At 39.5% G+C, this 1153433-nt stretch overlaps 1 long non-coding RNA gene across 2 annotated transcripts; it reads right to left on the bottom strand.

The window, feature by feature from the left end:
- Positions 1-193933: 193933 nt before the first annotated feature.
- LOC136863038 (uncharacterized) lies at positions 193934-833665 on the bottom strand. 2 transcript variants are annotated; one of them, XR_010859138.2, is made up of 3 exons: positions 833541-833665; positions 522058-522162; positions 193934-194053 (listed from the first exon to the last, which is right to left on the bottom strand). It is a non-coding gene; the product is annotated as an uncharacterized lncRNA (long non-coding RNA). The 2 variants fall into 2 exon arrangements; XR_010859139.2 differs by lacking the exon at positions 193934-194053 and adding an exon at positions 341551-341680.
- Positions 833666-1153433: the final 319768 nt, after the last annotated feature.

Here is a 1153433-nt window from a genome sequence, read left to right as displayed (position 1 = left end):
ACAAGTGTGGTTTAATTACAATGTGTCCTTTTACTGTGTGTAAAGTTACGGCTGTTTAGTAAACGAACTGTGGACATTGCATTTTAAGAGACAAGGACAATCCTTTGCGAGCCGAACGAGGAAACACGCGGAGCATTATCTCTGTCTCCATCATATATCCCACTTCTCCTTCCTCCACTTCTTTTACCTGAAGCACGGCCGTGGCTTGTGTTCTGGCATTGCAAATACGGCAAGTACGTCTGTTTTAATCGCATGCCTGGAAATTACAAATTATCCTAATTTTCTCGAAAAGAAGAATTTTCTCCGCAATCCGATTGCACCATCGTTCTGAACATAAAAGGAAGAGCATTCCGGACTTTATTTGTCGGTATACTTATGATACACCCTGTATAGAGCGAGTTTGAGCTTAATATGACTGTCAAGATCTGAACTGCGAGAGTGCAACATAGACTGAGGTGTCCCCCTGGAGACAACGGACGAGGCCGGGCTAGGGGCAAAGAGGTAGGCAGCTATCTGACCTAAACATACATTTTTCTGCGTGTGACGAAGGGAAGAAAAAGGTGTTCCATCTAGTATGTAACAGTTAGCGCGTTAATGTAGGGTTGTAAGTTTGTATTATGTAGGTTTCTTAGGCTGTCAACGTACGTGCAATAAACCCCTCACGGGGACTTGGTAAATGTAAGGACGTACGAGTTTTTACCTTCGTTTCCCGTATTCACTTTGCTTTCTGTGACTAAGTTTTCTAGACTCGAAATTTTCTATCCTGTGTTTCGGACTTTACTTTTTCTGTCTTAGTCACCACGTATTACGGCTTATCCTCTGTGACACCGAGCCTTCTACCCCATTAGGTTCTATTGACAAGTCATGTCTTGGGATCGCTAAATGTGTTCAGCATCCCTTTCAGTTTGTTTTCGGCCTTCCTATTCAACCTTTCATTTCCATTTTTTGGCCATATAGTATGATGTTCGGCTCCAGTTTCTTTCTTGGATCTTTTAATCCGTTATTTCTGTGTTGATTCCCTATGGAGTAAGGGCAGTGAGTGTAAAAGCTCTTTAAGTTTTGAAGTGCAAAAGTGTTTTCTCCTAAATGTAACACTTGATGTTCTAATATGAATTCATGAATGTAAATTCAAGAATGTGATGTGAATTGTGGGACTTTAGGCCGTTGTACACTGTAAATTGTAAATGGATTTTCAGAGTTCTAGAACCTTCTGATACGTAACTTTTAAGTTGTGGTTCGACTCCTCACTAGTTAATTTGTTCTGGAAGCTCCTGCTTCTTCCTCTGTTGAACAAAGTAACATTCAATATTTCCTGTACAGCGGAACTTAATTGTTAAAGGCCTGCATCTCACTGATCTCTTCATACCTAAGTTTTGAAATACTTGTAAGGCCTATTGGTCTGATGTAGACGTAAAAGTGTTGTATAAAAATGGGAGTCTTTTTTTCCAGGTTGTGAATTAACTAAGATTGTAAGTTTTTCTGTAATTTATGTCTTGTTGAAAATTCTCTACTGTTGTTGTTTATGTTTGGAGCACATAATTTTTCTATGTGAAAAGAAGATATTTTCAGTAAATATTCCTTTCAAAATTTAATGTCTTGTACATGAGCTTGCGCAGCTATTCATCCCATAAGTGTCTTTCTCCATCTGACCCACGGAAATTCATGATACATTAATAATAATAATAATAATAATAATAATAATAATAATAATAATAATAATCATCATCATCATCATCATCATCATCATCATCAAGCATCACTTACGCTGCTATTGGTCCTAAGGGATGCGGAAATGCCGTAGTCATGGCACGAGAATGGATTCGTTAATCTATAGATAGGTGTGTGCACACTGTGGTTGACGAAACAAAACCTTGTATCGCACATTGTTGTTCCTATCCATTATTTTCTTTAAGACTGGTCATGCCTTTCAGTCAAATATGGATATGCGATCCATCAGAACAATTTCTTTTGTGTTCATTTTCCAATGCATGTATGTAAAGGACAACAGGAATGTATGTAGGAACTGTAGGAACTGTAGGAAAGTACATTTGCGGGACTTATTTTCGTACTCCTACAGTATACTGTAATTCATTTTAATTTCCCGTTACAGCTTAATTAAATTTTACACTAGGAATGCATAAATTTGTCATCCAAACGTACATTCCTTTTGTTTTTGCTAGTGGCTTTACGTCGCACCGACACAGATAGGTCTTATGGCGGAGATGGGATAGGAAAGGTCTAGGAGTTGGAAGGAGCCGCCGTGGACGTAATTAATATACAGCCCCAGCATTTACATGGTGTGAAAATCGGAAAACACGGAAAACCATCTTCAGGGCTGCCGACAGTGGGATTCGAACCCACTATCTCCCGGATGCAAGCTCACAGCCGCTCGCCTCTAACAGCTCGGACAATTCGGCCGGTTTATATATATTCCTACAGTACGGTCCCGTAAGTTTTATTTTCCTTTAACCATCAGCACAGGAAGATATACACAACTATAGACGTTCTGATGGACTGCATGTTCATATCGACGGCTTACTTCTAAAACCTTGTATGTCCCAAAGCTCTTTGTACACATTATATTCCTTAAGACTGGTCACGCCTCCCAGCCACATATTTATATGCAGTCCATTACGATAATTTTTGTTGTGTTCATTTTCCTATGATAATGTGTAAAAGAAAATTGATCTTGCCATACCGTATTGCAGTGATGTTGTTTGCATGGATAATTTTTCGCATTCATACAGTATCATGTATTCAGGGTTCATTTTCCTTTAAAGGTGAGCAATTTATTTCCTGTACAGCGGAACTTAATTTTTAAAGATGAACTTTGACCAATTCATCGCTGGTTCAAATACCGGTCACTTACCTAAGTTTTGTGCGGGATATAAGAAATACAGGACAACATTTCCACAAGTTCTTTGGATATCAGTTACATTCAGCTAATAATACATCGTCGAGAAGATTCGAGATGAGCATCGTCAACCAGCACGTTCTGATACTTTGATACAGGTTGAAGCTTCCTCTCCGGATCCAATAATTGGCTGGAATCAGATTAAAGATATATTATATCGACGGTGAAGAAACAGTACCTCGTATATCGCAACGTTCTTCCTACCCATTAATTTCCTTAAGACTTATCACGCCTCCCAGTCACATACGAGTATAATATGCAGTCCATCAGAACAATTTTCGTTGTGTTCATTTTCCTACCGTATGTGTTAAGGAACTTTACCGTGCCGTACTGTAGGAATGTATGTTTGCACGGCGTATTTGAGCACTCCTACAGCATAACGTATTTCAAATTCATTTCCTTTTACACACTTGCATACGAAAATGAACAGAACGAAAATTGTTCTGGTGGACTGTATATCCGCATGTGTCAATGAGGCGCGACCAGACTTAAGGAAAATAATGTACAGGAAGAGTTTTTTGAGATAAGAGGTTTTGTTTCTTCAACGACGATATGAATATGGAACAGGGAATAGATAAATAAAAGATCACACAGCATTTCCTTCAATCTTATGAAAAAAGGAAATTGTAGAGGACTGAATATAAAAAGGAAATATCTAAATTTTTATCTATAAGAAGCGGCAGAATGCAACGTAGTAATAATAATAATACTGCTGTTGCCTTACACGGGACATGAAAAAGAGAGGCCATATTTCAAAGAACGGAGTAGCTGTACCTGTACCTCTGTCGATACGGACAAAATGATTCAGAATGTTTAACAAAATATTGTCCTTTGTGTAAGGTTTCAGATGACCACGAAAATTGTGCTGCAAATTTTGACCCAACCCGTGGCCACTGAAGGAGCAGTGCGAATTTTTCAAAGAGATGAAGTGGCTCATGGGGCGAAATGCACACAATATTTAGATGACGGCAGTATCAAAATTTTCATGAAGGTGCTTGATAGTAAGCCTTATGCCGATAACATAAAAGTTGAAAAACTTGAATACGTAGGCCATGTTCAAAAGCGAAGGAGCTGTCGATTACGCAGACTGAAGTGACCAGGCAGGAAAGAAATTAGGTGATCGTAAGGGTATTGGAGGTGCAAATATACTGACAGAGAGTGTTGTTATCAAGTTAGAAAGTAATTATGGCCAAGCCATAAGGAATCGTCTTAAGATTTTGATGACATGAAACGTGCAGCGCTCAGTCCGAAAGTAGACAAATCGCGGTGCAAAGACAACAGAGATGAACCAGCCTATAAAAAACATGGACTGCCAGAGACCGACATGAATGAAATCAAATTCATTTATAGAGATTTATGTCATCCAGATCTACTGAACAAATATTTTCATGTAAAAACGCAAAATTCCGATGTAGCTTTCAATAATGTTTTGTGGTGTAGAATACCTAAAACTGTGTTCGTTAGGATATATATACATAAATTCGGACTTTTCAATGATGAAAATTTAGGTAGAAGAAAAGGCTACAAATAATAGGCGTAAAACCTGGATGAACACAAGTTTGGACAAGTTATGTGTCTACAAAGCCGACCTGGAGGTTCAAAATATGGTAAGAAAGCTAGAAATTTAAAGAAATTTAAGAGGAAGGAGGAGGAAGTTGAAGAGAATGAAGATTAATAGCTGGAATGTTTTAAGTTTAAATATCTTCAGTAAACGTTTAATTCAAAATTTTCACAATTTCACAATCATTGGTATTTCGGTGCACACTAGTCGAATACTATATAACCGGTGTTACAGGTGTGTCAAAGGGTAATAATATTGAAGATTCTTTTCTACTAGTGGTAGTTTGCATTTTGTTGTGATTTAATTATTTATTTCCTTGATTTTTATGCTTACAAAAATACACTGACTGACAGAGCAAATGCAACACCAAGAAGGAGTGGTCAGAACTTTATGCCAATTGCAGGGTAGACTGACGTCACTGAGGTATGCTCATGATGTGAAATGCGCCGCTGTGCTGCGCACGTAGCGAACGATAAATGGGACACGGCGTTGGCGAATGGCCCACTTCGTACCGTGATTTCTCAGCCGACAGTCATTGTAGAACGTGTTGTCGTGTGCCACAGGACACGTGTATAGCTAAGAATGCCAGGCCGCCGTCAACGGAGGCATTTCCAGCAGACAGACGACTTTACGAGGGGTATGGTGATCGGGCTGAGAAGGGCAGGTTGGTCGCTTCGTCAAATCGCAGCCGATACCCATAGGGATGTGTCCACGGTGCAGCGCCTGTGGCGAAGATGGTTGGCGCAGGGACATGTGGCACGTGCGAGGGGTCCAGGCGCAGCCCGAGTGACGTCAGCACGCGAGGATCGGCGCATCCGCCGCCAAGCGGTGGCAGCCCCGCACGCCACGTCAACCGCCATTCTTCAGCATGTGCAAGACACCCTGGCTGTTCCAATATCGACCAGAACAATTTCCCGTCGATTGGTTGAAGGAGGCCTGCACTCCCGGCGGCCGCTCAGAAGATTACCATTGACTCCACAGCATAGACCTGCACGCCTGGCATGGTGCTGGGCTAGAGCGACTTGGATGAGGGAATGGCGGAACGTCGTGCTCTCCGATGAGTCACGCTTCTGTTCTGTCAGTGATAGTCACCGCAGACGAGTGTGGCGTCGGCGTGGAGAAAGGTCAAATCCGGCAGTAACTGTGGAGCGCCCTACCGCTAGACAACGCGGCATCATGGTTTGGGGCGCTATTGCGTATGATTCCACGTCACCTCTAGTGCGTATTCAAGGCACGTTAAATGCCCACCGCTACGTGCAGCATGTGCTGCGGCCGGTGGCACTCCCGTACCTTCAGGGGCTGCCCAATGCTCTGTTTCAGCGGGATAATGCCCGCCCACACACTGCTCGCATCTCCCAACAGGCTCTACGAGGTGTACAGATGCTTCCGTGGCCAGCGTACTCTCCGGATCTCTCACCAATCGAACACGTGTGGGATCTCATTGGACGCCGTTTGCAAACTCTGCCCCAGCCTCGTACGGACGACCAACTGTGGCAAATGGCTGACAGAGAATGGAGAACCATCCCTCAGGACACCATCCGCACTCTTATTGACTCTGTACCTCGACGTGTTTCTGCGTGCATCACCGCTCGCGGTGGTCCTACATCCTACTGAGTCGATGCCGTGCGCATTGTGTAACCTGCATATCGGTTTGAAATAAACATCAATTATTCATCCGTGCCGTCTCTGTTTTTTCCCCAACTTTCATCCCTTTCGAACCACTCCTCCTTGGTGTTGCATTGTCACTGTCAGTCAGTGTATGTATAAAATAAAATCTTGGAACATTTTCAAAAATGATTCCTATTACTAAACACCCAAACATGCAGAACAAATTCAGAAAAATTTAGTGTCTGTAAACACAGTAAAAGTTATGTAATGTGTACCAGAATTTGGTAAATATAACATGAGTGGTATAGGGAGTTGTTATATTCCCCGTCAGGACTTCGAAGAATTAATGAAATGAGATTTCCACTTCGGGAGGTGCACATGGCACTCAGGTTCACTCAGCCTACATAAAAAATGAGTACCAGATTAATTTCTGGGGGGCAAGGATGGCCGGGCGAAGAGCTCACCACTACACCCCTTCAAGTGCCGATGTTACAAATAGTAGAAGCCTTTGCTTTCCACACCTCCAAGGGCCTTCATGGCCTGTACGAAGATGCCTTTGCTTCAATTTTATTTTGGTATAGAGAGTTGCGTCTTACCTTAAGTCCATATGTATATCTCGTCGCTCCTGTGCCAAAAACCGCGAATAAGACAATGCTCTTCCTGTCCATTATTTCCCTTAAGATTGGTCACGCTACATATTGATAAGCAGTCCAACAGAACCATTTTTGTTGATTTCAATTTCCTATGAGCGAGTGTAAAGGAAAATTAACCTTAAATACGGCATACTCTAGGTGTGAGTAAATACGTCATTCAAACATACATTCCTACAGTACGGCACAATAGGTTCATTTTCCTTTACACACGCGCATAGGAAAATGAACCCAACGAAAATTATTCTGGTGGACTGCATATCAATATATGGCTGGGATGCGTGACCAATCTTAAGGGAAATAATGGATGGAAAGAGCATTGTCACACTCGCGGTTTTGACATAGGAGCGACGATGTATCCACTCTATATAGATATAAATTTTTTACGCGCAGCTGTTGCTTAGCAATCCATTTCAAAATTTTCATTGTCAATGGCTGAAGTAGTGCTATCACAGGACTAGCTAACAAAGTTATGTATATCAGTTTGTTTCTAAAAGCTGAAATGGGGAAATATTAGACTGCAGGCGCGCATACAGGCAAATATGTAACGGTAGGTGCGTAACAAATACTGATCTGCAACACACAGTTGTTTGGCAGGATTGACATTCTTAGCACCTACGTGAGGCAAATCCTGCTGACGTTCAACTTAGAAGGATAACTGCGAGTATAATGGTAAGAGCTCCCAAACGTCCACACAACTCTTCATTAAGAATAGTGAGATATATCTTAGGTTGTATTACTAATGAAGTAATATTTGCAAAGCTTTCTTCGGCTTATCCCAGTTATTTCTAGGGTCGCTGGAGTCATCCAGGCTCATTTTGGTTTTGGCTGAGAGAGTAAAGCGGGATGCCCTTCCTAACGGTATGTGAATTTCGAGATGAAAATGTCGATATAGGATCTACCTGAACTTAGCAAAACTGCCTGAAAGAAATAATTTGTAATGGTCAGTTAACAAAGAACAAAATCATGCTCGACCCCCAAAAACAAACTCTTTGCAGGAACTTGTAATTGGCATTCCATATTCTCAAACAATGCGAGGAGAAATATTCCTCGTGGATGACTTGGGAAGGGACAACGTAGAGAGAGGTTTGTTATTTTCCACCAACAGAAACACTGAATTTGTATCTGCATCTCAAATTATACTTGCGGATGGGGCGTTCAAGACTGTAACAAGACACCTTCTTCAACTTTTCGCGATTCTTGGAATGACTCAAGGTACTGTTTTCCTTTAGTCTTTTTTCGTATGGTTAAGAAAATTGAAGATCGTTACTCTCTTATTTGTGAACATTTCCAGGGTAAACCCGTTACTCAAGGAAGGGAACCCCAGCCAACTACACTTATGTTAGATTTTGACTTATAGAATACGAATGCCACAGTACGCAATTTCCCAAATGTTGAATTGAGGGAAATGAAGGAAACACTGAAAAAATAAAAAAGGCAGCAGCTCCAACGGTTCCAGTTGATGGTGATGCCATTCGTTATTCTATATGACATTCAGAGCACATTTAATATGTTAAATGATAATGTACGTGAAGACCTGTTGGAATTCATTGAATACTTGGAGCATACTGACGTAAGTCGGGGTGAGAGGAGTATTGGACAGACGGAGGGCTGTGTCTCCCCGAATTTCACCACCAGTATGGAACCATCATAAAAGTACCCTGCAGAAATTCAAGAGAACAAATAATTCCGTAGAAGGATTCTATTAAAAATGTCAGCATATTTCTTCAACCCTCTACTTTAAGCATATGACGCTCTTTGGATAATATAAAAGCAGAAGAGTTTGACAATGGAAACATCATTCAAGCATTAGCTGGTAATCAAAACAAGGTTGAGACAGTAAATAGAGTTTACGAAGCTAATCAGAGGCGTATTGAAGCAATAGTTAGGAGATATTAACAGTGCACACAAAACGACAATGTCCATCAATGTCCAAGAGCCATGTTCTTCCATCTAAAATGCACAGGGAATTTGTTGAGGAACCTCTGAAAACTTGTGAAGTAATTTTATAAACGTGTTCGACATTTGTGCTCTTTGGACATACAATCAGTTAACAAAATGGACATATTATTGCTGAATATTAAATCACTGTGTGCATTTATTTCATATGGACGTCATGGCATAGTGACCATTTTCACTAAAGGATATTTGTACTTTGAATATTTCGCAATGGACATTTTAACTGCTAGCCGTTGGTAGGCTGAGAATGACAATTGCTCTCATGTTTCAATAATGTGCATAATTTTGTGACTGTCATATATCTCATTGCTATTCTTTTTAATACAGCTCCTACGGTGCTGTGTTGTATGTGAGTAGTGTCTGTTTATGAAGACCGTCTAAGATTCATAAGTGCTGTATTATAAGTTTTTATGGTGTTTAAGTGTGTTATTTTGAAATAGACCATTATAAAGTTCGAAGAAGTGTGCACTTTCCTATGCAATGAGCCCCTTTCTTAATTGTAAAATTACACGCTGTGTTCTTGGAGTGTGTTATTAAGGTGAATAAGGAAGATTCAATGTAATGACTATATTGATATGTAAGATAACGTTTAGGCCACTTAAATAAAGTTGAAAATACATTTGATTCCGAGTTTGTAATTAGTTGTCTTACTTTGAAAACGCTCTGTGGTAAAATTTTCACAATGTCAACGAGCAACTTTTAACCGTGCACCCTTTAACTACGATTATTGTAAGGTTCTATGAAACAACAGGAGAATCTTGTAGCTATTTAGGATTGAAAACTACGTTTACCAAAGGACCCCTGCCTCTAATTTCCAAAGCCCCCAGAAATTAATTTGCTGCTTTCACGTCCGTTCAATACCAAAACAACTTACAAAGAAGTTGAGTTGCGGCAGCTGACTGACGCACGAATCACAGGTCTAAAAATAAGGGAGCACTGAGAGACGGTTGCGCAGTGCATACACCACTGCCTTTTCCTGCTCCCTCGCTGCTTTATCAGCAGAAATTACAGTGTCACAGATTTGGAGACGAACTGCGCTTTTCTCTGTAAGGCGAGAGGTCAGCAACTCGTTCTTCACTCGCTGCCGCGCGGCTGGACTTACCAGCCTCGTAACTTAGACTCATAAAGAACAAGGAAATTAAAAAGCATTGCACAATCCCACAGCGGTAGAAAACTCTTGAAATAGAGCCCACCGCCAGAGAGGGCTAGATTTAGGAGACAAGTATCATAACTTATCATAACTGTTATGTGCTTTAAATTGCCTCTTATGTAACTGAATTAAAAATACATAGTACAGTTACTGAAGGAGCCTCCGTGGCTCAGACTGCAGCGCGTCGGCCTCTCACCGCTGTATACCGTGGTTCAAATCCCGGTCACTCCATGTGAGCTTTGTGCTGGACAAAGCGAGGCGGGACAGGTTTTCCTCCGGGTATTCCGGTTTTCCCTGTAATCTTTCATTCCAGCAACACTCTCCATTCTCATTTCATAGCATCTATCACTCATGAATAAATCAGTTTGGGAGTGGCGACCCCATCGTAGTAATAGCATATATCTGCTTCGTTCATTACATCCCTGACCCAGTCATTGACTGGAAAACAGGTTGTAGGTTTTCATTTTCAATACAGTCACTGAATGATGTCAATTCTGTCAGTGGTACTGTAGAACGTCGTTCAGTCTGCCCCCTCTAAGTTGTATCTCAGAATACCCGACTATTTAGAGGAACAAATAAAAATAAATATGAATGCTAAGAAGCCTTGCAAGATAATCAGAGATAATACTAAAATATACAAATTAACATTTTGATAACAGTGAGGTTCTTCAGGCTATCAAACTTAAATAACGTAATTTTAGAAAATACCTTAAAGATACACCATTAATGGCATTTTCTAAATGTATGTTATGCTGTATTAGTTTCATGGCTTCCATTTTATTATTAATACAACTTTCCCCATGAGGAGGCTGCCACAAGGACAAAGTATATCAACTACACAGTGTTTTATCTTCTAAGCTTGCTAGAATGGCAGATAGAAATACCCATCACAAGGTTCAGGAATAAGTTTGGAACGAATTTGGAATGTGGCATGATGTATGGTTCTTCAAGTGTTATATAGAAGGTTGCGGAGTATGGTTACTCATCCTCGTATTGCGGCGATAGCGATGTCGTGAAGTCGTGTCCGGTTGAGACCGAGAGAAGCCCATACCTGTACAAAGAAATTTAGGGATTGTGTCTCGAGCTCCGATCATGAGTCCATGGACGGAAATATTGTCCATGTGATATAGGTCCTTATAGTAGTTCACGGTTGGCTGGTAAATCGACTTCTTGTCGGCGTCCACCTATTCGGCCTGGCCAACGTGTGACTCGAAGCGTATTGTGGGATCTAGGATTAGTCTTTGCTTGCTAACTGGTTGAAAATCTATCATGTCAATACGCCTGTTACTCCCGCCGGTAGCTAGGCCAGAAACGTCTTCGTGTACCGTGAAACCGTGATCCCTCAGCGAGGTCGCGATCATGTGTCGAATTGTATGATGTCAATGCTGCCTGTGGTACTGTAGAACTTAGTTAAGTCTGCCCCCTCTAAGTTGTATCTCTGAATACCGGACTATTTACAAGAACAAATAAAAAATATGATTGCTAAGAAGCCTTGCAAGATAATCAGAGAGAATACTAGAACATACAAATAAACATTTTGATAACTGTGAGGTTCTTCAGGCTATCATTTTAGAAATATATAAAGGCATGTTACATTACTGACGACGTTATTGTATTATTTATTGTATTGTATTGAGAGATGTAGATTTTACTCTTCATGTTTTTCTTATGTTTGACAACGTGTTCGTAATCTATAAAAATGTTTCAAACATGTTTTGTTGAATAGAAAGGGAATATTATCTTAGTGCCTATGTCGTCTATCCCCCACTAACCCAGATTTTCGTTATTCTGGACCAGCTCCGGTCGCAATTGATCCGACTTAACGTCGTTTTACCGTACTATCTCAGAGAATAGCAGCTCATTGTAACACTCAACTTATAGTACCCGTGCTGATGTTCGCCGCACTTCACAGTTCTACATCTACTAGCAGTACAGAGACATAAACATGCGGATTTTGTGGTACGGTGCATAGGATGCACCCTTCTTCACGTAATGCGAGCTTAGTAGGGCGTCCTGTTCGAGGTTTATTTATCACATTCGGAGAGGTTTGCACCTGTGAATAATACATTCTACTGTTAATCATGGCATTCCTGTCTTCTCATCAATTTGTCGTTGCGAATGTCCTTCTTCATGTAGTTCAACAATTCGCCCCCGTTCAAAGAGAGTTTCCCTGGTCTTACCCATACTAGCCCTGAACGTGATGTTTACGTATTGCACCGTCAGCTCGTACTTCTCGCAAGAACACTGACTCATGTATTCCCCCGTGTTATGATGGTAGACATTACAGAGGACATAACGGACGAATTCTTTACGTTACCGTTTATTGCGCTACGTTCGTACGTTAATGGATTATTAACAGAAACGGAGGTACACAAAATATACTGCGATACCATTGTATTCCGCCTTAATATTGATTTGCTAGATACTATCGTCGGGGCTTCGAGAAGGTATTCGGATGCCCTTAAACCAAAGTGCTTATCACACCAGCATGTAGACAGATACTTTTGCGACTATCTATACCTCTTCGAAGATTACAACATTTAGCAGACGAACAAGATCGGCATTCTTTGAATCAAAGATATCTCTTGTTCCAAAGTGTCACATATATAGACACTCTTCTATCACAACAATGTCAAAAGAGTACAACAAACATATATTCGCTCCGCCGGAGAAAGGTTGTATTCCACAAAGCTCTTCCTATCCATTATTCTCCTTAAAACTGGTCTCGCCACCCAGACACATAGGGATACGCAGTCCATCAGAACAATGTCCGTTGTGTTCGTTTTTCTATGCCGAAGAGTAAACGAAAATGAACCATACATCCATTATACACTAAGAATGCGTAAATTCGTAATGCAAACATACATTCATACAGTAAGGTACGGTAAGGTTCACTTTCCTTTACACACTCGCATATGAAAATAAACAAAACGAAAATAAATTGTTCTGATCGACTGGATATCCACATAAGGCTGGGAAGCGTGACCCGTCCTACGGAAAATAATGGATATGAACAGCATTGTTTCTTAAACGTCGACATATGATGTTCCATTTTGACTCTCCGGTGTCCTTCGTCTGTTTAGATAAATATACTGATGGCTTAAACATACCAATAAGAAGCGTGGTATATGCACTCTACTGTTCTGAAAATCATGAAGCTCAATGTTTCCGTTTGCCAGAGAATATTTCAGTATACTCAACAGAAGCTCTCAAATATGCCAGACGATTCTATCATAAAAGTATTATTATTCTTACCAATCCATTGAGTGTCTTTTCCACACTCTCCACACCGGCTATCCTCCAGAAACCCAATATATATCACATCACCATCAATCAAAAAACCTGTGAACTCCAAATACGTGGTTCCAGAGTAAATTTCATATGGATCTCTGCGCACATAGATGATGATGATGATGATGATGCTTGTTGCTTAAGGGGGCCTAACATCTAAGGTCATCGGCCCCTTGCCCACACAGATATACCATATGACGAATACGTAGGTGCCTTAGCGAAGGAGGCATGCGTTCCTATGCAGGTCATGAATATGCCCAGAAACTTCATGGATTATATAACAACTATGTAAAAAGGAGCATATAGTCGGTGGACAAAGAAGTGGGAAGAAACGAAAAGCTACAAAGCTTAAGCTAAAGAGCTATACTCAGTGATCCAACAGAATCTACCCTGACGTCGTTTGTTCGCACAATGGAATGCACAACGACGAAAGTAAGTTTAATTCTCCTTTATACTGTACATCAGCATAGAAAAATGAACACAACGAAAGCTGTTCTGATGGACTGCATGACCATTCGTGGCTGGGAGACGTGACCAGTCTTAAGGAAAATGATTGATAGGAAGAGTACTGTCTGATACGCGGTTTTGATTGCGCAATGGCGGTACAAAATCTGCCCCTTTTATATTCTCTGATAAAGCATAACGTTTAAACGTGAGATGTACCATTATTTCACCTGCAGTTTTCTGTTGCCATTATGCTTGCTAGCTACATTAGCAAGAACTACTAAGAACGGAGGTGGCTGCTACACTAGGTATTCATATCGTCGCTGGAAAGGTAAAATGTTGTATTCCACAAAGCTCTTCCTATCAGTTATTATCCTTAAGACTGGTCACGCCTCCCAGCCACGTATGGATATGCAGTCCATCAGAACAAATTTTGTTGTGTTTATTTTCCTATGCCCTTGTATAAAGGAAAATGAACCTTACAGTACCGTACTGTAGGAATGTACGTTTGTATTACGTATTTACGCACTCCTAGTGTACAATGCATGTAAGGTTCATTTTCGTTTAATCATTGACATAGGAAAACGAACACAACGGACATTGTTCTGATGGACTGCGTATCCATATGTGGCTGGGAGGCGTGACCAGTCTTAAGGAGAATAATGGATAGGAAGAGTATTGTGGGATACAACGTTTTACCGGTGAAGCGACGGTACGTTTATTGCCCCTTATTAGTTACTAATCTGCATAACCCCCGTTCTTCTACCTGTCGGCATTGAGGAGTGTGAGGGCTATACCTGTGTAGCCCGTACCCGTGCTATCTAGTAACTGTCCCTGAGCATTTAGGCTACGCGTCATGTTCACGTGCTCATCTCTACTATCCGCATTTAATTGTACTGATCCCCTTTATCACGAGCGCGGATTGCTGGACAGCATTTTTCGTGTATCCTCTAGTTATAATTAATTGGCCACGGGCTAAAAATAAAGCAGCTACTCAGTGACAGTCTGGAATTAGGAGTCCTAAGACACTTAGAAAAGCAGCCCCCAAGATGAGTGCAGCCACATCTGTTATTTAATATTAAGATTTGCGAGCCGGCTAAAGTTGCAGTAGTCTGTTAGTCGTTGTCCTTCTACTCCCTAGGTAGCAGGTTCAGTCACTGCTGTCAACTGAGACTGTTTAAATCCTGCAGCTCCGTGTCGACGCTTTCTGACACCTTAATAACTCCAGTGGGGCAAATCCTGGTATCTCGTGAAACAATATGTAGCTATTATTATTATTATTATTATTATTATTATTATTATTATTATTATTATTATTATTATTATTATTATTATTATTATTATCCAGTTCCTTGGTGTAAAGTTAGCGTACGTGTCTCTTACTCGGAGGTCCCGGGTTTGATACCGAGCAAGTCCAGGAATTTAAATTCTGAACTGAGGGATGGAACGAGGTTTACTCAGTCTTGTGAGACTGATGAGTGGTTGGTACGAGAGACAGCGGACCTTCTCAAGTAAACCAGGCAATGCGGCTGAGGAAGTTGTCGTACTGAACAGGTGACACTCCAGTATCCGCTGGGAAATTTGGCAGCAGTCGTCTTGGCAGGCCAAAGACCGAGTGGGCTGTTACGACACTGCATTATTATTATTATTATTATTATTATTGATAATGATAATGATAATGATAACCTACAACCTGTTTTCCAGTCTTCGACCGGGTCAGGAATGTAATGAATGAAACATATATAGGCTAGTATTACAATGGGGTCGCCACTCCCAAGGTGATTATTAATGAATGATAGATGCAATGAAATGATAATGGAGAGTGTTGCTGGAATGAAAGATGACAGGGAAAACCGGAGTACCCGGAGAAAAACCTGTCCCGCCTCCGCTTTGTCCAGCACAAATCTCACATGGAGTGACCGGGATTTGAACCACGGTATCCAGCTGTGAGAGGCCGACGCGCTGCCGTCTGAGCCACGGAGGCTCTCATTATTATTATTATTATTATTATTGTTATTATTATTATTATTATTATTATTATTATTATTATTATTATTATTATTATTATTATTATTATTATTATTATTATTATTATTATTTTAAATAGATGAGTGGTCTGGAGAAATTTGAAGTTCGACACCAGTATAGGACGTGGAGTGAGGGGGTTGACTAGACAATTGAGGGTTGCTGGCGCATTTTGGGGACTTAATTTAAGACATATCGTCACTGCGCGAACAATACCGCCTATCTGACAACGCTCTTTGAATCCACTATAATTCTTAACACTGATCACGCCTGACAGCTACATATGGTTATGTATCCACGAGAACAATTTTCGTCGTGTCCATTTTGCTATGCAGAAGGGTAAATGAAAATAAATCCTACCGTATCGCAGGGACGTACGTTTGCATGGTGTACCTGCGCACCCCTACGTTATAATATAGCGACGTGACTTGTCTCTTCAAAACTTCTGCACTCATTTTCCAGGATTCGAACCGCGGCCGCCTTGTTGAGAGGCCACGCCCTCGTATGGGTACATGATGTAAGGATCAAAGTTTCTTTATCTTCTCACAATTTTCGGGCTTAATATTTTGATTTCATTAAGATGCATAATTGCATGATTACACTTGTGAAAGGAGAAGGGAATTAAATTGATATATATTGAAAGTTTAGGAACAGAATTTGACTACCTAGTGGCGTCACAGTTCCATGGTCCTGGGTTTAAATCCCGTTGATTTCCTATGCAATATGGTATTGCAACAACCTGTGGTTTGAGGAAGGACACCTGTTCTTAACCCGTCGATCAATACCGAAACTGCGGAGCTGAATGGCTCAGATGGTAGAGAGTTCTGACTCCTGAGGTGGCAGGTTCGATCCTAACTCAGTCTGGTGGTATTTGAAAATGTTCAACTACTGCAGCGTAAAAGAACTTGGGGACAACATTTCGAACACATCATGGTCTGTGAAGATGGTAAAGGTACTCGGTGGAAGGTAACATCATTCGTAGCGAAATTGTGTCAAGTGAGCCAGTGGCCGTAAGTAAGTATAATACTTTTGTAGACTCAGCTACCGTGTGAAGACATTTAGACTGCCCGTGAATCAATTTAATTTTTGTTGTGGTTTTACTCTACCAAGTGCCGTAGGGACTAGAACTCGATTCGGGCAACCAATGGCTAAGTGCGTAACCAGCGATCTTATACATGACGACATCGTACATCAGGGAGTGTCGAATGAAATGTTGTTCGTCCTACAGATATTGGATAGACAACCTCTGTGTACCTAGGAACGCAAACTTAACGTTTCCAGTGAACTAATATACGAGTAAAACTGTAAAAGAAAATCAAAGCCATCTCCATATAGGCCACGAAGTCCCGTGGCGGAGTGAAAGACAGACGCTTCCACTATTCATAACCTCGGCACTATTTAGTATAGAGTTGTTCGTCCCATGAGCGGCTATTTCTTTTCTCAGGAATTAACTTGGTACTGATGTCTGGTGTGGGCTGCATGAACCTCAGGGCCATGTGCTTCACCAAAAGATTTAATCGCTTTTTACATGTTTCGACTTCCTGACCGATCCCACGTCCTTCCAAGTGAACCGAGCAATCCTTCATACCTTCGACCAGAAAGCCCCTGGAGAGAAAATGAGCATTTTGTCGAATTTTGGAAAAGGAAATATTTGTTTCATTAGTGCAGAGCGTCCGAAAAATCGAACGTAAACAAATACAATGTGTGACTTTTATACACGGTGTTAAGCCCATTATAAAGCCCATTGTAAAATTTGGAACGGTTTATATTGTTGACACTCCTCTGAATCTACCAACACACAAAGATGTCAATTATGACTTATTTTTGTTGTGACAGAGGCATGTAAATATAGCTGTCCTGAAAATCGGACGCTATGCACAGGGAGTCCTATTGTCTGGAACATTTCGTCTGCTAACTTCTAAAACCTCGTATGTTACAATGTTCTTCCTACCCATTATATTCCTTAAGACTGGTCACGCCTCCCAGAAATATATTTATATGCAATCCATCAGACCCCTTTTTTGTAGTGTTCATTTTCCTATGCTAATAAATAAAGGAAAATGGACCTTACCACACCGTATTGTAGGGATGTTCCTTTCATGGCGAATTTAATCACTCCTACAGTTTAATGTATGTAAGGTTCATTTTCCTTTCACTCTCCCACAGGAAAATGAACACAACGAAAATTTTTCTGATGGACTGTACATCCGTATGTAGCTGGGAGGCGTGACCAGTCTTAAGGAAGAAAATGGATAGGAAGTGCATTGAGAGATACGAGGTTTTAGAAGTAAGCCGTCGATTTGTATTCCCGTATTAGTTTGGTGATGAGTGAAATATTTCGTCGCTGCCGGGACAAAACCTCCTATGTGAAATATTTTAGCTTAGAACTTTGGCCGGTAAGGTTCTGTCATCTAAGGTGCAATATTGTGTGCATACAGTCAAGGCATTCTCACTCTTCATAATGTATGTGCTGCGGGTCAGTATATCTCCAAAAATATTATCACATAGGAGGTTTTGTTCCGGCAACGACGATTTGAAGTTTTGGAGGACGAACCGACATTTGGAGACGAGTAGCACGTTAAACCTCCTGATGACGGATGTGAAACGGTTGATGATAATCACGGATGAATATGAGAGTAATCTAAATTACCTTGGTAGAGACCTACTTCTGAGTAAATGTGAAGGGAAAATTGCTTCAACAGAATACGAAAAAGGAAAGGCTAGGTCCTGTGGTAGTAAAATATTACTGGAAGTCCTACAGATGGAACAGAAAAACCAGAAAACGGTGCAAAAGGAATCTCTCATACTAAAATAAAGAGAGTCACACATAGGATTGGGCCAGTACCTCTGTTTCCGATTTCCTCAAGAGAAAATTGAAAATAATTGGTCGGTCGAATTGTAACACACAAGAAGAAACACCAAAGCTGACAAGATCACAATCTATATCTCATTTAGTGACCGACTGCATTACTGCTTCTTGCACCCCACCCTCCCCCCTCACACGATTCGCAAAATAGGGAACCTCCACTAGATTTATTTCTCTGCCAGTGGCTATAGGATACCTTTCCACCTTTCCAAGTGTATACCGCAACATGAAAGTAAAGGCGGAAATAATTTAGACTTGGTGGAAGTGTACTCCTACCTGTCACTGATGCAGGTGGAACTGAATCAAACAGGGTAAATACAATATTCCTTGACAACTACTTTGCATCCCTGAAATTGGTAGATCTGAATTCTAAGGGAATGAGTGCAACGGGGCATTTCAAGAAAATCGGACAGAGACGTGCCCCCTTCAAAGAAAGGAGGACAGGAGAAGGAAGAAGGGGAACATATGACTACAGGAGTTTTGGTATTGCGTCGCTGATGCGCTGGAATGACAACAGCGTTGTCACTGCTGGTACGAACTAAACAGATGGAGATAAAGCGGTGCATCAAGGTGGTCCAGCGTATATGCAGAGTGCCTGTACCGCATTGAAAACTGTTCAAGTCCTATAGTGGCATCCAAAAAGTGGATCAGCTTGATCAGTTTGGACTTCACCCGAAATGCTTCCGTGGATATCATAATCGGTAAATACATAAACGTAAATAGCGCATGCAGTATTGTGATAAGTCTGTAGTGGAAAATGTAGGTCCACTTTACAGTGTAAATTGGATAAGGTAATCCAACTCTCTACCACTGCCTAGCTTGCAATATTGTTGTACAATATAATTCTCAGTAACTAGTGTTATTGTACTGACCAGAGTGCACAGTTTCCGATTTATTGGACGGCCTGTGTAAATAAAACTTGTATGGACATTATGATTGTTGGAACGTGTTTCTGCAACTATTACGAGTAGATATGCGTAGACAAATTGAAATAAAACACAAAAATAACATTATGCACTAATGGGTTTTTCTCACTGTTCGCCATTCTAGACGTCGTCTCTCGTGATTTTCGTCTCCATTTCCAATGGAGTACCTGGTTAGTGGGTACCTAACATGCTGGCATGGCCACTTTCTCCCCATTTATATTCCATGAATAATACCCACACTTACAACTCATTAACTCAGACGTTACGGTAATACATCGTCGCTCCTATACCAAAACCACGAGGGTGACAATTCTCTTCCTATCCATTATTTTTCTTAAGAATAGTCACCCCTCCCAGCCACATATTAATATGCAGTCCATCAGAACAATTTTTACTGAGTTATTTTTCCCATGCGCTTGTGTAAAAAAAAAGAACCTTAAATATATCACACTCTAGGAGCGGATAAATATGTCATGCAAACATACATTCCTATGTACGTTATAGTAAGGTTCGTTGTCCTTTGCAGGTTAGCATGGGAAAATGAACTCAATTACATTTGTTCTGGTGAACTATACATCAATATATGGCTGGGAGGCGTGACCAGTCTTAATGGAAATAATGGATAGAAAGAGCATTGTCACATTCGCGGTTTTGGCGTAGGAGAATCATGTTCTCAGACCGTCACTGCATGTATCTACGTGTACGGGACTGTTGACTATTATAGTCCAACTCTCTTACATAAAAAACAATCAAGTAGAGTGTACTAGAACTGCCCATATCCTTCCTTGAGGAAGGTATCATTGCAATGGGAGTATTTTAGTTCTATAGTTAACCGGACTGAGCGGGACAGCTACAGGCTAGTATTCTGGACGTAGTGGTTCCGAACCCCACCGATGACCGCTCTAAAATAATGTTAGATGTTTTTCCGTTTTCAAACCAGGTGTGGGATTGGGGGTCCCATATCCGGACGATTCAGATGCTTTTGGATATAGCACGTAGCAGTAATTATTTCTACAACTGAAATATGTACATTTTCATATTGTATGCTTTAATGATACCAGTGAGATTAATAATAATTAGACAATATTACATACTTATATAAAACAATATTTTAAACATGTATTGAAAACGTCCGATAGTTGGAACAGGTGCTCTTAAATCTGGACATCACTGAAACATAGTGCGCCATTTCCCGGACATCAAAGATTTACCACTTACGGCGGTTTAGTTCCCAAATATTCATCTTAACACATACGCGGTACATTACTGTTTACCTTTCATGTTGTTTTACAACGCATTTGCCACACACAGAATCACTCTTCAATGCTGTTCCCTTACATACTTCATGAAACCGTATCTGGCACAGACCTCACTGAATCCATGATCCCTTTTCTGAAGAAACATCGATGAAATAGTTAATACCACAAGAAAACACATAACGAGTATTGTCTTTATCTTTTGTTTAATTTTTCAGGACGGAGTTGAGGTAGAGCCTCATTTCTCGTCTATCTTGGACACACCTCTATGACCGAAGCTGGTCAGCCCTGTTGGTCATATCAAATCTGTCCTGTTAAAAGTTCTTAATTGCCTGACAAGGGTACAGTCATCATGAACGCGATGCACAATGGGCTTAGAGAAATAGCTTGAGAGGGTGGATTGCCCTTGTAACTGCATCTTCCTCATTCCACCTAGCATTTGAATAAGATGAAAGTGAGTGACGTCGTGTCATTGCAGGATAAGAGATGCGAGGGTTAAGCATTGCTGCCACGCATGTGCCTATCTCAAGTCTCAAGGCCTGACAATAAACACCTGTACCGTCCGCGGTGACTCTTGCGAATTGAGGTATTGTTGTGAAGTTTCAATGTTTTAGGACAATTGTGCTTTAGTTACACATTTACTATAATTACTGCATAATGAACAGCTTAATGAAATGTCGTATGGCTTTTAGTGCCGGGATATCCCAGGACGGGTTCGACTCGCCAGGTGCAGGTCTTTCTATTTGACTCCCGTAGGCGACCTGCGCGTCGTGATGAGGATGAAATGATGATGAAGACAACACATACACCCAGCCCCCGTACCATTGGAATTAACCAATTAAGGTTAAAATCCCCGATCCGGCCGGGAATCGAACCCGGGACCCTCTGAACCGAAGGCCAGTTCGCTGACCGTTCAGCCAACGAGTCGGACAACAGCTTAATAATAAACGTGGAACTGTTTTTACTGTCACGACTAATGTTTGTAATGAGTACAGTATCTGGTACTCCTGCCGGACCTTCAAGTTGCCGCGACTTCCCGTCAGAGGCAGATGGTATCCTGTGTTTACTGCGTCATTTCATCATCTCAGAATATACCTACAGCCCTACTGTACTGAAATGTGAAGAAAATGTCAGTACCCTTTATATTGGGCACCCCTCTAAATTGAACAGTTAGTTTGAGAACCAATTATATCAAACGTAAAAGGGTAATTAGTTTAATAATTGTGTCTTTATATATGTCTCTTTAACCTGTACAATTAATCAGCTTTGAATATATTATTGGTACGTATTGGTGTCTGGAATTCAGAACAACCGAGCGTCCGGAAATAGGAACAAGTCTGTCCATCATTCAAATTTCGCGCCATGATCACACATGCCGTGACTTACATATTAACCCCCGCATATTATACCTTTCATCTTCAATACTACAGATTCTCTTACTCTCAGGATGTACATTTTCTCAATTTAAGTGAAATGAAAAATCAGAATAAATATCGTCGCTCGACCGGTAAAAGGTTGTATTCAACAAAGCTCTTCCTATCAGTTATTCTCCTTAAGACTGGTCACGCCTCCCAGCCACGTATGGATATGCAGTCCATCAGAACATATTTTGTTGTGTTCATTTTCCTATGCCGATGTGTAAAGGAAAATGAACCTTACTGTACCGTACTGTAGGAATGTACGTTTGCATTACATATTTACGCACTCCTAGTGTACAATGCATGTAAGGTTCATTTTCTTTTAATCGTTGACATAGGAAAACGAACACAACGGACATTGTTCTGATGGACTGCGTATCCATATGTGGCTGGGAGGCGTGACCAGTCTTAAGGAGATTAATGGATAGGAAGAGTATTGTCGGATACAACGTTTTACCGGTGAAGCGACGATATAAAGTCAAGGAAAAGTACAGGAGGTGCGTTTAACCTGCTTTTTATATTGTCAGGAGCAAGAAACACGCGAGTCCTGCAACTGACAACTGTTTCACTCTACTGCAAGAGGGTGCTTCCATCTAGTTAACTGTTTCGAAAACACATCTGGCGCTTATTTCAAATGTAAACTACATAGATATTACGAGTGTTCGAAATAGGAGCCCTCCGGGTATTAACCCCCTACCCTATGCAAAGTCTCTCCATGTATTATGGCCCTATCTCGATATCGTCGATATCCTGCATGAGATAGTGCAAGCAAAAAAATACTGGTGTGACATTAAGGTTCATTTTCCTTCACACATTAGCATAGGAGAAAGAACAAAACGAAAATTATTCTGATGGACTGCATATAAATATGTCGCTGCGAGGCGTGACCAGTCTTAAGGAATATAATATGTAAGAAGAGCATTGGGACATACGATGTTTTAGAAGTAAGTCATCGATATGTACATCCTTCCTTAATGTGTTATTTTCATGTTTATAATCAAAGTCCTTATACATGTTTTATTTCATAAACCTTGCTTAGATATTTAATATTGTACTGAGTACGATTTTATTCAGATATATATTTAGTCCGTTGGTAGAAATTACCCTGTCGGTGATTTGTATTATGTTCAAAATGTCCAGTTCACTTCAAATATTTCTACGTAAAAGAAACCAAACCTCCTATCTCACAATACACAAAATACAGCCTACGCAAAATCGGAGGTTGTGGTTTCAGCTCCCATTGGTGTCCAGTTGGCCATTTTTGTTCTGTACTTAACATCTCTTCAACACGTACTAAATATACGTAACACGACCTAATAGGTTGAAAGTCTGTTTCGATGAAGAAGTTGTCTTATAAAATTTTGTTTCTTGAATTAGTCTTTTTCTGAAATTGAAAATGCCTCACATGGAAAAAAGAATATGCACTAACAAAAAATGCCCTGCCCTATGTCCTCATATTAAACCGTAATAATTAAGACATCGAAGTGTAATGCCTGCATTGATAATGTGTAAAGATGTTACGAAACATGGCGTGTGAACATTGAAGGAAAGTAGAAAAGAAATGCACCATTATATTTTTTAAATATCAGGTTTATGATTAGATAATAATAATAATACTGTAGTAATAACAATTATAAACATAAACACATTAAGTTACATGATACACTCATGTATTATTTCAGCTAGGTTGAAAGGCTGCTATAAAATTATGACCTATTAATAAGACTTTCACACATTCACTGCGGGTCATTAATATAATAATAATAATAATAATAATAATAATAATAATAATAATAATAATAATAATAATAATAATAATAATAATAATAATAATATGAAACTTAGCAGTATCCCATTGAGGAATCAGAAATGCTGTTAAACGAAAACACTTTTACAATTAATATGAAAATGGAATAACTTCCGTGAATTTTTATATAAAGGAGCATACTAACATATAACTGATGAGAGATCATGAACATCGAACCTGGGAAATACAGTCACAGTCACAGTGACTTCCTGAGTGATGTATGTCTGAATTATGCGTACGTTGACGTTCTGAGAAACATTTCAAACTTGGGGAACGCTCGGGTAGCAATTACGTGACTGTTATCGTACATATCGTCATAATCCAATATGACTTCATTATAAATGAGTGTTTACAAATACATGTAGTTGACAAATCAGAAAGGATTTAATGACATGTCCTTTGCGTATTGTTACCTGAGCACAGAATAAAAGAAAATAAGTGGGTAAAATATTTGATGTGGTTTCATGTAGTTTTTCATGTAATCATACCTGCTGCAAAATTAAATTATGTCAAGCCATGTGTTTTCTAGTGTAAATGAGGCTTGAAAAGTGATTTTCATTTCAAATTGCATTATGTACACTGTATCGGCATATCGACGGCTTACTTCTAAAACCTCGTATGTCCCAATGCCCTTCCTACACATTATATTCCTTAAGACTGGTCACGCCTCCCAGCCACATATTTATATGCAGTCCGTTAGAATAATTTTCGTTGTATTCATTTTCCTATGATAATGTGTAAAGGAAAATGGATCTTACCATACCGTATTGTAGGGATGCTGTTTGTACGGAGAATTTACGCACTCCTACAGTATAATATATTTAGGGTTAATTTTCCTTCACACGTCAGCATAGGAAAATGAACACAACGAACATTGTTCTGATGGACTGCATATCTATACGTGGCTGGGAGGCGTGACAAGTCTTAAGGATAGTAATGGATAGGAAAAGCATTGAGACATACGAGGTTTTCGAAGTAAGCCATCGATATACACTTATGTGACTGGCATATTTTGCAAACAAGACATAAGCCGATTGCGATTTTAAATGACATGTTATCCATAAGTGTGCCCACATTGGGTGACGGAAAAGCCTTAAGCCATGAGCCTGCTTCCTTTTCCTGAAGATCAAGATGTCGTGCTCAATCAATTTCTGTTCGACGTGACAAAATCAAAGAATCGAAAATTAGACGGGTTTTTAACATGTCCCAAGTTCTTTGTGAATCCAGAGATACTGGAGGGCTCAAGTTATTGCTCATGATATTCTAGTGATATCTTGCATCAGCCAGATGGCATACCTAGACATTATCACCGTAATTAGAGAACAGAGACTTGATAAAGTCAGATACTCCATGACCGGAAGCAAGAAAAGCGGGAATGGAAATATAACTTAATCTACAAATTTCAAGACCTCTAAATTATATTGGTAAACACGCCAGGATCCAGTTATGTTCCTCAGATGGTAGATTTAGTAGAGACTCGAGGCAACGTCTTGTCAAATCATCAGCTTGAGCAAAGAACGAAGGAAATAACCATGGAGGCGTGGTCCGCAGAATGTAATTAAATTTTGGAATAAAAATACAGTTCTTCAATAAGAAATATGCCATGTGAGAATTGATCACTCGGAGACCATCATACAGTCTCATTAATCCCGTTAGCTTTTGCTTCGCAATTTCCTCCACGGCCTCAACTGTAATCGATGATCCCAGAAAGGATAGACTGAAATTTGTTCTAACATGAATACCGGGAACAGTGGCTTAAAATGCCGAAAATGTTGTCTCATCTCTCGCGGAACAGAAGTAGATTTCACATTTATGCGGATTTACTTCCCACCGAGCTCAATAGCTGTACTACCGAAATTTAATTGTCGCAATCAACTGAAGTCCTCTTGATGATCGGCCTCTTTCAACGACGCGAGTATTTCCTAGGGATGTTTCTGATATATGATATTCTCCAAATAGATGAACAAATGATAGCGGGCCAGTATCCAGTATTCGGGAGATAGTGGGTTCGAACCCCACTGTTGGCAGTCCTGATAATGGTTTTCCGTGGTTTCCCATTTTCACACCAGGCCAATTCTGGGATTGCACCTCAATGAAGATCACTACCATTTCCTTCCCACTCCTAGCCCTTTCCTATACCATCGTCGCCATATGACCTATCTGTGCCGGTGCGACGTAAAGCCAATTGTAAAACTGTAAAACATTTACTTCCGAGCCGATGGTTTAACACCCAGTGTTAATTTTATATTCATCAAATTAGGCGCCATACACTTACAACTCTGGACCGACTGAGCTCAGTTGTAATTCGACGGTGGAGCGAGATCTTAGTGTAGAAGAACACTAAACATGGGAAACTGTCATTTTTACACACGCTCTTTTCTATAACATAAAATATTTCTTGCAAAAGCGTTAGTTTCCTTCACTTACAATAAAGTTCAATAATTCAGGTAATTCAATGTAATCGTAAATTTCTTTTATTACCATACAGTGCGCATCAAATCGAATTATGTCCCAAGTGTTCTTCCAAATTCCGTAAAATCCAATTCTGAAATTATTTTCCGTGCTACCTGAGTGCATAAGTCACGTAGAACACGTACACTTTCACTGATTCGTGATTACTTGACTTGTTTGCCTATAATAAGCTATTTTGTTCCTCCCGTAAAAATTGCAACGGTACTCCTCATGTATGAACATGGAACTGTAAGCACAAATTTATTGTACTACGGAAATTTAATTGTCGCAATCAACTGAAGTCCTCAGCCTCTTTCAACGACGCGAGTAATTCCTAGGGAGATTACTGATATATGATGTTCTCCAAATAGATGAACAATCCCAATGTGTCCAATATTTAATACACGGGTAGTATTTTAATATGATTTTAGCCGTCCTTGATATGACATTTATCAATAAGTATGTCACAGGATTTCGTTTTCTTCAAACATGCTCATCCGTAGAACTTCCGTAGTTCGATCCTAACGTATATATATTCATTTTATTTCTTCACATTCAATTCATCAGTAAAACTAGTGCAATCAATTTAATATCACTCTCCAGGGCAAATGGACATGCAATATTCAATAACGTCAATACCGAGAAAACAGTATACTTACACTTTCTCACACACGAAAAGAGGAAGCAGTATACTATGCATTGCATGATTGATGGGCATTCCTTCAAATGATGGACTGATAAATTTTTCACACTTACTGAAGCTCAGTCCCTACACCTAACTTAACCGCAAAATATCTATATTCCATCTACAGAAATGAAATGACAATGCTATATACAGTATAGGAAAAATGAAAGTAAATACATTAAAGTGCGGTATTATAATCTCTGTAACATTGCCCTTTTATTCCCAAGATAGAGGGTACAATAGAGGGTTTCTAAGTGAGTCAGCTCCATATCTTTAGTTTACAGCACGCAAAGGAACCTTTCGGACAAAATTCCGACATCATGGCGTATCTTAAAATCTCTCTCTTTTGAGGAGACTTTAAAGAAGTAACATTGTTACTTTTATTACCATACGCCACGGTAAGCAAATTCTGTGTAGACATACGGGTGTAAAACCTGTATTCAAATTTTCTTCAAACTGTAGATTGAGATAAACTTTAAAATATGACTAACTAACATTACGTGTCGGTTATTGCGTAAATTATGCGCTTACACATACACACATGCGCCGGTGTGAAATTCAACAAGGACTTCTGTCCTGTAGTTGTTCTCACTAAATACAGCACAAACACTTCGAGTATTCTCCATAAAGGCTACGTCCACAACAAACGATAACAATCGACGGCTTACTTCTAAAACCTCGTATGTCCCAATGCTCAACGTACCCATTATATTCCTTAAGCTGGTCACGCCTCCCAGCCACATATTTAAATGAAGTCCATTATAATAGTTTTTGTTGTATTCATTTTTCTATGATAACGTGTAAAGAAAATGGATCTTACCATACCGTACTGTAGGGATGTTGTTTGCATGGCGAATTTACGCACTCCTACAGTATAATGTATTTAGGTTCATTTTCCTTTACACGTTCGCATAGGGAAATGAACACACCGAACATTGTTCTGATGGACTGTATATCTATACGTGGCTGTGAGGCGTGACCAGTCTTAAGGATAGTAATGGATAGGTAGAGCATTGAGACATACAAGGTTTTAGAAGTAAGCCGTCGAAATGTTAAATGCGCTATGCTAGAATAAAAAAATAATGGGGTGAACGCGTTTCATAATGTAACTGCGCTTTACCATGTGACTGCAAAGGAATGCTTGGTTCAATCCGAAGGACATGTGTTTACGACTCTGTCAGGAAGTTGAGGAGCTTTATTCAATATTCAACAGAAAAGAGTTCCTGGTTACAGAGTTATAGTTTATAAAGTTAAAGGCTCTATACCACTGAGTGCCTAGATAATGTGTGATAGAATATTTTACTTTCTTGGATGTAAGAACCCTTGTTAAAAGGGTATAAACCTCATTTTAAGGTTAGGAGCGAATGTCTCCTGAAATCAACAAATGACCCATTCCTTTTCTCGATATTCCCCGCGCTGAAAAGGTGTCGTCAGTCGTTCATAAGCGTTTGTACACACCTATTTAAAGCTATGATAGACTTTGTGCTATGCACTTTGCACCAATTATTACATTTTCGATGAAATACATATTCGTGTGTTCTTTCAGGCAAGAAAACTGTGAAATATGTAAATAAACTAATTATTATTTACAATAAATCCTACAGATTTTGAGGATGGTCTAGTGAAGAATAGAAAACTCCATGTAAATCAGAAAAATGATGTGGCGTATGCCTTTTAGTGCCGGGAGTGTCCGAGGACATGTTCGGCTCGCCAGGTGTAGGTCATTTGATTTGACTCCCGCAGGCGACCTGCGCGTCGTGATGAGGATGAAATGATGATAAGACAACACACTCAACCATCCCCCGTGCCAGCGAAATTAACCAATGATGGTTAAAATTCCCGACCCTACCGGGAATCGAACCCGGGATCCCCGTGACCAACGGCCAGCACGCTAACAATTTAGCCATGGAGCCGGACTGTAAATTAGATGCTCATGGATAACAAGAGAATAAATAGTTATGTAGTAAGGATGGCTGGTGTTTGCAATTCCTGGAGAAGCTTGAAGAAACGTCGTATATCGTTGCTGCACCGTAAAAACCTCGTATCCCAAAATGTCCTTCATATTCATTATTCTCCTTAACACTGGGCACGCCTCCCAACCACATATGGATTTGCAGCCCATCAGAACAATTTTTGTTTTGTTCATTTTCGTATTCCAATATGTGAAGGTAAATGAACCTTCCTGTACCGTACTGTAGGAATGTATGTTTGCATGACGTATTTACGCACTTCTACAGTATAATGTATTGAAAGTTCATTTTCGTTTACTCGTCCGCATACGAAAACGAACACTACGAATGCTCTTCTTGCCCATTATAATCCATAAGACTGGACACTTCTCCCAGCCACATATTTATATGTTCGTTTTCGTATGTTAATATGTAAAGGAAAATGAACCTAAATACATTATACTGTAGGAGTGCGTAAATTCGCCATGCAAACAACATCCCTACAGTACGGTATGGTAAGATCCATTTTCTTTACACGTTATCATAGGAAAATGAATACAACAAAAACTATTATAATGGACTTCATTTAAATATGTGGCTGGGAGGCGTGACCAGTCTTATGGATTATAATAACCACTCTAGAAATCTACTACTGCAATCTCTTTGTCACAGATTGCATGACATTAAATGTGATAAAGTGACTAAAGATGCTAAATAACTTTCTGATTTCAGAATCCATTTTTTGAAGCAATACCTCGTATTACGTATCTTACAATGTTTTTCCTGTCCTTAACTTTCCTTAAGGTTGGTCACGCCACCCAGCCATATATCGTTGGCTTTCTTTTAAAACCTCGTATGTCTCAATGCGCTTCCTACCCATTATATCCCTTAAGACTGGTCACGCCTCCCAGCCATGTATGTATATGCAGTCCATCAGAACATTTTTTGTTGTGTTCATTTTCCTATGACAACCTGTAAAGGAAAATGAACCTTAAGTTCATTATACTGTAGAAATGGGTAAATTCGCCATGCAAACAACATCCCTACAATACGGTGTGGTAAGGTCCATTTTCCTTCACATACCAGCATAGGAAAATGAACACTACAAAAAAGGTTCTGATGGATTGCATATAAATATGTGGCTGGGAGGCGTGACAAGTCTTAAGGTATATAATGGGTAGGAAGAACATTGTAACATACGAGGTTTTAGAAGTAAGCCGACGATTCGTTTCTCTCAGAAACTGACTTAATTCAAGTGAAATCATAATGTCACCTCATCCTTGATCTGTGTACCTATAATATAAGACACAATATAACCAAATATTTTAAAATTATTGCAGAGGAAATTTCAGAGATGAAGGGGCAAAAATTAGACATTTTTAATATGTGCGAGATAGAGCAGTCATATTCAACCTATAAATACTTTCTTCATTACGATTTTTACTATATTCACATTAGCAATCTCACTTGAAGACGTTTCCTTAGTTTGAAAAATCTAATTAAGCCCCTTCCCTACCTTTGTTAGTGCAACATTACATCGTTAGCGAATAAAAAACTTAAACTAGATATAATAATTCTATAGAATAAACGTTCCTTCACCTATTATTGGCTTCAACAAAAGCAGAGGCGCTTGAATTCAGCCCTGAAAGAATCTTTCTAATATAGTAATAAGTCTACTGACACGAGTCTCTTGCATTTTCCAACCGTTATGTGCCAAGAGATTGCACCAGGAAGGAGAGAGAATTTAGCCAACAGCTTTACGTGGTCGATCTCTTAAATTACGTATTACGAGAGGAAGGAAAACACTATAAAAAAAGGTTCTGATGGATTGCATATAAATATGTGGCTGGGAGGCGATCAAAATCTTGTATGTCACAATGCTCTTCCTATCCATTCTTTTCGTTAAGGCTAGTCAAGCCTTCCAGCCACATAATGGATATGCAATCCATCAGAAAAAAATTTCGTTGTGTTCACTTTCCTATGACCAACTGTAAAGGAAAATCGACCGTAAATACATTATATTATAGAAATGCGTAAATAAGTCATGCAAACATACATTCCTAGAGTGCGGTACGGTAAGGTTCGTTTTCATTTACACGTACGCATAGGAAAATGAACACAACGAATATTGTTCTGATGGACTAAATATCCATATGTGATTGGGAGGCGTAACCAGTCTTAAGGAAAATAATTGATAGGAAGAGCATTGGGAGATGTGACCCTTGGCACTAACAGCGACGAATTTGCCTGTGACACAATTATAATTTTCCATTGAAAAGGAGTTCACCTAGTGCGAAATATAATTGCATTTGGTATAAACCACAAGTGCAGTAATTTTACTAATTCTGAATTGTTCTGTGGTATGTCTATGTTCGCTCCATGTCACTGAGACTTTCAGGCCATCGGAGGTAATGTTACTTAAATATGACCGACCGAGTTGGCCGTGCGGTCAGGGTCGCGCAGTTGTGAGCTTGCATTGGGTAGATAGTAGGTTCCAACCCGACTGTCAGCAGCCCTGAAGGTGGTTTTCCGTGGTTTCCCATTTCACACCAGGCGAATTCTGGGCGCTGTACCTTAAATAAAGCCATGGCTGCTTCCTTCCCATTAGTAACGATTTCTCTCCCCATCGGCCCCATAGGACCTGCCTGTGACCGTGCGACATACAGCAAAATTGTATAAATAAGAGATTAAAACGAAATAGGCCTATATGTTTTAGAAAGAAGTGTAAACTTCCTTTCTGCTTGTGTGTAAAAATGAACATTATCATAAACTCTGTTCCTTGTAAGCAGCAATATATCGAATGGGTAAAATAAAAGTATTCAAGGCTTCTCTCAGTTTCAGAATAATCACTATTCATGGACATCACGTCAACGTAGAATTGCTATAGTAGCCCATTGTACAAAGGAAATGTGATAAACCTGAAGTGGATAATTACAGGTTAGTCAGCTTCAAATGTGTTGCATGTAGGCCTGAGCTCTACGAAAATATTCTTTGTCACTATATTATATATGTTGGCAGAAATACTAACTAGTTTGATAACAGGTAGTTCGAGTTTGAGGAGATTATTACAATGGACAGTATCGCTATTGACCTATCCGAGGTTCTTAACAGAGTAGTTCATGTGAAACCACAGACTTGACAAAAGAGTGACTGAATTGATGGCGAAATTTCTAGAAAATAGAATTAGAAAAGGTGAAATATTATCTGATAGTTTAGCAATAAAGTGGGGTGGTGATCCCGAGGACAGTATTATTGGAACCTTTACGTTTTCTTGCATTCATGTAAATGTTTCATATAAAGGATTTTTTTGGGGATGTTATGATACTTTACAGAGTAAGGAACAAGTTGCAGGATTGTACGCGACTGCAAAAAGACTTCAACAATATTCTGAGATGGACAGTAGGCAATGGTATAACAGTAAATAGGATGAACAGTTTGTTTGTAAGTTTCACTAAGGGGAAAAGTCCTCTCAATATTAATTACTATGTTGATGGCTTGAAAGTACTTCATGGGGTTTACTGTATGTATCTTGGTGTTAATATAAGAAAATATCACTGGTTTAATCGCAATAACGAGGATGTAAGTAAGTTTTCCAGAGCTCTTCATATGGCTATGAGGATATTTAGGGGTTGTAATAAGACTGTGAAGGGAAGGACGTATAAGTCACTGGTAAAACTCCAATTTGAGTTCGGTTCCAGTGTGTGGCGCCCTCACCAAAATTACTTGATTCGTGAAGTGTAAAACAACCAACCGAAAGCAGCAAGATTTGTTCTGGGTGATTTTCGACAAAAGAGTAGTTAAACGAATATGTTGCAAACATTGCGCTGGGAAGATTTGCGAGTGAGGAGATGAGTTAAGTGGTACATTCCGAATTACCATCGATGAGGGAATGATATTTGTAGACGAATAAGCTTAAATTGATACTTTAAAGGTATGTGATGATAAAGTTGGTATTCAAGAGGGCAAATTGGACAAATATTCGCTTAGATGTAGAGGAGTTAGGGACTGGAATAATTTACGTAGTGACTTCCTACTTCTTTGAACTCTTTTAGGAAAAGTCTACGTAAACAATTGATAGGAATTTGCCACTAAGTCGACAGCCCTAAATGCAGATCAGTAGAGACTGATGTATTTATTGAATGATGATTGATCATTATCATGACTACCACCATTACCATCCTTCCTCCTTTCATATGTGTCATCTATGACAACGTTCTCTTTTAGAATAGCGTATTCATGATGACTAGCTTTCTGAGTCCAATATTACGAGGTTTTCCAAGCGAGGGATTTGGAGTACACGAAATGCGTGTCACAAGTTTTCTAACACTGGAAAAATTAATCACGCAAGAAAATTCTATAAAAACGGTTAGCAGTTCATTCTGACTCTGAAACATAGTCATTATTATTAGTATAATTGCTTCTGCGGTGGAGTAACCTGGTTTTATTTTCTTTGTTTGTATAATTCTCGAAGAAAATTATATTCGGTAAACGATGACGTCTCAGGAAGATGATCAGATACTGAGGGTATTATTGTTGTTATTTTATAATTTACAGCAGATTCTAAGACTATTATTTGATATCAAGTTGAAATAGGTTTTCGTGTTACAATAGGCGATAGTAGAATCTACAGTGAAGTAATGAAGACTTAAAATTTGTTATGAAAGGATGTGATATCATCAGTTCCTTCATTAAACTGCAGTGCATGTCATCGAACGAGTTGGATGCGCATTTTGAGATACGTTGTTGGGAGATTGCATTTGGAATATCTTGGGTTCAAAACCCACTGTCGACAGCCTTTAAGATGGTTTTCCGTGGTTTCCCATCTTAATACTATGTAATTAAGGCCACGGTAGCTTTCTTTCCAGTCCTAGCACTGTCCTATACGATGATTTTCATAAGATCCTTCTGACTGGATACCACGTAGATTTAATAGGATAAAAACATGTCGGACCATACGAAGCATTAAACTCCAAAGATATTCCAGCTCTTTACTGTATTAAGTATTCATCACGAAGTTGTGTACTCTCGTACTACTGTTTACTACCATGCTTTTCTGTTATGTTTCACTGTTTAAAAGTTAATCTCTGGATTTGGTTATTGAAATCAAGCTTTATCGTTGCTTTATTGATATATTTGATGAATGGCAATTCTAGTGTCTAAACACTGTCTAGAAAGATGATCAGTTATGTCTTAATTCCATAGGAGATGTTCAATTTTGTTCTATTTCCATGAACTAATATATCTACTTCTAGAGCTTTTATTTGTTAATGTGCTCGGCGAGAGGCTGGGTTCTTCCTCCTTAGAACCACCATAAACCATGTAGTTACTAAAGAAACTCCAAAAAATTAAGGTACTGCAAAACAAGGCATACGAGATAAGATAGGGACTGAGGTAAGATTCCACTGCTTTCATCAGAGACCTAATTATTTACAGCTTACAACATAGCATCCACAGGCACCGGACGTGTTCTGATTGCTATTACTCAAGCTACAGACGCCTCCATTCTTTCATATTTTTAATTATATTGTGGCATTAGTAAAACATATATTTAATCTCTAGCCATGAACATGGAGAAATAAAAAATGCTGAATTCAAGACGAATTGATAACAGGCAGCTCGTAGACCTAAAAATAATGGAAGTGCTATGTATTATTGTGTATGAATACACCTGTCATTTTGCTTGGAAAGGTTGCAGAAACATATCATCACTGCGCCTGCGAAAACAGCGATATGATAATATTTTTGGAGAAATAATGATCCGCAGCACATATATTATGCAGAGCGAGAATTCCTTGACAATATTGAACCTTAGATGACAGAACATTACCGACCAAAGTTCTAAGCTACGGTATTCCACATAGTGGTTTTTCCAGGCACAACGACGGTATTAGAAATATACCCCCGAAAACATAAGTATAAAATGTCAATAGCGTATAGAATGTATAACAAACTTTTACTATTCTTCCGTGAGGTTTCCTTTATAATCATATTTCAGCAATAAACTGCCGTGAGATGAAAAATTCATTACATAAGTTAAATAGAGGGTGCAAAGAAAAGTTTATGAGGAATTGCGTGAGTTTTTGTGGATCGAACTTCATCAACGGCAGATTTGAATGGCCACTTCTTAATTTTTCCTTGCAAGGTTCCGAGACTAATTACCATACAAATTATATTGGTACAGTGCGTAGTAATAAAAATTTCTTACATATACATGTATTACAGAGAAGAGAGAACACAAGAATTACAATTCTCTTCACGAGAATCTTATGGCCACTAGTGTCATCATATTGTAAACAGTATTTTGTGGTATCTGTAGTTCATGTCTAGGTGTGTGCCATTGATGTCCTGGATGTTGGTGTAATTACCATCCCAGCATTCATGTGGATATCGAGGAGAAATACCACAGTCAGTTTCTTGCTTTCAGCAGTAAAATAAGGTACTAAAATTATTTTGAAAAATGGAATTTATCAGAGGAGCCTCCGTGGCTCAGACGGCAGCGCGTCGGCCTCTCACCGCTGGATACCGTGGTTCAAATCCCGGTCACTGCATGTGAGATTTGTGCTGGACAAAGCGGAGGCGGGACAGGTTTTTCTCCGGGTACTCCAGTTTTCCCTGTCATCTTTCATTCCAGCAACACTCTCATTCTCATCTCATAGCATCGATCAGTCATTAATAAATCACTTCGGGAGTGGCGACCCCATCGTACTAATAGCCTACATGATTCATTCATTACATCCCTGACCCGGCCAATGACTGGAAAACGGGTTGTAGGTTTTCATTTTCAGAATTTATCAGAAGCTGGAAAGTTCCGTAGTATGACTTACGTCAGTGAGCAAATAATGCAATAATAAGATAATAAAATTCAGAATGTGTATGCTTGTTGTTAAAAGAAAGTGTAATAATTTTTGTTCTAGATGTCAGTAGCACGGTCTGTTATCTTTTGGTGAACTCTTCCCAAGACCGGCAGGTCGATCCCGTCTGAGGTTGGTAATGAAATAATATAACTCCATAAAAATGAAATGACGTATGGATTCTAGTGCCGGGAGTGTCCAAGGACACGTTCGCCTCGCCAGATGCAGGTCCTTTGATTTGACTCTCGTAGGCGACCTGCGCGTCACGATGAAGATGAAATGATAATGAAGACGACACATACACGCAGCCCGCATGCCAGCGGAATTAACCAGTTCTGGTTAAAATTCCTGACCTTGCTAGGAATCGAACCCGGGACCCCTGTGACCAAAGGCCAGCACGATAACCATTTAGCCATGGAGCCGGACATATAACTACGTGTAGATAAGGAACTGCGGGATAAAATCCCGACAACTGGTGTTCCTTCAATATCTATAGAAATTATAATAATGTTTAAAAGAAAATATTAGGATTATTTTCAATGTATTTGCAAGTATGTAAATAGGATTTTTCTCTCTAAAAACAGAGTTATGCAACGTTACCCCAGACTGAAGAGCGAGTAGTTTGTAAATTGCTCTTGCGTCAGAAATTAATTGTAGGGATCAGAACCCTTAAAATATAATTTAATTACCAACGGATATCTTACGCCAATTAACAGACTTCCTCAAATGAAATAAATAATCATCACTACATAAAAACAATCACTGTTATATGCATGATTATGGAAATTACTGGAGAAAGAGCGTGATGATTTATTTTTACAGTTAGGAAGAAAAGAAATAATGTAACATAATAACGTATGTGTCTAAGTGGATAACCAAGGAAGTTAAGAAATTATAATACTTAGTACTGAGTGGGGTTGGCCACGCGGAATAGGGCAAATGTGTCTGCTTCTTACCCGGAGGCGGCGGGTTCGTTTCCCGACCAGATCAGGGATTTTAATCTGGTTATGATGGCTGGTTCGAGGTCCACTCAGCCTACGTGATTACAATTGAGGAGCTATCTGGCAGTGATATGCCGGTTCACCGTCTCGAAAGCCAAGAATAACGGCCAAGAGGATTCGTCTTGCTGATCACACGACACCTCGTAATCTGCAAGCCTTCTGACTGAGCAGCGGTCGCTTGGTAAGCCATGGTCCTTCAGGGCTGTTGGGCCTTGGTGTTTGGATTTTGGTTTAGTTCAGAGTGGAATTTCATATGGTCAAGGAAATACTGTGAGAAACTGAATTAAATTTGAATGTATTGGTACTTTACCTGCCACTCAGAATAAACAGCCTATTTGTATAGTATTTTCATGAGAATAGGTGGGGATCTAAATCTATGCATATGCTTAATTAGAGTAACATTTACTTAATTCAAATTTAAACTTAAAATTGTTTATATTATCGTTTAATCTTTAGTTGTAGAGAATAAAGCTAAACTTAGATTATTGTCTAAATTATGTGCAACAAGCTATTACATTATTGATATGTTGTCTAGCGAAAACTAAATAGGCCCATAATACTAGCCTATAATAAAACTCACAAGATAGAAACTTGTCGGTTCATTTTTGAGAACTAAATTTCTGATGGAGACAGATAAATTTACGTTGTGTCGGTATTACCCATGTAGAGCTGCCCTTTGAGTACTCTTCCAGGAAGAGGGATGTTAAGTTCCCTCTCAGAGGAATACGAATGCAGAATCTGTGGAAAGATAGAGGTAAAAAGCATAATGTTGTACAGGGAAAGATTTGCTAAATTGGGAGGTATATCTGATGGAGAGACCCAAAGTGATATACAGACTTCTATCTGCTACATTTCCATTGAAAGATATTCAGTATTACTTGATTATATAAAGTGTCAACTATTTCGTAAGGAGTTCATGGCTGGGTTCACAAAATCGGAGTATTTATGTCACTGAATGACCAGAAATATAATGAAAATCCACAGCCTGTTTCCAGTCATTCGACCGGGACAGGAATGGAATTAATGAAGCCCCAATCGAGCGGCGAGGATAGGAATTGTGCCAGCTGCCGAAGCCTGTCACACTCCGCTGGGGCAATGACAGATGAAATGAAATGATATTTGAGAGTGTTGCTGGAATGAAATATGACAGGGAAAACGGGAGTACCCGGGGAAAAACCTGTCCCGCCTGCGTTTTGTCCAGCACAAATCTCACATGGGGTGACCGGGATTTTAACCACGGAAACCAGCAGTAAGTGGTCGGCGTGCTGCTGCCTGAACCACGGAGGCTCCAGAAATATAATAAAGGACTTAAATTTCAGACAGGAACTGCAGCTGAAGGAAATTAAATAATGGGTTATTTCGTGGTTATAAAATATTTTGATACGTAGCGGTCTTCTTTGTTTGGAATTTTTCTGAGATGATTGTTTAGCTAGAAATTGTTGCCAAGTCCCCAAATTTAAAAAAATGAAATACCGCTAAGTTACTTCCCCTTAAGAATCAAAGAGTAGATTATTTAAGTGACAGGACGTTGATACAATAGTGTATCAACTATCATTACGAAATAATAACACGCGGCGTCCGTTATGGTGCACCGGATTGAGAAAAGCCTCATCGAATTGTTTCCAAGCCACCACGTGGGGCTCATTGACTGGTCCCTTAATGAACATTAAATTGTTGCGGTTAAAATCCAACATATGAATCTTCAGCCACAAAGTAGTTCATCCGGCAAGGTGCACACATCTCCTCACCTGTATCCGACTAACGAGGAGTGAAGTGGAGAATGTGAGAATGACTGAAAGGGAAGTGTTCGACAAGTTATACATCAAAGTGGGAGAAACAAATGGATGGTCCACTTGCGAAATCTGTCCATCAGGTTTGAAAATATTTACATAGCAATGATTCAGTTGCATCATCCTTACTCACTCTCTTAGTGGCTTCACATTGTATTTAATGCCCACATTAATTGATTTGCAATGTACAGATGTATTGTTACAAGACATAGCGAAACGAGCTCGATAGCTGCAGTCGCTTAAGTGCGGCCAGTATCCAGTAATCGGAAGATAGTGGGTTCGAGCCCCACTGTCGGCAGCCTGAAAATGGTTTTCCGTGGTTTCCCATTTTCACACCAGGCAAATGCCGGGGCTGTACATTAATTTTTTTTTGCTAGGGGCTTTACGTCGCACCGACAGAGATAGGTCTTATGGCGACGATGGGATAGGAATGGCCTAGGAGTTGGAAGGAAGCGGCCGTGGCCTTAATTAAGGTACAGCCCCAGCATTTGCCTGGTGTGAAAATGGGAAACCACGGAAAACCATCTTCAGGGCTGCCGATAGTGGGATTCGAACCTACTATCTCCCGGATGCAAGTTCACAGCCGCGCGCCTCTACGCGCACGGCCAACTCGCCCGGTGTACATTAATTAAGGCCACGGACGCTTCCTTCCACTTCCTGGGCCTATCCTATCCCATCGTCGCCAAAGAACTATCTGTGTCGGTGTGACGTAAAACAAATAGCCAAAAAACATAGCGAATATGATAATAAGTAATAATGTTATTTGCTTTACGTCCCACTGACTACTTTGACGGTTTTCATAGACGCCGAGGTGCCGGAATTTAGTCCCGCAGGAGTTCTTTCACGTTCTAGTAAATCTACCGACACGAGGCTGACGTATTTGAGCACCTTCAAATACCACCGGACTGAGCCAGGATCAAACCTGCCAAGTTGGGGTCAGGAGGCCAGCGCCTCAACCGCCTGAGCCACTCAGCTCAGCCCAATAGCGAATATGGAGGCAAGGTTGAGCAATCTGGTATAGTAAAGGTGATAGGGAAGGAATCCATGGTCTCCGACAGGACTTAAGTAGCGAAAACTACTATAACACTTACTAGTCGGCGGAATTTCGACTTTTCCGTAGCTAATGAGATTGTCGTAAGAAAAAACTTTATCTTCGAAAAATGTAGAAATGAAAGGGGAAATAAATCATAACGGTAACTCTATGTTATTGAAGACAGTCGTAAAGAGAGGCAAGTTTTTTTCTCAATCATAACCTTTGCCATCGAGGGAGGAAAGAAGGAAAGCGAAAATAAATACCCTGTGATGTACACACGAGGAAACATATTGGTGATGATTGGAGAAGGCTGAATGTTTTGACATTATACTTTATAAGTCCTTTATTGTAAATTATAATTACTTCCCGCAGATCACACCTCTATAGATATTTCTTTGGTTCCTTGCGTAACCCGATGATTCGACAATCCAACATCCATGAATTTGCAATGTGAACCTTCAATACATTAGAGGCCTACTGTAGGAATGCTCAAATGTGTCATGCAAAAACGCACGGTCGTACAGTACGTTACGGTAAGGTTCATTTTCCCTTATACGTAAAAATAGGAAAATGAACTCTACGAAAATTTGTCTGATGGAGTGCATGTCAATATGTGGCTAGGAGACGTGAACAGTCTTAAGGAAAATAATGTATAGGAAGGGCATTGTATGACACGAACTTTTGCCCTAAGAGAGACGATATATTGGAAAGAATTCAAATACCAAAAAGTCATTTTCAAATATTTATATTTATATTTATATTTTTGTGTTATTCGGATTTTCACACCAGAATGCTTGAAGAAGTGGGATTTTGCTTGTAAGTCAAGCAATATGTCTGCGGTTTGTTAGGCTGACCACGTGCACTCCTATACTATCGAGCCGCCTGGGCGGGCAGCAATCATCTTGACCGATCAAGGCCTTATTAGACTTTATGTGCCCTCGGATTCTTTTATTTCATACATTGTATTGAATTCCTGTTAATATACAGCGAGAAAATAGTATTTCTCACTTTTCTGTTGATATTTATTCACTGTCACGCCCGGTCTAAAGAATAGAGTCTAAGCTGTGGCAAAATATTTGCATTTGATAACAATGAGTGTAAATACAAAGGAACGTTCTGGCGTGTTACAGATCCGCTTAAAATCAAAGCAAAACTTATCTCTTCTTCCAGTTGTATTTTTAAATGATTAATTGTATAACTTCTGGACTTATTTTTTATTAAATATAATACATTTGATTGGTTGATAGCTCCAGCTTTATTTCGTCGCTTCACCGGTAAAAGGTTGTAATCCACAAAGCTCTTCCTATCGATTATTCTCCTTAAGACTGGTCACGCCTCCCAGCCACATATGGATATGCAGCCCATCAGAACAATGTCCGTTGTGTTCGTTTTCCTATGCCGGCGAGTAACCGAAAATGAACCTAACATGCATTGTACAATAGGAGTGCGTAAATACGTAATGCAAGCATACATTCGTATAGAACGGTGCAGTAAGGTTAATTTTCCTTTACACATGGGCATAGGAAAATGAACACAACAAACTTTGTTCTGATGGACTGTATAACCATATATGGCTGGGAGGCGTGACCAGTCTTAAGGAGAATAATCGATAGGAAGAGCTTTGCGGATTACAACCTTTTACCGGTGAAGCGACGATTTATAAAATACGTTGGTGAAAACTTAAACTCCAAAACGTTTGTCATAATAGCAGTTTTGAATGCAATTCGATTTCAAATAACATTCCAGTTTGTTCTTCAATTCAGAAGGTTAACAATCATAGCTTTAACCTTAGATTGGTGTCAAACCCCTTCCAGTCGTTCAGAATTTCAGACCATATGTACACAAGTGTACTCCTATACTTTATCATATTTTGGTCACTAGCTGTCTCTGCGTGAATTCTGACTATACAAACACATTAGCGCACCCCTGAGTTCATGAAATTTGCACCAGTGGCTGCTTACAACAAAGTAAGACCATCTTAAGGTAAATATTCAGAAAAATGTCCGACTCGTTGGCTGAACGGTCAGCGTACTGGCCTTCGGTTCAGAGGGTCCCGAGTTCGATTCCCGGCTGGGTCGGGGATTTTAACCTTATTTGGTTAATTCCAATGGCACTGGGGCTGGGTGTATGTATGTGTTGTCTTCATCATAATTTCATCCTCATCACGTCGCGCAGGTCGCCTACGGGGGTCAAATAGAAAGACCTTCACCTGGCGAGCCGAACCCGTCCTGGGATATCCCGGCACTAAAAGCCATTCGACATTTCATTTCATTTTTTTCAGAAAAATCAACTTGGTGGACATAAACATGATATCTCTGCATTAGTATGTATTTTAATGCTTCTAGGTTGTTCTGACCCTCAGAACTTTCTCATTTATATCTAATTTCATTAAAAAGTGTTTCAATAAAACAGCACAAAATATCAGTGAAGATATTACAATATACATATGTCGTCGCTACCGGGACAAAACCTCCTACCGGCAGCTCTGAAGATGGTTTTCCGTGGTTTCCCATTTTCACACCAGGCAAATAGTGGGGCCGTTCCTTAATTAAGGCCACGGCCGCTTCCTTCCCACTCCTAGCCCTTTCCTGTCCCATCGTCGCCATAAGACATAACTGTGTCGGTGCGACGTAAAGCCAATAGCAAAAAAAAAAAAAAAACCTCCTATGATGTGAAATATTTTAGCTTAGAACTTTGGCCGGTAAGGTTCTGTCATCTAAGGTGCAATATTGTGTGAATATTGTCAAGGCATTCCCGCTCTTTGTAATGCATGTGCTGAGGATGAGTATATCTTCAAAAATATTATCATACAGGAGGTTTTGGGCCGGCAACGACGATTTGCACAGTCTGTCACAACCGTTCAGTGAAATGGATACACTTTGTACTGGCAAACATCAGTTGTCTACTGTAGACCATTATTTGCTAAGAATGAAAATAAAAAGAGGTTTTACTTCATATTGTCCTCTCCTGGGCCTGATGAAGTAAAAAAATCCACACTTCTAGCCCTTCAGACAAGCAACTCAATGTTAAAAATTTAATAGGGGTATGAGCTACGAATTTTAGGTAAATAAAGTATAATAAAGTATGAGAATATATTTTTTATTTATTCCTGAAAGTTACAATCCTTTCCTTAATCAGTGTTAATCGGTCGATTAGATTAACAATTGCCGAGCTCGATAGCTGCAGTCACTTAAGTGCGGTCAGTATCCAGTATTCGGGAGATAGTAGGTTCAAACCCCACTGTCGGCAGCCCTGAAAATGGTTTTTCGTGGTTTCCCATTTTCACACCAGGCAAATGCTGGGGTTTTACCTTAATTAACGCTACGGCCGCTTCCTTCCCACTCCTAGCCCTTCCCTGTTCCATCGTCGCCATAATATGTCTGTGTCGGTGCGACGTAAAGCAACTAGCAAAAAAAAAAAAGATTAGCAATTTGTCTTTTTCTACCACTACGAGCGCTAATGTGAGTCAATACAGACAATTTTCAAAAAATCAAAAAGCCTGAGTATTGAACCAATGAACACATTACAGAAATAATTAATTACATAAGTTAATTTGGCTTGGATTTGAATAAAGAAACAAGCTATTTTAGGCTGATTTTCCGGTAAGGCATTTAGGCCTGAGTGTTTGATAGAGCTATCCAAGACTCAAAGCTTGAAACTATTACTGGCCCTACAGCCCTTCAACTTTCGGCACAATTGAGGACATTGTTTAATTTTACGTTTTTGTGGTATGGTGAGCCCTGCTTTGTCTGCGAAGAACTGTTTTCAACATTTAAAACACGTAAGATGGAGTTTTAATAGCGGCTGCTATTCAATTACCACGGATACTGAGAAGATACTGTTTTGAAGTTTTAGATGGCGTTGCCAATATTGTGTGATACACGTTGTCAGCGATGTCGTTGGCAGCATCTGTTTAGCTGATGGCTTAAACAGAGCTACTTATTGCCGAAGGAATGCCTGAAAGATTTCGAAATCGAATACCGTGAAGTGGCTACTTCAGGAGGATGAGGTAGAAGATATATGGGATGCTTTACGCAAGAACTGTGCCCAGTATATTTCTCAGTCAGTCGTAGATAGTGTTCGAAGAATTTAGCTTAATACTTATCTACTGTATAATTTTGCATGTTGCATAACGACGGCTTACTTCTAAAACCTCGTATCTCTCAATGCACTTCCTATCCATTTTCTTCCTTAAGACTGGTCACGCCTCCCAGCCACATATGGATGTACAGTCCATCAGAACAATTTTCGTTGTGTTCATTTTCCTGTGGGAGAGTGAAAGGAAAATGAACCTTACATACATTAAACTGTAGGAGTGCTAAAATTTGCCTTGAAAACAACATCCCTACAATATGGTGTGGTAAGGTCCATTTTCCTTTACATATCAGCATAGGAAAATGGACACTACAAAAAAGGTTCTGATGGATTGCATATAAATATGTGGCTGGGAGGCGTGACCAGTCTTAAGGAATATAATGGGTAGGAAGAACATTGCAACATGCGAGGTTTTAGAAGTAAGCCGACGATAACTTGCGGTTGTTTTGGTGAGTCAGTGAACTTAAAAATGTTCTACCATCCACTTTTCTCCGCTGATTTGAACCCTTATGACTTAGACTTGTTCCTTAAGATGCATAAACCACTCAATGGAATGTAATTCAGAACTATTCCAAACATTCTTCAGTCAGTAGTCCACCGTATTAAAGCGATCAGCATAATAGGCACTGACGACGACATGAGACAAATTCTTGCTCACTATTAACTAGCATCACACAACACTGCCGACTGCACGGAAGGGCAAGACACTTCGAAACAGATACCTGTGCTGTATGCGTAGTAATTAAATAGTTGCCACTGTTATCATCCCAACACACGTACATTATATGAGATACTACTACTCCTACTACTAACCACTACTACTCATAAAAATAAATCCAGATGTTTAAGACCATACTAGTTACATCTGTCTTAGACGTCACAATGACGTCCTAAAAAATGAAATAGCGTATGCCTTTTAGTGCCGGGAGTGTCCGAGGACATGTTCGGCTCGACAGGGGCAGATCTTTTGATTTGACACCCGTAGACGACCTGCGCGTCGTGATGCGGATGAAATGATGATGGAGACGACACATACACCCAGCCCCCGTGCCAGTGAAATTAACCAGTGATGGTTAAAATTCGCAATCCTGCCAAGAATCGAACCCGGGACCACTGTGACCAAAGGCCAGTACGCTAACCATTTAGCCATGTAGCCGGACAATGACGTCCTAACCTCACCTATAGGTAACCTTACCGATAGAACTCCACCAAGGGGAGAGTGTGAGGTTAGGCTTACGCCCATAGGTAAGGTTGAAATATTATTATGACGTCCTAACCTCAGATAGGGGCCAATGACTGCAGGTCCTTTCCTGCACCAAGAAATCGATGGCTTACTTCTAAAACCTCATATGTCCAAATGCTCTTCCTACCCAGTATATTCCTTAACACTGGTAACGCCTCCCAGCTACAAAATTATGTGCAGTCCATCAGAATAATTTACGTTGTGTTCATTTTTCTATGCTGATGTGTAGAGAAAATGGACCTTACCAAGCCGTATTGTAGGGATGTTGTTTGCATGACGTTTTTACACACCCCTACAGCAGGCCTATAATGTATTTAGGTTCATTTTCCTTTACACATTAGCATAGGCAAATGAACATAAGGAAAATGGTTATGATGGACTGCATATACATATGTGGCATGGAGGCGCGACCAGCCTTAAAGAGAATAATGGATAGGCTAGTGGCCTTACGTCGTACCGACACAGATAGGTCTTATGGCGACGATCGGATAGGAAAAGGCTAGGAGTTGGAAGGAAGCGGTCGTAGCCTTAATTAAAGTACAGACCCAGCATTTGCCTGGTGTGAAAATGGGAAACCACTCAAAACCATTTTCAGGGCTGCTGACAGTGGGATTCGAACCCACTATCTCCCGGATGCAAGCTCACAGCTGCGCACCCCTAACCGCACGGCTAACTCGCCCGGTAATAATGGTTAGAAAGCATTGTAAGATAAGTGGTTTGGAAGTAAGCCATCGAAATGCTGACTCAAAAAAATCGAATTTCCAACCAAAAGAGTGATAAAATGCTGATTCAGCATCCATTGTTTCAGAATACACACAGCATCTACTATTAGTCACAATATTCAGTTCAACAGCACTTGGTAGTTTCGGCATTATCAATTGATCTGGCCCCGAGGTGAAGGGGTAGCTTGCCTGGCTTTTACCTGGAGGATCCGTGTTCGATTTCCGACCAGACCAGGGATTTTAATTTTGGAATGAGGTTGGAATAGGCTTCATTCAGCTTCGTGAGACCAACTATCTCTAGCCGGAGGCAATAGATCAGGTCAAGAAAGCCAGGTAATACGCCAGAGCATGACAGCATGCTTACAGAGTGGCACGAAACTATCTGATGGATAAGAGTTGTCTAGGCAGACCAAGATCATAGTCGGCTGTCGAGCCACTACTTGTTTGGAACTTTCTTTGTAAAACAAACACACACACTCAGAAAGTGGGAGATAGGGGTTCGAATCCCAACATCGGTGTGTCTACAGATTATTTTCCACAGTTCCTCACATTCACTGAGCGAATTGACTGCCCTGTTAGGGTCATATAGGCGTAGTTGAGAGACTGACACATTGTCGACATCCATGGAGGTGTTTTATGTAGTTTCCCATTTTCACGCCAGGCTGTGCTTGAAACTAGAGACCACGGTCCGTTCCTTCCCAGTATTAATCCTATCCCATCGTCACCATAAAGCGTGGCTGACTCAGCGCGACGTAAAAATTGATGACAAAAAATTCCCACCTTCACACCAAACTTTACCTAATGAAGACCATGGCTACCACCTCCCCAGTCCTAGGCCTTTTCCTTTGATAATCGCTGGATAACAACCTGTGTTTGTATGACGTTGAACTGCCACCAAAATGAACACGCTAATTTTATGGTTGCAGTATCAGTAATAAAACATTAAGCAAATGTAACATACTCGTGAAGCAAAATATTACTGCTGCCCAGAAAGATGTTCTGCGCATATTGGAGTATCTCATGGTCGGCGTGAAGATACCCTCAGACTTTGTTTGATTTTATTAACGGGGTCCGTTGTTTGTCATACCAGACAGTCCATTGTTTTTCACGAGATTCAGTGATCCCTGCTCCAACCCTCCAGAATTAAAACCCCTGGACTGGCCAGGTATAGAACACAGGGCTTCCAGATGAGATGTAGGCACGTTGCCTCTAGAACACGAAACTGTGTTTATCAATAATACAGCATTTCCAATTTCCAATAATAAAGAGCAAGGTAACCGAAATATGAAATTATGTTGTATTAAAATAATTTATAAGATGGTATTTTTATCACTAAACAGCATTTCCTATTCGGTTTAACGCTCTCTACGGTCACATTTAATTGTTAAAATAGATTTGAGAGAGGGCATTGGACAGTTGCGGAGCGAGGGTCCTATTGTAAATCTCAGACTTCTCGGAATGATCCCCTTCAGCCGGCCATACAATGAGCGCACGTAATTAAAAGTAAGGAAAAATTTCGGCTGTCACTGGCCAGCTGCATAATGTGAAGTAGTCCTCCTTTATTTTAATTTAAATAACTAAATGGAAGCTTATTATGACCATTCACTCTCCTGGCACCAGGCTCTTTCACACGTAAGAATTTCATTCTATTCAAGCACGTCCCTCTCCGTTTTTTTACCGACACGTCTTTCAATTCATATTCTATATGACCATCAAAGAGAAGGGGACATATGTTTCATCGGTGACCTTTCAAAACTTATGATAAAAAGCTTACTAACCCTTTGGTGGGGTCCCCAACACCCGTGTTTTGTAGTTTCGGCCAAGCTCGTGGACACACGTGTCCCCCTGGCCCAACATTATCCCCCTTCCCCAACCCTCACAATCTTTACTTTGCTCAGCTCAGTGTCAACATCGTGATGTATGCACAGTCAAAGGGACAGCAAACCGTCGGCTTCACCTTTGATGCCCAGCCGCTCACTCACATCCTGTCTCATTGCGAAAGGGTATTATTTCTTCTAATAATTGCAGAGTGGCTGAAATAAATTGACCATTAATCAGGCAATTCGTAAAATGCAGAAAATTTAAGAATGTAAAATTCTAAGAATTTGTACGAGGAAATAATAAATAAATAAATAAATAAATAAATAAATAAATAAATAAATAAATAAATAAATAAATAAATATTCAATCTTCTTCCTCTCCTTCCTGACCTTTTCCAAAATTATTGGGGCCAGCACTTCAGAAGGATTTCGCCAAGTTTTAAGCCGGATGCCCTTCCTGAGGCCAGACCTATGCCAGCCACACAGAGCTTGAGTCAGAGGAATTTACCGGACGTGATTAAGACTTCAGACTAGGTCGGCAATCGAATCCAGGAACTCCTGAACCGACGACCACGACGGTGACCATTCAGTCAAAGAGCCGGACAAATAAATAAATAAATAAATAAATAAATAAATAAATAAATAAATAAATAAATAAATAAATAAATCGCCCGACTCCTCAGCTGAACGGTCAGCGTATTGGCCTTCGGTTCAGAGGTTTCCGGGTTCGATTCCCGGCCGGATCAGGATTTTAATCGGTTCTGATTATTTCTTCTGGCTCGGGGACTGGGAATTGTGTCCGTTCCGAAACTCTCCTCTTCATATTCACCCAACACACTACACTACCAACCACCACAGAATCACGCGATAGTGATTACATCCGTCCATAGAGGGTTGGCGTCACGAAGGGCATCCGGCCGTAAAACAGGGCCAAATCCACACGTGCGACGTAGTTCGTATCCGCGAGCCCACGGGTGTGGGAAAAGCGTTAGTAAAAGAAGAAGAATAAATAAATAAATAAATAAATTAAATAAATAAATAAATAAATAAATAAATAAATAAATAAATAAATAAATAAATAAATACAGTAAATAAATTAGAACAAGTAATAAATACCTGATATTAGAAGGAAAATGCCGCATATCATTTGAGTTATAACAAATATGAAGGTAGTGACAATGATTGCTGGTACAAAGAAATGAGAAGTATAGCAGGGGGATTTGCATTGATGAGATACATGGTAAGTTAAGAAGTGACCTCGATGGATTAGGCTGCGTGCATTAAACGGGTAGGGTTATGGGAGGCAAATGAAAGAGTAAAGATCTCTCAACAGTATAATGGACCAAGCGAGTGGCAGCGCGGTTAGGAGAGCTTGCATTTGGGAGATAGTGGGCTCGAACCGCATTGTCGGCAGCCCTGAAGATGATTTTAGTGGTTTCCCGTTTTTACACCATGCAAATGCTGGGGCTGTACTTAAATTAAGGCCACGACTGCTTTCTTCCTACTTCTAGCCCTTTCCTCTCCCATCGTCGCCATTAGACCTACTTGTGTCGGTGCTACGTAAAGCAACTTGTAAAAGGAAATAATAATGGAGACGGCTGTGCAAGGTATGAGAAGCAGAACGATACATGGGAGACGATGGTTAGACTTGGTTTTAGTAATTTCAACAGGTACAGAAGAAAAGGCCACAGGGATGGCCGTTAATAGAGTCTTGCGGAGGCTTAAAACGGCTTGCAGGCTGAACGCTGAAAGGTATAACAATCTATAACTAAGACGTGTTCGAAGAATCCACCCCGTCCCTAATACAAGATTCATACCGTAAATGAAATGGCGTATGGCTTTTAGCACCGGCAGTGTCCGAGGATATTTTCGGCTCGCCAGCCCTGAAGATGATTTTAGTGGTTTCCCGTTTATAGAACATGCAAATGCTGGTGCTGTACTTTAATTAGGGCCACATTTGACTCCCGTGAGCGATCTGCGCGTCATGATGAGGATGAAATGATGATGAAGACGGTGCATACACCCAGCCCCCGTGCCAGCGAACCTAACCAATGATGGTTAAAATTCCCGACCCTGCCGGAAATCGAACCCTGGACCCCTGTGACCAAGGCCAGCATGCTAATCATTTAGCCATGCAGACGGACGAGTCGCACCGTATATGCAGTTAACTCGGTCAGAGTTTTAATAAGTAAAGTTAAGTTGATATTTCTATATATAAAATAACTTGTCCTGACTGACTGATTGACTGACGGTTTCATCATCGCCGAGCCGAAACTACTGGGCATAGAAAAATAAAATTTTGGGAATACATTCATATTAACATGTAGGTGCTCGCTAAGGGAGAATTTTTGGATATTCCTTCGCTAAGGGGGTGAAAAGGAGGGTTAATTTTTAAAATGAGGATATCTATATCTCAAAAACTTAAAGGTTTAGAGTAATAATAATTGGTATTTGGAATTTCCTTTAAAAATAAAGAAACAAGTATTTTTTGTTTTCCGAAAATCCCATGAAGGGGGCGGGTGAAAAGGGTGGGGGGAAGTGTATGAACACCTTTTATGAGGAGACTTATATCTCAAAAACAGAAGATGTTACAGTCATGAAAATTTAAATTTGGAACCTCCTTTAAAAATAAAGGAACACTTTTTTTGTTTTTAGGAAAATCCAAATAATAGGCGGTGAAAAGGGGGTGTGAATTTTTAAAATGATTGTATCTATATCTCGAAACTGTAAAAGTTTACAGACGTAGAAATTGGTATTTAGACTCTCCTTTAAAACTAAAGAAACATGTACATTTTGTTTTTGGAAAATCCAAATGATGGAGGGTTGAAACGGAGGTGAATTTTTAAAATGAGTGTATCTATATCTCAAAACTTTAAAAGTTTACAGATGTAAAAACTTATATTTAGAACCTCCTTTAAAAATAAAAGAACACGTATACTTTTGTTTTCTGTAAATCCCAATAGGAGGGGTGAAAAGTGTGAATAAATGGATGAATGTCTTTAATGAGGATACTTATATCTCGGAAATTGAATATATTACAGACCTAACAATTAGTATATGGGATTTCCTTTAAAAATACAGAAATATAATTTTTTGGTTTTTGGCAAATCTAATTAATGGGGGTTAAACAGGAGTGACAAATTGGGGTGTATTTTTAGAAAGACTATATCTACAGTATATCGACGGCTTGCTTCTAAACCCTCTTATGTCCCAATGCTCTACGTACACATTATATTCCTTAAGACTGGTCACGCCTCCCAGCCGCATATTTATATGCAGTCCATCAGAATAATTTTTGTTGTGTTCATTTTCCTATGACAATGTGTAAAGGAAAATGGATCTTTCCATACCGTATTGTAGGGATGTTGTTTGCATGGCGAATTTATGCACTCCTACAGTGTAATGTATTTAATGTTCACTTTCCTTTACACATTAGCATGGGAAAATGAACACAACGAACATTGTTCCGATGGCCTGCATATCTATACGTGGTTGGGAGGCGTGACCAGTCGTAAGGATAGTAATGGATAGGAAGATCATTGAGACATACGTGGTTTTAGAAGTAAGCCGTCGATATCTCAGAAACGTAAAATGTTACAGACGTAAACTGGTATTTGGAATCTCCTGTTAATGTAAAGAAACAGGTATTCTCGGAAAATCCAATGAGGGGAGGGGGCAGGTGAGAAAATTGAAAAATTAATTGAATTAATTGTATGAGGGTACTTACATCTAATAAAATCTAAAGTTGTTACAGACGTGAAAACTGGTATTTAGACCTTCTTTAAAAATAAAACGACGCGTTTTGAGGGGGGGGGGGAACATCTTTGGGGACGGGTGTGAAAAGGAGTTGAATTCGTTTCATGAAGACATATATCTCAAAAACTGAAGATAACGTTATTTAGAAGATAATTTACTATTAAAGAAACAAATATTTTTTGCCTGAAAAATCACTTAAAGGGGGGGGGGGGAGTGTAAAAGTAAGCGAAAAAAGTGAACATTGGTATTTGGAATCACCTTTAAACATAAAGAAACACGCCACATTTTTTGGAGGGGGTGGTGGGTAAATCAACTTAACCGCGGTCGGGTGAGAAAGGAGGTGAGACCAATGATTGTACTGTTCATACTGTCCTTATAAGGAGGTTCCGTGGCTCAGCGCGCCGTCCTCTCACCGCTGGGTTCCGTGGTTCAAATCCCGGTCACTCCATGTGAGATTTGTCCTGGACAAAGCGGAGGCGGAACAGGTTTTTCTCCGTGTACTCCGGTTTTCCCCGTCATCATTCATTCCAGTAATCCTCTCCAATATCATTTCATTTCATTTGTCATTCATTAATCATTGCCCCAGAGGATTCGGCAGCCGGCACAATTCCTATCTTCACCGCTACCTGGGGGATTATTAATTCCATTTCTGACTCTGTTGAATGACTGGAAACAGGCTGTGGATTTTCAATGTACTTATTCTGGTCATAAACCGATCATTTTTAATCTTTCCTGGGTTCGTTTTCAAGAGCCATCTTTTCCTTTGGAGAACCTTCTAAGATTACAGTAGATTCGCCTGGCATATACATAAAAATTTAAACACATTTGAAATAAACGATAGGAATTAGATTGAACGTACAATTGTTCACCTCTACAATAAGGTCAATAACGCACGGAAGTATGTTATTCGTATCGCCAGGAATCCTGCGCACTTGCCTACGGGCGACAATGGTGCTGGTCATACTGTCATCAATGACAATGGCAGCGTATGTAATTTATCGCCAAGTAGCGGTCTTGCATCATGATGTGGGGTCCAGAACATTAATAATAATAATAATAATAATAATAATAATAATAATAATAATAATAATAATAATAATAATAATAATAATAATAATAATAATACCTACATTCAACTAATCTCACCCACCGTAATAATAATAATAATATTCCGGACCGTCGTCAAAATGTGCGGACCGCGCTTGAAACGGGTCCTGGACGGGTAATGACTACGAATGCAGTCCGGCCGCGGGTTCAGTACCGCCAAGGCACCCAAGATGACACCACCCCAGATCTCCTCAAGGATTTGATCCACATTAAAAATGATTATAGTAATAGATGGCAAAGATTCAGGGACCCAACTGACCGGGTGGAATACCTGGACCTAGCCGGGGAAGTACGAATTCGATTGCTGGAAAAAATATTGTAAATGGGAGTAACGTTGCCGTAATCTCTCAGAAAACGAGTCAGATCGCGAATATCGGCGGGTTATATATAAAACGTTAAGCATTGAATTCTAAATTTCAGTGTAATACCGTAGCGAAGCACGGGTAGCTTGCTAGTCAACATATATAAAATAACTTGTCCTGTCCGAGCCAAAACTACTGGACAGAATGAAACGAAATGTTGCTGATACATTCATGTTTACATGTAGGTGCTCGCTAAGGGAGGATTTTTTGATATTCCGTCGCTAATGGGGTGAAAAGGGGACTGATTTTTTAAAATGAGGTTATCAATATTTCAAAAACTTACTAGTTTGGAGACGTAAAATTTGGTATTTGGAATCTCCTTTAAAAATGAAGAAACACGTATATTTTGTTTTCGGAAAATCCCATTAAGGGGGGTGAAAAATGGGGAAATAAGGTTGAACACCTTTTATGAGGAGACTTTTATCTCAAAAACTGAAGATGTTACATACATGAAAATTGTGAAAATTGATATTTGGAATCTCCTTCTAAGTAAAGAAACACGTGTTTTTGTGTTCTTGGATAATCCGATGAGTAGGGGGTAATAATGGCGTGTGGCCTCCGAAGAGGCCGAGTGCAGGTCTTTCGAGTTAACGCTGCATAGGCGACCTGCGCTTCTATGAGAATGGGGCCCCACCTGTGATGAATTATAATGCTGAAGACGACACACATACCAAGCCCCCGAGCCATTGGAATTAAACAATGAAGGTTAAAATCCCCAACCCGGCCGGGAATCGAACCCGGGACCCACTGGACCGAACGCCAGCACGCTAACCATTTAGCCATGGAGCCGGACGAGTAGGGGGTGAAATGGAGTGACAAACGGGGTGAATTTTTAAATGACGATATCTGCAAATTATCTCAGACACGTAACATATTACAGATTTGAAAACTGGTATTTTAAAAGTAAAGAAACATAAACATTTTTTTACGGAACATCCAATTAAGGGAAACTGAAACGGGGGTGAATTTTTAAAATTAGCATATCTACAGCATATCTCAAAATCTTAACATGTTGCAGACGTGAAAATTGGTATATGGAATCTCCATTAAAAATAAGGAAACACGTATCCTTTGGTTTCCGGAAAAAACCCTTAACGGGGGGATGGGGTGAAAGAATAAAAAATGTGCTGATTTGTTGTATGAAATGTATGCATATATTCCAAAAAATCTAATGATGTTACAAACCTGAAAACTGGTACTTGGAATCTCATTTAAAAATAAAGAAACACGCACTTGGGGGGGGGGGGGAATCAACTTGGTTGGGGGGATGAAAAAAGAGATGAATTCCTATTTTAAAGAAACGCGTATTGATTGTTTTTTGAAAATTCACTTGAGTGGGGAGTGTGAAAAGAAGTAAAAAATTGATTTCTTTTTCTGGAGAAACTTGTATCTCAAAACTGAAGGTTACAGGCGTGGAAATTGGTATTCGGAATCTCCTTTAAAATAAAGAAACCCGCACATTCGGGAAGGTGCAATCAACTAAGCGCGTAGGAAATTTGGGGGGGGGGGGGTGAAAAATGAGTTGAATTACTTTTATGAGTATACTTATATATCAAAAACTGAAGATGTTACAGACGTGAAAATTAGTATTTGGTATCTCCTTTAAAAATGAAAAATACGCATTTGTTTTTTCTGAAAATCGATGTAAGGTTCCTGGGGTTGAAAATAAGGTATAAGGAGTTGAAATATGTTTATGAGGATACTTTATTTTAAAAAATGAAGCTGTTATAGACGTGAAAGTTGGTATTTTGAATTTCCTTTCAAGATGAAGAAACACGTATTTTTTGTTTCCGGAAAGTCCACTTAGGGCGGAGAGGGGTGGAAAGAAGTGAAGAAGAAGAAGAAGTAGAATTATTCTTATGAGTATATATTTTTCTCAAAAAATGAAGGTTTACAGACGTACAGGCATGAAATCTGGTATTTGGAATCTCCTTTAAAAATAATGAAACACGTATTATTTTGTTTTTGAAATATCCAGTTAAAGGGCTGAAAATAATTTGAAAAGCGGCTGAACTTTTTAAATGAGTACCGGTATATCTAAATTATATGTCAAAAACACAACATGTTAGAGACGAAAAACTTGGTATTTGGAAAGTCTTTTAAAAATACAGGAAACTGTACCTTTTTGTTTTCAGAGAGTGCACTTAACAGGTGGTGAAAAGAAGTGAAAAATAGTTGTATTATTTCCTATTAGGATACTTATATCTTAAAATCGGAAGGTGTTTCAGACGTGAAAATTGGTATTTGGAATCCCCTTTAAAAATAAAGGAACATGTATTTTTGTTTTCGGAAAATACGGTTAGATGGGGGTGAGGGTGGGAAAGCAACTGATCAAGAGGTTGAATTCTTTTTATGGGGATACTTATGTATATATCAAAAACTGAAAATGTTACAGATGTGGGAATAGTTATTTGGAATCTCCTTTAAAAATAAAAGAATATGTACTTACTTTATTGACTTGAGAGAAGACTGTTTCTCACATGTACAGTTCTATGTCGCATGGTCGGCTTAGCCCCAAAAGGTAATACCTTAAACATGGTATACAAAGAATTTCTGCGGTAAATGAGACTCAATTTTTGGGTGAGTCTTTATACCTCAGGAATTTTCAGATAATGTCTTAGTACAATGACGAGGAACGATTAATTTGATCAAATTACGAAATCCACGCGAGCGAAGCCGCGGGTAATTCCTAGTCTATATATGTAAAATAACGTGTCATGACTGACTGACTGACTGACTGACTGATTCATCATCGCCGAGCCAAAACTACTGGACAGAAAGAAACGAAATGTTGATGACACATTCGTTTTAACATGTACGTGCTCGCTAAGGGAGGATTTTTGGATATTCCGTCGCTAAGGGTGTGAAAATGGGGGTGAATTTTTAAAATGAGGATATCTGTATCTCAAAACTTAAAAGTTTACAGACGTAAAAATTGGTATTTGGAATCTCCCTTAAAAATAAAGAAACACGTATTTTTGGTTTTTGCAAAACCCAATTAAGGGGGGTGAGAAAAGGGGGATATATAGTTGAACACCTTTTATGAGGAGACTTATATCTCAAAAACTGAAGATGTTACAGACATGAAAAATGAATTTTGGCATCTCCTTTGAAAATAAAGAAACACGTATTTTTGTGTTTTTGGATAATCCGATGAATAGGGCGTGAACATGAATCATAAGCGGAGTGAATTTCTCAAAAGAAAATATCTCTGCAAATTATTTCAGACACGTAACATATTACAGATTTGAAAACTGGTGTTTGAAATTTCCTGTAGAAGTAAGGAAACATATTTTTTCGGGAAATCCACTTAAGGGGAATTGAAAAAGAGGGTGAAATTTAAAAATTAGCGTATCTACAGTAGATCTCAAAACCTTAACATGTTGCGGACGTGAAAATTGTTATTTGGCATCTCGCTTAAATATAAGGAAACACGTATCTTTGGTTTTCGGAAAAAACCTTAACGGGGGGAGGGGTTGAAAGAATTGAAAAATTATTTGAATTATTTGTATAAGAATGTACATATATACCAAAAAATCTAAAGATGTTACAAACGTGAGAACTTATAATTGGAAATTCCTTTAAAAATAAAGGAAACACGCATTTGGTGTGGGAATCAACTTGGTAGGGGGCGATGAAAACGGAGAATTCCTCTTACGAGGGTTTTCACTGTATATCTATCTCAAAAACTGAAGATGTTACAGACATGAAAATTTGTATTTGGAATTTTCCCTCAAAGTAAAGGAACACCTAATCTTTTGTCTTTGGAAAATCCACTTAAAAGAGGGGGGTGAATTAATTGAAAAATTAGTTGGATACTTTGTATGAGGATACTTATATCTCAAAAACTAAAGATGTTACAGACGTGAAAATTAGTATTTGGAATCTCCTTTAAAAATGAAGAAACACGCATTTTTGGAGGGGGCGGGGAAATCAACTTAACGGGCTGGGATGAAAAAGAAGTTGAATTCCTTCTATGAGGATACTTATATCTCAAAAACGTAAGATATTAAGAGGCATGAACATGGGTATTTGGATGTTCTTTCAAAGTAAAGAAACACGTGCTTTTTTTTCGGAAAATCCACTTAAGAGGTTTGAATGAATTGAAAAATTAGTTGAATTCTTTGTATTACGATACTTATACCTCAAAAGCTAATGATGTTAAATAGGTGAAAATTGGTATTTGGAATCTCCTTTAAAAATAAGGAAACACGCACTTTATGGGAGGGGGGAATCAACTTAACAGGGAAAGGGGCGAGGGTGAAAATGAGTTGAATTACTTTTATGAGTATATTTATATCTCTAAAACAGAAGATGTTACATACGTGAAAATTAGTATTTGGAATCTCCTTTAAAAATAAAGAAAAACGCATATGTTTTCTTTTTTTGGCAAAATCGATGTAAGGGGTGTGGGGTTGAAAATAAGTAAATAAGGAGTTGAGATATGTTTTTGAGGATACTTTATCTTAAAAACTGAAACTGTTACAGACGTGAAAGTTGGTACTTTCAATCTGCTTTCAAAATAAAGAAACTTGAATTTTTCTTGTTTTCGGAAGAACACTTAAGGCGTGAGAGGGATGGAAAGAATTCAAGAAGAAGAAGTTGAGTTATTCTTATGAGTGTAAATTTATCTCAAAATCTGAAGGGGTTGCAGACGTACAGACATGAATACTGATATTTGGAATCTCCTTTAAAAATAATTAACAAGTATTTTTTGTTTTAGGAAAATCCAGTTAAGGAGCGGAAAAGAATTTGAAAGGCAGGTGAATTTTTAAAATGAGTACCGGAATATTACAGATGTGGGAATAGCTATAAGGAATATCCTTTAAAAATAAAGAAACATGTATTTATTGTTTCGACTTGAGAGAAGACTGTTTCTCACATGAACAGTTCTATGTTGCATGGTCGTCTTAACCCCAAACATGTCAAAAACTTAACATGTTAGACACAATACACTTGGTATTTGGAAAGTTCTTTAAAAATACAGGAACATGTACCTTTAAGTTACCGGAGAACGCACTTAACGGGGGGTGCAAAATAGTTGGATTATTATATATTATATTACATATTATATTATTATATATTATATTATAATATTATTATTATAGTTGGATTATTATATCTTATATCTTATATCTTAAAAACTGAAGATATTACAGACGTGAAAATTGGTATTTGGAATTTCCATTTAAAATAAAGAAACGTGTAATTTGCTTTCGGAAAATACTCTTAGATTGGGGTCGGAGTGGTCGTGGGGGTGGGGAAGGGTGTGGGGGAAGGACTGACCAAGGGGTTGAATTCTTTTTGTGGGGATACTTATGTATATCTCAAAAATCGACGAAATTACAGATGTGGGAATAGCTATAAGGAATATCCTTTAAAAATAAAGAAACATGTATTTATTGTTTCGACTTGAGAGAAGACTGTTTCTCACATGAACAGTTCTATGTTGCATGGTCGTCTTAACCCCAAAAGGTAATGCCACAAACATGGTTTACAAAGAATTTCTGGGGTAAATGAAACTCAATTTTTGGGTGAGTTTTTAAACTTTAGGAATTTTCAGATAATGTCTTAGTACAATGTCGACGAAGGATTACTTTGATCAAATTACGAAATCCACGCGAGTTAAGCCGCGGGTAATTGCTAGTATATATATCGTCGCTGCACCGGCAAAACCTCGCATTCTGCAGTGCTCTTCTTATCCATTATTTTTGCTTAAGAGTGGTCACGCCTCCCAGCCACATATGGATACGCAGTCCATCAGGTCAATGTTCGTTGTGTTCATTTTCCTATGCTGACGGCTAAACGAAAATTAACCGTAAGCGTAAATACGTCATGCAAACATACATTCCAACAGTACGATACAGTAAGGTTAATTTTTCTTTCAACACGGGCATACGAAAGTGAACACAACAAAAATTGTTCTAATGGACAGAATATCCATATGTGGCTGGGAGGCGCAACCAGTCTTAAGGTGGATAATGGATAGGAAGGACATTGTAGAATACCAGGTTTCGCCGGTGCCGCAACGCGAAGATAGAAGGGACTAGGATTTGAAAGGTAGTAGCCATGTCCTTCATTAAGGTGCAGCCTTGTGTGAAAAAGCAGTATCAGTAACATTCATTTTCAGGACTTAGACGATAGTGTTCGAATCCACTATGTCCCAAATACACGACTCGTACCGTGTATCCACTTCACTCGATCAGACATGGCATGAGTAATTTGAAGTCATTGAAAACAAAAATAAGTTTAAAGACTAGATATCGATTTCAGATTTGGAGCAGATACACATTTACAGATATCTCCAAGGACCGGTCGTTGCACTTCCGGTATGAGACAGTGAAACTGTGCGATACGTTCCCTGCCGCTTTGAGTCCAGTCTCAGGTGTTCGGGTGTCTGTGTAATCTTCAACTGTAAGTTGACACCATCAAACAACAACATATTAAATCAATATACGGTAATAAATTCGGTAATATGACTTAAAATGTGTTTCTTTATTAGGATTCAGCATTGCAGGGGCAAACATGTCTAAAAGCCACTTTTTTAATAGTCACGGTGTAATTCTCCCAAGAAATAGAATGAAAGTGAAGCGAAGTTCATACGGAGACTTCATAGTTGGGATCAATAATATTTTGGAAAAAGTAAGTCAAGTCGTGGAGGAACTTATTTTTTCCTGCAAGCTGAGAAGTCTCAGAATTGCTTACGTATAAATTGGAGATAAGTGATAGGAATGTATAATTTTTGGCATAAATACCTTCAACAGTGGCAGGAAATTATTCATAATGAATAGGTAACTGAATACGTATGAATAATCTGCTGTTGTGGGGTCATACTGGGAGGTAAATGGAGCCGACATGAGAGGAGTGGTCGATAGCAGGTTCGATCCCAGCGTCTATCAGTGGTATTTAGAGGTATCAAGTTGCCATAATTTCGAGTTAATGGCATGCGGGACGTTACAGGAGTATCATTATACTTATTATTATTATTATTATTATTATTATTATTATTATTATTATTATTATTATTAGGGGCTACCTGGCCGAGGCGGTAAAGGCGTGTTCGGTCCGCCCGGAAGGACGTGGGTTCGAATCCCCGCCAGGAAGTCGTAAAATTTAAGAAACGAGATTTCCACTTCCGGAGGTGCATATGGCTCTGAGGTTCACTCAGCCTACATAAAAAATGAGTACCAGGTTAATTCCTGGGGCAAAGGCGGCCGGGTGTAGAGCTAACCACTCTACCCCATCACGTCCCGCGGTTAACAAAGGTGGAAGCCTTTACCTTCCACTCCTCCCAGGGCCTTCATGGCCTGTACGGAGGTGACTTTCTATTATTATTATTATTATTATTATTATTATTATTATTATTATTGTAAGTATTAGTAGCCTTTTCCTTCCACCCATCCAACGGTCTTCAAGACCTGTACAGAGGTGACTTTGCTTTTTTCATTACTATTATCATCATTCTCATCATAATAAATAATGTTTCTAGAGATGCCGAGGTCCCGGAATTTATTTCCCACAAGAGTTCTCTAACTTACTGATAAATCTACCGACAAGGGGCTGACGCAATTGAGCACCTTCAAACACCACCGGACTGAGCCAGGATGGAACCCGCCAATTTGGTCTCAGAAAGCGAGGCTATTAACTGTCTGAGCCACTCAACTCTGCCCATTATCATAATAGCTAGGTAAATAGAGGAGATTAAGCCACCTAGCAAAATAACTAATCCCTCCATTGAATAAGAGAGAAGCAGACGAAGACACAGGAGACAATAATTAGCCTCGTTATTTCACAAATAAGAGGTATGGAAGCCGCTGAACCCTCAGTGCTAGTTGCAAATAGAAGTTAGGCTATGTGGCTTAGCTTGCTAGCGCAGCATGTGAACACTTAACCGTAAAACAGTACATAATAGAAATATGTGAATGTGAAATAAATTGGGCCGATGACCTAGTTGTGAGGCCCCTTTAAGCAACAGTTCTTAACAACAATACATAAATAGGCATAGAGACATAACCTAAACCATTGCCAGTTATTAAATGTGCATACTACATTTATTATGAAACTTGATACAAATTTAAAATGGTAGCTTCTTTCATAGTTTTTCTATCTCAAGTTTCATTGCTTTCGGCGGATTCAGGAGCTCAGAATGGTAGAGTGCTGGCTGTCTGAATCCAAGTTGGTGGATTCGACCCTGGCTCTCTCCGGTTGCGTTTGAAAGTGCTTAAGTGCATCATCCTCGTTTTGGAAGATTTACCGGCATTTTAGACAATTACTGTGGGGCAAAATTACGATCCCTCAACGTCTCCGGAAGCAGTAAAAATAGTTAAAGCGACGTAAAATCAATAGAATTTTCATCTTTCTTCATTTAAAGTTGTGTCTCTTTATTATTTATGATAGGAATTATAACTGCCATACTTATAACTGAATTCAAGTACCCGCACCAACGCAAAATAATCGAACCGGGACCGTTTGGAAAAAAAGACCAGTATGAAAACGAGTTATCTATTGAGCTGGACCTTCCGGGTATGATGTTGGGAAAATGTTTCGTTTTTTGTTGTTTCTTAATACATTGTTCTGTACGATTAATTTATCTTTCCCTGTATAGTATAACACTAAACTACAAGTACGCAAACTCGTATGACATGTACATTTCTCTTATTTTTATAAAGAGATGGTTAATATATACACAGTTGCTACTATAAGTAACTCCTTATTAGGATCTGAACATGCTTACAAGTTAATGCACAAAACTCTTCACCGATTTCTTCCATATAGAGCACAGTATTTCTGCTTAATTAGCTTAACTTCAAATGTTCCTAAACTTATCCATTTACACGCAGGTCTCAATTTATTGACTTAGATATAATAATTGTCAGCCACTTAAGCTAATGAGCTCTATATCAGTTAATACTCCCCAATTTACGAGAAAATTTTTGAATTCTAAACCGGTCTATTCATCGATGTAGGATTCATTTACATAATCAGTTTAACAATGAATGTTCGTATGCTAAGGTGAACGAGTTAACTCAGGTAACCGTATGACAACACCACTATTGAAAATGAGTATCATATTTATGGTGGCTTTCTTATCCTTTCCTCCTACCTACTCTTTTACATACTAATAATTATTTTCTTTCACCCCTACCACATCACTCAGTAGTACCTTAAATGTGTCCATTTCATTCTGGTCTGTTTCCTCATAGATCATAGCACAGACATGTCCTGTACGAAATCCGGAAATCATAAGTTAAATGTTATTTTCTTCATTCGTTCATTTACGCGTCATGCAGCTTCAGCTGTAATGCCAGTTGCTGTATTTTATGTTTGCAGTAATTTAGCATATGTAAGATGTTGCACTGAGCCTAAGTTTTAATGGTTTCCAACACGCGAAAAAGCAAGACATTATCACTGCTCATATTAGACTCTGGTCTGTTAAATGTAGCACCAGAATAAAATAACTAACAAAACTTCCCTTATCCACTAGGCAGTCTTGAAGAAATACATTAAGAAAGTCATTTGTTGGTTTATAAACACAACTTTGATGGAGTAATGTATTGCAATGTAACATTACTTATACAACATTGTAACCGTAATCGTCTGTCTCCATGTTGCCTATACAGCTAATATTTATACAACTGTTGTTCTTGTCGATATTTATCCTCGTACTACGCGTACATTTTTTTTAGCGATTTCTGCCTAATATGCTGTTGTTTTATTAGCAGCTGATACCATTCATTGGTAATATTTAATGGTAAAATTTCATTTCATTTCATTTGTTGTGAATTAGGCTACGTTCTATGCATTTTTAGGAAATGCTATAAACACATCCCCACACACCATTTCATTTTTATGTGACGGAGTCACCTCAAAGCCGTCCTGCTCCATGGCTAAATGGTTAGCGTGCTAGTCTTTGGTCCAGAGGGTCCCGGGTTCGATCCTCGTTCGCGTCGGAGGTTTTTAACCTTAAACTGTTAATTGCTTTGACTAGGGGACTGGGTGTTTGTGCTGTTCCCAAAATCCCTGCAACACACACACCACATATAACGCTATCATCCACCACACTAACACACAGTTACCTACACATGGCAGATGCCGCCCACCCTTAACGGAGGGTCTCTCTTACAAGGGCTGCACCCAGCTAGAAATAGCCACACTTCCTTGTTGCTTAAACCTTGGTAATGCAGCATCACTCATTCATAATTTTACTTCTTTTTCCATTCATTTTCTACCTTTCTTTTTTCTGTAGCCTCTATTATTTAAAATTATTCTCACTTGAATTCAAACTCAATTGACCACTAGTAGTGGGGATAATCTGACCCGGTTAATCAAGTGGAATTTCTTCACAATCATATGATAAAATGAAATGTCGTAGACCTATGGCTTTTAGTGCCCGGATATCCCAGGACGAGTACGGCTCGCCAAGTGCAGGTCTTTCTATTTGACTCCCGTAGGCGACCTGCGCATCCTGATGATGATGATGATGAAATGCTGATGAAGACAACACATATATCCAGCCTCCGTGCCATTGGAATTAACCAATTAAGGTTAAATTCCCCGACCCGGCCGGGAATCGAACCCGGGACCCCCTGAACCGAAGGCCATTACGCTGACAGTTCAGCCAACGAGTCGGACAATCATATGATGATTTCACACGAATTTCCTTCTGTTGTTATCAGGTATTGTTTTAGTATTATCCGCCTAAGCATTAGGAGGGTTACGACTTACGATGTGTTCGAAGTATACTCTTGCCTATCTGTCAAGAACGAATTCAGCCATTACCCATGCCATACTTCCCGAATTAGAATTTGGCCACAGAAACACTGACAGCGAACTTAAAATTACAACTCCCTTTTTAGGAAGTAATGTATTATTGCCGTACAATTGCAAAACCGCAAGTGCAAACATTCTATTTCCGCTTTTTTACACAAGTTGGTATATTATCGTATGATTCCTCTTTTAACAGAAGCCTCTGCGAGGCTGGATTATCCTATCGGGGCATGTACATGTTGGACGTCGGTGTGCTTCGATATTCACTACAGTGGTCCAATGAATATTCCCACACACGTAGGAACAGATTGTTCTCGAAAAGGAAAATACATTTCGCAATATTAGGAGCATGAACTTAAATTTAGTTATTGAAAATAAAAAGAATTCAAGAGAATATACCGTATTTCACTGACAGGATAGCTAACGGTCTTTGCATTGATAATGCTCTTCATATTCAAATATTCCGCTTTTGGCATTCGGTCGACTGAATCAGCTGATTCGTTTATTTCGATATTTGTATTTCAAGTAAATGCGTAGTATAGTTTTGATATAAGTTGTTGAGTCACTGTATTAGAAATCTCCCTTTATATGTTCGATACTTCAGCAATTAAGGATATAATTGAAATTAGGGACTACAATCGTCAGGGAAGATAAGGACGACTAGGATGGGAGGGAATCTAATGAGCTGGGTAGGCTATGGTAATGGGAGACTCCATTTTAGGCAGGTAGGGAAGGCGTGTGGAGGAAGGGGAACCGGGGTATAGCGCTATCCAAAAATTGTATTAAGGCAGATGCTGTGAAAAGTAGAAGGAAAGGAGGAGGATAAGGAGAAGTTGAAGTTGGTACTTTTCATAATGGTACTAACAACGTCAGACAAGCAGGATTAGGTACGAACATTGTTGGGGATATGTGAGATGTGGTTACGACAGCGCAGAATAAGTTTAAGGGAGTGGATATTGTTACTATTAGAATATTGTATGAGAGGGGTACTGACTGGAGGGTGAAGGGAGAAATTTAAATGAGACTTTGGAGTGGGTATTTGGAAAAATGGGTATGAGATTTGGAGATCGTAATTGATCTGATCTCAGATTGTCTCCAGATGAACCGCAGCGATGCATATACGTTAGGAGGTTTGTTTAGAAGGGTTACAGGGAGATGCATTCAGGGTAACGGGATGGTTAGGGAGCGGTAATATGATTACAGGTAGCTGGAAATCAAGTACGGATGACATAAAGTTGTTGGTGTTATACTGTATTGTAAGGAAAGGGATAGAATTAAGTACGGTAATTTAATAGATATGTATTTACCAGATATTGTAACAATATTTGAATCACAGCTGAAAGGTGATAATGTGGATGAGGAAATTGTTCCCGGAACCGGAGTGTTTAGTGCGGGGACAGGACAGATGCTATAGGAGGAGAAGTATTTATACTGGAGAAAGAATGATTTGTAAGCTATGACCGAATTAAGGATGAAAAACATGAAATATTAGGTGTAACGGGATCTAGCAGCGTAACCACGCAGCATAGAAATTTACTACAATAGCAGCCTGCAACCTATCACTACCAAGCAGTATATAAATAAACTACCATAGTATCCTGCGGCCTATCAACGCTTCTAAGTGATATAGAAATTAACTACTATGCCAGTCCGCGATCTAACAACACTGTCAGAGCGGGAAGGAAATAAGATACCATAGCAGCCTGCGACCTATCAACGTTACCAAGCGATGCAAAAGTTTACTACCATGGCAGCCCACGACCTATCAACTCCACCAAGCGGTATAGAAATTGACTACCATAGCAGCACGTGACCTATCTACGTTATGAATCGATATAGAAATTAACTACAATGACAATCCACGACCTAACAACGCTACCAAGCGGTAGAGAAATAAACTAGCATGGCAGCCTGCAACCTATCACTGCTACCAAATGATATAGACTTTACTACCATGGCAGTCCACGACCTATCAACTCTACCAAGCCGTAGAGTAATTAACTAAGCAGCCTGCGACCGGTCAACACTGCCGAGCAGTACAGAAATTAAAAACCATGGCAATCTGCGACCCAACAACGCTACGAAGTAGTATAAATATAATTTAGTGTCAAAGCAGTCAGTGAACATGACTAGAGACCTGCACGGATGCGGATGGATTTATCCGCGGATATATGCGAAGTTAATGTCTTGGCGGATACAAACTGCATGGCAGTGAGGACAATTTTGCTGATAATTTCTAAATAATGGCGTTTTATGATTTTCACACAGGTATAGCCTTTTTTTTCTTCTGGTTCGGCACCCCTTGACATTGGTGTGGGAGAATAGTGATATATAAGGAGCCTTGAAACCATAAAGCCGTAAATGTGACCTATGAGTAACTGGCTCCTGACCGCAATTAGTGGAAGGAGGGAACAAAGGTCTATACGTAGGAAGTTGTCGCAAGAGAAAATCCCTCATAAACCTGCGACTGTAGGGGTCTGGTGCCAGGTATCAGGCCTATTGTATTATGTTAACAGATCTATCCGTTTTAGTACCTTGGGTGTAATATGCAGTAGTTAAATATTTACAATTCCCGTGGATAACCATTTTGCGGAAGCTGATAACCATTCGCGGACGCGGGTGCGGATGAAGGAAGTGAGGATGCGGAGCGGATTCGGATATTATTTTGTATCTCCGCGCAGGGCACTACCTATCACACAGAAACATTCCCTCCAGTATTAGTTTCAAAAAATCTAGCGAGTTGACTGCCTCTTTCTTCGAGGAAATTATGAGCCTTTTTTTCCCCGACTCGTTTAATGTTAAGATGGGCTAGTGATCATGTAGTTTTCTTTTCAAAGATACCACCACTATCACTACTGCTGTACTAACACACATAGGTACTGTACCATAAACCATTCTTTCATTTATAATGAAAGTAACCGCCTATATTTCTTTATGGTTGACACAGAACGAATCGAACTGTCTCTTCCGCTTAAGACCCACTCTCATTAAGGGTGATTCGTAAGTCACTATACAAACATTGTGGGTATAATATAGAGGAAAAATTACGACCAAAATATTATACACAACCTTCTTTGATATTTACTTCAGAGGTATGCAACATAAATCAAATTCATTCCTCCTAGAGTTTATTTATTTAAGGATCACGAATTCATCTAAGGCAGGGCCTCTCAGGGTGCATGCACTGTGCACGGTGCAAAAGACGACTTCGCTTGGTTGACTAGAGTGCAGACCCCCACTCGTCTATTTGGAGCAATAGCGCTGTCTCTCTCTTTCCCCACGCCTGTCTCGCTCACTCCTCCTGTCTCCCTCTTCCTCACTTGCTCCGTAGCTCTCCAAATCCGAGCCGAGTTGAGCCGAGCTTAGCCGAGTAGCCCAGAGACGAAGCGTTGGTCCGAGCCGAGCCGAGCGGGACCGATGCACTGTGCAGAGGAACCTTGCGCCGCTGTTTGCACGCATGAGAGTTTGGGCGTTTGAGAGGTCCCGATCTAAGGTACTGCATCTAATGTCAACCCACACTAAGTGCATTCTACCCAGAGCAGGAATTCCTCCCAGTGCAAACAAAACAAAACACAAAGAACAAAACAAAACAAAACAAAACAAAACAAAACAAAACAAAACAAAACAAAACAAAACAAAACAAAACAAAACAAAACAAAACAAAACAAAACAAAACAAAACAAAACAAAACAAAACAAAACAAAACAAAACAAAACAAAACAAAACAAAACAAAACAAAACAAAACAAAACAAAACAAAACAAAACAAAACAAAACAAAACAAAACAAAACAAAACAAAACAAAACAAAACAAAACAAAACAAAACAAAACAAAACAAAACAAAACAAAACAAAACAAAACAAAACAAAACAAAACAAAACAAAACAAAACAAAACAAAACAAAACAAAACAAAACAAAACAAAACAAAACAAAACAAAACAATGCATTCCCCAGATTTCATATACCCCAAAGCATATTTATAGGGACGTCAATAAAAGTGCAGACAGAGACATGGCCGGCATTGTACTGCTCTTAAAAATTTCTCAGACCCCGTTCAGACCTACGTGCAGTGAATAAAGCCATCTCTTATCGGAACCAACTGTGCGTAGTGGGGTGTAGAAACGAATAACTAACATATCGTCTTTACGCCTAGAAAAACTGCTTTGTGATATATTTCAGCATTGAACACTGACCAGAAAAATTCTGTCATCTGACGTTCAGTATTACACGAAATCTATAAAAGAACTTTTGTTCTAACTGTACATGTGCTGCGGGCCATTATTTCTCCGACGACATAACGGTATTTGGAGGCTGAACGACGATATACTGTACTGCAATCGCTAGTGAACTGAACGAACATTTAACAATTAAACATAATGGAAAGGCAAAGCACACTGGGAAAACCCAGAAGATTTGAATTGATTTCAAATCTGTTCTGACCGTGTAATCTTACCAGGTACACCTCATCATATCACCACCACCGATTCTTGTGTTCTTCCGTGTAACTGCATAACCTCCGGTGGTGCTCTTGACCATTCGAGCAGCCTCCTGACTGATGACCAGGCAGACGTAGCTATAAAAGAAATAGGCTCGAAATTCGTAACATGCTCTATTACGTACTCTTTTCATATACTTTGAGTATATCAACAAATACTGCAAATGCACCCTTCTAGTGTGACATGTTCAGATTTTATTCCTTGCAGAGGCAGTTTTGTGGCTTGTTGATAGATTGCCATTCGCATAACTTTGCCGTGGATTCTTTGGAGCTGACGACCTGGATGTTTTGGTCCCCATAACAGCGATCACCGTTATCATACCTTATTATTATTCTTGTGGTTTCCTTGTAACTTCATAACGTTCTGTGGTGCTATTTGAGGATACAACATTGGTACGTGTTTTCATTTCACTCTAGCGGAAATAGGACCTACATGAAGCTATGTTTTGATTCATGTGATCTTTTAGATGTATGCATTACGTAGGTAGGTAAACGATCCACACTGCAGTTTATAGAGGCTTGTGTGAGACAGCAGATTGTCTCTCAGGGAAGTCGTTGAAAATGTTTAAAGAAATGATCCAGCACGGCGAGGAATACAGCAGCAGTGGTCAAATAGAGGCTCATACAATAAGACTTGTAGAGTCTGTCATAGGGACGCAGAGGGAGTGTCGGTGCATTGTTTCATAGGCTCTTACAGACTCTAGGGGAATCTGTTACAATTCAAGAAGATGTGATACCTCATGTTACACGATGAACTAACGTTAATTACTCTTTGCTTGAACGTGGGCTCTTATTTCATGTCCGCACAGAGTGACTTCCATTAAAATTTAGCATCAATGTGTAGCGAAGAATTACTCTGTTTGTTTTAATGAAGTGTCTCAATTTTGTCGTAGGTGAAGTAAATGTGCTATTGGCTTTTCTAACATCTACTGAGCATAAGAAAGACCAAAAATACAAGGGATACAATGATTGCAGATATTGCTGGCTATAAAGTCGAACCCCAATTGGAGATTCCTGAAGGCATCAAAACTAGACGGTGATAAGGTAACCAAGTCAATTGCTTTCCCCTCTCATGTATAACAATGCAGTTTCCATTAACTAGCTCACATGTTAAGGTACGTTCTTCAATGTATTGCGACTTTACAGCATCCCATCAGGTTTCCGTTCCTGAAGTCTATTTAGCAATCAACCACCCGGACACAATGTGAGGTGACGAAGCTATTCTCAACACCCCTTGAAGTTCCGTGGCTGATATTCACGCATCAATAACGACTACATGGGATTGAGTGATAAACCATAGATTTCACGATGAATTACGAAGTTAATTGCAGTTCATGGTTACCATACCCCGTATTGTTCCTTGAAAACATGTGAACACACAGGAACCTGAATTTTACGGCTACACGAAGTTTCTCCTGCTCTCTTGTACGCTAGCACTTCTCAGGTGGGAACAACATATGATCCACCACAATAATCAACTTTAAACACATATAGAGTAGTAGTTAACTTAATCGTGTAGGTATTAACAACTCAAAGGAGTTTTAAATTTGTACATGTGTATACTAATAGAATTCCAAGTGAACCAAAAATTATTATCAGTGTCACTGGAAACGAATCCCATCCTCTATATTAAATTTAACGTTATCTCAAACCGGGTGTAAAACCAAAACTAAAGTAAATCACTATCTCACTACAACCCTGATGGCGTTGGTCTTCCAAACGACCGCTGCTTTGCCCGAAGGCCTGCAGCTTACGAGCTTACCAACCCGGTCGCTATCCCTAGAACGCAGGTCTGGCTTAAACTGTGTATAGGACAAAAAATTATATAAGGCCCTGAAAAAAAACCACCATGATCACAAACTTTTCCTGGAGTGTGGATTCAGAAGTTATAATTCTTCAGAGACGACCGACTGAAGGTGTCACGTTATTGTGAATTTTAGTGGAAAATATGGCTTCTAAGCAAGCTTTTAGATGTGAAGGTTGTATTTGTACTAGTATACAGCTCATGACAGGAGCTAAAAAAGCACAGTTGTGTGGTTCCTGACAAAACAATATATTGCCAAAAAGCCCTATCACGATACACAGAGGTTAACGTAACCTGGCTTTTAACGAGGGTCATTCAAGGAAAATGTCAAATTGGCTGAATTAACAAGCAGGTTGTCAGGAAAATTCGTTAACAGAAGAAATAGGGGAAGTACGAAATAATTAGGTCTTTCTGTTCTGTGTCAAATGAAATACGGTAGAATGGAACATGAAATGACTCATTAGGTAAACTGCGGTTTACATCATAGCAGAAGCTCGTTACGTGTAATGTATAATTCTTCTGAATTACCTCGCAAATGCAAATGGGAAATTTTTCCTTCCTTGTTTAGCTTCTCCGCTAGTTGTGGCCTATATACTATCCATTCAACGACAACTGTTGTGTAACCTGTATTATAGTGGTTTTAGATTTTGTGTGGATAGCCGTAGCTTAGACCAGAGGTCTTCAAATGGCGGACTCTGGTTCGGATCCGGACCCCGATGCCTTTTTGCTCGGACTTGCGCGTCTTATACAATGTCAAGACTAAGAAAGCAGGGGGAAGGTTATAATTTAATTTTAAACATTAAAGATATCTTAGAGATTACTGTACGACTTATACGTTACTTGGCCGAAAACATTTTGACGAGCGGACAGCCAGATGACGTCAAATTGAAATGTCTGCACACGGTAGCTGAGGCCATACGATTATTATTATTATTATTATTATTATTATTATTATTATTATTATTATTATTATTATTATTATTACTCTCATCCTTGGCTTTGACAATATGAAAGTGACTAGGGTATGAGCGATGCTTGTAATGCCATTCCTCATGCTGCCAGTCCCTGCTATGAATGGTGTGAAAATGTTGCTCATAAGGTCGGTTGGTGTATGCATTTCCGTGGGCTTGGCAGACTGATATGTAATAGCAAGATCTGGCTCAGTGAGGAAAGCAACGGGAAACTACCTCACTTCTGAATACCCTAGTACACCTCTTGAGCGATGACAGCTGATGGTGGAGCTGTTGAGGATCCAACCAGCCTTCGGGCTGAGGTCTGAACATACGAACATATGGAAGTTAATGGAGTCCTCTAAACCACCTCCACCAACTCTGTTTCAATATCGCTAGTTCGTCCATCCAAAACTGCAGCCTCGTATAAACATTGTATATTGGAATCAACAAGAAAATAACAATTCGGGAGATACTCATATAATAAGGCACGCAAATGATTTGTCAGAAGAAGATTTAAATTAGCGTGATAAATTATTATTCTGAAAGGGAAATCTAACCGTAACAAGAAGAATTTACATTAAGGCTTGCTGGGTTACTGATCAGCATACAGCACTGAACATATAACGAGAACAAGATTTAAACTAAAAGACTGTTGATGTTAAGAACTTTGAAGTTCGTCTACCACAAAGTGAAATTTGTTGGAAAAAATTGGAAACAGTTCAGTGTTTCACTACAGAAATTTTTTAAATTTCAAAATTAATTTCCAAAATCAAACTAAAACCTAAAGCTCGATATATATTCTGCCAGCTCGCAAAGACATATTGACATTAATCTGGGCAAATATGTAATTATGACTGGAAATTCTCAGGAGCCCATATTGCAAGCCAACTAACTGCAGAGGGTTTTGACTTAAGAGGGGAAAATTTGTCGTTTCTGAACTTAGAAAATGATAGCTATTGAGGCGTCTTAATAGATCTACAGCAAAGTTATTTGCTAGCACTGAACTTCGTTGCTTTCATAATGAATTCTCTTATTAGAAAAAACGAGCGAGTAGGCCGTGCGGTTACAGGGTGGGATATACGGGCGGGGGCACAGGTGTGAACTTGCATTCGGGAGATAGTGTGTTTGAGCACTAATGTCAGCAGCCCTGTAGCTGGCTTATCGTGGTTTCCAATTTTTACAACCGGCAAATGGTGGGTCTGAACCACAATAAAGGCTACGGCCGCTTCCTTCCCACTCCTGGCCCATTCCTATCCCATCGTCACCATAAGACCTTTCTGCGTCGGTGCGACGTGATGCCAAGTGTAAAATCTTATTAGCAAAGCTATCCTGCCTGCTTGACACCCTCTCAAAGAGTCTCTTGTCAGTATAAATGAAGCGACCTCTCCGGTATTAAGATTGCCACTAGCCTCTGCATATGAAAAAGGATGTGTTACCAAATACATTTCTAACTTTATGCTACACAACATGCAACGTACTGCAAACCCCCCCACCCCCACCCCCACCCAATGGTTCTCCGGCGATGGATCTACAGGCTCATTAACTGGGTATAAATTAAGTAGGCATCATAAATATATCTTAGCGGCATACGGGGTAGGAGAATACGGGTGTCATATAACTGAAATCGAATGAGAACACAATTTTAAAATATTAAAATCAAAGTGTTTTATTGTCCTTCTGATGACTGTGGAATCTGATGCAAAATAACCATATTGAATATACATAAATAAATACAAATTTCGCAGCTAACATGTTGAAGATTGTTTCAATTGTTTTGAGGGCGGGACTAAGTACCATCGATATACAATTTGATCATGGCCTCGCATATACGGAATAATAAACAAATAAAATCACTCAAAGTATCCCCAATAACTCTGGGGTATATTTACATAACTTACAAGTCTGAGTGAAGCCTATCCTAGATCTAACTTGTACAAAGTAATAATAGACCGATGTAAAATAACGCGTACTAACACACAGGATATTTCAACACGAACTGCTCTGGTACGGAATCGAATCCAGCATATGCACAATCAACCCCAGGATTGGGACCTGTGTTGACAAATTAAAATAAAATGCACTCTCCACAATGAAACAAAACAAAACACAATAGATACAAATGAACACGGATTTCCACAGTGTGAGATTCGAACAAGCGATCACTGGACTCCGCAGATGGGCGCTGAAAACCATAACTATTATATACAGTAAAAATGGCTGCATTTTACTAGCTAATTGAGTCGATCTCTGATCAAATTACTTTAAGGAAGAGGTAACCTCCTTAATGAGTCGCATAATACATAAATCACATGTCTTGGAAATAGGACCCAACTGTCTAACACCCAGGCTATGTTTTGCCTCACAAAAAATTATCGTTCACTCTTCCTTCTGCAAGGGTCCCTCTGTTGGGCGTGTCCCTGTCACACAAATATATGGCTGCTGAAGTCGGTCAGCCGACACACATCTTACCTCGGGCACATAACTTCACTCTCAAATATATCTTTAGTCTGCCTTCACGGTTTTCATATTACCGGTACTTATAAACTCATACTTAGCCCGTTAATATACTAGTTCACAGAGGGATTTCATCTCATATTCTATTTCATAGTGAGTGTTCAGTCTTTCCAACTCAGAGTCCCGGCTTCCAATCTCTGCTGTATCCCCATGTTAGGTTTCTCCCTGTGCACTTACACAAAACTTCACTACCAAATAATTGGCATGTAACAATTCTTCCATCAAATATTCTACTAAGTTATTAGGATGACATTATTACCTTCTCATCTGACAGCCATTACCAATCAACATAAGAAAAACATTCCAGTGGACACTACTGGCACTAACCATTCTACTCTAAGACAAACAATGTAAAAAACGAGAAGATTTCCAAATTAAGAATTAAGAATATAATAAAAAGTCAATTCTACCGTATTTGAAATATCTAATTCACTCAGACTTGTTACTAATTGAACACTGTGCCTTTAAGTAGCACATTTACATATTAAAAGAAAGCCTACCAATTATTATTTACAAATTAATGAATTTTACATGGATACTCCGTTGTAATACGAGTCATGCTAGTAAAATAAGGGTACTCAGCCTCGGCCTTGGGACACCTCGTGTAGCTACGGGGCGCCCATAGGTCGATCTACTGCTTCATAACTTCCATGTCGACTGGTTTGATGACCAGGTCCGAACTGGAACTCCTAGGATGAAACTTCATTTTCCTTGGCACTGGAATCTCGTTGGCCTACGGCACACAACACAGACAGTTAGACCCACTACGTATGTCTGCTTCAAACTCGCACTTTATGGCCGGATGTTGACCCAAGGTCCCGGGATCAAAAATACTACTATAGGTTTATTAATTAAATGCCCACATTTATTTTTGTAGTGACGTCTTATTGTCAAGCCCTGGGTCTCTGTTCACGATATTAATTATTATGAGGATTCCAATAGTCCCTTCTTTGTTTTGAGTAATGACGATAACGGTAATAATAATAATAATAATAATAATAATAATAATAATAATAATAATAATAATAATAATAATAATAATAATAATAATAATAATAATAATAATAATAATAATAATAATAATAGTTCAGGCTCATAATTAGAACCCAATAAACTGAACGCGCACTCTCATATATCACCAATATCACATCTTCTCATAACCCAATTGTTTAAGACAATACCATTATTCTTTAAAACAGAAGTTCACATACAAAAGAAACTGCTACTCCAGACGGTCACCCGTCTGTTTCTCACGAGACAAAAACACAGACTGCCCAGAGATGACGCTTCCCAAAGCTTATATTAGCTAAGAATTCCTCCTTCTCAAATTTCCCATACACCCTATTCTTGGTGTATTAGAGGCGCAATAGTGCGATAATCAGGTGACCAATGGTCATATACACTGACTGACAGTGACAATGCAACACCAAGGAGGAGTGGTTCGAAAGGGATGAAAGTTGGGGAAAAAACAGAGACGGCACGGACGAATAATTGATGTTTATTTCAAACCGATATGCAGGTTACACAATGCGCACGGCATCGAATCAGTAGGATGTAGGACCACCGCGAGCGGCGATGCACGCAGAAACACGTCGAGGTACAGAGTCAATAAGAGTGCGGATGGTGTCCTGAGGGATGGTTCTCCATTCTCTGTCAACCATTAACCACAGTTGGTCGTCCGTACGAGGCAGGGGCAGAGTTTGCAAACGGCGTCCAATGAGATCCCACACGTGTTCGATTGGTGAGAGATCCGGAGAGTACGCTGGCCACGGAAGCATCTGTACACCTCGTAGAGCCTGTTGGGAGATGCGAGCAGTGTGTGGGCGGGCATTATCCTGCTGAAACAGAGCATTGGGCAGCCCCTGAAGGTACGGGAGTGCCACCGGCCGCAGCACATGCTGCACGTAGCGGTGGGCATTTAACGTGCCTTGAATACGCACTAGAGGTGACGTGGAATCATACGCAATAGCGCCCCAAACCATGATGCCGCGTAGTCTAGCGGTAGGGCGCTCCACAGTTACTGCCGGATTTGACCTTTCTCCACGCCAACGCCACACTCGTCTGGGGTGACTATCACTGACAGAACAGAAGCGTGACTCATCGGAGAACACGACGTTCCGCCATTCCCTCATCCACGTCGCTCTAGCCCGGCACCATGCCAGGCGTGCACGTCTATGCTGTGGAGTCAATGGTAGTCTTCTGAGCGGACGCCGGGAGTGCAGGCCTCCTTCAACCAATCGACGGGAAATTGTTCTGGTCGATATTGGAACAGCCAGGGTGTCTTGCACATGCTGAAGAATGGCGGTTGACGTGGCATGCGGGGCTGCCACCGCTTGGCGGCGGATGCGCCGATCCTCGCGTGCTGACGTCACTCGGGCTGCGCCTGCACCCCTCGCACGTGCCACATGTCCCTGCGCCAACCATCTTCGCCACAGGCGCTGCACCGTGGACACATCCCTATGGGTATCGGCTGCGATTTGACGAAGCGACCTACCTGCCCTTCTCAGCCCGATCACCATACCCCTCGTAAAGTCGTCTGTCTGCTGGAAATGCCTCCGTTGACGGCGGCCTGGCATTCTTAGCTATACACGTGTCCTGTGGCACACGACAACACGTTCTACAATGACTGTCGGCTGAGAAATCACGGTACGAAGTGGGCCATTCGCCAACGCCGTGTCCCATTTATCGTTCGCTACGTGCGCAGCACAGCGGCGCATTTCACATCATGAGCATACCTCAGTGACGTCAGTCTACCCTGCAATTGGCATAAAGTTCTGACCACTCCTTCTTGGTGTTGCATTTGCTCTGTCAGTCAGTGTATTATGGTTAAGACTCACCTGTACGAAATCTGATCGCAGAATCCCCAGTAATGAACAAATAACTGTCTTCAATTCTCAGCTCGCTCACGGGATTCCCCCTGTGAAGTGGGTGTGAAGACATTTAACACATGGCTTTGTAACTTTCCACTGTTATGTAATCATATATTCCTTCTTTTAACACGAGATTATTATCTTATAGGACGTCACATACTATAAATAAGTTAACTAATCGCGAACAGTTCTTTTAAATCGTTATACAGTGCGGTATTATTAAAATCGTTAATTCCTTTAACATAGAAAACGAAGTTGGCCAAGCTGTTTTAAGGATGGTTCCAAGATTACGATGCTAAAATGTTTAACTCTCCCACACATCAACGACTTGTGGTGGGGATAAATGTTTCCTCCTTTCCGTCCAGGGATTCCCTAGCCCTGCTTAGGAAAAACATCTCCCAGCCTCGCCCGTGTTGTTCCAAGCTTCGAAATCCCGCGAACTCACTTAAAGACAAAGAAATGCGCTTCCATTTGATTCCTAGTCCTTGGTTCATGTCCCTGTCGGGTACAGTATGCGTTCCTTGAAGTCAATTGCTTCAAATATATGTTTATGTCTATCTGAATATAGAATATTTTTAAAGGATATTCTGGATAATTCATGTTATAGTAAGTAGTACGGTTAAATTGGTGAGTCGTAGATTCATGATGTGTAAATTTTCAGTCATATGATTACTGTAGCATAGTTCACAGTCCATGTTTACTTGAAACTAAGGTGTACATTTATATCGCTATAAAACTCGTTGTATTGATGCCATTTTTCTACAGAAGGTACATATATTCCCTGTTTAAATACCAGTCGTGGAAACAGTTGGAAAATGTTGTTGAATGTACAAGACATTAACAGGATCTTGCATGTATCTACTAGTAACATACTGAAAGAAGTAGGAATTGATATAGACTTTCATTGTTAATAAAACACTTTTAAACTATCTGAACAATAGACACAGACAAGCGCAGAATTAAAAGGTCTCGATATTCAATCAAAAATAAGTCACTTGATTAAATTATAAAAAACAGACTGGGAAAATATTGGAATAAATGGTGAACTGTTTAACTTTTAATCACTTAATACTTAACGAAGATGCATAGGGAAAGTAATATTAATTAATCAAAGATCTATCACAGTAACTTCAGAATAACGGCTTGGTATATATTTTAACTAGTCGTTCTACAAAAAGTAAATGGTGAATCGTTTCAGTTTTAATCACATAAAACTGAACGATGTACCATAGCGGAGGAAACTTTCATCAATCAAACATCTACCTCAGCACCTTCAGAATAACGGCTTGGTATATATTTTAACGAGCCGTTATATAAAATATCATATCCTACTCTATATATTTCTTAATCCAAGGAATATTTTGTGATTTTCAAAATCTCTGACCACATAAACTGTTTATAAAATGTTAAAAAGTGTTAACACAGATATTCCTACCTTTGACACCAGTGAGAGGTAACTCATGTTATGGTGTTAAATGTCATATATCTGAGCGGCCTTTGATATATGTCTTGCGTATACTAATCGAAAGGAACCTTTATTCGTTCATATATACCACGAATTAATTAACAAGAAGAAAAATTACTGCCAATGTCGTGATCAAAACAACAGGGCGTCCAGTTTAATATGAAGTCCAAACCACAGGAACGTGACTCTTCATTTGTAAAATATGAGGTGCACTGAATGGCATTCGAATCGAAGCAATCTTAGTAAGAATCCATTAATGAAGTCACTACGTTATCGCCTCCCATGTTTGCAAAAGTCGCATCAGTAATCTTCCTTACAACGTTGCATATATGAAATAAAGTATATGCCAATAGCAACCCTTGAGTTCTTTCGCAAGTATAGTTACATAAAATCCCATTCCTTTTTCCCAGGGTGTGTATACCAAATTCTACTAAAAATGTATAATATTCTAGCTCATTGTTAAACAGGTTACGAATATTCTACGCTCTAAAATACTAAATTTATCATTGCCTTGTATATCTCCAGTAATAGCCGTATTTTTAATTACTGTGTAAAGGTTGTTCTTTACACAGCGGAATAGCCTCGCGTGTTAACCGTTGGCTGTCCTGAAATATGTTTCCAATATTCACTTCCAGGTAAATGCCAGGACAGTTCCTATTCATAGGCCACAGCCTCCTTATCCAATTTCCCTCACCATCAATCATTTCGTCATAATTAGCTCCTCAACTGAGGCTGGCGTCTAGAAGGCCAGTCGTCCGTAAAACATGACATAAAATGTCATCCCTGACCCCGTATCATTAAACAGAACTAAAGGGTTTACATACATACTTCAGCTTGTATTTATATTATTAATGTAATGTAAAAATCTGCTGTGTTGTTTGTATAATCTTTATATATGGCTCCAATTTTGTGGTATACTTTTCCCCATTTGACGTACAAGAGAACTACAGCATATCACACCACGAATATAAGTAAACAAACATCCCTTTATCTACTATCAGTCTTTTCAGTCAGGAATAAAGCCTGGAGGCTGAACCCTGAAAGATTATATAGAGAAATCGCAAAAAATGATAACGTGCCGTAATGAGGCGTAAAAAATCATTGTAAGCAGTGATGTTGTTTTCCACAGATTTCTGGAACCATGAAGTGCTAATCCAGCACGATTGTCACTATGAGTAGCACCTTTCCCTAGCCATGCTCCAAATGTCGTTACTAAACACCACCCATACCTCAGCAGCTTCCATACAATGATAGGCAGAAAAGAAACTGAGACTTCCGTAGAAACTATATTTTTCTCTGGACTGTGCCAAGAGGCAGATGCATAAACACTGCATCCATTAACAAATAGCAATATGTTTTACTATCAGTCCTAAGAGAATCACAATAACGGAACATTATTCTTTGGACGGGTTCTTTAAACTTTCAGTAAAACTATTGGCAGGGATGTTTCTTATTTGAGTACCATTAAACTCCAACCGGCAGCACCAGAATTAAATCCCTTATCCCCAAGCGAACTGAAAGAGTGCTTACCCAACAACTTCATGCAAACTCCAGGGGAAGTAGTTGCACAGAAATTTTAACTAAGCTATTTGTAAAATGTAAATGGATTTTTCCAAAGAAAAAATCTCTACTATCACCTTCACCACACAATGCTTCGAGAGGAAAATCTCCGGCAACAGACACATTCTAGACAGGGTTAATAAAAATACTCGTATATCATAGTTAAGTTTTATGCTCAAAGCACACAGACCAAAAAAAATGTAAGTATACCTTTACTCTAATATGGTGCAGAATCTGACAGCAGGTCCTCTCTGATACATCAGATGAAGATACCAACGGCACCAGGATTGTAAAGAACGAAAAAGCGCCAGAACCAGGCGACCTTCTGGCAGACTTCTGGAAGTTCCAGGAATTAATAGAAACCGCAATAAACTTATGACCAAATTTTTCGATGCGATAGCTGACTCTGGCTCTGTTTCCACTGATTTTGCTACAAGCATCAACGTGGTTATCTTCAAGCAAACATGTGATCCAGCAGAATGAGCCAATTACCGTCCAATTCGCCTTCTGTCGCACCCAATGAAGATTTGTAAGAGAATTCATCATCGAAGACTGCGCGATATCGTCAGCATTAGTACCAACCAATGCGGCTGCGTCAAGGGTGCTGGAACATCCGATGGAATCTTCGCTGCCAGAATGCTCATAGGAATGTACCGAGAGAAACAGCTGCCACAGTATATTGCCTTCATTGATATTGAAAAGGGTTTCGAACGTGTTCCACATCGTGTGATATGGTATGCATTTCGTGACTATGGCCCACCGGGAATGCTTTTCAATTGGTTCAAGATGTTATACACGAAAACTACAAGTCGTGTACGTTGCGCTGTCGGCATCTCGGGAAGCTCTCCAGTGAAAGTCGGTGTACACCAAGGTTCGACACGGTTCCCATTGCTCTTGGTCCTCGTCGTGGACACACTCTCATGGAATCTGTAAAGGAAAGTCTCTTGGACTCCCTTATATGCAGATGATGTCGCACTTGCTGATACCACCAGAAGAGGATTGCAGCGTAAAATTGAAGTTTGGAACAGCCGTCTCGCACAATACAATCTTAGACTGAACAAAAAAGAAGACTGAATACCTGGAAATCATCCCAAGCAAAGGCTACATCCTAGTTGATGGAGAGACCTTAACGAAGACCGTAAGATTCAGGTATCGAGGATTTCGCCTACTGATTGATAGTGGGATAGGTGATGATGTGCGAAGCAGGATAAAGTCAACATGGATGAGATGCTGGGAAGTTACAGGCGTACTCTGCGACAGAAGGATGCCACTACATCTGAAATCCAACATATACAGCATGATAGTACGTCCTATTCCTTTATACGGTGTTGAAAGGAGACCAGCTGACAAATATACGGAGTACCAATTACACGCAATGGAAACGCATATGCTCCGTTGTTCGATGGGTATTGCACTCCTATATCATGTGGAAAACGACACCATTCGACAGCAAATGGGCATTGCATCAATCACTGAGAAGGCACCCGAAAAAACATTCTCCAATATTATGGTCACGTCCTGCGTGCTGCACCAGGAACAGTTGCCTGTTTCCCCAGCTGCTTGACAATTAATGGGCAACGTCCACGTGGGCGTCCACAGCAGCGCTGGTACGACACAATAAATGTTGATATGAAGACTCTCAAATTAAGATCATCCGGTGCCCAAGATTAAAACAGCGGATCCTGCACGATAAAGTACACAAATGTGGGAAAGAGGTCCTGATCAATTTTTTGTCCGTTTATCTCTCTGGATGTTCGTGTAAACATCAAGCGGAAACGCCTCGATAAAATTTCTTGAAGGTATGTTATTTAAGTACAAGGATATCCCAAGAGTCCACAGGGCAATTTATTATTATTATTATTATTATTATTATTATTATTATTATTATTATTATTATTATTATTATTATTATTATTATTATTATTACAGTGATCTGGCGTAGCAATATTGAAGGACCCGAGCAGGAAATGTGAATATTCTCCGATAACATTGGATGAATCCCAAAACTGTGCAATGTATGAGCTGTGTAAAGTATGTGTCGTATGTTTTGTGCACCTTTACCTTACGAATAATAGTAATAATTATAATAACGGGGAGATTCGCCATTTTAAAGAATTCACAAACTTCCAAGTATCTTCGAAATAATAGTTTTATGTAAGAAGTTCACGTAACAATAATTATAGAAAACATATTTTTCAGTCTTTTGTGTCTGCAACCTTTTATCCCTGCGAGCTATAATAACGGAGATATTCACGAATATTGGTTCTCATTGCCATGTCCATCATCGCTGGTGAAGATATGCTGTTCAGTCGTGATAATAACTGGTGATGGTGCTGGTTGTTTTGATTGTTATTTTGTAAGATGAAACACCACGTGGTCACTACCCCTTATTGATCGGGTAGATGATGTAGAAGACAATCGAAATACATGATGGAACTGTCACTCGAAGAATGAGGTGGTAAAGTAATCATAAAATAATGGGTTGGATGCCGAGACCTCAGACGCTTTAATACCACTGAACCGGAAGAAGGATGGTTTACAATGTTCCAAGTCACTAAGACTTATCAATAATAACAATTACATTGTACTGACCATTGTTGTTTGTCTATTCCGCCACCACTGATGATATTTCTGCTGTAATTAGATAAATACCACATCGTTAACGACGAATACGACAGCTAGTTTGATTTTAACCTTTACGCATTGGCTCGTGCACTGCACCCACCTCATGGCTAGAGTAAGTGTTGATACCTTGAGTGTTTCCAGAAAAGAATCGAAACACTCTACGATGCTAATGATGATAAGACGTACAGTACAGTAAGTGTTTAGACTTATGTTCATTTATTTCTTGCATTGTACTTGTACTTATCACCTAGGTCAAATAGAAGGTGGACTGGTTCAGGAATATTTTGGGATTTGCCTGTAAGATTTTATGACTTATATCGTCACTGATATCATTATGACCAGGCGAGTTGACCATGAGGCAAGTAATGTACTTAGTCTAGTGCCTCTTCACTGTAATTGAAATTCCAGGAGGTAGATATGAATAATACCGACTACTGAGGGCGTTGGTAAGGCGATTTGAGTCACGTAGCTGTGAAGCTTGCATTCGGGAGATAGTAGGTTCGAACCTCACTATCGGCAGCCCAGAATATTATTTTCCGTGTTTACCCATTTTCTCACTTTCACATTTACATTTTCAATTAAGGCCGGGGTAGCTTGTTCCCAGTCACATCCTTCCCGTTAACTTTCTCAATTAGGCCTGTCTGTATGGATGCGACGTAAAACAAAAGCTAAACAAAAACATAAAGAATACCTTGGGGTAGAATAAAAACTGCAAGCGATATAAAACTACTGATCTGCTGAGGGTATTCGGAAATAAATTCCCACCGAGCTCAATAGTGGTTTTGAACCCCAATGTCGGCAGCTCTTAAGAAGGTTTTCCGTGGTTTCCCATTTTCACACCAGGCAAATGCAGGGACTGTGCCTTAATTAAGGCCACGGTCACTTCATTCCCACTCCTAGCGCTTTCCTGTACCATCGTCGCCATGAGACCCACCTGCGTCGGTGCGACGTAAAACAACTTATAAAAGAATTCCCGGCGATAAATTTATGGTCATTTTAGATACGACTAAAGCTCATTTTATCGAGGAGTAGACTTCTGCTAATTAACAAGCATTTCAGTGAATACTATCAGTACGGAATCTTTCCACAAATCTATATAGTAGCTTCTTAAAATGTTTCACCTAGCTGAACTCTGGCAATAATAATAATAATAATAATAATAATAATAATAATAATAATAATAATAATAATAATAATAATAATAATAATAAAAATAATAACAATAATAATAATAATAATTTCGTGTTTCTAATACTAGTTTACTGAAGCTCATCTAGGCCAAACTCTCCAGTGAGAGTGCGTGGTACCTGCCGTGTATAGGAAACTACGTGTCATAGGATAGTGTTGTGTTTGGTGCATAAGTTGCAGGGATTTTAGGAAGAGCATAATAACCCAGTCCCCGAGCCACGGGAATTTCATATTTAAAATTTAAATCCCTGTCTCTGCCGAGTACAAAACATGGGGCCCTCTGAAGCGAAGAGCACACCGCTGACCACGCCACCAAATATCTAAGCACTGGACTCTAGTGAGACGTAATGATAAATCGCACTTTCCCTTTTGTTATTTGTTTATGTCACAATTAACGCATGATGGTTTTCAGTGACTTTTTTGTGCAATTGAGCTGTAGAAACTGTAGCCGGGCTGAGTGGCTCAGACGGTTGAGGCGCTGGCCTTCTGACCCCAACTTGGCAGGTTCGATCCTGGCTCAGTCCGGTGGTATTGGAAGGTGCTCAAATACGCCAGCCTCGTGTCGGTAGATTTACTGGGACGTAAAAGAACTCATGCGGGACTAAATTCCGGCATCTCGGGGTCTCCAAAACCCGGAAAAGTAGTTAGTGGGACGTAAAACCAATAACATTATTAACATTATTATTATTATTATTATTATTATTATTATTATTATTATTATTATTTGTATTATTATTATTATTATTATTATGAGAAACTGTAGGAATATTACGTCCTAACGAAGTTATCGGCATTCTTTATTATACTGATCACTACCTCCAAAGACACGAAAAATATAAATCGAGTTCCATGTTACCACATCTACTGGATGTATCAGATGTTACATTAGCCAACGAGGCCCATCAGTAGTCAAAGCAAAGACTGCACTTCTAGGTTTTTTATTATAATATCATGATCACAGCCACGGGACCTCCTGTTTTCAGTACAATTCCAACAACAGAGACTTGGCCTCCCATTTCAAAGATTCGGACGTTTAATGACCGGGATAAAAACGACAGTCACGTTGAAGACCTTTTGAAATCCAGTTTACTCCAAGCTACTGTACTTACTGAACGATAAAATGATGTAATATTTGCTGCACAATTCCATATATTGTGTTGAAATTTCACTTTTCTTTTTTCATACTACACAGTAGTATTAATGATCCCCCTTTGTTCAGCCTTTAGGCTCCACTTCTAGTATTTGTGCTGTTGAAGGCTAAGGGAGCTCAACTCTTCACCAGATACACTTACTAATATTAAGTTCACTTTTAAGAGCCATCCATGACAATAAGATCCATAAACATTGAAGGCTGGTCAGCTACCAAAGAAGAACTCTTATAAAAACTATGCCAAGATCAGAAATGTGACGTTTTGTGCATTCAGGAAATGCACAGGGATGAACGTCAGAAACGTCGAAAGATTTCAGGAACGATTTTAGTTGAAGAAAGGCCACATGCTAAATATGGAAGTGCTGTATATGTAAAGACAGGTCTCCGGATCAGCAGTACTTATTGTACTGAAGATAACGACATCAAAATAATCACCGTGGAGCTAAGCAACATGACCATTACATATGTGTGCAAGCCTTTAAATGACAGGATCTCTTACTCACCACCTGCAAGTCAATAGTAATCGGTGACTTTAAAAGCTGTAGTCACGTCTGGGGATATGCTCAAGAAGATGAGAGTGGAGAGATCGTCATTTCATGGGCTGAAACTCAGGAGCTTTCCCTTATTCATGACAGTAAGCTCCCCTCCTCCTTCAGCAGTGGAAGATGGCACCGAGGATATAACCCAGATCTTCTCTTTGTGAGCAACTGCTTTGTGCATCAATGTTCTAAGGAAATGGGCTCACCAATCCCAGGAACACAACACCTGCCACTAAAAGGTCACAACTCTTCATCCGTAAGACCACACGAAGTTCGGTTCAAACGGAGATATAACGTTCGAAAGGCTGATTTTAGAAGGTTTTCCAGTATGTTGGGTGAGAGGATAAAAACTGTCTCTCATATACCCGAGGATTATGATAAATTCATTGATATCGTGAAATTCTGTTCACAGGCATCAATTTCCAGAGGCTGCAGGAGACGCTACCTTCAAGGTATAACTCGTGAAACAACTGCTCTGCTGCACGATTACTACAGGCTTCACGAAGAAGGCCCATTTAGTGAGCAAACTATTCAAGCAGCACATAGTGTTCTTTCTTCTATCTCGAAAGCAAAGAAGGAGGCGTGGATGAAGTTGATGTCTGAATTTGATATGGTAGGAGCAGTCAAGAAGCTTGGAGACTTTTAAGACGTTTCAGCAATGATCCTACTCAAGCTAACACACATGCCAATGTAAGTGCAGATCAAATAGCACATCAACTTTTACTTAATGGAAGACCAATACTTTCCATGAAAATAGTGAAGAATCCTATAGTCAGACAACCAGGCGAGAACAATGAGTTATCTAAGCATTTCACACTAACTGAACTGGAATTAGCTCTCAGTAAGTGTAAGACTGAGAATTCAGCAGGACTTGATGACCTTCGAATGGAACAAATTAGGAACTTTGGTCCTACTGCGAATTACTGGTTGGTAGAACTCATGAACAACTGCGTTCAGTCTTCCATGATACCTAAAATATAGAGGAAGGCTAGGGTCATAGCCATTCTAAAACCAGGCAAAGATAAAAAGGACCCCAGAAGCTACAGACCAATCTCCTTATTGTGTCATCTTTTTAAGATTTTGAAGAGATTTATCCTCAATAGTTTGAATGATGTAATCGAGCCACTTATGATTCCACTGCAAGCTGGTTTCAGGAGAGGGAAAATCTGCACATCACAAGTGTTAAAATTAAGTCAACACATAGAAGATGGTGTTGAAAACCGAAAAATCACACGACCTACATTTATAATTCTTTCGGCAGCATATGATAATGTTAATCACCGAATTCTCCTAGAGAAAGATATATAGCTTGACAAAGGAATTTCATCTGACTTGTGCCATTAGAAACCTACTTCAGAATCGAAGTTTCTTCGTTAAGTTCCAGAGAAAAAGAAGCAGGTGTAAGATACAGAAGAACGGACTACCTCAGGGAAGCGTGTTGGCACCAATGCTTTTCAATATTTACACCAATGATCAGCCTCTTCCCGCCGGAACGAATACTTTCAACCATGCTGATGATTGTGTCATCACTTCTCAGGGGGATAACTTTGAGACGATTGAACAAACATTGTCCAAAGCTCTAGACACTCTCGCTGGCTATTAAAAGAAGAATCAACTAACATCAAACCCAACTAAGACGCAAACCTGTGTTTTCCATCTAAACAACAGGGAAGCTTCCCGAATTCTGAAGGTCACTTGACAAGGCATAGCATTACAACACTGTCCTACCCCGAAGTACCTCGGAGTCACTATGGATCGTGCCTTAATCTACAGAAAACATTGTTTGAACATCAATCAGAAAGTGGCTGCTAGAAACAATATTGTGCGGAAGCTAACTCGAACATCTTGGGGAGTACAACCAGACACATTGAGGGCATCTGCCCTTTCGCTCTGCTATTCCGCAGCTGAATACGTATGTCCGGTGTGGTACACATCTTGCCATGCCAAAGCTGTTGATGTAGCACTCAACGAGGCGTGCCGCATTATTACTGAATGTTTGACACCTAAACCTTTGGAAAAAGTGTATTGCCTTGCAGGGATAGCACCTCCCGAATTCCTCCGTCAAGTGGCAGCCAAGAAAGAAAAGAGAAAGACGTTGACATCTGAAGCCCACCCTTTGTTTGGATACGAGCCACCACATCATCCCCTTAAGTCTAGGAAGAGCTTCTTGAGAGTATCCGAATCACTTGCAAGAAAAGCGCAGCAAGCAAGAATTCAAGAATGGCGCACCAGGAGACAACATACGTGTGTCAATCAATGGATGACCCCAAAAAAGGAACTCACTCCTGGCCTTGTTACAGATAAGGAGAGCACTGAATAGACTGCGCTCTGGTGTTACGCGGTGCAGGGTCAACCAGGAGAAATGGGGTTTCGAAGTGGACAGTACCTTGTGTGTATGTGGAAAAGAGCAGACCACAGCCCATTTGCTGCAATGTAGTTCATGCCCTTTTCAGTTGCACAGCAGAAGACCTGGTTAAAGCGAAGCCAAATACACTTCATGTCGCAAGGTTTTGGCTCACATAGTTTAATGTGGCTCTACGTCACTGCACAATTTATATTATGTTTTATGTTTTATGTTCTTTCCTCATATTTAATTTAAAACTTATGTATGCTTCTGACACGATATAAATAAATAAAATAGGAAAAGGGGAAGGAGGAGGGAAAGGAGAAAGTGGTAGTGTTTCACGTTGGTGCCAACAATGTAAGACAAGTAGGATGTGTGGGATCTGATAAATGCAGCATGGGTGAGGTTTCAGGAAGCGGAGATTTTTATCAGTTGACTAGTGCGTAAGAGAGATACTGACTGGAATGTGTTTGGGGATTTTAATCTGACAATTGAGCATTTATGTGGGAAACCGGGAGTGAGATTTCTCGTTAATAATGGGTGGGTATGAGATAGGGATCTGCGCTTAGATGGCCTTCACTTAAACCGCAGTGGTACGAATAAGTTAGGAAATTTGTTTAGAAGGGTTATAGGAAGGTACATTCAGAGAAACGTTCTAGGGAGCCGTGATAAAGGTATAGGGATCTGGAAGTTAAGTAGGGATTGTATAAAAATGTTAGTGTTGAACTGTAGAAGTACTGTGAAGAAAGGAATAGAACTAAGTAATTTAAAAACTATATACTTACCAGTTATTCTAAAGAAGTTGAATCATGGCTGAGAAATGATATAAAGGATGCAGAAATGTTCTTACGGAGCTGGAGTATAGCCTATATGGTAGAGACAGGATAGGAATGGTAGGAGGGGGAGTATTCATTCCGGTGAAAGAAGAATTTGTAAGCTACGAAAAAGTTAAAGATGACAAACTTGAAATTCTAGTGTAAGGCCCATCTCTAAAGATAATAGACATATTGATGTTTTTGGAATGTACAGACCAGGAATGGGTAGGAATTATTTGATAAGATAATCAGCTTTGTGTGAAACGGTATGGGAAAGAACGTGATTGTAGCTGGTGACCTCAATTTACCAAATGTCAATTTTGAAATGTAATGCGAAAGACAGAAAACATGACCAACAAATGGCAAATAAGTTGATATGGGAAGGACAACTGATTCAGAAAGTGATGGAACCAACTATAATACTAATGTTGTTTGCTTTATGTCCCACTAACTACATTATAACGGTTTTCAGAGACGCCGAGGTGCCAGAATTTAGTCCCGCAGGATTTCATTTACATGCCAGTACATCTACCGACACGAGGCTGTCGTATTTGAGCACCTTCAAATACCAGCGGACTGAGCCAGGATCGAACCTGCCAAGTTGGAGTCGGAAGACCAGCGCCTCAACCGTCTTAGCCCTTCAGCCCGCCGGAACCAACTTCTTTTTTTTTTTACTATTTGCTTTACGTCGCACCGACAGGGTTATACCTCATGGCGACGATGGGATAGGAAAAGCCTAAGAGTGGAAAGGAAGCGGCCGTGGACTTAATTAAGATACAGCCCTGCATTTTCCTGGTGTGAAAGTGGGAAATCAAGGAAAACCATCTTCAGGGCTGCCGACAGTGGGGTTCGAACCCAATATCTCCCGGATGCAAGCTCACAGCTGTGCGATCCGTAACCGCACGGCCAACTAGCCCGGGTCGGAACCAACTAGAGGGAAGAATATTCTAGATGTGGTGCTGGTAAAACCTGATGAGCGCTATAGAGAAACTGAAGTAATAGGCGGTATTAGTGTTCACGAAGGTGTTTTTGTCGTAGTAAACAGAATAAATGCGACAGAAAGAAAGTCTTAAAAGTAGGACAATTAGGCAGTACCATATGGCTGATAAAACAGGCATAAGGGAGTTGTAAAAAAGTAACGATATTCGGTGGAAAACGGTAAATATAAATGTAAATGGACTCTGGGATGGGTTTAAAATAATTATTGAGGAATGTGAAAACAGGTTTGTACATTTAAAGGTGGTAAAAAAATGATAAAGACCCAATATTTTATAACAGAGAAATACAGAGGCTGAGATGGAGGTGCAAGTTGGAAAGGAATAGAGCTAGAAATGTCTGTGGATGTAGGAGAAATTGAAGGAACTTAATAGGAAACTGAATATAGCAAAAAGCCAGTTATGGATGGAATGATGGTAACCATAATTGGCACTCATATAATTTTAGTGAAAAATGGAAGGGTATGTATAGGTATGTATAGAAACAGGTTCCAAGAAGGAAATTCCAGGAATCGTTAATGAACAAGAGGGTGTGTACGCGAGGATCTTCAAAAGACAGAAGTATTCAGTCAGCAGTATGTAACGATTGTTGGTTACAAGGATTATATCCAGATAGGGGGGGGTGAGTAATACTAAAGAAGTATTAAAATTTACCTATGATAACAACGTCATTGACAATAAGATACAGAAGTTGAAAACTAGAAAAGCAGCTGGAAAATATAAGATTTCTGGGGATATACTAAAGACTATTGGATGGGATAAATCGCCAAATCTGAAGTACTTAACTGATTATTGTTTGCATGAAGGAGCTATACAAATCGAATGGAGAGTTGCTATAGTAGCCCGTCTGTATAAAGGAAAGGATGAAAGACATGAAGCTGAAAATTACAGGCCGGTCAGTTTGATATGCACTGCATGTAAGCTTTGCGTAAGCATTCCTTCTGATTACATTAGACATGTTTGTGAAATTAATAACTGGTTCGATAGAAGGCAGTTCGGGTTTAGGAAAAGTTATTCCACTGAAGGTTAACTTGTAGGATTCCAGAAAGTTATAGCAGGAGGTCAAATGGACTGTATGGCGATTGACCTATCTAAGGTATTTGATAGGATGGATCATGGGAGACTAGCCAAAATGTGTGCAATTGAAGTAGACAAAAGAGTGACTGACTGGGTTGCTATATTTCTAGAAAATCGATCTGAGAGAATTAGAGTAGGCGAAGCTTTACATGACCCTGTAATAATTGAGGGGGAAATTCCTCTGGGCAATATTATTGGACCTTTTTGTTTTCCTATAACTTATATGTAAATGATATGAGTAAAGAAGCGAAATCAGAGATACTTTTTGCGCATGATCTTATTCTTTATAGAAGAATAAGTTACAAGATTGTGAGAAACTGCAAAATAACCTCGACAATGTTGTGAGATGGACATTAGGCAACGGTATGACGATAAACGGGGTTAAAAATCAGATTGTGAGTTTCACAAATAAGAAAAGTCCTCTCATTTTTAATTACTGGGTTGATTGGGTGAAAATTCATTTTGGTGATCATTGGAAGTACCTAGGTGTTAACATAAGGAACTATCTTCATTGGGGTAATCACGTAAATGGGATTGTAAACAAAGTGTATAGATATCTGGTCATGGTTATGAGGTTACTTAGGGGTTGTATTAATAATGTAAAGAGAGGGCATATAAGTCTCTGGTAAGAACCCAACTAGAGTATGGTTCCAGTGTATGGGACCCTCACCAGGATTACGTGATTCAAGAACTGGAAAACATCCAATGAAATGCAGCTCGATTTGTTGTGGGTGATCTCCGACAAAAGAGTCGCGTTACATAAATGTTGCGAAGTTTGGGCTGGGTAGACTTGGGAGAAAGGAGACGAGCTGCTCGACTAAGTGATATGTTGCCAGCTGTCAGTGGAGAGATGGTGTGGAATGACATTAGTAGACGAAACAGTTTGAGTGGTGCCTTGAAAAGTAGGAAATATCACATTATGAAGATACAGTTGGAATTCAAGAGGACAAATTGGGGGAAATATTCATCTGTAGGAAGGGGAGTTCGGGATTGGAATAACTTACTAAGGGATCTGTTCAGTAAATTTATCTTTGAAATCATTTGAGAAAAGGCTAGGAAAACTACAGATATAGAATCTACCATCTGGGCCGACTGCCCTAAATGCAGATCAGTAGTGATTGATTGACTGATTGGAAATGAACAAAACGAACTTCGTACTGATAGTCTGCATAGCCATATGTGACTAGGATCCGTGAACAGTCTTAAGCAAAATAATGAATAGGAAGAACATTGTGGGATACGTGGTATTAGAACTAGGCTGTCGATATGCATATTTCTGTATAAGAAGACCATGCTTAAGTAAATAATTATGTAAATGAGTCAGGTAATGAAAATGAAACTCGGAACTAATTGAACGAGAAACCATGCATGTTTATACATATATTTACATATGAAAATGTGATTGAAGGTGATGAGATAAATATGTGCGAAGTCGGGCTGAACTTTTAGGATCTAATCCACATTCAAAAGGGGAAGCCTTTTCTCGGTCATTAATGTTTTTTTTTTTTTGTTGAGAGAACTGAGGCCAAAGTTATGACAATTGATGTAAGAATAATTGTGAATGATGAAACAATAAATCTTTTTGATCACGGAAACTTAAGAGAAAAACGACTACTGTAAGTCCGGTAAGTGAATTAGTTAGATAGTATGCCCTCAGAGGCCAATAAAATAAGTTTCATGCACATTATGTAAGAGGGCTTGTAACTTTCATCGTGAATATTGGGGTCATTACATAGCCATGGAACTTTCAGTTTTACAAAGATTGAGAACTACAAGGGAGTGATTTTCCTTTCAAAAACCCCATATGTATTGGTCCGAATTCGAATTGCAGCTTTCTTGCTGAGAGTACAGTAACAATGGCATTCAGATATTCACTCCTTGCTAATAAATGAGATATTAAGTTAGTTTCTTGCTAAGAGATGTATTTAGTTAGTGGGTTAGAATTATTAATTAAGGAACTGTGGTATGAGACGTGGCTTCCTAGCCGTGAGTACTAACAATAAGAAATATATAACAAAAGTACAGTACTATGAAGCCATGGTTGAGTGAAATTCTTCTTCTCCTACTTCGCCATTTTTCTGAGTTTATTAAAGTCGGCATTAGGCATGGATTAGGCCCACATTCACCGCCGGATGCCCTTCCTGATGCCAACCCTTTAAGGAAGGACGTAGTCAGTATTGCGTGTTTCTGCGGTGGTTAGTAGCGTATTGTGTTTATATCAAGAGAGATGTATTGAGAGAGACACATCTATACTCAGTCCTAGAGCCAGAGGAATTAATCATTCAAAGTTAAAACTCCTGATCCGTCCGGGAATCGAATCCGGGGCCGTTTAAACCACGGGCCAGTACCCTGACCATTCAGCCAAAGAGCCGGATCAATAGTTGAGTGGATTCATCTGAACCAATTGACTTTCGTCAGTTGTCGTAGCTACGACTATTCTTTTTTATAACGCTCACATGAGGACGTACTGGGGTTAGCACCATATTTCTATTCTCTTTTTTTTAAATGTTATTTGTTCCGAGCGTCGACCTATGAAGATCTTTTACCCTACTTGCACCATATGTGAGGAACCTGCGTGTATTATGTACGGTAAATGGCGGAAGTGTAAAGTGTTGAATGTGAGGAAAGGAACGTTAAGGACAACACAAACACCCAGTCTCCAGGCCAGGGATATTAATCATTTACAATTAAAAACCGCTGACCCGGCCGGGAATCGAACCCCGGGGCCGCCGGATGACAGGCGCGAGGCCGGATTATTTCTAACCTCAGACAGTAACCTAATAAGTAAATAAGCGTTCACACCTTTGCCGAATGGCCACATGTATTTTTAATGCTGGCTTTCTAGGTCTATCTCAAAAGCTGGAGGCTATGAAAAGAACGTATCTGGAACATTCCTGAAAACAAAGGGCAAAACGAAAATCTAGGTCTTCAAATGAATGAAAATCGTATTTCCTTCCTCCCCGTTCATGTTTTCGTCAACAATAGAGTATAAAATTGCTAGAAATGGAAGGAAGTGACCGTGGCCACAATTAAGATACAGCCGCAGCATTTGGCTGATGTGAAAATGGAAAGCCACGGAAAACCACCTTAAAGTCTGTCGATGGTAGGGTTCGAACCCACCATCTTCAAAATGCGAGATTATAGCTCTTTCACTTTATTCTAATCAAAATCCACTTATAGCTCCTGAGATCAAAATTTGGGATTCACTGCCTTAACCACAGGGGTTGGCTTAACTCAAACCTTGATACACACTATCACAACGCATAACACAGGTACCAACACAACTCAACAGGCTCCCCGCAGAGGGTCAAGCGGTCCTTTCATATTTGACGTAACCTGGTACTGCTACGTACAAGGGTCAGAACTCTTAGGCTCCATTTGAATGCAATGTCAATGTGCAAAGGTTACATCCGAGATCTTCTATTACTCCCTGTTGCACTCTTCCAAAACCCTTTTGTGAGTCGTCAATCTGATCATATGCCGGGCTCAGTAAATCAATTTGTTGGGTGGTATTTAAAGGAGCGCAAATATGTCAACCTCGTGGCGATAGATTTACGGACACGTAAAGGTAATCCCTCCTCTGTGGTGTAGTGGTTAATGTGATTAGCTGCCACCCCCGGAGACCCGGGTTCGATTCCCGGCTATGCAACGAAATTTGAAAAGTGGTACGATGGCTGGAACGGGGTCCACTCAGCCTCAGGAGGTCAACTGAGTAGAGGTGGGTTCGATTCCCATCTCAGCCATCCTTGAAGTGGTTTTCCGTGGTTTCCCACTTCTCCTCCAGGCAAATGCCGGGATGGTACCTAACTTAAGGCCTCGGCCGCTTCCTTCCCTCTTCCTTGTCTATCCCTTCCAATCTTCCCATCCCCCACCAAGGCCCCTGTTCAGCATAGTAGGTGAGGCCGCCTAGGCGAGGTACTGGTCATCCTCCCCAGTTGTATTCCCCGACCCAGAGTCTGAAGCTCCAGGACAGTGCCCTTGAAGCGGTCGAGGTTGTATCCGACGTCGAGTCCGAGGGAAAAACCGACCCTGGAGGGTAAATAGAAGAAGAAGAACAAGAAGAAGTAAAGGTAATCTTGCGGGACAAATTGCTAACACTCAACGTCTCCGTAGTTAGTGGGACGTAAAAGCAGTAACATCAATCTGAACAACTTTTTTAATTTTTTTACAATTTGCTTTACATCGCACCGATAGGTCTTATGCCGACGATGGGATAGAAAAGTGCTAGGAATGGAAAGGAAGCGACTGTGGCCTTAATTAATTTACAGTCCCAGCATTTGCCTGGTGCAAAAATAAGATACCGTGGAAAATAACCTCGGGAGTTGCTGACAGTCGGGTTCGAACTCACTAGTTCTCGAATGCAAGCTGATGTCTACGTGACCTAAACCGCGCCGCTAATTACTCGATGATCTGAACTTGTCTAATATCACGACACGTCTCTGTTTCTCATCATTATCGAATCCGATCCGAGGCTGATTGGTCAGCGGTTTGAACTTAATGCTTCGGGGTCCCGGGTTCCATTCGGCTGTCGGATCGTGGGATTTTAATCTTAAGCGGTTCATTTCCTCGGTTCGAGGATTCGAATTTTGTGTCTTCCCCACTAACCTGAAACTCTCACACCACACACATCACTATCCTCCATCACAATAACACGCATGTTCGGTTAAACGGTAGACACCGGAAGTCTGACTTACAAGGGCTGCACCAGCCTAGCAGTAGCCACACGAAATTATTACCATCACCAAGCGAGTTGGTTACGTGGTTCAGCTACAGAGCAGTTACGTTGCATTCGGGAGGTAGTGGATCCCAGCCGCACTATAGGCAGCACTGAATATGGTTTAATATGGTTGCTGATTTTCACATCAGGCAAGTGCTGGGGCAGTACGTTAATTGATGCCACGGTCGTTTCCTTCTCAGCCCTAGCCCTTTCCTATTCCACCGTCGCCATAAGACCTGTCTGAGTCAGCGCGACCTAAAACGAACACGGAAAGGATGTTATGTATCACATCATTCTCTTACAAACTTGAATTATATGGTATCAGCAGAGATCTATTGTAGGTGTGACACTTTCAATGTGGCCAAAGTCAAACTACGATATAGTTCTGAATAATAATAATAATAATAATAATAATAATAATAATAATAATAATAATAATGTCCGCCTCTGTGGTGTAGTGGTCAACGTGATTAGCTGCCACACCCGGAGGCCCGGATTCGATTCCGGGCTCTGCCACGAAATTTGAAAAGTGGTTCGAGGACTAGAGCGGGGTCGACTCACCCTCTGGAGGTCAACTGAGTAGGGGTGGGTTCGATTCTCACCGCAGCCATCCTCGAATTGGTTTTCCGTGATTTCCCACTTCTACATTCAAATGCCGGGATGGTACCTAAATTAAGGGCACGGTCGCTTCCTTCCCTCTTCCTTGTCTATCCCATCCAATCTTCCCATCCCCCACAAGGCTCCTGTTCAGCATGGCCGGTGAGGCAGCCTGGGTAAGGTACTGGTCCTCCTCCCCGGTTGTATTCACTGACCCAAAATCTCACACTCCAGGACACTGCCCCTGAGGTGGTAGATGTGGGATCCCTCGCTGTGTCCGACGGAAAAACCAACTCTGGAGGGTAAGCAGATAAATAAATAAATAAATAAATAAATAAATAAATAAATAAATAAACAAATAAATAAATAAATAAATACATAAATAAATAAAATAAATAAATAAATAAATAAATAAATAAATAAATAAATAAATGAGTCCGACTCCTTAGTGTAGTGGTTAGTGTGATTAGCTGCCACCTCCGGAGTCCCGGGTTCGATTCCCGGCTCTGCCACGAAATTTGAAAAGTGGTACGAGTGCTGACCTCAGCCTCGGGAGGTCAAGTGAGTAGAGGTGGGTTCGATTCCCACCTCAGCCATCCTGGAAGTGGTTTTCCGTGGTTTCCCGATTCTCTTCCAGGCAAATGCCGGGATGGTACCAAACTTAAGGTCACGGCCGCTTCCTTCCCTCTTCCTTGTCTATCCCTTCCAATCTTCCCATCCCCCCACGAAGCTCCTGATCAGCATAGCAGGTCAGGCCGCCTGGGCGAGGTACTGATCATTCTCTCCAGTTGTATCCCCGACCCAATGTCTCACACTCCGGACACTGCCCTTGAGGCGGTAGAGGTGGGATCCCTCGCAGTGTCCGAGGGAAAAACCAACCCTGGTGGGTAAACAGTTAAATAAATAAATAAATAAATAAATAATAATAATAATAATAATAATAATAATAATAATAATAATAATAACCGTAATAATAATACATGATTTAACGTTCCTTCAACTGCTATAATTTAATGTGGGGCGTTGGAAAGTCATAATTTTGCTTTCAAAACCCTTCATTATCATGGCAGTAAACCTATTGACATTGGTTTCTGGTTTCTCGTACATGGCAGCCAACTATCGTGACACTCTACCCCACAACCGAAAACATATAAGGCGATCGTCTAATCAAACAGACAGCACAGCTTATCTATTATTATTAATATTATTGAATGGATTGCATAACAAAACGGAGGAATTTCTGTACTCTAGAAAGCGATGCTCATATTCTTATATTATGTAACATATATCGCTGTATTTTAATTGTTGCGTCTGATTTACTGGAACTTATGAGATGCCATACGGAGCGATTTGGTTGCGCGGTTGGGGTGTTACGAAACTGTGAACTTGCGTTCTGGAGATGCTGGGTTCAAACCCCACTTTCGGTAGCCTTAACGATGTCCTTCCGCGGTTTTCTATTTTCACACCAGGCAAATATTTATATAAGGCCTCGGTGGTTTCCTTCCCAATCTTACTTCCCATCCTTACGTCGCCGAATACCTTCCATGTGTCAATGTGACGTTAGATGAATATGTATTTTTAAAAGGACGCCAAAAATGTCATTAGACCCTTGTTAGACTCTGATGCATTTTCTGCAGTTTCGACACTTAGCCTCGAGCGTAATGCTGAGGAGAATAACAGTGAAAGCAAAGAACTTATTTTTCCTCTAAATCCACCCTGTCACTCTTCTCAACACTAGCCCTGCCCCCTTCCAAATAACGCTTACCGCCTTCACGGACATGGATATGTACATGTTTTTAAAAACTTCACTTCTCAAACCGCTTTCTTACCAAGCCGGAGCAGCTGGGCACATGGCAGCCCTTTACAAGCACAATGACCTCTGCCGAAACCTTCTTTGTGTGGGGAGTCACATGTGCTGGGTAGAGGGGCGATGTTTATGTAAAACGGAGCAGTGGTCATGTGTGTGTGTTGGGAAGGGTCATAAGGGGCATAAGGGCGCTGGCCTACGGAACACAACGGCAGGCTGGTGTTGCTGAGAAGAGAGAGAGAGATCTTTCTCCTTGTTGGCATAGAAGGGGGTCGATTAAGTCAGACCTGGCTGAAGAAGCTGGTCCGCCTACACACAGTCATTACATGCGAGTGACCAACATAGCCGCGTGGTGCTGTGGACATTCAACGTTGCCGTTCTTAGCGCACAAGGCAATACGCACATGGGTCTCGTGGGAACGCACAACAGTAAATAGCAGATATTAATTTTGAAAGTTTGATAAATTCAGATCTAGTATAGTATTCTGAGCGTTCAAACAAAAAGATGTACTGAGATAAGCATTGCTTCAGTTCCAAATAGGAGCTACAATTGTGGGAACCTGGAGAATATTCATACAGGGTGAAGCTGAAATGAGTTAGGATCCTGATCGATATCACCAACAAAATGTATGCTAATAGTCCTAGGAATAGCCTCCGTGGCTCAGGTGGCAGCAAACCCGCTTCTCAACGCTGGGTTCCGCGGTTCAAATCCCAGCGACTCCATGTCAGATTTGTAGTGGACAAAGCGGTAGCGGTACGGGTTTTTCTCCGGGCACTCCGATCATTCCTGTAATCTTTCATTCCAGCAACGCCCTCCATAATTTCATTTCATCTAGCATTCAGTTGTCATTGCCCTAGAGAAGTGCGACAAGCTTCGGCAGCCGGTACAATGCCTATCCTCGCCACTAGATGGCGCTTCATTCCTTCCATTCCTGACCCGGTTGAGTGACTAGAAACAGGCTGTGGATTTTTATTTTCAGTCCTAGGAATAAATCGGTTGACTGTCTGTCCCAGGGGGTGAAGACGTACTTCGTTCAGCTGGAGTGACTTGGTCTTGAAGGTACGGCGTCTAGAAATGAGGCTTCCACTCCTGGAAAGGCAGCTGGCCCTATCACTTACTGAGCCTACAACAGAAATAAGTTAGCTGACCTCTGTGGCACAGTCGGTTAGTCGTAGGCCTTCTGTATCCAGAAATAGTTTTAAGATCCCGGATGAGATCGGTGAGCTTTCAGGGTATTTAAATGTGACGCATCCGAGTTGAAGAAATCCAACGGGATAAAATTCCTTATACTCCGCCGTCTCTTGAAATCTGTAACATTGGAAGGATGATCGGAAAGCAATTCTGGGGAGGAAAATAGGCAGGTATGTAGGCAACCACTCTGTCAAACTTAGTGCTGAGCTAACGGACAGTGCAAACGGTTACTTCTACACATTATTGCTTTTAAAGAGATGGTTATGCTTTAAACCTTTGCATATAGAATGTAATAATAATACTAATAATGATAATAATAATAATAATAATAATAATAATAATAATAATAATAATAATAATAATAATAATAATAATAATAATAATAATAATTTAACTGCTTCACTCACCTTTTTGCATGTTACGCTTCATAATTATGCCTACATTAACAGCATAACCTTCGATGGTGGTGTATGAGGATCCAAACAGGATCCATTCAGGTGACTAATAGACAGAAAATAACCTGTAGATTTTACAGTTTGTTTTATATTGCACCGATGCAGATAGGTCTTATAGTGACGATGGAATAGGAAAGGGCTAGGAGTGGGAAGGAAACGACCGTGGCCTTAACAAAGATACAGCACCAGTATTTGCCTGGTGTGAAAACTGGAATACCAGAAAACCGTCTTCAGGCCTGAGGACAATGGGAATTAAACCCATCATTTCCCGTATACAGGCTGACAGCTACGTGACCCAATCCTCACAGTCACTCGCTAGTGAAGTATAGACTAACAAGGAACATCTAATATGAAGAGCTAGCAAGATATCCGTGCTTCGCTACGGTTTTAAACTGAATGTTATTATTCTAAGTTTTACATTTTGGAGAGTCCACTGTCAGCTGAGCCTGTAAAATACGCCCTCAGTTCGCACGTCAAACGGTTTTTGGGAAAGGATTATTTATTTTCTGATCTAACACGCATTTGAACCCCATAGGTGAGAATCGGAATGTTTTAAACCAACCGGTGAAATTTTCGTTTTGTACATCGAACACTAATGGAAGAATAAATACATTTTAAGGGGGAATGTTTTTAAATATTTATTAACATCTGGGATATAGGAGACCACCTTCATAAAAAATAAGTGGTGCCTGAAACTGTCTCGGAAGAATGGATATTGTGTTTTTGAGAGTCAACAACCATCTAAACCCCTTAGGGGAGAAATATTTTGAAGTATACGATATTTTACGCCTAGCACCTAAAAGAAGTCCCCTCCCGTAAAATTACAACTTTGTACTTTGAACGGTTTTGGAGGGATGAATAATTTCGTTTACGGAGATAATCTCATTTAAAACCTTACGGCTGGAACGGTAAAAATATTTTCTAATCCACACCTAGGATTTAAAATATATACCGCTATTTGGAATTTTGTCTTCGTACTCTAAACCGTTTCGGAGGAAGCAATGAATGTATTTGTTTTCGGATCTTAACCCCAATTTAATAATATGAGCGGTTAAATTTGTTTCAAACCTTCTATTATTTAACACCTAGGATATCATTTGGAATTGTAACTTCGAAATTCAAACGGTTTCATTTAAATGCATGTTTTTGTCATCATCCCACAGCCCTCAGTCAAACACCCTTAAAGGTGTACTTTTAAAGTCAATTTCTTACTTGTATCCTCATAAAAAATAATTCAACTCCTTCTACACCCCTCTTAAGTTGATTACAAACCCCTCCCCTGCCAAAAAATACGGGTGTCTTTATTTTAAAAGCATATTCCAAATACCAATTTTCTCGACAGTAACATCCTTTGTTTTTTAGATAAAAGTATCCTCGAACAGAGAATTCAACTAATGTTTCATTTAATTAATCCCCCTTAAATTGGATTTTCCGAAATCAAAATAATACGTGATTCTTTATTTTTAATGGAGAATCGAAATACAAGTTTCATGTCTGTAAATATATCGTCGGCTTACTTCTAAAACCTCGTATGTTACAATGCTCTTCCTACCCATTATATTCCTTAAGACTTGTCACGCCTCCCAGCTACATTTTTATATGTAGTCCATCAGAACCTTTTTTGTAGTGTTCATTTTCCTATGCTAACATGTGAAGGAAATGGACCTTACCACACCGTATTGTAGGGATGTTATTTTCATGGCGAGTTTAAGCACTCCCACAGTTTAATGTACGTAAGGTTCATTTTCCTTTCACTCTCCCACAGGAAAATGAACGCAACGAAAATTGTTCTGATGGACTGTACATCCATATGTGGCTGGGAGGCGTAACCAGTCTTAAGGAAGAAAATGGATAGGAAGTGCATTGAGAGATACGAGGTTTTAGAAGTAAGCCGTCGATATTCAGTTTTTGAGATATAAGTATCCCCTTAAAAATAATTCAACCCCGTTATCAGTCCTTTCTACAACCTCCAACAAACAAAAAATACGTGACACTTTATTTTTAAAAGAGATTAAAATACCAATTTTCACGTCTGTAATATGTTAAGTTTTTGAGATAAATTGTAGATATGCTAATTTTAAATATTCACCCCCTTTAACACTTTCCCTTAAGTGGATTTTCCGGAAACAAAAGGATACATACATACATACATACATACATACATACATACATACATACATACATACATACATACATACATTGTTATTACGGACTGTTATGCCTTTCAGCGTTCAGTCTGCAAGACTCTGTGAATTTGCTAAACGTCGCCACAATCCTCTATTTGCAACTAGTGCTGTGGCCACATTTAATTCTATACCTCTTATGTTTAAATCATTAGAAACTGAGTCTCTTACCCTCCATAACAGAGTCCATTATTCTCCTAGGTAACCTATCCTCTTCCATTCGCCTCACATGACCCCACCACCGAAGCCGGTATATGCGTACATCTTCATCCATTGAGTTCATTGCTAAATAAGCCTTTATCTCCTCATTCCAAGGACCGTCCTGTCATTGTTCCTACCTGTTTTTACCAGCAATCATTCTCGCTATTTTCATGTCTGTTACTTCTAACTTATGATTAAGATATCCCTTGTCCACCCAGCTTTCACTCCCATAAAGCAAAGTTGGTCTGAAAACAGACCGATATATAGTTTCGTCTGGGAACTGACTTCCTTCTTAAAGAATACTGCTGATTGCAACTGCGAGCTCACTGCATTAGCTTTATTACACCTTGAATCAATCTCACTTACTATATTACCATTCTGGTATCACCAATCTGACATTCAGTTCTGTTGAATTTCTTACCTACTTACATCAATTTAGTTTTCAAAAGGCTAATTTTCATACCATACTCATCACGTCTATTTTCAAGTTCCAAGATGTTAGACTGCAGGCTTTCGGCACAATCTGCCATTAAGACCAAGCCATTAGCATAGGACAGACTGCTTACTACATTTCTACCTAACTGAATCCCTCCCTGCCATTTTAAACCTTTAAGCAGATGATCCATGTAAACTACGAACAGCAAAGGTGAAAGATTACAGACTTGTCTAACCACTGTAAGTACCCTGAACCAAGAACTCATTCTACCATCAATTCTCAATGAAGTCCAATTGTCAACATAAATGCCTTTGATTGACTTTAAAAATCTACATTTAATTCCATAGTTCCCCAGTATGGCGAACAACTTTTCCCTTGGTACACTGTTGTATGCTTTCTCTAGATCTACGGAACACAAACCCAAATGCCTATTCCTCTCGAAGCATTTTACAATTACCTGGCGCATACTGAAAATCTGATCCTGACAGCCTCTCTGTGGTCTGAAACCACACTTGTTTTCATCCAACTTCCTCTCAACGACTGATCGCACCCTCCCTTCCTAGATGCCAGTGAATACTTTGCCTGGTATACAAATCAATGAGATACCTCGATAATTGTTGCAATCCTTCCCGTTCCTTTGCTTAGAGATAGGTGCAATTACTGCTTTTGTCCAATATAAAGGTACCTTACCAACACCCCATGCTAAATTTGATATTCTATGAAGCCATTTCATCCCTGCCTTCCCACTATACTTCACGATTTCAGGTCTAATTTCATCTACTCCTGCTGCTTTATGACAATGGAGTTTACTTACCATCCTTTCCACTTCTTCAAGCGTAATTTCACCAACACAATTTTCTTCCACCTCCTCCTCCTCCCCCTCACGAGCTTGGCTGTTCGCAACACCACCAGGAAGATTTACTTTTACGTTGAGAAGATGTTCAAAATATTCCCTTCATCTTTCAGTGATTCCCTGGGATCTATTATGAGTTCACCTGAATTACTCAAAACACTGTCCATTTCCTTTTTTCCTCCCATCCTAAGATTCATTATTACTGTCCAGAAAGGTTTCCCTGCTGCTTGACCTAGCATTTCCAGGTCATTACCAAAATCTTCCCGAGACTTCTTTTTGGATTCAGCAACTGTTTGTTTCGCTCTGTTTCTTTCATCTGCGATATATCCCTGTGTGCCTCGGCCTTTGTTTGGAGCAATTTCTGATAAGCCTTCCTTTTACGTTTAAAAGCTGCTCTCACTTCATCATTCCACCATCATGTTCGCCTTTTCCCATCTTTACACACAGTCGTTCATAGGCAATCTCTTGCTTTTTCTAATACAGCATCCCAGTATGCCAACCATTCTCTTTATATATCCTGAACCTGCTTACTGTCTACTGGTCGAAACTTCTCACTGATCATATGCATGCACTTCTGTCTAATATCCTCGTCCAGGAGATTTTCTACCATTAGTCCGGCTCCATGGCTAAATGGTTAGCGTGCTCGCCTTTGGTCACAGAGGTCCTAGGTTCGATTCCCGGCAGGGTCGGGAATTGTAACCAACATTGGTTAATTTCTCTGGCACGGGGGTTGGGTAGGTGTGTCGTCTTCATCATCATTTCATCATCATCATCAACACCACCACCACCACCACCACATCCACCACGACGCGCAGGTCGCCTACGGGAGTCAAATCAAAAGACCTGCACCTGGCGAGCCGAATATGTCTTCGGACACTCCCGGCGCTAAAAGCCATACGCCATTTCATTTCATTTCTACACTTATTCGTTTGCAGACTGTTTGATTGCTTAGTTCTTTTTTATTTCACCTGCCATGTGGACAGTGGCAGCACTGGTCAAGGATTCTGAGTAAGAGGAGAGTGGCATGATGGGAGGGAGTGTAAAAATGGAGGAGCTCGAGTAGACACGCGTGTTTCGGTTAATGTATTTGTTAGTTTAAGTGATCTATGTGTACAATAAACATGCGGTTTCATTCAGTGCAATTTGAATTATTTCGTGAGCTACCAGAGAGGTGTTGTGTGGATCAAATGCAACATTTTTTGGTCCTCCGAGCCGGATACGCAGTGTGCAAACCGTAGGCCTAATGTTCAAACTGATACGGTACCTCAGCGTAGCGTGCTTCACTTCACCGCATCAGCATCATCGCGTCCTCGAAGGGTGAGTGCAGTCTGGTTCAATTGTCATTCCCTGTTATTCCTTGCTTGTCCTTCCCGTAATGGAAGAAAATCTAAAGCGCACATTGACGAAGAAAAGGGCTGTTGTGAAATCTCGAGTTACTCGCTTAGGAAACTTTATCAGTAACTTTCAAGGAGAAAATTTAAATGATATCAAAGTGAGGCAGGATCATTTACAAAGAAGTATCGAAGAATACAACGATGTTCAGAGTCAACTCGAAATAAATGACGACGACGTTAGTCACGATTCTGATAGGGAAGTATTTGAAGAAATTTGTTTAGACATTCAGTCAAAAATTCAAACTCTTTTATTAACTAACACTGCCTTGCCTTTCTCTCCTATAGACAGTTCAACCACAAGCAATGGCCACTTACTCAAATTACCTACTATTTCTTTGCCTAAATTTAAGGGTTCTATCGCAGAATTCATGCACTTTCATGACACCTTTGTGTCGCTAATCATCAGTAATGACTCTTTGACTGACATACAACGCTATTATTACTTGCTGTCATGTGTATCAGATGAAGCTCATAAATTAATTGAAAACCTTCCAGTAACGCAAGAAAACTTCAAAGTAGCATGGGACTTAATATGTAATCGTTATCATAACCCAAGGCTCATCTTAGATCTTCACGTCAAAGAGCTTCTGTCACTTCCAGTTGTTAAGGGTGAATCGCTCAAAGACCTAAGAATGCTTATAAATCAGCTGTGTAGCAATCTGAATGCGATAGGAGCCTTGAAAATTAAGACCCCCTTGCATGAGGTCATCCTATCACATTTAGTACTCCAACGGATATGCCTAAGTCTACGTAAACAGTGGGAGAATTCGACCTCAGGTGACAAATGCCCTAGTTTACAAGACTTAATCCTCTTTCTTGAAAGTAACTGCCAGACACTAGAAATCGTCTCCTCCCATAAGACCGGAGCAGAGAAGCAAGAAATAGGCAAGGTCAGCGGATCTTCCAAGCCTTCCACCAGTACATACACCTCCATTCCCTCATCATGTGAACTTTGTGGTGCTTCTCATTTTCTCTATCGGTGCTCTAAATTTAAGGATATGTCTGTTAATGACCGTATCAAGTTAATTAGAGACCAGAGGCTCTGTCTCAATTGTTTGAAAGGTGACCACATTGCAAACAGTTGCACTTCAGGCAGTTGTAGAATGTGTAACCAAAGGCATCACACCCTGCTACATTATCAGCAAGACAACCAGAGGTCATCAAATTCGATAGGCTATCCCCAACAACAGCAGTCATATTGCTCTTTGAAAGGAGCATTTCAACAACATGAAGTTCTCCTCTCAACTGCTGTGATTCATATTAGGGACAGTAGTGGTAGAGTTCATGAATGTCGAGCCTTACTGGACAGTGGTTCTCAGATATATTTCATGTCGCATGGCCTTGCGAACCGACTAGGACTCAAACTGAGTCGCCATTCTATGCCAATCAGTGGCATCAGCAATATGAAAACAGTGGAATCTTCACATATTTGCCAAGTTTCCATCTGTTCCAGAGTTAGTGATTATGGGAAATCCATTGTTTGCTCTGTGTTAGGACAAATAACTGGTCAACTTCCTACTACTAGAATTAACTGTGATGACTGGAACTTGCCTGCGGACATAGTATTAGCAGACTCACGGTTTAACCAACCACACGATATTGATCTTCTCCTGGGAGCAAGTGTGTTCTATGATATCTTACTACCTGGGCAGCGCACAAGGGAAGGCTATCCCACTCTTCAAAACACTACTCTTGGCTGGGTACTTGCTGGCTGTATACCCAACCACTCTGTACAACATGGAAGTGCTACAACTAAGGCTTTATTTTTAAAGGGTGACATGCTGCGCGCACAGGTTGAGCGCTTCTGGGCACAGGAAGAAGTGAGGACCAATCCACTCACAAAGGAAGAAAGGGAATGTGAAGAACACTTTCAGAGGCACACCACTCGAGAAGAAACGGGACGTTTCGTGGTTAAACTGCCCCTTCGTTCCAATCGGAGCAACCTAGGAGACTCACTGGACACTGCTAAGAAACGTTTCCATTACTTGGAGAGAAGACTGGAAAGACAGCTTGCAATGAAGGAGGAATATACTAACTTCATGCAAGAATATCACCAACTAGAACACATGGAGGAAATCGAAGCCCCTATTCAAAGTCAAGGATCCTACTACTTGCCTCATCATGCTGTTGTAAAGAAAGGTAGCACTACGACGAAAGTTAGGGTAGTCTTTGATGCGTCGTGTAAATCTACAACGTCAGTATCTCTTAATGACATCATGATGGTCGGACCTACAGTGCAACAAGATCTGTTCTCCATTGTCCTTCGGTTTCGTACCCACAAGTACGTCATAACTGCAGATATCGAGAAAATGTATCGCCAGATCAACGTCCATCCTGAAGACCGCGATTTACAGAGAATTGTATGGCGCAGTTCACCCCATCAACCGCTGAAGACCTATAGGCTTACAACGGTGACCTATGGAACAGCAGCAGCTCCATTCTTAGCAACCAGATGTCTGATTCAGTTGGCAAGGGAAGAGCAACGAAGATTTCCACGAGCCCTTGGAGTTGTGACACGTGATTTCTATGTTGATGACCTGCTGACTGGAACCAACTCCATCCAAGATGCCCATCAGTTACAGGCGGAACTGACTTCCCTTCTAAACACAGCAGGATTTAGACTTAGGAAATGGCGTGCTAATCACCCTGACATATTGGCATCCATTCCTTTAGAACTGCAAGAAAATCAGGTCCCTTGTAATTTAAATTTTGGAGATGTAGTGAAAACACTTGGTATTCTCTGGCACCCTGTTGAAGATATATTCAAGTTCGGAGTTACATCAACTAAGGATGCTCCTCCACAGTGGACTAAACGCACCATTCTGGCTACTGTAGCAGCAATATTTGATCCTCTGGGACTACTTGCTCCAGTTATTGTACGATGCAAACTCTTCATCCAAACACTTTGGCAACAACAAGTAGACTGGGATGAGTCCCTCCCCAATCAAATTGAAATTTCATGGATAAACACCCATAAACACCTATCTGCACTGAGTAACATCGTCATACCAAGGAGAGTCACATGTAACGGAGCAATGGTGCACCTGGAGCTACATGGTTTCTCGGACGCATCGGAGAAAGCGTATGGCGCCTGTATTTTCCTGCGGTGCATTAGTATCCATGGTGATGTTACCGGATCCCTGTTGACTGCTAAGTCGAGAGTGGCACCTCTAAAGCAAATCTCGTTACCTCGGCTGGAGCTATGTGGTGCTGTACTATTGAGCCGATTGATGGATAAGGTGTTTCTAGCTATCAACATGAGAATTGATGCTCGATATTACTGGACGGACTCTACGATAGTTCTAGCTTGGATAGCAGGTTCACCCAATTCTTGGAAGACTTTTGTGGCTAACAGGGTGTCAGAAATACAGGACTTGTCAAGAGTAGAGGACTGGAAACACATTCCCTCACAAGACAATCCCGCAGACTGTATTTCAAGAGGACTTGAACCACAGGAACTTGAGACAATGCTGCCATGGTGGGCGGTACATAGTTGGCTTCAGAATCATCCATCAACTTGGCCAGTCTTAAAGGAAACCATCTCTAACATACCAGAAGAGCGAGCGTCAACTATGTGCCTCGTGACAGTTAACCATGACCTGGACGACTACCTTAGACGCTTTTCCAGTTGGTCTAGACTACAACGAGTGACAGCCTATTTGCTTAGATTTCTTCAAAATCTTCGAAGTAATGTTACTGAGAGGCGTCATGGGCCATTGACCACAGCTGAGTTACGTCATTCCTTGAAGGTTGTCGTTGGCATGTCGCAACGTTCCACCTTTGCGTAAGAACTACATAACCTGCAACAGGGGAAGATGATCCCATCTGAAAGCAAACTTATGGCGCTCCATCCTTTTCTTGACAGCGCCAATTTGATTAGGGTGGGCGGTAGACTTGAAAATTCTTCAGCCCCCTACGACCAGAAATATCCCTTCATATTGCATCCTAAACACCATATCACCAAACTCATCATCCTGCATGAACACCATAGGCTTTTACATGCGGGAAGTCAGTTGGTGTTAGCTTCTCTACGTCAGAGATTCTGGTTCACTAATGGGAAATCTATCGTTAGACAGGTCATTCACAACTGTCTCACTTGTTTCAAGTTAAAGGCAACCACGACAAACCAACTCATGGGTCAGCTACCCCCAGCAAGGGTTAACTCCAGTAAACCATTTTCCAACTGTGGAGTTGACTATGGAGGTCCATTGTATGTCAAGCATGGCACCCCTAGGAGCAGGACACGAACCAAATGTTACATTGCCCTCTTCGTGTGTATGGCCACGAAAGCAGTGCATCTCGAGCTTGTTAGCAGTCTATCTACTGAGGCATTCATTGCAGCTCTACGGAGGTTCATCTCACGACGTGGACGATGCAGCAAGATCTTCAGTGATAACGGAACCTGCTTCGTTGGAGCAATGAGAAAGCTGAAGGAGTTGCAGCACCTGATGAGTTCCCGCAGTCATCAGTCTGCTGTTAAGGAGTTTGCGTCCAACGAAGGTATTGACTGGCACTTCATTCCACCTCATGCTCCCCATTTTGGAGGTCTTTGGGAAGCAGGAATCAAGTCGGTGAAGAATCACCTCAAGAGGGTCGCCGGAGACACACTTCTCACCTTTAAAGAAGTGTACACCCTTTTAACTCAGATTGAAGCGTGCTTAAACTCCCGACCAATAACCCCCTTACCCAACAATCCTGATGAATTTTCCTTCCTCACTCCTGGACATTTTTTGATTGGTGAATCACTCTCATCCTTCCCTGAACCAGACTGTCTTACTACTTCAATTTCATATGTATCTAGATGGCAGATAGTTCAGCGGTGTCGACAGCAAATATGGAAGCGATGGTCATGTGACTATCTCTCTCAATTACAGCAGCGAACCAAATGGCACAACCCCAAGACCAACGTCCAGACAGGAACACTTGTCCTTATCAAGGAGGACAATCTTCCACCCCTTATGTGGCAGACTGGCATCATAGAGGAGGTTCATCCTGGAGCTGACGGTCATGTTCGTGTGGTATCTGTGCGCACTGCCAAGGGAACCTACCAACGACCAGTGACCAAGATATGCCTGTTTCCTACCTACTGACGCATGAGGCACCCATTATCTGTGGATGTATAGTTGTGTGTTTTTTTCTGCTATTGATTCACATGTTCATGTATCTTGTTATACTGCAGCATCAGATGACTGAACTATGCTGAGTTTACAGTGCAATAGTTTTCCTTTTTTGTTTTCTTTTGTTCTTCGTTTTGGCGACTTGCGATGTGCATACTCTTTTCTGTGTCAGTTTATTCATTCATTTGTAACTTGTAGTCGAAATTAGGTGGGCGGCATGTTTGATTGCTTAGCTCTTTTTTATTTCACCTGACATGTGGACAGTGGCAGCACTGGTCAAGGACTCTGAGTAAGAGGAGAGTGGCATGATGGGAGGGAGTGTAAAATTGGAGGAGCTCGAGTAGACACAGGTGTTTCGGTTAATGTATTTGTTAGTTTTAAGTGATCTATGTGTACAATAAACGTGTGGTTTCATTCAGTGCAATTTGAATTATTTCGTGAGCTACCAGAGAGGTGTTGTGTGGATCAAATGCAACACAGACAGATTTCACTTTCTCTACCTTAGGCCTAGAGATACTTAGTTCACTACAGATTAGAGTGGTCTGTATCATCTTAAAATCCTCGGAAAACTCGTACATTCTTAACAGATTTCCTGAATTTGAAGTCGATTAAGATATAGTATATTATGGATCTGGTACCCCTAGCCTCCCATGTGTAGCGGTGAATAGCCTTATGATTGAAGAATATATTCGTAACTTGTAAGCCCATTCTACCACAGAAGTCCAGCAAACGCTTCCCATTCCCATTAGCTTGCGTATCTTCCCCACATTTACCAATTACCCTTTCGTATCCTTCAGTTCTATTCCCAACTCTCGCATTGAAATCGCCCATTAGCAATATTCTATCCTTGCTGTTGACCCTGACCACGATGCCACTCAATGTTTCATAAATTTTGTCCTTCATCCTCATCTGCACCCTCACATGGTGAATACACGGACACAATTCTCGTCCTAATTGCTACAACTGACAAACCTACCCACATCGTTCGCTCATTTACGTGCCTAACAGAAACTATATTTCGTGCAGTGGTATTCCTGATAAACAGCCCTACCACATACTCTGCCATTCCCTTTCTAACACCCGTCAAGTACACTTTATAATCTCTTCCTCATTATCTCCCCTTACGCAAATATAACTTACTCCTAGAACATCCAGATGCATCCTCTTTGCTGACTCAGCCAGTTCTACTTACTTTCTTCCGTAAGCCCCATTAATATTGATAGCTCCCCATTGAATTCCAATTTGTTTGCCAAGTGGTTTCCAAGGAGTCCCTCGCCTGTCAAATGGGAGTGGGACTCCGTTACTCCCATAGGTCCGAGGCTTGCTTAAAATGTTCTGAGCTCGGTAAATTCATGAAGCAGGATGCTACCCTACTTACACATAATCCAAGTGAGGATCTCTCCTCAAACGGGTTATGGACCAAGGGTGGATTGTATAGTCCTAGCCGCCTGAGCACAAGGAGGGCCATGACTCAGGACATGTCCGAGATGCCCACTCCCATTCCATGGCAACTGGTATCCCGACTCTCAGGACCGCTTACTAGGCCACTCAGCCGTTGTCCATGGTTCACGAACTAGGACATTATACATGTTTCTTTATTTTTAAAGAAGATTACAAACACAAAATTTCACGTCTGTAATATCTCTAGTTTTGGTGATACCGGTATCCAAATAAAAATAATTCAACCCACTTTTTCAGTCATTTTACCCCCCCCCCTTAAGTGTATTTTTTGGAAACAAAAAATACATGTTACATAATTTTAAATGAGATTAAAAGTACCAATTTTCACATCTGTAATATGTCAAGTTTATATATATACTGTAGATATGTTCATTTTAAATATTCATCCCCCTTTAACACTTCCCCTGAAGTGGATTTTCAGAGAACCTATTATGCGTGTTCCTTTATACTTACATGAGATTCCGAATACGATTGTTCACGTATGTAACGTGTTACGTTTTCGAGATGTATTGTAGATACACTCGCTTAAAATATTCATACCATTTTCCAATCCTGTTTACCCCCTCTTAACTAGATTTTCCAAAAAAAAAAAAGAAACTTTTTCTTTAATTTTAATGGAGATGGAATTACCAATTTTTATGACTGTAACATCTTCAGTTTTAGAGATATAATTATCCTCATAAAGGGTATTCAACTCTATTTTTATCTTTTTGCACCCCCCCTTAAGAGGATTTTCTGAAAACAAATAAGTTTTAGTTTAGTTTTGAAGAGGATTCCAAATTCCAAATTTCACGTCTTTAAACTGTAATTTTTTGAAATAGAGATACAATCAATTTAAAAATTCACCACTCTTTTGATCCCCTTAGCTGCGAAATATCCAAAAATCCTCCCTTAGTAAGCACCTTCATTGTCATTCTTTCTTTCTTTCTTCCTTTCTTTTTTTCTTAAAATTTGTTTACACTACAGGAGGGTTCGTTTTCCCTCATACTCAGCGAGGGATCCCACATCTACCGCCTCAAGGGCAGTGACCTGGAGCATGAGATTTTGGGTCGGGGATACAACTGGGGATAATGACCAGTACCTCGCCCAGGCGGCCTCAGCTGCTATGCTGAACAGGGGCCTTGTCAGGGGATGGGGAGATTGGAAAGGATAGACAAGGAAGAGGGAAATAAGCGGCCGTAGCCTTAAGTTAGCAACCATCCCGGCAATTGCCTCGAGGAGAAAAGGGAAACCACGGAAAACCCCTTCCAGAATGGCGCAGATTGGAATCGAACCCACCTCTACTCAGTTGATCTCCCGAGGCTGAGTGGACCCCGTTCCAGGCCTCGTACCACTTTTCTAATTTCGTGGCAGAGCCGGGAAACGAACTCGGGCCTCCGGGTGTGGCAGCTAATCACGCTAACCACTACACCACAGCGGCGGGCACCTACATTGTAAAATGAATTTATTCTCAATATTTCATTTCTCTATGTCCATTAGTTTTGGCTTTGCGATGATGAATCAGTCAGTCAGTCAGTCAGTCAGTCAGTCAGTCAGTCAGTCAGTCAGTCAGTCAGTCAGTCAGTCAGTCAGTCAGTCAGTCAGTCAGTCAGTCAGTCAGTCAGTCAGTCAGTCAGGACAAGTTATTTTGTGTATATAGATTATTGTGGAAGAGTCCGGCACGTTGTATGAATGGTCAGCGTACTGGCCTTCGGTTCAGAGAGTCCCGGGTTCGATTGACGGCCGGGTGGGATATTTTAATCTCTTCTGATTAATTCTTATGTTCCGAAGACTGAGTGTTTTGGTCCGTCCCAAAACTCTCCTCTTCATATTCAGACAACATACTACACTACCAACCACCACCGAAACGCGCAATAATGATTACATCCCTCCACATAGAGTTGGCGTCAGGGAGGGCATCCGTCCGTAAAACAGGGCCAAATCCACACGTGTGAAGCAGTTCGCACTCGCGACCCCACAGGTGTGGGAAAATGTAGTAGGAAAGGGAGAAGAAGGAAATTATTTTGGAAGAATAAAGTAGCTTAGTACCTTATATAAATTAACTAGGATCGAATGACAACCAAGATCTCGAACCACCAGCGGACTTGCTGGCTAGTTCATGTATGCCTGTATCCACCACTCACAATCAATCTATATATATATAAAATAACTTGTCCTGACTGACTGACTGACTGACTGACTGACTGACTGACTGACTGACTGGCTGACTGACTGACTGACTGACTGACTGACTGACTGACTGACTGACTGACTGTTTAACTGTTTCATTATCGCCGAGCCAAAACTACTGGACATAAAGAAATGTTGGGGATACATTCATATTACAATGTAGGTGCTCACTAAGGGAGGATTTTCGGATGTTCCGTCACTAAGGGGGAGAAAAGGGAGGTGAATTTTTAAAATGAGTGTATCTATATATCTAAAACTGAACAGTTTATTGACATAAAAATTGGTATTTGGAATCCGCATTAAAATAAGGAAACACGTATTTTTTGTTTCAGAAAAATCCTGTTAAGGGGGTGAAAAAATGTGAAAAAGTAGTTGAATACCTAGTACGTGGATACATATATCTCAAAAACTGAAGATTTTACAGTCGGAAAAATTGGCATTTGAAATCTCCTTTGAGTTTTAACACGTTTTTTGTTTTGTTTTAGGAAAATCCACTGAATGGGGTGGGTTTGTTGAAGAGTAGTGAACTTAGTAGAATTTTTTATCCCCTTTAAAAACAAAAAACACATTTTTTGGAAAAACTACTTAAGCCCCCCCCCGGTGAACTGGATTTTTAAATGAATATATCTCAAAATCCTAACACGTTTTAGACATGAAAATTGGTATTTTTAATCTATTTCAGATATAAAGTAACACATACCTTTTGTTTTCGGAAAAAATCATTTGGGGTGAAAGTAAAGAGGACTGATAGATGGGTTGAATTATTTTTATTAGGATTCTGCTATCTCAATACCTGAAGATATTACAGACGTGGATATTGGTATTTGGAATCTCCTTGAAAAATAATTTTTTTGTTTTTTTTGTTTTCGTAAAATCCACTTTAAGAATGTGTAAAAAGTACTGAAAAGAGATTGAATTCTTTTTATGAGGATACGTATATCTCAAAACTTGAAGGTGTTACAGACATGAATATTTGTATTTGGAATTTTCTTTAAACATAAAGAAATACGCATTCTTTTGTTTCCAGAAAGTACAATTAGTGGTGGGTAAATGAATTAAAAAGTAAGTTTAGTTCTATGTATGAAGATACGTATATCTCTAAAACGAACGAAACGTGAAAATTGTTGTTTGGAATCTCCTTTAACCCTCGGGACGTCGCGCGAGGCAATGTAACGTCATTTGTAGCGTGCGGTGGAAAAGACCGCGCAAGAATTCCAGATCGTTTGTTTATTTCAATTTGCTATTTATTTTTGTTATGTTGCTATATTTTTGTTTACTCTCTATTGTCATCATTAAAAATACAAATATTATTTATTTACATTTGAATAGTGCTTTAAAATAATACAATAACTAACGTTACGCTCTACTTAACACACATCAAAAAACAGTGAAATGGGAAGAACGTAGATTTATAGAATTCACAAAAGTAAACTGGTAAAAGAAACGTAGTGCAATGTACGAGTAATTTACAACTATAGTCTCAGTAAAAGTTTGTACACAACAAAGTTACAGCAATACAAATAAGGTATACTGTCCAAATGCTACAACAGATAGAAGGGTAACAGCAATTAGAGATTTACTGTTCACTAAAGACAATTTATTTGTCATTCTTCATTATTCGTGAGCTGATTGTGTCCTTAGATGATAAAATGGTCACCTTCCTTTTCTTCATCTTCACCTGCAGGCTTGACAGGTGAAGAGAGTGTGCTCTCGGCATTTGCACAGAGAGCAGGTAGCACACGAAGTCTTCGTCTTTCTGTTACCTTTTCCACACCATAAATCGATTTGTTTATCCTACCAACTTCTTCGGAAACCATTTTCACTCACAACACACAAGTAAACAGTCAAACAATTCGTGTATCCGAATAATTGAGCGTCCAGGGTTAGAAGCAAATTCAACAAACGGCAGTAGTCGCCCGCGGTCGAAAGCACCGCACACTCACATAAACATCCACAGCAACAATAGAAGAGCAATTAGGGGGCGCTGCCTGTCTATAAACACTAGAAGAAGGTTGCGGGGTAGATATGGTGGAGGGAGAAATATGTCCTATAAAAATCGTAGACAGAACAGTCGAAAAGACCGCGGCGCGACGTCCCGAGGGTTAAAATCATAGAAACACGCATTTTTGTTGGAGTGGGGAGGGAATCAACTTAAGGTGGGTGTAAAAAGAGTTTAATTATTTTTATGAGGATAGAAATAAGAAGCGGACTTAAACAATACACCGCGAAGGAGTTTTGACATGGGGATGAGAAATGATGGCAAAATATACGTTTATATGTAACTGTTGGAATTGCGAAGTTCAAATGTCAAATGATATCCTATGTGTTAAATAACAGAAGGTTTGGAACAAATTTAATCCCTCAGAGAGTTAAATGGGTGTTAAGATTCGATAACAAATATATTAATCAATCAATAATTCAATCTGCATTTAGGACAGTCGCCCAAGTGGCAGATTCCCTATATGTTGTTCTACCAACCCTTTCTTAAATTATTGCAAAGAAACTGGAAATATATTGAACATTATTAATTCCTTCCTCCGAAACGGTTTAACGTACGAAGACAAAATTCCGAATAGAGGTATATATTTTACATCCTATGTGTTAAATAACAAATATGTTTAAACTTTCCACCGCTAAAGTGTCAAATGAGGTTAGCTGCGTAATTATTCATCCCTACAAAACCGTTTGACGTACAAACTTGTAATTTTACGAGACGGGTCTTCTTTTATGTCCTAGGTGTAAAATACTGTATACTTCAAAACATTCCCCCTTAAAAAGGTTTGTTTCCTCCACTGTTAGACGTATAAAATCAAAATTTCGTAGGTTGTTCGCTTTTACATTCAAGATGTTAAATGAGATGTGGCTTAAACATTCAAATTCTTCCGAACGAGTCTCAAGTGAGTGGTAGATTATAAAACAAATAACCATTCCCCCAAAACCGTTTGACGTACGAACTGAGGATGTATTTCACAGGCTCAGCTGACAGCGGACTCTGCAAAATGTAATACTTTGAATAATAACTTCCTTTCTAATGCCGTAGCGAAGCACGGGTATCTTTCTAGTCTATATATATACGAAATTGGATGTTGGTATGTTTGAAGCTAATAGACTCAAAAACTACTGGACCGATTTCGCTGAAATTTTCACAGTTTGTTCTTATTACATCTGAGAGGGATTATGAATTGGTTTGCACGAAATCTGATTGGTAGTTCGGCACTAAGGGGTGAAAAATATAATAAGGGAAGATAAGCAACCCGCAAGGCAAGTCCGATCAGCGGGTTGCCTACCCAACAGTATGTGAAGATAATGATGTGTTCCTTAAACCTTATTTCTGCTTTTATCAAATAGTGTGGGGACAGGACACCGCTCCCAGCCCATGGGGAGAGGATGAAATGTAAAAGTAATCGAAAACGACCGATATTAGTGTCGTATATGCTGAGGTAAATAAATGTACACAGGCAGGACAACACCTGTCGGGTTTTGCCAGTAACATATAAAGGAAGGGGCTAGAAACGCAGGAACACGCTAATGCCCATCGTCGTATCGAGTGCGTTATTTCACAGTCTACGATGAGAATGGGACGTTATATCGTTGGAAGTCTCAATGCAGAATAGCGGTACTGGTCATAGCTATGCATAGACCTCGAAATGATTTTCTTTTTCTACCAATTTTTCAGCTAAAGACAAATACTGGGGTTTTACATTTTGAGACATTTTTTCCAAACCTTTGTCCAGTGTTTTGAATTGTAAACACGGCTACCGACCATTATAACATATACTCTAACACAGCCTTCAGCCTCATTCATAACTGATTGTACATGTGTAGTAATGCAACGATTTTTCTATTACATAATTGTTATTCTCTGATCAAGAGAAACGTCTGTTCTTATCGTACTCCGATAGTCAAAAGTGTTACATTTTTTAAGTTCACAAAAGGACAAAGGGCCTCTCAAACGCCCAAAATCTCACGCGTGCAAACAGCAGCGCAGAGTTCCTGTGCACAGTGCATCGGTCCACTCGGCTCGGACCAACGCTTCGTCTCTGGGCTACTGGGATAAGCTCGGCTCAACTCAGCTCGGATTTGGAGCGCTACGGAGCAAGTAAGGAGGAGGGAGACAGGGGGAGCGAGCGAGACAGGCGTGGGAAGAGGAGAGACAGCGCTATTGCTCCAAATCGAGGAGTGGGTGTCTGTACTCTGGTCAACCAAGCGAAGTCGTCTTTTGCACCGTGCACAGTGCATGCACCAGGCGCATGCACCCTGAGAGGCCCTGTATTAGAGTGTATATTGATCATGACTCATACAACTTGGGCAATGTGAAATACATTTTGAATATTTGAGAAGAAATTGCGTTCATCCCAAATGAGTAAAATTCAGTTTTACATACTATGTTGTCTGTTTGGTCAGAGTTAAATCATTAATCTCCATACGTATCGTTATAACAGTATAAACGCACACGTGCTATGTTGTTCGCCGATGAATAGGTCAATCACGGACCACAGGACTTCATCATGTTACTCCTATTTCTCTTCCACTTTACGTATAGGCTGAGAGAAAAATGCTGCTGTTGCAGCGCAGATCGGTCGAGGAGAGGCCCACACCAACCTACAACCTATTAAGTTTCACAAGTTTTATAGACTTTAATAAGTACACACTGGTCCAGAACAAAATGACAATTTTCGTTTAAAAGGTATCACTACAATTGCTTCCTAAGGCATTTTGAATAGCCAGTTCATGCCAATAACTCAAAAATAGTTTCTCGTGACTTGTATGAATATTTTTTGACAGTTAATGGATTCAAAAATGCATTTTATTTGGAATTTTTAACATCGGATGACAATGACTGTGCATGGTGCCATTTCCCAACAATGTGTTACTATCCATTGTACTTCTACCAGCAACTGTATATTTGCCTTTTTCCTCAAAGGAATATTAGGTTTTCTTACAAGGACTTTACCTTTCAGCAGGATGGGGACCTGTACCATTCAGCAAAATCTGTCAAGTCTCAATACAGGACTACATGCATTCATTTGTAAGATAGGCTCGGCATCAGCTTTGATAGGAATCCCATGGGGGCATATAGAACGCAAAAGAAGAGAGAATAAGGAGAAAAGCTTGCAAAAACAGAGACAAGATGATCGACAGGAAAAGCCATGTTTGAACAGATCACGAGTATGTCATGACAAACTAAAGCCTTTGTCAAACGCAACAAGCGATCTAACTGAGTACTGATTATCTCTGTTTGACGACAAAGTATATCTCAATTGCCTGAATTATAACACTATGTTCTATATGATGATAAAATCAGCTCAGAAGTTCATTAATGTTTATTACATTGAGAAAAATGTATAGTTCAATGGAAGACCACTGTAGTAACAATGAAGACCAGAACTCAGTAGTTTTCCACAAGCTTAGTGCAAGCAATAATTCCCCTACATAACAATATGAATAGGACTTGTCTGACCTCCATCTGTGATGACCGTCGGCCTCGGCGGGCTACCATGGTGTTTAACGGCACATGTTGCTACTCTAGTCACCTGCTGAAATCATGATCTCTATTAGGGCGAGGAGTAGTACTAATGGGGACTTCTTCCTTCATCTGCCCTGGAACAAGGTCACTGCTACACAGTGAATAAGAGTAGTATGCTTATTAATTATTGTTCCCGTAAGGACTCTAACTCCGGCGCTACAACACAAATATTACTAGTGACCGCCCTGTACCTAATAACTCCCGGGTTCCTGCTCCATGGCTAAATGGTTAGCGTACTGGTCTTTGGTCACAGGGGCCCCGGGTTCGATTCCCGGCGGGGTCGGAAATTTTTACCATAATTGGTTAATTCCGCTGCCTCGGGGTCTGGGTGTATGTGTCGTCTTCATCATCATTTCAACCTCATCACGAAGCGCAGGTCGCCTACGGGAGTCAAATCGAAAGACCTGCATCTGGCGAGCCGAACTTGTCCTCGGACACTCCCGGCACTAAAAGCCATACGCCATTTCGTTTCATTTTTCCTGGGTCCCTGTTACGGCGAAAGGGTATGTAACCATGTTTGCACGGACTGGACATTAGTTCGTCCACTCACGGCAAGTATTACTTGGTAACGATTGCTATATAATAAGGTTTTTTACATTGTCCCTAGTGAATTCTGCGGTTCATTGACTAAATTTCTATATAATGGACTGATATAACTCTATGCTGCATAGACGTCATTCTTCTTTGCTAGTTGTTTTACGTCGCACCGACACAGGTCTTACGGTGACGATGGTACAGGGAAAGGCTAGGAGTGGGAAGGAAGCGGCCGTGGCCTTAATTAATGTATAGCCCCAGCATTTGCCTGGTGTGAAAATGGGAAACCACGGAAAACCATTTTCAGGGCTGCCGACAGTGGGGTTCGAACCTACTATCTCCCGAATACTGGATACTGGCCGCACTTAAGCGACTGCAGCTATCGAGCTCGCTGCATAGATTTCAAATAATATTTAAGTTCCCACAAGGAGTGTCCATAACAGGAACCTCTGCACTGCTGGATCAAGACAACACGATTGGGCTTGGGCAGATCGGTTTTCATGGAGCGAGTTCCGTGAAAATACCCACGGGGAACCACCAACTATGAAACCAGTGGTTTTATCTCCAATTACCTACTGTGCTCCAACGGTTCATAACGAATTTCCTCTACATAATAAATTACATAATTACCACATATCATTATAGGATATCACTTCATAAATCACGTGCCCCCCACACTGACTTCTCGTGACAATTCATTCACCATAATAAGCCAGATATCACGTATTTAACCGCATTTCCCTACCCCGAAGGTGATTTAATTCACTGCTCGGAAGTCACTCGGGCTTACCTTAACAAATGCTTGCTCCTTTCAAACATTTGAAGGTCTGTTTATATCCTTCTTGGATTGCTGTTCCCTATCTACTGCTAGGGAGTGGTGCGTTCCTACTTTTGGTTGCTCGCTTGATGAACTGAGCCGGTCATCGCGGGGGTCACTGGTTCGCGGCCTGGCGAATGCAATGTCAGCTCTGTACGCGTCGTACTTCTGGCCCTGGTATCGGGATCTGGTAGGGTTCATCCTCCTCCTACTGGCGTCGAAAAATGTTTCGCATAGGGTTTCTTGCCATTCATTCCTCTCCATGCATTCTATGTGGTGCCGCATACATGCGTCCTATTGCTCTCGTTTGCTGCGTTAAATGTGTCTGTGGCGTAGGTGCCACAAAGTCTCTTTCAGCACTGACTCTTACAACTGTCAGGAGTTTCTTTTTCCCCCGTCTGCTTGTAGAATGTGACCTGCTTGCTGTCTCGGTTGAGGCATTAACTTTACGACTCCTCATTCATCTTCTTCTCATCCGTCGCCAGCTGGCTGATCGTCCTCTTCTTCTTCTCTGGTGAGGTTGTCGTCCTGGGTGTCATCCAATCGAATCTCCCCAGGGATGACATATTGTCAGGTTTCCAGCGTTCTAAACGCTTTCCGTTTGGCCGTCCATACTCTGTAACAGTTGTGGTAAAAGTGTTTTAATGATCCGCTATGGCCCGATGTATAGTTTTGCGAACTATTGATAGAATTTTGATAGTGGTTACGAAACGGCTGGTATTTTCATTAGCACAAGTTTGTTCATCCTCGGTTATCGGTGAGACCGTTTATTGGTCAGTCATCCATCTCGGTGCTAGGCTTTGGATTTGAGGTGCTCAGTGGTTGTGCGGATGCACATTTCTAGAGATGGTCTTGGTTCTCTTGGATGGCGAATTAGTTCGTACCGCAGCATATTGGAGTATGAATTAAAATGTACCAGCGATGGAATTTCCGCGTAGAGTAGTGTAATTTTGCATTACTACACTCATTAATGGTGCGCAGCGCATCTTAACATTTCCATTGTCGCCGGGGGCAATACATCTGAGAAAACTTGTCCACATCTGTCATTATTCGCTCCGCGGTGTTCGATTCGAGGTGGTGTACAGAACTTGGTATATGACCAATTCCTAACTGGACGTTGTCTCGCTTTGAAGCGGCAGACACGAACTGCGATGCGTGGTCTGTAAGCACGAACTCCGGCTTCCCCATCTTATGAAATAACCTTCTTCTTAATCTGGTCGATTACTGCCTTGGTGTTGGTTCCTTGGATCAGACAGAGGGCTATAAATTTTGAGAATACATCCACACTCACTAATATAAACTTCAATCCTCTTCTCGCGGAAAGAACCCATACATAGGAATCTGGTTCGAACAGTACCCTAGGTTTACATGGTAACACTGGCCTCAGAATTTGTTTCAACAATTAGGAATTAGACTTATTCCACTGGAAAATGTCGCACATCTGAAATAATTACCGGACTATTTTTCTCAGTCTTGGTTATATAAACAATTTTTCTTCAGAACAGAGGTTATCTGATCAGTCCCAGTGTGTACTTTTGTGTGGTGTGCTAGCCAAATCAGATCAATTTGCAAAATAAGACGAACGAAAATCCTAAATCTGGTGTGGTCCTCGCGCACAAACTTGTGAAGTATCGCATTGGAACAATAATATATCACCTCTTCTTTTGTTGCACCTCTGTCCTCAGTGTTCCGGGTGGCAAATTCCTCCTGAAGTAGTCTACATTTATCGGGTAGCAGGATAATTAGAATGTTCTTCTCCAATCTCGCAGTCTCGCCAGTAAATCTCGATTTCCTTCGGTTAATTCAATATTATGCACATCGATGGTTTCTGGTTCGGGGTTTCTGCTTAAGGCGTCCTCAATAATGTTTAATTTCTCCGCACAATGCTCCAGTGTAAGGTTGAACTGCTGGACGAATAGAGCCCAGAGGCTAACTAACTCACCGCCCATCGTCCTTCATAATGAGTCTTAGCGCCTTATGATCAGTCCTGATCGTGACTGGAATGACAAATACATACTTCCTCTGGCGACCATATGCGGCAACAATCAACAACATCTCTAACTCTGTCGTTGTGTACTTTGTTTCACGAGGTCGCAGGTTTCTCCTCATAAAAGCTAATTAAGTATTTTGTTAATATCGAATTTTTCACGGCACATTGTACTAGAAATAAACTTTACCGAGCTCGATAGCTGCAGTCGCTTAAGTGCGGCCAGTATCCAGTATTCGGGAGATAGTAGGTTCGAACCCCACTGTCGGCAGCCCTAAAAATGGTTTTCCGTGGTTTCCTATTTTCACACCAGGCAAATGCTGGGGCTGTACCTTAATTAAGGCCACGGCCGCTTCCTTCCAAGTCCTAGCCCTTTCCTGTCCCATCGTCGCCATAAGACCTATCTGTGTCGGTGCGACGTAAAACAACTAGCAAAAAAAATTTAACTTTAAAAGTATAATGCATGTATATTCTTGAGATATGTCAAGTACAGAACATAAATGGCCAACCGGTCGTCAGTGTGATCCGAATCCACAACCTCCCGATTTCGATTTGGTTGCCCTATCCAGTTGAGCTATGGTGGCAGACCATCAAATGGATAGAGCAACCGATGCGAATTTGCGTGTTTGTGGGTACGGATCCCACTGATGTCCGGTATGCCATTTTATTCCGTACGTATCACCTCTTCGATATGTACTATATCGGGTGTTACAGCTGCACTTATATATTCCCAAACATATGCAACCAACTATGAATTAAATGTCTCTTAGTCCTATCTTGCGCAACATCTTACAGCAACATTATGTGCACTTAGTCCGATATAGACGTCCCCGCACAACGCAAAAACGGTACAAGAGGCAGTAAGTGAGACTCATTTCTAAAACACTGTACCATTTTACATAGAGCGGAGTCCATTATTCTAGTCATTTTTACGAAATGTTTCTGTACTGTACAAACCATACCCACTCCTTTAGCTGTGGGAGGAGAATTTCGCACCTGACTGGTTTAAGAGGAAGAGGCCATTTTCTTTGGACAGAAAAGGGTGGTATTGGTATGATAGAAAACGTGATAGGTTAGGACTAATTATAGACATGTCAATTCGCCGCCATTTTGTATAGTCTCACAACATCGAAATTGATAGAAACACGTTTTTACGGTATTTTATAATCTATGTCACGCAAAATGCTGTACAGCAGATGTGATAGCTTACGCCATGTACCTGTAACCTATGGGCACGTGGGAAAATAAAATCAAGGTGGGTGGGTACAGAGAGGCAAACTTACCTGTCGTTCCTGTCCTTTCTTCCCCTGGCTAGGTCGTAGGCGAGCGCATGTCCAGTTCGGTGTCTAGATCAAGTATAACTAAAGAGAATCTGAAGGTCTAATAGGACAGGAATCGTTGTTGTGTGAGTAAACGAGGAACGAGGTAAAATAAACTAGATTTTAATAAAGGAAAGCATAAACGAAAAATAAAAATAAACCCAGATAACGCAAATACGTACAGTACATAAATACTAATTCAGTTGTTGGCCAAGAGATGGCAACGAAACAACTAATCTTATGAAGTCCGCGTGGTAATTGCTTTAGTATCCTAATTAAATTGACGATAAGTTTGAACAGGATTTTCACGAGAAACGCCTTGAAAATTATGATGTTAGGAATAGAAATTCTTCGCAGATCTTCAAAACAAACGTCAGCCGACCCCTACACTCTAAGCTCAGCCCGGTTTACACACACAGCTGGCAACTCTCTCAGGATAATGGAACCTTTAAATATTCTGTTTCCCTCAAAGCGGGTATTCCTTTGGCTCTCTGGGCCTCTTTATAATACACATGGAGATCATTGCCTTCTGATTCACATCAAGGCATACGTGCCGGACCTCATATCAGGTCAATTTCATATCATATCTCTATCAAAATCAATGGAGTGTCATCCGTACATTATATTCCTTTATCCCTGAGTTCCCGGTTCAAATCGAGTGCATAGTTGTGGGAAAATCCCGCCGGCAAATTTTGATAACCCTCACTGTTCGACGTTGAGGACACATGCTCCTCTGCTTCGCCACTTCCTGTGAAATTCATGCATATATATAAACATGCAAAACCTGACTTTAGTTAGCCCAGTTCCCACTTCACACTATTAGGCGACATATCCTTACGTTTTAAAAATCCTGATGCTGCAACTATCTACGTTATCAAACACAAAGGAATAAAATAAACTATTTACATGACATAAAACCTATGTCGGACCTATCTCCATCTTTATCAATAATAAAACACAGCTAAAACACTGGCTATACATACACTAGTCCTGATATCAACACTTGGTTGCCAAAAGGGCTTAAATAAAGATTTAATTAAATTGAAAAAATCTGCGAAAATTGCTGTCCCTAACTCATGCCAAAACACCTGTTCAACTTATCTTAATACCGAAGACCTTATGTCTCCTCCATACCGGACTCAGTTGTTGAGTCTAGCCCATCATCTGGCCACCATCAACCTGGGCTGACAGTCCTGGTCTCATCTCCTGGAATGGCCTCATCGCGATGCCGTCTTCTTGAATATGAGTGTTAGAAGGTCTCCTGCTATGGGCAGGTCGCGGCGTAGTTCTTCAAAATGCTCACTGCAATTAAACACACAGTCAATCGTCTGCAACACACTCCGGACTCCCCTACTCCTTATTTACGTTAGGGAAAAATGTACGGTGTAACAAGCCAATTGTTCTTAGTGAATTCCTAGTGCAAGCGCACGCGAACTCATGTTAGATCTGACTTTTTACGTCAAGGCAAAGATTTCGGCCTAGCTAGCCAAAATATACTTAGTAAATGCCTAGTGCTTAACAGCACACGAACTCATGGTAAAAGTCTGTAATACTTCCCGTTCTAGTTCAGGCCCTAACCACACCCCTATCTCGAATTGCACACTGTTCGCCTATTCACCTTCTACTTCGAAGTCTTTGTTCTATTGGTACGTTCACGGCGCAGTCACCTGCCGGACTGGCACACACGCGATCGCACTGCAGAAAATGTTAGAATTGAATGAGCGCCTCTCCACACATCTCTCCCTATTTATTTAGACAGCTGGTGACGCCACGCTAGGTACTTCACCAAGATAAAAACTTGAGTTCTTTATGTAGCGAGTCGTTTGGATCCCACGGTATTCTCGCGAATGTTATATTACGAAAAACAATGCTCATTAATTTCTCAAGACACATCATGTCATTCAGTAAATTATTAGGAATATAACTGTGGATTTAATTTCTCTAATGTGCTTCTAGGAGAGTAGATATGGCCTGATTTCCAAACGCGTCAGGTCTGGTTCTTGCCGCTTTAATTCTTAGCAGGGTGGTGTATGTAGTTCTCCGAATAGCATCCGAGTATCGCCATCCTTTATCTGCTATATTCTTTCTCGCTCACTCCCTGCGCCACGCCCGTCTCTGCGAGTTTCGCCCCCCCCCCTAAAACATTCAGCTCGAATTCGCGCCTTTTGTGAATTCAATTCTCTGACGCTATATTACCGCTACGTTAAATATCAATTTCACTTACCATGAACGATACGGTTCGCTACAATTACAGCGATCAATAAAGTCATAAAACTGGACCATAAGGCTGTAACTGATCAGTAACTTTACGAATCGATAACTTTCGCTCTCTTCGTAAATACAGTGTTGTAAGTGATAGCCGTTAAAGCGGGAAGTACCTGTGCGGAATTAGGCATGTTATATGTACCTGGATAAGCTACACGGAGCAGTGAGGGTTCGAAACCTTATTGAGCCACGCCTTTTTCATTTTCATTTCGTACCTTTCTAGGCATCCTTTATGAAAACTTGATTTCTCTGCAGTCTCAGACTTTCTTCTAACGAAGTTATAATAAACAGACATAATAATTACGTCACCTAATCACCGACTACGCACAAATTCATTGTGAATACCACTTGAAACATAATACTGGACTTATTTAACCAAGTAATACGTACATACTATCACGGCTTAAGAGAGATGTGATTCTTTAACATACTGTAGTGTTTGCAGGAAGCTAAACCTTTTTGCACATTCGAGTTCATACTGTAACTTGTAAAAAACAAGATCAGTTTCGGAGCGATAGCGTAGATTATTCCATTAGTGCAGAGATACAAGACCTAGTCTTCATCGCCTGGAGTGGCTACATGGTACTACTCGCAGCCAACATGTAATTTTTTGACTCATTCAGATTTCGAAAATTGCTAGGAGCTTTCCTTTTTTATTTTTTAAATCTTAAAGAATTTGTAGTTAAGGTCTAACTTATTCATGTTTGACTTCCTTAAGTCTCAAAAGTCACTTTAAACCTTTAAAAGGAAAGCATACATCAGAAAGGAATAATAACATGCGACTTTAATATGGTCCGCCTCTGTTGCGTAGTGGTTAGCATGATTAGATGCCCCCCGCCGAAAGCCCGGGTTCGATTACACACTCTGCCACAAAATTTGAAAAGTGGTATGATGGCTGGAACGGGGTCCCTCCAGCCTCGGGAGGCCAACTGAGTAGTGGCTGGCTCGATTCACACCTCAGCCATCCTCGAAGTTGTTTTCCGTGGTTTTCCACTTCCCTTCCAGGTAAATGCAGGGATGGTACTTAACTTAAGGCCACGGTCGCTTCCTTCCCCCTTCCATGCCTGTCCCTTCCACTCTTTCCATCCCTCCACAAGGCCCCGGTTCAGCACAGCAGGTGAGGCCGCTTGTGCGATTTATTGGCCCTCCTCCCAGTTGTATCCTCCGGCCCAATGTCTTGCGCTACAGGACACTGCCCTTGAGGTGGTAGAGGTGGGATACCTTGCTGATTCCGAAGGAAAAGCCAACCCTGGAGGGTAAACAGATTAAACAGTAAGTAGTAGTAGAGTTTTTTTATGACAAACGGCTACAACGAATTAAACGCACTACACTTATAGTCAGCATTACAACACATCCATTCAACCAAGCAACTGTGCACGTTCGACTAGAAGAACGACTGGACTTTATACGTACGGCACATGAAACAGCACAGTGCAGGCAGTTTCCACCACATATGTTGCAGCAAGCAAAAATGACTCACCTCTACCATAATCAGATATGCATTAACGAAGGAGGTGGTCATTTTGAAGATTTCCTTCATTAATCGAATGGCCATGCACAAGCCCATTGCACCTCTGTCAGCAAAAGATTTACTGCAAAGAGCTCTTTTAAAGCTACTCAGAAATAAACATAACACAGTACCTGCAACATGAGAACTGATCATGATTTAGGTGTCCTCAACAACGCGACTCTCACGAATATTTAACAACGAAATAAAAAATCGTCCTATATCGGACTCGAACATCCAACTAACGAGCACCGCTTTCCTCCACTAACATCAAGCACGCTCGGCTATCACTAGCTGTCGTTTGTGAGCGTTATATCAACGCTACTTCTAGTCATTCAGCAATCATATTGTCTGTAGATGAAATTTCTGTGATACAGAATTTTCGTTATTTTTTACAATCATTTGGTATTTTATCGTTAATGATGATTTCGTTTACAGGAATAAACGAATTATAGGAAGCGTAGTAAGACCATACATCGCTGTGAGTAACCAAGGTCAAAGGTTTAGGTTAGTCTATAATCTGTGGGTTACATAAAACTGAGTGAATAAGGGCAGCTGTACCACTCGGTATATACTGAACACGACCCAATACGGTGAAAGTTTATTTTGCGTAAGTAACGTTTTTCTCAGGCTCTATGGTCCCTGATACGATATAACCCCGTTACCTACGGATACGTTTGGATTGTGAATCTCTTATCAAAGGCTGGATATCATAATTTTACACAGTTGGAAAGTATTGTAGTTTCTTAGTATTAAGGAATGGTTTCTCCCATGCCAAGTCGCATTTCCTGCGGGTTTTCTCCTTGAACAACTGTTGTAGTGGCGCAACTCTCTCAGTATAGGACGGATAATGGACCGCAAAAAACTGGTAAAGACCAGAAATTGCCGTACGTGCTTAACCCGGCTGGGTTAGGAAATATGCTCTTTAACTTCAATTTTGACCGGATCAGGTCTGATTCCCGTTCCGTCGATGACATGGCCTAAAATTAGAATGCTCCGCCTGCAGAAGTGAGGTTTCTGAAGGCTAACTTTAAAATGGTCGGGTTAATCATCTAAAAGTGCATCAGTTTTCTCCAAATGTTCCGAAAGTGCTTCAGTTGCAATAAGGTTGTCATCAACATATCGTGCCGTGAAGTCCTCCACTTCTTGGCTCGGGTTTTTATGCAAGGCCATGATAAGCGCTGATCATGCTTTCAGTAAGATAAACGGTAAACGATTGAACACTTAAACGTGCACACTGTGTTCATTTACTTAAAAGTATTTCAACTGTGAAATAAATGAAAATGGGACACATACTGTATGTCTACGGTACCTCGAAGGGTTTTAATCAATTTGGAGATAATTTTGATGGGGTTGTTAATAAGGTCTTCCGACTGCACGATTAAGCATTCAATCGAGACTAGGTGCAACTCCGGTTCAAATGTTTTTCCTCTCAGAAATTCAAGCTGTCTCCACATCCTGAAAGTGAGCTTTTTAAACAGGGATCCACCTGACTCTTACTCTGAAGCAAGATTACTTAAATATACAGCCTTGTTTCGTATTCTTCAGAGTTTACAACTCAAAACTCTCAGCTCCTTGGCAATCTTCTTCCAGAGCTTCTGTTTGGACATACTTCTGGCATACTTCCATTTATGTTAATTTTGCCAGTTCCTCTCTACATCTTTTGTGTAACGCCGAGACTCCTGGCTTCTCTCGTTCACATCTTCTCTGAAGTACCCCTGTCTCGGTCATGCCTCGCGATTCTCGCGGCAATTCCATTTCAGTTAATGCCTGCTTTGTCCTGAATGAGTCCGTATCTGTTGCATTACCCCTGGTTTTGTTGCCATCTGTTATAATGAGCTGAAAGTACTTTTGGGTTACTGTGATGACTCCGTCCAAGGGTTCGTTTTCCTACCCTGACTACGTCTGTTAGGTGAACTCTCTTCGTTCGTAAGATCTTCTATATGGACTGCTTCTATGTTCCTTGTTCTAGGATGGTCTGCACCGGATGCCTGGTCTAGCTGTCTTAATGTGAGCTCAGTCTCTACAGCGGTAGTCACATTGTATGCTTTGGACGTCCGTTACACATCAATAAGCAGTTGTTTTACTATAGCTGCGATGAATTCGAGCGTGGACGGTTGACTATTCAACTCTCGAATCTTCAACAGCTGAGATGTAAAGTAGTCGGCATACCTGGTAGGTAAGATAGCCTAACACCTTCGCGATTACGCACCTAAGCGTAGTTTTGTTGTATTTCAATTGCCCAATATTTTTTTTCAAAAATGCCTGGGTAAACAGCTGATACTTGTCAAAAAACTAGTGGAAAGCTTTGTGCCAGATATTGAACTGGTCCCCTAGAACGTTTCTACCATACGTATTTGCATGTCAGGATGAATCCAATTATACTGCATGTACTCTTGCATCTCCGGAAGAAAACCTTTTGGACCGACGTCTGACGATGCCGCGAATATCTTGGATTATCATCCGGCATCCTAACAACAGTATGAATGGGCATCGAACCCTGCTTCTTTGGTGTTGAAGTCTGCTCGCCTGCGCTCGGTGAATGTTTGACGTCATTTATCCGTATTGGGTCGCTAGCTTGGCTTTTCTCAGTGCTGCCTCTTTGGACTCCGGGGTCAATAGAATTCTGCTTATGGATCATAGACTTCATAATCTTCTCCTGCAGCTTAAGTAGTCTCTTTCGTCATACCTTTTATGATGCCCTCAGCAATCTCCTCTCTCACCTCTCTCTTGTGGCATTTATGCGACTAGTCTCTCATGTAAGAACGAATATCGTATGGTATGGTGGTTCGTTCTGTTCCCGTGTGTTTCCATTGGTTAAGGTAATATGTAGATTTCTAACATGGAAATGAAGCGTTTCCTGACTCATGTCCATATAACACAATTTTTCTGCGTGTGAGGAATATGTCCGGAAAATTTGGCCTACCTTACTATCATACTCTGTTAATTGTTCATTTACGAACTCATCCTTAATGAAGAAGTTTGGTACTCTAGTGTCTATTAAAATCTATAACAATTCAAGGGCTTTAAGCACAAGGATTTATTATGATCATATTCTATTCCGCTTTCTGCCGCTACCATTTCCATGCTCTAGTGAGGTTGCTGTTTGGTACTGTGTTACACTTATCGACTTGTCGTTGTTTTACTTTCGGATGCCTTCTTCACACAATTCTGTGTCGAGGGATATAATTATATACTGATACTTGTTTCTGTGGTCGTTAGTATTTTAGGGTATTGTGTATACATGAAGAGGTGCGTACTGGGACAACACAAACATGTACTCTTCAGATCAGAGGAATTAACCAGACGTAGTTAAAATATCCACCCCTGCTGAAAGTCGAAATCGGGGCCCTCTGAAGGGAAGGTCTCGACTGACGTGACCGTTCAACCAAGGCGACGGGCAGTATTATGTTGATTATTATTATTGTTATTATTATTGTTTAATGCAACGGAAATCTTTCTATCAATATTTCTTACTCGTTTTCATCAATAGGTAAGTTAGGACTTTAAGGCAGTCATTATTATCTATGTTAATATTCCCTTTTTGAAAGGGTAATGATTCCTATTTCAATGAGGTAAACCGGTTAGTATTAATTTAATTATGTATCTTGCCATGGAGAACACAGTCCAAAAGGGAAAGGTACGACAAACGATTTCAAGTGAATTTCAGCACCTTTATATTTAGGATTGCGAAGAAATAGCCCGTTGCCTATTTATTAGGTACCACCCAGCAGATGACCTGGGGAAGCACTTCAGAGAGGGCTGAGAGATTTTTCCTTTTTACTTATGTTATGTACAATTCCTTAACCTTAGCACGAATCTGTGACAGAGTCGTAATTCAACCTGAATTTATCGGGTGGTAAATTACGTTGTTAAAGTCTGGACCATCGTGGTGATCAATTAGCAATAAATTGACTATATATAATTTCTTGTATAACTGACTTGTAGATACCCTCAATGTTACTGGCCAGTCCACCTTGCGTCACTGAGGCTTAAACGGGGCCAAAAATATTGATTGCTCTCGCGTGCAAGCTTCGTACTTAAAGAAAGCTCAAATCTATATCTATAAAATAAGAGTTTTGTCTGTATATTGTTCTGAATTAAATCAAATCTATCGGTGGTGTAAGGTGGATACACAAATTATAATTATATGTTATCTCTGCCTGTCTGCCTGTCTGTCTCTGTGTATGTATGTATGGAACCCATAACCTTTGAGTCATAAGGAACAAGAGTCCTAAAGTTATTACATGCGGTCTCATATAAATTACAAGTCATGAGCATTTTTATCTCTGACCAGAAACGGCACGTGGATGAACAGGTGGTTGTTCTCATTCTCACACTAAAGAAGTTACGTCACGCACACTTGTAGAAGGTGTAAGGATATGTCGGACTATTTTTGCTAACTAAAAGTACATTTTAAGAAGTGTTGGCAACGAAACTGCCATAGTAAACGTTAGAAAATTGTAAGTGAAGCAATTTGGTCATTAATGGTAATGATTTTAGACCACTAAATAGGTCCAAAAGGAAATTTGTCGAAAAACGCGCCTGTTCGTTAGAACTCTGTTACATAGACAATTTAGTTTTTTAAAAGAAATCCTTAAATGTTTATCATCAACGCCGCTACTAAACTAAACAACTATGTGTTACATCGTGATCTGCCAACAGTACATTTTATGGGGTAGAAAATTTTCTGAAAAAAGTTTGGCATTAAATGCAAATGGCATGAGAGTGGGAGTAAATGTTACAAAAGAACGGTGCGCCATTTGCAAATCCCGCATTGTGTCCAGTGAATTCGAGGCGAGGCTTTCCAGAGAATAACTTTGCAAACCAGCGTTTGGAAGACTGTCCCAAAAGCGAAGATAGGTTTGGGCGAATGTGGCTGTAACATCATCTCCAAGTGGAGATAGGTTTAAAAGGTACGAAATCGCAAACATTCTATGAACTGCGATTTAAACTGTTGTGTTGTAGGGTTGACGTCGGCAAAGTATTCTTCCGGTAAAGGTAATCGACGGTATTCCATATGTGGAATCATCACGTAAATTCAGGGACAGGCAACGAACGGTCATTCTAATGCCGCGGTCCTGCAATTCCTGCAATTGAAACTGTAAATATAGTTGTTGTATTCTATAGTATTGCGTGTGCGGTTCGGTGGTTCGACAAACGTGTTCGATCCACGCAAGGAAAAAACGTGTGAGGGGCATTTATATATTATGTCATTATTTTCAGGTGAATGAAAATAAAAACAGGAATGAAAAATATGTTTTGTAAAGGCAATGTCTGTCGAGATGACTAAATAAAGAATGAGAGGCTCGTGAGCCTGTACTGATGGGAGACGACGTACGACTACAGGTATGTGAATTACACATTTATAAAGTGCTTTTATTTATTTCATGGTGTCACCATTTTTTGTGTGTATCTGTGACGCATTTTGGTCACCATTTTATTTCGTGAAAATGTCAGAGGAGTATGACAAAGGTCATTTGTTTTATGTTTCCCGAATAAACGGGCAAGTCACGAAAGTAGCTTGTGAAGAGTTGTATAGTGGTAGATTTGATGCTTGAGAAACGAATATAATATCTAAAGCAAAGTATCATTTCCGTACGTTTATTTTCTATATTTGTGTTTGCCAAAGTTAAGACATTAATTCATCATAGAATAATGTTCGGTGTAAAGATGAAATTCAAGAAAGCGTAGTCCGTGGTTATTCATTTAGAGCTGGCGCAGAAAGCACGTCGTTGTGTTTGGCGACGTAAATGTTTGTCAAGGGAAGTTACGAGGCGAGACCGATAAAATTTGTTACAGGGTATTGCTATTCCAAAATCTGTTAAAATCAGTGTAGAATTGATGAGAGGGAAATAACGGTAAGATTTTTGTAAGTCAAGTTGTTAGTTTCGGTTTGGAAACATTCGCTCCGATATGTGGGGAGAGATCGTTAGTTGTCACAGAGTGTTTTGTGTAGCAACATTGTGGGTCACCCAAGAGGGATATTCCATATTATTGTCGTGTAGAGAATTTGTGACAGCGTGTGTTTCAATTCTTTCGAAATGCGAAGGAGTGATGGATTGTGGAAATAGGTGGTTGAAGATCTGTAGTGCTGATGCCGGGATGTTCAAAGTAGGAAACCAGAATAGTTATTTTGTGTAATTTATTGTGATGGGAGTCGGGTCAGTCCTTAGTTATGATTCCACGTGTAAACGTAGGACCGTGACAGATAAGAATATTTTAGTAACGTCTTAATTAAATCTCTTCGCATTATCTATGTGGATCAAGAATTATATTTCATGTGAATTGCCAGGGAGGTAAGTTTTTCTTTTCTTTGTTTTGACGCAAGTTAAAGTAGCGTGTGTTTTATTTAGAGATAACGTAGGGAGACCTCGAGTTTCCGTTACTACAGTCAGCTGTTAGGTTGTCTAGCCGGCTCGCTGCTAGAAATAAACTAAATGTAACTGAGATTTGTCACTTATAGTAAAATGTTTGGAATTAGATTTCATATTTAGAAGAGACTCTTTCTAGTAGAAACTTGAATTCATATTTGAAGCAACGGAAATTAGACGATGTGTAGGATTTTTTGGAAATAACCACTTGTAGGGAGATCAAAATTTAAATCGGTAGTGGTGCAGTCTAATATTATTTAAGGTTTGTACAAAGTTTTACTTGAATGTCACGAAGGGCTGTGGCATGGATTGTTTATTTTGCGTTCAATTACAATTTATGCAGATTGTAGGATTTAATGTTAGGATTATCCAAGCTAGTTTCTTATTAATTGTTAGTGTTGTAAGGTAAGCTTGCTGAGTGACGTCATGAAATAAATAAATAGTACATGTAATTATGCTAGTTGCTTTACGTCGCACCGACACAGATAGGTCTTATGGCGACGATGGGACAGGAAACGGCTAGGAGTGGGAAGGAAGCGGCCGTGGCCTTAATTAAGGTACACCCCAGCATTTGCCTGGTGTGAAAATGGGAAACCACGGAAAACCATTTTCAGGGCTGGCGACAGTGGGGTTCGAACCTACTATCTCCCGAATACTGGATACTGGCCGCACTTAAGCGACTGCAGCTATCGAGCTCTGTATGTAATTATGACAATGTATCTTGTTTACAGCGGCGATGAAGAAAGGTATGAATGAGCATAAAACAAGATTTTATTAAATAATTAGGAATTTTAAAGAAACCGTTCGTCCGGGGTAGACAAAATTTGTTGTTAATTAGGATTATGATATTAATTAATTAATTTATTTTATTCAGTGAAATAGTACTTTGAGTATTAACTTAAAACGAAGTGACTAACTTGAAAATATATTCTGGAAATCTTAGTTTTATTTGCTGGGAAATCTCAACTTACTAACGTAACGATTAAGGGGACATGTCTGACGGCAAATGGACATTACTGCCACAATTGTTGTGAGCGTTTGTTGTTGTTGTTGTTGTTATTTTTTAAAATATTTATTTGTTGAGCAACAGATATGCTGGGGATTTATTAATATAGAAACCTTAGTCATCAACTACTGTAACTTAATTGTGTTCAGCCTTCAGCTTAGAAATTTGGATGGTAATGGGGTCATCAACCTCAGTTACTTAGATTAGGGCCATCTGCCATTATAACATCATTTCCTTGCAGTCATAATCCACAATGACTTTAACGTAAATCACAAAGTTATATGTCGTTCCATGACATAGTCACAGGTCACATCGATTCAATTAAGGGTCCATGCCATACAACCAGTGTGGCACATACCGATTGGACGGCCTTAATTATACCAAGAGTCCAAAGCTCGTGCTACGGGGGCTGGATCATCACGAATCATTATGATGGTACATGCAGTCTCTCATGGATGCCCATCTTAGAGATCTCCAGACTTTCTTTTTTTCATTCTTAAATTAAGGCAGTGGTTTTTAGCAAGTATGCCCCTCAGGCAGTTGAGTTAAGGTCTCCAAGGCCAGTATCTCCCATCATCGTTATCATTGTTAGTTTTTTCAATTGACATGACTTGAGTTCATTGTTTAGGGATGATATAATATCATGAGTTTCTTCGACTTCATCGTAAACATAAATAAATATCGACTTCTTTTGACTAGACTCCTCTCATTTGGTAGATAGTTTAAATTACTGAAACCCATCTCTTACATAAGCAAGTGACAAAGAGCCCGTAGACGACCCAAGAGAAAGGTTATATGAATGTATGTTTGAGCATCACGAGCAAATGGCAGGCACAATTTAATGAAAAACAATATGTAAAATTGGGGGAAAAGGCGCTACACTTCAGGCTATAAATAATTTTCACCCAGAGTGGAATGTACTTTAGAGAAAGGTCAAATACTTAATTCTCAAATATTTGTGTTATTAATGATCCTAGTAATAATCGTCGTTGCCGGAACAAAACCTTCTATGTGATAATATTTTTGGAGATATACTGATCCGCAGCACATAAAACATGAAGAGCGACAATACCTTGACAATATTCACACATTATTGCACCTTAGATGACAGAACCTTAACGGCCAAAGTTCTGATCTAAAATATTTCACATGGGAGGTTTTGCCCCGGCAGAGATGATAATACTACTCAACAAAGTTATAGAAAATACAATTTCCGAGCATTTATCTCGTAAACAATTTTACCGTGCCGGCTATGAAAACAGAGGTAATCATGAATTTAAACTTTTGCTGCTTAGTCCATATCAACACCATGCATCGCTAAAATGGACATGTTGTTCAGTTGTGTTAACTGGAGATGGCGGTAGGTTTGTCGTGATTGTCTTCAGAGAAAAACCGCACGGTCACCAGTCAACATCGACAAGGAAAATCGTGAAGATGATTATCAAAATGAGAAAATCTAAAGATACGGTTGCTTTAAAAATTAGACAGAAGGGAGGAGTCTGATATCTACTGGTACATGACACACTGGCTCATCATAGTAATCAAGCTATTCGATCCCTGCTATGAGGCGGTGAAAGGAATGGGGAGTGTTCGCTCTAACGGAAAATGGAGGAACACAGAGCAGTGCCCACCGCTGTCTGTGGCCAGGTCATTCCATCTCTGGGAATTGGCACTTTTTGAGCGCTTGTGCAGTACTGTTCCTGAAAATTGAGAAATTGTGCTGTTTTTCATTTGATGGCACATTTCATGTTATAGCATTGATAATAACCGTGACATCCCAGTGAGTTAAGTTTGTATACTGACATGAATACGGACGTCATTTTAATGATAGGCCTATATGTCGAGTTCGGTTTAATATTTGTTTGTGTGTTACAGCATCAGGGGAAAATGGATGGGATTTCAGTTTAGAATAACGTCAAGTATGACCTTATCTACGAGTTGTAAAAAAATTATCTGGAGGAGGGTGCTTCAGAAGGGACCTAAAGCATAGATTTCGAAATATCTTTCTAACGGGTGGTCTTACACGATAAAAAGCTCAGGGCGAATTTTTGTTCAGTATCATTTCCGGATACAGTGTCAAGTCCAAGAGCCTATAACTAGTTCTATAGACTGTACAGAGAGTTGCTATGAAGATCGCTCCGGCAACGTTTTGAAGGTTCTGTACATCTCTCACTGTTTTTTTAAATATTAAACCGATACTTGGTTTTCTTTTAAACCGAATGGACGATATCAAATCAAGATCAGAAATAATACCAAAAAAGAGAGAGAAGCTGTAAAGGGCCACAGAGAGCAAGGAAACGAGTAGGTCACGACTAGCCACTGGCAGGGAGAGGAATGCCCACTTATCTACCTCAATCTGGGGAACAGTGTCGGGGGTTGACAAAAATGTCACCATGTACAAGCTAAGATATTGTTCCGTCGGGTACTACAGCTAGTCAAAATTTATATTACTTTCCGTGCCTGGTGTAAAATTACCATACTGCAGGCTTACCATGAAGATTTTAAAATTTAACACGATTATCATTATCATTATTATTATTATTATTATTATTATTATTATTATTATTATTATTATTATTATTATTATTATTATTATTATTTTATAAGTCCTTGTCTGAATGGTCAGCATTGAGCCCTTTCGATCAGAGGGTCCCGGGTTCGATTCCCGGCCGGGTAGGTGATTTTAATCGCGTCTGATTTATCCTTCTGTCTCGAGGATTGGGTGTTTGTGTATGTCCCAACACTCTCCTCTTCAAATTCAGACAACACACCACACTATAAACCACCACAGAAAACCTCCATATAGGGTTGGCGTCAGGAAAGCAATCCGGTCGTAAAACAGAGCTAAATCCAATGTGTGACACAGTTCGCACCCGCGACCACACAAGTGTTGGAAAAATAAGAAGAAGAATTATGTACATTGGAAGCAGTTTGACATCTCGCTAATGCAGGGTTTTAGCAAAGCTTGGGCAAGAAAGGGCTAGGACTGGTTAAGGGCGTGGCCGTTGCCTTTGCTTGGTGTGGAAGTAGGGAACAATGGAAAAGCGTCTTTAAGACTTTCAACGGCGGTGTTCGATCATACTATCCACACAATGCGAGCTTATAGCTGCACGACATTCGCCATGTAGCCAATACATTTTTTGTGTGTCTCTTGTCCTATATCAAGCCTACTGCACTAGCTATAAAGTCATGTGTGTTTACAAAGCGCGCTAGGAAAATTTTGCAATACGCAAAAACGGTTGGCTGGATACCCCTGTTATGGTGAGGGATGAAAAGGTGGTTGAAAACCGGTCTAAAGACAGCAAGGCGCGACCTTCACACCAGTTGTTACCAAGCAGTGGGATTGAAAGCAAGTTAAGATGTCAGTGTGGTCTAAAGGTGAATATCACGCAATTATCTGCTACAATTTTGCTCGTGGATTAACTGTTGACCAGTGCCTGGAGGAAATGATTCCTATGCTGGGGAAAGACTGTCCACATAGGAGAACAATTTTCCGCTGGTACAAAGAGTTCCAGATGGGAAATTTTGGGGTTGAAGACGATCCTCGTTCGGGGCTACCGTCTGAATCAGTGACTGAGGAAATCATTGAAGTTGTGAGGAAAATGTTGCAGCAAGGGAGTTGACATATCGGTAAGTAGAAGAGACCCTGCACATCCCTCCACCAGCTATTCATTAAATTCTACATGACCATCTCCATGTTAGAATGGTTGGTTCCCTTTGGGTGCCCCATTCACTTTCAGAGGAATAAAGGTCACATCGAGTGAAGTGGTTCCGAAAAATGCTAAAACAGTTTGAAAATCGGACTTCGCGTAACATCGATAGCATCGTTACAGGTGAAAAAACTTCGCTTTATTATTACGATGTCCCAACAAAATCCCAGGACAAGGTGAGGCTATTTGAAGAAGAGGGTACTCATGTGACTGTTCGAAAGTCAAGGTTGGTGAAGAAAAGGATGATTGCAGTATTCTTCACTAAACGGGGCATCCTGACACGGGTTGTGCTAGAAACACAAAGGACAGTTACTGCGAAGTGGTACAGTGAGACTTGCCTGCCTCAGGTCATCCAAGCTCTCAAGCAGCTCCGTCCAAGGTCACGGCTCAGCAGTTGGTTCTTGCATCACGACAATGCTCCAGCACATCGTGCTAATGTAACAATGGATTTTCTTGCCAGATCAGGGTTGACTGTGCTTCATAACCCTTCATACAGTCCTGATCTTGCCCCGAGTGAATTCGCACTCTTCCCAGAAGTGAAGATGAAGCTGAAAGGGCATCCGACGAGGACCTTCTGGCAGCATGGGATCAAGAGTGTGAAAATGTAACCGAGGAAAAGTGGCAGAGTTGGTTCAGTGACTGGTTTCGACGTATGGAGAAGTGAATTGAGTGCGGTGGAAATTATTTTGAAAAAGTCTAAATCGTTCACTCACATTGCAAAACTTTCCTAGTGCCCTTTGTATGAATAGGGTAGGAACCCAAGTTGAACCATTTGATCATATTCCACCATTAGCTTTGGTTGGCTACCTTTCCCGAGAGTCGTTTTACTGTGATTTTTTCACACTGACAAGTTAAATGTAGAGATATTTCATTCATATTTTTTGGTTTACATATCACACCGACATAGGCAGGTCTATGGCGAGAGTGAGATGGGAAACGGATAATACTGGGAAGGAAGTGACCGTGGCCTGAATTACTTAAGCCATACCCCCAGCATTTTGCTAGCATGAAAATTGAAAACCGCGGAAAACCATCTTCAGGGCTGCCGACAGCGGGGTTCAAATCTACTATCTGCGTAGCTGAATCGTTCGGTAAATTTCATAACTGATACCTAAATTTAATCATCTATGAAACATGTACAGAATGACACAATTAAGCACAAATTCTGCCCATTTTGTTTAGTACTGAAGTGGTATGATGTGGCTCAGACCACTGATGGATTTAAACACATGTTGTCCTTGCATTTTTGGTACGAGTGTCCTCCAGTTTCCAATAAATGCCCCTTTCCCATCCTATTTACAGATACGAGTCCATCCGTCCCATGCAGTAACTTCTTGTATTTTTATAACACGCCTGAGCCTGTCTAACGGGCTGGCTAGCCGAGGTGGTAATGAGGTGCTCTGTTTGCCCGTAAGGTCGCAGGTTTGATTCTCCGCCAGGAAGCCGAAAATATTAAGAAACGTTGTATTCCCTTCCGGAGCACCACATGGTCCTGAGATTCATACAGCCAACACCACAAATTATTGCCCGGTTAATTTCTTGGGCAAAAGTGGCCATACCACCCTATCCCAATTAGGGCGAGGTTACGGACGGTGTAAGGGTATTTTCTATTATAACCATCATTTTTTACTCCTTTGGTTGTGTTTTATTAGAGAAAACGTATTCCTTATGTTGAGAGGGGTGTTGTAATTCACCGACGTAGATGATGGCTTTCCACCCGGAAGCCTGAGGTTCGAATCGATTTTGACACTGGGTTGAGATTTTCATCTAAAAATTCACGTGGCGTCAAGAAAGGCATCCGGTCTTAAATCACCAGTCGAAACAAAAATGAGCCTGGTTGGCTCCGGACATCCCAGAAATACCTGGAATAAGTTGGAGAAAGTCCCTTTTTAGAAACAAAATCTTGTGTAAGTGAATAATTCCAGCGACTCTGATGGGCAGCTCAAAAGGAAATATGGGTTACGTTGAGGAACTAATTCTTGTTCCATTAGAGGGAATTGATGTAAACACTGACATTGATAGTGATAAACCTTATTTCCAAAAAAAAAATGTGGAAGACAGTGAACATTCCACACAAGATGGGAAGGTCGAATGAGCCCTCTATTGGCTGCCAGCAATCGACACGCAGAAAGCGAACCGTGCGATAGTGTACAACTGTGACACAAGTGCCATTTGGTACAAGAAGACATGTCACTTGCAAAACCAAATCTGTACCTGTTCGTACTATCAATGGCATACCCCTATTTAATAAAACCATATGTAACATCCCTGAATTGTTCGAATTGATCAAATGTTGAAGTCACGCCTCCCAGCCACTTATACCGCCCTGTAAAGGAAAATGAACCTCACAGTACCATATGTTTGAATGACGTGTTTGCGCACACTCCTACAATATAATGTACAATATAATGCATTTAAGGTTCATATTCCTTTATATATATATATACGCATAAGAAAATTGGTCGAACGAAAATTCGTCACTGTTCGAGGAAAAGTCATATCTCGCAATGCTCTTCCTATCCTTTATTATCCTTAAGACTGGTCGCACCTGGCAGCCACATAAGGTTATTTAGTCCATCAGAACAATATTCGTTGTGTTCGTTATCCTATGCTTGCGTGTAAAGGAAAATGAATCTTACTGTACCGTACTCTAGGAATGACTTATTAACGCACACCTACAGTGTAATGTACTTAAGGTTCATTTTCCTTTACACGTTGGCATACAAATATGAACACAACAAAAATTGTTCTGATAGACTGCATGTCCGTATGTGGCTGGGAGGCGGTGACCAGTCTTAAGGAATATCATGGATAGGACGAGATTTGTCAGATACGCGGTATTATTCCTTGAGGGACGATCTGCTTGTTGGAATAAGCGAAGCTGAAGAACACTTTCCTTATGGGTACTTGGACTGAGAAAGAAGCGACTTTGTTATTAGTTAGAGCACAGCTGCAGCGTTTGTTTGGTATCGAAATGGTAAACATTGGTAAAATATCTTCAGCGCTGGTGACAGTAGGGTTCGAACCAACCATCTACCGCATTACAGCTAACGGCTACACGGTACGAACCACGCAACCAAATACGAGGTTTGTCCGAAAAATACTTATAAATCCGTCGGGGTGACGTATCACGTATCGTGGAGGCGCAGCCAGGTGGCACTGCTGTTGTCGCCAATCTTCTCAACGCTCAGTTCGAGTCGGAGAGCTCTGAGTGTCAGTAGCAGTGTTCGGCTGCTTGTTGAAAGTTACCCGTTTTCACCTGCCGTCGGTATGGAGCTCCCTCTGATTGAGGAACAGCACATCAACATCAAGTCTCAGAGCTCGTGTGGCTCGAGTTCGACCGGATTTGGCACAAGGGGGCAGGTGGATCCTTCATCACGACAATGCGCCCGCTCACACGTCGCTCGTTGTGCGTGAGTTTTTGGCCCGAAGCTCAATCACCGTGACAGACCACCCGCCTTATTCACCCGATTTAGCCCCTTGTGACTTCTTCCTGTTCCCGAAATGCAAAATGGTGCTTCGGGGGCGGCACTTGGGTGATGTGGAAGCCATCAAGGGAGAAACGACACGGCAACTGAACAGCATCACAACTGAAGACTTCAACAATGTTATCAACAGTAGAAACGGCGTTGGCAGAAGTGCATCTTGTCTCAGGGAGAGTACTTTGAAGGAGACCATGTTGTAATACCTGAATAATTGTCAAATAAAGTTATTATTCAACTTTTATACGTGTTTTCCGGACAAACCTCGTAGTTCGCTAAGAAACAAATCGTCATTGCGTCTGCAATATTTTAGCTTACAACTCTTTCCGTTAATTTTCTGTCATCTAGGGTTGAATATTGTGCGAATAGTGTCCAAGGAATTCTCGCTCTTCATACTATACTGTATCTTCGCTGCTATGCCAAAGCTGCAAATCGACGGCTTACTTCTAAAACCTCGTATGTCCCAAATCTCTACGTACCCATTACATTCCTTAAGACTGGCCACGCCTCCCAGCCACATATTTATATGCAGTCCATTACGATCTTACTATACCGTATTGGAGGGATGTTGTTTGCATGGAGAATTTTTCGCACTCCTACAGTATCATGTATTTAGGGTTCATTTTCCTTTACACTTTAGCATAGGAAAATGAACACAACGAACATTGTTCTGATGGACTGCGTATCTATACGTGGCTGGGAGGCGTGACCAGTCTTAAGGATAAAAATGGAGAGGAAGATCATTGAGGCATACGTGGTTTTAGAAGTAAGCCGTCGAAATGTGACAATGCTCTTCCTAACCATTATTTCCCTTAAAACTGGTCACGCCTCGCAGCCGCATATATAAATATGCAGTCCATCAGAACAATTTTCGTTGTGTTCATTTTCCTATGCGGATTTGTAAAGGAAAATGAATCTTAAATACATCATACTCTAGGAGTTGGTAAATTTCCATGCTAACATACATTCCTGCAGTAGGGTACAATAAGGTTCATGTTCCTTCACATACCCGCATAGGAAAATGCACTCAACGAAAAATGTTCGGATGCACTGCATATATATATGTGTGTGTGGCTGGGAGGAGTGACCAGTATTAAGGGAAATAATGGATAGGAAGAGCTTTGCCATATTCGCGGTTTCAGCACGGCAGCGACGATGCGTGCTTCGGGTCGGTATTTATCTAAAAATATTATCACATAGAGGTTTTCGCAGGAGCAACGCCGACATATATATATATATCTGCTGTCTCGTATGATATTTCAACGTGAACTCCGGCACAAGTTCGTCATGTTCATGATAACACAGCCATTTCAAGATCACTACGTATTCATGTTGTGAGAAAGGGCGAAAGGTGTTCATTAAAGGATAATTGGTGGTGATTATTGCATGTAGGGGCAAAATAACAAGTTTTTTAGGCAATCAAGACTCCAGTTGTTAAATGAAATGGCGTATGGCTTTTAGCGCCGGGAGTGTCCGAGGACAAGTTCGGCTCGCCACATGCAGGTCTTTTGATTTGACGGCCGTAGGCAACCTGCGCCTCGTGATGAGGATGAAATGATGATGAAGACGACACATACACCCAGCCCCCGTAACAGCAAAATTCCAGGCCCTGCCGGGAATCAAACCCGGATCTCCTGTGATCAAAGGCCAGCACCCTAACCATTTAGTCATGCGACCGGACTCCAGTCGGGAGATCTATTCTGTATGACTCTTACGGAAAAAACTTATGAATTAGAACGGTTGTAAGGCAAATGGAATGTACAACCAATACAAAGGGTCGAAATTTCTCGTAAAACTTTGGAATGATGAATCTGAATGTATTTATACGAAACTCAGAATTGAACACAAGTTCCCTTTAGAGATAATGTATCTCTAAGAAATACTGGCTAACCGAGGCATTATAGGCGTGCTTGGTTCACCTGGATGGACCTGGGTTCATATCACCATCAGGAAGTCCAAACATTTAGAAATGAGTTTACCGCTTCCCTTAAGAAGGCTCCACATTTCCCTGAGGTTAATGTAGCCTACATTTAATCCTGAGAGGTGGGGTGGGAGCGGGATTTGGGCTTCCATTGAGTTAACAACTATATTTTGTGTGGAAGTTATGAATAGTGACAGTGAAAGCTTTTATCTTCCACTCCTCCAAGGACATTAATTGCCTGTATGGAGAGTGCTTTCGTGTCTTTAGTACAAAAATAGTTAGTTCATCTGTTAAATGATCACTTTAGAAGTGAAGAAAGTACAAGAATCAATTACACGTTCGCTACAAACTTTGATCGGATGCATTACCATGTGAGGCTACCATATACGCAGTTCTGCGGTTATGGATTCAGATTGCTGTCAGTAAACTGTAACGGTTCAAATCCCGTTACAAGATGATATCTGTATTTTTATTATTTTTATTATTTTATCTGTGATATTATTATTATTATTATTATTATTATTATTATTATTATTATTATTATTATTATTATTATTATTATTATTATTATTTTATCTGTGAGATTACTATTAATGCATTATAATTATTATTATTCAGTTCAATTCTGCAAGGCTTGTCGCTTGCGTGATTGTAGTTAAATGTATGCATATATACGTGTGTGTAGATTAACACTCAATACATGTACAGTAAAGAGTTGCTGTATATCAGATGAGGATGTGACATTGCTACATTGTGCAATACTGCTGGCATTACTGGCTACGTCATCGTGAGCATTTAGCGATGAGCTCAGTTACTTTGAGTTTCCTAGGGAGCCCTGGGCTATTACACCATTACATGTAACATTTGTCGCGAGGTGGGAGTAGATAATAGTTATTTCTGGAGGTTACGTAGGTGCGTCAACTTAATGTCTATAAAAGGTGGCTGCATATTGTAGCGTCAGTCATTATTCAATTGGAAGCAGAGGCCACGGTTGGTCGGAGTATGAACGAGATGGAGTGGCCTCAGTCAGTCAACGGGAGTCATTAGTTAAACGGAAGGTGAAGAGAGAAGAAGTGGATGGTGAACAGTGATGGAGTCATAGAAGGATACCCTTGCAATGAACTCATACCATACAGACTTACAAAGAAGTCATGTGATATGGAGAAGAAGCAGTCACATGGATACATCTCCAAATTAGGCGTGACACATCTACAGTAAACACCAGATCTAAGGAATACGTCGTAATTACACTCAAAGTGTTGAAGGTACAGTCAAGTGAAACAGTGAGGGATATATGTCGTATAAATTGTTAAATGTCCGGTCAAGAAGAATTCAAATTCATGCCTAGTTTCTTTCAGTTGCAATATCATAATATCATATTCTCATCTGTTTTATCGCAATAAGACTTACTATTTTTTATATACAAATTCAAGAATATATTTTGTTCTATCAAATTAATCGTTTCATTTATACAGTAAAATTTCTTAACCTAAAATTTAATGGGGAACCGAACGACAATCTCCTTTTTCCAGAACTTATATGGTATGTTGTCAAAAGTAAGCTTATTACCGCACACCCTAGTGATAGTCAAGATTCTCATTCTATTATTGCTGCACCGAGTGGTAGCTGGCGCCCATCAAATAACGTATGTGTAAGCAAGCAGGTAAGAAGTAAGTGTGAGTACAAGGTTCGACGATTGTGTATTTTATTTAATGAATATTAATTTTCATATTTTTCAATTTAAATGCAGTTTGGTATATGTTTCAAAAGGTAGTCAGAGAGTTAGGAAAATTAAAAAACCATAGGTTCAGTTCCAAACTGTATCAAGAATTTAAACGCGCGTAATAGTCTACAACAAGGTGTGTTGCCTGGCTAACACAATGAGGTGCTAACTGATAAGAAAGCCGGTAACGCTAGTGGAACTTGACACTGAAATTGGTGTGATTGCATGTTGATTGGGAACAGGCTTGACTGCGGACACAAAGTCTTATTAGTGCAGTGTCTCGACTGCATACACTATTTTCTACAGATAAGCCTTCGTGAAATAAAGCATCTACATCGAACTTCTAGTACTAGTGACAGTGCGTTAAGTTTCATTGTCAGCGCCAACCAGGACTACGTGCCTTTTTATTTCTCTAGAACATCGCACTTATTTTCGAGGTAGGCCAGCCCTGTGGCTAACGGTAGGGGGTGAAGAACCACGAACACCACGAACCTGCACGGTTAACCGTACTCGGCTTTTAAAATAAATAAAAAACCTAGTAACACAATCACATTTTTCCGCCTTGTACGAATAACTGTTTACAAGGACATTTTACAACAATTTATTTACATATTAATTTTGGCTTACAATTATTTCTCATCCATAAGGTTCGTCATATTTTTCAAATACATACATATAATAATAACTTATATACCGGTACATATCGTCGCTGCATCGGCAAAAACCTCGTATTCCACAATGCTCTTCCCATCCATTATTCACCTTGAGATTGCTCACGCTTCCCAGCCACATACGGATACGCAGTCCATCAGAACCTTGTTCGTTGTGTTCGTTTTCCGATGCTGTCGGGTAGTCGAAAATGAACCTCAAATGCATTATACTGTAGGAGTGTGTAAATACGTCATGCAAACAACATTCCTACAGTACGGTACAGTAAGATTCATTTTTCTTTATACGAAAATCGGCGTTAGCAGCTAAAGGCATGTTAAAAGCTTACATTTATGATTAGAATTTTTTGAGCAGAACGACTCACTAATAATCGTTTTCTTAATTTCTGAGTGGTTAAGTATTTTCCTCTGTTATATAAACCGAAGGAAAGTGTCTCCATGTATTTTACACACCATGGACGCTACTTGAAGTATCGATCCAACCGATTAGTGTTCTGTACATAAATCTCAACTCTAGCTGGGAATGACATCCATGTGTACTCTAATTTACTGAGGCGTTGACGGATTCCAAAGCACGTTGCATTTACGACAAGCCACAACGGCGGATACGGTGCACAGCGATTGCAAGAACAAAGGAATAATGCTGTATGCACGTATATAGGACATCGCTTTGCCGTATGTTTCAATTCTTCGAGAATGCTTACACAAGAGAATGAAGCACTTCCGTTTCATACTTTCACACATTGTCAGGAGTCGGTCATACTTTATAATATTTCATTTGAATAGTTTTCTAAATAATAATAATAATAATAATAATAATAATAATAATAATAATAATAATAATAATAATAATAATAGTAATAATAATATGTAGTTTAGATTACGACAATGACTTGGTCTTTACAACAGTCTGTGCTGACTGCCTCCACTCTAATATCTTCAAGCCTCAAACGAGATGCCGTGAATAAGATATGAAAGTTAGCATTTCCAAGACAAAATTAATGTCGTAAGGGGAAATGAATGTTAGGACTGAATGCAAGGTAGGGAATATCAAACTGGAACAGGTTGAAAATTTCGTCGCCTAAGAATCATTAACTCGTAAAGTATGTCACAATGCTCTTCCTGCCCATTATTTTCCTTAAGACTGGTCACGCCTCCCACCCGCACATAGAAATGCTGGAAATCGTGCGATACGTGGTATTTCTTCTTAGGCGAGAATTTGAAACACTTAGAACGTGCGTCTCTCAGTATGGTAGTAAGCTAAACTAAATCGAGGTGCAGCAACACTAGTAAATCGAGCTTGCAGTTTTGATGAACGGTATTCTGTAAGAAAGAACAGAGTTCTCTGTCGGTTTTCATACCGACTATACTTACGGAAGTGACAGTTGGGTGTACTCAGGGTCTTGTTTCTAATTTAGAAGTAACAGACATGAAAGTATTGGGATTGATTCATTGTGCAAACAGATGAGAACATTGGCAGATTCTTCTTCTTCTTCTTCTTATTATTATTAATTTGAGTGCAATGTCCGACTCTGCAGTGTAGTGGTTAGTATGATTAACTGCCACCCCGGAGGCCCGGGTTCGTTTCCCGGCTGTGCCACGAAATTCGAAAAGTGATACGAGGATTGGAACGGGGTTCACTCAGCCTCGTGAGGTCAACTGAGTAGAGTTGGATTTAATTCCCACCTCAGCCATCCTGGAAGTAGTTTTCCGTGGTTTTCCCACTTCTCCTCGAGCCAAATGCCGGGATGGTACCTCACTTAAGGCCACGGCCGTTTTCTTTCTTCCTTGTCTATCCCTCCCAAATCTCCCATCCCTGCGCAAGGCCCCTGTTCAGCATAGCAGGTGAGGCCGCCTGGGCGAGGTACCGGGCATTATCCCCAGATAAAGAAGAGGAAGAGGAAGAAGAAGAAGAAGAAGGATTTGAGTGCTATACAGACACAAAACTGATTGGAACAGCAAGCCAAACGAAATGCAATTACTCTGTAACCATAGAGGAGGACGGCCATTCGATTAACGAAGGAAATTTTCAATATGACCACCTCCTTCGTTAATGCATTTATCTGAGAACGGTAGAGATGAGTCATTCTTGCTTGTTACAGCGTATGCGGTGGAGCCTGCTGCACTTTGCTATAAAGATTACTATGTGCTGTTTCATGTGCCCTAAAGTCCAGTCGCTCTTCTAGTCGAACATGCGCAGTTATTTAGTTGAATGGGTTTGTCATAATGCTGACAGTAATTGCGGTGGACTTTATTCGGTGTAGCTGTTTGCCATATAAAAATCGCATGCATGTATTCCTTTCTGATGTATGGTTTCTTTATAAAGGTGAAAAGTGACTTTTGAAACTTAAGGAGTTAAACCATAATAAGTTAAACCTTAACTATGAATGCCTTAAGAGTATAAAAACGGAAAGCTCGTAACTAGATTCGAACTGTGAACACATTCTGGCTGAGATTAGTACCATGTGGCCACTCCAGTCGACGAAGAATAGGCCTTGTAACTTTTTACCAATGGAATAATCTACGCTATCGCTTCGAAACTGATCTTGTATGTTACAAGTTCTGAACTCGAATATGCAGACAGGTTTACCTTGCTGTAAACACAACAGTGTGCTAAAAAAAAAATTCGTGTGGCTATTTCTAGCCGAGTGCATCCCTTGAAAGGCAGACCTCCGATGAGGTTGGGCGGCATCTGCCATATGTAGGTAACTGCGTGTTATTGTGGTGGAGGATAGTGTTATGTGTGGCGTGTGAGTTGCAGGGATGTTGGGGACAGCACAAACACCCAGCCCTCGAGCCATTGGAATTAACCAATGAAGGCTAAAATCCCCGACCCGGCCGGAAATCAAACTCGGAACCCTCTGAACCGAAGGCTAGTACGCTGACCATTCAGCCAACGAGTCGGACAACAGTGTGCTAATAGTACATAACGTTACAAGCCTATAATGACAATAATTGAGATAGGAGTATGTTTATTAAGCCGCCTCTCTGGTGTAGTGCTTAGTGTGATTAGCTGCCACTCCCAGAGGCCCGGGTTCGATTCCTGGTTCTGCCATAACATTTGAAAAGTGGTACGAGGGCTGGAACGCGGTCCACTCAGCCTCGGGAGGTCAACTAAGTAGAGGTGTGTTCGATTTCCACCTCAGCCATGCTGGAAGTGGTTTCGCACTTCTCCTCCAGGCAAATGCTGGGATGGTACCTCACGTAAAGCCACGGCCGCTTCCTTCCATCTTCCTTGTCTATCCCTCCCAAATCTCCTATCCCCCGCAAGGCCCCTGTTCAGCATAGCAGGTGAGGCTGCCTGGGCGAGGTACCGTTCATTCTCCCCAGGTGTATCCCCCGACCAAGAGTATGAAGCTCCAGGATACTGCCCTTGAGGCGGTAGAGGTGGGATCCCTCTGTGAATCCGAGGGAAAAACCGACCCTGGAGGGTAAACAGATAAAGAAGAAGAAGTATGTTTACTAAACGAGCGAAGCGAGTTTTATAATTTCCATACGAGTGTTTAATTATCATCACAGGCCATTTGCATACGACTGTTTATGCTCGACGATAATTATAACTCTATTTTTAAATATCCACATATATCTGTCTAGATGTCGCTTGACAATTGAGTTTACTGAACACGGCGCAGTGCGCATGCGCTGGGTTGTTGATTTTCCGTGAGTGGATCAGAGACCTTGACAATGTCATATATTTACAAAGCTTTGATAGAAGGTTATCATAACCTAGCTTTATTTCAAATGCAAATTGTTTATTGTATGGTTGGTGAAGTGAATTTGCGGGAATGTGCCGTGTGGCTGTGGAATATTGGAAGTAGAAGGTGCATTGATGTCTATATATGTGTCTGACATGTTTGATTTTGGAAACAAGGGCGAAGCTAGTGCGTTGAGCGCAGGTGCGATGCTATCCGTACCTAATTGCTCAAACAGTGGTATCGTAATGAAAATCTGAACTCTGATTGATGGAGAACCTGTATCATAATGAAATTTGAACTGCTATTTTTTTGCTCTTTGTTTTACGTCGCACCGACACAGACAGGTCTTATGGCGACGATGGAACAGGAAAGGCCTATGAATGGGAAGAAAGCAGCCGTGGCCTTAATTAAGGTACAGTCCCAGCATTTGCCTGGTGTGAAAATAGGAAACCACGGAAAACCATCTTCAGGACTGCCAACAGTGGGGTTCGATCCCACTATCTCCCGGACGAAAATTTGAACTATAATGATCCTCATTAAGATCCTGTTCTCTGGAATATAATATTTATATTTCTGCATTGTCGAGCATAAAGAATCATATCCTCTTAAGCCCAGATAGTTGCAACCATTCCCTACGCTTAGAGTATATTCCTATTTAAGACTTTATTGATCGCTGTAGTTGTAGTAATTACATGACGTAACCTATAACATCTGCTGTACAGCATTTTCATGCCATAGATTATAAAATACTGTGAAAAACGCGTTAATCAATTTCGATGTGACGAGACTACAAAATAGCGGTGAATTGACATGTCTGTAATAAGTCTTAAGACATCACGTTTTCTATGATACCCTGACCACATTTTTCTATCAAAAGGAAAATGCCTCTTGAACCACTCATGTGCTCAATTCTCTACCGGGAGCTAAAGGAGTGGCTATAGTTTGTCATCATCATCATCATCATCATCATCATCATCATCATCATCATCATCATCACCATCATCTGTTTACCCTCCAGGTTCGGTTTTCCCCTCGGACTTAGCGAGGAATCCCACCTCTACCGCCTCAAGGGCAGTGTCCTGGAGCTTCAGACTCTTGGTCGGGGATACAACTGGGGAGTATGACCAGTACCTCGTCCAGGCGGCCTCACCTGCTATGCTGAAGAGGGGCCTTGTGGAGGGATGGGAAGATTGGAAGGGATAGGCAAGGAAGAGGGAAGGAAGCGGCCGTGGCCTTAAGTTAGGTACCATCCCGGCATTCGCCTGGAGGAGAAGTGGGAAACCACGGAAAACCACTTCCAGGATGGCTGAAGTGGGAATCGAACCCACCTCTACTCAGTTGACCTCCCGAGGCTGAGTGGACCCCGTTCCAGCCCTCGTACCACTTTTCAAATTTCGTGGCAGAGCCGGGAATCGAACTCGGGCCTCCGGGGGTTGCAGCTAATCACGCCAACCACTACACAACAGAGGCGGACGGCTATAGTTTGTACAGTACAGTAACATTTCGTGAAAATGACTGGAGTATTGCACTCAACTCTACATAAAATAGTGCAGTGTTTTTGAGATGGTCCTCACTTACTGCCTCTTCTACCGATTTTGCATTGTGCATGGAAGTCTATGTCGGACTAACTGCACGTAAAATTGCTGTAAGATGTTGCGCAGACAGGACTAAGAGACATTTAATTCTTAGCTGGTTGCATATTTTTGGGAAGAAATAGGGGCAGCTGTACCACCCGGTATAAGATAACTTTCATAACCTTTTTATTGAGCTACTTTCTGTCACTGAAAAGTTGTAACTTGAATTTACCGATGTATTTAACACTACATGGTACATCGCCCTCAGTGACATTATTATGATGATATTGCTGTTGGTAGTGTCATCCGGCTCCTTGGTTGAATGATTTGCGTAGTAGCCTAGGGTTCAATATCCAATCGGACCGAGGATTTTAATCTCAAGATAGGGCTAGGTATTTGTGTGTGTCCTAATCCACGCCGTCATTTACACCCAACATCACACTATAAAGCACCACCGGAACAAGCGATAGTGAATACATTCCTCTACATACGATTGGCGTCAGGAATTGCATCCGGTCGTAAAACTGGACTAAATACGTAGAATTGGGAAAAGTCCAGGACGAAGAAGGAGATTATTAGTTCTGAGCAGTATTAGTAGTAGTATTAATGAAGATTATTATGGCAGAATTAAAAATGGTTTTGGTGGACAATTTTTCATCTCAATGGAGCTTAGCCAGAAAATGATGAATAATGATTACTCAGATCTATATCCTGAGATGATCTGCATTTATCTCTAGGACAGAACGATTTTTAAAAGTGTCGGAATTTTTCATTATTACCACACATCATAAATTATCAAGCTCGTGGTTTTGCGTGAATATTGATATCGAGGCCATAGCCACGGGACATCCAATGTTAAAGTGAAAGGTAAACTCCAAGGTCGTGACTTTGAATTTTACAAATCTCACGTGCATTGATGCATTGACAGTGACCGCCTTGTGATTCAGCTATCGTGCCTCTTTCTCGTATTTTGTTATTATTAATTTTATTATTGTTATTAAAGCACATTAACTGTCTCTGTACCAGAAATAATTTCAGATGTGTCAGTGCAAGCAAGCTTGTAATTTTACGTTATTGTTGATATCGTTACGAGTTCCGATCTACAGATACTTGACGTTTCATATAAAAAGTCCCACATGCACTGATCAGGATTCTATCCGCATCCATCTTGGTCGTAGTGGTGATGATGATTGTTACTTTAAACAGCAAACCATCGAGGTCCTCAGTCCCCTCCCACCCTGATGGGGATTCAGTGACAACTCGGCTATCATGTCCTTTAGCACGGTAGTGCCTCACTACAACAATGCCGTTCGGCTCCATGGCTAAATGGTTAGCGTGTTGGCCTTTGGTCACAGGGATCCCGGGTTCGATTCCCCGCAGGGTGGGGAATTTTAACCATGACTGGTCAACTTCGCTTACACGGGGGCTGGGTGTATGTCGACGGCTTACTTCTAAATCCTCGTATCTCTCAATGCACTTCCTATCCATTTTCTTCGCTAAGACTGGTCACGCCTCCCAGCCACATATGGATGTACAGTCCATCAGAACAATTTTAGTTGTGTTCATTTTCCTGTGGAGGAGTGAAAGGAAAATGAACCTTACATACATTAAAATGTGGGAGTGCTTAAATTCGCCATGAAAATAACATCCCTACAACACGGTGTGGTAAGGTGCATTTTCCTTTACGGGTTAGCATAGGAAAATTAACACTACAAAAAAGGTTCTGATGGATTGCATATAAATATGTGGCTGGGAGGCGTGACAAGTCTTAAGGAATACAATGGGTAGGAAGAACATTGTAACATAAGAGGTTTTAGAAGTAAGCCGACGATGTGTCGTCTTCATCATCATCTCATCCTCATCACGACGCGCAGGTCGCCTACGGTGTCAAATCAAAAGACCTGCACCTGGCGAGCCGAACCTGTCCTCGGACACTTCCGGCACTAGAAACCATACGCCATTTCATTTACTACAACACTTATTTTCCAGTATTCTGTTTCACTCTGCACATGAAAGTGGAACACTTTGACGGTCCGACGGAATAACGGCGAAGTAGTAGACCTAAACAAAATGAAATGGAAATTAGGTGTACAAGTGAGGATGAGACTAAGATTGGATTACATTTGCTAAGAACACAACTCTTCGTAAAACAGGATAAATCGAAATCCAAAATTATGAAATAATTCGAAGTGATCCACCATATCGCCATTGTGACAATACTGAAAGTGTCAAGCCAGTTAATGGTCGCCTAAGGAGCAATACCTCGTATGTCACAATTATCTTCCTGTCCGTTATGTTCCTTAACACTGGTCACGCCTCCCAGACACTTGTGGAATTGCAGTCCGTCAGAACAATTTTCATTGTGTTCTTTTTTGCTATGATTATGTGTAGAGGAAAATGAATCTTAACATACAGAACTGTATGGCTGTATGTTTGCATGGCGTACTTACGCACTATTAACTGTACACAGGTTCGGGGAGGTAGTGGCCGTGTCCTTAATTAAGATACAAGCTCTCGTTTGCCTGGTGTGAAATGGAAAACCACGTAAAACCATGTTACGAGCTGCCGACGTTGGTATTTGGACCCATCATCTCCCGAATACAAGCTCACAGCTTTGCGACCCAATCCGCATGGCCATCTCACTCGGTATCTGTTCGTATCGGTATCACTCGTCATCAGTTCGTGGACACTTCACTTTAGAATTTTGGGGGATGGATTGTGTCCTTGTAGGAATAGTGCAATAATGTAATCGTATGGCCTCTGTTGTCCGAAGAAAAGTACGAGGGCTATAAATAAAGTAGTCGCAATATTGATAGAATGCAATATTAAATGAACTAACAAGTACAATTGCATCACATTCCTTCAGTGTACTGTAATCACCAGCAAATACGTTTTGCCATATATCGGGAAGCCGTTGGGGACCGCTGAAAAGGCGTTCTCTGTTGATGCCAGTCCGGCTCCATGGCTAAATGGTTAGCGTGCTTCCCTTTGGACACAGGGGTCCCGGGTTCGATTCCTGGCAGGGTCGGGAAATTTTAACCATCACTGGTTATTAAGGTATGAAGGCTTTCACGGCCGGTGTCAATATAATAAAAATCTTCCGGGCTATTATGCCGTGGTCCACTCCTCTCGCTTCTCCCAGACGTTTCGACCGTAGTCGCCAGCGGGATACAGGAGAGCGTATCTACACGACGCCACAGAAATGACTACCGCAGCAGTGGTCGAAACGTCTGGAGAAGCGAAAGGAGTGCACCACGGCATAATAGCCCAGAAGATGTTTATTATACATCACTGGTTAATTTCCATGGCACGGGGGCTGGGTGTAGGTGTTGTCTTCATCATCATTTCATCCTCATCACGACGCGCAGGTCGCCTATGGGAATCAAATCAAATGACCTGCACCTGGCGAGCCGTACTCGTCCTGGAATGTCCGGGCACTAAAAGCCATACGCCATTTCATTTGTTGATGACAGCGGCGGAGAACAGATGCCACGTCAGGAAATCGACGGCCTTGGAGGGATTCCTTCACCTTCGTAAACAGGTCGAAGTCACAAGAACTCATGACTGGTGAGTACTGAGGGTGTTCTAAGACCTCATTACGATCCACATGAAATTCCTGGACCCATCGTTCAACAGTCATATACGATCATGCAATCTCACCACAGGCTTCACGGAATCCTTGATAACATATTGATGCACTTTTGCAACGGGCAACCTCGATTTTAATTCACAAACGCTGATCACCTTCTAAAAAACCTGCTTTAGAGCGGTGAAATCCACACTCTTCACTTCAATGCCACACAACAACAACACTCCCTACTGGCTGCCCGTGAAATGCACACTACACATCGACAACAGCGCCACCTGACCAGTCTCATACCCTACTTGCGAATGCCTGATCTCCTGCTAGTGTCTTGATTATATTGCCACTACTTTACTCATAGCCTTCGATCTTTAGTTAACGCAGCCAAGGCGACTTGTTTCATTCTAACCTACAAGTTGTTACACAGTAGTTATATCAGCAGAAAGGAACTAGAAGTCTATGTAGACGAATTTAAGTGCTGAGTTAATTTCTGTGGACAGCGTATGAATGCGTAAGTTTCAATACATAACTTATTTTGGAGAGGTCTTTAAACATTCAAACATATTCAATAAATCAGGAATTTCATACTTGTAGATATTTGATTCAATATATGAATAGAAATTGACGTACAACAATGATATGTCACAGAATATAACATTTCTATTACCATCTGAGAGATACAACACACATGGTGTGAGATGGCCTTTCCGTCTTCAAAAATCAACCTTCTAGCAACCTAGTGTGCAGGAAAAGGTAACTTTCTAATCACTCGGCCACCTGCATCGCGTTAATAACGAGGTGTTATCGTCGGCCTAATTAGAAATCCTCGTATCTCTCAATGTTCATTACTCAAGGAAAAATTAATTAAATGCTCTTATGCAGCTTTCTTTACATTTTACTATTTATGGTAAAGCAGGGAAAACAGCATTAATGAATTCGTGTGGATTTCCTCAATGAAAAATTAAAAATATATAATGTACGGTAGATGATTTTGCTCCGGAACACATACACAAATTAACATGATACTATTTACACATAGCAAATTCTTCTATATATTAAGTACTCGGCATTAAGTATATATATTGTACCAGGAAAGCCTAGGTCCTGGTCCATATTAATTGAAAGAAATGTTATTCCGGCATAAAACGATCCGACCGACGTACGAACATCTATGTAAAGAATGTTCCAGTATGTGCCAGACCCTACGAGTGCACTAGGCGGAGTCAAGTGACGTCACCTGTCGCTTGAAGCTCACCTCCCCTAGAGATATTTCTCGAAAGAATTTTTCTTTTACCAGCTTTTTAACGCCTTAACCAATTTTAACGGGACAAACACTGAATTATAGCGGACGTCATAAAAGTTAATCCCTGTGAATTTCCAATTAATTCATCCCATGGTTGTTGAGTTATAATAATTTAAAGTTTCAACGAAATTACGTAATCGCGGTCACATGGCCGAGAGAGATGCTACCCCTCCCCGCGCTGGTATCTATATATGCCAAGGCCAGCCAGCCAGCAAGCCAGTACAAGGACGAGTAGACAGCTGTGTGAGTGAGACAGAGGAGAGACCGGCCCGCGTACAGTATGTTCGCGCAGTCATGGTGAAAGTACTTTCCGTCGTATTTCCGGAACGCGAAGTTATATCGCCGACAGAATTATAAAAGACGTCGCACTATATTTAGTATATCGCGTCGCGACTACAGACATTTAAGAATATAATACGAGTGAACTTATTGAAGTGCAAACATTAACTATTTAACGTTCATAGAATATGTCATTACGTGTAGACTTATGATATTGAACTTCTACAGAAACTAATGTGTAGAATCACCGGAACTCATTTCTTTTCGAGCATCGAACTGTATTCCTTTATTCCTGTCACGTCAGTGTACGACTTACAGTAATTTGAGTGAAAATTAAGAACTTTTCTGAGGTAATATGACCTTATAATAACAGGATAAGCAGAAAATACTTCTTAGTGACTTAATGACTGTGTTCAAAGACTGTGATTATCGACTTGCCTTTTCAAGTGTGAACTGTGCATTTATGAACGTTTCAGTAACGACTGTAAATAGTATTTCATACAGGAAGGACTGTGATTCTTTATTTAACTTCAATTACGCCATAAATAGTGTTCAACAGTCAATGACAGTGTCAGTGATAACTACTCGCACTAAGTGAATTTTTCGTGTGCGAAAAATCACCCTAACGAGCTGCAATTCTACATGATCCAGTTCCAGCCGTCATCACCTCATCGGGAACGTCAACATGGTGTGTCAAGGGAACATCGCCGATCCTACACGGAACATTCCAGATGTCCAGCCTTCGACATTTTGTAGCAACATTTCTTGCCATAAGTGAGTAGTAACAAACTGACTAAAATTTTTTTCTCTTAATTTGTGAACAGTGGAAACTTCAGTGCCGCGTGTGAACAAATATTTCAGAGTTCTCATAATTTCTCAGAAGTGATTAATTTAATTTCAAATTTCAGTTTCATATCTCGTAGAAAGACTTTAGGCTTTTCAAGTGTGCTATATATCAAGGTTGACGAACTGAGAACTGAAAACTATTAACCAAAATTTAATTTCTCATATCAACTTACAATTATAAGTGTGTGCTTAGGTTTCGAAAGACTTTAGGTGGAAATTCAATACCTCATATTCTCATATATGAAAGACTTTGAAATCAGTAATATTTATGCCATTTTCATGAACATAATTCAGGAAGATTACTTTCAAACTTTTAATTTCAATGCCAGATTTAAGTCAACAATCATATCGCAGGGTGAAGAATTAATAAATTGTTTGAAAAAAAAAATTTTACCATCTATTATTCGTTCTGCGAGTCTATCCTCCTCTGTATCGGCTCCAAAACCAAGTTCCACTCCCTGAGGTCCTACTCATGCCCTTTGCCCACAACTTTTCCTGGTACAGTGAGGATAGTATAATAATAGATGGCGCCGCAACTTTAGGGGCCCGATTTTGGAGCCGTGCTATAATAATAGATCATGCGCCAGTAATAATCGCAACATTCAGGGTTCGATTCAAGTCATTGTATTTTGCGCACAGGATCCGACTGCAATCATAACGAACACGAAGAACTTGTTGTATTTGACTTATTCGAATATTCCGGAAACATGGATAACTTACTTGCAGCAATCGAAGCTCTCAGGCTTAGCATTAACGATCAGAATGCTAAGATTGATAGGTCTAATTCTCAATTACAGGCGCAGATGGTAGAGTCTAATTCCCAATTGCAGGCTCAAATAAATACACAAATAACCGCACTACAGTCACAGATAGTTGACTCTAATTCTCAACTACAGGCTCAAAATACTCAACTTCAACAACAAATGCAGACTCAAAATGCTCAACTTCAACAACAAATGCAGGCACAAAATACTCAACTTCAAGCGCAGTTAACTGAGTCAAATAGTAAGGTTGAAGACTTAACTTCTAAAATTGACAGGACCTTGGACACTAAGTTTGCTGAAGCGGATAAAGTCATTAATAAAAGGCTCACTGAATCTAGTGCCCTTATCGAGCAACGATTCCGTGAAGCTGGAACTCGTCTCGAAAAGAAACTTACTGATTCTAGTGCACAAGTCGAAGCCACATTGAAAAACATGCGGGATCAGTTTGTTGAAAACTTAGAGTCTATTAAGGAAGAAATAAAGACAGAGGTCGTCAAGTCTTTAGACAAAGATCTTAGAAATGTTCTTCCTTCCGTTCAAGCATTTTCCACTGAACTTAAAGATTTACGGACTGAATTTCAAGAATCCCATGGTAACATCTCACAAACTCAAGTAAAGCTAGCTCAGGTACAGGAAACCTTGCGAGATGCATTAAAGAGCGACGTGGGTAAATTACGAAGCGAGATAGGATTAATTAAGAGCACGCAAGGAGAACTCGACAGGCGTATTACAGGACAGCTAGACAGCACGCATACCCAGATAGCTGCTTTCTGTAAGGACGTACAAGTCATTAAAACTGACTTGAGAAATGAAATAACAAATTTAGACACCTCAATTAATTCTAAAATTAAAAGTTTGTCTGAAGAAATGAATCAAATTAAACTCAAAGAACATACGACTGACGTCACAATTCCTGGTTCGTCGAGGGAAGTACACAGCACAACAACCCTTATTAAAGTACCAGATGACAAACCAGTCAAATTTTCAGGACGTGACGAGTACACTGCTCGAGAATTTTTGTTAAATGTCGACGATTACCTGGAAGAGAATAAGGTAGATGACGATAGGAAACTTAGAGTAGTATCCAAACTTCTAGAAGAACGAGCCTTATCATGGTTCATAGCTTTTAAGAGCAACTTTAAAAACTATGACGATTTTAAAAAGGCACTTCTTAAACGCTTTTGGGATTCAGAAAGACAGCACCTTGTCAAGATGCAACTTTACTCTAGTAAATACAATACTTCAGTCAATACTTCCCGATATTCCGATTATTGCCTAATGCAATTAAAGAAGCTCCAGTTTTTAGATCCACCTTTGCCAGATATCGAACTTATTCAGATCCTGACACTTCAATATCCGCCTCATGTTCAAGAAATACTAGTCGCTGCCAACATTAAAACATTGGAGCATTTTGACGCTACTTTGCGTAGGTTAGATACGGCTAATACCCAATCCAGTCCGAAAACTAACAGGAGTCGAGAAATAAATACGAATTCTGCGGAAATAAAACCGCCGGAGAGAGAGGAACCCAGGACACGTGAAGAAGGCAGATTAAGCCCTACCAACCCAACCAGATTCCGGAATTTCAGACGTCAGAGGAATCAGGAGAGACACCCTTACCAACCTAGGAATTTATGGAGACAGCACGAAAGCACTCCTGAAGAAAATCGTGAGTCCAGACGACGAGAACTCGAAAGCAGATGGAAGGATACACGGGAATACATCAGGGAGAGAAATCGTAATCCTGATGAGCCTGGAGCTACATCCCTGGAATACCAACGTCAATTCGGACCAAGAGAACAAAGATCACCTGATCCTGAATCAACAGGCGCTATAAAAAAAACGCCGATCTCGCAATAGGGAGATTAACTACAGAACACGATGAGGATGAAATTTCAAATGATTGTACTGCTGTTATCAATTACTGGCATATTGACGATTCCGAATTACTATTCGAAGACGCACAAACACTAAGGCCAATTATTACACGTTCACTACCTGTCATAACGGTACGCACAGGCAACCTACAGGTGATTACGCTCATCGATTCTGGAGCTCAAGCTTCTTTAATTTCTGATAAGCTTGTAGACTCGCTTAAAGATCAGAACATTGTTTTGTTATTGCCTGCAGCTCAGATTAAAGTAAGAGGGATAGTTCCTGATAAAATTATTAAATGTAAATCCCAGGCATTTTTAGAGTTTGAAATTAACAGTCAGACATTCGAACACATATTTTTAGTAGTATCACGTCTTAACTTCAACTTAATACTTGGATCAGATTTTATGATCAAATACAAAGGAACCATTGACTATGATGCCAACCTCGTAAGATTCAAGAATAATTCCGTAGGACTACAGCTGGTAGGACGAAGTGACCTGGAAGTTCAAGAGAAGGGAGCCCGTTTCGTAGAAGCCGGTGGTGACATTATTAAGCCCGCTGTAAGTGAGGTTGCGCCAGCCGTAGCGGAAAGTAGAAAGGGTGACCAAAGTGAGGACGATGCAGAGTCCCTATTCAATGAGAACTCCATCATAGGTCCGGACTATATAATGTCAATAGCCTGTGTGGTTGAAGACCCGGAAATTAAATTAAAATTGGAGGAGGCTAAAAATGACGTTCTACAGAAATTTGCATGTGTATTCGATGACAAGCCTGGAGAGATAGCTGGCTATGAATATCATCTTGATGTAAATGACTTGTCCCCTTATCAGAAGAAACCATATCCCGTACCCGAGAAATATCGAGAAGAAGTTCGTAACTTAATTCATAAAATGACAGATGATGGGATAATTTCGCCTTGCGTAACTAAGTACTTGAATCCATTGGCCATAGTGCGTAAGCCTAACGGCAGTATCAGAATTTGCCTCGACGCGAGGGTCCTAAATGACCGACTGACCTTAGAATATGACCGTCCTCCATTACTTAGGGATATTATCAGAAGATTCCACGGCATGAATTTCTTTAGTTGCCTTGACGGAACTTCTTCATACTATCACATAAAATTGGATGCTGAAAGTAGGCTATTCACAGGCTTCTTATTTGAAAATAGGACCTATGTTTTCAACAAAATGCCCTTTGGAATTAAGAACTCGGGAGCTGTTTTGATCAGAGCCTTGGAAAAACACTTATCAGATGATGTAAAGGACATAACTACGATTAATGTTGACGACATTTTGATTGCCTCGAGAACTTTCGAAGAGCACGTGAGAGATGTCAATCTGGTCCTGCAGGAATTGGAGAAGAAGAATTTCAAGATAAATGCCCAGAAAAGTCAACTTTTTCAAACATCAGTATTATTCTTAGGACATGTAATTAGTGGTGATGGAATTCAACCCAACCCTGCCAAGATTAAGAGTATCATTGACTTTCCTAGACCTCAGCGCATTAGAAACGTGAGACAGTTTCTAGGACTTTGTCAGTTCTTTTCTCAACACTGTCCAGATTACACTGAGACGGTAGCTCCTCTTCAGCAACTACTACTTAAGAATAATAGATGGAAGTGGACCGAAGAATGTGAACGAGCTTTCCTTGCCACCAAGGACATGTTGAAAAACTCTGTTAAACTAGTTTATCCGGATTTTTCTCTTCCATTCTTCATAGAGTGTGATGCCAGCTCTGTAGGAATAGGCGCAGTACTGTATCAAACGAGACCTGAAGATCCCGATTACAGACTTTTCATCTCGTTTCTAAGTAGAAAACTACGACCTCACGAAAAGTCTTATACTATAACTGAACTCGAAGCTCTGGCTGTTGTTTTTTCTCTCCAGTATTGGAAGAAAATTATCTACGGCTATCCCATTACGATTTACACAGACCATAAAGCTCTGACATTCATACTGTCATCTGACATGACGAATGAGAGAGTTTCCCGATGGGCTCTCTTTATTCAACAGTTTGACCTCACAGTAATACATAGGCCTGGCCGGAAGAATGCATTAGCAGATGCCCTCAGCCGCAACCCTGCTGAAGTTATTGAAGTTCACGAGGTTAACATAATGACTGATGATGACGAAGAATGTCTTCGCAAACTTCGTTACCTTGCCCAGATGCAACGAAGAGACGCCAATTGTAGGGAATTAATTCGATTTTTATCAGGTTCGATTCCCGCCGATGATGATGAATTCCCACGTCTCCAACGACTTTCTTCAAACTTCTGTTTACGAGATGGGATTCTTATGAAATACATTGACTTAGCCAAGACGCAATGCAGGATTTATGCACCTGTTAAAATCAGAAAGGCTATCATATGGCATTGTCATTCAATTTCAGGTCATGCTGGTACGGATAAAGTTCTCAACCTTATTAAAGAAAGGTTTACATGGGAATATCTTAGGCGAGACATTAGGAGAATTTTACGGTCCTGTGATTTATGCCAGCGGATCAAGCCGAATAATTATCTCCTCAAGGAATTTCCCAAACCGCTGATCCCGGAAAAGCCCGGAGAAATAATGGCAATCGATCTGTACGGCCCTTTGCCAAAGGCGACCAGGGGGAACAGACATGTCATTGTAGTTGTGGATGTCTTTTCCAAATATACTATGTTATTGCCTATCCAGAAAGCTAACGCCGGTAACATCTTAAGGAGGCTGAAAAAGAACATCATCCCTGAGATGGGAAAGCCTGAATACCTACTGACGGATCACGGAACGCAATTCACTTCCGTAGAATTCCAACAGGCTTTGGAAGAACTCAACATTCGACATATCATGAATTCTATTAGGCATCCGGAAGCTAACCCTGCTGAAAGAATAATGAGAGAACTCGCTAAATTCTGTCGAATTTATTGTAGTGAACATCACTGGAAGTGGATCGAGGTCTTGCCAGTAATGCAAAAAATTATGAACTCTATTGTGCATGAATCTACTAATGACATTCCTCTCAGCCTACATCATGGGTCAAAACCAGAGCGACCTTGGGACAGAATTTTACCAGCTCTACCGAATGCTATTGTGCCGCAGCAAGTTAAGATCAACGACGCGCTGACCAGGTTAAGACATGCAGCCGCCCTCAGAGAACGACGCCAGCGTAATAGGAAGTTCAGAAGACCATTGAATCCTGGAGACCTTATTTTAATACGGAGACCAGCTACTTCCAACCCTGAGAGAAGGATTTACGCTAAGTTCTGTCCACTATTCGTAGGTCCTTACCGTGTCCGCACTGTATTGAGAAACGGGGCTTATGAAATTGTGAAACTGGACGGCACTTTCGAGGGTATTTATAACTCAGCCAATTTAAAACAATATGTACAACAGGAAGAGTAAAGCCTGGAAAAGAAAATCCTGCGTATTTTCTTTTCGTCCAACCAAGGGGAAGATGTACCAGGAAAGCCTAGGTCCTGGTCCATATTAATTGAAAGAAATGTTATTCCGGCATAAAACGATCCGACCGACGTACGAACATCTATGTAAAGAATGTTCCAGTATGTGCCAGACCCTACGAGTGCACTAGGCGGAGTCAAGTGACGTCACCTGTCGCTTGAAGCTCACCTCCCCTAGAGATATTTCTCGAAAGAATTTTTCTTTTACCAGCTTTTTAACGCCTTAACCAATTTTAACGGGACAAACACTGAATTATAGCGGACGTCATAAAAGTTAATCCCTGTGAATTTCGAATTAATTCATCCCATGGTTGTTGAGTTATAATAATTTAAAGTTTCAACGAAATTACGTAATCGCGGTCACATGGCCGAGAGAGATGCTACCCCTCCCCGCGCTGGTATCTATATATGCCAAGGCCAGCCAGCCAGCAAGCCAGTACAAGGACGAGTAGACAGCTGTGTGAGTGAGACAGAGGAGAGACCGCCCGCGTACAGTATGTTCGCGCAGTCACGGTGAAAGTACTTTCCGTCGTATTTCCGGAACGCGAAGTTATATCGCCGACAGAATTATAAAAGACGTCGCACTATATTTAGTATATCGCGTCGCGACTACAGACATTTAAGAATATAATACGAGTGAACTTATTGAAGTGCAAACATTAACTATTTAACGTTCATAGAATATGTCATTACGTGTAGACTTATGATATTGAACTTCTACAGAAACTAATGTGTAGAATCACCGGAACTCATTTCTTTTCGAGCATCGAACTGTATTCCTTTATTCCTGTCACGTCAGTGTACGACTTACAGTAATTTGAGTGAAAATTAAGAACTTTTCTGAGGTAATATGACCTTATAATAACAGGATAAGCAGAAAATACTTCTTAGTGACTTAATGACTGTGTTCAAAGACTGTGATTATCGACTTGCCTTTTCAAGTGTGAACTGTGCATTTATGAACGTTTCAGTAACGACTGTAAATAGTATTTCATACAGGAAGGACTGTGATTCTTTATTTAACTTCAATTACGCCATAAATAGTGTTCAACAGTCAATGACAGTGTCAGTGATAACTACTCGCACTAAGTGAATTTTTCGTGTGCGAAAAATCACCCTAACGAGCTGCAATTCTACATGATCCAGTTCCAGCCGTCATCACCTCATCGGGAACGTCAACATGGTGTGTCAAGGGAACATCGCCGATCCTACACGGAACATTCCAGATGTCCAGCCTTCGACATTTTGTAGCAACATTTCTTGCCATAAGTGAGTAGTAACAAACTGACTAAAAATTTTTTTTCTCTTAATTTGTGAACAGTGGAAACTTCAGTGCCGCGTGTGAACAAATATTTCATAGTTCTCATAATTTCTCAGAAGTGATTAATTTAATTTCAAATTTCAGTTTCATATCTCGTAGAAAGACTTTAGGCTTTTCAAGTGTGCTATATATCAAGGTTGACGAACTGAGAACTGAAAACTATTAACCAAAATTTAATTTCGCATATCAACTTACAATTATAAGTGTGTGCTTAGGTTTAGAAAGACTTTAGGTGGAAATTCAATACCTCATATTCTCATATATGAAAGACTTTGAAATCAGTAATATTTATGCCATTTTCATGAACATAATTCAGGAAGATTACTTTCAAACTTTTAATTTCAATGCCAGATTTAAGTCAACAATCATATCGCAGGGTGAAGAATTAATAAATTGTTTTGAAAAAAAATGTTTAACCATCTATTATTCGCTCTGCGAATCTATCCTCCTCTGTATCGGCTCCAAAACCAAGTTCCACTCCCTGAGGTCCTACTCATGCCCTTTGCCCACAACTTTTCCTGGTACAATATATACTGTGTTATTCAATAATTTGCTAGAAATTTAATTTACGTGAATGCTTACCGTGGAAATTACCGCAGCATGAAGGACACGTACTTGTTTACTCAAATAGAATGATACTTCTGACTCGGTAATATATTCTAAAGGAAGAGGTATTACGCAGTGGTGGATTTACGCAGTTTTGCCCGAATGCCACACATTTCATTGAAAGGTCATCCAATACCTTTTTGTGGCGAGTGGAGAAAATGTTTTAGATCTACTGTAATTTCCGAACACCTAACGCAGGCCTGGGGGCAACTTGGGTGAGCGGTGGGCCATGCTTGCCGTGCGGGCCACACTGAATGAATTAACGGAAACCAAGTGCACGGAGCAAAAACTGAACACGACCTTCCTCGCCATATACCGCCAAATACCAGGGGGCGGTGTAGTGGAACTTCCTCTGCGTGCGATGAAAATATTTCAAAGACGTAGGTTTGCAACACTATCTGTGACATAATTCAAAAAATAAATAATAACATAAATAGAGAATGTGTGTTTGCCAATTAGATCATTGCATTGAAAGGTCATAATAATTTATTCTGTCCAAACTTGAAGAGACTCATGTCAATAACAAATGTAATGTACATTTCAACGCCAAGTTCATTGTATGACAACAACATGAAGTTTAAATACTGACATATTTGTCACATTTATTTGGAGTGGAACATCTGACATACTTTTCTTGTTGAATGTGACTTTCAGTGCTTGGAGTCTTGTTCCACACACTGGTTAGTTTCAGACAGTTTTTGAGGTGAAAGTCTGACATGCAAGGACGGAAGTGCCTTTACACGATTTATTCTAAAAAACAGATGTTCACACAGGTATTTAGTACCGATCATGCTAGAGATTTAGGCACCTAGTAGGTGTAAACGTGATATCATTCCGCTGAAAAGTTTTGGTACAAGTCAACACAATTTTCACATGAGAGACGGTATTTTTCTCCGATTAGCCGGTCACTCTGTAGGCTAGAGTTGAGGACCCCACTTTCTGTCAGCAGATAGGGATGGACTGCAACTGCTGTGAGGGCAATGAGGTAGCCATGGAGCGAAATGCTCAACGATGAGAGAATGGCTAGTAGCTTGCGCTAGATAGCGTGATTACCACGCAGTATGGCTTTAGCTAGTTGTGCAGACCTAACCTGATGGGTTCATCAGACAGGCTTCTATGGAATTACATGGTGTGAGATGGCCTTTCCGTCTTCAAAAATCAACCTTCTAGCAACCTAGTGTGCAGGAAAAGGTAACTTTCTAATCACTCGGCCACCTGCATCGCGTTAATAACGAGGTGTTATCGTCGGCCTAATTAGAAATCCTCGTATCTATCAATGTTCTTCCTATCCATTACTTCCCTTAAGATTAGTAACGCCTCCTAGACACACATAGATATCAACGGCTTACTTCTAAAACCTCGCATGTCTCAATGATCTTCCTCTCCATTATTATCCTTAAGACTGGTCACGCCTCCCAACCACGTATAGATATGCAGTCCATCAGAACAATGTTCGTTGTGTTTATTTTCCTATGCTACCGTGTAAAGGAAAATGAACCATAAATACACGATACTGTAGGAGTGCGAAAATTTCTCCATGCAAACAACGTCCCTACAATACGGTATGGTAAGATCCATTTTCCTTTACACATTATCATAGGAAAATGAACACAACGAAAATTATCGTAATGGACTGCATATAAATATGTGGATGGAAGGCGTGACCATTCTAAAGGAATATAATGTATACAAAGAGCTTTGGAACATACGAGGTTTTAGAAGTAAGCCGTCGATATGTAGTCCATCAGAACAATTTTCATTGGGTACATTTTCCTATGCCGGCGTGTAAAGGAAAAATTTACCTATAGGAGAGTGTGTGTGTGTGTGTGTGTGTGTGTGCGTGTGAGCCTGACGTATTTACTCACCCCTGCAGCATAATGTGTTTAGTGTTCATTTTCCTTTACGTACTAGCATAGCAAAATGAACACAACGAAAATTCTTCTAATGGACTACGTATCCATATGTGTCTGCGAGGCGTGGCCAGTCTCAAGGGAAATAATGGAGACGAAGAATATTGAGAGGTACAAGGTTTTCTAATTAGGCCTTCAATATGCTAAGATGGCATTAAACCTGCATTACTAACACATGTCTAAGTAGGTAGTGGACAATCTAAACTCACTGTGTTTTTCCAGTCTGAATATCGGCCAATTCATCAAACTACCTCATACACACACATCTGCAGGAAACTGAGCGAGTTTGGGGCACGGTACGGGCTGTTTAGCTGTAAGCTAGCATTCGGGAGATAGTGAGTTCACATTCACCATTGGCAGCCCTGAGGACGGTTTTAGGTTGTTTCCGATTTCCAAAACAGAAAAATGCTGGGGCTGTACTTTAATGGCAGCTTTCTTTCTAATTATACCTTTCCCCTTTCCTCGTCAACGAAAACATTTCTGAGTTAGTCCGACGTAAATTCTTTACGATTCTAAGTGTAAGTCACGTGTCTTGGATCTCGATAACAATTGAGACCATGCAGGAGTCACAGCAATTTTAGATGGCTACTAGAATAAAGTTCAACTCGGGTTATTCCAAAACCACGTCTGTTAAATATTGCCATAACGCGTTGATTCACCTCCCTGTGTAAGGTAACATATTTATTAAAATGAATTCCCGATGAATGGCAAGTTGGACGATGATCCATAGCATAGAAACGAGCCGACTTACGAGGCCTGTTGAACACTTCAGGAATGAATTTAAATTGATAATAATAAACACTGGAAATTCTGTTCTTAACTGTATCGTCTGCACCTTGAGTAACACACGCTTCACACGTAGTCAGCGTGCTTTCAAATGAGAATGCATTATTGAAGGATCATCACCTAACCTATAGGTTATTTAGATGCCACAATTTGCAGCAAACCTCTGAGTATTAAGTAAGCATATACACAAACTTCTATTTGCAACTAACTCCGCAGCCTCCTCAAGTACCATAACTCTAAATAATAAATGAGAAGAGCATAGTGCTCAAAATGTTTGCATATTCTACTTTAGTGAACTTTTTATTTTTCAATGTTTATGTAGGTATTTTATACATTACAGAGGGTATATACAAAGAAGAACAACTTGCAGTCAGCTTCGCAAAAGCAACAGAAACGCAACAAAAGCACAAACTTGTAATGTGGGATTTTGAACGAAAATGATCATTCATTGTGTGGAACTTCATACCATGCGTAGCCTCATTGGGCACTGAGGCAAGCTTGAAGATGACGCAGGATACTCAGCAACCCAACACACAACTTCTTTTGGGGAAAATTGTCCCACTCTTGGATAGCAGCATCAGTCAGTTACTGAATGTTAGCAGGAGGGTTAGAACATTGGGAAACTGCTCACTTAAGTTCACATCATGCATGTTCAACATAGTTCAGGTCTGCAGGATATATCGGCCTCAAAATTGGCATAATACCTTGCGTTTCAAGGAACGCAATGATCACTCTGGTTCGATGGGCACGATAATGATCATCCACTAATGTAAAGCCCTTGCTCACAGTGGCACCAAATCCAGTAACCACAGGGTGATGGATGTTGTCACTGTATACTAGATCAATCATGTTACTCTAGATCGAAATTGGAGGCGTATATCGAACAAATATGATCCCACCCCAAAACATGACAGAACCCCCTTGCTACAGATGGCGCTCAAGGAAGATGGTTTCCTTCCATCTCTCAGTATATCGTCGCCCGACACTAACGTTCTGTTGTACCGGTACAAGCTCATGGTGGCCTTATCAGAAAGGAACGTGCGCCTTCACGGTTCACGATGTCTCAGTCTTTGAGTTGTTATCCACCACACACTAGCTTTTAAATGGTTTAGGAGGAACTTCTGGCACAGGCCTCCTTGATACCAGTCCTCCGTCCTCCGTGGTGCAACCGATTTCGTACTGTCTAATCAGATACATTCACTCCGATGTCCCTCCGAAGATCCTGGCGGAAAAAGGTGACAGTAGCAGTGGTCCTATAACGAAAATGAATAATCTTTGCTGGTTGCAGTTCTTCGTGCAATGGGGGGTTGTTAACAGATATCCGCTTCTTTGATATCGTCGTTCAAGGATCAGAACCTCGTATGTCAAAATGCTCTGCTTATCCATTATTTTCCTTGAGACTGGTCACGGCTCCCATCCATATCTCTATATCGATAGCTTACTTCTAAAACCTCGTATGTCCCAATGCTCTTCCTATCCATTACATTCCTTAAGACTGGTTACGCCTCCAAGCCAGATACTTATATGCAGTCCATCAGAATAATGTTCTTTGTATTCATTTTTCTATGCTGATGTGTAAGGAAAATGGACCTTACCATACCGTATTGTAGGGATGTTGTGTACAGTATATGGCCAATTTACGGACTCCAACCGTATAATGTATATAAGGTTCATTTTCCTTTACACGGTAGCATAGGAAAATGAACACAAGCCAAATCGTTCTGATGAGCTGCATATCCAAGTGTGGCTGGGAGGCGTGACCAGTCTTAATGAATGTAATGGATAGGAAGAGCATTGAGAGCTGCGAAGTTTTGGAAGTAAGCCATCGATATGCAGTACATCAGAACAATTTTCGTTGTGTGGAATATATGTTTGCATGATGTACTTACGCACTCCTACAGTATACTATATTTAACAATCATTTTTCTTTATATGTTCGCATAAAAAATGAACAGAACAAACGCTCTGCTGGTGAACTGCATATCCTTACTGTATGTGGTTGGGAGGCGTGACCAGTCTTAGGGAAATAATGGATAGGAAGAGCATTGTGACATACGAGATATTGTTTCTTCACTGTTGATATCGTCGTTAATATCACTCTTGTAGAAGTAAATATCTTCGCAGTTGTCTTCGCAAAGCTCAAATCATTATAGGCCTATCATACCTCTTTTATCCTGTCTGACCGGGCGAGTTGGCCTTGCGCGTAGAGGCGCGCGGCTGTGAGCTTGGATCCGGGAGATAGTAGGTTCGAATCCCACTATCGGCAGCCCTGAAAATGGTTTTCCGTGGTTTCCCACTTTCACACCAGGCAAATGCTGGGGCTGTACCTTAATTAAGGCCACGGCCGCTTCCTTCCAACTCCTAGGCCTTTCCTATCCCATCGTCGCCATAAGACCTATCTGTGTCGGAGCGACGTAAAGCTACTAGCTAGTTATCCTGTCTATGAAACGTCACACTATGACAAATGAGTCTTTTGGGAATATGAGACAGGAAATGGCTTGGTCTAGGACAGTGGTGGCTGTGGCCTTAATTAAGGTACAGCTGCGACATCTAAGAGTTTTTAAATTGGGAAACAAGGATAAACCATCCTCAGGGCTGACGACCTTGCCCGTTCGAACCCATCAACGCTTGATTTTAAGTTTATCGTTACATGACGTGCACCACGTTGCCAACTCGCTGAGTTTTCTTGGGTACCAGTACTTAGCAGTACATAATATAAGCGCATGATTATTAATGCCATTTCATAAGAGGCTGAATATCTTTGATTCTGACCAGCTGGTCTGAATGGCTAAGACCTTTAAGGCGCTGGATATCTGAGCCCAAGTTTGCAGGTTTAACCCTGGCTCACTCCGGTGGTATTTGAAGGTGCTCAAATACGTCAGCCCCGTGTCGGTAGATTTACTGGCACGCAAACATCCTGGGGGACAAAGTTCACACACCTCGCCTTCTCTGAAAATCGTAAAACTAGTTAATGGGACTTAAAAATAATATTATTATTAGATTATGACCAGTACAGCGTCAATCTCCAGAGCATTCACCCAGTTTTACCATGCTTTTCTCAGCTAAATATAGGATGATTCATCTCGATGGCATGCTTTTAAAACCTCTCACGGCCCAATGTTCTTCCGACCCATTATAGTCAATAAGAATTGTCACGCCCCTCAGCCACATATTTATATGCAGTCCATCAGAATAATTTTCGTTGTGTTCATTTTCCCATGCCAGTTTGTAAATGAAAATGAACCATTATACTGTAGGAATGCGTAAATTCGCCATGCAAACTAAATCCATACTATACTGTATGATAAGACCACGGCCCCTTCCTTCCTTCCCACTCATAGCCCTTTACTATCCCTTAGTTAAGGTACAGCCCCAGCATTCGTCCGGTGTAAAAATGGGAAACCACAGCAAAGTGTCTTCAGGGCTGCCGAAAGTGGGGCTCGAACCCAGTATCTCCCGAATGCAAGCTCACAGCTGCGCGCTCTTTACCACACGGCCAGCTAGCTTGGTAATCTTCAAAACTACATTCGCAAAATTCGTTGAGGTGGTTTCCTGCACATTTCAATTAGAGAATCCCTTAAGACTAGAAGAAGAATAAAACCGAATGTAAGGAATAAGAGGTACGTGTGCTGTAGCTTGGACAGCCGGTCCCAAAGTAAAGAAAATTCAATTTATTTTACTTCCTGCTCTATATAATGTCTTCAGGGCTGCCGAAAGTGGGGCTCGAACCCAGTATCTCCCGAATGCAAGCTTATAGCTGCGCACTCTTTACCGCACGGCCAGCTAGCCTATTAATCTTCAAAACTACATTCGCAATATTCATTGTGCTATGGGAGTCAACAAAATAATTCACATTGAGAACATTTACCCTAAATGTTTTCATGTTAAGCAGAGAAGTAATTTATCACACTGTAATTTCCATATTGAGTGCCCTGAAATTTGTCAATCTTGCTCACACTCGCATAGGAGACACCCATTAATAATTATTTTTACATTAATATACTTATCGTTCAACGTTCACACACTTCTGTTATTATTATTATTATTATTATTATTATTATTATTATTATTATTATTATTATTATTATTATTAAACGGTGCTCAAAATTAGGAATGAAATTGAAATATTTTGGCTAAGTCAGTGGGCAATTCCCATCATTTTCATTAAGGTTAACCAAGTAGTACGCACAGTTTTAAATTAGACTTTCTTTTCCAGTTAAAATTGTTTGACCTGTGCATTTCGGAAAGGTAGAGAGTTTTTATTACTTAGTGAATTCGTATTGGTACTGTCTTTATCGAATTCAAACCGCCAGTTTAATGAAATATTGAAATGCAAAATATGTGTCTTGTCTAACGTTGTTATCAACTTAAGATGGTCGTGTAAGAAAACTACGATGTTCATCATTATTATTGTTGTTATTATTACTATTAGTATCCAATAATTCTTCTTCAACGCCCACATGCTTTACGAGTTATCCGCCAAACATGGCGCAGTGAGTACAAACATTGTGTGTTCGGCTTTCACCTGGTATACCAGTTTATAGCGAACATGATTTTCATCACTTATGTCTCATGGCAGTCGCCTCCGTACGAACCCTGGACGCCTGTATGAGAGGACAGAGCTTTGGCCAATAAGCGAGCAGTTCACTCCTCTCCCCTCAACCCGGCAAACAAACAGGTTGTGCCTCTCATATTGGAGACCATGGGTTCGATCCACTGAGCGGCCATCGTCGTCAGGTTTTCCCCTACCATTAAGATATCCAGTTGTTCCAGCTACAAGATTTTTTATCCCTGTACCTTACTCCCATTACCCATCGGTCAAATACAGTGGGATAAGCTGCATAATTGAACACGTTACATATGCAGCAAAAATACTTCCCCATCCTGCCATGGTACGAGAGAAATATATCTCTGAACCAGTACATGGCTGAGAGTAGATCAATAGAAGATATATAGTGTGGACATAATCTGCATCTACTGTATATCTAGTTATATCGCGTTCTTTCAAAAATCGATAGCACACTCTTGCATTCATTAAGACACAATAACGAATAGTATCTCTTTCGTGCAGTACCGGTACGGAAATATAGTTAATTTCAAGTATTAGTAACAAATAAAGTGTCTATAATATTCGTTGCAACGTACAATTCTTAAATTTTTCTTCACATACTTCCTACAACTCCCCTTTAAATTTCACAAAGGCAGCATCATGGTATTTAATAGCTACAATAGAACTTGTGACTGAAATGAAAACTTCTATTTTTTTTCTATAACTGTAGCATGCTGAAGTCGTTCTCCTGAGTGCATGTATATATAGCAGAAGAGTTTTGTGTATACATTGCTCAGATTTTAAAAATAATACTATGTTTGTATCGGTCGTGTCCGCAGTAACAAGGAAATGCATTTCGACAGCTTACTTCTAAAACCTCGTATCTCTCAATGCACTTCCTATCCATTTTCTTCCTTAAGACTGGCCACGGCTCCCAGCCACATATGGATGTACAGTCCATCACAACAATTTTTGTTGTGTTCATTTTCCTGTGGGTGAGTGAAAGGAAAATGAACCTTACATACATTAAACTGTAGGAGTGCTTAAATTCGCCATGAAAAGAAAATCCCTACAATACGGTGTGGTAAGGTCCATTTTCCTTTACATATTAGCATAGGAAAATGAACACTACAAAAAAGGTTCTGATGGATTGCATATAAATATGTGGCTGGGAGGCGTGACCAGTCTTAAGGAATATAATGGGTAGGAAGAACATTGCAACATACGAGGTTTTAGAAGTAAGCCGACGATATGTAATATAACGCGACGCGAAATCATGTCCACCACACGTAAGGCTAAAGAATTTTTCAGTACATTATTTTGAAACTGAAAGAAAAATAAGTGGTAACTTAATATGTCATATTGTAGATATTTGCAGTTTATAACATTAGTTTAAATAGAAAAGGAAAGTACTCAGTATTCACAAATTATTTTAACAAAAATGATGTTGCCTTGCATAATTTTAAAATGTAAATAAATTTTGCCTGCAGGATTTTTGCACTATATTAATGTAGGGGTTTCATTTATTCTGAGCTTTAATACAGTTAATTTTATTTTGAAAGGTATCTATAGGAAAGTCTCGTACTTTACGTAGGTTTAAGAAATGAAATACAACCTGATTTCATGAAGATCACAAAGAATCAATAATATATTTCAATCTCGACACGTGTGCGAATCTACGCCATCCACGGGAAAATTTGGTACAATTTGAACTACAAAATTCTTAAACAAAAATAACACAAAATCTCAGTTCAGTGCCTCGTGAATTAAAATATCTTGATTTTTCTGTAGAAATGATGACTCTAAAAGTCATCATCTGACATATCAGAATTACAGTTAATGCAAACCAAGTTCAATTTGACACCGTGTGCGCATTTTAATTAGTCCCACATCAAACATTGGATAAACTGAATCCTTTATCCACCCACGCTTTTTAAAACATCTCCACCCAATACAAGCAAAATATTTCATCGTCACTTTCATCATTATCATCATCGTCGACATCTGTATATTTTGATGAAATTTCCCTCGCTGACTTTCTAAATTTCCCTTCTGTTGTGGTTTCTTAAAAAGACGTATTTTATTTCCAGTTTTCGTCGCCTAAAAAGCAATACCATGCTTTTCACAATGTTATTCCTGTCCATTATTTTCCTCACGATTGGTCACGCCTTCCAGCCACATGAGGATATGCAGTCCATCAAAACATTTTTCGCTGTGTTCGTTTTCCTATGTTTGTGTATAAAGAAAAATGAACCTTACGTCGTTGGCTTTCTTTTAAAACCTCGTTTGTCCCAATGCTCTTCCTACCCATTATATACCTTAAAACTGGTTTCGCCTCCCTGCCACATATGCAATATGCAGTCCATCACAAAATTGTTCGTTGTGTTCATTTTCCTATGCCAACTTTTAAAGGAAAATTAACCTTAAATACATTATGCTGTAGGAATGGGTAAATTCACCATGCAAACAACATCCCTAAAATATGGTGTGGTAAGGCCCATTTTCCTTTACTTGTTAACATAGGAAAATGAACAGAACGAAAATAATTCTGATGGACTGCATATAAATATGTGGCTGGGATGAGTGACCAGTCTTAAGAATTATAATGGGCAGGAAGAGTATTGGGACATACGTGGTTTTAAAAGAAAGCCATCAATGTATACCGTAGGGATGCGTAAATACGTCATGCAAACATACATCCCTACAGTACTGTATGATAAGTTTTATTTTACTTTAAACGAGAACATAGGAAAGAGAACACCACGAAAATTGTTCTGATCGATTGCATATCCACCCGTGGTTGAAAGTTGTGATCTGTCTTAAGGAACATAAGTGATAAAGGGAGCATTGTGAGATACGAGGTATAGCTTCTTAGGCGACGTTTTGTTCTCGTTTGCTTTAGTATTTTGGCTTTCGCGTGAAGCTTCTTTCACTTGAGTGTCTCTCAGGGTAGCTGTAGTTCTCTTTCTTCTATCATTCCTTGTGTTCTTTCTGGCTGGAGCTTTAGGCATTGGTCGAAAATCTTCAGGTGTGGGGAATACATTTGACAAAGAGCTGTGTTGAGAATGGGAAGAACGAGGATTTTCGGTGACGGTATATGGATCAGTTTGGGCATTTTGAGAAGACGTGGGAAGTTAACGGGAAAGACCAGACTTTTCAGTTCAAGTGGGTTTAATAGATAGTATATCTTTAGGTTTTTGAGGTATATTTGAAAAATAATATCGATGTGCCTAGTTGGCTCATTGAGTCGACGTACCCCGTAGTAACAATGTGCCAACATACCCCGACAAACGTTCTTGAAATAATTGTTCTTTGTTATCTTATTGAACACCAATAACAACCTAAAACAGCTGAGAAGTGCTGATGCAAGTCTTCCCTCCACATAGATACCACCAACCAACTGTATTTTTCACAGGGAAGCAACGATGGCTTACTTTTAAAACCTGAGAGCCTCCTTGGCTCAGGCGGCAGAGTGCCAGCCTCTCACCGCTGGGATCCATGGTTCAAATACCGGTCACTCCATGTGAGATTTGTGGTGGATAAAGCGGAGGCGGTATAGATTTTTCTTCGGGCATTCCGGCTTTCCCTGTCATATTTCATTCCAACAACTCTCTCCAATATCTTTTCATTTCATCTGTCATTTATTAATCATTGCCCCAGGAGAGTGCTACAGGCTTCGGCAGCTGGCACAATTCCTATCCTCGCCGCTAAATAGGGGTTTCATTCATTCCATTCCTGACGCGGTCGAATGACTGTAAACAGGCTGTGGATTTTCATTTTTTCTCTTCTAAAACCTCGTATGTCCCATTGCTCTTCCTACCCATTTTATTCCTTAAGCTTGGTCACGCCTCCCATCCACATATTTGTATGCAGTCCATTAGAATAATTTTGTTGTGTTCATTTTCCTGTGATAATGTGCAAAGGAAAATTTATCTTACAATACCGCATTGTAGGGATGTTGTTTGGATGCCGAATTTATTCACTCCTACAGTATAATGTATTTAAATTTCATATTTCTTTACACGTTAGCATAGGAAAATTATTTAAACAGTTTTATACCAATTTTCATCTTGGAAATAATCCATATAATGAGGTGGCAACTTCTAAGGAATAATCCTTTTAGGTAGAAATCATTTCTTGGTAAAAATTCCGTAATATTTCTACATTTATAATCTACTGTTTATAGATCTGTGTACTGTAGTAAGCCACTTTGTATGGTATACTTTGTCCTGTGAAAACCCATAAATTGGAATTATGAATAAATTAATAAATATCCATGGCCTAGATTGAATACCTTGTATCTCACGAAGTTCTTCCTATCCATAATTTCCCTTAAGACTGGTTACTCCTCCAAGCCACACATGGATATGCAGTCCATGAGAACAATGTTCGTTGTGTTCTTTTTCCTATGCCTATGTGTGAAGGAAAATGAACCTTACCGTACCATACAAAAGGAAAGTATGTTTGCGTGACTATACTATATACTAACTCCCAGAGTATAATTTTTATAAGGTTTATTTTCTTTTACCGTTGAGCATAGGAAAATAAACCCAACGAACATTATTCTGATGGACTGCATACCCAAATGTGGCTGGAAGGCGTGACCAGTATTAAGGGAAATAATGGATAGGAGGAAGTTTGTGAGATACGAGGTATTCAATCTAGGCCATCGATATTACATTTTGTAGATCATTTCAAAATATTTTAAATTGTGTTTTCTTAGTACTGGACAGCCTGAGTGGTAAAATATCCATCCACGTGCACTCTATTTAAGTTAGAATCACAAAATGTTTCTCCTTTGGGGTAATCATGCAAAATTGTGCTCAACTAGGAGTAGGATGGTACAATATTCTCTAACTATGCTTCATGTGGTAAGACATCCCGGCGAACCTCGTGATGAAAGGCCTTGTTGATAGAATATTACAACCTTGATGATCCTTGATCTACCTTATTCTGTTTCTTTTTGGTGTAGTTTCTTCAAATGGTTACATGTCACATCAGAATGGATCGTCTTATTACGTGGGAGTAACTTACAGTTAATCATGACTTTTAGATCCCTCCAAAGGTTCACTACTGAAGACTCTTAGAAGACTGACTCGAGGATGTTTTCCTTACCATACAGTATTGTAGGGATGTTGTTTGCGTAGCGAATTTACACACTCATATAATATAATGTGTTTAAGGTTGATTTTCCTTTACACACCAGCATAGGAAAATGAGCACAACGAAAATTGTTCTGATGGTCTTCATATAAATATATGGCTGGGAGGCGTGACGGGTCTTTAACACATAATGGATAGGATGTACACTGTGATATACGAGGTTTTAAAAGAAAGCCATCGATATTCATTATATCAGGATCGCAGAGTATTCTGAACAAGAAACCGGCACATATGATTTTTACTAGTTTTTATATTAAAAAGTAATTTCATTACTTCAACTAGAGTTATATAGCCTAAATACAACATATACGCATTTACTTTTACCTTCGCTATGAAGTGCACTAAAGAAATCTGTGAAATAAGGGCCATACATCTCTCCAGAAATAGAAGTTGTATTTCTGAATCTTTCTTCTTGTTAACGACGAAACAGACCCATGTCTTTGCAGACGAACCTAACAACGGTTTCAACTCCTATTATATTGTCTGTATAACTGTTTGACCGTGTAACATTACCGACTCCCCTGTATTTTGCACTGCAATTATATTGAGTATTTTACATGCATGTGTAATACACACTCGTGTAGGCTATATAGCACATAGGCCTACAAAACCGTGTGTGAACAGTATCGCACAGGTTCTGGAACTCTTAAACATACTTAAGCGAGCACAAAACATCCATAATTCTACACTATGTGCATTGTATGCACACTATGATGGGATTTTTTGCTAGTGGTTTAACGTCGCACTAACACATTGAAGGTATTCGGCGAAGCAAAGGATGAGAAAGGGCTAGATTTGTGAAGGAAGCCGTCGGGGACTTAAGTGAGGTACAGCCTCAGCATTTCACTAGTGTTAAAATTGGGAAACCAAGTAAACCATCCTCGGGGCTGCCGACACACTATCCTGCAAGTGCAAGCTCACACTATGATTTCCTTCTTAATCGAAAACTTCCTTATGAATTGTGAGTTAAGTTATTCTTAAAGGTTGGCTATTCCAATGACTATTGACTATTCCAAACCTGCTTGCTCTCGGCTCTCTCTCTCTCTGCTGCCCCAATCCTATGGTTTACTTCCATCAGGCCAGTGCATTGATTGTTACGTACAAAAATAACCATCCTTTTACCGCAGCAACAATAGTGATATTAATGGCGCATGGCCTCCGGAGAGGTCTGGGGAAGGTCTTTCTATTTGATGCTCATGGGCCACCTACGCATCTGTGAGGATGGAGACCTACTAATATGAAATTCAGTGTTGAAGACGGAACAAAAACACAGGCCCCGAACCAGATAAATTAACCAATTAATATTAAAATCCTCCATCCATTCGGGAATCGAACTCTGGACAATGCTAACCAATTAGCTACAGAGCCGGAAATAATCACAGCTGCCAAGGTAGTATTCATATCACAGAAAAAAAGCTGTTTTCACGAACAGTTAATCAGTAACTCGGCAACTAACCGAGTATCTTACATATTCCTTGTTTGACCCTTTACAGTCAGGCTTTAAAAAGGGACCCTGCACGGCCACTGTTCTATTGAGGTTACAGATGACATTGGATTTGTGATGAGTGAGTAGAAGGTCACATTACTTGTTATTATTGATTTTAGTAGTTCATTTGACACTGTAAACATAGGCATACTGCTGGCGAAATAAAAAATCCTTCATCTGAATCAAACTCCTTTACAAGTCTTTAGCTCTTACCTCACTACCAGCAGAAAACGAGTAGTTATAGAGAATAAGACATCTCAGTGGGCATGGAAACACACAGCAGTACCACAAAGCTCTGTACTTGGATATTTGATTTTTATTTCGTACATAAACGACATAGCATCTCAATTGCAATATTGCAATCACCATATCGTTGCTCCACCGGCTAATCCTCGTATCTCACAATGTCCTTCCCGTTCATTTATCTCCTTAAGACTGGTTGTGCCTCCCAGCCACGTATGGATATGGAGTCCACCATAACAATTTGTCTTGTGCTCATTTTCGTAAGCCAATATGTAAGCGAAAATGAGCCTTACTGTACCGTACTGTAGGAATGTGTGTTTGCATGACGTACGTACGCACTCCTATAGTATAATGCATTTAAGATTCATTCATATTCATACCCTAGGAGAGGGTAAATATGTAATGCAAACATACATTCCTACAGTATGGTACTGTAAGGTTCATTTTCCATTCAAGATTACGATGATGACCTTCAAATATATTATCGCACAAAACAACTCAGCTAGTGGTCTTCTGTCACTGTACATACAAGAAGTCGCAAGCAGAGCGGCCTTTGGAAAGGATCATATCAGACATTCACTATGCTATGATGGGCAAGAAAAAATCATTAACATACTCTTGCGATAATTAAAACATTTCCTTCAATAGTACAGACCTTCAGGAAAAGATTAACGGCATTTTCGATGTGGAGCTGCTGTCGGGTAATATAAATTAATTGAATTTATTGACTATTAATATGCCACTGATTCTGAAAATACCCGTAATAAAGCACCTAAATGAAATAAGATACAGGTCCAAAACATACTAAGTTATATAACATTGACTAGCGATGAAGACATGGAAGTGGCTCACCTACCAGAAGTTTGTAAATAGACGAGGAAACTAGAGGAAAGTTCATAGATAAGACAAATATGGTTAGATTTGAAAATTTACGTTTACACATTCGTCAAGTTGTTAAGCATACAATGGGACAGACCATGTAGAGCAGAAAAATTGAGTATTATCGTTAGAAGAGGGGGAGATTTTACTGAAACATCCCGTGATCGAGAGGCCTCTGCCCACGTGCCAACAGGTTGACGAAATTGAGGGGGAAGTCATTAACTTGAAAATAAATATTTTACCTTATGCTACTTATTCACGAATAAAATTGCTCACAGGAAGTAATTATATAATTTTCAAGGACAGTATCTATTGTAGCAGGATATATGTTGGTGTTTCATGCTGGGGGCTGTGGACATATTTGACCATCATCTACGTGTGCGTGTGTGCGCGTGTCCAGTCTTTCTGAATAATAATAATAATAATAATAATAATAATAATAATAATAATAATAATAATAATAATAATAATAATAATAATAAAGAATTACTATTATTTGTTTTCCGTCACACTAACTAGTGTTACGGTTTCCGCAGATACCGAAGTTCCAGAAATGTTCTCCTGCAGGTTTTCGTCGTGCTAGTACGTCTACCGCCAGGAGGATGACGTATTTGAGCACCTTCAAATGCCACTTGACTGAACCAGGACCAAAATCGTCACCTCGGGGTAAGAGAGCCACCACCCTACTGTCTGATAAACTGTGAGGATATAGTAGCTGCAGTAGTGGTTGTAACGTAAGTCACTCTTGCCTAGAAATTAGGTACAGCAATTTGTATTAACCTAACGAGGCTCAGTGTCCGTTATAATCCACTCAGCATTCTGCATTGTTTTCTACTTCATCTCAATCGTCAACGTTTGAAAGAGCTTGTACGTGTACATGCACTTCTTTGCTTCTGATTTTGGTAACATAGAGTCGTCTGTAAGAATTTATTAGAAGCTTGAGCATAAATGAACAACAGCTTGCTAAGGTGGCTGAAAATGCTGCAGGCAAGGCGCTCCCATTATCTCGAAGTTTATGAGTAAATACATGTTATATAGTATTATAGAACAAACATTTAACTTAGGTATAGTTGATATATTGTCTAACATATTTATACATGGTTTAAACATTGGAAGACGCCTTTCATTTTACCTTATACGTGGCCACGGAAGGAGAAAATGTAATTAAGTTTTTAACGATAATTCTCCTCACTAATGTGTCCTTTCAGATGATTACATTTGGATAAAGTAACTACCCTCTCTACCTCTGGAGAAAAAAATCAGGTCTGATAGGATCCCTGGAAAGATATCGTCGCTACACCTGCAACACCTCGTATCCCACTATGTCCTTCCTATATATTATTCTCCTTAAGACTGGTCACGCCTCCCAGCCACGTATGAATACGCAGTCCATCAGGACAATGTTCGTAGTGTTTGATTTCCAATGCTGGCGGGTAAAGTAAAATTAACCTTAAATGCATTATACTGTAGGAATGCGTAAATACGTCACGCAAACATACGTCCGCGGCCTAACATAGATGGCGGCTAATATTATAATTTGTATTTACCTCTCTTCGCTATTCGGTTACCAATCCCCGGAAAGGCAAAGCAAGGAAAGACGAAGCAATCCAGGCCATGAAGGCCCTTGGGGGATTGAAAGGCGAAGGCTTCCACTATCCGTGAACTCAGCACTACCCACATCCGTAGTTTGACTGTTAGAGCTATTACCTGTCGTTCTTGGATGCCAGAGTTCGATTCCTGGTATTGACAGAGCTGTATGATTGAAGGAAGGCTGATGCAGCCCACCAGCATAGGGGGTGGCCAGAAAAGAGCTGTATCATCTCGAAGAATACCGGAACACCTCGGTTCTAATTTGTTTGAAGTGGTTAGTTCTATACCTAGCCACCTTTGGCCCCAGGAATTAACCTGTACTCATTATTGGTGTAGGATAAGTGAATCTCATGGCATGCGTCTCTTCAGAGAAAGAGAGATATATCGTAGCTGCTGTGCTAAAAGAACAAATGTGACAAAGCTCTTTTTGTCCATAATTTCCCTTAAGAATGGTCACGCCTCCCAGTCACATATTGATATGCGGTCCATCAGAACAATTTTCGTTGTCATACTCTAGGAGTGGGCAAATATGTCATCCAAACATACATTCCTACAGTACGGTACAGTAAAGTTCAGTTTCCTTTACACACGCGCATAGGAAAATGAACGCAACGAAAATATTGTTCTGATGGACTGCATATCAATATGTAGCTGGGAGGTGCGACCAGTCTTGAAGGATATAATGGATAGCACGAGCATTGTCATATTCGCGGTTTTGGCACAGTAGCGACGATATCGTTTCTAAATTTGCGGCTTTCTGGCGAGGAAAACGAAAGACATCCTTCCGGGTAAACTGAGCACTCCTTTATCACTCGTAAAATCATACAGTCATTGGCTAAATTGTGAACATAGCGCTCTTCTTCTCTATAATGGACGGTACTATCGACCCCGATTAATTTTAAAAATACTAGAAAAGTAATAGCTGAGAATCGAACCGAAGCCAACCGGATGGACATATGCTATGTTAACTCTAGCCCACAACGATTGACCTGAAATAAAGATCTGAAGTACAAAGAATAAGACTACTTTATAGGACAGTTTCTTATTTTGAGAACGACTGCTTTCATCAAGTGAGGTACCGCATGAGAAAATTAATATAGAGTTATGAAGCAGGAGTCCATCTCTCTTGGTTCCCACGGTTAGTAAATGTGTAAATATTAGAGCAGAGGGCGACCTCACACAGGTCAAGACGAAACGAGTTTAGCAGTACCCTGTGTTCTTTGACTTCCAGGAAGTACCTTAGTGGCGTATGAGTATATAAAGTTTGTTTTGTCTGGACCGAAAACATGTCATTAACCTAAACAATTCATAAAACGTAGTGGATATGTCCACGCGAATGGACTGTACCGCCTTCGGAGTGTTACATTTGTCTAGACAAACGGTAGTACATGCGTAGTGTATCCGAATAAAAAGATCGTGCGGGCTGTGGTATTAGGAGGTCCGGCACACAATAAAACGAGCAGGACCACAAACAATACCGAGAGAAGGTGAAGGAATAGCCTCCTAAATTTGTATTTTTCTGACGTGAAGCATCTTTTTTCGGGTGAATGACCTGTAGTTAATTTTTCTATCTCATGAGTAAGAAGTGGTTGGAGGAGAAGCACTGGGATTACAGGCCATCTGCTCCAACAAGAACATCAGTAAAGCATCTGTCCGTAGCTCAGTGCAGACAAAAACTGGCTGTTGGGTGGGAGGAATGGAAAGAAGGCCTAATTGGTTTCTTGAACCGTACCAAGCACTTGGTGAAATAAGCGATTTGAATACACTTCGCCAGTCTATTCCTAGGTCATATGTTAAGTATATGATGTTTAATATCGTATGTATTTGTCAGCTTGGCCGATAAATCATTTGGCTATTTACATTAAATCGTGTTGTCAAGATAAGGAAAGAGAGCCTCAATATTAAACCGGTGGCCTAATTCTTAGGGAAAGTTACAATGCAGTGCTTAAAATATTTCTTTTTGTATTTTTCGATATTCACCTCATAAAATAACACAATTTTCCTATTACGGTAGTGAATATCTAAGATACTTTCACTGAACATGTTTTACGTAACTTTAGTAACGTATACTTAGCAACATACAGCCTACTTCAAAATTACTCCTCTTTTAGAAGTTTGTGTTGAAACCATTAATTTTGCGAAAATGACTATTATGGATCACTGTAGTTTCCGGCAATTTGTAGAGAAATCTTCTTTACTTATGTTCGTAGTTCTGCCATAACAATTATGGCTGCCCAAAGTAGAGACAACCCGGGCCGAGTGAGTCTGAAGGCCGAGCTAAGGACTTCCGTGGCCATGTTGACGGATTCAATCGCAGTTCAGTCCAGTGGTATCTGAACGTGCTCAAATGCTCGAGCTTCATGTTGATAGATTTAATTACACGGAAAGGAACTTCTGCGGTATAAAATTGCGGAAACTCCGCGTTTCCGAAAACCGTAAAAGTAATTAGGGAAGCGTAATATCATAATTATGTAAGTAGCAGAAGTAGTTTGTAATTCGAGGTTTGGTTGTGTCTTTCTTCATAATCACTCACTCTGAGCACAATTCCTGCCATTTAACATTCCTAAAGTAATTTGTACCTACACCACACAAGCTTCTGAACTAATTAAAAGAAACCAAACAAAAACAGAAGCAATGGACAATCTTGTGGCACACAAATACTCATGAGCGTCTTGACCTGTCAAACTATTATTTCCCAGACAGATGACTGGCAGATATGAGCGTATAATAAATAACATGTTTAGATTTTTCGTCCAAATAACTACTTTTTAAGGTTTTGGGAGACATATTGGAGTGTATCGTGGACAGCAATGTGACTTGAACATCCTCGGCTAAGATTTTTTTGTTTTTTTGCTAGTTGCTTTACGTCACACCGACACAGGTAGGTCTTATGGCGAGGAAAGGCCTAGGAGTTAGAAGGAAGTGGCCGTGGCCTTAATTAAGGTACAGCCTCAGCATTTGCCTGGTGTGAAAATGGGAAACCACGGAAAAGTATTCGAACCCACTATCTCTCGGGTGCAAGCTCACAGACGCGCGCGTCCCTAATCGCACGGCCAACTCGCCCGGTTCGACTAAGTTTATGTCAGCTGCTTCTTACATGAGATACCTCCTCAGTTGATCTCAGAAGATGAAATTAGCTCAATTACAGTCCCATGTCTCCTTATTTTATCGCTTTTCGCACGCCTGTGTCGCACATGTGGATTTGGCCCTGTTTTACAGCCGGATGCCTTTCCTAACGCCAACCCTATGTGGAGGGATGTAATCACTATTGTGTACCTCTGTCGTAGTTAGTAGTGTGATATGTTGTTTGAATATGTTGACGACAGTGTTGAAACAATGACAAACACCAGTCACCACGCAAGAAGTATTCATAATACTCTGATAATATCCCCGACCAGGCCGGGAATCGAACCCGGGACCCTCTGAACCGAAGGCCTCAAAGCTGACCCTTCAGTCGGACATTTCCAGCCCCATGTCTAGGATTAAAATTAATGATCGGAATCTGGTCCATTGAGTGGAAGACAGACACCTAGAGGAAAGAAAAGGAATCTAACCCTATGGAACATAACTAAGACCCCTGGACTTCCAAGGCGACTATTAACAAGCCATATCGTCTAGAGGTGGGCTACAGGTGGTCAGCGTAACTACATTTTCAGTCGTATTGTTTGACATTCCTGACCGGTTCTGGTGTCTATCATATCAGACAGCTCATCAGGAGACCTCACAAGGTTGATTGAATCCCATTCCAATCCTGGATCTAGAATCTACAACATTGGACGAGCTGGCAATTGAGTAAGAATGACACAAATTTAAAAAAACCATTGAATAAAGTAATAACAAGAATTTTTCTCTAAGCCGGATTTAGGCATACAACTATAGGATTTTCCTCGAATTGAACATTGCTTAAAGTAAAAGGAATAATATATTTTATTCAAATTATTTAACCAAAAGTCACCTCCGTATATACCATGAAGGCCCTTTGAGGAGTGAAGGGTAAAATCATCTACTACCTAAAACTACTGCACTTATCATAATAATAATAATAATAATAATAATAATAATAATAATACAGCGTATGAAACCGAGCGAGTTGGCCTTGCGGTTAAGGGCGCGCAGCTGTGAGCTTGCATTTGGGAGAGAGTGGGTTCGAACACCAATGTCGGCACACCTAAATATACTTTTCCTAGTTTCCCATTTTCACACCAGATAGATGTTGGGGGTGTACCATAATTAAGGCCACGGCCGTTTCCTTCCCACTCCTATAACATCGTCGCCGTAAGACCTATCTGTGTCGGTGAGACGTAAAACCAATTGCAAAAATAAGTGAAGCGTGTGAAGTCATTGTTAGGCAGGAATGCCTATGGAGTATAAATATTTCCTTTGACGATTCGGCACAGAAGGAAATTGCATGTTACAGTTATAAGAACGTTTAGATGGATATAAAGCGTATGAAGAAGATCGAGAATGGCCATATTGGGGGCACTTTAAAAGTTGGTCAATAGCAAAAGAAGTTCCAGGAAGCACGACTGAAATGGTATGAGCATGTGCTGCAAAGAAAGGAGCAATATATAGGATAAATCACTGTCATCAACCAGTCAAAACTGATTTGCATTTAGGACTATCGTCCAGGTGGCAGATTCCTTACCAATTGTTTACCTGGTGATTTCTTAAATGAAAATGGAAATTTATCGAAAATTTTCCCAATTCCTCTTCCTATAAAAGAACATTTTCCCCAATTTTCCCTCTTGAATTCCAACGTTACATTCACGTTATTATCTTTCCTACCTTTAAAAGATCCACTCAAACTTATACGTCGACTAAAGTCACTCCACGCTATTTTCTCCAACGACAGCTCGGAATATACCGTATAGTCAAGCAGATCGTCTCCTTCCTCCCAAGGATGATAAGGTCGTTGATTGGTCCGTATTGACTAAACTCGTGAAAAGTGCCACGGTTAGTTGTACGGTCCTCCCTGTCAATATTTATTGTAGGTCTACCATTCATAAGTTTACATAATTATTACTCGTTCATGTTTCACGAGATGAACCACTCTCTTCATCAGCAAACATGGCATTTAAAAACTAAATTCCTCATATGCTAAGACCTACTAATACTAACTGGCACTAATAACATAAATATTTCAAATCGTAAAATATTATTTAACACACACACACACACACTAAAAGGGTTTCTGTACAACTAAGTTGAAATTCAAAGGGTAACTTATTCTAAGTAGATCTTATGAGGCAGAGATAAATTTAGTGGAAGATAAAATCGTCTTAGACGGATTTTTAACAGCAAGCAATACCTAGATACTCGGACCTATAATTCTGTTTGTGTATAGGAACCACTCTAAAGACCTTTAATGAATCAAGGACAATGCCTTTTGCCAATGAACAGTTGATAAATTCACATATTGGACCAGAGAGTGCTCGATTACAGAATTTGAGAAGTTTACTGGAAATACCATCGCTAGCAACTGAGCGAGCATGTTTGAGAGAATTGATAATTGCAAACACATCTTCTGGAGAACATGGTTCTAAAAAAAGGGAAATTGGATTGATTGTTGATTGTAGCAGTACGATCAGGATGTGGAAAAAAATTTGAAAATAGTGTGGCAGGGACTGAGATAAAGTAATTATTCATGGCATTGCAAATGCCACTTTTATGTACGAAACATTCATTCTCTAGCTTGATACGAGCAATATCGATTGTTGACTTTGAAGGTTTACCAAGAACTTCATTTATGAGTTGCCAGGTGTGTTTAGTGTTGTGTAGATTGTTTTTAAATTTATTATCATAATACGACTTCTGGAGAGTCCTTTTCAGGGTTGTAACTCTATTGCAGTAACATTTATATTCTACTTTAATTATACCGTCATGTGGGTTTTCTTTCAATTTACTGTAGAGAAGTGATTTATGCCTGCAGAGTGATGCAAGTTCTGGTGTGCACCATGTATTCAGAATGGTGTTTGTATTTCGATGATTACATTTTCTAACTGTTGATGCATAGCCGAAACCACTTTGAATGTATCTGGTTAAAGCAGCATATGAAACACATATGTCCCCGCCATCTACCCACTGGAATTGGTGTTCCTCAAAATATGATCTGGCCATTTCATAATCTATATGTTTAATTGGATGTAGTTTTGGCTCACTGGGAGCATAAATAGATGTTTTAAATATGTAAACTAAAAAGAGCAAGAGATTGTGGTCACTCATGTCATCAATTATATTACCCACAGAGCAGTTATTAAGTTTTATGCTGCATAGAAAGTAGTCAGTTAGTGAATTGTTCGAACTCAGTCTGGTAGGGTATATTGTGTTACAGTTTTTAAGGCCGTAGCTCTGTATGAACACTTTATATTCATTAGATAATACTGCATTTGAGTGTAAATTTATTTTAAAGTCACCAATAAAAATTACATTTATATGATTTATATTGATCAGTATTATTTCTCACATAGCTGTGTCCAGTTTGAAGTGAATGGATTGTAAATAGGCATAATAATATAACTGCACCCTGAATTAGAAATATATAATGATTTTGGATATTATAGATGATATTACATTGCCACGATTTGTTTTTAGCATAAATTCATACTACACCACCCGTGCGTGATTTTTCAGAAGGAATTTTAAATCCATGAAGTGCTTCATAACTTGGGATATTGTAAAAGTTAGACTCATCACCCTCTACAGACAAACATGTTTCGACAACAACCATAAAATCGATATTCTGAATCTTTATGCTATCGGATATCATCTCTAACTTACCATTTAGTAAGGCTTCAAGAATTGAGGTTCATTGTCCTCAAGGATGGAGCAATTGATCCAAGTGGTGTAACCAAGTCACTATATTGAAAGTATGAGGTCCATTGTCGTTCTGTCACTAGCTTGGTTTAAAAGAAGAGGAAGGAAAACAATCATAAATGTAATAAATATAATTTTTTTTTTTGCTAGGGGCTTTACGTCGCACCGACACAGATAGGTCTTATGGCGACGATGGGATGGGAAAGGCCTAGGAGTTGGAAGGAAGCGGCCGTGGCCTTAATTAAGGTACAGCCCCAGCATTTGCCTGGTGTGAAAATGGGAAACCACGGAAAACCATCTTCAGGGCTGCCGATAGTGGGATTCGAACCTACTAAATATAAAACATAAAAGGAAACAAGAGGAGAGTGTGAAGACTGACAGCTCATTTAGGCCTAGATGCTGTGAGCCTAATCAATTTTTCAATATCGTCTTCACATTTTATTGTAATCACTTCAAGAGAGGTGGCAAAGAATTATGTAAGAATCCTCCCTTGTCTCAAAAATGTACGTTCAATTCCCTTTGTCCTACCATCACGAGCCTTTTTGAAGAGAACTTCATTGTAGGGCGTAAGGCGTTCGTTCAAGTATATACTGATTTTTGGACCACGGAGGCCTAGTTGAGAAGAGGATAGTACCTTCTGGAGTCTTTCTGATTACAAAAGGGCACTCTTTTATGCGCGTTGGACAAATCTAACGATTATGGGTTTCACACTGCTTTTGTTGAAAAAAGAAACAATGTGAACAGTGTCGCTGCCGTCTGATGTATTGGTACATCCAGGATATCTCCAAATTTTTTTGACAAGTTCAGTCTAGTTTTCTTCTGAGTTGTATGGAATCCCGGATATTATCATATTACTGGTTCCCGAGTATTGTTTCAGTTCTTCGACGTCACGTTTCAGTTTTGTCACTTCTCCGGAAAGAGTTCAGTTATTTGATTTTAAGTATTGTACTGTGGTGTTCATGCACTATCAGTTGATATTGCATTCTGCCCACCTCAATAGTAAAATCGTCAAATTTGTCACTGATAACCTGGACAGAAATATTTAGTTCTTTATACACTGACTCTAGTTCACCAAGTTTGTTTAATATTACGTTGAACTTTGTGGAAATGAAGTCTTGTAAATTCGAGTCTGGTAGAACGTCAAGCTCTGGTTCGAGTGACGCCGAGTTGCGGGTCAAACATATCCAAAGGCTACCCTTCCTTGGAAGACAAATCAGGCGATTCATTTCATGTTTGTTTCACCTCATGCATTCTTCCTTCAGGTGAAACCACTTAAAGCACTTTACCTTCATATTATTATCTTCAATCAGTCAGTACTGATCTACATTTAGGATCGTCGCCCAGGTGGCAGATTCCATATCTGTTGTTTTCCTAGCCGTTTCTTAAATGATTTCAAAGAAATTGGATATTCATTGAACACATCCTTTGGTAAGTTGTTCCAATCCCTAGCTCCCCTTCCTCTAAACGAATGTTTGCCCCAATTTGTCCTCTTGAATTCCAACTTTATGTACATATTGTGATTTTTCCTACTTTTAAAGACCCTACTCAAACTTATTCGTCTACTAATGTCATTCCAAGCCAACTCTCCACTGACAGCTCGCAACATACCACTTAGACGAGCAGCTTCGTCTTCTTTCTCCAAAGTCTTCCCAGCCCAAACTCTGCAACATTTTTGCAACGCTACTCTTTTTATAGGAAATCACCCAGAACAAATCGAGCTGCTTTTCTTTGTTTTTTTCCAGTTCATGAATAATGTAATCCTTGTGAGGGTCCCATGTACTGGAACCATACTCTAGTTGAGGTCGTACCAGAGACGTATATGCCCTCTCCTTTTCATCCTCACTACAACCCCTAAACACTGTCATAACCATGTGCAAAAATTGCACCCTTTATTTTCAATCCCATTTATGTGATTACCCCAAGGAAGATATTTCCTTATATTAACACATACTTTCAGTGATCCCCAAAAGGAAATTTCACCCCATCAACGCAGTAATTAAAACTGAGAGGACTTTTCCTATTTGTAAAACTCACAACCTGACTTTTAAAACCGTTTATCATCTTACCATTGCCTGCTGTCCATCTCACAACCTTATCGAGGTCACTTTGCAGTTGCTCACTATCTTGTAACTTATTTATTACTATATACAGAATAACATCATCTGGAAAAAGCCTTATCTCTGATTCCACTTCTTTACTCATATCATTTATATTATATAAGAAAACGTAATGGTCAAATAATACTGCCCTTAAATTTCTCAGAGCAATTCACATGCATATGTCCGTATGTTAAAATTTCTGTAATATAATATAATATAATATAATATAATATAATATAATATAATATAATATAATATAATATAATATAATATAATATAATATAATATAATATAATATTTTACTATTTTAACAATTCATGTTTTTTAAGTAAGTATTTATAGATCCTAGAATATGAGGAATTTTGTTTGGAAATGTCAAGTACGCTGATGAAGAGAGTGGGTCATTTCTCGAAACATGCACGAGTAATAATTATGTAAACTTACGAACTGCATAGGCCTAATAAATATTGAGAGGGCGGAACCAACAACAAACCTTGCCATTGTTCAAAAGGTAGGGACAAGAGAAGAGGAAGGCTAAAAAATGAGATGGAATGAATGAGGGTAACAGTTCGAATCTCTCGAGTTTTGAGGCCCTGTTCTATGGAAGAGGCTAATAAGGAGACCTCATTTAAAAACACAGAACTAAGTGGTATAGAGCGGTAAGCCCTATGCCCCTCCATCTTCGCCTTCAGGGTTTAATCGTGCACTCATTTGTGTAGTACATAAGTTCGTTCGGGTTCTCTGTTGACGAGTTTGAAGGCCTCTGGTGGCGCTATCATCATTTTGAACGACACAAAACGGGGAGTGTTGCTACACGTCAGTACTAAGAACGTGTGTGTAGAGTTTCGTGACATTTGCTGCAACGATGCCGAAACGGATTGACCCTTACTAGGAGGGCTACATTACAGCTCTTTTGCGACGATAAAAATAGCTATTCTGCAATCTAAGGAATGTGCAAGAAGGGTGATTTCTTGATGTCAAAGAAGGGGATCAATACTGTACCGAATAAGAACGGCAAAGTCCGACTGGGCTTAACTCCACAGGGGAAAAACAGGCAAATAAACGACCAGCCACCCGCCATACACAAGAAATGATGAGGAAAATGAAGACCTTTGTCTCAGGTTGTAATCCTGACCCCCTCCCCCAAAGGACTATCGCATGTAAGTTAAAGAAGGACCTAAAATCAGGAAAGTGACATAAGCTCCGAGTTCTCAAGCTGTTGCCTCGTCACATTTCGGAGCGTTGTACTGACGCAAGAGGGCTATCTGGCAGGGACAGGTGAAACAATATCATGACATTAGACGAAGCACGTGTACCTTAGCGATGGTAACAATCTTCGCTCGATTTACTACCGCCCTAGAGACAAAAATATCAAACATCGTATAAAGAATGCCAGGGAATTGTTCCAACGGGTTTCATGATCATTGCTGGATACTGCTACAATGGCAAGTTAACCGTTCGGCACTCTAGTAATAATGTGAAGATGAACATATTATCAGCATACATACATACATTATTATATAGGAGTGCATAAATAAGTCATATGAACAATATTCCCCCAGTATGGTATGGAAAGGTCAATTTTCCTTTACAAGTAAGCACAGGAAAATGTACACAACAAATATTGTTCTGATGGACTGCCTATACGTGGCTAGGAAGTGTGGCCTGTCTTTAGGGTGATAATGGATAGTAACGGCATTTTCAGATACGTTGTTTTAGAACTAGGCCATTGATATATATCCGAATAATTTTCATTAATTTTCTTTCAGATTTGAAGGAATAATTCTTCGCTGTTCGGGCAAAAGGTTATATCTCCCAATGCTCTTCCCATCCATCATTTTCCTTCAGACTGGTCACGCCTCCCAGCCACATTTAGTCCATCACAACAATATTCGTTGTGTTCATTTTCCTATGCGTGCGTATAAAGGAAAATGAACCTTACCGTACCGCACCCTAGGAATGTATGTTTACGTGACTTACTTACGCACTCCCGGAGTATAATGTACTTAAGATTAATTTTCCTTTACCTCCTGGCATGCGAAATTGAGCACAGCGAAATTTGTTCTGACGAACTGCATATCCGTATGTGGCTGGGTGGGATGAACAGTCATAAAAAAGTAATGGATAGGAAGAGCATTCTGAGATATAACCTTTGCCCGAACAGCGACGAATTTAAGAACTCACAGCAAACGAAAAACAGAATTTGTAGTTGGTGATTATTAGTTTGTATATTTTCCAGTTATCATTCAACTTATGGCCAAGACAGTGATGTAGAAGTCAACTCTGAAGAGGCATGCTTTTATGGAACAGTGAAAGTACATGGTTTGTCTAAGACATCGCCTTAAGGGATGCATTGCTAGTGTTTCCCCACATTCTCTGCAGGCAAGATTGAAAGGAAAGAAAAACTTAAGGAGTTTCTAGGTGAGTTAATGTGTGTCATTAGCGAGAAGCCAAAGTGCCGGAATTTAGTCCCGCATGAGTTCCTTAACGTGCCAGTAAATCTACCGATACGAGGCTGCAGTATTTGAGCACCTTCAAATACGACCGGACTGAGCCAGGATCGAACCTGCCAAGTTAGGTTCAGAAAGCTAGCGCCTTAACTGTCTGAGTCACTTAGACCGGCTATAGATAAGTTATAGGCCTAATGCTCAAATAGTCCTTTGATTTATCTAATATTACGTTTTTATACATTAAAGGATTTAAATGGGTTACAAACACCACATTGTCACCTTTTTATCATGCACAGAACAGTACGTATTTATTGAAATGAAAACAACTTACTATAATTTATTTTTTCTTGCATATCGACGGCTTACTTCTAAAACCTCGTATCTCTCAATGCACTTCCTATCCATTTCCTTCCTTACGACTGGTCACGCCTCCCAGCCACATATGGATGTACAGTCCATCAGAACAATTTTCGTTGTGTTCATTTTCCTGTGGGAGAGTGAAAGGAAAATGAACCTTACATACATTAAACTGTGGGAGTGCTTAAATTCGCCATGAAAATAACATCCCTACAATACGGTGTGGTATTTTCCTTCACATACTAGCATAGGAAAATGGACACTACAAAAAAGGTTCTGATGGACTGCATATAAATATGTGGCTGGGAGGCGTGACCAGTCTTATGGAATATAATGGGTGGGAAGAACATTGTAACATACGAGGTTTTAGAAGTAATACGACGATATGATCCACTGTCCTCAAATTTCCCAAACGCCAGAAACACTGTTTGAAGGTAGATACTTATGTGGCATCGCCAGCATATTCATTTACTGCCGCACTTCCTGTGATTTGAACAGGAAAACGCCTTTATGTAAATGTTTGTTTCCAGATATAGGGTACGATAAGTGAAATTTATTTATTCTAAGCACAACTGTCTTCCTTAATCTCTAATATGCTATCAATTTTCAAGGAATTTTTTCTTGTACATTTGAGCAAGGAAATGGAAAAATGCATATCACAAATAAATGTATTGTAGGCAAAATAAACTTCCGAGTTCAACTGGGTCCATATTTATGAAGTGAACTAATCAGCAGCTCAGTGATTAGTATTTTCCTAGAGAAATCGTTAAGAATGAACGAAAGTGAGCATCTGAACTCTAAGTTGGTTAGTTGGGTAACATTCTGATCTTCAGTCCATTCCTATGACAGGAAATATAATGTACGTTTGGTCGTATTTGAGATTTGAGTGTAAATTCATTAAGCATTAAAGGCGCCTGATTTGTTTTCAAGTTATTGGAACATACATTTCAAATACTATTTTAAAGTTTACATTGGAATTCCACTCTGATGTAAATGATGGGAAGGGTTTGTTCGTTCTGCTCTGCACATTTCCCTCTGGTTACCTTTCAGCAGGTGACGTTAGCTGTCGTTCCAATGGGACCGCAGGCCAAGCAACACCATCATTCAAGATTTTCCAGGGCCTGAAAGGAAGAAAAATAGGAAATATCACAAATTAATCTCAATAACAATGTAGAACTGAAAAATGAAATGTCGTATGGCTTTTAGTGCCGGGATATCCCAGGACGGGTTCGGCTCGCCAAATGCAGGTCTTTCCATTTGACCCCCGTAGGCGACCTGCGCGTCGTGATGAGCATTCCTTTAATGGCGTGTGGCATCCGAAGAGGCCGAGTGCAGGTCTTTCGAGTCGACGCCGTATAGGCGACCTGCGTGTCTGTGAGAATGGGGCCCTACCTGTGATGAATTCTAATGCTGAAGACGGCACACACACCCAGCCCCGAGCCATTGGAATTTACCAATGAAGGTTAAAATCCCCGACCCGGCCGGGAATCGAACCCAGGACGCTCTGGACCAAAGGCCAGCACGCTAACCATTTAGCCATGGAGCCGGACGTGATGAGGATGAAATGATGATGAAGACAACACATACACCCAGCCCCCGCGCCATTGGAATTAACCAATTAAGTTTAAAATCTCGACCCGGGCGGGAATCGAACCCGGGATCCTCTGAACCGAAGGCCAGTACACTGACCGTTCAGCCAACGAGTCGGACAATGTAGAACTGATTAAACTACACTATAGCTTCATGAATACTCCGAATTTTTTCAGTTACATACACCTCACTGACCTCTGAGTACTATGATATGGGGGCAATTGTAATTATTAATACTGGAAATAATATTTAATCATGGTCCTCCAGGAGTATATCATAATTCTGTGTACGTAATGTTCCTAACTAGTAAACAAAGTGAAGTATAACATTCACGGCATCCATCTAACGAATTAAAGAGTTTAAATTTCGGCTGCCAAGAAGAGAATAGTTGTATTACTCCGTATGTCGTGGTAGTAAGCTGCAGTAGTCCCAGTAGGTGATATCAACAACAGTGCATTCGGCGCATTAACAATGAGACTCGATGTCGTCGATGAAGAAACAATACCTCGTATGTCAAAATGCTCTTCCTATCCATTATGTTCCTTAAGACTGGCCATGCCTCCCAGCGACATATGGAAGTGGAGTCCATCAGAACAATGTTCGTTGTGTTCATTTTCCTACGCAAACGAGTAACGGAAAATTAATCTTAAATATATTACACTGTAGGTGTGCGTAAATACATCATGCAAATATATCGTCGGCTTACTTCTAAAACCTCGTATGTTACAATGTTCTTCCTACCCATTATATTCCTTAAGACTGGTCACGCCTCCCAGCCATATATTTATATGCAATCCATCAGAACCTTTTTTGTAGTGTTCATTTTTCTATGCTAACATGTAAAGGAAAATGGACCTTACCACACCGTATTGTAGGGATGTTCTTTTCATGGCGAATTTAAGCACTCCTACAGTTTAATGTATGTAAGGTTCATTTTCCTTTCACTTTCCCACAGGAAAATGAACACAACGAAAATTGTTCTGATGGACTGTACATTCATATGTGGCTCGGAGGCGTGACCAGTCTTAAGGAAGAAAATGGATAGGAAGTGCATTGAGAGATACGAGGTTTTAGAAGTAAGCCGTTGATATATTCCTACAACACGGTACGGTGTATTTTCCTTGCCTTGCGGCATAGGATAATAAATACAACGAAAAAAGTTCCGATGGACTGCATGCCCATGTGTGGGTTGGAGGCGTGCCTAGTCTAAAGGAGAATGATGGATAGGAAGAGCAATTTGACATACGAGGTTTGCATTATTCAACGATGATATGTAGTCCATTAGAACAAACTTCGCTGCGTTCACTTTCCTATGCTAACGTATACAGAAAATGAATCTTAAATTAATTATACTATGGGAGTGCGTAAAAACGTCGTTCAAACATACATTCCTACCATGCAGTACAGTAAGGTTCATCTTCCTTTACACATTCGCAGGGTAAAATTAGCACAACAAAGATAGTTCTGATGAACTGCATATCGATGACTTACTTCTAAAACCTCGTATGTCCCAATGCTCTTCCTACCCATTATATTCCTTAAGAATGGTCATGCCTCCCAGCCACACATCTAGATGCAGCCCATCAGAATTATTTTCGTTGTGTTCATATTTCTATGCTGATGTGTAGAGATAATGGACCTTACCATACCGTATTGTAGGGATGTTGTGTATATGGCCAATTTACGGACTCCAACCGTATAATGCATTTAAGGTTCTTTACACATGAACATAGGAAAATTAACACAAGGCAAATCGTTCTGATGGGCTGCATATCCATATGTGGCTCCTTTAAAATTAAAGAAACACACTGTTTTGGGTCGGGGACACAAAATTCACGGGCGGAGGTGGAGTTAAAAATAAGTTGAATTATTTTCATGAAGATACTTATATCTCAAAAACTGAAGATGTTACACACATGAAAATTTGTATTTGGATTCTTCCTTCAAAGTAAAGGAACACGTAATCTTTTGTCTTTGGAAAATCCACTTAAGGGGGAGAATTAATTGAAAAACTCTTTGAATTCTTTGCAAGAGGATACTTATATCTCCAACTTAAATATGTTACAGACGTGAAAATCGGTATTTGGAAACTCTTTTAAAAATAAAGGAAACATGAATTATCTTGGGGAAATCAACTTTGGGCGTGGGCGGTGAAAACGGAGTTTAATTTCCTTTTATGAGGATAAATATCTCAAAACTGAAGTTGTTACAGCGGTAATAATTGGCATCTGGGACTTCCTTTATAAATAAAGAAACAAGTATTTTTCGTTTTCGGAAAATTCACTTAAGGGGGAGGGTGAAAGGAAGTGAAAAATTTAATTCTTTTTATGGAGAAATTTAGGTCTCAAAAACCTAAGGTTACACACGTGAAAATATGTATTTTTAATCTCCTTTAAAATAAAGAAACACGCATTTTTTCGAGGGGATAGGAATCAACTTAACGGGCTGGGATGAAAAAGGAGTTGAATTCTTTCTATGAGAATACTTATATCTCAAAAACTGAAGATGTTAGAGGCATGAACATTTGTATTTGGAATCTTCTTTCAATGTAAAGAAACACGTATTATTTTGTCTTCGGAAAATTCACATAAGGGGGGTGAATGAATTGAAAAATTAGTTGAATTCCTTGTATGAGGATACTTATATCTCAAAAACGAAAGACGTTAAAGACTTGAAAATAGGTATTCGGAATCTCCTTTAAAAACAAAGAAATACGCACTTTTTGGTAGGGAGAAATCAATTTAACGGGTAGGAAAGGGGGGGGGGGGTGAAATAGGAGTTGAATTACTTTTGTGAGGATACCTATAACCCAAAACCAGAAGTTGTTACAGACGTGAAAATTAGTGTTTGGAATCTCCTTTAAAAATAAAGAAACTCGCATTTGTTTATGTCGGAAAATCTAGGTAAGGGGTATGGGGTTGAAAATAAGTATATAAGGAGTTGAAACGTGTTAATGAGGATACTTTATCTTATTAACTGAAGCTGTTACAGGCGTGAAAGTTGGTATTTTGAATTTTCTTTCAAAATAAAGAAACACGTACATTTTTGTTTTGCGGAAGTCCACTTAAGGCCGGAGAGGGGGAAGAAAGATATCAAAAGGGGAAGTTGAATTATTCTTATGAGTATATATTTATCTCAAAAACTGAACGGATTACACACGTACAGACATGAAAACTGGAATTTGGAATTTCCTTTAAAAAGAATGAAACGAATTTTTTGTTTTCGGGAAATCCACTAAAGAGGTGAAATAATTGGAAGCGGATGATTTTTTTTAAATGAGTACCGGTATATGTACGTTACATGTCAAAAAATTAACATCTTAGACAAAAGAAACTTGGTATATGGAAAGTCCTTTAAAATTACAGGAACATGTACCTTTCTGTTTTCGGAGAACGCACTTAACGGGGGATGAAAAGAGGAGAAAAATAGTTGAATTATATTTTATGAGTACACCTAGGCTATATCTTAAAAACTGAAGAATTCGCAGCCGTGAAAATTGGTAATTAGAATCTCATTTAAAAATAAATAAACACGTATTTTTGTTTTCGGAAAATAGGCCTACACTTAGATGGGGTTTTGGGTGGGGAAAGGACTGATAAAAGGGTTGATTTCCTTTATGGGGATACTTATATATATCTCAAAAACTGAAGGTGTTACAGGTGTGGGAATAGGTATTTGGAATCTCCTTTAAAAATAATAAAACCCGTATTTATTTTTTCGACTTAAGAGAAGACTATTTCTCACATGTACAGTTCTATGTCGCAGGGTCGTCAGAGCCCCGAAAGGTAATACCTCAAACATGGTTTGTAAAGAATTTCTGGGGTAAATGAAACTCAATTTTTGGGTGGGTCCGGCTCCATGGCTAAATGGTTAGCGTGCTGGCCTTTGGTCACAGGGGTCCCGGGTTCGATTCCCGGCAGGGTCGGTAATTTTAACCTTAATTGGTTAATTTCGCTGGCACGGGGTCTGGGTGTATGAGTCGTCTTCATCATCATGTAATCCTCATCACGACGCGCATGTCGCCTACGGGTGTCAAATCAAGAGACCTGCATCTGGTGAGCCGAACTTGTCCTCGGACACTCCCGGCGCTGAAAGCCATACCCCATTTCACTTCCATTTGGGTGAGCTTTTATACTTTAGGAATTTTCAGATAATGCCTTAGTACAATGCCGAGGAACGATTACTTTGATCAAATTATGATAGATAGACTAGCAATTACCCGCGGCTTCGCTCGCGTGGATTTCGTAATTTGATCAAAGTAATCGTTCCTCGGCATTGTACTAAAACATTACCTGAAAATTCCTAAGGTGTAAAAACTCACCCAGAACTGAGATTCATTTACCCCAGAAATTCTATGTAAACCATGTTTTTCGATTTACCTTTAGCGGCTAAGACGACCATGCGACATAGAACTGTGCATGTGAGGAACAGTCTTCCCTCAAGTCAGAAAAAGTTAATACATGTTTCTTTATTTTTAAAGGGTATTCCAAATACCTATTCCCACATCTGTAACATTTTCAGTTTTTGAGATATACATAATATCTCCATAAGGGAATTCGACCCATTGATCAGTCCTTCCCCCATCCCCACCCCCATTTAAGTGTATTATCCGAAAACAAAAATACATGTTTCTTTATTTTTAAAGGACTTTCCAAATACCAAGTTTCTTGTCTCTAACATGTTCAGTTGTTCACATATAATGTACATATACCGGTAATCATTTTAAAAATTCACCCGGTTTTCCATTTCCTTTCAGCGCTTTAAGTGGATTTTCCGGAAACAAAAAATACGTGTTTCATTATTTTTTAAAGGAGATTCCAAATACCAGTGTTTATGTCTGTACGTCTGTAACACCTTCAGTGTTTGCGATAAATACATACTCATAAAAATAACTCAACTTCTTCTTCTTCACTTCTTTCCACCCTCCTCCCGCCTTAAGCGGCCTTTCCAAAAAAAAGTATTTATTTATTTTGAAAGGAAATTCAAAATACCAACTTTCACGTCTGTGACAGCTTCAGTTTTTAAGACAAAGTATCCTCATATGCATATTTCAACTCCTTATTTACTTATTTTCAAACCCACAACCCTTACGTCGATTTTCCGAAAAAAAAAAATGCGTGTTTCTTTATTTTTAAAGGAGATTCCAAATACTCATTTTCACGTCTGTAACATCCTCATTTTTCGGGATATAAGTATCTTCATACACGTAATTCAACTCCATTTCAACCCCCCTCTTCCTACACGTTAAGTTGATTCCCCTCCCCAAAAGTGCGAGCTGCTTCATTTTTAACGGATATTCCAAATACCAATTTTCACGTCTTTAACATCTTTAGTTTTTGAGATATAAGTATCCTCATATAAATAATTCAACTAATGTTCCAATTTATTAACCCCCTTAAGTGGATTTTCCGAAGACAAAAGAACACGTGTTTCTTTACATTGAAAGAAGTTTCCAAATACAAATGATCATGCCTCTAACATCTTCAGTTTTTGAGATATAAGTATCCTTATAAAAGGAATTCAAACCCTTTTTCACCCCAGCCCGTTAAACTGATCCTCCCCCTCTAAAAATGCTTGTTTCTTTATTTTTAAAGGGGATTCCAAATACTAATTTTCACGTGTGTAACATCTTTAGTTTTTGAGATATAAGTATCCTCATACAAAGAATTCAATTAATTTTTCAATTAAATCACCCCCTTAAGTGGATATACGAAAGGCAAGAAATTACGCGTTTCTTTAATTTTGAAGAAAATTCCAAATAGGAATTTTCATGTTTGTAACATCTTATTTTCTGAGATATAAGTATCCTCATGAAAAGAATTCAACTCCTTTTCACTCCACCCCACCCGTTAAGTTGGTTTCACGCCACCCAATAAAATGTTTGTTCCTTTATTTTTCAAGTAGATTCCAAATGCCAATTTCCACATCTGTAACCTTCAGTTTTGAGATATAAGTTTCTCCAGAAAAAGAATTCAATTTCTTCACTTCCTTCCGCTTTCCCCACTTAAATGAATTTTCCAAAAATAAACAGTAACCGTTTCTTTAAAAGAGCTTCCAAATACGAATTGTAACGACTGTAAAATCTTCAGTTTTTGAGACAGGCCCTTTATGTATCCTCGTAAAAGGAATTCATCTCCGTTTTCATACCCCCTACCAAGTTTCTTCCCCCCGCAAGTGCGTATTTCTTTATTTTTAAAGGAGATTCAAAATACCAGTTTTCACGTGTGAAACATTTTTAGATTTTGGTATATATATTCATACAAATAATTCAACTACTTTTTCAATATCTCACCCCCCCCCCCTGCCATTAAGGGCTTTTCCGAAAACAAAAGAAAAATGTTTCCTTATATTTAAAAGAGGTTTTAAACACCAATTTTTACGTTTGCAACATGTTAAGTCTTTGAGATATACTGTAGATATGCTAATTATAAAAATTCACTTTTTTAGTTACCCTTAAGACAAATTTTCCGAAAAAAATATTTATGTTTCTTTACTTTTACAGGAAATTCCAAATACCAGTTTTAAAGTCAGTAATATGTTACCGGTCTGAGATAATTTGCATATAAAGCCTTTTTTTTTAAATTCACCCCGTTTGTCACTCCTGTTCACCCCCTATTCATCCGATTATCCAAAAACACAAGAATACGTGTTTCTTTATTTTCAAAGGAGGTTCCAAATACCAATTTTCATGTATATAACATCTTCAGTTTTTGAGATATAGGTCTCCTCATAAAAGGTGTTCAACACATTTCCCTCCACTTTTCACCCCCTTAATGGGATTTTCCGAAAACAAAAAATACGTGTTTCTTTATTTTTTAAGGAGGTTCCAAATACCAATGTTCACGTCTGTAACATCTTCAGTTTCTAAGATATAAGTATCCTCGTAAAATATAATTAAACTATTCTTCACTATTTTCACCCTCTGTTAAGTGCCAACTCCGAAAACAAAAAGGTACAGGTTCTTGTATTTTCGAGGACTTTCCAAATACAAGTCTCTTGTCCCTAACATGTTAACTTTTTGACTTATAATGTAGATATACCGGTACTCATTTTAAAAATCCACCCGCTTTTCCAATTCTGTTCAGCCCCTTAACTGGATTTTCCGAAAACAAAAAATACGTGTTTCATTGTTTTTAAAGGAGATTCCAAAACATACCAGTTTTCTGCCTATACCTCTGTAACACCTTCAGTTTTTGAGATAAATGTATACCTATAAGAATAATTCAACTTTTTCTTCTTCACTTCTTTCCACCCCTCTCCCGCCTTGAGTGGCCTTTCCGGAAACGAAAAATACGTGTTTCCTTATTTTGAAAGAAAATTCAAAATACCAACTTTCACATCTGTAATAGCTTCAGTTTTTAAGATAAGGTATCCTCAGAAACATATTTCAACTCATTATTTACTTATTTTCAACCCCACACCCCTTACGTCGGTTCTCCGAAAAAAATGCGTGTTTCTTCATTTGTAAAGGAGATTCCAAATACTAATTTTCACGTCTGTAACATCTTCACTTTTTGAGATATACATATCCTCTTAAAAGTAAATCAACTCCTTTTCACCCCCCTTCCTACCCGTTAAGTTGATTCCCCCCTTCCCCAAAAGTGCGTGTTTCTCTATTTTAAAGAAGATTCCAATTAACAGTTTTCATGTCTTTGATATCTTTAGTTTTTGTGATATAAGTATCCTCACACAAAGAATTTAACTACTTAATTCATTCAGCCCCCTTAAGTGGATTTTCCGAAGACAAAAGAACACGTATTACTTTACTTTGAAAGAAGATTCCAAATACAAAGGTGCATGCCTCTATCATCTTCAGTTTTGGGGATATGAGTATCCTCACAAAAAGAATTCAACTTCTTTCTTCACCCCAGCCCCTTAAGTTGACTCCCCCCTCCAGAATATTCGTGTATCCCTTTTTAAGGAGATTCAAAACACAAATTTTCACGTGTGTAAAATTTTTGAGATCGACGTTTCTCCATAAAAGGAATTAAAATTTTTCACTTCCTTTCAACCTCGCCCCCCTTAAGTGAATTTCTCGAAAACCAAAAGTCTTGTTTTTTCATTTATAAAGGAGCTTCCAAATGCCAATTATCACGACTGAAACATCTTCAGTTTTGAGATATATGTATCCTCATAAAATGGAATCAAACACCTTTTTCACCGCCCCACAGTGGGTCAAAATCGAAATCTAGGGGGACAAAATTATTTTTACATTTTAATCATGAATTTAGAGCGAAAGCAACGTATATAATTTGTTTACTTCATAATAAACATCAGTTAATACCTTTTTTTTTAAGCTACATCTACACATGCAAGAAATTGTCTATGACTAGGAGTTGGATAGAGCCTAAACTACAATAGATTGTACTCAGTTTACCTTTAAGTTGGAAGACTGCAATTGTGGATAATTGCAGAGAGCACTTCAGTCACTATCACTAATCACTCGATGACCCTGACCTTGATGACTCATCACATGTGTCGTCTGAAGCATCGTCGTCATTCACTGCCTCATGCTGAGCCGGTACATCTGGTTCTTTCAGGAGTTGTAATACTTCACTGGATAATGCTCTTCTCGTTTTATGTTGAATTTTGGTTTTATGAGATATTACTGGGTCCGAAGATATCAGCAGCATATATAATATGTCCTTATTTGTATGTTTTCGTGAGGATTTCCTACAATGTCGACGGCTTACTTCTAAAACCTCGTATCTCTTAATGCACTTCCTATCCATTTTCTTCCTTAAGACTTGTCACGCCTCCCAGCCACATATGGATGTGCAGTCCATCAGAACAATTTTCGTTGTGTTCATTTTCCTGTGGAAGAGTGAAAGGAAAATGAACCTTACATACATTAAACTGTAGGAGTGCTTAAATTCGCCTTGAAAACAACATCCCTACAATACGGTGTGGTAAGCTCCATTTTCCTTTACATAACAGCATAGGAAAATGAACACTACAAGAAAGTTCTGATGGATTGCATATAAATATGTGGCTGGGAGGCGTGACCAGTCTTAAGGAATATAATGGGTAGGAATAACATTGTAACATACGAGGTTTTAGAAGTAAGCTGACGATGTCCAAATCTGTATTTTCTCAAATCTTTGTTACGTATTTCTTGGGCTTCTTCTGACAATTGCCCGATAGGTATAATACAAAAATCAAATATATATGCACCATGAATTCATACTTTATGCACAGTGACTGGCATATAATACCATGGATACAGATTTAGATACAATTTTGCTGTATCCTCGGTGTAGGTTTTGAAAGCGGGTGTATTTATAGGGAACTGACAAGAAAGAGCACACAAAATTGTAGAAAAACTTCTGATTAGCTCTTCATTTATACCCGTAATTTTGGATGACAAAACTGGATCCTCAAAAAAACGGCGAGCAGTGTTGTCAACATTCGAATTTCCGACGCCTCCAGATCTTGGTTTGTCAACATGCAGACACATTTCTGATCGAAATTCATTTTGTATTACTTTCTTTCTGTTTTCTATTTTTGTCTTATCTTCATCGCCTCTTGCTTGCCATTTCTTAATTTCTATTTTGTAATATATATGTAGTAGGCATTCGAAAGAACGGATCCAGCAGTGGAGGGTAGATAATCCAAATTTATAGCTCTCTTCAGGACAAACTGTTTTTGTGAGTGTATTATTCATTTCTCTGGGACCAGTACCACACACATAACACCTCTGTGCTGATGAACCTGTAATAGAATTGCAGACTCCACCATGGTCAGCAATAGAGTTTGATTAATAAATATGTAATGATCATTAATTTCTATTTTACTTGGTTGGAGGGACGTTATTTCAGTTTCACCTTATTGAACCTCTCGCCTAGTCAATTCGACAGTCTCATTTCAAACAATAATTGAAGAGGTCTGAAAAGTCGTGTCGAAGAAGGTCGTGGGTTCTGCCATAGAATTTTATTTTCATTGTTGCTTTCTACATTTAAAGCATGCATTTGTAATGGAACAACTGAAACTACCAAAATAACAGTGTCACTGCCGTCATCATCTGTAAATTTCTGCTTATACTGACTATGTCCGATTGAACCATCACACCTCCATTTTAATATTATATGAACTGTGTCATTGCTAGAAATAGACTGTTTCTAAACATCTTTTTGAATTACTGCAAGGCGCGCAATTGTATGTTCGACCAGTGATTGCAATGTTATTGTGGCTGATGTTTCTGTTATCGTTATTGATTCACTTGGTGGATAGCATTTCTGTTTTGTTTCTCTAATGATGTGGTAGGGTGTGAAAATATTACAGTTCCTATTTTTGCATTCAAGTCGCATATTCATACAATGGCTTTTGCTGTAATTGTTATCTACAAGGAATGATAGAGCCTCTTCACCGGTAAATGGTACAGGTTTTAGAGCTGGTGGTATATAGGATTGTTTAATTTTAGTAGCTCTATGTGGAGACTTAAGAGTTTCTTTAACCATTTTTGCAGCATCTCGTTTTCCAGACATGTGCAATGATACTTGTGTGGCATGAATAAGTTCTTGTTCTGAATGTGCAGATAGTAGCGGTTGAATTTTTCGTCTCTTTGATTTTTCACTACGTTCATGAAAAATCTTTCTAGGCCTTCCGAATTTCGATGCGGATGGAGTAGGAGGACTTAAATTTTCTGTTAATCATACACAATTTTAGAAAATGTTATCTTCTCTTTTAACCAATCATAATATTTTGAAATGAATTTTGCTTTATTCTATGAACCTGCTTCCACCGCCTGGAAAAATTATCAACAAAATCCTTCAAATCTCCTTGTAGGCATTCAGTTATCTCTTCAGAACAATTGTCTATCCCTAATTTACTTCTGACAAAGTCACAAAGTTCCACTTTTGACACAATCTTCGAACCCAGTGCTTCAAACAGATGTAAACGTGTGAGCATTGGTTGCGCGGCATCTTCTGAAACGTAAAATAACTAAGTAAGTTCTTATAACAGGCGTAAACTACAAGACTTTATCTACATTTTAACATTAAGTAGACAGTGACGCAGAGTGATGCGACATACTAAAACTCTAAGTGAAAATATGATTTTAAAAATAATAGTTAAATATTACATGATGCAAATATAGCTAAAATTACGTAACAATTACGCCCATTAACAACTGAAACCCGTTACAAATGTAAAGGTCATACCATCAGCTGCATGTTCCATCTTAAAGCATCACACTAACCTCAAAGACAATCAAACCTCAGCCACTTACATTCACTTTCCAATTCAGACTGCGAGATACGCACGCACAGCGCTGGTGATAAGATAAGATTCCAGCTCGAACAGTGGTGACAGATTTAGACTAAGATGCGTTTATATCCCAGAAGGGTGCGCGGCAATTGTATGAGAATGCTGTAGAAGTAATAAATTTTGAATTTTTAATTATTAAAAAAATAATTTTGTCCTCCTAGATTTCTATTTTGAGCCACTGTAAACTAAGTTGATTTCCCCCCAAAAATGTGTGTTTCTTTGTTTTTAAAGAATATTCCAAATGCTAATTTTCACATGTGTAGCCTGTTTAGTTTTTGAGATATAAGTATCCTCATACAAAGTATTCAACTAATTTTTAAATTAATTCACCCTCTTAAGTGGATTTTCCAAAGACAAAAGATTACTTGTATCTTTACTTGAAAATTCCAAATAAAAATTTTCATGTCTGTAATATCTTCAGTTTTTTAGATATAAGTATATCCTCGTGAAAAGACTGCTACTCCTTTTTCACTCAATCCCCGCTCGTTAAAATGGTCCCCCCCACCCAAAAATGTGTGTTTGTTTTTAAAGGATATTCCAAATACCAATTTCCACGTCTGTAACCGTCAGTTTTGATATATAAGTTTCTCCAGAAAAATAATTCAATTTTTTTTACTTCCTTTCAAACTCTCCACTCAAGTGAATTTTCCAAAAACAAGCAGTACCCGTTTCTTTAAAAGAGCTTCCAAATACCAATTATCACGACTGTATCTTCTTCAGATTTGAGGTACATGTATCCTCGTGAAAGGGATCATCTCCGTTTTCATTCCCCCCCACCCTACCATGTTGATTCCCCACAAAATGCGTGTAAATATATTTTTAAAGGAGATTCAATATATATTTTTTACGTTTGTAAAACCTTTGGATTATTTGGTATATATGTACATTCTCTTACAAATAATTCAACTAATTTTTCAATTATTTCACCCCTCCCCCGTTAAGGGTTTTTCCGAAAACCAAAGAATGCGTGTTTCCTCACTTCTACAGGAGTTCCAAAAACCAATTTTCACGTCTGCAACATGTTAAGCTTTTGAGATATACTGTAGATACGCTAATTTTCAAAATTCATCCCATTTTTCAGTTCTCCTTTTGGGGATTTTCCGAATAAAATATTTATGTTTCTTTACTTTTACAGGAAATTCCAAATACCAATTTTCAAATCTGTAATATGTTACGTTTCTGAGATAATTTGCAGATATAGTCTTTTTTTTAATTCACCCCGCTTGACACTCCTGTTCACCCCCTATTCATCAGATTATCCAAAAACACAAAATACTTGTTTCTTTATTTCCAAAGGAGATTCCAAATGTCAATTTTCATGTCTGTAACGTTTTCAGTTTTTGAGATATAAGTCTCCTCATAATAGGTGTTCAACCCCTTTGCCCCCTTTCTCATTCCCCCTAATGAGATTTTCCGAAAATAAAAAAATACGTGTGTTTCTTTATTTTTAAAGGAGATCTCGTATATCAATTTTTACGTCTGTAAATTTTTACATTTTGGAGATATAGATATCCTAATTTTATAACATTTACCCCCTTTTTCACTGCCTTAGCGACGGAATATCCAAAAATCCTCCCTTAGCGAGCACCTACGTGTTAAGGTGAATGTATCCCCAAAATTTCATTTTTTTATGTCCAGTAGTTTTGGCTACGGTATTGTACTGAAATTTACAATTGAATGCTTAACGTTTTTTGTATAACCCGGCGATATTCGCGATCTGACTCGTTTTCTGAGAGATTCCGCCAAAATTCGAGAGATTACGGCAACGTTCCTCCCATTTTCAATCTTCTTTTCAGCAATCGATTTCATACTTCCCGGGCTAGGTCCAAGTATTCCACCCGGTGAGTTGGGTCCCTGAATCTTTGCCATCTTTTCCTATAATCATTTTTAATGTGGATCAAATCGTTGAGGAGATCTGGGGTGGTGTCGTCTTGGGCGCCTTGGCGGTACTGAACCCGCGTCCGGACTGAATTCGTAGTCATTACCCGTCCAGGACCCGTTTCCGGCGCGGCCCGCACATTTTTAACGACGGCCCAGAACATTATTATTATTATTATTATTATTATTATTATTATTATTATTATTATTATTATTATTATTATTATTATTGATGTTCTGGACTCCACAGCAAGATGCAAGACCGCTACTTGGCGGTAAATTACATCTGCTGCCATTGTCATTGATGACAGTATGACCAGCACCATTGTCGCCCGTAGGCAAGTGCGCAGGATTTCTGGAGATACGGATAACATAGTTCCGTGCGTTGTTGACCTTATTATAGAGGTGGACAATTGCACGTTCAATCTAATTCCTATCGTTTATTTCAAATGTGTTTAAATTTTTATTTATATGGCAGGCGAATCTACCGTAATCCAAGGAGGTTCTCCAAAGGAAAAGATGGCTCTTGAAAACGAACCCATGAAGATTAAAAATGATCGGTTTATGATCAGAATAAGTACATTGAAAATCCACAACCTGTTTCCAGTCATTCAAATTCATTCGTTTTCACGTCTGTAACAACTTTAGATTTTATTAGATGTAAGTATCCTCTCATACAATTAATTCTATTAATTTTTCAATTTTTTGACCTCCCCCTTCCCTTCGTTGGATTTTCCGAGAATACCTGTTTCTTTACATTAACAGGAGATTCCAAATATCAGTTCGTACGTCAGTAAAATTTTATGTTTCTGAGATATACTGTAGATATAGTCTTCCTAAAAATTCACCCCAATTTGTCACTCCTGTTTAACTCCCATTAATTAGATGTTCCAAAAACAAAAAAAAAATAATGTTTCTGTATTTTCAAAGGAGATCCCATACACTAATTGTTAGGTCTGTAATATCTTCAGCTTCCGAGATATAAGTATCCTCATTAAAAAATACATTCAACCATTTATTCACACTTTTCACCCCTCCTATTGGGATTTACAGAAAACAAAAATATACGTGTTCTTTTATTTTTAAAGGAGATTCTAAATATCAATTTTTACATCTGCAAACTTTTAATGTTTTGAGATATAGATACACTCATTTTTAAAATACACCTCCCCCTTTCACCCCCACTATTTGGATTTTCCAAAAACAAAAATACATGTTTCTTTATTTTTAAAGGAGATCCCAAATACCGATTTTCAGGTCTTTAACTTCTTCGGTTTCTGAGATATACGGATCCTTTTTAAGGGCATTCAAAGCTTTTTTCACCCATTTCACCGTTCGTATTGGGATTTTCGGAGTAAAATACGTGTTTATTTTAAAAGCGATTCTAAGTACCAATTTTATATCTGTAAACTTTTAAAGTTTTGAGATATAGATACACTCATTTTAAAAATCACCCCCTTTCAACCCTCCACTATTTGGATTTTCCAAAAAAAACGTACATGTTTCTTTATTTTTAAAGGAGATCCCAAATAACCTTTTTTAAGATCTGTAATATCTTCATTTTCCGAGATATAAGTATCCTCATTAAAGGCATTCAACCCATTTTTCACTCCTTTTCACCCCTCCTATTGGGATTTTCTGAAAACAAAAAATATCTTTTTCTTTATTTTTAAAGGAGATTCTGAATACCAATTTCTACGTCTGTAAACTTTTACAGTTTCGAGATATAGATACAATCATTTTAAAAATTCACAACCCCTTTTCACCCCCTATTATTTGGATTTTCCAAAAACAACGTGTTTCTTTATTTTTAACGTGGGTTCCAAATTTAAATTTTCATGACTGTAACATCTTCAGTTTTTGAGATATAAGTATCCTCGTCAAAGGTGTTCATACATTAAACCCCCCTTTTTACCGCCCCTTCGTGGGATTTTCCGAAAACAAAAAATACGTGTTTCTTTATTTTCAAGGGAGATCCCCAATACCAATTTTTATTACTCTAAACCTTTAAGTTTTGAAATATAGATATCCTCATTTTAAAAATTATCCCTCCTTTTCAGTCCCTTAGCGACGGAATTACTAAAAATCCTCCCTTAGCGAGCACCTACATGTTAATATGAATGTATCCCCAAAATGTCATTTTTCTATGTCCAGTATAGACTGACTGACTGACTGACTGACTAACGTGGTGAAAAGGGGGGTGAATTTAAAAAAAGAGGATATCTATATCTCAAAAATTCAAAGTTTACAGACGTAAAGAATGGTATTTGGAATCCCATTAAAAAAAGAAATACGTATTTTTTGGTTTTGGAAAATCTCATTAGGGGGATGAAAGAAGAGGAAAAGGTGTTGAACACCTATTATGAGGAGACTTATATCTAAAAAACTGAATATGATTCAGACATGAAAATTGGTATTTGGAAACTCCTTTGAAAATGAAGAAACACGTATTTTTGTGTTTTTGGATAATCCGACGAATGTGGGGTGAACAGGAGTGACAAACGGGGTGAAATTTTAAAAATACTATATCTGCAAATTATCTCAGACACGTAACATATTAGAGATTTGAAAACTGGTATTTGAAATTAAATGTAAAATTAAAGAAACAGATATTTTTTCGGAAAATTCACTTAAGGATAACTGAAAAAGGGGGTGAATTTTGAAAATTAGACTATCTACAGGATATCTCAATAACTTAACATGTTGCAGACGTGAAAATTAGTATTTGGAATCTCCTTTAAAAATAAGGAAATACGCATTATTTGGTTTTCGGAAAAAACACTCAACGGTAGGGGATGAAAGAATTGAAAAATTAGTTGAATTATTTGTATGAGAATGAATGTATATATACCAAAAAATCTAAGGAACTTACAAACGTGAAAACTGGTATTCGGAAACTCCTTTAAAATAAAGCAACACGCATTTGGGGGGATCAAATTTGTGATAGTACATATATCACACCCTCGCACTGTATGTAGAAGTGAGAGATATTGTCAGTATTCGATTTATTATTATGTTTATTATTATTATATTTATTATTATTATCAATATTTCATTTATATATTTTGTCATTCATCTTTGTAAGCTGGAAGGTAACCATATATGTAGTATGAGTAATTTGTTTTGCATGAGTGGGAAAACATTGCTATATTGGACCCAGGTAATTTGTATGACTCATGCGGGCATGCCAGTATTTGTAGAGATGTACTTGTTGTCGGGAAGTTCTATGAGTCATGTATATATACCAGTGTCTTATGAGATGAGCTTGTTGTGGTAGTAGGAAAGTTCTATGACTCATGTGGAACACCCAAGCGTTTGTTTATGTCTTGGGACCAAGTATGAGTTCAGGGCATGGTCTTGACTTGAGGATCACTCATGATTGGCTGGCTAAGACCAATCCAGACGTATCATCTGTGAGGAAGGGAGAAGCGGATGTTTATATAAACTTCGACATCTCTGTATGAGAGAACTACAACTGACACACTGTAAGAGAAGGAAGTAGTGCTGATATACGGTACGGTAGTGACACGGTTGCAATATACTGGACTGGACTGCAAACGTTCGTGGAACGTAGTCTTGTTATGTTCGTGGAAAGTGGCTGATCAAATTGTGGAGGGCGTACGCATTAAGTGTTGTAGTATTTGTGGAGGTCTGGCATTATATGTTGGTGAAAGCTATCTCAGACTGTCCATAATTTATGTTGAGGATCGATAAGCGTGTGTTGCTGAAATGTTATCTTTACAACAAGTGTTAAAGTCTGTGAACACGGTATTACGAGGTACCGTATCTGTGTGATGTTAGAAGTGCTGATTATGAGAATCGGCAAGTAGTATTGATACAGAGACAGTGAAGGGTATTTATTTACATATGTGTACATTGTTCATCGGACTATCTACAAATGGTAGTTAAGTTCTCACTTTCGTTTTCCCACTGTTTTCATTCTTGTTGTTGTTGTAACTAGGGAGTCTTCCAGCAATCTTTTGTGTGTGTATTATATGTATAATTTTGTGTGTTGATGAGGTGCTCATGCACGGATTTTGTTAAGAATACAGTTGTCTATTTTGGAATCAGTGGAGTTATTGATTAACCTAGGTGCAGTTCCTACCTATTTAGTCGTTTTCAGGAGGTTAGGTAAGGCCTGCAGCAGATGTACCAGTACGCAGCATTATGTACACGCACTGGGATATAAAGTTTATCATGCTCTATCAACATTCGAGGATCCATTCTGGTGAACTCTGGCGCCCATACTACGGACATTTCGATTAACTATTTTATTTAATTATTTCAAGTATTTATGAAGTTTTTGAGTAATGTTATTTATTTACATATTTTTATTTATATATTACTCCATGATTTGATTTATTAGTATTCAACAAATAGTTGGTAGGGGGGATGAAAACGGTTATGAATTCCTTTTACGAGGATAGATATATCTCAAAAACTGAATACGTTTCAGTCGTGTTAATTGGCATTTGTAATCAATTTCAAAAATAAGGAAACACGCATTTTGTGGGTGGGGGCAAACCAACTTAACGGACTGAGGGGTAGTGAAAAAGGAGTTGATTCATTTCATGAGGATACTTATATCTAAAAAACTGAATATGTTACAGACATGAAAATTTTTATTTGTAATTTTCTTTCAAAATAAGGAAACACGTAATCTTTTGTCTTCGAAAAATCCACTTATGGGGGTGAATTAATTGAAAAATTAGTTGAATACTTTGTATGAAGGTTCTTATATCTCAAAAATTAAGATGTTACAGCGTGAAAATTGGTATTTGGAATCTCCTTTAAACATAAAGATACACGCATTTGGGGGTGGGGGAAATACACTTAGAGGTGGGGGCGGTGTAAAAGGAGTTTAATCCTTTTTATGAGGATACCTATATCTCAGAACTGAAGATGTTACGGTTGTGGTAATTGGTATTTAGAAGCTCCTATATAAATAAAGAGACATTATTTTTTGTTTTTCGGAAAATTCACTTAAGGGGAGAGGGTGAAAGGAAGCGAAAAATTTAATATTTTTATGGATAAACTTATACCTCAAAAACGTAAGATTACACACGTGAAAATTTGTATTTGGAATCACTTTAAAAATTAGGAAACACGCATTTTTGGAGGGGGGAACCAACTTAACGGGCTGGGGTGAAAAGGTAGTTGAATTCTTTTTATGACGATACTTATGCCTCAGAAACTGAGGATGTTAGAGGCATGAACATTAGTATTTGGAATCTTCTTTCAAAGAAAAGAAATAATTGTGTGAGGATACTTGTATCTCATAAACTAAAGATGTTACGGACGTGAAAACTGGTATTTGGTATCCCTCTTAAGAATAAACACGCATTTGGAGGGGCGGAATCAACTTAGTAGGTGGAAGGATGAAAACGGAGATGAAATCATTTTACGAGGATACATATATCTCTAAAAATGAAGATGTTACAGTCGTGATAATTGGTATTTGGAAGCTCTTTTAAAGAAACGGGTACTGTTTGTTTTTAGAAAATTCACTTGAGTGGGGAGTGGAAACGAAGTGAAAAAAATGAATTCTTTTCCTTTAGAAACTTATATCCCAAAACTGAAAGTTACAGACGTGGAAATCGGTGTTTGGAATCTCCTTTAAAAGTAAAGGAACACGCATTTCTTGGGTGGGGAGAAACCAACTTAACGGGTGGGGGTGGAATGAAGAAGTTGTATTTTTTCGTGAGAATACTTATATCTCAATACCTGAATATGTTACTGATATGAAAATTTGTATTTGGAATTTCCCTTCAGAGTAGAGAAACACGTAATCTATTGACTTTGTAAAATCCACTTAAGAGTGGGGGTGTGAATTCATTGGAAAATTAGTTAAATTATTTGTGTGAGGATAGTTATACCTCAAAAACTAAAGATGTTACAGACGTGAAAATTATTATTTTGAATCTCCTGTAAAAACAAAGAAACACGCATTTGTTTTTCGGAAAATCGGCATAAGTGGCGTGGAGTTGAAAAGTAAATAAGGAGTTGAAATATGTTTATGAGGATACTTTATCTTAAAAACCGGAGCTGTTACAGAGTTGAAAGTTGGTATTTTGAATTTCCTTTCAAAATAAAGAAACACGTATTTTTTTGCTATGGAAAATCCACTTAAGGCGGGAGAGGTGGGGGGGATGAAAGAAGTGAAGAAGGAATAGTTGAATTATTCTTATGAGTATAAATTTATCTCAAAAACTGAATGTGTTACAGAGGTACAGGCATGAAAACTGGTATTTGGAATCTACTTTAAAGATAAAGATACACGTATATTTTTTGTTTTTGGAAAATCCACTTAAGGGGCTAAAAAGAATTGGAAAGGCGGGTGAAATTTTAAAATGAGTACCAGTATATCTATCTACATTATATGTCAAAAACTTGACATGTTAGAGGCAAGAAACTTAGTGAATGGAAAGTCCTTTAAAAATACAGGAACATGTACCATTTTGTTTACGGAGAAGGAACTTAATGGAGGGGGGGTGAAAAGAAGTGAAAAATACTTGATTTGTTTTTTGTGAGGATACTTATATCATAAAACTGAAGATGTTACAGACATGAAAATTGGTATTTGAAATTTCCTTTGAAAATAAAGAAATATGTATTTTTGTTTTGGGAAAATGCACATAGATGGGGCTGGAAGTGGGGGAAGGGCTGATCAAGGGGTTGGATTTTTTTATTTGGATACTTATGTGTATCTCAAATACTGAAGATGCTGCAGATGTGGAATAGGTATTTGGAATTTTCTTTAAAAATAAAGAAACATGTATTTATTTTTTCGACTTGAGAGAAGACTGTTTCTCACAACATGTACAGTTCTACAGTACGTTGCATGGTCGTCTTAGCCCCAAAAGGTAATACCACAAACATGGTTGACAAAGAATTTCTGGGGTAAATGAAACTCAATTTTTGGGTGAGTTCTTATACTTTATGAATTTTCACATAATGTCATAGTACAATGCCGAGGAACGGTTACTTTGATGGAATTCCGAAATACACGCGAGCGAAGCCGCGGGTAATTGCTAGTTTTATATATATAGATAACATGTCCTGACTGACTGACTGACTGACTGACTGACTGACTGACTGACTGACTGACTGACTGACTGACTGATTCATCATCGCCGAGCCAAAACTACTTGACATAAAGAAGTGACATTTTGGGGATGCATTCATATTAACATGTAGGTGCTCACTAAGAGAGGATTTTTGGATATTCCATCGCTAAGAGGATGAAAAGAGGGGCAAATTTTTAAAATGAGAATATCTATATCTCAAAAACTTAAAAGTTTACACACGTAAAAATTGGTATTTGGAATCTCCTTTAAAAGTAACGAAACACGTATTTGTTTGTTTTCGGATAATGCGATGAACAGGGGGTGAACAGGAGTGAAAACGGGGTGAATTTGTAAAAGGACTATATCTGCAAATTATCTCAGACACGTAAAATATTACACATTTGAAAACTGGTATTTGGAATTTCCTGTAATTTAAAGGAACGTAAATAATTTTTTTCGGAAAATCCACTTAAGGGGAACTGAAAAAGTGGGCGAATTGTTTAAATTAGCGTATCTACAGTATATCTCAAAAACTTAACAAGTTTGAGGCTTGAAAACTGACATTTGGTACTTCCTTTAAAAATAAGGGAACACGTATTCTTTCGTTTTGGGAAAAAACCTTCAACGGGGATGGGTAGAGGTGAAGGTATTGAAATTTTTGATGAATTATTTGTGTGAGAATGCATATATATATATCTAAAAATCTAAGTATGTTACAAACATGAAAACAGGTATTTGGAATCTCTTTAAAAACAAATTAACACGTATTTGGTGGGGTGGGGAATCAACTTGGTACAACTTAGTAGGAAGGTGTGGAAACGGTTATTAATTCCTTTTACGAGGACACATACATCCCAAAAACTAAAGATTTTACAGTCACAATAATTGGTATTTGGAAGCACTTTTAAAGAAACGGGTACTGTATTTTTTTTAATGTTCGCTTGAGTGAGGGGTGTGAAAGGAAGTAAGAAAATTGAATTCTTTTTCTGGATAATCTAATATCTCAAAACTGAAGGTTACAGACGTGGAAATTGGTATCTGGAATCTGCTTTAAAAATAAAGAAACACGCATTTGTTTGGGTGGGAGGAAACCAGCTTAAAGGGCGGGGCTGGAGTGAAAAAGAGTTTGAATTATTTTCATGAGGATATTTATATCTCAAAAACTGAATATGGTACAGACATGAAAATTTTATTTGGAATATTCTTTCAAAGTAAAGAAACACGTAATATTTTTTCTTTGTGGAAAATCCACTTAACGGGGGTGAATTAATTGAAAAATTAGTTGAATACTCTGTATGATAATACATATATCTCAAAAACTACAGAAGTTACAGACGTAAAAATTAGTATTCGGAATCTCGTTTAAAAATAATGACACACGCATTATTTGGGGGGGGGGATCTTCTTGGGGGCGGGGGTGGTGAAAAAGGAGTTTAACTCCTTTTTATGAGGATACATATATCTCAAACCTGAAGATGCTACAGGCGTGATAATTGGCATTTGGAAGTTTCTTTAAAAATAAAAACACACTTTTTCTTGGTTTTCGGAAAGTACACTTAAAGTGGGAGGGTGAAAGGAGTGAAAAACTTTAATTCTTTTATGGAGAAACTTATATCTCAAAAACATAAGGTTACACACGTGAAAATTTCTATTTGGAATCACCTTAAAAAATTAAGATACACGCAGTTTTGGAGGGGGGATCAACTTAACTGGCTGGGGTGAAAAGGGAGTTGAATTCTACTTATGAGGATACTTACATCTAAAAAGCTGAAGATGTTAGAGGCATGAACATTTGTATTTTGAATCTTCTTTCAAAGTGAAGAAACATGTGTTCTTTTGTCTTCGGAAAATCCACTTAAAGGGGTGAATTAATTGAAAAATTAGTTGAATTCTTTATTGAGGAACTTATATCTCAAAAACCAAAGATGTTAAAGACGTGAAAATTGACATTTGGAATATCCATTACAAATAAAGAAACACGCACTTTAGGGTAGGGGGAATCAACGTAACGGGTAGGAAGTGGGGGGTGGGGGTGGGTGAAAAATGAGATGAATTATTTTTATGGGTATACTTATATCTCTAAAGCTGAAGATGTTAAAAACGTGAATATTAGTATTTGGAATCTCCTTTAAAAATTAATAAACACGCATTTGCCTTTTTCGGAAAATCAACGTAAGGGGTGTGGGGTTGAAAATAAGTAAATAAGGAGTTGAAATATTTTTTTATGAGGATACTTTATCTTAAAATCTGTAGCTGTTTCAGACGTGAAAGTTGGTATTTTGAATTTCCTTTCAAAAAAAGAACAGGTATTTGGTGTTTTCGGTAAGTCTACTAAGGAGGGAGAGGGTTGGAAAGAAGTGAAGAAGAAGGAGAAGAAGAAGAAAAGTTTAATTATTCTTATAAGTATACATTTATCTCAAAAACTAATGGTGTTACAGACGTACAGTTATGGAAACTTGTCTTTGGAATCTCCTTTTAAAAAATGAAACACGTATATTTTGTTTTCGGAAAATTCAGTTAAGGGGCTGAAAGGAATTGGAAAAGCGTGTGAATTTTTAAAATGAGTACCGGTATACCTACATTATATGTCAAAAACTTAACTTGTTAGAGATAAGAAACTTGGTATTTGGATAGTCTTTTAATGATATAGGAACCTGTACCTGTTTGTTTTCGGAGAAGGCACTTAACAGGGGTTGAAAAGAAGTGAGAAATAGTTGAATTATTTTTATGGGGTACTCATATCATAGAAACTGAAGATGATGCAGACGTGAAACACGCATTTTTGGGGAGAAATAAATGTGGGGGGGGGGGGATGAAAAAGGAGCTGTATTCTTTTTATGACGACACATATATCTTAAAAACTAAAGATGTTATAGCCGTGATAACTGGTAGTTTGAAGCTCTTTCATAAATAAAGGAACACATACTTTTTGTTTTTGGAAAATTCACTTAGATGGGGGGAGGGTGAAAGGAAGTGAAAAAATACAATATTTTTTATGGGCAACTTATAATCACAAAACTGAAGATTACAGACGTGATAATTGGTATTTAGGATCTCCTTTAAAAATCAATAAACAGCATTTTTGTGGATAAATCAACTTGGGGGGGGGGGATGAAATGGAGCTGATTTTTATGAGGATACATATATCTCAGAAACTGAAGATGTTACGGTCATGATAATTGGTATTTGAGAGCTGCTTCATAAATCAAGAAACATGCATTTCTTTTCTTTGGGGGGGGGGGATTGAAAAGGAACTTGAATTCTTTTTATGAGGATACTTATATCCTAAAAACTGAAGATGTTACGGACGTAAAAATTGGTATTTGGAATCTCCTTTAAAAATAAAAAAAACATGTATTTTGTTTTTACTTGAGAGAAGGCTATTTCTCACGTGTACAGTTGTTTTTCTACCTCTGACCTGAAAATTTCATAGACCAGAAGGCCTAGTAAGCTGCAAGTTGGCCTGTTAGAGCCACTACCAAGGAGGGATGTAGGAATACCAGGTATCCGAAAATTATCACGGTGATTCCAACGAAGATGGTTTTCATAAAAATGCAGAATAAGTCCTTTAGTTTCCCTCACTGGCTTACATTACACATGAAAATGGCAGTTCCTCACCATCCACGCCTTTTTGACTACCATCTATAATGTGCAAAAGTTATCCTTCAGAAACCTAATTTATTCTCGGAGAACCTGCATTTCTCTATGGGTATCTATATGCTGAGCTCATCGGTGTGACGTTCAATTTCGTCCGAGTCTGTGAGGAACAAGGCTACATTCTACGACATGAAAACGAATCTGCAAATGTGTATTGTTTATATGGAACTCATTCAATGAAATGCAGATCCCATCTCACAATCAAGTTAATATTCCATTTAGGATTATTCAAATAAATACTGCCATCTTGATACCGCAAGTCACAGAAATTATTCCCTTAATCGTCCAACAAATTTTAATGGGACACATTAAGCGATCGTAAATAAAGCCGTTATTATGATAGTCATTCAAAAATATGGATGTCTTTCAGCAGCTCGCTGCTGCGACCTCAATATAAGCATACAGTAGTATCCTCCTGCGTTGTTGGCACCAGAATACCTACTGGTTCGGCGGAAACAATTCTGGGCTGAGGGGCTGAAGTCGATCACTCGGAGCCTTATGTAACATAGACGACGCCATTAAGATCCCATTTAGAGTATGGTTCCACTGCATGGGCTCTGACCAGGGATACTTGATTCGAGAATTGCAACAGTTCCAAAGGAAAGCAGCACTATTTTTTCTGAGCGATTTTCGACTACAGAGCAGTGGAGCTGGGCAGACATAGGTGTAAGGAGGCGAGTTGCTCGACCAAGCGGTATGGTTAGATTTATCATTAGTAAAATGACGTTATTGATTTGAAAAACCCACACCGAGATCGATAGTTGCAGTCGCTTAAGTGCGGCCAGTATCCAGTAATCGGGAGATAGTGGGTTCGAACCCTACTGTCGGCAGCCCTGAAGATGGTTTTCCGTGGTTTCCCATTTTCACACCAGGCAAATGCTTGGGCTGTACCTTAATTAAGACCATGGCCGCTTCCTTCACTTTCCTAGGCCTTTCCTCTCCCATCTTCGCCATAAGACCTATCTGTATCGGTGCGACGTAAAGCAAATAGCAAAATGAACATCCCACTAACTACTTTTGAAGATTTTCGTTATCATTAGAGAGGTGGTATGGAATGACATAAATTAATAAGATTGAAACGAGTTTTATTAAGAAGGAAAGATCATATTATGAAGACAAAATTGGATTTCAAGAGGACTGTGGCGTCATTTAGTAAATACGCCGAGGCTTGCAGACTGAACGGAAAGGCATAACAGTCTTTAATGAAGATATATGTATGTATGTATGTATGTAATTAAAATTATCACCTATGATTATTTTTATAAAATTGGGGTGCTAAAGAGAAATTGGTTTGCTTTACTATGATTTCTTCTTTGGCTATTTATTTTACGTCGCACCGACTCAGGCAGGTCTTGTGGCGACGATGGGACAGGTCAGGGCTAGGACTCGGAAGGAAGCGACCGTGGCCTTAATTAGCGTAAGGTCTTCAGCATTTGCCCAGTGTGAAGATGGAAAACCACTGAAAGCTCTGTACAGCGGGGTTCCAACCCAATACCTCTCGAATGCAGTTAACACCTAAACGCCTCGAACCGTGTTTCTAACTTGCTGGGCAGTACCGTATTTCCCGATTCCTTATACGGGGTCAGGAATGAGGTTAAATGAAATTATATGGCATGCATGTTTATGGCCGGATACTCCCTGGTGCCAATCTCTGCTGAGGAGCTAATGCAGATGAAGAATAATGGTGAATTAAATTAAGTATAGAGGTGGAGGTAATCGTATGTGGCCTATGAATAGGAACTGTACCGGCATTTATTTGGAAGTGAAAATGGGAAACCACAGAAAACATTTTCAGGACATCCGACAAACACACTCGCATCCCGGAAAGTCCCAAAGTCACGATGTTTGTTCTGAAAAGGTCTCGTTTGTGTGCGTTATCTGGTCGTGAACCCATTTCTTCGGGGTGTTCTTGATGTTAACCTACCAGGGAATAGCCGTTTTTCGTTTACAGTCAAAATTATGAAAAAGGCGTTTTGTCTATCGAGAGTCGTCCGTCCGTCGTAGATGTCTATAGAAGAGAGCCCTGCATGTGCGCATTATGTCCGTGATCTCCTCTATCTTATAGTAGATTTCTTGTCGGGATTTTCTCATGTACAAACTCTCTCCTTTTGCTTCAACTTAGCGAGTGCACATTTCTGAGAGAGAGTAAGGCATGGAGAGATACCGTTTTGACGACAGTGTTAATGGTGAATTTTGGTGTTTATAGAAAAGCACCTTTAGTTATACATTTTCCGGGTGGTTTGAAAAGCTACCGCCATTCTTTTGCTCTCACCGCTAAGGCCTCTGCATCTAGCTCGTTTGATTGGATCCTCTCACCAAGGTATTTTTAAACTTATGCTCACGGTTTATTGTTCCATATTTGGTGTTCAGTTGGGTCGTGTTTTCTTTCATGTTTCACATTGCTTAAGCCTTCTCAAAGGATATCTGCAAGCCTGTTTGTTCTGCTACATCTTTCAGCATATTAATTTCTTCTGTTGCAGTTTCAAACTGTTCTGTCATTATTGCTATAACATCCGCTAAGCAGTCAATTTCTACACCATTTTTCTTCGTCCCAAACCTTAAAGTTTTGGACATGTTTCTGTCTTATAGAGTCTGGCGCCACTCCCGTATTACTTTCCCCAGTACACAGTTGAACAAGAGTGGTGAGAGTCGATCTCCCTGTCTAACACCCATTTTTATTTCAAAGGGTGCAGAGTAGCATCATTGGAATTTTACCTTGGATATGGTATTAGTGAAGGTTGCTCGTATTACCGTCAGCAGTTTTTCGTCGACTCACATTTCTGCGATTATTTGAAGCAACACATCGTGGTCAGTGGAGTCGCACGCCGTTCTGAAGTCTACAAATGTGCACACGTATTTTCGGCCTCTCAACATATGTAATCTGGTTATCCTTTTAAGTTTGTGAATTTGCTCTCCTTCTCATTGGCCTTTCCGAAAACCTCCTTGGTATTCCCCAAGCGACCACTCAACTTGCTGTTCTAGTTGTTATAGGATGGTTTACGATAGAGTGTATATGCTACTCAATGTTATGAGATACCACGATAGTTATTTACACCTTTTGTATTACATTTCTTAAATAAAGGATGGATTCAAATTGCCTTCCAGTGCTCCGGTAGTTGTTTTTTCTACCATATGTCAATCATGGTCTTGTGCAAGACGTCTATTGTTTTTCTGGGGCGTATTTCCATACTTCTGCTATCATTGAGTCTTCATCAGAGGCCTTGTTGTTTATCAGTCTCCCTATGTGGTGTCGGACCTCATCGCGATCCGGGGGAGAAGACGGCAGGTTTTGGCATGTTATTTGTTGTTCCTCATGGGGTTAAATAATTTTTCACAATTTAGAAGTTTTTCCAAGTATTCAACAAGGACCTTAACATTTTTCTTAGTTTGATGTTGCTAAATTTCCATCTTTCCTTTGACAGCAGAGGGAGGTAGGCTTGTACCCTTATATCTTCTTTTCTTAAACCCCTGTAGTATGCTCAGGACTCAGTTCGCTGGAAGTCTTGTTCACACTTGTTCATACATCGTCCCTCCTATGCCTAAACCACGAATATGACTGCTCACCTTTTCCATTATTTCCCTTAAGACATGTCACGCCTCCCAGCCATATCGCCTACTTACTGTACATACAGACCATCAGAACAAATTTCCTTGAGTACATTTTGCTATTCTGATGTGTTAAGGAAAGTGAAGCTTACTCTACCGTACTGTAGGAATGTATATTTGCATGGCATATTTACCCGTTCGAAGAGTATGATGTATTTAAGGATCATTTTCCTTTACAGATGCGCACACAAATATGAACTCAACGAAAATTGTTCTGATGGACTGCATATCAATATGTGGCTGGGATACGTGACCAGTCTTAAGGAACATAATGGATAAGAAGAGCATTGTGACCAGTCTTGTGGGAAATAAGGGATAGAAAGAGAATTGTCACAGTCGCGGATTTGGAATAAGACGGACGATATGTCAGATACCAGATTTTGTCCTTTCTCGCGTAATCCCGTTATTGAGTTTATTGAATTAAAACATTTAAAGTACATTTTACGTTCGGACATAGTCATAAAGTGTGCCGTCTATTCTACTATGCTTTGTATATACTCACTGAGCCGGCCGTTGTTGTGTCTTTTGCCAGGATCTTCCACGCTTGCACCGTGTACCTTCTAGTGTCATTTGACCTTTCCGTAACTGATTTAAGAGCCAATTTGGGCACTTCTGAAACAACTTGCTCTTGATTTTAACAGCATTTTGGAAGGCCACATTGGTTCATCCTCACCCGGATATGCTTTAGCATATCGTCGCTGCTGGGACAAAACATCCTCTGTGAAATATTTTAGCCTAGAACTTTGGCCGGAAAGGTTCTGTCATCTAAGGTGCAATATTGTGCGAACATAGTCAAGACATTATCGTTCTTCATAATGTAAGTGCTGCGGGTCAGTATATTATTATCACATAGGAGGTTTTGTCCCGGCAACGATGATATCTTATACACCAAAGCTGACTCTAAATAAATTTTATTTCTCCTATATGCAATAAATATCCATTTAATTGAGAGAGACTGAGAGGTGACGATTCCCTGAATCGTAATCTTGTAATCTCATATACGGTACTTTCTTTCTATTGTTCCTAGAGTTTCATACAAGAAAATTAGTCTACCTTTCTGTGCATTACGTTCACATCGCAGATCTGATTGGTTACAAGCCATAGTTTTTCAGTATCGACGTGTTATTAGCGAGAATACGAAAGCTGTTTCCCAGTTTCGAGTATAAACCCGATGTAAGGATATACTGTACTGTGAGAACTGAAGTAAAAATAATCTGTTATTGAATGGGAAATATGTTTCTTTTTTCTTGAGAGTGGCTTTACGTTGCACCGACACAGATAGGTCTTATGGTGACGATGGGATAGGAAAGGCCTAGGAGTTGGAAGGAAGAGGCCGTGGTCTTAATTTGCCTGATGTGAAAATGGGAAACCACGGAAAACCCATCTTCAGGGCAGCCGACAGTTGGATTCGAACCCACTGTCTCCCAGATGCAAGTTCACAGAAAAAAGTTTCATATAAACAATTTGACATAATGGAATTCCTTGAATTACAAAAAAATAATTGTATCGCCCGGCTCCGTGACTAAATGGTTAGCGTGCTGGCTTTTTTTTGTAAGGGATCCCGAATTGAATTCCCGGCCGAGTAAGGGATTTTAATTTTAATTGTTTAATTCATTTGGCTCGGGGTCTGGTTGTTTGCGCTTTCATCATTAGAATTCATCTTAGGTAGGAATCCATTCTCACCGACGCGCAGGTCGCCTATATGGTGCCAACTCGGTACACTTGCACCAGGCCTCTACGGGGGCCACACGCCATTATTATTTCATAGGAAAATATGTACACATGCGTTCTTGAATGTAAAATTGTTACTGCCCTGAAAAATTAAATTAGATGTAATTTAACAATATCGTTGTCTTTCGTTTAAAACCTCGTATGTTCCAGTGTTCTTCCTACCCCTATTATATCGCTTAAGACTGGTCACGCCTCCGAGCCACATATGTATACGCAGTCCATCAGAATATTTTTCGTTGTGTACATTTTCCTTTACCGATGTGTAAAGGAAAATGAACCTCAAATATATTACACTGTAGGAATAGGTAAATTCGCCATGCAAACAACATCCCTAAACTATATTATTGTAAGGTCCATTTTCCTTTACATATTAACATAAGAAAATGAACACAACGAAGATTATTCTGATGGACTGCATATCAATATGTGGCTGGAAGGAGTGGCCAGTCTTAGGGATTATAATGAGATATACGAGGTTTTAAATGAAAGCCATCGATATGGTAGAGTAAGGAGTATGACGATAAGACATTCAACTGGATCTCCAGAGTAGGTTACATTCCGTACTAGCACTTTACAAGTTTAACATTTTTAAACCGTTCTTCTTCTCCAGCACAGTCACAGATTTAAAATTCGTAAATGTTTATAATATTTCTAATTTGGTGATCCAATCGATTGGATGAAATACAGGTATATCATTCCTTGTTCAACAAAATTTTCATTTCAGCTTTTAACTCGACGTTTATGCAAGGGGATAAGTCGAAAAGTAAGTTTCTCTAACGTGTTGTAGAGTAACAGGTAAATATAAAACACACTGCATTACTTCGACATTATTTTTCGAGAAAATTTCCTAAGTTATTGAGGTATTTATCATAGTGTAATTTGAGTGTCTCATACCCTTAACGATAGCAAGTGGCATCCTCATCGATGAACATCTCTAACTGATTCAGCGTTACACGTATGTTTTCGCTCACAATATCATTAAAAGCATTATGCGTCTGATGCTGATGGATGTCCATTGGACACCATAACTACTTGGATACAAATATTTTTTTTAAACTGATGATAAACCTTCAAGTGCGCAAAGCGAATCATTGTTCTTCAATAGCGGATACCGCTCTCTTCCATCTCGGAGTGGATGATCGATAATAATTTCGGGATGTAGATGGAAAAATTGAGAGCATGAGGAATGGGAGAGAAGAGAAGAACCTTAATGAAGCAGCTATTGTGAATGATAAAATCGCTCCATTAAGTCTCTGAGAGATAAAGAATTATTCAAAGGGGTTCTTAAAAATATCTGCTTTTTATAGTTGAAATTAAAGTAAATGGAAGAAATTCGATTTAAGGCAGTGATTTGGCCTCGGTGGTTAATTAGTTCTAAGGAAAATCCAGTCGGCAGACAATACGCCCACGGAACAGGGAAGCAGAGCTAGCAAGAAGTGCGCGATTAAACAAAAGTCAATGCCAAAACCACGATAATTATTAACTGGGTTGCGTTCAGCTCTATCAAGCATATCTTGCTCTAGACCGACGAATCCTTGATCTCTGTAATTTAATACTTATATCTTCATTGCGCATTATGTACTCATACTATTAAATTTAGTTAAGCTTGTAGTTCTATATGGGGGTAGGATAGTGTTGCAACAAAAAGAATTCACGAGTGAACCTTGGTTTCTTTTCTACAGTAGACTGTAGACTGGTCTCTTCAAGCTAAATCCTATTTACTTTCGTAAATAGACCAACTGCGTTACTGGCTCGTCATCTGAACTGTGGGTTGATAGTTTGACTGCTGGAACGGTCGGTTGGCATCTAAGAGTTCTTAAAACGAGAAAAGCGTGTAGATATAGTCAACTAATAAGCGCATAAAGGGATCCGTTTTCAGGGTGAAATTCCGGTATTGAGTTTATCCTTAAATCTGTAGCAATTGAAAGAATAATAAAGAGATATCGTCGCTTAAGACACAATACTGCCTATCTGATAATGCTCTACCTATCCATTATGTTCCTTAAGACATGCCCTGCCTGACTGCCACGTATGGATATGCACTTCATCAGAGCAATTTTCGTTGTGTTCATTTTCCTATGCCCGCGAATAAAGGAAAATGATCCTTACCGTACCGCATTTCAGAAACGTATGTTTTAGTTACGTATTTACGCACACATACAGTGTAATGTACTTAAGGTTCATTATTCTTTACACTTTCACATAGGATAATGAACACAACGAATATTGTTCTGACGGACTGCATATCCATATGTGGCTGGGATGCGTGACCAGTCTTAAGGAACATAATGGATAAGAAGAGCATTGTGACATACGAGGATTTATTTCCTCACCTACGATATAAAATGGTAATTTGATTAACATCTGTACAGGTACGTTCATCTTGGCATTCCCCGAACTGATATGGGTGGTGAGAACCGATACTATACTATAAAGATATACATTTGTATTTGGTGGGCGTTTCTTTGAATGAGGAGTGGGTGTCATGAGATCCCGATTACATTTCTCACAACCATTAATCACAACTTATCAAACGAAAATCTTAACTATTAACGTTAAATAATGCCACCATTATATTTACTGCCAGAGTTCAGCCCGTTACACACAGTGCTAAAATCAATTCTTAATTTCTGACGGCATCAAGGAATGATTCCGGCCCATCCTGTGTAGGTGGTGTATTTATCGTCGCTACACCGGCAAAACCACGTATCCCATAATGCCCTTCCTATTCATTATTCTTTCTAAGACTGGTCACGCCTCCCAGCCACATATGGATACGCAGTCCATAAGAACAATGTTCGTTGTGTTCGTTGTCGTATGCTGACGTGTAAACGAAAATGAACCTTAAATACACTACCGGTATACTTTAGGAGTGCGTAAATACGTCATACGAAGATACATTCCTGCAGTACGATACAGTAATGTTCATTAGAACTTATTTGTAACTTAATTTACATCTCATAATTACACATATTCTTTTCCATCTCTTCTTAACTCTTTATACTAGAAGTTAATAAATACAACCCTAAGGGATCACAACAAGACATCTCAAATATTAATGTAGAAATGTCATCTAAATCTGCTGAGAGATGACTCTGACCAATCTATTCCTCAGTTTAAAGGCGCGTTACAGAATATGACGAAGCTTTTGTAAACCTTGCCAATTTTTTGAGCAAGAGTATGAACATCATACCAGGACCGAAACATCCAGCTACTAAATATTATGAACGAAAATGTTGACCATCTCGTCAACATTTACAAAACTTTCAGTAAAAGGTGTAATTCAGATTATGCGACTTACAGGGTCCGTGCACAACGTAAAGCTAGATAAAATTCTAGTGTAAGGAGTGAATATAAGCCTAGAGTAAGCGAAAATGATCAAGTAGACCTGGACGACATTTGTACATAGACTGCCACGATCTCTAAGCTGGAAATAACATTAGTAACTCGCCGAATCGCCGTGGACACAGCACCAAGACCTGACCCCGTTCTTGTTAAGTCATTTGGGATGATTCTGTCTGCGAAATGATTGCTATTGCTATGATTGCGACAAGAATGCTAAGAACAGGGGTGGTACCAGCTTGCCTAAAGAAGGCTATAATGATTTTGCTGTACACAAAGGGTGACGCTAGCGGCCTCTCTAATTAGAGAACAATAACAATTTTCTCAGTTGTTAGGAGTGTTTTTGAATGAGTTGTCGATGGACGCTTATGATCTATCGTAAATTTCAACTGGTATTCTATATATATATTTGGAATATATATACAAAATAACATGTACTGACTGACTGACTGACTGACTGACTGACTCATCATCACCGAGCCAAAACTACTGTATATAACGAAATGGAAATTTGGGGATACATTTATAATGCAGTTTTGGCTCTCAATAAGGAAGTATTTTTGGATATTCTGTCGCTAAGGGGGTGAAAAATGGCGTGAAATTTAAAAATGACTATAGCTAGCATCTGAACATCTGAAAATCTGAACAGTTAAAAGAAGTGAAAATTGGTAATTGGAATCTCCTTTAAGAATTGAAAAAAAACGCGTTCGTTTTGTTTTCAGAAAATTAAATTAAAGATAGGGTGGGTAAAAAGCACCAAAAATGGGGCTGAATCCCGTAACTGGGATACTTATATCTTAAAACTGAATATGTTGCAGACATGAAAATTGGTACTTGGAATCTCCTTTAAAAATAAAGAAACATACATTTTTTTTTGTTTTCGGAAAGTCCATTTAGGCGGGCTGTGGAAATGAGCGAAAAGGGGTTTGAATTCTTTCATAAGGATACTGATATCTAAGAAACTGAAATGTTACAGATGTTAAAATTGGTATTTGGAATATTCTTTAAAAATAAAGGAACACAAACGTATGCTTTCGGAAATTCCACTTAAATGGAAGGAGGACTGGTAAAAGAATTGAGGAAGAAGTTGAATTATTTTAGTGAGTAACCTATATCTCAAAACTGAAGATGTTACACACGTGAATATTGATATCGGGAATCTCCTTTAAAAATAAACAAACATAATTTCTTTTATTCGGAAAGTCAACAGTCCACTTATCGTCGCCATAAGATCTATCTATGTCGGTGCGACGTAAAGCAACTAGAAAAAAATCCAGTCCACTTAATGGAGGATCACATGTAGAAATCCATGTCGAATGTCCCAGTAACCTGCAAGTAACTCTGCCAGTAACCCGGTCATCTTAGCCCCAAAAGGCAACACCACAAACGTGGTTTACCACGTGTTTCTGGGGTAATAGAAACGAAATTTTTCGGTGAGTATTTATATGTTAGGGATTTTCAAATAATGTCTTAGTGCAGTACCCAGGAACAATTAATTTTATCGAATTACTAAATCCTTGCGGGGGAAGCCGCTGGTTACAGCTTGTATATTATATTACAAGGAATCCTCCAGTCATCTAAAGAGAAAAAGGATGATCTCAGAATGACTCTAGTTGATGAACTTATTTCTTCTAAAGTGACTGATTTAATAATGAACTTACAAACAGACAATACCACTCAAGTAGAGACGTTGAAAGGGAAAAACGAACTGATCTCTCTACGGAGGGGGTCTTGGAAGGTTCTCCTTTGTCATCAGCTTTATACAATCTATTAACAACTATATTTTCGTTCAACTTTCGGCATATTACATCGTATGTTTAGAGTATGATAAATCACTCTCATGAAATCAATCAATCAATCAATCAATCAATCAATCAATCAATCAATCAATCAATCAATCAATCAATCAATCAATCAATCAATCAATCAATCAATCAATCAATCAATCAATCAATCAATCACCTATATTTAGGGCGGTCGCCCAGGTGGCAGATTCCACATCAATTGTTTATCTCCTATTTACATTTATTTATAATTGGTTACCTGGTCTTTTCTTAAATATTTTCATCGAACTCGGAAGTTTATCAAACATTTCCCTTGATAAAATATTTCAATCCCTTACTCCTCGTCATACAGTTGAATATTTGCCCCAATCCGTCCTCTTGAATTCCAGCTTTATCTTTATACTATGATCTTTCCTACTTTTAAAAGCTTCAGTCAAACTTATTTTTATACTTACAACATTCCACGCTAACTCACCACTGACAGTTCGAAATATACCTCATAGTCGAGCATCTCGTCTCTTTACTCCCAAGTCTTCCCAGCCCAAAGTTTTCAACATTTTGGTAACACTACACTTTTTTCTTCTTTCACCAGTATAAAATACTCCCCTTCCGATCGTTCCTAACCGGTCTCTACGATAAACACTCCAGTTCCATGGGAAAATTTCCGCATCTATAATACCACTTCTCAGCCATGATTCAATTTCTATTATAATATCATGTAAATATATATCTATCAAATTACTTAACATTGAGAAGGCAGTGACTGATGATGTTCGCGAGTAATTCTCTTACTCAAGGTTTGCTGCATAATATAGGTTCGCAATCGTTGCATTAGTGTATGAGTCATCGGAAGTAAATATCTGTATCACCTAGTATATTCTTGTATGATACGTGACATATCCGTGCTCTCTGTGAGCAGTGAAAAACTATACAGATAACCTAAATCACTTTGTTGACTCACTCAAAATGGCCACCTCTGTTGACAGAGGCCGGCATCTATCGAATTCAATGAATAATGAAATCACTGATAGTTTATTTCAACAGACAATAAGTTCGCCAATTAATACTGACACCTTAAATAACCATCCATATCCTAACAGTTCATCAGATAAGCAAATGACAACTGTCACAACTATTAACGAACGTAATTCAAGGTTAAGCTATTCTGCTGCAATACAGTCGTACCCCTCCAAAGGAGACGCTATTGTAATTGAATCTCACGATGGGATTAGTATCAAGGATTATTTTCTAGCTATAGGGAAACTTATCACCCCTGGCAACATTCGGTTTGATTCACGTATATCGAACGGAAAGATATGCATCGTTATCTCTAGTAAGAAAGCTGTTGAAGATCTGATATTGACAAACCCCAAGATTTTAATAAACAGTGTATTCAGTGATACTGGAAATATGACCCCTTATAATTAACAACAAGCGTATTATATCGTCCCTGTTTTGGCAAAACGGCGAATGTGACAATGCTCTTCCTGTCCATTATTTCCCTTAAGACTGGTCACGCCTTCCAGCCACATATTGATATGCATTCCATCAGAACAATTTTCGTTGAGTTCATTTTCCTATGAGCGTGTGTAAAGGAAAATAAACCTTAAATACATCACACTCTAGGAGTGGGTAGATGTCATGAAAGTATACATTCCTTCAATATGGTACAGTAAAGTACATTTTATTTTCTGATGGACCGCGTATCAATATATGGCTGGAAGGCGTGTCCATTCTTAAGGGAAATAATGGATAGGAAGAGCATTGTCACATTCGCCGTTTTAGCAAAACAGGGACGATATTATCAAACGTCTGTCCTGCTATCCCAGACTATGTTATCGAAGAAGAGTTCTTAAAACTCCGTGTGAAAATCATGTCTAGGATTATCCCATTTAGAGCAGGTTTGTCAAATCGAGAATTCTCCCACATTTGAAGCTTCCGAAGAAAAATGTACATTAAAAATGAAGACTTTGATAAACTCCCCGAATCCCTAGAATCCCTCCATATTTAATATGATGGTACTAACTACTGGGTTTACCTATCATCAGACTCACCCACTTGTTTTCTTTGCCATACCGAAGGACATCTGTCCAAAGATTGTCCTAATAACGTTTCACTTCCAAAAGATGAACCCTCCTCCAATCATATTCCTCAACTCCAGAAGTTCGTAAACCTCAAAGTTTTCATCGGTACTTCTGGCTCCCTCCCAAAGATAAGCCTATTCAAGAAGCCACTTCACTGACCAACCTTTTCGTAGCAATTAGCCAAGTTTGCAATTCTTTCGCTTCTCTTTAACTCAAATTGAGAGAGAAATTGATGCACCTATGGAAACAAACTCCACCCGTACAACAGTGAATTCTCCTGGATGTAAGAGGCCAATTTCACGAACTCGTAGTGAAATAACTAATCCAAATCCTCCTGATAGAAATAAATCCATACCGGCCTCTACTTAAGAGAGATAAATCACACTTCCATGAAACCCAAGACAGACACGCCAAAATCAACAATAAGTAATATGCTCCTGCCAGTAAAACAAGTTCTGGAAGTAGGCCAATCACTATTCTCCCTCAGCTACCTACAGCTCCAATTCTTCTTCGAAAATAAAGTTGGTGCCAAGGACGTATCAGCAATTGCTTCCAACTGCACACAAGGTACAAGTCTCGCTAAAGCCCTACAAAACCTCTGTCATCTCTACACCGATAAAAGCATCAAAAAGCACTCGAATAGTAAACCAAAAGCTACTGAAATCTGCCAGTCACAGTGAAGAACCAACGCATATTAATGTAACGACAGACTATTCCAGTGACGACAATTCCTTCCCAGTATATAATTGGAGTTAAATCTCGATCTGCTTTTGTTTATTATGAAACTTTACTCCAATGGAATCTTAACAGTTATCGATCACAGTTAGAACATCTACAACCCCTAATAAGTAAACACCAACCATCCGTTATCTCTCACCAAGAAACAAACTCATAGAACGACTTTGCTGCCAATCTAAGACGACTCTACAGTGTCTATCACAAAGTAGAACAATATGAATCATGCAAGTGGAGGAGTAGCTACATATACCAAATATAAATATCTATGCCGAAGAAATTACTGTTAACACTAATTTGGAAGCTGTTGCAATTTCAGTCCATCTACACCTTCTCTACGTATCTGCAATGTTTATATTCTAAACAGTTATTCATTTCAAGGTGATGATCTACGTAACCTTATCCACCAACTACATAATCCGTTCATCCTAGAGGGTGACTTCAACAGCCACAACGCGTTATGCGGTAGTCATAGTTCTGATGAAAGAGGATAAGATATATAAAATATACTTGATGAGTTTGATTTAATTCTAATGAGCTCTACTGTTCCAAATCGCTTTGAAATCACCCATGCCACCTGTAGTAGTGTAGAGCTAATCATCTGAACGCCGAACATAGCAACCTTTTCCAACTGGTCTGTTTATTCAACACTCCAAGGAAATAGTGATTTTCCGATACTAATTAATAACGAAAATTCTTCTGTCAACTTCTCATTTATTAACAACTCCAAATGGAACTTTAATAAAGCAGATTGGACGAAATTTAGGCAGACAGTCAATAATCACTTAAATGACTTAACCCGTCCAAATGATTTCCCTTCTAAGCACATAAATATCATTGTTCAAGATTTCACAGAATTTCTCGTTAACACTGCGGACATGAGCGTTCCAAAAATAATCTCAAATTCCTTTAAGAAAACCGTACCTTGGGGTAACGGCACTAGTAAGGAAGCTAGTAAGAGTAAGAATCACTCTTTCTACCTCTACAAAAGAATTCACACAGCTGGAAATTAAGGCCAATCTCAGAAATGTACAGCAATCGCTGTAAAAGGAATAAGATTCAGCAAAAAAATTCATAGCTAACATAGCTAACATTTGTCTCCTCGCTAAGTACCCAAACCCCACAAAAGGAAGTGTGGAATAAAGTTCAAAGAATAAATGGCAAATATAATCGCTTCTACATTACTTCCCTCAGAAACTCGGTTCATGGACCCTTCATAAACAAACCTCAAAACATCGCTGATAAATTAGCCGACATATTCGCCGAGATCTCTAGTGACAACAATTATGATCCAGAGTTTATCCATACAAAGAAATCCAGTGAAACCATTGATCTAAGGGGAACCATCTCTGACCCCAACTATGATCTAAACGATGCTTTTCAACTAAAGAAAATAATTAATGAACTTGACAAATGCGCCAAATCTAGATACGTTCGCTTATGAATTTCTAAAACAGCTTCCACTAAATGCATTGCATTATCTTCTGACCATTTTCAACCACATATGGAGTTTTAAGGCATTTCCTGATCAATGGCGCAATGCCATTTTAGTTCCTATACCCAAACCAGGGAAAGACAACTCAATTGCAGAAAATTAGCATCCAATTGCTTTAACTAATGTGATGTGTAAACTCATGGAGAAAATAGCCAACAAAATATTACGCTGGTATATCGAACACATACATTTCTTCAGCAAGGTGCAAAACTGTTTCCGTCAAGCACACTCCACAACAGACACTTTGGTAAGTCTGGAATCTGAGATACAGGGAGCATTCCTCAATAAACAATACCTAATAGTTTAGTTATTAATATGTCATATGATATGGTATGGAAGGATTGTGTAACCAAAGTACTAATGACACATAATATATATGTAAATATGCTATATTTCGTTTATAATTTCCTCCGAATTCAAGTTAGAGTAAATGGAACGCTGTCAAAGGAAGTAATAATTAATAATGGAGTCCCACAAGGATCAGTTACCAGTATAACACCGTTTCTTGTAGCAATTAATGCTATAGTCTTCAACATCCATTAACCAGTTTAGTGTTGCCTTTTTGCTGACGATTTGATAATCTTCTTCCCGGGGAAAAACATTACGACGACTCAACTCCTATTACGTCCGCCTCCGTAGCGTAACTGTTAGTGTTATTAGCTGCCGTCCTCGGGGGCCCGGGTTCGATTCCCGGTACTGTCAGGAATTTAAGACTGGCAGGAGGGCTGGTATGTGGTTGAAATGGTACATACAGCTCACCTCCAATGGGGGTGTGCCTGAAAAGAGCTGCGCCACCTCGGGATGAGGACACGAGTTTCCTAACTCCTATTACAAGAATCAATTGTAAATATTCAAAACTGGACTAAAATATCAGGGTTAAAATTTTCTAAAACTAAAATAAAATGTATTCCCTTCTCCAAAAATTAACATACCATCCCTAACAATGAATTATATATGGAAGACCATAAAATTGAATCAGTTAAAACTATTAAAATTCTACGACTTCTGTTCGATAACAAGCTCGCCTGGACCCCGTACCTTAAAAGTCTTAAAGACGAGTGTAAAAGAAGAATGAACATCATGAAAATTCTCTCTGCAAAAAACTGGGGAGCAGAGTACCAAATCCTAATGAGCACATACAGAGCCATAATCAGAGCCAAACTGGATTATTGCAGTATAGTATATTGTTCTGCCAGACACTCTACTCACAAGATCCTTGATACAATAGAATCCTCATTTCTTAGAATTGCCCTGATAGCCCATCGCACCACCCCGATAGCTAGTATAGATATTGAAGCTAACGAACCACCACTTGAAATCAGTTGTAAACAGCGGAGTTTGACATACGCACTCAAGATACATGGCACAAGTAATCACTACTTAAAATCTCTCCTATTTTAAAACAGACATATAGGAAAACTAACTGGATCTCAACCCCAACCCTTTAACATCAGAATATACAACCTTCTCAAAGAACTAAACCTCCACCTTCCACCCATTTTATTTCCACACAACTCCCTAGGGACACCTCCAGGGAAGGCTCTCTTGCCTCCAATCAACTGGGAATTGAACAACAATCTTAAAGCTCAAATCCGAACAGTTATTTCATGAAATTTGCAATAGCTACTCATCATATAGTGCAATTTATACTGTTAGATGAAAATTAAATCAGATAAATGGTTGTGCGATGAAATATAAAGACTACAGTATGCTGTACAAATTACCAGATCTTTCCACAGTTTTTACAAGTGAACTGTATACTCTTAAACAGGCCATGATTCATATGTCAAAAGCAAGCTACAACTAATTCGTAATATTCTCTGATTCCAAAATTGCGTTAACTTCAATACAAAATCCATAAACAACACACCTCCTTGTTAAAGAAATTCAAATGCTATACCGCAAGATAAAGATTGTAGAAAAACATGTTATTATTGTATGGATATTATCCCACAGAGGAATACCGGACAACGAATCAGCTAATCAAGCGGCCAAAGAGGCTACTAGTCTTCCAATCAACGACCCTCAAATTGCCAATTCACATTCTGATATCACCGCTTATATCAAAGTCAAACTGTACGAGCAATGGAAAATGAACTAGCTTAAAAATTACACTAGTAACCTCCAAAAAATTAAAATGATATCTACGAGAATATATCCTCTCCAAAACCTCACCAGACATGAAGAAGCCTTAATCCCTCGACTAAGGATAGGACACACAAAGTTCACCCACAATTATCTCCTAGAAAGAAAGCAACCTCCTACCTGCAGTAAATGTAACTGCTCTCTCACCGTCAAGCATACCGTCCCTGTTTTGGCAAAACGGCGAATGTGACAATGCTCTTCCTATCCATTATTTCCCTTAAGAATGGTCACGCCTTCCGGCCACATATTGAAATGCGGTCCATCAGAACAATTTTCGTTGAGTTCTATTTCCTATGCGCGTGTGTAAAGGAAAATGAACTTTATTGTAACATACTGAAGGAATGTATGTTTTCATGACATTTACCCACTCCTAGAGTGTGATGTATTTAAGGTTCATTTTTCTTTACACACGCGCATAGGAAAATGAACTCAACGAAAGTTGTTCTGATGGAATGCATATCAATATGTGGCTGGGCGGTGTGACCAGTCTTAGGGGAAATAATGGATAGGAAGAGAATTGTCACATTCGCTGTTTTTGGCAAAACAGGGACGATATCATCTCAGAATGTCAACTGTATCACCATTGGTGCCAAAACCACAACATACCTAGGGAAATGTAAGTGACACTGGATTCTCCAGCACTGAGACCTCACGTCATCAACTTCCTAGAGGACACTGGCTTGCACTCCAAAATCTAATTATATTATACTTATTTATATTTTCCTTATACGGTATTTTCCTTATAATTACAATATTATCATTACTTTCACTCTGTAAACATATGTTAGAATCGCGATACGACCTAGTTATTCTATTCCTTTCTTTACAATACTTCTACAGCTTAACACCTTTACTATCTCTCAGATTTACAGGCTTTGCCAACAATTCTCTCAGTATATAGAGAAATATAGAAGCAGTACTTGAATTGACAATGATGGCAATAGAGCTGTTTCAGAAAATTGGACTATATACTGTATAAATCTTAAGAAGTTCCAGAGCACATGCATTGAAAATGGGAAAGTTAATGTGAAAAATTGATAATCGAAGAAAATACTGTAATCCATTGCTTAAAACAGGAGAAGAAGTCAAATATTTTGGCGTGCTTTTTAGTGACATCATTATTTTAACATAAATTATGTCATAATTAAGCTTCACAGCACTGATTAAATCTGATCAGCAATTTTCGGTCCTTAATACAGTAGTTTGTCGCTCCTTAATTCACAAATTTTAAACTGCCGAGAAAAATACAATAACCAAGTGTTTTCTGAGAGGAGAGATTCTGATAAAATTATTACAAGTGCTTTGAAAGAAATATTCCACTTACCAACAGATTTTCCATACTGTACAATGAACACAGGAAAGAAGTATATAGGCCTTGGACTACCTGTATTTAAAGACGAATCGAAAGTCAATCTACAGCACATAAAGGCCTGCAACTCACTCATTAGGACTGCTAATGATTACGTACTCACAACTAGGTACCCCGCACGGTGGGGGGCTAAGTTTTGCCTGAATATACAGGACTTCCTGAATCCTATTCCCATTTTAAATCAGAAAACCAATCTTCTTGATACAAGTAAAATATGCCGTGAACCCCATGAAAGAGAATTTGTTAAGTGGTGTAATTACCTCAAAAGGGACTGTAAGAAATAGAGTCCTGCCAACACCTGAGTGAAGTTCAATCGAATGGCGTGAGGCATTGAAAATGACAACTAATATTTCCTTAGTTAGAAGGTCCTCAAGACAGCAGCCTATGTCGCAGATGTGGCAGGGAGAACGAAACACTGTCCTGGGAAAATATCCTTGTGGTGATACATTAAAAATACCTAAGAGCTTCGTGGAAAGTGTTATACCATTTACGAAGAGATTCACGGGGTTTCAAGAAATGGGAGCACCAGAAAAATCTATATGATAGCCTTTAAACATGATAGCAATAAAGGTTAAATAACCTAACCCACAGTCAGAATGGAGCATTACAACGGCCATTCTCAGGAGGTTACCTTGCAACGAGGAACATCTACACACCTACAACCGAATTATACGGTGGAAAGTACAATTTAAAGAGCTGAAATTATTGGGTCGCGTGGCGCTCTAAAGTACGTTTGTTATGGATTTCTGGAACAGATTCGGCTCACAAAAGTCCAGAATCAATCTTTTGGTATTCGTCAGTTTACGAAGTTTGTCTATTTAAAAACTACACTTGTATTCACAGCAGTTCCCGTTAATGTCCTTATAACGTACGTATTGTTCTTTAAGTTCTTTTGTATTTCCAAATGTTTAGTGCTGTAGACTATATATTGTTTTAATCTTTGAATTTTTAGAGTTATTTATCAGAAGATATAAATGTTCAAATTTAATTTTGTTATCCTTTTCATGTAATTAAATTTTGTCCTTTTAGCAATCCAGCATGTCTGGAAAGTCGTTGAGTTTCTCGATAATTATATTCGAAAAACTAAGTAACGGAGTTATCTCGACCCTTGTCTCCTGCGCTCAAGGTTCTAGAAATGATATCTCGTCGTGGCCATTTGGTATTTATGAATGCTTAAAGGAAAGAGCTGTTGTGAAGTGATTTATAGCCACGTTTAAGAATTCCTCTTCGGGGTAAAATTCTGTCCCTCAGGAATCTCTTACAATTGACATCATTATCATATTTATGCTGAGTATTATATCGATGGCTTTCTTTTAAAACCTCGTATGTTCCAATGTTCTTCCTATCCATTATATTGCTTAAGACTGATCACGCCACGCTGCCACATATTTATACACAGTCCATCAGAGTAAGTTTCGTTGTGTTCATTTTCCTATGATAATTTGAAAAAGGAAAATGGTCCTCATCATACCGTATTATAGGGATGTTGTTTGCATGGCGCATTTAAGCACTCCTACAGTATAATGCATTTGAGGTTAATTTTCCCGTACACGTTAGCATAGGAAAATGAACTTTACGAAAATGATTCTGATGGACAGCATATAAATACGTGATTGGGAGGGGTGACCGGTCTTAAGGATATAATAGGCAGTAAGATCATAGCAGTGGAACGTACGAGTATTTAAAAGATAGCCATCGATACGGTATATCCTTATTAGGTATGAATGCTTGAAATCTGAACTGTATGGCATATTGCAATATCTACTTCATATGCAAAAATACACGGGGAAAAGTCAAGTTTGATTTGAAATGTTTTATGGCAGTGAATCAGCTTATAAATATATGGAAATTCCCTTTCACTGTGATAAAACTAATGCAAATAAGTAATTATTAAGGTTAGATACACAGCTTTTGTGATAATACAAGCATTCCAGTCGATTTAGATCGATTGAAATTATTTACCGACAAATGTTTTCGTAGGAATCACAGCCTCCTCTTAAACGGAACCTCGCTGAGTGAACACCCGCGTTGGAGCGCACATGAGCCATACTAGCCTAGAGGTCCATGTAACAATCTGTACTGCATCACTGTTCTCCATGGCCAAACAAGGTCTCTGTGTGTCGCGACGTGATAAAGTCTTCATACTCTTAGAATTCGTAATGATGGGAAGCCGATTTCGATGTAGGTGTGCACATATTTACTCATTCATGTTCACTTTAACTTGCAAGTAGATCGATTTTTCTTTGTTGAGTTAATTTTAGCGTTGTAGCTGGTGAAACTTTTATTTTTGAGTAAATCACCAAATTATATGGAGAATATTTTGTAGAACTCTACTTACGACTAATAAAATTGATTCAACTCTGGTTTATCATATATGCAACAGTAATCATTTGTAGTACCACAAGAAAGCAAATCCTTAATATTTACTGATTTTCATCTTCTCATATGTCGGCAACAACTGCTACACTACCACGTTGGAAAATATAAAATGATACTCTACTATAATTACGGGTGGTGATGTTTCGCAATAGTGATATTGCATGAAATGGTTCACACGCAATTTTATTTTTACTATCGCAAACGCGAATTTATTTCATATACAATGTGTCTGGAAAACATTGTGAAGTGCGAAATTAAAAAAAATTACGATATAAATGCGAAACCGACGATTTTCTTTGCAAATAAAACTTAATTTATATATTGCTTTAAATGTTTCTTCAGGCTACTTAAACCGAAGAGTTTCTGCACCCTTGAACTAGCTGCAAATGTGATTGGCTGTTAATATCAAATACTGAAAGTTTACTCAATGAGCTCTGCATTGTAGGCCTATATGGTGTCTTAATAACAGTGTAATCGTCGCCATAAGACCTATCTCTGTCGGTGCGACGTAAAGCAAATAAAAAAACAGTGTAGATGCTGAGTCATATTTCAACAAATACAATTTCATTGCAAGTGATAGAGAACAAAATATTCTGGTATGTTCAGCTGTGTTATTGACCTTGAACATGATTTAAGTTAATTTTGTATATTTACTTATTATCGTTATTTGGTCTATACCAGTTTAAAATAAATTGACTGTTTTGTTATAGTCTACGTCATGCAATTTTACTTTAACTATCGCAAATGCGAATTTATTTCATATTTACATTACATTATCAATGGATATTATATTATATTATATTATATTATATTATATTATTATATTATATTATATTATATTGCTTATGTATAAATGCATAAAATCTTAAACTCCTGATTTTAAAACTCTAATTACCACCTCTAATTACATATTTAAAAATGGACGCCCATTAAGTAGTTTTAACGAGAGCTCAATTCAGTTAAATATCCTTTCACTACTGACTTAAACTGGTAAATAAATTGTCTCCTTCGAACGTTTTCAACCACTATCTGCACTCAGGTCCTCAGCAAGTGACTCCTCGGAAAGAGCACGCTCTTGACACTCTGGAAAGCCTCCTTCTTCTATGGCTTATTCCACACAGTGGTGCGGTCGCGTACGTGAATTTCTCCCTGTTTTACAGCCGTACGCCCTTCCTGTGTGCATTCACTTCTGTGTGTTTTTGAAGTGGTTGGTAGTACTGAGTGGTTTTGGAATATGAAGAAGAGCGTGTTGGAACAAACAAGATCATCCAGTCTCCAAATCAGAGATAGTAAACAGACGCGATTAAAACTACGACACGGCTGGGGATCGAAACTAGGACCCCTGAACAGAAGGTCGGAACGCTCAGCAGTCAGCTGAGGACTCAGCCTCTTAACACTCTAAAACAATATAAAATATACATTGTCGCTGCGGGAGCAATACCACGTATCTGTCAGTGCTCTTCCTATCCATTATCTTCCTTAAGACTGGTCACGCCTCCCAGCCATTATTGACATCCCGTTCGTCACAATTTTCGTTGTGCTAATGTGCTAATGGGTAGGAACAGCATTGTGGGATACGTAGTATTAGAGGTAGGCCGTCGATATGGAACATTAAATTATACCGTGTAGTCGTATGTTGGTGTATTTAAGAAATATATATTTTCCTTGTAAATTACAATATAGGGGCTGCCTAGCCGAGGTAGCAAAGGCATGTTTGGTTAACCCGAAAGGACGTGGGTTTTGGAAGGTCAAAATATTTGATAAACAATTTTTCCACTTCTTGAGTGGTATATGACCTTGAGGTTCACTCAGACAAAACCAAAAGTGAGTACCAGGTTAATTCCGGGGAGGAAAGGTGACCGGTCATAGAACTAACCACTCTAATTCCACCTAGTGCCGAGGTTACGGACAACGGCAGCCTTCAACTTCCATTTCTCCAAAGGTAAGTGCTAAGGCTATCCATGAGAGGAGCACTACGTGGCATATATCCGTCAGAAGTAATAAATTTGAAATTCTTCAATATCTACGGCATTTCTTCTTACTTAAATGAATATATCGATGGCTTACTTCTAAAACCTCGTATGTCCTAATGCTCTGCGTACCCATTATATTCCTTAAGACTAGTCACACCTCCCAGCCACATATTTATATGCAGTCCATTAGAACAATTTTCGTTGTGTTCATTTTCCTGTGATTATGTGTAAAGGAAAATGGATCTTACCATACCGTGTTGTAAGGATGTTGTTTGGATGGCGAATTTTTCGCACTCCTACAGTATAATGTATTTAAGGTTCATTTCCCTTTACACGTCAGCATAGGAAAATGACCACAACGAACATTGTTCTGATGGACTGCATATCAATACGTGGCTGGGAGGCGTGACCAGTCTTAAGTATAGTAATGGATAGGAAGAGCATTGAGATATACGAGGTTTTAGAAGTAAGCCGTCGACATGGTAAGTAGTTCAAAATGTAAATTATTTTTAATTACATCATATGCCAGTAATATTGCAATAATAATAACCGCGCTATAAAATGCACCCGTGACGGCTTCAGTGGTGCAGTTAGTTTGTCACTGATCTTCTATTTCCAAGGTCTATGGTGTTTGAGGGCATTATATTTGAGAAATCCATGTCGTTGAATTCCAGTCAGATTAAATAAACTCCTGCTAGTCAAAATTCCAGTACGCCGGTGTGTGTTATGATTGTTAGGTTACAACATACTGCACCCAAAAGGCGGCCATCGCAAGGTTACAATACATGGAATTAGTACTTTTATTAAAATTATTCCTGGACAAGAGTTTACGATCACAACATGTTTCAAAACATAGAGTACACTTCTCTGTCATAAAATACCTAAAATATTAATTTTGGAGTTTAGTGACAAGTGTGATCTTCCCTCTGAGTGTTAAAAGAAATATCCTAATATTGGATTATAAGACCAATGTTGCTCTTCATGTATTTGATTTTTTAAATAAATAGTCGAACTACCTTGCAGAACAAAAATCATTCATTTAGCACATTTCTCGATCTTTTGAGACATGTGTTAATGTTTTGAAGAACTTTTGAAATATTATGCCTTACAATATGAAGCTCTAAAATATCTACGTTTCGGTTACTTCTGCTGTTGATGTTGACAAGTGTTTGTGTCAGCTATTATCAAGTTAAAGCACCCTCTGGCAACTATGCTACACACATCATTTCCATGATCAGCGAAAACTGTATGAAGCAGCCTTACAATGAATTAATTTCAACAATTACTCAATAATGAAAATTTTGTACGTTTCAAAGTGTCGGCACTTCATGAAAGAACTGTGCAGATGGGATGATAATAAGCTGGTATAAACCGTAAGCGTGAAGAGATCAGAAAAACCGAAAAACTAACATTTTGACATTTAAGGAGTGTGGTTATGAACTTAAAGGAAACAGAACACGGGGGCCGTTTTTACGGTCCTTGCGTCACACTGAATCCGACAGGTCTTATGGCGACGGATGTGATGGAACAGGGCTAGGACTGGGAAACATGCGACTGAGGCCTTAACTAAGTTTTATGGCATGAACATGGGACATCATGGAAAGCCATCCTCAGGGCTGCTGACAGTGGGTTCTAACCACCATCACCCGAATGCAAGCTAACGCTGCTCGGCCAGAAATACGCATCCTACTCGCTCGGTGTACAAGGAACGTCTTAAATGTTTAAATATTAAGGAAGTGAACAAACAATTTTAGAAATACGATCATTGATTTCCTACTGAAGGCTAAAACGCAGACATTTTGGAAAAGTTCCGTCGTGATGTTCCAAAAGTGTTTGAGATAAATCAAGTCTGAACTCTCTTCACGAAAAAATCAGCTTGAATGCCTTCTTGCTGTTGTTAATTACATCGTATTTTAGCAGGTGCCTTCCGGAAATAATATAATAAACATTCCTCAGAACAGTTTCTGGACTCACATTAGGAATATGCTATGATCGCTCAACATTTCAAGTCCAAAATACGTTTCGTAGTTAATTTATTCCTCGTGATGTACTTCAGTACGCACACAGTAGAGATCATGAGGTAGGATTCGCACATATAGAACACTGCACAGAAATTATGAACGTCATTTACCTTGTCGTGAAGGTGAGAGAGCCTAATGACTACGGCAAGAATAACTTAAGAAACTTGAGTCACCTGTTAGTGTGTCTCCGATGTTGTTTAGTTTACGAGTTCGATACTACCATCCTTATGAGTGCCAGTACATGTCATGAACGCATTGGATTGTGAAATAATTGTGATTAGACCGTTACCAGCTACTTTTACGAAATTTATATTACGAAGACAGACAGTGCATGCAAAATGAAGTGTTAAAGCTGTTGTTGAGGCTTCGGTATGCTAGGAAAACAAATGACCTCTTCCATGAGGCAACCTTTCATTGAACTTTATCTCGCTTTACTGGGGCATAATGCTAACATTGATTTTAAAGGTGCCATGTCCTCAGCCACTCAGCTCGCCAGGTATTTAATTCTTTGTATACCTGAGATAAAGTTTATCAGTACATTGGAAAGACCATCTTGTAGCTTTTGTGATATTTCACTCCGTTCTGTTTACATTAATATTACATGACACGAGGAGGTTTACAAAGATCTTTGATTTGATTAACGTAAATGTTATCGTACTGTGTAAGGGCTCCTCTCAAGCTTTTCATTTCGATTATAATTATCGAGATCTTTAGAAGACTAGTGAATTTACTCATTGTAATGGATGTAAAATAACTTGAAACACATTTTAAGCGTTATGTATTGTTTAAGTGAAATCTGGACAACATCCGACCACGAAACCGCTGGAAGTTGTACTGATATGTTACTTTCATATTCCATACAATTATTATTTTTAGATTTCGCACGAAACTTAATTCATTTATAATCTTCATGGCGTGAAATAACGACCTGTTGCAAATTCGTCAAGAAAAATTGTGTACTCACAGGCTTACAAGCAATGCACAATAAGTGTTTTTGAGCATCTATCATTTTCAACTAACATATTGCACGTGATTTTTCTGCTCTATTCAGTGGAGATATACGTGATGTCGTACGATGACATTTGTTTACTGAAATTTCTAATTTCAGTTTTCTTGCCACGTTTCAAGAGATACATTTCGTTATAATAAACTAAATTAAGTGACTTCGTGTGTTTAACTAGGTTTAATTGTGATGTGGGTGCTGAATGTAGTGAAAGATAAAAGGTAAAATACACTAAGTCTACACCAAGACAAGTTATGCCAGTTTTAATCTACTCACGACCGAGCTCGATAGTTGCAGTCGGTTAAGTGCGGTCGGCATCCAGTATTCGGGAGATAGTGGGTTCGAACCCCACTGTCGGCAGCACTGAAGATGCTTTTCCGTGAATTCACATTCTCACACCCGGCCGCTTCCTTCCCATTCCTGGCCATTTCCTGTCCCATCGTCGCCATAAGACCTATCTGCGACGTGAAACAACTTGTTAAAAATAATGAACTACTTACGGCAGTTAAAACACATTAAGTCATTAAATCAGTGACATGTTATGATAGAACTGCTATATAAACTTCGTTAACTATGATGAATACAATTTCAGCTACACAGCACTATTCTAAATAGTCAACAAACCCATTGCGTAATATTAAGGATAGATATTCCTATTCTGAGAACAAATATTTACATTGAAAGACTGTGAAAACTTCAATACATATTTTTCTCGAATAAAGTAATTTTGATTCCATGTACTTTATCTGCAAACCCACAATACGTACATATCTCACATCACTTTGTCCGACTCGTTGGCTGAACGGTCAGCGTACTGGCCTTCGTTTCAGAGCGTCCCGGGTTCGATTTCCGGCCGGGTCGGGGATTTTAACCTTAATTGGTTAATTCCAATGGCACGGGGGGTGGGTGTATGTGTTGTCTTAATGATCATTTCATTCTCATCACGACGCGCAGGTCGCCTACGGGAGTCAAATAGAAAGACCTGCACCTGGCGAGCCGAACCCTTGCTAGGATATCCCGGCACTAAAAGTCATACGACATTTCATTTCATCACTAAGTTCTGTGAAGGATCCTACTTCCATGTCTTACGTAATAATACCGATCATTTGGTATAAGGGACTGCAACTGGGTGTACTTAGCCTCGAGAACAGAATTGAGAAGACAAGCGGGTTGTTGGTAGAGATTATTGCAGGTGGCCCTGAAGTGCCCGTTGTAGCACATTATTGGTTCTATCATAAGTATATCAACATTTTCCTCTTTAGGGGGGAGACCTAGCTCAACACGGGAAAAAACAGGCCAATATTCATTCGATTGTTAAATATGCTACAAACGTTGTTGAAAAATTCTGCACATATCCCAGTATTGGCATGCTTTCTAGCAATCAGAAGCAACTACAATAATGTCAAAATTCTAATTATAACATCGCAAATTAAATTTCCCGCCTTTTTAACAATATATCACTGTTTCCCTTATAAGTTCCAAGTTTATAAGAATTTTCGTACTTTTCCTTTTTTAAAGTGTGTATCAAACCCCCACCTATAAAATGAACCTCAATCACTAACATAGATTGTGATTTAGATATTTTTGTCGAGTTTTTATTCCGAGCACCTGAAAATACTAAAAATAAATATTTTATATAAAATCTAATATAAATCCCATTGACCTGAATGAGGTACAGATTGTAGTACAACATTATGGGAGGAAACCCTGAAAAAATCGTTATTATCCGTGAAACAGTAAGAGAGTTATGAAGGAAACCGTGATATTTTGTTAAAAAGGCGGGAAATTTTATTTTGGATGCTCATCGAAGAGGCCAGTAATTACTCCCGAACAGCGTTCATCAAGATATGGCGGAGAATTCCCTACATCGACCAAAGCAGTGACTAGACTAGCTTTAAATTGTAATCCCTGGACTATGTTGAGACATTGGTTTGTAATTCTCTGCCCTCATAATGTCATATTTACAAAGTACATAATGTGGGTTGGCCGTAGCTTTTGCCTTTCAGTAGCCCCTATTCGTGTGTCCGCATTTGTCTGATTTACGTGACTTGCACAGAATTTTCCTATTTCAAATGATGTTCAGTTACATATGTATAGTGTTAATTAGGGATTAAAATAGGTCGTATTTCTGCAAACAGATCTCAGGAATCCAACGTACACGTGGCTTTCATGTGTTAGAATTATTGTTATCTAGATACCGGATTGGATATTACTGTATATCCGTTAAAACGTATTTTCATCGCCACCACCATCATTATCATTACCATCATCAATCATCATCATTGATTTATATAATACATTACTATGCAATCTACTAAAAATTACCGTCGAAGTGATGTGCTTCAAAATGAACAGCATATTCTCTAAGACAAAACATTACACATATTGCAGTTCCGTGCCCAGGCTACATTCTTCACCAAACTAGTCGTCCGAATTCAGTCGTCTAACGATACTTCCTCTTCTTCATCATCGGACATGCTCTCCCGTATTAGAGTAGAGCATTCTTGGTTTAGTACTTCCTCGTCTGCACAATGTCACACCACATTCACACGCCACAGGAGTGCTCTTCAATTTCCATCCCTGTCCTCAAATGCCTTAACAATATTTCGTCGCTGCCGGGACAAAACCTCCTATGTGAAATATTTTAGCTTATAACTTTGGCCGGTAAGTTTCTGTCATCTAAGGTGCAATATTGTGTGAATGTAGTCAAGGCATTCTCGCTCTTCATAAGGTATGTGCTGCGGGTCAGTAGATCTCAAATTTTTTTTATCACATATGAGGTTTCGTCCCGGCAACGACGATTTTCCACCACATTTCCATATTTCCGCACTAGCATTCACTATTTATGACATTCATAGCTAAAGTAAGCAAAGAACCATATTTTGTAGGTTTGGTTTATGGTCAAAAAATACTGTAGTCAATACTCCAAGGTTCTTGATTGAGTGTAATAAAAACGAGTTTAATCCTAATGACTACTTTTAATTTACATTTCGGATGGCAAGGTTTGTAATGGACTGTTGTTAAATGCGCTACCATTCTCATAATTTCCACAGGGCATAGAAAATACCAGAAGATCGCTTAGAATGGTCATTATCAAAACGAGGGTTTCAACCTCCAATAAGTAGCCTTCCGTGACAATAATTTAAAAACCCATGTCTTCCATATTTACCGTTCTGAGGCATGTCTAACGCCACATTTCTAACAATGCCACACTGGAGACACAATTTCAAGACTTATTGTCGTATTTACTATATTACCAGGGGCTGGCTAGCCTAGGTGGTGAAGGTGTGATCCGTTCACATGGAAGGGCATAGGTTCGATTCCCTTAGAAGAAGTCGAAACATTTAAAAACGATATTTCCTATTCTGGAGACTCCGTGGTTCACTAAGACGACACCGAAAATGTGTACCAGGTAAATTCCTTGGGGCAAAGTCGGTGGGGCGTACCCACTTAGTGCGGAGGTTACGTATAATCGGAGCCTTTACCTTCCTCTCCTTCAATGGCCTTAGTGGCCTGTATGGAAACGGTTCTACATACTACAAAATTGTGCCATTATTTCTTTAATTTTATACACGATTCACTATCCTGTATCCTTCATTACGTCACAAGAAGTTGTCTCAACGTAATTAATTGATATTTTCTTCGAGTCTCTATTTCTACAGCATTGCCCTTGGGAGGAATGAGACGAGCTGCTCGACTAAGTGGTATGTTCCGAGCCGTCAGTGGAGAGACGGCGTGGAATGACATTAGTAGACGAATACGAGTGGTGTTTTTAAAAGTAGGAACGATCACAATATGAATATAAAGTTTCATTCAAGGGTACAAATTGGGGCAATATTTGTTTATAGGAAGGGGAGTTAGGGGTTGAAATGTCTTGCCAAGGGAAATGTTCAATAAATGTATAATTTCTTTGCAATCTTTAAGGAAAGGCTAGAACCGAATCTTCCACCTCGGCGACTGCCCTAAATGCAGATCAGTAGCAACTGATAATTAAAACTTTTAAAATGTTAATTGATTTTTCATTCAAATCCTATCTTTTTAGGTTTAATTCTACCCTCTCCATGATTTGTCTTCTTCCCCTAAAAAATGTGAAACCGATCCCTCAAGAGCACCACGTCTCGACACTTCTCGCCTCGGGGATCTCGGGGAATGGAGAGAAGAAAAGTAAACAACGTCACAAGGAAGATTTAATAAACGCGCTCCCTCTCTCAATATCTCGGTTTCTAAATACACTTCAATGAAAGTCTCATTTTATATATGTGGGACATTCAGTTATTAAATTGTGCAAATTGTCCATTGCATGAAATGTGCAAATACAGTCCATGAAATGAACTTGGTTCTCCTATTGTCATTTGGCAATATTTTTCTAATAGTGTCCGGCTCCATGGCTAATTGGTTAGCATGCTGGCCTTCGATCACAGGAGCCCCGGGTTCGATTCCCGGTGGGTTCGGGAAATTTAACCATCTTTGGTTAATTTCTCTGACACGGGGGTTGGATGTATTTGTCGTCTTCATCACCATTTCAGCCTCATCACGACGTGCAGGTTACCTACGGGCGTCAAATCAAACGACCTGCATCTGGCGAGCCGAACTTGTCATCAGACACTCCCGGCACTAAAAGCCATACGCCATTTCATTACTAATAGTTCAGATATACGGAGTGTTCCCAAACAGGTGAGAAGTAATCTTGGGGGTGGGGGGATTGAGAGTACATCCCACAATAACTCCAGAAATCCCTATGAACACATCGTCACTGCACCGGCAAAACCTCGTATCCCATAATGTCCTTCTTATTCATTATTCGCCTTAAGATTGGTCACTCCTCCCAGTCACGTATGAATATGCAGACCATCAGAACAATTTTGTTATGTTAATTTTCCCATGCTCTTGTGTAAAGGAAAATGAACCTTCTGTACCGTACTGTAGGAATGTATGTTTGCATGACGTATTTACGCACTCCTGCAGTATAATTTATTTAAGTTTCATTTTAGTTTACCCGTCAACATAGGAAAACGAAGACAACGAATATTGATCTGAAGGAATCTGTATCCATAAGTGGCTGGGAGGAGTCACCAGTCTTGAGGAGAATAATGAATTGGCAGGACATTGCGGGGTAGGAAGTTTTGGCGGTGCAAATACTATATGCCCCACTGTCGATCGTTTTCAGCTACGCCTGCATTAGTTATTGGATGAAATGGAGGAATAGTTCTTATTTAGGATTAAGATTGAAGTCAGGCATGCCGTAACGGAGATTGAAGTTCTTCGCCGGCGTCCAGAACAAGGTTGCCTTTGAGTATGTGCAATGTCTGGAGTGTTCGAATGTGTTCGACGTTTAATGAAGTGGCGTATTCAGGCGTGCATTCAGGCACATGGTGACCATTTTGAGCACTTCTTGTATTAGAATGCAGTAACCCTGCTGATACACCAACATGACCATTGTTACTCGACAGGGGATGTGCTAGATAAAGCTGTTACCAATATTTCCTTACAAAGTTGGAGTGTCTGTAACTCTCGTAAACGATTGACATGAGATCATATCATCGCTGCACCGGCAAAACATTGTATCCCACAATGACTTTCCAATTCATTATTTTCCTTAAGGCTGGTAACGCCTCCCTGCCACATACGGAAAATTATGCAGTCCATCAAAACAATTTTTGTTGTGTTCATTTTCGTATGCTACCGTGTGAAGGAAAATTAACCTTAAATGGGTACATTATACAGTAGGAGCGCGTAAATAAATCATGCAAACATATATTCCTGGAATGCAGTACGGTGAGGGTCACTTTCCTTTTCAAGTCTGCATAAGAAAATTAACACAACCGACATTGTTCTGACGGACTCCGTATCCATACGTGGCTAGGAGGCGCGACCAGTCTTAAGAAAAATAATAGATAGGAAGAGCATTGACAGATGCGCGGTATCGCTCGCACACCGACGATATTTATAGTTCCTGTGTGTTAAGATTGAAAATATTTGTTTGAAAAAAATGGTAGATGATGGAAACTTAAATGTACTTCTTGACTGAATTTAGTGTACCCAAAAACGTTTAAAATCAGTTCATACTTTCAGACAAAGTTGCCATCACGGGGCTATGTTATCTGTGAAGCGTGAGTTTTGCGGAAATTTTATAGGTACATATGGCTTATGACCTGACTGTGAATATTCACAAAATGAGATTTATTAGAGAAGTCATTCAACCATGAAACCCACATTTTTTCGTCCTGGAACTACATGGTAAAGGATATTACAATATAATTTCATGTGGCTATTTCCAGCCGAGTGCAGCCCTTGTAGGGCAGACCCTCCGATGAGGGTGGGCGTCATCTGCCACGTGTAGGTAACTGCGTGTTATTGTGGTGAAGGATAGTGTTAGTTGTGGTGTGTGAGTTGCAGGGATGTTGGGGACAGCACAAAGGCCCAGCCCAGAGCCATTGGAATTAACCAATGAAGGTTAAAATAACCGACCCGGCCGGGAATCGAACCCGGGACCCTCTGAACCTAAGGCCAGTACGCTGATCATTCAGCCAACGAGTCGGACGTAAACGATATTGAAAAAACTTGCTTAATTTTCCTCCGTAAGTTAATAAGCTCTGATTATTTTAAACTGCATATCGATGGATTACTTCTAAAACCTCGTATGTCCCAATGCTCTTCCTACCAATTATATTCCTTAAGACTGGTAACGCCTCCCAGCCACATATTTATATGCAGTCCATCAGAATTATATTCGTTGTGTTCATTTTCTATGTTGATGTGTAGAGAAAATGGACCCTACCATGCCGTATTGTAGGGATGTTGTGAATATGACCTATTTACGGACTCCAACCGTATAATATATTTAAGGTTCATTTTCGTTTACACAATTGCATAGCAAAATGAACACAAGGCAAATCGTTCTGATGGGATGCATATCCATATGTGGTTAGGAGGCGTGACCAGCCTTAAGGAATATAACGGATGGGAAGAGCATTGAGAGGTACGGGATTTTAGAAGTAAGCCGTCGATATTGTATCAGCTGCTTATTCACCTTTATTCTCTTGTTATTTCCAAAGTGATATAATGCAAGTTTATACCTAATTTTAGAAATAATTTTTCTCCCTCATTACCCAAGACACATTCAATTCAGAGTCCCTTAAAAACGTATAAGAAGTACGAATGTCGGTCACTAAAGGCAGCTCCCTCGTAATCACAAGTACTATGTAGGCCTAGTGATTGAGTGCTCAATGTCCCGCTGTCGAGGAGCCGGGAAGCTAGTCGCCAGCTCCATCGCTAAACTGCAGCCGGTAATTGCTACCAAATTATGCACTTTATGCTGGCGGTACACCCAGTTACATTTCCTGGGTCTAAGTAGTGGTGAGAGTATTTGCATAGCTGAACCCTTAATTAAGAAGTGCAATGTCAGCGAGTCTGGTCTATTTCTTTGTAAGATTAAAGGTCAACAACACAGTCTCCTTCTCGAAGTTGTATACAGGAGTACCGGTAATAACTAGAATTATAACAAGAGGGAATCCACTGCTTCAGTTACGGGGAAAAGGCATCGTGGTCATCGGACCATTTGATAATCTGTCCTTAATTCTGACTGTAACCTTGTGCTACGGTGACTTTCGTCTTGATTTTTTATGTATGATTAAGCGGGGTTTGGATTTTCGGGTATTTATCTCATAAATGATCCACTAGATGGGAGAAAGGCAAGTTTTACCTGCCCATACTGACTCGTATATTTTCACTCCAACAAACAATACCTGTTCGTATTTCGGGATAACATACAGGTAATAACAACTCCATCTGGTGCAACTGTTTGTTCAACCAATGGGTGTAAGCTTTCTTCGTCCAGGGAAGAAGTTTCCCGAATGCATTGTGAACAACTTTCGTTCGATCATATTGATATTGACCTCCACAGCTGTGTGCTATCATCAACCATCATGCGTTTGTCCGTAATCAGTTCAGTGTCCCCATATTCAATACTATGATTAAGCATACCAGACAGAAAGCTGCACTTCCAGGTGAATGTGATGCTTTCGATGCTCCTGAAAATGTCGTCTGCGTCACTGAAGTTTCGAGTTTTGAACTCCCAGCTGTACAAATGCATAATTTATCCAATGTGCATATTATAATTTATATTTCGTAGCTGCTATGCTAAAATCGCGAATGTGACAATGCTCTTCCTATCCATTATTTTCCTTAAGGCTGGTCACGCCTACCAGCCACATATTGGTATCCAGTCCATCATAATTATTTTCCTTGAGCTCATTTTCCTAAGCGCACGTGTAAAGGAAAATGAACCTCACTGCACCGTGCTGTAGGAATGTATGTTTGCATTAGAATATGATGCATTTAAGGTTCATTTTCTTTTACACACGCGGATAGGAAAATTAATTCAATGAAAGTTGTTCGTATGGACTGCATGTCAGCATGTGGCTAGGAGGCGTGACATCTCTCCAGGAAAATGATGGACTGGAAGAGCATTGTCACATTCGAGGCTTTAGCACATATCAACGTTTTGTTTTTTACCAATTTCTACATCAAAATACACAAACATGATAAAGTATATCGACGCTTATGAAACAATACCGCGTATCTGACAAATTTTATCATATCCCTTATTTCCCTTAAGACTGGTCACGCCTCCCAGCCACATATGGGTATGCAGTCCATCAGAACATTTTCGTTGTGTTCATTTTCCCTTGAGACAGTGTAATGGAAAATGGACCTTAAATACATCAAACCCTAGGACTGGGTAAATATATTAACCACTCATACATTCCTACAGGACGGTACAGTAAGGTTCATTTTCCTTTACACGGTATCCTAGAAAAGTGAACTCAATGGAAGTTGTTCTTATGGACTGCATATAAATATGTGACTGGGAGGTGAGGCCAGTTTTAAGGGAAATAATAGATAAGAAGAGCATTGTCACATTTGCGGTTTCGCACAGCAGCGGCGACATCACACTGCCAATCACCACACTAATACAAAATAATGAATACCTCCCTCCACGTTAAGTTTGCATTGTGAAGTGCAACCAGTCGTAAAACAGGGCTATGTCACACGTGCCACACAGTTTGCACCTGCAACACCACCCTTGCGTGGGAAAAGGGACGGATGAAGAAGGAGAGGGTGAGGAGGTAGAAGAAGAACAACAAGAAAAAAATATATTTCAACTAATACTCGGCATAGGAAGGGTAAATGCCACTTGAACACTACTGACCTTTTGTACTCCTAACCCTTCCTGTTATATTTACAATTTGTTTTACAAGTTGTTTAACGTCGCACCGACACAGATAATTCCAATGGCGACGATGGGATAGGGAAAGACTGGTAGTGGGAAGGAAGTGGCCGTGGCCTCAATTAAGGTACAACCCCGAACCCACCCTCTCCCGAATACTGGAATTATCCTTAGAGATAGACATAATAATAATATCAACCCTCTCAAAGTCAAGTGTCACTACAATCTGGTTCAGTGTCGTACATTCCTATGTCAGCTTTTATTCCTGACTTAAATATCACTACTTTGTAACTGAAGAGATGACTTGTAGTGAACAGAGTATTATATTCCCTCTCTTAAATGTGTGGTTCATTTCAAGATTGATGCCTGGAGGTACGCATTCACCATTGCGCTCTTCTGCGGTGATTTGTAGTGAGATGTGTTTTGTGCAAATCAGCAGGTGTGTATTAAAAATGATGTTAGACCAGTAATAAACGATAGAGCTTAAAACGTAAGTAGCCTTTCCTTGTAATTCTGAACTTTGATACTGCTGTATTCTTCCCTTTCGGCATAGTGACTATTATATCTACCGTGAGAAACTACGGGTAACTACATCACTATATACGTTGGTGTGAGGTCAAATTTATCACGAAGTCGAGGCATCAACAACAAATTACTTCAATTTTACAACCAAAAGTATATTATTTTTCATGTCTTTACCATGTCAAAACACGAGAATGAATACCATCTTATAGAGGAAGGAATGTAATCTTCTTCACAGAAACGTTTTTAAATTGAATTAATAAATCACTTCTTAAAGTTTATTTCTTCTCTAGGTAAAGTTTGCTCAGTTGTAGTTCTCAACAGCCGGTGGTTGGGATAGGCAATGTAACCGTAACGGAAGGATTCCTTTAATCACATTATGAACAATAGGTGAACGCAGTTATGATTTCAGATTCATGAGCCGCGCGTGTAGAACTTATTGATGTACTATCACCACATCAGTCTTGAACGAAGGCTATCTCACTCGAGTGGCTCTGTCGCAGTGCACTACACATGTTGCATTTCCTTAGTTTATATTGAAAGTACAGTAGACATGGATTTTATTCCAAATATCGTATCATAAGTATGGCGTGAGGATCCAAAATGCGTTCTACTACCTAAATGTTTATTTTCAGAAACCTAACATTAATTAGCAATTGCACCGATCCTCGTCTTTGTTTCAAAACATCATCCTCGCTACTATTGTGATTTCAATTAATGAGTTCAAAACATCCTTTCGCTGTCCCTTGATCTGTCGGTTACCTCAAGAACTTTAATGTCTTCTGACTTCAAATTGATGTAGTTAACTGCACCTAATGCGAGTTGAGGGGACAGACTGCTTTCTTAGAAACAATAGTTACCATAGTTTCACTACCGTAACAAGTATGAAGGAACATGCTTCGAAAGATTGGCTAGAAACGGTAAGATAAAAGTAGGTCGTCCCACGGATTTGAACGATATTTACAAAAATGAATAACTCGACTAGAAGAACATAGTATTTTATATCGACGGCTTACTTCTAAAATCTCGTATGTCTCGATGCTCTTCCTATCCATTAATATCCTTAAGACTGGTCACGCCTCCCAGCCACGTATAGATATGCAGTCCATCAGAACAATGTTCGTTGTGTTCATTTTCCTATGATAACGTGTTAAGGAGAATGAACCTTAAATATATTATACTGTAGGAGTGCATAAATTCGCCATGCAAACAACATCCCTACAATACGGTATGGCAAGTTCCATTTTCCTTTACACGTTATCATAAGAATATGAACACAACGAAAATTAATCTAATGATCTGCATATAAGTATGTGGCTAGGAGGCGTGACCAGGCTTAAGGAATATAATGGATACGTAGAGCATTGGGACACACAAAGTTTTAGAAGTAAGCCGTCGATGTACTGAACGTCTGTTAGTCTCTGTTAGCAAAGCTCTATGCCCCTGTGAGAAATTTATGAGGCACACAATACAACACGAAGTATTCATAATTTATAATACAGATCTTCATCTTCATCCTGGCCTTTTACCAGTGATTTACAGTTCGCAATTCGTATGGAATTGGCCCAGTTTTAGGACAGGATGTCCTTCCTGATGTTTAATTTCAATTTCGTGTGGCGATTTCTAGCCCAGTGCAGTCCTTGTAAGGCAGACCCTCCGATGAGGGTGGGCGGCATCTGCCATGTGTAGGTAACTGTGAGTTATTGCAGTGGAGGATAGTGTTAAGTGTGGTGTGTGAGTTGCAGGGGTGTGGGGGAAAGCACAAACACCCGGCCCCCAGGCCATTGGAATTAACCAATAAAGGTTAAAATCACCGACGCGGCCGGGAATCGAACCCGGGACCCTCTGAACCGAAGGCCAGTATGCTGACCATTCAGCCAACGAGTTTCCTGACGTTAACCCTAGGTGAAGGGATGTGTTTACTCTTGCGTGCTTCTATGGTGCTTGACAGTTTAGTATGTTGTCAGTAGGTAAATATGTTGCCGCTGCACGAATAATACCTCGTATCCCTCAATGTTCTTCCTATCAATTATTTAACCTTAAGACTGGTCACGCCTCCCGGCCACATGGATATGCAGTCCATCACAACAAAGAAAATTGTGTTCATTTTGTTATGAGAATTTGTATAGGAAAATTAACCTTACCGTACTGCACTGTAGGAATGCGTATCGATGGCTTACTTCTAAAACCCCGTATGTCCCAGTGCTCTTCTTGGCCATTATATTCTTTAAGACTGGACACGCCTCCCAGCCACATGTGGATAAGCAGACCATCAGAGCAGTTTTCGTTGTGTTCATTTTCCTATGGGGAACTGTAAAGGAAAATGAACCTTAAATACAACATACTATAGGCGTGCATAAATTTGCTTGCAAACAACATCCCTACAATACGGTACGTTAAGGTCTATTTTCCTCTACACGTCAGCACAGGAAAATGAACACAACGAAAATTATTCTGATGGACTGCATATAAATACGTGCCTGGGAAGCGTGACCATTGTTAAGGAATATAATGGGTAGGTAGAGCATCGGGACGTACGAGGTTTTAGAAGTAACCCATCGATATCGTCGGTGAAAGAACAATATGTCGTATGTCCCAGTGCTCTTCCTACCTATCATATCCCTTAAAACTGGTCATGCCTCCTGCCACATATGTATATGAAGTCCATCGAAATATTTTTCGTTGTGTCCATTTTCCTATGTCGATGTTTAAAGGAAAATTTACCTTAAAACATTATACTGTAGGAATGGGTAATTACGCCATGCAAACAACATTCCTACAATATTTTACGTTAAGGTCCATTTTCCTTTAGATACGAGCATAGCAAAATGAACACAACGAAAATAATTCTGATGGACTGCATATAAATATGTGGCTGTGAGGAGGGACCAGTCTTAAGGATACAATGGGCAGAAGGAGCATTGGGACATACGAGGTTTTAAAAGAAAGCCTTCGAAATATCTTTTCGTTCATTTTCCTATGTGACCGCCGCCAGTGACGAAAACATTGAAAAGGTGAGGACATTAATCACGAACGATCGGCGATTAACTGTGCGCATGATCGCGGATGAACTGCAGATTAACCGCGGACCCGTGCGACAAATCGTTACCCAGAAGTTAGGAAAGAGGAGAACGTGTTCTCGTCTTGTGCCACATCACTTGACTAACGATCAGAAGCAGGCACGTTTAGAGGCTTCACAGGAGTTTGTCGAAACGGCGAATGCGACACCTTCTTGAACAGTATGTTCACTGAGAATGAAACCTGGTGTCTCAGGTACGATCCTGAATCGAAACGGTAAAGCATGGAATGGCGTTCTCCGGGATCCCCTCGTCGGAAAAAGGTCAGAGACGAAAAGTCGCGCATCTAACTCGCTTTGAAAGGAAAGAGATTTGACGAGGTTTTTGAACACCATCGCAAAGGAAGCCTTCTTGCATATTTTCCAGGACATGTATCGCCGAACTCAGCAGTGCATAGTTATGGGAGGCGACTATTTCGAAGGACAGTAAGGTTACTGTCGTGCATTGTTCATCTATGTTGATAGTACAGGGCTATTCACCGAACTGTATTGTCACAGGTTGGTGTGTGAGTGCAAGTATGATTTTTAACATGAAGATTTTTGAAAAACATTTTCATATCCGTAATAACTAATTAATTCTTGAGAAACAGCTTAACCATCGCTATAACTTCGTATACTCTGGGCTTTGGAAAACATTCACGTAACAAAACATGCTATTTCCCAGTCTAATAAGGGGTTGGGTGGGTGCATTCTAGATTTCAAACGTGCATATTGTCTTTGAATTTAAAACATCGTTGATGTAAAATCTTTTTTCTATGTGAATGCATTGATGTAAACACTCCACCGGTTGAAAATTTGAAATACTGACATGGAAGTTCAGTGCTAATGAATAAATTAATTAATGGCGTATGGCCTCCGATGAGGCCTGGTGCAGGTCTTCCGAGTTGACGCCGTACAGGTAACCGGCGCGTCTATGAGATTGGGGCCCTGCCTATGATGAATTCTAATGTTGAAGGCAGCACACACACGCCCAGCCCTCAAGTAATCTTAATTAACCAATGGTGGTTAAAATCCCTGACTCGACGGGGAATCGAACACGGGGCCCCCTGGACCAAATGCCAGATCCAAGTACAATTTCTAATTGATACTAATATACACTACACTTTAATTATTGTACGAAGTTACTACTCACCCTAAACACGACCGACACCTGCCATACTCAACCAAATATTTGGACCCCAGATCCCTGATTACAGAAGTATTGCCATTAATCGGAACCCCTGGGAAAACTGAAGAACCCTAGTATAGTGCATCAGACGTGAAATCATAAGACTGTGGGTTAGGATCCCGCTTGTGTACGGTAGGACATTTTATTCTATATTTAACATTTCTTCGATATGCTCTATATCGTCGTTGAAGATACAATACCACGTACATTACGATGCTCTTCCTATTCACTATTTTCCTTAAGACTGGTCACGCTTCCCAGCCCCACATAGAAATGCAGTCCATCAGAACAATTTCCGTTGTGTTAATTTTCTTATGCTTACGTGTAAAGTCAAATGAACCTTAGCGTACCGTACTGTAGGAATGTGTGTTTTCACGACATACTTACTCCTACAGTAAAATATATTTAAAGTTCATTTTCCTTTACACTTCTACATAGGAAAATGAACACAACGAACCTTGTCATGATTGAATGCAAATCCATAATGTGTGCCTGGAGGCGGGAACCGTCTGAAGGAACATAAAAAATAGGAAGATCATTGTGAAATTCGAGGTTTGGTTTCTTCGCCGATGATATGTACTGAAAGCGATTTGATACGTTGAAGGATTCATTCCAGAACTCAACCATTCTCTTTTGTTAATTTACCTGATTATCGTTCGGTATGCTCGCTAAACATAAAAAAATTATAGGATTGTATACATTCCTCGTTTTAGTAAACAACAAACAGAAGTGGTGTTAGTTAATAACCTGCCAGAATTGTTATTCAAAACATGCAAGAGCCGTTTATTATTTACTTTCACTCAATTTTGTATCCAAGGCAAACTTTTGATTGTAGGATCTGTACATTCTGTAGGGTCAACCCGCCAAATGACAGAATTTTAACACCGGTGTTGAAAGCAATTTTACTGACTGTACTTTCATCCTCTGTGTTTGTAAACTCACTCAAGGTAAATACTAGAATAACTCCTCGTGTTAAGTCCTGGGACATCGTTCACAATTATAAAGCTAAAAAATTGTAACTAGTAGAAAATACTACGTCAGAATATTGTTAACATTTATTAATGAGAAAAAAATTCGATTTCACTGGAGACATACTGGCAGAGCCCTACACGAATCAATTAGTGAAGAAGGCTGGTTTTGTTTTTGATAACCACTGAAATTCCGCCCGATATCCTTCCTCTATTGGACCTCCTTGATCCATATTGACTCCATACGATACACCCTTCTATCTTTAAGTCTTTCTTGTAATCATCCCAAGTTTCTACAAGCCCAAGGATGTCCATTTCTTCCAGTAGCTCTTTAAAGTCTTCGTTACCTATTTTGCTCCATACTCCTTCAATGTTAACACATGATACCTTTAACTCTAGTTATTTTTTACTTCTATGTTCTAAACTCCCTGACTTACTTCTAGTTATTCTAGATCTTTCCACTTCCATTATACTTCCCTCCGGAGAGCAAATAACGTCCTTCTCAGATAGTTCTTCTGTGAGTTTTAATCTACTACCTGAACCCATCCCCTTCTTCTGAAAAAAGTCTTTTAGACTCACTGACCTACGCCTGGAAGTATCCTCAGCTCCTCCACGCGGCGCCGCTGTGAATCAATTAGTGAAGAAGGCTGGTTGAGAAGAAAGAAATATTTAACTAAAGATAAATAATAGTAAACGTCTATACGGACAGTAGAAATCATCAGCGATAGAGAATACTTACTATTTCGTAATATAAAACTGCACGGTCTAATTGGCAGATTACCTCAGTGCTACGTCACAAGATACCGGCAAGAAGACGTACATAATGAAAGGAATTCAATTTTAAGGAGTTACGGAATAATAACAACAGTTGCGCAAGACATAGAAAGATTATATCACGGTTAAATTGAAACCTTACTAGAAATATTGAAAGACTCTAGAATATCATAAGATATCATTATAAGAAGCAGTAGTCACAGATTATCAATAGGTCATATTAGGCTTTGTATCCAGAAGATGACGAAAATGACCATGTTGATGTGCTTTTCTATTTCCACTGAGCAAGAAACCAACTACGTCATGTGCTAGAAAAACAGAGGTGAGGCTACCTAGATGATGGTGACATGAACGACAAGTCGAGCCCATGAGGACCGGAGATGATAGAAGACCATCCCTAGCATTTCCAAGAGGATGGATGATACGATGCCGTGAACCCGAACACCGCATGTCCTAGCCAGCTGGACGAGTAACAGTGACAACGAAAGCAGGAGGAAAAGATAAGTTAACTAAGCTCATTCTTCTCGTGAGTAAATTAGATAATATTTGTTTGGAAAGTGCCATTTTATATTTATATCCTTACTTGAAAAATTCATATCGTCGCTGGAAAGGTAAAAGTTTGTATTCCACAAAGCTCTTCCTATCAATTATTCTCCTTAAGACTGGTCACGCCTCCCAGCCACATATAGATACGCAGTCCATCAGAACAATGTCCGTTGTGTTCGTTTTCCTATGTCGACGATCAAACGAAAATAAACCTTACATACATTGTACACTAGGAGTGCGTAAATACGTAATGCAAACGTACATTCCTACAGTACGGTACTGTAAGGTTCATTTTCCTTTACACATGGGCATAGGAAAATGAACACAACAAAATTTGTTCTGATGGACTGCATATCCATACGTGGCTGGGAGGCGTGACCAGTCTTAAGAAGAATAATTGATAGGAAGAGCTTTGTGGAATACAACCTTTTACCTTTCCAGCGACGGTATGAAGTGCTATTTTAAGTTTCCTAAAGGAGTGATGTTAGGTGAATAGTCAACTGAATTTACAGTATCAGAGGCTATTAGGCAATCATCTAACATGAATGACAAGTCCATTGGAGTAGGAAATGATTAACCAGTGATGATTTAATTTTTGCGTTCGTAATGTTGCCAATGTTGAATGAAAAGTGCTAATTGGTGTAAATGCAATATTATTCATATTGTGGTTAACATTAGGTTTATATTAGGGCATGCACTGTTAACCTGAGATGAAATGAGATTGTATATAGGTTAATAAGGTAATTTATGGAATTTGAAGAAAATTTGAGAACAAAATAGAATATTTAGATGGATGATTAACGATGAGAGATTAACATGCGTCAAGTTGAGATGAATTATTATTATATTGTTGTAATACAGGTTCAAACATGAGATGTGTAATATGAAATGAATGAGTTATATATGAAGAATGGTAGAATGTTATGAGGAATAATGTTGGTGATGATTATTGTTACGTCGTAAATGAAGGGATAGGTAATTTTAGCAATGAAATTAGGTCAATTGACGCAATTCGTGATAAAGAATAATCATAATTGGTTCCCAAACGTATGTTAATTCTTGTATAGTACCACTTACGATCCATATAACGTGCCTATCTTAACAATTACTCATTTGATCATCGAAAATAATTCTAAATAGAGATGATAGCACAAATGTAGCCTATTTATGTACGATTTCCTAACCACAGATATTTTCATACTGATAAGACAAGTTTAGAAGCTTATTTATTTGCATTATATGATATCTCTGGTGACATTATCCGTAACTGAAGGTTGATGGTGACTGATAGAGTCTTCTTACCAACCAGATTACTTAATATCTAGTTGAATTACATTATGAACTTGTCAGATGTGAATGATAGCTGAATATCAGGTCATATATAATTACTGAATTGGCACTTAAATTGCTTTTTTAAGTAATATTCATTTTTAATGAGCAACTCAACTAATATACAGTAATGACATTTCGGTTATTTTATTTCAAATAGAGGAATGACTTAAAGAGTTATCTTTTCTTCAACGCAAGTGAAACACAACATTGAGAACTTGGAAAAGTTTAAAACATGCGAAATGTTTGTGATATTTGAGAAGAAGGTTTCTTTAACAAATAATATTCCTGATGACTGAATGTGTTAGCTACTGGCAAATGAGTTTATCGTTCTGTGAATTGTTTAGGGAATATTTAATTCAATCAAGTGAAAGTTATTAGAACCAGATTATGTGATGATGATTGAAAGATATAAAAGCGTGATTTCCATTTATCTACATTTGAATTAGTGTGAATAGTTTGCATCTGACATTTTCTATAGCTCCCAATCAAGATTGTAAATATTTTGAACATGTTTTCTTCTTATTAACTTAGTTGGAGGCCTCTAATTTAAAAAAATACTCTGAAAGTAATTGATGAGATGCGACGTCAGTTAATTATTATTTATTTCTTTAATGACATTCGAAATACTGAAACTACTTTTTCAAGGTTTTTTCTTTATATTAATAAATAGTATTGTATAAAACTTAATTATAATTTCAATGACTTCCTAGGATAAGTATTTAGTTTTTAAGTGAAGGTAGGTTAAGAATTATGCCATGATATTCGGAAACGAACCGGATTCGCGACTAGGAGACGTCCGTTGCGTAGGTTTTGTTTATCCTGCAGTCTACCACGACGGTGTTTTCTCTCGATACGGAACCCATTGCTCAGAAATTCGTCTGCGTTTGGAAATTGATGTTATGTTTGAGCGAGTCTGGATCTTACGCGACCCTACCTGGACGCGGGAACGGCGCACAAAGAATATAAAAATCTAAAAGAATTAAAATTCAGTAGTTAAAAATTTAATTACTTTTGCTGATTATAATAAATGTCTAGATGAAAAAACAATATAGGACAATGAATTTAATTAGATCTTATAAACACGAATTATACTTTGATGAATGTCATAAAATAGTTTTGTCCTGATGATGATAAAGGATATATGTTAAAAAGGGGAATTGATAAATTACCTCGCAGCCATTATAAATTAGAAGAAATTGAATCTAAGGAATAAAGAATATAATTTTATTATGTATAAATGAGCCATCAAAATATCGAAAATCTGAAAGATAAACTTAATAAATTCATATCGGTAAGAAAAGCACATTGCTATGCTTTCAACCACCTCAATTTCAACTACCTCTATTTTTTCAAAATAATAAAAACACAGGGATCCTCCGTGGCTCAGATGGCAGCGCGTCGGCCTCTAACCGCTGGATACCGTGGTTCGAATCCCGGTCACTCTATGTAAGATTTGTGCTGGTCAAAGCGGAGGCGGGACAAGTTTTTCTCCGGGTACTCCGGTTTTCCCTGTCATCTTTCATTCCAGCAACACTCTCCATTTATATTTCATAGCATTTATCAGTCATTAATATTCACCTTGGGCGTGGCGACCCCATTGTAATAATAGCCTATATGTGGTTCATTCATTACATCCCTGACCCGGCCAAAGACTGGAAAACAGGTTGTAGGTTTAAAAAAATTGCAATAGTCGACAAAATAATGATTTCTATTATTTCTTAGACTTTATTTTATTTTTGCAATTTTAAAATTTCATAGAAATACTAATTTTTTATATATCTTACAAAAAATGGGGTGATTTTTGTGTTCTTCGCGATTTTTGTTTCATTTTTCAATTTTATAGAAACATTAACTACTGATACTTTTCACTAAAAATGGGTGATTTTTTTGGGTAAAGATATACAATTCTAAGAAAAAGTATGCAAAATAATGAAAAGTTAAAAAAATGTGTAAGTGCACCACAGCCGGCAAATGGCATCTACTTTTCATGCTTTTCGACGTCCCCTCTCTCTTTTGTGTGCTGGCCTATTTTCCAGACAATGTCCGGCTCCATGGCTAAATAGTTAGCATGCTGGCCTTTGCTCACAGGGGTTCGATTCCCGGCAATGTAGGGAATTTTAACCATAATTGGTTAATTTCGTTGGCACGGGGGCTGGGTGTATGTGTTGTCATCATCATTTCATCCACATCACGACGCGCAGGTCTCCTATGGGTGTCAAATCAAACAGACCTGCATGTGGCGAGCCGAACTTCTCCTTGGACACTCCCGGCACTAAAAGCCATACGCCATTTCATTTTTCTATACATTTCTCATCTTTTACCATTTAACTTGTTCTTGGCCTATATTTGTAGTATGAGCTTAGCTCCTGATCAGCTGAGGACCTTTCCCATTCATAAATTTTCACTGATTTTCCTTCCAAGTAAAAGGACAGCGAGTGTTCTACAGAGTTATGCGAGAATGTGAAGTCTCTCAGGTCTTGGAAGTTGGGAGCTCTGTTCTCCCTTGTTGATGAATCTCTGAGATGAGAGCTGTCGCACAGTTGTAAAATTACTATTCTTGTTATTCATAGTTATTAAGGGTGATAAATCAACATTTTTAAGCAATAGTACAAAGAGAAAGAAAATCAGAACAAGTTAGACATATTTTTTACTGTTTTCATTCTCTGTGGTCATTTATTTGTTCAGCACTAGGGCACTGCCGTTTCTCTCCCCCTCTATAGCACTTATTATTAATAATCGAATTTGTATACGAAGAAGTAATACATTTTGATTTTAACAATTTTACAAACGTATTACCTACTCTGTCATCCAGAGGGAGTAACTCATCGGCACTTATCAGCACCAAGTTCGCGTATCATTGGTGGATGTTAAATTTGTGACCGAAGATTTCCTACGAACTTCACTCTTATAATATATACAAACCAGCGAGAGACGGAACCTAATTAGCACAGCGTATCACTGAGGCATTTCTCGCTATACAAACCAAAGTCTTGGAAGAATGGAGACGAGCTACTCTTCTAAGTGGTATTTTCCGAGTTGTCAATGGAGAGATGGCGTAGAGTAACATTGGTAGACGAATAAGTTTGAGTGGTGTTTCTAAACGTAGGAAATATTACAATGTGAAGGTGAAGTTAAAGATGCAAAACTGAAAATGTGAACATCCTAGGAAACTAACAAGAATTCCTCACCCTCTGCACTAACCGATAACGTGTGGAATTTAAAATTAAAGAGATGAAAATATCTCCCTCGTGTGTTGACCGTTTTAGTAGAGAAGATCAACACACAGAGCAGAAGATTCTGGTTTGAATTCCAGGGGCGACCAGTTCTTTTGGCTATGATGCTTATCACTTTACTATTTGACTAGTGTAGAGATTATTTATTACAGAAGTGCGTAATTTTGTAGTCTATTTCTTTTAATACTGTACACGAACATAGATATTGTCGTTTCAAGTTAGATGGAAGAGAGGGCCTGATTGCCTTAATTTTCCCAGAAAAATAAAACTATTCTAACCTAGTGTAACTTCTACAACAAAGGGATAAATAATATATCGACGGCTTACTTCTAAAACCTCGTATCTCTCAATGCACTTCCTATCCATTTTCTTCCTTAAGACTGGTCACGCCTCCCAGCCACATATGGATGTGCAGTCCATCAGAACAATTTTCATTGTGTTCATTTTCCTGTGGGAGCGTGAAAGGAAAATGAACCTTACATACATTAAACTGTAGGAGTGCTTAAATTCGCCATGAAAACAACATCCCTACAATACGGTGTGGTAAGGTCCATTTTCCTTTACATATTAGCATAGGGAAATGAACACTATAAAAAATGTTCTGATGGATTGCATATAAATATGTGGCTGGGAGGCGTGACAAGTCTTAAGGTATATAATGGGTAGGAAGAACATTGTAACATACGAGGTTTTAGAAGTAAGCCGACGATATTTTCTTTAAAACTCTCCGAGTTTAGTGGCCGATCTTAGCGACACTGTGTGAATATTATTGTCCTTCTATTCTCAAATTTGTGGGTAATATTGAGGTGGCATTTCAAGATATTTAACGTGACAACTCCTTGCCGCTATATTTTACTGTAAACACGAAACAAACTACACTCAAATTATTACTTATCTGCTGTCCACATTTCCCTAGCAACAAAGCATTTATTTATTCAAGTATTCAATGTTGTGTTGGTTTTTGCTAATTATAGTTCCCACTACAGAGGAAAAGGTGTTCTTCGTGGAACATTATTTCTTGCCTTTCGGACTGGGGAGTCAGAATGGGCCGAGTTTATTTTATGTTAATAATATATTTTTGTTCTTACGTCCCACTAACTACTTATGAAGGTTTTCGGAGACACCAAGGTGCCGGAATGTTGTCCCGCAAGAGTTCTTTTACGTGTCGGTAAATCTACCGAAACGAGTCTGACGTAATTGAGCACCTTCATATACCACCGGTCTGAGCCAGGATCGAGCCTGCCAAGTTGAGGTGAGAAGGCCAACGCTTCAGCCCGTACGGGGAGCGATTTAATAAGGAGGCATTAAATAACTTAACAATGTTAGCTCTGATTGGTAAGTTCCGTCATATGGGATCAGACTTATGTCAACGAAAGGTATACATCAGATTGCGCAAGAACCATCACCACAAATGAGAACCATGGATGACTAATCCAACAGGTGTCATGTGTATTGACATGGAATAGTGGGTACTAGTTTCCCTTCTAAAAAGACACTTTTAAGTTCGCGTAATGTCTCATGGATTTCCATTCCCGTACTCTTTCTGCTCCTCGGATCTCTGAAGCATTCACTTTTCAAGATAGATAAACCTCCTTCAAATATTACCGAATTACGCGATTAGATAATGTCAACTTGTGATCTCCAAGATGTTCAATAATCTTCAGAAACGCTATAAAGATTTGGGGCATATGATGATACAAATTTTGAGCAGATACTGTGCTTTCTTCTTCCATTATCACATTTTACCGTAACTGTGGGGTGCACACTGTGTTGCACATGTGGACTTGCTCCTGTTTGACGACCGGATGCCCTTGCTGACGCCAACCCTGTGTGGAGAGATATAATCACTATTGCGTGTTTCTGTGGTGATTGGTACTGTGGTGTGTTGTTTGAATAAGAAGAGGAGAGTGTTGAGACAAACACTAACAGCCATTTCCCGAGCCAGAAAAATTAATCAGACTCAATCAAAATCCCCGAACCGGCCGGGAATCGAACCCGGACCCACTGAACCGAACGCCTCAACGCTGACCATTCAGCCAAGGAGTACCAACGCAACTAAGTAACATTTCTGTGTCTTATTTCTTGCCGCATACGGTAGTTCGTTAGAAAACTCTGCCGGAAAGATAATTCGATACTCTGGCGTCTCTAAAATTTTATAGCAATTGAATGTGCGTTAATATTTATTATTATTATTATTATTATTATTATTATTATTATTATTATTATTATTAATGATGTTATTGGTTTTACGTACCACTAACTACTTTTACGGTCTTCAAGATGCCGAGGTGCCGGAGTTTATTCTCTCAGAAGTTCTTTCAAATGCCAGTAAACATACCGACACGAGGCTGACGTAATTAAGCACCTTCAAGTACCACCGAACTGAGCCAGGATCGAACTTGCCAAGTTTGGGTCAGAAGGCCAACGCCTCAACCGTCTGAGGCACTAAGCCCGGCATTATTATTATTATTATTATTATTATTATTATTATTATTATTATTATTATTATTATTATTATTATTATTATTATTATTATTATTATTATTAAAATACGTAGCAGGCTGCATGAAATCATGCGACATGAAAATCGTTATTGCATGAAAGACAAATTTCTTCACCGACGAAATGATTTAGACGCTGAACTGGAGTTCTACATCTGAATGCAGATATAGCAAGAATTTATCTCCGTGAACGTACTAAGGATCACAACGAATTTAGGAACAAACCTTATATTTTACTTATAGCCTACCGAATTACAATAGGTATTTCACTATTGAGTTAACAAATCGAATGTGACTTTCACCGTCAGTAAATTTTCACCAATACATAACATGGATTGTTTAAACTGATTAGAAATTTTGTTCGAAATAAATGCCCAACGGGAGCATCAAGAAGTGTTGAATTCGCGTACAAAGTTGACAATTACTTTCCTGTGGATTTTTTCAACTTAATTATGCCTCAGTTTCGACGGAAAATATGAGCTTTTCCCATTCGTCAACTCATTTGTGGATGCATATCGTGATCTCTAAAGGACAGAGTTCTGTACCTGTGATAAAGGGCCAGTTCGTATACCTGGAAATGAATCTGGGTCACCAGACGTGTGCCCATTTCCGTGCTACCTTGAAACACAGGAAGTCGAAAATGAGGTGTTTTCCTTAATGTACTGAAAGCTGGGAGTCGCTGGGGATGGCATGTGGCCTCACTTAAGGAAGATATAACTAACTTTCTCCTCAATGGTTGGAAGAAGTCAATGATGAAAAGTGCTCAGTATCACAGATGTTCAATGAATTCGGGTAACTTTTCAAGCTGTGGATATTAGCATATCTAATGCCCCATTTAGTTTACCATTGTGACTAGATAACACGTGACATACCAGCCGCGAACCTCTGCCAATTAACAGTTGTTTTTGTTGGGGTGTGCTAGGTATCTCGAGGTTATTTGTGATGGACATCAGTTTTCTTGATCAGGGAGCTAATTTTCGATTTCCACTGAATTTTAGGAAATACGCTGCAGGATGTAGAAATGATCAGACATAGTCAGGAACTGAATCTGAACTACCTCGATGGCTGTACAGTATATAACAGCTGACTGCTATTCTTGAACGGCGATCCAAATACCTGAAGGAAGACATCGAATTCTTCTTCTTACATAGTACAAGAGGTTAACAGTTTCAACTCACCGAGTTCAATCTCAACGTCTTGGTTACAGCTAAGAAACAACATGGTTATGTCCCTAAGATGTGTCTGAATCAACCACATGCAAGGTTAGTAAGAATGGAAGTAGAAATTAGTGTTTGTGTTTGATTTCTAGAACTATTTAATAACGCAGAAAGAAGTCAAAGTTAGAAAAGATTTAAAGTCTATATTTCTAACAGAATTACTTATGTGGTATTTACCAAGTCCTGGTACAAATTACTGATAACAATTTACTTATCGAGTAAATGTTGCGATTTTTCAGCAATCTGAATGGAAATTATCGAAAATTAACTAAATATGAAAGATTTTCTTGAACGTTGCTCTCCTTGATATAGTAGTAGCAGATCTATACTTCAACGTTTCCTCAACATATCGACGGTCTACTGCAAATACCATGTATCTGACAATACTATTCCTATCCATTATGTTCCTTAGGACTGGTCAGGCCTCCCATCCACATATGGATATGCAGCCCATCAGAACAATATAGATTGTGTTCATTTTACTGTGGCTGCGTGTAAGGAAAATGAACCTTAAATACATTATTTTGTAGGAGTACGAAAATACGTCACACAAGCGACATTCCTACAGTACGGTACGGTAATGTTCATTTTCCTTTACAGTTTTGCATAGGAAAATGAACACAACGGAATTTGTTATGATGGACTGCATATCAATGTGTGACTGGAAGGTGAGACAAATCTTAGGGGAAATAATGTTTAGAAACAACATTATCAGATACGTGGTATTATAACCAGGCCGTCAATGTATCGGATTTAAAGAAACACGTTCGCCAGAGCTCTGCTTCAAAAATGGCATATTTAATGTGTTAGTAAATCTACTCTTTCGAATCACTCATATTTATGGACCATTAAATGCCAGACTATTCTGTCCCCACTGTACATGACAAAACAAGTTACAGGTCAATAATGTATAGGACTATTGATTTGTATATGACAGGTTTTAAAAAATATTGGTGTTTGAAAATGCCCGCAATCACTAAATAGATATCAAAGGAAAAAGAAGAAGCCATCTAGCTCGAACATCTGGATTTGCAATTTTCCAACGATACAATTTCACCCTCCAGAACCCTTGGCAGCACTGCCTTCATGGGTTGACTCTAGAGAGAAGACCGGGTGACACTTGTCAGCATGACAGAGCCATCCGCTGGTGGCATCAATGTCTGAGACCGAGGTCACTGCTGTTCATATCTGACAGCTACCGGCTTGTCTCACGAGACTAAATGATCCCTTGCCCCAATCCCTTGAGTCAATAAAAAATTTAAGCCAACGCTGGAGTTTGAAGCCGTGACCATCTTAACGTCAGTCATTCTAGTTACAGGATCAGATGAGCAATATATACCGTAATCCGCTAATTATACTGAAATATTAATTCGATTTGTTCAGCAATAACTTATAGATGATTGGCATCTTGTTTTATTATCGATCAAGTCTATATCAGTACACGTTTATACCGTGAAGATAATTATTTACTATTGATTGAACGTCAAATGGTTGAGAAATTCCATGCGGTAAATATTGATATTTACAGTAAATACGAACGACAGTTAAGTATAATAAGTTAAGTTTGAAGAAAAAATGAATTTATTTACGAATTACCTTGGAGGAAATATTGGAGATGATGTTGGTGTAAAATAATCTACATACAAAAGAAATGTATACTTTATGTATGGCTTAATTTTCCGTTAATAATTGACCTCCGTAATCTCAATATTAATATTATTATTTATATATTTATTTACTCATGAAAGGCAAAACTCACTTTTCGATCCACCAACCTTGGCCACAGGAGGTAAGCACCTAGCGTATTATGCTGGGCAGCCAGCCACCAATGCCCTTTCCTGAAAGAGGTTCTTTTAAGGATAGAGAAGTCCTACAGATATGTGCAATGTAAACATGTAATATAGCTACTTTATATTCTGTAAATATAATTGTACGATTTTAATAATAAATCTTTCCTCTTTAGCCAGAAAGTAACGGATTTCATGTTCTACCCAGAATGCTGGAAACTGCCTTGGGAGAATTATATTTGTGTGTCTGTGTGTGCGTACGTGCGTTTTGTCCGTGTTAATAGATATTATCATCATATAGTCACTGCACCGGTAAAACCTCGTATTCCACAATTATTCTCCTTAAGACTGGTCACGCCTCCCAGCCACTTATAGATACGTAGTCCACCAGAACAATGTTCGTTGTGTTCGTTTTCTAATGCTGACCGGTAAACGAAATGAACCTTAAATGCATTATACTGTAAGAGCGCGTAAATAGGTCATTCAAACATATCGTCGCTGCCGGGACAAAACCTCCTATGTGATAATATGTTTTGGAGATATACTGACCCGCAGCACATACATTGTGAAGAGCGAGAATGCCTTGACAATACGCACACGATATTGCACCTTAGATGACAGAATCTTACCAGCCAAAGTTCTAAGCTAAAATTATTTCACATAGGAGGTTTTGTCCCGGCAGCGACGATATATTCCTATAGTACGTTGCCTTGAGGTTAATTTTCCTTTACACGTTGGCATACAAAAGTGAACACAACAAAAATTGTTCTGATGGACTGCATATCAATATGTGGCTGGGAGGCGTGACCAGTCTTAAGGAAAATAATGAAGAGGATGGACATTGTGGGATACGATCTTTTTCCGGTGCAACGAAAATATCTTAAAGGGTCAATTTAAAACATTTTCTGAGTAGTAACCAGGTCCATAAATAAATAACCGAGACTTAATTTTATGTAATACGTTCCTTTAACTTCTCCGCCTATGAAGTATAATTCCTGATGCAATAAAGATTGACTGAGGCGTCTTGATTAGATTATGATCAACAATTTTCATACTACAAGAAGTAAAGTTACCAATTGCCTCCCATTTTCATAGCAGTGATAAAGGTCTTTATGTTATTGAAGTGAGAGTAAAGTTATAATCTATAGAATAAGACAGAACAGAAGTAATTAGTTAAAAAAGGCCATTATACATCTGTGTATCTTCAGAAAGCCAGTAATGCAGTAGATGTATCTCTGTAAGAGGGAACGAACATACACATATATGATATGATGTCGAAGTTCAGAACGGAAAAATCACCTCCAAAGTTGAAATATGAAATCTAGAATATAAGAATAAGATGCAGACCTTTCACATACTCCAAACTGTTCTCTACACTTTTTGAATATCGTCGGTGAAGAAACCAATCATCGTATGTCACAATGTTCTTCCTATCCATTATGTTCCTTAAGACAGGTCACACATCCCAACCACATATGGATGTGTAGTCCATCGGAATAATGTTCGTTGTGTTAATTTTCCTATGCAGAAGTGCAGAGGAAAATGAACCTAAAAATATAGTACGCTGTAGGATTGAGTAAATTTGTCGCGCAAACCTATATTCCTTCAGGACGGTACGGCAAGGTTCGTTTTCCTTTTCACATCAGCATAGGAAAGTGGACACAACGAAAATTGCTCTCGCGGACTGCATATCCATATGTGGCTAGGAGGTGTGACCAGTCTTAAGTAATATAATGGATAAAAAATTAATTGTGATATACGAGGTTTGGTTTCTTCAACGAAGATGTTCTGTACTTGCTTGAATCGTACACGAGGCCAGCCCGATTAAGATATAAACCATAGACGACGTTGATGATCTTAATATGGTTCCCACATGCACAGATATATGGGGCTGATGACCAACAGAGTCCTTCATTTACAAAATGTGTTGACTATTCAAACTAAGCGTAATCAATAGTAGTGATGTTCCATCGATTTACTGTATTGTATACGGACCTATGCCAGGTGACATATCGTCGCTCCTATGTCAAAACCAGGAATGTGACAATGCTCTTACTATCCATTTTGCCCTAAGACTGGTCACTCCTCTCAGCCACATACCTATTTACCTATGCTGAAATATAAAGGAAAATGAACCTTACCGTTACGTACTGTAGGAATGTATGTTTGCATGACATATTTACCCGCTCCTATAGTATGATGTATTTGAGGTTCATTTTCCTTTGCACATGCGCGTAAGGAAACGAACTCACCGAAAATTGTTCTGATGGTCTGCATATCAATATGTGGCTGGCAGGCGTGACCAGTCTTAAGGAAAATAATGTATAGGAAGAGCACTGTCACATTCGTGGTTTTGGCATAGGAGCGACGAAATATTCAGAGGATAGAAATATTCTTGCATACGAATGACGTCTTGTGAATGTTGGACAGATGTGAAATTAGGAATTTCAGGTGTAAAAATCCGTATAACTAAGTTTGAGCAATGCAATATTGCACTCCTTCATTATGGATAATTCGTAATTATTTCACTTCTTACACTCTTTCTTGAACGCGTTCATGTTCAGCTATGGATGTGCTTAGTATTCTATTACGACAAGATAATAAACTTCCTTTCCGATAACATATTCTTCGAAAATTTTGCACGTCTTTATTTGTACCCTTGAATGTTTTCAGCTGTCTTTAGACTGAAAATCGATTGCAAAATTTCGAATTCTCTTCAAAATATCGCTCGATGATAATGTTTCGTTGGATATAAATTTGTTGCAAATATTTTCGTCACTACTTATATATTTTTTTTTGCTAGGGGCTTTACGTCGCACCGACACAGATAGGTCTTATGGCGACAATGCTACTTATATTAAAGATCCCGATAATATCGGTCGTATGTCGAACTATTCAGACACGCAGTGTATAACATGAGTCAATTTTATATTTGAGTTAAGAAATTATGGATGTGGATTTAATTAGTAAGTGGACTTCCCGAGGCACCACCAACTTTCCAGGTAAAAACACTGAAATATATAGTAGCAGAGAAACGAACTGCCTGGCATTAACTAGCGCTTTGTAGTCTATCGATGTGAAAGTCTCCATCTGGTACATCTAAGCATACACATTCAAACATTGATACAAAACTGGGGGAAATTAAAGAATGGGAGGAAGTAAACTAAAAATTGGCAAGGGTTAAGAAAGAAATGAAGGGTTCTAATGAGAAAAAAGAGTGATGCTCCATGCGAGAGAGGGTGGATACTAGAGCGAAAGGAGGCGAGGGGAGGGACACTGTCGGAGAAGGAGAGTGAAAAATGGAAAAGAAGAATAATTTGGCGTCTGAAGATGGGAAAACTTGAAGAGGAGAAAACCTAATGGAATGAGAGCGTAAAAATGAGGAATGAAGAATAACTGGCAGTTAGGGAAGGGTTGAGCGGAAGAGGGAGGGTGGGGTATTATGCTGGGAGAAAAAATCTATCGGGCCAAGAAGGAAAGGAAATGGGATACAACACTTTATTATCCAGGAGCTAACGCAGCAAAGCCACTATGCATCCGCTTTCCGGATGACCAGACATACGAGAGAAATGTTGAGATGCGCCCGTGCATTTAACTTTTAAATTTCACGGTACATGCACCTGTTATCACCTATAAGTCAGATTGCAGCTGAGTAGTAACTTAAAACTCTTTGTTCGCAACGGCAATTTGATTGTAAAATCATGACGTCCCAAATGTTTCTACAACACAGTTTCGAGTTAAGTAACTCTTGTGTTACATAACTGAACATCAGTCACGAAAATGTATATTCTGAGATTGTCGAGGTTAACTGGTTATAATAGTTCATATTTCCGTGTTCATAATAATCTCATTGTTTATTTCCCACTAACTACTTTTACGGTTTCCGGAGACACCGAGGTGCCGGAATTTAGTCCTGCAGGAGTTCTTTTATGTGCCTGTAAATCTACCCGCACGAGGCTGACGTATTTGAGCACTTTCAAATACTACAGGACTGAGCAAGAATCGAACCTGCCAATATGGGTTCAGCAAGCCAGCGCCTCTACAGTCTGAGACACACTCAGTGTTCATTTATCGTCGCTGCTGAGCCAAAATTGCGTATCGATGGCTTACTTCTAAAACCTCGTATCTCTCAAACCTCTTCCTATCCACCGGGCGAGTTGGCCGCGCGCGTAGAAGCGCGCGGCTGTGAGCTTGCATCCAGGAGATAGTAGGTTCGAATCCCACTATCGGCAGCCCTGAAAATGGTTTTCCGTGGTTTCCCATTTTTACACCAGGCAAATGCTGGGGCTGTACCTTAATTAAGGCCACGGCCACTTCCTTCCCACTCCTAGTCCTTTCCTATCCCATCGTCGCCGCCATAAGACCTATCTGTGTCGGCGCGACGTAAAGCCCCTAGCAAGAAATCTTCCTGTCCATTATATTCATTAAGGCTGGTCACGCCTCCCAGCCACACATTGATATGTAGCCCATCAGAACGATTTGCCTTGTGTTCATTTTCCTATGCTAATGCGTAAAGGAAAATTAACCTTAAATGCATATTACGGTTAGAGCCCGTAAATTGGCCATATACACAACATCCCTACAATACTGTATGGTACGGTCCATTTTCTCTACACATCAGCATAGGAAAATGAACACAACAAAAATTATTCTGATGGACTGCACATAGATGTGTGACTGGGAGGCGTGACCAGTTTAAGGAATATAATGGGTAGGAAGAGCATTGGGACATACGAGGTTTTAGAAGTATGTCATCGATATACGCCCCCAACAATTATCATGTGCAGTGCTTTCATAGAAATAGTTAGTGAACTGGCGTAATATTATAACTTGAAGTATGTGACAATGCTTTTACTCTCCATTATTTCCCTAAGGACTAGGCACGCCTCCCAGCCACAAATTGATATGCAGTCCATCAGAACAATTTTCGTTGTATTCATTTTCGTATACTAATATCGATGGCTTTATTTTAAAACCTCGTATGTCTCAATGCTCTTCTTGCCCATTATAGACCCTAATCCTTAAGACTGGATACTTCTCCCAGCCACATATTTATATGCAGTCCATCAGAATAATTTTCCTTGTGTTCGTTTTCCTATGTTAATATGTGAAGGAAAATGGGCCTTACCATACCATATTGTAGGGATGTTGTTTGCATGGCGAATTTACGCACTCCTGCAGTATAATGTACTTAAGGTTCATTTTCCTTTACACGTCGTCATAGGAAAATGAACACAACGAAAAATGTTCTGATGGACTGCATATACATATATGGCTGGGAGGCGTGACCAGTCTTAAGGGATGTAATGGGTAGGAAGAGCATTGGGACATACGAGGTTTTAAAAGAAAGCCAACGATATGTAAATGAAAATGAACCCTTAACTATATTAAACTTTTGAATGCGTGAATGAGTCATGCAGACATAGGTCTACAGTCCTAGAGTGCGGTACGCTAAGGTGCCTGTGAACTGCACATTCCAATATTGAAATGTACGCTAGAATAACGTTATCTGGGCAACTTCTGAATGGCTTACATGTATAGAAAATTCAAGGAAAGTACCGGGGCCATATAAATTTGAGGTAAGAACTCACAAGGACTTTCTTGCAAGGGACCCTGTTAAAGAAATCACTTGTCACAAAACAACTACACTATGTGAAGATGGCTCAAAATTTTATACTACTATTATAAGAAGCGCGACTTTTAAACGTGGCTATGATGCAATGCAACTTAAGTATTCCATGTCCGCAAACACTCAAGGACACAGAGTCGTGCTAGTAAAAACAAAGAACGAGCTCGGCTATCTTCCCAACTAGATGCCCCGACATAATTATTCGCATCCAGTTTACCGATATTCTCGGAAAACATAGGGATCTGCAAATAGTGTGTGTGAAAGTAATCACAACACAGAGATATAATTCAGAGTATCTGGGGCCGCCAAATAAGGCAACAGACAAGGACGTTTTACCCGAGACTGATGACGAAGACAGTGATGAATGAACATTGTAAAAATTCGTACAATTTTATCGTCGCTCAACCGGTGAAACGTTGTATTCCACAAAGCTTTTCCTATCCCTTTTTCTCCTTAAGACTGGTCACGCCTCCGAGCCACATTTGGATACGCAGTCCATCAGAACAATGTCCGTTGTGTTCGTTTTCCTATGTCGATGCGTAAACGATAATGAACCGTACATGCATTTTGCACTAGGAGTGCGTAAATACGTAATGCAAACATACATTCCTACCGTACGGTAAAGTAAGGTTAATTTACCTATGCACAGGGGCATACGAAAATGAACACAACAAAATTTGTTTGGATGGACTGTATATCCATACGTGGCTGGGAGGCGTGACCAGTCTTAAGGAGAATAATCGATAGGAAGAGCTTTGTGGAATACAACGTTTTACCGCTGGAGCGACGTTATCATAATAATTATTATAGAACGGAATTCAAAATTTTGTGCCAATTTGCCTTTATTTTTCCTATTCTTATTGCCCTAAGGAATCCATTGCTTCTTAAAAATATTCGGTCGAGTAACCTGTAAAGTTCTATTTGTGTCATTGCAATGTGTTTAACATAACACTTTATAATTTATAATTTACTCCTTAAAAACGTAACCTGCAAAAAACGGCGTTATCAACAAGTATGAACTACACATGAAATGTAACCTTGGAAAAAGGGCGATATCAACAAGAACTCACCCGTCTTATCAGGTTATTACTTTTTTGTCTTTTGATTCATCCATGTAACGTTAACGAATGAACTTTTAGAAACTTTCTGCAAGCATTGATGTACAGAAAGTTGGTGAAATATGAAAAGCTGATATTTTAAAGTTTTCACTCTCTAAAAAGTTAAAAATTTGGTGATGACGCCGTTTAACAAAACACCATCAATATACTTTCCATATGTGTATACATTCCGGCTACGCGGCTAACTGGTTAGCATGCTGGCCATTGGTTCGATTCCTGGCCAGATCGGGGATATTAACCTTCATTAATTTTTCCCCTCGTTCGGTATCTGAATAATTATGACGCCTTCAGCATTAGATTTCATCGTTGGTAAGTCCACTTAGTTTTTACTTTCATGTGAATGGACCACTAAGGATCACGCTACAACTTCATTTCTTTCTTTTCGTGCGGATTTTTCTCTCTGTTCAATACTCCTTCATGCGTTCGAAAGTCTGCTTCTGTTGTTCATCTGTCCAGGGTCTTCCGGTCTTTTTAGTTCTTCCTGCGGCTTGAACCATTTCCAAATTCTTCACTGTGTTCCTAAATTTATTATTATTATTATTATCATTATTATTATTATTATTGTTATTATTATTATTACTTTCATTGCCCGGTCTCAGTCTCATCCTTGGCTTTGACAATATGAAAGTGACTGAGGTATAAGTGATGCTAGTAATACCATTCTTTATGCAGCCATTCTCTGTTATGAATGGTATGAAAATATCAATCATAGGGTCAGTTGGTGGGCTTGGCAGAGTGTTATGCGACAGCAACTTCTGGCTCGGTGAAGAAAGCAACGGGAAACTACCTCACTCCTCTTTTCCATAGTACGCATCTTCATTGATGTCTAGGCTATTTATGACAGCTGTAACTTGACTTTCTAAAATTATACTTATCTAAGGATTCTAAATACAAGCTATACATAAATCTGCGTAGAGGACTGCCTATCCGAGGGTTAAAAATCCTTCTCGGTTCAATTGAGGGGTTGTGCGTTCGAATCCTCATATAGGAAAGTAGGGAAATATTGAAACGAAATTCGACTTCTGGAATGTCACATGTCTCTGGATTTCACTCGGACTTCAATAGAATGAGTAAGCTAACAGGCTAAAAGTGGACGAGACATAATGTTACTCGCTCCTGTCTCACTTAATACCGAGGTTACGAACGAGTGATTTGGGTACGTGGTTGTAGTACACGTCCTACGTTGAATTCGTTGGACAAAGCGACTAATCAACGCTTTCAGGGTCAATATCATACTTTATAAATTATTTCAATCTTCTTCGGGACAATCTCTCATCAAATCATAATCAAACAATTTTAAGCTACGAATAAGCACTGCTTGATCAAACATTCAATTCTTCATATCTTCATTACGCATGTTCTCCTGTCCTTGTTACGACCTGTTAGTATAACCAAGTATTATTGTTAGATTTATGTCTGACACTGTACTATCTGTTTGCAAATAAGATAAATTGTGCTCAAATATCTTTCTCCCTCATACTGCAATGAGACCTGTAAGACTTAAAGATAACCTAGTCAGAAATAAACTCGAAAAATACCGGCATTTCAATCATTCCTCTAATCATATCACGTTCGACGTTGCGATACTTATTATCTTATTATTATATCCTGTTAATATTTTTTATCATCAGTATGTTGTTCTACGACTTGATACAAAAAATATAATCTGCTGATAATTTTTAGTCCCCGAATGGAAGCAAGACTGAAAGCAAGGAGCATAATATCATAGAGATTTATTGACTCACTAATACTCGAATATTTATTTTTACTTTGCCCATAAAATGGTGCAGTTATAAGCTTTTAGAAAAAGTTTGAATTATAACTTACGCTACAAATTTCCCTAAAAGTTGCTTGTCACTTCTCTGACAGAACTACGCAAGTTTTTTGGCAAAGGAGGCATGGGATGAATGAATACTTAAGAGTAGGACAAGAAATATTTTATTGCAAAAGATCTTAGGCCGAGACGAGATGTGCAAAGTTTGACGCTGATTCTTCTGTACAAGAATCCGCTCATTTTCTCTATCAGGAAGTGTACTGTTCGATTCTCATACTGTGTCAGATGTTTCCCACAATCTTGAAGTATGATGCGAACATAGTGTTTCTTAACAATTAGACCGATGATACCGCGGTGACAGACAACAAAGTACTACATCGTCGGCTTACTTCTAAAACCTCGTATGTTACAATGCTCTTCCTACCCATTATATTCCTTAAGACTGGTCACGCCTCCCAGCCACATATTTATATGCAATCCATCAGAACCTTTTTGTAGTGTTCATTTTCCTATGCTAACAAGTAAAGGAAAATAGACCTTACCACACCGTATTGTAGGGATGTTGTTTTCAAGGCGAATTTAAGCACTCCTACAGTTTAATGTATGTAAGGTTCATTTTCCTTTCACTCTCCCACAGTAAAATGAACACAACGAAAATTGTTCTGATGGACTGAGTATCCATATGTGGCTGGGAGGCGTGACCAGTCTTAAGGAAGAAAATGGATAGGAAGTGCATTGAGAGATACGAGGTTTTAGAAGTAAGCCGTCGATATGAGTGAAAACGTTTACCAGCTGGAGAGTTACCAAGAGAAACAATATCCAACAACAAACCTTCTTAAAGTGCGTCTTATTGCAGGTTCAAAGGGAAAGCTAGGATCAAATATTTAATGTTGCAATCTTGTGACTCTCTTCAATCATTTCTTTACCCATTCTTTAAATGTCCTGGCTAGCATCATTGTGTCAAGGGTAGCCCCTGTAGAAACATAACGATGGTTTTCTTTTAAAATCTCGTATGTCACAATGCTTTTCCTGCCCATTATAATCCTTTTTTTTGCTAGGGGCTTTACGTCGCACCGACACAGATAGGTCTTATGGCGACGATGGGATAGGAAAGGCCTAGGAGTTGGAAGGAAGCGGCCGTGGCCTTAATTAAGGTACAGCCCCAGCATTTGCCTGGTGTGAAAATGGAAAACCACGGAAAACCTTCTTCAGGGCTGCCGATAGTGGGATTCGAACCTACTATCTCCCGGATGCAAGCTCACAGCCGCGCGCCTCTACGCGCACGGCCAACTCGCCCGGTATTATAATCCTTAAGACTGGTCATTCCTCCCAGCCACATATTAATAGGCAGTCCATTAGAATAACTTTCGTTGTGTTAACTTTCCTATATTCATGTGTAAAGGAAAATGGATCTTACCATACCATAATTTAGGGATGTTGTGTTTGCATGGCGAATTTACCCATTCCTACAATAAAAGGTATTTAAGGTTCATTTTCCTGCACACACCCGCATAGGAAAGTGAACACAACGAAAAATGTTCTAATGGACTGCATATACATATGTGACTGGGATGCCTGACTAGTCTTAAGGGATATAATGGGCAGGAAGAGCATTGGGACATACGAGGTTTTAAAATAAAGCCAACGATAACGTCGGTGAAGAAAAAATATCTCGTAACCTCGTATATCAGAATGAACTCCCTATCCAATATTTTCCATAACACTTGTCACGTCTCCCAGTCGCACATTGATATGCAGTACATTAGGACATTTTTCATTCTGTTCATTTTTTATGCCGATGTGTGAAAGGAAATGAACTTTAAATACATTATACTGTAGGAGTGCGTTAATACGTAAATACATTTCTGCAGTCCGTTACGATCCATATACGGCTCGGAGGCATGACCAATGAGAGGGAAAATAATGGATAGGAAAAGCATTGAGAGATATACCTTTTGCCCGCAGTGCGACGATGTATCAGCTTCGATGGTGTGGACATGTGAGGCGAATAGAGATAGATGTATTATCTGGACACTAACGTCTTTAACCGTACTAGGTAACACAAGCTGCGCTTGAGGTAAAAGATCATATCAAGACAATTAATAGATGTTTCGAAGAACAGGAGAGGCCAAGAGAGTTTTACGATGACGTATATTTCTTTCACAGGGGCTTCAGATCGGGCGCTGAAAGGCATAGCATTCTATGCCGAAAAAAGTTATGCGTTTACGAATTCATGTATCTATCTATCTATCTATCTATCTATCTATCTATCTATCTATCTATCTATCTATCTATCTATCTATCTATCTATCTGTATATATCATTACATTTTACATTTTGCTGTATTTGTCCTTCATTGTGCAGTCTAACCTATCACAATAAAAAGATAAATAATTCAACTCCCACTGACCTGCATTTAGGGCTGTCACCCAGGGAGCATGTTCCCCATCAGCTGTTCACCTAGACATTTCTTAAATTATTTCGTAACACTTTTGATGGAGATCACCCACAAGAAATCTAATATCAGTATAAATGGTCCGTTATTGGACATTATAAATTTTCCAGCTAACTCATTACTGGTTGCCAGCGTTTCGCGCCCGAGTGCTAAGTTGGCCTCATCATCTGTTACTTAGCACACCGACCAAGACGCATGGCTAGTGCATACCGTGGAGGCCACTGCGCAGGCTACTTGGAGCCACCGGCAGTGCGAACGCACTATGAGAGACTTTGTCTCATTACCAAAAATTGATGCCTGGTTGGCCATCAGATGATATAGATGTTGATTTTCATAGGGAAAATGAAATATTTGTCCCGAATGAGTAAATTTATAATACCAATATAAATGGTCCGTTATTGGACATTATACATTTTCCAGCTAACTCATTCCTGGTTGCCAGTGCTTCGCCCCCGTGTGCTAAGTTGGGCTCATCAGTTGGTACTTAGCACACCCAAAGAGATAAAAACTCTAATAGTGCATTGGCACTGCCGGTGGCTCCAAGTAACCTACGCAGTGGCCTCCACGGTAAGCACTAGCCATGAGTCTTCGTGGGTGGGTCTTATCAGTGACGTATACGCCCTCTCCTTTACATCCTTACTATATCCACTAAATACCCACTTTACGTACGAAGAGATCTAAATCCTTTGTTTAGAATCCCATTAATGTGATTACCCCAAAGAGGATCTTTTGTTATATTAACAGCTAGGTACCTACAATGATCCTGAAGATGTAATTCCATTTCAGCAACATAGTGATTGAACGTGAGAGGACTTTTCCTCGTTCTGAATCTCACAACCATATTTTTCACCCCGTTTACATTCATAAAACTGTCTGCAGTCCATTTCAAAACATCGTCGCGGTATTTTTGCATCACTTACAGTCCTGAATCTTATTTATTACTATGTACAGAATAACATCATCTGCAAATAAGTATATCAGGGATTCAAGTTATTAACTCATATCACATCGTCCCTGTTTTGCCGAAACGACGAATGTGACAATGGTCATCCTATCTATTATTTCCCTTAAGACCGGTCACACGTAGGTGTTCCCAAATATCGTCGCTCGACCGGTAAAAGGTTGTATTCCACAAAGCACTTCCTATCAATTTTTCCCCTTAAGACTGGTCACGCCTCCCAGCCACGTATGGATATGCAGTCCATCAGAACAAGTTTTGTTGTGTTCATTTTCCTATGCCGATGTGTAAAGGAAAAATGAACCTTACAGTACCGTACTGTAGGAATGTACGTTTGCATTACGTATCTACGCACTACTAGTGTACAATGCATGTAAGGTTCATTTTCGTTTAATCATCGACATAGGAAAACGAACACAACGGACATTGTTCTGATGGACTGCGTATCCATATGTGGCTGGGAGGCGTGACCAGTCTTAAGGAGAATAATGGATAGGAAGTGTATTGTGGGACACAACGTTTTACCGGTGTAGCGACGATATTATAACGTTCGGAGTTCTTCCACCACTCATTGTCGCAATAACAACACTGCACTCGCTATGCACAAGGTTGTCTTATTCCTACTATTCTTGTGACTGTTTATGTGCAATACATTAATCTATAAAGAAAATCAATGGAAACTATTCTCCCAGATGGGGATATAGGTTTTAACTGAAAAACCACGTGGGATCGGGATATATATCCTTGCTTTAATTGTGGAAGGAAAACAAGAGTCAGGGTGGCTCCGGTGACTCCCGAATAATGTGATACTGTTTATAAGAGTGCGCGAAAGGTTTTCAAATGGCACCCTCTTATTTCTATTTAGCTATTTCTTTTATGTGACACTGACACAGACAATTTTTATGGCGACGATGAGATAGGGAAAACAAGGACTGGGAAGGAAGCGACGATCGGCCATAGGCTTAATTAAGGTACAGCCTTAGCCTTTGCTTGCTCTAAAAGGGAAAACATGGAAAACCACTTTCAAGGCCACCAACAGTGGGGTTCGAACCCACCATCTCCCGCATTAAAGATGACAGTTACGTAAGAAAAAACGCGTAGCTAATTCACTCAGTTCTCATTTTTTGAGAATAATCCAGAGTCTATGGGTCCTACTGCGTGAAGAATAGCTCTTGTCTTGCTCGAAATGCACAGTTTTAGTGTCCCGGCTTTTCTAAAGTAGTGTCTCCACTGAATGAGGAGAATCTAACATGTTAATATGTTATAAGGCATGCTGTGGAGTGACCCACCTGTCAATGACTTCAACTGTAAACGCTGTCCCTTGGCATCATGTCACGTTATTCTTATTTCGCATTAACGAAGAGGACTAATAAGTTTAGGCATATGACCTAGTGACACAGTCTGTTCTAAAGACTCCAAAAGTCTGGAATTTGTATTTTTAACTAAGTAGAGGAATTAATGTCTATGAAATTACTGAGTATGTAAGTGTGTACTTATTATCAAATATTGTCCGTCTCCATGGCTAAATTGTTAGCGTGTTCGCCTTTGATCCAAGTGGTCCCAGGTTCGACTCCCGGCTGGTTTAAATGTCATTGGTTAATTCCGACGGTTCGAGGACTGAGTATGTGTGTGTGTGTGTGCCGTATTTTTCACGAGAGTTTTCATGATAAGGAGGGCCCCATTCTGACAGATGCGCAGGTCGCCTATCAGGCGTCAAAATTTGTGTGTTGGAATTCATGTTTAGGACTTTTGAATGCTTCTATGATGAAAATGCCACACTACTGCAAATATTGTGTAAGTTATATTTAATTGTCCTTCTTTAAATACCATCCAAAGGCATTATTGCTGCTCTTTTTGACATTTTGATTACCGATTCTGGATGCATTTATGTGTGAAGCCACTTTGTTTACATAACGGGGCTGTCAAAAATGTGATTAAAATTCAATTGTGGGCGTTAAAGGTTTCGTAAGCTTAGAGACTTAATGATTAGTACCCATAGATAAAATCGTTGATTTCTCCATAAAATACAGTTATTTGTACATAGCCATAAATGTCAACTGCTCATTACTCCCTTAATCCAGCTCATACTGCGGTTCTTTGCACCCTTCTCAAATCAGGAAATTCCTAATTTCATCGTTGTTAATTTTTGTAAGACTTACTTCAGAGTCGTAGCATATCGTCCCTCCGGGAATAATACCTCGTATACCACAATGCTCTTCTTATACATTATTTTGTTTAAGACTGGTCACGCCTCCCAGCCACATACATACACATATATATATGCAGTCCATCAGAACATTTTTCGTTGTGTTCAATGTCCTATGCTGGTGAGTAAGAGAAGCTAATTTAACCGTACCCGATTGCAGCAATATAGTATGTTTATATGACGTATTCTCGAAATTCTACAGTGGTTGACCTTCATTATTCTTTATACGATGTCATAGGAAAATGAAAATACAGAAAAAATATTATAATGAACTACATATCACCTATGTGATACTATTTTTGGAGATATACGGACCCGCAGCACATACGTTATTAAGAGCGAGAATGCCTTGACAATATTCACACAATATTGCACCTTAAGTGACAGAACCTTACCGGTCAAAGTTCTAAGCTAAAATATTTCACATAGGAGGTTTTGTCACGGCAGCGACGATATCCATGTGTGGCAGGGAGGCGTGGCCAGTATTAAAGAAAATCATGGATAGGAAGAGTATTGCGGGATACGAGGTTTTGTTCCCGCAGTGACAATATGTTTGGATAATAATAATATCGTGTGGCTATTTCTAGCCGAGTGCAGCCCTTGTAAGGCAGACCCTCCGGTGAGGGTGGGCGGCATCTGCCATTTGTAGGTAACTGCGTGTTATTGTGGTGGAGGATAGTGTTATGTGTGGTGTGTGAGTTGCAGGGATGTTGGGGACAGCACAAACACCCCACCCAGCCCCCGGCCATTGGAATTAACCAATTAAGGTTAAATTCCCCGACCCGGCCGGGAGTCGAACCCGGGACCCTCTAAACCGAAGGCCAGTACGCTGACCATTCAGTCAACGAGTCGGACATATGTTTGGATAGTGGATCTCAGCAATTGTTTAGAGAGAAACTGTTCTTAACACGTGTTATTAAGGAATCGCTGAACTGTAAATGTTATTATCTGACCCAAGGATCAAACATGATACTATCACAATACTTTTCTGGAAATGAGTGTGAAAGAATCTGGGAAGAATCCAAACTCACGATTGACGAGATCAGAGCTGTCATTCTAACCTCGTATTTCCAGATCCCTGGAGTTGCGTGTTTCTTCGTGCAACTAAGAAGGGAGGTGCCAGGTTCAATCGTCGTCACCTCAGCCTATCACAGTTTCTCTTACCTTTGGTAGTCGAGTCCTTTAATCTTCTTGGTAACATCTCCTTATACAATCTCGTTTCGTGTGTTGACGTGCACAGACAGCTTCGCTTAACTTGTTAATTTCCAAGTAAAATTTTAGCTATTCTACTTTAATGCCAGAAAATATTCTGGCTACTTTATTATATTTTACATGCGATAGATAATATTTTAAACAAATATGAAATTCAGGATATAGTAAAATCTAAAATTTACTTTATTATATTGTTGGATTTGGAAGTTTTGTAACTTGGGACATGGAATACAGGTCCTGCAGCTGTAAGCTTCAATTCCGGAGGATGTTAGTTTAGACTCCGTCGTGGATAGCTCTGAAGATAGCTTTTCATGGTTTTCTATTTTCACTCCTGGCGAAAGTCAGGGCTGTAGCTGAAATAATTCCACGGCTCCTAGCTTCCTTGTCATAGCACCTATAACTCCCAGAGACATCGAAAATCTATGTACACATACCAAACGTCGCAGAGAATCAGTATATCGTCGTTGTGCGAGCAATACTGCATATCCGACACTACGTTTTCTATCCGCTATTTGCCTTAAGTCTGGACACGCCTCATAGCCACATATGAATACCGACGGCCTAGTTCTAAGACCACGTATCTGACAATCCTCCTCTTATCCATTATTTTCCCTGAGACTGGTCACGCCTTACAACAGCATGTGAATGTGCAGTCGATCAGAACAATTTTCATTTTGTTCATTTTGCTATGGTAATATCGTCGCTTCACCGGTAAAACGTTGTATCCCACAATACTCTTCCTATCCATTATTCTCCTTAAGACTGGTCACGCCTCCCAGCCACATATGGATACTCAGTCCATCAGAACAATGTCCGTTGTGTTCGCTTTCCTATGTCGACGATTAAACGAAAATGAACCTTACATGCATTGTACACTAGAGTGCGTAAATACGTAATGCAAACGTACATTCCTACAGTACGGTACTGTAAGGTTCATTTTCCTTTACACGTGGGCATAGGAAAATGAACACAACAGAATTTGTTCTGATGGACTGCATATCCATACGTGGCTGGGAGGCGTGACCAGTCTTAAGGAGAATAATTGATAGGAAGAGCTTTGTGGAATACAACCTTTTACCGGTCGAGCGACGATATGTAAAGGAATATGAACTTACCATACCACACTGTAGGAATGTTGTTTGTATGATGTATTGACGCACTCCTACAGCATAATGTAATCAAGGTTCATATTCCTTTTTATAATAGCATAGCAAAATGAACACAATGGAAATTGTTCTGATGGACTGCGTATCCATTTGTTCCTGGAAGGCGTGAAGAGTCTTAAGATAAATTATGGATAAGAAGTTCATTGTTAGATACATGGTATTAGAACTAGGCCATGGATATGCAGTCCATTAAAACAAAATTCTTTTAGTTCAATTTCCTATGCTAATGTGTAAATGGAAATTATCTTTAAATACATTAGACTGTACGAACGCATAAATACATCATGGAAACATACATTCCCACTGTGCGGTCCAGTAAAGTTCATTTTCCATTACACCTAAACAAAGTAAAATTGACAAATGAAAATCATTTTGATGGACTGGCATATACTTATGTCGTTGGGAGGCATGACCGGTCTTAAGGAATATAACGGATAGGAAGAACATTGTGCGATATTACCTTTTGCCCTAACAGTGACGAATTACTTTCCGGAAATTTAGAAAGTAGTGTTAGATAAACTAAAGGAAAAAGCTGATGGAAAATATACCTGGCCCTCACTAGACGAAACAACGGACGTGAATCAAAGACCTGTAATTAACTTCGTGTTTGGAATATTAGGAGAGTAAGAAGAAAGATAAATCATATCTACTAACCACGGATGTGTTACCTAACAATAATGTGAATCACTCACCAGTTGCTGCCTTTGTCAATGATGGACTTAGTATTTTGTGGCCATCACGCATTTTTCACGATAATGTTCTTGAATACACACTGATCTACACCTTAAAAGTGAAATGCCATGAGAGGATTTGAAATTTAATATCCCAAGATGATACACGTCACGTGTGTAGCACATTGACTTCCTCGAGTCGCTGATGCAGTCCGCGTTTCCTTTCCTGTAGTATACGTTTTGATCCCTACAAAAAATAGTACTGTATTTCTGAAGGTTCCACACCACTAGAATACGTTTTTGGATACAGTTGGTAATATGCTACTCCCGACTTCACCAGTTCATACAAGGTTACTCGAAGCTCGAACCTTAAAAAAATAAGAACACCAGCCACTTGTAACCATAGCGTTAGTTAAACCTCGAATAACACGAAGTAAATTCAATCAAGAATTGTGTAAAACGTTTTTCTCAGCAAGCAAACCACTGGCTAAAGTAAACAATAAGAACTTAGTCCAGTTTCTGGAGGAGTATATCAAATAACCAGTATTGGAATTTTGGAATTGTTAAAAATAAAGTTGAACGATCCCTAATGAAGCCGTCAAATCAAGCTTTATCGGACAAATTGCAGAGTGTAGTGTTAAATAACTCCGATCTCCACAAACTTAAAACATTTCTAGTGTCCACCAAGGCAATGAACATATTTACGGGGCAACGATACTGGTAGTCTCTGATTTCGTTGAGCTAGAATATGCTCCAATTATGGCGTGTAATGTAGAGAGAGTGTTTTCTGAATACAAAACCATTTTAAGAGAAACTAGGCCCAAGTTTTTGTTTGAGCACTACTTACATCATGCTGTGATTAATTTTAACCAAGACTTGTGAATTTCATTGATGAACTGGAGCATTTTATTGTACTAAGGTATGCACATTTTTATTTCCTAGTGGCGATAACTGAAGTGCAATGTTTATTTTTATAATATAAATGTACTGCTAATTGCTATCCGATTTATGCTTTCCAATGCATATTAAACATTCAATGCATATTTTGAAACTTTTAGTGCATATTTGCATTCATATTGTGGCGCTTTTAAATGCATAATTCTAGGCTGCCATGAAAAACGAGTTTAATTCAGAAAGTGTTCAAATTAAGTCCACGGTGTGAGTCTTGGAAGGGATTTGGATCTTTGATCTAGGCAGTAAAAGTCGAGCACTAAGCTATATGTACAGTATTTCATTTGATACAAACAGTACAAGTAAACATGTTAATACCAATCTATCTAGGTGAGAAGAGGGAAAGTACGTGCAACGATACTGATACATACCATGATACGGTTGTTTGAATGTCTCATTTTTCTGTGGATTTAGTTGCATTGCACCGATCGTATTCCTGATTCTCTTACCGGGTTTCACTAAGTTTATTGAACTAAACATCCGCTCCCCCACATTTCAGTGAGGAAAAATTGAACAAACTTAGCACCGTTGACTGTTTACTTCACTGGCCTTGAGAACTGTAGCTCACTAAACATTAACAACGAATGAGATTGTCACAACAATTGCAGAGCTAATATTAAGGTGAAAATTGCTTTCATAGTACACAAAGTATTAGGTTAATAATTGTTGTTTTAAATATCAAAACCGAGCTATTTTCATCCCATAACATGGCATTCTCACACCGTTATTACAGCCAAAATGTCTTCTAAAATTAACTGCTTACTATTCCTTGATGTCTTTTTTTTTCTCCATCCGGTCGAATTACATCCAATTATTCCTTTTTCACCAACACGATTCAGTATACCTTGTATACAGGTGGTTTCGAAAAACAGACCGTCGTACGATGAATTTGGTACTGGTGTTTAATACCGGTATACAATTATGCTATCAATAGAATTAAACTGAATGCCAAGCTCGTAAGTACATTACAGTGCTTTAAACACAAAGCAAACTACTGTTATAGAATTTTGAGGGACGTTTATTACCTACATGTTTTCAAACTAATTTTGAAAATGTAATGCCACTGAATTAAAATTTGTGTTAAATATCCTTGATGAGGACCAAACACTCATTTATTCCTTAAAATAGAATTAATAAATCAAAATCCTTTAGAAAGAAAGAGGGATGGCAGAGTAAAATCGCTGGAATGATCGACGTGGGAAGAAATACAATGAGAAGTCGGAATCAACCGTAAGATGCTGGTGACCGGCCTTAAAAGGTCCCCGTGGGCTGTACAGGATATAGAACAACACTACGGCTAAACATAAATTCTGTAGTGAAAAATAAGTTAACAGCTAAGCGGAACATCACTTAGCAGCTATAGGTATAAATACTGAATTACATTAATGATACTATTCTCTAAAACCGATGATTAGGGAGAATAATAGGAAGGCCAGATGGAATTTTGGAAAGAAGTATGCAAAGAGATCTCTAGAGATTGGTCCACAGTCCAATGCAGTGACAGGAGTTGGTTCAATATGTTCCCATACGATGAAATCTAGGATTTTTCCGGACCAGTATCAGTATTACTTATTTACCACAATTCTGTTCAGAAATATGGAAAGTCTAGAGAAAAGGGCGAGCCCCCATGTACATATAAAATATTCCCTAGACTAATACGACATTTATCCCCTATGAAACATGGTGACTCTGGCTTCTCCGAAAACCGTAAAAGTAGCTAATGGGACCTAAAGCTAATAACATTATTATCATGAAACATGGTGAAGGGAACATCATGGGAAGGGATTGTTTCTGTTGATGTGCTGTAGCAGAAGAGAGCGACTGTTTTTTACCGATGTTCTGTACGTTATGCGAATACAAATTTTGTTTTTTATTATATATTTCATATTAAGATTGATTAATTATGCTTTGCCTTTCTAACATAAGCGTTGTTTCAAGTAATAAAATGAGAGAAGTGACAGACATTTCCTATTTTCCTACTGTTACTTATGTTTACGAAATTATTCAAGACTCTAACAGATAATTACGAAATTATTTCCGAGCTCGTGAAAATGATTCAAATTCCTCGGAGTAATACTGTATTTACTCATTAACCTCACATGAATTTCTATATTGAGGTTGGATATCAAAATCAAATATTTTTCCTCAAGAATTCAGATAAATAAAAAGATATGAAATATAGCATTGGGAGAAATTAAGACATTTTGATTAAATTTTAATATCTGAATTGCGATTTGGTCTGCAAGTACGAGTAGATTCGTTTAGTTATTGTTTATCAATGAACTATTATCTCTATTAAAGTGTTTCATAAACCCGTTCAGAAAATTATATATTTCCTTCCTTATGAGCATTTGGAGCTTTAATAATTATCGATAAATGTGATGATGATGCTTGGTGTTTAAAGGAGCCTAAAATCTAAGGTCATCGGCCCTGTCGATAAGTGTTACGTAGATCTATGCTTTCTCTTCTTGAAACTACAATGAAGCTCTGAGTAAAGCTACATATAATACATATGTATTTGTGAGTGCTAAAATGTAGCAAAATTATAGAATTGTTCTGATAGGAGCTCCCATCAACCCCCAATCAAACCAATGGGTAATATAGTCATATTCTGTATTCATATAGTCAGTCTATCCTATCATCTCTAGGAATTTTATGAAGACGGATATACTGAATACCATTAACATATAAAGCGTTTTGGTTTGAATTATTAGTTATATAAAATATTCCCTTCTATACTTAGGGATGTAAAGGACGAAAAGTTATATATCAATAACGGCAGGGACACAAATTAATATTCATATATATAAGTAACAACCTATGGTGCAACTAACGTTCATGATAAGGGTATACGACTTCGTGTGGTCATTTCACTGGAAATGCTTTAGTATGAATAGGAGGTTTGAACTAATTATTTAAGGGCATATTTCTCGATTCTATGAAGAGAAAGACTTTCCCGAAATGTTTCGCGGTATTCTAATTCCATTTTCCTTCCAGTCGTAGTCACAGCTCAAAACGTACAATCCCATGACTTTTCATATAAATTGTATTCGATATTCTGCCTCCGTTATGGTTTCAAAGTGACTACTCCGATTTCGTAGCACCCATTCGCAGACTGACTTCGTTCCTCTTCTTACCTTTGAGCCTTCCCCTCAAAAACCTCCTGAGCATATAGGTTTAGAGTATTTACTAGGTAAGAAAATGTTTAATCCGTAGAATTTAGATCATCGGTGATGCTGTGAGACATAACTACAAAATAACATTTCTTAACATTAGACGTTTCCAATGCGACGTACACTATAACTAACATGCGGAACAGAATCTGTTGAAACTGAACTTGTATTCATTTTGAGTCAGAGATTTGTCTTTGTTTGTAATTTATAACTAGCTGATATACCAGCCGTTGACGCTACAATCACTTGGCATATTTATGGCTTTCTTTTAATACCTCGGATGTCCCAATGCTTAAGACTGGTCACTCATTAGAATATATCGTCGCTGGAAAGGTAAAAGGTTGTATTCCACAAAGCTCCTGCTATCAATTATTCTCCTTAAGACTGGTCACGCCTCCCAGCCACGTATGGATATGCAGTCCATCAGAACAAATTTTGTTGTGTTCATTTTCCTATGCCCATGTGTAAAGGAAAATAAACCTTACAGTACCGTACTGTAGGAATGTACGTTTGCATTACGTATTTGCGCACTCCTAGTGTACAATGCATGTAAGGTTCATTTTCGTTTAATCGTCGACATAGGAAAACGAACACAACGGACATTGTTCTGATGGACTGCGTATCCATATGTGGCTGGGAGGCGTGACCAGTCTTAAGGAGAATAATTGATAGGAAGAGCTTTGTGGAATACAACCTTTTACCTTTCCAGCGACGATATACAATCCATCAGAATAATTATCATTGTGTTCATTCTCCTATGTAAATATATAAAGGAAAATGGACCTTAAGATACCATAATGTAAATTTGCATGGCGAATTTACCCAATCCTACAGTGTAATGTACTTAAGGTTCATTTTCCTTTACACATCCGCATAGAAAAATGAACACAACAAAAATGTTCTGATGGACTGCATATACATATGTGGCTGGAAGCCGTGAGCAGTCTTAAGGGATATAATGGGTAGCAAGAGCATTGGGACATACGAGGTTTTAAAAGAAAGCCAACGATATGCATAATTATATTTTTGTCGACTGTTGAGCGTTCATTACAGAACTGGTTTCGTTTCTATTGGCATGTCCAGTCCGGGCGAATACGATAACCCATTAACTCAGACAGGAAATCTTTAACACGTTTGCACAGCTACAGAGTGATGATAGAACGAAAGATGTAACTGCACTCCATGAGAACCTAGATCGGAGTGACTAACGCTAGATGTTAGATCGCGTTGAGTGGAGGATGTGCCTGTCAACTACCAATCTTCCAGTTCCAGATCGCCACCATGCCAGTAAACCAGTCAATGTGCAGGGAATATATGACGGAAATAATGATTTCCACAGCATAAATAATAATACAAATATACATATATTATTGATATTATTAAAACGAGATATATTTTGCGCATATGGTTCCCTTCACGTTCAGTTCTTCCTCTGTGTCCTCCTTCCCTTTCATGCAGACCGAAAACTTTCCATACATAAACAAAGAACAGCATCAAGTTAACATTGAAAACAGTAGATCGATGGCTTACTTCTAAAACCTCGTATGTCCTAATGCTCTTCCTACACATTACATCCCTCAAGACTGGTCACGCCTCCCAGCCACACATTTATATGCATTCCACCAGAATAATATTCGTTGTGTTCATATTTCTATGCTAATGTGTAGAGAAAATGGACCTTACCATACCGTATTGTAGTGAAGTTGTGTATATGGCCAATTTACGGACTCCAACCATATAGTTTATTTAAGGTTCATTTTCCTTTACACACTAGCATAGGAAAATGAACACAATGCAAATCGTTCTGACGGGCTGCATATGCGCATGCGGCTGGGAGGCGTGATCTGCCTTAAGGAATATAATGGATAGGAAGAGCATTGAGAGATACGAGGTTTTAGAAATAAGCCATCGAGATACAGAAATAAAAAGCCTTTGAATCGTCGCCGGGGTGAATTGCAAAACAACTCTCTATAGTGTTAGCAGTTTACACCTTCGTTGACGGAACTATCATTAAGCATTAGCATGATTAAAATTCTATTTACTCCTCATGTTTTGCTGACATTCTGAGGCACGTAGGTTGACACCATCTACCCATCTACTGCTTGTCCTGATGCATTCGTTCCCTCGTTCTTTTTTACCCTGTGCAGTTCCATCTGTTTTACCTTTCGCCGCTGCGCGAGCAATACTGCGTGTTTGACAATGTTCTTCCTATCCGTTATCCTCCTTAAGACTGGTCACGTCTCCCAGCCACGTATGGATACACAGTCCACCAGAAGAATGTAGAAATAGAAAATGAACCTTAGTGTGTCACGATATAGGAATGTATATTTGCAAGATGTATTTACTCAGTCATACAGTATAATATATTTAAGATTCATTTTCCTCTACATCTTAGCATAGAAAAATGAGCACAAAGGAAATTTTTCTAATGGTTTGTATGACCATATGTGGCTGAGAGGCGTGACCAGCCTTAAGGAAAGTAATAGATAGGGAGAGTATTATCAGATTCGCGGCATTGCTCGTGCAGCGACGATTTCTCTTCTTTGATGTTATATCTTCAGGTTGCAAATAGCAAATACAGGCGTACCCCATGTTTCAGTGATTGGTCTACTATATTTCTCGATATACATCAATGATACATTCACAGTTTTTAAGAATGGTTTTTACCATATGCATGCTGATGGCCTTCATGCGTACATCCATTTTAATCCCAGTACAGCACATCAGCATACAGAATATTTCAGTGGAGATATGTCCGTACTATTCTGTGGACCGAAAATAATGATCTTCACTTAAATATTTCCAAAACCAAGCTCATATCTATTGGCTATAATAAGCTAGTAAACTGTGTGGATTTCATTTCTCTACCAGCAGTAAAATTGGTAGACATTGACATCCCCTACAGTAATACAATCCAAAATTTAGGAATGATTTTCGACTGAACAACAACTGCGTAACAATTTCATCGAAGCATTCCTCGAAATTTAATATTTTATACAATACTCCCATTAAATTTAATATACAATTACACAATTGAAAATGTCTGTGTTCGTTACATTTTGGATGTTAGATGTGGTGAACACATCACACCTTAATAAGTACATCATTACTTAAAACTTCGAGAATGCAGACAGTTCTCCATTGCGCTACTTGCACACAAAATACTTTATACAAGAATCCCATATTATTTCTATAACCTATCCCGATTAATGAATACCTTACATGACAGAAATAACCGATACATTAAATCTGCACTTCAGATTCCGAAGCAACGTACTGTAAAATACAGTGGATATTTACTCTTCACAGCATCACGGCTTTTTAATACTTTTAATCATAAAAACATACATTTCTACAGTATTGTGCAATAAGGTACATTTTCTTTTACAGATTGGCGTAGGAAAATGAACTCTAGAAACGCTGTTCTGATGGACTGCATATCCATGTGTGGCTGGGAGGAGTGACGAGTCTTAAGAAAAATAATCGATAGGTAGTGCATCGTGAGATACAAGGTATTCCTCGTGCACTGTCGATATGGTTTTAAATGGATGCATAAAAAGACAACAGGCCCAGGACATGGGAAGTACGCAATTGGATTTCAACGTTTCTGAAACTGATGTCTGATCGACTGGAAATGATTCAACTCGACAACTTACAAAATGCCACTTTCGTTAAGGTAAGTTCTAATTTACGCTCTGAAAGTCATTTAAGTCTGTGTGTGATAATCAGAAAATCCATCTCTCGAACGGAAACATTTGCATTGATAGTGTCCAAAAACTGTCAGAATGTTTAAATGTTCCACCTGAAGTGCCAGTAGCGTCGATAAATACACTGTTCACTAAATGTGGGGAGGTTGATGAACTCAGGAACGGATAATTATCCCAGAAGTACCTTTTTTTCAATTCAAAAGTGGTATACACTCATTTCGATTTGACCTTAATCCGTAAGATGTTACTGGGCGCAGATTTTGTACGACATGCCTGTCATATAACGCTCCTAGCCATATGAGAACTGAATATCCACTGCCTAAAGATCGAGGAATGGATTTGCGTGTTGCCCCGTTGTTGACGCTGAGGCATCGAGTTAAACAATTGTACCGGTAGAACAAAGTCAGCCGGCTAGAGAGAGGGAGCTCGTTTCGTATCAACAAGCTGTCGTCTAGAAGCACATTTTGCATTGATTCTGCCCAGAAAAACGCTCAAAAGATACATGCTGCAAATCCCGTGAAATTTTCTTCGATTACAGAGAGTGTAATTAAACAAAGAAAACAAGAGTCAGATCCTGACGTTTTATTAGTATCTCCTGATGTTCACTCACTCGTGATTTCTGACTGTGATCCATCCTCTAAGTTAATAACACTTTCTGAATCTGAACCTACGTCACTAGACCTTGACTCTCAAGCCATAACGAATAGTGCAATTAAACCAAACATACTAACTCCCATCCATCACGTTACTCATGTACTACTACATGCAAATCCATCTGAAAATTCGTCTACAACTTTTCACGAAAGGGAGTTGACACTGCTATGGATTCCCAAGATAAATTCGAAGCCTTTATTTCTTCACATTCTAGTCAAGATAAGTTTCACGGTTCAACAAAAATCCTGGAAAATCTAAACGCAACACCACACCTGCAAAGACAGACAATGTAAATACGGAAGAGGACATGTCGAGAAATACTCCGTGTAACCTTCCTGACGCTATAGCACAAGAAAATGAAAGAATATGGATGAAATTGTGAATTGTTCAAGGTTTTAGTGCAACAATATGCCTTATTAAAAGAGCGAGTTTTGCCCTCATTTCATTCTGATGGCGCTCAGTATGTTTATATTCGCTACTCTGAATGTCCCTAATTCGAGGAACACTACGACTCAAGCTCACTTAGATCGTTTCAATTTCTTATATGACATTGACGTTCTGTTTCTTCAGTAAGTAACAGAGATTAATACCAGTTCACTTGCAACTCACGATTATGTTGTGAACCTTGGCACCTTGTGAACCTTGCTCTATAGAGCACTTTAAAAAGGTATATTGCACAGTGTTTGCAGTTAATGTATTCTATACATCTGACAGTAGCACAGATTGAGGTAGAGAGTGAAAACCAGAACAAACGTTGAATGTTCCAGTTGTATCGCAGGAATGGAATATACAATTGAAATCTGCGGCTAAGATTACCTCATATGAAGTCACAGAGTGCTACGTTTGGGCGGATGCCTGGTTGGTCAGGAAGGTAAAGCCATCGAATCGCTCCTTAGCTGGAACAATAACTTTTAAGTTAAATAATGATTGGCTTAGGAAATTAGAGTTTTATGAAAGGGTACTATGCGATCTTCATACCAACAAGATGGATAAGATGTGGATTATGCAATAAAGGAAATGAAGAACACAATGTATATATTTAAAACAACATGTCATGACTGACTGACTGACTGACTGACAGATTTATCATCGCCGAGCCAAAACTACTGGACATAAAGAAATGACATTTTGGGGATACATTTATATTAGAGCGTAGGTACTCACAAAGGGAGGGTGAATTGTTTAAATAAGAAAAATCTATATCTCAAAAACTTAAATGTTTAAAGACGTAAAAATTGGCATTTGGAATCTTTAAAAATAAACAAACACATTTTTTTCCCGAAAATCCCCGTAAGGGGGGTGAAAGACGGTGAAAAGTGGTTGAGTACCTTTTATATCTCAAAAACTGAAGATGTTACAGACATGAAAATTGGTATTTGGAATCTCTTTTAAAAATAAAGCACACGTATTTTTATTTTGGGAAAATCCAATTAATGGGGGGTGAACAAGAGTGACAAAATGGGTGAATTTTTAAAAGGACTATATCTTCAGTATATCTCAGAAACGTAAATGGCTACAAACGTGAAAATTGGTATTTGGAATATCCTGCAAAGTTAAAGAAACATAGATAATTTATTTTCGGAAAATCCACTTAAGGAAACTGAAAGAGGGGGAATTTTAAAAATGAAAATATATACAGAATATCTCACAAACTTAACATGATACAGACGTGAAAATTGGTATTTTTAATCTTTTAAAAATAAATAAACCTATATTTTTTTGTTTCCGGTAATACATAGACGGGGGGGGGGATAAGAAGGACTGAAAACGGGGTTGAAATCATTCTATTACGATAGTGATATCTGAAAACCTGAAGATGTTTCAGAGGTAAAAATTGGTATTTTTAGTCCACCATCACGCGCGTAAAAATATCTCTACCTCTACTTAAATAGATTTGATAAGTAACGTTTACTGGTAGTTCTTGAACGAAATAACATCTGTGAATTGAATTTTACACGATATCTTAAACTATCATTACGTTCTCCGCCCGGATTTTACCATCTAGTTGTTTTATGTACCTCATATCGATGGCTTACTTCCAAAACCTCGTATGTCTCAATGCCCCTCCTATCCGTTGTATTACTTAAGAACGGTCACGCCTCCAAGCCACATATGGATATGCAGTCCATCAGAATAATGTTCGTTGTGTTCGTTTTCCTAAGCTTGTGGGTAAAGGAATGTGAACCTTAAATACATTGTACTGTATAAGCACGTAAATGTGCCATCCAAACAACATCCTTACAATACTGTATGGTAAGGTCAATTATCATTTACATGGTATCATAGAGAATTAAGTGCAACGGAAATTATTCTAAAGGAATGCATATCCATGTGTGACTGGGAGGCGTGACCGGTCTTCAGGAATATAATGGGTAGGAGAAGCATTGGGACATACGAGGTTTAAGAAGTGAGTCATCAATATGCGGGTTTCCTACGTTTCGAACACATTACAATAAGAAGACTAATCGAGTTTATTACCTGGTTTTAGCTGCTTGGAGAGACATTACCATGGATCAAGTAGGGGCACAACAGTTGCGTCGATAAAGAAAATTGAAATGTGTTAGAAACGTCAACAACCTGGTACATTAGTTGCGTAGAATAACAACAAAGTGCAACTCAGACGAAGAATGTAATATTAATCACTTTTATTTTACTTTTTATGATTTAAATTATTTACCACTGCTGAATAATTCTCGTTCACCATAACGGTGTTAGCTCAATTAAATATTAAATGTTAAATAGTGGTTCATTTTGTTGCTTTACGTCGCACCGACACAGGTAGGTCTTATGGCGACGATGCGACAGTAAAGGACTAGGAGTGGGAAGGAAGTGGCCCTGGCCTTAATTAAGGTACAGCTCCAGCATTTGCCTTGTGTGTATATGGGAAACCATGGAAAACCATCTTCAGGAACTGCCGACAGTGCGGTTCGAATCCACTATCTCCCGAATACTGGATATTTGCCGGTATTAAATTTAAATAAATTAATAATAAGTTCAATTAATTAACATTTAAATAATAATAGCGAGCATTTTAAATCACTTTCCTTTCCCGCTTATTGATTTTCAGTTCGTCGGATTTTACACTGACCACAGACAGATGCCGAGTTTGTTTTGTTCAATTTTACGAGCTACAATAGACTCTATGATTCAGGAGGAAGTATCAATAGTTGAAATGGCAAATGTTCACCGATTTAAACAAACACCACTATTATTACACACTTCAGTTCCTCCCATTATACAAAACTCTTAGACTAAAAGGTTCAAATTAAAATAGCATTTAATTAGAAATCTCCTTACAAATCAATAGGGCGTTCCCCGGTTGGTTAAATACATGTAAAAGAATCATACTAAAAATGGTAACCGAGTTTAAAAGTCAGTCTGTTCCCAGATAGCTAGTACAGAAGCATCTGCCAACCTACCATTCCATTAAATAAAATGCCTGCTGAATTTCGCAGGAGGGGCAATCTTGTAAATTTCTGGGTATACTTCATGAAATACAAGAGAATTTATGTTTTAATTCTGTGGTATATTCTCTGTAAAAATGTCGTTTCCCAATTTATTTCACATTGTCATTCAGAATATAAATTGTGCTTTCTCAACATGTCTGTTGGCCGGACTTGAGTGGCTCAGAGAGCTGAGGCGCTGACCTTCCGACCCCAACGTGGCATAATAAATCCTGGCTCAGTCCGGTGGTATTTGAAGGTAATGAAATGAAATGGCGTGTGGCTTTTAGTGCCGGGAGTGTCCGAGTACATGTTTGGCTCGCCAGGTGCAGGTCTTTCGATTTGGCGTTCGTAGGTGATCTGCGCGTCGTAACGAGGATGAAACACCCAGTCCCGCGCCAGAGATATTAACCAATGAAGGTTAAAATTCCCGACCCTGCCGGGAATCGAACCCGGAACCCCTTTGACTAAAGGCCAGCACGCTAACCATTTAGCCATGGAGCCGGTCTTCTTGAAGGTGCTGTAATACGTCAGCCTCGTGTCAGCAGATTTCCTGGCATGTAAAAGAACTCCTATGGGATAAAGTTCTGGCACCTTGGTGTTTCCCAAAAGCGTCAAAGTAGTTAGTGGGAGGTAGAAACAATAACATTATTGTTTATTACATGTTTGTATTTTGCGGTAATCAAGATTTTTATGATTATTTTAAGATATCTACTATTTACAATAATTATTGCATTCTTTTCATTTGCATTCTTTCGTTTCATTCAACATTACGCAGTTCAATGAATAAATTTGTTAATTTATTTATCAGTAGCCCATTTTATATTTCCCTGCCTGTATTCTAAGATGGAGCATCAAGGTAAAATTCACAAAAACTAATCTCAAACATTAGAAGCACGTGAATGTTCGCGAATAATGCATTGTATGATAAGTGTTGTCTGACATCGGCTCAGGAATTGAACCCTCCCCTCCTTCTCTCTAAATTGCCCCACAGGCAATGAGGAGCCTTTAGCATTGTCTATCGCAGCTGGTGATAGAGCCCTGTTCCACTACAAATCACAAGGTTTGGCTGCATTACATAGCCTGATGACAATATCCGACAAGCAGAATATTGTGTGTGTAGTGACTTGCGCGCGCCCGTTGCCATATTGTTGGAACGTGAAACCAGAGTGCAATGCATCTTAATTACCCAGCTCTCCCAATACGTCGGTAAAAACTTGCACCAACACAATTTACCCTCAGAGATATAATAATAATAATAATAATAATAATAATAATAATAATAATAATAATATGCCGGGCTGAGTGGCTCAGACGGTTAAGGCGCTGGCCTTCTAACCCCAACTTCGCAGGTTCGATCCTGGCTCAGTCCGGTTGTATATGAAGGTGCTCAAATACGAAGCCCCGTGTCGGTAGATTTACTGACACGTAAAAGAACTCCTGAGGGACTAAATTCCGGCACCTCGGCGTCTCCGAAGACCTTAAAAAGTAGTTAGTGGGACGTAAATCAAATAACATTATAATAATAATAATAATAATAATAATAATAATAATAATAATAATAATAATAATAATAATAATAATAGTAATAGTAATAATAATAGGGTATTTGAATTAAGGTTAAAATTAGAGCAACTAAAAATGTATTTGCCTCCGCGAAACTTTTGACTTTGTATGTTTAACCCTTAGCCCCAATACCCGATATGGGTTCGGGGATGAGGTGAGAAGGAATTATAGGGCATGCTTTTACGGTCAAATGCCCTTCTTGACGACCACCTCTGTTGAGGAGCTAATGAAGATGGATGATTATGAATAATATTGGGTAAGGAGGCTGAAGGAATCGATCGTGGCCTTACGAATAGGAACTGTCCCTGCGTATGCCCGTCAATGAAAACGTGGGAATACATTTAATTTACGAACTAAGAAGAGAATAACAATGTTATTGATTTTACATCCCATTATATACTTTTACGATATTCAGAGAAGCCAAGGTACCGGAATTTTGTCCCTCAGGAGTAATTCCACGTGTCGGTATAAATCTGTCGACACGAGGCTAGCATATTGCAACTTCAAGTAAAAAATGAAATGAAATGGCATATGGCTTTTAGTGCCGGGAGTGTCCGAAGACAAGTTCGGCTTGCCAGATGCAGGTCTTTCGATTTAACGCCTGTAGGCGACCTGCGTGTCGTGATGGGGATGAAATGATGATGGACACGCCAAATACACCCAGGCCGCGTGCCAGCGAAATTAACCAATTATGGTTAAATTTCCAGACCCTACCGGGAATCGAACCCAGGACCCCTGTGACCAAAGGCCAGTACGCTAGCCATTTAGCCATGGAGCCGGACACCTTCATATAGATTCACCTGGACTGAGCCGAGGTCGAAACCACCAACTTGGGCTCAGGCTGAACCAAGCAATGTTAAGAAAATGTTGAATTTATGAAAAATAGTCTGTTTGTTATTGCCGAGTTGAGTGGCTGAGACGGTTGAGGCACTGGCCTTCTGCCCCCAACTTGCCAGGTTCGATGCTGGCTCAATCCGATGGTATTTGGAGGTTCTCAAATACATCAGCTTCGTGTCGGTAGATACAGTATACTGGCACGTAAAAGAACACCTGAGAGACAAAAATTCCGGAAACCCGGCGTTTCCAAAAACCGTAAACGTAGTTAGTGTGCCGTAAAGCTAATCATAATAATACTTGTCATCACTTTGCACATCTAAAACCTCGTATGTCCCAATGCTCTACGTACCCATTATATTCCTTAAGACGGGTTACGCCTCCCAGTCACATATTTATAAGCAGTCTATTCGAATAATTTTCGTTGTGTTCATTTTCCTATGATAATGTGTAAAGGAAAATGGTTCTTACTATACCGTATTGTAGGGATGTTGTTTGCATGGCGAATTTACACACTCCTACAGTAGGCCTATAATGTATTTAAGGTTAATTTTCCGTTACACATTAGCATAAAAAATGAACACAACGAACATTGTTCTGATGGACTGCATATCTATACGTGGCTGGGAGGCGTGACCAGTCTTAAGGAAAATAATGGATAGGAAGAGCATTGGGACATACGAGGTTTTAGGAGTAAGCCATCGATTTGCTGTGTTAATGACAATAGTGTTCATTCTGCAAAACATAATGTACTAAGGGCTTCCAAAAGCTTACCATACTGTAGGAATTAAGTTTGTGCGGCTGTATTTAAGGTTCATTTTCCTTTACACTGCCGCATAGGAAAATGAAGAACACCACATTGTGTTGATCGACTGCTTATCCATAAACGGCTGGGATGCGTGACCAGTCTTAAGGAACATGATGGATAGGATGGGTATTGTGACATACGAGGTTTGGCTTCTTCACCGACGATATGCAGCGATTACAGCGGACACTATATTTCATCAGATTGCAATCACTGATTACAGAGTCTATCGAATTCTTCTACGTCCCTCTGTGTTTCTCTTTCCGTCTACGTCCACTTCGTTTTGTACAGAACAATCTCCCACTACCATAGCGCGCAGATACTCGCAATGTGTTCACCTCGTCATAAAATTGAAAGTGAATTTTCGGTACAAGCAAGTGGGAACAAGTGGCAGAGGGTACTGGGGATGATGAGATAAGGTGTTAGTAAGGAACATAGTCGATGTATGGTGCTTTACGCTTAAATCGGCTTCAGTGATGGGATTATGGGTAGCGAGTGGAGAAGAATACTTTATCTGGGAGATTTTTTAAAAATGCTATTTGTTCGGGGCGTCGATCTAGGATCTTTTGCCCCTCCTGGAGATTAATGAACATGGCCAAGGACGATAAGAGAAGTAGTGGGTGACCAAATAGACGCTGGATAGACTCAGTATTTTTAATGATTTAATGTTAAGAGGGGAGTACCACAAAAATGCATCCATACTAAAGGATGTAGGTGAATTCATGATGTATAATTAATACCTTCTTGGTGACGAACTATGTTTGAATTGTTCCCTTTGAGCGGAGGCTAACTGATGCCTGATTCAACTTGCGTAAAGACTCATTTTAGCTGTAGATTAGCAGTTTACATGGTTCTTACTTCACTGATACTTGTTCACGTAGCATTTGATAATAACGATGATTGCCTTTTCAATGGGGCAAAACAAGTTCACCGGTCTCAATGAAGAAGTAAAACTATAGTCATAAGCTCTACAATCACCATAATGTTTTTATTACTACAAATGGCGTTAGGCCTCGGACGACCATGCGGCCAGAATTTACAGATTGAATGAACATACGTTTATTGTACATATATTTATAGTGCATACATTCCGTGGTTTAAAAAAGTCGTAAGTTATAAAATAATACTACAGTCTGATATATATTGGCAAATGGAGGAGTTATGTTTGATAACAGTATCACAGTTGAAGATGGCAGTGGGGTATTTAACTTCACTAAACAAGAGTACATATGGTTCTGCTACTGGGTGTACTTCTTACATGAGAGTATGATGTGATTCAGGTCGGCTATTTCTCAAGCGTCTTCTGGGCAATGAAGGATGTCTAAGACCTTGATCCTGTGTAGGTGACTCGGATACTCAGACCATTCCTTGTAGTCCTGCTGTTTGTTTTTGGGTAAGAAGTCAGAATATGGTAACTGTTTGTAAAGGCGGAGTTCATATGTTGTGGCTTCTTTCGCTAGTTGGTCTAGTATCTCGTTCATCATTATACCAGCGTGGCCTTTAATCCATACGAGATGTACTTCCTCGGCTGCTTTGTGGGCGGTATAGATTAAGTCCAAAAAGCCTAATACATACTGATGTGTAGACAGGACCGAACGAGAATTTTGTAGCTTTTGAAGGGCACAGTGTGAGTCAGAAAGTATTCGAATTTTACGGAAGTGACGAATTGCGCAGCTAATGGCTGAGTGGATAGCTAAAATATCTGCAGTAACGATAGAAGTCTCTTGAGATAAGGAGTACTTTCTTGACCCATGAGATGCAACACAGAAGAATCCAATACCCACCTGTTGTGGTTTTGGATCTGTCAGTATGAATATGAACAAAACTGGGCCATGTGGTATTGAGTAAAGTTGTTAAACATTCATTGATGGAAACACTGTTAGGAACGAAGCCCGGGGAAGAAGAATTTTGAAGGTGTAAATATAAGAATTTTGTACACCATTAAGTTGTCAATGGTATTTTAAGCTAACGGATAATTCTGTGATGCTGATGTCTCTGGGTTTGAAATAATAGTAGACTTCTCTTAATTTCGTTGGTGTTAATACCAAGAGGAAAAATGCGGAGATCAAACCAGCTGGAATGTAGAAAACAAAGACAACATAAGAGTCAAAGCGGTACAGGCGTTCCTACTTTTCTGAAACACATGTTCTATAGGAATATGTTAAAAAATGTACGGATCTTTCGACTTTGAACCTTCTCGCACATAATGGGAATACTATGCGGGGAGTATCACAAAAATATATCCATAATAATGGCATGTGACTGGAAGAAGAGGCATCTAGTGGAAACTAATAATATTTTCCTAGAATTATGTCGTCACTTAGCCGGAAGAGTTGGCTACTTGCAAAAAGGAATTCATGAACGAAACGTGAAGAGTACTGAGTCCCAAGTTAAGTTTTTCAACATATTGCAGAGCATGTACTCGTATAACAAAAATTGTTGGACTAGACTTAGATAACGTATCCTATCCTGCTCACAGCCGTAAAAGGTTGCAAAAGCTGATTTTATTACCAGGGATGTTTATGTATACAGGTACTGGTAGAACTACTCGTATACTCATAGCAAGGAGAGTTGTAACATGACTTTAAACTCATCGGAGAAGTTAAATATCGTTGGCTTACTTCTAAAACCTCGTATTTGATAATGCTCATCCTACCCATTATATTCCTTAAGACTGGTCGCGCCTCCCAGTCACATATGTATATGTAGTCTATCAGAACAATTTTCGTAGTGTTCATTTTCCAATGCAAACATGTACAGGAAAATGGATCCTACCATACCGTATTGTAGGAATGTTGTTTCCATGGCGAATTTAAGCACTCCTACAGTTTAAGGTATTTAAGATTCATTTTCCTTTACACTTACGCATAGGAAAATGAACACTACTAAAATTGTTCTGATGGACTGTACGTCCATATGTGGCTGGGAGGCGTGACTAGTCTTAAGGAAGAAAATTGATAGGTAGTGTATTGGGTGATACGCGGTTTTAAAAGTAAGCCATCGATATGTCTTATTCCGTATGAGTATAATATATCTCATGTTAAGAATGTTAATTTAGCTATTTATATAAACATATTAGGATGGCACGAAGAGTGATTCGAAACTGCCTATTTTCATAAGGCATGGATGCTGCAACTTATGCCAACGCCTTAAATTAGCAAACTCCTCCAGATATGTAAATCGGAAGGAGAATACAGCTTGAAAGTGCCCTCTACCTCAGATCAATCAATCAACAATGGGACAAATACATTTTTAAAAAGGCCTCGCAAACAATATAAAGGTATATTACAAACTTATTATGACATTATGAGTTTGACCTAGCCAGTGCCAAAAGTTATGCAAATTGGGAATACAGCTTATAGAAGTAATATTCGTTTAACGTACGTTATAGAAAATAATGAGAGACTGGATGAGAAATTAAGATATACGGAAAGAATGAGAAGTGAGGAATTCAAGTGACAAGGTGCTGAAGAATACACGGAGAGAGTTTGGACATATTAAACTAATTAATAAAAATAATTCTAATATCAAATATGGAATTACTAATGAAAATAAAGAGAGGTCGATAATAATAAAAGTTAAAATGGCGTGCGGTGTAGTTGTTTCGAGTTGACGACGTATAGGCTACCTGCGCGTCAGTGAAGATGGGGCTCTCCATATCGACGGCTTACTTCCAAAACCTCGTATGTCCCAATGCTCTACGTACCCATTATATTCCTTAAGACTGGTCACGCCTCCCAGCCACATATTTATATGCAGTCTATTAGAATAATTTTCGTTGTGTTCATTTTCCTATGCTGATGTGTAAAGGAAAATGGATCTTACCACACCGTATTGTAGGGATGTTGTTTGCATGGCGAATTTATGCACTCCTACAGTATAATATATTTAAGCTTCATTTTCCTTTAAACATTAGCATAGGTAAACGAACACAGCGAACATTGTTCTGATGGCCTGCATGTCCATACGTGGCTGGGAGGCGTGACGAGTCGTTAGGATAAGTAATAGATAGGAAGGGCATTGAGACATATGAGGTTTTAGAAGTAAGCCGTCGATATAATGATTTCTAATGCTGAATACGGTACACACCCTGCCCCCAAGCCATTGGATTGAAATAATTAAGGTTAAAGTACTCGACTCGACCGAGAATTGAGCCCAAGAATTCCTCGACCAAAGGCTAGCATTCTAACCACATAACCATAGAGTAGGACAGAGAGGTTTTTGAAGACGATGGCTTCTTAAGAACAGCAGGCCTATATAGCAACTAGACCCAGCTTGGAACATGGTGATGAATGAACGGCGATGGAGGATAAAAGGAAAATAGAGAGGAACTATATTTGTTCACTCATGATGCGTTTGGAAAGAGGGAAATTATGGTGAGGATGACTATGCTTCAATAGTGAATTTATTTCGTAAGTACGAAATATTTGGACATAGCTTGTATGAGGCAAACGGGATGTTTACTATTCAAACTCCGTTTATGTGAACGTAACAACGTCACATGACCATAATACTGATAGCAATACGAACGTAAAAATATAGTATATAGAAAATGATTTTCCTTTATGCTGGTAACAATGCAAAATCTAGGCAGCGTTTCTGAAAACTTTTCAAAATCACACAATGCGTTTAAGGGCTTCTAAAAGTGTGTGCAGATAAATGGATAAAACTAGATAGGCCCTGCTACAAAAGGATAGAGTAGATGATGTTGTAAATAATCATGTGAGATTTAGGGGATGGTATATGTGGATAAAATATAGGCTATTGAATATTTTTCCTAATCTTACCACGGGCTGATAATTTAATTGATTTCCCCACCTGAAACGCAAACCAACACCGTATCACTAGTAGATCCTCAGTTTAAGGTAAAAAATAAATCATATTGTTAGTGAATTAGTGGAACAGAGAAATATATACAAAAAAGATGTTGACTTCGCACCCGAGTGTGAACGTAAACTACACCGAACTTCAGTCAATTGGGAATTTTATGTTCTCTTTACAGATCTGAATTTACCTTGCAAAATCTCTGTATGTAAGTTTTCAGTTTCTTTTCACGGATTTAATCATCAACAGGAACATAAAAAATATTAACGAAATAATATTTAAATTATAAGCACTCAAAAATATTTCTCCCGTATCATCGTATTCGTTACCTGGAAATGAAAATAAATTTAATTAGTGCCGGGAGTGTCCAGGGACATGTTCGGCTCGCCAGGTGCAGGTTTTTGAGTTGACTCCATTAGGCGACCTGCGTGTAGCGATGAGGATGAAATGATTTTCATACCCAGACCCAGACCCAGACCCCGTGCCAGCGGAATTAACCAATGATGGTTAAAATTTCCGGCACTGCCGGGAATCGAACCCAGGACCCTGTGTCCAATGAACAGCATGGTAACCGTTTAGCCATGGAGCCAGACGTTACCTGGAACTGGACAAATACTGTGATGTATTCTAGAAACATTGCTGAAAAATGGTTATTAATATATTTCACCACCAGTCGTATTGAAGTACCCGCTCAAATCATGGTGGGGAAGGGTTCCGAATTTAAACAGTGTTGTCACGTCTATACAAATTCGCAGAAAACCATCGATGTGTTAGTGCGACGTTGAACTACCACTCTGCAAAGAGTCAAAGGAAATTCATTATCAACTGACTCAAGAGACGTTATGTACATGCATATTGCGAAGGGCAATACGCAATTCCATCCCATACTGTGCATTTAGGGATTTGCTCTTCAGTACCAGATCTTCAGAAATACAATCACATATTTCCAAAATATGTTTGTTAAATTGACTAATTAATTAATTAATCAATCAAATTACCGTTTTATAAATGCAATTAGGCAGGATAACGGACGCAGAGGTGAGATGGAGCGTAACAATATAGAATACCATAGATAAGTGTATAATTATAACTTCTTGTGAGGATAACCACATAAATGACGGAAATAATTTCTATTCTCCGAGGTTTGAACGTGAGACTGACGACTTTAGTACTTCAAAAACTTCGTCTGTAAAGTCAGCTATTCGATATTAAAATTAGTTGTATGACTCCTTAAAAACGCATCGTTGATAGCTTTGACCAGATGTTACGTTGAAATAAGTATGGATCTTTTCAAAATTCCATAAATTCCATAATTCTTTAATAAATTAGTCGTTTTTCGGTTCCAATCTTGATAACCACCGCAGGGTTTCATCATGAACATTCACCCACTTCTGAAGTGGAGGTAAGCCTATAAATTTTGAATTCATGAATCAATTTTCATGTTCAAGGCATCATAATATAAGCAAAGTGAATGAATTATGTTAATTCTTGAAATCAGAAAATCAAGAAAAATTATATATCGTCGCACGACCGGTAAAAGGTTGTATTCCACGAAGCTCTTCCTATCAATTATTCTCCTTAAGACTGGTCACGCCTCCCAGCCACGTATGAATATGCAGTCCATCAGAACAAATTTTGTTGTGTTCATTTTCCTATGCCCATGTGTAAAGGAAAATGAACCTTACAGTACCGTACTGTAGGAATGTACGTTTGCATTACGTATTTACGCACTCCTAGTGTACAATGCATATGAGGTTCATTTTCGTTTAATCGTCGACATAGGAAAACGAACACAACGGACATTGTTCTGATGGACTATGTATCCATATGTGGCTGGGAGGCGTGACCAGTCTTAAGGAGAATGATGGATAGGAAGAATATTGTGGGATACAACGTTTTACCGGTGAAGCGACGATATTAAATACTCTTAGCTCAATATAAATTCAGCATTATTAATAATTACAGGTAAAGCATAAAATAGAGTTTCCTGTAAATTCTCCTGAAAACTTCTTTCAGGCTATAGTTCAATACATTCCTTCCGAAATCAATGGAATATTTCATTTGGCATCGTTGATACTTCTTCGTCTACTTCTTCGTGTGCACAAGAGATTTTTACTCTATGGTTGAACGGAATGTTAATTCCCGGTTCGAAATGTAAGGAAATATATATTGGAATATTCCAAGTATTTAAGTGAATTTGAACCTACTAGCAAGGAAAATCACACGATCAAAGTTACAAAATTTGACTTCATACAACATATCGACGGCTTACTTCTAAAACCTCGTATGTTTCAATGCTCTTCCTATCCATTACTAACCTTAAAACTGGTCACGCCTCCCAGCTACGTAATGATATGTAGTCCGTCAGAACAATGTTCATTGTGTTCATTTTCCTATGCCGTCGTGTAAAGGAAAATGAGCCTTAAATACATTATGCTGTAGGAGTGCGTAATTTGGCCATGCAAACAACATCCTTGCAATACGGTATGGTAAGATCCATTTTCCTTTACACATTATCATAGGAAAATGAACACGACGAAAATTATTCTAATGGGCTGCATATAAATATGTGGCCGGAACGTGGCCAGTCTTAAGGGATTTAATGTGTAGGAAGAGCATTGGGACATACGATGTTCTAAAAGAAAGCCAACGATATCCATATGTGGCCGGAAGGCGTGACCAGTCTTTCAAGGAAAATATAGGATAGGGAAAGCATTGTCAGATACGTGGTATTAGAACTACGCCAGTGATATGATAATAATACAGTTCACTTACTGGTTTGACCTAAGACGGGTCTCGGTTTACGAAAACAACAATAGATGACGACTTACGCAAAATTCCATGAAAATGAAGAAAAATACCAGTGAAAGAAGAAATGCTTGTATCGAACTCATTTATGTGGATGAATCACTTTTGGATTGGGAATGAATTAACACACCAAACTGATTTAAAAATAGTGCATTATGCTCACTATTCATTCTTTTTTGAAGGAACATAGAGTTACTGCCACTACAGTCCCGTTGTATCATTCTTGGGCAGATGATAAAGTTCATAGTTACCCATTGCACCTAAATAAGAATTATCAATATTTTCTTGACCGCAGATATTCCTTAAGGCAATATTCACAGCGCCAACATCTGAAATAAATGGCATTCCAAAATTTCTCACTATCTAATGGGAAAGTAGAAAAATCGTAAGTTCAATTTAATAAAATTGTCGAGCCATCAACACTTGAACTCGTACATAACGCCGTGAAATTAGCACCTGAAATTCAGAAGAATTATGTGATTTCTTTTGAACTAAAGTAACGGACAGCCAAAATACACAAGCAGGTAGAGATTACATACGATCAGCCTGTTGAAAGTAAAGAAATCCCAATAACAACAATTAAAATTCATTCAATATTAGCAATAACAAGCAAGCCATAGGTTTAATCAAAATTAAATCTGATAATAATATGTTATAAATCTAATTTGTCTGACTAGGATTCGTACTCCAACATTTTTGGTGAGATTCGGGTGTTAATTTCGCAGAGCTATGGTCCTCATTTCATTGATTTTGGACAAATAAATCACCAAATACGGTCATACGTAAAACTTACATGAAAGGCAGTGAAAATTACGTATTTTATACTAGTATGCCTTTCATTTTGAAACATGTTTTTATGAGTTTCGTTTGTGCGTTGTATGTTCATAGATAACTTCAGTCTGCGAATGTCGTTAATTATTACATGTTGTTAATACGTATACCCCTTAATTTAGGTGTAAAATCGTCCCGTGAATAATCTATTTTTCTAAATATTTTATGGAAATATAGGTGCCACATTACTACAATTAATTTCCATTTGAGATTGCAGCCCTTTATGAAGGATGATTACCAGACTCCTGGATGAACAAATTCAAGGTGTCTTCGGGTAGATTTCTTGTTTTGTCGTGGTAAAGCAAATCTTTATCCATGACTTTCTCTTAGAACCTCGTACGTCCTAATGCTCTTCCTGCCCATTATAATCCTTAAGACCGCTCACGCCTCCCAGCCACATATTTATATGCAGTCCATTAGAATAATTTTCATTGTGTTCATTTTCCTATGTTCATGTTTAAAGGAAAATGGACCTTACCATGCCATATTTTAGGGATGTTGTTTGCATGGCGAAATTTACCCATTCCTACAGTATAATATATTTAAGATTCATTTTAAAAAAAAAGCGAACGTTATGCAGGTCATTTTCCTGTACACATCAGCATAGGAAAGGAGAACACAACGAAATCTGTTTTAATGATCTGCATACCCATATATGGCTGGGAGTCGTGACCAGTCTGAAGAAAAATAATGGACAGGAAGGACATTGTCACATTCGTGGTTTTGGCATCGGAGCGACGATATTTCGTTCTTGTTTTATTTTCACCGTACCGTTCGTAACCGCTGTAATCCGTTCAATCATTTTGGAAATCATCGCAGTCATACTCATTAGCAATGGACTCCACTTGTTCACATATAATAGACAATAATTGGGATAACGTTTCGTCTAATGATGAGGTTTCAGCTGCTCCTCCTCCGATGTTATGCACATTGACCTTATCCTGAACCTTCTATTGGTTCGACCTACGCTTAAAATTGTCATAAAATAACTTCATCTGCTTACGATGTTTTTTAATAAAATTTCTAGCTTAAATATGTCGGATAGTAATGTTATTGATTTTACATCCCACTAACTCAGGATTTTGAACCGCAGAAGTGTTTTAACGTGCCAGTAAATCCACCAACATAAGTCTGGCGTATTTAAGCACCTTCAAATAACACCGGACTGAGCCAGGATCGAACCTGCCAAGTTGGGCTCAGATGGCCAGCGCTTTACCGTCTGAGGTACTCACCCCGGCTTAAACATGTTTATTAATTTTTCCAAAAATCTTTCCTTCTCTTTCAATGTCAGAATATCAGTTCTCCTATTCTCTATTACATTTTTCTTTTCAGTGACTAACCTTACCACCAGTGCCTTCTCTTCTCTTGAGAAATTCTCTCCCGTTTTCTTAAATGTTGCCTTGTTTTCCATTCCTTCTTAGTAGTTAATGAAAACATTTTAAATTACAGTACATTCGAGATATGTTATGTTTCTTTGTTCGGCTCTATGGCTAAATGGTTAGCGTGCTGGCCTTTGTTCACAGGGGTTCCGGGTTCGATTCCCGGCAGGGTCGGGAATTTTAACCGTTATTGATTAATTTCGCTGGCACGGAGACTGTGTGTGTGTGTCGTCTTAATTATTATTTCATCCTCATTACGACACGCAGGTCGCCTACGGGAGTCAAATCGAAGGACCTGCATCTGGCGAGCCGAACTTGTCCTCGGACACTCCCAGCACTAAAAGCCATTTCATTTCATATGTTTCTTTACTGGATTAACTCGTAATAACTCACGTCAGTTGAATTATATTGCTCTCTAGCCTTCTTACCAAACGAGTGACCGCGCGATTTGGGTCACGTAGCCGCCAGCTTGCATTCCTGAGATAGTGGGTCCGACCCCAATCTCGGCAGCCCTGAAGATAGTTTTCCGTGATTTCCCATTTTCACACCAGGCAAATGCTAGAGCTGTACCTTAAACCCACGCCCAATTCCTTCCCACACCTAGCTTTTTTCTATCCCATCGTCACTATAGGACCTAATTGTGTCTGTGCGACGTAAAACAACTTGTTACTTGTAACATTCTTTTGTTTCTGCTAGCGGATCAGAAAGGCCAACACATTTTAACGTGTCATGGACATCTGATTATAATTCTTATGAATCGCCAAATTTGACGAAACCTGAAATAACGTCAATGTTGTTGGTAAAACTCCTCTTAATTTATCGAATCTTCAAGCCTTGAATGACGGTAATATTTGATGTTCATCAGGACATAGTGAAAACGGGCATGAGACTGACATATCGTCGGCTTACTTCTAAAACCTCGTATGTTACAATGTTCTTCCTACCCATTATATTCCTTAAGACTGGTCACGCCTCCCAGCCACATATTTATATGCAATCCATCAGACCACTTTTTTGTAGTGTTCATTTTCCTATGCTACTATGTAAAGGAAAATGGACCTTACCACACCGTATTGTAGGGATGTTATTTTCATGCCGAATTTAAGCACTGCTACAGTTTAATGTATGTAAGGTTCATTTTTCTGTCACTCTCCCACAGGAAAATGAACACAACGAAAATTGTTCTGATGGACTGTACATCCATATGTGGCTGGGAAGCGTGACCAGTCTTAAGGAAGAAAATGGATAGGAAGTGCATTGAGAGATACGAGGTTTTAGAAGTAAACCGTCGATAGCTTTTATTATCCAAGCATTCCTCCTTAAGTCAACGTTCAGTGTTGTTTCAGTCCGTTCTCGGGTGAGTAGGCAAAGTCTTGGTATATATGTTCTTTATGCTGTTGATTGACAAGAACTTAGGTGATTGACGTTTTAAAAGGCAAAAGAACGTGATAATCAACTCTAGTCTTCCCTGAAGTTACAGTACTTAACGTACTCACCTTGCTTTTTCTGGGCATGTATGTATTTATTTACTTCTAAATATAAATTCAGGGAGTAGTTTGCAACTAAATATCAACTCCAAAGGTACATCCATTGGCGTTATGCCTGAAAAGTCCTGCACAATCTTGTGGAATACACGGACATTCGTTTTATCAGAACACTGAACAATGAAGCGGAAACTGTATATTAGACGAAATACCTAAAATGCTGATTAACTGTGCGTTAATTATTAAGAAATACTTTCTTCATGACATGTTTAAAACCCAATGTAGGTGTAACAGAGACACTCATATTATCGATAGTATCTCCGTTTGACAAAGCATATTTTCTCAATTATAATTTTGACAACAATTTGTTTCATATGGTATGAAGTTGTCCGGTTTATACGTTAGGATGAGGATTTAAAACTAACTGGTTATGATCTATATCTTAGGTACCATAGTGGTATCCACCTAGGAAAAGGACAAGAGGGAAATTTCTCTTCATAGCCCTCCAGAATAGGACAAGTACAACACATTATGCTCGTCACCGAGATTTCCTTACACCATTTCAGATCCAGGAACCATACCAAAGCACACCAAGCTAATCAGCTAGATCAGAAGCGATGTTGTTAGATATCATAAGCCGTTCCAACTCATTTTGTGTTTCCGTATTCCGGGTAGAACTAATCACAAAGTTAACGTGAACGAATATTTTACAAGTTTTAGTCAACTACAGTTAAATGTAACGCCTACAACAGAGAAATCAGGAGTTCATATCTTGGAGTGTGTGTCTGTCAGATTTTCTTAGTGAGTTGTTCCAGCGTGCTTCGCTAGATGACATCTGGTGTTCGCACTAGACACGCAACATACCTCTGTTACTAAGACACTTCAAACATGTAAACTCACTACTGTTTTAAATATCGTCAGTTACATTTTCGGACTCGAATTCGCAGTCACCGCTTACAACACTTTCACATTCACCATCTTCCATTATTTGCCTTATGTTTTTTCTGACTGCCTTAATCCGGAAAGTTCATTTTTAAACAAACGTTAGATACACTGTTCTTACTGTAAACCAGTCCGACTCGCTGTCTGAATGGTCAGCGTACTGGCCTTCGGTTCAGACGGTCCCGGGTTCGATTCCCGGTTGTGTCGGGGATTTTAACCTTCATTGGTTAATTCCAGTGACTGGGGGGCTGGGTGTTTGTGCTGTCCCTAACATCCCTGCAACTCTCACACCACATTTAACACTATCCTTCAACACAATAACACGCAGTTACCTGGACATGACAGATGCCACCCACCCTCGTCCGAGGGTCTGCCTTACAAGGGCTGCACCCGGCTAGAAATAGACACACGAAATTATTATTACTGTAAACCAGACACGTAAACCAGTTATCCAGTTATAGGTAGATTTTGTCACTAAATAACTACGCCTTAAAAACGAGAAAATAAGTGTAGGACTCAATATTGTATAAATAAGTGGGTTTCGATCCCGGAACTTACGCTTTGTAGTTCTTTATTCTAATGTTTCATAACCAGTTAATATGTCTGCAGCTAAAATACTAACAGTCAGGTGTGCAGCCAGAATTGAGTATTTGAGGCATTGAAATAATAATAATAATAATAATAATAATAACAATAATAATAATAATAATAATAATAATAATAATCCTGGGACACCACATGTTTAAAACACATACGTGGATACCACTATGGTGTCTGGCATTTATTTAGTGATTAATATATGAGCATACGACTTGTTATACTTATTATTCTAGTAATCTACCACCGAGCTCGATAGGTGCAGTCGCTTAAGTGCGGCCAGTATCCAGTATTCGGGAGATAGTAGGTTCGAACCCCACTGTCGGCCGTCCCGAAAATTGTTTTCCGTGGTTTCCCATTTTTACACCAGGCAAATGCTGGGGCTATACCTTAATTAAGGCCGCGGCTGCTTCCTTCCCACTCCTAGCCCTTCCTTCTCCCATCGTCGCCATAAGACCTATCTGTGTCGGTGCAACGTAAAGCAACTAGCAAAAAAAAAGAAAGTAATCTACCGTATAGTTTAATAATAAAGGTAACGTTTATGACCAGTACATTCGTGCATGTTTCATTAATTTAAACTTTGAAAATAATTAATACGAAAGAAATTTAATTTTTTGCCAGCTCAGTACACTGATATTTACAAGTTATTTTCCTCTACAAATTGATAGAATATATGAAGAGAGAGAAGATTTAATACAATATGTAAAAGGCGACGAGAATTTAATTGGGGTGGGAGATTGGAATGCAGTGTTAGGCCAAGGAAGCTAAGGTAAAACAGTAGGAGAATTTGGATTGTGACAAAAGAAAGAATGAGGCAGTCGGCTAGTTGAATTATGCGCCGATCATCATTTATTCCATTTAGTCCACAAACGACAGCTGTAAGCGTGGACGAGACCTGGAGACACTTGGAGGTATCAAATAGAGTTCGTTATTATTAGGAAGAGATTCATAAACCAGGTGTTGGTTTGCAATACTTTCCAAGGAGCAGACGTGAACTCCAACCACAACTTGTTGGTAATGAAATGTCATCTGAAGTTGAAGAAATTGAAGAAAGGATGGAAGGCAATGAGATAAGAGCTTAAAAAAGAGTGTGAGGGATGGTTTCAAGGAACATGTTGCACAAGGACTAAATGAATGTGCTGAAGAAAACACAATAGGGGAAGAATGGACAGTCGCGAAAAATGAAGTCAGAAGGGCTGCTGAAGAAAGGTTAGGAAAGTGAAAATATCATCCAAGAATCAATGAACAACTCAGGAGATACTGGACCTGTTTGACGAACGACGAAAATACAAGAATGCCAAAATGTGGAGGGCAGAAAACGAATAGAGGCAGTTAAAGCAAGAAATGGACAGTAGGTGCAGGACGGCTAAAGAATGGCTGAAAGAAAAGTGCTAGTTTGAAAGTTGTGCGTTCCTAGGAAAGGTAGATGCTGCATACAGAGAAATTAAGGAAAGGATAACTAGGTGTATGAATATTAAGAACTCAGAGGGAAAACAGTTCAAGGGAAGGAAGACAACGCAGAAAAATTGTGGGAACATAAAAACAGTTATACCAAGGTAAAGACGTAGATGATGTGGTTCTGGAACAAGAAGGACTGTTGATGGTAATGAAATGGGAGACCATATTTTGGGGGTCACAATTAGACAGAGCTTTCAGAGAACTAAATAGAAACAATGCACCTGGAATTGACGACATACCCTCAGAATTACTGACTGCCTTACGAGAAACCAGCATGGCGAGGTTATTCTATATAGTGCGTAATATGAATGATACAGGAGAAGAGCCAACATATTTTCAAAACAACTCTGTTATAACTATTGCCAACAAAGCCGGTGTAGATAAGTGTGAACGGTACCCCACCATTAGTTTAGCATCTCACACCTGCAAAATTTTAACACGTATTATTCGCAGAAGAATGGAAACAAGTTGCAACTGAGTTGGGATGAATTCAATTTGCCTTTAGAAGAAATGTAGGAACAGGTGAAGCAATATTGGCTTTACATCTAATCTTAAAGAACCGAATTAAAAAGGACAAGCCCACGTATATGGCTTTCGTAGATCTAGAATAGGAATTCGATAACGTTGACTGGACCATGCTTTTCGAGATACTGTAGGTGATCGGGATGACATACAGAAAACAAAGAATTCTGTACAATCTGTACAAAAATCAGTCTGAAAAGATAGGAATCGAGGGCTTTGAAAGAGAATCAGCAATCCAGAAAGGAGTGAGGCAAGACTGCAGATTGTCCCCTTTGTTTTTCAATGTTTATAAGAACAGACTGTAAAGGAAACCAAAGAGGAATTTGGAAAGAGAATCACAATCCTGAAAGGAGAGGAAATCAAAACCGTCAGATAATGCGATGATATTGTTATATTATCTGAGACTGCAGAAGATCTGGAGAAATTACTTAGTGGTATGGACAGAGTTTTGAGGAAGGAGTACAAGCCGAAAATAAAATAAAGTTCGAAAAAAAGTAATGGAGTGCAGTCGAACAGGTGATGCAGAAAATATTAGAATAAGAAATGAAGTCTTAAAGGAAGTAGACGAATGTTATAAATTGGATAGCAAAATAAATAACGACAGCAGAAGTATGGAAGACAAAATGCAGACTAGCGCAAGCAAGGGAGATCTTTCTTATGGAAGGAAATTTGCTCACTTCGAACATCGATATAGGTATTAGAAATATGTTTCTGAAGACTTTCGTACGGCATTGGCATTGAATGGATGTGTAATATGGACGATATCTAGCTCAGAAAGAAAGACAGTAGAAGCTTTTCAAAATGTGCTCTCACAGAAGAATGCTGAAGGTGAGACGGATAGATCGAAACACGAGTGAAGAGATACAGAATCGAGTTAGTGAGAAGAGATACAATTGGCTAAATTTGACGAGAAGAAGAGATAGAATAATATGACACATATTAAGACACCTAGGAATTGCTCAGATGATTTCTGGGGAAAGTGTAGGTGGTGAGAACGGCTGGGGTAGACCAAGGTAAGAATATGACAAACAGATTAGAGCATATACTGTACATGGTGTAGTAGTTACGTGGAAATGTACGGATTAACACAAGGTAAGAGTTGCATCAAACCAGTCAGTGTAATGATGACTCAACAACAACAACAACAACAACAACAACAACAGCTTGGAGTGTCTCTATAAGATTTTAGTAGTTGGTTGTTCCGACGTGTTTCGCTAGATGACCTCTGTTGTTCGCACTAGACACGCAACCTAGGCCCACATCTGTTACTGAGACACTTCATCCATATCAACTCACTACTTGTTTCAATATCCTGATTTACATTGTCGGACTCTCACCCTCTCAATGTCACCATCTTCCAATATCGTCGCTCCTTTGCCAAAACCACGAATGTGACATTGCTCTTCCTATCCATTATTTCCCTTAAGACTGGTCACGCCTCCCGGCCACATACTGATATACAGTCCATCAGAACAAACATTGTTGAGTTAACTTTCCTATGGTAACGTGTAAAAGAAAATTAACATTACAGTAGCGTACTGTAGGAATGTATGTTTGCATGATATATTTACCCTCCGCTAGAGTATGATATCGTCCCTGTTCTGCCAAAACTGCGAATGTAACAATGCTCTTCCTATCCATTATTTCCCTTAAGACTGCTCACGCCTTCCGGCCACATATTGATATGCGCTCCATCAGAACAATTTCCGTTGAGTTCGATTTCCTATGCGCGTGTGTAAACGAAAATGAACCTTAATGTACCATACTGAAGGAATGTATATTTGCATGACATTTACCCACTCCTAGAGTGTGATGAATTTAAGGTTCATTTTCCTTTATACAGGCGCGTAGGAAAATGAACTCAACGAAAATTGTACTGATGGACTGCATATCCATGCGTAGTTGGAAGGCGTGTCAAGTCTTAAGGGAAATAGTGGATAGGAAGAGCATTTTCACATTCGTGGTTTTGGTATAGTAGCGACGATATCTGCCTTGTATTTTTTTCTGACAGTCTTAATCCGGAGAAGTCATTAAAAAAATAATTAATAATAATACATGTTTGAACATAACATAGATACACTATGGTTATCGTAAACCAGAGATGCATAAGTATTCGATGTCAGCACATTAACAAAGGACAAATCGTCACTGAGTGGGCAATACCGAGTAACTTACAACGCTGTTTCTATCAATTATTATCCGTAAGACTGGTCACACCTGCCAGCCGCATATGGGTATGCGGTCCATCAGAACAATTTCGTTGTGTTCACTTTCCTATGTTCTTGTGTTAAGAAAAATGAACCTTGTGGTACCACCCTGTAGGAATTTGTGTTTGCACAACGTATTTAAACACACCTAGGACAGGCTTCGGCAGCCAGCACAATTCCTATCCTCGCCACAAGATGGGGGCTTCTTTCATTCCATTCCTGACCCGGTCAATGACTGGAAAACAGGTTGTAGGTTTTCATTTTCATTTAATCGAAGCACTCCTACAGTATAATGTATTTAAGGTTCATTTTCCTTGTTACTCTTATTGAATCTTACTTAAGTTCAAGGCTACTATCTTCCATTTCTAGACCATATCCGTCTCAGCGTTGTCAGAAATTACTGTGTTCGTGTGACGTTAGTTGACTAGAAATAACGTGATAATAATAATAATAATAATAATAATAATAATAATAATAATAATAATAATAATAATAATAAAACACTTCCACAAATGCAGAAGACTGTCATTCTGAACACTTCCACATGACAAGAACCTTCTACTCACAGCAGTGGAGGTCGGGACTGTCCTTCTGATCGGTGAACCAACACGGCGAGTGAAATGAATGCGAATACTACTGATAATAATAATATTATCATAGGAGGCTTCTGAAACTTCCCATGACGCCAAGAATAAATCATAAAAAGATTTCGGTAATAACCTGGTGGAAAGGCTCTGCAAGCGGTAGAGATGTCTTTCTGGGTAACAATAAAGAATCTTAGAAAAAGAAGAGGCAGAGAAGGGAAGTGGACATAGCTTTGGGTAAATAATGTGAATTCACTTTAGACCCCAGGAAATCAAGGGAGAGATGGAAGAAATATTCTTAAAGTCTTCTGTACGAAAAATAAAGTCTTTCTGTAGGTGTCTCGAACGAGGGAATTGATGGGGAGGGGAGCAATGACGGCAGAGAAATTGCGCTCGAAAAAGTGGAAAGGTAATTGTCATAAAATTGTGAACTATAGTGGGAAAGTAGGTTGGCTTCATCGAGTAGTAATAGGATTAAATAGAATTTTAGTAAGGTACCTTCTAACTGAAAGAAAGTGGTATCTATTAGCAATTTTCTATTATCTATTACTACTGGTCAAAATACCACAATACAGTGTATGAGGTTGCAACAAAAACAACGGACGTTTGTTTACGTAGGGATTTTACAAGACGGGCACCGCTATTTTCTTATCAGCTGACTACAGGAAAAATCATCCTTATTACGCAACAGTTTACCCTCCCAGGACTTGCCTCGCCCCAACCCCCTCTAGATACTGAAAAACTAAAAATATTGACGTCTTAATATTAAATTTAAAGACACCTGACAATGTCTTCACAAAGGTTGCATAGAATAGTCTCTTCTATCACCTGTTAGATGGAAGTACCTAACTTCAGTTGCACCCTGTTTATCATAAAGGAAGAGACTTTAGACCCTATGTCTCCTATCATCCCAACATTTGTCTGGAGTTGAGAGAGTAATTTATTTCTAGGATGATCGTGACGGTCATTTGAATGATGTTTTCAAGCTATATGCATCCAGTTTCAAATTTTCTAACCACTGTTAAGTGTGTGTCGTAGTTCACAATCGAACCCAGACCCATTGGGCAGAAATCAATTTCACTAACCACTAGCCCATAGTAGTGGCAGGAGTTATCTACTAATGTTTTATCCCCATGTGAAGTGAGTTGCAATTATTTAGTCCAGAGTGTAAACCACGTTGCAGCTCTGATTATATTAAAAGCGTCGGTCACCTGTTCCTGTGTCCGGTTCCATAGCTTATTGGTTAGCGTGCTGGCCTTTAGTCACAGGGGTCCTAGTTTAGATTCTCGGCGGAGTCGGGAATTGTAACCATCATTGATTCATTTCGCTGGCACAGGGACTCGGTGTATGCGTGGTCTTCATCATCATTTCATCCTCCTCACTACGCGTAGGTTGAATACGGGCGTCAAATCAAAAGACGTGCCCCTGGCGAGCCGAACAAGTCCTAGGACACTCCCGGCACTAAAGGCCATACGCCATTTCATTTATCTGTTTCTGTACCATAACCACACATTTTTCTTATATAAAATAATGTACATCAAATATGAACATTACAACCACGGATAGCGAACACTGTATAAGTAACTTAAAACTCCCAAAGAAAGATAGAAGTAGATAGTAATGATAAAGCTTTCCGTCGTAGATCTTATGACCCTGTATCAGAAAATATATTCAATGCTTTCACTGTTTGTAACTTCATCACCAGGTCCTACGTTCCAAAAAAAATTGTATCTGAACTTATGTGTATTAATTTCTCTAAAGTGAGTTTACTATATCGTCGGTGAAGAAACCAAACCTCGTATGTCCCAATGTTCTTCCTATCCGTTATGTTTCGTAAAAATGGCCACGCCTCCCAGCCACATATGGACATGGAGTTCATCAGAACAATGTTCGTTGTGTTCATTTTGCTATGCGAACATGTAAAGGAAAATTGGCTTTAAATACATTATGCTGTAGGAGTGAGTAAAAACGTCGCGGAAACATGCATTCCTGGAGTACGGGAGGGTAAGGTTCATTTTCTTTTACAGCGCAGCATGGGAAAATGAACACAACGAAAATAGTTCTGACTGACTGCACTTCTATGTAGGCCTGTGGCTGGGAGGTGTGGCCAGTCTTAAGGAAAATAATGGATAGGAAGAGCATTGTGGTATACCAGGTGTTTTCTTCACCAACAATATGCGGAATATCATTTCTAAATTTGTCCATTCCCGATTCTGGCTCAATAAAACTCTTTTTGGCTTGGTATTTCGTTATAAAAATGTTCTTAAAAATCTGTAAATATGAGATTTATTGTCAGATCGAGGTATGGGTAAGAGATCTACTCAACCTCTCCCTAAAATGAGTACCAGGTTAATTTCTTGAGGAAATGGTGGCCTGGCATACATCAAGCTACTCTATATAACTTGTCGAGATTACGGATAGTGGAAAAAAAATCCCACGCCTCCAAGGACCTTCATGGAGATATATATGTTTTAAACTTTTGTTTGACATTTCCGGGGTTGGACCAATCAAGTCTGGTTTCCCTGCCGTATCGCACTGGGTTCCATAGACAGCTCGTCTATAACGGCGATACATTCCCATATAAATGAAAATGAAAGAGATTAATTCCAGTAGTTGGGCTGTTACATCATTAAAAGGGATCTATGACCCAAAGAGCCCATTAAGGGCCTTGGGTCTTTCACGATGTTCGCTGCTCCACCAGAAGACCTGGAGGTATTTAGCGTCAAGTGGTCAATGTTAGGACTCCTAAGACATACTGCTTGACCCCTCATTTTACACTGTTCTTCTCATTGTCTCATTAAACTGAGTGAACCCTTTTCTAACCATCAGGCCAGGATTATCAACATTCCGAATATTTTGGTAAGCCTGGAATCGAACACGGCATCACCATGAGAAATGAAATCTCCTGCTTGCGTAGCTGGCATAAAACCGATGGCTGGCCTAAGAAGGAAACTGTTCGGGTTGAATCAGATATTCCAATGATACTGCGGTGAATGAAGATAATATTTCAATTTAATGGCAATAAACATTTTGCTGTTAAATCACTGGTAGTGTAATAATTAATTGGTGAAAAATAGCTGGCGGCACAGTGCTGTTAGATGATTCCGACGTAGGCATATGCAATGTAAAAATATACCGACAGTGTATTTTAATGTTACATAAACCACTTTAAAAACTGAAAGTAAGATTTCGACAACAAAGTCCGGGCGAGTTGGCAGTGCGGTTAGGAGCGCGCAGCTGTAAGCTTGCATCCGTGAGATAGTGGGTTCGAACCCCACTGTCGACAGTCCTGAAGATGGTTTTCCGTGGTTTCCCATTTTCACACGAGGCAAATGCTGGGGCTGTACTTTAATTAAGGCCACGGCCTTCTTCCTTCCCACTCCTAGCCCTTTCCTCTCCAATCGTCGCCATAAAACCTATCTGTGTCGATGCGACGTAAAGCAACTAGCGACAACAAGGACAGTATTTCACGCTCTACAGACTTATTTCATTAACCCGTACCGTACATGGAGACACCAAAATATAAGGTACTTAGTACTTCTGCATCGTTTAGTGTGGAAGGTAATTGCTTATATTGTATGTAATCCTGGGCACATAGACATCAACTTGTACCCTATTAATATATATTTTAACAGCACAAACGAGGAAACATCCTCAGTCGTATTCAAACTCACTCATTTTGTCATGTTGTGGATGGCGTATGTAAAAATGGCAGACGTGCTGCTAAATTATGTTGTCATAGTAGATCATCCTATAAAATGGCCATGCAATGGACACTTCGATACCAGCCTGTTGCTATTTCTTAACTGTTGCAGTATCTTTGGGTCTATCTCCGGGCACAGGCCAGATTAACATGTAGCTTCCACCGAAAACTCAGGCCAATGTTTGGCTGTGAGGTATGGGGTTGGGGATGGGTGCTGAGTAATGAAATTTGGAGCACGATAGTTGGCCTACATCCGGATGTTATGAAAGACACTGCTCATAGGTCACGTCGTGCTGCAATAGCACTTTCCGACCCAGTGAGGAAAGCAATGGCAAATAACATCATTCCCCATCCTGCCTACCACTCCCGATTATGGTGCATTTTACTGTCTCCTTGTAACTGCATAACGTCTTTGAAGAAACAAAACCTCGTATGTAACAATGCCCTTTTATCCATTATTTTCTTTAAGACTGGTGTCCGACTCGTTGGCTGAACGGTCAGCGTACTGGCCTTCGGTTCATAGGGTCCCGGGTTCGATTCCCGGTCGGGTCGGGGTTTTAGCCTTAATTGATTAATTCTTACGGCATGGGGGTCTGGGTGTATGTGTTGTCTTCATCGTCATTTCATCCTCATCACGACGCGCAGGTCGCCTACGGGTGTGAAATAGAAAGACCTGCACCTGGCAAGCCGAACCCGTCCTGGGATATCCCGACACTAAAAGCCATACGACATGTCATTTCATTTTAAGACTGGTCACGTCTCCCGGCCATATGTGGATAGGCCTATGCAGCCAATCAGAAAAATTTTGTTCATTGTTCATTTTTCTACGCATGCTTGTAAAGAAAAATTAACCTTACCGTACCGTACTTTATGAATGTATGTTTGCATGATGTATTTACGCACTCGTACAGTATAATGTATTTAGCGTTCATTTCCCTTTACATAAGCATAGGAAAATGAACACAACGAACGTTCTGATTTATTGCATACCGTTAGCCTGATTAGAAAACCTCGTATCTCACAATGCTCTTCCTATCCATTATTTTCCTTAAGACTACCCACACCTCCTAGCCACATATGGAAATGTCGTTCATCAGAACAATTTTCGTTGGGTTCATTTTCCTATGCCAGCGTGTAAAGGAAAATTAACCTTGCCATACCTTACAATATTAATGTATGTTTGCGTGACATATTTACCCACTTCTACACTATAAAGTATTTAAGGTTAATTTTCCTTGACACAGTAGCATTGGAAAATTAACACAACGAAAATTATTTTGATGGAGTACATATCCATATATGGCTGGGAGGCGTGACCAGTTTTGAGGGAAATAATGGTTATGAAGTGCCTTGTGAGATACGAGGTTTTCTATTTTGGCCATCGATATCCATATACAGTATGGCTGGGAGGCGTGACCAGTTTCAAGAAAAATAATGGACAGGATGTGATTGCATTGTGACACACGAAATGTTGTTTCTTGTTATTTTTCAATGGTGCTCTTTGAGGATTCAACTAACCTTAGGGATGAAGACATGACTGACTGACTGACTGACTGACTGACTGACTGACTGACTGACTGACTGACTGACTGACTGACTGACTGACTGACTCCTTCGATAAACTACGTTCCATTTTCCACTGCGGCAGCAAATTATTTCAATATTCTTCAAGTAGGTAAATATTAATTTACGGCAGACATTTACCATTAAGTTCACGACGTCTGAGTAGATCGTCCTACCAAATTTCAATGCAATCGGCCAGGTCATACCCAAACAGTTCCATCGTGAAATCATTGTTCTAACATTAAGACCAGTGCTACCGAAACACTTGGAAACGCCTTGAATCCAATATGGGTCCTTGCAGGAGAAACGTAAGCGCCTACACTACGGATCTGGCATAAAACCAATGCCTAGTTTAATGTGGCACGCTGCTTTTTATTAAGCAAAGATTATTATTGGAGCAGTATTCCTGTATACGTTTTAATCAAGACATAGATAGATTTCCTTTTTTTACGTTGCACCGACAAAGATAAGTCTTATGGCGGCGATGGGACAGAAAAGACTAGGAGTAGGAAGGAAATGATCATGGTCTTGTTTAAGGTACGGCTCCAGTGTTTGACTGGTGTGAAGGTTGGAAAACACGGAAAATTATATTCGGGGCTGCCACCAGTGGGTTTCGAACGCACTATCCTCCGAATTCAAGCTTACAACTACAGTTCGTGACCCAAACTGCACGGCCAACTCGTTCTGTACATGCAAGTGCGAAGTTTGGTGAGTATGATATTATAAGGGTTTACAGTTTGTCGTTCGTGTTTCGTTTTTACTTGAATTGTACAAACGCAGAAGGATGAAAGTAGTGTCTCGAGGTTCGCAGAAATGAGTGTAGTAAAGATCGTGACTCTCCTTGTAATCGATGAGTTGGGTCATTTTAAGTGAAAGAGGGGAAAAGTGAGCGTGTGGAGAGAAGATTGGTTCCTGGAAAGAGAAAAATGGTCTCAGGTAAACTTTACACAAGCTTAGAAGTACAACGCGGGCGTGCAAGCCTGACTCTTTGGAACGGTACTCCACTGTGAACTGGGCCGGTGGTTGAGTCCTTCTATCAAATACAGCGGTCTGTAAACTTAAAAACAAAGTGAGTTGTAGAGCATTGGGCACATTTCAGTTCACAACCTTAAACAACATCAACAATAATAGTAATAATCTCACTCCTTAGCTGAATGGTCAGCGTAGCGATCTTCAGTTGAGAGGGTCCCTGTTTCGATTCTATGTCAGGCTGGGAATTTTAGCCTCGTCTGATTAATTACAATGGATCGGGAACTGCGTATTTGTGCTTATATTAGTACACGCAACTTCATATACACACTACCAACGATCACAGAGCCACGCCATATAAAGCCAGAAGGCTAACTGACTGACTCACTCACTCACTCACTGACATTAATGTTTGCCCACTTCCAGATGAACTAGGAACTTGAAATTCGGCAGTCTGATAGCTATTAGGCTGTAACCCGAGGGTAAATTTCAGAAAGTTCATATTTTCCATATCTATACCCCCACCCCCCAATCAATATATCGGACTCAAATTTCGTGTTAGACCCTTCCAGAAGAACTAGGAACTTCAAAGTCGGCAGTCTGATAGCTATTAGACTCTAACCCAAGGAAAAAATCCAACACGTTCATATCTTTCATATTTAGCCCCCGCCCAATCAACTTATCGGACTCAAATTTCGTGTTAGACACTTCCAGATGAACTAGGAACGTCAAATTCGGCAATCTGATATCGATTAGACTGTAACCCAAGGAAAAATTCCAAAACGTTCAAATTTTTCATAATCCCCTCCCCAACCCAATCAAAATATCGGAATCAAATTTCGTATTAGACCCTTCCAGATGAGCTAGGAACATAAAATTTGGCCATATTATAGCTATTAGCCTGTAACCTAATGAAAAATTCCAGAACGTTCAATTTTTTTAGTTTTTGCCCCACTCCCCCCCCAAAAAATTGCGGACACCATGATACAGTGACGTACAGAATTAAAATTTGGCGAAGTTACAGCTCCTAGCCTGCATCCGACGTAGACATTGAAAGAAGTTCAAATATTTAAAATGTTACTCACTAAAAAGTTGAAATATTAAGCCAAATTTAATGACGGTGCAGACTTTCGTTTCGAGCTATTTTGTGGCTGCACGGTGATTGCTATCAATAAAGGGATTGCTTTTTCGGTTCTAAAATGAAGAGATCTACAACTTTGATCCTATGACTTTTGTCGTATGTCGACCCCTTCTACCTTATATTGAGCCTCATTTTCCCGGGTGTGGTCAACTTTGTTAAATTTCCATAATTTATTTTCCTGTTTCACACACTCATAAGACAGATAGAAGCACGAAATTCAGCACGTCCCCTGGCACGATCATTGGCCATATCGACGGCTTACTTCTAAAACCTCGTATGTCCCAATGCTCTACGTACCCATTATATTCCTTAAGACTGGTCACGCCTCCCAGACACATATTTAAATGCAGCTCATTAGAATATTTTTTGTGTTAATTTTCCTATGATAACGTGTGAAGGAAAATGGATCTTACCATACCGTATTGTAGGAATGTTGTTTGCATGGCGAATTTACGCACGCCTACAGTATAATGTATTTAAGGCTCATTTTCCTTCACACAGGAGCATAGGAAAATGAACACAACGAACATTGTTCTGATGGACTGCATATCTATACACGGCTGGGAGGCGCGACCAGTCTTAAGGATAGTAATGGATAGGATGAGCATTGAGAAATACGAGGTTTTAGAAGTAAGCCGTCGATATGTATATGGTCTTTCATTATTCTAGCTGCCTTAAATGTATGGAAAAACGGCAGAAATGTGTTGAAACACCAATCAAATGTCAGCCTAATTTGTGTTCCTTAAGCAATTTATGGTAAATCCCATGGAGATACGACAAAACCTCAAAAAACCAAAATTGTAGGTCGTCTCATCATCGAAATGCCTGCCAAGTTTCAAGACTGTAGCTGTCTGCTATGTTGGCAAAATCATTTTTCGACATGTGAAAAGCGGACGAAATTTGACCTGGATCGAAACGTTCACTGCAATGTATGGTATAAATAGGCCAGATAAGAGAAAATGCCTAAGACAGTAATGTAGGCAACAAGAAGGGTCGTCTTATGGCGTAATCCGTACCTAGATACGACGTACGGTTCGGCCGCAGTGAATTTGGCTCTATCTTATCTCCATTACATAAAGCCAGGAGGCTAGCTGACTGACTGACTCACTCACTCACCCGCTCACTGACATTAATGTTTGCCCAATTCCAGATGAGCTAGAAACGTGAAATTCGGTAGTCTGGTAGCTATTATGCTGCAACCCAAGGATAATCTCCATAAAGTTCAAATTTATCACATGTATCAAATCACCATTCCCCCCCCCCCCCCACCCGATCAAATTATCGGACACAAATTTCAGGTTAGACCTTTCCATATGAGCTAGGAGCTTGAAATTTCGCAATATGACAGCTATTAGGCTGTACCCCAAGGTACAATTCCAAAACGTTCAAATTTTTTATTTTCCGCCCTCCCCCAAACAAAATGGCGGAAGCCCCGATGCGGTGCCGTACACAATTCAATTTTGGTGAAGCTATAGCTCCTAGCCTGTAACCGAGGTAGAAATTGTAACAAGTTCAAATATTTAATATTTTACCCACTAAAATTTCGAAATATTAAGCCAAATTTAATGACGGTTCAGACTTTCGTTTCGAGCTATGTTGTGGCTGAACGGTTATTGCTATCAATAAACGAGTTGCACTTCCCGTCCTAAAATGAAGAGATCTGAACCTTTGATCCTATGACTTTCTGTCGTATCTCGACCCTTTCTACCTTTGATTGACTTTCATTTCCCAGGTTTTGGTCAGTTTTGTAACATTTCCATAATTTATTTTCGTCATTCACACACTCATAAGAAAGATAGATGAACGAAATTCAGCACGCTCATTGGCACGGTTATTGGCCATATGTAGGCCGACTTTCATTATTCTAGCTGCCTTGAATGTATGCGAATAAGGAACGAATATGTGGAAACACTAATCAAATTTTAGCCTAATTTATGTCCCTTAAGCAATTTGTGGTGAATCCCATGGAGATACTGTATAACCTCACACAACCAAAATTGTAGGTAGTTTCATCGTCGACCTGCCTGCTAAGTTTCAAGACTGTAGCCGTCTTCTAATTTGGCATAATAATTTTACAACTTGTGAAAAGCGGATGAAATTTGACATGGATTGAAATGTTCACTTCTTTCTATGGTATAAATAGAGAAGGTACAACAACATGTAAAAGACAATAATGTAGGCGACTAAAAGGGTCGTCTGATGCCGCAATCCGTTTCTCGATATGATGTACCGTCTGGCAGCAATAAATTTCCAAATGAAATTCTGCACTATTTAGCGTGCACATTCCTTGGCATTATAGGCAATGTGATAACTATTAGGCTGTATCCCAGTGAAAAATTCCAATAAGTTTACATTTCTAATTTTTACCCTCCCCTCCAAACAATTCGGACGCAATTTCAGGGTGCATCAGAAAATTGAAAATTGATTCGAAATTATAGTTGTTACCCTGTAACTTTAAAATTTTTACCTCTGAAAATTATCGAAATATTCAGGCAAATTCCATGCCTTTGAAGACCTTTATTTCGAAGCACTTTCTGCCTAAACAGAAATTCCAATCAAAACTGGATAGCACCATTTGTCCCTGGAATGAAGAGATCTCTAAATTTGGTCCTAAGAAAGTTTCAAGTCTGTAGCTGACTATTAAGCGAATACAATAATTTTTCAACTTGTGACATTTGCCCTAGATCGAATAGTTTACTCCCATCCATACAATAAATCGCCAATATACGAGAAAATATATTAGCACCAAACATGAAAGCCTGTAATAGGTCCGTCCGTTCGCACAGTCCATTTGTCGATGCGACATACCGTTTCGCCACAGTCTATTTCGAAATGTCCCTTTGTAATGTAGCTTACCCGGGGGTTTGGACTGACTGACTGACTGACTGACTGACTGACTGACTGACTGACTGACTGACTGACTGACTGACTGACTGACTGACTGAGTGACTGACTGACTGACTGACTGACTGACTCATAATCGCCGAGCCAAAACTGCAGGATATAAAGAGCTGACATTTTGGGGATACATTTACATTACTGCATAGGTGCTCACAAACGACGGATTTTTGGGTATTCCGTCACTAGTGGGGTGAAAAATGGGGTTAATTTTTAAAATGTGTGTATCGATGGCTTTTTTAAAACCTCGTGCATCCCAATGCTCTTCCTACCCATTATATTCTTTAAGATGGGTCACGCCTCCCAGTCAAATATTTATATGCAGTACATCATAATTATTTTCGTTGTGTTCATTTTCCTATGTTGAGGTATAAAGTAAAATGGACCTTACCATACCGTATTGTAGGGATGTTGTTTACATGGCGAATTTTCTTACTGCTCTAGTATAATGTAGTTAAGGTTCATTTTCCTTTATACAATAGCATAGGAAAATGAGTACAGCGAAAATTATTCTGCTGATCTGCATATCCGTAAGTGGCTGGGAGTCGTGGCTGGTCTTGAGGAACATAATGGTAAGGGAGTACACTGTGTAATACAAGGTTTTAAAAGAAAGCCATCGATATATGTATCTCTCTAAAACTTAACAGTTTAACGGTGTCAAAAATTGGCATTTGCAATCTCCTTTAATAATTAAGAAACATGTGTTTTTATTGTTTTCGGAAAATGCACTTGGTGTGGGGGGGGGGGAATAAGTGAAAAGGGGGTTGATAACCTTTATGAGGATACCTATATTTGAAAAACCGAAAAGTTACAGAAATTAAAGTCGGTAGGCCTACAAGGAAACTCCACTAAAAAAGAAACATACTTTTTTCGTAAATCCATCTATAGGGTTGAAAAGAAGTGAAAAGTGGGTGAATTTTTAAAATGAGCATATCTCAAAAACTTAACATGTTACAGATGTAAAAATTGGTATTTAGAATCTCCCTTATAAATGAAGAAACACACATTTGTTTCCTTTTCGGAAAATCCACTTCAGGTGGTTTGAAAAGAAGTGAAAATTGGGTGCAGTTTTAAAATGAGTACGTCTCAAAAACTAAACAGTTTAAGGCGTGAAAATCGGTACCTGTAATTTCCTTTAAAAACAATGAAACACGCGTATTTTGTTTCCGGAAAATCCACATATGGAGGGTAAAAATACTCGAAAAGCAAAAGGGGTGAATTTTTAAAGTGAGCATATCTCAAAAACTTAACACGTTACAGACTTAAAAATTGCTATTTGGAATCTACATTAAAAACAAAGAAAAATGTATTACTTCGAAAAGTCCGTTTAAGAAGGGGGTGGGGAAGAAAGGACCGGAAATTGGCCGAACTTTTTATGAAGTTCTGAGGTACAGTAAATAAAATTCAATTTTTTGGTAGTTTTTATAGTTTAGGAATTTTCATGTAATATCTTAGTGCAGGACCGAAGAACGATTATTTTTATCAAATTACGAATTCCACTCAAGTGAAGCCGTCGGTAACGGCTAGTAGGGGATTAATACGTCCCTGCAAATAAGGTTGGAGTCAGGGAGAGAATCCGTCTGTAAAACTAGAACGAAACCACACTTAGTTTTAACCTCAGACCACTGGGAGTAGTTCATGAATAATAATAATCATCTCAAAGCCGTCTGAAATGCTATGGAGTCCCATGGAGGAGTGGAAGATAAAAGCTTTCACTATTCCTTCACCATTCCTAACGCCGGGCTGAATGGCTCAGACGGTTGAGGCGCTGGTCTTCTGACACTAACATGGCAGGTTCGATCCTGGCTCAGTCCGTTGGCATTTGAAGGTCCTCGAATATGTCAACCTCTTGTCGGTAGATTTACTGGCACGTAAAAGAACTCCTCCGGGACTAAAAACCGTGAAGGTAGTTAGTGGGACGTAAATCAAATAACGTGAATTATTATTACTATTCGTAACCTCAACACTGGGATGAAGTTATTAGCTCTAACCTTTCCCTCCAGGAGTTAACCTGGGGCTTATTTTATATTTATTCTGGGTAAAAAAATAAAATTGCGTACGGCTTTTCGTGGCGGGAGTGTCCGAGGAAAAGATCGGCTCGCCAGATACAGGTCCTTTTATTTGACTTCCGTAGGCGAACTGCACGTAGTGATGAGGATGAAATTATGATGAAGACGACACACACACCCAGCCCCCGTGTCAGCGAAATTAACCAATTGTGGTTAAAATTCCCGACTCTGCCTGGAATCGAACCTGGGATCCCTGTGACCAAAGGCCAGCACTCTAACCATTTAGCCATGAAGCCGGACTTTAGTGTGGGTGAACTTCAGGGTCATGTGCTTTAATTTCATTTCAAAATATTTCGACTTTCTGACGGGGAATCAAACCCATATCCTTCCTGGTGAAGCGAGCACGTCTCTACCATCTGAGTTAGACAGCCTTGAATAATAATAATAATAATAATAATAATAATAATAATAATAATAATAATAATAGCTTTATTTCACTTTTGAACTCCACGCGGTTAATCACCACGTGCTATTCATGAGAAAACCTGATTCCATATAGGCTACTCGATGCTTCATTACCTTACGAAATGTGTCGTCATGGTCTGGGTTTTGGCATGGTTGCTTCCTTATTTGTGGCTCTGGGTTCGATTCGCAGCTCTCCCACAAATTCGAGATTGATTTGAACAGTGTGCCTTCAAAACCGAAAATAAAAGTGGGATAAAATCCCACTCTCAAGCCACGCAATAATAAGTGTTCAATGATTTCCAGGCTGAACTGCAATGGATGCCAGAGCATTACCTAATACACTGGCCAGACCACAAACTTTTCAATTCTTGGCTCATCCAAATATAAATACGCACATTGGTGCAGACACAATCGTCATTCAGTTCATGAGGAAGACTTCACGCAGTGAGCGCATGGTATTGTACTGTATAAGTTCCGCGAAGGAACACTTTTCCCAAAAACAATTGAATCCATAGATATAATTTTTGTTATGCTTATCCAGAGAGTTTGTATCTGTACGGGAGGTGAATTAAATTTTGATGACAATTAAAATTAAGTCTGATAAAATAAAAAAGGGGAACATAACTTACGCGGGTTTACGGGACAAAACCCCGTATCTCACAATGCACTTCCAAGCCATTATTTTTCTTAAGACTGGTCACAGCTCCCAACCACATATGGATATATCGTCGTTGCCGGGACAAAACCTCCTATGTGATAATATATTTGGAGATATACTGACCCGCAGCACATACATTATGAAGAGCGAGAATGCTTTGACAATATGCACACAATATTGCACCTTAGATGACAGAACCTTACCGGCCAAAGTTTTAAACTAAAATATTTCACATAGGAGGTTTTGTCCCGGCAGCGACGATATGCAGCCCCTCAGGACGGTGTTCATTGTGTTCATTTTCCAATACTGCAGTATAAAGTAAAATGAACCTTAAATACTCTAGGAGTGCGGGATTAGGTCATAAACATATCGACGGCTTACTTCTAAGACCTCGTATCTCTCAATGCTCTTCCTATCCATTACTATCCTTAAGACTGGTCACGCCTCCCAGCCACATATAGATATGCAGTCCATCAGAATAATGTTCTTTGTGTCAATTTTCCTATGCAAACGTGTAAAGGAAAATGAGTCTTAAATACATTATACTGTAGGAGTGCGTAAATTCACCATGCAAACAACATCCCTGCAATACGGTATGGTAAGGTCCATTTTCCTTAACACATTATCATAGGAAAATGAACCCAACAAATTTACTCTGATGGACTGCATATAAATATGTAGCTGAGAGGCGTGACCAGTATTAAGGAATATAATGGGTACGTAGAGCATTGGGACATACGAGGTTTTAGAAGTAAGCCGTCCATATATGTTCCTACAGAGCGTACGGTGAGGTTCATTTTGTTTTACGGGTAACCCCCTATAAAATACCATGCTCTCAATCTGTTTTTGAGCGACTATATATACAGCTCACGTCCATTGAGGTGTGGTACCACCTCGAGGCACACGAGGACACATACCTGCCAAAATTTCCATAATCCTCTAGTTGCAACTATCTCTGTGGCTTTCCTTAATTTCACATTTCTTATCTCCAAATCATTAAAAACTGAACCTAACCATTGTCTCCCACTGCTTCTCTTACCCTCCACTATTCTCTTAGTAAGTAGAACTCTGTCCGGCCCCGCGGTGTAGGGGACAACACGTCCGCCTGTCACCCGGCGGCTCCGGGTTCGACTCCCGGCCGGGTCAGGGTTTTTAAATGTAATGATTAATATCCCTGGCCTAGGGACTGGGTGTTTGTGACGTCCTTAATCTTCCTTTCCTCACACACAGTATTCCACACTACCGCCATTGCAATTACACGCAGGTTCACACAATATGGTGCCAGTAGGGACAAAAGATCCACATGGGTCGACGCCCCGAAAAAATAGCACTTTTAAAAATTAAAAAAGTAGTGTTCTGCTAACCCGTCCCATCCTGCCCGCTTCTTGCACCGTTGTGAAACAGGGGCTGGCCTTCCCGTCCTGCTCGCCACTACAGCGCGCATTTCCCGTCCCATCCTGTTTCATTGACCCAATCCTGACCGTCTTGCATATTAGTACAGTGACAGGATAATGCCATTACGGCTGGACAGGTTTTCCTTCGAGGTGAGGAGAGATAATATCATTCCCATCCCTTTACAAAGTTTAATATTTTAATTGAAGGCCATGTCATCTCCGTACAGGCCATGAAGGGCCTCGTAGGTGTGGAATGTAAAGTCTTCCACTATCCGTAACCTCGGCACTGTGTGGGGTAGAGTGGTTAGCTCTAAGCCCGGCCACTTTTGACCCCAGGAATAAACCTGGTACTCACTTTTGTTGTAGGCTAAATTATTATCAGGGCCATGTCCACCTCCGGAAGTGGAAACCTCGTTTCTTACATTTTTAGACTTACTGGCGGGGAATCGACCGCACGTCTTTTCGGGTATAACAAAAACGCTTTTGCCGCCTCAGCCAGTCAGCCCGCAATATTTTAACTGAAGGTTTTTGAAAATGGATACCTTTACAGACGCCATGATTATCCCTCAAACTGTCGAAACCACCCATGCAATTTTCCACAAACACAAAGTTTCAAGTCACTCCTGCTCATGCATCCAGTCGTACCCTGCACTCAAGCCCACACAAGCCAGTAGTTAAATCTGACCCATCCCGTCCTGTTTCCACCACTAGCCCACTCTCTCACAGTCCGTCCCACTCCACCCTTGTGAAATAGCGGGCTGTTTCAGTATGATCCATACTGCAATGAGAGCGGGCAAGACACGGGGCCTTCTTAAACCTGTATAGGTAATCCCGTTCAGCAAGGAAGTGAAGAACCTAGGTATGACCCTGACTGAAACTCAGGACTGGTCTGCACACGTAATAAATACATGTAGAAGGATGTACGTGACGACGCTACACCCTTTGAAAGGACATAAGGCCATTTTACAACAACACGTAAAGATAAACCTTCTCCAAACTATGATACTAACAATACTTGACTATTGCCACATTGTCCTTGTTGATGCGACCCGTGAACATACTACGAAACATGAACGAGCATTGAACTCTGGTTTTCGATTTGCTTACAACTCGATTTATGATGCTCACATAATACGTACCTACACTGCTCTTCCCCGGATGAAACACGACAGGCGACGGAAGTTTCATGTACTTTGATATATCCAACTCTGAAGGAAAATCTACCCAATCACATTTCTTAAAAATTCCCTTTCTTATCCCCATTCCAGCATTAAAACACTAAATCTGGCACATCCCTCGCTCTTCCCGTCAACCACTCTTCAATGTGTAATAGATCCTTCGTTGTGGCTGGGTCACGACTTTGGAATTCACTTCCAGCTGCTGTCAGGAATTGTAAGTCAGTATCAAAATTTAGGACTGCATGCAGAGATTACCTGTTGAATACCGCTGACTTTTTCATGTTATTGGTGACGTATGATAATTTGGGTGATTGTGGTGTTTAGGCTAGTAACACTGCCATTCTAATGTACAGCCGAAGAACACTGTAATTTCTTATACTTAATATTAGATTATTAACAATATGTTTATTCTTATAGTGTGAATGTAGGCCTACATAATATCAAACCTAAAACTAATGTACGTAGATAACTGTTTATTGCAATACTTGTATTTCTGTTACCTTATGATGTATTGTCTTGTGTTTATGCATTGGCTTATATTTTTCAGTTTGTATGTTTCTTTATCAATATGACTTCTTCACCTTTCTTTTAATTTTATGATCCGGATTTCTTTTTATTTTATTACATGAGCTTTGGTTGTTTCATCATTATATCGTCACTCCTATGCCAAATCCAGTGCAGCCCCGCGGTTTAGGGGCAACGGGTCCGCTGTTACCGGTCGGCTCCGGGTTCCATTCCCGGCCGGGCCAGGGGTTTTTAATTGTAATGATTAATATCCCTGGCCTGGTGACTGGGTGTTATTGACGTCGTAATTTTTCCTTTCCGCACATACAACATTCCACACTTCCGAAATTAAAATTACAAGCAGTTTCATATACCATGGTGCCAGTAGGGGCAAAAGATCCGCATGGGTCGACGCCCAGAACAAATATTTTAAAATGCCAAATCCGCGAATGTGACAATTCTAATCCCATCCATTGTTTCCCTTAAGACTTTTTTTTGCTAGTGGCTTTACGTTGCTCCGACACAGTTAAGTCTTATGGCGACGATGGGATAGGAAAGGCCTAGGAGTTGGAAGGAAGCGATCGTAGCCTTAATTAAGGTACAGCCCTAGCATTCGCCTGGTGTGAAATTGGGAAACAACGGAAAACCATCTTCAGGGCTTTCGACAGTGGGATTCGAATCCACTATCTCCCGCATGCAAGCTCACAGCCGCACGCCCCTAACCGCATGGCCAACTCGCCCGGTCCCTTAAGATTGGTCACGCCTCCCAGACACATATTAATATACAGCCCATCAGACCAATTTTCGTTGAGTTCATTTTTCCTATGCGCATGTGAAAAGGAAAATGAACCTAAAATCGTTGGGATTCTTTTAAAACCTCGTATGTCCCATTGCTCTTCCTACCCATTATATCCAATAAGACTGGTCACGCCTCCCGGCCACATATGGTTGGCTTACTTCTAAAACCTCGTATGTGACAATGCTCTTCCTACCCATTATATTCCTTATGACTGGTCACGCCTCCCAGTCACATGTGTATATGTAGTCCATCACAACAATTTTCGTTGTGTTCATTTTCCTATGGTGACGTGCATGGGAAAATGAACCTTAAGTACATTAAACTGTAGGAGTGTTTAAATCCGCCGTGAAAACAACATCCCAACAATACTGTGTGGTAAGGTCCATTTTCCTGAACACGTCAGCATAGGAAAATGAACACTGCGAAAAAGGTTCTGATGGATTGCATATAAATATGTAGCTGAGAGGCGTGACCAGTCTTAAGGAATATAATTGGTAGGAAGAATATTGTAACATACGAGGTTTTAGAAGTAAGCCGACAATATGCAGTCCGTCAGAACATTTTTCGTGGTGTTCATTTTCGTATGCTGGTGTGTAAAGGAAAATGAACCTTAAATGCATTATACTGTAGGAATAAACAACATGCAAACAACATCCCTAAAATATGGTATTGTAAGGTCCATTCTCCTTTACAAAGGAACATAGGAAAATGAACACAACGAAAATTATTCTGATAGACTGCATATAAATATGGGGAGACGTGACCAGTCTTAAGTATTATAATGAGCAGGAAGGGCATTGGAACATACGAGGTTTTAAAAGAAAGCGATCGAAATGCATCACACTCTATGAGCGGGTAACTATGTCATGCAAACGTACATTCCTACGGTACTGTACAGGAAGGTTCGTTTTCCTTTACACTTTAGCATAGGAAAATGAACTCAACAAAAATCGTTCTTTCCGTGGTTTCCCATTTTCACACCAGGCAAATGCTGGGGCTGTACCTTAATTAAGGCCACGGCCGCTTCCTTCCAACTCCTAGGCCTTTCCTATCCCATCGTCGCCGCAAGACCTATCTGTGTCGGTGCGACGTATAGCCCCTAGCATACTAATACATATAAAAATCGTTCTGATATACCGTATATCGATATGTGCCTGGGAGTTGGGAGCAGTCTTAAGGGAAATAATGGATAGTTCATTGTCACGTTCGTGGTTTTGGCATAGGAGGGACGATATCTTCGCTCAACCGAGGAAACCTCGTATTGCACAAAGCTCTACTTATCCATTATTCTCCTTAAGATTGGTCGCGCCTCCGACCCATATATGCATACACAGTCCATTAGAAAAATGTTTGCTGTGTTCGTTTTTTTATGCCGGCGGGTAAACGAAAATGAACCTTAAATGCATTATACTGTAGGAGTGCGTAAATCCGTCATGCAAACATACGTGCCTACAGTACGATACCTATACCATTGACATACTAAAATGAACACAACAAAAATCGTTCTGGTGGACTGCACATGCATACGTGAGTGGGGGGCGTGACCAGTCCTAAGGAGAATAATGAATATCAAGAATATTGCGGAAAACGAGATTTTGCCGGTGCAGCGACGATGCGTTCTCCAAATCTGTTATTTAGCTTACCTACCATTGATTTTATAATAGAATAGTATATTTCATTTATACATGTATTATCTTGTCATTTACGTGGTTAAGTGTAATAGAGAGCCACGAGCACTAATTTTGCAATTGCTGAAGTCAAAAATAAATAAAAGAGATATTTTACTCCGTTAGCTTCACAGTACCCCACCACCGAAACCGATCTATACATATAACTCAGCCATCGACTTCATTTCTATCTCAGTCTTTACCTTCTCATTACGAGTAGGGTACACTCTTGCCATTGTACCCTCCACTTTGGATCAGTGATCAGTCTCACTACTTAAAAGTTCTGTTAATTTCTGAACTAATTTATGCCATCATGATATGGAGGTCAGCACTGTAGGCTCCCCACACGGTAGGCTCAGGTTCGATTCACAACTCTGCCAGAAATTAACGGCTGGTCTTTACTGAGGTGACCTCATTCTGACAAAATGTTCCACACAGGATCATAAATGTACTACTACCCTCAATTTTGAATAAAGGAGGCGTGACATTTCATTCAAAGCGTCACACATGAATTGGCTGGACTCTGACCTATGAGTGTCATATTCAAATCGAATGACGATATCTCTCACACATATCTTGTCAGGTATTTCCCATTATGAGTGTTGGTTCAACACTATAGCTGATGTAGACTGTGTCGAAACTTCCATCAGAATATATCAAATATAGTAGCAGTTGACTCTCCGCAAAGTTCGTTCTGAATGAGTCATTAAAATCGTTTAGTAACCACAATTCTTCTCATTAAATCTAAATATAATTCGATGTAGGGTAATTACAAATTTAGTTTGCAGTGGACGGTTTGAAACGAGATGCACTTATTCAAACTTCGCTCCGTTTAAGTGTGTGACATCTGTTGGTCAAACTCACAGAAAGTCCCCGCGGGGAAACACCAATGAATAAGTGAAAGAAGAAAGAAGGGACATATCGAACTGTAAAAATGAAACAAAATGGCGCAAATTGGAAATGGTAGCCGCAGAGGCGACAGAGTGAGAGAGACTGATGTGTGAAGGAAAGACGGGGGGCGGGGAGAAGGCGTCCTGAGGGGAGACGCCGAAGAAAGGAGGGAGGATGAAATGATATTTTTTTTATCTTTTATAAAGTGCTCCAAGACGGCAGGACGGAACGAAGGGAGTCAGCCAAGACATTCGCCAAGTTGATGAAAAGAAAAAAAGAAAAAGGAAGTAAAAGAAAATGTCTTTTTTATTGATTACGCGCCATGAGTTATGTGGACTATTGGAGGCTTCTCCGTCACCTCGCTCAAGCCAGCCGTCTTCCTCTACTGATTTCCTTCCCTGCCAAGAGGAAAAATTTCCAGACGTAAGGTTCAGTGATCTTAAACACGACAACATAGTCTCATTTATAACTTCAGCGACTTCGTGACAAAATACATCATTTCAAAGAAAGTTTACCAAAGAATTCCCAGTTGATTGAGAAAATGTTAAAATCACATGTTGTTCTGATCTCATATCTCAGGAGGTCCATATATCTGATATTCACGATTATCCGGTTAAAAAGTGTGACGTATGAATGGATCGCCACAGGGTAAGACGTGGATGTGCCTGTGTCTGCAGAAATCACTGCGGTCTGTGAAACATTCCTCAGCAACAAGTACCTTCCACGAACCAGTCATTTGAATCACCTGCACTCGACAAGAAACTCGACCTTATACGATGCAACAAGGGAGAAAGACTCCAATGTATTTTTTACAATTAGTTTACAATATTAGTTTTTAGATCACTCCTACACAGATAGGTGTTATGGCGATGATGGGACAGGAAAGGGCTGGGAGCGGGAGGGATAGGCCGTGGCACTAATTAAGGAAGTGCCCCAATATCTGCCTGATGTAAGAGTGGGAAACCACTGAAAACCATCTTTAGAGCTGCCGACAGATGGGTTCGAACCCAGTAACTCCAGAATACAAGCTCACAGCTGCGTGCCCCTTACCACACGGCCAACTCGCTAGGTACTGTGAATGAAGTGAACTGCATCTTGGAGCTGTATGAATGGTAACGTAAGGACTATGAAATAGTCTCCAAAGTACATGGCGTTCGAAAATTCCCATTACAAATTCCTAGGCCTGGTAGAGCGTACTGAATAGATAACGCTTTGAATAGGAACCCAAGATCGGAAAATTACAGTTTCCGTGCTACAGGTGCAACAACTTCAAATCAAGTGGATAAATTGCTCGCCATTGCTCGGTCGAAAGGGCACTTACGTCTGTGTATCAAGTTTACCTGTAATGGTATGCAACCAGGTTGACGCGATGCTGAGTACTTCGGTTAAATTGTTGGTCGCCACATCGAAGCGCAGTTGTAGTGGACCGGTTTCAGGAAGACAAAAAGTGATTGTTAAGTTTATGTAGAAAAACCTGAAAGGAGAAAACTGAATAAGTTTCCTTAAGTACATTACACTTTAAGGAGTGCGTAAATACGTCATTCAAACATACATTTCAACAGTGCACTACTGTAAGTATAATTTTCCTTTGCACGCAGGCATAGGAAAATGAACACAACGAAAATTGTTCCGATGGACTGCATATTCATACGTGGCTGGGAGGCGTGACAAGTCTTAAGGAAAATAATGGATCGGAAAAGCATGGGCAGATAGGTGATATTGCTTGCGCAGCGACGATTTGGAGCAAAGAAATAAATAAATAAAGAAAGAAAGAATGAAATAAAGACAATTGAAAAATACACAGCCCTTAAAAGAGATGCAAATCAGGTCACAAAAATATTAGGAATCCAAAATCACCAGGGAGGAAGAGATTTAACGTTATTACATCAAATAAGAACACGATGTTTACAACAAAGGTAAAAAGGGTTGTAGAGAGGCCTTCTAAAATATTTTTAAAGTTTTTCCATACAAGTTATAATTTATTGTAATAAGTTCATAGAGCAATTAAAAAACTAAAATATACTCTGATTTTATACAAATTAACTTCTATATTTCCTCAAAAAGACCCTCCGTGGCTCAGACGGCAGCGTGTCGGCCTCTCACCGCTGGATACCGTGGTTCAAATCCAGGCCACTCCATGTGAGATTTGTGCTGGACAAAGCTGAGGTGGGACAGGTTTTTCTCCGGTTACTCCGGTTTTCACTGTCATCTTTCATTCCGGCAACACTCTCCATTATCATTTCATAGCATTCATCACTCATTCAATAAATCACCTTGGGAGTGGCGACCCCATTGTAATAACAGCCTATATATGTTTAATTCATTACATCCCTGACCCAGTCCATGACTGGAAAACAGATTGTAGGTTTTTAGTTTCATTTCCCCAAAACTATCACTTTATTTGAAATGGAGTACTGTAAGTCACTCGCTGTGATAAAATTATGAAGATGCGAGGATCAAATTTCAAAAACCCGACGTTGATAGCTGTAATAATACGTGTGCTGTTGCCTCAGATACTTCCAGCATTACACAAGCTATAGTGCAATGGCCCCTCAGGATCAATCCCAGTCTTCAACCTAACAAAAACAGTTTGTCAGAGCATTATGAAATATCGTCTGTTCTATGCCAAAACAACGAATGTGACATTGCTCTTCCTATCCTTTATTGCCCTTAAGACCAGTCACGCCTCTGAGCCACATATTGATAAAGTCTACAGTCCATCAGAATCATCTTTCGTTGAGTTAATTTGCCTATGAAAAAAATGAAATGGCGAATGAATTTTAGTGCCGGGAGTGTCCGAGGGCATGTTCGGCTCGCCAGCTGCAGGTCTTTTGATTTGACTTCCATCGGCGACCTGCGCGTGGTGATAGGGATGAAATTATGATGAAGACGATACATTTACCCAACCCCCGTGCAAGCAGAATTAACCAATGGCAGTTAAAATTCCCGACACTGCCCGATATCGAACCCGGGACCCCTGTGACCAAAGGCCTGCATGCTAAATATTTACCTATGGAGCCAGACAAATTTCCTATGCGTCTGTGTAAAGGAAAACGAACCTTACTGTACCGTACTGTAGGAATGTATGGTTGCGTGACATATTTGCCCACTCCTAGATTATGATGCATTTAAAGTTAATTTTCCTTTATACATGGGCATAGGAAAATGAACACAACGAAAATTTTTCTGGAGGACTGCATATCAATATGTGGCTGGGACGCGTGACCAACCTTAAGAGAACTAATGGACTGGAAGATTATTGTTACATTTGTGGTTTTGGCATTGGAGCGACGATATGTCATAACAAGGACACGTAGGAAAATGAACACAACGAAAATTGTTTTGATGGACTGCATATCCACATGTGGCTAGGAGACGTAACCAGTCTTACGGAATATAATGGAAAAGAAGTGAATTGTCAGATACATGTTATTAGAATTAGACCATCGATATTTAATACAAGAACTTGAATATTTCAGGTGGTCAACACATGATAGCATTCAAATTTAACTTGAATTTAAACCATGTAAAACATGTTCTTCTTCTTCTTCTTAATCTGTTTACCCTCCAGGGTTGGTTTATCCCTCGGAGTCAGCGAGGGATCCCACCTCTACCGCCTCAAGGGCAGTGTCCTGGAGTGTGAGTCAGTGAGTCGGGGGATACAACTGGGAAAAAGGACCAGTACCTCGCCCAGGTGGCCTCATCTGCTATGCTGAACAGGGGCCTTGTGGGGGGATGGCAAGATTGGAAGGGATAGACAAGGAAGAGGGAAGGAAGCGGCTGTGGCCTTAAGTTAGGTACCATCCCGGCATTTGCCTGCAGGAGAAGTGGGAATCCACGGAAACTACTTCAAGGATGGCTGAGGTGGGAATCGAACCCACCTCTATTCATTTGACCTCCCTAGGCTGAGTGGACCCAATTCCAGCCCTCGTGCCACTTTTCAAATTTCGTGACAGAGCCGGCAATCGAACCTGGGCCTCCGCGGGTGGCAACTAATCACACTAACCACTACATCACAGAGATGGATATAAAGATACTTCTTAGAATTAAAATACTGCATTAATTTTGTTTCATTTCTATTTTACGAGAATTACTTACTGTTACGTTGTTCATTTGACCACTCACCTAAGTTTATCACGTGCCGACATACTGGGAAAACCAAGTAATTACTTTCACTGTAAATAGGCACACTTACAGTTCGTGGGTTTACCCTAGGTGGACCAAGCACGTTTTTGGTAACATGCTGGATCAAGGAAGCGCTAAATAATGCCAACCATTATATTTTAGCCATATGGTTGTATTTACAAGTTTTGTGTTAGTATTAATTCCTTATTAAGTGATTTAAGTAAAAAAGATTGTATAAAAAGAAACAAATATATAATTTAAATACGTATTTTAAATTAATTTATGAAGGTTAATACTTCAACAAATTTTTCAACATCATTCAAAACTTTTCCACCTCACTCACACACTCATAGCATATCGTCACTCCTATGCCAAAACCGCGAATGTTACAATGCTCTTCCTATCCAATATTTCCATTAAGACTGGTCACGCCTCCCAGCCACATATCAACATAGAGTAATCAGACCAATTTTCGTTGAGTTCGTTTCCCTATGCGCATGTGTATAGGAAAATGAACCTTAAATATATAATTACCTAAGAGTCGGTAAATATACCATGCAAACATACATTCCTACAGTACAGTACAGTAAGGTTCATTTTCCTTTACACTTTAGCATAGGAAAAGAAGAAGAAGTAGTGTGTAAGAATTTATGCATGTGATGTCAATTAAGGTGTAAAATACTGATAGCCGCCAACGACGGGTACATTTCATAGTAGTACACTTCCTGGACATTTGATCAACGGTGTCTACAGACTGTTTGGTCGAGTTATGGAATAAATTTATATCTGATGATATTTTTTTCAATCTTCAGAAACTTTGGCATCCTGATGTTGTGATGACAGCATGATTAGGTTCATATTAAGTTAAGGAATGTACGACACTAACTTCACAGGTGGTTTTCCAGATGCAGAGTGAGTGAATGCAAACTTGCTTTAGTGCAATTCTCTTCCATTTATGGTTTTTAGTTCTTCAGGAATATTTTGCAGTTATTGTTCGTGGTGTAAACTAAAGTAATTTTACACTTGTACAGATCTTCAGCAAGTTTGACCGATGCATAGAACCGATCAGTAGTCACATTCCGACCTGTGTCCTTTATTGGAGCAACAAACCTTTTGACAATTTCTGTAGGGCCTCTTGATTCAGAAGTAGTTCCTTCTTGTTTGCCAACATAAACTTACATAATATGATAGTCAGTCAGTAAGAAGTCTGATGAGGATGCCATATTTACCCCGGTTTTTCTTTCCAAAAATTAATAAGCATCCATCTCCAAACAGGGAAATCATTTCATCTATGGTAGTGTTTTTACCAGCCGTACAGTACTTTGGCAATGTATGTATGTTTAGTCATCAGCCCGAAGGCTGGTTGGATCCTCAACAGTTCCGCCATGAGCTGTCATAGATGGCCTAGGCATCACTGAAGAGGCGTACTAGGCATTCAAAAGTTGAAATCGACGGCTTACTTCTAAAACCTCGCATGTCTCAATGCTCTTCCTATCCATTACTATCCTTAAAACTGGTCACGCCTCCCAACCACGTATAGATATGCAGTCCATCAGAACAATGTTCGTTGTGTTCATTTTCCTATGCGGACGTGTAAAGGAAAATGAACCTTAAATACATTACACTGCAGAAGTGCGTAAATTCGCCATGCAAACAACATCCCTAAAATACGATATGGTAAGATCCATTTTCCTTTACACAATGCCATAGGAAAATGAACACAACGAAAATTATTCTAATGGACTGCATATAAATATGTGGCTGGGAGGTGTGACCAGTCTTAAGGAATATACTGGGTACGTAAAGCATTGGGACATACGAGGTTTTAGAAGTAAGCCGTCGAAATATTTCTCGTAAAGGAGCAAATCTGTCATTAGATCTCCTAACCTGCTTTGTGTTCTTATTATCAAATCTGTTGACAAATTGAAGATCACGAAATCGGTTCCGACCCGTCCCAGCTCTTGCGGCCATAAGTCATGGTAATCTAGGTTGTTGTCATTATTTGAGCCCATCAAAATGCGATGATTTCAGTTGGACTTGATTCTTCCAAACTCCTTCTCTCTGCTTCCTCGTTTGTGTGTCGCACAATTTTAGACATAACTTCATCAGTAAAAAACCTTCCAAAATATCCTTGTATTGTGGTTACTTGACCAGTTTGTCCATGCTTTCCACGTATCCTATTTGCAAATGTTCTTCGCGTGGGACGAAGTTAATTAGGTACATAAACCCTTCCACTTTTTGCTACATACTTCACAATTCTTGCACTTGCACTAATGTTGTTATCACTAATATTCCTATCAGTTTCACTGTCACCAAGTGTGTACAGTAACATTGAGTTCTGGGCCGTCATCATTATCATCGTCACAATCCATGTCGCAATCTGATGAACTACATCTCCAGTTTCACTAATACACTCATCAAAAATATCAAAACTTTCTTACCCGTGAGGTTCTAAAACTGCTTCCGATTCACCTTCTATGTTATATAATTATCTGCACATCTTTCTGATGATGATGCTTGTTGTTTTAAGGGGCCTAACATCGAAGGTCATCGGCCCACACATCTTTCTGAATCATACAGCAATCAGAGACAGAATAACACTGTTTATAAAATGAATATTCAATCCATGCAGCAATACAATATAATGTTCGTTTCCAAATAAATCCATTGTTACATGTGTTTCCAGTTTCGAACAATAAGGGCCATTGTTGTAACATACGTTTATAAATTCAAATAAATAATATTACAAGTTGGACCAAGGGAAGGCTATTTTGTGACCACTTCGATATTTAGTCCATATAACTTACTTAGGTTTTCAACCCAAGAAACTTCATTGTCTTTTTTGAATAGCTAAATTTATACTATTTCTGACACGAAATGAGAACAACATGGTCTGAACATGTTCTATACCACAATAGTAATAGTCCTAAGGAAGTGCGGACATACATTGATCTTCACTTGGTTCACGTAGATTTAAGAAACAATACCACCTGTCTCCCAATGCTCGTTCTGTCCATTATTTTTCTCAAGACTGGTCGCGCCTCTAAGCTTCAGATGGCTATACTGGCCATCAGAAAAATCTTCGTTGTGTTCATTTTCTTATACACATGTGTAAAGGAAAATAAAACTTAAGTAAATGATACTGTAGGAGTGCGTAAGTATGGCATGAAAACATACATTCCTAGAGTACGGTACGGAAAGGTTCATTTTTCTTTACACATACGCATAGGGAAATTAACAAAACGAAATATTTTCCGATGGACTGCATATCCATACATGGTTGGCAGGTGTGACCAGTCTTAAAGAAGATATAGGATAGGAAGAGCATTGCCAGGTACGAGGTATAGTTTCTTAATCCGCCAATTAGCACGTCTAAACGATCCTTATCGTAATTCAAACACACAAACGCATGATGTCATAATCAACAATTTCCCAAAACGGTAATAAGAATCAACATCATCTTGAAAGTAAATTGTGAATCTAGTATTGTTTTGATTAAGATACAAATGAATGCCTAAAACGACTGTCTTACTAAAACAAATAGACATACATGGTATTACATAGAAGTAGAATTTTATTGTCTAAAAGCATTTTATGTTTCTTCGTTGCTGCAGGTAACACTTAACTAAATTAATAATTTCATTAGAGTAAAAGGTGGAGTAGAGAAATACGGAACGTTTACATGTAAATAATATCTTATTAAAGGAGGGAAGTTTATAATAATTTAGAAAATAACTGCAGAAGCTTGAAATATGCTTTAAAAATATATATGTATTTCAGGATACAGAATATTTATAGACGATGCTATCTTTCGATAACATTTAGAAGATGCCACAGTCTCCTTTCAGGGAGTCCGTAGTTTGACAACACTTTTTGTACGGAAATGTTCCATTTTCCGTCCATCGTTTTATTATGTTGTAATATTTCTGGATCATATCCCATAATTTTGCTCTGAGATATCAGGTGGAAAATCGATGTACACAATTGATAATTGATATTCCAAAATTGGTATCTGTATATTCTTCAGAACATGACGTTCAAACGCCCTTTTCACTATTTTAATGTTATTTATGCATGCACACTAAATACCTGAGAGCTTTCTATTTTAACCTATTTTTTCCAGTCATTGACCGGGTCAGGGATGTAATGAAAGAAGCAGATATAGGCTGTTAGTACGATGGGGTCGCCACTCCCTAAGTGATTTATTAATGAATGATAGATGCTATGAAATGAGAATGGAGAGTGTTGCTGGAATGAAAAATGACAGGGAAAACCGGAGTACCCGGAGAAAAACCTGTCCCGCCTCCGCTTTGTCCAGCACAAATCTCACATGGAGTGACCGGGATTTGGACCATTTCAACATTTTTTAAATTAACCTTCCTACCCAACACTTTTGTTATTTGTTAAGAAATGTCAATATTCTTTATTAGTTCGTGTTCTGAGGATTATGAGTGCATTATGCTTAAGTGAGGATTGAATCTAAACTACACGTATAATATTTTTATGGTATTTTGAATAGAAAGCGCTGCTTAACAGAGCTCTTTGTTTATAAACAAAAATGTCTGTTACGGGCTGAGCCCTTAAAGATTACTAACGTGCTAGCCCGTTACAAGAAATAATAAAGAAGTTAGAAAAATAAACTACTGGATTTCTTTCCTCTCCTATTTATCTCTGTTCCTCCTAGTAGTATCCACTTCCTTCACTTTATTTACTACAACTAGCACAAACAAAATGTATCTACTACAGCAAATATTTATTGTGCTCAATGAGAATAAGTAACACTTACAATAATAAGTGAATATGAAATAAATCTTTAGTATAAATATCTTCAGTCTCTGTTTACCGGTCCTGAGATCTCACAACAAAGATGATTTTACCGTGGTTAGAAAAAGAAGCAGTGAACATTTCAACTACATTATTTTATCGACATGAATCCGGCTGCCGATACTGTTTACAGGAATTTTCGTCAAATTTTGCCCCCAAAAGTAGTTTGTACAAATTTATTTGTCCACATCACACGCACCCATGGTTTTTGGTCATCATCCGTAAGTCCTTACAACATTTTGTCCAATAAATTTTATTCACCATAGCTCTTTTGTCCAATAATCTTACTTGTCCATTTCATTCCTTTATTCAAAAAAATAAATTGTGCAAATATATTGAGTCAGACCACAAATGAGCGTGATTATTGTCGCGAATCTGTCAGTGAAATTCTACCCTTCCGTAGAAATGCAAGCATAGTTACATTATCTACTGGCAACTTCGAAATTATGAGTGAGTCATAAAATTTACAATGCCTCCAATGATTTTGAAGAGTAAAAGAAACAGGCTCATTTTCGTATTGTTTACCTCCGTCACGATTACAACGGAGATCACACCAGGCGTTATAGGAGGAATGAGAATCACCTAACATACTCAACGATATATAACAAATACTGATAAGCACAATATAATAGTGTACTAGCGAACCTTTCCCGGTCTAGAAAGCCATTAATAACGGCCGAGAAGATTCGTCGTACTGACTACATTACACATCGTAATCTAAAGGCCTTCGGACTGAGCAGCGGTCGCTTGGTAGGCATAGGCCCTTCAGGGCTCTAGTGCAATGGGGTTAGTTTACTAGTGTATCTTTCCCACAAATTTCCATCATCCAGATGGCGCTAATGTGGAGTTTAAAAAGTGGTGCAGCAGGTTGAGAGTTTGGCAAGAAAATCTCCTAATACCCACTGAAATTTAGAGACTAGTTATGGAGAATTTCAGTAATGAGGAGTTATTGGTAAAATTTCTAGAACCCGGGTTGAGTGGTTCAGACGGTTGACCCCAACTTGGCAGGTTCCATCCTGGCTCAGTCCGGTGGTTCCTGAAGGTACTCAAATACGTCAGCCTTGTTTAGGTATATTTACTTTCACGTAAAAGAACTCCTGCGGGACAACATTTTGGCATCTAGACCTCTACAAAACCCGTAAAAGTAGTTAGTGGGGCAAAGAGTAAACAATATTGTTCAATTACCAGAAAGGAACTGTATGAAAAGAATGATAAATTTGGAACATTATCGAAGTAGGCTAGCCGTACCAAGAAACTTGTATTATTTGATTATAAATCACCCATAAAATAGAACAATATCAAATATTACTTTCCTTGTATGACAGTGGAGTAAATTATCCCGATGGAATTTTAATTTCCACTGCATTACAAAATATCGACGGCTTACTTCTAAAACCTCGTATGTCCCAAAGCTCTTTGTACACATTATATTCCTTAAGACTGGTCACGCCTCGCAGCCACATATTTATATGCAGTCCATTACGATAATTTTCGTTGTGTTCGTTTTCCTATGCCGACGAGTAAACTAAAATGAACCTTACATGCATTGTACACTAGGAGTGCGTAAATACGTAATGCAAACATACATTCCTACAATACGGTAGAGTAAGGTTAATTTTCCTTTACACATAGGCATAGGAAAATGAACACAACAAAATTTGTTCTAATGGAATGCATATCCATACGTGGCTGGAAGACGTGACCAGTCTTAAGGAGAATAATCGATAGGAAGAGCTTTGTGGAATACAACGTTTTACCGGTGGAGCGACGATATACTGTTCATGGAATTGACTTTGGCCAAGTCATACTTCTAGTCTACGCAATGTCAGCTCGCGAAAGTGAAATAACGTACACAACTACTCTTGAACAACTACAGAATTATGCAACCCAAAATCACTTACTGTTGAATCCTCAAAATGCAATGTGCTAGTTTGCAATTGCAAGTTTCAACGCACTTAGGACTTTATTTAGTGAAATGCGCATCAATGATTGTATATTTCCTTTTCGGCAATGATTATGGCGTCTGTAAATTAATTGAGGACTTCCACAGTCCATTTTAAATTCTGATAAATCACGAGTAACACGTAATATCCTGGAGCTCATAGGGTTACGATTTGTGCCGTTAGATGAGTTGCAATTATGGATTTCGATAATTTAATGGATGATTTATGGGAGGAAGATGTGAGTTTAGCTTTGTGCTTAGAAATAACTTGCATCAGGTGAAGAGCAGCAAGCAGTCACCGTCGTGAAATTTCCCCAACATTTCTTCAGTGAACGTCGAATGTGTACCAGCTTGTACTGGGGGAAAGAATACAGCAGAAATGAACCTTAAATACATCATACTCTAGGAGCGGGTAAATATGTCATGCAGACATACATTCCTACAATACGGTACAGTAAGGTTCAGTTTCCTTTGCACGTTAGCATAAGAAAATGAACTCAACAAAATTTGTTCTGATGGACTGCATATCAATATGTGGCTGGGAGGCGTGACCATTCTTAATGGAAATAATGGATAGGAAGAGCATTGTAACATTCGTGGTTTTGGCATATGAGCGACGATATGTAATTAAAATAAACCACTTCTCAGTTGTGTTTTCCAATTTCCAAACAAAGTAGTATCATTGGACATTGGATATCTTGGGTCATGGAGAAAATGAACAATATGCCGTGGAAAAGGACAGTATGAACATAAAATGCTACGCACTCATACATATTTGGACATGATCCTTAGAAGAACCACATAAAATTGCACTAGAAGATCGGATGAAAGTTCCCATTACGACAGACTGGCGGTTTGCCGAGCCTGGTGAAACTCCATCAGCCTGTGTAAAGGTTAACTTCATAAATTTTGTTTTATCCACAAATGTTACCGTACCAACTGACCATGATATTTCTAAGCATAACTTCCTTCAACATTTATTACGCCTATAATTCCACAATTACTATTCTAAGAATGTACAAAATAAAATTATTGACTTCCCTCAAAATTTACGATTCATTATATCATAATGGTAGCTCTTGCTCAGTTAAGCTCTGTGCCTCAATATCAACTTCTCTATAACGTTTTTAAATCACAAAGAACCACAAACGTTAATACACGCAATACATTTTCAATATTTCTTGGTTCCAACGCTATAAATCTATACATACCGTCCCCAAAGAACATATACCACAAATGTCACAATGCTCTTCCTGTACATTATTTTTCTTAAGACTGGTCTTATCACTCAGCCACATAGAGAGTCCTTTAGAAAAATGTTGGTTGTGCACATTTTCCTAAGCACACGTGTAGAGGAAAATGAACCTTAATGAACCTTACTGTAAGAATGTATGTTTGGGGGACGAATGTACCCACTCCTACAGTAGGCTATACTGTATCTGAGGTTCATTTTCCTTTAAACTCTCGCATAGGAAAATAAACACTACGAACATTATTCTGAGGGACAGCATATAAATGTGTGGGTGGGATGCGTGACCAGTCTTAAGGGAAATAATATGTAGGAAGAGCATCGTTGCATTCGTGGTATTGGTTTCTCAGGGAGGATATCACAACACCGGATTACATTCGATTTCAAACTGTTTTCTCAACGAAGGTTATTTAAGGTAACTGAAATTTTTGATTGTTCATTAAGACATGTCAATTTTATATTGTATAATGTAAAAACCAAACCCTATGGTGCAACAGGCCTCGAATGACCATGGCCTACCAAGCGACCGCTGTTCAGCCCGAAGGCCTGCAGGTAACATGGTGTCGTGTGGTCAGCACGATGGATCCTCTCGGCCATTATTGTTGGCTTTCTAGACCGGGGGCCGCCGTCTCACTGTCAGATAGCTCTTCAATTGTAATCACGTAGGCTGAGTGGCCCCGAGCCAGCCCTCAGATGTAGGTAAAAATACCTGAAATGGCCGGGAATTGAACCCGTGGCCACCGGGTAAGATGCAGGCTCGCCACCCGTACACCGCTGGGCCGGCATATGGTATAATATAGGTATAAATTAAATCCACCTGCTTAAGTGGAAATGGAAGGCTAAAGTTTGAATAGCTTAGCACATTTAGATTTGGATCTCATGAAATAATTGAAGACTTTCCAGGAATAAGAATGTAAACATCAAGTCAGTATTTTTTCAGGAGAGAGTAGAATATTTTGGGGGGGTTATTTCATGGTATGTACTACTTGAACCAATTCCATATGCAAGTGTACAAATGAGTTTATCTATGAAAACAATATTGTAGTGTTATAACTTAAGGTTTCAAAATAATGCATGTATTGAAAGTGATGCAAGGGAAAAAATCTGCAAGTATGCCTTTCAGTTGTACATAACATAGAGAAATCCTGTTCATGCACTTGGAACGCAAATTATAGCAAATATTATTAATGAAGTAATAAAAAACAACTATAACAAAATAAATGTGAAGATGATATTCCAAAATATAGATGTTATTGCGTCCATGGCCTTTATTTAAATGGTCTCTTACACCTGGTGATTAACCAATGCAAGCACTGTGAATCATGTTTACTGCTGTCCCATTCTTACACCACGGAGGACGAAGTTCTGCTGGCTGTAAACCACCTAGAATTTCATGTGCCATATCTATAATTCCCCTTAAGACTAATCATGCCTCCCAGCCACATATTGATATACAGTCTATCAGAACAATTTTCTTTACGGATTTTTTTCCTATGCAAAAATGTCAAGTAATATTACTGTACCGTACTGTAGGAATGTACGCTTGCATGACGTATTTACCCACACGTAGAGTATGATGAAGGTTCGCTTTCCTTTACACTTTAGCAAAGGAAATCTTTACAGCGAAAATGTTCTGATAGACTGCATGTCCAGATGTTGCTGGAAGGATCGACCAGTCTTAAGGAAAATAATGGATACGAAGGGCATTGTCACACTCGCGGTTTTAGCACAGTAGCGACGATATGTTAAGACATGAGGTGACACCACAGCATAGAGGCTTGATGATACACCCTACTTCCACTGAAATTTAATTTCTCAAAACACTTTTGGCTATATCGTAATCCCGGGGAACTCTCAAATTTTAAGATGTTCCAGGTTAAAATGGTGTCTTTCTTGTCTAGGAACCCCTCCGTCAGCCATGATTTTTTTCAGATCGCTGAGTTAAAATTACTTTGTTCACGAATTTTTATATGAAAAAGCCACAGTTTTAAACCATCAAACAGTGGCTTATTCTAAATTATGGAGTAAACATGATTTCTTAAGTTGCTGGAATTGTCATAAGAAGTAAAGCTCCTGAGAGTTCAGTATTTAGTTTGATATTTAACCAAAATCATAGAAAACTCTTACCTATTTCTCGAATTGAGTATATTTAAATTTTATATCACTCGTTAAACTTAATTTCTTGCTAATTTACTCAACGGTACTAAATATCTTACTTAATAACTTACTTCCTTATTAACCAACTTACTTACTTACCACATATAGGACAGTGAAAATAAGGAAAACCACGTAAATCGTACTAAGAACCATACGTTGGTCTTAAATTTAGTCCAGTGACCTTACAACAGATTTATAAAGAAAGTACAAGAATTTTCGAGTTTTATCTTGATAGATAATCGGCTGGGGGCATGATTAGCTCCGTGTATTAGCTTCTGGCTTCTCACCAGGAGAGCTGCGTTTCGAATCCCGGCCGATCCTGGGTCGAGATAATAATGTAAAGAATCAAGTGGCATCAGGTCGGTCAACCGTTCTTTAATACCCAGCCTGAACCAAAATGTGCCTGGGTGACTCCAGCGACCCCAGAAATATCTGGTATGAACCGAAAAATAAAAGGAAAGATCTCAAAGATATTCGGCTCCTTGGCTGAATATCCTCGGTAGTGACCTTCGGTCAGAGGCTCCCACGTTTGGGTCGCGACCTTGTCGAGGATTTTAATCATAAACATTTACTTCCCTTGGCTCGTGGATTGGATCTTTGTGTTGTTTCCAACATCCCTACAATTCACGTATCGCCATCATTACTATCCTCAATCATGATAACACATGGTTCACATACATTGGCGAATGCCGCTCAAACTCGTCGGAGTGTCTGTCTTCCAAGGGCTGCACTTCAAACTACAGGGACACAAGGCAGTTTCAGCACTGATAAAATAATGATACTAAGAACAACAACAACAACAACAACTTCGTGTGGCTATTTCTAACCTGGTACAGTCCTGTGACCCTCCAAAGAGTATGGGAGACGTCTCTTGCATATGGGAACTGCGTGTAATTGTAGTGGGTTTTAGTGCCGTCTATGCGTTGCAGTAATGTTCGGGAGAGTATTAAACCCAGTCTCATAGCGAAGGGAATTAACAATTTTTGATTAAAATCTCCGTCTTGTTCGGAAACCGAAGCAGAGACGTCAAAATTCAAACACCGAAGCGCTGAGCACTCTGACATGGGACTAGACATTGGAGAAATAGAAAATGAGTACGAGTCTAAACTTCTCATGGACATTTCACACATTGGAACTAACAAATCGATGGCTTACTTCTAAAACCTCGTATGTCTCAATGCTCTTCCTATTCCTTACATTCCTTAAGACTGGTCACGCCTCCCAGTCACATATGGATATGCAGTCCATCGGAACGATCACCTTGTGTTCACTTTCCTATGCTAATGTGGAAAAGAAAATGATACTTAAGTACATTATACTGAAACAGCGCGTAAATTCTCCATCTAACCAACATCCCTAAAATACGGTATGGTAAGGTCCATTTTCCTATGCACATCATCATAGGAGAATGAACACAACGAAAATTATTGCAATGGACTGCATATAAATATTTGGCTGGGAGGCGTGACGTGTCTTACGGAATATAATGGACAGGAAGACCTTAAGACTGGTCACGCCTCCCAGCCACATATGGATATGCAGTCCATCAGAACAATTTTCGTTTTGTTCGTTTTACTATGCTGACGGGTAAACGAAAATGAACATTACATGCATTAGGAGCGCGTAAATACGTCATGCAAACATATATTCCTACAGCTCGTTACAGAAAGGTTCAATTTCCTTTGCACGTTGGCATACGATAGGGAGAGCATTGTCAGGTACGTGGTGTTAGAACTATGAATCTCTAAAGATGAAGAGTGATTTCTGATAGGAATATTTGTTGGTTCCAATGCGTGAAATTAAGAGCAAACGCCACAATCTCGACACGATAAATAATTAAACATGCATCCAATAAGTCAGCAACAACTCTTCAGAAACGGATGCACACGCTTTTTTTACCCTATAGGCCAAATATAATTCTAAGCAATATTTGAACGTTTCTCTGGTGGAAATTTACCAGTTACGCAGTTGTGTAAATCTATTGCAATGATCACTCACTCACACAGCTGCTTTACTTCCTCTAGAAGGCCTAATTACTACAACACAACTAGAAACAGTACCCTCTCTACTATCCGATAACCAGCAGGTTATAATTATCCCTCTGTGAGCGTGTTATAATCCCGGTTCACTTAGCCACCCTGCAGCACATCAAGCGAATGATCGGGATATATTTTGTCTCATTAAACCCATTATTTATTACCTTACAGAATATGTCTTGCTCGCTTGCTACAATGACGTATGAAAGAATATGACAATTGAATAATGAAAATATATACATCGAGAGATATTTCAAACATCGAATAATAGGATTTTTTTGCTACTGGCTTTACGTCGCACCGACACAGATATGTCTTATGGCGACCATGGGACAGGAAAGGGCTAGGATTGGGAAGGAAGCGACCGTGGCCTTAATTAAGGTACAGCCCCAGCATTTGCCTGGTGTGAAAATGGCAAACCACGGAAAACCATCTTCAGGGCTGCCGAAAGTGGGATTCGAACCTACTATCTCCCGAATACTGGATACTGGCCGCACATAAGCGACTGCAGCTATCGAGCTCTGTAGGTAATTATTAAGTAAGCGTAGAATAGGTAACGTTCATTTCAAATAGCTACTGATCAACAATAGGATAGTCGTTCTATTGAATTCCATTGCGCGGAATGGGTCACGTAGCTATGAGCCTGCATTCTGGAGATAGTGGGTTCGAACCCTACTGTTGGCAGCCACGAAGATGATTTTCCATGGTTTCCCATTATTACATCAGGCGAATGCTGTTGCTGTACCTTAATAACACAACGGTCACTTCATTCATAGCCCTATCCCTGCCCTACTACTACTACTACTACTACTACTACTACTACTCAAAGATTTCATTTCTCCCCTGATGTGGCAGGCGGGCCTCCTAGACGGTGACTCCGTCTCTTAGGCCAGGATACTTGTTACAGTGAAGGAGGTGTGCAGAGCAGGTGAGAGGGTTGACGGCCGTGACCTTTAGTAGGAACTGTCCGAGCATACGCCTTAATACCCTGTCCTACCGAATTTTCGCCATAAGAACTGTTTGTGAAACATATATGCACGTTCATACATGGAATGCTGATCACCCGTTCTTTCATTTTAACAAATGTGCCTAGTTCGATGCGCATTTGTTTGATATATACTTAAATTTCAGATCAACTGGCTATGAAGTGTAGTTTATTGATTTATTGAATGCTTGTTGATTTATTTATCGTGTCAAGATTACGGCGAAGAGACCACTTACATTTAATTAATTTCTTTATTTATTTGTTTATGTATTTACCAAGCGGAGCGACCACACGTGTTAACGCGCTGTGACTATGAATCCAGGCTCTGCTATTGGGAGAAGCGTGGATTCGAAACCCACCGTCGGCTCTCCTGAGAATGGATTTCTGTGTTTACTATTTTCACTGGATTTCTTTGGCATTAACTTCAGCTAAGGAAGAACGGCTGAAGAAGTGCAAGAATGTTGAAAGTAGCATGGTCCTAGGAAAGGTAGATTGCGCATAGAGTAAAATCAAATAAACCTTTGGAGAAAGGAAAAGTAGGTGTATGAATATTAAGAGCTCAGATGGAAAACCACTTTTAGGGAAAGAGGACAAGGCAGAAAGATGGCAGGAACATATCCAAGAGCTGTATCAAGGTAAGGACGTAGATGATATCGTTCTGGAACAAGAGGAGACTGTTGATGCTGATGATATGGGTGGTCCAATTTTCAGATCAGAATTCGACAGAGCTTTGAGAGACCTAAGTAGGAACAAAGCACCTGGAATTGATGACATTTTCTCTGAATGACTGACTGCTTAAGTGAAACCAGCAGGGCGAGTTTTTTTCCATTTAGTGTGCAAGATGTATGAGACAGGAGAAGTGCCATCCGAGTTTCGGCTGAATGTTGTTATATCTATTCCCAAGAAAGCCGGTGCTGACAAGTGTGAAAACTATCCCAACATTAGTTTATTATCTCACGCCTGCAAAATTCTAACACTTATTATGTACAGAAGAATGGAAATCCTAGTTGAAACTGAGTTGGAAGAAGATCAATTTGGCTACAGGAGAAATGTAGGAACATGTGAAACAATCCTGACTTTACGTTTGATCTTAGATAATCGAATTAAGAAGAGCAAGCCCACATAAATGGCGTTCGTAGATCTAGAAAAAGCATTTGATAATTTTGATTGGACCAAGCTATTTGAGATTCTCAAGGTGATCGGGGTTAGGCACCGAGAAAGAGAATTATCTACAATCTATATAAACATCACTCTGCAGTGATAAGAATCGAGGGCTATAAAAAAGAAGCAGCAATTGATAAAGGAGTGAGGCAAGGCTGCAGTTATCCCCCTCCTTTTCAATATTTATATAGAACAGGCAGTAAAGGAAATCAAGTACGAATTTGTAAAGGGATACACAATCCAAGGACGGTAAATCAAAATCCTGAGATTTTCCGATGATATTGTTGTTTTATCTGAGACTGAAGAAGATCTGAAGAAGTTGCTGAATAGTATGGACGGAGTCTTGGGTGAGGAGTAGAAGATTAAAATAAATAAGTCCAAAACGAAAATAATGGAGTGCAGTCGTACGAAGTCTTAAAGGAAGTGGATGAATATTCTTGGGTACCGGTACTAAAATAACTAACGATGGCATAAGTAAGGAGGACATAAAATACAGGCTAGCACAGGCAAGGAAAGCCCTTCCTGAGATAAGATATTTGCTCACTTCCAACATTGATATAGGAATTTAAAAAGTTTTTTGAAGACTTTCGTTCGGAGCGTGGCATTGTATGGAAGTGAAACATTGGACGATAACTTGCTCAGGTAGAAAGGGAATAAAAGCTTTCGAAATGTAGTGTTACAGAAGAATGCTGAAGGTGAGATGGGTAGATAGAATAGCGAATGAGGAGATACTGAATTGAATTGTTTAGAGGAGATCGTGGTGGCTAAATTTGAAGAGAAGATGAGATAGAATGATAGAACACATCTTAAGACACCCAGGACTTGTGGAGTTGGTTTTGGGGGGAAGTGTAGGGGGTAGGAACGGTAGGGGTAGATCAAGGTATGAATATGACAAGCAGATTAGGGCAGATGTAGGATGCAGCAGTTTTGTAGATATGAACAGGTTAGCACAGGATAGGGTGGCATGGAGAGCTGAAACAAACTGGTCTATGGACTAATGTCTCAAACAACAAGGAGTGACCAGTCTTAAGGAGAATAATGAATAGGAAGGATATTGTGGGATAGGAAGTTTTGCCGGTGTATCGGCGATATTATGCTGTATTCGGATGCAAGGCTATTAGCGTAAAAGTTTGTCAGTTTGGTACTAAGGTTCCTGACTTCCTGATAGTACAATGATATTGGTCATATTTATGACATCACCTGGAATATTTCTGCAAATTTTAAATTATTTTTGGTAAACCTCAACACTGAGCTAATTATTTAATTGTTGTTTTGTATTTAAACGATTATGTAGTATTGTGTGCCACAACAATGGTAAACAGGTGTCATTGTTGTGTTGTTATTGGCTCATCAGTAGGTTGCAGTCTACTTTAGTTTCCACGTGTCTTTTGATAACCGCTGCATAAAATGGATAAAGGAATTGAATTAACTCCCCGCAAGAAGAGTGTAATTATCGCGTTAGCTTCCGAAGGGTTTTCTGCACGTCATATCGCTTCAAGGATAGGATTTAATCAATCTACTGTTTTAAGATTATTGACTAAATGCAATGAAACTGGGAGCTTGGAAAGAGTAAAAGGGAGAGGCAGGCACAAGTCTTCTACTGCTGCCAGGGATAGGATTCTGAAGCGAATGTACCTGAAAAACCGACGGATGACTCCAGTGGAGTTGAAACGGGAGTGGGAGGAGGCTTTTTGTGTAGTGGTTTCTAGTGGAACTATCAGAAAATGTCTTTTAGATATGGGACTACCTGTTAGACGGCCATGAATGAAACCCCTTTTGACGGCAAGAATGAAGACAGCTCACTTAGAATGGGCCAAGGAACATGCCAAGTGGATGAATGAAATGTGGGGTAAAGTCGTCTTCTCAGATGAGTAAAATTTTATCTCAGATAAAATGATGGGAAAATATTTGTTCGTCTTCGGAGTGGGGAAGGATTTCCACCTGAATATCTTTACACAACAGTGAAGTTCTCAGAGAGTGTGATGGGCTGGGGTTTTACTTCAAATCAAGGAGCGAGGGCATTACATATTACTGAAGGAACAACAAATGCTGAGGTATACAAAGAAATTTTACGAGGAAGTTTATTGCTATAATCCCGGAGCACTTTACATAAGCAGAAAGGTCCATGTTCCAGGATGATTCTGCACCATGCCAGCTGCATGTACCATTTTCATCACATACCAGCCCTCCTGCCATTCTATGACTAACGGGAATAGAACCAGGGCCCCCGAGGATGGCAAGCCAAAATTGTAAGTTCACTGCTTAATATCCTCTGGGTCACCTAATTTATATTTCAATTTAAAAATCTAATAGCAAACCACCATTTCCGCCATTTACTAGATGTTTCCTCGAAGATCAAGCAGTTTCTACCTTCACATGGCCATAAAACAGCCCAGATATCAACCCCATTGAGAACTGCTGGAAAATGATTGGCAATATTGTGGCACAGATGAAACCAAGAAATAAAGAAGAGTTGATAGAAGCCATCCGTAGAGTGTGGTTCCAAAAGATTTCAGCTGACCAAATCACGAATTTGGTACTTTCGATGTCCAGGCGACATGATGCCGTAATAAAAGTGAAAGGTGGCAACACAAAATATTAATCCAGCCATATTAACAATGAATAAGACTTTTTAAAGTGTGTGAAGAATTCTGTGTTTAATTAAAATATTGTTACTTTAAAATAACATGATAATTAATAAGTTGAAAGTTATAAAGAGTGTCTCCCTTCAATAGTGCGAATGTTTACTTTTACATAACTTTTATCAAAAATATATCTAGTGTGCATCAAATATTTTATAATTTAAAATTATTTTACGATTTAAAATGTTTATAATTTAAAATGTTTATAATTGAAAATATTTGATGCACACCAGATATATTTATGATAAAGTTTAGGTATTTGCACTTAGACATAAAATAACTAAGTGTATACTTACGTACTGGAATACTATTACATTTTCAAAACATTCCAGAGGAGTGTGGCAGGCTTCGCCAGCCGGCTCAGTTCCCATCCTCGCCGCTGGATGGCGGTTTCATTCATTCCATTCATTACCCGGTCGAATGACTGAAAACGGGCTGTAAATTTCTAATTTTTCACCTGTTACTTGTGCTGCTAAATGTTGAGCTTTGCTTTTTCAGGATGCAAAAACCATCTTAAGAAAGCAATAAATCGTAATTTTTACCATTGCACATTCCCAAATACCCTACTATGCACGAACAATGGTTACATATATGTAAAGAAAAAGCGTGTTCTTAAATAGCACGTACATGCTCGGAATACTTTCAGCCTCCTTACTTGGATAGAGATTTAAAATATGAACTGTTAGGCCTTCCCCACTAACCACTTGTTGAAAAAAAATAACAGTTCTCTCCTAAAAAAATCCCACAATTTCTGCATCAACAGAAAATTCCAAGAGGAACACATGCCGAGGGGCTACATTGTAAAAGTTATATAACCTGTAATAAACAAATCTGTTGATGGATCAAGTAAGCTTGATGAACTTTCTCAGGAAGTACAAATTGACGATCAGTTAAAAGTTGACCTTGAAGTGTGAACTGTCAACTGCAATGGCCGAAAATAAAGAACTAAAGAAAGAAACTAATGACTTACTGAAGATCTAAAAATGCCCAACTCAAAATAAAAGAGTGAAAAATTGTTTTTAAAAAAATATGATAATTTTGTTTCTGAATGACAAAAGCAATGTTTATTGAATGGAAAGTGTACAAAGTGGTCACGTGAAGATGTAGCCAAAGATGTTACGGTTCTGTACACAATGTCACAATGTTCAACTCCACTGTGTTTGTGGATACCATTATAACCTAATAAAGGACCAAGCAAATATTAATGATAATTTTCAAAAAGATGTAGTGATGAGCTTTGACGAGATTAAAGTTAAATCTAATTGGCTATACGTAACAGTAATGTCGTAAATTGGTTTAGAGGGCCGCATGAAAATGTGCAGGTTATTACAATAAGAAGTATAACTTGTACATGGAAACATTCGATCGACTACCAATTAGACCAAACCGTCTCTACTAATTTATTTCATGAAACAGTAAAACTTGTTGTGGAAGGGGCATTTCACCCAAGATATCGTCGGCTTACTTCTAAAACCTCGTATGTTACAATGTTCTTCCTACCCATTATATTCCTTAAGACTGGTCACCCCTCTCAGCCACATATTTATATGCAATCCATCAGAACCTTTTTTGTAGTGTTCATTTTCCTATGCTAACAAGTAAAGGAAAATGGACTTTACCACACCGTATTGTAGGGATGATATTTTCATGGCGAATTTAAGCACTCTTACAGTTTAATGTATGTAAGGTTCATTTTTCTTTCACTCTCCCACAGGAAAATGAACACAACGAAAATTGTTCTGATGGACTGTACATCCATATGTGGCTGGGAGGCGTGACCAGTCTTAAGGAAGAAAATGAATAGGAAGTGTATTGAGAGATACGAGGTTTTACAAGTAAGCCGTCGATATTTTTTTCGTGATATGGGTGGTTCCAACCGAAAAATTATTGTAGATCTGGGAATAAGTCCAGAGAAGTCTTCCATAACAATCAATGTACTGATTACCGGTTGGCTTGGGCGTTTTGTGACGTTTTTGATGTCCTTACATTAATCAAAACCACCTCTTAGAGGAAGGGTACAGGCTTACATGTGATAGACATGTTACAAAATACATCTTTGTAAACTTAATACTGCACGAAAAATTCGTGGACTTAAAATTTACTCAAAAAATAACTACTAACTGGTAGTGAGCAGCAAAATGTAAGAAAAGCTGCTAAACTTCTATCTGGCACTGTGTCTAAGGCTATACCGTATATTTCTGTAGGGAATGCTTCCTGACGATTGATTGTTGAAAATGTTAATGATGGATGAATTTATAGATATCATGGCCACGGGAACCGTTCAAGATCACATTCTATGAAGGGAATTACTTCTTAGGTTACTAGGTAACCGACAATTGCATGTGCATGAGGGAAAATTATGATCAATTTTGCAAAGTTATATACATTACTTATTCAAAATATCCTCCAATCAAATTTGTCACTGTAGCCCCGCAACATGAATTTCTTGGATTCTTAAACAAACAATCGTGGCGTAATTTCTGTCTCTACATCGCTTAATGCTGACTACCATCACAATATAAGGAGAGCCCAGGAATCAGAAACCCATCAGATGTAGAACATCCGCCGCTCAGTAAAGAAAAGGTGAGAATTCAAACAGAATCGTGCGATTGCAATAATCGTCAGATCCGCCTCACAGATGTAACAGTATTCAACTGTACCGTACTGCAGGTATGTATGTTTACGTGACGTATACCGGGTGAGTCATCCGCGCCTGACGTTTTATGCTGTTAGGCATCCCACCGAACGTCACTGTTGTCGTTATGGTCTATTCTCCTTTGCGGTAGACCAAGCAACAACCGCCTTTAATCGCTCACTGCACCATTACCGTTGCAAAAACAAGTACCGTATGCGACAGGCATTTACACAATGTATCAAACTGTTATACGGTTATTTAAAAAGTGTGTGCGAATTATGAGCTTTCAGTAGGATATCCTCGCTTCACCGGTAAAACGTTGTATCCCACAAAACTCTCCCTATCCATTATTCTCCTTAAGACTGGTCACGCCTCCCAGCCACATATGGATACGCAGTCCATCAGAACAATGTCCGTTGTGTTCGTTTTCCTATGTCGACGATTAAACGAAAATGAACCTTACATGCATTGTACACTAGGAGTGCGTAAATACGTAATGCAAACGTACATTCCTACAGTACGGTACTGTAAGGCTCATTTTCCTTTACACATGGGCATAGGAAAATGAACACAACAAAATTTGTTCTGATGGACTGCATATTCGTACGTGGCTGAGAGGCGTGACTAGTCTTAAGGAGAATAACTGATAGGAAGAGCTTTGTGGAATACAACCTTTTACCGGTCGAGCGACGATATGAAATGAACGCTAAAAGTGATGGTATACTTGTGTGCATTTGTGAAGCGGAAGTAGTAGTCCATCTAGCAGGCTTTCTGGAAACCTACTCGATGGAGTCGCCGTGGTGTCATAGGTTCAGTACGATGCTGTTAATATAGCTGCGTTTTGTAGGTGGGTTCGAATCCCACTTGGGCTTGTAAATTTTATTCGCATTTTGTATTTCGAGAAGCATCCACAGAGCCAATGTATTCGAATGCCCTCACGTTGTGGGTTAATTAATTAATTAATTTTGTTTATTTATTTCATCATCATCATCTGTTTACCCTCCAGGTTCGGCTTTTCCCTCGGACTTAGCGAGGGATCCCACCTCTACCACCTCAAGGGCAGTGTCCTGGAGCTTCAGACTCTTGGTCGGGGATACAACTGGGGAGTATGACCAGTACCTCGCCCAGGCGGCCTCACCTGCTATGCTGAACAGGGGCCTTGTGGAGGGATGGGAAGATTGGAAGGGATAGGCAAGGAAGAGGGAAGGAAGCGGCCGTGGCCTTAAGTTAGGTACCATCCCGGCATTCGCCTGGAGGAGAAGTGGGAAACCACGGAAAACCACTTCCAGGATGGCTGAGGTGGGAATCGAACCCACCTCTACTCAGTTGACCTCCCGAGGCTGAGTGGACCCCGTTCCAGCCCTCGTACCACTTTTCAAATTTCGTGGCAGAGCCGGGAATCGAACCCGGGCCTCCGGGGGTGGCAGCTAATCACGCTAACCACTACACCACAGAGGCGGCACTGTTTATTTATTTAATTATTTATTTTGGCAATTTTCTAGGCCATGAAGGCTGCGGAAGTGGATGTTTTATAAGCAGGAATGGACGAGGATAGTATGGTTGGGGTTTTGAATCTGTTTGACTGAGCAACAGCCTGCTAGCGCAATAAGTGTTCGAATAGATGTCCTTCTGCAGAAATGCACGTTTCAGCACGCCGTTGAACTGCCATTCGGGCTCACTGTAGCATTGTAGGTGTTACGGATTCACAGGCTTCCATCATACGGTTTCGATGGCTTTCAGGATTTTGTGGCTGCTGAGAGTACACTACATACTTCAAATAACCCCATAGGAATAAGTCCTGTGGCGTCAAATCGGGCGATATAGCAGGCCAGGTGACAGGTCCTCCCCTTCCTATCCATCGACCGGGCTGTGTAACATTCAGGTAGTTTGCGAACATCTGCTGACATGCGAAGGGGAGCTCCGTCATGTTGATACCACATGGTTACAGGCTCACCCACGGGCACATAGTCTAGCAGCAATGGTAGTTGGTCTTGTAGAAACTGTAGGTACCAGGCTCCTGTTAAATGATCCTCAAATAAATATGGTAAAATTAGGTGATCAACAGTATACCACATCAGATATTTACTCCCCATCCTGCCTGATATGCTGCCTGCCTTATCCAGTGGGGATTTTCAACACTCCAGTAGTGCATATTACGATTATGACGATTCACAGAGCCATTATTATGAAAGCGTGCCTCGTCTGGAAAAACAATGTGCAAAACAAATGCTGGATCATTCGCCACTTGGGTCAGTATCCACGCACAGAGATCAACACGAGTTTCGAAATCTCGTCCGTGGAGTTCTTGATGTAGTTGCAGGTGATACGGACGGAAAAAAAAACTGGAATGCAATATCCCTACTGCCCGGGTACTCTTGTGAGGATTCTCACGGGAAGTGTCCAAAACTATCTCAGCAGTTTCACCGGACGTAACTGGTGCCTCTCTCGCGGACCTATTCGGGAAAGTGACGAAGTTGCACGCAAACGTCGCTCCACCCTCTTAAGTGTATTTGCGTTTGGCTGTTGACTGTGTGGAAATATTTCCTGTGATTCCTGTGCCTTCTGTCTTGCTTCACCGTAGATGAGGAGCATGTCAACATACTCATCTGTTGAATTCATAGCGAAGGAATGACCAGGAGTGCTAGGCTACACCAAGTGTCAGGCCACTACACATTCAACACGCATGTTATTGGTCAAATGTGGCACGAATGGCCTATTATTTGATCCTCAAAGTTTAAAATGTGAATAAGAATATTTATCGCTCGTGGAATTCGCACCCGCCTACCAACGTAACATGCGTCAACAAGTGTGTGGTTAGTCCACTACACCACGGTCACTGTTGCCTCTAATATAACAGAAAGCTTACTAGGTGTAAAACTACGTCCCGCTTCACAAACTCATACACGTTTTCTATCAGTATGCCATCGCTTATAGAGATAATTTCATAACCAATCGAAAGCTTATAATTGGCGTGTACATTTTGCATAACGATGGCTTTCTTTTAGAACGCTCTTCCAACCTATTATATTCCATAAGACTGGGTAGGCCTCTCAGCCACATATCTATATCCAATCGATCAGTATAATTTACGTTGTGTTCATTTTCCTATGCGAACGTGTAAAGAAAAATTGACCTTACCGTACCGTATTGTAGAGATGTTGTTTGCATGGCGAATTTACCCACTCCTACAGTATAATGTATTTAAGGTTTATTTTCCTTTACACAAGAGCATAGGAAAATGAACTCAACGAAAATTGTTCTGATGGACTGCGTGACCAGTCCTAAGGAATATAATGGGTGGGAAGGGCATTGCGACATACGAGGTTTTAAAAGAAAGCCAACGATAACCTTGTGAAAGTTTGATGTGTTGTGTAAATACCTGTCGCATACATGATTTTACAAAAGTCGTGCAGTGATGACGCAGTAAGTGCTTTAAAGGCGACTGTAGCTTGGTGTACTGCAAAGAAAAATCGACCATCGCCCAACTGACGTTCGTTGTGATACCTAAAAGCAGAAACGTCAGGCGCAGGTGACTCACTCGGTATACACACTGCTACAGTGTAACCTATATAAGGTTCATTTTCCTTTGCAAGTTAGCATATGAAAATGAAAACAATGAAAAATGTTCTAATGGACTGCATATCAATAATTCTATTGCTGGGAGGCGCGACCAGTCTTAAGGAAAATGATGGATAGAAATAATATTGTCACATGCGCGGTATTGCTCGCACAGTGACGATATACTTCGTGAGAACAACAGTTGTAAGAAGAGTTAAAAGTCATTATGGTAAATCAATGGATCCCAAATAAATAAATAAATATTCATTTATCGTTGTACGTTAGTTGAAAAGTAGAGCCGTTAAAGTTTACAATTGGCTTCACACAAATTATTATTCATTCACGTTGTCGAACACAAATGTCGTACCATTAGCAATTGGCCACAATAGTCTGACCTGATGAGATTAAAAGATATATCTCTGGTTACCTCTTGTATGTAGTAAACTCTCGGTTCAACGGACTTAGAATTTAATGGACGCAATTCGACAAAAATATACCTTTAATGAAAAATAATAATATTATTGAATGGAAATAAACCAGAATACGACTTTAGAAATCTGGATAACTCTGATTTTCGTAATATTTTGAACCAGGCTCGTGTCAGTTGCATTGAGAATGACATTATGCATGACTAGTGATTGACGAAGGAGAGCCACGATGCTAAATACAAAACCAGGAGGAGATTCCTAGAGATGTCCTACGGGGTGATCTTAAAGCAGATGACGGTGACGAAAATGATGAAGAAGCGGGTGCAGTGGGTCTGAAACAATCGGTACTAACAGAACACATGGATGAAATTATCTCGTTCATAGGTTTACTGCTTATTACGAACATTTTCAGCAATTTCGATTAATAATGATCAAGAAACAGATCAAAGTGGAAAACAATAATTCAACGGCTTACTTCTAAAACCTCGTACGTCACAACGTTCTTCGCACCCATTATATTCCTTAAGACTGTACACGCCCCCCCCCCACCGCCACATATTTATATGCAGTCCATTAGAATAATTTTCGTTGTGTTCATTTTCCTATGATAATATGTAAAGGAAGAAGGACCTTACCATACCGTATCGTAGGGATGTTGTTTGCATGGCGAATTTACGCACTCCTACAGTATAATGTATTTAAGGTTCATTTTCCTTTACACGTTAGCATAGGAAAATGAACACAAGGAACATTGTTCTGATGGACTGCATATCTATACGTGGCTGGGAGGCGTGACCAGTCTTAAGGATAGTAATGAATAGGAAGAGCATTGAGACATACGAGGTTTTAGAAGTAAGCCGCCGAATTGTAACTTGATGCATTCTTAAAACCGAATTTTCTGTAAAGTGATATGTATATAAAATGGTTCCATCAACGTTTTTAATACCACTGAATATCTTATTGCCAGTAAAATTTCTAATCTTTTCTATTTGACGGACTTTCGCTTTTACGGATAAACCATAGCCCCTAATGGCCAGTTAAGTAGAAAATTCACCGTATGCACTATTTAATGAAAAATATCCGGACATCAACTTCAAACTGAAGACAACGTTTTCTGGTAACATACTCTCTAATAGATGGCATTATTATGATATTGTTCCGCCTCTTCCCTAAATCACAGGCCTGAATCTGTTGGGGAATCTTTCCAACAGATGTCAGACAAAAGATTCCCATGTGATAAGCGTCTTATTCTTCGCGAAGAGCCGCAGCCAGAGACCGTGCTGATATTGGACGATAGTGTCCGGAACGAAGTCGCCATTTTAACTCATCCCACAGATGATCTCTTGGTTTTAGGTCAGGACTCTCGGTTGACCAGTCCAGTTAAAGAATATAACTATCCTTAAACCATTGGCTTACAGAGTCCACTTTATGACTCGAAGCGTTATCATGTTGGTATAGATAATGGTTATTACTGAACTGGTATGAAAGCATTCAGAATGTGTTGATGCACTCGTCCGTTTAGAGTGCCGTGCAGTCCTACAAGGTTGTCGAGTCAATGTCAGGAGAAACATCTACACACCATAATGACAACTCTTCCAAAATTCACTGTTGATACTAAACATTCAGGTAGATAGCGTTCACTGAAAATGACCTGCTTCCAATGTTCCAGTGTCCAGTGGCTTCCCTCTTTAGACCACGCCAGGGAGCATTTCTATCAAAAGGGAAAAATATTTGGTTCATAGGCAGCTGCTCGATCAGCAAACCCTATTCTTTTTAACTCGCAACCCATATTCATGGGACGAACTGTACTTGGTGCTTCTTTCGACAGACAATCCACAAATATTTATTTATTTATCATTTATTTATTTATTTATTTATTTATTTATTTATATATTTATTTATTTATTTATTTATTTATTTATTTATTTATTTATTTATTTATTTATTTATTATCTTACTGAATCAGATAGATTGTCAGTGACGATGAGGAAAGAAGGGGCTAAGACTGGGAAGGAAACGGCCGAAGTCGTTATTGAGGTATAGCCGCAGTATTTGCTTGGTGTGAAAACGAAGAAAATAGGGAAAACTATATTCAGGGTCGCTAGTGGTGAGATTCGAACTCACCATCTCCCCAATGCAACCCTACTATGCACGGCTTATACCGCACAGCCAACTTGCTCTGTTTTCACTTTATTCGTGCAAAGTCATTCTGTACTGTGTCCCGCAAGGAATTCACTTTCTCTCTCTTCCGCTGCCAGTGGTTAAACCAGGGACTTGACGCACTCTTTGCGGTGTTCGAAGCATGTGCTTCTTACGAGCACTGACATATATCCTGATTACAAACAATTTAATAATATAATACTTTGAAATAAATAATTGACATTTTAGATTCACCATTATTCGAGAAGCAATTATTATGCTATCCCATCATTTTGGTTAAAAGACGATGGAATGTTGGGGGATAATTCGGTCGGGTTACCTTGACCCAAAATTACTCTTTATCCAAAAGCTATTTTATTAAGGAAACGCATTATCTTGCATAATATAGAAGATTATTTGAACTGAAAACATATGGCTAAGTGCTCAGAAAGGTAGGGTTTCTTTAAACGTGAGGTCGACTCCTTAGGTAAGGGTAAGGAAGTGCGATTGTTAACTTGTAACCCGGCACGTGTGTGCGGTTTATAGGAGCTGCTTTAACATGTGTTGCAATCAGTAAAAGGAGCTGGCCGAACAAAACTGCATTAAGTAATTTCACCAAATAAAAAGATACGGTAATTTCTCTTCCTCTTAATACAAACTGTTTTAAATTTTGGCTATTATAGTAACGAGTGTATCGTTGGTTTAATCATGCAGATGTTCGCATAATGTGCTATCGTAGCTACTAATGGGTGTAGCGTATAAGTGTGGCAAAGAAGGAAGAGCGACTTTATTCTGCTCGAGGGTAAATGAAGGGTTTGAGATGGAGGCGAGACATACAATGACAGTCCTGTGGTTGCGCCTCGGGCCAGCCGACTCCCGACTCGTCCCTTGTCACACGATGAGCGATTTCCTGCCTCAAGTCTTTCAGTAATTTGTCCACACGTAAGGTAGTGGTTAACCAACGTCACTAGTTGCTGACGGGCTGACAAATAATGAGCTAGTTAACGGCAGAAGAAGGCAAGGTCGCGTTTTGAAATGCGAGTCACATTGTGAAGCAGTGTAAATGATGTGACCGTCCTCTGCTATAACGAGAACAAGTATAGCGGGACCAATCACTCCTGAGGTTAGTGATATGTGAGAGTGAAAACAACTCCGTATCGTTGGCTTCCGGTAGGTTAAATAACTCCTGTGTGTCAATCCTTCTTTTACACCATGGCGAATCCTAAACTCGGTATTAACTGAAGACACGGTAAACTCTCAACACAATCATCTCCCAGAGTCCACCTCTTCCGTATAACGGTTAGCGCTCCTAGCTAGTGTTTTCGGAGGTGCGGGCTCGATTCCCGGTACGGTTAGAAGTTTTTAAGATAGGCAGGAGACCGGGCGAGTTGGCCGTGCGGTCAGGGACACGCGGCTGTGAGCTTGCATCCGTTAGATAGTGGGTTCGAATCCCACTGTCGGCAGCCCTGAAGATGGTTTTCTGTGGTTTACCATTTTCACACCAGACAAATGCTGGGGCTGTACCTTAATTAAGGCCACGACCGCTTACTTCCAACTCCTAGGCCTTCCCTATCCGACCATCGCCATAAGGCCTATCTGTGTCGGTGTGACGTAAGGCAAGTAGCAAAAACAGCTAGGCAGGAGTGCTGGAAAGTGGTAAAACATTTATATGTACAATATCCATCCTAAGGCTGTGCTGCACCACCTCAGAGCGAGGAAAGGAGTTTAAATTTCTCCGATTCCATGGCTGAATGGTCAGCGTCTTGTCGTTTGGTTCTCGGGGGCCTGGTTTCGAGGGCTTTTAATCTGAAACGGCCAGTTCCCATGGATCTGGAACTGGCTATTCCCAGCATTGCTGCAATTCACTCACCTATATCATCCACCGCTCTAACACGCAGATTCCCATACACAAAAAATGTCAGCCATCCTCTTAAAAAGGTCTGCATTACAAGAGCTGCTCAAAGCTAACAATGAGATCGTGGGTTCGAATCCCACTGTCGGCAGCCCTGAAGATGGTTTTCCGTGGTTTCCCATTTTCACACCAGGCAAATGCTGGGGCTGTACCTTAATTAAGGCCACGGTCGCTTCCTTCCAACTCCTAGGCCTTTCCTACCCCATCGTCGCCATAAGACCTATCTGTGTCGGTGCGACGTAAAGCCCGTAGCAAAAAAAAAGCTAACAATAACCACACTGAACATTCAACATTGTCTCCTAGGATCAAACGTGTAATCAGAAAAGTTTAGTTCTATTTGTAAAAGAATAACACAAGTTAATTGTCGTGCATTTTAGGTCATTTTTTCGCCTTCGTGGAAGGAATTCTTACGGGACTCGTTTCGCCTTCAAATTTCGTCTGGGGCATAGTCTCTGGGGAGAGCGATAGTCGAGTGACATTTTCTCTGAGTTCTTGCCATGTTAGGAACGGTTTGAATCCCGGCCAAAGGATGTGGGATTTTTGAAATGCAATGTTACTTCCTGTGGTGCGGTCTCCACTTAAAATTGGGGATCCCGCAGTAATGACCCCGATATCAAGTCACTAAAGCTGCAAGCTTGTTTACTTGCTTGAGGCATATGCCTAATCCTGAACATATCGCCATCATAGACCTACCAAACATCCGAAAATCCCGGACATGTCCTACAAAATAACTTTCTGCTCGGGTGGAAATTCTTACAATTCCTAATGTCCACCGTTTTTTAAAAACTGGAAACATATAGTGGTTTAAACATGTATTTTTACAATCGCGAAAGAAATTTGTAAGTAAATCGCGTGGGCAATAGTTTTTGAGGAGAAGTAGGGTTCTCCAGGTGGTTAATAGTTTGTAAAATTTAGTCGGCGTGATCAACGTTTCCGTTACAAAATAGTTAAAGTCTTAAAATGATGTCATCTAAGGAAAAGTGGGTGAGATATTTTAGTGCTGGTGAGTATGAAACATCGTATTCTAAACTGATGACATTACCCGAATATTTTGTCACTCTTACTGCATATAAAGCGGTTTTATATCAATTTCCACTCACTGGAAGGTTATACTAGAAGGGTATACTTTTATTTACATTAAAATCGTTCTGAGCTTTATGATTATATTTTAAACAGAAGAAGCAGCGAATGTGGGTGTTCATTAAATTTTACCACCTTCAATGGAGCCTTCAGGCTTTGAAATTTGAAATTAAACTGTCAACATCGAGAAAATGCTGTCATATTACTTCATCTGGTCTACGCAAACCAAGTATAAGGCATGTTAGGTGCACAACGTTTAGGAACAGAACCTTAGACCTTTTACCAGCTTTCATAATGAACGGTGCAGCGTCCGTGAATGCCATGTACTTTCTCCCACTTTACTTCACTCTTCGACAGCAATTTCAAAAAGGATTACTATTGCAGAAAGGTTGACAGCATCCAACAATTCACAATGTAGTAAAAATACATCCTCAGGACGATCGGGAAATAGAGTTCCATTAACAACATTGACAACATATCACCCACAACCATCCCTACTCTCATCAATAAACACCCAAATCTCATTGTCACCTACACCAATTCTGATTCTTTCCAGTGCATTTTGATGACAGGAAGGTAACTATTCTTTCCTCAGGGTTGCTTCTTCTGAAACCGAAAATGTTCTGAATTTTCGTCGTTCACCCTATTGAGAGGAATGTAGGCAGCTACCATCATCTTGCAGAGCTACTTCGAATAAAGTCATACCTATTTTGTTGAAAAGATTGGAGACATCATAGAAGGTTTTAATGATTTTTCTATACAGTGAAATGTTATTCCTTAAAAAAAACTAACATGTTTCGTCTCATCCTTGTGAGGCATCTTGATCGTAAAATATTATGTTAATGAACATATGATATTCTTAACACTAAAAACAATGACATATCCTTAAAATGTTTAAGAGTCAAGATGACTGAATCTGTCATATGTAAAAAGAGATATAAAGAGAGTTCATGTTGTTAAAAATTGTCTTAAGACCAATTACTAAGTGATGAAAGTCCCATTCGGTTTTGATACTCAAAATGAAAATTAATATGATGATCACAGTGTTGTAAAATCGGAATTAAGTCATAAAATTAGGTCTATGTCAGTCCGGCCCCACGATTTAGGGGGCAACGCTTCTGCCTGTCACCCGGTGGCCCCGGATTCGATCCCCGACCTGGTCAGCGTTTTTTAATTGTATACATGATGAATATCCCTGGCCTGGGGCTTGGGTGTTTGTGTCGTCCTTGATGTTCCTTTCCTCACATTCAAAATTTACACTTCCGCGATTTCCAAATACACACAGGTTCATAACATATGTAATACTAATTCCACCTAAAAAACAAGCCCTGTTTAACCAAACACAAACGTATGCAAGATTCCAACTTGAGATGACATCGACCTAATTTCAGGATTTAATTCCGATTTTAGAACACTCTGATCATCATATTCATTTTTATTTTGAGTATCAAAACACAATTGGACTTTCTTCATTTAGTAATTAGTATTAAAACAATTTTAACAACATGAACTGTTATTAAAACTGTGTTTACATATGGCAGATTGAGTCATCTTGACTCTTAAAATTTTAAGGATATGTCATTTTTTTAGTGTTGAGAAAATCATGTGTTTATCATCATAATATTTTAGGCTGAAGTTAGTCCGGCCCCACGGTGTAGGGAGCAACGCGTTTTCCTGTTACTCGCGCGGCTCTGGGTTCGATTCCCGGCTGGGACAGGGGTTTTTAATTGTCAATGATTAATATACCTGGCCTGGGGACTGGTTGTTTGTGTCGTCCTTAACGTTCCTTTCTTCACATTCAACACTCTACACTTCCTCCATTCCAATTACACGCAGGTTCATATCACATGGTGCAAAGTAGGGGCAAAAGATTTGTATAGGTCAACGCCTCGAACAAATAGCATTTCTATTTCAAATAAATTTCAGTAATAGGCTGAAGATCTCGCAGGAAGGAAGCAAAACATGTCCCTTTTTAAAATAATTAAAAAGGAATAACATTGTACTGTATTGTAAAGGTGGAGTCAGTCAATTATTAGACCTTCTATCTTGTTGAAGCTAACAATACGCATTAATTATTAAATTCTTTTCTTGTGGCAGTTTTGCAAGTTACGCTCTCTTCGTGTCTAGCATTGTCGCCATGCTGCTGGAAACGAAAAGGTTTTATAGCACTTAAATTTCTCACACCTTGAAGAGGAGGATTTTTCCTTCCGTAGAGTGGCATTCCTCTCCGAACTCTTTAACGCAGTTTCTTAATTTAACACCTTCACTAGCCTATAATGCCTTTAGGTGTCCTTATTCCAGCTTAATAACTGTTAATGTGACCACAAATCCTTGGAAATTTTCTCTTGAAATGTGTAAGAAATGTGGGGGAAGAAAGGTAATTTAGGTGATACATAAGGTAGTTTTAGATCAGGATTCAGCACGGTGGACCACCTACAAACAGTAAACCAACTCATTGAAAAACGGCAAGAATTCAACCTCAAGGCATATATAGCGTTTGTAGACTATAACAAAGCCTTTGACTGCGTGGAACACAAATGTGACCTACAAGCTCTAGAGAACCAAAACATTCAGAAAGGATATATCAGATTATTAGCAAAAAACTACAACGGCCGGGAAAAAAATAAGGACAGAGATGGAGGGTAGGAGGTTTGAGCAAGGGAGAAGTGTGAAACAGGGAGACCAATTATCACTGAAATTCTTCACATGCCTGCTAGAAATACAAATTCAGAAAACTGAAATGAGGCCCGAGCTTCATGTTTTCCCACGATGCCATAAACACATTTCAGTTACATAAAAAGTATCTAGTTCTTATCGTGCCGAACTGTAGGAATGTGTGTTTGCAAGACTTGTGTACGTGCGCCTACAGTATAATGTATTGAAGTTTTATTTTCCTTTTACACATACGCATAGGAAAATCAACACAACGAAAATTGTTCTGATGAACTGCATGCTCATAGGTGGTTGGGAGCCGTGACCAGTTTTAATGAAAACAATTGACAGAAAGGGCATTTCCAGATACGTGGGATTAGAACATAGAATATCGCATTCAAAGTACAGTACTTTTTCCGCGCAAAATATGACCTTACACAACTAAAATATCCTCAATAGGATGAAACAATGAAAACAGTAAAAAATGCATTAATATGTCCTATAAAATACGGCTAATTATCATCAGAATCTTCCCATTCATGCTTAATTTCAACGAATAGCCAAAGCGGAAGACGGGAAAATATGAAATTTCCTGAACATGCGAGCACTAGATTGATTTATAATAAATATAACACCAGTACGGCCATTCCCTAGTGGTAGGCAATACTTTTAACGCCTGAGGACAGTGTAGTCTCCCGGAGACAGGCAGAACTTATGAAATGTAGTTAATTTCCTACTGGGTTAATAGATGTCACTACTTTTGATTTTGAGTGCCACCTAGGGGCATGTAATGTATGAGCATTAGTAGATTATTGTACCTATCTGTGGGTTGACACTCGTGACCTTAGCTCGTCTATCCCTTTTTTATTAACTAGTCCCCAACATATATACATGTACTTATACTATACTCATACCGACGGCTTACTTCTAAAACCTCGTATCTCTCAATGCACTTCCTATCCATTTTCTTCCTTAAGACTGGTCACGCCTCCCAGCCACATATGGATGTACAGTCCATCAGAACAATTTTCGTTGTGTTCATTTTCCTGTGGGAGAGTGAAAGGAAAATGAACCTTACATACATTAAACTGTAGGAGTGCTTAAATTCGCCTTGAAAACAACATCCCTACAATACGGTGTGGTAAGGTCCATTTTCCTTTACATACTAGCATAGGAAAGTGAACACTACAAAAAAGGTTCTCATAGATTGCATATAAATATGTGGCTGGGAGGCGTGACCAGTCTTAAGGGATATAATGGGTAGGAAGAACATTGTAACATACGAGGTTTTAGAAGTAAGCAGACGATACACTAGAAATCTAAATAAGGATCATTTACTTTTATACTGACATTTCATATGTAATTTATAAAGGAGTAGTGTCTTTCAGAATCCATAAAGTGATTAAATATTTTATAAAGCAAAGAAATGTGGTGGATTTCAATATATTGACAAATGTTACATGTTATGTTTGTTTGAAGAGTATAGTATTTTAAAATGCACCCTTCCGAATAGGGAAGTCAACAGAAAACCAAATACAAATGCAACCGCTTACTCTGCCGGTTACTTTGATTTATAAATGAACTAAAGCATGGCTTCATCTCCTTATCATTAATAATATTCTTCGAAAAGGGAAATGTACATAATATTGCCCAATGTTTAAACAAGAGACCGATAGCGTTGCGTAGTTAGTTGAAGAGCACACTTTCTGATCTCAAATTTCCGGGATCAAATATCGAAGGAGTTGGTTGGAATTTAGAGTATTTAAATTTGAGAATGAAATGGAAATGACGTATGGCTTTCAGTGCCGGGAGTGTCCGAGGACAAGTTCGGCTCGCCAGATGCAGGTCTTTTGATTTGACTCCCGTAGGCGACCTGTGCGTCGTGATGATGATGATGAAATGATGATGAAGACGACACATACACCCAGCCCCAGTGCCAGCAAAATTAACCAATTAAGGTTAAAATTCCCGACCCTGCCGGGAATCGAACCCAGGCCCCCTGTGACCAAAGGCCAGTACGCTAACCACTTAGACAAGGAGCCGGACTAAATTTGAGAGACTCTTGTTAATAGGTGTTATTAGATTTACTATAATATTAAAGAATTTCCTACATCTTGATATCTCTTAAAATCTGCAGCGACTGAAGAGGCATTATAAATAAATTTAGCAAGATTATGTCGTATCCCTTTAGTGATCCTAATTTGGGGATTTTGCAGAAACATTTTTATAAATATTATTCACTTTTTTAAAAATTCTACATTGACAATTTGAAAAAAAATTCCAACGGGGCTCTTCCGGGGATGAGTAGAATACGTACCCTATGACAGGTGATCGGTAATATCGAAATAAGTAAATTAGTATCCTACAAATGATTTAGTTTACACCCAGCAACTGAGACGATTCCTAGCTGGGGTTCCCCCTCTCAAACTGATACATGAATTCACTCGAGTTTCTTCATCGTCACCAGGGTAATCAGTATCCACATCCATGTGTTCCAAACCTTCGCTCCGCCAGCAATACTGCGTATCTGCCGATACTCCTTATATTAGTTATGTTCCTTAAGACTGGTCACGAAGCCTCCGTACTAGTCAGTACGGGTTTGATATTACTGACGACATTTCTTAATTCTAAAGTAGTTTACACTTTTTTAAAACAATTTCGATGTGTAACGGGCCTGTGATATGAGAAGTAAAATACGTATCGAAGGAGATCGAAGTCAATATTAGGGGGAATGTTAAATCTACAGTGTGGTTTCGTGATGATGATGCAGACCTACAGAGAATGATCGATTTGAGGTAAGGAACACCGGTCCGGAAACGTCTCAATCACAACCTGTTTTTCGTAGGTTGCAGTATTATAACGCATATGGATTCAGCATGATACGGTCCATACCATCATTTCACATACTGATCGAGATCACTTTAATCAAACGTTCGCGGGAATGTTGATTGGAATAGGAGATTCTTTTGTGTGGCCACCTCGTTCGCCTGATCGGATCCCACTTGATTGTTTCTTGGGGAGTAATATCAAGAGTCTTGTATGGACTGAAATAGATCTCCTGACAAGAATCCTCACTGCTAGTGACATCGCTAGAGCGACGCCAAAAATTTTCGACCAGATACAACATAACTTATGCGAAGTTGCCGAAGTTAGGGGACACTTCTTTGACCACGTCTTCGTGGCCTGTGGATTCCGTGCAGGAAAATCAAGATATTACATCTCCATTCAAAGATTATTGCGTTTCTTACAATGCAACATAAAAGATTTCCAGTTTGTCAAATACACAAAAATTTCAAATATCTTATAGCACTATAAACATATCTGTAACAAATTACACACTATTATACATAGAATGGCATGTTTCGTTGTACAAGAACATCCTCATATTCTATCAAATCACTTAAATCATGCGTACATACGTGCTGTATTTTACGTTGCGTACACTTGTCAATGGTATATAGTTAAGTGATAATATGAACAAGTATTAACAAATAATAATCTTAAAAGTATGAAACATTTCTGTACTTATCTATAATGCCGAAGTTTAGTCCGTTGTCACCAAACACTATTTCAAGTTTGTTAAAATCCCACGTTCATTAGAATCCTATAAATGATTTGGTTTACACCCAGCAACTGAGACGATTCCTAGCTGGGGTTCCCCCTCTCAAACGGATACATGAACTCACTGTAGTTTCTTCATTGTCATCAGGGTAATCAGTATCCACATCCATGTTTTCCAAACCGTCGCTCCGCCAGCAATACTGCTTATCTGGCAATTGTTTCTTTATCACTTATGTTCCTTAACAGTGGCCACGAAGCCTCCGTGGCTCAGGCAGCAGCGCGCTTGCCTCTCACCACTGTGTTCCATGGTTCGAATCCCGGTCAATCACAAAACCGGAGGCAGGGCAGTTTTCTCCGTTTTTTCCTTTCAACTTTGATTCCAGAAACATTCTCCAATTTCATTTAATTTCATCTGTCAGTTATTAATCATTGCCCCAGAGGACTGCGACGGGCTTCGGCAGCCGGCACGATTCCTATCCACGCCACTACAGGGGGCTTCATTCATTCCATTCCTGACCCTGTCAAATGACTGGAAACAGGCTGTGAATATTCATTGTCAAGACTGGCCACGCCTCTCAGTCACATACAGATATGCAGACCATGACAGCAATTTCCATTGTGTTCTCTTTCCTATGCGGACCTGTAAAGGAAAATTAACCTATATTATAATGTAGGAGTGCGTAAATACTTCGGGCAAACATACATTCTTACAGGGTGTTACGGAAAGGTTCATTTTCATTTTCCTTTGCACAACAACGTAGGATATTAAACACAACGAAAATTGCATACCCACATGTGGTTCGGTGGCGTGACCAGTCTTAGGTGAAATAATGGATAGGAAGAGCATGATCAGATGCGCGGTATTGCTCGCGCAGCGCTGAAATGTTCTCTAACGGATTTTTCATATTTTTTTATTTTTAGCTATAACATTCACGTTGCAACCTCTCAGCTCATCAGTTTGTATTAGACATTTTGAACCTAATCATCACTGTCCAGAAAGAAGATCAGGAAATACAACTCTTATGAGTCGGTAAGTTCCGAAACTCAACATGTCCTCAAACATAAAAAGGTATCGACGGCTTACTTCTAAAACCTCGTATGTCTCAATGATCTTCCTCTCCATTATTATCCTTAAGACTGGTCACGCCTCCCAGCCACGTATAGATATGCAGTCCATCAGAACAATGTTCGTTGTGTTCATTTTCCTATGCTAATGTGTAAAGGAAAATGAACCCTAAATATATGATACTGTAGGAGTGCGAAAAATTCTTCATGCAAACAACATCCCTACAGTACGGTATGGTAAGGTCCATTTTTCTTTACACGTTATCATAGGAAAATGAACACAACGAAAATTTTCGTAACGGACTGCATATAAAAATGTGGCTGGGAGGCGTGACCAGTCTTAAGGAATATAATGTGTACAAAGAGCTTTGGGACATACGAGGTTTTAGAAGTAAGCCATCGATATATTGTATGTTTCATAATCTTTGTGGCTCTCTATTTAATACGTGATAATATGTTGTTCCATAACTCTTCTTACTAATTAGATATTAAAACTTAAACTATCACTTCTGTTCCAAAACTGAATATGTCCACAACGTGTCCTGTTCCTTAACTTGACATGTTCAAAGTAACCTGGTAACAGATGGAATCTTATTGCTGTAGAAAAATTTTGCTGTTAATAATGCGTAGTTCAGTGCATGAACAGTGACATCCTTAATTATAGAGAAGGCAGTGTGCACGCTCATGTAGCCTTTATAAGTAGTGAAATGGATGAACAAGAGGTTAGAGTCTGTGAAAACAACATTACAACTGCAGAGCAAGAACGTAGTAGGAAAATATCAAGAGATGTCGGTACATAGAAAAAAAATAGAGATAAACGAGAAAGATGAGCATTGTACCTACAATATTTCCTTTTGAAACTATCATATCATTAGACTAGCCCGAGGTTAAACTTAAAATCATGAATAAATCACAACAAACAATTTCGTTATGATTTCAAAATTACCGCAGTTTTTATGTGTTTCAGGCATTTATCAAAATATTTTCTGAAAAAAAACCTGCATTCATCCAGATCCGTTTTCAATTGTAATGATCATGGGATGCTGGATGTCAGACGTTTCCTACAGTCATTTTTTGTTCTCACAATAAAGTGTTTCCAGATACGTTCATTCTCCCGTATGTGACACAGTAATCTCCCCAGGGAAAGCGACTACGAGCAAGTACGAACAATAATGGAAAACAAATGACTTTGAGGTACTATACTCCTAAATTTTTCTTTAAAAAGTACATTAGTTCAGGTATGTCAAAGTTCATTTGTTTCAATTTTGGGAAATTCGTAATTTCGTGTTCAGAGACTTGGAACGGAACATCTGAAGACAGGTCTCTCACAAAAGGAAAGACGAGGAGGTGACAGTCGCTCAAGAAAATTAGAGGCACGAACTGAAAACGTGAGGAATTTCATTGAATCTTTGATTCGTATTGAGTCACACTACTGTCGCAATAAATACAAGGGGCAGTATCTGTCAAGTGATAGGAATATGAGACAAACATGGCCTACTTATAATGCAGGACAAAATACTGAAATGAGAGTCAAATCTATTTTATCACATTTTTACAACTAAGTACAACATAAGTTTCAAGACAAAGGCAACAGACAAATGTTCAAAGTGTTTTAAACTAGAATAATGTATTAAGAGAGTACATCTGATAAGAAAACAGCACTGAACGATAAGTTTCTAGCTGAACTTTCTCATCACAAACTACGTGCAAAGGCATTTCACAAACTCTTGCGAACAGAGAATGAGGCTGAAAATACTTACTCCTTTGACTGACAGAAGAACGCTCTGCTGCCAAAGCTTCCCAACCAAGCTGCCTACTACAGTCACCAGCTTTACATGTATAAGTTTAAGATATCGTTGGCTTTCTTTTAAAACCTGTATGTTCCAACGCTCTTCCTACCCATTATATCCCTTAAGACTGGTCACGCCTCCCAGCCATATATATGTATATGCAGTCCATCAGAACATTTTTCTTTGTGTTCATTTTCCTATGCCGATGTGTAAAGGAAAATGAACCTTAAGTTCATTATACTGTAGGAATGGGTAAATTCGCCATGCAAACAACATCCCTAAAATATGGTACGGTAAGGCCCATTTTCCTTTACATATTAACATAGGAAAACGAACACAAGGAAAATTATTCTGATGGACTGCATATAAATATGTGGCTGGGAGAAGTGTCCAGTCTTAAGGATTATAATGGGCAAGAAGAACTTTGGGACATACGAGATTTTAAAAGAAAGCCATCGATATGCACAGGAACATCTACGACAGCTCCATCAAAAGAAAACTCATTAAATTTTATTTGGACGGAAAGTGACGGTTTTAAAAGCTCCAATGTAATAGCTACTTGTGTTCATCACAGGTTCAATAACACGGTCTTCCTCTTGACTGTGCACAGTATTCGCCTTTTTGCCGATGGTTTTGGGAGGCAAAACAAAAATCAAATTATGATGGGTATGTTAAATTAGTGGTTTAAAAGTGACGCTCCAAATCACATAAAAACAGTACTTGTGGTTTTTCCGGTACCTTACATTCTCTTATACTATCCGACAGGGTATTTCGTGGCATTGAAAAGGGAATCCAAAAACGGAAAATAATTTTAAAGCCAGGGAATTAGAGAGACGTTTTTCAGAGATTTTGAACTTTGAAATGTCCCGATAATCTTTTCGAACTGCTCGAAAGCAGTCAGTGAACTTTTGAAACTACTTGCTAACTGGCATTTGAAATTGTCTCCCAAGAAAAGATTCATAATATAAAGGAACAAAACCACAGTATCCACTCGAGACCAAACGACTTATCAATGGCCTAGAATGAAAACCTCGTGTCTCACAAAGTTCTTCCTATCTATTACTTCCCTTAAGACTGGTTACGCCTCCCAGCCACACATGAATACGCAGTCCATGAAAACAATGTTCGTTGTGTTCTTTATTCCTATGCAGACGTGTGAAGGAAAATGAACCTTATCGTACCGTACTATAGGAAAGTATGTTTGCGTGACGTATTTACTGACTCCTACAGTATAATTTTATAAGGTTCATTTTCCTTTACGCATCAGCATAGGAAAATAAACCCAATGAACATTGTTCTGATGGACTGCATATTCATGTGTGGCTGGGAGGCGTGACCATTCTTAAGGGAAATAATGGATAGGAAGAACTTTTTGAGATACGAGGTATTCAATCTAGGCCATCGTTATTTCACAATCCTGGGAGAGACGAAAGGTGTTTGCAGAATAGGCAATAGTGAACCAATAGAGCTCGGTGTTTTAACTGAAGTTACAAAAATCAATGACGTTCTAAATCTACTCAAAAAAGCATTATGATCATGAATGGGAATCTAATCCAGATCTCAGCTTCCATACGGAACTGGCAAATTCCAAACAACCGAACTTCCAAGTTCAGGAAGAAAAACAGGAGGAGGGAGATGAGTCAAAAATCGAAAGCGATGCTATTTGAAATTGAATTGAAATGGCGTATGGCTTTTAGTGCCGGGAGTGCCCAAGGACATGTTCGGCTCGCCAGGTGCGGGTCTTTTGATTTTACTCCCGTAGGCAACCTGCGCGTCGTGATGAGAATGAAATGATGATGAAGACTACACATAGACCCAGCCCCGACCCTGCCGGGAATCGAACCCGAGACTCCTGTGACCGAAGGCCAGCACGCTAGCCATTTAGTCATGGAGCCTATTTAAAAGTGTTCTCCAAGATGACAATATTAATTTATTCTTAATGTTGAAGTAATCAATGACGATGAAAAATTTTCCCATTGTAAAATGTATCATTGTCATCAAGCAGGATATCTTCAATGATGATGAGGATGCTTGGTGTTTTAAGGGGCCTAACATCGAAGGTCATCGGCCCCAGGTATATCTTAAACTTAACGTGAAAATAGGAATGTTTAACAGGAATTGTCAGCTTTATTAAGTCTGCAACTTCCCTCAGAATCCATTCCAAGCCACATTGTTGTTTGTTCCAATACTCAATATGCCCACTGGAACTTTAGACTACAGAATTCAACATGTCCAAATACCTTTCATTATTATTTACGTCTAGTGAAATCCTACATTATTGTCATGGTTGTTACTGCAATCACAATAATTGTCTTTATCATAATATCATTGTCATAGGTTTAATCCTGATTTTAACACCCATAACAGTTTTTTTTCCATTTTTCTCAACTAACCGACTCCAGTACAGTCAATCGGACAAAATTGGTTGACAGAGAAATATTTATAAATTCCCAATACATGAGGACATTCTTAAACTGTGAATAGCTGGTGGCCGAAGAGATGTTACTTGCAATCCTACCATTTGCACAATATGCTCGTCCTATTTCAAACAAGAGGATTTTGAAACAAAGTCGTCTTCTGTGACGGCCAGTTTCTGTGCGGTTAAGTGCATATGATTATGAAAAACTCCCTTGTAGAAATATTTACCTTGAAGTGAAGATTGAAACTGCATAAGATGTTTCCGCAGGTTTCAACATTTTCTGAAGAATTGCTTTTGTCTGTAGTACACCTTCGCAAAACAACTTCTACTACAGTAGGAGCACTTAGACGCGTTGTGTGAACGCTAAACAACTTGTCCTGTTACCAACACGCATGTGTTTTAATACTCAAAACTAAGTACTCGACTCCTATGTAAACATGCAAAATTCGTAGACTTCCCAGGAAAGGATATGGATGTGTGGCTCAGTTAACAACACTCCTCTAATGGAAGTAGTAATATTCAAGGAATATAATCGTTTAAATTGATCTTTCTTATTCTTGACTGCACTGAAATATCTTCTTATTTTTTCTCATTAAATAACTTCTTCTTGCTTATTGTAATGGCGTCTCCGAAAATTGCCGAAGTAGTTAAAGGGAATCAAAACCAATAACATTATTACTTCTTGCTATAAAATATTACTACCTCAGATAACTGTCATCAAATCTGAACAAACGAAAAACAGTGAACGTACTTTCTCTTTGAACGATGTTTGAAAAGGAACAACCAACTGGTGAGTATTAAAAAAGAAACGTTTAACATGTACACAGTGAGATAAAAATCCAATAAAGACTTTTGGAAGAAATTAGACATAATTATTTGTATTTGTGGAGAATCGTTCTGTTAGTATGATTAATACGAAAAGTGACCGTAGGCTAGCGCACGCAGATTACACTTTGTGATCGAAAGTAATGGGCAGAGGTGGTTAGTCCTACTCGTTTTGTTCCCAAAAGAATGGCTTCAATCTGCCAGATATCGGTGGAATTTGGGGTACTTTAATGTAACGTCCCAATGCCATTGGCTTCTGACACGTAAAAGATTTTTTTCTGGGCGTATTTCCGATATCTAAAAATCTACAGCTTATTGAAGGAAATGTTATATAAGTAACATTATTATAGCTCGCTGTGGAATTTCAAAAAAAAGTAAAGAAAAAATATTACAGCAAATGTATATCGAATGAAATATTATTAGCACAATGTGGCTGTATTTTGAGGACTTCAGGATCACTTAACGACTTATAGGAGATTTCCATACTATGAGTATTGTTTTGGCCGTACGAGTGGTGAGTAATCTAATACTTAACCACCACAGTCAGTTCAGTGCTTTATATCGATAATTACTTTCTGTGTTATATTCCCGTTATATTTCTCTCTTTGTGTAACTGTGTAGACACTTTCCCGTTCAGTATTGCACCATTTTAACCAAATTTGTATGGGTTGTAAAATATATTTTGAAACAACAGCGTAACATGTGAATTATTCCGATATTCAGTGCAATGGAATGTTGCGACAATTTCTTAGGAATATCTCGTTGTGCGAAATTTTTGTCACTAACGATTTTCGCCATCTTTGTTCTAAATTCATGTAGTGTATGTCTTCTGTTAGAATCCTTAGGCTATAAATATGTACGTGTTTGGAGAAGATAAGGATGGATGTGGTAACAGAAAGCAATTTGATCATTTAAGATTTGTGTATATTTTTCTTAACATTAGAATAATACAATGATCTCTTTCGTTCAGTTTTGTTTTGTTAAAATTTTCCTACAGTCATGTTCTCAATTGGACTCAGTTTCTTTAAAACGTACAACTATTGTTTTGTGTTTAGTTCTTCTTCTTATTCTTCTTATTCTTCTTCGTCTTCTTCTTCTTAATCTGTTTACTCTCCAGGGTTGGTTTTTCGCTCATACTCAGCGAGGGATCCCACCTCTACCACCTCAAGGGCAGTGTTCTGGAGAGCGAGACATTGGGGTGGAGGATACAACTGGGAGAAGGACCAGTACCTCGTCCAAGCGACCTCACCTGCTATGCTGAAGAGGGGCTTTGTGGAGGGATGGGAAGATTGGAAGGGACGGGCAAGGAAGAGGGAAGGAATCGGCCGTGGCCTTAAGTTAGGTACCATCCCGGCATTTGCCTAGAGGAGAAGTGGGAAACCACGGAAAAAAACAATTCGAGTATGGCTGAGGAGGGAATCGAAATCCGTTCTACTCAGTTGACCTCCCGAGACTGAATGGACCCCGTTTCAGCACTCGTACCACTTTTCAAATTTCGTGGCAGAGCCGGAAATTGAACCCGGGCCTTCGGGGGGTGGCAGCTAATCACGTTAACCACTACACCACAGAGGCGGACGTGCTTAATTCTAAAGTGATAAATAACACAGAAATCAATTAATCTAGAAAGTGAAGTACCGGTAATGAATATCTTAATTTCACACTTGAAATAGTGAATTCCACTTGTTCTTTCCAGAGTTAAAATTTGCTGTATGTTCAATGAGGTTTCCAGAAAAGAAGATATACAAACACAAGGACACACTGTACTAGTTCATATTACCCCACAGTGAAAAATAATAATGGAACTTGACCTTTTATGTTAAATGGAATGTTAATTGGTAAGCCACGAGACTTCACCCAGAATCCGAACAGGGAAGTAGTTTTACATTTCCAAAATCTCACTCACATAAAACGGAATTCGAATAACATCGGGCTTAATGAGAAGCTTGTGAGAAAGTTAGCCTAGATTCGAGGAATAATTAAAATATCTCACTAAAATTATTACTCAAGAATTCATGTGACATGATGTATACCATGCAAACGGACTGAACATCGAACACACACGGACTCAAAAGGAGACAAAATCGACTAATCTATCGAGCCGGGCCGTGAACTGGAAGCCTGACAGAGTTAGAGAGAAGGCACGGTCTGACAGATCGAGCCTTGGGGCAGGCTGAGCTTCATCGGACCGAGGGATGAAGAGGCGCTCCGGCGATCTGACGGTCACTGGTCCGTGAACACAATTTCCTCATCTCCATAACCCTCTCCTATTCTCCTATACACGAAGGAGCAATTCCTTCTTGCACCACTACGATATCTATACACAGTACTACATATACATAATTGTTGTCACGCCTTCTTCTCCCATGTTCAAGGTTTCGGCAAGTCGGTAAGCATGTAGGAGGGTTTAAATCGGGTATCTACCTCAGTAGATTTACTAGATTTTTAAGGAACCTTTTTATAGAGAAAAACATTTCCAGCCTTCCATTTTTTGTATAATATACTTCTGATGGGCAGACCTGTTTCTTAAGTTTCAAATTAATGCAAGTTTGTACTTTAACCTGACAACAAGGAAAGAAATTTGTTATTTTCAATACGCACTAAATATTTTTAATAAACATTGTAATAATGTTATACAACATTAATTTTAGTACCATTTCTCAACTGAGTTGAAGAAGGCTAAGATTCCAAGTAAATTGTATTTTTCTACAGATTTATCGAGTGAAAACATATTAATCTGACATACAGAAATTGTTACGACATTCATGAGTTCAGCCGGCAATCAGTCCTTCAGCGTCATGTGGAAAAAAGCGTTTCTACAGTGAAAATGGGAGCTAGTATGGCCTGCTTCAACGAAAACAGGTTGGAATGAATCCAATGGCTAAATATTCTATTTTTCATGTATTTATAGGTATAACACATACTTTTAAGTGAAACAAGTCTGTCGGAAAGTTCAAATACACGGCCTTACAAGTTAAACTCAACAATAACTCTATTGGGGATAGTGATACTGATAATTAACCTGCTGATCTTAGAATACATTGTTAATTGACTAGATTTCTTCCTGCGAAGTTTGTTCGCCATTGAGGAATGAATGAGGAACATGCTGAAAATCAATTTTGAGTAAAATAACGAAGAAAATTTATTAATCTAATGTTTAAGACGTGCATGTTTATAAAATCATACCGTTGTTCAGGAAACAAAACCTCGTATGTCATAATGCTCTTCTTATCCATGATTTTCCTTAAGTCTGGTCACGCCTCCCAGCCACATATGGATATGCAGTCCATCAGAACAAATTTCGTTGTGCTCATTTTCGTATGCTGAGGTGTAAAGGAAAATGAGCCTTAAATACAATATACTGTAGGAGTGCGTAAATAAGTCATGCAAACATACATTTCTAGAGTGCGGTACGGTAAGGTTCATTTTTCTCTATATGCACGCGTAGGAAAATTAACACAACGAATATTGTTCTGATGGGCCCATGTGTGGCTTGGTGGTGTGACCAGTCTTAAGGGATATAATGGATAGAAAGAGCATTGGGAGATACGAGGTCTTCTAAGTAGACCTTCGATACATCGGAAAAAGATATAACTTATCTATATCCCAGGATATCCTGGTGTTCTAATAACTTATGGTTGCTTCGCGGGTGAGTATTCATAGACTTGGAATCGAAGTGAGTTCAAATTCCATCATCGAGCTTCCTTGCAATAGTTTCCCATAACGTCTTCATTTTAAGTGAAATCAAATACATTATTTCTCTTCCCGATGCCGCCGACACATTATCCAGAATAATAAAACACCAACTTCAACAGCATTATTTCCACATTATAAATTGCCCATTACAGCGATATGCATACATGAGGAAATACTTTCTTAATACTGTTGGATAAAGTATTCAAAACAAAATCATTGTGATCGCTAAGTATCTATGGTGGTAATAAATACTGTTCCCTATTTTGAGCACACATGATTCGCCGCTAAGGACATTGACATATTAATATATACTATGCCTTGACTATGCTGAATTATTCAGAAAATTTTCAAGATGTTTTATGAAATCCCTGACTAATACAAACATTGGCTGAGTGATTCGGGCCATGTAGCTGTTAGCTCGCATTCGGGAGGTGGTGGATTCGGACCACTCTGTCGGCTTCCCTGAAGTTGGCTTCCCGTGCTTTCCAATTTTTCATCAGGAAAATACTGAGGCTGAACCTTAAGCAAATCCATGTAACTTCCTTCTCATTCCTGACCCTATCCTAACCTATCGTTGAAAAGAGATCTGTCTATGGGTTCCGACGTTAAATCACTAGTCGGCATAATAATTTTTAAAACCTGCTAAAGGTACTGAGTACAAAAATGTACACGCGTGCTTTAATACGACACATTTTAACTGATACGCTGGGTGAACTAAAGGAGAATAAAAACGATTACACCTGCAGGATTATATAATGACGTATCTCTGATTAATTGTATGGCATACTTTTAATAATTGGAAGGTGCCCTTTAAAAAGCTCCGTGGCACTAGAGTCCCAACGGGACTTGGCCTACCAAGCAACCGCTGCTCATCTCATTGACCTGCAGATAACGAGGTTAAGCGTGGTCAATGCGCCGATTTCTCTAGGCCGTTATTCTAGGCCCTCTTGACCGGGATAGCTATCTCAGAGTGAGTTAGCTTCTAAACATTCCTCAGGTAAGCTATGAGCCGTAAGATGCACATAAGAAATCCAGATCGAATTCGGGTCCTCCGAGTAAGAGGCAGGCACGCTACTTCTAGGTCACGCGGCCGGCTCAAGGTGTCGTTACAGACCGGAAATTCGTCACCCTGCAAGCAGGAATACTACTGAGTTCAAAAAATTCAACGTGGAGGGACGATTTATATATTGGGACACTTCTCATACTATCTTTTCCTTGAAGCTTAATCACGGAATAATCAAGTTATATGATAGATGAGTAATACCGTGTATGGCTTCCTACCAAGGCGGCCGCTGTCTGAACTGTAATGAACGTCGGATCTTCAAAATGCAAGATCAAGTCCCTGATAAGCTCCCATTGCTGTGACCACGATATCAATAGTCACTTAAAAAGCTTGCATTGATTCATAACTTTGAATCGAAATACAAAAATAAATATATAAATACACGGGTTAAGAAACAATACCACGTATCTGAGAATAAAAGTGAGCCTTACCGTTCCGCGCTGTAGGAATGTATGTTTGCATGACGTATTAATAATGTTGTTTGTTTTTCCGTCCCTCTAACTACTTTTACGGTTTTCGGAGGCGTGACGTATTTGCGCAGTCCAAAAGTATGATATATTTAAGGTTATTTTTATCTTTACACACGCGCGTAGGAAAATGAGAACAACGAAAATTGTTCTAATGGACTGCACATCGACGGCTTACTACTAAAACCTCGTATCTCTCAATGCTCTTCTTATCCATTATATTCCTTAAGACTGGTCACGCCTCCCAGCCACATATGGATATGCAACCCATCAGAACGATTTGCCTTGTGTTCATTTACCTGTGCAAATGTGTAAAGCAAAATGAACCTTAAAAACATTATACGGTTGGAGTCCGTAAATTGCCCATATTCACAACATCCCTACAACACGACATGGTAAAGTCCATTTTCTCTATTCATCAGCATAGAAAAATGGACACAACGAATATAATTCTGATGGACTGCATATCCATTCGAGGCTGAGAGGCGTGACTAGTCTTAAGGAAAATAATGGATATGAAGAACATTGTGAGATACGTGATATTGTTTCTTAACCCTCGATTTACTCCTTCATACGTATGATATGCTTGCAGTAAATCCAAGGTAATATGACAATAAACTTGCAGAGACCCTATTATCTTATTGCACGTCAAACATTTCAACGGGAGCTGGTCCACCATTTGTAATGCACAGGAATATGCTGTATTACATGCACTAGCATACGAACATTTTTAGTAATCACCGCTACATAAATGTAAAAATTATTGTTTCATACTTACTGCATGAAAATGCTGTGGTACTCTTGTTTAAGGTTCACCGAATCTTTTTCCGTTACTTCGTATCTTCATAACAGGTTTAATAAAGAACCTGAATTTTTAAATTTTCTTCCAATACATTGGCATATTATCTTTGAAGAAATCATCTTCCCTAATTGAACCAAGCAGGTAAGTAACAGTGGCACATGAATGAAGAAAATATATCAATAAATTTATAGGATTCCTTTCTATGAGCGGTCAGTACCTGGCCAGTACAGCGTTGCTGCGCGGTCAGTACAGCAGTACCGCATATTTGACAATGCTCTTCCTAAGCATAATTTTCCTTAAGACTGGCCACGCCTCACAGGCACATATGGATATGCAGTCCGTCGGAATAATTTTCGTTGTGTTCATTTTCCTATGCGTGCGTGTAAAGGAAAATTAACCCAAAATACATTATACTGTAAGAGTGAGTATGTACAACATGCAGACATACATTCCTATAGTAATGTACGGCAAGGTTCATTTTCCTTTATACGACGGCATAGGAAAATGAACCCAACGAAATTGTTCTAATGACTTCATATCCATATGTGGGTAGGAGGCGTGACAATTCTTAAGAGAAATAATGGATAGGAATAGCATTGGGAGATACGCGATGTTCTAATTAGGCTGACGATGTATGTTAAACATTACATTCTTAAATTTCAGGAAGGAGTAGACCAGTTATATTTTATCTCTTGAAAAATATTGGATTGATTCAATTGCAGACAAGTGAAGTCTTGCTTTCAAGTAAATCTTGATTGATATTCAAAAAGATAAACCTAAATTCTTGTCTACTTCCAAGTCTCTCCTTAATTCCCTATTAATGTGAGTGCTGATCATGGCTTAAACCGGGACACAAGCGAATGTGTGCGAATAACTGCCTATCACTACCATGTATTAATTAAATTCACTGAAACATGGAAACATAGCCTGATAGGGAATTAAAATCGGTGAAAATATCCTTCAAATGTTGATTCGTTTTCCCTACTTACGAAGCAAAATACATTCATTGACTGCCCCGGCCGATAAACAACTATATCGTCTCTTAAAATCAAACCGATACTGATGACAAAATACATCCGCACTCCCAATTACGAACAGCAAACCGTAATTGAAGAAGTCGGTGATGTAATACTGCACATGGTGCCATTTTGAATATGCTATATTACTTTTTTGCTGGCAAACCAGTTTTCTCAAAAGCCCCATTAAATTGCAAGTTATTCAATGCACGGGAGTGAACCGACGAGTTGTGCTAGGTTCGAACTCAAGCTCTCCTGGTTAGTATTTCTGCTTCAACTGTAATTTTAACTTCTCATCCATCATCTGTCATAGGACTTCACGTGTCCTATGGGAAAACTGGTTTCTCTCTAGCTTCCGAGATTTCGATAAGCTTGCTAAACCAACAGCTCATATAGCTGGTCTAGTTTTCTATTAAACTTCTCTCCCTAGCATAATACGGAACTGCAGAAATAACCTTGATATGAAGCTCGTTCAAACGTTCCTGGAAGGAGAATCTCTCACCAATGATAACTGCAGGAAATCACTTTCAGAAACATCTTCCTTAAATTACAATACTGACAATTACTTACGTATTTCGAAGGTTAGACAATATTCACGTTATTCTTTGCAAGAGGGATAGCACTATCAAGTGTTATTTAACTTAACTGAAACACGGAAATATAACTTAAAAGGAAATGAAAGTCGGTAAAAAATCCTTAAAATAATGAAAAATTTATGTGATTTTTAAAATAAGATATTTAGCGCCAAGTTTGGATACTTTAAATCAGGATAGAAGTCATTATCGGTTGTAATTCTAGCATAATGTACCATAGGATTTTGTGACACTTCGGGTAAAATCTATTTAATCTCATTATTCCATGCAACACAATATATCATTCACAAATATTGCAATATGTCGCTTTCATACAAATTATTAGAAAGTAATATCATATAATCAATACATCAAAGTTCTTCCATGTGGATAATTCTGGAAGAACAATACGAAGCCGACGGATAATAACATTCATTTTTCATTAAATATTTAGGTGAATGTATAAATTTTGTTAAGGCGCAATATTTAATTTTTTTTTCAAATTGGATGAATGACATAAATATCATCACATTAATATCGGATATCCTGGGACATTATCAATGAAACACTCCATATCCGAGAAATTCAGATAATTCATAACATATAAAGATAGAGTTTTATTATTTTTAAATGTACATTTCTGTCCCCAATATTTTGGATCACATGATATAACATAAAATTTCGTGTATGCTGTATCTCCGATATACCGCAAAAATAATACTGTTCTGTAGATAACTTAGGCTACACTTCGTTCAATACAAGTCAGAGTGGGAAACGTTAAACTATGCAGTTATTTTTTAATTAGTTTCTGTTTGATTAAACGTTTGTATAGCCCCTTGCGCCTGCTCCGAGGTGTAGGGGTAAGTGCCTGTCTCTTACACGGAGGCCCCGGGTTCGATCTCCGGAAAGGCCGTGGATTTTTACCTGGATCTTTGGTCTGGATCTGAGGGCTGTTTCGTGGTCCACTCAGCTTACGTGATGACAGTTGAGGAGCTATCTCACGGTGAGATAGCGGTCCCGGTCTAGAAAGCCAATAATAATGGCCGAGAGGATTTATCATGCTGACCATGCGTTGAATCGTAACCTGCAGGCCTTCGGGCTGAGCAGCGGTCACTTGAAAGGCCAGGGCCCTTCGTGGTTGTTGCGTCATGGGGTTTGGTTTTTATAACCCCTTATATTACAGTGAATCGATTATATAATCATCTTAATATTGTAAGTCCCTGAATCAGAGGAAGCCATCATTTACTATTCCCATCAGACTAGTACTATTATAGTTACTCGAAAACTAAAAATACACAGGAGTGGGAACATACCTTCGCTGCACCAGCAAAATCTGGTATTCCACAATGGCCCTCCTATCCATTTTCTCCCCAAGACTGGTAACACCTCCCAGCCACGTATCAATATGCAGTCCATCAAAACAATGTTCGCTGTGTTCGTTTTCCTATGCGGACGGGTAAACGAAAATGAACCTAAAATCCATTAAAGTGTAGGAGTGCGTAAATACGTCATGCAAACGTACATTCCTAGAGTACGGTACAGTAAGTTTCATTTCCCTTTGCACACTGGCATACGAAAATGAACACAACAAAAATTGTTCTGATGGACTGCATATCCATACGTGGCTGGGAGGCGTGAAAAGTCTTAATGAGGATAATGAATGGGAAGGACATTGCGGGATACGAGGTTTTGCTGGTGCAGCGACGATATGTGCCTAAAGTGTACGATTAGAAATTCGTTTTGAAATTTCTCTTTGGAAAAGGGAAAAAATGTGTTTTTCATGGCGTCGTGATCACTGCCACAAGACATTCAATTTTGAGTAGAATTTGAACCACAAGGTTGAGATTAAAGGGATATCTTTATATTACTACGGTTGAACATTGGAGAATAACATACTCTGACTGACTACCTGTGTTATTCAGAATACTATTCTCATAATGATATTGAAGAAATCCACAGCCTACCGGGCAGGTGGCTGCGCGGTATGAGTCACGTAGTTTTCGGCATGCATTCTGGAGAAAGTCGGTTCAAAACCCACTGTCGGCAGCACTGAAGATGATTTTCCATGGTTTCCCGCTTTTCACACCAGTCAAATGCTCGGTCTGTACTTCAATTAAGGCCACGGTCGCTTCCTTTCCTTTCCTAGTTCTTTTCTATCCCATTGTCGTCATAAGACTTACCTGCGCCAGTGCCACGTAAAGCAAATTATAAGAATTTTAAACAATCCGGAGCCTGGGATGTCCTGCAAGTTTGCCACCAATTCAGTACACGTTTGAGTAGCTGTATTGGGAAGCGCAGAATCTCACATGCACCAGATTGAAGCAATACGTAGATGTTAACACTGATGTAGGTAGGAGAACAAGATACTCTGATTAACTGAATGTCCCAGTCGTGTTCCCATTTACAATCTACTCTCATAATATTACGGAAGTAATCTAGAGTCTCAGAAGTTCGGAAATTTTGTAAAAAATTAAAGAAATTTTCAGAAGCTGTATCGGGGAGCATATAGTTTCCTGATCCTAAACATCCCCTAATCCTGCTCTGGTTAGTGGATGTTAAGGACGACTGGTTCTGACGGGCCGAATATGTGATAATCAGTACTAACCCAAGGAAGGAAGGTGTCGGCCTATAACATTGAACTTTGGTTAGTATGAATAACTGAAATGTTAATTGATTTCATTATTTAATAATATTTTTAAAAAATTATATACTACGGCAATATTAAGGTTAATTAACGTCAGTAATATTGTGAATCCTTTTTGTTCATTCCATAAAGAGTGCCCTACAAGCCGCTTTGATACGATGGTTTAGTTATTTTTGCCTATAGTGTAATATTTCGTCGCTCGACCGGTAAAAGGTTGTAATCCACAAAGCTCTTCCTATCAGTTATTCTCCTTAAGACTGTTCACGCCTCCCAGCCACGTGTGGATATGCAGTCCATCAGAACAAATTTTGTTGTGTTCATTTTCCTATGCCCATGTGTAAAGGAAAATGAACCTTACAGTACCGTACTGTAGGAATGTATGTTTTCATTACGTATTTACGCACTTCTAGTGTACAATGCATGTAAGGTTCATTTTCGTTTACTCGTCTGCTTAGGAAAACTAACACAACGGACATTGTTCTGATGGACTGCGTATCTATATGTGGCTGGGAGGCGTGACCAGTCTTAAGGAGAATAATGGATAGGAAGAGTATTGTGGGATACAACGTTTTACCGGTGAAGCGACTATTTGAAATTCCTGAACGAAAATCCTCTCTGCATATCGCCACTGTGGTGCCAGAACCACGAATGTGACAATGCGCCTCCTGTCCATTATTTCCCTTAGGACTGGTCACGCCTCCCAGCCACATATTGATATGCAGTCCATCAGGACATTTTGAATATAACTTTACATATTGTCGCTCCTATGTGGAAATGCTCTTCCAATCCGTTATTTCCCTTAAGACCTGTCGTGCCTCCCAGCCACGTATTGATATACAGTTCGTCAGAAAAAATTTCGTTCATTTCATTTTCCTATGCCAATGTGTTAAGAAAAACGAACCTTAGTGTACCGTACTGCAGGAAAGTATGTTTACACTGCATATTCAACCACCCCTAGAGTATGATATGTTTAAGGATGCAGTCCACCAAAATATATTTCGTTGAGTTCATTTTCGTATGCTACCGTGTAAAGGAAAATGAAACATACTGTACCGTATTGTAGGAATGTACGTTTGCATGACATATTTACCCACACCCTTAAATCGTAACTGTCGGGACAAAACCACCTATGTGAAATATTTTAGCTTAGAACTTTGGCCGGTAAGGTTCTGTCATCTAAGGTGCAATATTGTGTGCATATTGTCAAGGCATTCTCGCTCTTCATAATGTATGTGCTGCTGGAAAGTATATCTCCAAAAATATTGTCACATAGGAGGTTTTGTCCCGGCAACGACGGTATGATGTATTTAAGGTCAATTTTACTTTACACGCGCGTGTAGGAAAATTAACTCAACGAAAATTGGTCTGATTGACTGTATATCAATATGTGGCTGGGAGGCGTGACAGTCGTAAGGAATATAATGGATAGGAAGAGCATTATCACATTCACTATTTTGGCATAGGAGCGACGATATATTAGTAGAGTGTAGCACGAAACTTACAACGTGGAGTTTTCTTTGAATGTGTAAATGTGGGAAAATAAATCCATGTCTGTTCATATTGGGCGCAGTATAAGTGAATCAAACCAAACCCAATGGCACTACAGCCCTTGAAGGGCCTTGGCCTACCAAGCGACCGCTGCTGATTCCGAAGGCCTGCAGATTACGAGGTGTCGTGTGGTCAGCACGACGAATCCTCTCGGCCGTTATTCTTGGCTTTCTAGACCGGGGCCGCCATCTCACCGTCAGATAGCTCCTCAATTCTAATCACGTAGACTGAGTGGACCACAAACCAGCCCTCAGGTGCAGGTAAAAATCCATGACCTGGCTGGGAATCGAACCCGGGGCCTCCGGGTAAGAGGCAGACACGTTACCCATACACCACGGGACCGGCACAGTATAAATGAAACCCGAATATTTTTGAAGGGTCGGTTTTCTTGGGATTATAGTGCATTTTTTATTGCATTCCAATTAATATTTTTCGAATGGTGTGGGGAGAGCTTCGTTGTCACAATCGAACGGCACAGCTCCTGACCCGTGGCAAGTGTGTGCTCTCCCTCGCTTGCCTGTGACGTATGTTTCATACGTATGCTGCCCTCATATCAGGCTAGCCTCAACGGGCGCGAAGCTGAGCAAGACTGTTCTAGGCAGAATATTGACTGACTGGGTGGCTACATTTCTAGAAAATATAATTCAGAGAATAATATTGGGTGATGCGTTATGTAATCCTGCAATCATTAAGGGGGAATCTTCCTCAAGGCAGTTTGATTGGACTTTTATGACTTCTTATACATAAACATCCGGAGCGTGACGTTGAATGGAAGTGAAACATGGATTATAACAAGCTCAGAAAGAAAGAGAATAGAAGCTTTAGAAATGTGGCATTACAGATTAATGCTGAAAGTGAGCTCGATAGATCGAATCACGAATGGGAAGAGACTGAATCGAATTGGTGAGAGGAAAACGATTCGATTAAAATTTGACGAGAAGAAGAGATATAATGATAGGACACATTTTAAGACACCCAAGATTAGTTCATTTGGTTTCTGAAGGAAGTGTGGGTGGTGAAATGGCAGAGGTAGACCAAGATGTGAATTTGACAACGAGATGTTTTAGATACTGTACGTAGAAATTAAAAGGTTAGCACAGAATAGGATGGCATGAAAGCTTCATCCAATCAGTCTATAGACTAATCATCCAAAAAACAAAAACAACAACATACACATATATATGATATGATTAAGGAACTGGAATCAGAGAAAAGGCCACTCGGGGATGATTTTATACTGCATAGTGTATTATGTAACTTGCAGCATTGTGAACTACTGCAAAAAGATCTCGATAATGTTGTGAGATGAATTGCAGACAATTGTATGGTGGTAAACGGAGTGAAAAGTCTGGTTGGGGGTTTCACAATAAGGAAACGTCTCTCACTTTTAGTTACAGTGTTGATGGGGCAGACGTACCACATAGTGATCATTGTAAGTACCTAGGTGTTAATACCAGGAAAGGACTTCACTAAGTTAAGCACATAAATACATTGTAAATAGAGCGTACAGATCTCTTCATAGGTTTTATGAATGTATTGAGATGTTGTTTTAAGGGTGTAAAGGAGAGTTCACAAATACCATATCTTTTTGCTAGAGGTTTACGTCGTACCGACAAAGATAAGTCATATGGCCACGATGGGATAGGCAAGGCCTAGGAGTTGGAAGGAAGCGGCCGTGATTTGGAATTTCGAATTTAAAAGCGAGAGTTATTGATACAGGTTTCTCATATCGTCGCTCCTATGCCAAAACCACGAATGTGACAATTCTCTTCCCATCCATTATTTGCCTTAATACTGGTCACGCCTCCCAGCCACATATTGATATGCAGACCATCAGAACAACTTTCGTTCAGTTCAGTTTTGTATGTGCGTATGCAATGGAAAATGAACCATACTGTACTGTAGGAATGTATGTTTGCATGACATATTTACCCGCATAGGAAAATGAACTCAATGAAAATTGTTCTGATGGACTGTATATCAAAACGTGGCTGGGAGGCGTCATCAGTCTTAAGGGAAATAATGAATGGGAAGAACATTATCACATTTACGGTTTTGGCTTAGGAGCTACGATTTGCCATAAGAAAGTGCGTTTTTGTGACATTCCGACACACTTTACATACAAGACAGACTAGAGATCCAACATAGCGACGGCTTACTTCTAAACCCTCGTATGTCCCAAAGCTCTTTGTACACATTATATTCCTTAAGATCGCCATAAGACCTATCTGTGTCGGTGCGACGTAAAGCCCCTAGCAAAAAAAAAATTCCTTAAGACTGGTCACGCCTTCCAGGAACATATTTATATGCAGTCCATTACGATAATTTTCGTTGCGTTCATTTTCCTATGATAACGTGTAAGGGAAAATGGATCTTGCCATACCGTATTGTAGGGATGTTGTTTGTATGGAGAATTTTTCTCACTCCTACAGTATCATGTATTTAGGGTTCATTTTCCTTTACACGTTAGCATAGGAAAATGAATACAACGAACATTGTTCTGATGGACTGCATATCTATACTTGCTGGGAGGCGTGAACAGTCTTAAGGATAATAATGGAGAGGAAGATATTGAGACATACAAGGTTTTAGAAGTAAGCCGTCGATATATCCTTCAATTTTGTTACAATGTTATATGAATATTGCTGCTCAATTTGCATTTGTTGAATATGACCCAATCAGAAATATCAAAAGTGATGAGATAAAAAATATTGTAGTTTTTCAACTCTAAATCTAGAAGACGACTGAACCCCTTTTTGGAGACATGTCCAAATCCTGTATCAATTGTTGCTCGTGAAGGAAATAATCCATTGAAGAATCTGTGAATTTTACGAGAGAAATATTTAAATTATGGAAACGATAGATTGAATATCCCCTCAAAAGGCTAAGAAGGCTGAGAGCATTTATAAACATCCTTGATCAAGACTGATATTCTGATGTCAGGTTTGGGTAATGCACATCAAAGTGTACCTTGTTTCGTGGTAAGCACTAATCTACCCTAGTCAGCTGCAGTAAACCATCCTGTTGCTACGAAAATCCGTCACTCCAAACACGAGTTCACATTGGTCGATATCATTAGCTACCAGACCAGGCTCGAAAATTAAAAATTGAAATCATACAATCACGTGACCAGTCGACTCGCGTTGTAGTACTACTGAAATATGAAGAATGCTCTCCAAATGTTCAACGAAGTTGTATTCCCATGCTTTTTAATTTATCAACATATGGATCTATTCGGTATTCAGTATTTCTGTAGTAATTTGTGAGAAAAGAGCACGAAATACACCCACATATTGTTCTCGCTCACGTAGCTGCTCAGGATACAAGAAGTTAGAAAAGAAAGTTTCATACAGGCTAAAATGAAACTAAATCTGAAAATAACAAGTAAACTATAAAATCATAATTGATTTTTACTCTTACCTCTGGAAATTATTCCTGGCATTGCTTCTCCGTGCTGATTTTGTAATTTTTGGCACTACAAACGCCCAGCCTCTGCATACTTACGAGTATTGCCAGTCTCTTTCATACTACACCTAGAAAATATTGGAATGTTACCTAACTCGAAATTTGGAAACACTTTATTCATTTTCAACCACCGGGCGAGTTAGCCGTGTGGTTTGTGGGGCGCAGCTGAGAACTTGCATGCGGGAGATAGTGGGTTCGAACCACACTGTTGACAGCCCTGAAGATGGTTTTCCATGGTTTCCCATTTTCACACCAGGCAAATGCTGGAGTTGTACCGTAATGAAGGCCAAGGCCGCTTTCTTCCCATTCCTAGACCTTTCCTGTCCCATGGTCTCCGTAAGACTTATCTGTGTCGGTGTGACGTAAAGCAATTTTTTAAAATAAACTCAGTTTCAGCCCCATATACCTAATTGCAGGCGCATACATAATAGCCGTGTCATCGATTCCATTCTGTAAACGATAATATAAAGCCCGGCTTCTTGGCGGAATGCTCAGCGCAGTGTACTTCGGTTTTGAGGACAATGGGTTTGATACCTGACTGGATCCGTGATTTTTGCAGCGTGTAGTTTGAGGACTGGTTGGTCATCAAAGAACACCTCTTGTTATTTACACACAATACATTACACTACTAACCACCACGGAAGCGTCCGGCTCCATGGCTAAATGACTAGCTTGCTGGCCTTTGGTCCAGTGGGTCCGTGGTTCGTTTCACGGACGGATCGGTGATTTTAACCTTCATTGGTTAATGCTGTTTATGCATGCCATCTTCATCATTAGAATGCATTATCTTTAGGACCCAATTCTCACAGAGGCGCAGGTCGCCCATACGCCGTCAACTCGAAAGACCTGCTCAAAGCCTCTTCTGAGGCCATACGCCATTATTATTATTATTATTATTATTATTATTATTATTATTATTATTATTATTATTATTATTATTATTATTATTGCCACGGAAGCGCACAACAGCGAAAAACGCTCTTCATATTTCACATGGGGTTAGCCTCAGGAAAGATATCCGATCGTATTTTTTTATTATTATTATTATTATTATTATTATTATTATTATTATTATTATTATTATTATTATTATTATTATTATTATTGTACGGCATCAGCTGCCGAGTGCAAGCATTCGGATTTAACGCCATTACGCCACCTTCATTACAATTTCTACGTTCTGTTTTCCAGTACCACACGGTGGTAAGACGAGAACTCTATTGGGTCACCTATAGCTGCTTCTTCCACTGATACACGGAGAGAGACTATTCACTTCCCACACACAGGGGTGTGCTATTTTTATTTTTACAATTTGCTTTACGTCGCGCCGACACAAATAGGTATTATGGCAACGGGGGGGGGGGGGTGTAGGAAAGGGCTACGAGTGGAAAGGAAGCGGCCGTGGCCATAATTAAGGTACAACCGTGGCATTTGTCTGGTGTAAAAATTGAAATCCACGGTAAACCATCTTCAGGGCTGCTGACACCAGCGTTCGAACCCACTATCCCACAAATGCAAGATCACAGTTGTGCAGCCCCAACTCCACGTCCAACTCGCTCGGTGGATATGTTCTTAATAATATGCTAATTTCGTTCGAGCACCAAAATATACGATACTTTTCATTAAGGAAATCATAGGGCCGATGACCTTCGATGTTAGGCCCCTTAAAACAACAAGCATCAAGGAAATCATAACCTTACTAAAAGGAAGAATTGGGAAAAGTAATAAAATGAAAGCAGAACATGTAATTTATAAAAACGGAATAGAATTGAACTAAATTGAATGAATATTTGTGAAACTACAGTATTATTAGGCTAGTTCTGGTTTCGTTGAGGAGGCAATGCTCGGACATTTGCAAAGCATGCCATGTCACGATTCACGCTGTAGGCCTATGAACCAATATGATGGCCGTGTAATTAAATAAACATATTAGGAATCAACTACGATTAATGACTTAAACACGGTAATTAATGCAATTTGAAATCTTACACGGACATCTATAGAGAAGCGCAGAAGAATAAATTGTTTTCAAGTCTACAATTGCTGTTTTACTGATCAAATCGGCAAATTCTCAAAGTTCCTCTCAAATGGTTTGGGTGGAATAACTTATCACGTTGATAGGAGAACATGCGTGAATCGTGATGAGTGATGACCCACCTTCATTACTGATGTCTTACATTTCATTCCATTCTCAAGTACACTTAACATTCAGTGGAAGAACTTGGACATGACAGCGATACTGTGGCTGATGCTCAGGAAGATATTAAGTCAATACAATAAAGGGTTTGTTCACAAACACGCTATTTATTATGTATGCAGGATGAATCTAGGTCTATTACCCTTAGCTTATAACATTATTAACCCTTTTCCTGTGTTCTTCACTCAATTCAAATGAAATTCATTTCAGAAAGACTGGTCATGTAAAAGGGGACGCATTAAATAATGACTTAAAGTACTGTATATATCCTCTCCCTGACATATCATTTGAACACCAAAAGTTCCGACATCACCTACCACACAGTCTAAGCGTCACTGATGGTGCATACTTGGAAAATGGACAGTGAGATAGTTATTCATTGCTTTCCTAACTGTCCAGAATGTGCTATTACCTCTGAGTTTGCTAAGCCCTCTGAAATATTTACTCCATCTGACCCTACAAGTGCCACCTTCACACAATTCATCATGAGGACTCGCTTAGTGAGCATCGCCGATTCCTGTGCACTGTGCATGTTAACGGCAAGGTTTCCTAACACAGTTTTGCTCTTTGGAACGGAAGATGATCAATACGTAGAATCGATTGGCTTTTACCTCAGAGGGAATCTTCAACAGAGGAAGTTCTTCTGGTGGAAATTCCTTCTTTCATAACTAGGTGTGTAGTATCGAGCGGAGTTTTTACCGCGCTACGCGCTCGGGGGCCGTACGATCTCCCCACCGTCGGCTTCCCTGGGAATGGTTTTCAGTGCTTTCCCATTTTTACTATCATGCAAACGTCCGGACAGTTCCTATCCATAAGATACAGGGGTGATTTCTTCCACCTCCTTACGAAGTTTCATTGTCCGGTTCCATGACTAAATGGTTAGCGTGCTGGCCTTTGGTCACAGGGGTCCCGGGTTCGATTCCTGGCAGGGTCAGGAATTTTAACCTTAATTGGTTACTTTCGCTGGCATGGGGCTGGGTGTATGCGTCGTCTTCATCATCATTTCATCCTCATCACGAAGCGCAGCTCACCTACGGGAGTCAAATCAAAAGACCTGCATCTGGCGAGCCGAACTTGTCCTCGGACAATCCCGGCACTAAATGCCATACGCCAATTCATTTTTACCAAGTTTCACTCACCATTTTTCTTTTAATCTTGATTAGCTCTTCAAAAGTGATTGGCGCCAGGAATGGCAACCAGCAGTAAAGCCATGCCTTACAATTTAATCCCACCTCCTTACCGAAACCGTATTAGGAAAGGGGACTAAATGGTAGACATGTATACATCTAGATGTGCCGCGAATATTCTTAGACTACGTATACTTGAAAGAATTGCAATTTTCGAGTGGCGATAAACGCTGCTGTCTTCTCAAATATGTAGATTAAAAATAGGAAGATATCGTCATTGAGATAAAATATCTCCTTAATTTAAAATTCAATTGAGTTTAAAGCAACCCCTCCAGAGAAGAACTGAGGTCTAATGATAATAATTAATTAGAGAGCGGGGCGACTAGCACATCGCGTCCAGGCGAGAAGGAAATACGGGGAGGTTTCGTAGCCATCAGATCGATTTGGCCAGCCATTACTTTGAGATTCAAGATTGGCCGTGCCTCAAAAGACAGAATCTCGAGCCAAGAACTGATAATGTCGACTGGGAGATCCTTAAATCTTTCAGCATTCACAGCCTTACAATGGAAGCTTCCCTCCATTATTGTTCGCCAACAGACATTTAAACAGTCATGGCTGATGCCAAGAATATCAACTCTAATCAGATGCAACTTTTTCATCGAAGTTTCTGATATAGAAATCAGTTCCGATACTCTTCGAACTCTAGAAGTTACTGGAATGTTCACATGGTTAATTTTGTTTATGCTCTATTTTATTGTGAATATCCACCGCCAACAAACGCGGCGCCTCAGCGTGGTGGCAAATGCACGCTTGATTCATACGGTAGGACATGTGTTCAAATCCTCGTCAGGTAAATGATGAATTTATAAACAAGACTTCCGCTTCCGGAAAGGAGCGTGGCTCTAGCATTCACACAAATTACAACAGGTTAATTGCCGGAAGAACAATTGGTTGTATTCTACCGCACACAGTCCTAAACTTAAGGTACCTTACACAATATCTTCGAAATTTCTGGCCTGTATGTAGGTCAGATTTTATCACATACAGAGAAGCCAATACAATAGGCGGAAAGCTCATCTTCAACGTACTCCACACTGATTTCCTCAGTTTCACATAATTGAATCCTGGCCAGTTTAGCTTACCTAGAAGGATAGCGGACTCGTAGATGAAAGGGAAGAGAAGTGAGACCTAGACGACGATGGTTAGATGACGCAACAGAGCTGGCTGTAAACAGAAGAGTGTGAAGGCGTTTAGGCATTTCAGTGAATGATCCACGGAGTTAGTTGACTGAGTAGTAAGAGTTTCAAACCTATGAGCTTGCATTTTGCAGATCGAATCCCACTGTCGATATCTCTGAAGGTGGTTTTCTCTGGTGTCCGATTTCAGGCCGGGCAAATGACGATGTTCTATATTACTTAATGCCACGGCTGCGACACTGGCAGGAAAAAATGCTTAACTCATTGTCAGGTGTATTAGGCGAGAGAAACCTCAAAATTAGTACCAGGAGAACTAAAACCATGACAGTGAAACACACGCATCAGATATTAGAATAGAAAAGGAAGAAATTAAGCAAGTAAACCTGTTTTGCTACCTTGGAAGTCTGAACACAAAATAAAACAGAAACGTATCGATGGCTTACTTCTAAAACCTCGTATTTGGGGCCGATGACCTTATATGTTATCCCCCTTTAAACACCAAGCATCATCATAATAAAAACCTCGTATGTCTCAATGCTCTTCCTATCCATTATATTCCTTAAGACTGGTCACGCCTCCCAGTCACATATTGATATACAGTCCATCAGCATAATGTTTGTTGTGTTAATTTTCCTGTGCTAAAATGTAAAGGAAAATGGACCTTAAATACATTATACTGTAGGAGTGCTTAAATTAACATCCAAACAACATCGCTATAATATACTAGGCCTATAGTAATTTTCCTTTACACATTACCACAGGAAAATGAACACAACAAAAAATATTCTAATGGACTACATATAAGTAGCCAACGGCCGTAGCCATGTTGAAACACCACGTCCCGTGAGATCTCCGAAGTTAAGCAACATTGGGAGTGGTCAAGATTTGGATGGGTTGCTACGCGCTGTTGGTGGGGGGGGGGGGGTTAGGGAATGGAGGAGCGGAAAGGAACTGGCCACCTTACCGTACGAAAACTCCGGCTCAGGCACACTTCTGCGGAGGTTCGGACCTGCCTTCGGGCAGAAACACCCTTACCTAAATACATGATACTGTAGGTGTGCGAAAAATTCCCCTTTAAACAACATCCCTACAATATTGGTATGGTAAGATCCATTTTCCTTTATACATCATCATAGGGAAATGAACACAACGAAAATTATCGTAATGGACTGCATATAAATATGTGGCTGGAAGGCGTGACCAGTCTTAAGGAATATAATGGGTACAAAGAGCTTTGGGACATACGAGGTTTTAGAAGTAAGCCGTCGATATGCTGATCGACAAGCATGTGAGTATGGAAACACGGAAGGCCTTCGTAACAATCATTTCTTTGGAGCATGCTCGTATACGGGAGTGAAAACTGGCCATTGAACAAACAACAAGAAAGAGGTAGGCTTCAAACTGCAGAAATGTGGATATGGAGGAGAAGAAATCGCATAAGGGGGACAGAAAGTTAAGCAATAATGAAGTACTGCGAGAAGTAGGAGAAAGTCGAGGGGAGCGATGTAGAGGGCGACTAAGAGTGACCTAGGTAAGCAGCTTACTCTACAGGATGAGTTGCAACTCTTACTCCGAGCTGGAAAGACTACATCAGAAGAGGAACCAATAGCTCCAGAGTTAGAATTTGCTGACAGACGGCTGCTATCCACGCAGTCAGAGCTTTTCCCTATCCAAATGTTACTAAAAACCTAGAATAAACTTATCTTAATGCGACGTAAATGATATAGCAAAAAGGAATTAAAAAGATAAATCGTCGCCGTTCGGTCAAAAGGTCAAATCTGACAATGCTCTTCCTATGCATTATTTTACCTTAAGACTGGTTACGCCTCCCAGTGTTTTTTTTAGTTTGGCTCATCAGTCCAGAAACTTTTAATGCAGCCCTCCATTCATCCTTATCCTTCACAAATTTCCTCATTTCTGCGTGTGTTCTGCATCAACTCTACTCTAATGGTCATATTTATGATTATACTACAAATCATACCCCGTACATTTCCCCCAAAAGTAACTGAACAAGTCCTGATTGTCTGAAAATATGTCATATCTATTTAACTATTCTCATGGTCGAATTTTCCCAAACAGTTCTTGATTAACTGTCTCTTCATTTATAATCCAGTCCACCCATCTCAACTTCATTCCTTTGTAATATCACGTTTGAAATGCTTCAGTTGTATTTCATTCTGCAACTGTGTTTCGCTTCCATACAGTTGCAAGTTCTCCACAAAACTTGTCAAAAATATTATTCTAAAAGTAACTACATCGTCACTGCACCTTCAAAACCTCGTATCTCACGATGTCCATCCTATCCATTATTTTCCTTAAGACAGGTCACGCCTCCCAGCGACATATGGATATGCAGTCCATCACAGCAAATTCTGTTGTGTTCATTTTCGTATGGCAGCGTGTAAAGAAAAATGAGCCTTACTGTACCGTACTGTAGGAATGTATGTTTACTAGACGTGTTTATGCACGTCTACGCATTTAAGGTTCGTTTTCGTTTAACCATCGGCATAAGGAAACGAACACAGTGAAAATTGTTCTGATGAACTGCATATCCGTATGTGGCTGGGAGGCGTGGCCCGTCTTAAGGAGAACAATGGATAGGAACAGCACTGTGGTATACGACGATTTCAAGGTGCAGCGACGATATGTTTAATTCAGTGGAACCTTTGTTGCTATTTCCTGACTTACCCAATTTCTTCAGCCATCTTTTCCACTACTCAAATGGTAACATTAATCTACTACTTTAACGAAGGTATTCAAATAGGTTGACATACTCTCATAGTTAGCCTCCGTTGCTTAAACGGCAGCGCTTCGGCCTCTCACCTCTCGATACCTTGGTTCAAATCCCGGTCACTCGATGTGAGATTTGTGCTGGACAAAGCGGAGGCGGGACAGGTTTTTCTCCGGGTACTCCGGGTTTCCCTGTCATCTGTCATTCCAGCAACACTCTCCATTATGATTGCATAGCAGTTATCAGTCGTTAATGAATCACCTTGGGAGTGGCGACCCCATCGTAATAATAGTCTATATAATATATGGTTCATTCACTACATCCCTGACCGGTCGAAGACTGGAAAAACAGGTTGTAGGTTTTCATTTTCATTCTTAGAATAATACAAGCTCTATATCCTTAATGAATGTGTCAGGATTACCTCATAAGCACCTGTGAAGATTATATGATTATGATAATGGCTGGTGACCTCCGAAGTGGCCAGGTGCAGACGTTTCAAATTGACATCGTTTAGGCGACCTGCGTATATACGAGGATGTGGTCTATAATTAATATTAATGCTGAGGACGGTACACACACACACGCACACACACACACACCAAGCCCCCCGAGCTAATAGAATTAACCAACGAAGTCTAAAATCCCCGACACTGTCGGAATTCGAATTCGGGACCCACTGGAACGAAAGCCAGCACGGTAACCATTTAACCGTGAAGCCGTACTATATGGTTATGCGTATAATATATACGTATAGTCCAACATTTATCCCCTCATCTAACATCCCTTCAACAACTGCCGATCTTCAGAGAAATCGTAGTGGAGGAATTTTGCCTCAGTATATCGACGGCTTACTTCTAAAACCTCGTATGTCTCAATGCTTTTACTATCCATTACTATCCTTAAGACTGGTCACGCCTCCCAGCCACGTATAGGTATGCAGTCCATCTGAAGAATGTTCATTGTGTTCATTTTCCTATGTCGACGTGTAATAGAAAATGAACCTCAAATACATTATACCGTGAGAGTGCGTAAATTCGCCATACAAACAACATCCCTACAATACGGTATGGTAAGATCCATCTTCCTTTACACACTATCGTAGGAAAATGAACACAACGAAAATTATTCTAATGGACTGCATATAAATATGTGGCTGGGAGGTGTGACCAGTCTTAAGGATTATAATGGATACATAGAGCATTGGGACATACGAGGTTTTAGAAGTAAATCGTCGATAGATTTATTTAGCGAATATAGCATATCTACTGATAGGAATCTGTCACATTTAAGTACTAACCGAAAAGGCAATGATACGATTACGCAATTTTATTATTATTTTTATTATTAGCTTATTCTGACAGCCTGCGTAGGCGTAGTAGGTTACACAAAGCTAAGTTGATGATCCCGAGTCTCTTCGTCTTCAGGTCCAGTACCGAATTCCAAAACTGTTCCCGGAATTTTTCAGGGATTATGCGAGAGCCTCATTTAGAGAACATGTGACATCTCTCTTGTTACAGCGAGTTGAAGTGCGGCAAATAATCTGATATCCACTAATAGGGTTTGCATTCTTAGATCCGCCTATTTCTAAGGATGGATGCACACCAGTGAGTTTCCACACCCATCCGACATGGCTGTCCTGCCTGGAGGCCCAATAAGAGAACAGTTGCTTCTCATAGCCGTTTCCGTTTCAGTGCGAGATGGTTCCATCTATTGTCTTCAAGTGGCTTTTAGGATGGCGGAACATCATGTCGCTTCCTTATAATCAGTCTGAGATTTTTGTAAGCTGATGTAACCGAGGAATACGTTCTGAGAACTGACAGGGTGTTTCTGACGAGTTAGTACAGTCGCTCAAAAAAAAAAAGAATGAGGGCATAGTGTTGTATGTTCCCCGAATATTTTTTAGAATTAATTGTAATTTCCAGTGCTTGATAAGGCGTGTCAGGCTGTCTGATGAACCAAAATGGCAGGTTCTGGGTGAAACATTGCACACGCACACAGCCCAAACACCCATCTTTTGCACATTTGTTGTGATTGTAATGCTAATTACTATCAAAATATAATTCACCTCTGATGTACACACAAACTCTGTGGATAACCACAAAACATTATCTATAGATTCCCTTGTTTGTGAGAAAAGTGTACATGCGAGGAACTTATACAATACCATGCGCTCATTGTTATTTTGAGCGAATATACATACTTTAGTACAATTATGGTGTATATTCCTTTGATGTTGTCAAGGCACTCTGAACTTCTGCTTCCATTAAACTTGCCGTAGTAAACTGCAGTAAAGTTTTTTTTTTTTTTTTGCTAGGGGCTTTACGTCGCACCGACACAGATAGGTCTTATGGCGACGACAGTAAAGTTTCCCTTTCCTACTTGCCCACATTGTCCTTTCCCACTTTTCACATATTTTCCTACATAGCATTGCCCTCAATCAGTCACCCATAATTGACCTGCATTTAAGACTGTCGGCCACTTAGTAATCTGTCAGTTCTTCAGCCGGCATTTTCTGAAATGATATTTTTAACTTGTGTTCTAAGAGGGGTTGTGAAATCTAGAATTTTTTGCATTTATAAATGAAAATGAACCTGAAATATATTATACTGTAGGAGTGAGTAAATACAATACGCAAACATACACACGTGCAAAGGAAAATATTCCTACACACTTTGAAGCAGAGACAAACCATACCTCAACCTAAGACAACGACCCGAGTTCCAGGCTCGTCTGGCCATTGGAATATCTTCCCACTTTGCAGATTAAACGCAAATGATAATATATAAATTCGTTTCGTGATACATTTCTTTACAAGATAGTCTGCCTCAAATTCCATCTTACATAACAGATGACGGTCAGCCATATGGTGCAGCTAGATGGACGATAACTTCTTATGCCAAATGTTTGGAAAATGAGTTTCAGCATGGACAGTATATGAAAGTACAGTACTTAAATATAAAATCTCGCATGCGCACTGTATATACAGTACATTTATGGCAAGTATACAGAACGAAATTGTGTCAATCTGGCATCTCATAAGTCTGTAATTTTTAAAAAGGTATCCTTAACGGTTTCTTACTTTCATTCATGTAACTAACACAGCTGTAATATTTACCTTAATTTCCACCGACTACCATTCAATTGATTATCCGACCTCAGGAAGACCGTCGGTTAATCGTTGTCTTTCTCTTCGCAAGATGTTAGTTCAATCCCCGCTGATATCAGTGTTCAAATTTCACAATTATGTGTTGTTTGTTATGACCATGTTAACGAACTCCTGGAGAATTTTTCGATACCCTGGTGTCCCCTAGAAATATATCACAATTACAGGGAAAATCAACAATCAACATTGTTATTATCATTTATCATTTTCATATTAAGAAAACCTTCATGATACTATCATAAATTCATGAAGCCAAGGAACATATCGTCGTTGCGTTTCGAAATACCACTATGTGAAAATGTTGAGGGAAGGAATACTAACCCGCAGCACATGTGTCACTTGCAACGAAAATTCGTTGAGGTATTTCGTTCAATACTGCACATTAGATGACAGAACCTTTCTGCTCAGAGTTCTAAGCTGAAATATTACCACACAGCGGTTTTTCTAAAAGCAGCGACGATATGTCGTACAAATGTACATTTACGTGTACAGTTTATTCTAGATTCGTGATCACATATCCGATTCCTTATTGATTTTAATGCCGATATATTTAACATCTTTGACATTATTATTATTATTATTATTATTATTATTATTATTATTATTATTATTATTATTATTATTATTATTATTATTAACGTTGTTGCCATAATCAGCAATATGCAGCATGTTCTGGCGTTCCATGCAGGCCTATAAATGCCACAAAATATGCACTAAAGAGTGTAGACTCTGTAGCTCAGACGGTCTCACCGCTGTGTTCCGTCGTTCAAATCCCGGTCACTCCATGTGAGATTTGTGCTGGACAAAGCGGGGGCGGGACAGGTTTTTCTCAGGGTACTCCGGTTTCTCCTGTCATCTTTCATTCCAGCAACACTCTCCATTAACATTTCATCTGTCATTTATTAATCATAGTCCCAGAGGAGTGCGACAGGCTTCGGTAGACGGCAGAATTCCTGTCCTCGCCGCTAGATGGGGTTTTATTCATTCCATTCCTGGCCCGGTCGAATGACTGGAAATAGGCTGTGAATTTTCATTTTCATGAACTAAAGAGTCATATAATATTAAACATTAGAACTCTTGGCCCCGTGGTCTACGGTAACATTTCTTACCCGGAGGTCCCAGATCAGAGATTGTCAAAAGGAGCTGATACTCACGCTCGCCAATACCCAGGGAAACGAAAGTCGCACTCCCGAATGCTGGCCGTGAGTTACCCGCCCGAAGGTCAATTTAAAGATTCCATGTTAGAGAGGAGCTCGCTTCAGCCAAGAAGAATTTGAACTCAGGTAATATAGATAATTTTCGTTTAATGGATGATATTCTTGTAAACTCCGAAATCACATTTCTACCCCCTCAACATCAAAAGGAATTTCTTATAAGGCCATAAATAACAAATTGCGTATTATTCTCCCAAACTGCATACACGAACATCTGAAACCAACATGTGAATGTGTAAGCTGAAGTAAAAACTATATATTTTAATATTGTAAATCGCTACTAAACATGGAAATTAAATTATTTGCATTCTGAGAAATGGACTCACAGTACTCAGTGCGTTGAAACTATCGTAAAAACTAATATGATTTACAGAGGTACAATAATACAAAATGTAATTACGGAGGAAGGTGTTAATTCTACAGCACATTTCCTTGACATTACAAACAAAACAAAGAAAGAAAAATATTACAGTATTCTTCGCAGCTTCGCACATAAACATATCGAAGGCTTTCTTTTAAAACCTCGTATGTCCCAATGCTCTTCTTGCCCATTATAATCCTTAAGACTGGACACTTCTCCCAGCCACATATTTATATACAGTCCATCAGAATAATTTTCCTTGTGTTCGTTTTCTTATGTTAATATGTAAAGGAAAATGGGCCTTACCATACCATATTGTAGGGATGTAGTTTGCATGGCGAATTTACCCATTCCTACACTATAATGAACTTAAGGTTCATTTTCCTTTACACATCGGCATAGGAAAATGAACACAACGAAAAGTGTTCTGATAGACTGCATATACATATATGGCTGGGAGGCGTGACCAGTCTTAAGGGATATAATGGGTAGGAAGAGCACTGGGACATACGAGGTTTTAAAAGGAAGCCAGCGATTTGTCTATATAACGAACTGATGAAGATATATATCCTAGGAAAGAAATATAAAAATAATATTGGCACCGCACGTCATTGATAAATGTAGGAGGTAGCATATTATTTTCTCCGAAATCTAATTTCTATTTCTATATTAATATGTTGCAATTATCGTACGCAACCATAGGACGCTCATAGCTACCAAAACACAAAGAGAAATGGTACAGAAATATATTGACTTTAGACTCGAATATTTGCATTATTGTGCACAATGAAAAAGGCATCCACATTCCCGGAGATAATTGAGTTCTTCTATTTTGTACAATGCCTGCTTTACAACAGTTTATTTCGCTGGAACGAACGAACGAAGTTATTTCATTCCTGTCCATTTTCGTCAGCTAAACTAGTAGATTTTAGGCCCTTGAGTTTTAATTGTTGATTGACTTGGGAGTTGGGTGGGTTTGTACGTTTTGTCGGATTAGTGGTGGCTGTAGTACCAGGAACATTTTGGCCAGCATCGCTAATTTTTGGGTACTCATATTCACATTTCACCCACCTGGAAATAACTTCTTTCCTTTTTGCAATATTAACGTCAATGACTGCAGAAATATATGTGCTAACTTCGTTGCTTCTTACAGTAGCCGGAAGCCACTCGTAAAAGTCACGGTCTATTAGACGTCTTCTCTCTAACGTTTCGTAAGAATCATTTTCTGAAAACTACCAATAAGTATCATTTAAATAATATGGTTTTTTAATATATATCGACGGCTTACTTCTAAAACCTCGTATGTCTCAATGATCTTCCTCTCCATTATTCTCCTTAAGACTGGTCACGCCTCCCAGCAAGTATAGATATGCAGTCCATCAGAACAATGTTCGTTGTGTTCATTTTCCTATGCTGATGTGTAAAGGAAAATGAACCCTAAATACATGATACTGTAGGAGTGCGAAAAATTCTCCATGCAAACAACATCCCTACAATACGGTATGGTAAGACCCATTTTCCTTTACACTTTATCATAGGAAAATGAACACAATGGAAATTATCGTAATGGACTGCATATAAATATGTGGCTGGGAAGCGTGACCAGTCTTAAGGAATATAATGTGTACAAAGAGCTTTGAGACATACGAGGTTTTAGAAGTAAGCCGTCGATATGCTGGGCTGAGGAGCTCGGACGCTGTAGCGTTGGCCTTCTGAGCCCAAGTTGGCAGGTTCGATCCCGGTCCCGTTCGTGGTATTTGAACATGCTCAAATACGTCGGCCTATTGTGGGTAGATTTATTGGCACACAAAAAGACTCCTGTCGGACATAACTCCTGCACCTCGGCATCTCCGAAAACCATAAGAGTAGTTATGGGACATACATAAATAATATTACTCTTAATATGATTATAGTTTTATAATAGTTTATATCTTATTTAGGCTACGTGATATAACAGTTACCTCCGGAAATATCCCTTCTGACATTAAAATAAACATCTCCTTTCGCCTCAGTCGACAACATTTTTAAATGATGGGAATGTGGCCACAGAAATGTTGCTGTTTTGTGGGTTATTGTCAATTCCGGCTTAGGGGGTATGAAATAACATGCTCTTGTTTTCAGTGCTCCTACAGTCTAAAACATCACATCATGGAATTGATAGTTATAGGTCTCAGCTAATATGTATAGATACTGTATATCAGAATCTTCCTCTTTCAGCAGAGGCAATCATCAGGCGGCAGGATTCCTATCTGTTGTTTATCTAGACTTTTCTGAAATGATTTAAAGGAACTTGTAAATTTACCGAACGTTCTTCTTGAGAAATTATTCCATTCCCTAATTCCTGTTTTCTCCGAATGTTTCAACAACTTCTGTTGGCAATTATTACTTTCATGGACCTGTCTCAGTCTTATCTTTGGCTTTTAGAATGTGAAAGTGACTGAGGTATGAGCGATGCTAGTAATACCATTCCTTTGGCAGCCAGTCCCTGCTATGTATGGTGTTAAAAGTGTCGCTCAAGGAGTGGGTTAGAGCGTTCATTTAATTAGGTTTGGCAGACTGATATGTAATTTCAACGTCTGGCTCGGCAAGGAAGGTAACAAGGATCTACGTCACTCTTCATTTCCTTAGTATGCCTCTTCAGTAACACCTATGACAGCTGATGGTGGAACTATTGAGGTTCAAACCATCTTTTGGGCGAAATACTCAACATACATACTGTTGGCAACGGAGAACCATATGAACAGCAGGACAATTTTCCCTTTCTAGTGTCTCTGTCACTTTTTTAAAAGGACTCATCTAGAAGAGAATGTCCACACTTCTTGCTACAGGCAAAATCACCCGATATACAAGGCCTTGGTTTAAGTCATTCATTATGGATATTTTCCATTCACAGGCTAGTAACATTTGCACTTCGTCGTATTGGTGGCTAAGTGACCATAGCATTTTAATACGTTTCTTCTACCTGGAATTTGTACGTTGATAGACTGTCGATTTTACTTTTGTTACGAAACTACTCTCTTTCAAAGTGAGTCACAGTTTGTATGGTTGCTTAAATAGTCAAATACACCTCTCAAAATCTGGTTCATCTCTTTCCTTCTTCGGTTCAAATACGTGCTATAGAATGGTTTGATGCAATAGGCAGAACCGTCTAGCCGTATGCAACCGAGAGTGCTGATTTAATTTTCGTCCCTGGTCTGGGACAAGGTTTACATTCTCTAGTTCATTCTTATAAATATTTAGCCATGAAAGTTTCGTTTTTAATTCATCTCTAATATTTAACCCAGTTCTAGCTATGTCCTCCTTAAATGTAGCCGTGTGTACCACATTTTTTGAGAGACCCAACTGACAGCTACTGTAAGTGATGGGACGTAAAAAAAACACCTCAGCTTGTTTCCAGTCATTCCACTGGGTCAGGAAAGAATGAAACCCGCCATCTAGCGGCGAGGATAGGAATTGTGCCTGCTGCCAAAGCTTGTCGCACTCCTCTGGGGCAATGATTGATGCCTGACGGATGAAATGAGAAAGGAGAGTGTCTCTGGAATGAAATATGATATGGAAAACCGGAGTACCCGGAGAAAAACATGTTCAACCTCCACTTTGCCCAACAAAAATATCACATGGAGTGCCCGGGATTTGAACGACGGAACCCAGCGGTGAGAGGCGGGGTCGCTGCCACCTGAGCCACGGAGGCACATAGTGGGACGTAACTCTCAGATCAACATACTCTCTGTATTTGTCAGACTACACACATGTTCTACGAGAGTACTGCACACTGTTCCTTAAAAAATAGCCTCCATCACTCGCTCCTGAACTGATCAGCGAAGTTGTGCCTTTGTTGGTAAATTGTCCGCAGTAGCTGCACATCCGTACATGGTTCCCTCCCTGAGCACCTTGCTTCCCAGTTTAATGAAACCTTTTCCCTCCACAACTTCAAGAGGTATTAAATCAGGGAACATGAAAGTAACCATGCATTCAAAATATTGTCCTATGCTCTTTTGAGTACCATCCTTGGTCTGGATTTGGCTCAGGTGTGTTCCGAGAGATGAAGTGAAACTACTCTTGTGCGATAATATGATAACATATTGCAGACATTGAACATAACCAATGCATAATCTGTCAGAGGATCCACAAGATTCTCCCCAATCTGAACTTGAATTATATGAAACATTGCGTACAATGTAAATATCGACGGCTTACTTCTAAAACCTCGTATGTCTCAATGCTCTTCCTATCCATTAATATCCTTAAGACTGGTAACGCCTCCCAGCCACGTATAGATATGCAGTCCATCAGAACAGTGATCGTTGTGTTCATTTTCCTCTGCTAATGTGTAAAGGAAAGTGAACCTTAAATACATTATACTGTGGGAGTGCGTAAATTCGCCATGCAAACAACATCTCTACGATACGGTATTGTAAGATCCATTTTCCTTTACACATCATCATAGGAAAATGAACGCAACGAAAATTATTCTAATGGACTGCATATAAATGTGTAGCTGGGAGGCATGACCAGTCTTAAGGAAATAATGGGTACGTAGAGCATTGGGACATTCGAGGTTTTAGAAATAACCCGTCGATATTTTAATTTACTCTTGATTTCACATGTTCCTTATTTACCAGTATAATTTGATGCCCATCTAGAATTACCTTTACAAAGCTCACTTTCTGAACGGGGCAGTCAGGAGTGTCACTCCTGACTTCTAGGTATCAGAGCTCGAATGTACCGGCATAACTGTGTTGCATAACCACTGCGGCTCTTTCCACAGCGAAGCATGAAACATTCGCATACGTAGGATGAGCTTGTGCTTCGGGTTAAAACTCCTACTCCGTTGCCAATATCTATTCCAGATTTATTTCTTGGCTTGTTGACGAACTTCAAACCTCGTTTGAGGATGTGAACAGCTTTCTCTCAGGCTTGCGAGGTCCACTGGTGATTGAGGTTTGATTCACGACTTACGAAAAAATTTAATCCTGTCGGTTTAGGAAGCCTTTCTCGTGGACAGTCGAAATTTCTTCTGAGGACGCAGGGCACAGTTCCCTGCGAAACGTAAAGAATTTCGCCTTATTTTTTTGACACGGCATAAGCCCAAAAGCCTATACAGCATCATGTCTATAAGTACGGGCCGTGAAAGCATCAATGGCAAAATTAATCCTAGTTTGAGGGTTAGAATATTTTCACCACGACCCTATCAGGTCCATTGAGATGATTTCTGATATGAGAGGCAGTGAACTTGAGTAATTGTGAATAACCTTAGGCTTTTAATGATGTGTATGGCCACACGTTTCTGAGCTTATACCGAAGGAACGTCGAAAATGTATGTATTTGAAAAACGTAACCCTTCCTTATCTTATATATCGATGGCTTTCTTTCAAAACCTCGTATGCCCCCAAGCTCTTCTTGCGCATTATAATTCTTAAGACTGGTCACTCCTCCCAGCCACATATTTATATGCGGTCCATCAGAGTAATTTTCGTTGTGTTCATATTCCTATGTTACTGTGAAAAGAAAAATGGACCTTACAGTATATACCATCATTTAGGGATGTTGCTTGCATGGCGAATTTACCCATTCCTACAGTATAATGTACTTAAGGTTCATTTTCCTTTACACGAAGCCATAGGAAAATGAACACAACGAGAAATGTTCTGATGGACTGCATATATATATATATATATATATATATATATATATATATATATATGGCTGGGAGGTGTGATCTAATGGGTAGGAAGAGCGTTGGGACATACGAGGTTTTAAAAGATAGCCAACGATATATACAATAAAACGTCCTGACTGACTGATTCATCATTGCCAAACCAAAAGTACTGGACATAAAGGAATGAAATTTTGTGGATACATTTATATTTCAGTGCAGGTGCTCACTAAGAGAGGATTTTTGGATATTCCATCTCTAACGGGGTTAAAAGGGGGGTGAATTGTTTAAATGAGTATACTTATATTTAAAAACTTCACAGTTTAGAGACTTGAATATTGGTATTTGGAATCTCCATTAAAATCAAGAAACATGTATTTTCCCGTTTTCTGAAAACGGGTTCAGTTTTTTTTTATGAGGATGCTTACATATCAGAAATTGAGAATATTACAGACATGAAAATTGGTATCTGGATTCTCCTGTAAAAAAAGAAGGAACACATATTTTCTCGTTTTCGGAAAATCCACTTAAGGGGGCGAAAAGAAGTGAAAAATTGGTGAATTTTTAAAATGAATACATTTAAAGTATAGGGGCTGCCTGGCCGAGGCGGTAAAGGCGTGCTCGGTTCGCCCGGAAGGACGTGGGTTCGAATCCCCGTCAGGAAGTCGTAAACTTTAAGAAATTGAGAATATTACAGACATGAAAATTGGTATCTGGAATCTCCTGTAAAAAAAAAGAAGGAACACGTATTTTCTCGTTTTCGGAAAATCCACTTAAGGGGGCGAAGAGAAGTGAAAAATTGGTGAATTTTTAAAACGAATACATTTAAAGTATAGGGGCTGCCTGGCCGAGGCGGTAAAGGCGTGCTCGGTTCGCCCGGAAGGACATGGGTTCGAATCCCCGTCAGGAAGTCGTAAACTTTAAGAAATGAGATTTCTAATTCCCGAGGTGTATATGGCCCTGAGGTTCACTCAGCTTACACCAAAAATAAGTACCAGTTTATTTCCTGGGGGTAAAGGCGGCCGGGCTTAGAGAAAACCACATCAAGTGCCGAGGTTACGGATAGTGGAAGCCTTTTCCTTCCACCCCTCCAAGGGCGCTCATCACCTGTACGGAGAAGAATTTTCTTTTTGCCTTTACATTTACAGTATATCTCGTTAACTGAAGATGTTACAGACGTGAAAATTGGTTTTTACAATCTTTAAAAATGAATACACTTATATTCGTAGAATTCGTAGAATTCACTTAAGGGGATCAGGGGCCAAAAAGTACTGGAAAAGGAGCTGAATTACTTTTATGAGGATACTTATATATCAAAAAGTGGTGCTGTTACAGACATGAAAATTGGTATTTGGAATCGCTTTAAAAAACAAAGTAATGCATATTTTTTCAGTCTGTGAAATTCCACCTAATGGGGAGGGAAGGAGTTGAATTCTTTTCATGAGAAAGCATATATCTAAGCAAGAGTTTCAAAAAATCCACCCCTAAAGGGATGAAATTGGGGTAAAATCCTAAAAACACAATATTCATTCCTCCGAAACCATTGACCAGGCAAAGTTGAAATTGCACTCACTGATTGCTTCTACTAGATTTTAAATAAGACAAGCTTAGAAATAAATTCATCCCTTAAAGCTAAAATAGTGGTTTATACCCGAAAACAGATACGGTATATTCCTTTTTGTCTCAAACCCTTTGACATACGAGGTTGAAATTTAACATGATGGTTGGTTCCTCCTGTATGCCTACGTATTCAATAAAACGTAGTCTTAAAAGTAATACACCCCTAAGGTTTCTTTACTGGGGGTGGGGGCTGACAACATACATATTCATATCTCTCTAACCTTTTGGGGCATATGGGATTGAAATTTCACATGATGGCTGTCCTATATGTCTTAGATTTTGAATAAGAAGTGGTCTTAAATAGTACACCCCTATGGGGGGTGTGCCTAGGGGATGAGTTCTTGACGACAAAATCATTTTTCTCAAACCACTTGGCATACGAGTTTGACACTTCGCATGACGGCTGTCCCTATATATCTTGGATTTTAAACAAAAGGATATTTTGCTGGGGAGTGACGACTTGTAACAAATCTGTTCATCCCTTCAAACCGTTTTACGTATGAACTTGACATTTTACGAGATCTTTAGATGTTGCAGGTATCAAATATGATATAATTCAAAATAGTTCACGTATAAGGCTTGGGATTATGTAGAAGTTGTAAACTAAGTCTCCACAACAGCCAAGGTACTCGACCGAATTTCCGACTCCTTTCCTTTATTGCCGAAGAAAGTTATTTGTAAAACTCATGGGTTTAACTGAAATAATATTGAAGATGATACACAACTGGAGGAACATTTTTGGGACTGTATACCATTAACGGTACCTACAAATTCTTGCGGACGTTGAATGTATAATAATGAAAGATTTAAAACTCTCAAATTACTAATCACTTTTCACAAGCTTAATAGATAGAACAGGCCTAAATAATAAAGGAGGTTTCAGCTCGATTTATGTCAGAGATCGGCCCTTGCCGCTTATACACACTAAATTCTTTGTCTTAGATTTTAAATAAGAAGTGTTCTTCAAACAATACACCCCTAAGGAGTTTTGAATGGGGGATGAGGAATGATGGAACCGTTTGATTTACGAAGTTAAAATTTCAAATCTTATCCTAGGTGTTAAATAATAGAACGTTTGAAACACATTTAACCCCTCAGAGAGTTAAATGTGGGTTAAGATCCGAATAGATATATTCAATATTTCCTCCGAAACCATTTAACGTACGAAGACAAAATCCCAATTATCGGTATATATTTACATCCTAGGTGTGAATTAGGAAATATTTTTAAACATCCCACCCCTAAGGTGTAAAATGGGGTTATATCCGCAAACAAAATTACTGTATTCATCCCTTCAAAACTGTTTGACGTACATATTTAATTAGATGTAGAATATCATATAAAACCAAACCCCATGGCACTACAGCCCTTGAAGGGCTTTGGTCTACCAAGCGACCGCTGTTCAGCCCGAAAGCCTGCAGATTACGAGGTGTCGTGTGGTCAGCACGACGATTCCACTCGGCCGTTATTCTTGGCTTTCTAGACCGGGGCCGCCATCTTACCGTCAGATAGCTCCTCAATTCTAATCACGTAGGCTGAGTGGACCTCGAACCAGCCCTCAGGTCCAGGTAAAAATCCCTGGCCTAGCCGGGAATCAAAACCGGGGCCTCCGAGAATATCGTATACTTCAAAATATTTCTCCTCTAAGGAGTTTAAATTGTGGCTGACTCTCAGAAAACACAACATCCATTCTTCGGAAACCGTTCCAGGCATGATCTCAAAATTTTACATGGAGGGCGGTCTGCTATGTCCTAGATGTGAAGAAATTTTTTAAAACATTCACCGCCTAAAAGAAACATTCATTCCTCCATTACTGGTCGATGTACAACACCTAAATTTCACAGGTTGATCGCTTCTACATCATAGATGTTAAATAAGGTAGGGTTTAAAATATTCCCATTTTTCTGCACAAGGTTCTAATGCGTGTTAGATAAGAAAATTAATAATTATTCCCCCAAACCCGTTTTACGTACGAACTGAGGGTGTATTTTACAGGCTCGGTAGACAGTACACTCTCGAAAATTTAAAATTTTGAAAAAATAACTTTCAATTTAGAACTTTAGCGAAGCACGGGTATCTTGTTGGTACTTCTCATAGTAACTAGGACAGGAGGTGAACGTTCAGAACTCTTTAAACCTAAGAGCTTGGTGTTATAAGAATCGTTAACAACTTCTGTACGTTCTTTATGAGTTACATTACATACTTTTTGCCCTTATGGTTATAGTGTGTTGAGACTGATGTACTTTGTCCAACCTCAAGCAGATTCGAGTTAAGTTTTTAACACAGCGCCATAAAAATAATTACACCTTGTGCATGGCTGTTCTCACTGTAATTTTCTTTTGTTTCTAAAACCTTAAATGCAAGAAGGAAGCTTGTTTCCAAGTGGATGGCTAGATGTTGCATTGTATTATACGTCATTGTTGCTACACCTTGCTCGATCCATTCACTTCTTGGCCCCTTTATGTTTCCTCCGTTCCTCTCCCTTCGTTTACAACCTCTTGAAAGCTGCAGAAATGATAAGGCGAGGACCAGCCATTGTTTTACCTTCGAGGTCTAGTTTTTAGCTTTTGCATACGCTACCGGGCACTTTTATATCTTTAAAACTCCCTTCCTTTGCTCATCCTTCACATACTCGCTTGAGCTCTCACACGGAAACATTGATACTTCCTTTTAGGAAAGATACCCTCTTCACCCGGTGTACGGCGCGATGGAGAGATAAGGAGACTTTCTGTAGTTACTGAACGTCACGTCATACACACATACGCACTTTCATAGCTGAGCGCACTTACGATACATCTTTTGAAGTTATAATTTAGTTGTTCGACGTCAGAATTCTTCACATTTCCGTAGGTACACTGAGAGAGGATTTACCTGGTAATTTCTATAACCACTCTGTTAGAACTGTCATAGTTACAAGTAAATGCGATAAGCAGAATGGTTGTAAATGTAAGGATAATAGAAGGTAATATATGATTGGTAAGACAAGCATCAGGAAGTATAAAAAATTGATAATGGTAAGTGGAAGTCGCTAAATATAAATTTACGCAGTCTGACGGATGAGTTTAAAACGGTGGTTAAGGATTTGAAAACAGATATCGTCGGCTTACTTCTAAAACCTCGTATGTTACAATGTTCTTCCTACCCATTATATTCCTTAAGTGTGGTCACGCCTCCCAGCCACATATTTATATGCAATCCATCAGAACCTTCTTTGTAGTGTTCATTTTCCTATGCTAATATGTAAAGGAAAATGGACCTTACCACACCGTATTGTAGGGATGTTCTTTTCATGGCGAATTTAAGCACTCCTACAGTTTAATGTTTGTAAGGTTCATTTTCCTTTCACTCTCCCACAGGAAAATGAACACAACGAAAATTGTTCTGATGGACTGTACATCCATATGTGGCTGGGAGGCGTGACCAGTCTTAAGGAAGAAAATGGATAGGAAGTGCATTGAGAGATACGAGGTTTTAGAAGTAAGCCGTCGATATGTAAAATAAAAAGTGGTAAGGAATGACAAAGACCCAGTATATTATAACAGAGAAATAAAGAGTTTAAGAAGGACGTGTAGGTTTAAAAAGAAATAGAATTAGGAGTCGTTATGGAAGTAAAGAGAAATTGAAGGATAATTAGTAACCGAAGTAGTCAGCTAGGTTTAACATGATGGCAAGCATAATAGGCAGTCGATATAATTTTGGTGAAAATGGAAGGTTCTGTAAAATTAAGCACTTTAAAGCAGAAACATTTTTCCGAGAGAGACATTCCAGGAACCATTAATATACCAGGAGAGTTAACGTGTAAGTATCGACAGAGGACAGAAATATTTAGTCAGCAGTATTTAAGATAATTCGATATTAATTTTAATTTAATGTTACCGATTTTACGTTTCTCTATATTTGCGGTTTTCGGAGGCGCCGAGGTGCCGGAATTTTGCCCGCAGCAGTCTTCAAATCTACCTACACGAGTCACCTTCAAATACCAGCGGACAGAGCCAGAATCGAACCTGCCAAGTTGGGCTAAGAAGGCCAGCGCTCTACCGTCAGAACTACTCAGTCCGACTAAATGGGTATCAGGATAATGTACATGTGTAGGAGATGACTAATGCTAGCGAAGTACTGAAATGTACGTATGATAACAGCCATAATTACAAAATTAAAGAATGTTGAAAAGTCGAAAAGCAGCTGGAATTCACAAGATTTCTAGGAATATACTGTACTGAAGTCAATGGGCTAGGATGTAAGGCCAAATCTGATTACTTTTGGCATGAAGGGACTATACCAAATGAATGGAGAGTCGATATAGCATCCCCAATGTACAAAGGAAAGGGTAGTAAACGTAAGTTTTGAAATTTGCTTACGTCGCACCGACACAGATATGTATTTTGGCGACAATGGGATAGGAAATGCCTGGGAGCGGGAAAGACGTGGACGTGGCCTTTATAGCCCCAGAATTTGCCTGGGGAGGAAAATGAAAAACCACGGAAAAACCATCTTCAGGGCTGCCGACAGTGGGGTTCGAACCCAATATCTCCCGGATGCAAGCTCACAGCTGAACGCCCCTAACTGCACGGCCAACTTGCCCGGGGGTAGAAAACATAAAGCGGATAATTATAAGCCAGTCAGCTTGAGAGAGCATATCGATGGCTTTCTTTTAAAACCTCGTATGTCCCAATGCTCTTCTTGCCCATTTTAATCGTTACGACTGGACACCTCCCTGCAACATATTTATATGCAGTCCATCAGAATAATTTTCCTTGTGTTCGTTTTCCTATGTTAATATGTAAAGGAAAATGGGCCTTACCATACCATATTGTAGGGATGTTGTTTGCATGGCGAATTTACCCATTCCTACAGTATAATGAACTTAAGGTTCATTTTCCTTTACACGTCGGCATAGGAAAATGAACACAACGAAAAATGTTCTGATAGACTGCATATACATATATGGCTGGGAGGCGTGACCAGTCTTAAGGGATATAATGGGTAGGAAGAGCATTGGGACATACGAGGTTTTAAAAGAAAGCCTACGATATACCCCCTAAGAAAGATTTCTTTCAGAAGATATTAGACATGTTTGCGAATTTACTGACCGTTCTCAAACAAGGCAGCTCTCGTTTAGAAAATGGTATTCAAGTGAGACTCAGCTTGTAGGATTCCAGCAAGTTGTAGCAGATATTTTAGATTCAGCAGGTCATGTAGACTGCATCGCTTCTGATCTACCTAAGGCCTTTGGTAGGGTAGATATTGGGAGACTATTGACGAAAATGAGGGCTACACGACTAGAGTAACTGAAGGGGTGGCTACATTTCTAGAAAACAGAATTCAAAGAATTGGAGTAGGTGAACAATTTTTTGATACTGTGCTGAATAAGAGATGGTCCCACCAGACAATATTATTAGACCTTTATATTTTCTTGTAAACATAAATGATGTGAGTAAAGAAATGGGAGATGGGTGGTGTTTTACTAAATCTATATATATAAAGTAGCTTGTCCTGACTGATTCATCATCGCCGAGCCAAAACCACTTGACATAAAGAAATGAAATTTTGGGGATATATTCATATTATAATGCAGGTGCTCTCTAAGAGAGGATTTTTGGATATTCCGTCCCTAAGGGGGTGAAAAGGGGGGTGAAATTTTAAAATGAGTGTGTCTATATCTCAAAAGTTTTAAAGTTTAGAGATGTAAAAATTGGTATTTAGAATCTTCATTATAAATCAAGTAACACGTAGTTTTTTGTTTTCGGAAAATCCCAATAGGAGGGGTGAAAAGGGGGTGAAAATTGGGTTGAATGCCTTTAAAGAGAATACATATATCTTAGAAACTGAATATATTACAGACCTGAAAATTGGTATTTGGGATCTACTTTAAAAATAAAGAAACGGGTATTTTTTCGTTTTGGTAAAATCCAAATAATGGGGGTGAAAAGGGGGAGGAAATTTTTAAAATGAGTGTATCTATATCTCAAAAGTTTTAAAGTTTATAGATGTAAAATTTGGTATTTAGAACCTCCTTTAAAAATAAAGAAACACGTATTTTTTGTTTTCGGAAAATCCAAATAGGAAGAGTGGAAAAGGGTGAAAAAGAGGTTGAATGCCTTTAATGAGGCTACTTATATTTCAGAACCAGAAGATATTACAGACCTGAAAATTGGTATTTGGGATCTACTTTAAAAATAAAGAAACAGGTATTTTTTCGTTTTTGGAAAATCCAAATAATGGGGGGTGAAAAGGGGGGTGAATTTTTAAAATGAGTGTGTCTACATCTTAAAACTTTAAACGTTTACGGAAGTAAAAATTGTTTAGAATCTCCCTTAAAAATAAAGGAACATGTATTTCTTTGTTTTCTCTAAATCCCAATAGGAGGGGTGTAAAAGGGTGAATAATGGGTTGAATGCCTTTAATGAGGATACATATATCTCAGAAACTGAAGATATTACAGAACTGAAAATTTGTAAATGGGATCTCCTTTAAAAATAAAGAAACACGTATATTTTTCCTTTTGGAAAATTCAATTAATGGCGGTTAAACAGGAGTGGCAAATTGGGGTGAATTTTTTGAAAGACTATATCTACAGAATATCTGAGAAGCGTAAAATGTTACAGACGTAAAAAGTGGGTATTTGGAATCTCCTGTAAGTGAAAAGAAACATAGGTGATTTGTTTTTGGAATCTCCTGTAAGTGAAAAGAAACATAGGTGATTTGTTTTTGGAAATTCCACTTAAGGAGAACTAAAAAGGGCTGAAATTTTAAAATGATAATTTCTACAGTATATCTTAAAAAACTTAACATGTTACAGAAGTGAAAAATGGTAATTTTTTTAATTCTATTAAAAATAAAGAAACGTGTATTTTTAGTTTTCGGAAATACCACTTGGGAAGTGGGGGGGGTAAAAGTGACTGAAAATGGTGTTGAATTCTTTTAATTAGGCTACTGATATCTCAAAGATGAAGATGTTACACACGTGAAATTTGATTTTTGGAATCTGCTTTAAACGTAAACAAACACGTATTCTCGGAAAATCCAATGAAGGGGTTTGGGGGGTTAAAGGATTGAAAAAATTAATTGACTTAATTGTATGAGAATACATACATCTAATAAAAACTAAAGTTGTTACAGACGTGAAAATTGGTATTTTGATCTCTTTTAAAAACAAAGAAAAGCGCGTTTTGGGGGGGGAATAACCTTGGGGGGGGAGTGAAAAGGAGCTGAATTCCTTTCATGAGGACACATAAATCAAAAACTAAAGAGGTTAGAGTGGTGATAATTGGTATTTAGAAGATCCTTTACTATTAAGGGAGCAAGTATTTTTTGCCTTACTATCACTTTGTGAGGGGGAAGGAGAGTGTGAAAGGAAGTTAAAAAAGTGAATTATTTTTAAGGGGATACTTATATCTCAAAACTGAAGGTAATAAACGTGAACATTGGTATTTGGAATCTCCTTTAAACATAAAGAAACACACCTTCTTTTAATTTTTGGGGGGTGGGAGTAAATAAACTTAACGGCGGGGGGTGTAAAAGGCGGCGAGACCAATTGATTTTACTGTTCATAATGTACTTATAAGGAGCCTCCGTTGCTCAGGCGGCAGAGCGCCGGCCTCTCACTGCTGGGTTCCGTGTTTCAAATCCCGGTCACTCCATGTGACATTCGTGCTGGACAAAATGGCGGCGGGACAGGTTTTTCTCCGGATACTCCGGCTTTCCCTATCATAATTAATTCCAAAAACACTGTCCAATATTTCATTTGTCACTCATCGATCATTGCCCCAGAGGGGAGCTTCGGCAGCCGGCACAATTCATATTGTCGCCGCTAGATGGGGCTTTATTCATTCCATCCCTGATCCTGTCGAATGATAGGAAACAGGCTGTTGACTTTCGATGTACTTATTCTGATCATAAACTGATCATTTTTAATCTTTCCTGGGTTCTTTTTCAACAGCCATCTTTTCCTTCGGAGAACGTTCTTAGATTAGAGTAGATTCTCCTGGCATATAAATAAAAATTTATACACATTTGAAATAAACGATAGGAATGATATTGACCGTAAAATTGTTCACCTCTATAATGAGGTCACTAATACACGGAGGTATGTCATTCGTATCGCCAGAAATCCCGCACACTTGCCTACGCGCGACAATGGTGCTGGCCACATTGTCAACAATGACAATGGCAGCAGATGTAATTTACCGCCAAGTAGCTGTGGGGTCCAGAACATATAATAATAATAATAATAATAATAATAATAATAATAATAATAATAATAATAATAATAATAATAATAATAATAATAATAATAATAATAATAATAATAATAATAATAATAATGTTCTGGACCGTCTTCACATGTGCGGACCACGCTGGAAACGGGTCCTGGACGGCTAATAACTAAGAATGCAGTCCGGCCGCGGGTTCAGTAGGCTACCGCCAAGGCACCCAAGACGACACCACGACAGATCCCCTGAAGGATTTGATTCATATTAAAAATGCTTAGAGGAAAAAATGGCAAGGATTTAGGGACCCAACTAACTGGGTGGAATACCTGGACCTAGCCCGGGAAGTACGAAATCGTTTGCTGGAAAGAAAGATTGAACAATGGGAGGAAACTTGCCGTAATCTATTAGAAAACGAGTCAGATCGCGAATTTTGGCGGATTCTCGCAGAAAACTGGTCAGATCGCGAATTTCGGCGGATTATATATCTAAAACAATAAGCATTCAATTATAAATTTCAGTATAATACCGTAGCGAAGCACGGGTATCTTGCTAGTAGAGTAATAAATAAGTTTCAGGGTGTCTGTAAAACGATCTCGACAATGTTGTGAGATAGAAAGCAGATATTGGTATGTTCACAAATGGGGAGAACAGTCAAGTTGTGTGTTTCACCAAGTGGATATATATATATTTTTTTTTTTACAATTTGCTTTACTGCACACCGACACAAACAGGTCTTAAGGTGACGATGCGACAGGAAAGGGCTAGGAATAGGAATGAAGCGACCGTCGCCTTATTTAAGGTACAGCTTCACCATTTGCTTTGTTTGAAAATAGGAAAACACAGCATACCATCTCCTGGGGTTCAGAAAGTGGAGTTCGAACCCACTATCTCCTGAATGCAAGCTGACAGCTACATAACCCAAACCGTGCAGCCACTTACTCGGTGGGAAAATCTTCATTGGGTTATTCATATTAACGGAATGTACATGAATGTTGCATATCGACGGCTTACTTCTAAAACCTCGTATCTCTCAATGCACTTCCTGTCCATTTTCTTCCTTAAGACTGGTCACACCTCCCAGTCACATATGGATGTACAGTCCATCAGAAAAATTTTCGTTGTGTTCATTTTCCTGTGGGAACCTTACATGTATTAAACTGTAGGAGTGCTTAAATTCGCCTTGAAAAGAACATCCCTACAATACGGTGTTGTAAGGTCCAATTTCCTTTACATATTAGCATAGGAAAATGAACACTACAAAAAAGGTTCTGATGGATTGAATATAAGTATGTGGCTGGGAGGCGTGACCAGTCTTAAGGAATATATTGGGTAGGAAGAACATTGTAACATACGAGGTTTTAGAAGTAAGCCAACGATATCTCTACACATGGTTGTAAATTTTAATGTTATTTATTTTACTTCCCACTACCCACATGTACGGTTTTCGCAGACGCCGAGGTGCCGTATTTTTTCCACTGGTGTTCTTTTACGTGTCAGTAAATCTACTAACACGAGGCGGCCTTATTTGAGGACCTTCAATTACCACCGTTCTGAGCCAGGTTGGGGTCAGAAGGTCAGCGCCTGAAACGTCTGAGCCACTCAGCCCTCCTCATATTGTTGTGAGTGTATCCAAGGATTCTGGAGAAGGTGTAAAGGAGAGGGCGTAAATGTCACTGGTAGGGATGGAGCAAATGATCACTTCCCAGTATCACGTTCCTGTGCATTCGGTATACTTTAGTATTAAGTTGGAGTATTACGATGTAAAAGTAACATAATACAAGTTTCAAGTCATCTTTTGAGAGGAACATTCACTATAGCTAGCGCTTCTTACAGCCCCTAACCCCACCTTAATTAGTACGTAAGTAGCAGTAGTGTATCATCATCTCTCTTCCTTCAATCCCACTGTCTCTTTCACCAGCTCGCCATTCACATTCTTAACTATTCCAAGACATTTTTGTAATGAACGACCCATTTACATTCTAAGAACTAGTATTTCGAAATCGTGATTTATAACATGTCGACGGCTTACTTCTAAAACCTCGTATGTCTCAATGCTCTTCCTCTCCATTATTATCCTTAAGACTGGTCACGCCTCCCAGCCACGTATAGATATGCAGTCCATCAGAATAATGTTCGTTGTGTTCATTTTCCTATGCAAACGTGTACAGGAAAATGAACCCTAAATACGTGATACTGTAGGAGTGCGAAAAATTCTAGATGCAAACAACATCCCTACAATACGGTATGGTAAGATCCATTTTCCTTTACACATTCTCATAGGAAAATGAACGCAACGAAAATTATCGTAATGGACTGCATATAAATATGTGGCTGGGAGGCGTGACCAGTCTTAAGGAATATAATGTGTACAAAGAGCTTTGGGACATACGAGGTTTTAGAAGTAAGCCGTCGATGTGCAATAATAGCTAGATAGCTCCCAGTATTCCTAGATGTCCAATGATCTATAGTTAACTGGAAACCGTAACACACTTGTCGTATGGTGACGACGGGATAGGACAGAACCAGGAAGTAAGCGGCCGTAGCCTTAATAAAGGAACAGCCTGATTTGGAAATAGAATACCACTTAAAATCATCTTCAAGGATACCGACAGTGGGGGTTTGGACCCAGCACCTCCCAAATGCAAGGTTACAGCAACGTGACCCAAACTGCGTAGTCAACTCGCTCGGTAATTTCAGAAAAAATAGCTACAAAATCTCCGTCTTCTGCCATAGAAAAAGGCTGAAAATCTGCGGTAAACTACTGTGGAAGTGGCTTGTCCTCCTTCCATATGTGTATTACTCATTCTCTTTTGTACTGGTAAAAACGATGATAGCATCTGTTGTTTCACTGTCCCACAGGTTGCAGTCGGTGACGAAGATTCAGAAGGGGCGGATACACAAGATGGTACTTGTGATGGCTTTACGGGACCTACTACGACTGCCATGAACACACAAGAACTACTTGTACTAGTAAATTTCGAAAACTATCTCCTATTATCAATATTATTGTTAATATTATTATTGTTAGTAGTAGTAGTACCGGTATTGGTTATCTTCTTTCAAAGAGTTTCCTCAAATTAAAACCCGCTTCCCTGTAACATAAATCGAATCGGAAAAATTACAAGTTACAATTTACGTAGTCTGTGACAGTGAAAAGCCGGCCCCGTGGCGTAGGGGTAGCGTGCCTGCCTCTTACCCGGAGGCCCCGGGTTCGATTCCCGGCCAGGTTACTGATTTTTACCTGGACCTGAGGGCTGGTTCGAGGTCCACTGAGCCTACGAGATTACAATTGAGGTGCTATCTGACGGTGAGATAGCGGCCCCGGTCTCGAAAGCCAAGAATAACGACCGAGAGGATTCGTCGTGCTGACCACATGACATCTCGTGAAATGCAGGCCTTCGGGATGAGCAGCAGTCACTTGGTAGGCCAAGGCCCTTCAAGGGCTATAGTGCCATGGGGTTTGTTTTTGGTTTGGTGACAGTGAAAAATACCATAGAGGACTCGTCTTCTGTCTTCTGCCCATGGTGCAAAACACAGCGTGAAACATGAAATATATCGATGAAAGACCACGCGGAACAGGTTTGAGGAACTACGCTGCTGTATCTATCACACCAGCAAAAACCTAATACAAGGCACATCGTATAACTAAAGAATATTTGTAACTGGTCAGCAATTAGCAGAGTAAGAATACCTGTACTGCCTCTAAGCTGTTACAAAACTATCATTGGCGCCTGGACAGGAGTGCGCTGTAAATGATAAATGTTGTTCCTTTATAGAGCATAATATCCTTTATCCCTATCCTTGGATTCACAGAGCCAGTTACTTCTGTATTAGGGTCTGCGGTGGAACATAATGTTTCTGGGGCAGCTCACATTGATGGAACACAGTAAATTATCATGTTACGATATTTAACTATTATGTCTAGACACTAGTAAGACTCCAATTCGGGTATTGTTCCGGTGTGCGGACCCTCACTGGGATTACTTGATTGTAAAAGTTAAATAGATCCAATGGAAAGCTGAACTTCCTTTTCTGGGTGATTTGCGACAAAATAGTAGTGTTACGAAAATGCTGCAAACTAAAAATCTAATACAACACAGACTTCGGGTAAGGAGCTGAAGGTACAAGCAACGCAGACTTTGGACGACCAAGATGAAGAACAAGAAATGTTTTCTCCTAAAAAATGGTGCCACAGTTTCCCTCTGCACAAGTCATCGCTTCATCGCCTACGACGTCAAAAGACACTATATTATCTGAACTCTTGTCTACACCGGAATATCATACACAATTCAAGACGTTGCTTAGAAATCCTGCGGACGAAAAACTTCACCATTTACGGAACAACTCTTTACCAAAGAAACCGATACGACCTATGGTATTAGCTACTAGAACAAGAGTTTTCGCAGTGGCGATTCCGATATTGAAATAAGCGATAATTCTTTTACCGTGAAAGGCATTCAGTATAAACCAACACCAGGGCTTCCTGAGGTTCTAATTTCGAGAGACCCCGACAGTGAAGATTACAAAAAAAGATGATAAGTCCATCTTACTTGCTACGAATATCCATCATCGTAACTAAAGCAGTTCGGAGTCAGTCAATGCAAGTAAGAGCGTTCAATATAGAACGATCATAGTCAAGTTATTTGCTACAGTCGAGTGTGCTCGACGCACAGCTTCGGCCTCTGGCGTCGCGTTTAAGACATTGAAACCTTTCGTCGATATTTCTTACTGGAATAACCCCAATGAAATGGTTAAACGACTACGGCTTTTAAAGGCTGGACCTACTGTTCACGAAGGAGAAATTTTAGAAACAGAGGAGGAACATCTCCATGCCGGCATCATACACTAAACCCTCACCTACTAAGCCTTCGCCTATTAAACTGGCAATTGCCCACGAGTGACACAGTCCAGCTCGCCGTAAATATTTGCGTCGCATGGTGTCGACCATGTCTAACAATCCGATCTCGTTGAAATCATACCTTACGCCAGGAGTAATGATGGAATCAAGTACACGCTCGCCGTCATCGCCATCTATCGGAAAATGGATTTTGCGGAGCCGGTACAAAAAAAAACAGGTGCTCTTCTAACTGCCGCATTCTTACGCATCGTTCAGACATCGAAACGCCGAACTAAACGACTGCAATAGGAACAAGGAATTTTCAGCCTGTCTAAGATCTCCGGGTGTTCACCATTATTTTACTTTAAGCAATGTGAAAGCCAGTGTTGTAGAACGTTTCAATCGAACTTTACAAACGTGCATGTGGTGAGAATTTACAGACAGAGGTTCATAGAACCATCGGAACGAAATCATGGCTCGTAGCGAAAAATATTCCGCAGTTGTATCGTACTTTTAATCCCCTCAAGTCGTCCGGCTTCATGGCTAAATGGTTAGCGTGCTGGCCTTTGGCCACAGGGGTCCCGGGTTCGATTCCCGGCAGGGTCAGGAATTTTAACCATGATTGGTTAATTTCGCTGGCACGGGGGCTGGGTGTATGTGTCGTCTTCATCATCATTTCACCCTCACCATGACGCGCAGGTCACCTACGGGTGTCAAATCAAAAGACCTGCACCTGGCGAGCCGAACATGTCCTCGGACACTCCCGGCACTAAAAGCCATACGCCATTTCATTTCCCCTCAAGTCAGTCTATCCACGGCTTCATAGCTTTCATGCAGGTGATTATGTTCGTATCAGTGAACGTAAGTCCAATTTCGGCGAAGGTTACACACCAAACTGGAGCACGAGATATTTTGCATTTGAAAAGTAAAACTCGCCAAACCAGTTACCTGTTTAATAGATGATCTGTAATGTCAGCCCATCGAAGGAGGATCCTACTTGGAAGAACTTCGAAAACGCAATGTCTGAAGCACTACCTTGTAGGAAAAATACTACGAAAACGTGATAACAAATTTTACTTCAAATTGATTTAATTCTACGTTTAATTCTCGGATTAATCAATCTGATCTCGCTTAACTGTAAATGCAAATAGATTTTTTTCGCTCAAACGACATAAATTTTGTCATAAGTCAAATTTTCATTTTACATAGGGCAACTGAAGAAGTTACCATAGTCAGAATATCATCCAGTTCAAAAGACATCAGTCCTTTTCCAAATACTTGGCCATGTATCAATGTCACGCGCCCTTTTTAGTTTTTATTCCTGTAGTTCTTCGCATATGTACCACATTAGATTCTATGTTTTATATAGTTTCACCCAAATATCCTTAAGCATCGATTAAGTACAATAAATGCAGTTTTTATACTTCCTTGTTTCGATTATTGCAGTTTGTCAAAGTGCCCTTTTTAGTATAGTATTTGTAGTTTATGCCTCCCAGCTTATCTTTTTTCAGTTTTACGGCCGTATGCGCTTCCCTGTTTTTTTATTCCTACACTTTTGTGGCCGGATGACATTCACTATTTCAATTTTGGACGTTTTAGGCCAGGATAGCCTTCCTTGTTTCGATTCGACTCCAAAATGGGAAGGGCAGCCAGTGAGGCGGAGGTGGCCTCAGAAGTTTCAAATAGTCGCTGCTGTGCCAAAACCGCGAATGTGACAATGCTCTTCCTATCCATTATTTTCCTTAATACTGGTCACGCGTTGCAGATACATATTGACATGCAGTTCGTCACAACAATTTTCGTTGAGTTCATTTTCCTATCTGCGGGTGTAAAGGAAAATGAACTTTACAAAAGCGTACTGTAGGAATATATTCTATGTTTGAATGACATACTTATCCACTCCTCGAGTATGATGCTTTTGAGATTCATTTTCCTTTACGCTGTAGCAAAGGAAAATGTGCTGATGTACTGCATATCATTATATGGCTGGGAGGCGTGACCAGTCTTAAGGGAATTAGTGGATGGGAAGAGCATTGCCACATTCGCCATTGTGGCACCGCAGCGATGATATGTCAGTCCCGTGTCGGTAGATTTACGGCACGTAAAATAACTCCTGCGGAACAAAATGTCGGTACCTCGGCGTCTCCGAAAGCCATGAAGGAAGTTAGTGGGACTGAAAGCATAAAATATTATTATATTGTTAATCTTATTAGTATATCCTTTAACTCCCCCAGCGAAAATTTTATATAGCCTGTTTTCCGTGCAATGGTATGCTTGATTTACGGTTTTAGCACATAGACGGCAAGCAGTGCAAAATCGGCCTTAGTAAATAGCTGTGCTAAATGGGTTGCCTGCGTCGAAAAATTATAAGGGGTGGAGGATCATCCGGTATACCGGCAGTATCATCTGCGGGTCGTCAGGCACCTTTACTCTTGTGTTTCGAAAGATATTTTCAATTTCGTTTTTCTAATGTGTAGGTACAGTCCGCTCAAACAAGAAATTGATGGCTTACTTCTAAAACCTCGTATGTCCCAAAGCTCTTCTTACCCATTATATTCCTTAACACTGGTCATGCCTCCCAGCCACATATTTATATGCAGTCCATCAGAATAATTTTCGTTGTGTTCATTTTTCTATGCTGATGTGTAGAGAAAATGGACCTTACAACACCGTATTGTAGGTAATTGTGTATATGGCCAATTTACGGACTCCAAACGTATAATGTATTTAAGGTTAATTTTCCTTTACATCTTTGCATAGGAAAATGAACACAAGGCAAATCGTTCTGATAGGCTGCATCTCCATATGTGGCTGGGAGGCGTGATCAGCCTTAAGGAGCATAATGGATAGGAAGAGCATTGAAGGATACAGTACGTCGGGTAATATCCTTGTTGTCTGTTGGCAATAGGACTGATTTTTTGGGGGGGAAAGTATGTTTGACATGATATAAGCTTACTTTCAGAATCGCAGGGAGAGTCGAGATTGTAGGTGGACGTTGTTAAGAACATGCAGGTGATACTGGACGCCCGATTTTATTTTATTTTGCTAGTGGTTTAACATCTCACTTTCACATTGACGGTTTTCACCGAGAAAGGGCTGGGGCTGCGAAGGTAGCGGCCATGACCTTAAGCCGTCCATCAGAACAATTTTCGTTGCGTTCCTTTTCCTATGCGGATGTGTAAAGGTAAATGAACCTTACTGTACCGTACTGTAGTGATGTATGTTTGCTTGACGTATATACTCACTCATACAGTATACTGTATTTAAGGTTCATTTTCCTTTACACGTTTGCATAGGAAAATGAACACAAGGCAAATCGTTCTGATGGGTTGCATATCCTTATGTGGCTATCAGGCGTGACCAGCCTTAAGGAGTATAATGTATAGGAAGAACATTGAGAGATACCAGGTTTTAGAAGTAAGCCGTCGATATTCATATGTGACTGGGAGGCATGACATGTCTTAAGGATAATAATGGATAGGAAGAATATTGTAACATACGAAGTTTTGTTTCTTTGCCGACGATATGATAAAATTTGAAAACAGACCTAGTTGATACCAATGACATGGGCACCGCGAGGAGATGAAGTTACAGGACAGAATATCATTATGGGAACCAAAGAATATCTGCAACTTTTGGGTACAATTTTCTAGCTGTGTAAAAAAATGCCTCAAATCAAAATGCATATCCCGTGGAAATGCAACGTAGGCTATTAAAGTAAATTATCTTATGACAATAACATTTACAGAGGCAGTTCTCACACTGCCTATTTTCCCATGGACAAGCTATTTTTTCTTAGGACTATTCCATGCAGGGTTACATCTTTGAATGTTGTGATGATATGGTCGTGTAGTAGTCCGACTCATTGGCTGAATGGTCAGCGTTGAGGCCTTCGGTTCAGAGGGTCCCGGGTTCAATTCCCGGCGGGGTCAGAGATTTCAATCGCGTCTGGTAAAATCCTCTGCCCGGAGAATGGGTGTTTGTTTTAGTTCCAACACTTTCCTCTTCATATTCAAACAACACACTACACTACCAACCACCACAGAAACACGCAATAGTGATTCCATCCCTCCATATAGGGTTGGCGCGAGGAAGAGCATCTGGCCGTAAAACAGAGCCAAATCTACATGTGCGACACAGTTCGCACCCCCGACCCCACAGATGTGGGAAGAGTGGTATAAGAGGAAGAAGAAATTATATTTTTGCATACTTTAAAAATTGAGTAAACCAGTTTAAAAATGTAGATGTATTCTGCTCTTCTGGATGCAGTTTTGATACCTGTAAGGAACAAGTAAATAATTACGTAAATAATGTTAACATAGGGGATAATGAACATTTTCAGATGACACTGTAAATATATATAATTCTATTTCCTCTTTATAAGTCGAATAAGTTCAATACTCATATGACTTCGAGTGTTTTCGTGACTTCGAGAGAAAAGCATTGCTGTCGACGAAGGGAGGACATGTACCCATGTACTACTACTACTGGGCGAGTTGGCCGTGTGGTTAGCGCCGCGCGGCTCTGAGCTTGCATCCGGGAGATAGTGGGTTCGAACCCCACTGTCGGAGCCCTGAGGATGGTTTTCAGTGGTAATTTCACACCAGGAAAATCCTGGGGATGTACCTTAATTAAGACCACGGTCGCTTCCTTCCAACTCCTTGGCCTTTCCTATTCCATCGTCGCCATAAGACCTATCTGTGTCGGTGCAACGTAAAGCAAATTGCAAAAAAAAAAAAAAAAAGAAAACTACTACTACCAATGTGTTGTTTGCTTACCCTGGTTATTCCTAAGGTCATTGGAACCACCTTGACACGTACTGAATGAGTTTTCGTGGGGAACTTAACGCCGAATGGCGTCCTGGCACCGCATGATCTTTCTCCAGGTAAATACTCGACTCCCCCAGTCACTGTCCATTCGAATCTTGGTCGTTAGATTTGGAAACCAGCAGCTAAATGCTGTCTTACTTACTCCCTTGCCCACCTCGTCCTCAGCATTCAGACATAGTTTTAAGGACTAAAATATAGCAAGTTGATTGTACCGAGTGAGTTGGCCGTACGGTAAGGGTCCCGGGGCTGTGAGCTTGCATTCGAGAGATAGTGCGTTCGAACCCCACTGTCGGTAGCCCTGAAGATAGTTTCCCGTGCTTTCTCGTCTCCACACCAGGCAAATGCTGCAGCTGTGCCTTAGTTAAGCAGACGGCCTCTTTTCCTTCCCACTCCTAGCCTTTTCCTATCACATCGTCGCCATAAGACCTATCTGTGCCGGTGTGACGTAGAGGCAATTGTATTCCAATATTATTTTATTATATAATAATCGCAACATGCCAGTACTTAAGAAAAGTTCTGTATCATTGCCCCATTATGGTCTGCATGGTTCATTTTTAAGAATGCAATTTACTTGTACAGCCCTGAATTGTGCATACGTAATCAACGCATATGGGACTCATTTCTAGCTGAATATTTTCCTGCAGACATTCGTTTGTTATGCCTTTCCGTACAAAGTCGGCAAACGGAAGAATAAACAGTAAAAAAGAATTCGCAGACCATTTTTAACATGTGTATATCCTCAGTGCAATTGTTGGCCTTCATAGCTGGCTTATTTTTAACCACTATATTTATTGGCGAAGATGAAAAATATCGTGAAAAAGACCAGAAAACTAAACAAAGACTTGATGTATAAAAGAGTAGCTAATGTTTATCAAATATACAATCAAACAATGAAAGCAAACAAAAAATGTGTCTCTGTTAAGAGTGTTCTCCGAGATGACAGGAAGGCGGCACGGCTAGTTTATTTACACCAGCTGGAGAATTTAGCACTCACTACTTTATGTGTAATATTTTCGGGGAAAAGGATTGGCGCGACAGCTTGGACATACCGTTACAAAACCTACATCTAACTTACTGACCTCAAGTGTGAATTACTGTGAAATAGAGTGCAGTTGCTCAAGTTCTGTGGACAGCACCTTTCATGAATAGAATGGAAGGGGAACTATAACCTACAAAGGTGCTTTATTTCATCACATCCCATTATCATGGCTTACCGGTAAATATTTCATAATTGTTGTTCTCCTCTTGTTATTACTAATAATATGATTATCATCATTATTTCCAACGGCCGTAGCAGTGTTGAAACACCGGATCCCGTGAGATCTCCGAAGTTAAGTAACATTGGGCGTGGTCAGGAGTAGGATGGGTTGTCACGCGCTGTTGGTGGGGTGTAAGGGAATGGAGGAGCGGAAAGGAACTGGCCACCCTACCGCACGTAAACTCCGGCTCAGGAACACCTCTGCGGAGGTTGGACCTGCCTTCGGGCAGAATAACTCTTACCTTACCATCATTATTTTTATTACAGTGTTATTATCATTAGAATTATTACTATTATTATTATTATTATTATTATTATTATTATTATTATTATTATTATTATTATTACAGTACCTGGTCATTTATCACTTTATTGGGTTAAGCACTTGATGTGAATTGGTCTAGTTTTACTGCAGGGTGCCCTTGTTGTCGCAAAGACTATGTGAAGTGAGGTATCCCATGGCGGATGGTAGTGTGGTATGTTGTATGCAGATGAATAAAAGAAATGCATTAATATGAACGCACTCTGTTCCCCAATCAAGTGAATTAACCATGCGCAGTATAAACCCCAGCATGGGCGGGAATTAAATTCAATAATCTTGTTTCTATACCCACAACAGGGAGGGTTGGCCGCGCGGTTGGGCGCGCTTAACTGTGAACTTGCATTCGGGAGATAGTGGGTTCGAACCCTGCTCTCGCTGCCCTGAAGATGATTTTCCGTGGTTTCCAATTTCTGCACCAGACAAATGCTGGAGCTGTACCTTAATTAACGCCACGACTGCTTCCTTGTTAATCGTAACCCTTTAATATGCCATCGCCGCCATAAGACCTAGCTGTGTATGTGCGACGTAAATCCAATTGATTTGTTCTATACAAGAAATACTACTACCTACACACGAAGTATGGTGGTGATTATGTAAGTAGATTTTCCATGTCTTGAAGAGGGAGAAGGTAAAAGATGCGTGAGATTGAATTCCTTGATCACTAACGGGCCAACATTTTATGCATAAGTTATGTCGGGCTCTATGGATACATGGTTAGCTTGTTGGCCTTTGGTCACAGGGACCCCGGGTTCGATTCCGGGCAGGGTCGGGAATTTTAACCATAATTGGTTAATTCCCCTGGCACGTGTACTGGGTGAATGTGCCGTCTTCATCAACATTTAATTCTCATGCCGATGCGCAGGTCGCCTAAGAGCGTCAAATCAAAAGCCCTGCACCTGCCGAGCCGAAGTCATCGGACACATCCCGGCACTAAAAGCCATACGCCATGAATATGACCATCCTTTCGTACATAAGCACGTCCATGTTTACTGAAATTTGCCCAAACATATTTTTGTTAGTTTAACTAATTCACTTGAATTCAGGACTCCGACCAAAGCGGGTTATTATCGGACTTCTTTTTTCGGACTTATATTGACCAGTATTTTGCCTGCTGCCATTTCTTGATGGATACAGTACTTTTGTATCCATCTCTTGGCACAGGCTAGAGTAAAGTGTAGCTTTCACCGAAGTCCCAGCCTCATCCATGGCTATGTCAATATGGAAGCTGCTGGGGTATGGGTGGTGCTGATTAATGGCATTTAGAGCACGACTAGTGCATCTGAGTGTTATGAAAGGTGCTGCTCATACGGTCAGTCGTGCTGCAATAGCACTTTCTGACCCAGTGAGGAAAGCAATGGCAAACTACCTCACTCCTCGTCTTGCCTAGTACGCCTCATTTTGGTGCTGCCATTGGTTTTTGCGGTTTCCTTATAACCGCATAACCTTTGGTGGTGCTATTTGAGGATCCAACCTGCCTCTGGGCTGATGACCTAACAGACGGACATTGACCAATATTATATGCAGAACGAAATAATGACCATTAGTTTCAGCATGAAGAACGGAACTCGTCAGAGTGCATAGAACCCTGTAGGGGCTATAGGAGAATTATAGTTGTAATAAATGTCGAGCACGGCCATCCACAACTATTGTGTCCTCTAATTTATTGCCTCCTATGCTCTTGAGAGAGACAATGGCAGCCTGAAGACAGAGATCCACTAGAAACTATTTGTTAAAACGGTTAAGCTTTTATGAAAAACATAGATATCGAAATAAAGGATCCTCTTGTCACTTTTCGCTTGTATATTGGTAACTAGCGAATGTACCCGTGCTTCGCTACGGTATTCTACATTGTATTCGAATATCGAAGTAAATAGTGTACATGCAGTAAATAAGATTGTTTTAAAATTGCATGTCTCTTAGCGTTATCCGAGAAAGAGCATGGGGAGTTCCCCGTACGTTGTTTCCAATGTAAAGTGTTTGTTACGGATTTGTGATATAACGGCAGGCTCACTTGCCTACTGCCATTCACAATCCAGTTGGGATGATTACGTTATAATTGCAGGCCCATTCCCTACTACGCGGACAGAATCGATTTGGGGAGTTTTCGTTAATATGGCAGCCCCCTTTCCTACTTCCAGACAGATTACAGTTGAGGAGTTTCTATTATAATGGCAGGCAATTACCCTACTATCACTCGAAATTGAGTTGTGCAGTTATCATTATAATGCCAGGCCCATTTTCTTAGTGCCAGCCAGCTTACTGCCAGTCACACCAAGTTAGTGAGTTTCCATCAAAATAGCAGGCCACTATGCCTAATGCTAGTCACATTTTAGATGAGGACATTTCTTTATAATGATAGGCACCCTTGCCTACTGCCGAACACAATCGGGTAGGGGAGTTTTAAACAAAACTGCATGCTCACTTGCCTTCTGCAAGTCAAATCGAGAAGGGAACTATTCATTACAATTGTAGGCTTACCTTACTAATGACAGTTACACAGGAGTTGGAGAAGGAACCCTTTCCTACTGCCAGTCAAAGTCGGTGTGGGGAGTACTGATTACAATAGCAGACCCACCCTTTCTCGATCGCTAAAATTCGACATCGGTGAATATATATAGATCGACATACGAAAGTATATGCGTGTTTACAATATTGAAGACCTTCATTTACAGATTAACTGCTACTAAACGTACGTCATATCGACAAAGGATTATACCATAAGACACGCCGGATTTAGTGGCCTAAATGGCTGGTCCTATGATATGTCATCTATTCTTGGGTCAGAATGAGTTAGAAACGTGGAACAGGGTAAAGGTTTTGTAAGATTATCTCACATTACATTACTTTTCGGATACATACATAGCATTTGGCTCACATATGGCTACTGGGTGGGCCAATTTTCGTGAAGAGTTTAATGATTCTGTATTTCATATAAGTAATTGAAAGTATGAATTATGCATGTGAACATTCCAAATTGACTTAACATCGATTAAAGAGAAAAATCAAACGTAAAAGGGATACAGATACGGCAAAAAGTCATAAGACCACGGTTGTAGATCATTCCAAATTGAACGGAGATTGTGCAATCCGTTTTGTGATAGGAATTTCCGAAGGTGTGCACCATCATTAAAATTGCCTGCATATTTCGATATTCTTCGGGGATAAAAAGTGAAAAATTTAATGATCTAGGATGTTTTCCGTTCGTTACAGGCTAAAACGTATAATTTTGTCAAATTTCAATTATCTTATTTTTCTTCTGGCAGATTATGGCGCAATTTGGATTTTGGGCGAGGCGAGTAAAAATTAGGACTTTCAGGAAACTAAACCAAAAATTATGGAGATGGTCATTATTACCCCTTAAACGGAAAGCTGTACGAAAATTTCGCCATAATAGTCAGTGCAGAGGCACACAGTCGTTACGATTTGAGTTATATAGATAAGGAATCTGCTCCATGTAAAACACCTTTTGGGCTATGTCCGCTGGACTTAACCTGCAAAAGTGACCATTCATGATATCTCCCTTAGTAATCCTCCTGACGAAAGAATGCACATGAAAAAAAGGTTTAGAGGTGGAATTCCATCACGTTTGGTCTATTTCCAGTCAGGTTGGTCTTGTTCTGTATATGTTGTGGAAGAGTAAAATCACCATTTCGGTTCCCTATAAACCGCCAGTCCATTCCGGAACATGAAATGTTATTTACGTTTAAAACCTACCTTTGGACAGGTGGATGCTAAATATAAATTTTGGTTCGAATGTCTTCAGTAGTTTTCAAATTGTAAGGAGTACGCCTTACACGCACCCGCTCGTGAGTTAAGTCCGATGGGACTTGTACAGAAAAACGGTCCGTTAATGATATCTCCCTTATTAATCCTCGTATCGAAATGATGCACATGAGAAAAAAGGTTTAGAAATTATTATCTACCAAGGTAGGTAGATTTCCATTAAGTTTGGTTGTGTATATTTGGTGAAAGTGCAAAATCACTGTTTCGGTTTCGTATAAACCCCCAGTCAATTCAGGGATTTAGAAACAATATTTGCCCTAAAACCTATCAAGGACAGGTGTATTCTAAATATGAGTCTTGGTGGAAATACATCCAGTAGTTTGTAGCACTCGCGTACATACGGCGTAATTAAGGAAGAAAATAATACAGTTAAGAAAGTTGAAAGTAATAGAAAATGGATTATAACTTAGGACAGCCGGATAACGACAAATATGTAAATGCCAAGTGAATGTATTGGAAAATCAAATGCCCCTCAATAAATTATGCTAGTGTGAGTAATGGATATAATAAAGCGGTAACAGAGGAGAAATTTAGGTCAGTGATTCTTAGGTAAACAAATAATAAGAAGATGACTAATGGTGTTATTACTTAATCTATTCGAGGGCGGTTATAATATCCAACGATATTCCGCCAATATCCCGCAGATAGGCCGATTGACGCCTCTACCCAAGGAACAACCACGAATTTAAAAGCATGATGAGGAAAATGGCAATAAGTTACTTCCCTGCTGGCATGCAGTCAGAGACGTTGCCATGGTAACCTGTAGGTTCGTTGTCGGTCTGTCGGTCACTCAATGCAGAGCATGATACCAGCGGAAAATTGTAAATTTCTCCGTCATGTGAAGAGTAAGGTAAATTATGAACATAACGAATGTTGTTTATAATGAAGAGACGTTTCACGTACGGTAAACGAAGTTTACAGAAAATCAACAGTATAAGAGACCACCCGTCTATTCAAATATTTTAAAATGATATGCATATGGAAGCCTTCCCCGGGATGAGTATACTCTAAATATGAAGTTTGGTTGAGATCTATCCAGCCGTTTCGAAGTGATGGTGGAAAAACCATTCTGGATTTCCTATAAACCCCCGGTCTATTGAAAGATTTTAAAATAATATGCATATCGAAACCTTCCCGGAGATGAGTATACTCTAGATATGAAGTTTGGTTGAGATCTATCCAGCCGTTTCAATGTGATGGTGGAAAAACCATTCTGGTTTTCCTATAAACCCCCGAGTATTGAAAGATTTTAAAATGATATGCATATCGAAACCATCTCCGGGATGAGTATACTCTAAATATGAAGTTTGGTTGAGATCTATCCAGCCGTTTCGACGTGATGGTGGAACAGACAAACTGACAAACAGACAAACAGACAAACAAACAGACACGAAACGTAAAAACCACCGATTCGGTCTTGAGTTGACCTAAAACGGATAAATATCTGAAAAATTGGCAAAACAAAAGAAATTACAGACAGCGGACCGCCTACAATTTTATTTATATAGATTATTTAATATTCGAGACTTTTCCTTATTACACAGGAAGCATAAAATAATATTGAATACCTGTAAAGCGTAAGTCAAATGAAGAATTTTACTTTCCACTAAACCTTTACGCTAAAGTCCGACTCGTTGGCTATATGGTCAGCGTACTGGCCTTCAGTTCAGAGGGTCCCGGGTTCGATTCCCGGACGGGTCGGGGATTTTAACCTTAATTGGTTAATTCCAGTGGCCCGGGGGCTGGGTGTTTGTGCTGTCCCCAACATCCCTGCAACTCACACACCACACATAACACTGTCCACCACTACAATAACACGCAGTTACCTACAAATGGCAGATGCCGCCCACCCTCACCGTAGAGTCTACCTTACAGGGGCTGCACTCGGCTAGAAATAGCCACACGAAATTATATATATACTAGCGAATGTACCCGTGCTTCGCTACGGTATTCTACATTGTATTCGAATATCGAAGTAAATAGTGTACATGCAGTAAATAAGATTGTTTTAAAATTGCATGTCTCTTAGCGTTATCCGAGAAAGAGCATGGGGAGGTCCCCGTACGTTGTTTCCAATGTAAAGTGTATGTTATGGATTTGTGATATAACGGCAGGCTCATGTGCATACTGCCATTCACAATAGAGTTGGGAAGTTTACATTATAATTGCAGGCCCCATTGCCTACTACGCGGACAGAATCGATTTGGGGAGTTTTCGTTAAAATGGCAGTCCCCCTTTCCTACTTCCAGACAGATTACAGTTGAGGAATTTTTATTATAATAGCAGGCAATTACCCTACTATCACTCGAAATTGAGTTGTGCAGTTATCATTATAATGCCAGGCCCATTTTCCTACTTCCAGCCAGCTTACTGCCAGTCACACCAATTTGGTGAGTTTCCATCAAAATAGCAGGCCACTATGCCTAATGCCAGTCACATTTTAGATGAGGACATTTCTTTATAATGGCGGGCACCCTTGCCTAATGCCAAACACAATCGGGTAGGGGAGTTTTAAACAAAACTGCATGCTCACTTGCCTTCTGCGAGTCAAATCGAGAAGTGAACTATTCATTACAATTGCAGGCCTTCCTTACTAATGACAGTTACACAGGAGTTGGAGAAGGAACCCTTTCATACTGCCAGTCAAAGTCGGTGTGGGGAGTACTGATTACAATAGCAGACCCACCCTTTCTCGATAGCTACAAATCGACATCAGTGAATATATATAGATCGACATACGAAAGTATATGCGTGTTAAAAATATTGAAGACCTTCATTTACAGATTAACTGCTACTAAACGTACGTCATATTGACAAAGGATTATACCATAAGACACGCCGGATTTAGTGGCCTAAATGCCTGGTCCTATGATATGTCATCTATTCTTGGGTAAGATTGAGTTAGAAACGTGGAACAGGGTAAAGTTTTTGTAAGGTTATCTCACATTACATTACTTTTCGGATAATTATGTGACAGCTACATACATAGCATTTGGCTCACATATGGCTACTGGGTGGGCCAATTTTCGTGAAGAGTTTGATGATTCTGTATTTCATATAAGTAACTGAAAGTATGAATTATGCCTGTGAAAATTCCAAATTGACTTAACATCGATTAATAGAGAAAAATCAAACGTAAAAGGGATACAGATACGGCAAAAAGTCATAAGACCAAGGTTGTAGATCATTCCAAATTGAACGAATATTGCGCAATCCGTTATGTGATAGGAATTTCCGAAGGTCTGCACCATCATTAAAATTGCCTGCATATTTCTATATTCTTCGCGGATAAAAAGTGAAACATTTAATGATCTAGGATGTTTTCCGTTCGTTACAGGCTAAAACGTATAATTTTGTCAAATTTCAATTATCTTCTTTTTCTTCTGGCAGATTATGCCGCAATCTGGATTTTGGGCGAGGCGGGTAAAAATTAGGACTTTCAGGAAACTAAACCAAAAATTATGGAGATGGTCATTATTACCCCTTAAACGGAAAGCTGTACGAAAATTTCGCCAAAATAGTCAGTGTAGAGGCACACAGTCGTTACGATTTGATTTATATAGATAAGGAATCTGCTCCATGTAAAACACCTTTTGGGCTATGTCCGCTGCACTTAACCTGCAAAACTGACCATTCATGATATCTCCCTTATTAATCCTCCTTACGAAAAAATGCACATGAGGAAAAAGTTTTAGAGGTGGAATTCCATCACGTTTGGTCGATTTCCAGTCAGGTTGGTCTTGATCTGTATACATTGTGGAAGAGTAAAATCACCATATCGGTTCCCTATAAACCGCCAGTCCATTCCGGAACATGAAATATTATTTACGTTTAAAATCTACCTTTGGACAGGTGGATGCTAAATATAAATTTTGGTTCGAATGTCTTCAGTAGTTTTCAAGTTGTAAGGAATACGCTTTACACGCACCAGCTCGTGAGTTAAGTCCGATGGGACTTGTACAGAAAAACGGTCCGTTAATGATATCTCCCTTATTAGTCCTCGTATCGAAATGATGCACATGAGAAAAAAGGTTTAGAAATTAATTTCTACCAAGGCAGGTAGATTTAAATTAACGTTGGTTGTGTATATTTTGTGGAAGTGCAAAATCACTGTTTCGGTTTCGTATAAACCCCCACTCAGTTCAGGGATTTAGAAACAATATTTGCCCTAAAACCTATCAAGGACAGGTGTATTCTAAATATGAGTCTTGGTGGAAATACATCCAGTAGTTTGTAGCACTCGCGTACATACGGCGTAATTAAGGAAGAAAATAATACAGTTAAGAATGTTGAAAGTAATAGAAAATGGATTATAACTGAGGACAGTCGGATAACGACAAATATGTAAATGCCAAGTTAATGTATTGGAAAATCAAATGCCCCTCAATAAATTATGCTAGTGTGAGTAATGGATATAATAAAGCGGTAACAGAGGAGAAATTTAGGTCCAGTGATTCCTAGGTAAACAAATAATAAGAAGATGACTAATGGTGTTATTACTTAATCTATTCGAGGGCGGTTATAATATCCAACGATATTCCGCCAATATCCCGCAGATAGGCCGACTGACGCCTCTCTTGCCTTCTACCCAAGGAACAACCACGAATTTAAAAGCATGATGAGGAAAATGGCAATACGTTACTTCCCTGCCGGCATGCAGTCAGAGACGTTGCCATGGTAACCTGTAGGTTCGTTGTCGGTCTGTCGGTCACTCAATGCAGAGCATGATACCAGCGGAAAATTGTAAATTTCTCCGTCATGTGAAGAGTAAGGTAAATTGTGAACATAACGAAAGTTGTTTATAATGAAGAGACGTTTCACGTACGATAAACGAAGTTTACAGAAAATCAATAGTATAAGAGAAAATGGGGGAAAACCATTCTGGCTTTCCTATAAACCCCCCGTCTGTTCAAGGATTTTAAAATGATATGCATATTGAAACCTTCGCCGGTATGAGTATACTCTAAATATGAAGTTTGGTTGAGATCTGTTCAGCCGTTTCGACGTGATGGTGGAAAAACCATTCTTGTTTTCCCATAAACCCCCGTGTATTCAAAGATTTTAAAATGATATGTATATCGAAACCTTCCCCGGGATGAGTATACTCTAAATATGAAGTTTGGTTGGGATCTATCCAGCCGTTTCGACGTGATGGTGGAAAAACCATTCTGGTTTTCCTATAAACCCCCCGTGTATTCAAATATTTTAAAATGATATGCATATCGAAACCTTCCCCGGGATGAGTATACTCTAAATATGAAGTTTGGTTGAGATCTATCCAGCCGATTCGACGTGATGGTGGAACAGACAAACAGACAAACAGACAAACAAACAGGCACGAAACGTAAAAACCACCGATTCGGTCTTGAGTTGACCTAAAACGGATAAATATCTGAAAAATTGGCAAAACAAAAGAAATTACAGACAGCGGACCCCCTACAATTTTATTTATATAGATTTCCGCTAAAAATTCTCAAGTTTCAAAAAAATATGATATTGATTAAGTTTACTGGATTAACAGGTGTTAACACGATATTATTAATGCTTTTTGATTAGTAATAATATTTGAATGAAAACAGAATTAATTTCAAGTAGTGGAGAGAGCGCCTCCTGCTGTCAATCACTACTAGTGCGTCGTCAGCTTCATATCTAGCAGAGGTAGTCGGAGTTTTTTTTTTTTTTTTTTTGTTACAATTTGCTTTGCCTCGCAAATACACAGATAGGTCTTGTGGCGAATATGGTATAGGAAAGGCCTGGGAATCGGCCGTGGTCTTAATTAAGGTACAGCCCCAAAATTTGCCCGGTGTGAAACCACGGAAGGCCGTCTTCAGGACAGCCGACAGTGGAGTTTGAACCCACTATCTCCCGGATGCAACCTCAAAGCTGCGTGCACCTAACCGCATGGCCAGCTCGCCCGGTAGTCGGTATTTTGAAGGGCGTAGAAAAGTCCACTCCACGACTTACGAAGACGGCTCGTAAACTATCTCTGGTGGCACATTTAGTTCTTACCCGACAAAAGTAATGCAAACAGCCATAGATCGCCCAACGGAGGTCCGTTTCCCTGTCGCCTGGCAGAGCAGAACGGGGCGTTGAAATGAACAAGCAGACAGCCTAGACGGAGTCATATCACTATTCCTGGACACTGCTACGTGTACCATAATATAAAAGTAATAATAATAATAATAATAGTTTAGAGATTGATTTATGATTTTCACAACCTTAGAGGTGGAGCCGATTATCCGATGGCTCCCTGGTTCTAGGATAATGGGTTCCTTCCTTGGTGCTTAAATACGATAACTCTGTGTCATCGGCTTCTGTTACAATAAGGAACATCTACGAGACAGAATTTCGACACCCTAGCGCCGTTAAAATCATTAATAGATGAACAAATATTAAAGTATTAATAATATCAATAAATTTAAGCACGACAAGGCAGCAGCAGCAGATGGAAGTGGTGAAATATCACGTCTAGGAAGGTATGAATAATACCACTGGAAAAGGAGAAATCATCTTTTCATTCCATCCTTTTTTCGAACTGCATGTGGCCAGCATTATTTGTGGTTTAAGACCAGATTTTTGGCTGGATGCCTTTCCTCACGCCAACACTTGAGGTTAATCCGATACAAATGGCTGACTTCAAAATGCACAGCGACTAAAAGAAACACATTGCTGATTATTTTACTGAATTGTTAGCCAAGAAGTCAAACCACTGTAAATGGGAATTAATATCATAAATTTTAATTGCATTCTGCTTGGGTGAAAACGATGTTCACACCAATCTGGATGGAATGACCAAGGAAACCCTGTAACAACTATTGTGTATTTCTATGCTGTTTGTAGCGTGGAGTGTTATATGTAAATGAAGATATGTATTAAGAAGAACACGAACACCCAGTCCTCGAGCTAGAGGAATTAAACACACGCAGTTAAAATCCCAGGCCCAGCCATGAATCGAACGTGGGCCCACTCTGAGCTGAAGGCCTCAACGCAGACCTTTCACCCATGAAGATAAACCATTGTAAATAGGAATTAATATTTAAAAATTTGAGTTGCTTTCTGCTTGGACGAAAACAAAGTTCACATCAATCTGTATGCAATTATCGAAGAAAACTTGTACCAAATGTCGGGGAATTTTCCTGATCAGGATTTCATTGTAACAGCAGATAGACAACATCTGAACCAGAGTAGTATCACTGGGTGATGTATGTAGCCTATACCAAACAACTCCTTCAATCATGGCGGAACTGCTGTGTTCAGAGTGCCTACTAGGCAAAGATGAAATCCTGTGATTTCCTTGATTGCACTAGTACTTAAACATATAATATTAGAGATAGCTTACAGGGCTAGCTTAAATTTGGCTTATTTTTAAGAAGAACACTTCGAGTCGGACTGAAATCTGAGAATCACATAATATTACAGTTTGTTCTTGCGTGAAACCGTGCAAATTACAATTTTAGTACACCCACGTAAACCTTAATTTCAAGTCATCTCATTTCTTAAAATTTACCAATCTAATTCATTTATCAATTTCATCAACACGCAGACTTCAAAATGCAGAGTAACTAAAGAAAATTCATAATACCCGATTATTACAGTATAATATCAAAATTAGCGTCCTTTCAAAGCTCTTTCTAAGTTTATTTTGTAAGTCAATGCATTTCCTAGCAGCTACTCTTATCTAGGTATTCGCAGCAAAGTAAGTAAAGTCCTTTATACCCATTAAATGGTAAGGGAAGAATCCTGTTGATACATTTTATATTTCCAGCTTACAGTGCATTTGCCGTTGGTTTTTCAAGGTCTAAAATGAAGTGGTTCCATCCTCAAGAAAACATTCGATGAAAGAATAAGTCGATTCCTTCTCACAGGCATTCAGGTGTGGTTTACCGTACTTTCCTATCTCCGGTCTAGGTGACGTAGAGATGGTCCCCAACATGCAGACCACAGATGCCTTCTCCTCAATCCTAGTCTCAATTAATTACAAACAAATACACCAGTACAGACAATATAGCCACACAGATTACCAATCTGACGTTACATGTATTTAGTATCAGGAACTCTTAATCACTGTGATAAGCCCTTTACATGAAGCAAAATACTAAACTCTTACCCTATTTACATCCAGATTTGGCATGGACCACATTTCTTAATACAAAGTACTTTATAGGAAAGGTATTCAATACAGCACCTCTGGAACTAGGTACGTTCAATGTCTTGCTCGACATTAAGTATTGTACACGCATAAAGCATCATCAACTGGTTACCAGATCGTTTTCATTTAATTATAATACCATAAGGGGGATACTGAAAATTAGTGTTTCAGACATGTCACTGAAACACATCTTCCTGAATTAGTTGCTATATTTCAGGTCATAAAATACGATTTAATAACTGAGTTTCCCATTTGCAAAGTGAGCCAAGTCCATTTTGACGGAATGTTGGCAAATGAAGAAAAACTGATTTCTACTATCACAGCTAATCTAAAATCGTAATATTCTTTTACAGAATAGCTAACAAACAAGCGGTTTAATTTGTAGACTCTGTGGAATCTGTGATCAAAGGTTAGCTGAATATTTCCATTTGAAATTTGCACTTAGGCTGCTTTGCATGTGAAGAATGGAGTTAGCCCGTAAAAAAAGAAGCATCCACAAGCAACATTGTCTCTATCATTATCATCCATAAGATCAAAGTCAAGACCTTTAGCGACCTTTTACTCATTTGATGCTTCGTCTAACTGCAAACTCTTTTGCTGCAGAAACACTTAATTGAAGAAATCCAACTTCTCCAGTTGAGGTCATGATTCACCAAAGTGATATTCTAGGAGCTTCTTGATGACCTTTATTTTAGCTGGCTTCAGTTTGATCCCCTTCGGACCAAATGAGGAATTACATCGTTTTGGAAACTTTTCGTCTTTTGAAAAGAGTTTTGGGCTCTCCACGTTCAAAATTCTAGAATGGCTCTCCCTGCACAGGACATGCCTTCTTGTTTGCTGTTTTGGTGATGAATGATAATGAATTTCTTAGCTCTTTGAAATTGAAAATGCCAGCCTCCCGGACTTTTGGCGACTACGTTGGCGAGTTGCTTCAAATTTCTTACTTCGCAATCTTCCGCTCCCGATGAAACTACTGAACATTCGGAAACTTTTCATCATGCTGATGTAGACCTTTGTGTTTTCAGCCACGCTTATGTCCTTGAACTTCCACTCCAAGTTTCCGAAGGTTCTATCATGGGGGATGAATGAATGTCCGACGATCGAAAACCACATTTCTGTCCTTTGGATGTGTACTGGAGTCTCGCATAAGAACCGAAGCATCATCATTCCAACCATAGTCATATAATTTTTCTGACCGCCACATCCTTCCGAAAAACAATCGTATTTTTGTAATACCTCCGAAATCCTCATGCACTAGTTGGTGATGTACAGCAGACGCAATTTCGTTGAAGCTTTTAGCGAACTCATTCTCTAACCAAACGTAGGACATGACGTTTTCTAGGGTCTGAGTGCTTCTGGATAACCGCTGGCAAACAGTACAGTTGTACAAGTAACAGTAAGTGGTTTGTTCGGGAAACTATGGAAGCACTAAATTCTTTTGGCAGTCGTAGCTGGGCGTAAGTTCTCCGTCATTTTCTTCCTCATGTTCTACTGCACCGGTGTGACAGGAGAAACAAAATATGCAGAACTCCGGTTCAATCAACTTAAACTTTTACAATCACAGCATTCATATTCGCATTTTATTTCCTGAAAACAGGGCGTCCTCTATGATGGAATGATAGCCCGTTTTTCAACCGCTGCGCAGTTGGCACGTTTTACACCCTGAGCCGGCAGTCACTTGTCTCACTTTGCGGACGTATGCGGTTTTTTAGCGCACTTTAAAGAGCTTTTAAGCCTAATTTGCTGCCTGGCAAATGATAGCCTTGACAGCCAACTTGTAACTCTGAGTAAGTTAGTAGTTCTAACAACTACATTTTAAAACTTTTTGGCATTTGGACCGCTTTGCGAACGGGTGACTTAACTGACTTTGCTATGGAAATGACTACTTCTGAACCCACTAATCTTAAATCATATTGCAGTCATTCTTTTGTGCCATTGTTAGAGCAATAGTATCCGATTGTCGAAACCTGAGCAGATCGGATACTGGATAAACTAAACTTTTGCCCGTTATCTACTCTCTTGAGCCTGCATCCTTCATTTCCTGCATGTCCCCACTCGCAAAAACAGGATGAATCCACACCTATGTACTCCGCATTCCCGCCTCTCTCTTGTCCAAAGAACTTTATTATCCGCATTCCAACCGTCCTTAACTTCTTCTCTTCTGACAGGATCTTGGACGTTTTTTTAGTATGCTCCTTTAATCAAACCTTCCTTAGCTTAACCTAGCTCCTTTCTACATATTCCATTTTTCTCTTCCCATTGGTGTCCCCTCTATTGTATATAATGTAATATTTACTTTTTTTTTTTTACTGTACTCTACCGTTAATTAAATGGCGTACTTGTATATAGGTTACTGTGCCGTGTTATAAGTTCTCCTATTCGTTTCACTTTCAATCTTGAATTTTCCTCGTTCTTTTCATTTGTCATCATTTTTATTGTTAACTATTGCTTCCCTGCAGTCATCTTGTTAGTGTTTAATTTTCTTCTATTACTTTTGTCTTTAGTTGATTTTTCTTCATTTCCCTTCCATTTTTTTTTTAGTTTGCATTGTGCTAATCTATTGTAAATATATATTTCTCACTGGTAACTCTGTAATTCGGCATCTCTCTGCTTTGGTTTCCCAAATAAATAAATAAATAAACAAATAAATATATAAATTAATTAATTAATTAATTAATTAATAAATAAATATGGCCAATCCTCATCAACATTCCGAGAATATTGAGGCAACTGCAGCGCAAGATATCTTCGGTGCAGGAACAATACCAGTCTTACCGAAAATAATGTGTATGTCATACGAGGTTTTGTTTCTTCAAATACGATACGTTATTGCGTCCTACTGATAGTGTCTTCTACCTTCTATCTTCTCGAATGAATAATTTTCTGGGACCCGGAGACGATGACCTTAGATGTCAGGCCCCTTTAACCAACAATCATCATCATCATCATCATCATCATCATCATCATCATCATCATCATCATCATCATCATCATCATATCATCATTATCATAATCATCATAATCATCATCGAATAATTTTCTCTTCTCAGAATCTCGCATTCCACCTTGCGCACAAAGATACTTTTCTCCACCGCTGTAAGATCTTCAATCTCGGGTAACATGAAGTGCTTAAAACTACCAGTGACCTTTTTCCTTAAGAATTAACAAGTGGTAACGACTGACAACTTATTTCTCTACTCTTACGATGAAGTATCTCTTCCTCTTCTTCATAAGAAACTTCACGAAAACAAATTCTCCTTCTAATTAGTCTTTCTCCACATTTTCCCATTCTTTCTCTTCACTTCCCTCGCTTTCATGTCTTCAGGTTTGGATTTGAGGAACGTGGTCTGAATCATCATTTATTTGCTGTTCTTCAAGGGCAGAGGTCCCAACTGCTGTACAGTAATTTTTCTGTTCAATGAATGGAATGACTGTTTACTTACCGACCGCTAGTTTCAAATGAGTCTTGCGATTTGCCCTTGGTGTTTGTGTTTTTGCTTGTCTCCCCTTCACGCGTCCTTTTCAAGTGATCAACAAACACTTCTGTCTCGGAACTCTCATGTTCTTATGAATCTTCGTCATCAACTTCTGTAATCTCAGAGAATATATTTTTCTGGCTAAATCGAGAAATATCCTGACTTTTTCTAGATTCATATATAATATAGTTTCGTAACTTACTTTCACCTACATGGTCAAACGCTTGTTTAAGGAGGCGAGGAAATTGTCATTTAGGAATTACATTTCTGTTATGTCGCTTCCACTCATCGAGATCGTCCCTTCAGGCACGCTTGAGCTGGCAAAAATATAAATCAAATCAAATCAAATCAAATCAAATCAAATCAAATCAAATCAAATCAAATCAAATCAAATCAAATCAAATCAAATCAAATCAAATCAAATCAAATCAAATCAAATCAAATCAAATCAAATCAAATCAAATCAAATCAAATCAAATCAAATCAAATCAAATCAAATCAAATCAAATCAAATCAAATCAAATCAAATCAAATCAAATCAAATCAAATCAAATCAAATCAAATCAAAACAAATCAAATCAAATCAAATCAAATCAAACCAAATCAAATCAAATCTAATCAAATCAAATCGATCTTCATTCATCTGTATTTATGGCTGTCGCCCAGGTGGAAGATTCCCTATCAATGGTTAACTTAGTACATTTCTTAAATTATTTGAATGGACTTAGAAATGTATCGAACATTCCCCTTGATAAATTATTGCATTCCCTAATATTCTCTTTCCCACAAACTAATATTTCCCCCACTGTGTTCTCTTAATTCCAATTTTATGATCCCTCCTACCTTGAAAGAGCCACGGACAGCACAGAAACCTCTTAGTCTAGCAGGTCGTCTCCTTACCTCTAACTCCCACATCTTCCCGGCCCAATGTTCAAATGTTTACAACATACTCGTAAAACTGTTCCTTTGTTGGAAATCACCCATAAAAATCGTGTTGCTTATCTTTGGATCTCTTTCAGTTCTCATATCAAATAATCCTGGTGTTGGACCCATCCAGTGGAACGATACTCTAATTGGGGTCTTAACAGCGACTTATACGTCCTCTCCCTTGCATCCTTACTACACTCCCAAATACTCTCTTAAACATATCGTCGCTGAACCGGCAAAACCTCGTATCCCACGATGTACTTCCCATTAATTATTCTGCTGAAGACTGGTCACTCCTCCCAGCCACGTATGGATATGCAGTCCTTCAGTACCATTTTCGGCGTGTTCACTTTCGTATGCCCATTTGAAAAAGAAAATGATACTTACTGTACTGTACTGTAGTACCTATGATGTATCTACGCACTCCTGTAGTATAATGCATTTATGGTTCATTTTCTTTTAACCCAGCAGTATAGGAAAACGAACACAATGAACATTGTTCTGATGGACTGCGTATCCATATATGGCTGGGAGGCGTGACCAGTCTTAAAGACGATAATGGATAGGAAGAGCACTGTGGAATACGTGATTTTGTCCGTGCTGCGACGATATGAATACCCATGAGGATCTTTCTTTTTATTAATGATGATGTGTTGATGATGAGTTGTGTAGGAAGGCAAAATAACAAAGCATATATAGTTTAATTCGCACGTAACTGAAGAAAAATAACATTAGGAAGCTGTCATGGATTAGCAACTTTGGTCATTCCAAGTCTTCATAAAAAAAGTAAGCAGAACATCATTAAGACATGCCTCAAAATTAGACAATTCAAATCCATTTAGATTTGTATTCTGTTTGGGTCAAGTAGCTATCTTTTTTTTTCTTTTTTGCTATTTGCTTTACGTCGCACCGACACAGATAGGTCTTTTGGCGACGATGGGATAGGAAGGGCCTAGGAATTGGAAGGAAGCGGCCGTGGCCTTAATGAAGGTACAGCCCCGGCATTTGCCTGGTGTGAAATAAGAGAAACCACGGAAAACCATCTTCAGGGCTGCCGACAGTGGGGCTCGAAGAGGTAGCTATCATCCTGCATTCGGGAGATAGTGGCAGCCCTGAATATGGTTTAACGTGGATCCCAATGTTCATACCAGACAAATGCTGGGAATATACCTTAATTAATGCCATGGGCTCTTCCTTCCGTCTCCTAGCCCTTTCGTATCCCATCGTAGTCATAAGACCTATCTGTGTTTGTGTGACGTACAGCAAATTGTTAACTGATTGTACAATACAACAGTATTCTCATCTGTATCATGGTACACGGATTGTGTGCAACTTTTGCAGCCATTGTAAATGCTGGTGATACGTAAAGGGTAAAGGTATTGCAGCCTTTTTATGTTAAATTATAACAATTATTAACAAATCTGAACAGCGGTGAGATTGTAGAGCTAGTGATATCTAAAACTTACACAAAGTTAACTTCTATTGTTGGTCGAAAAAAATCAGCATTAAATGAAGAAGAGATGAGACTCTTGAGACACTTCACTGTAAATATTCCGTATTTTACGTTGGATAGAATTTCAAATTCATTATACTAATAATCCCTCTATTTACTCCCAATAATTTGTTTGATTTTTCCAGTCAGATTGCACAAGAATTGAATTCTCTCTTTGTCAACGATGCCCTAATCCTTATATGATGATTCGCTTGCTTGTTGTTTAAAGGGGCCTAACACCTAAGCTCATCGTTCCGTATGATGATTCGATGATCATTGTTGCTTAAAGGTTTTTCATATCTAGTTCCTGGCCTAGAAAGCCAAGAATAATGGCAGAGAGGATCCGTCATGCTGATCACATGACAACTCATAATCTGCAGTCTTTCGGGCTGAGCAGCGGTCGGTAGGCCATGGCCCGTAGGGCCTGTTGCGTTATGTGGGGGGGAGTGGGGTACATCTAGTTGAACGGCCCCCTTGTCCTTACAGATCTTGAGGTCATCATTGCGCTGGATTTGTTCAATGATTTATCTTGCATCATTCACATGTCTTTCATGCTGCATGCACTGGGTAACGTAGGCCCATTTTCAGTCCCCGAAGGGAGTGTTACGGTTCGGGGAGACATCGCTTGTCAAATTATACTAGTATCACACGGATCACATTTGTATTGACGATCAAACGAATTCTTCAGTAAAAAATCGCCGAAATTATTATTTTTTTGCTATTGGTTTTACGTCGCACCGACACAGATACGTTTTATGGCGACGATGGGGTAGGAAAGGGCTAGGAGTGGGAAGGAAGTGGCCGTGGCCTTAATTAAAGTACAGCCTCACCATTTGCCTGGAGTTAAAATTGTAAACCACGGAAAAAACATCTTCAGGGCTGCTGACAGTGGGGTTCGCACCCACTCTCTCCCGGATGCAAGCTCAAAGCTGCGCGGCCCTAACCGCACGGCCAACTCGCCCGGTGAAATTATTCTAGCATAATTCATATGACATTTTCATTGTAAGTCGTACCACGAACTCATAAAATTGTATTTCAGTTCAAGAAGCGTTAGTCTCGGTCATGATAATTACACAACGGGTTTCATGAGATGTAATTACGAAAGTAGCTATGATATAACGTGCATTAAATGACAATAATAATGTAAGAAACATAAACTAACATGAACATTCTGAAGAATTAATGCAGTGAAAATTATGGGAGTTACATGAACTTAATAATCACTACCACTGCTACTATTGCTACTACTACTGCTGCCGTTGCTGCTACTTTCATTGGGCAAACGATGATCCATGTTGTATATTACTTGAAGGAAATTTGTTGAAGCTTTCTTTCACAGATAAAAAAAATATTGTATTTTAATATTTCAGCTGACACAATAAACTTTCGGTCAAGGCGTTTACATGTTCGTCCTTGATTGTAAGTGTTTAATTATATCCAATCATGGAACTAACACTACATACGATACATTTATGTCTCTAAAATATGGTATGGGCCTATTCAGATTTTCTTCTCAATAAACTACAGCTTTAGCTTAGTAAGCATAAAATCGCATTTTAAATCCCATCAGTGAAAACTTTTTCTCAAGTAATAACTAATATGATCGATTATCTGGAATGACTTAATAGTTTAATTTGTAGTAAAAATGCTTGTACTTCCTTTCACAGAGAACGTGGAAAACTTTTCTGTCGACTGAAATATAACTAAAGCCTAAGAACTTAATCAAAAATGTTATTTATCTAGTAGACGTTTTCATATATCTGAAAATAATACCAATAACAGTGAAATATTTTTTCAAACACTAAGTGAATTACAGATTCTTTGGCTGGGATGCGAACTGCAGCCGCCTTAGTTAGAAGCCACTAACGATGCAACTCGGTTATCACGCTCATTGAAGAAAGTGTGAAGGAATGAACTCTCAACTAGTAAGGGGAATAAACTTTATCATCTAGAGAGTAAACATAGAAAGAAAGAGAAGAGAAGTGATCTCCCTACAGTAACAAGTGATGATAAAATCAAGAGTCATAAGGATCATCGATAGCACTCGTGTAACGTAAAGGCCACATGCAAAGTACTCTGCAATGGAAATTATTTTATTCAGATTTGACTGTTTAGTGTAAAGGTTTAATTTACTCCAGTCTCAGTTACTATGATAGAATACAGAAATAGTAGAGATAAGTGTTCTTCCACACATGTTAAGAACTGATGATATTAAATCACAAGCTCCTAGCATACGACTAAGCGTTCTTCCACACATGTTAAGAACTGATGATATTAAATCACAAGCTCCTAGCATACGACTTAATTTTTGAATATATTTACTGTATAAGCTAATGGAAGTGCTGATTAAGTACCGGTAATGACGATAGATCAGTGGGATTAAATAATGAGACAGCCCTATTCATTACCTGGGAAGAAGGGGCATTCAAACCCCGACTTCGGATTATTTTGGAATGATTTTCGTAGTTTAACTTCTTAAACCTAATTAAAAAGTGGGTAGCCCACGCCGCGAGGTAATGTTATTGAAGATCACCGTTACATCATCCTCAGGCCTAGTCCCAACAGCGAGTATAGGCTACTCATCAGATATCATACCAAGATAATACTTGTGCTGGTTTTACGACGAAAACTATACGAAACAACACCAAACTGAATTTTGTCCATGGGGGACATAATACCGTTCACTAGCTAGTTCATATTTCTAGTGCCAGAATATGGGATCATTCACATTAAGTCAACACTCGTAGATGAAGAAAGTCACGAATTCGTCAGTGACTTCTTCATTTCATTCAGAAAATTGTACCCTTATAAACAGTGCTTGACCGGGCGAGTTGGCTGTGCGGTTAGAGTCGTGCAGCCGTGAGCTTGCATCCGGGAGATAGTAGGTTCGAGCCCCACTGTCGGCAGAACTGAAGATGGTTTTCCGTTTTTTCCAATTTTCACACCAGGCAAATGCTGGGGCTGTACCTTAATTAAGCCCACGGCCACTTCCTTCCCACTCCTAGGCCTTTCCTATCCCATCGCCGCCATAAGACCTATCTGTGTCGGTGCGACGTAAAGCAACTAGCAAAAAAACAAAAAATGTTTGTGTTTATGAGTTACATCATCTGTATATGGCTGAACTACTGCCGCGATTCCGGTTTCAAATTGTTAAATACATTTTTTTTTAAGTTTCTGGTAACTGCAAATTGATACCGAAAATTTTCGCAGGACTTATTAACTTCGCCTACTTTTATCATGTCAGTTATTGTTTCCCAGGAGTACGGATGTAGGGCCTATCTATAAACTCTCAACAGCCGAATATGTTTCCATCAAACATAGCGTACTTTGTCTGCATAAAAATCACATACTACACTTGATAGTCTAGAGCCATGTACTGAAAATATGACCGCACTGACGTTTATACCATGAACTAATTATGTCACAACCGGGCGAGTTGGGCGTGCGGTTAGGGAAGCAGCTGCGAGCTTGAATCCGGGAGATAGTGGGTTGGAACCCCACTGTGGCAGCCCTGAAGATGGTTTTCCGTGGTTTGCCACTTTCACACCAGGCAAATGCTGGGGCTGTACCTTAGCGAAGGCTACGGCCACTTCCTTCACATTCCTAGACATTTCCTATCCCATCTTCGCCATAAGAACTATCTGTGTCGGTGCGACGTAAAGCAAATAGCAAAAAAAAAAAAGTCATAAACTGTTTATTGGAATAACATGAAACTTTACACATATCGTCGCTAACAGATCGAGGTGGCAGTAACTTACATGATATTCGCTGTAATATTCTTGCTTAGATTTATAAAATAATCAGTAATCTAAGCTGTATTTTACAGTCTAATAAGCTACTACGCACTTGTGAGAAGGAGTGTGTTATTAATCTGCGTTGTGGTGGTTATCTTGCACTAAAGGACGAAAATCATAACTAACCTCAACCTGTTACCTTGGCCCATAACGGCCGCCTCTGTTGATGGATGTCGGCAAGATTTTTATAACTCACTGAATGAAAATAATGGAAACATGCAAGTCTCAAGTAACCTAATGAATGATCAGAATAAAGAAAACCATTCCCTCCCGTACTGGTGAAGAAGGTAATTTCATGACAACCTATGTTACGGTTCCTGAAATACATATCAACGTCCTAACAACGAAAGGTTAAGTTACTATCCGTAATGCAATCCTAAAACACTGAAGACCAAGCTCTTGTTTCTAAATCTGGTGATGGTATTAGTGTCCAAGGTTATATACTAGCAACTGGAAAACTAACTAATCCTACTAACATCCAGTTTGCCTCGCGGATATCTAATGGAAGAATCTGTCATGCAAGTCAGAAGTGTGTTGAAAAATAAACTTCAAAACATCCCACGATTCTCATAAACTGCGTTTCCTTGGAATAAGACCGCTCCTAACTAATAAAACTGAGTGATTCTATCCAATGTTTGTCCTGTGATTCCTAACATTGCTTTGAATTTTTAAAACCTGGCATTAAACCAATGTCAAAGATCTCTTCTACAGCACGTCTAACAATCCCTGGATTTTCTCACATTCTCACATTTCGGAGGAAAATTTATATTCAAAATGAAGACTTCAGTAAACCTCCAGACTCACCCCAAATTAAATATGAGGATCGAATCAATTGATTTATTTATCCTCTCATACACCCACATCCTTTCTTTGTAAAACTGAGGGTCACTTAGCTAGACGCTGTCCTGATAATGACGCAGTAATACGACTGTTCATTAAATTAAAACAGTTATCCTTGTGGCAAGCTTAATCTCTCAGAATTTCCTTAAATAGAAGGGTAGACTAAGAATGGTAACTAACTGTCAGAAAAATATTACCTGTATTCCCTCATAAACTACTCCTCAGACAATTACTACGTCTACAACTCCTCAGTGTTCCCAAGTCCAAAACTGTGAACCATTATCCTCAATCGAAACTACGTACTTTAACCTCACCTTTGGAATCTCTTCAAACCCTTAAATGTGTGCATCTCGATGGATTAAAGAGGTCAATGTCATTCTCCAGCAGTGGAACTGCTGATACAAAGAACCTTGGTAGTAAGAAATCTCCCCCAACAAGAGCACCTAGTACATCTAAACAGACAGGGAAAACTAAGACAAAATAAACTTACAAGAAACAAAGACAAAGAATGAAAGCACAACTATTAGCAATATGCTTAAACCAATTAAGCAAGTCCTAGGTGCCAGCTCTTAGCCTTTCCCCTCAGTTACTTATAGCACCAATCATTTTTTAAAATAGTATTGGAGTTACTGACGTAACAAAAATAGTATATAACTACACCCAAGATCAAGCGGGTTTAGCCCAAGCCCTTCAAAAACGATTTCCTTACTACACTGAAAAGTCCATAATGAAAGAAACACCCGAATAGTCAATAAACTGCTTATAACTAGCAATCAAAACCGATATGAAGCTAATAAAAGTTTCGTTCCAGATTACTCCAGCAGTGACTGTAATTCCCATACACAATGATGTAGCTGCTTGTCATTCTGATGACTCTAAGTTTATCTCAATGTACCTCAGCAGCTTTCGATCACAGCAAGAGCATTTACAACTTCTACTAAATAAACATCAACCTTCAGTTGTCTGTCTACAAGAAACTAACTTTCTAGGCAATTTTGTTTCGCATTTTAAAAAATTAAAAAGCTGATTAATCAAAATCATGCAAGTGGATGTGTAGCTACAAATATTAAAAATAGTTTGCAGCATCAAGAAATCTCTTAAATACCGATTGGGAAGAAATTTCAGTTTTATTATACCTACCGCTGTCTATATGTGTACGTATTGTCTATTTTACTTCGGTCAGTACATCACACATTGATGATTTAAGGAACCTAATACACAAACTCCACTAACCCTTCATTTTTATGGGTAATTTTAATGGACATAATAGTCTATGGTGTATTTGCAATAATGTTGCAACAGGGAATAAACCAGAGAAGATATTAGATGAATTTACTCTAGTATTATTGAATTCAACTGCTCCAACCCGTTCTGTTATTGCACACGGAATATAATAGTAGTACAGATTTAACCGTATGTACGTCAGACATACGTGCACTGTTTAACTGGTCTATTTATTCAACTCACAAGGAAGTGACCACCTTCCATTATAAATAACAACGATAAAAGTTCACCAGACATCACCTCAAAACCCCAGTACTGTAAATGGAATTTAAATATGACCAATTGGGGAACATTTAGAAATACTCTAAGTAACTATGTAGGCCTAACTATTTAAATGAACTCAAGTAAATAAATTTCCTTCTAAGTATATCAATGATATTGTTCAAAATTTCACTGAAGTAATAATTAAATCTGCTGACCAGAGTATCCCTAATATAACTCCTAGCCCCTCCAACAAAACGGTTCCCTGGTGAAACGACTCTTGTAAACAGGTTATCAAAAATAAAAACCGTGCTTACTACCTCTACAAAAGAAATCCTATGCCTGCAAATAAAATCAATTTTCAGAAATATCTAGCAATAGCAAGAAATAAAATATAATGAAGTAAGAAAACATCCTGGTTAAAATGTGCCTCCTACTTACACCCCTATACTCCACAAAAAGTTATGTGGAATAAATTCCCAAGATTAAGTGGTAAATAGAATAAGTTCTGTATTACTTCTCTAAAAGATCCAGTCAATGAACCGATTATAAATAATCCCCAAAAATAGCAGATCAACTCGCTAACACATTTGCAGAAACCTCTCGCGATAAAATTATGAACCTTAATTTCTTCACATGAAGGCCACTAGAGATTCGATAGACTTAAATGAAACTGTACCTAGACCAAACTATGTTTTAACGATACCTCACAGTTAAAGGAAATTGTTACAGAAATCAACAAATGTCACTACTCAACAGTTACGTCAGGAGTCAGTTGAGAATATCCAAAAATGAGCCAAAGTTACAGGGTCCAAGTTTTCCAGATATAAAACCAAATGAATAACGTTCTCAAAATATAAGCATGTGGTGGAAGACCTTGAGTTGTATATGGACAATCATAAAATTGAAACAATAACAACAATCAAAATATTAGGAATTTTATTCGATAGTACATTAGGTTGGATACCTCACTTGATAAATTTTAAAGATGATTGCTTGCGAAGGCTAACATAATGAAGATCCTGGCAGCAAAGAATTGGGGTGCAGACTACCAAGTGCTAATGAACACATACAGAGCTATTATTAGGGCTAAATTAGACTACGGCAACTTTGTATACAATTCTGCAAGAATGTCTCCATTCAAAATCCCTGATTCCCATCAGTCCACAGCTCTTCGAATTGCTCTAGGAGCCCTCCGCACCAGTCCAGTAGCCAGTATTCAAATAGAATCAAATGAACTACCACTCAAAATTAGACGTAGACAACTAAGTTTGACTTACGCTCTGAAGGTAGCAGCTATGACTGAATCACGTATTAATTTGCATGGTTTCCCTAATAAACACCGAGGTATAAAAATTAGATCAGGATGAAAACCACCACGTTTCAATGTCAGAATAGCCAAGTTCCTTGAAGAATTAAATCTAAATAACCATCCAATACATCTCTCAGACCATTCTCTTAATGTCCAAACATGGACAATTATTACTCTTCCAACAATTAACTTTGAACTACAACAACGGAGTCAAAGACCAAATTGACAGACCTCATTTCTATCAATTATATCTTGAAATTTCTAATAGATTCTAAAGCGCAGTGCAATCTACACTGATGGATGAAAATGTGAGGAAAGAAATGTTTGTGGGGTTGTATATCCAGAACATACCATGCTATACCGATTGCCTGACTGCTATACAGTCTTCTCTGATGAGCTCTATGCAATAAAGCAAGTCATGTTACAAATTTGGAAAACCAACACCTACAAAAGCTCCGTTATTTTTTCTGATTCAAAAAGTGCATTACAAGCAGTAGGGAATCCATCATCGAAACACATTTTTGTACAAGAAATACAACTGTTGTTTAACAAAATCATGAACGAAGGCAAATAAGCCATCCTTGTGCGGATACCCTCAAAGAGGGGCATTCATGGCAATGAATTCGCTGATCAGGCAGTTAAAGAAGCTACGTACCTCCCGTTAAGCGATGTAATACTCACATTATTACCTATGTTAAAACAAAATTATAACAACAGTGGCAGATAAATTGGCCTAAACTTCAGACATTAAACTCCATTAAATGACAACGGCATCTACAGCCAGCATTATCTTCACAACCTCCACAGCTAAGACAAAGTCCTAATATCTAGAATGAGGATCACTGACAGCTATCTCCTTGAGAAGAAACAGACTCCCATCTTCACAACATGCGATAGTTTGCTGACTGTGAGGCACATCATCACAGACTGTTCACTGTACAACCAATGGCACCAGTACCACGGTATACTTAAAAAGTAAGGAAGAATTCTCATCTTCCTTACTGTGCAATCAGATCTTTAAATTTTTCAAAGACACTGGACTGTATTACAACATTTTACTGTTCAATTTAAAATATCTAAATCTCTCATATTCCACTTGTTCTTCACTCTGTACCCAGTTGTTACACCAATTTAATATCACATCTAGAATTAGAAGTCGCAATGAGACTTTGGGTTAAAGCGACTACGAAGGATAAGCCAATTTCATAAAAAGAAATATATTGTCGTTGAATAAACAAAATCTGGCATGTCACAATGCTGTTCCTACCCGTTACCTTCCTTAAGACTAGTCAAGCCTCCCAGCCACATGTGGATATGCAGTTCATCTCAACAATTTTCGTTGTGTTCATTTTCCTATGCATGTGTGTAAAGGAAAATGAACTTTACAGTACCGTATCGTAGGAATGTATGTTTACGTGATGTATTTACTCTAATATATTTGATTTCAAATGTTTCCAATGGAATTATTCCAAATTAAGGTCAAATCATACACTGTTTATAATTCCTTAAATATTTCAACGTAAGCATTATGATATAAGTTTTACCAACCTTATTCAACGTAACTACCACGTACAGAGATAATTTACAGGGACATTAAAAACATCCTATATACACTGACTGACAGAGCAAATACAACACCAAGAAGGAGTGGTCAGAACTTTATGCCAATTGCAGGGTAGACTGACGTCACTGAGGTATGCTCATGATGTGAAATGCGCCGCTGTGCTGCGCACGTAGCGAACGATAAATGGGACATGGCGTTGACGAATGGCCCACTTCGTACCGTGATTTCTCAGCCGACAGTCATTGTAGAACGTGTTGTCGTGTGCCACAGGACACGTGTATAGCTAAGAATGCCAGGCCGCCGTCAACGGAGGCATTTCCAGCAGACAGACGACTTTACGAGGGGTATGGTGATCGGGCTGAGAAGGGCAGGTTGGTAGCTTCGTCAAATCGCAGCCGATACCCATAGGGATGTGTCCACGGTGCAGCGCCTGTGGCGAAGATGGTTGGCGCAGGGACATGTGGCACGTGCGAGGGGTCCAGGCGCAGCCCGAGTGACGTCAGCACGCGAGGATCGGCGCATCCGCCTCCAAGCGGTGGCAGCCCCGCACGCCACGTCAACCGCCATTCTTCAGCATGTGCAAGACACCCTGGCTGTTCCAATATCGACCAGAACAATTTCCCTTCGATTGGTTGAAGGAGGCCTGCACTCCCGGCGTCCGCTCAGAAGACTACCATTGACTCCACAGCATAGACGTGCACGCCTGGCATGGTGCCGGGCTAGAGCGACTTGGATGAGGGAATGGCGGAACGTCGTGTTCTCCGATGAGTCACGCTTCTGTTCTGTCAGTGATAGTCACCGCAGACGAGTGTGGCGTCGGCGTGGAGAAAGGTCAAATCCGGCAGTAACTGTGGAGCGCCCTACCGCTAGACAACGCGGCATCATGGTTTGGGGCGCTATTGCGTATGATTCCACGTCACCTCTAGTGCGTATTCAAGGCACGTTAAATGCCCACCGCTACGTGCAGCATGTGCTGCGGCCGGTGGCACTTCCGTACCTTCAGGGGCTGCCCAATGCTCTGTTTCAGCAGGATAATGCCCGCCCACACACTGCTCGCATCTCCCAACAGGCTCTACGAGGTGTACAGATGCTTCCGTGGCCAGCGTACTCTCCGGATCTCTCACCAATCGAACACGTGTGGGATCTCATTGGATGCCGTTTGCAAACTCTGCCCCAGCCTCGTACGGACGACCAACTGTGGCAAATGGTTGACAGAGAATGGAGAACCATCCCTCAGGACACCATCCGCACTCTTATTGACTCTGTACCTCGACGTGTTTCTGCGTGCATCGCCGCTCGCGGTGGTCCTACATCCTACTGAGTCGATGCCGTGCGCATTGTGTAACCTGCATATCGGTTTGAAATAAACATCAATTATTCGTCCGTGCCGTCTCTGTTTTTTCCCCAACTTTCATCCCTTTCGAACCACTCCTTCTTGGTGTTGCATTTGCTCTGTCAGTCAGTGTAACTGTTCGTAATATTTACGTGGATGTACTGAAAATTGTCCATAAAATGAATTTCTACTCGTTTTAGAAATAATAGAAGAAGTGACAGGCACCAGAATTATCATAATTAATCGTTCCTCCATTACCTAACATCAAAGAGTTCATCAGTATTCCTGAAAATGTTTTTTACTGTATTAGACTGAGGGTTTCCTTACAAAGTTAATATATAAGACTAAGTTAGAAATGGACGTGATTTGTAACAACTATTCTGGTAAGTGAATTGGAACATTTCCATTCCGACAGTCACCTTCTAGAAAGATAAATACAATCTGCAAGAAATTGAAGTGTTTGAACTGATTTTTCGAGCACGTGGTAATGTACCAGCCTTCTTCCTGCAGTTTTCGAAGAAGCTTGCCTGCCAAAAACTGGAATACAAGATATTGTGCTTAATGTAATCCGTAGTTCATTGGGAATTGTAAAATCTCACCTGTACAGTTAGAAATCACAGCGATATACAATCTATTTACACAGACTTACAGCGATGTAGGCCTATATTATATATTGTAGTAGTTCATTTCGCCCACAGTGTCAACCTGTAAATTCAGGAACTTGATGGTTCAACAATAAATCATCTTTATCGCTATAGTTGAACATGTCTAATGTCTATCTCAAAAAATTAATGAATTTGTAGCATATTTTTCTGTTTCCTAGCACTAGCAGATTAAATAAAGTAATAATTCCGTAACGTTAAATCTTTATTTCTCCTTTCATTTTACTCCATGAAATTAAAGGAATTTTTACAAACGACTTTCAACTTGATTTAAACTCTCTAAATATCAGTTATACAATTCAGTCTTACTTGGCATTCCCATTGTTAAAACTTTTTCAGAAAGTATCTTAATAGAAGATGGTTACACCCCTCGCGACTGATCTGACAACTTTTACTCCGAAATGGTCTGCACCACATGTAATTGAACTGTCCACATTATACGCCAATGTTAAATATTGTGAATTATAATCTGGTTATATCGGAGGAATTTATTTGGAACGGCAACAGCTAGAATGCTCATTGGTTAGCGGGATGCATTTTTTTAAGACATACATACAAGCTTAGAGCTCTAACATAATGGGTATGGTGCTACCATTTGAGTGACGTAAGAGTATAAGTAAAATGAGCTTTTAGAAACGTCTTGTAATATTGCCGGTGAAGAGACAGTACATCGGATGTCACAATGCTCTTCCTATGCTTTATTTTACTCAAGACTTGCCTCCCAGGCACGTACTGATACGCAGTCCTTGAGAACAATGTTCGGTGTGTTCATTTTCATATAAGAACGTGTAAAAGAAAATGAACCTTAAATACAGTCTGCTGTAGGAGTGTGTAAATATGTCACGCAAGCATGCATCCCCAGCGTACTGTACGCTAAGGTTGATTTTCCTCTACACACATGCATGGTAAGATGAACACAATGAAAATTGTCCTGGTGGATTGCATATAACAGTACATGAGTGGTTGGGAGGCGTTACCGGCTTAAGGAAAATAATGGATAGGAAGAGCATTGTAACGTACGAGAATTTGTTTCTTCAACGAAAATGTTCTACGTGCCCATTATATTCCTTAAGACTGGTCACGCCTTCCAGCCATATATTTAAATGCACCCCATTAGAGTAACTTTTGTTGTGTTCATTTTCCTATGATAATGTATGAAGGAAAATGGATCTTACCATACCGTATTGTAGGGATGTTGTTTGCATGGCGAATTTACGCACTCCTACAGTATAATATATTTAAGGCTCATTTTCCTTTACACATTAGCATAGTAAATGAACACAACGAACATTGTTCTGATGGACTGCAAATCTATACTTGGCTGGAAGGCGTGACCAGTCTTAAGGATAGTAATGGATAGGAAGAGCATTGAGACATACGAGGTTTTAGAAGTAAGCCGTCGTTATACTGTAGTTATCAGAGTACAGTTCACGGTACAATTGATGAAAATTATTTTTAACACTCTTATGGGCGTTGTCGGATAACATAACGTTTCTAGATATAACATACGATATGAACTGAATTTATATCTCTTAAGTGGTTCATGTGAATTCTCATCTGTCAGATGCATAATACATATCGTCCCCGTTTTGCCAAAACGGCGAATGTGACAATGCTCTTCCTATCCATTATTTCCCTTAAGACTGGTCACGCCTTCCAGTCATATACAGTATTGATATGCGTTCCATCAGAACAGTTTTCGTTGAGTTCATTTTGCTACGGCGTGTGTAAAGGAAAATGAAGTGTACTGTACCATACTGAAGGAATGTATGTTTGCATGACATTTGCCCACTCCTAGAGTGTGATGTATTTAAGGTTCATTTTCCTTTACACATGTAAATAGGAAAATGAACTCAACTATAATTGTTCTGATGGAATGCATATCAATATGTGGCTGGGCTGTGTGACAAGTCTTAGGGGAAATAATGGATAGGAAGAGCATTGTCACATTCTCCGTTTTGGCACAACGGAGACGATAATATGAAGCACATATTTCTCAAATTAACTGCCAAGTCACTATATTAAAAATAATGTATAAAAAGTCTGGGGGATTCTTCTCGAAGTAACATCACTCGATCGACTCCTAACAGTTACTTAGTGAGGTCATTGATAGGAAAGTTACACTGTCATAAAAACTTACAAATGATACACTCTAATAACAATTATATAATGTAAATTAAGCCTGACATTGGCAGTATAATGTCCCACCAAACATACTAAACATTGCAATAGTGACGTCTGGGCCAATATACTATCTCCTTTAGGAGTGAAATATCTGTTGTGGTAGCTAAGCAACTATTTCACGGAACAGATAGAGTATTGCATAATAGAGATTAAAAAACCTTCAAAAACCTTTAGAAAATTTCAGGTAATTTCATATTTTACAAAATATCATTATATAATTCACAAACGAAGATGGTTATTCTTCCGCTTGACCCAACGACTAGCGTACCACTACGTGAAAGTGATTCACGAATGAATTATTATCATCGTCGAATAACGACAAGTGTCAGTCATTTTAGTACAGCACATGCATTCTGAATTTTCCTAAACCAGTATTTTCCTGAACGGTATACCAAAGCATATTCAGAATGCCTCGCCTACATCCAAAGTCATGGGACAGCGTTGGTCATACTCCCTTCATATTTTACAGGAGAACCAAGACATCTTAGAGACAATCGGATTTCTTTGTTACATTGACATATAATCTTAACTGGGCTGGAATAAGATATAAATGTATGCATCTTCATTATAGACTGTTATGCCTTCCAATGTTCAGTCTTCAAACCTCTTCTATTTTTCTACACTTCGCCACAATACTTTATAACTCGCTCTGTGGCCTAGATTAGTTTTATAACTCTTATCCTAAAATCGTTACAAACCGAGTCTAACCATCGTCGTCTTGTTCTTCCTCCCCACGAACCTGGCAAAGCAGGGGGAGGGACGATACTTCGACGTGGTGTGTCCCAGGTGGCGGATATGGGGCTCTAACCGGCTTGCCCGCGGACGTGAGCGAAATAAAATAGCTCTCGCGGACCAAACACACATACCCCTATAGGTGGGGGACGCAGACGAAGAATACACCCACGCTATCCCCTGCCTGTCGTAAGAGGCGACTAAAAGGGGCGACCGAGGGATGATCAACTTAGAACCATGAGACTACTTGTAATTAGTACCGTCACGCGGGGAACACAATGGATCTACTTTACTTCCGAGTAGTACCACTATGTTAGGTACCGTACACAATGTTTGTGATTAGTAGCAAAACATAGTGTGAATCAGCATGGGGTTTATAGTATCCGTGATTAGTAACACTACATGTGGAACACCATGGGCGTACGTTGCCTGTAATTAGTACCATTATGTGAGAAACCCCATGGGTCTGGGCATTCCCTATGATTCGTACCACTATATGAGCAACACCGTGAGTCTGAATTGCCTATGATTAGTCCCTGCTATGTGAGAAACCCCACGGGATAGTACCAGTCCCTGTGATTAGTACACCTATGTGAGGAACACCATAAGTTTGCGTTGAGTGTAAGTGGCGTGGCAATGTGTGAAACACCATAGGTCTGCGTTACATGTGCGCGTTACATTGCCTGTGAGTAGTACCATAATGTGTGGATTACCGCGAACCTACGCTACTTTTAATTAGTACCGCAACGCAAAACAAATATCATGGTTCTGCTTTACTAGCGATAAGTACCATTATGAGGGGCCGATGGCCTGGAGTTTGGATCCCTTTAGACAATAAGCATCATCGATTCAGGATTGTACTTATGAAGAAGTCCCTTGGTGAGCAATACTATTGTTTTACAATAGTTTCTGGGAATGTGGGGCATTGCGGATCGCATCCACTGATTATTTAAATTCACATTCATCCATTCATTCTTCGTCATCGCGTTTTGAGTTCTGGTCAGTGGATGATTCTGGACTTTTAAATTGTAATTACATTTCTTCTCATTTCGTACCATTAGGGGTCGATGAACTAAATGTTAGGCCCCTTTAAACAACAAGCATCACATCATCATCATCATCATCATCGGTCTTCCTCTACCACTCTTCTTTTTTTTGCTAGTAGCTTTACGTCGCACCGACACAGATAGGTCTTATGGCGACGATGGGAAAGGAAAGGCCTACGAGTCAGTGGGATTCGCACCCACTATCTCCCGGATGCAAGCTTACAGCCGCGCGTCCCTAACCGCACGGCCAACTCGCCCGGTCTCTCTCTACCACTCTTATCCTCCATGATCTAGTCAAGTATTTTCCTAGGTAACCTGTCCTCTTCCATTCGTCTCATATGACCTCACCACCGAAGCTGGTTTATGTGTAACTTACAGTTTCATCAATCGAGTTCATTCCTAACTTAGCCTTTATCTCCTCATTCCGAGTATCATCCTGCCATTGTTCCCATCTGTTTGTACCAGTTATCATTCTCGCTACTTTGATACCTGTTACTTCTAACTTATGAATAAGTTACCCTAAGTCCACCGAGCTTTCCCTCCCGTAAAACAAATTTGGTCTGAAAACAGAAGAGAATTTCGTCCTGGAGCTGACTTCCTTCTTTGAGAATACTGTTGATCGCAACTGCGAAGTCACTGTATTTGCTTTGCTGCACCTTGATTCAGTCTCACTTACTAGGCCTATACTACAAATAGAGGAGTCTGATATAAAGATATCCCTGGGGCACTCATATTAATAGTAGTAGTAATAAAATGTACGGCTGGAACGTTGACCGTGGTTAGCGGCGGTAACGCGGAGATGGGTTGATTAAGCTAATTAACAATTAAGGAGGTAGCTGACCCAGGCAGAATTCACATCCTAAATACTTGAAATTTTCAAAGTGCTCAAGGTTTGTATTCCCAACCTGACATTCAATACCCTTAGGTTTCTTACAGACTGACATCACTTTAGTCATAGAAAGGCTAATTTTTATATCATACTCAATAAACCAATTTTCAAGTTCCATGACATTTGACTGCAGATTTTCAGCACAATCTGCCAATAAGACCAAGCCGTCATCGTAAGCCAAACAGCTGACTACATTTCCACCTAACTGAATCCCTCTCTGCCACTTTATACCTTTTAGCAGATGATACATGAAAACTATGAACAAAAAATGTGAATGATTACAGCCTAGTCTAAACCGTGTAAGTCGTTCAACCAAGAACTCATTCTCCCAACAATTCTCTCTCCAGGAAAATGATCAGCATAAACACTTTTGAATGCTTTTAATAATCTACCCTTAATCACATAGTCCCCAGTACGGGGGATTTATTTCTCTCGGCACCCTGACATATGCCTCCTCTAGATCTATGAAACATAAATATAACTGTCTAAACCTCTCGTAGCATTTTAAAATTTCGTGGCGCATACTGAAAATCTGATCCAGACAGCCTCTCTGTGGTCGGAAACCACATCAGTTATCCACCTTACTCTCAACCACTGACCGCATCTACCCTTCCAAAATGCCGGTGACCACCTTCGATGGTATATAGATAAATGAAATACATCGACAGATGACGCAGTCCACCCTGTTCCCTTGCTTATATTCTACAGTTCAAAGGTTCACTTACTGATTTTATCCAATCAGAAGGTACCTTAATAATATTTCTCACCGGGCGAGTTGGCCGTGCGCGTAGAGGCGCGCGGCTGTGAGCTTGCATCTGGGAGATAGTAGGTTCGAATCCCACTATCGGCAGCCCTGAAAATGGTTTTCCGTGGTTTCCCATTTTCACACCAGGCAAATGCTGGGGCTGTACCTTAATTAAGGCCACGGCCGCTTCCTTCCAACTCCTAGGCCTTTCCTATCCCATCGTCGCCATAAGACCTATCTGTGTCGGTGCGACGTAAAGCCCCTAGCAAAAAAAAAGAAAAAATAATATTTCATGCTAATACTATTCTATGAAGACATTTATTTCTGCCTTCCTACTATATTTCATCATTTCAAGTCTAATTTCAGCTATTTCTGCTGCTTTACGACGATGGAGTTTATATACCATCTTTTCCACTTTCTTCAGGTGTAATTTCACAAATATCATTGTTCTTCTCCCATGAGCTCCGTTGTTCTCGACGTCATCAAAAAGGTTTCATTTTACATTGATAAAATATTCAAAGTATTACTTCCACGTGCCCAGTGATTCCCTGGGATCTATTATGAGTTCACCAGATTTACCCAAAACACTATTTACTACATTTTTCCTTCCATTTATAAGTTTCATTAATACTATCCGGAACGTTTTCTTTGCCGCTTGATGTTGCCTTTCCAGGTCGTTATCGTAATCTTCACACGACATCTTCTTGTATTCAACAATTTTTTGTTTCGCTCTGTTCCTTTCATCTACGTCTGCATCAGTCCTTGTTTGAAAGCCTTTTCTGAAGCGCCTTCCTACTATAATCCTGTAATTTGAATAGCTTTATCTTAGCAAGAATTGATAGGTTATGTGCTAGCTTATGTGAACCAACGTGAATGCTGTGAACTGTGTAAACTGCTTTAAAATTTTACGTATAATTGTGATTATTGTCGTAATGTTTTGTGTAGCGTAGGCTTCTCTTTACAATAAAAGACGAACTTGCAGAATTCCCGGTTGTACGTCCAATTACCGTTCAAATAAGGAAGGTGCCATCTCAACACCTGCATTTTCTAGAGATATGCAGAAGCGAGAAAAATTAATTCATGATATCGTCGTCGAAGAAATGAAACCTCGTATGCCACAAGGCTCTTCCTGTCCATTAGCGTCCTTAATACAGGTCACGCTTCCCAGCCATATATGGATATGCAGTCCATCAGAACAATTTTCCAGCCCTGAAGATGGTTTTCCGTGGTTTCCCATTTTCACACCAGGCAAATACTGGGGCTGTACCTTAATTAAGGCCACGGCCGCTTCCTTCCCATTCCTAGGCCTTTCCTGTCCCATCGTCGCCATAAGACCTATCTGTGTCGGTGCGACGTAAAGCAACTAGCAAAAAAAAAAAAGATCAATTTTCGGTGTCCTCATTTTCCTATACATGTTTCTAAAGGAAAATGAACCTTATCGTACCGTACTGTAGTAATGTACGTCTGCGTGACGTATTTACGCACTTCTTCAGTATAAAGTATTTAGGGTTCATTTTCCTTTACACTAACGCATACGAAAATGAACACAACGAAAATTGCTCTGGTGGACTTCATATGCATAGGTGGCTAGGAGGCGCGACAAGTCTTAAGGAAAATAATGTATAGGAAAATGAATTGAAATGGCGTATGGCTTTTAGTGCCAGGAGTGTCCGAAGACAAGTTAGGCTCGCCAGTTGCAGGTCTCTTGATTTGACACCCGTAGCGACCTGCGCGCCGTGATGAGGATGAAATGATGATGAAGACGACACTTAAACCCAATCCCCGTGCCAGCGGAATTAACCAATTACGGTTAAAATTGCCGACCGTGCCTGGAATCGAACCCGAGTTCCCTGTGACCAAAGGCCAGCATACTAACCATTTAGCCATGGAGCCGGACAATGTATAGGAGGAGCATTTTGACATACGAGGTATTCTTTCATCACTAAAGATAAAATTATTTTCTAACAAGTGTTCAAATACAAATTTAAAAACGTAATCGTCCTAAAAATTGATCCACTTACAAAAACAATATAAACATGATTTATTCCTTTGCTTTCAGCTATAGGACTTTTTAAATAATGCCGATGTCCAGTCGCACGCTAGGTCTTTTAGTTTTGATAACGCTTTCAGCACAGTCATTTATATGCCTTGTTTCAAGCCTAATCACTGTTTATATTTGTGAAAACAAAAAGGAGTGAATGAAAAACAAGGAATACAATTCCTTTAGGAGAATCTTTACCATTCATCAGCACGCCTCTTTTTAATATTACTTCTAGTAAAAAATAAGTGAATTGCTTATTTCTCGCAACAAATTTGATTTAATGCCATTACCAAAAAAGGGAGGAAAATGTAATGATGCGGGAAATAAAACTGTATGCAATTATAACAAGGTAGATTTTGAATTTTTATACAGAGGACTTTCGGACATAAAATGGATCTTTCTGGAAAATTACACTGATGTTAACGAGACACTAGATATATTTTATTCTAAATTTTATTCTGTTATAAATTCCTGTGTTCCTGTAACCGTCAGGAAAAGGAAACAATACTCCTGTTGGTTTACGCAAGACATGATAAGAAATATTAGGCGGAAAGCATACCATCACAGTAAAATGGGCGAAGGGCAGAAAAATCAGACTTCCCATTTCTTGAAATTCAAAGAATTGAGGAGCGGTGTTAAGAAATATATAAGCATCGCGTATAAAACCTATATCGTGCAGGTAGAGCATGAAATCTGTAACGACTGTGAAAAACCGGGTAAGTGACAATGTACTTCCTAACCATTAATGTCCTTAAGACTGGTCACGCCTCTCAGCCACGTACGGATATATAGTCCATCAGAACAATTGTCGTTGTGTTCATTTTTATATGCTTATGTGTACAGGAAACTGAACCTGACATACCTTGTAGCATCGGCCTGCTGCAGAAATGTATGTATGATTCCCTCGTACAGTATAATGTTTGTAAGATTAATTTTCCTGTACACATAGACATAGGAATATAAACACAAGGAAAATTGTTCTGATGGACTGCATATCCGTAGACTATATGCCTGAGAGGCGTCATCAGTCTTAAGGAAAATAATGTTTAGGAAGTACACTGACTGACAGAGCAAATGCAACACCAAGAAGGAGTGGTTCGAAAGGGATGAAAGTTGGGGAAAAAACAGAGACGGCACGGACGAATAATTGATGTGTATTTCAAACCGATATGCAGGTTACACAATGCGCACGGCATCGACTCAGTAGGATGTAGGACCACCACGAGCGGCGATGCACGCAGAAACACGTCGAGGTACAGAGTCAATAAGAGTGCGGATGGTGTCCTAAGGGATGGTTCTCCATTCTCTGTCAACCATTGGCCACAGTTGGTCGTCCGTACGAGACTGGGGCAGAGTTTGCAAACGGCGTCCAATGAGATCCCACACGTGTTCGATTGGTGAGAGATTCGGAGAGTACGCTGGCCACGGAAGCATCTGTACACCTCGTAGAGCCTGTTGGGAGATGCGAGCAGTGTGTGGGCGGGCATTATCCTGCTGAAACAGAGCATTGGGCAGCCCCTGAAGGTACGGGAGTGCCACCGGCCGCAGCACATGCTGCACGTAGCGGTGGGCATTTAACGTGCCTTGAATACGCACTAGAGGTGACGTGGAATCATACGCAATAGCGCCCCAAACCATGATGCCGCGTTGTCTAGCGGTAGGGCGCTCCACAGTTACTGCCTGATTTGACCTTTCTCCACGCCGACGCCACACTCGTCTGCGGTGACTATCACTGACAGAACAGAAGCGTGACTCATCGGAGAACACGACGTTCCGCCATTCCCTCATCGAAGTCGCTCTAGCCTGTACCATGCCAGGCGTGCACGTCTATGCTGTGGAGTCAATGGTAGTCTTCTGAGCGGACGCCGGGAGTGCAGGCCTCCTTCAACCAATCGACGGGAAATTGTTCTGGTCGATATTGGAACAGCCAGGGTGTCTTGCACATGCTGAAGAATGGCGGTTGACGTGGCGTGGGGGGCTGCCACAGCTTGGCGGCGGATGCGCCGATCCTCGCGTGCTGACGTCACTCGGGCTGCGCCTGGACCCCTCGCACGTGCCACATGTCCCTGCGCCAACCATCTTCGCCACAGGCGCTGCACCGTGGACACATCCCTATGGGTATCGGCTGCGATTTGACGAAGCGACCAACCTGCCCTTCTCAGCCCGATCACCATACCCCTCGTAAAGTCGTCTGTCTGCTGGAAATGCCTCCGTTGACGGCGGCCTGGCATTCTTAGCTATACACGTGTCCTGTGGCACACGACAACACGTTCTACAATGACTGTCGGCTGAGAAATCACGGTACGAAGTGGGCCATTCGCCAACGCCGTGTCCCATTTATCGTTCGCTACGTGCGCAGCACAGCGGCGCATTTCACATCATGAGCATACCTCAGTGACGTCAGTCTACCCTGCAATTGGCATAAAGTTCTGACCACTCCTTCTTGGTGTTGCATTTGCTCTGTCAGTCAGTGTACATTGAGAGTTACCCGGTTTTTCACAGACGCTACAGAAATAGGCGTAGATACCAAGAACTTTTGGGCATTGGTTAAAAGTAAGCAAAGGAACTCCTATGTCAGTGTAATGAAATACAATGGAAAAGAACTATTAAGCGACAAATCTGTTGCTGACAGTTTTGCAGGCTATTTCTCGTCTGTATACTCAGAGAAACGGGCGCGGTATGATTTACCGATATATGAGAATACCGAAATAGATCCATTGATGAATGTACTAAATGTTAATGAAATTACTACCGAAATTCAAAACGCAATACGCAAGAAAAAAGCTGCAGACCCCGATATAATCCCTCCGTATATAATTAATGTCTGTGGAGATATTTTATTACACCCTCTCTAAATTATCTTTAACATTTCGCTAAATACTGAAAATGTTCCTACAAAGTGGAAGACAGCGCGAGTTATTCCGCTTCACAAATCCGGGGATAGGTCAGTAATTAATAACTACAGACCCGTTGCAATTTCTTCCGCGTTAGCAAAAGTTTACGAACAAACCCTATATCGGCTTGTGTTCGAACATGTAGAAATTATCATCAGTGACACCCAACATAGCTTCAGACCGGTGAAATCGACAGCGACAAATCTGTTGGAGTTCACTCATGAAGTGTAGACAGCCATGGATGCAGGCGGCCAAGTTGATGTAGTTTTCACAGATGTTAGAAAAGCATTCGATAAAGTTGATCACGATGTACTTTTAAATAAGTTAGCTTATTATGGCCTCTCTCAAATCTTAATAAAATAATTTGCATCATATCTCTGTGATAGACAACAATTGTGTCTTATAACGGATTTGAATCTGAGTATTTCAATACTCGATCTGGTGTCCCACAAATCTTGGACCATTACTCTTCTTACTACTTATTAATGATCTTCCTAAAAGCATACAGTATTGAAACATATTGCTATTTGCAGACGATGTAAAAAATTTCAAAACCATTCGTTCACAGGTGAACTGTAGATTTCTTCAGAAAAACCTCAATAACATATCACATTGGAGCGTTATTTACAGTTAGATTTTAACATTAACAAGTGTCATCTTATGGTATTTTACAGGAGTAAAAAGAAAATTGGTCACTCGTATAATATTTTGAATACTAATTTTATCAAGGATCTTGGTGTGAATTATGACGCTAAATTGACGTTCTCTCTACACACAAACGAAGTTGCAGATACTTACAGAATATTAGGATTTATTAAGAGATCCAGGCGTGATTTCACAAATCCCGAGGCAATAAAGCTATTATACAACTCCTTTGTAAGAAGTCTGCTAGAATATGCATCGACCATTTGGAATCCCACCTTTAAACTATATGAAAACAAAGTTGAAATGGTGCAAAACAAATTTCTTAGATACCTTACGTACAAAATAACTGATAATTACGCTAAATTTGATTCGTATGATGACTTACTCGTAATGAAACAACTTGGCTATAAGTCCTTAACAAAAATAATTGCAGTTCTTCTATTTGTCTACAAATCATATAACAATCGTATTGGTAGCTCTAACAGCTCTGTTCAACTTGTCGGTCCCTAATCCATCTATACGCCCAAAACATGTTACTTTCTACTGCTCTAGATCAAGAACCCAACACAATATTAATTCATCAGTGTTATACTCAATAAAAATATTTAATAAATTTAGCAATGAGTACAGACTAGACTTATTTGCAACTACATACACATCCATAGTAAAACAATGTAAACAAAAACTTAATTGTTTTCTGTTCTAAGTTAAAATCCCACTTTGAAAACTCCTATTGTTAAGCTCATAACTTTAGTTATCTTTCTAGTTTCTAGTTATACCATCTACCTCATCATCATTACTATCTTCGATAACATCACTACCATCATGTATAATTACAGTACTAATGCAACTTTAAAGCCGTTGGCAAATCATTTTAATTGTAATATTTTAAATAACTTGTTATACTGTGCGCATATGTAAATGAATATTTGTAACATTCTGTTACTGAAGAAAAGAGGGATCGAGAAGGCAGTGACTGATGATGTTCGTGAGTAATTATCTTGCTCAAGTTTCGCTATATAAAAGAGGATCGTAATCGTTACATTAGTGTAAGAGTGATCAGAAGTAAATATTTAGATCACCTACTACATTCTTGTAAGTAAGATACCTGACATTTTATCCGTGGTCTTTGTGAGCAGTGAAGAACTAGACAGATAACCTAAAACCCTTTGTTGACCCACTCAAAATGGCCACCCCTGCTGATAGAGGTCGGCATCTATCGAATTCAATGAATGAAAAAATCAATGATACTTTTCCTCAACAGACACCAAGTAAGCCAACAAATAATAACAACACCGTAAATAACCCTCCACATCCCAAGAGTGCATCAGGTAACCAAATGACATCCGTCACAAGTAGGCCTAGTAACGAACGTAATTCAAGCTTAAGCTATTCTGTTGCAATACAGTAGTACACCTCCAAAGAACAAGCTATTGTAATCGAATCTCATGATGGGATCAGTATCAAGGATTATGTGCTAGCTATAGGTAAATTTACAACCCCTAGCAACATTAGGTTAGTTTTACGTATATCCATCTACACGCCCAAAACATGTTACTTTCTACTGCTCTAGATCAAGAACCCAACAAAATATTAATTCACCACTGTTATACTCAATGAAAATATTTAATAAATTTATTAATGAGTACAGACTAGATATATTTGCAACTACATACACATCCATACTACATACACAATTCATAAGATAAATGTTGAAGATCTGATATTTACAAACCCTAAGATCTTAATAAACAATGTATCACTGGAAATACGACCCCTTCTAACAAAAAACAAGAGTATTATATTAGCCAACGTCTGTCCTGTGATCCCAAACTATGTTATTGAAGAGGAATTGTTAAAACTCGGTGTAAAAATCATGCCTAGGATTACCCTAATCACAGCAGGTTTGTCAATTCCAGCATTTTCCCACATTTTAAGCTTTCGAAGACAAATGTACATTCAAAATGAAGACTTTGATAAACTCCCCGAATCCTTTCATCTCGAATACGATGGTACAAACTACTGGATTTACCTATCATCCGATTCACCCACTTCTTTTCTTTGCCATACCGAAGTACATCTGGCCAAATATTGTCCTAGCAACGTATCACTTCCAAAAGACGAATGCTCTTCGAATCATTTTCCTCAGCTCCGAGAGATTTCACAAAAGTCCGAGGTCTAAAACCCCAAAACAGACATCGGTACTTCTAGCTCTCTCCCAAAAGATAGGCCTATTCAAGAAGCCAATTCACTGACCAACCCTGACTTAGCACTTAGCCAAGTCTGTAATGATCCTCCCTCCTCCAGAATTCAAATTGAGAGAGAAATTGCAGCACCTATGGAAACACACGCCACCCCTACAACAGTGAATTTTCCTGGATGTAAAAGGCCAATTTCACAAGCTAGTGGTGAAAGAACTAATCCAAATCCTTCTGATAGCAACAAATCCATACTGGCCTCTCCTGAACAAATCGAAAATCGTAAGACAAATCACACTTCCAAAAAACCCAAGACAGACAGGCAAAAATCAATTAATGATATGCTCCTGCCAGTAAAACAAGTTCTGGAAGCCGACGCATCAATATTCCCCCTCACCTACCTACAGCTCCAATCCTTCCTTGAAAATACAGTTGGTGCCAAGGACATATCAGCAATTGCTTCAAACTACGCACAAGACATAGGTCTTGCTAAAGCCCTTCAAAAACTCTATCCTTACTATACCGATAAAACATTAAATACAAAAGCATTCGAATAGTAAAAAACTACTGAAATCCGCCAGGCAAAGTGAAGAACCAACGCATATAAATGTAACGCCAGACTATTCCAGTGACGACAATTCCTTCCCAGTATAACAATGGAGATAAACCTCGTTCTGCTTTTGATCATTGTTATGACAACATTACTCCAATGGAATCTTAACAGTTATCGATCACAATTAGAAAATCTACAACTTCTAATAAATACACACCAACCATCTGTTATCTGTCTCCAAGAAACAAACTTTCAGAACGACTTTGCTTCCAATCTAAGACTCTACAGTGTCTATCACAGAAATAGAACTAATGTGAATCATGCGAGTGGAGGAGTAGCTACTTATATCAAAAACAATATTTATGCCAAAGAAATTACTGTTAACACTAATTTGGAAGCTGTAGCAATTTCAGTCCATCTACCACCTTCTCTATGTATCTGCAATGTTTATATTCCAAACAGTTATTTGTTTCAAGGTGACGATCTACGAAACCTTATCCACCAACTACCTAAACCATTCATCCTAGTAGGTGACTTCAACAGCCACAACACGTTATGGGGTAGCCATAATTCTGATGCAAGAGGAAAAGAGATAGAAAAGACACTTGATGAATTTGACTCAATTCTAATGAACTCTACTGCTCCAACTCGCTTTGACATAGCCCATGGCACTTGTAGTAGTATAGATCTAACCATCTGCACACCAGACGTAACAATCCTTTTCAACTGGTCTGTTTATTCAACACTCCAAGTAAATAGTGACCACTTCCCAATACTAATCAATAATGAAAATTCTTCTGTCAACTCCTCATTTATTAACAACTCTAAATGGAACTTAAAAAAGACATATTGGAGGAAATTTAGGCAGACAATCAATAATCACTTAAAAGACTTAACCCCTCCAAATGATTTCCCTTCTAACCACATAAATACCATTGTTCAAGATTTCACAGAATTTCTTGTTAAATCTGCAGTCATGAGTGTTCCAAAAGTAATCTCAAATTCCTTTAAGAAAACAGTACCTTGGTGGAACGACACTTGAAAGGAGGCTATTAGGAATAAGAATCGCGCTTTCTACCTCTAAAAAAGAAAATAAACGAACTTGACAAATGTGGCAAATCTAGATCTGGCCCAGATACGGCCCCTTATGAATTTCTAAAATAGCTTCCACTAAAAGCAATAAATTATCTTCTGGCCATTTTCAACCACATATGGAGCTCTAAAACTTTTCCTGATCAATGGCGAAATGCCATTGTAGTTCCAATACCCAAACCAGGGAAAGACAACTCAATTGCAGAAAATTATCGCCCTATTGCTTCAACCAATGCGATGTGTAAACTCATGGAGAAAATAGTCAACAAAAGATTAGGCTGGTATCTCGAGCACATAAATTTCTTCAGTAATGTGCAAAACGGTTCCGTAAAGCACACTCCACAACAGACACTTTGATAAGTCTGGAATCTGAAATACAGGAAGCGTTCCTCAATAACCAACACCTAATAGCAGTAAGTTTAGATATTAATAAGGCATATGACATGGTATGGAAAGACTATGTAATAAAAGTACTAATGCCACATAATATATCTGGAAATATCCTATATTTCATTTTTAATTTTCTCCAAATGCGCCGAATTCAAGATAGAGTAAATGGAACGCTGTCAAAGGAAGTAGCAATCAACAATGGAGTCCCACAAGGATCAGTTATCAGTGTAACACTGTTTCTTGTGGCAATTAATGGTATAGTCTCTAACATCCACTCACCAGTTAAGTGTTGCCTTTTTGCGGACTATTTGATAATCTTCTGCCCAGGGAAAACATTACGACAACTCAACTCTTATTACAAGAATCAATTGTATATATTCAAAACTGGACTAAAACCACAGGGTTCAAATTGTCTAAAACTAAAAACAAATATATTTTCTTCTCCAAAATTAAACACGTCATCCCTAACCATGAATTATATATGGAAGACCATAAAATTGAATCAGTTAAAACTATTAAAATTCTAGGACTTTTATTTGATAACAAGCTCACCTGGACCCCATACCTTAAAAATCATAAAGACGAGTGTCAAAGAAGAATGAATATCATGAAAGTTCTCTCAGCAAAAAACTGGGGAGCAGACTACCATGTCGTAATGAACACATACAGAGCCGCAATCAGAGCCATACTGGATTATGGCAGTATAGTATATTGTTCTGCCAGACCATCTACTCTTAAGATTCTTGATACCATCCAATCTTCAGCTCTTCGAATTGCCCTAGGATCCCATCGCACCAGCCCCATAGCTAGTATAGAGATTGAAGCCAAAGAACCACCACTTGAAATCAGATGTAAACAGTTGAGTTTGACATACGCACTCAAGATAGCTGGCTCAAGCCATCGATATATTTGTTAAATGTTTGTTAATGGTTCATCTAGGCGGGGACAGGATTGTCTAATTGTAAAACTCGTGAGTTAATTTTCTGAATATAAACAATACAAGTGTTCTTAAAATTGTCTCTCTACGACAATTATTTAGAGAGTGGATAATGAAGGTTTCTGTTTTAAGGGGAAGCAGCACGATGATTTACTTTTTGTGAGCAATCGACCAGGTATACCATATATGTTATTCCCTTCCAATACGTTAAGAAATACTTCGCTTTAATACGATATTATGTGTAATGAAGCTTATCGTTTGTGAGATAAAGTAATCTCTGACATTACTCCGTCATATTACTACTTAATGTGGAATGACAAACGGGTTAAAAGTAGTAGAGTGGTACAGCTATCTCTATGTTCTGTGTCATAAGATTACAAAACATATGTAACGAACAACTTCGTTGAAAACATTACCCTAAGGTGTAATTTTAAGTAACACAATCAGCTTCATGCCTACTTTAAAATAACTTGGTTTTTCTTCAAAGTATTTCACCTGCTGTTAACAATAGAATAATTCAAATGTATACAAATACGGGACCATAAAATAATTTAAACACAAAGTTTCGATCCCATGATTCTAATTTTTATTGAAGGGATGTTATTGGGGGTTGTTTGAGATATTTTCACCAAGCCTATCTTGACAAATTGTGTGGCAAAAGATTTCTAGTTTGATATTGAATCTGTCTAACTGTATTTTCCCTTCATATGACCTAGAATTGAAAAGATAGTATAAACGTACTTAAGTTACAAATTCTAAATAATTAAATGTAGGCGTATGTGTAATATGAAGTGTATTATCATCATTGATGCTTTCACGGCCCGTACGTATAGATACGATTTAGGATATTTGGGCTTATGCCGTGTAAAGATGATAAGGTAAAATCCTTTACGTTTTGCAGAGAAATTTGCTCTGAGTCTTCAAAAGAAAATTTCGACTGTTATCGAGGAAGACTTCTTGGAGAAGCTTCGGAAAGTAGGAAATATCATCATATGAAGATGAAGTTGAAATTCAGGAGGACAAATTGAGGCAAATATTCATTTATAGGACGAGGAGTAATAAATTATCAAGAGGTTATCACAAATTATACAGATTAAGAATTCTACCTTAAAAAATCTACCTTTAAACTTGGAAAAAGTATCTATTAACTTCTGCACTAATAATATTTACTCTAGCCCTACGTATAACCGTGGGGGCTGGCACGACTTTGGTCGGCCGCATATTATATTACCCATTCCAAGTTTCCTTGATAGATCTTCTGTAAAATAATAGTCTATATAAAAAGTAAATAACTAAGCATGAATGAAACTTCAAACCCTTACAACTAAACGACGCGTCAGTGACCTATCAAACACTCATAAACTAACATCTCACTAAAGAACAGTTTTAGTTTAGTGAACCCCGTTTGAGTATTATCTCCCGTTGTGTTTTCACCGTGTTATTTGGCCAATAAGATCTTGGAGAAATCTTCCTCATGAACATTCGAGATTTTCTTCTGAAAACACAGAGCAAAGTTCTCTGTGAAACGTAAAGAATTTCACTTTATTTTCTTGACACAGTGTAAGCCCAAAAAGCCTATATAATGTCTGTATTATAATAATTTATTGTTTCGTGGTTGTAACGACAGATTTTTACTGCAGTATACCGTAGTTGGGTCGTAGATAATAATGCCATTTATGTTTTTCATTAATCAAATTATTAAAAAATATATATATTTCATATCTAATATACAGCTGGAGAAATGGTTGGAGGATACTGATAGTCTAAAAACTAGCAAGAAAGAGAGCATGCTTGTAGTTTTTCATGATTGCGGAAGTGGCATCAAGTTTTACAATTTTGCGTCGAATCCGTACCATAAGGATGTGACTTCAAATTATACATGCATCAGCCGGGATTTCAACCCCGTTCATTTGGTAGAACCCAGTAACGATGCCAGGCTGGCAATTGGGTTTTCTATTGTTGTTCTGAGATCGAAGAAAGAGGTTTAAAAGGTTTTTGGCTATTTTTCTCTTGTTATTTTGAGTCTCAAGTGGAAACATTGCACATTCCCAGAAACTTCCTCGAGATATAGTATAAATAGAGCATCGTGTTAAACTTGCTGTATTCGTTATTTCAATGATTGGATGCAGGGCACATGTAAATAATGATGCTTACTTCAGCAATAATTTGTTTCGGTGATAATAAATCAAGTGGGGTGATTCATGAGACGTTGCCGACAATTACGGAGCTGATTGCTGGAGATGTTTTGAAGTGAGCAGCACGTACCACTTCAACCACATACCAGCCCTCCTGCCATTTTTAAATTCCTAGCAGTACCGGAAATCGCGCCCGGGCCCCCGAGGACGGCAGCTAATAAACTAACCGTTACGCTACGCAGGCGGAATACGACATGCGAACTTCTGTTGTATTTTCGATTTTGAAAGTTGACAAAATATAGATGGCCTTGTTTTAATACTACGTAGGCCTATCTGACAATATTCCTCCTCTCCATTATTTTCCTTAAGACTGGTCACGCCTCCCAACAACATAATGGTATTTAGTCCATCAGGACAATATTTAGGAAAATAATGGATAGGAAATGTATTGCCATATGGCCGCTGTCACATTCGCGGTTTTGGCACAACACCGACGATATGCGTGGTATTAGAATTAGGCCATTGATATGTTTCTTGATTTAGGTTAGTTGGAATGGTAAAGTAAAGTAAACTCGTAACAAATAATCCTTTGGCAGGGCTGAGGGCTCAGACGGTTAAGGCGCTGGCCTTCTGGCCCCAACTTGGCAGGTTCGATCCTGGCTCTGTCCGGTGGTATTTGAAGGTGCTCAAATACGTCAGCCTCGTGTCGGTAGATTTACTGGCACGTAAAAGAACTCCTGTGGGACTAAATTCCGGCACCTCGGCGTCTCCGAAAACCTTAAAAGAGTAGTTAGTGGGACGTAAAACAAATAACATTAATTATTAATAATCCTTTGTGTAATTGGCTCGTGTTCTGAAGCGCAACATGTGCTTTTGAGTTCCTTCATTGTACTTGCAGAAAATTTTAACTACAAGAGTACATGTTTATTGCGGAATACCTAATAACAATTTTTACATATTGTACCAATTCTAGCCATTCGATACCTGAGTTATATTTTGCATCATTCATATAGTATCACGTGATTTACTTCACATAGGGTATAAAAATGTACTTATCCTTAAAAAGTAAACATTTCCGTACGAAGCATATCAGAAACCAGTTAAGAAAGTGATACTTTGAAGAGTATATTTTATTAAAACGACAGGATCGAAACACAAATAGGTTTTGCAAACAATATTCAAGTAATTGTAACTCTGTAAGTATGAGAAGAGGACAGAGGTTCATGGGACATTTTATGCTCACAATGTCTTGGGAAATCAGCTTCCGAAGTGTAACGCCTAAAGAATCATCCTGTATTTTTAAGCTTGATAGGAATAATTTCTTCAAGCCTTAGAGGAGAAAGAAGATATTTTTTGTAAAATTCGTTTTGCATTCCCTTTGAACTCAGAATTTTTTAATTTTAGCGTTGTTTTGAAGCTGTTATGAGCACATAGGGAATTAAATGAATGCCCTGTAGGTGATTTAAAATAACCGTTCTTGTATCTTCATTAATAGCCAATTTTCAGAAATCCACTATAGCATAAATTCCGACCTCATATCGTTGGCTTGCTAAGAAAATCTTGTAGGGCTTAACTCCCAATGCTCTTCCTGTCCATTACTTCCCTTAAGACGGTCACACCTCCCAGCCCCATATTGATATGTAGTCTATCAGAACAATTTTCGTTGTGTTCAGGAATGTGTAAGGGAAAATTAACCTTAAATAGTCTACATTATACTGCAGGAGTGCGTAAATACGTCCCCAAACATACATCCCTATAGTACGGTACGACAAGGTGCATTTTCCTTTACACATTAACATAGGAAAATGAACCCAACGAAAATTGTCCTTATGGACTGCCTATCTATATATGGCTAGGAGGCGTGACCAGTTTTAAGGGAAATAATGGCTAGGAAGAGGATTGTGTGACACAAGTTTTTCTTAGTAAAGCAATGGTAAATTTTGAGAGCTTGTCAATTTCTGAATAAAACTGAGTTGTCAAACGAAATACGACATAATATGATAGTGTGATTTTTTTTACAATTTGCTTCACGTCGCACCGACACAGATACAGTAGATTATTTATTTCAGAATAGTATTGAATAAATCGTCGGCTTGCTTCTAAAACATCGTATGTTACAATGTTCTTCCTACCCATTATATTCCTCAAGACTGGTCACGCCTCCCAGCCACATATTTATATGCACTTCATCAGAACCTTTTTTGTAGTGTTCATTTTCCTATGCTAGTATGTAAAGGAAAGTGGACCTTACCACACCGTATTGTAGGGATGTTGTTTTCATGGCGAATTTAAGCACTCCTACAGTTTAATGTGTGTAAGGTTCATTTTCCTTTCACTCCCCCACAGGAAAATGAACACAACGAAAAATGTTCTGATGGACTGTACATCCATATGTGGCTGGGAGGCGTGACCAGTCTTAAGGAAGAAAATGGATAGGAAGTGCATTGAGATATACGAGGTTTTAGAAGTAAGCCGTCGAAATATTACTCACATTAGCCATCCATCCATGTTTAAGTAAGTGATGTAGAGAATAATTTGATCACATGAATAACAGCTGTAATACATATCACAGAAGTATAGATAGATGACAGACCCTGAGATCATGCATTAACAATATATTTCTCTGGAGAAGAATAGGTCCAAATATAAAACTTACCAACAATGTAGTGATTTTGCGATAGATGGTGATAGTTTAGTTTGCGAATCCCGGAGGGCATATTCAATTACTAAGTAACATGATATACGTTAGCAATATGGATTCAGTTAAAACGCAACACATACAATTTTAGCAATATTCTGACCTTTTTAGCACTAATATTTCGATTTTAATTTAAATAATTCATTCTTACCCTATAAATGCAAAGCAGTGTAACTACTAAAATCCTAGCTTCCTACCTTGAAAGGCCAGGGTTCTGTCCCCATCGTAGACAAGGATTTTTACCTTCTCCCCTTCATTTCAAGCTCCTCCTCTTTAGTAAACCTGTTCTTCATCAAAGACTTCGTCTTCGGGCATAAGGCCACCTTCCGTAGAGTGTACCGCCCTCATTTCCTCTCAGTGTCAGTGTAGAAGGACAAAGAATGTGTGAAACCTAGACTCGAACTCCCATCACACATTGGGTACATCTCATCTCGCATCTATCTACCAACGCAGCATGAGATTCATTCGCCTTGAATTGGGCATCAAATTTTACATAGGCCTACTTATCGTTTTTGGGATGTATCATATTCTTTCAGCTTTGATAATCTCCTCCTACTTTTAACCATTTTGTTCAATATTGTGATATAAATTACTCTCCATTTAGAACAGATATTTCATACGAATATCACAAAATCATATTATTTAGACATTAGCATTATGTGTCTGAACAGCAAGATTAAGTATCGTTGCTAAATTTCTGACTACATGACGGGGAATCGAGCCCATGTCCTTTCGGGTGAACCGATCATGCCCTTACCACCTCTGCTAGGCGGCATTATGAGTTTTTTAAATTTTCTTATTTTGCATTCTGTAGTAGCCATGCAGTCAGAAAATCAGCATGTATAAATAAATTACGTAGGCCTACCATAGGCCTACATAAACGCTTTTTGCTGGCAAGATATTGTGTTTACAGTGCACTATGTCTGCTAGTATTGGCTAGAATAAATTTATTACTGTCATTGACATGTCTAAGTCTCATCCTTGGGTTTGGCAATAAGTGAAAGTGATCGGGGTATGAGCGATACAAGTAGTAAGTTACCATTCCTTATGCAGCCAGTCCGTGTAATGAATGGTGTGAAAATGTCGTTCATAGGGTCGGTGGTTGCATGAATTTCAACGTGTTTGGCCAACTGATATGTAATAACAACGTCTGGCCCTGTGAGGAAAGCAACGGGAAACTAACTCACTCCTCATTGCCCTAGTATTCCTGTTCAGTGATGCTTAGGCTATGTATGACAGCTTTTGGTGGAGCCGTTGAAGATCAAATCAGCCTTCGAGCTGAATACTCAACATACATAGGCCTACACCATATCGATGGCTTACTTCTAAAACCTCGTATGACCCAACGCACTTCCTACCCATTATATTCCTTAAGACTGGTCACAACTCCCAGCCACATATTTATAATCATGCAGTCCATGAGAATAATTTTCGTCGTGTTCATTTTCCTACGGTAATGTGCGAAGGAAAATAGACCTTACCATACCGTATTGTCGAAATGCTGTTTCCATGGCGAATTTACGCTCTTCTACAGCATAATGCATTTAAGGATCATTTTCCTTTATTAACCCGCACAGGAAAATGAACCCAATGAAAATTGTTCTGATGGGATGCATAACCCTATGTGGCTGGAAAGGGTGACCAATCTTTACCCTTGTCTAGTCGCACGAAAATTAATACGTTACTAGTCGCGCACGGAGGTAACCTCCGGGGTTAAATATGCGCGTCATTTTCGTCCTTTGAGATGTCGTTTTGGCATGTTCGTTTGCAATATTCTTCAGGAGGCTATAATTAACAGAAACCCTTTTAAGTACTTGTAGGTTATTTTTACACAGTTTGTTTGATCTAGAAAGCAGAATACTGTATACCTTAAGTATGTCGAATTATCTTATGATATTAAATTCTTGATACTCGCAATTACCTATTACGATCACATCATATGAAATATGAACTAATATTTTTCTAAAATAAGTTTAGAAAAACAAAACAACAAGGTCATCGACCTCCAAAATATAAAATTATGCATTAAAATATAAGGTAATTTACTTAATCGCACACGGAGGAGACGTCCAGGCGATGTCACTCGTCAAAACAATGATCCCACAGTCGCACAGAGGATGCACGATCGCGCCGAGATGCTGACAGGGCGAGTCCAAATGAACAAGGAGAAAGGTATAGGGATGGGGAGTCCCACAGTTCAACTGGGAAGTTCAGTACCGTGCAAAATGCTCAAGTATTTGGATCCTTAACCCTTTCATTACTACAAACTTCCAGTGACTGGACCATTAATGCTCGGTTAACATCACATGAACTACAAAGCAAGTGCCCGCGAGGATTGGGTTACGTAGTATCAGCTTGAATTCGCGAATTGAACTAGGTAGCCTACATTTTTATTCTATCGCGACCCTCTCAAATTCGGGCTTCCATGTTTTCCCATTTTCACATCAGGCAAATGCTGGGACTGTATTTCCATTAAAGCCTTGGTGGCTTCCTTTCCACTCCTAACGCTGTTCTATCTCATCGTTGACAAAAGAATTATCTGTGTTGGTGCAACGCAAAGTAAATTGTTTTACCGGAATTCTCGCAGACGTTTACAACTCGGTTTTAACAATGTATTCCTTGTGATCAGCATTTGGATGGATAGATCAAGCGCTGTGGCTAGTGGAGGAGGAGTGGTAATATATAGTTCATCCTGTCTCATGTAAACTCCGCCAAAGACTGTTTGATCAGTGGTCGCCTGGCTTAGCTGAGTAGGCCTTCATGGATAATGTCTAATGCTAACGAGGTACCCTGCATCCTCATTCTCCACATGTTCTATCGCTACCCTCTCAAATCATTTCCCAGTGGTAGGCCTAAATAAGTTTGGAGCTCTTTTCTACGGCGTCAAGAGGCAGATTTCTTTACTCCACTACTAGCCGCCTTAAGTTATAATAGTTTTTCACCAATTTTCCAACTTCGGCTCCATGGCTAAATAGCGTGCTGGTCTTTGATCACAGGGGTCCCGGGTTCGATTCCCGGCAGGGTCGAAACTTTTTACCACAATTGGTTAATTCCGCTGGAACGGAGGCTGGGTGTATGTGTCGTCTTCATCATCTTTTCATCCCCATAACGACGCGCAGGTCAGCTACGGGAGTCCAATGAAAGGAACTGCATCTGGCGAGCCGGACTTGTCCTCGTGCATTCCCGGCACTAAAAGCCATAGTCTACGCCATTTATTCTTACCTTTTTCCATTCGAACCTTAGTCGAGGAAATGTCCATTCTCTCTTGAATTTTTCAACAAATAATTAATTACATCAGTACAGGTATTAGACAAATTTCACACAAGCGTAAGTACGACAATCAGAGGCTATAATTCGATACAAGAGCTCTCCCTCTAGTCAGCTAATGTAGCAGTCCCCATACCCATCTAGAAAATACCATTTCTATTCATATAGTGCCACACGTCACACACATAAACCCTGGTGTTGATAGGACGACGTCAATGCGAAACTGAAGAATAAACTGTTCCAGCGAATAATGGCTAACGCGAAAGTACTTCGAATGTTTGCTCCTCATATCTGTCGCCTAGAATAATGCTAGAATGTATCCCAAGATTGATCAGTCTCTGAATAAGTGATGTCATTTTCTTGATGAAGTTCCTCTCAATAGCGAAAAATGCTCTGCACTTTCCATGTCAATAAACCTGTCTTTCGTAAGGGTGGGTATTATTGACGAAAATGTTTCTTACCTTGCTCAGACCATTAGACTCTTCCCGTAGATCAAATGCGAGGATTTTAGGAGTAGTCCAACACAGTACAAGTCACCGATGTTTTTAAGAGCACTTTCTCACGTTTATATGGGATCGGTGGCTGTTCACTAAGGGTCGGTTTATTACCCGGTCACGATTTTTGCTTAGGCTGGATGCCACTCTTCTTGCCTTGTGCTTTTCCTATTGAAATTCTCAACTGATGTCGATATCGAATCCGGAATATTTGGGCTGGGTGTCAAGTAGCTAAATCTCTTCTCCAGAGCCCCCTTTTCCCACAAATCTCATTGTCAGTACAGGCACAATCTTAACAAAAACATTCGGAAACATGGGCACACAATAATACATGCGGCCAAGGCTGATGAAATAGGTCTAACTCGGTTGGATAGACATTTACTTCCCATGGTCAAAATTGTGGAATCCAAAGTCCCGACACAATAGGTCGGTACTTGAGAGAGCATGAGTGTGAAATGCCATTGTGTTAGTAGTTTTCCACCGAGCTCGATAGCTGCAGTCGCTTAAGTGCGGTCAGTATCCAGTATTCGGGAGATAGTAGGTTCGAACCCCACTGTCGGCAGCCCTGAAGATGGTTTTCCGTGGTTTCCCATTTTCACACCAGGCAAATGCTGGAGCTGTACCTTAATTAAGGCCACGATCGCTTCCTTCCCAATTCTAGCCCCTTCCTATCCCATCGTCGCCATAAGACCTATCTGTGTCGGTGCGACGTAAAGCAACTTGCAAAAAAAAGTAGTTTTCCTGCCACGATAAAGGAATCCCATGTCCTCGAAGTTCATTGAGATGTGCATCTCATTTTGTTTTCCCTTTTCTTTTCTTCCTCTCTCTTTTTCTTCGTCCAAGAAAGGGATATCTGCATGTAGCCTACCTTTTCAAGCACCTACCAGTCCGCAGGCGATCATAAATTTCTTATGGGATGGGAGCCAAATCCAGTCCTTTGAAAACGGCTGCGGTAGCTATTGCGGTGAACGCCGGCATTTCCAAGTTTTATATGTCTAATAGTAGGGCTTATGTTATGTACGTTATGGGGCTGATTATTTTTAGCCCTTCAGTTTGACCAGCAGTGTAGGGTAATTTTAAGGGCGAATAATGTTCATGTATAGGCTATAGAATCGGATCGGTACACAATCGATTGTCTTTTAAAGATTCCCAAATGTGAGGAACCCATATCAGAAGATTTGCTTACAGAATGAAGAATCCCTTTTCAGAAGATAATATCGCCTCACCATAGACTATAAAAACCGATAGGCATACGTCTTGTAGTTTAACACATTATTATTATTTTTTTTGCTAGGGGCTTTACGTCTAACACATTATTATTATTATTATTATTATTATTATTATTATTATTATTATTATTATTATTATTATTAATTTATTCTGCACCAACAGCCGAAGTAGACCTAGCATTGTTTATTTCAATTCCAGATGATGTAATCCTGAATACTTTCAATAAGTTCGAAGATAGAGACGACAATAGTATTTCAAAGACAGACTTAACAACAGTTTATAACATAATTCGTGGGAATGAATGCTGATGATCCGTCCTTCTGGAGACAAGATAGGTGAGCAGTATAAAACCAGCCCATACAGTAGCATTCAGAAATAGTCATTCGAGTGAATCACACTCCGATGCTAAAGAAAAGATTGTTAAAGGAGAGAATGCAACGCTGCGGAATTTATTGTTGAAGGGGGAGAAATAAAGAAATTTCTTCCATAAAAAAGGAGTTGCAGGCTGGCAGCCCCAGCACACTAAAGATGGTGGTAGGGGGAGGGTGTGGTAGTAGTGCGGAGCGCTAGCTGGGGGAGGGGATAGTGTACAAGGGGCGGTAGTTAAGTGGGAGTAGTTTAGCCAGGGTGGGGCGTCACGGGGAGGGGTCACACAGAGGACCATGCAGTATTTCTATAGGCAAGCAATAATACACGTAATTCAGACGTTTTGTAAGCTAGTTCTTACCTTTCGGTTTCCATATTTATGTTTCATACGTCTATTGCACTTAGTGAGCGATTGCATGATTGGTTACGTCCCTTCGTGTGACCACACGCTCCACTGCAGTGAGTGGTCCTACATTAAATACACATCGCCATAAGCTGACAACCAACCAGCTACACAGTTATATGTTATGCAAATTAGTTTTAGTGCTGAAATTTCGAACAACTACCAATAAATAATATTCCGGTGCACATAATGAGATGCTTTGCAAACACGAAATAAATTGACTGCAACACATTTGTTGTAAACGAGAAAAAATGAGTTTCTTCAAATATGAATAGTAAGTGTTGTTTGGTACTGCCTAGCTGAGGAAGAAATAGCGTGGTCGATTCACACCGAACGATGATTCCTTGTCTGACAATTTAGAAAATACTTCCACCCTTAGGGTGGGACATGGTCTCGAGGTTATCTCAGTCTGCAACAAAAATGAGTAGCAGTTCAATACTTGGGAGCAAAGGCGGCCGGTGGCAGTGCCGATCGCTCTAATCCACTTAGTGTCGAGGTAACGAATAGTGGAAGACTATCTTCCACTCCCCCATGAGACTCATGGCCTCTTATAGAGGTGTATCTTTGCTTAGTACTTGTCTCTAAACATAGGTTATTGTGAGCTATTACTAGAGCGGATACCATCCTAGTATTCACTTGGACTCAATGTACAGAGTAATGGAAAGAAATGAAAGAGTTGAACTGAATGACTCAGATGGTAAAGTGTTGATTACATGCAATGAGCCCAAGCTGACTCAGCCCAGTGGCTTTTGAAGGTGCCGTGCTGGTAGATTTAACAGCACTTCAAATAAATTCTGGGGAGACAACATTTCTGGCTTTACGGCGTCTCTAGAAACCGTGAAGTAGTTAATGGGACAAAAGGATGATATCGTTATTAGAGAGGGACCCACACTATGAGTACCAACTGTAAATGTCAGTATTCCAACCCTGGAGCATGAAACACATCAGCTTTTCCATACTTTCAAACACCTACTCAACGGTCCAAATACAGTGTTAATGTTGGTTGTATGCGAAATACTTGTAGATTAGCCTATAGCCTCTTCTACCTTGGCGAAATCTAATGAGCTAAGGACTCAATTAACAGAACAAGTAATTAAATAATTTCGTGTGACTATTTATAGCTGAGTGCAGCCCTTGTAAGGCAGATCCTCCGATGAGGGTAGGAGGCATCTGCCATGCGTAAGTAACTGCGTGTTAGTATGGTGGAGGATAGTGTTATGTGTGGTGTGTGAGTTGCAGGGATGTTGGAGACGGCACAAACACCCAGCCCCCGGGCCATTTGAATTAACCAATGAAGGTTAAAATCCCCGATCCAGCCGGGAATCGAACCCGGGACCCAGTACGCTGACCATTCAGCGAACGAGGCGGACAACAGAACAAGTAGACTATTATTTACAGAATTTTCCAAAGCGGATACGACATTGTAAAACGAGGATTAATCTGAAAATATCCCTTTGTTCAAAGTGTAGGCACATTTAGATATGTCTGTAGGAAAGGTAGATGCTGCATACAGGAAAATCAATAATAATAGTAATAATAATGTTATTTGCTTTAAATCCCACTAACTACATTTACGGTTTTCGGAGACGCAGAGGCGCCGGAATTTTGTCGCGCAGGAGTTCTTTTACGTGACAGTAGATCTACCGACACGAGGCTGACGTATTTGAGCACCTTCAGATACCACCGGACTGAGCCAGGATCGAACCTGCCAAGTTGGGGTCAGAAGGGCAGCTCCTCAACCCTCTGAGCCACTCAGCCAGGCTACAGGAAAATCAAGGAAACCTTTGGAGAAAGGAAAACTAAGTGTATGAGTATCAAGAGCCCAGATGGAAAATCACTTCTAGGGAAAGAGGACAACGCAGAAAGATGGCAGGAACGTATCCAACAGTTTTATCAAGGTAATGGTTTTGAAATAAGAAGAAGCTGTAGATGCAGACGAAATGGGAGGCCGAATTTTGCAGTTGAAATTCGACAGACCTTTCAGAGACCTAAATAGGAACAAGGCACCTGGAATTGATAACGTACCCTCAGAACTTCTGTCTGCCTTAAGAGAAGCCAGCATGCCGAGGTTATTCCATATTGTGTGTATGATTCAGGAGAAGTGCCATTTGATTTAAGGCAGAATCTTGTTATACCTATTCCCAAGAAAGCAGGTGCTGACAAGTCTGAAAACTACCGCACCATTAGTTTAGTATCTGACGCCTGCAAAAGTTTTAACACAAGAATGGAAATGCAACTTGAAACAGAGTTTGGAGAAGATTAATTTGGCTTTAGAAGAAATGTAGGAACACGTAAAGCGATCCTAACTTTACGTCTGATCTTAGAGGACCGAATTGAGGGGTACTAGCTCACGTGCACGTCATTTCTAGATCTAGAAAAATGCATTCAATAATATTGATTTGACCAAGCTGTTTGAGATTCTAAAGGTGATCGGGATCAGATACCGAAAAGAATGACCTACAATCTGAGCAAAAGTCAGTCTTCAGTGGTAAGAATTGAGAACTTTGAAAAAGAATAAGCAATTAGAAATGAGTGAAGCAAGGCTGCGGATTGTCACCGCTCCTTTTCAAAGTTTATAGGCCTATAGAACAGGCGGGAAAGAAAATCAAATGGGAATTTGGGAAAGGGAATCATAATCCAAGGAGAGGGAAGCAAAACCCTGAGATTTGACTATGATATAATTATTTTATCTTGAGTCTGCAGAGGAACTGGTGAAATTGCTTGGTTGTATGGACAGAGTCTTGGGGAAGGAGTAGCTCTACAAGATGAAAAATAAGTTCAAAACAAAAGTAATGGAGTGCAGTTGAACGAAGTCGGGTGACGCAGGATATCGTAGCTGCCGGGACAAAACCTCCTATGTGAAATATTCTAGCTCAGAACTTCGGCCGGTAAGGTTCTGTCATCTAAGGTGCAATATTGTGTGAATGTTGTCAAGGCATTCTCGCTCTTCATAATGTATGTGCTGCGTGTCAGTACATCCAAAAATATTATCATATAGGAGGTTTTGTCCCGGCAACGACGATATGTATGATTAGGGAATTAAGATAGAAGTAGGTGAATATTATTTTACTAGGGTAGTATAATAACTAATGATGGAAGAATTAAGGACATAAAATGCAGACAAGCACTGCAAGGAAGGCCTTGGTTATCAAAATAAATCTGCTCACTTCGAACATTGACATAGGAATTAGAAAGATGTTTTTGAAGACTTTTGTATGGAACGTGGCATTGAATGGAAATGAGACATGGACGATCGCTAGCTCAGAAAGAAAGAGAATAGAATCTTTTTAAATGTGGTGCTACAGCAGAATGCTGAAGGTGAGATGGTTAAATCGAATCACGAATGAAGTGAGTTGGTTTTTGAGGGATCTGCAGGCGGTAATAACGGTGGTGGTGGACCAAGGTATGAATCTGAGAAGCAGATTATAGCAGATGTAGAATTTAGCAGCCGAAATGAAAAGATTAGCATCAAACCAGTCTATGGAATGATGATTAAAACAGCAACATTTAAGAAAATATAATCTAAATTATTTTCTACATTTCTCTTTGGATCTGGTCCACCTTTCAGATACTTTTATAATTAGGCCTACCTCCACGTAGAATTAGAGACGCACATGCCAATAATATAATTTGAAGTTTAATAAAAACTTAACAGTAGTTGAAGTAAGTTTAGGAATTAAGCGTGATTACAACCTAGACAACGATACATCCATTCCTAAACGCATTATATTTACACAGCTGTAAATGATAATTTGATATTACTTTATAAATAATATTAGAACTTATTGCCCTTGGTCAGACGATGATAAGTTCCTCCTTCCTCCTTAAAGTGAGTTAAGAGTGTGTGTTATATAGGTACTAGGCGCTTGTAATTTTGCATCAGATTTTTCATCTACCTTCTCTTATATCTTTAATTTTAGTTCAATTTCAAGCATATGAACAACTATTATTTTTATCTGTTTAAATCGATCACCACGGGCGTTAAGAAATGAAACACCGTAGCTCGCAATGCTTCCAAACCATTATTTTCCTTCAGACTGGTCACACCTCCCAACCATATATGGATATGCAGTCCATAGTACAATTTTATGGTGTTCATTCTCCTATGCTGATGTGTAAAAGGAAAATTAACCATATATATATAAAAGAACATGTCCTGACTGACTGACTGACTGACTGACTGACTCATCATCGTCGAGCCAAAACTACTGGACATAACGAAATGAAATTTGGAGGATACATTTATATTACAATGTATGGTGCTCGCTAAGAGAGGATTTTTGGGGATAAATGTCGTATGGCTTTTAGTGCCGGGATATCCCAGACGGGTTCGGCTCACCAGGTGCAGATCTTTCTATTTGACGTCATGAGGATGAAATGATGATGAAGACAACACATACAACCAGCCTCCGTGGCATTGGAATTAACTAATTAAGGTTAAAATCCCCGATCCGGCCGGGAAGCTAAGGGGATGAAAAGAGGGGTGAAATTTTAAAATGAGTGTATCTATATCTCAAAACTTTAAAAGTTTACAGATGTAAAAATTGGTATTTAGAATCCTTTTAAAAAATAAAGAAACACGTATTTTTCTGTTTTCGGAAAATTCCACTAGGAAGGGTGAAAAAGGGTGAAAAAATGGTTGAATGCCTTTAATTAGGATACTTATATCTCGGAAACTGAAGATATTATAGACCTAAAAATTGGTATTCAGGAACTCCTTCAAAAATAAAGAAATATGTATTTTTTATTTTTGGAAAATCCAGTTAATAGGGGGTTAAACAGGAGTGACAATTTTAGGTGAATTTTTAGAAAGACTATACCTACAGTATATCTCAAAAACTTAACATGATAGATTAGTGAAAAATGGTATTTTTATCTCTATTAAAAAGAAATAAAGATGTATATTATCCGGAAAAACCACTTGGGTTGGGGAGGGGTGGTAAAATTGACTGTAACTGGGGTTGAATTCTTTTAATTAAGATACTGATATCTCAAAAACTGAAGATGTTCCAGATGTGTAATTTGGTATTTGGAATCTCCTTTAAAAATAAATAAATGCGTATTTTCTGTTTTCGGAAATCCACTTAAGGGGGGTTTTTAGAATTGAAAAATTAGTTGAATTATTTGTATGAAGACACTATTATCTCAAAAACGAATGATTTTGCAGACGTGAAAATTGGTATTTGGAATCTGCTTTAAAATTAATGGAACACGTACTGTCGGTAAATCCAATGAAGGGGTGAGGGGAGGTGAATGAATTGAAAAATTAATTGAATTAATTGTATGAGGATACTTACATCTAATAAAATCTATAGATATTACAGACGTGAAAATTGGTATTTTAATCTCCTTTATAAACAAAGAAAAACGCGCTTTGGTGGAAACATCTTCGGGGTGGGTGTGAAAAGGAGTTGAATTCCTTTTATGAGGACACACATCACAAAACCTGAACGTGTTAGAGTTGTGATATATTTAGAAGATCCTTTACTATTAAATAAACAAGTATTCTTTTGTCGGAAAATTCACTTAAGACGGTGGGGGGGGGGGGGAGGGTGAACGGAAATGAAAAAAGTTAATTTTTTTATGGGGATACTTATATGTCAAAACCGAAGGTAACGGACGTGAACATTGGTATTTGGAATCTCCTTTAAACATAAAGAAACACGCCTTCTTTTTTTTTGGGGGGGGGGGTAAATCAACTTTACGGCGGTGGGGTGAAAAAGGAGTTGAGACCAATATTGATTTTACTGTTCATAATGTACTTATTCTGATCATAAACCGATCAGTTTTAATCTTTCCTTGGTTCGTTTTCAAGAGCCATCTTTTCCTTTGGAGAACCTAAAGTTAGATTACAGTAGATTCTCCTGGCATATAAAAAAAATTGAAACACATTTGAAACAAAAGATAGGAATGAAATTGACCGTGCAAGTCTTCACCTCTATAATAAGGTCAATAATGCACGGAAGTATAGGCTATCATTCGTATTGCCAGAAATCCCCTGCACTTGTCTACGCGCGAGAATGGTGCTGGTCACATTGTCAGCAATAACAATGGCAGCAGATGAAATTTACAGCCAAGTAGCGGTCTTGCATCTTTCTGTGAAGCCCATAATAATAATAATAATAATAATAATAATAATAATAAGAGCCTGGACTGTCGTCGAAATGTGCGGACCGGACTGGAAATGGGTCCTGGCTGGGTAATGCAGTCCGACCGCGGGTTCAGTACCGCCAAGGCACTCAAGACGACACCACACAGGATCTTCTCAAGGATTTGATCTATATTAAAAATGTTTATAGGAAAAGATGACAAAGATTTAGGGACCCAACTGACCGGGTCGAATACGTGGAACTTGCCGGGCTGAGTGGCTTAGACGGTTGAGGCGCTGGCCTTCTGTCCCCAACTTGGCAGGTTCGATCTGGCTCAATCCGGTGGTATTTGGAGGTGCTGAAATACGTCAGCCCCGTGTCGGTAGATTTACTGGCACGTAAAAGAACTCCTGCGGGACAAAATTCAGGCACCTCGGCGCCTCCGAAAACGGAAAAAGTAGTTAGTGGGACGTAAAGCCAATAACATTATTATTATTTAATACGTGGACCTAGCCCGGGAAGTACGAAATCGATTGCTGAAAAGGTTGAAAATGGGAGGAACTTCGCCATAATCTCTCAGAAAACGAGTCAGAACGCGAATTTTGGCGGATTCTCTCAGAAAATGAGGCAGATCGCGAATTTCGGCGCATTATATAGAAAACGTTAAGCATTCAATTATAAATTTCAGTATAATACCGTAGCGAAGCACGGGTAACTTGCTAATATTATATAATGTAGGAGTCCGTAAAGACGTCATGCACTCATGCATTCCTACGATACGGTACGGTATGGTTGATATCGCTGGCTTACTATGAAAAACTTGTAACTCCAAGTGATCTTCCTGGCCATTATTTCCCTTAAGACTTGTCACGCCTCCCAGCCACATATGGATATGTAGTCCATCAGAACAATTTTCGTTGGGTTCATTTTCCTAAGCAAATGTGTAAAGAAAAATGGACCTTACCGTACAGCACTCTAGGAATATATGTTTGGGGACGTATTTACGCAGGCCTACAGTAGGCTATCATATATTTAAGGTTCATTTAAGGTTCAACGATATGAGTCCTGTATCAGGACATTTCTATTAATGAAGTTATGGAAACTATTACGATAGTGAAATGGAGAGCAATGAAATATGTTTAAACTAGGAACATAAATACCCAGAGATGTTAACCATGACGGGAAAATTGCTCATTGAGATATTGCCTAAAGCTGAGTATCTCAAGGTATGGCAAACCTGTCGTCAACTGTTGGACGTAGACTATAAGAAAGGAGAATGTGAGCATCTCAAAAATCACTGGACAGGCGGATTAAAATTCACAGTGGTGAACAGGTGGGAAATGTCTTGATCACCCTGAGATATACTGAAAGTCAGGATTCAGAACAGGTAACAGAACTGCAGATACTATTAATGGTGTCTTTTAGGAAGTGGATATTTAAGCCTGATATCACGTAGTCACAGTCAATTCAGATCAGACTTACAGCACAATCATGCATTTTAAAGTGGGATATTGAGTGTAGTGTGTTAGTAGTTTCAGCATCGTACTTACAAGGGTACAAATTTACACTGTCTTGTCGTATCTGAAGATCGTTAATATTTACACAATGGTGAAGGAATTAGCGGCTGATGTCAATGGACAAGTTTTGATCTCCGGAGACAGGCCATGTTTACATTGCAAATATGTCGACATTCCATCTATTATGCAGTAGCCAGTGTCAAAGGTAAAAAGAAAGAGAAATTTGTTCTTTAAACGGGCTACTGCACAGTAGCCAAAGCAATGTACTATTTGCGGGTTTAAATACGGCCTAATATTCAGGAAGCAGTTCAGAAGTCGTCAGTTCATCAAAAATGGGCTATTACACGGTAGTCGAAACGTTATAATGTTTACGGTGTCAAAACGGCCTAATATTCCAGAAGCAGTTGAAAACTTGTCATTTCATCAGTATTTGTTGAGAAGTGTAAATCCTCCCCCGTTTTCACTTATTCAAAATATTCTTCAGGCGAAAAATGTTTTCAAGAAATATTTTCTACAAACATAAGTTATTCCAAAAATGTCCTTCGAATCACTGATCAAAAAATAACAGTATCTCCATACGTAGTGCAAATGTTTTTATGTATTTCTTGTAGACGTTTGTAGTCTACTGTAATGAAAACGCAAACTTTATTCATTCACACTCGTTACATGAATAAGTACAGAAAACTTCTCTAACCGCCTTCGAATTATGCTCATGGACGTAGTCGAATGCGAATTTATAAGTGTAGCCTTAATACGAATAAATAAATGATGTTAATTTTACGTCCCACTAACTAATTTTTCGGTTTTCGGAGGCCTACAGAAGAGATGTGGCTCTTCTTATACGGAATTCTCTCTCACTTTCTAGGTATGTATGTGATTAGAGTAAGAGTTTTATCTGTCGTATCTATGTTTTTACGTTCGCTTTCTAATATAGAGTTACCATAGGGCTAGGAAAATGAGTTTGAGAAATTCTTCCCTAGCCATTTTGACTATCAGTGGCAATCCTTATTGTGACTTTCACATGAAATTTTTCAACATTCTAAACACAAATAAATACATCTTTGTCCACAGGAGGTGAGCACCCTTGCCAACTACGCTACACGGCCTGTCAACTATTAGGACACATCAATATAATGTAGATTATAAAATACTAATATTTACATGGAGCTATTAAAATGCTTCCCTAATCTCTAAAATCAAAATGAAAACAACTACTGATGAAAGGAATGCAGAACATTCCTCCGTTTGATTACAACAACATGGAAGAGTGGTGTCATGTCTTGATGATGACTCCAGCTCCAATTTCAAAGTTACCACCTTACCCCGAAGAGTCGGAACCACACGTCTCATGGGTACTGCAAGCAAATATTTTATGTAAGCGATAGTGTCATCATTGAGTTGTGAGCTAGTAAAGGAAATTATCATATCGATGTTGAAGAAACGATACCTCGTATGCCACAATGCCCTTCCTATTTATTACTTTCTTTAAGAACTGTCACGCCTCCCAGCCACGTAACCACATATGGATATGCGGTCCATCAGTACAATTTTCCTTGTGCTCTTTCCTATGCTGATATGTAAAGGAAAATGCACCTTATCGTACTGTACTCTAGAAATGAATAATTGCGTAACCCATTTACGCACTCCTACAGTATATTGTATTTAGGGTTCATTTTCTTTTACACCATTGCATAGGAAAATGTAAACAGCGAACATGCTTCAGATGTACTGCATATACATATGTGGCTGGGAGGCGTGACAGGTCTTAAGGGAAATAATGGATAGGAAGAGTATTGTTACATACGAGGTACTGTTCCTTCAACAACGATATGGAACATTCCATAAACCTAACACTTGATGTAGTACTACAGTTTGCCAGGTCGGTCGTCCAAAGTCGGATCTCACAGAAAACCAACCGACAATGTATCGTACTGCATTTTCGGAAATTTAATTAATTAATGTATTTTTTCTATGAACGAATATTTATCAAAAGACCATTAGGCAGCAATCTCACTCTGATGTATTCCACCCACAATATACGAAAACCTCAAATAGCACCAAATCAAACCTCAAGTAGCACCAAATCACACATTAAATAAATCACTTGGTAAAAAGTAGCTAATAACTTATTGCTTTCAAAATTGCTACAAAGACTCATCTGGTGCATTTTAGTTTATAATGAAATCACGTGTCTATTAGATGATTTTCAGTATCATAGTATGAGGCTTTCGTACTGAATTAGTTCACGGTTGTTTACGATTTGAGATGTGAGCATCTCGCAATTGCTGTTGTGTTCTTATTTCAATGAATACACCATGGTTGACGAGTTGATTGATTTTATTGACGTAAATAACGAACAATTTCAAGTTTTAATTGTCTTTTCACCATTTTTATCAGTATTGTATTTTTGTCAGTATTTTTCTACCTCACTGTTAAGCCATTTCTTTCTAAGGAACTAATTCGCCATAATCAATTTTTGAAATGAAGTTACAAAATCATGTATTCATTAATTTTTATTTTATCATTTATAGTGGTTTATTGTAACTGTCTGATTCACTAGTTAACTGGAGGTCTCAATCAGTAACAAAAATATGTTGAAACACTACATAGGCTAAGTAGCCGTTACTCACCAGATGGTCAGTTTTTAATGAAAAACTACAACCTGTTTTCCAGTCAGTGACCAGGTCAGGGATCTAATGAATGAATCATATAGGTTATTATTACGATGGGGTCGCCGCTCCCAAAGTGATGTATCGATGAATGATAGATGCAATGAAATGAGAATGGAGAGTGTTGCTGGAATGAAAGATGGCAGGGAAAACCAGAATACCTGGAGAAAAACCTGTCCCGTCTCCGCTTGGTCCAGCACAAATCTCACATGGAATGATCGGCATTTGAACCACGGTATCCAGCGGTGAGAGGCCGACGCGCTGCCGTCTGAACCACGGAGGCTCTGGTCAGTTTTTACTATGAATGGTAAATACTAGAGTACTTCTCAGGTCGCTTGTTGAAATGAACATAGGGACGTCAGAAAATAGAAAGTTAAAGTTGATTTATTTTCAATGATTCAATCTCCGTTCATTGCACAATCCTTCATAATTTTCCTGGTTTTAATTTTGTGACTGCACAGACACGAAAAGGTTAAGAACTCAAGGAGGAGTTTCTCAATTGTGAGCCATGTTTACTCTTGGCAAATATCGGCTATTTCCACACTAACTTCAGAAAAATGCAAGTTCCTGGCAATCGCAGCGGGGGCTGTAAATTGCATCCCCTGGTAAAAGTAACCCGTAAGTTGCACCCTATGTTTACTTCGTGGGTACGTTAGTTTCATCCCGTGGTTCTCTAGAGTAAAGTGGCGTCAATGCGCATTAATGAATGTTATTTATTATTTAAAACACCATGCTCTATTAATATGAGTAACATTTCATGGGTATATTGAAAATATAGGCTATGAACTGAGTGTGTCAACAGAAGATTACTGAATTATGATTATACTTCACCCATTTACGAAGATAGGACTGAAATAAATCCCGACAGGTTTTTTCTACGTTAGTGGTATAGTTTAAAATGTTTGTGTAATTCAGTATTATGTTAAAATATATGTGCAGCCCATCAGCATTCAAAATTAATTCGATTACATTTGGCTTAGTATAAGTTGGTGGAAGAAGCTTAAATGCAGAAGTCTTAACTAACTGGAGTATTGAAATTTGTAGTTGCTGAAAAGCAAGCTTTCGCATCTACAGATACGTTTTCCTGTTCATGATACCTCTCCTCCGCTTTTCTAAGGGATGAATTCAGAACAATTGCTAGTCTATTTAGTAATATTATAAAAATAATCTTGGTACACCCCTTATGGGAGGCAAGTTACTTGCCTCAAAATCGTACACAACTGACCCAACATTGGACAAGATCCTAAGAACTGTGATTGTACTTAATGTTAAATGCACAAAATATGTGTTGAAATTGGAAGCAAGAAAGCAGGAAAAGTCAGAAATTTCACTTCATTGGGAAACATGACCCAAGATGCAACAAATTATACAACTGAAATAATGAAGAATAATATCAATCAAATCACCATTCAGTAAAATTAAATGACCGAGCTGCAAGCAAGATACTAGGTACTAGCTCTACCAGGAGTGCACGCACATACGAAAAAAAGTTTTGAAAGCGTTTGGAAAACAAGATAAAAGCCGTCTCAAAACAGAAGAATCATGAACGTCCCAAAATACGTGATGCACCTTACGTGTTATCCGAGCATACTGAGATTTTCGTAAAGGTCATGAAGGTCCCTGGAAGACCGGAAGGTTTCTGCTGTTCATAACTTTCACACAAAGCACGAAGTGAGGTAGGGTGGATATTTTTCTTCTTACAATTGGCTTTACGTCTCACCTACACAGATAGGTCTAATGGCGATGTAGAGTGGAATTACTTGAAATTTATTGAAGGGGTGTACTGAACACAAGTCTATATACTATAACGTGAGCGAGTCAAAAATAAAAGCATATCGTCGCTGTTGAAGCAATACCGCATATCTGACAATTCTCTTCCTATTCATTATTTTCCTTAACACTGGTCACCATCAGTCCATGAGAAAATGTTTCGTTGTATTCATTTTCCTACGCAGGTGTGCAAAGGAAAATGAACCTTACCGTACCGCACTGTTGGAATGTACGTCTGCACGACGTATTCACGCACTCCTGCAGTATAACGACGGCTTACTTCTAAAACCTTCTATGTCCCAATGCTCTATGTACCCATGATATTCCATAAGACTGGTCACGCCTCCCAGCCACATGTTTATATGCAGTACTTTAGAATAATTTTCGTTGTGTTCATTTTCCTATGATAATGTGTAAAGAAAAATGAATCTTACCATAGCGTATTTTAGGGATGTTGTTTGCATGGCGAATTTACGCACTCCAACTGTATAATGTATTTAAGGTTCATTTTCCTTTATAGCATAACACCGGAAAATGAACACAACGAACATTGTTCTGAAGGACTGCATATCTATACTTGGCTGGAAGAGGCGTGATCAGTTTTAAGGATAGTAATGGATAGGAAGAGCATTGAGACATAGGCCTACGAGGTCTTAGAAGTAAGCCGCCGATAAGTTAATAAAGGCCACCGTCGCTCCCTTACATGCCCTAGAACAGTTCTATACCATCCTTGTCATAAGACGTCCCGTGTAAGTGTGACGTAAAACAAATCGCAAAATAGTTTACAACTAAAGCAAGTGCCAGGTTAATTCCTGGGTGTAAAGGCGCCAAGGCTTGTTGGTGTTAATATCAGTCCTAAGTCTGTACATAGGAAGGAGATCTTTAGCTCATAATTCAGTGGAGTATACAGTATCGTCGCAGCGAGAGCAATACTGCGTAACTCACAATACTCTTCCTATCATTTAATATATTAACCCTTTCAGACCTGACTTCTTTCTAGATACCTATACAAATATTTGTAAGTCCCAAGGCACAAATATAGGTGTCAAAAGGACATGAATAAAACAACTTGCCTAATAAATTGATTTATTTAATATTTACAGCATGTCCATTCCAGTGGAAAAATGGAATGCTTCATTTTTGTCATCAGACATAGGAAAATGATTACTCAGATCATGGCATGTCTCTGGTGCAGGGCAAATTTCTATTCTTACTCTCCTGACCGCAGACTGTCCATCACTCCTTGGTGTACCCTGTTTCCTTTTATTTGGTTTACCCATCTTAATAAGAGCCTCAACAATTCTTAACTTAAAATTGAGTAAATCTGTTGTCTTCTCCTCCCCCAAATTGTCCAGGTGCAGCCCCATCATTTGCGTGGTGAAAACAGGAAACCACGGAAAACTATCTTCAGAGCTGTAGACAATGGGGCTCGAATCTACATTTTCCCGAATGCAAGCTCACACCTGCGTGACCAAACCCGCGCAGCCAATTCGCTCAGTACTGCTGTAAGCTGATTGAACCCCAGGAGCATGCGCTACTCCAGACATGGGTGTCTAATTTTAACTTCCGCGACTTTTTTACGAGGAATGAAATTCGCATCTTCCAGACTGAACTGAGCACCCCGTTATCTCCCCGGCTGATAAGTATGTGTAATGGCTGAAAGTGTCATTTCGTCTTAACAGTAATAATAAAAGATGGATGACAACTCAAATTGAGAAATTATGGCACGTAACGGGCCACGAAAATTTATCTATTTAATGTTTCTGAAGGAAATGTTAAAATACACTCACCGACTTATCTGTCATTAGAGGGCAGTACTGTATTGAGAGCCAAGTAAATGGCGTCGTGAATCCCATAACTGATGTCTGTATCCTTCTCCAAATCTCGTACTAGACAGCTCTTCAGTTATATCGAAGAAGGGTAACCGTTCGGCATACAAGGAGGAGGAAGCTAAAGCACCGCCCAACCCTAAGGTGTAACGCGACCCGTGCCGATGGGGTGCATGGCACATGGAAGATGTGTCTTAGACGGAGCCTTCGAGATACTTGGCGCCCTCTCGAAGTAAGTAGCCTTACCCAGGTATGCGGGGCTCTGCCTGGGCGGACATATAGTTCCCTAGCTACTCGTGGGATTTGTATGAATACGGTAGCCATCCATAAACCGGAGAGCCCTTCTGGGGCCTCCGAGAGAAACACTACAACAACGACCGAAGGGGACTCTTCGGAGATACCCTCGGATAGTTCATCTTCGACAGTTAGAGGGCTCACTCAAGAGGTGGGCAATCTACAGGTCCAGAAGAAGAAGAAGAAACAGCGCTCTGGCGCTGAAAAAAGGAGATATAAGAAGGTCTTAAAGGCCCGGGAGCAGGCCAGAGAGGGCCTGACTCCTGGGGCTGAGGGGACTTCTACTATCACAACAGCGTCAACAGTGGAGGGATCCAATAATGTCCTTTTGGGAAGAATGGCACGCCAGAACCATGGCTTAAATCCCACCAGCTGGAGGGTCTACGACAGCAAGGAGGAGAAGAGAGGTGTCCGCCTTGTGGTCAGCATGGACTCCAGGGATGTGGAGAAAGTGGTGGGGAAGAAGATCTTCTGCGGGGTGCATGTGGCTACCTTCACCTTGGTGGAGGGCAAGCGTGACAAGCAGAGGACCAACCCCACCACAGATAAAACCGAGACCAGCAGGGGCGAAGAGCTGGAGCCCGGACAGGAACCGGGGCCAGCCAAGCCCCAGGATCCATCGCGGGAGACGGAGCTGCAAGTTCCGGAGACCGCATAAGGTAAAGTATTCTATGAAAGTAAAGAATGATTACTTTCATACAAGCAAATATACAACATTGTATAGCGGCCTCTAGGGTACTTAATAGAAGTATCCAGAAAGGCGGGTTTTCGGTCGCCCTGATACAAGAACCCTGGCTTCGACAGGGACATATCATGGGACTAAAATGTGCAGGTTTCACTCTATTCAGTGGAATAGCAGAGGAGAAGCCTAGAGTTTGTATACTAGTTAAGGATCATAACGCTTGGGCTATACCGGGTTTCATTAGTAGAGACCTGGTAGCAGTCCTAATGAGATATGAAGAGGGCGGACAGCCAAGAGACTTAGTTGTCTGTTCTGCATATTTCCCAGGAGACTCTGAATCTCCACCCCGCCGGAGGAGTTCAAGAGACTGGTGATATACTGTAGGAAACAAGGATTAAACCTCATAGTAGGATGCGATGCCAATGCTCATCATAGCATTTGGGGAAGCAAAAATACAAACCGAAGGGGAGAGCACTTCATAGAATTTCTATGTACAACTGATCTTGAGATCATGAATATTGGTGATACCCCTACATTCATTAATAATAGGAGCGAAGGGATCATAGATCTTACCCTGGGTTCCATGGGAATCATGCAGGAATTTAAAGACTGGAAGGTCTCTTTGGAGCCTTCCTTGTCAGATCATAGACACATTGTGTTCCATATAGAGGGATCCATCGAGATCCCGTCTTACAGAAACCCTAGAAGAACCGATTAGATATCTTTTAGGGAGGACGTGAGAAGGGGACTGGAGGGAGGACCCTCAAACATAATTAAAAACAAAGAGGAGCTGGAGCTCAGTGTGAGTTTTCTCACACGGACACTGGTTACCTCTTATGAATTAAACTGCCCTATTGTTAAGGCAAAGAGAGTAACAGGAAGCTTCAAGTGGAATAGTTATCTTGAACACCTGAGGAGAAATACACGAAGGCTCTGGAATAAATACAGGGAACTTCAGGATCAAGAAAGCCTAGATTCTTACAAAGAATCACAAAGAAGGTACAAGTCAGAAGTCAAAAAGGCTTCTAGGAAATCTTGGAGACAATTTTGTGACTCCATTGAAAGTCAACATGAAGCGGCAAGGCTTCATAAAATTTTAACCTTGGATAAAAAGGCAAGGCTGGGCTCACTGGAGACTCCTTCTGGTGGATACACATCCACAGGGGGGGGAGACCCTGAGCTTATTGCCTGATGCCCACTTTCCAGGTTCGGTAATCACGAATTGTGAGGTAGAATCGAGCGGATCCTTCAGACCCGATAAAAGTGGCTGGAGGGAAGCCGCAGAGATTGTCACCCCAAGAAGGGTTAAATGGGCATTAGAATCCTTTGCCCCTTATAAAATCCCAGGTGTGGATGGAATCTTCCCGGCGCTTCTTCAGGAGGCGGGAGAGGTCCTTATACCATACCTGGTTAGAATTTTTAGAGCCTGTCTCACTATGGGGTACGTGTACTCCTTGTGTCGTCAGGCGAAGGTGGTATTTATACCTAAACCCGGAAGGTCTTCATATACTAGACCTAAGGATTATAGACCCATTAGTCTAACGTCTTTTCTACTTAAGACTTTGGAAAGACTGGTGGATAGACATATCAGGGAGAAAGTATTAAGAGACTTTCCCCTGCATTCCCACCAACATGCATATCAACCAGGGAAGTCGGTTGAGACGGCACTGCACCAGCTGGTTTTTAAGCTGGAGAGTGCCTTGGATCAACAACAACTTGCCATGGTTGTATTCCTAGATATAGAAGGGGCCTTCAACTATACATCTTTGGGCTCCATAGAACGTAGTCTAGAGAGAAGAGGAGTGAGCAGCATGCTCATAAAATGGATTATGGCCTCACTGCAGGGCCGTCAAGTTCTGTTTACCCTCAACGCTGTAATGTTGAGAGTTAATATAGACAGGGGGTGTCCACAGGGAGGAGTATTATCACCAACATTATGGTGTCTGGTAGTGGATGAACTACTTACCAGGTTAAATGTTGGAGGAATATACGCCCAAGGCTATGCGGACGACATAAGCCTGATGGCGGTAGGAAATTTCCCCAGTACGGTTTCTGAACTCGTACAGGGCTCTCTACGTAGGGTGGAAAGATGGTGCCACGAGACAGACTTGTCGGTTAATCCCGATAAGACGGAGCTTGTGGTATTTACCAAGAGGAGGAGGCTAGACGGACTGTCAGAGCCTTTCCTATTTGGGAAAAAATTAGTTAAGACAACTTCGGTTAAGTACCTAGGGGTAATCCTTGAGGCAAGACTGAGTTGGAAGAAACACATAGATCATAAGGTGGATAAGGCTCGCAAAATTATGTGGGCCTGTCGCAGGGCCGTCGGGAAGACTTGGAGCCTAAGACCTAAGGTGGTCCAGTGGCTCTATATCTCCATTGTACGGCCCACGATCACCTATGCATCTATAGTTTGGTGGCCAGGCTCAGAGAGCAAAACTGTGAGTACCAAGTTAAACAGTGTCCAAAGACTTGCGTGTCTAGGAATAACAGGGGCACTGGATACTACACCATTATGTGCAATGGAGGCCATCCTAGGTTTTCCCCCATTACATTTATATGTTAAAGTAATAGCGGGAATGAGTGCCTATCGCCTTTGGTCACTCGGAGGATGGTCCTTCAAAAACCCGAATAGAGGTCATGCCTATATTCTTACCAGGCTTCACCAGACTTGCCCTATGACAATGATGATCGGGGATCTGATGAAGCCTAGCTTTAATTTGAATTATAAATTTACAGTGGTGATACCCACAAGGGAGGAGTGGGCCGCGGACGCTGGGGCCCGTCTTAAGTCTGGGGGCTGTACGTGGTACACGGACGGCTCGCGGACGGAGACGGGCACAGGCGCCGGGGTCTGGGGGCCTAAGACAGGGCTCTCCTTTCCTATGGGTAAATATGCTACTGTTTTCCAGGCTGAAGTATACGCAATACTAGCCTGTGCTGTAAATATATGGAATATGCCTGGACACAGAAGACATATCACTATTTGTAGTGATAGCCAGGCAGCGCTAAAAGCACTATGTGCAGTTAAAACAACATCAAAACTGGTATGGGAATGCCAAAGGATGTTAGATCAGCTGTGTGAGCTTAGCTCAGTTACCCTATTATGGGTTCCTGGGCACACAGGTATCAGTGGAAATGAAGAAGCTGACAAACTAGCGAAACAGGGCTCAATGGGTTCCTTCATAGGACCAGAGCCCTTCCTGGGAGTGTCACTCCGAAGTGTGAGACTGGCAATATCCCAATGGATAAACCAGTCTCACCTAGATATTTGGAAGAGGTTAACCATAGCAAGACAGGCACGTGAACTTATCAAAGGGCCTAGTCAAAGCTATAAAAAGGTCCTAATGAATTTGAATAGGACCAGAATGAGAATGGTAGTTGGACTGTTAACAGGCCACAATACCTTACAGAGACACCTACACATCATGAAAATCACCCAGGATCCGATGTGTAGAAGATGCGGTAAGGAGGAGGAGACCTCCGCGCATGTGTTATGTCAGTGCGAGGCTTTTGCAAGCACTAGACATCGATTCCTGGGCTCACATTTTGTGAGCCTGGAGGACATCAGGAACGCCAAAATCCGGACACTGGTATCCCTTATAGGAACACTAGGGCTGGACTAGGCAAACCCGTCCAAGGGGCACAAAGGGTCTTCATAGACCTACGTGTGGAGCTCTGCGAAAACAGGGCTCACCCATTTCTTATCTATCTATCTATCTATATCGAAGAATAGTTGTGCCAGCACCGTACCATATGAGGATATAGGCTATCTAGAAGGAGGAGCGAATGAGTTCCTCTAGAACTCGACTGGAGTCACTGAATCACGTATTATCCCATCATTACTGTCCTAAGACATCCGACTCGTTGGCTGAATGGTCAGCGTACTGGCCTTCTGTTCAGAGGGTCCCGGGTTCGATTCCCGGCCGGGTCGGGGAATTTTACCTTCATTGGTTAATTCCATTGGCCTGGGGGTTGGGTGTTTGTGCTGTCCCCAATATCCCTGCAATTCACACACCACACATAACACTATCCTCCACCACAATAACAAGGAGTTACCTACACATGGCAGATGCCGTCCACCCTCGTCGGAGGGTCTGCCTTACAAGGGCTGCACGCGGCTATAAATAGCTACACGAAATTATTATTATATACTGTCCTAAGACACGACTTTTCGTGTGAAATCACAAAAAAAGGAAGCTTAGAGGTCTCCTCAGTAAAAAAAGGGAAAAATCATTTTAGGTACATTGGATGCCGAAATGTTATAATAACGAAATATGCCTACGTCTCTAAATCAATATCAAACAACGTAGAATTTTTTGGTGGTAGTTTGGTACATTGTGGATTCAGTTGAGTACGAATTTCGTTCAGAAAGTTCGCTACAGCATTATATCTGATGTTGATCACATTTTAGAACAGATTATAAAAACCCAACACTGGTTAAATCTAATTTCCACAAAACAATCCAGAATAGAATGGAATTGAAAGTATGGAGCATGTCGCCGTTATGCCTGCAAAAACCGCTATGTGAAAACAGCTTTGGAGAAATGCTGATCCGCAGCACATATCGTCGCTCCTGAGCTAAAACCGCGAATGTGACAATGCTCTTCCTATCCATTGTTCCCCTTAAGACTGGTCACGCCTCCCAGCCACATATTGATATGCAGTCCATCAGAACAAATTTCGTTAAGTTCATTTTGCTACGCTGTTCTGTAAAGGAAAATGAATGTATGTTTGCATGACATATTTACCCGCTCGTAGAGTGTGATGTATTTAAAGTTCATTTTCCTTTACACACTCGCACATGAAAACGAACTCAATGAAAATTGTAATGTACACCAATGTAAGTTATAATAAGAGAATTGTCTCATTCGTGGTTTGGGTATAGGAGCGACGATATGTTATGAAAAGCGAGAATTCCTTGACACTCTTGAACCTTAGATGACAGAAACTTACCAGCCAAATTTCTAAGCTAAACTATTTCACATAGTGCATTTTGGAGGTTCAACGAAGACGTACTATATCGGTATGAAGATACCAATGACATGAGATCTCAGACCTAAGAAAAGTACATATTATATTCCATATTGCAGATTACCTTCCATGAGTCCGTCTCGTTGGATGAACGGTCAGCCTAGTGGCCTTCAGCTCATAGGGCAGTGCGATCGATTCCAGGCTGGACCACCGACTTTAGCCAAGTTTTATTCATTTCTCTAGCTCGGAGACAGGGCGTTTGTGATCGTAATGTCTTCCTCGTGAACAGTCTAGATGTATTCTGAAGACGCAGAGCAAAGCTCTCTGTGAAACGTTAAGAGTTTAACCTCAATTTCTTGGCATGGCATAATCCCAAAAGCCCATATCATGTCTCTAATTTTCGTTGTATTCATTTTACTGTGCTTGAGCGTAAAGGAAAATGAACCTTAAGTACATTATTCTGCAGGAGTGCGTAAATACGTCATACAGACAACATTCTTACTCAACGGGAACGGTAAAGTTCATTTTCCTTTACACGTTAGCATAGGAAAATTAACACAACGAAAATTGTTGTATTGGACTGCATATTCATATGTGGCTGGGATGGGAGACCATGCTTAAGGAAAGTAATGGATAGGAACAACTTTATCAGATACGTGGTGTTAGAACGAGGCCATTGATATCAATATTTCGATATTTTAAACGTTCTACCTTCACGAGTACAGATCTTACTTTTCCACAAATTCCTGAAATGAATTCTGTAGTATGAAAGCGTGGCCTGTTCAGCAGCCCAATCAATGAACTGGTGACTTGTACGCTGGATCAGCACACGATGCCCTTCTGCCAATATATATTCTCTGGTTTTCTTTTTTCCATTTCCGATTGTGGATTATGGATATAATACTCAACACTGACTGCCGTACCCCAAAATATAAATCATACATCACAACAAAACGGAATACCTCAGGAGCTGTCCACAGTCACGCACCGGCATAAACAGTGAAATAACCCTGTCTGTTCCTTTTTTCCATTACTACGTACCAAATCAGTGGAGCAGTCTGATCCTTGCACTGACAAGTGCAGTCATCGTTTTATGATAGCTTACAGTAAGGGAACTGACCTAAAAGTGGAGCTGGCTGCTTCTTGCACCAGACTCTTCAATTTAATATAGTATGCTGATAATCACACCACAATTTTTAGTTGCCTTGTCATTATGTTCAGCTGGACAACGGAGGTCGGTATTAACAAAGGATTGTGTTTTGAGACTTAAATGCTGCTAAATACAAACAATACTATAAATACAGGATAATATGCTTAACTTATATGCGTAATATCATAATATTATGAAATCATGTGTTATTAGGATAGAACTACTACTGAGACTGCATACGTTTTGAATAATAAAATTACTCTAAGAGTGTTCAAAATAATAATTGAAAATTCGTGACTTTTAATAATATGATAGTTACAATTTAGGGTATGGTCGAAATAGTACATGAGTCAAGCGAATTGAGTTTTTCAAGAGATAAAAGGAGCTTAACACTTTCAAACGCTTCTTAGTTATTATGTCATCTCCTTTAGTGCTGTATGGATGTGTAGAAGTCGGAAGTGCAATGCTTTTTTAAGAGTTATATCGTCGGCTTACTTCTAGAACCTCGTATGTTACAATGTTCTTCCTACCCATTATATTCCTTAAGACTGGTCACGCCTCCCAGCCACATATTTATATGCAGTCCACCAGCTCCTTTTTTGTAGTGTCCATTTTCCTATGCTAGTATGTGAAGGAAAATGGACCTTACCACACCGTATTGTAGGGGTGTTATTTTCATGGCGAATTTAAGCACTCCTACAGTTTAAAGTGTGCAAGGTTCATTTTCCTTTCACCCTCCCACAGGAAAATGAACACAACGAAAATTGTTCTGATGGACTGTACATCCATATGTGGCTGGGAGGCGTGACCAGTCTTAAGGAAGAAAATGGAAAGGAAGTGCATTGAGAGATACGAGGTTTTAGAAGTAAACCGTCGGTATGCATCTTACTTGTCTTGCTACATTCACTTTTATTTTCGACTCGAGTTTAATAGCAAGGAAATCTCTTGATATTCACTCATATCTCAATTCATTGTTCTTAATCCACGTTCTGGACGCTGCCAAGATGCTATAAATGCTTGACAGAAGATTTATTTTAAATATCCAGAATATTGCACTTTATCAAACAATCGGTTTCCGATAGCCTACTGTACATCACTCTGATCCTTCCTCTGTAGAATCTTGCTGATCAGGGAGTCGTAAAACAGGTGATACACAACTGGGATGATTTATTTTAACTTGTATATAAGTTGTAAGCAGGGCCCAGCGATGGGACGATTGTCTGAATATAGAGATGTGGGGCAAGAAATGCTCTTCCTTACGAAATTTTCAATATTTATTTGATATTTTCTTAATATACAGCACATAACACTGAATGTGTCAAGTTACATATCGTCGCTGCACGAGCAATACAGCGTACCTCTCAATTCTCTTCCTATCCTTATTTTCTTAAGACTTGTCACACCTCCCAGCCAGTCCATATGCAGTCTATCAGAACAATTTTCATTAAGTTCATTTTACTATGCGCGGATGTACAGGAAAATTCATCTGAAATACATCATACTCTAGCAGCGGGTAAATATATCGTCGCTTCACCGGTAAAAGGTTGTAATCCACAAAGCTCTTCCTATCGATTATTCTCCTTAAGACTGGTCACGCCTCCCAGCCACATATGGATATGCGGCCCATCAGAACAATGTCCGTTGTGTTCGTTTTCCTATGCCGGCGAGTAACCGAAAATGAACCTAACATGCATTATACAATAGGAGTGCGTAAATACGTAATGCAAGCATACATTCGTATAGTACGGTACAGTAAGGTTAATTTTTCTTTACACATGGGCATAGGAAAATAAACACAACGAAATTTGTTCTGATGGACTGCATAACCATATGTGGCTGGGAGGCGTGACCAGTCTTAAGGCGAATAATCGATAGGAAGAGCTTTGTGGATTACAACCTTTTACCGGTGAAGCGACGATATGGTACGGTACAGTAAGGTTAACTTTCTTTTGCAGGCTAGCATAGGAAAATGAACTCAACGAAATTTGTCCTGATGGATTGTATATCAATATGCGGCTATGAAGGGTGACCAGTCTTAAAGGAAATAATGGATAGGAAGAGCATTGTCACATTCGCGTTGTTGGAGTAGGAGCGACGATATGAATAGGCAGTCCATCACAACCATTTTCGTTGTGTTCATTTTACCAGTGGAGCAGTCAGGACTTAACATTTGACTAGAGATGGTACAGAGAAAGGCAACAAAGTTCGTGCCTTGTGATTTGAGTCCTAGAAGTACAACAACTCCGTGTGGCTATTGCTAGCCTGGTGCAGTACTTTGAAGGCAGCCCCTCCGACAAAGGTGGGCGTCACCTGCCATACATGGGTAACTGTGTGTTGTTGTGATGAAGGATACTGATGTGAGTTGCAGCGATGTTGGGGACACACGCAGCCCCAAAACTATGGAATTAACTATTTAAAGTTAATATCTCCGACCCGGCCGGGATTCGAGACCGGGGCCCCCTGAATCGAAGGCTACTATACTGACCATTCAAACATGGAGTGGGACAGTTCTATAACTAACATGACCAGAATGATAGAGAAACCATGGTTGGAATCGCTGCACTCTCTAAGGAAAACAGTCCACCTACAGTATATGCAAAATACAATGGTTATTCGACCGAGTTACCGTGAGGAAGGTTGAATAGTACGATAAGGACATCCCTGTAACTATAATGGGTCTCATCACTGGCATATTTAAAGGGAAGACCGCAGAAGGAAAACTGTTGCAAATATTCGCTTTTAAAATGGGGTTTTAAAAATTCGAATGCGTCACCTGCAAAGACGTTCCAGCAATGAGACAGCGAAGTATATTTTGTCTGTAATACTTGTGTTAACATAATTTTAACGATCATGTGCTTGAAAATTAGCTCCCAGTTCCAGTTCAGAAACCTTCAAACCTTACCAGGTGTATGCATAAGTCTTTTCCCGTTTCACTTAGAGATGGCGCCAGCAAGCAGTAGGCAACGTATGAATTTGGCACATATTTCAGTTTGTTCGTGTGACATTAATCTACCAACACACACAAGTTGATTTCTTTTGAGACCGCCAAACACTAGGGTCTGTGTTGTATCGTTCAGTGATCATGTCGAAATTTGTGCCTGAAAAAGAACATTTGCGGCACGCATTTATTTTCTTATTTAATCAAAAGAAAAATGCTGTGGAAAGTCACCGTTTCTGGTAGAAACATACGCTGAACACGCTCCATCGATTAGAAGATATCGTCGCTCGACCAGTAAAAGGTCTTCCTATCAATTATTCTCCTTAAGACTGGTCACGCCTCCCAGCCACGTATGGATATGCAGTCCATCAGAACAAATTTTGTTGTGTTCATTTTCCTACGCCGATGTGTAAAGGGAAATGAACCTTACAGTACCGTACTGTAGGAATGTACGTTTGCATTACGTATTTACGCACTCCTAGTGTACAATGCATGTAAGGTTCATTTTCGTTTAATCGTCGACATAGGAAAACGAACACAACGGACATTGTTCTGATGGACTGCGTATCCATATGTGGCTGGGAGGCGTGAGCAGTCTTAAGGAGAATAATGGATAGGAAAAGTATTGTGGGACACAACGTTTTACCGGTGAAGCGACGATATGAGATATGGTTTCAACAATTTAAACGTGGTGATTTCAATGTGAAAACAGTGTGCGCTCTGGAAGATTACCCAGGCATTAAATATGTCGAAATAAACAATCAGCAGATGATTACGAGCAACGGGAAAGATCAGTAAACTCTGTAAATGGGTCCCAACGATTTGAATGAACGGCAAATGGAACATCGCAAAGTCACTTGTGAAATGCTGCTTCAACGCCACGAAAGAAAATCATTTCTGTACAGAATTGTGACGGATAACGAAAAATGGTTTTATTTTGAAAACGCGAAGTGGAGAAAATCGTGACTGTCACCTGGCGAAGCCGGTCCTTTAACACCAACGCCAAATCTCTTCGGCAAGAAGACCATGCTTTGTGTCTGGTGGGACCAAAGCGGTATTGTGTATTATGAACACTCGAAGCCCCGCAAAACCGTTAATGCACAACGCTGTTGCCAAAAATGATTAACTTAAATCACTCATTGATCGAAAGACGACCGGAGTAGGCCATAAGACATGGCAAAGTGATTTTGTTATATGACAGTGCGCCGGCTCACACAGCAAAACCAGTGAAAGTCACCTTGAAATCGCTTGGATGGGACATCCTTCCGCACCCTCCGTGCAACCCCGACCTGGCGCCATCTGACTATCACCTCCTCGCATCAACGCTCGTAGAGCTGAAACTTCAGCAATTTCGAGGAAGTTGGAAAATGGCTTGACGAATTGTTTGCTGCAAATGGCAAGCAGTTTTTCTGGCATTGTATTCATAACTTCATTGAAAGATGGGCGAAGTGTGTAGAAGCCAATGGCCAATATTTTAAGTAAACAAACAACGAATTTTCCTTGAAAATTGCGCGTTTTGTTTACCACAAAAACCGACAAAACATTATGCATACACATAGTATTTCAGAATCTTCATGTTTAACTTGATCTTATTTTCAAGTTCTTATCATTCATATGGGGTGGCGAGTACTTAAATTTGTTATCATCCGACAGTAAAATACATAATTAAACAAATGAAGTAATTATTTGCATAGTATAATGATTGACAATCTATTTCGCATACATACGAACGAAATCTCGAAATATGTGAAATACCTATAAACTACTATACTTGGTTATAAGGATGGTGAACACAAAATTCTCTCAAATTTTATGTTAAAGGATATGCAAGAAGAAGAAATTTGTTTGAGTTCTGTTGAAAATTCCCCTTACCTCAATAAATCTCAAATTTTTTAAAAAAAGTTAATGTGTCAGGGATTTAGTTAGAGTTCATGGACGCTGATTCACCTGACGAATATTGGTGTCCGCCTTAGGCATTAGTCTTTCCAGCAAAACTCTTCTTGTTGTTTACAACATACTTCCTATTATCATCAAAGAAAGAGTTAAAATATTTAGCAGTAGTACAAATAAGAAAGCCTTCGTGACTCAGACGGCAGCGCGTCGGCCTCTCACCGCTGGATACCGTGATTCAAATCCCGGTCCCTCTATGCGAGGTTTGTGCTGGACAAAGCGGAGGCGGGACAGGTTTTTCTCCGGGTACTCCGGTTTTCCCCTGTCATATTTCATTCCAGCAACACTCTCCATTCTAATTTCATAGCATACATCAGTCATTCATTAATCACTTTGGGAGTGGCGACCCCGTCGTACTACTAGCCTATATATCGTCGCTTCACCGGTAAAAGGTTGTAATCCACAAAGTTCTTCCTATCGATTATTCTCCTTAAGACTGGTTATGCAGTCCATCAGAGCAAATTTTGTTGTGTTCATTTTCCTATGCCCATGTGTAAAGGAAAATTAACCTTACTGTACCATACTATACGAATGTATGCTTGCATTACGTAATTACGCACTCCTAGTGTATAATGCATGTTAGTTTCATTTTCGGTTACTCGTCGGCATAGGAAAACGAACACAACGGACATTGTTCTGATAGGCTGCATATCCGTACGTGGCTGGGAGGAGTGACCAGTCTTAAGGAGAATAATCGATAGGAAGAGCTTTGTGAATTACAACCTTTTACCGGTGAAGTGATGATATGATTCATTCATTACATCCCTGACCCGGTCAAAGACTAGAAAACAGGTTGTAGGTTTTCATTTTTTTCATTACAAATAAGAAATTACGCAGACCGAATTATGTATTTGGTATTTTGTACGTCGAGTTCCAGAGATCCTATATTTTCAGCAAAATATAATGCAATTAATGACTGAATATGAATCCAGAAATATCTTGGTAATTATCTTGGTTACGTACATATAATTATTTTATTCTCCAATCTTGAAACTGTATGACATCAGTATAATATCATAATAAGGATAATACGTTATTGAACGTGTTAACTTACCAATTAGTACGATCTTGGGGCAACTCCAGAAGCAAGACGCCAACAAGTGAGGAGTACAGGGCAGTACAAGGTCGTAAAGTTCATGATGAGATGTTACAGGAAATTCTGAAATTAATTTGACATACTTTAGACGTTTAATATCTCAGTTATTTCTCGTAGAATGAAATAATGATCCCCCACCACCACTACTTCGCCCCCCCAAAAAAACAGGGCGAGTCATGTACTCAAACAAGCAATGAAAGGTTTTAATATAAATAGAATAACTTCAGAGGAAATAGAAAACGCAGGAGATACAGGCATCATGAGCAGGAGAGGGAGATGTTACAATAGGTTAAAATATTTAATTAATTTGTCATTCAGTGAATACAGAATTATTAGCTTATCCGTTCCAAAAATTATCAGGTTATTACAACAACATTCCATTATGGATTTTCACTTAATCTGGTTCAAAAACTGATTATGAATGGTAATTTTTAAAAACCTTTTTTGCAATTTGCTTTACGTCGCACCGACACAGATAGGTCTTATGGCGACGATGGGGCAGGAAACGCCTAGGAATGGGAAGAAAGCTGCCGTGCCCTTAATTAAAGTACAGCCCCAGCATTTGCCTAGTGTGAAAATGGAAAACTACGAAAAACCATCTTCACGGCTGCCGACAGTGGGATTTGAACCCACTATCTCCCGGATGCGAGCTCACCGCATGGCCAGTTCGCCCGGTGAATGGTAAAATGAGCATAAAGGTAATGCACAAAGACAAGAATAATTATGTTTACCTTTGGGTCGTGGTACTCTTCACACGATCTTGCTATTATCACATCGTCGTTCGTCTAGAAAACCCGTATGTGATAATATTTAAGCTTAGATCTCTGACCAGAAAGGTTCTGTTATCTAAGGTTCAGTATATCGACGGTTTACTTCTAATACCTCGTATCTCTCAATGCACTTCCTATCCATTTTCTTCCTTAAGACTGGTCACGCTCCCAGCCACATATGGATGTACAGTCCATCAGAACATTTTTCGTTGTGTTCATTTTCCTGTGGGAGAGTGAAAGGAAAATGATCCTTACATGCATTAAACTGTAGGAGTGCTTAAATTCGCCATGAAAAGAACATCCCTACAATACGGTGTGGTAAGGTCCATTTTCCTTTACATAACAACATAGGAAAATGAACACTACGAAAAAGTTTCTGATGGATTGCATATAAATACGTGGCTGGGAGGCGTGACCAGTCTTAAGGAATATAATGAGTAGGAAGGACATTGTAACATACGAGGTTTTAGAAGTAAGCCGACGATATCATGAATTGTATCAACGAAATTTCGTTCTAAGTGTCACATGTTCTGCGGGTCAGTATACCTTCCCTCAACCTTGTCACATAGCGGTATTTCGAGGCGCAACGACGATAGACAAAAAAAACCTTATAACTGGGTTGCAAAATCAAAAACGTCATGTGCTGGTCGTAAGGAATACAATTCATACATTTTGAATCAAATCATGCCGAGAATAGTATCATAAATGTCATTTCAAAGACAGAATCTCTATGTGGGGCGTTTCATTTATATGTTGGATGAATATCGATGGCTTTCTTTTAAAACCTTGTATGTTGCAATGCCCTTCTTGACCATTGTAATCCTTAAGACTGGTTAATATGTAATATGTAAAGGAAAATGGACCTTACTATACCATATGGATGATGCTGGATAGTAGTATTTATTGTAATATTTTTTTCCATGGAATTGCTTTTGGTACTCGTGTTGTTGTAGTTGTTGAGTAGTTATGTTTTTAACTTTACTTTATTAGCACTTGTAGGGTGAAGTTTGTAGTAAGTTCAACCTATGGTATTGTAAGCAGTAGTGTTAAGTACTGGAAATACTTAAGTTGTGTGTGAATTTGTATAACTAGTATAATGACGCTGGATTTATAAAGTTCAACAAGTAGTAGGCTATTTCTTGTCATAATTACGTTGCATGGAATTACTTGTTGTACTCTTGTTGTTGTTTAGGGTAATTATGTTTTAACTTCACTTTATTATCACTTATAATGTTCAGCTAGTAGTAAGCTCAAACTATAGTATTGCAAGCCGTAGTGTTAAGCACTGGAAATATTTAAGTTATGTGTGAATTTCTACATTGAGGATGCTGGATTTAGAATGTTAAACTAGTAATATTTCTTGTAATATTTTCTTTCCATTGAATTGCTTGTTGTACTCTTGTTGTTTGTTTGTTGTTGTTGGGTAATTATCTTATTTTTACTTTATGATTACACTACTGTAAGTGATCATTGCCAACGAGATGTTTCCCATTTGCGATGTACTTGTTAATAATAATAATAATAATAATAATAATAATAATAATAATAATAATAATAATAATAATAATAAAGTACTTTATGGATGTTGTTTTCATGGCGTATTAACCCATTCCTACAGTAAATTGTATTTAAGGTTCATTTTCCTTTATACATCGGCATAGGAAAATGAACACAACGAAAAATGTTCGAATGGACTGCATATACATATGCGGCTGGGAGGCGTGACTAGTCTTAAGGGATAAAATGGGTAGGAAGAGCATTGGGACATACGAGGATTTAAAGGAAAGCCAACGATATAGTCGCTGCGCTAGCAGTATCGCGAATCTGACCATGTTCTTCCTATTCATTACTTTCCTGAAGTCCGGCTCCTTGGTTAACTGGTTAGGGTCCTGGCCTTTGGTCACAGCGTCCCGGGTTTGATTCCCGGCAGGGTCGGGAATTTTAACCATAATTTTTAAATTCCCCCTGGCACAGGAACTGGGTGTACGTGTCGTCTTCAAAATCATTTCATCCTCATCACGACGCGCAAGTCGTCTACGGGCGTCAAATCAAAAGACCTGCACCTGGCGAGCCGAAGTCCTCGGACACATCTCGGCACTAAAAGCCATACGCCATTTCGTTTACTTTCCTGAAGACTGATCAAGCCTCAAAGCCGCATATTGATATGCAGTCCATCAGAACAATTTTCGTTGAGTTCATTTTTATATGGGCGTGTGTAAAGGAAAATGAACCTTACTCTATCATACTGTGGGAATGCAATGTTTGTGCGACATATTGGCCGACTCCTAGAGTATGATTTAAATAAGGTTCATTTTCCTTACACGCGTGCTTAAGAAAATTGACTCAACGAACATTGTTATGACGGACTGCATATCAATAGCTTATGTGACTGGGAGGCGTGACCAGTCTTAAAGGAAATCATGGATAGGAAGAGCATTGTCACGTTCGCAGTTTTGGTATAGGTGCGACGATATCTGAACTAATACGACATCAACCACTAGCAAAATAACAAAAAAGTGTGCAATGAGATGATTTTACTATTTTCAGCACATATATCGTTTAATAGTGAAATGGGAAAGCAGAGCACGATAATAAAGTCCAGTATTTCGTTGGCTTACTTCTAAAACCTCGTATGTGACAATGCTCTTCCTACCCATTATATTCCTTAAGACTGGTCACGCCTCCCAGTCACCTATGTATATGTAGTCCATCAGAACAATTTTCGTAGTGTTCACTTTCCTATGCTAAAGTGTAAAGGAAAATGGGCCATACCATACCGTATTGTAGGGATGTTGTTTTCATGGCGAATTTAAGCACTCCTACAGTTTAAAGTATTTAGGGTTCATTTTACTTTACACATCAGCATAGGAAAATGAACACTACTACAATTGTTCTGATGTACTGAACATCCATATGTGGCTGGGAGGCGTGGCCAGACTTAAGGAATAAAATGGATAGGAAGTGCATTGGGAGATACGAGGTTTTAGAAGTAAGCCATCGATTTCTGGATCTATCAGTTGCACCTTGCTACATTCGCGAGATATTAAATCTGAGGTACACATTCCAATCCCAACATAACATGTTGCTTACTCTTAAGCTATCATAACAAAAAGACTATTGGTCACAATGCCATAAGCTCACAAAATGAAATAGGATAACAATAATACAGGCTATATGCCTCAGCAGGTCATCTGAGCCAAGTTGGTTGGTTCCTACGCGTAACTGTCCGGTGGTATTTGAAGATGCTCAACTGCTCCAGTCCCGTGTTTTTACATTTATCTTCATGTAAAAAACTTTATGTGGGGAAAAACTTTTAGCTCCTCAGCGTTTTCGAAAACAGCAAAGGTAGTTAGCGGTTGTAAACTCAATAACATTATTATTCCTTGTTTTATTACGAAGATTTTGCCCTTCTCTCTGGCACGCATATTGCAGTACGAATACTGGTTTGGCACATAGCTTGTTGAATGGTTCTATCTGTCAGTGTTCGTAAACTGACTAGTGTATTGGGAGTAAAGGAACTTTCCTAGTTAATTTGGATAGAGACTGATCTCTAGGTGAGAGCTCTTTGGAAATTGGACATCAAAGCTTATTAACGCTTGTCATTGGCATGGAGCAACGAGGCGAATGTGATGTTTGAACTGCAATACCGCATTATGACCTAGAAAGCTGGAAATTGCATTATAAGGCACTGTTAGGTACGTCAGACTCATAATGGTAACAAATTTTGTGCGTAATGAAATCCAATTTTTGCGATATCTGTTGAAATAGCGTTGAGATTCAAAGGCAGTGTAACCTATTGCACTTCTTGTTTGCGTGGAGAAAACTAATGTTAGGCCTGCATCTTATGAGTTCATTATCAGCTAATCAATACAATGATTAAATGAGCATACATACATACATACATAATCATTATAGTCTGTTTTCCCCTCTAGTAGTCTGCATGTTTTTATGAATTAACTATACGCCTCCACAATACTTTATTTACAACTCGCCCTGTGGTCTAGTTTAGTTTTCACCTCTTATCTTCAACTCGTTTAAAACAGTATCAGAGCATCGACTCCTTTCTCTCCCTCTACATAACATACACTCTATGCCTGACTTTGTTATTTTCATAAGTTATATACATTGAGTGGCCAAAAGTCACGGGAAGGGGTGTCCCGTTAGAAAATGTGCCGTGTATGACTCCTGAGCGTTGCGGCTAGCTGCGGCGTAGCTGAGCAGTCTGTCACAGACACCAGCGTCGTGAAGATGGCAACACGTCACGAGTTAACCGACTTTGAACGTAGGATGACCATCAGCGCACGACGCATGAGTCAAAGCATTGCGGAGATTAGATTTGAGTTCGGGTTTCCGAAGTCAACAGTGTCGAGCGCGGATCTTCATTATCGCAGAAGGAATGTTACCACCCGCGTAAATCGCCGCACGGGAAGACCTTAGGTGTTTAACGAACGGACATCACGTCGCATCGGCTGAACCAAACTGGGCATTCGACAGGCTACTGTGAGTCAGATCACGGCCTAGTTGAATGTAGGGAGTCAGGAACCCATTTCTACCAAGAGACAACTGCACCGCATAAGCTTCACCAGCCGACGACCAACTATGTCCCTTTGCTGACACCTCGACACAGAGCTCAACGACGTGCATGAGCCCGCGAACATCAGCATTGGACCATGGAACAGTGGCGACGTGTGGTATGGTGAGATGAATCCTGGTTCCAGTTGTATCAAGCTGTTGGGCACATGGGAGTTTGGCGTATGCCCCATGAAGCTATGGATCCTGAGTGTCAACAAGTTTGTGTCCAGGCTGGATGTGGCTCAGTTCTGGTCTAGGTCCCATTGTCAGGCTGCAGGGAGTGCATCTCTTTCTGGTCCTGGAGTACCCTGAAGGAAGTGCCGTGTTTAAACAGGAAAATGTGCCATGTCACCGCTCCGTCATGGCACGCAGGTGGTTGAATGATCACTCCAGTGAGGTTACGACCATGGATTGACCCTCCAGATCTCCCTATCTTAATCCAATCCAGCGTTTATGAGATGTGGTCGATGTTGGTGTACGCTCCATGAACCCTGCACCAACTACACAAGATCAATTGTTGGTAGTAGTGCAAGATGCGTGGGCCCAGATCCCTCCAGGACAATTCGAACACCTTGCAGAGTCGATGCCTCGCCGTATTGCAACACTCTTAAGGGCTCGGGGAGGAGCAGCTCGTTATTAACATCACATTTATTGTCTTCCCATGACTTTTGGTCACTCAGTGAATTCTCCTCCATTCTACCCACATGACCCCATCAACGAAATCCATTTAGACGTAAAGCTTAATCCATTACACTTGGTACCCTCTTGCCATTGTTATCAACGGCTTTTACCAACAATCGTTCATGTACATTACTTTCAACTTATAAATAAGGTATCCCGATTTCACGCAGCTTCAACTCTCTTACGGTAAAGTCGGTTTGGAAACAGGCTGATATAAAGAAAGTTAAGTCTTGTAGCATGCGGCCCTACGGTGTATGGTGTAACGGACTCTTCACTTCACCGGCAACTACTGTTATGAACCTCGCCACGCACATAACCTTTTTCTACTGTTAATATGGACTTACCCTCATCATGATACACACCGCATTTTCTCTTCAACTGGAACTTACATACTTATGTGAATTTGCACACATCATACTTTGCACGAACTCTGCTCTCTCCACCTTTACGATCTACGATAAACTAACTTCCTTTTCGCCGCCTGACGTCATGTGACATCGCCTGCTTTGTCACGCATGCTCCACTAACCTCTGGAATCTTCGAGACATATTTCTCATTATTCCACACTATAAATACCTGGCCTTCCTCTGAATGTGTTGAGATGGACTTTGCCCTGTGTGGAGGGAGGAACCTTTAACGTCATCTCCGTCCTTAGCGACATGTGCCCTGGACTCTCCATTTTCGGGCAGAACTACTTGGTTCAAGATGAGGTATGACAAACTGATAATGTCCTTATTGTAAATACTTCTATGTTGCATTTGGAGCTATTTTCTTTGCATATTCTAACTGGGAGCAGTGCATTTCCAGGCCGAGATTTCACTTGTATTTTCAATATCTAAGCCTCTATTGACTAACTAGTGACAATTTTCTTTCCAAATGTGCGTGTGGTATATCGGCAACTCTGCGACTCCTATACACACTTGTGCTTAATCAGTGCTTCGCCATTTATGTTTTTGCATACTTCGAAACTGTTTCATTATAGTATACAGTGACTTACGCCGGCATGACAAGGTTAATTTGTGCCTATTCGGGTGATAATTGAAGAGGTGGCAACTTTCATATTACATTTAGACTTTTGCTTAGAAGACTTCATGCTGGTATTCTCCAATCTTGTAACTGTGTAAATCCTTTTCTTATTCTCGTTGCTCAACATTTCTCTTTGTACCGTATTCATCCTTTTCTTGTCTATCCCTTTCCTCTCCTGGCCTATTCTCTTATTTGCTTTCATTCTCTTGGATATTTTATTCTTGGTGTAACAAATTTGTATTACATGTGGTTGGGAAAATTCCGTATTTGTACAGGCTTCTATTCATCTAACATTGAGAGCTTGATTTAATTCTTCTAATATATCTATTTCCAAATTTTATCTTGGTTTCTCATCTATTTTCACCCGTCATGTCCCTTATTTCTCTTCCCATTCTCTTTTAATTTTCTAATATTATCTAGCTTGCTTTCCACTGCGCTATCTGTGATTATTCTGGAATGCTTATTGGAGATCTTATTTTTTACCACGCCTCGAATCTCAATTTGGCGTTTTACTCGCTGCGTAATATTACCACCTACCGTTTGAAAGTACTCGGTATCACCGATACTTTGGATTTCCCTCGGCAGGATTTATAAATAAATATATATATATGCATTTACCCCCATAAAAGGGTTACAATGGGTAGCAAGCCTGCCACTTACCCGAAAGACTCGGGTTCGATTCCAGGTCAGGTCAAGGATTTTTACGTGCTTCTGAGGGCTGCTTCGAGATCCATTCAGCCTACGTGATTACAACTGGGAGGCTATCAGAAGGTGAGATAGCGTACCTGATCTAGAAAACCTCGAATAACTGTCGAGATAATTCATCTTGCCGACCACACGACTCTTCGTAATCTACAGGCCTTCGGGCTGAGTAGCGGTCGCTTCATAGGCTATGTCCCTTCGGGGCTGTTGTTCCATGTGGTTTTGTTTGGTTTTCTCGTCCAGGAGCTGACTACTTTCTTACAGCATCCCGGTGATCAAAAGTGAGAGCTCACTGTTTTCGCTTTTCTGCACCTTGATTCAATTTCACCGAGTATACTACCACCCTGGGAGAATGTGCATACTCTGACATCACACTAGTCTTGGAAATTTTAACTGATGAACAAACATAGGCCTACTGTTTAAAAAATATGTTTATCAGATGTGTAAATTCTATTTCATAACAGTGTGCGCGTATGTCCCAATGCTCTACGTACCCATTAAATACACTGACTGGCAGAGGAAATGCAACACCAAGAAGGAGTGGTCAGAACTTTATGCCAATTGCAGGGTAGACTGACGTCACTGAGGTATGCTCATGATGTGAAATGCGCCGCTGTGCTGCGCACGTAGCGAACGATAAATGGGACACGGCGTTGGCGAATGGCCCACTTCGTACCGTGATTTCTCAGCCGACAGTCATTGTAGAACGTGTTGTCGTGTGCCACAGGACACGTGTATAGCTAAGAATGCCAGGCTGCCGTCAACGGAGGCATTTCCAGCAGACAGACGACTTTACGAGGGGTATGGTGATCGGGCTGAGAAGGGCAGGTTGGTCGCTTCGTTAAATCGCAGCCGATACCCATAGGGATGTGTCCACGGTGCAGCGCCTGTGGCGAAGATGGTTGGAGAAGGGACATGTGGCACGTGCGAGGGGTCCAGGCGCAGCCCCAGTGACGTCAGCACTCGAGGATCGGCGCATCCGCCGCCAAGCGGTGGCAGCCCCGCACGCCACGTCAACCGCCATTCTTCAGCATGTGCAAGACACCCTGGCTGTTCCATTATCGACCAGAACAATTTCCCGTCGATTGGTTGAAGGAGGCCTGCACTCCCGGCGTCCGCTCAGAAGACTACCATTGCCTCTACAGCATAGACGTGCACGCCTGGCATGGTGCCGGGCTAGAGCGACTTGGATGAGGGAATGGCGGAACGTCGTGTTCTCCGATGAGTCACGCTTCTGTTCTGTCAGTGATAGTCACCGCAGACGAGTGTGGCGTCGGCGTGGAGAAAGGTCAAATCCGGCAGTAACTGTGGAGCGCCCTACCGCTAGACAACGCGGCATCATGGTTTGGGGCGCTATTGCGTATGATTCCACGTCACCTCTAGTGCGTATTCAAGGCACGTTAAATGCCCACCGCTACGTGCAGCATGTGCTGCGGCCGGTGGCACTCCCGTACCTTCAGGGGCTGCCCAGTGCTCTGTTTCAGCAGGATAATGCCGCCCACACACTGCTCGCATCTCCCAACAGGCTCTACGAGGTGTACAGATGCTTCCGTGGCCAGCGTACTCTCCGGATCTCTCACCAATCGAACACGTGTGGGATCTCATTGGACGCCGTTTGCAAACTCTGCCCCAGCCTCGTACGGACGACCAACTGTGGCAAATGGTTGACAGAGAATGGAGAACCATCCCTCAGGACACCATCCGCACTCTTATTGACTCTGTACCTCGACGTGTTTCTGCGTGCATCGCCGCTCGCGGTGGTCCTACATCCTACTGAGTCGATGCCGTGCGCATTGTGTAACCTGCATATCGGTTTGAAATAAACATCAATTATTCGTCCGTGCCGTCTCTGTTTTTTCCCCAACTTTCATCCCTTTCGAACCACTCCTTCTTGGTGTTGCATTTGCTCTGTCAGTCAGTGTATACTAAACTCCACAAAATCTTAGGCAATCATAATTAGAACACGAAAATTACTGAACTGCTCAAACAATATTGCAATCCCGCCTATCCTACATTATTCCCTATAGTAAAACAGTTAAACATCTCGGCGTAATTATGAATGAAACACTTGATTGGTCTGATCACACGAAAATCACCTGTAAAAAGATTTTTGGAGCGCTTCACCCACTTAAACGGCAAAGGGATGTATTTCCATTTGAGCTTAAGGCCCTATTCTTGATTATTGTGACGTTTTTCTAGTTGATATGACAAGAGAACTTCAACGAACACTGAATTCCTGTCTGCGATTTATTTACAATATCGGGTACGATGTTCATATTACCCCATACTATAAGGCTCTCTCATGGCTGAAGCCTGATAAACGTCGGCAGCTACACATTTAAACAATGGTGTTTAGAGTACTAGCGGAAAGTCATGTATTTCTTCTAAATTCACCTTTTTATCATCATTTCGAAACTTAAATACACGTTCCAGATCCTCTCTTTGTATTCCAGTGCACCGCACAAATAAAATTAATAGATCTTTTGCAGTGACCGGCGCCATGGAGCATGGGGAGGTCCCCGGACGTTGTTTCCAATGAAAAGTGTTTGTTACGGATTTGTGATATAACGGCAGGCTCACTTGCCTACTGCCATTCACAATCGAGTTGGGAAGTTTACATTATAATTGCAGGCCCCATTGCCTACTACGCGGACAGAATCGATTTGGGGAGTTTTCGTTAAAATGGCAGCCCCCCTTTCCTACTTTCAGGCAGATTACAGTTGAGGAGTTTCTATTATAATGGCAGGCAATTACCCTACTACCACTCGAAATTGAGTTGTGCAGTTATCATTATAATGCCAGGCCCATTTTTCTACTGCCAGCCAGCTTACTGCCAGTCACACCAAGCTGGTGAGTTTCCATCAAAATAGCAGGCCACTATGCCTAATGCCAGTCACATTTTAGATGAGGACAATTCTTTATAATGGCGGGCACCCTTGCCTACTGCCAAACACAATCGGGTAGGGGAGTTTTAAACTAAACTGCATGCTCACTTGCCTTCTGCAAGTCAAATCGAGAAGTGAACTATTCATTACAATTGTAGGCCTTCCTTACTAATGACAGTTACACAGGAGTTGGAGAAGGAACCCTTTCCTACTGCCAGTCAAAGTCGGTGTGGGGAGTACTGATTACAATAGCAGACACACCCTTTCTCGATCGCTAAAAATCGACATCAGTGAAATATATAGATCGACATACGAAAGTATATGCGTGTTTACAATATTGAAGACCTTCATTTACAGATTAACTGCTACTAAACGTACGTCATATCGACAAAGGACTATACCATAAGACACGCCGGATTTAGTGGCCTAAATGGCTGGTCCTATGATATGTCATCTATTCTTGGGTCAGATTGAGTTAGAAACGTGGAACAGGGTAAAGGTGTTGTAAGATTATCTCACATTACATTACTTTTCGGATAATTATGTGACAGCTACATACATAGCATTTGGCTCACATATGGCTACTGGGTGGGCCAATTTTCGTGAAGCGTTTGATGATTCTGTATTTGATATAAGTAACTGAAAGTATGAATTTTGCATGTGAAAATTCCAAATTGACTTAACATCGATTAATAGAGAAAAATCAAATGTAAAAGGGATACAGATGCGGCAAAAGTCATAAGACCAAGGTTGTAGATCATTCCAAATTGAACGGAGATTGTGCAATCCGTTACGTGATAGGAATTTCGGAAGGTCTGCACCATCATTAAAATTGCCTGCATATTTCGATATTCTTCGCGGATAAAAAGTGAAAAATTTAATGATCTTGGATGTTTTCCGTTCGTTACGGGCTAAAACGTATAATTTTGTCAAAATTCAATTATCTTCTTTTTCTTCTGGCAGATTATGCCCCAAACTGGATTTTGGGCGAGGCGGGTAAAAATTAGGACTTTCAGGAAACTAAACCAAAAATTATGGAGATGGTCATTATTACTCCTTAAACGGAAAGCTGTACGAAAATTTCGCCAAAATAGTCAGTGTAGAGGCACACAGTCGTTACGGTTTGATTTGTATAGATAAGGAATCTGCTCCATGTAAAACACCTTTTGGGCTATGTGCGCTGGATTTTACCTGCAAAAGTGACCATTCATGATATCTCCCTTATTAATACTCATGACGAAAAAATGCACATGAAAAAAAGAGGTATAGAGGTGGAATTCCATCACGTTTGGCCGATTTCCAGTCAGGTTGGTCTTGTTCTGTATATTTTGTGGAAGAGTAAAATCACCATTTCGGTTCCCTATAAACCGCCAGTCCATTCCGGAACATGAAATGTTATTTACGTTTAAAACCTACCTTTGGACAGGTGGATGATAAATATAAATTTTGGTTCGAATGTCTTCAGTAGTTTTCAAGTTGTAAGGAATACGCTTTATACGCACCCGCTCGTGAGTCAAGTCCGATGGGACTTGTACAGAAAAACGGTCCGTTAATGATATCTCCCTTATTAATCCTCGTATCGAAATGATGCACATGAGAAAAAGGTTTAGAAATTAATTTCTACCAAGGTAGGTAGATTTCCATTAAGTTTGGTTGTGTATATTTTGTGGAAGTGCAAAATCACTGTTTCGGTTTCGTATAAACCCCCAGTCAGTTCAGGGATTTAGAAACAATAATTGCCATAAAACCTATCAAGGACAGGTGTATTCTAAAAATGAGTCTTGGTGGAAATACATCCAGTAGTTTGTAGCACTCGCGTACATACGGCGTAATTAAGGAAGAAAATAATACAGTTAAGAAAGTTGAAAGTAATAGAAAATGGATTATAAGTGAGGACAGCCGGATGACGACAAATATGTAAATGCCATGTGAATGTATTGGAAAATCAAATGCCCCTCAATAAATTATGCTAGTGTGAGTTATGGATATAATAAAGCGGTAACAGAGGAGAAATTTAAGTCCAGTGATTCTTAGGTAAACAAATAATAAGATGACTAATGGTGTTATTACATAATCTATTCGAGGGCGATTATAACATCCAACGATATTCCGCCAATATCCCGCAGATAGGCCGATTGACACCTCTCTTGCCTTCTACCCAAGGAACAACCACGAATTTAAAAGCATGATGAGGAAAATGGCAATACGTTACTTCCCTGCTGGGATGCAGTCAGACGTTGCCATGGTAACCTGTAGGTTCGTTGTCGGTCTGTCGGTCACTCAATGCAGAGCATTATACCAGCGGAAAATTGTAAATTTCACCGTCATGTGAAGAGTAAGGTAAATTATGAACATAACGAAAGTTGTTTATAATGAAGAGATGTTTCACGTACGGTAAACGAAATTTACAGAAAATCAATAGTATAAGAGAAAATGGAGTTGTTTTCCTATAAACCCCCGTCTATTCAAAGATTTTAAAATGATATGCATATCAAAACCTTCCCCGGGATGAGTATACTCTAAATATGAAGTTTGGTTGAGATCTATACAGCTATTTCGACGTGATGGTGGAAAAACCATTCAGGTTTTCCTATAAACCCCCCGTCTATTCAAAGATTTTAAAACGATATGCATATCGAAAACTTCCACGGGATGAGTATACTCTAAATATGAAGTTTGGTTATGATCTATCCAGCCGTTTCGACGTGATGGTGGAAAAACCATTCAGATTTTCCTATAAACCCCCCGAGTATTCAAGGATTTTAAAGTGATATGCATATCGAAACCTTCCCCGGGATGAGTATACTCTAAATGTGAAGTTTGGTTGAGATCTATCCAGCCGTTTCGACGTGATGGTGGAACAGACAAACAGACAAACAGACAGACACGAAAAGTAAAAACCGCCGATTCGGTCTTGAGTTGACCTAAAACGGATAAATATCTGAAAAATTGGCAAAACAAAAGAAATTACAGACAGCGGACCCCCTACAATTGTATTTATTTATTTATTTATTTATTTATTTATTTATTTATTTATTTACTAGCGATTGTACCCGTGCTTCGCTACGGTATTCTACATTGTATTCGAATATCGAAGTAAATAGTGTACATGCAGTAAATAATATTGTTTTAAAATTGCATGTCTCTTAGCGTTATCCGAGAAAGAGCATGGGGAGGACCCCGTACGTTGTTTCCAATGTAAAGTGTTTGTTACGGGTTTGTGATATAACGGCAACTCACTTGTCTACTGCTATTCACAATCGAGTTGGGAAGTTTACTATATAATTGCAGGCCCCATTGCCTACTACGCGGACAGAATCGATTTGGGGAGTTTTCGTTAAAATGGCAGCCCCCCCTTGCTACTTCCAGACAGATTACAGTTGAGGAGTTTCTATTATAATGGTAGGCAATTACCGTACTATCACTCGAAATTGAGTTGTGCAGTTATCATTATAATGACAGGCCCATTTTCCTACTGCCAGCCAGCATACTGCCAGTCACACAAAGTTGGTGAGTTTCCATCAAAATAGCAGGCCACTATGCCTAATGCCAGTCACATTTTAGATGAGGACATTTCTTTATAATGGCAGGCACCCTTGCCTACTGCCAAACACAATCGGGTACGGGAGTTTTAAACAAAACTGCATGCTCACTTGCCTTCTGCAAGTCAAATGGAGAAGGGAACTATTCATTACAATTGTCGGCCTTCCCTACTAATGACAGTTACACAGGAGTTGGAGAAGGAACCCTTTTCTACTGCCAGTCAAAGTCGTTGTGGGGAGTACTGATTACAATAGCAGACACACCCTTTCTCGATCGCTAAAAATCGACATCAGTGAATATATATAGATCGACGTACGAAAGTATATGCGTGTTTACAATATTGAAGACCTTCATTTACAGATTAACTGCTACTAAACGTACGTCATATCGACAAAGGATTATACCATAAGACACGCCGGATTTAGTGGCCTAAATGGCTGGTCCTATGATATGTCATCTATTCTTGGGTCAGATTGAGTTAGAAACGTGGAACAGGGTAAAGGTTTTGTAAGATTATCTCACATTACATTACTTTTCGGATAATTATGTGACAGCTACATACATAGCATTTGGCTCACATATGCCTACTGGGTGGGCCAATTTTCGTGAAGAGTATGACGATTCTGTATTTCATATAAGTAATTGAAAGTATGAATTATGCATGTGAAAATTCTAAATTAACTTAACATCGATTAATAGAGAAAAATCAAATGTAAAAGGGATACAAATACGGCATAAAGTCATAAGACCAAGGTTGTATATCATTCCAAATTGAACGGAGATTGTGCACTCCGTTATGTGATAGTAATTTCCGAAGGTCTGCACCATCATTAAAATTACCTGCATATTTCGATATTCTTCGCGGATAAAAAGTGAAAAATTTAATGATCTAGGATGTTTTCTGTTCGTTACAGGCTAAAATGTATAATTTTGTCAAATTTCAATCATCTTCTTTTTCTTCTGGCAGATTATGCCGCAATCTGGATTTTGGGCGAGGCGGGTAAAAATTAGGACATTCAGGAAACTAAACCAAAAATTATGGAAATGGTCATTATTACCCCTTAAAGGGAAAGCTGTACGAAAATTTCGCCAAAATAGTCAGTGTAGAGGCACACAGTCGTTACGATTTGATTTATATAGATAAGGAATCTGCTCCATGTAAAACACCTTTTGGGGTATGTCCGCTGGACTTAACCTGCAAAAGTGACCATTCATGATATCTCCCTTATTAATCCTCCTGACGAAAAAATGCACCTGAAAAAAAAAAGGTTTAGAGGTGGAATTCCATCCCGTTTGGTCGATTTCCAGTCAGGTTGGTCTTGTTCTGTATATTTTGTGGAAGAGTAAAATCACCATTTGTGTTCCCTATAAACCGCCAGTCCATTCCGGAACATGAAATGTTATTGACCTTTAAAACCTACCTTTAGACAGGTGGATGCTAAATATAAATTTTGGTTCGAATGTCTTCAGTAGTTTTCAAGTTGTAAGGAATACGCTTTACTCGCACCCGCTCGTGAGTCAAGTCCGATGGGACTTGTACAAAAAAACGGTCCGTTAATGATATCTCCCTTATTAATCCTCGTATCGAAATGATGCACATGAGAAAAAAGGTTTAGAAATTAATTTCTATCAAGGTAGGTAGATTTCCATTAAGTTTGGTTGTGTATATTTTGTGGAAGTGCAAAATCACTGTTTCGGTTTCGTAAAAACCCTCAGTCAGTTCAGGGATTTAGAAACAATATTTGCCCTAAAACCTATCAAGGACAGGTGTATTCTAAATATGAGTCTCCCATTTTTACACCAGGCAAATGCTGGGGCTGTACATTAATTAAGGCCACGGCCGCTTCCTTCCAACTCCTAGGCCTTCCCTATCCCATCGTCGCCATAAAACCTGTCTGTGTCGGTGCGACGTAAAGCCCATAGCAAAAAAAAATATGAGTCTTGGTGGAAATACATCCAGTAGTTTGTAGCACTCGCGTACATACGGCGTAATTAAGGAAGAAAATAATACAGTTAAGAAAGTTGAAAGTAATAGAAAATGGATTATAACTGAGGACAGCCGGATAACGACAAATATGTAAATGCCATGTGAATGTATTGGAAAATCAAATGCCACTCAATAAATTATGCTAGTGTGAGTTATGGATATAATAAAGCGGTAACAGAGGAGAAATTTAGGTCCAGTGATTCTTAGGTAAACAAATAATAAGAAGTTGACTAATGGTGTTATTACTTAATCTATTCGAGGGCAGTTATAACATCCAACGATATTCCGCCAATATCCCGCAGAGAGGCCGATTGACGCCTCTTTTTCCTTCTACCCAAGGAACTAACACGAATTTAAAAGCATGATGTGGAAAATGGCAATACGTTACTTCCCTGCTGGCATGCAGTCAGAGACGTTGCCATGGTAACCTGTAGGTTCGTTGTCGGTCTATCGGTCACTCAATGCAGAGCATGATACCAGCGGAAAATTGTAAATTTCTCCGTCATGTGAATAGTAAGGTAAATTATGAACATAACGAAAGTTGTTTATAATGAAGAGACGTTTCACGTACGGTAAACGAAGTTTACAGAAAATCAATAGTATAAGAGAAAATGGAGGTCCTATAAACCCCCGTCTGTTCAAAGATTTTAAAATGATATGCATATCGGAACCTTCCCCTGGGTGAGTATACTCTAAATATGAAGTTTGGTTGAGATCTATCCAGCCGTTTCGAAGTGATGATGGAAAAACCATTCTAGTTTTCCTATAAACCCCCACTCTATTCAAAGATTTTAAAATAATATGCATATCGTAACCTTCCCTGGGATGAGTATACTCTAAATATGACGTTTGGTTGAGATCTATCCAGGTGTTTCGACGTGATGGTGGAAAAACCATTCAGGTTTTCCTATAAACCCCCCGTCTATTCAAAGATTTTAAAATGGCATGCATATCGAAACCTTCCTCGGGATGAGTATACTCTAAATATGAAGTTTGGTTGAGATCTATCCAGCTGTTTCGACGTGATGGTGGAACAGACAAACAGACAAACAGACAAACAGACAAACAGACAAACAAACAGACACGAAACGTAAAAACCACCGATTCGGTCTTGAGTTGACCTGAAACGGATAAATATGTGAAAAATTGGCAAAACAAAAGAAATTACAGACAGCGGACCCCCTACAATTTTATTTATATAGAATTTATCTGAAGAAAAAACACGTAAGGAAACTAACTAGCCGAAGCGGTAGGGACTTGCTTGGTTCATACGGAGAGAAAAGGGCTAGGAGTGGGAAGGAGGTGACCGTGACCCTGATTAAGGTACAGTCCCAGAATTTGCCTCTACTCCTGGAGGGGCACATGGTCTTGGAATCCACTCAGCTTATGCCATAAAAGAGTAGCTTGTTAATTTCCGGGGAGAAAGGTGCCGAACATGTAGTTGACCATCCTATCCCACGTATTGACGAGAATATGGATGGTCCTCCAATGCGACTCATGCCTTTTACGGGAAGGATTTTGCTTTTGCTGTTGGTATTGCCTCTTAATGTTGACAACATGGAAAGGTAAATATGAAATTATTTTCACTAAATCGATAGAAGGAATGTTGATATCTCGATTATGTTGCATTCCAAACATAATAAAATGGAATCTGTTTCCATTTCTGTAGGAGAAATTCAATTCGAATAGAGATCATTTCGTATGGTCCCCCATAGGCAATGCATTTTATACGGCCCGTTGTTCCAGAACGCTTCCTGGCGTCAAAGATTATCGCATAGGGAGATTGTTTTGTGCGGACGAATGTTTCCAGCACGTTTTCATCTTGATATTGAATATTGGTCTAAAATGCTAAATGCAATGATAGTGGCAAGAAAATATTGTCATTGTCCACTCTCTAAAGAATAATGGACATCTGGACCCATGTCATTTAAATCTCCTCGGCTAAGGAAAGTGAAATTAAATAATTTTATCCTGGACACAATAATTAATGTGATAAACACGATGCTACGTTTATTCACCATCTGATCGACCTGCATCACACTATCCTCTTTTTTGGGAATCGAGGCACACTCTTCAACCGTGCAAATTCGTTAACTGAAAAAATGAGAATCCTGAAACAGCGTTTTAATTATATTTATGTACCTAAATGGAATTCTGCAACTATAATTTCCAATATTTATGAAGAAAGTAGTCCACCATTGAAATGACGTTCTTGAAAATTGTGGTCCATGGTAAGCTGAACATGTGGAGAACCAATTTGGAATATCATTGGATGTATTCATCTTGCAAAATGTCTACAGTTGATGTGAAATAATGTTAATAGTGATTCAACAGTTAAGAATATTAGTTTAGCTGTGAAGTGCAATGGAAAAGTAAGATACATCGAAACTATTTTCTGGCTTTTGTTGCTCCCAAGGGACTCCAGACTTCCCTTTCCATTTTGAAGCATACTATTTAATTTACAACGATGTGTCCAAGGATTTTAATTTTGCAAAGGCCCGTACATTGCTAATGAAAGCAGTGTACTCCTATCTCATATCTCCAACGAAACTCTGGACTTTCCATTGTCATATGTTCAAATGCTGATATAATTCAATTCACAATAATATTGCATCAAAATATTCGATGTTGGGTACGCACAGCGCAATTTAATATCATCTTCAGTTTGGGTTCCCTTGCAGGAACAGTAATGTATTCGAAAATAATATACTATTCGCTTCTATTACATATTCGTAGAGTTAATTTAGGGAAAACCCTTGCGGTAAATACCACTCGAAATATTTCCATCCGTTAAATTATAGCATCTTCTATTTCAGTGACTTCCAAATTAAAAGGACACCTTAATTTTAGTACGGCACACTTTGTGACGCAAACATTGATGGGATGACAACTAAAACTACTGAAAGAAGGAGGATCGTATCATACAGATTTACAACCTTCTTTACGTCGCATTTACACAGGTAAGCCCTACGGGTCAGAAATGGGCTGGAACTGGGAAGGAAGTGACCGTAGCCTTAATTAAGGTACAGCCTCAGCATTTTGCTGGTTAAAAATGTAAAACAACTGAAGAACATTTTCAGGGGTGCTGATATTAGGGTTCAAGCCCACTATCCCTCGAATGCAAGCTGACAACTACGCGACTCAAGCCACACAGCCATTCGCTCGGTCAACATACGGACTTCTTAGGTGGTCTGCAGAGGTTTGTCTACGCTTTGTACATAAAGGGGGGGGGGGGGGAATTTAATGCTATTCGAGCAAGTTTAAATGATATCACTCACTACAAATTACCCTAAACATTGCTTGTCACGTTTCTAACACAATAAACCTATCCAATATTGTTGGGAAAGTGTATAAATGACAAGCATGTAAATTACAGTGTAAGGCAAGAAATACGGAATTTCATAATACGAGACGTCCGACTCGTTGGCTGAACGGTCAGCGTACTGGCCTTCGGTTCAGAGGGTCCCGGGTTCGATTCCCGGCCGGGTCGGGGATTTTAACCTTAATTGGTTGATTCCAATGGCCCGGGGGCTGGGTGTATGTGTTGTCTTCATCATCATTTCATCCTCATCACGACGCGCAGGTCGCCTAAAGGCGTCGAATAGAAAGACCTGCACCTGGCGAGCCGAACCCGTCATGGGATATCCCGGCACTAAAAGCCATACGACATTTCATTTTTTTTCATAATACGAGACGATGTATACACAGATTGACCCCAAAACATGGCGTATAGCTTTTAGTGCCGGGAGTGTCCGAGGATATGTTCGGCTCGCCAGATGCAGGTCTTTTGATTTGACACCCGTAAGCGACCTGCGCGTCGTAATGTGGATTAAATGATGATGAAGACGACACATACACCCAGCCCCCGTGCCAGCGGAATTAACACATAATGGTTAAAACTCCCCATCCTGCCGGGAATCGAACCCGGGACCACTGTGACCAAAGGCCAGCACTCTAACCATTTAGCCATGGAGCCGGACAAGAGTCAAGAGTCCGCTCAGCTCTTGTGTCGGAATGTGCAGAACTATTGAGCAATTTCAATGCAATGCTCATAGAGTAATTTAACCCTCAAGTGGAGTTGTGAATTATTGTAACTTAACTGCCATTGTCGTGCCAATGCCATTCGAGTATTATTTTTACACAGCCTCAAGTTGTAAGACACAACTATCAGCTGGTATATTTGAAGGAGTCATGATTAATTACAAAATATTGTACGATGGGTCTGTATGACCCAGAACACCGGTTGAAAGATAATTCTATAGGTTTCAGACTTCATTATTTATTAAATTGAATACTTTTTAGGGGCTGCCTGGCCGAGGCGATAAAGGCGTGCTCGGTTCGCCCGGAAGGACGTGGGCTCGAATCCCCGTCAGGAAGTCGAAAAATTTAAGAAACGAGATTTCCACTTCCGGAGGTGCACATGGCCCTGAGGTTCACTCAGCCTACACCAAAAATGAGTACCAGCTTAATTCTGGGAGCAAAGGCAGCCGGGAGCAGAATTAACCACTCTAAAACTTCAAGTGCCGAGGTCACGGATAGTGGAAGACTTTACGTTCCACCCCTCCAAGGGTCTTCATGGCCTTTGCTTTTGCTTTCAATACGTTTTTAGTTCCTAGGTATTGAAAATCATGATAAATCCCAAGCAATTGTGCCTAAGAAATGCCAGCCGCCACATCGTGAGATTTACTGAGCAAGTTAGTCCAGGTGCGTACCTACCTCTTCTACAGCCCTCTTAGGCTCAGTCGATTTATTGACAGTTATCTTTCATAAAGGAAGGACTAAATATCTGGTATCCCCTTTGTGTGCCACCATGTTTTGGAAACTGAAGACGGTACCATTCCTATCACGTATTTCTTATAACTCCCGAATTTTAGTCCACTCTAATTCCACATTATTATGTTAAAGAATACTGCAATACAACGGCGGGTATAAGACATGAAGCCACACAGACAGCATTCAGACTCTTCATCACCAAGTTTAGGGTAGTAGATTCATGGCATAACATGGTAAAAATTTGCCTGTACCACGGTTTAATTCCATTGTGCGCAGGTTTCCACTAATGGAGACAAGAAGAATTTAAGAATATTTTGAGGAATTTCTCCATTCCTTTGATGAACCGCACACATGATATATATCGGGATTACATCATAAGGCTTACTAAGCCTTATAAATCTTAACGCGATAAAGTGATCTGAACAACGAATGTGCAGACATTAATTTGCACATCAATAATATACTTATACATCGTCTACGAAAAAGTAATTGGGCACATATGACGGTAGGTAATTTGACACTCAAGTGTTGGATTATGTAAATCGAGCGTCTTTCATACCCACTGGAGTGAAAAGTGATTATTATTATTATTACGATTATTATTATTATTAACCAAGATATCGCAATCTAGAGATATTCAGGTGGCAATTCGAACCTACAGGAAGATTTTTTGCTATTTCCTTTACGTCGCACAGATACGGACAGGTCTCATGGCGACGATGCGATAGAAAAAGGCTAGGACTGGAAAGGAGAAGCGACCGTGGTCGCATTGGTATGGTGTGAAAATGGGAAACCGCGGAAAACTGTCTTCAGATCTTCTGTCAGTGGGGTTCGTACCCACTATCTCCCGAATGCAAGCTCACAGCTACACGACCCAGACCGTGCGGCCAACGCGCACGCTTTACAGAAGTATAACTATGGAATTAAATTAAAACATAATTACATACCACCAAGAAAATACAACAAAGAATTACATGAAAATCTTTTTTTTTTTTTTTGCTAGTTGCTTTACGTCGCACCGACACAGATAGGTCTTATGGCGACGATTCATGAAAATGAAAATCAAACATACAAAAATTCCCATGGAAACGAAAGAAGAATTTAAAAATACATTAAAACAAGGAAATAAACACTTCATAACAACTAAACAAAGTAAGAATAATATGTAAAAAGGATCGCATAGTAATTCTTACGACATAAAGGAATGTTGCCTTAGTGAAGAATAGAACGTGCTGAAGCGGAGATGGCACTTTTTGCAGAGCTGACACACGTCGATATGAGTACAGCCGCGGAACTACGCAACCTGAAATTAAATATCGCGTTCACCATGCGGAAGTAGAAGGTTCATGAACATTGTGACTATGGCAAACATTCCTGACGGCCAACAGTTCTGACCAGCAGAGATATCAGAAAACTAAGACGTGAAATTATCAAGAACAAGGTATAGACAATGACCACTATCTGGCAGGAGTTCCAGGCAGCGGTAAGAGTATCTACTGTATTTTAACTGGAACGTTGCGAACGGACGTTCACCAACAGGAATATTCTGAAAGTCCAGCGAGTCATAGGCCCAATATCAAGGAGATGAGATAACGTTCGGGGATTTAAGCAGTGTTTGGACCATCGCAACTGGAAGTTCAAACTGTACAAATCGGTTCCATGGAGTGACGAGTCGGGAATTACACTGTTTCAGACCAATGGACGTGCGCAGGTGTGATGGATACGCGAAGAACACTTTCTATGGGGTGTACAATGCCCAACGTTTGTAGCTGGTAGCGTGAATATTTGAGGATGCTTTTTACTAAGGTGTGAGAACACTGATGGTATTCCGAGGCTGCATGAACCCACAATTTGTACCCTAAAATTCTAGGCATTGAAATGTTTCCAACATTGTGTCATTCTTAAGGAAGGGTCTTCAAGGATTAGAATGCCAGGTGCCATGTTGCATTGACATGCAAGGAACAATGTTCATCAGCTGGACCAGCACACAATCCCAGTGTCAGCCGCATCGAACACACTTCGCCGTGAAGGAACAAAACCTCGTATCTGACAATGTTCTCCCTTCCTTAAGACTGGTTACGCCTTCCAGCCTCATATGGATATGCAGTCCATCAGAACAATTTACGCTGTGTTCATTTTCCCATACATGTATATAAAGGAAAATTAATATTACCGTACCCTACTGTAGGAAAGTACGTTTGCGGGACGCATTTACGCACTCCTACGGTATAATGTACTTAAGGTTCATTTTTCCTTAAAGGTTTGCGTAGGAACATGAACACAATGAACGTCGTTCTGATGGACTGCATATCTATATTTCGCCAGAAGGTGATAGAAGACTTAAGGAAAGTAATAGATAGGAAGAGCATTGTAACATACGAGGTATTGATTCTTCACCGACGATTTGGAACATTTGCAAAAGCAGGTTAGAAGTCAGGATATGGGGCGAAATTTCACTTCCAAATTGCCTGTGATGTTGCTGCACGAAAGGGGACGTATTCTAATGAGCATTCTGAACAACCTATATGATAGCAACGCTAACAGAACGGCTGATCTTTGAGCAGCATCAGTTGTCTCCATGTGCTTATGACTGAGCCAAAATTCCCAGATAAAACCTTCAGATAAGTGTCCACCTTCTTATTGATAGGTTGTGAATAATTCTCAAACAGAGATAAAACCTTTAGATAAGTATAATAATTTCGTGTGGCTATTTCTAGCCGAGTGCAGCCCTTGTAAGGCAGACCCTCCGATGAGGGTGGGCGGCATTTGCCATGTGTAGGTAACTGCGTGTTATTGTGGTGGAGGATAGTGTTATGTGTGGTGTGTGAGTTGCAGGGATGTTGGGGAAAGCACAAACACCCAGCCCCCGGGCCATTGGAATTAACCAATTAAGGTTAAAATCCCCGACCCGGCCGGGAATCGAACCCGGGACCCTCTGAACCGAAGGCCAGTACGCTGACCATTCAGCCAACGAGTCGGACTTTAGATAAGTGTCCACCTTCTTATTGATAGATTGTGCATAATTCTCAAACAGCATTACAATTCGTTGTGGAAATAAGCAAGAACTCATTTCTGAAAGTGATATGTAGAGCTGCAGGCACGTACAGATGTAAGTGTTCACGGCCAGCTATATAAACTCCAGAATGAGTTTCCAGTTTATAAGACCGTATTAAGAGTTAAACTTTCGCTAACGTTCCTGGGTAGGTCTGTGTTCACAGTGAGTAATCCGTCAGATGAAAATTCATTCGTCGTAAGTGGTAGAAATTTCCTCGAAATTCCTCTTCTCCATATCTCAAGGTCAGAGTGCCCCTCAACAAATTCTAGAACGTTGCTTTAAGGAAAAACAGTGCAGTGCAATTCAGTGAACTGTTATGCAGCGTAAGGTAGTGGTTCTGATCCCACATGACAGATTACATTCAGTGCGAATAATTTCATATATATTTTAAGGAAATAATTAGGGATGATTTGAAAAAGATCAGATTATCACTGTCTACCTGGTTCCATTGTCTAGGGAGTGATAGCCGAGTGGCACTCTCACTGGCTTCTTGCTAAGACGGCCGCGGCTCGAATCCTTGATCAGTGCATGTAAGACGATTGAAATGAAAAGTCTACTTACTGTGGCTTCGGTTCGATATAAAGTTCGGAGTTCTCGTAGGTATGATCTCAAAACGAGGGTTCGGGCATAAGTAATAGCAACGTTCTTTCTCGAATGCGCCGCCATCTACCATACAAATGGAAGTATACAGATGGGAATAGTTAGCATAAGGTGCTGTGGAATGTATGAACAATGCCAAGTAGGCTTCCTAGATGAAAGACATAAAGCGAGGAATGTGTCAGCCATGAAATCCTTGATCTGCATAACGTACATTCTCAGAGAGTGCAGTAACCTTCACTGTAAACGCTCAAAGGAGTCCCCTAGATTGTCGACGACACGGTGACAACGATGCAGGGGACGTTGGATACCAGTCGCCTCACCATATGTGAAGATTACAATCTCATGTTTCACATCATGAAGATCCTACAGTGACAGTCTATGGATGGTTCATTTTTCAACGCCATTTTTGGTTTGTAACTCAAGTAGTATCCATCTTCTGTCCACATCCACACAACGGGTATTTACTGCACATGACACCTGTCCAGACATTAACAGGTCGTCCAGACCGCTGCATGTCACTGCTTGTTTCACGGCCGTGCTGGAATGCTGCTTCCCATCTCACAACGTTTCGGTACGGAAGGGCATTACTCCCCACAGTTACCGCAAGCTCTCTATGGCATGCTTCGGCATTAAGACACCTGGAAACGGCCATTTTGATGTTCACACGTCTTTATTGTCTCTTCACGTCCATTCTGGCTCCATAGCTAAATGGTTAGCGTGCCCACCTTTGGTCACAGGGGTCCCGGGTTCGTTTCCCGGAAGGGTCGGGAAATTTAAACATAATTGTTAAATTTTGCTGCCACGGGGACTGGGCAGCACGACGTGCAGGTCACCTACGGGAGTCAAATCAAAAGACCTGCATCTGGCGAGCCGAACATGTCCTCGGATACTCCCGGCACTAAAAGCCATACGCCATTTCATTTTTACGTCCATTCTACATGGAGTCTGACGCACTACTGCAGTCCCATCGCCCTGTGCCTGATACCAGTCCAACGCACAACCATCTGCTGCTGTGTCCATATACTATGAGTATCATATTTCCGAGAACATTTGACCATTGTATGGTACCACCGTGTAAGTGTGAGGAAAATATATTTGCCATGACCTATGCCCCTACCCTCGTATTAGCAGTAACGTAAAACTAAAAATTGTTTTCTTTTTGCTTTAATTCCGTCGTAAATAGGTTTTACTGTCATAATTATAGAATTGCCGACTTCACTAAATTAAAACAAGAATATGAATCCTGTATTTTTACTGGTAGAATGACTTACCATAATTCTAACTTATTTTAGATATCTCTAAAAGTATTTAAGAACCCTGTTATCAGCCAAACGGATTTAACCAAAAGCATGCCGATGGATTCAATGACTTTGATTTTGACACATAGCTAGTTGGCCGTGCGGTTAGGGGCGCTCAACTGCGAGCTCGCATTCGTAAGATAGTGGTTTTGAAACCCAATGTCGCCAGCGCTGAAGATTGTTTACCGTGTTTTCTCATTATCACACCAGGCAAATGGTAGGGCTGTACCTTAATTAACTTCCTTCCCACTCTTAGCCTTTTCCTATCCCATCGCCACCATAGGACCTATCTCTAACGGTGCGACGTAAAGCCAGTTTGAAAAAAAGATTTTGATGATGGGATGAACTGTTCTCTGTTTAGGGACGATGACATGATTCTGTTAAAAAGAAATTTATTCTATATGGGTGTGGCAACTCCTTGAATGTTTCGTTTTATATTTTGTTGTCATTTTTTGGAAAACGTCCAATGAGATTCTTTAATTTTGTTCTGTAATATCGTGGTTTTTATTTTCTTTGTGTCGGTAATTTCATATAATTTAATTAATTATATTTCAACCGGGGAATTAACTTAATATTAGTTACTTATAGAGGCCATTGCATATCACTTTAAAACTTGGCCATGTAAAAGAGAACATATGAATATTGTCTTATAGCATTATGAACAGTCAGAACAAAAACAACGTCACCTCCTTACAGGCCATGAAGGCCCTTGGAGGAGTGGAAGGTAAAGGCTTCCACCATTGTTAACCGCGGCACGTGATGGGGTAGAGTGGTTAGCTCTACGCCCGGTCGCCTTTGCCCCCAGGAATTAACCTGGTACTCATTGTTGGTGTAGGCTGAGTGAACCTCAGGGCCATATGCACCTCCGGGAATGGAAATCTCGTTTCTTAAATTTTACGACTTCTTGACGGGGATTCGAAGCCACGTCCTTCCGGGGGAACCGAGCACGCCTTTACCGCCTCGGCCAGGCAGCCCCTATTATGAACAGTAGCAAACAAAGAAAACAAGTTTTAGGACCTTTAAAACATTAACTGTGCCTTTCAAAGAGTTAAAATGCAAAGTGCGATTCGTAACACGTAGATTTAATTATTAAAATAAACTGAAATATTATATTTTCGAAAAAAAAAATAGAAATTAAGAAAAATGTACTTTAGAGATATAATTATGGTACAAGCCTCGTATGAACGCATCATATGGCTGAAAGATTATTGGCGTTTATGGTTCAAATCAGACATCAGCTCTTAAACCATCATGTAACACAAAATAAGCTGCCTAAACCATGTATGAGAAGTTTATTAGTTTATTCAAATTCTGATTGTCGTAAAAACGTTTTTGGCCTACGGTTTCTCCTTATCACTCCTTGAGAAATTTGGGGTACTTCTAAGAGTTTACTTAAAAGCTAAAGCATAACCCAAATATATTTATATTTACGGTTTCATCCATTTCTTGATACGGGATCGAGGATGGGTTCAGACGGATGTTTTTACGGCCGGATGTCGATCCTAATTTGAGCTAATAAAGATGAAATGAATGATGGTGAATAAAACTGGTTAAGAAGATGAAAGGAATCGGCTGCCATGTGTGAATAGGAATGGTCCCGACATTTTCCCGGAAGTGAAAATGTGAAACAACAGAATAACTATTCTCAGGACAACCGACGATGCGGCTAGAACGCGGTGGTCTCCCGAGCAGTCACTCCGCTCGATTGACAGCATAACCCAGAATTTGAAGCAATTTGTTTCATGTACATGCCTTTATAACGAACTGGACTGAGTCACCATGCAAAGAGAAAAGAATAGCTCCTCTGTCCCGAGATCCACGATCATCATTAAGATGTTGAAAGTGACTGTCCTAAATGTAGAATTGCCTTTAAATATATTTAAGCCGGGCGAGTTGGCCGTGCGGTAAGGGGCACTCAGCTGCGAGCTTGCATGCGGTAGATAGAGGGTTAGAATCAGACTGTCGGCAGCCGTTAAGATGGTTTCCCGGGGTTTCCCATTTTCACACCAGGCAAATTCTGGGACTGTACCTTAATTAAGGCCCCGGCCGCTTCCTTCCCATTCCTAGGCCTTTCCTCTCCCATCGTCGCCATACGACCTATCTGTGTCGGTGCGACGTAAATAAAAATAGCAACAACAACAACATATTTAAGCTCTCTGCCATTATTTTACCTTTCAATACCAATGATTACAGACAGCTTCATGCACAGCCACATAAGAATTCTGTTTCAGCACTTTCACACACCCGAAATCCTACGATGAAGCGAACCCTTAAAATGAATCTTCAATATGCATCAAATAAATAACAGCTCACAGTGGCGTGTTGTGTTCTTGGGGCGAATACCATAATTAGAACACTGAAGTGCATGATTGCAATGTTTTTTTTGAAATATAATATCTAACCCTAAAAAACTTTTAACTTTCTGACTATGTGTACATTTCAATCACCGGATCGGAGAAGTCGTTTCGTACTGACCACCCATGGACCACGTAAGTGCAAACGTTTAAAATGAAGGTTCATGTGTAGAAACAGGTAGAATAAGTCAACTTTCTGTCGTGATCGAGTTAGCGGTGAAATACTGGGCATTGGACCAAGCATAATTCCGTTTAGTAGATTTAGAACTTCAGTTATTCAAAGCATGTGATATTTTAACATTTTATTTGTTTGTCTAGTAACGTTTTGAAATTAAAATTTAGTTCTTCTGAATTCTGAAGGAAGTTGACTTACCTGCTTGCTTCTTATCTTTCTCTCTTGATGTGTCCAGTGGAAATTAGATAAAGAATTAAATTTAGTACGGTGAAGGTGAGGAACGTTATGTAAATTTGATACAGTTCTGTTTCTAAGTTTTAATTGATGGATCAATAAGGATTATACCAATCAAAATATTACTTTCCCTCTGGTTGACCAGCATGTCCTTTTTAAGTCCTTATTCAATAAGTAATTATCTCTTAGATAAATAATGACAATAGAGTGATTTGTGTGTAAATCGCACGAGTTAGCCTTTTTACAAATTTGACTTGATATGCTTTAGCCTATTCGTGCGATTAACGAATTTGCTAATATTTCATCAATTAACCAACGTTTTCAAGAAGTTATTAAAATGTACATGATAAATGGTAAATGGTAGGAAACTTAAAATATTGGGTATAATAACTTTGTGTGGCTATTTTAGCAGGGTGCAGCCCTTGTAAGTCAGACCCTCCAATGAGGGTGGGAGACATCTGCCATGTGTAGGTAACTGCGTGTTATTGTGGTGGAGGATAGAGTTATATGTGGTGTGTGAGTTGCGGGAATTTTGGGGACAGCACAAACACCCAGCCCCGAGCTAAGCGAATTAACCATTTAAGGTTAAAGTCTCCGACCCGGCCGGGAATCAAACCCGGGACCCTCTGGACCAAAGGCCAGCCCGCTAACCATTTGGACATGGGGCCAGACAAATGTTGGGGAAGGAATACGAAGAATTATAGGGTAATATGTGTACCACCTATTATGCTAACTTTACTGTCAATGATGGGCTTGGGAGTATCCGTAATTTCCTTTTCCTGTACTGCTGTGCATACAGATGGTTTCCTACTTCTTCCACTTATTCCATTCCTATTCTTTCTCTCCTGCATTCATCCTTATTAACATTAATTAGATTTAGAACTTTGTATTTGTAGTTATACGTACAGCTTCTATTTCTCAATACGTTATGTGTTTACCAGCTGCTCGTGTTCTTTTGAGTAGTTAGACGTGGCTGACTACCTTAAAATGGTGTACAACTGAGAAAACTTGGATGAAAGTTGCATTAAGGGAAGCTAACATCGGGATTAGTATATCGGATCTCACATCTCTGACGGGTGAAATTCTCCTTAGCTCGTTATCCATAACCTCTTCAAAAGGAATTGCGACAATTGCACTTACAAATTTACCTCGTTCAATTGTTGGCCAATGTTATAAAGCTTCTGCAGTTAGCTATTATGGTACATGTATCAAATATTTGATTGAATTAAGGCTAAATCCAATCTCGTCTGATAGATACTTTCTTACGGTTTTCAGTTTGACCACTATTTATATGCATGCACATAATATTGTTGCTCGTTTCTTATAAATGATATAATTTATTACATTTTTATTGGCATTACCAGTGAGAATTGTTCTGTGTAGCTGTATGTTGTGCTTTCAACTAATACATCTTATAAATAAAATTTGGGGGCTCCGCTATCTGTAATGGAATTTATTTTGCCAAATTTTGATATATTTATTCGTTTTAATTCAACCCTAGCTCATATCAGTAGTTTTTAACGTTCGTATTTTGTTTATCTATTTTTCTGTTTGTCTGTTTGTTTCACATAACGGGTGAATGACTGAAAAGATCTCTACCAAACTTCATACTTAGAGTCCAGTCATCCAGGAACAGGTTTCAACATTCATATCATTTAACAATCACTGAATAGACTGGGGGTGAATAGGCAGACTCGAAGAGAATTTTTTTCGGTTTTCTCTTACAGTATTTATTATAAGTCGACTAAACTTCATATCGTCAGCTTACTTCTAAAACCTCGTATGTTACAATGTTCTTCCTACCCATTATATCCTTAAGACTGGTCACGCCTCCCAGCCACATATTTATATGCAATCCATCAGAATCTTTTATGTAGTGTTCATTTTCCTATGCTAATATGTAAAGGAAAATGGACCTTACCACACCGTATTGTAGGGATGTTCTTTTCATGGCGAATTTAAGCACTCCTACAGTTTAATGTATGTAAGGTTCATTTTCCTTTCACTCACCCACAGGAAAATGAACGCAACGAAAATTGTTCTGATGGACTGTACATCCATATGTGGCTCGGAGGCGTGACCAGTCTTAAGGAAGAAAATGGATAGGAAGTGCATTGAGAGATACGAGGTTTTAAAAGTAAGCCGTCGATATATAGAGTCTACTTATTTAGGAGCATGTTTCGATATGCGTATATTTTAAATCTCACTGAACAGACTGGAGGTTTGTAGGAAGACCAGAGGATATTTTTTTCAATTATCTTTTATACTATTGATATATCTCAACCAGTCCAGGGCATTCAAGTCAGGCGAGCGTGGTGGTGGCCGAGCAATCGGTCCTCCTCTACCTATACAGCGCTCAGGAAAATGGCTGTTCACGTACCTGTGGGCAGCAGACTGAAATGTGCGGGAGCACCATCATGCATGAAAAACATTTGTCGACGAGATGCAAGTGGCATGTCTTCCAAGTAATCAGGCAATGCAGTACGCAAGAAATTCGTGCTGTTCTGTCCGGTAAGCCAATTCGGAAGAACGTAGGGTACCAAAGAGGAATCACCAACAATGCCTGCCCAGATGTTACTGGCGAACCTCTGTTGATGAGACGATTGGATGACTGCATGAGGACGTGTAAATTATAACTAAAATTAATTTGTGTCACAAAGTTTGAATAAATCTGTAAGTATACATTTCCGAACCCATGTTTTCATAACCTGTTTTTCTTCTGTCTACGTGAGGAATCCATTCCTAAATATTTTCCGTCGAGTTTTGGTACACTCTGTATATCTACCAAACTTCATATTTAGAGTGTAATCATCCAGGAGCAGGTTTCGATATGCATATCATTCGAAATCGCAGAATAGATTGGGTGTTTGGAGGAAGAAGAGAAGAAGTTCATTTTCAATTTACTCTTACGCTATTGATTATATATAAACTCTTCGCACTACATGTGAAATGCCCTTTCATTTTAAGTAATGTCCGACTCGTTGGCTGAATGGTCAGCGTACTAGCCTTCGGTTCAGAGGGTCCTCGGTTCGATTCCCGGCCGGGTCAGGGATTTTAACCTTCGTTGGTTAATTCCATTGGCCCGGGGGTTGGGTGTTTGTGCAGTCCCCAACATCCCTGCAACTCACACACCACACATAACACTATCCTCCACCACAATAACACGCACTTACCTACACATGGCAGATGCCGCCCACCCTCGCCGGAGGGTCTGCCTTACAAGGGCTGCACTCGGCTAGAATTAGCCACACGAGAAAAAGTAATTTTTGTTATGTACATAATTTCGCTTACTCTTCAAATTACGGAGAAACATACCATTTTCCACTGGCTTCATGCTCTGCAGCCAGTGACGGACACTTTCACTCACCTACAGTCATTTGAAGGATCCATACAATTAGAAAACCAGAAGATGCATAATATTTCTCTCTGCTTGAAAATTAACCCCACCTATTGTATCTGAACACCGAAGAAATATGAGTTAGAACCTTTCCTTTGGTGTCTGTCTGTCTGTCTGTCTGTCTGTCTGTTTGTACATTACTATAAGTGGAGAACTGGTGGGCTTATTTCAACCGAACTATTTATATTGAATCTACTCACTCAGGATTGTGTTATCAGGTGCATATGATGTCATGGTAATCACATGGACTTGTATTTACAGGAAGATTGTTCTCAAATATTTTCGTTCACATTAGGTCTATCAAAAACTCTATATAACAAACGTTTAAGAATATGTTATTTCCATTTCTTTATGGCATGTACTTATTTATCGTACGACGGATAATAACGCAGATGGTGATGAAAATTTGGATTTTTAGTCAAGTCCCGTGGGGCAGATCGTGCATGTTACTTCAAGGTGGGCAACGGGAAAAACTTAAGAGCCATTTTAATATTTTCGGTAGGGCAGATATTAAGAGAGGTATCATCAGCGTCAGAGCGCCGCGCCAGTGGTCGGAGATACAAAATACAACCTGAGAACCACTGAGAATTTCGCGCAACTTCTGACCAGGAACTGTACCGTACAATAAATTCGGAAATCGTCCTCATTCTCTCTCGAATATGTTCAGCTTCATCATAGTTTCGTTACTGCTCCGGGCTGCCATAAAGAAATATAATTTTAACATGTCGCATTAAACGTGTGAATAGAGCCATGTTACTTTGGAAAAATTCCTGAAGGAAACATGTAATACACAGCAAATTACCGTGCGTAGAACGGGTACAAATGCTAGTAAATAATTAAACATTTTTCACGTGCGGTATACTGCTTTAAACACTGAGGTCACGCTGTAGCTTGTATAGAGTAGAAGAACAGAAAACTACAAAAGACATAGGCAAGAAAGCTTTTACATGAACATCAAGGAATTTCAAAAATGTAACTTCTTGATGTTCTGCATTGATTTACTTACTTTTCATTAGTTGATGCTTTGATTGCACTTTTAAAATACAATCTCCACATTGAGAAATAGCACTATTGGCACCAAGCAGATGAGAATCATAATCATAGTAGGCTTAGACTCATTCTTGAGTGTCGCGAATTTAAAATTTTAAAATATTTTCGAAAGGGAAAGACAATGAAGAATGTTCTATGTCAGCAGTGAAAGTAATGTTTACTGCAAGTGTACAAAATGTCCCTATTAACATTGATAACTGTGTTGTGTGTTTAACATCCCTTCAATTGATATAGATTTTAAGAGACATCAGGGTGTAGGAATATTGTCTCGAAGGAGTTCTTTAACAAGCTGGAATCTACTGACGAGTGTTGCTACATTTAAAAGCATCAAATGCTACTGATTTCAAAATCGAATCCACTTTCTTGAGAAAAGAGAATAAGGAGTAATTGATTGTGCCACTGCCTCTTCTTACCTTGCCGGGCTGAGTGGCTCAGACGGTTGAGGCGCTGGCCTTCTGACGCCAACTTGGCAGGTTCGATCCTGGCTCAGTCTGGTGGTATTTGAAGGTGCTCAAATACGTCAGCCTCATGTCGCTAGATTTACTGGCACGTAAAAGAACTCCTGCGGGACAAAATTCCGGCACCTCGGCGTCTCCGAAAACCGTAAAAGGGTAGTTAGTGGGACGTAAAGCAAATAACATTATTATTATTATTATTATTATTATTATTATTATTATTATTATTATTATTATTATGTTCTTACCTAACCTTACCTGTCGCTTATGACTTTTATTTTCTTCACAAATTTGTCTTAAATAATGTAAACCGGAAATCGAATTGCAAACATCAGACAAATCATTCGATATTCTTTGAACGTAGAACGTGAGAACGAAGCACTTGTTTATGAAATCTCATCTGCAAGCGTGATTTTTTAAACTCTAAAGCACAGATATGCTATGCCACACATATAAAGGTTAAAATGAAAGGCTGAATGTTATTCTCTTGAGAACATGCAACGAGTTTCCATTTAAGTGATTTTTACAGAAGGAGAATGTTTAAATATGCATACACTGTATAATTCTCTTAAGTGAGGCTCACAGAGGAAAAGTGAGCAAAGGAAAGCAAATAAAATTCTCCGCTTCACGTTCTCATCCCTGTGTAGCTGAAAGCCAATGCAACAGTCGCCAACGTCACATCACGTTCATGAATAAAATTTGTATTCTGTTCCTGTTATAACATCACAAGAATAGCAAAGGCATTGAGTAAATTATGGGAGACGTTTCAAAGTTATAAATGGAAAATTCTTTTTCATTTGATATTTAATAATGCATGAATAACACAGTGTGAGTGAATGAGTCAACTGGACTGTACAATAGATACACATGGGGTTTAAATTCGAAAGAAATATATTCAGGGAACTCTACTTCAAGTAACCATTTCGATATGGAATGGTGTTAGTCGTTGTTCTCCGTTGTCTCATAAACTTCTTCCTGCTACTATGTACAACTTCATACATGGAATGATTGATATCTTAATAAATGATTTTGTTCCACTCTTTAGGGAAATGAGTCAACTTTCACGATTCAACCATTTTCTTCAGTAGAGGACTAGAGAAAAATATTTACCCTATATTTAATTCCTGCTGTTGTTGTTTCATTTAGAATTAATCTGTAAATATCTTTCACTATAATAGAAATATTCACCGATTCCCAAAATTTCCTCCAGAGGCGTGGTTATAGTCTTTACATTACTTTTCCTTCTTCTTCTCCTTTTCCTTCCCTTTCTCCTTCTCCCATCACTTTCCCCACCGATTCCCAAAATTTCTTCTAGAGGCGCGGTTATAGTCTTTACATTACTTCTCCTTCTCATTTTCCTTCTCTTTCTCCTTCTCCCACCACTTTCCCCACACCCTTCTGGGGTCTCGAGTGCGAACTGCGATACGAGTGGATTTGACCCAATTTCCGGCTGGATACTCGTAGCCTTTACAGCACTATATAATGAAATGCACTTGGATATTTTTCTCAGGACAAGGGAATATTACTCCAGAATTGTTGACTTCAGACACGGGAAAGAAGTCATGTGTAATCGATGTAATACTCACTGGATTATTTAGGGATATTGCCTTTATCGTAATAATAATCAACATCATAATCATACTCATAATCATAATAATCGTTATCATTATCACTATTATTATGATCATCATCACCTGGCACAGTGGCTGACTGGTTAGTATGCTGGCCATTGGTCCATGAAGTCCTGGATCCCATTCCCGACCGGGCCGAAAATTTTAACCTTCACTGGTTATTTCATCTAGCTCGGCGACTGGGTGTTCGTACCACCTTCAACATTAGACTTCATTCTAGTTGGGATGCCATCCACACAGGCATGCAAGTTTCCCGTGGGTGTCAACGCGAAAGACCTGGACTTGGCTTCTCCAGAGACCTCGCGCCAATAATTGAAGTGTGAAGATGGAAAAGCCCTAAAGTGACATATTGGCGAATTGTCTTTTTTTTGCTCGGAATTGGATGAAAGAACTATACGGCTGGAAGTCTGGAGACGCACAATGTGAATTTCCAATCATTCACCATGATAGGAAGTCTGGCCCTTTCAGCCAATTACAGACAAAAAATATACAATTCGCCATTGTGGCACTTTCACCCTTTATCCATTTTCACTCTTCAATTATTAATTTTCTCTTTCTAGTTAAAGGATATGTCAAACTATATTTTATAAAAGTAATATACTCCAGTGATCGCGGTCGGTAAAAGTAATAAACTTGCACCAGGCCATACCAGAAGACATATAATGAAGCATAATGAAAAATAATGAAACATCAACGATAATATTAAAGCTTATATCGACGGCTTACTTCTAAAACCTCGTGTCTCTCAATGCACTTCCTATCCATTTTCTTCCTTAAGACTGGTCATGCCTCCCAGCCACGCATGGATGTACAGTCCATCAGAACAATTTTCGTTGTGTTCATTTTCCTGTGGGAGAGTGAAAGGAAAATGAACCTTACATACATTAAACTTTAGGAGTGCTTAAATTTGCCATGAAAAGAACATCCCTACAATACGGTGTGGTAAGGTCCATTTTCCTTTACATATTAGCATAGGAAAATGAACACTACAAAACAGGTTTTGATGGATTGCATATAAATATGTGGCTGGGAGGCGTGACCAGTCTTAAGGAATATAATGGGTAGGAAGAACATTGTAACATACGAGGTTTTAGAAGTAATCCGACGATATGTTTTCCGTTGTACATTATGTTCCGTCTAACATGGCCCCTATCGCGTGATGCTCCCAAGAGCGGGACTAGTGTGGCCTCTGTGGGAAGCTTGTGGCAGTATTAATGTCTTTGAATCCAGCTCAAATCAGGCCAAGTGTTAAAATAGGCTCATGTTTCCGTTTTCTCGCCATAACGAAAGAGGCATTTCAACTAGAGAAGGTTTGATCTGTAATGTGATATGATGTGATGAGATGAGATGATATGTGCTGTAGTGTGATGTGGCGAATGTGATATCATATGATGTAATGAAAAGGGATGTGATGTAGTGTGTGATATAATACTATGTAAGGAGATGGTATGTAATCATAATGTGGTGGGATATAATGTAGGTAATGTGATGTGATGTGATGTGATGTGATGTGATGTCCGGATGCGGTATTGACGCACGTATCAATGCTGAAGGAGAGTATTTTGAACATTTTCACATGATTAATTTACTATGTAGAATTTTATAAAATGAGTTCTAACATGGAAATAAAGCGTACCCGGACTCACGTCTATCTATATATATATAAAATAACATGTCCTGACTGACTGACCGACTGACTGACAGACAGATTCATCATCGCCGAGCCAAAACTACTGGACATAAAGAAATGAAATTTTGAGGATAGATTTATCTTACATTGTAGGTGCTCACTAAGGTAGGATTTTTGGATATTCCGTCGCTAAGGGGGTGAACAGGGGGGAGGGGGTGAATTTCTGAAATGATTGTATATATACCTCAACAAACTTAGTTTAAGCACGTAAAAATTGATATTTCGAATCTTCTTCGAAAATAAGGAAACACGTACTTTTTTCGGAAAATCCTCTTAAGGGGTGTGAAAAAGGTGAAAATGGGGCTGAGTACCTTTCATGACGATACTTATATCTCAAAAACTGAAGATGTTACAGTCTTGAGAATGGGTATTTGAAATCATCTTTAAAAATAAAGAATTACATATTTTTTGTTTTTGGAAAATCTAAGAGGTGGTAAACAGGACCCACCAAGGGAGTTAATTTTTAAAGTGAGTATATCTACGATATATCTCGAAACCGTAACATGCTACAGACATGGAAACTGGTATTTGGAATCTCCTGTAAAAGTAAAGGAACACGCACAAAGTGTTTTTTGAAAATTCACTTAAGGGGAATTGTTAAAGTGGGTGACTCTTTAACATGAGCAATCTATATTATATCACAAAAACTTAACATATTACAGACGTGAAAATTTGTACTTTTAATCTCTTTTAAAAATATAGTAACATGCATTTTTTGTTTTATGGAAAGAACACTTTGGGGGTGTGGTAGTAAAATGACTGAAAGAGAGTTGAATTATTTTTATTTGGAAGCTGATATCTCCAAAACTGATGATAATACAGACGTGAAAATTGGTATTAGGAATCTTATTTAAATATAAAGAAACATGTTTTTGTTTTTGATAAAAACACTTAAGCGGGGGTTAAAATGACTGAGAAAGGGTTAAATTTTTTCAGTGATACTGGAATTCCAAAATTGAAGATATTACAGACGTGAAAAATGGTATTTGGGGTCTCATTTAAAGATTAAAAAACACGTATTTTTTTCGGAAAATGCACCAAAGGGGGTTGTAAAAAGGAATGAAAAGTGAGTTGAACTCTTTTTATGAGGATACTGATATCTCAGAAACGGAAGATGTTACAGACATGAAAATTTGTGTTTGTAATCTTCTTTAAATATAAAGAAACACATATTCTTTTGTTTTCGAAAAATCGACTTAAGGGGGTTGGGTGGGGAAGAGAACAGTAGAAAATGTTGAATTACTTTTATGAGGATACTTATATATCAAATACTGAAGATGTTACAGGCGTGAAAATTGTTATTTGAATCTCCTGTAAAAGTAAAGGGACACGCATAATATATTTTTTGAAAATCCACTCAAGGGGTAGTGTTAAAGGGGGTGAATTTTTAAAATGAGCATTTCTACCGCATACCTATCAAAACACTTACCACATATTACAGACATGAAAACTGGTATGTTAAATATCTTTTAAAATTAAGTAACATGAATATTTTGTTTCGGAAAAACTTAAGGGCTGGGGTTGGAGAAAGGGCTTTAAAAGTAGATGAATTCTTTTTATGAGGATACTTCCGGTATATCTCAGAAACTGAAGATGAGATGGACACGAAAATTTGTATTCGGAATCTCCTTCAAAAAAAGAAACACGTATTCTTTGTTTTCTGGAAAATCCAATTCAGTGGGGGTGGGGCAGGATAAATGAATTGAAAAATGAGTTGAATCCTTTGTTTGAGGATACTTATATCTCGAAAACGAAGGATATTACGGACGAGGAAATTGGTATTTGGAATCCCCATTAAAAGTAAAACACACTTATTTTGTGGCGGGGGAGGGGTGGAATGTACTTAAGGAGGTGTAAAAAGAGTTGAATTAGTTTTATGAGGATGCAAATAAAAACTGGAATTAAAACAATACAGCCCTAATGGGGTTTTGACTGGGGGTGAGGAATGATGACAAAAATATGCATTTATATGAAACGGTTTGAATTATGAATTATGAAATTTCATATGATGTCCTAGATGTTAAGTAACAGCAGGCTTGAAACAAATTTAACCTATCAGAGAATTAAATGGGAGTTAAGATCCGAAATCAAATATATTCATTCCTCCCTCCGAAATGGTTTAACGAACGAAGACAAAATTCCAATTCCAATTCTTAGGTGTGAAACAGGAAATATTTTATTACGATTCAACCAAAAATTGTTAAATTATGTTAGCTCGGTGAATGAAATTATTTATCCCAAAAAACTGATTGACGTACAAAGTTGTAATTTTACTAGAAGGGTGTTCTTTTATATTCTAGGTGTAAAATATCGTATACTTCAAAGTATTTTTCCCTTAAGGCGGCTAGATGTTGGTTGACCCTCAAAAACACAATATCCATTCTTCCGAAACCCTTTCTGGCACTAAATTAGTTTTTTTTATGAAGGTAGGTCTTCTATGCCCTAAATGTCAACAAATATTTAAAATCATTCACCCCTTAAAATATATTCTATCCTCCATTATTGTTCGACGTACAAAACCAAAATTTAACAAGCTGGTCGCTTTTACATCCCAGATTTTAACTACGATAGGGTTTTAAACATTAAATTCTTCCGTATGCGGTTCAAATGAGTGTTAGATCCGGAAATAAATAATCATTCCTCCAAAAGCGTTTTACAGGCTCAGCTGACAGTGGACTTCCCAAAAAGTGAAATCTTGAATAATAATAATAATAATAATAATAATAATAATAATAATAATAATAATAATAATAATAATAATAATAATAATAATAATTGTACCGGGCGGTACACCTCCACTCCGCTAATTTAAAAATTGCGCCAGGTGAAACTCCTCTGCTGGAGGAAGTCTGAACTTTATTGACAGTATTAATTTTCTACCTTCTCAAAAGATGTCACCACGTGGAAAATTTTGAGTTTTTGAACTGTGTCATTTTTGATGTGTTTTTGTTTCGCTTGAAGTAAGAAGTGTGAACTTTCTCTTCTAGAGGACACTACTGAAGATCTACAATAGTGCAACCTAGTGCGGAGTCAAAGAACTATTTTTTTGGAGAAAATTTAATTTCAAGAGTTTGTTCTTTGTTAAATTTCCTTCTATCATTGTTTAAGTTGGCAATATTTACCCCTTTCTTCCCCTTGTGTTGAACCTAACCAATCCCGAATTTCTTAAATTAATTTCTATCCAATCAGATGTATCTTCCCCCAACTTTAATCTGTTGCGGGGTCCTATCCAATAAAGAGTTTGTGGGAGGGTGTTTTCTTTCCCCTAACGCCTAGAAACTTCCGCGAGAGTATTTAAACTGCTGATTTTTGGGTCTCTAGGCCACTTCTGTTCCATCTTTCAGTGTGTTAAGTACATAGCAGGGGGCGGGAAGCGCCTCTTTCTTCTCCAGCTGTTCAACACAAGGTAATGGCCGATTAATAACTTCTTTCTTTGCTAGCTCAGCAGTTTAACTTTCGGGGCGGGTTCTAAGCGTTCAACCATGTAACCTTTTCCTAAAATGTAACTTCTCTTTTCATCTATTCTCTTGTAAAACGACATATTGGGATAGAGAGTGCTAACCCTCTCGAGCTCCCACTCACATTGTCTTGAGGTGAACTTATTTTCTCAACCTATTCTTCGTTAATGTAAAACAAATTGTTCTTTTCTTAAGTCACCTCTTTAGCATGGGATTAGCCCTTGTATTAACGGCCTAGTGCCAAGTAGGTCTTAATCAAAATGTATTAGGAGTGCAAGTTCGCCTCCTCTCAAATTGTTATTTTAGAGGTCATTTAATTAACCTGCTTTTCTTTTAATAGACCTCAGTAGATTGGGTATTTTACCCCTGTGTTTATGTCCGTTGAGGACAACTTGAAGGTGGAGTTTGGTGTGGCCTGGGAGAGGCTTAAATTTGAGAGCGAGTGGCTCTTTTGAAAATTCTGGGTTGTATGCCTCATGGAGGTTTTTCAGTGTAATTTGGAGCAAGGGCTCCTAGGTATAAATGGGGTTTTCTCCCCCTCTGTTAAAACTTGTGTTTGAGGTAAAACTGAGCTGATTGCCCAAGCATTGTGAAGTCAGGGCGCGAAGCCCAAATTCTGTAAATATTGTAACTAACCCCTTTTGAATTGCTACTTTGTACCTGCCCTGCTTGTTATTTCTTTGTTTTCGAAAAGAAAATATAACATTGTTAACTTTTAAATTAATTTTACATTGCACTATAATTTCGTAGCTTGAAACCCATTCACACCCGCACCTTCTTTCACCTCTACCTACCACGGAAAAGTCCGTAACAAGTGGTAGCAGAGCGTGGTTGAATGGGTCTCAATTTAGCCCCTTTTGACGGCTACACATTGTTTTGATCCGAACTCTAACCATTTTCTCAGTTGCTGGAATTTTTTGACCTTTTTTAAATTGGTCTGTCATCATGCCCGGCCCTCGCGATGTTCTCCTTCTTAACTATTTGCGCAAGGAGGAGTTGATCTATGAATTAACTATCAGAAATGTGCAATCTGGAGGCACGGTTGCAATAGACACTAACAAACTTAGAGAGTCCCTTGATTTGCCCATTTCTATCCCCAATTTGGGAGAGAAAGAAATTGACGACTCTCTTTCCACGATCACGGAGAATATTACTGGGCTAGCTTCTGTAGTTAGTTTTTTTGATGAAAATGATCCGTCTCCTAATCAAATTAAGCGTGTGCAAGGCAGGCTATATCATTTTTCGAATAGGGTTAACGATCTGTTGTCTCTAAAACTGAATGATGTTCAGAGGAAGGAAGCTAGTACGCTCCTGGAAAATATTTCCGAATTATCTAGTAAGGTCACTCAATTGTTAACTGGGGAACTTCCTCCCAAATCTGATCAACCCACCATAGTAAATGCAGGTAGTGAGGAAGCGCCTCCCAAGGGAGAAGTTAATAGAATAACCGTTGCTGCTCAAACTATCCCTGCCCCACTGGACAACGAGTCTGGACGCCGTGCATCGCTGAGTAACATCCGTTCTGAATTAACTTCCTTGCCATTGAAACCTTTACCTACTATGTCACCCGGGTTTAGTAGCTTGCCTCATCCATTGGCAATGTTGCTCAGAGGTATATCTAAGTTTTCCGTTAATACCACCAGTGACGTAATTTCATTTTTAAGATTTCTAGTGGAATTTGAGGATCATGCCCTTGTTTTTTCTCTTTCTCCATGTCAAATCTTGCAAATTATCTATCCGTATGCTATTGGTATTCTCTCTGATAAAATCGTAAGAGCCATTGCCGAGCAATCATCTATTGAGGATTTCCATGCCCATTTGCTAGCTAACTTCATCCCTGCTAGGGCCAGGTCCTCCCTTATTCAGAAGTACTATTATCGTGTACAGCGCTTGGATGAAAACTTGGCTGATTTCATACAGGACATTAAGTTTTATACTAGGGTGTTTGCCCTTCATTTTCCTGAAGATCAGATTGTACAGGCTATTGTAGAGGGAATTTCACCTCCCTATAGGTCATATTTGTGTTTCGCGGCGTGCCCGCAAACTTTCTCGGAACTTGAAGCATTGGCCGTCTCAGCGGAAGGAGTTAGATACGCCGATTCTTTGCGTGTCGCGAAAGAACCCCCGCCTTCCATTAGTAATACTCGGCCTCCACCTCGCCGATCAGTCACCCCCCGTAAATGTTATGCTTGCGGGTCGCCTGACCATCTGCGCAATAAGTGTCCTCTGATCAAAACTAGTAGGGCAAATAATGGAGCTGGTTCATCACAAGGCTGTTTTAAATGTGGGGCTTTCTCACATATCGCAAAGAATTGTCCCAATTCGAATAGCACCCCCTCCTGCTCAACTTCTGGTGTAACTTCCAACAACAATCAAAAGTGACTAGTGGCTGCGGCTGAGTCAACTAATTCTGCTTCCCAAGGCTCAGCCCCTGGCAAAAAGGTCGAGAATTCAGGGAACGATAAGTCTTCGAATACATCTTTTGAATGCCCCAAAGAGTGTCTTAGGATTGCGGCGGATACCCCCGCACCTGTTCCTTTTCTTAAGATTGAGTTAAATAACGAGCCTATAACAGCTCTCTTAGATTCAGGCAGTGTTTGTTCGATTATTTCGGCTGAATGGTATTCTAAATTGAAATCGGTTTGTAAACTTCCTGACTATGTCTCATCTTCTATTCAATATGTTTCGGCTAATTCATCTCCATTAGAAATTCTAGGTTCCGTACTGGTCAAAATTCGTATTTTTAAGTTTACTTGGAAAATTAAATTGTTTGTGGCTAAGCACCTGTCTTGCCCCATTATATTGGGAGCTGACTTTATTTCTCACACTGGTCTTGTGCTCGATCTCCAGTCTAGGTCGTGCACATTCAAATTTGCTTCTAGTTGTAAAATACCACTATTAAAGTGTAATTCTGTGTCATGTTCTTCTATTTCGCCTACCCAGGATGAGATGTTGTTAGACCTTAGACATCTACCTGAGGAGCAGGCTGATAGTATTCGCAAACTGTGTCAGTCGTTTCCCGAGGTGTTCTCTGATACTCTTGGTGTTACTGACCTTATTGAATACAAAATTGAGGTCACGGATTCGATTCCTGTCCGTTTTCCACCTTATAGGCTATCTCCACCTAAAATGAAGGCTCTGAAAGAAATTATCGATCAGATGTTGAAGGATGGTATTATTAGGCCCTCTAAGTCGGCGTATTCATCGCCTATTTTTCTAGTCCCGAAACCCCAAGGAGGCTTCAGGCCTGTCATTGATTACAGGGCTCTCAATCGGAAGGTGGTGTTGCAATCTGTGCCCCTTCCTGACCTTCATTCTTGTTTTTCATGGTTTCGTAAGGCCAAGTTCTTCACTATCTTGGACTTGAATCAGGCCTATAATCAAATTCCCCTTGCCGAAGAGTCTAAACACCTTACAGCGTTTGCCACGGACTGGAATTTATATGAATACAACCGCGTGCCTTTCGGGCTCCCTACGGGAGCAGCTGTGCTCACTAGGCTACTAGATAAGGTCTTCTCCGACATCAAATTCGAGTACTTATATCACTATTTAGATGATGTCGTCGTATTTTCAGAGACTTTTGAAGAACATCTAGATCATTTGCGAGAAGTTCTCGATCGCCTTCGTAAGGCTGGGTTAACTGTTAAGTTGTCCAAGGTTGCCTTTGCTAAGCCCTCTATGTCATTCCTAGGGCATATTGTGTCACCCGATGGTGTAGCAGTCGATCATTCTAGAACACAGGCCATCCGTGATTTTAAACCTCCCAAGGACATTAAAGGTATCGCCAGGTTCATTGGTATGGTGAATTTCTTCAGGAAGTTCATTCCTAACTTTGCTAATAGAGCGGCGCCCTTAAACCTTCTTCGTAGGAAAGGCATCAAATTCGAGTGGGGACCTTCTCAACAAGCCGCTTTTGAAGACCTTAAATTAGCACTTTGTAATGCCCCTGTACTTGCTATGCCTGATTTCTCGAAGAAATTCATCGTCCAAACCGACGCGTCGTCGTCAGCAGTAGCTGCAGTCCTTCTTCAAGAGACTGAACTAGGGAGGCGACCTATCGCCTATGCCTCTAGGACCTTGTCGGCTCAAGAAGCCAAGTATTCCATCTATGAGCTCGAAGGTTTGGCAGTCTTATTCGCCTTAGAAAAGTTCCGTCTCTATCTGGAACACGTCAAATTCGACCTGGAGACAGATAATCAAGCATTAAGCTGGGTCTTAGGTAGGCCGCGTCGTACTGGTCGTATAGCCCGCTGGGCTATTCGTATTTCCGCCTTCCAGTTTGATGTTAGACATATCAGAGTACCGAAAATGTTGTTGCTGATGGACTCAGCCGTATGTTTCATAACGACGTCGAGACCCACGAACCGGTCGACAGTTCATCACCTCCCGAGTCCATACTATCTGGTGTTAATGCCATCTTAACAGATGCTCCCATGCTTTTTAGGGATATTGAGAAATACCAACGTGAAGATCCGACGCTGGCTCCGATAATGGAAACCCTTTCTTCTGGGGAACATGTTGTCCCTTATGTTCTGAGGAATGGTGTTCTATGTTGCCCATCGAGGCATGATAGGATGATGAAAGTTGTCGTTCCAGCTGTTCTTGTACCTATGATCTTCAAGTATTATCATGAGACCCCATTAGGAGGGCATCTTGGAATCTTTAAAACTCGTGAGAAGATTCGTGAAATGTTCATCTGGAAAGGTATGGACGGTGAAATCCGTGAACTTGTAAAAGCTTGTAAATCTTGTTTGCTCAGTAAACCCACCATGTCCACCAAGGTAGGCCTTTTGTCTTCGCATCAAGCGTCGCGCCCCATGGAACGTCTGTATATCGATTATGTAGGACCCTTCCCCCAGTCAAAGGGTAATGCTAACAAGTTCATCTTTGTGTGCGTAGATGGTTTTACCAGATTTTCTTGGTTATTTCCGACTAAGCTGGCTACCGCTCAGTCTACCATTACCTGCTTAAATTCTATTTTTGCTTCTTTTGGTCCGTGTCAATATATTGTATCTGATAATGCTAAGGCTTTTACATCTAATTTATTTCGTAAATTCTGTTTTGACTTATCAATCTCTCATGTAACTACTTCTGCTTATTACCCTCAACCATCTCTGGCTGAACGGGTTAACCGTAATCTCAGGTCCGCACTTATTGCCTATCATCATGAAGATCATTCCAGGTGGGACACGTCCCTGCATTGGATAGCTTTTGCTTTGAATTCGGCGGTTCATGAATCTCACAAGTTTACTCCAGCTTCTTTGATGTTCAAGTTTGTTCCCAACTCGCCGCTCTCTAACCTCTGGTCTCTGAATGACATTCTACCCGAGACAATAGATCCGGATAACATTAAAGATCTTTGGAAGAAGGCTAAAGCCAATCTTAAAGTGTCTCATGAAAAGGTTAGGGAAAGGTATGATCGTGGACGGAGACCCACCCCTTTGAAGGTAGGTGACCAGGTTATGGTCAAAAATTTTGTTCCCGCGGGCAAGCTTGCCCCCAGATTTCATGGGCCATGCATCATTCTCGATTTTCTCACACCGGTTACATTGTTAGTAAGCAATCCAGCCACCGAGAGAATATTTAGGGTTCACCTGTCACAGGTGAAACCAGTGTAAATTTTGTGTCAACTTGCTTCATATAATTTGAAAGGAATATGAAGGTTATATTTTTTTTTTGAGTTCAACTTTTAAGGCATTCTGCTCCTTCTATTTTATTTTATATGTAAGCATTTTTTGTAAACCTCCCCGATTGTTAAACTGCCATCCTGTCCTTGCCACGGCCATTACCACGCTCCCGTCTCCTGCTTCAATACACACAGTGGCTTGACTTATGCCATGGATATTTGCACGCCGCTGGCCCCTCAACCTCTCCACAAGCCTGTACCCTCAAAAAAGATGATGGTCAAACACAATTCTGCCGCCAAGCTTTAATGTTTCAGTGCCCCCGCAGCCGCGCGGCGCCGTGCAGCTACTGGAGCAGAGGACGGGCCCCCTCGGCCCCAGCGAGGACGACGTGTGCACGGCGAGCCGGAGCTCTCCTCCCGGCCAAGGCTGATGTGCGGCGCACGACCTGCTACTTGCCCGCAGCCTGTATATGTTCACCGCGGGCGCGGCGTGCTTCAACACCTCTGCTCCCCTCATATTGCGGGCGAGCGGTATCTCAGGGTACTTGAGGGGTCCGAGCGGCCTCCTTTGGACACAAGCCGCAACGGCCGGTCTGGCCATCCCACTTCATCACCATCTACTACATGAACAGTTACTATAAGTAATGACTACACTTGGGAATTCAACTGCAATATTTGGTGGACTTTGAAAATTTTGTTTCCTTCCCTTTCAAGTATAAAAAGTTATCTTCATAAATTCAACTTCTACAAATATAAAGACTTTACTTCATCTACAACAACAAAATTTTGAAACTCAATCAAACCAAATTAAGAAATCTTATAAATGCTTCTGCAATCAATCTTCATATCCACAGCATAACTTGGACCTTGTTTCAAACAGATTTCATGTGTCACCCCTGGAGGAACTTTTGGGGGGGGAGGTCTGTACCGGGCGGTACACCTCCATGCCGCTAATTTAAAAATTGCGCCAGGTGAAACTCCTCTGCTAGAGGAAGTCTGAACTTTATCTACGCTGTTAATTCTTTACCTTCTCAGAAGATGTCACCACGTGGAAAATTTTGAGTTTTTGAACTGTGTCATTTTTGATGTGTTTTTGTTTCGCTTGAAGTAAGAAGTGTGAACTTTCTCTTCTAGAGGACACTACTGAAGATCTACAATAGTGCAACCTAGTGCGGAGTCAAAGAACTATTTTTTTGGAGAAAATTTAATTTCAAGAGTTTGTTCTTTGTTAAATTTCCTTCTATCATTGTTTAAGTTGGCAATATTTACCCCTTTCTTCCCCTTGTGTTAAACCTAACCAATCCCGAATTTCTTAAATTAATTTCTATCCAATCAGATGTATCTTCCTCCAACTTTAATCTGTTGCGGGGTCCTATCCAATAAAGAGTTTGTGGGAGGGTGTTTTCTTTCCCCTAACGCCTAGAAACTTCCGCGAGAGTATTTAAACTGCTGATTTTTGGGTCTCTAGGCCACTTCTGTTCCATCTTTCAGTGTGTTAAGTACATAGCAGGGGGCGGGAAGCGCCTCTTTCTTCTCCAGCTGTTCAACACAAGGTAATGGCCGATTAATAACTTCTTTCTTTGCTAGCTCAGCAGTTTAACTTTCGGGGCGGGTTCTAAGCGTTCAACCATGTAACCTTTTCCTAAAATGTAACTTCTCTTTTCATCTATTCTCTTGTAAAACGACATATTGGGATAGAGAGTGCTAACCCTCTCGAGCTCCCACTCACATTGTCTTGAGGTGAACTTATTTTCTCAACCTATTCTTCGTTAATGTAAAACAAATTGTTCTTTTCTTAAGTCACCTCTTTAGCATGGGATTAGCCCTTGTATTAACGGCCTAGTGCCAAGTAGGTCTTAATCAAAATGTATTAGGAGTGCAAGTTCGCCTCCTCTCAAATTGTTATTTTAGAGGTCATTTAATTAACCTGCTTTTCTTTTAATAGACCTCAGTAGATTGGGTATTTTACCCCTGTGTTTATGTCCGTTGAGGACAACTTGAAGGTGGAGTTTGGTGTGGCCTGGGAGAGGCTTAAATTTTGAGAGCGAGTGGCTCTTTTGAAAATTCTGGGTTGTATGCCTCATGGAGGTTTTTCGGTGTAATTTGGAGCAAGGGCTCCTAGGTATAAATGGGGTTTTCTCCCCCTCTGTTAAAACTTGTGTTTGAGGTAAAACTGAGCTGATTGCCCAAGCATTGTGAAGTCAGGGCGCGAAGCCCAAATTCTGTAAATATTGTAACTAACCCCTTTTGAATTGCTACTTTGTACCTGCCCTGCTTGTTATTTCTTTGTTTTCGAAAAGAAAATATAACATTGTTAACTTTTAAATTAATTTTACATTGCACTATAATTTCGTAGCTTGAAACCCATTCACACCCGCACCTTCTTTCACCTCTACCTACCACGGAAAAGTCCGTAACAATAATAATAATAATAATAATAATAATAATAATAATAATAATAATAATAATAATAATAATAATAATCTACTTTCAGTTTAAAGTCGTAGCGAAACACGGGTACCTTGTTGGTATAAGATATTTTCTTCTTCTATATATGAGGGATATATCCTAAAGTTTGTCCGTACCTTATTGTTACAGCCTGTATACTGTATAGGCTTACATGGCGTAACTTATACCGACAATAAAATCAGGGATGCTTTTCATATCATGTAAGGAACGATGGCGCAATCAGATTGGCAGATCAATTTTTTCGTTTTGAAAAAAGTAGGTTAATTTCTTACTTCCGCGCACGCGATTCAGATTGACGAACTTGCCATATTTCCTGTGCAAGAGCGTAAGCCGCTGCTCGCTGCTGTGCTTCAGGGAAGGGAAGAGAAGAGAATGGGAAGTTTGGTTTCTCGTTCGTTTCGCTCAGTCACTTCCCAGCCTGAGTAGACAGTGTTGTCTACTAAGTTGCGGTAGAAATTGGTGAAAATGGCCCAGTTTCGATATATCAGCGAAGAAACAGCTGTTCTGTACCTAGCCTCTGGCAAAGTATGAGAAGCCACACAGATTTATGGTGCCCGTCACCCTTTGTGTCCTTTGACAGGATGGAATGGGACCTTCTTCCTCAAGATGACGTAAATTTACTGATCGCATGCATGCCACAGCGTGTCAGATACCTAAAATTGCCAGAGGAGGCCATACACCGAATAAATTTCTGTAATGCTTTTGTTAAATATCATCCCTGAATTTCAAAAAAAAAAACATTGCGGTGTATGTATTGACCAAAGGCTATATTTACGAGTAAAATGAATATGTTTATGTAGGGAGATTTCACGAGAAGTATGATAACAATAACGAATATGGTCATCGTTTGAGGAAAGAGTTACTAAATCTTAACTCATTCCTTCCAGCTACAGACTTAAATTTTTGCTTTACCTCACACTGACACAGATAGGTTTTATGCCGACGATGGAACAGGAAAGTGCTTGGAGTGGGAAGAAAACAGCTGCGGTGTTGATTAAGGCAAAGCCCCATCATTTTCCATGTTTGATAATGGGACACCATGGGAAACCATCCTCAGGGCTGCCGACAGTGCAGGTCGAACCCACTATCTCTCGAATACAAGCTCATAGTTACGTGACTCAAAACGCGTAGCATTTCGCTTGTTTACCTACAGACTACTTTTACAGGAGTGCAGCTGAGAGACGTGAAAAACATTACTTTGTACGCCGGAATTCATAATTCTTATATCGACGGCTTACTTCTAAAACCTCGTGTGTCCCAATGCTCTTCCTATCCATTATTATCCTTTAGACTGGTCACGCCTCCCAGCCACGCATAGATATGCAGTCCATCAGAACTATGTTCGTTGTGTTCATTTTCCTATGCTAACGTGTAAAGGAAAACGAACCTTAAATATATTATACCGTAGGAGTGCATAAATTCGCCATGCAAACAACATCCCTACAATACGGTATGGTAAGATTCATTTTCCTTTACACTTCAGCGTAGGAAAATGAACACAACAAAAATTATTCTAATGGACTGCATATAAATATGTGGCTGGGAGGCGTTGCCAGTCTTAAGGAATATAATGGGTACACGGAGCATTGGGACATACGAGGTTTTAGAAGTAAGCCGTCGATTTCTACTTCTATCCTCAATGAACAACTCATTGATATTTAAATTTAAATTTTCCTTTAGGAGCAGCAACAACACAGCGTCAAATTATGAAGAGCAGTAATATGTAAGTAACAACTAGCACAGGATACCCGTGCTTTGCTACGATTTAAAACTGCAAGTTATATTTTCAATGTTTTACAGTTTGTGGAGTCCGTTGTAGGTTGAGCCTGTAAATACACTCTTATTTCATACGTCAAACAGTTTTGGAGGAATGATAATATATTTTGGGATCTAAAAATCATTTGAACTCCATAAAATTGGAATGTTTTTAAACCCTATCTTATTTGACATCTAGAACCTACCAACATGTGGAATTTTGACTTCGTACGTTGAACAGTAATACAGGAAGGAATGTTTTGGTTAAGGGTCAGAATGTTTTACAAATATTTCTTACTTAACATCTAGGACATAGAAGACCAACCTTCGTGCAAAATATTTATTTCGTACCTGAAAAGGTTTCGGAATAATGAATATTTCATTTTTCAATCAACCCTATCTAAAGCCCTTGCTGGAGAAATATTTTGAAGTATACAGTATGATATTTGAGACCTAGGGAATGAAAGAACAACCTTCTTTTAAAATTTCAACTTCGTTCATCAGACGGTTTGAGAGGGATCAATAATTTCGTTTCTAGAGCTAACGTAACCTAAACCCTTAGAGGTCGGTAGGTTTAAAAATAATTTATATTTCACGTCTAAAATATAAATTTGTTTTTACGTTAATCAGTTTCGGAGGAATGAATATCCCCACTTAACTCCCTGAGAGGTACGCTTTTTTAAAAAAATTCTTTTACGTAACACCGAGAACATAATTTGGAATCTTCACTTCGTAAGTCAAACGGTTTCAGAGAAATGAATATTTCTGCCATCCGTACAGCCCCCCCCCCCATTCCAACCTGAAGACGAACCCCTAGGGATGTACTGTTTAACTCTTTACTGCATACTGTTGCCCTCAGGCAACATATAATTTTTCACCTGTATAAATGGATACAGATTGTGGACAGAGGTAGTTTTACGGCACACCTTCAACTGTACAGTCAATTAAAGATATATACCAGTTAAGAATTGCTGGTAAATCTATAACACTGAAAGTAAGTTGAACATTGAAGCTTGAAATTATTTTCACCAAACGAAAATGAAAAAAATTCATGCAGTAGAGGGGTAAATATCAGTTGTTATTTAAAATCTAAGACATAAAGGAGTAACCATTATGTCCACCTTGTGTGCCTAGCGGTTTGATAGAAATGAGTATTTTTGTAATCATGCCTCACCCCGCAGACAAAATCCCTCAGGGGTGTATTGTTTGAAGACCGCTTATTATTTAAAATCTACGAGAGAGAGGACCAACAATTATTTGAAATTTTAACATTCTAATCAAACGGTTTCAGGGAAACAATCGTTTTTGTTATTAGAACTCACCCAACCCCGTTCCCGACCAGTCAATAACCCTTAGGGGTGTATTGTTTTAACACCACTTCCTATTTAAATTCTAAGACATATAATGGAAACCATCACGTGACATTTCAATATCGAATGTTAACGGTTTCAGAGAAATGAATAATTTGACATCAGGCCCCACCCTATTCGAAACACATTAGAGGTGTATTGTTTTCAAAAAATGCTACAATACGTACTTCATTATTTGAGTTGTAGAGTCTTTATGCTAAATTTCAAGAAAATCTGACTTAAAGTTTTGTTTCCAATACGAACTTTTATACCCACGTTTGATTGATTTGGTTGATTTCCAAAAAGACAAACAGACAAAAGAAGCATGTTTAATTGTTATATTTTGGAGTACTTTTGGCAACAGACGTGTTAAACAACGTTTCTCCGTATACAATTTTAACCCCATTATCACCTCTTTAGTGGGCTGAATTTTGAGAAATGCCTTCTTAGTGAGAATCTAGTTTACGAAATTAAACCTCTGGCCAAATTTCATATATAAAGTTTCAGCGGTTTCGGCTAGGTGATGATGGAACAATCAGTCAGTCAGGACAAGTTATTTAATTTTATTTCTTTATTTATATATTTTAATTTTGTTGTTTGATAGTGGTTTAACATTCTACTAACACAACGAAGGTTTTCGGTGGCGTAAGAATAAGTTATAGAAACAGCATTTGCCTAGTGTGAAAATGGGAAACCACGGAAAACGATCTTCAGTGCTGCCGACGGTTGGATTACAACCCGCGATCTCCTAACTGCAAGCTCACGGCTACATGTCCCTATCAGCATGGCCAACTCGCTCGGTAAGACAAGTGTACAGATAGTTATTAATTTAAAATAAGAAAAATACAAACATCTGCAAAGAACACAAATATACACAATAAAAACTGTACAGCAAAGAACAAATAACTTACATACAAGCGAGGAGAAAGAGAATAGAACAGTATTCCTAATATTACTGGGAATGAAGCAAAAAGAAAAATGAAGCGTAGTTATGTGACAAATATCATGACAAAGGGGAGTATGTGAAAAGAAGTTTTCTAGGTTCCTATTGAGAGATAAGGTACAATACATTGCTGGAATAAACATAGAGACGGACCTCTGGGTAAGAGAATGGCGGGAATAGGGAATATGGAAGAGGGTCTTCACTGTGGCACTGCGGAAATAGACGTGACTCTCACAGTGCTATACTTTCCTTTCCCTTTTGCTTCTCCTTCTTCTTTATCTTCTACTTTCTTTGTTTTAAAGCCCCGAGTGGGCTTTGATCTCCTTCACATTAATGGCCCGTATTTTTGTATATTCATCCTCTTATAAGGTCTTATTCCGCCTCCCCTCGTCACTTTTTCCTTAATCTTATCTTTCTCATTTCAATAATAATTTTATTCAACACTTTCCTTTGGCTATTCTCCCATCCCCCATAGGCCTGCGCTTCACATGGCCAAAGCAAATCAGTCGAAGAGACTTCACAAATAACAATATGTCACTGTAAAATACAGTTGGTTTTCAATGTGTTTTACGTCGCACCGACACAGATAGGTGCCATGGCGACGATGGGATAGGAAAGGACTAGGAATGGGAAGGAAGCGGCCGTAGTGTTAATTAAGGTACAGCCCCAGCACTTGCCTGGTATGAAAATGGGAAACCACGGAAAATCATCTTATGGGCTGCCGAGAGTGGGGTTCGAACACACTATCTGCCGGATGCAAGTTTACAGCTCCGTTCCCCTAACCGCACTACCAAGTCGCCCGTTATACAATACAGTAACCTATATTCTAGATCTAGAGAGTGTAATGGAAACTTATGCCAAAAACGTGAGGGGTGTATAGGAAGTGTATTTGCTACAATATGGTACAGTTATCAACGTCCTGTTACTTTACAAGAGGACAAACGTCGATGTTTTCCGGATTTTTTTCTTACGTCACATACTTGGCGTGTTTTTGTAAATTTATACGTACTCACTGTACACCGGTGGCCTTCAGACAAACATGGCACTGGTACCTGTGTCTATGACACAGAACAATTGTTTGTAAACAACAAGTTACATAATCAATTCGCGTGCTTGTTGTGAATCACTATACTACTCTGACCTTCTACCAGGCGCGTTGTGTAAGTCACTAATGCTGCGCGTGTTTTTACCTGTTGTATTACCGTCCATAAAGTATTGTATTTTATAGCGTACCATCATAGTACCTACAGTACAGAAATGGTTTTCATGCATGACTTACAAATATATTTCTCCTCTCTCTCGTATGAGTTTCGAACCCCACTCTTGGCATCCCTGAATATGGTTGTCCGTGGTTTCCCATTTTACACCAGGCGAATGCTGGGGCTGCACTATATTAAGGCCCCGGTCGCTTCCTTCCGACTCCTATCCCATCGTCACCATAATACCTGTGTGTTTTGGTGTGACATAAATCAAACTGTAAACAAAAAACGCCTATGAACACCTCATTGACACAGTGAATCAGTTTGACATTATAAGTTGCGCATTTCAGTCGGTGAACCCCCGATGAATTTCCGTATTAATTTCTCGAATGGATGATCGATTGAGACTGTGAAATACTAGTTATACAGAAATACAATAGAAAATAATAAAAGCTAATAACGTTTAGATAATTCATAAGATATGTAAATGGACGCCAACTTGAATACTTTTCCGGGCGTGTATCATTATTATGAGATGTTTAAAATACAATAATCTCTTTCTCCAATCCACTTTTATGTCTATTTTCTAAATAATAGACTTGATTAATTCTAAGTAACATTTCTGATCTCTTCATAAACTGATCATCCGATTAAAATTGATTGTCATCATCATCATCATCATCATCATCATCTGTTTACCCTCCAGGGTCGGCTTTTCCCTCGGACACAGCGAGGGATCCCACCTCTACCGCCTCAAGGGCAGTGTCCTGGAGCTTCAGACTCTCGGTCGGGGATACAACTGGGGAGAATGACCAGTACCTCGCCCAGGCGGCCTCACCTGCTATGCTGAACAGGGGCCTTGTGGAGGGATGGGAAGATTGGAAGGGATAGGCAAGGAAGAGGGAAGGAAGCGGCCGTGGCCTTATGTTAGGTACCATCCCGGCATTCGCCTGGAGGAGAAGTGGGAAACCACGGAAAACCACTTCCAGGATGGCTGAGGTGGGAATCGAACCCACTTCTACTCAGTTGACCTCCCGAGGCTGAGTGGACCCCGTTCCAGCCCTCATACCACTTTTCAAATTTCGTGGCAGAGCCGGGAATCTAACCCGGACCTCCGGGGGTGGCAGCTAATCACGCTAACCACTACACCACAGAGGCGGACAAAATTGATTGTACCCTATCAAATTTCATTTTTTTCGCGAAGTTGTCTCCCATTGACTTACAGTATTCACAATTATGTGGTGGTTGGTAGAGTAGTGTAATGTGTGTGTGTATCAAGATGTTTTAAAGATACGAACACCCACTCTCCGAATATCAGAGATTAACAGGTCGAGATAAAAATACTCGCCCCGTCCAGAATGGAATCTGAGACCCTCTGAACCGGAGGACCCGGCACTGAAAATTCAGCAAAGGAGTGTGGTTTGGGTCAAGTGCCTGTAAGCTTGCATTCGGGAGATAGTGCGTTCGATTTCAACTATCGACAGCCCTGAAGATGGAATTGTCCATGGAAGAATAAATGTCACAACTTACATCGAAATACTTACATTAAAATAATTTATTCTGAAGATACCACAGATTAACACCCGTTCATTTTTTACACGAAAGCACACGTACCCTGACGTACAAACTTCCATTTGTAACGGTATGGACTCTGAGCACCTCTTGCTCCTATGTGTGATAAAAGATTCCTCTCGGTGATAGTTTGCAGCCTACTAATACCTCAGTTTCAAGAAATAATTATTTCCAACGTATCCTGTTTATTAAGATATTTCTTTCTTCCTTTCTTAATCTGTTTACCCTCCAGGGTTGGTTTTTCCCTCTGACTCAGAGAGGAATCCCACCTCTACCGCTTCAAGGGCAGTGTCCTGGAGTGTGAGACTTCGTGCCGTGGATACGACTGGGGAGGATGACCAGTACCTCGCCCTGGCGGCCTCACCTGCTATGCTGAACAGGGGTCTTGTGCTTGGGATGGGAAGATTGGAAAGGATTTATAAGGAAGAGGGAAGGATGCAGCAGTGGCCTTAAGTTAGGTACCATCCCGGCATTTGCCTGGAGGAGATGTGGGAAACCACAGAAAAACAGTTCGAGGACGGATGAATTGGGAATCACACCCACCTTTACTCAGTTGACCTCCCGAGGCTGAGTGGACCCCGTTACAGCCTTCGTACCACTTTTAAAATTTCGTGGTAGAGCCGGGAATCGAACCCGGACCTCCGGGAGTGACTGCTAATCACGCTAACCACTACACCACGGTCTGTATCCGAGAAAATTGAGTCTTAAATTCAGCCTACGTTTATTCAGCATTATGTTATTTCTGAAATATTGAAGGCTGTTCCTAATTTTTCAAGATGTTCGTTCAGTTTTATGATGTTCAACCCCAAATTTAAGGTTCTGAAATAAATGCACTTCCGTAATCATTGTACAGTTCATCAACTAACGTTTACTTCTGTCATTTCTCTCCTGTTTTTAAAAATATTTAATTTGTATATGAATTATACAATATTGTATTTTCATTCCTTTTCATTTTAATTTATATTTTCACTACTAGGTGCGTATGTTCTGAATTATTAATTCTAAAGATATTTCAAGAATTGTACTCTGGAAACAAGAAAAAACAATGTGTTGTATTTGCTTCTTAGGGAAATATTACCTACATGGTCTTCTTTGAAGTTTACTATGAGGAAGTAAAGAAACATCCTTTGTTAAAGAAATAGTGATATTTACAGAATGTTCAGTATGGTGGTTAACCACTTGCTTATCGGTCCTCGTGCTCCTGCTTCAGAGTAATGCAATTTCAAATGTAATTTTACACCACTACTGTGTGCTTAGGAGTGTCTATGAGGTTCTGTTGACATTCTTCATCCGAGAAGTAAGTCATTCTGACAACCTTTAGTAGACAAGAACTTACATTATACCATTCCTTGAATGCGTATAAGTATAGTTAGCGATTAGGGTAGATAATGATATCCTTTTGGGAAGTTTAATTTAGCTGTTTAGCAGCCTTGAGGAATTCTTCTTCAGAATTTTGTATAAATATCGAGTTGATATATACTAGTTTCTTGAGATCTTTAAAGTCACTTCAAGGACGAATACTGGAATATTTTGAAGGAAACAGATCAATCCACATTTCTTTTCACCCCCGCTCCCTCTAAACCAAAACCTATTAATTCTTTAGCTTTGCGTGAGTCAAGATATCTGTGTCCACATTACCACAACTATGCAGATCATAATGACAGTAACTTCTAATGGGGTAAGTTTCTTCTATTTTCATCGCTTTTGGTGTCTGTCTAGTATTTCATGTCGATCGTGTTTGCAGTTAGTACGGTAACACAATTGACCACATTTTGAGCACGTTGCGGTGACTTTTAGAATGAGACGTGAGTACTCTATGCCACTTCTAACGACATCAGTCTCTTTTAATTTAAACATAGGAATTTCATTTTGTCCGTATTGAACTGAGAAAGGATGTTAGGAAAAATTTAAAACGGTCCACCTTTTCAATACAAAAATGTTATATTTATTTATAACATGTATTTGCACTTGGAACTAGTTTCGACGCTGTGTTTGCGTCATCATCAGCCAAAATGTGGGAAATAGGCAAGATGTAGGCATTTATATTACACAAAGCGTTACATTAAACAATACACATCTTATAAGGAGATAAAAACAGGGACGAATATAGAAACAAATGAATCGTTGAGAAAACAAAAGTTATACATATTAAAAATAACCTTAACCACATATCTTGCAGTGCGAAAGTGTTCTTCTTGAATGATTCCTGAATATAAAAAACACACGCGCACACATTTCTGGAGAGCCAGCAGGCAGGACAAAGTAAAGTGAAACCTTAAGAATTCTTCTGAGAAGAGTTCCTCATTTTTTCTGTTCCGACTAACTAATGAAGTCTCCCTTGAGTTCCTGATAAACATACATAACAGGAAATTCTCCTTCACTCTCAACAATAGCTCTAAAGACCAACGGTAAAATTTTTATTTTAAATATTGTGCAGAGACGTGAAAGCATGATTTTGAACATGATATAACTCCTTCATATAACCCAGTTTTTTAATACAAAGTGTTGCATTAAATAATACACAACTTACGAGGAGCTGAAAACAGGGACGAATGTAGAAACACATGCATCGTTGAGAAGGCAAGTTATACATATTAAAAATAAGCTTAACCACATAACTTGCAGTGCGAAAATATTTGCCTTGAATGATTTCTGAATACAAAACGCGCGCGCACACACTTCTAAAGAGCCAGCAGGCAGGAAAAAGTAAGGTGAAACCTTAAGAGTTCTTCTGAGAAGAGATCATCATTCTTTCTATGATCTGACTAACTAATGAAGTCTCCCTTGAGTTCCTGATAAACATACACAACAGGAAATTAAGCAATACACATCTTACAAGGAGATGAAAACAGGGAAAGTTATACATATTAAAAATAACCTTAACCACACATCTTGTAGTGCGAAAATATTCGTCTTGAGTGATTCATGAATACAAAACACACGCGCATACATTTCTGAAGAGCCAGCAGGCAGGAAAAAGTAATGTGAAACCTTAAGAGTTCTTCTGAGAAGAGTTCATCATTTTTTATGTTCCGACTAACTAATGAAGTCTCCCTTGAGTTCTTGATAAACATGCACAACAGGAAATCCTCATTCACTTTCAACAATAGCTATAAAGACCACGGTAAATTTCATTTTTAAATATTGTGCAGAGACGTGAAAGCATGATCTTGAATATAATATAACTCCTTAATTTAACCCAATTTTTTACACAAGGTGTTACATTAAACAATACACATCTTACGAGGAGATAAAAGCAGGGGCGAATGTAGAAACAAATGCATCGTTGAGAAAGCCAAAATTATACATATTAAAAATAAGTTTAACCACACAACTTGCAGTGCGAAAATATTTGCCTTGAATGATTCCTGAATACAAGACGCACGCGCACATATTTCTAAAGAGCCAGCAGGTAGGAAAAAGTAAGGTGAAACCTTAAGAGTTCTTCTGAGAAGAGTTCATCATATTACATAGCTTCATTAACACACCATTCTGTAGATCTACAGAAGAAGTTATATCATGTTCAAGATCATGCTTCCACATCTCTGCACAGTATTTAAAATACAATTTACCATTGGTCTTTTATAGCTATTGTTGAGAGTTAAAGAGAATTTCCTGTTGTGTATGTTTATCAGGAACTCAAGGGAGACTTCATTAATTAGTCGGAACATAGAAAGAATGATGAACGCGTGCGTCTTGTATTCAGGAATCATTCAAGGCAAATATTTTCGCACTGCAAGTTGTGTGGTTAAACTTATTTTTAATATGTATAATTTTGGCTTTCTCAACGATGCATTTGTTTCTACATTCGTCCCTGCTTTCATCTCCTCGTAAGATGTGTATTGTTTAATGTAACACCTTGTGTAAAAAATTGGGTTAAATGAAGGAGTTATATTATATTCAAGATCATGCTTTCACGTCTCTGCACAATATTTAAAAATGAAATTTACCGTGGTCTTTATAGCTATTGTTGAAAGTGAATGAGGATTTCCTGTTGTGCATGTTTATCAAGAACTCAAGGGAGACTTCATTAGTTAGTCGGAACATAAAAAATGATGAACTCTTCTCAGAAGAACTCTTAAGGTTTCACATTACTTTTTCCTGCCTGCTGGCTCTTCAGAAATGTATGCGCGTGTGTTTTGTATTCATGAATCATTCAAGACGAATATTTTCGCACTACAAGATGTGTGGTTAAGGTTATTTTTAATATGTATAACTTTCCCTGTTTTTATCTCCTTGTAAGATGTGTATTGTTTAATTTCCTGTTGTGTATGTTTATCAGGAACTCAAGGGAGACTTCATTAGTTAGTCAGATCATAGAAAGAATGATGATCTCTTCTCAGAAGAACTCTTAAGGTTTCACCTTACTTTTTCCTGCCTGCTGGCTCTTTAGAAGTGTGTGCGTGCGCGTTTTGTATTCAGGAATCATTCAAGGCAAATATTTTCGCACTGCAAGTTATGTGGTTAAGCTTATTTTTAATATGTATAACTTGCCTTCTCAACGATGCATGTGTTTCTACATTCGTCCCTGTTTTCATCTCCTCGTAAGATGTGTATTATTTAATGCAACACTTTGTATTAAAAAACTGGGTTATATGAAGGAGTTATATCATGTTCAAAATCATGCTTTCACGTCTCTGCACAATATTTAAAATAAAAATTTTACCGTTGGTCTTTAGAGCTATTGTTGAGAGTGAAGGAGAATTTCCTGTTATGTATGTTTATCAGGAACTCAAGGGAGACTTCATTAGTTAGTCGGAACAGAAAAAATGAGGAACTCTTCTCAGAAGAATTCTTAAGGTTTCACTTTACTTTGTCCTGCCTGCTGGCTCTCCAGAAATGTGTGCGCGTGTGTTTTTTTTTATATTCAGGAATCATTCAAGAAGAACACTTTCGCACTGCAAGATATGTGGTTAAGGTTATTTTTAATATGTATAACTTTTGTTTTCTCAACGATTCATTTGTTTCTATATTCGTCCCTGTTTTTATCTCCTTATAAGATGTGTATTGTTTAATGTAACGCCTTGTATAATATAAATGCCTACATCTTGCCTATTTCCCACATTTTGGCTGATGATGACGCAAACACAGCGTCGAAACTAGTTCCAAGTGCAAATACATGTTATAAATAAATATAACATTTTTGTATTGAAAAGGTGGACCGTTTTAAGTTTTTCCTAACATCCCGACATCAGTCTCTGTATAAATTTTGCACACTTCGGAGTTATGTTATAATCGTCACAGTAATTATTCTGTCTACTTGTTTATCGGACCTCGTGCTCTTGCTTCAGAGTCATGCAATTTCAAGTGTAATTAGATGTCGCTATTGTGTGCTTACGAGGGTCTATGAGGTTCTGTTGACACTCTTCATCCAACAGTAAGTCATTCCGACAACTTTTAGCAAACATTAACTTACTGTACATTACACCATTGCTTTTTTTAATGTTCGGAGCGTCGACCTAGAAAGATCTTTTGCCCCTACTTGCACCATATCGTCCCTGTTTTGCCAAAATGGCGAATGTGACAATGCTCTTCCTATCCATTATTTCCCCTAAGACTGGTCACACCGCCCAGCCACATATTGATATGCATTCCATCAGAACAATTTTCGTTGAGTTAATTTTCCTATGCGGGTGTGTAAAGGAAAATGAACCTCAAATATATCACACTCTAGGAGTGGGTAAATGTCATGCAAATATACATTCCTTCAGTATGGTACAGTAAAGTTCATATTCCTTTACACCTGCGCATATCAAAATGAACTCAACGGAAATTGTTCTGATGGACCGCATATCAATATATGGCTGGAAGGCGTGAGCAGACTTCAGGGAAATAATGGATAGGAAGAGCATTCTTATATTCGCCGTTTTGGCAAAACAGGGACGATATGTTATTAACCTACGTGTATTTGGAAATTGCGGAAGTGTAAAGTATTGGATGTGAAGAAGGAACGTTAATGACGGCACAAACACCCAGTCCCCAGGCCAGAGATATTAATCATTTACAATTAAAAACCTCTGACCCTATTTGGAGTCGAACCCGGGGCTGCCGGGTGACAGGAGGACGCGTTGCCCTCTATACCGCGGGGATGGACACAGCATTGCTTAAATGCAAATAAATATAGTTCGTGATTAGGCGTATTTGAATCAATCTTATTTTGTAATAACACTCACGCTGTCAAAAACTCGGAAGAAATAATTAGGAGAAATTCCTCTTGAAGATATATCCACGGATTTGAAAATACCCACTTTCAATACATATACGAATATGATACTCTACATTGGCATTTCTTGATGGATGCAGTATTTATGCATATTATATGTGTGTCCTCACACAGACCACAGCAATGCGGCCTTCGTATCGAAATCTGAAACTCATTTGTGGCTGTGAGGAGACTGCTGAGGTATGAGCCTTGCCGAATAACGGCATTCATACCTCGATTAATGAAATGCTGTGAAAGGTGTTAAACGTACAGACAATCGTATGGCTATAGCCCTTTCTGGTGCATTGAGGAATAAAATAGAAAACTACTTGACTTCTTATATTGCCTAATAGCCTCATTTTGACGCCACCTTCGGTTAATTTTTTTCCATATAACCGTTTAATCTTCGGGAATAGGGTCTACTATTTGAGGATCCGATCAGCGATCAGCCTCCGGGATTAGGAATTAAAACAGACATGAATATGCGACACCTTACACCGAAGGCATACAGCGCATTACGAGCCGTTTTATATCGATTTAAATTCGACAATGAAGTACTTAATTCTACATAGAAATATACCTGAAAGACACTTATCACACCGAAGAAAAGCTACAATGTCGGCTTCAGTGAGCCTTCTAGTACTCAATGCTCACAGAATCAGACGCTCATGTTTAGTAATGGTCAGAAGATTATTTTCAAAATAATCCTTTGATATCGTGTTGCACAATGTTTCCACTGAAATCATATATTTTATAACCCTCACATTGTGGACTGCTTCTTACTAATGAGTCATTTTATACTCGGCATAGTTTGGGCTGATCACATTTTAATAAAATGTTCCATTTTCCTCATCATTCTTCAAGCACTTAGAAACAGTTTATTTTACTTTCGCAATAACAGTTTTACTACTTTCTCTCTCATTAACAATGATATAGTCTCTTTCTGTGCCTTTTCCTCTAGTGTATAATACACAGGTGCCCCAAATTCCAGTCCAACGTACGGTGACCGTTCTTCTTCCCAAAAAGAAAGGATATTTAACCACCTAATTTTCCTGATCTATGCTCCAGACATGCAACCATAAATCAGCCATTTCTCCTCCATAAAGAAATGTGAAATTTTGTTCTGTGAGCCGATACTGTATTTTTACCCTCTGCAAGTGGACACCCGTTTGCGCTGTGGCCTGGCAGAAAATCCCAAAATAATCATCGGTATCCACTGCGGCGCACAACGTGGAGTTTAAAAGCTCGTGAAACATTTTGTGATAGCCTTTGAACAGAAGTAATAGTAATAATAATAATAATGTTATTTGTTTTATGTCCCACTAACTACTCTTTTACGGTTTTCGGAAACGCCGAGGTGCCGGAATTTAGTTCCGCAGGCTTTCTTTTACCGACACGAGGGTGACGTATTTGAGCACCTTCAAGTACCACCGGACTGAGCCAGGATCGAACCTGCCAAGTTGGGGTCAGAAGGCCAGCGCCTTAACCGTCTGAGCCACTCAGCCTGGCGAAACAGAAGTAACGGCGGACAATTGTCTCTCTCATAAAATGTACTTTGACAGGAGAAGTTGCTGGCCCATAGTTCATTGTCTGGACCATAGATGGAAGATATTACGGCATGTAGTATTTCAACACAGTACTAGGTTACCTTAACCATGTCTCTATTGAAATATCTATTTTATGGTAATCCTTCTTCTTATACCAAAAGCAAGACTTGTTCAGTCCTAAGACATGAGGTGAAGTACTCATAATGACGCTGAACAAAAAACCAAGTGGCTTCAGACTTAACGATTCAAGCCTTGGGCATTGGGCGGATTATCGTCAGTAATACGGAAAGCTGAGACTTAAATGTTCTGAAATTGTATTAACGTATGGAGAGATGTGTGATTCTTTGCATAACTGTTACCATTACACTTGATAATTTATACATTGAAATGAATGCATATAAAATAAAAAATATTTAGTCCATTTATAGGTACTTTTCCTCGATAATACGACATAATCTAACAGAACATCGTTGATACCCATGTGTCATTATTGAGAAGTTTTATATGATCGTAAAGCAAATAGTATTCGGATTGAAGCTATTGTAGTTCTGAATCAGAGACATGATCATTTTATTGGGTTTATGCCATCCATTCGAAGGAGACAAAAAGCACGGAAACCACTTTTGTTGAATAATTTCCTTCTGTTCTTCACAAGTGACACATGGTCTGTTTATGACTCCAAACCGAACATCTTGTAGCAAGTCCTTCATTTCGAGTAGATATGAATCAAATTTGTCTACAAATACTGTAAACAGTGATCTGTATAAAATATCAAATGTGTGTCATGTAGTGAATTAAATCGAGTGTTAGTATACAGTTAAACTAATTTGAGTCTACATGATTGAGCGATACTTGCCAATCAATGTTTAATGTGTTTAATGTCGCTCTTATTCCAGCTCTCATGTCTTAACTTACGTTTATATTATAAATTGTTTGCCTCAGACAGGTTATGTGATAACAAGTCATCACTAAATAACATAGAGGAGAGAATCCGATCACAAGGGACATTGCTTTCTTTTCTAGATCACATGATGACTGTAGAATTAACTTACACTACTAAATCCTAAAGAGTACTTCAGTCTTCGAATTTAGAAAGCAGATGTTAAGTAAATGATACTAGATACAATTATGTTCAATAAGTGGGAGGAAAGCACTATTATCAGAGTTCTTCTATGTGAAAGAAGAAAAAAATAGAAATAATTCACACAAGTCGCATACTTATTTGCGTCTATATTGATAGAATTTTCACATCTTCTGATTACAAATTTCCATTATACTATATGAAATTTAAGGTTTACTTTTCTTACTGTCTTGCTCATTTGTGGAGTTTGATGCTTACAAGAGAACTGTTTTGGGTTGGACCAAACCGATTTCAATAAAACCTGGTAAGATGATCATTTAGGACATTATATTCTTAAAGGTGGTAAACACTCTGCTGTAAAATGATATTTATCTACTTCAAAAACACTCAGTTTTAGGTTTAGTCTCTAAATGGAAATGACCGTAATGTGTCAATGGGATTGATTTCAATGAAACGCCTGCCGTTGGTACATAGGCTGTGCACAACATGATAACACGAGTACTTGTGAATAGGAATCCAACAGTTTCCTCTCTTGCGCTAACAAAGTAACGGCATGCATATTTATTCTGAGCGATTGGAGAGGTAGGGTGAATATCCGCAGTTCGTAAAATATGACTTATTTTAATTTAGCGAGTGATGCAGTCCGAGAGAGGAGTTTGATGTAGAGAGAGGTGTTTGTGAGGTAGGTTGAGCTTCGTTTGCCCCTTGGCTTATGCGACTTGCCCTAACGTGCTTCAGACGGTATGCATGCATATGCGTAACGTGTAAGAAGCAATTCTAAATACATCACTGCACTGCAAGTTACACATCACTTCACTGCGGCTTCAGAACGTATGACTCCGTAATGTGCAAGAAATAATTCTAAGTTCATCACTACACTGCAGCTTCACGTAGTATGCATGCGTAAGTTGTATGAAAACTTTCTACATACAAGAAGTGAACGTTTCCGCGCTGGAAAGTATTGAAATATATGTAAGTAAATCCCTAAGTCGTTTGTCATTAAATACAGCCTGAGCTACTAACACATAATTTTCAACTTAATGTTTTTGTTTCTGAAATATTACCATTTAAAAGTCATTTGTATTCGGGGTTGAACAAATAACACATAGAAAAAATGCATTTGTACTATCTCCAAAACATTCTTTATATTGATGACCAAGATTTAAAACTACATAACAATTTCGTTTCCATTACAGATGATACAGAAGTATTAGAGCCCTAACATTTTGATTTATTGATATAGTTAGTAAACTAGATTTGAAGAGCTTGAAGCTCTGCTCGTGTTGTTAAAATTCATATTTCTGCTTAAAGTATTTTACGTAGGTAACATTAAAACAGAGCTGTCAGTATATTCCTGAAGACCATACGCAATGTCATTTTTGTTCATCATCAACTAGCACTTCCCAGACTCCCAGTTATGTTCAGCAATTATTATTAGCACTGCCGTTGATTTTAGGGCAAAAATATTTTACTGCTAAATTTAGGATATGTTAATTGACCAGTTTTCCCAGTTTCATTGCTGTCTGGTCCAACTAAACAGACCCCTTGGAGATAGATGACAGATTACAAAATATGTAAGTCTCGCCACCCATGGAACGCCTCTCAACCACATACGGATATGCAGTCCTTCAGAATAATGTTCGTTGGTGGTCATTCCTACTCTTACGTGTAAAGGGAAATGGGCCATAAATACAGTATAGTGTAGGAGTGCTTAAATACGACACACAAACATACACTCCTACAGTACGATAATGTAAGCTTCATTTTCATTTACACAACTGCATAGGAAAATGAACACAACAAAAATTGTTCTAATGGACTGCATATACAAATGTGGCTGGGAGCCGTAACCAGTCTTAAGAAAAGATAGTGGATTGGAAAAGCACTTTGACATACGAGGTTTTGTTTCTTCAACAACGTATTTTAATGAGACGCTTCTTACAACACTTTAAAATGCTCTATCTGATGGAATACATGGAGTAGGAAAATACACCTGAATTCTTCTTATATAAAAACGTGAAATTACTTACCACGTATTAAATCTCATCATGGTGATGTTTCAATGATTTCCTGTTTTTTTTTTTTCAAATATATCCTTTAAGCGATTAATATCGGCTTTCAAGGAAATATAACGTCACTTAATCGGTCCTGGAACACAAGCCTTAATTACTTTAATTAATAAATTATTCCTTAAATTAATACAACTTCCCCCATGATGAAGCTGCCAAAAGGACGAAGTACGTCGACTACACTGTATTTTGTCTTCCAGATTATTGGTGAGTTTGCTAGTGTGCCAGATAAAAAAATCAATCACAAGGCTCAGGAATACATTTGGAATGTGGAATGATGTATGGTTCTTCAAATGTTATATAGTTCGTTGCGATGTATGGTTACTGAACCTCGTATTGCGGCGTTAGCTATCTCGTGAAGTCATGCCCGGTTGAGACCGAGAGAATCCCATAGCTGTACAAGAAGTTTAGTGATTCTGCCTCGAGCTCCGATCATGAGTCGTTGGACGGAGATGTCTAATACGTAATACAACAACTAGATCTGAACTAAGACTAGCAGCAAAACTGTCTGATCATAATGTACACTTGGCATACTGTATATGCATTTGACTGAAAATTTAGACCTGGGCGACAAAGTGTGAAATTTGTAACAAGCTATTTTAAGTACATCACTGCAGTGCAGTTTTGTAGTTTTACCTGTGTAAATTATTTCTTTCTTTTTTTACTTATTTGAAGTAGAAGAACTTGTGATAAAAATGTTTCATCCAACTTAATGAATATCAGTATAATATACAGTAACACTTTTTCTTGTGCCGTAGTTTGTCACTGAACTTACTATAATTTCTTGTAATGTTCTGTTTTCATGTAATAGTTTAGTTTTACTTTTTGTTTATCGTTTACTGTGTGTTTTATTTACTTGACTTTAGTAGTGGTAAAGTTAGGAATCACGGTTCTCTCGTACCGTAACAGTAAAAGTTATGAAGGATACTAAATTTAAAAACTCATCTGTAATATAAATTCAAAACATATGCAACATCAGAACTACTTTTAATTAATAAGTACACATCATTAGTCGAATGCCTAATATACTGAAATTTTCAACATTAATTATTTAAATTATACCCACACTATCATTCACTCAGCATGATTCACACCATTGGTTTATGCATCTGAGCATTACTTTCTGTATGAATCTTGAGTGACTCTAAAAATTTCAATCTGCGGATTTTTTAAAATCTATTTGTTCGGGGCGTCGACCCATGTGTATCTTTTGCCCCTACTGGCACCATATTATATGAACTTGCATGTAATAGTGTGGAATTTTGTGTGTGACGAAAGGAAGATTAAGGACGTCACATACACCCAGTCCCCAGGCCAGAGATATTAATCATTACAATTAAAAGCCCCTGACTCGGTTGGGAATCGAACTCGGGGCTGCCGAGTGAGAGGCGGACGCGTTGCCCCCTACACCGCAGGGCCAGACATCTGAGGATGTTACTTGGAACAGCGTCCCATAAACTTGCTCGCATCGCAATAAATGAGCGATTACAGGCACCTGGCCTGCTAAATGGAATGGCAAGGATAGTAACAGAGCGTGTATTATGCTGGTGAAAAGAGGAAAGGTAAGTAAATTCTGAGGGCAGGTACTGGGGAGATCTCTTACATTTAATTTAATTTCGCTCCAGCAAGCATTGCCACTGGGATATGCCACAATATCTCAATGCATTTGTTAATAATAGTGATAATAACGCGTACAGATTTTCGGGTATGCTGGTGTAAGGTAGCGCAATACATTTAGAACTAAGAATGTTTGTTGTTAGCACATCTGCGGTAACATAATTATACCGGTAACTTAATATTTAACGCTGACGATTCAGTATTATTGGTGTTATTTCACTGGCTGTTTAGCACCGCAATAACGCCTTTAGTTTTTCGAGGACGATGGGTGGGAAATGGCTAGGGCAGTAAAGCAAGCAGCCTCGGCCTCAAATAAGGTAAAGCGCCTGCATACCTGGTGTAAACATAAGAATGCGTGGAGAACTATCTTCAGGGCACCGCCGGTAGTATTTGAACTCACCATATCCCGTATGCAGTCTCACAGATAAACGACCCGAACCAACTGCGTAGCCAACTCGCACAAAAGGAGTAAATGATGATTGTGACATTCACTCTTGACAGTTGAAGGAGAGAGGAAATTCATTACAATTCTGAGCTGAATTGTGATGATTACGCCAGTTTACAAACAAAGTTGTTTAAACATCGCCAATTTACCTATCAAAATTGTATTCTCACCTCAGTTCTTATTAGATACATTTTTTTTTGCCAGTGGCTTTACGTCGCACCGACACAGATAGGTCTTATAGCGACGATGGGATAGGAAAGGCCTAGGAGTTAGACGCATGCGGCCGTGGCCTTAATTAAGGTACAGCCCCAGTATTTGCCCTGTGTGAAAATGGGAAAGAACGGAAAACCATCTTCAGAGCTTCCGACAGTGGGATTCGAACCCACTATCTCCTGGATGCAAGCTCACAGCCGCACTCCCCTAACCGCACGGCCAACCCACCCGGTTTATTAGATACAAGGGGTATGAATATTTCTTTTAATTTTATTACTTCAGTATTCTTGACAATCTTCGAATATCATTTCACAGCCTGTCATACGTCGGTCAGTGCATTTTGGACATGATTGAAAACAACTTCAGCATCCGAGATATACAAAGTATTCCAACTTCCTCGCCTTAACTTATTAATTTAGGTGTCTAGTTACAATAATTAGTTTTTCTTGGCCAATCATATTAAAGATACAGTAGTAATTTAACATTATTTCATTATTATTACTGTAATTGAAAAATCAAGTCTCACGAAATAGATCACTGGTAAATTGTCACAATTCTAGCCACTGTTAGGAAAGTATAACCCGTAATGGAAACTTCGTCCTCTGGTAATCCATCTGTTATGCTCTCCTCACACCAAGCCACTCCCTTCTTGGTCTAGTAATTGACACAAACATTTCCTGCCATGTTCGGCCTCATAAGTCATTTCTCAATTGTGCGCTGTCTGGCACCAGAAAGCTACTCGTTACTCCCCGGAAAACAAGATGGCAGACAGTCAGTACTAGTCTAATATATTTCAGGTAATCTGAGCGATACTCTGTTCAACAATATGGGAAAAGTCTCATCACAGAAAATGGAGTGCAAGATATTTCTCTTACTTCGGTTTTAAAGACATCTGGATGAAAACTATTACGGCTCCACTGACACTACCCCTCAGCTGTCAGTCAACATTACATTTCTGAAAGAGACATGTTCTAACATTTAAACCAACTTTTGTCAAGGAACCATAAGAGCTACACCAATACAACTCATTGCACTTCTATAATTGTATAAATTCTATAAGAAAGACTTGAAAAACCAACAACATATTTTTCCTTAAAATATTTGTATGGCAATAACTACATCCAAATTATTTTAGGGAAAAGTACTTTCTTTTTAAGAACTCAGTTGAATATGGTAAAATACTTTTTGGATACACGTGTATTAATTTGAAGACTTTATGACTCATAATTTAATACCTACTGTTAAAATTGTACCCATTATTGTGTCAGAAATTTGAATTTTGAACTACGTTTTATTGCTATTTCCATCCATGTTGATGAACTAAGAGAGGTATGTATTTAATATTAAGCATGCATTTTTCCTTAGTTGATGTTTAAAGGTGAGAAAAATAGTATAGTGCTGGAACAAATAGTTCAATTGCTTCGTGTCCTCCTGATTTCCTATCTGGTTTCTTCTCTTTGATAGTTATGTTAACCCTCCGGTTGGCGGGACTTAAGAAATTACTCAAACGGGCGCGCGCCGCATGGAGAGCGGCTCCCAAAAATATCACTTAAATGATCATTTTTGGGAATGATCAAGGGATCTACAGAAATTGCTAGTTTTCAAAATGAAAATTTGAGGCCATTTTCAGGAAGATACTTCGCCAACTCAGGTTTCGTTTCGAATTTTGTTTCGAAACAGTTCATCTTTTTACAATGTCAGATCGTTCTTTGAACGTCACTAAAGGAACTGGATTGTGAATTCCGCAATACAGCTGAACATATGTTTTGCTGTCACACAGGGCTTATAATTTCATGCCATATTTGGCCGGATTGTTCGGCATATAGCCTACTACACGAAACCCCAGCGCCCTCGAAATCCTACGAGCATTTCGTTTACTATGACTAACTCACTATGCGAATAATTCAATTCACAATTATTGAGGATGCTGGTATGCTATTCCCTAATAGCTGCTACTTATCGTGTTGTCGTTCTTGACGAGTGTGCACAGTATCAAATCGAAGTGCTCCCATCAGAAAGCGAAAACGCTTGGGGCTGAATACTGCTCTTAGGATAGGAATACCAGTGCTGTCTACTTTCCACAGTCCTTCAGCGTAAGTGTGTCTTCCTTTTTTTTACTCCGATCGGGAATAAAACTAAAAAAAGGCCATTATATCTGTTCAAGCTTTATAATTGCAGTCTCTCTCTCTCATAAATTCGGTGGTTCATGAAACAATATTATCAATGATATCAAAATCATAGAATTTTAGAAAATCATCAAGTTCAGTTCTAGTACCACCTTTAATCTCGTGTTTTAACTGGGAAACCATTGTGTAAAGGAAAATTAACCTTAAATACATTATACTGTAGGAATGGGTAAATTCTTCATGCACAAAACATCCCTAAAATACGGTATGGTAAGTTCCATTTCCCTTTACGCATGATCATAGGAAAATGAACACAACGAAAATTATTCTGATGGACTGCATATAAATATATGGCTGGGAGCAGTGACCAGTCTTAAGGATTATAATGGGCAGGAAGAGCATTGGGACATACGAGGTTTTAAAAGAAAGCCATCGATATTCTTCGTCCTATTTTGCCTCGTTCGCTAACCCGTTACCTATACCAGATTGCGTCAAAGTCTTTACCAAATAAAGTCTGGAATCATCTCCGTCGTTGTCAGGATTACCTGCTCCTGAAATCACTGACTGATTCGTCTCACTATCATCTTCTTCCCACACCGCAATACATGTACGTGATAGTCGTCCTCGTCCTCGCGGAAATGACGTTGAAGTTCTGGATTATCATCGGACAGCTCTAGAAGGACTTGACGAATGTCCTCTGCGGTTGCCAATCTTTCATCCATTTCAAAAGATCGTGTATGGGGCACTAATGTGAATAATACTTACATCACAACGGACGAGCTACATGAACTATAAAACAAGCACTCAAGGAGCGAACACGTCTTACACCAAGTGTGAAAAGAACTGTTATGGCCGGGGGCACGCGATTTTTATCAAATTCCACAGCCCATACGAGACTGATAAGAGGCAGATAAGCTATCATTTGAGTTGAAACCTAGTGTTCATGCTTCAAGGCGGGAAATAACACCGTTCATCATTAAAGTGAAAACAAACGAATTTGCCGCACTGTGTGCTGCCGCGCAACCAGCGGAGTGTTAAATAAATTTAAAATGATGATTATCATTTTAAGCGAATATACAATAAATTAATCTTCCCTTTTAACTCTAATCGAAACGAGAAAATGAAGACTTCTATCATCTCAATGTATCGGCAAAATAAATAGGAAAGCATAAAAAATGGAAAATTCCGCAGATATTACAATCCTGATACCATGAGGTTTGAAAAGAAACAGAAGTCAAACATGGAAGGTCGGTTAGGAAGGATGAAAGTGAGGAGCCCAGCTTTTTTCGTCACCCCACGCTCCCAAGTTTAGAGCCAGCGAGGGCCATCTCACTTAGTGGCTACTTACGAGAACTGAGATACGTGGTTGTGTTCCCCCACTCAGAAGAGGATTCCATTTATAATTGTGTTAAAAGAGTAGTTGGCCAAAATAAATTTACGTAATATACGGTACACTGTCTACATGTTCTGAAGAAGCAACCACTAAAATATCGTCATCCATGCAGACTCATAATTACTGTTTTCACATTAATTTATATATATTATTACATGTAACCAGTTACAAGACCATGCACTGGAGAAAACTATTTGTTAATTTCAATTATATTTTGGCATAGTTGATCCACTAATTGGCAAGCCCCGAAAGGCATTAAGTTGTCAACTACATGGCACATTATATCGACGGCTTACTTCTAAAACCTCGTATGTCCCAAAGCTCTTTGTACATATTATATTCCTTAAGACTGGTCACGCCTCCCAGCCACATATTTATATGCAGTCCATTACGATAATTTTCGTTGTGTTCATTTTCCTATGATAATGTGTAAAGGGAAATGGATATTACCATACCGCATTATAGGGATGTTGTTTGCATGGAGAATGTTTCGCACTCCTACAGTATCATGTATTTAGGGTTCATTTTCTTTTACACGTTATAGCATAGGAAAATTAACACAACGAACATTGTCCTGATGGACTGCATATCTATACGTGCTGGGAGGCGTGACCAGTCTTAAGGTTAATAATGGAGAGGAAGATCATTGAGACATACGAGGTTTTATAAGTAAGCCGTCGATATATCGTTTGTAGTACATAAAAATATCGTCGCTGAACCGGCAAAACCTCATATTCCACAATGCTCCTCTTAATACTGGCCAGGTCTCCCCGCCACATAATGGATATGCAGTCCGTTTGAACATTGTTCGTTGTGTTCGTTTTCCTATGCTGATAGGTAAACGAAAATAAACCTTAAATGCATTATACTGTATGAGTGCGTAAATATGTCATACAAATATATCCTCCTACAGTACGGTACCGTAAGGTTCATTTTTACTTTACACAGCGGCATACGAAAATGAACACAACAAAACTTGTTCTGATGGACTGCATATCGGTACGTGACTGGCAGGCGTGACCAGCCCTAAGGAGAATAATGAATAGGAAGGACTTTGCGGGATACGAGCTTTTTCCGGTGCAGTAAAGATATGAAAATATTGAATTCCGACAGCATTTGAACACTTTACAGTTGTACAAGGAATGAAAAATTGCCTAGTTACTTCCCGAAACGGAATCAACAAGTAATTATTACCAGTATTCTATTATAACTATATCTCTGGTTTTACGTACCACGGTTATACGTTCTAGGGTTTTTGGAGACGCCGATCTGCTGAAATTTTATCCCGAAGTTCCTTCGCGTGCCAGTAAATCTACCGACCGCATAACTTTCAAATTTAAGCACCTTCAAATTAAGCAGAACCCCCATTCTGGGCTAGAAAATTCAGCGATCTACTAGAAGAGTCATGATAACGGTGCCAATATTCAATTCCTAATGCCAGCATGACCTGAGGATCCGTCAAAATACCATTTAAGATTAAAAAATACCATTCCCTGAAAATTGTTGAGAACTGTTGAGAACTAATATTTGAACTCATCTCATACGTTATCACATGTAGATATGCAGTCCATCAGAACAATTTTCGTTGGGTTCATTTCCAGTATGTAAAGGAAAATTAACTTTACTGTACAGTAGAAGTGTATGTTTGGGTGACGTATTTACTCACTCCTACCGTATCATGTAGGCCTATTTAAGGTTCATTGTACTTTACACGTTCACATAATAAAATGAACACAGCGAACATTGTTCTGATGAACTTCATTCCGATATGTGGCTGGGAAGCATGTCAAGTCTTGAGGAAAATAATGGATAGGAAGAGCATTTTGGCATACACTACGGGATATTGTTCCTTCACTGATGATATTGAAGAGATATGGACAGAGTGAACAGCCTTTTCTAACTATCCTTATTTTGGTATTTCACTGGTGGATCTATTCATTTCAAAACCTGTGTTCTGCATTCTGCACAAATTTAGTATGATTGTGGAATAGTTTAAGTTACAGATTGCGAAATAGTTTTCCACAGTATGTTATCTGAGGGACCATCCTACTAAATTTTTTGAACTACCATTTTACAAAGCACATCAGTTGGTAGCGTAATAGCTCAGATACAACTTCTCGTACACAAATATATATGATATTTCCGAGAAGGGAACAAGATCCATTGTTTTGTATTTCACGTGGATCTGAAAGTTCTATGTATAATAGAATTGTACAAAGATGATATCAATAAAATTATGCTCATCGAGTTAAAATATCCTGAATTTCTATGTATACAGTCAGTTACAGGAAATTCCAAGGCTTTTTGTGAACCTCACAAAAAATATTAATAAGTAAGACGTTTTACCGACACCGTGAGGAAGCTGTATATCATACAAGGCGCATTTGGGATGATAATTTTCTCCTGACGTACATTACGCAAAATTGCATGCAATTTTCTAGTAATTTACTTGGTAGAAGAGCAGTTAAGTATGCAAACCTAAATAACCATATTTTCCTCCTGTATTAATATTGATTTAACAATAATTACATCACTCATTATAAATCTTACTGTTATGAAATGCTTATTGTCCCAACATTCACTGCCAGGCTGAGTGGCTCAGACGGTTGAGGTGCTGGCCTTCTGACGCCAACTAGGCAGGTTCGATTTTGGCTCAGTCCGGTGGTATTTGAAGGTGCTCAAATACGACAGCCTCGTGTCGGTAGATTTACTGGCACGTAAAAGAACTCCTGCGGGACTAAATACCGGCACCACGGCGTCTCCGAAAACCGTAAAAAAGTAGTTAGTGGGACGTAAAGCAAATAACATTATTATTCCAACATTCTCTATACCAGTTGCCTACACAACAAGTTTTAAATATATTACAATTGATGACTGATTTATTGTTATTATTTAGAAAAGCAAGGGAAGACAATTCAGGATTGGAGAACTGTGTTTCTACGAACTTTCCACTAACAGCTTTGAACTCCTCGAGTGTGGAATGTAGGTAAGTGCAATTGTATAATGATATTCAATAATAACAACAAAAGTAGAAAATGGTAGGTAAGAAATAATTCTACTTTTCATATTTGCTGCTATTATCTTAAAAAAGAACAGGAATGAAATGAAAATGTCCATAGATTCAGAGCAAATAATTAAGTATTTTTAAATTGCAAAGCAGTTATTAACTCCTCTCGCTTTGAAGCAAAGTATCTATGACAATATCGTTGCTGTTCGGGCAAAAGGTTATATCTCACAATGCTCTTCCCGTCCATTATTTTCCTTAAGACTGGTCACGCCTCCCAGCCACATATGGACATTTAGTCCATCAAAACACTCTTCGTTGTGTTAATTTTCCTTTCCTGGGGTATAAAGGAAAATGAACCTTACAGTACCGCACTCTAGGAATGTATGTTCGCATTACTTATTTACGCACTTCCTACAGTACAATGTACTTAAGGCTCATTTTCCTTTACACATTTGCATACGAAAATGAACACAATGAAACTGGTTCTGATGTACTGTATAACCATAAGTGGCTAGGAGGCGTGACAAGTATTAAGGAAAATAATGGATAGGAAGAGCATGATGAGATATAAACCTTTGCCCGAACAACAAAGCTGTGTCGTCGCTAAAAATTTGAAATTATGTTAAATTTTGTTCATCATATTATCATTTTTATTAGCAATAAATATAAAAATAAAGTTATAACTCATCTAAATGTATTGCTCTGAAATCATAAAAATGTTAGCGAAAAATAATTCATATGGTTGGTGAAGAAACCAAACCTCGTATGTCACAATGCTCTTCCTATCTATTATTGTCCATAAGACTGGTCACGCCCCCCAGCCGCACATAGAAATGCAGTCCATCAGGACAATTTTTGTTAGGTTCTATTGCCTATGCGTACGTGCAAAGGAAAATGAATCTTGCCGTATTATAGGAATGCATGTTTGTGCGACGAATATACTCACTCCTACAGAATGCTGTGTTTAACGTTCATTTTCTTTTACGCTTTGGCATTGGAAAATGAACACAGCGAACATTGTTCTGATGGACTGCGTATCCATATGTGTTTGGTAGGCGTGACCAGTATTAAGGAACCTAAAGGATAGCTAGCAAGAGCATTGTGACGTGAGAGGTTTGGTTTCTTCACCGATGATATGAATTATTTTCTGCTAACATTTAAAAATGTTTTTGAGCACTAAATGTAGATAAGGAATAACATTATTTTGATATTTATTGCTCATATCGAACGAAAAGAATAACGGAATATTATAATCAACAAAAATTAAAATAATTTAAATATCAAAGCATTTAAATCTGGGTTTACAGTTTAGTCCTTCCGTGGCTAAAACCGAAATATATTGGCATATCTGAAATGTCAGGGGTGAAATCATGTAAGTCAACTTCCTTCGTAACTCAGAGAAACGATGCTTTAATTACTAAACTTTACTAGGTAAAGAACTAAAGGTTAGAAAATCATATGCTTTGAACAACTGAAGGTCGAAATCTATTAAAGTTATTTAAGCGTGGTCCGTTGCCCAGTACATAAACGCTAAATTGATTATGACAAAAAGTTCTCTTACCTGTTTTTTCCCCTGACCCTTCATGTGTCCGGACCAGATTTTTGTGACGGTCTGTTAAAATTCTGAAGAACCGGGCGAGTTGGCCGTGCGCGTAGAGGCGCGCGGCTGTGAGCTTGCATCCGGGAGATAGTAGGTTCGAATCCCACTATCGGCAGCCCTGAAGATGGTTTTCCGTGGTTTCCCATTTTCATACCAGGCAAATGCTGGGGCTGTACCTTAATTAAGGCCACGGCCGCTTCCTTCCAACTCCTAGGCCTTTCCTATTCCATCGTCGCCGTAAGACCTATCTGTGTCGGTGCGACGTAAAGCCCCTAGCAAAAAAAAAAAAAATTCTGAAGAATATAGTGTAAGAAAAGCAAGGTTTCCGAAGAATATCTGGTTTCTCCAAGGGATTTTACTCGAAAATTAGTTTCTTATCACCATGGAGTTTTGCTTCAGAAGTAACAATCCGTGATAATGACTTCACACGGGCCGATGACCTTCGATGTTGGGCTCCTTGAAAACACAAGCATCATCACAATGACTTCACAACAGTTCTTATGATAAACAGTCTACGTCGTTAGACTACTATTGACCTATTAGGGTCAGTCATCTTCAGCAACTGTCCGAATCGTTGGCTGAACGGTCAGCGTACTGGCCTTCGTTTCAGAGGGTCCTCGGTTCGATTCCCGGCCGGGTCGGGGATTTTAACCTTAATTGGTTAATTCCTACTGCACGGGGGCTGGGTGTATGTGTTGTCTTCATCATTATTTTATCCTCATCACGACGCGCAGGTCACCTACGGGTGTCAAATAGAAAGACCTGCACCTGGCGAGCCGAACACGTCCTGGGATATCCCGGCACTGAAAGCCATACGACATTTCATTTCATCTTCAGCAACTGACTCCCAGGGTAGGAGCACTTGGTTTCTTGTACCCGTTACCAACCTTGAGAAGCATCGAAGAATTTAAAGCATATTTCGTCAACAGGAACGATCCAATACTTCCATATTTCAATAATGGAAGACCATTTCGAGACACTGGCATTGGATATATGATACAATAAGTCACTCTTAAGGGTTAATGTACGCGAATTTTTCAAACATCATCAAAAATATTTTGCTACTATATCGTCCTTGTTTTACCAAAACGGCGAATGTGACAATGCTCTTCCTATCCATTATTTCCCTTAAGACTGGTCACGCCTTCCAGCCATATATTGATATGCAGTCCATCAGAAAAATTTTCGTTGAGTTCAATTTCCTGTGCGCATTGGTAAAGGAAAATGAACTTAACTGTACCATACTGAAGGAATGTATGTTTGCATGACATTTGATGATGATGATGATGATGATGATGATGATGATGATGATGATGATGCTTGTTGTTTTAAGGGGCCTAACATCGAAGGTCATCGGCCCATTGCATGACATTTACCCACTCCTAGAGTGTGAAGTATTTAATGTCCATTTTCCTTTACACATGCGCATAGTAAAATTAACTCAACAAAAATTGTTCTGATGGAATGGATTTATCAATATGTGGTTGGGCGGTGTGACCAGTCTTAGGGGAAATAGTGGATAGGAAGTGCATTGTCACATTCGCTGTTCTGGCAAATCAGGGACGATATCATTTCACATTTAACCCTGAATCCATCCATATATCTGAAGTACATATTATTATTATTATTATTATTATTATTATTATTATTATTATTATTATTATTATTATTATTATTATTATTATTTGTTTTCGACCCTATTCAGCCCTATTCTTAAATGCCTGCAGAGCTCTGCCACACCGCTTTAAATGACAGATGTAATCAACCTTCGTAACCTTCATAGTATTTCATAACTAAGGAATTTAGGTGTAGTAAAGATAATTGCCTAAGTATAAATGGTAACTGATATTTGCAGAAGAGGTTAGGCACTAGACTGAGGAAGGTCAAAAAAGGTCATAAACTCTTTGGTGGGACGTACCTGAGTGTGAGCGTGTCGCTTCACTGATGGACCAATAGACCTACTACAGAAATAGTATGGACTAGCCATTAGGAGGGAGAGGGAAATCTAGTTGCTATGAGAAATTATGTATGGGCTAGTCTTATGAAAACATCAACTTATGAACATCCCTGCCATGTCCTTTGCTCAACAGTTCCTGATTCATGGTGTAAGTTTCAGAAAACAAAGGCAAATGGTACTAAATATGACCATTAGCATTCCTTGCCATATTCTGTTGAGGCAATAAAGCCTATTTCCAGGGATCAGTAAAAACCTACAACCTGCTTTCCAGTCATTGACCGGGTCGGGGATGGAATGAATGAAGCCCCCATCTTACCGCGAGTATAGGAATTGTGCGGGCTACCGAGGACTGTCGCGCTGTTCTGCTGCAATGGTTAATGACTGACAGATGAAATGTTATTGGAGAGTGTCGATGGAATTAAAGATGACAGGGAAAACCGGAGAGCCCGGAGAAAAACCTTTCACGGATCAAAGCAATCCAAAATTACTGGAGAATTGCCTTCATGGAAGGACTGAAAGTGCCAACGAGTACTTCAGTCGTGTCTGGGGCAGTATCCCTAAAATAGTTTTTGTGGGCGTACGGACACTAAAAATAGGAGTTCTAGATGCAGTGATATGTTTTAATGAAGGGACATCATACAGATGTATGGTTCTGAAGCTGCTAGGCATGAATCAGGGTACAGCATGAAGCATGCACTCACTGCTACTGACAGAAAAAGAGTTTCCGAGACAGATAGAGTGTACAAGGAGAGTTCCAAGAAAGCAAGAAACAGGAAAAAATACAAAAAGGAAGGAGGATGGAGAAATTCTGAATGAAGGTGATTACTTGGATGGAATGCAGTAAGCACATCTGGTTATGCCACAACCTTAGGTAAAAGCAATATTCAACTTCAAGTCCATTTCCCCACAAGTTTATTTTTCAGATACAATTAATTTTACAGATAAATAACCACTTGAGCTACATAGCTGAAACGTTGTACATAAAAAATGAAATGGCGTATGGCTTTTAGTGCCGGGAGGACAAGTTCGGCACGCCAGGTGCAGGTCTTTCGATTTGACACCCGTAGGCGACCTGCGCGTCGTGATGAGGGTGAAATTATGATGAAGACCCAGCCTCGTGCCAGCGAAATTAACCGACGATGGTTAAAATTCCCGACCCTGCCGGGAATCGAACCCGGGGCCCCTATGATCAAAGGCCAGCACGCTAACCATTTAGCTATGGAGCCGTACATTGTTCATATATTCAGTATGATGATAGAAGGAAAGTACACTACAATCATAGACCTGTCGCGAAAAATAAGCACATGACTTTAATTACATCCATCAAACATTTCGTGTATTTTAATGCAGGATATCGTTAGCTTTCTTTTAAAACCTCGTATGTCCCAATGCTCTTCCTACCCATTATATCCTTAAAGTCTGGTCACGCCTTCCAGCCACATATGCAGTCCATCAAAATAATTATCGTTGAGTTCATTTTCCTTCGCGAGCATGTAAAGGGAAATGAACAATACTGTACCGTATATTTGCATAACATACTTGCGCACTCCTAGAGTATGATGTACTTAAGTTTCAGCTATCACTATGAAAACTAGTTCATTATTTTAATTTTCACTTTTACACTTTAAATCGTTATGCCGTGTGGCTGAGATTTAGCTTTATGCATCCCGCCGGTTTTACTCCCTAAAACGGGGTAAAATAACGAGATGTGTGTTTATACGCTCTAAGAAGGCAGGAATCGTGAGCTCCACTATTATTTCGTTACGGGAACCTCCAATGACCCATAAAAAGAGCACAGATACGAAGAACATGTACTTTACAACAGGAGGTGCACACGCTGACCAGAAGCAGGTATTATATAGACTGGAAACTGCGCGCTGTGTGTCAAGTCTCGCAGTATCTCACATGGCAAGAGCGTGGAGGGAATTGTAATGGAGGACAGTGCTCGAAAGTTCTAATCCCAAGCAAGTACCGCCAGATGCGTGGGATGTTGCAATTTTGTGTCTTAATAGTTTTCACTGACTAATGTGTCTATTTGGCCCTGGGAAGGGCCGTTGGTGCGGTGGCATACGGTACGGAGTTGGGTTGCAAGAGGCTAGGAAACATGTGACGGGATTTCATTTATCCACGTCATCTAACGCATACCTGTTCGAACTGACGAACTATTTGCTCGATACAGAGCTGCGTGAGTTGTTGTAAAGACCGTCTGACACGTTGCAACATGCCCGGCCAAACGCATGGACATGCCTCGGTGATGAGCTGTCTAAGGTGACCAGGACTGGCTGGGTCCTGTGCATAGACCATGTGTTTTACCTGGTGCCACAGAAAAATATCCAGGGGCGTAAGATCGGGTTATTGGCGGCTAGGGGACAGGTCGTCCCCTTCCTATCCATTTATCAGAGCACGTCGCAAGGAGACGGTTTCGGACGACCACCGACGCGTGCGGTGGAGCTCCGACGGTCATAGTTCATCTTGGAGAAACCGTAGATAGCGTTCTCCTGTCAGACGGCCCTCAGCAAAATGGAAACCGATGAAGTGGTTCCCTACGATGCCACTCAGTACGTTCACACCCAACCTGTACCTGAAAAGCTGCCTGTCGTACCCAATGGAAACTACCCACACCCCAGTAGTGCATATTATGACGATTAACGGTTCTGTTGTGCAAACGCGCTTCGTCGGTAAATAAGATGGTGGCTAGAAAAGCAGAATGTGTCAACATGCTGTAGGTTCTATTGTCAGAACGCCACCCGGGCTTCAAAATCATGACCATGGAACTCCTGGTGTAAGTGCAGATGGTACGGGTGAAACCGGTGGGTACGTAATATCCGCATAACTGACGCCCGGCTGATGTTTGTCTCCTGTGCAATGACCAAGTTCTGGTACTGTATGGGGATAATTCCGGATAGCGTCAAACACAACCACTATATTGTGAGGAGACGTCACGGATGATCTTGAACAGGCCATATCCTTCACAGGTACGCAATATCCAGCAGATGTCCTTCCACATTCCAAAATGTCGATCCTGTCGGTTATCGTCTATCCGGATAGCGTTTTTGATACATGCGTTGTTCCTGCTATGCATTCTGTCTAGCTTCTCCATAGATGAGTAACATATCCACTTACTCGTGGCAGGAATACATCACGAGGCAGTGAATAAGCTTTGTGCCTTTTTGTGTTGTACTGTGAATTGAGTCGAAAGAGGGGAGTTCGCTCAGGTACATACTACCGGGTACACTTTGCCCCTAACTGCGGTCTACCAAGCTTGAAACATGTACGACGTAGCTTACCGGTTGCCTGTATCCTAGCCACAGACCATCATCTCCTCATCCTTGACCAACCCACCATCATACCCTATGTCACGACTGGTCACAGGGCCAAAGAAACAAATCAGTCTTTGGAAGCTATTAATTATGCAACCTTAAGACACCCCAGACAACTGGCAGTTAAAATAAAAAGAAAGTATATGCGTGGGATTCCAAGTTTCAAGCACAGTCCACTTTCACGTATCCCACAGATCTCTTGCCATGTGAGCTACTATGAGGCTTGAAATGCACCGCTCAGTTCCCAGCCTATACAGTACCTGCTCCTGGTCTACGTGTGCACCTCCTGTTGTAAAGTACGCGTTCTTTGTATCTGTGCTCGGTTTACGGGTTCATTCGAGGTACCCAAAATGTTTTAATAGTGGCGCTCACGATTCTTACAGTCTTCTAGCACGTAAACCCACATCTCGTTATATTACCCCACTTTAGGGAGAGGGAATGATGTATTTCAGAATTGTAGTAAAAGCGGCGGGGTGTATAAAACTAAACCGGAATGGGTTGGTGAACCACCAGGTATACAGCTCTCAGTTACAGTATAGTATCAAGGGAGAAGCGGTGATACATTTCTTCGTTCCGTGCTCCCCCTTTCTTTCTCAAGATGATGTTTTTAAGTATGACTCCGGCATTATCATAAAAATACTTTCTTTTGGGATATTTCGTTTGTGAAGAAACCGAACGTCGAATGTCACAAAGTTCCTCCTATCCATTAAGTTCCTTAAGACTGGTCACGCCTCCCAACCACACATGGATATGCAGTCCATCAGAACAATGTTCGTTGTGTTCATGTTCCTATGCGAAAGTGTAAATTAAAACTATCCTTAAAAGGAGTAGGAGTGAGTAAATTCAGCGCCCAAACATACGGTGCTGTACGGTAAGGCTCATTTCACTTTTCACATACTCATAGGAAAATGAACAAAACGAACCTTGTTGTGATGGACTGCATTTCTATGTATGGCTAGGAGGTGTGACCAGTTATAATGAAAATAATGGATACGATGAGCATTGTGAGATACGAGGTTTGGTTTCCTCAACGACAATATCCTGTACAGCATGTTCATTTTACATTATGTGAAAGTGACACATGTTTTCCCTTACTTTACCTGATGTTTTACATTTCCTTTTTGCAGCTACGTAACTTCAAGTCGTTTCGAGTGCAGGATGCTTATGTTAGAGATTTCCAAATAGTATTCCATTTGTTGTATTTATTTATCTATCTATCCAGTCTGGTGCAAGTTGGATATGTCCAATCGACACAGAGTAAGCGATGAAAGATTGATTTATACGATAATGCTAAATTTTAATGGTTGTAGTAGAGATTTTGTGGTAATTTCTCATTATGACACGGTTAAGATGCAGCGTTTACCTCAAAATACTCCAACTCAGGGATTTAAGTTTCACTCTATTCTAAGTCATCGTGCAGAGTGAAGGTTTGTGATAAGAGATATACGCAATTATTTTACATCCAATTTTTCTATTAAAATAGATCTGTTTTAAATTGGAGGACGTTAATAATCTGCATTTATTATCAGAATACATTGAATTAAATAAATATCAGTTACAATGAATTCAAAAATGAGAATATTGTGGAATTTCAATAAATTATACTACGTGGCCTTATAGTCAATTGTTCGTTCCTCGTCTCAATGTGGATCAATTATTTCAACTGCACGTACTATTTTAACCACATACCAGCCATTCTGCTATTCTGAAATCACAGAACCTACAGTGAATCGAACTGAGGTCTCTGAAGACGGTAGCATATAGCACTAACCTTTATGCTACGGAGACGAACTGTGCTCCTGTTGACATTTTATAATATGTAGGACAGTTACTTCAAACATTATACCCTGACATTACGTGTTATATGAATATTGTAGGTCAGGTTGTGTTTTAACTTATCGAATCAGTTGCTTCTTATGCCAATATATACAAAAACTACTTCTGCAATGAAGATAAATATCTGGGCTGTTTAAATAGAACTTTGAGAGTTTTGTTTACCATCAGGCAAAAGGATTGTCACCACACTGTTAAATTTTTACATTTAGTTTACTGACGTATCAATTTCAGTGAACATTTATAACACTATTTACTATAATGATAATTATGACAACCATGGAATGATGTTCAGTAATTTGACACAAACTTCTCCATAATGTTGCGACGAGTTTGAATAATTATGTAATCCTTTATTAAACCAATATGAGCAAAACGTACCTCATTTTCCTTCAACCTACACGCCTTGGTTATTTACGAAATGAAGAGAGATTTGTTGCAACCGAAATTATTCTCAAAATAAAAAGAGGAATAACGTTAGCTCATCAATTATGTGGAATTAGATAGACTTATGAAAGCCAGCCTGAGGTAGTCGGTGCCTCCAAGTAGGGCATCTACGAGCAACTGTCTGTTTCTTTCAGAAAACATACCATACTTTACCAATGACTGTGACTGGCTTAATAACAGGAGCCAGAGGAACTATTTCCAATATTTTTCCCACTTTTCTGAACAGTTTGGACACTATAAGGCCTTCATAAACACATTTTCTAAAACAGTGCCTAAAGGCTCCATTTGAATATTAAGGAACAATGGTTGTGGGCCTTAACAAATTGAATTTATTTCACTCAGATTAAACGAATACTGTTTCAAATTACTGCAGTTTTGTGTTATAACTGCTTATCATTATGTACTCTTTGTCATTACGGCAACATGTAAATCCTGCGGGAGGATTTTCAAGCAAAGGGACAAAATATGCCCAACACCTTGGCGATCATTTGAAACAAGAAATCTAAACTAGGACGCATTTGTTGCTAAAGCGGAAGGTTTGGCTACAATAGGTTTTACGGATGAATAGGGCATAAAATGAAAATTATATTCAGATAAAAACTCAATTATACGTAAAGAACCCCGAATTAAAATTTTGCTCAAAATGATCTCTAATGATCTAATTTTCTATGGAGAGAAGATCTGCTGGGACATACAAGACAGTATTGAATGTTTTTATCGGCTGTAAAAGTAGCGGGCATGCATAGCATACAATAGCACGGAGTTCATTCACCCTTCCCAGTGAGAAGGGTCGAGGTAGGTCGCCGCTTGTCCGCCCGCCTGCGCACCCGGGTATCTTCTCCGCCCCCTACAAAAACTCTTCTCTTCCCTCCCGATGTCATCATTCTTATATAGAACAATTCCTGAGGTTTATAAATTGAAGAAAACATACAACTCCCGGAACTGCAGTGCGATGCTATTTCTGACTCGGTAAACGTAATATAAACATGGTCAAGAAATGAAATCCTATTTTATGAAAGAGAGACTAAGGTGAACTAATTGAAATGTGCAGAATAATTTGTAATGTGTGAAAATTCTGTTGGGATTGTAATGTATCCACGAATATGCAGCATTTGTGGTGAAAGAGGAATAATTGGTTACAATAGGTTTTACTTCCCTCCACTCCTGGATGGATAGGGTATAAAATGAAAATTATAATCGGATAAAAACAGTTATACGTAATGAACTCCGAGTTAAAATTTTGCTCAAAATGATCTCTAATAACTATTAATTTCGTTAGCAACGAAACAGTTCTCCAATGAAGATATTATATAGACTTATGATTTCAATGGAGTTTCCGAAATCTTAAAGATGAAAATAATGGATATTTTAAATATCCAAAATTGTGAGCTTCCTATGAATCTGATATAAAATGTTAGCATTCGCACATACCGTGCTCCACTTGTTGTCTTTCATATCAGTCGACTGTGTTATTAGAGTGGGCCATTTATTATAACACATTTGTTCACGGGAAAGAAATACAAGTCATCATTTCTATGGCTTCCTTCCAATACCTCCTATGTCCCAATGCTCTTCCAACCCATTATATTCCTTAAGTCTGGACACGCCTCCCAGCCACATGTTTATATGGAGTCCATCAGAATAAGATTCATTGTGTTAATTTTTCTATGCTGATGTGTAGAGAAAATTAATTTTACCATGCCGTATTGTAGGGATGTTGTGAATATGGCTAATTTACGGACTCCAACCGTATAATGTATTTAAGGTTCATTTTCCTTTACACGTTTACATAGAAAAATGAACACAGGGCAAGTCATTCTGATGTCTATATCGATGGCTTACTTCTAAAACCTCGTATCTCCCAAGGCACTTCCTATCATTTCCTTCCTTAAGACTGGTCGCGCCTCCCAGCCACATATGGATGTACAGTCCATCAAAACAATTTTCGTAGTGTTCATTTTCCTATGCAAACGTGGAAAGGAAAATGAACGTTAAATACTTTATACTGTAGGAGTCCTTAAATTCGCCACAAAAACAACATCCCTACAATACGGTATGGTAAGGTCCATTTTCCTTTACACAATAGTATAGCAAAATGAACACTACGAAATTTTTTCTGATGGGCTACATACACACATGTGACTGGGAGGCGGGACCAATCTTAAGTAATATATGGGTAGGAAGAGCATTATCACATACGAGGTTTTAGAAGTAAGCCAACGGTATGTTTCTGGGAGGCGTGATCAGCCTTAAGTAATATAATACATAGGAAGAGCATTGAGAGGTACGAGGTTTTAGAAGTAAGCCGTCGATTTGCTGGTTTCAAGGATCGAGACTCAATGCCGTTCACACTGAACGTTCATATTTAGTTCTATGTTTGAATGTTTTTTCGGGGAAAATGTTATTATACAATGTGAAAGCCAATGGTTTGTTTTTATTTTAAACTACTTTCTTATGACCTAAACACTATTCATTAGTTTCCATCTATATGAAGCTCTATCTACATGGTTGTCATTTACATTCGTTATATTTGTTGACCTTTTTTTCACAAATATGCAGCAGCATTCAAAAATATCTCTCTCAAAGTCGTAGAAACACCAAATTACAGCTGTGTAATCACTTAAATTAAATATTGTGAATACCTAGGTGCCAATTTCCGCAGCTCCTGATTCGTTCATGAAAAGTAGATGGAATGTAGGAAAATAACTGATCCAGCATAGTGAAAAATTTTAGAAACGTTTTGGGAGGATATGACAAATTGATCATCACTATGGTTCAAAAATTAGCGAACGAACTAGCGCCTTGCGTTGTGGACAGTTCACAAACTTTGTATTGTCAGAAAAATGAGCCTCCGTTCTTAACCGTTACCCACACCCGTGTGAACATGCGTTGGAAATGAGTATGTTGCTAATGCTAAACACAGCTATATAATTTCAGTTATTTTGGAGTCATACGGATCAATTTAATATAGTGTGGAAGGAAAAGAGATTCACTGCGTAACGAATAAAAGCCTTTCTCTCGTCGATGAAGAAACAAAACTTCGTATGTCAGAATGCTCTTTCTATCCATCACGTTCCTAAAAACTGGTCTCGCCTCCCAGCCACATATGAAGACTGTCTGTTCAAAAGGTGCTATTTCCACTTCAAAAAATAAATCAGTAATTCGTCCACATGCGGTACAATAGTTGAATATTATCGATTTCCATGAGCAATCTGGACTAGGAAGTTTTAACTTAAGAAAATTTGTACCAAACTCGATCATGGATACATCCCATGAGCCTTTCATTTTACATTCCTTGCGCTTTTCCCACTAATTTCTCAAGGTGAAAATAGCACCTTTTGAACAGACACTACTCATATGGACATGCAAGCCATCAGAACAATGTTAGTTGTGTTAATTTTCCTAAAATACTTAACTTAAATACAGTGTACTGTAGGAGCGAGTAAATTCGTCACGCAAACATACATTCCTACAGTACTGTACGGTAAGGTTAATAATTTTCCTTTACACACGACCATAGGAATATGAACGTAACGAAAATTGTTCTGATGGACTGCATATCTACATTTGGCTGGAAGGCGTGACCAGTCTTAAGGAAAACAAATGGTTAGGAAGAGCATCGTGACATACGATTTTGGGTTCTTCAGCGATGATATGGCATGCACATTTCTACCTGCACTGTAAAGAGAACTGAATGAATAAAGTACCTACACCATTATTAGCGAAATATAAATAATTCTGTAGGAGTGAAACACAACTGAATACCTATTTGCAGCCATTCGGTGAAACGTACAGAATACTTGTTAAAAAATACTATCATGTTTTTACATATCGGAACACATGACAGGTGGAGCTCATTCTGATAATATGTGATTGCCACATTACTTCATGCGCGATTAGGCAAAAATATATTAGTAGCAAGATATTCTTCGTTTCATTTCATTTACCTATTAATTGAAGATGGCAGTGGACGTTGTTTCAAGGAGTAAAAAGTTGACGCCTACTCCATTTAACGAGGCATCGATAATTTAATATTATTTGAAACACTGAGGCAGAAAACATATAACTATTTTAGCTCCAATTAGTGTATAAATATTTTGCCTGAGTGTATCTCATGATCGACATGTGTTCTGAATTCATTTTAGTTAATTTTATGTCTGTATTCTAATATTACACATGCAACCTTTGTCTACTGTACTTGCATTAATATCTAGCAAACAAGTCTCGTAATTTCACTACTTTAAGCCTCGAAACTATCCTCATGCGTTTCAAAACGCATTTTCTCCTGTTGATCAGATCAAAAGGTGTTTTCTCCAACGTATTTTTCAAACCAATAAAAAGTATGTATAGTTGCTCAAAAAAGATCGAGTTCATGGAATTCTATAGTTACACACAGGTGGACTTTTTTCAGCAACGATTGAACCTATACATAGTTTGTTTGTTTGGATATCCCCAGGGTTTGCATCTACACGGCACATGAATTATATGTTGATAATAATTATAATTACGTCTGATAAAATAGTTAATGCCAGGACGTACAATACCATGCGTTCATTACTTTTCAGTGACTCTACAGTTGCAATTTTATAGGTATTAAATTATCTGGGTGGCATTTCTATGTAACGGAAATATCGGGAGTGTTTTAAATGGGCTAAAAATTTATCAGGTAATTATTTGGCTATTTTTTACGTCGCACCGACACAGATGTGTCTTATGGCGACAATGGGATAGGAAAGGCCCAGGAAGTGGAAAGAAGCGGCCGTGGCCTTAATTAAGGTACAGCCCCAGCATTTGCCTGGTGTGAAAATGGGGAAACCACGGAAAACCATCTTCAGGGCTGCCGACAGTGGGGCTCGAACCCACTATCTCCCAATTACTGGATACTGACCTCACTTAAGCGACTGCAGCTATCGAACTCGGTATCAGGTAATTTACCCTATCCACTATTTAATTCGCTACAATTAAGCCTCAACATGACGATGAGAAATAAAGAAATTATGGTCGCTATGACCATCATAGGCCTATGAAATATTAAATATCACGTGCTGTAATTCCTTATTTTTAAATTTAAAAAATCAGTTTAATCGCATCATTTTTAAAGTTTTTGCTCACATGATTTTTCATACATTTCCAGTTTCAGAGAATGAGTTCTTAAACTTTCCGACACACTTCGGCCATTTCAGGCCTTTGAATCATCCATTTCGTTAAGAATTCATTAACTGAGTCAGCAGGTTAATAATTCAACTGATGTGAATTAAAGTCACTTAAATTACTTGCATATACCAAACATAATGTATCTACAGTAAATTACAGTAGTTAAATTCGTTCGTAGGATCTAAGTATTACGAATATCGTCGCTACACCGGAAAAATCTCGTATTCCACAATGTCCCTCCTATTCATTATTTTCATTAAGACTGGTCACGCCTTCCAGCAACGTATGGATATGCAGTCCATCAGAACAATTATTGTTGTGTTCATTTTCATATGCCAATCTGCAAAGGAAAATGAAGCTTACTATAGCGTACTGTAGGAATGTATATTTGTATGACGTATTTACGCACTCCTACAGTATAATGCATTTAAGGTTCATTTTCGTTAACCGCCCGCATAGGAAAACTAACACAGCGAACATTAGTCTGATGAACTGCGTATCCATATATAGCTGGGAGGCATGACCGGTCTTAAAGAGTATAATGGGTAGGAAGAGCATTTTGGAATACGAGGTTTTGGCGGTGCAGCGACGATATGACGAAAATGAGCATTAATATCCCTCTTATTACTGTAAGTATCTACGAACTGTGAATAAAGTATTAATATTCTAATTTGTTGCATGTTAAATAATTTCATTTTCTATTATGGTGGCTGGTTTTTGCTTTATAGAAGTCAGTGAAGGAATCAGTCACAACCACAACAAACGGAAGAAACATACAATGAAAGAAAATGCACGAATATTGTAATACCCTAAGCACATAACGTCGGAGTCTATTCAGCTGCATTACATAGCCGGTTAGTAGTGAGGATTCTTCATATAAACTTAAGGGGAATTTAATATGTCGACCTATACTACTAAGGAAGACAATATATTAATCATTGATCTTAACCTAAGAGAGAAATACAATATAAGAATCCAAAAACAAACAATGAATAACACATAGTTATATTTTTTAGTTGTGCACATGGGCCTACTTACTATTCCACAAGACTGTGTGTCTAACAGACACAAGAAGTGAACATCGAGGAAGGTAATACTTCACAAAGTAAATTAATAACTAAAATGCATACCTTCTGATTCCTAATTCGATTCCTTCCTCGCTCTTCTTGTATTATTTTTGCCATTTACGCGAAATGTTATTGGAATAGCTGATCTGAAAAGAGCTAAGAGCAGCATAAAGAATCCTGTCAACTATCTATCAGTACCACACAATTTATTTTCTGAGCTACTCATTGGGAATGCGTTCTAATTTCATATCGTTATGGACCTTTATCAAGATAATATGTCTCTACCAATTATTGAAATAATCTATTACCGGTAGTAGTTGGTGATTTCTGTAACATCGTTTTCAATCATCATGGAAATTAACGTGCTATACATATGATTCCTATGTGCTACTTCGGAATCATTTCTAATCTTGTATATTAATAATAAAATAGCCAAAATGTTGTAATATTATGTAACCCTGCAACTAGCTTTAGGATAGGGAAAGCCTTTTGCTTTAAATTAAAGTCTTTGCTTTTCTCCTATATCTTTTGAATATGATCCGTTCAAATATTAAATCCTCCTAGAGAATGTATGTTTTGGATTTATACATGCACATTAACATTATTGATATCAAGAACACACATTAAAGAAAACATATACTTTCCAAAGACGTCCCCAAACTGCAATCTGCGTTACCATGCCGAATGCCGATTCCAACCTTTTGCAGCAGATAATTTTTTGAATGGTCCCGATGTGTGGTCAGTTAATACTTTCGGATGGTAAAATTGCATATTTGAGGACGTCCTTTTCCAATGTTTCCTTTCTTGTTCTTAGCTTTGCCAGGTAATCTCAACCATCAATGTACCGATATGTAATGCATGTATTTATGTATGTATGTACGTATGTATGTTTGTATGTATACAATCCAAGGCCACCTTTTAGTGACAAAAAGAATGAATTTGATGGATTAACGAGGAGTACTGTTTCAAAAAGAGTTATCTTCACCTTCCTATTGTTTCAGGAAGAAGAAAGAATGCTTAATGATACACACTGTTCGCAACTGGGAAACCGTTCAGGCTTCAGGTAACTGTGTAGCGCATCCAACGTGTTTACTTCACTCTGTATATAAAATGACACGTGTACATATTTGTTTCATTACTTTAACAGACACGTCGACGAAAATATGATTTGATCCACTGAAGTGGAGAAAATTTGTTTTTGAAACATATGAGTAAAGATTCGAGGCTTAAAATAGGTCAAATTACAAAGATGGTTTTGCTGGTTTCTAATTCAAGTACTATTTTGAGGTAAGTACAGTATACATAGAATGTTCATGGGAACCCTTGCGAGTTGGTTACGCAGTTCGAGGCATGTAGATGTCAGTTTGCATTCGGGATAAACTAGGTTCAAACCTCACTATCGGTACCACTGAAGATGTTTCACGGTGGCTTCCCATTTTCACACCAGGCAAATGCTGAGTGAGTACCTCAACTAAGGCCATGGTCGCTTCATTCCCAATCCTAGCCCTGTCCTATCCAGTCGTTGCCATAAGATTTCTGAGTCCGTGTGACGTAAAGTAAATAGCAAAATTGGACGATTCTGGAAATTTGTACTACATTTATGAAGAAAATCTTAATTAAGCGTATCATTAAAATAAAAACATTGCAAATAATATAATGTCGTGTAGCTATTTCTAGCCTAGTGCAGCCCTTGTAAATACGACCCTCCAACGAGGGTGGGCGGCATCTGCCATGTGTAGGTAACTGCCTGTCATTGTGGATGAGGATAATGTTATGTGTGGTGTATGAGTTGCAGTGATATTGTAGACGACACAAAAACCTAGTCCCAGCCATTGGAATTAACCAATTAAGATAAAAATCACCGACCTGGCCGGGAATCGAATCCGGGACTCTCTGAACCGAAGGCCAGTACACTGATCATTTATCCAACGAGTCGGACAGCATTACAAGTTACTAACTAGTATATGATGTAAATACTTAAAGTCTCTTCTTCATTTGACTGTTACTGGAGCATTATCGTCAACCAGAAGGTTATTCTGAAATTTTAGTTCTTTATGTTGCATCCATTTGTCCTCAAATCGCTTTTTGAACACCAGCTTCAGATGTTCACTTTTGGCGTCCTTGATTTTTTGTCTTAGATTATTGCAAGGAAGATGATATGGAAGTTCACTTATGCCTTTCCCTCCCTCGAACATACTATAGAGGACCATCCTTAGTTGAGTCGTAAAGTAGGGAAGTTGATTCCATTTTGTCACTGGCGAGTAAACAGTGTGACAATTGACACTGCCTGACTCACAATGAAGTCTGAATACTCGAAGGAATCTATGTTATCAGCACCGGGCTTTGTAATAATTATATCGTCGCCATAAGACATATCTGTGTAGGTGCGACGTAAAGCAAATAGCAAAAAAAGTAATAATTACGGTCTGAACTGGGTGGTTTTGTAGGGTACCTGAGATGGAACCAGCACTATATGTCTTACGTTATGCATTATACTTTAGGACTGCGTAAATACGTCATGCAAACGTCATTCCTACAGTGCGGTGCAGTAAGGTTCAATTTTCTTTACACGTTGGCATACGAAAATATACACAACGAAAAGTTTTCATAGGACTGCATACCCCTATTTGACTGATAGGCGCGACCAGTCATAAGGAGAATAATGGATAGCAAGTACACTGTGGGATAAGAGGTTTTGCCGGTACAGTGACGATATGTTCTGCATATAGGCTATGCTATTTAACTTAGTTATGTTTGATTTTAGGGGGAAAAGATCCACATGGGTCGACGCCCCGAACAAATAGCATTTAAACAAAAAATATTTTTTTCCTTGATTTTATAATAGAATAGTACATATCTCTTATATGTGTATTAATTTGTAATTTATGCGGTTAAGTGTAGGAGAGGGCCACAAACCCTAACTTCGCCACCGCTAAAATCAAATAAATAAATAAATAAATAAATAAATAAATAAATAAATAAATAAATAAATAAATAAATAAAGAAGAAAGAAGAATCTTGAGACATATATGGGGCACCAAAAAACAAGGTGAAATCTGAGTACACAGATCAAGGCAGGAACTATATGTGAGTATAGAACCAATCTCGAGTGTGATAAGAAAGAGAAGGTTAGGATTTGTTGGACATCTCATGAGGATGGATGACAGTAGGCCGACGAAGAAGATATGGTATGCAACCTGCTTAACTGGAAATAAGTGGATGAAGGAAGTCAGAGAAGATTCGTAGACTATTGGCATAAAGGAAAAATATCCACTGATGACAGTACAGGATAGGTCCAAATACAAAAAGGTCGTGAAAAGTCACATATGGACAGACACCAGGATCCAGTTCAGATCACGGCAGCCGAGAGAATGAGGAAGAGTGAGGGAATGAAGAAATATTGGGAAGAAGGAAGACGTACCGAACAAGTCACTGGTGATCCTCAGGTGTCGTAACGAACCGAAAATAAATAAATAAATAAATAAATAAATAAATAAATAAATAAATAAATAAATAAATAAATAAATAAATAAATAAATAAATAAATAAATGAGGTAATAAACGATACAAAATCATCAATGTACATGCACCTACAAATGACAATAACAGAAAGACGCCACAAGGAATTGAAGACTTCTGGGAAGACATTGAAGAAGTAACCAACAACGTACCAGAAAGGCATGTGACAATGTTAATGGGAGACTTCAATGCACAATTAGGTAAGGAGGGGAAATACAGACAAATAACAAGCCCGTACTCGGCACACATTCGCACAAACAAGAATGGGGAACACCCCACAAAATATTGTCAAAATGTTAACCTCAAAATTATGTCATCACCATTTCAAAAGCCAAGACGAAAACTTAAAACATGGAAAGCACCCAACACACTGGGTGGAGAATTCCAGATTGATCATATGGCCATTTCCAAGAACAATAAGCTGGAAGTTTTAAATGTCAGAAGGCGTAAAGGATTCCTCGAGTCTGAATATTATCTACTGCAAGTTTAGATTAGCCCAATCCCAAGACAGAAAATGACAGCGCAAAATAAAATAGTCAAACCTGGTCCGGAATACTTGAAGATAAACAGGGATAAAACCGTTGAAGAAATTCATAGGCATTCAACAGACACTTGGACAGATCTTGAGAAGACAGTTCAGAAGGGAATGCGCTAGAAAACGGAAAGATAGATGGTGGAACGTAATTTTTGATCAAGCCATTGAGAAAAGAAAACAAGAATGGGAGATGTTCAGCAGTAACAGAACATCAGAAACATGGAAGGAATTTCACTTAGTTCAGAAACAATCATCGAAGGAAATCAGAAGAGGAAAACGAGCATACGGCAATAACAGGCTAAAAGAAATTCAGGAAGATTTCAAGAGAAATAAGACAACAAATTTTTACAGAACTTTCAAAGAAAATATTTAGGGCTGTCAACCTCCTAGCCTCTGCTTCCGAAGAACAGATGGATCCCTGGAAACAAACACGAAAGAAAACTGTAAAATTCTCAACCATTAATTCGATAAACTTCTTAATTGCAAGAAACCCACAGACAAACTAACATTCCAAAAAACTACTTCCAAACCCGATTCTAAACCACCCACAATAGAAGAGATAGAGGAAATCATAAAACAAATGAAAAGTAACAGAGCATTAGGATAGAATGGTATTGTCGTCGAGATCTGGAAGCTCGAAGATGAAAACGTCACTAAAAAATCCGTAAGATTGTCACAGAAATTTGGGTCACAGAGAATGTGCCAGAGGGATGGAAATGCGCATTAATCCATCCATTACATGAAAAAGGTGATAAGTCAGATCGAAATAATTACAGAGGTATTTCACTAGTACCAGTTGCGTACAAAATGTTCTCTAAGGTGCTACTAAACAGGCTAGAACCACAAGCATATCCACAAATAGGGGAAATTCCAGGCAGGCTTCAGAAAAGGGAGATCATGCATCGAACAGATCTATAACTTGGGAACACTTTTGAAAGTCAGACAAACAAGAAACATTGTAGTTACCTTTGTGGACTTTAAAAAAGCGTATGAATCCATAGACAGACAGACGCTCCTTGACGTAGTGGAAGAATATGGCATTGACAGAAAAACCAGAGCACTTATTCAACAGACGCTTACAGACAGAACCTCCAAGATCAAGCTCATGGGAGAAATTTCGTAATCCTTTCAGATACACACATGTGTCCGAAAAGAGACGGGCTCTCAGCAATCTTGTTCAAAATGGTGTTAGACAAAATTATCAAGCAGTGGGAGGAACAAGTTAAAGGAATACAGCTGGGAAGAACACGTGGAACAAAAACCATCATAAAATATCTGGCATTTGCAGATGACATAGCCACATTCAGCAATAATACACAGGAGGCAAAGGAAGCACTGGAACACTTGCATGAAATAGCAGCCAAAACAGGTCTACAGATATCTTACGAGAAGACCCAATACATTGAACTACAGAACAGCAATGTGCACACTATGCATACTGTATATGGATCCGTAAAAAGAGTCGAAAAATGTAAATATTTAGGGGAATACATACAAACAGGAGGATCAAAGAAGGCGTCTAACATAGAACGAACGGAAAAACTCCAGAAAGCATAAAACTCACATGGTCACATTATAATAAGAAAAGCATATCAAGACAGGCCAAACTTACACTACAAAACAGTCGTATTACCAGAAGCATCGTATGAGTCAGAAACGACCACAATTGGAGCATCAGGCATCATAGAGACAGAAAAAATAGAACGTAAAGTTCTCAGAGAAATATTTGGATCAATGTACAGAGATGGCAAAAGGATGAAACGACCTACCGAAGAGCTGTAGCAGCACACTGACAGACTCACAGGCATGATCAGGAAACGCAGACAAAGTGTATATGGGCTCACACAGAGAATGTACAACAACAGACTTACAAAGAAAATCTTTGATGTAGTAAACAGTTCAAGGAAGAAATAAAATTGGTATAATGAAATAGAGGAAGACTTAAGGCAGGTGGGGATCAACAGGCAAATGATAGGAGACAGAAAATAATTAGGAAACAAAATAAATTAGGAATACAAAATTTATAGTTAATGAGAAGAATAAGAAGACAGGTACGTTCTGGATAGAACAAAGGAAACAGGAGCAAGGCCAAAGGATGAAGAGGTTCTGGGAAGAGAAGAGGAAGAAGGAAAAGAAGTTAAAATTGTGTCATCATGAGATATACGAGTTCAAACACTGTCCATAAGGGGGAAAATCATTGAAATAAATAAATAAAATTTCAAATATCCAGGCCTCATTTCTCAAATCATTCCTTCTGCTACTAACTCCTCCTACAACAACAACAACAACAACAACAACTGCTACTACTGCGGCTGCTTCTACTACTACTAAGTACTACACATCATCAGCAGCAGCATTGTCAGATATCTCAGCTACCATGTGCGGGCACTTTGATTTGATGTCATTTAGGATGCCTGTAAGTCAATTTCAAAATTCCTTTTAACTCTGCCAGATGATGGAAAACCCGATCTTTGCTGGAAGGCCTATTGCCCAGTTTTACTGCCGCGTAAACATGAGATGTTGCAGAAAATGTATAAAGGAAAATATTGCGAATGATTGAGTGAGAATAAAATAGTTCCACGTTAAAAGTACATTCATATCATTGCGTTATTTGAAAATACTCACATACTCACATCTCCAGATACTGTCATACAGTGTATGCACATTACAAGCAACGGTTGAACCTACACAAATATTAGGGGAGTGAGAAATGTGATAGATCGCACACATCTTCTGTCACTTCATGTCACTTGCAAACGACAACATAGTTTTATGAAATTTAGTACTTAAGTTATTGAAAATGGATTGTGACTTAGGCTCTAAATTATTTTAATAGTGCAGGGTAGCACGTTCATTCCGAAAAAATGTTTTACTTCAAATTCTCAAATAACTCCGTTATTATTTACTTTCTTACAATTGATTATTACGTCGCACCGACACTGGTAGGTTTTATGGCGGCGATGGGACAGAGAAGTGTCAGCTGTTGGAAGGAAGCAGCCGTGGCCTTAATTAAGGTACATCATCAGCATTTTCCTGGATTGAAAATGGGAAAACCGAGCTCGATAGCTGCAGTCGTTTAAGTGCGTCCAGTATCCAGTATTCGGGAGATAGTAGGTTCGAATCCCACTGTCGGCAGCCCTGAAGATGGTTTTCCGTGGTTTCCAATTTTCACACCAGGCAAATGCTGGGGCTGTACCTTAATTAAGGCCACGGCCGCTTCCTTCCCACTCCTAGCCATTTCCTGTCCCATTGTCGCCATAAGACCTATCTGTGTCAGTGCGACGTAAAGCAACTAGCAAAAAAAAGAAAATGGGAAACCACGGAAAACCATATTCAGTGCTGCCTTTAGTTGGGTTCGAATCCACCAATTCCCGAATGATCCTAGCCGCAGCACCTAACTCTCTCGGTACTCCGCTAAAACTAGTCTGCTATAAAACTGCAGGAGCAGAAAAATAAATTTGCTTACTACAAGTCACGACAAGCAACTTTTATATCACAGGTCTAGAAACACAGCTGCCTCTCGCAACATTAGTGCACAATACATAGGCCTACACTGTGTCCACATTCGGGAACTAAATTGTTTGTACTTGCTTGAAAGTCATTGGACTCGTAATAGTGATCGTCAAATTCATTTGCAAGGTTACCTAACTATTTAGGAAAAACACAGACAGTTTCTTCGTTTTCTCCCTGGATGCGACTGGAAAACGGAGGACTTCAACTTAAATTGTAATACATGTGTCATATCGTCGTTGCCGGGCTCAAAACCTCCTATGTGATTTTTAGATATACTGACCCGCAGCGCATACATTATGAAGAGCGAGAATGCCTTGAACACATTCACACAATATTGCACCTTAGATGACAGAACCTTACCGGCCAAAGTTTTAAGCTAAAATATTTCACTTAGGAGGTTTTGTCCCGGCAGCGACGATATTCAACCATGACAGTTCCATCAAAATCCTAAGCGGGAACTTAGAGAACTTCTAGCAACACATCTTAAAAACTGAGATTTTTAACTATGAACTAGGTGACGTTGTATAATTCTTACTCTATCTCGCTCTATAGTAACGCGTTTTAGTGAGTAGTCCGTTACAGTAACCTATTCAGAAGACTTCATTATTAAAGCGGGTTGCACTCCATTTCTCTCAACGTAATATTCTGCACCATTTTGGTCAAATACAGTTAGCCAATATCGGGAACATATTCCGGAGAGGAAGTCGTCTTTAGTGATTACATAACCAATTAAGTGACACAAATATTTACCCGAACAATGATAGTGAAATTACTTATGTAATTTTAACTCTTGAAAGAATTTCAAAGATTTCTTGTTATATATCTCCTTCTCCTTTCCACAATGGTGATTTAAACTGTCTCCCGATAACTATAAAATTCCGTTCAGAACCGGTGTTTTATCATGGCTTCAACAAAAGGTAGCAATTTTTATGACATTAACTTCTGTAACTACTGTATTTTTCATGTTCCTTTTCACATCCCAGTGGATTCATGTGTATATTCATTGAAGTTCCCAAATTAAAGTTCCAGTAATCGAGATTAAATAACTACAGAAAGAAGGACATTTCAAGCAGGTATTATGTCTAGTTTCCATGACGTCTTTCCCGATGTTAAACAATATTTTTTAGTAGTGGTGGTTATTGTTTCAAAAGGAAGTACAGCTGGGCAACCATCCTCTATTGACACATTTTTATAAGAGGAGAAAAATGGAAGAGGTCTGACATTTCTAAAAATGAAGGTATCGCCGAAAGGAATGCAAGGACCACGAAGGATATGGAAATGAAGGACTACACAGGTCTCGGAAGCCTAATACCATCGGGGTTGAAAAAGAATGTTGACCAAGGGAGGTCGGAAAAGAGAGATAAAAACGAGAGACTCACACAAGTAAGTGGAAAGTATGCCAAGCAGTTGTAGCCAAACCACGCTCCAAACTTCAAAGGCCCTTGTACCCCTTCAGTCGCCTTTTACGCCAGGTTGTATTCCTCCTTCCCCACCCACATGGGTAGTATTTTTATAGTATATATTATTACTTATGTGCACGGAAATCAGACCAAAGTTATGTTGGTTGGAAGGTGACCGAAAGTGATGAAGGCTTGTCAGGAAACTGAAAAAGGGAATTCATTCCAAATATGTAATGACTGATTTTGTAAACAGATAACTTTGTGAGTTCGCACATAGTATCGATAGTATTTAGAACAACAATGAGAATTCATGAACTTCATAAACTTATATTTGTCCTCCTTTCAGGCTGCAGAGAAGTGCGAACCCGTTTGGCACTGGATACCTTATGCATGAAATGGAGGTAACAGACAGGTAAGTAGTGAGAACATATCGTCGTTGCCGGGACGAAACCTCCTATGTGATAATATTTTTGGAGATATACTGACCCGCAGCACATACACCATGAAGAGCGAGAATGCCTTGACATCTGTCACACAATATTGCACCTTAGATGACAGAACCTTACCGGCCAAAGTTCTAAGCTAAAATATTTCACATAGGAGGTTTTGTCCCGGCAACGACGATATGTTAGTACAAGCAGGAGAGAACAGTATCGAAAGATAATTTATAATTAAGAGATGATGACCAGATTATTAAAGGACTCGCCGTGTTTATGAAGTATTTTAAGTGAAGTGGTATGTTGAGGAACATGACGGCTTGGGCTGTAGATGGGAAGAGATGTAATATAATTTATTAAATTATTAAGCATGTTGGGTACAAGTGGAAATTTTCGAGAAAAATAAAGCCATATATTCTTCGATGGCTTACTTAGAAAACCTCACTTTTCTCAATGCTCTTCCTAACCACTACTTTCCTTAAGACTGGTCACGCCTCCCAGTCGCATGCGGATTTGCAGTCCATCAGAACAATGTTCGTTGTGTTCATTTCCCTATGCTCGCGTAAAAAGAAAAGTGAACCTCAAATACATTATACTGTAGGAATGCGAAAATTCGCCATCCGAACAACATCCCTATAATACGGTATGATAAGGTTCATTTTTTCTCACTCATTATCATAGGAATATGAAGACAACGAAAATTATTCTAATGGACTACATCATATGAATATGTAGCTAGGAGGCGTGATCAGTCTTAAGGAATGCAATGGGTAGGAAGAGCATTGGGACATACGAGATTTTCGAAGTAAACCGTCGATATACATACTTTAAAAATATGTAATTTCAATACATAAGAAACTCATTATTTACAAGGTATTTGCTTTACCCAGTAAAAATGATTTATAATTAACCAATTTTAACATCTGAATACAATGAACAATTTTTCCTTTAACATCTGAGGGCAATTTGTCAAGCAGTTTTAACGGAATTATGAAGTGCTTTGAACCTGACATTTTAGCCACATGCTTCAAGCTTAGCGTACATACATACTTTCATACATATTCATTATAGAACGTTATGCTTCTCAGCGTTCTCTCTGCAAGTCTATGTGTATTAACTAAACGCCACCACAATCCTCCATGAGTAACTAGCTCTATGGCCTCATTTAATTATATGCCTCTGAACTTTAAATAATTAGAAAAAGAGTCTAACCACCGTCGTCTTCTTCTCCCTCGACTTATCTTACCCTCCATGACCCAGTCCAGTATTCTCCTAGGTAACCTATCCTCCTCGATCCGCCTCATATGTCCCCAGCAGAAAGAAGCTTTTTGCGCACAGCCTTATCAGTTGTGTTCATCCCTAACTTATCCTTTATCTCGTCATTCCGTGTACCATCGTTCTATTTATCTCACTTGCTTTTTCCAGCGGTAATTCTCGCTACTTTCACGTCAGTTACTTATATCGTATGAATAAGATATCCTGAGTCCATCCACCTTTCACTCCCGTAAAGCAAAGTTGGTCTGAAAACAGACCGATGTAGTTTTCGACGGCCCCCGCAGTGTAGGAGTAACGTGCCTGCCTCTTACCCTGAGGGCCCGGGTTCGATTATCAGCCAGGCCAGGGATTTCTTTCTGGACATGAGGGCTGGTTCGAAGTCCACTCAGCCTAGTGATTACACTTGAGGGGCTATCTGACGGTGAGGTAGAGGACCCTGTCTAGAAATCCAAGAATAACGGCCGAGAGGAATTGTAGTGCCAACTACACGACACTTCGTAATCTGAAGGCCTGCGGGATGAGCAGCGGTACCATGGTAGAATAAGTAACTTCAGCCAAGAATTCATTCTACCATCAATTCTTACCACATAATATACCGTTATTCCCAAGCCCCCCAGTATGGGGTACATCTTTTCCGTCGGTACTCTGGCATATGCCTTCTCTAGATCTACGAAACATAAATATAACTATCTGTTCTTCTCATAGTATTTATCGGTTGTCCACCTCTGTGGTGTAGTGGTTAGTGTGATTATCTGCCACCCCCAGCGGCCCAGGTTCGATTCCCGTCTCTGCCACGAAAATTTGTAAAGTGGTACGAGGGCTGAAACGGGGTCTACTCAGTCTCGGGAGGTTAACTGACTAGAGCTTGGTTCGATTCCCACCTCAGCCATCGTGGGAGTGGTTTTCCGTGGTTTCCCACTTCTCCTCCAGACAAATGCTGGGATGGTATCTAACTTAAGGCCACGGCCACTTCCTTCCACCGTCCTTGTCTATCCCTTCCAATTTTCCCATCCCCCCCACAAGGCCCCTGTTCAACATAGCAGGTGAGGCCACCTGGTCGAGGTACTGGACATTCTCCCCAGTTGTATCCCCTACCCAATGTCTCACGCTCCAGGACACTACCCTTGAGGCGGTAGAGGCGGGATCCCTCGTTGAGTCCGAGGAGAAACCAACCCTGTAGGGTAAACATATTAAGAAGAAGAAGAAGAAGAACAAATTTTATCAGTTACGTGCCGCATACTGGAATCTGATCCTGTCAGCCCCTCTTTGGCCCGAATGCACTCTGGTTTTCATCCAACTTACTCTCAACGACTGATCACACCTTCCCCTCCAAAATGCCAGCGAACACCTTGCATTGTATCGCTGAAAGCCTTCCTATGTTATGTCGATGTTAAAGAGCAATGTTATGAAATAAAATCTTGGATTCTGATGCGACACAGATCACGAAAACGCAACATCCTTACTTTCAATTTACCGCAGTAGTGGGCATAGAGGAAAAAATTGTTACGAGAAGCATTCTGGAACAAATGTATTTATTTATCTACTTATTTACTGCACACTACAGGATTTCTAATCCCAATTACCGTGGCAATTGTTTACATGTGTTTATTTATCAATGTTTCAAATGAGTCTAATACCCCAATATCTAAAATATTCTAATATTGTATTTAAAATGAGAAACAAATAATATTTAATCTATAATCCTTACAAGAAGAAAGTATATCGTTGGCTTTCCTTAAAAACCTCGTATGTCCCAATGCTCTTCCTGCTCATGATAACCCTTAAGACTGGTCACGCCTCCCAGCCACATATGGATATGCAGTCCATCAGAACACTTTTTGTTGTGTTCATTTTCCTATGCCACTGTGTAAAGGAAAATGAGCCTTAAATTCATTATACTGTAGGAATGGGTAAATTCGCCATGCAAACCACATCCCTAAAATATGGTATTGTAAGGTCCATTTTCCTTTACACATGAACATAGGAAAATGAACACAACAAAATTATTCGGTTGGACTGCATATAAATATGTGGCTGGGAGGCGTGACCAATCTTAAGGATTATAATGAGCGGGAAGAGCATTGGGACATACGAGGTTTTAAAAGAAAGCCATCGATATAAAAATATCGTTTCATATCTAAACTAGTCTAATTACCTAAAAACTCAACAATTCTAATATTATATTTACTCTGGGAAAGAAACGATTTTGCATATCTAATCTAATTTAATGTTTTACAAGAATAGTAACATAATTCAAAACACAATTTCATATCCAAACTATTATTTTTTCTAGTTCTAGCATTTATAATTGCATTTATGGGACAGGACTTAATGTGGAAGGTTTGAAGTTCATTTTGTGGTTCAAATCATCATTACAAATAATTTAGAGAGTTTTCACGGAGATGGTGAATTGTTGTAGAAACGGGTCTAGAGGTACACAAAAGTCTAAAGAATTACTTTTCTGAACTGCACTGTTTTAAACATTGCATAGCCTGTAGAGAGTGCGGAATTTTTGTGAGCGGTTGTTCTGATTTTTTAATTCTGAAAAGTTACATTTGATCTTGTATTAAAACAGAGTACGCGAAATCTCAACGTTGTCGGGTTGTCGATATGACACTGACAGCATAACCTTGTTGGTTCTTGAGCCTAAGGCTCTCACTATCTATTGATATTCCGGGCTGAAATCAAGTTATTTGGGATAATGGTGTGTCAAACATATCAACAAAGAGACACGTCAAAATTTCCTATGGAACCACTTCCTACAACTATGAAAATATAGCTATTGTACCGATAATATCAAAGTCTTTGAATGTTGTGTCTGAAAGTTTTTCTGGGGGTGGAAAACTAAGACGACTAGATAATTCTTAACCTACTTTCCTTGTGGTTTTATTTTTAATCTCGTCTCATCTACATCGGGCTCGTATTCAGCTGTAATAAAAAGGAGAAATCAAAGATGTTGAGCAAGCCCAAAGAAATGCAGGAGCGAAGGAACACAGAATGCCGCGCCACACCGTAAGTCAACTGGAGAGCACCCACGACTCCGTCCAGTCCACCTGCCTTGCAGCCGGCTAGGCGACCTTGGCTCTGGGTCAACATCTTCTAACCCCACAACGGTTCGTGACACAAAGGACGCCGAGAACAGTTCATGTAACACGAGAGAGTACCATACCGTTCCCACCATACTGTATTCAATATGCACTTAGCTGTCAGTAGTATCTTTTTATTTTCTAACAATCGCTCCGGAAAACAGCCGTTGGTTCATATTGAAGACTTATGACACCTTAGTGTTTTGCCGGACAGAAACTGTCTGTAATCTCTGCAGTAAGAACATTGAATACCTGTTAATCTTCCGTCCAGGGTGTAGAATAGTGCTTCAGGACCTTCAGGTACCTTGATGGAATTTCCTTGAACGAGCGAAAATATCCGGCCAGTAAGTATACTCAATATACTCAATACTCCTGCCAGGTATTTTCGAATGATGTCATTTCCCAGTCCAGTTTAGCGAGCCCAACAAGGTTGTATAATGAACTGAAAAACACCGGTGACTTTCGGACTATACAAATAATCAAGGAAGCGGTCTACAAGATTACGTTCTTATTTTGGAAGATGTGACATATTTTCAACGAACATGTACATTTTAAATGTAAATGTTTACTTTGTCATGCCATACATCTCCTGAAACTTCTAGAAACGAAACCTGAGGATTGTTCCTCATTTTAGGGAGATATTACTATGTTATTTCTATGATGCTTAGGAAAATCACTTACGACCGCTTAGGTAGGCCTGCATTCTTCCGTCCCAGGTTTGTCTACTAACATTACAACCTAAAGTAAAGTTTCTTCCAGCATACAATCCGTATATCGATGGTCTAGATTGAATACCTCGTATCTCAAAAAGTTCTTCCTATCCATTATTTCCCTTAAGACTGGTCACGCCTCCCAGCCACACATGAATCTGCAGTCTATCAGAACAATGTTCATTGGGTTTATTTTCCTATGGTGTTGCGTAAAGGAAAATGAGCCTTATAAAATTATACTGTAGGAGTCAGTAAATACGTCACGCAGACATACTTTCCTATAGTACGGTACGATAAGGTTCATTTTCCTTCACGCGTCGGCATAGGAATAAAGAACACAACGAACATTGTTCTGATGGACTGCGTATTCATGTGTGGCTGGGAGGCGTAACCAGTCTTAAGGGAAGTAATGGATAGGAAGAACTTTGTGAGATACGAGGTTTTCATTCTAGGCCATCGATATGTGTAAAAGAAACGAAAATAAGAAAAGAAAAATGTCGTACATTCTTCAGTGTATTTTGGATAATGCTTATTTCCCAATATCAATTTCATTACTGTCAGTTTATCTCTTTATCTCTCTATCGTCCTACCCATTTATTAACTTTGTGATGATCCTAACACTTATCAAGTTTTCTCAGTAATGGCATTTTTACGGCTGGATGCCTTCCCTGACGTCCATCCCATGTGGAGTAATCACTAGTGCGTGTTTCTGTGGTGGCTGGTAGTGTGATGCGTTGTATGTTGATCACAAACATCCAGCCCCTAGCAGAGGAAGAAACCGGCCGGGGATAAAATCCTCGGCCCATCCAGGAACAGAATCCGGGACCCTATGACCCGAAGGCAATTGTTTTGACCATTTAGCCAGGGAGACGGACGGCAAAAAATTCTCAAGTGAATTACATAAAGATGTATATAATGCCGATTAAGTAAACCTAACCGAAAATAAATATAATAAGAGTTTAAAATGGCGAGGCTTCGAAGGATCTCCCATTGGTTCGCTGTATATTTTACATCACTGATTTTCTTTATGACAAAAATAACACGGGAAATGCTGGAAAAACATAAAGGATTTTACTTATCTTTCTTCCGTTGGGAGGACCGATTCTTGCAAGCGCAGCTAAAGAGTGTCAAGCGTTGGGTTTGGAAGAAGAAGCATGAAGGACGTATTGAGGCCTAGAGCTTGTGTCGACCAAGTAGCATAACAGAGGAGTAAAATGTGCCTGTTCGTTGGCGAGTACTATAATACTGTGCACCGTGATGTTCTTTACAGAAGCGATTATAATCATATATTTGTGAACAGGCACACATGCTTCTACATTACAAAAATTTTAATGCGAGTACAGCTAGAAGGTTGTTATAGCTAATTTTAATGTTTATGTTAATGCACGATAGTCGGAAAGATAAGGAGCGTTCGTGAAACCTGGTCTGAGTTTTGAAACAGCTATGGAAATAGATTACTCTCAACCGATTGAGTTGGTAACGCGGTTTAGGTCACGTAGCTTGTATTCGTGAGATGATGGGTTCGAACCCCACTGTCGGCAGATCTGAAGATGGTTTTCCGAGGTTTCCCACTTTCACACCAGGCATTCCTTCCTAGTTCCAGCTGTTTCCTATCCCACCGTTTCCCTTAGACCTGTCAGTGTAATTGTGACATAAAATAAACTGCAAAAAGGAATTACTCTCTAATGCTGATGCAGTCCTAATATTCCTTTTGGTCTAGTCTGTAAGAAAGGAGTAAGAATGGTACCAGATATGAAGTCCATTCTTCTTTGAAAATATCTGTGAATTTTCATACTTTTTAATGCACAATGCCACATTTAAAGGTACCTAGAAAGAAAAAGCGTGAAGTTCAATATGCATATTTTCATTATATTTATATTCTTCCATTTGTTACGAAGTGCCGTACTAAAATGTAGCTAAGAGTATGAAACCTCACCATACGTGCTGCGAAGCTGCCCTCAAGGAGAACTTCCTTGAATCAAACGTCATAATATCACCAGAAACATGATTGCTAATGCTCTTCTTATCAAAAATCTGGAAGTGTACCAAGAAGTCCACTGCATCGCCGATTGAGGCAGCACTCACAGGATTAATATTATGATGATGTTCATGATGCTTGTTGTTTAAAAGGTCCTAAATTCTGAGGGCATCGTCCCGATTAAGATTATAGCGATTGATAGACGGAGGAACGAAGCAGAAATTATTGATCCAACGGTACGCTTAAAAATCTTCCGTCTCTCAGCCGACTGACGTAGACAATGAGAAAATGAATATTTATTACCCAGCTATCTCTTCCATGTGTCTTATAACCTTGCAAAAATTACTAGGACTGGACTTTTCTTTGGCGCGAGGGAAACAATTCCCAAATCTTTCGTGACATGGCGACAAAAATGTCAACTGTCGATAAATCAACAAGACGAAAGAGTCGTCTTAATAATCAAATACTCCATCTTGATTCTTCGAAATCATTTATATGGAATTAATATCCTTCAACATGGTTAATTACAACCTATATATTTTCTTAAGATCAAACTGATTTATCATCTTTCATTAAAAATTTACTGAGTATTATTCTGTGTCAGTCCGCCTCTGTGGTGTAGTGGTTAGCGTGATTAGCTGCCACCCCCGGAGGTCCGGGTTCGATTCCCGGCTCTGCCACGAAATTTGAAAAGTGGTACGAGGGCTGGAACGGGGTCCACTCAGCCTCGTGAGGTCAACTGAGTAGAGGTGGGTTCGATTCCCACCTCAGCCATCCTGGAAGTGGTTTTCCGTGGTTTCCCACTTCTCCTCCAGGCGAATGCCGGGATGGTACCTAACATCAGGCCACGGCCGCTTACTTCCCTCTTCCTTGCCTATCCCTTCCAATCTTCCCATCCCTCCACAAGGCCCCTGTTCAGCTTAGCAGGTGAGGCCGCCTGGGCGAGGTACTGGTCATTCTCCCCAGTTGTATCCCCCGACCAAGAGTCTGAAGCTCCAGGACACTGCCCTAGAGGCGGTAGAGGTGGGATCCCTCGCCCAGTCCGAGGGAAAAGCCGAACCTGGAGGGTAAACAGATGATGATGATGATTATTCTGTGTCATTTGGCAAATCTAGACTGTCCTGGGTCAGATTAAATAAATAAAGAAATGAATTAATTAGATTTCGTGTAAAGGAATTGGGATGTTCTATTCAGTATCCTCACGTCCTCATTGTTTGGAAGGTCAGTCTGATATTCATGTGTGCAATGTCATGTCACAGCCCTCGTCCAGTGGCAGAGCTGAGAACTCAATGTGAGCGGTCTGGGCGGAAAGCTCCGCCAAACTCTAGACCACAACGAGATATGAAGAATAAATCATGTGTAGCGCTGAATTTTGTATGTCTCAGTTACGTAGATTTTAAGTAGAGAAAGACACACAACACTGTAAAAAATGTAAAATTAATTCATATTTTTTCACTGGTATACACCATGAAGTGCATGTATTTCGAATATTTATTTACTGGTGAATGTTTTGGGATTGCCTGTAATAAAAGATAATAAGTTGACAGAATAAAGAATACATTACCTGTAATGCCGGGGCTGTACCTTAATTAAGGCCCCGGCCGCTTCCTTCCAACCACCAGCCCTATCCCGTCCCATCGTATTAAGACCTATCTGTGTCGGTGCGACGTAAAGCAACTTAAAAAAACCACGATCTTTAACATCAGCGAGTCGACCGTTACTGAGAAATAGAGCATTTTGTAAGTTTTGAGATTTAACGGAATGTAGTATCATATTGAGGAAAAATATTTCTAATGTCTTCCAGGAAGTAGTTAAAAAATTCTACAGAATTCAAACTATCGATGGCTTATTGCTAAAACCTCGTATACTCCATTGATCTCCCTATCTATTATATTCCTCGAGACTAGTCACGCCTCGCAGCCACATATTTATATGCAGTCCATTAGAATAATTTTCGTTGTGTTCATTTTGCTATGATGATGTGTAAAGGAAAATGGATCTTACCATACCGTCGTTGTCGTTTGGATGGCGAATTTACGCACTCCTACAGTATTATGTATTTAAAGTTCACTTAAAGTGATGTCACGCAGGCCATATGGCAATTTCCTTTGCTTCTAGGGACAAGAACTTTTACAAACAAGCGATTTATCAACTTGTATCTACTTGGAAACATGTAATTGAAGATGAAGGAGATTAATTGTTGATTGAAATGCGTTTGAAAGAAATTACTGAGTTGTTATTTTTCACTCAAAAATACGACAGGAACATTTTTGGATGCCTGTAATGCGTTCAATGTTTCTCAGTGTTTTAATGATGAGCCAACAATTCTCCAATACAACGTTCGATTCTCGTCAGATATTTGCCAGGGACATCTTACACACTAAATTTGTAAGTCCTCAACTAATAACGTAGGTACATTAGTGCCTCATCATTCAGGGTTTCTCTAACCGTATTTCTTGTTGGAAAATTACGTCCCTTAAAACACATCTAAAACATGCTATAGAACGATAATCTAAATAACATAGACCAACAATGGCAAGTGATGTTTTAAACAAGGTGAATAAGAATTTGAGTCTTGAATGAGTGTTCCGTACGTTCATAAACGAAGAACAACTAATTTCTTCACACTAGTAATACATTATGTGATTCATAACATTGTTTAAAGATTTTGCCTCCCACTAATTCACTTTAGCCGGGCAGAGTGGATCAGACGGTGCAGGCGCTGGCCTTCTGACCCCAACTTCGCAGGTTCGACCCTGGCTCAGTCCGGTGGTATTTAAAGGTGCTCAAATACGTCAGCCTAGTGTCGGTAGATTTACTGGCACGTAAAAGAACTCCTGCGGGACTAAATTACGGCACCTCGGCGTCTCCTAAAACCGTAAAAGAGTAGTTAGTGGGACGTAAAGCAAATAACATTATTATTAATTCACTTTATGGTTTTCGGAGACACCATGGTGCCGGAAATTATTTTAAGTGCCAGAAAAATCTACTGACGGGCGCCCGGCGTATTTGAGCACCATCCGATATCGCCGAACTGAGCCGGGATCGAATCCACCAACTTGGGGTCAAAAGGCCAACATTCTACCGTGTGAGGTACTCAACCCAGCAGAAGGTATAAAATTCATGCCCAGTTCTTACAAGTGATTATTATTGCTTAGTGGCTTGTTAATAACACCAATATTAAGGAAAATAGTAAATTTGTATCCGAAAAAGGAAAATGTGTTGTGGAGTATGTAGAAGTTTGGAATCAATACTCTTCTCCAACTTAAATGGACTGTACCTGGAGATAAAAATTAAAGGGCGTGTATTTCTTAAGAAGTGACTTCTCATTCCGGAAAGATTTCTGAAAGGTACAGGTTCTTTAAAAGTGACTTCTTATTCCAGACAGATTATTGAACGTGTATATTTCTTAAAAGTTACTTCCTATTTCTGGAAGATTATTGTGGTTTATTTAATGTATCTAATGTATTATGTCCATGAGAGAATGGAAAAAGCGATTAACGCTGATCAACTATCTGCACATAAATCAAAAGACAGAGAGTTCATTCATGACTGAGTAAAACAGTGAAAAGAATAGGCTTGAAAAAGCGATAAACAGCACGCACAGGACTGTCACAGTATATTTCTCACGGAGCAGTACACTGATCCTATACGTTCTCGCTTTACTCCAAATCTAATCTTCGTCTGCTTCTTCTAATTCTTCTTCTTCTTCCCGGCCTCTTTTCCATTTCATTAGGGTCGAAACTTGGCCTTAAGTTTTACCCAAGGATTACAGCAGGATGCCCTTCCTAAGGCCAATCCCATGTACTTACTATTAAGTGTCTCTGCCATAGTTGGTAGTGTTGCATAATTTATGAAGATAATGCAAGTGATAAGATGAACAAAATACGCAGTCCTCGAGCCGGAGGTGTTGAACTCGCCAGCTCAGCCTGAAATCGAACCAGAATGCCTCCTGAACCGAATTCGAGGAGCCGAAATTACAAAAAATTGAATGAAGAAACGCTTTATTATTAACTTGTTATAGTTTCCAAATATTTGGTACATAGAGTACAAATAATTCAAAATGAACATAGTCCATTACTCACGTACAGTGCAGATATCGACGGCTTACTTCTAAAACCTCGTATGTCCCAAAGCTCTTTGTACACATTATATTCCTTAAGACTGGTCACGCCTCCCAGCCACATTTTTATATGCAGTCCATTACGATAATTTTCGTTGTGTTCATTTTCCTATGATGATGTGTAAAGAAAAATGGATCATACCATACCGTATTGTAGGGATGTTGTTTGCAGGGGAATTTTTCGCACTCCTACAGTATCATGTATTTAGGGTTAATTTACCTTTACACGTTGGCATAGGAAAATGAACACAACGAACATTGTTCTGATGGACTACATATCTATACGTGACTGGGAGGCGTGACCAGTCTTAAGGATAATAATGGAGAGGAAGATCATTGAGACATACGAGCTTTTAGAAGTAAGCCGTCGATATACCATATGTAAAGGAAAATGGACCTTACCACACCATATTGTAGGGATTTTATTTTCATGGCGAATTTAAGCACTCCTACAGTTTAATGTATGTAAGGTTCATTTTCCTTTCACTCTCCCACAGGAAAATGAACACAACGAAAATTGTTCTGATGGACTGTACATCCATATGTGGCTGGGAGGCGTGACCAGTCTTAAGGAAGAAAATGGATAGGAAGTTCATTAAGAGATACGAGGTTTTAGAAGTAAGCCGTCGATATATCACCATGCAGTAAACGGAATACATTACCTTCCTTACCACACTGTAACCATACAACACATTGTTCATTGTATGTAAAAGAAAAATAATACAATACATTTATCACTCCACTGTGGGTTGTACACATTATATTCTTCATTGCAAAGTAAGTGGAATATAATATTCTCCACTGTACGAAAATAATAATGGGCTGTCTGGCCGAGGCGTCAAAGGCATGCCCCGTTCGCCTGGAGGGATGTGAGTTCCATTCCGCGTCAGGAAGTTGAAAAAAATAAGAAACGAGATTTCCACTTCCGGAGGTGCACATGGCCCTGAGGTTCACTTAGCCTACACCAAATGTGAGTGCCAGGGCAATTCATGGGGGCAAAGGCGGCCGGGCGTAGAGCTAACCACCCTACGCCACCAAGTGCCGACGTTACGGATAGTGAAAGCCTTTACCTTCCACACTTCCCAGGGCCTTCATGGTCTGTATGGAGATGATTCGGCTTGGCTTTTGCTTTTTACGAAAATAATAACCTATTTATTGTTCAGTAAATAGGATGCAATGCACTCCTCACCGGACAACAGAAATCAGAAAACATTGTATTCAGAACTGAACAATACACGGAATGCGACGAAAACATTTGTCACAATTTAGTTAACAGCATAACTAACTTTCTAATTGCACACTAAGCAGAAATATTTCTTTATCACGCAGTCAACAAAACACAATATATATATATATATAGTTTACATAAAACATGATAATAAATGTTCTTTATAGAAAAATACTCAATAAAGTTCAATTCTTCCCCTACAGTACCCTTCCAAAGAAGCACAAAGTACATTGCTCATCGCACGGTAGGGATAAGCAGGGTATGATCTCTCCCTCACTAATGCAGATAGTTAACAGTTGCACGATGAACATAATACATCTTATTACTTTACTCGTCTTGGCCTATGGGTTAGCATACAATAGTCACCTTCCCCCCAGCAGACCGAAGTTCGATTCCCGACTATGCCATGAATTGAAAACTGGTTTTGAGGAACTAGAAAGAGTTGCATTTAACTCAGAAAACATAACGTTTCAACTCCTTGTGATTGTATGGCTTAAATCAAACAAACGACGTATGGAAAGATAGGCTTCCTCCACAATCCTTGCTCCGATTAAGTGCCATTATACAGTATATTCGATCATAAACACTACTTCGCATAATTAACTAGAAAAACGATTTCACACCTATTGAGTACACGGAGATAGAAACAAAGGATCCCAAGTCCCTCAAGTGAAGCAATAACATTCAACAACGAGACATAAAGGTCTCGAGGGAAGAATATGTTCCTAGACTTACAACGACGCGAAAACTACATAATTCTCAATTGACATTAAACAATAATCGTATTCGTTTAACGATCCTTCCATTGCTACAGAAATTTTAACAGATACCGCAGTGTTGTAATTTAGTCCCATATGAGTTCTACTGGGTGTAATAAGTATATAGGGAAAATGTGAAGGATAAATTCATCATTAGCCGAGTGTGGTTCCATGGCTATATGGTTAGCGTGCTGGCCACAGGGGTCCCGGGTCCGATTCCCGGCAGGGTTGTGAATTTTAACCTTCTCCTTATTCTTATTCTTCTCCTTCCACCGCTTTTCCCAAACCTGTGGGGTCGCGTGTGCGAAATGTGTCACACATTTATGTGGATTTGGCCCTGTTTTACGGCCGGATTCCCTTCCTGACGCAAACCATATATGGTAGGATGTAATCACTATTGCGTGTTTTTGTGGTGGTTGGTAGTGTAGTGTGTTGTCTGAGTATCAACAGGAAAGTATAGGAAAAAACACAAACACCCAGTGCCCGAGCCAGAAGAATTAATCAAACATGATTAAAATCCCGTACCTGGCCGGGAATCGAATGTGGGACCCTTCTGAACCGAAGGCCTCAACGCTGACCATTCAGCCAATGAGTCGGACTGTTGGGAATTTTAACCATAATTGGTTAATTCCTCTGGCACGGGGACTTTGTGTATGTGTCGTCTTCATTATCATTTCATCCTCATAACGACGCGCAGGTCGCCCACGGTAGGAAAATCGAAAAAACCTGCATCTGGCGAGCCGAACTTTTCTCCGGACACTCCCGGCACTAAAAGGCATAAGCCACTTCATTTCATCATTAGTAGAGAAGTAAAACAGGCCCTCAATGGTTTAATTAACGAATTATCTCATTGTAAAGTGAGGGCAAAAGGTACTCTTAAGCTTAGCCAGTTGAGGAGTAGAATCGGTGAGGAATCGGTATGAGTAACTGCAGGTGAAACAGCACAGGGAAGCTGAGGAGGAGGGAAGAGTTATACAGGAGAGGTGAGGCAAGAGGTAAGGGAAAAGTAGGAAGGGAAACGTAGAGTATATATAGGAAGAAGGCGGAACCGAGTAGTGATGGAAAAATAAGGCAGGAGGAAGTAGGTTCTGCAGGCCTAATGGAAGTTATAGGAGACCCGGAGAGGAGGGGATCTGATGGGGTGGGTGGAGCTCAGACTACGATAATAGGTGACTCTGTTATTAGATATGTACGGAATGTGTGTGTGTGGGGAAAAGGTAAGTAGAGTAGAGTGGTACCCAGGAAGTATGTTAAAGCAGATGTTGGGGAAAATAGAAGTTAAGGAGGAGAGTAAGATGAAGGTGATACCTTTCTACATTGGGATGAACAACGTAAGGCAAGGAGAAATAGGTACCAACGTAATCGTGGATGTGAGGGGTTTGGTTACGACAGCGCGAGAGAGGTTTAAGGGAGCGGAAATTGTTATCATTGGGATACTGTGTAGAAGGGATACAGACTGAAGAGTGATCGGGGATTTGAATCAGAATATGTAGTGGGTACTCTCGAAACTGGGAGTAAGATTTGTAGATTCTAATGACTGGGTAGGAGATAGCAATCTACTTTCAGATGCCTTCACTTAAATCGCAACGGTATATTTAAATTAAGGGATTTGATTAGAAGTGTTATAGGTGGGTACGTTCAGCGAAACAGGGTGGACTAGGGAGCGGTGATGACAGTATACAGATCTGGAAGTCAAGTAAGGATGACATAATATTGCTAGTGTTAAAATGTAGCAGTATTTTAACGAAAGGAATAGAATTAAGTAACAAACAGTTGTATATTTACCATATTATATTTTAATAGGAGGTGAATCATGCCGGAGAAGGGATATTATGGTTACAGAAATGTTCTAAGGGAACTGGAGGGTTTATCGTCGAGACAGGATAGGAATGATAGCAGGGGAAGTATTATAAGCAACGAAAATGTTAAAGATGATAAAAATAAAATTCTAGGTTTAAGGCTCATCTCTAAAGATAACATGCAACTTTACGTTTGTAACTTTTACAGACCTTGGAAGGGACAAACTGACGCTGATGCGGGATTATTTGTTAAGATAATCAGCTCTGTGGACAAGGACAAGCAGAGGAACGTGATTATGATGAATGATCTCAATTTACCAAATCTTAACTGGGAAGGAAATGCGATTGACACAAAGTATGGCAAAAAAGGTATAAATTTTAATCTCGAAAGGACAGCTGAATCAGAAAAGCATGGAACTAACTAGGAAGGAAAATAATCTAGACATTGTGCTGATAAAACCAGATGAGCTATATTGAGAAATTGAAGTGATAGATGGCAGGCCTATACTATAATTATTGTGCTTTCATCGTACTGTAGTTAAATGCGAGAGAAAGTAGGGCTTCAAAAGTAAAACCATTAGACAATAATATGGTTGAAAGGAACGGAGTGGGGGAGTTCTGGAAAAGCAATTAATATCAATGTAAAATGGTAAATAAATACGTGAACAGTCTATGATATGGTTTAAAGCCATTACTGAGCAATCTCAAAACAGTTAATATAAAAATGGTAAGGAATGGTAAATATCTTCTATATTATAGCAGCAAAATGGAGAGACTGAGAAGATGGTGCAGGTTAGAAATAAATATTGTTAAGAATGGTTTTGGAAGTAATGAGAGATTGAAGGAACGTACTAGGAAATTGAAATTAACAGTCACCTAAGTATAACATGATGGCAGACATAGTTGGCAGTCATACGAATTTTGGAGGAATGTTGAAGGGTATATCGATGGCTTAATTCTAAAGCCTCGTATGTCCCAATGCTTTTCCTACCCACTATATTCTTTAAGACTGGTTATAACTCCCAGCCACATAATGCAGTCCATGAGAACAATTTACTTTGCGTTCCTTTTCCTAAGTTTATGTGTAAAGAAAATGGACCTTATCATACCGTATTGTAGGGATGTTTGCATGGCGAATTTACGCTCTCCTACAGTATAATGTATTTAAGGTTCATTTTCCTTTATCTGTCACCACAGGATATTGAACCCATCTAAAATTGTTCTGATGGAATGCACAATCGTATGTGCCTTTGAGGCGTGGCCAGTCTTAAGGGAAATAGTGTATAGGAAGAGTACTGGGTGATACGAGTTTTTAGAAGTAAGCCATCGATACATTGGTACTTTAAGACAGATGCTGGTTTCAGGAAGGATATTCCAGGGATAACTAATGGACAAGGCGAGTGTAAATACGAGGACACACAGACGACTAAGGTATCCAATCAGTAGTATGTAAAGATTGTTAAATACAAGGATAATCTCCAGGTTGAGGAGGTGACTAATAAAGGCGAAGTACGGATGTTTTCTCGTGTTAATAAAACATTTACAAAGGTGTACAAAGGTTGAAAGCTTGAAAGGCAGCTGGGATTGATAAGTTTGTTGGTGATATACTGAACCCATAACCTTTGTGTCAAAAGGAACCAGAGTCCTAAAGTCATTACATGAGGTCCCATATAAATTAAAAACCATGAGCTTTAGCTACATATTTTATCTCTTACCGGAGACGGCACGTGGAGTAACAGGTGGTGATTCTCATTCTCACGCTAAAGAAATTACGTTCGCCGCGTTTGGTATTTTTTGGAAAAGAGACAAAGTCTCTCATGGTGCGTTGGCACCACTGGTGGCTCCAAGTAGCCTACGCAGTGGCCTCCACGGTATGCACTAGCCAGCGTCTTGGTAGGTGTGCTAGGTACCAACTGATGAGCCCAACGTAGCACACGAGGGAGAAACGCTGGCAACCAGGAATGAGTTTAGCTGGAAAATCTATAATGTCCAATAACGGACCATTTATATTGGTATTATAAATTTACTCATTCGGGACAAATATTTCAGATTCCCTGGGAATCAACCACTATATCACCGCTACTAAACTAAACAACTACGTGTTACGTCGTGATCTGCCATCAGTATATTTTTATGGGGTAGGAAAAGTGTCCGTAAAATTTTGGCAGTAAATGCAGAAGGCATGAGAGCGAGAGTAAATATTATAAAAGAACGGTGCGCCACTTTGCAACCCCGCATTGTGTTCGGAGAATTTGAAGCGACCGCACGCTACTCAGAAGAACTGTAAAAAGCGGTTGTGTGGACTAAGCACACACAGGAGGTTAGTTTGGCCAAAGGTGCCTATATAATATTATCTCCAACTAGCAATCTGTCTCTGTGGATCAGCGGTAGAGTGTCGGCCTCCGGATCCCAAGATAGCGGGTTCAAACTCGGCAGAGGTAGTCGGATTTTTGAAGGGAAAAATGTCCATTCGACACTCCATGTCGTACGATGTCGGCATGTAAAAGATCTCTGGTGACACATTTGGTGTTTACCCGACAAAATTCATTGAATCTCAGCCATTGACGCCCAAGAGAGTTTCGGTTTACTCGGTCTGCCATCTAGTGGGGGCCTAGAGTAAAACGGAACGTCGAAATTGACGAGCAGACAGCCAGATGGCGTCAAATTTAAATGTCTTCACACGGTAGCTGAGGCCATACGATTACTACTACTACTACTACTACTACTCTCCAACTAGAGAAACATCGTAAGTCAAATTAACGGTATTCCCATGTGGAACCGTCATGTAAACTCATATAAATTCAACAGACGCTCATTGTAATGCCGAAGTCCTGAAATTGAATCAACCCATAGTATTTATTTTACTTCGTTTGCGTGTGCGAATCGGTGTCTTGACGATCGTGTTCGGTTCGCGAGGAAGAGAACCTGTGAAGAGCATTTTCTTCGTTTTATGTCATTATTATCAAGTGAACGAAGAAACAAAGAAATAAAAATACGTTTTGTAAAGCCACTATCTGTCGAGATAGCTAAATAAAGAGTGAGAGAAGCTGGTGAGCCTGTATTGATGGGATACGATGTACGAAGGTACGAGTGAATTACCACATTTATAAAGTGATTTTATTTATTTCATGATGTCACCATTGTGTGTGTGTGTGTGTGTCTTTGACTTATTTTGGTCACCCTTTTGTTTCGTGAAATTGTCAGATGAATTCGACATAGGGTCATTTTTAATGTTTCTTGGATAATCGGGAATGTCGCGAAACTAGCGTGTGAAGTGGTGTATAGTAGTAGATTTGATGGTTGAGAAACGAATATATTGTCTAAGCTAAGTATAATTTCCGTACGTTTATTTTCTATATTTGTGGTTTGCCCAAGTTAAGACATTAATTTAATTTCTGTTTAGTGTAAAGCTGAAATTCATGTAAGCCTAATCCGTGGTTATTCATTTACAGCAGGCGTAGAAGGCATCTTTTGAGATCGGCGACGTAAATTTTGTCGAGGGAGGTTACGAGGTGAGATCGATAAAATTTGTTACATGGGATTGCCATTCCAATGTCTGTTGAAATATGTGTGAAATTGATGAGAGGAAAATAACGGTAACATTTTTGTAAGCCAAGTTGTGAGTTTCGGTTTGAAAATATTAGCTCAAATATGCGGGGTGAGATGGTTAGTTGTCACAGAGTGCTTTAGGTAACAGCATTGTGGGTCACCCAAGAGAGATATTCCATGTTATTGTCGTGTAGAGAATTTGTGATAGCGAGTGTTTCAAGTCTTGCGAAAATGGGAAGGAATGAAGGATTGTGGATCAGGTTGTTGAAATCCTGTAGTGTTGATGCCAGGATGTTCAGTGTAGGAAATCCGAGGAGTTATTTTGTTTAATTTATTGAGATAGGAATATTGTAAGTCCATAGTTACGATTCCACGCGAAACCGTAGGAACGTGATTGATAAGAATATTTGAGTGACGTCTTAACATTCTCTTCGCATCTTCTATGTGGGTCAAGAATTATATTTCATGTGAATTGCCAGCGAGGTGAGTTTTTATTTATTTGAGGCTAGTCAAAACAACATGTGTTTTATTTAGAGATATCTTGGGGGTAGAGCTCGTGTTTCCGATGGTCATGGGGTCATCAATCTCAGTGACTTAGATTAGCGCCATCCGCCATTATAGCATCATTTTCCTTGCTGTCATCATCCACAATGACTTTAACGTAAATCACAAAGTTAGTTGTTAGTCTATGACATAGTCGCAGGTCACATCGATTCAATTAAGGGTCCATGCCGTACAACCACTGTGTGGCACATACCGATTGGACTGCCTTAATTATACCAAGAGTCCAAAGCTCATAGCCTACGGGGGATGGATCATCACGAATCATTACGATGGTACATGCAGTCTCACATGTACACCGATCTTGGGGTTCTCCAGATTTTCTTTATTGCATTACTAAACTTAATACAGCGGTTTCTAGTAAGGATGCCCTTCAGGCTTTTGAGTTATGTTCTTCAAAGCCAGTATCTCTCATCATCGTTATTATTGTTTTTTATGGACATGGATGAGTTCACTGCTTATGGATGATAATAATGTCACAAGTTTCTTCGAACTCATCTTAAAAAAAAATTGAAGGAATTTCACTTTATTTTGACTCGTCTCCCCGCATTTAGTAGATAGTTGAAATTACTGAATGCCGCCTCTTACCTAAGCAAGTAACGAAGAACCCTTAGACGACCCAAGAGAGATATCTAATGCCGATTTGCTAATATGTAAGGAAGGTAGGTATCCTACGAAGGACCTTAAAGTGTTCAAAACTAAAGGAAATGGGCTGGGATATAGTGCGGTGACTGATATAATTTAAAGATTACTATTTTCATGGAGGAGCTCTACCGAATGAATGGAGATTTGCGATCGTGTTTGCCGTTTAGTGATAATTACAAGGCAGTAATATCTACATCTGTTGCTTGGAAAGTCTCGGAAATCATCCTTTTGATATTAGACGCGGTTGTGGGATTACTAACTAGTCCGACTGAAGGCAGTTCGGGGTTCCAAACGGTTATTCCAGTGTTGTTCAACTCTTGCGATTCCGGCAAAATAGTGCAGGTACTTTAGATTCAGCAGGTGAAATAGTCTGGACCACTATTGACCTATCCAAGGTCGTAGACGGTGTTCATTGATAGGCTTTTTATGGGAGACGGACTGACGAAGTACTTGGACTGCAGAAAAGAGTAGTTGAATGGGTGAGTAGAATTATAGAAAATAGAACTCAGAGACTTAGGGCTGGTGAAGCATTTATCTGATCCTGTAATGAACAAGAGGGTATCCCGCAAGGCAGTATTATTGGACTTTTATATTTTCTTATCTACCAAGTGGCCCGCCAGCACCGCATTTTCAACCTATATGAGCCCGGCATGATGAATGGGAAGTCTAACAACGGATTTTCATTGGGATATTACTTCTTTCAGGTTAGTTACGTCAGAATATGAAGAAATATGAACCGGAAATTTCCTCAGTGCTACCCTTCAAATGCATCCCCTTGTGTTAGTAAGCCTCGTTTTCGAACGCTCAGTAGTAGGCTGGTAAGTGGTACAGTAGCACTACAGTTGCTGTCAACGTAACGACAATGGCTGGTGTGTTCAGCAACGGCGCATACACAGAATAATATTAATCTGTGGAAAGGCTGGCCGGTGTACAACGGAAGCTCGCAGACGCTATACGCAGGAGTTTCTAAATTGCCACATGCATTCTTCTATCCACGTATTTCACCGAAGAGAATTGCAATTCAGAGCTAATGGGTCGTTTAAGTCACATAACTTGTACAAGGAACTTTTTGGCATAATTGAATCTCTGTAAGTGCATAAACTAAAGTTCTTAAACTTAACTTTCTGCACCTTTGGCGTGTATACATATGCACCCTGCTAGAAGACGTGTGTAATAAAATGTCTGCTATTTGTTTCACATCTTGCCGGGCTGAGTGGCTCAGAGGGTTAAGGCGCTGGCCTTCTAACCCCAACTTGGCAGGTTCGATCCTGGCTCAGTCCGGTGGTATTTGAAGGTGCTCAAATACGACAGCCCCGTGTCGGTAGATTTACTGGCACGTAAAAGAACTCCCGCGGGACTAAATTCCGGCACCTTGGCCTCTCCGAAGACCTTAAAAAGTAGTTAGTGGGACGTAAAGCAAATAACATTATTATTGTTTCACATCCGAAATACAACACATCGATGGCTTACTTCTAAAACCTCGTATCTCCCAATTCTCTTCCTACCCATTATTTTCCTTAAGATTTGGCACGCCTCCCATACATATCTGGATATGCATTCCATCAGAACGATTTTCGTTGTGTTCATTTTCCTATGATAACGTGTAAAGTACAATACAACTTAAATACATTATACGGTAGAAGTGCATAAATACGTCATGCAAACAACTTCCCTACAATATGGCGTGGTAAGGTCCATTTTCCTTTACACATTAGCATGGGAAAATGAACACAACGAAAACTATTCTGATGGACTGCATATAAATATGTGGCAGGGAGGCGTGACCAGTCTTAAGGAATATAATGGGTAGGAAGAGCATTGTGATATACGAGGTTTTAGAAATAAGCTATCGACATTGTAGCGATCCTTTATACACCAGCGATTAGGCATCCCATATCATTCGGAACACTTATAAGTAGAAAGTAAGAGGCTGGAGGGCCACCTGGTATATATAAGGAAAATACTGGAATACTGGTTTTTGGGAATGGCATTTTACTGTATATAGTAATAGGTAAATTACAGAATTGTGTCCAACTATAAAAGGATCTCGACAATGTTGTGAGATGGACAGCAGACAATGATAAATGGGTTGAAAAGTCAATTCGTATAACCGGCACAGGCTCTCTACCGTCACGGCCTCCACGGGTAGACCATCCACTTCGACGTCATTTCTTTCTGTTCGCGAAGAGGTCCTACTTTTTGAGGAGAGTGTAACAGTGGTAAAACTTTTAGTGTGTTCGAGAAATTTGTTATATAAACAAATTCCATCTACGGATACATTATTCCTGCCTCATCGTTGAATACGGTAAATGTCAAGGAGAAGACCGTGTTCATATAATCCTGAAACTTAAAGACAGTGCTCCCTGGGTGACAGATGATTCGTCGATAGGAGCATCCAGCCTCACGCATTCCAATAATGCACCCCTTTTCAGACACTCATAATTGGATGAAATACCCTTCACTCTGCGATAGAAGCATGTCCGCTGTGAGCTTGCATCCGGGAGATAGTAGGTTCGAATCCCACTATCGGCAGCCCTGAAAATGGTTTTCCGTGGTTTCCCATTTTCACACCAGGCAAATGCTGGGGCTGTACCTTCATTAAGGCCACGGCCGCTTCCTTCCAAATCCTAGGCCTTTCCTATCCCATCGTCGCCATAAGACCTATCTGTGTCGGCGCGACGTAAAGCCCCTAGCAAAAAAAAAAAAAAGAAGCATGTCAAGTGGACAACGAGCTCTTCACACCTGGAAGCTGCGTTCGACTACGTACGATTAGCCTCTGTGAGCCTTACATAGGCGACGGCTGGCAGCATGTTTACGGCCCCTGTTGTCAAGGCTAGCTATTTATTTTTTATTACAATTTGATTTACGTAGCACCGACACAGACAGGTCTTACGGAGACGAACAATGTAAACTAGCCATGTCACTATGCTAACAATTTGAGAGTGAGGTTGAGATTTAACCACATTCCGATTTTTATAGAAAAAATTACAAGTACTTCAAGGTGAAGATTTTTTTTTGCAAATGAGTGTAACGAGGGACCCAAATGAGGAAATTTATTTCAGATTTGAAATCTGGACAACGTTGACTGTGAATTTAAATTTCTTTCCACTTCGTGCTCATTTACATAGTTCCTACTTTGCAACTGGAAGTTACTGATTTGTAGTGCAATGAGGAGCTAAAGGACGGAGTAAAAAACAAGTAACATACGTGGTTTCTGCAAAAAAAAAAAAACTCCCCCAGAGGAAATTATTCAAGGCAACAGCATGTGAGCAGCTTTTCTACCTACTGAAAATTGAAAAAAAATATCATCAGAGTTTGCAGTCTAAGTTAATTGCGACTATAACTCTTAACCTCAATATTGAGAAATTAGGAAAGATATGACGATTCGAAAAGTTACAGAAATCAAGTAACAGGACAATTCGTAGCTATGCAACAGTATACCAGTAACAAATTATTGTTGATCATATTGTTCAGTTATTTCTGTTTAATTTATAGTTTACCGGGCGAGTAGGCCATGCGGTTAGAGGCGCGCGGCTATGAGATTGAATATCGATGGCTTTCTTTTAAAACCTCGTATGTCCCAATGCTCTTCTTGCCCATTATAATCCTTAAGACTGGACACTTCTCCCAGCCACATATTTATATGCAGTCCATCAGAATAATTTTCCTTGTGTTCGTTTTCATATGTTAGTATGTAAAGGAAAATGGGCCTTACCATACCATATTGTAGGGATGTTGTTTGCATGGCGAATTTACCCATTCCTACAGTATAATGAACTTAAGGTTCATTTTCCTTTACACATCGGCATAGGAAAATGAACACAACGAAAAATGTTCTGATGGACTGCATATACATATATGGCTGGGAGGCGTGACCTGTCTTAAGGGATATAATGGGTAGGAAGAGCATTGAGACATACGATGTTTTTTTTTTATTTTTATTTTTGCTAGTTGCTTTACGTCGCACCGACTCAGATAGGTCTTATGGCGACGATGGGACAGGATAGGGCTAGGAGTGGGAAGGAATCGGCCGTGGCCTTAATTAAGGTACAGCCCCAGCATTTGCCTGGTGTGAAAATGGGAAACCACGGAAAACCATTTTCAGGGCTGCCGATAGTGGGGTTCGAACCTACTATCTCCCGAATACTGGATACTGGCCGCAATTAAGCGACTGCAGCTATCGAGCTCGGTATACGATGTTTTAAAAGAAAGCCAACGATATGGGAGATAGTGGGTTCAAATCCCACTGTCGGCGGCCATGAAGATGGTTTCTCGTGGTTTCCAATTTGTACACTGCGCAAACGCTGGAGCTGTACCTTAATTAAGGCCACGGCTGCTTCCTCCCAACTCCTAGGCATTTCCTATCCCATCGTCGCCATAAGACCTATCTGCGTCGGTGTGACGTAAAGCCACTAACAAAAAAAATTATAGTTTTCAAGGAATTCGTAATATTTCACTTTCATTTATGTACAAATCGTTTATTTGTTTACTCCTTTCATAGTATTTATGAATTCGATAAGAATCTAATACATATTGAACTTGTTGAAAAATGAAAACCTACAAACTGTTTTCCAGTCAATGAATTGTGTCGGCTGCCGAGGCCTGTCGCACTCCTCTGGGGTAATGATTAATGACTGGCAGATGAAATGAAATGATAGTGGAGAGTATTGCTGGAATGAAAGATGACAGGGAAAACATAAGCACCCGGATAAAACGTGTCCCGCCTCCGTTTTGTCCAGCACAAATCTAACATGGAGTGACCGGAATTTGAACCACTGTATGCAGCGGCGAGAGGCCGGCGGGCTGCCGCCTGGGCCACGGAAGCACTGTGTTGAAAAATACCTGAATTGATTCTAATAGCATATCGTTGGCTTTCTTTTCAAACCTCGTATGTCCCAATGCTCTTCCTACCAATTATATCCCTTAAGGCAGGTCACGCCTCCCAGCCATATATGCACATGCAGTCCATCAGAACATTTTTCGTTGTGTTCATTTCCCTATGCCGACGTGTAAAAGAAAATGAACCTTAAGTTCATTATACTGTAGGAATGGGTAAATTCGCCATGCAAACAGCATCCCTACAATATGGTATGTTAAGGCCCATTTTCCTTTACATACTAACATAGGAAAACGAACTAAAGGAAAATTATTCTGATAGACTGCATATAAATATGTGGCTGGGAAAAGTGTCCAGTCTTAAAGATTATAATGGGCAAGAAGAGCATTGGTACATACGAGGTTTTAAAAGAAAGCCATCGATATACCTTATTCATAGCATATACAATATTATTTATACGCTATGGTGTAGTTATTTTACTTATGTCACTGCTCCAAAAGTGTTTCGCGCCATGAACTGCTCTGTAGTGCATGGCTGCCTAGCTACGGAAAACGAGAGCAGCAAAGGATGACGACACAGAGCATTTAGTTGGAAATGACTGGGATAAAGCATCTTCTAATTCTACCAATGGTCATCGTGATTCGAGAAGATTCTAGAAAGTTGCAAGTAATAATGTGGCTACCATATTGCTCCGGTATTAACTCCATTAAGCTTTATGATATGCCGTGAATATACACACTCACACTCAATATTCTGCAGCCACAAATACTATCTACTAAAAGAAATCATGACGACATGGAGTGGGGTGTTTCACCCTCTATTGGACCCTACACCACGTCGGGTTTCTGCATTTTTTCGACTGGAGGGCCCCTCAAAGTTATAATTAGATTATTCAGTTCGTTAGTATGTATGTATGTATGTATGTATGTATGTATGTATGTATGTATGTATGTATGTATGTATGTATGTATGTATGTATGGTATTCAGCCCGAAGGCTGGTTGGATCCTCAACAGGTACACCATTTGCTGTCAAGGATTGCCTAGGTGTCACTGAAGGGGCGTACTAGGGAATTGAGGAGTGAGATAGTTTCTCGTTGCTTTCCTCACTGGGCCAGAAGTTGCTATTGCATATCAATCTGCCTAGCCCACTGAAATGCGTGCAACAACCGACCAAGCGACATTTTCACACCATTCTAGCAGGGACTGACTGCATAAGGAATGGCATTACTAGCATCACTCATACCTCAGCTACTTTCATATTGTCAAAGCCAAGGATGAGAATGAGACAGGTCAATGACAGTAACAAAGTTATTCTAGCCCATACCAGAAGACATAGTACACTGTAAACACTACATCTTGCCAGCAAAGGCACAAATTCATTAGTATCTAATAAAATTATAACTCAATTCGTCTAATGGCCCTTCAGTTGCTGTAGATTTTAAGACACATTGAGTTGTCCATATTTTGTATAACGAAATTGAGTTGTAACATTTCGACACCCTCATACGCTACGGATCACGGGATCGAATTCGCTATTTCGAAAATAGAAGGACGACTAGCTGATTATGTAGGCTACACATATCCGCTAGCCGTATGAAAACAAATCGTTGCCTTTCAATATCTTCAGAATAAATAAATCACTAATATAGGCTACGTATCTGACATAACAGTAGCTATTTGGAAGAGGTAAAAGGCAAGAAGTGAGTTTTCGGATCAATGCAGACTCCATAATAATTAATTAAGTGCAGCCGTCAGTAAATAGACGTCATCCCTCACTTTCTGTATCAATAACTATGAAACCTCTCTGATTGGCTATATTCCTCATGGAAAGAAACAAGCGATTAATCGTGATCATGAAAAGCAGTATCTGGCAGTTTATATTCTCTGTGCTATATAGACAGATAGATAGGTATACAGATAATGTAGATGGATCGATAGATATATTGACGGGTTTCTTTTAAAACCTCGTATGTCCCAATGCACTTCCTATCCATTTTCTTCCTTAAGACTGGTCACGCCTCCCAGCCACATATGGATGTAGAGCCCATCAGAACAATTTTCGTTGTGTTCATTTTCCTGTGGGAGAGTGAAAGAAAAATGAACCTTACATACATTAAACTGTAGGAGTGCTTACATTCGCCATGGAAATAACATCCCTACAATACGGTGTGGTAAGGTCCATTTTCCTTTACATATTAGCATAGGAAAATGAACACTACAAAAATGTTCTGATGGACTGCATATAAATATATGGCTGGGAGGAGTGACCAGTCTTAAGGATTATTATGGGCAGGAAGAGCATTGGGACATACGAGGTTTTAAAAGAAAGCCATCGAGATAGATAGATAGATAGATAGATAGATAGATAGATAGATAAGTGGTTTTATACTACTGGTCAATAATGGAAGATTTACTAATACGCAGTACTTTATCATGACAGATGCCACCCACGTTCGACGGGGGGTCTGCCTCCAAGCGTTGCACCAGGCTGAAAATAGCCAAACTAAATTATTATGATTATTATTGAAAATGAAAACCTACAACCTGTTTTCCAGTCATTGACCGGGTCAGGGATGGAATGAATGAAACACATATATGCTGTTATTACAATGGGGTCGCCACTCCCAGGGTGATTTTTTATTAATGAAATTATAATGGAGAGTGTTGCTGGAATGAAAGATGACATGGAAAACCTAAGTACCCGGAGAAAAACCTGTCCCGCCTCCGCTTTGCCCAGCACAAATCTCACATGGAGTGACCGGGATTTGAACCACGGTATCCAGCGGTGAGAGGCCGACGCGCTGCCGTCTGAGCCACGGAGGCTCCTATGATTATTATTATTATTATTATTGTTATTATTATGATTATTCTTATTTATATTATTATTATTATATAGATAGATAGATAGATAGATAGATAGATAAATAGATAGATAGATAGATAGATAGATAGATAGATAATAAGTGGTTTTATACTACTGGGCAATAATGGAATACTAAACCCTAAAATTGCACTGTAACGTCGTCTTGTAAATGCTGATCTCCGTTAGGCCGTCATACGTGCATAGGATACTACAGAACATGGATGTTCATAAGAATGAATTCTCAATAGCGGGACAGGGCAGGTGTGCCTACAAAGTGACGTGTGGCATGCCACACCTAAGTACTTATAGCCATGCACTGTACACCAGCAGCGCTTCACCTCTAGCTTTGCATGATTGTGAAGCGGACGAACTGTGTACTGTGCTGTATGATGAATGGCAAACACGTTATGAAAAAACCCACTCGATTTCTTATTGATATATGTGTTTGAGCAACGAACTTCTCACTCCATGTGTTACTCAAAGTAAGATTCTCTGACAGAACGTTATTATTACATCACTGCCTGCACATGAACATCACTAAGATTGTTACAGGAACTCTTGTGCTCGGCTCCTTGGCTGAATGGTCAGCGCCTAGTGCTGTTCAGAGTGGGACCCGGGTTCGATTTCCGTCCGGGTAGGAGATTTTAACCTTATATGGCTGATTCCATTTTCCAGGGGACTGGGTCTCGTTTCTTTTCCCAACCTCCCTCCTATCACGTGGAGAATGAACAATATTGTACAACACAGTCATGCAGAAATACACATTTTTCGTTCTTACTCTGGGCGTTACCTCTTAAGAAGTGTTTGAAGTATTTTACATCCAAGAAGTTCTACGTGTTCTGACTAGAGTTCTCTAGTAGCAGGTTATGTGCTGTAACTGATTATTGAGAATGTTTATGTTTGAACTTTTAGTAGTCTGATCTCTCTTCATTTGTTTATTTATTATTTTGGAGTTATTGTCATTGTTCTAAGGTTTATTAACCAATTAAAATCTGCCGTATCACATTGAAGTCCACCAATAAGAAAATTCGTTACATCATTGTTCTAGAACTGTCAGACAGCTACTCTATAAATACTGTGAGTTTTTTAGTTAAGATTTCTATCTGCGTTGAATCTTTGGGTGTTCTACGTAACGGAGGAGATCTCCCTCGGGTTTGCTAGGTGGGGGCTGGCATGAGAAGGTGGCATCACAAGGTAAAGGCAGAATTTTCATCTAAATGTCTGAACATTTTACATGTGTGGATAAAGGGAAGATCCCAGCGTTCCCCCTTAACATGTAACGGTTAGGTCGACCTGCGCTAACTTAACTATAGGGCTTCCTATTTTGGCTTAAACTTAAATGTAGATTTTTCTAGGCAGTCTAAAGATTAATCAACCCTAATGAGAATTTTGTAAAATGTAAGGGCGCACGAGTGTGTACCCTTGTTTGCCTTCTTTATTTTGTCTTTGGGTGACTAAGGTTTCCAAAGTCCAATCTTCATCTACCTTTCTTTTGGACTTTAATTTTCTTTTCGTTAATCACCGAGTAGTATGGCTTATCCACTACGTCATCGGACCTTATGCCCTGTTAGGTGTTTCTTTGGTCTTAAAGGTTGGAGTGCTTGAGTATTTTCAGCCTCCATTATTCATATTTTGTTCTGGGTCTTTCTTGTCAACCGTTGTTTTTCTGTTTATGGCTACTGTAGAACTTTGTGGATCTTTAGATCCACGCCTCGAACGAGTACCTCCTCGATCAGATGAAGGTAGCGAAGATATTGGCTTCTCAAGCTCTTAAAGCAGAATATATTTTCTGCTTCAAGTATATCTGGTGTTCGACTACAAATATTAATGTAATCTCCCAACCCCAATAAAGGGCTTTTGTGAGTTGTTAATTCTAAACTGTGCATTAGGGTTCGAGGCCCGTCCTCTGTAACTTTGTTCCAGAAGCTACGGCTTCTCTCTCTGAACTGAATGGACTCTTATTTTCTCTCTGCAATATGAAGGTTAAAATAACTCTATAACTTAATAAACTATTGGTCTTAGTTCTCTGACTGACGTATACAAGATGGGAGTTCTTCTTCTCATATTGCAAATTTTCTGAGCTCGTAAGTCCCCTTGTATCAATTCTCAAGGTTTTCCTCTTGTCTAATTTGTGTTGTTCTTGCATGAAAAGATAAGAAAAGAAAGAAAATATTTTTTCAGGAGGTATTGTTGACAAAATTTAAACCTTGGTTCATGCTTTGGCCAGTCATTCACACCTCACGCTTGTTACGATCTCTGCTCCACGGGAATTATCGTAATAATAATAATAATAATAATAATAATAATAATAATAATAATAATAATAATAATAATAATAATAATAATAATAATAATAATAATAATAATAATAATAATAATAATATCATTCGTCCCATCAACTTCACTAGTGATATCAGGAGACGCCGATGTGTCGGAAGATTTTTCTGCCAGACTTTCTTCATGTGCCAGTAAATCCACCTACGCGTGGTTGGTATGTTTAACACCTTCAAATTCCGCTGGTATGAACTGGAATTGAAACCACCATTTTGGGCTCAGAAAGCCAGCAATCTACTATATGAGCGGCAAAGGATACCTTCAAGTACCATCAAAATTAGCTCACCTCGAACCCATCAGGTTGAGCTCAAGGAAACAGTATTCTTCCTTCTAGGCCACTCACTCCGGTAACTTCGTACCTTCGCGTGGTAAGGCACTCTACTCTTATCCAGAAGGTGAATGAATGGACTCAGTAATGACATCCGCTATATTTTCTGCTAGTGAGGTGTGAATATTTTGTTGAGTTAAGGATTCTGAAAGGAGCCTGTGGAGTAGAAATATGGCACCACATTAACAGTCATCTCAGACGAGCATAGATCATCAACATTTAGATTAGTGGCTTACTCAGATGCGGTTTGAAACTCAGATATCGAAGATTCAACGGTGAGTACAAAAGCTGATACGTTGGGAATGTCAAAACAATATCTTAACTCAAAGATAAATCATCGCTGCGCGAGCGATAACACTTATCTGACAATAAACTTCCTATACATTGTTTTCCTAAAGACTGTTCACGCCTACCAGTCACATATGGATATACAGTCCATTATAACGATTTTCGTTGTGCTCATTTTCCTATGCTAGAGTTTAAAGGAAAATGAACATACGCTTCTACAGTGCGGTATGGTATGGTTCATTTTTCTTTACACGCCTCCATAGGAAAATGAACGCAACGAAAATTGTTCTACATACCCATATGCCGCCGGGAGGCATGATCAGTCTAAAAGAAAATAATGGATAGGAAGAGCACTGTCAGAAACGCGGTATTGCTCAGTCAAGAACGGTATTATTAGTCTACAATAATGTTTGGTATAGAATATAACTCCAATATAACTCCTCAATAATAAGTTTTTTCACAATGTTAATTCCTCTAACTATGATACCTAAAGGATTTTAATTTCTAGTACCCCTTCTTTGATTTCTTGATCTAAGAAACAGAGCGGCACGGACGTGTGTGTGAAATGAAAGAACATTTCCTTCAATAGACAGTATCATCAAACAATGGAACGCAGTGTACAGGAATTTAATTTTCAGTGATATATTATTTAGAATATGGAGGTCTCGGAGCTGCAATATGACTCTTTCCGATATTATGATCTTAGAAACAGAGCGGCGAGGACGTGTGTGTGAAATGAAAGAACATTTCCTTCAATAGACAGTATCATCAAACAATGGAACGCAGTGTACAGGAATTTAATTTTCAGTGATATATTATTTAGAATATGGAGGTCTCGGAGCTGCAATATGACTCTTTCCGATATTAGTGGAAAATTGCTCTTAGATAGCCGTCAAAATTAGCCGTGTTCTGGAATCGAATCACTCAGTCTGAGCCTCTGATTAGCCCCATCGTGGCGTATAACTTTGTGTGTTCGACTGCAATAGCGGATTGAAATTTGGTAGTGTTTTTCTTAGCAGCATAATTTACTGATCTATATCTTATAATATGTTACCATCACTCTGTAAAATCACAATCTACTTGAGGGGGAATAGTTGGTCAGTACGGTCTTAACGATTTTTTTTTCATTTTACACGTAGGACAATATGTGATGTGATAGCTTCTAAACGTACGTTAAATGGCGAAAAGATCTCTTTCAAGTTCTATGAGGAATTCAAAATTACGAACGTGACAAGCAATTTAATTACATGGAATTTCAGTTCGTCTGCTCAACAGAACAATAATTTATTATATTTATTTCATGTTCTCCTACATGTTACATTTCCCACAAAAATGATACATTTCATATAGAATGTTAGTTATTAACTGATTTTAATTACCTGTTAGAAACACCATAAGTAATAATTCAAATTTACAATCAAAATGTAGAGTTCTGAAACCACATACACTGATCTATCTGATTGTTTTCACGATATCACTAACTTTTTCGTTCTGTGTTTATTGATAAGTTTTTCTAGAAAATTCCCTTCAAAAGTGTTTGTGACATATACATTTTGGCTGAAAGAATTAGTGCACATAGACAATGATTCTATATTAAACTGCTGATGTGAATTCTGCTTGCTTGTTATTGAAAGGGGCCTAACATCTAAGGTCATCGACCCTATGTGAATTCTAATGATGCTCACTGATTAAGTAGACCCTACTGGTCTTACTGTCTTACAATATGTTCTTCAGAATAAACATACTTGAAACTTAGAGAGGTCTTGGTACTCACCCGGGATAAGAACGCACATATTTGAGGTCAACATTACCATTTATCTGTTAAGGTATATGACTTTACCACTCCATTTCTACAATCACAGGACTCGTAAAGTTGATAAATGGTACGAATAGAGTAGCTGTAAACATTTATTCGGGAGATGATGGGGTTTGGGCCCCACTATCAGCAGCTCACAAGAGAGTTTTCACTGGTTTCGCGTTTTCTCACCGGGCAAATGGGATGACTGCACCTTATTTAAGACCACAGCCGACATTTCTCCGTATGATTCTTTTTCATATACTCACTACTTAATTCCTAATTTGTTAGACAACGTTAAGCAGTAAATTAATTTTTTTTTCGTAGAATAGTAAATATGGTTATCGATGGCTTTCTTTTAAAACCTCGTATGTCCCAAAACAGTTCCTGCCCATTATAATCCATAAGACTGGGCATTCCTCTCAGCCAAATATTTATATGCAGTTCATCAGAATAATTTTCGTTGTGTTCATTTTCCTAAGTTAGAATATAAAGGAAAATGGACCTTACCATACTCTATTTTAAAGATGTTGTTTGCATGGCGAATGTACCCATTCCTACAGTGTTATGTATTTAATTTTCTGATGGACTGCATATATATATATATATATATATATATATATATGTGGCTGGGAGGCGTAACCAGTCTTAAGGTATATAATGGGTAGGAAGAACATTGGGACATACGAAATCTTAAAAGAAAGCCAAAGTTATGTAAGCTTAAAATTATTTTTTTAAATTAAAATGTTATTGCAATGTATTTTGGGATAAACACCACTAGGCTAATGTGCATGTTTCTGAAAATTGTTTCAAATTAGAAGTGTTGAAGGAAGAACCATAATATTGGGGTGGTGGTTATGCTGGCACAGTGGTTTAACCTCTTGATGCCTGACCTGAGTGTCGTGGATTCTAATTCCGGTGAGTTCGGGAAAACCTTACCTAGGAACAGTGTGGGGAAGCAGGAAGTACGACTGGTCTAGACTTCAAGTGAGCCTGCGTGGTCCCCTGACCGCATGTACACGTAGAGAGGTGGTGTTAAGAAAAATGTTATTAGTTCATTAATTAATATTATAAGATTAATAATAATAAACTGATTACGAATGAAGGACTGATGAAAAATGTTGCAGTGAAGTTTTCATTGTCGTCCTATTCGGGCAATCGGGAGATAATGTGCACAGTAAGTTATAAATACAGTATGTGCATTTGGATCTGATAGAACTTCCTAATATTCAGCTTCCACTTCGGAGATTATTATTATTACAAAGACAAAGACACCCCCATATAGGCCATGAAGGCCCTTGGAGGAGTGGAAGGTAAAGGCTTCCACCACTGTTAACCGCAGCACGTGATGGGATGGAGTAATTAGCTCTACGCCCGGTCGCCTTTGCCCCCAGGAATTAACCTGGTACTCATTTTTTGCTGTAGGCTGAGTGAACCTCAGGGCCATATGAGATTATTATTATTACTGTTATTATTATTTTTATTATTCATTTACCAGAAATCCTACGGAGTTAACGGATGGTCTAGTGAAAAAGGGCAAGCCCCATATACATTGCATGCTTCACAGACCTGATTTGTAAGTAAATATCCATTCCTCCTATATCAAAAAATGCATCATCATAAGTCATAGTGGTACAAAGATGTTATATCGGTGGCCTAATTAATAAACCTCGTGTCTCCCAATGCTCTTCCTATCCATTATTTTCCATAATACTGGTCACTCCTCCCAGCCACATGTAGATATATAGTCCATCAGTACAATTTTCGTTGTGTTCATTTTCCCATGCTACTGTGTAAAGTTAAAATGAACACTTAATACATTATACTGTAGGAGTGCGTAAATACGTCACGCAGTCATATATTCCTACCGTATGGTACGGCAAGGTACATTTTCCTTTACCTATCGGCATAGGATAATGAACCCAACGAAAACTATTCTTATGATCTACTGTACATATCCAGACGTGACTATTCGGCGTGAAAAGAATTAAGATAAATAATGGATAGAAAGAGCATTGGGAGATACGAGGTTTTCTAATTAGGCTGAAGATGATTGATCATTAATTATCTAATTATTAACGCAAACTTTGTATCCATGACCATGATCCCGGGAACTCTTGTCAGTTATTGGCCTCGTGAGTAAATCTGCATGCTGCTGCAGTACCCCAACAAATCATTGAAGGAATAGTAAGTGTACATGGTACACGTGTAGATAGAATTACATTCTCAGTACCATTCACACCTCCTGTCGTGCCATTTACTATTCTTGTAATAATTTTTCATATAACCGCTATTCTTCACCTACATAAATGTCCGCATTATATCAGTAACCTGTAGTAGACATTTCTATCATTAACTACTTTTAAGCAACTAATCATATTCCAACGCTATCGAATCACGTAATCCATTCAAAAATATATTAATACGTATATTTTTGCTACTTTGTTACTCATAAAGTAATAATAACACAAATAATATTTTATAACATTGATTTGAGATTACGTCCCCTCCGAATAATTTTAGAAAAGCTTTAATAAATTATTGAACAGTTAATTTAATTTACGCACTTGCTAGTAATATTAATTGTCATTCATATGTGAGAATATCTCTTATAGAAATAGTTTAATTGTTGAAATATGAAAGATAAACTTTATACCAATGACCGTGATCTAGGAAAATGCTGTCAGTTATTGCCCTCGTGAGTAAAGTTACACACGCTGTTGTAGTCCCACAACAGATTATAAAGAAATAGTTAACATACATCGTACACGTGTGCTATAGAGTTACTTCCCTCAGGACATTCATACCTCCTGTCGTGGCAATCACCAATCTCGTCACAGCATCTCATCCAACATCTATTCTTTTAACATTTCTTAATAATACATAAACATCTCAAGAGACTAATTGTACACACATTCTTCTGCAACAAGAGTTTCAGTGCAAATTTAATAGATTTTTCTTATTCTTCCGAAGTAATCTGGTTGGTGATTTAGGGTGCACACGTAGGATATTAAAATATAAACCAAACGCTCGATGCAAACTTGATACATAGACGCTGGACCGGCAAAATCTCGTATTCCACAATGCACTTCCTATCCATTGTTCTCCTTAAGACTGGCCGCGCCTCCCAGTCACATATGGATATGCAATCCATCAGAACAAAGTTCTTCGTTGTGTAAGTCTTTCTATGATCACGGGTAAGTGAAAATGAACCATAAATGCATTTTACTGTAGGAGTGCGTAAATACGTCATGCAAACATAGTATACATTCTTAGAGCAGTACACGCTCGCATACGAAAATGAACACATAGACCGCATACCCATATTCGGCTGCGAGACGTGACAAGACTTAAGGAAAATAATGGTCAGGAAGAGCATTTTGACATATGAAGTATTGTTTTTTCACCGACTATGTGACCAAAAAACCGAGAGTCTCAGGGAAGAAAGCTGATGTAGACTTCAGAAGACATTTCCTTTCGTAGTCCGTACACATTGGTAGCAATTGTAAAATATAATTCATTCTTAGAAATAAACAATATCTACCTTCGTAATTGAGCGCACTGGAATGTGCCTTGCAATAGGATCAAAAGTGAAAAATGTCCAGTTTGATTTCGGATCACGGCAACAATGTGAATGTGTACCTTTCCTGGTGTCTCCTACCCTATTTAAATCTATGCTGTGATAATTCTACATTTCAAGTCTCCGGGTAAATATCCAGAAGAATATGAATAGGTAAGTGTACTCTACAAGCTATGAATCAGGTTCCCTCATCCTCAATTATCAATGCAGAAACGTTTTTAAAAAACAGATAATGATGGAATATTTTATGCATTACAGCACGCTTTTGGAAGGATTTTTGCTCTCACTAATGCAATGAGTTGTGTTAACATTGATAAAGGGAATTAGGGCAAAGAAGTAGTGAAATTCATGACACCGTCACAGACCGTTAGAGAGTCCTAGGCTCAAAATGAGACTAGGGCATTACATGAGAAAATTCTGTATCACCTTGAGAAGAAATTGAAGTTAAAAACAACGATCATACCTTGATGTACGTCTCAGTGATATCTCAATCTAAACATGGTCGGAGTGGAGAATAAAGGGCCTTTGTTCCTATAAGCAGAGAATTGAGACTTTCACACTGATACGTCCAATGCCTTTATATTTTATCTCAAAAATTTTAAATGTTTTAAAAAAATATTTGAAACACATCACTCCGAAATTTACTTTAACGCACCTGTCCAAATTTTTTCTTTAGTGTTGCTGTTGGTGAGACTGTTCACTTACTTTAAGAGCTGTGAAACTTTTGATCATCAGCTGCATGAATTGTCGGTATGTGTAAAAACTTCTCTGATAACCTATATAATGGAGTTTTCAGTAGGCTATTTTTAGGTAACCCTGTACAAACAAGGGCCTACACCAAGATTATGAAATTTCCAAGAGATCCAGCGGTCTGGCACGGTGTCCTCCGATCAGTTACCAAATAATATGTCCATAAAGTCAGAGGCATGGTCAATTTTTATTCTCAAGTGCCTTGTCTCTCGAATTAAATTTGTAACATTTGAAATACATTTTGTAAGGGCACTGGAGACCCGACAGGTAAGACTCCAGTAAAAACTAAAGGGAGCTGTTTTAAGATTGTAAGCATATCATATCGCCGGCTTACTTCTAAAACCTCGTATATTACAATGTTCTTCCTACCCATTATATTCCTTAAGACTGGTCACCCCTCCCAGCCACATATTTATATGCAGTCCATCAGAACCTTTTTTGTAGTGTTCATTTTCCTATGCTAGTATGTAAAGGAAAATGGACCTTACCACACCGTACTGTAAGGATGTTCTTTTCATGGCGAATTTAAGCACTCCTACAGTTTAATGTATGTAAGGTTCATTTTCCTTTCACTCTTCCACAGGAAAATGAACACAACGAAAATTGTTCTGATGGGCTGTACATCCATATGTGGCTGGAAGGCGTGACCAGTCTTAGGAAGAAAATGAATAGGAAGTGCATTGAGAGATACGAGGTTTTAGAAGTAAGCCGTCGATATATTTTTACCAGGGTTTTTTTTCATTACCTAAGAACTAAATTTCATATTCTTATTCTTATTCTTCGACCGCTTTTTCCCCACATACGTGGGGTCTTGGGTGCTAACAGTGTCGCTCATGTGGATTTGGCCCTGTTTTACGGCGGGATGCCCTTCCTGAAGCCAACTGTATATGGGGGATTTAATCACTATAGCGTGTTTCTGCGCTGGTTGGTAGTGAAGTGCGTTGTCTGAATATGAAGATGACAGCGTTGGGACGAACACAAACACTCAGTCCGCGAGCCAGAAAAATTAATCACATTCTATTAAAATCCCCGACCCGGCCGGGAATTGGACCCGGGACCCTCTGAACCGAAGGCCTCAATGCTGACCATTCAGCCAATGAGTCGGACATCTGAATTTCATATCTACTGTAATAAATAGAAAAAAAAATGTGGCTAGTATGTATAAATTCCTGTTCTTGTGAGTTATTGTCCGCGATATAACTTACGAACGATCTCATCGGGTTTACGAAATCTCAATAGCTGTGATGCATGTCCATTTAAAATACAGATGTATATGATTCACCGAATTTTCATAAATAGCAAAGCGTGAAGGTGTGACCTACGTTAAGAATATTAGCTAAGTCTATGCTAATTATTCACAGGAAGAATTAACTGTGATCGTACATATATTGAAGCATTTCCCTGACACAAAACTAATTAAAGCAACAGAATTATTGACGGTGGGTACTAAAGAATAACGAGAGTAGTTGCAGCATATTAGCCACAGATATAGCATTAGTTAATTGCGCAAGGGCTTTAAAAGTTATTCCTCAGGAGAGTGTATTCGTTAGATGAGTATAGAAAGTATGACTTTATTGAAAATATAAATATAACTTTCTTTTGACCTCCATTCGTTTTTCGGCTAGAGCAGTTAGTACTTCCGCTTCGAACATCAACATTCTTGTGGTTTTGGACTTAGACAGTTGTCATTTCTATGTACTTGATCTTGTTATTCGTTAGTTTATTTGTTGAAAATACAAGACTAAAGAATTCGTTGTAGCCGTATATCGTTCCTTATGAATAAATACGTAATGAAGGTAAAAACCATACCAAACCCCATGGTGCAACAGCCTCGAAAGGCCTGGGCCTACCAAGCGACCACTGCTCAGCCCAAAGGCCTGCAGATTACGAGGTGTCGTTTAGTCAGCACGATGAATCCTCACAGCCTTTATTCTTGGCTTTCTAGACCGGGGCTGCCATTTCGCCGTCAGATAGCTCCTCAATTATAATCACGTAGGCTCAGTGGACCTCGAACCAGCCCTCAGGCACAGGTAAAAGTCCCTGACCTGGCCGAGAATCGAACCCGGGACCTCCAAGTAAGAGGCAGGCACGCTACCACTACACCGCTGGGCCGGCCGTAATGATGAAAGTCTCTGAAAAACTTGTGTTGCGAAGAAAGTAGTAGTTTCACGTATAATTCTCGTGCAATAAAATTTCCCACACGATAGAAAAGTTGACAACGAATAGCTCTACACTGAGTGAAAATTGCACAGAAGTATCATTTAGAAAAATACATTTTCTTGATTCAGCTTCAGTTATATTTAAATTATTTCAGTAGTGATCTCCCATTAAGTGCATATTTACGTTATTTTATGACCTTCCTTGATGTAATTCAGGCCTTCAGTGTGTAAAGGGGAATATATCTATTTATTTAAACTGCAATTATCAGTTCATATCATCGTTAAGGATGCAAAACCTAGTATGTCACAATGTTCTTTCTACATGTTATATTCCTTAAGACTTGTCACGCTTCCCAGCCACAAATGGATTTGGAGTTCATTAGAACAATTTTCATAGTGTTCATTTTCCTGTGGAGCAGTACAGAGGAAAATGAACCTTACTGTACCGTACTGTAGGAAAGTATATTTGCGTGTGATACTTCCGCATGCCTATAGTATACTCTATTAAGATTCATTTTCCTTTACACGGTAGCATAGGAAAATTAACACAACGAAAATTGTTGTAATGGGCCTCATATCCATAAGTGGCTGGAAGGCGTGACCAGTTTTAAGGAAAATATTGGATAGGAAGAGCATTGTGTCATACGAGGTATATTTTCCTCTCCGACGATATTCTTTTGTAAAATAATTTATTTTCAATATTTAACGGAGAAAATGTTTTATACTTCGAGTTGAGCTGTCTTCGTTCCCAGGTGTATTCCCTATGTGCCTTCACTAAGATGTTCAAGTAGCCAATAAACGTTATTATTATTATTATTATTATTATTATTATTATTATTATTATTATTATTATTATTATTATTATTATTATTATTATGGTAGGAAGTCAAGTTTCTATTAAACTTACGTTTAATTCTTACATTCGTTTTATATTATTTTATTATTCAATGAATAGGTTAAAGGCAACCGGCATTGACGTAAAAGTTTGTCCTCAGGCAATTTCAACACCAGCGATATTATACATTTTAATTAAAAAATGAACACATCTCTGTTTCAACCTAAATAGGGGAGTTGGTATTCCCACTGCCCAAAATGAGTGGAAAATTGCATCTTTCGAGGATACAAAATTCGAATTATGGTGCTGATAGTGGCTGTCATGGGTGTGATTTTGTCTCCTTTTCTCCTTACTCACTGCACATAGGTTCTACTTGAGTTCTAAATCTGAAGTCCTCAGACGGAAACCTCACACCTGGGCTCATAATATTGCCGTTACACACATTACAACAGATCAATCGGTGAGGTTATTCCGACAGAATCGAAAATCGTGAGTTCGTGGATCTAATGACAAACGATTTCTAATCCACTAAAGTAACTAGGACAAAACATCCATCTTTTTCTGCAAAATTTCACCTAGCTCCTAAATACATCTAGTGGTTATAATCCACAGAAATTAGCGATTTATTTATTTATGCATTTATTTATCTCTTTGAAAGTACACACAGAGTAGGCCCAATACAGTACCTTCTGGACGCACGAATACAATGCAGCAGGCAAAAGGAAATACAAAATACGGTAAGAAGAAAGAGAAGAACTTGAGAGGAATCGAAAATAAAACAATGATAAGAAATAGGTACAACACTGTTTATATATTAAGTATACAAGAAATGATTCAAAGAACTACTCGTAGATAAACACTACGTGAAAATAAACCGACAATATTAAATAAATTTAAGGAGCATAGATGATGACATGGCGATAATATAACATCTGAATTCCTAAATTCGTAACACAGACCTTTAATTGTTTATTATTAGGAGTGACTGATGCGTAAAATAAGACTGATTCTGCTGCAGACGTCTTATAATCATATAGCATTTTATCAAAGTGGTGAATTACGGGGATCAGCTGCTCTACATTTTTGAACATGAAGTAATTGTATACTTGCGGGCATTGTGTGGAAACATGAAAAAGAGATAACATTCTATAGTCTTAAGAAATAACATTTATTAGCTGTAATCTTTTTAACATTTGCAGAAGGCCTAGATGAACAGAAACACGAAGAAAGTTACTTGTCGGAAGAAAATGTTGGTTGTAGTACTTACGAAGAAAGCGGCGACTAGTAAACTCCTTGGGTTGTACTGAGTATTTCGTTCTTCTTGCAAGCAGCAAGAGTGCACGCTTACGATATTACAATGGTCTGCTAATCGTTCGAAGTAATGAAGAAATTATTTCCAATGAAAATAACGTGTTATGAGTAGCTTGACAAAGCAGGAAACTGAGTATGATTTGATCACATCTGGAGCAGAAATGAAAGGTGTGCGGAAGACAATTCTGCGTTTACGCCAGCTGCTTGGTTCAAGAACTAATAACAAATTTGTTTGCTAAGCTGTAGGCCTTGTAAATAATGACAACGTAGGGTAGGCTCTGATAGTGAAAATTTGCGCTCCTATTGTTCTTGGTTCTCCCCTGGCCCTTTTCCTGGGCAGCTGGCAAGGAGAGATGAAGAGAAAGTTTATTAGGTCAAAGGTTGGGAAGGGGAAGGCAGGATCGAGTACATGGAGAGTTCTTAGCCACAGTAGCACGGAAGAAGTTCGTTCCACACGTGTGGTGGATAATAACCCTACCTTGTGTATTTACAGATAGCAACGACACTATATTTGAGCATATTATGGGGCAGATTTCGAAGGTGGCACGTTCATTAAAGGGTTAGTTGGGTGTACATGAGCACTAGAAGCGCACCAAGAAAGAGCTATGCTGAGGAAGTGTGGTCTAAACATGTATATGCACACAGCGTTTGTTTTTCGAAATTATATAGAAACATATAGTATAATTTATTAAATACCCTCAATTAACTCACTGGTCGTCGTTCACCTTCAGCAATTTGAAAATACGTAAGCGTATTAAGGGAAGATCATACGATGAAGTACAAATTCCACACATCGTAAAATCTGTACATAAAAGAACTGAAAACATTAATGACAAATTCAAGGTAAAGTCACTTTTATACTTTCTGTACGTGAACCTATGTCTGATGATGTTTACTTATTAAACGAAATTAATTTGAATTGCTTCGTGTATATTCTTATGTAAGGTATTTTCTTAATTATGTACGTAATTGCTGGTATTATTTCACGTTTAGACTGAACATAACTCTGCAACTTTATTTTTGTTCGAAATATAAATTTCCATACAAACATTTAAATATTAGCCTTTATGGTTTGAGCATCTCAAACTGGTAAGAATTTTAGAAGTAAACATATCTTCAGCCTAATTAAGAAACCTCATTTAGGGGCCGATAACCTTCGATGTTAGGCCTCTTTAAACAACAAGCATCATCATCATCATCAAGATACCTCATAGCGATGGCTTACTTCTGATACCTCGTATGTCCCAATGCTCGTCATATCCACTGTATTCCTTAAGACTGGTCACGCCTCCCAGCCGCATGTTTCTTTGCAGTCCATTAGAATAATTTTTCTTGTGTTCATTTTCCTATGATAAAGCAGCGATGTTCAACGGATCTTACCATACCGCACTCCTATAGTCTAATGCCGTACCGTACAATAGGAATGTGTGTCTGCGTGATGCATTTACGCACTACTACAGTATAATGTATTTAGTGTTCATTTTCCTTTAAACACCAGCATGGGAAAATGAACACAACGAAAATTATTCTGATGGACTGCATATCGATATTTGGCTGGGGGGCGTAACCAGTCTTAAGGAAAGTAATGGATAGGAAGAGCATTGAGAGATGCGAGGTTTTCTAATTAGGCCATCGATATGCAGTTTTATTCTCCTGCAGGAGAGAACTTTAGTTTTTTAGGACAACTGAAGCCGGGCACAGATCTAACCACGCAATCCCACTGAATTCCGAAGTTACATATCGTAGCTTCACCGGTAAAAGGTTGTATTCCACAAAGCTCTTCCTATCGATTATTCTCCTTAAGACTGGTCAGGCCTCCCAGCCACGTATGCATATGCAGTCCATCAGAACAAATTTCGTTGTGTTCATTTTCCTACGCCCATGTGTAAAGGAAAATTAACCTTACTGTACCGTACTGTAGGAATGTATGATTGATTGCATTACGTATTTACGCACTCCTATTGTATAATGCATGTTAGGTTCATTTTCGGTTACTCGCCGGCATAGGGAAACGAACACAACGGACATTGTTCTGATGGGCTGCATATCCATAGGTGGCTGGGAGGCGTGGCCAGTCTTAAGGAGAATAATTGATAGGAAGAGCTTTGTGGAATACAACCTTTTACCGGTAAAGCGACGTGAAGAAAAAAAAAGGTGCGTAATTAAAATAATCTAAAAAAAAGTACTTTACTTAGGCCTACATTGGAATATCTCCTTGCTGAAGCGCTTCATTAGATTTTCTTTATATGATGTCATGAAATCAGTACAGTTCCCAAGAGAGATATTTATCTTCGAATATTATGATATAAAATTTTAATTAGTAGTACTCCACACCTGGAATACCACATAATTGTTTCATTTATATGCACTATACCAGAATATCCACTTCGCATTATTGACAAACAGAGAGAAGCCGTCTTCGATGAGGCCAGGCTGGCCCAAGGAGGATTTCTATGTAAATGCTTCCCTTATATCGTTGGTAAAGAGAAAATATATCGAATGTTAAAATGCTCTTCCTATCCAACATTTTGCTTTAGACTTGTCACGCCTTCCACCCGAATATGGATTTGCAGTCCATCAGAACAATTTTCTTTGCATCCATTTTCCTATGCTTGCGTGTAAAGGAAAATGAACCTTAAATATATTATCCTGTATGATTGCGTAAATACATCCCACAAATAACATTCCTATAGTACGGTAAGGTCCATTCTCCTTTATACATTAATATAGGAGAATGAACGCAAGAAAACTTGTTGTGATGGACTGCACTGCCTTAAGGAAAATAATGTAAGATACGTGGTAACAGAACTAGGCCGTATATATGTGGCTGGGAGGTGTGACCAGTCATTGGGAATTTAACTGATAGGAAAGGATTGTCAGATACTCGGTATTGTTTCGTAAGCTACGATGTTTTTCTCTTCCTCTTAGCTTTATACACTTCAATGAAATCCCACATTTGGCCTCTGAAGACTAATAGCAGCACAAAAAATGGGTTCTACGAATCTTAATTACTTCAAGTAGAGGGTTTGTGACACTGTTGATATAAAATATACTCACGGCATAGATCTAAGTATGTTTCTCCTCATGTTATTGGTATCATGTCTCCTTGTGTTACCCAAGTTCCTCTTTTAGCTCTTGAATAGATGATAATTCAGATATCTCTTAAGGTGGAATGACTGTTCTGCACGGAAATGACTCCGACACTGTTACTCTAATGAACGATCTACATTCTAAGCATTTTTTTAGTGCGGTTCGGAACATTCTAGGTCAAAGTATGTGTGCAGAATATCTGTTGTGAGAGCTACTTCTAATGGATTTTCTCTTCAGAATTTAAGTCAGTGTCACGAAATATATGTGGAATATCGGCAATATTTCTATATCCACCAAACGTTACTGGTGAAATTGGAAATGGACATAATCAAGACTCACTCAGCATTCTCTACCAGCTTCTCTACCACTGATTCCACTCCTTGTGTTTGAACCTTCATAACTTACTGTAAATCAGGGATTCCTAAATGTCTTCGTTTCATACTTGATCCCCAGCATGTGTAAATTTACATTTTTGGATCGTGGTGATCATCTGCTGTAGGTGACATAATCTTTCGTTTTTGTAGTTTTCTTTTGAAATAAATATCTTTGGTGTTAAGACTAAATGCCACTAAATTCAAATGTAATCCAGTGGATTATAACATAATTTCTTACTTCGTGCGTTTTTGGAAGAACTACAATGAATAAGAGAGATGAGTTAAAGCTTTGTGACTTTCATTTTGAAAGAAGATATTTCAATTGAAACAAAACATTTAGCTAATTTTCACATGTATTTCTGTCAAGTCTGAAACATCGAACTAAATCTTTAAAACATGAGTGAAGGTATCATGAAATGCACATATTTTTTAATTTGCATCTCTCTACAACGTATTTTAGCCCGATGTACTGCAGAATCAAATGTCTTGCCTTCAACTGAAATTCAGTTCCAAACAAATACTAGGCACAGTATTTTAATATTATACATAAATGGCTTCCAAAATGACTGACAACGAAACATTTCCCTTCATTTCACCTTAAGATAACAATGGTCTCTTCAATTGCAGTCTCACAACGTGTTCCGTAGAAATTAATGGCATTATTTTCATAATTATAAAATAAGAAATAATTGGCGAAATTTTATATGGAGACGATGTTGTGGTACACAGTATATCAAATCCGTTTGATAAATTTCGTAAAACGAAATTATCGTAAAACTCGGGACTAGTGGATGTATGTAGTAAGAAATATCCCGAACGAGTCGTGTGTCAAATTTTACTTAATCTCAGTGCTCATCCGTAAGGTAACTGTCATTAACCTGTTGTGTCCCGTATTAGGTAACACGTATTCAAAAATATTTAAAATGTTCTGATGAAGTGTACTTAGTTCTTAATGTTTCATCGGTTGTGAGGCCATAGTAACATTAAGTAAACACTTTTTACTTTCTTTCTTTTTTCTTTTCTGGTCCTTTCCCTATCATTTGGAGTGAATGAAGCCCATTTTTACGGAAGAATCCCTTCCCAACGCCAACTCGATCTGCGTGTATCTGTGGTTGTTATAAAATAAGAAATACTTAACGAAATTTTATTAGGAGACGACGTTGTGATTTGTTGTGTTGAATGTAGATGTGTAAGACGATCACAGACACCCATTCCTAGATCCATAGGAATTAACTAGAGTACAAGAAGTTAAAATCCTCTGCCATTCAAGGAATCGAACACAGGACACTCTGAACCGTAGGGCAATATATTGACCATTCAACCAAGGGGCCGTAGTAAGTAAACATTTATTACTGATGGAATATTATGTGTATTAAAATATAATGTTCTTCAGAAAATTGTTTACCCTTCCTGTCGATATAGATGTGTCACTGTGACCCTCAGTAGTCATTTTGAAATAAGGACACGGAGGGTTGAGTGGCTCGTATAGTTGATTGCTCATCTTATGAGCGCACGTTGGTTTGTTCGATCCTGGCTCAGACCGGTTTTGTTTGAAGTTTCTCAACTAAACCAGCCTCATGTCGGTAGATTGGAACTCCAATCTACGAAGTACGTGGAAGTAGACAGTGGGACGTAAAAGTGACATAATAATAATTATCCCATTTTAATGATAATATTACAATATATCATATATTAATTTCTGTTAGGATAAATTTTGAAGGACGATTCTTCATTAAGTGGAGGAGTCCGTACAGGAATTAGTGGAGAATGTTAGATTCCTTTGCTGAATTTTCCGCGGTTCTAGAAGGATCTAATCAGCTCAATAATTGCACCATATAATTTTCCAAGATTGTAGGATATTTTTCGAAAAACTGTCATCTTCTTGAAATGTGCATTAGCGCAGTCTTTTCATTAAAGCGAGAATCTTCTTAGAATATTTTAAGATACCTTCTCAATAAGTGAACGTTTCGAATTATGCAGGATGTTTCCAAAAAAGTGGGAGGTAATCGGGCAATTCAAAACATCCATACGAACATGCGTCCTATGATCCGATAATATCCAATTTATAGACATCCCTAAGTTGTACCGATAATTTTGGTGATAGCCCTACCTGGTGCATCAAACTTCGAGAAGCTGTAGAAGTATTGGTGAATAAGAAGTGGTCTAATGTGTCACAAATTTGATGGCTTTTCGGATACTGAGCAGCGTGTTACAGTATTGTCAGTAATCGTACATGACGTTATCAACGAGAGAATCCCACGTTATTTTGGCCATGGACGAAATAGAGCCATCGTCGAATGATTAGTAAATGGTAAATTAAATGATACGAAATTTTAGGGGAGAATTCCAAATAAATACGAAATATTCTAGCTAATAATATAGCTGATAACGTATCGATGGCTTACTTCTATAACCTCGTATATCCCAATGCTCTTCATACCCACTATAATCCTATGATAATGTGCAAAGGAAAATGGATCTTACTATACTATATTGTAGGGATGTTGTTTGGATGGCGAATTTACGCACTCCTACTACAATATATTTAAGATTCATTCTCTTTTACACATTAAAATAGGAAAATGAACACAACTAAAACTGTTCTGATGGTCGATATGTGGCTGGGAGCCATGACCAGTCTTAATGAAAATAATGGATAGGAACAATGAGACATACGAGGTTTTAGAAGTAAGCCATCGATATACAGGATTAACTCGTTAACGATCGGTTATATGACATTACAGTATGTTTGTTACTAGGGACGTTAAGTTGTTGTTGTGCCTGCGAAATCCTCTTTGTGATAATACTTTTGTAAAAATACCGACATGAACCTTAAATGGCAGAACATATCCTGCCAACGTTCTATGCTAAAATATTTCACCATAGTGGTTTTAAGAGGCGCAACGAAGGTATGTTGTATTGAGTTATACTACCCACGTTCCGGTAAGTATCTACATTTTTGAGAATATGCTGTGTTTGCATTAAGAATCTGTTCGAATCTGAAATGAGTTAAGGTGTAAAGGAAAATGAAACATAAATGCAGTGTACTGTGTCAGTGCATAAATAAGTCATTCAAACATACATTCCTACAGTACATTACAGTAATGTTAACTTTCCTTCACACACATACGTAGGGAAGCGTACACAAGTAAAATTGTTCTGATGGACTGTCTATCCATATGTAGCTGGGAGGCGTGATGAGTGTTAAGGAAAATAATGGAAGGAAGAACACTTTGACATACGAGGTTTTGTCTCCTCATCCACGATATGCACTTAGTGATGTGCATTTAAGATCACACTAACTCAGGTTTTCGGCACTTGTGGTGTAGGAAAAGGCTACGACTGGGAACCAAGCGGCCTTGGCGTTACTTAAAGTTCAGACCCGAAATTTGCTTGGAGCAAACCTGGCTAACCAAAAAGAAAAAAAGCAATAATCAGGACTTCCAACGAGGTGTTTCGAATCCATTATCTTCTAAATGCAACTTTGCCGTTGGATGACTCCAACCGCATAGCCAACTCGCTCTGTTTTTATGTACAATATTGTTCTTTTATAATTCTTGAGATTTTCTATTGATCTGTCCCTAAAACTACATTTGAAAACATCTCCCTCGCTGAATGTACGGCATTTTAGCCCTCGTTATCTTCCTTATGCATAATGAATATTTACTAGTTACTATACTTCGAAGTGTAGACTACCTTCTCTATATGGCAGATTACGCGCTGCTGACTGAAGCCAGAGTTACACCTCCACCAATATCTCAATTATATTTGAGGGCCGCTGTACACATTACATAGCTGTTTGGCAGCTGGCATGGTAACACATGCACTTCGAATTCGAATCTCTGTGTACATGTGAAATTTATGGTAGGAGATATGGTGGTAGCATACAAATTCACCGGGGTGTACGATATCTAGGACCGCGCTTTGTTAATCATTTCCCACTATCCAGAAAGCGGATAACACAACGAACACTTCACATCTCTGCGCTTATTTCAACATCTTGCTTAAAGCGTGCCTTCATGAAGTAGACTTTAAGATGATGGTGGTGGTTATTATTATTATTATTATTATTATTATTATTATTATTATTATTATTATTATTTATCTTAAATTTCAATTTCACTGATTTCTATTTGATTTCTTCACCTTGTTTAATTTTCCACTGCAATATTATTTACATACCCCAACGAACTGAAAGAGATTTTGGGACTGGGAATCAAACTGACCTCAGAACTTCGATTACATTCAGTCATTTGATGTATTATATTGAATTCTGAATACAAACGTTAGAAGCACTTATTATTAAATATTTATTTGAATGGACAATATCGGTCAGCTTCCTTTCAAGTTGTAAATAGTTGCATTTGACATACAAGTATAATTATTTTAAAGCTGTCGTTTACTATTTTCCATCATCGGTAATTGTCATGCATTAATAGGTTAGGATTGACTAGCTCACGATGTGATAACCCATCTCAAGTCTCTAAGAATTAGTTTCATAGTTCGAAAGCAGTTTTTTCTAAGTGCCCAATTCATTTTTGTATTAATGAGTGTTGTTTGAAATTCTTTCAAAATTAGGATAAACGTTCCTTTGAAGTGATGCTGCTTGATTCGCAGATACAGTGACTGTACAGTAATATGTAAGTTGCATGTGGGAGGTGGGAGATAGTGAGTATGAACTTCATTGTCGGCAAACCTGAAGATGATATTTCGTGGATTCTCATTTGCACAGTAGACAAATGCCGAAATAACCAAATGAAATCTAGCTCAAAATATTCTGAATATCTAAAAATCCCAATTTGAAAAACTTAAACTATCACCCCGTGGGTACTGCCATCTTTGAAAACATTCCTTAAGACCAATCCTTCCTTCCTTCCTTCCTTCCTTCCTTCCTTCCTTCCTTCCTTCCTTCCTTTCATAATCCAGTGTCATCGAAATGTCACCTGTTTTAATGCGACGTTAAAACAGCTATTAAAATGTAAATAGCTATATCAAATCTAGTGAAATGAAATGGCGTATGGCTTTTAGTGGCGGGAGTGTCCGAGGACAGGTTCGGCTCGCCAAGTGCAGGACTTTCGATCTGACTCCCGTAGGTGACTTTCGCGTCGTGATGAGCATGCCATTATGATGAAAACCATACATACACCCAGCCCCCGTGCCAGCGAAATTAACCAATGATGGTTAAATTTCCCGACCCTGCCGAGAATCGAAACCGGGACCCCTGCGACCAAAGGAGAGCACGCTGGCCATTTACACATGGAGCTGTATTTCAAATCTAGTATCGTTCCGTCATATATGCCACTCCACTTTCATGAATGTTAGGTAAAATTCTCCTCCAAGAACTCATCTGTTCACAACCACACGTTTTAATAAAATCGTACACGGTATCATAATTTATTTAATATAAGACGTTATTGCATTCCTGACACTATTCTACAATTATTCTTACCAACAACGGATTCCAATCAACTTCACCTATTGCTACAAAATTACGATTGTGTTTGTTTTTGTTGTTTTATTTCCCTTTTACAACCTAATTATGTCCATTTTAAGAGAGAGTAATGAAAATCCCATTTATCAATTATTAGTAAGTACTCTGCTGTGTGGTTTGGCTCCCCCAATATCTTCAGATATTATTCACACTCTTGCACTTTTCCTTATATTCCAGTAGCATTAATTATGCTCCGTTTGATAAAAAGATGCTGATTGAATTATTTGTCTAAGTGTTCGAAGTATTCCAAATTCCGCAAATCCTTCTATTTTAACAGAATTCTGAGAAGCTGTATTATTTCCAGATACCGATGGGTTACTTCAAAAACCTCGTATGTCCCAATTCTCTTCCTGCCCATTATATTCCTTAAAACTGCGCACGCCTCCCAGCCATATATTTATACGCAGTCCATGAGAATAATATTCGTTGTGTTCATTTTCCTATGATAATGTGTAAAGGAAAACGGATCTTACCATACCGTATTGTAGGGATGTTGTTTGGATGGCGAATTTACGCACTCCTACAGTATAATGCATTCAAGATTCATTTACCTTTACATATATGCAAATAAAAATGAACACAACGAACAGTATTCTGATGGACTGCGTATCTGTACGTGGCTGGGAGGCATGACCAGTCCTAAGGAAAATAATGGATAGGAAGTGCATGGAGACATACCGATGGCTTACTTCTAAAACCTCGTAGGCTATGTCCCAATGGACTTTCTACCCATAATATTCCTTAAGAGTGGTCACAACTCCCAGCCACATATTTATATGTACTCCTTGAGAATAATTTTCGTTGTGTTCATTTTCTTATTATAATGTGTATAGGAAAATTAATCTTACCATACCGTATGGTAGGGATGATATTTGCATGGCAAATTTACGCTCTCTTGAAGTATAATGTATTTTGAGGTTCATTTCCCTTTACTCATCAGCACAGGAAAATGAACCCAACCAAAATTGTTCTGATGGGATGCATAACTATATGTGGCAGGGAAGCGTGACCAGTCCTAAGGGAAATAATGGCTAGGAAGAGGATTGGGAAATACGAGTTTTTGGAAGTAAGCCATCGATACAAGCTTTTAGAACTAAGCCGTCGATATGGTGATAACAGAGGGTATCACAAAATTCTCAGACATTAAATACATAATACTCAATCTATATATATAAAATAACTTGTCCTGACTGACTGACAGACTGACTGACTGACTGATCGATTCATCATCGCCGAGGAAAAACTACAGGACATAAAGAAATGAAATTTTGAGGAAACATTCACATTAACATGTAGGTGCTCGCTAAGAGAGGATTTTTGGATATTCCGTCGCTAAGGGGTGAACAGGGGGGTGAAATTTTGAAATGAGTGTATCTATATCTGAAAACTTTAAAAGTTTACAGATGTTAAAATTGGTATTTAGAATCTTCCTTAAATATAAGGGAACACGTTTTTTTTTCGGAAAATCCCAATAGGAGAGGTGAAAAAGGGGTTGAATGACTTTAATGAGGATACTTTTATCTCAGAAACTGACGATATTACAGACCTGTAAATTGATATTTGGGATCTCCTTTAAAAATACAGAAATACGTATTTTTTTCTTTTTGGAAAATCCAATTAATGGGAGGTTTAAAAGGGGGGTGAATTTTTAAAATGAGTGTGTCTATATCTCAAAATTTTGAAAGTTTACATATGTAAGAATTGGTACTTAGAATCTCCTCTAAAAATAAAGAAACACGTAGTTTTTGTTTTCGGAAAATCCCAATAAGGGGGGTGAAAAGGTGTGAAAAAGAGGTTGAATGCCTTTAATGAGGATACTTATATCTCAGAAACTGAAGATATCGCAGACCTGAAAATTGGTATTTGGGATCTCTTTTAAAAATAAAAGAACATGTTTTCTTGTTTTTGGAAAATTCAGTTAATGGGGGGAGAAAAGGGGGGTGAATTTTTAAAATGAGTGTATCTATTTCTCAAAACTATCAAAGTGTACAGATGTAAAAATTGGTATTTAGAATCCCCTTTAAAAATAAAAAAACATATTTTTTTCGGAAAATCCCGATAGGAGAGGTGAAAAGGGTGAAAAAGGGGTTGAATGCCTTAAATGCGGATACTAATTATCTCAGAAACACAAGATATTACAAACCTGAAAATTGGTATTTGGGCTCTCCTTTGAAAATAAAGAAACATGTATTTTTATGTTTTTGGAAAATCCAGTTAATGGCGGTTAAACAGAAGTGACAAATAGGGGTGAATTTTTAGAAAGACTATATCTACAGTATATCCAAGAAACGTAAAATGTTACAAACGTAAAAGTTGGTATTTGGAATCTCCTGTAAAAGTAAAGAAACATAGATGATTTGTTTTAGGAAACTCCACTTAAGGGGAACAAAGAAGGTGATGAAATTATAAAATTAGAATTTCTAAAGTATATCTCAAAAACTTAACATGTTACTGTTGTGAAAAATAGTATTTCTACCTCTATTAAAAATAAAGAAACGAGTATTTCTTGTTTTCTGAAAAACCACTCGGGTGGAGTGGTAAAAGTGACTGAAAATGGAGTTGAATAATTTTAATTAGGATATAGATATCTAAAAAGCTGAAGATGTTACAGACGTGAAATTTGGTATTTGGAATCTCCTTTAAAAATAAAGGAATACGTACTTTTTGTTTTCGTAAATCCACCTAAAGGGCGGAGGGAAATTGAAAAATTAATTGATTTATTTGTATGAGGATACTATTATCTCAAAAAACGAAAGATTTTGCAGACGCGAAAATTGGTATTTGGAATCTGCTTGAAAATTTATGAAACACGTATTCTCGGAAAATCCAATGAAGGGGCGGGGTGTGAAGAAATGAAAAATTAATTGAATTAATTGTATGAGGATACTTACATCTAATAAAAAATATAGATATTACAGACGTGAAAATTGGTATTTGGATCCCGTTTAAAAACAAAGAAAAAAGCGTTTTTTGGGGGGAAATCATATTGGGGGCGGGGGTGAAAAGGAGTTGAATTCCTTTTATGAGGACACATATCTCAAAAACTGAAGATGTTAGAGTTGTGATAATTGGTATTTACAAGATCCTTTACTATTAAGAAACAAGTATTTTTTGACGGGAAATTCACTTAACGGGGGGGGGGGGGGAGTATGAAAGGAAGTGAGACAAAAGTGATTTTTTTTATGGGGATACTTATATCTCAGAACTGAAGGTAATAGACGTGAACATTGGTATTTGGAATCTCCTTTAAATATAAGGAAACACGCCTTCTTTGTTTTTTTCGTGGGGGAGTTAAATCAAGTTAACGGCTGTGGGGGCAAAAGCAGTTGAGACCAATCGATTTTACTGTTCATAATTCAGTTATTCTGATCATAAACTGATCATGTTTTATCTTTCCTGGGTGCGTTTTCAAGAACCACCTTTTCCTTTGGAGATCATAAAATTAGATTACAGTAGATTCTCCTGGCATATAAATAAAAATTTAAACACATTTGAAATAAACGATAGGAATGATATTGTCCGTGCAATTGTTCACCTCTATAATAAGGTCAATAACGCACGGAGGTATATCATTGGTGTCGCCACAAACCTCGCGCACTTGCCTACGCGCGACGATGGTGCTGGTCACATTGTCAGCAATGACAACGGGAGCAGATGTAATTTACCGTCAAGTGTCCGACTCGTTGGCTGAACGGTCAGCGTACTGGCCTTCGGTTGAGATGGTCCCGGGTTCGATTCCCGGCCGGTTCGGGGATTTTAACCTTAATTGCTTAATTCCATTGGCACGGGGGCTGGGTGTGTGTGTTGTCTTCATCATCATTTCATCCTCATCACGACGCGCAGGTCGCCTACGGGAGTCAAATTAGAAAGACCTGCACCTGGCTAGCCGAACCCGTCCTGGGATATCCCGGCATTAAAAACCATACGACATTATTACCGCCAAGTAGCGGTCTTGCATTTTGCTGTGGGTTCCATCCCATCAATAATAATAATAATAATAATAATAATAATAATAATAATAATAATAATAATAATAATAATAATAATAATAATAATAATGTTCTGACCGGTAGTACCTAGGAGTGCAGTCAAGCCGCGGGTTCAGTACCGCCGAGGCACCCAAGACGACACCACGCCGAATCTCCTCAAGGATTTGATCCATATTAAAAATGCTTATAGGAAAAGATGGCAAGGATTAAGGGACCCAACTGACCGGGCGAAATACATGGAACTAGCCCGGGAAGTACTAAATCGATTGCTGGAATGAAAGATTGAAAAATTGGAGGAACTTTGCCGTAATCTCTCAGAAAACGAATCAGATCGCGAACTTTGGAGGATTCTCTCAGCAAACGGGTCAGATCGCGAATTTCGTTGGATTATATACAAAACGTTAAGCATTCAATGACAAATTTCTGTATAATACCGTAGCGAAGCACGGGTATCTTGATAGTCTATATATAAAGTAACTTGTCCTGACTGACTAACTGACTGACTGACTGACTGACTGACTGAATGATTCATCATCGCTGAGCCAAAACTACTTGACATAAAGAAATGAAATTTAGGGGATATAATCGTATTAACATGTTGGTGCTCGCTATGAGAGGGTTTTCGTAACGGGGTGAAATGGAGGGTGAATTTTTAAAATGAGTGTATCAATATCTCAAAACTTTAAAAGTTTACAAATGTAAAAAACGGTATTTAGTATCTTCTTTTAAAATAAGGAAACACGTATTTTTTGTTTTCGGAAAACCCCAATAGGAGGGGTGAAAAAGGGGTTGAATACCTTTAATGAGGATACTTATATCTCAGAAAATGAGAATATTATAGACCTGAAAGTTGGTTTTTTGCGATCTCCTTTAAAAATAAAGAAACACGTATTTTTTTTCGAAAATCGCTTAAGGGGAGGGTGAAATTGGGGGTGAATTTTTAAAATGAGTGTATCTATATCTCAAAACTTTGAAAGTTTACAGACGTAAAAATTGGTGATTAGAATCTTCTTTAAAAATAAAGAAACAAGTATTTTTCTGTCTCCAGAAAAAACCAATAGGAGGGGTGAAAAGGGGTGAAAAACGGGTTGAATGTCTTTAATGAGGATACTTATACCTCAGAAACTGAAGATACTACGGCCCTGAAAATTGATATTTGGGATCTCCTTTGAAAATGAAGAAACACTTTTTTTTGGAAAATCCAATTAATGGGGGGTGAAAAGGGGGTGAATTTTTAAAATGAGTGTATCTGTATCTCAAAGCTTTTAAAATGTACAGATGTTGAAATTGGTATTTAGAATCTCCTTGAAAAATAAAGATACATGTGTTTTATTGTTTTTGGAAAATCCCAATAGGAAGGGTGAAAAGGTGAAAAAAGCGTTGAATGCCTTTAATGATGATACTTACATCTCAGAAACTGAAGATATTACAGACCTGAAAATTGGTATTTGGGATCTCCTTTAAAAATAAAGAAACACGTAACTTTTTTTGGAATATCCAATTAATGGGGGATGACAAGGAGGAGGGTGAATTTTTAAAATGAGAGTATCTATATCACAAAACGTTTAAAGTGTATAGTTGTAAAAATTGATATTCAGATCCCATTTAAAAATAAAGAACCACATACTTCTTTGTTTTCGGGAAATCCCAATAGGAGTGGTGAAAAGGGGGTGAAAAGAGGGTTGAATGCCGTAAATGGGGATACTTATATCTCAGAAACAGAATATATTACAGACCTGAAAGTTGGTATTTGGGATTTCCGTTAAAAATAAAGTAATACGTATTTTTTGTTTTCGGAATTCCACCTAAAGGGGGGAGGGAAATTGAAAAATTAGTTGAATTATTTGTATAAGATTACTATTATCTCAAAAATGAAAGATTTTTCAGATGTGAAAATTTGCATTTGGAATCTGGTTTAAAATTAAGGAAACACGTATTCTCGGATTTAACAATGAATGGGGGTGAGGAGGTGAAAGAATTGAAAAATTAATTGAATTAATTGTATGAGGATACTTGCCTCTAATAAAAACTAAATATGTTACAGACGTGAAAATTGGTGTCTGGATCTTCTTTATAAACAAAGAAAAAAGCGTTTTGGGGGAAATGATCTTGGGGGTCGGAGGTGAAAAGAAGTTGAATTCCTTTTATGAGGGCACTTACCTCAAAAACTGAAGATGTTAGAGTCGTGATAACTGGTATTTAGAAGATTCCTTTATATTAAAGAAACAAGTATTTTAACGGGAAATTCACTTAAGGGGGGAGTGGTTTTTTTTGCTAGTTACTTTACGTCGCGCCGACACAGATAGGTCTTATGGCGACGATGGGACATGGAAGGGCTGGGAGTGGGAAGGAAGCGGCCGTGGCCTTAGCAGTGGGGTTCGAACCTACTATCTCCCGAATACTGGATACTTGCCGCACATAAGCCACTGCAGCTATCGAGCACCGTAAGGGGGGAGTGTGAAAGGAACATAAGGAAATGCGCCTTCTTTCTTGGCCGGGGGGGGGGTAAATATGTTTACGGCGGTGGGGTGAAGGAAGGAGTTGAGACCAATTGATTTTACTGTTCATAATATACTTATTCTGATCATTAATCTTTCCTGGGTTCGTTTTCAAGAAATACATTTTCCTTTGGAGAACAAAAGTTAGATTACAGTAGATTTTCCTGGCATATAAATAAAAATTTACACACATTTGAAATAAACGATAGGAATGAAATTGAGCGTGCAATTGTTCACCTCTGTAATAAAGTCAATAATGCATGGAAGTATATCATTCGTGCACTTGCCTACGCGTGACGATGGTGCTGGTCACATTGTCAGCAATGACAATGGCTGCAGATGTAATTTACCACCAAGTAGACGTCTTGCAATTTGCTGTGGGTTCCATCCCATCAATAATAATAATAATAATAATAATAATAATAATAATAATAATAATGTTCTTTACCGTCGTCAAAATGTGCAGACCGCTCTGGAAACGGGTCCTGGCCGTGTAATGGTGTCCGGCCACGGGTTCAGTACAGCCAAGGCACCCAAGAAGACACCACGCCGGATCTCCTCAAGCATTTGATCCATATTAAAAATGATTATAGGAAGTGATGGCAAAGATTTAGGGACCCAACTGACCGAGTGGAATACCTGGACCTAGCCCGGGAAGTACGAAATCGATTGCTGGAAAGAAAGATTGGACAAATGGGAGGGACTTTGCCGTAATCTCTCAGAAAGCGAATCAGATTACGAATTTTAGCGGATTCTCTCAGAAAACGAATTAGATCTCGAATTTCGGCGGATTATATATAAACCGTTAAGCATTCAGTTATAAACTTCATTATAATACCGTGGCAAAGCACGGGTATCTTGCTAGTACAGTATAAAACTTGATCAATCGATTTTTATGGAAATTCCTGAACACGGAAAAATAGGATTCTATCTCTTCAGATCATTAAAACTTTGAATTATCATCCTCAATTTTCACTTACTGGATATAAAATGAGTATATGAAGCGATAACGCATGCTGCAGCTAATTGTAAGAATCAATAATGAAGTTACGATGCCTGCAGATTGCACTTTATCTTAAATGTTATAGGCATAATACGTCATACTTCTCTAAAATATATTATATTTCAAGAATAAATATTGTTTCAGTGGGGAGAACTGAGATTTAGCTGTTGTATATTGATCAACAGTACAATTATAAACATTGTTCCGCTAATTTAGCGCAGATAAACTAAGTCGGCTTCATATTAACTTCTATATGAGTCTTCAGAATATCACATATCAAATTGTCACTCCTAAGACAAATCCGCGAATATGACAGTTCTCTTCCTATCCATTATTTCCCTTAAGACTGGTCACGCCTCCCAGCCAAATATTGATACACAGTCCATCAGACCAATTTTGGTTGAGTAACCTTCCCTATGCTCATGTGTGAAGGAAAATGAATCTTAAATATATCATACTGTAAGGAGCGGGTAAATATGTCATGCAAACATAAATATATTCCTAGAGTACGGTACAGTAAGGTTCATTTTCCTTTTTGCACGTTGGCATAGGAAAATTAACAACTAAATTTGTTCTGATGGACTGCATATCAATATATGGCTGTGAGTCGTGACCATTCTTATCGGAAATAATGGATAGGAAGAGAATTGTCACATTTGTGGTTTTGGCATAGGAGCGACGATATTGAATACCTTACTACACGTCAATGACGCTCGTTTGCACTTCCACAGAAAGATCAGGACCAGGCATAAGTTATCTTGAAGGGCAAGGGAGTCGTTCTGTACTCAGATGTCACTGAGACTAATTCATAGGTGTGCAATAGAAAGGAGATTACATATTCCGAATCGACAAATGCTCTAAAGATCTCATGCAGCATGACAGCGGTTCGCCCGATACCGGGTCGAATTTCCAGCACAACCCGCTGCCGTTTTCCAAATTGCAGTGGGATTGAAACCTTTAGATACGTGTTGGATTCATGTTCCAAAGTTGGATTGAAGGTGAACGCAAGACATCACAAAGCAAGTTAGTAATGGAAACCCATGCACAAGTACACTCTGGAACCTCTAACGGATCTTTTAGACGATCTGATATTGTCGCAATAAACCAGGGCACCGGAAAAGCTATTCTACTAGATCCAATATTTCCTTTGACGGGGATCAACACCAGGCATCTGAAGTCGCCCAGGAGAAGAGTCCATCTACGAGCCCCGCCTACCGTACCACTCTGATCGCTATCATGTTCCATTGAAAAACTGGTATGTTATAAGACTACTGTTATTTTATAAGACTACTGTTTGGCACTAAGGGTGCTGTGCCGATGTTGATCAGGAAACACATGAAAAGCATCAGACCGTCTTTTGTATAAATGACATCGCCTTAAACATTAATAAGGATTTACTTAATATTCCCCGTCACTATTTGTACTTTACGTGAACGTATGACTAAACTATACATACTAATGCTCATCCATGCAAGTAATTATGTTCCTGTTTCAGTACCCTCGTGGTTATTTGCTACTTGTAAGCTGATATCTCGCTTGGAGAATAAACAATAAAGCAGTTAACAAATACAAGTCAAAAACACTTTTTGTCCTCTTGTTCTAAATTCTTTATAATTAAACCCCAAAAATCTCGAATAATTGTAACTTATTTAAAGTGCTTCTTGACTATCCAACCCCAAAGGTCTCTAAAAAGAATTAACAGTACACTAGAGATGTCTGCACCAACAACCAAATCGACGGCCTAGTTCTACTACCACGTAGCTGACAATACTCCACTATCCATTATTTTCCTTAAGACTGGTCGTGCCTCACAGCCACAAATGAACATTCAGTCCATCAGAAAATTTTTCGTTGTGTTCATTTTCCTGTGAATATGTGTAAAAAATGAACCTTAAAAACATTATCCTGTAGGAATGCATAAATACATAATGAAGAGAACATTCCTACAGTAATGTACGGTAGGGTTAATATTCCTTTGCAGTTTAGCACAGAAAAATCAACACAACGAAAATTATTGTGATGTACTGCATGTCCATATGTGGATAGTAGGCGTGACCAGTCTTCAGGGAAATAATGGATATGAACAGCATTCTCAGATACGTGGTATTAGAACTAGGTCGTCGAAATTTATATTGTAATTTCACTTGCATTCTTATTATAAAGTAAGCTGAATGAAGCTTGACAATATTGGCCACACTCTGCTTCGAAGCTAACAAAGAAATCTACTCTACATCGTCTGTGAAGTATTAAAAGGGAAGTTGACCATGATGTAATACACGTTCAGTGAAAACAGGTAGTAACTTATTTCGTAAGTACTGTAACATTTCGCTGCAGAACGGTCCTGTATCATTGTTCGTCGATAGAATATATTACTTAACCCCAAACCAAACCCCATGGCACTACAGCCCTTGAAGGGCCTTGGCCTACCAAGTGACCGATGCTCAGCCCGAGGGCCTGAAGATTATGAGGTGGTGTGTGGTCAGCACGACGAATCCTCTCGGCCGTTATTCCTGGCTTTCGAGACCGGGACCACTATCTCACCATCAGATAGCTGCTCAATTCTAATCACTTAGGCTGAATGGAACTCGAACCAGCTCTCAGGTCCAGGTAAAAATCCCTGACCTGGCCGGGAATCGAATCCGTGGCCTCCGGGTAAGAGGCAGGCACGCTACCCCTACACCACGGGGCCGGCGAATATTTACTTACCAGCAAATATTATTTTTTAAAATACAAAATTAAACCTAAAACGGAAACATTCCCTCTAAAATTCTAATTTTCAAATTCGAATTTTGTTTACAAAAATGTGCTATTACTTGGCAGCGAAGTGTAACTTCAAACACCTCCAAAGAATCTTTCTGATAAACAAATGATACCACTTAATTCCTAACATACTGAACTGCGTTATTTTCGCGAGAAACATTCGACCTCTAAGAAATATAGTGAAATTCTTCCCTTGCTTGTTATTCTATTAAGATAAAAATACTTGGAAGTCTTTTCTTAACTTAATAGCATTTATAAAAATTTGTAAGTCAGTACTTCCAACAATGATTTTTTGCTTTATGGGATAAAACTTCGAGGACATTGGACTACGCCATTTTACCTAAAACTCTGACAGTTCTGGTGCATCTGTACAATTTGCTCCATCCCCTGCAACGTACCTCTTATCATATAGTAAACTGGAGAACCCTTGCTTTAGCATGAGTAAGAAAACTTTCTTTCTCATCTGCGTGGAACATAAGCAGAGGCTGGTGTGCAGATTTATCGTCTATACTGAACCCATGGTATTTTGTGTCATAAGGAACCAGAGTTCTAAAGTCATTTATTGAGATCCCACATAAATTTGAAGTCATTAGCTCTAGCTACATTTTTATCTCTGAACAGAGACGGCACGTGGAGGAACGGGTGGGGGTTCTCATTCTCACGCTAAAGAAATTACGTCACCCGCACCTGTAAAAGGAGCATGGATATGTAGGACCATTTGTTCTAATAAAATGTACATTTAAGAAGAATTGGCGACGAAACTGCCGTTAGGAAATTGTAATTGAAACAATTTGGTCAACCGCTAAATAGCGCCAGAAAGAAATTTGTCAAAAGACGCGCCTATTCGTTCGAACTCTGTTACATCGATCAAATATAATACTTTTTTACAAGGTAATTTAACAATTCAATTAGTTAACAGAAATCCTTAAATAATTATTATCAACATCGCTACTAAACAAAACAACTAAGTGTTACATTATGATCTATGATAGGCGTCTCCGAAGACCTTTAAAAAAGTAGTTAGTGGGACGTAAAGCAAATAACATTATTATTATTATGATCTATGATAAATACATTTTATGGGGTAGAAAAGTGTCTGTAAACATTATGGAGGTAAAAGCAAATGGCATGAGCGTGGGAGTAAATGATGTAAAAGAAGGGTGCGCCATTTGCCATCTCGCATTGTGTCTAGTGAATTCGAGGCGTCTCCACGCATTTCAAAGAATAACATTGCAAACTAGCATTTGGAAGACTAAGTCCCAAAAGGGGAGGTAGGTTTTGGCCGAAGGTGGCTATAACATCATCTCCAGTGGAGGTAGGTTTTAAAAGTATGGGATCACAAACATTCTATGAACTACGATTTAAACTGTTGTGTTATTGCGTTGGTGTCGGCAATTGGCGAAAGTTGCATAACATAAACCAGTCAGTCAAAATATTCTTCCGATAAGGGTAATTGACTTTATTCCAAATGAGGAATCATCACGTAACCTTCAAGGACTGGCAGCTGACGGTCATTATAATGCCGCGATCCTGCAAATCCTGCAATTGAAGCTGTAAATGGAGTTGTTGTATTCTAAAGTATTGCATGTGCGGATTGGTGTTTGACGATCGTGTTCGGTTCGCGAGCAAGAGAACGTTTGAAGTGCGTTTCTTGTTTATGTCATTATTTTCAGGTGAATGGAAATAAAAACAAAAGAAAATATATGCTTTTTAAAGCTACTATCTGTAGAGATGGCTAAATAACGTTTAGTACTGTAATGATGGGAGACGACGTACCACTACAGGTATGTGAATTATCACATTTATAAGTGCTTTTATTTATTTCAGGATGTCACAATTTTCGTGTGTGTGTATCTGTGACGCATTTTGGTCACCCTTTTATTTCGTTAAACTGTCAGAGGAATATGACAAAAGGTCATTTGTTTTTATGTTCCTTGGATAATCGAGAAAGTCACGAAATTAGCGTGTGAAGTGTTGTGGAGTAGTAGATTTGATGGTTGGAAACGAATATAATGTCAAAACCAAAGTGTCATTTCCGTACCTTTACTTTCTATATGTGTGGGTTGTCAAAGTTAAGACATTAATTTATCATAAAATTCTGTTCAGTGTCAAGATGAAATTCATGTAAGTGTAATACATGGTTATTCAGTTAATGTTGGCATAAATGCACATCGTTGTGCTAAGCGATGTAAAATTTTAAATTTTAAATGTTATTGAAGGAGAGTTACGAGGCGAGATCGATAAACTTTGTTACAGGGGATTGCTATTCCAAAGCTATTGAAATCTGTATAGAATTGATGGGAGGAAATAACGGTAAATTTTTTGTAAGTTAAGTTGTGAGTTTCGGTTGGAAAATATTAGCTCAAATATGCGAGGAGAGATGGTTTGTTGTCACAGAGTGTTTTATGTAACAGCATTGTGGGTCACGCAAGAGAGATATTCCATATTGAAAATTTACGTTAGCGAGTGTTTCAAGTCTTGCGAAATGGGGAGGAATGTAGGATTGTGGATCAGGTTGTTGAAATCCTGTAGTGTTGATGGCAGGAAACCCGAGGAGTTATTTTTGTGTAATTTATTGAGATGGGAATAGGGATAGTCCATAATTAGGATTCCACGTGAAACCATAGGACCGTGATGGACATGAATATTTGAGTGACGTCTTAAATTGAATCTCTTCGCGTAGTCTATGTGAGTCAAGAAGTATATTTCATGTGAATTGCCGGAGAGGCAACATTTTTCTCTCATTTGACGCAAGTTAAAAGTACGAACAACATACTGTATGTGTTTTGTCTAGCGATGACGAAGGGAGGCTCGAGTTTCCGTTACTCCAGCCAGCTGTTAGGTAGTCGATTTAGCTCGCTACTAGAAAGAAACTAACTGTAACTGAGACTTGTCGTTTGTAAATGTTTGAAGTTAGGTTTCATTGTTTAGAGAAATTCGTTTTAGTCGAAACTTGAATTCATTTTTGAAACGACGGAAATGAGACGATTATATGATTCATTGGAAATAACCATTTTCAGGGATGTAAAAATGTTTGAGAATCTGTAGTTATATTGTCTGTTATCATTTGAGGGTGTACAAAGTTTTATTTGAATGTCACGAAGCGATGTGACATGGATTTGTTTATTTTGCGTAGTGTGTAAATATATGCAGATTGGAGGATTTAATGTTAGGATTATCCAAGCTAGTTTCTTAATAATTGTTAGTGTTATAATGTAAGCTTGTCGAGTGACGTCATGAAATAAATAAATAAATAAATAAACAAATAGTGCTGGTAATTATAAAATGTATCCCGTTTTCTGCAGCGATGAATAAAAGTATGAGCTGTAAAGCAATAATATAATTAAAAAGTTAGGGAGTTTAAAGAAACCATTCTCCCGTCATAAAAAAAATTCTTGTTAATTAGGATAATGAGGTTACTTCACTTACTAAGTTCTTTAATTCAGTGTAATCTTATTTGAGTATTAGCTTAAATCCAAGTGACTAACTTCAAAATGTATTCCGAAAATCTTTTTTTGGTGGGAAATCTCAACTTATTAACGTAACAATAAGGGGACATGTCCGAAGGCAAGAGACTTTACTGCCAAAAGTGCTCTAAGCGTTTCTTGTTGTTATTATTATTATTATTATTATTATTTTGATTTTGATTTGTTGAGCATCAGATGTGCTGGGATTTATTAATGTGGAAACCTTGGTCATCAGCTATTGTAACTTAATTGTGTTCAGCCTTCACTTTAGAAATTTGGATGGTCATGGAGTTATCAGCCGCAGTGACTTAGATTAGGGCCACCTGCCATTATAGCATCATTTTCCTTGCGCTCATCATCCACAATGACTTTAACGTAAATTACTAGTTTTTTAAATGTTATTTGTTCGGGGCGTCGACCTAGAAAGATAATTTGTCCCTACTTGCACCATATGTGAGGAACCTGCGTGTATTTTTTAAATGGCGGAAGTAGAAAGTGTTGAATATGAGGTAAGGAACGTTAAGAAAGACACAAACACCCAGTCCCCAGGCCAGGGATACTAATTATTTATAATTTAAAACCCCGGACCCGCCCGGGAATCGAACACGGGGCCGCTGGGTGACAGGCGGACGCGTTTCCCTCTACGCCACGGGGCCGGGCAAAAAATTACATGGTTATATGTCGGTCCATGTCATAGTCGCAGGTCATATCGACTCAATTAAGGGTCCATGCCGTACTACCACTGTGTAACACATACCGATTGGACTGCCTTAATTATACTAAGAGTCCAGAGCTCGTGCTACGGGTTCTGGATCATCACGAATCATTATGATGGTATATGCAGCGTCACATGGAAGCCGATCTTAGGGATCTCCAGGCTTTCTTTATTTCGCTCTTAACTTAAGACCGCCGGGCTGAGTGGCTCAGACGGTTACGGCGCTGGCCTTCTAACCCCAACTTGGCAGGTTCGATCCTGGCTCAGTCCGGTGGTATTTGAAGGTGCTCAAATACGACAGCCCCGTGTCGGTAGATTTACTGGCACGTAAAAGAACTCCTGCGGGACTAAATTCCGGCACCTCGGCGTCTCCGAAGACCTTAAAAAAGTAGTTAGTGGGACGTAAAGCAAATAACATTATTATTATTATTATTATTATTATTATTATTAACTTAAGACCGTGGTTTCTATTAAGGATGCCTCTCAGGCAATTGAGTTAAAGTCTCCAAAGCCAGTATCTCTTATCGTTATTATTGTTATTTTTAACGGACAAGACTGAATTCGTTGTTTAGAGATGGTGAAATGCCACAAGTTCTTATTCCATCGTCAATGGTCAATGAAACATCCATTTCTTTGACTCGATTCCTCTAATTCAGTTGAAAGTTTAAATTACCGAAACCCGCCTCTTACCTAAGCACCCGTTGACGACCCAAGAGAAATGATGATGCTTGGTGTTTTAAGGGGCCTAAGATCGAAGGTCGTCGGACCCAGACCCAAGAGAAAGATCTCATGCCGATTTGCCAAGAGGTAAGGAAGGTAGTTATCCTACGAAGTACCTTAAAGGGTACAATACTAAAAATTCATCTCTTCGTAGAAATTTGAACCTCGTAGTCTGAATTCGATATCTTCCCAATTCTTCCTTTGAACATGATAATCACTGGACCTCGAAGGTAGACTCTTTCCTGACTTTCCCATTTAAATACACCCCCATTATTTTCCCCGTATTAACTCATTTCGATTTCACTCGGTCCTTGAAATAATTGCCCACATCCATGCTCTTAACCATTTCAATACAGTTTGGGCGCTATGCACCCTTTCCACAGAAGCTATCGTCGCTCTTGTGCCAAAACCGCGACTGTGACAATGCTATTCAAATCCATTATTTCCCTTAAGACTGGTCACGCCACCCAGCCACATATTCATATGCCGTCCATCAGAACAAATTTCGTTAAGTATATTTTTCTATGATAACGTGTATAGGAAAATGAACCTTACAGTACCATGCTGCAGGAATTGACACGCTCCTAGAGTATGATGTATTTAAGGTTCATTTTCCTTTACAAACCCGCATATGAAACTGAATTCGACGAAATTTTTCTGATGGACTTTACATCAATATGTGGCTGACTAGTCATAAGGAAGATAATGGATAGGAAGAGCATTGTCATATTCACGGTTTTTATTTAATTGTATTTAATCCTATTGTACTGTGATAACATTAGCTGTTTTTATAGTAAATTATTATACTGTACGGAACGATATGGGTATTTCAGATAATATTATGTTCTTTTTATTTTCATTTTAACACTACATGCATTTTATACGTGCTGTAATACAGTATAGCTTCAGAGAACTATTTCAGAAAACATTTTATTATTCGGAATTTCACTTATTCGGACCTGGTTTCGCACCCAATAGTCTGAAATAGTGAGGATTTACATAAATAGTGGACTGTGAAATTCATGCATTGATCATAACTCATCAAGGGAATTCAAATATCCTATTCCGTCCATGTTAAAATTACAACATCTATGTCACTGTACGTCTGAAACTTCTGTAGCTAGAACTATTAAACTTGTAAAGCTGTTTTCGGCACCTCTTGTAAGTTCACAGTAGCAGATAAACCCATTCTTATTCTGTAGTATGAATGGGATTTATGCTTCTTTTAATCATCATTTAATCACAATTTTGTTCAGTGGGTCTAAGTAACTGTTTTAAGAACTTCATAAATATCTTAATATTATCCGTTCAGAAGTATGTCGGATAGTACATATTTAAAAAATCGTGGAACGCATCAAGTTATGATCAAAGTAATTTGTTATGAAGACTCATATAAAGAAACACTGAATTATTAACCACACACTGCACTCTAAATAGTCGTGTTTGTTATATCATTACTGCCAACGTACACAACGAACGAATCTTCTGCTATAAATTCTAGGACCGAGGCCTTTTGCATAAGCTGGTTAAGAAAATTGAGATGTTTCAGTAGAAACACGTGAGAAATGGAATATTTTATAACCACACCTTGCTAAAATGTGGAAAGTTTATTTTAAAACGTGTTTATTAATAACAAATTTACCACCAACTTTTAAATTATTTTGCAGTCTACGTTGTCTATTTAGAAGTTTCCAAATCCTCTCTTAAAGTCCAGCGGCCGTTTCTGAAGGCAATCCTTCAAACCTATTTTAAAAGCATTTTAAATTGTTAATTTTTTACTCTATTACTGAATCGTGTGTATTGAACTTATTTTGGATGTTATTTGCATCAAGAAATATGTACGTGTATCAAAAGTAAGGACAGTACTTCAAACTTACTGATCACCAAGTTATCCAGAAATTAATAATTTAATAGTATCTAACTACAACTCCCACATATCAACAAATTCTATCGTGGTAAACTTTACATATTTTCAAACCATCTTACGAATAGTACAGGTTCGAACCCCATTGTCGGCAGCCCTGAACATGGTTTTCCGTGGTTTCTCATTTCCAGACCAGATCGTCGCCATAAGACCTATCTGTGTCGGTCCGACATACAACAAATAGAAAAAAACGAATAGTACTATCAAGAAAATAATTTATACAATAACGTGAATAACAAGCTCCTCAAAACAGACAATTCTGATATTAACAGAAATTGTTATACCTGACTCAGTAACTCAGACGGCTGAGCTGAAGTTGTTGGGTTCTATGCCGGTTCAGTCCCTTGGTACTTAAGGTGCTCAAATACGCCAGTCTCATGTCGGTAGATTTTTCAGCACGTTAGATAACACCTGCTGGAGAAAATTCAAGCCTCCCTGCGCCTGAAAATCGTAATAGTATTTAGAATGCTGTAAAACAAATGGTGTAATATTATTATTAAAAACTGTTTGATTTGCATGTGTAACATACATATCGCGTCCTATTTCGTAGGCCTATTTCTAGTAACAGTCATCTATCTTTAGTCCCATTACATGGATGAATTATCGGCATCGAGGCCTTCGGTTCAGACGGCCTCGGGTTCGGTTCTCCGCCGGCCCACGTATTTTGTCTGCGTAATATTAACTCCTCTGATCCCGGGACTGAGTGATTGTGTTTTTCCCACTCCTCAGCAAACACATAAAAAACGTCGCACACCAACCACTACAAAAGCACGCAAAAGTGAAAACATCCCTCCATTTTGGGTTGGCGTCAAGAAGGGCTTCCAGCCGTGAAATATGGCCAACTCAACATGTATCGCACAGTTTGCACCAGCTACCCAACCGGATGTTGAAAGAAATGTGCACGATATAAATTAAATGATGAGTAAGGAAATTTGAGCTGTGGTGGATTAATGACATTTTGGTTATGAGCTGAATCGTAGGATTTCTAATTCCAGGGTACGTTGAATATCGTTACCCATTCCATAGTCTACTATGTCAGCTTGAACTAGCACCAGTCATTGTGGCTACATTCCTGTCTTGCTGTTTTAATAGCACGTCCTGGCCATTAGAGCTTTCATTGATTTTTAGTTCAAATTATGTACAGATATGCTACATCTCTTCTACACTTTCTTGATATCTTTCAGGAGCTACGGGCAAAGGGACCATCAGCCCAAATTTCCTAACATACAGTATATATCGTAAAACACGTACAATGATGCATTGATCTATCCGCAAGAATCCCAAGCCGAGTGTACTGGGTTTGATTTAGGGAAATTCGGGTAAGATTTCGAAATTCTTCTACGACCAGTGTAGCAACAATAAGAGCATCCAAACTTAAAGCAGAGAACTAGACCCAACATTGAACCTGAGATCTTCATTTACAAATATCGGAAGGTAGCGTAGTATACATTGCATAAATATAGTTGTGTTTGTGTTTCTAATTTGTTGTGCCTTTGCGGTCTTCTTGCTGGTATGAGTGATTGCAATTTTCTAAAGCTAGATTATTCAGAAGTGCTCCTGTATTTGAAATGAACAATTATCCCTATTGGCATGTGTTTTGAGCAAGAGAAAATATTTAAAGAGGGACCATATTCTAGATGCCTTCAGTGTCGAAATTCGATTTTCCGGTCTCTGGAACTAACACAGCAGCCCAAGTATGTATGCCTATCATTGAGGATATATGGTCACTGTGCAAAGAAAATTTGTTGGTGATATCCAATAATTGAATTAGTACTCCGTGGCTAAATGGTTAGCGTCTTGGCCTTTGGTCACAAGGGTCCGCGGTTTGATTCCCGACAGGGTCAGGAATTTTAACCATAATTGGTTAATACCGCCGGCACTGGGGCTGGGTGTGTGTGACGTCTTCATCATCATTTCATCTTTATTACGACATGCGTCGGCGGCCCTGAAAATGCTTTTCCAAATTCTCCTGTTTTTACACCAAGCAAATGCCGGGGCTCTACTTTATTTAAGGCCCTACTCTCTTCCTTCGCTGTCCCTTTCCTAACATGTCGTTGCCAAAAGTCCTAACTGAGTCGGTGGACTTTTTAAACACTTACAAAAAATATTCAATTTGCTCATCAATCATGATAAATATGTAGAAATAAAAGGACACGAATTTGCTCCATGGCACACACAAACCGTTTAAAAAGTACTAATTGCAATATGAATATTATAACATCTATAAATTTGAAATGTCGGAAGGAACATGATTGTCACTTTATCCCGAGAATCCGTGCCTTTTATCATCTGCAACATTTTCGACGACTTTCTAAAATACGAGTATATTTTATTCTCCAACCAATCCTGTGGTCAAAGTTAGTGGAAAATGAATTTGATAATTACATATCGACGCCCCACAGGTAAAACGTTGTATTCCACAAAGCTCTTCCTATCCATTATTCTTCTTAAGGCTTGTCACGCCTCCCAGCCACATGTGGATACGCAGTCCATCAGAACAATGTCGGTTGTGTTCGTTTTTCTATGCCGGCGAGTAAACGAAAATGAACCTTACATGCATTATACACTAGGAGTGCTTAAATACGTAATGCAAACATACATTCCTATAGTACGGTACAGTAAGATTAATTTTCCTTTACAGGTGGGCGTAGGAAAATGAACACAACAAAATTTGTTCTGATGGACTGCATATCAATACGTGGCTGGGAGGCGTGACCAGTCTTAAGGAGAAGAATCGATAGGAAGAGCTTTGTGGAATACAACCTTTTACCGGTAAAGCGAGGATATAGATACACAGAAAGTTGCTGTGTGTCCGACGATGTGAATAGAAATTCACTCGGCCGAATTTTCATCACTATCGACTAGTGAATTCCTACTGAAGGGAGCCACTGGCCTAATTTTTAATATCGTTTGACAATGCGAAAGGAAATTCATTCGGTCATGCTTCATACGTATGAGGTTGTGAAAACCCACATCACTGGTCTAAGTACCTGTAGATGCGAATGATATTCATCTGGCCAAATTTCCTTACCTTCCAGTTGGTAAATACTCACTTCGAGACGTCAGTGGTCGAACATAAAATGTGGGTTGGAAAGGAAATTTATTCGACTAAATTTCCTTAGCTACTTGCTACTGAGTGTTTGTTCATGGACCCGTTTGAACTAAATAACCACAGCTGCTATATAGGCCTAAATCATCATCCGAAGAGAAATATCGCAACTTGATCAAACATTGTCACACGAGAGATAAAACTACAGTGAATAAAGAAAGTAAACTCGTGTCCACATCCCGAGATGATGCAGCTATTTTTCAGGCTGTTCTTAAAATTCTGGCAGTAACTCACATTACCTGGAATCGAACCCGAACCCCCGTGGACGGCAGCTAATAAAACTAAACTACGTGGAATACGGAAAGAAAACTCGTGTCCTCATCCTGAATTGGGACACTACACGGAATGAAAGAAGTGTGCTCATCTACTGGGGGAATGGTTATACAACAAACATGCACACTGGTTAGTTTAATCAGCCTGAGGAAATGTGTTATCAAAATTATTTATTTTCAATTATTACGCGAAGATAAGTGTCCTTTGGAAGTTCAAACGATTATATGTCAACCTATCACTCTACATCCAGATTATCAATTTCAGTGGGGTACTGTCAAATTCCGACTTGACAAAGTGAGGCGGTGTTCATTTTCTCCTTGATCCCTGGTCTCTCCTTACTATTTACTTTGCTATCACAGACGTCATAATAACACAGGTTATCTGACATTCATACACGGGTCTTACGACTGGGGATGTCTAAATATGTGCGAATGCATCATAATCACAGAAAGACAACAGATCTTCGTTACAGTAGTAGGCCTACTCAACAGTCACTCGTTTTTCATCTGTCTGTTGGTTTATGACAGGTCTCACTGTTACATCCAACACATTAGTTGGACCTTGGAATTTATCAGTAAACCAGAGACAGAGTAGAATTAGGTTATTTTTTCTCGTGAAGGTAGTAATGTTATTTCGGTGTGTTTAACTTCCTTTCAAATAAAAGTACAGTGCTGAACAAATGTTTGTTAACGTAAAACATTCTGACACGACTCAACCGCATTTAAGCGCTCACAAAGACCAAATGCCTGAATTGGGATTCGATACCACAACCTTCAGTATATCTTAGAATAGGATCTACAATACGCAACCAGTCGCTTTGAGATGTTACTTTACCACTCTACATAGTCGATGATGTGTTCTGAATACCAGCATCGATGATTACATGTCTAGTTGTATTTTCTTCAGGGACTATAGAAACTTGAAATGAAAACTCATGAACTTAGGTTCGGAATACACGAAAAGTTGGTGAACCCATGAGCATTATCAGGAAATGAAAGCAACGTAAAACTACAGACTTGCGTTAATTTTCGTATCTTCAGATGTGCAATTGCGCATCGAGCGTTGCAGTGGTGATTAGTGTGGATCAAAATAGAGCTGAAGTAAGTTATAAATTGTATTTTTCATTTTTCCTAGACATGTATCAAACATTGTTCTGATAGCTGAAAATACTGGTTGCTGAACACACAAGAGCACGAGACTTTTCAGCGTTGCATTGTAATGTACTTAAGAAGAGATAATTTTTATTAGTATTCGGCTTGTAGGTCTTTCCCATTATCCGTTACCTAGGCGTAATGCCCTCTATTTCAAATTTGGTGTTGGATAGTATTGTGTGTGACATATGGATTGCAGGAATGTTGAAGACAGCACAAACAAACAGACCGCAAGCCGGGGCATTTAACGGTGTGAGATTAAAATCCCTCGGTCCGACCGGGAATCGAACATGAGGTTCCGAGTACCGGAGGCCAATACAAAGACCACTCAGCTATGCATCCGGAAATAAAGATATGACGGTAAATATAAAATCTCAGTGGCTAGTTGTTTAGGGTTCAATTCGTGGTTCTGCTGTGAATTTAAGACTGGTTTGAGGGTCCAAAACAAGGAGAACTCAGCTTCGGGTATTAACATTTGTGTAGACAAATGGTTTCTTTGCGACATCACATTGCACCTCCAGGAAAATAATGAGATAGTACTTAATACAGACGCTTCCTTCCCAAACCCATTCCCATTAACAAGTAAACGAGCTAGTATGGACTCCGTGGACACACATGCAAGTCACACACTAAACCAAAAATGCAAGCTTGTAGGGTTAAGTAACTGTTGATATGATTTTAATCACGAGAGCTTCAGTTTTACGTGCAATTCGAACCACATGGTTGTGCTTATCTGTTTAAAGCATATCATGTGCATTGATTGGGATTGGAACCACGGCCGCCTAGGTTAGAAGCCAGCGACGAAGTGATCACGCTAACATGCACCTCAAACACCAAGTATGCAGTGCTGTTGACCAATCTGACTCGAGTTTTATATATGAAACAACAAGAACAAATATTACTATTCTATCATCAGAGATATTTAAAAAAAACATGGTGCATCAGCTCCGAAGGGCCGTGGCCTACCAAACGATCAATGCTCAGATTACGAGGTGTCCTTTGGTCAGCCGACGTATCCTCTCGGACGTTATTCTTGGCTTCCTAGACCGGGGACGCCACCTCACCCTTTGATAGCTCCTCAAATTTAATCACGTAGTCTGAGTAGACCTCGAACCGGCTCTCAGATCCAGGTATATAATTTCGTGTGGCTATTTCTAGCCGAGTGCAGCCCTTGTAAGGCAGACCCTTCGACGAGGGTGGGCGGCATCTGTCATGTGTAGGTAACTGCGTGTTATTGTGGTGGAGGATAGTGTTATGTGTGGTGTGTGAGTTGCAGGGATGTTGGGGACAGCACAAACACCCAGCCCCCGGGCCAATGGAATTAACCAATGAAAGTTAAAATCCCCGACCCGGCCGGAAATCGAACCTGGGACCCTCTGAACCGAAGGCCAGTACGCTGACCATTCAGCCAACTAGTCGGACTCAGATCCAGGTAAAAATCCATGAACTGGCCGGGAAACAAACCCGGGGCCTCCGGGTAGGAGGCAGGCATGCAACTCCACCGCGGGAATGGCATCAGAGTTAACGTAAATGCTATGAATATAAAATTTCATAACAAGTCCATTCTCAATCAAAATCAGTTAATCAATTTCCGTTCCCAAATCAACATTAGTTGGAATTGTATATATTTTCATGAACGAAGTGCGTTAGAAAAAAACCCAGCAATATCTCTCGCCATTACATGTATCCATCCCGATTGTGCAGTAAACGGAACTTGCTGGAGAGCGTAAGAACGGGGAAGTTAAAATATTCCTAAGTTTTCCGCCCACCTGGAAATAATTCATGCAAATTCAACATTGCTCTTTCCTTTCAGCGTATCCTCCATGACGTGGAGGTGAAATATATGTGAAAAATATTTGATTACTTTTTGTGATACGTATTAGCACTCTCAATGAATAAAAAACATTGACTACAAAAAAAAGGCTTGGCGGAAGGAGATTCGCCCGGGACTAGATACACGAAGAGAAATTCCGCTATGGAAATAATGAAACACATCGTTTAATTTATTTCTTCTCGAGAAGCATACACGCAGCATGTATTCATGAACTTCTTTTCAGGCATAAATATTGCTACGTAGACGGCATCCGCTTGCCAACTGGCTGACGAAGGAAGTGGGAAGAAGTATGCACTGGAACCACTTACAGCATTCAGCGTGACCATTGCCACGAACAGCAACACTGGGGAACAACACCAGAGACTAAATTAGGGATTAATAATCCAGTTTACTTCTTCCTGATATTGTGCTGTACTCTCGAAATGGATACAGTTGCCATTCGCTTTCAGCAAGGAATTGTGGATCGTAGGCTTACTTTCATTTTACTGAATACGCATATTTAAGTGTGGTTTATTGGTATAAATAAATGGTATGTTATGGCAATATACATTTGCATTTAAATTTATCGACTGATTGTCTTCATTTTAAATCACAATCGTCAACACAACCACTGGTAATTATAAAATAGACAGTTGATAATTTACTGGATCCAGAGGCACATTTATGTAAATTTCCTGACCGACTGAGTAAAACAGTTGATTAGACGTTCGTCTTCAGTGCTGAAAACTGTTGGATCAAATTCTGATTGACATGTAGATATAACGAGACATGAACATAGGTCTATTTTGATCCTCATTTACATATCAATATTTTCTTCATGCCAAATCCATATTAATAGCATTATATTAACTATTGATAAATTTTCATCTAGCTTTCTTGTAAAATTGGTATTTTGTAACTAATGTACATTTATCACAAAAAAAGTATGTCCCATAAACTAACACCTTTTTTAGTAAGACATATATTAGAATCTTCTACTTCCATTACCAAAGTGAATTAATTTAATTTCATTTTCATTATATCGTAAGTGTGGAGCCTCCGTGGCTCAGACGGCAGCGCGTCGGCCTCTCACCGCTGGATACCGTGGTTCAAATCCCGATCACTCAATATGAGATTTGTTCTGGACAAAGCGGGGACGAGACAGATTTTTCTCCGGGTACTCCGATTTTACCTGTCATCTTTCATTCCAGCAACACTCTCCATTCTCATTTCATAACATCCATCAGTCATTAATAAATCACCTTGGGAGTGGCGACCCCATTGTATATACGGCCTAGTTCATTCATTACATCCCTGACCCGTCAATGACTGGAAAACAGGTTGTAGGTTTTCATTTTATATCGTAAATATTGTCTAAGGATGAATAGCAATAATGTTAGCGTTTAGAACATTTAAGTGACATTTCCCGCTATTTGTGGTTGTAAGTCTGCATTGGCATAATATACGTGGTAGAGTGAAGATATACAGGCCTACGCACGAAAAAGGAAAGGAGCCGAATATCGAACAGTAGCCTAACATCGGATGCAGAAATTTTGGCTCTGAGTGCAGCAGTCTTGTTCTTTATTCATCCCTCATTGAGACGACCTTCATTTGCGCTGAGTTGAAATAGGCCTATATCAGCTGAGAGTCGGTTGTGTTAGAACCGTTCTGTTACTTTTTGGTTGAATGAGTTTTTGCAGAGGATATTTTATCAGCTTATAGGCCTCCTTCACATAATGTATGTGTGATAGTTAATATACTTGTTTCATTAAATATGTAATATAATGTAGTTTATACACTTTACAACTCATTGCGCTATGGTACTCGCCGGCAAAAATAAACTACCATATTTAAAAGTACTAAATATCCCTATATCGGATATCGACCGTAGCGCAATAACAGATACCCGACATTAGGTATCCTGCATTCCCGTGTGTAGCAAGTAAGTACCATAATAATATTAGTTACCCTGTGTGTTGTTTACAAAGATTTCACCCGCGAATAACGTTTTCATTCATTGTGCCCTCAACGCCATATTATAGTAGTAAAAATTAGTCACGCTGACCAGAAATCGTCCACAGAAGGTTCTCTGAAAACTTCATGGCACCAAAAATCATTATTGATCCCCTGAACCCCTATAAAATTTAAAATAGTCGTGTATGACCTACCCTGTAACTTGTAATTTAAGCTATAGACTCCGGTCGTACTCCAGGGGATGCTTTCGTCAGGCAACCGTCCACTGGGTTTGGAACTACTCGGGGTGCATGCTCATGTAGATCAGGCTAATAATGGGAACTCCTCACGAAAATGAACTTCAGAGATGTGCGGCATTGAAAGAGAAATCCACCTATAGGCCTAAGGAAAGTAGAGGTCTGCCTTCTACACATACGAGGTCCCGTCAAATCCGTCCCGGAGAATGATGCAGACGATGAACAATAAGAAGCTGAATGTATTTATTGCTGTAGGTTACCTTCTTAGGAAAGAAAGGGGGAAGGTGGCTTAGGTGCCCCAAATGTGTCATGTGGTGTCATGAAAAATGTGCCGATGTGGTTAGCTGGTAACAATTTATATGCTATGCGCAGATTTTCCACAGAATCAACCGAAACTATGTAAGACATAGTGTTTTATTTCTTCCAAATACCCAAATATATCAGTTACGGTCTACTATAATTTGTAACATTTTTCGCATACCTGTGCACTATTATATTTGTTTAAGGGTGATTTATTCGGCTCTTTTCCTTTACGAATTGTAAAATATGGTAATGCTTTATGAAATACTGTCTTAGAAATATGTATCTAAAAATTGTTCATACGCTGAAATTTTTGGAAAGAATCGTAATCTAAAACAATGGTCCACCAATTCATTATGCAGCACCCTCCTTCTTGAATATGACATTCCTTGCGCCGCCTTTAGTCTCCCTTCCTTCCTTCCTTCCTTCCTTCCTTCCTTCCTTCCTTGGCAATAAGTTATTATTTTCCACCAACAAACGGCTATTGGGATCATCTATCAATATTATTAATATTAATTTAAAGAAAGTATATGTTTGCATGAGCATAAAAGAAAGCTATGCTCGACAATATACAAATTCCGAATTTTCACTTACATTAAAACAAAATATTATCCTTAAAGCGTATCAAATGTTATCAATTTTATACTTAATAACCCTGTATTTGTACTACTCCAAGGTACGGATGATTTAATATTACAGCTGTCTCGAAAATATTAATGGTTGCATGTATGCTACAGTACACTCTTTGTAAGTTTCACAGGCTTCAAACTGTCGCTGACTAAAAGATCCAGCCATTGGGGTTCGACACCGTTATTCACAAGAATATTCTATTGGTAAAGTCTACTTTCAGATAATCATCGTGACATTTACGCACTTTGATTTTTGTTTTACATTCAACATACAGGCGAGGACAGAAGCAGACGTGCAGTGTGATCGTACTTGGACTAAATTCTCATCTTGTTCTCTAAGTTATTCAATATTTTTCATGGATTGTAGACAGTCAACGAATCACTTTTTCAGCGCTTTCAGCCACTTCTCCACAATTATGACAATACATGTAATGAAAGGATTGTAATAAGTGGTGATAAGTCTACCAAACTTCGTAAAAGGAAACATTAAGTAAAACGTGTGTGAGATAATTAAATATGAAATAATTACGGTTTGAGTAGATTTTTACTTTCACATCTCCACAAACATATCTGATTTCATGTGTTTCTCTTTGTCACAGGGCAATACAAATCTCCAGCACGTCCTCGAGATTTCAGTTCACTGAAATAGTTTGCTACACAGGATAGTTCATGGAGCTGTAATTGGGAGCTGGTGATCTCGAACCCACCGTCAGCCACCCTGAAGATTGTTTCCCAGGGTTTCACCTTTTCGGATTAGACAAATGTGGTGGCTGTACCTTAATTAAGGCTAGGGCTGTTCCTTATCGGTCCTGTCCTTTCCCACCCCAGTGTCGCAGAAAGCCTTCTTGTGTTAGTGGGAGGCTAAATCCCTAGCCAAAAGGAACCGTGTAGGCAAACATGACGCTAGTTTCTCGAGTGTTGTGGCAGGCATTCCTGCAAACATGTCCGGTAGGGCTGCTTCTAGGTTTATTTCCTACATTTTCATATTTCTGTCCAGTTCAATCCCGAAAAGTTCATCTTCATGTATTTCTCGGAACTCAATGGAATGGACTGGATCATATTTGCAGTTACCTATACCCTTCATCGCTTAAATACTGTCTGCACAATTTAACTGTAGGGTTAGAGTCATTATCCTCCTGGAGAACAAACCCACGAACAACGCGTTGATTGGCAAGTGCAGTAGCACGTCTCTTCAGTCTCGTATATCACTGCAATGATATTTTTCATTGTGTTCTCACAATATCACCATCGAGACATCCTATATCCATGACTGAACCTCCGTTATGCTTTATGTTTGTGACACACACTGGTTCCTCGTGTGTTTTCATGGAAATCCACGAGCAATTTTTCCACTCTCTTTTTATTTAGGATTTTTTTGTGAACGACACATTGGAGCTCTGTACCGAATTCCAATGCGTTTGACCTCAATGTACCTTGGGTAGTTTGTTGAGGAATTATTTCTTAATGACTGGCAGATGTTCTATACTCAAGGCTGTAGGTTCGAATTACAGCGCAGTTTTCGTTGCCCATCACTTATAACTGTTCTGAAAAGCGAGAAGGTCGTGTGACTACAGTAGATTTACAAGTACGAGGAAGAATCTCAATTCAGGGCAAAATACGCCCTCTATGGCGTCTATTAAGAGAAATGTCTGGTAAAGGGATGTTAAACACGTAGTGTTATTAAGCGGGTTAAGAAACAACACCCCGTACCTAACAATCCTCTTCCTATCCATTATTTCCCTTAGGAATGATCACACCTCCCAGCCACATATCGATGGCCTAGTTCTAATATCACTTACTGACAAAGCTCATCCTATCCATTATTTTCCTTCATACTGGTCACACCTCTCAGCCACGTGTGGACATGAAGTTCATCGCTATGTTCCTTTTTCTATGTGTATATGTAAAGGAAAATGAGCCTTAAATATATATTCGAAAAATGTTACCATTTTCGGTCCTTAGTTGGTGCATATTGACTAAGCTCATATAAATATATATAGGTAATATACTACGATGTTTTGTGTACAGCTGAATGATGTTAGATCGTAAGATATGAGGAATCTTGCTTTATGAGGTAGAATTCGCTGATGAAGTGAGTAGGGGCTTCCCAAAAATGTACGAGTGAAATAATTGTACAAAATTAGGAACGTAATACCTATAGAGTTGGTCCGTTATTGTACATTATAAATTTTCCAGCTAACTCATTCCTGGTTGCCAGCGTTTTGCCCCAGTGTGCTAAGTTTGGCTCATCAGTTGGTAAATAGCACACTTACAAAATTTATAATGTCTAGTAACTGTATTGGTATTATAAATTTACACATTCGGATAAATAGTTCAGGTTCCCTATGCGAATCAACATCAAGAATGTATCATCTGATGGCCAAGCAGGCATCAATTTTTTTGAAAAGGATACAAAGTCTCTAATAGTGCATTGGCACTGCTGGTGGCTCCAAGTAGCCTACACAGTGGCCTCCACGGTATGCACTAGCCATGCGTCTTGGTAGGTGTGCTATTTACCAACTGCTGAGCCCAACTTAACACACTGAGGCGAAACGCTGGCAACCAGGAAGGTGATTGCTGGAAAATTTACAATGTCCAATAACGCAGCAACTATATTAGTATTATAAATTTACTCACTCGGAACAAATATTTCAGGTTCCCTATGGGAATCAACATCTATTCTATATCATATGTTGGTACATTGTAAATCCAAAATATCGACGGCTTACTTCTTCTAAAACCTCGTATGTCCCAATACTCTATGTACCCATCATATTCCTTACAAATGGTCACGCCTCCCAGCCACATATTTATATGCAGTCTATTAGAATAATTTTCGTTGTGTTCATTTTCCTATGATAACGTGTAAAGGAGAATGGATCTAACATACCGTATTGTAGGGATGTTGTTAGCATGGCGAATTTACGCACTCCTACATATAATATATTTAAGGTTAATTTTCCTTTAGATGTTAGCATAGGAAAATGAACACAATGAACATTGTTCAGATGGACTGCATATCTATACGTGACTGGGAGGCGTGACCAGTCTTAAGGATAACAATGGATAGGAAGAGCATTGAGACATAGGCCTACGAGGTTTTAGAAGTAAGCCATCGATATGTAGGCTATATGGAATTGTCGATGCCACTAAGAAATTTTCTGATACCTACATAGTAGGCCTATCCCACATAGATAAATAACTTCCAAATACTGACATTATACACGATATTTCTGCAGAAAACCGATTTCGGACAAAATATGAGATGAGATAAGGTTGCACCAGATTCCAAACAGAGGCCTACCGTTCATAGTGCATAGGTTTCATTACATTAATTCCTTGGTTATACCTCTTCAAATAACTTCCACCAATACATTGTTGAGTGATCTATGTTTGAGCTAGAATTTGTAATTAATTTTGGAGCGAAACTTGTTCCAGTGAGTGGGCTGAGTAAATATAACTTGGAAAACACAATTTACTATGCAGAACTTAATCGATGACGTCCAGTTTAACCCCTTCCTAGCTGCAACGAGTTCGTATTTCATTACGCCTATGAGAGAGTATATTGGTGGAGCGGGATAAGCGGATGTCAACGGAGGGTGTACAAAAATCGCACATCATTGAGACGAACGGTTAGGGCATGCGACAAGAAGAATGCAGGACGTACTCTCAATTCAATTGGTATGGTTAGCAGCGGAGGGAGCGGGGTGCTTGAGGTTGGGGGAGGGGTGTAACGCGGTGAGAAGGGTTTCTGCGGGAGGAGGAGCAGTGCGCCTGCCAGGAGGGGGCAAGGGAGGGGAGGGAGGCCGACACGTGGTATACATCTTAGCACGTGACAACATTACCCTCACGACACAGGGAACCCTCCATTCATGATGAACTACCGATACGACCATGTCTTAGACTAGAGTAGGCCTTTAGTTTGGACCATGTGTCAGCTGTGACACCCTCGAGAGTTCCAACACCACAGATATATAGGAATAACTTAGTCACCAAGACGCAGGTAAGGTGAAGAGGGTCATTCTTTCCTACTTCTAATTGTGCCCGTTCAAACGTGTTTCTTTCTTACGTCTTTATCGTTCTAAGACATCGCTTGGTAAAGATAGGGGAACTTATCAGAGAAGTTTAAAATTCCTATACTACAATTTACTTGTTTATTAATCCGGCTCGTTGGCTGAATGGGTCAGCATTAAGGCTCTCGATTCAGAGGATCGCGGGTTCGATTGCTGTTCGAGAATTTTAGCCTTATCTGGCCCAATCCTCCTGCTCGGGAACTAAATACCTGTGTTCGTCTTAATAAATACATCTTCATTCACGACAACACCGCACTAGCAACCATTAAAGAAACATGCGGTACAGGTAGCTCCGCATTGGTTCGGCGTCAGGAAGGATATGCTGTAAAACTGCGCTGTGTGCGTAGCAGTTCGCACCCGCGACTCTCCCGGGGTCTGGGAAAAGTGGTAGTAAAATAGACTTTCATTGCTTCTTAGATTTCCGTCTTAATCTCCATCCACTGTATTTGGGTGCTGTCTTAACTGTCACACTGAAGAGCTGATTGAATGGTAGGGTCATTGCAAGTAAAAAAACGTTCTTCTTAGGAAGGTATTCACTTACTATTGCTTTACAGAACTAGGAAGCTGAATCATGTTAGGTTTTGTGGTTCGAATACTTATTCTGATAATAGCTATCCTCAAAGTGGGTTCTTCGGGGTTGAGGCAGATACAGTAAACTACAAATACCACAGGAACAGAGGTAATACAATTCAAACCGAGCAAGATGGCCGTGCGGTTAGTTCGCGCAGCTATGAGCTTGCATTCGTAAGATAGTGGGTTCGAACTCCACTGCCAGCAGCCCTGAAGATGGTTTTCCATGGTTTCCCATTTTCACACCAGGCAAATGCTGGGCCTGTACCTTAATTAAGCCCTCAGCCACTTACTTCCCACTCCTAGCCCTTTCCTATCCCTCGTCGCCATAAGACCTATCTGTGTGGGTGCGACGAAAAACAGACAGAAAACAAATAAAATTTAACTGTACGGGTGTCATCACCAAAATGACCCAACGTTCTAATATGACTACTACTAAAATGTTTACCGGGCGAGTTGGCCGTGCGGTTAGGGGCTCGTGGCCGTGAACTTGCATCCGAGAGATAGAGGGTTCGAATCCCACTGTCGGCAGCCCCGAAGAGGTTTTTCCATGGTTTCCCATTTTCACACCAGGCAAATGCTGGGGCTGTACCTTAATTAAGGCCACGGCCGCTTCCTTCCAACTCCTAGGCCTTTCCTATCCCATCGTCTCCATAAGATCTATCTGTGTCGGTGCGACATATAGCCACGAGGCAAAAAACTAAAATGTTTTCATTCCTCCCCTGAAATGGGACGCCGTCTCTCGGGCCAGGAGATTTGTTACGGCGAACGTGACTTGCGGGGAAGGGGCGAGGATTGGCAGCCGTGGCCTCAAATAGGAACTGTCCCGACATTTGCCTTGCTGCGGCAGAATGGAAAACCACGGGAAACCATTCCGAGGACAGCCGACACTGGGGACGAGCCGTTATCCGTCTCCCGCATGCAGAGGCGTAGAGCCACAGTAGAGCCGAGGCCACCCCTCCTCTGCTCGGTTGGTCCGTCGGAGTGTAGAGCTGTTGTACCAGCCGAAGCCCAGTCTGTAACCGCCGACCTAATATGACTGCAAAATATAAGCATAGCCTAACTTCGTCTTCTACGTTTAAAATATTGATATGGACAGGGCCAGACCGGGTGTAGGACAACCATCTCTACCTCATAGGCCTACTTAGAAGCTCCAGCTTCAGTTACACCTTCGTCTAAGTTTTCCGTTCTTATGTGAAGATTGCAACCTGGTTCATTCAGAATCGTGATTACAAATGAAGACCAGTCTGAAAGCAAAGTAGCATGGCTGATGGAGTTCTTGACTTAATGCGTGACACACTAGGCCTTCTGACTTACCAGCATCGTCTTTACAGGCCCGGGACCTTTAAACGAAACTCCAGCAATAACAGATATGGCACATGCTAATGTAGCCTAATGCTTATTTATTTAAGCAAATGTATTAACACACAAAAGCCACCGCTTTAAATTCAACACACCCCACAAGAATCTACGTAAGTGTGATTAATCTATACAAGCTTTGCTTTCAGTCTTCAATTGAAAGTGTGAACAGCAGTGTCACTAGTGGGACAAGATAGAAGTATTATATGTCACTGAACTGTAAGAGTTTTATGTAACTGCTTACTTGTAGTTGTAGTATTAAGATTACTCAGGTCATTTGAATACACGGTAAAAATATTGAAATACAAACAGCGAGAAGTTCCTTCAGATGACTTTAAAGTGGTATGATTAAATCTAGAACAACAGAATATGATATTTCTATTAAAAATAAGTTGGTCTGATTCAGATACCATTTCACTGCTTACAGCACCAGATAGATCCTACTTACAGGATAGCTCCGAAAAGTATTCTGGTTTTAGTTGAAACAAATTCAAGGATGCCGATAATAATAAGAGTAAGAAAAAGAAATGAATAATAAGAAAAATTATGAGTATATAACAAACTAATGACAATCATACTAACAGTTTAACGCTCTTCGAACTCGTAACAGACGCAGAGGTTGGAAAGTTTGTTCTACAAGGCATCATTAATCAGCAGCAAGTGAGCTACACTAAATTATCGTATTTAAACACCCTTAAATGCTGCTAACCCCAGGCAGGATTGAACTTGGGAACAGAAGGACGACGTCTGATCAACAGCGCCACAAAGGTTGCCTAAAGACGGAAAAAATTGTTAATACATATGCCAATAAGTCTCTACATAGGCCGACATACCTCTACATTATAGTCTGTTACGTCTTTTAGCGTTCAGTCCTTAAGACAGGTCAGGCCTCCCAAGCATGCATGAATTTCGTCCCTTAAGAAACAATACCGCGTATCTGACAATGCACTTCGTATCCATTATGTTCCTTAAGACTGGTCACGCCTCTCTGCCACATACGGATATGCAGTCCATCAGAACAATTTTAGTTGTGCTCATTTTCCTATGCTCATGTAAAAAGGAAAATTAACCTTAAATACATTTTACTGTGGGAGTGCGCAAATACTATGTGTTCATTTTCCTATGCATATGCGTAAGGGAAAATATACCTTACTGTAAAAATGTAGGAATGTAGGCACATGTTTACTTGACATATTTACGCACTTCTACAGTATACTCTCTTTAAGGTTAATTTTCCTTTACAGCGTACGTAATGAATTACAATGCTCTCTATTACATTTCTGTAACGATTGTGAAAAACCGGGTAAGTGACAATGCACTTCCTAACCATTATTTTCCATAAGACTGGTCACGCCTCTCAGCCACGTAAGGATATGCAGTCCATCAGAACAATTGTCGTTGTATTATTTTTATATGCATATGCGTACAGGAAAATGAACCTTACATACCTTGTAGCATGGGCCTGCTGCAGAAATATATGCATGATTCCCTCCTTCAGTATATTGCATGTAATTTTCATTTTCCTGTATATGTTCTTACATCGGCATAGGAAAATGAACACAATGACAATAGTTCTGATAGACTGCATATCCGTACGTGGCTGAGAGGCGTGACCAGTCTTAAGGTAAATAACGGTTAGGGGGTACGTTGACAGTTAGCCCGTTTTTCACAATCGTTACAGATTTTAAGAGTTTTTAAAGAAATATTTCTAATACAATACGATATTAAGGTGGATAAGCTGTGGGTTGTGGTGGTTTGGGTTTAAATTATCCGATAAACTCAGCAACAATCCAATCATGTCTACCGGGAATAACATCAGTTAGGATATTTGTTTTAAGGCATACTGTACATCTATCTAGTAGATATATTTACATTGTTGTTGTACTTTAATCCTTGATAGTATATATATATGTCCCCATCCGTGATGAAACTTCCTCTGGACATTTAGAGGCAAGCTGTTATCATCGGACGCCTGTTAAATTTTAAATACTATTCTCAGATATTCATTGAACAGATAAAGTCAGACAACACTACAGCACTGTACTGTTATGCCCATCCATGGAATTGTAAACCGTAGCTGGTATACTTAAACTCTATACCTTTGTAGATTGTAACAAAAAAGCGCCAGTTTTCTTTCAAAGAATAAATAAAAGAAAACGAACGCAGTGTAGGGTCTAAATCAATACGGAATATTTTGAAAAGTTCAGGTGTTCCTTCCTTTTTTTTTTCCATTACAGCGCTTTGTTTTGAATACTGTACCCCAATCAGTATTTCGCTGAGTATTGGAGGAGAGCTTCGTAATCACAAGTAAACGCCCTTGCTCTCTCCCTTCCCTGCGAAGTGTGTTCGCACTCTAGCTTCACTGTGACGTATGCTTGTTACGCAAGCTGCCCTCATTTACGTCACGCTAGCCCGGCCGCACTGGGCTAGCCTCAGCGGGCGCCCAGCTGATCACCTCTGCTTTACACATAAGCATAGGAAAATGAACACAACGAAAATTGTACCGATGGCCTGCATGGGCTACCCATATGCGGCTGGTAGGCATGACCAGTGTTAAGGAAAATAATTGAGAGGAAGAGCATTGTCAGATACGTGATATCGTTTCTTAACCGGCGTTATTCTTTCCGTCTTATCAGAGAATTTCTTGGATCTATTATGAGTTAACCTAATTCACCCAAAGCATTAATCATTTCCTTTTTTGCTCCCATTCTAAGATTCGCTATTATTGTCCAGGAAAGTTTCCCTTGGCTTGACCGAGCCTTTGTAGCTTATTACCCAAAATCTCCCACGACTTCTCGCATTAAACAATTATTAGATTCACTCTGTTTCTTTCATCTGCGTATAATTCTCTGTCTGCATCAGTCCATGTTTGGGTTCATTTCTCAGGTGCCTTTCTTTTATATTTAAAAGCAGCTCTCACTTCATCATTCCACCAGTATGTTTGCTTTTACCCATCCATACACATAGTTGTTCCTGGGTATACTCTTGCTGTTTCCACTACTGTTTCTCTGATCATATTCACGTCCTTCTAATTTCCTCATTCGGGAGATTTTCTACTATTTTTCAGTCTGCAGACAGATTTCACTTTCTCCATCCTACTCCTAGAGATAATCATTTCACTATAGATCAGATATTGGTCTTTATCATAAAAAAAATCATAATACCCGCACATTCCGTACAGATTTCCGGAATTAAAAGTGGTTATGGTATAGTACATTATGGATCTGGTGCCCCTACCCTCCCACATGTAGCGGTGAATAGCCTTATGTCTGAAGAATATATTCGTAACTGCTGATCCCACACTACCACAGACGTTCAGTAAACGCTTCCGATTCCTACTATCTTCTATATCATTCCCTCATTTACCCATCACTTTTTCGTATCCTTCATTTCTATTTCTGACTCTAGCATTGAAATCACCCCATAGCACTATCCTATCTTTGAGTTGACCATGGATTGTCAGCTTCATCCTCATCTTCACCCTCACATGGTGAATACACTGAGACAATTACGTCCTAATTCCTCCAACAGCTAAATCTACCCACATCATTCGCTCGTTTCCGCTTTCTATTTCTATGTCTTCGCGTAAACATCCTGAAAAATCAATATATTTGATATACAATCGCTTCGTACTGTACAACAATATGATTTAAAAATAAACATTGGCGAAACCAAATTAATTATATCCGATGGACCACAGGCCATCGTCCAACTCGAAGGCATTTAGAGAGAGCAGGATCACGAATTTAAATATCAAGGCACACTGATTCAAGAAACGATAGTGGCGCGCTCAGCAGAGATCATTAATCGGATCAGTCGAGCACCTAAGGCATTTGCTTCTCTGAAGTCTGTGGAAAATTCCCTCTTCGCTTTTCCCGCATCATCCACGTTATTCGATATTCTACTGTAGGGTTCAGCAAAATGGACCATACTTAAATATGATCTGGCCAAACTTGAAGTCTTCCAAATTATGCGAACATCACTTCGGAACCATATCAGAAATGTCATTCAAAGTAGATATAAACAACAACCAACAGTCGAAGTGCTGATCCAGACACGAGGACTTCTTTGGGTTGGGCTTGTTAACTGACTATCTTAAAGGATCTTATGGTTAAGGAGACCAAATTAGTGCACAGAACAAAGAAAACCTGAGCCAAATAAATTAAAGATGACTTGAGGGACCACGCACTCATTTTTAACACTGCTAGAATTATGGCTATATGGACCGTGTAGGATGGAAAAAGCTTGTGAACGAGATACGATATTAACTGCACCCACAGCAGCGCACGGGCTTAGAAGTCGATCCAGACCAGGTAGGAATGAGAGAAGAAAATATACCAGGCGTCTTCAGGGAGACCAGGGTTCCCCTAATGATACACGTATTTTTACCGGACAGACTGTCAAACCTGAACTCTTCTTTGAACATGCAAAACACAGATGAAGATACCAGACGTATCCCGGTTGGATTTATCAAAATCACATTGGCCCTTGTGGCATCGAATCAGGTGTGGGGGTAAGTCATTTCAAACAAAAAGAATGAGACCGTTCCAGTAACCTGATCTCTGGAACGTGCTATTAGCATGAAGGAAGCAGAATAGATAAACGGTAAAACAAATGTGGCTAATTAACGACAGAGTGAAAGTCAACAGAATAAGATTGTTCTGAAATTAGTTGGACGACAATGAGATGATCATGAATGCATCATCTGATTTTAACGATTTAGCGGTGATATCCCGGACACGAAAAATTATACTGTGAAAATTACTGCTGTTGAATTTACCTCGAATGGAAACAAGTTTTATTTTATTGTTTAGGTAACAACAGAAATTTAGAATAGGAAACGAAACTCATATTCCCGTACGAAAGAAAGTGAAGTCTTAACCATGAAGGTAAAGGCGTGTCCACGGTTCGAACGTGTGGAAATAATAATTTGTCGTGCTTACTCCCAGGTATTAAAATAAAGTTGCACAAAAATGTACTTCACATCTGATTTATCTTGCTATGCCTGACTGTAAATTTAAATTCTTGTCCCAAGGTAGTGCAGCACTTTTCAGGCACACCCCAAATGGTGATGAGGTGCATTATATCTCACTGAGAAATACATTTCATAATTGAAACCAAACCAAACCCCACGGCACTACAGCCCTTGAAGGGCCTTGGACTACCAAGCGACCGCTGCTCAGCCGAAGGCCTGCAGATTAAGAGGTGTTGTGTGGTCAGCACGCGAATCCTCTCGGCCGTTATTCTTGGCTTTCTAGACCGGGGCCACTATCTCACCGTCAGATAGCTCCTCAATTCTAATCACGTAGGCTGAGTGGACCTCGAACCAGCCCTCAGGTCCAGGTAAAAATCCCTGAACTGGCCGGGAATCGAACCCGGGGCCTCCGGGTAAGAGGCAGGCACGCTACCCCAACACCACGGGGCCGGCACAATTTCATAATTAACCACGTGTAATGTCTTACCTATAATCTTTTTTCTGATGCGGTACTGAACGTTCAATACTGAGCTGCATTGAAAACCTACAACCTGTTTTCCAGTCAGGGATGGAGTGAATGAATGAAGCCCCCATCATGCGGCGAGGATAGGAATTGTGCCGACTTGCGAGGCCTGTCGCACTCCAACACTGAGCTGCATTAGTATCATTAATTCATTTCACTAATGCATTTTCTTCATTGCCTTCATTTAGTGTGCTTCTTTTTCAATGATTCGGTTTTTTCCTTATCTTATAGTGTTTTATCCATGGTACGGATCTACGCAGTGCAAAATAACATGATCTCCATACCCATGAGAACTTTTCTCCTAAATTTCTGAGTTCGTGCGACGTGAAACTGCACTTCAACATTTCGTCTGTTATTGGGAGATTTGTTGTTTTAAGGGTTCTGACAGGTAGGTTATCAACCCGGGGCTGATATTGTGCTCAGTATTTTAATATCTTAGGGCTATTTATAGGAGTAGTTTTTAAGTCTATGGAACGTCATCATTACTGTCGTGGTAAAGATCTCCTAGCTACCACCACAAAAAATACTCCACATTTTTCCATATCATCCATTGTGTTAGATTTCCTCTAACGTTGTCCTATTTTCGGTGTTACGAATTGCTTTTAATAATTTACAAGAGTTCATTGAGTCCATGAATTTATTTTCCAATTACTTATTGTTTTAAATTCAGAAATTTTTAGTTGATCAAGGCTGTCTAATGTCTAGTAAAAGTAGTGTAGTTGGTAGGACGAGAAATCAATAACATGTATTATGTCTAGCGTGCATATAAATAACCAGCAACGATAATTGATTGGTCTCAATAAGATAACAACAGGTACGAGGTAGTTTCAAATATGATTTACAAGGTATTTGAAACGAGAGACTGCAGATTACCACCACAAGGTGAGATAAAATGAGCAAACATTGAATAGTCTATGTATGAGATTCCCGGCCGTTATTCTTCGCTTTCTAGACCGGGGCCGCTATCTCACCGTCAGTAGCTCCTCAATTCTAATCACGTAGGCTGAGTGGACCTCGAACCAGCCCTCAGGTCCAGGTAAAAATCCCTGAAATGGCAGCTCAATTTGCTGAATTTGTACAGAAGCTTGTAAATCTGGATCACAGTCGAGATTATCTTCGGAACCATCGTCACTGGGTGAAGAGTTCAGATCGTCATCGGAGTCTTTGTGCATAGATTCCGTTTCTAAATGGTTGTCTTCCCCGCTCTCATCTTCATCCATCTCGTCAAGAATACGGCAAATAAACTTCTCCTATTTCACTCTTCATTTATCCATTGTGTCCTGGAAAGTCACATGCCTAATAACCATGAAGGAACCATCCAGAATGAGAAACCTACCCGCATACACCAACATCCACGTACCTGTTACTAATAATACGTAAGTTGTACGTACCAACGATAAAGCGTCAATACTAACACTACGTACAAAAAAAGCGCAGTGAACTTATCTACAGTAAAATGAACTCCCCCTGCATTCGCTCCTCACTCATGCATCTAAATACTATGGTGACATCATCCACATTTGTCAGTGGAATCACTACATAGAGGTGGTCTGTTGGGGGTAACGCGGGAAATAGCTGAGCACTTATTATATGACGCATACAAGTTAATTTCAGTATTCTAGAGTTAATCTAATATCTCATAAAACACTACTTCATATACCTAACAACAATGCTCGTACTAGAGGCTCAGTTTAATTTGCGCAACACTTTGAACCCATTATCAAAAGTCTGTGAAAACAGTGTACTACCACTACAGTCCTTCAAGTGACACCGTCCGTCTTGCGGTCTCGCTCGACGCTACACACCTTTCTGCATATTTTTCTTCGTGATAAACAGCAGGGAATCAATACGTTTTCGGGCCCATCTTTTTGATATCCTGCGCGATAGACAGAGTATGATTTCCCGATCTCCTTCTATGGATCGTTGCCCCAAGATATCATTCTCCGAGTTCGACGCGACCGATGGGAAGTTGTAAGGCTTCGTGATTTTTCGCTACGTTCGGGATTTTTTTTAGCAGAATTGAAGTAATTGAGGCATGTTTAATATGCTGTTTAGAAAGACAGAATGCTGATATTATGTGAGACTTTTTCAGTATAAAATATATTTTAAATGGCACGTTTAAAGAAGTGGGCTCAAAGATTGTTAGTCATGGCCAGGCGGCTGGAAATGTCATCATCATTGACGCGTCCCTTTAGAATGTATAAACTAAGGATTAAAATTAGTATCTATGACGCTTTGAGAATTTCACGTATTATTAGTATACTGCAAATTATGTCATTAGCATCAGAGGGATGACACAAAATATTGGAACCAACATATGTTAATTCAAACTGAGAAACCTTGCAGGATAGAAGAACACGTGGTTAGCATCGCAAGATTGCAAAAGATTTAGCGGGAGCCCGAGTTTCTATGAATGAACGGGAGCAGAACGAAGCCATCTTCATTTTCTGGATCACGCAGACTTTCATCGCGACAGACAATGCCAGAGTATTATCAAGGAATGAAAGTACAATAATAATTGTCACCAGTGCGACGGTGGTGAAGGACTCTAATTACACTGGTAAATATGTTTCTTGACACATAAATCATTGAATGTGTTTTATACGTAACATTCTACGCTGATTTCAAATACGCAATCAGAATTTCTTCATCACACATAGTTTTGCACAATCTCATTTTTAGTTATTACTTAGGTAATTTTTTTAGTTATTACTTACTTAAATTGCAGCAATATTTTAATGAATTATAAATATGAACCAAAGAATAAGAAAATTCGTATTACGCGTTTACTAGCTATGTATTACAACGGTTAGTAGATGTGGGGAGGATGACTCATGGGACAAGCACATTGCCACACTTCTCTTAGTCTCTTGCATCATACTCAGTAAACAAGCCAGTAATGAGCATGAATCAATTCAGTATCTTCGTATTCTGTATTTCTTGTGATGTAGGCCTACAGTTGTTTAGTGGTGTGAACACATTAACTAAGTATCAAGCATTAAGCCGTGAGTAAATATGCCAAGCAAGTGTGTAGATTTGACATTTAAAGATCAACGTCGAAGTTTGACTCCGCTAGCTAAGAATTGTTATCAACTGTATTTTGGTATATCTTTGGGGGATGAAGATCAGAATTTAGCTTCTCATGTCTGTTGTTCTACCTTCGTAAACCGCGTGACAGTTTGGGCTAATTGGAACCAACAAATCGTCGGCTTACTTCTGAAACCTCGTATGTTACAATGTTCTTCCTACCCATTATATTCCTTAAGACTGGTCACGCCTCCCAGCCACATATTTATATGCAATCCATCAGAACCTTTTTTGTAGTGTCCATTTTCCTATGCTAATATGTGAAAGAAAATGGACCTTACCACACCGTATTGTAGGGATGTTCTTTTCATGGCGAATTTAAGCACTCACACAGTTTAATGTATGTAAGGTTCATTTCCCTTTCACCCTCCCACAGGAAAATGAACACAACGAAAATTGTTCTGATGGACTGTACATCCATATGTGGCTGGGAGGCGTGACCAGCCCTAAGGAAGAAAATGGATAGGAAGTGCATTGAGAGATACGAGGTTTTAGAGGTAAGCCGTCGAAATGAACTTTGGTATACTCATGGTTTGGCGTGATCCTCAATATCACGCAATCGACTGTTATCTTTGTCTTACAGAGTTAAAAGGAATAAGCAGCAAATAACAGCACAAATTTAAAAAAAACATAACTTACTATCTGCTATGAGGACAGTACCTCACAGCGCGGATTTACCGATACCAGATCCTCTCATGATCGCAACTGTAGAAAATGAATCTCGAAATGAAGAAGACAAAGAATTTAAAAATGAAGAGGCAGGTGACCCTACATTTGAAGAGAGGCCCAGCGAACCTCATCTAATAACTCACGGATAATTAAAGACATAATTAGTGATTTAAAACTTTCGAAGGCTACTGTATATAAGTCTACATAAATTTTCTCCGATAAATTTGAATTTGTGTCATTTAACGTAGCAGTTAATGTTTCTTGACATAATTCTTAACCTAAACCCTAGTGAAAACTGGATGCTGCATTTCAACTCAGAAGGTAATAGCAGCTTAAACTTTTCATTGCAGTGATTTCCATCGTTCAACTGAGAAACCAGTTGTAAAAACCTTTCTCGTTCACCGGTCTAGGTAGCGCGAAAACATCCGGGCAGTGTGTACGTAGAAGCGTTTCAAGTCACTTGGATTTTGCGGGCTGTAGAATTTTTTTCACACTACGAACTATCACAGAAACACACAATAGTAAACTCATTCCTACAAGTAGGGTTGGAGTCGGAGAGGGTATCCATACGTAAAAAGAGGTACAATCCACATTAATTATTTATTTAATAGCGCACAAATGTGCATTAAAATACATTAAACTTTCGCATATTCTAGTACAGATTTTGTTCTCTTGTTGCACTTGCTGAAATGAAAGCGATCGCAATGTTTGTCACACAACATACACACACAATGTAGAGACGGTTCATGACAGCCTGATCGTCGGCATAGACGATGGTGAAACCCATGTACCGCCAGCCTATTCAAAGCACATCTCACGTCATTATTTGGACCGGTCCAGCTGCGGCCAATCATAGCATCAGTTGAGTAAAAGTCCAGGCTGATTTCTGCTTGTTTCCTCTTTTCCTCTTCTTGCTGCGTATGTGGAAGCTGCACTATCATTTTCAAATCTTCCAGTAAAAACGTTTCTTTGGATAATTCATACGCAAGTCGTGATGGTGACATTTTGGAGATGCCCAGTGTTCGTTTCAGAAATCTAGCCTTTACATTTTCAATAGTCCGAAGGTCGGACACCGTTAGTCTTTCCCAAATAAGTTCCATACCATATGTGAGAACTGGGAGGACCTTGGCGTAAAATAAGGCCATGGCTGTGTCTAGCGGTAGTCTACTCGGGTTTGTAATGTCATATATGCTTCTGATGGCTGCTAAAGATCTTTCTCTTACGTGAGTTCTAAATGAGGTGACCGTAGGTTGTAAAGTGACACCCAAATATGAGAACGAGTTCACTATGTCTAGGTCTACCCCTCCACATTGTATTCTGTCACTAGATGCGATTCTGCCCCCTTTACGGAATACCATCTGAACTGTTTTATTCTTATTTATCACAAGGATGTTCTTGACTGCGTATTCTTCAAGTTTGTCCATTGATATTTGTAGCTCTCCCTGCTAGTCGAACCCATAACAATATCGTCTGCATGTTGATAAAGTACAACTGAACTATTGTCAATGACCTGCATGATATCTGCTAAGGTTATGTTGAAGAGGAGGGGGCTTAAAGGGTCGCCCCTCAATACTCCGTTTCCCTGAGTTATGTTGTTCGATGATGATTTCCCATCTTGCACTGTGATCTGATTGAAGGCTAGGATATTGTTGACTGCTATGGTTAGTGGATTATCTTGTCCAATCATATTGGCCAGTTTTGTAATTAGAATTTTTCTGTCAAGTAGATCGAATGCCTTTTTGAAGTCAACAAAGACTGCAAGGGATTTGCCATTTTGATGTCTGATTGTGTCATGTATGCTATCAATGAGGTTTGCTACTGCATGTAGTGTTCCTCTTCCTTTCATAAAGCCGAAGTGCTGTTCTGGAATCTTAGTGTAGGTCTCTGCGACGAGCCTGCTCTCTAAAATTCTTGAATACACTTTGTAGATGTTATTTTCTAGAGCAATTCCTCTATATGAAGCAGGATCATCTCTGTCTCCCTTTCCTTTGTACAGCATTTTTTAAGTTTGATTGTCTCAAAATTTCCGGAATTTTCCCTGTAGTGAAACATTTGTTGAACACAGTGGTCCATATATCTAGTAGTACGATCCACATTAATGCCGACCCCAAGTAACTGGGAAAAGGCTAGGAAAAATAGGAAGGTATATTTACCAAGAGCACTGTTAAGCTCTCGACAGACTCCCATAGATTTAAAGTGCTTACCAAGACCTAACAAATGATTCATGGAAAACATTTAATTATCTTGGTTTCTTAATTAACACACTCAGAAAGTACAAACATAGCGGCGATATGGAGAAAATTGACAAGATGAAAGAAGTACTACTGCCCTACTTCTGAAATACTTACGCCTCTCATTGAAGTTCATTTACTGGTAACATTTCCTTATTTGTATACACAGTTTTGTATTTAATTTTAGCCAATATAAATTTGATGCACCCAAATGGTATTTGTTTGGGAATGTATTTTTGATTGGAGCTTAGAGTATACAGAGACTGTTGACGTTCGGTTGCATATCTCACAAATACTCAGCTTCCATCTAAAAATGGCATGGTTATGGACTACTTTAAACTGCAGATAGGCTACTGTGGAAATGTTGTCTTCAAATGAGAAAGAGTGAGTAAAAAGGACACATTTTACTGCTGTCCTATATATATATATATATATATATATATATATTGCTTTACTTTCCATGTTTCCGCGTTAATTTCACAACGTAATCCTGGTGCCTAAGCTCGGAAGTACATCAATCAGTGGGAAGAGCCCACGATTTATTCCGTCCATTACTCGACAATCACCAGGAAATGCACTTGCAGAGAATAGAATTCTTCAAGTGCTCACACTCTTACGTTTAAACTTTAAACTTTAAATAAACAATTAATTCGGAGCTGTATGTGTCATGGGCCTTCCGAAAGTAAACCGCATGCAGTGAACCGTGCGCATTAAACATACTCAGAAATTGAGTATTTTTGAAGATTGAGAATATCTGATCTTTATCTTCAAATGCTACACATCGTGAGAAAATTTATTATATTCGGTTTTCTAATTCACAATCTCCGTTGAGATTTGAGGCTCAAAATGACGGACATTCGATATACCAATGGGGCCCAAAAACGGTGCGCAGGAAAGGACTAGAATAATTTAATTTATTGTAACCTGCATGACAATTACGTCATAGAAAGGGAAGATATCGTCGCTGCCGGGACAAAACCTCCTATGTGAAACATTTTAGCTTAGAACTTTGGCCGGTAAGGTTCTGTCATCTAAGGTGCAATATTGTGTGAATATTGTAAAGGCATTCTCGCTCTTCATAATGTCTGTACTGCGGGTCAGTATATCTAAAAAAATATTATCACATGGGAGGTTTTGTCCCAGCAACGACGATATGTAACTATTACAGCAATTTACCTCAGAACCCAGGAAATTAGTAACTTATATGCAACGTTAGTGAATAGTACCTTCATGACGGTTTGTATCTAAGGCTAAGAACCTGATAGTGTGATGTAGTTTAGATCCCTAACTTGTATCTATAGCTCAAATGGTTTCTTCAAGGATGGAAGAATAAATTCTCAGCTCTTTGATGCTGAATTGGTTATCTAAGAAACATAGATCGAAGTTTCCTCGCTCACAAAATCCAAGAAATCAGCAGATCTACAAGGAAAATAAATTTAAAATTTAATCTAATGACCTATTCCGAAGTGTTTTTTCTTATTTTATTCTGAAGTAAAATATAGGGGTACGCATGTTCGCTGAGCAACGTAGCCACCAGATTACCAAAAATATTGTTGTTGTTCGATTCCCGGAAACTGAGAGTGAGAATTTCTAAGTCAATTATAGTGATTCAGATTCCATGCAAAATATTATTTTCTGGGACTTACGACTTATGATTAATACTGATGTAAAATTTCAGCTTGCTTGCGTGCTTTATTTTACAATGTAGGGTAATTGTAATCTCTAAACCTGCTTTCTTCTTCACGTATGCCAACACAATGCATGAGCTGATAAGACAAGAAAGCCAAGTTGGAATTGGTATCGCAATGGTGATGTTTTCCAGGAATTTCTGGGATATTATATTATCCAACCTCGGAAGATTTTATCTTATTATTAGACTCAAAAGAGTTACAATGACACTAAAATAATACACGTCCTCAATTAGACAATACTCACAACGTATTTAACATTTCGTCACCAAAGCTATCTCTAGCACAAGAAATGAGTCTACAAACGGAGAACGGTGGACACAGACTAGGAATTAAGGCAGTTAAGGTTTCAAGTCAAGTCAACATAAATTTTCTTGTACTCCTTGAATATATTACTCTGATTGATTTAGAAATTATCCTCTCGTTGTGTTGGTAAATAAATATATTTCAAATAGTTTATATTTCTGAAACATTTCAGAGTTATACAGTAAATTAATTGCGAGTTGTGATGGTTTTTCACATAACAGCCTGTGCTATAGTAGAACTCCCATAAGGTACAGATGCATTGTACAGATGCATTAAATGTATTAATATCATGAATGTCACGCCTAATAAGTAATTTCGGTGCCTAAGACAGATTCTGGTGCAATATATATATAATAAATGCCTATTGTGCAGCAAAGTTAACTCATATACCAATGATAAAATCACTACAATTTTCCTTCCAGAGTATCTCTTTTCTGATTAGGGTTCGTTTTATAAGATTATGCCTTAAAATATGAATAATTAAATATGCACATACTAGTTTGTACACTACACCATATAACTTACCTGAATACTTCATACTACTGATGGGTGTGCTGTGCTAATTGTTGTTACTAACGGCTGCGTTACTCTACGAACGAAGAACTTTTTTATTCTATGAAAACATCTATGTCAGATATATAAATAGTGAAATGATCGAAGTTGGAAATTTCAAAAGGAATTGAGGACCTTTCTTTCAAAGTAACTCACTTTTAGTAACTTAACAGGAAGAAAAAAACATATTTTGCTTTTAAATGGATATTGTTTTAACTGTATCCAATAGAAATTGGTATATTGGGCATTAAAATAAAATTAAGGAAGTGATTTTTTCCGGTTTTGGCTCAAAGAGAGTAACTAAAACGCGTTTCGAAGGCCTAGTTGCAATACCACGAATCTCAGTAAGCCCTCTCTACCCATTATTTTCCATAAGGCTGGTCACGCCTCCGAGCCACACATGGATATGCAGTCCATCAGTACAATTTTCGTTGTGTTCATTTTCCTATGCTCACAATTAAAGGGCAATGAACCTTACCGTGCCGTAGTGTAGGAATGTTGGTTTGCATGATGTATTTAAGCACTCCTACGGTATAATATATTTAAGAGGCATTTCCTGTTACAGACAATATTAGGAAACACAACGAAGATTGTTCCTATGGACTGCATATCCATATGTAGCTGGAAGGTGAAACCAGTCTTAAGGAAAGGAATGGATAGAAAGAGCATTGTCAGATACATTGTATTAGAAGTAGGCCATCGATGTGGATATGCAGTGCATTAGAACCATTTTCATTTTGCTCATTTTCCTATGCTAACCTTAAACTCATTATGCAGTAGGAGTGCGTAAATACGTGGTGCAAACAAATATTCCTACAGAGCGGTACGGTGAAGTTTATTTTCATTTACACTCCTGCATAGGAAAATGAACACAAGGAGAATTGTTTGGATGGACTGCATATCCGCATGTGACTGGGAGGCATGACCTGTCTTAAGGAAAATTATGGATAAGAAGAGCATTGTATGATAGGCACTATTGCTGCACATATATGTTATACGCGTGGAGTTGCGGGGGCGAACTGCGTCGCATATGTGGATATGGCTCTGTTTTACAGCCGGATTCCTTTCTAGACCGTATATGGAGTGATGTAATCACTAACTTATTGCGTGTTGATTTGGTGATTAGCGGTGTGGTTTGTTGTCTTAACAATAAAGACTGCACCAGAACTCTTGCAGATTATTTCCAGAAGCTACTAAACGCAGAGGAACCTATAGAAAAGCTTATTTTCTATGAGCCTTCTCACAGGAACCCTGATTCTCAACCACCTATGAGAGAAGAAATAAAGGACATCATCGCATCATCGCTGGTCTCAAGAACAACAAGGCTTCAGTTGAAGACGGCATAGTTGCCGAGATGTGGAAACATGCAGATGACCAGTCTTTGCAGAGCATCCATCAAATCATAAAGGACATGTGGACAACAGAGTCCCTACCCGAAGGATGGACGTCTGCCATGATTCATCCCCTCCACCAGAAGGGAAGTAAGACAGACCTCAACAATTATAGAGGTATTCCCTTGTTACAAATTACCTACAAGGTCCTCTCTGTAGCCCTGCTCAATAGTCACCACACAGGTAGACTCACAGTTAGGTGAATACCAAGCTGGTTTCCGTAAGACTAGATCTCGTCCAGAACAGATACACAATCTTAAGTCAGTTCTCAATTACAAAAGCCGAGGTGGACATCCCTGGGTGGTGGTCCTAGTAGATTTTCAGAAAGCTTATGACTCTGTGGACAGAGACACCCTTTTCTACATACTATGGGGACTTGATCTGGATAGGAAGACCCTACGATTGGTTCAAGTCACTCTGAGGAACACGACGCTCAAGGTCAGGTTCAGAGGTGAACTATCCGAAAGCTTTCCAATCAGAACAGGAATTTGAATCACCCTATCAGTAAGAAATATATCGTCGCTCCACCAGTAAAACGTTGTATTTCACAAAGGTCTTCCTATCGATTACTCTCCTTAAGACTGGTCACGCCTCCTAGCCACGTATGGATATGCAGTCCATCAGAACAAATTTTGTTGTGTTCATTTTCGTATGCCATGTGTAAAAGAAAATTAACCTTACTGTACTGTACTGTACTGTAGGAATATATGTTTGTATAACGTGTTTACGCACTCCCATTGTATAATGCATGTAAGGTTCATTTTCGTTTACTCGTCAAACGCATAAACCATTTTGTTTTGTGCTCCATCCATTCCGCATTCGATTGCATGGCTTCAAAATGGTAACTACAACTTTTTCGTCCCTCAAATTTCTGACTTGGCAAACACATTGGTAAAACTGCGTCTTTCTATTCCGTTCTGGTAGGATTGCACTTTCTTCTTCTTCTTCACTTTTCTGAGTCATTTTTGGGTTTTGTGCAAAGTGAGCTGATTTTGATGGTGGTTCTTGGTGTTCATTGTTTATATTTGAAGCTATCTTATCATTATCTTTATATTCGGGTGCAGTCTTACATTGTTGATGATTTTGAACGCTCCCTGATAGTACAACTGAGATTGGTCCAAGTAAATATTCCTCACATGCAGTTGCTGACAGCTCAAACCCACATTTTTAACTTTTGCTAACGCGTTCTATATTTTCACTTTCTGGTAGGTTCCTCTGTTAATGGGAGCTTCTGCGTTTTAAACATTTTGACGTCTGTCTTGACCCATTTTTCCTTTGTTTCCAACTTCTTCAACTACTGATTGCTCATCACCACAGTTTCGTATCTGTTTGATTCCTTTGGTATGACCTGATGATTCTTGAGGTTCATTGTTTTTATTTGAGGCCTCTACGTTATCTTCATATCCTGATGCAGTTTTTATTTTTTAAGGTTTTCAACACTCCTTGATGTTACAGCTGCTGTTGATCCAAATAAATCTTCCTTCGATGCAGTTCTTGAACTCCTTCTCGTAAACAGATGTTGTTCTCTCTTACTGGTGAGTTCTATTTCGTTACTTTCAGATTGGTTTTCTCTACCAACGAAAACTTCCATATTTTCAGGATATTCATATCTGCCTTGACCTGTTTTTCTATTGTTTCCTACCTCTTCAACCACCGATAGCTCAACATCACCAAACTCATGTTCATTTTCAGAGTCCAAACATAGGCTTGCGTCATCATTTGAATTCCCCAAAGGCCTCCATGAAGCTTCATCTTCTGATGAACTTTTCGGGACGATCTTCTTCTTCTTCCTACAAGTCTTCTTCCTTCGTAGTTGCTTTTTCAGTTTATTTTCTTCTTATTTTTTCCTTTTCAGTTCTTCCAGTTCTTCCTTTTCCTTTAGTCTAGCCAACTAGCGCTCTTCCTTCAGCTTTGCCCTTTCCAACTTCTTGTTTAGTTTACTTGCTTCATTTTCCAGCCATTTCTCAGAAGTTAATATGGGACAGTAGGCTGTGGATGTCTTCTTCCTTGAAGTTTCTTTCTGACGTTTCATAGACCACACTTATACCCGTTTAAATGGACTTGGAATTGTTAACGTCTTGGGGCAACATGGAGTATCATGATTAACGCCAATATTATAATTTCCCACCTCCGAAGTAACAATGGTATATTTGCAATTATTAGGCTGATCGGTCCTTTTCAAGGCATCAAAATCAGATTGGCTTTGTGGAGGAGATACTTGAATGTTACTCTCAGTGATGATGCTTTCACATCCCTCAACTTGGTCTTGTAAGAAATCACCTGTAAGGAAATCTCAGATTTTTGTGCTTCTGAAGGATAGGATGGTAACTCAGCAATCATAGATGCTTGGATGTTATCTTCTTAAGTATCTTCGCTCTCCTCGACTTGTGCAACTGGAAGATCATCATTACCTGATGCATCAGTTTTGATCTAATTCCACAAATTAAATAGGTGTTTGTCCTCAGGTGCACCAGTCCACAGTGCACTTCGATTAAATGCTATAATCTTGTACTTGCTTATATTACTTTCAATCAATTTCGACCCTACTTTAAGTTCATTCCTGTTCACTTAAACCTATGCAGAATCAAGGGAATCTTGCTTAAAGTTCTGCAATGAGGCTGATGGATTTACAGGCACTAACCCACTTTTCTTAAAGCCATTTTGAATTATTCTGGAGTTATTTTATCATCAAGAACCTGTTTAAGTAGAGGGCAAAAATTCTTCTTTTTCAAGTCCGGTTTGTCCAAATGCTGAAGCCTCCAATGGTGTACTCCATTCTTCCAGTGTTCCTTCATGAACGAAGTACAGATACATCCATCGGCTGGATAAAAGTGAGTATCATTCGGATATAAAGCCACCAATACGATGGCATTATCACTGCATAATTGGCTTGTATGTAATATTAAGTGGGACATGTGACCATCAACAAGCAAAATAATAGGCAGTGGGATGTTATTGGTGAGCAACGAAGGATGGAACACATTCGTCACATATTGATAAAACAGTTCTTCATTCATTCAACCATTGTTGTACTTACATAGTCCCCAGGTGGAGGAGACACTATTAATTCTGTCATACAGTTTTCTACCGTATTTAAAAACAACTAAAGGAGGCCCTAATTTTCCTGCGGCGTTGGCATTGACGAGGAGAGTAACACACTCTTTCTCGTTAGAACTGATTTGCAGATAAATGTTTTTGACACCTTGTATGGCCAAAACACGATTCTTTCGTGGATTTAAAAAGAATGCCCTCTCATCCGCATTGAAAACTCGGCTAGGTTCCTCAACAATAAACTGAAAATTTTGACTTTTCAAGTAATCGTAAACTCCTGAAAATCAGCATATCGACGGCTTAGTTATAAAACCTCGTATATCCCAATACTCTACGTACCCATTATATTCCTTAAGACTGGTCACGCCTCCCAGCCACATGTTTATATGCAGTCCATTAGAATAAGTTTCACTGTGTTCATTTTCCTATGACAGTGTGTAAAGGAAAATGGATCTTACCATACCGTATTGTAGGGATGTTGTTTGCATGGCGAATTTAAGCACTCCTACAGTATAATGGACTTAAGGTTCATTTTTCTTTACACGTTAGCATAGGAAAATGAACACAACGAACATTGTTCTGATGGACTGCTTATCTATACGTGGCTGGGAGGCGTGACAAGTCTTAAGCATAGCAATGGATAGGAAGAACATTGAGACATACGAGGTTTTAGAAGTAAGCATTCGATATAAAACTTTCCTTTGTAACTGATGCCCTGCTAATCGTCAAATTTTGAGTGATTCTTGTTGTCACACTTGGATTTCTCTTTATGAATCTTAAAAACCAAGTTCGGCCAGGACAATCATTTTCAAAAGAATGTTCTCCATTCATTTCTTTTAAAAGTTTCTGGACGCTATCTAAAAGATCAGTTTGTTTTACTGGAAACTCTGCTTTAGCAGCTGATGCTATTCGAAGAACAAACATTTCTTCATCTCGTTTTGTTAATACTGGAAGTGGCCACATTTTCTTGAATTCCTTCCTCCTACTTACAGCAACATATTTTAGAAGGGTATTTAGTGGAACGTCATACTTCCTTGCAGCCAAAGCTACTGGCATTCCACGTAAGATATCCGCAGCTGCATCCTCAAAGTGCTTCGCATCATAAGCACAAATGTGTTCTTTCCTGAAGGCATTCTGGAACCTGCAGGTAATATCACGGAGAAGTTAAAATTAGAAAACCACTATAAGGCCTTTATAACAGAAATACCAGTGAAATAGCCCCCGTCTCATTTCAAATTACCTTCAAATTTCTCCAGAAAATTAGTTGAAACCTCTGTGGATAGGCTGGTCAAAAGTGGCCAGGACGTGATTTAGTAGTGTCCATATAAATAAAATTATAAAACAACGTAAACGGGAAATATTAAGTAGATTCATTAACGAGTTCATGGAAAGCAAAATCAAGTTGATAGGTTTGTAACGTTCCTACCCCAGTAGTGGCCAGTTGGTGGCCACTACTGAATATCGTAGTGTTTTGCGTGTCAGTAGTGGCCGCATAATCTCATAGCAAAAGTAAGAGCTATTTGGAGCTTAAATAATCATAAACATTATCTACATATATGATGATGTGGTTACAGTATAAAAATTATATTTCAGATGGTTGCTTTCTTCCGTAACAACAAAATCTCGAACTTACTTTCTTAAGAAGTGTTAGGAGACAGCTGAAATATAATGATAACCTGAGGTCGCCATATTGAACTCATGATAGCAAAATCCCATGATGCTGAGCAATATGTTCGTTCTATTTCTGACCACTAGATGGCATAATCTACAAGTTTAAAGCTAATAGGAAGTCTCCAATTCTTACTTTTACATATTTTATCCTTGAGGTGGCCACTTCAGAAGCAGTGGCCACTACCGGTGTCTTTACCTTACATAGAGATTTTTATCTGCGTGTACGTCGAATGAGATAGGCCTATCGTCGCTGCTGTGCCAAAAACGCGAATGTGGCAATGCTCTTCCTATCCATTATCTCCTTTAAGACTGGTCACGCCTCCCAGTCACATATTGATATGCTGTCCATCAGAACAATTTCCGTTGCGTTCTTTTTTCTATGCTGACCTGTACAGGAAAATGAACAGTAAGTACGGTACATCATACTCTAGGAGTAAATAAATATGTCATGCAAACTTACATTGCTACAGTATGGTACATTTTCTTTTACACTCGCGTATAGGAAAGTGTCATTACGATAATTGTTCTGTTGGACTGCTCATCAATATGTGGCTGGAAGGCGTGACCAGTCTTAAGGGTAATAATGAATAGGAAGAACGTTGTCACATTCGCGGTTTAGGAACCGCAGCGACGATATGTGACAGTAATTTCTGTTGTTCATTATAGTTGTGAGATGATGACCCTAGATGTTAGGCCCCTTTAAACAACAAGCATCATCATTATCATTATTGTTGCTCACGTGAAATTGAAATAAACGCATAATATGTCCTACCACAACCGGATCTGAACCTCCGAACACACAACACATCGCTGGTTTTAATCACAAAGGCCACACACAAGTAGGAAAGATCACAGTTAGAAGATAAGTTGGAATTCAAGAGAAAAATCGGGGCAAATATTCGGCTACAGGAAGAGGAGTTATGGATTGGGATATTTCACCATGGAAAATTATTTAAGGAAAGACTAGGTAAATAATTATTAGGAATTCTACCACCTAAGAAACTGTCCTAAATGCAGGTGATTGATTGATTGATTGATTGATTGATTGATTGATTGATTGATTGATTGATTGATTGATTGATTGATTGATTGATTGATTGATTGATTGATTGATTGATTGATTGATTGATTGATTGATTGATTGATTGATTGATTGATTGATTGATTGATTGATTGATTGATTGATTGATTGATTGATTGATTGAAGTCTGTTGGCAACCGACTTTACACCGTAACACTTCACTGTCAACTGAGATTTGTATCAACACGGAGCGTTCCATTTACTTATATGTGACACGATTCAGTGCATTAATTCATTATTACCTACTTATTGCTGTTTAGTCAACAGCGAAAATATGTATTCTCAGGCATGGACCTACACAAGAACTTATCAAATGACAGGGAAGGTGTTTTCATGGTAGGTTGTGGATTGCGTAAATCCAGAGAAATAGGTGCGTCTAAATCATCCGATATATGGCTAACTGTCCGCAAATTGCATGAATCTACCGGCAACAACGTTGATGTGTTGTGTATTCACATGAGAAACTTACTGAATTTAATTTATATTAGAAGTACTGTGTATACTATTTCTCTATTATACTTTAGATAAATTTGATAAAAACGCCTCCACTATTTGGTAATTCAATGTCCTAATACGATGAGCTTTCAACACAACTAATTTTCTAGGATTTGGAATAATTTTCATAAAAATAATGCAACGTATTTAATTGCTAATCACCTTACGCAACACCAGGATTCCCGACTGGTGACCTCTCTTGCGAATTTATCTCAAAGTAATCATTAACTTAGTATCTCGTTCAGCGTCCTACACTAGTGAGATTGTTTCCCATCAAACTGACTTATATAATTGCTATTATATAAAATGAATACAAAAAAGCTCATTGGTAGCTAGTTTTCATAGAAATCGATGGCCTAGTTCTTCTGCCACGTATATGACAATGCTCTTCCTATCCAATAACTTTTCTTCTATAGGACTGGTCACTCCTGCCTGCCACACACATGGATATGCAGTCCATCAGAACAACTTTCGTTGTGTTCATTTTGTTACGCTAATCTGTAAAGAAAACTGAACCTTACCATACCGAACTGTAGGCATTTATGTTTGCGTGACATATTTGAGCACTCCTGCAGTATAATCTATTTAAGGTTCATTTTCCTTTACACATAAGCATAAGAAAATGAACGCAGGAAAAATTATTCCGATAGACTGCATATCCATTTTTGGCTGGGAGAGATGACCAGTCTTAAGGAAAATGATGGATAGGAAGAGCACTGTACGATACGTGGTATTAGAACTAGGCAATCGAAATTCTTTTTTTTTTGCTAGGGGCTTTACGTCGCACCGACACAGATAGGTCTTATGGCGACGATGGGATAGGAAAGGCCTAGGAGTTGGAAGGAAGCGGCCGTGGCCTTAATTAAGGTACAGCCCCAGCATTTGCCTGGTGTGAAAATGGGAAACCACGGAAAACCATCTTCAGGGCTGCCGATAGTGGGATTCGAACCTACTATCTCCCGGATGCAAGCTCACAGCCACGCGCCTCTACGCGCACGGCCAACTCTATCGAAATTCTTTGCTAGATCCCCGCATAAATGTAACGAAACAATAATTTAAAACCAACAAATGTTAAAATACGTTTCATGCAATAAATATACTTTCTTAATATACAATATTAACTATCTCCAGAAAGCCAGGTGATCGTACACGATTAAAGTAAGTGAAAATGTATTACCATCACATGAATTAACAGATGTGATGCCATATATGTCAGGAATTATTTCAAGCTGAAGTTCGTTCACAGATACACATGCGCCATTCATACGAAACTAATGTTACCGTCAAAAGCAGCAATGTGAGCATCATATTTTGATTACAAAATATAGTAATGAACCAACGGGTCTTTTAGCTATCACAGGCCACTGGAGTATGTCAGAGGAATATTTTAATAGCTTAATTTATACAATGATAGAGATACGGCACGTACCGTAATTTGCCAGTGAAATGAAATTTCGAAATTTCAAAATTTAGCTGTATTCTAGAGGAAAGAACTAACGTCTACTCTACAAATGAACCACACCATACCGTAATGTATGTTTGTATGACGTATTTAATCACTCCTACAGTAATATGTATTTAAGGTTCATTGTCCTTTCCTCATGACCATAGGAAAACGAACACAACGAAAACTGTACTGATGGACTGCATATCCACGTGTGGGTGGGAGGCGTGACCAAGTAGGAAGAGTATTATCAGATATTATCAGACTCGTCGTATTAGGACTAGGCCATAAACGTGCATATTATTTTCTCTCTTTATGCCCTAACCGAAAACATAAATTTCCTTCATTTTAGTTTAATGTCCAGTATACGGTCAACTATCATAAGGATTAATCTGGATTAAATATGGAAGAATCGGATAATTTCATATTATAAATGGCAGCTGTCTCGACTAGACTTAAATTTTAGGACCTCCTAATGGCACAGCTTCCCAATTGTTTTGTAAAGAGTGGTTTAGTGGGATCAGATACGAGGAAATCGATAGCTTTCTTTTACAACCTCGTATGGCCCAAAGCTCTTCCTGCCCATTACAGTATATATACTTTCGCGTAGGGAAAAGAACACAGCGAAAATTATTCTGATGGACTGCATATAAATATGTGGCTGCGAGGCATGACCAGCCTTAAGGAGTATGAAGTGTAGGACAATCATTGGGCCACACGAGGTTTTAAGAGAAAATCGTCCTAATGTGAAAATTCCGAATATTAGGCCTATCTCTGTTTTACCAGTTGGCCTATCTTCAGTGGCACCTCAACTGAGTCCTACTGGATGACGACTTTCACGTCCACAGGCTACACATGGAAGTGTTACTGCTATGAACACTAAGTTTAACAGTTAATGGATGTGTGTTAATGGACAGCTTGAAGGAGAAATTTTTACACTTGAGTTTTTAATTGAACGTTTTGATGCTATGAATGGTAAGTTTACAGTTAATTCAGTAATGGAGGTGTGATAGTAGACTTTTGTTAAATTGAGCTTACAACTGAAGATTTATGTAGCAGTCGTACGTATAAAGAATAAGAGAATTACTCAGTCAGCTGGATGAAGTTGATGTGTTACAGGGCGTTTTTATGCCTAGTGCAAATATTTATGAAGATTCTAAAAAAGCAAATGCAACAACCAAATCTATTGAGCACTAACGCCAGGGAGAATCTCATAACTGTAAGCGAAGAGATGGCAGTTATATATGAACATTATTATGGTATGAACGGTAACATAATTTATAATTTCGTGTGGCTATTTCTAGCCGAGTGCAGCCCTTGTAAGGAAGACCCTCCGATGAGGGTGGGCGGCATCAGCAATTTGTAGATAACTGCGTGTTATTGTGGTGGAGGATAGTGTTATGTGTGGTGTGTGAGTTGCAGGGATGTTGGGGACAGCACAAACACCCAGCCTCCGGGACACTGGAATTAACCAATGAAGGTTAAAATCCCCGACCCGGCCGAGAATCGAACCCGGGACCCTCTGAACCGAAGGCCAGTACGCTGACCATCCAGCCAACGAGTCGGACTGGTATGAACGGTATGTAGACGTATATTAATTAATTTAAGAAACAATACTTTATGTAGTGATCGTGACCTAAACTTGTGCAGGTCCTCTTCAATACAGGCATCAGAAAAATAGTAAACCTAGAAACTGAAAGTAGAAAAATAACCATTCTTCTTTATATATATATATATATATATATATATATATATATATATATATATATATATACACATATATATATATCGACGACTTACTTCTAAAACCTCGTATGTTACAATGTTCTTCCTAACCATTATATTCCTTAAGACTGGTCACGCCTCCCAGCCACATATTTATATGCAGTCCATCAGAACCTTTTTTGTAGTGTTAATTTTCCTATGCTAATATATAAAGGAAAATGGACCTTACCACACCGTACTGTGGGGATGTTCCTTTCATGGCGAATTTAAGCACTCCTACAGTTTAATGTATGTAAGGTTCATTTTCCTTTCACTCCCCCCACAGGAAAATGAACACAACGAAAATTGTTCTGATGAACTGTACATCCATATTTGGCTGGGAGGCGTGACCAGCCTTAAGGAAGAAAATGGATAGGAAGTGCATTGAGAGATACGAGGTTTTAGAAGTAAGCGGTCGATATATAAATCGGAACGTCATAGTGACGCTTGTGATAATACAGCACGTTTCATTTCACCATGTACTTTACTGAATGCCAATTGATTATTCTGGTAAGTACAAAATCGTCGAGACAATTATAGGCCTATATTAAAATAATATCGTTGCTCCACCGGTAAAACGTTGTATTCCACAAAGCTCTTCCTATCCGTAAGACTGGTCTCGCCTCCCAGCCACATATGGATACGCAGTTCATCAGAACAATGTCCGTTGTGTTCATTTTCCTATGCCGACGAGTAAATGAAAATGAAAATTACATGCATTGTACACTAGGAGTGCGTAAACATATATTCCTACAGTACAGTACAGGAGAATAATGAATGGGAAGGACGTTGTGGGTAACGACATTTTGTCGGTGCAGCGACGACATATCGTCCGCTGCCAAAACCATGAATGTGACAATGCTCTTCGAAACCATTACTTCCCTTAAGACTGGTCACGCCTCCCAGCCACATATTGATATGCAGTCCATCAGAACAAATTACGGTGAGTTCATTATCCTATGCAAAAGTGTAAATGAAGATAAACCTTACTGTAACGCACTGTAGGAATATATATATTGCTATTTGCTTTACGTCGCACCGACACAGATAGGTCTTATGGCGACGATGGGATAGGAAAGTTCTAGGAAGTGGAAGGAATTGGCCGTGGCCTTAATTAAGGTACAGCCCTGGCATTTGCCTGGTGTGAAAATGGGAAACCGCGGAAAACCATCTTCAGGGCTGCCGACAGTAGGACTCGAACCCACTATCTCCCAATTACTGGATACTGCTCGCCCTTAAGCGACTGCACGTGACGTATTTACCCGCTCCTATAGTATGATGTATTTAAGAGCGAGAATGCCTTGAGAGCATGCACACAGTATTGCACCTTAGATGACAGAACCTTACCGACCAAAGTTCTAAGCTAAAATATTTCACGTAGGAGGTTTTGTCCCGGCAGCGATGTAATGGATAGGAAGAGAATTGGTACATTCGCGGATTTGGCATAGGAGTGACGACATTGTATTTCACAGTTGTCTAGAGAGCATTTCTACACTGACGTAAATTACATTCCTGAATATTGAACGGCAGTACATGTAGTAGGTAATATCAATGGCTTTCTTTTAAAACATCGTTGACCCAATGATCTTTCTACTCATTATAATTCCTTAAGACTGTTCACGCCTCCCAGCCACATATTTATTTGAAGTCCATCAGAATAATTTTCGTTGGGAAATGAACCTTAAATGCATTAAACTGTAGGAGTACGTAAATTCGCCATGCAAACAACATCCCTACAATACGGTATGGTAAGATCCATTTTCCTTTACGCATTATGATAGGAAAATGAGCGCAACGACAATGATTCTGATGGACTGCATATAAAATAATATGAGGCTTGGAGGCGTAACCAGTCTTAGGAAGATCCGGTAATGGATAGGACGAGCATTGGTAAAAACTAGAAGAAAGCCATTCATATGTTCCATTGACCACTGGCTATCATACTGTTACCATAACTTCTCACTTTATCGGAAATCGACGGATTAAGTTGAAGTTTTTTTAAATAGTATTGTAGCAGTTCTGTCCGAAAAAGTACCACAAATTAGTATAGAACTTTCCAGCCCACATTCGTAATCCTTACGTGACTTGGTCTCAGATCCCTTGTTATAACCTAATTGTTCATATTGTAACCTTTTTATGAAGTTTACTCTTGAAAATCTCTAAAACCATATAACTCTGAAGGGTCACATGATGCATGGTACAAATAATATTAATATCATTTCATCCCTATCATGACGCGCAGGTCGCCTACGGGAGTCAAATATAAAGACCTGCACCTGACGAGCCAAACATGTCCTCGGACACTCCCAGAACTAAAAGCCATACGCCATTTCATTTCATTTTAAAATAATAATAATAATAATAATAATAATAATAATAATAATAATAATAATAATAATAATAATAATAATAATAATGGAAGCTTGATAGCCGAGTGGCATTCTCACTAGCTTCTCACCAAATTCACCGCTTTTGTCACCTGGGTAATGAACGTGGATTTTTGAAATGAAATCTCACATACCTGTGGTTCGGATTATACATAAAACTGGAGGAACCTAGGCTATGAACATGTTATCAACGATCACGTAAAACAACACGATTAATTGCTTATTTTCCTGGTTGGCGTCCGAGAATGTTCAAATGTGACATTCATATGTCAATTCTCCCGGCACGTCGAAAAACTCCTGTGGGATAAAATTCTCACATTTCGATGTCCCTTGAATTCTGACAACTGCATGAACGTTAAAAATATGAATAAAGAAAGAGCAGACGAGACGGAAGAAAAGAAACTTTTTAAAAGTCGGCTCGGAACGCGTGATTCCTTTCTTCTCTGAATTACATTTCAAACTCTCCTTGAGGCTTCACAGCCAGAGAGATCCAGAGTAAAAGACGGGTCAGTAATTAGAGTGCCTTTTTGTATTGAACACATGCTACGTACAGCGCGTGTGAGAACTGCCAGTTCGTTTCGAAACGTGGAGCTCTGCTTGAGAGGTAACCACGAAGTCTATCAAGCTTTGTTGGAATTGGACCGGAAGAAAAAAACACTACTGGTTTGAGAAGTGGAACACGAGAGCCAACGATCAATGAGACTCAAACACAGTTCCGTTAGCTCGAAGCTGCATTCGAGTGTGTGAAGCTGAGGGGTCCGAGATCGTGTCCCGCAACTCGTAACCGGTTGTTATTCAACTGGCTGCTACATAAATCAGACTCAAACTTGATGTTACCTGCCCGAGTTCCTTCACACTAGAGCAGCAACCATTATTAAAGCTTCATCATCATACAGCAAAGTGAAAAATATGTTTCCTTTCATGGTTCTTGTTCATATGAATCAATGGCTTGAACCCCTCGTGTATGAGAATTGTTTGAACTTTGTCATTTAATCGAAAAACTCCACTGAGTTTTATTTAGGGTCCCTTCGAATGATGAAGAATAATTTTGTATATATTCATAAAACGTTTTTAATTGTACTTAACCGAGCAAGTTGCTTAGGCGGTATGAGTCATATAGCTTTGAGCTTGCATGCGGGAGATAATGGGTTCAAACCCCGCTGTCGTTGGCCATGGATATGGTTTTCATTGGCTTCCCAATTGGTCACCAGCAAATGCTTGGCCTGTACCTAAAGTACAGCCAGGGTCGCTTACTTCCAAGTTTTAGCCATGCCCTACCCCATCCCCGCCATAAGATCTGTCTGTGTCGCTGCGCCCTACAACCAATAGAAAAACAATTTACTCTACTAAACTCTGGCCCAACAGAAGCATTTTACATCCGAAAGTATTTATTTCTATATTTATGTAATTACTTCAATGTTGTTTTAGTGAGAAAAAATTGATGGTACTCTACACAATATAGTAAATTAAAATTATTGAAATTATTATATAGTGTACATCTACAGGTACAGTATCGTTGATATAATAGTCTATATCAGACATGCCCCAAGATACTTTACTTTTATGGTAATATGATTTCAGACGGCGAGGAAAGTGAGATCTGATTGTCTGGGAGACATTAAAGAATTTGAAATACCATATATCACTAAAGTTAAAATTACCCAGTCTATATCCCTGCATCTCAGAAACCTGTGCAGCAAGAACTTTGAAAAATACAAGTATCACTTAGCATATCGTCGATTCACCGGTAAAAGGTTGTAATCCACAAAGCTCTTCCTATCGATTATTCTCCGTAAGACTCGTCATGCCTCCCAGCCACGTATGGATATATAGTCCATCATAACAAATTTTTTGTGTTCATTTTCCTATGCCCATGCGTAAAGTAAATTTAACCTTACAGTACCGTACTGCAGGAATGAACGTTTGCATGGCGTATTTACGCACTCCTAGTGTATAATGCATGTAAGGTTCATATTCGTTTACTCGTCGGCACAGGAAAACGAACACAACGGACATTGTTCTGATGGACTGCGTATCCATATATGGCTGGGAAGCGTGACCAGTCTTAAGGACAGTAGTGGATAGGAAGCGCATTGGGACATACGAAGATTTTAGAAGCCATCGATATACATATGTGGCTGGGAGGTGTGACCAGTCTTAATGGAAATAGTGGGTAGGAAGAGCATTCGGACATACGAGGTTTTAAAAGAAAGCCAAGGATATGTGAGCTCTTTTACCTGTGGAGTCATGTACAGGTTATTTTTTAACAGGTAATTTCGATTCGTTAGGCAGGAGAAATTACTACATTGTAACACTAGACGATATTCAATCAAGTGACACTATGCATTTCAATGAAGGCTTGTGATTTGCTTCCCACGAAACACCATGTTTCTTATTCATACGTGTATTCCACGAGCTGCTTGCAGTTGAGGGGAAAACAAATGTCTTGCACGTGCCGCTATGACACCACTCACTTCTTCAAGGACAAAATTATTTTGCACGCTGTGTGCCCGGAAGTAGCCGATGATATTTCAAAATGCTAATGCTTTAATGAATGCTCGATGATGGGTTAATAGCGTATACATTACTGAATAGATCATTTAGAGCAGTATTTTCGGCACGGGAGTCCGAAGTTGGTAAACTTTATTGGAGGGGTGCAGAGGCAAACTTTATTTCCTTGTGTACAACGTGCACCTTAATTCAGACAATATAATTCTTGAAAGAAACAACATGTCATAAGGCTATAAATACAGTTTATGTAAATCACACGGGAAAATAGTTTAAACATTTACATTATATACATTTTTCATCTAAGTGGTTTAATATTCATGTAATGTAAGAGTGAAACTTTGATTGTGTGGAATAATAGATAAATAAACAAATGGTCGGCCTAGTTCTAATACCACGTATCTGACAATTTTGCCCTTATCCATTATTTCCCTTAAGACTGGTCACGCCTCCCAGCAACATATTAAAATGCAATCTAACAGAACAATTTTCGTTGTGTTCATATTCCCACCCTACCCTGTAAAGGAAAATAAACCTTACCGGTCTGTACTGCAGGGTGTTGTTTGTATGAGGTATTTACGCACTCCTATTGAATAATGTATTTAAGGTTCATTTTCCTTTACACGTTAGCGCATAAAATAAGCTCAACGATTTTTTTCTAATGGAATGCATATGCATATCGATGGCTTACTTCTAAAACCTCGTATGTCTCAATGCTCTTTTCCTTAAGACTGGTCACGCCTCCCATCCACATATGGATAAGCAGTCCATCAGAACAATGTTCGCTGTGTTCATTTTCCTACGCTGATGTATAAAGGAAAATGAACAATATGTACCTTATCTAGGAATGCGTAAATTCGCCATCCAAACAACATCCCTACAATACGGTATGGTTATGTCCATTTTCCTTTGCACGTTGTCATAGGAAAATGAACACAACGAAAATTATTCTAATGGTATACATATAAATATGTGAATGGGAGGCGTGACCAGTCTTAAGGAATATAATGGGTAGGAAGAGCATTGGGACATACGAAGTTTTTGACGTAAGCCATCGATATGTGGGTTGGAGGCGTGTGGTGGAAGGCGTGACCAGCCTGAATGAACTTCTAAAACCTCGTATGTCTCACTGCTCTTTTCCTTAAGACTGGTCACGCCTCCCATCCATATATGGATAAGCAGTCCATCAGAACAATGTTCGCTGTGTTCATTTTCCTACGCTGATGTGTAAAGGAAAATGAACATTATATACCTTATCTAGGAATGCGTAAATTCGCCATCCAAACAACATCCCTACAATACGGTATGGTTATGTCCATTTTCCTTTGCACGTTGTCATAGGAAAATGAACACAACGAAAATTATTCTAATGGTATACATATAAATATGTGAATGGGAGGCGTGACCAGTCTTAAGGAATATAATTGGTAGGAAGAGCATTGGGACATACGAAGTTTTTGACGTAAGCCATCGATATGTGGGTTGGATGCGTGTGGTGGAAGGCGTGACCAGCCTGAATGACAATCGTGGACAGGAACATCCTTGTTTGATACTTGGTATTAGAACTAGGCCGTCTTATATTAATGACTAACTAAACAAAATTATTGTGGCCTATTTGCGTGTTTGGTTGGACGTACGAAAGTACAGAATTATCAACATGACTGTAGGAGGCTCACTAGTGGTATAGTGGTAATACAAATAGAATGAGCAATGGAGAGGATCTGGTAATCTCGTTGCCAGCCACTTAAGACAAAATGCGCCACCAGCACCAATGTACACGGCGATGAAATCTTGATTTCGTCTGAAATAACTCAATGCATTTCCAAGTTTTCAGAACATAAGTGGAATTTCTCAACGTAATAGTGATGGTTAAACGAGACCTGATTTCCAATTCCCTGTTCCCTTATCACCGCTTCTAGACCACCCCGTTTCCTTGAATGCACCTCCCTATAACCCTTCTTAGCGAATTTCCTAACTTATATCATTGGCCTTCTTTTAAAACCTCCTATGTCCCAACGCTCTTCCTACCCATTATATCCCTTAACCCTGGTCACGCCTCCCATCCACATATGTATATGCAAGCCATCAGAACATTTTTCGGTGTGTTCATTTTCCCATGCTGCTTTGTAAAGGAAAATGAACTTTAAATAGATTATACTGTAAGACTGGGTAAATTCGCTATGCAAACAGCATCCCTAAAATACGGTATGGTAAGGTCCATTTTCCTTTACAGTGCAAAAGAGGGAAATAAACAAAACGAAAATAATTCCGATTGACTGCATATAAATATGTGGCTGGGGGTAGTGACCAGTCTTAAGGATTATAAAGGGCAGGAAGAGCATTGGGACATACGAGGTTTTAAAAGAAAGCCATCGATATGCACCAATGCGGTTTATGTGAATGGCATCTGAGCACAGATCCCTATCCACTACCAACCAATTAAGATCTAGAAATCTCACTCCCAATTTCCCACATACCCACTCCATAGTCTCATTAAATCCCCAATCCCCTTCCAGTCAGTATCGCTCCTACACAGTATTCCACTGATAAGATTCTCCGCTTCCTTAAACTCCACCCGTGCTGTATTATACCAGGTCCCACACATCCCCAACAATGTTTATACTTATACCTGCTTGTCTTACGTTGTTAGTACCAACGTGAAACACTACCACCTTCACTTTTCCCTCCTCCGTCTCTTCTACTTTCCACAACATTTTCCTTAACCTAATTCCTGGATAACTTTCGACCCTGGAACCCTTTCCTCCACACACGTTTCCGACATGTCTAGCAATGGAATCCTTCATGACCAGAGCCTCAACCCTACCCACCTCATTTGATCCCCTCCCCTCCTGGTCAGTCCTATCTTCCCTGACAGCTGCAGAAGCAACCTCTTCCTCCCTTTTCCCCATCCCATGGCCCTGTTTCACCTGTCCTTTCCCATCCACTACTCCAGATTTCCCTTTCCTACGTTTTCCCTTTCTCCTATTTCCACACTTCTCAGCAACATTTCCCTGTTCCTCATCTTCCCTCGGTTGTTCTACCTGCAGTGACTCGTACCGATTTCTCACATACATCTGTCCTGAATTCCGATCCCCAATGGAGCCCTTAGCCTGAAATCCCCTTCCCCTTAAAACATTAGACCACCTGTCTTCTACAATTCCCCCCTTTCCTTCCCATCCCACTTTTACACCTACTGTATCCTTTATATTGTTTGAGGGAGGCCTATTTTCCTTCCTGTTCTCTGAGAGAATCCTAATTATCTCCCTCAAACTCTTCAACTCCTCCCTCATATACCTTAATATCTGGCCACAACCACAGTTCCTACACTTGCACCCCTTTGGTATTCTTTAATGAATAATTCATAGAAAAGAAAAAATAACTTATTCTGTGCAAAATAAAAATGAAAGGAAAGAAACATTGTCTAGGAAAGTTCACAAGGTTCACACGACAATAAGGTATTAATATAGGCTACTACTACACTGCATCAATACTTAGTTGTACGATATTTTCCTACAACACCCTAACAATTGCTGTTAATTACCGGAAACAGAGAATAATACACAAGAATTACACAATTCTAAACTGCAGTTAAGTCTAGTAAGAGATTTACTACAGACACCACAGATACTATACTACACAAATATTTCACAGTAATAGAATAAACACACAATTTTCTAATAGGATACTATAATATACATACATACATGCATTATCATTAAAGACTGTCATGCCTTTCAGCGTTCAGTGTGCATGCCTCTGTGAATTTAATAAACGTCTCCACAATCGTCTATTTGCAACTAGTGCTGTGGCCTCATTTAGTTCTATACCTCTTATCTTTAAATCGTTAGAAACTGAATCTAACCATCGTCGTCTTGGTCTCCCTCCACTTCTCTTACCCTCCATAAGAGAGTCCATTATCCTCCTAGGCAACCTATCCTCCTCCATTCGCCCCACATGACACTACCACCGAAGCCGGTTTTCGCGTACAGCTTCGTCCATCGAGTTCATTCCTAAATTAGCCTTTATATCATCATTCCGAGTACCCTTCTGCCATTGTTCCCACCGGTTTGTACCAGGAATAATTCTCGCTACTTTCATGTCTGCTACTTCTAACTTATGAATAAGATATCCTGAGTCCACGCATCTTTCGCTCCCCTAAAGCAAAGTTGGTCTGAAAACAGACAGATGTAAAGGTAGTTTCGTCTGGGAGCTGACTTCCTTCTTAAAGAATACCGTTGATCGCAACTGCGAGCTCACTGCATTAGCTTGACTACACCTTAATTCAATCTCACTTACTATATTACCATTCTGGGAGAACACACAACCTAAATACTTGAAATTATCGACCTATTCTAGCTTTGTATCACCAATCTGACATTCAATTCTGTTGAATATTTTACCTACTGGCATCAATTTAGTCTTCGAAAGGCTAATTTTCATACTATATAACCTATTTCCAAGTTCCAGGATATTAGACTGCAGGCTTTCGGCACAATCTGCCATCAAGACCAAGTCGTCAGCATAGGCCAGACTGCTTACTACATTTCCACTTAACTGAATCCCTCCCTGCCATTTTATACCTTTCAGCAGATGATCCATGTAAACTACGAACAGCAAAGTTGAAAGATTACAGCCTTGTCTAACCCCTGTAAGTACCCTCTACCAGGAACTCATTCTACCATCAATTCTCACCTAAGCTCGATTGTCAACATGAATGCCTTTGATTGATTTTGATAATCTACCTTTAATTCCTTAGTCCAACAGTATGGAAATCATATTTTCCCTCTGTACCTTGTCATATTCTTTCTCTAGATCCATGAAAAATAAACACAACTGCCTATTCCTGTAGTAGCATTTCTCATTTACCTGAAAATCTGATCCTGGCAGTCCCTCTGTCGTCTGAAACCACACTGGTTTTCATCCAACTTCCTCTCAACTACTGATCGCACACTCCCTTCCATGATGTCAGTGAATACTTTGCCTGGTATACTAATCAATGATATACCTCGATAGTCGTTGCAATCTTTCGTGTTCCCTTGCTTATAGGTAAGTGCAATTACTGCTCTTATCCAATCTGAAGTTACCTTACCAACACTCTATGCTAATCTTACTACTCTATGAAGCCATTTCATCCCTGCCTTCCCACTATACTTCTCCATCTCAGTTCTAATATCATCTACAGGTATTCCTGCTGCTTTATGACAATGGAGTTTATTTCCGATCCTTTCCAATTCCTCACGCGTAATTTCACCAACATCATTTTTCTCTTCCCCATGAGCTTGGCTGTTCGCAACACCACCAGGAAGATTTCCTTTTACGTTGAGAAGATGTTCAAATTATTCCTTCCACCTCTCCAGTGATTCCCTGGGATCTATTATGAGTTCACCTGAATTACTCAAAACACTGTTCATTTCCTTCTTCCCTCCCTTCCTAAGATTCTTTATTACTGTCCAGAAAGGTTTCCTCGCTGCTTGCCCTAGTCTTTCCAGGTTATTACCAAAATCTTCCCACGACTTCTTTTTGGATTCAACATTTATTTGTTTCGATCTGTTTCTTTCATCTACGTAGGAATCCCTGTCTGCCTCGGCCCTTGTTTGGAGCCTTTTCTGATAAGCCTCCTTTTTACGTTTATAAGCTGCTCTCACTTCATCATTCCACCAAGATGTTTGCCTTTTCCCATCTTTACACACAGTTGTTCCTAGGCATTCCCTTGCTGTTTCTACTACAGCATCCCTGTATGCCACCCATTCTCTTTCTATATCCCGAACCTGCTTACTCTCTACTGTTCGAAACTTCTCACTAATCATATCCATGTACTTCTGTCTAATTTCCTCGTCCTGGAGATTCGTTTGCAGACAGATGTCACTTTCTCTACCCTAGGCCCAGAGATACTTAGTTCACTACAGATCAGATAGTGGTCTGTATCATCGGAAAATTGGCGGAAAACTCGTACATTCCTAACAGATTTCCTGAATTTTCAGTCGGTTAAGACATAGTCTATTATGGATCTGGTACCCCTAGCCTCCCATGTGTAGCGGTGAATAGCCTTATTTTTGAAGAATGTATTCGTAACTGCTAAACCCATACTAGCACACAAGTCTAACAAACGCTTCCCATTCCTGTTAGCTATATGGTCCTCACATTTACCAATCACCCTTTCGTATCCTGCAGTTCTATTTCCAACTCTAGCATTGAAATCGCCCATTAGCACTATTCTATCCTTACTGTTGACCCTGACCATGATGTCACTCAATGCTTCATACAACTTGTTAACTTCATCCTCATCTGCACCCTCACATGGTGAATACACTGAGGCAATTCTCGTCCTAATTCCTCCAATTGCCAAATCTACCCACATCATTCTCTCATTTACGTGCCTAACAAATACTATGTTATGTGCAATGGTATTCCTGAAAAAGAGCCCTACCCCACACTCTGCCCTTCTCTGTCTAACACCCGTCAAGTACTCTTTATAATCTCTTATCTCTTCGTCGTTATCTCCCCTTATCCGAATATCACTTGCTCCTAGCACATCCAGGTGCATCCTCTTTGCTGACTCAGCCAGTTATACTTTGTTTCTTCCATAAGCCCCATTAATAAAGAGAGCTCCCCATCGAATTCCAGTTCGCCAAGTTGTTTCCAAGGAGTCCCTCGCCTGTCAAATGGGAGTGAGACTCGTTACTCCCATAGGTCAGAGGCTTACTTAAAATGTTCTGAGCTCGGTAAATTCATGAAGCAGGATGCTACACTACCTACACATAGTCCAAGTGAGGATCTCTCCTCTAACGGGTTATGGACCACCGGTGGATTGTATAGCCCTAGCCGCCTGAGCACAAGGAGGGCCAAAACTCAGAATATGTCCGAGATGCCCACTCCCATTCCATAGCAACTGGTATCCCGACACTCAGGACCACTTTCTAGACCAATCAGCCGTTGGCCATGGTTCACGAACTAGGACGTGACTGCAGTAACCCACACCATGAACCAAAATACTATAATGCACTACAATAATTTTAAACTACGTTCAGACGTACTCTCATTACAACAGGTTATTAATAAGCACAAACAGAAAAGAAAATTACAATAAAGTTCGAAATTCGCAAGACTACTCAAAGTAATAGAATAGACACTCTAATTTCTAACAACTTACTATAATACACTACAATAATTTATAATCTACGTTCAGACGTATCCTGTGTCCTCGAAGACACAGGCATATTTTCCCCGAGGAATCAATTTGTTATTCATTTTTTATCTGGATTGTATGTAAACCTCAGAGCCATCTGGCGCTCCAAAGTGCAATTCTCGTTTCTAACATTTTTGATTTCCTAATAGGGAATGAAGGCCATGTCCGTTTTGGTGAAGCGGGTAGGTATCCCTTTCCTTCACAATACTTGCCCTAATTAGTTACATATGCACTCAAGAATAGAAAGAATAGGTCTCCTAAACCCCCAGCCCCCGAGGTTATCAGCTGTACTTCGCATACACTAAGTAATTACTGTCGGCGCACAAAATATATGCAGTGGAGTTTAAACGGTAATACAATTTAAACCAGTCCACCAATCTAAAACACGCATAATCGCACTAACATAAAGGTTGTTATATCGATGGCTTACTTCTAAAACCTCGTAGGTCTCAATGCTCTTCGTATCAATTATTTTCGTTAAGACTGGTCACGCCTCCCAGCGACGTATAGTTATGCAGTCCATCAGAACAATGTTCATTGTGTTCATTTTCCTATGCGATGGTGTAAAGAAAAATGAACTTTAAATATATTATATAGTAGGAGTGCGTAAATTCGCCATGCTAACAACATTCCTACAATACGGTATGGTAAGATCCATTTTCCTTTACACATTATCATAGGAAAATGAACACAACGACAATTATTATAATGGATTGCATATCAATATGTGGCTGGGAGGCGTGACCAGTCTTAAGGAATATAATGGGTAGGAAGAACATTGGGACATACGAGGTTTTAGAAGTAAGCCATCGATATTCTGCGTTCTTTGGTGGTATTTCCATATTTTTTTTATGTTTCATGTGAATGTTATAGTAGGCGGAATGCAAAAAGTACCTATGTTCTTGCCTGTTTTTGTAAATAACTTGTGCATTAGCCATATTGCCATATTGCACTATAATAAATATAATAAATATAATAAATATATTTCTGATGTTTATGTATTTTACAAACTTTGGAAAAATGTTGTTATTGTTTTTGCAAAAGCCTGTCCATTTGATAGTGGGTAGTCTTCCGAAATCAAGATTGAGTTCATTAGAGGGTCAGAAGTTTTTTTGTTTCAAATCGTTTTATACCGAAAACGTACAACGATTTCTGTATTTTATACCCATTTTTATTTGGAAGGCAGCGATCGTCGCTCCGGCGAGATATCAGATTGCTTTCGCCAGGGGTAGTGCAACTAACAGATAAGGCTACTTAGCGCAAGCCTGAACGTGTCCGCATATATTCTGGCGCTCACGTGAGTTTCTAATTGACTTGTCGCATATTTACAGTTTTTTTAAACTTCCCATCAACTTTCCACCTGAGGGCTTTGGATCCTTAATGGGATCTTTAAAATTAAAAGTTTTTTCATATTTGTAGATTTAGAATATTATGTACAATGTATGCACACTACTGTATAATGGTTACCTTTTACAATGTAAGCATCTGTTTGCACAAGTCATTTATTCATCTACATCGGATAGGACCCATATCATCAGTGAAGTGGAAATTATCATCGTCACTTTCGGAATCCGAGTCCTGAATATCATAATTAGAGACGTCATTAACGTATTTTCTGAGAGATAATCTTTCTTCTAATAATAATTCTCAATATCCTATACGTGCATTACACACTGTTTCCAAGGTTCAGGTGTCACGAATGGAAAATTTCCTCACATAGATCTCTGATTACATTTTCACGGCTCCCTTTTTCTTGTGCATTTGCCATATTGACACTTGCTATTTTACTTTTCAAGTAAACTTGCAATGCGTGACAGGCAACCGCACCAATTTAACGTCTTGGTTCAATTCTTTCGTAATTTGGTCAAGTCTCTTTTGCGGAATTCCAAAATACGGGTTAGCGTGATCAATCAGGGCGGTTTTGTTAATTCATTGAAGTTAGAGGCAACGGGAGGCAGAGAAATGTTCCTTTTCTCTTTCCAGGAAATAATATTAGTCCTCAGCTAAGCCATCGTTGTTTTTTGTTTTCTGATCAAGCATTATTTGGTAAGGTGCCTGATCAATCACAATAGCCGACTTCGACGTGATTTTCATTAAAATCTTGCGAAACCATCCCTCAAAATTCTAAGAATTCATCTCCTTTTGATAGTCTCCAGTCCATTTCTTTCCTACAAAGCAGAGTTTCGCCCCTTCCAAAAAGCCGTCTTCGCTACTTGCAAATGACCACGATAGTATTCGTAGTTTGAGGAATTAAAATTCAACGCTTCTATTAAGTTTTCTTGCCTGGGATATTTATCTTCGGAGTTTGACCGCACAGTGTTTCATCTGTGTAATTCTCTTTGTACCCACTTTCTCTGAGTGGCCGTATTTGTCTTAAAAATGCAAGCCGTGAAGCAGCAACATACACTAATTCCATAAGGACAGGCTTTTTGTTTAATTTTTGAGACCTAAAACCCATTCATTTAATGAGTTGACGAAACTTTGCACACATGACATAATTGGGGAGTCCGGCATATTTTTTCATTTTTTAATAGTTTCACTAGAAAGTGTGAATAGACCTGCGAATTACTCCAATAGTGAATTGATCCACTTGAATACTCGGCCGTCCACTCGATATCCTCTTCCCCTTAGACGGGGTCGAAAAATCAGCACGCGAATTTTTCGCATTTTCCGCCTTAACTTTCTGCACTGATCGGAGCCAAATACCAAGACATCTGCCATACTTTGGCACGCAGTATCTCAGCTTTCAGGTAGCCTTTCTCCCTCTAGCGTGAAAGAGCAAATTGCACTTACAGTCATAGTTATTTCACCTTCCGTAAAACATGACCTCGGAGGCATTTTAACGGTCTTAACTGAGCAATGCTGCCAGTGATGCTGAAAGCCCAGATGAATGCAAATAACTACATCAAAAATAAGTCTGGAAATACCATGATTCACCTGCTTGTCATCTTATTGTGAAAGGGAGCTCGCGCAACGGTGTTTGCCCGCTTACTGGACAACCCTTTACTCAAGCTGCTTGACACGCCTGAGTGCATACCGCTCGCTCGCTTTCAAATAAAAATCGTACAAAATACAGAAATCATTGTACGTTTTCTGTACGCAACGATTTGAAACAAAAACTTCAGGCTTTCTGATGAACCCAATCTTGATTTCGGAAGACCATCCAGTATCAAACGGCCAGGCGCTTACAAAAACTATAATAACATTTTCCAAAGTGTGTAAAGTAATTAAACTTCAGATATATAATTACTATAGTTCATTACATAATACACCTAAATTTAATGAAAATCGGACAGTGCGTTTTCATGCAACGGTACTACAAACTTGTTGATTAAAAAAAAACGGGCAAGAAAATACCTGTAGGTACTTTTTGCATTCCGCCTAATATAACATTCACAAGAAACATTATAAAAATAGAAAAATACCACCAAAGAACGCATAATAAAACATTCTTTACGATGGTGTAATTATATTTTAGATTGATGGACTGGTTTAAATTGTATTACCATCTAAACTCGACCGCACATATTTTCTGGGCCGACGATAGAGGATTGTTGACCACGATGTGCTCATTCTCTTACATATAGATTTGACTGCAGTAGAAACAGCTGCAACAGAAGTAACAACAACGACAACAGTAACGTTTTTAAGTTGAATCGTAATTGAATATTCTCCTCCGTGTTGAAGAAAACGTACATTGGTGCCATGAAAGGGAGAAATAGTTTTCAGTATGTGTTAATAAATTGCAGAAAATGTTCCTTTGCATGTGCTACTAATAGATGTAATTAATAGTGCCATTAATAATTTTTTACACACTCGCACGATGCAAATCCATCCCATTTATTTTCACATCGCCACTTTTTTTTTAATAAGAACTGCCTTAGTTCGGATGGCCGTTGGTCGTAGACTCCAAATTCATATACTGTTTTCTTAAGGGAAATAATGGGTAAGAGGTGCAGTGTGATATACGAAGTTTTTGTTTCTTGAACGATGATGTGGATAACGTTTAGAAATATTTCTAAATTGTATGTTATAGTATCCTTGGAAAGCCTAAAGCAGAAAACTATCATGAAATGGTCACTTATCTTCTGAAATCATACCAAGATATGGGATGCAATAAGTTTTAGAAACTTTACATATTGGAGTCCTTCCTTCATCCCTTCGCAGATAATCTTGGGGCTGTCATTTGTAAACATGGTGAGCGTTTTCATCAGCAGATATCTACGATGGTAAAAAAGGAGTCTCAGTGTGCTGGCCAACTACTACTGGATCCTGAAGAGAGACAGTCGGAAAATAATCATATCGACGGCCTAGTTCTAATACTTCCCATCTGAAAATGCTCTTTCTATACACTATTTTCCTTAAGACTGGTCACCCTTCCCAGCCATACATGGACATGCAGTCCATCAGAACAATTTTCCTTGCGTTCAATTTCCTATGCTAACGTGTAAAGGAAAATGAAATTTACCGTACCGTACTGAAGGAATATCGTCTCCCCTATGCCAAACCACGAATGCGACAATGCTCTTCATATCCATTATTTCCCTTAAGACTTGTCGCGACTCCCAGCAACATATTGATAAGCAGTCCATCAGAACAAATTTCGTTGAGTTCATTTTCCTATGCTAACGTGTAAAAGAAAATAAACCTTTCTGTACCGTACTGTAGGAATGTGTGTTTGCATGACATATTTACCCGCTCCTAGAGTGTGATGTATTTAAGGTTCATTTTCCTTTACAGCACCGCATAGGAAAATGAACTCAACGAAAATTGTTCTGATGGACTGCATATCAATATGTAGCTGGGAGGCGTGACCAGTCTTAAGGGGAAAAATGGATAGGAAGAGCATTGTCGCATTCGCGGTTTTGGCATAGGAGCGACGATATATGATTGCAAGACGTATTTACGTACGCCTAGAGTTAATGTATTTAAGGGTCATTTTCCTTTAGAAAAATGCATAGGAAAATGAACAAAACGAAAATTTCGTGAAAAATTGCATATCGATGACTTACTTTTAAAACGTCGTTTGTCCCAGTGCTCTTCCTACCCATTATATTCCTGGAGACTGGTCACGCCTGCAAGCCACATATTTATATGCAGTCTATTAGAATAATTTTCGTTGTGTTCAGTTTCCTATGATAACGTGTAAAGGAAAATGAACCTTACCATACCGTATTGTTGGGATGTTTGCATGGAGAATGTACTCACTCCTACAATATAATGTATTTGAGGTTCATTTTCCTTTACACGTAAGCATAGGAAAATGAACACAACGCACTTTGTTCTGATGGACTGCATATCCATATGTGGCTGGGAGGCGTAACCAGTTTTAAGGGAAATAACGGATAGGAATAACTTTGCAAGACACTAGGTATTCAGTCTAGGCCATCGGTATTTAGTTTTCTTGCGACTCTTTGATGTTCGGGCATCTGGTGTAAAGTGAATCCTCCTTTCTTTCATGATTACATCTCATCTTATTATTCATGACATCGTTCCTTTACGGTATTTTCTTATTTATATAATCATCTTCAAAATTTCGCTTGTCCATGAGTCCTAGCATTGCTTCCGCTTACTTGTGGCAGGTTCCTCACTTTCATCTATCCTATCCGACCTCTCTTGTCCTTTTGTGACACCTAAAATATTACGAATGGAGGCCTTGGGAGTCCTTCATTTTCACGCATTTCGTGGCCCTTGTCTCTCTTACGTCGACACCGTCGTTCTTGGAAATGTCGGACCCCATCCATTTTTTCTCTCTTATTAGTGTTATATAGAGGATGGCCGGACAATGTATTGTCTGAAACTTTTATTATGTAGTACTTTTCGATAGGACCAATAACATAGGTAATTAAAAATTAAATTTTAGGCGCCTTCCTCTAAACTACCAATTCAGCCAGGGTGAATAAAATTATCCATAGCGTAGAATGTAGCTACTTATTGCCCGACTTTACATACAGGTTTTCAGTAAATTCTGTTTACCCATAATCTCACAGCTCAGCGTTGATATGGACTTAGCAACAAAAATCCAAATGAATGTATATGTTATCGTAGCTGGTGCGATAAGAATGTATAATACATAAATGATCGGAAAATAATACTTCGATAGAACCACTAATAACATATATGTTTGAGAATTAAATGTTAGGCCTTCCCTTAAACTACCATTTCGTTCAACGTGTACGAAAGTTTTTATGGCCTAGACTGTAGCGACTTATTTCCCGACTTTACACACCGATTTGCATTAAATTCTCTTCAGCCGTTTCCTCTTGATGCCCGTACGTACGTACATACATACATACCGATAGACAGATAGACAATGATAGAAATTACAAAAAATTAAAAAGTGCATTTCCTTATTACCGATGACACCACCGAACCAGAGATCCTATTCATTTTCAGTTCCGAGCCTTGTAGGCCTACAGACAGAACTTTTATTTTATATATCGTTTTATATTTGTTTGTGTAACTGATGTAATTCTTGGGTTGTTTATAAATTAAATAAATACGAAAAGAAAGGAAGGTACCCTACTGTAATTATATTTTCGTTCAAGAAACCAATGCGCTTCCTATCCATTATTTACCTCAGGGCCTCTCAAACGCCCAAAATCTCACACGTGCAAACAGCGGCGCAGAGTTCCTGTGCTCAGTGCATCGGTCCCGCTCGGCTCAGCTCAGACCAACGCTTCGTCTCTGGGCTACTCGGCTAAGCTCGGCTCAACTCGGCTCGGATTCGGAGCGCTACGGAGCAAGTGAGGAAGAGGGAGACAGCCGGAGCGAGCGAGACAGGCGTGGGAAAGGAGGGAGACAGCGCTATTGCTCCAAATCGAGGAGTGGGGGGTCTGCACTCTGGTCAACCAAGCGAAGTCGTCTTTTGCACCATGCACAGTGCATGCACTAGGCGCATGCACCCTGAGAGGCCCTGATTTACCTTAAGAATGGTTGCGCCTCCCAGCCACACATGGAAATGCAGTCCGTCAAAACATTTTCCGCTATGTTAATTTTCGTATGCTTATGTGTACCGTGCTGTAGGAATGCATGTTTGCGCGACGATTTACTCACTCCTACAGCATAGTGTATTAAGGTTCATTTTCGTTTACTTTTGCGTATAGGAAAATGAACACAACGTACATTGCTCTGATGGACTGCATATACATACTGTATGTTCCTGGAAGGCGTGACCAGTCTCAAAGGAAATAATCGATAAGAAGAGCATTGTGGCTTACTAAGTTTCATCCCGTATAATACCATATAATACAGACTATAAATAACCTTGTGAATTAGATGTCTAGTCACCATAGTCACTAATGGCTTATTCTTCGAGAAAGGACTCATTATTTAGCTAATCTCGAAATGATTTCGGATTATTTCCCATATTCAACCCGTGAAAATACTGGGATAGTGACTTTCTAGGTACTGTTAAATCCTTCATGTCACAATAGCCTTCCTTTCCAAATTGTTATACTCTTTACTGACCAATTTTTTGCTAGTGGTTTAATGCCGCACTAATACGTTGAGGGTTTTCGGTGGCGCAAGGTTGGCGTAACTGGCGTGAAAAAGAGAAACTACCTTCACGGTAGCTGGCGGTGGAATTCGAATCCAAGATATCCCGAATTCAAGCGCAAAGCTACGCAACCCTAACTGCAGGGCCAGTTTGCTCGGTTTTTTACTGAATACTGCTGTATATTAGTTCGAATTAATATTTAAAGCTATAACGATTTATTTTCTGGAATTATCAACAATATCATATTTCGTTCCTAAAATAAATCAAAACGTCGTTCCTATGCCAGAACCACGAATGTGACAATGCTCCTCCCATCCATTATTTCCCTTAAGACTGGTCACGCCTCCCAGCCACATGCGGTTATGCATTCCATCAGAACTATTTTCTTTGGGTTCATTTTCCTGTGCTGGCAAGTAAAGGAAAATGAGCCTTAAATATATTATACTGCAGGAGACCGCAAATTCTCTATGCAAACAACATCCCTATAATACGGTACGGTAAGGTCCATTTTACTTCACGCAGTACCATTAGAATATGAACACAACGAAAATTATTCCCATGGACTGCATTTAAATATGTGGCTGGGAGTTGTGACCATTCTTAAGGAATATAATGGGTAGGAAGGGCATTGGCACATACAAGGTTTTAAAAGTAAGCCATCGATATAATACAATTTTCTAACTCTATGCGAATATATACAATGCAATAATAATAATAATAATAATAATAATAATAATAATAATAATAATAATAATAATAATAATAATAATAATAATAATAATAGTTATTTATTTGACGTCCCTTCGATTACCTAAGATTTTAAGTGATGTTGGGGTGACAGACTTTTGCACCGTTCTTTCAAAGTGATGGGTGTCACTGACATGGAGGTACGGCAATTTAACAGCCTTAAATGCCGCTGACCGCAGCTAGAATCGTATCTGATATCCCGAAAATAGATGGAAGGTGAATAGACGACTGCGCTTCGAAGATTAGTTATTCGATCTCAGACAACACAACTTCAAACGGAACACTGAAATTTACGGCTTTTAAGAACATCCCGGGCTACCAATTATATAAATATCTCGTTATTATATAGATGGTGTAAGTATGAATATCACATTAAATATAGAGTATAATCTGATTTAGTTTCCACGGATAACCGAGATAGCCGGGAGAATGTTCTTAAAGTAAAATTAAATTACTCGAATATATCAATCATTCTGGGTCGACATTCTAAATTTTTCTAAAAATCCTTCGCAACTCATACTTTAAAACAATAGGTTATATCTGATTTATTCTAACTTTTCCGAACGTATGAGCAGAAATAGTTGTGAATGTTGAAAAAATAGTTTAAGTGATATCATATATATTACAACAACCATTGTTTTCGGAGACATCAGCTCATCAGTCATACGTCCTGCAAGTGTGGTTTGTACATACCGATCTAGTAAGTTTGCCGACTAATACGGTGTAATCCCATCGGTGTGCGGCAAAGTCCGACCTGCTAATTGAAATTTTGTACGATATCGCTGAACCAAATGAGCTTGTCATGCTGATAGCAAGATTTGTAGGAGCTGGTTGCGTTACGTAGTATATCAAAGGTTCGCTTCCAAAATTAAAATTCCGACACAATCGTATGGCATTTAAGAATGCCTAAATGCGAGAAGCATATTCAGTAGATTTATAAGCACGTTAAGTAACTCATTTCAACAGCAAGATCTGAGAAGTCTATTTATTCGTTTTGTTTTCGTTGTCAGTGAATTTGTTCTCCAGTCCGCGTTTCTTGACCTTGCCTTGCAAGCATATCCTTAGACAATATCGCCATTGAAGAAAAACGTCGTGCTTCAAAATGCTCTTCATATCGACGGCTTACTTCTAAAACCTCGTATGTCTCAAAGCTCTTCCTATCCATTATTAACCTTAAGACTTGTCACCCCTCCCAGCCACGTATTGATATGCAGTCCATCAGAACAATATTGGTTGTGTTCATTTTCGTATGCCAGTGTGTAAAGGAAAATGAACTTTAATGTACCGCACTGTAGGAATGTATGTGTGCCTGACATATTTAAGCACTCCTACGTATACGGTATTTAAGGTTCATTTTTCTTTGCACCTCTGCATAGGAAATGAGCACAATTCACCCTGTCCTGATGGACTGCATAGCCATACGTGGCTGGGAGGCGTGACCGATCATAAGGAGAATAATGAATAGGAAGGAAATTGTGGGATACGAGGTTTTGCCAGTGCAGCGGCGATATGTTGCTTTACTTCTTGCCGCACCAATAGGAATTTATTGCGTATTTCAGTTACGGAAATTTTGATGAAATCCACAGTTATTCTGATTCGACAAATGGAACTCGAGGCTGATGACCAAGATATCTCTAGTTTATAAAGTTGAAGAGTGGGAGCTATTTGATGGATAATCATCTTTTGCTTAATGCTTATTCCTACAACGGGTAATACACTGCAGTCTCATACAGTAAAATAACACTTGTACTGAAAAAAATTTGGTTGTTAATGTACAGTGTTTAATGAAATGACAACATTTTAGTATTCAGGAATATGTACTCCTTTTAACCCCCCCCCCCAAAAAAAACGCCCCAACCCTTTGTTCTATCTATATATTTGCGTACATATAGAGGATGAACGAGAGACAAACTGCATAGGCACGAGTTCATACCCTTATGATTAGCCGCCATGTCGAACAGACGTCAGAGCAATTGATAATAGGAAGCCAAACTAACATCCCTGTGGGAGCCTCAAAAGTTATGGGTTATCTACTCTATGTAGACTCAAAGGCGCTACCACGCTTAAAAATCCCATTTGAAAACACCCAATAACAGCTCCATAAGTTAGCTGAAGGTGGCATGAAATTACTATATCATTGTCCAAATTTTTCATTGCGACTAACTTAGGTAAATTCTATCACGTTCCTGGACTACATCGTACATGACATTGCCACCGTTTTCTTTCCACGCTTAACAGTTGAAGGCCTCGTTAATGACGTAATGTAATATCGGAACATCGAAAACCGTGCAATGATTTTCAAAAGCTTCCCTATTCCAAGTTTCCCGTATTGAGAAGTGAAATGTTGATGTATGACTTCACGAATCTGTCTCTCTTCAGGAACGACAACTCTAGAATACTGCATAGATTTTTTGTTCTCATTCCAAGGAATCCTATGACTTCTCACAGGTAATTAGACGTAATTTATTTATATGAAAAAATTCGGGCGATAAATTGATTATACGCAGTCTGTAACTGAAACTACCACTGCTCCAATTTTTTCTTCTTTTGGTTAAAGTAACACGACTGTGATGAATCTTCTTCTTCTCCTTCTCTTCTCTTACCTCTTTACCAATGCTCCATCCTCATTACATATTAGCAATAAACCGCAACTATATGCAGAAAGGAAGGTAATAATAAATACAACAGACGCTACATATTGACGAAAATAGTATAGTGAACCTATTTGTAGTTTAGTAAAGTTCTCATGATATTATTATTTTACAACATACAGTAATGATTATAGCATAAATACAGTACAATTTGTGACACTTATCAAACGTATTTTAATCTTTTATCCGATAGACTTTAATAATATTGAGCCACCTGGTTGAAATAAAATGAATGCAGATTGTTTTTCCTATGCTGTAATAATTAATATCAGTACCTCCATCTTTAACGGTTGAAGATCGTGTGGTGTTTACACTGCTTCAGTTTTCGTTGTCGGAAAATGTTTGATGAGTGGTATCTAGAGTTTATGTATCCTTAACTCTATACTGGTACATATACGAGAGGGGAGCCAATATAAACGGGATTTTAAAAAAAAAATTATTGAAAAACGCAAGGAAATCACAATTTATTTTTCCACATAGTTTCCTGCTCTGGAAATCTATATGTCTCATCGTATGGGTAGCTTTTTGATGTCTTCGTCGTAAAAAGAACAGAGTCGTTTCACCAGCCAGTTGCGCACGGTGTTTTCCACACTCTCATCATCTTCAAATCGTTGCCCTCCTAGAGCTCATTTCAGCGGCCCGAGCAAATGGAAATCTCAGGGCGATAAGTCTGGGATGTAAGGAGGATGATCATGTGTAGTCCAGTGCACTTCCTGTACCTTGGAGACACCTGGAGCTGCATATGAGGCTACGCATCGTCGAATCTGTCTTTTGTGGCGATATGCAAACTTCGCCTTGTTCAACAGCTCGCAGTAGTAAGCAGCATTGGCTGTGCGTCGTTGTTGCAAAGAATCAATCAGCAAAATGCCTCACTGATCGAAAGAAACGGTTTCAAGCACCTTGCCAGCTGACAGTTGAGTCTTGGCTTTCACTGTTGCTGCCTCCCCTTTACTCCGCCACTCCTTAGACACACGCGTCCTTAACAATGTTTGATCACCGAACTGTGCAGGCAATCTCTGGCAAATTTCCGCCGCTATAACTCTTTCAAGAGCAAGAAATTTTATAATTATGCGTTGAGCAATAGAGGGGTGCAACTGTTGCTCCGACATCGTGAGCGTTAGTGACGAAAACGCGAGAAAAATGTAACATCACGCTCTCCCTACTTCTAACGGTCCCGCCTAAGCGTAGCAGAAGCGCGGTGCCAGTCCTACCAACTGTTGATATTCAGGAACAAACATCCCGTTTTTATTTGATCGACCATCGTATATTGTTATGTAGAAAGTTAGGAATAGTATGTACAAAACCGTAAATTTTAACCCACCTTTAAAGCCGAGTAATGAAGTCAGCTCTACAATGGGGTAAGAGAGAGCTGTACCATTTTCAGAATCAATAATCGAATTCCTGCACTGACAATAACTCCTGTAGTACGGTTTTCTCTGCTTTCTACTAATACTAAACCGTTTTCATTCCTCCCCTGAAGGGGGAGGCGGATCTCTAAGATGGTAAACCCGTCTCTCAGACCGGGAGATTTGTTACGGTGAAGGAGTTGCACGGAAAACGTGAGAGGGTTGGCGGCCGTGATCTATACTAGGAATCTTCCCGGGATTCACCTTAGTGCAAGGGAATGGAAAACCACGGAAAACCATTCTCGGGACAGCCGACTGTGTCAGCCAGCCGTGAGGTCCAGACCTGTCCCGTCTCTCTAATGAAGAGGCGCAGAGCCACAGTAGAGCAGTGACCACCCGTCCTCTGCTCGATTGGCCGGTCTGAGTAAAGAGCTGTTGGGCCACGGACCAGCGGTGGCCACTTGAGAGCCGAGATCCACTCTGCAACCACCGACGTTCTCTGATTTTACAAACTTGCTAACAAGGGAACTGTCCGTACTGTCATGTCGAAATCAACAATGATATTTTTTAGAGAGGATGAGAGGTCCATAAGAAAGCGATGTAAAAAAATTCTGCTGCCATTTCGATCTGTAAGATCCTGAAATCGATACAGAAATGTGTAATATAATTGCACGCGTTAGCCTATATATCGATGTGGACAACCCTGGTGACCAACTGAAGCGACCGGGTTACCTCGAGCTTTCTGCGCTACCCAGTTGACACAGTTTCCTTTGAAAGAGCAGTCATGAATCCGGCTAATGACCTAGAGTATGCTTTACGTTATTTCCATGAAAAATGTTTCTGCTCTTCCCGTAAAATAACTTTGGAAGAAAGGGAGATGGGTCGACATGTGACCGAAGTAATTGAAAATCATCCCATGGGTGCCAGCAACATCTCGGAGTCGTGTCTGGAGAGAAATAGTGACATTTAGGTGATAGTGGAAGCAGTGACACCTCATCTGCATTATCTGAAAGAGAAGGCAGCACACCATTGCCAGGAACAAGATGTATTACGGATCCGATTTTAAGCCCAGTGTCTGATTCCCGTCAGTCCAGTGAAGAGACACCGCAGTCACCTAGCAAATCTACTATTTCAAGCTATGCTTTCAGTCCACAGAAGAAAGTGAAACAAACTGTAGATTTTGCGTACGAATGAAAAGCTCTAAATGTATGGTTAAATAAGGAGGGGTAAGTAGCTGCTTTCATTCACCACTGTTCTTAAAAGTTGTCGTAAGGTGATGTAACTACGACAACGTACAGGTGGAAGAACGAATTAGAATCTCCATCACTAAGCCCCATTGAACACTGGAAATTGGTGCATACAAAATTATTTTCTCGCTTTACAGAAGCAAGAAGACTGAAACGGAATATATGTGAAGACCTGCGACTGTAGGCCTAGGAAATTTCAAGAGAGCTTTAAATGGGGCGAACTAATTTCAGCGCATGTGCTAGTTGGTTGAGTCGTTTTAAGAAAAACTACAGAATAAAATAGTAGAAAAATTACGAAATGTGTTTCCCGTACATATCTGCAAGAAGAAGATGAAAAAGATAAAGTTGCAAAGAAATTTGTGGAAGCAGCTACCGAGCGAATTTTAGACCACACCCATTCTTCAATATACAAAAGTGATCAGAGTGGTTTCGGGCTCGAAATGATAGTGAAAAGGACTCTATCGTTTGTTGTTAAGAAATATACAGAAGCAGTTCCTCAATCAGTTAGTGCACTCACCCATTCGTACACAATTATGCCTACAATTAGTATGGCCGGTACACATTTCCCGAAATCATTCATTGGAATACAGGAGGCAACTAGATATTTCCGTCCGAGAGTTTCCAAAGAAATGTTTCATGCGAGAAATATAATTATAACAGCCAAAAAATCAGGGAAAACGGGCAAAAAGACTATTTGTTTAAAAAATCCTTCTTCCCATTTGCGGAAGAGAAGTGTTTGCTACTGGTAGATTCCTAGACTACTTATAGTGATAAGTGCCTTCTTGAAGACATTCCTCCAGGCAACAGTATAGAAATTCTCGAGATTCCTTTCGGCACTACCGGGAAAATACAGCCCTTTCGACAAGTTTTTCTTCCGGCAATGGAAGGCTTTGTATCGCCGCTTAACAGACATTGTGCCGACTTGTGAAGACTTTCAGTTTGATGTTTATCAGAGAAACAGCACACCGAAAATGCAGCCCTTCATTCATTTTCAATGTTCTTCCCTACGGTTCAAGGGCATGATTAAATATCCGTAGTTCGCAACCAATTATACAACGGGGAGACATCCCGAGTTCGAAGTGCCTGGGAATTATTGCCTTCAAACAAGTAAAGAAAACTGTGAACAAAATTGTGGCCTCAAAGTGCATATTCGTTGAGTATGGTGCCAAAAATATTTGTGTTTTTATCATGCGACTAGCAAGATACCCGTGCTTCGCTACGGTGTTATACTGATATTTATATTTGAATGCGTATTGTTTTATATATAATCCGCCGAAATTCGTGAAGAACATTATTATTATTATTATTATTATTATTATTATTATTATTATTATTATTATTATTATTATTATTATTATAGATGTTCTGGGCCCAACAGCAAGATGCAAGACCGCTACTTGGCGGTAAATTTCATCTGCTGCCATTGTAATTGTTGAGAATGTGACCAGCACCATTGTCGCTCGTAGGCAAGTGTGGGGGATTTCTGGCCATATGAATGACATACTTCCGTGCATTATTGACCTTATTATAGAGGTGAACAATTGGACGGTCGGTCAATCTCATTCCTATCGTTTATTTCAAATGTGTTTACATTTTTATTTATATGCCATGAGAATCTACTGTAATCTAAGAACGTCCTCCGAAGGAAAAGATGGCTGTTGAAAACGAACCAAGGAAAGATTAAAAATGATCGGTTTATGATCAGAATAAGTACATCGAAAATCTACAGCCTGTTTCCAGTCATTCGACAGGGTCAGGAATGGAATGAATAAAGTCCCCCATCTAGCGGCGACAATAGGAATTGTGCCGGCAGCCGAAACCTGTCGCACTCCTCTCGGGCAATGATTAATGGATGACAAATGAAATGAAATTATATTGGACAGTGTTGCAGGAATGAATGATGACAGGGAAAACCGGAGTACGCGGAGAAAAACACTGTCCCGCCTCCGTTTTGTCCAGCACGAATGTCACATGGAGAGAAAAGGATTTGAACCATGGAACTCAGCTGTGAGAGGCCGGCGCGCTGCCGCCTGAGCAACGGAGGCTCCTTATAAATACATTATGAACAGTAAAATCAATTGGTCTCACCTCCTTTTACACCCCACCGCCGTTAAGTTTATTTACTCTCCCCCCCCCACACACACCAAAAAATTAAAAGAAGGCGTCTTTCTTTATTTTTAAAGAAGATTCCAAACACCATTGTTTACGTCTATTACCTTCAGTTTTGAGATTAAAATAATTCACTTTTTTCACTTTCACACTCCTCCCCCGCCCCCCCCCCCAAGTGAATTTTCCAGCAAAAATACTTGTTTCTTTAATAGTAAAGGATCTTCTAAATACCAATTATCACCACTGTAACTTCTTCAATTTTTGATTTATGTGTCCTCATGAAAGGAGTTCAACTCCTTTTCACTCCCGCCCCCCAAGATGATTCCCCCACCAAACGGGCTTTTCTTTGTTTTTAAAGGAGATCCAAATACCAATTTTCACGTCTGTAGGCCCTAACAACTTTAGTTTTATTAGATGTAAGTATTCTCATACAATTAAGTCAATTAATTTTCAATTCTATCACCTCCCCCCCCCCATTCATGGATTTTCCGAGAATTCGTGTTTCTTTGCTTTTAAAGCAGATTCCAAATATTGAATTTCACGTCTGTAACATCTTCATGTTTGAGATAACAGTAGCCTAATTAAAAGAATTCAACACCATTTTCAGTCACTTTTACACCCCTCCCCGCTTCCACCCAAGTGGTATTTCCGAAAACTAAAAATACACGTTTCCTTATTTTTAATAGAGATAAAATACCATTTTTCACTTCTGTAATATGCTAGGTTTTTTAGATGTACTGTATAAATTCTCATTTTAAAATATCACCCCCTTTTTACTTCCCCTTAAGTAGAGTTACCAAAAACAAATCGCCAATGTTTCTTTATATTTATAGGAGATTTCAAATATCACTTTTTACGTCTGTAACATTCTACGTTTCTCAGATATTTTGTAGATATAGTCTTTCAAAAAATTCACCCCAATATGTCACTCCTGCTTAACCGCCATTAATTAGATTTTCCAAAAACAAAAAATACGTGTTTCTTTAGTTTTAAAGGAGATCCCATACACAAATTTTCAGTTCTGTAATATCTTCAGTTTCTGAGATATATGTATCCTCATTAAAGGCATTCAACCCATTATTCACCCTTTTACACCCCTCCTATTGGGATTTTCCGAAAACAAAAAAAAGTGTTACTTTATTTTTAAAGGAGATTCAAAATACCAACTGTCACATCTGTAAACTTTTAAAATTTTAAGATCTAGATACGATCATTTTAAAAATTCACCCCCTTTTTCACCCTCCATTATTTGGATTTTCCAAAAACGAAAAATACCTCTTTCTTTATTATTTTTAAAGTGGATCCCAAATACCAATTTTCAGGTCTGTAATATCTTCAGGTTCTGAAATATAATTAGCTTCATTAAAGGCATTCAAAACATTTTCACCCTTTTCCACCCTTTTTATTGGGATTTTCCGAAAACAAAAAATACATGTTTCTTTATTTTTAATGAAGATTCTAAATACCAATTTTTAAATCTGTAAACTTTCAAAGTTTTGAGATATAGATACACACATTTTAAACATTCACCCCCCTTTTCACCCTCCCATTAATTGGATTTTCCAAAAACAAAAAATACGTGTTTATTTATTTTTAAAAGAGATCAAAAGTACCAATTTTCAGGTCTGTAATACCTTCAGTTTCTGAGATATAAGTACCGGTATCCTGATTAAAAGCATTCAAGCCCTTTTTCACCCTTTTTCACCCGTCCTATTGGGATTTTCTGAAAACAAAAGAATACGCGTTTCCTTATTTTTAAAGAAGATTCTAAATACCAATTTTTACATTTGTAAACTTTTAAAGTTTTGAGATATAGTTACACTCATTTTAAAATTTCACCCCCCTTTACACCCCCTTATCGACGGAATATACAAAAATCCTCTCTTAGCGAGCACCTACATCTTAATATGAATGTATTCCCAAAATTTCATTTCATTATGTCCAGTAGTTTTGGCTCGGCGATGATGAATCCGTCAGTCAGTCAGTCAGTCAGGACAAGCTCTTTTATATATATACTAGCAAGATACCCGTGCTTCGCTACGGTATTATAATGAAATTTATAATTGAATGGTTAACGTTTTATATATAATCCGCCAAAATTCGTGATCTGATTCGTTTTCTGAGAGATTACGGCGAAGTTCCACCCATTATTCAATCTTTCTTTCCAGCAATCGATTTCGTTCTTCCCGGGCTAATTCCAGGTATTCCACTCGGTCAGTTGGGTCCCTAAATCTTTGCCATCTTTGCCTATAAGCATTTTTAATATAGTTCAAACCCTTGAGGAGATCCGGCGTGGTGTCGTCTTGGGTGCCTTGACTGTACTGAATCCGCGGCCGGACTGCATTCGTAGTCTCTACCCGGCCAGTAGCCTACCCGTTTCTAGCGCGGTCCGCACATTTCGACGACGGTCCAGAACATTATTATTATTATTATTATTATTATTATTATTATTATTATTATTATTATTATTATTATTATTATTCATGTTCTGGACTCCACAGCAAGATGCAAGACCGCTACTTGGCGGTAAATTACATCTGCTGCCATTGTCATTGCTAAAAATGTGACCAGCACCATCGTCGCGCGTAGGCAAGTGCGCGAAATTTCTGGCGACACGAATGATATACTTCCGTGCATTATTGACTTTATTATAGAGGTGAACAGTTGCACGGTCAATATCATTCCTATCGTTTATTTCAAATGTCTTTAAATTTTTATTTATATGCCAGGAGAATCCACTGTAATCTAACATTATGTTCTCCAAAGGAAAAGATGGCTCTTGTAAACGAACCCAGGAAAGATTTAAAATGATTAGTTTTGATCAGAATAAATACATTATGAACAGTAAAATCAATTGGTCTCAACGCATTTTTCACCCCAACGCCGGTAAGTTGATTTAACCCCCCCCCCCCGCCCCTTACCCGCCACAAAGAGGCGCGTTTCTTTTTGTTTACATGAGATTCCAAATACCAATGTTCACGTCTGTTACTTTCAATTTTGAGATATAAGTATCCCCATAAACATAATTACCTTTTTTTAACTTCCTTTCACACTACCCCCCTTAAGTGAAGTTTCCGGCAAAAATACTTGTTTCCTTAATAGTAAAGGATATTCTAAATAGCAATTATCACGCCTCTAACATCTTCAGTTTTCGAGATATGTGTCTTCATGAAAGGAGTTTAACACCTTTTCACTCCCGCTTCTCAAGATGATTACCCCCCCGCCCCCCCCCCGAAAAAGCGTTTTTCTTTGTTTTTAAAGGAGATCCAAATTTCAATTATCACGTCTGTAACAACATTAGTTTTTATTAGATGCATGTATTCTCATACAATTAAGTCAATTAATTTTTCAATTTTTTCACCCCCACCCCCACCCCCACTTCATTGGATTTTCCGAGAATACGTGTTTCTTTACTTTTTAAGCAGATTCGAAATATAAAATTTCACGTCTTTAACATCTTCATTTTTGAGATATCAGTAGCTTAATTAAAAGAAATCAACACCATTTTCAGTCACTTTTACCCCCCGTTCCTCCACCCAAGTGGTATTTCCGAAAACTAAAAATACACGTTTCTTTATTTTTAATACAGATAAAAATACAATTTTTCACTTCGGTACCATGTTAAGTTTTTTTAGATATACTGTAGAAATTGTCATTTTAAAATTTCACCCCTTTTTATTTCCCCTTAAGTGGAGTTTCCAAAAACAAATCACCTATGTTTCTTTACACTTACAGGAGATTCCACCTACCCACATTTTACGTCTGTAACATTTTACGTTTCTCAGATATTCTGTAGATATTGTCTTTCAAAAAATTCACCCCATTTGTCACTCCAGTTTAACCGCCATTAACTGGATTTTCCATGAAAAAATACATGTTTCTTTATATTTAAAGGAGATCCCATATACAAATTTTCAGTTCTATAATATCTTCAGTTTCTGAGATATATGTATCCTCATTAAAGGCATTCAACCCATTATTCACTCTTTTACACCCCTCCTGTTGGAATTTACAGAATACAAAAAAATACGTGTTCCTTTATTTTTAAAGGAGATTCTAAATATCAATTTTTACATCTGTAACTTATTAAGTTTTAAGATGTAGACACACATTTTAAAAATTCACCCCATTTTCTCCCCCCGTTATTTGGATTTTCAAAAAAAAAACCTGTTTATTTCTTTTTAAAGTAGATCCCAAATACCAATTTTCAGGTCTGTAATATCTTCAGGTTCGGAAATATAAGTAGCCTCATTAAAGGCATTCAACCTCTTTTTCACCCTTTTCCACCCTTCCTATTGGGATTTTCCGAAAACAAAAAAATACGTGTTTCTTTATATTTAAAGGAGATTCTAAATACTAATTTTTACATCTATAAACTTTAAAAGTTTTGAAATATAGATACTCTCATTTTAAAATTTCGCCCCCTTTACACCCCCCCCCCATTAATTGGATTTTCCTAAAACAAAAACATACGTGTTTCTTTATTTTTAAAGGAGATCCCAAACACCAATTTTCGGGTCCGTAATATCTTCAGGTTCTGAATTATGAGTAGCCACATTAAAGGCATTCAACCACTTTTTCACCCTTTTTCACCCTTCCTATTGGGATTTTCTGAAAACAAAAAAATACGTGTTTCTTTATTTTAAAGGAGATTCTAAATACCAATTTTTACATCTATAAACTTTAAAAGTTTTGAGATATAGATACACTCATTTTAAAAATTCACCCCCCTTTCACCCCCCCATTATCTGGATTTTCCAAAAACTAAAAATGCGTGTTTCTATATTTTAAAGGGAATCCCAAACACCAATTTTCAGGTCTGTACTATCTTCAGTTTCTGAGATATAAGTATTCACTCTAAAAGGCATTCAGTCCCTTTTTCACCCCTTTTCACCCCTCCTATTGGGATTTTCCGAAAACAAAAAAATACGTGTTTCTTTATTTTTAATGAAGATTCTAAATACCAATTTTTACATCAGTAAACTTTAAAAGTTTTGAGATATAGATGCACTCGTTTTAAAAATTCACCCCCGTTTTTACCCTCCAATTAATTAGATTTTCTAAAAAAAAAAATACGTGTTTCTTTATTTTTAAAAGTGGTCCAAAGTACCAATTTTCAGGTCTGTAATATCATCAGTTTCTGAGATATAAGTACCGGTATCCTGATAAAAGGCATTCAACCCATTTTTCGCCCTTTTTCACCCCTCCTATTGGAATTTTCTGAAAACAAAAAAATATGCGTTTCCTTATTTTTAAAGATGATTCTAAATACCAATTTTCACATCTATAAACGTTTAAAGTTTTGAGATATAGATACACTTATTTTAAAATTTCACCCCCCTTTTCACCCCCTTACCGAAGAAATATCCAAAAATCCTCTCTTAGCGAGCACCTGCATCATAATATGAATATATTCCCAAAATTTCATTTCTTTATGTCCAGTAGTTTTGGCTCGGCGATGATGAATCAGTCAGTCAGTCAGTCAGTCAGTCAGTCAGTCAGTCACTCAGTCAGTCAGGACAAGCTATTTTATATATATAGATTAACTCACCTCATTTACGTTTCACATTCGTTCCGTAACAACAAAGTGACCTTGGCGCGTGGCAGTCTGCCATTTCGTTCTCTCTCTCCAGTACAACTGCAACTCCACTCCGCTGTGCGCCGCCCGAGCCAGCAAGAAGCAAGGGTTGTCCAGTATGCTGCGTTGTCACACGGATTTGTATCAAGATTTCGAAGCGAAATGGCAGCTAAATTTTTGTACATCGCTATTTTATGGGTCTCCTCATGGTCTCTGCGAAATTTCATTGTCGATTTCGATATGACAGTTTGGACAGTTCCCTTGTAAGTAGTTCAATAAAGGAAATCACACTTCACAACATAATCTTCAATATCACAGGTTGTCAGACTCTTCGAATATCTAAATGCAGGCCATTCCAACTCAGCATTTAAGGGCCAGGCAGCCCGAACACTGCCCCGTGTCTGCCCAGGGCTAATCCTCTATGACTCTTATGTCCTAGCAGCTGCGGTTATGTAAGAACGCTCTCTCTGGGTTGCTACCCTTGATATATTAGCCTATATTACAAACCATTTGAGTGATTTAAATGTGCTATCTGGGTCAGAATTCATACCTTTAAGATAGAATTTTCATTATTCGAGAAACAATTACCGGAGAAAGATTTTGAAGAATTCCCATGTTTAAAACCACGTGACATATCTGATTGTGGCACTGGTAATTATTGTGAAGCTCTTAAATCATTCGAGTAAATGTCTTCTGGACTTTTATGAAATTTTCCGAACATTTTGAGCAGAATCCAGTCAAATTTCGAAGAGGTTTCAATATACCACAGTTTTGAAAAAATGGTATTTAAAATTTTCCAGGCAGCTACGTTTTTCCGATTTTGCGTTGGAATCAGGACTACATATTCATTTTGTTCAAACAATTTTCTCTGACATCACTAATTTGATCAAATCAAAGTGGAAAGTAACGTCCTAAATAATAAAAAAGGACAGTTATATTTGTTGGTATTTTTAAAAGCTGAGTTTTGTAATTAATTCTTGAATTCCTTCCACGTCTCCTAGAATGTGCCGCCCAAACATCTCACTCCCCTTCGTCTCCTTCCTCCTTACTTTCTCTCTCCTCCGGGGCTCACTCTCAGACCTGAGAGTTTGGAGCTGCCCACTTGGAATGGCCTGTCGTAATGTACACCAGACTGTTAGTTATGCACGACTGAAAGATTAAATCAACAACGATCATATTGTCGGTGATGAAAAAATACCTCGTAAGTCAAAATGCTCTTCCTATCCATTATTTTCCTTAAGACTGGCGACGCACCGAGCTCAATAGCTGCAGTCGCTTAAGTGCGGCCAGTATCCTGTATTCGGGAGATAGTAGGTTCGAATCCCACTGTCGGCAGCCCTGAAAATGGTTTTCCGTGGTTTCCCATTTTCACACCAGGCAAATGCTGGGGCTGTACCTTAATTAAGGCCACGGCCGCTTCCTTCCCACTCCTAGCCCTTTCCTGGCCCATCGTCGCCGTAAGACCTATCTGTGTCGGTGCGACGTAAAAAAACAACTAGCAAGAAAAAAAGACTGGCGACGCCTTCCAGTCACATACGGATATGCAGTCCATCACAAAATGGAAAATGAACCTTAAATACATTACGCTGTAGGAGTGCGTAAATACGTCACGGAAACATGCATTTATACAGTAAGGTACGATAAGGCTCATTTTCCTTTACACATTAGCGTACTAAAATGAACACAAGGAAAATTGTTCTGGTGGACTGCATGTCCATATCGACGACTAAGAATCAATACCTCGTATGTCGCAATGCTCTTCCAGTGAATTATTTTCCTTAAGACTGGTGGAACTGGGTAGATTTTGGATATCTTATTCATAAGCTGGAAGTAACAGGCATGAAAGTAGCGAGAATGATTGCAGTTACAGCAGGTGGTAACAGTTGGGAAAGAGTAATTGAAATATGGAGATAAAGGCTGTTATGAGTGAACTCGACGGATGAAGTTGTAAGTATAAACTGGCTTCGCTGCTGGTGTGATGTGAGGCGAATGGAGGATGATAGTTCACCCAGGATAATAATATACTCAGCTATGAAGGGAAGAGAAGTAGAGGGAGACCAAGTTGGCGGTGGTTAAATTCATTTTGAATGATTTAATGACATCATGTGGGAGCTAAACGAGGCCACATAGCTAGTTCGAAGTAGAGTAGATGTATTATGATGACGCGCAGTTAATTCACATAGTCTTACGGAATACAAGCTGAATGACATAACAGTCTATAGTAAATATTGTCGCTTAAGAAACAATACAGCGTATATGACAATGTTCTTCCTTTCAATTATATCCATATGTGGCTCGGAGGTGTGATCAGCCTTAGGTAAAAAATGGATAGGAAGACCATTGTATTGTTTTTTGAGCGACGTACGTATGTACGTATGTATGTATGCATGCATGTATATAAGCTTATATGTTTGTATGTATTTATGTATTGAACCCTTTTCCTCGTTACGATTTCAGTATGTATGTTACGGAATTAGGTAGCCTCTAAATTATCCTTAAGACCCTCGGTGAATTCTGTTTCCAATTCTGAAACCAATCGTCAAACTCAGGGAACCCTGGATGTCATAAATAATACCCTCATTGAATTTAACATTTAAAGTGTTCTCAGACGGGAAACGACTCGAGGTCTTGAGCACTGAAGGTGAGAGCCTTACCATTTACACCTCATAAGTGTACAATACATCATAATATCGGAACAGTAGCTATAAAAGTGAAGACCAACTGTTTAATGTCGTGGGCAAAATTTAAAATAAATCTAAACCCAGATGTGTTACAAGCCATTGGGGAACGCCTTGGATAGAGTCAGTATAGTTCAAATATTTCGTGAAAGCTCACTATTAGTTAGAGATAGCTAAACGAATTTTGATCAGCTGTGCTATACAAGTAGAGTTACTTGGAACTGATCCAGATTTAGTGCTAGAGGCATTTTCTCTTACCATTAATTCCGTGTATATCGTGTGTCTAGAACCTGTATGATAATAAGCAGTGCAAATATGATATATGTAGAAATGTGTGGGGAAGTAGAATAATTAGGGCCTGGGACATGGCATAGACTAAAAACGATTTACTTACTTGATCATGAAACAAAACTGTTTTTCAAGCTCCTTAGGCTTTCTCAATCGTGAAATTACTAACGTTTCCCCAGTGTGACAGTGAGTCAGACAGCTGGATTGCCAAACCTTTGCAATCCTTCCAGTAGTTACAGAGATGGCACAGAAGTGCAAGAGGTCTAACATTTTTGGATGGTTTTCTTACTTGCCAGATTTCAATAATTTGATTATATACAGAGCCATATCTTTGTAGTACTAGTGTGGAAGCATTAGAGTTGTGTTCTAAGCAGCGTCTAGAACGACACGACGTCCAATGTCGGCTTGTGAATGTGCACGCATAATCAGTGATGTCGTTCGAACATGGAAGGTGTCCAGGGAGAGAGGAAATGTTGATAACTTCCCTCGCTTAAGTCGTTCGAGGGCTACGACTGCAGTCGATGACCGTTACCAACGAATTTCAGCCCGTAGGAACCTTGAACGCAATGCCATCATGCTGAATAATGCTCTACGGGCAGCCACAGGTCACGATATTTCAGCTCAAGTTGTGTTTAAATGGTAGCATGAGGCAAAGCTTCACTCTTGACGCATATGCCGAGGACCGGATCTCAAATCTAGACATCATGGGAGGCAGTACAGTTGGGCAAAATATTACGCTGAACGATCTATTCATAACTGGCATGAAGCCATTTTCACTGATGACAAAAAAGCCTTGTTTCTGACGATCGTCGGCAACGTGTTTTTAGGCAGTCCGGTCAGTCTTCCTGTCTCAGACACCCCGTCCAACACGTGCAGCAAGGTGGTGGTTCCCTGATGGTTTGGGGTGGCGTTATATGGGGCCACTGTACGCCATTCGTAATCACACAGGTCAATGGCATGTCTGTACGATACAAGTATCCGACCGATAGTGACACCTTATCGTCAGCATTTTGAAAATGTGTTTCAATGGACGATAATGCGTGCATCCATTGAGTGGTACCCGTTAGTAACTTCCTCCTGATCACTACATAGCTCGACTTGAGTGACCTCCGTGTTTTCGGTCATGAATACTGTCGATTATGTCAGAGAGGTGTAAGGCAGGCATCAATGCAAGGGAGCGTGCTATTCTGTATCAAGAGTACCGGTGTTCGTTGTATTCAGTAACTGAAATTGAGAAAGCAAAGCTGTATTGTTGCATCTGTAATTTTGTTGGGCAATAAACAACACTCATATGGTACCTCTGTATGTCCTTTATCTTTTCTCTTTAAAGAGTCAGGTACTCATTGGTCCGAGGTAATGCAAAACTCCTTTTGAGTGTGCATTGCTATTTTTAACACACATTTGCAGATCTACTTTTAAGAATATAGAAATTAAATCTCACATGTTCCTCATGGTGCCATGTATAGTAGGAAACATCTTTGACGTGATGGAAAACATTGTTTCTAATGCATGATCAATTGACATTGCTACTTTACTACATTGAAGCCCAGCACTTCTCTTTCATAAGGAATAAAATTATGTTCCGATATATGGTTCACCTTTCTAGCAGGAGCTAATTGATCCTACACGCCGATCACTTGCGGCGACCCTTCAATTGCCTGTTAACAAAGTGAATTTGTCAGTCGCTCATCCTACAGCACGCAGACATTAAATGTTAAAGGACAATTTTTCATAGGATCCACTTGACGCTCCACAATTATTTTCTTTCGGCAATAAATTCAGTGTACTTTACTCTCACATTTAGTCACGTCAATAACAAAATAATGATTTGGCATCATTTACATTTTCTTTGCTATTTGCTTTACGTCGCACCGACACAGACATGTCTTATGTCGACGATGGGATGGGAATGGCCTAGGAATGGGAAGGAAGCGGCCGTGGCCTTAATTAATGTACAGCCCCAGCATTTGCCTGGTGTGAAAATGGGAAAACACGGAAAACATCGTCAGGGCTGCCGACACTGGGGTTCGAACCCACTATCTCCCGATTACTGGATACTGGCCGCACTTAAGCGACTACAGCTATCGAGCTCCGTCATTTACATATTAGTGTAATAATTATTTGAATGAAAGCTCCGGTACCTTTAATACAGATTAGCACGCCCCTTGCATTGATGCCTGCCTTACATCTCTCTGACATGTCGATGGCTTTCTTTTAAAACCTCGTATGTACCAATGCTCTTCTTGCCCATTAAAATCCTTAAGACTGGACACTTTTCCCAGCCACATATTTATATGCAGTCCATCAGAATAATTTTCCTTTAGTTCATTTTCCTATGTTAATATGTAAAGGAAAATGGGCCTTACCATACCACATTGTAGGGATGTTGTTTGCATGGCGAATTTACCCATTCCTACAGTATAATGAACTTGAGATTCATTTTCCTTTACACGTCGGCATAGGAAAATTATCACAACGAAAAATGTTCTTAAGGACTGCATATCGACGGCTTACTTCTAAAACCTCGTATCTCTCAATGCACTTCCTATCCATTTTCTTCCTTAAGACTGGTCCCGCCTCCCAGCCACATATGGATGTACAGTCCATCAGAACAATTTTCGTTGTGTTCATTTTCCTGTGGGGTAGTGAAAGGAAAATGAACCTTACATACATTAAACTTAGAAGTGCTTAAATTCGCCATTAAAAGAACATCCCTACAATACGGTGTGGTAAGGTCCATTTTCTTTTACATAACAGCATAGGAAAATGAACACTAAAAAAAAGGTTATGATGGATTGCATATAAATAAGTGGCTGTGACTCTTAAGGAATATAATAGGTAGGTAGAACATTGTATCATACGAGGTTTTAGAAGTAAGCCGACGATATACATATATGGCTGGGAGACGTGACCAGTCTTAAAGGATATAATGGGTAGGAAGAGCATTGAGACATACGAGGTTTTAAAAGAAAGCCAACGATGTTCGATAGTATTCATGACCGAGAACACGGAGGTCACTCAAGTCGTGCGATATCGTGATCAGGAAGGAAGTTACTAACGGGAACCACTCTATGGATGCACGCATTATCGTCTTTCACGATATTGACAGTGAATAATAATAATAATAATAATAATAATAATAATAATAATAATAATAATAATAATAATAATAGAAAAATCTTCTTATTTCCTTCCAGATAAAATATCTCAAACATTAGAAGATCTATAAAGCTACAAGTTTGCATACAGGTAGCCTGTAAGCCACAAGCGCGCATGAGTACTCGGAGAGCCAACATTTCTACGGGATTCCTAAAAAGGGAAGGGGGTGTTGGTGATGAAACCGATAATTGCAAGAAGAGGCACATCCGATATGTACCTAATATGAAGAGTATGGTCTATCGTTGCAAAGCAAATTACATCCACTAAACGAAATTTTATGAGAGAAACAAAAAGCTGATTACAGCCAAACCGGGTGAGTAGTCATGGATCACTAAAATTGTAGTTGTTCAACATTATGCATGCAACCCGCAACAACAGAAAATGAAATAAATTCAGAATTAGCTTCTATATAAATAGGACAAAAGTTCGGACAAGTATTGCTTGATCGGCACTGTATGGTAATAAGACTTTTTACAATTACTGTGCATGAGCATTAACGTTAAAGTGGCTTGCTCCAGCTGTGAGCCACAGACTAGTATTGGGTTTCTTAGCTGAAACTTGCTTGATTTAAACATTTTGGAGCAGTCTTTCGTACATTTGATTTAATAACCTTTCGTACATTTTGTCCTCTGATCTTAAAGGAAGACAGAGAAGTGAACGAATGTAATCGTTTACTCTGTCCTATTAAACACGAGACCTAGGATACTAGCATAACATCTTTGTCTTCCATTTTCAGTATTTACTGTCGCACAAAATATGTCAATTCAGACAAAATCAAGAAGAGGAAGGGAAAATGTTGATAGAAGTCTCCGTATGGTAATAATTTTGATTTACATTTCATGTTTTGCGTTTGTGGTCAGAGAAATAAAAGTCAATTGAAACTTAAACAGTGAGAAAGATATACTGACCCGCAGCGCATACATTATGAAGAGCGAGAATGCCTTGACAATATTCACATAATATTGCATCTTAGGTGAGAGAACTTTACCGGCCAAAGTTCTAAGCTAAACTATTTCACATAGTAGGTTTTGTCCCGGCAGCGACGATATGCAAGTGAATCATAAACATTCAAAGTCACGAGTAGGAATTATTCAATTGGGGCGATGACCTACATGTTAGGCCCCTTTAAACAACAAGCATCATCGGCATTATCAAAATATTGAATTGAACGTATTAGTTACAATTTGCCTGTGAGACGAATAAGCCCATTTCATATAGTGTATACAACGATTTACTAACAAAGTTGAAGATATGCTACTAAATATACAAAAACCTATTACTTACTCATATGTAATTAAACACGAGAAATCTAAAATAAGAGTACATTTTGAGCTTAGTAAAGGCATACAAGACCGCCCCCTCAGTCTAGAGGTAGAGAGCCTGCCCCTTACCAGTAGGCCCTATGTTCGATTCCCGGCTAGGTCAGGTACTATTACCTGGTTCTGAGAAATTGTCCTACATCCACTCAGCCTACGTTAGAAGCTACCTGATCATGGGATAGCGGCCAACAGTAACGACCGTGAGGATTTGTTGCGCTGGGCTTTCGTTCTGAGCAGCAGTCGCTTGTTAGGCTAAGGGTCATCAGGGCTGCAACACCATGGGGTTTGTTTACTGTATATATACATCTAGGTTTATATATAAACTACATATATAAAATGTATAGCTAGTTAACATCAAGCAAGAAGCTAATCGAAATGAACTCGGAGTGTTGAGAACTGGACTCCGTAGTCACAGAACACGGGTGATATGCGGGCCACGTAACACTAGAAATCAGACGGTTCAACTTCAATAACAGCTTATGTATATCAGCCCCTGTATGAGTATAATAACTAAGCCAAAAGTTTATAGATATAATTGGACTACACAAAGGGACACACAAAAACATTGAAACAAAAAGGCCTCCAGCTCAATACTGTTTTAACAATCACAATCTCACAGTTTTTCATTTTCATCATGGTTTTTAATAAAATATTTTAAACTAAAATTTCATTTTCTGTGTCTGGTGTTTTTAATTTATTATATATGTCTTACTATGCCGGGTCGACACCTGTGAATGTCTATGTAAGGTTTCGTCTTAATATAATGTAAAATATTATAGTAGTGACTAGGAGGATATCAACACAGTTTTGTACAATTCTTTTATGATGAACATGGAGATTCAATTGTTTTCGATTGTGAATTTCTGTATTTTGATGATGGAGGAGCAGGTCGTTCGATTTTCTTCATCTCTTAAAAAGTGAGGAAAATATTTTTAAGAAACAGAACTTCAAGGATTATTTTGAAAATTTGATGGCTTACAGAAAACTTATTGCGAAGTGCAGTTCATAGAAAATCCACACTAATTAATGTTGTAGACTGAGAAACACTTATGATAGTAATGCACTACATGCACTTATACTAACAGCACTTTTATTCGTCTAAAATTAGGTTTATAGGAGATTTCTGAGAGCCTACATGATATTCGCAAGTCGGCGAAGATAACAGATTTTAAAAATCCTTGGTGAAGCCCGTCACAAGCAATAGTGCATATTTGTTGCAAGGGTACATTTTTGGACTTTCTGATATTGGTTATAGTCCATCAATGATTGTAAAACGTTGAAAAGATAAGGTACTTAGCAGTTTACAGTCGTATGCGGTAAATTTTTATTACAAATGCACAAAATCCTGTTCTTAGCTAAAGCCCAATGTGCAGAAGCAAAAACAGTAACTAAAATGAGCGAGGAATCTCCAGATGAACTGCAGCATTAGTGGCCCAGGTTACGAAGGACCAATCCGGGAAATTCCATCAACAGAAAGACGCATTGACATCCACAGAAGAGCATTAAAAGGCACAGTGTACAGGAACATTCATAAATGTTCGAGCTAGAAAAGCAGTATAAAGCAGGTGGACATGTCTTGAAAGAGCAGCACATCAAGTAATGGTTCACAAATGCCAAAGAATAGTCTGATAACCACCTGATGGGTGATAAGTGGCGATGGGAAGTTACCCTGGATGAGGTGTAGGTGTGCTTAGATGATAAAAACAGATCCCAAGCCATTTCTTATCGTCTGATAGGCTAAAATGGGTGCTCCCAATTCATTTGGGAGAACAAAGGAAAGTTCCCCAAGGGGTTGTTGTAGCAGGTTACTCATCCAGAGGACAACTCACAATTCGCAGAGTTGCAAATAATGTGAATGTTAATGCTGCCAACTTCCCGGAGAATGTCACAAACGCCATTTACGATGAAGACATTCCTCGCTTGTACGATGACAACTCAAATGTTTGGATGTACATGGATAAGGCATCCAGTCACACTTCCATATCATTCATCACCGTCCGGCTCCGTGGCTAAATGGTTCACGTGCTGGCCTTTGGTCACACAGGTCCCGGGTTAGGTTCTCGGCAGGGTCGGGATTTTTAACCACGATTCGTTAATTTCGCTGACACGGGGGCTGGGTATATGTGTCGTCTTCATCATCATTGCATCCTCATCATGACGCGCAGGTTGCCTATGGGAGTCAAATCAAAGGACCTGCATCTGGCGAGCCGAACATGTCCTCGGACACTCCCGGCACTAAAAGCCATACGCCATTTCATTTCATTTATCATTCCTCACCGATCATTAACGGAAAACTGCTGAGAGAGTGTGCATGTGATATCCTTCAGAACAATCCCTCTAAGTCATAAGACGTCTCATATATCGACAGCTTACTTCTAAAACCTCGTACGTCTCAATGCCCTTCCTATCCATTACTATCCTTAAGACTGGTCACGCCTCCCAGCCACGTATAGATATGCAGTCCATCAGAACAATGTTCGTTGTGTTCATTTTCCTATGCTAACGTGTAAAGGAATATGAGTCTTAAATACATTATACTGTAGGAGTGCATAAATTCGCCATGCAAACAACATCCCTACAATACGGTATGGTAAGATCCATTTTCCTTTATACATTATCGTAGAAAAATGAACACAACAGAAATTATTCTAATGGATTGCATTTAAATATGTGGCTGGGAGGCGTGACCAGTCTTAAGGGATATAAGGGGTACGTAGAGCATCGGTACATACGAGGTTTTAGAAGTAAGCCGTCGATATGGACATCTGCTGCGTTAGTCTGCTGAAGCTAAGTCTTACTTCTAGATGTCCAGGCCCCTTTGGAAGGTTACGGAACGCCTCTCAAGATATTTGGTCAAACCTTACCCTCTTCTGTCCATCGATACAGCTTCTTCGATCGCAATTGCGATGTAGAACAATAGCCCAGACCGTTGAGATAACTTGGGGCTTTAGTTCGCATATGAGAGCTCAAAGAACGACTGAGCGCATAATATGGTGTCTTCATCGCATTCAGTATTTTACCAGACTTAATCTGAATTATTGTTATTATTGTCTCCACTCATGTAGATACAAACTCTGTGGATACCCGCAACAAACATTATATCTATAAGTTCAATTGTTTCTGAGAAAAGTGTGCCTGCGAAACACTTATTTCTATGCGTTCATCCTTTTCTTTGAACGACTGTACATAAAAAAATACTAAGCTTCTGCAGTCAATTTACTTCAAAACTAGAGGAAACACATCATCTATCACATTTCTTACATATGTCATGGAATCTGCCTGGAAAGCAAATATCGTCGCTTAAGAAACAGTACCGCCCGGATGAATGGCTCAGACGGTTTAGGCGATGATCTTCTGACCCCAACTTGGCCGTTTCGATCCTGGATCAGTCCAGTTGTATTTGAAGGTGCTCAGCCTCGTGTCGATAGATCTACTGGCATAAAAAAAGAACTCTTGAGGGACACAATTCCGGAGCCTCGGCGTCTCCAAAAACCGAAAAAAGTAGTTACTGGAGCGTAAAACCAATAACATTATTACTATTATTATTATTATTATTATTATTATTAGAAACAGCATCGCCTATCTGACAATACTCTCCCTATCCATTATGTTCCTAAAGACAGGTCACGCCTCTCAGCCACATATGGATGTGCAGTCTATCGGCAAAGTTTTCGTTCTGTTCATTTTCCTATAATACGTGTGAAGGAAAATGAAGCTTACCGTACCGTAATGTAAGGATGTATGTTTGCAAGACCTACATAAGCACTTCTACAGTTTAACATACTTCAAGCTCATTTTCCTTCATGCACACCCACAGGAAAATGAATACAACGAACTTTTTCTGATGGACTGCATATCCATATGAGACTAAGAGGCATGACAAGTATTAAGGAAAATAATAGATGGGGAGAGCATTGTCAGATAAGCGGTATTGTTTCCTAAGCAACGATATATAGTTCGAGACCTTGAATCCCGCGGTAGGCAGTTACAAATGTAGAACTATGTAGGTCCTATAATATTTACTTAAGAACTTAGTCAGTAGGCCTACAATCCAAGAAAATATTTACCTAAAGTATATTACTGAGCGATTTGGATGCGCGACTTGGGCCGACACAACTTAATACTTACCTATATTCCTGAACACACTGCAGTGCGAATAAAGACAATTATGACTGCAGGAAAATGAAAAGACATCCCCCTCATCACCGCAACACTGGACCAGATACTTCAAGATGACCTGTCAAAGTTCTTTAAAATATTATCAATGAAACTACAATGCCGTATATGTTATCGCATGCAGATACAATATTCGACTTAATGGGGAGTTAGATTTTAAACAATCTATTCCAGTAGTATAAGGCTTGGGGTGGGTTCGGAATCACTCTGTGAATTATTCTACTTACGGTAATATGATTTACAATATTTCATTTTATTATATTTGTTAGAGCCGGCCCTGTGGTGTAGGGGGTAGCGTGCCTGCCTCTTACCCGGGGGCCCCGGGTTCGATTCCCGACCAGGTCAGGGAACTTTACCTAGACCTGAGGGCTGGTGATTAGAATTGATGAGCTATCTGACGGTGAGATAGCGGCTCCGGTTTCGAAAGCCAAGAATAATGGCCGAGAGGATTCGTCGTGCTCACCACACGACACCTCGTAATCTGCAGGCCTTCGGGCTGAGCAGCGGTCGCTTGGTAGGCCAAGGCCCTTCAAGGGCTGTAGTGCCAAGGGGTTTTATATTTATTAGACTAGATTGTATTTTGATTTTCGATATCATTCTACAGGTTTTAAATAGGTACATACTCTTTATGGGGCCGCATGGCCGAGGCGGTAAAGGCGTACTCGGGTCGCCCGGAAGGACGTGGGTTCGAATCCCCGTCAGGAAGTCGTAAAATTTAGGAAATGAGATTTCCACTTCTGGAGGTGCGTATGGCCCTGCGGTTCACTCAGCCTACACCAAAAATGAATACCAGGTAAATTCCTGGGGGCAAAAGCGGCCGGGCGTAGAGCTAACCACTCTACTCCATCAAGTGCCGAGGTTACGAATAGCCTTTACCTTCCACCACTCCCAGGGCCTTCATGGCCTGTACGGAGATGACTTTGTTTTGCTTTGCTTACATACTCTTTATACCTTCATTGTCTGGTTAGTTTACGCAGTTACTGTGACACTAATCAAATGTTTCACTATGGCTAAGAAAATATAAATAGGACTATCCATTAACTTTAGATGCATGTCATCAATTACATTTAAAATAAATGTGAATTTTGACATCTTTATGAACGTGGTTTCTGTTTCCTCTTAAAAATAATAACCACATTAAAAATATTAATTTTAATTAATTTTGTATCATACTACTCTACAGGCAAAATAATTCATTACAAGGAAAAGGCAAAACAACTTAGAGTACAAAACATACATATACCAACCTTCGGAAAAACTCTTGCCGTAACAGCGCATACTTGTATGTATATAAACCATGGCTATAATCCTTCACACTTTTCATTGATTTTACCTAGACATCTAAAACTAGATTTCACGCAGGCTTTTTCAAAATATGATTTCTGTATACACACATATAGTTTTGCATAGCAACTACGTGGCCTTTAGGCAATCTTTGCCATTATGGCAACCAGGAAATCCTCCTGGAAGATCTAAAAATAAACATTCATAGAGGTTACATTTTTCAACTTTGTTGATGATATTGAAATACTTTATCTTTCCATGTAAACTATTTTATATCGTCACTGCTCTGTCAAAACCGCGTATATGGCAATGTTTTTCCTATCCATTAATTCCCTAAAGACTCGCGACGCCTCCCAGCCTCATATTGATATGCAGTCAATCAGAAAATATTTCGTTGAGTTAATTTTCCTGTCACCGAGCTCGATAGTTGCAGTCGCTTAAGTGCGGCTAGTACCCAGTAATCGGGAGATAGTAGTTTCGAACCCCACTGTCGGCAGCTCTAAAGATGGTTTTCCGTGGTTTCCCATTTTCACAGCCGGCAAATGCTGGGGCTGTACCTAAATTAAGGCCACGGCCGCTTCCTTCTCATTCCTAGGCCATTCCTATCCCATCGTCGCCATAAAACCTATCTGTGTCGGTGCGACGTGAAGCAAATAGCAAAAAATATTCCTTTCCTGTCCCAAGCTAATATGAAAAACACAACTGACGCGTATTGAAAACCGCATCATCCGGACGAGGTATCACTAAAATAACGTCTAGGTCGTGGTGATGTTGATGTGAAATTTACTAAATCAATTTAAAATTATAAGAATAAAATACATTACACACTGTGTGCTCGAAAAAATATTTAAGAAATATTTAAGAAATGCTCCTTTTCTCATTGCAATTAGATGCTGCTCTACGAATGATCAACTCAAACCATCGATGTCTATTGTATACAAGAGCTGAAAAAGAATCCCAGATGGAAATGATTCCATTTGCTTTACGTCATACCGACACCGAGAAATTTTGTCTTCTTTTTACAATTTGATTTACGTCGTAGCGACACAGATAGGTATTTTGCCGACGATGGGATTGGAAAGGGCTAGAAGCGAGGAAGGAGGCGGCCGTGGCCCTAATTAAGGTACAGCCACAGCATTTACCTGGTGCGAAAAGGGCAAATCACGGAAAACCATCTGCATACCTGCCGAACGCAAGCTCACGGCTGCACGATCCTACCGATAAGTCTTCTGGTGGCTGCGGGATTTGAAAGGGCTAGGGGTAGGAAGGAAGAGACCGCGGCCTTTATCGATGTATGTTACAGCCCTAGCATTTGCCTGATGTGAAAATGGGAAAGCATGGAAGAACATCTTCAGGGCTGCCGACAGTGGGGTTCGAACCCACTATCTCTCGAATGTAAGCATGACCCCAACCCCGTGGCCACTTGCTCGGTGGAAGGGATACCAATTACCAAGTATGACACGAAAAGGATAATTATACGGAATAGTTTCTCATTATCAACCTCGAAGGTGGTTATGATGCGAAATACGTCACTTATCATAATTTTAAATACATAATTAGGAAATATAAATGGACAGCTCCTCTTTGTTCTTCTGGCCAGCAACTTAAGGTTGCACTAACACAGAATTTTTACGCTACACTGGGATGAGAAAGGGGTGGGACAGATAAGGTAGTGTCAGTGTGCCATATTAGAGTCCAAATTAACACTACCAACTAATGTTTAGGGGAAAATGAGTATGGATATAAATACGAAAATACATTCGGAATAAACGTTCCACGTATTAGGTCGTACGCGGTACATATCGTCGCTGGAACGGTAAAAGGTTGTATCCCACAATATTCTTCCTATCCATTATTCTCCTTAAGACTGGCCACGCCTCCCAGCCACATATGGATACGCAGTCCATCAGAACAATGTCCGTTGTGTTCGTTTTCCTATGTCGACGATTAAACGAAAATGAACCTTACATGCATTGTACACTAGAAGTGCGTAAATACGTAATGCAAACGTACATTCCTACAGCACGGCACTGTAAGGTTCATTTTCCTTTACACATGGGCATAGGAAAATGAACACAACATAATTTGTTCTGATGGACTGTATAACCATATGTGGCTGGGAGGCGTGGCCAGGCTTAAGGAGAATATTTGATAGGAAGAGCTTTGTGGAATACAACCTTTTACCGTTCCAGCGACGATATAGTACATATCGAGGATATGTTAAGTACAGAACGAAAATGGCCAACCGGACGCCAATTTATGAGTATCTGCCAAAAAGGCGCTATTTCCACGGTAAGAAAGTTGTGGAATATCGTGAGGAAACGTATAATAAAATGCATTTGGAAGGTGTCCATGATCAGGTATAGTACTACTTCTAAGGAAGTACATGTTTATGGTCTGGATTGTTCTTGGCATTCGATAGTGTACTACTACTACTACTACTACTACTACTACTACTACGGTGCACATCGACAAAATTAAAGAAGAAGAATTGGAAATAGCACCTTTTTCACAGACACTCCTCAATTGGATCCGAACCACACACTTGCAGATTTCATGCCGGATGCTCTATCGTACTGAGCTATGGCGCCCTAAGTCGTATAACCACAGAGCCTGAAAACACCACGCTGTGAAATAGTTTAGCTTACAACTTTCACCCTTAACGTTCTGTCATCTAAAGTTCAATACTGTGTGGATATTTTCAAGGAATTCTCCCGCTTCAATTGCTGCGGGTCAGCATTTTTCCAAAAATATTTTCACATAGAGGTTTTCGCAGGCGTAACGACGATATTTGTTCCGTTGGAAAGGAAGCTATACGTCTGGCACTAGTGCTGTCACACTGTAGAGTGCATGCAAGTCGCCAGTTTTAGGCTAGTTCAATGAGTACTTAATTTTCACCACCTTATTTTACTCGGAGAGCCTCCGTGGCTCAGGCGGCAGCACGCCGGCCTCTCACCGCTGGGTTCCGTGGTTCAAATCCCGGTCACTCAATATGAGATTTGTGCTGGACAAAGCGGAGGCGGGACAGGTTCTTCTCCGGGTACTCCGGTTTTTCCTGTCATCTTTCATCCCAGCAACTCTCTCCAATTTCATCTGTCAGGCATTAATCAGGCGAGAGGCTTTGGTAGCCGGCATTATTCGTATCCTCGCCGCTAGATGGGGGCTTCTCTCATTCCATTCCTGACCCGGTTGAATGACTGAAAACAGGCTGTGAATTTTCATTACCATTTTACTCGGAACAAGCTTTCGACGTCTTACGTTGCGTACAGTACTTAGAGTATATACCGAAGAGAAATTAGCCTAAGTACAGAACAAAAATGGCCAACTAGACACCAGTGGGAACGGAACTTACAACCTTCGGATTTCACGTAGGATGCTCTATCCATTTATGGTAAGGTGGCCTAGATCACATTTGTTCGCTTGGAAAGAAACTACTACGCGAAATCGGAAGATTGTGGGTTTGGATCCCACTGCTGTCCGGTTGGCCAGTTTCGTTTTATACTTAACATCTTTTCGACATGTGTTATATGTACTGAACATGACCTACTGATTTGAAAGTTTCTTTTTCTTAATCAGTTTACCCTCCCGGGTTGGTTATTCCCTCGGACTCAGCGAGGGATCCTACCTCTACCGCCTCAAGGGCAGTGTGCTGGAACGTGAGACTTTGGGTCGGGGATACAACTGGAAAGCAGGACCAGTAACTCGCCCAGGCGGCCTCACCTGCTATGCCGAACAGGGGCCCTGTGGGAATGGGGGAATGGGAAGATTGGAACCGATAGACAAGGAAGAGGGAGGGAGGCGGACGTGGCCTTAAGTTATGTACCATCTCGGCATGTTTCTGGAGAAGTGGGAAACCACGGAAAACCACTTACAGAGTGGCTGAAGAGGGAATCGAACCAACTTCCTATACTCTGTTGACCACTTGAGGCTTAGTGGGTCCCGTTCCATCCCTCGTAAGTACCACTTTTCGGATTTCCTTGCAGAGCCGGGAATCGAACCCGGGTTTCCGGGTGTGGCTGATAATCGCACTAGTTACTACACCACAGAGGCGGACTTGAAAGTTTATTCCGAGTACAATACGTTTGTGAACATTAGATATTATATGAAAATACATCTTTCATTTCTTTCTTTGTAAAATAGTGTTCGTAGTTGGAGTGAAATACTATTAGAAGACACTGAACTTCACTTTTTACTACAGTAAATTTGGAAATCTTAGAGATGAAAGCTTGTAGTTTTACGTGTGTGTTGATATTGTGCAATCATAGCTAACGTACACACCGAGTTCAATAGCTGCAGTTGCCTGGGTGCGGCCGGTATCCAGTATTCGGGAGACAGTAGGTTCGAAACCCACTGTCGGCAGCCCTGATGATAGTTTTCCGTGGTTTCCGATTTCCACACCAGGAAAATGCTGGGACTGTAACCTAATTAAGGCCACGGCCGCTTCCTTCCCACTCCTAGGCCTTTCCTGTCCCATCGTCCCCATAAGACCTATCTGTGTCGGTGCGACGTAAAGCAACTTGTAATAAAATAATAACTAACGTACAAAACCTCTATCTATACCGATGGCCTAGTTCTTGTAGCACGCATCTGACAATGCTCTCCCTGTCCATTGTTTCCCTTAAGACTGGTCACGCCTCCCAGTCACATATGGAATTGCGGTCCGTCAGAACAATTTTCGTTGTGTTCATTTTCCTATGCTAAACGTGTAAAGGAAAATTAACCTTACCGTACCGTACTATAGGAATGCATGTTTGTAAGACGTATTTAGGTACGTCTACAGTATAATTCATTCAATGTATGAATTAATACAAAAGTTTAATTGAGATACCATTATTTTTGTTTACTTTGTGCAGAAACAGTAACTTACTTTCCAGAAGTGTAGTTGTTATCTGAATTGTTTAAGTGCACGTAAGAATATTATTTGTTGTTCACACGCTAAGAATATTGTGCTCATGAGTGCAGTATTCTTGTTCTAAGGAACAAATGGTAATGACTATGAGAGGACATCGCAACTGATATTCCGTGATTTACAAAAAATGCATTCATCGTAAATCCACATTTTTACTGTAAAGTCATCTTCAAGCGAGTATGACAAGTTATAGAGTTTCAGATATCTGCTTCGTAGTCTTCACGAAATTTGGAGACTGTGCAATATTACGAAGGTGAAATGAGATTTTGAGTTTAAAGAAAATGCGATAATTGTTGCCCGTTAGTATTGTCAGTGAACTCCAAAAAGCGATTGTGCTTACAAGCTGTTCTAGTTAGCGAGCACTGGGTAGATTCGAACCACTGCAGTTTATAACCTGTCGCCCACATTCGGCGTCTCTACCCACTTAGCTACCACATCCCACTGTCAGCACAAGTTACATAACCTCCGCAGAGATGAGGTATATTATTACCGGGTTCAGGGGAAAATAGCTGCTCTCTTACCTTCTATCAATAATTTCCTACGCTATTTTTGTTCATGTGTAATACTTCAATCTAGAAACGCAATCTCAGTGACGTCTACAAGCCGCATAGTATGTGTGCTTCCGTGTCGTGGTCAATACTGTACAGGTTTACCCTGATTTCTGGGTCTCTAATGTGGCGGATACTCCGATTTTAGCTAGATGCCAAATTTTGTGCGTTTGCGTGTACATGTCCTGAAAAATTAATTACTCTTGGATTTGTTTGACATCTATTAAATTAGTTTAAGACGAATTCCGTTAATATATTGCCTTCTACTTACCGTATCATTCCCTGTTTCTATACTCTCCATCCTAAAATTTTACCACTTTCATTCTCCACTTGTCGAAAACCAGGCTTTTCTTATGATGATGGTGATGATGATGACGAAGATGAAGGAGGGAAAACCGAGCTCGATAGCTGCAGTCGCTTAAGTGAGCCCAGTATCCAGTATTCGGGAGATAGCAGGTTCGAACCCCACTGTCGGCAGCCCTGAAATTGGTTTTCCGTGGTTTCCTATTTTCACACCAGGCAAATGCTGGGGCTGTACCTTAATTAAGGCCACGACCGCTTCCTTCACACTCCTAGCCCTTTCCTGTCCCACCGTCGCCATAAGACCTACCTGTCTGTGTCGGTGCGACGTAAAGCAACTAGCAAAAAAGAGGAAAAACTGATAACATTGGTTCCAGCAATTTCCATTTGATGCAATGGAAATACAATGCGTTGCTCCTTACATTTTAAGCAATCAAATTCAAACCCCGACATTTCAACTTCCACAGTTTTTCAGAAAAAGTTATTGGTGATAGTAATGTCACCGTTAGCATTTCACCACCACGAGGAATTTCAGTGAATTGAATTGAACTTATGATTTGTATACACGCAAATCGCAAGGAGATATCGGTGTATCGTCGGTAAGGAAACAATATCTCGTATGTCACTATGCTATTCCTATCTTACGTTTATTAAGACTAGGCACGCCTCTCAGCGATGTATGGATATGCAGTCCATCGTAACAATGTTCCTTGTGTATGTATGGATATGCAGTCCATCGTAACAATGTTCCTTGTGTTCATGCGAACGTGTAAAGTAAAATGAACCTTAAATATCGACGGCTTACTTCTAAAACCTCGTATCTCTTAATGCACTGGATGTACAGTCCATCAGAACAATTTTCGTTGTGTTCATTTTCCTGTGGGAGAGTGAAAGGAAAATGAACCTTACATGCATTAAACTGTAGGAGTGCTTAAATTCGCCATTAAAAGAACATCCCTACAATACGGTGTGGTAAGGTCCATTTTCCTTCACATAGCAGCATAGGAAAATGAACACTACAAAAAAGGTTCTGATGGATTGCATATAAATATGTGGCTGGGAGGCGTGACCAGTCTTAAGGAATATAATGGGTAGGAAGAACATTGTAACATACGAGGTTTTAGAAGTAAGCCGACGATATATTACCCTGCAGGATTGCATATATACATAATGCAAACATACGTTCCTACAGTACGGTACGGTTAGGTTCATTTTCCTTTACACAGCGGCTGAGGAAAATAAAGACAACGAATATTGTTCTGATGGACAGCGTATCATATGTGACTGGGCGGCGTGACCATTCTTAAGGAAAGTAGTGTAATGGAAAAGGAGAGCGCTATGACATACGAGGTTTTCTTTTTTCAACGAATGTATGCTCTTTACTGACATGTCTAAAAGAAGATTTCGATGCAGAGATTCAATTAAAAATGTATAACTGATTTTCAGAAAAAAAAATGGAAACGTTTGAGTTTGAGTTTCCTTTCTTTTCCGGAACATGGCAACTTACGGATTGAAGGCAATAGTTTCAAATGTCACCAAACGCCCCAAACCTATACGGTATTCTCAACGTTATTAAGCATATTATTTCAGCTCAGGGGTTCATTTATTTAGAAAATGCAATACCTGTACCAAAGATAAAAAAAGGTAGTAAAATTGTCACACTTCGAAAGATGGAGAAGCTAATTTCAATTTAGGAATCCTTTGAAACTGGTCTTAGAATAAGATTTCGTGATGATCCTTTCTTGGAGTAATAGTTATAATTTCGGATGTATCAAGAGTTTTCTTCGTCAGATGTTAAAAGAGTCAATTGGTCATATTTGGAGATTTACTATTTCTTGAAATGCCATTACCCCAGAACATATGTTCAATGTTTCTTTTTCAGATTCCTCGGGGATGTGCCTAGAGACAAATACGCAACTGGGTGGTAGGAGGGGTTGAAGCGATGCGAAGTACTCGAGGGATCGCGTCCTTTGACATTAAGAGATTCTGGGGATTTTTGATTATGAGCCCTGTATAAATACCAGCACTGAAGTAGTCTGATAACCTGAGTAACTGGAGTGGACGGAAATGTAATTATTTCGCCTTCGATTGGGATAATATCTCCCTGGAATAAGTGTTGATGAACCGGGAGTAAGCTACATTCATGATAACTACGGACAGCGTCCGAAATAGAACATCAGGCCCCTTGACGGGATAACTTCAAAATTGTATTATAGGTTGTGACAACCACATTGCGTCGAAGGTAGGGAATTTAAGATGAGCCAGAAATGCAAGATAATAAAGGAAATGAAATTTATCCACTTGGACAGGGAAGAAGTACGTTTAAAAATGCGAAAGATACATATCGTTGGCTTACTTCTAAAACGTCGTATGTGACAACGCACTTCCTACCCAATATATTTCTTAAGACTGGTCACGCCTCCCAGCCACATATTTATATGTAGTCCATCAGAACAATTTTCGTAGTGTTCATTTTCCTATGCGAGCCTGTAAAGGAAAATGCAGCCTACCATACCGTATTATAGGGATGTTGTTTTTCATGGCGAGTTTAAGCACTCCTACAGTTTAAAGTACTTAAGGTTCATTTTCCTTTACACACGAGTATAGGAAAACGGACACTATGAAAATTGTTCTGATGGACTGTACACCCATATGTGGCTTGGAGGCGCAACTTGTCTTAAGGAAAAAATGGATAGGAAGTGCATCGCGAGATACGAGGTTTTAGAAGTAAGCCATTGATATGTTAAATTGGAACCTGCCTATCTGAAACGATAATGGTGTGCCCGGTTCACCTGGAAGGACGTGGATATCTTCCGTGTCAGGAACTCCAAAATTTTAAAAACGAGACTTCCACTTCCGGAGATTCACATGGCCCTGGGGTTAATTCGTCCTTCATCAGAAATGAACATGCAGTCAATTACCCTGGGAGTGGGGGAAGGCGACCGCCCTCAGAACTAACAACTCTAATGCACATAGAAAGTTTCAGCTCCTCCAAGGGTTTTCATGGCCTGTACGGAAATAGCTTTGGCTCTGCAGTTCTGAAATGGAAGATATAAGTTGCGTGGAAAATCTGCACGTTTCGCAATATTTCCCATTTCTTCTCCGAGGATTGGTGCCTATTTAAATCATTTCCACAAAATGCTTACGAGGAGCAAAGTATTGCATATTCAACAATACAGAAAATTGTGTCGATGTTGGCATAACCCTATCCAAGTAAGTAGTAGGAGGAAGTTGAATATTAGTACCATAACTTATCTTGTTGTAGGAAATCGAAACCAGTAGGCGGGATGAACCAGCTGCCATTCTCTGTAAGTTCGAGATGCTCGTATTTCGTTACACTACTATCGGAGCATCAAGTACATGCTTACCTACCGCTAGCGCTCCCTCCTAGCCTCAAAAATGACGACACGTGCAGTACGGAAAGATCTAACTGAACAACGAGGTTGTAGCGTTTCAGTGATCGGACGGATTGGGACGATTTAATCCTGTGTCAGTAGTAGATAGGATAGCAGTAATAAAAAGGACACGAAGTGTGCTATCATACAGTGCATACCAGTCTTGTTTGTACACCCCACTTTGCAGATTTAATGTCTTTATAATTTCTAAATAGTACATAACCAATGCACGAGACTTGGGTAGGTTATTGTACAAGGTGTTGAGAACTTAATGTTAGCTATCAAAAGTCCCGGTACATCATATTAAAAGAATGGGAGTGAAATTTGCTGTGTAGTGGCTTATTTGCTTGCAACAGTCTTGTTTGTACAGGTTCACTCCCTTGTATTCGCTCGGGAACACTCTTAGTTAGCTGATGTGTATTTGTTCTGTGCTAGTGTGGATAGTTTCGCAGTTAGTGCACCAGTCCGTGTGTTACATAATGGATAAAAGAACAGAGTTAAGTGACGAACTAAAAAGTGTAAGTGTCTCTCTCGGATTGCAAGAGTATGCACTGCGTGAAATTGTACGCAAAGTAAATAAACCGCATTCCACAATACACTATGTGTTGAAAATATCGACGGCTTTCCTCTAAAACCTCGTATGTCCCAATGCTCTACGTGCCCATTATATTTCTTAAGACTTGTCACTCCTCCCAGCCACATATTTATATGCAGTCCATTAGAATAATTTTCGTTGTGTTCATTTTCCTATGATAACGTGTAAAGGAAAATGGATATTTAAGGTTCATTTTCCTTTACTTGTTAATATAGGAAAATGAACACAACGAACATTGTTCTGATTGACTGCATGTCTATACGTGACTGTGAGGCGTGACTAGTCTTAAGGATAATAATGGATAGGAAGAGCATTGAGACATACGAGGTTTTAGATGTAAGCCGTCGATATTCAGATATAGAGGAGCCACAAATAATTTGCCAAGGAAAGCAAAAGAAAAGACACTGAATAGACGGGATGAAGGTTATATTCTGAAACAAGTAAAACGAATCCATAATTCCGTGTGCCAAAGTTCCGCGTAATGCTGGAACGAAGTACGGAGGAGAAAATGTCAAGTCAGACAATTCGTAGGATATTGTGGAAATATGATTATCACAGCAGACGACCACAAGAAAGGCCGTTTGTTGCTAACAAGAACAAGAATTGTATGTTCTGGAACAAAGTTATTTGGTCAGAAGAGATCAAAGTATCTCTACACGGTTCGGATTGAACAGTTGTGTATGGAGAAAAGTAAATACAGCCAATAAACCTGCAAATAAGCTACCCACCCTAAGTCAATGAGGTGTATCAAATATGATTTGCGGGTGCATATCTTCTTGTGGAGTGGGAAATATCGAAATTATCAATGGCATCATGGACAGATGGTCTTATTTAAAGATTTTAAAGAACAATGTCAAACGGCGTGCAGTAAAAAGGGGGTTGGGATCTTGTTACATCTTTCAGCAAGACAATGACTCCCAGAACGCAGCTGATATATGCAGGCAGTAGCTGATATGGAACGTACCAGCGCAACTGCGAAATCCTGCCCAATGCCCTGATTTGAACCGCATAGAACATTTGTGGATCGTTCTAAAAAGAAGGGTTCATGTAAGGAAACCTCAATCACTTGAGCAGTTAAGAAGAATAGTCAACAAATAACGAGGTAAAACCGACCCTAAAAGATGCTATAAACTGGTTCATTCCATGCAGCGAAGGTGCAAGGAAGTTTTCAAGGCCAGAGGACACTCATCGGGGTATTAAATCCGAGGCAACAAGTGTTTTGAGTGAACTTTTCATTTTCTGTAAGTTTACAAACCCGCCTCTGTGGTGTAGTGGTTAGCGTGATTAGATGCCACCCCCGGAGGCCCGGGTTCGATTCCCGGCTCTGCCACGAAATTTGAAAAGTGGTACGAGGGCTGGAACGGGGTCCACTCAGCCTCGGGAGGTCAACTGAGTAGAGGTGGGTTCGATTCCCACCTCAGCCATCCTGGAAGTGGTTTTCCGTGGTTTCCCACTTCTCCTCCAGGCGAATGCCGGGATGGTACCTAACTTAAGGCCACGGCCGCTTCCTTCCCTCTTCCTTGCCTATCCCTTCCAATCTTCCCATCCCTCCACAAGGCCCCTGTTCAGCATAGCAGGTGAGGCCGCCTGGGCGAGGTACTGGTCATACTCACCAGTTGTATCCCCCGACCAAGAGTCTGAAGCTCCAGGACACTGCCCTTGAGGCGGTAGAGGTGGGATCCCTCGCTCAGTCCGAGGGAAAAACCGAACCTGGAGGGTAAACAGATGATGATGATGATGATGAAGTTTACAAACAAGATTGTTGCATGATGAAACGTCCAGTTTTGGTACATTGCTTTTATTTGTGTAAGATCATAGATCTGTTTTTTATTATTTACATTGCTTATTAGTGTATCTATTACGACAGGGGCAATAAAACACAACGCAATAATTGTATACCAAAATTTAACCGTTATTTAGTTGCAATAAGTTGGTGACTGTTATGCAATGTATGTTTAAGAGAACAGTTCTTGGAGAGGAAAACAAATTGGACTTAAAGAGATTTAAAGCATTTCCACACCTGTCAATTCAAAAAATAAGAAAGGCTATCTCTAAGATCCATGAAAATGAAATGGCGTATGGCTTTTAGTGCCGAGAGTATCAATGGGACATGTTCGGCTCGCTAGCCCAATGTATTTTGATTTGACTCCGGTAGGCGACCTGCGCGTCGTAAATGAGGATGAAATGATAGTAAAGACGACACATATACCCATCCCCAATGCCAGGGAAATTAACAAATTTTGGATAAAGTTCCCGACTCTGCCTGGAATCGAACCCGGGAGCCCCGTGACCAATGGCCAGCACGCTAACTATTTAGCCATGCAGCCGCACTGTAAGGTCCATGATTATGCACATATGGATTATTTTACACTTGACATAAGTCTTTCTGTTTGTTTTTGAAATTCTCACATAACTTTTTCTTGAACTGCTTGGCTTCGAAATAATTAAAATGTTAATCGCAGAAGTTCATTAGATATAAGAAATACTTTACTAACAAATCTATACCAATTTTATTGGTTTTTGCAAAGCTTTCTCACTAAATGTTGATATTAAGAAGCATTCATGCAGTCCATCAAAACAATGTTCGTTGTGTTCATTTTCCTATGGTAACGTGTAAAGGAAAATTAACCTTAAATACATTATATTGTAGATGTGCGTACATTCGCATTCCAAATAACATCCCTACAATTTCCCTTTACACGCCATCATAGGAAAATGTACACAACGAAAATTATTCTAATGGATTGCATATAAATATGTGGCTGGGAGGCGTTACCAGTCTTAAGGAATATAATGGGTAGGAAGAACATTGTAACATACGCGATTTTAGAAGTAAGCCGACGATTTGCAGTTTTTAACACTACAGCTTAAAATTACTATAGGCTGAGCTTACTACTGCCTTAACATTACAACATCGTGATATACAAATTCACACGTACCTTAAGTATTTCCAAATTTTACACTATGACTTGCTGTAGACTTAGCAGTCCATTTACTATTATTTCAGCATTGTAAACACAGCACGTTCATACACAAATTCACACATACCTTAAATAATTCAGACGCCATAATACTACATTTTACAGTGTGTTGAGTGTTACATTAAAATATGACACCATCACATAAAATGTACACACAATTTACAGAATGCTGGAGTCTATTTTTGAGGCATCTTACAGTTTTGGGAAAATGCTACAAGACAGCTGGAGTTAATGCATTCCAGTCATCAGTGCCCCTATTTACAAATGATTATTTACCATAGTTTTCTGCTAACTATCTTTTACTTTAGGTTTATGTAACAGTATGTTTATTTTAAACCGATATAGGCTAAAGCATAACAGAAAAACACAAGTTTATCCTTACGTAAAAACAGACTAAGAAGAAAGAAATATACATAATTCGTCGTTGTTCGGGTAAAAGGTTATATCTGACAATGTTCTTCCTCTCCATAACTTTCCTTAAGACATGTCACGCCTCCCAGCCTCCTATGGATATGCAGTCCATCGCAAACATTTTGGTTGTGTTCATTTTCGTATGGTAGCGAGTAAAGAAAAATGAACCTTAAGTGCATTATACTGTAGGAGAGTGTAAGTCATGCAAACATACATTCCTAGAGTGCGGTACGGTAAGATTAATTTTCCTTCATACGAACGCAAACGAAAACGAACACAACGAATATTGTTCTGATGGACTAAATATCCATATGTGGCTGGGAGGCGTGACTAGTCTTAAAGAAAATAATGGATGGGAAGAGCATTGTGAGATACAAAGTTTTACCGGTGAAGCGACGATATATCATTCCAATCTAAGGCCCTCGAACGTATATTCATTACCATCCAAACAAGACAAATCAGACTGTGGTCTAGTGTTAACGTGCCTGCTCCATAGCCGAAGATCCTGGGTTCGATATCCGGCCTGGTAAGAATTACGGTCGAGGAATTAATCGGGCTGATCACGCGGCATCTCGTAATCTGCAGGCCCCCCTGATGAGCAGCGGTGGATTGGTTGGACGAGGCCCATGATGGCTGTACAGCCATTTCTTTATATATGTCGCATTAATCGTATTCGAAAATATGTTTACTAATTAGACATGTTTTCAATGAATGCCTCGAACAATAGAAACCTGGATTTCTGTGCCCATGGTGGTGGGTACGATTCCAGTTCAGTCCAGTCCAGTAGTATTTGAAGGTGCCCAAATGTGCTAGTCTCCTGTGAGGAGACTTATCTGCACGTAAATGATCTCCTGTGGATACAATTCCGGGAACTCGTCTCCAAACGCCGTTAAAAAGTTGTTACTGGGTTGTAAAATTGTGATATTATTATTATTATTATTATTATTATTATTATTATTATTATTATTATTATTATTATTATTATTATTATTATTATTATTATTATAAAACATCGAAATTCTGAAACCTTCACTGAGGTGGTTTGCTTGTTGTTTATAGGGGCATAACATCTAGGTTGTGGAGTTGCGTAAACTACCTAATACCTGAGGGCCGGCACAACGAATCTTCGGACTTTCTGCACATTTCGTGACTCTATACTGTATAATTCATCTGAACGTTCAAAAGAATCAAACGAACACAATTATTAATTATGGATTATTTATTAAACACCTTAGATAGGATGTGACTGCATGGAGTTAGTATCCGTTGGAACAACCTGGTATGCATGTATTACAGCCATTCTCTTAGAAATGTAAGTGAATTGTTACCGCGATATACTGTATTTAGTTAGAGAATCCCACTACGTGATAACTACTTAAGTTTCTGTGTAACTTTGTGTAGGGTATGAAGAAGAAACATAATATATTACACTGTGGAGCTTTGGAGTGAAAGATATTAGTATTTTGTAAAACTTCCCTTAGAAGCATTAAAAGTTTTTCCTACGACTGCATTATGTGACTGCATTAGTGAGAATAAGATTAACTGCATATAATTGTAGGTTTATTCCCTTATAATGCTTCTGTATATTGCACTCATTGTGGAAGGGATGTGTTTCAGTCACTTACAACAAAGTGTAAAACTCCAAGTAGAACAATATTTGATATATACAAAATATATTTCGTTTGCTATATGTTTAACGTGACACTACTTCACATAAGATTTCGATGACTACGGGATACGCATGGAAATGTAGCGGCTGTGTCCTTATAAAGGTACAAAGCCAAAGCTACCGTCGCAGAGGCCTCGAAAGGTCCTTGGAGGAGTGGAAGTTAAAGCCTTCCACTATCTGTAACCTCGCCTCAAAGTGGAATAGAGTGCTTAGCTCTATGCTCGGCCACCTTTGCTCCCGAGAATCTACCTGCTACTCATTTCTGAACTCCATGATCATGTGCCTCGAGAGAAGTGGATATTTCCACTTTATTCGTTGGACTTACTGGTGCGGAGTGGAACCATGGTCTTCCTGGCGAAATTAGCACGCCTTTACCGCCTTGGTTAGGCAGTCTCCTTCAGTAAGGTACAGAACCAGGATGTTCCTATTGTGAAAATAAGAAACCACTGGAATCCATCTATAAGGCTGACAACGATGGGGTTTGAACCTTCCTTCTCCCGAATGGAAGCCTACAGCTAAACGATTCTTATCACATAGGCACCTACCTCGACAAAACACGGTACGTCCTCAGGTAGACCTGCATTGTAGATATAATATCTGTATAAGTTTGCCATTTTATGCAGTGAAATATAGTTAAGAATATTGCTTCCTATATTCCACTACTTAACGAACAAACCGAGCATTCGTATCTAAAACATGTCGTCGGATTACACTGTTCTGGGACTGCTGAACGCGGTAAACAGCGAGCACGTCGTAGTCGTGGTCTCTGAAATGCACTGTACCCTCCCATCCGTCCATCACTAGAATCGTCCGTCAACAACGAAACACAGGCGTGGACAGACGTGTTCTTCTATAGTTCGTCGTGTTTGTGCTGCAAAATAAGCAACGCATTTTTAAAAGCAGCGTGCACATAAACGTGTAATAAATACTATACACCTTCAGAGAAATTCATAATGCTAATGGCAGTATACGGTAACTCTACGATGGCCAGATCAAAAGTCCAAATGATATTGGTGTTTAGGGATTACCTGGGATCCATTGCCAGAATGAGCGTTCTGGTCAACCTGCAACCATGAATTCGTTCCGAATGGCATAACAGTAATCTAGGAGGTATTCCTGGACATTTTACATCCTTTGCGGGTCCTTTCCACGTAAACCGCCTGAGATATTACGAAGTAAACAAAGGTATCTTCCCCATGACAACATGCCTGAAATTTATATCGTTGGCTTTCTTTTAAAACCTCGTATGTCTCATTTCTCTTCCTATCTATTACATCCCTTAGGACTGGTCACGCCTCCCAGCTACGTATGTATATGCAGCCCATCAGATCATGTTTCGTTGTGTTCATTTTCCCATGAATCTTAAATGCATGGTACTGTAGGAATGGGTAAATTCGCCATGCAAACAACTCCCCTAAAATATGGTATGGTAAGGCCAATTTTCGTTTATATAGTAACATAGGAAAATGAACACAACGAAAATTATTCTGATGGACTAAATATAAACATTTGGCTGGGAGAAGTGACCAGTATTTTAAGGATAATAATGGGCAAGAAGAGCATTGGGACATACGAGGTTTTAAAAGAAAGCCATCGATATACAGTATACTGTAGAAGTGCGTAAATGCGTCATGCAAAACATACGTCCCTACAGTACTGTATGGTAAGGTTCATTTTCTTTTACACGTAACCATAGCCTATGAAAATGTTCTGATACACTGCATTCCAAAAGTGGCTGGTAAGCGTGACCTGTCTTAAGGAACATAATGGATACGAAGAACATTGTGAGATGCAAGGTATTGCTTCTTAGGGAACGATATACATATGTGACTGGGAGGCGTGATCAACCTTAAGGACAATACTGGATAGGAAGGGCATTGTCAGATAAGCGGTATTGTTTCTTATGCAACGATATTTATTTTGATATTTTACGCCGTCTGCCAGCTACTGGTTTAAGGCAGTGGAATATTTTTAATTCCTAACAATTTTCCGGTACATTATAGCACTTGATATCCTCATTTATTCTTTGAAGTATTGTTAGACTGTTTACTTTTATTACTTCTCATTCTATATCTTAAGAATATTATTCGCTCTAACGTAGTCCGACTCCTTGGCTGAATGGTCAGCGTTGAAGCCTTCGCTTCAGAGGGTCCCGGGTTCTATTTCCGGCAGGTCGGGAATTTTATTTGCGTCTGATTAATTCTTCAGTCTCGGGGACTGGGTAGTTGTGTTTTTCCCAACACTTTCCTCTTCATATTAATACAACATATTCCACTACCAACCACCACAGAAACACGCAATAGTGATACATCCCTCCAGATAGGGTTGGTGTCAGGAAGGGCATCCGGCCATAAAACAGGGCCAGATCCACATATGCAACACAGTTAGCACCCGCGAAAAAGAAGATTATTCGCTCTAACGTAGACACCCACCAAAAACACACGTTGGATATTTTATAAACGCCATGTAGAATAAGAGTTCCCTCGGTGATGTCATTTTGTACTGTAGATTAGTCTGTCCATGAAGGAAATAATGGTAACTAAAATGAATAATACTCCCGGCGAAAATATCGTCGGCTTATTTCTAAAACCTCGTATGTTAAAATTTTCTTCCTACCCATTATATTCCTTAAGACTTGTCACGCCTCCCAGACCCATATTTATATGCAATCCATTAGAACCTTTTTTGTAGTGTTCATTTTCCTATGCTAATATGTGAAGGAAAATGGACCTTACCACACTGTATTGTAGGGATGTTCTTTTCATGGCGAATTTAAGCACTCCTACAGTTTAATGTATGTAAGATTCATTTTCCTTTCACTCTCCCACAGGAAAATGAACACAACGAAAATTGTTCTGGTGGACTGTACATCCATATGTGGCTGGGAGGCGTGACCAGTCTTAAGGAAGAAAATGGATAGGAAGTGCATTGAGAGATACGAGGTTTTAGAAGTAAACCGTCGATTTGCAATTCTTTATAGAATGCTCATGCAAGGACTTTCAAAGACTAATAACCCAGATATAATAAGCACAAATAACGCTCAAATTACGGCAGAAATGCTTAGGGATAGATCAGTTGTGAACAACGCTGCCATTTTACTTCGCAGTAAACTATACCTCATAAATAATTAATTTTATCTCACTTAAACTATAAAATATTTATTGGTGTTCTTGTTTCTAGTATTGCAACGAATTCCACTTCAGTAGAATATAATGCATCAGAATCGAAGTACCAGAAATAAAGAGGAAAATAAAACAATGAAGGAAATAAACAAAAATAATTGCACAAGCTTTCAGTTGTACGTGACTGTTGATATCACGACCATAGCAACGGGATATCCAGTTTTACGTTGATTTCGAATCACAGCCATGAGAATTCGGAAAGTAATCATGAACGGATTTAGTTCCCATCTAAGTTATAATTCCAAAAGTGGTGGTTTCTGAACGCAAATTATGTGACAGATCCCTGAACAGCAGTTTATAGCTATGGGAACAGAGTATAGGGAAACATGCTGAATCTTGAATAAAGACGTCCTTCAATATACTTAATCCTTTTCTAAGTTTTACAACGAAATTGTATGATCTCCTAGTCAAGAGTTGATCTCCGGCCTGTGGAATAGCTGGCAGTGACAAAGATAACTAACTCCCTGGTTAGTAGTGTGTTCTGTCGAAATTATAACAGCACGTATTTCCTCGACAGGAAGAGTTAATTAAGATACATGAGTTAATTATATCTTTCACCTAGGTTCTGGTGTCATAAAATAGAAAGGTATGGATTCTTAGAACGAATCGTACATTATTGAGCGCATCCTAATATTCGTGATAAATTTTATCGGCTTTGTGAGAGATAAATCACAATAATGGTATTTAACTAAGATCTCGTCCGGCCCCACGGTGTATAGGGAACGCGTTCGCCTGTCACCCGGCGTCCCCAGGTTCGATTCCCGGGCGGGTCAGGGTTTTTAATTGTAATGATTAATATCCCTGGCCTGGGGACTGGGTGTCTGTGACGTCCTTAATCTTCCTTTTCTCACACACAACATTCCACACTATCGCCATTCCAATTATACGCAGGTTCATACAATATATTGCCAGTAGGGGTAAAAGATCCACATGGGTCGATGCCCCGAACAAATAGCATTAACAAAAATTAAGATCTCAGTCTTGCTTTTCTCACCATAATGAGACAATGTTCATACTTTCTTAACTACTATTACGCCTTTCAAATCATATTTCAATTTTCTCTTTTGAAAATTTGCCCAATCGTGAGGATTATGGTTTTCTTTTCTTATTTCTTCCGAATACCAATTTTACATTTCATTAAGATAACAGTACACAATATTTTGTAACAATAAGCAAGGGAAATGTAGCAATACCCGTAGCGTATGGTGCCTTACATACTGATAAGTATGGTTTTTGTGATGTACCGGCGCAGTAAACAACACTAGGATTACATTACTCGTTTTTAGTAAATTTAAATAAAGTATTATGCCTAGTAACAGTGCCAGATATAGTTTTATATTGATAAGATTCCTTTTAGGAATATTGTTTCTATTTCATTTCCTCATGGTCTAATTGTGAGTTACCTTGTGCTTTGTGTGTGTGTGTGTCTGTGTCTCTGTGTGTGTGTGTGTGTGTGTGTGTGTGTGTGTGTGTGTGAGAGAGAGAGAGAGAGAGAGAGAGAGAGTGTGTGTGTGTGGGTGTGGGTGTGTGTGTGTGTATATAAAGAAGAGTGATTATCTTCTTGGCAAATAGCAAGGAGAAGTATCAGATCTATCGTATTAAACAATTTCCTGAAGAAAGAAAAGAATGGGGAAGAAATAAGACACTTGGAAGTCCAACAGAAGGTGGCGTACAGACATACAAGACCAATTTATTAGGAAGCTTAACGCTGGTGGAACAATGCCGGGATGTTTTTAGAGTCCACAAGTCAACCTTATCCAGGATGGTCAGCCAGAGAAATATTTTAAAATGCAACTAACAAAGAAGCAGCCTCGTATGACAGTAACTCATCAGGAAAACAGAGTTGAGAGAGCTAGAGAGCATGCGACTTGGGAAAAAGTGTGGAAATATGTGATCTTCAGCGATGAAAATAAATTCAATTTTGATTGTCCTGATGGTTGGTCGTACTACAGGCATTATTTCAGGAAAGAAAGGCAGCTATTCTGGAAGGGACCGCAAGGGAGACATTCTTCGAAGGCATGCGGTGAATTCTTTTAACGAGGTAAAACAAGTCCTTTTTCCTCAAGCTGTACGAAAGCCACAGACTCTTTTCGATACGCAAAGCACCTTAGTGTGTGAAAAATGTTTGACTTATTTCACATTAAAAATACTGGAATGTACGGGGAAGACATATACTTTTCTAGCTATTTAACGTCTCACTAACACAGGTAGGTATTAGGCAACGCCAGGATAGGAAATTGCTAGGGCATGGAAGGTAATTCCGTAGCCTTATTAAGACCTATCCCTATCATATCGACGACCTAGTTCTAATACCAAGTATCTGACAATTCTCTTCTTATCCATTATTTTCCTAAAGGCTGGTCACGCCTCCCAGCCACATATGGACATGCAGTCCATCAGAACAATTTTCGTTGTGTTAATTTTCCTATGCTGGTTTGTAAAGGAAAATGAACCATGCCGTACCTTATCGTACCGTACTCTAAGGGTGTTGATTGTATGACGAATTTACACACTCTTATTGAATAACGTATTTAAGGTTCATTTTCCTTTTTACATTCGTACAGAAAAATAAACTCAACGAAAATTGTTCTGAAGGAGTGCATATCCATGTGTGGCTGGTAGGCATGACCGGTCTGAATGATTATATTAGATAGGAACAACGTTGTTAGATACGTGGTATTAGATCTAGGCTGTCGATATGTGAAACGTGAAAACTATGGAAAACGATCTCCAGGGCTACTGGCTTCAAGACCCATACCGACTAGATCAGTGAAAATATTCAGATATACGAAGTAGTTGACAATCAAAGTACGTTGTGTTTTAAGTCAGTTTATGCGTACGTGGGAAGAAAGAGAAACTGGAAAGTAAACATTTCGTAGAGTCTGCAAAATTGCTATTTGCTGTTACAACAGCTCTCATTTCGAAACTGATAAATCAAATACAACCATATTTTAACTGGGTTTAGGTGTGAGTGACACCTCTGGTCGTCACTGCGATGAAGTTGGGGGCAGTAGGTTCTGTCTGATAATCAGATTTGTTATAAAAACATGTGGCAGTGTATTAAGATCTAATTGTTTGGTTTTAGGTTTGGTGTAAGTGTTAGCAATTTGGCGTTGCCTAAGAATTTTGCGGGCGGATATAATTGAAATACGTGAACGGAAATCTTAAATTAACAAACAACAAGTACGGTATTGAGGCTGGACATTAATAGGTTAATCTATTGCCTCCGTGTTCGACAATAAAAATTAATACCACATTATTCATTTAATAATGAATTTCTACAGAGCGAGAATTTGAATTTTTAATTATTAAGAACTGACGTTTAATAATTCATAACTAATGGCCTTAATTTGTACACACAAATATGACTGAAAGATATGTATTAAAATTTTAGCCTCAAGCTATGTTTGCTGTTGCATTAACAGTGATATTTCTTTAACCTTTCATTTCTATTTTGGGCTAAATAATAATAATATTTTTTTTAAATGTACAATAGATGTATATCGACGGCTTACTTCTAAAACATCGCATGTCTCAATGACCTTCCTCTCCATTATTATCCTTAAGACTGGTCACGCCTCCCAGCCACGTATAGATATGTAGTCCATCAGAATAATGTTCGTTGTGTTCATTTTCCTATGCTAATGTGTAAAGGAAAATGAACCCTAAATACATGATACTGTAGGAGTGCGAAAAATGCCCCTGCAAACAACATCCCTACAATACGGTATGGTGAGATCGATTTTCCTTTACACATTATCGTAGGAAAATGAACACAACGAAAATTATCGTAATGGACTGCATATAAATATGTGGCTGTTAGGCGTGACCAGTCTTAAGGAATATAATGTGTACAAAGAGCTTTGGGACATACGAGGTTTTAGAAGTAAGCCGTCGATATATTAAGTCTTGGTATTGGAGAGGACTCTACCAGAAGTGTAGAGTCGATCGTTCCAGTCAAAGGTTACACCTAATGAACATAAAAACGTTATTACGTTATACTGTAGGAGTGCGCAAATTCGCCATGCAAACAACATCCCTACAATACGGTATGGCAAGATCCATTTTCCTTTACACAGTGTCATAGGGAAATGAACACAACGAAAATTATTCTAATGGACTGCATATAAATATGTGGCTGGGAGGCGTGACCAGTCTTAACGAGAATAAATGATCGGAAGAGCTTTGTGGAATACAACCTTTTACCGGTCAAGCGACGTTATGGAGATATCATTTTTTGCAGCAGCATCAAATTACAGCGAAAATGTAAGGATGTGCCGGAAAAACTTGTTATTTCTGGTTTTCACTTAATTGTAAATAATCTATACTATAAATGCCATAATAAATATAAATTATGTTGTCTATGTACTTACTCATAGTTATAGAATTATTGTTCAGCATCCATGTTTAAATAGTGAAATATGTGCATACTACTTTCAAATCCAGGTACCTCATAATGGAACTGGCCTTTATTATCAAGTTATTTTTCCATATCGACGGACTAGTCCAAATACCACGCATTTGGCAGTGCTCAGACCACTACACCACAGAGTTTTACACATCCCAACCACATTTGGATGTGCATTCCATCATTTTCGTATGTTATTGTGTGAAGGAAAATGATCCTTACGCTACCGTACTGTTGGATGTATTTTTTCATGACATATTTACGCACTCCTGCACTATTATGTATTTAAGGGTCAATTTCCTGCACACATGAGCATAGGAAATTTAACAGGACGAAAATGATTCTGATGGACTGCATATCGATGGCCTAGATTGAATACCTCGTATCTCAAAAAGTTCTTCCTATCCATTATTTCCCTTAAGACTGGTCACGCCTCCCAGCCACATTTGGGTATGCAGTCCATCAGAACAATGTTCGTTGGGTTTATTTTCCTATGCTGACGCGTAAAGGAAAATGAACCTTATAAAATGTATACTCTAGGAGTTAGTAAATACGTCATGCAGACATACTTTCCTGTAGTACGGTACGGTAAGGTTCATTTTCCTTCACACGTCGGCATAGGAATAAAGAACACAACGAACATTGTTTTGATGGACTGCATATTCATGTGTGGCTGGGAGGCGTGACCAGTCTTAAGGGAAATAATGGACAGGAAGAACTTTGTGAGATACGAGGATTTCATTCTAGGCCATCGATATCCATATTTGGCTGGGAGGCGTGACCAGTTTTAAGGAAAATAATGCATAAGAGGAGCAATGTCAGATATGCGGTATTAAAATCGATAATATATGTGTTCGACATAGCAGAGAAAAAAGAACACGTCGGTCTGTGGAGTTGAAAGATCTAGAACCTAGTGTCCAACAACGACCATTCTAAGCACGACTTTTGAAAATCTACCGCAAGTGAGATCTAGTATAGCATCCAATATTTAGGACACCTTTCCTAACCACAGCCTCAAAAAGGTACAATTGTACTCACTTACACAGATTCTGAAATGGCAAGGATAATCCGACATTAATTACGGAATGGAATGACTACGTCGTTCATTAACGCAAGTGAGATCAGTTGCATTGTTTCTTTAGTTATAATGATGCAAGACAGCTTGGGATCATGAATTAAATATCCTCGACGGTATATCTTTCTCTTTCACGTAGGCCGTGGTATAATACATTTTTGAGGTACCATTATCTTGCCATCGGCGGTTGACGTTCCAGTGACAGTACGAAATCACTTCTCTGCTACATTGGTACATTTCATCGCCGTCAACATAAAATTTCCTGAGGTTGACCACTAACTTCCGTATCAGACAGCTTTACTCTAGTTTCATGATGTTCTACCAACTCCTTTCCAAAATACCATTCTGAAGATCCAGGAAACGAATTGGTCTGCCTTGAAGACATACAAAATAATTATTTATTCATTCACATTATGTACTTGAGACCGATGGAATGGAACCCCATGACCTTGAAGGAGCAGAATATGTTTTAATTACATGTGCTTTTGGATAGTGATAGTGAACGGAACTACGTATAGAACTGATAATTTCGTCGCTTCACCGGTAAAAGTTTGTAATCCACAAAGCTCTTTCTATCGATTATTCTCCTTAAGACTGGTCACGCCTCCCAGCCACATATGGATATGCAGCCCATCAGAACAATGTCCGTTGTGTTCGTTTTCCTATGCCGACGAGTAACCGAAAATGAACCTAACATGCATTATACAATAGGAATGCGTAAATACGTAATGCAAGCATACATTCGTATAGTACGGTACAGTAAGGTTAATTTTCCTTTACACATGGGCATAGGAAAATGAACACAACAAAATTTGTTCTGGTGGACTGCATAACCATATCTCGCTGGGAGGCGTGACCAGTCTTAAGGAGAATAATCGATAGGAAGAGCTTTGTGGATTACAACCTTTTACCGGTGAAGCGACGATTTATAATTGTACTTCAATACTCTTCCTGTAATAATAGTGTTACAATCTTACGTTCAATTCATAGTACACATATCAAGAAGCAGTCGGCCGTTTCTTAAGGAGTAAACTCATCCCATGATTCACAAACACGGGTTTTACTCATCCATCTAACATATCGGTGGCTTTCTTTCAAAACCTCGTATGTCTCAGTGCCCTTCCTGCCCATTATAATCCTTAAGACTGGTCGCTCCTCCCAGCCACATATTTATATGCTGTCCATCAGAATAATTTTCGTTGTGTTCCTTTTTCTATGTTACAATGTAAAAGAAAAAGGATCTTACCATACCATATTGTAGCGATGTTGCTTGCATGGCGAATTTACTCATTCCTACAGTATAATGTATTTAAGGTTCATTTCCCTTTACACACAGGGCATAGGAAAATGAACACAACGAAAAATGTTCTGATGGACTGCATGTACATACGTGGCTGGGAGGCGTGACCAGCCTTAAGAGATATAAGGGGTTGGAAGAGCATTGAGATATACGAGATTTTAAGAAAAAGCAAACGATATGGAGAAAAACTTTAAAGTGCATAAAATATTATGAAGTAATAAGGATTGTAATTCTTGCACACCGGAAATAATTACAAGCCTCATCACAGCCACTATATGCTAAGTCCGCCCCACTTTCCTCTTCCGAGAAAGTTGTTCCAAGAATTCTATGCATTGGTGGATGAAGCATTTCCGTAAAGAACCATTTCGCCCTTAGCCGTTAGCTGAGATATAGCATTAACCAGAAAATATTTATCTTCCAAAACCTTTCATAACCCAAAGTACAGGAAGCTTCCTTACATTGTGTTCTCCGTTAATTTTTAACGAAACTTTTTCCCAAATAGATTTTAAAATAACATATCATAATCTACTCCAAAGTATAACAGTGTGACGACAGCAACTCATTCGACATATATCTACCTACAACTCATTTGCACATACTTTAATAGTCCTTATTCTGCAAATTAGTAACTGTAAGGCCCTTTACACACAGGATAGTGATAGTGAACGGAACTACGTATAGAACTGATAAATAATTGATAATTGTACTTTAATACTCTTCCTGTAATATTACACTTAAATCTAATCATGTTTACATCCATTCTGAATATCATTACACATTTTTAATTTTTGTCCCAGATGTTATGCAATGCTACATATCGACGGCTTACTTCTAAAAGCTCGTATGTCCCAATACTCTATGTACCCATTATATTCCTTAAGACTGGTCACGCCTCCCAGCCACATATTTATGTGCAGTCCATTAGAATAATTTTCGTTGTGTTCATTTTCCTATGCTGCTGTGTAAAGGAAAATGGATCTTACAATACCGTATTGTAGGAATGTTGTTTGCATGGCGAATTTATGCACTCCTACAGTTTAATGTATTTAAGGTTCATTTTCCTTTACACATTAGAATAGGAAAATTAACACAGCGAACATAGTTCTGATGGCCTCATTATCTATACGAGGCTAGGAGGCGTGACCAGTCGTTAGGATAAGTAATGGATAGGAAGAGCATTGAGACATACGAGGTTTTAGAAGTAAGCCGTCGATATTCTAAGAAAACATGTATCCTGCTCTTAATTAGTTTCGTTAGTCCTTATTTGATTTTGAGATATACTTTTATAAATACAGAGAAAAGTACTTAATAAAAATTATGTCAGTAATCATTCATCCTATTAATTAGAACAGTATATTGTAGAATACTCCCTCCCACTAGTTCCGGATCACCTGAAACTGGAGTAAGATAATTAATTTATAGCAGTCCATTTCTTTGATACATGTATAAGATTTTCCTTGTTACAACTATCTGCCTAATGCTACGTGAATCTGAAGAGGAGTTCAACTGGATTCTAGGTGTAAGTGAAGTGTGAATCATCGTTCTTCGGGCAAAAGGTTGTATCTCACAATGCTCTTCCTATCCATTATTTTTCTTAAGACTAGTCATGCCCCCCAGCCACATATGAATATGTAGTCTATCAGAACAATTTTCGTTGTGCTCATTTTGATATGTTACTGTGTAAAGGAAAATGGACGTTAACTACATTATTCTGTAGAAGTGTGTAAATAAGTCATGCAAACATACATTCCTAGAGTGCGGTATGGTAAGGTTCATTTTCCTTTTACGTCGGCATAGAAAAATGAACACAACGAATATATTTTTCTAATGACCTAAATATCCATACTTGGCTGGGAAGCATGATCATTCTTGAAGAAAATAATGGATAGGAAGACCATTGTGAGATATGACTCTTTCGCCCAAACAGCGATGAAATATTACACTTAAATCTGGTAATATTTACACCTATTCTGAATATCATTACACATTTTTAATTTTTGTCCCAGATGTTATGCAATACTACATATTCTAAGAAAAACATGTATCCTGCTTTTAATTAGTTTTGTTAGTGCTTATTTTATTTTGACACATACTTTTATAAATACAGAAAAAAATTGCTCTTCTTCCCGGTCTAACCCCTCTTTATTTCATAATTTTAAATTGTATGGAATTCTTCCTCTCATTGTATTTTTGTTTTACATTCACTACCCACTTTTAAAATCTCATGCTCTCCAATGCTCTTCCTGCCCATTATAACCCTTAAGACTGGTCGCTCTTCCCAGCCACATATTTATATGCAGTCCATCAGAATACATTTCGTTGTGTTCATTTTCCTATTTTCGTTTGTAAAGGAAAATGGACCTTATAATACCATATTTTAGGAATGTTGTTTGCATGGTGAATTTACCCATTCCTACAGTATTTAAGGTTCATTCTCCTTTATACATCGGCATAGGAAAATGAACACAACGAAAAATGTTCTGATGGACTGCATATACATATACGGCTGGGAGGCGTGACCAGTCTTAAGGGATATAATGGGTAGGAAGAGCATTGGGACATACGAGGTTTTAAAAGAAAGCCAATGATATGTTTAGCCCTAAGCGAGTCACTCTCTGTGCATAATCTCAATACTATAGATGCGCCTCTTTTATCGCTTCTCAAAGAATAAACAACTATTTTCGTCATGACTCCCTGACCCTTTTTCATATACATGCCTATTAGATACAACACCGTACGTCTTAACTCTCTATCCGTAAGCCTTTCTTCACTTATTGGCGTGTTTTGATAATTTGTACAGGATGTTAATAATGTTCTTGTGGTGTTACATACCGCCACACCGGTCATTATTTGGATCGCATTTTTTTACTTAAATCGTTACTTCATTATCCAGACTTTTCATTTTAATAGTTACTTCCTTGCTCAGCTTATCTTCGTTCTGAATCTCTTTATCCCAATATTTTCCCATTCCTCTTCTATTACGCTTTCTTTTACTTTTATTAGCCAGTAATCAGGTGTTGGTGTGCTAAAGTCAATATCGACGGCTTACTTCTAAAACCGCTTATGTCCCAATATTATTCGTACCCGTTGTATTCCTTAAGACTGGTCACGCCTCCCAGCCACATAGTTACGAGCAGTCCATTGGAATAATTTTCGTTGTGTTCATTTTCCAATGATAATATGTAAAGGAAAATCAACTTCAGTATCAAGAGGGTAACTCTTCGTTTGAGACAAACATTTTACTGTCCCTTCTTAAGCACCTCACATCATAAATATCTGCTAAAAATGTGTGAAGTATATAACAGAATATCTTCAGACAGCAGACAAATAGATTTTGCTTTCTCACTTTCTTTATTTTCAAAGATGTTAAAACAATATTTACATTATAATGAATAATTTATTGGAGGAAATTAATTCAGCACTGAAATATGACGTATGTAATCCCACTAATATTTTTCCATTGTATAGGTGTTTGTGTATTTGTTATTCTAATGAATATTTTTCTTTTTCTTTGCTAATTTGTTTTATCTTCTTTAACTTTAATATTTTATATGTTTGTATATTTTATCGAAAATGTGTTTAAATTATTCTTAATTTAGTCATGGCAATCTTGGTTTATTAATTGTTATATATTATTTTGTACATATAGGTACCACTTATATATTGAATGTATTTTGTACCATCCATTGTAATTGGGGGTGTACCCTGTTATGGATGTATTAATAAATAAATAAAAATAAATAACCATAGGGAACTTACCATACCGTATTTTAGGGATGTTGTTTGCATGGAGAATTTAAGCACTCCTACAGTATAATGTATTTAAGGTTAATTTTCCTTTACACGTCATCATAGGAAAATGAACACAACGACCATTATTCTGATGGACTGCATATCTATACATGGCTGGGAGGCGTGACCAGTCTTAAGGATAATAATTGATAGGAAGAGCATTGAGACATACGAGGTTTTAGTATTAAGCCGTCGATATGTCTTTCCCGTTTCCCACATACCAATATTTTATTACCTGTACTACTCTATCTATATCTACTAGTATACAGTACCTATATCTTCATATAAGCATTCTAATTCCAATTTATCCGTTACATATTTCAAAAGAAATATCGATGGCTTACTTCCAAACCTCGTATGTCCCAGTGATCTTTCTACCCATTATATTCCTTAGAAATGGTTTTTTTTGTTGTTGTGGTGGTTTCGTTCTGGATTCTTAGGTATCATTAGCCCTATGTTCTTGCGTTGATGGAGTTTGTATCTTCACGAAATCGGCATTGTTCTGTTTAGTGTTTTTGCCTCTGCTTAAGTAGATTGTCGTTTAGAATAAGTGTCTAGGTATTCTGAGAAAAGGGATTTTTAAGGAAAATTTTGGGGAGGTGTTTTAATAAGTAGAATGAGGGAAAGGAAATATGTACTAACGAATACAGCACCGAGAAGAACTAATTGAGAGAAATATTTCAAGAAAGAGAAAAGTGTTTCCACGTCGAGGATCAGTCCTGGCGCTCAGTTCATCAAAATTGGAGAGTTCCTTAAGGTAATTCTTCACACGCTTAAAACCGCATATTATTATTTACGAAAGGTGCCTCTGAAAAATGTGAAATCACCTCTTTGCAAAAAATGGAATTATTTAATTGTGTTAGTACTTCTAATAAACTGAATTGTATTCTGAATTAATCCATTGCTACACCATTTAGGAGATACCAATACGTAATGAAGAAAACTACAAGATGGATTCTGATCATTTAATTCATAGTCACTACGAAACAGTGAATCAATTCTGGTGAAGTCTAATAGATGACAGAAATTAAAGGTGATGCTACGTTTTCTTACTAGTATGAAAATTATAGGGTTGGTTTTATTTTACTTATCGTTGGCTTTCTTTAAAAACCTCGTATGTCCCAATGCTCTTCCTGCTCATGATAACCCTTAAGACTGGTCACGCCTCCCAGCCACATATGGATATGCAGTCCATCAGAACACTTTTCTTTGTGTTCATTTTCCTATGCCACTGTGTAAAGGAAAATGAGCCTTAAATTCGTTATACTGTAGGAATGGGTAAATTCGCCTTGCAAACAACATCCCTACAATACGGTATGGTAAGGTCCATTTTCCTTTACACACGAACATAGGAAAATGAACACGACGAAAATTATTCGGTTGGACTGCATATAAATATATGGCTGGGTAGAGTGACCAGTCTTAAGGATTATAATGAGCAGGAAGAGCATTGGAACATACGAGGTTTTAAAAGAAAGCCATCGTTATGTATAAATATCAGTAATACCTAAACGTTTCATGTTACTCTGAAATAAATAATTTTATCGTTTGTAATGTACTCGAAATAGTTCCCTTCCGATGTGACGGAGCTGATATTTTTCAGGCAGAAAAATATTAAACCTAAAAGAAAACTATGTATAAGAAACACACGATCGGCATAGAAGGTATCGTAATACTTGTGCAGACAAATTTGGCTTCGTTGTTGTTGTTGTTATTTCATTCTGGATACTTAAGTATCATCAACCCTATGTTCTTGTGTGGGTGGAATTTTCATATTCACGAAATCGGCGTTGTTCTGGTTAGTGTTTTACCTGTGATTAAGTAGGTCGTCGTTTAGAATAAGTGTCTTGATATATAAAATAATGCTTTTTCTCGGGAATCGATTTGAAAAATATTAATTTTTCTGGTTTTATGTCCCAATTTCTTTTAGGGTTTTCGGAAACGCTGGGGTGCTTGAATTTTGTGCAGCAAGATTTATGTTGCGTGCCAGTAAATCTACCGGAATGAAGTCAACATGTCTGTCATACTGGATAGAGGCGGGATTGAACGCGCCCATTGAGCTCAGAAAGCCAGCGCTTTATTGTCCAAGCCGTTCAATTCCAGCAAATTGTTTTGTATTTCAATGAGGTGATAGTCGGAGAAAACCGAAAATCTCCGTCACCTAAGTAACATTCAACTTTTGTTTGCAAGTCCTATCTTAGGGCGTGTCTAAGTTCAGTCGGCTATGTAATTGGACTGACGAGTTCAAATCTTGGATTTATTAAAAAGATTCGTCATTTTTTTACAATAATAGTCAGTAAGCATTAACCGCAACCAACCCAACGCTATATCATGTGCAGCTCAGTGAGGACAATTGCTTGCCGAGATGACTGCTGCTCAGGCCGGTAGACTTTAAATACTGGTGTGTCATGTGATCAACTTGACTATCTTCTCAACCGTATTGCTTGGCTTTCATGACCAGGATTAACTCAGACTTCTTCAATATATATTCAGTACTTTTAACATTTGAATATCTATGGTCTTATTAGAAAACCTCGTATCTGCCAATGCTCTTAATATCCATTACTTCCCTTAAGACTGGTCACGCCTCCCAGCCACATATGGATATCGACGGCTTACTTCTAAAACCTCGTATGTCTCAATGCTCTTCCTATCCATTACTCTCCTTAAGACTGGCCACGCCTCCCAGCCAAGTATAGATATGCAGTCCTTCAGAACAATGTTCGTTGTGTTCATTTTCCGGTGTTAGGCTGTAAAGGAAAATGAACCTTAAATACATTATACAGTAGGAGTGCGTAAATTCGCCATGCAAACAACATCCCTACAATACGCTATGGTAAGATCCATTTTCCTTTACACATTATCATAGGAAAATGAACACAACGAAAATTATTCTAATGTACTGCATATAAACATGTGGCTGGGAGGCGTGACCAGTCTTAAGGAATATAATGGGTACGGAGAGCATTGGGGCATACGAGGTTTTAGAAGTAAGCCGTCGATATGTAGTCACACAGAACAATTTTCGTTGTGCTCTCATTCCTATGCAAGTAAGTAAAGGAAAATGAACCCTAAATACATTATACCGTAGCAGTGCTTAAATAAGTCACGACCGGGCGAGTTGGCCGTGCGCGTAGAGGCGCGCGGCTGTGAGCTTGCATCCGGGAGATAGTAGGTTCGAATCCCACTATCGGCAGCCCTGAAGATGGTTTTCCGTGGTTTCCCATTTTTACACCAGGCAAATGCTGGGGCTGTACCTTAATTAAGGCCACGGCCGCTTCCTTCCAACTCCTAGGCCTTTCCCATCCCATCGTCGCCATAAGACCTATCTGTGTCGGTGCGACGTAAAGCCCCTAGCAAAAAAAAAAAAAAAAATAAGTCACGCAGACATACATTCGAATAGTACGGTACGGCAGGGTTAATTTTCCTTTACAAACCGGCATAGGAAAATTAACCGAACGAAAATTGTTCTGATGGACTACACATCCATATGTGACTAGGAGGCGTGACAAGTCTCAAGAGAAATAATGGATAGGAAGAACACTGGGAGATACGAAGGTTTTCTAATTAGGCTGACACTTTGGTGTGTTTGTCCTTCAATATTTAGTTTATTTATACCATATATTCTTGTGAAGTCAACAATAGAGTTAGCTATGTGGCACTGGTCGCATATCTATGGAACTTGCAGTCGCAAGGTGGAGAGTTCGAATTCACGCAAATGCTGAGACTGTTTCTTAAGTCTGAAAGTGGAACGTGGATATTGCCTTCTCAGTGCTGTCTCTTTCCTATCCCAGAGCTGCGGGAAACCTACGACAGTTACTAAGGCGTTATAAAGTTTGGAAAGTAGATTTTAAGTTCATTGCTGGTAATTTGCTGTAACCCTTAAGGATTAAAAGTCATTATAGTTTCACTGCAATGGAGGATGAGCAATATTGGTGGACCAGTTTCCCATGCAGTATGGTCGAGCTGGAATTACACAGCACACTACTTTTTCTACTTTTCGCCGGAAGACATCAATAATGAATTTGCATCAAATGAGTCATATTGCACCGTACCAACTCAATTACAGTTTCACGCTGCGCAAAAGCTAGGAATTGCATAGTAAAGCGCACAAAATTTGCTTTGACTGAGGAGCAGGGTGCGGGGAATGGGCTGCTATGTTACGCAGGCGAACTGAGGTCGATCACCGCCGTGCGCATGTTCCCTTTTTGTTTAATCAGTAGAGAGCACTGGGAATATTGGATTATTTATATTACTATAATTTAAGGGATGAAATTAGCCCTGGATTTGTAGGAAAAATTTCAGGAGTGGTGTCATTTTTACACATCGCTTGTATATATAATACAGTTAGATACACATGAAAACATGAGGTTGATTACACTATCTTACTTGCTTATGGCAAGTGACACCTAATTATATCGATGTACAAACAATTTGAGGAAAAGGTCCTCACTGAAATACTGTTCTTAAATTCGTTTGATATTATTCTCGCTAAAAAACGCAGAGATGAGAAAGGAATATTGATTCAGAAGTTGCAAACTATATAAAGCACAAGAAATAATGACTTCCACAAATTTGCATGTGAAATAATGCATCATCAGTTTGAATCAACGTCACGGGACAATCGATAGCAAGCACTAGTAACTTTCACCAGTCATTCAGAGTGTGAATTTCTTCCGTTACCTTAAGCCTTGAAATCATTCAAATGATTGAACGTTGCCTGATTTTAGGTTTAATTTCAATGCTAGTTCTTTTAAGCGTATAGAGTAGATGTAGAAAAAAACCTATCATGCCTATAGTATGAAATAGCCACAGGTCATAAAATGAGGTAATAAAACAAAACAAAATGTAAAATGGGAGGCTCAACCAGAAGCGTCGAATACGTAGCCTGACCACAGTTCCAGGTCTCGTGACTAAGACGTAAGAATCAAGTTAGGAAGCGGATATGGATAAAAAAGAACGAAATAAAATCACCCGTTCTCCTAGTATCGAATTGAACGTCCGTAGAAAGCAAAGATTATTAAAAATAAGAAATAATTGAGCATGAAATATAAACGAAAAACTTTAGTCGTCTAAGTAAACATTAGACTGAAGCATAAGAATAAGAAGAAGAAGATGAAGAAATCCGGGCTGAGTAGCTCAGACGATAGATCACTGGCTTCCTGAGCACAACTTCGTAGGTTCGATCCTGTCTCAATCCTGTGGTACTGGAAGGTGCTCAAATACTTCAGTCTCGTGTCGGTAGATGTACTGCCACGCAAAAAAAAAAAACAACTAAGGGGATAAAATTCAGGCCCCTCGGCTTCTCGGAGAACCAACAAATGTACTAGTGGGGGGGGGGGGTATAAAACAATATTATTATTAACCAGAAGAAGAAGGTAAATTAGTGACCCCATTCCCATGTGGTGCAAATATTTTCTCACGCTTCCCTCATTGAAGTGAGCTGCATGCATATTTTTAACCACCTTACAATTCTTCTGTCAATCTAGAATTTCTGACGGTACGTGTAATCGAAGCTAGGCCTCCAAGAAGGACAACTAATAGCACTGACCCTCACACTTGGACGCATTTGTAATAATAATAATAATAATAATAATAATAATAATAATAATAATAATAATAATAATAATAATAATAATAATAATAATAATAATACTGTAATAGTACCGAGAGGAAGGGGAAGGTAGAAACACTTATAGACACCAGAACATTATCCACATTTCCTAAGATACGCAATATTTCTCCGAGGTTTCAGTGAAAGCAGATCTACTTTTTCATAATGTAAGTGATTTTTTCCTCCAGTCTGGTTGTGGACAGGTAATTAAATCCAGGCCGAGCTGTTATGGTAGCGCAGCTGTGAGCTTGCATTCGGGTAATAGTGGGTTCGAACCCAACTGTCGGCAGCCCTGAAGCTGGTTTTCAATATCGTTGGCTTACTTCTAAAACCTCGTATGTGATAATGCTCTTCCTACCCATTATGTTCCTTAAGATTGGTCACGCCTCCCAGTCACATGTGTATATGTAGTCCATCAGAAAAATTTTCGTAGTGTTCATTTTCCTATGCTAGAGTATAAAGGAACATGGACCTTACCATACCGTATTGTAAGGATGTTGTTTTCGTGGCGAATTTAAGGACTCCTACAGTATAAACTATTTAAGGTTCATTTTCCTTTGCACGTTTACATTGGAAAATGAACACTACGAAAATTGTTTTGATGGACTGTACATCGATATGTGGCTGGGAGGCGTGACCAGTCTTGAGGAAGGAACTGTACAGGAAGTGCCTTGCGAGATACGAGGTTTTAGAAGTAAGCCCCCATGTTCCCATTTTCAAACCAGGCCAATGCTGGGGCTGTACCTTAATGAAGGCCACGGCTGCTTCCTTCCCACTCCTGGCACCTTCCTATCCCATCGTCGCTCTAGGATCTGTCTATGTCTGTGCGACGTAAGGCAAATTGAAAAAAGAAGATGAAATACTAATTAAATTCAGATATCATCTGGGAACGTTTTACCTTGTATCACAGAGGTAATATCGTCGCTGCTCGGTCAAAATGTCATATCTCGCAATGCTCTTCGTATCCATTATATCCATTATTTTCTTTAAGACTGGTCACACCTCCCAGCCACATATGGATATTTAGTCCATCAGAACAATATTCGTTGAGTTCATATTCCTATGCCTGCGTATAAAGGAAAATGAACCTTATCGGTTCAGCAGACTAGGAATGTATGTTTTCATGACTTATTTACGCAGTCCTACAGTATAATGTGCTTAATGTTCACTTTCCTTTACAAGCTCGCATACGAAAATGAACACAACGAAAATTGTTCTGATGGATTACATATTTATTTGTGCCGGGTGAGGCGTGAAAAGTCTTAAGGAAAACAAATGGTTAGGAAGAGCATTGTGATATATAACCTTTTGCCCGAACAGCGACGATATGATCTCTATAGGTAAGGTTTATCATTATCCAGTTACCTGTCACGAAAGACGCAGAGAAATATGTTTTTTCTGCTTTGAGTCTAATTCATTAACACTGCTTTAGTTACTAATCGCCTCTGACCTTAAGGATATGCTCCCCAGTTCAGTCCACTATGAGCAATGATATTGCTTTCTTACAAACTTATTCTAGTAGGAATTCCATCCCAGTGCTTCCATAATGTTGCGATCATCTCCAGTATGCGTTAATTTGCCAAGGATAAAATGACCTGCGTCCTTTAACAACTTTTCATTTCTTAGAGTTGATTGCTACGTATTCCGTTCACTAGTTCTCGACTCCAAGACAGGGACAGTTTTCCTAAAGCGATTGCTTTTGCCGCCTGAACGGACCCGTCGCATTGCTTTTCAAGATGCGTAGCCCCTACGATGCCTAATTCTGTAACGATTGTGCGAAACTGGGTAACTGTCAATGTACCTTCTAAACATTATTTTCCTTAAGGCTGGCACACCTCTCAGCCACGTACGGATGTGCAGTCCATCAGAACAATTGTCGTTGTGTTCATATTCTTATGCCTACGTGTACAGGAAAATGAATCTTACATGCATTATACTGTAGGAGGGAATCATACATACATTTCTGCAGCAGGTCTATGCAACAAGGCATGTAAGGTTCATTTTCCTGTACACGTAAGCATATAAAAATGAACACAACGACAATTGTTCCGATGGAATGCATATCCGTACGTGGCTGAGAGGCGTGACCAGTCTTAAGGAAAATAATGGTTAGGAAGTGCATTGTCACTTACCCGATTTTTCCCAATCATTACAGAATTAATAACAGTGCGGTTTTAACTTGGCACTACAAATAAAATCATAACTCACTTCTATCCCGAAATCGCTCCAAGATACCGCTCGTCCTGGAGATGTTATGGCTAATATGATACTCACCCTGTTCAGTCTTTTGGCATGTGAATGCGGGATCCTCGTGAAAGCAGACTTAAGGGAATATTAAAAATCCCTGTTGAGAGCAGTATTCTGACATCTGACGATTAATAGCACGAATAGTAGTTGAAGGAACGTTAAACACATTGCCTTTTCTACTGTTAAAATGATATCCAATTTGTTGGAAACGAGTACAATATATATTTTCTCTTCTCCTCGATTGACCACATTCACCAAAGGAAAGAAAATCAAACTAAGATAAAGCTATGCAATAGCTCGTAATTGCGATCAACAGAATTCTATATGACGTTAGTGCGTCCTCATACAGATTGCCTTTATTTGGTTCTGTTTTTAAATTAATTTTTCAGTAAAGGAAAGGAAAGTGGCTGAACTATGGATATATCAGCAATAAATAACAGGCATGTAAGTAGCAAGAATGATTGCAAGAACAAACGGGTGAAAAGAACGTCATAAAATATCACAGCAATAGCAAATTGCATTCGTTAAAATATTGACGAAGGAATAAAGGCTAAGTAAGTAAGTAAGTAAGTAAGTCAGTAAGTAAGTAAGTAAGCAAGTAAGTAAGTAAGTAAGTAAGTAAGTCAGTAAGTAAGTAAGTAAGCAAGTAAGTAAGTAAGTAAGTAAGTAAGTAAGTAAGTAAGTAAGTAAGTAAGTAAGTTCCATGTCCCCTCTGATGAAGGTGGTTCAGTTATATTCAGGCACAAATCGAATGGAAGTTAACATATTTCTAACGTGTATCACACCCCTGCCTACCTGAAATCTATGACAGGGCATAAAACAAACCATAACCTTTGATGATGTCTGCTAAGGGACTTTGGAGATAGACTATTCTTGTGCTTTAAAAATCAACCGAAATAGCGCAATTCTGTTCGGGCACACCTCCGTGTTTTCGCATTTATCTTAACAACCACGAACTAACTCCCCTGCCAATGTTAAATCCGCGGCCTCCGAGGATGGTAATCAGTATAGTTAACCGTTAAGCTATGGTGGTGAAGAATACCCCGGATAAAGTTGTTTAAATGAAACAGTTACGGCAGTGGGATCATGTGGGTGAATGGTAATGGTACCACAATAACAAGATAATCAGTTCCTTATAACATCGTCGCTGCACCGGCAAAACCTAGTATCCCGCAATATCCTTCCTATTCATTATTTTCCTTAAGACTGGTAACGCCTCCCAGTCTCGTACGGATATGCAGCCCATCAGAACAATTTTTGATGTGTTCATTTTCGCATGCCAATGCATAAAGGAAAATGGACTTTACTGTTTACATTACATATCTACGCACTTCTGCAGTATTACGCATGTAAGGTTCATTTTTGTTTACCCACCAGCGTATGATGACGAACACAACGAACATTGTTCTGATGGACTGCGTAGCCATTCACTATGTGGCTTGGAGGCGTGACCATTCTTAAGGAAAATAAAGGATAGGGAGATCATTGTGGAATACGATGTTTTGCCGGTGCAGCGATGATATGCTTATGCCGGGATAGGAAACATTCCCATCTTCTTGAAGAACGGGGTGTATAAAGTAAAGAAATTAAATAACTATGAAAAAATCGACTCTTTAGACTTCTTAAGTCTAACACCATCACATCAGGGCAAGAAAAGACTGTTGTCATCGTGATCATGGCCATGTGGTGTCCAAACCACACGAAGATTGCTTTCTACTTCAAAAATTCCACATGCATTGTTCGGGATTAGGACTACGGTTACCTTGGAGAGAAACCATTGACGCCACTTAGCTTTCGTGTTCTCGTGATCCTAATATGTATGTATGTATGCACACACAGTTCTTATAAGTTATTCTAAATATATTATATATCTCTACATTATTATTCAGGAGTAACAGAAAGATTCGGTAATTCTTCGCATTTCAGTATTTCCAGTGGTAAACTTCTGACCGTGATTTTCTCCCAAAATTAAAAGAAATTATTCAAGTTTAAAAAAATCACATACGAAAACTCCAATGTAAACGACAAAAGTAGTTTTGTTATTGTAGTGTCCTAGCTATAACTGACATTAGAATCAAATGCTTGTAAATCCATAAATAACTATCAAAAATCAATTCCATGATATTACCAACCAGATTTAACAAATCTTTCACACAAGTGACAGCTGCATTCTTAACCGTATGCTACCTAGAGGCGACAGAACTGATGAATTATCCAATGTGCAAACCCAGCATTTTCCAAGTTAATATATCGATATCTTATCGATTGCGGATTACCTAAAGTGTAGTGACGTGCTGAAAATTTGAAACATACGCATAGTTCTGACGAGTATAAGTGTAGAGTGTGTATTATTTTGGAAAGAGCAGAACTCGTAAGGCATGGACACAGGAAACATGATTTACATGTGTATAGAAGCGCTTATAAATCTTTTGACACCGTGCCTTTAGGCACCAAGAGAAGGCAGCATGCACAATGACAAAGAATGTGTAAGATAACAAGGTGCAGGGAGGTCATAGTGCTTACAATAGCGCAACAGAGAAAACTTGTAGTGGTAAGTGAACGCAGAGTGGGGCAATACCATGTAAAAGTCTGATGATATAATCAATTTTATCCTTTCCTAGCAATTGAAAAATCAAATGAAAATCCACTGCCTGTTTCCAGTTTCAACCGGGTCAGGAAAGGCATGAATGAAGCCCCCATCCAGAGGCGAGGATAGGAACTCTGCCGGCTGCCCAAGCCTGTCGCAGTCTCCTGGGGCAATGATTAATAACTGACAGATAAATTGAAATGTTAATGGAGAGTTTTGCTGGAATGAATCATGACGGGTAAAACCGGAGTACCCGGAGAAAACCCTTCACACCTCCGCATTGTCCAGCATAAATCTCACAATGAGTAACTGGGATTTGAACCACAGAACCTAGCTGTGAGCGGCCGGCGCGTTGCCGTTTGAGCTGCGGAGGCTTCTCTAGCAATTGGGCTGATTTTTTTAAAAATTTTACTTCGTAGATTTCAAAAGAAGCAATAATGCGATCTCTGATGGAGGGTAAGTAGTAGACAGTTTTTGGATGATCCTGTCAATACAACTGGTATCTGTATGATATAAAGGGAATGGAGTCCATGATGTTATCCACAACAAAACTCGTTATATTCGATCTAGAAGGAGAGAAGCGGTAGCATATAATCGGATGTCAGCACAAAATTGACTGCTGATCCGGGGCAAAACTATGAAGTGGATGTCCATGTTTCTACTGTAAAATATCGACTGAATCACGAGGATGCGTGTGCTCACCGACCGTGCAAGAAGCCCTTCACTAATTCATCTAACAGAAGAAAGAGGCTTGCTCTTGCAGAAGAACAACTCAGCTGGACATTCAATGGCTGATCTAAGGTATTATGGAGTAATGAAAGTAAGTTTAATTTGGTATATTCAGATGGAATTCGATACGTTCGTCACCCTAGAGGTGAAAGATGCAATCAACGCTACCATGCTCCTACCTTAAAACATGGGGGACGTAACATCATATCGTCCCTGTTCTTCCAAAACGGCGAATGTAACAATGCTCTTAATATCCATTATTTCCCTTAAGACTAATCACGCCTTCCAGCCACTTTACTGTACCATGCTGAAGGAATGTATGTTTGAATGACATTTACCCACTCCTAGAGTGTGATGTATTTAAGGTTCATTTTCCTTTACACACGTGCATAGGAAAAGGTACTCAACGAAAATTGTTCTGATGGAATGCGTATAAATATGTGGCTGGGGGGGTGTGACCAGTCTTAGGGGAAATAATGGATAGGAAGAGCATTGTGACATTCGCCGTTTTGGCAAAACAGGGACGATATTATGGAAATGTTTCTTCGCTGAAGGTGTACGTCCGTTAGTGCATGTAGAGAGTATCATGATTAGTCTTATATATGTCACCTTAGACACATGCCACGCCAACGGATTTTTCAGCACGATAACGATTCTAAACATTCTTCTAAATGTGTGCAAATGCATCTTCAACAAGAAAAATGTCAACGTGTTACAATGTCCCAAACAAAGTCCGGATCTGAATCCAATAAAATGCATATGTAACTTACTTGACAAATGTGTCTGGACCAACAGACAAGAGTTCTTGAACACTTTGGGATGTGAATGGGATAACACTCCAAGGCTAACGTAGGATGCCTTATTCAATCTATTCCCCCAAGATATGCAGCCGTGATAAACGCAAAGTATTATGCAACCAAATATGAGTTATTATAAGCAAAAATTATTGCTTGTTTCTTTGTTACTTTGGCAGAAAATTTGAAGGTCTTAACTCTCAAGTCACGTTTGAGGTTTCGATGTATGTTCGTTATTATTTAATGTTTCACATTCTATTCCTAGAGCTTCTCGTTCGTTGGCACTCTAAGCTAGATATATCCTTTGCTGTTTATGGTATACATTGCATAGAACACCGTACGGAATAAAACTGCGTCAAAATACTTTTGAGCACCTCCTTGTAATTAGAAATAATGGAAGTTGATGAAAATGTTCATCTCTACCCTTGGTATGTATGTATGTATGTATGTATGTATGTATGTATGTATGTATGTATGTATAGTCAAATGAAGTATCAAAAGACGAATTACTTCATGATGTGTTTCTAATAATATGTCTTCCTATTGAGGTAACTAAATAAAATTCTGAAAACTCAATAATCGAAAATGACCAGTGTTTTGTCCCGGTAATCGAATACCTCGCATTTCACAAAGTTCTTCCTACAAATTATTTCCCTTAAGACTGGTCACGCCTTCCAGCCAAATTTGGATATGCAGTCCATCAGAACAATGTCCTTTGGGTATATTTTCCTATGCTTACGAGTAAAGGAAAATTAAACTTATTAAAATTATACTCTATGAGATAGTAAATACGTCACGCAATCATACCTTCCTATAGTACGGTACGGTAGGGTTAATTTTCCTTTACACATCGGCATAGGAAAAATGAACACAACGAACATTGTTCTGATGAACTGCATATCCATGTGTGGCTGGGAGGCGTAACCAGTCTTAAGGGAAATAATTGATAGGAAGAACTTTGTGAGATACGAGGCACTCAATCTAGGCCATCGATATAGTTAAATATTATGCTGTTCTATAAACACAGTTCTTCACACATATTGAAATTACTGAAGTATTTGGTTAGGATGTCAGCTTCAGCCTGCGTAAGGGCTACTGCAAAGATGAAGCTTTTGTATCCTATGTAATTCATACTTATGCTCTTAGTAGTTTGAGTAGTGGAAAAGCAAAGCTGTTACTCTTCAGACGAGTAAAATTATTAATCTTAAATAAGCCTTCATACATTATGCCATAACATTTATAGTGCAACATTCTCAGAATATAATCGTAGGAATATAATTTGATCAACGGATCATTTGATCATATACGCTGATACGTCCAAACACGAGCTATGCCTTAAAAATTAAAAACAAAAAAATATTATAGGTTGTATGATTTTTAATTTGCCATATGTTATTTGTACGAATGAAAATGTTCTGAGTGAAATACTTAATTTTTAGTCAAAAAGAGTGTAACGGAAATAATATTCATGGATGGGTACACATAAAATGAAACATTGCTAATCAGTCAACCTGTGCTGGGATAACATACCAGCACAGTATTCTGGAGGAAGAATATATTCCTACTAACGTTCCTGTAGCACATACAGTAACTATTTTTCAATGCCGCAGACAACAGTGGCGAAACGAGAAACAGTTCACGAGAATTTCGTATTACCGTTGCCAGTATTAACTGCAGAAGTATAATAAGGTCACTTGTAGAAATTTCACGACATATATTAATGAACATAATTTAGCCAAAACCAAAATGTAATTATTGGACCGAATTTGACAATAATCCGCTGGTATTGCCAAGCAGCTCCCGAAGATCAATTTTGGTTTATGCAACTCACACGTTGTGGGTCGCATAAGGTTGTGCAGATTTCTTCACTAATCGTCTGTGTAGGTGTGACGTAAACCTAACAACACAAAAATACATTATAGACCTAACTTTTTAAAGTTTCTCAGTCGGTCGAATTTAAATTAGGTATTTAATAAACACAATAGCATACCTGGAGATGAAACATTTTATTAATAACAGAAGGGCGTGCTTCGTTCTCCAAAAACATTCACACATTCCATGACATCATATATTTCTCATGCGCATATGTGCACAAAAGTGTTTATGGTGCATAAACCGGTCACTGATTATGATTGGATGATACTACAAAGAGCAAAACATCATTTGAATGTTAAAAATTCTATGTTCAGTACCTCAACAAATGCGAAACATTTTCGAACTTATCGTAGTTTAGCCTGCTATTGTACGTTTACTTATCCCTGCAGCGTTCAACGACCAACTCTATAGCCAAAAGGAAGGTTTAACCATTGATTCAACATCACCAGGAATAGTAGCGAACATTTTCCTGAACAACTATTGCTTAAATTCAGATTTTGTGTTGGAAAGACTGGAAAACTTATAGGACATGTCATCATTCCAATGCTAGAACCACGAATATGACAATGCTCTTCCAGTCCAATATTGCCCTTAAGATTTGTCACGTCTCCCAGCCACATGTTGATATACAGACCACAAGAGCAATGCTCGTTGTGTTCATTTTGCTATGCTAACGTGTAAAGAAAAATGAACCTTAAAAACATTATACTGTAGGAGTGTGTAAATTCGCCATGCAAACAACATCCCTACAGTACGGTATGGTAAGATTCATTTTCCTTTACACACTCTAGTAGGAAAATGAACACAGCGAAAATTATTCAAATGGACTGCATATAAATATGTGGCTGGGAGGCGTGACCAGTCTTAAGGAATATAATGTGTACATAAAGCATCGGGACATACGAGTTTTAGAAGTAAGCCGTCGATATTATACTGTAGGAGTGCATACATTCGCCATTCAAACTACATCCCTACAATACGGAGTGGTAAGGTCCATTTTCATTTACACGTTGACCTAGGAAAATAAACACAACGAAAATTATTCTGATGGACTCCATATAAATATATCTCTGGGAGGTATGACCAGCAGTATGGAATATAATAGGTAGGAAGAGCATTGGGACATGTGAGGTTTTAAAAGAAAGATATCTATATCTGTTTGCGGGGCTGGGTTTAAATATGCTATCTGGCTAATGAATGTACTTGGTCCCGTGTAAATATATTTATCGTTTACCGACAAGTAGACAAATTAAATACAGTAAAGGAATGAGCTATGCCTCGTACATTTCTATCATTCGTACTTGAGTATTTTTCCAATTTTTACCATATAACTCGCCTTGATCACATATTTCTCCCTCAGGAGTTTTATCGGTAACTTTTATTTAAAGTAGGTAGGAAATTAGGTGAGTATATACCGTATTTCATGGCAGGTACTCTTGCTATTACTACAGAGATATAAAAACCAAACCAAACCAAACCAACTCCCATAGCGCAAGAGCCCCGAAAGACCTTGCCCTACCAAGCGACCGCTGCTCAGCCCGAAGAACTGCAAATTATGAGGTGTCGTGTGGGCAGCACGACGAATCTTCTCAGCCGTTATTCTTGGATTTCGTGACCGGGGCCGCCATCTCACCGTCAGAAAGCTCCTGAATTGTAATCACGTAGGCTGATTGGACCTCGAACCAGTCCTCAGATCCAGGTAAAAATCCCAGACCTGGCCGATAATCGGACCCGGAGCCTCCGGGTAAGAGGAAGGCACGCTACCCCTACACCGCGTGGCCGACGCAGAGATATAGAATACCTCATTTGGCAGCACTTTGCCTGGAAACCTGTATTAATATGACATTTTAACCACAGTAAGTGTACTTGTTCCTAACTTGAGCTAGGACTGAGAGGTATAAAGATGTGGTATATACATTAGGTAACTATTCTGACCCTCGTCTGCAGTCGAGGACTGAAGCCCCAGGCCCCCACTTCTAGGATGGCTGAGAGTGGGATTTTAATCCACTTCTTTTCTTACTTGTGTTACCTGAGGGTGAACGCAACGTGTTCGAGCTCCTCAAACCAGTTTTAAATTCGCGACAGAGATGGGAATCGAACCCGGCCAATCTCCCCCTAACTCCCGACTCTAGAGCGAGGTCTTTTCAGCAACACGTTCTTGTCCTTAATCTCATTCGTTATATCCATCTTCTTTTGGGGATACTGACATGTTTTCTATGCTTTAATAACATTAATCACTCATGGCGATAACATTTTGTAAATTAATTATTTTGACCGACCGAAAAGCTTCCGTACGTAGAGAATTACAGCAAGACAAGAACGGAAAATACGACTTTGAATTATTCCATTATAAATAAATTCACGCTTAAGTTCATAAAAACAAGGCTGATTTAACATACATGACATTCTTTTAAAGCCTTGTAAGTCCCAATGCTCTTCCTACCCATTATATTCCTTAAGACGCCTCCCAGCCACATATCTATATACAATCCATCAGAATATTTTTCGTTGTATTCATTTTCCTACGCCAACGTGTAAATGTAAATAGACCTTACCATTCCGTATTATAGGAATGTTGTTTGCAAGACGAATTTACGCACTCCTACAAGTATAATGTATTGAAGGTATGAGAGATTAGAAGAACATTGGGACATACAAGGTTTCCAAAGCAAGTCATCGACATAACTTCCTGACGAAATACTCACCACTCAAATTATTTCGAAAATTTCACATATTCAGGGGCATATCTAATCATAGCTTTCGTTTTGACTAAGGAAGTCGCAATAATAGATCTTAGCTCGTACAATAATAATGCAATTAATCACAGAATATTTAAAATGTAAAATTAGGCCTATTATCTCCATGATATTTTTTCAAACAAAAAATATCATTATGCGGTGAATGGGAACTTTCCTCGTGAATGAATAAACGTTTATGTATGTAGTTTTCGACAATCGTTGGATAAAAACAGAGAATTGTCCTCTGAACTTTAATTTATACATTGGATATGCTATTACTCGAATACGTTAGAAAATCGGGTTAAAAATATGGTACCTCTCTCCGTACATTCACTCTCACAACAAAATCCTTTTAGGAATTCAGACTGAATTTATAAATTGAACGCCACTGCACAGAGTGAAGTACAGTATAAAATAAGGTACCCTTTCAAGCAAGGAAGAAGATCGGCAGGAGAGAAAATAAGAAAGCATTGTTATAGAGATTCCTTGCCGAATTAATGCACAGAGATTTATCAACACTCGGCCACTAATAAGGTGCACTTCTATGATATTAGAACGAGTTTAAAATATAACATTTACTACAAATTACACTTTACTCTGCGTGTGACTTTTATGATATACGGTAATACATAGGCCTATTTTATTACTAAAATTGTGTACCTGATTCTTCCGTACAAGAGTATGATCGGTATTTTAATTAACAAGCAAAGAACACATTAATAATAATAATAATAATAGCCTAATAATAATAATAATAATAATAATAATAATAATAATTTCGTTTGCTTACAATGAAAACATAGGTCTGCGAAATATAATGGTTACATTTTGCAATATTTTGCTCTGAAAGAAGGTGATGAACATTTCAGTAAATTTTCTGACAGCAAACCATTGCATTTAAGAAAAGTAAAAAAAGAAAAACTGTAACCAAAAGCAACAACACAGTTTCACTACCGGTATAGTCTATACGTTATTTCTTGACAGATTTTATTCCGTAAGTAGCTTACCTTAGACTGCTTTTACAATATGGTAATTACTCTAACTTATATTGTAGCATATAATATAAGCTACTTAACACATCCAAGCTAATAATAATAATAATATTGTCCGGCTCCGTGGCTAAATGGATAGAATGCTGGCCTTTGGTCACAGTGGTCACGAGTTCGATTCCCGGCAGGGTAGGACTTTCAACCATAATCGTTTAATTCCACTGGCACGGGGGCTGGATGTCTTCATCATTTCATCCTCATCACTACGTGCAGGTCACCTAAAGGAGTCACTTCAACAGACCTGCACCTGGCAAGCCGATCTTGTCCTCGGATACTCCCGGCACTAAGAGACGTACGCCATTTTATAGTAATATTAAGACGAAGAAGATTATTGTGTGGGACTTTAGTGTCACGATTTTGTAATCAAAATAGATCTTCATCCTTTCAAAACATTGCTAACACGGAACTTTCAAATTCACGCGTACTGGAGAAGTCAACCAACTGTATTAAAAACACTTGTGTGTTTCAAAATATTTCTTTATATTAATTAATATACTTAGTTTCATCTGATTTTCTCTTATTTTAACATTTAATTAATAGCGAAAGGCTTAGAAGTTATAAGCTCACAATTTAACGGCTTTTTGGTTACATCACCGTCAGCCCAATGTGAATGGCTATAAAGAATAATATGGTGGCAAGAATTTATGTTTACGTCCAGGTCGAGTTTGCATTATGACTACGGCATAATAATACGAAAATGTGAATGAGAAAAGAAACGTTACGCAAGTTGCTGACTCTATCTACAGAAATAACTGGCCTTAAACTTAAAAGGAACTTCTGATTAATGCTGTACACGCCAGAGTTATTGATCTAACATAATCAGCATAATACTTGGTTCTACCATACTTTCTTAAATAATATACTTTCTTAAGGAAATATTTAGGAAGAGTGACTCCTTTTAAAGCGAGTATAGGACAGTCAGTTCTCCGTGATGTATTGATTTTCAATCAAGAAACAGTGAAAGAGGAAAAGACAGCGATCGAAGGGAGAGGGGGTTGGGGAAGAAAAACTCAGCGAACACAAGCTGGTCAATAACCACTTGGATGAAGCTCGTCGTGGCACGCCGCGAACGCACAGTATACATTTAAATATTACAGTCCAGATCGTGTTATGTAACACACTATGTCAATAACGAGAGAACAGGTACGACCGAATGTTCACGGCTAGTGGGGAACGACAACTACAACAACAAACACTAGATAGCCAGACAACAAGAAGGCCATTAAGAGGCAGGGTTGCCAGATTTTAACACTAAGGAGGGAAAACTCTTTCCACCAAATATATACCAGTAATTAATTTTATTCTTGAAGTATAGTGATATAGATATACACAAAATTATTTCTTAATCGGTTTATTCTCCAGGGTTGTCTTTCCCTCGGCCTCAGCGAGGGATCCCACCTCCACAACCTCAAGGGCAGTGTCCTGGAGCTTGAGACTTTGGGTCGGGAGTATACAAAGGGGGAGGAGGACCAGTACCTCGCCCAGGCGGCCTCATCTGCTATGCAGACCAGGGGCCTGGTGGGGGGGGGGGATGGGAAGATTGGAAAGGATAGGCAAGGAAGAGGGAAGGAAGGGGCCGTGGCCTTAAGTTAGGTAACATCCCGGCATTTGCCTGGATAAAAAGTGGGGAAACCACGGAAAGACCATTTCGGGGATGGCTGAGTTGAAAATCGAAACCCCCTCTACTCAGTTGACCTCCCGAGGCTGAGTGGACGCCGTTCCAGCCCTCGCACCACTTTTCAAATTTCGTGGCAGAGCCGGGAATCGAACCCGGGCTTCCGGGGGTCGCAGTTAATCACACTAACAACTACAGCACAGAAGCGGACATACACAAAATTGACAGTTAAAAAGAGAGCCATTACATGAATTAAGGAATTGATATGACTCTCAGAATTTATCATTTCAATGAAAAATATTGTTAGCCATTCTGGCCGTACGGTTTTGGGGTAGCGTGCCTGCCTCTCACTCGGAAGACCCGGGTTCGATTCGCGGCCAGGTCAGGAATTTTTATCTGAATCTGAGGGCGTTTTCGTGGTCCGCTCAGCGTATGTGATTACATTTGAGGACCTACCTTTCGGTGATATAGCGGCCTCGGTCTAGAAAGCCAAGAATAATGGCCGAGAGGATTCATAGCACTGACCACGCGGAGTATTTGGTGCAGATCTCCATGTATGAAATATTTATATATATCCGCTCTATTGTCTCTTTAACATACAGACCATCTTATCGATGGCCTAGCTCTAATACCACATATCGACGGCTTACTTCTAAAACCTCGTATGTCTCAATGATCTTCCTCTCCATTATTATCCTTAAGACTGGTCACGCCTCCCAGCCACGTATAGATATGCAGTCCTATGCTGATGTGTAAAGGAAAATGAACCCTAAGTACATGATACTGTAGGAGTGCGAAAAATTCTCCATGCAAACAACATCCCTACAATACGGTATGGTAAGATCGATTTTTCCTTTACACATTATCATAGGAAAATGAACACAACGAAAATTATCGTAACGGACTGCATATAAATATCTGGCTGGGAGGCGTGACCAGTCTTAAGGAATATAATGTGTACAAAGATCTTTGGGACATGCGAGGTTTTAGAAGTAAGCCGTCGATATCTGACAATTCTCTTCCTATCCATTACTCTTTTTAAGACTGGTCACGCCTCCCATCTACATATCGATATGCAGTCCATCAGAATATTTTCGTTGTGTTCATTTTCCTATGCCACATTGTAAAGGAAAATTAACCTTAAATAAATAATACGCTCGGTGTTGGTAAATATTTCATGCAAGCGTACATCCCTACAGTACGGTGCAGTAAGTTTTATTTTCCTTTATAAATGCGCATAGAAAAATGTACTCAACGAAAATTGTTCTGATGGACTGCATTTCAACATGTGGCTGGGAAGCTTGACCAGTCTTAACAGGAATAGAGCTTAAGATGATCATTGTCACATTCGCGGTATTGGCAGAGCAGCGACAATTTGGAACTTAAGAAATTTTCAGATATCACTTTTGGAGCCGGAAAGTGTATATCAACATTAGTTTGATATCCTTCCAAATCATAGCCACAGAAAAAATATCTGTTGACGTAGAAAACGACGCTAATATGCGGGGCTAATACTTTCATTTCCATAAAATAGAAGAAAATTAATTTTAATGTGCTATAATGCCCCAAGTGATTTATACGTCTGGTCATTAAAATTGAAATATTTTACTTTATAGATAAATGATAGGTTTTGACTTTACCAAACCTCACCGATAAACATCTCTCGTAGCCTGCGGGAGGAAGAAAAAAATTCTGTCGATTATCTCTGACGGCAGAAATGCCTACAGCTAAAGAGTAATTTTTCTATCCAAATTTACAGTCAAGGTCAAAGTGTAGCATTTCGTAGAATCACAATTATTTTCAAAATACATTGGTTATCAATCGTATCCTGAGAAAGGGAAGCACGAAGCGTTTACTGGACACTTGTAGTAAAAGTATGATTTGACTTACGTATTAACCAAAACAAAGTTTGTTTACAAGCCATGATTTTCAGTGTTGCCTAATTAGAGATACAATATGAACTTTGACTTTTCAGTCAGTCATAACGTGATGTTCGGATTTTATTTACATTGGTGCTCAAATTAATATTACTAAGAAACATCCGATAAATAAGAAACGCCCATGTTCGCATTAATGTCCCTGTGTCCGAAGATGATTTCTTGATAACTGAAGTATTTATATTTTATTATTATTATTATTATTATTATTATTATTATTATTATTAAAAAGGGATTGCAATTGGGAGATATTCCGGTGGCAACGTTTGCATAAAGTAGTATGACAACGAAGTAAAGTAAAGACATAATATAACATGATAACAACAGAAACAAATATAGGTTAAGGTACAACAAACAATTCTATGAAAACCACATATTACGAGAAATTATATACAAACAAGAAATTTCAATAAACACAAACAGGCTATAATAAAAAGAAAGTACATTTAAACAGGAAACAATAAACCTGACAATTAAAGGTGACGTTTGAAAAGTGTACCATGATAATTAAAATCAATCGCAGAGAATTTCGCACGATATTGTGGAAATTGGCTTACAATTTCCCTTACATACTGCGTAACATAGCTACAACGCAGTCACATAGGAACTGGTCCAAAATTTTCAAAATATTCCATTAGAAGGAGTGTACCACATTAATAGTTACAAGGCAATCGTAATTACATATAAATTCAAACGCAACTTAAATGATGTTCAGTGCCTTCACACTACGACTTCAGTAGATTGAGCGGTACAGTGTCTTATCAGTATCCTAACATTGTAAATACATCATCGTCATCATCAGCACGTACAGATTTATGCACAAGTTAAATATATTCAATGCAATAAACCGTACGACTTTAAATTGATAGAGAGGCACAGTGACTTAATACTAGCTGAATATTTTAAATACAACACCATCACATACAGCATAACTCCCTCCCATTTTGTATAGCATTTAGCTGCTTCATCCCCATCTCACACCACATTTAATATTCAATTTTAGGTTATGGTCAGTTATTCGGACAATCGCACTTTAATTATTTCTAGATAACGAATGTTTTGCTATTGTTTATTTGATCTCCAAAAATCTTTATACCACGTTTTGACCGAATAAAAATACCAAAATATGTTTAATGGAAGAGAAGGGAAAATCAAATTACCTTTTAAAGGGAGAAGCAAACCCTGAGTGTCAACCTTTTCATCGTTAAATCATCAGACATGAAAATATGTATAAGACTTATTGAAAATTGCCCAAAAATATTTTAATTACTAAAAAATAGAAAATCGACAAATTGTATATGTGCCGCAAAAAAGAATGCATATCGATGTTTACTTCTAAAACCTCTTATGTCCCAATGCTCTTCCTACCCATTATATTCCTTAAGTCTGGTCACGTCTCCCAGCCACATATTTATATACAGTCCATTAGAATAATTTTCGTTGTGTTCATGTTCCTATGGAATCGAAGAAAGGAGAAGAAAATCGGTGTATAAAGTCAGGGAATAAAGGACTACAGTCTATGCTATAAGTAATTTTGTAAGACGTCTTAATATCACAGAGTAGAAATAAAACTAAATGTGAAGGCCTACAATACAGAAAGCTCACAACATTGATCAACAATAACGTTACATTGACCATTGTTTGTTGTGATGTGCTTTGTGTCTCTGTTGCCACTCATTTCCGATAGGTACGATTACTTCTGTATACAGAGTATTTTTTGTTAACTTGCATTACGTCGCACCGACGATGGACTAGGAAAAGGCTAGGAGTGGGAAGGAAGCGGCCCTGGCCTTAATTGCGGTACAGCCCCAGCATTTGCCTGCTGTGAAAATGGGGGAACAGGTTCGATCCTGGCTCAGTCCGGTGGTAACTGAAGATGCTCAAATACATTAGTTCCGTGTCTGTATATTTATCGGCATATAAATTAACTCGCCTACCTCTGTGGTGCAGTGGTTAGCGTGATTAGCTGCCACCCCCTGAGGCCCTGATTCGATTCCCTGTTCTGCCACGAAATTTTAATGGTGGTACGAGTTCTCGAAAGGGGTCCACTTCACCCCGGGAGGACAACTCAGTAGAGTAGGGTTCGATTCCCACCTCAGCCATCCTCCAAGTGATTTTCAATGGTTTCTCACTTCTCCTCCAGGCAAATGCTGGGATGATACCTAACTTAATGCCATGGCCGCTTCCTTCCCTCTTCCTTCTCTATGCCTTCCAATCTTCCCATCCCCCGACAAGGCCCCTATTCAGCATATCAGTTTAGGCCGCCTGAGCGAGTGACTGGTCCTCCTCCCAAGTTGTATCCCCCGACCCAAAGTCTTGCCCTCCAGGACACTGCCCTTGAGGTGGTAGAGGTGGGATCTGAGGGAAAATCCAACCCTGGAGGGTAAACAGATTAAGAAAGAAGGAAAGAAAGATAAAATAACTCTTGTGGGATGAAATTCCGACACCTCGGCGTGCCCGAAAAGCCTAAAATTAGTTAGTGGGACGTGAAACATTATTATTATTATTATTATTATTATTATTATTATTATTATTATTATTATTATTATTATTATTATTATTATTAGTATATATAATATAATATCATATCTACTGTATATGTCCTTGCTGGTGATTACAAACTTCCTACTTTTATTCACCAGTCTCATTCCTGATTATAACAATATAAACGTAGCTGGCGTATGAGCGATGCTAGTAACGCCATTTCTTATGCTGCGAGTCCCTGTTATGAATAGTGTGAAACCATAAATCATATGGTCGGTTGGTGTGTCTGTTTCAGTGGGCTTGGCAGCCTGATACGTAAGAGCAAATGCAGCTCTGTGAAGAAAGCAACGGGAAACTGCATCACTCCTCATTTCCCTAGTATGCTTCTCCAGTGATTCCTACGCCATCTATGCCAGATGATGGCGAAGCTGTTCAGAATCAAACTAGCCTCGAGATTGAGCAATATCTATAAATTTTACTATCAGGTATGTAAAAAATTGTGTAGCCATTTCATCTCCTGTTTTTCTTCTTTTGGAAATAAATTGGACAATATTTTTGTACGTGAGGAAAGCAACGGGAAACTACCTCACTTCTCATTTCCCTAGTACGCCTCTTCAGTGACACCTAGGCCATCTATGACAGCTAATGGTGGACCTGTTGAGGATCCAACCAGCCTTCGGGTTGAATACCCAACATACATCCATACATTTTTGTACATACTTACGGTTCTTTTCAGATTTTATCTCGTGATTGCAAGGAATGATATTTCAAAAACTTACGGTTGAAGTACAAAAGTCAAATTATAATAAGCACAGCAGTGAATTAGCTAAAAAACACTCAACTCGAGCATAATTTCGCTATCAGTATACCACTGTAAAAGAACTCCATCGAATATGACATGTACTTCATGTAATAAACTTATAATCAAGAATCTTGGATCAGTCAAGGAAATTTAGCAGACAAAATATTCGCCTCCGTCTGCAATGATAACTTTCATTGAGAATAAGTTCGGCAATTCAATTTAGTTACCATTACTTACAATACCAAGAGCCTCCGTGGCTCAGGCGGCAGCGCGTCGGCCTCTCACCGCTCCAGCAAATCCCAGACACTCCATGTGAGATTTGTGCTGGGCAAAGCGGAGGAGGACAGATTCTTCTCCAGGTACTCCGGTTTTCTCTAACATATTTCATTCCAGCAAGACTCTCCAGTATCATTTAATTTCATCTGTCATTCATTAATTATTGCCCCAGGGGAGTGCGACAGGTTTTGGCAGCCGGCAAATTTCCTATCCTCGCCGCTAGATGGGGGTTTCGTTCATTCCATTCCTGACCCGTTAGAATGACTGGAAACAACCTGGGGATTTTCACTTACAATACCAAGTAGATAAATTATCGGTAAATTGGAATGGGACTGTTGCCCGCATCTCCAAATGTAGGTATGCACATATCTATCTACGATACATAGTTACAGTAATTCGAATAGTCAGTAATCTTTAAAAATGCACATTTTAATCACATGAAATTTTTCTACGTTTTTTTAGAACGCAGATTTATACCTTAAGGTCATGCGTATGTTTCATAATAACATACGACAAACAATAACCGCGTATATGTGTATTGTTTGTATTTATATAACAAAAAATTTCATTATTTTTGGACTGCACTTACTTCTAAAACCTCGTATGTCTCAATGATCTTCCTCGCCATTATTATCCTTAAGACCGGTCACGCCTCCCAGCCACGTACAGATATGCAGTCCATCAGAACAATGTTCGTTGTGTTAATTTTCCTATGCTAATGTGCAAAGGAAAATGAACCCTAAATACACGATACTGTAGGAGTGCGAAAAATTCTCCATGCAAACCACATCCCTACAATAAGGTATGGTAAGATCCATTTTCCTTTACAAATCATCATAGGGAAATAAACACAACGAAAATTATCGTAATGGACTGCATATAAATATGTGGCTGGGAGGCGTGACCAGTCTTAAGGAATATAATGTGTACAAAGAGCTTTGGGACATATGAGGTTTTAGAAGTAAGCCATCGACATGTTATTGTAATGTATGCTCTTTCTCATGCACTCGCTCATAATTTTGTAAGATCTTTCGTTGTTTTTCTCACGATATTTCGTTAATCATGGCATTCTCATATTTCTGCTTGGTTTTTCGTCCGCCTCCGTAACGGCTAGTGTTATTACCTGCCGTCCTCTCCGGGTTCCATTCCCACTACTTCTAGAATTTAAAATGAACTGGCAGGAGGGCTGGTATGTGGTTGAAATAGTGCAAGCAGCTCACCTCTGTTGAGGGTGTGCCTGTAAAGAGCTGCACCACCTCGGGATGAGGACATGAGTTTACATTTTTCTTGTTTTTGCTATCAACGATGTCTTCTTCAAGATTGAAAATTTAGCTCTGAAGTGTACTCCATAACAAATAGAATGCATTCTTGTAAGGCACATTGACCAATGTTTTTCAACTTGTGAAATGGCAGTTTCGGGTCCTCTGAAAGTAACTGGGTGATTTTCCGCATAACAAATCCTGAAATAAACGATTTTGATTGGTAAAACCAATAGTCTATTATCAATGGTTGATCTAATGGTTCCCCGAATACTGATATGCGTAATTTAAACGATGTTAACTATTCCAAGCGAAAATCCAAACTAAACAAAATCATAACTGCTGACAGGTTAAATGTCGACGTGATATCTATTGACAAATATCGACGGCTTACTTCTAAAACCTCGTACGTCTCAATGATCTTCCTCTCCATTATTATCCTTAAGACTGGTCACGCCTCCCAGCCACGTATAGATATGTACTCCATCAGGATAATGTTCGTTGTGTTCATTTTCCTATGCCAACGTGTAAAGGAAAATGAACCCTAAATACATGATACTGTAGGAGTGCGAAAAATTCCCCTGCAAACAACATCCCTACAATACGGTATGGTAAGATCCATTTTCCTTTACACATCATCATAAGAAAATGAACACAACGAAAATTATCGCAGTGGACCGCATATAAATATGTGGCTGGGAGGCGTGACCAGTCTTAAGGAATATAATGGGTACAAAGAGCTTTGGGACATACGAGGTTTTAGAAGTAAGTCGTCGATATATGTCTTTGTGCTTTTGAGAGGGTCAACTACTTGCTTAGCTCAAGCGTTAGAGCGATTTGAGTTGTGGTGTTACGACGACGGTACTTGCACGAGTTTCAACCACATACGCCACTCGATATTAGTGGGATAGTACACTTCATGCAGTCTTATAACAATTTTCCCAATCCCAGTCCAGATAATTAACGTTACACACACTAGTAATTATGCTAAACGAGCACACACTATTGGATAATCAAAGCACGTAATGGGTGTAATAAGTACATACGTTTCTACACGGGATTATGCATTCTTTATCAATAGTCAGTAATGAAGAAGGAGGTGAAATGCACGATTTATCACAAAAAGCACTCTAATTTTGGTTTCCTACTGTTAGTATGAGTTCAAGTTTAGTATAGGCTAACCTAAATAAAGAGGGGCTGCCTGGCCGACGCGGTGAAGGTGTGGTCGGTTCGCTCGGAAGGACGTGGGTTCGATTCCCATCAGGAAGTCGTAAAATTTAAGAAACGAGATTTCCACTTCCGGAGGTGCATAATGCCCTGAGGTTCACTCAGCCTACACCAAAAATGAGTACTAGGTTAATTCCTGGGGGCAAAGGCGGCCGGGCGTAGAGCTAACCACTCTACCCCATCATGTGCCTCGGTTAACAATGGTGGAAGCATTTACCATCCACTCCTCCAAGGGTCTTCATGGCCTGTACGGAGGTGACTTTGTCTTTGTTAATCTAAATAAAGAGAGATGTCAACTATTTTATAAAATCATACCCACATTTTAAATGTGATTAATCAATGACTAAGAAACACTGCAGTTTAGAGTAAAAAGAGTGGCCAATACAAGTATCTTGGAAGAAAAGTTGTTCTCTCCGTTTTACGGAATCTGTGATATAGAACACAATTCAGTGTCTTCATATTTGGTTTTAATAAGCAAATTATGGACTGAGATTTAACTAAAGGCAATACTATTGATGAATTGTCGCTTACGGCGGTTCTAGAGACTGTACACCTAAACGGGGCGTAGTTGTTGAACAGATGACTGTATGCTATTAGCTGGAGGAGGAGTAGAAAAGAACTGTCCTCCATAACACAGTTGCACTTCGACTTTGTATGCCAGATTTAATGTTCATTCGTTTACATGTGGACATTAGTTAGGGCACATCGTTCAAGACTGGAGAAAGTGTTAAGCATTTTAACTGTAGTTTTGTTTTTATCTTCAACGGCCAACGATATAACTGAAGTAGAACAGAAATGTTCTCAACCATTCCTGTAAAGGCAGGAATTGGCCACAACGCTGGTCAAAAGTACTTACTGTTTATTATAATACGCGTGTGTAAAATAAATGCGTTGAACATGTTCGAGAAAAATTATTTCATAGATATGAAGCGTTGGAGATGGATAAAAAGCAAGAAATTCAAATGATCTCTATACATAACATGTGAGGTAATGACGATAGGAATTAAATTCAAGTGCAGTAAATGGATATTTGTACCAGTAACAAGAGCCAGTTCTTTAAAAAAACAATTGAAATAAGTCCACATGATAGATTTTAAAATAGAAATGGGGTTACTTTTCTATTGCAACAAACATTTTATTGGACCTCAGTACACATTAATTCGTTGGTTCCAAATATCTAGGGCTTACTTCTAAAACCTCGTATGTCTCAATGATCTTCCTCGCCATTATTATCCTTAAAACTGGTCACGCCTCCCAGCCACGTATAGATATGCAGTCAATCAGAACAATGTTCGTTGTGTTCATTTTCCTATGCGAACGTGTAAAGGAAAATGAACCCTAAATACATGATACTGTAGGAGTGCGAAACATTCTCCATGCAAACAACATCACTACAATACGGTATGGTAAGATCCATTTTCCTTTACAAATCATCATAGGAAAATGAACACAACGAAAATTATCGTAATGGACGGCATATAAATATGTGGCTGGGAGGCGTGACCAGTCTTAAGGAATATAATGTGTACAAAGAGCTTTGGGACATACGAGGTTTTAGAAGTAAGCCGTCGATATGTTCTTTGATTTGCCCTATCTTACGTAACCATTTAAACATAATTCAGTAGAATTTGCACAAGCAAATTAACTGTCCTCCGATATATGTGTATACAATGCCATAGTTGCCTGTAATTTCTGAAACGTATCAACCTGAAGTCACCGTACTCTACAGTAGGAATGTAGCGTACGTTTGCATAACGTATTTTCGCAGTCCTAGATCGTAATGTATTTAAGATTATATTCCTTTAAACAGAAGCCTAGGAAAATGAACACAACGAAAATTGTTCTGATGGACTGTATATTCATATATGGCTGGGATGCGTGATCATTCTTAAGGAAAATAATGGATAGGAAGTGTATTGTCAGATGCGCGATATTCCTCTCGCAGCGACGATATTCTAGGTAATTTTTCTTCGGGAGAATATCTTTATCTGTGTTTTTGGTTTGATTATTTATTTCGATCAGGATGTCTTTTTCGGTATTGTACTCTTGTCAGGCAAGGGATATGGGTGCAGTATATAATACTAAAATAATATACCCAGTAAATAAAATAGTCTGTAAATTGTCTATTGCGCCCCAACTGGCTATAGCTGCGTTCTTGGTGTGCATAAGCAGAATGAAATTAAAGATATGCAAGAAATGAAACACAAGGAGTGACACACGAGTCTATGTAAAGTGGAGAAAGTGAGATAAAGCAGAGAGACTGGAGATAAAGACACTCAAAAGATAAAAGAAGAAAGAGATAAAAAAATGTCGTTTGAAATTACGGTACCTATTGAATAGGGCTATTGATAGAAATGGGGCACTCTTAATTTGGGCACTATGATATTGCCTAGATATATTTATAAAATATCCTTCCCCAGCTGTTCCTCTTGGCAGTGATAGTGTGGTGAAAGTGAATATACTCACCGTGAGATAAATTTTGGCTATGTCAAACTGTGAGGATTTTACATACCTGGAGGCAGTAGTGCGTGTCGTGTCGTAAGCCCGAGTCTGGGCTGCTGGTTTCCTTCCCCACCCTCTCATTCACTCGCTGAGGCACCGCACAACATTCAAGAATTAGCACGTGTTCGCAAGGACAATCTTAATGCGACTGGTTGACTAGAGGAACACGCCGCATCGCGCAACGCCATCTCGTAAGAAAACAAGAAAAAGGGAGACAAGCTAATGAACTGGATGGATCTCCGAGATGTTAAATGTCGCCATATTCCCGCAATATTGAAACGATGTTCGTCTACTAGTACGCAATTACCTCCTCCTTTAATTGAAGTATAGAGAGAGAGAGATACTGATAAAGCAAACCTAATAAGCCTGCAACCACTACACGAAAATTGGTACAACCTGTCGCCACATTGTCTAAAGCAAGTTTACAACAAGAATGTTTAGTACTGTTGAGAGTAACGAACGACCCGTTAGTGCAGGCCACCCGAAATGCCCGCCCGTCCTTGGCCCATGAGGACCATATGAGCACTGACTAAACCCTTCATCACGTCTACACTGCTAAGTGAATTACCACATGCTCACTAGAAACCTATACTTAACTTTTTTCGTTTCTTTTATGTTTACCAAAAATTGTTTATGAATCGCGCGTGGAGATGTGAGGAGGAGGGGATAACTGGGTGCAGAGTCAAAGAAGAGCAACAGGGTGGTTGTGGACCTAGGGGGAAAGGGCAGGGGGACCCAAGAGCCGTCGACCTTTCTTTTCAAGTGGTCATGCAGTGGTTAAAAGAAAGCTTTGACAATGCTGTTATTAAAAATAGAGGTCTGGACTAAGCCCTGTCTCGAACAAAAGGTAAAATGAATACATTCAAACAGCAAAGCAACAAAAACTGAAACACACACATGCACACACACACACACAAGCAAGCAAAACGTGTGACCAGTGTTTGAAGACAGGAAAATTTTAATTAGTAGCGTAGGATAAGTGAACTGCATGACCCGAGGATAACGTTTAAGAATATTAATTTGCAATTAATTAAAAATCATAATAATGAATGGAATTTTGAAACTGATTCAGAGATTGGCCTTTATATATTAAATGAAATGGATGATGACCATGATTGCTGTCTGTAGAAGCCTAACATCTCATTTAGGTATAAGCTATATACATTTCCGGAAACACACAGTATAATAATAATAATAATAGCCCGTTAGACTTTTGTTTCTATCTACTAATTTAACGAATTCAGTGAACTCTATAAAATTTATGCCACACTTTGTGGCATCTGACTTACTCATTGTTCAACTACAAAAAAGGCCAAGGGCAGAAATAAAACAAGGGTAAGGAATGGAAATTTCACGCGGTAGACCAATTTGTCTAATTAGTTAATAGGCGTACAGGAAACCGTGGAACTTGGGCTCCTGGTTAAATAAAACTAACCGGTGACATTTTAGGAAGCTTTCGGAATATAATTTTTCAAACTTAGTTCTTCAACATTAAGAACACTGAATGGTTAACGTTTATATCCTCGTTAGCTTTACGTTCTGTAACTTAAAAATCGTTCCGTGTTACTTTTCTCAGTCCATGGATTGGGCGGCACATTCACTGATTGTTATTTCTCTTTTACTCCCTCCAGGTGACAGCAGGGATGGTGGCTTTGTCTTCTTCACTGCAAGCTGGCACCGCGTTTACCCTGCAATCATAAATATGAGAGGTGAGTTGAGGTGAGACTGATAAGGGCACGAATTTTGACATAGCTTTTTGTGGGGGGAGGGGTAACTTAACTATTCTACGTATTTGGATAAGAGTTTCTGTGAGTATGTTAACCTACAAAGTTGAAATTTTAGAAAGTAAACATTTGGGACGGAAATTTTAATTCATGATTTACTCCAAGAATTGACATCATTCAGTTCGAACAGGGAAGTTGTTCTGTTACTTGAGGATCTACCTAGCCGAAGTAGTAAAGACGTGTTCGGTTCACCCGAAGGGATGTAGGTTCGATTCCCTGTTAGGAAGCCGAACAATTCGGAAAAGATATTTCCACCTCTGTAGAGGCATGTAGTCTGGTGGTTCACTCCTTCATCGTAGATGAGTTCGGGTTTAATTTCTTGTGGCAAAGGCGGCCGGACATAGAGCCAGTCACTCGGTCTTATTTAGTGCCGACGTTACGGATAGTTTGAAGTCTTTACCTTCGATTCCTACAAGGGCCTTCGTGGCCTGTACAAAGAATACAACGCTGTTTTTTTGCTTTTCTTCTGTTACTGGGGACATGGTAGCTGAGTGATGCCATCATGGTCTTCCCAAAAAGGTGGTCATGGTCGAATCCTGGCCTATGCCCGTGGAATTTTTAAATGCGGCACTCACTACCGTATGTTTCCGATTGTATGTAAAAATGGGGATCCTATAGATGCGGACCCCATATCAGCTATCACTTTAAACTATAAGCTTCTTTTCCTCTGCATTGTTGCCATACTGCATGTATGAGGGAAGTCTCAGATAGGCTAACCATTCCGAGACCAAAGTGCTTTGGAACTTGATGCCAGCAAATACACGACGGATCATACACGTGCCTGCTATTCAGTTGAAAACAACAAGAACTAGGCAATAATAATAATAATAATAATAATAATAATAATAATAATAATAATAATAATAATAATAATAATAGGCCCTAATCATTATATATGTTTGTCTTGCAGTCTACGATGAGTCGATAAGTCGTTATCCTTCCGTTTTCTTCAGTGCAATGTTATTGGTTTTACGTCCCACTGATTAATTTTGATGGTTTTCGGAGACGCCGAGATGGCGGAATTTTGTTCTGAAGGAGTTCTTTTACGGGCCAGTAAATCTACCGACACGAGGATAACGTATTTGAGAACCTTCGTATACCACCGGACTGAGCCAGGATCGAACCTCCCAAGCTGGGGTCATAAGACCAGCGCCTCAAGGGTCTGAGCCACTCAGCCCGGCTGTGGCCTTCGCCACGTTAAACAACTGCTGTGCTGAAAAATTTTACATGCGTTAACATCACATAGAATCTATAGCCATTGAAGGAATGTTGAAGAAAGTAACATTATTACTTCGGCCTACAATATGAGTATGAATGCTAGCGAATTTATTAACCTCCACTGCACTGTGACCCATGGTCTGAATCACAGTCAGACATTAGTTAACCTAAGTATCTATTTGCTCTACTTTACCTAGGTAAGTAGGGAATTAATATAGAATGAAAGAAAGACAAATTTTTATCTGGATTTGTAGTCATATAATTAAAATATAACGACAATTTTTAGTTTCCCAAAACGCACAGGCCTACACAAATCAATTATTATTTTTTTATCGACAGATGTATAAGAAAATATCACTTGATTTAACGGACTTACGTGCAATTTACAGAACGACATGGGAAATATGTCTTCAGCAAATAGGCCTACTGTATGTACTTCAAGGGGTCACCGTTGTCGCATTCGGTGAATTGATGGCATGACGGCCTTAATATAACATTTTTAACAAAAATATTTGTATGCTTAAAGTGTCTATATTATGTTTAGAATCTAGTATTTAAAAGAATATGTTGATATTAGTAGTTGAGGCATAAAATGCCGTAGGCCTACTCTTCTGTAAGAGTGCTTTCTATTCATTTTAGCCTCTAAATGTGGACGCTAACTTTTCTTTAGCTCTCAGGGATTACAGTAGTCCAACACTTCCTACTGCCATTACGTTATTGAAGTAATGGGACCGCTTGAAATATTAACTACAAAAATATTGGACTTAAAATACCGAATTATGCAACAATTAATGACGAATTATTATTATCCTCTGTACAGAAACAAATTGCAGAAAGTGACTAGAATTTCTGGGACTTCGTCATAAATGTGAACTGAACATGATCTTGTTTGCTATAGGCTAACTAATGACATTCCTCTAGATCTGAAGATTCTTCATAAATAGAGGAGGAGTTAAATGAGTGGCATTACAAACTATCTGCATAACCTCGGAAAAAAAAAGCAAGGAAATTATCAGATGCTAATGCAAAACGTATTCCTAAAACTGTGTCATTTCAGTTTATAGGGCAAAGTGCCAATGCTTCTTCTCTTTATCATCTTCCTCTTTCTTTCTTGTAGAAATATTAATAGTAGTAGAAGCAACAGCATTTGATCCCTTTGTGATAATAACAATGGCGTATGACCTCCGAAGGGGCCTGGTGCGGGTCTTTTTCTCGTAGACGGTCTATTAGGCGACCTGCATGTCTGCGAAGATGAGGGCCCTACCTAGGATTATTTCTATTGCTGAATACGTAACACACACCCAGCCTCCGAGCCATTGGAATTAACGATTTAAGGTTAAAATCCGCGGTTCGGCCGGGACTCGAACCCGGGACCTCTGGACCAAAGGCCAGCACGCTAACCATTTAGACATGGAGCCGGATCCCTTTGTGATGAAGAAATGCCAGGAATATCTTTCGGTAACTGAATATATCACGCCGATTTAACATTGATACCTTCTGGCCACATGCTACAAGGTTACGTAATTACTTAATATTACAACCATTAATCAAATGTTAATAATACTGAAGAATTGAGAGAGCTGATGTTTTAAGGAAGCAAAACTCTTTACAGTCCCGATTTTTCATATTTGACACAATAATTCAGTTTTGTGATCGACAAAGTTTTTCATGTCCCCTGTTCAGAATATCGACAGCTTACTTCTAAAACCTCGTATGTCTCAATGCTCTTCCTATCAATTACTATCCTTAAGACTGGTCACGCCTCCCAGCCACGTATAGATATGCAGTCCATCAGAACAGTGTTCGTTGTGTTCATTTTCCTATGCTAATGTGTAAAGGAAAATGAACCTTAAATACATTATACTGTAGGAGTGCGTAAATTCGCCATGCAAACAACTTCCCTACGATACGGTACGGTAAGATCCATTTTCCTTTACACATTATCATAGGAAAATGAACACAACGAAAATTATTCTAATGGACTGCATATAAATATGTAGCTGGGAGGCGTGACCAGTCTTAAAGAATATTATGGGTACGTAGAGCATTGGGACATACGAGGTTTTAGAAGTAAGCCGTCGATATGCACCGGTAAAGGTAAAATTAGCCTACTCTAGAAATTCATGAGCATATTTTTTGTTCAGGGGCTTCATTCGTCCTTGGTCATTCTACCCGTATCCTAGTGTGTCTTCAAACTTTTAACGTGTATTAATTGTGCAATCGATGGTAACCTGCATAACTATACTTATTCTTACATGGGATTGGGGTAGGTGTCATGGGACTTGAATTACGGTACTGTCGTGCACGCGGATGTGATGAGAGAAAACAACATTCTGCGTATCTTAGCCATTAACATCGCCAGCATTCGCCCCTCAGATCTCAAAGAGGTCAGCTTCCCAGAAATATCGTGGGGAGTGTGATGTGACTTAGAATCACTAGGCTTTAAAGCTGATGTTTAGCGCACTGTAGTTCGTGATAGCCAAATAAAAATGTTTGGGCAAGAACTGAAATCGAATATACTAGGCCATACCACTTCATTTATTGATTTGCTATTAGTTATATATATGATATAAACTGTTTCTGTTCCATAATAATAATAATAATAATAATAATAATAATAATAATAATAATAATAATAGCAGCAATATGTTCCTCCTTCGTCCCGACTAGGCTTAATATCTATAACGATTGCGAAAAACCGTGTAACTGTGAATGTACCTCCTAAACATGATTTTCCTAAAGACTGGTCACGCCTCTCAGCCACGTACCGATATGCACTCCATCTGAACAATTGTCCGTGTGCTCATATTCCTATGCCCATTTGCACAGGAAAATGAATCTTACATGCTTTATACTGTAGGAAGGTATCATACATTCATTTCTGCAGCAGGCCTATGCTACAAGGTAGGTAAGGTTCATTTTCCTGTACACACCATATGAAAATGAACATTAAGACAATTGTTCTGATGGACTGTATATCCGTACGTGGCTGAGAGGCGTGACCAGTCTTAAGGAAAATAATGGTTAGGAAGTGCATTGTCACTTACCCGGTTTTTCACAATCGTTACAGATATATTAGTATTAATCATATCGTCGTTGCCGGGACAAAACCTCCTATGTGTTAATATTTTTGGCTACATACTGACCCGCAGAACCTACATCATGAAGATCGAGAATGCCTCGACAATACTCACAGAATACTGCACCTTAGAGGACAGAACCTTACCGGCCAAAGTTCTAAGCTAAAATATTTCACATAAGAGGTTTTGCCCCGGCAGCGAATATATGCTAAAAATAATAGGTCTGATTCCATCTTATTTGTCATAAATTATTAACAGCTTAGCGAAAGATAAATAAATGAACCTTACTGTGCCGTACTGTAGGAATATATGTATACATTACGTATTTAATTCAGCTTTCACAAATTGCGATATTCAGTTTTCATTCATATCCCTCACCTTTAAATCTTTCCCTAGTTCTAATAGATGTATTGCAGGATGACGGTGAAAATCTAACACATACGCACACCACATCGGCTCTCTTTCATTTTTAGAGAAGTATTTCATTTTAATTATTCACTTCGATACTGAATCAGCATTCAAAAGTATGTTAAAGGGGAAAATGTAGCATTTGTCAGAGTACGGTATCTTATAATATCGAGCAAACCCATCCTATGACAGAACCGACGATCCTGCCTCAATGAATATAATGCAATAATCATTTCTTAAAGCACATTCTCTTTTTAACAATAGGTATGGAAAAGATAATGTGGAAATTTCAACATGCAATAAAAAGACCTAACCAAACCAAACCCCATGGCACTACAGCCCTTGAAGGACCTTGGCCTACCAAGCGACCGCTGCTCAGCCCGAAGGCCTGCAGGTTACGAGGTGTCGTGTGGTCAGCACGACGATTCCTCTCGGCCGTTATTCTTGGCTTTCTAGACCGGGACATGCAATAAATCATATTTTAATATTCTGTCTGGGTCTGTCGAACGCTACTTCCTATGAAATGTTAATTGGTGATAGATGTGTTATTTGTGAAAGGAAGGGATATGCATATACAATCTCCAGAAAAGGAACTGTACCTCTAAATATGGCAGGTGTTGGATGTTCCTGAAATTACTTGCTGAATTCCAACAGCTCTTCGACTTTCTCCAGGTACGTATGATGGGAAAATATATTTAAGGTTCATTCTATTTTACACACGAGCATAGGAAAATGAACTTAACGAAAAGTGTTCTGACGGACTGCATATGAATATGCGTCTGGGAGGCGTGACCATTCTTAAGGGAAGTATTCGATAGGAAAAGCATTTTCACCTTCGCTGTTTTGGCACTGCAGCGACTATATTGTATTTAAAAATACTTCCATATTATATTAAATAAATGTTACGGCATTGTTTCGACTTAAGATAAAATTAAGTAAAATAGAGGAACATTTTCGTTCGAGACTCCTTAACATTAAATTCCAATTATAATTAATCATCATGCATATTATCTACATGCAATATAGATTTGCAAGTAAATGTTTATAAGTTAAGTTATGTATTTCTTAAAAGTAGGGTGTTACCATGCAAAAATTAACTTACTTAACATTATTTGCACGGTAAAATTTTTGCAGCACTTTATTACATTGTGGCCATAGCTCTTACATGTCTTTGTTACCTGGCCGTGACTATACCTGCCAAGCTAGTCTCCCCAGTAAACATTTTTAAAACGGGGTACTGCTTGTCTCCACTATAATGTTCTCTTAGCTAAGCAACACTCATGTGGAAGATATTCAGCTTTCATTCATATCCCTCACCGTTAAATCTTTCCCTAGGTGTAGTGCAGGATGACGGTGAAAATCTAACATATAGCCTACACTTACCACTTCGGCTCTCTTTCATTTTTAGAGAGGTATTTCATTTTAATTATTAAGTTAGGTACTGAATCAGCATTCAAAAATATGTTAAAGGGGAAAATATGGCATTTCTCAGAATGGTTCACCATTAAGGAAAACGTCTTACACCCTCTATTTTGGATAACGCAGCTATTTAGAGATATATATTTATTTTATATTCTGACCATCTTAATCTACGCATCATATTTATTTTACCCTTACTGTATAATGTATTTGTAGGCCTCTGAATAAACAGAAATATAGCCTATCTTGGCAATGAGAAAATTGCTGTCCGGTAGAATTTCGTTTTACCATATCGTCGCTGAGCGAACAATACGGCGTATCTAACGATGTTCTTCCTAGGCGTTATTTTCCACAAGATTGGCGACGCCTCCCAGCCACGTGTAGATATGCACCCCATCAGAACAATTTTCTTTTTGAACTTTTTTTCTATGCTTCCGTGTAAAGTAAAATGAACCTTACCGTAGGTCTACTGCACTGTAGGAATGTTCATTTACATGACGTATTTGCGCTCTACTTTAGTAGGCCTATAATGTGTTTAAGGTCCATTTTCCTTTAAACGCAAGCAAAGGAATATGAACACAACAAAAATTGTTCTGATGGACTGTATATTCATAGGCTGGAAGGCTTCACCACTGTTAAGGAAAATAATGTGTAGGAACTGAACTGATAGATACGCGGATTGTTCGCGCAGCGACGATATGTTCGTGCGGTCCACCTAGTAGGGGTCATGTAGGAAGAAGGAAGGAACACGTCACAGTGTAAGGGCCGAGAAGGGTGGAACTTTGGGGGAAGGACCGCAGGACCACCTGGTGCAGAAAAACTGTCTCAGCTCATGTTTCCTAAAGAATAGATGGCATGGCCAATTTGAATAATGTTGTTAACTGTCGGGGCTATGAAGGTCACAGCGTTCTATGTCCAAACATCACCACCTGCGGCATTTTTTACTGTGATCTCGGACTTTGAAAATTTGGCTTCGTCAAGACATCCACCCCCCCTACTTGCCTCAGGGGAATGACATCTCTCCCTTACACCCAATATCTCCCGCCAGGAGCCAATGACTTTTCAGAAGCAGGGGAGGGGTGTACTGTTAATAGCCCGCCCCCCCACCCGTCTGCAATCAAAGAAGGCGGTCCAAAATGTTCCTAACTGGCAGAATATTGCTCTCATTACTTGACAGAAATCATATAAATATATAAGGAAGCGTTAAATATTTTATCTCTACCTGTGGACAGGGGAAATCCTAACACTTTCATATGTAGGGTCTAGCCCGATTAGAATAACGTTCACTGTAAAACTACTTCCCAATTCGTTCACTACTAACATGTATTCCTATATTATTTCAGATATCATAGATTAAAATATACTAAATCGTTTATAAATGACGAATTAGAGGTGTGTTATTGTTTCACTAGCCCAGATCTGATAAGATAAAGTAAGATGATTTTGCTATGCTACTGATTTTGTGGCTACCGAAGTGGGTCTTTATTAGATGTGTAATGCTGTTTATAGTTAATAATATTTTTATCCACAGTTATTCACTCCAAAATAAGAGTTTTTTATTAAACCTTCCCAATAGCGTTACTAGTTGAACATGTTAATTTTATACCGTTCACACCATACATCTACATATTATACAAACTTGTACATTTCGATACTTTACATTATTACGAATGTAATATAGGCCCTACTGTTACAAGCCATATTGCTAGTCCCAGGTGAATCACAATAACGGCCACTTCTGAGTTTTCATTTAAAATGGTATAAATTCAGAGTACGGTATCTTATAATATCGAGCAAACCCATCCTATGACAGAACCGGCGATCCTACCTCAATGAATATAATGTAAAAATCATTTCTTAAAGCACAATATCTTTTTGACAATAGGTATGGACAATGTAATGTGGAAATTTCAACATGCAATAAACCATATTTTAATATTTTGACTGGGTCTGTCGAACGCTACTTCCTATGAAATGTTAATTGGTGATAGATGTATTATTTGTGAAAGGAAGGGATATGTATATTCAATCTCCATAAAAGGAACTGTACCTCTAAATATGGCAGGTGTTGGATGTTCCTGAAATTACTTGCTGAATTCCAACAGCTCTTCGACATTCTCCAGGTACGCATGATGGGAAAAACTAATTCTTGTTGTACGAAGTTAGATAAATTATTGTCCGAGGTTTCATTGCTGTGTCATTTTCAATTTAAATAATAGATCTTGTGACTATTTCGACTCTGTTATATTAGAAAGATTCAAAAACAGTTTATAGGATTTTACTCCAGTGTGAGAATATGAGAAATTGTTAAAATCGCTCACATTGAATTCTAATCGGCTGCAAGCAATGTCAGTTCTATGACTTAGTATACCGGTACTTCGTTCTTGCGCACGGGCAGCCTCTTCAGCTAACTTCTACGGGTACTTCGAAAATTTCGAAAAATATATGAACACATGTACATATGTGTAACACTGAACACATCCACACACATTCATCACTAATGGATGATATTGCAATCCTTCATTCGATAAGCGCACTGATATGTTTCAAGAAAATTAAAAAATAATGTTTATTTTAAATTATATGATATTACGCAAACCCGAACTGTTGCATAGGTAGGGAATACGTGTTGTTTGCGCAGGCGCAGGTAGCACGCGCAGTGGAGCCCGCTCGCTCGCTCGCTGTCTCGGCTCGCACCCGAACATCTAGCACACTTGAGTCCCAGCGCGCCACTGAGGAGCTGTAGCCATGGCCGCCTGGCCACAGCACACACCGCCACGAGGGACAGAGAAGGAAGACGGCATTGGCCAGCCAATAAGGAAGGTGAGACAGAGAAGAAACTCTTCTCAGAAAGAGACCAGACGGCAAGACACGCCATGACCTCCGATATTTCTAGCACATATCATGAATGATAAAACCACAACGATGCTTCTCGGTGACGTTCTTTATCTTCAGAACTGTTATGTATTTGCCTCACAAATAGCCTAGTGAAGGAACACGTATGTGATGAGAAGCAACTCAGGAATATTTCTGAATGACGAGCTCCCTGACAACAATTTGATTCCACCGAGAGAGCTGGCCGTGCGGTTAGGGTCGCGTAGCTGTGTACTTTCATTCGGGAGATGATGGGTTCGAATCTCATGGTTGGCACCCTGAAGTTGGTTTTCGTTGCTTACCATTTCCACACCACGCAAATGCTGGGGCTGTACCCTAATTAAGGCCAATGCCACTATATTCCCATCCTTCCGTCGCCGAAAACCCGTGTGTTACTGAGACCTCAAACCACTAGCAAAAATAAAATAAAATAATGTCTTCAGCGAATATTCTTTGTTGGTGATTTGCAACGAAATTTTCGCAGTCCAAAGTACGATTTTCATCATACTTAGACACGAGCTATTCCGCCGTGGGTTATTGAAAATCGTGTACAAGGAAGAGATCTGTCTCAATTACTATGAATATGTCACTAAAGCACTATAAGAAGCTTGATACCGGGCGAGTTGTCCGACTCGTTGGCTAAATGGTCAGCGAACTGTCCTTCGGTTCAGAGGGTCCCGGGTTCGATTCCCGTCCGGGTCGGGGGTTTTAACCTTCATTGGTTAATTCCAATGGCCCGGGGGCTGCGAGTTTGTGCTGTCTCAAACATCCCAGCAACTCACACACCACACATAACACTATCCTCCACCACAATAACACGCAGTTACGTACGCATGGCAGATGCCGCCCACCCTCATCGGAGGGTCTCCCTTATAAGGGATGCACTCGACTAGAAATAGCCACACCAAATTATTACCGGACGAGTTGGGCGTGCGGTTAGGGGCGCGCAGCTGTGAGCTCGCATCCGGGAGATAGTGGGTTCTAATCCCACTGTCGGCAGCCCTGAAGAGGGTTTTCCGTGGTATCCAACTTTCACACCAGGAAAATGCTAGGCCTGTACATTAATTAAGGCCACTGCCACTTCCTTCCCATTCCTAGGCCTTTCCTGTTCCGTCGTCGCCATAAGACCTGTCTGTGTCGGTGCGATGTAAAGCAAACCGAGCAAGTGGCCGTGTGGTTAGGATCACGCAGCTGCGAGCTTGCATTCGGGAGAGAGTGGGTTCGAACCCCACTTTTGGCAGCCCTGAAGATGGTTTTCCGTGGTTTCCCATTTTCACACGAGGCAAATGCTGGGGCTGTGCCTTAATGAAGGCCACGGCCGCTACCTTCCCAATCTCCCACCCTTCCGTCACCGAAAACCTTCGATGTGTCAGTGCGACGTTAAACAAATAGCGATGTAAACCAAAGAGCAAAAAAAATTAACAATAACAAGCTTGATGATGATGATTGTTGTTTAAATGGACATAACGTCCAGGACATCGGCCCCACTATAAAATTTAATCCTGAAACCAATTCCGATTCTCCTTCTGCAAAATCGAAAGGAGTTCGATTAGTTTCAGCTAAACATGACAAAAATCACGCCAATATGAGGAGAAAGGTTAAAAACATAAATCACACGTAAACTTGAAGATTTATAAATCTTATCAGACAAGAATTATTTACGAAAAAAATAAATCTCAACAAAATGAGTGCTAATCTCACTTCATAAGAAATTGTTTGAGCAACAGCTCGTAACCCTCCCAGTAATGCATAATTAGAATTAGAAGACCACCCCGCAATCATATAAAATGAACTGGATTTTAACAAATAGAGATATTGGTTGAATGATTAATTGGTTAATTTTATTTTAAAGAAAGGGAAACAAGCAAACTTAAAACTCTACGTAAATTTTGATATCACTATTTTAACCATGAGAGCTCTTTTTTTTACCTTGAATCCCACTGGGATATTAACGCTGCTATGCCAAAACCGAGATTGTGACAATGCTCTTCCTATCCATTATTTACCTTAAGCCTAGTCACGCCCCCCAGCCACATATTGATATGTAGTCCAACTGAACAGTATATCGACGGCTTGCTTCTAAAACCTCGCATGTCTCAATGATCTTCCTCTCCATTATTATCCTTAAGACTGGTCACGCCTCCCAGCCACGTTATAGATATGCAGTCCATCAGAACAATGTTCGTTGTGTTCATTTTCCTATGCTCTAACGTGTAAAGGAAAATGAACCCTAAATACATGATACTGTAGGAGTGCGAAACATTCTCCATGCAAACAACATCCCTACAATACGGTATGGTAAGATCCATTTTCCTTTACACATTATCATAGGAAAATTAACACAACGAAAATTATCGTAATGGACTGCATATAAATATGTGGCTGGGAGGCGTGACCAGTCTTAAGGAATATAATGTGTACAAAGAGCTTTGGGACATACGAGGTTTTAGAAGTAAGCCGTCGATATGTTCAGTTCGTTTTCCTATGCGCGTGTGTAAAGGAAAATGAACATTATTGTTCCGTACTGTAGTAATGTACTGTAGACTATATTTGCATGACATATTTACCCATTCCTAGAGTATGATGTATTTAAGGTTCATTTTCCTTTACACTATATCATAGGAGGAGGAACACGACGAAGTTGTTCGGATGGATTGTTTATCTATATGTGATTGGGAGGTGTGACCAGTCTTAATGGAAATAATAGATAGGGAGAGCATTCTCACATTCGCGGTTTTGGCACAGCAGTGACGATATGACTTCTCACTTCAAAAATCCTATATTAATTAACCAGGATATGAAACGTGGTCGCCTTGGTGAGAGATTTCGACGTTGTTACGTCTATTCACGATCCTTTATGAGGATAAATAACAATGTTATATAATTAACGTCTCTTCTTTTGCTATAAATTTTGTGAGTTGTCACGCTGTCCGAATGTTATCCCGCGGAAGTTCTTGAACGTACTGGAAACAAATTACGCACAGTATTCTTAGTTGAACACCCTCAAATACCACCGACCTCTGCCGAGATCGAACTCACTATGCTGTCAGCAGAATGACTACACTTCACCACCCCTGTAAAAGTACGATGTTAAAGATTACAATGCAGTTGAGTGTTAGATATACAGTTTATTTCTAATGTCGACAGTCTTTAGGCCAATATAAATTCAGCAGGAAAATCTTGTATTGCAATTTGAAAGTAAACTTCAACTGAATGGCAACCTAAATCAGTCCCATGGTCTGAGGGTACATCGCCCGCATCTTATCCAGAGGCTCTGGGTTCGATTCACAGCCAAGTCAGGGACATTTTACCTAGGTCTCAGAGCTGGATCGAGGCCTTCCCACCCTACATGAGAGCAATTGAGGAGCTGTCTGAGAGTGAGATATCGGGCTCGGTCTAGAAAGAAAAGATCGATGGCCAAGGGGATTCGTTGGGCTGATAGTGTCACCTAATCTATAGGCCTTCAGGCTGAATTGCGGACGCTTTGTTAGCCAAGGCCCATCAGTGTTCTAACACCATGAATGGGGAGGAGGGTTGGTAATGACAACCTGTTAGGTCAGACTCTCGAAATTGGGGTAATGGGTAACTGATGAACGACTTAGGCCTACTGCTTAATATTAGGATACGGATTGTTAATAATTTCATGTTACATGCTTTACGTCCCACTAACTACTTTTACGGTTTTCGGACACGCCGAGGTACCGGAATTTTGTCCCGCAGGATTTCTTTTACGTGACAGTAAATCTATCGCCACGAGGCTGACATATTTGAGCACCTTCAAATATCACCGAACTGAGCCAGGATCGAACCTGCCAAGTTGGGGTCAGAAGGCCAGCGCCTCAACGGATTCAGCCACTCAGCCCGGCTAAGGATTGTTACACAGAGACAGGAGAAAGAGAATATTGGGATGTGAAATGTGTACTTATGGGCATTATTTTATTCTCCCTCGCAGTTGCAAATCGAAACTTCCCCGAGGTCGTACTAGATGAGAGGCATATTGACTGTCTTCTCATTTAGTTGGTCGTGGTTTGATTTTTGGCCAATCCACTTGAGAAAGAAAAATCACATCTTTATGATTAGTATTTCACGTCAAACTGAAGGTTCCGTGCCCATGACGACATCAACTGTCACATGACATTACCTTATTTTTTATTAATTATTAGTAATTTAATATGATAAGTTCTCTGTTTCCATATTTTGTCTCTAGTTTTCTCTCTCTAGGATATAGACTGCCAATAAATGAATTTTTCTCGTATTTTTGTAGAGTGAAGTAAATTCAAAAGGGAAGAACTTCGTCGTTCGACAAGACCTATTTGAAGAAAAAGTAAAGTTATTTTTCTATCGGTATTTTATGGGCCTTCGGATTCATGTATATAACGAATACCCGGAGGGATCATTCATACTCATTTATATTTTGCGTACATCATCTATAAACTTTTTTTCTTCATCGAGAAATATTGAAGATTCCCCCATGTTTTAGTCACATTCACCTTGCTGTGCCTATTTTCTAGTGTTGGAGGTTGTCACCCATACTGGCCTAAAATTAATCACATCACACATATAAGCATAGACACAAAAATATTAAACAGAGCTTTTTCAGTCAACAAAGAGTAATTCAACCAATGAATGTGACGTATACAGAAACGGTGGTAAACGGCTCGACTTCTTGTACGTCTATCAGGCTCGTAATGAAAACCATTCGCCAACACGCTGCGGACTTCTTGCAGCTTGGCGCGTCCCTTTCTTCACAAGAACGGGTAGAAGATGCTACATTCAAGCTCTTCTGCCCACGCTATTGAGGACAATGACCCTGGCGAGGGGCTGGTCTGGAAGGTGCGGGTGAGGGTGAAGGAACCATTTCTGTATTGTAATGAAGTTGTCAGGCCAGGTAACCCGTTCCTCGGGGTGTTATTAAAAAACAGTAGCGTGCTAGTGGGGCGACCGCTTAGTATGTAGATACCGTAATGTTGATATTCTGTTTAGGGGCTGCAGACAATACGGTCATAAGACACGTGTATTTTATCTACTTCATATAAGTACCAGTGGAGTACACATAATTTCATCAGGGGAAGGCAGAAGGCCATTTTTAAAAATTGTTGATTCAAATGCATTTTATCGGTATTTTAATAATGTTGTATTGTTATTATTATTATTATTATTATTATTATTATTATTATTATTGCGCAAAATAACAAGAACGAGCTGGGTGGAAAGACGAAACAACCTGGCAGTAGTAAGGTAAGTGCATGAAGAGAGAATATTATTAAAGGAAATGGAAAAAACATGAAAACGAAATTTATTGGACATATTATGAGACACAGAACTTTAATCATACGTTCGTGAAAGGAAAGTGTTGGGGTGGAAATGAAGACGGTCTAGAAAGAAGCGCTTGGAGGACAACGAGAAAAGACTGGGATGTGAAAATTACAGTACATTAAACTGAAAATGACAGCATATGAGAGAGGAGAAGTGTTTGCATCGACAAGACGTTGCTTTTAGGATATGAATTATTATTATTATAATTATTATTATTATACCGAGCGAGTTGGTCAAGCTGTTACGGTCTCGAAGCTGTGAGCTTTCATTCGGGGGACTGTGGGTTCAAAACTCACTGTCGACAGCCCAGAAGATGGTTTGCCGCGGTATCACAATTTGACACCAGTCAAGTGCTGGGACTGTACCTTAATGAAGGCCAAGGCCGATTCTTTCCCACTCGTAGCACTTTCCTATCCCATCGTCGCCATGAGACCTATCTTTGCCGGTGCGACGAAAAGCAAATTGTAAATGCAGTCGAACATCAATATCTCGAACCTCCATTACTCGAAATTTTCAGTATCTCCAAGTAATTTACATTTCCCAGCCGTTTGCCCTATTCCTCACGTGTATTTATTTCCCTATTACTCGAAATTCGGTACACTAATTTCTCGATAATAATAATAATAATAATAATAATAATAATAATAATAATAATAACCGTATGGCCTCAGCTACCGTGTGCAGACATTTCAATTTGACGCCATCTGGCTGTCTGCTCGTCAATTTCTACGTTCCGTTTTACTCTAGGCCCCCACTAGATGGCAGACCGTGTAAACCGAAACTCTCTTGGGCGTCTGTGGCTGAGATTTAATGAATTTTGTCGGGTAAACACCAAATGTGTCACCAGAGATCTTTTACATGCCGACATCGTACGACATGGAGTGTCGAATGGACTTTTTTCCGCCCTTCAAAAATCCGACTACCTCTGCCGGGTTTGAACCCGCTATCTTGGGATCCGGAGGCCGACATTCTACCGCTGATCCACAGAGGCAGCTGATTTCTCGATATCTCGAAGCAAATATTTCCTCCCTTGAAGCAAAGAATACTCTGTAACTCGAATTTTGTACAGCAGTAACTATGCAATACGGCATTTCAATGGCTCACTTCTAAAACCTCGTATGTCCCAATGCTCTACGTACCCTTTATATTCCTTAAGACTGGTCATGCCTCCCAGCCACATATTTATATCCAGTTCATTAGAATATTTTTCGTTGTTCATTTTCCTATGATACTGTGTAATGGAAAATGGATCTTACCATTAAGACTTTCCTAAAACTCTGACTAACTTTTGAAACATTGATAAAACTGAATTTAACTTGAAAAATCAGAATATCTGCATTTAAAATGTAAATTATGAAAATTAACATTCATTAAATAAAATACACACTCGTCGAACCTTGTACTCACACTTACTTGTTACCTGCTTACTTACACATACGTTATTTGAAGGGCGCCAGCTGCCACTCAGTGCAGCAATAATAGAATGAGACACTTGACTATCTCTAGGGTGTGGGGTAATAAGCTTACTTTTGACAACATACCATATAAGTTCTGGGAAAAGGAGATTGGCGTTCGGTTTCCCCATTAATTTTGAGGTTAAGATATTTTACTGTCATTGAAATAAAACTATGAATTCGTTTGATAGAACAAAATATATTCTTTAAATAATATATAAAAAAATAGTGAGTCTTGTTGCGATAAAACAGATGAGAACATGAAATCATGACATTGCAACTGAAAGAAACTAGGCATGAATTTGAATTCTTCTTGACCGGACATTTAACAATTTATACGAAATATTTCCCTCACTGATTCACTTGACTGTACCTTCAACACTTTTAGTGTAATTACGACGTATTCCTTTGATCTGGTGTTTTACTGTAGATGTGTCACGCCTAACTTGGTGATACATCCTTGTGACTGCTTCTTCTCCATATCATCTGACTTCTTTGTAAGTCAATATGGTATTACCTCTTGGCAGGTCCAGGGTTGCCCTCTCTGACTCCATGGTAAGCCCTTGCGTCCGTGTCTTCCACTAAGTGACGGACCAACTTTGGCCTCACTCTCTCAATGACCAATAATTAATGGCTCACTGAGTCTTCTCCATCTCTCGTTCACACTCGTTGACTGACCGACTGAGGCCTCTTCACTGTTCAGCTTCCGTTTAACTAAAGACTGACGCTACAATATGCATCCACCTTTTATAGACGTTGGTTGACACAGCTACGTAATCTCCAGAAATAACAATGACATACTCCCACAACGCGGCAAATATTACATACAGTTGTGAAACCGCCGCCGGCTCGTTGGGTTTCTCAAAGAAAGTGAGCTCAGTGCTAACTAAATACGATGACGTAGCCATGGCGTGGCAATGACTTGGCAGAATAGCCAGCAATATTGCACAATGTACCAACGTCACATCCAATCTCTGATATATACAACAATTCTCACTGTACAGGTATTGAGTGTTATTCTACACATACGTATATATGCATACATCTAAGTACAATCTTGCAAGCAACAGGCATTGCAAAATCGAATTGAATAAGACTGATGATTGCAATAATAATAACAATATCACAGATAACATAATAATAATACTGACATAATAATAAAAATAATAATAATAATAATAATAATAAAATACAGATAAAATCATACAATAATAAAAATACAGATATCATCTTGTAACGGGATTTGAACCGTTACACCATACCGTATTTTAGTGATGTTGTTTGCATGGCGAATTTACGCACTCCTACAGTCAAATATATTTAGGGCTCATTTGCCTTTACACGTCAGCATAGGATAATGAACGCAACGAACATTGTTCTGATGGACTGCATACCTATAAGTGGCTGGGAGGCGTGACCAGTCTTAAGGATAGTAATGGATAGGAAGAGCATTAAGACATACGAGGTTTTAGAACTACGCCGTCGATTTGTTGTTTGTGAGGAACAGTTAATAATTAAAGAAAGGGTTACAGTGATGCTGGGAGCTAATATGACGGGAACCGAAAAGATAAAACTGCCAACCATCGGAAAATCGGCGAAGCCTCACTGTTTCTCGAGTGCGGACTAATTACCGATCACGTACGAAAGCAACCCACGAAGTCGCGGATGACAAGCTCCATTTACGAACCTTGGCTGCGTGTTATTGACGAAGGGTGGGAGGGAAAGGGAAGGAGGAAAGGTTAACAGTAACAAAGAGAATAGACTAACGGATTTTTTCCCCAAAGGTGTTAACCTAGGTATGTTCCTTGTTTCGCTACTGTATGTACTGTATCTACTGTATCCTGTCTTCTAAAAGGTATTATAATAAGGGTTAGGCTATAATTATAGTGATACCGTAAAATAGAGTTTGTTTGTATACTTTTATATACTGTTAATAGAATATATTCAGTACAAGCCGGTAGATACATGTGATTCAATTATGTGCCATACATGCACAAAAATGATATTCTCTATATCTCTAAATTTCGATAACTGGAAATAAAATTTAGCTGACGAGGAAAGTCGAGCTATCGAGGTTCCAGTGTATATATAGCCTACACATGGTCACTGCGCAAGCAATACGGCGTATCTAAAAGTACTCTTCCTACCCATTATTTTCCTTAACGCTTATCACGTCTCCCAGCCACACATCAATGTAAAGACCATCAGAACAATTTTCCTTGTGTTCAATTTTCCTATATACCGAGTTCGATGTCGTTAAGTGCGGCCAGTATCCGGTATTCGGTAGATAGTAGGTTCGAACCCCACGGTCGGTAGCGTTGAAGATGGTTTTCTGTGGTTTCCCATTTTCACACCAGGTACCTTAATTAAAACCACGGCCGCTTCCTGCCCTTGCCTATCCGATCGTCGCCATAAGTCCTATCTGTGTCAGTGCGACGTAAAATAACTTGTCAAAAAAACATTTCTGTATGCTCGTGTTTAAAGGAAAATGGACCTTAAATTCATTACTATAGGAGTGCGCAAATACGCCATGCTAACGTACATTCCTACAGTGCAGTACGGTGAGGTTCATTTTCAATTACACGTATACCAAGTATAGGTAAATGAACACATCGGAATTGTTCTGATGGTCTGCATATCCATATGTGGCTGGTGATAGTAATAATATCATTTGCTTTACGTTCCACTAACTTCTTTTACGGTTTTCTGAGACTCAGGGATTGCCGAAATTTAGTCCAGCAGGAGATCTTTTACGTGCCAGTAAACCCACCGATACGAGGCTTTCGTATTTGAGCACCTTCAAATACCACCGGGCTGGGCCAGGATCTAACCTGCAAAATTGCGGTCAGGAGGCCAGTGCCTCAACTGACTGAGCCATTCAGGCCGGCATTTATGTGTTCCTGGGAGACGAGGCCAGTCTTAAGGAAAATAATGCCTAGGGAGAGCATTGTCAGATACGTGGTATTGCTCGCGCAGAATTGCTAGTTGACTCTTGAAGGGAGCAGACGTGTTTGTGCAGCGATGGGTATTTCCTTATCAGTTTGGCGAGCAGCAATCGGGACATGGTCAAGCAGGCAGGGGGCTGCGGAGTGTGGGCTGGAATGTGGACCTAGAGCAGGCAGTTTCCCGGGAAGTGTTGTATCGTTGGCACTCATTACCACATTACTGGTTATAGGAGGCTTGGAGTTAAACCCGGGCCCTGTTCAACCAGCTTCAGAAGAGGTAGTGAACGTGAACGTCAAGTGTATGGGGTGTAAGAGGAAATTAAGATCTGGTGCTAAGTGTGATACGTGTGGAATGGCAAAGAATGGCATGTAGCAAGTGTTTAATGAATGGGTGTAGGGAAAAGAGGCCGGACCTGGCGCAGGGGCTAATGCGCAAGATGGTGGGTATACACGGCTCTTATGGGACTAACTCCTGGGAGCTGGCGCAGGTGCAAATGCGCAACATGGCGGCTATATATAGGCTCTTATGGAGAAAGCAGGTCCAAGTTGGGATAGGCGGTATACACAGTACTTAAGGAGATGGCCTAGGGACTAATGCGCAAGATGGGACAATTTTCGTGGCCCCTAACCGTGAAACACCCCATGTGATCTCGCTATCTAGAACACTGTGGCATAAGTTATAAAGTGATAGGTCCAGCTATTCGGTTGCTACTTAGGCCCTTTGGCATTTTGTCTGCTAAGAAAATTGTCCGTTTTTCTCTAGGACACACCGTTTTTGAAACATTTGACTTCTTGAAATTTAACCCCCCAAATTTGACGAATCGAAACGTTGTTTACAGCACTTTTTGAAATATGCCATTGCAAGAACAGATGAAGTTACGAAAGTTGCTCCAAAACACATATTACTCCATCACCTCCCACGCACAGAGAGAAAATACAAGCCACGGTGATTCAATCACTACTACAATCTGGCGCAAGGAAGGGCAGCCGGTAAGGAGGTGGAGGTGTCATTCAACGCAGGAGGCTCGATTTCATAATAAATATATCAACATATTGCCCATATGAATCAAGCCTCGGCCACTTCCTTTCCTCTTCTTTAACTATCCCTTCTAATTTCTCCACCCACTCTGTAAAAGTTATACAAGATAGGTTATACGCTTTTTGTGTTAGTTCACTGTTAACCGTCAAGCTGTTCACATTGTGGTAAGACCTCTCGTGCTAAACCTACTATAGGCTACTTTTCTTATCTACACAGCTTTGTATTACATTATATAAGTAGAGAGTAGCAGGTGTCTAGTAGAATTAGTTTTTTAAAGAAGACTCTGTTAACAGAAGTTCAAGTCCATCATGGAACAACCGATTTCTAGCTATATGTGCAAAGAGTGTGGAAAACGTTTCTCCGAGGCTATCACATGAGACGTCATGAGATACCTTGCGGGAGAATTTTTCACTGCAAACATTGTAGAAGAGAGTTCAAGAACGCTTACAACGCTCAACGTCACGAAGCCGCGTGCAATGTAGCTTCTTCGAGAAGAAAATTTAAAGAGCTGAACCGTATTCAAGCAAATACTGATTTCTTTTTTAAAAATACACCTCTGCGATGATTTTTAATTCCCCCTTGTTGTATAGGCCTGATACAAGTTCTGTTACTATGCACACATTTGAGATAAAGAGAAACAAGATGATGGTGATGATGATGAGGATGCTGATGATAATAGTGATAATAAAGAAAACGAAGGAGAAGAAGAAGAAGAAAAGAAGGTCAAATATTTCTTTGCCATTAGAGATTTATGACTTTACTTCATTTACTAAGCCTACTACACGTTATGTCGCTGTGAAAATGTCTCAAGAAGAAGAGATGCAAGATGAAGTAGAAGAAGATTTCAACGCTTCTTTGCTATCAAAACAAGTTAAGTTTGTACCCAGAAACGCCACTTTAGAAGCTCATGTTACACCAAACTAAGTCCCTACATATCAACTGTTTACATGCAGGCTCAAAGTTCGCAACAAGCCTCTGATTCCACATGTAGACGTAAGATACTGTGAAGACCCCAACCTACTCGTAAAACGATTGCAACTTCTAGGAGCCTATCAATATGCTGGTTGCACAGAATAAAAAACAGATATTTTTAAAGAAGCAAGAATTACGTCGTGAAGGTATTATTGTGTAATAGCTCTTCAAAGGGAAGACCTTACCTGTAAGCTCTCTCTCTCGACAGTACAGCAGCCTAAACACCTTCCCACATTTCCAGCCCCCACTCTCACCCATACCTAAGTCATCCTTCTGTAGCATATAGTGGATCGAGTAGCAATACTGGTACAGACTCTTTTCCAACATTCTCTCTTCCGTTGGGTTTTAACTCCGCCTCTATCTGTAAAGGCAGTCTCAAGCCCGGATAAAGGAGGAGAGACATCCTAAATACTAGAAATATGTAAACCCTTTTGCCCTTTAGCTCTTTTGTCAATTAGCCATTTAGCCCCTTTGCCATTTAGCTCTTTTGCCATTTTGCCCTTTCGCTATTTAGCCCTCTTGCCATTTGGCCCTTTTAGCCATTTAGCCCATTTTACCCTTTCACCATTTAGTTCTTTTGTCCTTTATGCGTTCGCGCCATCGCAGAGGGAGTAGAGTACTGGCTACACCAATGTAAGACAGGCTTTCAACCCCTTCTGCTGTGTTAATGACGGTTTCTACCTTCTAACACCCCAGTTGGTTTGTAACACTAACACCTGCATACATCCAAGCTTCGACTAGTTGATGTTAGAACCCTCGCAGAGGGAGTATAGTACTGGCTGCATATCGGTAAGACGAGATTACAACTCTCTCTATGGTGTTAACAGCTGTTTCTGCCTCCTAACATCCCAGTTAGCTTGTAACCCTAACACCTGCATACCTCTAAGCTTTCAGCGGCTACCTTTCCGCGAGAGCCCTAGTGCAGCTCTCCTCGGGTTAGTCCCATATGGGCCCATGTATACGCAAGAGCCCCCTGGGCTAGACTGAAGTTAGGAAGGGCACCCGGTTAGGAAGGTGAAACACGCACAATAGCCCAATATGCGAAAAGCCCTAGCACAGCTATCCCCAAGTAACTGCCATAAAAGCACATGTATCGCCAATAGCTCCTGTGCTAGACTAAAGTTATAAAGGGCAGCTGGTTAGAAGGATGAGCGATAGCCCAGCTCCTTAAAGTTAGTCTAATATAACCATTGTACAGCGGCTATCTTGCCTAGTAGCCTCCGCCTCAGTTCCCCAAAAGTTAGGCGATACAAATAAAAGGACATAAGTTACAAGTTGTAAGCCCCTGCGGTAGCTCTCTAGAGTTCGGTCCATGAGAATGCAGTATAGCAGCCATCTTGCATAGTAGTCCTTGACTCAGCTCCCGAAAATTAGGCTGGTAAAACTAATAGGTCGTAAGTTACAAGTTGTGTGCCCCTGAGGCAGCCCTTTAGTTAGGTCCATACGAATATACAGAAGTCATCTTGCATAGCAGCCCTTGCCTCAGTTCTCGAATGTGAGGCTGATAAAACTAATAGGTCATAAGTTACAAGTTGTAAGCCCCTGAGGCAGCCCTCTAGTTAGGTCTATATGAATAGAGTATAGCAGCCATCTAGCATAGCAGCCCTTGCCTCAGTCCCCGGAAGTTAAACCGAGAAGACAAATAGGTCATAAGTAACATGTTGTGAGCCCCTATGGTAGCTCTCTAGATAGGTCTGTACGAATAGGGTATATCAGTCATCTTGCCATGCAGTCCTTGCCTCGGTCCTTGAACGTTAGGTTGATAAAAATAATGGGTCATACGTTACAAGTTGTGAGCCCCTGAGGTAGCTCTCTAGTTAGATCTGTACGAATAGAGTATAGCAGCCATCCTACCAGCAGTACTTGCCTCGGTTCTCAAATGTCAGGCTGGTAAAACTAATAGGTCATAAGTTACAGGTTGTGAGCCCCTGAGGCACCCATCTACTTAAGTTTATACGGATAGAGTATAGCAGCCATCTTGCATAGCAGCCCTTGCCCCATTCTCGAATGTCAGGCTGATAAAACTAATAGGGCATAAGTAACAAGTGGTAAGCCACTGAGGCAGTCCTCTAGTTAGGTCCATACGAATAGAGTGTATCAGCCATCTTGCATAGCAACCCTTGTCTCAGCCCTCGAATGTCAGGTTGATAAAATTAATAGGTCATAAATTACAAGTTGTGGGCCCCTGAGTCAGCCCTCTAGTTAGGTCTATACGAATAGAGTATAGCGGCCGCCTTGCATGGCAGCCCTGCCTCAGTTCTCGAATATTACGCCGATAAAACTAATAGGTCATAAGTTACAATTTGTGAGCCCTGAGGCAGCCCTCTAGGTAGGTCTATACAAATAGAGTATAGCAGCTCTTGCCTCAGTTCTGGAATGTTAGGCTGATGAAACTAATAGGTCATAAGTTACAAGTTGTGAGCCCCTGAGGCAGCCATCTAGTTAGTTCTATACGAATAGAGCAGCCATCTTGAGTGGCAGCCCTTGCCTATGTTCTCGAATGTCAGGCCGATAAATCTACTAGGCCATAAGTTACAAGTTTTGTGCCCCTGAGGTAGCTATGTAGAGTTCGACCTAGAAGAACAATGTATCACCATCACTCCTAGTCCATCTCCTTAAAGTTAGTCTCATATGACCAATGTATAGCGGCCATCTTACCTCGCGGCCCTAGCACTAGGACGTTGCACGAGGCCACCATCTTGCGCATTAGTTCCTAGGACATCTCGTTGATTTCTCTGTGTTCCGCCTATACTACCCTCGGCCAGCTTTCTCCATAAGAGCCTATATATAGCCGCCATATTGCACATTTGCCCCTGCGCTATCTCCCAGGAGTTAGTCCCATAAGAGGCCGTGTATAGCCGCTATCTTGCTCATTAGCCCCTTCGCCAGCTCCGGCCTTTCTTCCCTAGCGACAAAGCAAAAATTCACGAACTACAGCGGGAATAAAATGAAGCAAATCTCGTGATTGCGGAGTTACAAAAGAACGTACTGGAAGTGTATATGAGAAATGTAGGCACTCATTCATCTGTGGAGAACATAAAACCCGTAAATTGTGTGGTGATAGGCGATTCTATCGTTCGTCATATAGGACAGGAAAATAGGTCAGTGAAAGTGATGTGCATGCGGGAATTCGAGCGAAACTGTTGAACAGGAAAATAGAGGACGAATGAGAATGGAATGAGGAAGTAGTACTTCTCCACGTAGGAGCTAATGACATAAAAAGGCAATGGACTGAATCTACAATGGGGGACATTTGTGATCTTGTGAACCCGTCTAAGAAAATGTTTCCGAAGGCAAATGTTGTAGTTAGTGGTGTGTTAAGGAGACCAGATGTGTCATGGAAGAAGATTGGTCGACTGAAGGAAGAGCTTCAGTGGTTAGCCGGAAGTTCCGGATCACTTTTCGAACACGGCAACAGTTGGATCGGCGACAGGGACTTCAGCAGGGATGGACTTCAACTGAACCAGCGAGGAGTGGCGAGACTAGGTGAACTCTTTTCTGAGGTTACCGAGTCCTTTTCCACACAAACGGATGACGGCGCAGAACGGGCAGCCGAATGACCATCCTCGACGGAAGCATATTCGATGCAGCTACAACGAAAACGTGGCCACCAACAGGATATTGTGAGAGGCAGTGATACCGGATCGGGTAAGTTTCTTAGAATGTTGTGGGTAAACTGGGGAAGTATTGGTAATAAAATTGCAAGATTCGAAAACTTAGCTAATATCATTGTGGGAACGGAAAGTTGGTTATCGGACAATATGTATACTTCAGAAATATTCAGGTCAAAATTTCTAAGGTTTAGACGGGATAGAGGGTTGAAAGGAGGGGAAATTTTCATTTGTGTTAGGTCAGAGCTAAGCAGTACATTAAAATGCGTTCTCGGTGACTGCAAAATAAATGGGGCGGAGGTAAATAACGCACCCAATAAACAAAATATAGTACTTAATGGAGCTCATTGACCGCCGAAATCATGTTTAAACACGATCACTCGTCTTTCAGAATTGACATTTGCAAATATAAGCTACGGGAAAAGAACTATAATTGCAGGGGATCTAAACCGACCGTCAGTAAACTGGGCTGGGTCAACTACGGGGGGCCCATCGCAGGAAGCAGTTAACTTATTAGTGCGGAATAATGGTTTTTCCCAAGTCGTTACACAGAACACACGTAAACGAGCACTTTTAGATGTTTTCTAGTCAGACCGGATGACACAGTTATATCTTGTGACGTAATTCATGGGATTAGTGACCACTGTGCAGTGGTACTCGATCTCTCTTGGGAAACTTGTAATAGGAAGCATGTGGGAATTTCTAAGACTATTTGGTGCTATGCGAAGGGAGACTCCGTACGTTTTCGAAACTCTTTGACGTTGTGCTATACTAAATGGTTAAAGGAGGGCAAGGGGATTGACGACATTTGGGAGAACTTCAAAACCATTTCAAATGCTGTACTGAATAAATTCATTCGCAAAAGTATAATTGGGGATTGTTCAGATCCGCCGTACTACAACGCGACTATTAGGAAGCTTAAACGTAAGACTGGTAGAGCTTTCAACAGAAGAAATAATAACGATTCGTGCAAAGCGTGCTAGCAGAAAAGAAAGAGAAATATCTTGACAATATACTAAATGAAAATCGAAATTCCTGGAAGCCTTTATTTAAATATATACCAAGATTGAAGGGAGAGAACAAGTCAGTTCCTTTTCTTTGTATAGGAGAGGATTTATTGGCGACAACAGATGTAGATAAAGCGGAAGCATTAAATAAACACTACGGAAAGCTTTTTAATCCGGCAGCACAGTTATTCAAGGACAATTTTCCTAAAACTAATAATGATTTACAAATTAAAGCTTCATTATTGCGTAATGGTCTTTCTAAACTCAGAAGAAGTAAATCTTTTGGGCCAGATTCTATTTCTGGAGAGGCACTTAAACTCGGGGGTGAGGCGATCCTACCATATTTTATAAGAATCTTTAATATATCACTGAACAATATGAAGGCTCAAGAAGATTATAAATCGGCCATTGTAGTTCCTATTCACAAAGAGATTGCAAAGAGCGACTGGAATAACCACAGACCAGTACGCAAACAAATGGTGCAATTAATAGTAGATTATTTGAGTTTAAAATGGGACTCTTCTGGAATTATATTTAAGTGGCAGTACGGGCATTGACATCAGAGTTGTGAGATGGATACGAGAACTCCTCAATGGAAGAACTCAGGGGATGCGCATGGGAGAAACGCTATCTATTCCAATAGATTCCAAACTGGTCAGAGTAAGTGGAAAAAGTAGTTAAGAAATTCTGGAGATCGTTACATTATATTGTGCGGAATCTCAATTAAGCTAATTCTGGTGCCAAAAGTAAAGCTTATAAATGTTTGGCGGGACCAATTCTCGAATATGGTTCTGCGTGCTATGATCCTTACAGGGTGGGTTAAATTCTGGTGTGGCTCAGGGTAGCGTTATTGGGCCAATTCTTTTCATACTTTTCATGAATCATATGCCTCTATTCCGATGATTGCGTCATATACCGGGAGATGAAACGGAGGAGGACAAACTATTGCTTTAGCAGGATTTAGATACGATTGAAAAATGGGTGCGTAAAAATCGAATGAAAATTCACAGCGGAAGAAGCAAGAAATTGTGTTTCAATGAAAAGAAAATGACAGGAAACAAGGATTACGAAATTGGAGGGGAAAGTGTTGTTGAAGTTGATAGTTGTAAGTACTTATGTGTTACTATTAGAAAAGACTTAAACTGGTCAGAGTAAGTGGAAAAAGTAGTTAAGAAATCCTGGAGATCGTTACATTTTACTGTGCCGAATCTCAAGGAAGATAATTCTGGTGCCAAAAGTAAAGCTTATAAATGTTTGGTAAGACCAGTTCTCGAATATGGATCTGCGTGCTATGATACGTACAGGGTGGGTTAAATTCCTAGAAAAAGTTCAAAGAAGAGCGATGCGTTTCGTAACCAGTAATAGGAGGAATACCATTAATTGGGAAAGTCTTGAATCTAGAAGAACTAGAGCTCGCCTGTCTGGTCTTTATACTCGTAAAAGCTATACGGGAATGGCTGCCTGGAGTAGTATTAGGAATTTGTTGGAACCTCCCTAATACTAATTGAGAAATTACCCAGTATAAAATTAGGACCATACTGACGTGGGGAAGTTTTCCTTCGTGAACAGGACCATAAGGGATTGGAAAAAAATAACCTGGAGCAATCTTTGATAGATTCCCTTCCAGTATCAATTCATTTAAGATGACCATTCATTAGTGCTAGTGTAAAGTGAAAAGTAAAAGTTGCTAATTACGAACACTGAATTTGTAATTTTCTGCTTGGTATAGGTTGTGAAACTAGTAGTTTTTCTTGTGGTATTCTCTTTCCAGGGAATTGTTTGTTGTACTCACGTTGTTGTAGTTGTTATTGTTGGGTAATTACCAATGTGTTTAACTTTACATTATTATCACATGTAATGTTAAGCTACTAGTAAGTTCAACCTATAGAATTGTAAGCCGTAGTGTTAAGCACTGGGAAATACTTAAGTTTTGTGTGAATTTGTGTATGATGAAGATGGACTTAGAATTTTAAACTTAAACTAGTAGTATTTCTTGTAATATTATCTCTCCAGGGAATTGCTTGTTGTACTGTTGTTGTTCTTGTAGGGTAATTATGTTTTTAACTTTACTTTATTATCATTGTATTGTTAAGCTAGTAGTAAGCTCAACCTATAGGATTGTTAGACGTAGTGTTAAGCAGTGGAAATGCTTAAGTTGTGTATGAAATTTTATACTATAATGTTGGATTTAGAACTTCAAACTAGTAGTATTTCTAGTAATATATTTTTCCGTGGAATTGTTTGTTGTACTCCAGTTGTTGTTGTTGTTGTTGTTGTTGTTGTTGTTGGGTAGTTATATTTGAAGTTTACTTCATTATCACTTGCAGTGTTAAGCTAGTAGTAAGCTCAACCTACGGTATTGTGAGCCGTAGTGTTAAGTACTGGAAATACTTAAGTTATGTTTGAATTTGTATATCGATGGCTTACTTCTAAAACCTCGTATGTCCCAATGCTCTACGTACCCATTATATTCCTTAAGACTGGTCACGCCTCCCAGCCACTTATTTATATGCAGTCCATTACGATAATGTTCGTTGTGTTCATTTTCCTATGATATTGTGTAAAGGAAAATGGATCTTACCATACCGTATTGTAGGGATGTTGTTTGCATGGCGAATTTTTCGCACTCCTACAGTATCATGTATTTAGGGTTCATTTTCCTCTACACGTCAGCATAGGAAAATGAACACAACGAACATTGTTCTGATGGACTACATATCTATACGTGGCTGGGAGGCGTGACCAGTCTTAAGGATAATAATGGAGAGGAAGATCATTGAGACATACGAGGTTTTAGAAGTAAGCCGTCGATATGAAGATGCTGAATTTAGAAAGTTAAACTCTCTTGTAACATTTTCATTCCATGGAATTGCTAGTTGTACTGTTGTTGTTGTTGTTGTGCAATTACGTTTTAACCGTACTTTATTATATCTTGTAATGTTAAGCTTTTAGTAAGCTCAACCTATATTTTTGCAAGCCATAGTGTTAAATACTGGAAATGATTAAGTTGTGTATGAAACTGTATATGATGATACTGGATTTAGAATGTTAAACTAGCAGTATTTCTTGTAATATTTTCTCTCCATGGAATTGCTTCTTGTACTCTTGATCTTTGTTCCTTGCTTGTTTGTTTTTTGTTGTTGGGTAATTGTGTTAACTTGGTTATTACACTACTGTAAGTGACAATTGCCACTGAGATATTTCCCATTTGGGATGCAATTGTTAATAATAATAATAATAATAATAATAATAATAATAATAATAATAATAATAATAATACTAATAATAATAATAATAATATATTAATCATATTATTATTATTATTATTGTTATTATTATTATTATTATTATTACTGCTATTAATGGGCTATTACTATTTCTTCTCGCAGGGATTATTTTGAATGTGTGAAGCGATGAAATACACTGACTGACAGAGCAAATGCAACACCAAGAAGGAGTGGTCAGAACTTTATGCCAATTGCAGGGTAGACTGACGTCACTGAGGTATGCTCATGATGTGAAATGCGCCGCTGTGCTGCGCACGTAGCGAACGATAAATGGGACACGGCGTTGGCGAATGGCCCACTTCGTAAAGTGATTTCTCAGCCGACAGTCATTGTAGAACGTGTTGTCGTGTGCCACAGGACACGTGTATAGCTAAGAATGCCAGGCCGCCGTCTACGGAGGCATTTCCAGCAGACAGACGACTTTACGAGCGGTATGGTGATCGGGCTGAGAAGGGCAGGTTGGTCGCTTCGTCAAATCGCAGACGATACCCATAGGGATGTGTCCACGGTGCAGCGCCTGTGGCGAAGATGATTGGCGCAGGGACATGTGGCACGTGCGAGGGGTCCAGGCGCAGCCCGAGTGACGTCAGCACGCGAGGATCGGCGCATCCGCCGCCAAGCGGTGGCAGCCCCGCACGCCACGTCAACCGCCATTCTTCAGCATGTGCAAGACACCCTGGCTGTTCCAATATCGACCAGAACAATTTCCCGTCGATTGGTTGAAGGAGGCCTGCACTCCCGGCGTCCGCTCAGAAGACTACCATTGACTCCACAGCATAGACGTGCACGCCTGGCATGGTGCCGGGCTAGAGCGACTTAGATGAGGGAATGGCGGAACGTCGTGTTCTCCGATGAATCACGCTTCTGTTCTGTCAGTGATAGTCACCGCAGACGAGTGTGGCGTCGGCGTGGAGAAAGGTCAAATCCGGCAGTAACTGTGGAGCGCCCTACCGCTAGACAACGCGGCATCATGGTTTGGGGCGCTATTGCGTATGATTCCACGTCACCTCTAGTGCATATTCAAGGCACGTTAAATGCCCACCGCTACGTGCAGCATGGGCTGCGGCCGGTGGCACTCCCGTGCCTTCAGGGGCTGCCCAATGCTCTGTTTCAGCAGGATAATGCCCGCCCACACACTGCTCGCATCTCCCAACAGGCTCTACGAGGTGTACAGATGCTTCCGTGGCCAGCGTACTCTCCGGATCTCTCACCAATCGAACACGTGTGGGATCTCATTGGACGCCGTTTGCAAACTCTGCCCCAGCCTCGTACGGACGACCAACTGTGGCAAATGGTTGACAGAGAATGGAGAACCATCCCTCAGGACACCATCCGCACTCTTATTGACTCTGTACCTCGACGTGTTTCTGCGTGCATCGCCGCTCGCGGTGGTCCTACATCCTACTGAGTCGATGCCGTGCGCATTGTGTAACCTGCATATCGGTTTGAAATAAACATCAATTATTCATCCGTGCCGTCTCTGTTTTTCCCCCAATTTTCATCCCTTTCGAACACTCCTCCTTGGTGTTGCATTGTCACTGTCAGTCGGTGCAGATAAAGTTCCTATTTATTAGATACTGCTTTATGTTTCCGATAAAAAGGTATGTTCAAATCTTCAAGGGGAAGTGTTCCAGTAACGAACCCTCACCGCCACCCCCTGTGATAAGTACTGTACTACAATCTGTTGTGATGTGATATAAGTAGTAACTGCGTCTTTCTGTGTCGGCCCTGCTCTCTAGGAGTAGTGAGCTTGCCTCGTACCGGGAGGCCAGGGTTCGTTTCCTGGACAGATCAGGGATTTTTACCAGGATATGAGGTATGAGATGGGGTCTTCTCAGCCTATTTGCGAGCAGTAGAGAAGCTATTAGCGGTGAGATAGTTGCCCCAGTCTAGAAAGACAATAACAATGACCGAGAAGTTTCGTCGGGCTCAACCACGCGTCACATCGTAATATGCAGGCTGTCGGGCTGAGCAGTGGTCACTTGATACCCCAAGGCCCATCGGGGCTTTAGTGTCATGATGAACTCTTGTCGGGTTTTCTCTTCGTATTAAATGTTAAATTATCATCAAGGTCGTTAATAATGTTATTGGTTTTTACATCTCACTAACTACTTTTACGATTTTCGTTGACGCCAAGGTGCCGGAATTTGGTCCTAATGGAGTAAATTTTACGTGCCAGTAAATCTACCGAAACAAGGCTGGCGTATTTTAGCACATTCAAATAACATCGGATTGAGCCAGGATCGAGTGGTGTTGAGGATTACTGTTTTAGGTGGAAGTACAACTAGGCAACCATCCTTTATAAAACACTAATCACAGAAAATAAAAGGAAGGGATCCGACACTTCGAAAAATGAAGGCATCGGCCAAAGAAACACAACGGCCACGAAGGGCGTGAAAATGAACTTAGGCCTCGAATGCTCTAATACGGTTGGGGTCGAAAAAGAACAAGAATTGACCAAGGGAGGTCGGATAGGATAGATGAAAGTGAGGAGCCTGGCATAAGTAAGTGGAAGCAATGCCAGGACTTAGCTTAGGGCCCGGTGTCGGCAACCTACACTCCCAAGTCGAAAGCCCCTGGGGCCCCATTTTGTCGCCTCTTACGACAGGCAAGGGATATTATGGGTGTTATTCTACCGCTCCCACCCACAGTGGGGAGCCAGGATTGAACCTGGCCAGGATCGAACCTGCCCAATGGGAGTCAGAGGAACAGCGCTCTGCCGTCCGAGCTACACAGCCCGGCCCATGCTCGGTAAAGATAGCGCGATACTCACTGACCTAGTATTTATCACCCCACCTCAGAGCCCAGTAAGAAGATGTTGTACTTCAGTTCCCCAAAATGCGGGTTTGATCTCTGGTGAGGTCAGTGTCATTTGGGAGTGTTTTAATGTGACAATCCCCAATCGTTGGGTTCAGAGAACTCACGCGGGACAAATTTCCGAATCTCGAACTCCAGTCGTCACTTCAACAGTCTCTCCTTCTTGTCATCTGGCTGCTATTAGTTCGTTCTTGACTCTCCGAAGTTTACAGGATATTTACAAAGGCAGAGTGAGGACAGACCATGGTCATATGGCAGCAGAATGTGGACAACATAACATAAACCGAGCCTGCTGGTTGCACGATTTGAGCTATGAGGCTGTTGGCTTCCATGCGGGAGACGGTGTGTTCGAACCCCACTATCAGCAGCCTTGAAGATTGTTTCCCGTGGTTTCTCATTTCCAGACTAGACAAATATCACGATCGAAACTTAACTAAGGCCACGGCTGCACACTTCGCAGTCCTATCCAATCGACAACAAAAACTTATATAAGCCAGTAAAGCAAACCAAAGCCGTCTCCATACAGGCAACGAAGGCCATTCCAGGAGTGGAAGCCAAAGGCTTCAACTATCCGTAACCTCCACACTTAGGGGAATGGAGTGTTAAGCTCTATTCCGAGCGCCTTTGCCCCCGGCAATTTCTGTGGTATTCGTTTCTGATGTACGCTGAGTGAATCTCAGAGCCGTGTGCCTCTCTAGAAATGGAAATATAATTTCTAAATTGTCCCCTTCCTGACGGGAAATCGAACCCGTATCATTTCGGATGAACCTATCACGCACTTAACGCCTCGGCTAGTCAGCCCCTTAGGGGAGCTTGGAAGAGGTTACAATACATAACATGAAAACAACATAAACTGACATAATATAGCACGATAAGGCATGCGTGAGCTACAGCCCGGATTTTTATGCAGTAATTGTTCAGAATGCACTTAAATTTTGCTAGTAGGACGTGTCGTCTAGCCGTAATGTAGCCTTCCAAGAGGTCGTACCCAAATCTCATAGCGGAACCGTCGTGTGGGCTGGATTATACCTCTTACTCCTTTCAGCAGCTTTGTATTCTAATGTATTACTACACTGCCTACAACTCTAGCCTCTAGACATGACATTACACTCATTTTTTGTGTTATCCATGGAAGGGACATGGACGTTTTCACTTTCCTTCATCAGTACAATAATTTGCATGCTATGGAAAATGTCATCGCATTAGCACTAAACAAACCTTGGTATTACGAGGATGTCCAGAAGACCGGATATGCAAATATAAATAGCGCAGTCTAGCACGCACTGGCTCGAAGGTCGTCCTGTCATTTTAAAACTGGCTATATATTTTGCCCATGAAAAAGTTGCGCATCCACATGAATTGCGTCAATTTCACAGGTAGGTGAATAAGTTAACTACTCTAATTTAGGGCCAAACGTTATAGGTTCGATAGCGCTGTCGGCAGTAGAGAGTAATTCCTTAATCTGCACAATAAGGAGGAAGGTCTTGGAATAGGCCACCCAACTTCATGTATACCGCGCCTTAGAAAGTCTGTTATGTGTACCCTTAACACAGTTGAGTATTGACTCGTTAATACAGAAAAGATGCGCTATTAGGTTTAGCAGAAATTTACAATGTGGAAACCCAAGAGGAGGCCATAAAGACGCGCTTTGGTCACTGAGAAGCACTGGACTCATTTCCCTGTCAAGCAGCTGGGTAATTTGGAAACGAGATCTATACTTGGTGAGGTGCATTTGCCTTAGCTCAATTCAGCCTACCACAGAAATGAGTTTTAGATCCCTCGTATAGAAAATGAGTCATTTTCAATTATGATTTCTCTATTCCTTTTAGAGTCGAACGGAAGACATTTTCTATTCCTCCAAAAGGGCCCTCTAATAGAAACACTTTAGCGTTTCTAGAACGTTAAGGATCTCTTATTAAGACAAATTTCCGACTTTCCAATCATTCTTACTACAGGTTGCAGATAAAGTTGTGTTTAATACAAAGCGTTACACATAATTTAAAAATAAGATCACTCGCAACTTGGTTGAATAAACAGCAGAACTTGGTTAATGCGATACTGAGGCATCCTGAAAATATCGAATTAATCACGGATTCGAATTAAACAATATCATACATCGTATTTACCATAATCGCGAATTATAAACCATCACTACTTTTTCATTTGTTCCTCAAGCTGCAATGACAGTAGAATACGGTGGAACAATAATTGACCTAAAAACTCTACATAGCATTCTAGCATAAAAATGCACTTGAAGAAATGAGAAATAGGGCCTGCACATGCCATGACCCTACAAACATTGTTCATCCTTCAAAAGTTGTTTAAATAGCTGGTAATTTTGCACTGTTCCTTCTACGGTAGTTGATAGTTGATTTGCATGATTATTGCAAACTCCTCAAGTTTATTTATTGCTTGAACAGATAACTATTTTTCGGAGATGAATCAAGACTTCTGCAGCAGTTGGATGTTGTGAATCTTCGGTATCATCTTCAGAGAATGCATCGCGGGTCGTTGTCGTTTAATCACCTAAAATTAATGACGGATAATTTACAACCGTCCCCATCTTTCATCTTCCTATCAATCCATGTGATCTTCTGGGTTTAAGCCTAATGTACGGATTTTCCCTGTAACAAAAAATTAAATTTCACTACCTAGTAAATTATTCAAGGGTCATATCGATGGCCTAGATTGAATACCTTGTATCTCATAATGTTCTTCCTATCCATTATTTCCCTTAAGACTGGTCAAGCCTTCCAGCCACATTTGGGTATGCAGTCCATCAGAACAATGTTCATTTGATTTATTTTCCTATTCTAACAAGTAAAGGAAAATGAACCTTATAAAAATTACACTCTGGGAATTAGTAAATACGTCACGCAAACAAACTTTCCTATTGTACGGTACGGTAAGGTTCATTTTTTTTTGCTAGGGGCTTTACGTCGCACCGACACACATAGGTCTTATGGCGACGATGGGATAGGAAAGACCTAGGAGTTGGAAGGAAGCAGCCGTGGCCTTAATTAACGTACAGCCCCAGCATTTGCCTGGTGTGAAAATGGGAAACCACGGAAAACAATTTTCAGGGCTGCCGATAGTGGGATTCGAACCTACTATCTCCCGGATGCAAGCTCACAGCCGCGCGCCTCTACACGCACGGCCAACTCGCCTGGTAAGGTTCATTTTCCTTCACACATCGGCATAGGAAAAAAGAACAATACGAACATTGTTCTGGTGGACTTCATATCCATGTGTGGCTGCCGGGCGTAACCAGACTTAAGGGAAATAATGGATATGAAGATATTTGTGAGATAGGTGGTATTAAATCTAGGCCATAGATATCCTCAGGTGACCAGGTGCTTGAATCTTCCCTAAAAAAATCACCACAACAACAACAGTTAGGTCTCCAGTAACAGAGAGATTCGACACTATCTTTCTCTTAAGCCCTGGAAGCCTTCCATCCTCATTAATTTTATTCCCCTGAAAATATGAGAGTTACAATATGGCACTTTTACATGGAATTAAACACTATAATATTCGGATTTAACACGAATTTTTAACATTGCGTTATTTGGGGAGGACAGGAGACCAACAGAGAAGTTAGAGTTATTGAAGAATTTGAATTTAAAACGTTGGAATTACCCACGTTCTACTGCATCAGCCTGTCATGACACAACATGCAATCGACGGCTCACTTCTAAAACCTCTTATGTCTCAATGATCTTCCTCTCCATTATTATCCTTAAGACTGGTCACGCCTCCAGCCACGTATAGACATGCAGTCCATCTGAACAATGTTCGTTGTGTTCATTTTCCTATGTCGACGTGTAAAGGAGAATGAACCCTAAATACATGATACTGTAGGAGTGAGAAAAATTCTCCATGCAAACAACATCCCTACAATACGGTATGGTAAGATCCATTTTCCTCTACACGTTATCATAGGAAAATGAACACAACGAAAATTATCGTAATGGACTGCATATAAATATGTGGCTGGGAGGCGTGACCAGTCTTAAGGAATATAATGTGTACAAAGAGCTTTGGGACATACGAGGTTTTAGAAGTAAGCCGCCGCATTACTGTTTCATTTCACAATAATATTTAATGACATATTCCTCATCCTTATAGACGTAATAACTCTCTTAATGTCAATATTACTGCAGAGCCTCGTATAGTTGATTAATCTACAATAATCTGAGGATGGAATAGATCTTGGACTATAAACTACTTGCCTTGCAGCTCTTTCATTGGTGAATGATTGTGCACATATTCTTGGCCATTTCCCAATTTATAATTTACATGGAACTGAATACTTTTACTGTCGGATGTCATTCCTGACACAGAACCTATGTATAGAAAAGTATTCACTATTGCATGCCTCTGTGGTGGTTTCTAGTACGATGTATAGTATGTAAGTGGATACGTGTCTCAAAAAGAACACAAACACACAGTCTCCGTGCAAAATAATTAATAAGACAAAACTGTGTTCTCCGAACCGGCCGGATATCGAGCCTGGGGCCTCTGATCCGAAGGCCAGGACACGGACCATTCAAATAGCAGCCCGAATGTGAACGTAGCTTTGGAAAAGCCAACTCGCCATAACTACAGCTTCCAGTTCCTATGGTGCAGCGTGGAAGTGAACAGCCTAATACACTTATCAAGAGCACGGTATATGTTAACAGGTGTTGAAGGTATATCTACAACTGAATACACTTATCATGAGTATGGTATACGTTAACAGGTGTTGATAGGAAGTAAACAACCAAGTACACTTAACAAGAGTACCGTATACGTAATCAGGTGTTGAGGTGAAGTCTTCAACCAAGTATCCGTGCCAAGGGTATGGTATTATGAACCCATAATTCTACGATGAGAAAAATATTTTTTTATTTTCTCAATATTTATTTCAAATCAACAAGCTACTTTTATTTTTGAGGGCAGCCATGTTGCGCTCCTAAGAGACTCGATGTCGCGTGGGAACGATCTCACCCGCGGTAAGCTCGTGAAATACCCTGACACCTCGGCGGACTTCGAGTGTCCGATAATTCTTTAAATTCACGGAATTCTGCGTAACGAGGGATTTTGGCAATACAGTATGTACCGGGCGGTACACCTCCACGCCGCTTATTTAAACCGTGCGCCAGTTGAAACTCCCCTACTGGGAGAAGTCTGAACTTTGTCTTATGTGTTAATTTGCAAGTTACCCTGAAGATGCCACTACTTGGAAATTTTGAAGTTTCTGAACTGTGTTGTTTTCGATGTATTTTTGTTTTGCTTGTAGTAAGAAGTGTGAACATTCTCTTCTAGAGGACACTACTGAAGAACTACAACGGTGCACCCTAGTGCGAAGTGAAAGGACTGTTTTTGTTGAGAAAATTTAATTTAAAAAGTTTGTTCTTTGCTAAATTTCTTTCAGTCATTGTTTAAGTTGGCAATATTAACCCTTTCTTTCCCCTTGTTTTGAATCTAGCCAATCCCGAATTTCTTTAATTAATTTTCCACCAATAATGTGTTTCTTCTTCATATTGTGCAGGGGCTTTGTTTATCCACCAATAAAATGATTGTGGGCGGGTGTTTTCCTTCCTGAAACGCCTCGAACTTTCCGCGAGAGTATATAAACTGCTGATTTTAGGGTCTCTGCGCCACTTCAGTACCATCGTTCAGTGTGTAAAGTACATAGCAGGGGGCGGGAAGCGCCTCTTTCTTCGGGGAGCAGTTCTACACCAAGGTAATGGCCTTTTAATATATTCTTTTCTTGCTAGCTCAGCAGTTTAACTCTCGGGGCGGGTCCGAAGCGTTTCTACCATGTAACCTTTTCCTAAAATGTAACTACTCTTAGCATCTATTATCTTTTAAGGCTACATATTGGGATAGAGAGTGCTTAACCCTCTCGAGCTCCCACTCATTTTGTGTTGAGGTGAACTTATTTCTCACAACCGATTCTTCATTAATGTTAAGTAAATTGTTCTTTTCTAAAGTCACCTCTGTAGTATGGGATTAGCCCTTGCATTAGTGGCCTAGAGCCCGATTAGGTTTTAAAACAAATGCATTAGGAGTGCAGATCGCCTCCTCTCAAATTGTTATTTTAGAGGTCAAGTAATTAACCTTTTTCTCACTTAATAGACCTCAGTAGGTTGGGTATGTTACCCCTGTGTATATGTCCTGAGAGGACAACTTGAAGGTGGAGTTTGGTGTGGCCTTTGATAGGCTTAAAGTTGAGAGCGAGTGGCTCTTTTTCGAAAACTGAGTGTTGTATGCCTCGAGGAGGCTTTACTGTGTAATTTGGAGCAAGTGCTCCTGGGCTTGATTGGGGTCTTCTGCCCCTTTGTTGAATTCTGTATATCGGAAAGTTGGGCTAATTGCTCAGAATTGTGTGTCTGGCTCTCGGAGCCCAAATCCTGTAATTGTACATTCTCGATTAGTGGTTTTGCTACTCTGTACCTGCCATTATTGTTATTTCTTATTTTTTGCTAAGAAAATATAACCTTGTTAAATTTTACATTAACTTTAATTTTCGTAGTTTGAGACCCGTTCACACCCGCACCTTCTTTCACCTCTACCTACCACAAAAATACGGTAACACAGTAAATAAAGAAATAAATAATCTAATTTATTCTTAAATCCTACGTGAAGGCAGATCCCCCAGGGTAAAACATAAATGCAGTTAAGCCTAAGTACAAATCCGCGTCAGATCAGTGGACTAGCTCCACGTGCCAAGGTCAATGGATGAAGAAAACGCGCGAAACGGCCGGGCAGAAATAATTTATTTCACCTGTTGCGAGTGTGGTAAAATTATGAGATTAACATCTAAAATAATTACAAGCCTGTCCGGAATTCTGGGACAAGTCTCATAAAAATCGGTCTATTGGACGCGAAATTAGCAGATTACGCAATAAAGCTTAGTAGTGTGTGTAGCGTCCCTCCTAAAACTATAAGAGGAACCCCCCATTGCATATTTTTCAGTGTCGATCTGGTTTTTGAAGCGGCGGTAGCTTACGCCCGTCGTCAGCAGAAAATTGTACCAGATTGATCTACAAACAACTTAATACATGTTAGTGGCTGAGGTCCACATATTCGGTTAGAAAGGGAAGGTGACTGAAAATTTCTGAACTTTTGCCGACAAACTGTGAAAGTATAGGCGTCTGTTAAAGTACACGGCAGATTTTATTGTATCACCTCATGTGCGTTTGAAAGTGGTTAGAGAGTTGGGGAAGCTAGTCAGAGTAGTTCTGATTTCGCTATCTGTTGAACACCTGTCGTGTCGTGGGTGACAGAGAGAGACAACTCTGGGAAGAAAGCAGACAGTCGCAGTTGACTGCAGAACGAGGGAGGTTCGTGGTACAAATTATAATGAGGAAAGTGCGTGATTTGTGTTGTAATTTAATATCGTGTGAAAAAGGCAGTGTTTGTAAGAGTGATATGTTGGAAATGATGATGTTATTTGTACAAATGTACGGCTAAAGGCACGAGGTCATCTGGCGACGATGTAGCCAGAATACTGAGGATGGCGCCATTTGCAGGTCTGTCTATATTTGTGTTATGTTGTAGTTAGATTTTATTGTTCTGTCCCAACAAATTTTTCAAGATGATTGTCGGGTTGATATTTTTAATTATCAGGCGAAAAGTGTTATAATTTTTGGTCAGCGTGTGAAAATTTTAGTTTGTAAATTTCACGTCAAGAAACTGTAAAATGCGACGTTTAAATCTGGTGTTAATGTTCTATGAGATACTGTCCAAAGTGAGGAAAATTAGGAAAGCTATATTGGTAAAATAGTCGTGGCGAATGACTTAATTTCAAATATCAGTTGAATTCAGAAATGTTTGTCGATAATAATAATAATAATAATAATAATAATAATAATAATAATAATCGATAATAATAATAATAATAATAATAATAATAATAATAATAATAAGGTCTACCGCGGGATAAAGAAATTTTTCTATGTTAAAAGTGCATTTAACCTGTATATTTTACAAGGATCACAGGCACTTAGAATTTCAGTGAAATTCGATAGAGATATATTTATTCATGGGAAGTAAAATTTTGGGACATCGTGTATATCAATGGTACGGAAAATCGCGGTGTGTTCTTGAATTCTCGAGGTCCGAAAGTCGTAGTAATAGTAAAATAAAGAGGTGTATTTTATAATGGTTGTTGTTTTCACTAGAGGATTGAAAAATGAAAAGGGTCTTGGAAATATAAGAAAAATGGATTGAGAGCGAAGAATTTATATATGTGGAGATGAGAGGGATAGGAATATTGAAGATGAAATGAAGCCTCGATTTTAAGTGATACCGCTGGGATAAGGCGAGGGGAATGAGTTTGAGACAGGCTATGTTTGCCGAGGAAGTATTTGTGAAACAGACTGTATTGTGACAGGCTGTAGAGTATTCCGCTACCAATCCGAAATTTGAGACGACTACTGTGTGAGGCATCGTAGATTTCTAGTAAGATCCCAAGTGAAAACGACTCTAGTAAAAGGTTAAAAATCTTGGTAGTAAAAGTCAGGTGACTAGTTACGTAAAGCCCGTATGAATATTAAGATAATGTGACCTCAAGGATAAAAGAGCATTTAGAATACATGGTTGGTGTTGTATTGAATTTCGTTTCACTGGATATGTCATTGATATAAATATTTGGAATTGACGGTAGGCGATTGGAGAGTTTCTAATGCGGTAGTGATGATTATTATTTTGAATACATCCACTAAATGGTAGACGTGTGTTGGGAATTATCATTGATTCCCGGAAAACTTCATTGCACAGGCTGAGATTGTGTTTGAGTTGGAGAATTGTTCGTCACGTATATTTATTTTCGAGTTCACGTATTGTAACGAGATGGAGACTTACTGCATTTTCCGACTTGCATTCGTTTAATAGTAACAGACGTGGTTCCATGTGTATTGAAATGTCAGAGTTGGTTTGAAATTGTTAGTTCGCCTGATAAGCTAGGGGGTGCGTAGTACGACCCATTTTTGACGCCCGACCACAGAATTAGGACGTCACATGTTATCCTTGGAGTTACTGATGATGAGACGTCCTAGTTCACGCCCGACGATAGAATTTGGAAGGTATCATGTACATAGAGATTAGTGTTAGGATGTACAGATTTTAAGTGAGCCCGACGATATGTCTGGGATGTCAGCTGTGCATACTCAAGTCTCAGATTAGATGTTTCTTTTGTTTTTGCGAAGTGACCTGGGCGAAGGTAGCATCTGCAGTAAAATATGAAATATGAGGAGGGTTAGATCGACAATAATGAGGCCAACTAGTGCGTAGCTCCAACAGCTGAAGGGTGTTCCTTAAGATAACGGGGCCGCTATCGGTGAATGAGGGTTGCCCAAATATTGGATATCGACCTGATGAAGATTAAATATTTTTACTGTAATTCTCCATGCGTGTTGAGTTTTAATGACTTCGATATGTTATTTTATTTTACGGACTTAATTGTTTTGTCGTTCTGGCGTCCGTTTCGTTTGATAGTGTGCATATCGACACTCAGTGTATTAGTGTGAGACTTGAGTTGCGAATGCGGTTTCGATTCGTCAGCCAGTAATATTATTTTATTTTCAATCTTTGTCGTACTTTCATTTTATTCGTAGTTGAATTCGATTAAGTAATCACTTTATTGGTAGTGTGTTGGGACAGACAATAAGTAGATGGACCTGTAATTGTAGTCATTGTTTTTCAAAGGAAAGAATTCCTTAAAGTTGTAATATTTTTCAATGTGGACTGGTAATTTTATTAAGCGTAACAAAACCATTTCTAACCTGAAAATCGGTTTGATAATAATATTTTTCAAGTGATTTACCACTTTTTAATTAACTTCAGTGTTTGGCATTTCTTCTAAATGCATGATGAATAAGTGTCCTGCATTTCGCAGTTTTGTTCCTTTAGAACGACGTAACGTACGATCCTCGCGGATCATGTTGTTGTTGGTTCCTTCCGAACAGCTGTTTGGGTGATGCACATTTAGCATCGGGATTACCTTATCACTTAAGGGTGTCATGAATGACAAATATATGGTGGAATTTTATTTCAATTGTGAATGATGCTGTTAACTTGTAGTGAACACCATGCTTTCCCATAATATTTCGCAACCTATCCAAAGCAACTGATAGTCAATTAGGTTCGATTAAGGGTCCATTCGGCGGGTGTTCCGTATCCGTAGAGGGTATTCGACTGGTGGATAACCTTAATTGAGAGGAAATCAGGCGTTCTACTTGTTGAAAGTCAGATTTTCCACGGATCATGTGAATTAATTCTCAGTTCTCGTTTGGAGTAATAGGTGCCCGGTTTTCAGGTCTTACCTTTTTCAGTTTTTCAGTTTCGCTGTCCACTAATGTACTAATTTCTCCGAAGCAACTCTTCGACATTGTGAGAAATAAATCAACGCTATGCAATGTGACTGCGTTTGAAACATTCAATAATAAATAGTTTTTATATTTTTTATTTTCAAGGATTTATATTAAAATAATAATGTTGTCGTGTCATTTCGATTTTAATAAAAGTTAGTAAGCACATATTTGCTCCTCATTTCAAGTAGTTAGGCTCTCTTCTGAACCCCATCGTTTGGTTAAGATCGTGACCGAATTTATCCCCGCAACGACCCATGATTTAAGAGTTCTATATTGTTCTACTGTAGCAGCCGTGGCCGACCAACGATGGAATGGTAAGTTCAAGGGTTCAATACGTCAGCAGGTATTGAGGAGGGGGAGTATAAAATCAAGTACCATTATCAAGAGTACGGAATACATCAGCAGGTGATGAGGGGGAAGTCAAAAAGTAAGTACACTTAAGAATAGTCCGGTATACATTACCAGGTGTTAAGGGGAAGTCTATAACCAAGTACAGTTATCAAGTGTACGGTATACGGGGGCAGGTGTTGACGGGAAGTCTACAAACAAGTACATTTATCAAAAGTACGGTATACGTCAGTAGGTGTTAAGGAGAAGTCAAAAACCAAGTGCACTTACCAACAGTACGGTATACGTTACCACGTGTTGTGGGGAACTCTACAACCAAGTACACTTGTCAAGAGTACGGTAGAGGTTAGCAGAGGTTGAGGGGAAGTCTACAATCAAGTACCTTTATCAAGGGTACGGTATACGTTACCAGGCGTTGAGTGAAAGTTTACAACCAAGTACCAGGTGTTGACGGGAAGTCTACAACCAATTACACTTATCAAGTGTACGGTATACGACAGCAGGTGTTGAGGGCAAGTCTACAACCAAGTACACTATCAAGAGTAAGGTATACGTTACGGGTGTTGAGGAGAAGTCTACAACCAATTACACTCATCAAGTGTACGGCATACGACAGCAGGTGTTGAGGGCAAGTCTACAACCAAGTACACTATCAAGAGTATGGTAGTTGTTACCATGAGTGAGGGGAAGTAAAAAAAAGTACACTTAATAAGAGTACGGTATAACTTACCAGGTGTTAGGGAGAAGTCTACAACCAAGTACGCTTAGGAGTATGGTATATTTACCATTTGATGAGGGGAAGTCTACAACCAAGTAGACTTATCAAGAGTACGGTATAGGTCAGCAGGTGTTCAGGGGAAGTTTACAACCAAGTACACTTAAATAGTACGGTATAATTGACCAAGTGTTGAGGGGAAGTCCACAAATAAGTACACTTAACAAGTGCATGGTATACACTACCAGGTTTTGAGGGGAAGTCAACAACCAAATACACTTATCAAGAGTATGGTGTACGTTAGCAGGTCTGAGGGGAAGTCAGCAACAAGGTACACTGAACAAGAGTACGGTGTACGTTACCATTTGTTGGGGAGAAGTCCACAACTAAGTATCCTTAACAAGAGTATGGTATAGTCACCAGGTGATGAGGGGAAGTCAACAACCAAGTAAATTTAACAAGAGTACGGTATACGTTACCAGATATTGAGGGGAAGTGTACAACCAAGTAGACTTATCAGTAATACGGTGAACGTCAGCGGGTGTTCAGGGTAAGTCTACAACCATGTACACTTATCAAGAGTACGGTATACGTCAGCAGGTGTTCAGGGGAGGTCTACAACCAAGTACGCTTATCAAGAGTACGGTGCACGTTAAAAGGTACTGAGAGAAAGTCCACAACCAAGTACACTTATGAAGAGTATTGTATACGTTACCAGGTGTTGAGGGGAAGTCTACAAACAAGTACACTTATGAAGAGTACGGTGTCCGTTACCAGGTGTTGAGGGGAAGTCTACCACCAAGTACACTTGTCAAGAGTACGGTATACGTCAGGAGGTGTTCAGGGGAAGTCTACAACCAAGTACACTTATGAAGAGTACGGTATACGGCAGCAGGTGTTGATGGGTAGCTAACAACCAAGTACACTTATCAAGAGTATGGTTACGTAACCAGGTTTTGAAGGGAAGTAAACAACCAAGTACACCAATCAAGAGTACGGTATAGTTACCAGACGGTGAGGGGAGTTCTACAAATAAGTATACTTACCGTGAGTACGGTATGCATTACCAGGTGTTGAGAGAAAGTCTACTACCAAGTACACTTATTAAGAGTACGATATACGGCAGCAGGTGTTCAGGGGTAGCTAACAACCAAGTACACTTATCAAGAGTGTGGTGTGGGTTACAAGTTGTCGAGGGGAAGTGAACAACCAAGTACACCTTTCACGAGCACGGTATACGTCAGCAGGTGTTGAGGAGAAGTCAACAACTAAGTACACTTATCAAGAGTACAGTATACGTTACGAGGTGTTGAGGAGAAGTCTACAGCCAAGTACGTTAATCAATAGTATGGTATATGTCAGCAGGTTTTGAGATGAAGTCTACATTTAAGTGCTCTTATCAATAGTACGGTATACGTTACCATGAGTTGAGGGGAAGTCTCTAATCAAACACGCTTTTCACGAATAAGGTACACGTGAGCAGGTGTTGAGGGTAAATCTACAAGCAAGTACACTTAACAAGAGTACAGTATACGTTACCTGGTGTTGACGGGAAGTCAACAACCAAGTACGCTTATGAAGAGTACGGTATACGTTAACAGGTGTTGAGGGAAAGTCGTCAACCAAGTACATATATCAAGAATACTGTATACGTTACCATGTTTTGAGGGGAAGTGTTCACTTTACACTAATCAAGCGTACGGTATACGTTACCAAGTGTGGATGAGAGGGAATTTTGTTCTATTTCTTTTACATCGCTCTGTCACAGGTAGGTGATATGAGGACGATGTGTTAGGAAAGTTGTAGGACTGAGAATAAAGTGTTGTTTCCTTAATTTAATTTTTTATTTAACAGTTATGTTTTAATTTGTGTAATTAAGGCTATAAAGCCTTCTCTTACACTAAACCAAGTTTTAACAGCTACATCAAACTTATGAAATTAAAATAACTAGGAAATAATTTTAAGAATTGACTCATAACATAACTTAATGAAGTAAGAGTTTAAGTATTGTCTTTGCGTTTTTCTGGTGCGAAAACCATGGACAAAAATCTTCAATGATGCCAACACTGAGGTTCGAACCCACTATCACCCGAATCAAAGCTGACAGGTGTGCGATACAAACCCCGTAGCCAAGTCGCTCAGTTAAATGAAGACTATTTCCATTTGTAATCCCAAATATCGCTCGTGCTTACATACATCGACTGCAACAAAGATTAGAACATATTTCACATATGTAGTAATTTCTTCATGGTAAAGGCGAACTCTTCACCTGGAAGTACGTGGGTTCTATTAGTAATTCAAGAAATTTGGAAATGCAAACTTAAATTGCCGGAGGGGATAATGGCCCCGTGGTTCCTCTATCTGCAACAGAAATGAGTAAACTAGGTAAATATTTGTGGAAAAAGTGAACGGGGAGAGAGTTACGCATTCTCTAAAATTTCGTGTCGACGTTGCGGTTGGAGGAAGCCATTACGCTCCATTCGAACAAGGGCCTTTATGGGCTGTACGGAGACGGATTTAATTGTTCTAATATCTTACCAACTGCTTCACCCAAGTTTAAATCCAGGGTATGCCACGAATTTAAGACTGGTTTGGAGGATATTCACAGTAAAAGTACCAGCCAAATATTCCCCTCTGGGAGATTCCGCAGATATGTTTCGGTGAATTTCCGTTTAATCTTCTTACAAATGCCAGGATGGTACCTGACGTGTGGACATTACCATTTCCTTCCTAATCTCACCCCAGTTAATTAAAAACGTACATGCTGTTACGGACCCTGAAGTTGAGGAATAAGAAAGGAAACTTCACACAGTTTAATAAATAATAGGACGCTTTGTATCATGATCCTGTTCCTGAATTACAAGGAAAGCCTGGTGCTGTAGCTTGAAAATGAGTAAAAAATTGCTTGCCGTACGTCTACTTCCCAGAAATTTCCGAGATTTTAGAATACTCAGGGATAATATTTGAGAATATGATGATTTTATGCTTTACTAGCAGCTCTTGTGGCTCAACCAGCGTTTCTATGTGTTGAAGCGTGCCGCAAAGCGTGGAAATTCTTTTTCTCCCTGGAACATTTTTTGAGATATGAAGAGAAGGCATCTGAATGTTTCTGTTTCTTTTGTATAAAATCGAATTCTAAGTGCACCTTATGTGATCTTTTACTGAACAGAAATAGCAATGCAGGTTGCACATACACATTAAAGGTCTCAGAGGTACGATTTTTCCGACGTTCTATTTTATAAACCTTCCCGCTCCTTGGATTTAATCTATAACCAATGACAATCTGTAAGAAATCCGCTTACTGCAGTGAAAGGTTATCTCAAATCGATAGTGTGTTTCCAGAGATTCTATGAAAATACTAATTCACAAAATTCTTGATAATAAGTATAGATGAGAACCTTGACAGGAACTGCATAGTGGGGATGTTAGAGGCGTGCGCGGCTCATCCGGAAAGACGCGGGCTCAATTCCCGTCACGAAGTCGGAATATTTTGCAACGAGATTTCCATTTCTGTTAAGGCACATAGTATATGGTACATGTAGGCACTTTCCCCTCACTTCTAAGCTTACATAAAAATTGAGTACTGAGTTAAATCCTAGGACAAAGGTGGCCGCGGAGCTAGCTAACAACTCTATTCCACTTAGTGCCGAGATAACGGATACCGGTAGTGGAATCCTATACCTTCCACTCTTCCAAAAGTATTCATGGTCAATAGGGATATGACTTTGCTTTGTGACCCTTGATATTATACTCACCAAGGGTCCTGGCGTACTGGTGACTGCTGCATCCCTTGGAGCAGAACTGGAGTAGTGTGATCTTCTGGAGGTAGCCGATGGAAGAGCCCCTGAATTGTAGGACGGTATGTGTTACCCTCCTATAAGAAACCAAAACCAAACCCCTTGGTGCAACAACCCCGAATGGCCATGGCCTACCAAGCGCTCGCTGCTGAGCCCAAAGGCCCACAGATTACGAGGTGTCGTGTGGTCAGCACGACGAATCCTCTCGACCATTATTCTTGGCTTTCCAGACCGAAGCCGATATCTCAACGCCAGATGGCTCCTCAATTGTAATCATGAAGGCTGAGTGGACCTCAAACCAGCCCTCAGATACAGGTAAAAATACCTGACCTGGCCGGGAATCAAACTCGGGTCTTCCGGTTAAGAGGCAGGCACGCTACCTTTACACATCGGGCCAGCTTTTACCCTCAAATAATTTGGTTAAATATCAATATCTATTAAACATTTTAAATGTATTGCGGAGTAAAGTAAGAGAACGTCATGTGTGCAACAAACTGTTTTGTAAACGACTACCTATTTTACCTCGGTCCCAGCACAAATACTGTAAATCAATTTGATTTTTAACACTTTCATAAGAAGATTTTCATTAGAACACTCTTGGTAGCCGAGCGAGGTCTTGCTAAATGTCTAGTTTGTCTCAGTTCACACGGCATAAACACAAATGATTTGCATGTCTACTTTCGTAGGTGTCGAGCCGCAACACGTGTCACTGTCACGTTACAATGTAATGTTCATTTTATTATTATTTATTTTTTAAATTTTTTTATTATTATTTCGGTTTAGTCCAATTTTTATTTTGCTATGTATATGTACGTTCATTATACGTTACTAATAGGTATATACAAGAAAAATCACGATGCATTCACCTAAGTGTCAGCAACAGAAGTGCAACGAAAGCAGGATGTCAAAATTGTAGTTCAATGTGTGACAGATCAGTACCTCAGGCCATGAAGCACGATGAGACGTAGGCCTACTCGACGCTAAATAATCCAACTTGTTATGGAACAGATTATACCACTCTTGGACAGTAGCTTCAGTCACTTGCGGAATGTTAACAGAAGGATTCAGACAGTGGGCAACTGCTGTCTTTCAGTTCACACCAAGTAGAGTCAAAATTGTTGATGTCACTCGTATGCCGGACACACCGTTCGTTGTAGGGAAATGACTGACCACTTTGGTTCGATGGGCACGAGCATTATCATCCTCTAGTGTAAAGCGTTCGCTCACAGTGGTAGCAAATTTTGTAACCACAGGTTAGAGGACGTTGCATCTGTATACCAGACCAGTCATGTTACCTTGGATAGGAATTATAGGCGTACATTGACCAAAGATGGTCCCATCTCAAAACATGACGGAACCGCATGCTTCTGATGGTGATCCAGTATGAATGGCTCGTTTCATCATCCACTGGATCGTTTCTAGACCCTAATACTCCTGTTGTATAGGTGCAATGTCCCAGACATTGGCCTACAGTGAATATTGTAAACATGTTCGAGGAACCGTGATATATACCGTGTGAAATCGTAATATTGAGCCGAACCCCCATCCCAAACACACGCGAAAGTCCCACGTATGGAGTCCACAGAGGCACAATGAACAAAATGAATTCAAATCCGAGGACCTCGATTGTGAAAAGCTGCAGGAAACAGGCCTTGAACAGGAGCCCGGTCCCTTGAATTAAACCTACAAGGGACTGATGCTACTTGTGAATGAAAGCTGAGAATTACTCGAATTCATAATTTATTCAAACATAACATCAAGGGAAAAAAGAAGGAAGGGAAAATGTTTAACATGAAATTAACCAGGTCAATGAAGAATAATAAAGATTTTGTACATACATGCAAATTCAAATGGACACAACTGCATGCGACAATCAAGAGAAATTGGCGACTACATTCCGTAATTGATTATGCCACGAGGTTCACAAAGGTCACGCTTCCCATCAGGTTCTTATGCAAATTCATAGCACGAAAGTTATTTGGTCAGTGCATGTAAGCATCATATATCAAATAAAAAGAGCCCACGCAATACACGTCTACACAAAATTCGACGCATCAGAATGGCAACAATCCCCTCCCCAAGAAAGCTCAAGGAGCAAAAGGGGAATTAGTACCTAAGCTCCCATAGGTTAAACAGGGGGCTAAGGACCAAAACATGCTCAAGATGTGACGTAATGAAACAACAGATAGTGACCAAAATAATAAGTCAACTATACAAGAGAAGGTGATAACGTATGATCAAGTACAGGTACGGACTCAAAGAAAAAGGTAGACTATTCCCAAAAGAATCCACTGAAATGAAAAGTAAACATTCAAGTGTACAAACATAAATACGTTTCTGTTGTCCCCCATTCATTCAATCGCAATATTCGCGTGACCTTTCACTCCAAAACGATAAGATAAACATGACAGCAAAATCGCCAGTAGATTAAGCGCCCCGACACAACCGAAGTAGTGACCTCCCAGAGTCACGGGATAACGGGCGCAGACACATCAAATGCCAGCATTTCACAGGCCACGAGCAAAGCAATAAGCATATCCTTCGGGCCATATCGTCGCTGGAAAGGTAAAAGGTTGTATTCCACAAAGCTCTTCCTATCAATTATTCTCCTTAAGACTGGTCACGCCTCCCAGCCACATATGGACACGCAGTCCATCAGAACAATGTCCGTTGTGTTCGTTTTCCTATGTCGACGATTAAGCGAAAATGAACCTTACATGCATTATACAATAGGAGTGCGTAAATACGTAATGCAAACGTACATTCCTACAGTACGGTACTGTAAGGTTCATTTTCCTTTACACATGGGCATAGGAAAATGAACGCAACAAAATTTGTTCTGATGGACTGCATATCCATACATGGCTGGGAGGCGTGACCAGTCTTAAGGAGATTAATTGATAGGAAGAGATTTGTGGAATACAACCTTTTACCTTTCCAGCGACGATATAATAAACCATGCGTACGTTGCCAGCATATCGCTATTCGTACAGATCCGCCATCACGGGGTCCGACACGGATCGCGAGTTATTTCGCATGGTCAATTCAACGCAGACCAAAGGTACAAGAGCAAGGGTGCAGGCCCATATCATTAACAGGAATAATATCTTCGGGGCTTCACATACATCCATCCCATTCAAACGACGGTGGAAACAATACGTAACAAAAATATGACAAGAGAAACAAATATTAAGCAAGGAGTGCACGTACCTGGTGATATAAAACAAATTGTTAGAAAAATCAAAGGATCATTAGCATTCATTTGAACCTTTTAAAAACGTTCTGCTACACCGCAAAGGCTGACTCATTCTGCATGGGATCCATGTTGATATTTTTGTAATAAAAACAAAACTCAGGCAATGAGTAGCAAAATGCTATACTTCCGGTAGGAAGGGCAGAGAGCTGCCACCTGACGAGTACATCGGGAAACACTTAACTCACGCAGTGCGAGCTAGTTAAAAACGTCCCAGGTAAAAGGGTTCGGAGACGAACCAGAACGTGCAGAGCCATCACCAAATGGCACAATATGCAGACTTTTCTTTGAGCACTCTAGGTTCAGCGGAAGTCTTGTGTGGTCAGAAAAGAGTTCCATTGTTCCTGATGTCAGGAGTTATGAGTTGTTGCCCACTTCACACGAGCTTCTGTATGGTGTGCTTCAAGTGGAGTTTTTACCACATGAATCATTGGCATCAGTCCTCCGTCGTGCAGCCGATTTCTATCTGCATAATCGGATACATTCACTCCAGTAGCCCTCCACTGGTAGTAGCAGTGGGCCTACGACGTGCTGACAGTAACAAATACCGTCGAATTTAGAGCGGTAGCCACTTGTGAACTTTTTCCAAACTCCGGAGGGGTCGCTCTGAATCTGATTATAATGCATATCAATTATGATCATGTTGATGATGATGCCTGTTTAATTGGGCCCACCATCTATGTCATCGTCGCCTACGTATCATTAAATGCATTATAAGTCTACGATTACTCTGTAGACGATTTTGTGGACAATATGATCGAATATGCAAGGTTTTAAAAACAAGTTTGATGTTTTACGTGAATATTGTTATCTAATTTTAGACACAGGATCTCCAGTTTTACGTGGAACCCGAACCACAGGGACGTGGCATTTATTTTAAAAATCTCACTACATTTCCTGGTTTCAAACTATAGCCGTATTTGTGAAAAAACCTGTGACTATGCCAGTAGGCTATTAAGCCCCCCCCCCCACCTCCCATACAATGTTTCAATAATTCCTGGTTAGTGCAAAATACTACCTCACACATATTCTCTGATATGTGGCTACCTAGCCGAAGAAGCAGTGACGGGCTTGATTTCTTTGAGAGGACGTGGAACAGATTTCCCCATATACTGTAAAGTCGTGATATTTAGAAAGCATACATCCACTTCTGAAGATACGATATGAATGTACCAGATTAATTCCCAGTGTTAATGGAAGCCGATTCTAAAGTTACACACTGTATCTCATTTAAAGCCACAGGTCCTCCGGGGACCTTCATGACTTGAACAAATGTTATTTCGTTATACACTGACTGACAGAGCAAATGCAACACCAAGAAGGAGTGGTTCGAAAGGGATGAAAGTTGGGGAAAAAGCAGAGACGGCACGGACGAATAATTGATGTTTATTTCAAACCGATATGCAGGTTACACAATGCGCACGGCATCGACTCAGTAGGATGTAGGACCACCGCGAGCGGCGATGCACGCAGAAACACGTCGAGGTACAGAGTCAATAAGAGTGCGGATGGTGTCCTGAGGGATGGTTCTCCATTCTCTGTCAACCATTTGCCACAGATGGTCGTCCGTACGAGGCTGGGGCAGAGTTTGCAAACGGCGTCCAATGAGATCCCACACGTGTTCGATTGGTGAGAGATCCGGAGAGTACGCTGGCCACGGAAGCATCTGTACACCTCGTAGAGCCTGTTGGGAGATGCGAGCAGTGTGTGGGCGGGCATTATCCTGCTGAAACAGAGCATTGGGCAGCCCCTGAAGGTACGGGAGTGCCACCGGCCGCAGCACATGCTGCACGTAGCGGTGGGCATTTAACGTGCCTTGAATACGCACTAGAGGTGACGTGGAATCATACGCAATAGCGCCCCAAACCATGATGCCGCGTTGTCTAGCGGTAGGGCGCTCCACAGTTACTGCCGGATTTGACCTTTCTCCACGCCGACGCCACACTCGTCTGCGGTGACTATCACTGACAGAACAGAAGCGTGACTCATCGGAGAACACGACGTTCCGCCATTCCCTCAACCAAGTCGCTCTAGCCCGGCACCATGCCAGGCGTGCACGTCTATGCTGTGGAGTCAATGGTAGTCTTCTGAGCGGACGCCGGGAGTGCAGGCCTCCTTCAACCAATCGACGGGAAATTGTTCTGGTCGATATTGGAACAGCCAGGGTGTCTTGCACATGCTGAAGAATGGCGGTTGACGTGGCGTGCGGGGCTGCCACCGCTTGGCGGCGGAGGCGCCGTTCCTCGCGTGCTGACGTCACTCGGGCTTCGCCTGGACCCCTCGCACGTGCCACATGTCCCAGCGCCAACCATCTTCGCCACAGGCGCTGCACCGTGGACACATCCCTATGTGTATCGGCTGCGATTTGACGAAGCGACCAACCTGGCCTTCTCAGCCCGATCACCATACCCCTCGTAAAGTCGTCTGTCTGCTGGAAATGCCTCCGTTGACGGCGGCCTGGCATTCTTAGCTATACACGTGTCCTGTGGCACACGACAACACGTTCTACAATGACTGTCGGCTGAGAAATCACGGTACGAAGTGGGCCATTCGCCAACGCCGTGTCCCATTTATCGTTCGCTACGTGCGCAGCACAGCGGCGCATTTCACATCATGAGCATACCTCAGTGACGTCAGTCTACCCTGCAATTGGCATAAAGTTCTGACCACTCCTTCTTGGTGTTGCATTTGCTCTGTCAGTCAGTGTATGTTCTTCTTTTCCTTTTTTATTCTTCTTCCTGACCATTACCCTCATTTTCTTGGGGTCCGTAATTCATGTAAATTTTGGCTAGTTTAACGACCAGATTCCCTTCCTGACATCGACCATAGGTGAAGCGATGCATTTACTACTGTGTGTTTCTGTGATGACTGTTAGGGTGATAGTTCTGTGTATTATGAAGAGAAGTGTAGTATGGCGCATACTAACACCCAGTTCCTTAGTCAGATGTATCAATCAATCAATCAATCAATCAATCAATCAATCAATCAATCAATCAATCAATCAATCAATCAATCAATCAATCAATCAATCAATCAATCAATCAATCAATCAATCAATCAATCAATCAATCAATCAATCAATCAATCAATCAATCAATCAATCAATACTGACCTGCATTGAGGGCAGTCGTCCAGGTGGCAGATTCCCTATCTTTTGTTTTCCTAGCCTTTTCTTGAATTATTTCAAAGAAATTGGAAATTTATTGAACATCTCCCTTGGTAAGTAATTCCAATCCCTGACTCCCCTTCCTATAAACGAATATTTGCCCCTATTTTTCCTCTTGAATTCCAAATTTATCTTCATATTGTGATCATTAATACTTTTAAGACACCACTCAAACGTATTCGTCTGCTAATGTCACTCCACGCCATCTCGCCACTGACAGCTCGGAACATACCACTTAGTCGAGCAGCTCGCCTTCTTTCTCCAAAGTCTTCCCAGCCCAAGCTTTGCAACATTTTTGTAACACTACTCTTTTGTCGGAAATCACCCAGAACAAATCGAGCTGCAATTCTTTGGGTGTTTACCACTTCTTGAATCAAATAATCCTGGTATAAAAATAATAATGGTGTTTGGCCTCCGGAGAGGCCTGGTGCGGGTCTTTTTCTGGTAGACGGCCTATTAGGCGACCTGCATGTCTGTTAAGATGACGGCCCTACCTAGGATGATTTCTAATGCTGAATACGCCCCACACACACCCAGCCCCCGAGCCATTGGAATTAACCGATTAACCCCGACATGTCCAGAAATCGAATCCGGGACCCTCTGAAACGAAGGCCTGAACCCTGACCATTCAGCCAACGATTCGGACAATAATCCTCGTGAGGGTCCCATACACTGGAACTACACTCTATTTGGGGTCTTACCAGAGACTTTACATCCTTACTACAACCCCTAAATACCCTCATAACCATGTGCAGAGATCTGTAGCCTTAATTTACAATCCCATTTGTGTGATTATCCCAATGAAGATCTTTACATATATTAACACCTAGGTACTTATCGTGATCCCCATAAGGAACTTTCTCCCCATCAACGCAGTAATTAAAACTGAGAGGACTTTTCCTATTAGTGAAACTCGCAACCTGGCTTTTCTCCCCGTTTATCACCATACCATGGCCTGCTGTACATCTCACAACATTATCGAGGTCATTTTGCAGTTGCTTAAAATCTTGTAACTTATTAATTATTCTATACTGAATAACATCATCTGCAAAATCCTTATGTCTGATTCCACTTCTTTACTCATATCATTTATACATATAAGAAAACATAAAGGTACAATAATACTGCCTTGAGGAATTCCCCTGTTAATTATTACAGGGTAAGATAAAACTTCCCTTATTCTTACTCTCTTCGATCTATTTTCTAAAATCTCGGACCCGTCCGTGTATCGAGCACACGGTCCTCTGACCCAAAAGCCTGTACCTGATCATTCAACCAAGGAGCTGGACTGTTACATCATGTGAAGGAATTAATAAAATGTTCCAGACATTGCGAGTCATAGAGCTGAGTTTGTGGTACACACATGTAGAATATATAACGTAAGAGGAACTACACAAACTGCGGTGTGAAATCTATTGGCATAAATTGATTTACCCTGACTAATAAGATCAAATGCAAAGTTATATCCATAAGAGCTATGAAAGGCCATGGAGGATTTAAAGTTGAAATTTCCTTCACCTCGGAATTGGGTACAATGGTGTGGTTGGTATCCAGTCAAACCGTCTTTTTTTGCAAGAATTACAGGAATCTATAACTGTGCGATTTTTCAGTCTGTCGAAACAAATTCAACATAAATAAGATTAGAAAGTACCTTATTAAATTTTTAGTTTTCTCTATCAGGTATTTAACTAAGTCGAAACTGAAATGGCTTCCACTTAAAAAAACCTCTTGTGTTAATCAGTTAACTTCTGCGCCATATGCCTACGCGGAAACGTTTGATCACATTTCCAAATTTTCTGACTCCTTGATGAGAGATCGCAGCGTTCTGCTCTGAGTCGACCAAGACATTGATAAACACGTGAGTACGTGCTGCTGCTGGAGATGGTTATATAAACAATGCAAGATCGTACGAGTATAATATAGAAGTGCATTGTTTCTGCCCAGATCAAGTGCAAAAATGTAAGGGGAAGATCAGAGCATGTAGGAACAGAAGGGGATGAATTTGCTTGCTTAGGTCTCAATATTATTTTGTTGTTGCTTTTTAAGACCAAATTCAATCTTTCCTTTCAATGCGAAAAATTTGGGATATTATGAACTCATTTTCCTGCTGTTACAGTGATTGAAGGGTGTGATTTATAATCCGTATGGCTGTGATATACAGAATGCACTTTTGGGTGTGTCTGTGATCAGCTGACGTCAGGACTTGAGAAGTAAGCGTGTTATGTACCATCCTGGTATTCTATAGAGAAACAAGGGTAATCCCCTGTAGATTCTCCCAGAGTTAGAATTTTGAACTCACAGTTTTTTTATTCAAGTGCACCCAATTTATGTCTCTTAAATCAGGTTTGAAAATATGATTGGACCAGGAACCGAACCCAGGCTAGTGTGAGATGAAGCTACTATGCTCACCTCAATACGGATTAAAACTAACGATATCTGTTTACGTGAATGACTTAAACCTAGTGAGCAATGTATTCTAGTACAGCGACTTACAGTTCATACCACCGACACCATTAGTTACAAATCTGCTGTCTTAGGGTGGATCATACACAAGCACCAATTTCGTCCGAAATATTGTCCAACCCAGTCTCCTCCGATGCATTCCACGTGAGGATGCCCACACCCAGAAACTATAACGCACTTCGTCTTCATTGTGTGCACAATTTTGGTGTACTGACCACTTTCCGGTTTACCCAGGTTCGATCTCTGACTTTACTATCGACTACTTAAATCCTAAAATGAGAATTGAGACGGATTTCACTTGAACTCCTGAGGACATTGAGTGCAGTGGCTTAGGGTCTCATTCTCAGTTATCTAGGAAGTGGCCAATTCTTGGTCTTCGCTTCAACTCCAGGTAAATCCCGGGTTGGTACTTCAATATACAGGATTCAAACAATACTATCGAAGTTCCAGTTTTATTTAATTATTAAGTATATTGACATCACATACACTCAGTCCACAAATGTGAGACCGCAACGTTCCAAGTACTTCATGCCTAATGAGTGTGGAACAAAATATATGGGTAGAACGTTCCAAACAAGAAGGCTGTTTTCCAGTACTGTACCAGGAGGTCATACCAGGATTTTGAATTGATTTTATACAATATGTACTGTATTTCATTTTGGTCAGATCCTTGGTGTAAGGGTAGCGTATCCACCTTTTATCCAGAGACTTCGGGGTAGAGTTTTAGTTCGTCCAAAGATTTTAATTTTGGATGTGAAAAATGAAATGGCGTATGGCTTTTAGTGCCGGTAGTGTCCGAGGACATGTTCGGCTTGCCAGGTGCAGGTTGTTTGATTTGACATCCATAGGCGAACTGCGCGTCGTGATGAGGATGAAATTTTGGATGTGAAAAGCAGCAGATCCGTTGAAGAAAATCAAACTATGTGATGCAGTCACTTTAGAACTCCCCTATCTGTTGATCAGGCTATGGTCCTTAATTAATTGTACGAGTCACGGGTTTGTTTGTTTTTATACTTCAATTTAATTTTTATGTTTTGTTGAATCTGATTAACGTACAGCCCCTCGCTGCTGGTACTTAATTAATGTGCTCAAGACTGTCTCCCTGGTCTGGTGTTCAGTGGTGAAGTCCGTTGCTCAGAGGGTCTCGGATCGAAATTGAAGTCCGATTCAAGAATTTGAACGAGGTCCTTTAGACCCTGTGAAAGTCACTGAGGAGCTCCGTCATCCAATAACGCTTTAGACCTTGGTCTGGTATGAACGTGAATGGGGTTTTGCGGTCAATGAGAATACGATAATGAAGGTTGACGAGCGCGAATATTACTTCTGTAGCAATTAAATATTTCGGAATATCTTCAATGCATCTGTCACCAACTCCAATTTTACCGGATGAATTACTGAAGGTGACTGAAGCCATTGGATATGGGAAGTCTGAGTCTACAATGTTTTAACTTTTATTTTAGCACAGTCTTTATCAAAGTCTTGAATATTTCTTCCAAATGCAATTTCTCGTGGAACTAAGTCACGTTGATTTCTCTTATTATTGCAGGCCTCCGTGGCGCAGTCGGTTAGTTGTTGTCTTGCTGTTCCCTAGGGTAGTGGGCTCAATCACGGATGATTTCTATTGGATCTGAGGATGTAAAAATTTGACAACCTTGGATTTAAGTGTCACCCTTAAAAAATCTTATAAGCCTCCATTCCTCTTTAAATACATTGCAATTGAAGCCATGCCAAATAAATAGTTTAAAGAAATTATAATTCAACTAGTAGAATTAGTCCCTCAAATTTTCCATTCTTTTAGAGAGTCTAATGACTTTCAGAATCATTTCATTTTGTGTATACAATCGAAAGTAAACGGCGAATACGTAAAACGAAACGTCGAAATCCACGAGCAGACAGCCAGATGGCGTCAAAATAAAATGCCCGCTCAACGTTCTGTACCTATTCCTGTCATAGATTTCACTGGGAGCAATGTCCAATAGCTGAAGCTCTTTTCTGACAAGTTTTGCCCACTTGGCATTAGTTACTTTCCCTATAGAGATGGCGTGGAAGATTTTGGAGGTGGGCCTCTGATTGTCGATTCTCAATCTCCCCTTCCTCATAGATGTTGTAATGCTCTCTCATCGTTGGTACAGTTAATTGTGTTGCCTGATTCTGTACTTGCCTCCTTCTTTAATAGGGCGCATGATTTTTCTCATGATATTCCTTTCCTTGAAGCCTCCGTGGCTCAGACGGCAGAACGTCGGCCTTTCACCGCTGGATACCGTGGTTCAAATCCCGGTCGCTCCATGTGAGATTTGTGCTGGACAAATCTGAGGTGGGACAGGTTTTTCTCCGGGTACTCCGGTTTTCCCTGTCATCTTTCGTTCCAGCAACACTCTCCATTCTCATTTCATAGCATCTATCAGTCATTAATAAATCATTTTGGGAGTGACGACCCCATCGTACTAACAGCCTATATCTGCTTCATTCATTCCATCTTTGACCCGGTCAATGACTGGAAAACAGGTTGTAGGTTTTGATTTTTTCATTCCTTTCCTTCAGCTCCAGTTTTCTGAGTTGCCCTTTTCTTACCATGTTTAGGGATTCTGCGGCGTATAGTACTATATTACTGTAAAGCCTGATTTTGAGGTTAAGGGACAGGGATTTGGGTTTGTACATACACATACATAGGCTGTAGGAGCTTTCCAATTTGATGCATCTGCCGTTCATGGCCAGATCTTCATTCATGTTTGGGGTTATCCGTTCTCCTAGGTATATGAAGGAATAAATCCCCAGTGGGATTGATTTGGGTGCATCTCTCTGATGTTGGTGATAAACTGTGCTTTGTTGATAGAGATCTTCAACATTATTTTAGCTGCTATGGGGTCGAGAGAGGATAGTTAATGGATAGCTTCCTTCACACTGGATGCCAGGAGTGTAAGTTCGTCTGCGAAGGCTAAACAGTTGACTGTTAACTTGTATTTCTTGTAGCCAATTCTGAATCCTGAGTCATCCTTTAGCATTTTCGTCCTCTCACGAATGGCTTTTTCGAATAGGCAGTTATTATTATTGTAACTCTGTACATTCAAACTAAGCGCCTTTTTAGAAGGCCATCTATCACATGAACTGTGAAACCTTTAATTTTGAGGTTTTCGGCACTGAAGTGTTGTAAACTCTGTTTTGTGTTCCTAAGTTATTAGCACTGTTATCCCTTCCTTCTTCTTCTAAGCGTTTGACCAATCAGGAATTTTTGATATTTATTTGATTATCCAATGATATTTGGGGGTGTGCCTAGAGCTTAGGCCCAGAGCATTCTGGAACATTCCTCTCCGCTATAAAAGCTGAGAACTTATGGGCTATGTTGTCTTTTCGATCGCTCCAGTCCATCAGTAGAGAGTGTTCATAGAGAAGGCAGGGATACGCCTCGCCCATCTCCGGAAGGCCCTGCAGCTCAAGGTAATGACAGACATCTTGTAATCATGTAATAGTCTCAGAAAGCTAGTTTGAAGGGAAGGTGTCAAAATTGTTTCGTAATGTAATCTGGTAATGTACATTTTCAATCTGGTGTAAGACCTCAATCTAACTACGAGAATAAAGAGTGGGAAACCTCTTTTATTCCTCTTCAATTTGGTATTGAGGTGACTATGGTTTTGTAAACCTTAACATTTACCTCTTGTAATTTAATATTTTTCTCCATCTAGTCAGCTCTGTAGTATAGGCTTAGCCTTTGTAACGTCAGGCCATAAGCCCACATAGGGTTTTAATGATGTTCAAGTGAATTTCAAAGGAATGCAAGTGTTCACCTTCTACCAATTTGATTTTCAGCCAATAAATTAAACATTTTCTTTTTTACTAAGACCATGTATAATGGGTACTTAATTCCCCTGTTAAAGTTTACTAATATTATTCATTTCCTATTTAAATGTGAATTAGACTGCTGAGCGGATACGAAGGTGAATACTGTTTGTTTTTGTAAAAAGTATACGGTGCCATGGAGAGGCTTCAAACTTATACATTTTGGAAAATAGTCTCCTATTTAAGTATGCGAAACAAAGACACTCCTTTTGAATGAAGAAAATTTTGGAGCTCAGTCTCCTTGAGAATTTATTGAAGGGAGCAATGGTGCTCTTGGAAAAACATTGTAACTTGGGAGCTTCAACAAGCTCATTTTGTTAAATCGTTGTTGTGTGGTTGTTTTATGCCTTTCTCATATTGTTTCTCGAGCTTACGAGCTAACCTTTGTCGTCTTATTATTCGTTACTGTTTAACAAAGTGCGTTCTTCTTACCCAGAGGCCCCGGATTCGTTTACTGGCCCGGTCAGATTTTCTTACCTGGATCTGAGGGCTGGTTCGAGATCCACCCTGCCTGCGAAACAACATTTCAGGAGGTATATGACTGTGAAATATCTGCCCCGATCTAGAAAAGCAAGAATGACGGTAGGAAGGATTCGTTACGCTGACCAAGCGTAAGCTCAAAAACGGTAGGCTTTCGGGTTGAGCAGTGGTCATTTCGTAGACCATGTCGCATCGGGTTTGTAGAGCCATGGTTTTCTAACATTATTATTATTATTATTATTATTATTATTATTATTATTATTATTATTATTATTATTATTATTATTATTATTATTATTATTATTCTTTCGATTCGACCACGTCATTTCAACTGGTTCTTGCTGCATCGAGCTTTAATATCCTCCCAGTACGTTTTCATTGGATCTCGATGCCGTTGCTTCCTTTCTTCACTCCACATCTTGCCTGTTGGAAGCTTAGGATTTTCTTGGAAACATCGGCGTCTTGTACTTTCTGTTTAAGGGGTGCAGGTTCCCAGATATCGTTGTTTGTAATTCCCATTTCTTGTAAATCTTCGTCCACCTCAGTGGTTTTCTTTTCGAGGAAGTAGATGAAAATCTTATTTATCAATCGCATTGGGTTCATTATATGGCCGTAAAAGGTAATTCTGCTTTTTCTCATGGTGTCAGTTATTTTTTGGAACATGGGTGTTAAGTTCGTGGTTGTGCTGTCTCCTCTATTCGCAGTTTTCTTTTACTGGATCCAAGATTTTTCTTAGAACTTTCCTTACCTTTATTTCCAGTTTCTCTATTAGCCCCTTCCGATGCATTGGAATGCACTCTGCACCGTACAAGCCCTCTAGGCGGATGGCTGTGTGGTAATGACTTAACTTGGTATTTGTGGGTATGTTGTAAATGGCCTTTGTTAGATTCTATGCCATTTCCATTTCCCTGACACGTGACTCGAAAGCTGCCTTCTCAGAGAAATTGGGGTTTATCCACTCACCCAAATATCTGAACATTTATGTTTGCTTGATTTTCCCCTGCCCTGCATCTAGCTCTTTGGGCGCTTGCTTGATATTAGTGATGAATTCTCTTTCCTCAGAGGAAATATTAAGGCCCGCTTTTGCTGCTTGAATCTGGAGTTCATTAATTTGCATCCGAAAAAATGCGAGATCATCTGCGAATGCTAGGCAGTCAACTGTCAAGTTCTGCCTTTTGTATCCCAATCTGACCCCATTTTCAGTCCTATTAACTTCCATTACTATTCGCCATTCTCGGGTGGCTTTATCTAGCACGCAGTTGAAGAACAAAGGTGATAGTCCACCTCCCTGTCTTACACCAGTCCTGATTTCGAAGGGCTCGGAAATTTCTCCCCTGAATTTCACTTTGGAAGTAGTGTTGGTTAAGGTTTTCTGAATAATTGCTCTTGTTTCGTAGTCCATTACAAATCCTTTCAGTATTTCGAATAGGGTGGGTCGATCAATGGAGTCATAAGCCTTCTTTAAATCAATGAAGGTCACTGCACACTGTTTGTTTCTAAGCTTCAGGTAAGAAAGAATAGATTTAAGATTCATATATCTGTTCGGCACATGATCGTACCTTCCAAAATCCCCCAAGATGTTCTACTAACTGTGGTTCCAACTGTTCTGCTCTAGTTTCTGAAAGGCTTTTGAGATGATTTTGCAAGTTACTGTGAGGAGGACGAGATGCCAAGGTAATTGTTTACATTTTTTGTGAAGAGGGTGAAACAGAGCTGATGTCCATTCATTAAGGAGTTCCCCTTTTTTTCCCAAATCTCACTAATTATTTCTGTTAGCTTATCGGTAGCTACGTCGCTAGCATGCTTTCATATTTATTTTTTTGCTATGGGCTTTACGTCGCACCGACACAGAAAGGTCTTATGGCGACGAGCTTTCATAATTCGGCGATTATCGAATCCTCTCCTGGTGCCTTGTTTTCAAGCGACTGAATGATCTGCATAACTTCTTCTTTCCTTGGTGGTGTAGAATCCGGGTTTATATTTGGATTGTATTCAAATTAGAATGGGGATTCTGGGCATTCACAGTTAAGGAGAGTCTCAAAATAATTTGCCAGGATATTGCAGTTGTCTTTGTCATTATAGGCAGGTTTTCCCTCAGGATCTTTAAAATCTAGGCTAGGTGGAGTGAATTTAGTGTGTTTCTGCTTGAAGTTTCTATAGAAATCTCGCGTGTTGTTCATCTTGAAGTCTTGTTGAATATTTTCAAACCGATTTTTATCGTAGGCACGTTTTACCCCACGAAAGCTTTTTGCAGCATGTTTCCTCACTAACAGGAAACTCTCCCCGTTAGCTGCATTCTTCTGAGAGTTCCATCTCTGCCTTATTTCCGCATCACATTCACTGGTCCACCAGGGATGTTTCCTTCTTATTGTTTGCGGGAGCACTTCTTTAGCACTTCTCACCATACCATCTCGTAGTTGTTTCCAGTTCTGTGGATCCAAGGATTCAAGCTTCTCAGTAAATCTGTGATTTGAGTGTAGCTTCTCTGTGTCAAACCTGTTGATCTCTCTCGGCAAAACCTCCTGCTATTTCTTGGAATGGGTTTAACTTCGATTTTGGAAAGGTAATGGTCGAAAACAAGAATTGCGCTTCCTATGGACTTTTAAATTCTGGATCTCTCGGTGTGTCTTGCATGAAATAGCGACATGATCGATTTGAAATTCGCGAAGTTTAGGATTTGGGGAAGTCCACGTTTTCTGCTTTCTTGTCAGGTGCTTTTAAGCAGTAGTTGTCATAACACGGTTGAACGCCTTACAGAGCTCCAGAACGCTCTAACCTTTGCAGTTGGTTCTGTGACGAACTGGGTAACTTCCAACAATGTTTCGGAATTTTCTTTCTCGACCAAGTCGGGCATTGAAATCACCAAGCAAGATAATCACATGCTTGTCAGGAATTTTAGATAGTATATTTTTCAGATCTTCCCAAAATTCATCCGTTCCCACTCGGTCTTTTTCGTTTGCCTGATTAACTGGCGCATGCACATTAACCATAGTATACACTTTATGATTATGATGATGATGAAGAAGAAGATGATGATGATGATGATGATGATGATGATTATTAGTAGTAGTAGTAGTAGTAGTAGTAGCAGTAGTAGTAGTATTGAAAACCTACAACTTGTCTTCGAGTCATTGGCCGGGCCAAGGATGGAATGAATGAATCATATACAGGCCATTAGTACAATGGTGTCGCCACTCCCAAAGTGATGTATGAATGACTGAGAGATGCTATGAGATGAGAATGGAGAGTGTTGCTGGAATGAAAGATGACAAGGTAAATTGGAGTACCCGGAGAAAAACCTGTCACACCTCCGCTTTGTGCAGCACAAATCTCACACGGAGTGAACTGGATTTGAACCACGGTATCCAGCGGTGAAAGGCCGGCGCGCTGCCCTCTGAGCCACGGAGGCTCCTATTATTATTACTATTATTATTATTATTATTATTATTATTATTATTATTATTATTATTATTATTATTATTATACGATATGGCATATACCACTTAGAAGGGTGGTCGAATAGGAAAGCAATTAGAATATTTCAAAGCAATAAATACTACTAATCTACTGCTCCTTATTCTTCGTCCAGATTGTTTCCTTCCCCCAATTTTTTTGTGGTCGGCGCGTGTATAGATTTGGACGCGTTTTACGGCCGGGTTCCCTTCCCAACGCCAATCCTATGTTAAGGAATGTTTTTTAACCTGCCTTACGTCGCACAGGCACAGATAGGTCTTATGACAACGATGTGTTAGGAAAGGGCTAGCAGTGGGAAGGAAGCAAATGTGGCTTTAATTGAGGTACAGCCCCAGAATTTACCTGGTGTGAAAACGGGAAAGTACCGTAAACCATCCTCAGGCCTGCCAACAGAGGGATTAGAACTCACCATCTCCCGAATGCAAACCACGCAGCCACTTGTTTGGCTGAAGGAATGTAATCGCTATTGCGTGTTTCTGTGGTGGTGAGGAGTATAATGTATCGTGTACAGCAAATGAAGTTGTGTACTGATACGAACACAAACAACCTGTCCTTGAGCCATAGGAATTAACGATACACGGTTGAAATCACCGACTAGTCTGGGAATCGTACTCGGATCTCTCTAAACCGAAGTCCACTGAACTTTCCATTCACCGGGGGAGTTGGCCCTGCGGTTATAAGCGCGCAGCTATGAGCTCGCATCTGGGAGATAGTGGGTTCGAATCCCACTGTCGGCAGTCCTGAAGATGTTTATCCGTGGTTTTCCATTTTCACACCAGGCAAATGCTGGGGCTGTACCTTAATTAAGACCACGGCCGCTACCTTCCAATTCCTAGGCCTTTCCTATCTCACCATCGCCATAAGACCTATCTGCGTCGGTGCGACGCAAAGCAAAGTTGCAAAAAACTATCTATTCAGCCAAGGAGCCGCACACTACTACAACAACAGCTACTACTAATAATAATAATCAAAATAATACTGTAAAACTGGTGGAATTTTTACTTGTTTCCCTGTCAAAATAGCGAAGTTTTCGTATTCTATTCACCGTCTAAATAGCTTGAAGAGGAACATTATTTTTTCTGGAGGTATTATTTTAATTCTGACGTCCTCCTGTTATATTTAACCTCTTTAAGCGTCACATCGTATTTAATCGCTCCGTTATTTCCCCTTTTTATATATATATATGGGTTTGTGTGTATAAAAAGGTAGGGGAATGACTGCGGTTTAAATTCGTTTGTTTTCTTTTCCTCCCTTTATCCCTTTTTACAAGCGTAGAAAATGTGTGATGAGCCATGGATTCACTTTTGGGTTAATTTGTTGAAGTATGCGGTCACTCAGGGGTTGTGTGGCAGACAGCACTGAGGGATGACCGCTTTACCCCTGCAGGAGGAGCGCATACGATATAAAAAGGTGCCAGGAAATTTAGCTAGTGTATTTCCATTAAAGCAAGGGAAGAAGAGAAGGAAGGGTGTGAGGATGAGAGAGAGCGAGAGAGGCGGCCAAGCCTTAGATAAACACACTCAAAGGGACAAACCAATTACTGGCCGAGCTTGGTATTTTTCTCTCTTTTTTGTCCTGCTTGTGTTACGTAGTAACATTGAATTTATCTCCAGCTTTTTTTAAACTTAATTCCCACGAGCTTTTAAATTTGTCTCGTTAGGCCGCAGAGCTGTATGAGGGATTAATGAGTTTTAAAACGAGTCGTGGCTCTTTTAAGGAGCCCTCTACATCTCAGCGTTTAACACTCTGCAGCTGATTGGTTAACTAATTAATCTGATTCTTGTGTCAGCTTGTTAGTCACTTGGGTGTCTCATTTGCATTTCCCGCTAAAAACTGCTCAGTTTAAAATATAAACAAAGCATATTATTCTCTTTTTTTAATAAATGACAAGGTGATAAATCACTTAAGCACGTAAAACTATATTGGGGAAAATATATTTTAATTACTATACAGTGTCCTTCATTGATTTGTTTGTTCCCTTATTAATCGTCGTCCTTATATTGGAGCAAAGCCTGTAGGCCGGTTGTTTTCCTACAGGTGGTTTGGATGCTGGAGTTGATGATTCGTTTCAGATTCCTGCGAAAACACGGTCAATAGCTCTGAGTGATTACTGTGTAAGCTCAGAGTCCTCTCTTGACTTGGTTAGTGTTGACCGTGCACTGCAACTCCTGATATGTTTGTTACTTTCGATGATCTGTCTGCCCGCTCTTTGACAATGATAAAATGAAAATAACTGAGGTACAAGAGATGCTAGTTACACCAATCCAGGCAGTCCTTATAATGAATATGTGCTAAAATGTTTCAATTATTTTCATTCAACTTGTTCTACCTTTCGAATAAACACCATGTACACATAAACTATACCTTACCATTTATTTGAAGATTCCCTGGTGATTCAATTCACAACGAAAGACTGCTTGCATTTGGGAGATGATAGGTTCGGACTACACCGTCGGCAGTTCTGAAGATGGTTTTCAGTGATTTCCAATTTGCACTACAGTCATATACAGGGGCTGTGCGTTAATTAAGTCCACGATCACTTATTTCCTATTTCTAGTCTTTTCCCATAGATATGTCGCCAAAAGAAATGCAATATGTTAGTGCCACGTTCAACCACTACTACTACTACTACTACTACTACTACTACTATTACTACTACTAAGGTAATTTAGGGAGATCCCGACATAAGGGAGAAATCGACACTTTTAAGCTTAGTGCCTCTGGTAACCACAGTATTGCACAGATCAAACTTGCAACTACATTGACTGGAGCCGTATGGTTTTGTGCTCATGGTCATCCTGTTAGCTGAAGATTATCACTACAAATACAAGGCATATGAACAATTGAAGGTGAGTAAGTAAGTGATATATGATTTAAAAGTAACTTGCTATAATATGATGAGCAGGTTGTGTAACGAAATAGGTAGATATGCGATAAATTTAAGATGATGTTTTAGGTTTGGCGCACTAAGCAAGTTTCGGAGAAGTGGTCATGCCATTTCCAAATCGCCAAACCTTCAGCTTGGTAAGTGTTGCGACCTCTTGCCTGCCAATGAAACTCTGGGAGATCTAGACACGACAAGCTGGGAGATCTCGACAGTGTCGAGATCTCCCTGAATCTCTAAACTGGGTTACATTTTTGGGGACAGGGTTTAACGGTGCGTTAATGCTAAGTTTAGTAGGAGTAATAAACGATGACAATGTAGTGTACTAGGATATTTATAATATTTTTGTAATGCGATATTTTTATAACAATGTTTGTGTTGTTTAGTTAAACTCGAATTACGAAGGTTGGAGACTGATGATAAAGTAGAAGTTTCGCATTAATAGTTTTGCATCCAAATGATTATAGGTGGAGGATGACACGGATATATGTGTACAAAGGTCTGCTTGGACGATGGAATGCAGAAGATACGGCTGCTGCTATTAACGACGTGAAAAAAATGGAACTACTTTAGCAACAGCTGAGAAGTGTTATAGTATTCCAAGGAATACACTCAGATCCACTATACTATCTGGTATATCTATCAATAGAAAACTGGAAAAAGGAGCAACAATAGACAAAGCTATGTAGAACCATTTAGTCGACCATATTTTTCATCTCGATTTTAAGGGGTTTGGGCGAACAGTGACTGAATTACGAGAACTGGCTTTTAGGTTCACTCAGAGGAATGGTGTTAAGAAGCATATTTAAAAAAACAAAATGCAATGGTTTTATATGACTGGGATTTTCAAGAGCCTGGTAATATTTTCAATGCCAATGAAACTGGTGCTCAGTTCATATTTAAGGCAGGGAAGATTATCAGTGAAAAAGGAAAGAAAAACCTGTTTCACAGCACCACGGCAGAAAAGGGATCTACGGTAACAGTAATGGTGTGTGGTATTGCTATTGGATATGCTATCCCACCCTTTGCTATAATGAAAGCGGTAAGGCAAAGATACACTCAAAAGGAATGCCCAGTGGATCAGTTGTTAAAATGTCCGAATCAGTGTATATGACCACTGAGGTATTTTCATTATTCCTTGATCACCTAAACCGTTACAAACCTCGGGGCAGGATTCGGTTGATAATCGACGGACACTCAACGCACTGAAAAGATCCGGATGTGCTTGATAAAGCATCAGCTTTATGAATAGAGATGTGTTGCTTTCGCCCCCCCTCCAACCGCCGCGGTGACTTCACAGGATTATCGGAAAAATTTAAAGAATAGGAAACGCGAAAATGAAAAGAATCCTTCAAATTGAAGGACAACAACGATAACTCGGAGTGCGCAACGGGGAAGCTAGTTTCTCAAGCAGTCTTCTATGCTCTGAGAATTACTACGCGGTATGTGACGACAACCGTAATGAGGCATGGGTCCAATGTAGTGGGGAATGCAGGAAATGGTTTCTCGAGATGTGTGTGGAAAACCGAAACGATGAACAGTTTATATGTACCAACTGTGTACAATAGTTGTGTAACTATTCGGAGGTCCTACCTAGTGTCAGGTTCTCCCTAAGTGCGGGAGAATTGGACATTATTGCATCCTTTATTTATTTGATAATTTAAAATATTATGAAATGCTATTTTTTGCCATAAATAATAGAAAAGATAAACTAACTGTGTACAAAATCACCAGGGAAATAATTGAAATATTTTACAAAAAGAGCATGATCAAAATTACAGAGTTTTGCTTAGCGTGTCGAGATATCCCTGAATTACTATAATAATAATAATAATAATAATAATAATAATAATAATAATAATAATAATAATAATAATAATAATAATAATAATAATAATAATATGTTGTTATTGTAGTTGTTGTTGTTGTTGGGTATTCAGCCCGAAGGCTGGTTTGATCCTCCACAGTTCCGCCAACAGCTGCCATAGCCTAGGCGGCACTGAAGAGGCATACTAGGGAAATTAAGAGTGAGGTAGTTTTCCGTTGCTTTCCTCAACGAGCCAGAAGTTGCTCACATATCAGTCTGCAAAGCCCACTGAAATGCATGCACCAACTGACCCTATGAGTGATATTTTCTTACCATTCATAACAGGGACTGGTTGCATAAGGAATGGTATTACTAGCATCACACATACCTTGGTCACTTTTATATTGTCAAATCCAAGAATGAGACTGAGACAGGTCAATGAAAGTAACAAATTTAATATAGCCCATACCAGAAGACATAGTGCACTGTAAACACTACATACTGCCAGCAAAGGCAATAATAATAATAATAATAATAATAATAATAATAATAATAATAATAATAATAATAATAATAATAATAATAATAATAATAATAAATTATTTCTCTGAGTTCTCCATTGAAAATCCTTCACAACTGTCATTGTCCCGGAACACTGCCCAGTGTCCTGGAAATCACCATTCAATACCATCCCATGTCAGTATGACTTAATTCAAAAGAGGTATACTACTAGCTGTTTTGTTAGAAACGTAGACCGGTGCATCTTATAAAACTTCAGGAGCAACACACTTTATTTTAATAGTTGAACTTACTCAAATTATAAACCAGTGAACTTTTTTCTATTTAGGTTTGTACTTTTGAGCCTGCGATCGAACTAATATATCTAAGAATATAAGCCAGTTCTCTAACAGTACCAAGTGAGTGAGAATATAGAACGTTCCCAGTAATGTAAGCAAGGCCATCTTTGTGTAGGCCATGTAGACCCTTGGTGGAGTTAAAGGTGAAGGCTTCCACCACCCATAATCTCGGCGCTAAGTGGGATAGCGTGGTTTACTTAATGAGTGGCTGCCTTTGCTCCCAAGTACTTACTTTTCGTATAGACTGAGAGAACCGCAGGATCATGTGCCTCTCCGTTTATGAATTTTTCGACATTCTGACGGAAAATGGAAGCCATATCCTTCAGGGTGAATCTAGAAAGTATTTACCACCTCGATACGCAGCCTCTGTTTATAATATAAACTAACAGTTAAAACATAAGAGCTGAAATAGAACGTTATTATACATAGAATGATTGATCTCCTCAAATCATGAGGGTATTTTCAGAGCACCTGAATCACGTTAAATGAATCTCACTTGGGAAGTATTTACTTGTATTACGTACAGATACAGTTACGAAATGTAAACTTGTTACTTTTCTAGAAAAGAAGGGTGGACATGTCACAGAAGTCAAAACATTAAAATATAAATTGAATGTGATGGAATACTTTCGGAATTCTTTTTCAGTTTCTACCATATGTTTTCATGTGCTATTTATTGGATAGAACATATCATGCCGTGTTGAATGACCTTTGTACTTCAACTCGCTAGGATTTGTCATATACATTTAAAATTTTCTTGATCGACTGTAAACTTCGTATATTTTCACTGTTATCAAGTCGACATATAAAAAGCAAAGGTTACCAACCAATCAGATAAATATCTATCAGTAAAATTGTTTTCGCTTTCTTGTTTCTTCATAGAGGCACACGGTAAGCTAATGAGGGCACATACTCTAGTATGTACAGAAGCTTGCTTGTCCAGGAGCTCATTTAAATATGAGCTGTATTTTCACAAATAAATTTGTTCATCTATTTTCAAAATAAATAAATAAATAAATAAATAAATAAATAAATAAATAAATAAATAAATAAATAAATAAATAAATAAATAAATAAATAAATAAATAAATAAAAGGATTTGTACTTCATTTTGAAGATGTTTAATTTCATGCGTGCGTAAGAAGCACTTTATTTGCCTTATTACTTCGTTTAATGTTACCGATAACCTGCGTCAGAAACGAGATCTCTCTGGTGGTATATACTGACTTCTAGTAAGTACTATACAAATTGGTTATTTTCATAGTTTTTTTCTTAGTCTGAACTATGTTGCCGATATCATGAAAACAATCTGCCTTCCTGGCACCCCAAGCTGATCGAAAACAGGCCGCTAAGGAAGCCACCGTTTACTAAGTGACACAACAGAAACAGCGAAATGTGTTAAAATATAACCGAATTATGAGTTAAATTGAGAGTTTTTACTGTAAAGTAGATACTGGAATTTCGATATTCCTTTCCCAACGTGCAACCCATTTCGGGAATAGACGATGCTCTCTCTCAGTAATCTGAGCTTGGCAGCAGGAATTTTACATATTTCGTGCTCGATATTCTCTTTCACTTCCTTCAGTGTGTAAAGGTTTACAATGATGCAGTCTGTATTTCAGTGAACCCCATATAGCAGAGAAGATCGGCTCCATTGTTAAGTGGTTAGCGTGCTGGCCTTTGGTCACAGGGGTCCGGGTTCGATTCCTACCAGGGTCGGTAATTTTAACAATAATTGGTTAATTTCTCTGGCACGGGTCTGGGTGTGTGTGTCGTCCTCATCATCATTTCATCTTCATCATGACGCGCAGGCCGCCTACGGGAGTCAAATCGAAAGACCTGCACCTGGCGAGCAGAACATGTCCTCGGACACTCCCGGCACTAAAAGCCATATGCCATTTCACTTCAACAGAAAAGATAATTCGGATAAAAGAGTAGTAGCCCGCAAACCCACACTTGCAACCTGGTTATCCCCTCTTCTCAAAAACATATACAATTTTATGTTTTGTCAAGCATTTTAAAATTAGCCTCTATTTGCATGCATAGATTGTTTCACTGGAACATTATTCTGCCAGAATTAATGGTATATTTTAGAGCAAATCCCCTGAGAAACACACACATATTTACGATAGAAACTCAAAACTTTATATTCATGAACTAGATTTCTCAGCAGTCCGACTCGTTGGCTGAACGGTCAGCGTACTGGCCTTCGGTTAACAGGGTCTCGGGTTCGATTCCCGGCCAGGTCGGTGATTTTAACCTTAATTGGTTAATTCCAATGGCACGGGGGCTGGGTGTATGTGTTGTCTTTATCATCATTTCATTCTCATCACGACGCGCAGGTCGTCTACGGGAGTCAATAGAAAGACCTGCACCTGGCGAGCCGAACCCATCCTGTGATATCCCGGCACTAAAAGCCATACGACATTTCATTTCTCAGCGGAGAAAATATTACTGTTATGATGTTTAGATCTCGTTGAAGGGAGTCATTATATAGTTGAAGAAAAGTAAATTATCTTAACTCATTCACTTTAGTTAAGAATTCACAAATATTCTCATTTATAAAATAGTCTAGTGTCTCGTGTTCCATGAAGTAGCTATTACACTCTCTGTCTTTAGATTTATTCGCTAATATACTGTTCTGTATCTACACTTGAAGTCCGCCCCACAGTTTAGGAGTAGCGGGACTATCTCTAACACGGAGGCCCTGTGTTCGGCCAGGCCATGGATTTTTTACCTGGATCTGAAGGCTTATACTGAGTCCCCTCAGCGTACATGAAAACAATTGAGAAGCTCTCTGACTTTCAGATAGTGGCCTCGGTCTAGAAAGCCAAGAGTAAAAGGAGTGAGGATTCGTCGTACTGACCACACGTTTCCTCGTAATCTGCAGACCAGAGATAGGCCAAGGCCCATCAGTGCTGTACTGTAATGTTCTTTTAAATTATCTGTACTTGAAATATTGTCTTATTTCTTGAACTCCAATATTGATTACCTATTTATTTTCGTTATTGTTACAGGTCCTAGAAGGCGCAGTCTCGTGATGTGGACAATCAACCCAGTTTCTAATGGTTTAGTTGGCCACGCTGTGCCCAGCGAATTATGTTCCTTACAACTGCGATTCTGTTTACGAGAACAATGTTACTAGATCTTCGATTGTGCTGGTCCCACAATGTCATCACGAGGTTGAACCCACTTTGGAGGTATCCCTCATCAGTAGAATGAGGAACGGAAACAAACGCTGTTTAGACAGAAGTGAACAGTGCTACTCACTAAACCCATCATCCTTCTCCGGTTTAATGTCACTTAAAATTTATATTTCTAGCCGTAAAAGTATATTTTAAAAAACATTTGTAAGTGCAATGACGTGAAATTTTGATTGTTTTATTCATACAAACTAGTACAGCGCCTTAATTGCCACTTATCTTTGCCATCACAATCTCAGGGAATTCTACAGTTAGCAATCGTCATTTGGAACGGTATAATCTGGAATAATAAACAGCTGTACCTTAATGCTGTACCTAAATAGAGATGTTACGCCTACATATGAAGTAATAATCAGCGGGATTGTATGATTCTGTGCCGCACAGCACCTAGGTTAAGAAGAAAAGTTAGCCAAATGTTAAGCAACTGACAAAGAAATAATCATAATTAACATGTCATTAGCTTTTAACGGCCGAGAGGAGTCATCGCGCTGACCACGTGTCATCTCGTAATCTGCAGGTCTTTGGGCTGAACAGAGGTAGTTCTGTAATGAAAGCCCTGCCAGGGCTCTAGCGCCATTGGTTTGATTTCTTTGATTCGTTTTACATCCCTCTAACTACTCTTTGGGTTTACGGAGTTGCCGAGCTCGTGGAATTTTTTCCCGCATGTGTTTCTTTACAGTATGTGTATGTAAATCTATCGACACGAGGCTGGGATATTTCAGCATCTTCAAAGGCCATCGGACTGAGCAGGAATCGAACCCACAAACTTTGGCTCAGAATGTCAGCGTTCTACCGTCTGAGCTACTGAGCACAACTTGGTCAAGACAGGGACCATTCCTAGGGATACACAAGAATAACGATCGGTAAACATAGGGATATTGCTGTGATTAAGGGAGATAAATAAGATGGTGATCATGCACAGTCTATGAGAGAACTAACGAAATAATTGAGCGAAAATAAAAAGACTTCGTATTGTCAGGAATAAGGAATCAAAATGGGAACCTTCAACACAGTAGTTGCCAGGTTCTTATGATCGAAATACCGTGGCAACTTTCAGGCGGTACGGTTCTAATTTATTGAAATATCCCAATATTCCAGGCGACACTTCCACGGAGGTCGGGAGAAACAGGACAGACGCACAGCACTTCCTGCAATGAATATGCGAATGTAGGCCCAACTCTGTTGTTGTTGTTGACAATTTGCTTTGCATCACACCGACACATATAGCTCTTACGGCGACGATGGGATAGGAAAGTGCTGGCAGTGGGATGGAAGCGGCCGTTGCCTTGATTAAGGTACAGCCCCAGTATTTGCCTGGTGTGAAAATTAGAAACCAAGGAAGACCATCTTCAGGGCTGCCAACAGTGGGGTTAGAATCCACTATATCCCGAATGCAAGCTGATTTCTGCGCGACCCTAACAGCACGGCCAACTCGCTTGGTAAATATCACTCTACACTATCTATACGCTACTGTGTCTCGGAGTTGTACAAGTCGACTTTGACTTCAATGTTCTGTGATGTAGCGTATCTGCATTTTTCACTTTTCTGTCCACGAGTCCGCAGGGAACGAAGCTTCAACGTGGTCCTCACAGTCCCTGAGCCCGGAGAATTAATCAAACGCAGTTAAAATCCCCGAGCCAGCCGGAATTCGAACCTGGGAGCCTCTGAACCGAAGGCCTCAACGTTGACAATTGAGCCAAGGAGTCTGGCAGCAAAAGGGATAATAATAATAATAATAATGATAATAATAACAGATACAATTGTAAGAGTAATGTCGATGGGCTGTAATATCACACATTCTGCCAGAGACAGCAATGGAGAAAAAGAAGAAACTATTTCGAGGACAACCGACGATGGAAATGAGACCTGCTTGTCTGCAGATTCAAAGAATACTGATCATTTTGCCCAGAGTGTACTTAACATCAGAGTTACTGAAGTTGTTTTAGTTGCCACCAACAGGCCGACATGATTGCACCCTACGTCGACTTTGTCTCTCTCACCAGCAACAGGTTGCACCCGCGAAGTAAACTCTGCGGACAGCGTTCTGTGTAGCGAAAACAAGATATCTGTGTAAAAGCGTTAGAATGATGAAGTATACTTTTCCTGGTGTCGATGTTATGGCAGCATTAAGGGGATTTGGATATCGTACTCATAACCTCCTAGCACATACTTGCATCGCCGTTGAAGAAACAAAACCTATAAATTATTTTAATACCGGTCACGCCTCCCAGCCACATCTATATATATATATATATATATATAATACGAGTTTTGTCTGTTCATTGCTCAGAATTTAAAAAGGATGGTATTTCTGTATTTTTTAATTTTCCGTAATTTCTGTCTGTCTGTCTGTCTGTCTGTCTGTCTGTCTGTCTGTCTGTCTGTCTGTCTGTCTGTCTGTCTGTCTGTCTGTCTGTCTGTCTGTCTGTCTGTCTATATGTACACGCATCACGAAAAAACGGCTGAATAGAATCTAATGAAAATCGGTATATAGTGTCCGGGAACAAGTCGCTACAATCTAGGAAATAACCTTATCTACGCACAGAGAAATGGTAGTTTTTGGGGAAGGCCTAAAATTTAATTCTCAAATATTTACGTTATTAGTGGTCCTATATTAATGAAAATCGGTATGCAAAGTCGGAAAATAAGGCGCTACAATCTAGGTCATAAATAATCTTACTCACGCTGAAGGAAATGGTATTTTAGGGGAAGGCCTTGAATTTAATTCTCAAATGTTTGTGTTATTAGTGGTCCTATCGACAAATACTACATTACTGAAGTTATACAGTATTAAATTTCCGATCATTTATGTCTTATACATTTTTACCGTACTGGCTATGATAACAGAGATATTCATCAATTTGAATTTTTGTTGCTAAGTCCATATCAGCGCCAAGTCACGAGAAAATGGGTAAACAGAACTTAATGAAAGTCGTTATCCAACGTCGGGGAGTAAGGAACTAGAGTCTATGCTATAAATAATTTTGTAAGACGCCCTAGTATCACAGAGTCGAAAGTAAACTAAATGTGAAGGACTACAATACAGAAAGCTCATAACACTGAACAACAATAACATTACATTGACCATTGTTTGTTGTGATGTGCTTTGTGTCTTCTGTTGCCAGTCATGTACGACGGATGGGATTACTGCCGTATACCAAGTATTTTTAAATCTGCTTTACGTCGCACCGTCACAGATGGGTATTGCGGGATAGGAAAGGGTTAGGAGTGGAAAGGAAGCAGCCCTGGCGTTAATTACGGTACAGCCCCAGCATTTGCCTGGTGTGAAAATGGGAGACTACGGAAAACCATCTCCGGGGCTGTCGACAGTGGTTTTCGAACCCACTACCTCCCAAATGCAAACTCACAGATGTGCGGCCCTAACCGCACGGCCAACTCGCCCGGTCGTACCGAGTATAACAGCCTGCCTGAATATTGGTGGGAAGTAGCTGGGGGGTTAGATAACTTTCTTCTTTAGCATGCCATTCCCCTGGTTCATAATTTTTCTGATACTACTGGTACGTAACAAACTGGTTCATCATAGGATTCGAGCTATTCAATCCCTACCTTGAGGCACTGATTGGAATGAGAAGTGTTTATATAGTATTTATCGGAACAATGGCAGAGGAGTGTTCACGGCTGTCTGCGGCCTGGTCATTCCAGCTCTGGAACTTGGCCTGTTAGATCGACATCGTAGTACTGTTCGTTAAAAGTGAGAAAATGTGCGGTTTTTCATTTGAGCGAGTGTTTTATATAACATTGCTTTTAATCCCTACATTTCTACTGACGTTTCTGTAATGGCCTATGTTAACTGTAGTTAGGAAAACCACAAAGACAGTCTTTCTGAGAATCCCGTAGCGAAGCACGGATACATCAGCTAGTATGGATATACAGTCCATCAGAACAATCTCGATGCGTTCGTTTTGCTATGCAAAGGAAAAAAAGCCTTAAATATATTATACTGTAATAGTGAGTAAATACTTCAAGCAAACATACTTTCCTACAGTACTGTATGGTAAGGTTCGTTTCCCTTTACACATTTGAATAGGATAACGAACACAACGAATATTGTTCTGATGATCTGCATGTCCATATGTGGCTGGGAGGCGTGACTAGTCTTAAGGAAAGTGATGGATACGAAGAGTATTGTGACATACGAGATTTGGTTTCTTCAACGACGATATTTGAATTGTCTTTCTGGTATCTGCTTTACGTCGGATTACAGGTCTTCAGGTGACGGTGGAAGAAGACCGGGCAAAATTCAGGGATTCAGCACCTTTTAAATTCGTTAGCAATTGATGAGATTTTAAAAAAATCGCACTTATTATTAACGATGTCATAGTCCTGAGCAAAAGTTTTCATTCTGTGTAGCGAAAACAAGATATCTGTGTAAAAGCGTTAGAATGATGAAGTATACTTTTCCTGGTGTCGATGTTATGGCAGCATTAAGGGGATTTGGATATCGTACTCATAACCTCCTAGCACATACTTGCATCGCCGTTGAAGAAACAAAACCTATAAATTATTTTAATACCGGTCACGCCTCCCAGCCACATCTATATATATATATATATATATATAATACGAGTTTTGTCTGTTCATTGCTCAGAATTTAAAAAGGATGGTATTTCTGTATTTTTTAATTTTCCGTAATTTCTGTCTGTCTGTCTGTCTGTCTGTCTGTCTGTCTGTCTGTCTGTCTGTCTGTCTGTCTGTCTGTCTGTCTGTCTGTCTGTCTGTATGTCTGTCTGTCTGTCTATATGTACACGCATCACGAAAAAACGGCTGAATAGAATCTAATGAAAATCGGTATATAGTGTCCGGGAACAAGTCGCTACAATCTAGGAAATAACCTTATCTACGCACAGAGAAATGGTAGTTTTTGGGGAAGGCCTAAAATTTAATTCTCAAATATTTACGTTATTAGTGGTCCTATATTAATGAAAATCGGTATGCAAAGTCGGAAAATAAGGCGCTACAATCTAGGTCATAAATAATCTTACTCACGCTGAAGGAAATGGTATTTTAGGGGAAGGCCTTGAATTTAATTCTCAAATGTTTGTGTTATTAGTGGTCCTATCGACAAATACTACATTACTGAAGTTATACAGTATTAAATTTCCGATCATTTATGTCTTATACATTTTTACCGTACTGGCTATGATAACAGAGATATTCATCAATTTGGATTTTTGTTGCTAAGTCCATATCAGCGCCAAGTCACGAGAAAATGGGTAAACAGAACTTAATGAAAGTCGTTATCCAAAGTCGGGGAGTAAGGAACTAGAGTCTATGCTATAAATAATTTTGTAAGACGCCCTAGTATCACAGAGTCGAAAGTAAACTAAATGTGAAGGACTACAATACAGAAAGCTCATAACACTGAACAACAATAACATTACATTGACCATTGTTTGTTGTGATGTGCTTTGTGTCTTCTGTTGCCAGTCATGTACGACGGATGGGATTACTGCCGTATACCAAGTATTTTTAAATCTGCTTTACGTCGCACCGTCACAGATGGGTATTGCGGGATAGGAAAGGGTTAGGAGTGGAAAGGAAGCAGCCCTGGCGTTAATTACGGTACAGCCCCAGCATTTGCCTGGTGTGAAAATGGGAGACTACGGAAAACCATCTCCGGGGCTGTCGACAGTGGTTTTCGAACCCACTACCTCCCAAATGCAAACTCACAGATGTGCGGCCCTAACCGCACGGCCAACTCGCCCGGTCGTACCGAGTATAACAGCCTGCCTGAATATTGGTGGGAAGTAGCTGGGGGGTTAGATAACTTTCTTCTTTAGCATGCCATTCCCCTGGTTCATAATTTTTCTGATACTACTGGTACGTAACAAACTGGTTCATCATAGGATTCGAGCTATTCAATCCCTACCTTGAGGCACTGATTGGAATGAGAAGTGTTTATATAGTATTTATCGGAACAATGGCAGAGGAGTGTTCACGGCTGTCTGCGGCCTGGTCATTCCAGCTCTGGAACTTGGCCTGTTAGATCGACATCGTAGTACTGTTCGTTAAAAGTGAGAAAATGTGCGGTTTTTCATTTGAGCGAGTGTTTTATATAACATTGCTTTTAATCCCTACATTTCTACTGACGTTTCTGTAATGGCCTATGTTAACTGTAGTTAGGAAAACCACAAAGACAGTCTTTCTGAGAATCCCGTAGCGAAGCACGGATACATCAGCTAGTATGGATATACAGTCCATCAGAACAATCTCGATGCGTTCGTTTTGCTATGCAAAGGAAAAAAAGCCTTAAATATATTATACTGTAATAGTGAGTAAATACTTCAAGCAAACATACTTTCCTACAGTACTGTATGGTAAGGTTCGTTTCCCTTTACACATTTGAATAGGATAACGAACACAACGAATATTGTTCTGATGATCTGCATGTCCATATGTGGCTGGGAGGCGTGACTAGTCTTAAGGAAAGTGATGGATACGAAGAGTATTGTGACATACGAGATTTGGTTTCTTCAACGACGATATTTGAATTATCTTTCTGGTATCTGCTTTACGTCGGATTACAGGTCTTCAGGTGACGGTGGAAGAAGACCGGGCAAAATTCAGGGATTCAGCACCTTTTAAATTCGTTAGCAATTGATGAGATTTTAAAAAAATCGCACTTATTATTAACGATGTCATAGTCCTGAGCAAAAGTTTTCATTTCTGCGGAACTACTACAACCTACACCTACTCTAATCTGTTTGTCATATTTATGCCTTTGCATACCCTTATCATTATTATGGCCTACACTTCCCTCAAACACCAACTGAACAAGTCGTAGGTGTCTAAAGACTTATCCTACCATTCTATCTCTTATTCTAGCCCGACTCGTTGGCTGAATGATCAGTGTACTGGCCTTCGGTTCAGAGGGTCCCGGGTTCGATTCCCGACCAGATCGGGGATTTTAACCTTCATTGGTTGATTCCAGTGGCCCGGGGGCTGGGTGTTTATGCTGTCCCAAACATCCCTGCAACTCACACACATAACACTATCCTCCACCATAATAATACGCAGTTACCTACAAATGGCAGATGCTGCCCACACTCATCAGAGGGTCTGCCTTACAATGGCTGCACTCGGTTAGAAATATCCACACGAAATTATTACATCTCTTATTCTGGTAAAATTTCCCCAAATCGTTCTTCTCTCTCCAGCTCCATTTAGTATCTCTTCATTCGGGTTTCGAACTATCCATCTCACCTTCAGCACCCTTCTCTAACATCACATTTCAAAAGCTTATATTATATTCATTTCTGAGCTAGTTATTTTCCATGATTTACTTCCATACAGTGCCACGCTCCAGACGAAAGTAGCAATATTATTCACCTACCTCCTTTAAGCCTTAATTTCCTAATCTGATATTTCCTGCATCATCTGATACCATTCGACTGCACATATAAATTTTTTCATGTCGTACTCCTTCTCCAGGTTTGTGTCCATACCATTCAGCAATTTATCCAGATAATCTCTAGACTCAAATAAAATGAAAATATCATCGGTAAATCTCCAGTTTCGATTTCCTCTCCTTCAATGACCAAATTCATCATTGATTGCCTTTACCACCTGTTCTATATAAACATTAAAATGGTGAGAGGGTAAAATCCACCCCAGCCTCACTCTTTTCTGGATTGCTGCCTTTCTTCATAGGCCTCGATTCTTATCCTTGCAGACTGATTTTGAATAATTGTAGATAATCCTTTTTTGCCTCTGATTACAATCACCATCAGAATCCCAAATAGCTTGGTCCAATCAACATAATGGACTTGTTCTTCTTAATTCGATCCACTAAGATCAGACGTAAAGTCAGGATTGCTTCAAGAGTCTTTACATTTTTCAGAAGCCAAATTGATATTCTCCCAAGTCAGCTTCAACTTTTCTTTTCATTCTTCTGTAAATAATACGTGTTAAAACTTTGTAAGCGTGAGATATTAAACTATTGGTGCGTTACTTTCCACACTAGTTAACACCTGCTTTGTTGGGAATAGGTATAATAACATTGTATCTAAATGGGATGGCACTTCCCCTGTATCATACATCATGCACCCTAAATGAAATAACCTCGATATGCCAGTAATTGTTAAGCTATGTCAATAATTCCAAGTGCCTTGTTCCTATATAGGTCTCTTGAAACACTGTAGAATTCTTACCTCCAAATTGGGTCTCCCATTTCATTAGCATCAGCAGCTTCTTCTCGTTGCAGGAACTTATCGTCTACTTCTTTCCCTTGATGCAATTGGTGAATATGTTTCTGCCATCTTTGTACTTTGTCTTCTTTCCTCACAAGTGGTTTTCCTTCTGAGCTTCTAATATTCATACACCTAGTTTTCCTTTCTCCAAATGTTTCTATTTCTCCATATACGTCATGTATCCTTCTTACAACCATACAATCTTGAATACACTTACACTTCTCTTTCAGCCGTTCTTCATTAGATGTTCTGGGTCATGGGTGTAAAAAATGATTTTTTTACAATGATAGTTTAGCTTGAGTAGATTGATGAAAAGTTATTTCACTGGACAGTTCGCTGTGATACATGTTTGGAACGTTGAGATGATGGGCCATTTGGAGCCTCACACTTGAGTTTTGCCGTGGATATCGTGATAGTAGTGATTACTGTTTTCAGTGATATTACGTAAACTCAAGCGAGAGTTGAGTTAGTTTTATTTAGCGAACTCACTGCATGTGTTGAGATTGTAAGGAGGAGTAGATTAAACTATTCGGACATGTTGTTTAATTTCGATGTCATACTTTATTGTAAGAAATTGACACAGTTATATTTCCAGATTCGAGTTCATTCTGTGGCGAATTTCATTTCATTGTGTTAGTTTTAACGAGGATTAGATTTAAATATCCGGGATTGTGATTAAAGTTTCCATTTCGCCTGACAGTATAAATGATGTGTAGATACCATTACGTTGGCTCAACGATAGATTTAGGATGCTGCGTGTATTATATAATTTAAGGATGTGTTGACCTTGTCACTTAGGCTCAACAACAGGATTAGGGCGTCGTATGTATATAGTCGAGTCATAGGTTAGTCAGTTTGGCGAATCGACTTGAACGATGTTAGTGTTTGCCGTAGTGGAAACGAATGTGAAAGGTATTAGCAGTGCTATTCAGGCCATATTTCGGCATAATTTTTACTAGCCAGAAGGTGCACCATAATAGCGTTGCATCAGTAGTGGCATGAGTGTAAGGGTTGTCCCACGTGGAAACCTAGCTAATGGAGACTGATCCTTACTGCTTAGTCGCGTGTGTTCAAGTTCAATGAACGTTCGGTTTCTTTTTACTTTTTATTTACTTTTAGATTTATTGTTCGGATGTCCGGTACCTTATGATAAAGCCGTGTGTTGATACTTAGTTGATTTATGCAGGATTTACACTACGAATGCGGTTTCGATTCTTCAGCTGTATACATATATATTTTATTTTCATTTTTCGTTGTTCAGTTTATTGCAGGTGATACGTTGATCTACCGATTACTCGTAGTTTAGTTTCATGGGACAATTGTAGGTACACAGATTTGTAATGGTAGTCGTATACCTAGAGTATTGGAAAGATTTCCTTTTATGTGTTTTATATTGCGGACTTATATGTTAACAAACTTAAGGACATAATTGTGTTATAAGCTGAAATTTGTTTTAGTAAGAATGTTTTCAAGTGACTTATCACTTTTCTTTAACTTCAGTGTTTGGCATTTCTTCTAAATGCATAATGAATTAATGTTTTCCTGCATTTTGCAGTTTTGTTCCTTCAGGACGAGTTGTTGTTGGTTCCTTCTGAACATCTGTTTGGGGTTATGCATGTTTCAGCATCAGGATTCTTCTGTAACTTAAGGGTGTCACGATATGACAATACATGGTGGAATTTTATTTTTGATTGTGAACATTGCTGTTAACTTGTAATGAACAACATGCTTTCTAGTAATATTTCGCAACCAATCCAAAGTAACTGACAGTCGATTTGGTTCGATTAAGGGTCCATTCGGGGGATGTTCCAATATCCGATAGGATAATAGACTGGTGGATAACCTTAATTAAATGTAAATCTGGAATTCTACTTGTTGAAGGTCAGATTTTCCACGGATCGTGTGGATTAATTCTCAGTTATCGTTTGGATCAATGGTGCCTGATTTTCAGGTTTTATTCTCGTTTTCTGGTTTTTGCTGCCCACGAATTTTACACTACATTTTCATTCTTTGAAACATATGTTAAACAGTAATAAAAAGATAAGACTCACGTTATGTACTGTGATTGCGTTAAAATGTTGTGAAATTACTAAATGATTTTTCTGGCTAATTTAATAAATATTTTTATCGTGATTTAATTTGAATAAATATTTTAATAAGCACATTTTTGCTCCTCATTGAAAGTGGTTAAGCTCTCTTCTGGACCCTACCCTTTGGTCGATGAAGTGACAGAAAGAAACTTGCAACGACCCGAAGATCTAAGTGTTCGATATTGCTCTCCTGAACCAGCCGAGGCAGACGACCAACGATGGAACGGTAAGTTTAAAGGTTCAATAGCACGATGATAAACGGGGTTAAAAGTCAGGTTTTGAGTTTGAAATATAGGAGAAGTCATCTCGGTTTTATTACTGCTTTGGTTGGGTGAAATTAACTTATGGGAATGATTGTAAGTACTTAGGTGTTAGTATAAGGTAAGATTGCCATTGGGGTAAACACACAAATGGGATTGTGAATAAATGGTACATAGCTCTGCACATGGTTATGAAGGTGTTTAGTGGTTTTAGTAAGGATGTAAAGGAGACGGCATATAAGTCCCTAGTAAGGTCCCAACTAGAGTATGGTTCCAGTGTATGGGACCCTCACCAAGATAACTTGATTCGAGAACTGGGAAAATGCAAAGAAAAGCAGCTATATTTGCTCTGAGTGATTTCCGACAACAGAGTAGCGTTACAAAAATGTTGTAAAGTTTGGACTGGGAAGACTTGGGAAAAAGGAGACGAGCTGCTCCACTAAGCGGTATGTTCCGAGCTGTCAGTGGAGGAATGGCGTGGAATGACATTAGTATACGAATACGTTTGAGTGGTGTCTTTAAAAGTAAGAAAGATCACAATATGAAGATAAAGTTGGAATTCAAAAGGACAAATTGGGGAAAACATTCGTTTACAGGAAGGGGAGTTAGGGATTGGAATAACTTACCTAGGGGATGTTCAATAAATTTCCAATTTCATTAAAATCATTTAAGAAAGGCTAGTAAGACAACAGATAGGGAATCTGCCACCTGGACGACCGCCCTGAATGCAGATCAGTACTGCCTGGTATAATGAAATATATTTAATACTTTCCACTGTATCCCCACGTACACAGGTGTTGTTAGTGGTGTTTGAACCAAGTGTTAACAAGGAATTAATTATGATTGGTGGGGAATTCTACCGACTGACTTCATTCTTCGACCCTTTGTCCAGCCCGAATTATCCTACTATATTACCTTTTTTTTTTCCTGGCCTACCGCTGCATACATGTCACAAATCACAATTAGATTCCCATCTCCTTTTACATTTTGTATTGAATCTTCTATCGTCCGTTTCTTGATCATCTATTGAACTAGAAGGCATATAGACGTGCACTATTGTGGTGGTCATTGACTGTCCTGACAGCAAAAATCCTATCACTATGCCGCTCATAGTAATTTACGCGCCGCCTTATTTTTCTTTGTCATTATTAGACCAACTCCTGCATTTCCCATGTTTGATTTTGTGTTGACAATTCTGTTGTCGCCTGACCAAAATACCTTGCTCTTCCTGTCAGCGTACCCTACGTCACTTATACCAACTACCTCTAATTTTAATCTATCTGCTTCCCTTTTCAGATATTCTAACCTACCACAACGATTCAAAGTTCTAACATTCCACGCTTCGACACAGAGTATGGCGTTATTCATCTTCCTGATGATTGCCCTCTTCCGTGGAGTCCCATCTAGCAGATCCGAATGGGGGACAATTTTAACTCTGGAATACATTACCCGGGAGGAGGCCATCATCAGTACATCATTCGTTCATACAGAGAGAGCTACATTCCCTCCGGAGTTATTTACTGCTGTAGTCTCTCTTTGCTTTCAGCCTTGTAGCAGTATGAACATAAATAATTGAAGTTAATATTATTGCAAGGACCTATATTTAATCACACAGGCTGTCACCCTTGCAGGTTACGTAAGGCTGCTATCCTCATTTCGATTAAACATTCGTTTGTCTAGTCTCTCGAGAGAGATACCCATCCAATATTGTTGCACCTACGGGTCAGATACCGCCTTCATTGGGACGCACAAGCCTCGCCACCGAGGGCAAGAATTGACAATATCTCATCAAAAAAATTCTCTCTTTCGGGTCAGTGATTCCTGTATTTCGAAGCTAATTTTCATTCAAATATGACCGAACAATTTGGCTCCCCGGCTTAGGTCACGTAGCTGTGAGATTGCATTCGGGATATAGCGGGTTCTAACCCCGCTGTCGTTAGCCCTGAAGATGGTTTCCGCTGATTGCCATAATCAGCGGTTTTATAATATATCAGAACCCATAAATGTCAATCGACTGGATGGGATTCGAACCCACAAACCTGAACATACAACTAGTAGTTAAATATTAATTTAAATGTTTGAATCATTATAATCAACAATCTGATAATATATTTATTTTCAGCACTGTGCGTGTCAACCTAGTTTAACAATCAAATTTGTAAACGTCTTGTAATATCTCGGGAAGGATTGGAAGGAAGCAGCTGTGGTCTTGAGAATGGTAATATCCCAGCATTTATCTAGAACTGAAATGGAGACTCTCGTTTCAAGAATGATCGGTTTTAGGGTTTGAACTCAGATGCCAACCGACTCAATGGGTACTGGTCAGCACTTTTAACATGCCGAACTACTGTTTTTTTTTCTAAGGGCTTTACGTCGCACCGACACAGATAGGTCTTATGGCGACGATGGGATAGGAAAGGCCTAGGAGTTGGAAGGAAGCGGCCGTGGCCTTAATTAAGCATTTGCCTGGTGTGAAAATGGGAAACCACGGAAAACCATCTTCAGGGCTGCCGATAGTGGGACTCGAACCTACTATCTCCCGGATGCAAGCTCACAGCCGCGCGCCTCTACGCGCACGGCCAACTCGCCCGGTCCGAACTACTGTCGTAAATTGAAAAAGTGTAGACAGGTGATTGTGATTACGGTATTATTATATGCTTCCACAAGCCCTTGTGTGCAATAGAATGCATTTACTTCTTCCTCCCTCATGTTCCTGTATCCGGTGTTGCCTGGTTCCCTTGTAACCTATATCTCCATCCTGATTGGTCCCATCAATTACTAACCTTTCCACGCAACTTCCTGGCTCCTGGGTTTGACCTACTTATGCATCAGTCACACGCGGTATCCACCTCAGACTGAGCGTGTGTAAGGTTTTGGTAGAAGAGTGGTCCTAGACTTCGACATATTTAATAAGCATATTAAATATCCGTGCCTTAGAGGAGATGAAATATTCGATTATCTCGTCCGGTTATGTCTGACAATATATACTAGCATTTCGGGTCAGTGATTCCTGTATTTCGAAGCTAATTTTAATTCAAATATGACCGAAAGATTTGGCTTCCCGGCTCAGGTCATGTACCTGTGAGATTGCATTCGGGAAATAGCGGGTTGAGTCCCGCTGTCGATAGCCCTGAAAATGGTTTTCGTTGATTGCCATAATAAGCGGTTCTATAAAATATCAGTACCCTTGAATGTCAATAGACTGGACTGGATTCGAACCCACAACCCTGAACATAAAACTGGTAGTTATATAGACTATTAATTTATTGTTTTGAATCATTATAATCAACAACCTGATAATATATTTATTTACAGAATTGTGAGTGTCAACAATTTAACATTCAAATTTTTAAACGTCTAGTAATGTCTCGGGAAGGATTGGAAGGAAGAAGCTGTGTTCTTGAGAATGGTAATATCCCAGCCTTTATCTAGAATTGAAATGAGGAATCTTATTTCCGGAAAGATCGGTTTTAGGATTCAAACTCAGCTGGCAACCGTCTCCATGGGTACTGGACATCACTTATATTTGCCCGGTGTGATATGAATACTTCATATCATAATTTTGTTAAGGTAATCATAATAACAATAATAATAATAATAATAATAATAATAATAATAATAATAATAATAATAATAATAATAATAATAATAATAATACCGAGCAAGTTGTACGTGCGGTAGGGGTCGCACAGCTGTGGGCTTGCATTCGAGAGATAGTCGGTTTGAATCTCACCGTCGGCAGCCCTGAACATCGTTTTCTGCGATTTTGCCATTTTCACACCTGGCAAAAGGTTCTGCTGTATCTTAGGACCAGGGCCGCTACCATCCAATTCCTAGCCCTTTCCCATCCTTGGGCTGCTGAAAACCTTTGGTGTGTTGGTGCGACGTTAAACCACTGGCAGTACTACTACTACTATTAATAATAATAGTACCGATGAATTGGTCGTATAGCTGTAATATGTTTGTAAGACTCACTATCGCATGATTAAATTAATATCTACCGTCTCCTGACAGAGTACGAGTTGACATTCTTTCCGTTTAATGGCGCAAAGCTCAGTTTGGTTCGACCTCTCTTGCTCATTTCTTAGTTTTTCCAGTCCCTACAGTGTTACGTCCGCTTAAATACTTTATTGCAGGGTTAGTGAAAAATATCACCTCTGTACCCGAATAAAAACAGGAGACGAACCCGGTCTGGGTATTCTAAGGAATTGTCGATTCATCAAGAGTGAGGAATCAGTCCTGTAAACTTTACCCTGTGTGTAACGTTTAGAAGTTGAATATTTCAGAGGTTGCATTTTACTGGCTTGCTTTACCTTCATTTAAATAAGTAATGCCGAGGTTGTCTCAACTAGCGGTGAACGTCCTATGCTTTGATAACACATGCGTACAACTTAAGCACCTTGCAGTGACATCCCTGAGCTGGATGATATGTGGGTGGCCGTCACCCCTGCCTACAAATATTGGTCCGCGAGTCGTTGTCCATTCTTGCTCACGCTGCGCCGTAGGGCAATCCCCCTTGTTAACCTATCTGTGGGAGTCCATTCTTCATTATCCAGTTCGTCCGTCGTAGGATACCCAGACCGACACTCGTAACGTTATTTATTTCACACTGGTCTATGAGCTTTTTACCGATATGTAAATGGTCTACCTCCAGTTCCTTATTCAAAGAATATGACGGGCGACGAAAGAACATCTGGTTAGAGAAGCGCAAGGCCGGCTTTCTGAAATGGATGATTCCTTCTCGACGCAAGGTAAATGTTTGGTGAGGATGGCACACATTTCCTGGGAAACATACATGTGTGGAAACAATCTCTTAACTACTGTTAGTTCAATGACTGTACAGGTATTTTAATTATTTTACTGAAGGGAGAAGCAACGATGATTTCTGGTAATATTTGTTCTGCTTCTAATAAACCTTTTTTAGTGGGAAACAAGGTTACTGGGTAAACACCGAGTTGTGCTTGGAATCACTTTTGCGGCTGAGTAGGGTATGGTATTATTTAGATGTAGGGTAGAGAAAGTGCACCGTTTGAAGATCGGAGTTTGCTTCTTGTGCGTTTACAGCGGCTATCCTAAGTGTAGTTTATCGCAGTGATTTTCTGTAGAAGTGTCGGAAAAGGGAAGAGATTAATAAAATACTTCAAATCTGTATACCGATTTTCAGTCGAAATAATTGTACAGTAAGGCACTTTAAAAAACATTTGTTTTATACGACCAACTCGCTCGGTAGTGAGATAAGCAGCCAAGATTCGAACTCACAATTTTCATCCAGACTCAACTCGGAAGAAGTAGATGTGCAACCGTAATTTCGGGGATTAAGAAACAAAACCAAGTATCTCACAATGCTCATCCTAGCCACTGTTCTCATTAAGACTGGTCACATCTCCCAGCCGCATATGGATTTGCAGTCCATCAGAACAATGTTCGTTGTGTTCATTTTCCCATGTAAAGCAAAATGAACCTGAAATGCTCTATACTGTAGGAGTCCGTAAATAGGTCATGCAATTATAAATTCCTACAGTACGGTACGGTCAGGTTCATTTTCCTTTATGGTCAACCATAGGAAAATGAAAAGAGTGAACGTTGTTCTATGGGACTACATATCCATATGTGGTTGGGAGGTGTGACCAGTCTTAAGAAAAATAATGGCTAGAAAGAGGCTTGTGACATACGAGGTTTTGTTTCTACCAACGATTTATTAGGTGGGAGTCTCCAAGATCGTTCTGCTTAGTTCTGAATTGATATTTATTTTCAAACAACGGTGTGAAAAAAGGGACCATTGCAAAATACATACATACATACATACATACATACATACATACATACATACATACATACATACATACATACATACTGAACCCTTGGTGGTCCAAAGGTCATGGGTTCAATACATATATACGTACATGCATACACATATACATCTTCATTATAGACTGTTATGCCCTTTAGTGTTCAGTCTGCAAGTCTTCATACACCCCCTCGCATATTGGCACTACAGCCGTGAAAGGCCTTGGCCTACTAAGTGGCCATTGCTCAGCCCGAAGGCCTGCAGATTACGAGGTGTCGTGTGGTCGGCACGCGAATTCTCTCGGCCGCTATTCTTGGCTTTCTAGACCGGGGCCGCTATCTCACCGTCAAACAGCTCCTCAATTCTAATCACGAATGCTGAGTGGACCTCGAACCAGCCCTCAGATCCGAGTAAAAATCTCTGACCTGTTCGGAAATCGAGCCCGGGACCCCCGGATAAGAGGCAGGCACGCTATGCCTGCACAAAGTGGCCGGCGGTGAAAGCCTCCATAAATTTACTAAACTCCGCCACAATCCTCTATTTGTAACTAGGTCTGTGGCCTCGTTTAGTTCTATACTTGTTATCTTTGAATCATTAGAAACTGAGTTTATCGTCGTCTTGGTCTCCCGAGTAGACTTGTGTATGTGGAAAGAAAGTGATGCACTATTTCTTTTTCTTTTTCAACGGTTTTCCCCACACATGTGGATTTGGCCTTGTTTTGCTGCCGAATGCCCTTCTTGACGCCAACTTTATATGGAGGGATTTGTTCACTATTGAGTGTTTCTCTGGTAGTTGTTAGTGTCATGTGTTGTCTGAATTTGAAGAGGAGAGTATTGGGACAAACACAAACGCCCAGTCAGAAGTATTAATCAGACGCGATTAAAATCCCCGACTCTGTCGTGAATCGAGCCCGGGATCCTCTGAACCGAAGACCTCAACGCTGTTCATTCAGCCAAGGAGTCAGACAATTGACGTCCTATTTCTGTATTCTTAATTACAGTACCGTGCCAATTTACACTGAACATAAAAAAATTTCCATTCTTAAAAAGAAAACCTGTGTTAGTATTGACCTAACGAAAAACGATACATGTTTTCTTACATCCGGCTGTTCGGCTGAATGTTCAGCTTAGCGGCCTGTCGTTCAGAGGAACCAGGCCGGGGTTTTCCCTGACTTGGAGACTAGATGATTGTATTTGTTTAAAAATGCACCGTTCCATTTACACACAGCTCAGCACACCATCAACCACCATAGAAACAATTACTTAATTAATTAATCAATACATTCCTACCACACAAGGTTGGCGTCAGGAAGGGTAGCAATCCGTTAAAGTGAGCCAAAATCACATGAGCGCCAACTGGAAGTTATTGGGAAGAGGCCATGGAAGATGAAATTACAAGTTTCCTTACATATTTCGTCATTTTAGTGTAGTTATGACCGTGTTGTAATATTATGCCCGTACCATGCCTTTCCCAATGTTCGATTTTCGATTCCCACTTAGAGCAAGGATCTTTAGTTCTCGATTGGTGAAGAGCACATCATCACTGCGCGAGCAATGCCACGTAGGGCCTACATGACAATGCTCTTCCTAACAATTATTTTTCTAGACTGGTCACGCCTCCTAACCACATATGGATACGCAGTCCATTAGAACAATTTTCGTTGTGTTCATTATCCTGTGCTGATGTGTAAATGAAAATGAACATTTTTGTACAGCACCTTAGAAATATATGTTCATATGGAAAATATAAGCACTGCTACATTATACGATTTTAAGGTTCATTTTCCTTTACACGTTAGCATTGGAAAATGAACACAGTGAAAATTGTTATAATGGACTGCATAATAATATGTGGTTGGGAGGCGTGAACAGTCTTAGGTAAAATAATGCATAGAAAGAGTATTGTCAGTTAAGCGGACTGCTGGCGTAGCGACGCATCCTGTTACAATATCGGGAAACACAATGTTAACAGTTATATAATTTGTGTCAAGCAGCGTCTAGTTAGTATGTACAATATTAGCTGTTAATGGAACATTTTATCCATAGTAGAATTATAGACAGTTTACCTGTAATTTGTGCAAAAAGTATGAATAAGACCTATGGGAGTAACGAAGTTCTAATTCCATGCTCAGGCGAAGCACTTCTTAGAAAACACTTGGCGAACAAAATGGAATTGGATAGGGAGCTATCAATATTAATGGGGCCTATGGAAGAAAGAAAGTAGAACTGTCTGAATCAGCAAAGAGGATGCGTCTGGATGTGTTAGGAGTTAATTATATTCGGGTAAGGGAGATAACGAGGAAGAGATAGGAGATTATAAAGTGTACATGACTCGTGTTAAAAAGAGAAGGTCAGGGAGTGGGGTAGGACGTTTCATCAGGAATACTATTTCATTTAACGCAGTTTCTGGTAGGCACGTAAATGAGCGAGAGATATGGGTAGATTTAGTTATTTGGAGAAATTGAGACGAGAATTTTCTCCGTTTATTTAGCATTTGAGGGTACAGATGAGGAGGAATTTGAAAAGTTTTATGAAGCAAAGATAGCTACTCTAGTCCGGGTCAATAGCAAGAATACGATAGTGGTAATGGACGATTTCAATGCAAGCGTTGGAAATTGAACTGAAGGTCAGAAGATGTTTTGGGTAAATGTAGGGAAGTTATGGAAGCTAAGTGGAATAGAAGCGTTTACTGGAGTATGGTGATAATAGTTACGAATACATTCTTCAAGCGTATGGCTATTTACCGCCACACACGAGAAGATAGGGCAACAGATTCGCAATAGACTACATCATAACCGACTTTGAATTCCGGAAATCTGTTAGGAATGTGCTGGTACTACGGGGATTTTTTATGATACAGACCACTACCTAATCAGTCGTGAACTAAATATCTCTAGGCGTGGGATAGAGAAAGTTAAATATTTCTCCAGAAGAATAATGGTAGAAAATCACCAGGACCAAGTAATTACACAGAAGTACATAAATATGATAGTTCAAACAACATATTTCTGTCAACCATACCGTTCTAGGATGGAGTTCATTTTCATCGCCTCTGGAGATAATTTGAATGTATTCAAATTTACATGCAAAGATGACCGTAGTATGATAAAGACATAATGTAAGTTTTACTCATTCCTATTTATGTATATAGGCTACTGTACCAGGAAGTATGCATAAATAGAAGAACTCAAAATTAGAAATACAATATGTTTTTATTAGAAGGAATATTACCCATCTCCTTCAACATGACATTTCTTGACAGATACTTTCTTAACCAGTCACCGGTCTTGATGGCTGTGCTGTTAGGGGCGCGCATCTAAGAACTCACATCCGGGAGATGGTGGGTTCGATTCCCACTGTCGGCAGCCCTGAAGGTTTCCCGTGGTTTCCCATTTTCACACAAGGCAAATGCTGGGGCTAAACCTTAATTAAGGCCACGGCCTCTTCCTTCCCATTCCTAGGCCTTCCCTCTCCCATCGTCGCCATAAGCCCTACCTGTGTCTGTGCGACGTAAAGCAAATAGCAATATATATATATTGAACCCTTTTGGTCCATATTGAAGGATACCTACCTTTCTTACCTATCAGCAAAGTTCATGAGATCTGTCTCTTGGGTCGTATTGGGTTCTTCGTCACTTGCTGAGGTAAAGGTAGGGTTCAGTAATTCTAATCTATCTACTCAAATGAAAGTTTGGTTTAAAATGTTCCTATTTATTCATTTTCTTCATGTAGCATTTCTGCTATATCCACGGTATCATTTAACTCCATTGTGTCCACAGGACACCACAATTACTTTACATTGCGGGTCAGAACACTGGTGAGAGCCTTTGATGTAACTGCCTAATGGGCATTCTTACTAGAAACCATTGTCTCAATTATTAATTAAAGAAAGGAAAGTCTGGAAATCCTTAAATTCGGCTTCCATGTGAGACTACATGTACCATCATAGTGATTCTTTATGGTCCAGCCCTCGTAACACTAACTCTGGACTCTGGGTATAATTAAGGCAGTCCAATCGGTGTGTGCCACACAGTGGTTATACGGCATGGACCCTTAATTGATTCGATGTGACCTGCGACTATGTCATGGACCGATATCTAAACTTCTAAGTTACTTTAAAGTCATTGTGGATGATTACCGCAAGGAAAATGGTGCTACAGTGGCATATGGCCCTAATCTGAGTCACTGAGGTTGATGACCCCCTGACCATCCAAGTTTACAATCTGATGGCTAAACACAATTAAGTTACATCGGTTGATGACCAAAGTTTCCACTTTACTATCCCCAGCACATTCACTGCTCAATCAATCAAAGTTAAATAATACCTCAATAGCAATGCTCACAATACTTTGTGGCAGTAAAATCCATTACCTTCGGATATGTCCCCTTAATCGTTACGTTAACATTTACACATTCCCCAGAAAACAAACTAAGATTTCCAGAATGCATCTCCAAGTTATTCGCTTGATTTAAAGTTATTTCAAAATGCGGTTTCACTGAATTTAATAACTAAGTAAATTTAAAGGATTTAATGAAATCTTAAAGAAAAACAAATTCTATCTCCGCGGACGAATGGTTTCTCTACAACTTCTACGCAGTTGTGATGTAAAATTTTTATCTTGTGATGTTTATCTGTTGATTCCGATAGCTGGAAAAGAACTATTACATCATTCATGTCCAGTTATATCTTGCTTCATGACCTTACCCTTTAAATCTAATCTAACCCTAGCCATTATTAACACTTGGATAACCCTAATAATTACGTAAAAACCAAAAGCAACTCGAATTATAATTACGGTGCCATATCTCGTCATAACATTTTATAAAGTTTGCGCATCCCTCACAGACAACAATCATCACTACCATCGCTCTACATTTTGGACAACCCTGAATTTGGCTAATCTTGTTCATTATACTCTAAGTCCGTGGCATCAAATGCTCATTTCGTTCCCAATTAAACAAATTTACAGTATCTAATAACACTCAGGTTATTCCCGGATGAAAATTTCAACTAAATCCAACATTTAACGTCATCCCCTGCCGAGAAATACAATCTCAATTCCACGCGTAACACACTTTGCATGTCCCGTTATCCCCGCGGTGAACCCCTATCAGCTGACGGCATTTCGCCCCAGTCCGCTTGGCATTGATATGTAACACCTGGTCCGTTCTACCTGACTGGCTTCTCAGAGTGCTCCCTTTTAAACTCCGCCGACATAATTACACAAATACGATATTTCTGACCAACAGAATGCACATAGATTATACTTCAAAATGCCCACCATAATTATACACGTCGCAAATTAATAACGGCGCGGATTCCCTGTATTCTGCTTTCCATTCCCAACATTATAAAATTTCCTCGGGCTTCCACAAGTCCCGGCTTCATTGACAGGTCTCCTAGCTGATTCACAAATCTCATCTCGACTCACACGACAAAACGAACCTCTGTTTCCCAACTCACGACTATCACCGACAAAAGAACTGGAATAAAATCCTTACTAGAATCCACGACGTCTAATACCGCACAGTGCTTTAATAATGAATAACTTCGCATAAAATGATATCGTATTTAATAACTGGATTTTCACGAAAAGACTGAAAAATTCTACTAAATCTTTTTATATTGTCAGTCAGACACAGTTTAAAGGGGCCTAGAAAAACGTTTCGCTCCGTGACCAAATTCATCACACTATACTCTCACCCGACAACGCGCTTCCACTCGATTGAAAATGGGTAACTATGGATATCTTATATTATTTACGTCAAAATTTCAGGCAGAAAATTTTTACGTCGAATGAACATCTTAATTTGACATCACAAAATATAGGCAATAAACACACGGAAATGACGATCTACATTGGACGTGATATCACTTCGAAACCCTATTTAATAACTTTTACAACATGATACGGCACTCGCAAGACTTCAAAAATTTATCCAAGTGGAAAATAAAACAAATGACCCTTTTTCATCGTATTCTGACATTTAAAACAACCACATAGGGGCGACCAACTGCGTCGTATATACTCCTTTCAAATACACATATTTTAGAGATCATGAAACAAGATATAATAGGTGGTAAGATGGTAAGTCACATACCTTAGGTGGTCACGCCAGTATTCATCATAGGGCTCACCTGCGACCCTGGGATTTTTATTTGGCCATTTTTACATTTCTGGCTTTACAGATCATTTTATTCTTCCGGTTTCCTGGAATAAAGTATAAAAAAAGGAAATGCCATTCACTTGTTCTTGTTGAGCGCACACGATGGACTGTAATTATTTCCGCACACGAATTACTTTCTTTATCACATAAAAATTTATTGGGTACTTTGACCGTCCTATCTGTTACAATTATTTCCACTCAAGATAAACTATCTCCATATGGAGTCAAGACTCCAGCCACAATGGCTAAAATCTGTGGGTTGGACTTAGTCTACTTTTGTCATTCGATTTCACAGAGCAGCTCAACACCCTGTCGTCAGCCTCGTAACACAAAATGCAGGGGCTTCGTCATGGCATCAATTCTTATATATAGAAACTACCCCCTCTCTCCGGGCATCTTCCTTTTGCCGCCAAGAAAATTTCTATAACTTTCTGACTTAACTAAACTGTAATTACAAGAGTTCTGAAGGTGACTATATACTGGCTACATTTCGGCGGTAGTGTTTATTGACATTTAAAATTTATACATCTTCGATTTGTGGGATAAATGACCTCATTTGATAGGCACTATATTTTCGACTTGGCTTGGGTACGCCATATACACGTGCTCTTCTGAAATAGTTCACAAAAATGACTTAAGATTCTTCCGCCGTTGACACGTGCGACTGACGTCACATAACCCAGAGCGTGGGACTGAAGGTATTCATCCCCTCGCCACGTGTTAATTCCATGCTATCAATAATCGAACTTCTTATTCCAATTGACAATTTAATACATAGTATTCTTAGGGCACAAAGGTCATGGGTTCAATATGTATATCCTATCTTATCCAGTCTATTAGAAAACTGTAAGCCGAATGTTATGGCTACTTTTCAAGTGTCGTATAGTGAGCTTGCATCACACGGTTGTGTATTCGAATCCTACCAAGGGCAGCCGTGAAGAAAGTTTTGGCGAAGTTTAATTTTCACCTCAGACAAATGTTGCCTGCGACTGTTCCTCAATTATTGCCACGGCCACTACCTTCCCAGTCCTAGCCTTTTACTAACCTTACATTGGCGTGTTTGTGCGTCACTATATAACAGCAGAACATCTAAAATAAATCTTGCGTGTCAAAATGTATCAGAAATCAGCACATCACGTTCAGAATTTTCTCATTTACCTCAACTAAACCTGCCTGTGAGAGTATCAGTTATTGAGTAGTAATCGAAATGCAACTTACTCCTACCACTATAATACCACGGTTGACTATATTGACTGAATGTTTGAGACATTTTTGTATGATAATATTAGAGAACGACGGAGGAACGAGCATAAGGAAGTGACAAAAAATATAGAGGAGAAGAAAAGCGAGAAACGACTGAATGACAGGGAGAAAGTAATGTAGGAAGAGAGAATGAAGTATAAAATGAACCAATAAGAATGTTTTTTTAAATATTTGCTTTACGTTGCACCGACACAGATATGTCTTATGGCGACGATGGGATAGGAAATTCCTAGGAATGGGAAGGAACCGGCCGTGGCCTCAATTAAGGTACAGCCCCAGCATTTGCCTGGTGTGAAAATGGGAAACCACGGAAATCCATCTTCAGGACTCCCGACAGTGGGGTTAGAACCCACTATCTCCCGATTACTGGATACTGGCCGCGCTTAAGCGACTGCAGCTATCGAGCTCGGTAATAAGAATGTACGACAGGTGATTTACTATTTGATTTTGGTTGCATCATTTTCAAGTTCATGACACAACATCGTCTACGGCCTCGTAGATGTAATAATTTGTTTCGGAACCATCCCGGCATTAAACTGAACAGAAGGTGCAAACTACTCAAAATATCTTGTAGGATGATACTGGGATTCGAGCCCATTTTCCTTGTCGGTATTCCATATCACAATGTACATTTGCCATTTCAACGATTGTGTGAGGGTTTTAATTATCCATGCGAGAGTCTCTGATCAAACCCCGTCTAATCGAGCGAAAGGCTAGTATGCTCACGTAACCGTACTGGCGAAACTTACTCAACTGTCGCAAGAACAGGGATAACCACACAGGTTAAACCCATAGTAAACCAATGAAGAAGATAATGGAGGTACTCCTTTATTTAGGTGCGTTACATGGTGGAGAATTTCCAAACACATTAAGTATGTGGTAAGAATATTTCCCCGGCTGTACAGTGACGGTCCACTAGAATTCCTCCTCCTAGAAGTTTGAAAGATTGAGCTAACTTCAGTCAAACAACCACGTCAGGGAAGAAGTCTGCAATAGCTTCAGACAAAATGTCTGGAAAGCGAAGGAATTCTGGTGCACTTTGTCTTTAAATCTCGGAAAATATTCATTTTCCAAACACAGGCCTCGAAAATTTACAGCGTTTCATATTTCATACATGTTTGGAGACTTTCAATCTAAAATTCTTACTAATCTACGAAGCTACTGAATATAATGGCGTGCGGCCTCCGGGAGGCCTGGAGTAGGTCTTTCGAGCAGACACTTGAGAGGCTACCTGTGAGAATGGGGCCGTACGTACGATGAAAATTATAATGCTGAAAGACGGCAAATACACCCGGCCCCCAAAAGAACGGAATTAAACAATTAAGCTTAAAAGTTCCTACCCGGACGGGAATCGAACCAGGGATCCCATGTAGTGAAGGCCAACACGCTAACCATTTAGCCATGGAGTACGGAAATACCCAAAGTGTTTCAAACCTCTGTCGTTAATGGACGCGCGTCTCAGAGTAATCACGTTCTGAGCAGTTACTACAAACATCAAACAAACCATGAATGCTGCCACCTCTTGACTGTCCTGTCGGTTATTATTTGCGGTTTGTCTATGTTTAAATTGCACAACCCTAAAAATCCTTTCTTGGCCACATAGACTGAACGCACTAAAGTTAATTGTCAGCGAAGTGAAAAATACACTGCCTGACAGACAAATTTAAACACCCAGATGAAATGGTCAGATGTCAGCGTAACAATGTACACGTACACAGCATTGGGGGTATGTAAATGATAAGAACTGCAATTCTCTGTGACAGGTAGGACGGCCACCGGAGCATTAGTTTTATTCGGGTTTTGTGTAGTTACCAGGTCTAATACTGTACATAAGGGGCGTGAACAGCGTCAAATGTTAAGTGATCATAGTGAAGGATACGGAGATGCCGCGTGCTCGCGTGAAACAGCGTTATCAGCACCTGGCAGAGTTTGAAAGGGTCTCCATTTGGCCAGCTTGTCAAATCATCCAATATTCAGACAAAGTAAACTCGTGTCCTCATCCCGAGGTGCTGCAGCTCTTTTCAGGCACACCCCCAATGGAGGTGACCTGCATGTGCCATTTTAAACACATACCAGCCCTCCTCCCATTTTGTAAATTTCTGTCAGTACCGGGAATCGAACCGGGCCCCCGAGGACGGCAGCTAATAACACGAATCGTTACGCTACGGAGGCAGACATATCCAGATATGTGGGGCATTCTGATTTGACAGCGGCTCGATGTCGGACTGCATGGGAACGTGAGGGCAGGCATACTCGTCGTCGAGGATCCGGTGCACCAAGTCTAACCAGCACAAATGAGGAACGCCTTATTTTGCACGAAGCACATCGTAACCCCATCACATTTGCGACTGCTTTCCGAGAATAAGTAATGGACTTCCTGCAACATTCTGTGTCACCCCGCACCATTGGTCGGAGACTAGCAGTAGCCTGACAAGAGAATGACGTTCCCATGCGTAGACTGCCCTTAACACCACAACAGAAGTGGCTGCGTTTGGAGTAGTGCCGTGGCCGTGAAGCATGGACAGCTGATGAATGACGTCGCATTGGGTTCAGTGATCAATCATTGGTGCTGCACTACCCCGGATGACCATCGTCTGCGAGGATGATGGCGACCTGCGGCGAGGTCCCATTCTTCTAATGTTTTGGAGAGGCACATCGGTGTTACTCCTGGCGTCATGGTGTTACTTCAGGTCACGGCTGGTAGTGATCGAAAGAACTGACGGCACAATGGTACGTCACGGACATCTTGCATCCTCATGTGTTTCCTCTCATGCGACAGTATCGTGGTGCCATTCTTCAACAGGATAATGTTCGTCTATACATGGCAAGTGTCTCTGTGAACTATCTGCGTGATGTTGAGGTACTTCCGTGGCCAGCAAGTTCCCTAGATCTGTCCCCAATAGAACATGTGTGAGACCATGTCGGACGTCCCAGTGCCAGTATCCAGGATATCAAGGACCAGTTACAACAGTTGTGGGACAGCGTGCTTCAGGAGAAGATACAACGGCCTTATGATATCCTTCTCAACCGAACCAGTGTATGCATCCAGGCCAGATCGTGTGCAATGTCATACTGATAAGTGGGCTGGTACTGCCAAGTTCTTTTGTAAATTTGTGTCCATTTTGTAATCACAGAAAGAACACTCTCAACATGTGACATTTAATTCCGTTTCCTCTTCCCCTTCTGGGCATTTCAATTCTTTCGTCAGGCAATGTATGTATTTTCATTCTGATGCTGTCATAAAACACTTTCCCTTCATGCCTAGAAAAATTCCTTGCCAGTAAATATGTTCAGAATTGTTCACTTGTGATTTCTTTTAAATTCCTTGATTCTTAACGGCTCAAAAGGCTTCAAGAATACTTGTACATCATCCGTACATAATTATGTAATTATGTGCATGAATATTGTATCCTGATCAACAATGTAATGTTACAACCATGTAATCCGTACACCGGAATAAAATATACAAACCTGATTTTCACTGGTCCTGTGGGCACGTAGATTAAAAGTGTATCGAATTACATCTGAGAATCACACTAAACTACAGATTCCTTATATGACCTCATTATCTATGTTCAACCAACACCATTACTACCACCATCATCACCACCATTAGAAGCAGTAGAAATATACACATTGCTATCAAGCAATAGAAATTCCAGTGCGTCGAATCTTCGTCATTCAAAGTAAAACATCGCGTGCGTGTGTGTGTGTGTGTGTGTGTAATATTATCCTCAGTGCTCAGAGAAATACAACAGAGCTTCAAAGAAAAGAAGAATTTCTCTCTAGACCTGAGAGGGTCACTTCGATGTATCCTAGCACACAATGTTCGAGACAATGTGAGAAGACCTCCACTTGTTGTCAAAGATCTATGACCTCACCCACTAATTATTTGAAGGACATTCAGTACAAAAAATACGCATGCTCTGTCAAAGTACTGGATTTAAAACTATTCAAACCCATACTAGTAAGACAACAGTCTACCTAATATCAGTGAATACCCCATATTTCGCTCCAGGAATGGAATACTGGTTTGAAAATATCTCTTCTTATTGACGAAAATGAAACTCCTTCCTACATGATGAACCATTGCGAGTGGACTCCTGAGCATAAAGGAATAATTGATTAAAATTCTCCTGATTATTGGTAAAGAAAAGTCAGTACATTAAGTTTACAGTAGGCACCACAATCCTCGCTTGCTTGGGACAAGAATGTAGCCGCTCTGTGTACATTAGCCTCTATAGAAATCAAACTTCTGGGTCGTGATTAATGTCATGTCAATAATGCTTCATATCCAGGTTATAATTTGACTCCATAGAGCAGCGGTTAGCATTACTACCTGCCACCCTCGGTTTAGGAATGACAGGAGGACATGCATGTTGTCCAAATATTACATGCAGCTCACTTCCATTGGGGATGTGACTGAAAAGAGATGCACCACCTCAGGATGAGGACACGATTCTACTTACCAGGTATATGTATAACCTGTCTCATACGTACTTTGGTATACTCGCATGTTTATTTGTAAATTGTGTATTCTAAAAATGTATACAGAAAACTTCGACGGTAAATATTTTAGCCAGTGAGTTGGTTTCATGGCTTTGATGACGTATCTGCCAGCTTGCACTCTAGAGATAGTGGGTTCGAACCCCAATTTAAGCAGTCCTGAAGATGTTTCTCCATGGTTCCCCATTTTCACATCAGAAAAATCTTTTAATTCAGGCCATCCTCTCTTACTTCCCCGTCCTAGCCCTATCCCATTTTCACCGTAAGTCTGTGTCGGGGCGACTTTGAACAAATAGCAAAAAAAAAAAAAAAAAAAAAAACCAACGATAAAACACGAAACGCTGCGTTTTTTTACAAGTTGCTTTACGTTTGACAGACACAGATATGTTTTATAGCGACGATGGGATAGGGGTAGAACGGGTAATTAAGTAACCGTGGCTTTAATAAAGGTACAGCCCCCAACATTTGTCTGGTGTGACAATGGGGAAACACGGAAAACTATATTCAGGGCTGCTGACAGTGGATTTCGAACCCACTATCTCCCCACCCAAACCCAGAGCTGGGTGCCCCTAACCGCACGGCCACTTGCTCGGTAATTTTGACTCTTATTTTCTCGTCAGGTCCGCCTCTGTGGTGTAGTGATTAGTGTTATTAGCTGTCAACCCCATATGCCCAGGTTCGATTTCGGGCTCTGCCACGAAAGTTTAGAAGTGTTATGAGGGCTGGTACTGGGTCCATTCAACCTCGGGGGATCAACTGAGTAGAGAGGGATTCGATTCCCACCCCAGCCATCCTCGAAGTGGTTTTCCGTGGTTTCCCACTTCTCCTCCAGGCAAATGCAGGGATGGCACCTAACATAAGGCCACGGCAGCTTCTTTCCCTCTTCCTTGTCTATCACTTCCGATATTCGCATTCCCCCAACAAGGCCCCCATTCAGCAAAGCAGGTGAGGCCTCCTGGGCAAGGTTCTGATCCGCCTACCGAGTTGTATCTCCCCGACCCAAAGTCTCACGCTCCAGGACACTGCCCATGAGGCGGTAGAGGTGGGATTCCTCGCTATGTCCGAGGAATAAACCTACCTGGAGGGTAAACGGATTAAGAAAGAAAGGAAGAAAGATCTTTCCTTCAGGAGTCCTCTCAATTCTTGTACCGGGAAGTGTGGGCCTACGTAACTCTACACCGAGACTGACTTGCTAGGTAACATTTCACTTCCTACTTCCTCACGCTTCGCAGACCTTGAACTGGACGAAGTTCTATTTATTATTACATTAAGAACAGTATTTAACAACATATTAGGAAAGGAGCACTGCTCAGCGATGACAGTCTTAAAATTCAGTCAGATAACATAAGTTACATAATACTGAATCTGCTTCCATTCAACAGCCAATATAAGTTAATAACTTAGGTTTGGAACTATTTCTAGGCAATCGGTTAGGAATACTTCAACAGTGGCTCTATATACAGCAGCAGCTAAGTAAGATTAACTCTTAGCTCAATATTGATTGTCGTTAGAATACTACATTGGAAGGAGCCGTAAGGGTGAGAAAAGAGACAAGAGACTACATTGAAACTGGCGGTTCCTTGAGTGGAGGAAGTTGTCTTAAGCAGAGCAGCGCCACAAAGCAGATTTGTTGTGAACTGCGGCGCCGCAGCGAGATAAGGGGAGCCTCGTAGCGCGCTCTTTCCAACGGGTGGGAACTAGACTCGCAAGTGGCGGTGTGGTGTTCCGTTACGAGCCTTCCTTTCGCATCCCGAAACAGGAGAAAGTGAAGCCTACCTGATCAACAGCTTGCTACCTCCATAGTTATCGTTTATCAAACAACTCACGCAAGCCCGTAGACAGCGGAGTGGGAAGTAATCTACCGCCTAAAACACGAATCGATGCTGGAAGGTGGACAGAAACATTTACCATAACTTGTAATGTTATATTCCTTTAAACTACTTATTTTTAGCTTTCTTCAGTCATAGGAGTCCGTTGGATTATGTTCCTAACAAGTGCAATCTAAGCAAAATAACATCATTGACTTGGTGTGAAATGATTTTAAGGTATAATAATAATAATAATAATAATAATAATAATAATAATAATAATAATACCGGGCGAGTTGGCCGTGCGTGTAGAAGCGCGCGGCTGTGATTTTGCATCCGGGAGATAGTAGGTTCGAATCCCACTATCGGCAGCCCTGAAAATGGTTTTCCGTGGTTTCCCATTTTCACACCAGGCAAATGCTGGGGCTGTACCTTAATTAAGGCCACGGCCGCTTCCTTCCAACTCCTAGGCCTTTCCTCTCCCATCGTCGCCATAAGACCTATCTGTGTCGGTGCCACGTAAAGCCCCTAGCAAATAATAATAATAATAATAATAATAATAATAATAATAATAATAATAATAATAATAATATACTTGTGCAGCATATGGACGACAGGTAATCGAAATTGTGCCCCGTTGAAGTTATTTAGAGTCGGAAGCCATGGATGCAGAGTTACCGCGTTAAAACAACCTCAAATGCGAACGACTTCAGCCTGAATTGAACCCATTACCTTGGAGAACGAAATGCCTAACTGTAAATGCGATCTGTTGAAATCTATCACTCATAAGCTACACAAACTCCCAGATTCACGAGAAGTAGAAAATCGAAACATGGGCATTATTTTCCGCTCTGAAAAGGCAAGCCAGCCGACTTGTATTAACACTTTTGTAATGTGTACCTCGTCAGTTAACATTTTAATTATGTACACCATGCAATAACAAAATAAAAAATAAAATTTTATATTTTTATTATCGTCATTATTATTCTTGTTTTACGTACCACTAACTACTTTTACGGTTTTCGGAGATCCCGAAGTGCAGAAATTGAGTCCCACAGGAGTTCCTTTATTTGCCTGTAAAGCTATGCACAAGAAGCTGACGTATTTGAGCACCTAAAAATAATACCGGACTGATCCGAGATCGAAATATTATTTTGAGCCAGTTATCCCTAAAAGTTAAGTCACACCTCAATTTCTAAATCTCTCACTAAAACAGATATGCCGTGCTTCAGTCTCGAAGACTAGCTTTTTTTTTACAAGTTGCTTTACGTCTCAACGACACAGATAGGTCTTATGACGACGATGGGATAGGAAAGGTCTGGGATTGGGAGGAAGCGCCATGGATTTAATCAAGGTACATCCCCAGCATTCGCCTGGTGTGGAAACGGGAAACCACGCAATACCGTATTCCGGGCTGCCAACAGTGGGGTTCGAACCCACTATCTCTCGAATACAAGCTCATAGTTGCTGAACCCTAACGGCACGGCCACTTGCTCGGTGTGTCTCAATAGCTTCTATGCTGTCAGAGTCATAAATGAGACTGAACCTTGAGTGGAAGCTTCGTTTTGCTGTGATCTGTGTTAAAATACAGATGCAAATATAATACAATCTTTAAGAAATATCTACACTTGGTAATCAGCAAACAGAGAAATAAATTATTTCCAGTAATTCATTAGTAGGTTAGAAGGGTCTAACCACTGAATATTTCGTCCCTTATAATGAGAAGGTGGAAGACAACAACAAAGAGAAGCTCAAGAGTTGTATAATACGGTGCACAGGGAGACAGGTAAAAAAAGGCTTGCACCCAGAAAAAAACTGCAGGTTTACTGATGCCAACGGTTACCTGTCTCTGAGGGTTGCAGCTACTATCAAACGGGGTAGTCTTGTTGACATGTCCTTTAGCAGTTGTCCATCTCCGATATATACGAGTTATCGCTATTAGCTGTCGTCATCGGAGGCCAGGCTTCGATCTCTGCTCTGTCATACATTTAAGATAGGGAGGGGTATTTGTTTCAAAAATTACGCCCAGCTTATCTTCTTTGGGGTTGTGCCTAGAAAGTGTTCCACAACCTCGTGGAATGCGAGAACACGAATTATTCAGTCCTTAGGACACACCATGAATTCTCTGACCTCCGGGGTGAAATATGAAAGTACGTTGATTTTTTGATGAATTTGCTTCTCAAACTGGATGGAATGAACATATCAAGCCACGGATACTCAACTAAAGAACTATAAAAGTAGAATGAAATCATGAAAGTGAAGGATCGAGTACTGTGTGGGAGCAATGCACGACTTGCGGTCGCTATCCACCACAACCTCACTGTGAATATTTCCAATTAGATTTTAGGCAGTTGCCTAACAAATATGAATTCTTGTACATTTAAAGATGTTTTAAACGCCACTTCGATTACTAAATTATTATTTAAACCACCATACAATCTATTAGGTTTTGCTTTGCAGTCCCACCTCTGACTATTTCGATTTTGTTAGCTTGCATTTGGTAGTAGGTGGATTCAAACATGAACATCGGTAGACCTTAAGATGCATTACCGTGGTTTTCAGTACCTATACATCAACCAAATTCTGAGTCTGTACCTTAAATTCTGCCTCGGCCGCTACCCTCCCAGTGCTGGCACTTTTCCATACCTGCATCATGTTAGTGACTGATGACATGGTATAGGGGTACAACTACACGGGATATTAATGTAAAGCTAATATTTCATTGATAAAGCGGAGAATCCACTTCCATCTCTGTGAGATATTAAGTAATTGCTATACTCAATTCACAGAGTGCTCAGATTGTGACTGTACTCTAAAGCATGCTGGGAATTGAGAGGATTACATGGATGCTACAAGTACAAATTGAGATTAAAAAGGAATATCAGCTCAAGTAACAACAGACAGGATTATATCCAACCAAGATATTTATGTACTAACAATTCATAATTGTAGATAAAAATAGCACCAAACATAAGGATTGTGTTCGCTGAAGAGCAGGTACAAAATATTTTATAATTATGGAAAAGAGTAAGCGAAAGGAACCTTTTCCAAATATTTGGAAAAAGAGTTCTTTAAAATATTGTTTAAAATGAGTGAATAAAAAAATAGAAGAAACGCTAAGAACCATACAGTAAGTCTATACAACTTACAAGATTAGGAACAGGGGTATACTGAAAGGTATGAGCAGCTAAATTTTTCCAATAGAACATCGTGCTTCGCAGGCATTTTAACTTAGTCAATTAGCAACCATATACTACTACCTGATCAAAAGTATCCAGTCACCCGTACGTAAAGCAGAATTGAATCCTAGATGTCACGAGCGGTGGACGCGCCACTACAAAAGCAGGCGGGGAGTATTTTGTTGTCAGTTGAGAAGCATTAACAGCAGAATAGATCGGTCAGGAAACCTCAGTGACTTCGAAAGTGGATTAGTCATTGGTTGTCACCTGAGTAACAAATCCATCACAGACATTTCATCCCATCTGAAGCTGCCCAAGTCGACCGTTGGCGATGAGATTGTGAAGTGAAAAGGTGAAGGAAAAACCGCAGCTAAACTAAGACCAGGCAGACCTCATTTAACGTCGGACAGGGACCGTCAAGAATTTCGGAAGGTGGTTGCATAAAATCGCAAGAAGTCAGTGGAAGAAATCACTCGTGAGTTGCAAAGTGCTACCAGTCAGCAATGCCAATGGGTAGGAAGTTAAGATTGGGGTACGATGGTAAAGCTGCTGCTCATAAGCCGAATATTTCTGTAGTCAATATTAAGCGGCGATTGAGATGGTGTAAAGAGCGACGCCACTGGACAGTGGATGACTAGAAACAAATGATTTGGTGTGATGAATCACGTTTTACCCTGTGGCAATCCGATTGAAGGGATTGCAGAACCTTACCTGTAAGAATGTGTAATGGCAACAGTGAAGTACGGAGGAGGTGGAGTTATGGCATGGAAGTGTTTATCGTGGTATTTAAATCATTTTGTACTGCGTACGGTGGAAGACCAGTTCGGAGAAGATGATTGTTTTTCTCAGCATTGCAATGTGCACCCTATCATAAATCAGCATCTGTGAGGCAGTGGTTTGTGGACAATAACATTCCTAAAATGGACTGGCCTGCCCAGAGTCCCAGCGTGAACAAATTGGACCACATTTAGGATAAGTTAGAACGTTGACTTCGCTCCAGACCCCAGCGTCCAATATCACTATATTTTTTTGGTTTCGGCTCTTGATGAAGAATGGGCTGTTATTCCTCCACAGATGTTCAAGCAGCATACTGAAATTGCCCCAACAGAGTTAATGCCTTTATTAAAGAGAAGGGTAGACCAACGCCGTGTTAATGTCCAATAATAGGGAACGTAACACGGACAAAATGTTATTCCACTTTCAGATAGGGGTCCGGATACTTTTGATCGGGTAGCGTATGTATAATTGTTTCTTTTGTTTTAATAGACAAGAAACATCACTAACCAAGAAATAATAAGGATATTAACTTTAATAGTAATATCTCTCTCTTTTAGTCCAACCCTTCGTAAGGGTGTAGAGACATCACGCTACAATCTTCCTCGAGGAGTCCCTGCCTTGGGCATGGGGACTTGCTTGCTGTAAGCTCATCCTGGTCAAGTACTTGATCTGGTCCATCCATCGTAACGGTGCTCGTCCTTTAGGTCTTCCGACTTCTACTTTTCCCCCTATGATAAGTACTTCTGACATAATATGCGTAATACCATATGAGTAAAAATGGGAGGGCAATCACACACAATGTTAATCTCTGAAGTATACCGCTAGGGATAAGCATTTTTGCAAAACGTGATGATTTATATTTCCTTAATCTTAGAATTCACAGAAGTAATAGATTGCAAACTGTACCATCGACAATCACATATCCAAATCCAATGCTGAGAATAATTACACTAGCGACTTATAAAGTTGAAAGTGTCCAGCACTCCTAAGTCAGACACCACCATCCCAATATAACAGCGAGACGAAAGGGGAGAAAGCAAAAGCATAGTCCATGTTTACTTCGAGAAGGAAGATGGATGAAAGCTACAAAGTCAAAGTGTCCACACAAATTTGGAAAATGAGCGGTGAATATCACCTTCCAGCTAGCACCGATGATCATCGTGGCCTGGTTTCCCAAGTCCAGACGAGGGATATTTATACTTCATTTTTTGGAGGCACTGGGAACACGGCAGAGGATAATACACAGCCGGGAACACACTAGAAGAATATGACGTCCGTAGATGACGTTATAGACTGAGTCATGCGACGCACTGGGTACTGTCTGTGAGCGGAGTAGCTGGAAGATAGTCGTGTGGTAAGCTGATGAAGGTCCATGGAGCTGATATGCTGAAAGTTGACAACGCAGGAATGTGGTGTGCTCAGAATCGATTACGTGATCATTCACAGTATGGTCGATTATAAACCCCCGTCGGTAGTCCTGAGGACAGTAAAAGGTAAGTAGACGTAATGCTAGTATCCATGAGTCCCCCATCCACCCTCAATCTACCCTCAAATACATTGGCGTTACCGGCGGAATGTAGTAGTTACAGTGTAATATGTCTTCTGATATTAGCTAGAATAAATTTGTTACCTTCATTGACATGTCTCAGTCTTATACTTGGCTTTGACAATATGAAATTTACCGATGTATGAGTGGTGGTAGTAGTACCATTCCTTATGCAGCCAGTACCTGTTATGAATGGTTTGACAGTATCACTCATGGGGCCACTTGATGCGTGCATTTAGGTGGGGTTGGCAGACTGATATGTGATAGCAACTTCTGGTCCGGTGAGGAAAGAAACAGAAAACTGCCTCACTACTCATTTCCCTCGTATACCTCTTCAGTGACACCTAGGCTATCGATGACAGTTGTTGGTGGAGCTGTGGAGATTCAAACCAGATTTCGGGATGAATAGCTAACATACAACACAACTAGATCAGCACATTACATTCCTCTCCCATTTTTAAAACCTACAAACCATATCCCCCATACGATCCCATCTGGTACGTCGGCTTGCCGGCTCCATCTGGCATCTTAACACCAAACTACTTCTTCTAACCTACAAATCCTTTATCCGTTCTTCCATCCCCTATAGTCACCTTGCCGTGGCCCACACCAAGCCCAACTACATCGTTCCCTCCTGTCTATGGAACGCCAAATAGTCCGAATTGCCTTCCGACTTCTTCCCTTATTCCATACCAATGACCTTTATGACATCTTCTCTTTCCCCAAAAATTGATACCCATGTCTCCCTTCAAATGTGAGAATGGCCCGATAATGGTATGCATGGGAACGTCAGGGCAGGCATACTCTTCAACCACGTCTGAAACCCCACACCAGAGGATCGACGTATTGTGCACCAAGCACATTGTGACCCTTTGACATACGTGTCTGCCATCCGAGAAAGAGTAATGGACTCTCTGCAACAATCTGTGTCATACCACCCCAATAGTCGGAGACTAGCAGCAGTCGGACTAGGGAATCACCGTCCTATGCGCAGGCTGTCGTTAACACCGCAACACAAACGGCTGTGTTTTGAGTGGTGTTGTGACCGCGAAGCATGGATTTCTGATGAATGGCGTCGCATTGTGTTCAGCGACGAATCGCGGGGCTGCACTACCCCGGGTCAGTATTATCTGCGAGTATGGCGGCGACCTGGGGAGAGGTTCCACTCTTACAACGTATCAGGGCGGTGTTACTACTGCCGTCATGGTGCGGGGAGCCTTCGGGCATGGTTTCAGTTCACAGCTGGTAGTGAATGAGGGAACTCTGACGGCTCAACGGTACATCACAGACATCCTGCGTTCTCATGTGTTAGGCTACCTCTCATGCGACAGTATCGTGGTACCATTTTTCAAAAGGTCAATGCTCGTCCATATACGACACGTGCCTCTATGAATTGTATGTGTGAAGTTGAGGTATCTCCGTGACCAGCAAGGTCCCCAGATCTGACCCCGATAGATATCAGTTCAACTTCGTCCCAGTGCCAGTATCCAGGATATTAAGGAACACTTACGGCAGTTGGGGGCCAGCTTACCTCAACAGAGGATACAACGGCTTTATGACACACTTCCCAACCGAATCAGTTCAAGCATCCATGCCAGACGGGGCGAAACGTCATGCTGATATGTGGGCTCGTGCTGCCGAGTTATTTGTAAATTCCATGCGATTTTGTAATCACTGAAATAACATAGCATACCCTCTCAACACGCTATGTTTCATTTGGTGTCCCCTTCCCTTCTGGGTGCTTCAATTTTTTGTTTTGTCAGGAGGTGCACATTACTGGTATAACAAGCGCGATTTGTTTCTCTGTTTGCTTTACGACACAAATAGGTCTTACGGCGACGATGTGATACGTAAGGCCTAGGAGTGGGAAGGAAGTGGGGCCGTGGCCTCAATTAAGATACAGCCTGGTGTGAAATGGGAAACCACGGAAAACTATCTTCAGGGCTGCCGAATGTGGAATTCGAACCCACTAAATCCCGGATGCAAGCTTACAGCTGCGCGACTCTAACCGCGCGGCGAACTCGCCTGGTAGCGCGTTTTTTGAACGTGGTGACGATACAATGCTCTTTAAGCATTCTATGGCCCCAAATACTTGAGAACAAATAGCCGTACTAGGAAAAAACAACGGTTATCCTCCCAACTAGTTGGCTCAAAATTGTTTACACCAATATCCTCGGAAAAATTATACAGACCTGAAAGGATTAGGCCTATGAGTGAAAGGAATCATACCATAGAGATTCCATTCAGAGTTTCTGGGGCTTCCAAATAAGTCAACAGTCAAAGACGTTTTGCCCGAGGCTGATGACGGAGACTGTGATAAATGAACACTGGAAGAACTTGTGCAATATAACCTACATAATTACTGAAAATCCTTTTTTCCAGTCATTCGGAAGGGCAAGGAATTTAATTAATGAAGTCCCTGTCTAGGGCTAGGATGAAAATTGTACCGGCTGCCGAAGCTTGTCGCACATTCCTTTTGGGCAATGATTAATGGCATTAAATGAAATGATACAGGAGATGTTGCTGGAATGAAACATGGCAGGTAAATCGGAGTACCCTCAGATAAACCTGTCCCGCCTCCGATTTGTCCAACAAAAATATCACATGGAATCACCGGAATTTGGACCATGGAACCCAGCGGTGAGCAATGGGCGCATTGCTGCCTGAACCATGGAGGCTCTATAATCTACATAATTATTATAAATGGTCATTTAAAATTTTCATGCCACTTCTCCTCTGTTTCTCTGTTTTTGTTTAGAACTGGGCTCAAAAGACTGTCTATTGCGACCTAAGTAGTCCAGTGCTTCTTAAAATATTTGGGTGAGCAACCTGTAAATTCTATTGTTTCATTACAATGTGCTTAATACAATAAATCCAATTAATCGGTATCTCTTTGTCAATTACCTCTTAAAATATCGAAGTGCCGTAAAGGTGATATCAACAATTATTATTAACTAGTAGAGTTAGCACATAGAAATGGCAACCTAGGAAAACTAGGTGGTATAAAAGAACCTCACACTTATCAGTATACTAGTAATTTGTCGTTTAATTTATCCTTGTGAGTTTAATAGGAATGGGCTTCAAGAAAATTCCTGCAAATATTGGTGCACAGAAAGTTGGTGAAATATCAAACGTCGATATTTAAAACATTTTTCACCTACCGAATAGTTGGAAACTGTTGTTGATAACGCCCTTTTTTTTCAAAACACCATCGATATCATACTTGACACGCAAATGGCGACAACTTACTCATCCATGTCCTACACCGAATTCTAACCAACAGCCGAGCGTAATTTCAGTTACAAGGCCTATTCTATAGAACTTGATCTACGCAAGCTGGCCGTGGTAAGTAGAATATAGTAGTTCGTACATGAAACTCACACCGCTTTATGATTAATATATATCATGTGGAAGCATACTGGAAGACATTGACAGTATAAATGAGGCAAATAATGCCATTCTTTCCAATTCACAAGATGACAAGTTTTAGCAGATGGTTAATGTGTCTTCGGATAAAAAGTAATACGATAATTTGAGAGTTTACAACTAATCAGAAAACACCCTTATTGGAATGGAATAAAATGTATAATTATTAATTTTATGTATTCAGGTCATCGTTTATAAGATAAGTACTGATAAGTATTAAATGTGCAGAATATAATGGATATAATAGAAAGGAAGTAAATGATATACTGTGAGTTGAGTGGTCAGCCCGGTGGTTGGTTTGAACCTCAACAGCTCCGCCATCAGCCGTCATATGTGGCCCAGGTGTCACTGAAGAGGTGTACCAGGAAATGAGGAGTGAGATAGTTTTCCGTTCATTTTCTCATATCAGTCTACCAATTCCACTTAAATGCTCGCACCAACCGACCCTTTGAGCAACATTTTCACACCCCTCATAGCAGGGACTGGCTGCATAAGGAATGGAAATAGTAGCATCACTCATACCTCGGTCACTTTCATTTTGTCAATCCAAGGATGAGACTGAGACAGGAGAATGATAGTAACAAATTTGTTCTCGCCCACAACAGAAGGCCTAGTGCAGCGAAAACACTAGATCTTGCCAGCAAAGGAATAATAGAAAGGATATCCTTGATAAATGAAATTTGAGCGTAAGAAACCTCCACGAGTGCAGCCACAGAATAAATTATGCAGTTATGATTGATTAAACAGATTGTGACTGAGGGTACTCCCTGGAAACGGTAGAGAGTGCACCGGCTGATTCTTACATTCCAGAGTGTTGAAAGGTGATTCATAAAAGGTCATTTTCAGGATTAAATTTGTCGATTATGTCCATAAACATTGAAGGAATGTTGCTTGTAAAAGAAGAAATGTTGCAGAATTTATGTAAAAGACATGGCTGTGATGCCCTTTTTATACAAGAAACCCATCGAGACAATAATCAGAGCAGGCCAAGAATTTCTGGCATGCCCTTAGTGGTAGGCAGGCCAAGACGACAGCATGAAAGTGCAATATTTGTCAGACTTGGTATAGCGGTCCTGTCCACTGATATATCTGATTGTGATGGGTAGAATTCCACAGTTGAGATAACTCATTGCACTGTTTCTTCTATATATTAACCACTAAAATCTGCATTCCATTTCCAGAAACCCACGAATTTCGACAATCAAGCAGTTTACATTGTAATTGGTGACTTTAACAGCCAAAGCAACGTTTGGGGATTTGAACATGAGAATGAAGATGGAGAGGCTGTGCTGGAATGGGCTGAGAACCACCAGATGCTACTGTTGCGCCATGCTAAACTACGTCCTTCTTTTAACAGCGGACGTTGGCAACGAAGTTATAACCCTGATCTAATCTTGTTAGCGAAGGACTTGCTCAGCAGTGCGTAAATACCATCGGCATCCCTATATCACACACACAGCACAGACCCATCATGTGTCAGGTATTTGCTGCTGTACGTCCCATGAACGTACCTTTCCGCAGGCGATATAATTTTAACAATGTGGACTACATCATGTTCAATGCATATCTGGAAGATGTATCTGATATTGGCAGTCAATTCTCAGAGGTTGTCGAATTAATTATGTTCCTGGTCTCAATCAACATTCCTCAGCTCAGCTGGCTGAATACATTGATCTATTCGAGATTAATCCCTTTGTCGAACAGATTGTGCAGAAAGGTGTAGAGCTGACAACAATGTTAGCGGAATGTAAGCGACATCGTTGGATATCTACCCTCGTAGAGCTGGAAGTGTCTAAAAGTACTCGTCAATTTGTCCCCAGTTGCCATTGTTAATCAACTCTTGCTCAATGGAAAATAGGGGGTGTTATGAATAGAGTTAAAATAGAACGCCAGGTAGAAAAATAGTCTAGCGATCTCACTAATATAACACGCTAGAGGAACTAGAGAAAGCCATAAAAAATCCAAAAATGGCACGTCAACGGGTCTGGATGATATGAGACTGAAACAAATACAACATTTTGGTTCCAGAGCAAGTAAGTGGATTGTTGATTTCCTAAATCATTTCCTGCAGAGTAAACAGATACCTAAGATGTGGAGAAAGTCTTCTGTGGTAGCTATTTTGAAACCAGGTGAAGATCCATTAGATACTAGAAGCTACAGGCAAATATAAGTACTTTGTCACCTGCATAAGATATTTGAGAGGATCCTACTTGAATGCCTCACATCTAAAGTAGATCAACATCTTATTCCAGAACAGGCGGGCTTTAGATCAGGCAGGAACTGCACGTCACAGGTGCTCAATTTAATTCATCACATAGAGGATGGGTTTGAAAGACGTAAAATCACACGAATGGTATTCGTAGACCTTACAACAGCGTACGACACAGTGCATCATAGAACTTTGCTCACCAAGCACTATAACTTCACCAGAGACTACGGTTTCACGAAGATTGTTGAAACTCTAATGCAGAACCGCCGGTTCTTTGTTGAGTTTCAAAGAAAGTACAGTAGGTGGAGGTATCAACGGAATGGAATTCCCTAGGGCAGTGTCCTATCGCCAATCCTCTTTAACCTCTACACGAATGACCTTCCTATACAAAAAGCTTCATTTATGCCGATAACCTGCCTTTAGAGGTCCAGTGCGACGACTTTCAAACCAGTGAAGTGCGGTTCTCAAATGCACTTAAGGAACTTTCGGTGTACTAACAGAAGAATCGGCTACTGCAAAACTCTACTAAGACCCAGGTGAGTGCATTTCGTCTTCGAAATCGAGAAGCTACTAGACAGCTGGGCGTGAGGTGGAAGGCTAAGTAGCTGGAGCATTGTTTTACACCCAGGTATCTGGGTGTCACCTTAGATCGGACTTTAACATACAAAAAACACTGTGTTAACTCTCGACAGAAAGTCTAAGTCCGAAGTAACATCCTCTGGAAACTTGGCTCAATCAAATGGGGAGGCCATCCAACTGAGTTAAGAACCTCAGCTCTTGCTCTCAGCTTTTCTGCGGCTGAGTATGCATGTCCTGTCTGGTTCAGCTCACCCCATACGAAGCGGGTGGATACAGCCCTTAATTAAACCTGCAGAATAGTTACTGGGTGTCTGAAACCAACTCCCTTTGACAAACTTTACTGCTTGGCTAGTATTGCTCCTCCAGACATTTGGCGGGAAGTGTTTGCATGGCAAGAGAGGTCGAAGGTGGCTCTCAAAAACACCCACCCATTATTTGAGTATCGACCTCCACCCAGAAGACTGAAGTCCAGGAAAAGTTTCCTCAATGTCTCCAAGGCTCTGGATAAACCAACAAGAACAACAGTTTGTGATATGTGGTGAGCAAGAATGGACCATCCTTCTGACTGGATGGTGCCTTCTGAATCTCCATCCCCTGGTCATCATTTGGAATGGGCAACCTGGAAAACACTGAATCGATTGAGGAGTGAAGTAGGTAAATCCAAGGATAACCTAAAAAGGTGGCGTTATTTGAAAGCAGTCGGACTTCTGCGATTGTGGGCAGCAACAAACTACCCAACACCTTTATGACTGTCAGTCCTGCCCTGTTTGTTGTACACTTCAAGTCGTGACTCAAGCCGCTGAAGATGGAATTGCTGTTGCCCATTTCTGGCCAGACTGTATGTGAAATATATTTGTGATATAAGATGTACTTTGCTGTGTTTTTTTATATGTAATACCATATTTATATTTTAAGTTTTTCAACACTCTGACACGAAATAAATAAAACATCTATGATTTAGTTTGTTCAAACGCTCAGTTTCTCAATTCATTGGTTTAATATCAAATGTTTAGGATTACATTACGTCCTCTCCCATCAAAAATATATTACCAAGTATACACTGTATTTTAATATGAATGTTTAATATTTGCATTATGTATTGAACACTACCTTTCTATGAATGAATGTTATAACGCATATTATAGTAACGTTCGAATTAAAAAATTATATTTAGAGTTGCCATTATGTTATTTCAGTCACGAACATTATTATGAACAGATGAATGCCCATTGATTTCTAAGAAATAAACTCCCTTTCTCATTCTATCACATATAAGGAGAGTTGCATAACATCCTTCTTATTCAAATTTCTATTTCAAATTTGAAATTCGTCAGCTCTGAACTACAGTACATGTAACGTAGAGAAGGCAAGTAATACATATTTTAGGGGGTATATATTGCTCTTAGTTCTTTCATTAAGATAGGCAATTTCAATGATTAAATTTACAAACAATCGTCCCTATCAGCTCAGCTTTTCTTTTTCCAATGTTATTCACGTGCGTAAACCGAGAATTATGCCGGTACCAGTTGGAAAGACAGACAAAAGTAAGTTCATGTGCTTAGAGTTTTACTCGTACTTAAATGTTTGCTGCATTATTTGAGATGGTATATTATTTACGATTGGATCTATTTCGTATACAAGTGAATAATATTTAAGTTTGGTGTTGTTTTATAAAAATATTCACTTAGATCAGTTCCTTATTCACAATGGCTCTGAGCAACAACACAAATGACGGTACACGAAACATTTCGTTTCGGCATAATCAATTCAGTTCAAACAATGCACGTCGATTACTATAAAGCCTAGAAGAGGTTTAAGAATTCAGAAGAAAATTTCCATTCGAACCAAAAGTTACAACTTTACGATTGTGAAATTTCACATCTTGAGTCAGGAACAAGTTCATATGAAACATTAAATACTACGTTTCCGCCATCTGAGATGCACTGACATGCATGGGCAGATAACACTTCAGCCACTCTAATTCTCTGAGTTTTTTTTCTAGAAATTTAACCAACCACTCTACCACTATTTCGTATAGTCCAATAACTTCCATTTTTTGTCAGTAATCTACATTAGATCCAAATCAGGAAACTGGCTTAAAATTGGTTCCTCTCAAATACTGGGACAGAACTTGTGATCGAAGAAAAGGATCTTCGCAGTGCCAGTCTCTTGTCGAGTATTGCGAGGAGTGACATTTTCAATTTTCACAACGTACATGTATGGTCGGAGAAGAATTCATCTTCTATAAACGAATATTTGCTCCAATCTGTCCCCTTGAATTCCCGCTTTATCTTCATATTTATGAATTTTCTTACTTCAGAAATCTCCATTGAAGCATATTCTTCTACTCTTCTTATTTCATGCCATCTCTCTACTAGCAGCTCGGAAGATACTGCTGAGTTAAATAACGTGTCTCCTCACTTCCAAGACTTCCCAGCTCAAAGTCTGCAACATTTTCGTTAAAGTAAATTCGAATCATCGTCCCGAGATGGTGCAGCCCTTTTCAGCAACTCCCCCATTAGAGGTGATCTTAAAATCGATCCAGAGGAAGTATACGTACTAATGAAAGGACGGACGACTGTCAGTGCATGATGTCCACGTTCCCAAGGATCGCTCAGGCTGATTGATCTCACTTCGCACATGTAGTTTCGTTCTAAGGAATACAGAAAGAGGAAATAAACTGGTACTGTGGAGAACCGCGCCTGCCCACGTCTCATCAGCACATCACTCATCACTTCCAGTGAGAGGTTGTCTATCGTACTCCATACTTTGACCCCTCTAGATCAATAAATTCACTTTACTATCATCTCTTCTAGTGAGAGTTTGTCTACCTAGTGAGAGGGTGTCTTGTAGCACCTATACAGACAATAGCTGACCCTGGAAACATTATGCCCAGGCGTGAAGCTGGTGGATCTATACGTAATCTTCATGGAGAGGACCGCATATTTGACCTTATTGCAGAGGACCCCGGCAGGAGTAGGCGCGAATTTCTGCAGTGATAGGAATGTCCCATTGAGCTGTCGTACGAACATTACGGAAAGACCAGTAACATCCGTACCATCTGCAGCGTCTCCAGCCACCTATCAGAGAGTGATTATGAACCGCTCATGGGCTTCTGTGAATGGATCCATAGTCAACCCGAATACATCGTGAATCACATTTTGTACACAGACCAGGCCTAGTTTACGAGGATTGGCATCTTCAATTTTGACAACACGCATGGGTCCGAGAACAATCCGAGTGCTATAAGACGTACCCACCACCAGCTTCGGTTTCCCGTTAGGCATGAATTTTGGATAGGGATCTTGGGAGGCATTGTCATAGAACCAGCAGTATTACCTGATAGACCGACTGGCGTATCTTATCTGCAGTTTATGTAAGGTACTCTACCACTGCTACCTGAGGATGTTCCACTCGATACTGGACGGCACATGTTGTTCCTACATCATTAAGCACTCCAGTGCATTACCCACGCAATGCGATGCCACCTGGAGGCCATGTACCCGTAGCGATGGATTAGGCGTTTTGGCCCTATCGGTTGACCGGCAAGAAGCCCTAATCGTAACCCCCTAGATTACTTCTTTGGTGGGTGTACATTAAATCTATGGTGTAAGGCAAAGAAGTGGAAACCCTGTAAGAGCTCCGACAACGTGTCTTGGATGGTCCTCAGGACATACGTCTAAACCACGAGGTACTGAGTTTGGTACAAGAGATTTTTCTCCGAAGGTGCCGAGGATCTTCACCGTCACTGGTGGACATTTCGAACGGCTCCTGTAACAATGTACACCACTTCACATGGCCAGTCTGGAAGAGTGCATCACACTCTAAATGGGACCCAAAGGCTTTTTTTATTTTAATGGTAAACTACGCCTAGTGCTTTACGTGACCATTACTTTTGTGTTCATAAGCAATGGGATCTCCATTTTTATGTTAAATGCTACCCAAGGGACGTAATATTTCCTTTCATGCATTGACCGGGAATCAAACTCGGACTGCCTTGGAGAGAAGCGAGCAGAGTTTCCACTGGGATTGTTTCTATTAGACCACATTTTAACCCATTTTTCATGCGGGATCAACGGTTGTAGTATATTCGGCAGAGTTTTCCGGACGGATGCCCTTCTTTACGCCAACCATTCGAGGATAACTGCTGAGTGTTAATGTGGTAATGGTGAGTGTCGTGTCTTGTTATGTGCTGCATATGCATGAAAACGACAGAAACAGTCAGTCTAATGAAATAAACACTCAATCGGTCGGAAATTGAACCCGTGGCCTCAGTATGGTATTATTTATTAACGGGCTGGCCAAACCGAGCAGAATGGCGCAGTTATCAGCGGCACGCTATTCGAACGAATTTGCTGTAATTGGATGATGAGTGGTATGAATTCCACAGCCAGCCATTTTGAAGATAACGTTCCGTAGGTTCCCATTTTCGCCTTCAGGGTACAAATAAGGGGCAAGAATAATCATCACTGGTCTAGGGCAAGTTATGCCCAAAGTCATATTGTTGAATAGTTACCGAACGTTTATTACGTTTGTTAAGTTTAAAGCGTGAAATTGTGCCCTGTACTGTCAAAAAACTCGCTCATTGCATTAGTTCAAGTCGTTCCTCTGGAAGGAGCCCATACATGTTGTAATTTATTGTTTTTGTTAATAGCGCACGCTCGACCTTGAATACACATCAGCAGGTCGTAAACGGTTTAAACACTTGCCCACGTACGCCGGCAGCCCCATCAGCAGCTACCGCCAGCCGCTGCGTTGCGATTCGTGTAATTCGCAAAGCACGAGTTTCTTCGAGAACGGTGCAAGCTACGGTCCATACCCGAAACTCGTCACATTGTGATTCCTCTCCCCAATATAGTATTATTTGTTTTAATTATAAACCCTCAAGTAATAATGAAATTCATTAGAGACCTTGTCTCAGCTGGGATGGCAGTATTATTATTATTATTATTATTATTATTATTATTATTATTATTATTATTATTATTATTATTATTATTATTATTATTATTAGCGTACGGTAACGTACACAAAACAATACAAAGATTAAATATAAATGAACAGTAAGCACAAACCATTATATACATAATTATAAGATATACACATAACATTGAAAACAATCATGCAAGCAAAAGGGTTCAAAGATTTAGATCTAAATTCTCTAGCCATTGTATGGCCTCAGCAGAAGCCACCACAAAGTCCTGGCTAGATCCATCGAATGCCCTTCCAATGCATTCGGTGACGATATTGTCGATAGTCTGTTTAACTGCACCACAGTCACAGGCTGGGGAAGATCTCATACCCCATTTAAACATCATTGAACCATATCTCCCGTGGTTAGTACGGACTCTGTTGAGGGCTACCCATGTCTTGTGGGGCAAATCAAAGCCAGCTGGAAGATTCTTATAATTGAACAATGCCCGCCATTGAGTCGGAGCTACGCTGTTCCACTCTTGTTGCCAATCTGTTTTTGGATTGAAATCCCTCCTAACAAGTTCCTGTGCTGTTTGAATAGGAGGAGATCTTGATATGAGGTGGCTGAATCTGACGTTAGCATCTTCGGGATGGCAGTGATGTTCTACGACATCGCGGCCGCCGACTGCCGCGTACATTAACCTATCATATTAACCAGTTTTCAGAATGAACATTTATTAAGAATAGCCTAGTAATCCACTTGAGAATTTTATGCTTACTTGTTCATGATGTTCTAAATGCAAATACACTTGACAAATTTAATTCATCACAAGTGAACACTCGCATCTGAAATTATTTTCACTGATGACAACAGAACTTAGCCACCTATCAAATTTTGCACTATATGAGGGTTCTGCACAAGTTGTTTAGAGAATTGTTGTCATAAGTCTTTACCAGCTTGACTAATAAACTACAGATTCAGGCATTTCACCTGCAAAATGTCAAAGTTTCACATATCGTACTCTCAAATCCTGCATCAGAGTATCGCAGGCCTAGCCTTGCGAATCACGCGCGGAAAAGTCGGCGGGTATATGTTCCTCGAAACTTTCATCACCTTCTAGTCTGATGGAAGACAAGGGCGAGATAGGGTGGAATAATTTATAATTTTGCAACCTGATGGATTTCGCACACATTTCTGATGTCCACGTAGTTCAGGAAAATTCAGGCATAACGAACTTCTACGTTTCATATTTTCGACATCATTTTATATCTAACAATTGTTTATTTTATCACGTAAGTTTTCAAAAATGTTTCAGGGTACACTCGAAACCTTTTGAGACTCACCCCTTTGATCTCACAAATTTGGAGCGGCTCTCTGTCCAAAGAGATTGTACTGTCAACTTCTGTCCCACCTAGTAGACAACAAGTGAATCAGGGCCGCATCTTTACCGATAGGTCGGCTATAGTATGTTGGTGAAGTCGCGACGGACATCTTTCAATTAATAATTTACTCGGTATTATCTCTGGCGATTCCAGATAAGTGGTTCAATACATAAATACATACATACATACATACATACATACATACATACATACATATATTTTCATTATACACTGTTATGCCTTTCAGCATACATTCTGCAAGTTTCTGGGAATAAAATAAATTCCTCCATTATTATCTATTCATAACTAGCTCTGTGGTTTCGTGTAATTCCGCACCTCTCGTCCTTAAGTGATAAAAATGTAGTTTCCTTACGATCGGCTTTATCTCCCACTACTTCTTTTATCGTCCACGACTGAGTATAGGTTTTTCCTTATTAAACTATCCTTCTCTATTAGCTTCAAGTAACCACATCACCGAAGTACAGCTTAATTCACATATTGTATTGCTAATTTAGCATTCATATACTCATTCCGAGTAACTTCATGCCATTTTCCCACACCATTTCCCGAGAAACATTTTTCTTCTTAATTTCATTCTGATTCATCTAATTTATGAATAAAATATTCGGAGTCCACCCTGATTTCCTTTCCCTACAGCAAGCACCTTCTGAAACAGATCAATGTAAAGATAATTTCATCCGGATGCTCACTTCTTACTTACAGAATATTGTTGATCACAACTGCGAACTCACTTCATTAGAGTCGCAGGACCTTGAAACGAATTCACTTATAATACCTATCCTAAGTTTTTACAACGATTTATCTGTTTCAGTTTTGATTCCCAACCGGACATTCAGTCCTCCTAGTTTTCTTCCCTAATGACACCACTTTAGTCTTGGAAATGCTAATATTCATATTATGCCCACTGCATTTCTCCAAGGTATTAGATTGCTGGCTTTCAGCATAGTCTGTAATTATTGGCAAGTCGTCGACATAGATCAAACTGTTTACTACGTCTCCATCCATCTGAATACCTCCCTGAAATTTTGTATCTTACAGTAAATGTTCGATGTACACCAAAGCTATTCGATTAGTTTTCCCATGAAGGCCCTCCGAAAATGTTATGACGATGGGTGTTCATATTGATTTTGGATAGGAGGATGTGATGATTGATGAAGAGTATGTTTGATGTAAAATCAGATTATGGTATGTATTCTTGAAGTTGATCTTCAAGTTTAGCCTTCATCATTCCACCAAGATATTATTTTTCCAAACTTTTCCAAACTGTTCAATTAACCTTCGTTGTAAAGTGGCCTAATTCTTCAAATCCCTCATTTACTGTTATTGAGCCCGCTCCACGATCAAATTTATGGATAATATATACAAAATTTGGATTATTCATTATTTTAAACATTGAATTTGCGAGGAATTTCTCACACTCTTTCTTCCTTTGCTCTCCAGATATTGCACATTATTTGGCGTTGTGCTTCTTTCTCCTTCAGAATGACAAAGGAATTTGAAATAAACCAATGGATTTTATATTGTATAATCCGATATAGACTCCTATATTCAGGGTCCTGAGACGAGTTTATGCCATTAGGGCAGATGATCTGTTCATGACGACGGTAAACGTGATTTGGTGATGTAATCAGGAATGAAAAATGTAATGGTTACTTATATACTTGCTATTTCTACTGGAATAGCATATTTATCTCATGAGGTTTGATAGTCATCGAGATCTGGACCAGAACTTTAAACACCAAACTAAAAAGAAATGATTTAATGCATGGCCAAGGTGGTAACTGAACATAATTACCTCCCAAGTCCTGTGAAACGATTGTGGATCTCCGGGTCATAGACCCCCAGCTAGTTCGCCGAAAATTTAGCCAAGGAGATCGATATACCTTGTCTACGAAACGTAAACGTACTGCCTATTCCATCCGTAACCTTTTACAGTTACTTGACGCATACAAATAATCTGGTCCTGACAGCGCCTCTGTGCTAATCGCGTTACTTTCTGAAGCTATTTTATCTTTACTTTTCCGGGATATTTCATGACTTGAGGTCCATTTTCATCTATTTCTTCTACTTTACGATGATGTAGTTAATTCTCCACTCATTGCACTTTCTCGAGCATAATTTCACGACCATCATTGTTCTCCTTTCTGCGAGTTCCAATGCTTGGGACGTCAATGGAAATATTTCCTTTAACGCTGAAAATATTTTCAGACAGTCCTTTGATTCCCTCAGATCTGAAATGAATTCACCTAATCTACCGGAAACACTACTAATTTCCCTTTTGCCTCCCTTTCTAAGATTCTTGATTACATTACAGAAATATTTCCCAGTTTCATGGCCAATCCTTTCTAGGTTATTACCCAAATCTATTCATTATTTCTCTTTGGACTGTATAATGGTACTTTTTCGCTTTATTGTTTTCATCTATGCACAGATCCTATCTACATCAGTTCCTGTCCTGAGTTATTGGGTTCGAACACACTGTCGGCAGCCTTGAATATGTTTTTCTTTTGTTTTGTTTTTTTCATTTTCACACCAGGCAAATGCTGGGGCTGTACCTTATTTAAGGCCACAGCCGCTTCCTGCCTCCTCCTCGCCCTTTCCTATCCCATCGTCGACATAAGACCTATCTGTGTTGGTGGGACGTAAAGCTAATAGTGAAAAAGAAAAGAAAAAATCTCGTACGTAGCCTTCTTCAAGTCGCCCCGAATTTATCGTTCCACTGCGATATTTTATTTTCTTCCAAATATACACACACGGTTGTTCCTAGGTACGAAATTGAACTAGAAATAATGTCAGCTTGAAATAAATATACCAGTGCCACGAGCATTTTAAACTTGTACAGTGATGGTGAAGAAAACCTTATTAAATAGTGGTTGTCACCTGGCCTATAAATCAAGTGTAATATTGCCTACAAGTATGCAGTAGAGGTTGTTGGAATAACTATCTTGTTCTGCAGTTCCCATTGTATGACGCCTCGCTGTGCCGCACTGTCCCCTGCTGTGACAACGTTTAACTAGCCAGTATTTAATCTGTTTTCTTATCTAACACAGTGGTAAGTTTACAATTCTGAACACATTTGTATACCGTAATTGTGTACATTTCTAATTTGATATGATTTACGATATCTGAAGATGTCCACTTGATTAGGCGAAACACATATCTCTGAGTTTAATAACTTTTCTGCTTCAACCTTCAAATCCTGATTTATTAATACCATTGATCTACTGACACACTTGTTTCACACTCTTACTCTACAGCTCCTAAATAGGTACCTTCAAAATAAATACATGGCGAAACTGTTATCATTTACTTTTCTACTCACGATGAAACTTACTTACAACGATATTTTCATGTCTTACGGAATTTTCAACTAACATTTTACATAGAAAACTGATAGAAGTTATGAATAATTTTTCTGAACATGGAGACGAATATGAATTGAGGAGAATTACAACTGGACATTTATCAGGGTACTGAAGGGAAGGGGACCATGTCTTCGAAGGTTGGAGGTATTTGGTTAGAAAAAGGAAGGAGCGATGATGAATGTGAAAAGAAAATATTTCGTAGGTTTCACAGAACTAGGATGAAAGAGAGGATTCTGTCACAGTTAGGTGCTGGGATCCTGTGGTTGCCAACCCAAGATGAGATCCTGTGAAAGCCACTTTTTAACACAGGCCGAGTATGCCGGAGGTATCCAGCAAAACTTCAGATGTCTTGGAATAAGTATAAACGCACTTGAGATAATTTCCTTTGAAATTTAATCGCACTGATTTTATCTGAAACTTTCCTCTCGAGAAATGATTTACGTCTTCAGTTCTTTACGGAGAAATTCCTGGTATGCATTCTTCAAGTCGACAAATTGAACATAATTACCTCCCAAATCCTGTGAAATGACTGTGGAAGTAGTTTCTTAATGATTACAGCCCACCCATTTGATTGGTCCATGGGTACGTAATGGGAGAAAAAGATCCTAATATCCTTAACAGGTTTTCAGTTTACTACGTCCTGTAGGATTAGTATTATTTACTTACGTTTCTCCAGCTAGTAAGGATGGCACCGTCAGAGTGGGTGATCTGTTCCATCTCGCTACTCATTCTATGATCTCTAATCTCGAAACCCTGACCTGGTCCGCCGTCTGTTACATCAGACAGTTACATAGTTGGTCTCAAGAAGTTGAGTGAAGTTCGTTCCAGCCGCAGTCCCTGTGAATTCAGCCCGAGGACTACGACTAGAGGCAGGCGCGCTACCCCTACACCAATGGGTTGGTTTGTGGCTTTACATATTTTCAACATAGAGTAGGATGAACTGTCAGTAATAAGGTGTCACAGAAAGTTAGTAATTATCTGTTACTTAATAGAACATTCTTCATTATATAGAAATCCCAATTATTCTTATAATAGATCTACACACATTATATGTTGCTCCCATTACGAGCATTCCAGGCAACCAGCAAACGATATTCATAATTTTCTCTCTTCAAAATTCGTGCTGTAAATACAAATAAAATTACTAATTGATACTACGTTTCCACGCAACATTCAACCATGCGAAATAATTCAGTTAGGTGAAGGTCAAAAATACGATATCAAGCTCTAATATTGGTGCATTTAGAAAGCTCTAGAATAACTCATTTTTAAGTCTATACTACTTATTACAAGGTTTCAAAACTGACCCCGTTTGACGTTTCATACAGAATAGACATTTGATACAAAAAGCTATCGGAACTGACCCTTGAATGGAGATATATGGAACTTATGAGCAATACTTCAAATCATTAAGTTCGGATGAAAATGAAAACCTACAACCCGTTTTCCAGTCATTGACCGGGTCAGGGATGTATTGAATGAATCATACATAGGCTATTAGTACAATGGGGTCGTCACTCCCAAAGTGATACATTAATGACTGATAGATGCTATGAAATGAGAATGGAGAGTGTTGCTGGAATGAAATATGACAGGGGAAACAGGAGTACCCGGAGAAAAACCTGTCCCGCATCCGCTTTGTCCAGCACAAATCTCACATGAAGTGACCGGGATTTGAACCACGGTATCCAGCGGCGAGAGGCAGACGCGCTGCCGTCTGAGCCACGGAGGCTCCTAAGTTCGGATATTACGGGTTAAAAACCCCATGCCACGTATCAATGTTCTTCCTATCCGTTATTTCCATTAAGACTGGACACGCCTCCCAGCAACAAATGTATATGCAGTTTATCAGAACTAATTTCATTTTGAAGATTTCCCTATGCTTCCATGTAAAGAATAATGAACCTTACTGCACTCTAGTAATGTACGTTTGCATGACGTATTTAAGCACTCCTACAGTTGGCACAGGAAAATTAACACAACAAAAATTGTTCTAATTGACTGACTATCCATATTTGGTTGGAGGCGTGACAAGTCTTAAGGAGAATAATGGATAAAAATTGTATTTTTCAGATACGTGGTGTTTACCGGGCGAGTTGGCCATGCGGTCAGGGGCACGCGGCTGTGAACTTGCATCCGGGAGATAGTGGGTTCGAATCCCACTGTCGGCAGCCCTGAAGATGGTTTTCCGTGGTTTCCCATTTTCACACCAGGCAAATGCTGGGACTGTACCTTAATTAAGGCCACGGCCGCTTCCTTCCAACTCCTAGGCCTTTCCAGTCCCATCGTCGTCATAAGACCTATCTGTGTCGGTGCGACGTAAAGCAACTAACAAAAAAGAGATACATGGTGTTGCTCGTGCAGTGACGATATAATGTAATAGATTCACGTATTCTGCTGCATAGAATATGAGTTGGTTATGTTAGCCGTAGATGGGCAAGGAACAAGACATAATTCCTAAGAGCTTCTCAGTGTCTATTTTTGGCTAGTGGATGGTCTTGGTAAGTTTCATAATTCCTTAGCCTTATTTTTATTTTTTACTTGCAGCCTATAACGTTTCATTTCCTTAGATCCGATAGGTATGTTTGTTCGAAATATTTTAGAATGATATTGTTTGGCTATGAGCCTATGGACTGATTTTATAGAACTTTGCGTGCCACTGTTCTAAACTTTTCATGTCTGCGTAGCCATTGATTATAGCCAACATCTGCACTGATCTGGTTAACTTATTCATATCTTGGTCTCTGTTTACCATTATTGCTCCCTAACGTTACCTCAAAAACACTAATATTCCGATTCATAGACTTTTCCGATCAATTTACTTCTTATCCTGGTCCAATTTCTTCATGGTATTCTCGTCCAACGAACATGATTAAGTATCTCGCTATTAGCGGCTCGATATAAATATACCAACCTCAAAATTCATCTGTAACAATTCATTTCAAATACTCTCATGTTTTATCATTTTGCGTCAGTTATTGCCAATGATTCACTTCCGTATACTGCTACACTCGTTCATGATGATTGAAGTGAGGAAATATTTCTTCTTTGCAAAAATCCTCCGCACTTGGCATTAATCATCTTATGTCTCGCCTGTTTCTGCCATCATTGGTTACTTACTATCCAAGCAACAGTATTCAATTTTTTCCAATATGATATTTCTCGTATCACAAAAATTCCATTCATTTTGTTTTTAAATTTATTTCGTTTCCTTCTTATTTATTATTCAAGTCTGAGTCAATATTCTTCAGTGATTCATCCTAGATCCTCTGACACAATGTATAATACGAATATCTCAGTGTTTTCCTCCGGTAATTTTGATTTTCTTTCCATATTTTGTGCTGATGTACTAAGGTACATTAAACTAACAGGAAAAATATGTCAACTCTCTCACTGCTTTCTGGATGGTGGCTCCTCTTAAATGTTCCTCGATTTTTATCAGTGCTGTTCGATTCATATACGGGCTGTAGGTATGGTATGAATTCCTCCACAGTGATGACTTTATAACCTCACAGATCTTTGTCCAGTCAAAATTAATAAACGCCTTTTTCCGTTGTAGTGTCCCATGTACGGTATGTGGGCTTACTTTCCTCAACTTGGTGTACTCTTAGGGGAGTGAGTAAAAGTAGGGGTAAAGTAATATCATATATTTCGCATGCCATGTTATTTTTACTAGATATCTCATTGCTCTATTAAATTCTGACCTATAAATGAGTCGGGATCTCATCAGCATCAACAGCCGATTCGCTTGCCAGTACATTATGACCTAGTTATATTCCTTGATATAGCGGTTCTATTAGATTCTGCAGTGACTGCGATCTCTGGATTTGTTTTCCATAGGAGTTCCTAAAACTTTTCTCCAAAAGTGTACTTGCTATTCCCGTGCACAATATCTAGAAGCTGAGGCATCTCTATACACGCCATGAAGGTCACAACAGGAGTAGAATGCAATTAACCGAATATTTGGCAGGTTTTTCCTATATGAATTAACCTGACACTCATATTTTTTAGGTCCCTACGCCTTTTCAGAAGCCTTATTTATAAATTTCTCGACTGTCGGATGGGGAATTGAACCCATACTTTCTAGCGCACCACGCACACCTACATCGCCTTATTTGCAGCTTCTACAATACTTGAAATTCAAAAATAATTTTACTGCTTGTTCAGCTAAGCTTCCTTATCTCCCTTGCAGTATCCCTTAACCTCATTCAGACAACGGTACTGTTATTAACTTTTTGTTTTCTCACATTCCTGCATTTTCTTAATTCAGTACTCATTGTTATTAGTTCCTGATTTATCCATTAATATCTTCCAGATTTTGTTTTTCTTTCTGCCTTTTATAATGCAGCCGGTCTTATCTCACCCCTATGTTGGATTCAGCCATCATTTACAGTGTTTAGTTCATGAGCTTCACTTGGTCCTTGTAAAACACATTCATTGAAACTATTCAACGCTTAATTTTCCTTCATAATTTAACTTCCATCCTGCGTTCAATTTGTACTTCCCTCGGTATTGCATGTCCGCAGATTATTTGCCACAAGCCACGTTTGTTTCTAGTAAGAATTTACGACCAGAAATTTGTGTTCCAAATCATTAGGACGTCTACTTCAGACTTTCAGATATCTCCAGATTTCGGCAATGTGCAGTATATAATTATCTACTATGTTCTTTTTGACCTAGTGTTATAACGAATCTTAACTACCGTCTTGCTCTTTTGAGCCTTCGTCCTACTCTAAGCGCTGCTGCTGTGTTCTACCTTCTCTTTCTTGTGCTTCCACTGCATTCCAGTCCAGTCACAATTCATAATTGGTTCTTCATCTTCTTTAATATAATATTACATATTTTACCTCTTTACATATTCTTTCAGTATTGTCGTCGTCTGCTGAATCAATTTGTAGACGTGTTCTATTGTGATGGACGTTAGCTTTATGCCTGTTGCCCCCTTTATGCCGGGCTCAGCTCGCCGGAGAGCGAGGGTCTCAGTGGTGGACCGTTCGCTATCGGCTGTGCAGAAATTTTTAAAGGCAGGGATAGATGAAGGACTAGCGACAAATGAAAGGAGACTAAAATAGGTTTACAGATTTATTAAACTAACACTCTTTTAAAGAAAACAATTAAATTAACAAAATCTGGGTTGGATTCTTGAAAAACATCTTCTCCTCGTGCTTTCATTCGTGAGGGATCTCGCTCAAATAAATTTTCAATGATTGTTCTTTTCTGCAATAATAAATATAGAAACCATTAACTTACTGAAAAATTGATTGGAAAACAAAATAATATCTAATATCCTTCTATTATGATGATAATCCAATTATTAAAATTAAAATCTTCCCTCCTGGGTTTCAATTATTTTCCAAGAAAATGACTATTTTCTCCTCCTTATTTAAATTATTGAAAATTATTTAATTCATTAATTTATGATTAGCAAGTCTTCCCTAGACTTTCCTTTCAACAATTACTTCGTTTATAGAATTATTGATTGAATAAACTTCTTCTAATAACTTTTACTTGAACTTATATCACCTTAACTTTTGCTCAATTTTATGCAGAAAGTGACTGTACAACATCTAACAATTAAATCTCGTGACATCAGTCCACGGACGTTGCCTTCTCTTATTCACTTTGAGTTAGTAAATTAGGCCCTAATCAACCTTAAATTACGATAAAATCTTCTAAAGATTCAAAATTGATCCAATTACGGACACGCGAAATAATACAAGTCGGTCAAAACTTTGACGCACATAATGAAAATTACCTTCACAAAATCGTACATGAAATATTCCAAAAAACACAGAATAGGATCAAATCTCACATCACACATTCACACAGGGGTACACGGCGTTATTATAACATTATTTACACGAACACTAACCCATTATTATTAATTTTAGGATTTTACTGCGAATTAGGGAAATCATTCTCCAGATGACATTATCACACACATCCCAGGTATCAATTCAGAGTGTGATAGAATTAAGGTTATCACTTATACAAAGAAATTAACTATACAACGATGTTCAAGGAGTATTTTAAACAGAAATCATCCTAATTTAGCGAATAGAATAATTGTAACACAGGTCAAAATAATAGAATACGCGCTAACGGTACATGAGTTGCGGCATTTATTTTTATTCACCATAATGTCGTGGCTCTCAATTATTCTGCACTGAAGCTCGAAGAAATCATGTCCAGTGACACATCTCTTCCCAAAATTGACTCTAATGGGTGCATAAATTATTACTCAAAATATAATGCCCATCTGCAAGTCATACTCAAATTCATAGCGCAGAAATATACCTATAATTCGTCGATACTCCGTCCGGAGAATTTGCCATGTTCCAGGCTTACTTTACATAAAGTGAGCACACGATAATACTTTCCAAAAATAATTAACATTAAACTCATGACCTTATTAAATCATTTTAGCCCGTAATTAGCTTTAATTATTTTTACTCATTATTATTATTATTATTATTATTATTATATTCCTGACCGTGCATAATCTCATTCGTAAAGTTGTCGTGTGAAGTTATTCGGATGACTCTAAATAAATTCGAACCCATAAACATGTCGTACAATCATAGAATGAAATTCTACACGAAGAAAAACACTAGAACACTGTCCTAATTTGTTTTAAATAACTTTCAAATTATTTCAAAACTAATCAAAATTAACGCGGGGTTCATTTAATTTTTATCTCACCTGTCTTCTAAATTCTTAGGACAGTTAAGGTCTCTCTCGATGACTCACATTCATTTCTAACTAATAGAGCAAACACACACTCATTCCAAGGGTTCTAACTACCTCTCACCAAAGAAAGAAGAATGAAAAATCAAACTACTGCAAAACTAATAGAAATCCAAAGGAATAAGTAAGGCTACGTTTACAGATATTTACAAAGATAGAAAGCAATTGAATTCTTAAAGAATACTCATGTGACTGGTGTGAACTGGATTGTGGCTGATGACCTAGCACGTGGTCACATCACCTTCCATCGAACGAAGTCTCGCCCATGTCCGATGCCTTACATGTTTAGTGACTCATGGAGGCGTTGACGATGTACAGGAACTTGCAGTATTCTTCGTGGAGCTGGATAACCATCTTGCCGTAAACTCGAACTCAGGACCCTTTCTTCTTCCAAGTTCTTGTAGAAAGCTGAAACTAACAAAAAGTCTTAGAAATAGCCCAGGATTCACTCTCGATGCTTTATAATCTGGCTGAAGACACTTATCTTAGAACAACCCTAAATTAATCGTAGTGAAATTTTTCGAGTGTCTGAATTGCTGTTTATATAGTCCTCGATGCCTTCTCCAATGTAAAGTCTTCCGATGAAGCAAACGACGTCCAGTCTCTTCGGTTGCTGCAGTCAGAGTAATGCTCAAATTTAGCGTTCAGAAGTATAAAATCCTCTACAAAATTTTCCTCTGGAATTACCATTAATTTCCTGTCGTAAGACATAGGTGTGTCTCTTAATTACATCTAATTGGTGGATTTGTTGAATTCCAGTGAAGGTTGTCACTTTTATTGGCTGCTCCAGTTTTACGTCACTTGACTTTCCATTTATTGATCGATTGAGATCTGCCTGCTCGCCGTGTCACGTGGTACGCACACATGTGTCTGAAGGCCACATAACAGGAATTCCAGCCTGCTCCCTCGTGCTCTCTGTAGGTCGGGAAAACCGGTTCACGAAGTGACTAGCTCGTACTGGCACGAAATACGGAATCTCACCCTCTTGCCGATTAAAATAATGTCCCAACACACTGATGAAATAAATCATTTTCTTTCTAATAAAATATTACCACTTTTGAAGGGGACACTATTTAACAATCCGTTCACTATTTTGGGCGTAATAATATATATTCGTCGGTATATTTTATTATACATTATTCAAATTATCCCTATACTTACCCTGTCTGACTTTGTGTCGATTCTGTAGGCAACTGATAATACATTGTACTCTTCCTGTCAGCGCGTCATTTATACCAACTCAGGCTAAATTTGTGTATTTCTTTTCTTTTTGTTTCAGGATCTCTAACTAGCCGGAATGATCCAGAATTGTAACACTCCTCGCTCGATTCGTAGAATGAGAGCATTTCTCCTTTTGATAATCGCCCCTTCTGGAGTGGTCGCCACTTCAAAAACCGTATGGGGGACTGTTTTACTTCATTAATATTTGTCTATATACTAAATCATACAAATCGTCTCTGAAAATTCGGTAACGCAAACTGTAATAACTTTTGTAGTAAACTGAAGCCGAAAGTGGACTTCAAGGCATATCGTCTCGTACGTTTTCCAAGCCTATGACTACCGGCCTTATAACAATCATTCTGTCAAAAGATTCACAAGATTACCTAACGTACCATTGCCACACCCACCGTTGAGACATTCACACTTTCTGCAAACACCCACTATCGAATATCTCTTCAAGTGCTACCGACGCGCGAGAGGTGGGTTTTTCATCCCTTTCCGAAAAGGAATTATTTCAGGTGACAGAAAATCTACCGAATAGGTTCCTTTGCATTTAAGCATCCAAAAAAATTATCAAAAAACTTCACCAGGAATAAATTTCGCAACCTTGATCATGGAAGACAGTGCCTAACCAACTATGTTACACAGCCGGTCAAACTTAGAAATTCCCAAGACGATGGATTCATACAATTTAAGGAACGTGACTTTGTGAGTTGAACTGATGGAATACTTCATTGACTGCTAGCCACTCACGCCTACAATTAAAACTTGGATACCATTTCAATCTGATTGCCGATTAGGATGTTAAAAATGTAACAACCTGTAGTTAGATTATTTTGAAATGTGTGAATATTCAATATACATAATAACCTGACCCACTTCTCGCACGTCATTGAAGACAGTTAGCAATTAATTTGTCATTAAATATTTATTATTATTATTATTATTATTATTATTATTATTATTATTATTATTATTATTATTATTATTATTGTTATTATTATTATTATTATTATTATTATTATTATTATTATTATTATTATTATTTTATATGATGAATTCCTGAGGAATGTCATACTTCACGTCAATATGATCCGAGACTTATTAAGGGACGTCGTCATCAGAGCTCTCCCCACTCAGTCAATGCAAATTCTTTTTCTAATTATGAACCTCTCTTCGAATCAGGACAGTGAAGTCCATTCCGTTCTAGCAACGGGAGCCCCACAGTTCGGAGATGCTTCATTCGTGTCCACAAGGCTAAAGATGATATGCTTGAGGTAAATTACCAAATTTATGCATACGTTCTTGCCGGTTTTTGTGGTAAAGAAAACACTTAATTTTCATGGGAAATTCATTATTTTTTTATTCAAAATATTGGCCATCGGCTTCTGCACATTTTGCCCATCTTTCAGGTAAGTTATGAAAATCATGCCAGAAAGCTGCTTGTCTTTTGCGGCATTTCATTCGTCGAGCCATTTTCTAACCTCCGCGAAATTGCTGAAGTGCTGTTCTACGAGCGCGTAACCCATTGATGCGAAGAGGTGATAGTCAGATGGCACCAGGTCCGGGCAGTACGGTGGATGCGGAAGGATGTCCCATCGAAGTGATTTCAAGGTGTCTTTGACTGATTTTGCTGTGTGAGGCAACGCATTGTCGTGTAACAAAATCAATTTGAAGTACTGGCTTTGCCACGTGACAGCCACGATTTTCTCCCCTTCGGGTTTTCAAAATAAATCCATTTTTAAGTCACCCGTCACAATTCAGTACAGAACTAATTTTCTTTCGTGGCACTGAAGCAGCATTTCACAAGTGACTTTGCGATTTTCCGTTCATTCAAATCGTGTGAGACACATTTACAGAGATTACCGATCTTCCCAATTACTCGTGAAGGTCAGCTGATTGTTTCTTGCGACACATTTAATTATTGTGCCAATGGTTGTTGAGTTTGAGTTGGTCATCAACCTGAGCACGCACAATCACACTGAAATTACCACGTTTAAATTGTCGAAACGATGTCCCACATGTTCTATTCAATGGAGCGTGTTCACCATATGTTTCTAACAGCAAACGATGAATATTCACAGCCTTACTTTTCTTTTGATTAAATAAGAAAAGCAATGTATGCCGCAAATGTTATTTTTCAGGCACAAACGTCGAAATGATCACTGAACGTTACAACACAGACGCTAGAGTTTGGCGGACTCAACTTTTGTGTGTTGGTCGGTTAATGCCAGAAGAAAAAACTGACGTATGTTTGAAATTCATACACTGCGTACTGTTCTCTGGCGCCATCTCTTTGTGGAACCGGAAAAATCATATCTTCGTTGCCGGGACAAAACCTGCTTTGCGATGTTTTTGAAGATATACTGAGCCGCAGCACATACATTATGAAGAGCGAGAATGCCTTGACAATATTGCACCTTAGATGACAGAATCTTACCGGCCAAAGTTCTAAGCTAAAATATTTCACATACGAGGTTTTGTTCCTACAGCGACGATATACATACACCTGGTATCCTAATTTTCCACGCTCTCTTTTCGTAAATGATGGAACATCACCTATTTCATTTTGAACAAAACATATACTTGAAGACTTGACACTGAGAATGATCTAAGTGCCAAAAAGTAAATTTTTCAGGAGAAAGAAAAACGTAGTGGGGATCTCTAAAATCCTTTGTGTGTGTATTTGTTTGCACAATCAGTGTTGGTTTGTGTTCAGAACTAGTATCACTAATAACATTATCAATAATTTGTATTAAATGTAATAAAGTTCATTATTTTTCAGAACAATACAAAATTAGTCGTAGAAGTCATGATATTGTGCATCCATGTAATCGAGCATCGCCAGTAAGTCTTTTTTCTTGCCATCACTTATGACTATTACCCGTGTATCATTTCTCAAAGCCTGTATGCTCCTGTATTCTGCATATTTTCCCATCTTGAAGACAGCATAATCCTCCCACTCTTCCATTCCACTGAAACATTTCTTTGTTTTAATTTTCAGTAAATCTGTCACTGTTACTTTGATCCACGATTTGTTAGTGATCTGCAATTATGTGTTTATAAATACATGAACTGCACCGGGGAAATCAAAGAAATCAGATTTTTCCATTGTCACCACCCAGAACCGATGTTGAGTCGCGCAGTTCTCACTACATTCTGAATTTCTTCAGGCACCATGGCCTTGCAAACCCGTTTTCGTTTCTAAATAACGCCAAAGTTGTAACCGCAAGGTGTATATGAGTGACAGGAGACCTGAAATTTCAGTTCAGTTGAATCATATTATCCTCGTCCAACTTGTTGGCTGAATGGTCAGCGTACTGGCCTTTGGTTCAGACGGTCCCGGGTTCGATTCTCAGCCGGGTCGCGGATTTTAACCTTCATTGGTTAATTCCAATAGCTCGGGGACTGGGTGCCTGTGCTGTCCCCAACATCCCTGGAACTCACACACCACACATAACACTATCCTCCACCACAATAACACGCAGTTACCTACACACGCCAGATGCCTCCCACCCTTATCTGAGGGTCTGCCTTACAAGTGCTGCACCCGGCTAGAAATAGCCACATGAAATTAAATTGAATTATAGTATCCTCTAACCACCAGATACATATTATTTGACACACTGCACAGAAAATGTGGCAGTGATCAAGGTAAACATAAAATGTAACACAGAACGTTCAACAGGTTTTACTTCAACTAACATGACATGGCATATGCATCCTTCTCCATCTCAATAACAGTGGAGTTCAATCCGATGTCATCTTACGGCATCAGTTCGAACTGCAAGCAGGTACGTGGCACATCCATCTCTTCCCAGGCCATTGGCGGTGATACATGCAAAATCTGATTTTTGAAAAAATTTGGCACATACATCCTCTTCGATGCCAAGTCTTCAATTGTTTACGTATTCATAGTTTCAGCACTAAAAGAGGTTAATAGATAGTTTCTCTATTCTCATATGTCCTCAGCTCCCAATATGAACCAAAAGGCACCGTTCATTATTTTACTTATACCCTCCCTAACCTGCAATATATTGATCATATCAAAACCCTAGTTCTAACACCACGTATCTGACAACGCTGTTCCTATCCATTACTTCCCTTAATTTTTCTATGCTAAACACTACAGCAAAATGAACCTTAACTTACCTTGCTGTAGGAATGATGTTTATATGACGTTTTTACGCACTCCTGCATTATAATGTATTTAAGGTGCATTTTCCTTTACAATATTGCGTAGGAAAATGAACACAACGAACATTGTTCTGATGCACTGCATATCCATTTGTGACTGGGAGGTGTGACCAGCCTTAAGGAAAATAACGGATAGGAAAAGCATTGTCATATACGTGGTATTAGAACTAGGCCCTTGACATATTTACCTTCCTAATTGTTCCATATATCCTAACATTATAACAACCACAAGATCAGTTATTGTGATGACATTTTAGAAAATGGACCTAACATTTCGAGGTGAGGATTTCCAACATCTTCAAACCGGAACTTATTTATTTGCAATTACGTTAGTTTTATAACACACTTAATGCTACCCTGTAATATTTCTACTGAACGGGTAACTAATTCTTACCATTGCTGTTTCATGCAATGAGGCATTTTACTTAGTAAAATTCTTTTCGTACTTCAGTGTGTGAGAACTCCAATGTGATAACTATACTGGTCTGTACATCTGTAACGAATAGGTGATGAATCCATAACCAATTTTTTTTGGTGCAATTTTGACATACAATTGGAATTGGTGAGAAGAACCGCGTGTAACAACTGGCATTTCAATCCTCTTCTTGTTTTAGTTGCTTGGCACGAGGCTGAATAAGTTTTACACCATTTCGTAGTTCCTCAAATTCGTCTTCAATTCATGGTAAAACTGGGAGTCGAGCCAAGGTCAACCAGTTGGTGGGTGGGGGATTTACTGTGTTAATTCGGAGGCTGCTACGGTGAACGAATGAGTTTTATGATATAGGCTACTTTACATTTGACTAGTACTTCAGTTTCGTTACGAGATGTGTGGTACAAGTCCCGTGTTTGTATTAGAATTTACGTATTCAGAATAAGCTAGTACAGTACGAAGTTACTTTAGTATCGGGATGAGTAACTTAGTAGGTGGAAGCGCTGATCTTCTGAGACTATTTTCGCGGGATCGATCTCGGATCATTCTGGTCGTGTTTGAAAGTGCTCAAATACGCCAGACTTGTGTCGGTCGATTTGCCAGCACGTAAAAGAATCCCTGCGGGGAAATAGTCGAGTACCTTGGTGTCTCCAAATTCCATAACACCAATAACATTATTATTATTATTATTATTATTATTATTATTATTATTATTATTATGATTGACTTCCTATAGTATATCATTTATTATTGTACAGTAGGCTTCCTGCTGGGACCCATATCAGTCTATCGAACTGAGAAAATACAAACAGTTCAATGGTAATTGTTAATAATTATAAAGCGTAAAGTAAGTTATTTCGAAATGTAACGTTATTGTAGAGGTTGCGATGTAAAAGACGAAATTCTTCTTCTATCGATTTTCCAACATCTGTGTAGTCGCGGGTGCGAACTGTGTCACATATGTGGATTTGGACTTACATTACGGCCGGATGGCCTTCCTGACACCAACCTTGTATGAAGGGGAGTAATCACTACTGCGTGTTTCTGTGGTGGTTGGTAGTGTAGTGTGTTGTTTGAATATGAAGAGGAAACGGTTGGGACAAACGCAAACACCCGTTCCCCGAGCAGAAAGAATTAATCAGACACAATTTAAGTTCCAGACGCGGTCGGGAATCAAACTCGGTACCGTCTGAACCGAACGCTCACCATTCAGCCAATGAGTCGGACAATATACAAGACGAAATACAACTGAAAAGTAAAATTAAAGTCTGATTACTTTACACAACGAATGCATATCCACATGTGGCTGGGAGGCGTCGCCAGTGTTAAGGAAAATAATGCCTTGGAAGAACATTGAGAGATACGCTATACGGATCGCGTAGCGTCGATATTAAATGTCATCTTAATGAACTGTACAGCCCCTTATTGTGAGCATTTACTCGGTGGGGCCTTTTAAATAAATAAATAGATAAATAAAATAAAATAAACTGATAAATACAAAGAATTATGAAAATATGTTTTTTATATTTCCTGAACGTTACTTTGAACGTAGGCGCCAAAGAAGGGATCTCTCAGAAAATGCAATCATCTCTAACTTTTCTGGGTGAAGATACGGGATGAGGAATGTTACAAAAAAGTTCAAAGGGAGACAGACATTTCCATCGATACCCTCATGTCTTACCCGGGAAAACGTGTATTCGTTAGAGTCTAATTTTGTTGTAATGTAATGGACGTACATAAATCAGGAGTCTATCTGTGAATAACCTACTTATATTTCTGCCATCTATTTGTGAACGGTCTAGGGGATGTAAGAGAGGGAGGGGATTGGCACATAGGAGAGTCTCAATGATAGGCTTGCTACTGGCAGATCTGTAAGCCAACACCCACGTACCTATCGCACAGCAGTCTTGAGAGCATACATGTGACCGGATAGGCTGAGAGTCTCACTACTGTGTTCTCTCTATGGAATTACAACAACTAATGATTAACGCTTCTATTGCAAGGAAAATACAATCTTCCTGAACATTGAACATTGAAATTGAATTTTTAACATTTTAAAGCTTTAACCTACAATTAATAAAAATAAAGTTCCATGTTATCAATTTAAGGTCACATCAATTGTTATACATTTTAGGAATCCCCATTGTATCAGAAATACGTCCCACAAGAGTACTTCAATACCCAGGGAACTAAAGATAAAGAATTGCTGAATTCACACTCTCCAAATGGCAATCAATAACCACTGATCTGCATTTAGGTCAGTCGTATACGAGGCAGAGCCGGCCCCGTAGTGTAGGGGTAGCGTGCCTGCCTCTTACCCGGAGGCCCCGGGTTCAATTCACGGCCAGGTCATGGATTTTTACCTGGACCTGAGGGCTGGTTAGAGGCCCACAAAGCCTACGTGATTAGAATTGATGAGCTATCTGGCGGAGAGATAGCGGCCCTGGTCTAGAAAGCCAAAAATTACGGCCGAGAGGATTCGTCGTGCTGATCACACGACACCTCGTAAATTGCAGACCTTTGGGCTTAGCAGCGGTCGCTTAGTAGGCCAAGGCCTTCCAAGGGCTGTAGTGCCATGGGGGATACGAGGCAGAATCCCTATCTCGTGTTTACCTAGCCTTTTCTTAAATAATCGCAAAGAATTTCGAAGAAGTTCTTACTGGCCACTCGGAGCTCACTGGGTGTAAATGCAGAACAGAGAAAGTGTTCAGGTTGCTAGGTGATGATGGTGTAATTCTGTCAACAAAATCTTCTAGCCAGGAGGTGTCATGTGATGAATCCTGAGTACTAATTTCTATTGCGCAAGTATCGTATGCGATTCCATACTTCCGCTATGGGGAATTCCCTATTCATTGTGGAACATAATTTTTCTAACGCTGTTTCTTAGTTTTCTTGAGAAATAGCTTAGTACGAGCGGATGTATTCTGATAATGATTCTGATAATGTAGGAATGTTTCTCGAGTAGGTTGTATTCGGAACGCCCGGAGAACCTTCCAAATGAGAGCAATGGTTCTAGAACAATCATCGATCCACGATACTCCTGGAGAGTTATTCTTCTGACCAGAAGGTTTCCTAATAGCGATAGATATATGAGAATCACATTCCATCATCTCTACAAAGTTGTTTTAATCATCCATTGCAGACGTGTGGGTATGGAAATAGCTTGTTTCATCGAGTGTTCTGTCAATAAAAGTGTCCAATCTGCACCATTGTCATTCCACTTGCTTGATGATTATGGAATATATGAATACCAGCTGTATGCATTCGTTTCTGATGGATTTTGTGATAGAGACAACACGTAATTTTTAAGGGAAATTCATTTTTTGTTCATTCAAAATATTGGACATCGGCTTTTAGATGCTCCGCCCATCTTTCGGGTAAGTTATGAATACCATGGCAGAGAAACTGCTCGTCTTTTGAGGCAAAAAATTCGTCGACCCATTTTCCACTTCCTCGATATTGCTGAAGTGCTACTCTGCGAGCGCGTGCCCCATCGATGGGAAGATAGATGGCGCCGGCTCAGGGCAGTACGGCGTGTGTGAAAGGATGTCCCATCCAAGCGATTTCAAGGTGTCTTTCACTAGTTTTGCTGTGTGAGACGGCGAATTATCGCGTAACAAAATCACTTTGCCATGTCTTCTGGCCCATTCCACTCGTCTTTCTATCAATCGTGATTTCAATTAATCATTTGTTGGCGATAGTGTTGCGCATTGACGATTTCGCCAGGCTTCAGGAGTTCATAATACACAATACCGCTCTGGTCCCACCAGACACAAAGCATGGTCTTCTTGTCAAAGCGATTTGGCCTTGGTGTTGAGGGACCATGTTTGAAATGTTCTAATCGATGGAGCGTGTTGACCATGTGTTTCTACCAGCAAACGATGAGTTTCCATAGCCTTTTCCTTTTGATTAAAAGCAATGTCTGCCGCAACTGTTCTTTTTCAGGCACAGACGTCGACATGATCACTGAACGATACAACACATACAATAGTGTTTGGCAGACACAACTTGTGTGTGTTGGCAGGTTAATATCAATCGAACAAACTGACGTATGTGTCAAATTCACACGCTGCGTACTGTTCGCTGGCGCCTTCTCTAAGTGAAACTGGAAAACTCTTATGCATACACCTGTATACTCTTAAGAGAATTATCAATATTTATAAGTATTGGATGGTGATTTGAACCAAGCTCCACTGAGCGACTGTGGCAATGGTGGGAGAGCACGTTATAATACCAGCTACCGCTGAACGGAGATATAATGTCGGATCAAGTGTTGGTGAGCCGTCATTCAATATAGATAGGTCGTAAGTGTCTACTGTCTTTAAAATATTGCAACCCTATCGGTCTGTGAAGGCAAACTCTCAGGTGGTACTTACTGTGTGCGTTGAGGTCTCCTCACATAAGGTAGGGTGATGTCAAGGGAGATAAAATTTGATTCCAAACTGCCGGTGTCATAATTCTGTTTGGCTTACAATAAGTTCAATGACGTGAACTCGAGCACAGGTGAATGGACACGTGATGCAACGATTTTTTGGTCAGGATATACCCTCACTGGGACAGGTAATACTTTAATAGGAACTGTATGATATATGAAAGGTCGAACCGGACGTTTCGTAGAACATTATAATTTCAAAACCTTGTAACTTTTGATTCGTTGAAGAAACTTCTCAAAAATTGCTACCACCATAATACTTCCATGTCCAAGTTCTTGCTGGAAACGTTCCTCATTAGGTATGGCAGATCTAACACTATAATGCATGAACTTAAAACCCATCGAATTTATTTATTAAACTGGATATTAGTTCCTGAATAACGAGTGGATTTTCTATGGGTGTTGTCTGAGACGAGTTGTTATATGCGTGATAAGTTGGATTAGTTCTCCTATAATTAAGTTGAAATAACACTTTGCATGTGAATTTTGTCTAACAGATGTAATTAGTAACTGTTGAGGAACGAACGTTCCTTGGTGTGGAGGAGGGTAATCTAGGGAATTAAGGGTAGCCTCATGCCGGCGAATAGGACCTAGAGCACTCATTTTTGCTAGTATTTTCCCATGATCTACCCTGTCAAACGCCTTTGATAGGTCAATTCCGGTACAGTCCATTTCACCTCCTCAATAAGATATCCGCTACATCTTGTTGAAATCCTACAAGTTGAGCTCCAGTGGAATAAACTTTCAGATATAGGAAATGCCTTCTAGCGAACCATTTATTAATATCGCAAATATGTATAATATAATCAGAAAGAATGCCTTACCAAAGAGTACATGAAACACATCATGTCAAACCGAGTGGACTGTAATTTTCGGCTTTATATTTAACACCCTTTATTTTGTACGCAGGAGTTACTACAACAACTCTCCATTCATTTGGTATAGCTTCTTCTTGCAAACAGTAACCAAACAAGTACGTGAGATGTGCTTCTGTATGCCAACCCATTTTCTTTAGTATATCCCTATAAATCTTATCAATTTATTCCAACTGCCTTTCTAGCTTTCATCTCTGTTATCTTATAAAAATGTCTTCGTTATCGTATTTAAATTTCAGTACTTCGTTTGTATTAATCACCTGTTCTATCTGGACATTATCGTTGTAACCAACAATCGTTGCATACTCCTAACTGAATACTCCTAACTTCTTTATGTCCTCACATATATACTGCACTCTCCCTGTTTATTAATGATTCCCGGAATGTCCTTCTTGGAGCCATACATACCATTTCACCCTCAGCCGGGATCGAACATCCTATCCTTGGAACGACTAACTTTGGTCCCATCACCTTGAATGTAATTAAAGTTTATGAAACGAAAATTCCGAATTTCCAAAATCAAGATCTCTGGTTTTCCGTGGAATTAAACCCACAGGGATTCACACAATTTTTCGGAAGAAAAGGACAATCTTTGACGGAAATTCGCACCGCAACTGGCTGAATATGAAGCCAGTGACGATACCACTCAGCTGCTACACTTTAAATTTTCTACCTCAACTTCTGTTGATTTTCCTGTGACGTAAAAGTAGCCAATATAATGAGAGTAGAATATTTTTATTAAATTTTCATATTACTAAACAGAGTGAAATTCCTAATTCATATTTTTACTATTACATTCCAATTAAAATATTTAACATTTTTAATGTTTATGACAGTTGAAGGGACATTAAAAAAATATCATTGACAATTATGTTTACCGATTTTTGGATTAACATTTTGAAATGTAAAAAAAAAAATAGTTTTTAAATGATCTGTAAAGCACTGCCCAACCATTCGGCTTGAAAGAAACGTTCAGCAGGCTAAGGAATTCGTAGATGAGAAGTGGAACAATTATCTTCTCAAATGAGGGATATTACGCAATTGAGTACATGTGGGAGGTAAGCGATCTGCTGTTCGGTACTCGTTTAACAAACTTTCCGTTTACAAGGAAGCATTTTCGTCAACTCAATTTGTGTGACAAGCAATGAAAGGACTTTCAAAGATGAATCTTCGATGATTCTCTTCGTATTTTGAACAATCAAATTTCTAGATTAAAAGTGTATCATAAATCTTCTTCAAATTATTCAAAGTATTTTTGCTAAATAATTGGGGAGGGCACTTAATATGGACTTAGCCCAGTTTTACGGCCGGATGCCCTATCTTACGCAAAACCTATGTGCGGATGTGCAGCGACATATTCACTATTGAGTGTTTCTATGGTGGTTGGTAGTGTGATGTATTTCATGCAGATGACACAAACATCTAGTCAGCAAGCCAATCGTATTAATCAAAAACAGTTAAAATCGTCGGCCCAGAAGCGAATCGAATTTGGTTCCCTCTCAAATGAAGGCCTGTAAGCTGCCTATTCAGCCATGGAGCCGGACAAATTGTCTCATAAATGGTAATTAATATCGTCGTTACGCCTAGTAAAACCGCTGTGTAATATAATTCGGCTCTGAACTCTGACCAGAAAGGTTCTGGCATCCATGGTCCAGTACTGTATGAATTATTTCAATGCATTTTCATTCTAAGTGATACATGTGCTGCGGGTCAGTATTTCTCCGACAACATTATCTCATAACGTTACATCGAGGCACAACGACGATTTTTTGTTCTGTTTTCCTAGATCGCCAATGCCATCTTATATGTAAGACAGGCCCCATTCGTAATAAGTAATAATAATAACGTCATTGTTTTAATGTCCCACTAACTACTTTTGAAGGTTTTCGGAGACATCGAGGTGCCGGAATTTTGTCCCTCGGGAGTTCCTTTACATGCCAGAAAATCTACCGACACGAGGATGACGTATCTAAGCACCATCTAATATCACCGGACTGAGCCAGGGTAAAACCTGTCAAGTTTGGGTGAGAAGGCTTAAAAATAAATAGATATAACATATCTCGAAATGGTTACCATGAATTTCAACGTATCATGTACCAATGTCTATTTGTGCACGTCTTCAGCTTGTCTCTGGATAATTTTTGGCTTTGGTCGGGGCTTCAAGAAGATTTTTGTCTTTCTGACTCCGCGTGATTTTTCGGATTAAAATTCATATCTGAGATCCACCGGACCTCAGATCTCGGCAATTTTGGTTGTAAGCAGGCAGGATAGCCACTGCGCTATTCGCTCTACCAAGCACGTTTACACGTTTTTTTAACTTGAATACATTTTGTTGTTCGTACTTGAAAAAAGATTTGGGATACCCTGGTTAAAATTGTCGTGTATTTATTTCTTATTAATATGGAATAGTAGGCGGACATTAACGCACTTTCAGGGACTCAGGTTTTTCAGACTGAATGAAGGAGAGAAATGTTGATATTGGTACTGTCGATAGAAGGCATATGAGCAGAGAGATAGATGTAAGATAAAATTACGGTGATACACTGACTGACAGAGCAAATGCAACACCAAGAAGGAGTGGTTCGAAAGGGATGAAAGTTGGGGAAAAAACAGAGACGGCACGGACGAATAATTGATGTTTATTTCAAACCGATATGCAGATTACACAATGCGCACGGCATCGACTCAGTAGGATGTAGGACCACCGCGAGCGGCGATGCACGCAGAAACACGTCGAGGTACAGAGTCAATAAGATTGCGGATGGTGTCCTGAGGGATGGTTCTCCATTCTCTGTCAACCATTTGCCACAGTTGGTCGTCTGTACGAGGCTGGGGCAGAGTTTGCAAACGGCGTCCAATGAGATCCCACACGTGTTCGATTGGTGAGAGATCCGGAGAGTACGCTGGCCACGGAAGCATCTGTACACCTCGTAGAGCCTGTTGGGAGATGCGAGCAGTGTGTGGACGGGCATTATCCTGCTGAAACAGAGCATTGGGCAGCCCCTGAAGGTACGGGAGTGCCACCGGCCGCAGCACATGCTGCACGTAGCGGTGGGCATTTAACGTGCCTTGAATACGCACTAGAGGTGACGTGGAATCATACGCAATAGCGCCCCAAACCATGATGCCGCGTTGTCTAGCGGTAGGGCGCTCCACAGTTACTGCCGGATTTGACCTTTCTCCACGCCGACGCCACACTCGTCTGCGGTGACTATCACTGACAGAACAGAAGCGTGACTCATCGGAGAACACGACGTTCCGCCATTCCCTCATCCAAGTCGCTCTAGCACGGCACCATGCCAGGCTTGCACGTCTATGCTGTGGAGTCAATGGTAGTCTTCTGAGCGGACGCCGGGAGTGCAGGCCTCCTTCAACCAATCGACGGGAAATTGTTCTGGTCGATATTGGAACAGCCAGGGTGTCTTGCACATGCTGAAGAATGGCGGTTGACGTGGCGTGCGGGGCTGCCACCGCTTGGCGGCGGATGCGCCGATCCTCGCGTGCTGACGTCACTCGGGCTGCGCCTGGACCCCTCGCACGTGCCACATGTCCCTGCGCCAACCATCTTCGCCACAGGCGCTGCACCGTGGACACATTCCTATGGGTATCGGCTGCGATTTGACGAAGCGACCAACCCGCCCTTCTCAGCCCGATCACCATACCCCTCGTAAAGTCGTCTGTCTGCTGGAAATGCCTCCGTTGACGGCGGCCTGGCATTCTTAGCTATACACGTGTCATGTGGCACACGACAACACGTTCTACAATGACTGTCGGCTGAGAAATCACGGTACGAAGTGGGCCATTCGCCAACGCCGTGTCCCATTTATCGTTCGCTACGTGCGCAGCACAGCGGCGCATTTCACATCACGAGCACACCTCAGTGACGTCAGTCTACCCTGCAATTGGCATAAAGTTCTGACCACTCCTTCTTGGTGTTGCATTTGCTCTGTCAGTCAGTGTATTTTAACTCTCATCTGTACACAGCAGCACGCTACAGATATCGAAGAAACCAGTCTGAAGAGAATTTCATCAGAATGTCCCGAAGTGCCCCTAGAAAAGCGTAAGAAGTTAATTGTGTGTTATCTCTTATGGTGTTATGGATTTCCAAAGTATAGCAATATGCATATAAGCAACTTAATTGCATAGTCCCGTCATTTTCTTTAGAAACCCAATCTTCAGAAGAGTATTGTTAAAAATAACAAAATTAATCTGGGTAAGTGACACATTAATAAACGCAAAGGCATTGTAAAATATGGACGCAGATATAAAAATTAAAATATAACGTAATTTATTTTAATAACTAACAACAAATTGAGTGTAAGAACATAACTGATCTTAAAAGAAGAAATTAATAACATAAAGGTAAGAAGAACCTGTGAAAGATATGTATTATTATTGTTTTTATAACATAATAAAATTAATTGTAGTAATATTTCCAAATATTAGTGAATTGAGAAAGTCCATTTTCATGTTTCCTTTTCAGAATGTGTTGTAAATAGTAAATATGGGATTAGAAATATTTTCCAGTGGGGAAAAGTTAATTGGGGAAAGTGTCTTCCAACAGCGTCGAGTGTCCACATGGGAGTATTTATTCTGCACAGAGAGAGATAAGATAACTATGCTATAACATTAATGTGCTATTTCTTTTGTGTTGATATTTCCTAGTTCTATGGAGTGGCATGTGATTTTTGGTGCCAATATGCCTACATCATTATTCTAAACAACAATGTTAACATTCATTATAGTATAATTTGCGAATTTGTGTCATACTGAACTTACATAACGTCGCTCTGCGAGCAATACCGCGCATCTACAGTAGTTTAAATTGGAGAGTTCTGCAACCTTTCATTACGTCATAACCTAACGTTGGCTAAGAACGCATGCATAACCACGCATGACGTCATAACCAAACGTAAACTAAGAGTGCATGCTTAAACTCGCACGACTTCATGCAGGCCTTCTGGGCAGGCTTAACTTTACAAGGGCGTTAAACTCATATGGCGTCAATGGCTACGTGTACAGACTTAACCTTATGATGACTTCACCCTTGCCACGTGCGCAAGCTTAGGCCCAGGTTCGACCCCAGGCTTACGGGCTTAAACCTAACAGACGTGACATCAATTCTCAAGAGTGCAAACTTACCATTTAGAGGTTTAACTGAAGCGGCCAAGATGGCTACCATAATTGTTTTGCTGGGGCTGCGGAGCTGATCTTGGAATTCTGAACAAGATGAAGACTATACTTTGTTTTTATGGGAATCGGGAGATGATGTAAGGGATAAAGGGCTTAAGTGCTCGAACACGGAGGAGGAGGCGGAGTAGGTGGAGGAGGAGGCGGAGATGGAGACGGAGGAGAAGGAGATGGTTGAGATTGTGGAGTGGCACCATTTATCACCTCTGAGGCAGATTTTATGATATATTGCATGCAATTCTCCTCCTGCTATTGCACCAGGGTATACTCTTCAATAGGGCTTGGTGGATGCTCGAACTTACTAATGCTGCTAACCTCTATCTAGCACTTCTCTGTGGTTTCTCTCCTCTAAACCAAAGAAAATTGTAAGATAGTTACTAATATCACAAATCTCAGATCTCAGGTAATTACACACACTACAAGACATAACTCACAAAGGAACTGTCTGGGTTGGACGAGACCGATTGCAATATAATTCGATTGGATGACTCTATGATATCAGAAATTCTCTACACCCTTGCCCTTTTCTATCTTGGTGCGTTGGCCACGGTAGAGAAAAATGAGAGATTCTGAACATGTATCCACCAGTTTCCTTAAGGACAGGACGAGCATTTTCAGAAACGCTGTACTGCTCGCTCAGTGGAAGATCTAGTAGTTTATTAACAGCTTGTCTGTTATCGAACGTTGGCGAACATGTTAGCTATCATACGTTTTTCATAGAAGCCCGGAACAGTTGTTCACTTGACATTCCTAACCACCCAACCAAGATGTTCGAAGGCTCCTAGGTCCTCTCCTCCCTTGCATGATGAGTAGGCAGTAGGTTTTCCGGTGACCCATTTCATGACCAAAACAGTGGAGCTTCCAAAATTAAATGGTCTTCAGAACTACTTCCTTTTTCAATTTCGGAAGCACCTCCTGATCCCGAATCTACTGGGTCTAGCTGATCCGAAGCATTCGGCGCTAAACCCACACCTCAAAAGCTGCCAACTACTGCACTGATGTTTCCGTGAGTGTGTAGGATTCAACAGCACAGAAAACACAATAAAATTACGCAATACACAACAGATCCTACCAGCAGGGACAAAGCGAGGTCGTGACTACCGAAGAATTTCTTCATGGAATTGGAAGCTCTCCTGTCGTATTCGATCAGTCATGTTATTTCGATGGAATGTATCCAATTTTCATTTCTTTCACATCCCAGATATTTTATATTTATTCATACTGTACATTACACGTGTTACTGAAATAGGTATGTAGAGTGTGAAATTCTGTTCGCATTCGTGTTTTCAAAATCCAATTTCTGTACAGAGTGTTTTGTTTTAAAATAGGGCTATCGTTATATTTCTCGAATGCTTACGCAAGGTCATCTTACGTCATCATCAGCTAACTGCCTCGAGACACACAGCTAATTTTCAGTAATTCATTATAATACGAGGTTCATAGTGTGGGTTACTCTAGTCAGGTCCCAGTTCGTGAACCATGAGCAACGGCTGAGTTGCCTAGTAAGTGGAGCTGAGACTGGGATATTAGTTGCTATGGAATTTGAGTGGGCATCTCGGACATATTCTGGGTCATGGTCATTCTTGTGCTCATGCGGCTAAGAATAAACAATCCACCGGTGATCTCGAACCTGTAAGACGAGAGATCTGACATGGATTATGTGTAAGTAGGGTAGCATCCTGCTTCACAGAATTTTCACCGAGCACGCTCAGAATGTTTTAAGCAAGCCTCTGACTTATGGAAATAACGGAGTCCCACTCCTATTTGAGAGAAGAGGAACTCCTTATAAACAACCGGCGAACGACATGGAATTCGATGGGGAGCTATCAATATTAATGGGGATTATGAATGAAAGTAGGAATGGCTGAGTCAGCAAAGAGGATACATCTGGATACACTAGGTGCAAATGATATTCGGGTAAGGGAGATAATGAGGAAGTAGTAGGAGTGTACTTGATGGTGACGGATGTCAAGGGAAGGGTAGAGTGTGGGGTTGTGCTGTTCATCATGATTACTATTTCACGCAACATAGTTTCCATTAGGCACGTAAATGAGCGAATGATGTGGGTAGATTTGGCAGTTGGAGGAATTAGAATGATAATTGTCTCAGTATATTCACCATGTGTGGGTACAGTTGAGGATGATGTTGACATGATTTATGAATAATTGAGTGGCATCGTAGCCAGGGTCAACCGCAAGGATAGGATAGTGCTAATGGGTGATTTCAATGCGAGAGTTGGAAAGAGATCTGAAAGATACAAAAAGGTGATTGATAAATGTGGGAAAGATATGGAAGCTTATAGAAATGGGAAACATTTGCTGGACTTCTGTGCTAGTATGGGATTAGCGAAAAGTTCCAAACAATGAACAGTAAGCAGGATCAGGATATAGAAATATAATGGGATGCTGGAGTAGAAACAGAAAGGGAATGTCTAGGAACAACTGTGTGTAAAGATGGGAAAAAGCGTACAACGTGGTGGAATTTTGAAGTGAGAGCAGCTTGTAAACGTAAAAAGACGTATCATAAATGGCTCCAAACAAGGACAGATGGAGACAGGGAAATGTACGTAGATGAAAGAAACATGGGGAAACAAACAGTTGTTGAATCCAAATAGAAGTCGTGGGGAGCCTTTGCTAATAACCAGGAAAGGCTACGTCAAACAGCAGGGAAACCTCTCTCGACACTAATAAATATTTTTAGGAAGGGAGGGAAAAAGGAAATGAATAGAGTTTTGGGTTATTTAGGTGAAAACATAATTCATCCTAGAGAATCACTGGACAAGTGGAAGGAATATTTTGTAAATCTTCTCAACGTAAAGGGAAATCTTCCTGGTTACGTCCAAAACAACCAAGCTCATGAGGAGGAGGACAATGATGTTGAAATTACGATTGAGGAAGTGAAAAGTATGGCAAACAAACTCTAGTGTTATAAAGCAGCAGGAACTGATGAAATCAGACCTGAAATGCTGAATGATAGTGTGAAGGTGGGGATGAAATGGCTTCATAGAGTTATAAGATTAGCATGGTTTGTTATAAAGGTACCTTCTGATTGGACGAACGCACTAATTGCACCTATCTATAAGCAAAGCAACAGGAAGGATTTCAACAATTATCGAGGTATCTCATTGAACAATATGCCAGACATAGTGTTCAACACATCTAGGAGGGAAGGATGCAATCCGTGTTTGAGAGTAAGTTAGATAAAAACCAGTGTGGTTTCAGACTACAGAGGGGCTGTCAGGTTCAGGTTTTCAGTATGCGCCAGGTACCTGAAAAATGCTACGATAGGAATAGACAGTTAAATTTATGTTTCGTAGACCTCGAGAAAACATAGAATAGAGTACCGAGGGAAAAATTGTTTGAAGTAATGTGGAACTATGTGATTAAGGCTATATTATTACAATCGATCATAGGAATCGATGGTGACAGTTGGGCTGGAGTGAGAATTGATCGTAGAATGAGTTCTTGTTCCAAAGTACTTACAGGAGTTAGACAAGTCTGTAATATTTCACCTTTGTTGTTACTAATTTACGTGGATAATCTGCCAAAAGGTATAAAGTGCCAAGGAGGGATTCAGCTAGATGGAAATATAGTAAGCAGTCTAGCCTATGCTGGCGACTTGGTCTTAGTGGCAGATTGTGCCAAGACCCTGCAGTCTAATATATTAGAACTTGAAGATAGGTGTAATGTTTAGGTATGAAAATTAGCCTTTCCAAGACTAAATTGATGTCAGTAGGTAAGAAATCCAGGAGAATTGAACGTTAGATTGGGGATACAAAGCTGGAACAGGTAAATAATTTCAAGTATTTAATATGTGTTTATCCTAGGATGGTAGTATAGTAAGTGAGACTACCGGGCGAAGTGGCCGTGCGCGTAGAGGCACGCGGCTGTGAGCTTGCATCCGGGAGATAGTAGGTTCGAATCCCACTATCGGCAGCCCTGAAGATGGTTTTCCGTGGTTTCCCATTTTCACACCAGGTAAATGCTGAGGCTGTACCTTAATTATGGCCACGACCGTTTCCTTCCAACTCCGAGGCCCTTCTTATCCCATCGTCGCCATAAGACCTATCTGTGTCGGTGCGACGTAAAGCCCCTAGCAAAAAAAAAGTAAGTGAGACTGATCAAGGTGCAGTAAATCTAATGAAGTCAGCCCGCAGTTGGGATCAACATTATTCTGTAAGAAGGAAGTGTGCTCCCGGACGAAACTGTCTTTCAGACCAACTTTGCTGTACGAGAGTGAAAGCTGGGTGATCTCAGGATATCTTATCCATAAGTGAGAAGTAACAGGCATGAAAGTAGCGAGAATGATTGGTGGTACAAACATGTGGGAACAATCGCAGGATATTACTCGGAATGAAGAGATAAAGTCTGAGTTAGGAGTGAACTCTATGGATGAATCTGTGAGCATAAACTGGCTTCGGTGGTGTGTCATGTGAGTGAACGGAGGAGTGTAAGTTACCAAGGAGAATAATGTACTCTGTTATAGAGGGTAAGAGAAGTAGAGGGAGACTAAGACATTGATGGTTACAATCAGTTCCTAACAATTTAAAGAAAAGGCAGGCCTATAGAACTAAACGAGGCCACAAAACTAGTTACAAATAGATGATTGTGGCGGCTTTTATTTATCCACAGAAGTTTGCAGACTGAACGCTGAAAGGCATAACAGTCTATAATGAAGATGTATGTATGTAATTATAATACTACCATTGATTTAAAGGCGAAATGAGCATCACCATTATATTTAGAATATCTCTATTTCTTAATTGATCACTCACCCATGTTTCATTGAATTTTCTTGATCAAGACAAATACTTCCTTCGCCAGCTGACACACACACACACACACACACACACACACATGCATGAGTACATGGTACTACTCTAGTATGAACCGACGTGGTATTTATTATGGGTTTTTTTTTTTGGACGACAGACTATTGTCAAGGACACCCTGAACACGATTATGGAATTTACTTAGTCTGATACGAGTTTGTGAATTCTACTGAGGAGTATGGGGAATTTATTTTCCGTAAGGGACATAAAGTACAGGAAAGAAAGTAGCCTCCTACTATAATGCACTAACTCCTGTTTTGAAAGTGGAGGTAAAGCGTTGAAAACAGCGCAAAAGAACAGAGGAAAAATTTGAGAACTAATTTTTGACTTGGTTACTTAGGGTCTTCTATTCTCTTTTGTTGAACGTTACCTTCCATTGTTTTTATAGGGGTAAGGAGATCACCCATACTAGGTTTCGATCTTGGTCTAGAGTTTACAGCTGAATTCTCTTCTTCATCACCAGGTGCTGGAAACGACATCAGTCAAGTTTTTGCATTCGTGTGGCTATTTCTAGCCGAGTGCAGCCCTTTTAAGGCAGACCCTCCCATGAGGGTGGCCGGCATCTGCCATGTGGAGGTAACTGCGTGTTATTGTGGTGGAGGATAGTGTTATGTGTGGTGTGTAACTTGCAGGGATGTTGGGCATAGCATAAACACCCAGCCGCCGAGCCACTGGAATTAACCAATGAAGGTTAAAATCCCCGACCCGGCCGGGAATGGATCCCGAGTCCCTCTGGACCAAAGGCCAGCACGCTAACCATTTAGCCATAGGGCCGAACATTAGTCGGGTGCTCCGTAGTATTATATTTTGATAGCAAATCTCCTTGGAATTCGAACGTCGCAAAGCTGTCCTGAACAATCAACCTTATCAGATACTTAACAATGGTCCTTCTTAACTCTAAATTCAAACGAATGCAGGTGTATATTGTCTATATGTAACCTGAATGCATTTATTTGCAAATTTTCCACTCAATTTCCATAAATAATCGCTAATATCAGCAACTTAGGTCATCTCTGTGCGGAAATCCATTACTTAATCCACCTTGATTCTGGACAGCTGTGTAGGCATAGGAACTGTAAAAACATGATCTTCTCCTGAAAGCACTAGATCAGTACATCATGTTCGTTGATGTCAAAGGATCCTAATTACTGGTTCTGTAGCACCCAACAACAGAATGTAAGTGGAGAATACAAATAGGGCCTATGTTGGTATAATAATAATAATAATAATAATAATAATAATAATAATAATAATAATAATAATAATAATAATAATAATAATAATAATAATAATAATAATAATAATAATAATAATAATAATAATATGCATTTAACACCATATAAACTGCCAATTGCTCTAAGAAACAGAATAAAAATCTGCAGCCATTTAGCAAAGGCCTTGATGGTCCTTGCAGGAGTAGAAGCTGAAGACATCCGCTTCCTGTGATCGTAGTACAAAGGACGGAGTTGTTGGCTCTGTGACTAGCAGGATTTAGCTCCTGGAAGTAATCTAATATTCACTTCTGGTGTAGGTTGAGTGATCCCCAGAACCACATGCCTATCCAGTCGTGAAATTCTTGTTTCTAAATCTTTCAACCTTTTCAAGGGGAGTCGAACATACGTCCTTCCCGCTGAATCGAACATGGTTTCACTGCCCGCATTATTATTATTATTATTATTATTATTATTATTATTATTATTATTATTATTATTATTATTATTATTATTATTATTATTATTATTATCAACACATTTTGACGAGCTAGTAATAAAATGCATCCGAGCGAGTTGGTTGCACGGTTTGGGTCAATAATTTGTGAGCTAGCATTCGAGAGATGGTGAGTCCGAACACCACTGTCGGCAACCGTGAAAATGGTTTCCCGTTCTTTCCAATTTTCACACCGCCTATTACCTTCATTAAGGCCACGGCCAGTTACTTCCCAATCCTAGCCCATTCCCATCCCTGCATCACCAGAATCTTCCCGTGGGCTAGTGTAACGTTAAATAACCAACAAAATCACGTAGCCTCCGTATGACACTGGTTCCACACAAACTTGTAAAAGAAAGTCTCGTGGCTTGAGATAGTACATCATGTAAGGCTGCAAACTTCCTTGACAATTAATTCCCTGTCATAATCGGCCTCGAAGGCTCTTTAATCTACCAAGCGACCGCTGCTCAGCCCAAAGACCTGAAGATTACGAACTAAAACGTGGTCAGCGACTCGAATTTTTCGGTTACTATTTTTGGCTTTTTAGACAGGAGCCGCTGTATCTCTCTCCAATAATGCCACAGTTATTCTCACACAGTCAGAGTGGACGTTAGATCCAGGTAAAATCATCCTGACCTGGCCGGTATCGAACTCTAGGCCTCGCGGTACGAGGAAAGCTCGTTACCCTAGGCTTTGAGGTCGGTATAGAGTAACAAAATAGATAAAGTGGAAAGCAATAAAATTATAAATGAATGATTACGCTATGCATCATACATACTGTAGCCTCTAATCATTTGTATTTTTGAAAATAATGACATAGGTTTTTCCATATAACCGAAGAGGATATTAATTTAATTGGAATATATAAGGTGCAACTATCTTCTAACTATTCAGGAAGGTTTGGGAGAGTCTCAAAAATGTGTATTTTTACGCGATGGACAATGTGGTTGAGTAAGGTAATACAGTGTCCAACTGACCCTCCATTATGTGTGGGATTTGACCCCTCTTCAAGGGGCCCCGTGAGCTTCTGCATGTCGGCCAATGAACCCATGAGATCCGTAGAAATATGTTCCACATGTTCTCGGGTGGGGTTCACCTCTCACCTCTCCGTATTCTCGAAGAGAATGCGGTGCACACTACCTCATAATTATCTTATGTTGTGGGAGCGAGGAAGGGTTCACTGGCCCCATTGCTGGCACGCAGAGTACCGAGATTTCAAGGGGAGAACAAGCCGTTAGGTTAATTTCTGATATGTCGGCTTTGTTAGGTTGGATGCCTTATGTTCTGAGGATCATCAGCACTATGTTACCGTTGGCACTTTCTCCGAAAGTTGTCAGTTTCTAGAGATGAGTGTCTGGGAAGATTTCAAACTTGAACCTCCATTTGAGAGAATTCACTAAGAGGTTTGTTCACAAACGAGAGAAGTCATAATACGGAGAAATATAAAGAGGTACAAGTTAACTACTGTGCCAGGCTTGCTATGTTAACTAAAAGGAAAATGGAGTGATAATTTTGACGGCTCAGTTCAATACTGTAACAGATGAAAAATTTAAGTTCTGGATACCTGTACACGCTGTACTCAAATTCTATATATATTTATTCCTCCACTGTGGGTGTTCGGCCGACAAGTGAGGAGTTGTAGGAAGATTACATGTTAAAAAACGGGAAAATAAATATTTCAATTCTCGTTGAACAGCCATTCAATGGAATTAACAAGAAAATGTGGAGAAAATATCGACCCGTGTATTATTTGTAAAAGTATGGTAAGTTATTTTGAACATAAATATTTATATTTTCAATATAAGTTACTTACTAATCTTAAGACCCTCATAAAGGACAATCCACTTTTGTGACTTATAGTACTATTGAACTGGATCGTCGATTAGTGGTTGACAGGAAAATATCACAAGACCAGACAATAATTAAAATCAAGCATTTTCTGCAATTATTATGTGGAAGTTGTGAATGTACTAAAATACCACAAAGAAACATGAAAAAGTGGAGAAAATAAATAAATGAGAAGGAAATAGTTAAAACAGAATATGAATTTAAACTTTACACTATTGTTCAGTTGAATGAAAGAAACCAGGGAGAACAGCAACACTAAGTAATATTATCAAAGGTATGTGGGGAAAGGAAACTGATGGCGGAAGAAATCAGAAAAGATGCATGTAGCTACAAGCAAGTCTATACATGAGGAAGTACCCCTGGCTCTTTAACTCAGTCTAGGAAATATATCGACATTGCAACTGCGAAAATCGCTATGTGAAATATTTCAGTTTAGAACTTCGCCCGGTAAGGTCCTATCATCTAAGGTTCAATATTGTGTGAATAATTTCAAACAATTCTCACTGTTATGATACCGACAATGTGCTACGGGTGAGTATTTTTCCCACAATATTATCACATAGCGATTTTTGCAGGCGCAACGATGATATCAAACGTCTTTGCCTTATTATTAAACGAACGTCCAAGATGGATTTATGGGACCAGAAAGTCACACCTTAATTACGGTTAGAATATCATTAATATTTTGTATTATTAACAACTAACTTCAGGTACAGCAATGATTTCAATATAAGAATACTCTCTGGTCAGCCCATGATTGGTAGAAAGGAGTATCTTATGCATTCATTCATTCACTCTTTGCTGTAGAAACAATAATTCTACTCTCCATATTGTGTTATAAAAAGTTGGTGTTTGACAGCTCAGCAGCGAAAGGTAGCTTCTCTGCCTCTCATCTACAGGCACCAGGTCCAATTCCTGACCCGTCTACTAACGTTAATCTTGGTCCGATTAGTGAAACGGGATTCATGAGTCTCTGCCTGATATGAAAGGAAGTGACCCGGTCATGTAGCCGAGTAAGGTAATACACTGTATCATTAATTCTCCCTTATCTAGTGGCCATTGCCATGTTTAACTGTTCAGTTTGTTTTTGGCTTCATTTTACCTGTTGGAACAGAAACATTATTAGTTTCAAACAACGGAGATGATGACAAGTAAGAAAACGCCTATTATGGCCTAGTAGCAATAGGGGTTGTGTACAGTAAATTCTCATAGGTTATTAACCTTCATTTCAAAAGATCACGAAGATTTAGTCTGCATTACGCCTTGACCAGTTTCTTCCCAGAAGAAAATAAGGTAATGGAGGAAGAGTTCGGGGCATTCACATGAACATCTGACTGATATTACAAAGAACGTAGTTGTCCATAAAGTAGGTATTATATTTGACTGCATGTGCTATCGTTGTTTCTGTATGATTGGAAGACTCAGGGTTATATCATTAACCTGCAGCTTGGAAGAACAAAACTTTTTGAAGGAATTTCTGTCATTAATGGGTTTCCGTTCAGAATGGAGCAAAGCTCAGTCAAGCTCTTTGCTTTGCTTGTCACATTTTCCTCACCCTAGAAGCTTACAACTGTACGAAATCAGAAAACACTAACTCTCTTTTTTTTTTTTTTTTTGCTAGGGGTTTTACGTCGCACCGACACAGATAGGTCTTATGGCGACGATAACTCTTTTTTACCACCACGCCAGTAGAGGAATTTTGTCCGCTTGAAATTAGGCACTATGTCAAAAGATCCACGTTCTGCCTGGAGAGATATAATAAAAACTGGAATAAAAATTCTGGTCCGCCTCTGTGGTGTAGTGGTTAGTGTGATTAGCTGCCACCCCCGGAGGCCCGGGTTCGATTCCAGGCTCTGCAACAAAATATGAAAAGTGGTGCAAGGGCTGGAACGGGGTACACTCAGCCTCGGGAGGTCAACTGAGTAGAGGTGGGTTCGATTCCTACCTCGGCCATCCTGGAAGTGGTTTTCCGTCGTTTCCCACTTCTCGAGGCAAATGCCAGGATGGTACCTAACTTAAGGCCACGGCCGCTTCCTTCCCTCTTTCTTGTCTATCCCTTCCAATCATCCCATCCCCCACCAAGGCCCCTGTTCAGCATAGCAGGTGAGGACGCCTGGGCGAGGTACTGGTCATCCGCCCCAATTGTATCCCCCGACCCAATGTCTCACGCTCCAGGACACTACCCTTGAGGCGGTACAGGTGGGATCCCTCGCTGAGTCCGAGGGAAAAGCCAACCCTGGAGGGTAAGCAGATTAAGAAGGAAAGTTAAAAATTCTGAGGATGAGCTCCAAAAATCTCTGCAGTCTTTGATGGAAGAATTCAACTTCGAATTCCATGTTCTGTCAGCGTAAGTTGGATACGGCGTTATAGTCTTGTGTGTACTTAGAGTTACTTACGGCTACGAATGAAGAAAATGTCCGAGGAAAAGAAATGAGGTGATATTCCCTCATTTCTCTGGATTGGGGGAGGAGGGAGAGGGTTGAATTTGAAGAAGCAAGGAGAAAAGTCCATAATCAAAATGATAAGGAAAACTCATTGTAAATCTCAAACCTAACGATCTGTTTTTCATTTTTAAAAATCTGCGGACGTCTGCAACTTGAGAGTTAATATAACATGACCCATGACACATACAACCCATTATGGGCATGGTTTGGCAAGAAGACTGCTGCCCAAATGTATGGCTCTCGGATATTACAGCGTAATATGATCAGCGTGACGACATTCTCAGCTGTATTGCTTAGCTTTCATGACCTCACCTGCTGCCCTTTCATGTTAGAAACTTCTCACTTAGACTCATGAGGCTGAGTGCAGCCCGTTATTGCCATCAATCTAAAATTTAAATCCTAAGACTGGCCGGGAATCGGGGTCGGGGTCACCGAGTAAGAGGCAGGCGTACTACCCCTACAAAATACAATTTGCCATTCCCCTTTCCCATCTGAGTATACCTGTATATATTTTTTATTAGAAGTACATTACCGAGCTCGATAGCTGCAGTCGCTTAAGTGCGGCCAGTATACAGTATTCGGGAGTTAGTGGATTCTAACCCCATTGTCGGCATCCCTGAAGATGGTTTTCTGTGGTTTCCTATTTTCACACCAGAAAATCCTGGGGCTGTACATTAATTAACGCCGCGGACGTTTTATTCCCACTCGTAGCCCTTTCCTGTCCCATCGTGGCCATAAGACCTATCTGTGTCGGTGCGACGTAAAGCAACTTCAGTAAAAAAAAAGGTATAGCCTTTTAGAATGGGCACACGTTCTGGCAAGGAGAAAATATCATCATCATCATCATCTGTTTACCCTCCAGGTTCGGTTTTTCCCTCGGACTTAGCGAGGGATCCCACCTCTACCGCCTCAAGGGCAGTGCCCTGGAGCTTCAGACTCTTGGTCGGGGATACAACTGGGGAGTATGACCAGTACCTCGCCCAGGCGGCCTCACCTGCTATGCTGAACAGGGGCCTTGTGGAGGGATGGGAAGATTGGAAGGGATAGGCAAGGAAGAGGGAAGGAAGCGGCCGTGGCCTTAATTGAGGTACCATCCCGGCATTCGCCTGGAGGAGAAGTGGGAAACCACGGAAAACCACTTCCAGGATGGCTGAGGTGGGAATCGAACCCACCTCTACTCAGTTGACCTCCCGAGGCTGAGTGGACCCCGTTCCAGCCCTCGTACCACTTTTCAAATTTCGTGGCAGAGCCGGGAATCGAACCCGGGCCTCCGGGGGTGGCAGCTAATCACGCTAACCACTACACCACAGAGGCGGACAAGGAGAAAATATCATCATCATCATCATCATCTGTTTACCCTCCAGGTTCGGCTTTTCCCTCGGACTCAGCGAGGGATCCCACCTCTACCGCCACAAGGGCAGTGTTCTGGAGCTTCAGACTCTTGGTCGGGGATACAACTGGGGAGTATGACCAGTACCTCGCCCAGGCGGCCTCACCTGCTATGGTGAACAGGGGCCTTGTAGGGGGATGGGAAGTTTGGAAGGGATAGGCAAGGATGAGAGAAGGAAGCGGCCGTGGCCTTAAGTTAGGTACCATCCCGGCATTCGCCCGGAGGTGAAGTGGGAAACCACGGAAAACCACTTCGAGGATGGCTGAGGTGGGAATCGAACCCATCTCTACTCAGTTGACCTCCCGAGGCTGAGTGGACCCCGTTCCAGCCCTCGTACCACTTTTCAAATTTTCGTGGCAGAGCCGGGAATCGAACCCGGACCTCCGGGGGTGGCAGCTAATCACGCTAACCACTACACCACAGAGGTGGCAGCAAGGAGAAAATATACCAAAAAATATTCATACCGTTCGTGTTCTGGACAGGTACCAACACATTACGCTAAGGGCTCACGGAGCATATTTTTTCGTTATTTGATAGAAAAGAATGATTAAGTCAGATGTTTCATTTAATTTGTTTCTACCCAAAACTTTTTCAGTATTACAGTATTTCAGTATTACACAACGTCCTTAGCAAGGGGCGTTTTAACAGTTGTTTTCTTAGGGAGGCACAGTACACATCACACTTCAAAGAGCCAATTTTAATTCCTCGTTTGCGTCGACGAATTCTATACCTAGCTCAACCCAGCAACAGAGAAAATAGAAACAAATTCTGCGAGACCCTCACAATCACTGTATTCCAGGATGTTACAGTTAATACGATTCGTTCGCACGCCAAAAAGCTAACTTACATGATCCTACAGGCCACCTGGGTAAGGAATAAGGATTACATTCGACGTTCAATGAATCCGCTTTACGAACCTTCTCGAGATTAATTTTGAACTTGGAATTTTTAAGATAATCTCAGTTAATGCCTTCCACCATTACATGCCAGTTTGTATCCTCGTGATTTTAACGAATGTGAAATATCGTGTTTTGAAACAATACCACGTCGGGTTAAGAAACAGTACCTCGTATCTTCCATGGCTAAATGGTTAGCGTGCTGGCCTCTGTTTACAGGGGCCCGGGGTTCGATTCCCGGCAAGGTCGGAAATTTTAACCTTAATTGGTTAAATTCGCTGGCACGGGGGTGGGTGTATGTGACGTCTTCATCATCATTTCCTCCTCATCACGAAGCGCAGGTTGCCTACGGACGTCAAATCTAAACACCTGTATATGGCGAGCCGAACTTGTCCTCGGACACTCCCGGCACTAAATGCCATACGCCAATTCATTTTACCACGTATCTGACAATGCTCTTCTATCCATTACTTTCCTTAAACCTGGTCACGCTTCCCTGCCAGATATGGTTATACAATCCATTCAGAAACACTTTCGTTGTGTTCATTTTCCTATGCTGATGTGTAATGGAACATGAAATTCAAAGGAGTGCGTAAATACATTATAAAAATATACATTCCTGTATTACGGTACGGTAAGGGTCATGTTTCTTTACACATGGGCATAGAAAATGAGCAGAACGAAAATTGTTCTGATGGTCTGCATATCCCTATGTGGCTGGGAGGCCTGACCAGTCTTAACGAATATAATGGGTAGGAAGAATATTGTAACATACGAGGTTTTAGAAGTAAGCCGACGATATTCATCGTGTTATGATGTCACTCGGACAAGAAAAAATTAGTACTTACCAAGATGACAAGTGAGGTGAAAATCTTTTCTTCAAAACTTCCGCAGGAATTTTAGAGATAGGCCTACTAACTACTACACTTCGAATCAAAGCGAACATTGTTATGACCAGGAGGGACTGGAATGTTTGACGTAAAATTTGAGACAGGAATGGTTTGTTCACAATCGTAATGATAAAATTAATGTTTTCCTACGTTTCATTTATTGCACAACAAAGTAAAGGACATGGGCAACATGAATTAAATTGCACATCTACATTCGTAATACCAAGTACAGTAGACAAGAATTTGTGGAATGAGACTTTATGTTAGCTAATAATTTAATTAACAGTCGTTAGACACAGAGATATTGCTGAGAACGAAGGACACAATGAAATTAAATTCTGAGAACTTAAGAGACAATTGTAGTATTTTAATGTTTAGGTACATTTATATTTTTGCAGACTGCTAATTGAAAATTCTTTACCATCGCGATAAAAATTGGTCTGATTGCCTTATCAACGTCTACAGTGATAGTATCCTTAAAAAGAATCAAATAATTATTACTGAAAACCAAATATCTGTATATGGCTTTTTGCGATGGTCTTTCGACGAATACACTATTTACTATACACTTCTAGAAGCAAATGTGCATCAGCCCTTCTCATGCAAAGAGTTTCCTTAACATCAGACCTACAGGTTGATATTTCCCAGGGACGCAAATTTATTATTTTATTCGCTGACGGGTTCTTAACCCACATTCAAGGGAATATTTGCTAGCTATTTTATCATAACACTGGGGTGTCAATAGTTTGATCTAATTTAAGCAAGCTCTACTAAAGGGATCATCAGTGTCCTTAGCACAGTGCGTTGATCATCAGTGCATGATGCTGCTCTACGTTGTCCAATGCCAGGCCTGAAGAATTCACTGTCAGCGCCCAGAAGTATCCTGTGAATAAAACATATGTTCAATTATAACACATTAAACCATTTCTAAATTACAGTTAATACCTAAGTGCATAGTTACAAAGAAAATGTTTACACCGTGAAGTACTTTCAAAACATTGATTTTAATTACCTGAAGAATGGAGCCAGCCTTATGATAATATTTATAAAAGTAGAGACAAGTCCTTTAACTTACCACCTATTTCATTAATATTATCCATATCGCACAATAAATCTCATTCACAATCTCTCTTTTTAGATGAATTAAATGGATCTGTACATGAAGGAAATTAGCATACCTGCACTGCACGTCATATTAAAAGTATCTCATTTAAATGTTGACTTAGAGAGAATAACAACTATACAAGGCAATATACAGATCACTGTTTCAACGGAAATAAATGGGCCTGCTAACTTGTGAGCAATAATTTCGCAATATTGGCAGGATGAGCAATGTGGGTAATTATAAAATTACAAATTATCTACAAAACACAGTGAAACGTACAGATTTCATTTAATATGGGTGAAGTTGATAATAAGACGATGTTTTCTTCTGACAAATTGTAAAACACTATTAGATCGTAGTTCTATTTTGAATAAGGCTAATTCTTATTTGATAATCGTAATACCGTACTGAAAATTCCCTGAGAGAGACATTTTCCAAGCAACTGTCTATCATCATAGTTTATTTGATGTAAAGTATACTCAGTCAACATTAATAGCCCCATTTATGTCATACTCACAAAAATGTAAAAAAAAAATTCGTATTCCTTGTGTACTAATTTGATTGCAATATTTCGGAGTAACGCAAGCTTTCGTGTAATATTGGGTATTCAAATTAATAAATCCCTATTCCTCTTGGAGGTTGTTTTAGGAGGCCATCGTATACTATCAAATGTATACGGAAAACATAGTTATTGTAAAGCGGGTTGAAAAAACACTATACAACAGGAAACATATAAATGTTGTAAACGAGCGATCTAATAATAAGGATGAGCTCTTTCGTTTGCCAATATAATCGTTGATCTACTCAAGGGTTAGTATAACCTCGCGCATTATGCACATGCAGCAATATCAAGTCTACTTGAGTTAAAATGTTGCTGTGTCTTCTAATTATTTTTCAGTCAACTAACGTTATTATATGAATTCAGTATTGCAGGAGACGTTCTGGGGATTGAAATATGTAGCTTTATACTAGTTTCTTCCAGTAAAAAATGCAAAAACTCAGGTGAGAGTCCACTCGCAGGATAATAATGGAAGTTATAATTGTTCGAGACTGAATAACTAATTCATAACTTCTGGTCCTTTCATGGAAGAGTTTTGCAGTAGGACTGTTGACAAAGCAATACACGATATTAAGAAACTAATTTTGTCATGAGAATAGCCGGTTTTACTTAAATTAATAGAGATTTGACGAGGAAAATGTGTCAAGATGATAGAGTGATTATATTTATCTGCAGAAATATATGGGTTTTAAATAAAGGAACTATGAAAAATGTGTTTTAGAGCAGGAAGACAAGAAAATAGACTATGTGAAGAGGTAGAATGTGACAATTTAACAATTTTAACAGCGGGTATTCGTAGAAGGAGTAGTTATCAAATCTAAAGGAAACACAGATATATCCATAACGTTTGAGGAAAAAATCATATTTATTTTATTGAAAAGGACAGTAGGATTAACCATCCCGTTGAACTATAATATTGTATAGTACCGGTAGCGATGTTTTTGTATGATAGAAACCGAGTGAAACGTTTCTATGAGTTCATGTAGTTACATTAACCAAAACCGTGGCATACTGACGTGGGCAGCAAATAATTTGAAGTTCAAAAAGGAATTAAGAAAAAGTAAGACTATTAAATGAACAAGAACACAATCACGAAAGGTCTGAGAAAACTCTATCAATAATGTAGCAAATTGAATTACTAAATAATTAAGTATGTTTCTGCTATATATTTCTAGTTTTACATTCCATATTGACACTTCAAATTCTCCAGTGGAGGGCATTTTGAAACATAATTAACGTGCAAATGGAGTGTGGTAATTTCTGTACAAAAAACAGGTCATGCAACCTTTCCTACTCTGTAATGTCCACGTTGTGAAGGTTAGAAATACATGTATATTCTTCTTCTTCTCCTAAGCTTTCTCCTCACTGACGTTTGGTGACCATCATTGAAAGATTATTCCTAGTTTGCGTTTGTTTATGTGATCGGGGCTTCCGTATCGTTGATTTCGAACCACGCTCTAGGTAATCTTCTCCATGTACGTCAACGTTTCTATTCTACCTTCAGTCGTATCAGGTTGTATTTTTCACTTTTGAAGATACAATGCAATTGGGCTGGTTTCAGATGTGATGAGAGATTTTGCACTTCACAGAATCTTCTGTCACTTCGAAGTACCTCCTTGTTGGAAACGCAGTCTGACCATGAACTTTTTTACTTTCTTCGATGTATCCATATTTTAAAAGTCTTCAGTCGGTGAACTGACGAATTGTTTGGTATACAGCCTTCGTCACCCTAAAGAAGCACAGATAACAAACAAATTAATATAATTATGTAATTGATTTCTAATACACTCTGACTCTCCTAGTAAGTGCATGAAGTTTCGAAGTTATCCTAGGAGATTTTTAAGATTTTGAAAGCCAAAATATTCTTCCACCAATCACAATCCTATACCTCCTAAATTTAATAAAAAGTTTCATCAAATGAACACTACCTAGGCTCTTACATTTTACAATGTTGTTAACCTGACTTTACGTTATTTACGGTATTTTATTATTTTTGCAATGTGTACTTCCAGTCACTACAAAAATCTGTATTTAAATAAAATCTCAGCTTTTAAGATTTTCAACATTGGATTGGTGCCTGTGTGTGAAGAAGATTTTAGAAAGCTGTTAAGTGGTACGCACACACTCGAAAGATAATTCAAGAAGAACTTAACGTCGTTGAGCCTCGAAATACCATTATGTGACTATGTTGAAGGGAGAAATACTGACCCGCGACTCATATATAGAACAAAAATTTGTAGATGTAATTCATGCAATAGTGAACCTAGAATACAGAACTTTTCTCGTCTGAGTCCTAAGCTGAAATATTATCACATAGCGGTTTTCCTAGGTGCAATGACGATAAGTGTGTACGTATGTTGGGTATTCAGCCCGAAGGCTGGTTTGATCCTCCACAGCTCTGCCAACATCTGTCATAAACAACCTAGGCGTCACTGAAGAGGCATACTAGGGAAATGAGGAGTGAGGCAGTTTCCCGTTACTTTCCTCAGCGAGCCAGAAGTTGCTATTTAATGTCAGTCTGCCAAGCCCACAGAAATGCATGCAACAACTGACCCTATGAGCGATACCTTCATATCATTCATAACAGGGACTGGCTGCAAAAGGAATGGTATTACTAGCATCTTTCATACCTCAGTCACTTTCATATTGTCAAAGCCAAGGATGAGACTGAGATAGGGCAATGAAGGTAATAAATTTATTCTAGCCCATACCAGAAGACATAGTGCACTGTAAACACTACATCTCGCCACCAAAGGCATGATAAGTAACAACAAAAATTAAGTAGGATGTCGTTACTGGAGCCAGAAAATATCTAGTAGAATGAATTTCTCGAATTAAAGGATTAATTTGTAGACTAGTCGTGTCCGTCTGTTAGGTCATCAGCCCAGAGGCTGGTTGGATCCTCAGATAGCCCCACCAAAGGCTATGCAGTTATAGGAAAACCACAAAAACCAATGGCAGAGCGGAAATGAGGCGTAATAGGCAAGATGATGAGTGAGGTAGTTGCCATTGCTTTCCTCACTAGACCAGAAGGTGCCACTGCAGCATGACTGATCCTATGAGCAACACCTTTCATAACACTCCGACACTATTTGTGCTCCAAATGTCATTACTCAGCACCACCCATACCCCAGCAGCTTCCATATTGTCAAGGCCATGTATGAGACTGGGACTTCGGTGGAAGCTACACTTTGCTCTGGCCTGTACCAAGAGATGGATACAAAAATACTGCATCAACCAAGAAATGGCAACAGGCACAAGACTAGTCGTAGCAAGAAAAAAATCTCAGGGAAGAGAAATTTCTTCACTTCAGACTTAAATACACGTAGAAGTCCAAATTAATTGTTAGAGAATGTGTGAGTGAGAAGCGCGTCATTGCATGGAAGGCATCTGGTCCACAAATAAGAAGAATAGGAAACACTCAAAAGTGATGGTACAGAGAAGTAATCTTTAAGTCAAAACATAGCTATAGGAATATTAAACCAAGTTTATTTGAGGAAAGAATTTTGTTAACATTTTATTAGAATAAGGGAAATGTACAGTGTATAACAGTCTTGTTTGTACACCCCACTTAGCATATACAATGTCTTTATAATTTCTAAATAGTACATAACCATTGCACGAGACTTGGATAAGTTATTGCACAAGGTGTTGAGAACTTAATGTTAGTGATCAAAAGTCTCGGTACATCATATTAAAAGAATAGGAGTGCAATATGTCGTGTAGTGGCCTATTTGCTTGCAACAGTCTTGTTTGTACACGTTCACTCCCTTGTATTCGCTGCTAATGAGGTAGTGTATATAGTTTCGCAGTTAGTGCACCAGGCCGTGCGTTACATAATGGGTAAAAGAACGGAGTCAAGTGACGAATTAAAAACGTTATATTGTGAAACAAGTAAAACAGAATCCACAATTAACTGCGCCTAAGATCCGTGTAATGCTGGAAGGAAGTCCGAAGAAGAAAATATCAAGTCAGACAATTGGTAAAGTATTGTGGAAATATGATTATCACGGTAGACAACCATGGAAAAGGCCATTTCTTACAAAAAAAATGACAAGCCAGAATTAAATTTTTCAGAAAGTATGAAAACAAGAATTGTACGTTCTGGAACAAAGTTATTTGGTCCGACGAGACCAAAATATCTATACAGGGTTCGGATGGAAACAGTTTATGTATGGAGAAAAGTAAAGCCCGCCAATAAACCTCCAAATTCGCTAACCACCATAAAACATGGAGGTAGATCAATTAAGATATGTGTATGTCCTCGTGTGGAGTGGGAAATATTGAAATCATCAATGGCATCATGGACAGATGGGGTTATTTAACGTTTTAAAGAACAATGTCAAACAGAGTGCAGTAAAAATGGGGTTGGAGTCTCGGTACATCTTACATAAAAACAATGACCCCAAGCACAAGCTGATATTTGTAAGCGGTGCCTGATATGGAACGTACCAACGCAACTGCAAACTCCTGCCCAACACCCTGACTTGAGTCCCATAAAACATTTGTGGATCGATCTAAAAGTAAGGTTTCATGAAAGGAAACCTCAATCACTTGAGCAGTTAAGAAGTATAGTCAACGAAGAATACGGTAAAACAGATCCAAAAATATGTGAGAAACTGGTTCATTCCATGTAGCGAAGGTGCAAGGCAGTTCTCAAGACCAGAGAATACTCATCAGGGTATTAAAGACAAGGTAACAAATGTTCCTCAGTGAACTTTTAATTATCTTCTGTAAGTGTAAAAACAATATTGTTGCACGATGAAACGTCAGGTTTTGTTACATTGATAGTATTTGTGTTAAATTTTAAGATCACAGATCTGTTTTTTCGTTATTTACATTGTTTATTTGTGTATCTATTACTATATGAGCAATAAAATACAACGCAATAATTGTATACAAAAGTTTAACCGTTATTTCGTTGCAGGAAGTTGGTGTACAAACAAGATTGTACGTCGAGAATATGTTGGTACATATAGGGTTCGTTTCTTTAGTTTTCCAAGAATATGTTTGTGGCATGAGAATAGAAAGGGGAATCCAAGACATGAATATTACAAATAGATTAGAAAAGACATGACCTAGAAAAGCTGCAATGGAACAAAACAAGCAGAACAGAATCAAATCAATTTTAGTACTGATCACGCTAATGAAAATGAGTTACTTGTCCAACCAAGCGAGAAACTGATAATTGTAATAAATGATAGTATCTCAGTTACTCTAGGAGCAACTCTTAGATTTTATTCATCTTGGAATTAACGTACTGAAAAATGGATTGATCTGAAATTACGTATGCTCCACAAAATAGGGAGAACGACGACTTTTAACAGCACTCGCGATATAAAGGAATCCTAACAAAATGTGCAGCAATGGAATAAATTCTATTGTGATGAAGCGTTTTGATTGATAAAGAAAATAAACAAAATAAAGAAACAATGCTCCGAACAAGTCCAGGGGGAAATGGCAATTGCAGGTATTCAGAGCATGATATTACTTCGGAGTTATTTCGTTGAAATTAGCTACTGCGTAGGCCTACTGCTTTGTTAAAAAGCGTTGCAATAGGACAAAAGTTGAAACTTGAAAATTTGAAAATAAGTTGCATTTTAAACAATAAATGTCAACATAAAAACAATTATCTTTCTCATAAATAATGATTTGGCATCCAATATATTTGTTCAAGTTTCTTTGTATCATGTGTTCGAGTACCAGAAGATAGTCTTCATCTTTGAAGAAACAAAACCTGTGTTATGTGAACGAATTGTATCCACGGAATATCATTGTAATTTTTGTCCTAAATGGAGGACAATAAGTCTGTCCCGAAAAATTATAATATATTTAGGTTAATTTTTCTTTACAAGTTAGCATTGGAAAATGAATACAACGAAAATTATTCTAATGGACTGCATATAAATATGTGGCTGGGAGGCGTGACCAGTCGTAAGGGAAACAATGGTTAGAAACAGTATTGTCAGAAAAGTGGTATTGCTCTCGCAGAGACAATATGTATAACTGTTATTTTCTAATCCGTATCATGTGGTTTATGCAAATGTATATTAATATTGGTAGAAGTAACAATGCTAAGGCTACAACTTTATTCTTATTAACGAATTATTATTGCTAATTATTGCTAATGATAAATCCAATTAAGACTCAGATGTAGAGGTATTCTGAAGACGAATAGAATACTACAGAAAATGTTGAACCTAGAGTAATATACAAATACCATTCAATTTTATAATTACACCTCATATAGACGATCTCATAACAGGAAAGAGTTTTGTCAGGTGATATTCATATCTCAGTGAGAGCAAGTTACATCAAATTCGATATTGATTCTTACTTATGAGTACAAATTCTCAAAATGAACATTTTAAAATATGATTTAGACTACAGAAATTCAGTATATAATCCGAAGAAATGGGAATTCTTAGGCAAGACGAGGTGGAAAATATTTAACGGTTCAAAATTGAACGAAAATATTCCTGGTGTTCACATTGGAAATGTATGTAAGAAACAACTTGTTTACTCGCCGTTTTACGATCTAATTGTGTAGATCAACGTACTAGAACATTATTTTTTCAAAATATAACAGATTTCTAGTGACACAGAAAGAATGATTTGTGGTCTGATTGTCTGATTTTAGCAAAGGATGATAAGAAGGACAAGAGCATCTATTCTTAGATAATTGCATTCGTTATCTGTTGATCACTGACTAAATTTTCCACGTGAGTGTCTTTTGTATTTCACTCAAGCATAATTTAGGGGAAAATTATCAAACATATATTTTCAGACTCTGCAAACCTCTGCGGTGAAGATACTAAACCCCGGTGTTTCTCTATACCCAGTGTGTCCACACATGAAATTCTATCTTTTTCAAAGACTGGTAATTACTTTCTATGTCCAGCTCCATGGCTAAATGGTTAGCGTGCTGGTCTTTGGTCACAGGGGTCCCGGGTCCGATTCCCGGCAGGGTCGGGAATTTTAACCATCATTGCTTAATTTCACTGGCACGTGGGTTGGGTGTATGTGTTGTCTTCATCATCTTTTCATCCTCATCACGACGCGCAGGTCGCCTACGGGAGTCAAATCGAAAGACCTGCATCTCTGGCGAGTCGAACTTGTCCTCGGACACTCCCGGCACTAAAAGCCACGCGCCATTTCATTTTTACTTCCTATGAGAAAAATAAATCTTTGAATTAAACGTAAACAACGTGGTAAGGAAACCGGACAATGGATTCCACTCAAGGTAATCACTGTACAAGCAACGCGCTTGTGATTGGTGCATGGCAGATTTGGTTTGGAAACTGAATTAACATTGGCTGCCGATTCAAGTTCGTCCAGTGGCATAGGCGTTCTGTTGTGCTTTATTCTTCTATCTAACGCAATACATTTCTTCTGAGGTCAAACGAAATCATGTACATGAAATTAACAATTATATTCACCGCATGGAAGATTAACTAAGTGGGAGAAAATTGACTTGGTTTTCAAAAGAAATAATAACGAGTAAATCGATTATTCCCTTGTAAATGTATCTCAAATTCAATCGTCGTTAGTTATTCTGGTTGCAACGTGCGTATTCGGAAAATTAATGTTGGCTTGATCAACAATTGCAGAATGCTTCTCTTGGAAGAATCCAACGTTCAAAAAAAGCCACCAGAATACATTTATATCCTGATTCCCGAAATAGACGTCTACAAAAGCTGCATTAAGAGTAAGTATTTTCCAAAACACTCAATATTATAAACATTGTTTAACAGTTAGGGCTTTGTCGAATCTTTATTCTTTATCAGCGATTATCGAACGTCTTCGATAATTAAAATAAATAACATAATTGCAAACTTCTACATAATTCTAGAACTTTTGGGATTTCAGAATTGCCAGCATCCCCTTGGAGAACACTCGTTCCCTTAACTATTGTATTAACAAGAGAAGAATAAAATACCCTTCATGAAATGCTCGTCAGTTCACAAATTTACCCAATGTGTTTTATACATGTTTTAAATTTTGAGACCACTGAAGAATGAGAAATTCATTGGACTTAAAAGGTATATCGACGGCTTACTTCTAGAACCTCGTATCTCTCAATGCACTTCCTATCCATTTTCTTCCTTAAGACTGATCACGCCTCCCAGCCACACATGGATGTGCAGTCCATCAGAACAATTTTCGTTGTGTTCATTTTCCTGTGGGAGAGTGAAAGGAAAATGAACCTTACATGCATTAAACTGTAGGAGTGCTTAAATTCGCCTTGAAAACAACATCCCTACAATACGGTGTGGTAAGGCCCATTTTCCTTTACATAACAGCATAGGAAAATGAACACTACAAAAAGGTTCTGATGGATTGCATATAAATATGTGGCTGGGAGGCGTGACAAGTCTTAAGGAATATAATGGGGTAGGAAGAGCATTGTAACATACGAGGTTTTAGAAGTAAGCCGACGATATTCTTTATCCTATACATATATATAAACTTGTGTTACTTATAAAAGAAACAGAAGAAGTGAACTGGTAGTTTTGATTACTTTGTTTGATCGTATCGTCGCTTCACGAGAAATACCGCGTATGTTACAATCTTCTTCCTACCCATTATATTCCTCAAGACTAGTCACGCCTCCCAGCTACATATGGATTGCAGTCCATCAGATAATATTTTCGTTGTGTATTTTCCCACGCAGAAGTGCAAAGGAAAATTAATCTTACCGTACCACGCTGTAGGAATGTATGTTCGCTCACTCCTACAGTTTTTTCTTGCTATTTGCTTTACGTCGCAGCGACGAAGAAAGATCTTATGGCGACGTTGGGTCAGGAAACGCCTAGAAATGGGAAGGTAGTATCCGTGGCCTTAATTAAGGTACAGCCCCAGCATTTGACTGGTGTGAAAATGGGAAACCACGGAAAAGCATGTTCACGGCTGCCGACATTGGGCTTCGAACCCACTATCTCCCGGATACGAGCTCGCAGTTTCGTACCCCTAACCGCACGGCCAATTCGCCCGGTGACTCCTGGACCATAATATATTCCAGGTTTATTTCCTTTACACCGTAACATAGGAAAATGAGCACAACGAATATTGCCCTAATGCACTGCATACCTATAGCCTATGTGGCTGGAAGGCGTGAAGAGTCTTAAGGAATGTAAGGGATGGGAAGAGTATTGCTATATACGCGGGATTGCAAGCGCAGTGACGATTTCAAATATCAGCGCTAATATCTTCCTCTTTTACTTCCCTTTCTGGACTTCTCCCAGTAACCTGCGGTCGGCGTTTGTACGGATTTGACCCATTTTTATGGCTGGATGTCTTTCTTGATGCCAACCCCATGTGGAATGATGTATTCACTATTACGTGCATCTGTGGTGGTTTGCAGTGCGATGTGTTGATTGGAAATGGGAATATGAACTAAGACGAATAAAAGTCGCAGCCCCCGAGCTAAAGAAATGAACAAGACAGGTTAAAATCACCGGCTCGGCCGGAAGTCGAACCTAGGTTCCTCAGAACCGAGGCCACGACGCTGTCCATTCAGCCAAGGAACCAGATATTACTATAAATATCTAATTAGTAAATAAATAATAAGTCAAGTTGTTTATTGCGGAACGTGACATTTTTCGTAAAATACTTAAGGGAGTACAGAGGTAATCAACGTGACTTTACATCATATAACAGTTTCTAGCTAAGAGGAGGACAGTTATCAGAATCATCAAAAAGGGAGGATGTTAAGGTAAGCGACCCACTTTTTAAATATTTTGTCACTTCAATGAAATCTGTAAGCATTCCAGTCTGTGTCTACTTACTAACTTCTTTGTTCCCCGAAAGCTTTGAGTCCCATTGTTCCCTATTGGTCCCACTCCTTCTCAATATCGGCACTTTCAACCCTGGGAGGTCTCGCTCCACGTCCTTGACCATCTCGGTGAACGAACGAGGTCCCTATGTGGTTTGTGTCACACATTTGCACTCGGGAGATGGTGGGCTTCAACCCTAACATCGGCTTTATCACTTGACATTCACTTCATTATTCTTGTGCCTTTCATCTCTATCAAATGGCGTAGCCATTGTAGCCTTCAGTTCTTATATACAATTTTATGTTTTGTAATTCGTACAATATTCACAGCTCATTATTAGCTCTTGTTCCCCATATAACATTCCCCATTGATGGTTCGTAGATGGGTCTCCATATTTTTAATTTCCGGACATTCAGCATTACCATATCAATTTCTGACGCGGGCTACGTTTCACTTCCATATATAAACGTTGGCTTTTCCACTGTATGTTTAATACTGTAAGATATTGTTGAGCGTCCGGAGTGATTCTTCGAATTAAATTTTGGTTGTCTTACTTTTAAATGTTCGTTCGTTCTTTCGTTCGTAATCTGTTTACCCTCCAGGGTCGGTTTTTCCCTCGGACTCAGCGAGGGATCCCACCTCTCTACCACCTCAAGGGCAGTGTCCTGGAGCTTCAGACTCTGGGTCGGGGGATACAACTGGGGAGAATGACCAGTACCTCGCCCAGGTGGCCTCACCTGCTATGCTGAACAGGAGCCTTGGCGGGGGATGGGAAGATTGGATGGGACAGACAAGGAAGAGGGAAGGAAGCAGCCGTGGCCTTAAGTTAGGTACCATCCCGGTATATGCCCAGAGGAGAAGTGGGAAACCACGGAAAACCAGTTCCAGGATGGCTGAGGTGGGTATCGAACCCACCTCTACTCAGTTGACTTCCCGAGGCTGAGTGGACCCCGTTCCAGCCGTCGTACCACTTTTCAAATTTCGTGGCTGAGCCGGGAATCGAACCCGGACCTCCGGGGGTGGCAGCTAATCACGCTAACCACTACACCACAGAGGCGGACAATTTTAAATATACCCAACCAAACATATGGAAATGAATTTGCATTTACATTTAGTTAAAGCATGTTTCTCATTGCCACGAACAAAGTGCAGTACTTCACTCACCATATCTGTAGCAAAACATGAAATAGTTCTTGTTACAGTATAGGCCTATTGGACGCTCAGACATTGACATGGATCAATTTCACCTCTCTAACATTTCCAATTATTATACACTGTGATCACTTTCGTGTTTCTTACAGGGTTAACTTGTAGTACTGGTCTCTCTAATGCAATGAAAGCTCAATAAATGTTACGCTGTAAGTACCATAAACTACCTGTTATACATATACGCTCGGTGCGATGTAAAGCAAATTGAAAACAGATACAACAAACCAAACAAATAAACTTTTAAGCTGAGAGCTGTATAAAGGAGTTTCATATTTCGGCTGGATGTAATTGAATATCAATAAATTTGGTTCAACTCAACTTAGTAAAATAAGTTTTCTAATGTCACGCAAAATAAGGCAAGTTAAATTTTATTTGTAGTATACAGAGTGATTCGTTCTTCCTTTCTTACTCTGCTTACCCTCAAGGGTTGGTTTTTCCCTCGAACTCAGCGAAGGACCCAACCTCTACCGCCTCAAGGGCAGTATCCTGGAGCGTGAAACATTGGGTCAGGGGATGAAACTGGGGAGTATGACCAGTACCTCGCCCAGGCGGCCTCACCTGCTATGCTGAACAGGGGCCTTGTGGAGGGATGGGAAGATTGGAAGGGATAGGCAAGGAAGAGGGAAGGAAGCGGCCGTGGCCTTAAGTTAGGTACCATCCCGGTATATGCCCGGAGGAGAAGTGGGAAACCATGGAAAACCAGTTCCAGGATGGCTGAGGTGGGTATCGAACCCACCTCTACTCAGTTGACTTCCCGAGGCTGAGTGGACCCCGTTCCAGCCGTCGTACCACTTTTCAAATTTCGTGGCTGAGCCGGGAATCGAACCCGGACCTTCGGGGGTGGCAGCTAATCACGCTAACCACTACACCACAGAGGCGGACAGTACAATAATACCGTTTATACAATGCTCGCGAATATGGTAGAAATTATCAGCGGCAGTGTTATTTCTATTATATAATCCCTAATGAATTTGAAAAACGATCACAGCTGCGAATAAGACTATCTCTAAAATTTGGAAAGGAAGTGTCTGTAAGGACTAAAACGTCCTGGCTATGCAACACCGTTCGCGGTAGCTAAGGTGGCTAAATTACACATCATTTATATTGTATCGGCAAAGCTGTCTGGTAGTAGGTTCGATTTACAGGCTGGTATACCTATTTTCTTCGATTGACGCCATTTACAGTGACTAATATGGCCACATATCATCCTGTTCCAAAGAGTGAATTTTTACTTGTCCGCCTCTGTGGTGTAGTGGTTAGTGTGATTAGCTGCCACCCCCGCAGGCCCGGGTCCGATTTCCGGTTCTGACACACAATTTGAAAAGTGGTACGAGGGCTGGAACGGGTTCCACTCAGCCTTGAGAGGTCAACTGAGTACAGGGGTGTACGATTCTCTCCTCAGCCTTCCTCGAAGTGGTTTTCCGTGGTTTCCCACTTCTCCTACAGCAAATGCCGGGATGGTACATAACGTAAGGCCAAGGCCACTTCCTTCGCTCCTCCTTGTCTACCCCTTCCAATCATCCCATCCCCCACCAAGGCTCCAGCATAGCATGTGAGGCCGCCTGGGCGAGGTACTAGTCATTCTCCACGGTTGTATCTACCGGAAAAAAGTCTCACGCTCCAGGATACTGCCCTTGAGGCGGTAGAGGTGGGATCCCTCGCTGAATCGGAAGGAAAAGCCAACCCTGGAGGGTAAACACAATATATGCAGTATACGGGTGACTGATGACCGGCTGATCTTAGTCTGTTGTGCAAGAGTCCGAGTAGTAACTTAAGGGTTATTATGGACAGCGTCCAAAACAGCCTCTCCATTTGAACCAGACGTTATAGGAGCATCTCTAACAGAAGTTACCCTTCCAAGCGTCCCATATGACCACAATCTTCGTTCAAGCTTTCGGAACGTATTGGTAGTCGGTAGTCCTCTGTCGGGAAAACTCAAGTGCTAGAGTCGTTGTGACTGGACTGCGTTCTGCCTTGTTTCCCCATAAATGAGCAACATATCAACATACTCGTCGCTGGAATACATCGTGAGTGATTGAATACGTGCTGTGATGTGACCTGGTATGTCTGCATAATCATTGTGTGTCCGTCAAAATGGGGCACGATCTGCCAGTAAAAAAAAATAGATGTATAGTGTCGGAATCGAACCACTGCATTACCGATATTCAGATACCTTGCTTCACCAGCCATTAACCGACTCAGCCAGAAATACAACATACAGAACACTCGCTAAAGGATTATTACATATGTATGGCCGTTCGACATCGAAAGTTAATATCTATGTCAAGGTCTTCAATAATGCTTTACTGTGTTCATTTAACTTTTTACCATTACGGAGTACGTCGCATACCTATTAATTCGACCGTACTATCTCCATAAATTAGTAACAACTCAACCTACTCTTCATAGGAATACATTGTGAGGAAATAAATAAGTGCTCTTATGTGACCTCGTAGGTATGGATTATTATTTGTATTTGTTGGACTCGGAAGTTTGTAGATTCGAATCACATGCTGAAAATCGTCCTGAAAATCGTTTCCCTCGGTTCTGGACGGTCAACATCATCATCATCATCTGTTTACCCTCCAGGTTCGGTTTTTCCCTCGGACTCAGCGAGGGATCCCACCTCTACCGCCTCAAGGGCAGTGTCCTGGAGCTTCAGACTCTCGGTCGGGGGATACAACTGGGGAGTATGACCAGTACCTCGCCCAGGCTGCCTCACCTGCTATGCTGAACAGGGGGCCTTGTAGGGGGATGGGAAGATTGGAAGGGATTGGCAAGGATGAGGGAAGGAAGCGGCCGTGGCCTTAAGTTAGGTACCATCCCGGCATTCGCCTGGAGGTGAAGTGGGAAACCACGGAAAACCACTTCGAGGATGGCTGAGGTGGGAATCGAACCCACCTCTACTCAGTTGACCTCCCGAGGCTGAGTGGACCCCGTTCCAGCCCTCGTACCACTTTTCAAATTTCGTGGCAGAGCCGGGAATCGAACCCGGACCTCCGGGGGTGGCAGCTAATAACGCTAACCACTACACCACAGAGGCGGTTCTGGACGGTACCTTAGTAAAAGACCAAGGCCGATTTCCTTCCCAATCCTTCCCCCACCCATTCTTAATAGAAAGACTCCAAATCAGAGTGCATCCCTTAAAACCAATAGGGCAGGGCCCCTCAGGGTGCATGCGCGTGGCGCATGCACTGTGCACGGTGCAAAAGACGACTTGGCTTGGTTGACCAGAGTGCAGACCCCCCACTCCTCGATTTGGAGCAATAGCGCTTACTCTCTCTTTCCTCACGCCTGTCTCGCTCGCTCCGCCTGTCTCCCTCTGCCCCACTTGCGCCGTAGCGCTCCAAATCCGGGCTGACTTGAGCCGAGTATAGGCGAGTTGAGCCGAGCTTAGCCGAGTAGCCCAGAGACGAAGCGTTGATCCGAGCCATGGCGAGCGGCAGCGATGCACAGTGCACGGAGCTCGTGCGCCTCTATCTGCACGCGTGAGATTTTGGGCGTTTGAGAGGCCCTGCAATAGGGAAAAGGTAATTGATTATTATTTTATCCCGCTAAATTGGAGCACCTCTGTCGTTCAAAGAATTTGCGTTATAGTTGATTCAAACCACTACGCTGCCAATCCTCACACACCTTCTTCTCAAGCCCTTAACCTTTTCGGTCACGATGGCAACATGCATAGTGCTTGCTAGAGGTTTCGTACGTCCGTATCGCCGTTCCACCTCGAAAGTTAATATCGGTGTTAAAGTCTTCAATGGTGTATTGCAGTGTTCATTTAACTTCGTTACATTACATAAAAAGTGGCATAACCTATTAATTCGATCGTATTACGGGTATCTGGTTTATTTCAAGGCGCAATAAATCACATGTTTGCAGAATGGTCCTTAGTATTTGGAGCGGAATTGTTCACAGTAGTTTTTACTTTGCTAGGTCCATGGATCAATTTACAGTGATGACATACAGGTAGGGGAGAGCCTTATGGACTACTAGGAGAAATTTCATGTTGTTGGTGTTCATAAAACTATATTATAAGGATCTTTAGGATATACGCGTTATTTGGGCTCCCTATCTACGAAAAATAAGGGGCTGGTGAACCACCCGGTATATTTGAATGAAGAAAGTACACTGACAGAGCAAATGCAACACCAAGGAGGAGTGGTTCGAAAGGGATGAAAGTTGGGGAAAAAGCAGAGTCGGCACGGAAGAATAATTGATGTTTATTTCAAACCGATATGCAGGTTACACAATGCGCACGGCATCGACTCAGTAGGATGTAGGACCACCGCGAGCGGCGATGCACGCAGAAACACGTCGAGATACAGAGTCAATAAGAGTGCGGATGGTGTCCTGAGGGATGGTTCTCCATTCTCTGTCACCCATTTGCCACAGTTGGTCGTCCGTACGAGGCTGGGGCAGTGTTTGCAAACGGCGTCCAATGAGATCCCACACATGTTCGATTGGTGAGAGATCCGGAGAGTACGCTGTCCACGGAAGCATTTGTACACCTCGTAGAGCCTGTTGGGAGATGCGAGCAGTGTGTGGGCGGGCATTATCCTGCTGAAACAGAGCATTGGGCAGCCCCTGAAGGTACGGGAGTGCCACCGGCCGCAGCACATGCTGCACGTAGCGGTGGGCATTTAACGTGAGTTGAATACGCACTAGAGGTGACGTGGAATCATACGCAATAGCGCCCCAAACCATGATGCAGCGTTGTCTAGCGGTAGGGCGTTCCACAGTTACTGCCGGATTTGACCTTTCTCCACGCCGACGCCACACTCGTCTGCGGTGACTATCACTGACAGAACAGAAGCGTGACTCATCGGAGAACACGACGTTCCGCCATTCCCTCATCCAAGTCGCTCTAGCCCGGCACCATGCCAGGCGTGCACGTCTATGCTGTGGAGTCAATGGTAGTCTTCTGAGCGGACGCCGGGAGTGCAGGCCTCCTTCAACCAATCGACGGGAAATTGTTCTGGTCGATATTGGAACAGCCAGGGTGTCTTTCACATGCTGAAGAATGGCGGTTGACGTGGTGTGCGGGGCTGCCACCGCTTGGCGGCGGATGCGCCGATCCTCGCGTGCTGACGTCACTCGGGCTGCGCCTGGACCCCTCGCACGTGTCACGTGTCCCTGCGCCAACCATCTTCGCCACAGGCGCTGCACCGTGGACACATCCCTATGGGTATCGGCTGCGATTTGACGAAGCGACCAACCTGCCCTTCTCAGCCCGATCACCATACCCCTCGTAAAGTCGTCTGTCTGCTGGAAATGCCTCCGTTGACGGCGGCCTGGCATTCTTAGCTATACACGTGTCCTGTGGCACACGACAACACGTTCTACAATGACTGTCGGCTGAGAAATCACGGTACGAAGTGGGCCATTCGCCAACGCCGTGTCCCATTTATCGTTCGCTACGTGCGCAGCACAGCGGCGCATTTCACATCATGAGCATACCTCAGTGACGTCAGTCTACCCTGCAATGTGCATAAAGTTCTGACCACTCCTTCTTGGTGTTGCATTTGCTCTGTCAGTCAGTGTAGTTTAATAACCTCGGTAGTTTCTATCAGACTATCAATAAATATGCCTCAGGTTAACTAAAACTCCCTCAGTCTTATTCATGTTTCTGGTTGAGTGAAGTACGTTCGTGATAACTTATTTGTTCTGCATTCATGGGATTCACATGAAATGGATCATCGATTAATATTCGGGCAACCCTGTACTCTGGTTAGCCTTGTTACATTAGGATGCAGTGTCAGATACATGAAGAACATAATTACAGTTCAATGAAGAAAGAACACAGAAACACTCTCAAAATATTACGTAGAAGATTACTGATTCAATAATCTCTAGTTAATTTCTAAAAGGCTTAAAGTTCAAGCACGTAATAGATCTTGGCGTATCTATATTACAAATTCGAAAATGAAGCAATATTGGAACGTAGATAGAAGGAAGACATTTTGCCATTCTGATATCGGTTGTTCATCTCTCCTGCGTGAAGAGTTTGTCTGTTTGTTTATTACCCATCAGTGCGGTTCTTATCTCTTCATATCCTGACGTAACGTGCCCGCTGGCAGTGGTGCCCCTGTGAAAATCAGTTGGTAGATATCCCATTCATCATTTGTGCATGCGGGTCATTTATAAATAGAAAGTACGGCGATCGGGAACCACCTGGTATATATATTCTTATTAGCTAGAGTTAAAATATTTTCAAAATTTACGAAGTAGGGTAATTGTATAGATCAAAAACATGTTATACCATCCATACATGTTCATGTTTCCCGGAATAGTAAATAACATCATTTTGACATATTTGAAGAAAACTCACATATCGCTGCAGTTCGAGCAGAACGTCGTATCTCTCAATGTTCTTCCTATTAATTATATTCCTTAAGGCTGTTCACGCCTCCCAGCCACATGTGGATATTTAGTCCATCAGACCAACGTTCGTTGTGTTAATTTTGCTATGCTTAGCGGTAAAGGAAAATGAACCTTTCGTTCCAGACTCTAGCAATGTATGTTTGCATGACATATTTACTCACTCCTGGAGTATGATCCATATGTGGCTGGGAGGTGTAACCATTATTAAGGAAAATAATAGACAGGAACAATATTGTCAGGTACCTGGTATTGCTTTCGCAGCAACGAAGTTCTGCTCCCAATGGAGAGCCTTCTAAGCCTGTTCTATTATCATGCGGGGTCTTACATAAAATATAACAAAAAAAAATTAGCCATTCCTTTCAACGATGCCATAGCAATTCTATGGTCAAATACAGTAGTGTGAAGGATGAAAATGAGCTCCTCTTTCTGGGTGATTAAGCTCCGTTTATAGTGATAGTTGGTGAAGAATTCATAGTAATTTATCTCCTCAGGATGCCTCAGGATGGTTTATTCCACTTTCATAGTCCATGAACTTCGTCGGTGTGTGGAACGTATACGAGTTAGCTACGCTGCAAGTGGAATTCTTTTATATTCCGTGAAGAAGGTATGTTTGTATGTTTGAAGACGACAATGAATCAATCAGTTATAACTGTGAAAAAAGAAGTGTAACTTATTTTAATACCTATTTCGATAAGTTTATACAACTGTTCTGTTGCTTTTATTTTAGTTGTTGTTCCGTAGCTTTAGTATTAAAGCAACAAATAATAAAGTGCACTCTTTTCATAAGTATGAATAGTTGATAAAGTACAGGTATGCTTTATGTTATTTTACACCATTTTTATAAAATATGGTTCAAAGTTTACTCTATATAGTGCCACATTTAATTCCATATGTATGTACATATTTAGCCACTTTATACGTATAAATCCTAGAACTGGTTCTGATACATGAAACCATCGGAGGTCAGCCTAATGGAAAAAATTCTAAGTCGGCCCGGTTCAGTAGATGATTTATTCAACTGGACTCGTTGTACATAAATAAATAAATAAATAAATAAATAAATAAATAAATAAATAAATAAATAAATAAATAAATAAATAAATAAATAAATAAATAAATTAATTAATTAATTAATAAAATAAAATTTAGACTATTGAACATAAAACACATTTTTTGTGTGTGCTCTTTATTGTCCATTTACCTATGCTCTGTCACTTCATCCACTCTCCTGTCCTTCTTGATGTAACTGACTGAATAAAATTTAGACTATTGAACATAAATTAATTAATTAATGAATTAATACATGTCTTTTGCCAATTCCGAAGGCAAAATTGAAACTGGATTGGCACTAATTAATGCTGTGACGGTAGTATGACCTCTCCCTAGTGGTAGACAACACTTCCAACACCTGAAGGCATCTAGTCTCTCGGAGACTGGCAGGATGTTTTGAAATGCCATAATTTTCTCCTTGATTGAGAGATGTCACTGCTGTCGATATTAAGTACCACATAGCGACTGGAATTTATAAGCGCTAGTATATTATTATACCTATTTATAAGGGGCAAAATATCCACATGGGTAGACGCCCCGAACAAATAGCCTTTAAAACACTTATTTATAGGTTAGCACCTATATTGTGTTGTTTCCTCCTCCTGTATTAAGGGCTGCGAGTGTCACGTTGTGTAAAAGCTGCTAAAATTTTAAGTGTAATAAGAGGTATCCTGATGTGGAATAATTGCCCGTTCTGCCATTGAAAGTTGAAAATGAAATTCAGGCTTCGAGACCCCTCTGATATGCAACTTTGCCTTGGGAACTCGAGATTCTTTCATTTATATTCATATTATACCTAAGCCGAATGTTCGATTATCCCCCTGAATGGAAACTTAGCTAGTAGAGGCTCAAGCCTCATTTCTTCCTTGCATACCAAAGTGATTCTAAGACTGGCAAGTCTTGGTTGTAAAATGGAAGCTTCTTCTCCCCAGTTTATGATTAAGTTCTAAAGCTTATCTTGTTATTTCCACTTGTAAATAGTTATTGTTATCTCTTGTTAAAGTTTGTTAAATTTTTGTTGTTTTGGAAAATAATATTGAAACTAAGAAAAGATCGTTTAGAAGATATCCTCAATTTTTTGTGTGTGCTCTTTATTGTCCATTTACCTATGCTCTGTCACTTCATCCACTCTCCTGTCCTTCTTGATGTAACTGACTGAATAAAATTTAGACTATTGAACATAAAACACATACTGCAGTGAACTTTATTAACTCTTCTCATATTTGAGAAGGTAAACGAAAACCTTCCACACCGTCCTCTTAACCCTCGTGTGCGAAGTGTTCAGTGGCGTGACCGGTCTTCATTCTTAGCGACACATAAAATTCAAATATATTTTGGATATGGTATACAGTACATAATACTTCTGAAATGAATTTCAGGGCAATAGGATGAAGTATATTGTTAGTACTTAGGTAAAAGGAAAGCAAATTAAAGTCGTGAAGGCCCTTGGAGGGGTGGAAGGTGAAGGATTCCAATATCCGGAACTGCGGCACTTATTATTTGTGGTGTAGGCTATGTGAAACTCAGTGCCATGTAAACCTCCAGAAGTGCAAATCATCTTCAATTCTGTCGATAATGACCTTCAAAACCACTATCTCCCGAATGGAAACTGATAGTTACGTAACCCAAACAGTGCAGCCACTTGCTATGTTCTGTTGTTCTCCCATAGATTGAGTGGACCTCAAACCTGCCCGTATATCCGAGTAAGAATCCCTGCCCTGACCTGGCCGAGAATCGAACACAGGATCTCCGGGTAAGAAACAGCCTAGCCATTCCTAGACAGCGGGGACGGCAGAAATGTTTGACGTATGCGTACACACAAACATACATACGTAAATACATTACAATTTTATTATATCGTCGGCACCATGTTTAAGTAAGGAATGTGGGGAAAAGCTTGTTTTAATTATTGACAGTTTCCATTGCTATTTTGGGTCACGCATCTTATCGAAAACTGTTGAATTTGTACGTATTAATAACGGGCTACAATGAAACCTTGCACTTTCACAAGTGTTACGTTTTTCCTAATGGAGCCATATTCGTAACTTTGTGTTTTTTATACCGAATGGTTATAAATGTGACTGTGTCTGAATTTAGAAATGTAGATTAGTAGTCAGCTATCAAAGCAAAGTCATTTCCATACAGGCCATGAAGGTCCTTGGAGGGCGGAAGGTAAAGGCTTCCACCATCCGTAAACTCGGCACTTGTTGGGGTAGAGTGGTTAACACTACGCTCGGCCGCCTTTATCCCCAGGAATTAACCTGGTACTCATTTTTGGTGTAGGCTGATTGAAACTCAGGGCCATTTAAGCCTCCGGAAGTGGAAATCTCGTTTCTTAAATTTCACGACTTCCTGACGGGGAGTCGAACCCACCTCCTTTAAGGCGAACCGAGCACGCCTTTACCTCCTAGGCCAGGCAGCCCCTTTAGTAGACACCTATATAAATAATATATCGAGTCATAGTTTTGTGGCATAACTGTTTGATGTGATAAATATTTGCATTACACTTATTAAATTGCTTGATCTCTAAATGTGACGAACAGTGCTGGAAATCGCCAAATTATGGTAATCACAAAATTGGATATATCTTCTGCCATACTCTGCAAATGTTTCTAAATATGATATACTAGATTGACAATTTCAAGTGACAGTATCAATTTCGTTTACGTTCATATTATAAAGAGCTATTTTATAACGTAAGGTAGTGCGAATGGCTGCTGTACAGTAGATACAAGAACTGAGAAACACACTGGACTTAACACCTTCAATGGATGATGTCTGGTCCGTAACAAAGAATTCACCTTCTTTTGTTGAATATTACCGCAGGTGAACAGTCAGAGAAAGTCACAAAAGATTCACAGTGAGTTAACATATAAGATGGCTTGTTATTGACAAAAAATATAATTCCATATGATAAAACATGTTAGAAATGTTGTACTGGCCACTGTAAAAGTAAGAGGAATCACATTTCTGAAAGCCATCCTGTAGAAAGATATTAATTAAGTAATAGCTATTACGGCTATTGTTTGCTACTATCCTATTATCACCTAAAACAGAGTAAAGGAGAAGTAGAAAATTTAGTTCTCATATTAACCAACTAATTTGATTTGTAGGACAAAAGTTGACTCCTTTTTTAAAATTAAAATTTCTAGTAATTGGTCCTCACAACAAAACACTAAATAATGAAATTACCTGAGGATACTATTCATTTGCACTGTGTACGTCATGTCATGCTTATTTAGTAGAAAATCCCATCTTGTGTATTGAAATGCGTGATAATGTAATTGGCACTGAAATACCTCGAACGTTACCTCACTTGTCCGCATTACACCTTGCCCAGTTAATGCGACGCTTCACTCAACGATTATCAGAAAATTCAGTGTTCTTATCCTCTTTTGAGCACTATTAGAGCTGAGATTACCTTACTTGTCCACATTGCGTTGACACATATGGTAATATGGGAGGTTGAATAGTTCGTGCTACGTACAGTACGATATACTGTAATAGTGTAGTTATCTGAAATAATATCTTGCATGTATACTAACTAGATATATTATACTAAGGTTAACTAAGACATTACCTTGCTATTCCACTTAAGGCACTGTCTGAACGTTTACCTGCAAGATCATCTGACTTGTGCACATGTCTACTACCCTATTATCACCTAAATGAGAGTAATGGAGAAGTGCAGAATTTACGTCTCTCACTCCTCAGACACTGGCACCATTTTAACTTCTTTATTGAATTACTAGTTGTATACTTCTGACACAAACGCTGACCTGTCATAATCAAACATTCAGAAATTACACTACGCACAGAAAAGAAACGAAAAGAACCATAAATTATATTTGGCTAACATGCATGTCACTAGTTCTAAGCTTCTACAATTCCAATAAATCCAAACACCCTCGAAGGACCATAGCATATCAAGCGACCACTGCTCAGCCCGAAGGAGTAAAGAGGTATCGTGTGGTCGGCGCGACGAGTCCACTCGGCAATTATTCTTGGATTTCTACCCAGGGGCCGCCATCGCACGGTCGGATAGCTCCTCAATTCAAAACAAGTAGGATGAGTGGAACTCGAACCAGCCTTCAGATTCACATACAAATCCATGACCTGACAAGGATTCGAACCCGGGGCCTACGAGTAAGAGGCATGCACGCTACACCTACATTGCGGGGCCATTAAACCATAAAATTGACGGTGGTGTTGATTGTAGTTTACGGGACAAAGCAGTGCCATTATAAGCCTCTTCCCTTCTACATTTTTTAGATTTTAGATTAACATGCAACACGTGAATGGTTGACATATATTGATATAAATTTGCCTGTTTGTTGTCATAAATACAGAGAGATACACGGTATCCAGGGTTAGGAATGGGAAGGAAGCGACCGAGGCCTTAATTAAGGTACAGCCACAGATTTTCCCCAGCACAGGAAAATGAACATAACGAACGTTGTTTTGATGGACTGCATCTCCATGTGTGGCTTGAAGACCTGTACAGTCTTAAGGAGGATAATGGACAGCAAGAGCTTTGTGGATTATGAGGTATTGCTCGCGCAGCAGCGAAATGATATTTAAAAGAGCATTAGACGAGGTTCCTGCAAGACTTCGAATTTTTAATTACTACACAGACGATTTTTTTTTCACGTATTATAACGTATTCCGGGAATATGTTCACTTAGCATAGAACTTCCGCACAAGTGCATATAAAAACGCACTTTTTAAAAACCTTCTGCCATCATCTCCCTTTAAGGGGATGAAAATTATTATTGTTATAATTATTATTAACTATTTTTTACAAATCTCTTCAGTAAGAACAATGTTTTCGGCTAACGGGTAAAAAACAAAGAGGAATAAAACAACAACAATGAAGCTCCAACACAAACGCCTGTCGCATCTTATATCCATGATAAAGATAACGAATAGCGTGTCCCTGCAATTAGGCGGATGATGCCGATTAATCTCCTCTGCTAAAATTATGGATCTTGGAAAATCTAGGACGTCTCAGTAGCGATAGGAATTTCCTCGTAGTTAAAATAGACGGGCATACTTAAGAAAAGTAATTCACCAGTGCTCTTGAAGAATAATGAGTGATTGTGATTTTTATAGAATATGCATTACGTCCATTGCAATACTGTAAAGCCTTTCAGGTCCATAGGCACCATTTAATAGAAGCTTTTAAGGATTTTTCTTTATCAATAGGTCCATGAAATCACGCAGAAAATAAAACACTAATTTCTTTGTATGTCTTATGATAAGGAAATAATTCTTAATTAGGTTAAACGAACAATGATTCATTTAAGGAATAGAAAATAATAACTATGAAGTATAAAAAATGGCGTATGGCTTTTAGTGTCCGAGGACAAGTTCGGCTCACCAGATGCAGGTCTTTTGATTTGACTCCAGTAGGCAACCTGCGCGTCGTGATGAGGATGAAATGATGATGAAGACGACACATACACCCAGCCCCCGTGCCAGCGAAATTAACCAACTAAGGTTAAAATTCCCAACCCTGCCGGGAATCGAATCCGGGACCCCTGTGACCAAAGGCCAGCACGCTAACCATTTAGCCATGGAGCCGAACACTATCATGTATTGTATTCCTTAACAATATCCTCAGTATTGATACTAGGATATCAAATGTTCACATCTTTTCCTTTGCCTTCTGCCACTTTCACTTATTAAATAAAGCTTTCATGAGCTTCCAACACTACTAACTATGGTTCTCCTGCTGCTGTGAAGCTCATCACATAACGAATATTCGAAGGCCATCCGATTTAGTTCTCTGATGATCTCTCGCATGTTGCTCTTGCTCCCATTTCTTCCACCGTACTGTTCTACTGGCCTCCAGAAAACGTAGATGAAATGAGCGTGTTTTACTATTGAAAGGAAACGACTTTGTGATCGTCTTTGCTATGTCATTTTTCAACCCGTGTAATGAGGACCAGTACCTTCTTATTCATAATACTATACTGGAAGTCACTGAGTACCCACAAGCTGTTATTTTGTGAATAGGAACCGAGTTATTTTACAGGTAGTGGGCCCATTCGGTCTTGCAATAATTGTCGTTTTGATTTATTTTATAGACAAGTAACTTTTTTCTTGATCATTCTCCCGTGCTTAAAACGTGATATTGGTATATACAATTTCAACAGTGGTAAAAAAGTTTTTGATATTAAAGAAATCTCTGGATCTAGCGATAACCATTCCTTCGCTACGGAAGCAAAGCATCTCATCCCACAATGCTAAACATAAGTTTTTTAAAGGCCAGTCACGCCGCCCAGCCCGCCATCATTTAGAACATTTTCCTATGTTGGTGAGTGAATGAAAGTTAATCTTACCATACCAGAATGTGGGAATGTATGTTTGCATGACTTATTTAATGACTCCTATAGTATCATGTATTTAAAGTTCATTTCCATCTGTTGTCGCTTCCTCAGCCAGACAGTCGGTGATCTACCAACCATCAAATTTTGGTTTTAAAAAACAAGTTTGCTGCTTACCTCCTTTTTACTTAAATTACCGAACTCTTTTTTCAATTCCGGAACTCGTACAAGTAATAACATATAAAATTATTATATGATCTGCAGTTAATTGTTGCTCTTGTCTCAAGTATACATATCAGAGGAGTGAGTTAAGTCTACCATGCCGGGATTATGTTAGGTATTCTATATAAAATTGATATATTCGGAATAAGTCGCAGGTTAAGAAACAATACCACTTATCTGACAATGTTATTCCTATCCATTACTTTCCTCAAGACTGGCCACACCTCCCAGCCATATATGGGTACTCAGTCCATCAGAACAATTCGTCCCTGTTCAGGCAAATGGTATGTCTCACAATTCTTTTCTTATACATTATTTTCCTTAAGAATGGTCATGCCTCCCAGCCACATATGGATAGGCAGTCCATCAGAATAATTTCGTTGTGTTCATTTTCGTATTCTAGCGTTAAAGTAAAATGAACCTTAAGTACATTGTACTGTCGGAGTACGTAAATAAGTCATGCAAACATACACATCTAGAGTGTGGTACGGTAAGGTTCATTTTTCTTCACATATCAGCATAGGAAAATGAACACAAGGAATATAGTTCTGATGGACTAAATATCCATATGTGGCTGGGAGGCGTGACCAGTCTTAAGGAAAATATTGGATAGGAAGAGCATTGGGAGATATGACCTTTTGCCGAACAGCGGCGAATTTTCGTTGTGTTCATTTTCCTATGCCGGCGTGTAAAGGAAAACGAACTTTCTAATAAGTTGTTATTATTACACTATTACTCTTATACAGATTCAGTTGGATAAGTATTATTGCTCGCAATTTCACCTCATGATTCCACCGTCCCTTTATCATTACTATTTTCCAGTCCATCTTTGGTCTCTCCTTATCCATATTTTTTAAGAATTTCAATGTTCTCATTCGTCCCATTTTATCATATTTATTTTCTACTTTTATTTTCTTCCCATTGACTTCTCAATTAATATTTCGCTATGTTTCAAACTACATCTCTGAAATCCAATTTTTACCGCTTGTATCTGATTTCCACTTTCTTTCTTCTAATGTCGATGGATCTCAGCTCTATATGTGAGGATAAATGGGTACCATGCCTTCTATATCGATAGCCTAGTTATAATGCCACGTATCTGACAATGATATTATTACCCCTTATTTTCATTAAGTCCGTTAGCGCCACCCAAACAGAGGCCTATGTGCACTCATGGTGCGAAAACAAAATGCCAAAGACGGTCCACATTTAAATTTTAAAAATATGATGGCGACGTGCTAATGGACGAGCTAGTAAACCGTGAATGGGTCCTTCCCACACACTAAAGCGGAGCATAATGCTAGGATTAGGGACGTTCCGCAGAAATAAATTTCCCACTAAAGTTCCCTTGCATCAGGGATATATTCACATATAAACAGAAAAAATTGAGCGCTATAAGACGCAACCAAACAACAAAACACTGAATCTACTTGTGGCACGATTCCACTTAAAATTGGATGAATATGAACTCACATCCCCCGGATAATCTTTACGGTTACCAGGCAATCTAACAATCGAACATAAAATTAACTAGTACACAAAGATACCACACATTCTGTACACACAAATATGGGCAAGCAAGAGGAAAGAAAAAATCTCTGTCACAGAAATAAATCTCATCTGAAAAGAGAAGGAAAGAGCTACTGCATGAGGTTTTTAAAAATGGCCGTAACCTCCTAGGGTGCGGTAACTGTGCCAATAACCGACGGGAGTATGGGGGACTCCTAGACTCACAAAAAGTCGTAAAAAACCGATAACACTGACCTCGCATCGGTTGCATGTCTGGTCTCGAAACCACACAAGGGCTCTTCACTTCAGTTTTATCTCGACAAACATATGAGCCTCTCCACAACTTCTTACAAGTAAGGAACCAATTCTCATTCTAAATATCAGGCGCGTTTACCAGACCACTTTTGGGTCTAATTCATTTAATTCACAGTACTATCCCGTACTATTTTATCATAAAAGCACAGCACTCTACACATATGGCGTAACCTCACGCCCTCAAGATCCAGGTTCGTGTCTATATCTTTGACAGTGTGAACTTGGTCAGAAATTTTGATGACATTGCTTACAACGTGGTTTTAATTTACTCAACACTTTGATCATTGTGAAAACATGCAGATTGTTATATAAATCGTACAACTACTGAATTATAAGAGGACTTCACCGTCGTGTTCACAATATCACGTTTATTATTATCAACAACACACATACGTCACGGAGTAAAAAAAGCAACTATACAAATACAAAGAATACATAGATATCTCAATGTTGGCGTAACCAATGTCAATCCGAGACAGATAAATCATGTACGTTCAGCATGCAGATACTACGTTACATTAAACTTTCTATCCTTCCTGACAAGAGACAGTGACAAGCTTTCTTAAAATGATCCTTATTTTCAACAAAAATTTAAGTCACAAAACATTAGGGAATATTTTGATCTAACACTAAAACAAATAACCTTAAGTTACACCTAGCTCCCTTTTCACCCATAAAATAACATAACACACGGTACGAATCCCTAAATGATAAGTTATGTACATTAAAAACATTAATGACTTTTAAATCATCATAACAAATGACCTAATGGGCTCCTATGCCATGATCAAGTCATACTCTAATTGCCAAAAGGGCTGAACTACTAATATTTACATACTTAATTGCAAATTTTCTGCGTAACTGTCACTAATCCTACCACATGCTTACAAGATGGTTTTACTTAGTTCATTTCCGGAGACCTTCTTCTCTCTCCATCCAGACTTGGCTATACCATTTAGCCAAGCATGATGAAGACGTTGTTCATAGCTGCTGGTCCTCTCGTGTTCATCTCTCCAGTTCGGTCCATCCCAGGCATCTGCTTGAGGCTCCGCTTGAAATTCACGTCCACACGGTCATGAAACTTGATTCCCAAATTACTGGAATGAAATACTCAGTTATTTAACGGCACAACACAATCGTCATACAGACGACGTTTCCTACGTATACTAGACTGGTTAAAATGTTCTGAAGCTAAAACATAGTTTTTGTATCGTTAAAAAACACGCACGGAGATGTGTCCTGGCTTACTTATACATGAGTTCATAGCCTATTTTTGTCGAGTAAAACTGAATATTTTAACTCAACCACACATGTGCGTCCTTCTGAAGCACAGAAATAATTTCAGTTCGCAGATTGAATCCTACTGCCGATTAACATCGTATCACGAGCTGACCCGTACTACTTCTCTGAAGAAGTCTATGAAAATTGCTAAGTTTCTGGTCAATCAATTATGAGTTCATGACCGCACTACGATAAAATCCAATCTAACCTCGTGATAAAAACTATTGTTCACATTTTTACAGTTCTGAATCAAGTTAGCGCGAACGCTCCAAAAGTAATCAAAGTATTTGCTTAGACAAAGGTTTATGGCGCAATCACAAAGAAAGACACGCGACGCGCACTGGCAGCATTCTTACCGTCGAATGAGATGCCTCACTCCAAATCTCTCATCTCTTGTAGGGAGCAAAATGTGAAGCCACGTCGGGTGAACTCTTGGCAAACATAAACCGAGGAGTTTGTGCACTTTTTGAATACAATGTAGTACAGCACCAGTTCGGAATATGGAAATAACTCCTTGCAAATGCAATTAGTTGTAAGTGATAGGTGAATGCACATATTCCATGGTTTACTGTAACAATGTCACTGATTCGTGAATATAACTTGAGTTAATTTTGTATATTTTCTTTTTCAGTTCCAGTGATGGGATGGTATGATGCAAATGGAGGAGGATATGTTGTCTAGGAGAATAAAGAAATCGGCAATGGAGGGTGGCAGAAATGGATGGAGACTAAGACGACCGTGGGCAGAACCATGTTTTTAATGCTTTTAATGTTAATAGGTGTGGAACTATACATGGTCTTAGAGCTACTTAAAAGAGGGGATTACATAGGCACTTAGTTAATACACAGACGCTTTCAGACAGAGCGCAGAAACTCATAGCAGTTCATAATTAAGATGTATGTATATTCATTATTCGGACTTGTGTAAATATGAATGCTTTAGCACAGATCAATTTAAAATGATTTTGAAATTTTATTGTACTCTATGCAATTTTGCTTTATTATTAGGTACATGCAAATGCGATTTTAATTTCACATGATAATTACCAAAAACATTACATGCCGCGGATTAAAAAACAATACCAGGTATCTGGCAATGGTCTTCCTAACAATTATTTTCCGTAAGACTTGTCGCGCCTCCCAGCCGCATAATGATATGCTGTCCATCAGAACAATATTCGTTGTGTTCATTTTCCTGTGCCCGCATGTAAAGAAAAATGAGCCTTACCGTACCGTACTGTAGGAATGTATGTTTGTATGACGCATTTCCGAACCCTTGCAGTATGATACATATTTCAGGTTTATTTCCTCTACACATCAGCATAGGAAAATGAACACAACGAAAGTGGTTCTAATGGACTGCATACTCACATTTGGCAGCGGTGCGTGAGCAGTCACGAAAATATTGGATAGGAAGAGCATTATCAGATACATGGTATTGTTACTTAACCCACGATATTAATCATAACTAATTAACATTCTACGTTCATTTTCAAAATACCATAGCTCCAACGGTAAAACGTTTTATTCCACAAATCTCTTCCTATCCATTATTCTCCTTAAGACTGGTCACGCCTCCCATCCACGTATGGATACGCAGTTCATCAGAACAATGTCCGTTGTGTTCGTTTACCTATGCCGCCTAGTAAACGAAAATGGACCTTACTTGCATTATACACTAGGAGTGCGTAAATACGTAATGCATACATACATTTCTACATTACTGTGCAGTAAAGTTTATTTTCCTTTACACATCGGCATAAGAAAATGAACACAACAAAATTTGTTCTGATGGACTGCATATCCATACGTCGCTGGGAGGCGTGACCTGTCTTAAAGAGAATAATTCATAGGAAGAGCTTTGTGGAATACAACGTTTTACCGATGGAGCGACGATGTAATAAAAGAACAAATTTACAAACATACAAACGCTATGAAGTGCTGAATTTACAAATTAAAATTATAAATGTCTTATTTTAAATCCTTAAAAGACACAAACCCACATTATAATCTGCACATCGATGGATTATTTCTAAAACCTCATATCTCCCAATGCACTTCCTATCCATTTCCTTCCTTAAGACCGGTTACGCCTCCTGGCCACATATGGGTGTACTGTGCTGTCCATCAGAACAATTTTCGTAGTGTTTATTTTCCTATGCTAATGTGTACAGAAAAATGGACCTTGAATGCTTTAAACTGTAGGAGTGCTTAAATTCGCCTTGAAAACAACATACCTACAATACGGCATAGCAAAGTCCATTTTCCTATACACGTCTGCACAGGAAAATAAACACTCCAAAAATTGTTCTGATGGACTACATACACATATGTGACTGGAAAGCGTGACAAGGAATATAATGGGTAGGAAACGCATTGTCATAAACGAGGTTTTAGAAGTAAGCCATCGATATAAATTTTCGGAGCGTGTTGTGTAATTATAATGTTCTACGCCGTTTAATTATTATTATTATTATTATTATTATTATTATTATTATTATTATTATTATTATTCTGCTTCTTCATATTATTATTATTAAAATGAAGACTATGAAGAAGAAATTTCTTCACTTAAGTCTGATTGCCTCTACAAATTTCTTATTTAGGAAAATTGTACAACTGTTTTTAGATATAAAGTATCTTCCTGTTTTGGTTCCATTTTGGTCACTGAAGAACACAAGTGTTGGAGAGAAGCGTTAGCCCACTGCCAAGTGATTTCAGAGAAATATTTGATATAACGGTAACATTCCGTACTATCCTTAGAATTTACATGAACCAATACAGAATCATCCGTAATCATGTTCAGTTTCTTACCAAATTATTGTAATAAAATTCTTCATGATAGAGAATGGAACTAAATAATTTGAAAATCGTTAAACTGCGTATAGTTGCAATTGGCGACATTGATCACACGGTGAAATACCTTCATCTTCTATATACGGCAAATTTAAAGAAATCTTCCTCTGTATCAATGCAGGATGGTATATCTACAAATTTTTCAAATCTCTTGAAGTTATTGAAATATATATGTACCTTTACTGTTTATAATTCTGATAGATGATATCATTAAATACATTACAGAAGATCATGGTGGTACAGATTGAACACAATACTGTTTGCTGTCGAAACTATGATCTGAGAAAGAATGAGTAAGGTGTCCAAGAACAGCTTGATGCGATAAATGAGAATTTTGAAGAATTGAGTTTTTTCTTGTATAGGTCTTATGGCGACGACGGCATAGGAAAGGACTAGGAGTGGGAGATGGCCGTGGCCTTAATTAAGGTACAGCCCCAGCATTTTCCTTCTGTAAAAATGGGAAACCACGGAAACCATCTTTAGAGCTATCGATAGTGGGGAATTGAGATAAGAGAGTGTGGAGGAAAGCAAGACAAATCGTCGCTCGTACGCCAAAACCGCGAATGTGACAATGCACTTCGTATCAATTTTTTCCCTCAAGACTGGTCACGCCTCCCAGCCACATATTGATATACAGTCCATTAGAACAAATTTCGTTGAGTTCATTTCCCTATACTAACTTTCAAAGGAAAATGAACCTTTCTGTACCGTAGTATAGGAATGTATGTTTGCATGACATATTTACCCGCTTCTACAGTATGATGTATTTAAGTTTCATTTTCCTTTACAATCATGCGTAGGAAAATGAACTCAATGAAAATTGTTCTGATGGACTTCATATCAACATGTGGCTGGGAGGCGTGATCAGTCTTAAGGGAAATAATGGATAGAAAGAGAATTGTCACATGCGAGTTTTTGGTATAGGAGCGATGAAAAGTAATAGTATGATGAGAAGGGGAAGAAGAGAGATGATCAATAGAAGTGGGAGATAAAAGTTTTCAAATTGTAGAGAGTTTCGTGTCCTTGAAGTGAAATAGAATTCAAGAGTTGTAAGAATCAACTGGAGGATATTAAGTGTGTTTCCTATCACAGACTTCGATATTATTGTCAAGTGTCAATATTTAATTCGTTATTCTTGCTTCTTCCTGGTTTTTCCATATCAGCTCCTTCAAAATGCCATGGTAGAGAATACCATGCATTCTACGACCGCCGCCATCCCAACGTTAGGCCCCATTTAATTAGTAATAAACACACCAGTACTACCCAAGTCGTCAGATGGAGTTCATGCTCTGAAGTAAAGGCGGGCACAATTCGGCAAAATGAACAGCGCTCCAGCATGGGCAGATAAAGGAGCAGCCGGAAGGTACAGCCTAGAAACAGCTTGCACGGCTCTCAGTTACAACCATTGAATGGGTGCGTATCAAAAGAGATCTAATCTTCTAACAGTTCTCTTGTACCTAATGTCTATTTCTAGTGAGTGAATTACATTATGGTACCGAAACAAAATACATTATTTTGTATCGCCTTGTGATAAGTAAATACCTTTAAATATATTCATTTCATTTGGTTATGATCGAGCGGAGTGGCCGCATGTATTAACGCGCTGCGGTAATGGAGCCAAACTTTTCATTCGGGAGACAAGTGGGTTCTAACCCCACCGTCGACTCTCGTGAGAATGGCTTTTTGCAGTTCCCCATTCTCACTTCCAGACAAATGCTAAGACTGTGCCTATTCCTTCTACCTGCTTACCGATTTTCGTCCACTTTCATTAATTTCATCTTCATCAACTCCGCACCTAAGTTTGGCGTTAGGAATGGCATCTGGCCATCAACCTATTCCATATAAATTCATCCCACCTCATCGTTGACCCTGTATCAAGAAGCGGGACAAAGGAGCAGCCATACATTTCATTACGTTAGGCGTAGGGAGAAATATTAGTTAATTTGGCACGTGATAACTAAATACTCCTTTGACTACTACCTGTACTCATAGAAATACTGTAGGCCAACATAAGAGCTTCTTTAACAATACATAATAAACAATGAGTGTATGTGGAGACGGATTGCTGGATAGGATAACGGGACATCACGTGGGACAGTCTGCATCTCAACGGGCAAGGCTCCTACTAGTTAGGAACCTGCACGAGAGAGTCACTGAATAGTGCCGCAAAGATGATGATGATGATGATGATGATGATGATGCCTGTTGCTTAAAGGGGCCTAACATATAAGGTCATCGCGGCCTCCTGGCAAAGATGAGGAAGACTGGAGTCGGAGGAGGGCTGCTAACTTAAGCTGACGACGGGCAATAACCAGCCACGGATTATAGACTATGGAGGTACGACCCTTAGACTACTGCAGGTGAAATGTCAAAGCGTGCAAGATAAATTTATTTAACTGCGGAATCTTACTGAATCATACCAAACCAAACCCCATGGCTCGACATCCCCGAAGGGCCATGGTCTACCTAGCGATCGCTGCTCAGCCAGAAGGCCTACAGATTATGAGGTTTAGTGTGGTCAGCACGACGGACCATCTCGGCCGTTATTCTTGGCTTTTTAGACCGCGGCCTCTATCTGACGGTCAGATAGCTTCTCAATTGTAATCACGTAGGCTGAGTGGACCTCGAACCAGCCCTCAGATGCAGGTAAAAATCTCTGACCTGGCTGGGAATCGAACCTCGGCAGTCCGGGTAAGAGGCAGGAACGCTACCCTTACACCGCGGGGCTGGAAATATTCATACTGAACCATACAACGTCGATATTGCCATTCGTACAGACTCATGGCTGAATGGGAATGTAAATAGTAGCGATGTAAATCAGGGTGATTTCATTATTTTTAGAAGGGACAGAGAGTCTAGTGGTGGCCGAGTATGTATCTGTGTGCGAAAGAACATAAGTAGTTGTTTAAAATGGGTTGATGAGGATCACGAAATGCTGTGTGTGCAAATAATGGATCAAGGGAATGCCAACACCATACAAGTAATAGGAATGTATTGGGCGCCTGGTAACAACATCCCGGTACTAGGTAGGCTGTACGATGTTAAATATGCAGAAAAGTGACCTAAACCTTCCGGAGATAAACTGGTCTGTCGAGGCTACGGGAAATGGCTGCAGTCCGGTTGCAGTAAACAAGATATTTAAGGATGGCGGATACACCCAAGTAGTAGACTTTCCTACTAGAGGGAACAACACTTTAGATATTTATTTTGTAAGACCCAATGACTTACACATGAGCTGTATGGTAGTACCAGGAATTAGCGACCACTCTGCTGTAGAATTAAATATTAGATATCCCTTAAACACTGAACTAGATAATGAAGAGAAAATAAAAGTATACCATTATAGTAAAGCTGACCCCTTTAAATTAAAAGAGTTCCTATGGCAAATATTTCCCAGCTGGACATCACAAGCCAGGCACATAAAGGTAATGTGCGATAATTTTGTTAATATAATTAATAGGACTACTGAGCAGTTTGTGTCCCTTGTATTACTAAAACGGAACCCAGATCCGGAATACTACAATAGAAAAATTAGGAGCCTTAACAAGGAAAGTAAGGAAAGCCTACAGCAAAAGGCAATTTATTTCGGAGCATATGAAAACTGCCCATGACAAATATATGAGGGGTATACTTTCTTCCACGGAAAATGGGTGGTGTTAGGGAAATGAACACAACGAAAATTATTCTAATGGACTGCATATAAATATGTGGCTGGGAGGCGTGACCAGTCTTAAGGAATATAATGGGTACGAAAAGCACTGGGACATAAGAGGTCTTAGAAGTAAGTAGAAGTATGTTAGGAAAAGGAAAGGAGTCAGCAATGATGTGTCATTGAAAATGTCCAGAGATGGTGAGGTAATTACTGACAATCTACTAATAGGTAATGAATTAAATCATTAGTATGGAATCGTATTTAATGAAAGAAATAGCCCGGCGGTAGACATTAACCATAACACTGATTGTTCTCTCTTCCAAATTAGCCGCAGGAAAATTCAGGAAAGAATTAAGAGCATATGGAAAAATAAGTCGACAGGGTCCGATAATATTGCTGGGGAGGTTCTGAAACTGGCAGGTAGAGAGAACTATTCTACGCGATTTGGAAATACTATTTACTGTGTTCCTCAACAACATGCAAATTCAAGTTGACTGGAAGAAAGCAACCTTAGCTCGATTTTTAAGGGGGGCAACAGGCTGTTAATGGACAACTACAGATCCATTAACCTTACGTCCATGTTATACAAACAAATGGGACACCTCATTTCAGAATATCTAAGGGAACAATGGGAGAAAACTTCATGGATTAATGGCCGGCAACATAATTTTAGAAAAGGTCTCTCCCACGAGAGTGAGATATTATCGGTCTTTCAAGATATTAGCGAGTCATTAGACAAAGGTGTGCAAGTTGATGCTATTGTTATTGTTTTTTCTAAAGCATTTGACGTAGTACCATATCGACGACTTACTTCTAAAACCTCGTATGTCTCAATGCTCTTCCTATCCATTACTATCCTTAAGACTGGTTACGCCTCCCAGCCACGCATAGATACGCAGTCCATCAGAACAGTGTTCGTTGTGTTCATTTTCCTATGTGACCCTGTAAAGTAAAATGAACCTTAAATACATTGTACTGTAGGAGTGCGTAAATTCGCCATGCAAACAATATCCCTACAATACGGTATGGTAAGGTCCATTTTCCTTTACATATCATCATAGGGAAATGAACACAACGAAAATTATTCTAATGGACTGCATATAAATATGTGGCTGGGAGGCGTGACCAGTCTTAAGGAATATAATGGGTACGAAAAGCACTGGGACATAAGAGGTCTTAGAAGTAAGCCGTCGATATGGCATTCTTTTCTTTTTTTGCTATTTGCTTTACGTCGCACTGACACAGATAGGTCTTATGGCGACGAGGGGATAGGAAAGGCCTGAGTGTTGGAAAGAAGCGGCCGGGTCCTTAATTATGGTACAGCCCCGGCATTTGCCTGGTGTTAAAATGGGAAACCACGGAAAACCATCTTCAAGGCTGCCGACAGTGGGACTCGAACCCACTATCTCCCGATTACTAGATACTGGCCACACTTAAGCGACTGCTGCTATCGAGCTCGGTGATATGGCATTCTGATCCGAAAATTGTTTAAAGCAAACATTGATAAAAGGGTGGTTCTTTGTATCCGGGAATTGTTTACAGACCGCACGCAGAGGGTAAATGTCGGAAGTAAGTACTCCGACGAAGTTTCTATAACGTCGAGAGTAGTACAGGGTAGTAAAGGGCCACTCCAATTTACGGCGTTTATCAACGATCGTCGGAACGAAATTCGAAATGAATGCAGATTGCTTGCCGATAACTGCAAAAAATACAGAAAAATATTGAATGCTGGCGATAATAGGTTATTGCAAGCCGATGTAAATATACTCCATAAGTGGGCACTCGATAACAAAATGAAAATAAATTCTCAAAAATGTAGTCTCATAAGACTGGAAAGGAAATGTAGGCAGGGGACTTCCAACATTGTTTGGATCAGGCGCGCTGGTAGATAGTGACTCATGCAAGTACCCAGGACTCCACGTACAAAGAGGTCTAAAATGGGACACACCGGGCGAGCTGGCCATGTGGTTAGGAGCGCCCAGCTGTGAGCTTGCATCCGGGAGGTATTCGACATCCCTGATGATGGTTTTTCATTTTCACACCAGGCAAATGCTGGGGCTGTACCTTAATTAAGGACACGGCCGCTTCCTTCCCATTTTCAGGCATTTCCTCTCCTATCGTCGCCGTAAGACCTATCTATGTCGGTGAGACGTAAAACCAATTCTGAAATCAATAAAAAATTGAAAATGGGACACCCACGTAGGAGGTGTAATTCCTAAAGCGTACAAGTTCTTACACTACGTGATGTGGGTGCTAAATGGCAGCAGTTCCCATGTGAATGCGCAGGGCTATACATCATTCATTAGGCCAGCCCTGGAAATAGAGCAGCCGTATGGGATCCGTACCAAACAGGACTCATTAAGGAACTTGAGATGGTACAGCGAAGGGCTGCAAGATTCTTGCTTTGCGATTTCAATTCAAGAAGTAGTGTGACAAGTATGATAGAAAAACTTGGGTTTGGAGACACTGGGAACTAGAGAGAAACGAACACGGTTATGTGCCATGGAATAATAATAATGGCGTATGGCCTCCGGAGAGGCCTGGTGCAGGTCTTTTCCTTTTAGACGGCCTATTAGGCTACCTGCATATCTGTGAAGATGAGGGCCCTACCTAAGATGGTTTCTAATGTTTAATACGACACACACCCCCAGCCCCCGAGCCATTGGAATTAACCAATTAAGGTTAAAATCCCCGACCAGGCCGGGAATCGAACCCGGGACCCTCTGAAACGAAGGCCAGTACGCTGACCATTCAGCCAACGAGTCGGACTATGTGCCATGTATAATGCGTACACGAATAAGGCATCCCTGTTACATAAGTAGGACAGATCATCCGCATAAAGTAAAAAGTAGATAGCAGGAAAAGGACTATGGAAAATATTTGCTTGTAAATCGGGGAATTGATGATTGGAATGCATTACTTGCAACTGTCTTAGAGCCTTTTCCCCAAAATATAAGATGCTTCAAGAATAGACTCCAGCATTCTGTAAATTATGTGTAAATTTCTATGTGATGCTGTCATATTTTAAAGAACGCTCAACCCACTGTCAATTGAAGTCTTAAGGCATCAAATGATGTGTGAATTTATATCTGAATGCTAAGGTAATAGTTAATAATTGAACCACTCAATCTACTGCAAGTAATAGTGTAAAATTTTGAAATACCTATAGGTACGTATGAATTTGTATATGACGTAAGCTGTAATGTTAAGCTTGTAGTAAGCTCAACCTATAATATTGTAGGCTTTAGTGTTAAGTACTAGAAATCTTTAGTTGTGTGTGAATTTGCATATGATAATGTTGGATTTAGAATATTAACTTGCAGTATTTCTTGTAATGTTTTACTTCCATGGAATTGCTTTTGTACTCTTGTTATTATTTGATTATTGTTCTTGTTGTTCTTGTTGGTCAATTATGTCTTAACTTTCCTTTATTATCACACTAATGTAAGTGATCATTGCCAATGGAATATTTCCCAATTGCTATGTATTCGCTAATATTAATAATAACAAACGAACTGTATTGCGAAAACATAATGTACTCATCCATAGCACATTGATGTGGCTTTACTTGCTCCTTAACTCGGCATATCTCCATCTAGTTTACATACAATCTATTAGAAGTCAGCTGCTCCCGGTTCATCCCTCATTCATGCCTTTAGCTTAAGGAGTGGGGTTCTCTCATTGCCCACCCATGCCCCAACGATATAAGTTGTTGAGAATGGCATCTTACATCTCTAAAATGAGGCAACGTGAACAACTATTTCCTAGAAAATTGCAGAAGGCTTTATTTCTCAATTCAACAATGACATGTGTCAGCTTGCATATTTGAACGAAGACATAGAACCTACCTTAAGTGGTTAACTTTGGTAAATACTTCTATCAGTCATATTTATTAGTGACTACAACATTTGAAATGTGACTAACCAGACTTGATATATGAACAGGAAATGATTTCAAATTGTACTTTCTTTTGAAAAGTCAAGGCTGCTATTTGCAAAATGTCATCGATTTTGTTTTTTGGATGTCTAATAGCAAGATGGAGGTGTTAACTTGTCGACACGAAAATTAAGAGTCCCCTGGAATGTATGGATGTCCGCAACACGTATTTATTTGTCCTCGTACGGCTACAGAACATGGGTTATATCCCTCGGCATGGATCCCAGGGATGAGATTTTGTCTATTTACCTATTTTTTCCAGTATGCAGAAACTTAGGATTTTATGATATAAATCCGCTTTTGCATCTTTAGCAAGAATTAATTGGTTTTATTGTGCCTATAAATGCCTATTCCAGCGGATTGTGCCAATTTGGAGTATAGGTGACTATTTGATGCCTTGTTACAGTCTTTACTTCAGACCCGTGTACTGTAATGGTGGGAGACAATACCCCACCGCAAAACCTCCAACATCTGTTTACCCTATTCAAGATAGGAATAATTTACTGAAGTCTTCAAAAATAGCACTTGGGTAATTTATTTAATAACAAACACGGAAGACTTCGACCTCCAAGCTTTCCACTCTTTCCACTTCCTAAGATGATATGCGAAAACCAATCAACATCGAATTATGTTGTATATATCGATGGCTTACTTCTAAAACTTCATATGTCTCAATGCTCTTCATATCGTCGCTCGACCGGTAAAAGGTTGTATTCCACAAAGCTCTTCCTATCAATTATTCTCCTTAAGACTGGTCACGCCTCCCAGCCACGTATAGATATGCAGTCCATCAGACCAAACTTTGTTGTGTTCATTTTCCTATGCCCATGTGTAAAGGAAAATGAGCCTTAGAGTACCATACTGTAGGAATGTACGTTTGCATTACGTATTTACGCACTCCTAGTGCACAATGCATGTAGGGTTCATTTTCGTTTAATCGTCGACATAGGAAAACGAACACAACGGACATTGTTATGATGGACTGCGTATCCATATGTGGCTGGGAGGCGTGACCAGTCTTAAGGAGAATAATGGGTAGGAAGAGTGTTGTAGGATACAACGTTTTACCGGTGAAGCGAAGATATCCATTATATTCCTTAAAACTGTACACGCCTCCCAGCCACGTATGGATTTGCAGTCCATCACAACAATGTTCGTTGTGTTCATTTTCCTATGGTATCGTGTAAAGGAAAATGAACCTTTAATACATTTTTCCTGTAGGAGTGCGTAAATTCGCCATCCAAACAAAATCCCTACAATGCGGTATGGCAAGATCCATTTTCCTTCACACGCTATATTAGAAAAATGAACACAACGAAAATTGTTCTAATCGACTGCGTATAAATGTGTAGCTAGGAGGCGTGAGCTGTCATAAGGGATACAATGGGTAGAAAGAGCATTGGGACATAAGAGGTTTTATAAGTAAGCTGTCGATATCCATATCCCCTTCCTCCTTCGTGCTGAGAATTGTTGAACGCTTTGTCTTGAGATAGCGTTAGAGTTCTACTTTAAAGAATTGTGTTCGGCGATGCTTAAGGATAATATTCTAAGTCCTACCGGCTGAAGCAGTGGATAACTGAAGATCCCAAATTCACTACCGATAGAAGGGTAGTCTTCTTCCTAGCCTGCAGTGAGGAGGTAAGTTCATTTCGTCGCTGCCCCTAACAATACCACGTATCAGACAATACTGTTCCTATCAATTGCTTTCCTTAAGACAGGTCACGCATCCCAGCCACACATCGATATGCAGCCCATTAGAATAATTTCCGTGCGTTCTTTTTTATGCTAATGTGTAAAGCAAAATGAACCTTAAATACATTATACCGTGGGAATGCTTACATATATCATGCAAACATCTATTCCTGCATTGCGCTACAGTAGCTTCATTTTCCTTTACACATTAGAACAGGAAAATGAACACAACGAAAATTGTTTTGATGGACAAATGTGGCTTGGAGGCGTGATCGGACTCAAGGGAAATAACGGATAGTTACACCGCATTGCTCTTGAAGCGACAATTTGTCCCTTTTATATTTCTGCGATTGAAAACTACGACTGCATTTCGTTGTAGTATTTATAGTCCTATTAATTCATGTATTGTGGATATTTGTTTGGTTGCAACGCTATATAAGCAGTGAATGTTCAGAAATTTATGTAGCTAACATTCAAGTAATCATTCAATTACTGTACGAGGAGGTAGAACGCTACCTCGAAACCACCTCGCGGTTTTTTGCCACAGTGTGGATAAAAATTTACGGTTGCCATTTTTAACTATGTTTAATTTCCTGTCGAAATGGAATTTTCAACTGTAAATCATATTTTAAAACTACTCTTTAAAACAATTGGAAGTAACATTCACCAGCACTAAGTCTAGGATTTAGTGAACTTTACACAATACTGCCAAATTATAACTGAAAAGTATTTACGAATATATTTCCATGTAAATTACGAATTAATTACGTTGTTCCCACTTTATAATTTTATACTTCTGGAAATATTATCCTCTCTCACTGGTTTTCCGTTTTAAGTATGAAAGAGTTGAATTTATGCTATGCATTATTGTTACTTAGTCCAACAATAGAAATAGAAAGTTAAGGTATAGGAACATTGAAACTTCAGTAGATCAAACGTGAAAAAATACCACGTAGGTCAGCACAAAATTACAGCGATACATCTGAGAAGAGTGCAGAAGACTATCAGCACAGCCCTTCTACCACACCACTGTGAACAGCGACCGACAACAGTTTACTTCAGATGTGCGTACTGCAATGGTGAGAGCCAATACTCCACTGCAAAATCTGGAGCATCCACCATTTCGAAAGAGGCAAGAAAACCATGTCATGCCCGTCAGTTCGATCAGATTTGGCGTTCCTGACGACAATTTTCAGCAACCTGCTGGGAGCCACCATAAAGTTGAATAGGAGTGGTATCCCCATTGTGGAGTCCATTAGAATTGTAGAAGAAGATAGGGAAATATCGAGTAAATATCTGTAAAGGTATCCGCTGACAGGGAAGAGTTTGATAGGGTCATACAATTAAATCCAGGTAGTAAGGAGATCGTAAACGTAGCCATTATGCTGCAAGGTCAGGTAGGTGAAGCAGTAGATTTAAAAACAGATGAACTGGCTTCATTGACAGTTTGTCCCATCAGTGCTTGTGATGTTGAGGTGTCCTCCTCACAATTCAGAAACATTCTTCATGAAAACATCCAGCATTTAAAAGAAGCCAAGAATGCCATGTCCTGCCCATCCGTTCGATTGGACTTGGCATTCGTGAAGACTTCAGCAAGCTACCGAGAGACACCACAGAGTTTTAGAGGAGTGGCATGCCATTTTGAATCCATTTGGGTTGTGGAAGAACTTAGGAAAAGTCTTGAGCAAACATCGGTATAAATCTACAGCGAAACATCTGAAAGGAGTGTAGAACACTGTATCAACGCAGCCTTTTTATCACACCACTGTGAAGAACGACCAGCAATAATTTACTTCAGATCTGTGCAGTGCAAGAGTGTAAGCCTACATCCCACAGCAAAAAGGAGCATCCAGCATTCACGAGAAGCCAAGAAAGCCATGACACTGAGCAAACATCTGCGAAGGTAGCTGCTGTCAGGGAAGGTTCTGATAGGGTCCTGCAACAAAATCCGGGTTGGAAAGAGATAGTAAAAGTAGCCAATATGCTACAAGGTGAATCGAGCGAGTGCTCACTATCGGCACCCTTGAAAATGGTTTTCAGTGGTTTTCCATTTCTAAACCAGGCAAATGCTGGCGCTGTACCTTAATCAAGGCCACGGACGCTTTCTTCTTACTCCTAGCCATTTCCTATCCCAACGTCGCCATAAGACTTATCTGTGTCGGTGAGACTTAAGCAGGCTGTAATAAAAAGAGTAAAAAGAGTACAAGGTGAGGTAGGTGAAGCAGTAAACCTAAAACCAGGAGAAACGGCTTCATTGAAGTTTCCTCTCATCATTTCATGTGATAGGGTTAGTAAAGCTATTAATTCGAAAACGAGTTATCATCGCCATTACATTTACTAGTCTATGGGATAGGTTAAAATTATGAAGTTTATCAGGTTTTCACAGCAATAACGATTGTCACATGAAAATATTGAAAGTTTGTCAGTTGTAGATTCCTTCCAAAGTCGTTGAATGTACTATTAAATTACGCGGATATTTTATACATATTTGGTTGTTTATTGTACAGAATTGATGATGATGATGATGATGATGATGATGATGATGCTTGTTGTTTAAAGTAGCCTAACATCTAGGTCATCGGCCCCCTTTTTGTACACAATTCTGCCTATTTATATACATACTTTGGCTATTTTCATTGCCTACATGCCTGCCTATTTTTAACTGTTTTATTGCCTATAAATCCTCATCCTTGATGTAAGTTATCCGTCCAGTGCCCAGTTTAGTCGTAGTGTCGTAATCTATACGCTATATTTTTTCAGATGGTCAAGTTATAGTTTATTGAACTGCCTCCGAAAGTTCAGTATCGGCCAGACAAGGCAGCAACCGTGCTCGCTAAATCGTGAGTTCTTCCGCTCGCCTATGGTATCTAGAGTTCGAGTGGCGGTAGGTTAAAGTATGTTCCAACACTGCCTTATATGACGAGTCACGTAACTTCCTTTCATTTAACATGCTATTATTGATGGTGGGCAGGCTTGTGACCTTGAAAAGCGCCTGTCATTGGTCCTCTCAGTAAGAGGACTACACACCGACGTTGTGTAAGACCTCTTCCAGGCTTGTGACCACGGAATCGATTAGCGCAGAAGCATACATACTTTCGTCATCGGCCACCCCGTCCCAGGCCACACTGTCAACATCCCAGAGGGCATAGTTTATATTTGGCGTGGTATCGAACCAGGTCTCCACTATTACTCTCCTCGTCTTGGCCCACACGATCTCGATGGGACTCATGTCTGCTCCTCTACCAGAAGGACAGTCGATAAGCTCGACGTGACCTTGCCTTGCGACCCACCCGAGAACAAATCGGAGCGTGTGGATTGGAGACAGGTCTTGCTGAAATTTTATAACACTGGTAGGATTAAACACCCGCACGGAAGGAACCAAATCATTCTGTAAAATGTGCACACATTGCCCCTGCTCTAAGACGTGGCTTGATTCTCTGCAATATCCCTTTCCCATGAGAGTCCATCGAGCCCCAACACTCTGCAGATACACGGCCAGAGCGCTGACAATTGGACACGTATGTTGAATTGTGCTGGGTGCCGAAAGGGCGAAACATGCATATCGGCCCATCATACGGCGAGGAAAATGTGCTCCAGTCGGAGAAATTGACATTCGACCAATCACGTAGCACATTGTGCTCGGCAAACGCAATACGGTACACCCTCAGCTCAACAGTGAGCTTTTGTTTCCTAGCCGCTCACCGGGATTGTAAACCTGCCTCATTCAGGCGTCCCAAGACTATCCCGGAGCTGCCATGAAAATGCGCGGCTTGGCATAGCTGCTCGGCGTTTATGAGCGGGGTTCAATGGGCCTCATCGATCAAGAGATCATCCTATTCCAGGTTCGAGATCCACCATAAAACCGAGCCAGCACATCAGTTTACTTCTCCCGATTCTCGTAGATATCTTATCCATCGTGTAGTAGTATTTGGGATGCCGTAGCGTCGTCCAGCCTCTATTTCCTTCTTCATCGAGAGCACCTTACCGATCCTTGGTGTGCCATATTTGCCGGTAGCATGACATATTTGTGCGTAATAAGTGTGGCGGGGAGATCCTGCCATCTGATTGGTTTGTTCGCTAATGGCTGCCGGTGGAGTGAAGAAAAATATCCCAAAGTGAATCTAGCCTGTCATTTTCCCACTGTGAATCTGAGTCCTTTCCCCCTGGACTACGGTGCTTCACGGACAGGCACGCATACCACACCTATTAGTCTGCCTTCTACCTTCCATCTCGCTTGTATTTAAGGCCGTAAACAGGAAACGGTGCTATGTAATTGGTTACCACACTGGTAGATACTCCAGTGATGATGGCAGCTTCTATATGAGTAATGTTACATTGCCCCTGAGTATCGACCTAGGAACCACACCATCATGGTTGCATGTAACAATGCTCGTCACTGTACTTGGGCTTAGGACTTTTCAGCTCGCTCGCTTTCTGTGTCAACAAGTGTACATTCTTGAACGTCGTAATTGTTACAAAGTTAAAATTTTCAGTGCGTTTTGTCTGCCTGTTTCCATACAGTTACCCTAAAATATATCGACGGCTTACTTCTAAAACCTCATATGTCCCAATGTTCTACGTACCCATTAAATTCCTTAAGAATGGTCACGCCTCCCAGCCGCATATTTATACGCAGTCCATTAGAATATTTTTGTGTTCATTTTCCTATGACAACGTGTAAAGGAAAATGGACTTTACCATGTCGTATTGTAGAGATGTTGTTTGCATGGCGAATTTACGCACTCCTACAGTATAATATATTTAATATTCACATACGAGGTTTTAGAAGTAAGCCGTCGATATGTTTCATTCTCTCCTTGCCCTTCGAAACTCAGACTCCCCTACTTAATTTCCAACATAGTCGAGTGATGTAATTTCAGGACAACTGACATTATCATGATTAATTCGGCGTAATATTATTACATCGTGTAATTTTGTATCTTCCTTTGAGATATGGAAACTGAAATCGAAAATGCCTTTAAAATAACGTTATTTTACAAATATATCACTACCAGAAAAAAATCATTTTTATTTACTTGTGTTTGTGTGTCGAAGTTAGAACTCATGGTCCTCCCTCACGCTTAACCTCAACACCTATAAGGTGAACCTATCCAATTTCGTGATATTACGGATTCGTCGTAAGATATAGTCTGTATACATTATTTATTTATTTATTTATTTATTTATTTATTTATTTATTTATTTATTTATTTATTTATTTATTTAGTCTAAAGGGTTGGTTTTCCCCTCGGACACAGCAAGTTTCCAACCTCTGTCGCCTCAAGGGCAGTGCCCTGCCAAGATCGGAAGGGCTAGACAAGCAAGAGGGAAGGAAGCGACCGTGACCTTAAGTTAGGTATCATCCCGGCATTTGTCTAGAGAAGTGGGAAACAACAGAAAACCACTTCGAGGATGGCTGAGGTGGGAATCGAAACACCCCCTCTACTCAACTGACCTAGCAAACTGAGTGGACAGCGTTCCAGCCCTAATACCACTTCTGAAATTTAGTAGCAGAGCCGGGAATCGAACCCGGGATTCCGGGTGTGGCAGCTAGTCACACTAACCACTACACCACGGAAGCGGACTACGCAGTATACTCGTTAAAAACAGAACTTTTTAACACTACTCTTACAGACGGATACGAATAAACATATTAAGCTAGTAATGACTAGATATTGACATCAATGAAAAGGTAAATATCGTCGCTGTTCGGCAAAAGGTTGTATCTCACAATGCTCTTCGTATCCATTATTTTCCTTAAGACTAGTCACGCCTCCCAGTTACATATGAATATGTAGTCAATCATAAAAATTTTCGTTGTGTTCATTTTCGATTGATAATGGTGTAAAGGAAAATGAACCTTAAGTTCAGTACATTATACTGTAGGAGTGAGTAAATATATCATGCAAACATACATTCCTAGAGTGCGATACGGTAAGGTTCATTTTCCTTTACACGCAGACATAGGAAAATGAACACAACGAATATTGTTCTGATGGACCGAATATCCATGCGCGGCTGGAGGAGTGACCAGTCTTGAAGAAAATACTGGATAGAAAGGGCATTGAGAGATATGACCATTTGCCCGAACAACGACGATATATTCCAAAAATATTGGTTCAGATATCACATTTTGTGATATGTACCTAATTCCATTAAGCTGTGTACCTAGAGGATTCGATCCCGGGATCCCGAAAACCGGGATCCCGGGATCCCGATCGCTTTTCAATCCCATAGATTTCGGGATTACGTTTTCGGGATCCCGGGATTTTCGGGATTGACATTTTTAAAAATTTGCAAAAGAGACTGCGTGAAGCGAAACTCTCAGTGCGTTATTTATGCGTCTTTTCGGTGTGTAAATGCCTGTTCTTGTTTAGCGCATGAGTCCATCCCCTATGTGCGTAAAAGTCTGACCACAATTGCGTGCATTGGTACATTACCTCTCCCGTGTGAGTGAGATGAGTGAGTGCCTTCTTGAAATTTAGCGTCAAAGAGGCGCTTATAGGTTTGAATAATCCAGTGCAGATTTAAGAGTCCGATTTCGAGCTCATCGATTAAATCATTAAAGTCTTGGCTCCAGTCAAATTAACTGTAGAAGCACTCTGTCGCACTGATGCGTATTTATGCACAACAGGTGCTGCCCTAAAGTTTGTTTTTAAGCTGTTAAATGACAATAGCTCCGAGTTGGCTTCCAAATTCAAGATACATTTACACAAGCGCTTGAAAGATCGCCGAAGAAATGAGTTGAGTGGCGTATTATGCTACCTACAAAATCCTCATAGTGACAATGTGGCGTTGGCGTTCGATGATGAAATAAAGTGTATATATTTTCAAGTCTGAGCAAAGTCCTGATAAGAAACACATTTGGGCCGATGACCTTCGATGTTAGGCCCCTTAAAACAACAAACATAATCACAAGCAAAAACACATTGTTTCTATAATTGAGAGATTAAATGGTAAAAAAGGACGAAGAGGAAGATCAAAATATGCAAGTCTAGCCTACAAATACAGAAAAAAAAGGGATTTGACGCTCAAAGAAAAACTTCAGCTGGAAATAGAAAACAGCATGAAAATAATGTCTACTGGAGCATTAAATGAAAATGAATTTTCCAGAATTGTTAAGAAAGAAAATAACCTATACAAGTCTTCAAGTTCTACTCGGAGCTATAACCTAGAGCAGGCTTATAGGCCTAAGTATTTACTAACGATTCCTCCAACTTCCATCGAACCTGAACGCGCTTTCTGAGCAGCTGCATATATGTACAACAAATTGAGAAGCAGGTTTGGTGATGAGACACTGGACGCATTGTTATTTCTCAGATCATATTTTCGCAATTCAAACTAGAATGTTGCTATTAAATTAGTTTTCTTTATATTTACGAGAAATGTGACTGGTAAATGTTATTTTTAAATACTTTTTGCTAAGAAATATTCTACCTACTTATTATGTTGTTACATGAAAGTCATCTATTTAGTCTATGTTCAGAGAGGTTGTTGTTAATTTCTAAAGTTTATTTGCATACGTTGTTACATAAGGGTTTTTTAACTTTAAACTCACTGATTCTTGAAAAAGAATAATTTTAACATAGAGACTGAGTGATTTTAAATCTGGTTATTCTGACTCTAAGTCTGATTAGTTAGAGTGATTATATTAGCTAGGTGTAGGGCCTATACCGTAAAATATGTTTATTTTGTCTAAAATTTGATTTTCTGATTAAACAGCTGATTTCTGTGAGAATATCTTGTTTTTTATTTGTAACTTTCAATCCCGGGATAATCCCGGGATCCCGGGACTGACTAAGTGTAATCCCGAAATCCCGGGATTAGAAATAAGGCCCGGGATCGAATTCCCTATGTGTACCTAATTTCGTTACTATCTCTTTTCATAATCGTCCCTTCAATGCCACAACCGCGAATGTGACAATGCTCTTCCTATGCATTATTTCCGTTAAGTCTTATATATCGATATACAGTCAATCAGAACAATTTTCGTTTAGTTCATTTTCCTATGCACAGTTGTAAAGGAAAATGAACCTCACTGTAGGAATGAGTGTTTGCATAACTTATTTACCCACTCCCAGAGCACGGTGTAAGTACCTCCCTACCGGACATTAGTTCAAAACGTCTCCCCATGTTTTAAATATTGGTTCTATATCGCCCTCGCTGGTCTTAAAATAATCCTTCACAATACTCCATGGGATATAAAATTGTACGGCAGGTGTGTATATTGATCACTATTGCTAAAAATAACTTTCTGACTTTCTGCCTGGCGACTTCTGGCACAATATTTTGCCATTACATCTAAAAGCATACAAACATCATAAGAAAAATTATCGTTTATTTAATAATTGAATCACGGAATATTCCCGATTTTGAAGTAGAAACTGACATATCACCTAAAACTTCATATATTTGTCAGTATTAATTATGAATTTAATTGATGATTTTAACTTTTACATTTGAGAGGAACAAAAACCACCCCGCCCCTGAGCCATAAAAGTTTAACTGAGGAGGCTGTGAAACGTAACAGGGTTCCTCCAAACTGAAGGCCACTACGTTGACATTCAGCTAAGGAGCCAGTGTTAAACATTCACCTATAAGCATTAAGATATCAAACATTAACAATAATATTAAGCTTATTACATAACTGAAGGAAAAATTACCGCTGCTTATGAAGACAGCAACAACACATCCTTTTCACACGTTCTGCATACACCTGACTAGTGCAAGCTAACTAATTATCCCACGACTTACTTAATCAGCGAGTGAAATATCAAATGTCATCTATGAACGCGTTTTGTAATCACATCCGTACGATCTACCTAACTCAACGTGAAACTTTAAATAACAGATCACCAAATAACGTACGTAGGTCATGAAATTAGGCGGGCTTACCCTATTTTAATACTCCATTTACGTTTCTGCAACTGTATCATAAAAACTATTAATTACTAAGTTTAATTACACTTGAAGTTACGAGTAAAGGCAATTATTAAAACTGGGAGAATCTAGTTATAGCCAAGATTTTGATGCGTTGCTTTTGATGTTGATGGCTTTCTTTTAAAACCTCGTATGTCCCAATGCTCTTCTTGCCCATTATAATCCTTAAGACTGGACACTTCTCCCAGCCACATATTTATATGCAGTCCATCATAATAATTTTCCTTGTGTTAGTTTTCCTATGTTAACATGTAAAGGAAAATGGGCCTTACCATACCATATTGTAGGGATGTTGTTTACATGGCGAATTTACCCATTCCTACAGTATAATGAATTTAAGGTTCATTTTCCTTTACACGTCGGCATAGGAAAATGAACACAACGAAAAATGTTCTGATGGATTGCATATACATATATGGCTGGGAGGCGTGACCAGTCTTAAGGGATATAATGGGTAGGAAGTGCATTGGGACATACGAGGTTTTAAAAGAAAGCCAACGATATACAGTAAGATTATTGTCCCCCGCATAACACTAAATCTTAATACTTTATAAAATCCAACACAGTTTTATCAAGAAATATTAATTACATAATGGAGCGTACGTGAGATTTATGTCACTAACATGTCTGGGCCCAAAATTACGAGCTTCTCAGAATTGTGTTCAGAATGGAACAATTTTTACCTGGTGAAAGTTGAAATTCACTCATTAGAGAACCAAGCGAGGATAACGTCCACAATTTAAACTATCTTCATTACTACCCTTCAATAAATACGTTTCCTAGAACTCCAGAATGCGATACAAGAGACTAGCATCCATGACCACATATACTTGCAGCAAACAAAACTGAAGGATCGTCCTTTAGTCCATAATTACTGAAACGGTATTAGTTCAACAGTGTAAAAGTGTAAAAGTGTAAAAGTGGTACTGTGAGATTTGAAGGAAAAAATACACAGGCAGCAGAGGTGGTGCTGGAAAATGTGGGCACTGCGGACAATACTTTAAAAATCTAGAGGAGAAATACAACATTCCATTCCGAAATTGAGAGAAATTCGATTTGGTGCTCGACGACTAATATATAATATTGCCTGAAATTCTTTCGGAGTTTTGACACAAGTATTGGAATTAGAGGAAATTGCTGTTAATATTATCAGGGAGTTTATCCAAATTGTTAATCAACATTTCGACGGCTTACTTCTAAAACCTCGTATGTCCCAATGTTCCGTGTACCCATTATATTCATTAAGACTGGCCACGCCTCCCAGCCATATATTTATATGCAGTCCAAAGAACAACTTTCGTTGTGTTCATTTTCCTGCGATAATGTGTAAAGGAAAATGAATCTTACCATACCGTACTGTCGGGATGTTGTTTGCATGGCGAATTTACGCACTCCTACAGTATAATATATTTAAGGTTCATTTTCCTTTACACCTTAGCATAGGAAAATGAACACAACGAACATAGTTCTGATGGACTGCATATCTATACGTGGCTGGGAGACGTGTCCTGTCTTAAGGATAATAATGGATAGGAACAGTATTGAGACACACGAGGTTTTAGAAGTAAGCCGTAGATTTGTATAACACGACAATTACAATGAAATAAATATTTCCATTCCGTAATAGCTGCCTATTTAAGGAATCTCAAAACAATAATTAATAAATAATAGGCTTTTAATTAAAAATATTGTATAAATATTTTTGGTAAGAATTAATTATGAGGCCGTGCCTTCGCGGTAACCTTTATACAAGGGCAGCTATCCCTTTCCTATTTTCTCTCTCTCGCTCTTATTTGAGAACTAATCATAGAATGACAAGTCTGATGTTTCAGATAATACATTTTATCCAAAAAAATGAACATTCTATAAAAATAAATAAATATTCTACGTGAGAAATATTTTCTGAATTTGAGCTTATGCTGGTGTAAGAAACCAATGTATTATGAAATGTCGTGATCGTAGCCACAAGACTTAAATTACCGGGCGAGTTGGCCGTGCGCGTAGAGGCGCGCGGCTGTGAGCTCGCATCCGGGAGATAGTAGGTTCGAATCCCACTATCGGCAGCCCTGAAAATGGTTTTCCGTGGTTTCCCATTTTCACACCAGGCAAATGCTGGGGCTGTACCTTAATTAAGGCCACGGCCGCTTCCTTCCAACTCCTAGGCCTTTCCTATCCCATCGTCGCCATAAGACCTATCTGTGTCGGCGCGACGTAAAGCCCCTAGCACAAAAAAAAAAAAGACTTAAATTTTTCGTGCGGAACCCGAAAGATTCGAACAGAACTCTGCAACGATTGTGAAAAACCGGGTAAGTGACAATGCACTTCCTAACCATTATTTTCCTTACGACTGGTCACGCCTCTCAGCCACGTACGGATATGCAGTTCATCAGAACAATTGTCGTTGTGTTCATTTTCATATCGTCGCTTCACCGTTAAAAGGTTGTAATCCACAAAGCTCTTCCTATCGATTATTCTCCTTAAGACTGGTCACGCCTCCCAGCCACATATGGTTATGCAGTCCATCAGAACAAATTTTGTTGTGTTCATTTTCCTATGCCCATGTGTAAAGGAAAATTAACCTTACTGTACCGTACTATAAGAATGTATGCTTGCATTACGTATTTACGCACTCCTATTGTATAATGCATGTTAGGTTCATTTTCGGTTACTCGTCGGCATAGGAAAACGAACACAACGGATGTTGTTCTGATGGGCTGCATATCCATACGTGGCTGGGATGCGTGACCAGTCTTAAGGAGAATAATCGATAGGAAGAGCTTCGTGGATTACAACCTTTTACCGGTGAAGCGACGATATGCTTGTGTGTACAGGAAAATGAACCTTACATACCTTGTAGCATAGGCCAGCTGCAGAAATGTATGCATGATTCCCTCCTACAGTTAATGTATGTAAGATTCATTTTCCTGTACACATCGGCATAGGAATATGAACACGAGGACAATATTGTTCTGATGGACTGCATAACCGTACGTGGCTGAGAGGCGTGACCAGTCTTAAGGAAACTAATGTTTAGGAGGTACATTGACAGTTACCCGGTTTTTCACAATCATTACAGAATTATTCTCTCAAAAGTCTCACTAGCAAAGGTCACCTTGGTGAGAAACAAGTGTCGATGTCAATCACCTACAGCAATCCAAGTTCCAATACTCCTTGGGCTCAAAGTCACAGTAAGCAACTGCATAAAAAGTCAAGGGAATTTATATTTTCCTCCTTACAACTTCAGTAAAGAATAATGTCAACCGACCGTAATGTCAACATTAAAATTATACATGCAGCATTTCGCTAAATGTAACCATCTATATCAAATACTATTAAGATATTTTGATTTATGTACGAGCAAGCAAGCGTGAATACTTAAATCGTAAACGATTTTCACCTATATTTAGGACTTCAAGTACTTTGGAAATGATACGAGATATTTTAGTAGATATCACTGGATTGTGTATTTTGATAAGAATACAGCGTGCAAGGAGATTGACTTCAAGAAAGTGAAGACTATAATTTCAAATCAAATGTATGTTGTACTGAACAGAACATTCGATATGTATCTGGTCAAATAAATAATAGGTGCAAGTAATGACAAAAGCGTTGATATCCCTCTGCTACAACAAATACTTCAAAGAATATTATACCTCAATTCTTACAATTTTCAAAATGCACTACGTCGCTGCTGTGCTAAAACGGCAGTGTGAAAATGTTCTCCCTATTCATTATGTCCCACAAAACTGGTCACGCCTGCCGGCCACATGCTCATATGCAGTCCATCAGAACAATTTCGTTGAGTTAATTTTCCTATGCGCGTGTGTAAATGAAACTTAAATACATTATGTTCTAGGCGTGTGTAAATATGCCATTCAACCATACATTCCTACAGTACGGTACAGTAAGATCCATTAACTTTACACACGCGCGAAGGAAGATGAACTCAACAAAAATAGTTCAGATAGACTGCATATCAATACGTGGCTGGGAGGTGTGACCGGTCTTAAGGGAAATAATGGATAGAAAGATCATTGTCACATTCGTCGTTTCGATTTAAGGTCCGAAGAAAATTCAAAAAAGAAAGTGACTCAAGATTCCCTAAAACAGTAACAATCGATGCTACTATTTTCGTTTTGTAACTTTCAATTCAAGTTTAATTAAAGAATAGATTGCAGGGTGTTTCGCAGGTACTCCTTATGGCAATTAGTAGACTTTGTGTAATCACACAATATCCTTTATAACACCTATCACTTCAGGATGATGCTCACGGATATGATTTTAACACTCGAACTGAGTTCATCGTATCTGCATGTTCAGCAGTTACATTAATACGTGCCTTGGAAGACGTTTCCGCATGAACGAAGCTTGACCCATAAAATTATAGAAACGTAACCTCGAGGAATACATAATAATTGTCTGTGGAAAACATTACCAGGCGTTGTCAGATGACCACTGTATATAATAGAGAATAAACAGTTGTTATCGCTTTAAGTTCCTTCGGGGACGTGAATACATTTCGTTCCCTTCAGAACTCTACTCCTCTTGAAGGACACTGGAATGGAGGAGTTATGATAGTCGTTCTTCAAATTTTAGCACATAAATATAATTGCGAATTAAACATTTCTGTAATACAACGGTCGTGTGCCCAAAAAAGACTGAAGTATATACTTGTATATATTACAATTAGAGGGAAGCATGTGATTCACTTGGATAAACGTGCTACAAAAGGCAAAAGTGTTACTTTTTAAAAAAACATGTTAATTCCACAGGAAACAATCCAGAACTGTTCACTGTGGGGATGAACATGTGTCAACTTTGTTTCCACACTAGTCTGAATTATAGAAGAACACTGATCAGGATGTAGAGGATTATTTGATTTTCCAAATCAATTGAATTATTATTCGACCACTCTATGTACTAGCCATGGACGTAACCAGGTTACAGTAAATTAATGATATTTGATTTGTTTCTCAATATGTCAAATCGCCATTGGTGAGCCAAGTACGGCTCCATGGCTAAATGGTAGGCGTGCTGGCCTTTGGTCACAGAGATCCCGGATTCGATTCCAGGCAGGGTCGGGAATTTTAACCATCATTGGTTAATTTCTCCGCAACGGGGTCTAGGTGTGTGTATCGTCTTCATCATTTCATCCTCATCATGACCCGCAGGTCGCCTACGGGCGTCAAATCGAAAGACCTGCACCTGGCGAGCCGAACCTGTCTTCGGACACTCCCGGCACTAAAAGTCATTCGTCATTTTTGTTATTTTGCCTAACCAAAATCGCGAACATGGCAATGTTCTTTCATATCCATTATTTCCCCTAAGACTGGTCACGCCTCCCAGCCACATATCGATATGCAAACCTTCAGAACGATTTTCGTCGAATTTATTTTCCTAAGCTAATGCTTAAAGGAAAATGAAAAGTACATCATACTCTAGGAGTGAGTAAATGTTTAATTAAAACGTACATTTCTACAGCACTGTACAGTAATGTTCATTTACCTTTACACACGCGAATATGAACATTCGGGCCAAAGGTTACATCGACGGCTTAATTCTAAAACCTCGTATGACCCAATACTCTATGTACCCATTATATTCCTTAAGACTGGTCACGCCTCCCAGCCACATATTTATATGCAGTCCATTAGAATAGTTTTCGTTGTGTCCATTTTCCTATGATAACGTGTAAAGGAAAATGGATCTTATCATACCGTATTGTAGGGATGTTGTTTGCATGGCGAATTTACGCACTCCTACAGTATAATGTATTTAAGGTTCATTTTCCTTTACACTTTCGCATGGGAAAATGAACACAATTAACATTGTTCTGATGGACTGCATATCTATACGTTGCTGGGAGGCGTGACCAGTCTTAAGGATAATAATGGATAGGAAGAGCATTGAGACATACGAGGTTTTAGAAGTAAGCCGTCGATATCTCACATTATTTTCCTTAAGACTTGTCACGCCTCCCAGCTACATATGGATATGCAGTCCATCAGAACAATTTTCGTTGCGTTCATTTTCGTATATTAAAAGAAAATGGACATTAAAAATATTATATTCTAGGAGTGCGTAAGTAAGTCATGCAAACATACATTCCTAGAGTGCGGCTCGGTAAGGTTCATTTTCCTTTACATGTAAGCAAAGGAAAATGAACGCAGGCCCCGTGGTGTATGGGTAACGTGCCTGCCTCTTGCCAGGACGCCCCGGGTTCGATTTCCGACCTGTTCAGGAATTTTTACCTGGATGTGAGGGCTGGTTCGAAGTCCACTCACCCTACGTGATTAGTATTGAGGACCTATCTGACGGCAAGTTATTGGCCATAATCTAGAAAGGCAAGAATAACGGCCGAGAGGATTCGTCTTGCTGACCACACGACACCGTGTAATATGAAGGCCTTCAGGGTGAGCAGCGGTCGCTTTGTAGGGCGTTAGTGCCATGGGGTTTGGTTAGTTAAAGAAAAATGTACACAACGAATATTGTGAGATGTAACCTTTTGTCCGAACAGCGACGAATTACGGACTGCAGATCATAAAAGTAATGTAAATACAAATACAAAACCGATGCCAAATAATACTACTATATTGTTTGTGGTACGGAACGACAGGATCAGGAATACCGTACCTTCCCGAATATCCCTCATATATTGAGGTAAATCACCTCAATAAGTGAGTCAGACTAGTTCATAAATGCATTCACTGTAAACTCAACATATGGCTTTAAAATGTAGAATATATTCCTTTGTCAATTAATCGGTGTAATATGCAAATTTTTCCTACAGGGTAGTATCCATATATTGTATTCATGTATACTGTTACGTGTTTTATTGGAGACCAATTATGATCCGTATATTGGTTCCTTTTGCCTCCGAGGCTTAGGTGACAGCGCCTGGTCTCACAGCTGGGTTCCGTAGCTCAAATCTCGGTCACATTATGCGAAATTTGTGCTGGACAAAGCGAAGGTGGAACAGGTTTTTCTCGGGGTACTCCAATTATCCACACGTTTTTCATTCCAGCAACACTCACCAATATAATTTCATTTCATCTCTCAGTCATTAATCATTACCCTAGATGAGTGTGACGGGCTTCGGCAGCCAGCACATTTTCAAATCAATCATCTGATCTGCATTTAGGGAAGTCGCTCAGGTGGCAGATTCCCTATCTGTCGTTTTCCTAGCTTTTTCTCAAATGATCGCAAATAAATTGGAAAATTATTGAACATTTCCCTTGGTAAGTTATTCCGATCCCTAACTCCCCTTCCTATAAATGAATATTTGCCCCAATTTGTCATCTTGAATTCCAACTTTATCTTTATATTGTGATCTATCCTACTTTTGAAGACACCACTCATACTTATTCGTCTACTGATGTCCTCCTACGCCATCTCTCCACTGACAGCTTGGAACATACCACTTTGTCGAGCAGCTCGTCTCCTTTCTCCCAAGTCCTCCCAGACCAAACTTAGCAACATTTTTGTAACGCTACTCTTTTGTTGGAAATCGCTCAGAACAAATCGAGCTGCTTTTCTTTGGATTTTTTCCAGTTCTTGAATCAAGTAATCCTGGTGAGGGTACCATACACTGGAACCATACTTTATTTGGGGTCTTACCAGAGACTTATATGCCCTCTCCTTTACATCCTTACTAAAACCCCTAAATACCCTCACAACCATGTGCAGAGATCTGTACCCTTTATTAACAATCATATTTATGTGATTAGCCCAATGAAGGTCTTTTCTTATATTAACACCTAGGTACTTACAATGATCCCCAAAAGGAACTTTCACCCCCATGAACAAAGTAATTAAAACTGAGAGGACTTTTCCTCTTTGTGAAACTCACAACCTGACGCTTAACCAATTTACCATCATACCATTGCCCACCGTTCATTTTACAACACTATCGAGGTCACCCTGCAGCCGCTCACATTCTTGTACCTTATTTATTACTCTGTACAAAATTACATCATCTGCAAACAGCCTTATCTCTGATTCCACTTCTTTACACAGATCATTGATATATATAAGAAAACATAAAGGTCCAATAATACTGCCTTCAGGAATTCCCCTCTTAATTATTACAGGGTCAGATAAAGTTTCGCCTACTCTAATTCTCTGATTTCTATTTTCTAGAAATATAGCCGCCCATTCAGTCACTCTTTTTTCTAATCCAATAGCACTTATTTCTGCCAGTAGACTTCCATGATCTAACCTATCAAATGCCTTAGATAGGTCAATCGCATTTCAGTCCATTTGGCCCCCTGAATCCAGGATATCTGCTATGTCTTGTAGAAATCCTACAAGCTGAGCTTCAGTGGAATAACCTTTCCTAAACCCAAATTGCCTTCTGTCAAACCAGTCATTAATTTCGCAAACATGTATAATATAATCGGAAATAATGCTTTCCCAAAGCTTAAATGCAATGCATGTCAAACTAACTTGCCTGTAATTTTCAGCTTAATGTCTATCGCCCTTTCCTTTATACACAGGGGCTACTATAGCAACTCTCCATTCATTTGGTGTAGCTCCTTCAACCAAACAGTAATCAAATAAGTATTTCAGATATGGTACTATATCCCAACCCATTGCCTTCAGTATATCCCCAGAAATCTAATTAATTCCAGCTGCTTTTCTTCTTTCCAACTTTTGTATCTTACTGTAAATGTCATTGTTATCATAGGTAAATTTTAATACTTCTTTAGTATTACTCACATCCCCTATCTGGACATTATCCTTGTAACAAAAATCTTTACATACTGCTGACTGAATACTTCTACCTTTTGAAGATCCTCGTATACACACTCCCCTTGTTCATTAATGATTCCTGGTATGTCCTTCTTTTGATCTGTTTCTGTCTTAAAGTACCTATACATACCGTTCCATTTTTCACTAAAAATTGTATGACCACCAATTATGCTTGCCATCGTGTTATCCTTAGCTGATTTCTTTGCTAGATTCAATTTCCTAGTAAGTTCCTTCAATTTCTCCTTACTTCCACAGCCATTTCTAACTCTATTTCGTTCCAATCTGCACCTCCTTCTTAGTCTCTTTACTTCTCTGTTATAATATAGTGGTTTTCTATCCTCCTCTCTAGATGGCGGCTTCATTCATTCCATTCCTGACCAGGTTGAAACTGGAAACAGGCTGTGGATATTCATATTGGTTTGTTATATGCTAAATGTTTCAAATGTGACTTGTGTAATACCATACATCCCTATACCCTTATGTTTTTAATTGGAAAACGACGGTGATTAGGCCTTTACCTTTACTGTTTTGAAAATTGTGAAAAATTAATTCGTTCCCGATAGAATTTATACACTTCCAGGGCACAAGAATCAGAATAAGGCGATTAATTTTCAAGAGCAGGATGGAAGGAACGGTAGAAGTGAAACAAGACATAAAATGATTATACTGGAGAATAGGAGGTACAGAGAACAGAATGAAGAATATACAGGAGGAGATCCCGACTTCATTGTCCAAGTATGACTTTTTGAATGAATTTTAAATTAATATTTCGTATGGTTTTAGCAGCTACGCATTAATTATGTTAAGGGGAACTATTATAGAATATGGAAACCTCGTATAATTGCCATAGGGCAAGTAAAATCTCCCTGTAAGGACGTAGAGTGTTATTTATTTATCTCCTAAGATTTGAAAAAAGTCCTAGACTTTTGGACATCTTCTATTTCAAAAGAAGGAAGGAAAAGAAAACCAATGCAATTCCTGATAATGTTTTTTTGTTATCCTTGTTATATTCTCTTCCAAAGGCTAGGTACGTCTTCACCTACTGTAGGAAGATCAGAAGTCACTAAAGAGGCGTACAGGGGATATAAGATGAGTGGAAACTTCTCGTTAATTAACTAACCGAGCCTGCTTATCGTCGCTTAAGAAACAGTACCACCTATCTGACAATGCTCTCACTATCCATTATTCTCCTTAAGATTGGTCACGCTTCCCAGCCGCATTTGGATACGCAGTCCATCATAACAATTTCCATTGTGTTCGTTTTCGTATGCATGTGTATAGGGGAAAATGGACCTCATGTACAGTAACTGTAGGAGTGTGTAAAATATGTCATGCAAACATACATCCGTACAGTACCGTACGGTAAGGTTCATTTTCTTTACACGCAAGCATAGGAAAATGAATAGAACGAAAAGTTGTTCTGATAGTCTACATATCCATATGTGGCTGGGAGACGTGACTTGTCTAAAGGAAGACGATGTGTAGGAAGAGCATTGTCAGACAGGTGGTATTGTTTTTTAAGCGACGTTATGCAACCCTATACTAGACTTCAGTTCCCTACGAAATACACAAACCTACTGAATGTCCAACTGGCAACTTCACACAGTTCATCAAAGAGAATGATAATATTACACCAACGAACAATAAACAGCCATATGCTCAGGTTTTATAGAACCAAAACTTAATGGATCTGTCGGCTGTACCAAAAATGAACTTAGTAACTTTCAAGACATTTATATTGTCCAGACTGTCAGCATTAACTCTCATTAAAAATATAAACCCATTGTTAATCGCATTTTCTCGATGTGTTCTATTTTTTTAAATCAATTCCAATTCTTGATATTTGGAATTCATTGCTGTGGATGGAATAGTTTATTTTCGGCAAGTTTCTCAACTCCATAGAACAACAGATGGAAAATTAATATTAAGTAAGGACTTCTAACAATAAATAATTACAGTAAAATCCACCCTCGAAATTCGAGATCACAGTGAATACGTGTTTATTCATTCTAATGGTTGGAGAAATGCCTTCTCGGGCTCTCTCGTTTATTTGAGTAAGTAGGGTATCTGTCACATAATTCCTTTTATTTTACCATTTAAAATGTTATTAGCTACTGTTTTCATGTGTTATAGCAAGGTGGCTATTTCATTCTCAGCCCTCATCTGATTTAACACGCAGATTCTCAGTGGTCCTGACGAGACTGCGCAATCCCGCACAAAACCATAACAAGAATTCAAATTCTTGGAAGCCTGCGACTGAACCCCAAACTTCCCGGTTATTTGCCTGTTGCTGTACCAAATCAACCAAGCAGGTAGTCACATTCCAATGATGATTCATACCGACACTTAAACAAAGATTATCTACGTTTATTGCTTACGTAACGAAATGTGAAAAATGTTAATCAAATTATTATTCACAAACTATGATTAATGTAATACTATTTCCACCGAGCTCTACAGCTGCAGTCGCTTAGTGCAGCCAGTATCGATTATTCAGAATATACTGGGTTCGGACCCCAATGTCGGCAGCCATGACGATGGTTTTCGGTGGTATCCCATTTTCACACCAGGTACCTTAATCGAGGCCACGGCCGCTTCCTTTCCACTCCTAGCCCTTTCCTATCCCGTCGTCCCCATGAGACTTATCTGTGTCCATGGGACGTAAAACAACTTGTAAAAAATACTATTTTCACCTTTCCACTCGTCAGAGTTACGACAAACTTGTGATTCGAAAGCTGTAGCAGGGCGAAATCAAATTACAATCACATCTCATCGACATTCAACTGAAATGTTACCCAAACGGTGAAAATTTACCCAAACAGAAATTGCGCCTCCAAATACTGTTATGTGACCATGTTGTCGGAAAAATACTTACTCGCAGCGCATGTATCTCTCAGAAGGAAAGTTCGTTGATAGAGTTCATGCAATACCGAAACAGAACACTTCTGGTCAGTTCTAAGCTGAAATACGTTTATCACATAGCGGGTTTTCTAGGCGCAAGGACGCTATTCTCTTTCGGACATCCAGAAATAATATTGCAAAATGACATTCTCTAATTACACTTGTTCGAACATGTGAACATTGCGAACTGTTTTACCGCTCACTGCACTTCAAAACCAGGAGTTACATCTCTACGTGGGAGACTTATACTCACAATCAACTGTAATTGGATTGGACATGAGATTTTGATGGCTGCTTTCAGGCTTTCTTCTATAAATTCGCTACCGTTAATCTACAGTACAATTAAAGTAGAATACATTTTTCCTTGCTGGTGGTTAAACGTCGCTCTAACACACTGAAGATTTTTGACGACAAAAAGGTAGGAAAGATCTAGGATTGCTTAGGAAACGGCGGTGGCATTTGAAAATGGTTTGAAGATGGTAAAACGAGGAAATCATCTTCGGGGCTGCCTCCGTTTCCCGAATGGAAGCTTACAGCACGGCCAACTCGCTCTGTCACGTAGAATAAAATCTTGCAGCGTGTGCATTGAGTTAATTCAACTTCAAGGGTTCAGCCGATGTAGATGATACATTAGAGGAATGTGTATTGTTCAAACAATTATTGGGGCAAGACTTTGAACAATGATATTGTTGTACATGTTAGGTGTACAGTGATATATTATGTCTTACTTGACAGTTCAAAACTTCTTGAACCATGAATACACATTTTATTTATGTCGTATTGTACACGTGGGTGCAGCAAGTAGAAATTGAAAACTTTTTCAGAAACTAAATTATAATCACCCTCCAGTACCGTCACATAAAGTAAACCAGTGATCGTTCAGTATCTGATGTGGCCATCTACGAGGCATACTTTCCGGTCAGTGGACTCACCTCCGCCTGAGGGATGTTCTCCTGTTCTTCGACCGGAGTATCTTCAAGTTCTTGAAGTGATTGAGGGGTTCTTGGACACTGTCAGTCTTGTCAGTCTAGATTGGGACTGAGGTCGGAACTCACAGCGGACTATTCCATGGTTTGAATATGGAGCCCTGATGGTGGCTGCTGTATGCGCCCTTGCATTGTCTTGTTGCAGTAAAAGCTGGATACCCATAACCACTGAAATGGGCATAATTTGATGGAGCACAAAATCCTCTATGTACCTGGCAGCCGTAAGTTTGTGTCTGATTACCAGAAAGTCCATTCGGCAGTCGAGAGTGATGCAACCCAAACCATGTTAGGCCCAGCACCATTCTTGTCCATTTCCTGGATTGCTGCCTTTGAATACCGTTCTCCATGGCGACAATACATCCGCAGACCTCCATCACACTGCGTTAGGTGAAAGCGTGATTCATCTGTGAACTTCACATTGCTCCAGTGTCGGAGCTGCCAGTTCCCATGTGCATGCGCAAATCTCAGGCGACCTCTCCTGTGGTGAGGCGCTAATTGAAGACCTTTATAAGGCCTTCGTTACCATAAGTCTGCCTATCGCAGTCTATTGCGAACGATTTGGTCACTGACAGTTGCATCAGTTGCTGTCCGTAGATCATGTCAGTGCGGAAAAATGTTAATGTGTTAAGCAGTATGTGATTTAACATCCAGATCTGATATATACTCATTTTAAAAATTCACCCTCTTTTCATTCCTGTTCACCACCCTTTAAGTAGAATTTCCGAAAATAAAAAATACGTGTTTCTTTATTTTTAAAGTAGAATACAAATACCAATTTTCATGTCTGTAACATCTTCAGTTTTTGAGATATAAGTATCCACATAAAAATAATTCAACTCCTTTTTCAGTTCTCTATACACCCCCCCCCCACCAAACTGAAGTGGATTTTCCGAAAACAAACACATTGATGTTACTTGTATTTTTAAAGAGATTAGAATACCAATTTTCACGTCTGTGATGAGTTAAGTTTTGGATATATGCTGTATATATGCTCATTTTAAAAATTTACTCCCTTCAACACATCCCTTTAACTGGATTTTCAGAAAACAAATTATGCATGTTCCTTCTCTTTTACATGAAGTTCCAAATGCCAATTTTCACTTCTGTAGTATGTTACGTTTTTTTAGATATACTCATTTTAAGGATTCACTCCCTTTGTCACTCCTGTTTACCACCCCGTAGTAGATTTTCCAAATTTTTTTTTTTTTGCTAGGGGCTTTACGTCGCACCGACACAGATAGGTCTTATGGCGACGATGGGATAGGAAAGGCCTAGGAGTTGGAAGGAAGCGGCCGTGGCCTTAATTAAGGTACAGCCCCAGCATTTGCCTGGTGTGAAAATGGGAAACCACGGAAAACCATCTTCAGGGCTACCGATAGTGGGATTCGAACCTACTATCTCCCGGATGCAAGCTCACAGACGTGCGCCTCTACGCGCACGGCCAACTCGCCCGGTTTTTCCAAAAAATAGGTGTTCCTTAATTTTTAAAGGAGATTCCACATACCAATTTTCATGACTGTAATATCTTCAGTTTTTGAGACATAAGTATCCACTAAAAGGTATTCAACCCCCTTTTCACCTTTTTTTACCCCCTTAACATGCTTTTACGAAAACAAAAAAATACTTGTTTCTTTATTTTTAAAGGACATTCCAAATACCAATGCTCATGTCTTTAAACTGTTCAGTTTTCGAAATATAGATACACACATTTTGAAGTTCACCCCCTTTCCACCCTCTTAGCGACGGAATATCCAAAAATCCTTCCTTATTTAGCACCTATATTGTAATACAAATTTATCCCCAAAATGTCAGTTCTGTATGTCCAGTAGTTTTCGCTGTGTGACGAAGAATCAGTCAGTCAGTCAGTCAGTCAGTCAGGACAAGTTATTTTTTACATATATAGATGAGTAAATGGAATAGTTATGAAGATTCATTTCACAGACATTTTACGTCCGTAAAGCATGTCGGAACAAGACCAAACAAACTTTATAGCTTACACACTAACTGATTATATGATACTGTCGACCCAAGACTTGTCCCCCTCTTTTTTATTTTTTGGTGCAGGATATTTTTCTTATGGGCTATGTACTGTGCACTCATTATTTCGATATGTTGAATCAACTTTGGCATAGAATGTGACGAAACGTCTTTGAAATTGCTTCCATCATAGCGTACCTACAATTTACAATTTGTGGATGTTAAATAATAATAATAATAATAACATTGTGCTTAAAGGAGTCGTTTATATTTACTGCTTGTTTTATCTCTCGCGACAATAAAGACTGACAACGTATTTTAATAGTATTTTGGTACAAATATTAGGTGCGATTGCACACATACGAATTACTTTACCGGTGAAGACTAATGTATATCTTTCCTTCTAGCTCTACTTACAAGTAAATGGTCCAAATTCCACAAACCTGGTGTTACATAAGTATATAAGTCAACAATTATGAGAACATAGTTTGGAGTTTTCAGAAATGAGAGATTTGAAAGTGAGAAAATATATGCTCTTAAGAAAGGCTGTATTTATTCCAAATACTTTAACAATAGTTCAATCAAATATTTTAAAGACGTACAGAAGCATGCATGTACTGATGATTAGAGCACTGGTACCAACAAATAAAAACTGAAACCTGATGCCGTAACTATTTTTACAGACTATGCAGATTATTGTTCGAAATTGCTTCACCGTTCAAATCGCTTTAAAGAGAAGTGGTAAAATTGCTGTGGTGAATTTAAAATAGTCATCGATAAGAAAATCGAACGTTTATGCCACACAGTTTTGTATTGGGGTACTAATATAACAGAAAAGGCCGACATTTAGCTATCCATAAGAAATACATTTCTCCTGCAAAATTGTACCTAAGTGCATCATCTACACAAACCAGTGGCGGCTGGTGCAGAAAATCAGTTGCGTGCTGTAACCCATCCCCACTCCAAAAAATTAAAAACATTTACAAACATACCGGTATGTGGTTTTCAAGAGGCTCTCCACTGAGTTTTCCACACTGAACAAACACGCAAACAACCCCAACACATATAACTTACACATTCCTCATAAAAAGAACTATAAAACTATATAATTAAACAGACAGTAACACCTGCAATGGCAAAATATTCACGATCTCAAACACTTGGTGTGAGCGCGCAAAAACATAACTTCCCAATGTTACCAACATCATTGAAATAAAACCAGCAACGTCGTAATGCAAAATTATATGTTATGTTTTTATAGTGTCATTTATTAACTAGACATATTTAATTAAAGAAAATCACAATATCATGACCTTATTTTGACAACATAAAAAGTACATTTTTATAGTTCATCGATTTACAAATGTGGCTATGGAATAGGCAAGTTGGTAGTATTCTATACTCTTTGGTATTAAAAAGACCCGGCGCGAACAGCTCTATAGTATTTTGTTTTCCCGTTTGCTTTGAGCGACCCCCTCTTAAATACTACCGCTGAGTCAAGAAGGTGCCAGCTGCTACGTTCTCATATCGGTCGTAGTGCAAGTGTAACTAGTGCAAGTGCTGCTTCTCTGTGGTTGAACGAAGAATCGCTGTGAGGTGATGTCTTGGCTGTTGTTTCCACAGCCTATCGGAACACATTCTCTTTGTATCGGAGAAGTTCGGCACGCATGCGCAAAGGGCAGAGTTCCTGGCTTCTGGCTAAAACCTCGCTGAGCTGTGATCGCACAGCATCCGGCGTGGAGCGCACCAGTAGTTACGTGGTTGTGAGGGGAGTTGAATAATTTCCTATTCTTTGGCTGACGTCCTTTTCAATGCACTGTATTTGATTGTAGATAATATTTTTAAACTAATTTATTTTCCCAATAGGCAATGTGCTGCAGCACTTCAGCACATAAGGTACGGCCGCCCCTGATACAAACATCTTTCAGAGGGAATTCAAATTTATTCATTACGCTTGACAGTTTTAAAATTGCTTTAATTTCTAACTGGAAAATTCGATTGCTCATAAGGTTCAGTTTAATACCATGACTACTATCCTACACAGAATTTGGTCATTGAACATTAGAGGAAGCATTCTGTCGAATTTCGATTGTGGATTGGTGTCCAAAGGTATACTGTCAAATTTACGGACAGTGTAATGAGGACACTTTCATTGATTTGTCTGTTGAGGCGGTAACAATTTTGTGCACTTGTACAAAATTATTTGCCACATATAAAACTTAATTTCCAATAGACCCACTGGGTTTACAAATTCCACAATCCACATCGAACAAAATACATCATCCTTATAAATAATACATGTGAAATATATATTTTATATTGAGTAGCACTAGTAAACTATTTTTAATTAAGTTCCTAGAGGTTTCTTAATCTGCCTTGAATCACAATGTTTTAAGTTTTGAGATACCTGTATGCGTAGGACGATCTATAGGATAGAAAAATATTTACCTAACACTGCAATTCTTTACATTGTACGCTTGCATTTATGGGCAAATGTCCAACTTACAATATATGTTTCTACGGACCTCAGTTTCACATGTTCTTTAAATGATACTTTGTTCTTATGTGCATCATTTCTGAGGACAATTCGTTCAAAAATTTAGGAATTAAAACTGGTAATGTTCTACAGCCATATTCATTATGATACCTGCTGATTTGATAATAATAACCTCTATAACTCAATATTGTTAGATGTACTTCTTCGTTAACACTCTTGGGAGCATTTCTTCGACCGACACAGGGTTTCGGAAGGATATTCTTCGACAAAGAACCACAATATATTCTTCGTAATCTTGACGTCCTTCATTATCGAGCTATCAGACTATGCTTAGGAGCTATGAACACCTCGCCCACGGACGTTTCCTGAGTCGAAGCTACCGTAATGTCACTTCCAGTCAGAGGATGGATAATATCAGATATCGTTTATCCCACGCAAAGCTAACAAAATCAACGATACTATTTCTACCGGAGTACGCACCCTCAGTACATTAATTGATTTACTTCAGCACTTACGAAATCGTTGGACTCCACAACTTTAAACGAGTTGTCACAATTTACGGTATATTTCCCCTCTCGTACTGAAAGGTGCCTCAGTGCCTGTTTTTTACTACGACTTCATGCTTGTTGTTTGCTTTCTGCTTGTTGTTTTAAGGGGCCTAACATCAAAGGTCATCGGCACACTACGACTTCAAGCTCACATGATCACCACCGAACAATTTCTCTACATCTGATACAGTGACATCAGCAACGAATATGGACACTACAGTCAATTTGGCCAGATTTCACGTGAATATAATATCATCCCCTCCAAAACTTCAGAAGCAGTAGCATATGCTTACTATTGTCCATTAAGGGTAGCTACTGAACAACGCTTCCTCACAGAATAAACTTCCATTTACACAGCGGAAATTCAAGCAATTAAAGCAACTATACTATTTGGTACCACACAATACATCCAAGAAATTCTCATCTCAACAGACTTCATCAGAGTTCAAGAACGTTTAAAGCACCCTGACTGGACTACAAATACCAATAAGACATCCTTGAAACTCTTCAAGTAGTGAGATACGCAGTACTCCGACGAATAACAATTAATTTTCTGTTGATTAAAGGCCACGCCGGAATTCAACACATAGACCTCATTGCCAACGTATAACCAAAGCTCACTTTGGACAAATTCCACATCCTTACACAGACTTCCTCCCCATTATCCGCATGAATGTTTACGAGAAATGGTCAGCGGAATGGACTATAATAGATCTTGCCAAAGGACGGTATTGTGCGGCACTTCAAGCCAGTAATCCTACAAAACCATGGTTCACAGCATCAAACACACCACACGTCAACTTACATCATTAAGGCGCATGAGACTCAGACACTGATGTTATGCCAACCATCTCCACCATATTAAAGTTGTTGGACTCCCCACATGTGGATATCTTCCCGCGCGTTTTGCAGGTTTGAACCATATTATATTTGTTCGTACAAAGTACGGCGCAACACTAACAGCGATGTTCACAAAACTGAACAAAATCCGAATTATAGTTCCTACAGGCTTGTCAGTTTTACTTTCTCCCTTCATTCAAGGTGGATATCGTCTGCGCGAGCAATACCGCGTATCTGACAATGCTCTTCCTATCCATTATTTTCCGGCCATGTATGGAGATGCAGTTCAATTTTCGTTGTGTTCACTTTCCTAAGCAGAAGTGTAAAATAAAATGAACCTCGCCATACTGCACTGAAGGAATGCATGTTTTCTCGACGTATTAACGTACTCCTACAGTATAATGTATTTGAGGTTCATTTTCCTTTATACGTTGTCGTAGGAAAATGAGCACAGCGAAAATTGTTCTAATGGGCTGCACATCCATATGTGAACAGCCTTAAGAAAAATAATGGATGGGAGTAGTATTGTCATATAAGCGGGATTGCTAGGGCAGTGACGTTATAGAATTTTAGCTAAAGCCTTCAGAAATAGTGACTTAAAATATAACGTATATTGGTCAGAAATATTATTTAAATTAAATTCCCAGATTGAAACCATAATTTAATTTCATCAATTAAAAATAAAAAGAACTTTAATTTCCTTGCCCTTTTCCACCGTGAAATTCCTGGCAGTGGGTTTATCAGTTGGATAACTACACCTATCCAAGACGCTGATGGCTAGTGCCCCGTTGAGACACCACTACAAGCCTCCTATGTACGACAATACAAGGGTAACAGGACACAGATGAATACTAGGAGAAGCAAGTACCTCCACTTGTATAAATGCCTGCCATTGGCCTTTATATAAAAAATTAAGCTCCTAGAAGGTACCTATAATTTAATTTCATTGACTGCAAATATTAAAAACATCAAGCTCTTGATGAGCCCACTGCCACACTGGAACTAAACGCTGGTTATTCCACTATTGAAAAGGCCAAAGACTTTATGTTTTCAATATTTATCTTATTTTACAGGAAATTTTTATTTTACATATTTTATGGCACGTGAGAATATAAAAGAATGAACTTTAAATATTAACATCAAGTGATTTTGTGTTTTGGAAGAGACCGCCGCAAGTGCTGCTATCTGTGTATTTCCTTCAACAATATTATTATAAAGTTATTTCTTTCCAGGCTACTTATATTTTTATGTCTCAATGATCTTCCTATCCATTACTATCCTTAAGACTGGTCACGCCTCCCAGCCACGTATAGATATGCAGTCCTTCAGAACAATGTTCGTTGTGTTCATTTTCCTGTGTTACCCTGTAAAGGAAAATGAACTTTAAATACATTATACTGTAGGAGTGCGAAATTCGCCATGCAAACAACATCCCTACAATACGGTATGTTAAGATCCTTTACACTTTATCATAGGAAAATGAACACAACGAAAATTATTCTAATGGACTGCATATAAATATGTGGCTGGAAGGCGTGACCAGTCTTAAGGAATATAATGGGTACGTACAGCATTGGGACATACGAGGTTTTAGAAGTAAGCCGTCGATTAGTTAAATTTGTTTTATCTGCATATAGTTTTAATTATCTACCCATTAACTATATAGAAATTACAGAAGATCTAGAAAACTCTATTATATCTATAGTCCAAAAATGTCATATGAAATGTGGAGAAACTTATTTTTCTAATTCTAAAAGCTTGTTCTCTACCATATCCAAAGAAATAAATATCGAAGAATTAGGATAAACTCGTACTAAAATGTTATTCCATTCGTGTCTAGAAAAAGAATAAATGACCATAGCAAACTCTATACATATCCCATTACAGGAACTAAACCAATTTATATAGTATATAAACAATATACTAAAAAACGAGAACAAGTATTAGAAAATATAGGAATCCAACAGCGAAAAGGCTCTTATTTGGAGAAAAGATCTATACACGAGGAATATAAGAAAGAACTAAAAAAGGAAAAGAACATAGAAGAAACAGAGGGAGAATTGCGAGATTAATTTAGAAAACGTTGGAAAGATTTAGATAAAACAATTGTGTTTATAATGTGTATGCTTTTGTAGTAAATAATAAAAATAAGTTACCATTTTGGAGCATTATGCGAAAGAGATCGAGTTAAATCTGTTTATTCTATTAAAGATGCTCTTAAAAATTAACTGATATATCGATGGCTTACATCTAACACCTTGTATGTCTCAATTCTCTTCTATCCATTATATTCCTTAAGACCGGTCACGCCTCCCAGCCACATACCGATTTGCAGTCCATCAGAACCTTGTTAGTTGTGTTCATTTCCCTGTGGTAACGTGTAAAGGAAAATGAGGCTTAAATACATTATGCAGTAGGTGTGCGTACATTCGCCATCCAAACAACATCCCTACAATATGGTATGGTAAGATCCATTTTACTTTACACATTATCATAGGAACATGAACACAAGGAAAATTATTCTAATGGACTGCATATAACAATATGGCTCTGAGGCGTAACCTGTCTTAAGGAATATAATGGGTAGGATGAGCATTGGGACCTAAGAGGTTTTAGGAGTAAGCCACCGATATACAAGTAAAGACAGAGAGAATTTATATATAAAATCATTATATCTGTCCATAATTAACTGAAAATCGCAAAATAATCCATAAAATACCGTTTCCGGGAATTCTCGGGGGCAGATACACAAAATTATTCGTAAATAATATTAAACAACTTAAAATCCACCTTTTGAAAATTCGACCACAAAGCATTTTTCTATAGCTTTTTCCTCTTCTGGAAATTCCTCTTTGTAGTATTCTTTTAGTATCTTCTTCGCTTTCTTCGCTAAAATTCGAACTCTCCTCTTGTTAATTGCTTTAAGAATCTTTTTATATATTCCTTTTTTTTACGTTTACTTAAATCTTTATTCTACAAAGATGTCCGACTCGTTGGCTGAATGGCCTTCGGTTCAGAGGGTCCCGGGTTCGATTCCCGGCCGGGTCGGGGATTTTAACCTTCATTGGTTAATTCCAATGGCCCAGGGGCTGGGTGATTGTGCTGTCCCCAACATCCCTGCAACTCACACACTACACATAACACTATCCTCCACCACAATAACACGCAGTTACCTACACATGGCAGATGCCGCCCACCCTCGTCGGAGGGTCTGCCTTACAAGGGCTGCACTCGGCTAGAAATAGCCACACGAAATTATTATTATTCTACAAAGATACATTTCTCTTTATCGTAAACTGTCATGTTTGCACAAAGATTTTTGGTAAATTTATATCTAATCATACTACTTGGTATTCTTCGTCTACTAAACTGTTTAATTTCTCCCTCGTATCTTAGTAATGAATTTTATTTCTGTAAAATAGATCTATAATCCTGCTGTTATTGTTTTTATCCATTTATAAAATAGAACAAAATATAAATATTACATTTCCAGCAATTCGTTAACATATTTTGTTTTATTTTGCACATACGGTAATTGTGTAGCGGCGTTTTTGCGCTATCTAAATTTGTTAAAATATTATTCGTTTTCTATAAAAATATATTAAAAATATATAAAACTCTAGACAGTACAAAAATGTATTTTTAAAATGTAAAACTAGAAAATTTAAAAATATATTAAAAATATAGTAAACTCTACAGAATATCAAATAATATTAAAAATAAATTTATTTCGATTTTGGTTAGATTTAAATAAATGTTTTGTATTTGGTTGCATATTAGAAGGTAGTCTATCGTGCAGAATACCTATAGTTAATCAATATTTTTTTTATATTCTTGTTCTATTAAAGGAGTTTTTATTAGAATTTTACTAGGATAATTACTATATCTCTCTATATATAGTTAAAAATCATTAACGAGTTGTTTTTTATTAAAATAAAGTTAAAGTTGTTCTTTTTTCATGACCTGTTTAATGGGAACTGGCAGTTCCCTTTAATATTTTCTAATATATAGTTTAAAACTGTAGAATGATTAACAATAAATTTAAAATTATTTTGTTACAACTCGTATTATCAAAAATACATTTATTTCGATTTTGGATAAGATTTGGTATAAATTTAGGTGTTTTGGGTGAATAGCAAAGTTTTAGTGCCATCTAGACCCTTTATAGGTATTTAATAAATATTTTCATTAATCTATATATATATAAAGTAACTTGTCCTGACTGACTGACTGATTCATCATCGCCGAGCCAAAACTACTGGACATAAATGAATGAAATTTTGAGGATATATTCATATTAAGATGTAGGTGCTCGCTAAGAGAGGATTTTTGGATATTCCGTCGCTAAGGGGGTGAAAAGCGGGTGTGAAATTTTAAAATGAGTGTATCTATATCTCAAAACTTTATAAGTTTACACATGTGAAAATTTGTATTTAGAATCTTCTTTAAAAATAAGGAAACCCGTATTTTTTTATTTTCAGAAAATCCCAATAGGATGGGTGAAAGAGGGTAAAAAAGGGGTTGAATGCCATTTAATCAGGATACCGGTACTTATATCTCAAAAACCGCAGACATTACAGACCTGAAAATTGGAACTTTTGTTTGCTTTTAAAAATTAAGAAACACGTATTTTTTTGTTTTTGGAAAATCCAATTAATAGGAGGGTGAAAAGGGGGGTTAATTTTTTTAATGAGTGCATCTATATCTCAAAACTTTTAAAGTTTACAGATGTAAAAATTGGTATTTAGAATGTTCATTAAAAATAAAGAAACACGTATTTCTTTGTTTTCGGAAAATCCCAATAGGAGGGGTAAAAAGAGGTGAAAAAAGGGTTGAATGCCTTTAAAGAGAATGCTTATATCTCAGAAACTGAAGATATTACAGACTTAAAATTTGGTGTTTGGGATCTCCTTTAAAAATAAAGAAACACGTATTTTTTGTTTTTGGAAAATACAATTCATGGTGGGGCTGAAAAGGGGGTGACATTTTAAAATGAGTGTATCTATATCTCAAAACTTTTAAAGCTTATAGATGTAAAATTTGGTATTTAGAATCTCCTTTAAAAATAAAGAAAACATATTTTTTTGTTTTCGGAAAATCCCAATAGGAAGGGTGGAAAAGGGTGAAAAACGGGTTGAATGCCTTTAATGTAGCTACTTATATTTCAGAACCTGAAGATATTACAGACCTGAAAACTGGTGTTTGGAATCTCCTTTAAAAATAAACACGTAATTTTTAGTTTCGGAAAATCCAATTAATTGCGGGGGGGGTGAAAAGAGGGCTTATTTTTAAAATGGGTGTATCTATATCTCAAAACTTTTAAAGTTTATAGATTAAAAATTGGTATTTAGAATCTCCTTTAAAAATAAAGAAACATGTATTTTTTGTTTTCGGAAAATCCCAATAGGAAGGGTGGAAAAGGGTGAAAAAAAGATTGAATGCCTTTAATGAGGCTAACTATATTTCAGAACCTGGAGATATTACAGACCTGAAAATTGGTATTTGGGATCTACTTTAAAACTAAAGAAGCAGGTATTTTTTCGTTTTTGGAAAATCCAAATATGGGGGGTGAAAAGGGGGGGTGAATTTTTAAAATAAGTGTGTCTACATATTAAAACTTTAAAAGTTTACAGATGTAAAAATTGGTATTTAGAATCTCCCTTAAAAATGAAGGAAAACGTATTTTTTTCTTTTCTGTGAATCCCAATAGGATGGGTTTAAAAGGGTGAATAATAGGTTGAATGCATTTAATGAGGATACATATATCTCAGAAACTGAAGATATTACAGAACTGAAAATTTGTATATGGGATCTCCTTTAAAAACAAAGAAACACGTATTTTTTTGCTTTTGGTAAATCCAATTAATGGCGGTTGAACAGGAGTGACAAATTGGGGTGAATTTTTTGAAAGACTATATCTACAGAATATCTGAGAAACGTAAATTGTTGCAGACGTAAAAAGTGTGTATTTAGAATCTCCTGTAAATGTAAAGAAACATAGGTGATTTGTATTTGGAAACTCCACTTAAGGGGAACTAAAAGTGGTGAAATTTTAAAATGAGAATTTCTACAGTATATCTCAAAAAAGTTAACATGTTACAGAATTGAAAAATTGTATTCTTTATGTTATTAAAAATAAAGAAACATGTATTTTTAGTTTTCGGAAATACCACTTGGGTGGAGGGGGGGGGGGGGTAAAATTGACTGAAGATAGTGTTGATTTATTTTAATTAGGCTACTGATATCTCAAAAATGAAGATGTTACAGACGTGAAATTTGATGTTTTGAATCTGCTTTAAAAAGTAAAGAAACACGTAATTTCTGAAAATCCAATGAGGGGGTGGGGTGAAATTATTGAAAAATTAATAGACTTAATTGTATGAGAATACTTACATCTAATAAAAACTATATTTGTTACAGGCGTGAAAATTTGTATTTGGATCTCCTTTAAAATCAAAGAAAAACGCGTTTTGGGGGGGAATAATCTTGGAGGGGGCGGGAGTGAAAAGGAGTTGAGTTCCTTTCATGAGGACACATAAATCAAAAACTGAAGAAGTTAGAGTCGTGATAATTGGTATTTAGAAGATACTTTACAATTAAAGAAACGAGTTTGTTGCAGGAAAATTCACTTAGGGGGGGGGGGGGTGGAGTGTGAAAGATGTGAAAATATTGAATTATTTTTATGGGGATACTTATATCTCAAAACTGAAGGTTATAGACGTGAACAATGGAGTTTGGAATCTCTTTTAAACATAAAGAAACACGCCTTCTTTCCTTTTTTGCGTGGGGGGGGGGGGATGAAACTAACGACGGTGGGGTGTAAAAGGAGGTTAGACCAATTGATTTTACTGTATATTCATTCCATTCCTGACCCTGTCGAATGACTGGAAACAGGCTGTGGATTTTCGGTGTACTTATTCTGAGCATAAACCGATCATTTTTAATCTTTCCTGGGTTCGTTTTCAAGAGCCATCTTTTCCTTCGGAGAACGTTCTTTGATTACAGTAGATTCTCCTGGCATATAAATAAAAATTAAAAACATTTGAAATAAACGATAGGAATGAGATTGACTGTCCAATTGTTCACCTCTATAATAAGGTCAATAATGCACGGAAGTATGTCATTCGTATCGCCAGAATTTCCGCGTACTTGCCTACGCGCTACATAGGTGCTGGTCACAATGTCAAAAATGACAATGGCAGCAGATGGAATTTACCGCCAATTAGCGGTGTAGCATCTTGCTGTGGGGTCCAGAACATCTATAATAATAATAATAATAATAATAATAATAATAATAATAATAATAATAATAATAATAATAATAATAATAATAATAATCATAATAATAATCATAATAATAATAATAATAATAATAATAATAATAATAATAATAATAATAATAATATTCTGGACCGTCGTCAAATGTGCGGACCGCGCTGGAAACGGTTCTGGACGGGTAATGACTACAAATACAGTCCGGCCGCGGGTTCAGTACTGCCAAGGCACCCAAGAAGACACCACGCCGAATCTCCTCAAGAATTTGATCCATATTAAAAATGCTTATAGGAAAAGATTGCAAACTTTTAGGGACCGAACTGACCGGGTGGAATACATGGTCCTAGCCCGGGAAGTACGAAATCGATTGCTGGAAAGGAAGATTGAAAAATGGGAGGGAACTTGCCGTAATCTCTCAGAAAACGAGTCAGATCTCGAATTTTGACGGATTATATATAAATCGATATCCATTCAATTATAAATTTCAGTATAATACCGTAGCGAAGCACGGGTATCTTGCTAGTAAATGTATAAATTAATATTACCTAAGGGAATCCGATGTGGAATTATATACAGCCAAATATAAGATAGAAGAAAAATTATGGTTTTTGTTTTTTGGATATTTAGATTATAATGTTTACCGAATTTGTAATAAGGACGAAAACAACGGTTTAGTTCCTTGGTATCCGAGTGGAAAGTATTATATTAAAAAGTATATAAGACTTCTAGAAGGACTTCCTGTAGATTTACGAAAAGGACTTTCAAAATATTTTAAAGACAGCAATATAACTATTCCAAAATTGGAAGTTGTAAAAACTAAACAATTCACATTAGTATATTTATTACGGAGTTACAGAGACTAAATCTGTAGATTCCTGGAAATCTTAACCAAAATAAAAAGAATTACTGGATTCCCTTAAAAACTAAACAATAAATACTAATCTCTCCTTATGTTAATTTGGAATTGTTTTTATTTTATCGAGACGAAGTTTTAACTTATAATTTAAATCTGTTCTTCTATCCTGTCTTCCTTTTCTAACCAATAATTAGATACATAACAACTTTATATATTTTCGAATTTAAATATGTATATTTCTTTGCCTCTATAATCTATTTTCGACAAACTAGATATAATTAATTCTGTTCCTTCTTCTAAATTTTCTAATCTTTTACACTCTACAGGTCTTACTTTTCCTACTATTTCCCAAATTTTTGTATTATCCATTTTCTTTTTTTTGTCGTTATACAAATTATTTTCTTTATTATTAAAGCATCTAAGAGTTTATTTCGACGGCTTACTTCTAAAACCTCGTATCTCTCAATGCACTTCCTATCCATTTTCTTCCTTAAGACTGGTCACGCCTCCCAGCCACATATGGATGTGCAGTCCATCAGAAAAATTTTCGTTCTGTACATTTTCCTGTGGGAGAGAGAAAGGAAAATGAACCTTACATACATTAAACTGTAGAAGTGCATAAATTCGCCATGAAACAAACATCCCTACAATACGGTGTAGTAAGGTCCATTTTCCTTTACATAACAGCATAGGAAAATGAAAACTACAGAAAAGTTTCTGATGGATTGCATATAAATATGTGGCTGGGAGGCGTGACCAGTCTTAAGGATTATAATGGGTAGGAAGAACATTGTAACATACGAGGTTTTAGAAGTAAGCCGACGATATTCTCCTATATTAGGATAAGAATTTTTTAAGTGCCATTTACTTTTATTTCCATAAAAGGTGTGTCTGCTGGAAAAAATTTCATGTCTAACCCATTATATGAGATAAAATCAAATCATTCTTTTAAAAATCTTCTCTGTTTTTGATTATATTTATTAGTTTATTTTTGAGTACACCTTTAATAAAATAAACAGATTTAATTCCATCTTTTTTCGCATAATGCTCCGACATAGGGAAATTTTATTTTTATTTCTTAATACAAAAGTTTATATATTATAAATACAATTGCTCATATCTAAATCTTTCCAACGTTTGCTAAAATAATCTCGTAATTCTTCTCCCGTTTCTTCTAATTTGTTCTCTTTCTCCAAAGTATTCTTATGTTCTTCTTTTAAGGAAATAGTGTTATCCAAATATTCTAATTGTTCGTTCTGGGAGTTCTGTATTTACGAGTTCATGTTCTCGTTTCTTAGTAGATTAAAATATGCCATATTAATTGGTTTTATTTCTTTAATTGGATATGGATAGAATTTGCTATGGGTATTTATTCTTTTTCTAGACACAAATGGAGTAATGTTAGTTGTTTTTATTAGTCCCAACTCTTCGATATTTATATCCTTCCAGGTGGTAGAAAGCAAATTGTTGGATGTAGACAAATACGCTTCTCCAGATTTTATAAAACATGTATATTTCAAAGAAATTTTATTCTCTACCTCTTCGAAAATGTCTATATAGTTAGTAGGCAACAAGTTATCTATATGCAGATAAAACAAATTTAACTAATGTTTCGCTTTAACCTTTATTGTCTGTTCCAATTTCTGTTAGTATTCCTGGTAATAGATCTTTAAAGACAAGTCAACAACTGTTTTGCAACGAATCTGTTAATTTTTGCCACATTTTAGCTATTGGAACCTTATAAAATTGTGCGTTTTGGAAACAGTTGCTATTATTTATTATTCACTCTAAGCAGTATGTTAATGGATCTAATTCCTTTTATTATTGGAAATTTTCGTTCGTACAATTATAAATTGTTGCTTCTAATCTGGTTATTACTTTCTCTTCAGCTAATGTGGATGAAATTATTCCTATTAATCTTATATCTGGGCAATTCAAAAAGTCTATTATATGGTTTCCTATTGGTTTATTAACTCCGGGACTTCTTAACTGGCAAATAAGTTTATTATATATTTTAACTCTATTATTAGAATGTATCCAAGTTAAACAGTCTATTCCAACAGAATTTTCTTCTTTATATTCCCCTTGTATACGAAAATTAAAATTATTTGTTAAATATTTAATCAATTCTTCTTTGTTAACAATTCCTGCATAGTCTTGTGTTATATCTAAGTCTAAGAGACAAAAATGTTTTGTTTTAAGTTCATTTAAAATATCTGGTAGTTCTCTTCATAATGTATCGAGTTTAACATCTGATAAATCTATTTCATAAGGACTAGCAACTTTATTCGAATACTTTTTCCTGATAGTTTCGATGTCTTTATAAATCATTTGTTTAACACCTTTAATGTTTTATAAATTGGAATCTAATAAATAAGAAATGTTTGCTTTAACTCCATGTCCTGCTAAATAAAATTTAGAAAATCTAGATCTTAAAATGCTATTAAAACCACCGCATACTCCTTTCTTAACAAGAAATTCATTATTTTTCATTTCTCCGTCGCAATCTATAAAATCTGTTATTTGTACAACCATAATAATACCGCATAAACGTTCTGTAATTGGCTTAAATTCTTGTAGTTTTTGTTCTCCATTTGTGTAATTGATATCTCCAACGTTTGTAATAAGATTCGACTTAAATTTTCGTCGGTTGGTTTTGTTTTATTTTCAAGTAATTCTGTTGTAGAGTATTTATTTGTAGTAGCTCTAATTGCTCTTTTCCTTCCATGTATAAGAGGTAGGAAATTACGGTAGCTGGAATATTTTATAGAAATGTTTATTAACTTTTATGCATTAGAAATATACTAAAACTTTTTATTAAACTGAAAAAATAGAGGTAGCTGAACTATGGTAGCGGAAAATAATGTAAGGTGCTTTTTTACCTATATGAGACACCGGGTTTTTCGATAAGTAGCATGGAGAAGCAAAAAGATGAACTCCATTGGATATTTATTACCAATAATTCAATGAAAATTGATAAAAAATTTGTAATATATATTAGTCAAAAACAATGATTTTTATTATTTTCTTTGATTTTTATTATATTTTTAATTTTAGAGAAGTATTGATTTTTAATATATTTTACAAAAATGTGTCACTTTTGTGTCCTTTTTGCGATTATTTTAAATTTTATAGAAATATTAACTTTTGATATTTTTGCCAAAATGGGTAATGTTTTGGGACAAAGATATAAAATTCTAAGAAAGATACGCAAAATTATGAAATATTCAAAAATCTAGATGATCCAGGGACCGCGTCTGGTATCTATTGCATAGCTAACTCTGGAACATGCGACATACATTTGCCCATGCGGGAAACAGTCTTCTGTCAAGTCGGAAAAAATACATGTTAGTTTATTTTTTAAGGATATTCCAAATATCAGTTTTCACGTCTTAACATCTCCAGTTTTAGGGATATAAGGATCCCCATAAAAATAATTCAACTCTTTTTCACTTCTTTTCATCCCCAAGTGGATTTTCCGGAAACAAAATTATATACGTGTCCCTTTATTTTTAAATGAGACTATGAATATCAATTTTCACGTCTGTAATATCTTCAGTCCTTGAGTTACTAGTATACATAAGAATACGTGTTTCTTTTAAAGAAGATTACAAATACCACTTTTCACGTCTGTAATATGTTAAATTTTTCAGATATACTGCAGATGTACTCATTTTAAAAATTCACCCATTTTTCAATACTTCACGGCCTAAAGTGAGTTTCCAAAAACAAAAAATATGTGTTCCTTTACTTCTAAAGGAGATTTCAAATTCCAATTTTCACGTCTTCAACATCTTCAGTGTTTGAGATATAAGTATCATCATAAAAATAATTAAAATTCTTGTTAACTTCTTTTCACCCCTCAGCAGTGGAGTTTACGAAAACGAAACGTATGTTTCTTTATTTTTTGATAGGATATTCCAAATGAAACTTTTCACGTCAGTTTTCGAGATGTACTGTAGATATAGTAATTTTCAAAGGAGATTTCAAATAGAAATGTTCACATCTTAACATCTGCAATTTTAGGGATATAAGGATACTCACAAAAATAATCCAAATGATTTTTCAGTTCTTTTCACCCCGTTAAGTGGATTTCCAAAAACAAAAATACGAGTTTCTTTATTTGTAAAGTAGATTCCAAATACCTGCACTTGAAAAATTTTCTGTTTTAAAGTGTCCCCATAAAACGAATTAATTCCATTTTACCCCCTTAAGAGGAATTTGCAAAAAATGCACGTGTTTATTTATTTTTAAATCAGACTCCAAATACCAATATTCACAACTACAACATGTTACATTTTTGAAATATACATATTTTACAAATTAACCACTCTTTCACTACTTTCTTTTACACCGCCTTAAGTGGCTTTTCCGGAAATAAAAACGTGTATCTTCATTTTTAAAGAAGATTCTTTCTACCAATTTTCACGTCTGGACCACGGTAAGTATTTGGGATAAAATTATCTTTATAAAAATAATCAAACTTCTTCACTTCTTTTCACCCCCCAGAAATGGAGTTTACGAAAAAAAACGTTTGTGTTTCTTTATTTTTATAGGAGATTCGAAATACCAGTATTCACGTCAGTAAACTGTTAAGTTTTCGAGATATACTGTAGATATTCTGATTGTAAAAATTCGCCGGTTTTTCGTCCTTCTCACCCCGTAAATGGATTTTTTTAAACAAGAAATACGTGTACCTTTATTTCTAAAAGGGATTCGAAATGCTAACTTTCAAGTCTGTAACATCTCCACTTTTTAAATATAAGTATCCCCATAAAGGGAATTCAACTTCTTCACTTTGTTCAACCTTCCCTCCCTTCCAAAGCTGAGTTTATGAAAACAAAAAGTAAGTGTTTTTTATTTTTAAATGAGATTCCAAATACCAGTTTTCACGTCTCTAAACTGTTTTCTCGAGATGTACAGTAGATATTCTCATTTCAAAAATTCACCAGTTTTATCCGTTCTTTTCAACTCTTAAATGTCCGACTCGTTGGCTGAATGGTCAGCGTACCTGCCTTGGTTAAGAGGGTTCCGGGTTCGATTCCCGGCCGAGTCGGGGATTTTAACCTTAATTGGTTAATTCCAGTGGCCCGGGGGCTGGGTGTTTGTGCTGTCCCCAACATCCCTGCAACTCACACACCACATATAACACTATCCTCCACCACAATAACACGCAATTACCTACAAATGGTAGATGCCGCCCACCCTCATTGGAGGGTCTGCCTTACAAGGGATGCACTCGGCCAGAAATAGCCACACGAAATTATTATTACCTCGTAAATGCATTTAACGAAATCAAAAGATAGGCTTCCCTGTATTTTTAAAGGAGATTAGAAATGCTAATTTTCACGACTGTAACATCTTCAGTTTCTGAGATATCAGTATCCTCATAAAAATAGGTCAATTTCTTCATTCTCCCCCCCCCCCCGAAGTTGAGTTTACGAAAACAAGAAAATATGTGTTTCTTTATTTTTAAAGGAGAATATAAATACAAATATTAACATCTGCATCATCTTTAGCTTTTGAGTATGGTCATAAAAGTATTCGACACGTTTTTCAGTTCTTTCCACCATGAGTGGATTTTTCAAAAACAAGAAATACGTGTTTCTTTTAAAGGAGATTCCAAATACTGTTTTTCAAGGCTGTAACACGTTAACACATTGAGATATACTGTAGACGTACTCATTTTAAAAATTCATCCCTTTTTCAAATTTGCACCCCATACAATGGATTTTCCAAAAACCAAATATACGAGGTACTTGTTACTTTTTTTTCACGGAGACTCCAAATACCAATTTTCTCGTTTGTAATCTGTAAGTTTTGAAATGCAGATATACTCATTCAAACAATTCACCCCCGTGGAGATCAAGATGGCAGTACTTACATGATGTTCGCATGTAATATTATCGCTTCGAACCAATGAATAATCTGTAATTCTAAGCTACATTTTACCGCCTGAAGCACCATTGTGAAGTTGCTAAGTACTTTTTGTAAGTGAGTGTGGTTTTAAATCTACATTGTGGAGATTAGCGAACATTAAGAGATCAATTTCATAACTAACCTCATCCCGTTAGTTAACCGATAATGGCCGCCTCTGTTGATGGAAGTCACCAATATTTTTCTAATTCATTGAATCTAAATCATGAACATCAGCAAGTCGCAAGTAACCTCATGAATCAACGCAATAAAGAAAGCATAATTTCCACCCGTACCGGTGAACCAGGTAACCTCATGACAACCTCTGTTACAGTTTCTAAAATACTTAACCAATCTCCTAACAATCCAAGGTTAAGTTACTCTGCAGCAATGCAATCCTATCCTACCAAAGATCAAGCTATTATTATTGAATCTTGTGATGGTAATATTATCCGAGATTATACACTAGCAATTTTGGAAAACTGACTAGCCATAGTAACATCGAATTGTCTCACGGATATCTAATGGAAGAATATGTAAATTCCTTCCAAGTCAGAATTGTGTTGAAGAATTATTTTCAAAATAGACTAAAATTCTCATGAATAGTGTTTCCTTGGAAATAAGACCTCTCCTATCTTAAAATAAACGAGTTTTCTCTCTAATGTTTGCCGTGCGATTCCTGATATTGTTATTGAAGGAGAATTTCGGCATTAAACCAATGCCAAAGATCTCTCCTATTAGAGATCCCTGGATTTTCTCACATTATCAGAGATTTATGATAAAAATAAAGACATTAACAAATTTCCAGACTCACTCCAAATCCAATATGAAGGTACCAATTACTGGATGTATTTATCCTCCGACACACCCACCACCTGCTTCCATTGTAAAACTGAGGAGCACTTAGCTAGAAAATGTCTTGATAATGATGAAATAATAAATGAACACTCCTCATTAAATCAAAACTCATTATCGTGGCAAGATCAGTCCAACGGAATTTCCTCAATTAGTAGAGGATACACAAAAAATTTAAAAACTGTCAAGAAAATATTACCTGCGCTCCCTCACAAACTACTCTTCGGACAACTGCTACTTCTACAACTCTTCAGTGTTCCCAAGACCAAAACCGTCGTCCTTTACCGTCAGTCGAAACTACTCTAAACTCTCCTATGGATTGTTCTTAAAACCCCTCATGTATTCATCTTGCTTGATGAAAGAGGAAAATATCACTATCTAGCAGTGAAACTACAAACAGAAAAGACTTTCATTTTAAGAAACCTCCCCTAATAATTGAACCTACAACAAGTGAACAGGCAGTGAAATATAAGACAAAAAACTTATAAGAAACCGAAGACAGAGAAGTAAAGCACAACTATTAGTGATATTCTTCAGCCAGTCAAGCAAGTTCTAGAAGTCTACCCTCAGTTCTTTCCCCTCAGTTACTTGCAACTCCAATCTTTTTTGAAAACGGTACTGGAGTTAATGACATAACAAAAATAGCTTCCAATTGCACCCAGTATCAAGAGGGCTTAGCCCAAGCCCTTCAAGAACTATATCCACACTACACTGAAAAATCAATATAGAACATGAGTACTCGAATAGTCAAGAAACTGCTTGAGGCTAGCAGTCAAAACCGATAATGAGCAATTAACAGCTTAGCTCCAAATTACTCCAGCGATGACTCTACTTCTCTCACATAATGATGATGATGATGATGATGATGATGATATTCTCTCTACAGCTGCTTGCCATTCTTATGACTATAACATTATTTCAATGGAATCTCAACGGTTTTCGATCACAGAGAGAGTATTTACAACTTTTACTAAATAAACTTCAGCCTTCAGTTATCTGTCTACAATAAACTAACTTTTAAGGCAACATTTTTTCCCATTTAAGACATTTCAACGTACATTATAAAACCCGAATTAATTCGAATCATGCAAGTGGAGGCGTAGCTGCCTATGTTAAAAATAATTTACGAAACAAAGAAGTATACTGAACGACTGATTTAGAAGCAGTCGCAGGTTTATTATACCTACCACAAGCTGTATGAGAATATATTGTTTATTTTCCTACGAATAGTACATCTGAAACTGATGATTTAAGAAACCTAATACACCAACTCCCCAAACCCTTCATTCTGATGGGGGATTTTAGTACCACAACAGTTTATAGGGCAGTCGCAATACTGATGCAAGGGGGGGGGGGGGGGGGGGAAATAGAGAAGATACTAGATGAATTAACTTTAGGATTATTGAACTCACCTGCTTCAACCCGTTTTGATATAGCACATGGAACATACAGTAGCATAGATTTAAGTATGTGTACGCCAGACATAGCTGCACTGTTTAACTGGTCCATTTATTCAACTCTACAAGGAAGTGACCACTTCCCCATCATAATTAATGATGATCAAAGCTTTCCAGACAACACATCAAAACGCCAATAATCTAAATGGAAATTAAATAAGGCACATTGGGAATCATTTAGAAGGACTGTAAATAAATAATTAAATGATCTAACTCCAACAAATAAATGTAATTCTAAGCACATCAGTGATATTGTTCAAGACTTCGCTGAAGTAATAATTAAATCTGCTGACCAGAGTATCCCGAAGAAACTCATATGCCCTTCAAGAAAACGGTTCCCTTGTGGAATGACTCCTGTAAAGATGCTATCAAAATTAAAAACCGTGCTTACTACATATACAAAAGAAATCCTACGTCTGAAAATCAAGTCAATTTTCAGAAATATCGAATCATAGCAAGAAATAAAATAAAATAAAGTAAGAAAACCTCCTGGATAACAGTCGTCTCCTCCTTAACCTTCCAAACTTCACAGAAAGTTATGTGGAATTAAATCCAAAGAAAAACTGGTAAACACAATAAGTATTTTATTACTTCTCTAAGAGATCCAGTCACTGTATAAATTGTAAATGAACCTCAAAAATAGCTGATCAACTGGCTAACTCATTTTCAGAAATCTCTAGCGATAACAATTATGAACCTGAATTTCTTCACATGGAAATAACTCGAGATCCAGTAAACTCAAGTGAAACTGTACCTTTACCGGACTATGCTTATACTATAATGATACTTTATAGTTACAAGAAATTGTTACAGAACGCAACAAATGCGGCAGATCTACTCCCGGCCCAGACACCATTCCATATGAATTTTAAAACAGCTTCCATGCCGTGCACTCAATTATGTACTTGCTATTGTCAACTATATATGGAGTTCCAAACTATTTCCAGATCAATGGCGTTGTACTATTGTAGTGCCTATACTCAAATCAGAGAAGGACATGTTGATCCCAAATAATTATCGTCCCATCGCCTCGACAGTTACAATGCGTAAGTTAATGGAGGAAATTGTTAACAAGAGATTACGCTGGTATTTGGAACGCATACACATTTTTAGTGATGAACAAATGATTTTCGTAAAGCACATTCAACAAAAGATAATATGATATGTTTAGATTCAGAAATCCTAGGAGCTTTCCTAAGTAAACAGTACCATATAGCTGTTAGTTTAGACATTGAGAAGGCATATTACATGGTGTAAAAAGATTACCTAATTGAAACATTGTTGAAAGATAATATTTCAGGAAACATTCTCTGCTTCATTTATAATTTCTTTAAAGATTGCCGAATTCAAGTCAAGGCAAATGGAAACCTTTCACATGAAGTAACCACTGATAATAGAGGACCAGTCATCGGGGTCACATTATTCCTCGTCGAAATAAATGGCTTTGTCTCCAACATTAACCTACCAGTAAAGGCTTGCCTTTTTGCAGATGATCTGGCTATACTAAGTGAACGAGGAAATAAATTGAATACTCAACAGTTACTTCAAGAATAAATTGATAATATCCAAAAATGTGCTAAAGTTACAGGGTTCAAGTTTTCTAAAACTAAAACCAAATGCATACTCTTCTACAAATGTAAACCTACTGTACAAGACCCTGAGTTGTACATGGGCAATCACAAAGTTGAAACAGTAACAACTATGAAAATCTTAGGGGTTTTATTCGATACTACGTTAAGTTGGATACCTCACATGAAAAACCTGAAAGATGACTGCTTGCCAAGGCTTAACATAATGAAGATCCTAGCAGCAAAGAACTGGGGGCAGACAACCAAGTGTTGATGAACACGTACACAGACTATGGCAGCGTTGTATACAATTCCGCAAGAATGTCTTTACTCGAAATCCTTGATTCCATCCAGTCCACAGCCCTTCGAATTGCTCTAGGAGCATTCCGCACCAGTCCGGTAGCTAGTATTAAAATAGAAGTAAATGAACCACTACTCGCAATTGGACGTGGACAACAAAGTTTGAATAGCGCACTCAAGGTAGCAACTATGTGTGAATCACGAGATTAAGTTGTATGCTTTTCCCAACAAACACCAAGGTTTACACATTAAATCAGGATCACAACCACAGCCCTTGAGCGTCAGAATAGCTAAGTTCCTTGAAGAATTAAATCTAAATATCTCTCCAATACTCCTCTCAGACCACTCTCTTAATGTTCCACCATGTACTATTACTCTTCCAACAATTAACTTCGAAATAAACTACAGTGTCAAAGACGAAATTGACAGATCTCACTACCATCAATTATTTCTTGAAATTTCTAATAAATACCCAAGGGACATTGCAATCTATACTGATGGAACAAAATGTGAAGAAAGAAATTGATGTGGGATTATATATCCTGAACGTACCATGCTATACTGATTGCTTGACTACTATACAGTCTTCTCTAACGCGTTGTACGCAATAGAGCAAGCTATGCTACAGATTTTCAAAACCAGCACCTGCAAAAGTCCTTCGTGAGTTTTTCTGATTCAAAAAGTGCATTAAAAGCAATACAAATTCCATCATCGAAACATATCCTTGTACAAGAAATACAACTGTTGTTTAACAACATAATGAAAGAAGGCGAACAAGTCATCCTTGTGTGGATAACCCCACACAGAGGCATTCAAGCCAATGAATTTGCTGATCAGACAGATAAAGATGCTACATACCTCCCTTTAGGCGATCTATCATTAGCTACTCCCCCCACACTGACATTATTACTTATGCTAAAACGAAATTATACCAACAGTGGAAGATAAAATGGCTTTAAACTTCAAACAGTAAACACGATGAAGTAACAATGGAATCGACAGTAAAACACTATCTTCACAACCTTCACCGGCAAGATCCAGTCCTAATATCTGAAATACGAATAGGCCACTCCAAGATAAGCCACAGCTACCTCCTTGAGAAGAAACAGCCTCCCATCTGTACAACATGCAATAGTGTTTTGACTGTGAAGCACATCATTGCAAAACTGATCACTGTACGACGAATGGCGCCAGTACCACGGTGTACCTAAAGAGATTAAGGAGCCACTCTCATCTTCTTCACTGTGCAAACAAATTATCAAGTTGTCCAAAGACACTGGTCTACATTAAAAAAATTACCGTTCAGTTTAAAATGCCAAAATCTTTTATATTCCTCTCATAATTCATTCTACTGCAATTTAATGTAAATTCTACAACTAGAAGTCATGGCTAATGTGAGTCTAAATTAACTTTATTGAAAAAATCACCCCCCAAACCCGCAACTTTTCACCCCCTTAGCGATGGAATATCCAAGAATTCTTCCTTATTGAGCACCTACAGTGTAATATAAATATATCCCCAAACTTTCATTTCTTTGTCCAGTAGTTTTGGCTCGGCGATGATGAATCAGTCAGTCGGGAAATGTTACTTTATACTAAGAAAAACTTGAGTCTCCCAATGAACCTTGACGTACCGTACTATAGGACAGTATATTTGGGGACGTATTTATCCTCTCCTACAGTATAATGTATTTAAGGTTTATTTTCCTTTACACATTCGCATAAGAAAATGAACACAATGAAAACTGAACACCTCGTATATCACAAAGTTCTTCCTATCCAATATTTCCCTTAGGACTGGTCACGCCTTCCAGCTACATTTGGGTATGCAGTCCATCAGAACAATGTTCGTTGGGTTTTTTTCTTATGCTTACGAGTAAGGGGAACATTAACCTTATAACATTATACTCTACGAGTTAGTAAATACGTCACGCAAACATACTCTCCTATAGTACGGTACAGTAAGGTTAATTTTTCTTCACACATCGGCATAGCAAAAAAGAAAACAACGAATATTATTCTGATGGACTGCATATCCATGTGTGGCTGGGAGGCAAGTCCTAAGGAAAATAAAAGATAGGAAGAGCATTGGGAGTTACAAGGTGTTCTTAATAAGTCAACGATAGAATAGAGAGATTGTAACATTTGTGTGCTTGTAATCCAAGAAGATCTCCATCCACTTACACTATGTGGCGTAAATTACTCAAGAAGTGTATGGTAAACTATTTTTAAGCTGTCATATGATTTTACATGCTTTACCATTTCCATTTTGAGCAAGCACAGCCTCAGTCTCGCACACAACTTCTAATTCGTTGCTTCCATGAATAATTATCTGTTACTATATCTAGGTATTTGGTCTTATCGACTACTCCCATTAAAGTGTAACAGTTATACGATAATTGCTCTCCATCATGAATACACTAAACAGAATGGCCTGTTATCCTAATATTTAATATTTAGTTCATTGGGGTAGTTATGTAGCTGAATTTGCTTTTAAAATATTATTAGACCGTTATCGTACGACCACTATTGAAAATAATTATACTTCATTTGTAGCTGTATTACTATTATAATGTTTGTTTAATGCTATTTAAATATTATAGATTTTAACATAAGCCAAGTTATTGGAATTTAGTTCCATAAGCATTCCTTGACGTGCTTGAAGTCAGCTATACGGAGCTGTCACATTTAAACCCCCAGCAAAAAATGTGAAGAACATAGGACATTGAGTCTAATTTCACACGCAGCCAAAGTCTACTGCGGACGCTCAAAAGAAGGATATCTGGAAAGCTGGATAATTTATAGGTGAAGAACAGTTTGGTTTCAGGAGAGGAGTTGGAACAAGAGACGCCATTGGACTTCTGAGGGTGATAGGAGAGAGGTACATAGAGAAAAACAGGAAGGTTTATGCTGTATTTATTGACCTTGGGAAGGCTTTTGACTGTGTCAGATGGGACAAACTGATGACAATCCTGAAGAAACATGGAGTTGATTGGAGAGACAGAAGGCTAACAAAGAATTTGTATTTAAACCAGAGAGCAAGAGTGAGAATAGGAGATGAGTTGAGTGAAGAAATTCAATTAGTAAGAGGTGTAAGACAGGGCTGCTCTTTATCACCGACACCGTTCAACATCTATCTCGAAGAAATAATCAATAAAAGTTTTAATGGAAATAGTGGAGTTTGTGTTGGAGGTAGGAGAGTAGAATGTATAAGATTTGCAGATGATATGGTTGTGATGGGAGAAAGCGAACGTGAAATGATGCAAATGTTAGATAAACTCAACATAAAACTAGAAGAATATGGAACGAGAATTAATAAGAAGAAGACCAAAAGTATGATAATTGGAGGAAAAGGTAGACGTTGTCATATTAGTATAAGGGGAGAAGAAATAGAGCAAGTCAGTAACTTCAAGTATTTGGGAAGTATGATCAGAGATGATATGTATTGCACAACAGAAGTTAAGAAAATAATTGCCATAGCAAAAGAAGGCTTCAAGAAAAAATCAAAATTATTTTGTGGGCCACTAAACAAAGATTTGAGTAAAATACTTGCTAAGTGTTACATTTGGAGCATAGCGCTGTATGGCGCAGAGACTTGGACATTGAGAAAGAAAGATGAGAGAAAATTGGAGGCACTAGAGATGTGGGTATGGAGTGAAATGGGAAGACCGGGTAAGGAATGAGGACGTATTGCGAAGAGTTGGAGAAGAACGAAGTATGTTACAAATCATTAGAAGGAGAAAAATGAACTGGATCGGACATTGTTTTAGGAGGGACTGTTTACTGAAAGAAGGTATAGAAGGAATGGTGAAAGGCAAACGAGGAAGAGGAAGGAAAATATATCAAATGTTGGACAATATCCAAGGAAATAAATATTCGGACATGAAAACCTTGGTGCAGGGCAGGCAACAGTGGAAGAGGTTCATCCCATGACAAGACCTGCCATAAGGCAGAATACCTAGATGATGACATGCGACCGACCTCAGCCAACAACGAATTCGCTACCTTGATAACAGAAGGAAAACGACTACGCCATATTATTATTATTATTATTATTATTATTATTATTATTATTATTATTATTATTATTATTGAATAGTAGCTGAAATTTATTTCAGCAATTAAAAGTTCTTCAAGTCCACATAACAGCCATTCCAATTCCTAAATATATATAATTTTTAAAAAGCGAAGCCATATCTGAACAGGCCAAAAAATCTCTTGGAGGAGTGTGAGGAAATGGCTTCCACTATCCGTAACCTCGGTACAAAGTGCAATATTAATAAAGCGGTTAGCTCTCTGCCCGGCACACTTTGCCCCAGGAATCAACTCACTTTTGGCATAGGCTGAGTGAACCTCAGGGACAAGTGCCGCACCGTTTCTTAATTTTCCGGTGATATTGTTTCTCATTTATAGTTGTTATTGCTTATATTGATTATTCACCAAGTCAGGTTGAAATGTGTTACGTATTGACCCTCGTTATATTAAATGGCAGATATTCTTAAAAATGCGTTTAAACGAAATATCTTTATATGAAAGGTTTTTGCTTTGATGACATATTCCCAAAATTTCATGCCTGAGATATAATTATTAATAGGTTAATCTACTCAGAATTCGGGATCTTCCAGGAGCCATGTGCCCGTCCTCTGAAGCGTTATTTCCTATATTCGTTTCCCAGAAGAGTTTTAACAGATGATCTGGTATGGACCAGATAGAAGATGGTTGTAATGTATACTTGCTTGATAGTCGTGCTTTGATCTGTGTAATAAAATTCAGTCGCTGCTTTTTGGCGTCTAGTGTTTGTACGAGTATTTGGTAATAATTTCTTGTGAAAATAGTGACATAATCTTCATTTCACTAAGATTTTCGGGGCCGATGACCTCGATGTTAGGCCCCTTTAAACAACAAGCATCAGCATCATCATCACTAAGATGTTCTTGTAATTTAGGTCGTTAAGGATGGCAAGGTTTGGCAGTGTGTTCAAAATAATAAAGTAAAACTAAAAAAAGGTTCACAGTACTAGATTATTTGCTGAGAAAAGTAATAAGGTCAGCTTGCCACTGCAAATTTCATGCGGAGAAAGTTTCAACATCCCCCACACCCTAAGCGTACATTTTCTCATTATCCTCTGCATATGTCTAGATTATCATCTTCTTCATTCTTGTACTCTCAAGTTTTACGTTTTACAGTACAGATACACATTTTTGAGAACTTTTTCGAGGATTTTAATGGAACGGGACATGAACTTTCTGCAGTAATTAGCGCAAACTTCACTCTAAGCTTTCTTTGACACGTCTATTATGCTGGCAACTGGAGTTTCACGAATTGGCAAAAATTGAACAATAAATGTAAAGATCTATGAACATTTATTTAAAAAAATAAACTTTTCTTACTAATGAAAAGTTCGAATGTCATGAACAACGTATACAAATTGTCTAAGTGATACCTCTCTACGCTATTCAAATACTGTGTACCTGAGTGGAATGGGAAGTAAAGACAGCGAAAATTGGCTGCATGGTAACTGTTCCAATAAGAAATCACAACGAGAATGCCCTTGAGTACTTATCCTATCGTGATTGTATGTACAAAATCTCGTTTGCCTATCTCAAATATTACATAAACTATTAAAACGTTCGCAGTTTTTCAAACCATCATCTCTCCTTAAGATAAATTGTGAGGTAAACCTCCATGTTTCCTTGTTTTTTAAATGTAAGTACTTGGGCAAGGGATTATATCTTACATTCAGCTAAGAAGAGGAATGATTCCTGCCGAATAGTGCATGAAGACAATAGTTATTTTATTACGTATAAATGACGTGGATCATATCGTACTTGACTTACGGGAAGTCTGTTTGGTTGTAGTGTCTGTGCTGGGGGACATTGGAACGGAAGTGTCCGTGGTCGCTAACGTGGTACTATCATGGCATTCGCCTGGAATAAAGTGGGATACGAGGAAACGCCGCGTCTAGAATGGGTGAGAAAATAATTTTAATCCACATCTTTAAGTCACCATAGCCCGCGAGGACATTGTTCTAATCCCTCAAACCTCACCGTCTCAAGAAGTGAATGTTGAAAATTCCCTGTTGACTTGAAATAATAATAATAATAATAATAATAATAATAATAATAATAATAATAATAATAATAATAATAATAATAATAATGTCCTACTCGTTGGCTGAATGATCAGCGTACTGGCCTTCGGTCCAGAGGGTCCTGGGTCGGGTATTTTAACCTTCATTGATTCATTCCAATGGCTCGGGGACTGGGTGCTTGTGCTGCCCCCAACATCCCTGCAACTCACACACCACACATAACACTATCCTCCACCACAATAACACGCAGTTACCTACACATGGCAGATGCCGTCCACCCTCATCGGAGGGTCTGCCTTACAAGGGCTGCACCCGGCTAGAAATAGCCACACGAAATTATTATTATTATAGGACGAGCCTAACTCAAATGGTAGGTCCACTGGTGTTTATATGTGATAAAATACAGCAAACAAAATAATAATAATAATAATAATAATAATAATAATAATAATAATAATAATAATAATAATAATAATAATAATAATAATAATAATAATGTGTTCACTTTTAACGTCGCTTTCATGGCTTAAGAGATTTCAAGTGCCAGAATTTTCCTTGCCTTTACATGTTGATCATCCATGCGTGGATTTCGATCTCGAAATCTTGGGCATGGGGAACGATTACATAAATATAGGCTATGTATAAGAATTTGGAAAAGCATTAAGTTAAAGCTTAAATTCTGAAATGAAAAACATTTAAAATCCATTTAACTGCTGAATTGACCATGTCGTTTGTGTCGCGTATCTGTCAGCTTGCGTTCGGGAGATGGTGAAGATGATTTTCCGTGGTCTCCCACGGCTGTAACTTAATTTTTTTTTGTTAGCGGCTTTACGTCACACCGTCACAGATAGGTCTTATGGCGAAGATGGGAGAGGAAAGGCCTAGTAGTTGGATGGAAGCGGCCGTGGCGTTAATTAAGGTACAGCTCCAGCGTTTGCCTGGTGTGAAATTGGGAAACCACGGAAAACCACCCTCAGGGCTGCCGACAGAGGGATTCGAACCCCCAATCTCCCGAAGGCAAGCTCACAGCCGCGCGCCCTTAATCGCACGGCCAACTCGCCCGGTGTACTTTAATTAAGGCCAGTCCACTATCAACCTAATCCTATCAACTTCCCATCCTTCCGTCGCCAGTAACCTTCGATGTGTTAGTGCGACGTTAAATTACTAGCAAAAGAACTATGAACTATTATTTCTCGTTAACATTTGGTCATAATTTTTACCTCTCTCTCTCTCAAATTTATTCTATATCTGCCAGGTCCAGCTGTTAGCTAATTTGTTTTGCTTTCTCTATTGGAAATGCTTTACTCTGATCTATACACCCTGCGACTGTTACAGAGAATTGTTCTCTGTTGATTTAGGTAACAGGAATATTATGTTCATCTGGAGGGAAAATATCTGAACATGAAACTCAGTAAGGTATTCTTTAGATCACCTTCCGTGGCAGCGGGTGACATTTGGTTCTCGGTATACAATGAAAACAGAGCGTGGAAACTGAATCTGAGAATGATGCCGCTACAGAGCAGAGTCGAGCAGCTGTGGCGGGTAGACTAATGACCCCAGACATGAGCTCACCCGGTGAGAAGCAAGTGGCAAGACGTGCTGCTAGAGTGCAGCACTAGCTGTGCCTGCCGAGACGAAGACGGGAACGAGACTAGATCTGAAGATGGCCGCGACCTTTGAACTCCAGCCAAGCAGGCGAGCTGACAAATGAGATCAATGCTTTGTTCGCCAGTCTGACTGTGCCTGATGCCCTCTACCCATGGAACGAGACAGGACCAAAGTTATCGAGCACAGATAGTTATGTGCGTCCGCTAAATTACGTATTAATTTCACGAATTTCAGTTATAGAATTTCGTTACTGTGGATGGCGGGAACCTGTTGCGTTACTCCCTGCCTCTCTGTTGTTGTTGTTGTTGTTGTTGTAATTGCTTTAAGTGCTTCTGAGAACTACGTGGTCATAAATATATTGTAGCCTATATTAATGTTACATCATTTCCTATTCATTTCAGCATTTCTACAAAAGTAACTCTAGGGCGGTTACTTTATTAAGCATAATTAAAACATATTCTTGGAGAAAATAAAAACATACACTTTGGTATCTGCAACCATGACGTACACAAGTATTCCAGGTTCTTACGCGCGTAAGACAGTTGTTCTGAAAAGTGAACATCAAAAATTGATCTACATTATAGTTCAGTACAGGGATAATAATAATAATAATAATAATAATAATAATAATAATAATAATAATAATAATAATAATAATAATAATAATAATAATAATAATGTCCGCCTCTGTGGTGTAGTGCTTAGTGTGAGGCCCGATTTCGATTCCCGGTTCTGCTACGAAATTTGAAAAGTGGTACGAGGGCTGGAACGGGGTACACTCAGCCTCGGGATGTTAGCTGAGTAGAGGGGGTGTCCGATTCCCACCTCAGCCATCCTCGAAATAGTTTTCCGTGGTTTCCCACATCTCCTCCACGCAAATGCTGGGATGGTACCTAACGTAAGACCACGGCTGCTTCCTTCCCTCTTCCTTGTCTATCCCTTCTTCCGATCTTCCCATCCCCCCCCCACAAGGCCCCTGTTCAGCATAGTAGGTGAGGCCGCCCGGTAGAATTACTGGTCCTGCTTCCCGGTTATATCCTGCCGGCCCAAAGTCTTACGCTTCAGGACACTGCCCTTGAGGCCGTTGAGGTGGGATCTGTCGCTGAGTCCGGTGGGGGAGAACCAACCCTGAAGGGTAAACAGATTAATAAATAAATAAATAAATAAATAAATAAATAAATAAATAAATAAATAAATAAATAAATAAATCATAGCGACAATAATAATAATATTTGTCGAACTTCCCCTCAAATACTATACTTTTTAAGACATGACTGGATGTTGGTATGTAGGTATTTTGTCCCGTATAAGATCTTATAAGTGTCACAAGTCGACGACATGGAGTTATTACATTTAAATACCTTCATATGCCACCAACAGTAGTCGGGATACGATCCACTATCTTGGGAACAGAAGGACTATGATATACTAACTGTACCATTGAATTCGACATTGACATGGTTTTGATGATAATGTTTTACGTGTCCGGATCATTGCCGAATTATCAGCGTACTGGACTTAGGTTCTGAGAGGCCTGGGTTCACTTCCCGGCCCGGTCAGGAATATTAACTTTGTCGAGTTAATTCCTGTGGCTCGTGGGCTCGGTGTGTTTGATCATCTTATAATACACATCATGATTTACATACAACACATAAACTAAAAGTACAGACCAGAAGAGAATAACCCAGTAGCTAATGCATAGGGCCTATCTCAGCATAGCGTTGGCGCCAAGATGGGCATCCGATCATGAAACTGGGCTAGATACGTACAAACTGTCAACCCCAGGGAATTGGGAAAACGCCAGGAAGAAGAATGAGTAGAAGAATGTAAAAAGAGTAAGAAGTCATTGGTTTTATGTGTCCGGCTCCTTGTCTGAAAGATCAGCGTCGACGTTCTCGGTTCAGAGGGTCTCGGGGTCGATTTCCGGCCGGATTGGGATTTCAACATATCGTCGCTGCCGGCACAAAACCTCCTATGTGAAATATTTTAGCTTAGAACTTTGGCCAGTGAAGTTCCGTCATCTAAGGTGCAATATTGTTTGAGTATTGTCAAGGCATTCTCGCTCTTCATAATGTATGTGCTGCGGGTCAGTATATCTCCAAAAATATTATCACATGGGAGGTTTTGTCCCGGCAACGACGATATTTGTGTTATTTTGTTTGCACCAACTCACTTCTCTTCATGTACCGTACACATAACATATCACAATACCAACCACCACAGAATTATGTAATAGTGAAAACATCATTCCTCACAGGGTTGGCGTCAGGAAGGTCATCGGACCGTAAAACAGGGGCATTTTCAAATGTGCGAAGGAGTTCGCGGGGAAAACGTAAGAAAAATAAGAAGTTATTGGATTTACGTTCCACGAACTACTTTCCGGTTTTCAGAGACACCAAGATGCCGGAACTTTGTTCCTCCCAGGTAACGTTTAAGTGTTTGGTAAATTTGCTGACATGAGAATCACTTATTCGGGCACCTTAAGTACCACGAGACTGATTCGAGATCGAATCCGCCAACTTAAGTTCTACCATCTGAGCTAACCAATCCGGCTGACATTATTTTGATGACGTCGTTGGTACGGTAAGGTAGCCCTACTACCAAAGAAGAGTAGATGTATCCTTTGGCAATAATCAGGCCTTCTTTAACCCTCGGAGAAACATCTTTGAGGAATTTATGTTTCTTAAAACTGGCTGAAGATCCCACATGAAATTTCAGGGAGATGGCGCTGTCAGGCAGGAAACCAATAGGCCTATGTTAACCATTAAGCCATTGCTATTTTCAGATAATAGTGGAAGATTCTACTGAAATGTAGACGAATTGTGATGGTTTTTATTTTAAATTTGAAAATAATAAAAAATGTTCATGAAAGCATCCGCGGAATACGCTTTTTATAACAAAGGAACGATCCAAACATGTAAATGGATTTTCTTTTGCTATTTGTTTTACTTTCCACCAACATAGATAAATCTTATGGCTACGATAAGACAGGTCAGGGCTAGGACCGAGACGGAAGCGGCCTTGGTCTTAATTAATGTACAGCCTCACAACCTGATGCGAAAATGGGAATCCACGGAAAACCACCTTCAACGCTACTGACAGAGTGGTTCGAACCAATAAATTTTTTTATCCTACTTAACTCACTCCGTCTGAAAGGAACTTTCAGTTATTCCAAGGCATTAAGCTAGGACATTACTGCTTTATTAATATTACAAAACTACTTAAAAAGTGTTTATAACCGAGTGAAGAGTACGCCCGTCAAAACGTACCGACTATGGAGCTCAGCGCTGCATTCCGGAGACGCACAGGTTCGAACCCCACCGCCGGCTGTCTTAAGAATGATATTCTATGGTTTCCCATTTTCAATTCCAGGCAAATGCCGGGACAGTCCCATTTAATTCCGATTCTTTACACCTCCTTACCCAATTATTTCAATCATCGTCGTTTATTTCATCTTCATTAGCTCCTCTACTGAGGCTGGCGGCAGGCAGGTCTACGGTCATAAAACCATGGCCTGCAGAGTCGTATCACCTCATACCCGACCCCGAGCCAAGAAACGGGAACTAAGTTGTAGTCAAACATACGAGTACATTTAAGACGTGTTTATAATTATTACTTCCTTTCTTAATCCGTTCCTCCCTATGACTCAGTGAGGGATCCCACATCTACCGTCTCATTGGCAGAGTCTTGGAGTGTCAGACTTCAGGACGGGAGATACAACTGGGAAACAGCGGCCTCACCTGCTGTGCTGAACTTCGGCCTTGGCAAGGAATAAGGAAGGAATCGGCCGTGTCCTAAAGGTAGCTATCATCACGGTATTTACCTGGAGGAGAAGTGGGAAACGACAGAAAACCACTTCGAGGATGGCTGACGTGGGAGCTGAACCCATCTCTGAATGGGAGATACAATAGTGGCAAAGGTGGGAATTGAATCCGCGCCTCCGGAGTAGCAAATAATCCCACTAAGCACTACACCACAGAGGCGGACTATAATTTTTACTACAATTCTTGTTCTAATAGGCAATATTATTTGACCTAACAGTGTTCAAAATACTAAAATAGGTAAATTAAGCACGTATTGTATAAGTAGGTTTATTCGTCACGCTCTGAAATTCGATTTAAGGGTAGTTCACGGTAACAATGATAAAGTCAGAATGTACTTTGTTTCACGATATAAGAACCCTGTACCGAGCTCGATAGCTGCAGTCGCTTAAGTGCGGCCAGTATCCAGTATTCGGGAGATAGTAGGTTCGAATCCCACTGTAGGCAGCCCTGAAAATGGTTTTCCGTGGTTTCCCATTTTCATACCAGTCAAATGCTGGGGCTGTACCTTAATTAAGGCCACGGACGCCTCCTTCCCACTCCTACCCCTTTCCTGCCCCATCGTCGCCGTAAGACCTATCTGTGTCGGTGCGACGTAAAACAACTAGCAAAAAAATAAGAACCCTGTAATCATAGCACTACTGCAGAGTGACAGGTGCTGTCAGGGAAATTGTTTACAACTATTGCCAAGTTTACTATTTCACTTCTGACTGTCTCTATCTTCAGTGATTCATTTTTTTTACAATTTTTCCCCGTGCACACCGTAGGACAGTAACTGACGGCGTTTTTCACAGGGCCATCGTCCAAAGAGGCCTGAGGCAAAGAATTTATATCATTGATTTTTTGAAGGATCAGCTTGCGGTTTCTTTGTCGATCTCTTTGCTAATTAGTGTCGCACGCCCATCAGATTATGGCTCCTTCACAAACAGGATTCTCCAGTCATGAAGGGAAGAATACGCTCATGCGCTTTACGATTATTGATAACGCTGTCCATTTGTCGCTTTTGACCATGTGTGATAAGGCCTCCATAAAACTTATTCTACTATAATACGATAGTCCTACAATGCTTTCAGATCCTTAATATCCAGGGCGGTAGTGATCCGCGGAACAACACCAGCTTTAAACTCAAGAGTGCTACATCCTTTGTCACGAAGCTTCGAAGTTCTATCCATAAAGCTGATTCTGTGCTCTTGTAGTTCGTCGTACATACATGTATCATGGTCAGAACCGGGAATCCAATATGAGATCACTAGTATATTACCCAGCAACGCTAACCGCAAGACAATGATTACAGGTAGGAACAGGAAATGTATCCGAGGACGATAGAAACCCAGCATATGCGTAGGATATGCACGGTTAGATCTGGCGATTTAGTACATACATAATTACACTAATACGCATTTCTAAAGACAGCCAAAACACCTCATGTGTTCACACAGTTTCTATAACTAAATGGGGCTGAAAATGAATGGTGCCCTAATCCATAAACAACAAGGGCGTGAATTTCTATGCCATACCATGTTTAATTCTGTTCTCTTTTACAAATATAACATAAATTAACAAATTTCTAGCTCTGTGAACACTGTGATATGTTTTCATTGATCATACAATTGCATATCGTGGGTTAAAGATCATTACCACCAATTTGACAATGCTCTTTGTTGGCATTACTTTATTAAGACTCTTCACGCCTCCCAACCATATATGGATATGCAGTCCATCAGAACAATTTTCGTTCAGTTGATTTTTTTGTAGTCCGCCTCTGTGGTGTAGTGGTTAGCGTGATTAGCTGCCACCTCCAGAGGCCCGGGTTCGATTCCCGGCTCTGCCACGAAAATTTGAAAAGTGGTACGAGGGCTGGAACGGGGTCCACTCAGCCTCGGGAGGTCAACTGAGTAGAGGTGGGTTCGATTCCCACCTCAACCATCCTCGAAGTGGTATTCCGTGGTTTCCCTCTTCCTTGTCTATCCCTTCCAATCTTCCCATCCCTCCGTAAGGCCCCTGTTCAGCATAGCAGGTGAGGCCGCCTGGGCGAGGTACTGGTCATTCTCCCCAGTTGTATCCCCCGACAAAGAGTCTGAAGCTCCAGGACACTGCCCTTGAGGCGGTAGAGGTGGGATCCCTCGCTGAGTCCGAGGGAAAAGCCGAACCTGGAGGGTAAACAGATGATGGTGATGATGATGATGATGATTTTTCTGTGCCCACGTGTAAAGTAAAATGAACCTTACGGTACTCTACGGTAGGAATGTATGTTTGAATGTGGAATGTGTCCACTCATACAGTACAATATATTTAAGGTTGATTTTCATTTACACGTAAGCGTAGAAAAAATAATACAAGGAAAAGTGTTTTGATGGATTGCGTGTCCATATGTGGCTGGAAGGCGTGACCAGTCTTAAGGGAAGTAATGGAAGGAAAAGCATCGTCAAATACGTGGTACACCGGGTGAGTTGGCCGTGCGGTTAGGGGCGCGCACCTGTGAGCTCGCATCCGGGAGATAGTGGGTTCGAACCCCACTGTCGGCAGCCCTGAAGATGGTTTTCTGTGGTTTTCCATTTTCACACCAGGCAAATGTACCTTAATTAAGGCCACGGCCGCTTCCTTCCCATCCATTCCTAGGCAATTCCTGTCCCATCGTCGCCATAAGATCTATCTGTGTCGGTGCGACGTAATGCAAATAGCAAAAAAGAAATAAAAACGTGGTACTGTTCCTTAACCCGCGATATTTTACCAAGCGATTTGGCTGCGCTGTTTGGTCACGCGGCTGTGAGCTTCCATTCAGCAGAGAGTGGGTTCAAACCATATTATTGGCATCCATGAAGATTGTCTTCCGTTTTTTTTCCATTTTCACACCAGGCTGTAACTTAATTAAGACATTGGCCACTCCCATTCCAGTCCTAGACCTTTCCTATCCCACCATCGCGGTAAGAACTGTCTGAGTAGGTGTGATGTAAAACAAATACAAAAATCATACCATATTAAAGTAAAGGAAAATTATTTTCAGTATCACTCCCAATGGTGATGAGCCCTCCTGTCAATCTTAATCTTCTGAGAGTGCCGGGAATCGAACTCGGGCCTTTGTGTCCTCCAGATAATAGTGCTAACTCTTACGCTACGACGGTAAATCTGTATTTTATTATATTTCATCATTAAGTAATATTGATATCCCTCCCCCTCCCGCCAAAAATATTACAAAATATTTTCATATAGTGGAAATCAGGTTACACGTGGTCAGATTTAACACGGATTCGGGCCGAACGCGCTACAAAGAATATCTCCGAAATACCATCCACAGTCTCGCTCATCAGGCAAGCAACTAAATGTAAAAACATCCTAGGGATATGAGCTATGAATTTTAGGTAAATAAAATGTAATGAAGCATGGGAATATAGCTACATTTTCCTATTCCTAAAAATTACAATCTTTTCTTAGTCATCGTTATCCGGTCGATCAGATTAGCAGTTTGCCTTTTTCTACCACTACGAGCGCTAATATGAGACAATGCATTGTTTCACTTAAGCACCACCATGAGCGCTGTTGTTCGACAATGCAGAGTTTCACTTAAATCCTTATAACTACATTCGGTGTGTACATTTTTCAAAAAACAAAGAAACGCCTGAGGTTATTCAACCAAAAGTCACATTACAGAAATAATTATGTAAATAATATAATTTGGCTAGTTTTTGAATCAAAAAGAACCCCGACCGAGCTCGATAGCTGCAGTCGCTTAAGTGGGGCTAGTATCCAGTATTCGGGAGATAATGGGTTCGAACCCCACTGTTGGCAGCCCTAAAGATGGTTTTTCATGGACCGGGCGAGTTGGCCGTGCGGTTAGAGTCGCGCAGCTGTGAGCTTGCAACAGGGAGATAGTGGGTTCCAATCACACTGTCGGCAGCCTTGAAGATGGTTTTCCGTGGTTTCCTATTTTCACACCAGGCAAATTCTGGGGATGTACCTTAACTAAGGCCACGGCCGCTTCCTTCCCACTCCCAGGCCTTCTCTATCCCATCGTCGCCATAAGTCCTATCTGTGTAGGTGTGACGTAAAGCAAACAGCAAAAAAAGAAGTTTTCCGTGGTTTGCCATATTCACACCAGGCAAATGCTGAGGCTGTACCTAAACTAAGGCCACGGCCGCTTCCTTCCTACTCCTGTTTCTTTATTTTAACGATTAGATTTAATGAGTATAAAATGTCATTAATTATTATTATTGTCGTTGTTGTTGCTGTCCGACTACTTGGCGGAATGGTCAGCATTGAGGCCTTTGGTTCGGAGGGTCCTTCGTTCGATTCCCGGCCAGATTGGGTTTTTAATCACATCTGATTAAGAGTTATGGCTCGGGGACTGGATGATTGTGTTTGTCCTAACACTTTCTTCTTCATATTCAGACAACACACTACACTATCCGTTCATAAACTAGGGCCATATCTGTATATGTGGCACACTTCCTATCCGTGACCCCACAGGTCTGATAAAAGCGGTAGAAGACGAACAAGAATGTCGTTATTGTTCTTGTTGCTTCTACGGCTGTCATCGCTGTTATTGCTTGTAGTATGATACGTATTACTTTTAACTATGAAAGTATGCATATCTGAAATAAGTGGTCCTAGAGCGGCCATTTCTTTTTCACGTCTCCTTATAACATAGATTCAAATAAATTCTTGCCTGGTTCCAAAACGCTCAGTTAGGCTATACTAATAGAGTTAAAGAAGTGTCAGGAATAGAACTCTAGAATTCTCTGACAATTACACCACAAACATATTCGGAGTTCAATACTTCTGATAGTCTGGTCCACTTTTTCCTAATCTATGGATTGTTCCACATTATGAGCACTCCACGCGAAGTTTTCTAAAATAGCCTAGGTGCTGAAGGCACACAGCCAACATTTCCAAAGATAATAGGCATTAGCAAAATATCGGAAATGTAGGTTCACATTTAGACAGGGTCATACAGAATTTGGCTAAGCACACGTCTCCTATGTTATAGGTAGGCCTAGTCGTAATTTGAAAATGTTTGTATATGAGAACCTGTATGGGTGTATTTATTGACAGTCTTAAACATCCTTCTTATTTTTTTAAATTTTTTTTTTGCTACTTGCTTTACGTCGCACCGACACAGGTAGGTCCTATGGCGACGATGGGATAGGAAAGGGCTAGGTAGTGGAAGGAAGCGGCCGTGGCCTTAATTAAGGTACAGCCCCGGCATTTGCTTGGTGTGAAAATGGGAAACCACGGAAAACCATCTTCAGGGCTGCCGACAGTGGGGCTCGAACCCACTATCTCCCGAATACTGGATACTGGCCGCACTTAAGCGACTGCAGCTATCGAGCTCGGTAACATCCTTCTTAAAGGAGAAGGCCTAGCACCCCACAACCCTTTAAGACGATCATCAGTTAAAGCAAACACTACGAACAGATATTCATGCATAGACAAGAGTGTTTTTTAAGTTGCTTTACGTCGCACCGACGCAGATAAGTGTTATGGCGACGATGTGAGAGAAATGGGTTAGGAGTGGGAAGAAAGAGACCGTGGCCTTAATTAAGATACAGCCCCAGCATTTCCCTGGTGTGAAAATGGGAAACCATTGAAACCATCGACAGGGATGCCAACAATGGGGGTCGAACCCACTATCTCCCAAATGCAAGCTGACAGCTTCGTGACACTAACCACGCAGCTACTCGCTCGGTAGTCCAGAGTGTTAAGACACTTGTTATGGTTTAACTGAGGACAAACCTTGACTAAATCGAGATAGAGGCAAGGAAGCCGTCGAAAATGTAGATTTTCCCGATATTTTGAACATCGCTGAAGTGAATGCTAGAACTGTTTCTAATTCCAAAGCTTGGGGAACCTTTCCCAATCCCAGATCAGATTAATTGCATTTACAAATACACAACTACATTATATGCTTACTTTAATAGACATGGTTTGCATACACAAGCAGGCCTACATGAAATTTATTATCATGTATCAAAAGTGCCTAAGCGACACAGCTCATCAATAGAAACATGAAATTAATCATAATCATCTGGTTAACAACTATTCTTCTGTCTCACTTCTCGGCACTCGAAGGTTGGTCTCATTAGTTGTGGTGAAACTGTAATTCAGGATGTTCATTTATTTACTTTTGTAAGAAAATTAGCTCATCATTTAAATGTTACATTTAGCGAAATAGCTTCCTCTTATTTGATACTATGGTCCATTCTTCCTTTAGGTACGGGGTTGAATTCCACTGCAGTCAATCGGCATTATTTTTGAGTGAGTTACAAGGCTAAATCTGACTCTTCGACATCCTTGAAAACGACAAAAATTGAGGGGAATTTAAACATTTATTTAACCAAACCAAAGCCTCCGTGGCTCAGGCAGCAGCGTGTCGGCCTCACACCGCTGGATTTCGTGGTTCAAATTCAGGTCAATCCAGGTGAGATTTGTGGTGGACAAAGCGGAGGCAAGACGGTTTTCTTCGTGTACTCCGGTTTTCCCTGTCACTTTCATTCCAGCAACATTCTCCAATATCATTTAATTTCATCTGTCAGTCATTCATCATTGCCCCAGATGAGTGCGACGGGCCTCGGCAGCCGACACAATTCCTATCCTCGCCGCAAGATGGGGCTTCATTCATTCCATTCCTGACCTGGTCACTGACTGGAAAACAGGTTGTAGGTGTTCATTTAACCAAACCAAACCCCATGGCCAAACAGCACTGAAGGTCCATGGACTACCAAGTGAACGCTGCCCAGTCTGAAGGCCTGCAGTTCACGAAGTGTCGTGTGGTCAGGACGAAGAATCCTCTCGGCCGTTATTATTGGCATTCTAGGCCGGGTCCACCATGTCACCGTCAGATAGCTCCTCTATTGTAATCACGTGGACCTCGAACCAGCCCTCAGATCTAAGTAAAAATCCCTGACCTTACCGGGTTATTATTATTATTATTATTATTATTATTATTATTATTATTATTATTATTATTATTATTATTATTATTAATATTATTAATATCATCGTCATCATCATCATCATCATCATCATCATTGATTCAGGGGCACAATTTGACATTCAAAAATATAGATGGAATTAATTTTGACCAAAATAACCACTATTGGATTCAGCACATGAACCCCATTCATTATGTCTCAAATCTTAAATTTAGTAGCTAGCAAGCAGTCAATATGTGAAACTTTCTGCAATTTCCTTTGTCAGACTCTTTAACGTTGATCTAACATCTTAATGTTTCCGAAGAAAGGACAGGAGAAAGGACCTGGACTGGTATGATGACAGTCATAGATTTAATCTTCCGCGAAGATGGAAACTGTGCAAATTAAGATCAGACTGTCCTTGGTGCAAATCCATCTCCAGTGCTGCCAATGGTGAGACTTGAATCCACCATGTCCGCAATGCACGCTTACAGCCACGCGAACAGTTCTTTAACATTTTTTTTTTGCTAGGGGCTTTACGTCGCACCGACACAGATAGGTCTTATGGTGACGATTCTTTAACTTTAACTTATTTATAAGTATATAGAAAAAACAGCACCACGTTTAGTTAGTTGATATTGCCCCAAGATTATTTATTTATTTATTTATTTATTTATTTATTTATTTATTTATTTATTTATTTATTTATTTATTTATTTATTTATTTATTTATTTATTTATTTATTTATTTTTCATCCATTCTCACTGTGAATTGTACGTGTTATTTTAAAATCACTACGAGTAGAAACAGAGTTTGATCACATAATATCCTCAATTAAATATTCTTATTATAGGTTGCTGAGCAATTACGGCATTCATAGTGCAACATTCTGGGGGATGAACTAAGAGCTCTCAAGATCTTTGATTATTTGCTAGTATTCTTGCTTTTCTTTATCCAAGCATTTCTCTTTAATGAAATGAAACATCGATTCCAATCGTCGTTGACCAGGTCTCCACCTCCTTACATTATTCACCACATCTGACCTCACTGGTCTCCAAAGTAATATCTGCTAATTCACGAGCACTCTATAGTAGAGGTGGTCAAACGTTGACCTGTAATTACACTCGTACCCACTGACCTTCAAGTACACTCTGACTGGAATGCTCCGCTCTTCTTCCTACCGCATTTGTTCACACTGTACTTCTAAAAATATGAAGGAAATAAATGTGCTTACGTGGACGATCTTTTAGCAAACTGCATCACGGACAATAAATCGAAGGTACGCGAGCAATACCTCACATCCCACAATGCTCTTCCGTTCTATTATCCTCCTTAAGTCTGGTTACAACTCTCAGCGACACATGGATATGCAGTCAATCAGAACAACGCTCATTCTCTTCATTTTTCTGTGCTATCACGCGAACGAAAATGAACCTTAAATTCATTATACTGTACGAGTGCGTAATTACTTAATAATAAATACTTGTCCAACGCTTGTCCCATTTCCCTACGGGGTCGGGTAAGAGATGAGGTCAGATGAATCTGTCGTGGTGGTTTTTTATGACCGGATGACCTTCCTGACGTCAAGCTCATCAGAAGAGTTATTGAGATGAAATGAATGACATGATATATGATACTAGGAAGGGAGAGGGTGAAACCCGGTGCCAGCATGTAGCCTACTCCTGTCGAACAGCACCAAGGGGTCTGCTGAAGGCTTAACGTCACCATCCGATGGACGAATCACCATCAACAGCGTCATATGCCCTCACTCCATATGAGCACTGTGGAGAGGTTTGGAATTCAATCCAGGCTTTTGGCACGCAATCTAGTAATTAGGAATTCTATACCACCACCTCCCCTAACCTACCGGAAACATTCTGATGGAGAACATTTTTTCGACCAATAGAACTCGAACCGGCTAACCTCGGTGTCAGACCGTTCAGACTTCAACGCCTTAACGATCATGGCCACCAGGTGGGCTATTACCTGGAGAAGAGTGTCAAAAAGGAAAGAACGCCTTCAGATATTTCAAAGTATCCATGTAAAAGAATTTGTTGAAGAATTTGTGCACAAGATGGTTATCTCTAGGCAGGTGTTTAGGCAGATTATTAGATAAATGTGATCCACTTCTTTCCTTCTTTAAGAATGAGGTGGTAGTGGTCCACCTCTGTGGTGTGGTGGTCAGTGTGATTAGCTGTGACCCCCGGAGGCCCAGGTTCGATTCCGGCTCTGCCACGAAATTTGAAAAGTGGTACAAGGACTGGAACGGGGTGCAATCAGCCTCTGTAGGTCTATTGAGTAGAGGTGATTTCGATTCCCACCTCAGCCATCCTGGAAGTGGTTTTCTGTGGTTTCGCACTTCTCCTCCACCGGTTTGGTACTTAACATAATTCCACGACCGCTTCCTTCCCTCTTCCTTGTCTATCCTTCCAATCTTCCCATCCCCCCGTAAGGCCCCTGTTCAGCATAGCAGGTGAGGCCGCCCGAGCGAAGTACTAGTCATCCTCCCCAGTTGTATCCCCCAACCCAGAGTCTGAAGTTCCAGGACACTGTCCTTGAGGCGGTAGAGGTGGGATCCCTCGCTGAGTCCGAGGGAAAACCGACCCTGGCGGGTAAACAGATAAACGAGAAGAAAAAGAGGTGGTAGTGTATGCACCAAATATTTCTGCCTTTGTATCTCCTGTCTACTATTCCCAAAGCAGGACACAGTACATTTGATTTTATATATTGGCCTGTACTAGGAACTGTCCCGGCATTCGTCTTAGTGCAGGAAAATGGAAAACCACGAAAAACCATTCTCAGGACAACCGACGGTGGGGACCAGCCCGAATGCAGAGCCGCGGCCACCCCTCCTCTGCTCCCTTGGTTGGTCGGAGAGCAGAGCCGTCGAACCACGGACGAGCCGTTGCCACCTGTAGGCCGAAGTCCACTGTGCGGTGGCCGAACGGTTTCTGACATTTCACACTGCCCTATGTGAGTTTTTCTGATCCATTTTTCGGTGATATCCATCAAGTCATTCGTACGAGTTCATTTTGATTGCTGAATTTGAGAAGGTAGCGTCCGTGGCTTAATTATGGTACAGCCCCAGCATTTGCCTGGTGTTGAAATGGTGAGACGGACCACCTACCCGGTCAACACCGGAGAATAAACGCAATGAAAATGAAACTCCACAGCCTGTTTCCAGTCATTCGAACGGGTCAGGAATGGAATGAATGAAGCCCCATCTAGTGGCGAGGATAGAAATTTTACCGGCTGCCGAAGCCTGTCGCAGTCCTCTGTGATTAATGACTGACAGATGAAATGATATTGGAGGGTGTTGCTGAAATGAAAGATGACGGAAAACACCGGAGTACCCGGAGAAAACAATGCCCCACCTCCACTTTGTCGACCACAAATCTCACATGGATTGACGGGGATCTGAACCATGGACCCCAGTGGTGAGACGTCGCTGCAATGCCGCCTGAACCATGGATGGTCTGCTAATAAACTCAATCAGTTACAAAAATAAGCATAGGCAGATATCGCAGACGCAGCGGAAGAAGCCGGTGTATTAATATAGGCCGATGGATTTCAATCAGAGCAGACTAAATGACTAACGGAACTTAACCCATTTTCAATCAATTACTACTGATCTGCATTTAGAGCAGTCACCCAGGTGGCAGATTCCCTACCTGTTGTTTTCCTAGCCTTTTCTTAAATTATTGCAAAGAAATTGGAAATTTATTGAACCTCACCCTTGGTAAGTTTTTCCAATCCCTAACTCCCCTTCCTATAAACAAATATTTGCCCCAATTTGTCCTCTTGAATTCCAACATTATCTTCATATTGTGATCTTTCCTACTTTTAAAGACACCACTCGTACTTATTCGTCTACTGATGTCCTCCCAAGCCATCTCTCCACTAACAGCTCGGAACATACCACTTAGTCGAGCAGCTCGTCTCCTTTCTCCCAAGTCTTCCCAGCCCAAACTTTGCAACATTTTTGTAACGCTACCCTTTTGTCGGAAATCGCCCAGAACAAATCGAGCTGCTTTTTCAGTTCCTGAATCAAGTAATCCTGGTGAGGGTCCCATACACTGTAACCATACTCTAGTTGGGGTCTCACCAGAGGCAAATATGCTCTCTCCTTTACATCGTTACTACAACCCCTAAATACCTTCATAACTATGTGCAGAGATATGTACCCTTTATTTACAATCATATTTATGTGATTACCCCAATGAAGATCTTTCCTTATATTAATACTTAGGTATTTACAATGATCCCCAAAGGGAACCTTCACCCCATCAACGCAGTAATTAAAACTGAGAGGATTCTTTCTATTTTGAAACTCACAACCTGACTTTTAACCCCGTTTATCATCATACCATTGCCTACTGTCCATCTCACAACATTATCGAGGTCATTTTGCAACCGCTCACAAACTTTTAACTTATTTATTACTCTGTACAGAATAACATCATCTGCGAAAAGCCTTATCTTTGATTTCATTTCTTTACACATATCATTGATATATATAAGAAAATATAAAGGTCCAATAATACTGCCTTGGGGAATTCCCCTCTTAATTATTACAGGGACAGATAAAGCTTCACCTACTCTAATTCTCTGAGTTAGATTTTCTAGAAACAGAGCCACCCATTCAGTAACACTTTTGTCAAGTCCAATTGCACTCATTTTTGCCAGTAGTCTCCCATGATCTAACCCAGGGCCATCCAGCCATTGCGCTCGGGGAGCACTGGGCAGTCAGACCAGCGCACCTTCCCCTGCCACCACTACACTGCGGCAGCGAAGAGACCTGAGACGGACGATGTTCGGACAGCGCTGACTAGATACGTACGTAGTCGTGCGTCCGACGGCTTTTGTGGGTTTGTTGACATCATACTGATAGGGTTGTTCTACCATAACAAATATACCGCATATACAAATCAAAAGGTACTCCGATGTATGGAATATGCAGGAAACGAAATCAAGTGTTAAGTAAAGAATACAGTAATGTGATTTATTCAAAACTGAAATTTGAACATATCTGAGAGGAAAATTCAACAAAATTTTACCAATATGAACAGATAGTAGAGACCTTGCGTGACTTTGCCTCAGCCGTTTTTACTAGCTTTTACTTTCGGAGCAAACAATCTTTTCCAAATTGAGTAAGCCTACAATATTTCTGGACACAGCTATTCTTGCGCAAGTTTCTATCGCTCATCGTTGCACGATGTTTACTTTTGGTAAGCTTAAAAACTGAAAAGAAAGGCTCACAAATGCACGTTGAGCCGAACATTGACAGACCTTTACACGCATGTTTGTACAAAAGGGGGCATTTTTCTTGCGGAAAGTCGCTGTAAAATTCTGTTAAACTTCGTGACATTAGAAAGCGGTCTTTAAGACGAACATTGCACTGCAGTTCAAGAAACTGTAATTGAAATAGCTGTGGAGCACTGTCTGCACTAAGAGAAAATGATGGAACAAATACATCTAACACCGCTTGGAGTTCTGATAATTCTGAAAATCTCTTTTCAAACTCTTCTTGTAATTGGCGAATTACCTGCAAGTACTCATCAAAGTCGACACATTATTTCACTGTTTCAAGCAAAGGAAAATGTCCTGTGTTCCTTGCACGCAACTGGTTTTCTCACAAAATCAATTTTCTTTTGAATGCTTGAAATTTTTTCCACCAACTCGCGGATATTGTGCTTTTCTTTTTTTGCAAGTTGCGTCACAGATAGGTCTTATGGCGACGATGGGGGAGGAAAGCGCTAGGAGTGGGAAGGAAGCGTACGTGACCTTAATTAAGGTACAGCCCCAGCATTTACTTGGTGTGAAAATGGGAAACCATGGAAAACCATCTTCAGGGCTGCCGACAGTGGGGTTCGAACTCACTCTCTCCCGAATACTGGATACTGGCCGCACTTAAGCGACTGCAGCTGTCGAGCTCGGTATTGTGCTTTGCGCCCTGAAGCGAAGTGTTCAAAGTATTCAGATGGGCAGTAAACTCACTTAAAAAAGACCAAATCCGCCACCCACTTAGGATCACGCGAAAGAACTTCGGGACGCCATTTCATGCCATAAAAGGTAGGCTATATATTGCATTCCGCAAGCAAAAAAATCTCGATGAAGCACCTTCGCCTTGCTCAGCCATCTTACTTCTGCATGGTACGGGATATCCGGATACTCCCCTTCGATGTCGTCCAAGAACTCTTTGATTCTTTTTTATTTTTGCTATTAGTTTTACGTCACACCGACACAGATAGGTCTAATCACGACGATGGGACAAGAAAGGTCCAGGAATGGGAAGGAAACGGCGGTGGCCTTAATTAAGATATTAATGAAGGTACAGCCCCAGCATTTGTCACGAAAAACCATCTTCACGGCTGCCGACAGTGGGGTTCGAACTCATTATCTCCCGATTACGAGCTCACAGCTGCGCGCACCTAACCGCACGGCCAACTCGCCTGGTACTTCTTGAATTGACGGTGCGTGGGTCCATGAGAACGAAGAAAATTTACCATTCGCACAACTGTTCCCAGTACGTCTTTAAGCTTGGCGACTTTTGCACAGATTGCCTCCTGGTGTTTCAAGCACTGAATCGCCGCTATCAGGGTAGTAGCACTCTCAACCATTTTTAATTTTCATAGCTGAGGAACCCCGTGCGTAGACCACGTAAGGACCACTCTATATGTATAGAGTCACAGTAGAGTAGACTATGGACTAGCGACTGATGGATCTGCTGTTCTCTTCGGCGTGGCGGGCAGACCGCTCGCTCAGCCATTAAGATCCTGCCACCACTACTGGAACTACCTTCCCCCAAAGCGCTCGGAGCACTGGCTTAGAGCGTGGCTAGAGCGCTAGCGCTCGGGGAGCGCTGTTTGGATGGCCCTGATCTAACCTATCAAATGCCTTAGACAGGTCAATCGCGATACAGTCCAACTGACCTTCTGAATCCAAGGTATCTGCCATATCTTGCTGGAATCCTACGAGTTGGGCTTCAGTGGAATAACCTTTCCTAAACCCAAACCGCCTTCTATCAAACCAGTTATTAATTTCGCAAACATGTTTTATATAATTAGAAAGAATACTTTCCCGAAGCTTACATACAATGCATGTCAAACTGACTGGGCTGTAATTTTCAGCTTTATTTCTTATCACCCTTTCCTTTATATACAAGGGCTACTATAGCCAACTCTCCATTCATTTGGTAAAGTTCCCTCATGCAAACAATAAACAAACAAGTACTTCAGATATGGTACTATATCCCAATTCAGTGTCTTTAGTATATCCCCCGAACCCTTATCAATTCCAGCTGCTTTTCTAGTTTACAACTTTTGTAACTTACTGTAAATATCATTGCATAGATAAATTTTAATACTTCTTTAGTATTAGTCACCTCCTCTGTCTGGACATTATGCTTGTAAACAACAATCTTTACATACTGCTGACTGCATTCTTATGCCTTTTGAAGATCCTCGCATACACACTCCCCTTGTTCATTATTGATTCCTGGAATGTCCTTCCTGGAACCTGTTTCAACTTTAAAGTACCTGTTCTATTTCTCACTAAAATTTGTATGGCCACCAATTATGCTCGCCATCATGTTATCCTTAGCTGACGTCTTTGCCAGATTCAATTTCTTAGTAAGTTCCTTCAATTTCTCCTTACTTCCACAGCCATTTCTAACTCTATTTCTTTCCAACCTGCACCTCCTTCTTAGTATCTTTACTTCCCTGTTATAATATAGTGGATCTTTACCATTCCTTACCACCTTTAAAGGTACAAACCTATTTTCACATTCCTCAACAATTGCTTTAAACCCATCCCAGAATCTGTTTACATTTTTATTTACCCTTTTCCACCGATCATAGTTACTTATTAAAAACTCTCTCATGCCTGTTTTATCAGCCATATGGTACTGCCTAATAGTCCTAATCTTAATCTCTTCCTTTCTTTCACATTTGTTTTTAATTACCACAAAAACAGCTTCGTGATCACTAGTACCGTCTATAATTTCGGTTCTTCTAGAGAGCTCACATGGTTTTACTAGCACCACATCTAGAATATTCTTCCCTCTAGTTGGTTCCATCACTTACTGAATCAGGTTCCCTTCCCCAATTAATTTGCCATTTGTTGGTCATGCTTCCTGTCGTTCGCATAACCTTCCCAATTGACATTTGGTAAATTGAGATCACCCGCTACAATCACGTTCCTTTCCTTAACGTTTCGCACATAGCTAATTATCTTATCAAATAATTCTGAATCATCGTCTGCGCTACCCTTTCCTGGTCTGTAAACTTAAAAAAACAAGTTGCCTATTATCTTTAGAGATGAGCCTTACCCCTAGAATTTATTTTTTGTAATCTTTAACTTTTTCGTAGCTTACAAATTCTTCTTTCACAAGGATGAATACCCCCCCCCTCCTACCATTCCTATCCTATCTCTACGATACACTCTCCATTTCCGTAAGAAAATTTCCGCATCCATTATATCATTTCTCAGCCATGATTCAACTCCTGTTACAATATATGGTAAGTATATATCTATTAAATTACTTCATTCTATTCCTTTCTTTACAATACTTCTACAGTTGAGCACTAGCAGTTTTATGTCATCCCTACTTGATTTCCAGTTCCCTGTTCCCTTACCCTTAATAAATACAAAAAATCTGTCTAGGGAAAGTCATGCTACTAAATGAAAGAGGATAATTTAAAACATGCAGTTTATTAAAAACAAAAGGGGAGCAGGATAAATCAGGAATTAATTAAATACAATGGATAAGTATTAAACAAATATCTAAGAAAAATACAGCTTACTCACAGCAAACCAGTTTGTTTCGTAAGATGGTGGGCATACACTCACACATATATCCGTATAATCAATGCTAATTTTCGACAACATACAGCGCCCTCGTAAATGAATCAGACGCCAGAAATTTACCTAATTTCTTCATTTCTAACAACAACCGCGTAGTCTGATCAATTTATACAGGATCAAAAAATGTCTAGAAATTTGGATTAGTTGTATAAATTTCACACCACTACGTGTAAGCCCAACAAGACGCGAGTAGCGCCCCCGTAAACAATTTAACTCCCACGGAAAGTCAGAATGGAATTCTAGAACAAAGGAAAAGGAAACGTGACGTAAAAACAAGGCCAAATACGGAGTGGGAAAGGTGGCTTTCGCAGATCAAAACCAAAATTGGAGGTCGCAGGAAAATAATAAAAGAAGTTAAATAAACGAAATTCCATGGCACTCACCATAAAAAACACCGAGAATAATGAAATAAAGAGCCAGAGGGAAACATAAAAGGAAATTACAATATAAGAAAAAATAGGAAAATCTTAATTAAACAAAATAATACTGACCGGAGTACGAAAAAGCTTATGTTTCACCATTCATAAAAATCCACTCACAACCAGGCGCCACCAAACACAACAGAAAAGATAATTCATGCTACCCATTAATGGAGCCGAATTGTTTCCACAGATCCCAGGATAGATCATTGAGGCGGATCAAGACTCATTGTTCATAACCAATGCCTTACCCAAGGATATTGCCATCACTAAACGTAGCATCGTGAAATAATCTGAAGCACAAATCATCATCAAAATAATATCTTGCTAATAGCCTTGAGAATTAAGGACTCAATCAAGGCACATAACTACGAGATCATGTCGCCAGAGCCGAAAAGAATAAAAATCCCAGACGTAGAGAACGAAATAAGATAAAAAGCAAAGGTGTAGTTTCACACGGGCACGCAACCACCACTCATGTAGATAACCAAATGTCACGCATTACGGCAGAGAATTCTGAGCTAGATAAAAATTATACTTGAACTAGCCAAGAAAGAACAAATTAAATATAGAAATGATCACATACCTAGCTCGATGTAAATATAAAACCACCTGTTAATAAAACTCAAATCAGCACTGAACATAAAAAATTACCAAACATCATGGAAACACAACAATGGTCATTAAAGATATTTAAAAATTATTACTATAAAATTCAAACTTTACTTACAATACCATGAAGCTTAAACAAGAATCCAACAAGCAACTGTATGTGGGCCACAACAAGGAAATGACTTAAATCGTGAGAAATCAAATGGTAGCTGAAAAATGCTACCTCATACTGTACATTTTAGTCTCCATTTTTCTTCTTTCAAAACCGCAGACATTTTCTCCAGAGAATTATCAAAAAATCAATGAGAAAGGGTACAACAATATTATCCGCGATATTGAAATTGCTGGCGTCTGGTGGGGGAGATGTGACATATGTAAAGAAAAGAACATTTATATAGCACTAGAAAGTTACGTAGGATTGAATCTAACAAAATAGCTTTCAATTCCAGACCAGAGAACTCAAAGCACTTACTGAGTCAGTTCAATAAAGGACATTGATTCAATGGAAAAAAGCGCGGAAAACTATCTTCAGAACTCCTTGCGGTTGGGATTCGAAACCGCAATCTCCCGAAGCTCGCAGCTACGCGACCCTAACCACACGGCTAATTCGCTCGGTCTTGCTATGTTTCTAGAGAGGAATTTCATTGAGCTAAAATACACTGACCGAGTTATTTGGCCATACTTTTACGGTCGCACATTCGTCAGCTAATATTCGGTAGATGGTGGGTTCGAATCACACAGTCGACAGCCCTAAAGGTGGTTTTAGGTGGTTCCCCAATTTCACAACTTTCCAACCATACGCTTTTGCCATCTTTTCGTCTCCGAAAACCATCGATATCTTAGTGCAACGTTCAACTAGTAGATAAAACACATTGATACAATTTCAGCTACATAGAGCAATTCTAGATACTCCAATAAACCCATGGCATATATCTAAAGACGCATATTCTTATTCTGATTTCAAATATTGGCAGTGATATACTGAAAAATTCCAGACCTCCTCTTTTCAGGCGTGTGATTTTTGAGATCTTGTGTTTTGCTTGTAGACCCACGAATCTCATTTTATTGACCTGCAATTAAGCACAGTTTCGATTAAAAACTGCACATATTTTAATTCATCTCACCCTCTGACAGTGATTTCCTCGACTCACCAATAGTGACAGGAAGTATATTGTATTGAACTTTCAACACTACGGAAAAAAATACGTAGGCCTATACTTGATCGGGTGTGCTAGTGGTGTGCATGAATGTATTTATTATACATATTACTTTCTTTGCTGTTCAATGTCACACTACCGAGCGTGTTAGCCGTGCTGTTAGCTGTGAGCTTGCATTCGGGGAATAGTGGGTTCGGACCCCAATGTCGGCAGCCCTGAATGTGGATTTCGTGGTTTCCCATTTTCTCACCAGAAAAATGTTGGGGCTCTACCTTAATTAAGGCCATGGTTGCCTCCTTCACAATCCCAGTCCTTTCCTATCCTATCGTTGCCATAAGGCCTATCTGTGTCGGTGCGATGTAAAGAAACATGAAATAATAATAATAATAATAATAATAATAATAATAATAATAATAATAATAATAATAATAATAATAATTGTACCGGGTGGTACACCTCCACGCCGCTAATTCAAACTTTGCGCCAGTTAAAACTCCTCTTCTGGAGGAAGCCTGAACTTTAACTTCCATATTAATTCAACGATTTCTCAGAAGATGTCATTACTATAAATTTTGAAGTGTTCTGAACTATGTCAGTTTCGATTCATTTTTGTTTTATCTGTAGCAAGTAGTGTGAACATTCTCTTCTAGAGGACACTACTTAAGAACTACAATTGTGCACCCTAGTGCGAAGTGAAGGAACCTTTTTTTTGAAGAAATTTAGTGCTTATAAGTTTGTTCTTTATTAAATTTCTTTCTGCCATTGTTTAAGTTGGCAATGTTAACCCTTTCTTTCCGCCAGTTTTGAATTTGACCAATAAGGAATTTCTGTAATTAATTTTCCACCAATAAGGTGTTTCTTCTTCATCTGGTGTAGTAGTTTTTGCCATTATCCAATAAAATGCTTGTGGGCGGGTGTTATCATTCACGAAACGCCTCGAACTTTCCACGAGGGTATATAAACTGCTGATTTTCGGGTCTCCGGGCCACTTCAGTAACACCTATCATTGTGTAAATTATGTAGCAGGGGGCGGGAATCGCCTCTTTCTTCGGGCAGCAGTTCAACCACCAGGTAATGGCCGTTTTATAACTTATTTTCTTGCCAGCTCAGCAGTTTAACCCTCGGGGCGGGTTCGAAATCTTTACCATGTAACTTTCCTCTAAAATGTAAAAGACCTTTGATTTAAATTCTGCCTCTGTAACTACATATTGGGATAGAGAGTGCTTAACCCTCTCGAGCTCCCACTCATATTGCTTTGAGGTGAACTTATTTTCACAACCGTTTCTTCCCTTCTAATGTAATGTAAATCGTTTTCTTATATAAGTCACCTCTTTAGTATGGGATTAGCCCTTGCATTAGCGGCCTAGTGCCAAGTAGGTTTTAATAAGGTGTATTTGGAGTGCAGTTTTGCCTCCTCTCAAGTTGGTATTGTGGAGGCCATGTAATATTTCTGTTTCTTCCCTGAATAGGCCTCAGTAGGTTGGGTATTTTTTACCCCTGTGTGTATGTCCTTGGAGGACAGCTTGAAGTGGAGTTTGGTGTGGCCTTTGATAGGCTTGAACTTTAAGAGCGGGTTGCTCTTCCTTAAAATTTGTTTCTGCGTGCCTCGAGGAGGCTTTACTGTGTAATTGGGAGCAAGAGCTCCTGGGCATGATTGGGGTCTTCTGCCCCTTTGTTGAATCTTGTATATCGTAAGGTTGGGCTTATAGCTCAAGAATTGTGTGTCTGGCTCTCGGAGCCCAAATCCTGTAACACTGTAATTGTACACTCTCGATTTGTTGTTAAGCTACTGAGTACCTGTTATATTTTTTATTTCTTGATCTTGAAAAGAAAATATTAGATTGTTAAATTAACTTTAATTTCGTATATTGAGACCTATTCATCCCAGCACCTTCTTTCACCTCTGCTAATCCACCAAACCACGGTAATAATAATAATAATAATAATAATAATAATAATAATAATAATAATAATAATAATAATAATAATAATAATAATAATAATAATAATAATATAAACTAATATTAACAAGTTTTCATTGACTATGGTTTGGGAGAGGCATGTGGCAGGGTAGGTAGTGGTCCTCCCTCTAATTGTAGAAGAGCCTCTGTATTTACATGGCGTGCAAATGAAAAATCAAGATAACTCCTCTTCAGTGCTACTGACGGTAAGGTTCAAATACACCACATATAAAATAGAAGTTTACATTACACAACACGTACAGCGTACCAACTCGTTTGGGGTATGTATGTATAAACAATGAAGAGGGCATTTATATGGTACAAAGATATTAATAAGCACTATGTACTTTATAATTAAGTGTACATCTGCCCCTCAGTCCTGTTCTTGATACCGGGTCATGGATTATGTGATATGAATTTGTATGGCATGTTTTATGGCCGGGGGTCGTTCCTGACGCCAACCTCACTTGAGGAGCGTTTGAAGACGATGTAAATGATGGCGACGGTGGGATTCGAACCCACGTTTCTCCCGAATGCGTAGCTTGGCTTCATAGGCGTAGCGCCTTAACACGCGCGGCCGCTCCTTTCGGTTACTTTATAACGAAGCAAATGTATAATATTAGCATATCAACATAAATATAATTACCGGGCGAGTTGGCCGTGCTTTTAGGGGCGCACAGCTGGAAGCCTTTATCCGAGAGATAGTGGGTTCGAATTCCACTGTCGGCAGCCCTGAAGGTGGTTTTCCGTGGTTTCCCATTTTCACACGAAGCAAATGCTGGTGCTGTACCTTAATAAAGGCCACTGCCGTTTCATTCCCATTCCTAGGCTTTTCCTATCCCACCATCGGCATAAGACCTATCTGTGTCTGTGCGACATAAAGGAAATAGTAAAAAAATGTAATTAAAGTGAAATATTTCTTTAATGAAATGAAAGGAGACCATACAAAATTATAATCGCATGGAGAGAGTTTGTGACTGGAACTTTCTAAAATTTTAATAGACAGTAATGGGATAATAATAATAAAACGAATAATAATAATAGTGTGGTCTGAAATACAGAGTTGGAATCTTTGTGAAGTGGTGCCATCTAGGTGGCCAGCCAAACGAATTTCGTCATTCCGATTGTGTTGCTATATAACAAAGGAAGCGGATATCTACTGGACATAAACCATGAATGAGTTAATTTCATACTTTAGGGTAACACTAAGTGCGGCTCCAGAGGGTGCGAAGAGTTTTGACCAACCTTCAAAAATCGACTTCCTCGGCCGGGATCGAAGTCGTGAATTTGGTTCCATGTGTCCGACATTCAATAACTAATACACTTAATCAGCTAACCATGAAAGACCACATACCAGCCCTCCTGCCATTCTTAAATTTCTGACAGTATCAGGAATAGAACGCGGGCCCCCGAAGGCGGTAGCTGATAACACTAACTGTTACGCTACGGAGGCGGACAATCAGCTAACCATGTAGATCATAAAATGCACACAAGTACAGTACATGGAGGTGTTGATGAAGTTATTCCTAACCCCTGCAATGAAGCAATAGCAGCAGCAACAAATAACGAAAACAAAACTCTCGAGCTTACAAGAAACTGAAATAGGATTCCTTATTGAAAATGGATGAAAGGCTCAAATGCATATCGTATTACATTTTATATTGTATATTCTGATTTACATAATTGTGGCGAGATTGTTGACATAAAATGCAGTATTTATCCTCAAACCATACACCATTTAATTTATCAGGTTTACCAGCGGTGTAAGTCCATCAGGAAAGATAGAGATAATTTTCAGTTTTGTGGCATATGAGGAATAAACTAGAAGGAGAATAATACCGTAAGAAATAATCACCCACGTCCATAGCGACGCGTGCTCGACGCGTACGATGAAGGAACTAAATGGTTCAAACAGAGAAGACAAGAAAGCCGTGTAAGACGCCTGAGAGAGTAATCATACTGACGATGTGGACTCCAATTTCTGTACTTCATCTGGATGACCTGAAGTCATCTTGGCAGTCAAGACTCTTAATGAGTTTTATCTGCCACAAGATTAGTTTGAATCCCTTCTTAGACGCACGTATATGAAAACAACCTGATAAGACACATACTACAATAATACAATGTAAACAGTTCCCCCTACCCGCACCGGTGGACAAGCGATTGGTCGCCACGGTTCAATTTCAGCCGAGTGTTGTGCAATTTCGGCGACGAGGAAATTCATAGCATATCTTGTTTTTTATGGCATCAAACGAAGAACTCTCAACGCTTGTGGTGTTCATTCGACGGAAGTTATACGATATTATTATTATTATTATTATTATTATTATTATTATTATTATTATTAGTAGTAGTAGTAGTATTAGTAGTAGTAGGGGCAAAAGATCTTCATAGCTCGACGCCCCGAACAAATAGCATTTAAACTTTAGTAGTAGTATTTAACGTCTCGCACTTAGCCTATAGACTGCTCGAGAAGGTGATGTTCATGAAGTTTCTAGCCTGAAGCATGATGCATGAGACTATAACATAAGGTAACACGTCACTGCTATATCCGTTCTCATGACATACAGACAAGCAGACTGAAACTGTATGTCATTATAGGTGATCTCCAAAGCTAGGAAATTTAGGTGCTACACCTTAATTCTTTTCCGCTTTAAAAGGCTCAAATTAGCTTATCTTGCAAGGAAGATATAAAATGAACACCTCTAATTGTGGTTTAGTTGCACTTTTTAAACCTTTTCTTAATGCTAGCACCTTTTTGCTTTTGTTCTTAATGTCAGCATATTTTTCTGCCTGTTTAATAACTTTTTTGGCTTCTTTGCCGAAGGTTATATATTTCTAAAGAAATTAAACAAGAAAAGCTGAATATTTCGTCTCTAAAGCTTGGTTGTATGTAGCTCACTAAACGGGAGCTGAAGTTCGAACCTGGGGACTGTTGAACTATTAGCTTGCCGCCCTCTGGCAGCTGCTTATCTGCCGTAGGTGACGGTTCAGAATACGCTCTGACTGTGTATGATGTATGGCACTGTCCTTTTAGAAAATAGCTTAATTTTACGCTATTTGCTATTACTCTAGTATGCTGAAACAGAAAATAAACTCCGACAATATACGTGATAGTACTAAACAGTTTAGTGCTGATGGTATTCAGAGCGACGGGTGCAATGTTTGTGATATATTAATATCAATTGATGCAACGTAATCATGTTATGCAGTATGTAGCTAGGACAAAACATGTGAAGAATAACGAGGCTATATGGAATTTCTTAAATGGACTTTGATGAATGTGAAGGAAGCACGGGGCAGTATTGCAATGCAGATACTAGAAGAGAGCTAAGCCGAAAACACTGATGTTAAGAATGATACAAAAAACAGGCATTTAATATCGACTTCAAACAAAATATCCACCACTTGTGTCTGTTGAACATTGCTTTTGTACGTTTAAGTACTTACTTAGTGACCGGAGATGCAACCTCATTGAAAATAACATTGAAATGATAAATGTTATCTGTTTTGACAGTTTTCTGGACATGTGATTTTAATAACATTGCGTTCTGGGACTTGCTTTAGGAAGATTTCTAATATATGATAACATGAGTGAATTTGTGTCCTTTTATATGACGTAAAATTGGTTTTGGTGATAAATCTATGAATATTTACTTTTAAAATTTGCACTTTTTGTGCACTTTTTCGACTACATTAAAGAACAATTTTTGCAGCATTTAAACCAAAATTTTCCACCTAAAATTCCTAGCCCTGGTGATCTCACACAGTTGTGGTTCTGAACGCCTTATTCATACAAACATGACCGTACACTGATTTCATTAATACTTTTTCCCCCAGCTGAGTCCCAAGAGATGACGAGTTCAACAGCCCTTGGTATATTGACGCAGATGATTAGTCATTTCATTTCCGTTTCGAAGGTAGCGGATTCAGTTCTCGCTAAGGTCAGTGGTATTTGAGAACACACTCCCTGTTCTTGGTTTCTAGCACGTTAAAGAACCCCTGCTTGACCGTTGAAATTCTGATCATAGCCACAGCTTTATGTAAAATCCAACCCACAGGGACATATTTCAATCAGGAATCTAATCTTGTCGATGAGATAGTGGCAATGTCACTCGAATATCACGTCCTTGCACTCAGTACGTACACGAAACTCTTCTAATTAGTTCTACTTGAATTAGGCTGCACTTCTTCATCATTTTATATTTTTGAAGAAAATCAGTCATGCTGGTAGTAACTCAATAATTTCTATCCCAAGGATAAAACTATCAATTTTAAACTGGATGCGCTGAGATGCAGTTCGGGAAACAATGAATATTTACGACCATCCTTTTCATTTCGTAAGGGTGAGAAATTTCGTCGATATTTACGACGAATCTATTGTTTCAAGGAATATTGGAACGTTAAAAGTTAAATTTTTGCTATTTTTATATTTTAAATCCGCAGATTAATTCAAGATGAAATTGGTGTATAATTTTTTTAAGAGACTGGTTCTGAAAACATGTTTGTTACGTTAACAAAGTTAGGCATGCGAGAGTGGAAACTACAGCTTTAAACATGCTTAGGTGAAAATTTCTGAATATCGGAAGCCAATGGACAAAGACGCCTTAGGCGTCCTCCTATTTGTGGAGAATACTTCATTCTTTATGCTACTAGAATGTGTAACACTTGTAGTATTCACAGTTGGGGATGGAATCACTTCATATAACCGTTTATGTACTGGGTGAGTCAGCCGCGCCTGACGTTTTATGCTGTTAGGCATCCCACCGAACGTCACTGGTGCCGTTATGGTCTATTCTCCTTTGCCGTATACCAAGCAACAAGCACCTTTAATCACTCACTGCACCTTTACCTTTGCAAAAACATGTACCATATGCGACAGCCGTTTACTCAATGCATCAAACTGTCATACGGTCATGAGCTTTCAGTAGGGTATGAAACGAACGCTAAAAGCGATGGCATACTGATAGAAAACGTGTGTTCATTTGTGAAGCGGAAGTACCAGTTCATCTAGTAGGCTTTCTGGAAACGTAGTCGCTGGAGTCACCGTGGTGTCATAGGTTAAGTGCGGTGTTGTTAATACAGCTGTGTTTGGTAGGTGGGTTCGTATCACACATGAGCTTGTAAATTTTATTCGCTTTTTGTACTTCGAGAATCATCCGCAGAGCCAATGTATCCGAATGCCTCACGTAGTGGGTTAATTAATTAATTAATTCATTCATTCATCATCATCATCATCATCATCATCATCTGTTTACCCTCCAGGTTCGGTTTTTCCCTCGGACTTAGCGAGGGATCCCACCTCTACCGCCTCAAGGGCAGTGTCCTGGAGCTTCAGACTCTTGGTCGGGGGATACAACTGGGGAGTATGACCAGTACCTCGCCCAGGCGGCCTCACCTGCTATGCTGAACAGGGGTCTTGGGGAGGGATGGGAAGACTGGATGGGATAGGCAAGGAAGAGGGAAGGAAGCGGCCGTGGCCTTAAGTTAGGTACCATCCCGGCATTCGCCTGGAGGAGAAGTGGGAAACCACGGAAAACCACTTCCAGGATGGCTGAGGTGGGAATCGAACCCACCTCTACTCAGTTGACCTCCCGAGGCTGAGTGGACCCCGTTCCAGCCCTCGTACTACTTTTCAAATTTCGTGGCAGAGCCGGGAATCGAACCCGGACCTCCGGGGGTGGCAGCTAATCACGTTAACCACTACACCACAGAGGCGGCTTAATTAATTAATTAATTATTTTATTTATTTATTTATTTATTTATTTATTTATTTATTTATTTATTTATTTATTTATTTATTTATTTATTTATTTATTTTGACACTGTTGTAGGCCATTAGGGCTGCTTATGCGGATGTTTTATAAGCAGGGCTGGACGGGTATAGAATGGTTGGGGTTTTGAATCCACTTGACTGAGCAACAGTCTGTTTGCGCAGTAAGTGTTCGAATAGATGCAGTAATGCCGGTTTCGCACGCCGTTGAACTGCCACTAGGGCTCTTTGTAGCATTGTAGCTGTTACGGTTTCACAGGCTTCCGTAATAAGGTTTCGAGGGCTTTCAGGATTTCGAGATATGTAACATTCAGGTAGTTGCGAACATCTGCTGACATGTGAGGGAACACCGTTGTGTTGATACCACATGGTTACACGCTCACCCAGGGGAACATCCTCTAGCAGCAATGGTAGTTGTTCTTGAAGAAACTGTAAGTACCGGGCTCCTGTCAACGATCCTCATAGAAATATTGTCCAATTAGGTGATCACCCAGTATACCAACCCAGACATTTACTCCCCATCGTGCCTGGAATGCTGCCTGCCTTACCCAGTGGGAATTTTCAACACTCTAGTAGTGCATATTATGACGATTCACAGAGCCTTTATTATGAAATCGTGCCTCGTCCGAAAATAAAATGTGAGATACAAACGCTGAATCATTTGCCACTTGCGTCAGTATCCACGCACAGAAATCAACACGAGTTTCGAAATCTCGTCCGTGGAGTTCTTGATGTAGTTTCAGGTGATACGGACGAAAAAACCTGGAATGCAATATCCTTATAACAGACGACTGGTTGATGTTGACCTGTTGTGCTACTGCCGGGGTACTCGTGTGAGGATTCTCCCGGAAAGTGTCCAAAACTATCTAAGCAGTTTTACCGGACGTAACTTATGCCTCTCTAACAGGACCTTTTCGGGAAAGTGACGAAGTTATACCCAAACGACGCTTCACCCTCCTAAACGTATTTGCGTTTGGTTGTCTGTGTGCAAATCTTCCCTGGTACAGGCGCTGTGCTTCCTGTGCGTTCTGTCTTGCTTCACCGTAGACGAGGAGCATGTCAACATATTCATCTGCTGAATACATAGCGAAGAAATGACCAGGACTGCTAGGCTACACAAAGTGTCAAGCCACTACACATTCAACATGCATCTTATTGGTCGACTGTGGCACGACTGGCCTCTAATTTGATCCTCAAACTTTAAAATGTGAATAAAAACATTTATCGCTTGTAATATTCGAACCCACCTACCAACGCAACACGTGTCAACACGACTGTGGTTAGTCTACTACACCATGGTGACTGCTGCCTTCAGTTTATCTGAAAACTTATTTGGTGTAAAACTACTTCCCGCTTCACAAACTCGCACACGTTTTCTATCAATATGCCTTCGCTTTTAGCGTTAATTTCATAATCAATGGGAAGCTTATAATTGGCACGTACATTTTACATAACCGTATGAGAGTATGATGTATTGTGGAAATATCTGTCACAAACGTATTTTTGCTAAAATCGTGCAGTGATGACGCATAAGTGCTTTAAAGGCGACTGTATCTTGGTATATGGCAAAGTAAAATCGACTATCACCCCACTGACGTTCGTTGGGATGCCTAAAAGCAAAAACGTCGCGCGTGGCTGATTCACCCAGTATATACAGCGTGATTCATCCACCCCTTCCAATGTAGTTTTATGCAACCGACATTATTAGTTCCGTCCTGAAAACATCTGCCATGTCGGTATGCTCAGAAAATACAACCGATTTTCAAATTTTTTTAAAATAGTCTTTATATTTTGTTGTATTTACGAAACATTGTGTTAAAATACGAGTCAGTATATTGTATATTGTAAAGGTGATTCAAGAAGTTAAAAAGTGAAATTAGTACTTCATCATAGTATTAAATATAGTGACAATACTGCTTTCAAAGAAAAATTGGCTTTTTGCATTATCATTTTCATGTGACAACATTTTACATTTAGGCTGCAAAGCATCAGGCTTATTATGAAAATGCCAAGCATTTCCAGTCTAATTGGGTAATAGAAACCTTTTCTAAAAATAGAAGGCTGAATGTATAACGGCTGAAGTTACAGTAATCCTGCCACACCGAGAGAGTTGGCCGTGCGGTTATGGGTGCGCGGTTGTGAGCTTGCATCCGCGAAATAGTGGGTTCGAATCCCACTGTCAGCAGCCCTGAAGATGGTTTTCCGTGGATTGCAATTTTCACACCGGGAAAATGCTGGGGCTGTACCTTAATGAACGCCACGGCCGCGTCCTTCCGATTCCTAGGCTTTTCCTATCCCATCGTCGCCATAAGACCTATCTGTGTCGATGCGACGTAAAGCCACTAGCAACCGCAGGCAACCAAACCGGATTAAACATGGGACCTTCTCATCCAACTGACACAACGAGCAAATGGTGACGAACCCCCACCATCATGTACACATGAAAAATAATCAGTACAATGGCAACAAGCAAAGAAACACTCAACGCATGACAACGAAATGAAGAACAGCATATAAATATATGATAAGTTATCATATCGCCTCTCCAATGCAGATAGTCTTTCGAACCCATGTCCGATCGGTGGTCCATTCGAAGTAAGGACCTGAAGCCCCTAGCTAAGCTTGACTTACCTATCCAGAGATCTTCTCATCTCAGAATGTGCCTTCTATAACTTAAACCTGGCCCACCGAGCGAGTTGGTCGTGCGGTTAGGGGCGGGCTGCTTTAAGCTTGCATTTGGGAGATAGTGAGTTCGAACCCCATCATCGGCAGCCCTAAAGATGGTTTTCGGAGGTTTTCTATTTTCACACCATGCAAATGCTGGGGCTTTACCTTAATTAATACCACGGCCGCTTCCTTCCCACTTGTAGCCCTTCCCTTTTCCAACGTCGCCATAAGACCTACTTGTGTCATAGCAACGTAAAGCACTTTGAGTATAAACCTGTCCGCTAAATGGGCTGCTCTTATTAAGCATTAATTTCGAAGATTATCGTGGTTAAGAATTGTACTTTGTGAACTTCAGGCCTTTTAAAATCATCCAGACGGCCCACATGTGTCACTTCTCTTTCCATTGCTTATTACCACGTTTCCGCCGTAAATATCCTTCAGCTTCAGCAAGTATACAATGGCCCACGCTCCTTCCGTGGTCGGCCAAAAATGGGGTCTCTGCACTTCCAGAAGTATAATTTATTCACGAGTTATTCTGGCTCTCAAATTATCAACACTAATACATTGGACCGTCAACCAATAACCCATATGAATATGGGCCACTTATTCCTTCACAATTATCCGTATCTCTCGACGAACCTTAGCCACTGGGTCACAAAGAAACATCATAACCATTGCCTAAATATCAGCAACATATCCTAATATACCTGGTTTCAATTCACAGTCCACTCTCTAATTCACATGTAGAACATACAAACAGCACATAAGGTCCTAGCTAATCTCGTGGGTTCATTTGATTGGGCAAGTTGAGCCCTCTCTTGGTTGACGTTGACCTTGGTTGACCTGAAAAACTACCATGCGTCAGAACCCTCATGTGTCATTTAATCAGTTTTATAGAGTGTCTTTCTATGCAGAATAAATTCCCGGTCCGATATGAAATGAGAGTGCGGGGCTTCAATAAACATATTAAAGAAAAAGATAAACTAAATTTCTCGTGATGCCTTACACGCCTCTGACCTGGTGGTTTAATCCGTACAAGACATTCTACAAGCAAATAAATACACACATAGCCTATGCAGTTAATTGGTCTCTGCAGTTTTCCCTATCCCACCGACATATACCCATATTACAATATTCTAGCTAATATTTAATATTTACATTGTTGCGGTATCTATTCTACATACTGAGAATATTATTTAAAAGCAGATATTCATCCACTCCCTATTCACGTTAGCTCTGGACCTATTTAGGCCCCACTGGAAACATAGCACATCATTTCTGCGCTGCTGGAGTCCGCAGAAGAAACTACAATCCCACGATCGTATTTTCATATGCTATTGATGTCTTCTCTACCGATGATGTTGGCAGCAATCAGGACAACTCGCCACAGGCTCAATGCGCGATTACATTTCGCAAAAGACGCACATCGAAGTTTATTATATGTGTAGAGCCGGATTTCGAACACCGCACTTCTCTCAATATCAAACGTGTCACTATATATAAATAGTTTCCAAAGTTAGTGTTTCAGAGGGTACACATGGCGGCGATACCGTTTTGACTACGAAAGTTTGTGGCGAGTGAAATTATTATTAATAACTTATTTCACTTCAGTGAGTTTATCCGCTAATGCAGTCACTTTCAATACACACTGCCTACCATATCAGGTATTCAGCCAACATATTTGAAATGTCTTATGTAAATAAGTCATTGTCTATCCGATCAGTGCGAACTTCAAGGAAGGCAATCACCTACGTCGCTGTGAGTTGCTAGCATATATGGCGAGAGCTAAAATGGGTCAGGTGTGAGAGATATTATTAAGATGAGCTTCGCTGTTAAGGTTACCAAAACTCAGTGAACTCGCTTAAAGTTTTCTTCATGATAAACGAGATAAAATATAAAGGATAAAAGAGGAATTGTGACATATCCATGTATCCAATCCGATCATACTCTCTTCAGATATCAATTAATAGCAGATAATGTTCTAGAGGAATCCTAAAAGCTGGATAGGGGATTTTAGTCAACCGTCACTTCCTCTTTGTCACTGGTAGCCTCGATTCTCAACCGTCTCCATATAATCGCAAATCTTACACTTAAGTCCAAATCTAAAACTTACGTCTCCCAAAATATCTGTATTTGCTTGTTTGAATTTGTATTGACTTTACTTTTATTCCATTGGCGAGAAATCAAATATTTAGGGCGTTCACAAGGGTTGGTGGGCCTGTCCCGGTTCTCGGGTCGCTCAGGTGTTATGACACGAAATTGGCCCACTGCTGCCTTCCGCCTGCCGATTCGTATTTCGAATATTTGAAAGTATCTCCTTCTCCGCTCAGCAGCCGTTCTCTCTCTCATACAACTTCCTAGTGAGGCATGCTGGCTCATGTGGGAAAATGAGCTCACCTCAGCCAGAAACTGAACGACCAATTTCTGGCGGATCCTTTCTGATTCCATTATGTAGGCCTACTTGTTTTCGAGGTATGGGCTTCAGTACCGGTAAGGTACGGTAGGAAGTAAATTTCTTTTATAGAACGAATTGAAAATCTGTAAAACGGTATTAAGGTAGATCAAGTAAGTCTGCATTTTTCATTTACAGCAGGGCCTCTCAGGGTGCATGCGCGTGGTGCATGCACTGTGCACGGTGCAAAAGACGACTTGGCTTGGTTGACCAGAGTGCAGACCCCCACTCCTCGATTTGGAGCAATAGCGCTAACTCTCTCTTTCCTCACGCCTCTCTCGCTCGCTCCGCCTGTCTCCCTCTCCCCCACTTGCGCCGTAGCGCTCCAAATCCGGGCTGAGTTGAGCCGAGTAGAGCCGAGCATAGCCGAGTAGCCCAGAGACGAAGCGTTGATCCGAGCCATACCGAGCGGCACCGAGCGGCACCGATGCACAGTGCACGGAGCTCTTGCGCCTCGCTCTGCACGCGTGAGATTTTGGGCGTTTGAGAGGCCCTGATTTACAGTAATGTGTGCTCAGTTTCGAGATAGGACAAGGAAGTCCAAATTAAATGTTTTACAGCCGGATGACCTTCTTGACACCATCACTCTGTGGAGCGATGTAATCACTATTGCATGTTTCTTTGGTGATTGGTAGTGTGGTGTGTAGTGTGAATATGAAGAGGAGAGTGTAAGGACAAACACAAACACCCGTCCCCGAGCCATAAGAATCAGACGCGATTAAAATCCTCGATCCGGTCGGCAATCAAACCCGGGACCTTCTGGACCGAAGACCTCAACGTTGATTATTCAGCCGAGTAGTCGAACCATAATAAATAAACCAAACCATTTGGCGCAAAATCCCCGAAGGGCGTTGGCCTACCGTGTGATGCCTGCTCAGCCCGAAAGCCTGCAGGTGTCGTGTGGTCGGTATGACTAATTCTCTCGTCCGTTATTCTTGGCTTCCTAGACCAGGACTGCTATCTCACCGTCAGATAGCTCCTCAACTATAATCAAGTAGGCTAAGTGGACCTCGAACCAGCCTTCTGATCCAGGTAAAAATCCCTGACCCGCCCCGGATTCGAACCCGGGCCTCCGAATACGAGTCAGGCACGCTACCCTTATACCAGGTGTCCGGTTAGTAATAATAATCCTAAGAAGAAATGAAATGAAATGGCGTATGACTTTTAGTGCCGGGAGTGTCCGAGGACATGTTCGGCTCGCCAGGTGCAGGTCTTTTGAATTGATTCCCTTAGGCGACCTGCGCGTCGTGATGAGGGTGAAATTATGATGAAGACGACACATTCACCCAGCCCCCATGCCAGCGAAATTAACCAATGATGGTTAAAATTCCCGACCCTGCCGGCAATCGAACCCGGGTCCCCTGTAACCAAAGGCAGGCACTCTAACCATTTAGCCATGGAGCGGGACACTAAGCAGAAGAATAAGAAGAGGATGAATCCTCGCCATATTACGGTTATTGGGGGTCAGTACTAATGTAGGTTAAGCCGAGTTTTACCCCCGTGAGTCATCCCTGAAGATAAACCTACGTAGAGTCATCCATTCACTTCTGTGCGTTCTTGTGGTGGTTAGTAGTGTGATGTGTTGTGTTTAAACGAAGTAGTGTAATTAACACGAAAACAAACCTTCAGTCCCCGAGCTAGGGGAGTTAATCAGACGTGGTTAAAATCCGCGGTCCAGCTGGAAATCGAATCTAAGACCCTCTGAACCGAAGACCAGTATGCTGACCATTCAGCCAAGAGCAGTACAATAATAATGCCAAAATTTCTAGTCTCACGTTAAAAGGGATCTTTGGTGGTTGCACCAAATGAATAAGTCACAAATATTATTTACAATTCAAGGAGATAATTTTTGGTAAGACGGCAATAAGTCCGCCTCTGTGGTGTAGTGGTTAGTGTGATTAGCTGCCGACCCCGGCAGTCCTGGTTCGATTCCCGGCTTTCCTCGAAATTTTAAAAGTGGAACGAGGGTTGGAGCGGGATCTATTCAGGCTCGAGAGGTCAACTGAGTAGAGGGTGGTTCGATTCCCTCCTCAGCCACCCTGGAAGTGGTTTTCTGTGGTTTCCCCACTTCTCCTCCAGGCGAATGCAGGGATGGTACCTAACTTGAGGCCACGGCCGCTTCCTTCCCTCTTCCTTGTCTATCCCTTCCAAACTTCCCATCCCCCCACAAGGCCCCTGTTCAGCATAGCAGGTGAGGCCGCCTGGGCGGGGTACTGGTCACCCTCACCAGTTGTATTCCCCGACCCAGACTCGGAAGCTCCAGGACTTTGCCCTTGAGGCGGTAGAGGATGGATCCCTCGATGAGTCTGAGGGAAAACCCGAGCCTGGAGGGCAAATAGATGAAGAAGGAGGAGAAGAAGAAAAAGACAGCAATAATAAGAATAAGATGAAGAAGAAGAAGAAGAAAGGAAGAAGAATACTGAGCGAATAGGCTACGTGTTTTGCGTCACGTAGCTGTGAGCTTGCATTCGGAATATAGTGGGTTCGAACCCCACTGTTGGCCTCCCTGAAGATGCATTTCTGTGGTTTCTCATTTTTTCATCAGGCAAATGGGGTTGTACCTTAATTTAGGCCATGAACAATTCTATCTCAATCCTAACCCTTTGCTATCGCATTGTCGCTAAATAACATATATGTGTCTGTTTGGCGTAAATCAAATAGCGAAGAAGAAGAAAAAACAATGAAGAAGAAACTTGATATCAGAGCACGGCAAACAAGCAGGAGAAAATGAACACAACGAAGATTATTCTAATGGACTACGTATAATACATATGTGGCTGAGAGGTGTGACCAATCTTTAGGAAAATATTGGATAGGAAGAGCATTGTGACATCATCATCATCATCATCGTCATCTGTTTACCCTCCAGGGTCGGCTTTTCCCTCGGACACAGCGAGGGATCCCACCTCTACCGCCTCAAGGGCAGTGTCCTGGAGCTTCAGACTCTTGGTCGGGGATACAATTGGGGAGAATGACCAGTACCTCGCCCAGGCGGCCTCACCTGCTATGCTGAACAGGGGCCTTGTGGAGGGATGGGAAGATTAGAAGGGATAGGCAAGGAAGAGGGAAGGAAGCGGCCGTGGCCTTATGTTAGGTACCATCCCGGCATTCGCCTGGAGGAGAAGTGGGAAACCACGGAAAACCACTTCGAGGATGGCTGAGGTGGGAATCGAACCCACCTCTACTCAGTTGACCTCCCGAGGCTGAGTGGACCCGTTCCAGCCCTCATACCACTTTTCAAATTTCGTGGCAGAGCCGGGAATCGTACCCGGGCCTCCGGGGGTGGCAGCTAATCACGCTAACCACTACACCACAGAGGCGGACGCATTGTGACATACGAGGTTTTATTTCATCAATGGCAATTCATAAAATGTGCTGATATAGACTGTACAGTGTCCAATAAGTTGTACAGTTCTTCGTGACGAGAATGGCCTATGATGAGACATAAATTCAACTGAGATGGGTTAGATTTTTTTTTTTGGTAAGGAAATCGTCAGTACTTTAAAAATAAAAGTAACGTTCAAGTGACTTTCGCCTGCTGCTAGGAAATTCGTAAATTGTGGATAGTCGGTGCCCGAAGACATGGTACTTGGATTCCTACCACCTGCAAAATATATTCATCCTATTTCAAAGAAGAGAATTTTGGAATAAAGTCATCTCCGATGGCCATTTTTTGGGTAGTTGAGTGTAATTACTTTGTGTGAGAGTTCATTTCTTTTGCTTCTCCTCTTTCTTCGTGTACCGTGTCTGGTACCCCGTTCATTGGATATCACTGAGGAAGATGCTTCCCTGCCGATTTCAGGACAAATAATTTCTTCACTCTATTGTGCTGGTGAAGATTATTGTTTAAGATGAACTACAGCTGGTCAAACATTCTCTATTCATATAATCAGAGGAAAAAAATGGAAGGGGTCCGATAATGCGAAAAATGAAGGTATTGGACGAAAAATGTCAACTGGCACGAAAGGCGTGAAAATGAAAGACTCTCCTGCCTAGAATGCTCTAATACCATCTGGGTCGGAAAATAACAAGTGTCGACCAAGGGAAATCGGATAGGATAGACGAAAGTGAAGACCCTGGCATATGTAAGTGGAAGCAATAGCAGGCCTCCACTCTACCGATGCCAGTCCACGCTTTGTTCCCTAAATGTTACTGAATATCTCTGGGATCTTTTTTTTCTTTTTTTTAATAGCTTATGAATTGTAGTAGATGGTATTCGGAACTTCGCTTGATATGAACAAAGTACACTGACTGACAGAGCAAATGCAACACCAAGAAGGAGTGGTCAGAACTTTATGCCAATTGCAGGGTAGACTGACGTCACTGAGGTATGCTCATGATGTGAAATGCGCCGCTGTGCTGCGCACGTAGCGAACGATAAATGGGACACGGCGTTGGCGAATGGCCCACTTCGTACCGTGATTTCTCAGCCGACAGTCATTGTAGAACGTGTTGTCGTGTGCCACAGGACACGTGTATAGCTAAGAATGCCAGGCCGCCGTCAACGGAGGCATTTCCAGCAGACAGACGACTTTACGAGGGGTATGGTGTTCGGGCTGAGAAGGGCAGGTTGGTCGCTTCGTCAAATCGCAGCCGATACCCATAGGGATGTGTCCACGGTGCAGCGCCTGTGGCGAAGATGGTTGGCGCAGGGAAATGTGGCACGTGCGAGGGGTCCAGGCGCAGCCCGAGTGACGTCAGCACGAAAGGATCGGCGCATCCGCTGCCAAGCGGTGGCAGCCCCGCACGCCACGTCAACCGCCATTCTTCAGCATGTGCAAGACACCCTGGCTGTTCCAATATCGACCAGAACAATTTCCCGTCGATTGGTTGAAGGAGGCCTGCACTCCCGGCGTCCGCTCAGAAGACTACCATTGACTCCACAGCATAGACGTGCACGCCTGGCATGGTGCCGGGCTAGAGCGACTTGGATGAGGGAATGGCGGATCGTCGTGTTCTCCGATGAGTCACGCTTCTGTTCTGTCAGTGATAGTCACCGCAGACGAGTGTGGCGTCGGCGTGGAGAAAGGTCAAATCCGGCAGTAACTGTGGAGCGCGCTACCGCTAGACAACGCGGCATCATGGTTTGGGGCGCTATTGCGTATGATTCCACGTCACCTCTAGTGCGTATTCAAGGCACGTTAAATGCCCACCGCTACGTGCAGCATGTGCTGCGGCCGGTGGCACTCCCGTACCTTCAGGGGCTGCCCAATGCTCTGTTTCAGCAGGATAATGCCCGCCCACACACTGCTCGCATCCCCCAACAGGCTCTACGAGGTGTACAGATGCTTCCGTGGCCAGCGTACTCTCCGGATCTCTCACCAATCGAACACGTGTGGGATCTCATTGGACGCCGTTTGCAAACTCTGCCCCAGCCTCGTACGGACGACCAACTGTGGCAAATGGTTGACAGAGAATGGAGAACCATCCCTCAGGGCACCATCCGCACTCTTATTGACTCTGTACCTCGACGTGTTTCTGCGTGCATCGCCGCTCGCGGTGGTCCTACATCCCACTGAGTCGATGCCGTGCGCATTGTGTAAGCTGCATATCGGTTTGAAATAAACATCAATTATTCGTCCGTGCCGTCTCTGTTTTTTCCCCAACTTTCATCCCTTTCGAACCACTCCTCCTTGGTGTTGCATTTGCTCTGTGAGTCAGTGTACTTAACTTTTCACATTTAACTACGAGTAGTAATTCAGGCTTACGTTTAGTCTTTGGGATACTTTAGCAAGTTTCGAATTCTTATTTCAATAAATTTCACCATGCCTAGTCTCCATGCCTTCAGTTTGACAGCGACTTTATTCTTACTAACCAAACGGTATTCCTCACCATCCGCAACAGTAATGCCAAATATTTCATAACTGATATTTCGTTTATGGTCTTGAAGTATAAAGCTACTTACTTTGTATGAGAGTGTATGTGTTTTAATTATGATTAGCCTACTCTAGTACTTGAGCTTGGCCGTTGCCATGAAAAATGGCCATGGCTAGCATTTGTCAAGAGATGGATTGCGGAATTATTTCAGGGATGATCCTCAGAGAGATTCATACCCATCTGCATTCATACTGACCGGGTGTATTCGCTGGTCGGTCCCAGAATAGCTGGAAGTGGGTAAATAAACGTCATTCGAAGCTTACCATTGAGGTGATGGAAGTGAGGAGGAAAGAGAGGTGGAATGTCTTGAATAAGAAGGACTAAGAGGCAAAAAGTGTTACAGGATGAGATATTCAGCTGTAGGCAAAGGAGAAGGGGAGCGCGTTTGTTTGTAGAGAGACCGGACTAGCCCCGTACATTATTGATGGCTCCACGAAACACACGAGAGATATGTTAAAGGACGTGTTCACTCTTTCATGAAGCACTAATATTTTATGTCAAGTTTGACAATAATTTCACTTAGAATGTGTCCCACTTTTATAAATCACAAAGAATAATATAATAAAATAGATCCCATTCCATATTTAATATGGGAAACCTTCTTGGTGACCTGCTGCACTTTGATCACGCTAGCTAGCAACCAATCAAATTACGTTAGCTTGTCCGACTAATACTAGGCATGAACTCCACATAACTACTTAAACTGCGTATCGATGTTCTTGTAATGATATCTTTTGGATAGCTGAACTTTAATCATGTTGTTACGAAGTTCTATGAATTGCGTTCATGTGAGATTTTCCTCGCTACCTTTTTATCGAAATTTAAAATTGTGGCACTATGAGTAAATGTGAGGTAATGCGAGTATAGTCTGTTGGATTCTGTTATGAGTGGTACAGACAGTTAGAACGCTTGATTTCTGAGCCAATGTTGGCAGGTTCTACTCTAGCTCAGTTTGGTGGGAATTGAATGTGTTCAAAAAGGCACGTCAGCCTCATGTCGGTGAAATTGCCGGCGCGCAAAAGAACACATGTGGAACAAAATTCAGGTACCTTGAGTTCTCCGGAAATCGTAAAACTTAGTTAGTGTGACGTAGAGCCAATAACATACTTTATTTTAGTTATTCCATTTCATTCAGCCATAAATACAAAAGGATGGATCTTCGTCTTAAAGGATGATTTCCTAAACAAAACTTCAAGCCTACTTATAGTGAGGTGGAGAATATTCACTGGATCCACAGCCAGATAACATCACTCAGGCATTCATCCTTAGACTATACCAAACGTCTAACCAAGGAGGACGAGGATCGAATCCAGCCAACGAATGCAAACTTTTTGAAATGAGATGTCGCACTACTGTAGTTCAGATTCCCCTTAAAAGTGGAGGTGATGAGGCCATGATCATGATATACACTGTAAGTAAACGACATGCTAGCTTTCTTGCTTGTTTACTATGTCAATTTTTATATACTCCAGTAGGCCCTACTTTTTAAATACTCTCGTAATATTTTAGGTATGTTATTGTGTTAAAGGAGATTACTTATTTGCCAATTATACTTCATTTTCATCCACCGGACAGAATCCCGTCCCACGGTGTAGGAGTAGCATGCCTGTCTCATACCCGGAGGCACTAGGTTCCATTCCCGGCCAGGCCAGGATATTTTACCTGGATCTGAGGGCTGGTTCTAGGTCCACTCAGCCCACGCATTTACAATTGGGGAGCTATCTGACGGTGAGATGGCGGCCCCGGTCTACGAAGCCAAGAATAACAGCCGAGGGGATTCGTCGTGCTGACCACGCGACACATAAAAATCTGCAGCCTTCAGGATGAGCAGCGGTCGCTTAGTAGGCCATGGCCCGTCGGGGCTGTTGCGCTATGGGTTTGGGTTTGGTTTAGATAATATGTGACTAAGACAAAAAGAAATCAGTTTCCGATGTTGCCAATTCATATTTGCTAAAATGTGAGAAGTTATAATCTGGATGAACACAAGGACATGAAGGTGCTGAAGTTATGATGTTCAGTTCCTTATTCTTAAGCTGTATCTCAATATAGTCGTACTGTTGTCTGATATTTTCAAACCGAGCTGGATAGCTGCAGTCGCTTAAGTGCGGCCAGTATCCAGTATTCGGGAGTTAGTAAGTTCGAACCCCACTGTCGGCAGCCCTGAAAATGGTTTTCCGTGGTTTCCCATTTTCACACCAGGCAAATGCTGGGGCTGTACCTTCATTAAGGCCACGGTCGATTCCTTCCCACTCCTAGCCCTTCCCTGTCCCATCGTCGCCATAAAACCTATCTGTGTCGGTGCGACGTAAAGCAAGTAGCAAAAAGAATAAAATATATTTTCAAGGAATTTATAAATTGTATATCAGTTGTGGATGGAAATTAATCACAGTAATTTATTTACCTGCATTCAGTTAATGGTAAAAGTTACTGGGTAACAGATACAGTGCAGCATGATGTGTTCTCCAACGTACAATTTACAGAAGATATACAGCCGGATCATCTGTTGCAAATTCTTGATGAATGCAGTATTCTTGCATGTATCTCTTGGCGCTGGCCATAGCAAAATGTATCTTCCACTCAAGTCTGAGTCTCATTTACGTCTGTGACGCTATGGAATCAGCTGAGGTACAGGTGACGCTTAGTAATGTTATTCAGTGCATGGCTAGAGGGTCTGGATGTTATGAAGTGTGTCCACATAGTGTCGGATCTGCTGAAATGGCACTTCTTGGCCCAGTGAGGAGAGCAAATGCAAACTGCGTTACTCCCCATTAAGGTTCGTACACTTCATTATGGCGCCACCATCGGTGTTGGCGGTTTTCCCATATAGATAAAGAAACTTCGGTGAAGCTATTTGAGGATCAAACCTTCAGGATGAATACTTAAGAGAAAACGCAATTCAGAATTTGTATTTCAACGAAGAAAACAATGGAAAAGCAAGCTGAAAAAAATAATTCCACATATTTCCTGGCGTATAAATCTACTGCCTTACGTCATTGAGAGAGACTGGAGAGATGGTTCGTTTGCAAGTTAAAGGCTTGAATAGAGAAGGTAGCAGTATATGGGTGATTTTCTTTGTACGGTATATACATTACATATGCTGGGATGACAACTGGGTTCTAGACCCGGGTAGTATTTTCCCATCTCTGAAAGAAATTGAGAATTCAATCGAATATCAATATAGATACCTCACAAAATGCACCACGGGACATACATCACACTGACGCATTGCATGAGATGGTACTCAGAAATAAAGCAGTATGAACAATTGGCTAAGTGACCAACTAAATAACGCCGTTTTGAAGGAGAGTTTTACGCTTTTATCTGCCATCTTAGTCTAATTGGCACAGTTTCGACTTCCGACTCTGTCACGAATTTGAGACTAGTTTTAAGAAACGATGATGATGCTTGGTGTTTAAAGAGGCGTAACATCCAGATCATTAGCCCTCTTAAGGTACGGGATGGAGTGAACTTGGCCTTCGGAGTACAAGTGAGTCAAAAATTGAAATTGGGTTCAAATCAAACACAAACACACACGCTACTATGTCCCCCTTTTCAGTGCTGGCACTAATTAATTTTAAACACACAGTATTGTCATCGGCACCACGATCACAAAGTTAATCACTCAGATATCACACCAGGTATGTACCAGGTGTATGCATAAGTTTTTGCCGGTTTATGGTAAAGAAAACTCGTAATTTTCAAAGGAAATTTATTTTTTTGTTATTCAAAATATTGGCCTTCGGCTACTACGTACTTCGCCCATCTTTCAAGTAAGTTATGAATACCATGCAAAAAAACTGCTTATCCTTTGCGGCAAACCATTCGTCGGGCCATTTTCCAACTTCCCCGAAATTGCTGAAGTGCTGCTCTGCGAGCGCGTTTCCCATTGATGCGAAGAGCTGACAGATAGCGCCAGGTCAGGTCTTTACGGCGGGTGCGGAAGGATGTCCCATCCAGGCGATTTCAAGGTGTCTTTCACTGGTTTTGCTTTGTGAGACGCGGCGCATTGTCGTGTAAAAAATCTCTTTTCCATGTTATCGGACCCATTTCGGTCGTCTTTCGATCAATGCGTGATTTAAATTAATCATTTGCTGGCGATGGAGATGTGCATTAACGGTTTCGCCGGGGTTCAAGAGTTCATAACACACAATACCGCTCTGGTCCCATGAGACACAAAGCATGGTCTTCTTGCCGAAGCAATTTGGCCTTGGTGTTGAAGGATCGGCTTGGCCAGGTGACAGCCACTATTTTCTCTGATTCGGGTTTTCAAAATAAACCCATTTTTCGTCACCCGTCACAATTCTGTACAGAAATGATTTCCTTCTGTGGCGTTGAATCAGTATTTAAGAAATGACTTCGCGATTTTCCATTTGCCGTTCATTCAAATCGTGTGGGACCCACTTACAGAGTTGACTGATTTTCCCCATTGCTCATAAACGTCTGCTGAAAGATTCTTGTGACACATTTAATGCTTGTGCCGATGTCTGTTGAGTTTGAGTTGGCTCATCGTGCAGAGCGCGCACTGCATTTCAGATTGAAATCACCACGTTTAGATTGCCGAAACTAAGCCTCACATGTTCTAAACGATGGAGCGTGTTCACCATATGTTTCTACCAGCAAACGATGACTTTCCACAGCCTTTTTCTTTTGATTAAATAAGAAAAGCAATGCTTGCCGCAAATGTTCATTTTCAGGCACAAACGTCGACATCATCACTGAACGATACAACGCAGACGCTAGTGCTTGACGTGTGTGTCAAATTCATACGCTGCGTACTGTTTGCTGGTGCCACCTCTTAGTGAAACCGGAAGAGACTTAAGCATACACCTGATACGTGAGCTGTTGGCTCAATAACCCGTAATAAACAGCACCACCAATTTTAAATACGCATAAACTCTGTTATAGCAACCAAACAATATATATGACCTAGAATTAATCTCTTGTTAAACCATTGTTATTTTTTTCTTCTTTACAAATTTCTTTACGTCGCACCGACGCAGATAGGTCCTAAGACGACGAAGCGACAGGAAAAGGCTAGGAATTGGAAGGAATTGAAGCGTGGCCTAATTATGGTGTAGCCCAAAAATGTGCCTAGTGTAGAAATCGGGAAATCACAGACAGCTTTCTTCAGGGCTGTAGACTTTGGGTTTCGAATATTCAACGATGAATTTCTACAAAGTATAAAATGATAAACACCGAAATCGTTAGGAAAATATGTTAGAAACAAGGAAGAGTTCTGTAATGAATATATGATTGTATAACAAACATAAAACTAGTATTTCCATTAGGTTCTCATACCACAGTTCCAGTAAATACTAGCCTCCAAAATTGTCAAGGTCGTGTCCCAAATAATACACAAACACTATCATTTATACGGAATTGCTAAAAGTGCAGTAGGGTAATGATGAAAATAACCGCATTTATTATGCCTATTTACATATTTTCTATTCTACAGATAACAATTTAGGGGCAATGACCTAGATGTTAGGCCTCTTTAAACAAAAAGCATCATCAAAGAAAAGTGATAACAATGTACCCATTCAAGGAATATATCTACATAACATTTCAAGAAATGATAGTTCGGCGAATTTAGTAAATATGATACTGAACACTTGGAGGTCATGGGTTCAATACATATATCATTATTATAGACTATTATGATTTTCAGCGTTCAGTTTGTAAGCCTTCGTTATTTTATTAACCATCGCTACAATTGTCTGTTTGTAACTTGCTCAGTGGCCTCGTTTAGTTCTATATCTCCTATCATTAAATTATTATAAAATGAATGTAACTCTCGTCGTTTTGATCTCCCTCTACTTCTCATACCCACCACGAGCAAATCCAATATTCTCCTGGGTGATCTATCTTCCTCCATTCGCCTCACATGAACCCGCAACCGAAGCCGGATTATTCGTACAGCTTCATCAATCGAGTTCATTCCTAACTCAGCATTTATCTTCTCACTTTTGGTACCCTCTTGCCATTGTTCCCAACTGTTTATACCAGCGATCATTTTCGCTACTTTCATGTATGTTACTTCTACCTTATGAGTAAGATATCCTGAGTCCACTCAGCATTCATTTCCGCAAAGCAAAGTTGGTCTGAAAACAGACTGATTTAAAGATAGTTTCGCACGGGAGACGACTTCTTTCTTACAGAACACTGTTGATTGCAACTGTGAACTCATTGCATCTGCTCTGCTGCGCCTCGCTTCAGTCTCTCTTACTAAACTGCCATCCTGGGAGAATACACATCCAAAATACTTGAAATGATCTATCTGTTCCAGTTTTGTATTCCCAACCTGGCATTCAATTCTCTTAGGTTTCATACCCACCCCTGTGAACCATACGACCTTGCCGCGGGTGGGAGTCTTGGGCGTCCCAATGAAGCTGATAGCCGAACCGTAGGTGCACCATATCGGAGGGGTATCTGTCGAGTGACCAGCCTAAGGAATGATTTATCGAAACGGGGGTAGCAGACTTTCAGAAGTTGCAAGGGCGGCAGTCTGGATGCTTGACTGGTATAATCTTGTTAATAATATTTAACATGGCTTAGCTGTGTCTTTACTGTTGCTCACCTGAAAGCAACGGGTTAAGTACAGCCGTAAATAACTCCCGACGTAGTGATGTACTGATGATGTATTTCTCCCTTGTGAAATATTTCGAAGGTAAAACAGTCTTCCAGTTCGAACTCCAGCTGGGGACTGGGTGGGAGGAAGCAATCATCAGGAAAATGAACAGCGACATTCCGTTAGTCCGAGGGAGGAACGTTAGAAGTTTGAATCGTCGTGGTAGATTAGAGAATCTGGAGAGGGTAATGTATAGATTAAAATTAGATATAGTTGGTATAAATGAAATACGTTGTCAGGAAGAGCAAGATGTTCGATCAAGCAACTACAGAATTATGGGCACAAAATCGAACACGGGAAATACAGGATTTAGTATAATAATGAATAAGAACATAGGAGAAAATAGGGCAGTGGGTAAGTTACTATGACCAGCATACTGAAGGAATTATTATTGTCAAGATACACACCAAGCCAATTCCCTCAGCAATTATGCAGTTCTATATGCCTTCTACAGTAGTTCTGCAGATAGAAAGAATATGTGAATATATGCAAAGCAAAGCAAAGCAAAGCAAAGCAAAGTCATCTCCGTACTGGCCGCGAAGGCTCTTGTAGGGGTGGAAGGTAAAGGCTTCCACTATCCGCAACCTCGGCACATGATGGGGTAGAGTGGTTAGCTCTTCGCCTGGCCGCCTTTTCCCCCAGGAATTAACTTGGTACTCATTTTAGGTGTAGGCTGAGTGAACCTCAGGGCCATGTGCACCTCTGGAAGTGGAAATCTTGTTTCTTAAATGTTACGACTTCCTGACGGGGATTCGAACCCACGTCCTCCCGGGCGAACCGAGCACGCCTTTACCGCCTCCGCCTGGCATCCCCTATGTGAATATATAGAGGATTTAATACAATATATAAAAGGAGACGAGAATCTTATGGTGATGGGAAACTGGAATGCAGTGTTAGGCCAAGGAAGAGATCTTGATGCAGTAAGATAATTCGGACTGGGACGAAGGAACTAAACAGGAATTCAGCTAGATGAATTCTGCACTGATCGTAGATTATCTCATACTAACACTTGGTTTATACCTCACAAACGACGGCTGTATACGTGTACAAGACCTGGAGACAAAGGAAGGTATAAAAACGGACTTTATTATGATTAGGGAGAGATTCAGAAACCAGGTATTTGATTGCAAGACGTTCCTAGGAGCAGAAGTGGTCTTTGACCACTACTTGGTAGTCATGAAATATCATCTGAAGTTGAAGAAATTGAAGAAAGCAAGGAATGCAAGAAGATGGGATCTAAATAAGTTGAAAGAAAAGACTGTGAAAGATTGTTTCCTGGAACATGTTGCAAAATTACTAGACGAAAAACCTGAAGGAAACACAATAGATGAAGAGTAGACATTTTTAAGAAATGAGATCAGCAGGGTTGCTAAATGAAAGTTAGGAAGAAATGTAAGATGTTGTAAGTATCAATGGATAACTCGGGAAATATTTGACCTTACTGAAGAACGACGAATATACAAGAATGGAGAAATGAGGAGGGCAGAAAGGAATACAGGTGACTAAAGAACGAAGTAAATTGAAAATGCAGGTCAGTGAAGCAAGAATGGCTGAAAGAGAAGTGCAAGGATGTGTAAAGTTATATGGTTGTAGGAAATGTTGATTATATATATAGGAAAATCAAGCATACCTTTCGATAAAGGAAAACTAGGTGTATAAATATTAAGAGTTCAGACGGAAGACCCCTTCTAGGAAAAGAAGGCAAAGCAAAACGATGGAAGGAACATACTAAACAAATCTATCAAGCAAACGAATAAGATGATAAGGTTCTAAGGTTCAGAATTTTTCAGAGATTTGAGACACATAAGTAGGAAAAAGGCACCTGGAATTAATGACATACACTCAGAATTATTGACCACCTTAGAAGAAACCAGCATTGGGAGGATATCCAATTTATTGTGCAAGATGTATGATACAGGAGAAGTGCCATCCGATTTTCAGCAGAATTCCCAAGGGATCAGGTGCTGGCAAGTAGTGTTAAAACTAATGCACCATTAGTATAGTATTTCACGCTTGCAAAATTGTAACACGTACTACTTAGAGAAGAATGGAAAGACAAGTTGAAACTGAGTTGGGAGAAAATAAGTTTGGCATCAGAAGAAGTGTAGAAACACGTGAAGCTATCTTGACTTTACGTCTGGCATTAATGGACCGAATTAAGAAAGCCAAGCCATTCGTAGATCTATAGAAGATATTCGATAACTTTGATTGGACCAAGCTATTTGAGAATCTGAAGGTAAATGGTAGCAGATACCGAGAAAGAAATAGTGTCCACAACATGTAGAAAATCAGTCTACTGTGATAGGAATCGACGACTATGAAAATGAAGCTGAAATCCAAGAAGGAGTGAGACACGGCTGCAGTTTTACCCCCCTCATTTTCAACGTTTACATAGAACTGGTAGTAACGGAAATCAAAGGGGAATTTGAAAAATGAATCAGAATCCAAGGAGAGGGAAAAAACTCTTAGATTTGACGATGATATTGATATTTTACCTGAATCTGCAGACGATCTGGAGAAGTTGCTGAATAGTATGGACACAGACTTGGAGAGGGAGAACAAGATGAAAATAAATACATCCAAAATAAAAGTAATGGATTGCAGTTGAATGAAATGAGGTGATGCAGGAAATATTAGGTCAGAAAAATAAATATTAAAAGAAGCAGATGAATAATGTGTCCTCCTCTGTGGTGTAGTGGTTAGTGTGATTAGCTGCCACCCCCAGGGGCCCGGGTTCGATTCCCGGCTCTGCCACAAAATTTAGAAAGTGGTACGAGGGCTAGAACGGGGTCCACTCAGCCTCGGGAGGTCAACTGAGTAGAGGTGGGTTCGATTCCCACCTCAGCCATCCTGGAAGTGGCTTCCCGCGGTTTCCCACTCCTCTTCCAGGCAAATGCCGGGATGGTCCCTAACTTAAGGCCACTGCCGCTACCTTCCCTCTTCCTTGTCTATCCCTTCCAATCTACCCATCCTGCCGCAGTTCCCCTGTTCAGCATAGAAAGTGAGGCTGCCTGGGCGAAGTACTGGTCACCCTCCCCAGCTGTATCTCCAGACCCAGAGTCTGAAGCTCCAGGACACTGCCCTTGAGGCGGTAGAGGTGGGATCCCTCGCTTAGTCCGAGAAAAAAAACGACCCTCGATGGAGAACGGATAAAGAAGATGATTGATATTTCTTGGGTAGTATAATAACTAATGATGGTAGAAATAAGGAGGACATAAAATTCAGACAGGCAAAAGCAAGGAAGGCCTTTCTTAAGAAAAGAAATATGCTCAATTTGAACACTGATAAGTATTGGAAAGATATTTTAGCGGATATTCGTCTGGAAAGTGGCAATATATGAAAATGAAACATGGACGATCACTAGCTCAGAAAGAAGGAGATTAGAAGCTTTTGAAAGGTGGTGTTATAGAAGAAATCATAATGTGATATGTGTATATCAAATTACGAATAAACGGAAACGGACTTGAATTCGTAAGAGGTGAGCGATTTGGCGAAATTTGACCAGGCGAAGAGATAGACTGATATGTCATATCTTAAGTCACCCAGGACTTGTTCAACTAGTTTTTGAGGGAAGTGTTGGCCGTAAAAACGGCGGAAGGGGGAAGACGAAGGTATGAATATGACAAATAGAATATAGTAGATGTAGAAGGTAGTAGTGACGTAGAAACTAACATTTTAGCACAGGATACGGTGGCATGCACTAAACCAGTCTATGGACTGAGGACCTAAACAACCTCAGCTTTCATACCCACTGACATCACGTTATTCTTGCAAAGGCACACTCATTGCACCTATTTTCAAGGATATCAGAATGGAGGCTTTCTGCCATCAAGACTAAGTCGACTGCACAGGCCAAACTGCTTACTACATTTCCACCTAACTGAATAGCTCCCTGCCACTTAATACCTTTCAGTAGATGACCCAGTAGACTATGTACTGAACCCTTGGGCCACTATGAAGGATACCTACCTTCCTTACCTATCAGCATTCATGAGATCTGTCTCTTGGGTCGTTTCGGGTTCTTCGTCACTTGATGAGGTAAAAGGTAGGGTTCAGTAATCCTAATCTATCTACTCAAATGAAAGGTCTATTCCAAAATATCCGTATTCATTTATGAAATTACGGAAGAAAATATTAAAATCAATATATTTTGGATTCAATCTTGTCCACTTGACACCACAATAATCTAACACAGAGGAGCAGAATACTGGTTTGAGCCTTTGAATTAGCTGCCTGATGGGCATCCTTACTAGCAACCATTGTCTCAAATATTAAATAAAGAAAATAAAGTCTGGAAATCCTTAAATTCGGCTTCCATGTGAGACTGCTTGTACCATCATAATGATTCTTAATGGTCCAGCCCTCGTAACACGAACTCTGGACTCTGGATATAATTAAGGCAGTCCAATCGGTGTGTGCCACATAGTGGTTGTACGGCATGGACCCTTAATTGAATCGATGAGACCTGCGACTATGTCATGGACAGACCTCTAAACTTCTAAGTTACTTTAAAGACGCTGTGGATGATGACCACAAGAAAAATGATGCTACAGTGGCATATGGCCTTAATCTAAGTTACTGAGGTTGATGACCCCCTGACCATCCAAGTTTCTAAGCTGAAAGCTAAACACAATTAAGTTACATAGGTTGATGACCAAAGTTTCCACTTTACTAATCCCAGCACATTTAATGCTCAATCAATCAAAGTCAACGCTCACAATACTTTTTGGCAGTAAAATCCATTACCTTCGGATATGTCCCCTTAAGCGTTATGTTAATATTTGAACTTTCCCAGAAAAATAAACTAAGATTTCCAGAATGCATCTTCAAGTTATTCACTTGGTTTAAAGTTATTTCACAAATACGGTTTCCACTAATTTAATAATTTTATAAATTTAACTGATTTAATGAATCTTAATGATCAACAAATTCTATCTCCGCAGACGAATGGTTTCTTTAACAAGTCCCTTCTCAAATTCTGACGTAATTAATTTCAATTTCTTTGATCCTGTTTATCGTCTTTAGAATCGTGCAGCTGGAAGAAATTGACATAATTTATTTCCAGTAATATATCTCGTTTCATGTCATCACACTTTAAGTTTAATCTAATACTAACAATTATTAATACTTGGAAAACCCTAATGATTAAGTACACAACAAAAATCTGCATAAGTAACTCGCCATACAATGTAAGCCACTTACGATATCATATCTCATCATGACATTTCCATAAAGCTTTGTGCACTCCTCAAAAATAAATCTGTCATCACTACCATCACTCTATATTTTGGACAACCCTAAAATTGGCTAACTTCGCTCATTATAGTCTAACTTTGTGGTTTTAAATATACATTACGATATTAATTAAAGAAATTCACAGTATCTAATAACCTATACATTACTCACGGATGAAAATTCAACTAGTTCACGCACATTAATGATCTCCGTTCCAAAGAATGTAATCTCAGTTTTAACACGTGGCAAGCAGCGCAACTCCCGTTATCTTCGAACTGCCAATTCCGATCAGCTGGCAGCATTGGAAACAAGCGACCCTCGCTCTCAGCTTTGATATAACACATCTGTTCCATGTCATGCGTAACTGGTCTACAAGAATGAAATCTTAGACTACGCAAATAGAATTAAAATACGATATTCCTGACCAAATAGATATGCACATAGATTTTACTTTTAAATGACCTTCAATAATTGTACACGTTGAAAATTAACACTTGCGTGGATTATCTCTCACTTTTCCATCCCAAGCATTTTACAGATATCCTCGGGCTCACATAAAATCCCGGCATCATTATACTGTAGGCTTCCACTCACCCGATTCGCAAATCCTATCTCAACTCATAAGACAAATGTAACCTCTTGTCTCAAACTCGACGACTTTCACTGACATAAAGAACTGGAATAATAATACTTAGAATCTACGACGCATAATTACGTACAAATACATTAATAATGAACAACTTCGCATAAAATGATCTCGTACATTTTAAAATTGGATTTTCACAAAAATGACTGACAAACTTTGCAGTTATTTATTTGTCAATCCGACACAGTTTAAACGGACATAGGATAGCATTACACTTCGTGACAGATATTCACCGATCTGCATTACTCAACACGACAGCGCGCTTACACCCGATTGAAAATGGGTAACCACGGATATCTTGCGCCAATTCCCTCAAAATTCAAACAGAATAATTTTACGTCAGATAAAACCTCTTGACATCACAAAATATAGGCAATAAATTCACGGAAATTACGATCTACTTTGGACGTGATATCATTTTGTAACCATCACTAATAACATTTTACAACATGTTACACAGCGCTCATAATACTTTTAAATTCTATCCAAGAAATAAAACAAATGACCGTTCGTCATATTTCTGACATTTACGAAAACATATGGGTGACCAACTGCGTCATAAATACCCATTACAAATACATATAATTTTGACATCATGGAACAAGATATAATAGTTGGTAAGATGGCATTTCACCTACCTTATGTCCGACTCGTTGGCTGAACGGCCCGCGTACTGGCCTTCGGTTCAGAGGGTCCCGGGTTCGATTCCCGGCCGGGTCGGGGATTTTAACCTTAATTGGTTAATTCCAATGGCACGGGGGCTGGGTGTATGTGTTGTCTTCATCATCATTTCATCCTCATCATGACGCGCAGGTCGCCTACGGGTGTCAAATAGTAGGACCTGCACCTGGCGAGCCGAACCCGTCCTGGGATATCCCGGCACTAAAAGCCATACGACATTTCATTTACCTACCTTATCTGCACGTCAGCTTCCAATTTAGGCTTACCTATGACCCCTCTGTCACTTTGTTTAGCCATTTTTATATTTCTGGCTTTACATTGGTTTTTATTCATGTTTCCTGAAAATAAAGCATAACAAAAGTGCCCTTCACGCGGTGTCTTCGTTGATCGCACTCGACTGATTGTATTTGTTACCAGCACACGAATTACTTTCTTTACAACACAATTACTTACAACTTCATAAATACTACTTCGGTATCTTGACCGTCTTTTATTCAGATTACTTCTGCAATGAACTACTATCTCCACTTGCAGTCAAGACCCCGGCAACATGGGCCAATATTCTGTTTGTTGAACTTAGTCTACTTCTCGACGATCGATGTACTGAACAGTTCAACCCTCTCTCTCAAGCCTCAATGATACAAATTCAGGGGTTTCAATATGGCGTCCCTTCTTATTTTATAGACGCTATCCCCTCTCTCCAGGCTTTGTCGCCAAGACATTTTGCGTAATTTTTCCGACTTAGTGGAACTGTATTAAAAAGAGCTTTTGCTGTAACCGCGTACTTGCTAACTTGCTAGCGGCAGTGTTCACGAACATTTAAAATTTATTCGTACCAAATTAACTGGTTAAATGACCTCATTTGATAGGCACTATTTTCTGACGACTTGGCGTGGCTAAAATAGACACGCGCGTCTCTCATTGACATATCCATAGAAATGGCTTAACAATCTCAAATCTGTCTTGCTAAAGACCAATTGTCTTATAGATAAATACAGGACCCTCATTATACTGCGTTCACTACTAATTCTTTCATTTAATTTTACTTATTCAACCTAAACTTTCTTCTGCATCCATCCACTTTCGACACGTGCGGATGACGTTACATGTCATAGCGTGGGGAGGAAGGTAGCCACCTCCTTGCCACGTGTCTCCTCTGTGATATAAAGAATATATTCGAGTTCCTCATCACAATTGACATGGAACCTCATGTAGAAACTTCAATACTTAAAATTCTTAGGGCACAAAGGTCATGGGTTCAGTACAACAACAGCCTTGCTTAACGCCACTACATACCTTGCACACCCTAAAATACACTTTATATTCTCCTGTCTCTTCCTCGTTATCTAACCTTGCCCGAATATCATTAACGCCTAATACATCCAGACGCGATTGGGCTGAGTGGCTCAGTCGGTTGAGGCGCTGGCCTTCGGACTACAACTTGGCAGTTTCGATTGTGGCTCAGTCCGGTGGTATTTGAAGGTGCTAAAATACGTCTGTTTCGTGTTGGTAGACTTACTGGCACGTGAAATTACTCCTGCGGGACTAAATTCCGGCTCCTCGGCGTCTTCAAAAAACCGTAAACGTAGTTAGTGGGACGCAAAGCCAATGGTATTATGTTTATTACAGCCGGTCACATCCCCTTTGTCTACTCAGCGAGTTTTACTTACTTTACTCCATAAGCACAATTAATATTGATAGTTCCCCAACGAATTCCATTTTATTCTCCAAGTTGTTTCCAAAGAGTCCCACGCCTGTCAAATGGAAGTGGGACTCCGTTACTCCCATAGGTCCGAGGCTTACTTAAAATATTCTGAGCTTGATAAATTCTGTAAAGCGGAATGTTATCCTACTTGCACATTGTCCTAGTAAAGATATCTCCTCGATAGAGTTAGGGACTAGCGATTGATTGCATAGTCCTAGTCTCCTGAGCACATGGAGTGCCACGACTCAGAATATATCCGAGATGCTCACTCCGATTTCATAGCAACTGTTATCCCGGTACTCAGGACAACTTACCAGGCCACTCCGCCGTTGCCCAAGGTTCACGAACTAGAACGTGACTACGGTAACTCACGACATGAAATATTAATAATAATAATAATATGATCGGTTCTTATGTCCCACTGACAACTACTTTTACGGTTTTTGGAGACGCCATAAAAATAATATCCACATATTTAACTTCCTTGCAACTATTGTTGCTCCTAAATTTCACCAGGTTTTCTTCTGTAATATTGTCATTCCTTAAGTTAGTTGTTGATGAGTAATAATATTTATTATTATTATTATTATTATTATTATTATTATTAAACTTTCTTCAGCCAATCCCAGTCGCAGGAGCCAGCCATACTCATTTTGGACTTGGCTGGAATTTTAAGTCCTTGTGTCCTTCCTGACGCAACGTGATTTTTAAGGTGAATATCTCAGGATCGATGGAAATTCGAACTTCAGCCTTCCGTTTGGAAATCCAGAATCTACGCCACTTAGCTTATCACGACCCCTATTATTATTATTATTATTATTATTATTATTATTATTATTATTATTATTATTATTATTATTATTATTATTATTATGGGGTAGATTTCAAAAGTAAAAGTAGGACTTAAACTTCCTGTTTGTTGAGATGTGAAAAAGGAAAAATAACACAGCAAAACCTAAATGAGGTTGCGTGTTTCTTGTTTATCTCTTATTCTCTGATACTCTCTTGGGACACACCTTAACGTGCACGGCTATGGATGTTGATATTGTGTATTAGGAAAAGAATTGATTTGCTGTTCCTTTCCTCAAGCACAGTTTTAGCATATTGGATTTTTATGTACTCGTGATCGAAAGTTGTTCAGAATAATTAAGAACTGTTTACATATCTACTGGCATGTATTGTATGAGCAGCACGAAGTGTTGATGATATGATATTGTTTTAACAACTACACGATATGTTGTGAACTACAGTATTGATTGGGACTCCACGGTGATCACCCAATATCCTCGCAGTGTTGCAGTTCACCATCATCCAGAACACATTCTCTCCAATATTGCTTTTAATGGATAACTCTTTATTCAAACTATTATGCGTGGAACCAGTGTTTTGATGGTAGTAATATTTAGTATAATTCCTCACTACTCCAAAATGCTTAACGTGCCCCAACTTAACCCTTTCAGACATGACTTTTCTCCCTCAGGGAGAAAAATGCATTATTTTAATGACATTTGATATTCCGATCGTCAATTTTAAAGAAAATACCTTAAAGTGTAACGACATTCTGATATACGAAAAGAGTGAAGTATAAGATGCAAAAATAATAATTGCCCATTTTTGACCATTCATGACTATGTTACACAAAAAGTCATACAGACAGTCACCATTTTATTCGGAACCACATACAGCGACACGGTGGCCTTGGTCACGCACCGCTCGCTTGTCAACACTCGATTCAATTCGGCGGCCGACTTCTCCACTTCCGTGTATTCATTGGCCGCTCTCCCCGCGTGGTGATCAGGACATTCTACATCACCTCCAACATGCTGTTAATTCTCAGAAGAGTAAGGAATGGCAGGGCGGATTGGGAGTATGTGATAAACTACTGCATGAAGTATCTGTCTGTCCCCATGCTCTGCATGCTACCAGGCCAGTTGTGGTAATATGATATCGTAGTGGTGTAATCGGGTCGTAAGTATCAGGGGAGAACCACTCAGGCAGGAATAGGAAGAAACCTACATGTCAAACCTGACCTATTGTAGATAGTACATGCAACAATGTGGACTATAAAAGTCCACATAATGTCAGTTCGGAATAGGGATCATTCACAAGTCAGTATCATATTCCATGCCAGTCAAGTTATTCGAGGCGACAGTACTTTTGGACACTGTTGTGACTAGCATGGGCCTTGCTGTTTACCAAGCCATATCGCGAGAAATCCTAGGACTTGTTGCACAGCCTGGTTCCCTTGGGTTCCCTGGTACCTAGTCTCCGATCCTGAAGTATGTGGCCACGCCCACCGTGGCGAGTACATACTGGTGAGGGCAGGTACATGGCAACGGGCCTCCTTCAACTCTGCCTTCCCGTACCGCACTCTAGGAATATATGTTTGTGTGACTTATTTACGGACTCCTACAGTATAATGTACTTATTTTCCTTTACACAAAAGCATACGAAAATGAACACAACGAAAATTGTTCTGATGGATTGCGAATCCATATGTGGCTGGGAGGCGCGACCAGTCATAAGGAAAGTAATGGATAGGAATAGCATTGTGAGATATGATCTTTTGCCCGAACAGCGAAAATATATTTCTTTACCTTCCGAACGTTCGGGTTATTCTAAGCCCAAGTGAATAAACAGTGATTTTTAAGACTGGCATTCTGTAGAGTAATTGTAATTTTACAGATTAATTGAAATACGTAATTTTAATCGTAATTGAGTAAAATATTTCTCAAGTAACTGCAATCGAGCCCAATTATTTTATCTTGTACTCTTCCCATCACTGGCTATAATGGATAATTTTGTCTAGCGTATAATTCTGGATTATTCGAAGAAGTAAATGACAGTACCGTACAGTATTAATATTGGTGTTATTTCTGTAAAACATGTAATGTGTATTATATAAGTGCGTGTTCTGTACTACTGTGCACTGCGAGGAAGTTGTAAGCAAGAACAGATATTTTACGATCTTTATTTTATTTTTAATCATCTTCATGAACCGGAATCCTGCATACAGCGGAGAACATTTCCGATCCCGTGGGTTTCCGTTGAGTACCATGTGACCTTGCCGCGGTGGGGAGGCTTGCGTGTCCCAATGATGCAGATAGCCGAGCCGCAGGTGCAACCATATCGGATGGGTATCTGTTGAGAGACCAGACTAACGAATGGTTCATCGAAAGGGGGGTAGCAGCCTTTCGGTAGTTGCAAGGGCGGCAGTCTAGATGATTGACTGATACGGCCTTGTAATAATACTCAACATGGCTTAGCTGTGTTGATACTGCTACACGGCTGAAAGCAACGGGAGACTACAGCCGTAACCACCTCCCGAGGACATGCAGCTCTCTCTGTATGAAAGATGTACTGATGATGGCTTCCTCCCGGGTAAAATATTCCGGAGGTAAACTAGTCCCCCATTCGGATCTCCGGGTGGGGACTACACGAGAGGGGGCGATCATCAGGAAGATGGATACTGACATTCTGCGAGTCGGAGCGTGGAATGTTAGGAGTTTGAATCGTTGTGGTAGGTTAGAGAATCTGAAAAGGGAGATGGATAGGCTAAAGTTAGATGTAGTTGGTATAAGTGAAGTACGTTGGCAGGAAGAACAGGATTTTTGGTCAGGCGACTACCGAATTATCAACACGAAATCAAACAGGGGTAATGCAGGAGTTGGTTTAATAATGAATAAAAAAATAGGGCAGCGGATAAGCTACTACGACCAGCATAGTGAAAGAATTATTGTCGCCAAGATAGACACCAAACCAATGCCCACCACAATAGTGCAGGTCTATATGCCTACTAGTTCAGCGGATGATGAAGAAATTGAAAGAATATATGAGGAGATAGAAGATTTAATACAATATGTCAAAGGTGACGAGAATCTAATTGTGATGGGAGACTGGAACGCAGTGGTAGGCCAAGGAAGAGAAGGTAGCACAGTAGGAGAATTCGGATTGGGACAAAGGAACGAAAGAGGAAGTCGGCTGGTTGAATTCTGCACTGACCATAATTTAGTCCTCGCCAATACTTGGTTCAAACCCCACAAACGACGGCTGTATACGTGGACGAGACCTGGAGACACTGGAAGGTATCAAATAGACTTCATTATGATTAGGCAGAGATTAAGAAACCAGGTGTTGGATTGCAAAACTTTCCCAGGAGCAGACGTGGACTCTGACCACAACTTGTTGGTCATGAAATGCCATCTGAAGTTGAAGAAATTGAAGAAAGGAAAGAATGCAAAAAGATGGGATCTAGACAAGTTGAAAGAAAAGAGTGTGATGGATAGTTTCAAGGAACATGTTGCACAAGGACTAAATGAATAGGCCGAAAGAAACACAGTAGAGGAAGAGTGGAGAGTCATGAAAAATGAAGTCAGTAGGGCTGCTGAAGAAATGTTAGGAAGGAAGAAAAGATCAACTAAGAATCAGTGGATAACTCAGGAGATACTAGACCTGATTGATGAACGACGAAAATACAAGAATGCTAGAAATGACGAGGGCAGAAAAGAATACAGGCGATTAAAGAATGAAGTGGATAGAAAGTGCAAGGTAGCTAAGGAAGAATGGCTGAAGGAGAAGTGCAAGGATGTCGAAGGCTGTATGGTCCTGGGAAAGGTAGATGCTGCATACAGGAAAATCAAGGAAACCTTTGGAGAAAGGAAATCTAGGTGCATGAATATTAAGAGCTCAGATGGAAAGCCACTTCTAGGGAAAGAAGACAAAGCAGAAAGATGGCAGGAGCATATCCAACAGTTGTATCAAGGTAACGATGTAGATAATTTGGTTCTGGAACATGAAGAGGCTGTTGATGCTGATGAAATGGGAGACCCAATTTTGAGGTCAGAGTTTGACAGAGCTGTGAGTGACCTAAATAGGAACAAGGCACCTGGAATTGATGATATTCCCTCTGAATTACTGACTGCCTTAGGAGAAACCAGCATGGTAAGGTTATTTCATTTAGTGTGCAAGATGTATGAGACAGGAGAAGTCCCATCCGATTTTCGGCAGAATGTTGTTATACCTATTCCCAAGAAAGCCGGTGCTGACAGGTGTGAAAACTACCGCACTATTAGTTTAGTATCTCATGCCTGCAAAATTTTAACACGTATTATTTACAGAAGAATGGAAAAACAAGTTGAAGCTGAGTTGGGGGAAGATCAATTTGGCTTCAGAAGAAATGTAGGAACACGTGAAGCAATCCTGACTTTACGTCTGATCTTAGAGGATCGAATCAAGAAGGACAAGCCCACGTACATGGCATTCGTAGATCTAGAAAAGGCATTCGATAATGTTGATTGGACCAGGCTGTTTATGATTCTGAAGATGATAGGGATGAAATACCGAGAACGAAGAATTATCTACAACCTGTATAAAAATCAGTCTGCAGTGATAAGAATCGAGGGCTTTGAAAAAGAAGCTGCAATCCAGAAAGGAGTGAGGCAAGGCTGCAGTTTGTCCCCTCTCCTTTTCAATGTTTACATAGAACAGGCAGTAAAGGAAATCAAAGAGAAATTTGGAAAGGGAATCACAGTCCAAGGAGAGGAAATCAAAACCTTGAGATTTGCCGATGATATTGTTATTTTATCTGAGACTGCAGAAGATCTCGAGAAGTTGCTGAATGGTATGGATGAAGTCTTAGGTAAGGAGTACAAGATGAAAATAAATAAATCCAAAACAAAAGTAATGGAGTGCAGTCGAACGAAGGCAGGTGATGTAGGAAATATTAGATTAGGAAACGAAGTCTTAAAGGAAGTAGATGAATATTGTTACTTGGGTAGTAAAATAACCAACGATGGCAGAAGTAAGGAGGACATAAAATGCAGACTAGCACAAGCAAGGAAGAGCTTTCTTAAGAAAAGAAATTTGCTCACTTCAAACATTGATATCGGAATTAGAAAGATGTTTTTGAAGACTTTTGTGTGGAGCGTGGCATTGTATGAAAGTGAAACATGGACGATAACTAGCTCAGAAAGAAAGAGAATAGAAGCTTTTGAAATGTGGTGTTATAGAAGACTGCTGAAGGTGAGATGGATAGATCGAATCACGAATGAAGAGATACTGAATCCAATTGGTGAGAGGAGAGCGATTTGGCTAAATTTGACGAGAAGAAGAGATAGAATGATAGGACACATCTTAAGACACACAGGACTTGTTCAGTTGGTTTTTGAAGGAAGTGTAGGTGGCAAGAACGGTAGGGGTAGACCAAGGTATGGATATGACAAACAGATTAGAGCAGATGTAGGATGGAATAGTTACGTAGAAATGAAAAGGTTAGCACAGGATAGGGTGGCATGGAGGGCTGCATCAAACCAGTCTATGGACTGATGACTCAAACAACAACACACAGGTTTTACAGATAAAAAAGTTTTTTCTCTACATTGTTCGCAAGTATAAAAGAATAGTATTTCATTATTAGCCGTGTCCTTTGTAAGAGAGAAACGTAATTTTTAATTTTCCGTCATCTCTGTCTGCCTGCCTATACGTATGTAAGTATGTATGTATGCTCATCACGAGAAAATTTCTGAACAGAACTTAATGAAAATAGGTATGTAAAGTCAGACAATAAGGCCCTACATTTTAGGCTGTAAATAATTGTATTCGTCCACCTCTGTGGTGTAGTGGTTGGTGTGATTAGCTGCTACCCCCGGAGGCCCGGGTTCGATTCCTGGCTCTGCCACAAAATTTGAAAAGTGCTACTAGGGCTGGAACTGGGTCCACTCAGCCTCGGGAAGTCAACTGAGTAGAGATGGGTTCGATTCCCACATCAGCCATCCTGGAAGTGGTTTTCCATGGTTTCCCACT

This window comes from Anabrus simplex, chromosome 2 (assembly GCF_040414725.1).
Source record: "Anabrus simplex isolate iqAnaSimp1 chromosome 2, ASM4041472v1, whole genome shotgun sequence".
NCBI classification, from domain to species: domain Eukaryota; kingdom Metazoa; phylum Arthropoda; class Insecta; order Orthoptera; family Tettigoniidae; genus Anabrus; species Anabrus simplex.
The sequence above is the reverse complement of the archived record's forward strand: the minus strand, read 5'-3'. Positions and strand labels throughout refer to the sequence as shown.